At 47.7% G+C, this 977,235-nt stretch overlaps 4 protein-coding genes, 3 long non-coding RNA genes and 1 pseudogene across 47 annotated transcripts; 5 read left to right on the top strand and 3 right to left on the bottom strand.

The window, feature by feature from the left end:
* Window positions 1-23,553: 23,553 nt before the first annotated feature.
* Window positions 23,554-35,603, bottom strand: LOC309857059. 3 transcript variants are annotated; one of them, XR_014307462.1, is made up of 4 exons: window positions 35,467-35,603; window positions 32,234-32,477; window positions 30,764-30,906; window positions 23,554-23,566 (listed from the first exon to the last, which is right to left on the bottom strand). It is a non-coding gene; the product is annotated as an uncharacterized lncRNA (long non-coding RNA). The 3 variants fall into 3 exon arrangements; XR_014307464.1 differs by lacking the exons at window positions 23,554-23,566; window positions 35,467-35,603 and adding exons at window positions 30,560-30,681; window positions 34,983-35,438; XR_014307463.1 differs by lacking the exon at window positions 23,554-23,566 and adding an exon at window positions 30,561-30,681.
* On the top strand, window positions 27,264-29,702 carry LOC309857061. Of its 2 annotated transcripts, XR_014307465.1 has the most exons (3): window positions 27,264-27,471; window positions 29,237-29,408; window positions 29,533-29,702. It is a non-coding gene; the product is annotated as an uncharacterized lncRNA (long non-coding RNA). The 2 variants fall into 2 exon arrangements; XR_014307466.1 differs by having other exon boundaries at window positions 29,237-29,702.
* On the top strand, window positions 32,395-302,306 carry LOC309857056 (conserved oligomeric Golgi complex subunit 2-like; the record flags this gene model as incomplete). 22 transcript variants are annotated; one of them, XR_014307457.1, is made up of 11 exons in its annotated part: window positions 32,395-32,491; window positions 35,480-35,848; window positions 53,978-54,125; window positions 55,200-55,359; window positions 56,506-56,568; window positions 58,770-58,850; window positions 60,456-60,559; window positions 62,816-62,924; window positions 63,730-63,909; window positions 65,542-65,669; window positions 67,648-67,786. XR_014307457.1 is itself a non-coding variant. In XM_082749961.1 (7 exons), 5 exons carry the CDS (start codon window positions 226,613-226,615, stop codon window positions 247,486-247,488), a joined length of 435 nt encoding a protein of 144 aa, XP_082606087.1. In that variant the 3' UTR covers window positions 247,489-247,951. The 22 variants fall into 22 exon arrangements, 17 of the variants coding, with proteins under 17 accessions (XP_082606087.1, XP_082606083.1, XP_082606081.1 ...); XR_014307458.1 differs by having other exon boundaries at window positions 63,730-64,044; XM_082749961.1 differs by lacking the exons at window positions 32,395-32,491; window positions 55,200-55,359; window positions 56,506-56,568; ... (4 more) ...; window positions 65,542-65,669; window positions 67,648-67,786 and adding exons at window positions 226,509-226,669; window positions 227,824-227,886; window positions 236,905-237,032; window positions 243,897-243,984; window positions 247,390-247,951 and having other exon boundaries at window positions 35,697-35,786.
* Window positions 92,269-125,381, top strand: LOC309857058 (uncharacterized protein). 4 transcript variants are annotated; one of them, XR_014307459.1, is made up of 4 exons: window positions 92,269-92,614; window positions 118,094-118,235; window positions 124,742-124,930; window positions 125,035-125,381. XR_014307459.1 is itself a non-coding variant. In XM_082749963.1 (3 exons), exons 1-2 carry the CDS (start codon window positions 92,293-92,295, stop codon window positions 118,210-118,212), a joined length of 441 nt encoding a protein of 146 aa, XP_082606089.1. In that variant the 5' UTR covers window positions 92,269-92,292; the 3' UTR covers window positions 118,213-118,235; window positions 125,035-125,381. The 4 variants fall into 4 exon arrangements, 1 of the variants encoding a protein (XP_082606089.1); XR_014307461.1 differs by lacking the exon at window positions 118,094-118,235 and adding an exon at window positions 93,209-93,402; XR_014307460.1 differs by lacking the exons at window positions 118,094-118,235; window positions 124,742-124,930 and adding an exon at window positions 93,209-93,402.
* Window positions 144,416-145,306, top strand: LOC309857053. Its single transcript, XR_014307452.1, has 2 exons — window positions 144,416-144,474; window positions 145,121-145,306. It is a non-coding gene; the product is annotated as an uncharacterized lncRNA (long non-coding RNA).
* Window positions 211,697-212,588, bottom strand: LOC309857060 (rRNA-processing protein FCF1 homolog pseudogene; annotated as a pseudogene). The gene has a single exon. The product of its transcript is annotated as an rRNA-processing protein FCF1 homolog pseudogene (transcript).
* On the top strand, window positions 261,440-513,610 carry LOC309857055 (uncharacterized protein). 9 transcript variants are annotated; one of them, XM_082749939.1, is made up of 4 exons: window positions 261,440-261,775; window positions 262,355-262,548; window positions 277,129-277,270; window positions 284,071-284,113. In XM_082749939.1, exons 1-2 carry the CDS (start codon window positions 261,458-261,460, stop codon window positions 262,403-262,405), a joined length of 369 nt encoding a protein of 122 aa, XP_082606065.1. In that variant the 5' UTR covers window positions 261,440-261,457; the 3' UTR covers window positions 262,406-262,548; window positions 277,129-277,270; window positions 284,071-284,113. The 9 variants fall into 9 exon arrangements, with proteins under 9 accessions (XP_082606065.1, XP_082606064.1, XP_082606066.1 ...); XM_082749938.1 differs by lacking the exons at window positions 277,129-277,270; window positions 284,071-284,113 and adding an exon at window positions 513,296-513,610; XM_082749940.1 differs by lacking the exons at window positions 277,129-277,270; window positions 284,071-284,113 and adding an exon at window positions 470,026-470,123.
* On the bottom strand, window positions 445,558-478,065 carry LOC309857054 (conserved oligomeric Golgi complex subunit 2-like). 5 transcript variants are annotated; one of them, XM_082749935.1, is made up of 6 exons: window positions 477,788-478,064; window positions 458,476-458,634; window positions 456,826-456,888; window positions 449,442-449,621; window positions 447,663-447,790; window positions 445,558-445,704 (listed from the first exon to the last, which is right to left on the bottom strand). In XM_082749935.1, exons 1-6 carry the CDS (start codon window positions 477,857-477,859, stop codon window positions 445,668-445,670), a joined length of 639 nt encoding a protein of 212 aa, XP_082606061.1. In that variant the 5' UTR covers window positions 477,860-478,064; the 3' UTR covers window positions 445,558-445,667. The 5 variants fall into 5 exon arrangements, 4 of the variants coding, with proteins under 4 accessions (XP_082606061.1, XP_082606060.1, XP_082606059.1 ...); XM_082749934.1 differs by having other exon boundaries at window positions 445,558-445,707; window positions 477,788-478,063; XM_082749933.1 differs by lacking the exon at window positions 445,558-445,704 and adding an exon at window positions 447,011-447,115 and having other exon boundaries at window positions 477,788-478,063.
* Window positions 513,611-977,235: the final 463,625 nt, after the last annotated feature.

The following is a 977,235-nucleotide window of genomic DNA, read 5'->3' as shown; positions in this document are numbered from 1 at the left end:
ATGATCGGACAGGCAGATTTCTCCCGCCCCGAGTGTCTTCCACAGGGCTAAATTTCCCATTATCATAGAGGGCGGCACCCAGAAGCCTGCGATGTGAAGAAGGAATCCCCTACCTAGAGGGCTACCAGGGCAGGCAACCAGGGATAGAAGTCTGAAGAAGCATCCTCAGGTTAGGGTTAGGCCGATGCACATGGGAGGCCCTACCGACCCTTGCTGAGGGATCATCAAACTCCTGGTTCCCGCTTCAGGTGGGCGCTCCTTGGAGCTGTGTCCCAAGGGGTGCATGCAGATTTCACCTGTTCTACGGATTCAGCTCATTTCTAAAGGGCCAACGTGCCCATTGGGATCTATGGACATTGTGCGGTGCACCTCAGGGTTCTCGCATCTGCAGAGTTCATGGACCAGGCTACTGAGGACAGAAGCCTGAGCATGGGACAGGGGCTTTGCATCAGGATTACCGTGAAGGTTATTTCACAAGTGAATGCTGTTCGTAACACCTGGGTGAGTCAGTGGGTTAGGCCACTGCCTTCAGTTCAGGACATGATCCCAGAGTCCTGGGATGGAGCCCCACATCGGGCTGTCTCCTCAGCAGGGAGCCTTCTTTCCCTTCTCTGGGCGTGCAACACTGCCTACATCTGTTCGCTCCCTGCAAAGTGAAAAAGTAAAATCTTGAAGCAATGAATAAATAAATAATAAATAATAAATATATAAAAGAGAGGGCATGATTTCCTATTGGAATCTAGGTCATTTGTGCGGGGCAGCTCAGGGTTCCCCCATGGGGAGAGTTTGGGAACCAGGCCTTTGAGGACAGAAGACTGAGCACATGACTTGGGCTTCGCATTATGCTAAGGCTGAAGTTCATTGCTATAGGGTATGCTTTCCAGAACACCTGTGTACCTCATTGGATGTGCCCTCTTGCCTCGACCCAGGTCAAGATCCCAGGGAAGAGGAATCTAGTTTGACACCGGGCCCTCCCCACTGCAGGGAGCCTCATTCCCCCATCCTTCAGACAAAAACACAGCCTACTTGTGATCTCAGTCTGTCCAACAAATACATAAAATCATTATAAAAAAATAAATAAATATATTCAGGCATGTTTTATATAGTGATCAAGTGCAATTCTGCAGTGTGGCTCAGGGTTCTTCCATCGGGAGATTTTGGGAAACAGGCCTCTGGGGTTGGAAGGCTGAGCAGCCGACCACGGCTTCATGTGAGGTATAGGGTTAGGGTTAGGGTTAGGGTTAGGGTTAGGGTTAGGGTTAGGGTTATGTTTAGGTGAGGGTTAGAGTAAGGGTTAGAGTTATGTCTTAGGAACAAGGCATGTCGGAACTGGCCACACAATACTGGCACACCAAGGGCTGAGTTGAGGGTAGGACTCAGCAGAAGCCTCAGGCGATGGAATTTTGGACGGGACAGGCCAAGAGGGTGGAATGCCCTCAGGGGAGCATGCTGGTTTCTATATATCTGAAGGTACTGGATAGCACAGAAGGAAAGGGTCAGTTTCTGCCTGAGAGGCTGAGTCCTTCCTACAGACTGACTTTCCCATCCACAGGAGGACCTGGGTTCAGTCCTCCGGTGTCCAGAGTCTGATCACGTAACCTAGGCTTAGGGTTTGGCTCTGGGAGAATGGCTGACCTGATTTGTCAGGGCAGAATTAGGCTTTCCACGGGACTCAGTTGAGGACGTAGCCCTGGCGGACCATCCTATTCCCGGATTGTGGTGTGGGGGTCCTAGGAAGGTGTTGGTAGAATGATCGGACAGGCAGATTTCTCCCACCCCGAGGGTCTTCCACAGGGCTAAATTTCCCATTATCATAGTGGGCGGCACCCAGAAGCCTGCGATGTGAAGAAGGAATCCCCTATCTAGAGGGCTACCAGGGCAGGCAACCAGGGATAGAAGTCTGAAGAAGCACCCTCGGGTTAGGGTTGGGCCGATGCACATGGGAGGCCCTACCTGCCCTTGCTGAGGGATCATCAAACTCCTGGTTCCCGCTTCAGGTGGGCGCTCCTTGGAGCTATGTCCCAAGGGGTGCATGCAGATTTCACCTGTTCTACGGATTCAGCTCATTTCTAAAGGGCAAACGTGCCCATTGGGATCTATGGACATTGTGCGGTGCACCTCAGGGTTCCCGCATCTGCAGAGTTCATGGACCAGGCTACTGAGGACAGAAGCCTGAGCATGGGACAGGGGCTTTGCATCAGGATTACCGTGAAGGTTATTTCACAAGTGAATGCTGTTGGTAACACCTGGGTGAGTCAGTGGGTTAGGCCACTGCCTTCAGTTCAGGACATGATCCCAGAGTCCTGGGATGGAGCCCCACATCGGGCTGTCTCCTCAGCAGGGAGCCTTCTTTCCCTTTTCTGGGCGTGCAACACTGCCTACATCTTTTCGCTCCCTGCAAAGTGAAAAAGTAAAATCTTGAAGCAATAAATAAATAAATACATAAATAATAAATATATAAAAGAGAGGGCATGATTTCCTATTGGAATCTAGGTCATTTGTGCGGGGCAGCTCAGGGTTCCCCCATGGGGAGAGTTTGGGAACCAGGCCTTTGAGGACATGTGGCTTACACCCACAATTGGATGGCTCAGTCTAAAGGCAGTTTTATGCTGGGAACAAAAGAATCATATGTATGATACTTGGGCAAATAACACACGACATCTAGGATGGCTGTCTTTAGAAATGTGTTCCCAAGTAATAGTACTCCAGGCTACTGACTGGTTTGCTACTGACTGGGCAAGGCGACCTGGCATCAGATGACCAGCTCCAAACGGAACCCACTGGTTATATGGAACCAACCTGTGGCCCTGGCTTCCTCCAGGGTGGATAGGTCGCTGTACTTTAGGATTTGCCTGGATCCATGGGCGCATTACTAAAACCATTACAACTCCAGCTAATCTCTCCAATTTAAAACAAAGATGGAAGTGATCTGTTTTTAAATGATATAGTCACTTAGCATCTATTTTTGTTCCATCTGTGGGACTAGAGGATGTCCTGTGGCATGTAGAAGCCCTTAATAAATATACTACAGAGGCACTCAATGATTCACTAAATGGCATCTCCCTACTCAATACCGAAGTGTCACAGACACGCAGGGCAGTCCTACAAAATAGGATGGCCTTCGATGTCCTGACAGCAGCCCAGGGTGGCACATGTGCAATTATCAAGACAGAAAGTTGTGTGTACATCCCAGACTATCACAAAAATATCACAGGACTAATAAAGGATATGAATGCCCAGATTAAGGCCCTACAGGATCCTTCTCTCTCTCTCAGTAAATGGTCAAGTTCCTAATTTGAAGGAGGACTATGGCCGAATCTCCTTTTCAGGCTTCTCATTCTTATTGCCTTATTAATCTTAATATGTTGCTTTGTTCACTGTTTCTCTACTTGGTGCCGTGACTCCATTGTTACAATGACTGCACCACGGCAGACGATCCTTCTCGCGCGCGAGGACGCCTTTTTACTGTCAGCGCTGGATTCAGCTGCCTCCACCTTTCGTAACTCCCTTATACATTCCTACCCTGTTCAATATTGACCCCAGTAGGTAGGGACAGCTCTGTGCCCCTATTCAGCACGAAGAAGTTACAGAAGATGAGACCTTCCACCTTCAACCCCCTTAAAGATTTCAGGGTCAAGATTGTTCAGGGGGAAATGAAGGAGCAGGAGGCTGGCTGAGGAGAAAGCAAAAGCTGGCGCCTTGCACCCCACTTAGTGCAAGAAAAGGACAAATTGATATAAGATTCTATCCATGATAAAGAAAAAGGGGGGAATGAAAGATCCCCCTCCCCCGTCGTTAACTAATTAACTGCTCTTTTGTTGTGTAAGAGTACCCCTCCTCCCCTTGCAATGAAAAGACCCTTCCCCCAGGGTTGAATTCAATGTAACTGCTCTTTTGCCTTTCTGTAACCACTTGGCTCTTAGGGCATGACACTTGACTCCTGTTTGAACAAGATACCTTCTCCTAATAGCCGAGGCATGGTCACGCAGGCAAGGGGGTTGCATGGTCACGTAGGTCATGTAGACAGGGGCTGCATAGTCACGTAGACAGGATGTCTTTCTGCTGAGTAATAAGGTCAAACTTCCCCTTGAAAGACCCCCCCTCGTCGTTAAGTAATTAACTGCTCTTTTGTTGTGTAAAAGTACCCCTCCTCCCCTTGCAATGAAAAGACCCTTCCCCCAGGGTTGAATTCAATGTAACTGCTCTTTTGCCTTTCTGTAACCGCTTGGCTTTTAGGGCATGACACTTGACTCCTGTTTGAACAAGATACCCTCTCCTAATAGCCGGGGCATAGTCACGTAAGCAAGGGGGCTGCATAGTCACGTAGGCAGGATGTCTTTCTGCTGAAGTAATAAGATTAAAACTTCCCCTCTTTGTTTCCCCTTCCCGCCTTTTTCTTCCCGCATGGGGGTCTTCCAGGGCCAATCCACTAACACCAAGTATGCCTTTTTTTCAAATGTTCAAATTGTCAGCCAATCGGCCCCGTCCCATCCGGGACTTGTTTGTACCTGTCTATAAAAATCCTGCACCACCCCAGCCTGGGGTGCTCAGCTAGCAGGAGCTGCTGACCACCCGCAGGCGCGCGCTGACCACCCGCAGGCGCCTGCGTAACAATAAAGAACCTCTTGCTGATTGCATCCAGTGGCAGTGTTGGATTCTTGGGTAAGGGGATCCGCGGGTCTTTCATTTGGAGGTCCCACCGAGATCATCGGACTCCTGCCCACGGATCCAACTGACTCCCACCGGGAGGTAAGCTGGCCAGCATTCTTGTCTCCTGTCTCATGTTCTCATTTGTATCCAGTCTCGTGTTCTTGTTTGTCTCTAGTCTTGTGAGGCCTCTGTTTGACCTATACTGCGGGTAGCGGTATAGTGTTTGTACAACAGCGTGCGTTGTTGGATTGTATTTGTAGGCAGCTTGAGAAGGAGCTGACGAGCTCGGACTTCTCCCCTGCTGACCCTGGAGGACGCTCCAGGGTGTCGAGGGGCCCGATTTTTCGGGGCCCCTCATTTGTCCGAGGGTTATATCCGTTTGTCCGTTCCAGAGGAACCCCTCGGCCCTGGACGGAATTTGTCCACCGCAGGGAGATCTCGAGGCTCCTCTGGGCCGGTGGAAACCTTGCTTTCGGTAGTATACCGAAACCGCGCAGCGACCTTTTTGTTAATTGTCTTGTGTGTCTTGTGTGCTTTTCTCGTCGCCCTTTGTGTTTCCCTTGATTAAGGTTAACTGGAGCCAACTGGGGTTAGTCTAACTCGAGACAGAGACCATAAGGAATATTCCCAAGCAGCTGCCGAAACTCTCTTTGTTTCGGGGAAGTTTCCCTGTGTTCTCTGGCCTGACTTGGACTGCCTAAACCCCCCCCCCCCTTGCTGGTGGGAAAGCATGGCGTCTGCTCCTCTGTTGGGGCTTAGGAGCTCCAAAACTGGGAATCCTTTCTCTGCCTCCTGGCGGCGCTTTGTTTCTTCTGTTTCCCCCTTACGTGTTTCTGTACCAACGTGTGTGCAGCCTGCATGACTGGCCTCTAGGTCATGCACCACAGCTCCTTCTCTCTTCACTGTCAAGGAGCAAGAAGAACACCCCCACTCCAGATCTTCCCACACATGTCTGGAGTGGGTCCAGGTGGAATGTAAATCAGTGTTGGAACTAAGTTAAGTTTGTTGGTTTAATTAAGATAAGACGTGTCTTTGAAGTTACAGCAGTAGATGTGAAACTTCGAAGTTTACTGAAGGTCAAATAAGCTTGTGTTATTAAAATTTGTTAGCAAAGAAATGACTAAACTGATGGTTAATTGTCTATCTCAAAGTTCTAATGGGTAATTGCTGGAGTAGCTTTCAAAGTCTTTGGTAATCTGAAAGTTTTAAAGTCTCACTTGGATGACAAATGGAATTGAATTGTCTTAACCTAACAGGATAAAATGCTAAGTTGTTAATTACTGGATGTAGGTTTGTGCTTTTTGACTCCTTACTGCAAAGAAACTAAGAGTATTTAAATCTGTTGGTAAACTTGTTTGCCACTTAACTGATTGATAAATTGCCACATGAAGAATTCTGTTGTGTAACAGTTTACAATTGGTTAATAACTAAAGGTGTTTCTAAGAATACAAAGTTCTGCTTAGTGTAACTAAGACTGATGGAAATAAGGGAAACTCTGTAGGAAAGTAGATGATAAGTAAGAAAGATTTAAGGAATGGGAATACATTTTGTTGAAGGTAAGGGAAGGTAATTTTGTCCTAAATGAGATGGTTGTTTGGAAGGAAATGACTCCGGATAAAACCTGAATGCAAAGGAAAATTATAAAAGGTTTGTGAACGGAAATCTTCACAAAAGAAATTTTAGATATGGTCAGGACAGACTAAAAAAGAAAGAAAAACAGCCTCCAAGGTAATTTAGCACTCTCCTGACCTGCCTCCACACAGATTATACTGCCTAGTATAAGGGCCATTTGGCCTTGAGAGATTAAGGAAACAGCCCAACCTTGAGGGACTGCGAAAACACCCTGTTACCATCCTCCATTGCCTGTAACCATAGAAACTCACTCTAATCTGTAAAGAGTGAAAGGGGAGACTGATTACCTCCCATTAGCCAGAGATGCCCAGAAGGGGAGGGTATCCAACCTGTTTGAATCTGAAGAGTGCCTGACTGTGTGAATGTGTCTGTATGGCTCCACCACTTCAGAGTCTGAGTGGGCTGCACCTTGAGTCTCGTGGGGCGTCATATGGCATAACGGTCATCTACTCCACGGAGTAGCCTGGTCCGGGGTTTATGCGGACAGGCCTTAGCTAAGACACTCCTAAATTCCCGTGAGGGATGCAAACAGGACAGCAGGGGAAAGATTCCCCCCCCCCCTTGTCTGTGACATCATTCATGATAGGAGGGAAACCCAGAAAACTCCTATCTTAAGACTGCACACTTAGAAGTAAAAAAAAAAAAAAAAAAAGGGAAAGACACTGGTATAAAAAGCTGGTTTTCTTTCTGTTTAAAAGGGGCAAAGTTTTCTTAGCTAATTGATCTGTTAAAAAGTGTAAGTGGTTTTCTCTTTGCCTGCCTGAAAAATTCAGTTCCTATGTTTTTTTTTTTATCAGGTGTTCAACATCCCTAATTATATTTAGGCATGTGCTTCAACACTTTCTAAGATTTTAGGAAATGTTGACAAGATTTAAATCATAAATCTCTTTAACTCAGGCTTTTCCTTGGTATGTGAAGTTGCTCATGAAGTACTACGGAACCAATGATAAACCTTGGGTTACATTTGGGAAAATGCTATAACTATTCTAGAGATTCTACGCACTTCCTAAAGTTTTAACGTTTTGAGAAATCACCACTTGATACTGTAACTATGGAAATGTTATGTATCACAGAAATAACCTGATTTCCTTGCAGCTAAATTGTAAACTCCTGTGTTTCTTTAGCTCTAACCATATTCATTCTGAGTTTTTGTCATTTATAATTGTTTTAATTCTCTAGTAAAATGAGTTTTATCTTCAAGGAGATTCCTATAAAGGACTTTCAGGACAAATACAGATATTTGATATACTTGAAAATCCTAAAACTGAAATGGGTAAGAATTTCCAAAACTGACTAAAGCCGCATTCACCAGAATTAGTAATATGGGACTAAATGAACTAAAAGATTATAGTGTTATGTCTCTTAATGTTTTGTCTTACTTTAAACATTGCCGGTTCTCTCTAATGTTTGCTCTTCCAGACTAGGGATACATTTTCTTAAGTTATCTGTAACTTATAGAGATGTATAAGTGCTCATTTGTAAAAGTGCTCAAAGCATTCAAGCTTTTCTCTCTATCTGAACCCTCTGAAACCAAAAGGTCTCAGTAAGTATTCATTCTTCCATGGCAATCAGTCATTTGCATAAGTTCAATAAGAATCTGTTTTCCTTGTAACAGGAAAGAATTGGAAACTGGTTATTTTACCAGGGCTTTGACTGGGATGTCATATTTGAAAAGACTCAGATATGACCAGACAGCCTTAAGGAACTAAGGTTGACTTTATGAAACCTGGAGCCATAAAGCCCCTTGGGACTGTTGGCCTGATACCTTGCTTACAGAGTTCCCAGCAGCCTCACCAGGTGAGTAAAGAATGTCACTCTTTGGTAGGTGCGGAGACTCAGAAGAGGCATTCGCCCAAATTAACAGGTATTGCAGGCATGCCTGATGGCAAGTACAGGGCTTGGCTTCTGGCCCGGAGAGGCCACTAAAAGTTCAACCTAGAGATTCCTTATAAGAAGTTCCACCAAAGCAGATGCTAAAAGATCTATTGATCACACTCACTGTTCTTGCTGAGCTTATGTAAATAATAGGCCAAGTTTATTAAAACTGGACTTGTTTCACAAGTGAATTAGTCCTGATTTGGCTATCTCTGTAAATGAGGGCTATTTTAGAGAGAAAAATTGTTTTAGTAACACACCTTTATGGATGTTAAATTCTAGATTTGATTGTCTTTAAATGTTTGTTTACCTAAGCTAAACAATTTGAGGTAAACTTCAGAGAAGTTGCACAATAGCTTCTTTAGTCGATCTTATTATTTTGTGGGGATATTAGCAGACCCCACAGCACATGATTAAACAACTGGAAAAAATGGGATTGATTCCCCAACAATTATATAACTTAACTAACACCTTATGTGTGGCTGGGATAATGAAATTGCCTAAAAGCCACCATACCACACTCCATAGGATTAACTATGGACTTGTGGAGACAATGGATGACCCCACTTTCTTTATGATTGGATTGGATGATGCACAGGGAACTCCCCTTATCTCTTGACAAGTTTTCTCCCACTTGACAATGATCCTCTGTAATCAGGATATTGTTAAGGTTGGACCACTCAGAGGTCATCTTATTGGTTTCATCCCTTAGTCATATTTATCCTAGAGGCCACCTCTGTTGAGGTGCAATTGCAAACAGATGCTTTAGCTAAGCATAGAACAGCCCTCATAAAAGAGCCTCAAAGCTCACTATGGGACAGTCCCTGACTGTAATGATGTCACATCAGGTCCAGATTTGTCTTAGAAGCCAAAGGCCACCAATGGATGATGGAGGCCGACTTATTAAATACTGGGCTACACTAACAGATATGCCAGAAATAATACTTAAAACTTGTCAAACTTTAAACCTAGTTACCTGTATGCCTGAACCTGACCACTGTACTTCTTTCTCTATAGAGCAAAAAAAGGTTATTGATCTTGCTTACTTTATCTGGCCAGATTTAAGATGCCCCTGTTAAAAATATGAATGACAGTTGGTTTTCTGATGACAGTAGTTTTCATAGAAAAAAATAAGAAAAGCTAGGTGTGCCATAGTGCTCACTAGCACTTTGCAATTGCCAAAGTCTAAGAATTAACATTTATACTGACTCCAAATATGCCTTCCTGGTACTACATGCCCAGGGAGCTATTTGGAAGGAAAGGGGATGCTGTCAAGCCATAACTCCCCAATCCAATATGGGCCTAAGTTACAAAACCCTCCTTATCGCTATACTAAGGATGGCATATATCAAATCTGGGATACATATCTGTGGCTTACGCCCACGATTGGACAGCTCAGTCAGAAGGCAGTTTTATGCTGGGAATAAGAATCGTACGAGTGGTACTTGGGCAAATAACACATGATGTCTAGAATGGCTCACTAGAAATGTGTTCCCAAGTAATAGTACTCCAGGCTACTGACCGGTTTGCTACTGATTGGGCAAGGTGACCTGGCATTAGATGGCCAGCTCCAAATGGAACCCAGTGGATATATGGAACCAACCTGTGGCCCTGGCTTCCTCCAGGATGGATAGGTCGCTGCACTTTAGGATTTGCCTGGATTCATGGGCGCATTACTAAAACCATTACAACTCTAGCTAATCTCTCCAACTTGAAACAAAGATGGACACGATCTGTTTTTAAATGATATGATTACTTAGTATCCATCTTTGTTCCATCTGCGGGACTAGAGGATGTCATGTGGCATGTAGAAGCCCTTAATAAATATACTACAAAGGCACTCAATGATTCACTAAATGGCATCTCCCGGCTTAATACCGAAGTGTCACAGATATGCAAGACAGTCCTACAAAATAGGATGGCCTTAGATGTCCTGACAGCAGCCCAGGGTGGCACATGTGCAATTATCAAGACAGAATGTTGTGTGTACATCCCAGACTATCACAAAAATGTCACAGAAATAATAAAGGATATGAACACCCAGATTAAGGCCCTACAAGATCCTTCTCAGTAAATGGTTAAGTTCCTAATTTGAAGGAGGACTATGGCCGAATCTCCCTTTCGGGCTTCTCTTTCTTATCGCCTTATTAATCCTAATATGTTGCTTTGTTCCATGTTTCTCTACTTGGTGCCGAGACTCCATTGCTACAATGACTTCACCGTGACAGACGATCCTTATCGCACGCGAGGACGCCTATTCACTGTCAGCACTGGATTCAGCTGCCTCCACCTTTGTAACTCCCTTATACGTTCCTACCCTGATCAATATTGACCCCAGTAGGTAGGGACAGCTCTACGCCCCTATTCAGCAGGAAGAAGTTATAGAAGATGAGACCTTCCACCTTCAACCCCCTTAAAGATCTCAGGGTCAAGATTGTTCAGGGGGAATGGGGGCTCCCAGGAGGCTGGCTGAGGAGAAAGCAAAAGCTGGCGCCTTGCACCCCACTTAGTGCAAGAAAAAGACGAATGGATATAAGATTCTATCCATGATAAAGAAAAAGGGGGGAATGAAAGACCCCCCCTCGTCGTTAAGTAATTAACTGCTCTTTTGTTGTGTAAAAGTACCCCTCCTCCCCTTGCAATGAAAAGACCCTTCCCCCAGGGTTGAATTCAATGTAACTGCTCTTTTGCCTTTCTGTAACCGCTTGGCTTTTAGGGCATGACACTTGACTCCTGTTTGAACAAGATACCCTCTCCTAATAGCCGGGGCATAGTCACGTAAGCAAGGGGGCTGCATAGTCACGTAGGCAGGATGTCTTTCTGCTGAAGTAATAAGATTAAAACTTCCCCTCTTTGTTTCCCCTTCCCGCCTTTTTCTTCCCGCATGGGGGTCTTCCAGGGCCAATCCACTAACACCAAGTATGCCTTTTTTTCAAATGTTCAAATTGTCAGCCAATCGGCCCCGTCCCATCCGGGACTTGTTTGTACCTGTCTATAAAAATCCTGCACCACCCCAGCCTGGGGTGCTCAGCTAGCAGGAGCTGCTGACCACCCGCAGGCGCGCGCTGACCACCCGCAGGCGCCTGCGTAACAATAAAGAACCTCTTGCTGATTGCATCCAGTGGCAGTGTTGGATTCTTGGGTAAGGGGATCCGCGGGTCTTTCACCCTCTTTGTCTCCCCTTCCCGCCTTTCTCTTCGCGTGAGGGGGTCTTCCAAAGCCAATCCACTAACACCAAGTATGCCTTTTTTCAAATGTTCAAATTGTCAGCCAATCGGCCCTGTCCCATCCGGGACTTGTATGTACCTGTCTATAAAAATCCTGCACCACCCCAGCCAGGTGTGCTCAGCTAGCAGGAGCTGCTGACCACCCGCAGGCGTGCACTGACCACCCGCAGGTGCCTGCATAACAATAAAGAACCTCTTGCTGTTTGCATCCTGTGGCAGTGTTGAATTCTTGGGTAAGGGGATCCGCAGGTCTTTCAGGACAATGTTAGGGGTTAGTTTCAGGGTTAGGTTCAGGATTAGGTTTTGGGTCAGGGACCGTGTTAGTGTCAGGGTCAGGGTTACGTTTAGGGTTACGTGTCAGGGTTAGTGTTAGGGTCAGGGTCAGGGTCACTGTTAGTGTCAGGGTTAGGTTTATGGTCTTTGCCTGGGTCAGGGTCAGTGTGAAGTCTAGGGCCAGTGTCAGGTTTACGGTCAGGATCAGATATTGGTTTAAAGTCCACATTCGGGTCAGCAACAGGGTTATATAGTGGTCATTGTTAGGGTCATGGTTAGGTTTAGGGTCAGGGCCAGGGTCAGGTTTAGAGTCAGGGTCTGGTATAGGCAAAGTTCAGGGTTAGGGTTATGATCATAGTCAGGTACAGGGTCAGGGTTATTGTTAAAGTTTAGGGTTAGTGTTAGGGTTAGCGTCTGGTTGATGGTTAGGGTTAGAACTTGTTAGGGTCAGGGTCCGTGGTAGGGTTAGTTTTTAATGTTAGGGTTAGTTTCAGCGATAGGATTCGGGGGAGGGCCCGTGTTAGGTTCAGGGTCAGGGCTACATTTAGGGTTAGAGTTAGGGTCAGGCTCACAGTCAGGGTCAGGTTTAGTGTTCAGGTCAGGGTCTGGGTGACTGTTAGGGTCAGGGTAGTTTTATATTCATGGTCTGGGTCTGATTCAGGGTGAAGTTTAGCGCCAGTGTCAGGTTTACTGTCAGGTTCAGGTATTGGATTAAAGTCCGCATTCGGGTCAGGGACAAAATTATGTAGTGGTCAGTGTTAGTGTCATGGTTAGGCTTAGGGTCAGGGTCAGGGTCACGTGAAGGTCAGGGCAAGGGTCAGTTTTGGGGTCAGGCTTTGGTTTAAGGTCAATGTTTGGTTCAGTGTCACAGTTAGGTTTTGGCAGTAGGGTTTGGGATTGGGGTTAGGGTTAGAGTTAGAAGTAGGGTTATGGTTAGGGTTAGGGTTAGACAGAGTAAGGTCAGGGTTAGGGTTTGGTTTAGGGTGGTGGTTAGTGCAGGTTTAGGGTCAGCGTTCGGTTTAGGTTCAGGGTCCGTATTAGGGTCATGGTTAGAATTACCTTTAGGTTTAGGGTTAGGGTCAGGCTCACAGTCACGGTCAGGGTTAGGGTTAGGGTCAGTGTTAGGTCAGCGTCAGGGTTAGGATTAGGGTCAGGGTCAGGGTCATGGTTAGGTGTGAGTCATGGTTATGGTTATGTCAGCTTTAGGTTTAGGTTCACGGTCCGCATCAGGGTCAGTGTCAGCCTTAGGTTTAGGTTTAGGGTTCAGGTCAGGATCACAGTCAGAGTCAGGGTCAGGGTCGTGTCAGGGCTTGGGTTAGCATTTGTGTCAGGCTCACATCAGTGTCAGGGTCAGGGTTGGTGGTTACTGTTAGGGTTAGCCCCGCTCCTGGGACATGGACCCATCCCCTCAGGGTCTCAGGATAAACCCTGGGCAGAAGGCTGTAGACCCTAAACCCCATCCCACTTAACTAGCCTTAAACTGGTGTTTGAACATGACTTGCCCACTAGACTTCTTACCCCTCATCAGCCTGATCCTGCTTGGGGCATCTCCACCCACGATGGCATGGCCAGGTCCTCTTTACACACAGAAACACAGACACCCAGAGGCACACACACAAACACACACACACACACACACACACAGGTATACTATGCAGCCATCAAAAATGAAATCTTTCCATTTGCAATGACTTGGATGAAACTAGAGGGTATTATGCTAAGTGAAGTAAGTCTATCAGAGAAAGGCAATTATCATATGATCTCTCTGATATGAGGTATTTGAAAGGCAGGGTAACGGGTCATGGGAGGTAGGGAGGGAAAAAATGAAACAAGATGGGTTGGGGAGAGAGACAAACCATAACAGACTTAATCTCACAAAACAAACTGAGGTTTGAAGGGATGGAGAGGGTGGCCGGGTTATAAACATTGGGGAGGGTATGTGATATGGTGAGTTCTGTGAAATGTGTAACACAGATGAATCACAGACCTGCACCCTTGGGACAAATAATACATTATATGTTAATTTAAAAAAATTTCACCTGTGCTTTATGCAGTCTGGGGGAGGATGGGCACACATATAAACCCAAATAGTGATTGGTCCACCTGAGACCAATAGGACCAATCAGAGTCTCCCTGGGATTGATATGTAAATGACAGGAAGACAAAGTTCTCTCTTTAGGCGAGTGACTGGTCTTGCTGGATGGGATTCAGGAGCTGGCCATGGCCATCTTCCTGGACACTTGAAGAGTCTGACCAGAGAAGAAAGCAGCCATATGGAGACGAGTAAACATGAGACATGGACAAAGAGAAAAGTGTTTTGCCGTTTTCCAGTCCTAGTTCTTGATTCTGAAATTTTAGATATGCAGCTCTTCTTTTGATTTTCTAAAAAGATTTTTTTTATTTATCTGACAGAGATTGAAAGACCCGTGGATCCCCTTACCCAAGAATCCAACACTGCCACTGGATGCAAACAGCAAGAGGTTTATTGTCACGCAGGTACCGGCGGGTGGTCGGCAGCTCCAGCTAACAGAGCACACCCACCGGATTGAAGCGGGGTCTTTTATAGGAAGGTACAAACAAGTTTTGAGTGGGGTGCAACTGATTGGTGGACAGTTTGAACTTTTGAAAAAGGCATACTTGGTGTTAGTGGATTGGCCCTGGAAGACCCCCACGTGAGAAGAGAAAAGCGGGAAGGGGAAACAAAGAGGGGAAGTTAGACCTTATTACTGGGCAGAAAGGCATCCTGTCTACGTGACCTACATGACCATGCAGCCCCCTTGCCTACGTGACTTACGGGACCATGCAGCCCCCTTGCCTACGTGACCTACGGGACCATGCAGCCCCCTTGCCTATGTGACCTACAGGACCATGCCCCAGCTACTAGGAGGGGCTATCTTGTTCAAACAGGAGTCAAGTGTGATGCCCTAAAAACCAAGCGGTTACAGAAAGGCAAAAAAGCAGTTACATTGAATTCAATCCTGGGGGAAGAGTCTTTTCATTGCAAGGGGAGGAGGGGTACTTTTACACAACAAAAGAGCAGTTAATTAGTTAACGACGGGGGGGGGGTGTCTTTCATTCCCCCCTTTTTCTTGATCATGGATAGAATCCTATATCCATTTGTCTCGCTCCTTCGCTAAGCTTGTCCGGGACTCTGAGCGTTTTAAAAGTTGGTATTGTTGCGTTAGAACCATAGTCTGAATTACGGACAAGTGGTCCTTAGTGAATTGGACAAGCCTATTAATAATGCAAGGGCCAATTGATAGAATTAGTAATAAGATTATAAGGGGCCCCATGAGGGCGGATACTAAGGTTGTGAACCAAGGTGAACGGTTGAACCAAACTTCAAACCAGCCTTGTTGGGATTCAAAATCTCTTTTTCTTTGGGCTAGTTTTTCTCTTAGTTTGTCCATTGTTTCTCTGATCACCCCGGTATGGTTGGCATAAAAACAGCACTCTTCTTTTAAGGCTGCACATACTTATCCTTCTTTTAAAAATAAGAGGTCTAGCCCTCTCCTGTTCTGCAGTACAACTTCTGACAAGAAAGTCAAGGACTTTTCTAAGGCTGTGATTGATTTCTCTATGGCCTCGAGGTCAGCGTTTATAGCAACTTGTAACTGCATGAGCTGATTACCTTGGACTAAAGCGGAAGCTCCTGTCCCAATACCTGCTGTTATTCCCCCGATGCCCAATAACAAGGCTATAGTCAGGGTTATGGGCTCCCTCCGGTAATGAGACCTTTGCTTTTGCTCGAAGAAGTCAAGGACAAATCTCGACCTATGGTAAGTTACCTTGTGCCAAAGTTGAACTAATATGCAATAGTCTGCAGCGACATTGAAAGTTTGGGCAGCAACACAAGGGGTCAGGCCGGTGCTACAAGCCCAATATGTCCCGTTGGGTGCTGCTAGATAATAAGTACCAGGTGGGACAATCCAGATGGTGGTATTGCATAGTGCCTGATGGGAAGTGGGCACGGGGCCTAGGCATAGTCCTTGGCCAGACACCTCAGAAAGGGTGAGTTTATGTTCCGGGGAGTTGCAAGCAGGTGGGGGACTTGTGTGGTTGGTATAATTGGCGACAATGGCTATCCCCTCGTAGTAGGGGGGGCTTGAAAGCAAACAGAGCCAACAGTCTTCAGTAAATTCAGGATTGGAATAATTGAGGGCCGTATAAGTTCCTAAAATTAGATTAAAGAGCCGGTCCCCGGTTCCGACAAGTGGAGTTTCTAATTTTAGAGATTTTTGACCAGGGCTAGCAGCAGGGGGTGAGGAGGGTGTGGAAGTCCCTCTAGAAGTTCCCATTCCATGCGTTAAGGCGGGAGTTGGACGTGGGCACATGGGAGGTTGTCGGGCGGGACTGGGCAGAGCTTGAGGGCGCTGGGGTTTAGAGGGTTTTTAGTCTGGCAGGACAAAATTTGGCCCTACAGAGAGAGTTTGGGGATTTTCTATTTTAAGACTGATTTTGAAGATGACACCTTTATCTTCTCCTGAAAGATGCCATCTAAGGCCCCATGTATACCCCTGTTGCCACTCTGTGAGCGGTCGGTTTTTGCCCTTGTCTGTGAAGCTAATTTTTAGTGGTAGTGACAAGGCTGGTTTCCAACGAGCATTTCCAGTCCCGTCTCCCCCTTTAGGATGGTAGCAGGTTCGCCCGTCGGGATGGGCCTTGGTGTAATTCCTGCCAACGGTAATTGAATCCCAGGAGGACGTTGGATGCCAATAGGCAGCTCCAGTGGTCTTGCAACCCCATTCATAACAAAAGTACACTTGATATCCTCCACATCTGTAGCCCGTAGCTCTATTTCTGTTGTCTTTGGGGCATACATAGAAATCGGATTGTGCTGGCAGTGGGGCTGCTGCAACCATGGGCGGTCATTTGTTGGGCTCTAGCCCCCATGTAGGGTTGAAGATTTGTAGGGTACCAGGATGGGATATCCCAGGTTTCTAGCCCTGCCGCCAGCTGACAAAAATCAGGGGTGAGAGTAGGCCACCAAATACCGGGCATGTGTCGGCCTGTTATGGTCCAAAAAACTTCTCCCGTCTGAGAGGAGATTTGCCAAGTTAATTGTTTGGGGGAATGTGGACTGGGGTTCCCAAAGGAAAGGAAGGTGTAAACAAGGAGAAAGACTAGCGGTGCACGAGTCTTATCTTTAGGGGATTTGAATATCGTCGAATGGTCCATTCTGAGTCCTGGAGGGGTTCGGTCTGTTCTTCTGGATGCACGGCTTTCACGTGGGAGGCGTGGATCCAGGCTGCAATCCCGTCGACCTTTAGTGCTGTGGGTGTCGTCAGGAGCACTGTGTGGGGTCCCTTCCAACGGGGTTCAAGGTTTGTGGCCCGGTGTCTGCGAACCCAGACGGTGTCCCCTATCTTATAGGGGTGTGGCCGCAGTGGGACGTCAAGTTTCTCCTTGTAATCGGCTGCCAGGGGCCTCCATATTTCCTGCTGCACCAGCTGCAGAGCTTGCAGGTGGGCCTGTATGGAAGGGGAGGGGGCATGAGCAGAGATATCGGGGGCAAAGAATGTGACAGCGGGGGGTGGAGCACCATAGAGAATCTCAAAGGGAGTCAGGCCGTAAGGTCCTGGGGTATTTCTAGCACGATAGAGTGCTAGAGGTAGGAGTGATACCTAATCTTTAGAGCCAGTTTCAAGCAGTAATTTAGTTAAAACCTCCTTGATGGTTCTATTCATTCTTTCTACCTGCCCTGAGCTCTGGGGTCTATAAGCACAATGTAGTTTCCAATAAATCCCCAGTAGCTTGGCCACCGACTGACTTACCTGGGAGACAAAGGCAGGCCTGTTGTTGGACCCTAGCACCTCAGGCATACCATACCTTGGGAAGATTTCTTCTAATACTTTCTTAGCAACCATGGTAGCTGTCTCCTTTTTGGTAGTAAAAGCTTCTGTCCATCCTGAAAAGGTGTCTAGAAATACTAAGAGATACTTATATCCATACATGCCAGGTTTAATCTCGGTAAAATCAACTTCCCAGTGTGTGCCAGGTCGCCACCCGCATGCCGGGACACCTGGTCCAATAACAGTCTTTCCAGGATTGACTTGAGCACAGGCTCTACAATTAGCAGCTGCTTGATGAAGAAGAAAATTTAGTTTGGGGAAATAGCTTTCTGAGTTGGCCTTTTCCATGAGGGCCTTCATTTTGTTTGCACTCAGGTGAGTTAGCCGATGAAGGTGAGTTATTAGCTCCTTTGCCATTTTTATGGGCATTATAGCTTTCCCTTTGTATTCCCATCGATTGAGGGCTGGATTATAGTCAGCTCCCAGTTTTTGTACATAGTCCAAGTCGGCTTCCTCATAATTCCAAATGGTGGCATTATCTATGTCTTCTGTCTCAGTAAGTATAGTGACAGTTAGCAATTGGGGTCCCAGGGCTGCCTGTTTAGCCATTGTATCAGCCAGGCGGTTTCCCCTTGCCTCAGGGGTCTCCTTTTTCTGGTGGCCAGGACAGTGCATTATGCTCAGCCGTTTGAGAAGGAATAAGGCTTTTAATAAGGCCAATATCTCGGCTTTATTCTTGATTTCTTTGCCATCTGAGGTGAGCAGTCCCCTCCTCCTATAGATTTCTCCATGGACATGGGCAGTGGAAAAAGCATATCTACTGTCTGTGTAGACATTAAGACTCTTACCTTCTGCCAGTTGGAGGGCCTGGGTCAGGGCTATCAGCTCTGCCCATTGTGCTGATGTACCTTCTGGTAGCGCGCTTGCCCATACAAGCTGAGAGTCGGTCGTGATGGCCGCCCCTGCCCATCGCTTCCCATCTTGTAGATAGCTGCTGCCATCTGTATACCAGGTCAGATCTGCATCCTTCATGGGCTGATCAGTCAGGTCGGGTCGTGTCCCTTGCGTCTCTGCAAGGATCTGGTGACAGTCATGTAATGGCGGCGTCTCTCCAGGAGTGGGCAGCAAGGTCGCAGGGTTAAGAGTTACCACAGGCCAGAACTGAATCCTGTCTGGGTCCAGGAGGAGGGACTGATAATGAGTCAGGCGGGCGTTTGACAGCCAGCGGTCCGTTGGTTGTCTGATTAAAGACTCCACTGAATGTGGAGCTAGTATGGTTAGGGGCTGTCCCAGTGTCAATTTGGTGGCGTCTTTAATAAGGACTGCAATTGCTGCTATCATCTTTAAGCATGGGGGCCAGCCGGCCGCTACGGGGTCTAATTTCTTAGAGAGATAGGCGATGGGGCGTCTCCAAGGCCCGAGTCTTTGGGTCAAGACCCCTTTAGCGAAGCCTTGTTTTTCATCAACGAAGAGGTCAAAGGGCTTCATTATATCTGGCAGGCCTAATGCCGGAGACTCAAGAAGCGCTTGTTTGATATGATCAAACGCCTGTTGCTGATGCTCAGTCAAAACAAAAGGAGTATCTTGTTTAGTTAATGGATATAGAGGGGCCGCTATCTCTGCGAATCCCGGGATCCATAGTCTGCAAAAGCCCGCTTTTCCTAGAAACTCTTGCAGTTGCCTATGGTTTTGAGGCGCAGGAATGTTAGAAATAGCTTCTTTCCTTGCAGCCATTAGCCACCGTTGGCCATCATATAGTTCATAGCCCAGGTAGGTGACTCTAACCTGACAAATCTGGGCCTTCTTGGCGGATGCCCTATATCCCAATTGGCCTAGGGTTGTTAAGAGATCCCCAGTACCCGTCCGGCAGTCTTCCTCATTGGTGGCCACCAGTAGGATGTCATCGACGTATTAAAGCAGGATCAGGGAGGGGTGCCTTACCCGAAAGTCGGCCAAGTCCTGGTGAAGAGCCTCATCGAACAGCGTTGGGCTGTTCTTGAACCCTTGCGGTAACCGAGTCCAGGTCAGCTGGCCTGATATTCCTAAGTCTGGGTCCCTCCATTCAAAGGCGAAGAGAGGCTGGCTCTGCGGACTCAGTCTTAAACAGAAGAAAGCATCCTTGAGGTCCAAGACGGTATACCAGGAATGGGTTGAGGCAGGGTGCTAAGTAAGTTGTAAGGGTTGGGCACTGTAGGGTGGATGTCTTCTACCCTCTTATTGATCTCCCTGAGGTCCTGAACTGGCCGGTAATCATTGGTGCCGGGTTTCTTGATGGGCAACAGAGGGGTGTTCCAAGGAGACCGGCATGGGGCCAAAATGCCCTGGTCTAGTAACCGCCGTATGTGTGGCTTGATGCCCTGATAGGCCTCATTGGACATGGGATACTGTTTAACATTGACAGGAACGGCGGTTGCCTTTAACTGTATGTGAATGGGGGGCTGTTGGATAGCCAGTCCCATTCCTCCTGTTTCTGCCCAGGCATCCGGGTAAGATGTGAGCCAGGATTCTATGTCCCTCTGAGGTTGAGAGGGCTTCTCATGTAGTCTATATTCCTCTTCCAATTGTAAGGTGAGGACATGTAGAGGAGTCCCATTAGGGCCGGTTACGGTGGCCCCCTGTGGTTCAAAATGGATCTGGGCTTTGAGTTTGGTTAATAAGTCTCTACCCAGAAGTGGATAGGGGCAATCGGGAACATGAAGAAATGAATGAGAAACTTTACCTGAGGCCAGGTGTACTTTCCTGTCCATAGTCCAGTGATATTGCTTTCCTCCGGTGGCTCCTTGAACCCAGGCCATCCGGTTGCTGAGTGGCCCCGGGTTCTTAGTCAAAACGGAGTGTTGAGCCCCTGTATCTACTAGGAAGGTGATTGGTTGCCCCCCAACGGTTAGGGTTACCCGGGGTTCAGGGGGGGGCTCCTGACCCTGACGCCCCTAGTCTTCATTTAAAGCCATAAGTCTTGCAACTTGCTTAGTATTTCCCTTAGGCCTCTTCAGGCAGTTTCTGGCCCAATGTCCTCTATCCTTACAATAGGCACATTGGTCCTGGTCTATCCGAAGCCTCATTACGTCTCCCTCCCTATCTGACTCCCCTATCCCTAAGCTCTGACTGCCTTGCACTACGGTGGCCAATATTTTACTAAGTTCCTTGTTTCGTTTACGTTCTCGCTTTTCTTCCTTCTCTTCAGCTTCCTTCCTTAGCTTTTCCTCTTTTTCCTCCTGCAACTTCCTAAGTCGTTCTTCTTTCTCCTCCTGAGTCTCTCTTTTATTAAAAATCTTTTCTGCCTCTTTCAATAAATCCTGCAAAGAAAAATCTTGTAGATTCTCCAAACGCTGTAGCTTATTTCTAATGTCTGGAGCTGACTGCCAGATGAATGTCATGGAGACATTTCCTCTCTGTTCATCACTGTCTGGGTCAAAAGGCGTATATCTGCGGTAGGCTTCTTTAAGCCTTTCTAGGAAGGCGGTTGGAGATTCCTCCTTACCTTGAGTCACCTGCCTTACCTGGGCCAAATTAGTGGGGCGGCGCCCCACATTATGGAGGCCTGTTATAAGTAACTGGCGGTAAAGACGTAGGTGGGTCCTACCTGCAGCCATATTGAATTCCCAGTCAGGGCGAGTCAGAGGGAAAGCTTCATCTATTACGTTAGGAAGTTGTGTGGGCCTTCCGTCGTCCCCTGGGACATTTTTTCTGGCCTCTAAAAATACCCTTTGTCTTTCCTCTGTAGTGAGGAGAGCCTGCAAGAGCTGCTGGCAATCATCCCAGGTAGGCTGATGTGTAACTAAGATAGATTCAATTAAGGCGGTTAGGGCCACGGGGTCCTGTGAGAAGGAAGAGTTTTGAGACTTCCAATTGTATAAGTCTGATGCAGAGAAGGGCCAATATTGGAGGCTCCCTGGTTCCCTCCCTTGGCGAAAGGGAAAGAGTCTAGAAGTCTCCTCCTGTTCTGGTCTTTGTCGGCTTCTAACTCTGCCAGCGATTGGAGATGGAGGATCTGGTTCCCCCTTGGGGCTGAGTGTCGCCCTGGGAGGATGGTAAGGTGGGGGGGTCCTTGGTTAGGAGGTCTATTAAAGGGGATTCCTCGGGAGGGAGGACCTGCCTGGGGCGCCACAGAGAGGAGTTGTTGTTGGACGAGGGAGGGTCAATAGGGACTACAGGGTAAAGGCTGGAAGAGGTGGGCGGTTTGGAAGGATCAGTAGGAGTTGGTGTGGGGTGTGGGGCCAGTGGAGTGGAGGAAGCTGGGGGAGGGGTAGAAGCCGGCGGAGGCGGCGCCCAGGGGCTTAAGGGAGGGCAAGGAGGAACAAAGGGAAAGACCCACGGGGGGGGGGGGCTCTTTGACCAGGCTTTCCCAGACTATTATATAAGGTGCTTGGTCCTGACGACCTTGTGGTCCTTGATTGAAGATTTGCTCCTTGACCTGTAAGATAACATTGATGTTAAAGGTTCCCTCTACAGGCCATTCGACCTTGAAGGTGGGCCATTCAGAGGTGCAGAGAGTCTGCCATCTTCTTCTTTTGATCTCCACCGATAAGTTGTTGGCTCGGATCTGAACATCTTTCCAGTGGCCTAGAGTGAGGCTCAAAGGGGTTGTGAGAGTTTGCCCCATTTTAGAATCAAAGAAAACACCAAGGACAACGAGTAGGACACACAAAACAATTAACAAAGATGTCGCTGCGCGGTTTCGGTATACTACCGAAAGCAAGGTTTCCACCGGCCCAGGGAGCCTCGAGGTCTCCCTGCGGTGGACAGACTCCGTCCAGAGCTGAGGCACCTCTGGAACAGACAGACGGATATAACCCTCGGCTACCTGCGGGGCCCCCAAAAATCGGGCCCCTCTGATCCCTGGGGCGTCCCCCAGGGCGGCAGGGGAGAAGTCCGAGTTCGTCAACTCCTTCTCAAGCTGCCTACAGAATACAGAGCAACAACGCACGCTGTTGTACAAAAACTATACCGCTACCTGCAGTATAGGTCAAACAGAGGCCTCACAAGACTAGAGACAAACAAGAACACGAGACAGGAGACAAAAACACACAGCTATTAAAATTGAAATGCTGGCCAGCTTACCTCCCGGTGGGAGTCAGTTGGATCCGTGGGCAGGAGTCCAATGATCTCGGTGGGACCTCCAAATGAAAGACCCGCGGATCCCCTTACCCAAGAATCCAACACTGCCACTGGATGCAAACAGCAAGAGGTTTATTGTCACGCAGGTACCGGCGGGTGGTCGGCAGCTCCAGCTAACTGAGCACACCGACCGGAGTGAAGCGGGGTCTTTTATAGAAAGGTACAAACAAGTTTTGGGTGGGGTGAAACTGATTGGTGGACAGTTTGAACTTTTGAAAAAGGCATACTTTGGTGTTAGTGGATTGGCCCTGGAAGACCCCCCACACGCGAAGAGAAAAGCGGGAAGGGGAAACAAAGAGGGGAAGTTTGACCTTATTACTGGGCAGAAAGGCATCCTGTCTACGTGACCTACATGACCATGCAGCCCCCTTGCCTACGTGACCTACGGGACCATGCAGCCCCCTTGCCTACGTGACCTACGGGACCATGCCCCGGCTATTAGGAGGGGGTATCTTGTTCAAACAGGAGTCAAGTGTGATGCCCTAAAAGCCAAGTGGTTACAGAAAGGCAAAAAAACAGTTACATTGAATTCAACCCTGGGGGAAGGGTCTTTTCATTGCAAGGGGAGGAGGGGTACTTTTACACAACAAAAGCACAGTTAATTAGTTAACGACTGGTGGGGGGGGTCTTTCAAGATCACAAGTAGGCAGAGAGGCAAGCAGAGAGAGAGAGGAGAGAGGAGGAAGCAGGCTCCCTGCAGAGCAGAGAGCCTGATGTGGGGCTCGATCCCAGGACCCTGGGATCATGACCTGAGCCGAAGGCAGAGGCTTAACCCACTGAGCCACCCAGGTTCCCCATCTTCTTTTAGATTTTTATGAACTTCTGTGGTATCCACCCCTACAGGAACCTGGACATTCCTTTGTTTTTTGTTTGTTTGCTTGCTTTTCCCTTTTGGTTCCTCCAGTTTTCTTTGGATTGCTGCCACTTGCAAGCAAAGGGTCTTGTAAAAATACCACACCAAGGAAATTCACACGTCCTTTGGAGCTATTGAGTAAGTTCCTGTAGGGGAAGGACACAGTGAGATGCACATTTTAGAGTGATCATCTTAGAATAAGTTTAGAGGATGAATTGGTGTGAGGAGGGGAGGGAAAGGGGCATATTCCTGAAGATGAGATGACAGGTTGGAAGGCCGTTATGATCATTCTGGCAAAGTATGGTGAGTGCCTGAAACAGAAGAGAAAAGGGGGCCGAGGAAAGATTAAACTTACACAAGGTGAGAAGACTAATAAGATTTTATGAAATCTGAGTTTGTGAAATCGGATATTGCTAGGCTTTTAGCACATTTACTTTGGGATCTAATCTTCAAAAATATTTAAATATCTCTGGTGGTGACAACACCATCGTCTTTCCAGTGATTAAGAACTCTGAAATCTTAATCTGGCCTGGGCTGTAGAATGTCAGCTGCGGCTTGAGCACAACGAAAAGCCGTTGAAGGGTTTTACACTGGTGAGTGGAGGGTGGTCATGGGATTCCTTTTGCATTTTTAAAATGTCATTTTTGGCTGCTGTGTAAAGAATGGATAGAGAAAAGGCAGAGATAGTAACAAATCATTCTCCAATATTTACGGAACATCTACTATGTGTCAGGTACTGTTCTAAACCCTAAAGACAGAATAGTTAACAAGAGACAAAATAAATTTGATGTCCTCTTGGAGTTTTCATTTTAGTTGTTGAGTGAGAAATGAAGCAAATCAATACACATACATATCAGGGGTTTATGTGGGGTAGGAAGGAAACTAAGCTGAGTGAGTGGACATGGGGTGTGGGGTTTAGGGGAGCAGGTTGGTATTTTCTATGGGACTGTGTCAGGGAAGTCTCCCTCATTTGAGAAAAGACCTGGAGGAAATTAAGGAACAAGCAGTTGTGCTGTTTGGAGAAGAGCATCCCACACAAAGCAAACAGTAAGCCCAAGGTGGGAGCACATCTGGTGTGTTTAAAGAATGACACAGCGACCAATAATGCTGGGCAAAAAATGAGCAAGACGGCAAGTGGTAGGAGGTAGGTAAAGAAGGTAGTGGGGTCAGATTGAAAAGTCCCAGAACCTAAGTCAGGTTCGGTGGGGTGAGGAGGTTCGGAGCCGACGACTAAAGAAAGAATTCTTAAGACGTCATTGGTGCAAAATGGTGGTTTATTAAAGCATGGGGACAGGGCCTGTGGGCAGGCAGAGATGCGGCTGCCGCCCCGGGTTGTTAGGAGTGGTTGGTTATATACACAGGAGTTGGGTAGGTGAGGACAAAGGGGTGTTCAGCAGGGCTATTGGGGCAAAGAATACTATCAGGATATTGAAGGCTTAGTTGTTATCAAGTAAAGACAATTGGAAGTCTGGTGGAATGTTACATTCCTGCTATCAAGCATCCTTGTTAATGAGATTTAGGTTTAGAAGAAATTTAACTTTATTTACTTTTCCTTCTCCCTCCGCCTCCTTCGGTTTTTATGGAGGGGAGGGTGACATTAGGCTTGAGGAACTGAGTTCTGTGTCTTTGGAAATTGGGCTATTGATAAGGTAACTTCTTTGTTGTAATCTCAAGGAAATTTGAAAACCAAGGGAGACTCCTGTCTTGCAGTATTGTGATCTCATCAAGTTAACTATTTATCATTTTATGGCAGTCAGGGGTGCCTGAGCAATGCTACACATATGGAGGGGAGCGGATGAAGGGGGGGGGTGCAAGGCGCCAGCTCTTGCTTTGTCCTCAGCCAGCCTCCTGCTCCCTCATCAAGATCACATAAAGTCTTGAAGGCCATTGTAAAGATTTGCCCTTAACTTTGTGCCAGATGAGAAGAGCTTGGATGGTTTCGAAGAGGCTTGACTTGATTTAGATTAGAAAAGGATCGGGGCGCCTGGGTGGCTCAGTGGGTTAAGCCTCTGCCTTCAGCTCAGGTCATGGTCTTGGCGTCCTGGCATCGAGCCCCGCATTGGGCTCTCTGCTCATCAGGGAGCCTGATTCTCCCTTTCCGACTGCCTGCCTCTCTGCCTACATGGATCTCTCTCTCGCTCTGTCAAATAAATAAATAAAATCTTAAAGAGAAAAGAAAAGAATCACTCAGGCTGCTGTGTGCAGAACGGACTTGAGGGGTTGTGGGGTGGGGATGCTTCTTGCATTAATGTAGACTGAGATTTCTATACTGCTTACATTTGGGGCCACATTAATTTTTGTTATGGGGAGCTGTCCTGTGCACTGACCAATAGATCGCAGGAGCGCCCTTTCCCACTCTCAAGTTGTGACAACGAAAAGTGTGTCCAGACCCTGTCAAAATCTTCTGCGGAGGAGCAGGTACACAAAACTCTCCTGGTTGAGGACCACTGATCTGGGTGAGAAGGGGTATTGGCCCAGACCAGAGCAGTAGATGTAGGGGTGGGGAGAAAGGGGGAGATTCTGGGTGTATATTGAAGACAAAACACGCAGGATTTGTAAATATATTAAGTGTGGAGTGTGCGGTAAAAGACAAGAGTTGGGATTATTTTACAATTTTGGGGGCCTGAGGCCCTGGAACAGTGACGTTACCACTTGCTAAGATGGGAAAGACGACGGGAGAAGCAAGTTTGATGGGCAACAGGTGTTTGGTTCTGGAGATGGTGGCTGAATCCACATGGAGATGCCAAACCAGCAGCTGAACACATGAGTCTGGCATTTATGGGTGAGGTCCAGGCTGGAGGCACAAATATGAGCACCGTTAGGACATAGGGTTCAAGCCCTGAGAAGAATTGGGCTTACCTATGCAGTGAGTATGGACAGAGGTGTGTTTGGCAACATGATAAGGCAGCTTCATGATATCTTTCCCTTGGTATTTGTCCTGTGAGTATGGATGGGAGTGTGTATGGGACTTGGGAGTTGCTTTTAACCAGTAGAATTTGGCAAGGTAAGAAGATGTCACTATTATGATCTCATTATATTAAATCAGACTGTTTTACTGATTGGAGTGAGAGGCTGTCCTGGACCTGAAGAAGCAAAGAGCCAAATTCAGAATCACCTGTGGAGAGAGTTATATGGCAGGAAACCGCAAGCAGCCTCTGGGGGCTGAGGATGGTTTCCAGTTAATAGCCTGGAGAATCTCTCTGGCCCACCCCAGCATGGGCTGCCCCCCAAATCACACAGCTACAACAAAATGAGTTCTTCCAACAACCCGAGTGAGTTTGGAAGCAGAGCCTTCCCTAGTGGAACCTGCAGGTGAGAACACAGCTTGGTGGGCGCCTTCTCTCCTCCTTTGAGTGAGACCCAGAGCCGAGGACCCTGGTTAAGCTGTTTCTGGCCTCCTGACAGCTAGAGATGGTAAGATAGTAAACTGAGCTGTTTACAGTTACTAAACTTGTTATTATTTGTTATGAAGTAACTATTAAAAACAAAACAAGAGGCCCAAAATGGAGTTGCTTATGCTAAGCCCCATGTCCCCCAAACCAGACTTAATTATGATTTCAGCTGTCCCAGAAATGGAATCTGAGCCCAGGCCAGCAGACACCACCTGATCCCCACTCCCTCGGACCCCTGCCATCCCCAGAAGCCAAGTCACCTGGCCATAACCAACCTGCCTTGTTTGCCTGACGTGACTTCCTTGCTCCTCCTCTCTTCTGCCTATAAAAGTCTTTCTTTTTGTACCGCTCCTCCGAGCTCCTTTCAGTCTGCAAGCAGGATGCTGCCCATTTCGTGAATCATTAAATAAAGCCAATAGGTTCTTTAAAATGTACTCAGCTGAATTTTTTTTTAACACAACAGAAAACTCAAGCAGAAGGTCCGAGTCCCAGAGCACAGGACTGATGTCTAAAGGTCAGGAAGCTCAACAAAACCCAGCCAGGAAAGGAGACATCATCACTGACCAGTGTGGAAGAGGAAGGGAGAGCCAACATCACGATGAAAAAGATAGAATATTTCCAGAGAAGTGGAGGGAGTTCTATGTCTATAGGACTGACAGGTTGATTCATTTGGATCTGAAAGTTAATCATTGGATTTGGCAACTTGATGGTGATTAGCGATCTTGTAAAATATCTGTGTAGGTGTAGTCGTGGGACCAATGACTGTTAACAGTGTCTGAAGTGCAAAAAAAATTTCAAGGTTTGGATTCAAATGGGAGCAATGGATATAAAGAGCAGTGAGCAAGTCTGACTTCTGTTTTGGAGGTCAAATCAGTTGGTTTTGTTGATGGATTAGATATGAGAGAAGGGAAAGGGGAAATTTATCCCAGGGGCTGAGGCTTTAGCCAGTAGGAGGTGGGGATGCTGTTTACTAAGATGGGGAGACTGGGACAGGAGCAGGTGAGGAGGGAGCAGGATAGAAATCATGGTGAAAATAAGACTCCTGTTACATATTCATGGAGAAATATGCTGCAGGCAGCTGGCCATGTGATTCTCAGCTCCAAGGGCGGATTAGGATTAAAGACGTTAACTTCAGAGCCTTCAGCTTCTACAAAGAACTTAAATCAATGATGCTGAATGGAATCGGCCAAAGCAGTGGTTTTAAAACTGGGGCTGGGAGGCAAGGAGTTTTGCTCCCAGGGCCGATTGAACAATATCTGGCGACATTTTTGGTGGTCACCACTGGGGGGGGTGCTGCTGGCATCTAGTGGCTAGAGACCAGAGATGCTGCTAACTGTCCTGCAGGGCACAGGACAGCCCCACAGAGAATCACCCACCAGGTATCAATAGTGCTAGGTTGTGAAAGCCTGATCGAGGGAGAGAGAGATAGAGAGAGAGAGAGCGAACGCATAGCTACAGAAGACCCAGAATCAAGCTCTTCAAAGGGGCAGAGATGAAATAGAGAAGCAAATTGAGAATACAGGTCCAGGATGGTAGGAAGAGAAACCATGTGATTAAGAGGGCACTAAGGAAGCGGGAACCTAGAGACACCGAGTACATCCACGTTTGCTAGTGATAGGCATGTATGGTGCATGGACCGCCTATGAGAATTCACACACCTTGCACATTTTTAAGTGGACATCTGAAACTTTTTAATCATAAACTTTTCATCACAATATATGTATATTTTATTAACTAGGTGTTGAAAATATTAAACATTTAAAAAATGAGATAGAGGGCACCTGGGTGGCTCAGTCACTAAGCAGCTGCCTTTGGCTCAGGTCATGATCCCAGGGGCCTGGGATGAAGGCCCACATTCCTGATCAGCAGGAAGCCTGCTTCTCCCTCCCCTGCTCTCCCTACTTGTGTTCTGTGTGTGTGTGTGTGTGTGTGTGTGTGTGTGTCTCTCTACCAAATAAATAAATAAATAAATCTTTAAAAAGAAAATGAGAAAGAAAAGGATCGACTTCATTGGAATAACATTTGCCTGCTACAAGTTGATTTTTTTTTTTAAATCAGAACAGTCTCATTTTCTGTTATTTTATTTCCCAAACCACACTAGAATGGAATGAAACCATTAAAATCCTTACTTGTGCTTTTCCCTATTATGTCCCTAAAAATATGTAGTTTAATTTAAATATGAAGGATTGAGTGTCACTAACCAAAACTGATTCTTATTCTGATGTCAGAGCACTTCCAACATCTGCCCTAATCCCCTTTCCGATGTTAACCTTTACCCTTAATAAGGAGAGGAAGCTCTAAAGGTGGAGCCCCAGGACTGCCCACAGAAGGGCATTATTTGAAACAAAACTGGTATTTCAACTTTGGTATCAGCCCAAGTCCTACACTCTAATAAGATCTGAGAGGAGTGTCTTGATCTTCCAGGAAGGAGAGGAGTATCCTGATATCAGACCCAAGAATGGGCATATCACCTATCCTACAGAGCACACATGGAGTTTGGATCTGGAAATGGACTCCCTTAAAATGATCTGCACATAAGGATTCTTTATAGAGATTTTTCAACTACCCTTGGGGACATGGTACCCTACACCCACAGGTGTAGACAAATATTTTACAAGCTATGCTGGGAATGAGGTGGGGAGAGAAATATGGAGGTTGTTATAGGAAGGTAGAAGGTTAAAGGAAGTCTTTGTTTTGGGTTTTTTCCTTTTGTTTTTAAGAAAAAGATCATTTGTCTTCTGACTGGAAGGATCCATTGGAACAAGAACTTGATATTGACCCTGGGAGTGGAGTCCTGGAGAGGGCTGGAAGGAACAAATCCCAGGCACAAGGAAGAACAAACCCTAGCTGGGGATGTCTGCTCTTCTCAATAAATCTGCTCTGTCTTCAACTCTTTCTGTGTTTCTTGTACATTTCTCCAATTACCATGTAAATTCCATGATGCCAGGGACTTTTCTGTGTCATTCGCCACAGATTTACAAACACTCAGGGCAGTGTGTAGCACACAGTAGGTATTGACTAAATATTTGTTGAGTAAATGTCTAAAAACAAATTAAAAATGGATACAAATGTAGGTGTAGATTTGATTGGGTGGTGGTAAGATAAGGGAATTCCTGCACAAAGGGCTTTTATTTTCTTGAAGTGTGACACTGGTGATGAAGTTTTGGAACACAGGTGAGGTTTGGTGGGGTGAGGTCCAGAGCCGATGACCAAGAAAGGATTCTTGAGACGTCTTAGGTGCAAATGGTGGTTTTATTAAAACACAGGGACAGGACCCAAGGGCAGAAAGAGCTGCTCAGACAGAGGCATGGTTGACTGGGAGCTGAGGAAGGTGAGGACAAAGGGGGTGTCCAGAAGGACTGTCATATGCTAAAGAAGAATTTCAGGATAAGGGAGACCTGGTTATTGTCAAGTCAAGGCTGTTTTTGCCTCTAATGAGGGAAAGCATGAAGACAGTCGGGAGTTTCCTAGAGATATGTTACATTCCTCCTATCACACATCCTTGTCAGTGGGCTTTGGGCTTAAAAGAAATTCAGTTTTATTACACTTCCCTCCCCCTTAGCCTCCCTCAATTTTATGGAGGGGAGGGTGATGTTAGGGCTTCCGGAAACTGAGGTATGGGTCTCTGGAAGCCAGGCTATTGATGAGAAAGCTTCTTCCTTCCTTGTAAGTCACTAGGACATTCGTAGATGAAGGGATACTCCTGTTTTGCAGGACTGGGATCTCTATCAGTTAAGCACCGTTTTTCCTTTAGGGCAGCCAGGAGTTTATGAGGAATGTTACACATATGGCATGGGGAGAGGGTGTAGGGTGCCAGTTTCTGCTTTGTCCTAAGCTTGCCTTCTGCTCCCTCATCCCTAGGACAGGAGCTGGGAGTGAGGTGACATAGTTCAGAAGAGGTGGGGGTAGGGATTGTTGAGGCAAGTCTTGAAGGAGGGAAAGCAAACTCACCGGAGAGACAAGGGAGTTTGAAGCCAGGGTTGAGTATCCACTGGAGAATTGTGGTCAAGTGTTTTAAAGTACAGCAGGTTGGCTCAGCTGTATGATTCTTTCCTGGTTTCTGGTGCATGCCGCTGGCATTGGTAGAATCATTTCTAAAGAAACAAAGCAAAAGAGGATAAGCCATTCTTTCACAAACGATGATGAATCAAGTTTTGAACATGCTGGGTTTTGAGGCACAGGTGGGACATCAGTGAAATAGCATGAGTAGGTAGTCAGTTACACGGGCCTGGTGGGTAGGAAAGAAACAGATGGTCCTGTATCAGTGGGAGAGATGTTGGCTAGGGAATGGGAGCTGAAACCAAGGGCACAGTTGATATCACTACAAGAGAGGGTAGCTTGGAAGAGAAAGGTTAACTGAACCCCCGGGGGAACCCTGATGGGAATGTCACATGCATTTCTCAGGCATGCCAATGTTGACACAGATTACTGTAACTCCTGGGGGCCAGAAGCCATGTCTTTGAGATTCATTCATTCTCTGCCTCTGGCATAGCGTGGGCCACATTGAAGGTAATTCTAAAATTCATTCCGATTTGATTTCATTGCACTTTTCATTTACCAGAATCTTGTCATGGTTTGCTACTGTATCATTTTCTCGAAAAGATTAAATAAGGACCATTTTGCAAATATGAGATAAATGCCTGAAGGGATTTTGTTTAATTCATTCATTAGCTCGGGAACCACTAAGATGTTACCACCACTTCAAGCAAGAATCTCAAGGCAGACACATATACAATCAGTAATACTTAAACGAATTTGCTTTGATAGATGCAAATAGAATGCAAATGAATGCAAAACTGCCTTCTACCAAAGGAAAGGGGGTCAACTGTACTTCCAGTGGACAAAATTCATTTACATATAGCTAGACAAGATCATCTGCATCCACATCAATTATGTACAATCTATAGAGTTGCAAAATAGCTCAAAGACAAGAAAGGCACAGAATATCCCATAGAATTGGTCAGCCCAGAAGGGTACATGAGACAACACCTGTTTTCCCTTGGAAGACACTATAATCTTTTAGGTTCATTTCAATGTCTTTCGTGATTTTGCCTATGCTTTAAAAGAAAAAAAAGTTACCCTTATCATTCTTATTAGTTTGAAAAAAAACTAATAAAATACTAGTCTGTTATAAAATACACATGGAAGAATGTTCTGGCACTATCATACCCAATTTGAGGTACTAACTGATTAGGAAGATGAGGCAGAATTTGGGAGCCCGTAGGATGAGTCTGTTTCCGGTTGGAATGGGAAACATTTAAGAATCAAACTAAATGATCTCAAATCCACTCTGGAATGAAACAGGTTATAAGGAAAATACAGAAGATGTTGAAATGGACCTGTTGGCTCATTGTGAGCTTTCCTGGTCGAATGGAGACCTCTACCATGATGCTTGTCCTCCATGTCCCACCCGTCCCATACCTGCTATCCTGGCACCAAAGGGCCACCAGACTTTAGGCTTAGTCTGCAGTTCCAAATGGAAACCCTCTGTTCCCACAGTAGTGGACAGGATGACTCTGGTTGCTGGTGGAAGCGTCAGCTGCTTTAGTTCAACAGTTCAAGAGAGGATCAGAAGAGCATAAGGACGATATTGGAAAAAAATGCTCGGGCGAATTTCCAGAACACAATATTTCTCTTTGCAATTTTTGAGTGTTCTGTAGCCAACCTGCCAAAAAAATTGTGAAAACTATAAATAGAGAGGAGTGGGAAGGAGAAATGAGGACCTGTCACAGTGCCAGCAAAAATAGGGAACTGAGAATTTTCCAGAGATTCAGAGTCAAAGGGGGTTAATATTTACTTAAAAAGAAGTCGTGGGCACAAGTTCTAGGATGAAATGAAGGCAGGAGAGGGAAGTTAGGGAATCGAGAGAGAGAGAGACTTGAAGATAAAAAAAAGTCAACTTAAAGTCTCATTCCTCATTAAGGAAAGTACAGATGAGAGAAGAGGGGAGAGACTGGGATATAGTTGATCGCCGGTTGTGTCTGGCTCTGATTAGAAGCTTTGTATCCACTTTTTAATTTCATCCTCCAGCCTGTTTCCTGGATTCCAGCTTCTATTTCCTATGAAATAGGTACCATCACCAAAGACGAGAGTCAAACATGTAACAGTAGTCAAATCTTTAACAGTGTGGTCAACTAACTAACCAAAAGCTGGCCCGGGGACCCCTGCAGAGTCAAGTGTTACACACCCAGTGCCTGGATCGCGAGGCCATGGTAGGGATCTTGGGAAGGGTTCGGGGTAGGGAGACACACAGCAGGTTCTGGCCAGAGGCTAGTCACCAAACTTTGTGTGGCTGAAGGGGTGTGTACCAGCTGAATGTCAGCTCCCAGATGAAACTGAGGGAAATGTCCTTTGGGAAGGTTTCCGCTGACTCTCTGCCTTTCCTTCATCCTCCCCAGGGTGTTCCATTAGCATTTGGGGTCTGGGGTCTTGCCTGTTGCTCCTGGCTTTGGTGGGCCACGCCACTGCCACAGCCAGGGCTCCAAGTGGCAGTGAACTGTATGGGGTCTTGACTGTTCCCTCCTGACTCTCGGAAGGAGAACAGGCAGCAGGGATTTTCATTCTTTGTTGGCACCTACTCTCTTCAGCAACCCCAAGATCAATACCCCAGGCTGCACAAGCTCAGGTTCATGTCTTTACCAAAGGCCGGCAATAATTTCAGAAAGGAATGACAATGAAGGTAAAAAACAGTTCAACTACTCACTCATCTGGACTTCTAGGGCAGGTGGAGTTCCCAGACAACTTTGTTGCGTCGATCTGGCACCCTTGCCCACCCCCCTCAGTGCCTTGGTGATGAGTGTGGGCCTTGCTGTTTGTGCTGCCTGAATTTGCCCTTGTCGCTTATTAGCACTGTGGCCCTAAAAGTCTGAGAGGCTAAAAGTCATGCCTCTCAGAGCCAATCGGAATAGCTTATTAGACCTATTGATTCTGGCATAGTGGGCCTGTGCGGAAATCTCTCTTTTTCATCCCTCCTCCTTCTCAGTCTTCCCCTCCTCCACCTCTTCCTCCTCCTTCTTTGATGTGTAAACCAAGGTATTTCGGGAGCAGGGAATGATGTGATGTTTGGGATTTACTTTAAAATATATTCCAGACCTCCCCTCTCCCCCCAAAACAAAAATACAGGCACTTTGGGGGCAGTAGAAGAGGAGAGCCTATGAAACAGTTGGGGAAGCAGAGTGATAAGTACTCGGAAGCGCCGGGATCCTTCTGCTCTACACACTTTGGTGTATGCTTGAGAATTTTCATAATAAGAGTAAACAAACAAAGACCAAATAATAGGCTTTCATTCCCTATATCCAAATGACCACAACAGGGCATAGAATGCACTTTCATAGTTGCTCCCCTGGCAATTTATTCTGATTCTCCAAATAAGATTCCACCTCTCATCCTACCTGTCATAGTCTCTGGATATTGACTGGGAACGTTTTCCTCAACAAGGCCTTGCCAGGCCCACTGCTAGGGAATGTATTGTTTCAGATTCTGTACTCAGGTTTTAAAGATTTTTTTAAATTTATTTATCAGAGAGAGAGAGGGGGAGAGAGCGAGCACAGGCAGACAGAATGGCAGGCAGAGGCAGAGGGAGAAACAGGCTCCCTGCTGAGCAAGGAGCCCGATGTGGGACTCGATCTGAGGACACTGGTATCATGACCTGAGCCGAAGGCAGCTGCTTAACCAAGTGAGCCACCCAGGCATCTCTGTACTCACGTTTTTAAAAGAAAGTGACCAGTTTCCCGTTTGGAGTGACTCGAATGCAAGACTTGCTGTAAGCCGTTGTCTTGCTGTGTTCCATGTCTTTCTAAGGACTGCTTGTGCTATCTCTGGGAGATCACAGCATTGGGAGGGGCAGCCCAGTCCTGGGTTATTACAGCAAAGCTGCAGCCTGAAGGGCGCGCGTGAGATCTGTGGTTTGAGCTGTCAGAGTCTCACGGAGGAAAAAAAGAGAAATGAATCATCATTTGACCATGACATTCCCACTAAAGGGGAGGACAGTGGGAGAAAGAGCAAGGGAAGAGGAAAGAAAAATCTCAAAATAAATGTGGGGTGGACGGCAGGAGGAGGAGGGGGTCTCAGAAATTGGGGGCAGGTGTGGCGATCGAACCAACGCTAGCCACAAACACACGATACCGCCCATTCTAGAGCAGACTGGACATAAACATGCTCGCACATCTACTTGTCGGCTGCGTTTTGTTGGCCGGCCGGTAGCGAGGTGATTCTTTAAGAGCTCTCAGAACCCAAACTTGTGGCCGCCCCGCAGCTGAGCTGAAGTGGAGCTGGGAGCGGCCCAGACGACCCGAGGCTGCCAGCTGACCACCTTCCTCCCTACAGATCGCTGGAGCCAAGCTCAGCGGGGGAGAAGCCACGTTCGCGGGTGGGTGCCGGGGCTAAGGGCGGAAGCCGGGTTCCCACAGAGGCCACCGCGCCCAGGCGGCTGCAGCGGCGGCGCCCGGGCCGGAGGCCTGACACCGGGACGCGCCCCCCTCTCTGGACAACCGGCCGCAGAAGTAAAGGGCCAGCATCCCGCCACGACTATGCTTCCCGCGGGACAATCTCGGGAGAAGGTCCTGGAAGAGGTTCGCAGGCCGATTTTCCGAGGGAAAGGGCAAGGTGGGGAAGGAGCGCCCCTGACCCTCCCCGCCCTCCCTTCTCCCGCTCACCGGGCATCAACAGCGGCGGGTTGCCCTGCAGAAACGTAGGCGAGGTTGTAGTGTCGCCCTCCGCCGCTCGGGGGCAGGATCACCTGCTGGCTCGACGGTAGCGGCCCCCGCGCCTTTCTTGGCGGAGGCAGGCGGAGGCGGGCCTGCGGCGTCCTCTTTCATTGGCTGGGCAGGGGCGTTGCCATGTTGGAGGAAGTAGTGCCTTCTGTGTGGTGGAAACGGCGTGGCTTCACTGGTAGCGTCGGGGAGCGCAGCCTCCTACCTTTCCTCCTCGCTCGAGTGTCGGTGCTGAGAGGCGGCGGCCGGCGGGATGGAGAGAAGTAGGATGAACCTGCCCAAGGGGCCGGACATGCTCTGCTTCGACGAGGACGAGTTCATGAAGGTGCACGCCTGGGCTCTGCTCCCCAGAGCCGGGTAGTGGGTGGCCTGCCCTCCTTGGCCCTCCGGGGCCTCTCCTCGGGCTTCTCCTGCGGGCTTCCTGGGCTGTCCCCGCCCCGGACGGGTCCTCGGTGGGGACCTCACTGTACTTCGCAGTGAGTCTCTTGGCCTCGGGTGGGCTAGGTGCAGCCTGGAGAAAGCACTCCTGTGAAATCGTGCACATTGAATGAAAAGGCCTGAAAGTTCAGGGCAAGTGGTTTTGAGCTAAACGTAAAAGCCCCGGACCCGTAGGACCCGCCTCTGGTACCGTGCAGCACAGTCAGACCGCCGCTCCCCCGGCCTGACAGAAGCCTCCCAGTGCCTTGTGCCTAGAAGCTGAGCGACTGTGCGTTGAACACATCTCTGAACACACGTACTTACCAGGAATGGGGTCAAAAAGGCACTTAACCTAACGTTTATGCCTGACTTTCATCTTAAGCTCCCGGAATGAGAAATCTGAAAGACTGTACTGTCCTTACTGGTTCTGGTCCAGTACTACAAAGCATACCAAGCTCCTTTTCGAAAGTTGCCCTACTTCTCTTGGTGAGGTCAGCCTGAAGCTGGCAGCAGATAACTGTAGGACATAAACTTACAGAATAGAAATTTAAACTGAAAAGACTTTACTGACAGGAAAGGTTTATCAGACATAGCCTTGAAAATGTCCCAAGGTTTGAATCAGAGCCAGGAGGAGCTTTATCTGTTTTCTGTATCCCTCTGGATCTGTACTTAAACTATCAAAACGTATATGTTTAATTTCTAAGGATTGGGATTTAGTAGCTGGTTTCAGTGTTAAAAAGTTTTGGCTCTGTAGGTACCTAAAATTCTGAAAAGAGTTTGAATTTCTTACTTTTTTATGGCTTCAAGTCATAATATGTTTTTTTCTTTTTTGGGTTAACCAGCTAGTTCCTTTTTGATACTTGCATTCAGATCACATCTCCCAAACTCTGGCTTTATAAGTGCTTATGTCTGGATCCTCTGCGGTGTGGCCATATCATTTTTAATATGTAGGGATGCCTAGACGAAGGTATATTGTACTCTTGTTCTTGTATGGTGATGTTAAGCCACTGTAATAAAAGGTGTAAATTGAATGGAGTGTCTGAAGGAGAGCACAGAGTGAATTCTCGGATCCAGAAACCTTTTGTTAATGAAGGACACGTGACGAGGAGAGAGGTCATTGGAAGAAGAAAAGGCACAGACACAGACTTAAAGAATCTCAAAGCACGGAAGTCTCTTTAGCTTGTCTGTCTTTGGACTTCGTCAGGCTTTCTTTGGGCCTAACACTAGCATTTTCTCGCACTTGCTCGCCCCGCCATCTTTCTCACTCTGAGCTGACAGAATGCCTTTGGTCAAAGCAGCTTCGGAAAATAGAAATCTCAAAATAGCAGTTCTAAAGTAGGACTTAGAGGTAGGAAGAGAGCAAACTGGGAAAGTGGCTAGAATGCCAGCAATTCCATATTCTTTCAAGGCTCTGACATTTCTGAATATAATGTACAATTTGTAGTGTTAATGAACGTGACCCCTTCATACATAGAAGGAAAATACATGGAACAGCTGTTCTGTGTAAAGTGGTATTGATCTTCTATGTGGGAGCTGGAGATAAAGGTTATTTGCAATTTGTGTTTCCCTCAGAGAGATGTTTTGTTAAGTTACAGTTCCGAGGCAGAAATGAGTGGAGAGCTTGCTGTCGGGGTTGTATTTCTACATAGGTGTCTTGTTTGGCACATTTTGGAATGAGACTGGGATGGTAGAAAGGGAGATGGGGTGGGGCTGCGGATTGCACCTTGGACACTGCATACATTGAGGGGTCCACGTTGATGCAGTCTTCACGGTAGAGCTGCAGTCAGGTTTACAGCAGGAAGTTGCATGGTCATATCTGTTGAGTTCGAGCTGACTGGTGGCAGGAGACTACTTAAAAAGTCATGTTTATGAGATCTAATGAGAAATAGAAGGGGAAAGGTATGCAAAAGAGGTAGGTGATCAAAGTGCAGGAATGGCAGATGGGGAAGGGTCACCTGGGGCAGAGGCACTGGCAACATCATACTTTGTCGGCTTAGAAATACGAAAATCCTTTGGGTTGACAGCCAATTAAGAGATGAGAAGGACATAAGGTATTGGTAGTAGGGGGAGAAAGTGGAATAACAGATAAATTAGACCATTTACATGGGTGTGCTATTGACATCACATGTAGCCTTCCTCTTCCAACTCAACATATGACTTCATCTCCAGTCGTACAGAAAAATTAGCAGCCATCCCACGGGACCTCCTCCATCCTGCTGATCATGATCCCATTCTTGTATTTGTCCCCTTCTCCTCCTCGCCTGGTACGGGGAGGGGCTCTCCTTCCTCCTCGGGTTCGGTCTCCACTCTGGCTCAGAGTCCATGCCCTCCCGCCCTTCCGGGAGCCTGCGAGGATCCTCTCCCCTGCACTCCTTCCCATCACGCGCTCCTGTTTGATTCTCTCCCACTTGACTGCCCCACCTCTAGGTATTGCCCTGTTACTGTCGTGCATCACAGCCAGTGCTCAGGGGTTGACTTGACTTTCCCACCTTCCACCCTTCAGGCCCTGTCGTTCCACTAAAGAGTTCTTACCAAAACCGTTTCTAAGTCAGCGGACCCAACCTTTCTCTGTCTCCTTACTTGACATCGCAGTAGACCAAATGCTCTGCATTGCTTCCTGTCTTTCTTCTACCTCTCTGATGTGTCTCCTGTGCAAAGTCATGCTCCTGGTAGCCACTGAATGCTAATTATGGGCTCAGCCCCGTGTTCCTTTCTTTCCCTAGATGACTTTTTGTGCAGCTTCATGACCACCTATCAGCAGGTAAGGCAGATTCCTGTCTCTGGCCCACACGCCTCCTGAGCACCAGTTCTGTGTATCGGACTTGCTGACCTTTCTTCTCGGATGTGTCTGTGGCCCCTCAGACTCATCAGGTTCAAGACGGAATTCATGAGCACCTCCTCCACTGAAAACCACCTTTCTTATTCTATTGCCTCTCTCAGTAAACACTTCATCCGTTTAGCCTGGAGTCGGGAAACCAGAAGTCAACTCCTACTCTGTCACCTTTCCAAAATCTAGTCTGTCACACCAAGTCCTGTGGATTTCGCTTCCTAAACCTCTTGAGTCCATATACATCTTTCCATCTCTTCTCGTACCTTTGCAGTGCGCCCTTGCCATCACACCGTAGAAGCTTCTCACCCAGTCTCCATGTGCCTTCCTTGTCTTTCTGGCCCCTGGTCTACACTGCAGGCAAGCCACTCTTGTCAGAATGCGGATGTGATCTTGTATGTACCAGGTGACTGGTCAGTCCACCAGCTCTTGGAAAACTATTTTCCCATGCACTCAAACGTATTTCAAAGAGAATCAGTCCCCCATGGGGTAGTTTTCCTTGGTAGACAGTTTCTTTCGGTGCTGAGCCAGTCTGCCTCCTTCGAACTTCTCTGTGTCAGTTCCTCTCTGGAACTTGTGGCTTCGTTGGCACCCCGGGTAGGCACTTGAAGACCTTTTCCATGAGAAGTGAAGGCAGGAGCCCTCTGGACGGTGAATGTATGTACCCTCATGTTCCATAGGTAAAAGAACCGTGTGTGGGGGTGGGGGATAAGTCCTTGAGGCTCCTCCCTGTTCTAATTGGGTGAACTGGGAATTTTGAGACAGGCAGCAGGTCCTGTGTGTCCTTGTTTGCAGGGAGCATGCATTCTGATGGACAAAACGGAAAAGGGGAAGAATGAGCAGCTGCTCAGATCTGTTTGTACTGTGCTCGCTGATTAGCTGTGACCTGCAGATGTGGGTCCCATTCTCGACTCTGCTCTCTGCCTGCTTATGTCTGACTTGGGGCAAATCACTCGCCTCCAACCTTCTGTTTGCTTGTTAGTATAATGAGGTGGTGCTTATCTATGTGATCTTTGCCAGCTCCTCTGAAAAGACTCCAGTCCATTCTGGCTTGCAGATAAGGAAACTGAGGCCTGAGGTGTGATGACTTCCTTTAAAGCCACACAGCTAGTTGGGGCCAATCACAGGCCAGATCTCCTGACCCCCACGCATCAGTCCTTGGAAATCCTACTGTAATATGTTCCTTTCCAGAGGCCACAGGTGGGAACTGAGGGAAGTGGGACAATCAGAACATTAAGAATAGCGCAGAAGATGGCACAATGTCCGCATGCCTTGGCACCTGCATTTCACCAATAGGGCCACCTCTTACCTTAGAAGAAGTTCCCACAGGGCTGGTGATCTGGATGCCTGGCCTGGAGCTTAGCTACGGTAAATGGGACCAGAGGGAAGTGATGGCTGTTTGAGGTGGACTTTGTTGACGGCGGCTGGAGATAGCAGCTGACAGAGGAGGAAGAGGGAAGAGTGACAGATGACAGATAGCCGCAGGCCCGCAGGTCAGCCACTGTTGCCCAGGGTCACCCATCCCCAGGAGCTGTCTTCGTATCACAGGAGCTTAGTGCTTACCCTGTGGGTTCTTAGTTCAATGTCACGTCTTGATGACAAGATTCCATTCTCTTCCGCATCAGTTTGAGACAGACATCGTAATGAAATTCTAATTATCCAAATATGGAATGTAAGCCTGGAACTCATTTTATAGAGATATTTTCTTATGTGAACTACTTTCCCTGATGATAGAGGAGTTGTGACGATGTAACATCAGATATAGTTTATCTGATTGGCACTTGTAAGTGGGGTTCCCGGCAAAAAAGAACTGTTTTTTTGTTGTTGTTGTCCTCCCTTTTGATCTTTTCCATTCCTTTTTTTTTTTTTTTTTTAATCTTGTGAGCGGTCATCTGATTTATAAAAAGATGCAACAAAAAGTAAAATGGTACAAGATAATCAGTTTCAAAACATAAAAAATGAGTGTCTTTTGCCATAGCTCAGAACAGAGGAACTGGGTAAGGAGAATTGCTTGTATGAACTGGCAACAGGAAAAGTTGGTAAAGGAGAGCTGAGGAACTCTATTAAGACATAGGAGTGAGGGGCTCCATCATCATCTGGCATTCGCTCAGTGTCGTCTGTATGGTTAGAGATGTCCATAATGGGAACTCCAGCAATCTTCTGGGTCTGGGTCAGCTGATGCCACAGTGTAACACTCTGAATTACTTCCGTACTGAGCAGTCATCTGCATAGTTTGTCTTGTGTGTACGTGATGATCGTTTGAATCTTGGCTCTTTCACAATCCTTAGAGCCTCTTGATACTTTCACCCCGGTTTCTCAGTTTCAGCCATTACACAGTCAGTTGTACAACTGGTACACTTGGCACACAGCCCGTCCATCATTGACTGGTCAAGTTTGGCCTAAATAGAAAAGTTGATAAAGTCGGTACCAACCAGGATGTGGTAAGTTGGCCCAGCTGTGTGTTTATATTGGAAAAAGCAGGAGGGATGTTGGGGGACTTCTCTTTCCTTGAGTGCATGGGATCCTTCTTTTCTTTCTTTTTAGGTTTTAATCTGTCCTTCTCTCGGAGAAGGATCTCAGAGCTAAGCATTCGCTTCCCGGTCACATACTTTCTTGTTTTCTCTTGCTTCCCCATGTTCACACCATGCCCATTTCTCCTTGCTTTTGATTTTCTAATTCACTCTTTGTAGTACCATAAAACTTATTTAAATAAAATGTTGGCCTACTAAGTTATTGATTATTAGTAAGTTCTTTGTTCAAAATTTGAGAGCAAGAAGTATTATGTAAATATATCTTTTTGTTATTTAACTAGTCTTACAACATTTAGCATCAAATTTCTTGAAACATTTAAACAAATTAATCACAAACTGGGGCTTGGGCTCTTTCTTTTTTTTTTTTTTTTAAGTAATCTCTATACCCAACATGGGACTTGAACTCAGAACCCTGAGATCAAGACCTGCACGCTCCAGTGACTGAATGAGCCAGGTGCCCTTTGTGCTTTTTGTTTTTAAGTTCCTCAGGTGAGGGGCTGCCTTAGTGGCTCAGAGGGTTAAGCTTCTGCCTTCAGCTCAGGTCATGGTCTCAGGGTCCTGGGATCGAGCCCTGCATGGGACACTCTGCTCAGCATGGAGCATGATTCCCTCCCTCTCTGCCTACTTGTGATCTCTCTGTGTGTCAAATAAATAAATAAAATCTTAAAAAAAAAAAAGTTCCTTAAGTGATTCTAATGTGTGATCAGTGTTGAGAACTCTAGCACGGGATAATTCCTTTAAATAGCTCAAGAAATTAATTTTGAAAAGCGAACTAAAAGCCTACATAGATTATGATTGGTGTTAAATTGAGGGGAAAAAAGAGATAAAGAGAAGAAATCAGCTGGAACAGAGTGTAATTAGGTACTCAAATATTTGTTAGATGGATAAATACATTTACGGAATGTAGAGGATTTTTTTGTCTCTTCATAAATATGTCAAATGGGTATATTAATTCAAGAAAGGAGTTTGATATAAAATTGATGAAAATGTTAGAAGTTTTTTAGAATTTCAGTGTTACTATTTCATGATGCTTTTAAGATGATCTCTCTGTAGATGGTGGGAAGATCTTGTTAGCATATGTTTTTAATTTCTCAAGCTTGAATAATTTAGTCACTGAACAAAGATTTAGAATGAGTTTTGGGAGACACAAGTCCTAGATTATGTCCCCACCTAGCTGGGTCAGAGATTTGAGAGCAGGGGCTGGAGGGAAGAGCTCCAAGGACATTTTTGTATACATGCTGATACCTTGGGCGGGAACACTCTTCCCACACTTCCTGTGGCTAGCCCCCTTGTGTCATTTGGATTCAACTCATTGTTCTATATTTTCTGGTTCATCCAAGTTAAAATACATCCCATTTGTCACTCAGACCTTTACTGTGTCCTGTTTTCTTTTTAGCTGTGATCACTATTCATTAATCACTATTTGATCACTGTTCATTAATATAATGTTTGTTTACATATTTATTTTCTCATTTCTGCATTAGAATATCTGCTCCTTAAAAGCAGAGACCTTGTCTTTTCTTTTCATGACTATGTCCCCAGGTCTTAGAGCAGAGCTGGAGTTGCATGATAAATATTTGAGGAATATTTATGGCATATACAGGGACATTTATTCATCTCTGTTGTCCATTGTTTTCAAGAATGGTTGGAAACACACACATACGTGAGCTCACACAATCTTTCTATGTCTTTCAACCCCTATGTAGTGTGCAGATTAGTGCTTAACTATTTTGGCTTTTTGTCTCGATGAAATGGGACATGTTTCAGGGCAGAGCTCATAAATTTCATATGCCCTCTTAGTACTTCTCATCATTACAGAGTGATGCTTCTGGGGGATTCTGCTTCTCGTGGAGATAGTATATAGTGATTTTATAAGTCCATGTATCTGGGAAGGAGTGTTTTACTTCTTGGCAGCTTAGAGAACTTCAATCTTTCCAAATTCCATGTAATTTTCATAGCATTAAAGCTACTAATTTCAGATTATTGGTAAGTTTTAAATGATTAATTCCCAGGTTACTTTGAATTAGTCTTTGTTTGCCATCCCTGATTGCAGCTAGTTAGTAAAGTAGCTAAACTTTTAAACTCTACTTGGTTTTAATTTTGAGTGATGTTACTGCTTCTCTCATGGTTAATGGTTCTTAATTACCTGCAGCTTGTCTGGTTTGCTCATTTATTTTCCTGTGTTCCAACACCTCTTGTGATCTCCCAACTTCTGGCCTTTTGGGGGATTTGTACTTGAACTGGGTTCAGATAGGAAATACCCCTGAGTACAAAGAGAAGATATTTTTCTTCTAACTTCACTATCTCCTATTATTAATGTATTACATTGTTGTGGTACATGTGTTACAACTGATGAACCAGCATTGATACAGTATTAATTAATAATCCATGGTTTACATTAGGGTTCACTCCTCTTTCTAAAGTTCTGTGGGTTTTGACAAATGTATGTTATTTACCTACTGTTGGTATCTTACAGCCTAGTTTCATTGCCTTGAAAAACCCTGTATCTCATCTATTTGTTTCTTCTCCTCTCTCTGCACCCTCTTCGCTCACCCCTCAGCCCAGGATCTTTGGACTGTCTAGAGTTTTACCTTTTCAGAGGCACCTGGCTGGCTTAGTTGCTAGGGCATCTGACTCTTGATCTCGGGGTTGTGAGTTCTAGCCACCACATTGGGTATAGAGATGACCTAAAAAATAAATAAAAATAAAAATTTTGGTTAATTTTTACCTTTTCCAGAATGCCATAGAGTTGGAATCATATAGTATTTAGCCTTTGAGACTGGTCTTTCACTTAGCAATATGCATTTAAGGTTCTTCAAAGTCTTGTGGCTTAATAATTCATCTTTTAATTGTCGAATAATCCGTTGTGTGGGTGTGGCACAGTGTACCTGTTCACCTACTGAAGGAGATTGGATTGCTTCCAAGTTTTGGCACTTCAGAGAATAAAGCTGCTGTAAACATCCGTGTGCAGGTTTTTGTGTGGACACAAGTTTTAAGATCTTTTGGGTAAATACAAAGGAGCACAATTACTGATCTTATAGTGAGAATGTGTTTAGTTCTGTGAGAAATTGCCAAGCTGTCTCACACAGTGCCTACCATTTTGCATTCTGACCAAACAGTGAATGAGAGTTCGGTTGTCCCACATCCTTGCTAGCATTTGGTATTACTAGTGCTTTGGATTTTTTATATTCTACATGATATGTAATAGTACCTTGTTTAAATTGCAATTTCTTAATGACATACAAAGTTGAACATCTTTTCAGATCCTTTTTTTTTCTTTTTTTAAAGATTCTATTTATTTATTAACAGCACAAGCACACCGAGAGGTAGCAGCAGGCAGCGGGAGAGGAAAAAAAGCAGGCTCCTCTCTGCCGGGGGCCCAGTGTGGGGTTCAGTCCCAGGACCTGAGCTAAAGGCAGATGCTTAACTGACTGGGTTTCCTAGCCACCGCTCTTTTCACATTTTTAAATTAGGTTTGATTTCTTGTTGCTACTAAGACATCTTTATATTATATTTCTTATTTTAAGTCCTTTCCCATGGATGTGTTTTGCAAATATTTTCTCTACTCTGTGACTGGTCTTTTCATTCTCTCTCTCTTTTTTTTTAAAGATTTTATTTATTTATTTGTCAGAGAGAGAGCGAGCGAGATGAGCACAGGCAGACAGTGGAAGGCAGAGTCAGAGGGTGAAGCTGGCTCCCTGCGGAGCAAGGATCCCGAAGTGGGACTCGGTCCCAGGACGCTGGTATCATGACCTGAGCGGAAGGCAGCTGCTTAACCAACTGAGCCACCCAGGCGTCCCGTCTTTTCATTCTCTTAACAGTGTCTTTTACAGAGAAGTTTAATTTTAACAAAGTCCCTCTCGTCCATTTTTTTCTTTCGTAGATCATGCTTTTGGTTTTATATCTGAAAAGTCATTGCCAAATCCAAGGATCCCTACATTTTTTTTTTATGTCATCTTTAAGAAGTTTTGCATTTTACATTAGGTTTTGTGAAAGGTGTGAAAAGTTTGTTTTTATTCTTTTCATTTGTTTGTTTTGTCTTATCAATGTCCCATTGTTGGGTTCCATTTGTTGAAGACTGTCCTTGCCATTGAGTTGCCTTTGCCTGTGTGTGTGGATGTTGTTCTGGGCTTTCCACTCTGTTCCAAGCACCTGTCTCTTTTGCCAGGCACCTTCTGTCTTAATCAGTATAGCTTTAATAGTAAGTCTTGAGATTGGATGATGGCAATCCTCAATTTCCTTTTTCCCCCCGCACTTTAATATTTTGTTGACTACTCTGGGACTCTTGGTTTTCCAGTTTTCCATCCAAATTTTAGAGTCAACATGTTGGTATCCACAGAATAACTTCCTGGCATTTTGATTGGGATTGCATTGAGTCTGTCGATCAGTTTGGGAAGAACTGACCTCTTAACAGTATTGAGTGTTCTTACCCAAGATTATGGACTTTCTTTCCACCTCACATCTTACCTTGCTTGTTATCTTTCATCAGAATTTTATACTTTTTCTCATATAGATCTTGTGCATATTTTGTTAGATTTGCACCTAAGTATTAATTTTTTTTGGTATGCTAATGTAAATGGTCTTGTGTTTTTAACTTCAAATTCCACTTGTACATTGCTGGTATATACGAAAGCAATTGACTTTTTAAATTTTTTAATTAAAATTCAATCTCGTTAACATATAGTGTACTTTTAGTTTCATGGTTAGAATTTCGTGATTCATTGGTTGCATACAACACCCAGAGCTCATCCGAACAAGTGCCCTCCTTAATACCCCTCACCCAGTTACCCCAACTTTCCCCTCTCCAGTAACCCTCAGTTTGTTTCCTGTAGTTAAGTCTCTTGTGATTTGCCTCCCTGTCTGTTTCTATTTTTCCTTCCCTTCTCCTATATTCATCTGTTGTTTCTTAAGTTCCACATGTGACTGAAACTATATGGTATTTGTCTTCTTCTAGTTCCATCCATGTCCTTGCAAATGGCAAGATTTTGTTCTTTTTGATGGCTGAGTAATGTGTGTATGTGTGTCTGTATACCACATCTTCTTTATCCATTCATCTGTTGATGGACATCTGGGCTCTTTCAATAGTTTGACTATAAACATTGGGGTGCTTTTGCCCCTTCAAATCACTTTGTGTACTTTGGATAAACATCTAATAGGGCAATTGCTAAGTCGTTGGGTTGTTATATTTTTAACTTTTTGAGGAGCCTCCATACTGTTTTCCAGAGTTGCATTCCCACCAACAGTGTAGGAGGATTCCCCTTTCTCCACATCCTCGCCAACATCTGTTGTTTCCTGACTTGTTAATTTTAGCCATTTTGACTGATGTTAGGTGGTGTCTCATTGTGGTTTTGATTTGTATTTCCCTGATGCTGAGTGATGTGGAGCTCTTTTTCATGTGTCTGTTGGCCATTTGGATGTCTTCTTTGGTCTGTTCATGTCTTCTGTCCATTTCTTGACTGGATTTTTTTGTTTTTTGGATGTTGAGTTTGATAAGTTCTTTATAAATTTTGAATACTGGCCCTTTGTCTGATACATCATTGGAAAGCAATTGACTTCTGTATTTTAACTGTGTATTGTGCAGACTTGCTTATAATCACTTGACTAGTTTCAGGAGGGTGTGGGTGTGGGGTATGAAATCTTTGTATTTTCTGTAGACAGTCATGTCATCTGTGAACAAAGTTTTATTCTTTCCCAGGTTGTATACCTTTTGTTTCCTTTTCTTACCTTATTTCATTAGTTGGGCCTTCCAGTATAGTATTGAATAGTAGTAGGAGGAGGGACATCCTTGCCTTGATTCCCTGTCTTCTATTTTCTCAGTATTAATATCATGTTAGCTGTGGATTTTTGGAGATATTCTTTATCTAGTTGAGGAAGTCCTCCTAATCCTAGTTCCTGAGGGTTAATAATGAAGAGGTGTGGATTTTGTTAAATGATTTTTTTCCTCCCTTCATTGATATGATCATGTGATTTTTTTTTCTGTTGATATGATGGATCACTTTGATATTCTAATGTTGAACATTTTCTAATGTTGCATACCTGGAATAAATCCTACATGAACCTGGTGTATAATTTTTTAATATAGTGTTTGCTTTTATTTGCTAATTTTTGTTGAAGATTTTTGTGTCTGTGTTCATGAGAGATACTAGTTTGTAGTTCCTTTTCTTGTAGTACTGGTTTTGGTGTCAGGGTAATAATGATCTCCTAGAATGATTTAGGAAGTATTCCTTCTAGTTTTACTTTCTGGAAGAGATTTTAGAGAATTGTGTATTATTCCATAAATGTTTGGTTGAATTTACAGTGATTGGGATTGTTAGCAGTAGCTCTCCCTTCTTTCATCTGATATTAGTAATTTATGTCTTCTACCTTTTTTTCTTTGTTTCCCTGGCTAAGGGTGTATCTGTTTTATTGATGTTTTCAAAGAAACAGACTTGGGGTTTATTGATTAAAAAAAAATCCTGGTTTTAATTACATTGATTTCTGCTCTAATTTTTATTTTTTTCTACTTCCTTTAGGGTTTTTTTTTAATGATTTTATTTGACACAGAGAGAGTCAGTGAGAGAGGGAATACAGGCAGGAGGATTGGGAGTCAGAGAAGCAGCCTCCCTGAGCAAAAAGCTCTGATGCAGGGCGCTGCCCCAGGACCCTAGGACCATGTCCTGAGCCAAAGGCAGATGATTAACCAACTGAACCACCCAGGAGCCCCTCCTTACTTTAGATTTGATTTTGTTGTTGTTGCTTAAAATGGAAGCTAAGATTATTGACTTTAATCTTTTATTTTCTAATATTTGCATTCAGTACTGTATTTTCCCTTTAAGCAGCATTCCACACATTTTGCTACATTGTATTTTGTTGAGACTGGTCTGCTGTCATTTATAAGTGTGTCATTTAATCTCCATGTATTTTGGACTTCTTGAGCTATCTTCTGTTACTGATTTTTAATTCCACTGCAGTCTGAGAACATACTTGGTATAATTTTTATTTTTAAAAATTTGTTGTGTTTTGTGGCCCAGAATTATTCTGTCTTGATGAGTGTTCCATGTGAGCTTAAGAAGAATGTGTGTTGCACTATTACTGGGCGAAATTGTCTGTGTACATCTGTTGTACGGTAATTGATGGTGGTGTTAAGTGTGCCATGTCTGGACTGAATGTCCACATCTGTCAGATCCTTGTTGCCCTGCTGCTGGATCGGCCCATTAATGATGGAGAAGTATTGAAGTCACCAGCTGTGATAATGGAATTGTATATTTCTCCCTGCAGTTCTGTTAGGTTGTGTCTCACCTGTGTTGATCAGGCACACATAAGTTAAGGATAATTGTGTCTTCTTGGTCAGTCGATTTCTTTATCATTATGTAATGCTGCTCTTTATGCCTGATAATTTTCCTTCTCTGAAATCTGCTTTGTCTGAAATTCATGTAGCTACTTCATTATTCCTGTGATTAGTGTTACTTTGGATTTTTTTTTAATGTATTCTAGCATTTAACTTGTTGATATTTAAGTTGTTTCATTTTTCATCAAAATATAATTCACAAAGCATAATAGTTGCCATTTTAAAGTGTACTCATCTCTGGTTTTTAATATATTTACTGTGTATATGGTACATACGTCACTTCTGTCTAATTCCAGAATGCTTCCATCACCCGAAAAATAAACCTCTTAGTTCCAATTCTCCCCTCCCCTTATTCCCTGGCAATCATGAATCTACTTTCTGTTTTTATGGATTTGCCTTTTCTGGAACATCTCATATCTGTGGAATTGTATAACATGTGACCTTTTGTGTCTGGCTTCCTTTAACCTGAGAGTAGAATGTTTTCAGACTTCACTCGTGTTGTAGCATATAACAGTTTAATCCTTTTTATGGTTGTGTAAGAGGCTCTTCCACATTTTATGTATCCATTCATCAGTTGATGGACGTTGGGTATATACTATTTTGGCTGTTATGAGCAGCGCTACTGTGCACATTCATGTACAGGTTGTGGCAGGAACATCTGTTGTCAGTTCTTTCGGTGTCATACCCCTAGACGTAGAACTGCTGGGTAATTGTACGTGTGTAACTTCTTGAGGAGCTACCGAGCTGTTTGCTGCCTTAGCCACACTATTTTACATTCTCACCGACAATACGGGAAGGTTCCAGCTTCTCTGCCTTCTTGCCAGCACTTTTCTTCTTCTTTTTTTCTTTTTCTTTTTCTTATTTTACCATAGTTGTCCTAGTGTGTGTGACGTGGCATCTGCATGTGCTTTTGATTCGCATTTCCCCAATGACTAAGGATGTCGAACATCCCGACATGTGCTCTTGACCGTCTGTGTATCATCTTTGGAGAAATGTCTATTCAAAAGTCTTTGGCTTGTTTTTAAATTAGGTTATTTGTCTTTTTGTTGTTGAGTTCTAAGAGTATATTTGCATATTCTGGTTATTAGGTCCTTGTCAGACAAATGATTTGCAGATACTCTCTCCCATTCTGTGGGTTGTCTTTTCACGTTCTCCGTAGTGTCCTTTGACACACGAAAGTTTTTATTTTGATCAAGTTCAGCTTATCTAATATTTCTTATTGCTTTGTGTATCATGTCTAAGAAAGCTTTTCCCGATCCAAAGTCATACAGATTTTCACCTGTTTTCTCTAAGTGTTACAGTTTTTACTCTTACATTTAAATCTTTGATCCATTTTGAGTTATATTTTTGTGTATGTGTGACGTTGCTGTTCCAAGTTCATTCTTTTGCATGTAGATATTCACTTGTCCCAGTAGTAGGCACTCGAAAAGACTGCTTTTCCCCCCATTAAATGGTCTTGGCATCCTTGTGAAAAATCAGTTGACCATAAATGTATGGGTTGTAAATAATTTCTTTTTGAATACTTGGGAAATCTACACTATAAAGTAAAACCATTTCTAAAGTAGTAAAACCATTCTTGGTTAAGTGAAATGGGTCTCTATTATGGCACTGTGAGTTTGGGTGTGCTTTTCACAGCAAATGCTGTCTAACCCAGTATTCACATATGTTCTGAGTTATTTAGTCATGTGTTATGCAACTTTTGTTTATCTGAGAACAAATGCATAAATGGTAAGTTGAGTACTAATATTACCTAATAGCATTTGTTCACTGAGGCTAAGTTATATATTATTTATTTATTTATTTATTTATTTAAGATTTTATTTGAGAGTGAGAGAGTGCGGGAGCAGGAGGAAGGGACAGAGGGAGAAGCAGGCTCCTTGCTCAGCAGAGCGCCTGATGTGGAACTCAAACCCAAGAGACTGGGATCATGACCTGAGCCAAAGGCAGATGCTTAACCAACTGAGCCACATAGGCACCCCAGTTATACAATTTAGAATGCCATCATGAAGTTCAAGAACTTCAACAATGTGTAACTGAGGCAGGGAAAGTGATTGACCTATAGGTATACAGTTGGTGAGTAGGATGGCCAGGATTATGAACCGAGACCCCCTCCCGTGATGTATTACATAACTATGATGTAAGGTCTGAGATGGTCTCAGGAGAGAAAGGTCCAGGCTAATTTGGTCACCAGTGTAAGAAGCAGGTGGCTTTCTGTAGATGACTGTGAAATTACGGTTTGGTATGAAGTCCTTCTCTCTGACACTAGCAGGGTCAGTCTTTGGTTGATTAACTAAAAAAGTCAGTTTAAACAAGTACTCTTAGGGAATGGTTCATACAGTTTTTAGCATTTTATTTGGAAAAAATATATGTACATTTATTCTCCATTGAAACAGTGCCAGGTCTTTTCTCTGGAAACTGGCCTGCAGATTAGATTTCTGAGTTATCACAGTACTTGGGTCGCTCAATAGGTTAGGCATCTACCTTCGGTTCAGGTCATGACCTCGGAGTCCTGGAATGGAGTCCTGCATTGGACTCCCTGTTCAGCAGGGAATCTCCTTCTCCCATTGCCCCTTTCCCTGCTCATACTGTCTTTCTGTGTCTCAAATAAATAAAAAGAATCTTTTTTTAAAAAGCTTACTATGTTGTCTTTTTTTGCATTCAGTTTCAGTTTCTTTAACTGAATTGTGTGAGAATCCTGTGATCACTCCCTCCCTGCCTGGTACTTGGTCATCTCACCCATACCTAACTTAGCAAAAATTTTCTTATTGATTTCTTTGTATCAAACCTTTCCAAAGTAGCTGTGTTAGTTTTCAAAAGAACAGTGATTTTTTTTCAGTCATATTTTGTTGGTTTACATAGTGTTTAATAAAGCTGTATAATTACGAAGTAAGTGTAGGTGTCCTTAACTAGTTTGGGAATCATCACATTTGATTCTTGCTGACTAAACATGTCATGGAGTATCAGAGTCACATGGGAAGTAGATAGTAATTTATTGCCTCTAAGCATATAAGCCTACCCAGGTATCACAGAATTGTAAAGGGGAAACACAGGATAGCTAATCCTGTGGGACCAATACTTGGAAATAGGTTATGAAAGATTTGGAACATCTGTTCAATGGGCCACTCAGCATGCACATAAAATATTAATAGAAATGTATGTGTTTTATGTAAAGACATTCAAGTTATATTTTTAGATGGGAAATTTTTTTTAATAGAATGGGTTTTATTTTTTTATTCTTTTTTAAGATTTTATTTATTTGACAGACAAAGAGGTCACAAGGAGGCAGAGAGACAGGCAGAGAGAGGGGGGAAAGTAGGCTCACAGCTGAGCAGAGAGCCTGATGTGAGGCTTGATCTCAGGACCCTGAGATATGACCTGAGCCAAAGGCAGAGGCTTAACCCACTGAGCCACCCAGGTGCCCCTAGCTGGGAAATAGTTTAGAAGAGCATGAATATTTGTGTGTGTGTGTGTGTGTGTGTGTGTGTGTGTGTGTACACATATGTGTGTGTACACACATACATAGAGAAGGTCTGGGGTTTCCATTTAAGATGGTGGCATAGGAGGATCTTGAACTCATCTCTTCTATGAAATACACACTGAATCTATAGCTCCATATGGAAAGATTTCCTGTGGAAAAAACCCTACAACTAGCTGAGTGACTCCTACACATTAGGTGAGTAAGGAAAAAAACCTATGTTGAAGTAAGAATCAGTCTTGCCATAAACCCCACCCCTGGTACAGCGACCTGGGATTTGGAGGATACTCAAAACCCCAGGCTTCTCCCTGAGGAGCAAAGGGTTTGAGCCCCACTTCTGGCACCCCAACTTCCAAGACGTACATCTAAGAGACAGGACCCCAAAACATCCAGCTTTGAAAGCCATCAGAGCTTGCACCCATGAGACCCACAAGGCTATAGCAAACTGAGAAACAGTTCCTAAAGCAGTCGCGTGAGTAGACTGACCCACACTGGAACTCAGCACAGAAGCAGCAGACTGAAATGGGTTCAGATTTCTGTGAAAGAGGCTCATTTGCTTATCTTAAAGCTCTGAGGGGCAGGCATCTAATTTAACATGGATCTTGGAGCCTAGTAAGGTATTCTCCAAAGATGGAGCTGATGGGTACCATCTTTGCGCTGTCCCTCTACCTCACTTCTGCTTTCTGTTATCTCCTGGAAATGAGCTTGAATGCTCGTATGATGCCCCGAGGTTTGCAGTTGCTACCCAGGGTATATCTCTAGATCACCTGGCTCTAGCGGCCAGCAAGACTCACACTCACAGTAGTGAGTATCACAGTATTTACAACAACCAAGACTTGGAAATAAGTAAGGTGTCCACCAACGGGGTGAATGGATAAAGAAAATGTGTGTGTATACGATGGAATATTACTCAGCCATAAAAAGAAGGAAGTCTTGCCATTTGCAACAACATGGATGGACCTTGAGGATATTGTGCTGAGTGAAATAAGTCAGACAGAGAAAGAGAAATACTGTATGATCTCCCTCACATGTGGAATCTAAAAAACAAAACAAAATGAAGTCATAGAGAACAGATTGGTGGTTGCCAGAGGTGAGGTTGTGGAGGAAATAGATGAAGGGGTCCAGTGGTATAAACTTCCAGTTAATAAGATAAGCCTTGGGGATGTAATGTACATCATAGTGACTGTAGTAAATAATACTGTGTATTATTGTATATTAATTTTATTATTTTTTATTAGAAATATGTATTATTAGCCCCAGGGTTACAGGTCTGTGAATTGTCAGGCTTACACACTTCCCAGCACTCACCATAGTACATACCTTCCCCAATGTCCACAGCCCCACCACCCTCTCCCTACACCCCTCCCCCCAGCAACCCTCAGTTTGTTTTGTGAGATTAAGAGTCTTTTATTGTTTTTCTCCCTCCCAATCCAATCTTTTTTTTAAAGCTTTTATTTATTTATTGGACAGACAGAAATCACAAATAGGCAGAGAGGCAGGCAGAGAGAGAGAGGAGGAAGCAGGATCCCTGTTGAGCAGAGAGCCCGATGTGGGGCTCAATTCCAGGACCCTGTGATCATGACCTGAGCCGAAGGCAGAGGCTTTAACCCACTGAGCCACCCAGGTGGCCCCCTCCAAATCCAATCTTGTTTCATTTTTCCTTCCCTACCCCCACACCCCCCACTTTGCCTCTCAAATTCCTCATATAAGGGAGATTGTATGATAATTGTCTTTCTCTGATTATTTCACTCAGCATACCCTCTAGTTCCATCCACGTCATTGCACATGGCAAGATTTCATCTCTTTTGATGGCTGCATAGTATATTATATATATATATATATATTTTTTTTTAAGATTTTATTTATTTATTTGACAGAGATCACAAATAGGAAGAGAGGCAGGCAGAGAGAGAGGAGGAAACAGGCTCCCTGCTGAGGAGAGAGCCTGATGTGGGGCTCGATCCCAGGACCCTGGAATCATGACCTGAGCCGAAGGCAGAGGCCTTAACTCACTGAGCTACCCAGGTGCCGTATATTATTATATATTTAAAGTTGCTAAAGCTTAAGAGTTCTTAGCACAAGAAAAAAATGTGTATGTTTGGTGATGGATGTTAACTAGTCTTAGGGTGATCATTTCACAACAGATAAAAATATGGAATTTTTATGTTGTATGCCTGAAACTAACATGTGTCCATTATATGCCAGTTTCTTTAAAAAGTAATTGATATTTTATTTTTTTAAAAAATTATTTATTTATTAGACAGAGATCACAAGTAGGCAGAGAGGCAGGCAGAGAGAGAGACAGAGAAGCAGGCTCCCTGCTGAGCAGAAAGCCCAATGCGGGGCTTGAACCCATAACCCTGGGATCATGACCTGAGCTAACGACAGAGGCCTTAACCCACTGAACCAGCCAGGCACCCCAAAAGTAATTTATATTTTAAAGAGAAAGAGTAGGGCACCTGGGTGTCTCAGGCAGTTAAGCGTCTGCCTTCGGTTGAGATCTTGATTTCAGGATCTTGGAATGAACCCTGGCATCAGGCTCCCAGCTCAGCAGAGAGCCGGCTTCTCCCTCTGCCCCTCCTCCCACTTGTTCTCTCCATCTCTCTCTCTCTCAAATAAATAAAATCTTAAAAAAAAAAAGTAAAGAGAAAGACCAAAACAAAGTCTGGAAGGATGTGAATCGCTGTGTTAAATAGTGAAGAAAAATAAATATTAACAGTGCTTAACTGCAGAGCATTAGAGAGTGGGTGATTTTTTTTTCTCTCTTTTACATAAGTATTTCTTGGTTGGTTGAAAGTTTGACAGTGAACATTTGTTACTTTTAAAATTAAGAAGAAAAAGCTGTTTCTATTTTGAGAAGAGCCTCTTTGAAATGTATAATTAAAAGAAATAAAATGTCTGTAGAGTTAGGCAACTGGAGAGAATGGTCTTGGTGAGGGGGCCCCCTTTCCCATAATCTTAGGAAGTGAGCAGACCCCATGATGTCCCTGTGTGTGTTCCCCTGCAGTAATACGGCCTCTTATTCTTTCTCTGATCTTATTTTTCTATGTAAAATGTGGTATCAGTGCAATCATTTTTTCTTTCTGGTTTGATTTTCAGGAAGATTTCGACGTCGATCACTTTGTGTCTGACTGTAGGAAGCATGTCCAGCTGGAGGAACTAAGAGGAGATCTGAACTCTACTATAAACTTTTAAAACAGCCATGGTCGAGCTCATCAACAAGGATTATGCAGATTTTGTCAACCTTTCCACAAACTTGGTAAACCTGAAATTCACAAGTCCTACACACACACACACACACACACACATTTTCTCTCTCCTTCATATTTAATAAAAGGGCAGAGTTTTTAGAAACCTTTCAGTTGATTACCCCACCAACCCCACCAGAAACTTGAAGAAATTACCAATTTCATTAATAAAAGAACTAAACTTTTTGGAATACATTTTTTTGTTTGTTTTAGTTTTTATTCATTTAAGGTTGCTCTACTTTGATTATGTTTCAAATTCATTAGTCAACAGTGAAAAGTAAAGGATAATAATACCCAAGGGGTTGTTTTATTAGTTGCTAAGTGATTACCCTGAAGTCTTCCTTGATTTAGACTAATTTGTAGGAGCACATGTCCACCACTCTTACAATGTTTAATTTACTCCCAGGTATATCTGTTAGCCAGAGCTAGGTTGAGGGAACATTGGCCAATATTGATATTTAAAAAGTTTGGTTTTATAAAAATATAAGAATGATTTGCAGTGAGCTTATCAATTGTTTGTAAAAGCTGTTTAGAAATGTTGAATTTTGTTACTTGGCAGAAAAGTCTCCTTGTTGATGCTTCATTTTGTTTTAAATCTGTTTGTCCAGAGAAGCACAGAAAGTTGCAGCTCCGTGGGAATTTCAAGAAGCATTAAAATTAATGATGCACATTTGCTTTTGGGAAATATACCACTAAGATAAATATCCCAATAGGATTAAAAACCTAGAAAATTTTACTTCTGTTTAATTTCTATTTTTCTCAAGGCTTATAATAATGTTTAAGAGAGACGTAGCCCGTCAGACTTTTACATCACCTGGCTGAGTATCATCAATTACAGACAGAGAACTGTTCACCTTCTGTGAAAATTTTTCACGTTCATTTAAAATGTCATCTAAAGGCAAATTGTTCTTAAGGAAACTTTCGTTTCTCATGACTTCCCTTATTTTTATAGTTCCATGTATTTCAACAGATTTTTTTCATATTCTATGAACAACATTAATGGCCAAATAACACTTCTGTTGTTTAGCTAGTTATGTAGCAAAATACAGTTGTGCCAAAAAAATAACTTAAATCTGGTACCGCTTTGATCGTTAAATAGATACGTCACTATTACTCCTTATCGTGATATGTTTGTGCCAACCTGGTTTTGCCTTTAGGTTGGCATGGACAAAGCCCTCAATGAACTTTATGTGCCTTTGGGACAGTTACGAGAAGTTCTGGTAAGGCCCCAATTTATGAAAACAGTCTGCTGTGACGCCTGTTGTCCTCGTCGGCTTTTCTCTAAGAATTCTTTTCATCTGTTAGTTTGGTGGTACTGGTGGTTGTATTTTAACGGTTCATGATTATAATATTCACCTTCAGAAGAGTTGTAAATGATTTTGTTTTTGCATATGCTAAAAACCTAAAAAAACATGTTCGATTTGAAGAAGACATATTCTCAGAGTAGACAACCTTAAAATGTCAGGGGAGAGGAAGCATATTTCCAAATTCAACTTATTAATGCCACTTTGGTCATATGTAAGTGGTTTCTAACTTACGAATGACTTGTATTTTAACAGTTAGTAATCTTGTAAATATCCCCCCCACCCCACGTAATCTACATGTGGTTAGGTTCCTGGGCTGATCTACAAAAACTGTGTAATCCCTAATGGAACTGAAGGATAATATAAATAAAATGTAATACTTAATAAATGTTACATTTGCATGTTCTCTCAGAAAAATCTCTGTTGTGGGAATGGGACTCCCCACCTCTAAGCCACTGGGAATAGGAACTCCACCTGGGTGAACAGTGGAGGGGCAGTTGTGGCATCACTTCTAACAGAAAACTGTGCTGCCCTGTCTCCCCCCCCGCCCCCCCCGTCTGTGTCTGGTGCCCTGACTTATGGCCTCTGTCCGTTCTGATGCCCTGTCATAAACTTGTCATAAACGACACCATCCTTCCTTGTCTGTCTCTTCTAGCTTGAGTGGCCTCGTGCATCCCTCCCCTAAGACAGTGCCTGCATCCTAGAGAGAATATAAGGAGAACATAATTTAAGGGAAGACACAGTACATGGTTAGAACCAAGAAAAATGCGGAGTAATGGAAATATCAGTGCTGAGAAGCCTAGGGGAGGGGCAGGCAGGAAAGACTTTGTGAAACAGGTAAAAATCTTGAGTTGTGCCTTGAGGTAGCCAATACTTTCCATGGTTTATGTCTCATTTGAATTTTACAAAATCTTGTTAAAGGTTCTTTTCCTTGGAATGGAGGGGATTTTTGTGGTCCGCTGCTGGATTCCACACCAGCCGCTGTGGGGCTCTCCCACTGCCTCCTTGGTGTGCCTCTTCCTCCCGGGGCCTCATAGTGGTGTTGTTTGCCAAGCCTAGCCTTCCTTTGGCCTCCCACTCTTCTCTCCCTGGAGGCATATTTGCTCTACTCACACAGGCTCCCGTCCCACCTCACCCCCTACCATCACCGTATCCCCTCCCTTTTCCATGGCCTGTTTTTATGGCCACTTTGGTCCTGCTCAGCCACAGGCCTGACCTGCCTTTCTGGTCCCAACTCTGAAGCTGTTCTGTGAGATTCTCAGACCTCTGAGGGATACGACTATATCTGTCTTCATTGCATCCCTGTGGGCTGCCACAATACTGATGTCCAGGAGGTGTTTCATAATGTTGATGGAGTGAATTAATTCACCTTCCTGTGGAATTTTTGTGATATGCCTACTTCATTCTAGTTGTTTCTGTTAACCTTTGTTTTGGCCCTAATTCCTAATTATCTCTTTATTCATTAGCTTCTGGACATGTTTCTCTACCTCTGTGCTCTGCCTTTTTCTGGTCTTCTGTTCTTCATTCTTGATTCCTGGTATTTCCATACCCACATTTCATCATCATGCATCAGTGCTTTGACACTCTCTCGTTCTCCAAAATATGCAGAATCTAAAGACCTCATCTCAGTGAAGTTGGCCCTCCATTCCTATTTTTGCTTCTCTCCAGAAGGAAGCCTGCAGTGCACATGGCTGTGTGCCTGTCTGACCCTGCCCCTGAGTATGTCTGCACTTACATCTGCTCCCCATCCCCTCCCCACCTCGGCAGCTGTGTACACATGGCTTTCAGAGTCCGATTCGAGCCCCGTCACATTTCCAGACTCTCTTGTACTTTGCTTCATATTATCTGTTCTCCATTCTAAGCCCCCTCATCCCCATAACTTTCACTGTATATGTGTCATTCTTCTTCTGGCCATGCGACCCTGCCTTCGTGTCATTATGCCCCCAGATCATGAGTCCCCTCAACAGTAACTATGTCTGGTATATCATTTTTTTTGTCAATATCTGCATAGTACTGGTGCACAGGTATTAAGTTCTGTGGAATTGAATGAGATGTAGGAACTTGATAATGTGACAAAACAATGTCTGTAATACGTTTTATTTTTTATTCTTTTAAAGAGTCTCAGGTCATCAGTCAGTGAAGGAATTCGGGCAGTAGATGAACTAATGTGTAAACAACAGGACATAAGGAAGAAAAAGGTACCCTCCAGTAGATTTCTTATGCTGCATGCCAGTTGAAGCCCTCTCCTCTTTTCTCCACGAACTTGTCAGCACTATTCAGGTTTTTTTCAAAGCTCTCACGCATGTGCATTTTATGCATTACGTCACGATATCTACCTGAAATAAGAAGACAGAATTTCAGAGGTACCCACACAATCTCAAGATCACCCACTTTTTCCAGAACAAGAAACCGTGATAGCTGTTGTCGGTGCAGCGCTTGACAGTTAACGACTGTATAAATTGTCAGCGGCCCTGTAAAGAAAATAGGCCTATATTAGAGACTAGGGGAGAAGTGGGCTTTCCAAAGCAAACTCAGGATTCTGCCGTAGGTTTGTTGTTATTTTCTGATCCTGTGTTCTTTATGTTCTGGTGTTCACTTTAATTTTTTCGATTCCCAGTAGTTAGCATGCGGTGTTGGCTTAGTTTCAGGTGTGTGAGACAGGCAACGGCTCTGTACATCTGAGGGCTCACCCCGGGAGTGTGCCCCTTAGTGCTATCTCCAGTTTCAAGTGTCCCCGATGTCATTCATGATCATAACGATGTAGGGGCACAGCGGGCATTGGGAGTCTGGGCTTCTGACTCTCGCCTGCTGCTCTGTACTATGTTTTCTATGTGTATTATTAGCATATTTGTTAAAATCTCAGTGGGGAGAAAGCCTGTTTGAGGGACCTTCTGTTTAATTCGCCTCTGGATCTCCTCACAGCTTTTGTCCAAAGAATGCTTGTCATGCGCTTCCAGACAAAACAGTAAGCTTTATGAGAGCAGGGTGTATTTCTTGCTTTATTTTCTCGTGTCCCCCTCCTCCCCCACCCCCGTCGGAATGAATGTCTAGCTCCCAGGGGTGTTCAGTAACTATTTATTGAATGGATGACTTTGTATTTTTTTGTTCTTTAAGGATGAGAGTTTTCATAATGTCCCTCAACCTCTTTGATAATATTTGTAGTGTAAAAGGTCTTTAATGATTTGGTGCTTGGCCATATAGGTATATGCACATGTAAACTGAGAGGGTCAGTACGATCGGAAGCCAAAGTTAAAACATGAATAGAGGGCCATAAGAAAACAAATGGAGGGGCGCCGGGTGGCTCAGTTGGTTAAACGACTCTTGATTTTGGCTCAGGTCATGATCTCAGGGTCATGAGATGGAGCCCCGCATTGAGCTCTATGCTCAGCAGGATGTCTGCTCGAGATTCTCTCTCTCCCTCTGCCCCTCCCCTGCACGCGCACTTGCAGACTCTCTCTCTCTCAAATAAACAAATCTTTTTAAAAAAAATAGGAAAGAAATGCCCATAGAAAGATTCAGGATGGGGAAAAGAAGAAATAAGAGTATAGAATATGAGAAAGCAAAGTCTAGGGTTTTTTTTTCTCTATAAACTTGCAATAGAATATGGAAGTATGCTTATTCTAGAACTAAGATTTGCATTCTTGAGAATTCTGTGTTTCATAGAAATATTCAAAATATAGCATGCCCTATATATTTGAAGTTAACTTTTGGTCTTATATTTTCCTGCATTTAGCATGGGAAATAAAGATGATTAAGAGTAAAGATGGTGACGTTTTTTGTGTGCTTAATTTTTATTTTTATAGATGTGTGTGTTGAGGCTTATACAAGTTACTTGATCAGTTGAAAAGATTGAAAAAATCTTAAATTCACAAAGTTCTAAAGAAACCTCTGCACTAGAAGCAAGCAGGTAAGCATTTTTTTTTAACTAAGTAGCACATAAATTAATACTTCACATCCAGTCTAATGAGGCGGGGACGGCTTAGTTAGAATTCATTTCTAAACAAGAAGAAAATCCAGGTTTGTGGCTAGAATGTAGCTCCAGGAGAGTGGAGAGCATGAAATGGTGAAATCTATAACATGTTCCTATAAACCCTTTGGTTATAAACCACAGTTCCAACACGTCATTATGCTTGCAGTGGAAAAGTATATTTGGAACCACCTTCCCTGAGGACTAGCAAAGTCCTGTTGATCTTTAAGGCATACCTACCATTCATCCATCTCATTTTTTTTCCTAGACATGCCCAGAGTATTACCATTGATGTATTTTGCACCAGCATTATATTATTATGAAACAGTATAGGGCACATCCAGTTGAAATTTACAAACAGGAAAGAAAAAGCTTATGAAATAGGAAAAAGATGATGGCTCTCTTTGTTATACTGTGATTGTCTTGTTCCCTTCCTGGTGTGAATTTTCAATTCTCCAGGGTAGATGAGTGACTCAGAAAATGAGTAGTTAGGTCCTGTCAGCACCGTGAGACACACAGTGGTGCAGTGGGAGTAGCCCGGGCTGGTTCTGCACATACCAGCTGGGCTGCCTGCGTCAAGGTCGCCTGGTGCCCTGCGTGCCCTGCGTGCTCTGCTGTGTGAGGCGAACAGTCCCTCCCCCTGCAGGGGGAGTTAGGTTTCTAAATTTTAGGAATTAAGGTTTTAGATTTGGAAGAAAGTTGAGAGACCATATGCTCCACATGTCTCATGATGGAGATTAAGAACGGACACATCCCAAAGGAAGCGATTCTCTGGTCCTAGGTCTCTAGGTCTCTAGGACCTTCACATCAAGGCATTCAACTAAGTGGTCAGCCTCCACTGTGCTTGTGTCTCTAGCCCGTTGCACTCGTGCTTCTGCCCCGGTTTGTCCACACTTAGCAGACAGTCTGTACGCGGCCCTTCTGCAGCCCGTGTGTCTCCAGCGGCTCTGCTTTGCTGCGGCCCTTGGCAGCACCTGCAGCCCCTCCAGCCAAGTCCACGTTCAGCCCCTGGGGAGCTGGCCCTCCAGTGTTCTTCCCGTCTTTGCTGTTGCTGCTATGCTCCTCGGATAAAAACACCTCAGTGAGCTCTGTGTCTACAATCCTGTCCCTTTGCAGCACTGTCCTTGATAAACAGACATTGTGTGCTTTCTTGCTCAGAATTACCTTGGAGGACTTTTTTCTCCAGAAGAGCAGCTCTGAGCTCTGGAGTCAGGAAAGCCAGAGCAGCGTCAGCGCACGGTAAATCCTTCATGCTCTGCTAGGCCCAGAAATGCCTAGATAAGGATAAATAGGAAATGCGCATGGGATCAGTCACTAGAGGTTGGGATTAGGCTTCTGCATTGGTCGTGCCCAGCGCCTGCCTTCCCTCCACACCAGTTCTGATGCTCTGGGACGGGGCACACCGTGGCAGGTCTCCAGACATTTTTGGGTTTCCTTACAGTGTGTTTCCTCACTACCTGACTGCCCATCCTCAGATGTGGGATGCCTCATAGAGCCCAGCAGGGGCTTTGGGGCCTTTGTTTTGTTTTGTTTTGTTTTTCACTGTTCGGCTTCCTTTTGAATGGGGTTGACGCTTTCTAATGTGGGGGGCAAGAGGGAAGTGTATCCAGTCCACTTGATGGCAGATGCACTGTGAGTGATTTCTCACCAGCTCCCAGAGCACCGAGCTTGCTCTTTCTGCCATTGGGTAAATGTAAACTTGGAGTCCGCTGCTCTGAGCGATTTCCCAGGTTGCTGCTAGGCGGTCAGTTTTAGCTGATTGAGGAGACAGCAGTAGTTGGTACTGGGGAGGTACTTGGGAGGGAGAATGAGGCAGGCAGAGAAGAGGGGGATTCGCGTATGAACGGTAGGACAGGGCAAGAGAGAGGAGGGGGTTAGAGAATGGGAGAAGAAGGGAGAAGAAGGGCACGAATGGGAGAGCCAGAGGAACGTGGTGGAAACATGCAGTTGTACCCACACTGACCTAAAATAGTTCCATCCCCTTGCCTGGTCCCTGTGGCCCCGGCCAGGCTGTGTCGGTGGTTTCTATGATCTCCCCGCTCCTCACCCCTCGCACCTGGGGCCTGCTGCACAGACAGTTTGTCCTGAAAATGATGGCGTGCAGGTGCAAGTGCCTGAGCGCTGTAAGGCATGGGGGGCAGTGGGGGTGGCAGGTTTTAACTTTGGGAATTACACTTCTCTAATTGTCTCTACTAGCCCTCTCTGGACTAGAGAGATTTTGGAGAGAATTGCCACAGAATTTAACCAGTTACATTTTCATGCTGTTCAGAGCAAAGGCATGCCTCTTCTGGACAAAGTAAGACCAGTAAATGTTGGTTTCGATTTTCAATTTGCTGTTTGCGAATTTCCTGGATGATTTTGCTTTGACCTAGCATTGCCCCTGATAATTGCTACTTTACAGGATTTAGAAGCTAGCTTTGAATTTTTTTTTCAGTATCTCCTGCTTTGGACCCTTCTTCCATTATGTCACACTAGATAGATTTTGTGTAAAGACACAAGCGTAGTCTCCAAACTATGCAAGTAAAATTAATTCTGAATTTCATGTAACTTGACACATCATATGATATAGTCAGAGTTCATTTATCCAAAGACCTTGACTGGGTTTAAATGCACGTTTGTCAGATTTACTCCGTAGCTTAAGAGGCAAATAACTTTTTGTCGTTCCGTAATTGTCTAAACTTCACTTTGATGAAGCCGACTTACTTTCAAAGAAATCATACGGAGGGGACGCCTCAGTGGCTCGGTCAGTTAAGCCACTGCCTCTGGCTTAGGACATCATCCCAGGGTCCTGTGATCGAGTCCCACCTTGGGCTCCTTGCTTGGCAGGAAGCCTGCTTCTCTTTCTGCCTATGCCTCCTTATGTGCTTGTGCTCTCTCTCGACAAATAAATAAATAAAAACCTTTAAAAAAGAAAGAAAGCAATCATGGGGAGAAGAGATTCATTGTTATTCTCTAGGAAATGTTGGGATTTTAATCTTACATATATTCTGGTAGAATTAGAGGCTCGATTTATATATATAACACATATGTATATAAATTATACACATATATTTGAGCTTTTAGAAACTGTTGTGCCTGGACCTTCTTTCCTGGTCTCTCTGTTCTTGCAGTGTATAGCCCACATTACAGCCATGCTGCAGCAGTCCCTGGGAGGCCTGTTGCTAGAAGGGCTTCAGACTTCCAATGTGGACATCATACGGCACTGCCTCTGGACTTAAGCTACATTTGACAAGACACGGGATGCAGAGGCGTTAGTTGGTCAAGTACTGGTGAAACCGTACATGGATGAGGTTTGTGCCCCCATGCACCTCATTCCACAAACACAGAGCATCTAATCTGGCTTCGTTTCTTGACTGGGTGCGAGAGAGCTCAGGGCTCTTCCTTGAAGATGCTCTTAGTTCCTGCTCTTCTGGATGTAAGAAAAGGTTGGTCCCGCTTGGAGCCCATCAGCATGGCAGGAATCAGGCATGCGCTCTTTTCTCTTCCAGTGATGCCATAACTCAGGGATCATCTTAATTTAGTAGGGGTGAGGGACTTGCCTAGGAAGAAGGTACGGATCAGAACATTTTTAGGTCAATTTCTATTTCCATAAGTTATACGTTAATGAAGTTGCCGAAAAGCGTGACCCCACCAAGGTGCCCGTGCCCACTGGAGGAGCTGGAAGACAGCTCTGTGTGCAGGGAAAGTCTGTGAGGGGAGGCGTCTTCGCAGAATTGATGTGGCTTAAGTCTTGAAGACCATGGGGGAGTTTGCCAGGCTAGGAAGGTGGGAGGGAGGGAATATTCAAAGATAAAGGGCTTTGAAGGGCGAGTTAGCGGGGTAGTACCTTAAGTCCGGAACTTGGTTACCCAGTGTTCTTGACCTATAAGGATACAGTTAAATACAGGAAGTCAGTTTGTCCTGCCTCTGAGCGGCCGGAGTATGGGCTGCACCATGTGAGACCGCCAGCAATAAGCAGCTTCCAACTTAGAGAGCGTTGGTTTCATCTAGTTCAGGCTGACAGAAGTCATGAAGCCAGTCTCAGCGTTTGAGGGCTTTCTTCCAGTCACCTGCCAGTGCGAGTGCTCTTTCTGTCCAGTAAGTATAAAGCTACCCACCATGACTTCAGGATGAAAGGCTTCGAGTTTTAAAACGAGACAGTATCCCAGTGATAGAAGTGAAATTGAAGGATTAATTTCAGTAATCTTCTCAGCTTCATTAAGACTACTAAAAGTAAATGATCTGTCAGTTCTTTGTATGTATCCTATTATAGTTCATAGCTCTCTCTGTGGGGGTGAAAAAGATCACATTATTCTTTGTCACTAAATGAAAATATTTTAGTTGTTTAATTTATGCCCTTTTCATTGAACTGAATCTAATATGCTAAATTAGGGAAGTACTTTACGTTTCCGTGTCGTTAAGTATTTAAGATTGTATGATTGTCATTCACCTCCTGCAACTCAGCCTCACCAAAAAAAAATAAAATACTAAAGCAAAATACGATGTGTTTTCTTCCATCACTTTCCATCTCAGCCCTTTCCCTGTTCTGGAGACGGTAGAGGATAAGGCCAGGGTGAAGATGGTACAGAGCTGTTGTCTGCAGATACAGTATTTCGCTTTTAAGCTCAGAAGGGAAGCAGATGAGTGTGTGTGATGTTTTAGCTTCAGGCCAGTCTCTGTCCCTCAGCCTCTGTGTCCCCCAGGGTTGGAGCAGTATTCCCAAATCCCGGGACCTAGATTTTCATGCCGTTGTTACTTACCTCCTGTTTAGAAAGCATACTGAGTGGGGAGGAGGAAGGACGAAGTGCATTTGTAAGGTTTACTCGATTCTTTTCTCTGTAGTGTATAGTTCATATTCTCTTTTAGGTGCTTTAAAAACAAACAAAAACACAAACAAACAAACAAACAAATAAATAAAAATAAAACGCTCTTCCTTCTGCTAGGTGATTGTAGAGCAGATCGTTGAGTCTCATCCGGACGGCCTGAAGATCATGTATGCTAATAAGCTCCTGGAGTTCGTTCCTCACCACTGCCGCTTTCTTCGAGAGGTCACAGGAGGAGCCATCTCAAGGTGATGTAAACTGCTGTGTATGCACCTGAGCTCAGTTTAGTGACCACCTGTCACCTCCTCATGTGCCGCTGATCCCTGGTGTCCTGTCGGACCCGGGAACGTGGGAATGTGTGCTCTTCCCTATTTGTTACCAGTGCTGTGAGGCAGGTGTCGCTTGCCTGGGTTTACAGGGAAGGGAATGAAGAGTGGGGACGAATCTCAACTGTGACATTTGTGTGACTCCAGAGCCTCTGCTTTTCTCTTGTCTATACTTTCTCCTTAACCAGGTTCAAAATCAGAATTGGTTTCCTTCCATTATTGTGATGTCATCATTGGTCTAGAAATACCAATTCATTTTAATTCAACACATTTTATACTGATGGCAATTAAAGTCATGTTCGGTTTTCCCTCCCTCTCTTATTTCATTTCCATGGATTTCCAGTTCTGCTTTATGAATATCCCATTACCTTCCACCATCTCCGTCATCTCAGTCCAGACCTTTGTCGCCTTTTGTTCGAGGGTAGCAGGCTCTCCCCACCTGGTCTCCCAGCTCCACCTGTCCCTCTTCATTGCAGCCCTCAGCTGTCCCACCTGCCAGAGCTCTGCAGCCTTCCTGAGTCGCTTGTGGCTTCTCATCGCCCACAGGGGAGCATCCAGTCTTCCTGCGCAACCTGTAACCCTTGGTGCTTGAGTCCTAGTGGTTCTCCGCTGTAGAACTTTTTACTGTGGAACTTTACCCCATACCACTATGGTTCCTGGCCAGACAGGAGTGCTTGACCTTCCCTAACACACCTGGTACAGAAGATCCCTGACTTCACCTTGGTTCAGTTTATGGTTTTTTGACTTTTTATAATAGTGCAGAAGTGATATGCATTTAGTTTGGATCTTTTCCCAGGCTGGCGATCTACAGTAGGGTCCTCTTTTTTAATGCTTGGCAGGGGCAGCGAGCACAGCCCCCAGGCAAACCACGTGATCACGAGGGTCAGCAACCAACACACTTGAACCGTCCTGTTCTGGCTTTCAGTGCACTGTTCAGTAAGTTACAAGAGATACCAGACATTTTATTGTGAAATAGGCTTTGTGTTAGAGGATTTTGCCCAATTGTGCAATACTGTAAGTTTCTCAACACATTTAAGTTAGGCGGGGCTAAGCTCTGATGTTCAGTCGCTTAGGTGTTTTCCATGCATTTTCAACTAAAGAGATTTCCAGCTGAACAATGGGTTTATTAGAAGCCGAGGCCGTCATAAGCTGAGGAACATCTGTCTATACTGTGCGCCTCTGTGTTTTCCTTCATTGCTTCCTGTCTCATATCCCTTTGTCTTTCTGTTGATCTGTCACTCCACATGAAGCTCCAGTCAAATACAACTTCTTTTTTTTTAGGTTATTTATTTATTTACTTATTAGAGAAAGCATAAGCAGAGGGGGAGGCAAAGAGTGAAGCAGGCTCCTCACTGAGCAGGGAGCCCAATGTGGGACTCGATCCCAGGACCCTGAGATCATGAACTGAGCCACCCAAGCGCCCCCAGGCTATGGTTATTTCAAGAAAAAGTCCTATTTGTGAATTCTTCATCTAGTGAAGATGAATTAAAATCAGAAAGTCAACTCTGCCACCTTTAAAAACCCAGGAACAAAAAAAAATTCCACGACCAGGTATAACCCTATCCACAATAAATCACTTTCAATCCAGTCCTGAAAACTAATACAGAGTAGGAAGAAAGCATTACAGAAAAATTTTGTTTCCATTAATCAAGCTGGAAAATAACGGGCCTTACACGAATGCCCTTAAGGAAGACAGTTCTTATAGTTTTATGTTGATGGAAACTAACATTACATTCGAAATGCATGTTAAAACCATGACTGTAGACTAACTACCACTTTCAGTCATCAGAAGATGAAAAATGGTCAAGAGTCACCCAAACTGAATCCTGGTTCCTCCTGGAAAATGTGTTCCTAAATATTTTCCTCTTGAACTACTGTGCTCTTTCTGTATCTTACACAGCAGACACTGCGATGCACAAACACATCCAGAAGGCCTTTGAGGGCTGACAGCCTGCTGGAACAATGAGGAATTCACCCGGGTTTCTGCCTTTCTGCCGGGCCCAGAAAGTTTTGTGTAACCCAGGTGACATGTCATGAGAATACAAGTGTGCCTCACACCGTACTATCACCTCCTCAGGGTAGACACCAAAATCCATGTTCGTATATGAAAATCCAAGATGTGTACAGAAATCAAGAGTGATTCTATCATCTTGAAAGAAAAACACACTGTTGCATTGCCACATGCCTCGTTTCTCCTCAAGTGACTGCAGGAAGTAGGGATTGCAGTCTGAAGTCTCAGAAAGAAAAATTAGAGTAAGGGCAACACCTGAAGTTTATTCCTGAAAATACTTGGAGAACGACTGTGACCAATAAACCAGGGCTTAGTTCATGAGACTATGTCAATGAGTTTATACCATCCCATGTCCTGGTCAAACCCTCATGTCTGGGAGATGGAGGGACATCTTCATCTTCCAGAGCTACTATTAGGGAAAAAGGTGGAGACAATACTGACTGAGTCCCTCCTTCAGCAGGAGAGCCAAAAACACCTTGCCCCTCCATAATCCCAAATGAAAATAAACATCTTGGGGCGCCTGGGTGGGTTAAGCTTCTGCCTTTGGCTGGGATCGAGCCCCACGTCGGGCTCTTTGCTCAGCGGGGAGCCCACTTCCCTCCTGCTCTCTGCCTGCCTCTCTGCCTACTTGTGATCTCTGTCTGTCAAATAAATAAAATAAATAAAATCTTTAAAAAGGAAAGAAAAGAAACATCTCATTTTACTAGTGTACAGCAGTGACTATGCAGAAGAAATTATTATTATATTATTATTAGATGATATTATTATTATTATTATTATTGTACCATATTGTTAACCTTTTGAATTCGGACACCTAAAATTTTTAATAAAATATGAAGGCCCTCAAAAACATTAACACTGCTGAAAGGGGAGGCGAAGGCCAGGTTCTTAGGAGGCCCTGCACCAAAGTCATCGTCCCGTTTCCTCACTGTGATGAGGAAGCATGAGTACATTGGCAAATTTGAAATTATTGATGACCACAGTGCTGGGAAAACTGCTGTGAACCTCACGGGCAAGTTAAACAAGTGTGGCATGACCAGCCCTAGACTTGTATAACTGAAAGATCTAGAAAAGTGGCAGAATATTTCCATCCCCTCAGTTTGGTTTCACTGCATGGAAAAATTCTTCTGGCATCATGCACCATGAAGAAGGAAGAATCCAGGCAGGAGGAAAAATCCTGGGATTCCTTTTTCCTAGAAATATAATATACATGGCACGTGAAATTCCTCAATGGGAAAAAAAAAAGGAAAATAAATTACAGTCAACTAATGTTTGACAAGGGTGCCAAACAATTCAATGGGGGTAAGAACAGTATTTTACTCCCAAGCAGCCACATGCAAATAATGAAACAGGAGTCCTGCCTCACACCATACAGAGAAAATAACCCAAAATGCATCAAAGACATAAATGTAAGCATTAAAATGATAAAGTTCGGGATGCCTGGGTAGCTCAGTTGGTTGGACGGCTGCCTTCTGCTCAGGTCATGATCCCGGAGTTCCCGGATCGAGTCCTGCATCAGGCTCCAAGCTCCACAGGGAGTCTGCTTCTCCCTCTGACCTTCTCCTCGCTCATGCTCTCTCTCATTGTCTCTTTCTCAAATAAATAAAATCTTTTAAAAAATAAAAATAAAGTAAAATGATAAAGTTTTCAGAAGAAAACACAAAGGTAAATGTTAGTGGTCTTGAATCTAACAACGGCTCCTCAGCCAAACACCAAAGTCAAGCTACTTAAAAAAAATAATAAACAAATAAATGGGACTCAACCAAAATATCCCAGTTTTGTGCTTCCAAGGACCCCATTGACAAAGTCAAAAGACAAGCCACTAAATGGGAGAAAATATTTGCAGGTCATATATAAGAAACATGCCTTCAGACTGTGTGAAGAATTCTTACAACTCAAATAAAAAGACAACCAAGTTAAGAAATGAGCAAAGAGGGGCGCCTGGGTGGCTCAGCGGGTTAAGCTGCTGCCTTCGGCTCAGGTCATGAACTCGGAGTCCTGGGATGGATCCCCGTATCAGGCTCTCTGCTCAGCAGGGAGCCTGCTTCTTTCTCTCTGCCTGCATCTCTGCCTGCTTGTGATCTCTCTCAATAAATCTCTCTCAAATAAATAAATAAAATCTTTTTAAAAAAATGAGCAAAGAACTTGAATATACATTTCTCCAATATTCAAATGTATACATTAATATATAAATGTATATATAAATATATTTTACATTATCATATATTTATATAAACATATTTATGTAAATATATTAACATTCTTAAATATGAATTGAAATATAAATAAAATATGAAATATATATATTTAAAGCTACATATAAGGTATATATAAAATATATGGGACAATAAGCACGTGAAAATATGCTCAACATCACTAATCATTCGGGAAATGCAAATCAAAACCATGGTGAGATACCACCTCCCACCCTCGTGGATGGCTACTATCAAAAAACCCAAAAGCAGGTGTTGGAAGGATGTGAAGAGCTGGAACCTGTAAATTGCTGGTGGGCTTGGAAAATAGCGCAGCCACATTAGAAATGGTTTAGTAGCTCCTCAAAATGCAGAACACAGAGTTGCCATATGACACACCAATACCACTCCTGTGTATAGAGCCAAGAAAAAAACTATGCCCACACAAAAACTTGTGCATGAAGGTTTAGGGTTTATTCGTAATAGCGAAAAGGTGAGAACAACCCAGATGTTCATCAACTGATGAAGAGATAACTAAAATGTGATCCATCCAGCCAGTGGAATATTATTCAGCCTTGAAAAGAATAGAATTTTGATATGTGCCACGACACAGAGGAGCCTTGAAAACATTCTGCTGATTGAGAGAAGTCAGTCACAGAAGACCACATATTGCATAATTTGATTTATATGGAATTTCCAGAATAGCTAAATCTACAGAGACCGAAAGTAGATTAGCAGTTGCCTAAGACTGGTGGTGATGGCTAAAGTTTTCTTTTGAGGATGATGAAAATGTGTAGGTAGTTCAGTATAGTATAGTTAACTATAGTGAAAGCCATTAAATTGTCCACATTAGATGGTGAATGGTATGGCCTGTGAATTATAACTCAATTAAGCTGTCATCGAAAAATGCAAAGAACTTCTATATTTATCAAGTAGAAAAAGAATGAACTTGATTAAAAACATCAAAAATTGGGGAAATAAAAACAAACAAAATAAGATGGAAGGAATAAAATCACGACTGTTTATCATTAATTTAAATGTGTACAGACGGACTTTTTCTATTAAAGCACCTATCAGGGGGTTACAGATCCACGCTGTTCAAGAAACATACTTAAAATGCAAAAGGGATTGAGAATGTATCAGGTGAGGAGATAACATGCAAAAGAGAAAGCCGGAATGGCAAAATTCATCGCAGACAAGTTGGGTCTAAAGCTATAGGTACTAAGATGAAGAGGAACATTTTTAAAGGCAGAGTTTGGAAAGAAGATGTAAAAGGTATAAGCAGGTATACATCTAACAACATAATACCTAAAGACTCTAAAAATGCAATAACAAGGTAAAATTTTAGCTTTTCAAATGGTAGTATCTACTAGAAGGAGGGAAAAACAAGGACACACAGAAAATAGACATCCTGGGGCGCCTGGGTGGCTCAGTGGGTTAAAGCCTCTGCCTTCGGCTCAGGTCATGATCCCAGGGTCCTAGGATTGAGCCCCACATCAGGCTCTCTGCTCCGCGGGGAGCCTGCTTCCTCTTCTCTCTCACTCTCTGCCTGCCTCTCTGCCTACTTGTGATCTCTGTCTGTCAAGTAAATAAATAAAATCTTTAAAAAAAAAAGAAAATAGACATCCTTATTTCCCTCGGAAAACATTTCTTTCTTACACATAAGGAAAGCCATATTTGTAAAGATTAATTGCATACTAGGCAACAAAGGAAACCTTTACAAGCCTTCCAAATTAAAGATTTAAAGAACAGTTCTTTGATCACAATCCAGTAGAATCAGAATTAGATAACCTGGTAACAAAAAATTGAAACTACACACAAGTTAAGAAATACAGTCTTCAGTCAAAGAAGAAATCATAAGACAACTGAAGAAAATCTTGAAATCAATGAAAAGGAGACTATTTCATACCAAAACTTACAGAAGACACCAGAAGTTATACTCTAAGGAGACTTTAGTGTCAAATATCTTCAATTTCAAACATTTTCTTGAATAAAAGAAACTACTCAGTTAAACCCATCAGAAAAGGGCAGCTCAATCAAAAGAAAGGAAGTAGTTATAATAAAGATAAATTTTTAAACTAATAAAAAATGTGAGGGGCAAATAAACTCAAAGTTGTTTTTATGAAAGACTAATGAAATTAAAAAAAAACTTCACATGCCCTATTAAGGATAAGAGAGGGGGAAGATGGGGTGTGGGAGGAGGTGGGGAGAGAGGGAAGGGGGATGGGGAAAGGGGGGTTTCAGGGAGGAGGGGACAGAGAGAGAGAGAGAGTTGCAAAACAGATAAGGGTTGGGAACAGAGATATAAAAGCAAATGCATAATATAAAAGAATCACTAAACTGCAAGGCACTTTATACTAATCAATTTGATAACCTAGAAGAAACGATGATTTCCTAGGAAAACAAAATCATCCAAATGATTCAAGAATGGAAAATTCAGAAAATGAGTTCCAAGATCAGACGAGTTTGCAGCTGGATAACTGTCATTCTACTGTTAAATGGCAACAGGCAATTAAACAATAATAAGTCAATTCACTTGATGAAGCTGAGCACAATTTTAATACCCAAACCTGAGAGGGAGGAACGGGGAAGCTATTAACAAATCTGGCTTAGGACAGATTAGTTAACAGAAACTGAACTAATGTTAGCAAATAACAGAAGTCAGGCATCTATCAAAGGACTATATCCTGAGACCAACTTGGATTCATTCCAGGAAAATAAAGGGAGCTCAAGACCAGAAAATCAATAAGATTTACCTCATCACTAAATTAACTGTGAAAAAACTCTTAAGACCATAGCAATAAATGCATTTGATAAAAAAAATAAAGGCACCTGATAAAAGGTGAGAGGCCATTCTTTATAAAAATGAAGGTAAAAACAGAAGGACGTTATGCAGGAGGGATTATTAACTGGGAAGCACTAGATCAAGAGGTAGATAAAATAAGCCCATATTTGTTAAACAGTGACAGAGCCCCATGCGTGCGTGGATAGAGGCGAATGAGCTCATGGATGAGCACCAGGCTGTCAACAGGTACTATAGGGATGAAGGCAGCGGTGAGGAGAGGAGAGTCTTAACAACAGGGAAGAAGGTAAAAGGAGGATTGCAGTTAAAAATTGTGCATGATACAAACACATGCAAATAAGACTGGATATTTTCCCATATATAGTTTTTTAAAACCCTGCACACATTACTGGAACTACCAACTCTTGCTTTCAGCTCCGCAGCCCTCACGTGCTTTTCCAGTACCAGGATGCAGGGGTAGATCCTCCGTTGGTGAAATCCTATGTCATTGTACTCCTAAAGGTACAGGTGAAACAGTGCAGGGGCTGCAGGTTGGAAATCAGGCATCCCTGCGCCCACCCCAGCTCCCTGCTCGCCCAGCCCCCACTCTGAAGCAGCGGGCACTTGGAGCTGTTAAGAAGCAGGGTACTGAGCAGTTCTCTGGTTTCCCCTGGAGCCATCTGCATCCATCATATTTCCCACAGCTCTCCCCGAGTGTTGGTGCTGGCTCCCCCCGAGTGTTCCCTTAGCTCCTAGCACACCCTTCTTATGAGAGCACCTAGTACTCCCCGTCACAGTGCTCTGTCTGTCACATGCATCCATTGATCGACTTTGTGCTGGTTGAGGGTTGGAGCCCCCTCCTGTTAACTTCTCAAGTCCGTTTCTAATGCAGCAGCACCTGGCACTTAAGCACCCTGTCAGTACCTGCCAAATGAATGAAATGTACTCAAAACATAGTATGAAGTCTGCGTTTTGAAACTCCTTTTTGGAGACGTTTGCTATCATTTTCCCAGGCAATTTAAAAAATTTCCAGCCTTGCTGCCAATAACCTGAAGGGGTAAATGAATGCCGGCGTGCCCCATGGGACATGTCACTCTGGATGGTCCTTCGGCAGCAGGGACTTTGATAGCGCTCTTCCAAACCTAGCAGGTGGAATGGGTACGTGGCTGAGTGCCTCCCGGGTCTGACCTGTGTGACGCCACCCACCCGGTGCCTGCAGCTGCCCTCTGGAAGGTGTTGCTTTTGCGGCAGAGCCAGAGGGCACCAAGCGTGTGTCTGTCTCCAAAGTCCTGGGCACCACATCACAATGCCTTCTTGAGAAGCAGAATCAAGGACAGTTGCTGATCTTCATTTCTTCCCACCAAAGGTAGCTCATACACCATCTTTGGAAGTTGGAGCCAGAGGGTGCCTGGGTGGCTCAGTCGGTTAAGTGTCTGCCTTCAGCTCAGGTCATGATCCCAGGGTCCTGGCATCGAGTCCCAAACATTTGCCTCCTTGCTCAGCGGCGAGCCTGCTTCTCCTTCTCCCTCTGCCATTCCCCCCACTTGTGCTTTCTGGCTCTCTGTGTGTCAAATAAGTGAATAAAATCTTTTTAAAAAGTTTGGGCCATACTCTTTAGCCATTCTACTTTCTCTGGGGTAATTTGCCACCTCCCTGAATTTACCTGCATCTTTCCCAAAATCTACTTATCTTCCAGCCTTCTTGACCATAATGAGTCTATACATTTTCAATAGACAGTGTGAACTTACATTAGACCATCTCTAATCTCCAATTAGGTTCTGTTCCGGGATCCCACTGGAATTCTACGTGCCTGTCCCCTAAGATCCCATAAATTGTGGTCCAATTTCCCTGCCAGCCAAGGAAAGCACATGGGAAATCTTGCTGAAGTATGAGTAAGAGCCAACGAAAGGGAACATATTTATCTGCCTCGAATGCTGGGACCTGAGGAAAGCAAGTTTCATTACAGACAAATCAGGAAGGAGGTGCAGATTGCTTTTTATGTCACTCTGGAGTGGAGGTCTGCCATTGATCATTAAGGCCATTTCCTGCAATGCACTCACCAAAGTGATACTCACTTCGGAGTGGACAAAGCTTAGGAAATGGCCAAGGGGAGCTCTGCTTACATTTTACACTCTCAGCATTTATTTGTATTAATTTCTTTATAGGGCATTATAGAGACATGAGACCACATTGAAAAAGCAAAGCTTGTCATCCTGTGGCCTTGGGTCAAGAATAGAGATAGTGCTGCTCATGTCAGTTTCAATCTCCAGTGGCCAAGGGTTTGATCTGATGCTCTTTCAAGTTTTCCCCATAGCCTTTCTCAAGCTCAATGGCCAATAATCCCACAGGAGGAGATTTTAGCGCCCTCTCAAACTTCTGTTTTGCTATCTCTCCCCAGCCTGCTTCCTCTGCAAAAGTCACCTCTTTGCCTGTGCATCTACCACCTCTTAGAGCTTTTGGAATCAGCCACGAATTGCAGTGCTGATTCCTTCCATGACCCCATATTGTTTACAGGAAAACTCTTCTTCGTTATGCCTTGCCAGTCAGAGTGACGGTTTCATCCACAACCTGGACCAGGTTCGGGAATGTTCTACACATAAATGTGAGCAAATGTCTTCTGTATTGAGAGACATGTACATTCTGTAAATGGACTCTATTGAAAAACCAATACATAGGGTACACTTATGTCTTGACCCAGCTGGAAGGAGGCACTTTACTTCCATCTTTCAGAAAATTGGTGTAACACATTGATTTTCATAACAAAGAAAGCAGTTTTGTGTCCTCTACCAAAAGACTGTCATAGTAAGCAATAAATTGCCTCTTTGGAGTGAACAAATTAATAAGATATTTTCTAAATTTCAAAATAACAAAGACAGAACGATGTCTGTAATGCTAAGTGCATCCCCTTAGTTGCAGGACATTGTGTCATGGACCACCTGAGCAATGACACATGGCGGCCGGTAGTCTGATTCACCTGGCAACCTGTTAAAAGAAAGTCTTGCACATGACAAGCTTTCAATAAGACACTGACAAGATGGCCAGGAAGCCAGCCTTAGCTGGCTTTTTCAGGTGTCCAGACATCTAGTCAACCTACCTCACCAACTCATCACCATGCTTACTGGAGTAAACCCAATTTCTTCCTTCCCCCCTGGAGATGGGAGAAGAGCCACTCACACGTTTGTATGGAATTCTCATTCCCCCTCGCTCTTTCCCCACATGGCGCTGTCTGCAAAATAAATAAACAAATCTATATGTCACCGGAAGTTCCTGGGTCAAATTACACAACTCGGACAATTTTGGGTCACTACAGCCTTTTGTTTTTCTCTCCACCTTAAGCCTTCTGGGTGACCAACAGCTATCTAAAACTCATGTTGCTGCCATATGCTGTTGTTCTGCTTCATCTTCCCAGTAAAGTTCAGTATTTTTCCCTAAAGTTTGGTTTATCAGTATCACCAGCGTCTATATCCAGCTAGGGTCATGATCCCAGGTCCTGGGATCAAGTCCCACTCTAGACTTCCTGCTCTGCGGGAAGCCTGCTTCTGCCTCTGCCTCCCATCTCTTATGAATAAAAAAAGAAAATCTTTTAAATAATTTAAAAAAAACATTTCTATCTTCCCACTTTTAAAGCTTAATTCTAGGAATTATTGCTATAATTCCAAGTGTCCTATCTCTTTCTTAAAAAGTCTTCTCCAGGGCACCTGGGTGTCTCAGTTGATTAAATGTCTGACTCAAAATTTCGGCTCAAGTCATGATCTCAGGGTCATGGGATTGAGCCCTAGTGAGGCCTCTGTGCTCAATAGGGAGTCTGCTTCTCTCCTTTTCCCTTTGCCCCACCCCCCTACTCACATGTGCACACACATGCTGTCTCTCTCTCTCTCAATAAATAAATAAACAAATCTTTAAAAAGTCTTCTCCAAAGGGAGTTTGAGAAATAGTCCAGTAAGGGGCTGGAAGAAAATATTATAGGTTTTATTCATATTTCATGTCATCCACTTAACTGTTTAGCTTTTGCATGTCATTTATAATGTGCATAATAATTTAGAGTAGTAGAGTCTATAATTTATCAAAAATTTGCTTAAATTGGTGGTATGTACGCAAATATTTTTGTATGTATGTATGTATGTATGTATGTATTTACGTATTTATTTATTTTTGTGAAAGAGAGGTGCACAGTAATAAAAGGAGATCACTGCTCCAGGGACCCAGATATTTCCCCAAGTCCTGTTTCCTTCCATTCCCTCTGGGCTTCATTAGACCCCCTTAACACCAATCTTGTCCCTAAAACACGCCCTCTGCAGCACCAAGTTCAAATGCTTAACTCGGGCCATCACTGCAGGCTGTACCGGGATGACCTTAGGGAAAAGGGTGGTGGGTCTCACGGGTTAGCTGTGTCACCTCCATGAACAGTCCTTTGTTCTGAACAGCTAGTGCAGCCCACGTTTGCAATCACAGGCTCTGGCACCAGAGTGGGCGTAGATCCCAGCTGGCCCCTCAGTAGCAATATGGCTTTGGGAAAGTTGTGTCATTTCTGGCCCAGACTTAAGGCTCATCCATAACGTGGAGGAGAAGACAGTGTGACCCTCAGTGGGCTGTTGAAAGGATCACGAGATGGTTCGACTCAGATGCTCCGAGGTACCCAGCACACAGTAGGCCCACAGTAGAACAAAAAGTTGTTCTATTGATCTTATAGTTACTATTACTCATACTAACAAAACTGATCATTTGAGATGATTTTCAAGCGAAGTGTCTTTGCCTGGATTTCTAAGATTAACCTACTTCAAAATGAATTCTGCTCTACTGTGAAAAACGAGCTAACCAGCAGGTTTCTTCTGTGTCTTTTCTGAACTTTTTAGGATCCTCTCTAGAGAAAGGTTCTAAAGGAAGGCAAAGTGCAGAAATACTCTTGCTTCAAAGGATGTGTAGGAAATGATTAATTTTGCCAAAAAACAGTGCCTTGAACGTAAAAGATGTTTGACGAAGCTCACTGTACACAGTGTATCCCTCCAGGATTCATAAGTTGAAAACTCAATGTCCAAAGGGACATAACTAGGAGATGGGGTCCTTGGGAGATGTTTAGGTCATGAGGGTGGAGTCCTCATGGGCGAGATTAGTGTCTCCATAAGAGAGACCCCACAGAGATCCCTTGCCTCCTGCACCTTGGAGGTTATAGGGAGAAGATGGTCATCTGTGACACAGGAACTGGGCACTTGAACAGACACGGAATCTTCCAGGGTCTTGATCATAGACTTCCCAGCTTCCAGAACTGAGAGAAATAAGTATGTCTTTAAAGCACCTAGTTTATGGTGCTCTTGTTACATCAGCTCAAACTAAGTTAAAGCTTGCCTCTTATACTGAAAAATAACACAAATGTTAACAACAATTAAAAAAAGGAACAATGTGGCCAATGACATGTAATGAACATCATCTCTCCTCTACAGAGCAAAGAGCTTAATTAGTTTCGGGCAACTCAGTAGAGTATGATTAAACCAAAGAGCAGCAAGATGTCTAAATGCTCAAGTCCTCTGCCTCCTACTTTTCTGTCAAAACAAAAGAAAAGCCCTAGGCTGGTTTTGGTTGCCACCAAGCACAAAATAGCCAAATTCCAAATTAGAAAGCTCTGGGGTTTAATTGTGGATGTATGGAATTACATAGAAGCTCTCTTTGATCATTCCAAAGGATGTTTCCCTCAAAGGTTACAAATACATCTCAGCCTACCAACCATCTCAGGCCTACCACAAAAATTATATATATATATATACACTTTTAGCATTTTAAAATGTGTCTAAATTTCAGTTTCGGATCCAGTTTTGACTATTGTTATGGGCTTAGTTGGATGCCCCCAGATTCCTACATTGACGTCCTAAGACCCAGCATCTCAGAATGTGGCAGTATTCAGAGACAGGATTTTTAAAGAGGTGATAAAGGGAAAACGAGCTCACTGGGGGTGGGCATCAAGCCAACAGGAGTGATGTGCTTACATGAAGAAGAGATTAGGACACAGACAGTACAGACTGAAGGACAATCGTTTGAAGACAGAGTGGAGAACACAGCTATCTGTAAGCCAAGGAGAGACGTTTGAAGAATCAAACCCTACTGCCACCTTGATCTTAGACTTCCAGCACCCAGAACCATGAGAAAATAAATTGCATGTTGCCTAAGCCACCCGGCTGTTGATATTTTGTTTACGACAGCCCATGACTCAGAAATTTGAGGACCTCCCCCCCAGACTTTATCCTGAAGTTCTGTTTCAGCTTCAGGGGCTTGTGTAATACTACTGTATCAAGGAGGGAGGCTCCTGCCATTCCCTGCACTGGGTCATTGAGACACTGCACAGCTGTCCCCAGGGCTGGCTACATAATTTACAAGCCCCATGCAAAATGAAGATATAGGGCCCTTTGGGCAAAAACAGGGAGGAAGTGTTTGTTAAAGGTACTAAAATAGAAAGCTCATTTCCTCCATGGTCTGTCTTCTGAAGGGGCATGGCTGCTGTTTTCTATTTGCATTTAATGTCATTCCAAGCAAATAAAAATTTTAAAATGTGATTATGGGCATGATTCTTGCCATTCATCTTCACAGGGTGCAATGTCAGTGTTAGATAATTCACGCAGGGATTCCACAGCTGGGGCACACCCACGTGCCCTCTTCTTATCAGAACTGTGGAAATCCTGAACAAGACCAGCTCTGCCATCTTTACCTCACCTGGGGACTCACACATGTTCCACTGACCCTGCCTCCCTCAGCTTCCTGATGAGTAAGGAACTTGACAGGATCAGGAGCCGGGGGCTGCCTTTCTTTCCCTTCCCTCCTAAGTCACCACTTCCAAGGCTTGGCTAACACAGGGAGTTGACATGAGTGAGAAAGGACAAGACAGGGTTCTGGGCTGCTCACAAGAGGCCACCACCTCCTGCCGGTGCTCAGAGCAAGCTCTGGTCTGTAGGGAAGGCGAGCTCCGGTTGACTCGGTCATAGACGTCACGTGGTGGGCGAGTCTCCTTGACCACCACTCACGAGGTGTCCATTTCCATGCTGTGCTCACCGGGCAGGGCGAGCAGTACATGCAAATGAGGAGGCAAGGAATGGTGGATACCCACACTGGGCTGTCCCCTCTGCCATGTACGTGCTCCACTGTCCCACCTGTTATGCCCCAATAATGGGTCCATGATTAAAAGAGCGAGACTGATACAAAGCGAAGGTCAAACAAAGCTTTATTTCGCACCAAGCATCAAGAATCAAACTGACCAGCCAGGGCCGCTTTTCTTACAGAGAAGTCAACCCCTCTCTCCTTTACGGACTAGCTTTTAAGGACATAGGCCATGTGGTTGGGCCTGGTCATGCACAGGTGGCCAATGAAATTGTAACACACAGAGAAAGCTGCACAGTGATGCTAGGTGACCACTTACCTTTTAGTAGATATTTGACCTAGCCTATCACCTTGGTTAGGATTGGCGCCCAAAAGACTCACAAAGGGCGGGACCCATACTCCTTGGTAGCTAGGGAGACAGTATGCAACCCTCCACTGATCAGATATCTTACCTGGCCTGACCCACCCTTGTATTTGGGCTTTGTTACCTGAGGTTGATTTCCGGGACTTGTTTTTAAGTAAGTCCCCTGGGAGAAGGGGAGCAGGGACAGCTTAAGGGTTAAACAACAAGGTTATTGTGTAACCTCAATGGAAGCCTCTGGCTAAAATATAAAAATATAAAATAGGTCCTTACACCACCCACTTCGCTCAAAAAACACAAAGTAAAAAATAAAACTGAGTAATTCCTAGACAGTGAGAGAGAAGCACACAGACTTCACCTTAGAACCCTTCTGAGGGCGGTGCTTGGCGGTTAGGGGGGTGTGAGCGGGTTGGGGGTGGATAATGGGACCTCTGAAGGTGTGGCCAAAGGGCAGGGCCCTTTGGGAAGGGGCTTTCTGGGGGAGGGGCCCTTCTGGGAGCAAAGCCCTGGGTGGGGGCATTCCCTCTGGGGGCAGGGCTGGGAGCAACCCCAGGAACCTGGCCCACAGAGAAGCTGGTCCTGTTTCTCCCTCTGCCCCCTTTCCCCAGGGACCCCTAGGCTTTGGAGACTAAAGTCAAAATTAAAGCCATATGTCTAAATGGTTCATACTGTGGTTGGGTAGTGTTTTTAACATATTAATTGACTGGTTTTTCTCAGTATTTGTCAAACCTTTCCCAACTCAAGGCTTTCTCTTAAACAGCAGCGCAAGGCTGGCCCTTCAGTTGGGTCAAGCTATTTGGTGATTCTCTGTAAAAACCCACCCTCTTGCGCTGCTCAGGAGGGCAGTGTTGCATCCTAGGATAAACATAAATGTATATCAAAAGTGTTTACAAATTATATTTATATGTATACATTCAATTCTATGTTTACATATATATGTATAAAATAAAAATAAAAATATTGTTTAAAAGGCTGTTTTCCGGGATGCCTGGGTGTCTCAGTGGGTTAAAGCCTCTGCCTTCGGCTCAGGTCATGATCCCAGGGTCCTGGGATGGAGCCCCGCATCGGCCTCCCTGCTCAGCGGGGAGCCTGCTTCTCCCTCTCTCTCTGCCTGCTTCTCTGCCTACTTGTGATCTCTGTCTGTCAAATTAATAAATAAAATTTTTTAAAAAATGCCTTTTTGCAGGGAACCTGGGTGGCTCAGTCCTTAAAGCGTCTTTTTTCCACTCAGATCATGATCTTAGGGTCTTGGGATGGAGGCCCACATTGGGCTCCCTGCTCAGCAGGAAGCCTTCTTCTCCCTCTCCCACTCCCCCTGCTTGTATTCCTGCTCTGTCTCTCTGTCAAATAAATAATTTCTAAAAAAGAAATACTTTATTAAAAAAATATATGTAAAATGCTATTTTGCCCTCTATCCTGGTAAGATTGAACACATTCCTAACAAGAGATCTTCCTTGACTCCGTGATAAAAATTTAACATTGTCTTAATGAATCCTCACAACATCCGCCTCCCCAACCCTTCTCAGATGTTACAATTAAGGTTCAGTGAAGTCCAAACACTGGGCCTGAGGTAATATACCCAGTATGTGGCCTCTTGGCATAGTCTAGCAGCCCAAATTGGGGGCGAGGGTGTTTGAGTGTCGTTGGCCAGGATGAAAAAGCTGAAAGATGAAAAGAAGGGTAGTCTTGCTTTTTGGCCCAAAAAAAGAGGATTTAGAAAGAAAGAGACCTGTCGCCCAAAGGAAGAGGCTCCCCACTGATCCCAGCAGGGCAGGAGTCAGAGCAGAAGGGAAACTCCCATCACCAAGGAGAATGGGCTTCTCCTTCATACAAAAGCATAGGATTCCTCTCACCTGATATGTTTCTGTCCCATAGTCATCCCCCTCTGCCTGCCCCATAATAGCATTCACAGGAAATGGCTGAGAGATACATTCAACTTGCAGAATTATAGCAAATAAAGTAATCTTTGACCCATCCTGGGAGCTTCTGATTACTGGGAGGGGCCAAGCCATCCTAGGGCAAGTGCACTCATTTCAAGAACCAGTAAAATGACTCCAAGAGTATCATAAGGGCTAGTTATCATGACTGGTCCAGAAATATTTCTGGGAGTGCCTTTTAACATCCCTCCCATCATTTCTTCTCATCTCCAAGGGAATGGTACTTAGGTGTTCTGAAAGAAATATGCATGACTAGTAAACTGTGTGTGACCCCTGCCGCCTAATTTATCCCTCACCAGCAATTAACACTGATGGTTTGAAGGATGGCTACTCCCCTGGCAGGGCAAGAGCTGAAGCAGAATGTATGGGGCGAGGCGACTCTTCCCTCTGGATATAAATAATTAAACCCAGTAGCCACCCTTCCTGCCTGGCCACTGTCATTTAGGTATGGCTGATTATCCCTAAATGGGAATGAGATGGGGGCGGGGGTGAGGGAGGGAAGCAGGTGACGGTCAAAAATCTATAGTAGCTGCCACTGAAAGTCCAACCTGGCATTAGACTGAGCTCAAGTCCTGATTCCATCATATACGAGCTGTATGAACTTGGAAAACTGAGTTCAACTCTCGAAGCATCTGCTTTGCCCCCCCCCCTTGGAGTGAGAATAGTCAGTAGTATTGACTTCACAGGGCTTATTAGGAGGATTAAATTAGATACTGTTCATTTAGCACAGTTCATGGCCTATAGAAGGCACACATAAAAGTTGATTATCGTTTTTATGGACCTCCAACTTTAAGCCTTCTATAAAGAACCAAATGATATCTCTGAAAAATACCAACTGCCTACAAGGTTGTAGGGAAAGTGGTATCTATGTTGACCTGATTAGAAAAAAGTGGAAAATCTCTCTTGTTTAAGCCTTGTTGAAAATTTTCTAAACTCTGTCCGCTCTTCTGCTTTAGTAATTAGAACAAACATTGGAGACTCGTGGTTTTCTGATACCTGAGTTGCTCGTTGTAACACAGGGCAATTTGACATTAGTGTTTATTTAAAAAATTACCGCAAATGAAGATAAATGGTGAGACGTGCAATAAATTTGATGAAACTCCTGACGTGAGTGTTTCTTCTTGGGATTCTCTCTCTCTTTTTTTTCCTATGATCTGAGAGCGGATTACATTCTACTTGGGTGATGGCTCAAGTCAAATGTGTGGTTTTGCAGGTGCCTATCCTTTCACAGACAATCTTGGATGAACCATCATTGTCTCTGTAAGAAAACGGAGGGAAAAATGTGATTTTAACACTCAGCCTACAACAGTTCAACAATCTACCAATGTGAATTTAGAAACGCTGAGCAGGTCCCCCTTCTAGTAAGGAATATCTCTCCATTTTTCTTATAATACCTGAGTTTCTACAACTGAGCAATCTACTCTTTTTGTGTAAAACAGCTTCCCAGGATTGTTTCTCCTTTAAACGCAAGTGAACTTTGGGGATGGCACTCAGATCCCTTTATTTTACTGGACAACTGTGGAGCAGGGGTTGGGTGTGTTTCAAGAGGGAAAATATCCACAAGGGGACAGAAAAAGGACATAAATATACAAAATCCCATTTTCCAAGAATGTAAAATGCTAACTTCCAGGGGAGCCTGGGTAGCTCAATTGCTAAGCATCGGCCCTTCAGCTCAGGTCATGATCCCAGGGGCCTGAGAATCCAGCCCCGTGTCGGGCTCCCTTCTCAGAGGAAAAACCTGCTTCTCCCTCTCCCACTCGCCCTGCTTGTATTCCCTATCTCATTGTGTCTCTGTCAAATAAATAAATAAAATCTTAAAAAAAATGCAAACTTCCAATATTTATTGTTTTTCCTTTGCTCTAAATATCTCAAGGTTCACTTGTTGAAAGCAATTGATTGAAGCCCTGGGAAGAAGTGGTAGATTGAAGCACTCATCAGACTTGTTTGTGCTGCTTTGCAGGGGTCTGGCTGCACTAAATTATTTCAAGAAGTATTAATTATATAAGTCACTCAGAAGAAGCCATTTACCTATTTGATTTTCTTTTTTTGAAGAGAATTTTTTTTTAAGATTTTATTCATTTGTCAGAGAGAGAGAGGGAGCGAGAGTGAGCACAGGCAGACAGAGTGGCAGGCAGAGACAGAGGGAGAAGCAGGCTCCCTGCCGAGCAAGGAGCCCGATGTGGGACTTGATCCCAGGACGCTGGGATCATGGCCTGAGCCGAAGGCAGCTGCTTAACCAACTGAGTCACACAGGCGTCCCCCTATTTCATTTTCTGTGGTTCTTGACCCTTCCCCCAAATTCTCACAGGCCTCCGCAGCTGGCACAGAGTCCGCTCCCATAACTATAATCCCTGTCCCATACTCTCACCTCCATCATACATCATACATACCTGATACAACCGCACCTTGGTAAAAACCCAACCCTCTGTCCACCCTACATCTGCCCCTGGCAGCTGAAGGTGATTGGTGAGAAAAGCAACGATGCTGGAAGCTTTCACATTAAGTTTTTTTTTTTTTTAAGATTTTATTTATTTATTTGAGAGAGGGAGATCACAGTAGGAGAGAGGAAGGGAAGAGATCACAGAGAGAGGAAGGGAAGCAGGCTCCCTGCTGAGCAGAGAGCCCGATGTGGGACTCGATCCCAGGACCCTAAGATCATGACCTGAGCCGAAGGCAGCGGCTTAACCCACTGAGCCACCCAGGCGCCCCTTTCACATTAAATTCTTAGCCACAAATCCAAGTATGTTTCTCTGACCGACAGAATCTCCACTCTTCTCATGAAATATTTTGACTATTTCACATCTTCTTTCCTCCAACCTTAAGCCAGGGCTTCTCAACACTGGCCACACTTTTGAATCACCTGGAAGACTTTAAAACACAGGAGTGCCCACCTCCAGAGGATCTGATCTAATTGGTGTAGAACCAATTAGATTAATATCCAATTAGGGTCTGGATATAAGTGTGCTTTTAAAATTCTCCCAGTGATTCTAATGTACAGCCATTTTGTTCAGAGTGAGAACTGAACACCTTCCATCAGATACAGCTGATGACCGACCATTCTGATGACTTCACTGAGAAAAGTAAATTGAGGGCACCTGGGTGTCTTCAGCTCAGATCATGGTCTCAGGGTCTCGGGCTCTCGCATTAGGCTCTCTGCTCAGCAGGAAACCTGCTTCTCTCTCTCCCTCTGCCTGCCTCTCTGCCTACTTGTAATCTCTCTCTCTCTCTCTCTCTCTCTCTCTCTGTGTCAAATAAATAAATGAATAAAATATTTAAAAAAAAGAAAGAAAGACAAACTGGGTGGGTGTGTAGGTGGCTAAGTGGTTAAGCATGTGAATCTTGGCTCAGGTCATGAGCTCAGGGTTATGAAATCGAGCCCCACCTCAGGCTCCATGCTCAGCGGGGAATCTGATTGAGATTCTCTCCCTCTCCTTCTGTCTCTTCCCCCTGCATGTGTGTGCTCCTGCTCTCTCTCTCTCTCTCTCTCTCTCTCTCTGTCAAATAAATCTTGAATAGAAAAATCGGTAAGGAAAGAAGACCCACAGAATCCCATTAAGTTTACCTGGGTGGAACCCTTACTCAAATCCCTTCTGAGTGAGGACAAGCCCCTCCACTTGGGGTTTCTTCTCATTTCCCTGATCTCTGAGTATGAATGTGCTCCAGGACCCAACCTCAGACTTCTCCTCTGTCTTCCCTGAGTCCTTGGTGACTGTCCCTCTTCTACCATCTGTCTCCTGATGACTCCACATCTCCACCTACAGTCCAGACCTGGATTTTGAGCTTTCTTCCACTGCCTGCTTTCCAGATCTACCTAGATGAGTTAAACCCAACATGTTCAAAACGAAGCTCTTATTCTTCTCGAGCTCTGCTGGTCTTGCAATAGCTCAAACAGGAAACTGTAGAGTCATTCTTGATTCATCTCTTTCGTTCACTGCCCACGTTTAATTCTTTGGTAGAAGCTGTGGATTCTATCTTCAAAATATATTCTAAATCTGACCAGTTCTCCACACTTCAGTTACTCCCATTGTGGTCCAAAACACCGTCTTCTATAGCCTGAGTTATTGTAATAGTCTCCTATCTGGTCTTCTGGATTCCATTTTTGCTCTGTTCTAGTTTATTTTCCACTCAGCAGTTAAAGCAATCCGTTTAAGACAAAAGTCAGACCTTGTTATTTCTCTGCTCTAAGATCTCCAATGGCTCCCAACTTCACTCAATACAAAATTCAGTCTTACAAAATGTAACACTCAACTTCCTTCTCAATTCATCTCCTACCTCTTCACTCAGCTGTCTCTGCCTCCGCTCACCAGCCTCCTTGGTGTTTAACAGAGTACAGCAAGTGTGTGCCTCCCTTGGGGGGTTGCACTTGTTTCCTCTTCTTAAATGTACCCGTCTTGTTCTCTGAATCCACTCAAGGATCTGCCAATGGCTTTTTATCAGAGTAATCTCCCCTAACTGCACACAGCCAGCACCAGCACCATCACAATCAACATAGTTTCTGGCCCTCTCTACTTTTGACTTCTTATCAACAGCTGACATATTATATATTTATTTATTTACTGTCTGTTCTCTCTCTTCTATTTGAGTGCATGTGCTATAAAAATGGTATTTGTGGGGGCTTTTTTCCTGATTTATTTTGTGTTCAGAAGAGGATTTGATACATAATACTCAGTATATAATTGTTGAACGAATGAATGAATCAATGGAAATATCAGGTTATCTCCATCATAAGGGAGATTTCTCTCAAGCATTTTCTATAGTATTGCCCTATTTCATTCTCTGCACCTCTGGGTTGATTAGTAGATAAAATCATCATGTAAAATCAGTTTGAGCAAGGTTGGATCCTTAAGCTTCTATGTCACCTAGGACTCCAAATGTCACGGTGTACCATGCACATTTGCCTCCAGCCTTCTCCCCCATATTTTGGTCATGGATCAGCAGCTGAGGCATCGTTCAGCTTTCTTTTCCCCTCCCCTGTCTCAGTTCCAGGAGGTCCTCCTTGGCTTTGGGCCCCCTCCTTGTGGGTGATGAAGGCAATGTAGGGAGAGGCAGCAGCTTCCCTGACTCACCCCTGCTTTCTCCATTCATACTGATCGTGTAACGCATAGCCTGTGCAGTACAGGGCTGGCCAGGTCAGTCTCTGCCACCTTAGGACCTCATTTTTGTTCCCTGCGGCAGCTTGGCCATTTGCAAAATCAGAAATTGTAAAAGTACAAACAGGAGACAATATGCCATATTTTATGGATTTTAAGATGCCCCTTTCCTCCCATTTTCTTTCACATCTCCAATGTCAGGAATTGTCTTATAGTTGGGGCTGAGCAGGTGGAAGTCCCTATAAAGTTACCACAGCTTGACCCTGTGCCATGTGGTAACTGCTCCTAGGGCACAACTGATCATCTACATCCCTTGGCATGGCAAGCCACAGGCCTTTTGAGGACCATTTAAAGAAAGAAAATAAACTGGTTATTATATGAAAATCTCAGATAAGGAAAAAAAAAGAAAAAAGAAAAAGAGAAATCCCACCAGCATCAAACCAAGCAGAATGGACGGGTGGCAATTTGGATGACTTCAGAATACTTTTATAAGAAGTGCAGCATGCAAAACAATCTTGAGAAAGGAGAACAAAGCTGGAGGTATCAGTTTCTTGGATTTCAAGATATACTACAAAGTTATAGTAATCAAAACAGTAGGGTACTGGGAGAAAATATACGCATAAATCAATGGAAACAGGATAGAGAGCCCAGAAATAAATCCACAATTATATGGTCAATTAATCTTTGACAAAGGAGGCAAGTATAAGTAACAGAAGAAAGTCTCCTGAGAAAGTCTCCTGGGAAAACTGGAGAGCCATATGCAAAAGAATGAAACTAGACCACATTCTTTTACCATACACGTAAAGAAACTCAAAATGGATCAAAGATCTAAATGTGAAGTGTGAGGTGTGCCTGTCTTGCTCAGCCTGTACAGGATGTGACTCTTATTCTTGAGGCTGTGAGTTTAGGTCCCACATTCAGTGTAAAGCTTACTTAAAAAAAAATTAAATGAATAAATGAGAGACCTGAAACCATAAAACTCCTAAAAGTCAATAAGCACTTATCACTTGGAGAATGTTTAGCAACATTATTTGTGGGTATGTCTGCTTAGGCAAGGGAAACAAGAACAAAAATAAATTATTAAGACTACAACAAAATAAAAAGATTTTGCACAGTAAGGGAAACCCGCAACAAAACCAAAAGGGAACCTACAGAATGGGAGAAGATAGTGGTGAATGATAAATATAATAAAGGATTAATAACCAAAATATGTAAAGAACACACACACACACACAAAACCCCAAAAAACCCGAAACCCCAACATATAATCCAATTGAAAAATGGGCAGAGGACTTAATAGACATTTTTCCAAAAAATACATACAGACATCCAATAGACATGTGAAAAGATGCTCAATATCACTCATCACCAGGAAAATAAAATCAAAACCACAGGGAGATCTATCACCTTATACTTGTCAGAATGGCTAGTATTAAAAAGACAAGAAAGAACAAGTGTTGGCCAGGATGTGGAGAAAAAGGAACCTCTGTACATTTTTAGTGGGAATGTAAATTGGTGCAACAACTGTGGAAAACGGTATGGAGGGTCCTCAAAAAATTAAAAATAGATTTACCATATGCTTTAGTAATTCTAGGACTTGATATTTACCCAAAGGAAATAAAAACACTTGATTCAAAAAGATATATGCCCTCCTAGGTTTTCTGCAGCACTATTTATAATAGGCAGTATATGGAAGCAGTTCAGGTGTTTATCAGTAGATGAATGGGTGAAATAGGTGAAGGGGATTAAGAGGTACAAATTTCGTGTTATAAAATAAATAAAATAATTTCCTGTTCTCATCTGGAAATGAAAAGTACAGCATTGGGAATACAGCCAATGATAGTATAATAAGTTTATATGGTGACGTGATGATATACTTATTGTGGTGATCACTGAGTAATGTATAGAATTGTCAAATTACTATGTTGTACACCTGAAACTAATTTAACATTGAATGTCAGCTATATGTCTAATAATAATTTTTTAAGTGCAGCATGACAGAAGCTCTGGGTGGCTCAGAGGAAGATATTGTGAGAAAAATCTGGGCACTGAAATCTCTCAGTTAGAAAGTAAATAAAAGTAGTGAGATTCTTAATGTGAGGTTTGGAAAAACGTTAACCAAAAATTTTAACTTTTATTTTTATGTATGCATTTAGGCCATATGTAATAAAAATCTGTCTAAATACTTACCAAAGAGCTTTTTGAATACATTTAAATTAAAATATTAATGAAAAGAAAACATTGTATCATAGTTTGAATGGTAGCATTTTTTGTTTCTTATTAAACTATACCAGGAAAGGAGGCCAAGACTCAATAAAATATGGCTATTATCCCCAGTATCACAAGAGCATGAATCTCTCTGGCTTAACAAAGCCTAAGGAATCTACTACAGAAATGGGTTGTTCTTACTACCCTGGAGCCTTTTGTGCAGACTATGAACCAAAAGCTCAATATTAATCTTAAAATTAATTATATTACAAAGTTGTATTATTTGGAAGATGTGTTTAAATGACTCAAAGTTAAAAGATCTCAGTATAATGCTGGTTCTATAATTATCCTCCCAGAAAACATTACTTGTAAAACTTAATGATGTAGAACCATAATCATAGCATTGAGTAGGAGGTTTCCAAACAGATGGGAAAGTTTTTTGGTTGTTGTTTTCCAGTTGTTTTCTTCCCTTTCCTCCCCTCCTTTCACAAGGAGAATCAGCCACCTGTTTTTAAAGGCTGAAGTGTTTTTACTGTTCTTGGTCGGAAACATTTGTTTAAACAAAGTAGCACTTGGTTGCTAAACCCTTGATTCTAAATGGACATAGCCATCTCATTTTTGTTGGGCCAGGGTTTGGATAACAATTTGATTTCCCAGTCTGTTTCTTTTGTGACCATATAACCCTCTCCCAGTGTTGCATGCTCTGTGAGCTACAAGCACTTGAGAGCTCATAAACACAAAGACTCTAAGGTTTCTTTGGGATTAGCACCATACAAATGCAGATTTGGCACAATGGAAGACTGATTCCATCCTTGTAACTGTTACTGCTCTACTTCCTGCTTCCTCTGGGTAGCAAAGCTAGCCACTGTTTTTAAAATACACCCTCACTTTAGCTGCTGACTTTTACATTGGCTGCCTGGAGAAGAGAAGGAGTTCTTGCCTATGTATTTCAGTGTTTTGATCCCTTTCAATTATTTTTTAAAATATATATCATTAAATTTTACAGGAGTATTACAGAATTCCTAATTGCAGAATTTGAACTTGAGCTACGCAATCTTACTTTTCGTCTTCAATCTATGTGTCATTGACCCTTTTAAGTCTGATTACCTGTATGAACTCTCTTCAGAATCTTTCCCTGGTTAACACAGTATAGAGAAGTGCTGGAAACCAGTTCTTTTCTGTGACACAATTCTTCCAACGGAGTTGAAATGCTTTGCAAACAATTTCACGTATATCAGCCAATTCATATACAAAGCAATGTCATGTGAATCCTTTCCTTTTTATATATCATCTTTCAGTGATGATCAGGAATTCATGCTGGTACAGAGACTCTGGTTTGGGAGGAGGAAACAGGGGCTTGCGAGGGGAGGGCGAGAGCAGAAGCTGCTCACCTGCTGTTAGAACTGACCTTAGCTGGTGGTACCAACATCTTCACCCTTTATGCATCTGCATCCTTTATGCATGAAATAGCAATATGCCTTTCCCTGTCGTGTAATCCTTATTTAGTTAATACCCAGTAGGATTTGCAAGCCCTTCACATCTCTGTGGATTTATTTTATTTCAGAGTGCAAGTGACTTTATGGCCCAATTACCATCATTGTGACTTATTGCATTAGTGTGGGAGGGAGAGAGGAGCAAGAAACGCCTGATCACGTGTATCGTCATCAATGGAATGAGTGCCACGCACTCCTGGCCAAGGCAGAGGGATGATGAAACCTTTCTGATCTATTTATCAGAACACTGAAGCCTGGGTGATTGTGCCGTATTTTAACAGACAAGTGTGTCAAGTGTATGGGTGAAGATGTTGCAGTGGTGGTGTTAGAGTAATTAATATTTGGAAGGTAATGAATACTTTGAGTTTAAAGATGTCAAAGGTCAAAGACGGGAGGAATGACTAAGATCGGATGTTGACCCCCTCAAATTACAGGGGTATTGAAGCGAGACTGAGTCACCACCTGACCCCAGAAATGAACCAGCGAGGCGGGCTCCTTATTAGAGCAAGGCTCCCGGAAGCCAGATAGCCCTTGTGCTTGCAAGAGCTCAAGGCACAGCCGGCTGTGGAGCACCGAAGCAGCAACAGCCACAGCAGCCACGGGAATCGTGACCCTCGGGCCTGGCGCCTACCTGGAATTTCCGCAGCGCCTGGTTCAGAACCACCGGGGGGGACAGCTCCCCAAGGCCGCCGGCGCCGACTGCGGAAGGGGACCGAGAGCGCGGGCTTCACGCTCCGTGAGCCGGCTGGGGCGGCGGGAAGACCGGCTGCGTCCCCCACAACCCCGGAAACCACTCGGTTCCTCCCTTCCCCCTGCAGGGCCGCGTGGGGCCTGCGGGTGGCCGTCCCGGGCCACACGTCCCGCAGGCGAGGAAGCCACCGGCCGCTCTCCCCCCTGCCGCCGCCGCCACTGCTGCTCTCCTCGCCCCGCTCGACCGAGGGATGTGGGGCGGGCCCCGCGCGGGCCCCGCCCCGGCCTGCTCTCCATTGGCCGGCGGGCCGGAGGTGCGAGGAGGCGGGGTCCGTCTCTGGCCGCTGGCGCCCGGCAAGGTTGGCCAGGGAGCGCGGGGTGCAGCGGGAGGGCGCGCGGGGACGCAGCGTGCGCTGAGGAGACGCAGCGGCGGCGGTAGCGGTGGCGCCTGGGCCCGGCCGCAGCCCCTGCCTCCCGCCCTGCGTCCCTCCGCGGCCTGCAGCCTGCGGCGCCGGAGCTTCGAGGGTGCTTCCTCGGGCGCTGGGCCCGAGGCGGCCAAGACGGCGGGCGGCCGGGCGCGGCGGGCGCTGTGCTGCGGGCTGCGCTGGTGGGGGGCGGCGGGCCGCCTCGCGGGCCCAGTGCCCGGCGCGTGCGGCCGGGAGGCGCTCTGTGGGGCCGGCGCGCCGGCGGCGGCCGGGGCTATGGCCCAGGTCGGCGGGAGCGCGCGGAGGAGGGCGCCGGCGCTGCTCGAGGCCGCCCGCGCGCGCGCTACGAGAGCCTGCACATTTGGGACGACGTGTTCCGCGAGTCCGGCCCGGACAGCGGCGGGAACCCCTTCTACAGCACGTCCGCCGCCTGGCGCTCCTCCTCGGCCGCCTCCTCGGACGCCGAACACGAGCGCCCCAGCCCCCCCGCTGCCTCCCGACGCCCCGGAAGCGCAGGAGTCCCACGAGGACGAGGCCAGCGCGGGTTGGAGTGCCACGCTGCGGGACCGCCCGCCCCCGCGCTTCGTGGACACTGGCGGTAAGGCGCGGCCGGCGGGGGCGGGGGCGGCCTGGGGTGGCCTGAGCGCGGGACTGGGAGAACTCCAGACGCTCCGCCGGCGGGCTGCTTGAAGGCGGCTTTTCGGTCAGCACACAGATGGGGCCCTGGCAGCGGGGATTTGAAGTGCGAGAATCAATCTGGTTGCGTGGTGGTGGTTGGTGGGGGCCGCTCCGACTTCCCCGCGGATGGAGAGGATGAGGCGGAGGCCCAGGTTGCACCCTGCCACTGGCAAGGACCCAAGGGGGGGGCCTTCCCTCTCTTGCTGGTAGTGTCCAACCCAGTCACACCTGTGGGGTTGCTCGTTAGGGGTGCGTTTGAGTTAGGTTCCTAAAGCCCGATGCAGCTTGTGTGTGTGTGTGTGTGTGTGTGTGTGTGTGTGTTTGTGTCTGTGTGTGTTTGTTGCGGGTGGGGGGGTACGTAAATCGTTTTGTGTGGATGGCCCCAGAGCAGCGTTACCCAGGTGCCAGGGGTGGGGCAGCCAGCCTTTGGAGGGAGGCCTAGTGTGAGCCGGGATGTCTTCACTGGCTCGTGTTTTCTCCAGTGAATCTGACCAACATTGTCCATGCCTTTCAGGATCACTTGCTGAGAGCAGAGAAGAGTGAGAGGACCAGTTATCAGCGTTAAGCTGTCTGCTCTCGCTCCAGAAGGCACTTGTGTGTTCTGCTTACCGACACGGTCATGGTCAAGCCCCTGATATCTGGAGGTCGCAGGCCTGCTGGCGGTTGTGGCTGCTTGAAATCCTCCTTTACTGCCTACTTTTTGGAAAGGTAATTCTGACATGTCTCTGCTTAGCCTGCAGAAGCTCTGCGGCCTCTGCCCTCTGGGAGAGGTGGAGACCAGCCTGCAGTCCCACCTGTCCCCTGATGCTTTCTGTTCCTTGCTCGACAGCCTACTGTGGCAGGCCCTTGTTTCTGCACACCATTTTCTTGTGTTGAAGAGTGTGCAACCAGTGTTGTGGAGGACCAGGGGGTGGCCATACTGGACCCAATGCTGCTCTCCCTGTGGCTCTCCATGATTGTTGTTCAACCATGGAAGGCAGGCCAAAGGGAACCCTGGCTGGTGCCTGAGCTTGGATCTGGACCTTGTGCCACAGCCTGCTGGTAGGCTGATTGGGTTGGCTGGACTCTCTCAGCAGGGAGTGGTCTGCAGACCTCCCACGGACAGGCTGCCGTGTGGACACCCTGAGCTACAGCTGGGCTCTAGGGTCCGAGTCAACTGTGCTGTGTTTTGGAATGGGTGAATTTAACATATTCTCATTTAGGCTTCAGTTCAGAGTTTGGGAATTTTGAAAGTCACATCACCCTGCATAATCCTTTTAAACCCCATACATTTCCCAGAATGTCATAAGGGTTTCCAGCCCCAGATGGCTGTTTTCCATTCAATTAGCTCTTTAAGAATTGTACGTACCCAGAGCTCTGGTTTGGCAGACTTGATGCTGTGAGTGCTGTGATCCAGTTTTGGATCTTGGAACATGAGAGACATGTCCTCTTGTTTCCCTCCCTCTCTGGCGAAAATAGGGGAATCGTGTTAGCTTAAGCCTGGTTATGACTAAGAGCCATGAGTGTTGGTCTGAGAAGGATGAGCGCACCTAAATACATTTTCAAGCAATATTATGTTTCTCAGTAACCTATACTTGGGAGAAATTCTGCATCAGAGCAATTTAGTCTAGCCACTGCGGCACTTAAATGGTCATGAAGTTCAGGATCATTTGTCATTTAGCATCAGGTTCAAATTCTGCTTCCTTTGGATGTGCACTGAGCTCACATCTGGACCCAAGAATCACAGGCAGGCAGGTGCTTTAACCAAAGACATTTAGTGGTTATTGGATGGTATTTATACCCAATTTTGTTTTCCGGTTTTTTGTGGAAGCTTGCTTTTAAAATCCAGCCCTAATGAAGAATTTCCTTTTATTCTTGAAACAGTCTTTCCCTGTGGGAAATTCGGGGTGGTGGCGGAAGCGTGAGGTGGATGGTTTATTAAGCATGAGTTCAGATGGCCTGGAACAATGGGATATGATTTATGGGGCCTGGAAATAGATGCCAGGCAGAGAAAACCCTTGTGCCCCACGGTGGGGGGGGGGGGGGAGAGTTGGACGGGTTTGGTAAGAGTGAGAGCTGTACCCTGGCCAGTCTGAGAGCAGAGAGGCTCAGGCTCTGAGGTTTATTAAAGTGTCAAATATAACCCCACTTTAGGAAGGCAGCTTGGGCCTGTCTTCCATCTTTGTTCCCTGGTTCACTGACAGACGTCAGCGGGCCGGTGGGGTAGGAAAGGGTGGCAAACAGGACGGTGGCATTTGGATCTATAATCAACCCTCGAATAGGAAAATCCGTAGCAGAAATGGCTGTTGCTGCTAGAAGCAGATGAGGAAAGCAAAGGACTTAGGGAACAGGTTTCATGCCTGCTTTCTGCTGCAAAAGCGTGTGTGTGTGTGTGTGTGTGTGTGTGTGTGTAGATAAATGAATGTGTATGTGTACATAGGTGTCTTACACATAAATATGTATTGCTTGTGCTGGCTTGCGCTGGTTGGGGATTTTGGTTTTGGTTTTAAATTAGAGATCACAGGTGCTGTCTAGGAGTCCCTCTGATGCCCTAGACTCCCTGCGCCAGAGAGAGGCATCGGCACTGGGCACCCCTGAGCTTGGATCTGCATCTGGAGTGCAGTAGGGAGGCACCTGGTGCCCAGCCAATGGGAGGAGGGCAGGGAGGCAGAGGTGTTTCTGTGGTTCAGGTTGAGACTAGTCCGCGAGCAGCTCTTCTAGTCTTCCAGTCTTCCCAGATTCTTCCTTCTGTTCTGTCCATGCATTTAGCTTCCTGGATCAGGCGCTCCAGAAGTGCAGCCAGCAGATAGGAGTGGAGGTACCCTCTCCCTCTCCCCCTTCCCTCTCCTCCCTGGCTTCTGGTTGTGCCTGGAGATATGGGACCCCTTGAGGTGATTTAAATACAAAGACCATGCTTGCCCTGCTGCCTCTTAAACCCTGTCTGAAGGGAGGGTCAGCCTGGAAGCTGAAGATGCGTGCTGGGACCCCAGGGTCCAGAACCTTCTCCTGATCAGACTTACAGCTCTCCCTCTAAAATAACCCCTTCAAGCTGTCAGCCTCACCTGCCCACTGTGTAAATAACTGACACAGCAGGCGGGCTCACTCCTTGGAAGCAGCACGAAATTCAGGACGCGCTGGTTTCCGGGCTTCTGCCCTTCTCATTTCCCATTCTGAGCAGTCTTGTGACTCCTTCCCTCTGAGGAGGCAAAGGAACAGGCAGATTCCCAGATGCTCAGGGGCCCCTCTGTGTTTGGCTTTGTTGGTGCTTCCTTTGCCGTGGCTGGCTGGATTCTGAGCTGTTTGCTTTTTCTCTTAGAGGCTGGACATCCCAAGAGTTTTTTTTTTTTTTTTTCTGTGTACCACGTCAGCAACCCTCCGTAATCATTCAGCAGGGAGGTGTGACCTTGAGAAGCTGAAGACAACCATAGGGCTTTGGAAATTAACATGGTTAAATGTTTTATCTTAGGGTTTGTTGTTGGTTTACTCGGCTTAAAGTCTTTTTTGACTGAGAAGTAAGAGGAGAAACATCTTAAAGCTAGAGATAAATGTATATGCTTGTAATGGGTTTGTGAGCTGAGGTACCTGGGCCCTCGTCATTGGTGTCCACGGTGAGCCACTGCTCCCAGCTTTAGCTCTGTATTGCATTCGGTGGTTCCGGGAGAAGCTGGGTGTCTGGGCGAGCGACAGGGTATGCCTTATGCAGTGCTCCCTAATAGTCAGCCACGTGCCCCTACCACACAGAATTCAGAGAAGGGAGCTTCCTGGAGGGAGGTGGTGTTCAGGCTGTGGGCATAACGGTGACCACAACCAGCGGGCCCCAGTCATAGCGTTCTGTTTCATAACCACGCCAAACCTTTGCGAGTACTCCGAGTACTCCGAGAGAGCCGCGATCACCTCCACTTCACAGGGAGAAACATGATTTCGTCTGAGGCGATGAGATTACCTGGGGAAGTGGTAGCCTTCTCTCGAGGGAGACTTGATTAATCAGGGAAGGTCGTGCCTTTTTAGTTTTTTTTTTTTTTTTCTTTACAGCATCTGAAAACTTTTGCTGTCAGAAATACTTTCGTATTTTTACAGGAATTGCTTATAACTTTTTCTCAGGGCGTATGCAGTTCAGTGAGGTCTAATGCATGTAAGGATTTGGATTTGTGTAAACAATCTGCACAGTCGGATAAGAGACAGGAAATCTGGAATGTTATCTATTTATTTAATCTGTCTCAGCCACTGTGATGAGCATCAATAGAGTGCTTCTGCAGGCATCAGGGCTCTGAATCCATGGGGAATCTGGGGGTTGTGTGGGGTCTGGTACTCAGTTTTATTTTATTTATTTTATTTTTTTAAAAAAGATTTTATTTATTTTATTTGACAGATAGAGATCACAAGTAGGCAGAGAGGCAGGCAGAGAGAGGGACGAGGAAGCAGACTCCCTGCTGAGCAGAGAGCCCAATGCGGGGCTCGATCCCAGGACCCTGAGATCATGACCTGAGCCGAAGGCAGAGGCTTTAACCCACTGAACCACCCAGGCGCCCCTGGTACTCAGTTTTAGAGTTGAAAACTCACCTTTATTTTTAAGAAGTGTGATTGTGTATTTTTTCTTATTAATAAGTAATATATGTACATTTTAGGGGAAAAATTATAAAATTTTAAGAAATCCCATAACCCCTCATGACCTTAACTAATCATAGTTAATCATATTGAGTATATTCTTCATATATCTTAGGTGTCAGCTTGTTGGGTGACCTGCTCTTTAATTGTAATTAATATATTGTAGTCATTTTCCATTTACATTTTTAAATGTCGATTTTAATGAGTCCACGGTATCACACAGTTTCCTCTGGGTCAGTGTTGTTGCTGCCTCCCTCTTGTATTTGTTCTGCTATGATAAATATTCTTGAAACCTAAGTCTGTTTGCACATCTGTAGCACAATCCTTAGCAGAAAATGACCGAAGCAGAATTGAATCAAGGACCCACTGTAAGGTTTTTGGTGTCTGTGGTGAAATAGGTCTCCAGAAACATATCTACAATGCTCCTGCCGGCTGTGCACTGAAATCCTTAGAAAGTCATGCTCGGAGGACCTGCTCCAGTGTGTGATTCCTGCCCGCTGGGGCTCTTAGAGGACCGTTGCCTTTGGTAAAGCTTGCTGAGGTGTAATACACACACACACAGCACATGAGTCCTAGCATGCAGCACGCTGTGTGTAACTACTACCCAGATGATGATCAGGAACGTTCTGAGCACACCAGAGGTTCCCTCCTGCTCCTTCCCAGTCAGTCACTCCCTGCCCCCTGCTTCTCTTCCATCACCAGCGATCAAGTTTGCCTGTTACCTTGCTCTGGTGGTTCGGTTCCTCAGGACATCTGTGGATTCCTTCTTGTTGTCGCGTATGTGGCATCTTAAATTTCGTTATCGTCTGTTGTCTTCCATCACGTAGGTACTGTAGTCGGTTATCCGTTCTCCTGTTAATGGTCTTTTACATGGTATCCAGTTTGGGGCTTCTGAGGATAAGCTGCTTCAGACATTCTTGTGGTTTTGATGGACAGATACATTTCCCTTGAGCATGTAAACCTAGGAAAAGGTTTTCCAGGTCCTAGATTAGATGCGGGTCTCCCCTCTCAACCTCGTGGACTGGGTGATGTTTTGCTGAGGCCTGTCTTGTGCATGGCCAGATGTTGGCCACCTCCATTTGGCCTCTCCCCACCAAATGCCCAGTGGCACCCTTTCCTCCAATTACATCAACCAAACTTTTCTCCAGGCATTGCCATATGTCCCCTGGGGAGCCAAATCACCTGCAGGTGAGAACAACTGCTTAATTTTTTAAAAATTTATTTTAAATTTATTTTTTGAAAAGATTTTATTTATTTATTTGAGAGGGAGGGGAGAAGCAGAGGGAGAGGGAGAAGCCAACTCCCTGTTGAGTAGGGATCCCGGTGCAGGCCTGGATCCCAGGACCTTAGGATCATGACCTGAGCCGAAGGCAGATGCCTCACCGACTGAACCCCCTGGTGCTCTGAGAACCCCTGCTTCAGTACATGCTGGCACACTGTGTTCCAGTTCATCCAGCTGCCAGCAATGTGCGGGATATGCCATGTGTTAATTCAGCAACATACTGAACCCTGCTGGGATAAAATGATGAGTGAGACCTGTCTCCTGGAGTCCAGCAGGAGAGACAAAGTAAAGACAAGGAGAAAGAGCCTCTGGGAAGCAGTGGGATCAACATTAACAGGGATTTATATGGAATTCTGGGGAGGGTCACTTGGTCCAGTGGGGTTGGGGAGGGGTGGCCTCTGTGATGGAGGTGGCCCCCTGAGCTGCTTCTGGAAGCAGAGATAATGATTACTCAGGTGAAGAGGAAGGAACAGGGCATCTCCAACTCAGGCAAAGGCCAGGAGGAGAGAGAAGGTATGCCACTCTGCCCAGGGGTGGACCCACCCTTTTCCTACCCTGAGCATCCCGACCCGAGGCCTTATTTACGAAAATGTCCTGAAACGCGACATGATGTCCTTGTTACCACAGCACAAGTAACTGTAGCTGGGATCCAAGGTCCCATGTTCAGGTGCAGATACAGATGTTTCCGGCGTTTCCTGGCGCCCACAGGGAGGGGAATGTGGTCGGCTTGGTGAGATCTATGAACTTAGGATGGAATCTCTGGAGAAGCCCTGAGCTGTGCCCTTGAAAGAAGGAAGAGGGAAAGGGAAAAACTCAACTTCTGTTGGCGGAAAGAGGCACGGTGTTGTCTCAGGGTGGGAGGGATGTCGTACTAAAAGGATAACAGGCTCTGAAAACACCCTGTAATGTGACGATGATGTTCCGCCCCAACTGGCACGTGGTGCAGAGCCCCTCTCCCCTTTTCGAGTTTCAGAAAAAACTTATTACAAAAGTAGGAACCCCGGGCAATAGTTAGCTGTGTGTTTAATAAGCCACTTTACTAAAAAGTTTAGAACTGCAAATCTTGACACTCTCACTGCGACAGACTACCTCCTTGGCCAGGATATTGGAAACTTCATCTGCTTCAATTTCCAGCTTCTAGGCTCGTGGACACCCCCACCCCATCCCCATTTCTTCTGTGGAAGAGGAGCGATCTTTTACAAATATAGGCTAATCTGATGATTCCCCGCTTAAAGCTTCATGTAGCTTCCAGTTGAAACCAAAGGGAATTCCAGAGTCCTTCGCAAGGCCTCCAATGCCGACAGCTGCTCCGCAGCCTTCCTTTCCAGTGTCCCCTTAGTCCCCTGTCCTGCCGTCTGCACATAATCTATTCATTTCCGCCTTCATGCCTATGGGGCCCATACCTGGAATGTTCTTCATGGCAGTCCTTGCTTGTTAGTTTGGTCTTGATTCAGATGTCACTGCCTTACCCCATCCCTCTTTGCTGCCACATTTGCTAATATGTTTCCCTTGTGGGATGAGATGCTGGATGTCTTGGTCACAGTTAGGACACGGTGAGTCCTCTCTGTTTGTTGAATAAAGGAACTAACAGAAGACCAGATGAACACACAGAGAGCCAGAAAGCACAAGTGGGGGGAATGGCAGAGGGAGAAGGAGAAGCAGGCTCCCCGCTGAGCAGGGAGGCAAATGTGTGGGACTCGATCCCAGGACCCTGGGATCATGACCTGAGCTGAAGGCAGACACTTAACCGACTGAGCCACACAGGCGCCCCCTGGCTCCAACTTCCAAAGATGGTGTATGAGCTACCTTTGGTGGGAAGGAATGAAGATCAGCAACTGTCCTTGATTCTGCTTCTCAGGAAGGCATTGTGATGTGGTGCCCAGGACTTTGGAGACAGACACACGCTTGGTGCCCTCCGGCTCTGCCGCAAAAGCAACACCTTCCAGAGGGCAGCTGCAGGCACCCGGTGGCGTCACAGTAGGTCAGACCCGGGAGGCACTCAGCCATGTCCCATTCCACCATCCTGCTGGGGTTAAAAAAATTACCTATATATAAAAAAAAAAAAGAACCAGAATAGTGGGGATGAATGAAAAATAAAGTTTTCCTATGAAGTAGTGGTAGTTCTCTTGTAGTACTTTTTTCTCTCTCTCTCTCTTTTTTTTTTTCTTTCTTGGTTTGTTTTCTGGGGAAGGGGCCTGCCATGTGGGTTTTCAGTCAATGATGTTCCCTGACAATGATCTTCCCTGACAATGATGTTCCCACCTCAAGGGGGTGGGCTCTGAGGAAACTTTCTTTTTTTTTCAGGCTTTTGTTCTCTGGCGGTTTTTTGTTTGTTCACTTTTTTTTCTCACTTTGACCGCTTTTGATGGTTTTTGTAGTTTTAGAGGAAAACAAACTGCACCCTGATCTCCCTCTCAGAGAAAAGCCTCAGTCTGGCTGCAAAGCCCAAATAAGTTCCCCCTTGGCCGCTGGCAGAGCAGGTTCCAAGTCGCTGTCCCTGGGGATGGAGGATCTTTTGCTTGTACCCAAAAGCACAGCAGCAGCAGCTTTGGGCACCTCCAGACCGCTAGAGAGGTTCCAAGCAGCAATCTCACACTGAGATTTTCCCGCTGGCCCGGGCTGGGAGTGCCTGGTCTTTCTGGGTCTAAGAGCGCCCACCTTGCACGCACCAGTTTCAGGGAAGGCAGAGGTTCGCGCGCGGGTCTCAGGCTCTGAGAACGGGGCACAGGTCCGAGAGCACCAGGCTGGGCCTTCGCGCACCTCTCTGGGGCGAGAGTTTGGTGCAGGCTCTGAAACAAGGGCGTGTATCAAAGGGCACCGGCGGGGCCTTTATACCTCTCTCAGGGGAGTATCTCAGGCTCTATAGCAGGACTCTCGCATTCTGCCGCCTGGTGTGGCTCCCATCCCCTCACAGGAAAGGGATCCCATGCATTCTCGGGTGTGCTGGCAGCTTAGGGACCAAGAGCTGGTTTCTCTGCCACACTCTCTGCCTCAGCACCACGGGAGGCTGTCCTGGAACCGGGGACAGCCAAGAGTGCTCCAAGCCTGTGTGGACCCTAGGCCTGGGGATCCCAGCCCTGAATTCTTTCCTCTGCCCTTGATGACCCCAGAATAGATCAATTCAGCAACTTTCAATCCATGCCAGGCCAGGGAACAAACACAGCAGTACACAAGATCAACTCGCCTTGGTCCCAGGAGCCTGGATTCCCCAAGGAGGGCTTCACCTGGTCTCTGAAGGGGATTCTGGGGGTTCCAAGATGGCCATGGGTGGAGCCCACCAGGTAGAGAGACCGCTGGAGAGTGTCCACTGGCGCTGAGCAGACGGAAGATCCCCTCAGGCCTTCCCTCGTGGCTCCACTGTGCCCTGGGGAGAGAAAAGGGCCAGCCACACCACACCGGGGCCGCAGCTCGGCCGCCCAGGAGCGGCAGTGGGCCTAGCCTGGAGCTCAAGCAGCGGCAGGGAGGCCTGGACTGGGTGGGGGACTGGGGTCCTGGAGTCAGCAGAAGAGCAGCGGGAACCGGCAGGGGGCGCAGCCAGGCCCCTCACCCGACAGGACAGACAGGAGGCTGGGCTAGGGCTCGTGGGTCTGCAGAGGCCTGCACCGCTGTTTGCCGCCCCCCACCCGCCGCAGCGCGCCCGCACCTGCCTGCCCCGCCCACCGCCTTCTGCGGGCCCATCGAAATCACTGTGCAAGTAGCGCCTCCCGGGGAGGCAGGGGTTCTGGGCTGGTGGGGCAGGGCGCGGGGGAGTGCCCCGCTGACTCAGGTACTGAGGGGCTGGGGAGGGGTAGGGGCGCTAGGGAGAGAGGGAGGCTGTGTTCCTCCTGCCCGCTGCCACCTGATGCTTCGTCCAAGGGAGCGGGAGGGGGGCCTGGCGGACAGGTTCCTGCTGGCCTGGTGCTCCTACGCCCCATAGCCCTTGCCCCACAGCCCTCGCTCCACTTCTCGGTATCCAGGGAACCCGTGGGGCCCTACTGACATCAAGGGGCCCAGCACCACTGGGCTCGTCTGGCCCCCGGATAGACGCCTGTGCTGACAGGCTTCTTTTCCAGAACTTGATGGAAAATTTTGTCCCTCAGAATTGCCGGGCTCCCCAGCCCTAGAGGAGCTGGCTCTGCCCGCGCAGCCTGGGCCCCACTGGGCCCCCTCCACCTCAACTGCCTTTTACCCAGGAGCCCCAGGATACCATTCCTTTCTGGCCCATGGACCCCTTCCCCCCACCCCCACACCTCTACTTTGGGCCTGTGACCACCCTGGGATCACTTCCATCTCCGGCCCCCTAGCCCACAGGTCCTTGTCCACCTCTAGGCCTGACCCCTGGCCCCTCTCACCTCTGGGGTCACCGAAACCCTTCCACTAGGGGGCCACTGGCTTCTGCGATCCCAGACTCCCGGGACTCCCCTCCACCTTGGAGCTCCCTACCCTGATTCCTCTAGGAACTGCTGTGCCTAGAGCACCGAAACCCCACATTCTCAAGCCAGCTGTCTTCGGGCCAGGGACTCAGGTATCCTCAGGGACCCTTCTTTCCGGGGCACATACTCCTCTCTGTGCAGGAGAGACCAGAGAGAGCAGGCTTGGGGATCCTTCACTCCAGCTGGATGGAGGGGCAGAAGCTGGGGTGTGTGTGAGGGGGTGCTCACAGGTGGCCTCCCTGGGTAAGGAGCTTCCAGGAGGAAACTTCAGGGCGAGGCCATGAGGTGGAAGCCTCAGGAAGCACTGGCTGCACAGACTCCAGGCTCCTGGCTTGGGCAGTGGGCATTTAGTGGCCAGAGCCCTACAGGACCAACCCCGTCCAAACCCACCCCACCATGGCCGGCTTTTTTGTCTTGAATTTGCACAGCAACCTTTTCTCCAGTATGAAATTGAAAGCTTTGCTTTGGAAAGTTTTGTTTCCAGGAGGCTCCTGGGCATCCACTTACTTTACTTCCGGAGGCTAGTTGAGGAGGGTGGAGTCTTTGGGACCTTAACAGGAGGTCTCCTAATCCTTCCTGACTTTTTTTTTTTTTTTAGATTTATTTATTTGAGAGAGAGATAGAGAGCACACCACAGAACACATGCAGGCACAGGTGAATGGGCCAGGTGAATGGACCTGTGCCAAAACAAAGAGTCAGATGCTCAACCAGCTGCAACCACCACCCCCCGTCCACCTTTTAGAGATGGGTTACATCTACACACTGTTATGTACTTTGCCTGGACCCGGCTAGTGTTACAGCAGTCCTAGGACACTGTCTCTTGCCCAGTGTCTCTGGTCAGTACCAACCCATGCCTCAAGTGTGGGAATGACTTCTTCCTGACTCCTTTTTTTTTTAAGATTTTTTATTTTATTTTATTTATTTGACAGAGAGAGATCACAGGTAGGCAGAGAGGCAGGCAGAGAGAGAGAGAGGAGGAAGCAGGCTCCCTGCTGAGCAGAGAGCCCGATGCGGGACTCGATCCCAGGACCCTGAGATCATGACCTGAGCCGAAGGAAGCGGCTTAACTCACTGAGCCACCCAGGCGCCCTTCCTGACTCCTTCTTAACTCCCTGTCCAGCCTGGGTTGCCCACCCACCTCCAGGCTGTCCTAGTTGTATATATTGGATCTCTGTAGATTGTGGGCACTGTCAGATCCTCACCTGTCATGACCGGCGCAACAAATCAACCAGGAACATGAGGGTAAGAGGATGAAGAAAAGAACTCGAGAAGCAGAGAGATGGGGGGCAGGAGGAGCACTGAGGAGGATGTCCAGCAGTGCTAAGTTTATTCAAAGCCTTAAGGCCATATATATAGTGACATTACGTCTGTGTTTAGTTAAGCAACTACGGTTCCTCATGACGCCAAATGGCTGATGCCAGTACAAATACAGCAAACCTGAAAGTAATTTATGGGCTGTACTAAGGCAGCAAGGACCAGCAAAGAACGTTTTAGCCCAACCGAATTGTTCTCATTTGTTTAGTAAGCATGTGGGAAGTCACGTAGGCGAGCTCACAACACATAGCACAGACTCTTTCCCAGTGCTACTGAATTTTTCCCGTCCTAAACCTTTTGTTAGGTTATTTGGACTTTAAAGGAGGCACAAGTCAGGGTCTGGTTTGGTTCTCATCTCAAGCCTTATTGCGGCCTCCCACACTCACCGAAATGAGAACATGGCTCAGGGTTATGGAGTGAATATACCCTTTAGGAAACATTAAAGGACGTAGCATAACTGGTCCGGGGTCACCCAGCCTGTGAGAGGCATGGGTGAGATTCAGACTGCACTGGGTCCCACAGCCATTTTCAGCTCACCTTAGTGTCCAACCTGGTCCCAGAAGGTTCCTGCTCAGGACTTTGCTTTGTGCTGAACTGGGCTTGCTTCCTGCCTGTGAAGCCATTTTCACAGTGTGTCCCCAGCCCACTCTCTCCAATTGAGCATCAGTGCTGCCTTGGCTGGCCTCTGTTGATCGTGCCGTTCCTCTCCATCCCTCTGTCACCCCTCCGGCCCACTGTCCTACTGCCCTCTGTCCAGTGGGCCAAGTTCTGAGTTTCTTGCCTGCACTTCCTCTTAACTGTGCTCTGTTGAAATCCTCTCTAACAGGGAGGACCTGCTTATCAGAGCAGCTTGATTTGGAATTTGTCTTCCCTGGAGGTCAGAGCTTCTGACCATCATGTCCCCAGCCTCAGCACTGGGGATGCCTGCCAAGCCTATTCTGGGTGCTTGTGGAGCTCTGGGATCTTGGAGAAGATTTGCCATGAAAATAAGCATTTATACATAACACGGAAGAGAATATTTGAGGAAATTGAGTGGGTGTCATCTGGTAATGTTTGTGTTAGGATGGTTCTGAAATTTCTGGGCCCTGAGTTACCAAGAATCCTAGGTTGCCTGTTCAAACTATCAATCAATCAGCTCAGCCCCACCCGAAACTTGTTTGTATCTGTCTACAAAAATCCTGCACCGACCCAGCTCTGGACCTCTCAGTGTTATCGGGAACGAGCGCTGCAGAGGTCCAGGTTCAAACCTGCAATAAATGACCCTTGCTGATTGGCTTTGACTCACATCTCTGGTGGTCTTTCAAGGTGGGGCTAATACTCAATTGGCATTTCATTTGGAGGTCCCACCGAGATCTCCCCTTCAAGCCCACCAGACAACTGGTCAACGGGTCGCTGCAACCGATCGGTAAGAAAGCCGGCTTTGTCTTTTGTCTCTATGTTTTTTGTATACTTTGTTCTTATGTCCTGGCTGTGTATGTCCTGTCTTGTGTGTCTTGTCCTTTCTGTGATTTTTCCTGGGTTAGAGTCTCAGGAGGACCTGGGTTAGAGTCCCAGAGGGGTGACTGGCAAATATGCCCTGGCGGACGCGCTATAGGGTTGCCAGTGGGCCGACGGAGACGTCCTCGTGCCCGGCGGGAATGGCTTCTCAGAGATCGTGGGTTCAAGTCCCACCTCGGGGGCCAGGAGTGCCTCGCAGAGATCGTGGGTTCGAGTACCTCGGAGGCCAACAATGTATGTCTTCATGTATGTCTCCATGTTATGTCTTTAAATGTGGATATATGTTCCTTGTACTGGTCATGAAGGTTACATTCTGTTTAAGGGGAGGGTGTCTAACCCGTTTGAATCTGAGGAATGCCTGACTGTATGAATGTGTTTGTGTGGCTCCCCAGCTTTGGCTACGGAGTCTGAGTGGGCTGCACCCTGAGTCTCGCGGAGCGTCATACGGCATAACTGTCATCTACTCCATGGAGTAGCCTGGTCCGGGGTTTATACGGATAGACCTTATCTAAGACGCTCCTAAGTTCCCGCGAGGGACGCGAGCAGGACAGCACCTGAAAGGTCCTCCTCCCCTTGTCTGCAACATCATACATATCGGGAGGGAATAAAAGAGATAGGTATTAAGAGCTAAAACCAGATTCAATGAGTCAGCTAGTAAATTTCCTCCTGACATTACATAAATAAGCCTTCTAGTAAACCCAGGTTGCTGGGCCATCCCTAGCAAAGGGGACTCTGGCTTTATTTCTCTCTGCTACTCCTAATAGATGTGGGGGCTTCTCCCTCACTCACTTCCCATGTTAATGGCTATAACTGGAGCCAACTGGGGTTGGTCTAACTCGAGACAGAGACTATAAGGAATATTCCCAAGCAGCTGCCGAAACTCTCTTTGTTTCGGGGAAGTTTCCCTGTGTTCTCTGGCCTGACTTGGACTGCCTAACCCCTCCTCCCTGGCTGATGGGAAAGCATGGTGTCTGCTCCTCTGTTGGGCCTTATGAGCTCTAAAACCGGGAATCATTTCTCTGCCTCCTGGCGGTGCTTTGTTTCTTCTGTTTCACCCTTACGTGTTTCTGTACCAACGTGTGTGCATCCTGCATGACTGGCCTCTAGATCATGCACCACAGCTCCTCTCTCTTCACTGTCAAGGAGCAAGAAGAGTACCCCCTGGACCTAACACCCCCCCCCACACTCCAGATCTTCCCAACCATGTCTCAAGTAAATATTCAAAGTGGAGTGGGTCCAGGTGGAACGTAAATCAGTGTTGGAACTAAGTTACGTCTGTTGGTTTAATTAAGATAAGACCTGTCTTTTAAGTTATCAGCAGTAAATGTGAAACTTCAAAATTTACTGAAGGTCAAATAAGCTCATGTTATTTGTTAAAATTTGTTAGCAAAGAAATGACTAAACTGATGGTTAATTGTCTGTCTCAAAGTTCTAATGGGTAATTGCTGAAGTAGCTTTCAAAGTCTTTGGTAACCTGAAAAAGTTTTAAAGTTTTGCTTGGATGACAAATGGAATTGAATTGTGGACATCTAGGTCTTAACCAAACAGGATAAAATGCTAAGTCGTTAATTACTGGATGTAGGTTTGTGCTTTTTGACCTCTTACTGCAAAGAAACTAAGAGTATTTAAATCTGTTGGTAAACTTGTTTGCCACTTAACTGATGCATAAATTTGCCACCTGAAGAATTCTATTGTGTAACAGTTCACAATTGGTTAATAACTAAAGGTGTTTCTAAGAATACAAAGTTCTGCTTAGTGTAACTAAGACTGATGGAAATAAGGGAAACTCTGTAGGAAAGTAGATGATAAGTAAGAAAGATTTAAGGAATGGGAATACATTTTGTTGAAGGTGAGGGAAGGTAATTTTGCCCTAAATGAGACGGTTGTTTGGAGGGAAATGGCTTGGGACAAAACCTGAATGCAAAGGAAAGTTGTAGAAGGTTTGTGAAGGGAAATCTCCAGAAAAGGAATTTTAACTATGGTCAGGACGGACTAAGATGGACTAAATGAATGGGTTTTAAAGGTACAGTACATTGGTACAAGACTGAAATTGTCTCTGTTCAAAAGGACAATGTTTTCTTATCAATTGATCTGCTGTTAAGAAAATGTAAATGGTTTTCTCTTTGCCTGTCCAGAAAAACCAGTTTCTATGTTCAGTTTTATCAGGTGTCAACATCCCTAAATATATTTAGGCATATGTGCTTTAAAACTTCATAAAATTTTAGCAAATGTTGACAGGATTTAAATTGTAAATCTCTTTAACTCAGGCTTTTCCTTGGTATGTGAAGTTGCTCATGAAGTACTACTGAACCAATAATAAACCTTGGATTACATTTGGGAAAATACTATAACTATTCTAGAGATTCTACGCACTTCCTAAAGTTTTAATGTTTTGAGAGATCACTGCTTGATATTGTAATTATGGGAATGTTATGTGTCACAGAAATAACCTGATTTCCATGCCAGCTAAATTGTAAACTCCCGTGTCTCTTTAGCTCTAACCATATCCATTCTGAGTTTTTGTCATTTATAATTGTTTTAATTCTCTTGAAAAATGAGTTTTATCTTCAAGGAGATTCCTATCAAGGACTTACAGGACAAATACAGATATTTGATATACTTGATAATCCTAAAACTGAAATGGGTAAGAATTTCCAAAACTGACTAAAGCCGCATTCACCAGAATTAGTAATATGGGACTAAATGAACTAAAAGATGATAGTGTTGTGTCTATTAATGTTTTATCTTACTTTAAACATTGCTGGTTCTCTCTAATGTTTGCTCTTCCAGACTAGGGATACTTCCTCCTAGTTATCTGTAACTTACAGAGATGTAAAAGTGCTCAAGGCATTCAAATTTTCTCTCTATCTGAACCCTCTGAAACCAAAAGGTCTCAGTAAGTACTCATTCTTCCATGGCAATCAGTCATTTGCTTAAGTTCAATAAGACTCTGTTCTCCTTTAACAGGACACCATTGGAAACTGGTTATATTTTACCAAGGCTTTGACTGGGATGTCATATTTGAAAAGACTCAGATAGTAGCAGAAAGTTTAAAGAAACTAAGGTTGACTTTATGAAACCTGGAGCCATAAAGCCCCTTGGGACTGTTGGCCTGATACCTTGCTTACAGAGTTCCCAGCAGCCTCACCAGGTGAGTAAAGGATGTCACTCCTTGGTAGGTGCAGAGACTCAGAAGAGGAACTCGCCCAAATCAACAGATATTGCAGGCATGCCTGATGGCAAGTACAGGGCTGGACTTCTGGCCCGGAGAGGCTACTAAAAGTTCAACCTAGAGATTCCTTATAAGAAGTTCCAGCAAAGCAGATTCTAAAAGATCTATATGGTCACACTCAACTGTTCTTGCTGAGCTTATGTAAATAATAGGCCAGGTTTGTTAAAATTGGACTTGTTTCACAAGTGAATTAGTCCTGATTTGGCTATCTCTGTAAATGAGGGTTATTTTAGAGAGAAAAATTATGTTTTAGTAACACACCTTTATGGATGTTAAATTCTAGATTTGATTGTCTTAAATGTTTACCTAAGCTAAACAATTTGAGATAAACTTCAGAGAAGTTGTACAATAGCTTCTTTAGTCGATCTTACTGTTTTGTGGGGATATTAGCAGACCCCACGGCACATGATGAAACAACTGGAATAATGAAATTGCCTAAAAGCCAGCATACCGCACTCCATAGGATTAACTATGGACTTGTGGAGATAATGGATGACCCCACTTTCTTTGAGTGGATTGAATGATCCATGGGGGACTCCCCTTATCTCTTGACAAGTTTTCTCACTTGCCAGTGATCCTCTGTAATCAGGATATTGTTAAGGTTGGACCACTCAAAGGTCTTCTTACTGGTTTCATCCCTTAGTCATATTTATCCTAGAGGCCACCTCTGTTGAGGTGCAATTGCAAACAGATGCTTTAGCTAAGCATAGAACAGCCCTGCTCATAAAAAGAGTCTCAAAGCTCACTATAAAACAATCCCTGACTGTAATGACTTCACATCAGGTCCAGATTTGTCTTAGAATTCAAAGGCCTTCAGTGGATGATAGAAACCAACTAATTAAATATGATATGCCAGAATTAATACTTAAAACTTGTCAGACTTTAAACCTAGTTACCTGTATGCCTGAACCTGACCTGTACTTCTTTCTCTATAGAGCAAAAACAGTTATTGATCTTGCTTACTCTATTTGCCCAGATTTAAGATGCCCCTGTTAAAAATACGAATGACAGTTGGTTTTCTGATGACAATAGTTTTCATAGAAAAAATAAGATAAGCTAGGTATGCCATAGTGCTCACTAGCACTTTGCAATTGCCAAAGCCTAAGAATAAACATTAACACTGATTCCAAATATGCTTTCTTGGTACTACATGTCCATGGAACTATTTGCTGTCACGCCATAACTCCCCAATCAAATATGGGTCTAAATTACAAGACCCTCCATATGGCTGTACTAAAGGATGGTGTATATCAAATCTAGGATACATATTTGTGTTTCATACCCACACCCATTGGACAGCTCACTCAAAATGCAGTTTTATGCTGGGAACAAAAGAATCATACGAGTGGTACTTGGGCAAATAACACACGATGTCTAGGATGGCTCACTAGAAATGTGTTCCCAAATAATAGTACTTCAGGCTACTGAATGTTTTGCTACTGACTGGGTAAGGCGACCTGGCATCAGATGGCCAGCTCCAAACGGAACCCACTGGATATGTGGAACCAACCTGTGGCCCTGGCTTCCTCCAGGGTGGATAGGTCGCTGTACTTTAGGATTTGCCTGGATTCATGGGCGCATTACTAAAACCATTACAACTCCAGCTAATCTCCCCAACTTGAAACAGAGATGGACACGATCTGTTTTTAAATGGTATGATCACTTAGCATCCATTTTTGTTCCATCTGCGGGACTAGAGGATGTCATGTGGCATGTAGAAGCCCTTAATAAATATACTACAAAGTCACTCAATGATTCACTAAATAGCAAAATTCCCTGCTTAATACCGAAGTGTCACAGATACACAAGGCAGTCCTACAAAATAGGATGGCCTTAGATGTTCTGACAGCAGCCCAGGGTGGCACATGTGCAATTATCAAGACAGAATGTTGTGTGTACATCCCAGACTATCATAAAAATGTCACAGGAATAATAAAAGATATGAATGCCCAAATTAAGGGCCTACAAGATCCTTCTCTCTCTCTCAGTGAATGGTTAAGTTCCTGGCTTGGAGGAGGGCTATGGCCAAATCTCCTTTTCGGGCTTCTTATTCTTATCGCCTTATTAACCTTAATACGTTGCTTTGTTCCATGTTTCTCTACTTGGTGCCGAGACTCCATTGCTACAATGACTACACCAGGACAGATGATCCTTGTCGCGCGCGAGAACGCCTCTTCACTATCAGCGCTGGATTCAGCTGCCTCCACCTTTCGTAACTCCCTTATACATTCCTACCCTGATCAATATTGACCCCAGTAGGTAGGGACAGCTCTACACCCCTATTCAGCACGAAGAAGTTTTAGAAGATGAGACCTTCCACCTTCAACCCCCTTAAAGACTTAAGGGTCAAAGTTGTTCAGGGAGGAATGAAAGAGCAGGAGGCTGGCTGAGGACAAAGCAAAAGCTGGCGCATTGCAACCCCCCTTCACCCGCTCCCCTCCATATGTGTAGCATTCCTCAGGCACCCCTGACTGCCATAAAACGATAAATAGTTAACTTGCAGAGATCACAGTCCTCCAAGGTAGGAGTCTCCCTTGGTTTGCAAATGTCCTTGAGATTTACAACAAATAAGTTACCTTATCAATAGCCCTAATGTCACCCTCCCCTCCATAAAACACCAGAGAGGCAAAGAGGCAGAGGTAGAAGGAAAAGTAAATAAAGTTAAATTTCTTCTAAACCTAAATCTCATTAACAAGTATGCTTGATAGCAGGAATGTAACATTCCACCAGGAGACTCCCAATTGTCTTTACTTGATAAGTAACCAGGCCTTCAATATCCTGGTAGTGCTTTTTTCTCATGCGTGGGCTAACCGGCCAGTTCTGCTTCTGTAAGATTGCTTTGTCTGCTTTCGCGCGCGGGTCCCCTGACCTAATCCACTGACGCCAAGTATGCCTGTTCAAACTATCAATCAATCAACTCAGCCCCACCCGAAAATTGTTTGTATCTGTCTATAAAAATCCTGCACGACCCAGCTCTGGACCTCTCGGCGTTATCGGGAACGAGCGCTGCAGAGGTCCAGGTTCGAACCTGCAATAAACGACCCTTGCTGATTGGCTTTGACTCACGTCTCTGGTAGTCTTTTAAGGTGGGGGTAATACTCAATTGGCATTTCATGCCCAGCTGGAAGGACCTCAGTTAGATCAGCTGGGCTCCTCACCTCATTTGACAGATGGGAAGTTGAGGCCCAGAGCTTAGTGCCACAGAGCAGGAGTGAGGAGAGATGTTAGTGACAGGAAGAAACCATAGGGTAAGCACAAAGTGGCTGAGCCTGGGCTTTGTTTATGCAAATGAGTTGCTAAAACAGTGGGCCTGAGGCTGCTGACCCTATCTAGTGCCCAGCAAGAAGTAACACCAGCCCACACCTTCTGAGGTTTAACTCATGCCAGGAATGATTCTCAATGTTTTATTTGTGGGCACCTGGGTGGCTCAGTTGTTCAGCTGAGGTTATGCTCCCAGGGTGCTGGGATCTAATCCTCACCAGGCTTCCTGCTCAGTGGGAAGGATGCTTCTCCCTTTCACACTCCCCCTGTGTGTGTTCCCTCTCACTCTCTCTGTCAAATAAATAATAAAATCGTAAAACAAGAACAACAACATCAAAATGCTTTATTTGCCTTAGGAGATAGGGTCTGTTATGGCTACCATTTTAATGCATGGAAATATGGGCACAGGGGAGCTAAAAGAGTCCAAGGTCACACAGCTTGCAAGTGGAGGAGCCAAGATTTGAACCTTGGGCAGCCTGCCTCCAGAACCTGTATTATTTTTTCCCCTTGTGTATGTCATTTTTAAAAACCTTTTCCTGAATTCTAACAGAGATGTGTAAACATTGTTAAGCATGTAGTTTATTGATTATCACAAAGCTTAGGTTCTGAAGCATTGCAGCAAGCTGGGGTGGGCTTTGATGTCAGACCTGGTTGGAATCCAGTTTCTGGTGCTGCATGACCTTAGGTGACTTACTCAGCCTCAGTTTCTGCACTGAGTTTGGCAGCCTTGTGATGAGTAGATCGTGTGACAGTGCCTAGTGGGTTTGTTGCCTGGCGAGTGTTTAATAAATGGTTTTCTCTTCTTAATAATGAAGATTCTAAGTTGTGTTGGTTTTGTTAAGCAGTCCGAATACCTTCCTCATTGGTCAGTTGCCTGTCAGTCACCTTGTAGGTACTTGTGATGAGTCACTTTGGTAAGTCACTATATATAGCTGAAACATTTGGGGGTAGTGGGGGGACACCCCCCCTTGCCCCCACTGGCCCTGCATTGAAAGTCTGTAATTTAAAATGTTCCACCTGTGCCTGTTTTTTTTTTTTTTTTTTAAACATAACCACTTTGGGACAGTGAAAGTTATATGTCTTCTCCTTAGGATTGTGACAGAGCCTTTGGAGACGTGTAACAGCTTACTTCCAGTTTCTGTCTGGCATGCTGATGGGCCAGAACTTATTTTAACAACATTCCATCACATTCCAGGCACCTGGAAGGAGGAATATGTTGAACTTCTCGGAAATTATTTTTTGGAACTGTTTTTATCGTGAGGAATAACCCATTTAAAAATTGAATGATCTTTATGGTTCACTTTTCCACTCTACATAATGCAAACTGAAAAACTCGTTGTTTTCAGCTGTTTCTGCAGCAGTGGGAAGAGCAAGCCTGTGGGAGTCCTCCCCAGGTTGGCCACAGCACAGAGCTGCATCATTCTACACACCCCTCATGCCTTGTCTCCTTGTCTGTGAGGTGGTAATGATGGTGCAGGGAGCTCCAGGGGTTGTCGTGAAGGTTACAGAGATGGGGTGTGTAAATTTTGAACAGTGTGCCCCACATAAAATGCAGATCTGGTGAGCAGAGGCAGCTGCTCACATTAATTGTTGATGCCAAGGCACTGGAGTTCCACAATAGCCTAAGCCTTTCTTTCCTGGGTCCTTTTTGTCTCCGCCACCACCTTAGAGAAAGTGACTCAGCAAGGCTGGTGCTTGTGGAGCCCTCTACAAAGCCAGCTAATTCACACGGGCGATGCCTTGGAGATAAGGGGGTTTTCCTGGGTGGTAGGACCCCATTTCAGAGGCTTAACTAGCCGGTTTCTCCTAACTGGTCGTGTCCTCCAGGGTCAAGATGAAGGCCTGCCAGGAGACTGGTGGTCTCACCAGAGTTTTCCACTGGAAGCATGAAGAACCCCATGGGGCCTCGTGCAGAATGACATGGGTGTTGGAGGGAGAACAGGGGGGACATCGCCTGTACCATCATGGGCAGGTCATTATATCTGGCTCACGCCGGCTTTCTTTCCATCTGGGAAATGGCAGAAGACCATGCTTTTTCACAGGAGGGATGAGGGTTTAGGGAGGTATTTGATGACTGTGTTGGGGCTGCATGAGTAACAGAGTTGACGGAGGGGCCTTGGAGTCACAGACTTGGGTTCAGGCCCCTGCTGCTGCCACATAAAAGTAGATTGCTTGGGTAAGCCATGGACCTCAGTGTCCCCCTCTGTGCACTGTGGATAATACCTAGCATGTAGGTCTGTGAGGGGTACAAAATAGAAGGCCATATTAGGAGCTTAGAGCAGAGCCTGGTACTCACTAGATTGTAGTTTTATTGTGATACTCTGGCATCACTGGTGTTGCAGACCTGGTCCTACCCTCTGGAAACTTTGGCTGTGTGACAGATGGCTTATGAGGCCGTGGCTGACAGAAAGAAGCATTGTCTGTCTTTTCTTAAGATTAAGGGTACAGAGGGGTGCCTGGTGGCTCAGTCGTTGAAGCATCCAACTCTTGGTTTCAGCTAAGGTCATGATCTCAGGGTGGTGGGATTGAGCCCTGAGGTGTGCTCTGCTCTCAGTGTAGAATCTGCTGGAGGTTCTATCTCCCTGTATTTGTGTGTGTGTGCTCTCTCTGTATCTCTGTCTCTGTATATCTCTCCCTAAAATAAATGAAGCTGTAAAAATAAATAAATACATACATGCATAAGTTAATTAATTATGGGTACAGAAATCAGTGATGGAGCTGGGCTGATGGGACGCTTGGCAGCAAAGACAGGTGCACCCTGCTTGAAGGCTCGGGGGTAGCTGTGGTGTCACCAGTGGTGATGGGGGTGTGAGGAAGTTGCCTCGTGCAGCATCCAGAGAGGAACTTAGATGGGGGGGTTCCAGGGAGTAAATGCCCATGGGTAGGAAGCATCTTCAGATGAATGTCAGAGTGCGTCCTCATGGATGGGGAGGCACCCTTTCTCCCTGAAGCTGCCCACGAGTGGAGGTGTTCCTGCTGGGGACATAACTAAATCATTGGGGTTTAGCCTCCTAAGCTGTTACTTTATGAAGATGTGGCCAAGACCTTGTCTCACTGCTTTTTAAAGAGAAGTAAATTAAACTGTTGTTTGGGATGGTGTTGTCTTCCAAAGGCTCATTCAGAGTCAGTGGCAGAGCTGCTGTGGGCTTTCCAACTTGTCTTGAAAGCCTGGTCCAGGCAAGAGTGAGGGATATTCCCATCTCTTGGGGTCTCTTGCCCTCTCTGTTTATGGCAGAACGTGGTTTTGGGACTGGTAAATAAACAGGCTTCCTGTGCAGATCCTTCAGCTCTTCGTGTGGCTGCAGTAGAGGAAATTCCCATTCACTGGGCACAGACTGTGGCTGGACGGGCGGTGTGGCGGGGCTCTCACCGAGCATTCTCCTTTCACGTAATCCCCGACCACACATGAGTTTTGTGGTGTTGCCACTTTCCTGCTGGCCAGGAGGGAAGTTGAGGCCCAGGAAAGTTACACTTTCTCGCTGTGGTAAGCGGCAGAGCAATGTCAGCCGGTCCAGGCCCTGGCTTTCAGGTCTGTTTGCTGTGAGCATTTCCTCTTGTGTTTCCAGCTTTTGGCCTGTTTGACCTATCAAACTACTGATGGTGTATTGATAACTCTAATACTCTCGACATTGTGAAAGATTAGCTCTTCACTTTGTGCTAGAAATATTTCTTGCTGTATTTTTCTTTTAATTAAAAAAGTCAAAGTCCCACGTTTCTGCGCATTTGAATCTCCCTGAGTCTCCCTGTTGTGAAGTGGTTGGGTTTGGGGATTTCTAGGGCAGGGGCCTAGTTGGTGGTGGCTTTGCCTGGAGGAGCCCATGGCTCAGGACTTAGAGTGGGGACTGGAGCAGTGTGAACTGTGGCCTGAAAATGTGTTCATGTGTGCTGAGGTGGTGCCCAGTTTCTTTTGGAGGATGAACTGAGGTTTTGATCAGTAGGTTAGAGAAACACTTGATGGAATAACACTGATAATTTTGTTTTTGTATTCAATCCTAATTTTGTGTTTTCGTTTTCATGTAGTGCAGTGTGCTCTATGTTCTAAGAAAAAATTGGCAATCAATTCATACAGTATCATGATTTAATAATCCTTCCTCACTCACTGGGTCATATTTCAGGTTTTTATATGTAGTTTTTATAACTGTAGTTCTGTTTCTGAATTCTGCATTTTGATTCATTCCTTCATTTTTAAATTTCTTATTTTAAAGATTTTATTTATTTGAGAGAGAGAGAGAATGAGCTAGTAACAGGGTCAGAGGGAGAAGGAAAGGAAGACTCCTCACTGAGCAGGGAGCCTGATGTGGGTCTCAGATCCCAGGTCTCTGAGATCAGGACCTGACCCAAAGGCAGATGCTTAACAGACTGAGCTACCCAGGTGCAGCCACATTCATTCATATTTTTATTTTTACTCCAGTGCTGCACTGTTTGGCTGGTTGCTTCAGTTTCTGGGAGGGAGGGAGATGACCCCCTCCCCTGTTCTTCTAACAAGTTTGCTTTTGCTGCATTGACTGAAGAACGGCCAGGCTTCCTGAAGATGAGTAGGATGATTCAGTGACACCCAAAAGGCAGTGGCTATCATTGTTCCCACTGTGCTTCAACAACTTCACCCACTGACTCTTTGATGATGGCAGCCACCAGCAAATCTTCTGCAGAGGACTGCTGCCTTGGGATGCTTTTCTTGTGGTGCTGGACTTCATTCCCCCTGGCAGCCAGTACAGCTAGGATTAGAACCTAGGAAAAGTCCCATTAGAACCCAAGAAAGTGGGGTGCCTGGGTGGCTTAATCGATTGTCTGCCTTTGGCTCAGTTCATGGTCTTAGGGTCCTGAGATCAAACCCTGCACTAGTGTCCGTGCTGGCTGTGGAACCTACTTAAAATCAAACAAACAGAAATCAGCCCAGGAAAGTACCATCCTTTGTGTTGTTCTATACTATGGATCAGATATTATTTTTCTTTTTTTTTTCTTTGTTTTTTCTTTTTAAAGATTATTTGTCAGTGAGAGATCACAAGCAGGGGGAGCAACAGGCAGAGGGAGAGGCAGGCTTCTGGTTGGGTAAGGAGTCTGATGCAGGACTTGATCCCAGGACCCTGTGATCATGACCTGAATCATGTTAGGCTGCTGCCTAACAGAGTGAGCCAACCAGGCCTCCCCCAGGATCAGACTTCAATAACCCTACCAGATTTCTTTAGCTTTGACATTTTGAAGGACAATGAAAGCTAGCTAAACCTACACCAGGATTCTGCATCTGCTGGGGCTGTGCTGTCCGGGCCTATGTGCCTCCTGTTCTTCTAACCCCATCAATTCCACCCATGTTTTAGCCAGAGAACTGTAGGCAGGTCTGGGTGTGTCACTGAAAGCTTTGACTCATCATTCATATCTTTATTGTAAGCTTATAATCTTTATTTTTTTCTTTTTTGGGGGTAAGATTTTATTGATTTGTTTGTTTATGAGAATGAATGGGGAGCAGAGGCAGAGGGAGAAGCAGACTCCCTGCTGATCAGGAAGTCGGACATAGGGCACGATCCCAGGATTTTTTATGACCTGAGCCTAATGCAGATGCTTAACCGACTGAGCCACCCAGGCGCCTCTTTATTTTTCCTTTATTGATTATCTGCCTTTCTGAGGCAGCGTTCTACCTGGGTTTTCATAACTCCACACTAAGGTATTCTTCCACTAGTGTGGCCTGTTTTGAGGTAATTCCTATACAATCTGGCTATGCTGCTAAATGATGCTATGATCTTGAACTCTTTTTTTTTTTTTTAACCTCTCTAAGCCTTGGTTTCCTCTGTGCTAATGTGGATAATATACCCTCTCTTGCAGATGTGTGGAGGGCCATGGCTGACTTGGATGCAGTTGGAGTCATCTCACAGCACATGGAATACACAATTTATCTTGCTTCCTGTCTTGATAACGACATCTTGGTTTTCATGCTGTCTTAGAACAAGTAGAACTTGACTTACATGTAAGTTGTGAATTCACGTACTTTTGACAGAGGTGTTATTTTAGTTTAGTTTAGTTTAAAGCAGGCTCCACACCCAGTGCAGAGCCCAGTGTGGAACTCAAACTCACCACCATGAGATCAAGATCCGAGCTGAGATCAAGAGTTGGCCACTCAACCAGCCTAGTCACCCAGGCATCCCTTCTATTTATCATTTTTCAAAAAATGTGACAAGTAACACTTTTTCTGCCTGGACCTGTCCTCACACCTGCTATGCTGGCCTGGGGGTCAGACGTGTAACTGGTGAGGTGCTGGTGATGTTGAGCAAGACAGTTGTTAAGTCTTTTTACCCTAATTGCTGTTGTCCTATTATTTCCCTTTTTTTTTTAAGATTTTATTTTATATCGTGGTGATATATGCTAAAACTGTTGCTTCTGGTCCTGCATTAAAACTTGAATATGTAGGGCATTTTTCAAGGATTCATCCCTGGAGATACAGTATTTGTTTTTCTCTGTCTGACTTATTTTGCTTAGCACAATACCCTCTAGGTACATCCAAACTGTTATAAATATCAGTATCTCATCCTTTTTGATGGCTGAGTAATATACCATTGTGTGTATGTACCACTTCGTCTTCTGTTCCAGACACTTGGGCTGCTTCCGTACCTCGGCTATGGAAAAAAAAATGCTGCAGTAGGCTTAGGGGTGCATCTGTGCTTTCAGAATGTTGAGTCTGATGTGTCAACTGCCACAACAGTCGTAGCAACTCAGGAAGGGAGCCGGGTCCAGGAGGTAAGAGGAGGAGTGCAGCTTTAGGCAATCTGAGTTGAGGTGTCTGTGGGACCCGCAGGTGTAGGTTCTGGTTGGACAGTCAAAATGTAGGTGTTGGGTGCTTGGGGGAAGAGAGATGCAATCATGCTGTTGCCAAGGGATATATTCCTTGGAGAGGAAGTGACAGTTAAGGATTTAGGGTAATTCCTTCTTTTCTTGGGCAGATAAAGGGTAAGAATAAAGGAGTAGTGGATGGAAGTGGATTGACGTGGCTTTGATGCCAGGAAGGCATTTTTGCACAGATGTCTAGAAAAGAGAGATTTCAAGGAATGAAATGTCAGCAATGTTCGATGATGTGAAAAGTTGCAAAGCAGCTTGATTAGGGGGCAGGGGTAGATCGAGGAGGTTGTCACTGAGTACTGAAAGAAAATGGGAGGTGAGTAGTGGAGTCCTAAGCCAGACAGAGAGATAGAGTGACTGGGCGTGAGACCATGGAGGTCACACACAAGAATAGCCTTTTAGAAAGTTTGATGGTAAAGACACAGATGATCATAACTCCAGACATAGCTTGGACAAGGGTGGGTTTTACAGGCTGTGTTTACCTATTTGCAGGTTGACTGAAGGGAGATGACAGATGGTGCATGCTGCTGGGTGTTGTGGGTTGAGATGGGATCCTGTATATAGAAAAGCACACAGAGAGGAGTGTATGGATGCCCTGACTGCTTCTGTAGAACACGAGGCCAACATTAGGCATGGAGGGAATGGAACGTGGCTCAAGGAGATGTGCAGTCTCAGATACAGACCACATGGCTCAGAGTCTGACAAGGCTCTCCTTGCCTCTGCGTGGCCCTTCTCACAGGGTTTAAGTTTTGAACAGTCATTTTGTTGCTCTGGGTTTGGGGTGTGACTGGAGAGACCGAGCAGAGAGCAAGGGCTGAGGAAAGACCAAGAGGGCAGGAACTCACAGAGGGGAGTCTACTACCCTCTCTGCCTTCCCTGGTATGGGCTCTCTCCTGATCTGGATGGACGGATGACCTGCCATTACTTCTTTTAAAAATGCATTTGGCTTTACCCTGCCAGAAAGCAACACATGTTTATTGAAGAATAGTGGGAAACCCCAGAGAAACTGAAGGAAGAAAATAAGCACTCAGCTGAAGACGACCATTCAAAAGTTCTGGCACCTTTTCCTCCCAACTTTCACTGAAGTTGAACAGATAAATGTATATATATGAAGTGATTTCTAAAAAGACCAAAAAAAAAAAAAAGATACCAACAACAAGAAAACAAAAAAGAGAACAAAGCAGAAGAAAACGGTGTTCATTTTCTTCCTGAGGCTGCCCTTCCTCCGTACTGCTACTTGGTTTTACTACCTGCTTTTCTCCCTGGGCTTTCTTGACAAAACATGGTTCCACTACTTTTACCTTCTTCAAAGTGTTTGACAGAGTCGTTTGCTTTCAACATGGAGTTTGAGCAAAATGGACTATTGTTTTAAAATATTCTATCATGTGTGCTGTAACATCTCATCCTGGACATGATACAAATGCTATGATAAAAAGAAGAGATGCTTTTAAAGTAATCACCAGAGTTGTGAAATTCATTGGCATGATCCTTCTTTTTTTTTTTTAAAGATTTTATTTATTCATTTGACAGACAGAGATCACAAGTAGGCAGAGAGGCAGGCAGAGAGAGGAGGAAGCAGGCTCCCTGCAGAGCAGAAAGCCCGATGCGGGGCTCAATCCCAGGACCCTGGGATCATGACCTGAGCTGAGGGGAGAGGCTTAACCCATTGAGCCACCCAGGCGCCCCGAAATGATTCTTCTTTTGAGGGTCATAATTCGTTTAATTTTTTTCTGCTCCAGCTTAACCTTCGCAGTCTTCAGTTGTTATGTGCATTAGACACAGTATTAGCAGTAGTGGCAGTAAAAATACTCCTGTCACCCTTTACAGGTACCATTTTACTAGCATGGCCTTACCACTGTAGCAGCTTTAAACCCTGTTTCCACCCTGTTCATTCCTTTAAATGCCTTTTCTCTCTGGCTTTCCTTAAAACCTTTTCTTAGTTTTTGGTGTTCTATAGCTTTACCACAAAATGTTTAATTGAAGATTTCTCATCTTGCTTGGTATCTGTGCATTTCCTGTATTTCTGGATTTATCATTTCTGTAATATCCTCAGCTGTTTTCTTCTGAAATGTTGACTCTGTCCTTCTGCTGTACTTCCCAGGATTCTTATTTAAACCTCCCGTCTGTTGTTCGTGTCTCTCAAGCTCGCGTTCATCCTCTTCTCCTGCCTCCTTGTGTTGCATTCTGGGGAATGTCTTCACTTCTTGGTGCAGTGTTGTGAAGTCCTTCATTCGGGGCTCATCTACTGCCCCACCATTCTGGTGTGTTTTCTGTTGTGTTTTACGTCTCAGTGATTTTTGGTCCCTGTTTAACTTCCTTCAGTTCCATGTTCACACTTGGCCTGTTGCTTTTGATAGGCTCTTGATCCTTCTTCATTTTTAAACCTCTTTTGTGTTCTTAAACAATTAACATGTAATATTTTCTATTCTGTATCTGATCATTCCAGTGTCTGAAGTCTTCATTTTCCCTCAGTCTTCTGTCTCTCACAGTGGCCTCATTTCTTGCATGCTCTGTGAAGGGATTTTGAGACCAGATTTATTGGAACATAGATGTAATCTCTTTTAATTATGTTTTTTAGTGGTTTGTTTGTTTGTTTGTTTGTTTTTTCCTGGAGGGTTTGTCTTTCTTTTGCCAGGAGGCTGGGAGTGTTCTTGGTTGGGATCACTTTGGTTCCATTTGAGGGTCCTGGTTTATTAAGGAAATCTCAGGTTCAGTTCCCCCAACTTACCATGTGGTGGGAACGGGGTCTGGAGGGCACAGGCCTGTAGAGATCCTGCAGTGAAAATGGCATTTGTTCTCTGGCACCCTGATTTGTTTCTCTTGAGCTTGTTGCTTACAGATCAGGTTTTGGCTCACTTGTTTCTGCCACCTCCCTCTTCCTGCTTCCTTTCCTACCATTTTCTAAGTCCTTTGTTAGTTTTCCGATGTCCTCTAAAGCCCAGAAATGTTTTGTGAATTCCATTTGCCATCACTAATTGCAAGTCTCATCCTGCAGCAGGAAGGCCAGAGCCAGACACTGTAATGCTCTGCCTCCCACAGAGGAGATTTTAATATCCTCTCCTTGTGTTCAGAAATTCTAGATTGGAGATTGAGTTATGCATACATTACCATCTACAGAGGATTAGTTGCCTATATAATAGAACAAGTATGCATTATTCTAATCTTCCTAAAACTTCCATTTTGCATAATAAATATGAATGAATAAGGAACCCGCATTACTTTAGTTTATGCAGATGTTCTCTTTCTGTCTCTGGCTTTAGATGGTAGGTTGTAATTTGTATGGTTCATTCTGAAAATTGGGTAACTTCATTCTTATTTTCTACATGTTGGTGCCATATAAAGTGATGATTTATGGAGATTCAGAGGTAAATATTTATCAAAATCTAAATAATTGGAGAAGGCTTCCTTTACAAAAGGTAGAATTATTAATATCTGTTTAATCACAGAAGGGATATCCTGTAAAGCTAGCCCATAAATAAATAGTGGATCAGAAGAAAGAGAGAGGAGAGAATTTGGAAGGAGCACGTGTAGGGACACCTACTGCCTATCCCTGTAAGTCAGGGGCAATCCGGAAGGGAAACTTTGTTAAAGGAGGCAGTAGTGTTTAGATGTAATGAGCTATTGGAAACCTCACAGTGTTCTGGTGAAGCAAGTGGTGTGCAATCAATTCCGCCAGCCCAGTTGAAGTTGTGGCTTCAGGCAGCAAGCGAGCAGGCCTTTCTGTCTGCCTTTATCTCCAGTGGGAGCGACTTGTCCTCCTTGAAGTCAGCCTCCAGACATCTTTTCCTGTCACTACACATCTGTGCATCACTGAGAATTTCTGCGGTTGCTGCTTCATGGAGATGTTTGTCAGTTTTGGGTTTTGTTTGTTTTCTTTTGTTTTTTACTGAGGTTCACTTGCTAACTTTTCTCTTCTCTTAAAAAAATATATATTTAATCTAGGGGTGCCTGGGTGGCTCAGTGGGTTAAAGCCTCTACCCTCGGCTCGGCTTGAAGGCATGATCTCAGGGTCCTGGGATTGAGCCCCACATCAGGCTCTCTGTTCAGCAGAGAGCCTGCTTCCCTTTCTCTCTCTCTGCCTGCCTCTCTGCCTATTTGTGATCTCTGTCTGCCAAATAAATAAATAAAATCTTTAAAAAATATATCTGTTTAATCTAGGGGCACCTGAGTGGCTAAGTGGGTGGGTTAAGCCTGTCTCTTCAGCTCAGGTTATGATCTCAGGGTCCTGGGATTGAGTCCTGCATCAGCAGGGAGCCTTCTTCCTCCTCCTCTCTCTCTCTCTCTCTCTCTCTCTGCCTCTCTGCCTACTTGTGATCTCTCTCTGTCAAATAAATAAGTAAGTAAATAAATCTTTTAAAAATATATATATAATCTCTTCCAGGAAGAGATTATGCTGAGTGAAAAAAGTCAAGCAGAGAGAGTCAATTACCATATGGTTTCACTTATTTGTGGAGCATTACAAATAGCATGGCGGACAAGGGGAGATGGAGAGAAGGGAGTTGAGGGAAACTGGAAGGGGAGGTGAACCATGACAGACTATGGACTCTGAAAAATACTCTGAGGGTTTTGAAGGGGTAGGGGGTGGGAGGTTGGGGGAACCAGGTGGTGGGTATTAGAGAGGGCACGGATTGCATGGAGCACTGGGTGTGGTGCAAAAACAACGAATACTGTTACACTGAAAAAAAATATATATATATTTCATCTATCATTACCATGTATTTCAAATGGTAGTGGGGGATGATGGTGTGGGACCCCATGAAGTAAATTTACACTGCCATCTTGACCTCAATATAAGTGTCGTACACAGCCGTCCTGTGTCCCCTTTCCTTCTGAAATGGATTCTCTCTTCCCAGCTGTTATCAATAGAAGACAGGGGTCTTTGTTCTTGTAGGTGACTTGTCCAAGATCGCACAACTTTCGAGGTTTAACCTTTGGTCTGATTGTAGGACCCATTTTCTTTAACTCCATGCCATGCAACCTACCATGTAGGAGTCTCAATACTCTCCTGCTTTTGAAGCTGTACTCCACTGGCCACGTCTACCAGTGTATGTCTATTTTTGTCTAGTTCATTCATTTATTGCACACATTTACTGGATGCCAGCTATGTGTTTCAGGCACATTTCTAGGTGCTGGAGATATGGCAGTGGGCAAGTCAAACACAACCCCCTGCCCTCATTGAGCATGTTCCATTTCCTACTACTGGAAGCATCCACCAGGAACAATGGACTTATGCCAGAAGTCCAGCAATGATATGAGTTCCAGAAATTTCTGAATGGTTCTTTGTGGAAGTGATGATTTGGTGGCAGCCCTCGAGGTAGCTACCTGCACAGGCAAAAAAAAAAAAAAAAAAAAAGGAGGGCTGGTGTAGAAATGCCTGATGAATTGGCTTCAAGGTCAAATAACTGAGCCAGGTCTTTAAGGTCTTATTTAGCTCTGAGATTTTTCAAGAACTTTCCATGATACATAAGCATATTATAGAAAAAACCCTGTAAATTCAAAACATACTGTAAATTTGCAGGAAGATTGTCTTTGCATTATTTTTGTGATTAAATGACAGTTGATGATACAGGCACTGTTGTAAGTCACTTATCCCTGTGCCAGCACTTTGTGGTAAATTCTTTTATCATCCTTATTTTTCAGAGGTAGAGACTGATGCAAAGGGAGAAGTTTGGTGGTTCTCCACTGGCCACATCTAAGCTAGCAAAAAGCAAAAAGCAGAGCCTGCACTGGAACCAGGCACTGTGGCTCCAGACCCCAACTCTTCACCCTTGGGCTTCTTGCAGCACGCCTGATTTCTTGTCACTAAGAACTTGGTGCAGGAGTTTAACGGTACCTTTAACTTCTAGTTTTTCTTTCTCAGAACTGAATCTGCATTGCAGTGCATCTCTGCATAAACATGTGTTTAATTTTTTCACCTTTAATTTTGCTTTTAGGTAAGATCTGAAGGAGTCAATCTGTTTCTTCTGTGGCTTCAAGCACTTCAGACAAACTTTGCAGAAGAGCAGGTGCTGATTTTTGCTTGCCTCGTGCCTGGTTTCCCAGCGATCATGTCATCCAGAGGGACCTGCATGGTGGAGACACTCATCAGTCCTAGCCCTGGTGTGGCGGATGGTGAGGAACATTTTAGCCAGCCTTACAGGTTGAAATGACTCTGGAAGTTCTCTTGAGGGATTCCTCAGCTTGTCATGATCCTGAATAGAACCCTTTATTTCGTAGATGGGTTTGGAGGAGGAATTATCCCCTGCTCTTGTTCACAGTAATGTCTTACAGACATTAGAATAGAAAGAATCAGAGCCTTATTTATATGCAATGAAGACGGGAGACATTTACTGAAGTGGTGGAAACAGGAATGGAAGAAGGACTCAGATGTTGGAAACAGCAGGAAGTGGAGACACATCATGTATCTGGAGTGTTTTCTTGGCTGTGAATGAAATTTAAATCTGCCATCCAAAACTACTGTTTATTGTCCTCAGCATGATTGTTTCACGAGTGGACATTCATCTGCTCACCCAGCTCTGTATTTTCATGCCGCATTCATGGAAAGACAGTAGCTGCTTCCTGGGAAAGTCATGGCAACCATCTGTGTCCCATGAGTTTTTAAGGAACTTGCCAGTTAGGGCCAATGATTGATTAATGCACATCACTTTATTGCCCAAAGACAGGTATTTGATCCTTAGGCTGACCGAAGCAGAATTTGGCAGAGAGAAGAATAGTTTAGAGGGAGAGGTGGCTTCATGGGACTTTGTACCGTATTTCCAACCCCTTGATGCTCACTGGCCTGGAGTGTAGTGTGAGCAGGATCCAAAGGAGGGGCAGATGTATTTTAATGAAGGCCATTTTATAAAACCCTTTGAACGTTGGTGAAAGAACTCCTTTTTTTCCCCACTCTGGAGCAAAGATATATCCACAAGAATCACTCCACTCTTGCCGGCCATATCAGGGGAAAGGATCGCTGAGGACCAAACATGCTTTTTCCTTCAAATACTTTGAACTGTATGGTTATTCAGGTAAAAGCAAAATCTTGGATAATTCAGGAATGGTCTTTCTCTTGATAGGAAAGAGGAAACATTGCTTATTTTCTCCAAGTTCATCCATATTTTGTATGTTTGCTTGTTTGTTTGTTTTTTGAGTTGACTCTTTATGATATTCCACTAGAACTTGAATATGTGCTATATCACATCAGCAAAGACCTGGCATACATAATATTTTGTGTGAGAGTGTATGTCAAGCAAACATTTCAGTTCTCCCATCTGCTTTCATATTACCATATTCACACAGAACACTTCACTTCTAACAATGTGGCTGAGGCTGTGGATTTTTCCCTTACCAGGCAACTCTGCAACACCAGCTGGGTGTCCTGTAGTTTCACTCAGCTTTGACACTGTCTGCCTTGCTATGGCATCTGATCCCACAGGTTAAGGTCTCAGTCCCGTGAGACTGTTCCATCACATTCAGGTGCCAGTCACAAGTAGGAGGGGCCCAGGTTACCCACAACTTCTCTACAACTTGGCTACAAATCAGAGGTTCCTTCAACTCCTCCTCCAGTTCAACTGAGTGGCTCGCAGAACTCTGGGAAACATTTGTTTTCATTTGCAATTTATGAAAGATATGATAAAGGATACAGATGAACAGTCAGATGCAGAGACACAAAGGGCACAGTCTGGGAGGGTCCCAAGCACAGGAATGTCTATTCCTGTAGAGCTGGGTTTCATCCCCCTCCTGGTACCTGGATATGTTTACTTACCTGGAAGTTTCCTGAAACCCCTGCTATGAGGATTTTTTTTTTAAAGATTTTATTTATGTATCAGAGATGGGGGTGGGGGAGAGCGAGCACAGGCAGACAGAATGGCAGGCAGAGGCAGAGGGAGAAGAAGGCTCCCTGCTGAGCAAATAGCCCAATGTGGGAATTGATCCCAGGACGCTGGGATCATGACCTGAGCCGAAGGCAGCTGTGTAATCAACTGAGCCACCCAGGCGTCCCTGCTATGAGGATTTTTATGGAGGCTTCCTTACATAGATGTGCTCTGCTTTTAGCCCCCTCCCCTCTCTGGGGGAATGTAGGGGTTGGGGTGGGGGTGCCAAAGATTCTAAATTCTAATCATGGTGTGGTCTTCCTGGTGATGTGTCCCCACTGAGGAGCCGTCTAGGAGCCCACCCAGAGTTGTGTTATTAGAACAAAATATTAAACTCAAAATGGATGGAAGACCTCAATGTAAGATAGGAATTCTTGCCAGTTTTCTTAAGGTGATTCTTTCTCTCTGCTATCCCTCAAGATTCTGTCCTTGCCTCCCTTCCTGACTGCACTGTCCTACTGGGCAATCTTGCCTATTGGGCAGGTGGAATGGACCAGTAGGGTCAAAATGCACAGCTTCTAGAAGGCAAAGGGATACTCCAGTCTGCTCTCAGGACTTTGGAGTCTTTGTGTTTTTGGTGCTGGTGAAAGGAAATGAGAGAGGAGAGCAGACAAGAATGAATGCTAAGTCATTAGAGAGAACTGGTGGGATAAAATACAGGCATGATGAGTAGAATGAGTTTAAAAACATGATACCATTGGGTGATTTTTTTTAATACTCAGTAAGAATATTTTTAACAAAGTGAACCATTTAGTTTTGAAATATTCATTCTTAGCATAATTTGAGTTTTAAGATAGGATTACATTACATGATTGTCAACATTATTTGTCACCATGACTTTTTTTAAATTTTGGATAGGAATTTTAATAAGATAGCATTTTATTTCAGTAGACATTTAAGTTAAAATTTAAATGTATATATATTTTTTTCCCACATATTATCCAAAGGCTACAAATTAGAGTGGTAGAATAAGGAGAATCAAGATACTTGTTTTAAAGTTCTTTTTACACTGTTTTGAAAATATTGTCTTCCTCATTTATTTCCATCATTTACCATGTTAGCAAAATCTACAAACTTGTACTTGGTAAGTACTGATTGGGCTGGGTATAGAGGATGTCCACAGGGAAGCTGCCATTCTCTTTCAAAGTGACCTTTGTTTATTTTTAAGCAAAATAGTCACTTTATTCTTATATTTAATGGTAACTTTATTGTAAGAGGTTTAAAGTTTCCTAATAAATGATTTTACCTATTTGTACAAACTATTTATTTGTACCTCAGGAAGACTGTGGCTCTTAAAATAATTCAACATGTGTCATGATTCTTCTTGGTATAATTATATTTAAAATTAAGTTTTAAAATTTTAATTTTTTATTGAAACTGTTTATTGAAGGCAGTGTTTATTTTCTCAGGCAAAGATGGTGAAATAAACATTCTTGTTGAAGTCTTCTCTTAACGGTGTTGAGGTATGGTGACCGCAGACCCCAGACCTTGCCCAGTGGTGAGGCAGACCATCCCAGGCCATGCAACTGCCCAGAGTAGCCCTTCCTTATATCCTGGATCTTTCATCCACTAGGTGCTACTTACAGCTTCTTATGGAGGGGCCAATATTTGGGCAACTGTGCAACCTAAGGGCAGTAAGCTCCAGAAAGGAAGGAAACATGAGGGAATTTCTAGTTTCACTGCCCAGGGTTTTTTGGGTTTTTGTTTGTTTGTTTGTTTTCCCCTATGAAAAATGAAGGCTCACAGGACATAAGTATCCCTTTGATTGGTGCTGGGGTGGGGAAGCAAATTTTCTTCTCCCTAATATTGGAAAGCAGGCAAAATTAGTTAAAGTGAATAATCAGAAACAATTTGGGAGGGAAAGAGATCACAACAGGCATTAATCCATGTGGTGAATGTGGACTACTAATTCAGTTGTCTTTGGGTGTTTACTTACATACACACAAATGTGCATGCTTGGATCAGGGGAAAACAGCAAAAACATGATGCCTTTTGAAATATGTAGAAGTACTAACCTTTAGAGGTACCGGGCTGTGTATTTGTTAGCTATCTCTATATGGGTATTTTTTTCAGAACTTGTTCTGATTTGATAAATAGTCTATATTCACTGTGGAAAACAAGTATACTTTAATATATTGAAATTAAAGTTCTTTATTGAGAACTTGTCTGCCTCATGCAAGTGCCTCCAGGTATATAAAAGGTGGGAGGTCGGAGTACCAGGTGGTGGGTAATATAGAGGGCATGGATTGCATGGAGCACTGGGTGTGGTACAAAAACAATGAATACTGTTATGCCGAAAATAAAAAAAAAGAAAGTCAGTAAGAGAGCTGGACATACAACAAGCAGTAGCTCAAGTCCAATACCATGTAACTTTTTGTATTGATTATGAAATTTAAAGGAGAAAGGGACTTTTTTTTATTATTCTCTTTCTTTTCAGTGTTCCAGAATTCATTGTTTATGCACCACACCCAGTGTTTCATGCAATAGGTGCCCTCCATAATACCCATCACCAGGCTCACCCAACCCCCTACCTGCCTCCCTTCTAAAGGCCTCAGTTTGCTTCTCAGAGTCCACAGTCTCTCATGGTTTGTCTCCCCCACCAATTTCCCTCAACTCACTTCTCCCCTCCATCTCCCAATGTCCTCTGTGTTATTCCTTATGCTCCAGAAGTAAGAAACTATATGATAATTGACTCTGCTTGACTTATTTCACTCAGCATAATCTCTTCCAGTCCAGTTCATGTTGATACAAAAGTTGGGTATTCATTCTTTCTGATGGAGGCATAATAATCCATATTGTATATGGACCACGTCTTTATCCATTCATCCATTGAAGGTGCATCTTGGTTATTTCCACACTTTAGTGACTTTGGCCATTGTTGCTATGAACATTGGTGTACAGATGGCCCTTCTTTTCACTACATCTGTATATTCTTGGTATATACCGAGGGCAGCTCCATTTTAATTTTTTTGAGGAATTTCCACACTGTTTCCCAATGTGGCTGCATCAAGAAAGGGACTTGTTATTAATTCTGTGGAGCTGGTCAAGTCTGATACTCAAAGATGAATTCTTTCAGACATAAAGTAGTTTATACTGATTCTATTCTTCAGATTCATCTACAAGGAAAAGGCTATAAAACTAAAGTCCCATGGATTTGATTAGGGTAGTATTGGATGTTAAAGTACCTGAAATGATGAAGAATGTCTGTACATTCTTCTAGATTTGTTTCAGTCCTAAAATATTAAATTAGTTATAATGTATGTGAAAATATTCTTACTATTAGAATTGCTTATCCTTTCTCAAATTTTTTAGTGGCTTAGTACTTCCACCGCTGTATGCCATAGCTGTAATAAGCAAGCAGTAACAGGAGCCACCATCCCACCTTTGTCAGGTCACAAGGCAGAATCAGAAACAAGTCTACCAAAAAATGTCATCCCTAATAATTTCTGGTACTTTAATTTTAAAGTTTTAGTTGATATTCATCCAACCAAATATATAGCTGAGGTATATGTTTGTGAGAAATTGAACTGTTTAGGGTGGTGGCTTACACTCACTCCCCTAATCATGTATTCTGTTTCCTTCCAGACATCCCCCATTTGAGACCAGCGCCAGTGTATGTACATTACTACAACTCAAGACAATGAGAACATTTATAGTATAAAAATTCCATACATGGCAATTCACATTGTTTTTATTAAATGGATTATAAATTTCTTTTTGGAAAAAAAGTATCTAGCTATAATCCAAAACACTCAAAATCGAGTTGCTGTACTGCCCCAAATCATACAGGTATGTCATTCCTCTTTTTCTTATATTTTACATAGGTAAAAATACACTAACACATACCAAAGTAATTGACTCATAGGGGTTTTGGCTCCTAAAGGATGCTGGTTCTAGGGATTATGTTTATGGGTGGGCTCTCTCTCTGTTGCTGAGGTGTCAGAGGGACTTCTGAGATAGCACTTGCCATGCTCTGCTGACATTGCCATGACAAGGTGATCTTTGGGGCCAGGGAGATGTTCTGAGAACATGGTGTTGTGTGCAGTCTCCTGGACCCTCTCATTTTCCTTCCTTTTCTCAAGAGCCAGTGACATCAGAGCATAAGATCAGGGGCCTGTGTTGCCTTCACCCATCCCCAGCACCAGGCAGGCCCTCAATAATCATGTAGGTGATCTTTGGGAAGGACCTATTCGACTGCCAAGTGCCTCTTGGCATCTCAGAGGGAGCAGTGGAAGAGCATCTCAGGATTTTGAGGTGCTGTGATGGAATGCCTGGAAGAAAAGGCAGACTCTCTTTAGAAGGCTTTCAGTGAAGACCTCTTTCTGTGTGGGGCCCATGGTATACCTTTCCTCTCTTGTGGTCTTTGGTCATAGAGAAATGGGCTTTCCCAGCAGGTTGAGTTGCTTAGAGACTCTGTGCTGTGTAGGGAAGGACAACTTGGGGAGGTTTGAGAGGGGCTGCTTCATGGCAAAGGCCTGCTTTTATGCACAAAGCATGGTCCCCTTAGAGCAGGTTCACTGATGCCCCAGAGTTCCCAAAAGTGTGACTAGGCCTGAGCTGCAAGAGTTCACACACCTGAGTGGCAGGTAGCATCTTGGTGGAGGAGCACCAAACTGAGGTCCAGAGCACGTGTCCTCATTGATTAAGAACTGACTACAGAGCTAGACAAACTTATTGTCAAGAAGTCTGAGGGGGATACAGTTACAGTAAAGAGCAGCAAAATACTTACTGAAGATTTTGAAAGGGAGCTTTGGGGTGCATGGATGGCTCAGTTGGTTAAATGTCTGCCAGAGATCAAACCCTGTGGTGGGTGGTGGGGAGTCCCTGCTAAGTGGGGAGTCTCCTTCTCCCTCTCCCTTTCCCTCTGCCACTCTCCCTGTCTTGCTCACTTTCTCTCTGTCTCTCTGTGTCAAATAAATTTTATAAATCTTTTAAAACATAAAAATACAAGAAAGATTTGAAACTTAAATTCACTAGTTGTAACATGTAATAGGAACCCTGTAAACAGTAATGATCACTGCTGAGAACAAAATTGATTTTTTTTAAGATTTTATTTATTTGGCAGAGAGAGATCCCAAGTAGGCAGAAAGGCAAGCAGAGAGAGAGGAGGAAGCAGGCTCCCCACCGAGCAGTGAGCCCAATGCAGGACTCGATCCCAGGACCCTGAGATTATGACCTGAGCTGAAGGCAGTGGCTTAACCCACTGAGCCACCCAGGTGCCCCACAAAATTGATTTTCCAAAGGAATATCCCAGAACACTGAGGAAAATTTCAAAGAGATGGAAATGAGAAACGAATAAGTAAGATCTGAGGTCAGGTCCAAATCTACCTTGCAAGTATCCTGAGGACAAAAGGAGAAAATAAGAGAAGTTATAACTGAACTAATGCAGCATTTACTTGAGCTGAAAAACAGTCATGCCTTCAGTTCATAAAGCCTTCAGGTCCCAGGGAGAATTAGCTGAACAGACTCAAACCAAAACAGACATAAACCTATTTGACTTTCAGGGACTAAGAAAAAATTGTCAGAGTTCCAAACAGAAACCACCAGTTCCTTCTAGAAAATGAGACAGAGTATCATTGAATATTGACTTTAAGCTCTATCCCTCAGAGCTGAAAGAACTCTCTTTCTTAGAACTCTTGCTTCCTATCACATATGTAAGCAGATGTCAGATTGATTAACCTTGTAAATTGGTTTAAGTTCTAACTCTACAAACAAAATGATAAAGAATTTGGAGACAATCTAGGGACATGTAAAAATTTGGGAAGTGGTAGACTACCTTAGGTAGAGATAAGACCCACAAACCATAGAAGAAATGACATGACACTTTATTTTAAAAATTTGAAAAGATTTGTATATCAAAAAAGAGTAAAGCTGCATGTGGGCAACAGGATGTGAAAAGCATTTGTAACATCAGCTGTTCAAGGAGTTCATGTCTCTGACGTGCCTACAAATTGAGAAGAAGACAAACAGTCCGATTGAAAAACAGACCAAATGAGAGGAAGGAGAAGTTCATGGAAAAGGAAACAGAAATGACCCTGGATTTCATAGTGAGCCAGGGAACACCATTAGTTCTGGACCATTTTGAGACACCTTTATTCACTCACCCTGTAGACAAAAACTAAAAATCATCAGGTAGACAAAAATTTGCATGAAATCATATATAAGAAACTCAGCCCCACTCTTTGATAAATTTTACAGTCTATTTTGTGTGATTGTTAATCAATTCAAAACAATCTGTTTAGAGACTCTGACTGTTCCTTACTTGGTTAAAAATTTTCAGGGAACCATCACTGTATTTATTGAGAATAAGTTCGGGTCGGGCCTGGTTAGTACTTGGATGGGAGAATAAGTTCCTCATTCTTGAAAAATACATTTGAGTGATGAAAAATAGCAAGAATAACGGAATAGCCACAAATTCAAGGTTCTAGTTTTCCCCCCGCCCTTAGTTGGAAAGGAAACTTTTCACACATGTGAGTCATCTACTTTTATTATCTGGATTTCTTAGATTCCATAAAGTCTGACCTCCTGAATCAGTTTGGATGGTTGTCTCATCCTAACTCAAACTGTCTTAAAGATTAAAAAAACAAAACAAAACAAAACAAAAACCCTTCAATCTCATGAAGAAGCAGCTCATGGCAGGGCTTGCAGAGAATGTGTTTTATTCACACTGTCTCCATGATTTTCTCCATTTTTCCCTACTCTGCCCTTTCCCTCTGGCCAGTTTGTCTTCCACCCCCTGCTGACTGTGTGATGGCTGCCCGCAGTGGGGGCACTGCTTTCCTTGTTCACATTCAGAGACAACCCAGATATTTCTGTAAAGCCCTTCCCATTTGTGTGTGTGGGACAACCTAGGTTACTGTCTCTCATAGAACAGTAACAAGGCACTGACTGTCGTGCAGCTGGCTGTGTGAATGGCCCAGGAGGAACATGACTGGCTTCCATGACAGACCCCTTCCCTGTAGTGCGGATGGGGCCAGCTTCCTGTGAGTCACCTGGGCTGCAGTGGAGGAGGCACGCAGTGAACTGGGGTTCAGGGAGGGGGAGGGAGGAAGGATGCTGGCAGTCAACTCTCCAGACCCAGTACTACCACACCCTGAAGATAGTCCTACCTAGAAATGGTCCCTGCCATTGTACAGACTCAATATGTCTCAGTGAGTTCTTCTAGTAGTTTTTTAGTGCCACTGTAGCAAATGACAAATTCTCAGTGGCTTGAAACAACACAAATTGATTATCTTTCAGTTCTGGAGGTCAGAAGTTCAAAAATCAGTCTCAGTGTGGTAAAATCAGGGTGTAACAGCCTGTGTTCCTTCTGTAGGCTCTAGAAGAAAATCCACTTTCTTGCCTTGTCCTGCTTCTAAAGCTGCCTGCATTCCCTGACTTGTGGCCCTTCATTGCACCACCTTTTATCCCTCTGTTTCCAACTTCACATTGCCTTCTGATTCTGATCCTCCTGTCTCCTTATGGATCCTCATGATTACATTGGGACCACCGAGGTAATCCAGGATAATCTCTCCCCCCTCACACCTTAATTTAATCATGCTTGCTAAATCCCATTTGCCAGGTAAGGTAAAGTACTCAGAGCTTCTTGGGCTCAGGGTATGGTCATCTTTGGGGCAGTCTCTATTCAGCTGATCAGTTGCCTCTTGTGCTCCCTTTTATGCCTCACACCTCATCTCACACGTGTCTGCATTGCAAATAAGAAATGCAGCAATTTAAACCATTGAATATTAGATTTTGGAGATAGTTGCGGGAATAAAAGCACATATAATTTTATTTGTGTCCTAAAAGTTTTTGTTTGGAATTTTAAATTTTATCTAATTGTCCCTAGGTAAATTAAATATGATTCAATCAATTGATCTGAAAAATCTTTTCAAAGAGTATACCGCTGTTGTAAAGGCCCTTCAAAACAGTATTTTGAGTGCTGTTTCCAAATGAAGTTTACACTTTCACCCTTATCACTGTATTAAAGGTCATGTTGTAGGGTTTTCTGTGTGTGTGCTTTTTTTCCAAAGTGAACTTGCTTCTCTATCTAAAACTAATACCTCTAACAGTATTTTTCACCAGGGAGGAGAGAAATTAGTGTATCTTCTAGACTAAGTTTTCTTTCCACGTAAAGAATCTATTAGGACTAATATTCATGGGAGAAGGAAAAGACAGTAGCTCTTATACCCCATATACTATGTTGACAACAACAGTATAAGCCTGACCAAAGCTGTACATCTTGGTGCATCATTTCAGCTGAAACGTGTTCAGTGAAGTATGATTTATTCCTTAGTAATTCATTTTTGTGTGAGATAAAAGTACATCAACAGAAATTAGGGAAAGCAGAGTGGTAATTTTAAAATTTCATCATTGACTGCTTTTTACCAGTTCTATAAGCACATTAATTGATATTAAAACCCATAAACGCTCATTTGGGAATGAAAAAGAAAGTTTGAGGTGGTATTGATTTTTTAATGATATTTGTATTTATTTGTATGATTATGCTTAGTTACACTTTGATTGAGTCCGAATGTGCCCTTAACAATAATCCATGGGCTCTGGGTTTCCTGAAGTTGTATGTCATGGGGTGAACAGTTAGAAAAAGTGAATCCCACCAATTGACAACCCTATGGGGGGTTATATATTACACAAACACATTTGTTTGTTGACTGCCACTCCAGTACTTTCTGTGTCCTAGAGCTCTACCCACGTGGTGCAGGCTGCCCCCATCTGTGCTGGAGAATCATGACGGGGCATTCAGTGGCCTTAGGCATCCCCACAGAGCTGCAGTTGCATCCTCTCATTTCCCACCTAGTTTGTGGGCATCCCCCTTTAGCTTGACCCTGACAGTGGACAGGTCTCAGTGTGAGCTGTCTGTGGGAAGAAAGATGTTGGGGGGCAGCAGTAGTTGTTGATGGGAAGTTTTAAGTGTCAGGTTGTATCTTGCAATTTTCCGAACCCTGGCAGTGCAGGCCTGGGCCAACCTGGTATGTCTGTTTCACCGACCAAATCTTCCTCATGTGCCCAAGAAGTGAAACCATACTTGCATTTGCCACCAGAATCAACTAATACTAAATAATAGTTGAGAATTCCAGCTTCATTATGGTGAGTGGAAAATGGACTTCTCTCTGGTTAATTCTGACATATGATTTTACTGTTCATCTTCATAAAAGGGATAAGAAATGAGGAAACGTGGATTATCAATTTGTTTTCACTCTCATCACTCACTGCAGTTATAATTTTCAAAATACCAAGATGTTTTTCAAAAGTAGTTTTTTTTGTTGTTGTTGTTTGTTTGTTTGTTTGTTTGTGGACGGAGTAGGGACTAAGACTAAGGAAAGCATTGTTCTATCAAGAGAAGTTGTTTTCGGGGCTCCTAGGTGGCTCAGTGGTTAAGCCGCTGCCTTCGGCTCAGGTCATGATCTCAGGGTCCTGGGATCGATCCCCACATCAGGCTCTCTGTTCCGCCTTGAGCAAGCTGGGCATCCCCAGCTACCCAGCTTCACAGTCATATATTATCCTTTTCCCCAAAGACCTGTTGCCCGTATATGTATTTCTAGTGGTCATATGTAAATGTGCTTGGTAACTAGTAAAATTCTCCAGGGGTTACAGTTGAAGTAACAAATTGTTCCGAGGGGTACCAGCAGTTGGGAAGTTGGACTCTACTCATTTCAAGATTCCAAACAAAAAAATATTGCCCAACAAATGACAAGACTAAAACTATTAAAGGCTCTATGGAGATACCAGATAAGGAACTGTATACAACTCTAAATAGGAGAACTAGGAATCAAGAAGGATAGATAGGTAACTTCAAAACAATGAAAATCCTAGAGCAGAAATATCCCAAGGAGAAAACCATCAGCCAAGAAACATGAAAAGATTCCTGAAATCCTCAGTGTTCACAAAAGAGCAAAGGAAAACACAACGTGTTAGTGTTAACCCAAGGAGCAGACCCCAAAGAGTGTTGCTTAATCCAATGGATTGAATTGTGAAAAACGGATTTAATTATGGAGTGGGGCACCTGGGTGGCTGCTTTCTGCTGGGGTCTTGATGCCATTGTCTTGGGCTCCAGACCTTTCTGGGCTCTGTGCTCAGCAGGAAGCCTGCTTCTCCCTCTCCCATTTCCATGGCTTCTACTCCTTCTCAAATTGGGCTTCCTCTCTCGCTGTCTCTGTCTTTCTGTCCAATTCATCAATCAATCAACCAATTCCTTCAATTCAAGAAGTAAAAATCAAATGTTGACGCATGTGGCCCTAAAGAACGACAAGAATATGGAGGGTTGTTTGATGATTTTTTAAAGATTTTCTTTCTTCCTTTGACAGAGAGGAGAAGGAGAGAGACAGGCAGAGAGGGAGGGGTGAACAGGCTCCCTGCTAAGGAAAGAGCCAGATGCAGGGCAGGGTGCACAGGCTGCTGCCTCGCCAAGTCCAGCATGAAGCCCTGCAGCAGCTCCAGCAGTCCCAAGGGGATCTCTCTGTAGGTCTTGCCTGCCCCTCCCCCGCCGGGGGCACCTGGGCGCCGCCCTCACTTCCTCCCTGGACCGACCTGTGGCCCCGCCCCACCCCCACCCCCGCGACGAGCACGCTCAGAGGGTGCTGGAGGCGCTCAAGGAGGCTTGCCTCAAGGCTCCCTGGGCTCAGCTGCTCCCTCCTGCTCCCTGCCACAGCAGCATGGAGGGCGGCGTGGGCGAAGGCGGCATCCGCTGAGGGAGCCCGGCCCTGGCAGGGCGGGCAGCACCGAGGGCACCTCCCGCTCGCCCTGGGGCCTGTCCCTTCTCTCCCCACCCCTCCCACTCTCAACCATTGTTCCCTTCTGTGAAGGGTTTGCATACTTGGTTTTAGGGCAAGAGCACAATTGAGTGTGAGGGGGAAAGGGCAGGACCAAAAGAGAGACCCAGTGGACTCTGCCCTGAGCCCAGAGCTTGCCTCAGGGCTCAATCTCAAGAGCCTGAGATCACCACCTGAGCCAGAACCAAAGAGTTGGGCGCTTCACTGAGGGTGCCACCCAGGTGTCCCTCAGCTGTTGTGGACCAATTTCTGGAGAGGGGTGCCTGCGTGGCTCTGTCAGTTCAGCGACTGCCTTGGGCTCAGGTCATGACCCCGGTCTTGCAGGATCTCCTCCCGCCTCGGCCTCCCAGCTCCTTGGGGAGTTGGCTTCTCCCACTGACATTCTACTCTCCCATGCTCTCTCTCACTTATTCTCTCACAAAGAAAGAAAAGTTTCCCAAAAAATGTCTTTAGCCTTGTTTTATGGGCTTCAATATGGTTGATCTCAATGAGTTTTCTCATCGGATGCAGACAACTTGAGGATAGCCATGTGTTTCTAAAAGGGTCCTTTTGTGTTCTGAAATATCTTCTTTCTCTGTTCATTTATCAGGTGTCTTTCCATTGTCTCTTCTCAAGACCTAGGAAAAGCAGCCTTTGAGTATTCGTTTGGGTAATGTCTAGTCCTTTTCATCCTTTTTCTTTCCACAAAATCTATACTAGCCTCTGCTTCCTTCTAAGTAGAGTTTATTTTTCACTGCCCTATTGAGGTCTTTTCTTTCAATAGAATTTGAGTCGTTCACTCTGAAGGTCATTGTTGAAATGTTGAATTTGAAGTCTACTACCTCGCTAGGTGTATTTTCTTTTTCCTGTCTATTCCTTCTTCCCTTTCCCTTTAGAACTGCCTTCTTTCGATGACCTGAGTCCTTTGGAGGCTAATCTCTGCCTTCTTTGATTGGCTGTCACAGGGGCAGTCAGAGATTAGTAGGTATTTCTGACCCTTTTTACAGTTGTTCTCCCCTTCTTTAGGGAAGCTCTAGAGTCAGCTTTCTCCGAGGGATCATTTCATCCCGCTCCTAACTCATGCTCCTTACCGGGTCTCTACTGAATATTGTGACTTAACCAGAAGAACACTTCCCTCTGGCTGGTAGGAACTCCAATGACCTCTAGCCTTGTAGGAGTCTTGGCAACCATCTGGTTCCATTGCCTTGACTCTTTGTCAGAACCTGGAGCATTTTCTAAGACACACACTGCTTCCTATGGACCAAGGACTCAAGAGGACTCCAATGCGTATTTTCAAGAGCTTGTTTTCTACTTGAATTCCGTCTCTCTGGAACCCATGGTGTTTTCATCACTCCAGCCTTCCTGAATTCCAATCTCTCTTTCCTCATACCAGAGAGACTCCCATCTTTTCCTTGGAATCTCCTCCCTACCCTCACCATCCAGAATTACTCCATGTGAAAAGCCAAGTGAATCCTGGGGCTCAGTTTATTTTTTTTTATTTTTTATTTTTTTGCTTGTTTTTCTTTTCACAGGGTTCACAAATGTGCGTTCATTTTCAATGTTTTAAAGAGTTAGATATATAGATATATATATAGATAGATAGATAGATATAGACATATCTATATCTATATAGATAGATAGATACTTTTTTTCTTTTCAATTCCCCATGGGCTTCTGGTTGGTTACTTTTCCTCTCACAGGTTTGTATTAGTTTTCTAGGGGTGCTATTACAAGATATCACAGCCTAGAGGCTGAAACAACAAATGGACAGAATTTGAGTCGTTCACTCTGAAGGTCATTGCTGAAATATTAAACTTGAAGTCTACTACCTCACTAGGCATATTTTTTCCCCCTGTCTATTCCTTCTTCCCTTTCCCTTTTGAACTGCCTTCCTTTTTATAACCTGAGTCCTTTGGAGGCTACTGTCTGCCTTCTTTTATTGGCTGTCACATGGGCAGTGAGAGATTAGTAGGTAATTCTGACCCTTTTTACAACTAACTAACTCAGGCTCCTTACCCGGTCTCTACAGAATATTCTGACTTAGCCAGAGGAACTCTTCCCTCTGGCTGTTTGTTACTCCAATGACCTCTAGCCTTGTAGGAGTTTTGTCAACCATCTGGTTCCATTGCCTTGACTCTTTGTTAGTACCTGAAGTATTTTCTTAGGCACACACTGCTTCCTATGGAACAAGGACTGAAGAGGACACCAGTGTGTATTTTTCCAAGAGTTTGATTTCTACTTGACTTATTTTTCTCTTGAACCCATGGCCTTTTCATCACTCCAGCCTTCCTGAATCCCAATCTCTCTTTCCTCACAGCAGGGAGACTTCCATCTTTTCCTTGGAATCTCCTCCCTACACGCACCATCCAGAACTATTCCAGGTGAAAATTTGAGTGAATCCTGGGGCTCAGTTTTTGTTTTTTTGTTTGCTTGCTTGCTTTCCTTTTCACATGGTTTTCAAATGTCCGTTCGTTTTCAATGTTTTAAAGAGTAATTTATGTAGATATAGATATAGACATATCTATATATATAGATAGATTTTTTTTACTCTTTTCCAATTCCTCATGGGCTTCTGATTGGTTACTTTTCCTCTAACAGGATTGTATTAGATTTCTATGGTTGCTATTACAAGATACCACAAGCCTAGAGGCTGAAACCAACAGAAGTGGACAGTATCACAGTTCTAGAGGCTACAGTGCTCATAGACCATGCTCCTTTTGGAGGTATTATGGGAGGATCTGTTCCAGGCCCCTTTCCCAGCTTGATGTATTTGGACTTTGGACTTCTTCACATGGCCCTCTCCCTCAGTGCATATCTGTGTATCCACAGTCTCCCTTAGAAGGACACAAGTCCTCCTGAATTAGGGGCCCAGGCTATTCAAATATGATCTCATCCATGCTAGTTACATCTCCAGGGACCCTATTTCCAAATAAGGTCACAAACCCAGGTGCTGGGGTAGGACTGGGATAGTATATATTCATACACACACAGACACACACGTGTGTGTGTATGTCTCTCTCTCTATATATTTATATTTACATTTATATTTATATGTACATATACTTTTAGATTTTTTTTTTTTGCCTAATAAAACATTTTTGTTCAGAATCTCAGTCTTCCTTCCTTTCAATAGAATATGATTCGCAGGGCACCTGGTTGGCTCAGTGGGTTAAAGCCTCTGCCTTTGGCTCAGGTCATGATCCCAGGGTCCTGGGATCGAGCCCCGCATCAGGTTCTCTGCTCAGTGGGGAGCCTGCTTCCTCCTCTCTCTCTCTGCCTGCCTCTCTGCCTACTTGTGATCTCTGACTGTCAAATAAATAAATAAAATCTTTAAAAAATAAAAGAATATGATTCGCATGCTTTTGGTGCCTTCTGAACAATTTGAACACCTCTACCTTCTCAATTTCCATGAAAGTTATTCTTACCTAAAGTCGTCTGCCATTTATTTTTAAAAACAGTTGGCATCTTTTTGCAGTTTACAGTGTTTTTGGTTTGAGTATATGTTTATAGGCTGATAAAGGTGACTTTCGTCCTACTCTTTCCTTCCGAATTTGTTCCTTTTTGGGAAAGTAAATTTTCTACTCTTTAAAAACAAGGACCTAGAAAAGCGAAATGTTTTTTTTTTTGTGAGTCTGCATTCCATTTTCTCATTTTGCATGTGCTTTATGTGACCACAGTTTTGGGGGCTGACAGCATTTATCAGCATTTAAAAGAAAAAAATGAAATTAAATTTAAATTAATTTAAATTAAATATATTTAAATTTAAAATTTAAAAAACAAATTAAAATTTAAAATTTAAAATGTAAATTAAATTTATTGGAAGGGGACGTGAAACATGAGAGACTAAGGACTCTGATAATCAATCTGAGGGATTTGTAGGGGTGGGGTGGGAGGTTGGGGGAACCAGGTGGTGGGTATTAGAGAGGGCACATATTGCATGGAGCACTGGGTGAGGTGTAAAAACAAGGAATACTGTTATGCTGAAAATAAAAATTAAAAAAAAAACAGAAAAATTGAACAAAACTTAAATACTTTTAAAGAAAAAACAATGTATTTTAAAAAAGGGATCTATGACTTTCTTTTTTTTTCTTGTTACTGTCAATGACATGAAGACAAAGTCAGCCTAACCTAGCCCTGTCAGCTATTAGCATGATCACTTATTTCAATGTGGAGTTAATTTAAAATGAAAACTCTGGGAGAAATAAACTATATAAATCAAGTATATAAGCATTATTCTAAAGTTTTGGACTTTGCTTCAAGAGAGTTGGCATATCTTTAGTTTCACTGTGAGAACAATAACCAGTCATTGGGGTATCTAGTAGGATGTGTAAACTGGAAGCAAACTGAAATGAATGCTAATATATATATCCATATACATGTATGCATTGTTTATACGGTATAATCATATATTAAATCCCATGGCTTTGGAAGAAAGTTCTGAACATCTCTAATATAAAATGATAGAGAATATTGCAAAATAGAATATGTAGACTTTCAAATTGGAATTCAAAGATTTGTGACAATTGTCAATATTTGCCAAACTTTTCAGTAGGTTCTTTGATGCCTGATTCTTTATTTGGGTATCAGAAAATCTTTTTCCCACATGGAAGCTTTACACATATCCCTAAGCCATATGGAATAGACACTTTGACTTATATGCAAAATATTTGTGGTCTTTGCAGAGTCATTACAATTTCTCTTGCGGTACAGATGAAGCCATAAATAAATATATTTATATTTATTTATAAATAAGTATATTTATATATATACTTTATACTTTATTTATACATATAAATAAGTATATTTATAAATATACACATATTACATAAATTGTCTCATATGTTTTTGAGTATCTTACTTGCTCTTACTCATCAGAGGTAAATCACTGCATAGGCCCATACTTAAAGGAAGTGTGCACAGTGGGTTTCATCAAATATAATATTTTTCTTCTCTTTGTACCCTCATTCAATTCCAGTAAGTACTTTACTTACACTAAATCCCGTCAACTTAACCTGTACTGGTTATTCTTGTAAAAAAGAAATGTTAAAGGGTCTCGAAAACATGGTATTTTTTCCTTCTAAAATTTGTCTCTTTTTTAATGTAAGCTAAAAAGAAAAGATAATCATTCTGTTAAAAACTTAGCCCACTGCATCTACAGGTCTTCCTCTGTTATAACATATATTTTTAGTATGTCCTTCATACTAAATCTCTAATAGTATTCATTTCACAGGCTTTTGTGCTCAGAAAGGAAAATAAAGGAGACCTTGATATTATAATAGCATTGACTAGTATTAAATGTGAGAATTTGATACCCAAAAAGGATAGCATTTTTTCAGGTTTACTTTGGTTTTAAAAATTAATATTTATTTATTTGAGTAATAAATTCATAAACCTAAATCATTCTTATATTTTTAAGTTCAACAGGCAAAATTTATTACTCCATTTATAACTCAAAAAATATTAACAATCACTTCTCAGGAGACTGAGATTACTTTATAAACACATTAAAAAGGTAGCTTAGGTAACCTGAGTGGCTCAGTCAGTTAAACATCTGACTCTGGTTTTGGCTCAGGTGGTGATCTCAGGGCTGTGAGAAAGCCCCAAGGTGGGCTCTTCACCCAGCATGTCTGCCTGTACTTCTCCCTTTGCCTCTGCCCCTCCCCCTTGCTCTCAGAAACATGCACTCACACACACCGTCTCTTTCCCTCTCAAATAAATATATAAAGTCTTTTTAAAATTTTTTAAATGTTAGTTTAGATTTCTTTAAATATTTTTAATTGCATCTATATCTATTTGGATAATTAATTGTCCATTTTACAGACATATTTAAAATCTTTCATATATTTAACTCTTCTATACATAAATTAAACTTATAGACATGATGGACATCAAGTTCTCTTAAATATTCCAATATTATGCATAATCTTTTGACCTTTGACTTTAAAACCACAAGACTAAAATGATTATGCAGGCTACACATTTTGAATTAGAATCCTTATCTAATGTTATTTTTAATGAGTGATGGTTGACATGAAGACTAATAACCAATAACCTTCCAGATTCATGGTAAGAATGTGCTTTGAAGATAGGTCGGGCCATGTGATTTGTTTTGGTCAATAAAATAAGAGCAGAAGCAACATGTGTTGCTTTGATGCCAGAAAACTTCAAGAGGCAGTGCTATATTGTCTTCCCCCAGAAACATTGATCAGCATTGCTCCAGATCGTGGTGACTCTGTCAGTGTCAGTCCCTGGTATTTTCCTGTCCTTCCTTTTGTAACAACACGGGTGGAAACTGAGGGCATCATGCCAAGTGAAATTAGTCAGAAAAGAAAAATATCATGTGTTCTCTCTTATATTTGGAATCTGAAAAAGGCTTTCTACTTAGAGAGTAGAATGGTGGTTGCAAAGAGTTAGGTGCTGAGGAATATGGAGAGATGTTGGTCAAAGGGTACAAACTTTCAGGTAAAAGATGAATAGGTTCTGAGGATATAGCCACCCAGGCATCCCTAGAATGATTACTGTTTTAAAGACTGATAATACCAAGTGAAAATGTGGATCTACAGGAAATCTCAAACATTATTGATGGGAATATAAAATAATGTCATTGCTTTTGAAAAAAAAATTATACTTTAAGTTACATGTAACACCAACACATGACCAAGTATTTCCAAAAAAAAAATAAAATAAAATAAAACTATATTTCCACCCAACATCTTCTATTTGAATTTTTAAAGAACTTTATTCAGAATAGCCCAAACTAAAAACAACCCAAGTGTTCATTAAATAGTTAATGGATTAACACATTGTGGCATATTCACACAACAAAATACTACTCAATAGTAAAAGAATATGAACATAAGGGAATAATCTCTTATATATACAAAATTGCAAATTAATTTTAAAGCATTATGCTAAGTAAAAGAAGCCAGGTACAAACACCAGATGTTATATGATTCCATAAACTACAGTGTAATGTGTAAAGAAAAGCAATTATCTAAGGTCACTGAAGACTGAGCAAAGCAGACATATGTCACAGGTAAGTCAACACTTGCTAGAAGAGAAAAATCCTAGGTAAGCTTCCTAGTTTCACCACTCAGAGCCTGAGGACAGAAAGCACCAACATTAGTGCAATGTTGTGCAACTACAATACGGATGTGATAAAACTTTTTTAATAGACTGATGAACCAAGAAGAGCAGAGTCTGGGACAACTACACAGCTGAAAAATTAAGAGGGTGCAGAGTAGAGTGAGGGCAGGATTTCTAAAATGAGAGATAAGGTAGAAACATCACATTATGCCTAAATATTTGGCGAAGTTGCCATGCATCACATGGAAAAAAAATGTAGTTTGAGTTCTGTCAAACTGCACACTCAAAAACAAAAACAACAACATTCTTTGAAAGTATATAACCTAATTCAGAATCTCTACAATGTATAATTCATACCCAGAACACAAATCCAAATTACACAAATTCCAATTAAATGGAAAAATGCCACACTCAAAGAAAAAAACAATCAGCAAAGACAAAAGTAGAGATGGATCAAGATGTTGGCATCAGAACAGATTTTAAACAAGCTACTATAATTATCTTCATGGATATGGAAATACATTGATGATGAATAAAAAGACAAATCTCAGCAAAGGAATAGAAGCTATAAGAATAAAAAAGAAATTAAAAAGTGGAAAATACAATCTGAAATAAAAATTTCACCTGACAGGATTAAACAACATATCGAGGATAAAGTAAATGAACTTTAAGACACATAAATAATAAATTAGATAAGAGAGAATTAAATGCAAAAAATGAACAGACTCAGAAAAGGTGCAACAATTGCAACATATATGCAGTGATTGTACCAGGAGAGGAAAAAAAAATAAAGGGACAGAATAAATGGATGAAAAAATGTGGCTTGTTTCTCAAATTTGGTGAAAAACATAAATGTACAAATTCAAGCTCATTGGAACATAAGCATAGTAAGTGCAAGGAAAATAACATCTACACACATACAGTCAAATGTATGCTTCATTTGAAAGTTTTGAAAGCAGCCATAGAAAAACAATATATTAAACAACATACAGAAGAACAAAATTTACTTGAGATCAGTAAAGGTAACTCTTCAATCTCCACAATGTAACGCAGAGATGTCAGAAATAGTAGACATCTTGTAGATATTTACTGAAGAGATAAAATATTTTTTGAGATGTCCAAATGAGGCTATTAATTACTTCAGTTGGTGTAGGTAGTGGGAAAATCACAATATTTGGGGGTAGAAGAGCTCAGTTAAAGGTTCACATTGACCATCAAGTAGCTGAGATTCTGAACAAGTTCCTTAGACTCTCTAACTCTATAAGTCTAATCTGCTTATCTTAAAATTGAAATAATTGCTCCACAAGGTCCTTGTGAAGATGACCTAAGACAATCCACATGAAGAGGTGCCTGGGTGGCTCACTCTGTTAAAGTGGCTGCATTCAGCTCAGGTGGGATTTCAGGGTCCTGGGACCCTGAAATTTGGATCCCTGCTCAGTGGGGAGTTGACTTGTCCTTCTCCCTCTGCCCCTACCCCTGCTCCATCCCACTTGTGTGCCCACACTCTCTCCCTCTCTTTCCCTCTCAAATAAACAAATGAATTCTTGAAAAAAAAATGATCCATGTGAAAATGTCTGTTTTTAACATATACAAATTATAATATTTATGATATTTAGTTGAATCCAAATTATGTTTCATGTTTGAGTATTTCTTACAAAGATACACTGTTTAATTTCTGCAGAAAGGCCATAATTTTGGTACCATTTTTCTGTATCAGTGGTTTATGGACTAAAAATAATTGTCCAATATAAAGGCAAATTACCTGTTGACATCTGCAAAATGACTTAAATCTTTAAAATCTTGTCCATATGTCCTCTCACTTCCCAGCATGGTGACAGAATTTTTAATTAATGCTTCTAGTTATTGATTTTCTACAACTGACCATCCTCCAAAATTTTCTTACATGGACTTTTAAAAATAATTCTTATATTGAGATTTCTAGGGGCGCCTGGGTGGCTCAGTGCGTTAAAGCCTCTGCCTTTGGCTCAGGTCATGGTCCCAGAGTCCTGGGATCGAACCCTGCATCAGGCTCTCTGCTTGGCAGGGAGCCTGCTTCCTCCTCTCTCTCTCTCTGCCTGCCTCTCTGCCTACTTGTAATCTCTGCCTGCCAAATAAATAAATAAAATCTTTAAAAAAAAGATTTCTAATAAATTGAAATTAATTTTCCTTAAAATTATTTGAGAATTTTATTTTGCATGTGCCATTTATTCCATCTCATTAAACATCACTATCTAATATCTATCTTCAAATAGCTACTAGCATTTTTTACATTTATACCACAATAAACTTTGATGGTTTAATAGTTGCAAAGTATACTGCAATGTTTAGCTATACTGCTATTTCATATAAAATCAGGACTTGGTAAAGCATACCAAATATACACAAATGTACATTTTTTATCCAGTAAGATTCAATTTATCTGAGGCAGACTGTTTTATATAGAAGTATCTTGAACAAATAGGAATTTGTTTTCTTCTTTTATAGATTAATACTTCCAAAAAGAGATAGCTTATTTGACAAAGATTCTGAAACAAACTATGACCTCCTACAAAACTGAAGTGGTTGAAAAGACAAAATATTACTAAATAGCCAACAATACTATGTTTTTATTCGCTGAAATCTAGAGATTAAAGAAAAAATATACTCTACTCTAAGCCATGCTAGGTTGGAATTATTATCCTAATACTGTGAAGAAAATTTTCATTAAGTCATGGATTTTTATGTGTGAAGGACAATCAGAGAATTATCTTTAGGAAATGGGAGAAAATTGCAACTACTTTTCAAATGTAACCTTGACATTTTGAAAAATGCAGTCATGGATCTGTCCCCATGGGGACAAATATATTACCCTTCATTTCTGCACCAAAATTCAGCACATCGTAGCCAGATCTGATCTAATCTCCATGGTCTGTCTTAGGGGGATTATATGCTTATAAAGATATGTCCCAATGAACAGCAAAGATTCACTGAATGTTTCTGATCCCCACCATTTCAATTGATACTGACAGTCATCCGTTTTTTTTAGCCTCAGGTTTTTCAAGATAAAAATCAGTTTTTATGCAGTAAAATAGATGATTCAGTCAAAAGAAAAAGTTAGTGAGAACTTCAAAGCAACCACAATACTTGGGACTAAGAATTAGACCCTATGGCTCCATTCTCCCAGTAGGACACACTTACAGAAATCAACATTGCTTACAAACATCCAGAGTTTGCCTTTATTTAACCCCTTATTAATGATAGATGGAAGGAAGGTTTAGAGTCACTAAATCCACTGCCACGTAGGTCATTATTTTCTTTTTTTCTCCTTTTTGCATTGAGATAATCTATACAAAAGTGCTTTACCTGGTACCTGAAATAAATTAGTTATCCAATAATGTGTTCATTGTGGTCTTTTAATTGTTTTGTTTCATTCATTTTTCCCTTTACACCTTGAAAAGATACTAATTAAGAACTTTTAATCAATACAGACAAACAGCAGACATCCTGTTTATTATCTGCAGATCTTTCTAAATCTCTAGAACAACAACAAAACTTTTTAATGAATCTCATCATTGGCAAGTTCTTACTGGCAATTTCATACGTGTGATTCATTAAAATATTGCCTCTGTGTATGCTGAGGAATAGGAGAACTTCGATTTTTGTCACTTTGCAAATGTGCTCGAATTAAGCATGATCTCTTCTTATATTTCAATGTTGCTGTCTATCATGGGGTCTGAGGACCTGGCCTTTGAAAGCACTATAGAACTTGCTTCCAATGCAAACACAGTAATTTCACTTCAACACCATATCACAATATATCTAAATAGCAAAATCACATAGTTAACGCAATATAACTCAATAACTTATTCATTTCAGGGTTTTATTTTTTCTTAATTGCTTTATATTTGTATGGTCCACATGGAATTTTGCTTTTATGTACCTCCATTTCCATAGTAGGCATATCAAACATTATGAACACAGTTCACTTACAAAGGCAAAAACCTTATGATAATTCATTTCATGCATTACTGTTTTTAACCTAATTGATTTTACTTATGGAAAATTTTAACACATAAAATGACGTAGTTCCCTTGTTTGTTTACTTACTTGCCATCTCTCTTCTACACTAGAATATCAAGTTTAGGAGGGCAGGAACTGTATTTCTTTGCTGCTATATCCTCATTGAATACAGTACCTAGCACACATCAGATGTACAAAAATATTTGTTAGATGAATGAGCAAATAAACAAAAGCACAGTAAATGTCTGTCTGTACTTGTTCAATCTTATGGAGGGTCAAAAACTTACACTATTTGGTCGGACAATATGGCTCCAATGGAATGGAATTGAGTATTTTTCTCCTCTTAGGTCACTTAGGCTCTCTCAAAGGACCAGAAGGCTAGGGTGTGGTTAAATCCCCTAAATAAGAAATATATTAAGAGCTGACATTATTATTTGTAATCTCAAAGACTCCAAATTCTGTTTTTTTTTCTTCCATTTGTATCTTCCTTTCCCCTTTTTCTTCCTTTTCCTTTTCTTCTCTTTCAGAGAGATCTGTCTGATCTATTGATCAGAAATCAACACTCTAGGTCAGAAATAGCCTAATAGAATCTGTATTCTTAATATTTCTAATAATGTCTAAAAATAAAACCAAAACCAATGTACTCATAAACATCATTTGAGAATCATAAATTTATGACATTTCTCTGTTTACATAATATGTGCACATACATGTATACTATATACTCATATTCTTACAAAAACAAGAATATAAAATGCATACACAAATTGAGAAATAAACCAGGAAAATAGTTTATAAAGAAGGAATGGTTCATATCAATTAAAATTGTACAAGTTTTCATAAATTTCTAGTTGGCCTATTAGCAAATTGGAGGTTTTTTTGAATGGCCAATTATCTCCTTAGGAAGTATATATCTTCTAGCCTCCAAAGGTGACAGACAGGGCCAAAACAGGAAAGATTATTAGTTGAATGGTATTAACAAGTTCTGAGTTTCAAGGTTGGAAAGTAAACTAGAGAGCTCCAAATGTGGAATTCCTGAAAAGTCAGAGAAATAAGTTCAACAAAAGAGCAACTGGCAAGGGATGGGATGTCTTAAAATTTGTTCATTGCATATATGATGTCTTTAAATATGCAGGTTTTGTTGTGCTAAAAAAAAGTTCCCTTTTATGCCTAGTGTTTTAAAATTTTGTAATCACTGAAAATACTGAACTTTATAAAATGTTGTTATGGGGTCTATGGGTGCCTTGGTAGGTTAAGTATCTATCTGCCTTTGGCTCAGGTCATGATTTGGGAGTCTTGGGATGGAGCCCCATGTAGGGCTGCCTGCTCAAGGAGTCTGCTTCTCCTTCTCCTCTATCACTTGTGCTTTCTTTCTCTCTCTCAAATAAAATCTTTCTTAAAATGTTATGGCATCTACCAAGATACATATTTTTTTTTGCACAGTGACACATTGCCTGATACTCAAATGATAAATCATCCTTGAATATTTGGATTAGATTCTTTCTTTAATGTAATGTAATGTAATGTAATGTAATGTAATGTAATGTAATGTGTTACCATATTTTACATAGTAAACATACTATTGAATTTATATTATTTTACTGACCTTTTACTTTATTACAAGTTTTTGGATTACCTTTACACTGTTGGACTGATTTCATTGTATAGGTTATCTCAAATCATTTTTCGGATCAGGTGGGGTAAAAATAATCACACATTTATGGCACAAGAAGGATAAACAGAAGAACAACTTTGACTCTCATGCTTCCATCAATGAGAAAATAGTTATATTTCTATAAATACATAAATATGAATATTTATGTCATTATGTACATATTTGTACCCATATGAGATGTTACAATCAGTATATTGAGCAGTGATTCTTTTTTTATTAAAGGTTTTATTTATTTATTTGACAGAGATCACAAGTAGGCAGAGAGGCAGGCAGAGAGAGAGGGGGAAGCAGGCTCTCGCTGAGCAGAGAGCCTGATGTGGGGCTCGATCCCAGGACCCTGAGATCATGACCTGAGCTGAAGGCAAAGGCTTAACCCACTGTGCCACCCAGGAACCCTGAGTTTAGTATAATTTCTAGTTCAAATTTAATTTCTAACTCTATCTTTATTAAAATATCAAACAATCAGGGTAACACAAGAAGTAAAAATAGTACAGGTCCCTGGCTATATTTTAACCTCTCTATACATATATATTTCTGCTGTTAAAGGCTCTAGACTCTATTCCTTCAGTATATAGACAGAGAGAGAGACCCAGCCCTAGAAATAGTAGTTGTAACATCAGAATCATACAGTAGCAAAGGTTTACAGTAAAAGGGTAGAGAAATAATCCTAACTGAGAATATCTTCTACCCTTCTATTGGCAGAAGGTCTCAACTATTACCCTAAAATATTATTCAGTAAAACACCTGGTACACAAGGTCAAATAACATTACTGATTATATGTATGTATGTATATATATATATATATATATATATATATATATATATATTCTATTTTTATGACTGCCAATCAGGAAAATACTTCTCAGTCTATCTGTACATTTTAACACATATTCAATCCCCAATTTGGGGATGAGATAAATGACTGACCCATCTGACTCAAAAGTAGTATCCATGTCTATCACAGTAATTATAAACTATGTGAGTATAGGGGAGGCTATCCATTTAAATTACTTCATATTCTTTGTTGTAACTGAATTCTGTCCCCTATACTCTACAAAAAATATGTTAGAATGATCATCTCCAGCACCTCAGAAGGTGATTCTGTTTTGGAAATGGGATCTTTATAGAGTTAAGTTAAACCGAGGCCATTTGGTTGGCCCCTAATCCAAAAGAACTGTTATCCTGATAAAAATGGGACATGTAGACAGAGAAACAGAGACACGTAGAGGGAAGATGATATGAAGAGACATAGGGAGAAGACAGCAACTGACAAGCCAAGAAGAGAGGCCTAGAACAGCTACTGAACATTAAAAAGAAAGAACGAAAGAACAAAAGAAAGAAAAGAACCTTCTCTCATAAAGCCACACCTGCTGACACCTTAATCACAGACCTCCAGCCATTAGAACTGCAAGGAAATAAATTTCTTTTACTTAAGTCATCAAGTGTATGGTATTTTGTTATGGCAGCCCTAGAAAACTAACATGCCTAGTTTCCCATAATGGTAGCATCGTGCAACAGTAGAGTAAAATATCGCAACTGGGATACTGACATTGATAGAGTCAAGATATATAACAGATCCATTACTACAAGGATTTTTCCTGATGCTTTTTTAACACTACATCCATCTTCTTCCCACCTCCCTCTTCTGGTCTCTGAATGCCAGTGACAACTAATTTGTAAGAATGTCATATAAATAAATCATGGGGTGTATAAACTTTTGGGATTGGCTCCCTCCACCTCAGAAAATCACATAGACATTTATCCAAGTAGTTGTGTACATCAGGAGTCTGTTACTGAGTAATATTCCTTGATATGGATGAACCCAGGATATTTAACCAATCACCCCTTAAAGAATGTGTTTAGTATCTCTAGTTCTTGGCAATTATGAATGGATCTTCTTGGAATAATTGTGTACAGGTTTCTGGGTGAACATAAATGTTCATTTCCTGGAGATAAATGACCAAATATGCAATTGAGTCATTTGATAGTTACATAATTTGTTTTATAAGAAATTAACAACCTGGGGGCGCCTGGGTAGCTCAGTCATTGGGCATCTGCCTTTGGCTCAGGTCATGGTCCCAGGGTCCTGGGATCAAACCCTGCAACAGGCTCCCTACTCAGTGGGAAGCCTGCTTCTCCCTCTCCCACTCCCCCTGCATATGTTCTTTCTCTCATTGTGTTTCTCTCTGTCAAATAAATAAATAAATCTTAAAAAATAAATAAAATACATGGAATATCATAAAAAAAGAATTTAACACCCTGTTTTTCAGAATCACTGTACCGTTGTATAATCCCATCAACAACCTATGAATGATCTAGTTTTCCTATATCCTCATGCATATTTGATGTTGAGACTATTATTTTTAATTTCAGTCTTTGTGATAAGTACAAAGTGAAAATTCATTGTGATTTTAACTTGCATTTCCATGATTGATGATGATGTTGAATATTTTTGCTTAATTTATATTTATATGTATTCTTTGGTGAAACGTCTATTCATATCTTTTGTTCGTTTTCTAAATGAATTGTTTCCATATTGTTGAGTTTTGATTTTTTTTTGTATTTTAGACAAAAGTTCTTTGTCAGATATGTGATTTGCAAATATTTTATCCCATTCTGTACCTTCACTCTCCCCCCCCCCCAGTTAACAGGGTCTTTTGTTGAACAAATGTTTTTAAGTGTGATGAAGTACAGTTGCTCAGTTCTTTAATTTATGTATCATGCTTTTAATGTCAAGTCAAAGAAATATTGCCTAGATCTTTGATCCTAAGATATTTTTCTTTTATTTTGATATTTAGTTTTGTCTAAGACTTTTATAGTTTTATGTTTTACATTTAAATTTGGGATATATTTTGCATTAATTTTTTGTACAATGTGAGGCTTAGGCTGAGGTTCTTTTAAAAACTTTCTTATGAGGAGAAACTGGGTAGCTCAGTTGATTCTGTCTGACTCTTGATTTTGGCTTAGGTCATGACGTCAAGGTTGTAAGATTGAGTCCCACATTGGGCTCCAAGCTGGGCATGAAGCCTGCTTAAGATTCTCTCTCTCTATCTGCCCTTCCCCCTCTTTTTCTAAATAAATAAAAATAAAATAGAGATGAAATAAAAATAAAAAATTTTGCTTATGGGTACCCAGCTGCTTCAGTACCATTTGCTAAGAAGGCTCTCCTCAACTGAATTGTGTTTTGCTTGTTTGTTTGTTTTTCTTTGCATTTTTGATAACAAATCATTTAGGTACATTTCTATGGGCCTGCTTCTGGGTTATCTTGTTTTGTTTCATTGATCTATGTGTTTTCCATTTTTCCAACATCATACCGCCTTAATATATATCTGTAGGTGCTTATCAGGCTTTATATTAGGTACAGTGATTCCTCCCACCATATTTTCCTTTGTCAAGTTTGTTTTTGCTATTGTAGGATGTGTGCCTTTTTGTTTAAATTTTATTATGAGTTTATCTTTGCAAAAACGCTTTCTTGGATATTGTGTTTTTAGTTTTAGTTTTCATATTCATTGTTAGTATACAGAAATGTGGTGACTTTTTGTGTGTTGGTCTTGTATCCTATGACCTTGCTGAACTACTAATTAGTTCTAGGGTTTTATTATTGTTGTTGTTAGCTTCCTATGGATTTTTAATAGACAGTCATACCATCAGCAGATAGGAGCAGTTTTATTTACTTATTTCCAGTCTATATATTTCTTTCTTTCTTATCTCATTGTAGTGGTTAGAACCTTCATATTTTGTTTAAATAAGAATGAGGGGGTGGATCTTTGCCCTCTTGCCAATCTTAGATGGAAAGTTATCAGTCTTTCATTACTAAATATAATGTGGGTTATAGGAAGTTTTTATAGATGCTGTTTATTAAGCTGAAGAAGTTCCCATATGTATCTTGTTTGGTAAAAGTTTTCATGTGAAGGGGTTTTGGATTTTGTAAAATACTACTTTATCAATTGATATCAAAATATGATTTCCTTAGTCTGTTCATATAGATTGTAGATTATAAAGATTGGTATTTGAATGTTAAAACACTTTAGCATAACCAGAATAAATCCTGCTTGACAATGGTATATATATTCTTTGTAGACATTGCTGGATTGGATTTGCTATACTTTGTTGACAACTTCTGTATCTAAGTTCATGAGAGACAGTATCTGTAGAGTATTTTTTTTTCTTTTTATATTGTCTTAGTCTGGTTTTGGTAACAAACTAATACTAGCCTCATGAAAATTACTTGAGAAGTGTTTCCTCCTCTTCTGTTTTCTGGAGGTAATTCTATAAAATAGGTATTAATTTTTCTTTAAATATTTGGTAAAATTCTCTAGAGAAGCAATCTAGGCCCAAAGATTTCTTTTTCAGTAACCTTATTTTAATTGGAAGTACTCTGAGAAATGCATACTCCTGCTTGGAAGGGTAGGAAAAGGGTAAGAGGAGATGTGGTGGAAGAAAAATCATCAACTTCTTGCTCTGTGCCAATCAAACCATAGTGGGGAGGGAGGGAAGCATCCTGGTTTTTCTGTTATATTTAGCTGGAGTAGAAAATAGATTACCAGACAACATCTAATGTTGGGTTGTCCAGTTTGGGGCCATTTGGTTATAGTTGTAGGCTTTATTGGAGATTTTTTGGTTTGTTTGTATTGGTGATTCAGGATTGAATGCTTCTGTAGGACATTAAAAAATCCAGGGACATGCTATTCTTCAAGTCCTCCATTCTCCAAGCACCATGTTTTCTTATTCCCATCTTTCAGAGAGTTCCCATGCTTTATGTGCAGGGCTTTTTTGTTATGTGTGAGAAGACCCATGATGAATGGAACTATTTTACACTGACAGAATTGGAAATCCATCTACGTTGCCCTATTTTTTTAGAATAAAATAAAAATTGAGAGAATGTTTGTGAGAATTACATGATGTGATGATTAACTCAAAGCCTGGAATATTAAAAGTATATACTTTGAGATATTAAGGGTCTTCTAATGACTTTGATGAGAAATAAGCTCAGAAGCACGAAGGGTGGGGAAGAAGTGAGAAAAATGGAAAGTAAAAAAGGCCAGAGTATGAAGAACAGGTTAAAGCCCTGAAGGACTGAGGTGACAGACACTCAGTGCAAGCACACATCTGGTGACCTAAAAGCGCTGGGCGGGACTGGGCCATCCTCTCTCCTGTCTTTCAGTGCCAATCCACTTGCCTGATATCAGATATTTCTCAATGTCAGAGAAATACTGATATGGCTAATGGATAGAAAGTGAAGATAAATTTTATTTTCATCTGAGAGTAGATAAAAATGAATTATTTTAATCATCTGTACTTTTTTTCTTGGCTTTACTACAAACTCACATTTAGAATATCTACTATAATCTAGTCATGAAAAACACAAATTTAAAGCTATGTCAACAATCATGCAATAATTCATAGAGGTAGGGGAAAAATACCTGAGACTTGAAAATAAAATATTAATATTTGGTGATTTAGAAATACTCCTAATAAGTAAAATAAAGAAAAGTCAGGAAATATAAACATAATCACTGTATCAATATTTAATCATAATATTTTATCAATCCATAAATCTTTTCATTTCTCTAGAATTCTGAGTGAAGTTCATTTGAACCATAAAATAATCATCCATCTTTTATAAACTTCACTAATGTAAATAAAGTTAAATATTAACAGTAAAATTAATTTTATAAGACCATCAGATAAATATATTTTTATTTTTCCCTAACAAGATAGTGGACATTTTTTTTTTCAACAGTTAATCTAACATGTTATGAGTTTACTGGTAACAGGAGGCTGCAAAAACTTCCACCAACCTTTAAGAATCATTGAATTCAACATCACTTCTTTCTAGAAAGGACCATATTCACATGCTGCTAGATAAATTAAGTTTTCCTTTCTTTCTTTTTTTTTTTTACTTTATGGCAAGCATTTTTATCTTTAAACAACTTTAAACTAACATAAAAATGACAAGAAAAGTACCAAGAATTTCTTTTTGCCCTTCACCTGGATTCTGCAATTGCTGACATTTTGTCATATTCAATTTTATTACTGTCTTTATGATTCATTAGAGAGTAGGCAGCAATCACAGGACTCCTTTCCTATTAAGTATGTCAGTTCAGATCCCCAAATTATCCACAAACAGGAAACTTAATATTAATAAAATAATACTGGCTAAGTAAAGATTTCAAGTTTTTTTTTTTAATTAGCACTTAATTTATTATTTGCCCCAGGGATACAGGTCTGTGAATTATCATGCTTACACATGTCCCAGCACTCACCATAACACATACCTTCCCCATTGTCCATACCCAGTGATCCTATCCCTACCCCTCCACCCTCCAGCAGCCCTCAGTTTGTTTCATGAGATTCAGAGTCTCTTATGGTTTGTCTCCTTCTGTTCCCATTAGATTTCAAGCTTTGTAGATTGTCTCAATAATGTTTGTTATGGCAAAAATTATATTTCTGCTCTATGATACAATCTTGAATCACATTTCACATTTAGATTTGGCATCTTTTTTATTAATAAAAACTAATATTTAATGAGTATTTACTAAGCGTCAGGCATTTGTGTAATGTTTTTGCATTGGTATTTTATTTATTTGTTTATATTTTTTAATGTTAAAAAACCTCATCAGTTTTTGAGGTAGTGTTCCATGATCCATTGTTTGTGTACAACACCCAGTCTTCTATGCAATATGTGTCCTCCATAATACCCATAACTGGGCTTACCCATCCCCTCTACACCCCCCAACCCTCATTTGATTCCCAGAGTCCACAGTCTCTCATGGTTCATCCAACCCTCTGAATCCCTCTCCCCCTTTATTTTTCCCTTCCTTCTCCTAATATTCTCCATGCTATTCCTTATGTTCCACAAATAAGTGAAACTGTATGATAATTGCCTTTCTCTGTTTGACTTATTTCACTTAGCATAATCTCCTCCGCTTACATCTGGGTTGATGCAAATATTAGGCATCCATCCTTCCTGATGGCTGAGTAATATTCCATTGTATATGTGGACCTCATCTTCTTTATCCATTCATCTGTTCAAGGGCATCTCAGCTCCTTCCACAGATTGGCTACTGTGGACACTGATGCTATGAACATCGAGGTGCATATGGCCCATCTTTTCACTATATCTGTATCTTTGGGTTAAATACCCAGTATTTCAATTGCTGGTTCATAGGATAGCTCTATTTTTAACTTTTTGAGGAACCTCCACACTGTTTTCCAACGTGGGGCGCCTGGGTGGCTCAGTGGGATAGACCGCTGCCTTCAGCTCGGGTCCTGGGATCAAGTCACACATCGGGCTCTCTGCTCAGCGGGGAGCCTGCTTCCCTCTCTCTCTCTCTGCCTGCCTCTCTGCCTACTTGTGATCTCTGTCAGTCAAATAAACAAATACAATCTTTAAAACAAAACAAAACAAAGTGTTTTACCACCTTGTATTCCCACCAGCAGTGTAACAGGTTACACTGGGGAAAGGATCCCCTTTCTCCACAACCTCTGCAACATTTGTTTTTTCTTGTCTTGTTAATTTTTTCCAAGCTGATTGGTGTAAGATAGTATCTCAGTGTGGTTCTGATTTGAATTTCCGTGATGGTTAATAATAATGATCATTTTTTCACGTGTCTGTTAGCCATTTGTATGTCTTCTTTGGAGAAGTGTCTGTTCATGTCTTCCGCCCATTTTTTGACATGATTATCTCTTTTGTGTGTGTTGAGTTTGAGGCGTTCTTTATAGATCTTGGATATCAATCCTTTGTCTATAGTGTCATTTGTGAATATCTTCTCCCATTCCGTGGTTGTTGCTTTGTTTTGTTGACTGTTTTCTTTGCTGTGCAGACTTTTGATCTTGATGAAGTCCCAGAAGTTCATTTTTGCTTTTGTTTCCCTTGCCTTTGGAGACATGTCTTGATAGAAGTTGCTGTGGCTGATGTCAAAGAGGTTACTTTCTATGTTCTCTAGGATTTTGATAGATTCCTACCTCATGTTGATGTCTTTCATCCATTTTGAGTTTATCTTGTGTATGGTGTAAGAGAATGGTCAAGTTTCATTCTTCTGGATGTGGCTGTCCAATTTTCCCAGCACCATTAATTGTAGAGACTGTCTTTTTCCATTGGATATATTTTTTTGCTTTGTCCATAGAGTTGAGAGTCCATATCTGGGCTCTCTATTCTGTTCCATTGATCTTTGTATCTGTTTTTGTGCTAGTACCATGCTGTTTTGATTATCACAGCTTGGTAATGTATCTTGAAATCAGAAAACATAATGCCCCAGCTTTGTTTTTCTTTTTCAACATTTCCTTGGCAATTCACATTTTTTTCTGGTCGCATACAAATTTTAGGATTATTTATTTTAGCACTTTGAAAAATGCCATTGGTATCTTGATTGGGATGGCGTTGAAAGTATAGATTGCTCTGGGCAGTATAGACTTTTTAACAAAGTTTATTCTTCTGATCTATGAACATGGAATGTTTTTCCATCTTTTTTGTGTCTTCTATAATTTCCTTCACAAGTCTTCTGTAGTTTATCTAGAGTATAGATCCTTCACCTCTTTGGTTAAGTTTATTCCAAGTTATCTTATGGATTTTGATGCTGTTGTAAATGGAATCAATTCTCTAATTTCTCTTTCTACAGTTACATTGATAGTGTATAGATAAGCAACTGATTGCTGTGTATTAATTCTGTATCTTGCCACATTACTGAATTGTTGTATGAGTTCTAGTTATTTAGGGGTGGAGTCTTTGGGGTTTTCCACAGAAAAGTATCATGTCATCTGCAAAAAGAGAGAGTTTGACTTCTCCTTTGCCAGTTTGAATATCTTTTATTTATTTTTGTTGTCTGTTTGCTGTTGCTAGGATTTCTAGTACTAAGTTGAACAATAGTGGTGAGAGTGAGTATCCTTGTCATGCTCCTGATCTTAAGGGAAGAGAATGATATTTGTTGTGGGCTTTCATAGACGGTTTTTATGAAATTGAGGAATTTTCCCTCTATCTCTACAGTTTGATGAGTTTAAATCAGAAAAGGATGCTTATTTTGTCAAATGCTTTTACTGCACCAGTTGAGAGGACTATATGGTTCTTCTCTCTCTTCTTATTAATGTGTTCTACCACATTGATTGATTTGCAAATGTTGAACCACCCTTGTATCTCTGGGATAAATCCGACTTGCTCATGATGGATAATCCTTTTAGTGTATTGTTGGATCCTATTAGCTAAGATCTAGTTGAAAATTTTGGCATCCATATTCATCAGGGATATTGGTCTGAAACTCTTTTTTTTTTTTTTAAGATTTTATTTATTTGACAGACAGGGATCACAAGTAGGCAGAGAGGCAGGCAGAGAGAGAGGGGGGAAGCAGGCTCACCGCTGAGCAGAGAGCCCGATGCGGGGCTTGATCCCAGGACCCTGAGATCATGACTTGAGCCGGAGGAAGAGGCCTAACCCTCTGAGCCACCCAGGCGCCCCTGAAACTCTTCTTGATGGGGTCTTTGCCTGGTTTTGGGATCAAGGTAATGCTGGCCTCATAGAACGAGTATGAAAGATTTCCTTCTGCTTTTATTTTTTGAAAAAGCTTCAGGAGAATAGGTATTATTTCTTTAAATGTTTGGTTGAATCCCTCAGGGAATCCATCAGGCCCTGGACTCTTGTTCTTTGGGAGGTTTTTAATCACTGCTTCAATCTTGTTTATGGTTATTGTTTGTGGAAACTGAGGCTGTCAGTTTCTCCTGTTTCAGTCTTGGTAGTTCATAGGTTTTCAGGAAGACATCCATTTCTTCCAGGTTGCTTAATTTATTGGCATATAGTGGTTGATAATAATTTCTAATAATTCTTTCTGTTTCTTTGGTGTTAGTTGTGATCTCTCCCCTTTCATTCATAATTTTATTAATTTGGGTCCCTTCTCTTTTCTTTTGAATAAATCTGGCTAGTGATTTATCTATCTTATTAATTCTTTCAAAGAACCAACTTCTAGTTTTGTTGATACCCTATACTATATTTCTGGCGCCTAATTCATTGATCTCTGATCTAATCTTAATAACTTCTCTTCTAATTCATGATTTAAGCTTTATTTGTTGTTTTTTTCTCCAGTTCTTTAAGGTGTATAGTTACGTTGTGTATTCAGGATATATAAATATATAAATATTATATAAATAATATATATATAATATATATAATATAAATTATATAAATATAATTACATATATAAAATATAAATATAAAAATAATTTTATATATCCAATTATTTTTATTTTTTATTTTTTTTGATTAAGGCTTGGATGGCTATGTATTTCCCTCTAAGGACTGCCTTTGCAGGATCCCATAGGTCTTCTCCAATGTGTTTTTATTCTCATTGGTTTCCATAAATTGTTTAAGTTCTTTCTTGATTCCCTGGTTGACCCAAACATACCTTAGCAGGATGGTCTTTAGATTCCAAGTGTTTGGGGAAATCATGGACAGGAACTCCAACCTGAGCCAACGTCTGATCCTCGCCCTGAACTCAGATGCACGACATCTCAATTCAGCTCTACAGAGTGTGCCGGCCTTGCCCTCGCCCTTAAACCTATGTGAAACTTCTATTCTCCAATGTCCGTCCTCACACTCCTGGCCCCCAAGACCTCACGTTTGGCAATTCTGGACCCACAAGGCAGCACTCTGCCTGCACTCCAGAAAAAAAACAAAATGTTGCCCTATGGAGCTTCCCAGACACCCCAAATGAGGATAGAACTACACGGCACCCTTCTGTACACAAATTATATCGACAAATCTGGGCACTAATACACTGTCTGACACAGCCTGAGCCAAGACGTCCTGACCAACACCCAGACAGCTGACCGCACACTGAGCACAACAGACTCGCCATGGCGTTAACTCGTCATCTATTCCCAACCTAGCTTCTCAGGCTTCAGAACATAGAACTTAACTCCACACCCCGCCAAGGGGTGAATGTGATGCAGAAATAAGAACCACTCCTTCCCTATGGCAAGAAACCTTGTGGTTGGCATGTTGACCCACGTTCAGTGTAGGAGAAATCAGCGTTCACCATGAGGCCCCGCCCATGCTTGAGTACGAAGAGGGCTCAAACACGCATTGTGACCCTCAGCGTGAGTCCTGTCCTCTAGTAAGTCCTCTCAGTGGCTGGACCATTAGACGTCATAATGGGCTTGCCATGCCCCTGGGCCCCAAGTTTTAACCAGCTTTCTGCTTGTCCAGTCGCCCCTCCCCAGGGCTCTACTCTGGAAACTCCCTTTTGGAGGGACACCTGAATTAAAAACAAAACAAACCGATTCCTCCCATCTCAAAGAATAACCCCAAACTCTTGGGATCGGGCCAAATGCCCAGAGAGGAAGACTCGTCCATGGCCCAGGAGGCCACCAGGACATTCCATGGCCATCAGTGACACAATATCCAGAGACAAAATCTTGAGCAAGAGTCTCACACTCGCCCCCTTGTTCATATCCTGAAGAGTTCTCCTCACGGTCTGTAGATTAGTCCTGCAATACCTACGACCCGAAACCTAAGCCGAGTTTGTGATTTCAGACAACTGTCCCCACAGCCCTGGCCCACAAAACCTACAGGCACAGGTTTTTGGAGCCAAACCTGAGGACTGTACCTGGGAATACTGCCCATCCATTGGCCACAAACCTAGAAATAGGATGATAAACGTCCAAAGTGCCCGGGGCCATCCCAATAGTATTGACTGCCCAGGAAAAACAACGGCAGTCTGACACCAGCTCAGCATCTACCTGCACCTAGACCCGTGGACAGATGTCCCCAGAGGTAAATTGGAATAAGCAGGCCCATAGATCCTAATCGGATCCATTGCTTTGTAGTCCAGGCATCGCTCCTCAGAGGCCTGGATTCCAATAGCAGCCTATGGCTGTTTCTTGAGGCACCCATCAGAACAAATCTCGTCTCCACGTGGGAATGTTGCACGTTGGAGCTGTGTCAAAGCCTCTGGTTAGGAGAACACTTCAGGGACCCTGTACCACTGCCTCATTCCAAGGTCTCCATGGATACAAGCCCATATTAGGACCCATCCACAAGAGAGTCCATTTCAACTCAACCCTGTCAGTTTCTCCCCCAGATCCAGCAGATATAACCTGTCTTGTCACTAGGACACAAGAGGAAGGAGAGTCGGGCTTCCCAGCCATCCATCCTTAGAACCCTACTCGGAATCGATCCGTATGAAAAGTCCTGCAGCCAACCAACAGGTCTCAATCGTCCTGCAGAAGAATCTTTACGGTTTGGAGCATCTCACAACTCCCATCGTGGGAAAAATTCCATGGCCTCGTGATCCACCACCTCTTCATGAAGAGGGCCATAAGGGACAGAAACTCCAACCTGAGCGTTCGTCAGATCCTCACCTGATTTAGGATGCACGAGATCTCGATTCAGCTCTGCAGAGCGTACCTGCCATGCGCTCGCCCAGAAACCTAAGGTTGCTGGTGTTCTCAGACTTCTGTCCTCAACTCCTGTCCCACAAGCCCTCCAGTTTGGCAATTCCAGAACTACAATGCAGCCCTCTGCCTGCCCTCCAGAAGAAAAAACATTGCCCTCTGGGCCTAAGCAGAAACCTCCAATGAGGATCAACCTATTCGCCACTTGACTGTACCCCAATTCTACAGGATGCCCTGGGCACTCATGCCCTTTCTGTCACAGCCTGAGCCTGGACCTCCCGACCCACACCCAGCCAGATGGACTCACACTGAACACATCGGACTTGCCAAAGCCTTAGGTCGTCATCTCTTCCCAACTTCGGTTTTCAGGCTTCAGAACCTAGACGTTTTCTCCAATCACTGCCCAGGGTTGAACACGAGGCAGAAATCAGAAATCCTTCCCCATGGCAAGAAATCTTGGGGTTGGCGTTCTGCGTAGTTGATAGCAGTGTGGCCCTCAAACCCCGCCATGCTTGAGGGCCGCGTTGGTCACAAATACGCATTGTGACCCTCAGCGAGAGCCCAGTCCCCAAGTAAGGTCTCTCAGTGGCTGGACCAAGAGACGGCATATTGGGCTTGCCATGCCCCTAGGCCCCAAATTTTAACCATAGTTCGTGTTGTCCATTCGCCCCTCCCCAGTTCTCTGCTTTAGAATGAGGGAACCAAATTGAAAGGACTCCTCCCATCCCACAGATTGACCCCCAAATTGGGATCGGGCCATATCCACAGAGAGGAAGACTCATCCATGGCCCATGAGGCCTCCCTGACATTCCACGCCCATCGTTGACGCAAAATCCAGAGACAAATGCCTGAATAAACGCCTCACACTCGCTCTTTCTTCATATCCCAAAGAGTTCCCCTCACGATCTGTGGATCAGGACTGCCATACCTACGTCCCCAAAACAAGCCGAGTGTGTGTTTCCAGACTTCTATCCCCACATTCCTGGCTTCCATACCCTCCAGCCTGGGGACTCTGGACCCACACATCAGGTCTCTGTGACTCTCAACTCCACGGGAATTCTTCCCCTTCCATTGACCACAATCATACAAACTAAAAGAAACCTCCAAAGTCCCCAAGGCCATCCCAATAGCATAGAACGTCCAGGACAAACAAGGGCTGCCTGAAACCAGCTGAGCATCCATCTCCACTCATACTGTAGATGGATGTCCCCAGAGAAGGAGATTGAACGGGACAGGGCCCTAGGCCCTAATGGGGTCCATGGTTTTGGTTTCCTGCTATCTCTCATCAGAGGCCTGGTTTCCAATATCAGCATGTGGGGCTTTCCTGAGGCACTAATCAGATCAAATCTAGTCTCCACATGGGAAACTTGTCTTTTGGAGATGACGCAAAACCTCTGGTTAGGAGAAGCATTCAGGGTCCGTGTGCCACCGCCCCGGGCCAAGGTCTCCATGTACACAAACACACATTATGACCCATCCGCAGGAGAGTCCATTTCAATTCAGCCCCCTCCATTTCTCCCCTAGAGCTAGCACACCAAAACTGTCTATTAACTGGGAGACAGTTAGAATCGAGGCAGTCTGCCCAGTGTTCCATCCTTTGATCTCTGCTTTGCTGTCGTTCCCTATGAAACATCCTAGAGCGATCCAACAGATCTCAATTGTTGATCAGAAAAAATCCTTGTGGCTTGGAGCATATCTCCACTCCCCTCCTGGGTAAACGTCCATGGCCTCGAGATGCTGCCTTCTTCAAGAAAGGGCCATAATGGACAGAAACTCCAACCTGAGCCTAGGTCTGAACCTCTCCCTGACTTCAGATGCACGAAGTCCCGATTCAGATCTGCAGAGAGTGCCTGCCGCACCCTCGTCCCGAAACCTACGCCTAACTTGTGTTCTTATTCTTCCGTCCTCACACTCCTTGCCCAAAGGCCCTCCAGTTTGGGAGTTCCGGAGCCACAAAGCAGCACTCTGCCTGCCCTCCAGAAGAAAAACGTTGCCCTTGGGGCTACCCAGAAACGCTAAATGAGGATCAAGCTGCACGGCACTCGACTCTCCCCCAATTATACAATATACCCTGAAAACTAATGCCTGGTCTGACGCAGCCTAGGCCTGAACCTCCCGACCAACACTCAGCGAGCTGGCTCCACACTGAGCACGTCGGACTTGACATGGACTTAAGTCGTCATCTCTTCCCAAGCTCGGTTTTCAGACTACACAACCTAGACCTTAACTCCAATCATGGCCCAGCGGTGAAAGAGAAGAAAAAAGTCAGAACAACTCCTTCCCCTGGGCAAGAATACATGTGATTGGCATGGAGCCCAACGTTCAGTGTAGTAGCAACAGTGTGGACCATAATTCCCGCCCTTGCTTGAGCGCCTAGAAGGCATAAACACACATTGTGACCCTCAGCGTGAGTTCTGTCCTCAAGGAAGGCCTCTCAGTAGCTGGAACTAACAATAGTTCGGTTTGTCCATTCGCCCCTCCCCAGGGCTCTGCTTTGAAATCCCTCTTTTGGTGGGACACCTGAGGTAACCAAACTGAAAGGACTCCTCCCATCCCCAAGATGGACCCAACCAATTGGGTTCGTGCCAAATCCACAGAGAGGAAGACTTGTCCATGGCCCATGAGGCCTCCTCGACATTCCACGGCCATTGTTGACACAAAATCCAGAGACAAAAGCCTGAATAAATGCCTCACACTCACTCTTTCTTCATATCCCGAAGAGTTCTCCTCACGGTCTGTAGATCGGGCCTGCCATCCTTATGTCCCCAAACGTAAGCCGAGTTCGTGTTTTCAGACTTCTATCCCCACACTCCTGGCACACACACCCTTCTGGCTGGGCCTCTGGAGCCACAGATCAGGTCTGTACCTGCCCACTCCACTGGAATTCTGCCCATTCACTTGACCACACGCCTCCAAATTAGGAGAAACCTCCACAGTCCCTGAAGCCATCCCAATTGTGTAGGCCACCCGGGACAAACAAGGGCGTCTGACAACAGCTGAGCATCTACCTCCACTCATACCGTAGTTGGATGTCACCAGGGTAGTAGATTGAACCTCACAGGTCCCTAGGCCGTAATCGGATCCATTGCTTTGGTTTCCAGGCATCTCTCCTCAGAGGCATGTTTTCAAATACCAGCATGCGGGGGTTTCCGGTGGCAAATATTGTCTCGACATGGGAAAATAGCAGGCTGGAACTGTATCAAAACTTCCGGTTAGGAGAATCCTTCAGGGCCCGGTGCCACCACCCCTTTCCAAGGTCTCCATGGACACAAACCCCACATTAGGATCCATCCGCAAGAGAGTCCATTTCAACTCAACCCTGTCAGTTTCTCCCCCAGATCCAGCAGATCTAACCTGTCTTGTCACTAGGACACAAGAGGAAGGAGAGTCGGGCTTCCCAGCCATCCATCCTTAGAACCCTACTCGGAATCGATCCGTATGGGAAGTCCTGCAGCCAACCAACAGGTCTCAATCGTCCTGCAGAAGAATCTTTACGGTTTGGAGCATCTCACAACTCCCATCGTGGGAAAAATTCCATGGCCTCGTGATCCACCACCTCTTCATGAAGAGGGCCATAAGGGACAGAAACTCCAACCTGAGCGTTCGTCAGATCCTCACCTGATTTAGGATGCACGAGATCTCGATTCAGCTCTGCAGAGCGTACCTGCCATGCGCTCGCCCAGAAACCTAAGGTTGCTGGTGTTCTCAGACTTCTGTCCTCAACTCCTGTCCCACAAGCCCTCCAGTTTGGCAATTCCAGAACTACAATGCAGCCCTCTGCCTGCCCTCCAGAAGAAAAAACATTGCCCTCTGGGGCTAACCAGAAACACCCAATGAGAATCAACCTTTTCGCCACTTGACTGTACCCCAATTCTACAGGATGCCCTGGGCACTCATGCCCTTTCTGTCACAGCCTGAGCCTGGACCTCCCGACCCACACCCAGCCAGCTGGACTCACACTGAACACATCAGACCTGCCAAAGCCATAGGTCGTCATCTCTTCCCAACTTCGGTTTTCAGGCTTCAGAACCTAGACGTTTTCTCCAATCACTGCCCAGGGTTGAACATGAGGCAGAAATCAGAAATCCTTTCCCATGGCAAGAAATCTTGGGGTGGCATTCTGCATAGTTGATAGCCGTGTGGCCCTCTGACCCCGGCATGCTTGAGAACCGCGTTGGTCACAAATACGCATTGTGACCCTCAGCGAGAGCCCAGTCCCCAAGTAAGGTCTCTCAGTGGCTGGACCAAGAGACGGCATATTGGGCTTGCCATGCCCCTAGGCCCCAATTTTTAACCATAGTTCGTGTTGTCCATTCGCCCCTCCCCAGTGCTCTGCTTTAGAATGAGGGAAACAAACTGATAGGACTCCTCCCATCGCACAGATGACCCCCAAATTGGGATCGGGCCAAATCCACAGAGAGGAAGACTCATCCATGGCCCATGAGGCATCCCTGACATTCCACGCCCATCGTTGACGCAAAATCCAGAGACAAATGCCTGAATAAACGCCTCACACTCGCTCTTTCTTCATATCCCAAAGAGTTCCCCTCACGATCTGTGGATCAGGACTGCCATACCTACGTCCCCAAAACAAGCCGAGTGTGTGTTTCCAGACTTCTATCCCCACATTCCTGGCTTCCATACCCTCCAGCCTGGGGACTCTGGAGCCACACATCAGGTCTCTGTGACTCTCAACTCCACGGGAATTCTTCCCCTTCCATTGACCACAATCATACAAACTAAAAGAAACCTCCAAAGTCCCCAAGGCCATCCCAATAGCATAGAACGTCCAGGACAAACAAGGGCTGCCTGAAACCAGCTGAGCATCCATCTCCACTCATACTGTAGATGGATGTCCCCAGAGAAGGAGATTGAACGGGACAGGGCCCTAGGCCCTAATGGGGTCCATGGTTTTGGTTTCCTGCTATCTCTCATCAGAGGCCTGGTTTCCAATATCAGCATGTGGGGCTTTCCTGAGGCACTAATCAGATCAAATCTAGTCTCCACATGGGAAACTTGTCTTTTGGAGATGACGCAAAACCTCTGGTTAGGAGAAGCATTCAGGGTCCGTGTGCCACCGCCCCGGGCCAAGGTCTCCATGTACACAAACACACATTATGACCCATCCGCAGGAGAGTCCATTTCAATTCAGCCCCCTCCATTTCTCCCCTAGAGCTAGCACACCAAAACTGTCTATTAACTGGGAGACAGTTAGAATCGAGGCAGTCTGCCCAGTGTTCCATCCTTTGATCTCTGCTTTGCTGTCGTTCCCTATGAAACATCCTAGAGCGATCCAACAGATCTCAATTGTTGATCAGAAAAAATCCTTGTGGCTTGGAGCATATCTCCACTCCCCTCCTGGGTAAACGTCCATGGCCTCGAGATGCTGCCTTCTTCAAGAAAGGGCCATAATGGACAGAAACTCCAACCTGAGCCTAGGTCTGAACCTCTCCCTGACTTCAGATGCACGAAGTCCCGATTCAGATCTGCAGAGAGTGCCTGCCGTGCCCTCGTCCCGAAATCTACGCCTAACTTGTGTACTTATTCTTCCGTCCTCACATTCCTTGCCCAAAGGGCATCCAGTTTGGGAGTTCCGGAGCCACAAAGCAGCACTCTGCCTGCCCTCCAGAAGAAAAACGTTGCCCTTGGGGCTACCCAGAAACGCTAAATGAGGATCAAGCTGCACGGCACTCGACTCTCCCCCAATTATACAATATACCCTGAAAACTAATGCCTGGTCTGACGCAGCCTAGGCCTGAACTTCCCAACCAACACTCAGCGAGCTGGCTCCACACTGAGCACGTTGGACCTGACATGGACTTAAAGTCGTCCTCTCTTCCCAAGCTCGGTTTTCAGACTACACAACCTAGACCTTAACTCCAATCAGGGCCCAGCGGTGAAAGAGAAGAAAAAAATCAGAACTACTACTTCCCCATGGCAAGAATACATGTGGTTGGCATGGAGCCCAACGTTCAGTGTAGGAGCAACAGTGTGGACCATGATTCCCGCCCTTGCTTGAGCGCCTAGAAGTCATAAACCCACATGTGACCCTCAGCGTGAGTTCTGTCCTCAAGGAAGGCCTCTCAGTGGCTGGAACTAACCATAGTTCGGTTTGTCCATTCGCCCCTCCCCAGGGCTCTGCTTTGAAATCCCTCTTTTGGTGGGACACCTGAGGTAACCAAACTGAAAGGACTCCTCCCATCCCCAAGATGGTCCCAACCAATTGGGTTCGTGCCAAATCCACAGTGAGGAAGACTTGTCCATGGCCCATGAGGCCTCCTCGACATTCCACGGCCATTGTTGACACAAAATCCAGAGACAAAAGCCTGAATAAATGCCTCACACTCACTCTTTCTTCATATCCCGAAGAGTTCTCCTCACGGTCTGTAGATCGGGCCTGCCATCCTTATGTCCCCAAACGTAAGCCGAGTTTGTGTTTTCAGACTTCTATCCCCACACTCCTGGCCCACACACCCTCCAGGCTGGGCCTCTGGAGCCACACATCAGGTCTGTACCTGCCCACTCCACTGGAATTCTGCCCATTCACTTGACCACACGCCTCCAAATTAGGAGAAACCTCCACAGTCCCTGAAGCCATCCCAATTGTGTAGGCCACCCGGGACAAACAAAGGCGTCTGACAACAGCTGAGCATCTACCTCCACTCATACCGTAGTTGGATGTCACCAGGGTAGTAGATTGAACCTCACAGGTCCCTAGGCCGTATTCGGATCCATTGCTTTGGTTTCCAGGCATCTCTCCTCGGAGGCATGTTTTCAAATACCAGCATGCGGGGGTTTCCGGTGGCAAATCTTGTCTCGACATGGGAAAATAGCAGGCTGGAACTGTATCAAAACTTCCGGTTAGGAGAATCCTTCAGGGCCCGGTGCCACCACCCCTTTCCAAGGTCTCCATGGACACAAACCCACATAAGGATCCATCCGCAAGAGAGTCCATTTCAACTCAACCCTGTCAGTTTCTCCCCCAGATCCAGCAGATCTAACCTGTCTTGTCACTAGGACACAAGAGGAAGGAGAGTCGGGCTTCCCAGCCATCCATCCTTAGAACCCTACTCGGAATCGATCCGTATGGGAAGTCCTGCAGCCAACCAACAGGTCTCAATCGTCCTGCAGAAGAATCTTTACGGTTTGGAGCATCTCACAACTCCCATCGTCGGATAAATTCCATGGCCTCGTGATCCACCACCTCTTCATGAAGAGGAACATAAGGGACAGAAACTCCAACCTGAGCGTTCGTCAGATCCTCACCTGATTTCAGATGCACGAGATCTCGATTCAGCTCTGCAGAGCGTACCTGCCATGCGCTCGCCCAGAAACCTAAGGTTGCTGGTGTTCTCAGACTTCTGTCCTCAACTCCTGGCCCACAAGCCCTCCAGTTTGGCAATTCCAGAACTACAATGCAGCCCTCTGCCTGCCCTCCAGAAGAAAAAACATTGCCCTCTGGGGCTAACCAGAAACACCCAATGAGGATCAAACTTTTCGCCACTTGACTGTACCCCAATTCTACAGGATGCCCTGGGAACTCATGCCCTTTCTGTCACAGCCTGAGCCTGGACCTCCCGACCCACACCCAGCCAGCTGGACTCACACTGAAGACATCGGACCTGCCAAAGCCTTAGGTCGTCATCTCTTCCCAACTTCGGTTTTCAGGCTTCAGAACCTAGACGTTTTCTCCAATCACTGCCCAGGGTTAAACATGAGGCAGAAATCATAAATCCTTCCCCCGGGCAAGAACTCTTGGGGTTGGCGTTCTGCGTAGTTGATAGCAGTGTGGCCCTTTGACCCCGCCATTCTTGAGGGCCGCATTGGTCACAAATACGCATTGTGACCCTCAGCGAGAGCCCAGTCCCCAAGTAAGGTCTCTCAGTGGCTGGACCAAGAGACGGCATATTGGGCTTGCCATGCCCCTAGGCCCCAATTTTTCACCATAGTTCGTGTTGTCCATTCGCCCCTCCCCAGTGCTCTGCTTTAGAATGAGCGAAACAAACTGAAGGGACTCCTCCCATCCCACAGATTGACCCCCAAATTGGGATCAGGCCAAATCCACAGAAAGGAAGACTCATCCATGGCCCATGAGGCATCCCTGACATTCCACGCCCATCGTTGACGCAAAATCCAGAGACAAATGCCTGAATAAACGCCTCACACTCGCTCTTTCTTCATATCCCAAAGAGTTCCCCTCACGATCTGTGGATCAGGACTGCCATACCTACGTCCCCAAAACAAGCCGAGTGTGTGTTTCCTGACTTCTATCCCCACATTCCTAGCTTCCATACCCTCCAGCCTGGTGACCCTGGAGCCACACATCAGGTCTGTGACTCTCAACTCCACGGGAATTCTGCCCCTTCCATTGACCACAATCATACAAACTAGGAGAAACCTCCAAAGTCCCCAAGGCCATCCCAATAGCATAGAACGCCCAGGAAAAAACAAGGGCTGCCTGAAAGCATCTGAGCATCCATCTCCACTCATACTGTAGATGGATGTCCCCAGAGAAGGAGATTGAACGGGACAGGGCCCTAGGCCCTAATGGGGTCCATGGTTTTGGTTTCCTGCTATCTCTCATCAGAGGCCTGGTTTCCAATATCAGCATGTGGGGCTTTGCTGAGGCACCAATCAGATCAAATCTAGTCTCCACATGGGAAACTTGTCTTTTGGAGATGACGCAAAACCTCTGGTTAAGAGAAGCATTCAGGGTCCGTGTGCCACCGCCCCGGGCCAAGGTCTCCATGCACACAAACCCACATTAGGACCCAACCGCAGGAGATTCCATTTCAACTCAGCCCCCTCCGTTGCTCCCCTAGAGCTAGCATATCAAAACTGTCTATTAACTAGGAGACAGTTAGAATCGAGGCAGTCTGCCCAGGGTTCCATCCTTCGATCCCTGCTTTGCTGTCGTTCCGTATGAATCATCCTGGAGCGAACCAACAGATCTCAATTGTTGATCAGAAAAAATCCTTGTGGCTTGGAGCATATCCCAACTCCCCTGCTGGGTAAACCTCCATGGCCTCGAGATGCTGCCCCTTTCAGGAAAGGGCCATAATGGACAGAAACTCCAACCTGAGCCTAGGTCTGAACCTCTCCCTGACTTCAGATGCACGAAGTCCCGATTCAGATCTGCAGAGAGTGCCTGCCGTGCCCTCGTCCCGAAATCTACGCCTAACTTGTGTACTTATTCTTCCGTCCTCACATTCCTTGCCCAAAGGGCATCCAGTTTGGGAGTTCCGGAGCCACAAAGCAGCACTCTGCCTGCCCTCCAGAAGAAAAACGTTGCCCTTGGGGCTACCCAGAAACGCTAAATGAGGATCAAGCTGCACGGCACTCGACTCTCCCCCAATTATACAATATACCCTGAAAACTAATGCCTGGTCTGACGCAGCCTAGGCCTGAACTTCCCAACCAACACTCAGCGAGCTGGCTCCACACTGAGCACGTCGGACCTGACATGGACTTAAAGTCGTCCTCTCTTCCCAAGCTCGGTTTTCAGACTACACAACCTAGACCTTAACTCCAATCAGGGCCCAGCGGTGAAAGAGAAGAAAAAAATCAGAACTACTACTTCCCCATGGCAAGAATACATGTGGTTGGCATGGAGCCCAACGTTCAGTGTAGGAGCAACAGTGTGGACCATGATTCCCGCCCTTGCTTGAGCGCCTAGAAGTCATAAACCCACATGTGACCCTCAGCGTGAGTTCTGTCCTCAAGGAAGGCCTCTCAGTGGCTGGAACTAACCATAGTTCGGTTTGTCCATTCACCCCTCCCCAGGGCTCTGCTTTGAAATCCCTCTTTTGGTGAGACACCTGAGGTAACCAAACTGAAAGGACTCCTCCCATACCCAAGATGGACCCAAAACAATTGGGTTTTTGCCAAATCCATAGAGAGGAAGACTTGTCCATGGCCCATGAGGCCTCCTCGACATTCCACGGCCTTTGTTGACACAAAATCCAGAGACAAAAGCCTGAATAAATGCCCCACACTCACTCTTTCTTCATATCCCGAAGAGTTCTCCTCACGGTCTGTAGATCGGGCCTGCCATCCTTAAGTCCCCAAACGTAAGCCGATTTCGTGTTTTCAGACTTCTATCCCCACACTCCTGGCCCACACACCCTCCAGGCTGGGGCCCCTGGAGCCACACATCAGGACTGTGCCTGCCCACTCCACTGGAGTTCTGCCAATTCACTTGACCACACGCCTCCAAATTAGGAGAAACCTCCACAGTCCCTGAAGCCATCCCAATTGTGTAGGCCGCCCGGGACAAATAAGGGCGTCTGACATCAGGTGAGCATCTACCTCCACTCATACCGTAGTTGGATGTCACCAGGGTAGTAGATTGAACCTCACAGGTCCCTAGGCCGTAATCGGATCTATTGCTTTGGTTTCCAGGCATCTCTCCTCAGAGGCATGTTTTCAAATACCAGCATGCGGGGGTTTCCGGTGGCAAATCTTGTCTCGGCATGGGAAAATAGCAGGCTGGAACTGTGTCAAAACTTCCGGTTAGGAGAATCCTTCAGGGCCCGGTGCCACCACCCCTTTCCAAGGTCTCCATGGACACAAACCCACATTAGGATCCATCCAGGGCAGTCCATTTCAACTCAACCCTGTCAGTTTCTCCCCCAGATCCAGCAGATCTAACCTGTCTTGTCACTAGAACACAAGAGGAAGGAGAGTCGGGCTTCCCAGCCATCCATCCTTAGAACCCTACTCGGAATCGATCCGTATGGGAAGTCCTGGAGCCAACCAACAGGTCTCAATCGTCCTGTAGAAGAATCTTTACGCTTTGGAGCATCTCACAACTCCCATCGTGGGAAAAATTCCATGGCCTCGTGATCCACTCTCTTCATGAAGAGGGCCATAAGGGACAGAAACTCCAACCTGAGCGTTCGTCAGATCCTCACCTGATTTCAGATGCACGAGATCTCGATTCAGCTCTGCAGAGTGTACCTGCCATGCGCTCGCCCAGAAACCTAAGGTTGCTGGTGTTCTCAGACTTCTGTCCTCAACTCCTGGCCCACAAGCCTTCCAGTTTGGCAATTCCAGAACTACAATGCAGCCCTCTGCCTGCCCTCCAGAAGAAAAAACCTTGCCCTCTGGGGCTAAACAGAAACCCCCAATGAATATCAACCTTTTCGCCACTTGACTGTACCCCAATTCTACAGGATGCCCTGGGAACTCATGCCCTTTCTGTCACAGCCTGAGCCTGGACCTCCCGACCCACACCCAGCCAGCTGGACTCACACTGAAGACATCGGACCTGCCAAAGCCTTAGGTCGTCATCTCTTCCCAACTTCGGTTTTCAGGCTTCAGAACCTAGACGTTTTCTCCAATCACTGCCCAGGGTTAAACATGAGGCAGAAATCATAAATCCTTCCCCCGGGCAAGAACTCTTGGGGTTGGCGTTCTGCGTAGTTGATAGCAGTGTGGCCCTTTGACCCCGCCATTCTTGAGGGCCGCATTGGTCACAAATACGCATTGTGACCCTCAGCGAGAGCCCAGTCCCCAAGTAAGGTCTCTCAGTGGCTGGACCAAGAGACGGCATATTGGGCTTGCCATGCCCCTAGGCCCCAATTTTTCACCATAGTTCGTGTTGTCCATTCGCCCCTCCCCAGTGCTCTGCTTTAGAATGAGCGAAACAAACTGAAGGGACTCCTCCCATCCCACAGATTGACCCCCAAATTGGGATCAGGCCAAATCCACAGAAAGGAAGACTCATCCATGGCCCATGAGGCATCCCTGACATTCCACGCCCATCGTTGACGCAAAATCCAGAGACAAATGCCTGAATAAACGCCTCACACTCGCTCTTTCTTCATATCCCAAAGAGTTCCCCTCACGATCTGTGGATCAGGACTGCCATACCTACGTCCCCAAAACAAGCCGAGTGTGTGTTTCCTGACTTCTATCCCCACATTCCTAGCTTCCATACCCTCCAGCCTGGTGACCCTGGAGCCACACATCAGGTCTGTGACTCTCAACTCCACGGGAATTCTGCCCCTTCCATTGACCACAATCATACAAACTAGGAGAAACCTCCAAAGTCCCCAAGGCCATCCCAATAGCATAGAACGCCCAGGAAAAAACAAGGGCTGCCTGAAAGCATCTGAGCATCCATCTCCACTCATACTGTAGATGGATGTCCCCAGAGAAGGAGATTGAACGGGACAGGGCGCTAGGCCCTAATGGGGTCCATGGTTTTGGTTTCCTGCTATCTCTCATCAGAGGCCTGGTTTCCAATATCAGCATGTGGGGCTTTGCTGAGGCACCAATCAGATCAAATCTAGTCTCCACATGGGAAACTTGTCTTTTGGAGATGACGCAAAACCTCTGGTTAAGAGAAGCATTCAGGGTCCGTGTGCCACCGCCCCGGGCCAAGGTCTCCATGCACACAAACCCACATTAGGACCCAACCGCAGGAGATTCCATTTCAACTCAGCCCCCTCCGTTGCTCCCCTAGAGCTAGCATATCAAAACTGTCTATTAACTAGGAGACAGTTAGAATCGAGGCAGTCTGCCCAGGGTTCCATCCTTCGATCCCTGCTTTGCTGTCGTTCCGTATGAATCATCCTGGAGCGAACCAACAGATCTCAATTGTTGATCAGAAAAAATCCTTGTGGCTTGGAGCATATCCCAACTCCCCTGCTGGGTAAACCTCCATGGCCTCGAGATGCTGCCCCTTTCAGGAAAGGGCCATAATGGACAGAAACTCCAACCTGAGCCTAGGTCTGAACCTCTCCCTGACTTCAGATGCACGAAGTCCCGATTCAGATCTGCAGAGAGTGCCTGCCGTGCCCTCGTCCCGAAATCTACGCCTAACTTGTGTACTTATTCTTCCGTCCTCACATTCCTTGCCCAAAGGGCATCCAGTTTGGGAGTTCCGGAGCCACAAAGCAGCACTCTGCCTGCCCTCCAGAAGAAAAACGTTGCCCTTGGGGCTACCCAGAAACGCTAAATGAGGATCAAGCTGCACGGCACTCGACTCTCCCCCAATTATACAATATACCCTGAAAACTAATGCCTGGTCTGACGCAGCCTAGGCCTGAACTTCCCAACCAACACTCAGCGAGCTGGCTCCACACTGAGCACGTCGGACCTGACATGGACTTAAAGTCGTCCTCTCTTCCCAAGCTCGGTTTTCAGACTACACAACCTAGACCTTAACTCCAATCAGGGCCCAGCGGTGAAAGAGAAGAAAAAAATCAGAACTACTACTTCCCCATGGCAAGAATACATGTGGTTGGCATGGAGCCCAACGTTCAGTGTAGGAGCAACAGTGTGGACCATGATTCCCGCCCTTGCTTGAGCGCCTAGAAGTCATAAACCCACATGTGACCCTCAGCGTGAGTTCTGTCCTCAAGGAAGGCCTCTCAGTGGCTGGAACTAACCATAGTTCGGTTTGTCCATTCACCCCTCCCCAGGGCTCTGCTTTGAAATCCCTCTTTTGGTGAGACACCTGAGGTAACCAAACTGAAAGGACTCCTCCCATACCCAAGATGGACCCAAAACAATTGGGTTTTTGCCAAATCCATAGAGAGGAAGACTTGTCCATGGCCCATGAGGCCTCCTCGACATTCCACGGCCTTTGTTGACACAAAATCCAGAGACAAAAGCCTGAATAAATGCCCCACACTCACTCTTTCTTCATATCCCGAAGAGTTCTCCTCACGGTCTGTAGATCGGGCCTGCCATCCTTAAGTCCCCAAACGTAAGCCGATTTCGTGTTTTCAGACTTCTATCCCCACACTCCTGGCCCACACACCCTCCAGGCTGGGGCCCCTGGAGCCACACATCAGGACTGTGCCTGCCCACTCCACTGGAGTTCTGCCAATTCACTTGACCACACGCCTCCAAATTAGGAGAAACCTCCACAGTCCCTGAAGCCATCCCAATTGTGTAGGCCGCCCGGGACAAATAAGGGCGTCTGACATCAGGTGAGCATCTACCTCCACTCATACCGTAGTTGGATGTCACCAGGGTAGTAGATTGAACCTCACAGGTCCCTAGGCCGTAATCGGATCTATTGCTTTGGTTTCCAGGCATCTCTCCTCAGAGGCATGTTTTCAAATACCAGCATGCGGGGGTTTCCGGTGGCAAATCTTGTCTCGGCATGGGAAAATAGCAGGCTGGAACTGTGTCAAAACTTCCGGTTAGGAGAATCCTTCAGGGCCCGGTGCCACCACCCCTTTCCAAGGTCTCCATGGACACAAACCCACATTAGGATCCATCCAGGGCAGTCCATTTCAACTCAACCCTGTCAGTTTCTCCCCCAGATCCAGCAGATCTAACCTGTCTTGTCACTAGAACACAAGAGGAAGGAGAGTCGGGCTTCCCAGCCATCCATCCTTAGAACCCTACTCGGAATCGATCCGTATGGGAAGTCCTGGAGCCAACCAACAGGTCTCAATCGTCCTGTAGAAGAATCTTTACGCTTTGGAGCATCTCACAACTCCCATCGTGGGAAAAATTCCATGGCCTCGTGATCCACTCTCTTCATGAAGAGGGCCATAAGGGACAGAAACTCCAACCTGAGCGTTCGTCAGATCCTCACCTGATTTCAGATGCACGAGATCTCGATTCAGCTCTGCAGAGTGTACCTGCCATGCGCTCGCCCAGAAACCTAAGGTTGCTGGTGTTCTCAGACTTCTGTCCTCAACTCCTGGCCCACAAGCCTTCCAGTTTGGCAATTCCAGAACTACAATGCAGCCCTCTGCCTGCCCTCCAGAAGAAAAAACCTTGCCCTCTGGGGCTAAACAGAAACCCCCAATGAATATCAACCTTTTCGCCACTTGACTGTACCCCAATTCTACAGGATGCCCTGGGAACTCATGCCCTTTCTGTCACAGCCTGAGCCTGGACCTCCCGACCCACACCCAGCCAGCTGGACTCACACTGAAGACATCGGACCTGCCAAAGCCTTAGGTCGTCATCTCTTCCCAACTTCGGTTTTCAGGCTTCAGAACCTAGACGTTTTCTCCAATCACTGCCCAGGGTTAAACATGAGGCAGAAATCATAAATCCTTCCCCCGGGCAAGAACTCTTGGGGTTGGCGTTCTGCGTAGTTGATAGCAGTGTGGCCCTTTGACCCCGCCATGCTTGAGGGCCGCATTGGTCACAAATACGCATTGTGACCCTCAGCGAGAGCCCAGTCCCCAAGTAAGGTCTCTCAGTGGCTGGACCAAGAGACGGCATATTGGGCTTGCCATGCCCCTAGGCCCCAATTTTTAACCATAGTTCGTGTTGTCCATTCGCCCCTACCCAGTGCTCTGCTTTAGAATGAGGGAAACAAACTGAAAGGACGCCTCCCATCCCACAGATTGACCCCCAAATTGGGATCGGGCCAAATCCACAGAGAGGAAGACTCATCCATGGCCCATGAGGCCTCCCTGACATTCCACGCCCATCGTTGACACAAAATCCAGGGACAAAAGCCTGAATAAGCGCCTCACACTCGCTCTTTCTTCATATCCCAAAGAGTTCCCCTCACGATCTGTAGATCGGGACTGCCATACCTACGTCCCCAAAACAAGCCGAGTGTGTGTTTCCGGACATCTATCCCCACATTCCTGGCTTCCATACCCTCCAGCCTGGGGACCCTGGAGCCACACATCAGGTCTGTGACTCTCAACTCCACGGGAATTCTGCCCCTTATATTGACCACAATCATACAATCTGGGAGAAACCTCCAAAGTCCCCAAGGCCATCCCAATAGCATAGAACGCCCAGGACAAACAAGGGCTGCCTGGAACCAGCTGAGCATCCATCTCCACTCATACTGTAGATGGATGTCCCCAGAGAAGGAGATTGAACGGGACAGGGCCCTAGGCCCTAATGGGGTCCATGGTTTTGGTGTCCTGCTATCTCTCATCAGAGGCCTGGTTTCCAATATCAGCATGTGGGGCTTTGCTGAGGCACCAATCAGATCAAATCTAGTCTCCACATGGGAAACTTGTCTTTTGGAGATGACGCAAAACCTCTGGTTAAGAGAAGCATTCAGGGTCCGTGTGCCACCGCCCCGGGCCAAGGTCTCCATGCACACAAATGCACATTAGGACCCATCCGCAGGAGAGTCCATTTCAACTCAGCCCCCTCCGTTGCTCCCCTAGAGCTAGCATATCAAAACTGTCTTTTAACAAGGAGACAGTTAGAATCGAGGCAGTCTGCCCAGGGTTCCATCCTTCGATCCCTGCTTTGCTGTCGTTCCGTATGAAACATCCTGGAGCGATCCAACAGATCTCAATTGTTGATCAGAAAAAATCCTTGTGGCTTGGAGCATATCCCAACTCCCCTCCTGGGTAAACCTCCATGGCCTCGAGATGCTGCCCCCTTCAGGAAAGGGCCATAATGGACAGAAACTCCAACCTGAGCCTAGGTCTGAACCTCTCCCTGACTTCAGATGCACGAAGTCCCGATTCAGATCTGCAGAGAGTGCCTGCCGTGCCCTCGTCCCGAAATCTACGCCTAACTTGTGCTCTTATTCTTCTGTCCTCACATTCCTTGCCCAAAGGGCATCCAGTTTGGGAGTTCCGGAGCCACAAAGCAGCACTCTGCCTGCCCTCCAGAAGAAAAACGTTGCCCTTGGGGCTACCCAGAAACGCTAAATGAGGATCAAGCTGCACGGCACTCGACTCTCCCCCAATTATACAATATACCCTGAAAACTAATGCCTGGTCTGACGCAGCCTAGGCCTGAACTTCCCAACCAACACTCAGCGAGCTGGCTCCACACTGAGCACGTCGGACCTGACATGGACTTAAATCGTCCTCTCTTCCCAAGCTCGGTTTTCAGACTACACAGCCTAGACCTTAACTCCAATCACGGCCCAGCGGTGAAAGAGAAGAAAAAAATCAGAACTACTACTTCCCCATGGCAAGAATACATGTGGTTGGCATGGAGCCCAACGTTCAGTGTAGGAGCAACAGTGTGGACCATGATTCCCGCCCTTGCTTGAGCGCCTAGATGGCATAAAACCACATTGTGACCCTCAGCGTGAGTTCTGTCCTCAAGAAGGCCTCTCAGTGGCTGGAACTAACCATAGTTCGGTTTGTCCATTCGCCCCTCCCCAGGGCTCTGCTTTGAAATCCCTCTTTTGGTGGGACACCTGAGGTAACCAAATTGAAAGGACTCCTCCCATACCCAAGATGGACCCAAAAGAATTGGGTTCGTGCCAAATCCACAGAGAGGAAGACTTGTCCATGGCCCATGAGGCCTCCTCGACATTCCACGGCCATTGTTGACACAAAATCAAGAGACAAAAGCCTGAATAAATGCCCCACACTCACTCTTTCTTCATATCCTGAAGAGTTCTCCTCACGGTCTGTAGATCGGGACTGCCATCCTTATGTCCCCAAACGTAAGCTGAGTTCGTGTTTTCAGACTTCTATCCCCACACTCCTGGCCCACACAGCCCCCAGGCTGGGGCCCCTGGAGCCACACATCAGGTCTGTGCCTGCCCACTCCACTGGAGTTCTGCCCATTCACTAGACCACACGCCTCCAAATTAGGAGAAACCTCCACAGTCCCTGAAGCCATCCCAATTGTGTAGGCCGCCCGGGACAAACAAGGGCGTCTGACAACAGCTGAGCATCTACCTCCACTCATACCGTAGTTGGATGTCACCAGGGTAGTAGATTGAACCTCACAGGTCCCTAGGCCGTAATCGGATCCATTGCTTTGGTTTCCAGGCATCTCTCCTCAGAGGCATGTTTTCAAATACCAGCATGCGGGGGTTTCCGGTGGCAAATCTTGTCTCGACATGGGAAAATAGCAGGCTGGAACTGTGTCAAAACTTCCGGTTAGGAGAATCCTTCAGGGCCCGGTGCCACCACCCCTTTCCAAGGTCTCCATGGACACAAACCCACATTAGGATCCATCCGCAGGAGAGTCCATTTCAACTCTGGCTTCTTGGTTGCTCCCCCAGAGCCAGCAGATAGAACCTGTCTTGTTGCTAGGAGACAATTGAGATGCGAGGCGGGTTGCCCAGGGCTCTGCCCTTAGAACCCTGCTCTGGCGTCGTTCCATAGGGAACGTCCTGGACCCATCCAACAGGTCTCAAATGTCCTGCAGAAGGAATCCTTGCGTTTTGGAGCATCTCACAACTCCCAGCGTGGGAAATCCGTGATGGCTTTCTGAAGCCCCCACCCCCTTCCTGAAGGGGAAATCATGGACAGGAACTCCAACCTGAGCCAACGTCTGATCCTCGCCCTGAACTCAGATGCACGACATCTCGATTCAGCTCTGCAGAGTGTGCCGGCCTTGCCCTCGCCCTTAAACCTATGTGAATCTTCTGTTCTCCAATGTCCGTCCTCACACTCCTGGCCCCCAAGACCTCACGTTTGGCAATTCTGGACCCACAAGGCAGCACTCTGCCTGCCCTCCAGGAAAAAAACAAAATGTTGCCCTATGGAGCTTCCCATACACCCCAAATGAGGATAGACCTACACGGCACCCTTCTGTACACAAATTATATTGACAAATCTGGGCACTAATACACTGTCTGACACAGCCTGAGCCCGGACTTCCTGACCAACACCCAGACAGCTGACCGCACACTGAGCACAACAGACCCGCCATGGCCTTAGCTCGTCATCTATTCCCAACCTAGCTTCTCGGGCTTCAGAACATAGACCTTAACTCCACACCCCGCCAAGGGGAGAATGTGATGCAGAAATCAGAACTCCTCCTTCCCTATGGCAAGAGACCTTGTGGTTGGCATGTTGTCCCACGTTCAGGGTAGGAGAAACCAGCGTTCACCATGAGGCCCTGCCCATGCTTGTGTACAAAGAGGCCACAAACACGCACTGTGACCCTCAGCGTGAGTCCTGTTTTCTAGTAAGTACTCTCAAGGGCTGGACCATTAGACGTCATAATGGGATGGCCATGCCCCTGGGCCCCCAGTTTTTACCAGCTTTCTGCTTGTCCAATCGCCCATCCCCAGGGCTCTGCTCTGGAAATTCTCTTTTAGTGGGACACCTGAGTTAAAAAACAAAACAAAACCGACTCCTCCCATCTCAAACAATAACCCCAAACTCTTAGGATCGGGCCAAATGCCCAGAGAGGAAGACTCGTCCATGGCCCAGGAGGCCACCGGGACATTCCACGGCCATCAGTGACACAATATCCAGAGACAAAATCTTGAGCAAGCGTCTCACACTCGCCCCCTTGTTCATATCCTGAAGAGTTCTCCTCACGGTCTGTAGATCAGTCCTGCAATACCTACGACCTGAAACCTAAGCCGAGTTTGTGATTTCAGACAACTGTCCCCACAGCTTTGGCCCACAAAATCTACAGGCACAGGTTCTTGGAGCCAAACCTGAGGACTGACCCTGGGAATTCTGCCCATTCCATTGGCCACAAACCTAGAAATAGGATGATAAACATCCAAAGTGCCCGGGGACATCCCAATAGTGTTGACTGCCCAGGAAAAACAAGGGCGGTCTGAAACCAGCTGAGCATCTACCTGCACCTAGACCCGTGGACAGATGTCCCCAGAGGTAAATTGGAATGAGCAGGCCCCTAGATCCTAATCGGATCCATTGCTTTGTTGTCCAGGCATCGCTCCTCAGAGGCCTGGATTCCAATAGCAGCATATGGCTGTTTCTTGAGGCACCCATCAGAACAAATCTCGTGTCCACGTGGGAATGTTGCACGTTGGAGCTGTGTCAAAGACTCTGGTTAGGAGAACCCTTCAGGGACCCTGTGCCACTGCCTCATTCCAAGGTCTCCATGGACACAAACCCACATTAGGACCCATCCACAAGAGAGTCCATTTCAACTCAACCCTGTCAGTTTCTCCCCCAGATCCAGCAGATCTAACCTGTCTTGTCACTAGGACACAAGAGGAAGGAGAGTCGGGCTTCCCAGCCATCCATCCTTAGAACCCTACTCGGAATCGATCCGTGTGGGAAGTCCTGGAGCCAAACAACAGGTCTCAATCGTCCTGCAGAAGAATCTTTACGGTTTGGAGCATCTCACAACTCCAATCGTCGGAAAAATTCCATGGCCTCGTGATCCACCACCTCTTCATGAAGAGGGCCATAAGGGACAGAAACTCCAACCTGAGCGTTCGTCAGATCCTTACCTGATTTCAGATGCACGAGATCTTGATTCAGCTCTGCAGAGCATACCTGCCATGCGCTCGCCCAGAAACCTAAGGTTGCTGGTGTTCTCAGACTTCTGTGCTGAACTCCTGGCCCACAAGCCCTCCAGTTTGGCAATTCCAGAACTACAATGCAGCCCTCTGCCTGCCCTCCAGAAGAAAAAACATTGCCCTCTGGGGCTAAACAGAAACCCCCAATGAGGATCAACCTTTTTGCCACTTGACAGTACCCCAATTCTACAGGATGCCCTGGGCACTCATGCCCTTTCTGTCACAGCCTGAGCCTGGACCTCCCGACCCACACCCAGCCAGCTGGACTCACACTGAACACATCGGACCTGCCAAACCCTTAGGTCATCATCTCTTCCCAACTTCGGTTTTCAGGCTTCAGAACCTAGACGTTTTCTCCAATCACTGCCCAGGGTTGAACATGAGGCAGAAATCATAAATCCTTCCCCCGGGCAAGAACTCTTGGGGTTGGCGTTCTGCGTAGTTGATAGCAGTGTGGCCCTTTGACCCCGCCATGCTTGAGGGCCGCATTGGTCACAAATACACATTGTGACCCTCAGCATGAGCCCAGTCCCCAAGTAAGGTCTCTCAGTGGCTGGACCAAGAGACGGCATATTGGGCTTGCCATGCCCCTAGGCCCCAATTTTTAACCATAGTTCGTGTTGTCCATTCGCCCCTCCCCAGTGCTCTGCTTTAGAATGAGGGAAACAAACTGAAAGGACTCCTCCCATCCCACAGATTGACCCCCAAATTGGGATCGGGCCAAATCCACAGAGAGGAAGACTCATCCATGGCCCATGAGGCCTCCCTGACATTCCACGCCCATCGTTGACACAAAATCCAGGGACAAAAGCCTGAATAAGCGCCTCACACTCGCTCTTTCTTCATATCCCAAAGAGTTCCCCTCACGATATGTAGATCGGGACTGCCATACTTACGTACCCAAAACAAGCCGAGTGTGTGTTTCCAGACTTCTATCCCCACATTCTGGCTTCCATACCCTCCAGCCTGGGGACCCTGGAGCCACACATCAGGTCTGTGACTCTCAACTCCACGGGAATTCTGCCCCTTATATTGACCACAATCATACAATCTAGGAGAAACCTCCAAAGTCCCCAAGGCCATCCCAATAGCATAGAACGCCCAGGAAAAACAAGGGCTGCATGGAACCAGCTGAGAATCCATCTCCAGTCATACTGTAGATGGATGTCCCCAGAGAAGGAGATTGAACGGGACAGGGCACTAGGCCCTAATGGAGTCCATGGTTTTGGTTTCCTGCTATCTCTCATCAGAGGCCTGGTTTCCAAGATCAGCATGTGGGGCTTTCCTGAGGCACCAATCAGATCAAATCTAGTCTCCAGGTGGGAAACTTGTCTTTTGGAGATGACGCAAAACCTCTGGTTAGGAGAAGCATTCAGGGTCCGTGTGCCACCGGCCTGGGCCCAGGACTCCATGCAAACAAACGCACATTAGGACCCATCTGCAGGAGAGTCCATTTCAAGCCAGCCCCCTCCGTCGCTCCCCTAGAGCTAGCATATCAAAACTGTCTTTTAACTAGGAGACAGTTAGAATCGAGGCAGTCTGCCCAGGGTTCCATCCTACGATCCCTGCTTTGCTGTCGCTCCGTATGAAACATCCTGGAGCGATCCAACAGATCTCAATTGTTGATCAGAATAAAACCTTGTGGCTTGGAGCATACCCCAAATCCCCACCTGGGGAAACCTCCATGGCCTCGAGATGCTGCCCCCTTCAATAAAGGGCCATAATGGACAGAAACTCCAACCTGAGCCTAGGTCTGAAGCTCCCCCTGACTTCAGATGCACGAAGTCCCGACTCAGATCAGCAAAGAGTGCCTGCCGTGCCCTCGTCCCGAAACCTACGCCTAACTTGTGTTCTTATTCTTCCGTCCTGACACTCCTTGCCCAAAGGGCATCCAGTTTGGGAGTTCTGGAGCCACAAAGCAGCACTCTGCCTGCCCTCCAGAAGAAAAACTTTGCCCTTGGGGCTACCCAGAAACGCTAAATGAGGATCAAGCTGCACGGCACTCGACTCTCCACCAATTATAAAATATACCCTGAAAACTAATGCCTGGTCTGACGCAGCCTAGGCCTGAACCTCCCGACCAACACTCAGCGAGCTGGCTCCACACTGAGCACGTCGGACCTGACATGGACTTAAGTCGTCATCTCTTCTCAAGCTCCGTTTTCAGACTACACAACCTAGACCTTAACTCCAATCACGGCCCAGCGGTGAAAGAGATGAAAAAATCAGAACTACTACTTCCCCATGGCAAGAATACATGTGGTTGGCATGGAGCCCAACGTTCAGTGTAGGAGCAACAGTGTGGACCATGATTCCCGCCCTTGCTTGAGCGCCTAGAAGGCATAAACACACATTGTGACCCTCAGCGTGAGTTCTGTCCTCAAGGAAGTCCTCTCAGTGGCTGGAACTAACCATAGTTCGGTTTGTCCATTCGCCCCTCCCCAGGGCTCTGCTTTGAAATCCCTCTTTTGGTGGGACACCTGAGGTAACCAAACTGAAAGGACTCCTCCCATACCCAAGATGGACCCAAAACAATTGGGTTCGTGCCAAATCCACAGAGTGGAAGACTTGTCCATGGCCCATGAGGCCTCCTCGACATTCCACGGCGATTGTTGTCACAAAATCCAGAGACCAAAGCCTGAATAAATGCCTCACACTCACTCTTTCTTCATATCCCGAAGAGTTCTCCTCACGGTCTGTAGATCGGGCCTGCCATCCTTATGTCCCCAAACGTAAGCCGATTTCATGTTTTCAGACTTCTATCTCCACACTCCTGGCCCACACACCCTCTAGGCTGGCGCCCCTGGAGCCACACATCAGGTCTGTGCCTGCCCACTCCACTGGAGTTCTGCCCTTTCACTTGACCACACGCCTCCAAATTAGGAGAAACCTCCACAGTCCCTGAAGCCATCCCAATTGTGTAGGCCGCCCGGGACAAACAAGGGCGTCTGACAACAGCTGAGCATCTACCTCCACTCATACCGTAGTTGGATGTCACCAGGGTAGTAGATTGAACCTCACAGGTCCCTAGGCCGTAATCGGATCCATTGCTTTGGTTTCCAGGCATCTCTCCTCAGAGGCATGTTTTCAAATACCAGCATGCGGGGGTTTCCGGTGGCAAATCTTGTCTCGACATGGGAAAATAGCAGGCTGGAACTGTGTCAAAACTTCCGGTTAGGAGAATCCTTCAGGGCCCGGTGCCACCACCCCTTTCCAAGGTCTCCATGGACACAAACCCACATTAGGATCCATCCGTAGGAGAGTCCATTTCAACTCTGGCTTCTCGGTTGCTCCCCCAGAGCCAGCAGATAGAACCTGTCTTGTCGCTAGGAGACAATTGAGATGCGAGGCGGGTTGCCCAGGGCTCCGCCCTTAGAACCCTGCTCCTTCGTCATTCCGTAGGGAACGTCCTGGACCCATCCAACAGGTCTCAAATGTCCTGCAAAAGGAATCCTTGCGTTTTGGAGCATATCACAACTCCCAGCGTGGGAAAACCGTGATGGCTTTCTGAAGCCCCCACCCCCTTTCTGAAGGGGAAATCATGGACAGGAACTCCAACCTGAGCCAACGACTGATCCTCGCCCTGAATTCAGATGCACAACATCTCGATTCAGCTCTGCAGAGTGTGCCGGCCTTGCCCTCGCCCTTAAACCTATGGGAAACTTCTGTTCTCCAATGTCCGTCCTCACACTCCTGGCCCCCAAGACCTCACGTTTGACAATTCTGGACCCACAAGGCAGCACTCTGCCTGCCCTCCAGGAAAAAAACAAAATGTTGCCCTATGGAGCTTCCCAGACACCCCAAATGAGGATAGACCTACATGGCACCCTTCTGCACACAAATTATATCGACAAATCTGGGCACTAATACACTGTCTGACACAGCCTGAGCCCGGACTTCCTGACCAACACCCAGACAGCTGACCGCACACTGAGCACAACAGACCCGCCATGGCCTTAGCTCGTCATCTATTCCCAACCTAGCTTCTCAGGCTTCAGAACATAGACCTTAACTCCACACCCCGCCAAGGGGAGAATGTGATGCAGAAATCAGAACTCCTCCTTCCCTATGGCAAGAAACCTTGTGGTTGGCATGTTGTCCCACGTTCTGTGTAGGAGAAACCAGCGTTCACCATGAGGCCCCGCCCATGCTTGTGTACAAAGAGGCCACAAACACGCACTGTGACCCTCAGCGTGAGTCCTGTCCTCTAGTAAGTCCTCTCAGAGGCTGGACCATTAGACGTCATAATGGGCTTGCCATGCCCCTGGGCCCCCAGTTTTTACCAGCTTTCTGCTTGTCCAGTCGCCCCTCCCCACGGCTCTGCTCTGGAAACTCTCTTTTGGTGGGACACCTGAGTTAAAAACAAAACAAAACCGACTCCTCCCATCTCAAACAATAACCCCAAACTCTTGGGATCGGGCCAAATGCCCAGAGAGGAAGACTCGTCCATGGCCCAGGAGGCCACCGGGACATTCCACGGCCATCAGTGACACAATATCCAGAGACAAAATCTTGAGCAAGCGTCTCACACTCGCCCCCTTGTTCATATCCTGAAGAGTTCTCCTCACGGTCTGTAGATCAGTCCTGCAATACCTACGACCTGAAACCTAAGCCGAGTTTGTGATTTCAGACAACTGTCCCCACAGCTTTGGCCCACAAAACCTACAGGCACAGGTTTTTGGAGCCAAACCTGAGGACTGTACCTGGGAATTCTGCCCATTCCATTGGCCACAAACCTAGAAATAGGATGATAAGCGTCCAAAGTGCCCGGGGCCATCCCAATAGTGTTGACTGCCCAGGAAAAACAAGGGCGGTCTGACACCAGCTGAGCATCTACCTGCACCTAGACCCGTGGACAGATGTCCCCAGAGGTAAATTGGAATAAGCAGGCCCCTAGATCCTAATCGGATCCATTGCTTTGTTGTCCAGGCATCGCTCCTCAGAGGCCTGGATTCCAATAGCAGCATATGGCTGTTTCTTGAGGCACCCATCAGAACAAATCTCGTGTCCACGTGGGAATGTTGCACGTTGGAGCTGTGTCAAAGACTCTGGTTAGGAGAACCCTTCAGGGACCCTGTGCCACTGCCTCATTCCAAGGTCTCCATAGACACAAACCCACATTAGGACCCATCCACAAGAGAGTCCATTTCAACTCAACCCTGTCAGTTTCTCCCCCAGATGCAGCATATCTAACCTGTCTTGTCACTAGGACACAAGAGGAAGGAGAGTCGGGCTTCCCAGCCATCCATCCTTAGAACCCTACTCGGAATCGATCCGTATGGGAAGTCCTGGAGCCAGCCATCAGGTCTCAATTGTCCTGCAGAAGAAGCTTTACGGTTTGGAGCATCTCACAACTCCCATCGTGGGAAAAATTCCATGGCCTCGTGATCCACCACCTCTTCATGAAGAGGGCCATAAGGGACAGAAACTCCAACCTGAGCGTTCGTCAGATCCTCACCTGATTTCAGATGCACGAGATCTCGATTCAGCTCTGCAGAGCGTACCTGCCATGCGCTCGCCCAGAAACCTAAGGTTGCTGGTGTTCTCAGACTTCTGTCCTCAACTCCTGTCCCACAAGCCCTCCAGTTTGGCAATTCCAGAACTACAATGCATCCCTCTGCCTGCCCTCCAGAACAAAAAACATAGCCCTCTGGGGCTAACCAGAAACCCCCAATGAGGATCAACCTTTTTGCCACTTGACAGTACCCCAATTCTACAGGATGCCCTGGGCATTCATGCCCTTTCTGTCACAGCCTGAGCCTGGACCTCCCGACCCACACCCAGCCAGCTGGACTCACACTGAACACATCGGACCTGCCAAAGCCTTAGGTCGTCATCTCTTCCCAACTTCGGTTTTCATGCTTCAGAACCTAGGCGTTTTCTCCAATCACTGCCCAGGGTTGAACATGAGGCAGAAATCATAAATCCTTCCCCCGGGCAAGAAATCTTGGGGTTGGCGTTCTGCGTAGTTGATAGCAGTGTGGCCCTTTGACCCCGCCATGCTTGAGGGCCGCATTGGTCACAAATACTCATTGTGACCCTCAGCGAGAGCCCAGTCCCCAAGTAAGGTCTCTCAGTGGCTGGACCAAGAGACGGCATATTGGGCTTGCCATGCCCCTAGGCCCCAATTTTTAACCATAGTTCGTGTTGTCCATTCGCCCCTCCCCAGTGCTCTGCTTTAGAATGAGGGAACCAAACTGAAAGGACTCCTCCCATCCCACAGATTGACCCCCAAATTGGGATCGGGCCAAATCCACAGAGAGGAAGACTCATCCATGGCCCATGAGGCCTCCCTGACATTCCACGCCCATCGTTGACACAAAATCCAGGGACAAAAGCCAGAATAAGCGCCTCACACTCGCTCTTTCTTCATATCCCAAAGAGTTCCCCTCACGATCTGTAGATCGGGACTGCCATACTTACGTCCCCAAAACAAGCCGAGTGTGTGTTTCCAGACTTCTATCCCCACATTCCTGGCCTCCATACCCTCCAGCCTGGGGACCTTGGAGCCACACATCAGGTCTGTGACTCTCAACTCCACGGGAATTCTGCCCCTTCCATTGACCACAATCATACAAAGTAGGAGAAACCTCCAAAGTCCCCAAGGCCATCCCAATAGCATAGAACGCCCAAGACAAAAAAGGGCTGCCTGGAAACAGCTGAGCATCCATATCCACTCATACTGTAGATGGATGTCCCCAGAGAAGGAGATTGAACGGGACAGGGCCCTAGCCCTAATGGGGTCCATGGTTTTGGTTTCCTGCTATCTCTCATCAGAGGCCTGGTTTCCAATATCAGCATGTGGGGCTTTCCTGATGCACCAATCAGATCAAATCTAGTCTCCACATGGGAAACTTGTCTTTTGGAGATGACGCAAAACCTCTGGTTAGGAGAAGCATTCAGGGTCCGTGTGCCAACGCCAAGGGCCAAGGTCTCCATGCACACAAACGCACATTAGGACACACCCGCAGGAGAGTCCATTTCAACTCAGCCCCCTCCGTTGGTCCCTAGAGCTAGCATATCAAAACTGTCTTTTAACAAGGAGACAGTTAGAATCGAGGCAGTCTGCCCAGGGTTCCATCCTTCGATCCCTGCTTTGCTGTCGTTCCGTATGAAACATCCTGGAGCGATCCAACAGATCTCAATTGTTGATCAGAAAAAATCCTTGTGGCTTGGAGCAAATCCCAACTCCCCTCCTGGGGAAACCTCCATGGCCTCGAGATTCTGCCCCCTTCAGGAAAGGGCCATAATGGACAGAAACTCCAATCTGAGCCTAGGTCTGAACCTCTCCCTGACTTCAGATGCACGAAGTCCCGATTCAGATCTGCAGAGAGTGCCTGCCGTGCCCTCGTCCCGAAACCTACGCCTAACTTGTGTTCTTATTCTTCCGTCCTGACACTCCTTGCCCAAAGGGCATCCAGTTTGGGAGTTCCGGAGCCACAAAGCAGCACTCTGCCTGCCCTCCAGAAGAAAAACGTTGCCCTTGGGGCTACCCAGAAACGCTAAATGAGGATCAAGCTGCACGGCACTGGACTCTCCCCCAATTATACAATATACCCTGAAATCTAATGCCTGTTCTGACGCAGCCTAGGCCTGAACTTCCTGACCAACACTCAGCGAGCTGGCTCCACACTGAGCACGTCGGACCTGACATGGACTTAAGTCGTCATCTCTTCCCAAGCTCAGTTTTCAGACTACACAACCTAGACCTTAAATCCAATCACGGCCCAGCGGTGAAAGAGATGAAAAAATCAGAATACATGGCAAGAATACATGTGGTCGGCATGGAGCCCAACGTTCAGTGTAGGAGCAACAGTGTGGACCATGATTCCCGCCCTTGCTTGAGCGCCTAGAAGGCATAAACACACATTGTGACCCTCAGCGTGAGTTCTGTCCTCAAGGAAGGCCTCTCAGTAGCTGGAATTAACAATAGTTCGGTTTGTCCATTCGCCCCTCCCCAGGGCTCTGCTTTGAAATCCCTCTTTTGGTGGGACACCTGAGGTAACCAAACTGAAAGGACTCCTCCCATCCCCAAGATGGACCCAACCAATTGGGTTCGTGCCAAATCCACAGAGAGGAAGACTTGTCCATGGCCCATGAGGCCTCCTCGACATTCCACGGCCATTGTTGACACAAAATCCAGAGACCAAAGCCTGAATAAATGCCTCACACTCACTCTTTCTTCATATCCCGAAGAGTTCTCCTCACGGTCTGTAGATCGGGCCTGCCATCCTTATGTCCCCAAACGTAAGCCGAGTTTGTGTTTTCAGACTTCTATCCCCACACTCCTGGCCCACACACCCTCCAGGCTGGGGCCCCTGGAGCCACACATCAGGTCTGTGCCTGCCCACTCCACTGGAGTTCTGCCCTTTCACTTGACCACACGCCTCCAAATTAGGAGAAACCTCCACAGTCCCTGAAGCCATCCCAATTGTGTAGGCCGCCCGGGACAAACAAGGGCGTCTGACAACAGCTGAGCATCTACCTCCACTCATACCGTAGTTGGATGTCACCAGGGTAGTAGATTGAACCTCACAGGTCCCTAGGCCGTAATCGGATCCATTGCTTTGGTTTCCAGGCATCTCTCCTCAGAGGCATGTTTTCAAATACCAGCATGCGGGGGTTTCCGGTGGCAAATCTTGTCTCGACATGGGAAAATAGCAGGCTGGAACTGTGTCAAAACTTCCGGTTAGGAGAATCCTTCAGGGCCCGGTGCCACCACCCCTTTCCAAGGTCTCCATGGACACAAACCCACATTAGGATCCATCCGTAGGAGAGTCCATTTCAACTCTGGCTTCTCGGTTGCTCCCCCAGAGCCAGCAGATAGAACCTGTCTTGTCGCTAGGAGACAATTGAGATGCGAGGCGGGTTGCCCAGGGCTCCGCCCTTAGAACCCTGCTCTGTCGTCGTTCCGTAGGGAACGTCCTGGACCCATCCAACAGGTCTCAAATGTCCTGCAGAAGGAATCCTTGCGTTTTGGAGCATCTCACAACTCCCAGCGTGGGAAAACCGTGATGGCTTTCTGAAGCCCCCACCCCCTTCCTGAAGGGGAAATCATGGACAGGAACTCCAACCTGAGCCAACGTCTGATCCTCGCCCTGAATTCAGATGCACAACATCTCGATTCAGCTCTGCAGAGTGTGCCGGCCTTGCCCTCGCCCTTAAACCTATGGGAAACTTCTGTTCTCCAATGTCCGTCCTCACACTCCTGGCCCCCAAGACCTCACGTTTGACAATTCTGGACCCACAAGGCAGCACTCTGCCTGCCCTCCAGGAAAAAAACAAAATGTTGCCCTATGGAGCTTCCCAGACACCCCAAATGAGGAAAGACCTACATGGCACCCTTCTGTACACAAATTATATCGACAAATCTGGGCACTAATACACTGTCTGACACAGCCTGAGCCCGGACTTCCTGACCAACACACAGACAGCTGACCGCACACTGAGCACAACAGACCCGCCATGGCCTTAGCTCGTCATCTATTCCCAACCTAGCTTCTCAGGCTTCAGAACATAGACCTTAACTCCACACCCCGCCAAGGGGAGAATGTGATGCAGAAATCAGAACTCCTCCTTCCCTATGGCAAGAGACCTTGTGGTTGGCATGTTGTCCCACGTTCTGTGTAGGAGAAACCAGCGTTCACCATGAGGCCCCGCCCATGCTTGTGTACAAAGAGGCCACAAACACGCACTGTGACCCTCAGCGTGAGTCCTGTCCTCTAGTAAGTCCTCTCAGAGGCTGGACCATTAGACGTCATAATGGGCTTGCCATGCCCCTGGGCCCCCAGTTTTTACCAGCTTTCTGCTTGTCCAGTCGCCCCTCCCCGGGGCTCTGCTGTGGAAACTCTCTTTTGGTGGGACACCTGAGTTAAAAACAAAACAAAACCGACTCGTCCCATCTCAAACAATAACCCCAAACTCTTGGGATCGGGCCAAATGCCCAGAGAGGAAGACTCGTCCATGGCCCAGGAGGCCACCGGGACATTCCACGGCCATCAGTGACACAATATCCAGAGACAAAATCTTGAGCAATTGTCTCACACTCGCCCCCTTGTTCATATCCTGAAGAGTTCTCCTCACGGTCTGTAGATCAGTCCTGCAATACCTACGACCCAAAACCTAAGACGAATTTGTGATTTCAGACAACTGTCCCCACAGCCCTGGCCCACAAAACCAACAGGTACAGATTCTTGAAGCCAAACCTGAGGACTGTACCTGGGAATACTGCCCATTCCATTGGCCACAAACCTAGAAATAGGATGATAAGCGTCCAAAGTGCCCGGGGCCATCCCAATAGTGTTGACTGCCCAGGAAAAACAAGGGCGGTCTGACACCAGCTGAGCATCTACCTGCACCTAGACCCGTGGACAGATGTCCCCAGAGGTAAATTGGAATGAGCAGGCCCCTAGATCCTAATCGGATCCATTGCTTTGTTGTCCAGGCATCGCTCCTCAGAGGCCTGGATTCCAATAGCAGCATATGGCTGTTTCTTGAGGCACCCATCAGAACAAATCTCGTGTCCACGTGGGAATGTTGCACGTTGGAGCTGTGTCAAAGACTCTGGTTAGGAGAACCCTTCAGGGACCCTGTGCCACTGCCTCATTCCAAGGTCTCCATGGACACAAACCCACATTAGGACCCATCCACAAGAGAGTCCATTTCAACTCAACCCTGTCAGTTTCTCCCCCAGATCCAGCAGATCTAACCTGTCTTGTCACTAGGACACAAGAGGAAGGAGAGTCGGGCTTCCCAGCCATCCATCCTTAGAACCCTACTCGGAATCGATCCGTATGGGAAGTCCTGGAGCCAACCAACAGGTCTCAATCGTCCTGCAGAAGAAGCTTTACTGTTTGGAGCATCTCACAACTCCCATCGTGGGAAAAATTCCATGGCCTCGTGATCCACCACCTCTTCATGAAGAGGGCCATAAGGGACAGAAACTCCAACCTGAGCGTTCGTCAGATCCTCACCTGATTTCAGATGCACGAGATCTCGATTCAGCTCTGCAGAGCGTACCTGCCATGCGCTCGCCCAGAAACCTAAGGTTGCTGGTGTTCTCAGACTTCTGTCCTCAACTCCTAGCCCACAAGCCTTCCAGTTTGGCAATTCCAGAACTACAATGCAGCCCTCTGCCTGCCCTCCAGAAGAAAAAACATTGCCCTCTGGGGCTAAGCAGAAACCCCCAATAGGATCAATCTTTTCGCCACTTGACTGTACCCCAATTCTACAGGATGCCCTGGGCATTCATGCCCTTTCTGTCACAGCCTGAGCCTGGACCTCCCGACCCACACCCAGCCAGCTGGACTCACACTGAACACATCGGACCTGCCAAAGCCTTACTTCGTCAACTCTTCCCAACTTCGGTTTTCAGGCTTCAGAACCTAGATGTTTTCTCCAATCACTGCCCAGGGTTGAACATGGGGCAGAAATCAGAAATCCTTCCCCATGGCAAGAAATCTTGGGGTTGGCCTTCTGCGTAGTTGATAGCAGTGTGGCCCTTTGACCCCGCCATGCTTGAGGGCTGCGTTGGTCACAAATACACATTGTGACCCTCAGCGAGAGCCCAGTCCCCAAGTAAGGTCTCTCAGTGGCTGGACCAAGAGACGGCATATTGGGCTTGCCATGCCCCTAGGCCCCCATTTTTAACCATAGTTCGGGTTGTCCATTCGCCCCTCCCCAGTGCTCTGCTTTAGAATGAGGGAACCAAACTGAAAGGACTCCTCCCATCCCACAGATTGACCCCCAAATTGGGATCGGGCTAAATCCACAGAGAGCAAGACTCATCCATGGCCCATGAGGCCTCCCTGACATTCCACGCCCATCCTTGACACAAAATCCAGGGACAAAAGCCTGAATAAGCGCCTCACACTCGCTCTTTCTTCATATCCCAAAGAGTTCCCCTCACGATCTGTAGATCGGGACTGCCATACCTAGGTCCTCAAATCAAGCCGCGTGTGTGTTTCCAGACTTCTATCCCCACATTCCTGGCTTCCATACCCTCCAGCCTGGGGACCCTGGAGCCACACATCAGGTCTGTGACTCTCAACTCCACGGGAATTCTGCCCCTTATATTGACCACAATCATACAAACTAGGAGAAACCTCCAAAGTCCCCAAGGCCATCCCAATAGCATAGAACGCCCAGGACAAACAAGGGCTGCCTGGAACCAGCTGAGCATCCATCTCCACTCATACTGTAGATGGATGTCCCCAGAGAAGGAGATTGAACGGGACAGGGCCTTAGGCCCTAATGGGGTCCATGGTTTTGGTTTCCTGCTATCTCTCATCAGAGGCCTGGTTTTCAATATCAGCATGTGGGGCTTTCCTGAGGCACCAATCAGATCAAATCTAGTCTCCACATGGGAAACTTGTCTTTTGGAGATGACACAAAACCTCTGGTTAGGAGAAGCATTCAGGGCCGTGTGCCACCGCCCCAGGCCAAGGTCTCCATGCACACAAACGCACATTAGGACCCATCCGCAGGAGAGTCCATTTCAACTCAGCCCCCTCCCTTGCTCCCCTAGAGCTAGCATATCAAAACTGTCTATTAACTAGGAGACAGTTGGAATCGAGGCAGTCTGCCCAGGGTTCCATCCTTCGATCCCTGCTTTGCTGTCGTTCAGTATGAAACATCCTGGAGCGATCCAACAGATCTCAATTGTTGATCAGAAAAAATCCTTGTGGCTTGGAGCATATCCCAACTCCCCTCCTGGGTAAACCTCCATGGCCTCGATATGCTGCCCCCTTCAAGAAAGGGCCATAATGGACAGAAACTCCAACCTGAGCCTAGGTCTGAACCTCTCCCTGACTTCAGATGCACGAAGTCCCGATTCAGATCTGCAGAGAGCGCCTGCCGTGCCCTCGTCTCAAAACCTACGCCTAACTTGTGTTCTTATTCTTCCGTCCTCACACTCCTTGCCCAAAGGGCATCCAGTTTGGGAGTTCCGGAGCCACAGAGCAGCATTCTGCCTGCCCGCCAGAAGAAAAACGTTGCCCTTGGGGCTACCCAGAAACGCTAAATGAGGATCAAGCTACACGGCACTCGACTCTCCCCCAATTATACAATATACCCTGAAAACTAAAGCCTCGTCTGACGCAGCCTAGGCCTGAACTTCCCGAACATAACTCAGTGATCTGGCTCCACACTGAGCACGTCGGACCTGACATGGACTTAAGTCGTCATCTCTTCCCAAGCTCGGTTTTCAGATTACACAACCTAGACCTTAACTCCAATCACGGCCCAGCGGTGAAAGAGATGACAAAATCAGAACTACTACTTCCCCATGGCAAGAATACATGTGGTTGGCATGGAGCCCAAAGTTCAGTGTAGGAGCAACAGTGTGAACCATGATTTCCGCCCTTGCTTGAGCTCCTAGAAGGCATAAACCCACATTGTGACCCTCAGCGTGAGTTCTGTCCTCAAGGAAGGCCTCTCAGTGGCTGGAACTAACCATAGTTCGGTTTGTCCATTCGCCCCTCCCCAGGGCTCTGCTTTGAAATCCCTCTTTTGGTGGGACACCTGAGGTAACCAAACTGAAAGGACTCCTCCCATCCTCAAGATGGACCCAAAACAATTGGGTTCGTGCCTAATCCACAGAGAGGAAGACTTGTCCATGGCCCATAAGTCCTCCTCGACATTCCACGGCCATTGTTGACACAAAATCCAGACACAAAAGCCTGAATAAATGCCTCACACTCACTCTTTCTTCATATCCCAAAGAGTTCTCCTCACGGTCTCTAGATCGGGCCTGCCATACTAATGTCCCCAAACGTAAGCCGAGTTCGTGTTTTCAGACTTCTATCCCCACACTCCTGGCCCACACACCCTCCAGGCTGGGGCCCCTGGAGCCACACATCAAGACTGTGCCTGCCCACTCCACTGGAGTTCTGCCCTTTCACTTGACCACAAGCCTCCAAATTAGGAGAAACCTCCACAGTCCCTGAAGCCATCCCAATTGTGTAGGCCGCCCGGGACAAACAAGGGCGTCTGACAACAGCTGAGCATCTACCTCCACTCATACCATAGTTGGATGTCACCAGGGTAGTAGATTGAACCTCACAGGTCCCTAGGCCGTAATCGGATCCATTGCTTTGGTTTCCAGGCATCTCTCCTCAGAGTCATGTTTTCAAATACCAGCATGCGGGGGTTTCCGGTGGCAAATCTTGTCTCGACATGGGAAAATAGCAGGCTGGAACCAGGTCAAAACTTCCGGTTAGGAGAATCCTTCAGGGCCCGGTGCCACCACCCCATTCCAAGGTCTCCATGGACACAAACCCACATTAGGATCCATCCGCAGGAGAGTCCATTTCAACTCTGGCTTCTCGGTTGCTCCCCCAGAGCCAGCAGATAGAACCTGTCTTGTCGCTAGGAGACAATTGAGATGCGAGGCGGGTTGCCCAGGGCTCCGCCCTTAGAACTCTGCTCTGGCGTCGTTCCATAGGGAACGTCCTGGACCCATCCAAAAGGTCTCAAATGTCCTGCAGAAGGAATCCTTGCGTTTTGGAGCATCTCACAACTCCCAGCGTGGGAAAACCGTGATGGCTTTCTGAAGCCCCCACCCCCTTTCTGAAGGGGAAATCATGGACAGGAACTCCAACCTGAGCCAACGTCTGATCCTCGCCCTGAATTCAGATGCACGACATCTCGATTCAGCTCTGCAGAGTGTGCCGGCCTTGCCCTCGCCCTTAAACCTATGGGAAACTTCTGTTCTCCAATGTCCGTCCTCACACTCCTGGCCCCCAAGACCTCACGTTTGGCAATTCTGGACCCACAAGGCAGCACTCAGCTTGACCTCCAGGAAAAAAACAAAATGTTGCCCTATGGAGCTTCCCAGACACCCCAAATGAGGATAGACCTACACGGCACCCTACTGTACACAAATTATATCGACAAATCTGGGCACTAATACACTGTCTGACACAGCCTGAGCCAAGACGTCCTGACCAACACCCAGACAGCTGACCGCACACTGAGCACAACAGACCAGCCATGGCCTTAGCTCGTCATCAATTCCCAACCTAGGTTCTCAGGCTTCAGAACATAGACCTTAACTCCACACCCCGCCAAGGGGTGAATGTGATGCAGAAATCAGAACTCCTCCTTCCCTATGGCAAGAGACCTTGTGGTTGGCATGTTGTCCCACGTTCAGTGTAGGAGAAACCAGCGTTCACCATAAGGCCCCGCCCATGCTTGAGTACGAAGAAGGCACAAGCACGCATTGTGACCCTCAGCGTAAGTCCTGTCCTCTAGTAAGTCCTCTCAGTGGCTGGACCATTAGACGTCATAATGGGCTTGCCATGCCCCTGGGCCCTAAGTTTTAACCAGCTTTCTGCTTGTCCAGTCGCCCCTCCCCAGGGCTCTGCTCTGGAAACTCTCTTTTGGTGGGAAACCTGAGTTAAAAACAAAACAAAACCGACTCCTCCCATCTCAAACAATAACCCCAAACTCTTAGGATCGGGCCAAATGCCCAGAGAGCAAGACTCGTCCATGGCCCCGGAGGCCACCCGGACATTCCACGGCCATCAGTGACTCAATATCCAGAGACAAAATCTTGAGCAAGCGTCTCACACTCGCCGCCTTGTTCATAACCTGAAGAGTTTTCCTTAAGGTCTGTAGATCAGTCCGGCAATACCTACGACCCGAAACCTAAGCCGAGTTTGTGATTTCAGACAACTGTCCCCACAGCCCTGGCCCACAAAACCTACAGGCACAGGTTCTTGGAGCCAAACCTGAGGACTGTACCTAGGAATTCTGCCCATTCCATTGGCCACAAACCTAGAAATAGGATGATAAACGTCCAAAGTGCCCGGGGCCATCCCAATAGTGTTGACTGCCCAGGAAAAACAAGGGCGGTCTGACACCGGCTGAGCATCTACCTGCACCTAGACCCATGGACAGATGTCCCCAGAGGTAAATTGGAATGAGCAGGACCCTAGATCCTAATCGGATCCATTGCTTTGTTGTCCAGGCATCTCTCCTCAGAGGCCTGGATTCCAATAGCAGCATATGGCTGTTTCTTGAGGCACCCATCAGAACAAATCTCGTGTCCACGTGGGAATGTTGCACGTTGGAGCTGTGTCAAAGACTCTGGTTAGGAGAACCCTTCAGGGACCCTGTGCCACTGCCTCATTCCAAGGTCTCCATGGACACAAGCCCACATTAGGACCCATCCACAAGATAGTCCATTTCAACTCAACCCTGTCAGTTTCTCCCCCAGATCCTGCAGATCTAACCTGTCTTGTCACTAGGACACAAGAGGAAGGAGAGTCGGGGTTCCCAGCCATCCATCCTTAGAACCCTACTCGGAGTCGATCCGTATGGGAAGTCCTGGAGCCAACCAACAGGTCTCAATTGTCCTGCAGAAGAATCTTTACGGTTTGGAGCATCTCACAACTCCGATCGTCGGAAAAATTCCATGGCCTCGTGATCCACCACCTCTTCATGAAGAGGGCCATAAGGGACAGAAACTCCAACCAGAGCGTTCGTCAGATCCTCACCTGATTTCAGATGCACGAGATCTCGATTCAGCTCTGCAGAGCGTACCTGCCATGCGCTCGCCCAGAAACCTAAGGCTGCGGGTGTTCTCAGACTTCTGTCCTCAACTCCTGGCCCACAGTCCTCCAGTATGGCAATTCCAGAACTAAAATGCAGCCCTCTGCCTGCCCTCCAGAACAAAAAACATTGCCCTCTGGGGCTAAGCAGAAACCCCCAATAGGATCAATCTTTTCGCCACTTGACTGTACCCCAATTCTACAGGATGCCCTGGGCACTCATGCCCTTTCTGTCACAGCCTGAGCCTGGACTTCCCGACCCACACCCAGCAAGCTGGACACACACTGAACACATTGGACCTGCCAAAGCCTTAGGTCGTCAACTCTTCCCAACTTCGGTATTCAGGCTTCAGAACCTAGACGTTTCTCCAATCACTGCCCAGGGTTGAACATGAGGCAGAAATCAGAAATCTTTCCCCATGGCAAAAAATCTTGGGGTTGGCGTTCTGCGTACTTGATAGCCGTGAGTCCCTTTGACCCCGCCATGCTTGAGGGCCTCGTTGGTAACAAATACGCATTGTGACCCTCAGCGAGAGCCCAGTCCCCAAGTAAAATCTCTCAGTGGTTGGACCAAGAGACGGCATATTGGGCTTGCCATGCCACTAGGCCCCCATTTTTAACCATAGTTCGGGTTGTCCATTCGCCCCTCCCCAGTGCTCTGCTTTAGAATGAGGGAACCAAACTGAAAGGACTCCTCCCATCCCACAGATTGACCCCCAAATGGGGATCGGGCCAAATCCACAGAGAGCAAGACTCATCCATGACCCATGAGGCCTCCCTGACATTCCACGCCCATCATGACACAAAATCCAGAGACAAAAGCCTGAATAAGCGCCTCACACTCGCTCTTTCTTCATATCCCAAAGAGTTCCCCTCACGATCTGTAGATCGGGCTGCCATACCTGGGTCCCCAAAACAAGCCGAGTGTGTGTTTCCAGACTTCTATCCCCACATTCCTGGCTTCCATACCCTCCAGCCTGGGGACCCTGGAGCCACACATCAGGTCTGTGACTCTCAACTCCACGGGAATTCTGCCCCTTCCAATGACCACAATCATACAAACTAGGAGAAACCTCCAAAGTCCCCAAGGCCTTCCCAATAGCATAGAACAACCAGGACAAACAAGGGCTGTATGGAACCCGCTGAGCATCCATCTCTACTCATTCTGTAGATGGATGTCCCCAGAGAAGGAGATTGAACGGGACAGGGCCCTAGGCCCTAATAAGGTCCATGGTTTTGGTTTCATGCTATCTCTCATCAGAGGCCTGATTTCCAAAATCAGCATGTGGGGCTTTCCTGAGGCACCAATCAGATCAAATCTAGTCTCCACATGGGAAACTTGTCTTATGGGATGACGCAAAACTTCTGGTTAGGAGAAGCATGCAGGGTCCGTGTGCCTCCGCCCCGTGCCATGGTCTCCAAGCACACAAACCCACATTAGGACCCATCCGCAGGAGAGTCCATTTCAACTCAGCCCCCTCCCTTGCTCCCCTAGAGCTAGCATATCAAAACTGTCTTTTAACTAGGAGACAGTTAGAATCGAAGCCGTCTGCCCAGGGTTCCATTCTTCGATCCCTGCTTTGCTGTCGTCCCGTATGAAACATCCTGGAGTGATCCAACAGATCTCAATTGTTGATCAGAAAAAATCCTTGTGGCTTGGAGCATATCCCAACTCCACTCCTGGGTAAACCTCCATGGCCTCGAGATGCTGCCCCCTTCAAGAAAGGGCCATAATGGACAGAAACTCCAACCTGAGCCTAGGTCTGAACCTCTCCCTGACTTCAGATGCTCGAAGTCCCGATTCAGATCTGAAGAGGGTGCCTGCCGTGCCCTCGTCCCGAAACCTACGCCTAACTTGTGTTCTTATTCTTCCGTCCTCACACTCCTTGCCCAAAGGGCATCCAGTTTGGGAATTCCGGAGCCACAAAGCAGCACTCTGCCTGCCCTCCAGAAGAAACGTCGCCCTTGGGGCTACCCAGAAATGCTAAATGAGGATCAAGCTGCACGGCACTCGACTCTACCCAATTATACAATATACCCTGAAAACTAATGCCTGGTCTGATGCAGCCTAGGCCTGAACCTCCCGACCAACACTCAGCGAGCTGGCTCCACACTGAGCACGTCGGACCTGACATGGACTTAAGTCGTCATCTCATTCCAAGCTCGGTTTTCAGACTACACAACCTAGACCTTAACTCCAATCACGGCCCAGCGGTGAAAGAGATGAAAAAATCAGAACTACTACTTCCCCATGGCAAGAATACATGTGGTTGGCATGGAGCCCAACGTTCAGTGTAGGAGCAACAGTGTGGACCATGATTCCCGCCCTTGCTTGAGCGCCTAGAAGGCATAAACCCTTATTGTGACCCTCAGTGTGAGTTCTGTCCTCAAGGAAGGCCTCTCAGTGGCTGGAACTAACCATAGTTCGGTTTGTCCATTCGCCCCTCCCCAGGGCTCTGCTTTGAAATCCCTCTTTTGGTGGGACACCTGAGGTAACCAAACTGAAAGGACTCCTCCCATCCCCAAGTTGGACCCAAAACAATTGGGTCCGTGCTAAATCCACAGAGAGCAAGACTTGTCCATGGCCCATGAGACCTCCTTGACATTCCACGGCCATTGTTGACACAAAATCCAGAGACAAAAGCCTGAATAAATGCCTCACACTCACTCTTTCTTCATATCCCGAAGAGTTCTCCTCACGGTCTGTAGATCGGGCCTGCCATACTTATGTCCCCAAACGTAAGCCGAGTTTGTGTTTTCAGACTTCTATCCCCACACTCCTGGCCCACACACCCTCTAGGCTGGGGCCCCTGGAGCCACACAGCAGGTATGTGCCTGCCCACTCCACTGGAGTTCTGCCCATTCACTGGACCACACGCCTCCAACTTAGGAGAAACCTCCACAGTCCCTGAAGCCATCCCAATTGTGTAGGCCGCCCGGGACAAACAAGGGCGTCTGACAACAGCTGAGCATCTACCTCCACTCATAGTGGATGTAGTTGGATGTCACCAGGGTAGTAGATTGAACCTCACAGGTCCCTAGGCCGTAATCGGATCCATTGCTTTCGTTTCCAGGCATTTCTCCTCAGAGGCATGTTTTCAAATACCAGCATGCGGGGGTTTCCGGAGGCAAATCTTGTCTCGACATGGGAAAATAGCAGGCCGGAACTGTGTCAAAACTTAGGGTTAGGAGAATCCTTCAGGGCCCGGTGCCACCACCCATTTCCAAGGTCTCCATGGACACAAACCCACATTAGGATCCATCCGCAGGAGAGTCCATTTCAACTCTGGCTTCTCGGTTGCTCCCCCAGAGCCAGCAGATAGAACCTGTCTTGTCCCTAGGAGACAATTGAGATGCGAGGCGGGTTGCCCAGGGCTCCGCCCTTAGAACCCTGCTCTGGCGTCGTTCCATAGGGAACGTCCTGGACCCATCCAAAAGGTCTCAAATGTCCTGCAGAAGGAATCCTTGCGTTTTGGAGCATCTCACAACTCCCAGCGTGGGAAAACCGTGATGGCTTTCTGAAGCCCCCACCCCCTTTCTGAAGGGGAAATCATGGACAGGAACTCCAACCTGAGCCAACGTCTGATCCTCGCCCTGAATTCAGATGCACGACATCTCGATTCAGCTCTGCAGAGTGTGCCGGCCTTGCCCTCGCCCTTAAACCTATGTGAAACTTCTGTTCTCCAATGTCCGTCCTCACACTCCTGGCCCCCTAGACATCACGTTTGGCAATTCTGGAACTACAAGGCAGCACTCTGCCTGCCCTCCAGGAAAAAAACAAAATGTTGCCCTATGGAGCTTCCCAGACACCCCAAATGAGGATAGAACTACACGGCACCCTTCTGTACACAAATTATAAAGACAAATCTGGGCACTAATACACTGTGTGACACAGCCTGAGCCCGGACTTCCTGACCAACACCCAGAGAGCTGACCGCACACTGAGCACAACAGACCCGCCATGGCCTTAGCTCGTCATGTATTCCCAACCTAGCTTCTCAGGCTTCAGAACATAAACCTTAACTTCACACCCTCACGATCTGTAGATCGGGACTGCCATACCTACGTCCCCAAAACAAGCCGAGTGTGTGTTTCCAGACTTCTATCTCCACATTCCTGGCTTCCATACCCTCCAGCCTGGGGACTCTGGAGCCACACATCAGGTCTGTGACTCTCAACTCCACGGGAATTATGCCCCTTCCATTGACCACAATCATACAAACTAGGAGAAACCTCCAAAGTCCCCAAGGCCACCTCAATAGTATAGAAAGCCCAGGACAAACAAGGGCTGCCTGGAACCAGCTGAGCATCCATCTCCACTCATACTGTAGATGGATGTCCCCAGAGAAGGAGATTGAACGGGACAGGGCCCTAGGCCCTAATGGGGTCCATTGTTTTGGTTTCCTGCTATCTCTCATCAGAGGCCTGGTTTCCAATATCAGCATGTGGGGCTTTCCTGAGGCACCAATCAGATCAAATCTAGTCTTCCCCTGGAAACTTGTCTTTTGGAGATGACGTAATACCTCTGGTTAGGAGAAGCATTCAGATTCCGTGTGCCACCGCCCCAGGCCAAGGTCTCCATGCACACAAACCCATATTAGGACCCATCCGCAGGAGAGTCCATTTCAACTCAGCCCCCTTCATTGCTCCCCCAGAGCTAGCATATCAAAACTGTCTATTAACTAGGAGACAGTTAGAATCGAGGCAGTCTACCCAGGGTTCCATCCTTCGATCCTTACTTTGCTGTCGTTCCGTAAGATACATCCTGGAGCGATCCAACAGATATCAATTGTTGATCAGAAAAAATCCTTGTGGCTTGGAGCATATCCCAACTCCCCTCCTGGGTAAACCTCCATGGCCTCGAGATGCTGCCCCCTTCAAGAAAGGGCCATATTGGACAGAAACTCCAACCGAGCCTAGCTCAGGTTCATGTCTTTACCAAAGGCCGGCAATAATTTCATAAAGGAATGACAATGAAGGTAAAAAAAACACTTCAACTACTCACTCATCTGGACTTCTAGGGCAGGTGGGGTTCCCAGACAACTTTGTTCTGTCGGTCTGGCACACTTGCCCCCCCCTCGGTGCCTTTGTGATGAGTGTGAGCCTTGCTGTTTGCTCTGCCTGAATTTGCCCTTGTCGCTTATTAGCACTGTGGCCCTAAAAGTCTGAGAGGCTAAAAGTCATGCCTCTCAGAGCCAATCGGAATAGCTTATTACACCTATTGATTCTGGCATAGTGGGCCTGTGCGGAAATCTCTCTTCTTCATCCCTCCTCCTTCTCAGTCTTCCCCTCCTCCACCTCTTCCTCCTCCTTCTTTGATGTGTAAACCAAGGTATTTGGGGAGCAGGGAATGATGTGATGTTTGGGATTTACTTTAAAATATATCCAGACCTCCCCTCTCCCCCAAAAACAAAAATACAGGCACGTTGGGGGCAGTAGAAGGAGGAGGGCCTATGAAACAGTTGGGGAAGCAGAGTGATAAGTACTCGGAAGGGCTGGGATCCTTCTGCTCTACACACTTTGGTGTATGCTTGAGAATTTTCATAATAAGAGTAATCAAACAAAGACCAAATAATGAGGCTTTCATTCCCTATATCTAAATGACCACATCAGGGCATAGAATGCACTTTCATAGTTGCTCCCCTGGCAATTTATTCTGATTCTCCAAATAAGATTCCAGCTCTCATCCTACCTGTCATAGTCTCTGGATATTGCCTGGGAACGTTTTCCTCAACAAGGCCTTGCCAGGCCCACTGCTAGGGAATGTATTGTTTCAGATTCTGTACTCAGGTTTTAAAGATTTTTTTTAATTTATTTATCGGGGGGGGGGGGGGAAGAGCGAGCACAGGCAGACAGAATGGCAGGCAGAGGCAGAGGGAGAAACAGGCTCCATGCTGAGCAAGGAGCCCGATGTGGGACTCGATCTGAGGACGCTGGTATCATGACCTGAGCCGAAGGCAGCGGCTTAACTAAGTGAGCCACCCCGGCATCCCTGTACTCACATTAAAAAAAAAAAAAAAAAATTGACCAGTTTCCCGTTTGGAGTGACTCGAATGCAAGACTCGCTGTAAGCCCTTGTCTTGCTGTGTCCCATCCCTTTCTAAGGACTGCTTGTGCTATCTCTGGGAGATCACAGCATTGGGAGGGGCAGCCCAGTCCTGGGCTATTACAGCAAAGTTGCAGCCTGAAGGGCGCACGTGAGATCTGTGGTTTGAGCTGTCAGAGTCTCACGGAGGAAAAAAAGAGAAATGAATCATCATTTGACCATGACATTCCCACTAAAGGGGAGGACAGTGGGAGAAAGAGCAAGGGAAGAGGAAAGAAAAATCTCAAAATAAATGTGGGGTGGATGGCAGGAGGAGGAGGGGGTCTCGGAAATTGGGGGCAGGTGTGGCGATCGAACCAACGCTAGCCACAAACACACGATTCCGCCCATTCTAGAGCGGACTGGACATAAACATGCTCCCACATCTACTTGTCGGCTGCGTTTTGTCGGCCGGCCGGTAGCGAGGTGATTCTTTAAGAGCTCTCAGAACCCAAACTTGTGGCCACCCCGCAGCTGAGCTGAAGTGGAGCTGGGAGCGGCCCAGATGACCCGAGGCTGCCAGCTGACCACCTTCCTCCCTACAGATCGCTGGAGCCAAGCTCAGCGGGGGAGAAGCCACGCTCGCGGGTGGGTGCCGGGGCTAAGGGCGGAAGCCCGGTTCCCACAGAGGCCTCCGCGCCCAGGCGGCTGCAGCGGCGGCGCCCGGGACTGGAGGCCTGACACCCAGACGCGCCCCCCTCTCTGGACAACCGGCCGCAGAAGTAAAGGGCCAGCATCCAGCCACGGCTATGCTTCCCGCGGGACAATCTCGGGAGAAGGTCCTGGAAGAGGTTCGCAGGCCGATATTCCAAGGGAAAGGGCGAGGTGGGGAAGGAGCACCCCTGACCCTCCCCGCCCTCCCTTCTCTGGCTCAGGGGGCATCAACAGCGGTGGGGCTGCCCTGCAGAAACGTAGGCGAGGTTGTAGTGTCGCCCTCCGCCGATCGGGGGCAGGATCACCTGCTGGCTCGACGGTAGCGGCCCTCGCGCCTCTCTTGGCGGAGGCAGGCGGAGGCGGGCCTGCAGCGTCCTCTTTCAATGGCCGGGCGGGGGCGTTGCCATGTTGGAGGAAGCAGTGCCTTCTGTGCGATGGAAACGCCGTGGCTTCACCGGTAGCGTCGGGGAGCGCAGCCTCCTACCTTTCCTCCTCGCTCGAGTGTCGGTGCTGAGAGGCGGCGGCCGGCGGGATGGAGAGAAGTAGGATGAACCTGCCCAAGGGGCCGGACAGGCTCTGCTTCGACAAGGACGAATTCATGAAGGTGCGCGCCTGGGCTCTGCTCCCCAGAGCCGGGCCGTGGGTGGCCTGCCCTCCTTGGCCCTCCGGGGCCTCTCCTCGGGCTTCTCCTGCGGGCTTCCTGGGCTGTCCCCGCCCCGGACGGGTCCTCGGTGGGGACCTCACTGCACTTCGCAGTGAGTCTCTTGGCCTCGGGTGGGCTAGGTGCAGCCTGGAGAAAGCACTCCTGTGAAATCGTGCACATTGAATGAAAAGGCCTGAAAGTTCAGGGCAAGTGGTTTTGAGCTAAACGTAAAAGCCCCGGACCCGTAGGACCCGACTCTGGTACCGTGCAGCACAGTCAGACCGCCGCTCCCCCGGCCTGACAGAAGCCTCCCAGTGCCTTGTGCCTAGAAGCTGAGCGACTGTGCGTTGAACACATCTCTGAACACACGTACTTACCAGAAATGGGGTCAAAAAGGCACTTAACCTAACGTTTATGCCTGACTTTCGTCTTAAGCTCCCGGAATGAGAAATCTGAAAGACTGTACTGTCCTTACTGGTTCTGGTCCAGTACTACAAAGCATACCAAGCTCCTTTTAGAAAGTTGCCCTACTTCTCTTGGTGAGGTCAGCCTGAAGCTGGCAGCAGATAACTGTAGGACATAAACTTACAGAATAGAAATTTAAACTGAAAAGACTTTACTGACAGAAAGGTTCATCAGACATAGCCTTGAAAATGTCCCAAGGTTTGAATCAGAGCCAGGAGGAGCTTTATCTGTTTTCTGTATCCCTCTGGATCTGTACTTAAACTATCAAAACGTATATGTTTAATTTCTAAGGATTGGGATTTAGTAGCTGGTTTCAGTGTTAAAAAGTTTTGGCTCTGTAGGTACCTAAAATTATGAAAAGAGTTTGAATTTCTTACTTTTTTATGGCTTCAAGTCATAATATGTTTTTTTCTTTTTTGGGTTAACCAGCTAGTTCCTTTTTGATACTTGCATTCAGATCACATCTCCCAAACTCTGGCTTTATAAGTGCTTATGTCTGGATCCTCTGCGGTGTGGCCATATCATTTTTAATATGTAGGGATGCCTAGACGAAGGTATATTGTACTCTTGTTCCTGTATGGTGATGTTAAGCCACTGTAATAAAAGGTGTAAATTGAATGGAGTGTCTGAAGGAGAGCACAGAGTGAATTCTCGGATCCAGAAACCTTTTGTTAACGAAGGACACGTGACGAGGAGAGAGGTCATTGGAAGAAGAAAAGGCACAGACACAGACTTAAAGAATCTCAAAGCACGGAAGTCTCTTTAGCTTGTCTGTCTTTGGACTTCGTCAGGCTTTCTTTGGGCCTAACACTAGCATTTTCTCGCACTTGCTCGCCCCGCCATCTTTCTCACTCTGAGCTGACAGAATGCCTTTGGTCAAAGCAGCTTCGGAAAATAGAAATCTCAAAATAGCAGTTCTAAAGTAGGACTTAGAGGTAGGAAGAGAGCAAACTGGGAAAGTGGCTAGAATGCCAGCAATTCCATATTCTTTCAAGGCTCTGACATTTCTGAATATAATGTACAATTTGTAGTGTTAATGAACGTGACCCCTTCATACATAGAAGGAAAATACATGGAACAGCTGTTCTGTGTAAAGTGGTATTGATCTTCTATGTGGGAGCTGGAGATAAAGGTTATTTGCAATTTGTGTTTCCCTCAGAGAGATGTTTTGTTAAGTTACAGTTCCGAGGCAGAAATGAGTGGAGAGCTTGCTGTCGGGGTTGTATTTCTACATAGGTGTCTTGTTTGGCACATTTTGGAATGAGACTGGGATGGTAGAAAGGGAGATGGGGTGGGGCTGCGGGTTGCACCTTGGACACTGCATACATTGAGGGGTCCACGTTGATGCAGTCTTCACGGTAGAGCTGCAGTCAGGTTTACAGCAGGAAGTTGCATGGTCATATCTGTTGAGTTCGAGCTGACTGGTGGCAGGAGACTACTTAAAAAGTCATGTTTATGAGATCTAATGAGAAATAGAAGGGGAAAGGTATGCAAAAGAGGTAGGTGATCAAAGTGCAGGAATGGCAGATGGGGAAGGGTCACCTGGGGCAGAGGCACTGGCAACATCATACTTTGTCGGCTTAGAAATACGAAAATCCTTTGGGTTGACAGCCAACTAAGAGATGAGCAGGACATAAGGTATTGGTAGTAGGGGGAGAAAGTGGCATAACATATAAATTAGACCATTTACATGAGTGTGCTATTGACATCACATGTAGCCTTCCTCTTCCATCTCAACATATGACTTCATCTCCAGTTGTACAGAAAAATTAGCAGCCATCCCACGGGACCTCCTCCATCCTGCTGATCATGATCCCATTCTTGTATTTGTCCCCTTCTCCTCCTCGCCTGGTACGGGGAGGGGCTCTCCTTCCTCCTCGGGTTCAGTCTCCACTCTGGCTCGGAGTCCATGCCCTCCCGCCCTTCCAGGAGCCTGGAGGATCCTCTCCCCTGCACTCCTTCCCATCACGCTCTCCTGTTTGATCCTCTCCCACTTGACTGCCCCACCTCTAGGTATTGCCCTGTCACTGTCGCGCATCACAGCCAGTGCTCAGGGGTTGACTTGACTTTCCCACCTTCCACCCTTCAGGCCCTGTCGTTCCACTAAAGAGTTCTTACCAAAACCGTTTCTAAGTCAGCGGACCCAACCTTTCTCTGTCTCCTTACTTGACATCGCAGTAGACCAAATGCTCTGCATTGCTTCCTGTCTTTCTTCTACCTCTCTGATGTGTCTCCTGTGCAAAGTCATGCTCCTGGTAGCCACTGAATGCTGATTATGGGCTCAGCCCCGTGTTCCTTTCTTTCCCTAGATGACCTTTTGTGCAGCTTCATGACCACCTATCAGCAGGTAAGGCAGATTCCTGTCTCTGGCCCACACGCCTCCTGAGCACCAGTTCTGTGTATAGGACTTGCTAACCTTTCTTCTCGGATGTGTCTGTGGCCCCTCAGACTCATCAGGTTCAAGACGGAATTCATGAGCACCTCCTCCACTGAAAACCACCTTTCTTATTCTATTGCCTCTCTCAGTAAACACTTCATCCGTTTAGCCTGGAGTCGGGAAACCAGAAGTCGACTCCTACTCTGTCACCTTTCCAAAATCTAGTCTGTCACACCAAGTCCTGTGGATTTCGCTTCCTAAACCTCTTGAGTCCATATACATCTTTCCATCTCTTCTCGTACCTTTGCAGTGCGCCCTTGCCATCACACCATAGAAGCTTCTCACCCAGTCTCCATGCGCCTTCCTTGTCTTTCTGGCCCCTGGTCTACACTGCAGGCAAGCCACTCTTGTCAGAATGTGGATGTGATCTTGTATGTACCAGGTGACTGGTCAGTCCACCAGCTCTTGGAAAACTATTTTCCCATGCACTCAAACGTATTTCAAAGAGAATCAGTCCCCCATGGGGTAGTTTTCCTTGGTAGACAGTTTCTTTCTGTGCTGAGCCAGTCTGCCTCCTTCGAACTTCTCTGTGTCAGTTCCTCTATGGAACCTGTGGCTTCGTTGGCACCCCGGGTAGGCACATGAAGACCTTTTCCATGAGAAGTGAAGGCAGGAGCCCTCTGGACGGTGAATGTATGTACCCTCATGTTCCATAGGTAAAAGAACCGTGTGTGGGGGTGGGGGGGTAAGTCCTTGAGGCTTCTCCCTGTTCTAATTGGGTGAACTGGGAATTTTGAGACAGGCAGCAGGTCCTGTGTGTCCTTGTTTGCAGGGAGCATGCATTCTGATGGACAAAACGGAAAAGGGGAAGAATGAGCAGCTGCTCAGATCTGTTTGTACTGTGCTGGTTGATTAGCTGTGACCTGCAGATGTGGGTCCCATCCTCGGCTCTGCTCTCTACCTGCTTATGTCTGACTTGGGGCAAATCACTCGCCTCCGGCCTTCTGTTTGCTTGTTAGTATAATGAGGTGGTGCTTATCTATGTGATCTTTGCCAGCTCCTCTGAAAAGACTCCAGTCCATCCTGGCTTGCAGATAAGGAAACTGAGGCCTGAGGTGTGATGACTTCCTTTAAAGCCACACAGCTAGTTGGGGCCAATCACAGGCCAGATCTCCTGACCCCCACGCATCAGTCCTTGGAAATCCTACTGTGATATGTTTCTTTCCAGAGGCCACAGGTGGGAACTGAGGGAAGTGGGACAATCAGAACATTAAGAATAGCGCAGAAGATGGCAAAATGTCCGCATGCCTTGGCACCTGCATTTCACCAATAGGGCCACCTCTTACCTTAGAAGAAGTTCCCACAGGGCTGGTGACCTGGATGCCTGGCCTGGAGCTTAGCTACGGTAAATGGGACCAGAGGGAAGTGATGGCTGTTTGAGGTGGACTTTGTTGACGGCGGCTGGAGATAGCAGCTGACAGAGGAGGAAGAGGGAAGAGTGACAGACGGCAGATAGCCGCAGGCCCGCAGGTCAGCCACTGTTGCCCAGGGTCACCCATCCCCAGGAGCTGTCTTCGTATCACAGGAGCTGAGTGCTTACCCTGTGTGTTCTTAGTTCAATGTCACGTCTTGATGACAAGATTCCATTCTCTTCCGCATCAGTTTGAGACAGACATCGTAATGAAATTCTAATTAACCAAATATGAAATGTAAGCCTGGAACTCATTTTATAGAGATATTTTCTTATGTGAACTACTTTCCCTGATGATAGAGGAGTTGTGACGATGTAACATCAGATATAGTTTATCTTATTGGCACTTGTAAGTGGGGTTCCCGGCAAAAAAGAACTGTTTTTTTTGTTGTTGTTGTCCTCCCTTTTGATATTTTCCATTCCTTTTTTTTTTTTCTTGTGAGCAGTCATCTGATTTATAAAAAGATGCAACAAAAAGTAAAATGGTACAAGATAATCAGTTTCAAAACATAAAAAAAATGAGTGTCTTTAGCCATAGCTCAGAACAGAGGAACTCGGTAAGGAGAATTGCTTGTATGAACTGGCAACAGGAAAAGTTGGTAAAGGAGAGCTGAGGAACTCTATTAAGACATAGGAGTGAGGGGCTCCATCATCATCTGGCATTCGCTCAGTGTCGTCTGTATGGTTAGAGATGTCCATGATGGGAACTCCAGCAATCTTCTGGGTCTGGGTCAGCTGATGCCACAGTGTAACACTCTGAATTACTTCCGTACTGAGCAGTCATCTGCATAGTTTGTCTTGTGTGTACGTGGTAATCGTTTGAATCTTGGCTCTTTCGCAATCCTTAGAGCCTCTTGATACTTTCACCCCGGTTTCTCAGTTTCAGCCATTACACAGTCAGTTGTACAACTGGTACACTTGGCACACAGCCCATCCATCATTGACCGGTCAAGTTTGGCCTAAATAGAAAAGTTGATAAAGTCGGTACCAACCAGGATGTGGTAAGTCGGCCCAGCTGTGTGTTTATATTGGAAAAAGCAGGAGGGATGTTGGGGGACTTCTCTTTCCTTGAGTGCATGGGATCCTTCTTTTCTTTCTTTTTAGGTTTTAATCTGTCCTTCTCTCGGAGAAGGATCTCAGAGCTAAGCATTCGCTTCCCGGTCACATACTTTCTTGTTTTCTCTTGCTTCCCCATGTTCACACCATGCCCATTTCTCCTTGCTTTTGATTTTCTAATTCACTCTTTGTAGTACCATAAAACTTATTTAAATAAAATGTTGGCCTACTAAGTTATTGATTATTAGTAAGTTCTTTGTTCAAAATTTGAGAGCAAGAAGTATTATGTAAATATGTAAATATATCTTTTTGTTATTTAACTAGTCTTACAACATTTAGTATCAAATTTCTTGAAACATTTAAACAAATTAATCACAAACTGGGGCTTGGGCTCTTTCTTTCTTTCTTTTTTTTTTTTTTTAGTAATCTCTATACCCAACATGGGACTTGAACTCAGAACCCTGAGATCAAGACCGGCACGCTCCAGTGACTGAACGAGCCAGGTGCCCTTTGGGCTTTTTGTTTTTAAGTTCCTCACGTGAGGGGCTGCCTTAGTGGCTCAGAGGGTTAAGCTTCTGCCTTCAGCTCAGGTCATGGTCTCAGGGTCCTGGGATCGAGCCCTGCATGGGACACTCTGCTCAGCATGGAGCATGATTCCCTCCCTCTCTGCCTACTTGTGATCTCTCTGTGTGTCAAATAAATAAATAAAATCTTTAAAAAAAGTTCCTTAAGTGATTCTAATGTGTGACCAGTGTTGAGAACTCTAGCACTGGATAATTCCTTTAAATAGCTCAAGAAATTAATTTTGAAAAGCGAACTAAAAGCCTACATAGATTATGATTGGTGTTAAATTGAGGGGAAAAAAGAGATAAAGAGAAGAAATCAGCTGGAACAGAGTGTAATTAGGTACTCAAATATTTGTTAGATGGATAAATACATTTACGGAATGTAGAGTTTTTTTTTTTGTCTCTTCATAAATATGTCAAATGGGTATATAAATTCAAGAAAGGAGTTTGATATAAAATTGATGAAAATGTTAGAACAGAAGTTTTTTAGAATTTCAGTGTTACTATTTCATGATGCTTTTAAGATGATCTCTCTGTAGATGGTGGGAAGATCTTGTTAGCATATGTTTTTAATTTCTCAAGCTTGAATAATTTAGTCACCGAACAAAGATTTAGAATGAGTTTTGGGAGACACAAGTCCTAGATTATGTCCCCACCTAGCTGGGTCAGAGATTTGAGAGCAGGGGCTGGAGGGAAGAGCTCCAAGGACATTTTTGTATACATGCTGATACCTTGGGCGCGAACACTCTTCCCACACTTCCTGTGGCTAGCTCCTTTGTGTCATTTGGATTCAACTCATTGTTCTATATTTTCTGGTTCATCCAAGTTAAAATACATCCCATTTGTCACTCAGACCTTTACTGTGTCCTTTTTTCTTTTTAGCTGTGATCACTATTCATTAATCACTATTTGATCACTGTTCATTAATATAATGTTTGTTTACATATTTATTTTCTCATTTCTGCATTAGAATATCTGCTCCTTAAAAGCAGAGACCTTGTCTTTTCTTTTCATGACTATGTCCCCAGGTCTTAGAGCAGAGCTGGAGTTGCATGATAAATATTTGAGGAATATTTATGGCATATACAGGGACATTTATTCATCTCTGTTGTCCATTGTTTTCAAGAATGGTTGGAAACACACACATACGTGAGCTCACACAATCTTTCTATGTCTTTCAACCCCTATGTAGTGTGCAGATTAGTGCTTAACTATTTTGGTTTCTTGTCTCGATGAAATGGGACATGTTTCAGGGCAGAGCTCATAAATTTCATATGCCCTCTTAGTACTTCTCATCATTACAGAGTGATGCTTCTGGGGGATTCTGCTTCTCGTGGACATAGTATATAGTGATTTTATAAGTCCATGTATCTGGGAAGGAGTGTTTTACTTTTTGGCAGCTAAGAGAACTTCAATCTTTCCAAATTCCATGTAATTTTCATAGCATTAAAGCTACTAATTTCAGATTATTGGTAAGTTTTAAATGATTAATTCCCAGGTTACTTTGAATTAGTCTTTGTTTGCCATCCCTGATTGCAGCTAGTTAGTAAAGTAGCTAAACTTTTAAACTCTACTTGGTTTTAATTTTGAGTGATGTCACTGCTTCTCTCATGGTTAATGGTTCTTAATTACCTGCAGCTTGTCTGGTTTGCTCATTTATTTTCCTGTGTTCCAACACCTCTTGTGATCTCCCAACTTCTGGCCTTTTGGGGGATTTGTACTTGAACTGGGTTCAGATAGGAAATACCCCTGAGTACAAAGAGAAGATATTTTTCTTCTAACTTCACTATCTCCTATTATTAATGTATTACATTGTTGTGGTACATGTGTTACAACTGATGAACCAGCATTGATACAGTATTAATTAAAATCCATGGTTTACATTAGGGTTCACTCCTCTTTCTATAGTTCTGTGGGTTTTGACAAATGTATAATGTTATTTACCTACTGTTGGTATCTTACAGCCTAGTTTCATTGCCTTGAAAACCCCTGTACCTCATCTATTTGTTTCTTCTCCTCTCTCTGCACCCTCCTCGCTCACCCCACAGCCCGGGATCTTTTGACTGTCTAGAGTTTTACCTTTTCAGAGGCACCTGGCTGGCTTAGTTGCTAGGGCATCTGACTCTTGATCTCGGGGTTGTGAGTTCTAGCCACCACATTGGGTATAGAGATGACCTAAAAAATAAATAAAAATAAAAATTTTGGTTAATTTTTACCTTTTCCAGAATGCCATAGAGTTGGAATCATATAGTATTTAGCCTTTGAGACTGGTCTTTCACTTAGCAATATGCATTTAAGGTTCTTCAAAGTCTTGTGGCTTAATAATTCATCTTTTAATTGTCGAATAATCCGTTGTGTGGGTGTGGCACAGTGTACCTGTTCACCTACTGAAGGAGATTGGATTGCTTCCAAGTTTTGGCACTTCAGAGAATGAAGCTGCTGTAAACATCCGTGTGCAGGTTTTTGTGTGGACACAAGTTTTAAGCTCTTTTGGGTAAATACAAAGGAGCACAATTACTGATCTTATAGTGAGAATGTGTTTAGTTCTGTGAGAAACTGCCAAGCTGTCTCACACAGTGCCTCCCATTTTGCATTCTGACCAAACAGTGAATGAGAGTTCGGTTGTCCCACATCCTTGCTAGCATTTGGTATTACTAGTGCTTTGGATTTTTTATATTCTACGTGATATGTAATAGTACCTTGTTTAAATTTGCAATTTCTTAATGACATACAAAGTTGAGCATCTTTTCAGATCCTTTTTTTTCTTTTTTAAAGATTCTATTTATTTATTAACAGCACAAGCACACAGAGAGGTAGCAGCAGGCAGCGGGAGAGGGAAAAAAGCAGGCTCCTCTCTGCCGGGGGCCCAGTGTGGGGTTCAGTCCCAGGACCTGAGCTAAAGGCAGATGCTTAACTGACTGGGTTTCCTAGCCACCGCTCTTTTCACATTTTTAAATTAGGTTTGATTTCTTGTTGCTACTAAGACATCTTTATATTATATTTCTTATTTTAAGTCCTTTACCATGGATGTGTTTTGCAAATATTTTCTCTACTCTGTGACTGGTCTTTTCATTCTCTCTCTCTTTTTTTTTTTTTTAAGATTTTATTTATTTATTTGTCAGAGAGAGAGCGAGCGAGAGTGAGCACAGGAAGACAGTGGAAGGCAGAGTCAGAGGGTGAAGCTGTCTCCCTGCGGAGCAAGGATCCCGAAGTGGGACTCGGTCCCAGGACGCTGGTATCATGACCTGAGCCGAAGGCAGCTGCTTAACCAACTGAGCCACCCAGGCGTCCCGTTTTTCATTCTCTTAACAGTGTCTTTTACAGAGAAGTTTAATTTTAACAAAGTCCCTCTCATCCATTTTTTTCTTTCGTAGATCATGCTTTTGGTTTTATATCTGAAAAGTCATTGCCAAATCCAAGGATCCCTACATTTTTTTTTTTATGTCATCTTTAAGAAGTTTTGCATTTTACATTTAGGTTTTGTGAAAGGTGTGAAAAGTTTGTTTTTATTCTTTTCATTTGTTTGTTTTGTCTTATCAATGTCCCATTGTTCGGTTCCATTTGTTGAAGACTGTCCTTGCCATTGAGTTGCCTTTGCCTGTGTGTGTGGATGTTGTTCTGGGCTTTCCACTCTGTTCCAAGCACCTGTCTCTTTTGCCAGGCACCTTCTGTCTTAATCAGTATAGCTTTAATAGTAAGTCTTGAGATTGGATGATGGCAATCCTCAATTTCCTTTTTCCCCCTGCACTTTAATATTTTGTTGACTACTCTGGGACTCTTGGTTTTCCAGTTTTCCATCCAAATTTTAGAGTCAACATGTTGGTATCCACAGAATAACTTCCTGGCATTTTGATTGGGATTGCATTGAGTCTGTCGATCAGTTTGGGAAGAACTGACCTCTTAACAGTATTGAGTGTTCTTACCCAAGATTATGGACTTTCTTTCCACCTCACATCTTACCTTGCTTGTTATCTTTCATCAGAATTTTATACTTTTTCTCATATAGATCTTGTGCATATTTTGTTAGATTTGCACCTAAGTATTAATTTTTTTTGGTATGCTAATGTAAATGGTCTTGTGTTTTTAACTTCAAATTCCACTTGTACATTGCTGGTATATACGAAAGCAATTGACTTTTTAAATTTTTTAATTAAAATTCAATCTCGTTAACATATAGTGTACTTTTAGTTTCATGGTTAGAATTTCGTGATTCATTGGTTGCATACAACACCCAGAGCTCATCCGAACAAGTGCCCTCCTTAATACCCCTCACCCAGTTACCCCAACTTTCCCCTCTCCAGTAACCCTCAGTTTGTTTCCTGTAGTTAAGTCTCTTGTGATTTGCCTCCCTGTCTGTTTCTATTTTTCCTTCCCTTCTCCTATATTCATCTGTTGTTTCTTAAGTTCCACATGTGACTGAAACTATATGGTATTTGTCTTCTTCTAGTTCCATCCATGTCCTTGCAAATGGCAAGATTTTGTTCTTTTTGATGGCTGAGTAATGTGTGTATGTGTGTCTGTATACCACATCTTCTTTATCCATTCATCTGTTGATGGACATCTGGGCTCTTTCAATAGTTTGACTATAAACATTGGGGTGCTTTTGCCCCTTCAAATCACTTTGTGTACTTTGGATAAACATCTAATAGGGCAATTGCTAAGTCGTTGGGTTGTTATATTTTTAACTTTTTGAGGAGCCTCCATACTGTTTTCCAGAGTTGCATTCCCACCAACAGTGTAGGAGGATTCCCCTTTCTCCACATCCTCGCCAACATCTGTTGTTTCCTGACTTGTTAATTTTAGCCATTTTGACTGATGTTAGGTGGTGTCTCATTGTGGTTTTGATTTGTATTTCCCTGATGCTGAGTGATGTGGAGCTCTTTTTCATGTGTCTGTTGGCCATTTGGATGTCTTCTTTGGTCTGTTCATGTCTTCTGTCCATTTCTTGACTGGATTTTTTTGTTTTTTGGATGTTGAGTTTGATAAGTTCTTTATAAATTTTGAATACTGGCCCTTTGTCTGATACATCATTGGAAAGCAATTGACTTCTGTATTTTAACTGTGTATTGTGGAGACTTGCTATAATCACTTGACTAGTTTCAGGAGGGTGTGGGTGTGAGGTATGAAATCTTTGTATTTTCTGTAGATAGTCATGTCATCTGTGAACAAAGTTTTATTCTTTCCCAGGTTGTATACCTTTTGTTTCCTTTTCTTACCTTATTTCATTAGTTTGGCCTTCCAGTATAGTATTGAATAGTAGTAGTAGGAGAGATATCCTTGCCTTGATTCCCTGTCTTCTATTTTCTCAGTATTAATATCATGTTAGCTGTGGATTTTTGGAGATATTCTTTATCTAGTTGAGGAAGTCCTCCTAATCCTAGTTTCCTGAGGGTTAATAATGAAGAGGTGTGGATTTTGTTAAATGTTTTTTTTTTCCCTCCCTTCATTGATATGATCATGTGATTTTTTCTGTTGATATGATGGATCACTTTGATATTCTAATGTTGAACATTTTCTAATGTTGCATACCTGGAATAAATCCTACATGAACCTGGTGTATAATTTTTTAATATAGTGTTTGCTTTTATTTGCTAATTTTTGTTGAAGATTTTTGTGTCTGTGTTCATGAGAGATACTAGTTTGTAGTTTCTTTTCTTGTAGTATTGGTTTTGGTGTCAGGGTAATAATGATCTCCTAGAATGATTTAGGAAGTATTCCTTCTAGTTTTACTTTCTGGAAGAGATTTTAGGGAATTGTGTAGTATTCCATAAATGTTTGGTTGAATTTACAGTGATTGGGATTGTTAGCAGTAGCCATCCCTTCTTTCATCTGATATTAGTAATTTATGTCTTCTACCCTTTTTTCTTTGTTTGCCTGGCTAAGGGTGTATCTGTTTTATTGATGTTTTCAAAGAAACAGACTTGGGGTTTATTGATTAAAAAAAATTCCTGGTTTTAATTACATTGATTTCTGCTCTAATTTTTATTTTTTTCTACTTCCTTTAGGGTTTTTTTTTTTAATGATTTTATTTGACGCAGAGAGAGTCAGTGAGAGAGGGAATACAGGCAGGAGGAATGGGAGTCAGAGAAGCAGCCTCCCTGAGCAGGAAGCTCTGATGCAGGGCGCTGTCCCAGGACCCTAGGACCATGTCCTGAGCCAAAAGCAGATGATTAACCAACTGAACCACCCAGGAGCCCCTCCTTACTTTAGATTTGATTTTGTTGTTGTTGCCTAAAATGGAAGCTAATATTATTGACTTTAATCTTTTTTTTTCTAATATTTGCATTCAGTACTGTATTTTCCCTTTAAGCAGCATTCCACACATTTGGCTACATTGTATTTTGTTGAGACTGGTCTCCTGTCATTTAGAAGTGTGTCATTTAATCTCCATGTATTTTGGACTTCTTCAGCTATCTTCTGTTACTGATTTTTAATTCCATTGTGGTCTGAGAACATACTTGGTATAATTTTTATTTTTAAAAATTTGTTGTGTTAGGTGCCTCGTTAGCGCAGTAGGTAGCACGTCAGTCTCATAAAAATTTGTTGTGTTTTGTGGCCCAGAATTATTCTGTCTTGATGAGTGTTCCATGTGAGCTTAAGAAGAATGTGTGTTGCACTATTACTGGGCGAAATTGTCTGTGTACATCTGTTGTACAGTAATTGATGGTGGTGTTAAGTGTGCCATGTCTTGACTGAATGTCCACATCTGTCAGATCCTTGTTGCCCTGCTGCTGGATCGGCCCATTAATGATGGAGAAGAATTGAAGTCACCAGCTATGATAATGGAATTGTATATTTCTCCCTGCAGTTCTGTTAGGTTGTGTCTCACCTGTGTTGATCAGGCACACATACGTTAAGGATAATTGTGTCTTCTTGGTCAGTCGATTTCTTTATCATTATGTAATGCTGCTCTTTATGCCTGATAATTTTCCTTCTCTGAAATCTGCTTTGTCTGAAATTCATGTAGCTACTCCATTGTTCCTGTGATTAGTGTTACTTTGGATTTTTTTAATGTATCCTAGCATTTAACTTGTTGATATTTAAGTTGTTTCATTTTTCATCAAAATATAATTCACAAAGCATAATAGTTGCCATTTTAAAGTGTACTCTTCTCTGGTTTTTAGTATATTTACTGTGTATATGGTACATACGTCACTTCTGTCTAATTCCAGAAGGCTTCCATCACCCGAAAAATAAGCCTCTTAGTTCCAATTCTCCCCTCCCCTTATTCCCTGGCAATCATGAATCTACTTTCTGTTTTTATGGATTTGCCTTTTCTGGAACATCTCATATCAGTGGAATTGTATAACACGTGACCTTTTGTGTCTGGCTTCCTTTAACCTGAGAGTAGAATGTTTTCAGACTGCACTCGTGTTGTAGCATGTAACAGTTTAATCATTTTTATGGTTGTGTAAGAGGCTCTTCCACATTTTATGTATCCATAAAATGGATGATGGATGTTGAGTATATACTCTTTTGGCTGTTATGAGCAGCGCTGCTGTGCACATTCATGTACAGGTTGTGGCAGGAACATCTGTTGTCAGTTCTGTCGGTGTCATACCCCTAGACGTAGAACTGCTGGGTAATTGTACGTGTGTAACTTCTTGAGGAGCTACCGAGCTGTTTGCTGCCTTAGCCACACTATTTTACATTCTCACCGACAATACAGGAGGGTTCCAGCTTCTCCACCTTCTTGCCAGCACTTTTCTTCTTCTTTTTTTCTTTTTCTTTTTCTTATTTTACCATAGTTGTCCTAGTGGGTGTGACGTGGCATCTGCATGTGCTTTTGATTCGCATTTCCCCAATGACTAAGGATGTCGAACATCCCGACATGTACTCTTGACCGTCTGTGTATCATCTTTGGAGAAATGTCTATTCAAAAGTCTTTGGCTTGTTTTTAAATTAGGTTATTTGTCTTTTTGTTGTTGAGTTCTAAGAGTATATTTGCATATTCTGGTTATTAGGTCCTTGTCAGACAAATGATTTGCAGATACTCTCTCCCATTCTGTGGGTTGTCTTTTCACGTTCTCCGTAGTGTCCTTTGACACACGAAAGTTTTTATTTTGATCAAGTTCAGCTTATCTAATATTTCTTATTGCTTTGTGTATCATGTCTAAGAAAGCTTTTCCCGATCCAAAGTCATACAGATTTTCACCTGTTTTCTCTGAGTGTTACAGTTTTTACTCTTACATTTAAATCTTTGATCCATTTTGAGTTATATTTTTGTGTATGTGTGACGTTGCTGTTCCAAGTTCATTCTTTTGCATGTAGATATTCACTTGTCCCAGTAGTAGGCACTCGAAAAGACTGCTTTTCCGCCCATTAAATGGTCTTGGCATCCTTGTGAAAAATCATTTGACCGTAAATGTATGGGTTGTAAATACTTTCTTTTTGAATACTTGGGAAATCTACACTATAAAGTAAAACCATTCCTAAAGTAGTAAAACCATTCTTGGTTAAGTGAAATGGGTCTCTTTTATGGCACTGTGAGTTTGGGTGTGCTTTTCACAGCAAATGCTGCCTAACCCAGTATTCACAGATGTTCCGAGTTATTTAGTCATGTGTTATGCAACTTTTGTTTATCTGAGAACAAATGCATAAATGGTAAGTTGAGTACTAATATTACCTAATAGCATTTGTTCACTGAGGCTAAGTTATATTATTTATTTATTTATTTAAGATTTTATTTGAGAGTGAGAGAGTGCGGGAGCAGGAGGAAGGGACAGAGGGAGAAGCAGGCTCCTTGCTCAGCAGAGCGCCTGATGTGGAACTCAAACCCAAGAGACTGGGATCATGACCTGAGCCAAAGGCAGATGCTTAACCAACTGAGCCACATAGGCACCCCAGTTATACAATTTAGAATGCCATCATGAAGTTCAAGAACTTCAACAATGTGTAACTGAGGCAGGGAAAGTGATTGACCTATAGGTATACAGTTGGTGAGTAGGATGGCCAGGATTATGAACCGAGACCCCCTCCCGTGATGTACTACATAACTATGATGTAAGGTCTGAGATGGTCTCAGGAGAGAAAGGTCCAGGCTAATTTGGTCACCAGTGTAAGAAGCAGGTGGCTTTCTGTAGATGACTGTGAAATTACGGTTTGGTATGAAGTCCTTCTCTCTGACACTAGCAGGGTCAGTCTTTGGTTGATTAACTAAAAAAGTCAGTTTAAACAAGTACTCTTAGGGAATGGTTCATACAGTTTTTAGCATTTTATTTGGAAAAAATATATGTACATTTATTCTTCATTGAAACAGTGCCAGGTCTTTTCTCTGGAAACTGGCCTGCAGATTAGATTTCTGAGTTATCACAGCACTTGGGTCGCTCAATAGGTTAGGCATCTACCTTCGGTTCAGGTCATGACCTCGGAGTCCTGGGATGGAGTCCCGCATTGGACTCCCTGTTCAGCAGGGAATCTCCTTCTCCCATTGCCCTTTCCCTGCTCATACTGTCTGTCTGTGTCTCAAATAAATAAAAAGAATCTTTTTAAAAAAAGCTTTCTATGTTGTCTTTTTTTGCATTCAGTTTCAGTTTCTTTAACTGAATTGAGTGAGAATCCTGTGATCACCCCCTCCCTGCCTGGTACTTGGTCATCTCACCCATACCTAACTTAGCAAAAATTTTCTTATTGATTTCTTTGTATCAAACCTTTCCAAAGTAGCTGTGTTAGTTTTCAAAAGAACAGTGATTTTTTTTCAGTCATATTTTGTTTGTTTACATAGTGTTTAATAAAGCTGTATAATTATGAAGTAAGTGTAGGTGTCCTTAACTAGTTTGGGAATCATCACATTTGATTCTTGCTGACTAAACAGGTCATGGAGTATCAGAGTCACAGGGGAAGTAGATAGTAATTTATTGCCTCTAAGCATATAAGCCTACCCAGGTATCACAGAATTGTAAAGGGGAAACACAGGATAGCTAATCCTGTGGGACCAATACTTGGAAATAGGTTATGAAAGATTTGGAACATCTGTTCAATGGGACACTCAGCATGCACATAAAATATTAATAGAAATGTATGTGCCTTACGTAAAGACATTCAAGTTATATTTTTAGATGGGAAAATTTTTTTTAATAGAATGGGTTTTTATTTTTTTATTCTTTTTTAAGATTTTATTTATTTGACAGACAGAGAGGTCACAAGGAGGCATAGAGACAGGCAGAGAGAGGGGGGAAAGTAGGCTCCCAGCTGAGCAGAGAGCCTGATGTGAGGCTTGATCTCAGGACCCTGAGATATGACCTGAGCCAAAGGCAGAGGCTTAACCCACTGAGCCACCCAGGTGCCCCTAGCTGGGAAATAGTTTAGAAGAGCATGAATATTTGTGTGTGTGTGTGTGTGTGTGTGTGTGCGTGTACACATATGTGTGTGTACACACATACATAGAGAAGGTCTGGGGTTTCCATTCACGATGGTGGCATAGGAGGATCTTGAACTCATCTCTTCTATGAAATACACACTGAATCTATAGCTCCATATGGAAAAATTTCCTGTGGAAAAAACCCTACAACTAGCTGAGTGACTCCTACACATTAGGTGAGTAAGGAAAAAAACCTATGTTGAAGTAAGAATCAGTCTTGCCATAAACCCCACCCCTGGTACAGCGACCTGGGATTGGGAGGGTACTCAAAACCCCAGGCTTCTCCCTGAGGAGCAAAGGGTTTGAGCCCCACTTCTGGCACCCCAACTTCCAAGACGTACATCTAAGAGACAAGACCCCAAAACATCCAGCTTTGAAAGCCATCAGAGCTTGCACCCATGAGACCCACAAGGCTATAGCAAACTGAGAAACAGTTCCTAAAGCAGTCCCGCGAGTAGACTGACCCACCCTGGAACTCAGCACAGAAGCAGCAGACTGAAATGGGTTCAGATTCCTGTGAAAGAGGCTCATTTGCTTATCTTAAAGCCCTGAGGGGCAGGCATCTAATTTAACATGGATCTGGGAGCCTAGTAAGGTATTCTCCAAAGATGGAGCTGATGGGTACCATCTTTGCGCTGTCCCTCTACCTCACTTCTGCTTTCTGGTATCTCCTGGAAAGGAGCTTGAATGCTCGTATGATGCCCCGAGGTTTGCAGTTGCTACCCAGGGTATACCTCTAGATCACTTGGCTCTAGTGGCCAGCAAGACTCACACTCACTGTAGTGAGTATCACAGTATTTACAACAGCCAAGACTTGGAAATAACTAAAGTGTCCACCAACGGGGTGAATGGATAAAGAAAATGTGTGTGTATACGATGGAATATTACTCAGCCATAAAAAGAAGGAAGTCTTGCCATTTGCAACAACATGGATGGACCTTGAGGATATTGTGCTGAGTGAAATAAGTCAGACAGAGAAAGAGAAATACTGTATGATCTCCCTCACATGTGGAATCTAAAAAACAAAACAAAATGAAGTCATAGAGAACAGATGGGTGGTTGCCAGAGGTGAGGTTGTGGAGGAAATAGATGAAGGGGTCCAGTGGTATCAACTTCCAGTTAATAAGATAAGCCTTGGGGATGTAATGTACATCATAGTGACTGTAGTAAATAATACTGTGTATTATTGTATATTAATTTTATTATTTTTTATTAGAAATATGTATTATTAGCCCCAGGGTTACAGGTCTGTGAATTGTCAGGCTTATACACTTCCCAGCATTCACCGTGGTACATACCTTCCCCAATGTCCACAACCCCACCACCCTCTCCCTACACCCCTCCCCCCAGCAACCCTCAGTTTGTTTTGTGAGATTAAGAGTCTCTTATTGTTTTTCTCCCTCCCAATCCAATCTTTTTTTTAAAGGTTTTATTTATTTATTGGACAGACAGAAATCACAAGTAGGCAGAGAGGCAGGCAGAGAGAGAGAGGGTTAAGCAGGATCCCTGTTGAGCAGAGAGCCCGATGTGGGGCTCAATTCCAGGACCCTGTGATCATGGCCTGAGCCGAAGGCAGAGGCTTTAACCCACTGAGCCACCCAGGTGCCCCCCTCCAAATCCAATCTTGTTTCATTTTTCCTTCCCTACCCCCACACCCCCCACTTTGCCTCTCAAATTCCTCATATAAGGGAGATTGTATGATAATTGTCTTTCTCTGATTATTTCACTCAGCATACCCTCTAGTTCCATCCACGTCATTGCACATGGCAAGATTTCATCTCTTTTGATGGCTGCATAGTATATTATATATATATATATATTTTTTTTAAGATTTTATTTATTTATTTGACAGAGATACAAGTAGGAAGAGAGGCAGGCAGAGAGAGAGGAGGAAACAGGCTCCCTGCTGAGGAGAGAGCCTGATGTGGGGCTCGATCCCAGGACCCTGGAATCATGACCTGAGCCGAAGGCAGAGGCCTTAAGTCACTGAGCTACCCAGGTGCCGTATATTATTATATATTTAAAGTTGCTAAAGCTTAAGAGTTCTTAGCACAAGAAAAAAATGTGTATGTTTGGTGATGGATGTTAACTAGTCTTAGGGTGATCATTTCACAACAGATAAAAATATGGAATTTTTATGTTGTACGCCTGAAACTAACATGTGTCCATTATATGTCAGTTTCTTTAAAAAGTAATTGATATTTTATTTTTTAAAAAAATTATGTATTTAGTGGCGCCTGGGTGGCTCAAGGGGTTAAGCCACTGCCTTCGGCTCAGGTCATGATCTCGGAGTCCTGGGATCAAGTCCCACATTGGGCTCTCTGTTCAGCAGGGGGCCTGATTCCCTTCCTCTCTCTCTGCCTGCCTCTCTGCCTGCTTGTGATCTCTCTCTGTCAAATAAATAAATAAAATCTTTAAAAAAATTATTTATTTATTAGACAGAGATCACAAGTAGGCAGAGAGGCAGGCAGAGAGAGAGACAGAGAAGCAGGCTCCCTGCTGAGCAGAAAGCCCAATGCGGGGCTTGAACCCATAACCCTGGGATCATGACCTGAGCTAACGACAGAGGCCTTAACCCACTGAACCAGCCAGGTACCCCAAAAGTAATTTATATTTTAAAGAGAAAGACTAGGGCACCTGGGTGTCTCAGTCAGTTAAGCATCTGCCTTCGTTTGAGATCTTGATTTCAGGATCTTGGAATGAACCCTGACATCAGGCTCCCAGCTCAGCAGAGAGCTGGCTTCTCCCTCTGCCCCTCCTCCCACTTGTTCTCTCCATCTCTCTCTCTCAAATAAATAAAATCTTAAAAAAAAAAAAGTAAAGAGAAAGACCAAAACAAAGTCTGGAAGGATGTGAATCGCTGTGTTAAATAGTGAAGAAAAATAAATGTTAACAGCGCTTAACTGCAGAGCATTAGAGAGTGGGTGATGTTTTTTTCTTTCTCTTACATAAGTATTTCTTGGTTGGTTGAAAGTTTGACAGTGAACATTTGTTACTTTTAAAATTAAGAAGAAAAAGCTGTTTCTATTTTGAGAAGAGCCTCTTTGAAATGTATAATTAAAAGAAATAAAATGCCTGTAGCGTTAGGCAACTGGAGAGAATGGTCTTGGTGAGGGGGCCCCCTTTCCCATAATCTTAGGAAGTGAGCAGACCCCGTGATGTCCCTGTGTGTGTTCCCCTGCAGTAATACGGCCTCTTATTCTTTCTCTGATATTATTTTTCTATGTAAAATGTGGTATCAGTGCAATCATTTTTTCTTTCTGGTTTGATTTTCAGGAAGATTTCGACGTCGATCACTTTGTGTCTGACTGTAGGAAGCGTGTCCAGCTGGAGGAACTAAGAGGAGATCTGGAACTCTACTATAAACTTTTAAAACAGCCATGGTCGAGCTCATCAACAAGGATTATGCAGATTTTGTCAACCTTTCCACAAACTTGGTAAACCTGAAATTCACAAGTCCTACACACACACACACACACACACACACACACACATTTTCTCTCTCCTTCATATTTATTAAAAGGGCAGAGTTTTTAGAAACCTTTCAGTTGATTACCCCACCAACCCCACCAGAAACTTGAAGAAATTACCAATTTTATTAATAAAAGAACTAAACTTTTTGGAATACATTTTTTTGTTTGTTTTAGTTTTTATTCATTTAAGGTTGCTCTACTTTGATTATGTTTCAAATTCATTAGTCAACAGTGAAAAGTAAAGGATAATAATACCCAAGGGGTTGTTTTATTAGTTGCTAAGTGATTACCCTGAAGTCTTCCTTGATTTAGACTAATTTGTAGGAGTAAATGTCCACCACTCTTACAATGTTTAATTTACTCCCAGGTATATCTGTTAGCCAGAGCTAGGTTGAGGGAACATTGGCCAATATTGATATTTAAAAAGTTTGGTTTTATAAAAATATAAGAATGATTTGCAGTGAGCTTATCAATTGTTTGTAAAAGCTGTTTAGAAATGTTGAATTTTGTTACTTGGCAGAAAAGTCTCCTTGTTGATGCTTCATTTTGTTTTAAATCTGTTTGTCCAGAGAAGCACAGAAAGTTGCAGCTCCGTGGGAATTTCAAGAAGCATTAAATTTAATGATGCACATTTGCTTTTGGAAATATACCACTAAGATAAATATCCCAATAGGATTAAAAACCTAGAAAATTTTACTTCTGTTTAATTTCTATTTTTATCAAGGCTTATAATAATGTTTAAGAGAGACGTAGCCCGTCAGACTTTCACATCACCTGGCTGAGTATCGTCAATTACAGACAGAGAACTGTTCACCTTCTGTGAAAATTTTTCACGTTCATTTAAAATGTCATCTAAAGGCAAATTGTTCTTAAGGAAACTTTCGTTTCTCATGACGTCCCTTATTTTTATAGTTCCATGTATTTCAACAGATTTTTTTCATATTCTATGAACAACATTAATGGCCAAATAACACTTCTGTTGTTTAGCTAGTTATGTAGCAAAATACGGTTGTGCCAAAAAAAATAACTTAAATCTGGTACTGCTTTGATCGTTAAATAGATACGTCACTATTACTCCTTATCGTGATGTGTTTGTGCCAACCTGGTTTTGCCTTTAGGTTGGCATGGACAAAGCCCTCAATGAACTTTCTGTGCCTTTGGGACAGTTACGAGAAGTTCTGGTAAGTCCCCAATTAATGAAAACAGTCTGCTCTGACACCTGTTGTCCTCGTCGGCTTTTTTCTAAGAATCCTTTTCATCTGTTAGTTTGGTGGTACTGGTGGTTGTATTTTAACGGTTCATGATTATAATATTCACCTTCAGAAGAGTTGTAAGTGATTTTGTTTTTGCATATGCTAAAAACCTAAAAAAACATGTTCGATTTGAAGAAGACATATTCTCAGAGTAGACAACCTTAAAATGTCAGGGGAGAGCAAGCATATTTCCAAATTCAACTTATTAATGCCACTTTGGTCATATGTAAGTGGTTTCTAACTTACGAATGACTTGTATTTTAACAGTTTGTAATCTTGTAAATATCCCCCCCCACCCCACGTAATCTACATGTGGTTAAGTTCCTGGGCTGATCTACAAAAACTGTGTAATCCCTAATGGAACTGAAGGATAATATAAATAAAATGTAATACTTAATAAATGTTACATTTGCATGTTCTCTCAGAAAACTCTCTGTTGTGGGAATGGGACTCCCCACCTCTAAGCCATTGGGAATAGGAACTCCACCTGGGTGAACAGTGGAGGGGCAGTTGTGGCATCACTTCTAACAGAAACTGTGCTGCACTGTCTCCCCCCCAGCCCCCCCCCCGCCTGTGTCTGGTGCCCTGACTTATGGCCTCTGTCCGTTCTGATGCCCTGTCATAAACTTGTCATAAACGACACCATCCTTCCTTGTCAGTCTCCTCTAGCTTGAGTGGCCTCGTGCATCCCTCCCCTAAGACAGTGCCTGCATCCTAGAGAGAATATAAGGAGAACATAATTTAAGGGAAGACACAGTACATGGTTAGAACAAAGAAAAATGTGGAGTAATGGAAATATCAGTGCTGAGAAGCCTAGGGGAGGGGCAAGTAGGAAAGAGTTCGTGAAACAGGTAAAAATCTTGAGTTGTGCCTTGAGGTAGCCAATACTTTCCATGGTTTATGTCTCATTTGAATTTTACAAAATCTTGTTAAAAATACATTTCCTTGGAATGGAAGGGATTTTTGTGGTCCGCTGCTGGATTCCACACCAGCCACTGTGGGGCTCTCTCCCACTGCCTCCTTGGTGTGCCTCTTCCTCCCGGGGCCTCATAGTGGTGTTGTTTCCCAAGCCTAGGCTTCCTTTGGCCTCCCACTATTCTCTCCCTGGAGGCAGATTTGCTCTACTCACACAGGCTCCCGTCCCACCTCACCCCCTGCCATCACCGTATCCCCTCCCTTTTCCATGGGCCTGTTTTTATGGCCACTTTGGTCCTGCTCAGCCACAGGCCTGAACTGCCTTTCTGGTCCCAACTCTGAAGCTGTTCTGTGAGATTCTCAGACCTCTGATGGATACGACTATATCTGTCTTCATTGAATCCCTGTGGGCTGCCACAATACTGACGTCCAGGAGGTGTTTCATAATGTTGATGGAGTGAATTAATTCACCTTCCTGTGGGATTTTTGTGTTATGCCTACTTCATTCTAGTTGTTTCTGTTAACCTTTGTTTTGGCCCTAATTCCTAATTATCTCTTTATTCATTAGCTTCTGGACATGTTTCTCTACCTCTGTGCTCTGCCTTTTTCTGGTCTTCTGTTCTTCATTCTTGATTCCTGGTATTTCCATACCCACATTTCATCATCATGCATCAGTGCTTTGACACTCTCTCGTTCTCCAAAATATGCAGAATCTAAAGACCTCATCTCAGTGAAGTTGGCCCTCCATTCCTATTTTTGCTTCTCTCCAGAAGGAAGCCTGCAGTGCACATGGCTGTGTGCCTGTCTGACCCTGCCCCTGAGTATGTCTGCACTTACATCTCCTCCCCATCCCCTCCCCACCTCGGCAGCTGTGTACACATGGCTTTTAGAGTCTGATTCGAGCCCCGTCGCATTTCCAGAATCTCCTGTACTTTGCTTCATATTATCTGTTCTCCATTCTAAGCCCCCTCATCCCCATAACTTTCACTGTATATGTGTCATTCTTCTTCTGGCCATGCGACCCTGCCTTCGTGTCATTATGCCCCCAGATCATGAGTCCCCTCAACAGTAACTATGTCTGGTATATCATTTTTTTTGTCAATATCTGCATAGTACTGGTGCACAGGTATTAAGTTCTGTGGAATTGAATAAGATGTAGGAACTTGATAATGTGACAAAACAATGTCTGTAATACGTTTTATTTTTTATTCTTTTAAAGAGTCTCAGGTCATCAATCAGTGAAGGAATTCGGGCAGTAGATGAACTAATGTGAAAACAACAGGACATAAGGAAGAAAAAGGTACCCTCCAGTAGATTTCTTATGCTGCATGCCAGTTGAAGCCCTCTCCTCTTTTCTCCACGAAATTGTCAGCACTATTCAGCTTTTTTTCAAAGCTCTCACGCATGTGCATTTTATGCATTACGTCACGTTATCTACCTGAAATAGGAAGACAGAATTTCAGAGGTATCCACACAATCTCAAGATCACCCACTTTTTCCAAAACAGGAAACCGTGATAACTGTTGTCGGTACAGCGCTTGACAGTTAACGACTGTATAAATTGTCAGCGGCCCTGTAAAAAAAATAGGCCTATATTAGAGACTAGGGGAGAAGTGGGCTTTCCAAAGCAAACTCAGGATTCTGCCGTAGGTTTGTTGTTATTTTCTGATCCTGTGTTCTTTATGTTCTGGTGTTCACTTTAATTTTTTCGATTCCCAGTAGTTAGCATGCGGTGTTGGCTTAGTTTCAGGTGTGTGAGACAGGCAACGGCTCTGTACATCTGAGGGCTCACCCCAGGAGTGTGCCCCTTAGTGCTATCTCCAGTTTCAAGTGTCCCCGATGTCATTCATGATCATAACGATGTAGGGGCACAGCGGGCATTGGGAGTCTGGGCTTCTGACTCTCGCCTGCTGCTCTGTACTATGTTTTCTATGTGTATTATTAGGATATTTGTTAAAATCTCAGTGGGGAGAAAGCCTGTTTGAGGGACCTTCTGTTTAATTCGCCTCTGGATCTCCTCACAGCTTTTGTCCAAAGAATGCTTGTCATGCGCTTCCAGACAAAACAGTAAGCTTTATGAGAGCAGGGTGTATTTCTTGCTTTATTTTCTCGTGTCCCCCTCCTCCCCCACCCCCCCGTCGGAATGAATGTCTAGCTCCCAGGGGTGTTCAGTAACTATTTATTGAATGGATGACTTTGTATTTTTTTGTTCTTTAAGGATGAGAGTTTTCATAATGTCCCTCAACCTCTTTGATAATATTTGTAGTGTAAAAGGTCTTTAATGATTTGGTGCTTGGCCATATAGGTATATGCACATGTAAACTGAGAGGGTCAGTACGATCGGAAGCCAAAGTTAAAACATGAATAAAGGGCCATAAGAAAACAAATGGAGGGGCGCCGGGTGGCTCAGTTGGTTAAACGTCCAAATCTTGATTTTGGCTCAGGTCATGATCTCAGGGTCATGAGATTGAGCCCCACATTGAGCTCTAATCTCAGCAGGATGTCTACTCGAGATTCTCTCTCTCCCTCTGCCCCTCCCCTGCACGTGCACATGCAGTCTCTCTCTCTCTCAAATAAACAATTCTTTTTAAAGAAATAGGAATGAAATGCCCATAGAAAGATTCAGGATGGGGAAAAGAAGAAATAAGAGTATAGAATATGAGAAAGCAAAGTCTAGGGTTTTTTTTTTTCTCTATAAACTTGCAATAGAATATGGAAGTATGCTTATTCTAGAACTAAGATTTGCATTCTTGAGAATTCTGTGTTTCATAGAAATATTCAAAATATAGGATGCCCTATATATTTGAAGTTAACTTTTGGTCTTATATTTTCCTGCATTTAGCATGGGAAATAAAGATGATTAAGAGTAAAGATGGTGACGTTTTTTGTTTGCTTAATTTTTGTTTTTATAGATGTGTGTGTTGAGGCTTATACAAGTTATTTGATCAGTTGAAAAGATTGAAAAAATCTTAAATTCACAAAGTTCTAAAGAAAACTCTGCACTAGAAGCAAGCAGGTAAGCATTTTTTTTTAACTAAATAGCACATGAATTAATACTTCACATCCAGTCTAATTAGGTGGGGACGGCTTAGTTAGAATTCATTTCTAAACAAGTAGAAAATCCAGGTTTGTGGCTAGAATGTAGCTCCAGGAGAGTGGAGAGCATGAAATGGTGAAATCTATAACCCGTTCCTATAAACCCTTTGGTTATAGACCACAGTTCCAACACGTCATTATGCTTGCAGTGTAAAAGTATATTTGGAACCACCTTCCCTGAGGACTAGCAAAGTCCTGTTGATCTTTAAGGCATACCTACCATTCATCTTGGTTTTTCTCCATCTCATTTTTTTTCCTAGACATGCCCAGAGTATTACCATTGATGTATTTTGCACCAGCATTATATTATTATGAAACAGTATAGGGCACATCCAGTTGAAATTTACAAACAGGAAAGAAAAAGCTTATGAAATAGGAAAAAGATGATGGCTCTCTTTGTTATACTGATTGTCTTGTTCCCTTCCTGGTGTGAATTTTCAATCAGCCAGGGTAGATGAGTGACTCAGAAAATGAGTAGTTAGGTCCTGTCAGCACCGTGAGACACACAGTGGTGCAGTGGGAGTAGCCCGGGCTGGTTCTGCACATACCAGCTGGGCTGCCTGCGTCAAGGTCGCCTGGTGCCCTGCGTGCCCTGTGTGCTCTGTTGTGTGAGACTAACAGTCCCTCCCCCTGCAGGGGGAGTTAGGTTTCTAAATTTTAGGAATTAAGGTTTTAGATTTGGAAGGAACTTGAGAGACCATATGCTCCACATGTCTCATGATGGAGATTAAGAACGGACACATCCCAAAGGAAGCGATTCTCTGGTCCTAGGTCTCTAGATCTCTAGGACCTTCACATCAAGGCATTCAACTAAGTGGTCAGCCTCCACTGTGCTTGTGTCTCTAGCCCGTTGCACTCGTGCTTCTGCCCCGGTTCGTCCACACTTAGCAGACAGTCTGTACGCGGCCCTTCTGCAGCCCGTGTGTCTCCAGCGGCTCTGCTTTGCTGCGGCCCTTGGCAGCACCTGCAGCCCCTCCAGCCATGTCCACGTTCGGCCCCTGGGGAGCTGGCCCTCCAGTGTTCTTCCCGTCTTTGCTGTTGCTGCTATGCTCCTCGGATAAAAACACCTCAGTGAGCTCTGTGTCTACAATCCTGTCCCTTTGCAGCACTGTCCTTGATAAACAGACATTGTGTGCTTTCTTGCTCAGAATTACCTTGGAGGACTTTTTTCTCCAGAAGAGCAGCTCTGAGCTCTGGAGTCAGGAAAGCCAGAGCAGCGTCAGCGCACGGTAAATCCTTCATGCTCTGCTAGGCCCAGAAATGCCTAGATAAGGATAAATAGGAAATGCGCATGGGATCAGTCACTAGAGGTTGGGATTAGGCTTCTGCATTGGTCGTGCCCAGCGCCTGCCTTCCCTCCACACCAGTTCTGATGCTCTGGGACGGGGCACACCGTGGCAGGTCTCCAGACATTTTTGGGTTTCCTTACAGTGTGTTTCCTCACTACCTGACTGCCCATCCTCAGATGTGGGATGCCTCATAGAGCCTATCAGGGGCTTTGGGGCCTTTGTTGTGTTTTTTTATTTTTTTTTATTTCACTGTTCGGCTTCCTTTTGAATGGGGTGGACGCTTTCTAATGTGGGGGGCAAGAGGGAAGTGTATCCAGTCCACTTGATGGCAGATGCACTGTGAGTGATTTCTCACCAGCTCCCAGAGCACCGAGCTTGCTCTTTCTGCCATTGGGTAAATGTAAACTTGGAGTCCGCTGCTCTGAGCGATTTCCCAGGTTGCTGCTAGGCGGTCAGTTTTAGCTGATTGAGGAGACAGCAGTAGTTGGTACTGGGGAGGTACTTGGGAGGGAGAATGAGGCAGGCAGAGAAGAGGGGGATTCGTGTATGAACGGTAGGACAGGGAAGAGAGAGGAGGGGGTTCGAGAATGGGAGAAGAAGGGCACGAATGGGAGAGCCCGAGGAACGTGGTGGAAACATGCAGTTGTACCCACACTGACCTAAAATAGCTCCATCCCCTTGCCTGGTCCCTGTGGCCCCAGCCAGGCTGTGTCAGTGGCTTCTATGACCTCCCCGCTCCTCACCCCTCGCACCTGGGTCCTGATGCACAGACAGTTTGTCCTGAAAATTGATGGCGTGCAGGTGCAGGTGCCTGAGCACTGTAAGGCATGGGGGGCGGTGGGGGTGGCAGGTTTTAACTTTGGGAATTACACTTCTCTAATTGTCTCTACTAGCCCTCTCTGGACTAGAGAGATTTTGGAGAGAATTGCCACAGAATTTAACCAGTTACAGTTTCATGCTGTTCAGAACAAAGGCATGCCTCTTCTGGACAAAGTAAGACCAGTAAGTGTTGGTTTCGATTTTCAATTTGCTGTTTGCGAATTTCCTGGATGATTTTGCTTTGACCTAGCATTGCCCCTGATAATTGCTACTTTACAGAATTTTGAAGCTAGCTTTGAATTTTTTTTTTTTTCAGTATCTCCTGCTTGGGACCCTTCTTCCATTATGTCACACTAGATAGATTTTGTGTAAAGACACAAGCGTAGTCTCCAAACTATGCAAGTAAAATTAATTCTGAATTTCATGTAACTTGACACATCATATGATGTAGTCAGAGTTCATTTATCCAAAGCCCTTGACTGGGTTTAAATGCACGTTTGTCAGATTTACTCCATAGCTTAAGAGGGAAATAACGTTTTGTCGTTCCGTAATTGTCTAAACTTCACTTTGATGAAGCCGACTTACTTTCAAAGAAATCATACGGAGGGGACGCCTCAGTGGCTCGGTCAGTTAAGCCACTGCCTCTGGCTTAGGTCATGATCCCAGGGTCCTGGGATCGAGTCCCACCTTGGGCTCCTTGCTTGGCAGGAAGCCTGCTTCTCTTTCTGCCTATGCCTCCTTATGTGCATGTGCTCTCTCTCGACAAATAAATAAATAAAAACCTTTAAAAAAGAAAGAAAGAAAGCAAGCAATCATGGGGAGAAGAGATTCATTGTTATTCTCTAGGAAATGTTGGGATTTTAATCTTACATATATTCTGGTAGAATTAGAGGCTCGATTTATATATATAACACATATGTATATAAATTATACACATATTTGAGCTTTTAAAAACTGTTGTGCCTGGACCTTCCTTTCTGGTCTCTCTGTTCTTGCAGCGTATAGCCCACATTACGGCCATGCTGCAGCAGTCCCTGGGAGGCCTGTTGCTAGAAGGGCTTCAGACTTCCAATGTGGACATCATACGGCACTGCCTCCGGACTTAAGCTACATTTGACAAGACACGGGATGCAGAGGCGTTAGTTGGTCAAGTACTGGTGAAACCGTACATGGATGAGGTTTGTGCCCCCATGCACCTCATTCCACAAACACAGAGCATCTAATCTGGCTTCATTTCTTGACTGGGTGCGAGAGAGCTCAGGGCTCTTCCTTGAAGATGCTCTTAGTTCCTGCTCTTCTGGATGTAAGAAAAGGTTGGTCCCGCTTGGAGCCCATCAGCATGGCAGGAATCAGGCATGCGCTCTTTTCTCTTCCAGTGATGCCATAACTCAGGGATCATCTTAATTTAGTAGGGGTGAGGGACTTGCCTAGGAAGAAGGTACGGATCAGAACATTTTCAGGTCAATTTCCATTTCCATAAGTTATACATTAATGAAGTTGCCGAAAAGCTTGACCCCACCAAGGCGCCCGTGCCCACTGGAGGAGCTGGAAGACTGCTCTGTGCACAGGGAAAGTCTGTGAGGGGAGGCGTCTTCGCAGAATTGATGTGGCTTAAGTCTTGAAGACCATGGGGGACTTTGCCAGGCTAGGAAGGTGGGAGGGAGGGAATATTCAAAGATAAAGGGCTTTGAAGGGCGAGTTAACAGGGTAGTACCTTAAGTCCGGAACTTGGTTACCCAGTGTTCTTGACCTATAAGGATACAGTTAAATACAGGGAGTCAGTTTATCCTGCCTCTGAGCGGCCGGAGTATGGGCTGCACCATGTGAGACCGCCAGCAATCAGCAGCTTCCAACTTAGAGAGCGTTGGTTTCATCTAGTTCAGGCTGACAGAAGTCATGAAGCCAGTCTCAGCGTTTGAGGGCTTTCTTCCAGTCACCTGCCAGTGCGAGTGCTCTTTCTGTCCAGTAAGTATAAAGCTACCCACCATGACTTCAGGATGAAAGGCTTCGAGTTTTAAAACGAGACAGTATCCCAGTGATAGAAGTGAAATTGAAGGATTATTTTCAGTAATCGTCTCAGCTTCATTAAGACTACTAAAAGTAAATGATCTGTCAGTTCTTTGTATGTATCCTATTATAGTTCATAGCTCTCTCTGTGGGGGTGAAAAAGATCACATTATTCTTTGTCACTAAATGAAAATATTTTAGTTGTTTAATTTATGCCCTTTTCATTGAACTGAATCTAATATGCTAAATTAGGGAAGTACTTTACGTTTCCGTGTCGTTAAGTGAACTGTGGCCAGGTTTGTATTTTAAGTTTGTATGATTGTCATTCACCTCCTGCAACTCAGCCTCACCAAAAAAAAAATAAAATACTAAAGCAAAATAAGATGTGTTTTCTTCCATCACTTTCCATCTCAGCCCTTTCCCTGTTCTGGAGACGGTAGAGGATAAGGCCAGGGTGAAGATGGTACAGAGCTGTTGTCTGCAGATACAGTATTTCGCTTTTAAGCTCAGAAGGGAAGCAGATGAGTGTGTGTGATGTTTTACCTTCAGGCCAGTCTCTGTCCCTCAGCCTCTGTGTCCCCCAGGGTTGGAGCAGTATTCCCAAATCCCGGACCTAGATTTTCATGCCGTTGTTACTTACCTCCTGTTTAGAAAGCATACTGAGTGGGGAGGAGGAAGGACGAAGTGCATTTGTAAGGTTTACTCGATTCTTTTCTCTGTAGTGTATAGTTCATACTTCTCTTTTAGGTGCTTTAAAAACAAACAAAAACACAAAGAAACAAACAAATAAATAAAAATAAAACGCTCTTCCTTCTGCTAGGTGATTGTAGAGCAGATCGTTGAGTCTCATCCGGACGGCCTGAAGATCATGTATGCTAATAAGCTCCTGGAGTTCGTTCCTCACCACTGCCGCCTTCTTCGAGAGGTCACAGGAGGAGCCATCTCAAGGTGACGTAAACTGCTGTGTATGCACCTGAGCTCAGTTTAGTGACCACCTGTCACCTCCTCATGTGCCGCTGATCCCTGGCTGTCCTGTTGGACCCGGGAACGTGGGAATGTGTGCTCTTCCCTATTTGTTACCAGTGCTGTGAGGCAGGTGTCGCTTGCCTGGGTTTACAGGGAAGGGAATGAAGAGTGGGGACGAATCTCAACTGTGACATTTGTGTGACTCCAGAGCCTCTGCTTTTCTCTTGTCTATACTTTCTCCTTAACCAGGTTCAAAATCAGAATTGGTTTCCTTCCATTATTGTGATGTCATCATTGGTCTAGAAATACCAATTCATTTTAATTCAACACGTTTTATACTGATGGCAATTAAAGTCATGTTCGGTTTTCCCTCCCTCTATTATTTCATTTCCATGGATTTCCAGTTCTGCTTCATGAATATCCCATTACCTTCCACCATCTCCGTCATCCCAGTCCAGACCTTTGTCGCCTTTTGTTCGAGGGTAGCGGGCTCTCCCCACCTGGTCTCCCAGCTCCACCTGTCCCTCTTCATTGCAGCCCTCAGCTGTCCCACCTGCCCAGAGCTCTGCAGCCTTCCTGAGTCACTCGTGGCTTCTCATCGCCCACAGAGGAGCATCCAGTCTTCCTGCGCAACCTGTGACCCTTGGTGCTTGAGTCCTACTGGTTCTCCGCTGTAGAACTTTTTACTGTGGAACTTTACCCCATACCACTATGGTTCCTGGCCAGACAGGAGCGCTTGACCTTACCTAACACACCTGGTACAGAAGATCCCTGACTTCACCTTGGTTCAGTTTATGGTTTTTTGACTTTTTATAATAGTGCAGAAGTGATATGCATTTAGTTTGGATCTTTTCCCAGGCTGGCGATCTACAGTAGGGTCCTCTTTTTTAATGCTTGGCAGGGGCAGCGAGCACAGCCCCCAGGCAAACCACGTGATCACGAGGGTCAGCAACCAACACACTTGAACCGTCCTGTTCTGGCTTTCAGTGCACTGTTCAGTAAGTTACAAGACATACCAGACATTTTATTGTGAAATAGGCTTTGTGTTAGAGGATTTTGCCCAATTGTGCAATACTGTAAGTTTCTCAACACATTTAAGTTAGGCAGGGCTAAGCTCTGATGTTCAGTCGCTTAGGTGTTTTCCATGCATTTTCAACTAAAGAGATTTCCAGCTGAACAATGGGTTTATTAGAAGACGAGGCCGTCATAAGCTGAGGAACATCTGTCTATACTGTGCACCTCTGTGTTTTCCTTCATTGCTTTCTGTTGATCTGTCACTCCACATGAAGCTCCAGTCAAATACAACTTCTTTTTTTTTTAGGTTATTTATTTATTTACTTATTAGAGAAAGCATAAGCAGAGGGGGAGGCAAAGAGTGAAGCAGGCTCCCCACTGAGCAGGGAGCCCAATGTGGGACTCGATCCCAGGACCCTGAGATCATGAACTGAGCCACCCAAGCGCCCCCAGGCTATGGTTATTTCAAGAAAAAGTCCTATTTGTAAATTCTTCATCTAGTGAAGATGAATTAAAATCAGAAAGTCAACTCTGCCACCTTTAAAAACCCAGGAACAAAAAAAAATTCCACGACCAGGTATAACCCTATCCACAATAAATCACTTTCAATCCAGTCCTGAAAACTAATACAGAGTAGGAAGAAAGCATTACAGAAAAATTTTGTTTCCATTAATCAAGCTGGAAAATAACCGGCCTTACACGAATGCCCTTAAGGAAGACAGTTCTTATAGTTTTATGTTGATGGAAAGTAACATTACATTCGAAATGCATGTTAAAACCATGACTGTAGACTAACTACCACTTTCAGTCATCAGAAGATGAAAAATGGTCAAGAGTCACCCAAACTGAATCCTGGTTCCTCCTGGAAAATGTGTTCCTAAATATTTTCCCCTTGAACTACTGTGCTCTTTCTGTATCTTACACAGCAAACACTGCGATGCACAAACACATCCAGAAGGCCTTTGAGGGCTGACAGCCTGCTGGAACAATGAGGAATTCACCCAGGTTTCTGCCTTTCTGCCGGGCCCAGAAAGTTTTGTGTAACCCAGGTGACGTGTCATGAGAATACAAGTGTGCCTCACACCGTACGTATCACCTTCTCAGGGTAGACACCAAAATCCATGTTCGTATATGAAAATCCGAGATGTGTACAGAAATCAAGAGTGATTCTGTCATCTTGAAAGAAAAACACACTGTTGCGTTGCCACATGCCTCGTTTCTCCTCGAGTGACTGCAGGAAGTAGGGATTGCAGTCTGAAGTCTCAGAAAGAAAAATTAGAGTAAGGGCAACACCTGAAGTTTATTCCTGAAAATACTTGGAGAACGACTGTGACCAATAAACCAGGGCTTAGTTCATGAGAGTATGTCAATGAGCTTATACATCCCATGTCCTGGTCAAACCCTCATGTCTGGGAAATGGAGGGACATCTTCATCTTCCAGAGCTACTATTAGGGAAAAAGGTGGAGACAATACTGACTGAGTCCCTCCTTCAGCAGGAGAGCCAAAAACACCTTGCCCCTCCATAATCCCAAATGAAAATAAACATCTTGGGGCGCCTGGGTGGGTTAAGCTTCTGCCTTTTGCTGGGATCGAGCCCCACATCAGGCTCTCTGCTCCGCGGGGAGCCTGCTTCCTCCTCTCTCTCACTCTCTGCCTGCCTCTCTGCCTACTTGTGATCTCTGTCTGTCAAATAAATAAATAAAATCTTTAAAAAAAAAAAAGAAAATAGACATCCTTATTTCCCTCGGAAAACATTTCTTTCTTACACATAAAGAAAGCCATATTTGTAAAGATTAATTGCATACTAGGCAACAAAGGAAACCTTTACAAGCCTTCCAAATTAAAGATTTAAAGAACAGTTCTTTGATCACAATCCAGTATAATCAGAATTAGATAACCTGGTAACAAAAAATTGAAACTACACACAAGTTAAGAAATACAGTCTTGGGGCGCCTGGGTGGCTCAGTGGGTTAAGCCGCTGCCTTCGGCTCAGGTCATGATCTCAGGGTCCTGGGATCGAGTCCCGCATCGGGCTCTCTGCTCAGCAGGGGCCTGCTTCCTTCCCTTCCCCTCTCTCTGCCTGCCTCTCTACCTACTGTGATCTCTCTCTGTCAAATAAATAAATAAAATCTTTAAAAAAAAAAAAAGAAATACAGTCTTCAGTCAAAGAAGAAATCATAAGACAACTGAAGAAAATCTTGAAATCAATGAAAAGGAGACTATTTCATACCAAAACTTACAGAAGACAAGAGAAGTTATACTCTAAGGAGACTTTAGTGTCAAATATCTTCAATTTCAAACATTTTCTTGAATAAAAGAAACTACTCAGTTAAACCCATCAGAAAAGGGCAGCTCAATCAAAAGAAAGGAAGTAGTTATAATAAAGATAAATTTTTAAACTAATAAAAAATATGAGGGGCAAATAAACTCAAAGTTGTTTTTATGAAAGACTAATGAAATAATAATAAAAAAAACTTCACATGCCCTATTAAGGATAAGAGAGGGGGAAGATGGGGTGTGGAAGGAGGTGGGGAGAGAGGGAAGGGGGATGGGGAAAGGGGGGTTTCAGGGAGGAGGGGACAGAGAGAGAGAGAGAGTTGCAAAACAGATAAGGGTTGGGAACAGAGATATAAAAGCAAATGCATAATATAAAAGAATCACTAAACTGCAAGGCACTTTATACTAATCAATTTGATAACCTAGAAGAAACGATGATTTCCTAGGAAAACAAAATCATCCAAATGATTCAAGAATGGAAAATTCAGGGGCGCCTGGGTGGCTCAGTGGGATAAGCCGCTGCCTTCGGCTCAGGTCATGATCTCAGGGTCCTGGGATCGAGTCCCGCATCGGGCTCTCTGCTCAGCAGGGAGCCTGCTTCCTCCTCTCTCTCTCTGCCTGCCTCTCTGCCTACTTGTAATCTCTCTCTGTCAAATAAATAAATAAATCTTTAAAAAAAAAAAAGAATGGAAAATTCAGAAGATGAGTTCCAAGATCAGACAGGTTTGCAGCTGGATAACTGTCATTCTACTGTTAAATGGCAACAGGCAATTAAACAATAATAAGTCAATTCACTTGATGAAGCTGAGTACAATTTTAATACCCAAACCTGAGAGGGAGGAACGGGGAAGCTATTAACAAATCTGGCTTAGGACAGATTAGTTAACAGAAACTGAACTAATGTTAGCAAATAACAGAAGTCAGGCATCTATCAAAGGACTATATCCTGAGACCAACTTGGATTCATTCCAGGAAAATAAAGGGAGCTCAAGACCAGAAAATCAATAAGATTTACCTCATCACTAAATTAACTGTGAAAAAACTCTTAAGACCATAGCAATAAATGCATTTGATAAAAAAATAAAGGCACCTGATAAAAGGTGAGCAGCCATTCTTTATAAAAATGAAGGTAAAAACAGAAGGACGTTATGCAGGAGGGATTATTAACTGGGAAGCACTAGATCAAGAGGTAGATAAAATAAGCCCATATTTGTTAAACAGTGACAGAGCCCCATGCGTGCGTGGATAGAGGCGAATGAGCTCATGGATGAGCACCAGGCTGTCAACAGGTATTATAGGGACAAAGGCAGCGGTGAGGAGAGGAGAGTCTTAACAACAGGGAAGAAGGTAAAAGGAGGATTGCAGTTAAAAATTGTGCATGATACAAACACATGCAAATAAGACCGGATATTTTCCCGTATATAGTTTTTTAAAACCCTGCACACATTACTGGAACTACAAACTCTTGCTTTCAGCTCCGCAGCCCTCACGTGCTTTTCCAGTACCAGGATGCAGGGGTAGATCCTCCGTTGGTGAAATCCTATGTCATTGTACTCCTAAAGGGACAGGTGAAACAGTGCAGGGGCTGCAGGTCGGAAATCAGGCATCCCTGCGCCCACCCCAGCTCCCTGCTCGCCCAGCCCCCACTCTGAAGCAGCGGGCACTTGGAGCTGTTAAGAAGCAGGGATCTGAGCAGTTCTCTGGTTTCCCCTGGAGCCATCTGCATCCATCATATTTCCCACAGCTCTCCCCGAGTGTTGGTGCTGGCTCCCCCCGAGTGTTCCCTTAGCTCCTAGCACACCCTTCTTATGAGAGCACCTAGTACTCCCCGTCACAGTGCTCTGTCTGTCACATGCATCCATTGATCGACTTTGTGCTGGTTGAGGGCTGGAGCCCCCTCCTGTTAACTTCTCAAGTCCGTTTCTAATGCAGCAGCACCTGGCACTTAAGCACCCTGTCAGTACCTGCCAAATGAATGAAATGTACTCAAAACATAGTATGAAGTCTGCATTTTGAAACTCCTTTTTGGAGCCGTTTGCTATCATTTTCCCAGGCAATTTAAAAAATTTCCAGCCTTGCTGCCAATAACCTGAAGGGGTAAAGGAATGCCGGCGTGCCCCATGGGACATGTCACTCTGGATGGTCCTTCGGCAGCAGGGACTTTGATAGCGCTCTTCCAAACCCAGCAGGATGGTGGAATGGGTACGTGGCTGAGTGCCTCCCGGGTCTGACCTGTGTGACGCCACCGGGTGCCTGCAGCTGCCCTCTGGAAGGTGTTGCTTTTGCGGCAGAGCCAGAGGGCACCAAGCGTGTGTCTGTCTCCAAAGTCCTGGGCATCACATCACAATGCCTTCCTGAGAAGCAGAATCAAGGACAGTTGCTGATCTTCATTCCTTCCCACCAAAGGTAGCTCATACACCATCTTTGGAAGTTGGAGCCAGGGGGTGCCTGGGTGGCTCAGTCGGTTAAGTGTCTGCCTTCAGCTCAGGTCATGATCCTAGGGTCCTGGGATTGAGTCCCACACATTTGCCTCCCTGCTCAGCGGGGAGCCTGCTTCTCCTTCTCCCTCTGCCATTCCCCCCACTTGTGCTTTCTGGCTCTCTGTGTGTCAAATAAGTGAATAAAATCTTTTTAAAAAGTTTGGGCCATACTCTTTAGCCATTCTACTTTCCCTGGGGTAATTTGCCACCTCCCTGAATTTACCTGCATCTTTCCCAAAATCTACTTATCTTCCAGCCTTCTTGACCATAATGAGTCTATACATTTTCAATAGACAGTGTGAACTTACATTAGACCATCTCTAATCTCCAATTAGGTTCTGTTCCGGGATCCCACTGGAATTCTACGCGCCTGTCCCCTAAGATCCCATAAATTGTGGTCCAGTTTCCCAGCCAGCCAAGGAAAGCACATGGGAAATCTTGCTGAAGTATGAGTAAGAGCCAACGAAAGGGAACATATTTATCTGCCTCGAATGCTGGGACCTGAGGAAAGCAAGGTTCATTACAGACAAATCAGGAAGGAGGTGCAGATTGCTTTTTATGTCACTCTGGAGTGGAGGTCTGCCATTGATCATTAAGGCCATTTCCTGCAATGCACTCACCAAAGTGATACTAACTTCGGAGTGGACAAAACTTAGGAAATGGCCAAGGGGAGCTCTGCTTACACTTTACACTCTCAGAATTTATTTGTATTAATTTCTTTATAGGGCAGTATAGAGACATGAGACCACATTGAAAAAGCAAAGCTTGTCATCCTGTGGCCTTGGGTCAAGAATAGAGATAGTGCTGCTCATGTCAGTTTCAATCTCCAGTGGCCAAGGGTTTGATCTGATGCTCTTTCAAGTTTTCCCCATAGCCTTTCTCAAGCTCAATGGCCAATAATCCCACAGGAGGAGATTTTAGGGCCCTCTCAAACTTCTGTTTTGCTATCTCTCCCCAGCCTGCTTCCTCTGCAAAAGTCACCACTTTGCCTGTGCATCTACCACCTCTTAGAGCTTTTGGAATCAGCCACGAATTGCAGTGCTGATTCCTTCCATGACCACATATTGTTTACAGGAAAACTCTTCTTCGTTATGCCTTGCCAGTCAGAGTGACGGTTTCATCCACAACCTGGACCAGGTTCGGGAATGTTCTACACATAAATGTGAGCAAATGTCTTCTGTATTGAGAGACATGTACATTCTGTAAATGGACTCTATTGAAAAACTAATACATAGGGTACACTTATGTCCTGACCCAGCTGGAAGGAGGCACTTTACTTCCATCTTTCAGAAAATTGGTGTAACACATTGATTTTCATAACAAAGAAAGCAGTTTTGTGTCCTCTACCAAAAGACTGTCATAGTAAGCAATAAATTGCCTCTTTGGAGTGAACAAATTAATAAGATATTTTCTAAATTTCAAAATAACAAAGACAGAACGATGTCTGTAATGCTAAGTGCATCCCCTTAGTTGCAGGACATTGTGTCATGGACCACCTGAGCAATGACACATGTCGGCTGGTAGTCTGATTTACCTGGCAACCTGTTAAAAGAAAGTCTTGCACATGAAAAGCTTTCAATAAGACACTGACAAGATGGCCAGGAAGCCAGCCTTAGCTGGCTTTTTCAGGTGTCCAGACATCTAGTCAACCTACCTCACCAACTCATCACCATGCTTACTGGAGTAAACCCAATCTCTTCCTTCCCCCCCTGGAGATGGGAGAAGAGCCACTCACACGTTTGTATGGAATTCTCATTCCCCCTCGCTCTTTCCCCACATGGCGCTGTCCGCGAAATAAATAAACAAATCTATATGTCACCCGGAAGTTCCTGGGTCAAATTACACAACTCGGACAATTTTGGGTCACTACAGCCTTTTGTTTTTCTCTCCACCTTAAGCCTTCTGGGTGACCAACAGCTATCTAAAACTCATGTTGCTGCCATATGCTGTTGTTCTGCTTCATCTTCCCAGTAAAGTTCAGTATTTTTCCCTAAAGTTTGGTTTATCAGTGTCTCCAGCGTCTATCTCCAGCTAGGGTCATGACCCAGGTCCTGGGATCAAGTCCCACTCTGGACTTCCTGCTCTGCGGGAAGCCTGCTTCTGTCTCTGCCTCCCATCTCTTATGAATAAATAAAGAAAATCTTTAAAAAAACTTAAAAAAACCATTTCTATCTTCCCACTTTTAAAGATTAATTCTAGGAATTATTGCTATAATTCCAAGTGTCCTATCTCTTTCTTAAAAAGTCTTCTCCAGGGCACCTGGGTGTCTCAGTTGATTAAATGTCTGACTCAAAATTTTGGCTCAAGTCATGATCTCAGGGTCATGGGATTGAGCCCTAGTGAGGCCTCTGTGCTCAATGGGGAGTCTGCTTCTCTCCTTTTCCCTTTGCCCCACCCCCCTACTCACATGTGCACACACGTGCTGTCTCTCTCTCTCAATAAATAAATAAACAAATCTTTAAAAAGTCTTCTCCAAAGGGAGTTTGAGAAATAGTCCAGTAAGGGGCTGGAAGAAAATATTATAGGTTTTATTCATATTTCATGTCATCCACTTAACTGTTTAGCTTTTGCATGTCATTTATAATGTGCATAATAATTTAGAGTAGTAGAGTCTATAATTTATCAAAAATTTGCTTAAATTGGTGGTATGTACGCAAATATTTTTGTATGTATGTATGTATGTATGTATGTATTTACGTATTTATTTTTGTGAAAGAGAGGTGCACAGTAATAAAAGGAGATCACTGCTCCAGGGACCCAGATATTTCCCCAAGTCCTGTTTCCTTCCATTCCCTCTGGGCTTTATTAGAACCCCTTAACACCAATCTTGTCCCTAAAACACGCCCTCTGCAGCACCAAGTTCGAATGCTTAACTCGGGCCATCACTGCAGGCTGTACCGGGATGACCTTAGGGAAAAGGGTGGTGGGTCTCACGGGTTAGCTGTGTCACCTCCATGAACAGTCCTTTGTTCTGAACAGCTAGTGCAGCCCACGTTTGCAATCACAGGCTCTGGCACCAGAGTGGGCGTAGATCCCAGCTGGCCCCTCAGTAGCAATATGGCTTTGGGAAAGTTGTGTCATTTCTGGCCCAGACTTAAGGCTCATCCATAACGTGGAGGAGAAGACAGTGTGACCCTCAGTGGGCTGTTGAAAGGATCACGAGATGGTTCGACTCAGATGCTCCGAGGTACCCAGCACACAGTAGGCCCACAGTAGAACAAAAAGTTGTTCTATTGATCTTATAGTTACTATTACTCATACTAACAAAACTGATCATTTGAGATGATTTTCAAGCGAAGTGTCTTTGCCTGGATTTCTAAGATTAACCTACTTCAAAATGAATTCTGCTCTACTGTGAAAAACAAGCTAACCAGCAGGTTTCTTCTGCATCTTTTCTGAACTTTTTAGGATCCTCTCTAGAGAAAGGTTCTAAAGGAAGGAAAAGTGCAGAAATACTCTTGCTTCAAAGGATGTGTAGGAAATGATTAATTTTGCCAAAAAACAGTGCCTTGAACATAAAAGATGTTTGACGAAGCTCACTGTAGACAGTGTATCCCTCCAGGATTCATAAGTTGAAAACTCAATGTCCAAAGGGACATAACTAGGAGATGGGGTCCTTGGGAGATGTTTAGGTCATGAGGGTGGAGTCCTCATGGGCGAGATTAGTGTCTCCATAAGAGAGACCCCACAGAGATCCCTCGCCTCCTGCACCTTGGAGGTTATAGGGAGAAGATGGTCATCTGTGACACAGGAAGTGGGCACTTGAACAGACACGGAATCTTCCAGGGTCTTGATCGTAGACTTCCCAGCTTCCAGAACTGAGAGAAATAAGTATGTCTTTAAAGCACCTAGTTTATGGTGCTCTTGTTACATCAGCCCAAACTAAGATAAAGCTTGTCTCTTATACTGAAAAATAACACAAATATTAACAACAATTAAAAAAAGGAACAATGTGGCCAATGACATGTAATGAACATCATCTCTCCTCTACAGAGCCAAGAGCTTAATTAGTTTCAGGCAACTCAGTAGAGTATGATTAAACCAAAGAGCAGCAAGATGTCTAAATGCTCAAGTCCTCTGCCTCCTACTTTTCTGTCAAAACAAAAGAAAATCCCTAGGCTGGTTTTGGTTGCCACCAAGCACAAAACAGCCAAATTCCAAATTAGAAAGCTCTGGGGTTTAATTGTGGATGTATGGAATTACATAGAAGCTCTCTTCGATCATTCCAAAGGATGTTTCCCTCAAAGGTTACAAATACATCTCAGCCTACCAACCATCTCAGGCCTACCACAAAAATTATATATATATATATATATGTATATACATATATATATATATATATATACACTTTTAGCATTTTAAAATGTGTCTAAATTTCAGTTTCGGATCCAGTTTTGACTATTGTTATGGGCTTAGTTGGATGCCCCCAGATTCCTACGTTGACGTCCTAACACCCAGCATCTCAGAATGTGGCAGTATTCAGAGACAGGATTTTTAAAGAGGTGATAAAGGGAAAACGAGCTCACTGGGGGTGGGCACCAAGCCAACAGGACTGGTGTGCTTACAGGAAGAAGAGATTAGGACACAGACAGTACAGACTGAAGGACAATCGTTTGAAGACAGAGTGGAGAACACAGCTATCTGCAAGCCAAGGAGAGACGTTTGAAGAATCGAACCCTACTGCCACCTTGATCTTGGACTTCCAGCGCCCAGAACCATGAGAAAATAAATTGTATGTTGCCTAAGCCACCCGGCTGTTGATATTTTGTTTACGACAGCCCATGACTCAGAAATTTGAGGACCTCCCCCGCAGACTTTATCCTGAAGTTCTGTTTCAGCTTCAGGGGCTTGTGTAATACTACTGTATCAAGGAGGGAGGCTCCTGCCATTCCCTGCACTGGGTCATTGAGACACTGCACAGCTGTCCCCAGGGCTGGCTACATAATTTACAAGCCCCATGCAAAATGAAGATATAGGGCCCTTTGGGCAAAAACAGGGAGGAAGTGTTTGTTAAAGGTACTAAAATAGAAAGCTCATTTCCTCCATGGTCTGTCTTCTGAAGGGGCATGGCTGCTGTTTTCTATTTGCATTTAATGTCATTCCAAGCAAATAAAAATTTTAAAATGTGATTATGGGCATGATTCTTGCCATTCATCTTCGCAGGGTGCAATGTCAGTGTTAAATAATTCACGCAGGGATTCCACAGCTGGGGCACACCCACGTGCCCTCTTCTTATAAGAACCGTGGAAATCCTGAACAAGACCAGCTCTGCCATCTTTACCTCACCTGGGGACTCACACATGTTCCACCGACCCTGCCTCCCTCGGCTTCCTGATGAGTAAGGAACTTGACAGGATCAGGAGCCGGGGGCTGCCTTTCTTTCCCTTCCCTCCTAAGTCACCACTTCCAAGGCTTGGCTAACACAGGGAGTTGACATGAGTGAGAAAGGACAAGACAGGGTTCTGGGCTGCTCACAAGAGGCCACCACCTCCTGCCGGTGCTCAGAGCAAGCTCTGGTCTGTAGGGAAGGCGAGCTCCGGTTGACTCGGTCATAGACGTCACGTGGTGGGCGAGTCTCGTTGACCACCACTCACGAGGTGTCCATTTCCATGCTGTGCTCACCGGGTAGGGCGAGTAGTACATGCAAATGAGGAGGCAAGGAATGGTGGATACCCACACTGGGCTGTCCCCTCTGCTATGTACGTGCTCCACTGTCCCACCTGTTATGCCCCAATAATGGGTCCATGATTAAAAGAGCGAGACTGATACAAAGCGAAGGTCAACAAAGCTTTATTTCGCACCAAGCATCAAGAATCAAACTGACCAGCCAGGGCCACTTTTCTTACAGAGAAGTCAACCCCTCTCTCCTTTACGGACTAGCTTTTAAGGACATAGGCCATGTGGTTGGGCCTGGTCATGCACAGGTGGCCAATGAAATTGTAACACACAGAGAAAGCTGCACAGTGATGCTAGGTGACCACTTACCTTTTAGTAGATATTTGACCTAGCCTATCACCTTGGTTAGGATTGGCGCCCAAAAGACTCACAAAGGGCGGGACACATACTCCTTGGTAGCTAGGGAGACAGTATGCAACCCTCCACTGATCAGATGTCTTACCTGGCCTGACCCACCCTTGTATTTGGGCTTTGTTACCTGAGGTTGATTTCCCGGACTTGTTTTTAAGTAAGTCCCCTGGGAGAAGGGGAGCAGGGACGGCTTAAGGGTTAAACAACAAGGTTATTGTGTAACCTCAATGGAAGCCTCTGGCTAAAATATAAAAATATAAAATAGGTCCTTACACCACCCACTTCGCTCAAAAAACACAAAGTAAAAAATAAAACTGAGTAATTCCTAGACAGTGAGAGAGAAGCACACTGACTTCACCTTAGAACCCTTCTGAGGGTGGTGCTTGGCGGTTAGGGGGGTGTGAGTGGGTTGGGGGTGGATAATGGGACCTCTGAGGGTGTAGCCAAAGGGCAGGGCCCTTTGGGAAGGGGCTTTCTGGGGGAGGGGCCCTTCTGGGAGCAAAGCCCTGGGTGGGGGCATTCCCTCTGGGGGCAGGGCTGGGAGCAACCCCAGAAACCTGGCCCACAGAGAAGCTGGTCCTGTCTCTCCCTCTGCCCCCTTTCCCCAGGGACCCCTAGGCTTTGGAGACTAAAGTCAAAATTAAAGCCATATGTCTAAATGGGTCATACTGTGGTTGGGTAGTGTTTTTAACATATTAATTGACTGGTTTTTCTCAGTATTTGTCAAACCTTTCCCAACTCAAGGCTTTCTCTTAAGCAGCAGTGCAAGGCTGGCCCTTCAGTTGGGTCAAGCTGTTTGGTGATTCTCTGTAAAAACCCACCCTCTTGCGCTGCTCAGGAGGGCAGTGTTGTATCCTAGGATAAACATAAATGTATATCAAATGTGTTTACAAATTATATTTATATGTATACATTCAATTCTATGTTTACATATATATGTATAAAATAAAAATAAAAATATTGTTTAAAAGGCTGTTTTCCGGGGTGCCTGGGTGGCTCGGTGGGTTAAAGCCTCTGCCTTCGGCTCAGGTCATGATCCCAGGGTCCTGGGATGGAGCCCCGCATCGGGCTCCCTGCTCAGCGGGGAGCCTGCTTCTCCCTCTCTCTCTGCCTGCTTCTCTGGCTACTTGTGATCTCTGTCTGTCAAATTAATAAATAAAATTTTTTTTAAAATGCTGTTTTGCAGGGAACCTGGGTGGCTCAGTCCTTAAAGCGTCTTTTTTCCACTCAGATCATGATCTTAGGGTCTTGGGATGGAGGCCCACATTGGGCTCCCTGCTCAGCAGGAAGCCTTCTTCTCCCTCTCCCACTCCGCCTGCTTGTATTCCTGCTCTGTCTCTCTGTCAAATAAATAATTTCTAAAAAAGAAATACTTTATTAAAAAAATATATGTAAAATGCTATTTTGCCCTCTATCCTGGTAAGATTGAACACATTCCTAACAAGAGATCTTTCTTGACTCCGTGATAAAAATTTAATATTGTCTTAATGAATCCTCACAACATCCGCCTCCCCAACCCTTCTCAGATGTTACAATTAAGGTTCAGTGAAGTCCAAACACTGGGCTTGAGGTAATATACCCAGTATGTGGCCTCTTGGCATAGTCTAGCAGCCCAAATTGGGGGCGAGGGTGTTTGAGTGTCGTTGGCCAGGATGAAAAAGCTGAAAGATGAAAAGAAGGGTAGCCTTGCTTTTTGGCCCAAAAAAAGAGGATTTAGAAAGAAAGAGACCTGTCGTCCAAAGGAGGAGGCTCCCCACTGATCCTGGCTGGGCAGGAGTCAGAGCAGAAGGGAAACTCCCATCACCAAAGAGAATGGGCTTCTCCTTCATACAAAAGCATAGGATCCCTCTCACCTGATATGTTTCTGTCCCATAGTCATCCCCCTGTGCCTGCCCCATAATAGCATTCACAGGAAATGGCTGAGAGATACATTCAACTTGCAGAATTATAGCAAATAAAGTAATCTTTGACCCATCCTGGGAGCTTCTGATTACTGGGAGGGGCCAAGCCATCATAGGGCAAGTGAACTCATTTCAAGAACCAGTAAAATGACTCCAAGAGTATCATAAGGGCTAGTGATCATGACTGGTCCAGAAATATTTCTGGGAGTGCCTTTTAACATCCCTCCCATCATTTCTTCTCATCTCCAAGGGAATGGTACTTAGGTATTCTGAAAGAAATATGCATGACTAGTAAACTGTGTGTGACCCCTGCCGCCTAATTCATCCCTCACCAGCAATTAACACTAATGGTTTGAAGGATGGCTACTCCCCTGGCAGGGCAAGAGCTGAAGCAGAACGTATGGGGTGAGGCGGCTCTTCCCCCTGGATATAAATAATTAAACCCAGTAGCCACCCTTCCTGCCTGGCCACTGTCATTTAGGTATGGCTGATTATCCCTAAATGGGAATGAGATGGGGGCGGGGGTGGGGGAGGGAAGCAGGTGATGGTCAAAAAAACTACAGTAGCTGCCACTGAGGGTCCAACCTGGCATTAGACTGAGCTCAAGTCCTGATTCCATCATATCGAGCTGTATGAACTTGGAAAACTGAGTTCAACTCTCGAAGCATCTGCTTTGCCCCCCCTTGGAGTGAGAATAGTCAGTAGTATTGACTTCACAGGGCTTATTAGGAGGATTAAATTAGATACTGTTCATTTAGCACAGTTTCTGGCCTATAGAAGGCACACATAAAAGTTGATTATCGTTTTTATGGACCTCCAACTTTAAGCCTTCTATAAAGAACCAAATGATATCTCTGAAAAATACCAACTGCCTACAAGGTTGTAGGGAAAGTGGTATCTATGTTGACCTGATTAGAAAAAAGTGGAAAATCTCTCTTGTTTAAGCCTTGTTGAAAATTTTCTAAACTCTGTCTGCTCTTCTGCTTTAGTAATTAGAACAAACATTGGAGACTCGTGGTTTTCTGATAACTGAGTTGCCCGTTGTAACGCAGGGCAATTTGACATTAGTGTTTATTTAAAAAATTACGGCAAAAGAAGATAAATGGTGAGACGTGCACTAAATTTGATGAAACTCCTGACGTGAGTGTTTCTCCTTGGGATTCTCTCTCTCTTTTTTCTCCTATGATCTGAGAGCGGATTACATTCTACTTGGGTGATGGCTCAAGTCAAATGTGTGGTTTTGCAGGTGCCTAGCCTTGCACAGACAATCTTGGAAGAACCATCATTGTCTCTGTAAGAAAACGGAGGGAAAAATGTGATTTTAACACTCAGCCTACAAGAGTTCAACAATCTACCAATGTGAATTTAGAAACGCTGAGCAGGTCCCCCTTCTAGTAAGGAATATCTCTCCCGTTTTCTTATAATACCTGAGTTTATACAACTGAGCAATCTACTCTTTTGTGTAAAACAGCTTCCCAGGATTGTTTCTCCTTTAAACGCAAGTGAACTTTGGGGATGGCACTCAGACCCCTTTCTTTTACTGGACAACTGTGGAGCAGGGGTTGGGTGTGTTTCAAGAGGGAAAATATCCACAAGGGGACAGAAAAAGGACATAAACATACAAAATCCCATTTTCCAAGAATGTAAAAAGCTAACTTCCAGGGGAGCCTGGGTAGCTCAATTGCTAAGCATCTGCCCTTCGGCTCAGGTCATGATCCCAGGGGCCTGAGAATCCAGCCCCGTGTCGGGCTCCCTTCTCAGAGGAAAAACCTGCTTCTCCCTCTCCCACTCGCCCTGCTTGTATTCCCTATCTCATTGTGTCTCTGTCAAATAAATAAATAAAATCTTAAAAAAAATGCGAACTTCCAATATTTATTGTTTTTCCTTTGCTCTAAATATCTCAAGGTTCACTTGTTGAAAGCAATTGATTGAAGCCCTGGGAAGAAGTGGTAGATTGAAGCACTCATCAGAGTTGTTTGTGCTGCTTTGCAGGGGTCTGGCTGCACTAAATTATTTCAAGAAGTATTAATTATCTAAGTCACTCAGAAGAAGCCATTTACCTATTTGATTTTCTTTTTTTGAAGAGAATCTTTTTTTTAAAGATTTTATTTATTTGTCAGAGAGAGAGAGGGAGCGAGAGTGAGCACAGGCAGACAGAGTGGCAGGCAGAGACAGAGGGAGAAGCAGGCTCCCTGCCGAGCAAGGAGCCCAATGTGGGACTTGATCCCAGGACGCTGGGATCATGGCCTGAGCCGAAGGCAGCTGCTTAACCAACTGAGTCACCCAGACGTCCCCCTATTTCATTTTCTGTGGTTCTTGATCCTTCCCCCAAATTCTCACAGGCCTCCGCAGCTGGCACAGAGTCCGCTCCCATAGCTATAATCCCTGTCCCATACTCTCACCTCCATCATACATCATACATCATACATACCTGATACAACCCCACCTTGGTAAAAACCCAACCCTCTGTCCACCCTACATCTGCCCCTGGCAGCTGAAGGTGGTTGGTGAGAAAAGCAACGATGCTGGAAGCTTTCACATTAAGTTTTTTTTTTTAAGATTTTATTTATTTATTTGACAGAGGGAGATCACAGTAGGAGAGAGGAAGGGAAGAGATCACAGAGAGAGGAAGGGAAGCAGGCCCCCTGCTGAGCAGAGAGCCCGATGTGGGACTCGATCCCAGGACCCTAAGATCATGACCTGAGCCGAAGGCAGCGGCTTAACCCACTGAGCCACCCAGGCGCCCCTTTCACATTAAATTCTTAGCCACAAATCCAAGTATGTTTCTCTGACCGACAGAATCTCCACTCTTCTCATGAAATATTTTGACTATTTCACATCTTCTTTCCTCCAACCTTAAGCCAGGGCTTCTCAACACTGGCCACACTTTTGAATCACCTGGAAGACTTTAAAACACAGGAGTGCCCACCTCCAGAGGATCTGATCTAATTGGTGTAGAACCAATTAGATTAATATCCAATTAGGGTCTGGATATAAGTGTGCTTTTAAAATTCTCCCAGTGATTCTAATGTACAGCCATTTTGTTCAGAGTGAGAACTGAACACCTTCCATCAGATACAGCTGATGACTGACCATTCTGATGACTTCACTGAGAAAAGTAAATTGAGGGCACCTGGGTGGCTTCAGCTCAGATCATGGTCTCAGGGTCTCGGGCTCTCGCATCAGGCTCTCTGCTCAGCAGGAAACCTGCTTCTCCCTCTCCCTCTGCCTGCCTCTCTGCCTACTTGTAATCTCTCTCTCTCTCTCTCTCTCTCTCTCTTTCTCTCTGTGTCAAATAAATAAATGAATAAAATATTTTAAAAAAAGAAAGAAAAACAAACTGGGTGGGTGTGTAGGTGGCTAAGTGGTTAAGCATGTGAATCTTGGCTCAGGTCATGAGCTCAGGGTTATGAAATCGAGCCCCATGTCAGGCTCCATGCTCAGCGGGGAATCTGATTGAGATTCTCTCCCTCTCCTTCTGTCTCTTCCCCCTGCATGTGTGTGCTCCTGCTCTCTCTCTCTCTGTCAAATAAATCTTGAATAGAAAAATCGGTAAGGAAAGAAGACCCACAGAATCCCACTAAGTTTACCTGGGTGGAACCCTTACTCCAATCCCTTCTGAGTGAAGACAAGCCCATCCACTTGGGGTTTCTTCTCATTTCCCTGATCTCTGAGTATGAATGTGCTCCAGGACCCAACCTCAGACTTCTCCTCTGTCTACACTGAGTCCTTGGTGACTGTCCCTCTTCTACCATCTGTCTCCTGATGACTTCACATCTCCACCTCCAGTCCAGACCTGGATTTTGAGCTTTCTTCCACTGCCTGCTTTCCAGATCTACCTAGATGAATTAAACCCAACATGTTCAAAACCAAGCTCTTATTCTTCTCGAGCTCTGCTGGTCTTGCAATAGCTCAAACAGGAAACTGTAGAGTCATTCTTGATTCATCTCTTTCTTTCACTGCCCACGTTTAATTCTTTGGTAGAAGCTGTGGATTCTATCTTCAAAAATATTCTAAATCTGACCAGTTCTCCACACTTCAGTTACTCCCACTGTGGTCCAAAACACCGTCTTCTATAGCCTGAGTTATTGTAATAGTCTCCTATCTGGTCTTCTGGATTCATTTTTGCTCTGTTCTAGTTTATTTTCCACTCAGCAGTTAAAGCATCCGTTTAAGACAAAAGTCAGACCTTGTTATTTCTCTGCTCTAAGATCTCCAATGGCTCCCCACTTCACTCAATACAAAATTCAGTCTTACAAAATGTAACACTCAACTTCCTTCTCAATTCATCTCCTACCTCTTCACTCAGCTGTCTCTGCCTCCGCTCACCAGCCTCCTTGGTGTTTAACAGAGTACAGCAAGTGTGTGCCTCCCTTGGGGGGTTGCACTTGTTTCCTCTTCTTAAATGTACCCGTCTTGTTCTCTGAATCCACTCAAGGATCTGCCAATGTCTTTTTATCAGAGTAATCTCCCCTAACTGCACACAGCCAGCACCAGCACCATCACAATCAACATAGTTTCTGGCCCTCTCTACTTTTGACTTCTTATCAACAGCTGACATATTATATATTTATTTATTTACTGTCTGTTCTCTCTCTTCTATTTGAGTGCATGTGCTATAAAAATGGTACTTGTGGGGGCTTTTTTCCTGATTTATTTTGTGTTCAGAAGAGGATTTGATACATAATACTCAGTACATAATTGTTGAACGAATGAATGAATCAATGGAAATATCAGGTTATCTCCATCATAAGGGAGATTTCTCTCAAGCATTTTCTATAGTATTGCCCTATTTCATTCTCTGCACCTCTGGGTTGATTAGTAGATAAAATCATCATGTAAAATCAGTTTGAGCAAGGTTGGATCCTTAAGCTTCTATGTCACCTAGGACTCCAAATGTCACGGTGTACCATGCACATTTGCCTCCAGCCTTCTCCCCCATATTTTGGTCATGGATCAGCAGCTGTGGCATCGTTCAGCTTTCTTTTCCCCTCCCCTGTCTCAGTTCCAGGAGGTCCTCCTTGGCTTTGGGCCCCCTCCTTGTGGGTGATGAAGGCAATGTAGGGAGAGGCAGCAGCTTCCCTGACTCATCCCTGCTTTCTCCATTCATACTGATCGTGTAACGCATAGCCTGTGCAGTACAGGGCTGGCCAGGTCAGTCTCTGCCACCTTAGGACCTCATTTTTGTTCCCTGCGGCAGCTTGGCCATTTGCAAAATCAGAAATTGTAAAAGTACAAACAGGAGACAATATTCCATATTTTATGGATTTTAAGATGCCCCTCCCCTCCCATTTTCTTTCACATCTCCAATGTCAGGAATTGTCTTATAGTTGGGGCTGAGCAGGTGGAAGTCCCTATAAAGTTACCACAGCTTGACCCTGTGCCATGTGGTTACTGCTCCTAGGGCACAACTGATCATCTACATCCCTTGGCATGGCAAGCCACAGGCCTTTGGAGGATCATTTAAAGAAAGAAAATAAACTGGTTATTATATGAAAATCTCAGATAAGGAAAAAAAAAAAAGAAAAAAGAAAAAGAGAAACCCCACCAGCATCAAACCACCAGAATGGACGGGTGGCAATTTGGATGACTTCAGAATACTTTTATAAGAAGTGCAGCATGCAAAACAATCTTGAGAAAGGAGAACAAAGCTGGAGGTATCAGTTTCTTGGATTTCAAGATATACTACAAAGTTATAGTAATCAAAACAGTAGGGTACTGGGAGAAAATATACGCATAAATCAATGGAAACAGGATAGAGAGCCCAGAAATAAATCCACAATTATATGGTCAATTAATCTTTGACAAAGTGGGCAAGTATAAGTAACAGAAGAAAGTCTCCTCAAAAAACAGTGTTGGGAAAACTGGAGAGCCATATGCAAAATAATGAAACTAGACCACATTCTTTTACCATACACGTAAAGAAACTCAAAATGGATCAAAGATCTAAATGTGAAGTGTGAGGTGTGCCTGTCTTGCTCAGCCTGTACAGGATGTGACTCTTATTCTTGAGGCTGTGAGTTTAGGTCCCACATTCAGTGTAAAGCTTACTTAAAAAAAAAAATTAAATGAATAAATGAGAGACCTGAAACCATAAAACTCCTAAAAGACAATAAGCAGTAATCACTTGGAGATTGGTTTTAGCAACATTATTTGTGGGTATGTCTGCTTAGGCAAGGGAAACAAGAACAAAAATAAATTATTAAGACTACAACAAAATAAAAAGCTTTTGCACAGTAAGGGAAACCCGCAACAAAACCAAAAGGGAACGTACAGAATGGGAGAAGATAGTGGTGAATGATAAACATAATAAAGGATTAATAACCAAAATATGTAAAGAACACACACACACACACACACACACAAAACCCCCCAAAAACCCAAACCCCAACATATAATCCAATTGAAAAATGGGCAGAGGACTTAATAGACATTTTTCCAAAAAATACATACAGACATCCAATAGACATGGGAAAAGATGCTCAATATCACTCATCACCAGGAAAATAAAATCAAAACCACAGGGAGATCTATCACCTTATACTTGTCAGAATGGCAGTATTAAAAAGACAAGAAAGAACAAGTGTTGGCCAGGATGTGGAGAAAAAGGAACCTCTGTACATTTTTAGTGGGAAAGTAAATTGGTGCAACAACTGTGGAAAACAGTATGGAGGTTCCTCAAAAAATTAAAAATAGATTTACCATATGCTTTAGTAATTCTAGTACTTGATATTTACCCAAAGGAAATAAAAACACTTGATTCAAAAAGATATATGCCCTCCTAGGTTTTCTGCAGCACTATTTATAATAGCCAGTATATGGAAGCAGTTCAGGTGTTTATCAGTAGATGAATGGGTAAAGATATGGTGTATATAGATATATAATGGAATATTATCCAGCTATAAAAAAGAATGAGATCTTGCCATTTGTGACAACATGGCTGGATCTAGAAGGTATTAGGTTAAGAGAAATAAGTCAGACCGAGAAAGGCAAATACCATATGATTTCACTTCCTTTTTTTTTTTCTTTTTAAGATTTTATTTATTTATTTGAAAGAGAGAGAGATCACAAGTAGGCAGAGAGACAGGCAGAGAGGCAGGTGAAGCAGGGTCCCCACCGAGCAGAGAGCCCAACTCAGGGCTCGATTCCAGGAACCTGGTATCATGACCTGAGCCAAAGGCAGAGGCTTTAACCCACTAAGCCACCCAGGGACCCCTGTAATTTCACTTCTATATGGAATATAAAAAAAGAAACAAATGAACAGACAAAAAAAAACAGAAATAGACTTTTAAATACAAAGAACAAACTGGTGGTTATGGGAGGGAAGGTGGATGGGGGATGGGTGAAATAGGTGAAGGGGATTAAGAGGTACAAATTTCCTGTTATAAAATAAATAAAATAATTTCCTGTTCTCATCTGGAGATGAAAAGTACAGCATTGGGAATACAGCCAATGATATTATAATAAGTTTATATGGTGACGTGATGATATACTTACTGTGGTGATCACTGAGTAATGTATAGAATTGTCAAATTACTATGTTGTACACCTGAAACTAATTTAACAGTGAATGTCAGCTATATGTCTAATAATAATTTTTTAAGTGCAGCATGACAGAAGCTCTGGGTGGCTCAGAGGAACATATTGTGAGAAAAATCTGGGCACTGAAATCTCTCAGTTAGAAAGTAAATAAAAGTAGTGAGATTCTTAATGTGAGGTTTGGAAAAAGGTTAACCAAAAATTTTAACTTTTATTTTTATGTATGCATTAAGGCCATATGTAATAAAAATCTGTCTAAATACTTACCAAAGAGCTTTTTGAATACATTTAAATTAAAATATTAATGAAAAGAAAACATTGTATCATAGTTTGAATGGTAGCATTTTTTGTTTCTTATTAAACTATACCAGGAAAGGAGGCCAAGACTCAATGAAATATGGCTATTATCCCCAGTTTCACAAGAGCATGAACCTCTCTGGCTTAACAAAGCCTAAGGAATCTACTACAGAAATGGGTTGTTCTTACTACCCTGGAGCCTTTTGTGCAGACTATGAACCAAAAGTTCAATATTAATCTTAAAATTAATTATATTACAAAGTTGTATTATTTGAAAGATGTGTTTAAATGACTCAAAGTTAAAAGATCTCAGTATAATGCTGGTTCTATAATTATCCTCCCAGAAAACATTACTTGTAAAACTTAATGATGTAGAACCATAATCATAGCATTGAGTAGGAGGTTGCCAAGCAGATGGGAAAGTTTTTTGGTTGTTGTTTTCCAGTTGTTTTCTTCCCTTTCCTCCCCTCCTTTCACAAGGAGAATCAGCCACCTGTTTTTAAAGGCTGAAGTGTTTTTACTGTTCTTGGTCGAAAACATTTGTTTAAACAAAATAGCACTTGGTTGCTAAACCCTTGATTCTAAATGGACATAGCCATCTCATTTTTGTTGGGCCAGGGTTTGGATAACAATTTGATTTCCCAGTCTGTTTCTTTTGTGACCATATAATCCTCTCCCAGTGTTGCATGCTCTGTGAGCTACAAGCACTTGAGAGCTCATAAGCACAAAGACTCTAAGGTTTCTTTGGGATTAGCACCATACAAATGCAGATTTGGCACAATGGAAGACTGATTCCATCCTTGTAACTGTTACTGCTCTACTTCCTCCTTCCTCTGGGTAGCAAAGCTAGCCACTGTTTTTAAAATACAGCCTCACTTTAGCTGCTGACTTTTACATTGGCTGCCTGGAGAAGAGAAGGAGTTCTTGCCTATGTATTTCAGTGTTTTGATCCCTTTCAATTATTTTTTAAAATATATATCATTAAATTTTACAGGAGTATTACAGAATTCCTAATTGCAGAATTTGAACTTGAGCTACGCAATCTTACTTTTCGTCTTCAATCTATGTGTCATTGACCCTTTTAAGTCTGATTACCTGTATGAACTCTCTTCAGAATCTTTCCCTGGTTAACACAGTATAGAGAAGTGCTGGAAACCAGTTCTTTTCTGTGACACAATTCTTCCAACGGAGTTGAAATGCTTTGCAAACAATTTCACGTATATCAGCCAATTCATATACAAAGCAATGTCATGTGAATCCTTTCCTTTTTATATATCATCTTTCAGTGATGATCAGGAATTCATGCTGGTACAGAGACTCTGGTTTGGGAGGAGGAAACAGGGGCTTGCGAGGGGAGGGCGAGAGCAGAAGCTGCTCACCTGCTGTTAGAACTGACCTTAGCTGGTGGTACCAACATCTTCACCCTTTATGCATCTGCATCCTTTATGCATGAAATAGCAATATGCCTTTCCCTGTCGTGTAATCCTTATTTAGTTAATACCCAGTAGGATTTGCAAGCCCTTCACATCTCTGTGGATTTATTTTATTTCAGAGTGCAAGTGACTTTATGGCCCAATTACCATCATTGTGACTTATTGCATTAGTGTGGGAGGGAGAGAGGAGCAAGAAACGCCTGATCACGTGTATCGTCATCAATGGAATGAGTGCCACGCACTCCTGGCCAAGGCAGATGGATGATGAAACCTTTCTGATCTATTTATCAGAACACTGAAGCCTGGGTGATTGTGCCGTATTTTAACAGACAAGTGTGTCAAGTGTATGGGTGAAGATGTTGCAGTGGTGGTGTTAGAGTAATTAATATTTGGAAGGTAATGAATACTTTGAGTTTAAAGATGTCAAAGGTCAAAGACGGGAGGAATGACTAAGATCGGATGTTGACCCCCTCAAATTACAGGGGTATTGAAGCGAGACTGAGTCACCACCTGACCCCAGAAATGAACCAGCGAGGCGGGCTCCTTATTAGAGCAAGGCTCCCGGAAGCCAGATAGCCCTTGTGCTTGCAAGAGCTCAAGGCACAGCCGGCTGTGGAGCACCGAAGCAGCAACAGCCACAGCAGCCACGGGAATCGTGACCCTCGGGCCTGGCGCCTACCTGGAATTTCCGCAGCGCCTGGTTCAGAACCACCGGGGGGGACAGCTCCCCGCCGCCGCCGGCGCCGACTGCGGAAGGGGACCGAGAGCGCGGGCTTCACGCTCCGTGAGCCGGCTGGGGCGGCGGGAAGACCGGCTGCGTCCCCCACAACCCCGGAAACCACTCGGTTCCTCCCTTCCCCCTGCAGGGCCGCGTGGGGCCTGCGGGTGGCCGTCCCGGGCCACACGTCCCGCAGGCGAGGAAGCCACCGGCCGCTCTCCCCCCTGCCGCCGCCGCCACTGCTGCACTCCTCGCCCCGCTCGACCGAGGGATGTGGGGCGGGCCCGCGCGGGCCCCGCCCCGGCCTGCTCCCCATTGGCCGGCGGGCCGGAGGTGCGAGGAGGCGGGGTCCGTCTCTGGCCGCTGGCGCCCGGCAAGGTTGGCCAGGGAGCGCGGGGTGCAGCGGGAGGGCGCGCAGGGACGCAGCGTGCGCTGAGTAGACGCAGCGGCGGCGGTAGCGGTGGCGCCTGGGCCCGGCCGCAGCCCCTGCCTCCCGCCCTGCGTCCCTCCGCGGCCTGCAGCCTGCGGCGCCCGAGCTTCGAGGGTGCTTCCTCGGGCGCTGGGCCCGAGGCGGCCAAGACGGCGGGCGGCCGGGCGCGGCGGGCGCTGTGCTGCGGGCTGCGCTGGTGGGGGGCGGCGGGCCGCGTCGCGGGCCCAGTGCCCGGCGCGTGCGGCCGGGAGGCGCTCTGTGGGGCCGGCGCGCCGGCGGCGGCCGGGGCTATGGCCCAGGTCGGCGGGAGCGCGCGGAGGAGGGCGCCGGCGCTGCTCGAGGCGGCACGCGAGCGCTACGAGAGCCTGCACATTTGGGACGACGTGTTCCGCGAGTCCGGCCCGGACAGCAGCGGGAACCCCTTCTACAGCACGTCCGCCGCCTCGCGCTCCTCCTCGGCCGCCTCCTCTGAGGCCCAACACGAGCGCCCCGGCCCCCGCTGCCTCCCGACGCCCCCGAAGCGCAGGAGTCCCACGAGGACGAGGCCAGCGCGGGTTGGAGTGCCACGCTGCGGGACCGCCCGCCCCCGCGCTTCGTGGACACTGGCGGTAAGGCGCGGCCCGCGGGGGCGGCCTGGGGAGGCGTGAGCGCGGGGCTGGGAGAACTCCAGACGCTCCGCCGGCGGGCTGCTTGAGGGCGGCTTTTCGGTCAGCACACAGATGGGGCCCTGGCAGCGGGGATTTGAAGTGGGAGAATCAATCTGGTTGCGTGGTGGTGGTTGGTGGGGGCCGCTCTGACTTCCCCGCGGATGGAGAGGATGAGGCGGAGGCCCAGGTTGCACCCTGCCGCTGGCAAGGACCCAAGGGGGGGCCTTCCCTCCCTTGCTGGGAGTGTCCAACCTAGTCACACCTGTGGGGTTGCTCGTTAGGGGTGCGTTTGAGTTAGGTTCCTAAAGCCCGATGCAGCTTTTGTGTGTGTGTGTGTGTGTGTGTGTTTGTGTCTGTGTGTGTTTGTTGCGGGTGGGGGGGTACGTAAATCGTTTTGTGTGGATGGCCCCAGAGCAGCGTTACCCAGGTGCCAGGGGTGGGGCAGCCAGCCTTTGGAGGGAGGCCTAGTGTGAGCCAGGATGTCTTCACTGGCTCGTGTTTTCTCCAGTGAATCTGACCAACATTGTCCATGCCTTTCAGGATCACTTGCTGAGACCAGAGAAGAGTGAGAGGACCAGTTATCAGCGTTAAGCTGTCTGCTCTCGCTCCAGAAGGCACTTGTGTGTTCTGCTTACCGACACGGTCATGGTCAAGCCCCTGATATCTGGAGGTCGCAGGCCTGCTGGCGGTTGTGGCTGCTTGAAATCCTCCTTTACTGCCTACTTTTTGGAAAGGTAATTCTGACATGTCTCTGCTTAGCCTGCAGAAGCTCTGCGGCCTCTGCCCTCTGGGAGAGGTGGAGACCAGCCAGCAGTCCCACCTGTCCCCTGATGCTTTCTGTTCCTTGCTCGACAGCCTACTGTGGCAGGCCCTTGTTTCTGCACACCATTTTCTTGTGTTGAAGAGTGTGCAACCAGTGTTGTGGAGGACCAGGGAGTAGCCATACTGGACCCAATGCTGCTCTCCCTGTGGCTCTCCATGATTGTTGTTCAACCATGGAAGGCAGGCCAAAGGGAACCCTGGCTGGTGCCTGAGCTTGGATCTGGACCTTGTGCCACAGCCTGCTGGTAGGCTAATTGGGTTGGCTGGACTCTCTCAGCAGGGAGTGGTCTGCAGACCTCCCACGGACAGGCTGCAGTGTGGACACCCGAGCTACAGCTGGGCTCTAGGGTCCGAGTCAACTCTGCTGTGTTTTGGAATGGGTGAATTTAACATATTCTCATTTAGGCTTTAGTTCAGAGTTTGGGAATTTTGAAAGTCACATCACCCTGCATAATCCTTTTAAACCCCATACATTTCCCAGAATGTCATAAGGGTTTCCAGCCCCAGATGGCTGTTTTCCATTCAATTAGCTCTTTAAGAATTGTACGTACCCAGAGCTCTGGTTTGGCAGACTTGATGCTGTGAGTGCTGTGATCCAGTTTTTAATCTTGGAACATGAGAGACATGTCCTCTTGTTTCCCTCCCTCTCTGGGGAAAATAGGGGAATTGTGTTAGCTTAAGCCTGGTTATGACTAAGAGCCATGAGTGTTGGTCTGAGAAGGATGAGCGCACCTAAATACATTTTCAAGCAATATTATGTTTCTCAGTAACCTATACTTGGGAGAAATTCTGCATCAGAGCAATTTAGTCTAGCCACTGCGGCACTTAAATGGTCATGAAGTTCAGGATCATTTGTCATTTAGCATCAGGTTCAAATTCTGCTTCCTTTGGATGTGCACTGAGCTCACATCTGGACCCGAGAATCACAGGCAGGCAGGTGCTTTAACGAAAGACATTTAGTGGTTATTGGATGGTATCTATACCCAATTTTGTTTTCCGGTTTTTTGTGGAAGCTTGCTTTTAAAATCCAGCCCTAATGAAGAATTTCCTTTTCTTCTTGAAACAGTCTTTCCCTGTGGGAAATTCGGGGTGGTGGCGGAAGGGTGATGTGGATGGTTTATTAAGCATGAGTTCAGATGGCCTGGAACAATGGGATATGATTTATGGGGCCTGGAAATAGATGCCGAGCAGAGAAAACCCTTGTGTCCCGTGGTGGGGGGGGAGAGATGGACGGGTTTGTTAAGAGTGAGAGCTGCACCCTAGCCAGTCTGAGAGCAGAGAGGCTCGGGCTCTGAGGTTTATTAAAGTGTCAAATATAACCTCACTTTAGGAAGGCAGCTTGGGCCTGTCTTCCATCTTTGTTCCCTGGTTCACTGACAGACGTCAGCAGGCCGGTGGGGTAGGAAACGGTGGCAAACAGGATGGTGGCATTTGGATCTGTGATCAACCCTCGAATAGGAAAATCCGTAGCAGAAATGGCTGTTGCTGCTAGAAGCAGATGAGGAAAGCAAAGGACTTAGGGAACAGGTTTCATGCCTGCTTTCTGCTGCAAAAGCGTGTCTGTGTGTGTGTGTGTGTGTGTGTGTGTGTGTAGATAAATGAATGTGTATGTGTGCATAGGTGTCTTACACATAAATATGTATTGCTTGTGCTGGCTTGGGCTGGTTGGGGATTTTGGTTTTGGTTTTAAATTGGAGATCACAGGTGCTGTCTAGGAGTCCCGCTGATGCCCTAGACTCCCTGCGCCAGAGAGAGGCTTCGGCACTGGGCACCCCTGAGCTTGGATCTGCATCTGGAGTGCAGAAGGGAGGCACCTGGTGCCCAGCCAAGGGGAGGAGGGCAGGGAGGCAGAGGTGTTTCTGTGGTTCAGGTTGAGACTAGTCCGCGAGCAGCTCTTCTAGTCTTCCAGTCTTCCCAGATTCTTCCTTCTGTTCTGTCCATGCATTTAGCTTCCTGGATCAGGCGCTCCAGAAGTGCAGCCAGCAGATAGGAGTGGAGGTACCCTATCCCTCTCCCCCTTCCCTCTCCTCCCTGGCTTCTGGTTGTGCCTGGAGATATGGGCCCCCTTGAGGTGATTTAAATACAAAGACCATGCTTGCCCTGCTGCCTCTTAAACCCTGTCTGAAGGGAGGGTCAGCCTGGAAGCTGAAGATGCGTGCTGGGACCCCAGGGTCCAGAACCTTCTCCTGATCAGACTTACAGCTCTCCCTCTAAAATAACCCCTTCAAGCTGTCAGCCTCACCTGCCCACTGTGTAAATAACTGACACAGCAGGCGGGCTCACTCCTTGGAAGCAGCACGAAATTCAGGACGCGCTGGTTTCCGGGCTTCTGCCCTTCTCATTTCCCATTCCGAGCAGTCTTGTGACTTGTTTCCTCTGAGGAGGCAAAGGAACAGGCAGATTCCCAGATGCTCAGGGGCCCCTCTGTGTTTGGCTTTGTCGGTGGTTCCTTTGCCGTGGCTGGCTGCATTCTGAGCTGTTTGCTTTTTCTCTTAGAGGCTGGACATCCTAAGAGTTTTTTTTTTCTGTGTACCGTGTCAGCAACCCTCGGTAATCATTCAGCAGGGAGGTGTGACCTTGAGAAGCTGAAGAGGACCGTAGGGCTTTGGAAATTAACATGGTTAAATGTTTTATCTTAGGGTTTGTTGTTGGTTTACTCGGCTTAAAGTCTTTTTTGACTGAGAAGTAAGAGGAGAAACATCTTAAAGCTAGAGTTAAATGTATATGCTCGTAATGGGTTTGTGAGCTGAGGTACCTGGGCCCTCGTCATTGGTGTCCACGGTGAGCCACTGCTCCCAGCTTTAGCTCTGTATGGCATTCGGTGGCTCTGGGAGGAGCTGGGTGCCTGGGCGAGCGACAGGGTACGCCTTATGCAGTGCTCCCTAATAGTCAGCCATGTGCCCCTACCACACAGAATTCAGAGAAGGGAGCTTCCTGGAGGGAGGTGGTGTTCAGGCTGTGGGCATGACGGTGACCACAACCAGCAGGCCCCGGTCATAGTGTTCCATTTCATAATCACGCCAAACATTTGCGAGTACTCCGAGTACTCCGAGAGAGCCGCGATCACCTCCACTTCACAGAGAAACATGGTTTCGTCTGAGGCGATGAGATGACCTGGGGAAGTGGTAGCCTTCTCTCGAGGGAGACTTGATTAATCAGGGAAGGTCGTGCCTTTTTAGTTTTTTTTTTTTTTTTCTTTACAGCATCTGAAAACTTTTGCTGTCAGAAATACTTTTGTATTTTTACAGGGAATTGCTTGTAACTTTTTCTCAGGGCGTACGCAGTTCAGTGAGGTCTAATGCATGCATGGATTTGGATTTGTGTAACCAATCTGCACAGTCGGATAAGAGACAGGAAATCTGGAATGTTATCTCTATTTAATCTGTCTCAGCCACTGTGATGAGCGTGGATAGAGCGCTTCTGCAAGCAGCAGGGCTCTGAATCCATGGGGAATCTGGGGGTTGTGTGGGGTCTGGTACTCAGCTTTATTTTATTTATTTTATTTTTTTAAAGATTTTATTTATTTTATTTGACAGATAGAGATCACCAGTAGGCAGAGAGACAGGCAGAGAGAGGGACGAGGAAGCAGACTCCCTGCTGAGCAGAGAGCCCGATGCGGGGCTCGATCCCAGGACCCTGAGATCATGACCTGAGCCGAAGGCAGAGGCTTTAACCCACTGAACCACCCAGGCACCCCTGGTACTCAGTTTTAGAGTTGAAAACTCACCTTTTATTTTTAAGAAGTGTGATTGTGTATTTTTTCTTATTAATAAGTAATATATGTACATTTTAGGGAAAAAAATGATAAAATTTTAAGAAATCCCATAACCTCTCATGACCTTAGCTAATCATAGTTAATCATATTGAGTATATTCTTCATATATCTTAAGTGTCAGATTGTTGGGTGACCTGCTCTTTAATTGTAATTAATATATTGTAGTCGTTTCCCATTTACATTTTTAAATGTCGATTTTAATGAGTCCGCGGTATCACAGTTTCCTCTGGGTCAGTGTTGTTGCTGCCTCCCTCTTGTATTTGTTCTGCTGTGATAAATATTCTTGAAACCTAAGTCTGTGTGCACATCTGTAGCACAATCCTTAGCAGAAAATGACCGAAGCAGAATTGAATCAAGGACCCACTGTAAGGTTTTTGGTGTCTGTGGTGAAATAGGTCTCCAGAAACATATCTACAATGCTCCTGCCGGCTGTGCACCGAAATCCTTAGAAAGTCATGCTCGGAGGACCTGCTCCAGTGTGTGATTCCTGCCCGTTGGGGCTCTTAGAGGACCGTTGCTTTTGGTAAAGCTTGCTGAGGTGTAATACACACACACAGCACGTGAGTCCTAGCATGCGGCACGCTGTGTGTAACTACTACCCAGATGATGATCAGGAACGTTCTGAGCACACCAGAGGTTCCCTCCTGCTCCTTCCCAGTCAGTCACTCCCTGCCCCCTGCTTCTCTTCCATCACCAGCCATCAAGTTTGCCTGTTACCTTGCTCTGGTGGTTCGGTTCCTCAGGACATGTGTGGATTCCTTCTTGTTGTCGTGTATGTGGCATCTTAAATTTCGTTATCATCTGTTGTCTTCCATCACGTAGGTACTGTAGTCGGTTATCCGTTCTCCTGTTAATGGTCTTTTACATGGTATCCAGTTTGGGGCTTCTGAGGATAAGCTGCTTCAGACATTCTTGTGGTTTTGATGGGCAGATACATTTCCCTTGAGCATGTAAACCTAGGAAAAGGTTTTCCAGGTCCTAGATTAGATGCGGGTCTCCCCTGTCGACCTCGTGGACTGGGTGAAGTTTTGCTGAGGCCTGTCTTGTGCATGGCCAGATGTTGGCCACCTCCATTTGGCCTCTCCCCACCAAATGCCCAGTAGTGCCCTTTCCTCCAATTACATCAACCCCACCCGCCGCAGCGCGCCCGCACCTGCCTGCCCTGCCCACCGCCTTCTGCGGGCCCAGCGAACTCACTGCGCAAGTAGCGCCTCCCGGGGAGGCAGGGGTTATGGGCTGGCGGGCAGGGCTTGGGGGAGTGCATCGGTGCCCCGCTGACTCAGGTACTGAGGGGCTGGGGAGGGGTAGGGGCGCTAGGGAGAGAGGGAGGCTGTGTTCCTCCTGCCCGCTGCCACCTGCTGCTTCGTCCAAGGGAGCGGGAGGGGGGTCTGGCAGACAGGTTGCTGCTGGCCTGGTGCTCCTATGCCCCATAGCCCTTGCCCCACAGCCCTCGCTCCACTTCTCTGTATCCAGGGAACCCGTGGGGCCCTACTGACATCAAGGAGCCCAGCACCACTGGGCTTGTCTGACCCCCGGAGAGACGCCTGTGCTGACAGGCTTCTTTTCCAGAACTTGATGGAAAATTTTGTCCCTCAGAATTGCCGGGCCCCCCAGCCCGAGAGGAGCTGGTTCTGCCCGCGCAACCTGGGCCCCACTGGGCCCCCTCCACCTCAACTGCCTTTTACCCAGGAGCCCCAGGATACCATTCCTTTCTGGCCCATGGACCCCTTCCCCCCACCCCCACCCCCACACCTCTATTTTGGGCCTGCGACCACCCTGGGATCACTTCCATCTCCGGCCCCCTAGCCCACAGGTCCTTGTCCACCTCCAGGCCTGACCCCTGGCCCCTCTCAACTCTGGGGTCACTGAAACCCTTCCACTTGGGGGCCACTGGCATCTGCGATCCCAGACTCCCGGGACTCCCCTCCACCTTGGAGCTCCCTACCCTGTTTCCTCTAGGAACTGCTGTGCCTAGAGCACCAAAACCCCACATTCTCAAGCCAGCTGTCTTCGGGCCAGGGACTCAGGTATCCTCAGGGACCCTCATTTCTGGGGCACATACTCCTCTCTGTGCAGGAGAGAGCAGGCTTGGGGATCCTTCACTCCAGCTGGATGAAGGGGCAGAAGCTGGGGTGTGTGTGAGGGGGTGCTCACAGGTGGCCTCCCTTGGTAAGGAGCTTCCAGGAGGAAACTTCAGGGCGAGGCCAAGATGTGGAAGCCTCAGGAAGCACTGGCTGCACAGACTCCAGGCTCCTGGCTTGGGCAGTGGGCATTTAGTGGCCAGAGCCCTACAGGGCCAACCCCGTCCAAACCCACCCCACCCTGGCTGGCTTTTTTGTCTTGAATTTGCACAGCATCCTTTTCTCCAGTATGAAATTGAAAGCTTTGCTTTGGAAAGTTTTGTGTCCAGGAGGCTCCTGGGCATCCACTTACTTTATTTCCGGAGGCTAGTTGAGGAGGGTGGAGTCTTTGGGACCTTAACAACAGGTCTCCTGATCCTTCCTGACTTCCTTCTTTTTTTTTTTTTTTTTTTAGATTTATTTATTTGAGAGAGAGAAAGAGATAAAGAGCACACCACAGAACACATGCAGGCACAGGTGAATGGGCCAGGTGAATGGACCTGTGCCAAAACAAAGAGTCAGATGCTCAACCAGCTGCAACCACCCCCCCCCCGCACCCCTTTTACAGATGGGTTACATCTACACACTGTTAGGTGCTTTTCCTGAACCCAGCTAGTCTTACAGCAGTCCTAGGACACTGTCTCTTGCCCAGAGTCTCTGGTCAGTACCAACCCATGCCTCAAGTGTGGGAATGACTTCTTCCTGACTCCTTTTTTTTTTTTATAAGATTTTTTATTTTATTTTATTTATTTGACAGAAAGAGATCACAAGTAGGCAGAGGCAGGCAAAGAGAGAGAGAGGAGGAAGCAGGCTCCCTGCTGAGCAGAGAGCCGGATGTGGGACTCGATCCCAGTACCCTGAGATCATGACCTGAGCCGAAGGCAGCGGCTTAACCCACTGAGCCACCCAGGCGCCCTTCCTGACTCCTTCTTAACTCCCTGTCCAGCCCGGGTTGCCCACCCCCCTCCAGGCTGTCCTAGTTGTATATATTGGATCTCTGTAGATTGTGGGCACTATCAGATCCTCACCTGTCATGACCGGCGCAACAAATCAACCAGGAACATGAGGGTAAGAGGAAGAAGAAAAGAACTCGAGAAGCAAAGAGATGGGGGGCAGGAGGAGCACTGAGGAGGATGTCCAGCAGTGCTAAGTTTATTCAAAGCATTAAGGCCATATATATAGTGACATTACGTCTGTGTTTAGTTAAGCAACTACGGTTCCTCATGACGCCAAATGGCTGATGCCAGTACAAATACAGCAAACGTGAAAGTAATTTATGGGCTGTACTAAGGCAGCAAGGGCCAGCAACAAACTTTTTAGCCCAACCGAATTGTTCTCATTTGTTTAGTAAGCGTGTGGGAAGTCACGTAGGTGAGTGTACAACACATAGCACAGACTCTTTCCCAGTGCTACTGAACTTTTTCCGTCCTAAACCTTTTGTTAGTTTATTTGGACTTTAAAGGAGGCACAAATCAGGGTCTGGTTTGGTTCTTGTCTCAAGCCTTATTGCGGCCTCCCACACTCACCGAAATGAGAACATGGCTCAGGGTTATGGAGTGAATATACCCTTTAGGAAACATTAAAGGACGTAGCATAACTGGTCCGGGGTCACCCAGCCTGTGAGAGGCATGGGTGAGATTCAGACTGCACTGGGTCCCACAGCCATTTTCAGCTCACCTTAGTGTCCAACCTGGTCCCAGAAGGTTCCTGCTCAGGACTTTGCTTTGTGCTGAGCTGGGCTTGCTTCCTGCCTGTGAAGCCATTTTCACAGTGTGTCCCCAGCCCACCCTCTCACATTGAGCATCAGTGCTGCCTTGGCTGGCCTCTGTTGATCGTGCCGTTCCTCTCCATCCCTCTGTCACCCCTCCGGCCCACTGTCCTACTGCCCTCTGTCCAGTGGGCCAAGTTCTGAGTTTCTTGCCTGCACTTCCTCTTAACTGTGCTCTGTTGAAATCCTCTCTAACAGGGAGGACCTGCTTATCAGAGCAGCTTGATTTGGAATTTGTCTTCCCTGGAGGTCAGAGCTTCTGACCATCATGTCCCCAGCCTCAGCACTGGGGATGCCTGCCAAGCCTATTCTGGGTGCTTGTGGAGCTCTGGGATCTTGGAGAAGATTTGCCATGAAAATAAGCATTTATACATAACACGGAAGAGAATATTTGAGGAAATTGAGTGGGTGTCATCTGGTAATGTTTGTGTTAGGATGGTTCTGAAATTTCTGGGCCCTGAGTTACCAAGAATCCTAGGTTGCCCAGCTGGAAGGACCTCAGTTAGATCAGCTGGGCTCCTCACCTCATTTGACAGATGGGAAGTTGAGGCCCAGAGCTTAGTGCCACAGAGCAGGAGTGAGGAGAGATGTTAGTGACAGGAAGAAACCATAGGGTAAGCACAAAGTGGCTGAGCCTGGGCTTTGTTTATGCAAATGAGTTGCTAAAACAGTGGACCTGAGGCTGCTGACCCTATCTAGTGCCCAGCAAGAAGTAACACCAGCCCACACCTTCTGAGGTTTAACTCATGCCAGGAATGATTCTCAGTGTTTTATTTGTGGGCACCTGGGTTTCTCAGTTGTTCAGCTGAGGTTATGCCCCCAGGGTGCTGGGATCTAATCCTCCCCAGGCTTCCTGCTCAGTGGGAAGCCTGCTTCTCCCTTTCACACTCCCCCTGTGTGTGTTCCCTCTCACCCTGTCTCTCTCTCTCTGTCAAATAAATAATAAAATCTTAAAACAAGAAAAACAACACCAAAATGCTTTATTTGCCTTAGGAGATAGGGTCTGTTATGGTTACCATTTTAATGCATGGAAATATGGGCACAGGAGAGCTAAAGGAGTCCAAGGTCACACAGCTTGCAAGTGGAGGAGTCAAGATTTGAACCCTGGGCAGCCTGCCTCCAGAACCTGTATTATTTTTTCCCTTTGTGTATGTCATTTTTAAAAACCTTTCCCTGAATTCTAACAGAGATGTGTAAACATTGTTAAGCATGTAGTTTATTGATCATCACAAAGCTTAGGTTCTGAAGCATTGCAGCAAGCTGGGGTGGGCTTTGATGTCAGACCTGGTTGGAATCCAGTTTCTGGTGCTGCATGACTTTAGGTGACTTACTCAGCGTCAGTTTCTGCACTGAGTTTGGCAGCCTTGTGATGAGTAGATCGTGTGACAGTGCCTAGCGGGTTTGGTGCCTGGCGAGTGTTTAATAAATGGTTTTCTCTTCTTAATAATGAAGATTCTAAGTTGTGTTGGTTTTGTTAAGCAGTCCGAATACCTTCCTCATCGGTCAGTTGCCTGTCAGTCGCCTTGTAGGTACTTGTGATGAGTCATTTGTTAAGTCACTATATATAGCTGAAACATTTGGGGGTAGTGGGGGGACACCCCCCCTGCCCCCACTACCCCTGCATTGAAAGTCTGTAATTTAAAATGTTCCACCTGTGCCTGTTTTTGTTTTTTTTTTTAAACATAATTACTTTGGGACAGTGAAAGTTCTATGTCTTCTCCTTAGGGTTGTGACGGAGCCTTTGGGGACCTGCAACAGCTTACTTCCAGTTTCTGTCTGGCATGCTGATGGGCCAGAACTTATTTTAACAACATTCCATCACATTCCAGGCACCTGGAAGGAGGAATATGTTGAACTTCTCGGAAATTATTTTTTGGAACTGTTTTTATCCTGAGGAATAACCCATATAAAAATCGAATGACCTTTATGGTTGACTTTTCCACTCTACATAATGCAAACTGAAAAACTCGTTGTTTTCAGCTGCTTCTGCAGCAGTGGGAAGAGCAAGCCTGTGGGAGTCCTCCCCAGGTTGGCCCCAGCACAGAGCTGCATCATTCTACACACCCCTCATGCCTTGTCTCCTTGTCTGTGAGGTGGTAATGATGGTGCAGGGAGTCCAGGGGTTGTCGTGAAGGTTACAGAGATGGGGGGTGTAAACTTTGAACAGTGTGCCCCACATAAAATGCAGATCTGGTGAGCAGAGGCAGCTGCTCACATTAATTGTTGATGCCAAGGCACTGGAGTTCCACAACAGCCTATGCCTTTCTTTCCTGGGTCCTTTTAGTCTCAGCCACCACCTTAGAGAAAGTGACTCAGCAAGGCTGGTGCTTGTGGAGCCCTCTACAAAGCCAGCTAATTCACACGGGTGATGCCCTGGAGATAAGGGGGTTTTCCTGGGTGGTAGGACCCCATTTCAGAGGCTTAACTAGCCGGTTTCTCCTAACTGGTGCTGTCCTCCAGGGTCAAGATGAAGGCCTGCCAGGAGCCTGGTGGTCTCGCCAGAGTTTTCCACTGGAAGCATGAAGGACCCCATGGGGCCTCGTGCAGAATGACATGGGTGTTGGAGGGAGAACAGGGGGGACATCGCCTGTACCATCATGGGCAGGTCACTATATCTGGCTCACGCCGGCTTTCTTCCCATCTGGGAAATGGCAGAAGACCATGCTTTTTCACAGGAGGGATGAGGGTTTAGGGAGGTATTTGATGACTGTGTAGGGCTGCATGAGTAACAGAGTTGACGGAGGGGCCTTGGAGTCACAGACTTGGGTTCAGGCCCCTGCTGCTGCCACATAAAAGTAGATCGCTTGGGTAAGCCATGGACCTCAGTGTCCCCCTCTGTGCACTGGGGATAATACCTAGCATGTAGGTCTGTGACGGGTACAAAATAGAAGGCCATATTAGGAGCTTAGAGAAGAGCCTGGTACTCACTAGATTGTAGTTTTATGGTGATACTCTGGCATCACTGGTGTTGCAGACCTGGTCCTATCCTCTGGAAGCTTTGGCTGTGTGACAGATGGCTTATGAGGCCGTGGCTGACAGAAAGAAGCGGCGTCTGTCTTTTCTTAAGATTAAGGGTACAGAGGGGTGCCTGGTGGCTCAGTCTTTGAAGCATCCAACTCTTGGTTTCAGCTAAGGTCATGATCTCAGGGTGGTGGGATTGAGCCCTGAGGTGTGCTCTGCTCTCAGTGTAGAATCTGCTGGAGGTTCTATCTCCCTGTATTTGTGTGTGTGTGCTCTCTCTGTATCTCTGTCTCTGTCTCTCTCTCCCTAAAATAAATGAATCTGTAAAAATAAAGAAATACATACATGCATAAGTTAATTAATTATGGGTACAGAAATCAGTGATGGAGCTGGGCTAATGGGATGCTTGGCAGCAAAGACAGGTGCACCCTGCTTGAAGGCTCGGGGGTAGCTGCGGTGTCACCAGTGGTGATGGGGGTGTGAGGAAGTTGCCTCATGCAGCATCCAGAGGGCAACTTAGATGGGGAGGGTTCCAGGGAGTAAATGCCCATGGGTAGGAAGCATCTTCAGGCAGATGAATGTCAGAGGGTGTCCTCATGGATGGGGAGGCACCCTTTCTCCCTGAAGCTGCCCACCAGTGGAGGTTTGCCTGCTGGGGACATAACTAAATCATTGGGGTTTAGCCTCCTAAGCTGTTAATTTATGAAGATGTGGCCAAGACCTTGTCTCACTGCTTTTTAAAGAGAAGTAAATTAAACTGTTGTTTGCGATGGTGTTGTCTTCCAAAGGCTCATTCAGAGTCAGTGACAGAGCTGCGGTGGGCTTTCCAACTTGTCTTGAAAGCCTGGTCCAGGCAAGGGTGAGGGATATTCCCATCTCTTGGGGTCTCTTGCCCTCTCTGTTTATGGCAGAACGTGGTTTTGTGAGTGGTAAATAAACAGGCATCTTGTGCAGATCCTTCAGCTCTTCGTGTGGCTGCAGTAGAGGAAATTCCCATTCACTGGGCACAGACTGTGGCTGGACGGGCGGTGTGGCGGGGCTCTCACCGAGCATTCTCCTTTCATTCTCTTGCTTCAGTTTCTGGGAGGGAGGGAGATGACCCCCATCCCCTGTTCTTCTAACAAGTTTGCTTTTGCTGCGTTGACTAGAGAAGGGCCAGGCTTCCTGAAGATGAGTAGGATGATTCAGTGACACCCAAAAGGTGACCAGACATGAGTTTTGTGGTGTTGCCACTTTCCTGCTGGCCAGGAGGGAAGTTGAGGCCCAGGAAAGTTACACTTTCTCGCTGTGGTAAGCGGCAGAGCCATGTCAGCCGGTCCAGGCCCTGGCTTTCAGGTCTGTTTTCTGTGAGCATTTCCTCTTGTGTTTCCAGCTTTTGGCCTGTTTGACCTATCAAACTATTGATGGTGTATTGATAATTCTAATACTCTCGACATTGTGAGAGATTAGCTCTTCACTTTGTGCTAGAAATGTTTCTTGCTGTATTTTTCTTTTAATTTAAAAAAAAAAGTCAAAGTCCCACATTTCTGCCCATATGAATCTCCCTGAGTCTCCCTGTTGTGAAGTCGTTGGGTTTGGGGATTTCTAGGGCAGGGGCCCTGACATAGTTGGTGGTGGCTTTGCCTGAAGGAGCCCATGGCTCAGGACTTAGAGTGGGGACTGGAGCAGTGTGAACTGTGGCCTGAAAATGTGTACGTGTGTGCTGAGGTGGTGCCCAGATTCTTTTGGAGGATGAACTGAGGTTTTGATCAGTAGGTTAGAGAAACACTTGATGGAATAACACTGATAATTTTGTTTTTGTATTCAATCCTAATTTTGTGTTTTTGCTTTCGTATAGTGCAGTGTGCTCTATGTTCTAAGAAAAAATTGGCAATCAATTCATACAGTATCATGATTTAATAATCCTTCCTCACTTACCAGGTCATATTTCAGGTTTTTATATGTAGTTTTTATATCTGTAGTTCTGTTTCTGAATTCTGCATTTTGATTCATTCCTTCATTTTTAAATTTCTTATTTTAAAGATTTTATTTATTTGAGAGAGAGAGAGAGAGAGAGAGAGAGAATGAGCTAGGAGCAGGGGCAGAGGTAGAAGGAAAGGGAGACTCCTCACTGAGCAGGGAGCCTGATGTGGGTCTCAGATCCCAGGTCTCTGAGATCAGGACCTGACCCAAAGGCAGATGCTTAACAGACTGAGCTACCCAGGTGCTGCCACATTCCTTCATATTTTTATTTTTTACTCCAGTGCTGCACTGTTTGGCTGGTTGCTTCAGTTTCTGGGAGGGAGGGAGATGACCCCCTCCCCTGTTCTTCTAACAAGTGTGCTTTTGCTGTGTTGACTGGAGAAGGGCCAGGCTTCCTGAAGATGAGTAGGATGATTCAGTGACACCCAAAAGGCAGTGGCTATCATTGTTCCCACTGTGCTTCAACAACTTCACCCACTGACTCTTTGATGATGGCAGCCACCAGCAAATCTTCTGCAGAGGACTGCTGCCTTGGGATGCTTTTCTTGTGGTGCTGGACTTCATTCCCCCTGGCAGCCAGTACAGCTAGTATTAGAACCTAGGAAAAGTCCCATTAGAACCCAAGTAAGTGGGGTGCCTGGGTGGCTCAGTGGGTTAAGCCGCTGCTTTCGGCTCAGGTCATGATCTCAGGGTCCTGGGATCAAGTCCCGCATCGGGCTCTCTGCTCAGCGGGGAGCCTGCTTCCCTCTCTCTCTCTCTGCCTGCCTCTCCATCTCCTTGTGATTTCTCTCTCTCAAATAAATAAATAAAATCCTTAAAAAAAAAAAAAAAAGAACCCAAGAAGGTGGGGTGCCTGGGTGGCTTAATCGATTGTCTGCCTTTGGCTCAGTTCATGGTCTTAGGGTCCTGAGATCAAACCCTGCATTAGTGTCCGTGCTGGCTGTGGAGCCTACTTAAAATCAAACAATCAGAAATCAGCCCATTAAAGTACCATCCTTTGTGTTGTTCTATACTGTAGATCAGATTTAATTTTTCTTTTCTTTTTTTCTTTCTTCTTTCTTTTTAAAGATTATTTATTTGTCAGTGAGAGAGCACAAGCAGGGGGAGCAACAGGCAGAGGGAGAGGCAGGCTTCTGGTTGGGTAAGGAGTCTGATGCCGGACTTGATCCCAGGACCCTGTGATCATGACCTGAGTCATGTTAGGCTGCTGCCTAACAGGCTGAGCCAACCAGGCATCCCCCAGGATCAGTCTTCAATAACCCTACCAGATTTCTTTAGCTTTGACATTTTAAAGGACAATGAAAGCTAGCTAAACCTACACCAGGATTCTGCATCTGCTGGGGCTGTGCTGTCCGGGCCTATGTGCCTCCTGTTCTTCTAACCCCATCAATTCCACCCATGTTTTAGCCAGAGAACTGTAGGCAGGTGAGGGTGTGTCACTGAAAGCTTTGACTCATCATTCATATCTTTATTGTAAGCTTATAATCTTTATTTTTTCTTTTTCTGGGGTAAGATTTTATTGATTTGTTTGTTTATGAGAATGAATGGGGAGCAGAGGCAGAGGGAGAAGCAGACTCCCTGCTGAGCAGGAAGTCTGACATAGGGCGAGATCCCAGGATTATGACCTGAGCCCAATGCAGATGCTTAACCAACAGAGCCACCTAGGCGCCTCTTTATTTTTCCTTTATTGATTATCTGCCTTTCTGAGGCAGCGTTCTACCTAGGTTTTCATAACTCCACACTAAGGTATTCTTCCACTAGTGTGGCCTATTTTGAGGTAATTCCTATACATTCTGGCAATGCTGCTAAATGATGCTATGATCTTGGACTCTTTTTTTTTTTTTTTTAACCTCTCTGAGCCTTGGTTTCCTCTGTGCTAATGGGGATAATATACCCTCTTTTGCAGATGTGTGGAGGGCCATGGCTGACTTGGATGCAGTTGGAGTCATCTCACGGCACATGGAATACACAATTTATCTTGCTTCCTGTCTTGATAACGACACCTTGGTTTTCATGCTGTCTTAGAACAAGTAGAACTTGACTTACATGTAAGTTGTGAATTCAGGTACTTTTGACAGAGGTGTTATTTTAGTTTAGTTTAGTTTAGTTTAGTGTAGTTTAGTTTAAAGCAGGCTCCACACCCAGTGCAGAGCCCAGTGTGGAACTCAAACTCACCACCGTGAGATCAAGACCCGAGCTGAGATCAAGAGTTGGCCGCTCAACCAGCCTAGTCACCCAGGCATCCCTTCTGTTTATCATTTTTCAAAAAATGTGAGAAGTAACACTTTTTCTGCCTGGACCTGTCCTCACACCTGCTATGCTGGCCTGGGGGCCAGACGTGTAACTGGTGTGGTGCTGGTGATGATGAGCAAGACAATTGTTAAGTCTTTTTACCCTAATTGCTGTTGTCCTATTATTTCCCTTTTTTTTTTAAAGATTTTATTTTATATCGTGGTGATATATACAAAAACTGTTGCTTCTGGTCCTGCATTAAAACTTGAATATGTAGGGCATTTTTCAAGGATTCATCCCTGAAGATACAGTATTTGTTTTTCTCTGTCTGACTTATTTTGCTTAGCACAATACCCTCTAGGTACATCCAAACTGTTGTAAATATCAGGATCTCATCCTTTTTGATGGCTGAGTAATATACCATTGAGTGTATGTACCACTTCGTCTTCTGTTGCCGGACACTTGGGCTGCTTCCATACCTCGGCTATGGAAAAAAAAATGCTGCAGTAGGCTTAGGGGTGCCTCTGTGCTTTCAGAATGTTGAGTCTGATGTGTCAACTGCCACAACAGTCGTAGCAACTCAGGAAGGGAGCCGGGTCCAGGAGGTAAGAGGAGGAGTGCAGCTTTAGGCAATCTGAGTTGAGGTGTCTGTGGGACCCGCAGGTGTACGTTCTGGTTGGACAGTCAAAATGTAGGAATGGGTGCTTGGGGGAAGAGAGATGCAATCATGCTGTTGCCAAGGGATATATTCCTTGGAGAGAGAGTGACAGTTAAGGATTTAGGGTAATTCCTTCTTTTCTTGGGCAGATAAAGGGGAAGAATAAAGGAGTAGTGGATGGAAGGGGAGGGACATGGCTTTGATGCCAGGAAGGCATTTTTGCACAGATGTCTAGAGAAGAGAGATTTCAAGGAATGAAATGTCAGCAATGTTCGATGATGTGAAAAGTTGCTAAGCAGCTTGATTAGGGGGTGGGGTTAGATCGAGGAGGTTGTCACTGAGTACTGAAAGAAAATGGGAGGTGAGTAGTGGCGTCCTAAGCCAGACAGACAGATAGAGTGACTGGGCGTGAGACCATGGAGGTCACACACAAGAATAGCCTTTTAGAAAGTTTGATGGTAAAGACACAGACGATCATAACTCCAGACATAGCTTGGACAAGGGTGGGTTTTACAGGCTGTGTTTACCTATTTGCAGGTTGACTGAAGGGAGATGACAGATGGTGCATGCTGCTGGGTGTTGTGGGTTGAGATGGGATCAGGTATACAGAAAAGCACACAGAGAGGAGTGTATGGATGCCCTGACTGCTTCTGTAGAACGCGAGGCCAACATTAGGCATGGAGGGAATGGAACGTGGCTCAAGGAGTTGTACAGTCTCAGATACAGACCACATGGCTCAGAGTCTTACAGGGCTCTCCTTGCCTCTGCGTGGCCCTTCTCACAGGGTTTAAGTTTTGAACAGTCCTTTTGTTTCTCTGGGTTTGGGGTGTGACTGGAGAGACAGAGCAGAGAGCAAGGGCTGAGGAAAGACCAAGAGGGCAGGAACTCACAGAGGGGAGTCTACTACCCTCTCTGCCTTCCTAGGTATGGGCTCTCTCCTGATCTGGATGAACGGATGACCTGCCATTACTTCTTTTAAAAATGCATTTGTCTTTACCCTGCCAGAAAGCAAAACATGTTTATTGAAGAATAGTGGGAAACCCCAGAGAAACTGAAGGAAGAAAATAAGCACTCAGCTGAAGAGAACCATTCAAAAGTTCTGGCACCTTTTCCTCCCAATTTTCACTGAAGTTGAACAGATAAATGTATATATATGAAGTGATTTCTGGGAAAGACCCAAAAAAAAAAAAAAGATACCAACAAGAAGAGAACAAAGCAGAAGAAAACGGTGTTCATTTTCTTCCTGAGGCTGCCCTTCCTCGATACTGCTACTTGGTTTTACTACCTGCTTTTCTCCCTGGGCTTTCTTGACAAAACATGGTTCCACTACTTTTACCTTCTTCTAAGTGTTTGACAGAGTCGTTTGCTTTCAACATGGAGTTTGAGCAAAATGGACTATTGTTTTAAAATATTCTATCATGTGTGCTGTAATATATCATCCTGGACATGATACAAATGCTATGATAAAAAGAGGAGATGCTTTTAAAGTGATCACCAGAGTTGTGAAATTCATTGGCATAATCCTTCTTTTTTTTTTTTTTTTAAGATTTTATTTATTTATTTGACAGACAGAGATCACAAGTAGGCAGAGAGGCAGGCAGAGAGAGGAGGAAGCAGGCTCCCTGCAGAGCAGAAAGCCCGATGCGGGGCTCAATCCCAGGACCCTGGGATCATGACCTGAGCTGAGGGCAGAGGCTTAACCCACTGAGCCACCCAGGCGCCCCGAAATGATCCTTCTTTTGAGGGTCATAATTCATTTAATTTTTTTCTGCTCCAGCTTAACCTTCGCAGTCTTCAGTTGTTATGTGCATTAGACACAGTATTAGCAGTAGTGGCAGTAAAAATACTCCTGTCACCCTTTACAGGTACCATTTTACTAGCATGGCCTTACCACTGTAGCAGCTTTAAACCCTGTTTCCACCCTGTTCATTCCTTTAAATGCCTTTTCTCTCTGGCTTTCCTTAAAACCTTTTCTTAGTTTTTGGTGTTCTATAGCTTTACCACAAAATGTTTAATTGAAGATTTCTCATCTTGCTTGGTATCTGTGCATTTCCTGTATTTCTGGATTTATCATTTCTGTAATATCCTCAGCTGTTTTCTTCTGAAATGTTGACTCTGTCCTTCTGCTGTACTTCCCAGGATTCTTATTTAAACCTCCCGTCTGTTGTTCGTGTCTCTCAAGCTCGCGTTCATCCTCTTCTCCTGCCTCCTTGTGTTGCATTCTGGGGAATGTCTTCACTTCTTGGTGCAGTGTTGTGAAGTCCTTCATTCGGGGCTCATCTACTGCCCCACCATTCTGGTGTGTTTTCTGTTGTGTTTTACATCTCAGTGATTTTTGGTCCCTGTTTAACTTCCTTCAGTTCCATGTTCACACTTGGCCTGTTGCTTTTGATAGGCTCTTGATCCTTCTTCATTTTTAAACCTCTTTTGTGTTCTTAAACAATTAACATGCAATATTTTCTATTCTGTATCTGATCATTCCAGTGTCTGAAGTCTTCATTTTCCCTCAGTCTTCTGTCTCTCACAGTGGCCTCATTTCTTGCATGCTCTGTGAAGGGATTTTGAGACCAGATTTATTGGAACATAGATGTAATCTCTTTTAATTCTGTTTTTTGGTGGTTTTTTGTTTGTTTGTTTTTTCCTGGAGGGTTTGTCTTTCCTTTGCCAGTAGGCTGGGAGTGTTCTTGGTTGGGATCACTTTGGTCCCATTTGAGGGTCCTGGTTTATTAAGGAAATCTCAGGTTCAGTTCCCCCAACTTACCCTGTGGTGGGAACGGGGTCTGGAGGGCACAGGCCTGTAGAGATCCTGCAGTGAAAATGGCATTTGTTCTCTGGCACCCTGATTTGTTTCTCTTGAGCTTGTTGCTTACAGATCAGGTTTTGGCTCACTTGTTTCTGCCACCTCCCTCTTCCTGCTTTTTTTCCTACCGTTTTCTAAGTCCTTTGTTAGTTTTCCGATGTCCTCTAAAGCCCAGAAATGTTTTGTGAATTCCATTTGCCATCACTAATTGCAAGTCTCATCCTGCAGCAGGAAGGCCAGAGCCAGACACTGTAATGCTCTACCTCCCACAGAGGAGATTTTAATACCCTCTCCTCGTGTTCAGAAATTCTAGATTGGAGATGGAGTTATGGATACATTACCATCTACAGAGGATTAGTTGCCTATATAATAGAACAAGTATGCATTATTCTAATCTTCCTAAAACTTCCATTTTGCATAATAAATATGAATGAATAAGGAGCCCGCATTACTTTAGTTTATGCAGATGTTCTCTTTCTGTCTCTGGCTTTAGATGTTAGGTTGTAATTTGTATGGTTCATTCTGAAAATTGGGTAACTTCATTCTTTTTTTCCATATGTTGGTGCCATATAAAGTGATGATTTATGGAGATTCAGAGGTAAATATTTATCAACATCTAAATAATTGGGGAAGGCTTCCTTTACAAAAGGTAGAATTATTAAGATCTGTTTAATCACAGAAGGGATATCCTGTAAAGCTAGCCCATAAATAAAAAGTGGATCAGAAGAAAGCAGAGAGAGGAGAGAATTTGGAAGGAGCACGTGTAGGGACACCTACTGCCTATCCCTGTAAGTCAGGGGCAATCCGGAAGGGAAACCTTGTGAAAGGAGGCAGTAGTGTTTAGATGTAATGAGCTACTGGAAACCTCACAGTGTTCTGGTGAAGCAAGTGGTGTGCAATCAATTCCGCCAGCCCAGTTGAAGTTGTGGCTTCAGGCAGCAAGCGAGCAGGCCTTTCTGTCTGCCTTTATCTCCAGTGGGAGCGACTTGTCCTCCTTGAAGTCAGCCTCCAGACATCTTTTCCTGTCGCTACACGTCTGTGCATCACTGAGAATTTCTGCAGTTGCTGCTTCATGGAGATATTTGTCAATTTTGGGTTTTGTTTGTTTTGTTTTTTACCGAGGTTCACTTGCTAACTTTTCTCTTCTCTTAAAAAAATATATATATATTTAATCTACGGGTGCCTGGGTGGCTCAGTGGGTTAAAGCCTCTGCCTTCGGCTTGGCTCGAAGGCATGATCCCAGGGTCCTAAGATTGAGCCCCACATCAGGCTCTCTGCTCAGCAGGGAGCCTGCTTCCCTTCCTCTCTCTCTGCCTGCCTCTCTGCCTATTTGTGATCTCTGTCTGCCAAATAAATAAATAAAATCTCTAAAAAATATATGTGTTTAATCTAGGGGCACCTGGGTGGCTAAGTGGGTGGGTTAAGCCTGTCTCTTCAGCTCAGGTTATGATCTCAGGGTCCTGGGATTGAGTCCTGCATCAGCAGGGAGCCCTCTTCCTCCTCCTCTCTCTCTCTCTCTCTCTCTCTCTCTCTGCCTCTCTGCCTACTTGTGATCTCTCTCTGTCAAATAAATAAGTAAGTAAATAAATCTTTTAAAAATATATATATAATCTCTTCCAGAAAGAGATTATGCTGAGTGAAATAAGTCAAGCAGAGAGAGTCAATTATCATATGGTTTCACTTATTTGTGGAGCATTACAAATAGCATGGTGGACAAGGGGAGATGGAGAGAAGGGAGTTGAGGGAAACTGGAAGGGGAGGTGAACCATGACAGACTATGGACTCTGAAAAATAATCTGAGGGTTTTGAAGGGGTAGGGGGTGGGAGGTTGGGGGAACCAGGTGGTGGGTATTAGAGAGGGCACGGATTGCATGGAGCACTGGGTGTGGTGCAAAAACAACAAATACTGTTACACTGAAAAAAAATATATATATATATTTCTTCTATCATTACCATGTATTTCAAATGGTAGTGGGGGATGATGGTGTGGGACCACATGAAGTGAATTTACACTGCCATCTTGACCACAATATAAGTGTCGTACACAGCCGTCCTGTGTCCCCTTTCCTTCTGAAATGGATTCTCTCTTCCCAGCTGTTATCAATAGAAGACAAGGGTCTTTGTTCTTGTAGGTGACTTGTCCAAGATCGCACAGCTTTCGAGGTTTAACCTTTGGTCTGATTGTAGGACCCATTTTCTTTAACTCAGTGCCATGCAACCTACGATGTAGGAGTCTCAATACTCTCCTGCTTTTGAAGCTGTACTCCACAGGCCACGTCTACCAGTGCATATCTATTCTTGTCTAGTTCACTCATTTATTGCACACATTTACTGGATGCCAGCTATGTGTTTCAGGCACCTTTCTAGGTGCTGGAGATATGGCAGTGGGCAAGTCAAACACAACCCTCTGCCCTCATTGAGCATGTTCCATTTCCTACTACTGGAAGCATCCACCAGGAACAATGGACTTATGCCAGAAGTCCAGCAATGATATGAGTTCCAGAAATTTCTGAATGGTTCTTTGTGGAAGTGATGATTTGGCGGCAGCCCTCGAGGTAGCTACCTGCACAGGCAAAAAAAAAGGAGGGCTGGTGTAGAAATGCCTGATGAATGGGCTTCAAGGTCAAATAACTGAGCCAGGTCTTTAAGGTCTTATTTAGCTCTGAGATTTTTCAAGAACTTTCCATGATACATATGCATATTATAGAAAAAACCCTATTCAAAGCACACTGTAAATTTGGAGGACGATTGTCTTTGCATTATTTTTGTGATTAAATGACAGTTGATGATACAGGCACTGTTGTAAGTCACTTATCCCTGTGCCAGCACTTTGTGGTAAATTCTTTTATCATCCTTATTTTTCAGAGGTAGAGTCTGATGCAAACGGAGAAGTTAGGTGGTTCTCCATTGGCCACAGCTAAGCTAGCGAAAAGCAAAAAGCAGAGCCTGCATTGGAACCAGGCACTGTGGCTCCAGACCACAACTCTTCACCCTTGGGCTTCTTGCAGCACGCCTGCTTCCTTGTCACTAAGAACTTGGTGCAAGAGTTTAACGGTACCTTTAACTTCTAGTTTTTCTTTCTCAGAACTGAATCTGCATTGCAGTGCATCTCTGCATAATCATGTGTTTAATTTTGTCACCTATAATTTTGTTTTTAGGTAAGATCTGAAGAAGTCAATCTGTTTCTTCTGTGGCTTCAAGAACTTCAGACAAACGTTGCAGAAGAGCAGGTGCTGATTTTTGCTTGCCTCGTGCCTGGTTTCCCATCGATTATGTCATCCAGAGGGACCTGCATGGTGGAGACACTCATCAGTCCTAGCCCTGGTGTGGCGGATGGTGAGGAACAATTTAGCCAGCCTTACAGGTTGAAATGACGCTGGAAGTTCTCTTGAGGGATTCCTCAGCTTGTCATGATCCTGAATAGAACCCTTTATTTTATAGATGGGTTTGGAGGAGGAATTATCCCCTGCTCTTGTTCACAGTAATGTCTTACAGACATAAGAATAGAAAGAATTAGAGCCTTTTTTATATGCAATGAGGAAGGGAGACATTTACTGAAGTGGTGGAAACAGGAATGGAAGGGAGGACTCAGATGTTGGAAACAGCAGGAAGTGGAGACACATCATGTATCTGGAGTGTTTTCTTGGCTGTGAATGAAATTTAAATCTGCCATCCAAAACTACTGTTTATTGTCCTCAGCATGATTGTTTCACGAGTGGACATTCATCTGCTCACCCAGCTGTGTATTTTCATGCCGCATTCATGGAAAGACAGTAGCTGCTTCCTGGGAAAGTCATGGCAACCATCTGTGTCCCATGAGTTTTTAAGGAACTTGCCAGTTAGGGCCAATGATTGATTAATGCACATCACTTTATTGCCCAAATACAGGTATTTGATCCTTAGGCTGACCGAAGCAGAATTTGGCAGAGAGAAGAATAGTTTAGAGAGAGAGGTGGCTTCATGGGACTTTGTACTGTATTTCCAACCCCTTGATGCTCGCTGGCCTGGAGTGTAGTGTGAGCAGGTTCCAAAGGAGGGGCAGATGTATTTTAATAAAGGCCATTTTTTAAAAACCCTTTGAACGTTGGTGAAAGAACTCCTTTTTTTCCCCACTCTGGAGCAAAGATATATCCACAAGAATCACTCCACTCTTGCCGGCCATATCAGGGGAAAGGATCGCTGAGGAGCAAACATGCTTTTTCCTTCAAGTACTATTGAACTGTATGGTTATTCAGGTAAAAGCAAAATCTTGGATAATTCAGGAATGGACTTTCTCTTGATAGGAAAGAGGAAACATTGCTTATTTTCTCCCAGCTCATCCATATTTTGTATGTTTGCTTGTTTGTTTGTTTGTTTGTTTGTTTGTTTTTTGAGTTGACTCTTTATGATATTTCACTAGAACTTGAATATGTGCTATATCACATCAGCAAAGACCTGGCATACATAATATTTTGTGTGAGAGTGTATGTCAAGCAAACATTTCAGTTCTCCCATCTGCTTTCATATTACCATATTCACACAGAACACTTCACTTCTAACACTGAGGCTGAGGCTGTGGGTTTTTCCCTCACCAGGCAACTCTGCAACACCAGCTGGGTGTCCTTTAGTTTCACTCAGCTTTGACACTGTCTGCCTTGATATGGCATCTGATCCCACAGGTTAAGGGCTCAGTCCTGTGAGACTGTTCCATCACATTCAGGTGCCAGTCACAAGTAGGAGGGGCCCAGGTTACCCACAACTTCTCTACAACTTGGCTACAAATCAGAGGTTCCTTCAGCTCCTCCTCCGGTTCAACTGAGTGGCTCGCAGAACTCTGGGAAACATTTGTTTTCATTTACAATTTATGAAAGGTATGATAAAGGATACAGATGAACAGTCAGATGCAGAGACACAAAGGGCACAGTCTGGGAGGGTCGCAAGCACAGGAATGTATTCCTGTGGAGCTGGGTTTCATCCCCCTCATGGTACCTGGATATGTTTACTTACCTGGAAGTTTCCTGAAACCCCTGCTTTGAGGATTTTTTAAAAAAAGATTTTATTTATTTATCAGAGAGAGAGGGGGGGGAGAGGGCGAGCACAGGCAGAGGCAGAGTGAGAAGCAGGCTCCCTGCTGAGCAAGGAGCCCGATGTGGGACTCGATCCCAGGATGCTGGGATCATGACCTGAGCCGAAGGCAGCTGCTTAACCAACTGAGCCACCCAGGCATCCCTGCTATGAGGATTTTTATGGAGGCTTCCTTACATAGATGTGCTCTGCTTTTAGACCCCTCCCCTCTCTGGGGGAATGTAGGTGTTGGGGTGGGGCTGCCGAAGATTCTAAATTCTAATCATGGTGTGGTCTTCCTGGTGATGTGTCCCCACTGAGGAGCCATCTGGGAGCCCACCCAGAGTTGTGTTATTAGAACAAAATATTAAACTCAAAATGGATGAAAGACATCAATGTAAGATAGGAATTCTTGCCAGTTTTCTTAAGGTGATTCTTTCTCTCTGCTATCCCTCAAGATTCTGTCCTTGCCTCCCTTTTTGACTGCACTGTCCTATTGGGCAATCTTGCCTAATGGGCAGGTGGAATGGACCAGTAGGGTCAAAATGCACAGCTTCTAGAAGGCAAAGGGATACTCCAATCTGCTCTCAGGACTTTGGAGTCTTTGTGTTTTTGGTGCTGGCGAAAGGAAATGAGAGAGGAGAGCAGACAAGAAAGAATGCTAAGTCATTAGAGAAAACTGGTGGGATAAAATACAGGCATGATGAGTAGAATGAGTTTAAAAACATGATACCATTGGGTGATTTTTTTTAATACTCAGTAAGAATATTTTTAACAAAATGAACCATTTAGTTTTGAAATATTCATTCTTAGCATGTTTTGAGTTTTAAGATAGGATTACATTACATGATTGTCAACATTATTTGTCACCATGACTTTTTTTTTTTAATTTCGGATAGGAATTTTAATAAGATAGCATTTTATTTCAGTAGACATTTAAGTTAAAATTTAAATGTATATATGTTCTTTCCCACATATTATCCAAAGGCTACAAATTAGAGTGGAAGAATAAGGAGAATCAAGATACTTGTTTTAAAGTTCTTTTTACACTGTTTTGAAAATATTGTCTTCCTCATTTATTTTCATCATTTACCATGTTAGCAAAATCTACAAACTTGTACTTGGTAAGTACTGATTGGGCTGGGTATAGAGGATGTCCACAGGGAAGCTGCCATTCTCGTTCAAAGTGACCTTTGTTTATTTTTAAGCAAAATAGTCACTTTATTCTTATATTTAATGGTAACTTTATTGTAAGAGGTTTAAAGGTTCCTAATAAATGATTTTACCTATTTGTACAAACTATTTATTTGTACCTGAGGAAGACTGTGGCTCCTAAAATAATTCAACATGTGTCATGATTCTTCTTGGTATAATTATATTTAAAATTAAGTTTTAAAATTTTAATTTTTTATTGAAACTGTTTATTGAAGGCAGTGTTTATTTTCTCAGGCAAAGATGATGAAATATACATTCTTGTTGAAGTCTTCTCTTAACGGTGTTGAGGTATGGTGACCCCAGACCCGAGACCTTGCCCAGTGGTGAGGCAGACCATCCCAGGCCATGCAACTGCCCAGAGTAGCCCTTCCTTATATCCTGGATCTTTCTTTTTTTTTTTTTTTAAAGATTTTATTTATTTATTTAACAGAGAGAGAGATCACAAATAGGCAGAGAGACAGACAGAGAGAGAGATGAGGAGAAGCAGGCTCCCTGCTGAGCAGAGAGCCCAATGCGGGACTCGATCCCAGGCCCCTGGGATCATGACCTGAGCCGAAGGCAGAGGCTTAACCCTCTGAGCCACCCAGGCGCCCCGATCCTGGATCTTTCATCCACTAGGTGCTACTTACAGCTTCTTATGGAGGGGCCAATATTTGGGCAACTGTGCAACCTAAGGGCAGTAAGCTCCAGAAAGGAAGGAAACATGAGGGAATTTCTAGTTTCACTGCTCAGGGTTTTTTGGATGTTTGTTTGTTTGTTTGTTTTCCCCTAAGGAAAATGAAGGCTCACACTACAGAAGTATCCCTTTGATTGGTGCTGGGGTGGGGAAGCAAATTTTCTTCTCCCTATTATTGGAAAGCAGGCAAAATTAGTTAAAGTGAATAATCAGAAACAATTTGGGAGGGAAAGAGATCACAACAGGCATTAATCCATGTGGTGAATGTGGACTACTAATTCAGTTGTTTGTCTTTGGGTGTTTACTTACATACACACAAATGTGCATGCTTGGATCAGGGGAAAACAGCAGAAACTTGATGCCTTTTGAAATATGTGGAAGTACTAACCTTTAGAGGTACCGGGCTGTGTATTTGTTAGCTATCTGTATATGGGTATTTTTTTCAGAACTTGTTTCTGATTTGATAAATAGTCTATATTCACTGTGGAAAACATAGTATACTTTAATATATTGAAATTAAAGTTCTTTATTGAGAACTTGTCTGCCTCATGCAAGTGCCTCCAGGTATATAAAAGGTGGGAGGTCGGGGTACCAGGTGGTGGGTATTATAGAGGGCTCGGATTGCATGGAGCTTGGGTGTGGTACAAAAACAATGAATACTGTTATGCTGAAAATAAAAAAAAAAAGAAAGTCAGTAAGAGATCTGGACATACAGCAAGTAGTAGCTCAAGTCCAATACCATGTAACATTTTGTATTGATTATGAAATTTAAAGGAGAAAGGGACTTTTTTTTTATTATTCTATTTCTTTTCAGTGTTCCAGAATTCATTGTTTATGTACCACACCCAGTGCTTCATGCAATAGGTGCCCTCCATAATACCCATCAGCAGGCTCACCCAACCCCCTACCTGCCTCCCTTCTAAAGCCCTCAGTTTGCTTCTCAGAGTCCACAGTCTCTCATGGTTTGTCTCTCCCACCAATTTCCCTCAACTCACTTCTCCCCTCCATCTCCCAATGTCCTCTGTGTTACTCCTTATGCTCCAGAAGTAAGAAACCATATGATAATTGACTCTGGTGACTTATTTCACTCAGCATAATCTCTTCCAGTCCAGTTCATGTTGATACAAAAGTTGGGTATTCATTCTTTCTGATGGAAGCATAATAATCCATATTGTATATGGACCACATCTTTATCCATTCATCCATTGAAGGGCATCTTGGTTCTTTCCACACTTCAGTGACTTTGGCCATTGCTGCTATGAACATTGGTGTACAGATGTGCCCTTCTTTTCACTACATCTGTATCTTCTTGGTATATACAGAGTGCAGTTGCAGGGTCATAGGGCAGCTCCATTTTAATTTTTTTGAGGAATTCCCACACTGTTCCCAATGTGGCCGCACCAAGAAAGGGACTTGTTATTAATTCTGTGGAGCTGGTCAAGTCTGATACTCAAAGATGAATTCTTTCAGACATAACGTAGTTTATACCGATTCTATTCTTCAGATTCATATACAAGGAAAAGGCTATATAAAATTAAAGTCCCATGGATTTGATTAGGGTAGTATTGGATGTTAAAGTACCTGAAATGATGAAGAATGTCTGTACATTCTTCTAGATTTGTTTCAGTCCCAAAATATTAAATTAGTTATAATGTATGTGAAAATATTCTTACTATTAGAATTGCTTATCCTTTCTCAAATTTTTTAGTGGCTTAGTACTTAGTACTTCCACCGCTGTATGCCATAGCTGTAATAAGCAAGCAGTAACAAGAGCCACCATCCCACCTTTGTCAGGTCACAAGGCAGAATCAGAAACAAGTCTACCAAAAAATGTCATCCCTAATAGTTTCTGGTACTTTAATTTTAAAGTTTTAGTTGATATTCATCCAACCAAATATATAGCTGAGGTATATGTTTGTGAGAAATTGAACTTTTTAGGGTGGTGGGTTACACTCACTCCCCTAATCATGTATTCTGTTTCCTTCCAGACATCCCCCATTTGAGACCAGCGCCAGTGTATGTACATTACTACCACTCAAGACAATGAAAACATTTATAGTATAAAAATTCCATACATGGCAATTCACATTGTTTTTATTAAATGGAATATAAATTTCTTTTTGGAAAAAAAGTATCTAGCTATAATCCAAAGCACTCAAAATCGAGTTGCTGTACTGCCCCAAATCATACAGGTATGTCATTCCTCTTTTTCTTATATTTTACATAGGTAAAAATACACTAACACATACCAAAGTAATTGACTCATAGGGGTTTTGGTTCCTAAAGGATGCTGGTTCTAGGGATTATGTTTATGGGTGGGCTCTCTCTCTGTTGCTGAGGTGTCAGAGGGACTTCTGAGGTAGCACTTGCCATGCTCTGCTGACATTGCCATGACAAGGTGATCTTGGGGGCCAGGGAGATGTTCTGAGAACATGGTGCTGTGTGCAGTCTCCTGGACCCTCTCATTTTCCTTCCTTTGCTCAAGAGCCAGTGACATCAGAGCACAAGACCAGCCGCCTGTGTTGCCTTCACCCATCCCCAGCACCAGGCAGGCCCTCAAGAATCATGTAGGTGGGCTGTGGGAAGGACCTATTTGACTGCCAAGTGCGTTTTGGCATCTCAGGGGGAGCAGTGGAAGAGCATCTCAGGATTTTGAGGTGCCATGATGGAATGCCTGGAAGAAAAGGCAGACTCTCTTTCGAAGGCTTTCAGTGAAGACATCTTTCTGTGTGGGGCCCATGGTATACCTTCCCTCTCTTGTGGTCCTTGGTCATAGAGAAATGGGCTTTCCCAGCAGGTTGAGTTGCTTAGAGACTTTGTGCTGTGTAGGGAAGGACAACTTGGGGAGGTTTGATAGGGGCTGCTTCATGGCAGGGGCCTGCTTTTATGCACAAAGCATGGTCCCCTTAGAGCAGGTTCGCTGATGCCCCAGAGTTCCCAAAAGTGTGACTAGGCCTGAGCTGCAAGAGTTCACACACCTGGGCGCCTGGGTGGCTCAGTGGGTTAAGCCACTGCCTTCGGCTCAGGTCATGATCTCAGGGTCCTGGGATCGAGTCCCGCATCGGGCTCTCTGCTGGGCGGGAAGCCTGCTTCCTCCTCTCTCTCTGCCTGCCTCTCTGCCTACTTGTGATCTCTCTCTGTCGAATAAATAAATAAAATCTTTAAAAAAAAAGAGTTCACACACCAGAGTGGCAGGTAGCATCTTGGTGGAGGAGCACCAAACTGAGGTCTAGAGCACGTGTCCTCATTAATTAAGAACTGACTACAGAGCTAGAGAAACTTACTGTTAAGAAGTCTGAGGGGGATACAGTTACAGTAAAGAGCAGCAAAATACTTACTGAAGATTTTGAAAGGGAGCTTTGGGGTGCGTGGATGCCTCAGTTGGTTAAATGTCTGCCAGAGATCAAACCCTGTGGTGGGGGATGGGGAGTCCCTGCTAAGTGGGCAGTCTGCTTCTCCCTCTCCTTTTCCCTCTGCCACTCTTCCTGTCTGTGCTCACTTTCTTTCTGTCTCTCTGTATCAAATAAATTTTATAAATCTTTTAAAACATAAAAATACAAGAAAGATTTGAAACTTAAATTCACATGTAATAGGAACCCTGTAAACAGTAATAATCACTGCTGAGAACAAAATTGATTTTTTTTAAGATTTTATTTATTTGGCAGAGAGAGATCCCAAGTAGACAGAAAGGCAAGCAGAGAGAGAGGAGGAAGCAGGCTCCCCACCGAGCACTGAGCCCAATGCAGGACTCGATCCCAGGACCCTGAGATCATGACCTGAGCTGAAGGCAGTGGCTTAACCCACTGAGCCACCCAGGTGCCCCACAAAATTGATTTTCTAAAGGAATATCCGAGAACACTGAGGAAAATTTCAAAGAGATGGAAATGAGAAATGAAAAAGTAAGATCTGAGGTCAGGTCCAAATCTACCTTGCAAGTACCCTGAGGACAAAAGGAGAAAATAACAGAAGTTATAACTGAACTAATGCAGCATTTACTTGAGCTGAAAAACAGTCATGCCTTCAGTTCATAAAGCCTTCAAGTCCCAGGGAGAATTAGCTGAACAGACTCACACCAAAACAGACATAAACCTATTTGACTTTCAGGGACTAAGAAAAAATTGTCAGAGTTCCAAACAGAAACCACCAGTTCCTTCTAGAAAATGAGACAGAGTATCATTGAATATTGACTTTAAGCTCTTTCCCTCAGAGCTGAAAGAACTCTCTTTCTTAGAACTCTTGCTTCCTATCACATATGTAAGCAGATGTCAGATTGATTAACCTTGTGAATTGGTTTAAGTTCTAACTCTACAAACAAAATGATAAAGAATTTGGTGACAATCTAGGGGCATGTAAAAATTTGGGAAGTGGTAGACTACCTTAGGTAGAAATAAGACCCACAGACCATAGAAGAAATGACATGCCACTTTATTTTAAAAATTTGAAAAATATTTGTATATCAAAAAAGAGTAAAGCTGCATGTGGGCAACAGGCTGTGAAAAGCATCTGTAACATCAGCTGTTCAAGGAGTTCATGTCTCTGACGTGCCTCCAAATTGAGAAGAAGACAAAAGTCCGATTGAAAAACAGACCAAATGAGAGGAAGGAGAAGTTCATGGAAAAGGAAACAGAAATGACCCTGGATGTCATAGTGAGCCAGGGAACACCATTAGTTCTGGACCATGTTGAGACACCTTTATTCACTCACCCTGTAGACAAAAACTAAAAATCATCAGGTAGACAAAAATTTGCATGAAATCATATATAAGAAACTCAGCCCTACTCTTTGATAAATTTTACAGTCTATCTTGTGTGATTGTTAAGTCAATTCGAAACAATCTGTTTAGAGACTCTGTTCCCTACTTGGTTACAAATTTTCAGGGAACCATCACTGTATTCATTGAGAATAAGTTCCTCATTCTTGAAAAATACATTTGAGTGATGAAAAATAGCAAGAATAGTGGAATAACCACAAATTCAAGGTTCTAGTTTTCCCCCGCCCTTAGTGGGAAAGAAAACATTTCACACATGTGAGTCATGTACTTTTATTATCTGGATTTCTTAGTTTCCGTAAAGTCTGACGTCCTGAATCAGTTTGGATGGTTGTCTCATCCTAACTCAAACTGTCTTAAAGATTAAAAAAAAAACAAAAACAAAAAACAAACAAACAACAACAAAAAACCTTCAATCTCATGAAGAAGCAGCTCATGGCAGGGCTTGCAGAGAATGTGTTTTATTCACGCTGTCTCCATGATTTTCTCCATTTTTCCCTACTCTGCCCTTTCCCTCTGGCCAGTTTGTCTTCCACCTCCTGCTGACTGTGTTATGGCTGCCCGCAGTGGGGGCACTGCTTTCCTTGTTCACATTCAGAGACAACCCAGATATTTCTGTAAAGCCCTTCCCGTTTGTGTGTGTGGGACAACCTAGGTTACTGTCTCTCATAGAACAGTAACAAGGCACTGACTGTCGTGCAGCTGGCTGTGTGAATGGCCCAGGAGGAACATGATTGGCTTCCATGACAGAACCCTTCCCTGTAGTGTGGATGGGGCCAGCTTCCTGTGAGTCACCTGGGCTGCAGTGGAGGAGGCACACAGTGCACTGGGGTTCAGGGAGGGGGAGGGAGGAAGGATGCTGGCAGTCAACTCTCCAGACCCAGTACTACCACACCCTGAAGATAGTCCTACCTAGAAATGGTCCCTGCCATTGTACAGACTCAATATGTCTCAGTGAGCTCTTCTAGTAGTTTTTTTAGTGCCACTGTAGCAAATGACAAATTCTCAGTGGCTTGAAACAACACAAATTGATTATCTTGCAGTTCTGGAGGTCAGAAGTTCAAAAATCAGTCTCAGTGTGGTAAAATCAGGGTGTTAACAGCCTGTGTTCCTTCTGGAGGCTCTAGAGGAGAATCCACTTTCTTGCCTTCTCCTGCTTCTAAAGCTGCCTGCATTCCCTGACTTGTGGCCCTTCATTGCACCACCTTTTATCCCTCTGTTTCCAACTTCACATTGCCTTCTGATTCTGATCCTCCTGTCTCCTTATGGATCCTCATGATTACATTGGGACCACCGAGGTAATCCAGGATAATCTCTCCCCCCTCACACCTTAATTTAATCATGCTTGCTAAATCCCATTTGCCAGGTAAGGTAAAGTACTCAGAGCTTCTTGGGCTCAGGATATGGTCATCTTTGGGGCAGTCGCTATTCAGCTGATCAGTTGCCTCCTGTGCTCCCTTTTATGCCTCACACCTCATCTCCCAGGTGTCTGCTGTGTTCCTCTCTTCATCTGCATTGCAAATGAGAAATGCAGCAATTTAAACCATTGAATATTAGATTTTGGAGATAGTTGCAGGAATAAAAGCACATATAATTTTATTTGTGTCCTAAAAGTTTTTGTTTGGAATTTTAAATTTTATCTAATTGTCCCTAGGTAAATTAAATATGATTCAATCAGTTGATCTGAAAAACCTTTTCAAAGAGTATACGGCTGTTGTAATTTGAGTGCTGTTTCCAAATGAAGTTTACACTTTCACCCTTATCACTGTATTAAAGGTCATGTTGGAGGGTTTTGTGTGTGTGTGTGCTTTTTTCCAAAGTGAACTTGCTTCTCTATCTAAAATTAATACCTCTAACAGTATTTTTCACCAGGGAGGAGAGAAATTAGTGTATCTTCTAGACTAAGTTTTCTTTCCACCTGAAGAATCTGTTAGGACTGATATTCATGGGAGAAGGAAAAGACAGTAGCTCTTACACCCCATATACTATGTTGACAACAACAGTATAAGCCTGACCAAAGCTGTACATCTTGGTGCATCATTTAAGCTGAAACGTGTTCAGTGAAGTATGATTTATTCCTTAGTAATTCATTTTTGTGTGAGAAAAAAGTACATCAACAGAAATTAGGTAAAGCAGAGTGGTAATTTTAAAATTTCATCAGTGACTGTTTTTTTTTTTTTACCAGTTCTATAAGCACATTAATTGATATTAAAACCCATAAAAGCTCATTTGGGAATGAAAAAGAAAGTTTGAGGTGGTATTGATTTTTTTAATGATATTTGTATTTATTTGTATGATTATGCTTAGTTACACTTTGATTGAGTCCGAATGTGCCCTTCAACAATAATCCATGGGCTCTGGGTTTCCTGAAGTTGTATGTCATGGGGTGAACAGTTAGAAAAAGTGAATCCCACCAATTGACAACCCTATGGGGGGTTATATATTACACAAACACATTTGGTTGTTGACTGCCACTCCAGTACTTTCTGTGTCCTAGAGCTCTACCCACGTGGTGCAGGCTGCCCCCATCTGTGCTGGAGAATCATGACGGGGCATTCAGTGGCCTTAGGCATCCCCACAGAGCTGCAGTTGCATACTCTCATTTCCCACCTAGTTTGTGGGCATCCCCCTTTAGCTTGACCCTGACAGTGGACAGGTCTCAGTATGAGCTGTCTGTGGGAAGAAACAAGATGTTGGGGGGGCAGCAGTAGTTGTTGATGGGAATTTTTAAGTGTCAGGTTGTATCTTGCAATTTTCCGAACCCTGGCAGTGCAGGCCTGGGCCAACCTGGTATGTCTGTTTCACCAACCAAATCTTCCTCATGTGCCCAAGAAGTGAAACCATACTTGCATTTGCCACCAGAATCAACTAATACTAAATAATAGTTGAGAATTCCAGCTTGATTATAGTGAGTGGAAAATGGACCTCTCTCTGGTTAATTCTTACATATGATTTTACTGTTCATCTTCATAAAAGGGATAAGAAATGAGGAAACGTGGATTATCAGTTTGTTTTCACTCTCATCACTCACTGCAGTTATAATTTTCAAAATACCAAGATGTTTTTCAAAAGTAGTTGTTTTTTGTTTTTTGTTTTTTGTTTTTGTTTTTGTGGAGGGAATAGGGACTAAGACTAAGGAAAGCATTGTTCTATCAAGAGAAGTCGTTTTCGGGGCGCCTGGGTGGCTCAGTGGTTAAGCCGCTGCCTTCGGCTCAGGTCATGATCTCAGGGTCCTGGGATCAAGCCCCGCATCAGGCTCTCTGCTCAGTTGGGAGCCTGCTTCCTCCTCCTCTCTCTCCGCGTGCCTCTCTACCTGCTTGTGATCTCTCTCTGTCAAATAAATAAATAAAATCTTAAAAAAAAAAAGAGAAGTCGTTTTCAATTTATGGTATAATAGGAATTCCATCTCGTATGTCCTATTTGGATAATAGAGCTCACTTTTAATTTTTTTAAACTTCCTTTGATTTTTTAATTGAAGTATAGCTGACCCACAATGTTGCTTTCGTTTCAGATATAAAACAACAAGATTTGACAAGTCTGTATGTTATGCTGCGCTCGCCGTACTGTACCACCAACCATATTCCCTATGCTGTGCCTTTCGTCCTGCAACTTATTAATTTTGTAACTGGAAGCCTGTTATCTCCCACTGTATTTCACACATTTTGCCTGTCCACCCGCTGCCTCCTCTTTGGAATCGATCAATTTGTTCTCTGTAGTTCTGTTTTTCTGTGTGTTCAGAGAACTTTTTAAGATAACTTGGTGCCTTTAAACATATTCCTTGATTTACATTATTTTTGGATACGTATTTGCCATGTTACCCAATTAGTTATGTAATGACCTCAAAATTTTGGGGCTTAAAACAACCCTTTTGTCATATTACATATGTTTTGGGGGTCAGAAATTAGGGCAGGATCTCATGGGGCAATTTTTATGCTTAATACGGCATTAACTGAGGTCAGTGGGTGGTGGCCTTCAGCAGGCGGCTGCTTGGTCTAGAGGATTCAGGATGACTTTATGCACATGCCTGTCACTTTGATGGGTACAGTTGGGAGGTGAGGCTAGATGGCCCTCCACTTCCGTGCAGTCTTTGTAACAAGGTTGTTGGACTTCTTTCCTGTCCACTCAGAGCTCCAATAGCAAATGTTCCAAGAGAGGGGTTCCTTTTGGACTTGGGCCTGAAACTGACACGTTTATTTCACTGTTTAACACAGTCACATAGCCCATGTGAATCAAAGGGAATGGGGAGTCATAGGATTTGTGATCATTTTTTAACGTGCTACATATGTTCATATGTGCATTTTTTCCCATTTCTCTGACCTGTGGGAAAATGGAAGTTATTGATCAAAGAGTCACAGGTTATCAAGCCGTACAAGAGACTTCAGACTTAATCCAACCTCCATACTTTATAGATTAAAGAATATATATGTAGGTGCACATGTACATCTCCATATCAGTTATTATATATACACTTGTATATCACTAAAAATGGTATCTGTGGATCAGCCAATTCTTCTTTCTTCATAGGAATGAAAAGGACTCGTCATTCCCTGGCAAATCTGAAGAAAGAAGCCAGAGCAAGAGTAAGGGAGAAAGAGAGTGAGGAGCATCTGATGGGATAGGATTTCTTACAAAAGGACTCCTGAAATGACCAGAGAAAACAGACCAACAGAAAAGGGCAGACTTTGACCAAGCGGTGCTCAACGACGTGAATATCCACATGGAACAGAAGAGGTTTTAACACTATTCCCTACTGATGTAGCCTACATACTAAAGAGGACATCAGAAGTTTTCTGGAAGATACACTAGAAAACCATTTTGAGGACCTGGGGGCGGTGGCAGAGATGAGTGGAACAGAACACCAAAAACAGGAAGCCCAAGAAAGCTTGGGTGCCGCTTCCAGTCGGCGACGAGAGAAGAATTAGGCACGAACCAGTCAGCTGGAAAAGACTGGGAGCAGGGGACAACAGTCGAAAAGGACGGCTGCCAGGAGCAACTCGACAGTCTCACTTTTATTGGATAGAAAACAATAGCCAATAGAAGGATTGAGGAAGGTCAAATGTTAATCCCATCTTGCTGACAAGCAAGAAGGAGGATAAAGTTTATAGTTAAACAAGCACATTGAAAGAACTCTTGCAACTAACAGCGGGCACTTCTGGGAAGAGAAAGGCTCGATGGCGGATAAGGGAGGCAGGCGGTTTTCATTCCACCCTGAGCTAACCTGTCGTTCCCGGGTGCTCCGCTTTCCTGAAGCAGGCGGCATTCCGCCCTGGGCCGGCCGGGCTTCCAGCCAGCGCAGCTTCTGTGAGGGGGCTGCATTCCGCCATGAGCAAGCGAGGTATCCCCCGCTGCCCAGCTTCTGTGAACGGGCGGTGTTCCGCCCTGAGCAAGCTGGGCATCCCCAACTACCCAGCTTCACAGTCATATATCATCCTTTTCCCCAAAGACCTGTTGCCAGTATATGTATTTCTAGAGGTCATATGTAAATGTGCTTGGTAACTAGTAAAATCCTCCAGGGGTTACAGTTGAAGTAACAAGTTGTTCCGAGGGGCACCAGCAGTTGGGAAGTTGGACTCTTGTCATTCCAAGGTTCCAAACAAAAAAATCTTGCCCAACAAATGACAAGACTAAAACTATTAAAGGCTCTATGGAGATACCAGATAAGGAACTGTATACAACTCTAAATAGGAGAACTAGGAATCAAGAAGGATAGATAGGTAACTTCAAAACAATGAAAATCCTAGAGCAGAAATATCCCAAGGAGAAAGCCATCAGCCAAGAAACATGAAAAGATTCCTGAAATCCTCAGTGATCACAAAAGAGCAAAGGAAAACACAATGTGTTAGTGTTAACCCAAGGAGGCAGACCCCAAAGAGTGTTGCTTAATCCAATGAATTTAATCGTGAAAAAAGGATTTAATCATGGAGTGGGGCACCTGGGCGGCTGCTTTATCTGGGGTCCTGATGCCAGTGTCTTGGGCTCCAGACCTTCCTGGGGCTCTTTGCTCAGCAGGAAGCCTGCTTCTCCCTCTCCCATTTCCACGGCTTCTACTCCTTCTCAAATTGGACTTGCTCTCTCGCTGTCTCTGTCTTTCTGTCCAATTCGTCAATAAATCAAACAATTCCTTCAATTCATGAAGTAAAAATCAAATGTTGATGCATGGTGCCCTAAAGAACGACAAGAATATGGAGGGTTGTTCGATGATTTTTTTAAGATTTTCTTTCTTCCTTTGACAGAGATGAGAAGGAGGGAGAGAGACAGGCAGAGAGGCAGGGGTAAACAGGCTCCCTGCTAAGAAAAGAGCCAGATGCAGGGCAGGGTGCGCAGGCTGCTGCCTCGCCAAGTCCAGCATGAAGCCCTGCAGCAGCTCCAGCAGTCCCAAGGGGATCTCTCTGTAGGTCTTGCCTGCCCCTCCCCCGCCGGGGGCACCTGGGCGCCGCCCTCACCTCCTCCCTGGACCGACCTGTGGCCCCGCCCCACCCCCAACCCCGCAACTAGCACACTCAGAGGGCGCTGGAGGCACTCAAGGAGGCTTGCCCCAAGGCTCCCTGGGCTCAGCTGCTCCCTGCTGCTCCCTGCCACAGCAGCACGGAGGGCGGCGTGGGCGAAGGCGGCATCCGCTGAGGGAGCCCGGCCCTGGCAGGGCGGGCAGCACCGAGGGCACCTCCCGCTCGCCCTGGGGCCTGTCCCTTCTCTCCCCACCCCTCCCACTCTCAACCATTGTTCCCTTCTGTGAAGGGTTTGCATACTTGGTTTTAGGGCAAGAGCACAATTGAGTGTGAGGGGGAAAGGGCAGGACCAAAAGAGAGACCCAGTGGACTCTGCCCTGAGCCCAGAGCTTGCCTCAGGGCTCAATCTCAAGAGCCTGAGATCACCACCTGAGCCAGAACCAAAGAGTTGGGCGCTTCACTGAGGGTGCCACCAAGGTGCCCCTCAGCTGTTGTGGGCCAATTTCTGGAGAGGGGTGCCTGCGTGGCTCTGTCAGTTCAGCGACTGCCTTGGGCTCAGGTCATGACCCCGGTCTTGCAGATCTCCTCCCGCTTCCGGCTCCCAGCTCCTTGGGAAGTTGGCTTCTCCCACTGACCTTCTCCTCTCTCATGCTCTCTCTCACTCATTCTCTCACAAAGAAAGAAAGAAAAGCTTTAGCCTTGTTTTATGGGCTTCAATATGGTTGATCTCAATGAGTTTTCTCATCTGATGCAGACAACTTGAGGATAGCCATGTGTTTCTAAAAGGGTCCTTTTGTGTTCTGAAATGTCTTCTTTCTCTGTTCATTTATCAGGTGTCTTTCCATTGTCTCTTCTCAAGACCTAGGAAAAGCAGCCTTTGAGGATTCGTTTGGGTAAGGTCTAGTCCTTTTCATCCTTTTTCTTTCCACAAAATCTATACTAGCCTCTGCTTCCTTCTAAGTAGAGTTTATTTTTCACTGCCCTTTCAATAGAATTTGAGTCGTTCACTCTGAAGGTCATTGTTGAAATGTTGAATTTGAAGTCTACTACCTCGCTAGGCGTATTTTCTTTTTCCTGTCTATTCCTTCTTCCCTTTCCTTTTAGAACTGCCTTCCTTTCGATGACCTGAGTCCTTTGGAGGCTAATCTCTGCCTTCTTTGATTGGCTGTCACAGGGGCAGTCAGAGATTAGTAGGTATTTCTGACCCTTTTTACAGTTGTTCTCCCCTTCTTTAGGGAAGCTCTAGAGTCAGCTTTCTCCGAGGGATCATTTCATCCCGCTCCTAACTCATGCTCCTTACCGGGTCTCTACTGAATATTGTGACTTAGCCAGAAGAACACTTCCCTCTGGCTGGTAGGACCTCCACTGACCTCTAGCCTTGTAGGAGTCTTGGCAACCATCTGGTTCCGTTGCCTTGACTCTTTGTCAGAACCTGGAGCATTTTCTAAGACACACACTGCTTCCTATGGACCAAGGACTCAAGAGGACTCCAGTGTGTATTTTCAAGAGCTTGTTTTCTACTTGAATTCCGTCTCTCTGGAACGCATGTCATGTCATTTTCATCACTCCAGCCTTCCTGAATTCCAATCTCTCTTTCCTCATATCAGAGAGACTCCCATCTTTTCCTTGGAATCTCCTCCCTACCCTCACCATCCAGAATTCCTCTAGGTGAAAGCTGAGTGAATCCTGGGGCTCAGTTTATTTTTTTTACTTTTTTGCTTGTTTTTCTTTTCACAGGGTTCACAAATGTGCGTTCATTTTCAATGTTTTAAAGAGTTAGATATATAGATATATGTATAGATAGATATAGACATATCTATATCTATATAGATAGATAGGTACTTTTTTTCTTTTCAATTCCCCATGGGCTTCTGGTTGGTTACTTTTCCTCTCGCAGGGTTTGTATTAGTTTTCTAGGGGTGCTATTACAAGATACCACAAGCCTAGAGGCTGAAACAACAAAGTGGACAGAATTTGAGTCGTTCACTCTGAAGGTCATTACTGAAATTAAATTTGAAGTCTACTACCTCGCTAGGCATATTTTTTTTTCCTGTCTATTCCTTCTTCCCTTTCCCTTTTGAACTGCCTTCCTTTTTATAACCTGAGTCCTTTGGAGGCTACTGTCTGCCTTCTTTTATTGGCGGTCACGTGGGCAGTGAGAGATTAGTAGGTAATTCTGACCCTTTTTACAACTAACTAACTCAGGCTCCTTACCCGGTCTCTACAGAATATTCTGACTTAGCCAGAGGAACTCTTCCCTCTGGCTGGTTATTACTCCAATGACTTCTAGCCTTGTAGAAGTTTTGGCAACCATCTGGTTCCATTGCCTTGACTCTTTGTTAGTACCTGAAGTATTTTCTTAGGCACACACTGCTTCCTATGGAGCAAGGACTGAAGAGGACACCAGTGTGTATTTTTCCAAGAGTTTGATTTCTACTTGACTTATTTTTCTCTTGAACCCATGGTCATTTCATCACTCCAGCCTTCCTGAATCCCAATCTCTCTTTCCTCACAGCAGGGAGACTTCCATCTTTTCCTTGGAATCTCCTCCCTATGCGCACCATTCAGAACTATTCTAGGTGAAAATTTGAGTGAATCCTGGGGCTCAGTTTTTGTTTGTTTGTTTGTTTGCTTGCTTTCCTTTTCACACGGTTTTCAAATGTCCATTCGTTTTCAATGTTTTAAAGAGTAATTTATGTAGATATAGATATAGACATATCTATATATATAGATAGATTTTTTTTCTCTTTTCCAATTCCTCATGGGCTTCTGATTGGTTACTTTTCCTCTAACAGGGTTGTATTAGTTTTCTAGGGGTGCTATTACAAGATACCACAAGCCTAGAGGCTGAAACAACAGAAGTGGACAGTATCACAGTTCTAGAGGCTACAGTGCTCGTAGACCATGCTCCTGTTGGAGGTATTATGGGAGGATCTGTACCAGGCCCCTTTCCAAGCTTGATGTATTTGGACTTTGGAGTTCTTCACATGGCCCTCTCTCTCAGTGCATATCTGTGTATCCACAGTCTCCCTTAGAAGGACACAAATCCTCCTGAATTAGGGGCCCAGGCTATTCAAATATGATCTCATCCACGCTAGTTACATCTCCAGGGACCCTATTTCCAAATAAGGTCACAAACCCAGGTGCTGGGGTTTAGGACTGGGATAGTATATATGCATACACACACAAACACACACACAAGTGTGTGTGTATGTCTCTCTATATATATATTTATATTTACATTTATATTTATATGTACATAGACTTTTTGATATTTTTTTCTGCCTAATAAAACATTTTTGTTCAGAATCTCAGTCTTCCTTCCTTTCAATAGAATATGATTTGCGGGGCACCTGGGTGGCTCAGTGGGTTAAAGCCTTTGCCTTTGGCTCAGGTCATGAACCTAGGGTCCTGGGATCGAGCCCCACATCGGACTCTCTCTCAGTGGGGAGCCTGCTTCCTCCTCTCACTCTCTGCCTGCGTCTCTGCCTACTTGTGATCTCTGCCTGTCAAATAAATAAATAAAATCTTAAAATAAAGAAAAGAATATGATTCACATGCTTTTGGTGCCTCCTGAACAATTTGAACACCTCTACCAACTCAATTTCCATGAAAGTTATTCTTACTTAAGTCGTCTGCCATTTATTTTTAAAAACAGTTGGCATCTTTTTGCAGTTTACAGTGTTTTTGGTTTGAGTATATGTTTATAGGCTGATGAAGGTGACTTTCATCCTAATCTTTCCTTCTGAATTTGTTCCTTTTTGGGAAAGTAAATTTTCTACTCTTTAAAAACAAGGACCTAGAAAAGCGAAATGGTTCTTTTTCGTGAGTCTGCATTCCATTTTCTCATTTTGCATGTGCTCTATGTGACCACAGTTTTGGGGGCTGACAGCATTTATCAGTATTTAAAAGAGAAAAATGAAATTAAATTTAAATTAAATATATTTAAATTTAAAATTTGAAAACAAAATAAAATTTAAATTTTAAAATGTCAATTAAATTCATTGGAAGGGGACATGAAACATGAGAGACTAAGAACTCTGAAAATCAATCTGAGGGATTTGTAGGGGTGAGGGGTGGGAGGTTGGGGGAACCAGGTGGTGGGTATTAGAGAGGGCACATATTGCATGGAGCACTGGGTGAGGTGTAAAAACAAGGAATACTGTTATGCTGAAAATAAAAATTAAAAAAAAAACAGAAAAATTGAAAAAAACTTAAATAAATACTTTCAAAGAAAAAATGTATTTTAAAAAGGGGACCTATGACTTTTTTTTTTTCTTGTTACTGTCAATGACATGAAGACAAAGTCAGCCTAACCTAGCCCTGTCAGCTATTAGCATGATCACTTATTTCAATGTGGAGTTAATTTAAAATGAACACTCTGGGAGAAATAAACTATATAAATCAAATATATAAGCATTAGTCTAAAGCTTTGGACTTTGCTTCAAGAGAGTTGGCATCTCTTTAGTTTCACTGTGAGAGCAATAACCGTCACTGGGGTATCTAGTAGGATATGTAAACTGGAAGCAAACTGAAATGAATGCTAATATATACATCCATATACATGTATGCATTGTTTATATGGTATAATCATATATTAAATCCCATGGCTTTGGAAGAAAGTTCTGAACAGCTCTAATATAAAATGATAGAGAATATTTCAAAATAGAATATGTAGACTTTCTAATTGGAATTCAAAGTTTTGTGACAATTGTCAATATTTGCCAAACTTTTCAGTAGGTTCTTTGATGCCTGATTCTTTATTTGGGTATCAGAAAATATTTTTCCCATATGGAAGCTTTACACATATTCCTAAGCCATATGGAATAGACACTTTGACTTATATGCAAAAGATTTGTGGTCTTTGCAGAGTCATTACAATTTCTCTTGTGGTACAGATAAAGCCATAAATAAATATATTTATATTTATTTATAAATAAGTATATTTATATATACTTTATACTTTATTTATATTTATAAATAAGTATATTTATAAATATACACATATTACATAAATTGTCTCATATGTTTTTGAGTATCTTACTTGCTCTTACTCATCAGAGGTAAATCACTGCATAGGCCCATACTTAAAGGAAATGTGCACAGTGGGTTTCATCAAATATAATATTTTTCTTCTCTTTGTACCCTCATCCAATTCCAGTAAGTACTTTACTTACACTAAATCCCGTCAACTTAACCTGTACTGGTTATTCTTGTAAAAAAGAAATGTTAAAGAGTCTTGAAAACATGGTATTTTTTCCTTCTAAAATGTTGTCTCTTTTTTAATGTAAACTAAAAAGAAAAGATAATCATTCTGTTAGAAACTTAGCCCACTGCATCTTCAGGTTTTCCTGTGTTATAACATATATTTTTAGTATGTCCTTCATACTAAATCTCTAATAGTATTCATTTCACAGGCTTTTGTGCTCAGAAAGGAAAATAAAGGAGACCTTGAGATTATAATAGCATTGACTAGTATTAAATGTGAGAATTTGATACCCAAAAAGGATAGCATTTATTCAAGTTTACTTCGGTTTTAAAAATTAATATTTATTTATTTGAGTAATAAATTCATAAACCTAATTCATTCTTATATTTTTAAGTTCAACAGGCAAAATTTATTACTCCATTTATAACTCAAAAAATATTAACAACCACTTCTCAGGAGACTGAGATTACACATTAAAAAGTTAGCTTAGGTAACCTGAGTGGCTCAGTCAGTTAAGCATCTGACTCTGGTTTTGGCTCAGGTGGTGATCTCAGGGCTGTGAGAAAGCCCCAAGGTGGGCTCTTCACCCATCATGTCTGCCTGAACCTCTCCCTTTGCCTCTGCCCCTCCCCCTTGCTCTCAGGAACATGCATGCACACACACCGTCTCTTTCCCTCTCAAATAAATATATAAAATCTTTTTAAAATTTTTTAAATGTTAGTTTAGATTTCTTTAAATATTTTTAATTGCATCTATATCTATTTGGATAATTAATTGTCCATTTTACAGACATATTTAAAATCTTTCATATATTTAACTCCTCTATACATAATAAATTAAACTTATAGACATGATGGACATCAAGTTCTCTTAAATATTCCAATATTATGCATAATCTTTTGACCTTTGACTTTAAAACCACAAGACTAAAATAATTATGCAGGCTACCCATTTTGAATTAGAATCCTTATCTAATGTTATTTTTAATGAGTGATGGTTGACATGAAGACTAATAACCAATAACCTTCCAGATTCATGGTAAGAATGTGCTTTGAAGATAGGTCGGGCCATGTGATTTGTTTTGGCCAATAAAATAAGAGCAGAAGCAACATGTGTTGCTTTGATGCCAGAAAACTTCAAGAGGCAGTGCTATATTGTCTTCCCCCAGAAACATTGATCAGCATTGCTCCAGATCGTGGTGACTCTGTCAGTGTCAGTCCCTGGTATTTTCCTGTCCTTCCTTTTGTAACAACACGGGTGGAAACTGAGGGCATCATGCCAAGTGAAATTAGTCAGAAAAGAAAAATATCATGTGTCCTCTCTTATATTTGGAATCTGAAAAAGGCTTTCTACTTAGAAAGTAGAATGGTGGTTGCAAAGAGTTAGGTGCTGAGGAATATGGAGAGATGTTGCTCAAAGGGTACAAACTTTCAGGTAAAAGATGAATAGGTTCTGAGGATATAGCCACTCAGGCACCCCTAGAATGGTTACTGTTTTAAAGACTGATAATACCAAGTGAAAATGTGGATCTACAGGAAATCTCAAACATTATTGATGGGAATATAAAATAATGTCATTGCTTTTGAAAAAAAAATTATACTTTAAGTTACATGTAACACCTACACATGACCAAGTATTTCCAAAAAAAAAAACAAAAAAAAAACCTATATTTCCACCCAACATCTTCTATTTGAATTTTTAAAGAACTTTATTTAGAATAGCCCAAACTAAACAACCCAAGTGTTCATTAAATAGTTAATGGATTAACACATTGTGGCATATTCACACAACAAAATACTACTCAATAGTAAAAGAATATGAACATAAGGTAATAATCTCATATATAAAATATTGCAAATTAATTTTAAAGCATTATGCTAAGTAAAAGAAGCCAGGTACAAACACCAGATGTTATATGATTCCATAAACTACAGTGTAATGTGTAAAGAAAAGCAATTATCTAAGGTCACTGAAGACTGAGCAAAGCAGACATATGTCACAGGTAAGTCAACACTTGCTAGAAGAGAAAAATCCTAGGTAAGCTTTCTAGTTTCACCACTCAGAGCCTGAGGACAGACAGCCCCAACATTAGTGCAATGTTGTGCAACTACAATACGGATGTGATAAAACTTTTTAATAGACTGATGAACCAAGAAGAGCAGAGTCTGGGACAACTACACAGCTGAAAAATTAAGAGGGTGCAGAGTAGAGTGAGGACAGGATTTCTAAAAAGAGAGATAAGGTAGAAACATCACATTATGCCTAAATATTTGGCGAACTTGCCATGCATCACATGGGGAAAAAAAATGTAGTTTGAGTTCTGTCAAACTGCACACTCAAAAACAACAACAACATTCTTTGAAAGTATATAACCTAATCCAGAATCTCTACAATGTATAATTTATACCCAGAACACAAATCCAAATTACACAAACTCCAATGAAATGGAAAAATGCCACACTCAAAGAAAAAAACAATCAGCAAAGACAAAAGTAGAGATGGATCAAGATGTTGGCATCAGAACAGATTTTAAACAAGCTACTATAATTATCTTCATGGATATGGAAATACATTGATGATGAATAAAAAGACAAATCTCAGCAAAGGAATAGAAGCTATAAGAATAAAAAAGAAATTAAAAAGTGGAAAAAAGAATCTGAAATAAAAATTTCACCTGAAAGGATTAACAACATATCGAGGATAAAGTAAATGAACTTTAAGACAGATAAATAATAAATTAGATAAGAGAGAATTAAATGCAAAAAATGAACAGACTCAGAAAAGGTGCAACAATTGAAGATGGCCTAACATATATCCAGTGATTGTACCAGGAGAGGAAAAAAAAATAAAGGGACAGAATAAATGGATGAAGAAATGTGGCTTGTTTCTCAAATTTGGTGAAAAACATAAATGTACAAATTCAAGCTCATTAGAACATAAGCATAGTAAATGTAAGGAAAATAACATCTACACACATACAGTCAAATGTATGCTTCATTTGAAAGTTTTGAAAGCAGCCATAGAAAAACAATATATTAAACAACATACAGAAGAACAAAATTTACTTGAGATCAGTCAAGGTAACTCTTCAATCTCCACGATGTAATGCAGAGATGTCAGAAATAGTAGAAATCTTAAAAAAAATAGAAATAGTAGAAATCTTGTAGATATTTACTGAAGAGATAAGATATTTTTATTGAGATGTCCAAATGAGGCTATTAATTACTTCAGTTGGTGTAGGTAGTGGGAAAATCACAATATTTGGGGGTAGAAGAGCTCAGTTAAGGTTCACATTGACCATCAAGTAGCTGAGATTCTGAACAAGTTCCTTAGACTCTCTAACTCTCTAAGTCTAATCTGCTTATCTTTAAAATTGAAATAATTGCTCCACAAGGTCCTTGTGAAGATGACCTAAGACAATCCACATGAAGAGGTGCCTGGGTGGCTCACTCTGTTAAAGTGGCTGCATTCAGCTCAGGTGGGATTTCAGGGTCCTGGGACCAAGCCCAGAATTTGGATCCCTGCTCAGTGGGGAGTTGACTTGTCCTTCTCCCTCTGCCCCTACCCCTGCTCCATCCCACTTGTGTGCCCACACTCTCTCCCTCTCTTTTCCCTCTCAAATAAACAAATGAAATATTGAAAAAAAAAAAAAGATGATCCATGTGAAAATGTCTGTTTTTAACATATACAAATTATAATATTTATGATATTTAGTTGAATCCAAATGATGTTTCATGTTTGAGTATTTCTTACAAAGATACACTGTTTAATTACTGCAGAAAGACCATAATTTTGGTACCATTTTTCTGTATCAGTGGTTTATGGACTAAAAATAATTGTCCAATATAAAGGCAAATTACCTGTTGACATCTGCAAAATGACTTAAATCTTTAAAATCTTGTCCATATGTCCTCTCACTTCCCAGCATGGTGACAGAATTTTTAATTAATGCTTCTAGTTATTGATTTTCTACAACTGACCAGTCTCCAAAATTTTCTTACATAGACTTTTAAAAATAATTCTTATATTAAGATTTCTAGGGGTGCCTGGGTGGCTCAGTGAATTAAAGCCTCTGCCTTCGGCTCAGGTCATGGTCCCAGAGTCCTGGGATCGAGCCCCGCATCAGGCTCTCTGCTCGGCCTTGTAATCTCTGCCTGTCAAATAAATAAATAAATAAAATCTTTAAAAAAAAAAAGATTTCTAATAAATTGAAATTAATTTTCCTTAAAATTATTTGAGAATTTTATTTTGCATTTGCCATTTATTCCATCTCATTAAACATCACTATCTAATATCTACCTCCAAATAGCTACTTGCATTTTTAACATTTATACCACAATAAACTTTGATGGTTTAATAGTTGTCAAAGTATACTGCAATGTTTAGCTATACTGCTATTGCATATAAAATCAGGACTTGGTAAAGCATACCAAATATACACAAATGTACATTTTTTATCCAGTAAGTTTCAATTTATCTGAGGTAGACTGTTTTATATAGAAGTATCTCGAACAAATAAGAATATGTTTTCTTCTTTTATAGATTAATACTTCCAAAAAGAGATAGCTTATTTGACAAAGTTTCTGAAACAAACTATGACCTCCTACAAAACTGAAGTGGTTGAAAAGACAAAATATTGCTAAATAGCCAACAATACTATGTTTTTATTCGCTGGAATCTGGAGATTAAGAAAAAAATACACTCTACTCTAAGCCATGTTAGGTTGGAATTATTATCCTAATACTGTGAAGAAAATTTTCATTAAGTCATGGATTTTTATGTGTGAAGGACAAGCAGATAATTATCTTTAGGAAATGGGAGAAAATTGTAACTACTTTTCAAATGTAACCTTGACATTTTGAAAAATGCAGTCATGGATCTGTCCCCATGGGGACAAACATATTACCCTTCATTTCTGCATCAAAATTCAGCACATCATAGCCAGATCTGATCTAATCTCCATGGTCTGTCTTAGGGGGTTTACATGCTTATAAAGATATGTCCCAATGAACAGCAAAGATTCACTGAATGTTTCTGTTCCCCACCATTTCAATTGATACTGACAGTCATCCTTATTTTTAGCCTCAGGTTTTTCAAGGTAAAAATCAGTTTTTATGCAGTAAAATAGATGATTCAGTCAAAAGAAAAAGTTTGTGAGAACTTCAAAGCAACCACAATTCTTGGGACTAAGAATTAGACCCTATGGCTCCATTCTCCCAGTAGGACACACTTACAGAAATCAACATTGCTTACAAACATCCAGAGTTTGCCTTCATTTAACCCCTTATTAATGATAGATGGAAGGAAGGTTTAGAGTCACTAAAATCCACTGCCACGTAGGTCATTATTTTCTTTTTTTTCTCCTCTTTGCATTGAGATAATCTATACAAAAGTGCTTTACCTGGTACCTGAAATAAATTAGTTATCCAACAATGTGTTCATTGTGGTCTTTTAATTGTTTGGTTTCATTCACTTTTCCCTTTACACCTTGAAAAGATACTAATTAAGAAATTTTAATCAATACAGTCAAACAGCAGACATCCTGTTTATTATCTGCAGACCTTTCTAAATCTCTAGAACAAAAAAAAACACCCTTTTTAATGAATCTCATCATTGAGATTCTTACTGGTAATTTCATACGTGTGAGTCATTAAAATTTTGCCTCTGTGTATGCTGAGGAATAGGAGAACTTCGATTTTTGTCACTTTGCCAATGTGCTCGACTTAAGCATGATCTCTTCTTATATTTCAAAGTTGCTTTCTATCATGGGGTCTGAGGACCTGGCCTTTGAAAGCACTATAGAACTTGCTTCCAATGCAAACACAGTAATTTCACTTCAACACCATATCACAATATATCTAAACAGCAAAATCACATAGTTAACCCAATATAACTCAATAACTTATTCATTTCAGGGTTTTATTTTTTCTTAATTGCTTTATATTTGTACTGTCCACATGGAATTTTGCTTTTATGTACCTCCATTTCCATAGTAGGCATATCAAACATTATGAACACAGTTCACTTACAAAGGCAAAAACCTTATGATAATTCATTTCATGAATTACTGTTTTTAACCTAATTGATTTTCCTTATGGAAAATTTTAATACATAAAATGATGGAGTGCCTTTGTTTGTTTACTTACTTGCCATCTCTCTTCTACAATAGAATATCAAGTTTAGGAGGGCAGGAACTGTATTTCTTTGCTGCTATATCCTCATTGAATACAGTACCTAGCACACATCAGATGTACAATAAAGATTTGTTAGATGAATGAGCAAATAAACAAAAGCACAGTAAATGTCTGTCTGTACTTGTTCAATCTTATGGAGGGTCAAAAACTTACAGTATTAGGTGGGACAATATGGCTCCAATGGAATGGAATTGAGTATTTTGCTCCTCTTAGGTCACTTAGGCTCTGTCAAAGGACCAGAAGGCTAAGGTGTGGTTAAATCCCCTAAATAAGAAATATATTAAGAGCTGACATTATTATTTGTAATCTCAAGGACTCCAAATTCTGTTTTTTTTTCTTCCATTTGTATCTTTCTTTCCCCAAATTATTTTATAGAGATCTGTCTGATCTATTGATCAGAGATCAACACCCTAGGTCAGAAATAGCCTAATAGAATCTGTATTCTTAATATTTCTAATAATGTTCTAAAAATAAAACCAAAACCAATGTACTCATAAACATCATTTGAGAATCATAAATTTATGACATTTCTCTGTTTACATAATATGTGCACATACATGTACACTATATACTCATATTCTTACAAAAACAAGAATTAAAATGCATACACAAATTGAGAAATAAACCAGGAAAATAGTTTATAAAGAAGGAATGGTTCATATCAATTAAAATTGTACAAGTTTTCATAAATTTCTAGTTGGCCTATTAGCAAATTGGAGGTTTTTTTGAATGGCCAATTATCTCCTTAGAAAGTATATATCTTCTAGTCTCCAAAGGTGACAGACAGGGCCAAAACAGGAAATATTATTAGTTGAATGGTATTAACAAGTTCTGAGTTCCAAGGTTGGAAAGTAAACTAGAGAGCTCCAAATGTGGAATTCCTGAAAAGTCAGAGAAATAAGTTCAACAAAAGAGCAACTGGCAAGGGATGGGATGTCTTAAAATTTGTTCATTGCATATATGATGTCTTTAAATATGCAGGTTTTGTTGTGCTAAAAAACGTTCCCTTTTATGCCTAGTGTTTTAAAATATTGTAATCACTGAAAATACTGAACTTTATAAAATGTTGTTATGGGGCCTATGGGTGCCTTGGTAGGTTAAGTATATATCTGCCTTTGGCTCAGGTCATGATTTGGGAGTCTTGGGATGGAGCCCCACGTAGGGCTGCCTGCTCAAGGAGTCTGCTTCTCCTTCTCCTCTGCCCCTCTCCTCACTTGTGCTTTCTTTCTCTCTCTCAAATAAAATCTTTCTTAAAATGTTATGACATCTACCAAGATACATATTTTTTTTTGCACAGTGACAAATTGCCTGATACTCAAATGATAAATCATCCTTGAATATTTGGATTAGATTCTTTCTTTAATGTAATGTAATGTAGTGTAATGTGTTACCATATTTTACATAGTAAACATACTATTGAATTTATATTATTTTACTGACCTTTTCCTTTATTACAAGTTTTTGGATTACTTTTACACTGTTGGACTGATTTCATTATATAGGTTATCTCAAATCATTTTTTGGATAAGGTGGGGTAAAAATAATCACACATTTATGGCACAAGAAGGATAAACAGAAGAACAACTTTGGCTCTCATGCTTCCATCAATGAGAAAATAATTATATTTCTATATATACATAAATATACATATTTATGTCATTATGTACATATTTGTACCCATATGAGATGTTACAATCAGTATATTGAGCAGTGATTCTTTTTTTATTAAAGGTTTTATTTATTTATTTGACAGAGATCACAAGTAGGCAGAGAGGCAGGCAGAGAGAGAGGGGTAAGCAGGCTCCCGCTGAGCAGAGAGCCCGATGCGGGGCTTGATCCCAGGACCCTGAGATCATGACCTGAGCTGAAGGCAAAGGCTTAACCCACTGTGCCACCCAGGAACCCTGAGTTTAATATAATTTCTAGTTCAAATTTAATTTCTAACTCTATCTTTATTAAAATATCAAACAATCAGGGTAACACAAGAAGTAAAAATAGTACAGGTCCCTGGCTATATTTTAACCTCTCTATACATATATATTTCTGCTGTTAAAGGCTCTAGACTCTATTCCTTCAGTATATAGACAGAGAGAGAGACCCAGCCCTAGAAATAGTAGTTGTAACATCAGAATCATACAGTAGCAAAGGTTTTCAGTAAAAGGGTAGAGAAATAATCCTAACTGAGAATATCTTCTACCCCTCTATTGGCAGAAGGTCTCAACTATTACCCTAGAATATTATGCAGTAAAACACCTGGTACACAAGGTCAAATAACATTACTGATTATTTATATATAAATATAGATATAAATATAAATATATATATATATATATATATTTATGACTGCCAATCAGGAAAATACTTCTCAGTCTATCTGTACATTTTAACACATATTCAATCCCCAATTTGGGGATGAGATAAATGACTGACCCATCTGACTCAAAAGTAGTATCCATGTCTATCACAGTAATTATAAACTATGTGAGTATAGGGGAGGCTATCCATTTAAATTACTTCATATTCTTTGTTCTAACTGAATTCTGTCCTCTATACTCTACAAAAAATATGTTAGAATCATAATCTCCAGCACCTCAGAAGGTGATTCTGTTTTGGAAATGGGATCTTTATAGAGTTAAGTTAAACCGAGGCCTTTTGGGTGACCCTTAATCCAAAAGAACTATTATCCTGATAAAAATGGGACATGTAGACAGAGAGACAGAGACACGTAGAGGGAAGATGATATGAAGAGACATAGGGAGAAGACAGCAACTGACAAGCCAAGAAGAGAGGCCTAGAACAGCTAACTGAACATTAAAAAGAAAGAAAGAACGAAAGAACAAAAGAAAGAAAAGAACCTTCTCTCATAAAGCCACACCTGCTGACACCTTAATCACAGACCTCCAGCCATTAGAACTGCAAGGAAATAAGTTTCTTTTGCTAAGTCATCAAGTGTATGGTATTTTGTTATGGCAGCCCTAGAAAACTAACATGCCTAGTTTCCCATAATGGTAGCATCGTGCAACAGTAGAGTAAAATATCGCAACTGGGATACTGACATCGATAGAGTCAAGATACAGAACAGATCCATTACTACAAGGATTTTTCCTGATGCTTTTTTAACACTACATCCATCTTCTTCCCACCTCCCTCTTCTGGTCCCTGAATGCCAGTGACAACTAATTTGTAAGAATGTCATATAAATAAATCATGGGGTGTATAAACTTTTGGGATTGGCTCCCCCCCCCTCAGAAAATTACATAACATTTATCCAAGTAGTTGTGTACATCAGGAGTCTGTTACTGAGTAATATTCCTTGATATGGATGAACCCAGGATATTTAACCAATCACCCCTTAAAGAATGTGTTAGGTATCTCTAGTTCTTGGCAATAATGAATGCATCTTCTTGGAATAATTGTGTACAGGTTTCTGGGTGAACATAAATGTTTATTTCCTGGAGATAAATGACCAAATATGCAATTGAGTCATTTGATAGTTACATAATTTGTTTTATAAGAAATTAACAACCTGGGGGCACCTGGGTGGCTTGGTCATTGGGCATCTGCCTTCGGCTCAGGTCATGGTCCCAGGGTCCTGGGATCAAACCCTGCAACAGGCTCCCTACTCAGTGGGAAGCCTGCTTCCCTCTCTCCCACTCCCCCTGCATATGTTCTTTCTCTCATTGTGTTTCTCTCTGTCAAATAAATAAATAAATCTTAAAAAATAAATAAAATACATGGAATATCATAAAAAAAGAATTTAAGACCCTGTTTTCCAGAATCACTGTACCGTTGTATAATCCCATCAACAACCTATGAATGATCTAGTTTTCCTATATCCTCATGCATATTTGATGTTGAGACTATTATTTTTAATTTCAGTCTTTGTGATAAGTACAAAGTGAAAATTCATTGTGATTTTAATTTACATTTCCATGATTGATGATGATGTTGAATATTTTTATTTGCTTATATTTATATGTATTCTTTGGTGAAACGTCTATTCATATCTTTTGTTCATTTTCTAAATGAATTGTTTCCATATTGTTGAGTTTTGATTTTTTTTTGTATTTTAGACAAAAGTTCTTTGTCAGATATGTGATTTGCAAATATTTTATCCCATTTTGTACCTTCACTTCCCCTTCCCCCGTTAACAGGGTCTTTTGTTGAACAAATGTTTTTAAGTGTGATGAAGTACAGTTGCTCAGTTCTTTCATTTATGGATCATGCTTTTAATGTCAAGTCAAAGAAATCTTGCCTAGATCTTGGATCCTAAGATATTTTTCTTTTATTATTTGTTTAGTTTTGTCTAAGACTTTTATAGTTTTATGTTTTACATTTAAATTTGGGATATATTTTGCATTAATTTTTTGTACAATGTGAGGCTTAGGCTGAGGTTCTTTTAAAAACTTCCTTATGGGGAGAAACTGGGTAGCTCAGTTGATTCTGTCTGACTCTTGATTTTTGCTTAGGTCATGACGTCAAGGTTGTAAGATTGAGTCCCACATTGGGCTCCAAGCTGGGCATGAAGCCTGCTTAAGATTCTCTCTCTCTATCTGCCCTTCCCCCTCTTTTCTAAATAAATAAAAATAAAATAGAGATAAAATAAAAATAAAAAATTTTGCTTATGGGTACCCAGCTGCTTCAGTACCATTTGCTAAGAAGGCTCTCCTGAAATGAATTGTGTTTTGCTTGTTTGTTTGTTTTTCTTTGCATTTTTGATAACAAATCATTTAGGTACATTTCTATGGGCCTGCTTCTGGGTTATCTTGTTTTGTTTCATTGATCTATGTGTTTTCCATTTTTCCAACATCATACCGCCTTAATATATATCTGTAGGTGCTTATCAGGCTTTATATTAGGTACAGTGATTCCTCCCACCATATTTTCCTTTGTCAAGTTTGTTTTTGCTATTGCAGGATGTATGCCTTTTTGTTTAAATTTTATTATGAGTTTATCTTTGCAAAAACGCTTTCTTGGATATTGTGTTCTTAGTTTTAGTTTTCATATTCATTGTTAGTATACAGAAATGTGGTGACTTTTTGTGTGTTGGTCTTGTATCCTATGACCTTGCTGAACTACTGATTAGTTCCAGGGTTTTATTATTGTTGTTGTTAGCTTCCTATGGATTTTTAATAGACAGTCATACCATCAGCAGATAGGAGCAGTTTTATTTACTTATTTCCAGTCTATATATTTCTTTCTTTCTTATCTCATTGTAGTGGTTAGAACCTTCATATTTTGTTTGAATAAGAATGAGGGAGTGGATCTTTGCCCTCTTGCCAATCTTAGATGGAAAGTTATCAGTCTTTCATTACTAAATATTATGTGGGTTGTAGGAAGTTTTTGTAGATGCTGTTTATTAAGCTGAAGAAGTTCCCATATGTATCTTGTTTAGTAAAAGTTTTCATGTGAAGGGGTTTTGGATTTTGTAAAATACTACTTTATCAATTGATATCAAAATATGATTTCCTTAGTCTGTTCATATAGATGGTAGATTATAAAGATTGGTATTTGAATGTTAAAACACTTTAGCATAACCAGAATAAATCCTGCTTGACAATGGTATATATATTCTTTGTAGACATTGCTCGATTGGATTTGCTATACTATGTTGACAACTTCTGTATCTAAGTTCATGAGAGACAGTATCTGTAGAGTATTTTTTTTTCTTTTTATATTGTCTTAGTCTGGTTTTGGTAACAAACTAATACTAGCCTCATGAAAATTACTTGAGAAGTGTTTCCTCCTCTTCTGTTTTCTGGAGGTAATTCTATAAAATAGGTATTAATTTTTCTTTAAATATTTGGTAAAATTCTCTAGAGAAGCAATCTAGGCCCAAAGATTTCTTTTTCAGTAACTTTATTTTAATTGGAAGTACTCTGAGAAACGCATACTCCTGCTTGGAAGGGTAGGAAAAGGGTAAGAAGAGATGTGGTGGAAGAAAAATCATCAACTTCTTGCTCAGTGCCAATGAAACCATAGTGGGGAGGGAGGGAAGCATCCTGGTTTTTCTGTTAGTATTTAGCTGGAGTAGAAAATAGATTACCAGACAACATCTAAGGTTGGGTTGTCCAGTTTGGGGCCATTTGGTTATAGTTGCAGGCTTTATTGGAGATTTTTTGGTTTGTTTGTATTGGTGATTCAGGATTGGATGCTTCTCTAGGACATTAAGAAATCCAGGGAACCCCCTGACATGCTATTCTTCAAGTCCTCCATTCTCCAAGCACCATGTTTTCTTATTCCCATCTTTCAGAGAGTTCCCATGCTTTATGTGCAGGGGTTTTTTGTTATGTGTGAGAAGACCCATGAGGAATGGGACTATTCCACACTGCCAGAATTGGAAATCCATCTACGTTGCCCTATTTTTTTAGAATAAAACAAAAATTGAGATAATGTTTGTGAGAATTACATGATGTGATGATTAACTCCTAGCCTGGAATATTAAAAGTATATACTTTGAGCTATTAAGGGTCTTCTAATGACTTTGATGAGAAATAAGTTCAGAAGCAGGAAGGGTGGGGAAGAAATGAGAAAAATGGAAAGTAAAAAAGGCCAGAGTATGAAGTACAGGTTAAAGCTCTGAAGGACTGAGGTGACAGATACTCAGTGCAAGCACACATCTGGTGACCTAAAAGCGCTGGGCGGGACTGGGCCATCCTCTCTCCTGTCTTTCAGTGCCAATCCACTTGCCTGATATCAGATATTTCTCAATGTCAGAGAAATATTGAAATGGCTAATGGAGAGAAAGTGAAGATAAATTTTATTTTCATCTGAGGGTAGATAAAAATGAATTATTTTAATCATCTGTACTTTTTTTCTTGGCTTTACTACAAACTCACATTTAGAACATCTACTATAATCTAGTCATGAAAAACACAAATTTAAAGCTATGTCAACATTCATGCAATAATTCATAGAGGTAGGGGAAAAATACCTGAGACTTGAAAATAAAATATTAATATTTGGTGATTTAGAAATACTCCTAATAAGTAAAATAAAGAAAAGTCAGGAAATATAAACATAATCACTGTATTAATATTTAATCATAATATTTTATCAATCCATAAATCTTCTCATTTCTCTAGAATTCTGATTGAAGTTCATTTGAATCATAAAATAATCATCTATCTTTTATAAACTTCACTAAGGTAAATAAAGTTAAATATTGACAATAAAATTAATTTTTTATAAGACCATCAGATAAATATCTTTTTTTTTTCCCTAACAAGATAGTGGACATTTTTTTTTTCAACAGTTGATCTAACATTTTATGAGTTTACTGGTAATAGGAGTCTGAGAAAACTTCCACCAAACTTTAAGAATCATTGAATTCAACATCACTTATTTCTAGAAAGGACCATATTCACATGCTGCTAGATAAATAAAGTTTTTTTTTCTTTCTTTTTTTTTTCACTTTATGGCAAGCATTTTTATCTTTAAACAACTTTAAACTAACATAAAAATGACAAGAAAAGTACCAATAATTTCTCTTTGCCCTTCACCTGGATTCCTCAATTGCTGATATTTTGTCATATTCAATTTTATTACTGTCTTTGTGATTCATTAGAGAGTAGGCAGCAATCACAGGACTCCTTTCCTGTTAAGTATGTCAGTTCAGATCCCCAAATTATCCACAAATAGGAAACTTAATATTAATAAAATAATACTGGCTAAGTAAAGATTTTAAGTTCTTTTTAATTAACACTTAATTTATTATTTGCCCCAGGGATACAGGTCTGTGAATTATCATGCTTACACATGTCCCAGCACTCACCATAACACATACCTTCCCCATTGTCCATACCCAGCCATCCTATCCCTACCCCTCCACCCTCCCGCAGCCCTCAGTTTGTTTCATGAGATTCAGAGTCTCTTATGGTTTGTCTCCTTCTGTTCCCATTAGATTTCAAGCTTTGTAGATTGTCTCAATAATGTTTGTTATGGCAAAAATTATATTTCTGCTCTATGATACAGTCTTGAATCACATTTCACATTTAGATTTGGCATCTTTTTTATTAATAAAAACTAATATTTAATGAGTATTTACTAAGCGTCAGGCATTTGTGTAATGTTTTTGCCTTGGTATTTTATTTATTTATTTACATTTTTTTAATGTTAAAAAACCTCATCAGTTTTTGAGGTAGTGTTCCATGATCCATTGTTTGTGTACAACACCCAGTCCTCTATGCAATATGTGCCCTCCATAATACCCATTACTGGGCTTACCCATCCCCTCTAAACCCCCCCCAACCCTCATTTGATTCCCAGAGTCCACAGTCTTTCATGGTACATCCAACCCTCTGAATCCCTCTCCCCCTTCATTTTTCCCTTCCTTCTCCTAATATTCTCCATGCTATTCCTTATGTTCCACAAATAAGTGAAACTATGATAATTGCCTTTCTCTGTTTGACTTATTTCACTTAGCATAATCTCCTCCGCTTACATCTGGGTTGATGCAATTATTAGGCATCCATCCTTCCTGATGGCTGAGTAATATTCCTTGTATATATGGACCTCATCTTCTTTATCCATTCATCTGTTCAAGGGCATCTCAGCTCCTTCCACAGATTGGCTACTGTGGACATTGATGCTATGAGCATCAAGGTGCATATGGCCCATCTTGTCACTATATCTGTATCTTTGGGTTAAATACCCAGTAGTTCAATTGCTGGTTCATAGGATAGCTCTATTTTTAACTTTTTGAGGAACCTCCACACTGTTTTCCAAAGTGGGGTGCCTGGGTGGCTCAGTGGGTTAGGCCGCTGCCTTCGGCTCGGGTCATGATCTCAGGGTCCTGGGATCGAGTCCCGCATCAGGCTCTTTGCTCAGCGAGGAACCTGCTTCCCTCTCTCTCTCTCTGCCTGCCTCTCTGCCTACTTGTGATCTCTGTCTGTCAAATAAACAAATAAAATCTTTAAAACAAAACAAAACAAAGTGTTTTACCACCTTGTATTCCCACCAGCAGTGTAACAGGTTACACTGGGGAAAGGATCCCCTTTCTCCACAACCTCTGCAACATTTGTTTTTTCTTGTCTTGTTAATTTTTGCCCAGCTGATTGGTGTAAGATAGTATCTCAGTGTGGTTCTGATTTGAATTTCCGTGATGGTTAATGATAATGATCATTTTTTCATGTGTCTGTTAGCCATTTGTATGTCTTCTTTGGAGAAGTGTCTGTTCATGTCTTCCGCCCATTTTTTGACGTGATTATCTGTTTTGTGTGTGTTGAGTTTGAGGGGTTCTTTATCAATCTTGGATATCAATCCTTTGTCTGTAGTGTCATTTGTGAATATCTTCTCCCATTCCGTGGTTGTTGCTTTGTTTTGTTGACTGTTTTCTTTGCTGTGCAGACTTTTGATCTTGATGAAGTCCCAGAAGTTCATTTTTGCTTTTGTTTCCCTTGCCTTTGGAGACATGTCTTGATAGAAGTTGCTGTGGCTGATGTCAAAGAGGTTACTTTCTATGTTCTCTAGGGCTTTGATAGATTCCTACCTCTTGTTGAGGTCTTTCATCTATTTGGAGTTTATCTTGTGCATGGTGTAAGAGAATGGTCAAGTTTCATTCTTCTGGATGTGGCTGTCCAATTTCCCCAGCACCATTAATTGAAGAGACTGTCTTTTTCCATTGGATATATATTTTTGCTTTGTCCATAGAGTTGAAAGTCCTTATTGGGCTCTCTATTCTGTTCCATTGATCTTTGTATCTGTTTTTGTGCTAGTACCATGCTGTTTTGATTATCACAGCTTGGTAATGTATCTTGAAATCAGAAAACATAATGCCCCAGCTTTGTTTTTCTTTTTCAACATTTCCTTGGCAATTCACGTTTTTTTCTGCTCTCATACAAATTTTAGGATTATTTATTTTAGCACTTTGAAAAATGCCATTGGTATCTTGATTGGGATGGCGTTGAAAGTATAGATTGCTCTGGGCAGTATAGACTTTTTAACAAAGTTTATTCTTCTGACCCATGAACATGGAATGTTTTTCCATCTTTTTTGTGTCTTCTATAATTTCCTTCACAAGTCTTCTGTAGTTTATCTAGAGTATAGATCCTTCACCTCTTTGGTTAAGTTTATTCCAAGTTATCTTATGGTTTTTGGTGCTGTTGTAAATGGAATCAATTCTCTAATTTCTCTTTCTACAATTACATTGTTAGTGTATAGAAAAGCAACTGATTGCTGTGTATTAATTCTGTATCTTGCCACATTACTGAATTGTTGTATGAGTTCTAGTTATTTAGGGGTGGAATCTTTGGGGTTTTCCACAGAAACGTATCATGTTCTGCAAAGAGAGAGAGTTTGACTTCTCCTTTGCCAGTTTGAATATCTTTTATTTATTTTTGTTGTCTGTTTGCTGTTGCTAGGATTTCTAGTACTAAGTTGAACAATAGTTGTGAGAGTGAGTATCCTTGTCATGCTCCTGATCTTAAGGGAAGAGAATGATATTTGTTGTGGGCTTTCATAGACGGTTTTTATGAAATTGAGGAATTTTCCCTCTATCTCTACAGTTTGATGAGTTTAAATCAGGAAAGGATGCTTATTTTGTCAAATGCTTTTACTGCACCAGTTGAGAGGACTATATGGTTCTTCTCTCTCCTCTTATTAATGTGTTCTGCCACATTGATTGATTTGCAAATGTTGAACCACCCTTGTATCTCTGGGATAAATCCCACCTGCTCATGATGGATAATCCTTTTAGTGTATTGTTGGATCCTATTAGCTAGGATCTTGTTGAAAATTTTGGCATCCATATTCATCAGGGATATTGGTCTGAAACTCTTCTTGATGGGGTCTTTGCCTGGTTTGGGGATCAAGGTAATGCTGGCCTCATAGAACGAGTCTGAAAGATTTCCTTCTGCTTTTATTTTTTGAAAAAGCTTCAGAAGAATAAGTATTATTTCTTTAAATGTTTGGTTGAATCCCCCAGAGAATCCATCAGGCCCTGGACTCTTGTTCTTTGGGAGGATTTTAATCACTGCTTCAATCTTGTTTATGGTTATTGTTTGTGGAAACTGAGGCTGTCAGTTTCTCCTGTTTCAGTCTTGGTAGTTCATAGGTTTTCAGGAAGACATCCATTTCTTCCAGGTTGCTTAATTTATTGGCATATAGTGGTTGATAATAATTTCTAATAATTCTTTCTGTTTCTTTGGTGTTAGTTGTGATCTCTCCCCTTTCATTCATAATTTTATTAATTTGGGTCCCTTCTCTTTTCTTTTGAATAAATCTGGCTAGTGGTTTATCGATCTTATTAATTATTTCAAAGAGCCAACTTCTAGCTTTGTTGATTCCCTATACTATATTTCTAGCTTCTAATTAATTGATCTCTGATCTAATCTTAATAACTTCTCTTCTAATTCATGATTTAAGCTTTATTTGTTTTTTTTTTTCTCCAGTTCTTTAAGGTGCATAGTTAATTTGTGTATTCAGGATATATATATATATATATATATATATATATATATATATATAATTTTTTTATTTTTTATTTTTTTGATTAAGGCTTGGATGGCTATGTATTTCCCTCTTAGGACTGCCTTTGCAGGATCCCATAGGTTTTCTCCAATGTGTTTTTATTCTCATTGGTTTCCATGATTTGTTTAAGTTCTTTCTTGATTCCCTGGTTGACCCAAACATTCCTTAGCAGGATGGTCTTTAGATTCCAAGTGTTTGAATTTCTTCCAAATTTTTCTTGTGATTCAGTTCCAGTTTCAAAGCATTATGGTCTTAGAATATACAGGAAATAATCTCAGTCTTTTGGTATCAGCTGAGGCTTGATTTGTGACCCAGTATGCGATCTATTCTGGAGAAATATCCAAGTGCATTCAAGAAAAATTAATATTCTGTTATTTTAGGGTTGATTCTGTATATATCTATGAGGTCCATCTGGTGTGGTATCTCATTTAGAGTTCTTGTTTCTTTATTGATTTTCTGCATCAATGACCTGTCTATTGCTGAGTTGAGGGCTGAGGTCTCCTCCTGTTAGCATGTTATTATCAGTATGTCTCTTTATTTTGGTTAATAGTTGGTTATGTAATTGGCTGCTACCATGTTGGTAGCATACCATATTTACAATTGTTAGATACTCTTGTTGGATAAACCCTTTAATATTTATATTGTGTCCTTCTGTAAAGACTATAGTCTTTAACTCAAAACCCAATTTGTCTGATATAAGAATTGCTACCCCAGCTTACTTTGAGGTCAACTGGCATGAAAGATGGCCCTCCATCCCTTCACTTTCAGTCTGGATGCATCTTGAGGTTGAAAATGAGTATCATGTAGAGAGCATATGAATGGGCCCTCTCTTTTTATAATCTGCAACCTTGTGCTGTTTCATGGGAGTATTTAGGCCATTCATGTTGAGAGTGATTATTGAAAGATATGATTTTATTTTCATCATGTTGCCTGTGAAGTCCTTGTTTCTATAGATTGTAAATTTCTGTTCTATATCACTCTTGGGGTCTTTCTCCTTTTATAGACCCCCCTTTAATATTTCTTGTAGGGTTAGCTTGATGGTAAGAAATTCTTTCCATTTCTGCTGGTCTTGGAAGCTCTTTATCTCTCCATCCATTCTGTTATCTTGCTGGATAAAGTATCCTGGGCTGCATGTTTTTTCACTTATTACCCTGATATGTCTTATAGCCCTTTCTGGCTTGCCAAGTATCTGGGGACAGGTCTGACATTATTCTAATTTTCCTCCCTTTATAAATAAGAAACTCTTCCCTCTTCCTGCTTTCAAGATTGTTTCCTTGGATCTAAATTTGCAAATTGTGCTATTATATGCTGTGGCATTGGTCTGTTTTTGTTGATCTTGTGAACGGTTCTCTCTGACTCTTTGACATGAATGCTTATATTTTCCCCCCAGATTAGGAAAGTTCTCAGCTACTCAAATATATCATCTAGAACCCCCCTCTCTCTACCCCTTCAAGGATCCCAATAATACTTAAATTGAACATTTCATTCTGTCACTAATCTCTTCCAGTTTGATTTCTTGGTTTTTAATTTGTTTTTCCCATGCCTCCTCAATTTCCATCTCTTCTATCATCTTATCTTCTATCTCACTAATTTGTTCTTCTGCCTCGTTTACTCTGACAGTCAATGTATCCTGCTTAGACTGCATTTCATTCACCACATTTTTAAGTTCAGCCTGATTAGATCCCATCTCTGTCTTTAGAGATTCTACATTGTTGTTAATATTTTTCTCAGGCCTAGATATTGCCTTGATAACTGTTACTCTAAAATCAATTTTTGACATCTTGATTGTATCCATATCCAGTAGTTCTATGGCAGAGACCACTTTTTTGGTTCTTTCTTTTAGGGTTCCTTCTCCTAGTCATTCTGTTGAGGGGTGGTTGAAGGGATGTACAGAGTCCAAATTATTGACCACAACCCAAGCAAGATGCACCTGTTTTATAGGAACCTTAGGGATGTTGGCCTCTTGTTCTTCCAGCCTATTTTCTGGTGGATGGTGGATAGGCCTGTGGTGCTATTACTCAGGCAACCTTGTTTGGGCGAAATTACCCTGCCCCCTGTGGGGAGGGGATGTATTCATTGAAACCTTTTTAGTTTTGATTTTTTGTTGTTGTTGTTGTTGTCTGGCATCTTTCCCTGGCAGCTTTGTGCATCTCTTCTGAGAGTCAGAGCAGAAGTGATTGTATCCAAACCTTTGTCTCAGAATAGAGAGAATGCAGTCTGATCTTCATGGAACTCTCCAGGCCACACTGTCTCTGCTTTTGTATGTGCTGCTAAAAACCACAGTGTTCTGGGTTGTGCACCCCACAGCAGCACTCCCAGCCCTTGCTTCTAGGTCCAGGCATGTCTCTACCCTTTGTGCAGAAGCAAGGCACCCTTGGGTTGCTTGTGTGCTCCTAAAGCTCTAGGTATAAGTCTGGTGGACTGTCCTAAAGTCCTTCCTTACTGCTATGGATCTTCAAGTCTGTGCCTGGTCCATAGTGTGGGCAGCTTTTGAGTGCTCTTGTGTTATTTCACCTTCCAGGCTGAAGAGAGAAGCAGGTCTCTTCTCCTTCTGTTTATCTTACAATATTTGTTCACAGAATCATGGATCCCTGCTTCATACCTCAATACCAACCACCAGAGATATTATGTTTGTGGAGATCCAGATATATCTTCTTATATCTCAGGCTGATTTTGTGGTGTTCTGACTAGTCTGGTAGATATCCTGCTCAATTTAGGGGACCAGTTGAAATAGGGTCCCCTACTTCTCTATCATCTTTTTCCTCTTTCTCTGCCATCTTTTTTATTGCTATGTAATTCACATATCATGACATTTACCCTATTAGAGTGTTGTTGGTTTTTTGTTTTTTGTTTTTTGTTTTTTGTTTTTTTTGCACTTATTTATTTTTTAGTATATTCACAAGGTTGTATTAAAATCACCACTATTTAATGCTTGGAATATTTTTATTACTTCAAAAGAAAAACTGCATATATAGTAGCAGTTATACTTCATTCTCCCCTCCCCCAGCCCTGGCTGCCACTAGTCTGATTTCAGTCTCGTAGATATACTTTTTCTGGACAATTCATTTTTATGAAATTATACCATTTGCAGCCTTTTGTGTCAATCTTCTTTCACTTAGCATAAGGTTTAAAAATTAATCTGTATTGTAGCACATACAATATTTTATTTCTTTTAATAGTCAAATACTATTCCATTGTATGGATATATCACAATTTGTTTACCCATTTTTAGTTGTTGGACATCTGTGTTGTTTCCATTTGGAGCTGTTAAGAATAATGTTGTTATGAACATTCATATACATGGTTTTCTTTATGTAAACATATGTTTTCAGTTCTGTTAGAAATATATACCTAGTAGTAGAATTCTTGGTTTATATGATAACTCTAAATTTGACTTTTTGAGGAACTGTCAAATTGTTTGACAGAGGAAATCCATCATTTTATGTTTCTTTTTCTTTTAATTACTCCATTTGTATAGAATATTTAGTTTTTCAATTATTTTATGATGAATAATACTATGGTTGACATTCTTATAGGTTAATTTTTGTACAGATACTTGATTATATCTTTAGCATAAATTCCTAGGTGTGGAATTATTTAAATATTAAATGCATTTGATTTTTTTATTTTTTCTTTTCTTTTTTTTTTAAGTTAACATATAATGTATTATTTGTTTCAGGGGTACAGATCTGTGATCCATCAATCTTATACAATTCACAGTCTTCATAATAGCACATACCCTCCTCAATGTCCATCACCCCCATTTTATGTTTCAACAAGGAATAGATGAGGATTCTAATTTTTCAACATATATGGCAACACTTTTTATTTTCTGACTCTACTGATTATTGCCATCTTGATTGGTATGAAGTAACATTTCATTGTGGCTGGCTCGCCAAAAATGATGAAGTCCCAGAACCTAAGTCAGGTTCAGTGGGGTGAGGAAGTTCGGAGCCGAAGACTAAAGAAAGAATTCTTAAGACGTCGTTGGTGCAAAAGGTGATTTATTATGGCACAGGGACAGGGCCCGTGGGCAGGCGGAGATACAGCTGCTGCTCCCTGTTTTGAGGGTAGGCATGTTATGTACCCTGCGGTTGGGGGAAGGTGAGGGGAAGGGAGGTTTCAGTGGAGTTTTCATATGCTAAAGAGGGCCTACAAGGTGCCAGGATGTTCCAGGCCTGCCAGAGGCCTTGCCCTAGGGGCTGGATCAATGTTGTCTTTAGACCAGCCATTAACATTAAGATAGTTGGGAGACTTTTTGGTGGGGTGTCACAATAGTGAGATTTAGGACATTTGTAAGCCAAGGGAGAATCCTGTCTAGCAGGATTGTGAGCTCTGCAAGTTAACTATTTGCTTATTGTTCATGGCAGTGAGGGCTGCCTGAGGGATGCTACACATATGGAGGGGGGCAGGTGGAGAGGGGGTGCAAGGTGTCAGCTTTTGCTTTGTCCTCAGCCAGCCTCCTGCTCCCTCATCACTTACCTAATGGCTTGTGATGTGCCTGTTCACATGCCCTTATTAGCTATTTGTATTCTTGGAGAAATGTCTATTCAAGTTATTTCCTTATTTTCTAATTGGGTGGTTGTCACTTTGTCATGTTGTAAGAGTTCTTGATATACTCTGGATGTGAAAGTCACAAGATATATTAATTGCAAATATCTTCACCCATTCTGTAAATAGTCTTTCATTTTCTTGATCATGTCCTTGGAGATGGAGAAAAAAATAATTTTGGTGAAATCTTATTTATCTGTTTTTTCTTTGTATGTTGGACTTTATGAATTATTTCTCAGAAACTATTACCTAATTCAAGATCAAAAATATTTACACATTTTTTATGTTTTATTCTAAGAGTTTTATAGTTTTACCTCTTATGGTTTATTTATTTATTTATTTAGATAGTTATTTTTTAAAATTAGATAGTTAATTTTTATATAAGGTATAAGGTAGGAGTCCAACTTCATTCCTTTGCATAAGATTACTAGCTGTCCTTCAGCACTAATTGTTGAAAAGACTATTCTTTCACCTACTGAGTTGTCTTGGGACCCTCATCAAAAGTCAGTTTCTCAAAGATATATGGTGTTATTTTGGAACATTAATTTTTATCCCATTAATTCATTCATCTACTCTTAATCGAATAACACACATAATTAAATTTTTAACTTTGTGATGAGTTGTGAATTCAGGAGGTATGAGTCTTCTAATTTTGTTCTTTTAATTTTTTTTTTTTTTTTTTTTTTTTTTTTTGCTATTTGGAGCCCTGCTGGTTTTGATAGAAATTGTATTATATCTATAGATCAATTTGAATAGGATTGCCATTTTAATAGTATTAAATGTTCCAGCTCATAAACATGGTATATCTTTTAATGCATTTAGTATTTTATAAAATTTCTTTCAGTGATTTTTATATTTTTTACTGTACAAGTTTTGTAGTTCTTTTAAGTGTATTTCCACTTAATTTATTATTTTTTTCTATTGAAAATTAAATTGCTTTCTTCATTTCATTTCCAGATTGTTCATTTCTAGTGTATAAAATCACCACTAAATTTGTATATTGATATTATATCCTGAAACCTTACTGAATTTTTTGCTCTAAATTTCCTTGTATATTTTCATATGTTTCTCTAGAAACATTTCATATGTTTCTATATACACAAGATCATGTCATGAAAATACAGATAGTTTTATTCCTTCCTTTCTAATCTTAATATCTTTTTATCTGTTCTTGCATTATTGCTTTGACTACAATCTTTTAAAATATTAGATAGAAATAATGAGAGTGGCCATCCTAGTGTTGTTTTGAATTTATGGAGAAATTTTTGGTCTTTCATCATTAAGTGTGATGTTAGCTGTGGGTTTTATCAAGTAGTTTATCATCATGGATTGATACAATTACATTTTCTCCCCTACTCTCTTAATAATATGTATTGCATAAATACATAATCTTTTCTTGAAATACATCTTATGCTTGGGATAAAGACAGTTTGAACTTAGATTTTTTTTTTTCAAAATATACTGTTGTGTTTGATTTAGCATACTTTATTTAATATGAAGGTGAATTATAATGAAATCAGTAGAAACATATATTTTTCCTAGACTACCTGGTGCTATCAAAAGTAGATGAAACATGAGCAAAAGCATTTACTCTCTTTGTCACCCAAATCACGTCTTTATAAAAAGACCCAATAGTACAATAAGGGAATTGCTACTTTATTAAAGGTTCCCTGGCATTAGCTTATAAAACATTTGCGAACTAACAAATAATATTTTTGGTAACTTTTACTTGCTGATTTAATCACTTTAATGGCTTTGGATATATTTAGATTTTATTTGTGTGTGTGTGTGTGTATGTGTAGAAAATTTATAAAGATATATTGATAGAAATGTCATTTTTACCTTTTTTCTTATATATCATTTAAAGTTGTTTATAATTTCTTCTGATTTTTATTTTTATTTTTAAAGATTTTATTTATTTGACAGAGAGAGAGATCACAAGTAGGCAGAGAATCAGGCATAGAGAGCGGGGGAAGCAGACTCCCCACTGAGCAGAGAGACCAATGTGGGGCTGGATCCCAGAACCCTGAGATCATGGCCTGAGCTGAAGGCAGAGGCTAACCCACTGAGCCATCCAGGCACTCCAATTCTGATTTTTAAATTTCATTTATATATCCAGAATTATTTTCAATTTTTCAAACCCAATATTGTTTGGGGATTTATTTATTTATCTTTAGTCAGTTGCGATAGAAGTTTGCCTTTTGAGGTTAATGTTCAGCATGAAATCAGCCATAAGACTGGGCTCGCTAAAATGTAACACGAAGGCTGCTGGGGGGAAGAAGTTTTCAGAGAAGGGATAGGCCTTTGGAATGCCTAGGCCTGATGGACCTCTCTGCCTTTGGAATGCTGCAGAGACTTGCTTTCCCCAAGGCTCTCTTAACCCAAACAGCCACCCTGTGATCTAAGAGATATATGCATTGTCCCTTAAGCTATGTCTAGGAGGACAGGCAGATTAGCATATCTTATCTTTCCTGTAAACAGATCCTCCTAGTTTCAGAAAGACCCCTTGTCAACATCACAGGCCTCAGAAACAGTGATAAGGATTTGTGATTATTGTGAAGGATCAATAAAAGGAGGAGCAAAGAAGAGCAAAGGGTCTTTGGGCATTGACCCCCTTGCCTTCTACTCTCTTTCACAGCCAAGTCTGGAGTGACCTTTCATTTGTTGGGATAGGGATTGCTGGCCATTCCCAGCATTTGCCTGTGTCTAGGTCTTCAATCTCCTTCCAGGTTTCATACGTATATCTGTGTACAAATGACAGTCTGTGTGTGTGTTGTTTGTAATTAAATTGAACTCACACACACGTGTGTGTGTAAAACTTTTATGTAGTTCAATAGGAGATGTGTTCCTTATTAACTATAAATCTATATTATCTGGTGCAATGACAAAGTATCTTTAAAATATTATGCACAGTGAAACAATATTTTTATAAAATATATGCTTATATAATTGTAAAATGCACTACATGCATGGAACAAATCTAGATTTAAGTACACTAAAACATTAGTACTCCTTACCTCACTGTACGTGAATTGGAGATTATTTTATTTACCTAACCTGCAGTTTAGCATTTCTCAGGAGCAACCATTACTGATTTTCATTTTAAGTGGAAAATTTTCTTTTATATTGTACTGACATTTTCCAAAATGATTGCTTTTAATTATATCAATCATTTTCTCAAAATGCTTCAGTGATTTGTTGTTCCCAAAGGGTAGAGTTTAGATTCTTTATTCTAATATTCAAAGTCCTCTGTCACTTGGCAGCAAACTGTATTTCTTCTCTTATCCTAATTCTCACACTCAATACAACAATTCCAACCAAATGCTTTTACCAGCTGTTCTCACAAATTTCTCTCTCCAATCTTCATACTTTTTGTGCACTCTGTTTCATCTACCCAACTGAAAATATCTCTATCTTTTTTTTCTGCCTATGTGAATCCTACCTATTCTTCAAAATGCAATTACTCTTTCTTCATCTTTTATAAAGTCTTCCTGGGGGGAAGGGAAACAAAACAAAACAAAACAAAAGGGAGTTCTTTGAATATCTTAATGCCAATATTACTTTACTAATTTTCTAATTAATATTTTACTCCTCTGGCATCCATTTTAGTGGCATTAACTCAGGATTGCATAAACTCGTTGCATTGTGGGACATGTTCGAAGCTGCCCAGCTAACAGGGTGAGTGGGGAAAGCTATCCAGTGCATGCATGCTGGCTACTCAAGATTTGTCTTAGTATAAAGCTGCATCTGCCCAGAGCAAAGAAGGTTTATTTTTATAAAAAGATTCCATCCATAGAGGAAGTCATGTTGCAATTATAGTCTGTCCAGAGACTGCATCCTTATATAAGCCACAGGATGTTCAGATAAATAAGTAATTTCATGGCTCCTCATAGTTAACATTTTAAAGGGATTATATCTGTTCCATCAAATTAGGATATGGAGTGTTTCTGTAATTTTTTGTATACATTAGATCACCTAGCACAATGCCACATGAATGGTTTATGAACAGATATGCACAATTCAGATATATCTGACATGAAACAAAATCTCAGGGATATCAAGACAGATTCCTACATTTCAAGCAAATTGTAGCTGCAGCAACTTTGCCACCTACTTTTACAAACACCTGTGAGGCAATGAGAAGAGTTTGGAAGATAATAATCACCATAACCTTTACTCATTATCAGTTATTACTTAACAATAGTAACTAGCATTTAAAGACTATTTTACAGGTTTAAGGTACATCATCATTAGATAATAACCATGTCCTTCCCATTTCTTTTTTGATGCCTAGGTTGGTACCTGGAATAGTAGCCTCCTGGCAAATATTTCTTAAAGGAATAAAATAAATTCAATATTAATTATCACTACATACATAAGTGAAACACCATGGACTTTTTCATACTGTTGAGCATCTGTGATGGGAGTGGGAAAAATCAGAGTCACAAGGCCAGCAAGTGGAATGTTCTCTCTGTTGTGGCTTTCTTATTAAAAGAAGGAGTGGAGAAAGCACATTTCCTGCAGCGTACAGGTACAGGTAATAAAGAGTATACCAAACTATAAAAGTCACTTAAGCATTCTCTTACATGTTCATAATGATGAGGGAGCAGGAGGCTGGCTGAGGACAAAGCAAAAGCTGGCGCCTTGCACCCCCTCTTCACCCGCTCCCCTCCATGTGTGTAGCATTTCTCAGGCACCCCTGACTGCCATAAAGCGATAAATAGTTAACTTGCAGGGATCGCAATCCTGCAGAACAGGAATCTCCCTTGCCCTACAAGATGTCCTAGAGACCTAAACAGGGAGGTTACCTTATCAATAGCACAAATTTCCAGAGGCAAATAACTCTTGGTTCCTGAAGCCCTAATGTCCCCCTCCCACCATAAACTGGAGGAGACTGGGGTAGAAAGGAATGTAAATGATAGCCAGATCATAATGCCCCACCAAGAATCCCCCATTATCTTGATGTTAGTGCTTGACCTAGGGACGACATTAATCAAGCCATAATGTCAAAGACTCCCCCCCGGCACCTTGTAGGCCCTCCCTAGCATGTGAGAACTCTGTCGAAATCCCCCATTCCTTCACTACCTCCCCCCAACCGTGGGGTATATAACATGCCCACCCTCACAACCCGGGGCAGCAGCTCTTCCTGCCCACGGGTCCTGTCCCCGTGCTTTAATAAACCACCATTTTGCACCAATGACGTCTTAAGAATTCTTTCTTTAGTCGTCGGCTCCGAACCTCCTCACCCCACCGAACCTGACTTAAGGTTCTGGGACTTCATCAATGGTATTTAAAATCAAATAGTTTATTTTCCTCCAAATTAGAAATTTTTTTTCTGGTAGAAGCCATGCTGCCTGTGTTTATTTGAGAAACAAACCCAAGTTAATATGCTTGTCCTTAGGGGTTTCAACAAGTGACCTTGGAAAGTTGTCACAACTAAATATAGAGCTGAATATTGTGATGAATGCTATTAGAAATAGCCACTTTGAAAGTTTGTCTCTAGCATATTAATTGTGGAGATGTCATCAAATCTGCCACATATGTTTGCAATGGCTAGCTACAAAAGAATACAGGTTGAAGAGCTGTTCACATAAACGTGATGCAGTGTCATGCACCACTCTTCTGCTGAAGCCAGAACAATGTGTGCGGCCTTTTGCAGGGAACATGCACTTGGTTTATTCCATACACTCTCACTAAAAATGCATTCTGCTTCAAAGCACCAGAAAGTGGTGCTTTTTGATAACACAAAACTTGTAACCTCCAGTTGTTCTATCAGCATTAGCTTCTGGGAAATTCTGATCTGAACTACTAGCACAACTTTAAGAATTGTTCAAGTCCTTGCTGCATGCATGTTTCTACGTGCTCACTTTCACTGTGGTTGAATACTTCATTTTCATTTTTCTTTGACTTTAAAAATTTGCTTTATTTTAATTATTCATGTTTTTGGTAATTTGCCTGAAAGTCCTTAGAAGGAACTGGGGTAAACATGTAGACAAATTGTTCTCCAGTACAAGCTACCAAGTTAAAAGTAGAAACGGAAAAATGTGGGAACCCATTTTACAGATAAAGAACCTGAGGCACTGAAGTGTAACATGCCCTAAGGACAAACACAGATTTTTAAACCATAGCTGTGTGAATCTTCACAGTCCCATTTGTTTTCCTCTTCTCACAGGGACATGTGATGAGCGCACACAAACTTGCATAGTTTCATCCCTCACTGGTTTCCACTCTGTCCTCAGCTGTGCCCTCTGCCCCATTTGCAACAGAACCTAAAAAGGTAAAGAAAAAGACTGTTGACTTAGATTAGACTGTGCCCCCAGACACCCAGTGTGTTCCCGCTTAGAAAACGGGTTGACGGGCACCTGGGTGACTCAGTGGGTTACAGCCTCTGCCTTCAGTTTGGGTCATGATCTCGGGGTGCTGGGATCGAGCCCACATTGGGCTCTTTGCTCGGCAGGGAGCCTGCTTACCCCCTCTCTCTGCCTGCTGCTCTGCTTACTTGTGATCTCTCCCTCTCTCTATCAGGTAAATAGATAAAATCTTTAAAAAAAGAAAAAAAGAGAGAAAGAAAACGGGTTGACTTGAGTTCAACTTTTCTTTTTTTTAATATTTTATTTATTTATTTGACAGAGAGAAAGATCACAAGTAGGCAGAGAAGCAGGAAGAGAGAGGGTGAAACAGGCTCCCACTGAGCAGAGAGCCTAATGAGGGGCTCATTTCCAGGACCCTGAGACCAGTGACCCACCCAGGAGCCCCTCAACTTTTCTTTTGCAAAATTTCAACTAGGAATCTTAACACATGCCAAATATTAAACCTTGAATTTGAAATCTTTTCTGTGGATTTCTTATTGATAAGTAATGCTTGGGATGGGATTTGTTAAATGGCAAATATTGTAACATAGTATTCAAGTTAAAGTTCCCTAGTTTGACCAACTTTGAGAAGGAAACAAAAAATTGCATCTGCATCAGGACTATGTCAGAAACTGTGCCAAGGAAGGTCTGAAATGAATGAAGATATTACAAAGTGTCACAAAGCTAATTAGTGTGCTGAATCTTCCTGTAGAAGGAAATTTGCTGGCATCACCCCTGGGTCCTAATTTGAGAATGACCTCAAGTCATACTCCCCAAGGTACTATTAAAGAAATACCATACTGAGGAGGACTTTTGATAGATGAATAAAATAAATATTTATTCTCTCCATACATAAATAAGTTTATTTCTTCAACTGTTAAAGCTAAATCATTTATTTTTATTACAGGTTTCTTTATTACAGAGAGCCTTAATGTGTTAATAAACACTGTCGGTCTCAAAGAAAGGAAGGCAATGATCAGTTTCTCTTTAGTTTCTGTGGCCAAGGGTAAAAAGCTTCCTGAAGATTGTGCCCTACAAATCACAGTTTGTGAAATATTAAGACACATAAGAAATGATACATCACTTTACTTACTGTTATTCTAAAAATTAAAAATGTAAGTGTATAGATAGTCTTAAATGCATATTTGATTTTATGGGTGTGGAATCCTGTTGCTTGGGTTTGTACGTGGCTCTACCACTTACTAGTTGTGTGAACTGGAACAAATAATTTAGCTTTCTGTTCTTTGGTTTACTCATAGGCTAAATAAGGATAATGAAAGAAGACAAATTGCAATGATAAATGTATTTAGAGCTTATAGCTGCACATTTTTCATTTTCTAATTCACGTTTTTTTCTTCTCACATGAACATATGTGTGGTGTGTGCATTAACTTGGCACAGCCTCCTTCCCCTCTTCACTGCTTTCCACTGATTCTTCAAGTGTGCCCTTCTCTTTTCGAGACAGAATTGGGTTGTTTTGATGATTCCTATGTATAGAAGAGCCTAGAAAAAAACTCAGTGAATATTAGCTAATGTACATGTGATTTATTTTTTATTAAATATATTATTCTATATTATATATATGCATAAGAAATATATATGTTATGCAATAATTATAAATAACATACTATTTATATATATATTTATATATATTCATTTATATGTCAGTATATTTTAAGTCTTATATAAGTTATGTATTATGGAACATATATTATTAAATAATATTTATATATTATTATATTATAATTATATAATTATATATATAAGGCATATATATTTATAAGGCATAAATATTCCTACAATCATGAATAAAATAATAAAAATAATTATATTTAAAAACATCTCCAAGTTGTTAGCTTATATTTTACTGTTGTAACACATATACATTAAGTATCATGCATTTTCAGTCTTATAAAATCTCTCTAGCATGCCTCCAAGGCAAGTTCCCTCAAGAGCTGGAGAGGTCTTTTGGCCAGAACCTTTGCACATTTAACCTCTATACTGTTCTGAGACTAAGTATAAGCACATGTCTCCATAGGAAGCATTTAGCAAAGCATTTGCTACGATCAGCTGAGTCCCTATAATGTGCACAATTCTTGACACCTGCTATTTCAAATCCTCATGCTTGTCTTATAAGGTCAATAATGTCACTGTCAGATAAAGAAACTGGGGCTAGAGGAAGTTTCACAGCTAGTAACACATGGAACTTGGATTATAAACCAGGACTTACTGATGTGAAAGTTCACTTCTTTGAGCTCCCTGCTACAGCCATAGGAGCCATAGGAGCTCGGAAATCCAATCCAGCCATGACTCTCACGTGGAGAGGCTAGGTGGCAAGGCAACTAAAGCACACCAACCCGATTAAGGGCAGCAAAACACTTAATCAGGAATTATCCCAATGAATCTGAATACTCCATGCCGTCTTCTATGTTTAATGTAAAATGTGAGAAAAACGAAAGGATTATTTTCCCAATTTTCTATTTTTCTATTCATTAGATTTTTGAAAATGTCTGTTTAAGTTCTCCCCATAAATCAATATCAATGGTATGTCTTAGCTTAACCATGAGGCTTGCTTACTCAGCTGTATTGTTATGTGAGGTTGCACAGACATACACTTAGCACGTTTTCTTTTTTTTTTTTTTAAAGATTTTATTTATTTATTTGACAGAGAGAAATCACAAGTAGATGGAGAGGCAGGCAGAGAGAGAGGGAAGCAGGCTCTCCGCTGAGCAGAGAGCCCGATGCGGGACTCGATCCCAGGACTCTGAGATCATGACCTGAGCCGAAGGCAGCGGCTCAACCCACTGAGCCACCCAGGCGCCCCTTAGCACGTTTTCTTAAGAGGAAATAAAATATTTTATATTTTACTTCATTAATCTCCTCAGTACTCCTACAATTTCTAAGGAAGTATTCAATTATACATACGAATCAGGTACACTGGATTCAGAAAGAGCGGCGTCAGTAGAAGCTTTAATTTGTCAAGTTGACAAGGGTATTTCCTTGTTCATGATGCCATATCTAAAACTCAGGCTTTCTTTAGTGGTCACAAATCACTAAATGAGATTATAATGAATAAGGTTTGGACATGGAAGAGATTATCATGTTTTCAAACTATGTATTACCTAGGTGCTCATTTTACAATATTTACCAAATACCTACTACATGCAGGCATTGTTTGAAGGGTTTTAGATACAGCAAAGCACAAAATAGGAAAGAATCCCTGCATGTGTAAGACTTACATTCAAATGAGAAAAAAGATAATAAACTGGTGAATTACACAGACACACCCTTTACATACACCACACCACCTTATATATAAAGGTGATAAATGCTATGGAGAAAGTGAAAGCAGGAAAGAAGAGGAAATACAGTTCAAACAAAGGGAGGTCTGATTTTAAATAGTGTGTTCAGGAAAAATCACTGTGAGAAGTCGTTTCCTTTTTAGATTTTTCCCTTTTCTTTCCTTTTTCTTTCTTTCTTTTTTTTCCTTTTTATTGCTCTTGTTTTGTGATTTTTTGTTTTTAAAATTTGAAGGTGGTCAAGCGCAACCCATGCTGGTGTTGGCCAGGAGTATTCCTGGCAGGAGAAATGATTGCAAAGATGGGCATGTACCTCGTGTGCCAGAGGAATAACAGAGAAATCAGTGGGGCAGAATGAGTTTGTGGTGAGGAGCCCAGGAACAAATGAGATCAGACAGTTAATAAAAGCCCAGCGCTTACTGGTCTGGAAGAAAGTTCTAAAGATTTTGGTTTTGGCTGAGAGAAGATAAGCTATCTAGTAGTAGGTTATCTAGCAAAGACTTTGAGAAGAATTATGTGATAAGATTTTTATTTTAAAAGATCACTCTGGACCTTTTTATCTAATTTATAAAAAGCTGCAGAAGACTGGCCCACAGATCTTATAATGACAAGAAGATATTTCACCAGAAGGCAGAAAACACAAAGAATCATAAATGAGCTAAATTCTGAATGGGTGAGGCTGTTCTTAGGAGTCTAGAGACCCATGGATGCTTTATCACTGGTTCAGAGCTAGAAGGAACAATCATAAAAGAGGGAATTGAAGAAAAAGCCCACCTTCAAATGACACCATGAGGCCTGGTATGAGGAATGAGAGTTCCCAGATATCCTACCACGGAGTGAATCGACAACAATCAGCACTCCCCGCCCCCCTCACCCCGCCATGGGCCTTCCACTGCAGGCAACAATACAGAAAAATCTCAGGAATAAGTGATAAAGTCCATAGAATTTCTCCCAAAACATCCAAGACCATTGCTTGGTGCTGAGCAGCAGCCTAATGAAGGGTTTTAAAATAACTATGGTAAATATATAATAAAACCAAGTGGAAAAGAAAAGTGATATATAGGATCAGATAAGGAGTCTCAGCAACTCAAGGGAAACTACAAAAAGTAAGTAATGGCAATTTTAGAATTTAAAAAATACATTAGAAATTAATAGTCATTTGGTAGATTTGACCATAACCCAGACACAACAAAGGAAAGGATCAGGAACTAACATATAAAGACCCAAATAGATTTTAAAGAACCAAACAGACCATCTGAGACTTGTAGGAGAGTATTAAATGGTCTAACACACTTGCAATTGAAGTCCTAGTAGGAGATGTGAGAGGGATAGAGATATAATGTTTTTGTTTTGTTTTAAATAATGAAGAAAATAAACCCACAGATCTAGGAACAGCAATAAACTCCAAACAGGAGAAATACTACTTAGACACACCAGAGACAAACTGTTGAAGACCTAAGATAAAATGAAAATCGATAAATCAACCAAGCAATTGGACACATGACATTCAGGAAAACAAAAATAAAGATGTCTAGGGGCACCTGGGTGGCTTAGTTAAGTGTCTGCCTTCAGCTCAGGTCATGATCCCAGGGTCCTGGGATCAAGCCCCACATTGGGCTCCCTGCTCAGCAGGAAGCTTTCTTCTCCCTCTCCCACTCCCCCTGCTTGTGTTCCCTCTCTTACTGGGACTCTCTGTCAAATAAACAAATAAATATAAAATCTTAAAACAAAACAAAACAAAAAAAAGATGTCTGTCTTCTACTCAGAAATAGTAGAAGCCCAAAGGCAGCGGCAGGGAATTTCACCTAAGGCAAGAAACATTCAATGTATAGCCAGTGGACATGGTTTTCAAAAATAAGGTGATATAAAATTATTTTATGGCAGACAAAGACAAAATAAATTAATTTTCAGGCTAAAGAAGGGAAATCATATGTACATGTGAATTAATGTGGATGGAAACATATGACAAAATTCAAAATATATTGTAATGAACAACTCTCCACAAATTAAGAATAGAGAGAAATCATCTTCATTTTCTGAAGAGTGTTTACAAAATTCTAATGATAGCCTACTCCTTAATGACAAAAGACTGAATGCTTTCTTTCTAAGACTGGGAACACAGTAATGATGCTTGCTCTCATCATTTTCATTTGACACAGTACTGACATTTCTAGTCATTGCATTAAGGTAATAAAAATTAAAAGCCAGGGCGCCTGGGTGGCTCAGTGGATTAAGCCGCTGCCTTCAGCTCGGGTCACGATCTCAGGGTCCTGGGATCGAGTCCTGCGTCGGGCTCTCTGCTCAGCGGGGAGCCTGCTTCTCTCTCTCTCTCTCTCTCTCTCTCTGCCTGCCTCTCTGTCTGCTGTGATCTCTCTCTCTGTCAAATAAATAAAATCTTTAAAAAAAAATTTAAAAGCCTACATATTAGAAAGGAAGAGGCAAAGAACTACTTCTATTTATAGATGACTTCAATGTCTGTATGAAAAATCCAAAAGAATCTCTAAAAAACAAATCCTAGAATGAATACATGAGGTTGGTTAGGTCACAGCATCCAAGGCCAATACACAAACATTAGATGAAAGTTCAAATTACCTCTTCCAGATTCATCTCTTGTAGTTACTAACAAGCTTCATTGCATGGTTTTCTCTGTGAGATGTAGTACTTATCTCTCCAACTGATATATCACTTCTAGAATAGGCATTAGAATTCATATAAAATATATATGAGAAGGCACTACAGTAACTAAAAAAAAATCTTGTAAAAGGAGAGTAAAGTGAGAAAAATCACTCTACCCTTATGGAAGAGCTAATATATATATCTAGACTAATTACATAGTGTAGTCTTGGTAGAGGGAGAAGGGCTGCGGTCAGTGCAACAGAAGAGAGAACCCAACAATAGACCCACCTAAATCTGTCCAGCTGTGTTTTGACAAAGGTACAAAGGCAATTCAGTAGAATAAAGATACCCTTTTTCAGGAAGTGGTGCTGGAGCAACCAAAGGTCCATAGGGAAGAAAGAGCTTTTGTGGAGAGGTTAGGCCAAAAGCCTGAATGCGGTGGATGCAAGAAAGAACAAGGGAAAGATGTTTGCAAAACCCCAAGAACAAAATATTGTTTGGAACATAAGTATCATAAGGACCAGAAAGAATTTTGAGAGTGGCAGGAAAAAGCAGGCCGGGTCAAGAAAGTAACATTAACACAACCTTTGTTCTCACTTAGAAAGGGATTATAGATACCAGTCCTTTGTATTCATTAAAAGTCATGCCTATAATCCACCTAATTAAGAGAAGCTATTTGCTTCTACAAATTTCTATTATTGCACATTGTAATTATAATTGGATTTTTACTACTTTTAGCTGATCTTCTCCTCTGATATACTAAAATACTATTTAATAACCTGTACTGTGGTTTTCCTCATCACAGTTCCAATGTCTAGTAACTGCCAAGCATATAGCTGGAACTGGAGAAATATTCATTAAATGCAATTAAACTAAATGAAGCCAAGTTACTAAATGGCTTGATTTCAGTTTTAAAGCCATTGCTCTCATGCTCTTTACCCCTGAAACTTTGCCTAAGCAATTTTCCCCCAGACTCTCTCCAAATGAGTCTAACTTCAGCCACAGGTCCCACTCCTTCTATGCTATTTGGATGCAAGTTCAAAGTAACTCTTCCAGATTCATCTCTTGTAGTTACCAACAAGCTTCATTGCATGGTTTTCTCTGTGAAAGGTAGTACTTATCTCTCCAACTGATATATCACTTCTAGAACGTCCCTAGAGTTCCCATAACCTTTAGATTTTGTTCGTTGATAGATTATATGTTCCCAGGGAGGGAACATGAATCTCCGATTTCTTCTGTTCCTTTGTGTTCATCCTTATTTCTAGCATTTCTTCAAATGTGAAGTCAATGCTGTGGTTATTCCATTCATGTACTAGATTGTATTTGACTCTATAATATTCCAAACCCTGAAACTAATGAAACAGATTTGCTTCTTGGATAATTTATCATAGCAATGATATTTTCAGTCTAGATTTCTACAGCTTATCTTCACTAGATCATCCACTTAGTACATGACATTTCTAATAGTTACTTATAATCTGGTTAAGATATGTAGTATTAATACAGGTGTTTTTTTCTTCTTCTTTTTGCTCCTAACCACATGTCTCTGGATGAGTAGAATTAGCTGTGGGGTGTTTAAGCCAATGGGTCAACAATGGCATGGAGTCCTTTCTAGGGAGAGCGTATCTCAATAAATGTTTGGATTGTTTATGGATAAACTTTTGCTTATCATCAATAGGCAAGAGAAATAAAGTAAGAGCTAATTAGGTCTACATAGTAACTAATAGCATTTATGAGCTATATGTTTGTATTTTGAGATGGTTGATGAGAATCCAGACAGCGAATGCAGAGAGTACTTCAGGAGAGAGCAAGATCCATATGAGGAAAAAGTGATAATTTAGACCTCAAAAAAAAAAAAAATTAAAATTCTTGCTCTGTGACTGATCCCATTAAACAGGCAAAAGCAAGCTTAAAGAGTAGGAGAAAGTCTTTGCAAACTACATATCCAGCAAAAATAGCTCAGTAATTAAAATGTATAAAGAACTCCAAAAACTCAAAAGAATTAAGAAAAAAAAAAAGAAAAAATAATCCAAAAAATTCCAATTAGGAATTGTTGATGATGACAAATTTGTAATAGACCTTGAAGTCTGGAATTGTGATGCCAACAACTTTGGCTTTCTTTTTCAATATTCCTCTGGCTATTCAAGGTATTTTCTAGTTCCATATAAATTTTAGGATTATTTGTCCTATTTCTTTGAAAAAAATGGATGGGATTTTGATAGGGATTGCATTAAATGTGTAGATTGCTTTAGGTAGCATAGACATTTTCACAATATTTGTTCTTCCAATACAGGAGCATGGGACATTTTTCCATTTCTTTGTGTCTTCTTCAATTTCTTTCATGAGTACTTTAGAGTTTTCTGAGTATAGATTCTTTGTCTCTTTGGTTAAGATTATTCCTAGGTATCTTAGGGTTTTGGGTGCAGTTGTAAATGGGATTCACTCCTTAATTTCTATTTCTTCTGTCTTGTTGGTATAAAAAAAAAATGCAACCAATTTCTGTGCATTGATTTTATATCCTGACACTTCACAGAATTCCTATACAAGTTAGAGCAGATTTGGAGTGGAGTCCTTTAAGTTATCCACATACAGTATCATATCATCTGCAAACAGTGATAGTTTGACTTCTCTTTTGCAAATTTGGCAAAATTTGGATGCCTTTAATTTCTTTTTGTTGTCTGATTGCTGAGGCTAGGACTTCTAGTACGATGTTGAATAGCAGTGGTGATAACGGACATCCCTGCCGTGTTCCTGACCTCAGCGGAAAAGTATCAGTTTTTCTCCATTGAGAATGATATTTGCAGTGGGTTTTTCATAGATGGCTTTGATAATATTGATAATATGTGCCCTCTATCCCTACACTTTGAAGAGTTTTAATCAGGAAGGGATACTGCACTTTGTCAAATGCTTTTTCAGCATCTATGGAGAGTATCATATAGTTCTTGTTCTTTCTTTTATTAATGTGTTGTATCACATTGATTGATTTGCAGATGTTGAACCAACCTTGCAGCCCTGGAATAAATCCCACTTGGTCGTGGTGAATAATCCTTTGAATGTACTGTTGAATCCTATTGGCTAGTATTTTGGTGAGAATTTTCGCATCTGTGTTCATCAAGGATATTGGTCTGTAGTTCTCTTTTTTGATGGGATCCTTGTCTGGTTTTGGGATCAAGGTGATGCTGGCCTCAGAAAAAAAGAGTTTGGAAGTTTTCCTTCCATTTCTATTTTTTTGGAACAGTTTCAGGAGAATAGAAATTAATTCTTCTTTAAATGTTTGGTTGAATTCCCCTGGGAAGCCATCTGGCCCGGGGCTTTTGTTTGTTTGGAGATTTTTGATGACTGTTTCAATCTCTGTACTGGTTATGGGTCTGTTCAGGTTTTCTATTTCTTCCTGGTTCAGGTGTGGTAGTTTCTATGTCTCTAGGAATGTATCCATTTCTTCCAGATTGTTGAATTTGTTGGCGTAGAGTTGCTCGTAGTATGTTCTTATAATTGTTTGTATTTCTTTGGTGTTGGATGTGATCTCTCCTCTTTCATTCATGATTTTATTTATTTGGATCCTTTCACTTTTCTTTCTGATAAGTCTGGAAAGGGGTTTACCAATCTTATTAATTCTTTCAAAGAACCAGCTCCTAGTTTCGTTGATTTGTTCTATTGTTTTTTTGTTGGTGGTGGTGGATTTTTTTTTTTTTTTTTTTTTTTGTTTCTATGTCATTGATTTCTGCTCTGATCTTTATTATTCCTCTTCTCCTGCTGGGTTTAGGCTTTCTTTGTTCTTTTTTCTCCAACTCCTTTAGGTGTAGGGCTATGTTGTGTATTTGAGATCTTTCTTGTTTCTTGAGAAAGGCTTGTACAGCTTAATATTTTCCTCTCAGGACTGCCTTTGCTGTATCCCACAGATTTTGAACACTTTTGTTTTCATTGTCATTTGTTTCCGTGAATTTTTTTCAATTCTTCTTTAATTTCCTGGTTGACCAATTCATTTTTTTAGAAGGATGCTGTTTAGTCTCCATGTATTTGTGTTCTTTCCAAATTTCCTCTTGTGTTTGAGTTCTAGTTTCAGAGCATTGTGGTCTGAGAATATGCAGGGGATGATCCCAATCTTTTGATAGTGGTTGAGATCTGATTTATGATCCAGGATGTGGTCTATTCTGGAGAATGTTCCATGTGCACTAGAGAAGAATGTGTATTCTGTTATTTTGGGATGGAATGTGTTGAATATACCTGTGATGTCCATCTTGTCCAGTGTGTCATTTAAGGCCTTTTTCCTTGTGGATCTGTTGCTTGGATGATCTGTCCATTTCAATGAGGGGAGTGTTAAATTCCCCTACTATTATTTTATTATTGTCGATGTGTTTCTTTGATTTTGTTATTAATTGGTTTATATAGTTGGCTGCTCCCATGTTCAGGACATAGATATTTAAAATTGTTAGGTCTTCCTGTTGGACAGACCCTTTGAGTATGATATAGTGTCCTTCCTCATCACTTATTATAGTCTTTGGCTTAAAATCTAATTGATCTGATATAAGGATTGCCACCCCAGCTTTCTTCTGATGTCCATTAGCATGGTAAATTGTTTTCCACCCCCTCTCTTTAAATCTGGGGGTGTCTTCGGGTCTATGATGAGTTTATTGGGCAGCATATTGACGGGTTTTGCTTTTTATCCATTCTGATACCCTGTGTCTTTTGATTGGTGCATTTAGGCCATTTACATTCAGGGTAACTATTGAGAGATATTAATTTAGTGGCATTGTATTGACTATAATGTGACTGTTACTGCATGTTGTTTCTGTTCCTTTCTGATCTACTACTTCTAGGCTCTCTCTTTGCTTAGAGGACCCCTTTCAATATTTCCTGGAGAGTTGGTTTGGTGTTTGCAAATTCTTTCAGCTTTTGTTTGTCCTGGTAGCTTTTTAATCTCTCCTTCTATTTTCAATGATAGCCTAGCTGGATATAGTATTCTTGGCTGCATGTTTTTCTCACTTAACACTCTGAATATATCATGCCAGTTCTTTCTGGCCTGCCAGGTCTCTGTGGATAAGTCTGCTGCCAGTCAAATGTTTTTACTGTTGTACAATACAGACTTCTTTTCCCAGGCTGCTTTCAGGATTTTCTCTTTGTTGTTAACAGTTGTAAATTTTACTATCAGGTTGCGGGATGTGGACCTATTTTTATTGATTTTGAGGGTCATTCTTTGCATCTCCTGGATTTTGATGTTTGTTCCCTTTGCCATATTAGGGAAATTCTCTACAAAAATTCTCTCCAATATACCTTCTGCTCCCCTCTCTCTTTCTTCTTCTTCTGGGATCCCAATTATTCTAATGCTGTGTCGTCTTATGGTTTCACTTATCTCTCAAATTCTCTCCTCGTGGTCCAGTTTTTGTTTGTCTCTCTTTTGCTCATCTTCTTTATTCTCCATCATTTGGTCTTCTATATCACTAATTCTTTTGCCTCATTTATCCTAGCAGTAAGAACTTCCATTTTTTATTGCACCTCGTTAATAGCTCTTTTGATTTCAACTTGGTTAGATTTTAGTTCTTTTATTTCTCCTGAAAGGGCTTTTATCTCTCTGGAGAGGGTTTCTCTAATATCTTCCATGCCTTTTTCGAACCCAGCTAGAACCTTGAGAGTTGTCATTCTGAACTCTAGTTCTGTCATATTACCAATGTCAGTTTTGGTTACGCCTGTGGAAAGAGTCTTAAGGAAAGGGACACGTCTGTCACTGCGGTCCCCAGGAGCATGTCTGGGGAAGGCGCAGCACACCGCCCCGGGAGAAGAGAAGGAGCCATTGTCCTTGCTGTCGGGAAACGGTCGTGAAGCAGGAAAGCCTGCCATGGCAGGAAAAGCAGGCTGGTGGCAAGACAAGTGTCACCACAGTCTATGATGACACTTTTGAGTCAAGGTCATCTACTCTACAGGTGAGACTACTGTGTAAAATTTTTAAAGGCAACATGTTTAAAGGCAACTTCATGAAAGAATGTTTGGTGGATTGCTTTGGTTTTCTATTCATGGTATCAGATGAGTTTAAGGGAGCATAATCCAGTAAAAAATTTAAAATTAATTTTAAAAAATAAGAAAAAAAATTTTAATGTCTTTGTTTTTGTGGTTCCTGCAAATGAAACTACAAGAAAGGGCTGGGAACATTTTCTTTTTTTCTGTTTGTTTTTCTTCGATTTGGACCTCCTCCTTAGGTCTCTGATCAAAGAATGCTTACACAGACTCTGTAGTGTAGAAAGGACAAAATATCATATTACAAAATATTCCAATCCTATCCTTTTGTATACCCAGAACAATAAGTTAATATATGTGCTGCCAACGGAGCACACCAGAGCAATAAGTTAAATGAAGATTGTACTGGGAAGATAAAACAATTATTCCATAAAATGAGTGGGTTTTGAATGGGACATGAAGGGCAGACTTCTGAGTTAGGAAAAATATATATATATAAAGACTTAATGAAGGTTTAATTAAAGCATAACAACTACACTGTATTACTGAAATATATTAAAATGATTATATGGAAATACCTTGCCCATTACTTAATATTTCACAGAGTAACATCAAATCACCTATTAATCCTTTCTACTAACAGCTGTTCCTCTTTGTTTCACTTTACATAACATGTAATGGATTGACATTTGTAGAAATAAGGGGGAAACATGGAAGAAAGTGAACAATTAGAAAGGATCAAAATACAGTAAATAAATACCAGGTAAGTAAATACCAGGTAAATAACCAGTGAATATTATTATAGTAAATATATGCTGTTTCAATGCATGCACATTTATAAACTGAGAATTTTCAGGAGTGACAGCCAATGTAGAAAATCTGGATGGTGTTATAGAAAATTCCATAAAACCCTTTGCATTAGTTTAACAGCCTGGTATAATATTTAGAAACCAGACTGTGTAATTTCTTTGAGCAGTTAAGCATAGAAAAACATGGCTGAAATAATGATAAACACTTAACATTTACTTAAATTTTTGTTTATTTTTATTCTTTAATGCCCATATTGTGTTCATAATGTCCTAAGTATTTGTGGTTGTTAGAGCAAAGTAAATTTGAAAATTTCCATGGGGAGGGGAAATGGTATCTGTTTGTAAAACAAAACAAAACAAAACAAAAACACAGGGCACCTTTCCTATGGTTGTGAGCTGCCCTTCTCTTACTGCTCAATGCATTTTCATTAACACCCACCTCACAGTCCATAGGCAGCCATCTGTGTTCCCATCTTTAAGAAATTTTATCCTACAAGTCTTTCCTCATGACACTGTTGCCTATTACATAAATCAAACAGACATTCAACCTCTTGGAATGGAATCAGAAACCCACAAAGCTGACTGCTGTCAGGACTCATAAGGAAGGCAATTAATAAATTTATTATTTAGGAGAGGAGTTGTTTGCTTTCCAAAAATCCATGCAAAGTTGGAATGTTATCCGGAGTGTATATCAAACTAATGAAGCTAAAAGTGTCTTTTTATCTCAGGTTCACTCATTTGACAATCATTATATTTTCTCCTTTATCTCTGGTTTGGTCAGCTATGCTAGTGTCAGAACACTTAATTCATTCAGCCAATCAACAAAGACCTATTTAGGGGCACCTGGATGGCTCAGTGGGTTAAGCCGCTGCCTTCGGCTCAGGTCATGATCTCAGGGTCCTGGGATCGAGTCCTGCGTCGAGCTCTCTGCTCAGCAGGGAGCCTGCTTCCCTTCCTCTCTCTCTCTCTGCCTGCCTCTCTGCCTACTTGTGATCTCTCTGTCAAATAAATATATAAAATCTTAAAAAAAACCACAAAGACCTATTTAGTACTAATTTTTTGCGGGTGGGATGAATAAGACAAATATCTGCCACAATGGAGCATATGATCTAGAGTTTAAAATTCATATTTGAATTACTTACATACCACCACATACATGAATTACATACTTACCACCACAAATGTAAACAACACTTATAAAATTGAAAAAGAAATAGATGATAATGATGTTAAGGAGAAGACCTTAATATTAAAAGCAATAAAATTGATATGTCTATTAGTAGAAATAAAAAATGGTCATATATTAACTAAAGTAAAATTTAGGGGTCCCTGGGTGACTCAATCGGTTAAGCAGCTGCCTTTGGCTCAGGTCATGATCCCAGGGTCCTGGGATTAAGACCTGCATCGGGCTCACGGCTGGGTAATAAGCCTGCCTCTTGATCTTCCTCTGCCTGCCACTCTGCCAACTTGCGCTCTCTCTGTCTGTCAAATAAACAAATAAAATCTTAAAAAAAAAGATTATAAAGTAACACTTACTGAAGATTTGGGGACGGAGATGTCATCAAGATGGCAACATGGATGTATGGATGGCTCCTTATTTATTGCTAAAGGTAAATGTATAGTCAAAACCAGATTCTCTAATATTGTAATGGTGATATATAAATCATTTACTCGTCTAGTTTAAAAGTTAAAAAAAACAAGCCTATTAAAAATAACTTTTTATACTTTTCAATATACTTTTTATTGACAGTACAATATAAAAATGATCTAAAATGTAAAAACATCAATAACCTGTTGTTATAGGAGAAGTATAAATTTTCTGTACACTATTGAAGTTCAGTTGTTTTCAACATAAAATGGAATGTTATAACTAACGTATTTTATATAAGCTTAATGGTAAATATAAAAAAATATGTAGTAGATACACAAAAGATTTTGATAAATAAGTTAAAACATACTGTCACAAAAAGTCATCAGATTACAAACAAAGAGAACAAGACAGGAAATAAAGAGCAGAGCATCTACACAAGAGCAAACAATTAACAGAGAAACAAAACAGATAAACACTGGGGAAAGAAAAAAATTTAAAAAAAAAGGGAGGGGAAGGCAAACCATAATACACTTAACTATAAGTAACAAACTGATTGTTTCTGGAGGGGAGATGGGCAGGGGAATGGGCTAAGTCAGTAATAATTATTAGGAGGTCACTTGTGATGAGCATTGAATGTTATATGTAAATGGTGAATTACTAAATTCTACTCCTGAAACTAATATTACACTATATATTAACTAAAATTTAAATAAATCATGAAATATAAGAAGAATGAAAGGTAATAGTTAAGTCCTTACCTATCAATAATTACTTTAACTGTAAGTGAATGGAATCATCCAGTTGGAAGACATAGAAATGCTAGAATAGATTAAAAAAACAAACAAAAAACACAAGATCCAGCAATATGTTGCGTATAAAAGAATCACTTTAGCTTTAAAGACACACATGGGCAGAGAGTAAAGGGATGGAAAAAGATGTTCCAAGCTAATGATAACAAAAGAAAACAAGGGTAGAAATAACTATAATTGACAAAATAGGGTTTATATAAGCTAAAAATCACCACAGGAGTCAAAGAAGGTCATTATACAATAAGAAAAGTGTCATCAATTCATCAATACAGTAATTGTAAATATCATGTACCTAATATTGAGCCACATAAATATATAAAACAAATACTAACAAAACAAAAAGGAGAAATAAATAGCAATAGTATCTGGGGACAATAATACGCCACTCTTACATATGGATAGATCATCCAGACAGAAAATCAATAAGAAAATAGTGAATTTAAACACTATGCCTGGACAACTGGGTGACTCAGTCAGTTAAGCCTTTGCCTTTGGCTCAGGTCGTGATCCCAAGATCCTGAGATAGAGTCCCACATTGGGCTCCCTGCTCAGGAGGGGGTCTTCTCACTCTGTCTCTGCCCTTACCCCTTGCTCATTCTCTCTGCCCTGCTCTCTCTCAAACAAACAAACAAACAAACAAAACAAAACAAACAAACAAGAACTATGTCAAATGAACCTAACATATTTACAGGATATTCCATCCAATAATATCATAATAAACATTCTTCTCAAACACACGTGGAAAATTTTGTAGGATAGATCACATTTTAAACCACAAAACAAGAGTCCCCCCAAAATCAATAATATAGAAAGCATATCGAGTATATTTCCAGCCAAAATAATATGAAACTAAAATTCAATACAGAAGGAAATTTGGAAAATTTACAAATACCCAGACATACACATTTTTAAACAAATAAAAAATCAAAAGAAGAAGACAAAGTGGGAATAAAAATACATCTTGAGGAAAATAAAAAAAATATATACCAAAAAATTATGAGAAGCAGCAAAGCAGTTATAAAAGGAAATTTTATAGTGATAAATGTATATAAAAAATTTCAAGTAAAGAACTTAATATAACAGCTGAAAAAAAGTACAGAAAGAACAAAGTAAACTTAAAAGTAGCAAAAGGAAGGAAAAAAATAAAAATTAGGGCAGAAATAAATGAAATATAGAATTAAAAAACTAGAAAGTTTTTTTTAAATGGTAAATAAAATTAGACTTGGTAATGGTAAATAAAAAAAAAGACAGCTAGACTAACTCAGAAAAAAGAGAGAAGACTCAATAAAATCAGAAATGAAAAAGGAGACATTATAACAGATACCACAGCAATATAAAGGATAAAAGACAGTTAACTGCCAGCGAATCAAAAGCCTAGAGGAAATGGACAAATTCCTAGGCACATAAAACCTATCAAGACTGAATCATAAGGACATAAAAAATGTGAACAGACCAATAAGGGGTAAGGAGATTGAATCAGTAATAAAAACCTTCTAACAAATAAAAGTCCAGAATCAGATGATTTCCACAGTGAATTCTACCAACCATTTTAAAAAGAAATAATACAAATACTTTTAAAACCCTTCCCAAAAAGTTGAAGAGGTTGAAATACTCTGAGGCACATTTTACAAAGCCAGCATTATCTTGATATCAAAACCAGACAGGAGCACTACAAAAACAAAACAAAACAAAACAAAACAAAAAAAAAACAACAAAGCAGCAACAAAAAGAACTACTGGTTAATATTCCTGATAAATAAAAATGTAAAAATTCTCTACAAAATGCTACAAAACTGAATTCACCAGCACATATCAGTAAATGTGAGGCATTATATTAATAGAATGATCAATAAAAACTCATATGATCAATTCAATATATGCAGAAAAGGCATTTGACAAAATTGAACACCTTTCATAATAAAAATACTCACCAAACTGGGTACAGAAAGAATACACATCAACATAATCAAAACCACATATTCCGTGGAAGGATTCAAAATGGCAGAGAAGTAGCAGGCTAAGACGACATCAGGTAGCAGGAGATCAGTTAGATAGCTTATCTAACCATTGCAAACAACTACAAATCCAATGGGAGATCAAAGAGAAGGAGAGCAACAATTCTAGAAACAGAAAATTGATCACTTTCTGAAAGGTAGAACAGGTGGAAAAGTTAACCCAAAGAACGGGAAGGTAGACCGTGGGGGGAGGGGCCAGCTCCCGGCAAGCGGTGGAGCAACGGAGCAGAAAATCAGGACTTTTTAAAAGTTTGATCCAATGAGGGATATCACCCCAGAGGCTAAACCAGAGTGAAGCCCAAGTGGGGTCAGCATAGCCCCAGGTCCCTCAGGGTCACAGAAGGACCAGGGGTATCTGAGTGTCACAGAATTCACAGGTATTAGAGTGGGGAAGCCAGCTACAGAGTCAAAGCTGAGGAGTGAGCTCTCAATCCAGGGTTAGTTTGAACCAGGCATAGGCAGGGTGAGCTTGGAGCATGGCCAAGGGCCAGGGAGATGGGAGTAATTGAGCTCTTTTCTCCAAGCACAGCCAGAGGCCAGGGAGATGAGAATGACCAAGGACTTTTCTCCAAGTATGAGTGACAGAGCGCTTTTCTCCAAGCATGGCCAGAGGCCGGGAAGATGGGAGTGATTAAGCACTTTTCTCTGAGGGTGTACTGAGGAGTGGGGCCCTGAGCTCTCCACTTCTCTGGGCCGGATTGTGAGACCGCCATTATCATTCCATCATCCAGAACTCTACAGAAAGCCTTCAGGGAACAAAAGCTCCTGGAATACTTAGCCCTACCCCAGGTAAGGGCAGGACAAATCCATCTCGGGCAAAGACACTTGAGAATCAATACAACAGGCCCCTTCCCCAGAAGACCAACAAGAAACCCAGCCAAAATCAACTTTACTTACTAAGGAGAATGTGGAATTCCAGAGGAGGAGAAAGCAAAACAAGGAATTCATGGCTTTCTCCCAATGATTCTTTAGTCTTGCAGTTATATATTTTTTCTTTTTTCTTCGGCTAATATATTTTTTAACTATTGCCCTTTCCACTTTGAATGATTTTTTAACTAGTTTATTTTTAAAATACCTTAAAAAATAATAATCTATTTTGAACCTTCATTATTATAGTCATATGTTATCCTCCATTTTATCTAACTATATATTTTTTTACATACAGGGTTTTTTCTTCTAAAAAATTGGGGTATAACTTCTCCTAATAGATCAAAATATACCCTAAATATAGCTCCAAGATTGTTCTAGTGTCCAGCCTGAGCAAATTCTCTATAGTATATTTTTCTTTATTGTCCCAACCAACTTGCTCTATCAATTTATTTTTTAGAAATTAATTTTTTTATCATTTTTATAGGTTTATTTCATCCCTTCATTGTGCCTACCCTTATATGTTTTTCATCCTTTAAAATATTGGGAGGTAGTTTCTTCTAACAGACCAAAATACCCCCAAAATTAAGTGAGTGACCCTGTTCTAGTCACAAGTCTAGTATATATATATATATATATATATGTATATATATACATATATATATATATATATGTATATTATTTTTCTTTTTAAATATTTTTTCCTTGTTTTCTTTTTTTTAAACCTTTTTTTCCACTTGAATGTCTTTTTTAATCCCGTTTCATTCTCGCACAACTTGGGGTCTCTTCTGATTTGGTTAAAGCACATTTTCCTGGGGTGTTAACCACCCTTTTAGCATTTTATAAGCTCCTTTGTATATTCTTATCTGCTCAAAATGACAAGGTGGAAAAACTCACCACAGGAAAAAGAACAAGAGGCAGTACCAAAGGCTAGGGACCTAATCAAAACACACATTGGTAATATGACAGAACTAGAGTTCAGAATGACAACTCTCAAGGTTCTAGCTGGGCTCGAAAAAGGCATGGAAGATATTAGAGAAACCCTCTCCAGAGAGATAAAAGCCCTTTCTGGAGAAATAAAAGAACTAAAATCTAACCAAGTTGAAATCAAAAGAGCTATTAACGAGGTGCAATAAAAAATGGAAGTTCTTACTGCTAGGATAAATGAGGCAAAAGAATTAGTGATATAGAAGACCAAATGATGGAGAATAAAGAAGATGAGCAAAAGAGAGACAAACAAATACTGGACCACGAGGAGAGAATTTGAGAGATAAGTGAAACCATAAGACGACACAGCATTAGAATAATTGGGATCCCAGAAGAAGAAGAAAGAGAGAGAGGAGCAGAAGGTATATTGGAGAGAATTTTTGTAGAGAATTTCCCTAATATGGCAAAGGGAACAAACATCAAAATCCAGGAGATGCAAAGAATGACCCTCAAAATCAATAAAAATAGGTCCACACCCCGCAACCTGATAGTAAAATTTACAACTGTTAACAACAAAGAGAAAATCCTGAAAGCAGCCTGGGAAAGGAAGTCTGTATTGTACAACAGTAAAAACATTTGACTGGCAGCAGACTTATCCACAGAGACCTGGCAGGCCAGAAAGAACTGGCATGATATATTCAGAGTGTTAAGTGAGAAAAACATGCAGCCAAGAATACTATATCCAGCTAGGCTATCATTGAAAATAGAAGGAGAGATTAAAAAGCTACCAGGACAAACAAAAGCTGAAAGAATTTGCAAACACCAAACCAACTCTCCAGGAAATATTGAAAGGGGTCCTCTAAGCAAAGAGAGAGCCTAGAAGTAGTAGATCAGAAAGGAACAGAAACAACATGCAGTAACAGTCACATTATAGTCAATACAATGCCACTAAATTAATATCTCTCAATAGTTACCCTGAATGTAAATGGCCTAAATGCACCAATCAAAAGACACAGGGTATCAGAATGGATAAAAAGCAAAACCCGTCAATATGCTGCCCAATAAACTCATCATAGACCCGAAGACACCCCCAGATTTAAAGAGAGGGGGTGGAAAACAATTTACCATGCTAATGGACATCAGAAGAAAGCTGGGGTGGCAATCCTTATATCAGATCAATTAGATTTTAAGCCAAAGACTATAATAAGTGATGAGGAAGGACACTATATCATACTCAAAGGGTCTGTCCAACAGGAAGACCTAACAATTTTAAATATCTATGTCCTGAACATGGGAGCAGCCAACTATATAAACCAATTAATAACAAAATCAAAGAAACACATCGACAATAATAAAATAATAGTAGGGGAATTTAACACTCCCCTCATTGAAATGGACAGATCATCCAAGCAACAGATCCACAAGGAAAAAGGCCTTAAATGACACACTGGACAAGATGGACATCACAGGTATATTCAACACATTCCATCCCAAAATAACAGAATACACATTCTTCTCTAGTGCACATGGAACATTCTCCAGAATAGACCACATCCTGGATCATAAATCAGATCTCAACCACTATCAAAAGATTGGGATCATCCCCTGCATATTCTCAGACCACAATGCTCTGAAACTAGAACTCAAACACAAGAGGAAATTTGGAAAGAACACAAATACATGGAGACTAAACAGCATCCTTCTAAAAAAATGAATTGGTCAACCAGGAAATTAAAGAAGAATTGAAAAAAATTCACGGAAACAAATGACAATGAAAACAAAAGTGTTCAAAATCTGTGGGATACAGCAAAGGCAGTCCTGAGAGGAAAATATTAAGCTGTACAAGCCTTTCTCAAGAAACAAGAAAGATCTCAAATACACAACATAGCCCTACACCTAAAGGAGTTGGAGAAAAAAGAACAAAGAAAGCCTAAACCCAGCAGGAGAAGAGGAATAATAAAGATCAGAGCAGAAATCAATGACATAGAAACAAAAAAAAAAAAAAAAAAAAAATCCACCACCACCAACAAAAAAACAATAGAACAAATCAACGAAACTAGGAGCTGGTTCTTTGAAAGAATTAATAAGATTGGTAAACCCCTTTCCAGACTTATCAGAAAGAAAAGTGAAAGGATCCAAATAAATAAAATCATGAATGAAAGAGGAGAGATCACATCCAACACCAAAGAAATACAAACAATTATAAGAACATACTACGAGCAACTCTACGCCAACAAATTCAACAATCTGGAAGAAATGGATACATTCCTAGAGACATAGAAACTACCACACCTGAACCAGGAAGAAATAGAAAACCTGAACAGACCCATAACCAGTACAGAGATTGAAACAGTCATCAAAAATCTCCAAACAAACAAAAGCCCCGGGCCAGATGGCTTCCCAGGGGAATTCAACCAAACATTTAAAGAAGAATTAATTTCTATTCTCCTGAAACTGTTCCAAAAAAATAGAAATGGAAGGAAAACTTCCAAACTCTTTTTTTCTGAGGCCAGCATCACCTTGATCCCAAAACCAGACAAGGATCCCATCAAAAAAGAGAACTACAGACCAATATCCTTGATGAACACAGATGCGAAAATTCTCACCAAAATACTAGCCAATAGGATTCAACAGTACATTCAAAGGATTATTCACCACGACCAAGTGGGATTTATTCCAGGGCTGCAAGGTTGGTTCAACATCTGCAAATCAATCAATGTGATACAACACATTAATAAAAGAAAGAACAAGAACTATATGATACTCTCCATAGATGCTGAAAAAGCATTTGACAAAGTGCAGTATCCCTTCCTGATTAAAACTCTTCAAAGTGTAGGGATAGAGGGCACATATTATCAATATTATCAAAGCCATCTATGAAAAACCCACTGCAAATATCATTCTCAATGGAGAAAAACTGAATACTTTTCCGCTGAGGTCAGGAACACGGCAGGGATGTCCGTTATCACCACTGCTATTCAACATCGTACTAGAAGTCCTAGCCTCAGCAATCAGACAACAAAAAGAAATTAAAGGCATCCAAATTTTGCCAAATTTGCAAAAGAGAAGTCAAACTATCACTGTTTGCAGATGATATGATACTGTATGTGGATAACTTAAAGGACTCCACTCCAAATCTGCTCTAACTTGTATAGGAATTCTGTGAAGTGTCAGGATATAAAATCAATGCACAGAAATTGGTTGCATTTTTTTTTATACCAACAAGACAGAAGAAATAGAAATTAGGGAGTGAATCCCATTTACAACTGCACCCAAAACCCTAAGATACCTAGGAATAATCTTAACCAAAGAGACAAAGAATCTATACTCAGAAAACTCTAAAGTACTCATGAAAGAAATTGAAGAAGACACAAAGAAATGGAAAAATGTCCCATGCTCCTGTATTGGAAGAACAAATATTGTGAAAATGTCTATGCTACCTAAAGCAATCTACACATTTAATGCAATCCCTATCAAAATCCCATCCATTTTTTTCAAAGAAATAGGACAAATAATCCTAAAATTTATATGGAACTAGAAAATACCTTGAATAGCCAGAGGAATATTGAAAAAGAAAGCCAAAGTTGTTGGCATCACAATTCCAGACTTCAAGGTCTATTACAAATTTGTCATCATCAACAATTCCTAATTGGAATTTTTTGGATTATTTTTTCTTTTTTTTTTTCTTAATTCTTTTGAGTTTTTGGAGTTCTTTATACATTTTAATTACTGAGCTATTTTTGCTGGATATGTAGTTTGCAAAGACTTTCTCCTACTCTTTAAGCTTGCTTTTGCCTGTTTAATGGGATCAGTCACAGAGCAAGAATTTTAATTTTTTTTTTTTTGAGGTCTAAATTATCACTTTTTCCTCATATGGATCTTGCTCTCTCCTGAAGTACTCTCTGCATTCGCTGTCTGGATTCTCATCAACCATCTCAAAATACAAACATATAGCTCATAAATGCTATTAGTTACTATGTAGACCTAATTAGCTCTTACTTTATTTCTCTTGCCTATTGATGATAAGCAAAAGTTTATCCATAAACAATCCAAACATTTATTGAGATACGCTCTCCCTAGAAAGGACTCCATGCCATTGTTGACCCATTGGCTTAAACACCCCACAGCTAATTCTACTCATCCAGAGACATGTGGTTAGGAGCAAAAAGAAGAAGAAAAAAACACCTGTATTAATACTACATATCTTAACCAGATTATAAGTAACTATTAGAAATGTCATGTACTAAGTGGATGATCTAGTGAAGATAAGCTGTAGAAATCTAGACTGAAAATATCATTGCTATGATAAATTATCCAAGAAGCAAATCTGTTTCATTAGTTTCAGGGTTTGGAATATTATAGAGTCAAATACAATCTAGTACATGAATGGAATAACCACAGCATTGACTTCACATTTGAAGAAATGCTAGAAATAAGGATGAACACAAAGGAACAGAAGAAATCGGAGATTCATGTTCCCTCCCTGGGAACATATAATCTATCAACGAACAAAATCTAAAGGTTATGGGAACTCTAGGGACGTTCTAGAAGTGATATATCAGTTGGAGAGATAAGTACTACCTTTCACAGAGAAAACCATGCAATGAAGCTTGTTGGTAACTACAAGAGATGAATCTGGAAGAGTTACTTTGAACTTGCATCCAAATAGCATAGAAGGAGTGGGACCTGTGGCTGAAGTTAGACTCATTTGGAGAGAGTCTGGGGGAAAATTGCTTAGGCAAAGTTTCAGGGGTAAAGAGCATGAGAGCAATGGCTTTAAAACTGAAATCAAGCCATTTAGTAACTTGGCTTCATTTAGTTTAATTGCATTTAATGAATATTTCTCCAGTTCCAGCTATATGCTTGGCAGTTACTAGACATTGGAACTGTGATGAGGAAAACCACAGTACAGGTTATTAAATAGTATTTTAGTATATCAGAGGAGAAGATCAGCTAAAAGTAGTAAAAATCCAATTATAATTACAATGTGCAATAATAGAAATTTGTAGAAGCAAATAGCTTCTCTTAATTAGGTGGATTATAGGCATGACTTTTAATGAATACAAAGGACTGGTATCTATAATCCCTTTCTAAGTGAGAACAAAGGTTGTGTTAATGTTACTTTCTTGACCCGGCCTGCTTTTTCCTGCCACTCTCAAAATTCTTTCTGGTCCTTATGATACTTATGTTCCAAACAATATTTTGTTCTTGGGGTTTTGCAAACATCTTTCCCTTGTTCTTTCTTGCATCCACCGCATTCAGGCTTTTGGCCTAACCTCTCCACAAAAGCTCTTTCTTCCCTATGGACCTTTGGTTGCTCCAGCACCACTTCCTGAAAAAGGGTATCTTTATTCTACTGAATTGCCTTTGTACCTTTGTCAAAACACAGCTGGACAGATTTAGGTGGGTCTATTGTTGGGTTCTCTCTTCTGTTGCACTGACCGCAGCCCTTCTCCCTCTACCAAGACTACACTATGTAATTAGTCTAGATATATATATTAGCTCTTCCATAAGGGTAGAGTGATTTTTCTCACTTTACTCTCCTTTTACAAGATTTTTTTTTAGTTACTGTAGTGCCTTCTCATATATATTTTATATGAATTCTAATGCCTATTCTAGAAGTGATATATCAGTTGGAGAGATAAGTACTACATCTCACAGAGAAAACCATGCAATGAAGCTTGTTAGTAACTACAAGAGATGAATCTGGAAGAGGTAATTTGAACTTTCATCTAATGTTTGTGTATTGGCCTTGGATGCTGTGACCTAACCAACCTCATGTATTCATTCTAGGATTTGTTTTTTAGAGATTCTTTTGGATTTTTCATACAGACATTGAAGTCATCTATAAATAGAAGTAGTTCTTTGCCTCTTCCTTTCTAATATGTAGGCTTTTAAATTTTTTTTTAAAGATTTTATTTATTTGACAGAGAGAGAGATCACAGCAGACAGAGAGGCAGGCAGAGAGAGAGAGAGAGAGAGAGAGAGAAGCAGGCTCCCCGCTGAGCAGAGAGCCCGACGCAGGACTCGATCCCAGGACCCTGAGATCGTGACCCGAGCTGAAGGCAGCGGCTTAATCCACTGAGCCACCCAGGCGCCCTGGCTTTTAATTTTTATTACCTTAATGCAATGACTAGAAATGTCAGTACTGTGTCAAATGAAAATGATGAGAGCAAGCATCATTACTGTGTTCCCAGTCTTAGAAAGAAAGCATTCAGTCTTTTGTCATTAAGGAGTAGGCTATCATTAGAATTTTGTAAACACTCTTCAGAAAATGAAGATGATTTCTCTCTATTCTTAATTTGTGGAGAGTTGTTCATTACAATATATTTTGAATTTTGTCATATGTTTCCATCCACATTAATTCACATGTACATATGATTTCCCTTCTTTAGCCTGAAAATTAATTTATTTTGTCTTTGTCTGCCATAAAATAATTTTATATCACCTTATTTTTGAAAACCATGTCCACTGGCTATACATTGAATGTTTCTTGCCTTAGGTGAAATTCCCTGCCGCTGCCTTTGGGCTTCTACTATTTCTGAGTAGAAGACAGACATCTTTTTTTTGTTTTGTTTTGTTTTAAGATTTTATATTTATTTGTTTATTTGACAGAGAGTCCCAGTAAGAGAGGGAACACAAGCAGGGGGAGTGGGAGAGGGAGAAGAAAGCTTCCTGCTGAGCAGGGAGCCCAATGTGGGGCTTGATCCCAGGACCCTGGGATCATGACCTGAGCTGAAGGCAGACACTTAACTAAGCCACCCAGGTGCCCCTAGACATCTTTATTTTTGTTTTCCTGAATGTCATGTGTCCAATTGCTTGGTTGATTTATCGATTTTCATTTTATCTTAGGTCTTCAACAGTTTGTCTCTGGTGTGTCTAAGTAGTATTTCTCCTGTTTGGAGTTTATTGCTGTTCCTAGATCTGTGGGTTTATTTTCTTCATTATTTAAAACAAAACAAAAACATTATATCTCTATCCCTCTCACATCTCCTACTAGGACTTCAATTGCAAGTGTGTTAGACCATTTAATACTCTCCTACAAGTCTCAGATGGTCTGTTTGGTTCTTTAAAATCTATTTGGGTCTTTATATGTTAGTTCCTGATCCTTTCCTTTGTTGTGTCTGGGTTATGGTCAAATCTACCAAATGACTATTAATTTCTAATGTATTTTTTAAATTCTAAAATTGCCATTACTTACTTTTTGTAGTTTCCCTTGAGTTGCTGAGACTCCTTATCTGATCCTATATATCACTTTTCTTTTCCACTTGGTTTTATTATATATTTACCATAGTTATTTTAAAACCCTTCATTAGGCTGCTGCTCAGCACCAAGCAATGGTCTTGGATGTTTTGGGAGAAATTCTATGGACTTTATCACTTATTCCTGAGATTTTTCTGTATTGTTGCCTGCAGTGGAAGGCCCATGGTGGGGTGAGGGGGGCGGGGAGTGCTGATTGTTGTCGATTCACTCCGTGGTAGGATATCTGGGAACTCTCATTCCTCATACCAGGCCTCATGGTGTCATTTGAAGGTGGGCTTTTTCTTCAATTCCCTCTTTTATGATTGTTCCTTCTAGCTCTGAACCAGTGATAAAGCATCCATGGGTCTCTAGACTCCTAAGAACAGCCTCACCCATTCAGAATTTAGCTCATTTATGATTCTTTGTGTTTTCTGCCTTCTGGTGAAATATCTTCTTGTCATTATAAGATCTGTGGGCCAGTCTTCTGCAGCTTTTTATAAATTAGATAAAAAGGTCCAGAGTGATCTTTTAAAATAAAAATCTTATCACATAATTCTTCTCAAAGTCTTTGCTAGATAACCTACTACTAGATAGCTTATCTTCTCTCAGCCAAAACCAAAATCTTTAGAACTTTCTTCCAGACCAGTAAGCGCTGGGCTTTTATTAACTGTCTGATCTCATTTGTTCCTGGGCTCCTCACCACAAACTCATTCTGCCCCACTGATTTCTCTGTTATTCCTCTGGCACACGAGGTACATGCCCATCTTTGCAATCATTTCTCCTGCCAGGAATACTCCTGGCCAACACCAGCATGGGTTGCGCTTGACCACCTTCAAATTTTAAAAACAAAAAATCACAAAACAAGAGCAATAAAAAGGAAAAAAAAGAAAGAAAGAAAAAGGAAAGAAAAGGGAAAAATCTAAAAAGGAAACGACTTCTCACAGTGATTTTTCCTGAACACACTATTTAAAATCAGACCTCCCTTTGTTTGAACTGTATTTCCTCTTCTTTCCTGCTTTCACTTTCTCCATAGCATTTATCACCTTTATATATAAGGTGGTGTGGTGTATGTAAAGGGTGTGTCTGTGTAATTCACCAGTTTATTATCTTTTTTCTCATTTGAATGTAAGTCTTACACATGCAGGGATTCTTTCCTATTTTGTGCTTTGCTGTATCTAAAACCCTTCAAACAATGCCTGCATGTAGTAGGTATTTGGTAAATATTGTAAAATGAGCACCTAGGTAATACATAGTTTGAAAACATGATAATCTCTTCCATGTCCAAACCTTATTCATTATAATCTCATTTAGTGATTTGTGACCACTAAAGAAAGCCTGAGTTTTAGATATGGCATCATGAACAAGGAAATACCCTTGTCAACTTGACAAATTAAAGCTTCTACTGACGCCGCTCTTTCTGAATCCAGTGTACCTGATTCGTATGTATAATTGAATACTTCCTTAGAAATTGTAGGAGTACTGAGGAGATTAATGAAGTAAAATATAAAATATTTTATTTCCTCTTAAGAAAACGTGCTAAGGGGCGCCTGGGTGGCTCAGTGGGTTGAGCCGCTGCCTTCGGCTCAGGTCATGATCTCAGAGTCCTGGGATCGAGTCCCGCATCGGGCTCTCTGCTCAGCGGAGAGCCTGCTTCCCTCTCTCTCTGCCTGCCTCTCCATCTACTTGTGATTTCTCTCTGTCAAATAAATAAATAAAATCTTTAAAAAAAAAAAAAAGAAAACGTGCTAAGTGTATGTCTGTGCAACCTCACATAACAATACAGCTGAGTAAGCAAGCCTCATGGTTAAGCTAAGACATACCATTGATATTGATTTATGGGGAGAACTTAAACAGACATTTTCAAAAATCTAATGAATAGAAAAATAGAAAATTGGGAAAATAATCCTTTCGTTTTTCTCACATTTTACATTAAACATAGAAGACGGCATGGAGTATTCAGATTCATTGGGATAATTCCTGATTAAGTGTTTTGCTGCCCTTAATCGGGTTGGTGTGCTTTAGTTGCCTTGCCACCTAGCCTCTCCACGTGAGAGTCATGGCTGGATTGGATTTCCGAGCTCCTATGGCTCCTATGGCTGTAGCAGGGAGCTCAAAGAAGTGAACTTTCACATCAGTAAGTCCTGGTTTATAATCCAAGTTCCATGTGTTACTAGCTGTGAAACTTCCTCTAGCCCCAGTTTCTTTATCTGACAGTGACATTATTGACCTTATAAGACAAGCATGAGGATTTGAAATAGCAGGTGTCAAGAATTGTGCACATTATAGGGACTCAGCTGATCGTAGCAAATGCTTTGCTAAATGCTTCCTATGGAGACATGTGCTTATACTTAGTCTCAGAACAGTATAGAGGTTAAATGTGCAAAGGTTCTGGCCAAAAGACCTCTCCAGCTCTTGAGGGAACTTGCCTTGGAGGCATGCTAGAGAGATTTTATAAGACTGAAAATGCATGATACTTAATGTATATGTGTTACAACAGTAAAATATAAGCTAACAACTTGGAGATGTTTTTAAATATAATTATTTTTATTATTTTATTCATGATTGTAGGAATATTTATGCCTTATAAATATATATGCCTTATATATATAATTATATAATTATAATATAATAATATATAAATATTATTTAATAATATATGTTCCATAATACATAACTTATATAAGACTTAAAATATACTGACATATAAATGAATATATATAAATATATATATAAATAGTATGTTATTTATAATTATTGCATAACATATATATTTCTTATGCATATATATAATATAGAATAATATATTTAATAAAAAATAAATCACATGTACATTAGCTAATATTCACTGAGTTTTTTTCTAGGCTCTTCTATACATAGGAATCATCAAAACAACCCAATTCTGTCTCGAAAAGAGAAGGGCACACTTGAAGAATCAGTGGAAAGCAGTGAAGAGGGGAAGGAGGCTGTGCCAAGTTAATGCACACACCACACATATGTTCATGTGAGAAGAAAAAAACGTGAATTAGAAAATGAAAAATGTGCAGCTATAAGCTCTAAATACATTTATCATTGCAATTTGTCTTCTTTCATTATCCTTATTTAGCCTATGAGTAAACCAAAGAACAGAAAGCTAAATTATTTGTTCCAGTTCACACAACTAGTAAGTGGTAGAGCCACGTACAAACCCAAGCAACAGGATTCCACACCCATAAAATCAAATATGCATTTAAGACTATCTATACACTTACATTTTTAATTTTTAGAATAACAGTAAGTAAAGTGATGTATCATTTCTTATGTGTCTTAATATTTCACAAACTGTGATTTGTAGGGCACAATCTTCAGGAAGCTTTTTACCCTTGGCCACAGAAACTAAAGAGAAACTGATCATTGCCTTCCTTTCTTTGAGACCGACAGTGTTTATTAACACATTAAGGCTCTCTGTAATAAAGAAACCTGTAATAAAAATAAATGATTTAGCTTTAACAGTTGAAGAAATAAACTTATTTATGTATGGAGAGAATAAATATTTATTTTATTCATCTATCAAAAGTCCTCCTCAGTATGGTATTTCTTTAATAGTACCTTGGGGAGTATGACTTGAGGTCATTCTCAAATTAGGACCCAGGGGTGATGCCAGCAAATTTCCTTCTACAGGAAGATTCAGCACACTAATTAGCTTTGTGACACTTTGTAATATCTTCATTCATTTCAGACCTTCCTTGGCACAGTTTCTGACATAGTCCTGATGCAGATGCAATTTTTTGTTTCCTTCTCAAAGTTGGTCAAACTAGGGAACTTTAACTTGAATACTATGTTACAATATTTGCCATTTAACAAATCCCATCCCAAGCATTACTTATCAATAAGAAATCCACAGAAAAGATTTCAAATTCAAGGTTTAATATTTGGCATGTGTTAAGATTCCTAGTTGAAATTTTGCAAAAGAAAAGTTGAGGGGCTCCTGGGTGGGTCACTGGTCTCAGGGTCCTGGAAATGAGCCCCTCATTAGGCTCTCTGCTCAGTGGGAGCCTGTTTCACCCTCTCTCTTCCTGCTTCTCTGCCTACTTGTGATCTTTCTCTCTGTCAAATAAATAAATAAAATATTAAAAAAAAGAAAAGTTGAACTCAAGTCAACCCGTTTTCTTTCTCTCTTTTTTTCTTTTTTTAAAGATTTTATCTATTTACCTGATAGAGAGAGGGAGAGATCACAAGTAAGCAGAGCAGCAGGCAGAGAGAGGGGGTAAGCAGGCTCCCTGCCGAGCAAAGAGCCCAATGTGGGCTCGATCCCAGCACCCCGAGATCATGACCCAAACTGAAGGCAGAGGCTGTAACCCACTGAGTCACCCAGGTGCCCGTCAACCCGTTTTCTAAGCGGGAACACACTGGGTGTCTGGGGGCACAGTCTAATCTAAGTCAACAGTCTTTTTCTTTACCTTTTTAGGTTCTGTTGCAAATGGGGCAGAGGGCACAGCTGAGGACAGAGTGGAAACCAGTGAGGGATGAAACTATGCAAGTTTGTGTGCGCTCATCACATGTCCCTGTGAGAAGAGGAAAACAAATGGGACTGTGAAGATTCACACAGCTATGGTTTAAAAATCTGTGTTTGTCCTTAGGGCATGTTACACTTCAGTGCCTCAGGTTCTTTATCTGTAAAATGGGTTCCCACATTTTTCCGTTTCTACTTTTAACTTGGTAGCTTGTACTGGAGAACAATTTGTCTACATGTTTACCCCAGTTCCTTCTAAGGACTTTCAGGCAAATTACCAAAAACATGAATAATTAAAATAAAGCAAATTTTTAAAGTCAAAGAAAAATGAAAATGAAGTATTCAACCACAGTGAAAGTGAGCACGTAGAAACATGCATGCAGCAAGGACTTGAACAATTCTTAAAGTTGTGCTAGTAGTTCAGATCAGAATTTCCCAGAAGCTAATGCTGATAGAACAACTGGAGGTTACAAGTTTTGTGTTATCAAAAAGCACCACTTTCTGGTGCTTTGAAGCAGAATGCATTTTTAGTGAGAGTGTATGGAATAAACCAAGTGCATGTTCCCTGCAAAAGGCCGCACACATTGTTCTGGCTTCAGCAGAAGAGTGGTGCATGACACTGCATCACGTTTATGTGAACAGCTCTTCAACCTGTATTCTTTTGTAGCTAGCCATTGCAAACATATGTGGCAGATTTGATGACATCTCCACAATTAATATGCTAGAGACAAACTTTCAAAGTGGCTATTTCTAATAGCATTCATCACAATATTCAGCTCTATATTTAGTTGTGACAACTTTCCAAGGTCACTTGTTGAAACCCCTAAGGACAAGCATATTAACTTGGGTTTGTTTCTCAAATAAACACAGGCAGCATGGCTTCTACCAGAAAAAAAATTTCTAATTTGGAGGAAAATAAACTATTTGATTTTAAATACCATTGATGAAGTCCCAGAACCTTAAGTCAGGTTCGGTGGGGTGAGGAGGTTCGGAGCCGACGACTAAAGAAAGAATTCTTAAGACGTCATTGGTGCAAAATGGTGGTTTATTAAAGCACGGGGACAGGACCCGTGGGCAGGAAGAGCTGCTGCCCCGGGTTGTGAGGGTCGGCATGTTATATACCCCACGGTTGGGGGGAGGTAGTGAAGGAATGGGGGATTTCGACAGAGTTCTCACATGCTAGGGAGGGCCTACAAGGTGCCGGGGGGGAGTCTTTGACATTATGGCTTGATTAATGTCGTCCCTAGGTCAAGCACTAACATCAAGATAATGGGGGATTCTTGGTGGGGCATTATGATCTGGCTATCATTTACATTCCTTTCTACCCCAGTCTCCTCCAGTTTATGGTGGGAGGGGGACATTAGGGCTTCAGGAACCAAGAGTTATTTGCCTCTGGAAATTTGTGCTATTGATAAGGTAACCTCCCTGTTTAGGTCTCTAGGACATCTTGTAGGGCAAGGGAGATTCCTGTTCTGCAGGATTGCGATCCCTGCAAGTTAACTATTTATCGCTTTATGGCAGTCAGGGGTGCCTGAGAAATGCTACACACATGGAGGGGAGCGGGTGAAGAGGGGGTGCAAGGCGCCAGCTTTTGCTTTGTCCTCAGCCAGCCTCCTGCTCCCTCATCATTCCCCCCTGAACAATTTTGACCCTTAAATCTTTAAGGTGGTTGAAGGTGGAAGGTCTCATCTTCTGTAACTTCTTCGTGCTGAATAGGGGCGTAGAGCTGTCCCTACCTGCTCGGGTCAATATTGGTCAGGGTAGGAACGTATAAGGGAGTTACAAAAGGTGGAGGCAGCTGAATCCAGCGCTGACAGTGAAGAGGCGTCCTCGCGCGCGACAAGGATCGTCTGTCGTGGTGTAGTCATTGTAGCAATGGAGTCTCGGCACCAAGTGGAGAAACATGGAACAAAGCAACATATTAGGATTAATAAGGCGATAAGAATAAGAAGCCCGAAAAGGAGATTTGACCATAGTCCTCCTTCAAATTAGGAACTTAACCATTTACTGAGAGAGAGAGAGGGATCTTGTAGGGCCTTAATCTGTGTATTAATATCCTTTTATTAGTCCTGTGACATTTTTGTGATAGTCTGGAATGTATACACAACATTCTGTCTTGATAATTGCACATGTGCCACCCTGGGCTGCTGTCAGGACATCCAAGGCCATCCTATTTTGTAGGACTGCCTTGCGTATTTGTGAGACTTTGGTATTAAGGAGGGAGATGCCATTTAGTGGATCATTGAGTGCCTTTGTAGTATATTTAGTAAGGGCTTCTACATGCCACATGACATCCTCTAGTCCCGCAGATGGAACAAAAATGGATGCTAAGTGATCATACCATTTAAAAACAGATTGTGTCCATCTTTGTTTCAAGTTGGGGAGATTAGCTGGAGTGGTGATGGTTTTAGTAATGCGCCCATGAATCCAGGCAAATCCTAAAGTACAGCGACCTATCTACCCTGGAGGAAGCCAGGGCCACAGGTTAGTTCCACATATCCAGTGGGTTCCATTTGGAGCTGGCCATCTAATTCCAGGTCACCTTACCCAATCAGTAGCAAAACATTCAGTAGCCTGGAGTACTATTATTTGGGAACACATTTCTAATGATAGCCATCCTCGATACTGTGTGTTATTTGTCCAAGTATCCTACGTATAATTCTTTTGTTCCCAGCATAAAACTGCCTTTTAACTGAGCTGTCCAATCGTGGGTGTGAACCACAAATATGTATCCCGGATCTGATATATGCCATCTTCAGTATAGCGATAAGGAGGGTTTTATAACTTAGGCTCATATTTGATTGGGGAGTTATGGCTTGATAGCAATCCCCTTTCCTTCCAAATAGCTCCATGAGCATGTAGTACCAGGAAAGCATATTTGGAGTCAGTGTTAATGTTTATTCTTAGACTTTGGCAATTGCAAAGTGCTAGTAAGCACTATGGCACACCTAGCTTTTCTTATTTTTTTTTTATGAAAACTACTGTCATCAGAAAACCAACTGTCATTCATATTTTTAACAGGGGCATCTTAAATCTGGACAAATAGAGTAAGCAAGATCAATAACTTTTGAACATTTTTGCTCTATAGAGAAAGAAGTACAGTGGTCAGGTTCAGGCATACAGGTAACTAGGTTTAAAGTTTGACAAGTTTTATTTCTGGCATATCTGTTAATGTAGCCCAGTATTTAATAAGTTGGCCTCCATCATCCAGTGGTGGTCTTTGGCTTCTAAGACAAATCTGGACCTGATGTGACATCATTATAGTCAAGGACTGTCCTATAGTGAGCTTTGAGGCTCTTTTATAGGAGGGCTGTTCCATGCTTAGCTAAAGCATCTATTTGCAATTGCACCTCAACAGAGGTGGCCTCTAGGATAAATATGACAAAGGGGTGAAACCAATAAGAAGACCTTTGAGTGGTCCAACCTTAACAATATCCTGATTACAGAGGATCATTGCCAAGTGGGAGAGAACTTGTCAAGAGATAAGGGGAGTCCCCCAGGGATCATCCAATCCACTCATAAAGAAAGTGGGGTCATCCATTATCTCCACAAGTCCATAGTTAATCCTATGGAGTGCGATAGGTTGGCTTTTAGGCAATTTCATTATCCCAGCCACACACAAGGTGTTAGTCAAGTTATACAATTGTAGGGGAATCAATCCCATTTTTCCAGTTGTTTAATCATGTGCCGTGGGGTCTGCTAATATCCCCACAAAATAAAATGCAAGAAGATCATCTAAATGAGCTATTGTGTAGCTTCTCTGAAGTTTACCTCTAATTGTTTAGCTCAGGTAAACAAACATTTAAAGACAATCAAATCTAGAATTTAACATCCATAAAGGTGTGTTATTAAAACATAATTTTTCTCTCTAAAATAACCCTCATTTCCAGAGATAGCCAAATCAGGACTAATTCACTTGTGAAACAAGTCCAGTTTTAACAAACTTGGCCTAATTATTTACATAAGCTCAGTAAGAACAGTGACTGTGATCAATAGATCTTTTAGAATCTGCTTTGCTGGAACTTTGTATAAGGAATCTCTAGGTTGAACTTTTAGTAGCCTCTCCGGGCCAGAAGCCAAGCCCTGTACTTGCCATGAGGCATGCCTGCAATGCCTTTGGGCGAATTCCTCTTCCCAAGACTGCACCTACCAAGGAGTGACATTCTTTACTCACCTGGTGGGGCTGCTGGGAACTCTGTAAGCAAGGTATCAGGCCAACAGTCCCAAGGGGCTTTATGGCTCCAGGTTTCATAAAGTCAACCTTAGTTCCTTAAAGCTGTCTGGTCATATCTGAGTCTTTTCAAATATGACATTCCAGTCAAAGCCTTGGTAAAATAACCCGTGTTTCCAATTCTTTCCTGTTACAAGGAGAACAGATTCTTATTGAACTTATGCAAATGACTGATTGCCGTGGAAGAATGAATACTTACTGAGACCTTTTGGTTTCAGAGGGTTCAGATAGAGAGAAAATTTGAATGCTTTGAGCACTTTTACAAATGAGCACTTTTACATCTCTATAAGTTACAGATAACTAGGAGGAAGTATCCCTAGTCTGGAAGAGCAAACATTAGAGAGAACCAGCCATGTTTAAAGACAAAACATTAAGGGACACAACACTATAATCTTTTAGTCCCATGTTACTAATTCTGGTGAATGCGGCTTTAGTCCGTTTTGGAAATTCTTACCCATTTCAGTTTTAGGATTTTCAAGCATATCAAATATCTGTAAAAGTCCTTTATAGGAATCTCCTTGAAGATAAAACTCATTTTACCAGAGAATTAAAACAATTATAAATGACAAAAACTCAGAATGAATATGGTTAGAGCTAAAGAGACACGGGAGTTTACAATTTAGCTGCAAGGAAATCAGGTTATTTCTGTGATACATAACATTTCCATAATTACAGTATCAAGCGATGATCTCTCAAAACATTAAAACTTTAGGAAGTGCGTAGAATCTCTAGAATAGTTACAGCATTTTCCCAAATGTAATCCAAGGTTTATCATTGGTTCAGTAGTACTTCATGAGCAACTTCACATACCAAGGAAAAGCCTGAGTTAAAGAGATTTACAATTTAAATCTTGTCAACATTTGCTAAAATCTTAGAAAGTTTTAAAGCACATGCCTAAATATAATTAGGGATGTTAAACACCTGATAAACAAAACATAGAAACTCATTTTTCTGGGCAGGCAAAGAGAAAACCATTTACATTTTCTTAACAGCAGATCAATTGATCTAAGAAAACATTGTCCTTTTGAACAGAGAATTTCAGTCTTGTACCAATGTACCTTTAAAACCCATTCATTTCAATCTTATTTCATTCTTGACCATAGCTAAAATTCCTTTTCTGAAGATTTCCCTTCACAAACCTTCTACAACTTTCCTTTGCATTCAGGTTTTGTCCCAAGCCATTTCCTTCCAAACAACCATCTCATTTAGGACAAAATTACCTTCCTTTACCTTCAACAAAATGTATTCCCATTCCTTAAGTCTTTCTTACATATCTCCTACTTTCCTACATACAGAGTTTCCCTTTATTTCCATCAGTCTTAGCTACACTAGGCAGAACTTTGTATTCTTAGAAACACCTTTAGTTATTAACCAATTGTGAACTGTTACAACAGAATTCTTCAGGTGGCAATTTATGAATCAGTTAAGTGGCAAACAAGTTTACCAGCAGATTTAAATACTCTTAGTTTCTTTGCAGTAAGAAGTCAAAAAGCACAAGCCTACATCCAGAAATTAACGACTTAGCATTTTATCCTGTTTGGTTAAGACCTAGATGTCCACAATTTAATTCCTTTTGTCATCCAAGCAAAACTTTAAAACTTTCAGGTTACCAAAGACTTTGAAAGCTACTTCAGCAATTACCCATTAGAACTTTGAGATAGACAATTAACCATCAGTTTAGTCATTTCTTTGCTAACAAATTTTAACAAGTAACACAAGCTTATTTGACCTTCAGTAAACTTTGATAGAATAAAAGCTTCACATTTACTGCTGTAAACTTAGAAGACAGGTCTTAATTAAACCAACAAACTTAACTTAGTTCCAATAGTGATTTATGTTCCACCTGGGCCCACTCCACTTTGAATGTTTACCTGAGACATGCGTGGGAAGATCTGGAGTGGGGGTGTTCTTCTTGCTCCTTGACAGTGAAGAGAGAAGGAGCCGTGGTGCATGATCTAGAGGCTAGTCATGCAGGCTGCACACACGTTGGTACAGAAACACATAAGGGGAAAACAGAGGAAACAAAGTGCTGCCAGGAGGCAGAGAAAAGATTCCCGGTTTCGGAGCTCATAAGCCCCAACAGAGGAGCAGACGCCATGCTTTCCCACCAGCAAGGGGGAAGGGGTTAGGCAGTCCAAGTCAGGCCAGAGAACACAGGGAAACTTCCCCGAAACAAAGAGAGTTTCGGCAGCTGCTTGGGAATATTCCTTATGGTCTCTGTCTCGAGTTAGACCAACCCCAGTTGGCTCCAGTTATAGCCATTAACATGGGAAGTGAGTGAGGGAGAAGCCCCCACATCTATTAGGAGAAACAGAAAGAAATAAAGCCAGAGCCCCCTTTGCTAGGGATGGCCCAGCAACCTGGGTTTACTAGAAGAAGGCTTATTTACGTAATTACCATCAGGAGAAAGTTTCAAACACATTTTGCAAAAGCCCCTTAGTCCAGGGTCCTGGTGCAGAGCAATAAAGGCCTAGGTATGAGCAGTGAAGGTATCCTAGGTCCATTTGCCCTGTTTCCTGCAGAGATCTAACTGATAGATCCCACTGAAGCCATGCAGTGTTACAGGAGCTCAGTCCTTTCCTAAGTTTTGCAATCCAAATTATTTCCAGTGGGTTAAAAGGCACCCCAAGGTAGAGTCCTTGGGAACTGAAGAAGCCTACTGAGGCCATGCTTCCAGAAAAGTAAAGAAGGTCCATTACCATAAATTCCCCCAACTCCTGTGTGGCGTCCCGCACAGGGTATGTCAGAGGTTTCAGGTGTCAAAAGCGACCGGAGGCGTCCCTCAAGATATCGCTATTGATCACCGTCATGCCTTAAAAGGCCCTGGAGGGGTGCCGGCGTCCCTCCACTTCCCCATCACATCCTAGGCTGCCAATGGGTGCCTGGTGAATGGACGAGGAAATTGTGCCATGCCAAGCCATTGTCTATCCTGAAGACTGCATACTGTTTTGCCATATTAACCCACAAAAACGCTAGAGAAGTTTGGCAAGGGGAAATTACCCAATTTCATAGCTTTAGACGGTTTGCAGAAGACACTGACGAGAAACAGTAAAGATTGAAATCCATCATGGTCTATGCGACATTCCAACACATGTGGTCCTTACAGCCAACTTCCCTAGGAAACGGTCCCCGGTTGCGTTTTAATTCAATCGGGTACTGGTTTCGGCCGGCTCCCAGTGGAGGTCCCGCGGCCAGAAGTGGCTAGACCAGGCATGTGGAGGGGATCACATTAGATCAATCAGGAGGAAACCTCACACGGGAGTCTTAAGATTGGCAGCCGTCCTGGTGACTTAGGTGGCTGTCCCGTGCCCAAGAGAGACAACTTTCTATAAGAACAGGAATAGAGTGAGGCCATCAAGTTTCTTGGTCTTATTGCCATTACGGCCAGGGTACTAGCTTACAGCCAAAAGGCAGACGCTCTCCTCCCCGTGGAGTAGCCACGGGCTAGAGGATTACAGCCTGAGCAATTGACATGCAAGTGTTCCAATAAGACCATACTCCTTGAAAAGCCCTGGAATGAGAGTACAGGAAAAGGAGAGAAAGTACTCACCAATTTTGCACCGAAGCTCAGAGTCCAAATGTAAAGACTCACAAACCTCCTGGCTGGCTCGCCAAAAATGATGAAGTCCCAGAACCTTAAGTCAGGTTCGGTGGGGTGAGGAGGTTCGGAGCCGACGACTAAAGAAAGAATTCTTAAGACGTCATTGGTGCAAAATGGTGGTTTATTAAAGCACGGGGACAGGACCCGTGGGCAGGAAGAGCTGCTGCCCCGGGTTGTGAGGGTGGGCATGTTATATACCCCACGGTTGGGGGGAGGTAGTGAAGGAATGGGGGATTTCGACAGAGTTCTCACATGCTAGGGAGGGCCTACAAGGTGCCGGGGGGGAGTCTTTGACATTATGGCTTGATTAATGTCGTCCCTAGGTCAAGCACTAACATCAAGATAATGGGGGATTCTTGGTGGGGCATTATGATCTGGCTATCATTTACATTCCTTTCTACCCCAGTCTCCTCCAGTTTATGGTGGGAGGGGGACATTAGGGCTTCAGGAACCAAGAGTTATTTGCCTCTGGAAATTTGTGCTATTGATAAGGTAACCTCCCTGTTTAGGTCTCTAGGACATCTTGTAGGGCAAGGGAGATTCCTGTTCTGCAGGATTGCGATCCCTGCAAGTTAACTATTTATCGCTTTATGGCAGTCAGGGGTGCCTGAGAAATGCTACACACATGGAGGGGAGCGGGTGAAGAGGGGGTGCAAGGCGCCAGCTTTTGCTTTGTCCTCAGCCAGCCTCCTGCTCCCTCATCATTATGAACATGTAAGAGAATGCTTAAGTGACTTTTATAGTTTGGTATACTCTTTATTACCTGTACCTGTACGCTGCAGGAAATGTGCTTTCTCCACTCCTTCTTTTAATAAGAAAGCCACAACAGAGAGAACATTCCACTTGCTGGCCTTGTGACTCTGATTTTTCCCACTCCCATCACAGATGCTCAACAGTATGAAAAAGTCCATGGTGTTTCACTTATGTATGTAGTGATAATTAATATTGAATTTATTTTATTCCTTTAAGAAATATTTGCCAGGAGGCTACTATTCCAGGTACCAACCTAGGCATCAAAAAAGAAATGGGAAGGACATGGTTATTATCTAATGATGATGTACCTTAAACCTGTAAAATAGTCTTTAAATGCTAGTTACTATTGTTAAGTAATAACTGATAATGAGTAAAGGTTATGGTGATTATTATCTTCCAAACTCTTCTCATTGCCTCACAGGTGTTTGTAAAAGTAGGTGGCAAAGTTGCTGCAGCTACAATTTGCTTGAAATGTAGGAATCTGTCTTGATATCCCTGAGATTTTGTTTCATGTCAGATATATCTGAATTGTGCATATCTGTTCATAAACCATTCATGTGGCATTGTGCTAGGTGATCTAATGTATACAAAAAATTACAGAAACACTCCATATCCTAATTTGATGGAACAGATATAATCCCTTTAAAATGTTAACTATGAGGAGCCATGAAATTACTTATTTATCTGAACATCCTGTGGCTTATATAAGGATGCAGTCTCTGGACAGACTATAATTGCAACATGACTTCCTCTATGGATGGAATCTTTTTATAAAAATAAACCTTCTTTGCTCTGGGCAGATGCAGCTTTATACTAAGACAAATCTTGAGTAGCCAGCATGCATGCACTGGATAGCTTTCCCCACTCACCCTGTTAGCTGGGCAGCTTCGAACATGTCCCACAATGCAACGAGTTTATGCAATCCTGAGTTAATGCCACTAAAATGGATGCCAGAGGAGTAAAATATTAATTAGAAAATTAGTAAAGTAATATTGGCATTAAGATATTCAAAGAACTCCCTTTTGTTTTGTTTTGTTTTGTTTCCCTTCCCCCCAGGAAGACTTTATAAAAGATGAAGAAAGAGTAATTGCATTTTGAAGAATAGGTAGGATTCACATAGGCAGAAAAAAAAGATAGAGATATTTTCAGTTGGGTAGATGAAACAGAGTGCACAAAAAGTATGAAGATTGGAGAGAGAAATTTGTGAGAACAGCTGGTAAAAGCATTTGGTTGGAATTGTTGTATTGAGTGTGAGAATTAGGATAAGAGAAGAAATACAGTTTGCTGCCAAGTGACAGAGGACTTTGAATATTAGAATAAAGAATCTAAACTCTACCCTTTGGGAACAACAAATCACTGAAGCATTTTGAGAAAATGATTGATATAATTAAAAGCAATCATTTTGGAAAATGTCAGTACAATATAAAAGAAAATTTTCCACTTAAAATGAAAATCAGTAATGGTTGCTCCTGAGAAATGCTAAACTGCAGGTTAGGTAAATAAAATAATCTCCAATTCACGTACAGTGAGGTAAGGAGTACTAATGTTTTAGTGTACTTAAATCTAGATTTGTTCCATGCATGTAGTGCATTTTACAATTATATAAGCATATATTTTATAAAAATATTGTTTCACTGTGCATAATATTTTAAAGATACTTTGTCATTGCACCAGATAATATAGATTTATAGTTAATAAGGAACACATCTCCTATTGAACTACATAAAAGTTTTACACACACACGTGTGTGTGAGTTCAATTTAATTACAAACAACACACACACAGACTGTCATTTGTACACAGATATACGTATGAAACCTGGAAGGAGATTGAAGACCTAGACACAGGCAAATGCTGGGAATGGCCAGCAATCCCTATCCCAACAAATGAAAGGTCACTCCAGACTTGGCTGTGAAAGAGAGTAGAAGGCAAGGGGGTCAATGCCCAAAGACCCTTTGCTCTTCTTTGCTCCTCCTTTTATTGATCCTTCACAATAATCACAAATCCTTATCACTGTTTCTGAGGCCTGTGATGTTGACAAGGGGTCTTTCTGAAACTAGGAGGATCTGTTTACAGGAAAGATAAGATATGCTAATCTGCCTGTCCTCCTAGACATAGCTTAAGGGACAATGCATATATCTCTTAGATCACAGGGTGGCTGTTTGGGTTAAGAGAGCCTTGGGGAAAGCAAGTCTCTGCAGCATTCCAAAGGCAGAGAGGTCCATCAGGCCTAGGCATTCCAAAGGCCTATCCCTTCTCTGAAAACTTCTTCCCCCCAGCAGCCTTCGTGTTACATTTTAGCGAGCCCAGTCTTATGGCTGATTTCATGCTGAACATTAACCTCAAAAGGCAAACTTCTATCGCAACTGACTAAAGATAAATAAATAAATCCCCAAACAATATTGGGTTTGAAAAATTGAAAATAATTCTGGATATATAAATGAAATTTAAAAATCAGAATTGGAGTGCCTGGATGGCTCAGTGGGTTAGCCTCTGCCTTCAGCTCAGGCCATGATCTCAGGGTTCTGGGATCCAGCCCCACATTGGTCTCTCTGCTCAGTGGGGAGTCTGCTTCCCCCGCTCTCTATGCCTGATTCTCTGCCTACTTGTGATCTCTCTCTCTGTCAAATAAATAAAATCTTTAAAAATAAAAATAAAAATCAGAAGAAATTATAAACAACTTTAAATGATATATAAGAAAAAAGGTAAAAATGACATTTCTATCAATATATCTTTATAAATTTTCTACACATACACACACACACACACAAATAAAATCTAAATATATCCAAAGCCATTAAAGTGATTAAATCAGCAAGTAAAAGTTACCAAAAATATTATTTGTTAGTTCGCAAATGTTTTATAAGCTAATGCCAGGGAACCTTTAATAAAGTAGCAATTCCCTTATTGTACTATTGGGTCTTTTTATAAAGACGTGATTTGGGTGACAAAGAGAGTAAATGCTTTTGCTCATGTTTCATCTACTTTTGATAGCACCAGGTAGTCTAGGAAAAATATATGTTTCTACTGATTTCATTATAATTCACCTTCATATTAAATAAAGTATGCTAAATCAAACACAACAGTATATTTTGAAAAAAAAAAATCTAAGTTCAAACTGTCTTTATCCCAAGCATAAGATGTATTTCAAGAAAAGATTATGTATTTATGCAATACATATTATTAAGAGAGTAGGGGAGAAAATGTAATTGTATCAATCCATGATGATAAACTACTTGATAAAACCCACAGCTAACATCACACTTAATGATGAAAGACCAAAAATTTCTCCATAAATTCAAAACAACACTAGGATGGCCACTCTCATTATTTCTATCTAATATTTTAAAAGATTGTAGTCAAAGCAATAATGCAAGAACAGATAAAAAGATATTAAGATTAGAAAGGAAGGAATAAAACTATCTGTATTTTCATGACATGATCTTGTGTATATAGAAACATATGAAATGTTTCTAGAGAAACATATGAAAATATACAAGGAAATTTAGAGCAAAAAATTCAGTAAGGTTTCAGGATATAATATCAATATACAAATTTAGTGGTGATTTTATACACTAGAAATGAACAATCTGGAAATGAAATGAAGAAAGCAATTTAATTTTCAATAGAAAAAAATAATAAATTAAGTGGAAATACACTTAAAAGAACTACAAAACTTGTACAGTAAAAAATATAAAAATCACTGAAAGAAATTTTATAAAATACTAAATGCATTAAAAGATATACCATGTTTATGAGCTGGAACATTTAATACTATTAAAATGGCAATCCTATTCAAATTGATCTATAGATATAATACAATTTCTATCAAAACCAGCAGGGCTCCAAATAGCAAAAAAAAAAAAAAAAAAAAAAAAAAAAATTAAAAGAACAAAATTAGAAGACTCATACCTCCTGAATTCACAACTCATCACAAAGTTAAAAATTTAATTATGTGTGTTATTCGATTAAGAGTAGATGAATGAATTAATGGGATAAAAATTAATGTTCCAAAATAACACCATATATCTTTGAGAAACTGACTTTTGATGAGGGTCCCAAGACAACTCAGTAGGTGAAAGAATAGTCTTTTCAACAATTAGTGCTGAAGGACAGCTAGTAATCTTATGCAAAGGAATGAAGTTGGACTCCTACCTTATACCTTATATAAAAATTAACTATCTAATTTTAAAAAATAACTATCTAAATAAATAAATAAATAAACCATAAGAGGTAAAACTATAAAACTCTTAGAATAAAACATAAAAAATGTGTAAATATTTTTGATCTTGAATTAGGTAATAGTTTCTGAGAAATAATTCATAAAGTCCAACATACAAAGAAAAAACAGATAAATAAGATTTCACCAAAATTATTTTTTTCTCCATCTCCAAGGACATGATCAAGAAAATGAAAGACTATTTACAGAATGGGTGAAGATATTTGCAATTAATATATCTTGTGACTTTCACATCCAGAGTATATCAAGAACTCTTACAACATGACAAAGTGACAACCACCCAATTAGAAAATAAGGAAATAACTTGAATAGACATTTCTCCAAGAATACAAATAGCTAATAAGGGCATGTGAACAGGCACATCACAAGCCATTAGGTAAGTGATGAGGGAGCAGGAGGCTGGCTGAGGACAAAGCAAAAGCTGACACCTTGCACCCCCTCTCCACCTGCCCCCCTCCATATGTGTAGCATCCCTCAGGCAGCCCTCACTGCCATGAACAATAAGCAAATAGTTAACTTGCAGAGCTCACAATCCTGCTAGACAGGATTCTCCCTTGGCTTACAAATGTCCTAAATCTCACTATTGTGACACCCCACCAAAAAGTCTCCCAACTATCTTAATGTTAATGGCTGGTCTAAAGACAACATTGATCCAGCCCCTAGGGCAAGGCCTCTGGCAGGCCTGGAACATCCTGGCACCTTGTAGGCCCTCTTTAGCATATGAAAACTCCACTGAAACCTCCCTTCCCCTCACCTTCCCCCAACCGCAGGGTACATAACATGCCTACCCTCAAAACAGGGAGCAGCAGCTGTATCTCCGCCTGCCCACGGGCCCTGTCCCTGTGCCATAATAAATCACCTTTTGCACCAACGACGTCTTAAGAATTCTTTCTTTAGTCTTCGGCTCCGAACTTCCTCACCCCACTGAACCTGACTTAGGTTCTGGGACTTCATCATTTTTGGCGAGCCAGCCACAATGAAATGTTACTTCATACCAATCAAGATGGCAATAATCAGTAGAGTCAGAAAATAAAAAGTGTTGCCATATATGTTGAAAAATTAGAATCCTCATCTATTCCTTGTTGAAACATAAAATGGGGGTGATGGACATTGAGGAGGGTATGTGCTATTATGAAGACTGTGAATTGTATAAGATTGATGGATCACAGATCTGTACCCCTGAAACAAATAATACATTATATGTTAACTTAAAAAAAAAAGAAAAGAAAAAATAAAAAAATCAAATGCATTTAATATTTAAATAATTCCACACCTAGGAATTTATGCTAAAGATATAATCAAGTATCTGTACAAAAATTAACCTATAAGAATGTCAACCATAGTATTATTCATCATAAAATAATTGAAAAACTAAATATTCTATACAAATGGAGTAATTAAAAGAAAAAGAAACATAAAATGATGGATTTCCTCTGTCAAACAATTTGACAGTTCCTCAAAAAGTCAAATTTAGAGTTATCATATAAACCAAGAATTCTACTACTAGGTATATATTTCTAACAGAACTGAAAACATATGTTTACATAAAGAAAACCATGTATATGAATGTTCATAACAACATTATTCTTAACAGCTCCAAATGGAAACAACACAGATGTCCAACAACTAAAAATGGGTAAACAAATTGTGATATATCCATACAATGGAATAGTATTTGACTATTAAAAGAAATAAAATATTGTATGTGCTACAATACAGATTAATTTTTAAACCTTATGCTAAGTGAAAGAAGATTGACACAAAAGGCTGCAAATGGTATAATTTCATAAAAATGAATTGTCCAGAAAAAGTATATCTACGAGACTGAAATCAGACTAGTGGCAGCCAGGGCTGGGGGAGGGGAGAATGAAGTATAACTGCTACTATATATGCAGTTTTTCTTTTGAAGTAATAAAAATATTCCAAGCATTAAATAGTGGTGATTTTTATACAACCTTGTGAATATACTAAAAAATAAATAAGTGCAAAAAAAAAAAAAAACAAAAAACAAAAAACAAAAAACCAACAACACTCTAATAGGGTAAATGTCATGATATGTGAATTACATAGCAATAAAAAAGATGGCAGAGAAAGAGGAAAAAGATGATAGAGAAGTAGGGGACCCTATTTCAACTGGTCCCCTAAATTGAGCAGGATATCTACCAGACTAGTCAGAACACCACAAAATCAGCCTGAGATATAAGAAGATATATCTGGATCTCCACAAACATAATATCTCTGGTGGTTGGTATTGAGGTATGAAGCAGGGATCCATGATTCTGTGAACAAATATTGTAAGATAAACAGAAGGAGAAGAGACCTGCTTCTCTCTTCAGCCTGGAAGGTGAAATAACACAAGAGCACTCAAAAGCTGCCCACACTATGGACCAGGCACAGACTTGAAGATCCATAGCAGTAAGGAAGGACTTTAGGACAGTCCACCAGACTTATACCTAGAGCTTTAGGAGCACACAAGCAACCCAAGGGTGCCTTGCTTCTGCACAAAGGGTAGAGACATGCCTGGACCTAGAAGCAAGGGCTGGGAGTGCTGCTGTGGGGTGCACAACCCAGAACACTGTGGTTTTTAGCAGCACATACAAAAGCAGAGACAGTGTGGCCTGGAGAGTTCCATGAAGATCAGACTGCATTCTCTCTATTCTGAGACAAAGGTTTGGATACAATCACTTCTGCTCTGACTCTCAGAAGAGATGCACAAAGCTGCCAGGGAAAGATGCCAGACAACAACAACAACAACAAAAAATCAAAACTAAAAAGGTTTCAATGAATACATCCCCTCCCCACAGGGGGCAGGGTAATTTCGCCCAAACAAGGTTGCCTGAGTAATAGCACCACAGGCCTATCCACCATCCACCAGAAAATAGGCTGGAAGAACAAGAGGCCAACATCCCTAAGGTTCCTATAAAACAGGTGCATCTTGCTTGGGTTGTGGTCAATAATTTGGACTCTGTACATCCCTTCAACCACCCCTCAACAGAATGACTAGGAGAAGGAACCCTAAAAGAAAGAACCAAAAAAGTGGTCTCTGCCATAGAACTACTGGATATGGATACAATCAAGATGTCAAAAATTGATTTTAGAGTAACAGTTATCAAGGCAATATCTAGGCCTGAGAAAAATATTAACAACAATGTAGAATCTCTAAAGACAGAGATGGGATCTAATCAGGCTGAACTTAAAAATGTGGTGAATGAAATGCAGTCTAAGCAGGATACATTGACTGTCAGAGTAAACGAGGCAGAAGAACAAATTAGTGAGATAGAAGATAAGATGATAGAAGAGATGGAAATTGAGGAGGCATGGGAAAAACAAATTAAAAACCAAGAAATCAAACTGGAAGAGATTAGTGACAGAATGAAATGTTCAATTTAAGTATTATTGGGATCCTTGAAGGGGTAGAGAGAGGGGGGTTCTAGATGATATATTTGAGTAGCTGAGAACTTTCCTAATCTGGGGGGAAAATATAAGCATTCATGTCAAAGAGTCAGAGAGAACCGTTCACAAGATCAACAAAAACAGACCAATGCCACAGCATATAATAGCACAATTTGCAAATTTAGATCCAAGGAAACAATCTTGAAAGCAGGAAGAGGGAAGAGTTTCTTATTTATAAAGGGAGGAAAATTAGAATAATGTCAGACCTGTCCCCAGATACTTGGCAAGCCAGAAAGGGCTATAAGACATATCAGGGTAATAAGTGAAAAAACATGCAGCCCAGGATACTTTATCCAGCAAGATAACAGAATGGATGGAGAGATAAAGAGCTTCCAAGACCAGCAGAAATGGAAAGAATTTCTTACCATCAAGCTAACCCTACAAGAAATATTAAAGGGGGGTCTATAAAAGGAGAAAGACCCCAAGAGTGATATAGAACAGAAATTTACAATCTATAGAAACAAGGACTTCACAGGCAACATGATGAAAATAAAATCATATCTTTCAATAATCACTCTCAACATGAATGGCCTAAATACTCCCATGAAACAGCACAAGGTTGCAGATTATAAAAAGAGAGGGCCCATTCATATGCTCTCTACATGATACTCATTTTCAACCTCAAGATGCATCCAGACTGAAAGTGAAGGGATGGAGGGCCATCTTTCATGCCAGTTGACCTCAAAGTAAGCTGGGGTAGCAATTCTTATATCAGACAAATTGGGTTTTGAGTTAAAGACTATAGTCTTTACAGAAGGACACAATATAAATATTAAAGGGTTTATCCAACAAGAGTATCTAACAATTGTAAATATGGTATGCTACCAACATGGTAGCAGCCAATTACATAACCAACTATTAACCAAAATAAAGAGACATACTGATAATAACATGCTAACAGGAGGAGACCTCAGCCCTCAACTCAGCAATAGACAGGTCATTGATGCAGAAAATCAATAAAGAAACAAGAACTCTAAATGAGATACCACACCAGATGGACCTCATAGATATATACAGAATCAACCCTAAAATAACAGAATATTAATTTTTCTTGAATGCACTTGGATATTTCTCCAGAATAGATCGCATACTGGGTCACAAATCAAGCCTCAGCTGATACCAAAAGACTGAGATTATTTCCTGTATATTCTAAGACCATAATGCTTTGAAACTGGAACTGAATCACAAGAAAAATTTGGAAGAAATTCAAACACTTGGAATCTAAAGACCATCCTGCTAAGGAATGTTTGGGTCAACCAGGGAATCAAGAAAGAACTTAAACAAATCATGGAAACCAATGAGAATAAAAACACATTGGAGAAAACCTATGGGATCCTGCAAAGGCAGTCCTAAGAGGGAAATACATAGCCATCCAAGCCTTAATCAAAAAAATAAAAAATAAAAAAATTATATATATATATATATATATATATATATATATATATATATCCTGAATACACAAATTAACTATGCACCTTAAAGAACTGGAGAAAAAAAAAAACAAATAAAGCTTAAATCATGAATTAGAAGAGAAGTTATTAAGATTAGATCAGAGATCAATTAATTAGAAGCTAGAAATATAGTATAGGGAATCAACAAAGCTAGAAGTTGGCTCTTTGAAATAATTAATAAGATCGATAAACCACTAGCCAGATTTATTCAAAAGAAAAGAGAAGGGACCCAAATTAATAAAATTATGAATGAAAGGGGAGAGATCACAACTAACACCAAAGAAACAGAAAGAATTATTAGAAATTATTATCAACCACTATATGCCAATAAATTAAGCAACCTGGAAGAAATGGATGTCTTCCTGAAAACCTATGAACTACCAAGACTGAAACAGGAGAAACTGACAGCCTCAGTTTCCACAAACAATAACCATAAACAAGATTGAAGCAGTGATTAAAATCCTCCCAAAGAACAAGAGTCCAGGGCCTGATGGATTCTCTGGGGGATTCAACCAAACATTTAAAGAAATAATACTTATTCTTCTGAAGCTTTTTCAAAAAATAAAAGCAGAAGGAAATCTTTCAGACTCGTTCTATGAGGCCAGCATTACCTTGATCCCCAAACCAGGCAAAGACCCCATCAAGAAGAGTTTCAGACCAATATCCCTGATGAATATGGATGCCAAAATTTTCAACAAGATCCTAGCTAATAGGATCCAACAATACACTAAAAGGATTATCCATCATGAGCAGGTGGGATTTATCCCAGAGATACAAGGGTGGTTCAACATTTGCAAATCAATCAATGTGGCAGAACACATTAATAAGAGGAGAGAGAAGAACCATATAGTCCTCTCAACTGGTGCAGTAAAAGCATTTGACAAAATAAGCATCCTTTCCTGATTTAAACTCATCAAACTGTAGAGATAGAGGGAAAATTCCTCAATTTCATAAAAACCGTCTATGAAAGCCCACAACAAATATCATTCTCTTCCCTTAAGATCAGGAGCATGACAAGGATACTCACTCTCACAACTATTGTTCAACTTAGTACTAGAAATCCTAGCAACAGCAAACAGACAACAAAAATAAATAAAAGATATTCAAACTGGCAAAGGAGAAGTCAAACTCTCTCTCTTTGCAGAACATGATACGTTTCTGTGGAAAACCCCAAAGATTCCACCCCTAAATAACTAGAACTCATACAACAATTCAGTAATGTGGCAAGATACAGAATTAATACACAGCAATCAGTTGCTTTTCTATACACTAACAATGTAATTGTAGAAAGAGAAATTAGAGAATTGATTCCATTTACAACAGCACCAAAAACCATAAGATAACTTGGAATAAACTTAACCAAAGAGGTGAAGGATCTATACTCTAGATAAACTACAGAAGACTTGTGAAGGAAATTATAGAAGACACAAAAAAGATGGAAAAACATTCCATGTTCATGGGTCAGAAGAATAAACTTTGTTAAAAAGTCTATACTGCCCAGAGCAATCTATACTTTCAACGCCATCCCAATCAAGATACCAATGGCATTTTTCAAAGTGCTAAAATAAATAATCCTAAAATTTGTATGAGAGCAGAAAAAAACGTGAATTGCCAAGGAAATGTTGAAAAAGAAAAACAAAGCTGGGGCATTATGTTTTCTGATTTCAAGATACATTACCAAGCTGTGATAATCAAAACAGCATGGTACTAGCACAAAAACAGATACAAAGATCAATGGAACAGAATAGAGAGCCCAATAAGGACTTTCAACTCTATGGACAAAGCAAAAATATATATCCAATGGAAAAAGACAGTCTCTTCAATTAATGGTGCTGGGGAAATTGGACAGCCACATCCAGAAGAATGAAACTTGACCATTCTCTTACACCATGCACAAGATAAACTCCAAATAGATGAAAGACCTCAACAAGAGGTAGGAATCTATCAAAGCCCTAGAGAACATAGAAAGTAACCTCTTTGACATCAGCCACAGCAACTTCTATCAAGACATGTCTCCAAAGGCAAGGGAAACAAAAGCAAAAATGAACTTCTGGGACTTCATCAAGATCAAAAGTCTGCACAGCAAAGAAAACAGTCAACAAAACAAAGCAACAACCACGGAATGGGAGAAGATATTCACAAATGACACTACAGACAAAGGATTGATATCCAAGATTGATAAAGAACCCCTCAAACTCAACACACACAAAACAGATAATCACGTCAAAAAATGGGCGGAAGACATGAACAGACACTTCTCCAAAGAAGACATACAAATGGCTAACAGACACATGAAAAAATGATCATTATCATTAACCATCACGGAAATTCAAATCAGAACCACACTGAGATACTATCTTACACCAATCAGCTGGGCAAAAATTAACAAGACAAGAAAAAACAAATGTTGCAGAGGTTGTGGAGAAAGGGGATCCTTTCCCCAGTGTAACCTGTTACACTGCTGGTGGGAATACAAGGTGGTAAAACACTTTGTTTTGTTTTGTTTTAAAGATTTTATTTGTTTATTTGACAGACAGAGATCACAAGTAGGCAGAGAGGCAGGCAGAGAGAGAGAGAGGGAAGCAGGTTCCTCGCTGAGCAAAGAGCCTGATGCGGGACTCGATCCCAGGACCCTGAGATCATGACCCGAGCCGAAGGCAGCGGCCTAACCCACTGAGCCACCCAGGCACCCCACTTTGGAAAACAGTGTGGAGGTTCCTCAAAAAGTTAAAAATAGAGCTATCCTATGAACCAGCAATTGAACTACTGGGTATTTAACCCAAAGATACAGATATAGTGACAAGATGGGCCATATGCACCTTGATGCTCATAGCATCAATGTCCACAGTAGCCAATCTGTGGAAGGAGCTGAGATGCCCTTGAACAGATGAATGGATAAAGAAGATGAGGTCCATATATACAAGGAATATTACTCAGCCATCAGGAAGGATGGATGCCTAATAATTGCATCAACCCAGATGTAAGCGGAGGAGATTATGCTAAGTGAAATAAGTCAAACAGAGAAAGGCAATTATCATAGTTTCACTTATTTGTGGAACATAAGGAATAGCATGGAGAATATTAGGAGAAGGAAGGGAAAAATGAAGGGGGAGAGGGATTCAGAGGGTTGGATGTACCATGAAAGACTGTGGACTCTGGGAATCAAATGAGGGTTGGGGGGGGTTTAGAGGGGATGGGTAAGCCCAGTAATGGGTATTATGGAGGGCACATATTGCATAGAGGACTGGGTGTTGTACACAAACAATGGATCATGGAACACTACCTCAAAAACTGATGAGGTTTTTTAACATTAAAAAAATGTAAATAAATAAATAAAATACCAAGGCAAAAACATTACACAAATGCCTGACGCTTAGTAAATACTCATTAAATATTAGTTTTTATTAATAAAAAAGATGCCAAATCTAAATGTGAAATGTGATTCAAGACTGTATCATAGAGCAGAAATATAATTTTTGCCATAACAAACATTATTGAGACAATCTACAAAGCTTGAAATCTAATGGGAACAGAAGGAGACAAACCATAAGAGACTCTGAATCTCATGAAACAAACTGAGGGCTGCGGGAGGGTGGAGGGGTAGGGATAGGATGGCTGGGTATGGACAATGGGGAAGGTATGTGTTATGGTGAGTGCTGGGACATGTGTAAGCATGATAATTCACAGACCTGTATCCCTGGGGCAAATAATAAATTAAGTGTTAATTAAAAAGAACTTAAAATCTTTACTTAGCCAGTATTATTTTATTAATATTAAGTTTCCTATTTGTGGATAATTTGGGGATCTGAACTGACATACTTAACAGGAAAGGAGTCCTGTGATTGCTGCCTACTCTCTAATGAATCACAAAGACAGTAATAAAATTGAATATGACAAAATATCAGCAATTGAGGAATCCAGGTGAAGGGCAAAGAGAAATTATTGGTACTTTTCTTGTCATTTTTATGTTAGTTTAAAGTTGTTTAAAGATAAAAATGCTTGCCATAAAGTGAAAAAAAAAAGAAAGAAAAAAAAACTTTATTTATCTAGCAGCATGTGAATATGGTCCTTTCTAGAAATAAGTGATGTTGAATTCAATGATTCTTAAAGTTTGGTGGAAGTTTTCTCAGACTCCTATTACCAGTAAACTCATAAAATGTTAGATCAACTGTTGAAAAAAAAAATGTCCACTATCTTGTTAGGGAAAAAAAAAAGATATTTATCTGATGGTCTTATAAAAAATTAATTTTATTGTCAATATTTAACTTTATTTACCTTAGTGAAGTTTATAAAAGATAGATGATTATTTTATGATTCAAATGAACTTCAATCAGAATTCTAGAGAAATGAGAAGATTTATGGATTGATAAAATATTATGATTAAATATTAATACAGTGATTATGTTTATATTTCCTGACTTTTCTTTATTTTACTTATTAGGAGTATTTCTAAATCACCAAATATTAATATTTTATTTTCAAGTCTCAGGTATTTTTCCCCTACCTCTATGAATTATTGCATGAATGTTGACATAGCTTTAAATTTGTGTTTTTCATGACTAGATTATAGTAGATGTTCTAAATGTGAGTTTGTAGTAAAGCCAAGAAAAAAAGTACAGATGATTAAAATAATTCATTTTTATCTACCCTCAGATGAAAATAAAATTTATCTTCACTTTCTCTCCATTAGCCATTTCAATATTTCTCTGACATTGAGAAATATCTGATATCAGGCAAGTGGATTGGCACTGAAAGACAGGAGAGAGGATGGCCCAGTCCCGCCCAGCGCTTTTAGGTCACCAGATGTGTGCTTGCACTGAGTATCTGTCACCTCAGTCCTTCAGAGCTTTAACCTGTACTTCATACTCTGGCCTTTTTTACTTTCCATTTTTCTCATTTCTTCCCCACCCTTCCTGCTTCTGAACTTATTTCTCATCAAAGTCATTAGAAGACCCTTAATAGCTCAAAGTATATACTTTTAATATTCCAGGCTAGGAGTTAATCATCACATCATGTAATTCTCACAAACATTATCTCAATTTTTGTTTTATTCTAAAAAAATAGGGCAACGTAGATGGATTTCCAATTCTGGCAGTGTGGAATAGTCCCATTCCTCATGGGTCTTCTCACACATAACAAAAAACCCCTGCACATAAAGCATGGGAACTCTCTGAAAGATGGGAATAAGAAAACATGGTGCTTGGAGAATGGAGGACTTGAAGAATAGCATGTCAGGGGGTTCCCTGGATTTCTTAATGTCCTAGAGAAGCATCCAATCCTGAATCACCAATACAAACAAACCAAAAAATCTCCAATAAAGCCTGCAACTATAACCAAATGGCCCCAAACTGGACAACCCAACCTTAGATGTTGTCTGGTAATCTATTTTCTACTCCAGCTAAATACTAACAGAAAAACCAGGATGCTTCCCTCCCTCCCCACTATGGTTTCATTGGCACTGAGCAAGAAGTTGATGATTTTTCTTCCACCACATCTCTTCTTACCCTTTTCCTACCCTTCCAAGCAGGAGTATGCGTTTCTCAGAGTACTTCCAATTAAAATAAAGTTACTGAAAAAGAAATCTTTGGGCCTAGATTGCTTCTCTAGAGAATTTTACCAAATATTTAAAGAAAAATTAATACCTATTTTATAGAATTACCTCCAGAAAACAGAAGAGGAGGAAACACTTCTCAAGTAATTTTCATGAGGCTAGTATTAGTTTGTTACCAAAACCAGACTAAGACAATATAAAAAGAAAAAAAAATACTCTACAGATACTGTCTCTCATGAACTTAGATACAGAAGTTGTCAACATAGTATAGCAAATCCAATCGAGCAATGTCTACAAAGAATATATATACCATTGTCAAGCAGGATTTATTCTGGTTATGCTAAAGTGTTTTAACATTCAAATACCAATCTTTATAATCTACCATCTATATGAACAGACTAAGGAAATCATATTTTGATATCAATTGATAAAGTAGTATTTTACAAAATCCAAAACCCCTTCACATGAAAACTTTTACTAAACAAGATACATATGGGAACTTCTTCAGCTTAATAAACAGCATCTACAAAAACTTCCTACAACCCACATAATATTTAGTAATGAAAGACTGATAACTTTCCATCTAAGATTGGCAAGAGGGCAAAGATCCACTCCCTCATTCTTATTCAAACAAAATATGAAGGTTCTAACCACTACAATGAGATAAGAAAGAAAGAAATATATAGACTGGAAATAAGTAAATAAAACTGCTCCTATCTGCTGATGGTATGACTGTCTATTAAAAATCCATAGGAAGCTAACAACAACAATAATAAAACCCTGGAACTAATCAGTAGTTCAGCAAGGTCATAGGATACAAGACCAACACACAAAAAGTCACCACATTTCTGTATACTAACAATGAATATGAAAACTAAAACTAAGAACACAATATCCAAGAAAGCGTTTTTGCAAAGATAAACTCATAATAAAATTTAAACAAAAAGGCATACATCCTGCAATAGCAAAAACAAAACAAAATTGACAAAGGAAAATATGGTGGGAGGAATCACTGTACCTAATATAAAGCCTGATAAGCACCTACAGATATATATTAAGGCGGTATGATGTTGGAAAAATGGAAAACACATTGATCAATGAAACAAAACAAGATAACCCAGAAGCAGGCCCATAGAAATGTACCTAAATGATTTGTTATCAAAAATGCAAATAAAGGGGCGCCTGGGTGGCTCAGTGGATTAAGCTGCTGCCTTCGGCTCAGGTCATGATCTCGGTGTCCTGGGATCGAGCCCCGCATCGGGCTCTTTGCTCAGCGGGAGCCTGCTTCTCTCTCTCTCTCTGCCTGACTCTCTGCCTACTTGTGATTTCTCTCTCTGTCAAATAAATAAATAAAATCTTTAAAAAAAAAATGCAAATAAAAACAAACAAACAAGCAAAACACAATTCAGTTGAGGAGAGCCTTCTTAGCAAATGGTACTGAAGCAGCTGGGTACCCATAAGCAAAATTTTTTATTTTTATTTTATCTCTATTTTATTTTTATTTATTTAGAAAAGAGGGGGAAGGGCAGATAGAGAGAGAGAATCTTAAGCAGGCTTCATGCCCAGCTTGGAGCCCAATGTGGGACTCGATCTTACAACCTTGACGTCATGACCTAAGCCAAAATCAAGAGTCAGACAGAATCAACTGAGCTACCCAGTTTCTCCCCATAAGGAAGTTTTTAAAAGAACCTCAGCCTAGGGGAGGAGTCAAGATGGCGGAGAAGTAGCAAGCTGAGACTGCTTCAGCTAGCCGGAGATCAGCTAGATAGCTTATCTAAAGATTGCAAACACCTGAAAATCCATCGGCAGACCGAAGAGAAGAAGAACAGCAATTCTGGAAACAGAAAAACAACCACTTTCTGAAAGGTAGGACCGGCGGAGAAGTGAATCCAAAGCGACGGGAAGATAGACCCCGGGGGGAGGGGCCAGCTCCCGGCAAGCGGCAGAGCAACCGCGCACAAAATCAGGACTTTTAAAAGTCTGTTCCGCTGAGGGACATCACGCCAGAGGCTAAACCGGGGCGAAGCCCACGCGGGGTCAGCGTGGCCTCAGGTCCCGCAGGGTCACAGAATGATCGGGGGTGTCTGAGTGTCGCAGAGCTTGCGGGTATTGGAACGGGAAAGCCGGCTGCAGAGACAGAGCCGACAGTAAGCTCACAGCTCGGTGTTACCTTGAACCGATCGCAGGCTCGGTGAGCTCGGAGCGCGGCCAGAGGTCAGGCAGACGGGAGTAACTGGGCGCTGTTCTCTGAGGGTGCACTGAGGAGTGGGGCCCTGGGCTCTCGGCTCCTCCGGGCCGGAGACCAGGAGGCCGCCATTTGTGTTCCCGTCCTCCGGAACTCTACGGAAAGCGCTCAGGGAACAAAAGCTCCTGAAAGCAAACCCGAGCGGATTACTCACCCCGGCCCCGGGTAAGGGCGGTGTAATTCCGCCTGGGGCAAAGACACTTGAGAATCACTACAACAGGCCCCTCCCCCAGAAGATCAACAAGAAATCCAGCCGAGACCAAGTTCACCTACCAAGGAGTGCGGTTTCAATACCAAGGAGAGCAGCAGAATTCCAGAGGAGGAGAAAGCCAAGCACGGAACTCATGGCTTTTTTCCTGTGATTTTTTTTTTGTCTTGCAGTTAATTTAATTTTTTCTTTTTCATTTTTTTTTTCTTTTTTTCTTTTTCTTCTCGCCTTCGGGTAAAATTTTTTTTTTAACTGTTACCTTTTTCTTTTTTAACGATTTTTTACTAGTTTATCTAATATATATATATTTTCTTTTTTACATTTTTCTCAGGTGTTTTCTTTTTTTAAAAAAATTTTTTTTCTTTTCTTTTTTTTTCTTTCTTCCTTTTTGAACGTCTTTTTATCCCCTTTCTCCCCACTCACGATTTTGGATCTCTTCTAATTTAGTTAAAGCATATTTTCCTGGGGTTGTTGCCACCCTTTTAGTATTTTACTTGCCCCTTCATTTACTCTTATCTGGCCAAAATGACAAGACGTAAAAATTCAACGCAAAAAAAAGAACAAGAGGCAGTACCAAAGGCTAGGGACCTAATCAATACAGACATCGGTAATATGTCAGATCTAGAGTTCAGAATGACAATTCTCAAGGTTCTAGCCGGGCTCGAAAAAGGCATGGAAGATATTAGAGAAACCCTCTCGAGAGATATAAAAGCCCTTTCTGGAGAAATAAAAGAACTAAAATCTAACCAAGTTGAAATCAAAAAAGCTATTAATGAGGTGCAATCAAAAATGGAGGCTCTCACTGCTAGGATAAATGAGGCAGAAGAAAGAATTAGTGATATAGAAGACCAAATGACAGAGAATAAAGAAGCTGAGCAAAAGAGGGACAAACAGCTACTGGACCACGAGGGGAGAATTCGAGAATTAAGTGACACCATAAGACAAAACAACATTAGAATAATTGGGATTCCAGAAGAAGAAGAAAGAGAGAGGGGAGCAGAAGGTATACTGGAGAGAATTATTGGGGAGAATTTCCCCAATATGGCAAAGGGAACGAGCATCAAAATTCAGGAGGTTCAGAGAACGCCCCTCAAAATCAATAAGAATAGGCCCACACCCCATCACCTAATAGTAAAATTTACAAGTCTCAGTGACAAAGAGAAAATCCTGAAAGCAGCCCGGGAAAAGAAGTCTGTAACATACAATGGTAAAAATATTAGATTGGCAGCTGACTTATCCACAGAGACCTGGCAGGCCAGAAAGAGCTGGCATGATATTTTTAGAGCACTAAACGAGAAAAACATGCAGCCCAGAATACTATATCCAGCTAGGCTATCATTGAAAATAGAAGGAGAGATTAAAAGCTTCCAGGACAAACAACAACTGAAAGAATTTGCAAATACCAAACCAGCTCTACAGGAAATCTTGAAAGGGGTCCTCTAAGCAAAGAGAGAGCCTACAAGTGGTAGATCAGAAAGGAACAGAGACCATATACAATAACAGTCACCTTACAGGCAATACAATGGCACTAAATTCATATCTCTCAATAGTTACCCTGAATGTGAATGGGCTAAATGCCCCTGTCAAAAGACACAGGGTATCAGAATGGATAAAAAAACAAAACCCATCTATATGTTGCCTCCAAGAAACTCATTTTAAGCCCGAAGACACCTCCAGATTTAAAGTGAGGGGGTGGAAAAGAATTTACCATGCTAATGGACATCAGAAGAAAGCAGGAGTGGCAATCCTTATATCAGATCAATTAGATTTTAAGCCAAAGACTATAATAAGAGATGAGGAAGGACACTATATCATACTCAAAGGGTCTGTCCAACAAGAAGATTTAACAATTTTAAATATCTATGCCCCCAACGTGGGAGCAGCCAACTATATAAACCAATTAATAACAAAATCAAAGAAACACATCAACAACAATACAATAATAGTAGGGGACTTTAACACTCCCCTCACTGAAATGGACAGGTCATCCAAGCAAAAGATGAGCAAGGAAATAAAGGCCTTAAACGACACACTGGACCAGATGGACATCACAGATATATTCAGAACATTTCATCCCAAAGCAACAGAATACACATTCTTCTCTAGTGCACATGGAACATTCTCCAGAATAGATCACATCCTTGGTCCTAAATCAGGACTCAACCGGTATCAAAAGATTGGGATCATTCCCTGCATATTTTCAGACCACAATGCTCTAAAGCTAGAACTCAACCACAAAAGGAAGTTTGGAAAGAACCCAAATACATGGAGACTAAACAGTATCCTTCTAAAGAATGAATGGGTCAACCGGGAAATTAAAGAAGAATTGAAAAAAATCATGGAAACAAATGATAATGAAAATACAACGGTTCAAAATCTGTGGGACACAATAAAGGCAGTCCTGAGAGGAAAATATATAGCGGTACAAGCCTTTCTCAAGAAACAAGAAAGGTCTCAGGTACACAACCTAACCCTACACCTAAAGGAGCTGGAGAAAGAACAAGAAAGAAACCCTAAGCCCAGCAGAAGAGAAATCATAAAGATCAGAGCAGAAATCAATGAAATAGAAACCAAAAAAACAATAGAAAAAATCAACGAAAGTAGGAGCTGGTTCTTTGAAAGAATTAATAAAATTGATAAACCCCTGGCCCGACTTATCAAAAAGAAAAGAGAAAGGACCCAAATAAATAAAATCATGAATGAAAGAGGAGAGATCACAACTAACACCAAAGAAATACAAACTATTATAAGAACATACTATGAGCAACTCTACGGCAATAAATTTGACAATCTGGAAGAAATGGATGCATTCCTAGAAACATATAAACTACCACAACTGAACCAGGAAGAAATAGAAAGCCTGAACAGACCCATAACCAGTAAGGAGATTGAAACAGTCATTAAAAATCTCCAAACAAACAAAAGCCCAGGGCCAGACGGCTTCCCGGGGGAATTCTACCAAACATTTAAAGAAGAACTAATTCCTATTCTCCTGAAACTGTTCCAAAAAATAGAAATGGAAGGAAAACTTCCAAACTCATTTTATGAGGCCAGCATCACCTTGATCCCAAAACCAGGCAAGGATCCCACCAAAAAAGAGAGCTATAGACCGATATCCTTGATGAACACAGATGCGAAAATACTCAACAAAATACTAGCCAATAGGATTCAACAGTACATTAAAAAGATTATTCACCACGACCAAGTGGGATTTATTCCAGGGCTGCAAGGTTGGTTCAACATCCGCAAATCAGTCAATGTGATACAACACATCAATAAAAGTAAGAACAAGAACCATATGATACTCTCAATAGATGCTGAAAAAGCATTTGACAAAGTACAGCATCCCTTCCTGATCAAAACTCTTCAAAGTGTAGGGATAGAGGGCACATACCTCAATATCATCAAAGCCATCTATGAAAAACCCACCGCAAATATCATTCTCAATGGAGAAAAACTGAAAGCTTTTCCGCTAAGGTCAGGAACACGGCAGGGATGTCCATTATCACCACTGCTATTCAACATAGTACTAGAGGTCCTAGCCTCAGCAATCAGACAACAAAAGGAAATTAAAGGCATCCAAATCGGCAAAGAAGAAGTCAAATTATCACTCTTCGCAGATGATATGATACTATATGTGGAAAACCCAAAAGACTCCACTCCAAAACTGCTAGAACTTATACAGGAATTCAGTAAAGTGTCAGGATATAAAATCAATGCACAGAAATCAGTTGCATTTCTCTACACCAACAGCAAGACAGAAGAAAGGGAAATTAAGGAGTCAATCCCATTTACAATTGCACCCAAAACCATAAGATACCTAGGAATAAACCTAACCAAAGAGACACAGAATCTATACTCAGAAAACTATAAAGTACTCATGAAAGAAATTGAGGAAGACATAAAGAAATGGAAAAATGTTCCATGCTCCTGGATTGGAAAAATATTGTGAAAATGTCTATGTTACCTAAAGCAATCTACATATTTAATGCAATTCCTATCAAAGTACCATCCATCTTTTTCAAAGAAATGGAACAAATAATTCTAAAATTTATATGGAACCAGAAAAGACCTCGAATAGCTAAAGGGATATTGAAAAAGAAAGCCAACGTTGGTGGCATCACAATCCCGGACTTCAAGCTCTATTACAAAGCTGTCATCATCAAGACAGCATGGTACTGGCACAAAAACAGACACATAGATCAATGGAACAGAATAGAGAGCCCAGAAATAGACCCTCAAATCTATGGTCAACTCATCTTCGACAAAGCAGGAAAGAATGTCCAATGGAAAAAAGACAGCCTCTTCAATAAATGGTGCTGGGAAAATTGGACAGCCACATGCAGAAAAATGAAATTGGACCATTTCCTTACACCACACACAAAAATAGACTCAAAATGGATGAAGGACCTCAATGTGCGAAAGGAATCCATCAAAATCCTTGAGGAGAACACAGGCAGCAACCTCTTCGACCTCAGCCGCAGCAACATCTTCCTAGGAACAACGCAAAAGGCAAGGGAAGCAAGGGAAAAAATGAACTATTGGGATTTCATCAAGATCAAAAGCTTTTGCACAGCAAAGGAAACAGTTAACAAAATCAAAAGACAACTGACAGAATGGGAGAAGATATTTGCAAACGACATATCAGATAAAGGACTAGTGTCCAGAATCTATAAAGAACTTAGCAAACTCAACACCCAAAGAACAAATAATCCAATCAAGAAATGGGCAGAGGACATGAACAGACATTTCTGCAAAGAAGACATCCAGATGGCCAACAGACACATGAAAAAGTGCTCCATATCACTCGGCATCAGGGAAATACAAATCAAAACCACAATGAGATATCACCTCACACCAGTCAGAATGGCTAAAATCAACAAGTCAGGAAATGACAGATGCTGGCGAGGATGTGGAGAAAGGGGAACCCTCCTACACTGTTGGTGGGAATGCAAGCTGGTGCAGCCACTCTGGAAAACAGCATGGAGGTTCCTCAGAATGTTGAAAATAGAACTGCCCTATGACCCAGCAATTGCACTATTGGGTATTTACCCTAAAGATACAAATGTAGTGATCCAAAGGGGCACATGCACCCGAATGTTTATAGCAGCAATGTCCACAATAGCCAAACTATGGAAAGAACCTAGATGTCCATCAACAGATGAATGGATCAAGAAGATGTGGTATATATACACAATGGAATACTATGCAGCCATCAAAAGAAATGAAATCTTGCCATTTGCGACAACATGGATGGAACTAGAGCGTATCATGCTTAGCGAAATAAGTCAAGCAGAGAAAGACAACTATCATATGATCTCCCTGATATGAGGAAGTGGTGATGCAACATGGAGGCTTAAGTGGGTAGGAGAAGAATAAATGAAACAAGATGGGATTGGGAGGGAGACAAACCCTAAGTGACTCTTAATCTCACAAAACAAACTGAGGGTTGCTGGGGGGAGGGGGTTTGGGAGAAGGGGGTGGGATTATGGACATTGGGGAGGGTATGTGCTTTGGTGAGTGCTGTGAAGTGTGTAAACCTGGTGATTCACAGACCTGTACCCCTGGGGATAAAAATATATGTTTATAAAAAAAAAAAAAAAAAAAGAAAGGACAAATACCCAACTTTTGTAGCAACATGGACGGGACTGGAAGAGATTATTATGCTGAGTGAAATAAGTCAAGCAGAGAGAGTCAATTATCATATGGTTTCACTTATTTGTGGAGCATAACAAATAGCATGGAGGACATGGGAAGTTAGAGAGGAGAAGGGAGTTGGGGGAAATTGGAAGGGGAGGTGAACCATGAGAGACTATGGACTCTGAAAAACAATCTGAGGGTTTTGAAGGGGTGGGGGGTGGGAGGTTGGGGTACTAGGTGGTGGGTATTATAAAGGGCACGAATTGCATGGAGCACTGGGTGTGGTGAAAAATAATGAATACTGTTATGCTGAAAATAAAAAATAAATTAAAAAAAAATTAAAAAAAAAAAAAAGAACCTCAGCCTAAGCCTCACATTGTACAAAAAATTAATGCAAAATATATCCCAAATTTAAATGTAAAACATAAAACTATAAAAGTCTTAGACAAAACTAAACAAATAATAAAAGAAAAATATCTTAGGATCCAAGATCTAGGCAAGATTTCTTTGACTTGACATTAAAAGCATGATCCATAAATGAAAGAACTGAGCAACTGTACTTCATCACACTTAAAAACATTTGTTCAACAAAAGACCCTGTTAACGTGGGAAGGGGAAATGAAGGTACAAAATGGGATAAAATATTTGCAAATCACATATCTGACAAAGAACTTTTGTCTAAAATACAAAAAAAAAATCAAAACTCAACAATATGGAAACAATTCATTTAGAAAATGAACAAAAGATATGAATAGACGTTTCACCAAAGAATACATATAAATATAAATTAAGCAAATAAAAATATTCAGCAGCATCATCAATCATGGAAATGTAAATTAAAATCACAATGAATTTTCACTTTGTACTTATCACAAAGACTGAAATTAAAAATAATAGTCTCAACATCAAATATGCATGAGGATATAGGAAAACTAGATCATTCATAGGTTGTTGATGGGATTATACAACGGTACAGTGATTCTGAAAAACAGGGTCTTAAATTCTTTTTTTATGATATTCCATGTATTTTATTTATTTTTTTAAGATTTATTTATTTATTTGACAGAGAGAAACACAATGAGAGAAGGAACATAAGCAGGGGGAGTGGGAGAGGGAGAAGCAGGCTTCCCACTGAGTAGGGAGCCTGTTGCAGGGTTTGATCCCAGGACCCCGGGACCATGACCTGAGCCGAAGGCAGATGCCCAATGACTGAGCCACCCAGGTGCCCCCAGGTTGTTAATTTCTTATAAAACATATTATGTAACTATCAAATGACTCAATTGCATATTTGGTCATTTATCTCCAGGAAATGAACATTTATGTTCACCCAGAAACCTGTACACAATTATTCCAAGAAGATGCATTCATTATTGCCAAGAACTAGAGATACTAAACACATTCTTTAAGGGGTGATTGGTTAAATATCCTGGGTTCATCCATATCAAGGAATATTACTCAGTAACAGACTCCTGATGTACACAACTACTTGGATAAATGTTATGTAATTTTCTGAGGGTGGGGGAGCCAATCCCAAAAGTTTATATACCCCATGATTCATTTATATGACATTCTTACAAATTAGTTGTCACTGGCATTCAGGGACCAGAAGAGGGAGGTGGGAAGAAGATGGATGTAGTGTTAAAAAAGCAACAGTAAAAATCCTTGTAGTAATGGATCTGTTCTGTATCTTGACTCTATCAATGTCAGTGTCCCAGTTGCGATATTTTACTCTACTGTTGCACAATGCTACCATTATGGGAAACTAGGCATGTTAGTTTTCTAGGGCTGCCATAACAAAATACCATACACTTGATGACTTAGCAAAAGAAACTTATTTCCTTGCAGTTCTAATGGCTGGAGGTCTGTGATTAAGGTGTCAGCAGGTGTGGCTTTATGAGAGAAGGTTCTTTTCTTTCTTTTGTTCTTTCGTTCTTTCTTTCTTTTTAATGTTCAGTAAGCTATTCTTGGCTTGTCAGTTGCTGTCTTCTCCCTATGTCTCTTCATATCATCTTCCCTCTACGTGTCTCTGTCTCTGTGTCTACATGTCCCATTTTTATCAGGATAATAGTTCTTTTGGATTAGGGGTCACCCAAAAGGCCTCGGTTTAACTTAACTCTATAAAGATCCCATTTCCAAAACAGAATCACCTTCTGAGGTGCTGGAGATTATGATTCTAACATATTTTTTGTAGAGTATAGAGGACAGAATTCAGTTAGAACAAAGAATATGAAGTAATTTCAATGGATAGCCTCCCCTATACTCACATCGTTTATAATTACTGTGAAAGACATGGATACTACTTTTGAGTCAGATGGGTCAGTCATTTATCTCATCCCCAAATTGGGGATTGAATATGTGTTAAAATGTACAGATAGACTGAGAAGTATTTTCCTGATTGGCAGTCATATATATATATATATATATATATATATATATATATATATATATATATTATATTTATATATAAATAATCAGTAATGTTATTTGACCTTGTGTACCAGGTGTTTTACCGCATAATATTCTACGGTAATAGTTGAGACCTTCTGCCAATAGAGGGGTAGAAGATATTCTCAGTTAGGATTATTTCTCTACCCTTTTACTGAAAACCTTTGCTACTGTATGATTCTGATGTTACAACTACTATTTCTAGGGCTGGGTCTCTCTCTCTGTCTATATACTGAAGGAATAGAGTCTAGAGCCTTTAACAGCAGAAATATATATGTATAGAGAGGTTAAAATATAGCCAGGGACCTGTACTATTTTTACTTCTTGTGTTACCCTGATTGTTTGATATTTTTTTTTTAAAGATTTTATTTTTTTATTTGACAGAGAGAGATCACAAGTAGGCAGAGAGGCAGGCAGAGAGAGGAGGAAGCAGGCTCCCTGTGGAGCAGAGAGCCTGATGCGGGACTCGATCCCAGGACCCTGAGATCATGACCTGAGCCGAAGGCAGTGGCTTAACCCCCTGAGCCACCCAGGCGCCCCTGATTGTTTGATATTTTAATAAAGATAGAGTTAGAAATTAAATTTGAACTAGAAATTATACTAAACTCAGGGTTCCTGGGTGGCACAGTGGGTTAAGCCTTTGCCTTCAGCTCAGGTCATGATCTCAGGGTCCTGGGATCAAGCCCCGCATCGGGCTCTCTGCTCAGCGGGAGCCTGTTTCCCCCTCTCTCTCTGCCTGCCTCTCTGCCTACTTGTGATCTCTGTCAAATAAATAAGTAAAACCTTTAATAAAAAAAGAATCACTGCTCAATATACTGATTGTAACATCTCATATGGGTACAAATATGTACATAATGACATAAATATGTATATTTATGTATATATAGAAATATAACTATTTTCTCATTGATGGAAGCATGAGAGTCAAAGTTGTTCTTCTGTTTATCCTTCTTGTGCCATAAATGTGTGATTATTTTTACCCCACCTTATCCAAAAAATGATTTGAGATAACCTATATAATGAAATCAGTCCAACAGTGTAAAAGTAATCCAAAAACTTGTAATAAAGAAAAAGGTCAGTAAAATAATATAAATTCAATAGTATGTTTACTATGTAAAATATGGTAACACATTACATTAAAGAAAGAATCTAATCCAAATATTCAAGGATGATTTATCATTTGAGTATCAGGCAATGTGTCACTGTGCAAAAAAAAATATGTATCTTGGTAGATGTCATAACATTTTAAAAAAGATTTTATTTGAGAGAGAGAAAGAAAGCACAAGTGAGGAGAGGGGCAGAGGAGAAGGAGAAGCAGACTCCTTGAGCAGGCAGCCCTACATGGGGCTCCATCCCAAGACTCCCAAATCATGACCTGAGCCAAGGGCAGATAGATACTTAACCTACCAAGGCACCCATAGGCCCCATAACAACATTTTATAAAGTTCAGTATTTTCAGTGATTACAATATTTTAAAACACTAGGCATAAAAGGGAACGTTTTTTAGCACAACAAAACCTGCATATTTAAAGACATCATATATGCAATGAACAAATTTTAAGACATCCCATCCCTTGCCAGTTGCTCTTTTGTTGAACTTATTTCTCTGACTTTTCAGGAATTCCACATTTGGAGCTCTCTAGTTTACTTTCCAACCTTGGAACTCAGAACTTGTTAATACCATTCAACTAATAATATTTCCTGTTTTGGCCCTGTCTGTCACCTTTGGAGACTAGAAGATATATACTTTCTAAGGAGATAATTGGCCATTCAAAAAAACCTCCAATTTGCTAATAGGCCAACTAGAAATTTATGAAAACTTGTACAATTTTAATTGATATGAACCATTCCTTCTTTATAAACTATTTTCCTGGTTTATTTCTCAATTTGTGTATGCATTTTAATTCTTGTTTTTGTAAGAATATGAATAGTGTACATGTATGTGCACATATTATGTAAACAGAGAAATGTCATAAATTTATGATTCTCAAATGATGTTTATGAGTACATTGGTTTTGGTTTTATTTTTAGAACATTATTAGAAATATTAAGAATACAGATTCTATTAGGCTATTTCTGACCTACAGTGTTGATCTCTGATCAATAGATCAGACAGATCTCTATAAAATAATTTGGGGAAAGAAAGATACAAATGGAAGAAAAAAAACAGAATTTGGAGTCCTTGAGATTACAAATAATAATGTCAGCTCTTAATATATTTCTTATTTAGGGGATTTAACCACACCCTAGCCTTCTGGTCCTTTGACAGAGCCTAAGTGTCCTAAGAGGAGCAAAATACTCAATTCCATTCCATTGGAGCCATATTGTCCCACCTAATACTGTAAGTTTTTGACCCTCCATAACATTGAACAAGTACAGACAGACATTTACTGTGCTTTTGTTTATTTGCTCATTCATCTAACAAATCTTTATTGTACATCTGATGTGTGCTAGGTACTGTATTCAATGAGGATATAGCAGCAAAGAAATACAGTTCCTGCCATCCTAAACTTGATATTCTAGTGTAGAAGAGAGATGGCAAGTAAGTAAACAAACAAAGGCACTCCATCATTTTATGTATTAAAATTGTCCATAAGGAAAATCAATTAGGTTAAAAAGAGTAATTCATGAAATGAATTATCATAAGGTTTTTGCCTTTGTAAGTGAACTGTGTTCATAATGTTTGATATGCCTACTATGGAAATGGAGGTACATAAAAGCAAAATTCCATGTGGACAGTACAAATATAAAGCAATTAAGAAAAAATAAAACCCTGAAATGAATAAGTTATTGAATTATATTGGGTTAACTATGTGATTTTGCTGTTTAGATATATTGTGATATGGTGTTGAAGTGAAATTACTGTGTTTGCATTGGAAGCAAGTTCTATAGTGCTTTCAAAGGCCAGGTCCTCAGACCCCATGATAGAAAGCAACTTTGAAATATAAGAAGAGATCATGCTTAAGTTGAGCACATTGGCAAAGTGACAAAAATCGAAGTTCTCCTATTCCTCAGCATACACAGAGGCAAAATTTTAATGACTCACACGTATGAAATTACCAGTAAGAATCTCAATGATGAGATTCATTAAAAAGGGGTTTTTTTTTTGTTCTAGAGATTTAGAAAGGTCTGCAGATAATAAACAGGATGTCTGCTGTTTGACTGTATTGATTAAAATTTCTTAATTAGTATCTTTTCAAGGTGTAAAGGGAAAAGTGAATGAAACCAAACAATTAAAAGACCACAATGAACACATTGTTGGATAACTAATTTATTTCAGGTACCAGGTAAAGCACTTTTGTATAGATTATCTCAATGCAAAGAGGAGAAAAAAAAGAAAATAATGACCTACGTGGCAGTGGATTTTAGTGACTCTAAACCTTCCTTCCATCTATCATTAATAAGGGGTTAAATGAAGGCAAACTCTGGATGTTTGTAAGCAATGTTGATTTCTGTAAGTGTGTCCTACTGGGAGAATGGAGCCATAGGGTCTAATTCTTAGTCCCAAGAATTGTGGTTGCTTTGAAGTTCTCACAAACTTTTTCTTTTGACTGAATCATCTATTTTACTGCATAAAAACTGATTTTTACCTTGAAAAACCTGAGGCTAAAAATAAGGATGACTGTCAGTATCAATTGAAATGGTGGGGAACAGAAACATTCAGTGAATCTTTGCTGTTCATTGGGACATATCTTTATAAGCATGTAAACCCCCTAAGACAGACCATGGAGATTAGATCAGATCTGGCTATGATGTGCTGAATTTTGATGCAGAAATGAAGGGTAATATGTTTGTCCCCATGGGGACAGATCCATGACTGCATTTTTCAAAATGTCAAGGTTACATTTGAAAAGTAGTTACAATTTTCTCCCATTTCCTAAAGATAATTATCTGCTTGTCCTTCACACATAAAAATCCATGACTTAATGAAAATTTTCTTCACAGTATTAGGATAATAATTCCAACCTAACATGGCTTAGAGTAGAGTGTATTTTTTTCTTAATCTCCAGATTCCAGCGAATAAAAACATAGTATTGTTGGCTATTTAGCAATATTTTGTCTTTTCAACCACTTCAGTTTTGTAGGAGGTCATAGTTTGTTTCAGAAACTTTGTCAAATAAGCTATCTCTTTTTGGAAGTATTAATCTATAAAAGAAGAAAACATATTCTTATTTGTTCGAGATACTTCTATATAAAACAGTCTACCTCAGATAAATTGAAACTTACTGGATAAAAAATGTACATTTGTGTATATTTGGTATGCTTTACCAAGTCCTGATTTTATATGCAATAGCAGTATAGCTAAACATTGCAGTATACTTTGACAACTATTAAACCATCAAAGTTTATTGTGGTATAAATGTTAAAAATGCAAGTAGCTATTTGGAGGTAGATATTAGATAGTGATGTTTAATGAGATGGAATAAATGGCAAATGCAAAATAAAATTCTCAAATAATTTTAAGGAAAATTAATTTCAATTTATTAGAAATCTTTTTTTTTTTAAAGATTTTATTTATTTATTTATTTGACAGGCAGAGATTACAAGGCCGAGCAGAGAGCCTGATGCGGGGCTCGATCCCAGGACTCTGGGACCATGACCTGAGCCGAAGGCAGAGGCTTTAATTCACTGAGCCACCCAGGCACCCCTAGAAATCTTAATATAAGAATTATTTTTAAAAGTCTATGTAAGAAAATTTTGGAGACTGGTCAGTTGTAGAAAATCAATAACTAGAAGCATTAATTAAAAATTCTGTCACCATGCTGGGAAGTGAGAGGACATATGGACAAGATTTTAAAGATTTAAGTCATTTTGCAGATGTCAACAGGTAATTTGCCTTTATATTGGACAATTATTTTTAGTCCATAAACCACTGATACAGAAAAATGGTACCAAAATTATGGTCTTTCTGCAGTAATTAAACAGTGTATCTTTGTAAGAAATACTCAAACATTAAATATCATTTGGATTCAACTAAATATCATAAATATTATAATTTGTATATGTTAAAAACAGACATTTTCACATGGATCATCTTTTTTTTTCAAGATTTCATTTGTTTATTTGAGAGGGAAAGAGAGGGAGAGAGTGTGGGCACACAAGTGGGATGGAGCAGGGGTAGGGGCAGAGGGAGAAGGACAAGTCAACTCCCCACTGAGCAGGGATCCAAATTCTGGGCTTGGTCCCAGGACCCTGAAATCCCACCTGAGCTGAATGCAGCCACTTTAGCAGAGTGAGCCACCCAGGCACCTCTTCATGTGGATTGTCTTAGGTCATCTTCACAAGGACCTTGTGGAGCAATTATTTCAATTTTAAAGATAAGCAGATTAGACTTAGAGAGTTAGAGAGTCTAAGGAACTTGTTCAGAATCTCAGCTACTTGATGGTCAATGTGAACCTTAACTGAGCTCTTCTACCCCCAAATATTGTGATTTTCCCACTACCTACACCAACTGAAGTAATTAATAGCCTCATTTGGACATCTCAATAAAAATATCTTATCTCTTCAGTGAATATCTACAAGATATTTCTACTATTTCTTTTTTTTTTTTTTAAGATTTCTACTATTTATGACATCTCTGCATTACATCGTGGAGATTGAAGAGTTACCTTGACTGATCTCAAGTAAATTTTGTTCTTCTGTATGTTGTTTAATATGTTGTTTTTCTATGGCTGCTTTCAAAACTTTCAAATGAAGCATACATTTGACTGTATGTGTGTAGATGTTATTTTCCTTGCACTTACTATGCTTATGTTCTAATGAGCTTGAATTTGTACATTTATGTTTTTCACCAAATTTGAGAAACAAGCCACATTTCTTCATCCATTTATTCTGTCCCTTTATTTTTTTTTCCTCTCCTGGTACAATCACTGCATATATGTTAGGCCATCTTCAATTGTTGCACCTTTTCTGAGTCTGTTCATTTTTTGCATTTAATTCTCTCTTATCTAATTTATTATTTATCTGTCTTAAAGTTCATTTACTTTATCCTCGATATGTTGTTAATCCTTTCAGGTGAAATTTTTATTTCAGATTGTATTTTCCACTTTTTAATTTCTTTTTTATTCTTATAGCTTCTATTCCTTTGCTGAGATTTGTCTTTTTATTCATCATCAATGTATTTCCATATCCATGAAGATAATTATAGTAGCTTGTTTAAAATCTGTTCTGATGCCAACATCTTGATCCATCTCTACTTTTGTCTTTGCTGATTGTTTTTTTCTTTGAGTGTGGCATTTTTCCATTTCATTGGAGTTTGTGTAATTTGGATTTGTGTTCTGGGTATAAATTATACATTGTAGAGATTCTGGATTAGGTTATATACTTTCAAAGAATGTTGTTGTTGTTGTTTTTGAGTGTGCAGTTTGACAGAACTCAAACTACATTTTTTTCCCCATGTGATGCATGGCAAGTTTGCCAAATATTTAGGCATAATGTGATGTTTCTCCCTTATCTCTTTTTAGAAATCCTGCCCTCACTCTACTCTGCACCCTCTTAATTTTTCAGCTGTGTAGTTGTCCCAGACTCTGCTCTTCTTGGTTCATCAGTCTCCTTAAAAAGTTTTATCACATCCGTATTGTAGTTGCACAACATTGCACTAATGTTGGTGCTGTCTGTCCTCAGGCTCTGAGTGGTGAAACTAGGAAGCTTTCCTAGGATTTTTCTCTTCCAGTAAGTGTTGACTTACCTGTGACATATTTCTGCTTTGCTCAGTCTTCAGTGACCTTAGATAATTGCTTTTCTTTACACATTACACTGTAGTTTATGGAATCATATAACATCTGGTGTTTGTACCTGGCTTCTTTTACTTAGCATAATGCTTTAAAATTAATTTGCAATATTGTATATATGAGATTATTACCTTATGTTCATATTCTTTTACTATTGAGTAGTATTTTGTTGTGTGAATATGCCACAATGTGTTAATCCATTAACTATTTAATGAACACTTGGGTTGTTTAGTTTGGGCTATTCTAAATAAAGTTCTTTAAAAATTCAAATAGAAGATGTTGGGTGGAAATATAGGGTTTTTTTATTTTGGAAATACTTGGTCATGTGTAGGTGTTACATGTAACTTAAAATATATTTTTTTTTTCAAAAGCAATGACATTATTTTATATTCCCATCAATAATGTTTGAGATTTCCTGTAGATCCACATTTTCACTTGGTATTATCAGTCTTTAAAACAGTAACCATTCTAGGGGTGCCTGAGTGGCTATATCCTCAGAACCTATTCATCTTTTACCTGAAAGTTTGTACCCTTTGACCAACATCTCTCCATATTCCTCAGCACCTAACTCTTTGCAACCACCATTCTACTTTCTAAGTAGAAAGCCTTTTTCAGATTCCAAATATAAGAGAGAACACATGATATTTTTCTTTTCTGACTAATTTCACTTGGCATGATGCCCTCAGTTTCCACCCGTGTTGTTACAAAAGGAAGGACAGGAAAATACCAGGGACTGACACTGACAGAGTCACCACGATCTGGAGCAATGCTGATCAATGTTTCTGGGGGAAGACAATATAGCACTGCCTCTTGAAGTTTTCTGGCATCAAAGCAACCCATGTTGCTTCTGCTCTTATTTTATTGGCCAAAACAAATCACATGGCCCGACCTATCTTCAAAGCACATTCTTACCATGAATCTGGAAGGTTATTGGTTATTAGTCTTCATGTCAACCATCACTCATTAAAAATAACATTAGATAAGGATTCTAATTCAAAATGGGTAGCCTGCATAATCATTTTAGTCTTGTGGTTTTAAAGTCAAAGGTCAAAAGATTACACATAATATTGGAATATTTAAGAGAACTTGATGTCCATCATGTCTATAAGTTTAATTTATTATGTATAGAGGAGTTAAATATATGAAAGATTTTAAATATGTCTGTAAAATGGACAATTAATTATCCAAATAGATATAGATGCAATTAAAAATATTTAAAGAAATCTAAACTAACATTTAAAAAATTTTTTAAAGATTTTATATATTTATTTGAGAGGGAAAGAGACGGTGTGTGTGCATGCATGTTCCTGAGAGCAAGGGGGAGGGGCAGAGGCAAAGGGAGAGGTACAGGCAGACATGATGGGTGAAGAGCCCACCTTGGGGCTTTCTCACAGCCCTGAGATCACCACCTGAGCCAAAACCAGAGTCAGATGCTTAACTGACTGAGCCACTCAGTTTACCTAAGCTAACTTTTTAATGTGTAATCTCAGTCTCCTGAGAAGTGGTTGTTAATATTTTTTGAGTTATAAATGGAGTAATAAATTTTGCCTGTTGAACTTAAAAATATAAGAATGAATTAGGTTTATGAATTTATTACTCAAATAAATAAATATTAATTTTTAAAACCAAAGTAAACTTGAACAAATGCTATCCTTTTTGGGTATCAAATTCTCACATTTAATACTAGTCAATGCTATTATAATCTCAAGGTCTCCTTTATTTTCCTTTCTGAGCACAAAAGCCTGTGAAATGAATACTATTAGAGATTTAGTATGAAGGACATACTAAAAATATATGTTATAACACAGGAAGACCTGAAGATGCAGTGGGCTAAGTTTCTAACAGAATGATTATCTTTTCTTTTTAGTTTACATTAAAAAAGAGACAACATTTTAGAAGGAAAAAAAAACCATGTTTTCAAGACTCTTTAACATTTCTTTTTTACAAGAATAACCAGTACGGTTAAGTTGATGGGATTTAGTGTAAGTAAAGTACTTACTGGAATTGGATGAGGGTACAAAGAGAAGAAAAATATTATATTTGATGAAACCCACTGTGCACACTTCCTTTAAGTATGGGCCTATGCAGTGATTTACCTCTGATGAGTAAGAGCAAGTAAGATACTCAAAAACATATGAGACAATTTATGTAATATGTGTATATTTATAAATATACTTATTTTTAAGTATAAATAAAGTATATATAAATATACTTATTTATAAATAAATATAAATATATTTATTTATGGCTTCATCTGTACCACAAGAGAAATTGTAATGACTCTGCAAAGACCACAAATCTTTTGCATGTAAGTCAAAGTGTCTATTCCATATGGCTTAGGAATATGTGTAAAGCTTCCATATGGGAAAAAGATTTTCTGATACCCAAATAAAGAATCAGGCATCAAAGAACCTACTGAAAAGTTTGGCAAATATTGACAATTGTCACAAAATTTGAATTCCAATTAGAAAGTCTACATATTCTATTTTGCAATATTCTCTATCATTTTATATTAGAGCTGTTCAGAACTTTCTTCCAAAGCCATGGGATTTAATATATGATTATACCGTATAAACAATGCATACATGTATATGGATGTATATATTAGCATTCATTTCAGTTTGCTTCCAGTTTACATATCCTACTAGATACCCCAGTGACGGTTATTGCTCTCAAAGTGAAACTAAAGAGATGCCAACTCTCTTGAAGCAAAGTCCAAAGCTTTAGACTAATGCTTATATATTTGATTTATATAGTTTATTTCTCCCAGAGTGTTCATTTTAAATTAACTCCACATTGAAATAAGTGATCATGCTAATAGCTGACAGGGCTAGGTTAGGCTGACTTTGTCTTCATGTCATTGACAGTAACAAGAAAAAAAAAAAAGAAAGTCATAGGTCCCCTTTTTAAAATACATTTTTTCTTTAAAAGTATTTATTTAAGTTTTTTTCAATTTTTCTGTTTTTTTTTTAATTTTTATTTTCAGCATAACAGTATTCCTTGTTTTTACACCTCACCCAGTGCTCCATGCAATATGTGCCCTCTCTAATACCCACCACCTGGTTCCCCCAACCTCCCACCCCTCACCCCTACAAATCCCTCAGATTGATTTTCAGAGTTCTTAGTCTCTCATGTTTCATGTCCCCTTCCAATGAATTTAATTGACATTTTAAAATTTAAATTTTAATTTGTTTTTTAAATTTTAAATTTAAATATATTTAATTTAAATTAATTTAAATTTAATTTCATTTTTTTCTTTTAAATGCTGATAAATGCTGTCAGCCCCCAAAACTGTGGTCACATAGAGCACATGCAAAATGAGAAAATGGAATGCAGACTCACAAAAAAGAACCATTTCGCTTTTCTAGGTCCTTGTTTTTAAAGAGTAGAAAATTTACTTTCCCAAAAAGGAACAAATTCAGAAGGAAAGAGTAGGACGAAAGTCACCTTCATCAGCCTATAAACATATACTCAAACCAAAAACACTGTAAACTGCAAAAAGATGCCAACTGTTTTTAAAAATAAATGGCAGACGACTTAAGTAAGAATAACTTTCATGGAAATTGAGTTGGTAGAGGTGTTCAAATTGTTCAGGAGGCACCAAAAGCATGTGAATCATATTCTTTTTTTTTTAAGATTTTATTTATTTATTTGACAGGCAGAGATCACAAGTAGGCAGAGAGGCAGGCAGAGAGTGAGAGGAGGAAGCAGGCTCCCCACTGAGAGAGAGTCCGATGTGGGGCTCGATCCCAGGACCCTGGGTTCATGACCTGAGCCAAAGGCAAAGGCTTTAACCCACTGAGCCACCCAGGTGCCCCGCAAATCATATTCTATTGAAAGGAAGGAAGACTGAGATTCTGAACAAAAATGTTTTATTAGGCAGAAAAAAAAAATCAAAAAGTCTATGTACATATAAATATAAATGTAAATATAAATATATATAGAGAGAGACATACACACACACTTGTGTGTGTGTTTGTGTGTGTATGCATATATACTATCCCAGACCTAAACCCCAGCACCTGGGTTTGTGACCTTATTTGGAAATAGGGTCCCTGGAGATGTAACTAGCGTGGATGAGATCATATTTGAATAGCCTGGGCCCCTAATTCAGGAGGACTTGTGTCCTTCTAAGGGAGACTGTGGATACACAGATATGCACTGAGAGAGAGGGCCATGTGAAGAAGTCCAAAGTCCAAATACATCAAGCTTGGAAAGGGGCCTGGTACAGATCCTCCCATAATACCTCCAACAGGAGCATGGTCTATGAGCACTGTAGCCTCTAGAACTGTGATACTGTCCACTTCTGTTGTTTCAGCCTCTAGGCTTGTGGTATCTTGTAATAGCACCCCTAGAAAACTAATACAACCCTGTTAGAGGAAAAGTAACCAATCAGAAGCCCATGAGGAATTGGAAAAGAGAAAAAAAATCTATCTATATATATATAGATATGTCTATATCTATATCTACATAAATTACTCTTTAAAACATTGAAAACGAATGGACATTTGAAAACCGTGTGAAAAGGAAAGCAAGCAAACAAACAAACAAACAAAAACTGAGCCCCAGGATTCACTCAAATTTTCACCTGGAATAGTTCTGAATGGTACGCATAGGGAGGAGATTCCAAGGAAAAGATTGAAGTCTCCCTGCTGTGAGGAAAGAGAGATTGGGATTCAGGAAGGCTGGAGTGATGAAAAGGCCATGGGTTCAAGAGAAAAATAAGTCAAGTAGAAATCAAACTCTTGGAAAAATACACACTGGTGTCCTCTTCAGTCCTTGCTCCATAGGAAGCAGTGTGTGCCTAAGAAAATACTTCAGGTACTAACAAAGAGTCAAGGCAATGGAATCAGATGGTTGCCAAAACTCCTACAAGGCTAGAAGTCATTGGAGTAACAACCAGCCAGAGGGAAGAGTTCCTCTGGCTAAGTCAGAATATTCTGTAGAGACCGGGTAAGAAGCCTGAGTTAGTTAGTTGTAAAAAGGGTCAGAATTACCTACTAATCTCTCACTGCCCATGTGACCACCAATAAAAGAAGGCAGACAGTAGCCTCCAAAGGACTCAGGTTATAAAAAGGAAGGCAGTTCAAAAGGGAAAGGGAAGAAGGAATAGACAGAAAAAAAAATATGCCTAGCGAGGTAGTAGACTTCAAATTTAATTTCAGTAATGACCTTCAGAGTGAACGACTCAAATTCTGTCCACTTTGTTGTTTCAGCCTCTAGGCTTGTGGTATCTTGTAATAGCACCCCTAGAAAACTAATACAAACCCTGTGAGAGGAAAAGTAACCAACCAGAAGCCCATGGGGAATTGAAAAGAAAAAAAGTACCTATCTATCTATATAGATATAGATATGTCTATATCTATCTATACATATATCTATATATCTAACTCTTTAAAACACTGAAAATGAACGCACATTTGTGAACCCTGTGAAAAGAAAAACAAGCAAAAAAGTAAAAAAAATAAACTGAGCCGCAGGATTCACTCAGCTTTCACCTAGAGGAATTCTGGATGGTGAGGGTAGGGAGGAGATTCCAAGGAAAAGATGGGAGTCTCTCTGATATGAGGAAAGAGAGATTGGAATTCAGGAAGGCTGGAGTGATGAAAATGACATGGGTTCCAGAGAGACGGAATTCAAGTAGAAAACAAGCTCTTGAAAATACACACTGGAGTCCTCTTGAGTCCTTGGTCCATAGGAAGCAGTGTGTGTCTTAGAAAATGCTCCAGGTTCTGACAGAGTCAAGGCAACGGAACCAGATGGTTGCCAAGACTCCTACAAGGCTAGAGGTCAGTGGAGTTCCTACCAGCCAAAGGGAAGTGTTCTTCTGGCTAAGTCACAATATTCAGTAAAGACCCGGTAAGGAGCATGAGTTAGGAGGGGGATGAAATGATACCTCGGAGAAAGCTGACTCTAGAGCTTCCCTAAAGAAGGGGAGAACAACTGTAAAAAGGGTCAGAAATACCTACTAATCTCTGACTGCCCCTGTGACAGCCAATCAAAGAAGGCAGAGATTAGCCTCCAAAGGACTCAGGTCATCGAAAGGAAGGCAGTTCTAAAAGGAAAGGGAAGAAGGAATAGACAGGAAAAAGAAAATACACCTAGCGAGGTAGTAGACTTCAAATTCAACATTTCAACAATGACCTTCAGAGTGAACGACTCAAATTCTATTGAAAGGGCAGTGAAAAATAAACTCTACTTAGAAGGAAGCAGAGGCTAGTATAGATTTTGTGGAAAGAAAAAGGATGAAAAGGACTAGACCTTACCCAAACGAATCCTCAAAGGCTGCTTTTCCTAGGTCTTGAGAAGAGACAATGGAAAGACACCTGATAAATGAACAGAGAAAGAAGACATTTCAGAACACAAAAGGACCCTTTTAGAAACACATGGCTATCCTCAAGTTGTCTGCATCTGATGAGAAAACTCATTGAGATCAACCATATTGAAGCCCATAAAACAAGGCTAAAGCTTTTCTTTCTTTCTTTGTGAGAGAATGAGTGAGAGAGAGCATGAGAGAGGAGAAGGTCAGTGGGAGAAGCCAACTTCCCAAGGAGCTGGGAGCCGGAAGCGGGAGGAGATCTGCAAGACCGGGGTCATGACCTGAGCCCAAGGCAGTCGCTGAACTGACAGAGCCACGCAGGCACCCCTCTCCTGAAATTGGCCCACAACAGCTGAGGGGCACCTTGGTGGCACCCTCAGTGAAGCGCCCAACTCTTTGGTTTTGGCTCAGGTGGTGATCTCAGGCTCTTGAGATTGAGCCCTGAGGCAAGCTCTGGGCTCAGGGCAGAGTCCACTGGGTCTCTCTTTTGGTCCTGCCCTTTCCCCCTCACACTCAATTGTGCTCTTGCCCTAAAACCAAGTATGCAAACCCTTCACAGAAGGGAACAATGGTTGAGAGTGGGAGGGGTGGGGAGAGAAGGGACAGGCCCCAGGGCGAGCGGGAGGTGCCCTCGGTGCTGCCCGCCCTGCCAGGGCCGGGCTCCCTCAGCGGATGCCGCCTTCGCCCACGCCGCCCTCCGTGCTGCTGTGGCAGGGAGCAGCAGGGAGCAGCTGAGCCCAGGGAGCCTTGGGGCAAGCCTCCTTGAGTGCCTCCAGCGCCCTCTGAGTGTGCTAGTTGCGGGGTTGGGGGTGGGGCGGGGCCACAGGTCGGTCCAGGGAGGAGGTGAGGGCGGCGCCCAGGTGCCCCCGGCGGGGGAGGGGCAGGCAAGACCTACAGAGAGATCCCCTTGGGACTGCTGGAGCTGCTGCAGGGCTTCATGCTGGACTTGGCGAGGCAGCAGCCTGCGCACCCTGCCCTGCATCTGGCTCTTTTCTTAGCAGGGAGCCTGTTTACCCCTGCCTCTCTGCCTGTCTCTCTCCCTCCTTCTCATCTCTGTCAAAGGAAGAAAGAAAATCTTAAAAAAATCATCGAACAACCCTCCATATTCTTGTCGTTCTTTAGGGCACCATGCATCAACATTTGATTTTTACTTCATGAATTGAAGGAATTGTTTGATTTATTGACGAATTGGACAGAAAGACAGAGACAGCGAGAGAGCAAGTCCAATTTGAGAAGGAGTAGAAGCCATGGAAGTGGGAGAGGGAGAAGCAGGCTTCCTGCTGAGCAAAGAGCCCCAGGAAGGTCTGGAGCCCAAGACACTGGCATCAGGACCCCAGATAAAGCAGCCGCCCAGGTGCCCCACTCCATGATTAAATCCTTTTTTCACGATTAAATTCATTGGATTAAGCAACACTCTTTGGGGTCTGCCTCCTTGGGTTAACACTAACACATTGTGTTTTCCTTTGCTCTTTTGTGATCACTGAGGATTTCAGGAATCTTTTCATGTTTCTTGGCTGATGGTTTTCTCCTTGGGATATTTCTGCTCTAGGATTTTCATTGTTTTGAAGTTACCTATCTATCCTTCTTGATTCCTAGTTCTCCTATTTAGAGTTGTATACAGTTCCTTATCTGGTATCTCCATAGAGCCTTTAATAGTTTTAGTCTTGTCATTTGTTGGGCAAGATTTTTTTGTTTGGAACCTTGGAATGACAAGAGTCCAACTTCCCAACTGCTGGTGCCCCTCGGAACAACTTGTTACTTCAACTGTAACCCCTGGAGGATTTTACTAGTTACCAAGCACATTTACATATGACCTCTAGAAATACATATACTGGCAACAGTTCTTTGGGGAAAAGGATGATATATGACTGTGAAGCTGGGTAGTTGGGGATGCCCAGCTTGCTCAGGGCGGAACACCGCCCGTTCACAGAAGCTGGGCAGCGGGGGATACCTCGCTTGCTCATGGCGGAATGCAGCCCCCTCACAGAAGCTGCGCTGGCTGGAAGCCCGGCCGGCCCAGGGCGGAATGCCGCCTGCTTCAGGAAAGCGGAGCACCCAGGAACGCCAGGTTAGCTCAGGGTGGAATGAAAACCGCCTGCCTCCCTTATCCGCCATCGAGCCTTTCTCTTCCCAGAAGTGCCCGTTGTTAGTTAGAAGAGTTCTTTCAATGTGCTTGTTTAACTATAAACTTTATCCTCCTTCTTGCTTGTCAGCAAGATGGGATTAACATTTGACCTTCCTCAATCCTTCTATTGGCTATTGTTTTCTATCCAATAAAAGTGAGACTGTCGAGTTGCTCCTGGCAGCCGTCCTTTTCGACTGTTGTCCCCTGCTCCCAGTCTTTTCCAGCTGACTGGTTCGTGCCTAATTCTTCTCTCGTCGCCGACTGGAAGCGGCACCCAAGCTTTCTTGGGCTTCCTGTTTTTGGTGTTCTGTTCCACTCATCTCTGCCACCGGCCCCAGGTCCTCAAAATGGTTTTCTATGGTATCTTCCAGAAAACTTCTGATGTCCTCTTTAGTATGTAGGCTACATCAGTAGGGAATAGCGTTAAAACCTCTTCTGTTCCATGTGGATATTCACGTCGTTGAGCACCGCTTGGTCAAAGTCTGCCCTTTTCTGTTGGTCTGTTTTCTCTGGTCATTTCAGGAGTCCTTTTGTAAGAAATCCTATCCCATCAGATGCTCCTCTCACTCTCTTTCTCCCTTACTCTTGCTCTGGCTTCTTTCTTCAGATTTGCCAGGGAATGACGAGTCCTTTTCATTCCTATGAAGAAAGAAGAATTGGCTGATCCACAGATACCATTTTTAGTGATATACAAGTGTATATATAATAACTGATATGGAGATGTACATGTGCACCTACATATATATTCTTTAATCTATAAAGTATGGAGGTTGGATTAAGTCTGAAGTCTCTCGTACGGCTTGATAACCTGTGACTCTTTGATCAATAACTTCCATTTTCCCACAGGTCAGAGAAACGGGAAAAAATGCACATATGAACATATGTAGCATGTTAAAAAATAATCACAAATCCTATGACTCCCCATTCCCTTTGATTCACATGGGCTATGTGACTGTGTTAAACAGTGAAATAAACGTGTCAGTTTCAGGCCCAAGTCCAAAAGGAACCCCTCTCTTGGAACATTTGCTATTGGAGCTCTGAGTGGACAGGAAAGAAGTCCAACAACCTTGTTACAAAGACTGCACGGAAGTGGAGGGCCATCTAGCCTCACCTCCCAACTGTACCCATCAAAGTGACCGGCATGTGCATAAAGTCATCCTGAATCCTCTAGACCAAGCAGCCGCCTGCTGAAGGCCACCACCCACTGACCTCAGTTAATGCCGTATTAAGCATAAAAATTGCCCCATGAGATCCTGCCCTAATTTCTGACCCCCAAAACATATGTAATATGACAAAAGGGTTGTTTTAAGCCCCCAAATTTTGAAGTCATTACATATCTAATTGGGTAACATGGCAAATAACGTATCCAAAATAATGTAAATCAAGGAATATGTTTAAAGGCACCAAATTATCTTAAAAAGTTCTCTGAACACACAGAAAAACAGAAAAAGACCCATAAGTACAGAGAACAAATTGATCGTTTCCAAAGAGGAGGCAGCGGGTGGACAGGCAAAATGCGTGAAATACAGTGGGAGATAACAGGCTTCCAGTTACAAAATTAATAAGTTGCAGGATGAAAGGCACAGCATAGGGAATATGGTTGGCGGTACAGTACGGCGAGCGCAGCATAACATACAGACTTGTCAAATCTTGTTGTTTTATATCTGAAACGAAAGCAACATTGTGGGTCAGCTATACTTCAATTAAAAAATCAAAGGAAGTTTGAAAAAATTAAAAGAGAGCTCTGTTATCCAAATAGGACATACGAGATGGATTTCCCACCATAAATTGAAAACGACTTCTCTTGATAGAACAATGCTTTCCTTAGTCTTAGTCCCTACTCCCTCCACAAATAAATAAATAAATAAATAAATAACTACTTTCGAAAAACATCTTGGTATTTTGAAAATTATAACTGCAGTGAGTGATGAGAGTGAAAACAAACTGATAATCCACATTTCCTCATTTCTTATCCCTTTTATGAAGATGAACAGTAAAATCATATGTAAGAATTAACCAGAGAGAGGTCCATTTTCCACTCACTATAATCAAGCTGGAATTCTCAACTATTATTTAGTATTAGTTGATTCTGGTGGCAAATGCAAATATGGTTTCACTTCTTGGGCACTTGAGGAAGATTTGGTCGGTGAAACAGACATACCAGGTTGGCCCAGGCCTGCACTGCCAGGGTTCGGAAAATTGCAAGATACAACCTGACACTTAAAAATTCCCATCAAGAACTACCGCTGCCCCCCAACATCTTGTTTCTTCCCATAGACAGCTCACACTGAGACCTGTCCACTGTCAGGGTCAAGCTAAAGGGGGATGCCCACAAACTAGGTGGGAAATGAGAGGATGCAACTGCAGCTCTGTGGGGATGCCTAAGGCCACTGAATGCCCCGTCATGATTCTCCAGCACAGATGGGGGCAGCCTGCACCACGTGGGTAGAGCTCTAGGACACAGAAAGTACTGGAGTGGCAGTCAACAAACAAATGTGTTTGTGTAATATATAAACCCCCATAGGGTTGTCAATTGGTGGGATTCACTTTTTCTAACTGTTCACCCCATGACATACAACTTCAGGAAACCCAGAGCCCATGGATTATTGTTAAGGGCACATTTGGATTCAATCAAAGTGTAACTAAGCGTAATCATACACATAAATACAAATATCATTAAAAAAATCAATACCACCTCAAACTTTCTTTTTTATTCCCAAATGAACTTTCATGGGTTTTAATATCAATTAATGTGCTTATATATAGAACTGGTAAAAAATCAGTCACTGATGAAATTTTAAAATTACCACTCTGCTTTCCCCAATTTCTGTTGATGTACTTTTAGCTCACACAAAAATGAATTACTAAGGAATAAATCATACTTCACTGAACACGTTTCAGCTGAAATGATGCACCAAGATGTACAGCTTTGGTCAGGCTTACACTGCTGTTGTCAACATAGTATATGGGGTGTAAGAGCTACTGTCTTTTCCTTCTCCCATGAATATTAGTCCTAACAGACTCTTCACTTGGAAAGAAAACTTAGTCTAGAAGGTACACTAATTCCTCTCCTCCCTGGTGAAAAATACTGTTAGAGGTATTAGTTTTAGATAGAGAAGCAAGTTCACTTTGGAAAAAAGTACACACACACACAAAACCCTCAAACATGACCTTTAATACAGTGATAAGGGTGAAAGTGTAAACTTTATTTGGAAACAGCACTCAAAATACTGTTTTGAAGGGCCTTTACAACAGCGGTATACTCTTTGAAAAAAAGATTTTTCAGATCAACTGGTTGAATCATATTTAATTTACCTAGGGACAATTAGATAAAATTTAAAATTCCAAACAAAATCTTTTAGGACACAAATAAAATTATATGTGCTTTTATTCCCGCAACTATCTCCAAAATCTAATATTCAATGGTTTAAATTGCTGCATTTCTCATTTGCAATGCAGACACGTGTGAGATGAGGTGTGAGGCATAAAAGGGAGCACAAGAGGCAACTGATCAGCTGAATAGAGACTGCCCCAAAGATGACCATACCCTGAGCCCAAGAAGCTCTGAGTACTTTACCTTACCTGGCAAATGGGATTTAGCAAGCATGATTAAATTAAGGTGTGAGGGGGGAGAGATTATCCTGGATTACCTCGGTGGTCCCAATGTAATCATGAGGATCCATAAGGAGACAGGAGGATCAGAATCAGAAGGCAATGTGAAGTTGGAAACAGAGGGATAAAAGGTGGTGCAATGAAGGGCCACAAGTCAGGGAATGCAGGCAGCTTTAGAAGCAGGAGAAGGCAAGAAAGTGGATTCTCCTCTAGAGCCTCCAGAAGGAACACAGGCTGTTAACACCCTGATTTTACCACACTGAGACTGATTTTTGAACTTCTGACCTCCAGAACTGCAAGATAATCAATTTGTGTTGTTTCAAGCCACTGAGAATTTGTCATTTGCTACAGTGGCACTAAAAAAACTACTAGAAGAGCTCACTGAGACATATTGAGTCTGTACAATGGCAGGGACCATTTCTAGGTAGGACTATCTTTAGGGTGTGGTAGTACTGGGTCTGGAGAGTTGACTGCCAGCATCCTTCCTCCCTCCCCCTCCCTGAACCCCAGTTCACTGCGTGCCTCCTCCACTGCAGCCGAGGTGACTCACAGGAAGCTGGCCCCATCCACACTACAGGGAAGGGTTCTGTCATGGAAGCCAGTCATGTTCCTCCTGGGCCATTCACACAGCCAGCTGCACGACAGTCAGTGCCTTGTTACTGTTCTATGAGAGACAGTAACCTAGGTTGTCCCACACACACAAACGGGAAGGGCTTTAGAGAAATATCTGGGTTGTCTCTGAATGTGAACAAGGAAAGCAGTGCCCCCACTGCGGGCAGCCATAACACAGTCAGCAGGAGGTGGAAGACAAACTGGCCAGAGGGAAAGGGCAGAGTAGGGAAAAATGGAGAAAATCATGGAGACAGCGTGAATAAAACACATTCTCTGCAAGCCCTGCCATGAGCTGCTTCTTCATGAGATTGAAGGTTTTTTGTTGTTGTTTGTTTGTTTTTTGTTTTTGTTTTTTTTTTAATCTTTAAGACAGTTTGAGTTAGGATGAGACAACCATCCAAACTGATTCAGGACGTCAGACTTTGCGGAAACTAAAAAAGCCAGATAATAAAAGTAGATGACTCACATGTGTGAAAAGTTTCCTTTCCAACTAAAGGCGGGGGAAAACTAGAACCTTGAATTTGTGGTTATTCCACTATTCTTGCTATTTTTCATCACTCAAATGTATTTTTCAAGAATTAGGAACTTATTCTCAATGAATACAGTGATGGTTCCCTGAAAATTTGTAACCAAGTAGGGAAGAGAGTCTCTAAACAGATTGTTTTGAATTGACTTAACAATCACACAAGATAGACTGTAAAATTTATCAAAGAGTGGGGCTGAGTTTCTTATATATGATTTCATGCAAATTTTTGTCTACCTGATGATTTTTAGTTTTTGTCTACAGGGTGAGTGAATAAAGGTGTCTCAACATGGTCCAGAACTAATGGTGTTCCCTGGCTCACTATGACATCCAGGGTCATTTCTGTTTCCTTTTCCATGAACTTCTCCTTCCTCTCATTTGGTCTGTTTTTCAATCGGACTTTTGTCTTCTTCTCAATTTGGAGGCACGTCAGAGACATGAACTCCTTGAACAGCTGATGTTACAGATGCTTTTCACAGCCTGTTGCCCACATGCAGCTTTACTCTTTTTTGATATACAAATTTTTTTCAAATTTTTAAAATAAAGTGGCATGTCATTTCTTCTATGGTCTGTGGGTCTTATCTCTACCTAAGGTAGTCTACCACTTCCCAAATTTTTACATGCCCCTAGATTGTCACCAAATTCTTTATCATTTTGTTTGTAGAGTTAGAACTTAAACCAATTTACAAGGTTAATCAATCTGACATCTGCTTACATATGTGATAGGAAGCAAGAGTTCTAAGAAAGAGAGTTCTTTCAGCTCTGAGGGATAGAGCTTAAAGTCAATATTCAATGATACTCTGTCTCATTTTCTAGAAGGAACTGGTGGTTTCTGTTTGGAACTCTGACAATTTTTTCTTAGTCCCTGAAAGTCAAATAGGTTTATGTCTGTTTTGGTTTGAGTCTGTTCAGCTAATTCTCCCTGGGACTTGAAGGCTTTATGAACTGAAGGCATGACTGTTTTTCAGCTCAAGAAAATGCTGCATTAGTTCAGTTATAACTTCTGTTATTTTCTCCTTTTGTCCTCAGGGTACTTGCAAGGTAGATTTGGACCTGACCTCAGATCTTACTAATTCGTTTCTTATTTCCATCTCTTTGAAATTTTCCTCAGTGTTCTGGGATATTCCTTTGGAAAATCAATTTTGTGGGGCACCTGGGTGGCTCAGTGGGTTAAGCCACTGCCTTCAGCTCAGGTCATGATCTCAGGGTCCTGGGATCGAGTCCTGCATTGGGCTCACTGATTGGTGGGGAGCCTGCTTCCTAATCTCTCTCTGCTTGCCTTTCTGCCTACTTGGGATCTCTCTCTGCCAAATAAATAAAATCTTAAAAAAAATCAATTTTGTTCTCAGCAGTGATTTTTACTGTTTACAGGGTTCCTATTACATGTTACAACTAGTGAATTTAAGTTTCAAATCTTTCTTGTATTTTTATGTTTTAAAAGATTTATAAAATTTATTTGACACAGAGAGACAGAGAGAAAGTGAGCACAGACAGGGAGAGTGGCAGAGGGAAAAGGAGAGGGAGAAGCAGACTGCCCACTTAGCAGGGACTCCCCACCCCCCACCACAGGGTTTGATCTCTGGCAGACATTTAACCAACTGAGGCATCCACGCACCCCAAAGCTCCCTTTCAAAATCTTCAGTAAGTATTTTGCTGCTCTTTACTGTAACTGTATCCCCCTCAGACTTCTTGACAATAAGTTTGTCTAGCTCTGTAGTCAGTTCTTAATCAATGAGGACACGTGCTCTGGACCTCAGTTTGGTGCTCCTCCACCAAGATGCTACCTGCCACTCAGGTGTGTGAACTCTTGCAGCTCAGGCCTAGTCACACTTTTGGGAACTCTGGGGCATCAGCGAACCTGCTCTAAGGGGACCATGCTTTGTGCATAAAAGTAGGCCCCTGCCATGAAGCAGCCCCTATCAAACCTCCCCAAGTTGTCCTTCCCTACACAGCACAAAGTCTCTAAGCAACTCTACCTGCTGGGAAAGCCCATTTCTCTATGACCAAGGACCACAAGAGAGGGAAGGTATACCATGGGCCCCACACAGAAAGGTCTTCACTGAAAGCCTTCGAAAGAGAGTCTGCCTTTTCTTCCAGGCATTCCATCATGGCACCTCAAAATCCTGAGATGCTCTTCCACTGCTCCCCCTGAGATGCCAAAACGCACTTGGCAGTCAAATAGGTCCTTCCCACAGCCCACCTACATGATTCTTGAGGGCCTGCCTGGTGCTGGGGATGGGTGAAGGCAACACAGGCCCCTGGTCTTGTGCTCTGATGTCACTGGCTCTTGAGCAAAGGAAGGAAAATGAGAGGGTCCAGGAGACTGCACACAACACCATGTTCTCAGAACATCTCCCTGGCCCCCAAGATCACCTTGTCATGGCAATGTCAGCAGAGCATGGCAAGTGCTACCTCAGAAGTCCCTCTGACACCTCAGCAACAGAGAGAGAGCCCACCCATAAACATAATCCCTAGAACCAGCATCCTATAGGAACCAAAACCCCTATAAGTGAATTACTTTGGTATATGTTAGTGTATTTTTACCTATGTAAAATATAAGAAAAAGAGAAATGACATACCTGTATGATTTGGGGCAGTACAGCAACTCAATTTTGAGTGTTTTGGATTATAGCTAGATACTTTTTTCCCAAAAAGAATTTTATAATCCATTTAATAAAAACAATGTGAATTGCCATGTATGGAATTTTTATACTATAAATGTTTTCATTGTCTTGAGTGGTAGTAATGTACATACACTGGCGCTGGTCTCAAATGGGGGATGTCTGGAAGGAAACAGAATACATGATTAGGGGAGTGAGTGTAACCCACTACCCTAAACAGTTTAAATTCTCACAAACATATACCTCAGCTATATATTTGGTTGGATGAATATCAACTAAAACTTTAAAATTAAAGTACCAGAAATTATTAGGGATGACATATTTTGGTAGACTTGTTTCTGATTCTGCCTTGTGACCTGACAAAGGTGTGATGGTGGCTCCTGTTACTGCTTGCTTATTACAGCTATGGCATACAGCGGTGGAAGTACTAAGCCACTAAAAAATTTGAGAAAGGATAAGCAATTCTAATAGTAAGAATATTTTCACATACATTATAACTAATTTAATATTTTGGGACTGAAACAAATCTAGAAGAATGTACAGACATTCTTCATCATTTCAGGTACTTTAACATCCAATACTACCCTAATCAAATCCATGGGACTTTAGTTTTATATAGCTTTTTCCTTGTAGATGAATCTGAAGAATAGAATCAGTATAAACTACGTTATGTCTGAAAGAATTCATCTTTGAGTATCAGACTTGACCAGCTCCACAGAATTAATAACAAGTCCCTTTCTTGGTGCGGCCACATTGGGAAACAGTGTGGAAATTCCTCAAAAAAATTAAAATGGAGCTGCCCTATGACCCTGCAACTGCACTCTGTATATACCAAGAAGATACAGATGTAGTGAAAAGAAGGGCACATCTGTACACCAATGTTCATAGCAGCAATGGCCAAAGTCACTGAAGTGTGGAAAGAACCAAGATGCCCTTCAATGGATGAATGGATAAAGATGTGGTCCATATACAATATGGATTATTATGCTTCCATCAGAAAGAATGAATACCCAACTTTTGTATCAACATGAACTGGACTGGAAGAGATTATGCTGAGTGAAATAAGTCACCAGAGTCAATTATCATATGGTTTCTTACTTCTGGAGCATAAGGAGTAACACAGAGGACATTGGGAGATGGAGGGGAGAAGTGAGTTGAGGGAAATTGGTGGGAGAGACAAACCATGAGAGACTGTGGACTCTGAGAAGCAAACTGAGGGCTTTAGAAGGGAGGCAGGTAGGGGGTTGGGTGAGCCTGCTGATGGGTATTATGGAGGGCACCTATTGCATGAAGCACTGGGTGTGGTACATAAACAATGAATTCTGGAACACTGAAAAGAAATAGAATAATAAAAAAAAAGTCCCTTTCTCCTTCTTTAAATTTCATAATCAATACAAAATGTTACATGGTATTGGACTTGAGCTACTACTTGCTGTATGTCCAGATCTCTTACTGACTTTCTTTTTTTTTTATTTTCAGCATAACAGTATTCATTGTTTTTGTACCACACCCAGTACTCCATGCAATCCGTGCCCTCTATAATACCCACCACCTGGTACCCCGACCTCCCACCTTTTATATACCTGGAGGCACTTGCATGAGGCAGACAAGTTCTCAATAAAGAACTTTAATTTCAATATATTAAAGTATACTATGTTTTCCACAGTGAATATAGACTATTTATCAAATCAGAAACAAGTTCTGAAAAAAATACCCATATACAGATAGCTAACAAATACACAGCCCGGTACCTCTAAAGGTTAGTACTTCCACATATTTCAAAAGGCATCAAGTTTCTGCTGTTTTCCCCTGATCCAAGCATGCACATTTGTGTGTATGTAAGTAAACACCCAAAGACAACTGAATTAGTAGTCCACATTCACCACATGGATTAATGCCTGTTGTGATCTCTTTCCCTCCCAAATTGTTTCTGATTATTCACTTTAACTAATTTTGCCTGCTTTCCAATAATAGAAAATTTGCTTCCCCACCCCAGCACCAATCAAAGGGATACTTCTGTCCTGTGAGCCTTCATTTTTCATAGGGGAAAACAAACAAACAAACAAACATCCAAAAAACCCTGAGCAGTGAAACTAGAAATTCCCTCATGTTTCCTTCCTTTCTGGAGCTTACTGCCCTTAGGTTGCACAGTTGCCCAAATATTGGCCCCTCCATAAGAAGCTGTAAGTAACACCTAGTGGATGAAAGATCCAGGATATAAGGAAGGGCTACTCTGGGCAGTTGCATGGCCTGGGATGGTCTGCCTCACCACTGGGCAAGGTCTGGGGTCTGGGGTCACCATACCTCAACACCGTTAAGAGAAGACTTCAACAAGAATGTATATTTCATCATCTTTGCCTGAGAAAATAAACACTGCCTTCAATAAACAGTTTCAATAAAAAATTAAAATTTTAAAACTTAATTTTAAATATAATTATACCAAGAAGAATCATGACACATGTTGAATTATTTTAGGAGCCACAGTCTTTCTGAGGTACAAATAAATAGTTTGTACAAATAGGTAAAATCATTTATTAGGAACCTTTAAACCTCTTACAATAAAGTTACCATTCAATATAAGAATAAAGTGACTATTTTGCTTAAAAATAAACAAAGGTCACTTTGAACGAGAATGGCAGCTTCCCTGTGGACATCCTCTATACCCAGCCCAATCAGTACTTACCAAGTACAAGTTTGTAGATTTTGCTAACATGGTAAATGATGGAAATAAATGAGGAAGACAATATTTTCAAAACAGTGTAAAAAGAACTTTAAAACAAGTACCTTGATTCTACTTATTCTTCCACTCTAATTTGTAGCCTTTGGATAATATGTGGGAAAGAACATATATACATTTAAATTTTAACTTAAATGTCTACTGAAATAAAATGCTATCTTATTAAAATTCCTATCCAAAATTAAAAAAAAAAAAGTCATGGTGACAAATAATGTTGACAATCATGTAATGTAATCCTATCTTAAAACTCAAAACATGCTAAGAATGAATATTTCAAAACTAAATGGTTCACTTTGTTAAAAATATTCTTACTGAGTATTAAAAAAAATCACCCAATGGTATCATGTTTTTAAACTCATTCTACTCATCATGCCTGTATTTTATCCTACCAGTTCTCTCTAATGACTTAGCATTCTTTCTTGTCTGCTCTCCTCTCTCATTTCCTTTCGCCAGCACCAAAAACACAAAGACTCCAAAGTCCTGAGAGCAGATTGGAGTATCCCTTTGTCTTCTAGAAGCTGTGCATTTTGACCCTACTGGTCCATTCCACCTGCCCATTAGGCAAGATTGCCCAATAGGACAGTGCAGTCAAAAAGGGAGGCAAGGACAGAATCTTGAGGGATAGCAGAGAGAAAGAATCACCTTAAGAAAACTGGCAAGAATTCCTATCTTACATTGAGGTCTTTCATCCATTTTGAGTTTAATATTTTGTTCTAATAACACAACTCTGGGTGGGCTCCCAGATGGCTCCTCAGTGGGGACACATCACCAGGAAGACCACACCATGATTAGAATTTAGAATCTTCGGCACCCCCACCCCAACCCCTACATTCCCCCAGAGAGGGGAGGGGGCTAAAAGCAGAGCACATCTATGTAAGGAAGCCTCCATAAAAATCCTCATAGCAGGGATGCCTGGGTGGCTCAGTTGGTGAAGCAGCTGCCTTTGGCTCAGGTCATGATCCCAGCGTCCTGGGATGGAGTCCCACATCGGGCTCCTTGCTCAGCAGGGAGCCTGCTTCTCCCTCTGCCTCTGCCTGTGCTCGCTCTCTCCCCACCTCTCTCTCTGATAAATAAATAAAATCTTAAAGAAAAATCCTCAAAGCAGGGGTTTCAGGAAACTTCCAGGTAAGTAAACATATCCAGGTACCAGGAGGGGGATGAAACCCAGCTCCACAGGAATACATTCCTGTGCTTGCGACCCTCCCAGACTGTGCCCTTTGTGTCCCTGCATCTGACTGTTCATCTGTATCCTTTATAATACCTTTCATAAATTGTAAATGAAAACAAATGTTTCCCAGAGTTCTGCAAGCCACTCAGTTGAACCGGAGGAGGAGCTGAAGAAATCTCTAATTTGTAGCCAAGTTGTAGAGAAGTTGTGGGTAACATGGGCCCCTCCTACTTGTGACTGGCACCTGAATGTGATGGAACAGTCTCACGGGACTGAGACCTTAACCTGTGGGATCAGATGCCATATCAAGGCAGACAGTGTCAAAGCTGAGTGAAACTACAGGACACCCAGCTGGTGTTGCAGAGTTGCCTGGTGAGGGAAAAATCCACAGCCTCAGCCTCAGTGTTAGAAGTGAAGTGTTCTGTGTGAATATGGTAATATGAAAGCCGATGGGAGAACTGAAATGTTTGCTTGACATACACTCTCACACAAAATATTATGTATGCCAGGTCTTTGCTGATGTGATATAGCACATATTCAAGTTCTAGTGAAATATCATAAAGAGTCAACTCAAAAAACAAACAAACAGACAAACAAGCAAACATACAAAATATGGATGAGCTGGGAGAAAATAAGTAATGTTTCCTCTTTCCTATCAAGAGAAAGACCATTCCTGAATTATCCAAGATTTTGCTTTTACCTGAATAACCATACAGTTCAACAGTACTTGAAGGAAAAAGCATGTTTGCTCCTCAGCGGTCCTTTCCCCTGATATGGCCGGCAAGAGTGGAGTGATTCTTGTGGATATATCTTTGCTCCAGAGTGGGGAAAAAAAGGAGTTCTTTCACCAACGTTCAAAGGGTTTTTAAAAAATGGCCTTTATTAAAATACATTTGCCCCTCCTTTGGAACCTGCTCACACTACACTCCAGGCCAGCAAGCATCAAGGGGTTGGAAATAGGGTACAAAGTCCCATGAAGCCACCTCTCCCTCTAAACTATTCTTCTCTCTGCCAAATTCTGCTTCGGTCAGCCTAAGGATCAAATACCTGTCTTTGGGCAATAAAATGATGTGCATTAATCAATCATTGGCCCTAACTGGCAAGTTCCTTAAAAACTCATGGGACACAGATGGTTGCCATGACTTTCCCAGGAAGCAGCTACTGTCTTTCCATGAATGCGGCATGAAAATACACAGCTGGGTGAGCAGATGAATGTCCACTCATGAAACAATCATGCTGAGGACAATAAACAGTAGTTTTGGATGGCAGATTTAAATTTCATTCACAGCCAAGAAAACACTCCAGATACATGATGTGTCTCCACTTCCTTCTGTTTCCAACATCTGAGTCCTCCCTTCCATTCCTGTTTCCACCACTTCAGTAAATGTCTCCCGTCCTCATTGCATATGAAAAAGGCTCTGATTCTTTCTATTCTAATGTCTGTAAGACATTACTGTGAACAAGAGCAGGGGATAATTCCTCCTCCAAACCCATCTACGAAATAAAGGGTTCTATTCAGGATCATGACAAGCTGAGGAATCCCTCAAGAGAACTTCCAGAGTCATTTCAACCTGTAAGGCTGGCTAAACTGTTCCTCACCATCCGCCACACCAGGGCTAGGACTGATGAGTGTCTCCACCATGCAGGTCCCTCTGGATGACATGATCACTGGGAAACCAGGCACGAGGCAAGCAAAAATCAGCACCTGCTCTTCTGCAAAGTTTGTCTGAAGTGCTTGAAGCCACAGAAGAAACAGATTGACTCCTTCAGATCTTACCTAAAAACAAAATTAAAGGTGACAAAATTAAACACATGTTTATGCAGAGATGCACTGCAATGCAGATTCAGTTCTGAGAAAGAAAAACTAGAAGTTAAAGGTACTGTTAAATTCCTGCACCAAGTTCTTAATGACAAGGAAGCAGGCGTGCTGCAAGAAGCCCAAGGGTGAAGAGTTGGGGTCTGGAGCCACAGTGCCTGGTTCCAATGCAGGCTCTGATTTTTGCTTTTTGCTAGCTTAGCTGTGGCCAGTGGAGAACCACCAAACTTCTCCCTTTGCATCAGTCTCTACCTCTGAAAAATAAGGATGATAAAAGAATTTACCACAAAGTGCTGGCACAGGGATAAGTGACTTACAACAGTGCCTGTATCAACAACTGTCATTTAATCACAAAAATAATGCAAAGACAATCGTCCTCCAAATTTACAGTGTGCTTTGAATAGTGTTTTTTTCTATAATATGCATATGTATCATGGAAAGTTCTTGAAAAATCTCAGAGCTAAATAACACCTTAAAGACCTGGCTCAGTTATTTGACCTTGAAGCCCATTCATCAGGCATTTCTACCCCAGCCCTCCTTTTTTTTTTTTTTTTGCCTGTGCAGGTAGCTACCTCGAGGGCTGCCACCAAATCATCACTTCCACAAAGAACCATTCAGAAATTTCTGGAACTCATATCATTGCTGGACTTCTGGCATAAGTCCATTGTTCCTGGTGGATGCTTCCAGTAGTAGGAAATGGAACATGCTCAATGAGGGCAGGGGGTTGTGTTTGACTTGCCCACTGCCATATCTCTAGCACCTAGAAAGGTGCCTGAAACACATAGCTGGCATCCAGTAAATGTGTGCAATAAATGAGTGAACTAGACAAGAATAGATATGCACTGGTAGATGTGGCCTGTGGAGTACAGCTTCAAAAGCAGGAGAGTATTGAGACTCCTACATGGTAGGTTGCATGGCACTGAGTTAAAGAAAATGGGTCCTACAGTCAGACCAAAGGTTAAACCTCGAAAGCTGTGCGATCTTGGACAAGTCACCTACAAGAACAAAGACCCCTGTCTTCTATTGATAACAGCTGGGAAGAGAGAATCCATTTCAGAAGGAAAGGGGACACAGGACGGCTGTGTACGACACTTATATTGTGGTCAAGATGGCAGTGTAAATTCACTTCATGGGGTCCCACACCATCATCCCCCACTACCATTTGAAATACATGGTAATGATAGAAGAAATATATATATATATATATATATATTTTTTCAGTGTAACAGTATTCGTTCTTTTTGCACCACACCCAGTACTCCATGCAATCCGTGCCCTCTCTAATACCCACCACCTGGTTCCCCCAACCTCCCACCCCCTACCCCTTCAAAACCCTCAGATTATTTTTCAGAGTCCATAGTCATGATTCACCTCCCCTTCCAGTTTCCCTCAACTCCCTTCTCTCCATCTCCCCTTGTCCACCATGCTATTTGTAATGCTCCACAAATAAGTGAAACCATATGATAATTGACTCTCTCTGCTTGACTTTTTTCACTCAGCATAATCTCTTCCTGGAAGAGATTATATATATATTTTTTAAAGATTTATTTACTTACTTACTTATTTGACAGAGAGAGATCACAAGTAGGCAGAGAGGCAGAGAGAGAGAGAGAGAGAGAGAGAGAGAGAGAGGAGGAGGAGGAAGAGGGCTCCCTGCTGATGCAGGACTCAATCCCAGGACCCTGAGATCATAACCTGAGCTGAAGAGACAGGCTTAACCCACCCACTTAGCCACCCAGGTGCCCCTAGATTAAACACATATATTTTTTAAAGATTTTATTTATTTATTTGGCAGACAGAGATCACAAATAGGCAGAGAGGCAGGCAGAGAGAGATGAAGGGAAGCAGGCTCCCTGCTGAGCAGAGAGCCTGATGGGGGGCTCAATCCCAGGACCCTGGGATCATGCCTTCGAGCCGAGCCGAAGGCAGAGGCTTTAACCCACTGAGCCACCCAGGCACCCCTAGATTAAATATATTTTTTTTTAAGAGAAGAGAAAAGTTAGCAAGTGAACCTCGGTAAAAAACAAAACAAAACAAACCAAAACCCCAAACTGACAAACATCTCCATGAAGCAGCAACCACAGAAATTCTCAGTGATGCACAGATGTGTAGCGACAGGAAAAGATGTCTGGAGGCTGACTTCAAGGAGGACAAGCCGCTCCCACTGGAGATAAAGGCAGACAGAAAGGACTGCTCACTTGCTGCCTGAAGCCACAACTTCAACTGGGCTGGCGGAATTGATTGCACACCACTTGCTTCACCAGAACACTGTGAGGTTTCCAGTAGCTCATTACATCTAAACACTACTGCCTCCTTTCACAAGGTTTCCCTTCCGGATTGCCCCTGACTTACAGGGATAGGCAGTAGGTGTCCCTACACGTGCTCCTTCCAAATTCTCTCCTCCCTCTGCGTTCTTCTGATCCACTTTTTATTTATGGGCTAGCTTTACAGGATATCCCTTCTGTGATTAAACAGATCTTAATAATTCTACCTTTTGTAAAGGAAGCCTTCCCCAATTATTTAGATGTTGATAAATATTTACCTCTGAATCTCCATAAATCATCACTTTATATGGCACCAACATGTAGAAAAAAAGAATGAAGTTACCCAATTTTCAGAATGAACCATACAAATTACAACCTACCATCTAGAGCCAGAGACAGAAAGAGAACATCTGCATAAACTAAAGTAATGCGGGCTCCTTATTCATTCATATTTATTATGCAAAATGGAAGTTTTAGGAAGATTAGAATAATGCATACTTGTTCTATTATATAGGCAACTAATCCTCTGTAGATGGTAATGTATCCATAACTCCATCTCCAATCTAGAATTTCTGAACACGAGGAGAGGGTATTAAAATCTCCTCTGTGGGAGGTAGAGCATTACAGTGTCTGGCTCTGGCCTTCCTGCTGCAGGATGAGACTTGCAATTAGTGATGGCAAATGGAATTCACAAAACATTTCTGGGCTTTAGAGGACATCGGAAAACTAACAAAGGACTTAGAAAACGGTAGGAAAAAAAGCAGGAAGAGGGAGGTGGCAGAAACAAGTGAGCCAAAACCTGATCTGTAAGCAACAAGCTCAAGAGAAACAAATCAGGGTGCCAGAGAACAAATGCCATTTTCCCTGCAGGATCTCTACAAGCCTGTGCCCTCCAGACCCCGTTCCCACCACAGGGTAAGTTGGGGGAACTGAACCTGAGATTTCCTTAATAAACCAGGACCCTCAAATGGGACCAAAGTGATCCCAACCAAGAACACTCCCAGCCTACTGGCAAAGGAAAGACAAACCCTCCAGGAAAAAACAAACACACAAAAAAAACCACCAAAAAACACAATTAAAAGAGATTACATCTATGTTCCAATAAATCTGGTCTCAAAATCCCTTCCCAGAGCATGCAAGAAATGAGGCCACTGTGAGAGACAGAAGACTGAGCGAAAATGAAGACTTCAGACACTGGAATGATCAGATACAGAATAGAAAATATTACATGTTAATTGTTTAAGAACACAAAAGAGATTTAAAAATAAAGAAGGATCAAGAGCCTATCAAAAGCAACAGGCCAAGTGTGAACATGGAACTGAAGGAAGTTAAACAGGGACCAAAAATCACTGAGACGTAAAACACAACAGAAAACACACCAGAATGGTGGGGCAGTAGATGAGCCCCGAATGAAGGACTTCACAACACTGCACCAAGAAGTGAAGACATTCCCCAGAATGCAACACAAGGAGGCAGGAGAAGAGGATGAACGCCAGCTTGAGAGACACGAACAACAGACGGGAGGTTTAAATAAGAATCCTGGGAAGTACAGCAGAAGGACAGAGTCAAAATTTCAGAAGAAAACAGCTGAGGATATTACAGAAATGATAAATCCAGAAATACAGGAAATGCACAGATACCAAGCAAGATGAGAAATCTTCAATTAAACATTTTGTGGTAAAGCTATAGAACACCAAAAACTAAGAAAAGGTTTTAAGGAAAGCCAGAGAGAAAAGGCATTTAAAGGAATGAACAGGGTGGAAACAGGGTTTAAAGCTGCTACAGTGGTAAGGCGATGCTAGTAAAATGGTACCTGTAAAGGGTGACAGGAGTATTTTTACTGCCACTACTGCTAATACTGTGTCTAATGCACATAACAACTGAAGACTGCGAAGGTTAAGCTGGAGCAGAAAAAAATTAAACGAATTATGACCCTCAAAAGAAGGATCATTTCGGGGCGCCTGGGTGGCTCAGTGGGTTAAGCCTCTGCCCTCAGCTCAGGTCATGATCCCAGGGTCCTGGGATTGAGCCCCGCATCGGGCTTTCTGCTCTGCAGGGAGCCTGCTTCCTCCTCTCTCTGCCTGCCTCTCTGCCTACTTGTGATCTCTGTCTGTCAAATAAATAAATAAAATCTTAAAAAAAAAAAAAAGAAGGATCATGCCAATGAATTTCACAACTCTGGTGATCACTTTAAAAGCATCTCCTCTTTTTATCATAGCATTTGTATCATGTCCAGGATGATATATTACAGCACACATGATAGAATATTTTAAAACAATAGTCCATTTTGCTCAAACTCCATGTTGAAAGCAAACGACTCTGTCAAACACTTTGAAGAAGGTAAAAGTAGTGGAACCATGTTTTGTCAAGAAAGCCCAGGGAGAAAAGCAGGTAGTAAAACCAAGTAGCAGTATCGAGGAAGGGCAGCCTCAGGAAGAAAATGAACACCGTTTTCTTCTGCTTTGTTCTCTTCTTGTTGGTATCTTTTTTTTTTTTTTTTGGGTCTTTCCCAGAAATCACTTTATATATATACATTTATCTGTTCAACTTCAGTGAAAATTGGGAGGAAAAGGTGCCAGAACTTTTGAATGGTTCTCTTCAGCTGAGTGCTTATTTTCTTCCTTCAGTTTCTCTGGGGTTTCCCACTATTCTTCAATAAACATGTTTTGCTTTCTGGCAGGGTAAAGACAAATGCATTTTTAAAAGAAGTAATGGCAGGTCATCCGTCCATCCAGATCAGGAGAGAGCCCATACCAGGGAAGGCAGAGAGGGTAGTAGACTCCCCTCTGTGAGTTCCTGCCCTCTTGGTCTTTCCTCAGCCCTTGCTCTCTGCTCTGTCTCTCCAGTCACACCCCAAAACCCAGAGAAACAAAAGGACTGTTCAAAACTTAAACCCTGTGAGAAGGGCCACGCAGAGGCAAGGAGAGCCCTGTAAGACTCTGAGCCATGTGGTCTGTATCTGAGACTGCACATCTCCTTGAGCCACGTTCCATTCCCTCCATGCCTAATGTTGGCCTCGCGTTCTACAGAAGCAGTCAGGGCATCCATACACTCCTCTCTGTGTGCTTTTCTGTATACCTGATCCCATCTCAACCCACAACACCCAGCAGCATGCACCATCTGTCATCTCCCTTCAGTCAACCTGCAAATAGGTAAACACAGCCTGTAAAACCCACCCTTGTCCAAGCTATGTCTGGAGTTATGATCGTCTGTGTCTTTACCATCAAACTTTCTAAAAGGCTATTCTTGTGTGTGACCTCCATGGTCTCACGCCCAGTCACTCTATCTGTCTGTCTGGCTTAGGACTCCACTACTCACCTCCCATTTTCTTTCAGTACTCAGTGACAACCTCCTCGATCTACCCCCACCCCCTAATCAAGCTGCTTTGCAACTTTTCACATCATCGAACATTGCTGACATTTCATTCCTTGAAATCTCTCTTCTCTAGACATCTGTGCAAAAATGCCTTCCTGGCATCAAAGCCATGTCCCTCCCCTTCCATCCACTACTCCTTTATTCTTCCCCTTTATCTGCCCAAGAAAAGAAGGAATTACCCTAAATCCTTAACTGTCACTCTCTCTCCAAGGAATATATCCCTTGGCAACAGCATGATTCCATCTCTCTTCCCCCAAGCACCCATTCCTACATTTTGACTGTCCAACCAGAACCTACAACTGCGGGTCCCACAGACACCTCAACTCAGATTGCCTAAAGCTGCACTCCTCCTCTTACCTCCTGGACCCGGCTCCCTTCCTGAGTTGCTACGACTGTTGTGGCAGTTGACACATCAGACTCAACATTCTGAAAGCACAGAGGCACCCCTAAGCCTATTGCAGCATTTTTTTTTCCATAGCCGACGTATGGAAGCAGCCCAAGTGTCCGGCAACAGAAGACGAAGTGGTACATACACACAATGGTATATTACTCAGCCATCAAAAAGGATGAGATCCTGATAATTACAACAGTTTGGGTGTACCTAGAGGGTATTGTGCTAAGCAAAATAAGTCAGACAGAGAAAAACAAATACTGTATCTCCAGGGATGAATCCTTGAAAAATGCCCTACATATTCAAGTTTTAATGCAGGACCAGAAGCAACAGTTTTTGTATATATCACCACGATATAAAATAAAATCTTAAAAAAAAAAGGGGGAAATAATAGGACAACAGCAATTAGGGTAAAAAGACTTAACAATTGTCTTGCTCATCATCACCAGCACCACACCAGTAACACGTCTGGCCCCCAGGCCAGCATAGCAGGTGTGAGGACAGGTCCAGGCAGAAAAAGTGTTACTTGTCACATTTTTTGAAAAATGATAAACAGAAGGGATGCCTGGGTGACTAGGCTGGTTGAGCGGCCAACTCTTGATCTCAGCTCGGGTCTTGATCTCACGGTGGTGAGTTTGAGTTCCACACTGGGCTCTGCACTGGGTGTGGAGCCTGCTTTAAACTAAACTAAACTAAAACAAACTAAACCAAACTAAACTAAAATAACACCTCTGTCAAAAGTACCTGAATTCACAACTTACATGTAAGTCAAGTTCTACTTGTTCTAAGACAGCATGAAAACCAAGGTGTCGTTATCAAGACAGGAAGCAAGATAAATTGTGTATTCCATGTGCCGTGAGATGACTCCAACTGCATCCAAGTCAGCCATGGCCCTCCACACATCTGCAAAAGAGCGTATATTATCCCCATTAGCACAGAGGAAACCAAGGCTCAGAGAGGTTAAAGAAAAAATAAAAGAGTCCAAGATCATAGCATCATTTAGCAGCATAGCCAGAATGTATAGGAATTACCTCAAAATAGGCCACACTAGTGGAAGAATACCTTAGTGTGGAGTTATGAAAACCTAGGTAGAACGCTGCCTCAGAAAGGCAGATAAGCAATAAAGGAAAAATAAAGAGGCACCTAGGTGGCTCTGTTGGTTAAGCATCTGCATTGGGCTCAGGTCATAATCCTGGGATCTTGCCTTATGTCAGACTTCCTGATCAGCAGGGAGTCTGCTTCTCCCTCTGCCTCTGCTCCCCATTCATTCTCATAAACAAACAAATCAATAAAATCTTACCCCAGAAAAAGAAAAAATAAAGATTATAAGCTTACAATAAAGATATGAATGATGAGTCAAAGCTTTCAGTGACACACCCACACCTGCCTACAGTTCTCTGGCTAAAACATGGGTGGAATTGATGGGGTTAGAAGAACAGGAGGCACATAGGCCTGGACAGCACAGCCCCAGCAGATGCAGAATCCTGGTGTAGGTTTAGCTAGCTTTCATTGTCCTTTAAAATGTCAAAGCTAAAGAAACCTGGTAGGGTTATTGAAGACTGATCCTGGAGGATGCCTGGTTGGCTCAGTCTGTTAGGCAGCAGCCTAACATGACTCAGGTCATGATCACAGGGTCCTGGGATCAGGTCCGGCATCAGACTCCTTACCCAACCAGAAGCCTGCCTCTCCCTCTACCTGTTGCTCCCCCTGCTTGTGCTCTCTCACTGACAAATAAATAATCTTTAAAAAGAAAGAAGAAAGAAAAAAAGAAAAGAAAAATTAAATCTGATCTACAGTATAGAACAACACAAAGGATGGTACTTTCTTGGGCTGATTTCTGATTGTTTGATTTTAAGTAGGCTCCACAGCCAGCACGGACACTAATGCAGGGTTTGATCTCAGGACCCTAAGACCATGAACTGAGCCAAAGGCAGACAATCGATTAAGCCACCCAGGCACCCCACCTTCTTGGGTTCTTTTTTTTTTTTTTTAAGGATTTTATTTATTTATTTGAGAGAGAGAAATCACAAGGAGACGGAGAGGCAGGCAGAGAGAGAGAGAGGGAAGCAGGCTTCCCGCTGAGCAGAGAGCCCGATGCGGGACTCGATCCCAGGACCCTGAGATTATGACCTGAGCCAAAAGCAGCGGCTTAACCCACCCAGGCACCCCACTTTCTTGGGTTCTAATGGGTCTTTTCCTAGGCTCTAATCCTAGCTGTACTGGCTGCCAGGGGGAATGAAGTCCAGCACCACAAGAAAAGCATCCCAAGGCAGCAGTCCTCTGCAGAAGATTTGCTGGTGGCTGCCATCATCAAAGAGTCAGTGGGTGAAGTTGTTGAAGCACAGTGGGAACAATGATAGCCACTGCCTTTTGGGTGTCACTGAATCATCCTACTCATCTTCAGGAAGCCTGGCCCTTCTCCAGTCAACGCAGCAAAAGCACACTTGTTAGAAGAACAGGGGATGGGGTCATCTCCCTCCCTCCCAGAAACTGAAGCAACCAGCCAAACAGTGCAGCACTGGAGTAAAAAATAAAAATATGAAGGAATGTGGCAGCACCTGGGTAGCTCAGTCTGTTAAGCATCTGCCTTTGGGTCAGGTACTGATCTCAGAGATCTGGGATCTGAGACCCACATCAGGCTCCCTGCTCAGTGAGGAGTCTCCCTTTCTTTCTCCCTCTGCCCCTGCTCCTAGCTCATTCTCTCTCTCTCTCTCAAATAAATAAAATCTTTAAAATAAGAAATTTAAAAATGAAGGAATGAATCAAAATGCAGAATTCAGAAACAGAACTACAGATATAAAAACTACATATAAAAACCTGAAATATGACCCGGTGAGTGAGGAAGGATTATTAAATCATGATACTGTATGAATTGATTGCCAATTTTTTCTTAGAACATAGAGCACACTGCACTACACGAAAACAAAAACACAAAATTAGGATTGAATACAAAAACAAAATTATCAGTGTTATTCCATCAAGTGTTTCTCTAACCTACTGATCAAAACCTCAGTTCATCCTCCAAAAGAATCTGGGCACCACCTCAGCACACACGAACACGTTTTCAGGCCACAGTTCACACTGCTCCAGTCCCCACTCTAAGTCCTGAGCCATGGGCTCCTTCAGGCAAAGCCACCACCAACTATGTCAGGGCCCCTGCCCTAGAAATCCCCAAACCCAATGACTTCACAACAGGGAGACTCAGGGAGATTCATATGGGCAGAAATGTGGGACTTTGACTTTTTTTTTTTAAATTAAAAGAAAAATACAGCAAGAAACATTTCTAGCACAACGTGAAGAGCTAATCTCTCACAATGTCGAGAGTATTAGAATTATCAATACACCATCAATAGTTTGATAGGTCAAACAGGCCAAAAGCTGGAAACACAAGAGGAAATGCTCACAGCAAACAGACCTGAAAGCCAGGGCCTGGACCGGCTGACATTGCTCTGCCGCTTACCACAGCGAGAAAGTGTAACTTTCCTGGGCCTCAACTTCCCTCCTGGCCAGCAGGAAAGTGGCAACACCACAAAACTCATGTCTGGTCGGGGATTACGTGAAAGGAGAATGCTCGGTGAGAGCCCCGCCACACCGCCCGTCCAGCCACAGTCTGTGCCCAGTGAATGGGAATTTCCTCTACTGCAGCCACACGAAGAGATGAAGGATCTGCACAGGATGCCTGTTTATTTACCAGTCCCAAAACCACGTTCTGCCATAAACAGAGAGGGCAAGAGACCCCAAGAGATGGGAATATCCCTCACCCTTGCCTGGACCAGGCTTTCAAGACAAGTTGGAAAGCCCACCACAGCTCTCTCACTGACTCTGAATGAGCCTTTGGAAGACAACACCATCCCAAACAACAGTTTAATTTACTTCTCTTTAAAAAGCAGTGAGACAAGGTCTTGGCCACATCTTCATAAATTAACAGCTTAGGAGGCTAAACCCCAATGATTTAGTTATGTCCCCAGTAGGCAAACCTCCACTGGTGGGCAGCTTCAGGGAGAAAGGGTGCCTCCCCATCCATGAGGACACCCTCTGACATTCATCTGAAGATGCTTCCTACCCATGGGCATTTACTCCCTGGAACCCTCCCCATCTAAGTTCCCCTCTGGATGCTGCATGAGGCAACTTCCTCACACCCCCATCACCTCTGGCGACACCGCAGCTACCCCCGAGCCTTCAAGCAGGGTGCACCTGTCTTTGCTGCCAAGCGTCCCATTAGCCCAGCTCCATCACTGATTTCTGTACCCATAATTAATTAACTTATGCATGTATGTATTTCTTTATTTTTACAGATTCATTTATTTTAGGGAGAGAGAGACAGAGACAGAGATACAGAGAGAGCACACACACACAAATACAGGGAGATAGAACCTCCAGCAGATTCTACTCTGAGAGCAGAGCACACCTCAGGGCTCAATCCCACCACCCTGAGATCATGACCTTAGCTGAAACCAAGAGTTGGATGCTTCAAAGACTGAGCCACCAGGCACCCCTCTGTACCCTTAATCTTAAGAAAAGACAGACGCCGCTTCTTTCTGTCAGCCACGGCCTCATAAGCCATCTGTCACACAGCCAAAGCTTCCAGAGGATAGGACCAGGTCTGCAACACCAGTGATGCCAGAGTATCACCATAAAACTACAATCTAGTGAGTACCAGGCTCTTCTCTAAGCTCCTAATATGGCCTTCTATTTTGTACCCGTCACAGACCTACATGCTAGGTATTATCCCCAGTGCACAGAGGGGGACACTGAGGTCCATGGCTTACCCAAGCGATCTACTTTTATGTGGCAGCAGCAGGGGCCTGAACCCAAGTCTGTGACTCCAAGGCCCCTCCGTCAACTCTGTTACTCATGCAGCCCTACACAGTCATCAAATACCTCCCTAAACCCTCATCCCTCCTGTGAAAAAGCATGGTCTTCTGCCATTTCCCAGATGGGAAGAAAGCCGGCGTGAGCCAGATATAGTGACCTGCCCATGATGGTACAGGCGATGTCCCCCCTGTTCTCCCTCCAACACCCATGTCATTCTGCACGAGGCCCCATGGGGTCCTTCATGCTTCCAGTGGAAAACTCTGGCGAGACCACCAGGCTCCTGGCAGGCCTTCATCTTGACCCTGGAGGACAGCACCAGTTAGGAGAAACCGGCTAGTTAAGCCTCTGAAATGGGGTCCTACCACCCAGGAAAACCCCCTTATCTCCAGGGCATCGCCCGTGTGAATTAGCTGGCTTTGTAGAGGGCTCCACAAGCACCAGCCTTGCTGAGTCACTTTCTCTAAGGTGGTGGCTGAGACTAAAAGGACCCAGGAAAGAAAGGCATAGGCTGTTGTGGAACTCCAGTGCCTTGGCATCAACAATTAATGTGAGCAGCTGCCTCTGCTCACCAGATCTGCATTTTATGTGGGGCACACTGTTCAAAGTTTACACCCCCCATCTCTGTAACCTTCACGACAACCCCTGGAGCTCCCTGCACCATCATTACCACCTCACAGACAAGGAGACAAGGCATGAGGGGTGTGTAGAATGATGCAGCTCTGTGCTGGGGCCAACCTGGGGAGGACTCCCACAGGCTTGCTCTTCCCACTGCTGCAGAAGCAGCTGAAAACAACGAGTTTTTCAGTTTGCATTATGTAGAGTGGAAAAGTCAACCATAAAGGTCATTCAATTTTTATGTGTTATTCCTCAGAATAAAAACAGTTCCAAAAAATAATTTCCGAGAAGTTCAACATATTCCTTCTTCCAGGTGCCTGGAATGTGATGGAATGTTGTTAAAATAACTTCTGGCCCATCAGCATGCCAGACAGAAACTGGAAGTAAGCTGTTGCAGGTCCCCAAAGGCTCCGTCACAACCCTAAGGAGAAGACATAGAACTTTCACTGTCCCAAAGTAATTATGTTTAAAAAAAAAAAAAAAGACACAGGTGGAACATTTTAAATTACAGACTTTCAATGCAGGGGCAGTGGGGGCAGGGGGGGTGTCCCCCCACTACCCCCAAATGTTTCAGCTATATATAGTGACTTACCAAATGACTCATCACAAGTACCTACAAGGCGACTGACAGGCAACTGACCGATGAGGAAGGTATTCTGACTGCTTAACAAAACCAACACAACTTAGAATCTTCATTATTAAGAAGAGAAAACCATTTATTAAACACTCACCAGGCACCAAACCCGCTAGGCACTGTCACACGATCTACTCATCACAAGGCTGCCAAACTCAGTGCAGAAACTGATGCTGAGTAAGTCACCTAAGGTCATGCAGCACCAGAAACTGGATTCCAACCAGGTCTGACATCAAAGCCCACCCCAGCTTGCTGCAATGCTTCAGAACCTAAGCTTTGTGATGATCAATAAACTACATGCTTAACAATGTTTACACATCTCTGTTAGAATTCAGGGAAAGGTTTTTAAAAATAACATACACAAAGGGAAAAAATAATACAGGTTCTGGAGGCAGGCTGCCCAGGGTTCAAATCTTGACTCCTCCACTTGCAAGCTGTGTGACCTTGGACTCCTTTAGCTCCCCTGTGCCCATATTTCCATGCATTAAAATGGTAACCATAACAGACCCTATCTCCTAAGGCAAATAAAGCATTTTGGTGTTGTTGTTCTTGTTTTAAGATTTTATTATTTATTTGACAGAGAGAGAGAGACAGGGTGAGAGAGAACACACACAGGGGGAGTGTAAAAGGGAGAAGCAGGCTTCCCGCTGAGCAGGAAGCCTGGGGAGGATTATATCCCAGCACCATGGGGGCATAACCTCAGCTGAACAACTGAGAAACCCAGGTGCCCACAAATAAAACACTGAGAATCATTCCTGGCATGAGTTAAACCTCAGAAGGTGTGGGCTGGTATTACTTCTTGCTGGGCACTAGATAGGGTCAGCAGCCTCAGGTCCACTGTTTTAGCAACTCATTTGCATAAACAAAGCCCAGGCTCAGCCACTTTGTGCTTACCCTATGGTTTCTTCCTGTCACTAACATCTCTCCTCACTCCTGCTCTGTGGCACTAAGCTCTGGGCCTCAACTTCCCATCTGTCAAATGAGGTGAGGAGCCCAGCTGATCTATCTGAGGTCCTTCCGGCTGGGCAACCTAGGATTCTTGGTAACTCAGGGCCCAGAAATTTCAGAACCATCCTAACACAAACATTACCAGATGACACTCACTCATTTTCCTCAGATCTTCTCTTCCGTATTATGTATAAATGCTTATTTTCATGGCAAATCTTCTCCAAGATCCCAGAGCTCCACGAGCACCCAGAATAGGCTGGGCAGGCATCCCCAGTGCTGAGGCTGGGGACATGATGGTCAGAAGCTCTGACCTCCAGGGGAGACGGATTCCAAATCAAGCTGCTCTGATAAGCAGGTCCTCCCTGTTAGAGAGGATTTCAACAGAGCACAGTTAAGAGGAAGTGTAGGCAAGAAACTCAGAACTTGGCCCACTGGACAGAGGGCAGTAGGACAGTGGGCCGGAGGGGTGACAGAGGGATGGAGAGGAACGGCACGATCAACAGAGGCCAGCCAAGGCAGCACTGATGCTCAATGTGAGAGGGTGGGCTGGGGACACACTGTGAAAATGGCTTCACAGGCAGGAAGCAAGCCCAGCTCAGCACAAAGCAAAGTCCTGAGCAGGAACATTCTGGGACCAGGTTGGACACTAAGGTGAGCTGAAAATGGCTGTGCGACCCAGTGCAGTCTGAATCTCACCCATGCCTCTCACAGGCTGGGTGACCCCGGACCAGTTATGCTACGTCCTTTAATGTTTCCTAAAGGGTATATTCACTCCATAACCCTGAGCCATGTTCTCATTTCGGTGAGTGTGGGAGGCCACAATAAGGCTTGAGACGAGAACCGAACCAGACCCTGATTTGTGCCTCCTTTAAAGTCCAAATAACCTAACAAAAGGTTTAGGACGGAAAAAGTTCAGTAGCACTGGGAAAGAGTCTGTGCTATGTGTTGTACACTCACCTACGTGACTTCCCACACGCTTACTAAACAAATGAGAACAATTCGGTTGGGCTAAAAAGTTCGTTGCTGGTCCTTGCTGCCTTAGTACAGCCCATAAATTACTTTCACGTTTGCTGTATTTGTACTGGCATCAGCCATTTGGCGTCATGAGGAACCGTAGTTGCTTAACTAAACACAGACGTAATGTCACTATATATATGGCCTTAATGCTTTGAATAAACTTAGCACTGCTGGACATCCTCCTCAGTGCTCCTCCTGCCCCCCATCTCTCTGCTTCTCGAGTTCTTTTCTTCTTCCTCTTACCCTCATGTTCCTGGTTGATTTGTTGCGCCGGCCACGACAGGTGAGGATCTGACAGTGCCCACAATCTACAGAGATCCAATATATACAACTAGGACAGCCTGGAGGGGGGTGGGCAACCCGGGCTGGACAGGGAGTTAGGAAGAAGTCAGGAAGGGTGCCTGGGTGGCTCAGTGGGTTAAGCCGCTGCCTTCGGCTCAGGTCATGATCTCAGGGTCCTGGGATCGAGTCCCACATCGGGCTCTCTGCTCAGCAGGGAGCCTGCTTCCTCCTCTCTCTCTCTCTGCCTGCCTCTCTGCCTACTTGTGGTCTCTTTCTGTCAAATAAATAAAATAAAATAAAAAATCTTAAAAAAAAAAGGAGTCAGGAAGAAGTCATTCCCACACTTGAGGCATGGGTTGGTACTGACCAGAGACTCTGGGCAAGAGACAGTGTCCTAGGACTGCTGTAAGACTAGCTGGGTTCAGGAAAAGCACCTAACAGTGTGTAGATGTAACCCATCTGTAAAAGGGGTGCGGGGGGGGGTGGTTGCAGCTGGTTGAGCATCTGACTCTTTGTTTTGGCACAGGTCCATTCACCTGGCCCATTCACCTGTGCCTGCATGTGTTCTGTGGTGTGCTCTTTATCTCTTTCTCTCTCTCAAATAAATAAATCTAAAAAAAAAAAAAAAGGAAGTCAGGAAGGATCAGGAGACCTGCTGTTAAGGTCCCAAAGACTCCACCCTCCTCAACTAGCCTCCGGAAATAAAGTAAGTGGATGCCCAGGAGCCTCCTGGACACAAAACTTTCCAAAGCAAAGCTTTCAATTTCATACTGGAGAAAAAAATGCTGTGCAAATTCAAGACAAAAAAGCCAGCCAGGGTGGGGTGGGTTTGGACGGGGTTGGCCCTGTAGGGCTCTGGCCACTAAATGCCCACTGCCCAAGCCAGGAGCCTGGAGTCTGTGCAGCCAGTGCTTCCTGAGGCTTCCACATCTTGGCCTCGCCCTGAAGTTTCCTCCTGGAAGCTCCTTACCCAGGGAGGCCACCTGTGAGCACCCCCTCACACACACCCCAGCTTCTGCCCCTCCATCCAGCTGGAGTGAAGGATCCCCAAGCCTGCTCTCTCTGGTCTCTCCTGCACAGAGAGGAGTATGTGCCCCAGAAAGGAGGGTCCCTGAGGATACCTGAGTCCCTGGCCCGAAGACAGCTGGCTTGAGAATGTGGGGTTTTGGTGCGCTAGGCACAGCAGTTCCTCGAGGAAACAGGGTAGGGAGCTCCAAGGTGGAGGGGAGTCCCGGGAGTCTGGGATCGCAGATGCCAGTGGCCCCCAAGTGGAAGGGTTTCAGTGACCCCAGAGGTTAGAGGGGCCAGGGGTCAGGCCTGGAGGTGGACAAGGACCTGTGGGCTAGGGGGCCGGAGATGGAAGTGATCCCAGGGCGGTCGCAGCCCCAAAATAGTGGTGTGGGGGTGGGGGTGGGGGAAAGGGGTCCATGGGCCAGAAAGGAATGGTATCCTGGGGCTCCTGGGTAAAAGGCAGTTGAGGTGGAGGGGGCCCAGTGGGGCCCAGGCTGCGTGGGCAGAACCAGCTCCTCTCGGGCTGGGGAGCCCGGCAATTCTGAGGGGCAAAATTTTCCATCAAGTTCTGGAAAAGAAGCCTGTCAGCACAGGCGTCTCTCTGGGGGTCAGACAAGCTCAGTGGTGCTGGGCTTCTTGATGTCAGTAGGGCCCCACGGGTTCCCTGGATACAGAGAAGTGGAGCGAGGGCTGTGGGGCAAGGGCTGTGGGGCAAGGGCTATGGGGCATAGAAGCACCAGGCCAGCAGCAACCTGTCTGCCAGGCCCCCCTCCCGCTCCCTTCGACGAAGCAGCAGGTGGCAGCGGGCAGGAGGAACACAGCCTCCCTCTCTCCCTAGCGCCCCTACCCCTCCCCAGCCCTTCAGTACCTGAGTCAGCGGGGCACCGATGCACTCCCCCATGCCCTGCCCCGCCAGCCCAGAACCCCTGCCTCCCCGGGAGGCGCTACTTGCGCAGTGAGTTCGCTGGGCCCGCAGAAGGCGGTGGGAAGGGCAGGCAGGAGCGGGCGCGCTGCGGCGGGTGGGGGCGGCAAACAGCGGTGCAGGCCTCTGCAGGCCCGCGCGCCCTCGCCCAGCCTCCTGTCTGTCCTGTCCGGTGAGGGGCCTGGCTGCGCCCCCTGCCAGTTCCAGCTGCTCTTCTGCTGACTCCAGGACCCCAGCACCCCCGCCCAGTCCCGGCCTCCCTGCCACTGCTTGAGCTCCAGGCTAGGCCCGCTGCCGCTCCTGGGCGGCTGAGCTGCGGCCCCGGTGCGGTGTGGCTGGCCCTTTTCTCTCCCCAGGGCACAGTGGAGCCTTGAGGGAAGGCCTGAGGGGATCTTCCGTCTGCTCAGTGCCAGTGGACACTCTCCAGGGGCCTCTCTACCTGGTGGGCTCCACCCATGGCCATCTTGGAACACCCAGAATCCCCTTCAGAGACCAGGTGAAGCCCTCCTTGGGGAATCCAGGCTCCTGGGACCAAGGCGAGTTGATCTTGTGTACTGCTGTGTTTGTTCCCTGGCCTGGCATGGATTGACAGTTGCTGAATTGATCTATTCTGGGGTCATCAAGGGCAGAGCAAAGAGTTCAGGGCTGGGATCCCCAGGCCTGGGGTCCACACAGGCTTAGAGCTGTCTTGGCTGTCCCTGACAGAATGACCAAAGAGGAACCCTCAGAAACATGGATCTGCCTTGAACTGGCAGAGCATTCAGGGATAGGAAGGGGAATGTCTCCTTCGCAGAGTATCTGGAAGCCTGCAGTGGAAGATGGATTTGTCTGAGCCATAGTCATTAGTGTTGGGCCAAGGAACCCCTGGCTTGCTTCTCCTACCTGCATCCTAGGTCTAAAAGGGTGTCTGGGTGGCTCCCTCAGTGCAGTATCTGTCCAGGGTCCTGGGATCCAGCCCTGCATCTGGCTCCCTGCTCAGTGCAGATCCTGCTTCTCTTTCATCCTCTCCCTCTACTTGTGCTGTAAAATACAATGAAAAAAAAAAAGTTAAGAGGGGGAACAAAATGGCGCAGAAGTAGGAGGAGGCGTCTTTTCAACTTGTGCCCCAAAATGAGCTGATTACCTACCAATCACCCATGAACTCCAATCACCCATGAAATCAGCCTTAGATCAGAATTATACACGTCTGGATCTCTACAGGGGGAGAAGAAGCCAGTGGGCAGGTAAAGCGGGGTGGGAACTGTGAACTGATATCAGAAGATAAACAAAAGGGGGAGGGAGCTACCAGAGGCAACCAGTTGGAAAGTAATACCCCAATACGAGCGAGAGTGCCCTGCGTCTGGGGACCAGCATTAACTCGGAGACTGGTTGAAAGCACTCCAAAAGAGCAAAGGATCTCAGGGGAAATTGTAGGACTTTGGGCGGCTAGGGACAGGGGCTTAAGTCCCCGGTCCCAGGAAGCCTCCCGTGGCGCTGAGGCAGAGAGTGCAGCAGAGAAACCAGCTCTTGGTCCCTAAGCTGCCAGGGCACTGAGAATGCATGGGGTCCATTTCCTGTGAGGGGATGGGAGCCACACCAGGCGGCAGAATGCAAGAGTCCTGCTATAGAGCCTGAGATACTCCCCTGAGAGAGGTATAAAGGCCCAGCCAGTGCCCTTTGATACAGGCCCTTGTTTCAGAGCCTGCACCAAACTCTCGCCCCAGTGAGGTGCGCGAAGGCCCAGCCTGGTGCTCTCAGACCTGTGCCCCATTCTCAGAGCCTGAGACCCGCGCGCGAACCTCTGCCTTCCCTGAAATTGGTGCGGGCAAGGTGGGCGCTCTTAGACCCAGAAAGACCAGGCACTCCCAGCCCGGGCCAGCGGGAAAATCTCAGTGTGCGATTGCTGCTTGGAACCTCTCTAGCAGTCTAGAGGTGCCCAAAGCTGCTGCTGCTGTGCTTTTGGGTACAAGCAAAAGATCCTCCATCCCCAGGGACAGCGACTTGGAACCTGCTCTGCCAGTGGCCAAGGGGGAACTTATTTGGGCTCTGCAGCCAGACTGAGGCTTCTCTCTGAGAGGGAGATCAGGGTGCGGTTTGTTTTCCTCTAAAACTACAAAAACCATCAAAAGCGGTCAAAGTGAGAAAAAAAATGAACAAACAAAAAACCGCCAGAGAACAAAAGCCTGAAAAAAAAAGTTTCCTCAGAGCCCACCCCCTTGAGGGGGGCGGGATGACTTAAGTCAGGGAACATCATTGACTGAAAACCCACATGGCAGGCCCCTTCCCCAGAAAACAAACCAAGAAAGAAAAAAAAAAGAGAGAGAGAGAGAGAAAAAGTACTACAAGAGAACTACCACTACTTCATAGGAAAACTTTTATCTTTCATTCATTCCCACTATTCTGGTTCTTTTTTTAAATATATATAGGAAATTTTTTAACCCCAGCAGGATGGTGGAAGGGGTACATAGCTGAGTGCCTCCCGGGTCTGACCCTGTGTGACGCCACCCGGTGCCTGCAGCTGCCCTCTGGAAGGTGTTGCTTTAGCGGCAGAGCCGGAGGGCACCAAGCGTGTGTCTGTCTCCAAAGTCCTGGGCACCACATCACAATGCCTTCCTGAGAAGCAGAATCAAGGACAGTTGCTGATCTTCATTCCTTCCCACCAAAGGTATCTCATACACCATCTTTGGAAGTTGGAGCCAGGGGGCGCCTGGGTGGCTCAGTGGGTTAAGCCGCTGCCTTCGGCTCAGGTCATGATCTCGGGGTCCTGGGATCGAGTCCCGCATCGGGCTCTCTGCTCGGAAGGGAGCCTGCTTCCTCCTCTCTCTCTGTCTGCCTCTCTGCCTACTTGTGATCTCTGTCAAATAAATAAATAAAATATTTAAAAAAAATTATCTTTATTATAACTACTTCCTTTCGTTTGATTGAGCTGCCCTTTTCTGATGGGTTTAAATGAGTCGTTTCTTTTATTCAAAAAAATGTTTGAAATTGAAGACATTTGACACTAAAGTTTCCTTAGAGTAAAACATCTGGTGTCTTCTGTAAGTTTTGGTATGAAATAGTCTCCTATGCAATTAATCTTTACAAATATGGCTTTCCTTAGGTGTAAGAAAGAAATGTTTTCTGAGGGAAATAAGGATGTCTATTTTCTTTTTTTTTTTTTTAAAGATTTAACAGACAAAGATCACAAGTAGGCAGAGAGGCAGGCAGAGAGAGAAGGAGGGAAGTGGGCTCCCCGCTGAGCAAAGAGCCCGACGTGGGGCTCCATCCCAGCCAAAGGCAGAAGCTTAACCCACCCAGGTGCCCCGAGATGTTTATTTTCATTTGGGATTATGGAGGGGCAAGGTGTTTTTGGCTCTCCTGCTGAAGGAGGGACTCAGTCAGTATTGTCTCCACCTTTTTCCCTAATAGTAGCTCTGGAAGATGAAGATGTCCCTCCATCTCCCAGACATGAGGGTTTGACCAGGACATGGGATGTATAAGCTCATTGACATACTCTCATGAACTAAGCCCTGGTTTATTGGTCACAGTCGTTCTCCAAGTATTTTCAGGAGTAAACTTCAGGTGTTGCCCTTACTCTAATTTTTCTTTCTGAGACTTCTGACTGCAATCCCTACTTCCTGCAGTCACTCGAGGAGAAACGAGGCATGTGGTAGCGCAACAGTGTGTTTTTCTTTCAAGATGACAGAATTACTCTTGATTTCTGGACGCATCTCGGATTTTCATATACGAACATGGATTTTGGTGTCTACCCTGAGAAGGTGATACGTACGGTGTGAGGCACACTTGTATTCTCATGACACGTCACCTGGGTTACCCAGAACTTTCTGGGCCCGGCAGAAAGGAAGAAACCCGGGTGAATTCCTCATTGTTCCAGCAGGCTGTCAGCCCTCAAAGGCCTTCTGGATGTGTTTGTGCATCGCAGTGTCTGCTGTGTAAGATACAGAAAGAGCACAGTAGTTCAGTTAGGAAAACATTTTCCAGGAGGAACCAGGATTCAGTTTGGGTGACTCTTGACCATTTTTCATCTTCTGATGACTGAAAGTGGTAGTTAGTCTACAGTCATGGTTTTAACATGCATTTCGAATGTAATGTTAGTTTCCATCAACATAAAACTATAAGAACTGTCTTCCTAAAGGGCATTCGTGTAAGGCCCGTTATTTTCCAGCTTGATTAAAGAAAACAAAATTTTTCTGGAATGCTTTCTTCCTACTCTGTATTAGGACTGGATTGAAAGTGATTTATTGTGGATAGGGTTATACCTGGTCGTGGAATTTTGTTTCTGTTCCTGGGTTTTTAAAGGTGGCAGAGTTGACTTTCTGATTTTAATTCATCTTCACTAGATGAAGAATTCACAAATAGGACTTTTTCTTGAAATAACCATAGCCTGGGGGCGCTTGGGTGGCTCAGTTCATGATCTCAGGGTCCTGGGATCGAGTCCCACATTGGGCTCCCTGCTCAGTGGGGAGCCTGCTTCACTCTTTGCCTCCCCCTCTGCTTATGCTTTCTCTAATAAGTAAATAAATAAATAACCTAAAAAAAAGAAGTTGTATTTGACTGGAGCTTCATGTGGAGTGACAGATCAACAGAAAGACAAAGGGATATGAGACAGGAAGCAATGAAGGAAAACACAGAGGCGCACAGTATAGACAGATGTTCCTCGGCTTATGACAGCCTCGGCTTCTAATAAACCCACTGTTCAGCTGGAAATCTCTTTAGTTGAAAATGCATGGAAAACACCTAAGCGACTGAACATCAGAGCTTAGCCCCGCCTAACTTAAATGTGTTGAGAACACTTACCGTATTGCACAATTGGGCAAAATCCCCTAACACAAAGCCTATTTCACAATAAAATGTCTGGTATCTCATGTAACTTACTGAACAGTGCACTGAAAGCCAGAACAGGACGGTTCAAGTGTGTTGGTTGCTGACCCTCGTGATCACGTGGTTTGCCTGGGGGCTGTGCTCGCTGCCCCTGCCCAGCATTACAAAAAAGGACCCTACTGTAGATCGCCAGCCTGGGAAAAAATCCAAACTAAATGCATATCACTTCTGCACTATTATAAAAAGTCAAAAAACCATAAACTGAACCAAGGTGAAGTCAGGGATCTTCTGTACCAGGTGTGTTAGGGAAGGTCAAGCGCTCCTGTCTGGCCAGGAACCATAGTAGTATGGGGTAAAGTTCCACAGTAGAAAGTTCTACAGCGGAGAACCACTAGGACTCAAGCACCAAGGGTCACAAATTGCGCAGGAAGACTGGATGCTCCTCTGTGGGCGATGAGAAGCCACGAGCGACTCAGGAAGGCTGCAGAGCTCTGGGCAGGTGGGACAGCTGAGGGCTGCAATGAAGAGGGACAGGTGGAGCTGGGAGACCAGGTGGGGAGAGCCCGCTACCCTCGAACAAAAGGCGACAAAGGTCTGGACTGGGATGATGGAGATGGTGGAAGGTAATGGGATATTCATGAAACAGAACTGGAAAGCCATGGAAATGAAATAAGAGAGGGAGGGAAATCCGAACATGACTTTAATTGCCATCAGTATAAAATGTGTTGAATTAAAATGAATTGGTATTTCTAGACTGATGATGACATCACAATAATGGAAGGAAACCAATTTTGATTTTGAACCTGGTTAAGGAGAAAGTATAGACAAGAGAAAAGCAGAGGCTCTGGAGTCACACAAATGTCACCGTTGAGATTCGTCCCCACTCTTCATTCCCTTCCCTGTAAACCCAGGCAAGCGACACCTGCCTCACAGCACTGGTAACAAATAGGGAAGAGCACACGTTCCCAGGTCAGACAGGACAGCCAGGGATCAGCGGCACATGAGGAGGTGACAGGTGGTCACTAAACTGAGCTCAGGTGCATACACAGCATTTTACGTCACCTTGAGATGGCTCCTCCTGTGACCTCTCGAAGAAGGCGGCAGTGGTGAGGAACGAACTCCAGGAGCTTATTAGCATACATGATCTTCAGGCCGTCCGGATGAGACTCAACGATCTGCTCTACAATCACCTAGCAGAAGGAAGAGCGTTTTATTTTTATTCATTTATTTGTTTGTTTGTTTGTGTTTTTGTTTGTTTTTAAAGCACCTAAAAGAGAAGTATGAACTATACACTACAGAGAAAAGAATCGAGTAAACCTTAAAAATGCACTTCGTTCTTCCTCCTCCCCACTCAGTATGCTTTCTAAACAGGAGGTAAGTAACACCGGCATGAAAATCTAGGTCCCGGGATTTGGGAATACTGCTCCAACCCTGGGGGACACAGAGGCTGAGGGTCAGAGACTTGCCTGAAGCTAAAACATTACACACACTCATCTGCTTCCCTTCTGAGCTTAAAAGCGAAATACTGTATCTGCAGACAACAGCTCTGTACCATCTTCACCCTGGCCTTATCCTCTACTGTCTCCAGAACAGGGAAAGGGCTGTGATGGAAAGTGATGGAAGAAAACACATCTTATTTTGCTTTACTATTTTATTTTTTTTTTGGTGAGGCTGAGTTGCAGGAGGTGAATGACAAGCATACAAACTTAAAATACAAACGTGGCCACAGTTCATTTAATGACATGGAAGTAAAGTACTTCCCTAATTTAGCATATTAGATTCAATTCAATGAAAAGGGCATAAATTAAATAACTAAAATATTTTCATTTAGTGACAAAGAATAATGTGATCTTTTTCACCCCCACAGAGAGAGCTATGAACTATAATAGGATACATACAAAGAACTGACAGATCATTTACTTTTAGTAGTCTTAATGAAGCTGAGACGATTACTGAAATTAATCCTTCAATTTACTTCTATCACTGGGATACTGTCTCATTTTAAAACTGGAAGCCTTTCATCCTGAAGTCATGGTGGGTAGCTTTATACTTACTGGACAGAAAGAGCACTCGCACTGGCAGGTGACTGGAAGAAAGCCCTCAAACGCTGAGACTGGCTTCATGACTTCTGTCAGCCTGAACTAGATGAATCCGACGCTCTCTAAGTTGGAAGCTGCTGATTGCTGGTGGCCTCACATGGTGCAGCCCATACTCCGGCCGCTCAGAGGCAGGACAAACTGACTCCCTGTATTTAACTGTATCCTTATAGGTCAAGAACACTGGGTAACCAAGTTCCGGACTGAAGGTACGACTCCGCTAAATCACCCTTCAAAGCCCTTTATCTTTGAATATTCCCTCCCTCTCACCTTCCTAGCCTGGCAAACTCCCCCATGGTCTTCAAGACTTAAGCCACATCAATTCTGCGAAGACGCCTCCCCTCACAGACTTTCCCTGCGCACAGAGCTGTCTTCCAGCTCCTCCAGTGGGCACGGGCGCCTTGGTGGGGTCACGCTTTTCGGCAACTTCATTAACGTATAACTTATGGAAATGGAAATTGACCAGAAAATGTTCTGATCCGTACCTTCTTCCTAGGCAAGTCCCTCACCCCTACTAAATTAAGACGATCCCTGAGTTATGGCATCACTGGAAGAGACAAGAGCGCATGCCTGATTCCTGCCATGCTGATGGGCTCCAAGCGGGACCAACCTTTTCTTACAACCAGAAGAGCAGGAACTAAGAGAATCTTCAAGGAAGAGCCCTGAGCTCTCTCACACCCAGTCAAGAAACGAAGCCAGATTAGATGCTCTGTGTTTGTGGAATGAGGTGCATGGGGGCACAAACCTCATCCATGTACGGTTTCACCAGTACTTGACCAACTAACGCCTCTGCATCCCGTGTCTTGTCAATTGTAGCACAAGTCTGGAGGCAGTGCCGTATGATGTCCACATTGGAAGTCTGAAGCCCTTCTAGCAGCAGGCCTCCCAGGGACTGCTGCAGCATGGCCGTAATGTGGGCTATACGCTGCAAGAACAGAGAGACCAGGAAAGAAGGTCCAACAGTTTCTAAAAGCTCAAATATATGTGTATAATTTATATACATATGTGTTATATATATAAAGCGAGCCTCTAATTCTACCAGAATATATGTAAGATTAAAATCCCAACATTTCCTAGAGAATAACAATGAATCTCTTTCTCCCCATGATTGCTTTCTTTCTTTCTTTCTTTCTTTCTTTTTTAAAGGTTTTTATTTATTTATTTGTCGAGAGAGAGCACAAGCACATAAGTAGGCACAGGCAGAAAGAGAAGCAGGCTTCCTGCCAAGCAAGGAGCCCAAGGTGGGACTCGATCCCAGGACCCTGGGATCATGACCTAAGCCAGAGGCAGTGGCTTAACTGACTGAGCCACTGAGGCGTCCCCTCCCTATGATTTCTTTGAAAGTAAGTCGGCTTCATCAAAGTGAAGTTTAGACAATTACGGAACGACAAAAAGTTATTTGCCTCTTAAGCTACGGAGTAAATCTGACAAACGTGCATTTAAACCCAGTCAAGGGCTTTGGATAAATGAACTCTGACTACATCATATGATGTGTCAAGTTACATGAAATTCAGAATTAATTTTAATTGCATAGTTTGGAGACTACGCTTGTGTCTTTACACAAAATCTATCTAGTGTGACATAATGGAAGCAGGGTCCCAAGCAGGAGACACTGAAAAAAAAAAAATTCAAAGCTAGCTTCAAAATCCTGTAGAGTAGCAATTATCAGGGGGCAATGCTAGGTCAAACCAAAATCATCCAGGAAATTCGCAAACAGCAAATTGAAAATCGAAACCAACACTTACTGGTCTTACTTTGTCCAGAAGAGGCATGTCTTTGCTCTGAACAGCATGAAAGTGTAACTGGTTAAATTCTGTGGCAATTCTCTCCAAAATCTCTCTAGTCCAGAGAGGGCTAGTAGAGACAATTAGAGAAGTGTAATTCCCAAAGTTAAAACCTGCCACCCCCACCGCCCCCCCATGCCTTACAGCGCTCAGGCACCTGCAAATGCACGCCATCAATTTTCAGGACAAACTCTCTGTGCAGCAGGCCCCTGGTGTGAGGGGTGAGGAGCGGGGAGTTCATAGAAGCCACCGACGCAGCCTGGCCCGGGCCACAGGGCCCAGGCAAGGGGATGGAGCTATTTTAGGTCAGTGTGGGTACAGCTGCATGTTTCCACCACGTTCCTCGGGCTCTCCCATTCGTGCCCTTATTCTCCCATTCCCTAACCCCCTCCTCTCTCTTGCCCTGTCCTACCGTTCATACACGAATCCCCCTCTTCTTCTCCGCCTACCTCATTCTCCCTCCCAAGTACCTCCCCAGTACCAACTACTGCTGTCTCCTCAATCAGCTAAAACTGACCGCCTAGCAGCAACCTGGGAAATTGCTCAGAGCAGAGGACTCCAAGTTTACATTTACCCAACGGCAGAAAGAGCAAGCTCGGTGCTCTGGGAGCTGGTGAGAAATCACTCACAGTGCATCTGCCATCAAGTGGACTGGATACACTTCCCTCTTGCCCCCGCATTAGAAAGCGTCAACCCCACTCAAAAGGAAGCTGAACAGTGAAAGAAAAAAAAAAACCACAACAATGGCCCCAAAGCCCCTGCTGGGCTCTATGAGGCATCCCACATCTGAGGATGGGCAGTCAGGTAGTGAGGAAACACACTGTAAGGAAACCCAAAAATGTCTGGAGACCTGCCATGGTGTGCCCCATCCCAGAGCATCAGAACTGGTGTGGAGGGAAGGCAGGTGCTGGGCATGACCAATGCAGAAGCCTAATCCCAACCTCTACTGACTGACCCCATGCGCATTTCCTATTTATCCTTATCTCCGCATTTCTGGGCCTAGCAGAGCAAGATGGATTTACCATGCGCTGACGCTGCTCTGGCTTTCCTGACTCCAGAGCTCAGAGCTGCTCTTCTGGAGAAAAAAGTCCTCCAAGGTAATTCTGAGCAAGAAAGCGCACAATGGCTGTTTATCAAGGACAGTGCGGCAAAGGGACAGGATTGTAGACACAGAGCTCACTGAGGTGTTTCTATCCGAGGAGCACAGCAGCAACAGCAAAGACGAGAAGAACACTGGAGGGCCAGCTCCCCAGGGGCTGAATGTGGACATGGCTGGAGGGGCTGCAGGTGCTGCCAAGGGCCGCAGCAAAGCAGAGCCGCTGGAGACACACGGGCTGCAGAAGGGCCGTGTACAGACTGTCTGCTAAGTGTGGACAAACCTGGGCAGAAGCACGAGTGCAACGGGCTAGAGACACAAGCACAGTGGAGGCTGACCACTTAGTTGAATGCCTTGATGTGAAAGGATCAGAGACCTAGGACCAGAGAATCGCTTCCTTTGGGATGTGTCCGTTCTTAATCTCCATCATGAGACATGTGGAGCATATGGTCTCTCAAGTTCCTTCCAAATCTAAAACCTTAATTCCTAAAATTTAGAAACCTAACTCCGCCTGCAGGGGGAGGGACTGTTAGCCTCACACAACAGAGCACGCAGGGCACGCAGGGCAACAGGCGACCTTGACGCAGGCAGCCCAGCTGGTATGTGCAGAACCAGCCCGGGCTACTCCCACTGCACCACTGTGTGTCTCACGGTGCTGACAGGACCTAACTACTCATTTTCTGAGTCACTCATCTACCCTGGCTGATTGAAAATTCACACCAGGAAGGGAACAAGACAATCACAGTATAACAAAGAGAGCCATCATCTTTTTCCTATTTCATAAGCTTTTTCTTTCCTGTTTGTAAATTTCAACTGGATGTGTCCTATACTGTTTCATAATAATATAATGCTGGTGCAAAATACATCAATGGTAATACTCTGGGCATGTCTAGGAAAAAAAATGAGATGGAGAAAAACCAAGATGAATGGTAGGTATGCCTTAAAGATCAACAGGACTTTGCTAGTCCTCAGGGAAGGTGGTTCCAAATATACTTTTCCACTGCAAGCATAATGAAGTGTTGGAACTGTGGTCTATAACCAAAGGGTTTATAGGAACATGTTATAGATTTCACCATTTCATGCTCTCCACTCTCCTGGAGCTACATTCTAGCCACAAACCTGGATTTTCTTCTTGTTTAGAAATGAATTCTAACTAAGCTGTCCCCGCCTAATTAGACTGGATGTGAAATATTAATTTATGTGCTACTTAGTTAAAAAAAAAATGCTTACCTGCTTGCTTTTAGTGCAGAGGTTTCTTTAGAACTTTGTGAATTTAAGATTTTTTCAATCTTTTCAACTGATCAAATAACTTGTATAAGCCTCAACACACACATCTATAAAAATAAAAATTAAGCAAACAAAAAACGTCACCATCTATACTCTTAATCATCGTTATTTCCCATGCTAAATGCAGGAAAATATAAGACCAAAAGTTAACTTCAAATATATAGGGCATGCTATATTTTGAATATTTCTATGAAACACAGAATTCTCAAGAATGCAAATCTTAGTTCTAGAATAAGCATACTTCCATATTCTATTGCAAGTTTATAGAGAAAAAAAAAACAAACCCTAGACTTTGCTTTCTCAATTCTATACTCTTATTTCTTCTTTACCCCATCCTGAATCTTTCTATGGGCATTTCTTTCCTATTTTTTTAAAAAGATTTGTTTATTTGAGAGAGAGAGAGACTGCATGTGTGCGTGCAGGGGAGGGGCAGAGGGAGAGAGAGAATCTCGAGCAGACATCCTGCTGAGCATAGAGCTCAATGCGGGGCTCAATCTCATGACCCTGAGATCATGACCTGAGCCAAAATCAAGAGTCGTTTAACCAACTGAGCCACCCGGCGCCCCTCCATTTGTTTTCTTATGGCCCTCTATTCATGTTTTAACTTTGGCTTCCGATCGTACTGACCCTCTCAGTTTACATGTGCATATACCTATATGGCCAAGCACCAAATCATTAAAGACCTTTTACACTACAAATATTATCAAAGAGGTTGAGGGACATTATGAAAACTCTCATCCTTAAAGAACAAAAAAATACAAAGTCATCCATTCAATAAATAGTTACTGAACACCCCTGGGAGCTCGACATTCATTCCGACGGGGGGTGGGGGAGGAGGGGGACACAAGAAAATAAAGCAAGAAATACACCCTGCTCTCATAAAGCTTACTGTTTTGTCTGGAAGCGCATGACAAGCATTCTTTGGACAAAAGCTGTGAGGAGATCCAGAGGCGAATTAAACAGAAGGTCCCTCAAACAGGCTTTCTCCCCACTGAGATTTTAACAATATGCTAATAATACACATAGAAAACATAGTACAGAGCAGCAGGCGAGAGTCAGAAGCCCAGACTCCCAATGCCCGCTGTGCCCCTACATCGTTATGATCATGAATGACATCGGGGACACTTGAAACTGGAGATAGCACTAAGGGGCACACTCCCGGGGTGAGCCCTCAGATGTACAGAGCCGTTGCCTGTCTCACACACCTGAAACTAAGCCAACATCACATGCTAACTATTGGGAATCGAAAAAATTAAAGTGAACACCAGATCTTAAAGAACACAGGATCAGAAAATAACAACAAACCTACGGCAGAATCCTGAGTTTGCTTTGGAAAGCCCACTTCTCCCCTAGTCTCTAATATAGGCCTATTTTCTTTACAGGGCCGCTGACAATTTATACAGTCGTTAACTGTCAAGCGCTGCACCGACAACAGTTATCACGGTTCCTTGTTCTGCAAAAAGTGAGTGATCTTGAGATTGTGTGGGTACCTCTGAAATTCTGTCTTATTATTTCAGGTAGATAACGTGACATAATGGGTAAAATGCACATGCGTGAGAGCTTTGAAAAAAAGCTGAATAGTGCTGACAAGTTCGTGGAGAAAAGAGGAGAGGGCTTCAACGGGCATGCAGCATAAGAAATCTACTGGAGGGTACCTTTTTCTTCCTTATATCCTGCTGTTTACACATTAGTTCATCTACTGCCCGAATTCCTTCACTGACTGATGACCTGAGACTCTTTAAAAGAATAAAAAATAAAACGTATTACAGACATTGTTTTGTCACATTATCAAGTTCCTACATCTCATTCAATTCCACAGAACTTAATACCTGTGCACCAGTACTATGCAGATATTGACCAAAAAAACAAACAAACAAACAAACAAACATGATATACCAGACATAGTTACTGTTGAGGGGACTCATGATCTGGGGGCATAATGACATGAAGGCAGGGTCGCACGGCCAGAAGAAGAATGACACATATATAGTGAAAGTTATGGGGATGAGGGGGCTTAGAATGGAGAACAGATAATATGAAGCAAAGTACAGGAGAGTCTGGAAATGCGACAGGGCTCGAATCGGACTCTGAAAGCCATGTGTACACAGCTGCCGAGGTGGGGAGGGGATGGGGAACAGATGTAAGTGCAGACATACTCAGGGGCAGGGGCAGACAGGCACATAGCCATGTGCACTGCAGGCTTCCTTCTGGAGAGAAGCAAAAATAGGAATGGAGGGCCAACTTCACTGAGATGAGGTCTTTAGATTCTGCATATTTTGGAGAACGAGAGAATGTCAAAGCACTGATGCATGATGATGAAATGTGGGTATGGAAATACCAGGAATCAAGAATGAAGAACAGAAGACCAGAAAAAGGCAGAGCACAGAGGTAGAGAAACATGTCCAGAAGCTAATGAATAAAGAGATAATTAGGAATTAGGGCCAAAACAAAGGTTAACAGAAACAACTAGAATGAAGTAGGCATATCACAAAAATTCCACAGGAAGGTGAATTAATTCACTCCATCAACATTATGAAACACCTCCTGGACGTCAGTATTGTGGCAGCCCACAGGGATACAATGAAGACAGATATAGTCGTATCCATCAGAGGTCTGAGAATCTCACAGAACAGCTTCAGAGTTGGGACCAGAAAGGCAGGTCAGGCCTGTGGCTTAGCAGGACCAAAGTGGCCATAAAAACAGGCCCATGGAAAAGGGAGGGGATACGGTGATGGCAGGGGGTGAGGTGGGACGGGAGCCTGTGTGAGTAGAGCAAATCTGCCTCCAGGGAGAGAAGAGTGGGAGGCCAAAGGAAGGCTAGGCTTGGGAAACAACACCACTATGAGGCCCCGGGAGGAAGAGGCACACCAAGGAGGCAGTGGGAGAGAGCCCCACAGCGGCTGGTGTGGAATCCAGCAGCGGACCACGAAAATCCCTTCCATTCCAAGGAAAAGTACCTTTAACAAGATTTTGTAAAATTCAAATGAGACATAAACCATGGAAAGTATTGGCTACCTCAAGGCACAACTCAAGATTTTTACCTGTTTCATGAACTCTTTCCTGCCTGCCCCTCCCCTAGGCTTCTCAGCACTGATATTTCCATTACTCCGCATTTTTCTTGGTTCTAACCATGTACTGTGTCTTCCCTTAAATTATGTTCTCCTTATATTCTCTCTAGGATGCAGGCACTGTCTTAGGGGAGGGATGCACGAGGCCACTCAATCTAGAGGAGATAGACAAGGAAGGATGGTGTCGTTTATGACAAGTTTCGACAGGGCATCAGAACGGACAGAGGCCGTAAGTCAGGGCACCAGACACAGACGGGGGGGGGGGCGGGGGGGGACAGGGCAGCACAGTTTTCTGTTAGAAGTGATGCCACAACTGCCCCTCCACTGTTCACCCAGGTGGAGTTCCTATTCCCAATGGCTTAGAGGTGGGGAGTCCCATTCCCACAACAGAGATTTTTCTGAGAGAACATTCAAATGTAACATTTATTAAGTATTACATTTTATTTATATTATCCTTCAGTTCCATTAGGGATTACACAGTTTTTGTAGATCAGCCCAGGAACCTAACCACACGTAGATTACGTGGGGTGGGGGGGATATTTACAAGATTACAAACTGTTAAAATACAAGTCATTCATAAGTTAGAAACCACTTACATATGACCAAAGTGGCATTAATAAGTTGAATTTGGAAATATGCTTCCTCTCCCCTGACATTTTAAGGTTGTCTACTCTGAGAATATGTCTTCTTCAAATCGAACATGTTTTTTTAGGTTTTTAGCATATGCAAAACCAAAATCATTTACAACTCTTCTGAAGGTGAATATTAAAATCATGAACTGTTAAAATACAACCACCAGTACCACCAAACTAACAGATGAAAAGAATTCTTAGAGAAAAGCCAACGAGGACAACTGGCGTCAAAGCAGACTGTTTTCATTAATTGAGGACTTACCAGAACTTCTCGTAACTGTCCCAAAGGCACAGAAAGTTGATTGAGTGCTTTGTCCATGCCAACCTAAAGGCAAAACCAGGTTAGCACAAACACATCACGATAAGGAGTAATAGTGACGTATCTATTTAACGATCAAAGCAGTACCAGATTTAAGTTATTTTTTTGGCACAACCGTATTTTGCTACATAACTAGCTAAACAACAGAAGTGTTATTTGGCCATTAATGTTGTTCATAGAATATGAAAAAAATCTGTTGAAATACATGGAACTATAAAAATAAGGGAAGTCATGAGAAACAGAAGTTTCCTTAAGAACAATTTGCCTTTAGATGATGTGGAGAGCCATGCAGCAGAAGCTAGGAGTCACGTACTAGGCGAGGCTTGAGGAGAAGGGCAGGTGAATGTTTATGTGGGGGCGCTCCAGGGAACGCACAACCTGTACTGAAGTATCGGGACTAGTATAAGATTAACCAGGGACCATGGGAACGGCACAAAAACAGAGTGAACAATAAGTTTCGGGGGCTCACGTCAGTAGGCACGAGCTCCCCGCATGATCTGGATTGAAGTCATCTGTATCCCTTCTGATTGGATGTTATAGTAGTTGTGTTATGTGGTGATTGGTTGCTTTCTATCCACTGTGTTCTATAACTTGGGGCTATAATCGGTGTACGGGGTCCCGGGGCTGAAGATTGTCAATAAAGAAGTTTGCCACTCACCTCGTCTGCGGTCGTTCTTGCGGGTCGAGAGCGACAAGATGACATTTTAAATGAATGTGAAAAATTTTCACAGAAGGTGAACAGTTCTCTGTCTGTAATTGATGATACTCAGCCAGCTGATGTGAAAGTCTGACGGGCTACGTCTCTCTTAAACATCATTATAAGCCTTGCGAAAAATAGAAATTAAACAGAAGTAAAATTTTCTAGGTTTTTAATCCTATTGGGATATTTATCTTAGTGGTATATTTCCCAAAAGCAAATGTGCATCATTAATTTTAATGCTTCTTGAAATTCCCACGGAGCTGCAACTTTCTGTGCTTCTCTGGACAAACAGATTTAAAACAAAATGAAGTATCAACAAGGAGACTTTTCTGCCAAGTAACAAAATTCAACATTTCTAAACGGCTTTTACAAACAATTGATAAGCTCACTGCAAATCATTCTTATATTTTTATAAAACCAAACTTTTTAAATATCAATATTGGCCAATGTTCCCTCAACCTAGCTCTGGCTAACAGATATACCTGGGAGTAAATTAAACATTGTAAGAGTGGTGGACATTTACTCCTACAAATTAGTCTAAATCAAGGAAGACTTCAGGGTAATCACTTAGCAACTAATAAAACAACCCCTTGGGTATTATTATCCTTTACTTTTCACTGTTGACTAATGAATTTGAAACATAATCAAACTAGAGCAACCTTAAATGAATAAAAACTAAAACAAACAAAAAAAAATGTATTCCAAAAAGTTTAGTTCTTTTATTAATGAAATTGGTAATTTCTTCAAGTTTCTGGTGGGGTTGGTGGGGTAATCAACTGAAAGGTTTCTAAAAACTCTGCCCTTTTAATAAATATGAAGGAGAGAGAAAATGTGTGTGTGTGTGTGTGTGTGTGTGTGTGTGTGTGTGTAGGACTTGTGAATTTCAGGTTTACCAAGTTTGTGGAAAGGTTGACAAAATCTGCATAATCCTTGTTGATGAGCTCGACCATGGCTGTTTTAAGTTTATAGTAGAGTTCCAGATCTCCTCTTAGTTCCTCCAGCTGGACATGCTTCCTACAGTCAGACACAAAGTGATCGACGTCGAAATCTTCCTGAAAATCAAACCAGAAAGAAAAAATGATTGCACTGATACCAGATTTTACATAGAAAAATAAGATCAGAGAAAGAATAAGAGGCCGTATTACTGCAGGGGAACACACACAGGGACATCATGGGGTCTGCTCACTTCCTAAGATTATGGGAAAGGGGGCCCCTCACCAAGACCATTCTCTCCAGTTGCCTAACTCTACAGGCATTTTATTTCTTTTAATTATACATTTCAAAGAGGGTCTTCTCAAAATAGAAACAGCTTTTTTTCTTAATTTTAAAAGTAACAAATGTTCACTGTCAAACTTTCAACCAACCAAGAAATACTTATGTAAGAGAGAAAAAAAAAATCACCCACTCTCTAATGCTCTGCAGTTAAGCACTGTTAATGTTTATTTTTCTTCACTATTTAACACAGCGATTCACATCCTTCCAGACTTTGTTTTGGTCTTTCTCTTTACCTTTTTTTTTTTTTTAAGATTTTATTTATTTGAGAGAGAGAGATGGAGAGAACAAGTGGGAGGAGGGGCAGAGGGAGAAGCCGGCTCTCTGCTGAGCTGGGAGCCTGATGCCAGGGTTCATTCCAAGACCCTGAAATCAAGATCTCAACCGAAGGCAGACGCTTAACTGACTGAGCCACCCAGGTGCCATAGTCTTTCTCTTTAAAATATAAATTACTTTTGGGGTGCCTGGCTGGTTCAGTGGGTTAAGGCCTCTGTCGTTAGCTCAGGTCATGATCCCAGGGTTATAGGTTCAAGCCCCGCATTGGGCTTTCTGCTCAGCAGGGAGCCTGCTTCCCTGTCTCTCTCTCTGCCTGCCTCTCTGCCTACTTGTGATCTCTGTCTAATAAATAAATAATTTTTAAAAAAATAAAATATTAATTACTTTTTAAAGAAACTGACATATAATGGACACATGTTAGTTTCAGGCGTACAACATAAAAATTCCATATTTTTATCTGTTGTGAAATGATCACCCTAAGACTAGTTAACATCCATACCAAACATACACATTTTTTTCTTGTGCTAAGAACTCTTAAGCTTTAGCAACTTTAAATACATAATAATATACGGCACCTGGGTAGCTCAGTGAGTTAAGGCCTCTGCCTTTGGCTCAGGTCATGATTCCAGGGTCCTGGGATTGAGCCCCACATCAGGCTCTCTTCTCAGCAGGGAGCCTGTTTCCTCCTCTCTGCCTGCCTCTCTTCCTACTTGTGATCTCTGTCAAATAAATAAATAAAATCTTAAAAATATATATATATATATATATAATATACTATGCAGCCATCAAAAGAAATAAAATCTTGCCATGTGCAATGACGTGGATGGAACTAGAGGGTATGCTGAGTGAAATAATCAGAGAAAGACAATTATCATACAATCTCCCTGATATGAGGAATTTGAGAGGCAAAGTGGGGGGTGTGGGGATAGGGAAGGAAAAATGAAACAAGATTGGATTTGGAGGGGGGCACCTGGGTGGCTCAGTGGGTTAAAGCCTCTGCCTTCGGCTCAGGTCATGATCACATGGTCCTGGAATTGAGCCCCACATCAGGCTCCCTGCTCAACAGGGATCCTGCTTCCTCCTCTCTCTCTGCCTGCCTCTCTGCCTACTTGTGATTTCTGTCTGTCCAATAAATAAATAAAATCTTTAAAAAAAAAAGATTGGATGGGGAGGGAGACAAACCATAAGAGACTCTTAATCTCACAAAACAAACTGAGGGTTGCTGGGGGGAGGGGTGTAGGGAGAGGGTGGTGGGGTTGTGGACATTGTGGAAGGTATGTACTACGGCGAGTGCTGGGAAGTGTGTAAGCCTGACAATTCACAGACCTGTAACCCTGGGGCTAATAATACATATTTCTAATAAAAAATAATAAAGTTAATATACAATAATACACAGTATTATTTACTACAGTAACTATGATGTACATTACATCCCCAAGGCTTATCTTATTAACTGGAAGTTTATACCACTGGACCCCTTCATCTATTTCCTCCACAACCTCGCCTCTGGCAACCACCAATCTGTTCTCTATGACTTCATTTTGTTTTGTTTTTTAGATTCCACATGTGAGGGAGATCATACAGTATTTCTCTTTCTCTGTCTGACTTATTTCACTCAGTACAATATCCTTAAGGTCCATCCATGTTGTTGCAAATGGCAAGACTTCCTTCTTTTTATGGTTAAGTAATATTCCATCATATACACACACATTTTCTTTATCCATTCACCCCGTTGGTGGACACTTTAGTTATTTCCAAGTCTTGGTTGTTGTAAATACTGTGATATTCACTACCGTGAGTGTGAGTCTTGCTGGCTGCTAGAGCCAGGTGATCTAGAGGTATACCCTGGGTAGCAACTGCAAACCTCGGGGCATCATACGAGCATTCAAGCTCCTTTCCAGGAGATACCAGAAAGCAGAAGCGAGGTAGAGGGACAGCGCAAAGATGGTACCCATCAGCTCCATCTTTGGAGAATACCTTACTAGGCTCCCAGATCCATGTTAAATTAGATGCCTGCCCCTCAGGGCTTTAAGATAAGCAAATGAGCCTCTTTCACAGAAATCTGAACCCATTTCAGTCTGCTGCTTCTGTCCTGAGTTCCAGGGTGGGTCAGTCTACTTGCGTGACTGCTTTAAGAACTGTTTCTCAGTTTGCCTTGTGGGTCTCATGGGTGCAAGCTCTGATGGCTTTCAAAGCTGGATGTTTTGGGGTCTTGTCTCTTAGATGTATGTCTTGGAAGTTGGGGTGCCAGAAGTGGGGCTCAAACCCTTTGCTCTTCAGGGAGAAGCCTGGGATTTTGAGTACAATCCCAATCCCAGGTCACTGTACCAGGGGTGGGGTTTATGGCAAGACTGATTCTTACTTCAACATAGGTTTTTTTCCTTACTCACCTAATGTGTAGGAGTCACTCAGCTAGTTGTAGGATTTTTCCACAGGAAATTTTTCCATATGGAGCTATAGATTCAGTGTGTATTTCATAGAAGAGATGAGTTCAAGATCCTCCTATGCCACCATCTTGAATGGAAACCCCAGACCTTCTCTATGTATGTGTGTACACACACATATGTGTACACACACATACACACACAAATATTCATGCTCTTCTAAACTATTTCCCAGCTAGGGGCACCTGGGTGGCTCAGTGGGTTAAGCCTCTGCCTTCCGCTCAGGTCATATCTCAGGGTCCTGAGATCAAGCCTCACATCAGGCTCTCTGCTCAGCTGGGAGCCTACTTTCCCCCCTCTCTCTGCCTGTCTCTGCCTCCTTGTGACCTCTCTCTCTGTTAAATAAATAAATAAAATCTTAAAAAAAGAATTAAAAAATAAAAACCCATTCTATTAAAAAAAAAATTTCCCATCTAAAAATATAACTTGAATGTCTTTACGTAACACACATACATTTCTATTAATATTTTATGTGCATGCTGAGTGTCCCATTGAACAGATGTTCAAATCTTTCATAACCTATTTCCAAGTATTGGTCTCACAGGATTAGCTATCCTGTGTTTCCCCTTTACAATTCTGTGATACCCGGGTAGGCTTATATGCTTAGAGGCAATAAATTACTATCTACTTCCCCTGTGACTCTGATACTCCATGACATGTTTAGTCAGCAAGAATCAAATGTGATGATTCCCAAACTAGTTAAGGACACCTACACTTACTTCGTAAGTATACAGCTTCATTAAACTCTATGTAAACCAACAAAATATGACTGCAAAAAAAAAATCACTGTTCTTTTGAAAACTAACACAGCTACTTTGGAAAGATTTGATACAAAGAAATCAATAAAAATTTTTGCTAAGTTAGGTATGGGTGAGATGACCAAGTACCAGGCAGGGAGGGAGCGATCACAGGATTCTCACTCAATTCAGTTAAAGAAACTGAAACTGAAGGCAAAAAAAGACAACATAGAAAGCTTTTTTTAAAAAGATTCTTTTTATTTATTTGAGACACAGAAAGACAGTACGAGCAGGGAAAGGGGCAATGGGAGAAGGAGATTCCCTGCTGAACAGGGAGTCCAATGCGGGACTCCATCCCAGGACTCCAAGGTCATGACCTGAACCGAAGGTAGATGCCTAACCTATTGAGCGAACCAAGTGCTGTGATAACTCAGAAATCTAATCTGCAGGCCAGTTTCCAGAGAAAGGACCTGGCACTGTTTCAATGGAGAATAAATGTACATATATTTTTTCCAAATAAAATCCTAAAAACTGTATGTACCATTCCCTAAGAGTACTTGTTTAAACTGACTTTTTTAGTTAATCAACCAAAGACTGACCCTGCTAGTGTCGGAGAGAAGGACTTCATACCAAACCGTAATTTCACAGTCATCTACAGAAAGCCACCTGCTTCTTACACTGGTGACCAAATGAGCCTGGACCTTTCTCTCCTGAGACCATCTCAGACCTTATATCATAGTTATGTAGTACATCACGGGAGGGGGTCTCAGTTCATAATCCTGGCCATCCTACTCACCAACTGTATACCTTTAGGTCGATCACTTTCCCTGCCTCAGTTACACATTGTTGAAGTTCTTGAACTTCATGGTGGCATTCTAAATTGTATAACTGGGGTGCCTATGTGTTTAAGCATCTGCCTTTGGCTCAGGTCATGATCCCAGTCTCTTGGGTTTGAGTTCCACATCAGGCGCTCTGCTGAGCAAGGAGCCTGCTTCTCCCTCTGTCCCTTCCTCCTGCTCCTGCACTCTCTCACTCTCAAATAAAATCTTAAATAAATAAATAAATAAATAAATAATATAACTTAGCCTCAGTGAACAAATGCTATTAGGTAATATTAGTACTCAACTTACCATTTATGCATTTGTTCTCAGATAAACAAAAGTTGCATAACACATGACTAAATAACTCGGAACATCTGTGAATACTGGGTTAGGCAGCATTTGCTGTGAAAAGCAAACCCAAACTCACAGTGCCATAATAGAGACCCATTTCACTTAACCAAGGATGGTTTTACTACTTTAGGAATGGTTTTACTTTATAGTGTAGATTTCCCAAGTATTCAAAAAGAAAGTATTTACAATCCATACATTTATGGTCAACTGATTTTTCACAAGGATGCCAAGACCATTTAATGGGGGGAAAAACAGTCTTTTCGAGTGCCTACTACTGGGACAAGTGAATATCTACATGCAAAAGAATGAACTTGGAACAGCAACGTCACACATACACAAAAATATAACTCAAAATGGATCAAAGATTTAAATGTAAGAGTAAAAACTGTAACACTCAGAGAAAACAGGTGAAAATCTGTATGACTTTGGATCAGGAAAAGCTTTCTTAGACATGATACACAAAGCAATAAGAAATATTAGATAAGCTGAACTTGATCAAAATAAAAACTTTCGTGTGTCAAAGGACACTACGGAGAACGTGAAAAGACAACCCACAGAATGGGAGAGAGTATCTGCAAATCATTTGTCTGACAAGGACCGAATAACCAGAATATGCAAATATACTCTTAGAACTCAACAACAAAAAGACAAATAACCTAATTTAAAAACAAGCCAAAGACTTTTGAATAGACATTTCTCCAAAGATGATACACAGACGGTCAAGAGCACATGTTGGGATGTTCGACATTCTTAGTCATTGGGGAAATGCGAATCAAAAGCACATGCAGATGCCACGTCACACCCACTAGGACAACTATGGTAACATAAGAAAAAGAAAAAGAGAAAAAAAGGAAGAAAAGTGCTGGCAAGAAGGCGGAGAAGCTGGAACCCTCCTGTATTGTCGATGAGAATGTAAAGCAGTGTGGCTAAGGCAGCAAACAGCTCGATAGCTCCTCAAGAAGTTACACACGTACAATTACCCAGCAGTTCTACGTCTAGGGGTATGACACTGACAGAACTGACAACAGATGTTCCTGCCACAACCTGTACATGAATGTGCACAGCAGCGCTGCTCATAACAGCCAAAAGAGTATATACCCAACGTCCATCAACTGATGAATGCATACATAAAATGTGGAAGAGCCTCTTACACAACCATAAAAAGGAATAAACTGTTACATGCTACAACACGAGTGAAGTCTGAAAACATTCTACTCTCAGGTTAAAGGAAGCCAGACACAAAAGGTCACGTGTTATACAATTCCACTGATATGAGATGTTCCAGAAAAGGCAAATCCATAAAAACAGAAAGTAGATTCATGATTGCCAGGGAATAAGGGGAGGGGAGAATTGGAACTAAGAGGTTTATTTTTCGGGTGATGGAAGCATTCTGGAATTAGACAGAAGTGACGTATGTACCATATACACAGTAAATATACTAAAAACCAGAGAAGAGTACACTTTAAAATGGGAACTATTATGCATTGTGAATTACAATTTGATGAAAAATGAAACAACTTAAATATCAACAAGTTAAATGCTAGGATACATTAAAAAAAATCCAAAGTAACACTAATCACAGGAACAATGGTATAGCTACATGAATTTCAGACAAAGCAGATTTCAGAGAAGGAAAATTATCAGGCATAAAGACCAGCATTACATCATGATAAAGAAATCGACTGACCAAGAAGACACAATTATCCTTAATGTATGTGTGCCTGATCAACACAAGTGAGACACAACCTAACAGAACTGCAGGGAGAAATAAACAATTCCATTATCACAGCTGGTGACTTCAACACTTCTCCATCATTAATGGGCCGATCCAGCAGCAGGGCAACAAGGATTTGACAGATGTGGACATTCAGTCCAGACACGGCACACTTAACACCACCATCAATTACCGTACAACAGATGTACACAGACAATTTCGCCCAGTAATAGTGCAACACACATTCTTCTTAAGCTCATATGGAACACTCATCAAGACAGAATAATTCTGGGCCACAAAACACAACAAATTTTTAAAAATAAAAATTATACCAAGTATGTTCTCAGACCGCAATGGAATTAAAAATCAGTAACAGAAGATAGCTGAAGAAGGCCAAAATACATGGAGATTAAATGACACACTTCTAAATGACAGGAGAGCAGTCTCAACCAAATACAATGTAGCAAAATGTGTGGAATGCTGCTTAAAGGGAAAATACAGTACTGAATGCAAATATTAGAAAAAAAAAGATTAAAGTCAATAATCTATGCTTCCATTTTAAGCAACAACAACAAAATCAAATCTACAGTAAGGAGGGGCTCCTGGGTGGTTCAGTTGGTTAATCATCTGCCTTTGGCTCAGGACATGGTCCTAGGGTCCTGGGACAGCGCCCTGCATCAGAGCTTCCTGCTCAGGGAGGCTGCTTCTCTGACTCCCATTCCTCCTGCCTGTATTCCCTCTCTCACTGACTCTCTCTGTGTCAAATAAAATCATTAAAAAAAAAACCCTAAAGGAAGTAGAAAAAAATAAAAATTAGAGCAGAAATCAATGTAATTAAAACCAGGAATTTTTTTTTAAATCAATAAACCCCAAGTCTGTTTCTTTGAAAACATCAATAAAACAGATACACCCTTAGCCAGGCAAACAAAGAAAAAAGGGTAGAAGACATAAATTACTAATATCAGATGAAAGAAGGGAGGGCTACTGCTAACAATCCCAATCACTGTAAATTCAACCAAACATTTATGGAATACTACACAATTCTCTAAAATCTCTTCCAGAAAGTAAAACTAGAAGGAATACTTCCTAAATCATTCTAGGAGATCATTATTACCCTGACACCAAAACCAATACTACAAGAAAAGAAACTACAAACTAGTATCTCTCATGAACACAGACACAAAAATCTTCAACAAAAATTAGCAAATAAAAGCAAACACTATATTAAAAAATTATACACCAGGATCATGTAGGATTTATTCCAGGTATGCAACATTAGAAAATGTTCAACATTAGAAAATCAATGTGATCCATCATATCAACAGAAAAAAAAAAAAATCACATGATCATATCAATGAAGGGAGGAAAAAAACCATTTAACAAAATCCACACCTCTTCATTATTAACCCTCAGGAAACTAGGAATAGGAGGACTTCCTCAACTTGATAAAGAATGTCTCCAAAAATCCACAGCTAACATGATATTAATACTGAGAAAATAGAAGACAGGGAATCAAGGCAAGGATGTCCCTCCTACTACTACTATTCAATACTATACTGGAAGGCCAAACTAATGAAATAAGGTAAGAAAAGGAAACAAAAGGTATACAACCTGGGAAAAAAATAAAACTTTGTTTACAGATGACATGACTGTCTACAGAAAATACAAAGACTTCACACCCCACACCCTCCTGAAACTAGTCAAGTGATTATAGCAAGTCTGCACAATACACAGTTAAAATACAGAAGTCAATTGCTTTCCAATGATGTATCAGACAAAGGGCCAGTATTCAAAATTTATAAAGAATTTATCAAACTCAACATCCAAAAAACAAAAAAATCCAGTCAAGAAATAGACAGAAGACATGAACAGACCAAAGAAGACATCCAAATGGCCAAGAGACACATGAAAAAGGGCTCCACATCACTCAGCATCAGGGAAATACAAATCAAAACACCACCTTACATCAGTCAAAATGGCTAAAATTAACAAGTCAGGAAACAACAGATGTTGGCGAGGATGTGGAGAAAGGGGAATCCTCCTACACTGTTGGTGGGAATGCAACTCTGGAAAACAGTATGGAGGCTCCTCAAAAAGTTAAAAATGTAACAACCCAACGACTTAGCAATTGCCCTATTAGATGTTTATCCAAAGTACACAAAGTGATTTGAAGGGGCAAAAGCACCCCGATGTTTATAGTCAAACTACTGAAAGAGCCCAGATGTCCATCAACAGATGAATGGATAAAGAAGATGTGGTATACACACACACACACACACACACACACACACACACACATTACTCAGCCATCAAAAAGAACAAAATCTTGCCATTTGCAAGGACATGGATGGAACGAGAGGAAGACAAATACCATATAGTTTCAGTCACATGTGGAACTTAAGAAACAACAGATGAATATAGGAGAAGGGAAGGAAAAATAGAAACAGACAGGGAGGCAAATCACAAGAGACTTAACTACAGGAAACAAACTGAGGGTTACTGGAGAGGGGAAAGTTGGGGTAACTGGGTGAGGGGTATTAAGGAGGGCACTTGTTCGGATGAGCTCTGGGTGTTGTATGCAACCAGTGAATCACGAAATTCTAACCATGAAACTAAAAGTACACTATATGTTAACGAGATTGAATTTTAATTAAAAAATTTAAAAAGTCAATTGCTTTCGTATATACCAGCAATGTACAAGTGGAATTTGAAGTTAAAAACACAAGACCATTTACATTAGCATACCAAAAAAAATTAATACTTAGGTGCAAATCTAACGAAATATGCACAAGATCTATATGAGAAAAAGTATAAAATTCTGATGAAAGATAACAAGCAAGGTAAGATGTGAAGTGGAAAGAAAGTCCATAATCTTGGGTAAGAACACTCAATACTGTTAAGAGGTCAGTTCTTCCCAAACTGATCGACAGACTCAATGCAATCCCAATCAAAATGCCAGGAAGTTATTCTGTGGATACCAACATGTTGACTCTAAAATTTGGATGGAAAACTGGAAAACCAAGAGTCCCAGAGTAGTCAACAAAATATTAAAGAGCGGGGGAAAAAAAGGAAATTGAGGACTGCCACCACCCAATCTCAAGACTTACTATTAAAGCTATAGTGATTAAGACAGAAGGTGCCTGGCAAAAGAGACAGGTCCTTGGAACAGAGTGGAGAGCCCAGAACAACATCCACACACACAGGCAAAGGCAACTCAATGGCAAAGACAGTCTTCAACAAATGGAACCGAACAATGGGGCATTGATAAGAAAAAACAAACAAATGAAAAGAATAAAAACAAACTTTTCACACCTTTCACAAAACCTAAACGTAAAATGCAAAACTTCTTAAAGATGACATAAGAAAAAATGTAGGGATCCTTGGATTTGGCAATGACTTTTCAGATATAAAACCAAAAGCATGATCTACAAAAGAAAAAAATGGATGAGAGGGACTTTGTTAAAATTAAACTTCTCTGTAAAAGACACTGTTAAGAGAATGAAAAGACGGGACGCCTGGGTGGCTCAGTTGGTTAAGCAGCTGCCTTTGGCTTAGGTCATGATCCCAGCGTCCTGGAATCAAGTCCCACATTGGGATCCTTGCTCTGCAGGGAGCCTGCTTCACCCTCTGACTCTGCCTTCCACTCTGTCTGCCTGTGCTCACTCTTGCTCGCTCTTTCTCTGACAAATAAATAAATAAAATCTTAAAAAAAAAAAAAAAAAAGAGAGAGAGAATGAAAAGACCAGTCACAGAGTAGAGAAAATATCTGCAAAACACATCCATGGTAAAGGACTTAAAATAAGAAATATAATATAAAGATGTCTTAGTAGCAACAAGAAATCAAACCTAATTTAAAAATGTGAAAAGAGGGCGCCTGGGTGGCTCAGTGGGTTAAGCCACTGCCTTCGGCTCAGGTCATGATCTCAGAGTCCTGGGATGGAGTCCCGCATCGGGCTCTCTGCTCAGCAGGGAGCCTGCTTCCTCCTCTCTCTCTCTCTGCCTACTCGTGATCTGTCTGTCAAATAAATAAATAAAATCTTAAAAAAAAAATGTGAAAAGAGCGGTGGCTGGGAAACCCAGTCAGTTAAGCATCTGCCTTTAGCTCAGGTCCTGGGACTGAAATCCACACTGGGCCCCTGGCTCAGCGAGGAGCCTGCTTTTTTCCCTCTCCCGCTGCCTGCTGCTACCTCTCCGTATGCTTGTGCTGTTAATAAATAAATAGAATCTTTAAAAACGAAAAAAAAAGGATTTGAAAAAGATGCTCAACTTTGTATGTCATTAAGAAATTGCAAATTTAAACAAGGTACTATTACATATCGCGTAGAATATAAAAAATCCAAAGCACTAGTAATACCAAAATGCTAGCAAGGATGTGGGACAACCGAACTCTCATTCACTGTTTGGTCAGAATGCAAAATGGGAGGCACTGTGTGAGACAGCTTGGCAGTTTCTCACAGAACTAAACACAATCTCACTATAAGATCAGTAATTGTGCTCCTTTGTATTTACCTAAAAGAGCTTAAAACTAGTGTCCACACAAAAACCTGCACACGGATATTTACAGCAGCTTTATTCTCTGAAGTGCCAAAACTTGGAAGCAATCCAATCTCCTTCAGTAGGTGAACAGGTACACTGTGCCACACCCACACAACGGATTATTCGACAATTAAAAGATGAATTATTAAGCCACAAGACTTCGAAGAACCTTAAATGCATATTGCTAAGTGAAAGACCAGTCTCAAAGGCTAAATACTATATGATTCCAACTCTATGGCATTCTGGAAAAGGTAAAAATTAACCAACATTTTAATTTTTATTTATTTTTTAGGTCATCTCTATACCCAATGTGGTGGCTAGAACTCACAACCCCAAGATCAAGAGTCAGATGCCCTAGCAACTAAGCCAGCCAGGTGCCTCTGAAAAGGTAAAACTCTAGACAGTCAAAAGATCCCGGGCTGAGGGGTGAACGAGGAGGGTGCAGAGAGAGGAGAAGAAACAAATAGATGAGGTACAGTGTTTTTCAAGGCAATGAAACTAGGCTGTAAGATACCAACAGTAGGTAAATAACATTATACATTTGTCAAAACCCACAGAACTATAGAAAGAGGAGTGAACCCTAATGTAAACCATGGGTTATTAATTAATACTGTATCAATGCTGGTTCATCAGTTGTAACACATGTACCACAACAATGTAATACATTAATAATAGGAGATAGTGAAGTTAGAAGAAAAATATCTTCTCTTTGTACTCAGGGGTATTTCCTATCTGAACCCAGTTAAAGTACAAATCCCCCAAAAGGCCAGAAGTTGGGAGATCACAAGAGGTTTGGAACACAGGAAAATAAATGAGCAAACCAGACAAGCTGCAGGTAATTAAGAACCATTAACCATGAGAGAAGCAGTGACATCACTCAAAATTAAAACCAAATAGAGTTTAAAAGTTTAGCTACTTTACTAACTAGCTGCAATCAGGGATGGCAAACAAAAACTAATTCAAAGTAACCTGGGAATTAATCATTTAAAACTTATCAATAATCTGAAATTAGTAGCTTTAGTGCTCTGAAAATTACATGGAATTTGGAAAGATTGAAGTTCTCTAAGCTGCCAAGAAGTAAAACACTCCTTCCCAGATACATGGACTTATAAAATCACTATATACTATCTTCATGAGAAGCAGAATCCCCCAGAACCATCACTCTGTAATGATGAGAAGTACTAAGAGGGCGGGCGCCTGGGTGGCTCAGTGGGTTAAGCCGCTGCCTTAGGCTCAGGTCATGATCTCAGGGTCCTGGGATCGAGTCCCGCATCGGGCTCTCTGCTCAGCAGAGGGCCTGCTTCCCCCTCTCTCTCTCTCTCTCTGTCTGCCTCTCCATCTACTTGTGATTTCTCTCTGTCAAATAAATAAATAAAATCTTAAAAAAAAAAAAAAAAAAAAAAAAAAAAGAAGTACTAAGAGGGCATATGAAATTTATGAAACATGTCCCATTTCATCGAGACAAAAAACCAAAATAGTTAAGCACTAATCTGCACACTACATAGGGGTTGAAAGACATAGAAAGTTTGTGTGAGCTCACGTATGTGTGTGTTTCCAACCATTCTTGAAAACAATGGACAACAGAGATGAATAAATGTCCCTGTATATCCCATAAATATTCCTCAATTATTTATCATGCAACTCCAGCTCTGCTCTAAGACCTGGGGACACAGTCATAAAAAGAAAAGACAAGGTCTCTGCTTTTAAGGAGCAGATATTCTAATGCAGAAATGAGAAAATAAATATGTAAACAAACATTATATTAATGAACAGTGATCAAATAGTGATTAATGAATAGTGATCACAGCTAAAAAGAAAACAGGACACAGTAAAGGTTGAGTGACAAATGGCATGTATTTTAACTTGGATGAACCAGGAAATATAGAACAATGAGTTGAGATCCAAATGACACAAAAGAACTAGCCACAGGAAGTGTGGGAAGAGTATTCCCGCCCAAGGTATCAGCATGTATACAAAAATGTCCTTGGAGCTCTTCCCTCCAGCCCCTGCTCTCAAATCTCTGACCCAGCTAGGTGGGGACATAATCTAGGACTTGTGTCTCCCAAAACTCATTCTAAATCTTTGTTCGGTGACTAAATTATTCAAGCTTGAGAAATTAAAAACATATGCTAACTAGATCTTCCCACCATCTACAGAGAGATCATCTTAAAAGCATCATGAAATAGTAACACTGAAATTCTAAAAAACTTCTGTTCTAACATTTTCATCAATTTTATATCAAACTCCTTTCTTGAATTTATATACCCATTTGACATATTTATGAAGAGACAAAAAAAAAATAACATCTACTTTCCGTAAATGTATTTATCCATCTAACAAATATTTGAGTACCTAATTACACTCTGTTCCAGCTGATTTCTTCTCTTTATCTCTTTTTTCCCCTCAATTTAACACCAATCATAATCTATGTAGGCTTTTAGTTCGCTTTTCAAAATTAATTTCTTGAACTATTTAAAGGAATTATCCAGTGCTAGAGTTCTCAACACTCGTCACACTTAAGAATCACTTAAGAAACTTTTTTAAGATTTTATTTATTTATTTGACACAGAGAGAGAGATCACAAGTAGGCAGAGAGGGAGGGAATCATGCTCCATGCTGAGCAGAGTGTCCCATGCAGGGCTCGATCCCAGGACCCTGAGACCATGACCTGAGCTGAAGGCAGAAGCTTAACCCTCTGAGCCACTAAGGCAGCCCCTCACCTGAGGAACTTAAAAACAAAAAGCCCAAAGGGCACCTGGCTCATTCAGTCACTGGAGCGTGAAGGTCTTGATCTCAGGGTTGTGAGTTCAAGTCCCATGTTGGGTATAGAGATTACTTAAAAAAAAAAAGAAAGAAAGAAAGAAAGAAAGAAAGAGCCCAAGCCCCAGTTTGTGATTAATTTGTTTAAATGTTTCAAGAAATTTGATGCTAAATGTTGTAAGACTAGTTAAATAACAAAAAGATATATTTACATAATACTTCTTGCTCTCAAATTTTGAACAAAGAACTTACTAATAATCAATAACTTAGTAGGCCAACATTTTATTTAAATAAGTTTTATGGTACTACAAAGAGTGAATTAGAAAATCAAAAGCTCTTGTCCCACTTCCCTCAGTTCCCACCTGTGGCCTCTGGAAAGGAACATATTACAGTAGGATTTCCAAGGACTGATGCGTGGGGGTCAGGCGATCTGGCCTGTGATTGGCCCCAACTAGCTGTGTGGCTTTAAAGGAAGTCATCACACCTCAGGCCTCAGTTTCCTTATCTGCAAGCCAGGATGGACTAGAGTCTTTTCAGAGGAGCTGGCAAAGATCAAATAGATAAGCACCACCTCATTATACTAACAAGCAAACAGAAGGCCAGAGGCGAGTGATTTGCCCCAAGTCAGACATAAGCAGGCAGAGAGCAGAGCCGAGGATGGGACCCACATCTGCAGGTCACAGCTAATCAACCAGCACAGTACAAACAGATCTGAGCAGCTGCTCATTCTTCCCCTTTTCCGTTTTGTCCATCAGAATGCATGCTCCCTGCAAACAAGGACACACAGGACCTGCTTCCTATCTCAAAATTCCCAGTTCAGGGGCGCCTGGGTGGCTCAGTGGGTTAAAGCCTCTGCTTTCGGCTCAGGTCATGATCCTAGGGTCCTGGGATCGAGCCCGCATCGGGCTCTCTGCTCGGTGGGGAGCCTGCTTCCTCCTCTCTCTCTGCCTGCCTCTCTGCCTACTTGTGATCTCTCTCTGTTGAATAAATAAAATCTTTAAAAAAAAAATTCCCAGTTCACCAACTTATAACAGGGAGAAACCTCAAGGACTTACCCCCCCCACACACACACACTGTTCTTTTACCTATGGAACATGAGGGTACATACATTCACCGTCCAGAGGGCTCCTGCCTTCACTTCTCATGGAAAAGGTCATCCTGTGCCTACCCGGGGTGCCAATGAAGCCACAGGTTCCAGAGAGGACACAGAGAAGTTTGAAGGAGGCAGATGGCTCAGTGCAGAAACAAACTGTCTACCAAGGGAAACTACCCCATGGGGTACTGATTCTCTTTGAAATACGTTCGAGTGCGTGGGAAAATGGTTTTTCAAGAGCTGGTGGACTGACCAGTCAACTGGTACATACAAGACCACATCCGCATTCTGACAAGAGTGGCTTGCCTGCAGTGTAGACCAGGGGCCAGAAAGACAAGGAAGGCGCATGGAGACTGGGTGAGAAGCTTCTATGGTGTGATGGCAAGGGCGCATTGCAAAGGTACGAGAAGAGATGGAAAGAAGTATATGGACTCAAGAGGTTTAGGAAGCGAAATCCACAGGACTTGGTGTGACAGACTAGATTTTGGAAAGGTGACAGAGTAGGAGTTGACTTCTGGTTTCCCGACTCCACGCTAAACGTATGAAGTGTTTACCGAGAGAGGCAATAGAATAAGAAAGGTGGTTTTCAGTGGAGGAGGTGCTCATGAATTCCGTCTTGAACCTGATGAGTCTGAGGGGCCACAGACACATCCGAGAAGAAAGGTCAGCAAGTCCGATACACAGAACTGGTGCTCAGGAGGCGTGTGGGCCAGAGACAGGAATCTGCCTTACCTGCTGATAGGTGGTCATGAAGCTGCACAAAAGGTCATCTAGGGAAAGAAAGGAACACGGGGCTGAGCCCATAATCAGCATTCAGTGGCTACCAGAAGCATGACTTTGCACAGGAGACACATCAGAGAGGTAGAAGAAAGACAGGAAGCAATGCAGAGCATTTGGTCTACTGCGATGTCGAGTAAGAAGACAGAGAAAGGTCGGGTGCGCTGACTTAGAAACAGTTTTGGTAAGAACTCTTTAGTGGAATGACAGGGCCTGAAGGGTGGAAGGTGGGAAAGTCAAGTCAACCCCTGAGCACTGGCTGTGATGCGCGACAGTGACAGGGCAATACCTAGAGGTGGGGCAGTCAAGTGGGAGAGGATCAAACAGGAGAGCGTGATGGGAAGGAGTGCAGGGGAGAGGATCCTCCAGGCTCCTGGAAGGGCGGGAGGGCATGGACTCTGAGCCAGAGTGGAGACCGAACCCGAGGAGGAAGGAGAGCCCCTCCCCGTACCAGGCGAGGAGGAGAAGGGGACAAATACAAGAATGGGATCATGATCAGCCGGATGGAGGAGGTCCCGTGGGATGGCTGCTAATTTTTCTGTACGACTGGAGATGAAGTCATATGTTGAGATGGAAGAGGAAGGCTACATGTGATGTCAATAGCACACCCATGTAAATGGTCTAATTTATCTGTTATGCCACTTTCTCCCCCTACTACCAATACCTTATGTCCTGCTCATCTATTAGTTGGCTGTCAACCCAAAGGATTTTCATATTTCTAAGCCGACAAAGTATGATGTTGCCAGTGCCTCTGCCCCAGGTGACCCTTCCCCATCTGCCATTCCTGCACTTTGATCACCTACCTCTTTTGCATACCTTTCCCCTTCTATTTCTTATTAGATCTCATAAACATGACTTTTTAAGTAGTCTCCTGCCACCAGTCAGCTCGCACTCAACAGGTATGACCATGCAACTTCCTGCTGTAAACCTGACTGCAGCTCTACCATGAAGACTGCATCAACGTGGATCCCTCAATGTATGCAGTGTCCAAGGTGCAACCCGCAGCCCCACCCCATCTCCCTTTCTACCATCCCAGTCTCATTCCAAAATGTGCCAAACAAGACACCTACGTAGAAATACAACCCCGAGAGCAAGCTCTCCGCTTATTTCTGCCTCGGAACTGTAACTTAACAAAACATCTCTCTGACGGAAACACAAATTGCAAATAACCTTTATCTCCAGCTCCCACATAGAAGATCAATACCACTTTACACAGAACAGCTGTTCCATGTATTTTCCTTCTATGTATGAAGGGGTCATGTTCATTAACACTACAAATTGTACATTATATTCAGAAATTTCAGAGCTTTGAAAGAATATGGAATTGCTGGCATTCTAGCCACTTTCCCAGTTTGCTCTCTCCCTACCTTTAAGTCCTACTTTAGAACTGCTATTTTGAGATTTCTATTTTCCGAAGCTGCTTTGGCCAAAGGCATTCTGTCAGGTCAGAGTGAGAAAGATGGCAGGGCTAGGAAGTGTGAGAAAATGCTAGTGTTAGGCCCAAAGAAAGCCTGATGAAGTCCAAAGACAGACAAGCTAAAAAGACTTCCGTGCTTTGACATTCTTTAAGTCTATGTGTGTGCCTTTTCTTCTTCCAATGACCTCTCTCCTCATCACGTGTCCTTCGTTAACAAAAGGTTTCTGGATCCGAGAATTCACTCTGTGCTCTCCTTCAGACACTCCATTCACTTTACACCTTTTATTACAGTGGCTTAACATCACCATACAAGAACAAGAGTACAATATACCTTCGTCTAGACATCCCTACATATTAAAAATGATATGGGCACACCGCAGAGGATCCAGACATAAGCACTTTTAAAGCCAGAGTTTGGGAGATGTGATCTGAATGCTGAAAGACCCGCGGATCCCCTTACCCAAGAATTCAACACTGCCACAGGATGCAAACAGCAAGAGTTTCTTTATTGTAGCACAGGCGCCTGCGGGTGGTCAGCAGCTCCTGCTAGCTGAGCACACCTGGCTGGGTGGTGCAGGTTTTTTATAGACAGGTACAAACAAGTCCCAGATGGGACGGGGCCGATTGGCTGACAATTTGAACATTTGAAAAAAGGCATTCTTGGTGTTAGCGGATTGGCTTTGGAAGACCCCCTCACGCGAAGAGAAAGGCGGGAAGGGAAAACAAAGAGGGGAAGTTTGACCTTATTACTCAGCGGAAAGACATCCTGCATACCTGACTATGCAGCCCCCTGTCTACGTGACCTACCTGACCATGCAGCCCCCTTGCCTGCGTGACCTTGCCTCTGCTATTAGGAGAAGGTATCTTGTTCAAACAGGAGACAAGTCTCATGCCCTAAAAGCCAAGTGGTTACAGAAAGGCAAAAGAGCAGTTACATTGAATTCAACCCTGGGGGAAGGGTCTTTTCATTACAAGGGGAGGAGGGGTACTCTTACACAACAAAAGAGCAGTTAATTAGTTAACGACGGGGGGGGGGGCGGGGGTCTTTCAAATGCAAGTATCAAAAAGGAACTAGCTGGTTAACCCAAAAAAGAAAAAAACACATTATGACTTGAAGCCATAAAAAAGTAAGAAATTCAAACTCTTTTCAGAATTTTAGGTACCTACAGAGCCAAAACTTTTTAACACTGAAACCAGCTACTAAATCCCAATCCTTAGAAATTAAACATATACGTTTTGATAGTTTAAGTACAGACCCAGAGGGATACAGAAAACAGATAAAGCTCCTCCTGGCTCTGATTCAAACCTTGGGACATTTTCAAGGCTATGTCTGATGAACCTTTCCTGTCAGTAAAGTCTTTTCAGTTTAAATTTCTATTCTGTAAGTTTATGTCCTACAGTTATCTGCTGCCAGCTTCAGGCTAACCTCACCAAGAGAAGTAGGGCAACTTTCGAAAAGGAGCTTGGTATGCTTTGTAGTACTGGACCAGAACCAGTAAAGACAGTACAATCTTTCAGATTTCTCATTCTGAGCTTAAGACGAAAGTCAGGCATAAACGTTAGGTTAAGTGCCTTTTTGACCCGATTCCTGGTAAGTACGTGCGTTCAGTAATGTGTTCAACGCACAGTCGCTGAGCTTCTAGGCACAAGGCACTGGGAGGCTTCTGTCAGGCTGGGGGAGTGGCGGTCTGATTGTGCCGCACGGTACCAGAGTCGGGTCCTACGGGTCCGGGGCTTTTACGTTTAGCTCAAAACCACTTGCCCTGAACTTTCAGGCCTTTTCATTCAATGTGCACGATTTCACAGGAGTGCTTTCTCCAGGCTGCACCTAGCCCACCCGAGGCCAAGAGACTCACTGTGAAGTGCAGTGAGGTCCTTGCCGAGGACCCGTCCGGGGCGGGGAGGGCCCAGGAAGCCCGCAGGAGAAGCCCGAGGAGAGGCCCTGGAGGGCCAAGGAGGGCAGGCCACCCACGGCCCAGCTCTGAGGAGCAGAGCCCAGGCGCGCACCTTCATGAACGCGTCCTTGTCGAAGCAGAGCGTGTCCGGCCCCTTGGGCAGGTTCATCCTACTTCTCTCCATCCCGCCGGCCGCCGCCTCTCAGCACCGACACTCGAGCGAGGAGGAAAGGTAGGAGGCTGCGCTCCCCGACGCTACCGGTGAAGCCACCGCGTTTCCACTGTACAGAAGGCACTGCTTCCTCCAACATGGCAGCGTCCGTCCCCCGGCCAATGAAAGAGGACGCCGCAGGCCCGCCTCCGCCTGCCTCCGCCAAGAGAGGGGTGCGGACCGCTGCCGCAGAGCCAGAAGGTGATGCTGCCCCCATGCGTCGGGAGGGCGACACTACAACCTCGCGTAAGTTTCTGCGGAGCAGCCCCGCCGCTGGTGATGTGGGGTGAGCGGGAGAGGGGAGGGCGGGGAGGGTCAGGGGCGCTCCCTCCCCAACCCGCCGTTTCCCTCGGAAAATCGGCCTGCGAGCCTCTTCCAGGACCTTCTCCCGAGATTGTCCCGTGGGAAGCATAGCCGTGGCGGGATGCTGGCCCTTTACTTCTGCGGCCGGTTGTCCAGAGTGGGGGGAGCGTCCTGGTGTCAGGCCTCAGGTCCCCGTGCGCCGCCACTGCATCCGCCTGGGCGCGGAGTCCTCTGTGGGAACCCGGCTTCCGCCCTTAGCCCCCGCACCCACCCGGGAGCGTGGCTTCTCCCCCGCCGAGCTTGGCTCCAGCGATCAGTAGGAGCCAAGAGAGTCAGGATGGAACAGTCAAGACCCCATACAGTGCACTGCCACTTGGAGCCCTGGCTGTGGCAGTGGCGTGGCCCACCAAAGCCAGGAGCAACAGGCAAGACCCCAGACCCCAAATGCTAATGGAACACCCTGGGGAGGATGAAGGAAAGGCAGAGAGTCAGCAGAAACCTTCCCAAAGGACATTTCCCTCAGTTTCATCTGGGAGCTGACATTCAGCTGGTACACACCCCTTCAGCCACACAAAGTTTGGTGACTGGCCTCTGGCCAGAACCTGCTGTGTGTCTCCCTACCCTGAACCCTTCCCAAGATCCCTACCATGGCCTTGCGATCCAGGCACTGGGCAGCTGGGCAGCTCCCAGCTCCACTTCGGCTCAGCTGCTGGGAGGCCACAAGTTTGGGTTCTCAGAGCTCTTAAAGAATCACCTCGCTCCCGCCGACAAAACGCAGCCGACAAGTAGATGTGGGAGCATGTTTATGTCCAGTCCACTCTAGAATGGGCGGAATCGTGTGTTTGTGGCTAGCGTTGGTTCAATCGCCACACCTGCCCCCCTCCTCCTGCCGTCCACCCCACATTTATTTTGAGATTTTTCTTTCCTCTTCCCTTGCTCTTTCTCCCACTGTCCTCCCCTTTAGTGGGAATGTCATGGTCAAATGATGATTCATTTCTCTTTTTTTTATCCGTGAGACTCTGACAGCTCAAACCACAGATCTCACCCATGTACTTCAGGCTGCAGCTTTGCTGTAATAGCCCAGGACTGGGCTGTCCCTCCCAATGCTGTGATCTCCCAGAGATAGCAGGAGCAGTCCTTAGAAAGGGATGGGACACAGCAAGACAATGGCTTACTGTGAGTCTTGCATTCGAGTCACTCCAAACGGGAAACTGGTCACATTTTTTTTAAAAACGTGAGTACAGGGACTCCTGGGTGGCTCACTTGGTTAAGCAGCTGCCTTCGGCTCAGGTCATAATAACAGCGTCCTCAGATCGAGTCCCACATCAGGCTCCTTGCTCAGCAGGGAGCCTGTTTCTCCCTCTGCCTCTGCCTGCCATTCTGTCTGCCTGTGCTCTCTCTCCCCCCCCCCTCTCTGATAAATAAATAAAAAAAAAATCTTTAAAACCTGAGTACAGAATCTGAAACAATACATTCCCTAGCAGTGGGCCTGGCAAGGCCTTGTTGAGGAAAACGTGCCCAGTCAATATCCAGAGACTATGACAGGTAGGATGAGAGCTGGAATCTTATTTGGAGAATCAGAATAAATTGCCAGGGGAGCAACTATGAAAGTGCATTCTATGCCCTGTTGTGGTCATTTGGATATAGGGAATGAAAGCCTCATTATTTAGTCTTTGTTTGTTTACTCTTATTATGAAAATTCTCAAGCATACACCAAAGTGTGTAGAGCAGAAGGATCCCGGCCCTTCCGAGTACTTATCACTCTGCTTCCCCAACTGTTTCATAGGCCCTCCTCCTTCTACTGCACCCAAAGTGCCTGTATTTTTGTTTTTTGGGGAGAGAGGAGGTCTGGAATATATTTTAAAGTAAATCCCAAACATCACATCATTCCCTGCTCCCCAAATACCTTGGTTTACACATCAAAGAAGGAGGAGGAAGAGGTGGAGGAGGGGAAGACTGAGAAGGAGGAGGGATGAAGAAGAGAGATTTCCGCACAGGCCCACTATGCCTGAATCAATAGGTCTAATAAGCTATTCCGATTGGCTCTGAGAGGCATGACTTTTAGCCTCTCAGACTTTTAGGGCCACAGTGCTAATAAGCGACAAGGGCAAATTCAGGCAGCACAAACAGCAAGGCCCACACTCATCACCAAGGCACCGAGGCGGGGGGCAAGGGTGCCAGACCGACGGAACAAAGTAGTCTGGGAAACCCACCTGCTCTAGAAGTCCAGATGAGCGAGTAGTTGAACTGTTTTTTACCTTCATTGTCATTCTTTTCTGAAATTATTGCCGGCCTTTGGTAAAGACATAAACCTGAGCTTGTGCAGCCTGGGGTACTGATCTTGGGGTTGCTGAAGAGAGTAGGTGCCAACAAAGAATGAAAATCCCTGCTGCCTGTTCTCCTTCCGAGAGTCAGGAGGGAACAGTCAAGACCCCATACAGTGCACTGCCACTTGGAGCCCTGGCTGTGGCAGTGGCGTGGCCCACCAAAGCCAGGAGCAACAGGCAAGACCCCAGACCCCAAATGCTAATGGAACACCCTGGGGAGGATGAAGGAAAGGCAGAGAGTCAGCGGACACCTTCCCAAAGGACATTTCCCTCAGTTTCATCTGGGAGCTGACATTCAGCTGGTATACACCCCTTCAGCCACACAAAGTTTAGTGACTAGCCTCTGGCCAGAACCTGCTGTGTGTCTCCCTACCCTGAACCCTTCCCAAGATCCCTACCATGGCCTCGTGATCCAGGCACTGGGCATGTAACACTTGACTCTGCAGGGGTCCCCGGGCCAGCTTTTGGTTAGTTAGTTGTCCGCGCTGTTAAAGATTTGACTACTGTTACATGTTTGACTCTCGTCTTTGGTGATGGTACCTATTTCATAGGAAATAGAAGCTGGAATCCAGGAAACAGGCTGGAGGATGAAATTAAAAAGTGGATACAAAGCTTCTAATCAGAGCCAGACACAATCGGCGATCAACTATATCCCAGTCTCTCCCCTCTTCTCTCATCTGTACTTTCCTTAATGAGGAATGAGACTTTAAGTTGACTTTTTTTTATCTTCAAGTCTCTCTCTCTCTCTCGATTCCCTAACTTGCCTCTCTTGCCTTCATTTCATCCTAGAGCTTGTGCCCACGACTTCTTTTCTAAGTAAATATTAACCTCCTTTGACTCTGAATCTCTGGAAAATTCTCAGTTTCCTATTTTTCCTGGCACTGTGACAGGTCCTCATTTCTTCTTCCCACTCCTCTCTATTTATAGTTTTCACATTTTTTTTTTGGCAGGTTGGCTACAGAACACTCAAAAATTGCAAAGAGAAATATTGTGTTCTGGAAATTCGTCCGAGCATTTTTTTCCAATACCGTCCTCATGCTCTTTTGATCCTCTCTTGAACTGTTGGACTAAAGCAGCTGACGCTTCCACCAGCAACCAGAGTCATTCTGTCCACTACTGTGGGAACAGAGGGTTTCCATTTGGAACTGCAGACTGAGCCTAAAGTCTGGTGGCCCTTTGGTGCCAGGATAGCAGGTATGGGACGGGTGGGACATGGAGGACAAGCATCATGGTAGAGGTCTCCATTCGACCAGGAAAGCTCAAAATGAGCCAACAGGTCCATTTCAACATCTTCTGTGTTTTCCTTATAACCTGTTTCATTCCAGAGTGGATTTGAGATCATTTAGTTTGATTCTTAAATGTTTCCCATTCCAACCGGAAACAGACTCATTTTACGGGCACCCAAATTCTGCCTCATCTTCCTAATCAGTTAGTACCCCAAATTGGGTATGATAGTGCCAGAACATTCTTCCATGTGTATTTTATAACAGACTAGTATTTTATTAGTTTTTTTTCAAACTAATAAGAATGATAAGGGTAACTTTTTTTTCTTTTAAAGCATAGGCAAAATCACGAAAGACATTGAAATGAACCTAAAAGATTATAGTGTCTTCCAAGGGAAAACAGGTGTTGTCTCATGTACCCTTCTGGGCTGACCAATTCTATGGGATATTCTGTGCCTTTCTTGTCTTTGAGCTATTTTGCAACTCTATAGATTGTACATAATTTATGTGGATGCAGATGATCTTGTCTAGCTATATGTAAATGTATTTTGTCCACTGGAAGTACAGTTGACCCCCTTTCATTTGGTAGAAGGCAGTTTTGCATCCATTTGCATTCTATTTGCATATCTATTTGCATCTATCAAAGCAAATTCGTTTAAGTATTATTACTGATTGTATATGTGTCTGCCTTGAGATTCTTGCTTGAAGTGGTGGTAACATCTTAGTGGTTCCCGAGCTAATGAATGAATTAAACAAAATCCCTTCAGGCATTCATCTCATATTTGTAAAATGGTCCTTATTTAATCTTTTTGAGAAAATGATACACTAGCAAACCATGACAAGATTCTGGTAAATGAAAAGTACAATGAAATCAAATCGGAATGAATTTTAGAATTACCTTCAATGTGGCCCACGCTATGCCAGAGGCAGAGAATGAATGAATCTCAAAGACATGGCTTCTGGCCCCCAGGAGTTACAGTAATCTGTGTCAACATTGGCATGCCTGAGAAATGCATGTGACATTCCCATCAGGGTTTCCCTGGGGGTTCAGTTAACCTTTCTCTTCCAAGCTACCCTCTCTTGTGGTGATATCAACTGTGCCCTTGGTTTCAGCTCCCATTCCCTAGCCAACATCTCTCCCACTGATACACGACCATCTGTTTCTTTCCTACCCACCAGGCCCGTGTAACTGACTACCTACTCATGTTATTTCACTGATGTCCCACCTGTGCCTCAAAACCCAGCATGTTCAAAACTTGATTCATCATCGTTTCTGAAAGAATGGCTTATCCTCTTTTGCTTTGTTTCTTTACAAATGATTCTACCAATGCCAGTGGCATGCACCAGAAACCAGGAAGGAATCATACAGCTGAGCCAACCTGCTGTACTTTAAAACACTTGACCACAATTCTCCAGTGGATAGTCAACCCTGGCTTCAAACTCCCTTGTCTCTCCGGTGAGTTTGCTTTCCCTCTAATGAATGACCGTTTCACACCTTTAAGACTTGCCTCAACAATCCCTACCCCCACCTCTTCTGAACTATGTCACCTCACTCCCAGCTCCTGTCCCAGGGATGAGGGAGCAGAAGGCAAGCTTAGGACAAAGCAGAAACTGGCACCCTACACCCTCTCCCCATGCCATATGTGTAACATTCCTCATGCACTCCTGGCTGCCCTAAAGGAAAAACGATGCTTAACTGATAGAGATCCCAGTCCTGCAGGACAGGAGTCTACCTCCATCTACGAATGTCCTAGCGACTTACAAGGAAGGAAGAAGCTTTCTCATCAATAGCCTGACTTCCAGAGACCCATACCTCAGTTTCCGGAAGCCCTAACATCATCCTCCCCTCCATAAAATTGTGGGAGGCTAAGGGGGAGGGAAGTGTAATAAAACTGAATTTCTTCTAAGCCCAAAGCCCACTGACAAGGATGTGTGATAGGAGGAATGTAACATATCTCCAGGAAACTCCCGACTGTCTTCATGCTTTCCCCCATGAGAGGCAAAAACAGCCTTGACTTGACAATAACCAGGTCTCCCTTATCCTGAAATTCTTCTTTAGCATATGACAGTCATTCTTGTCACCCCCTTTGTCCTCACCTTCCTCAGCTCCCAGTCAACCATGCCTCTGTCTGAGCAGCTCTTTCTGCCCCTGGGTCCTGTCCCTGTGTTTTAATAAAACCACCATTTGCACCTAAGACGTCTCAAGAATCCTTTCTTGGTCATCGGCTCTGGACCTCACCCCACCAAACCTCACCTGTGTTCCAAAACTTCATCACTAGTGTCACACTTCAAGAAAATAAAAGCCCTTTGTGTAGGAATTCCCTTATCTTACCACCACCCAATCAAATCTATACCTACATTTCTATCCATTTTTAATTTGTTTTTAGACATTTACTCAACAAATATTTAGTCAGTGCTACACTCTGCCCTGAGTGTTTGTAAATCTGTGGCGAACAACACAGAAAAGTCCCTGGCATCATGGAATTTACATGGTAATTGGAGAAATGTACAAGAAACACAGAAAGAGTTGAAGGCAGAGCAGGTTTATTGAGAAGAGCAGACATCCCCAGCTGGGGTTTGTTCTTCCTTGTGCCTGGGATTTGTTCCCTCCAGCCCTCTCCAGGACTCCACTCCCAGGGTCAATATCAAGTTCTCGTTCCAATGGATCCTTCCAGTCAGAAGACAAATGACCTTTTTCTTAAAAACAAAAGGAAAAAAACCAAAACAAAGACTACCTTTAACCTTCTATCTTCCTATAACAACCTCCATATTTCTCTCCCCACCTCATTCCCAGCATAGCTTGTAAAATATTTGTCTACACCTGAGGGTGTAGGGTACCATGTCCCCAAGGGTAGTTGAAAAATCTCTATAAAGAATCCTTATGTGCAGATCATTTTAAGGGAGTCCATTTCCAGATCCAAACTCCATGTGTGCTCTGTAGGATCGATGATAAGCCCATTCTTGGGTCTGATATCAGGATACTCCTCTCCTTCCTGGAAGATCAAGACACTCCTCTCAGATCTTATTAGAGTGTAGGACTTGGGCTGATACCAAAGTTGAAATACCAGTTTTGTTTCAAATAATGCCCTTCTGTGGGCAGTCCTGGGGCTCCACCTTTAGAGCTTCCTCTCCTTATTAAGGGTAAAGGTTAACATCGGAAAGGGGATTAGGGCAGATGTTGGAAGTGCTCTGACATCAGAATAACAATCAGTTTTGGTTAGTGACACTCATTCCTTCATATTTAAATTAAACTACATATTTTTAGGGACATAATAGGGAAAGGCACAAGTAAGGATTTCAATGGTTTCATTCCATTCCAGTGTGGTTTGGGAAATAAAATAACAAAAAATGAGACTGTTCTGCTTTAAAAAAAAAATCAACTTGTAGCAAGCAAATGTTATTCCAATGAAGTCGATCCTTTCCTATCTCATTTTCTTTTTAAAGATTTATTTATTTATTTGGTAGAGAGAGAGAGACACACACACACACACACACACACACACACACACACAGAACACAGGTAGGGAGAGCCCGGGAGGGAGAAGCAGGCTTCCTGCTGATCAGGAATGTGGGCCTTCATCCCAGGCCCCTGGGATCATGACCTGAGCCAAAGGCAGCTGCTTAGTGATTGAGCCACCCAGGTGCCCTCTATCTCATTTTTTAAATGTTTAATATTTTCAACACCTAGTTAATAAAATATACATATATTGTGATGAAAAGTTTATGATTAAAAAGTTTCAGATTCCCACTTAAAAATGTGCAAGGTGTGTGAATTCTCATAGGCGGTCCATGCACCATACACGCCTATCACTAGCAAACGTGGATGTACTCGGTGTCTCTAGGTTCCCGCTTCCTTAGTGCCCTCTTAATCACTTGGTTTCTCTTCCTACCATCCTGGACCTGTATTCTCAATTTGCTTCTCTATTTCATCTCCGCCCCTTTGAAGAGCTTGATTCTGGGTCTTCTGTAGCTATGCGTTCGCTCTCTCTCTCTCTCTCTCTCTCTCTCCCTCGATCAGGCTTTCGCAACCTAGCACTATTGATACCTGGTGGTTGATTCTCTGCTGTGGGGCTGTCCTGTGCCCTGCAGGACAGTTAGCAGCATCTCTGGTCTCTAGCCACTAGATGCCAGCAGCAACCCCCCCCAAGTGGTGACCACCAAAAATGTTGCCAGATATTGTTCAATCGGCCCTGGGAGCAAAACTCCTTGCCTCACAGCCCCAGTTTAAAAACCACTGCTTTAGCCGATTCCATTCAGCATCATTGATTTAAGTTCTTTGTAGAAGCTGAAGGCTCTGAAGTTAACGTCTTTAATCCTAACCCACCCTTGGAGCTGAGAATTACATGGCCAGCTGCCTGGAGCATATTTCTCCATGAATATGTAACAGGAGTCTTATTTTCACCATGATTTCTATCCTGCTCCCTCCTCAACATTCTCCTGTCCCAGTCTCCCCATCTTAGTAAACAGCATCCCCACCTCCTACTGGCTAAAGCCTCAGCCCCTGGGATAAATTCCCCCTTTCCATTTTCTCGTATCTAATCCATCAGCAAAACCAACTGATTTGATCTCCAAAACAGAAGTCAGACTTGCTCACTGCTCTTTATATCCACTGCTCCCATTTGAATCCAAACCCTGAAATTTTTTTTGCACTTCAGACACTGTTAACAGTCATTGATCCCATGACTACACCTACACAGATATTTTACAAGATCGCTAATCACCGCCAAGTTGCCAAATCCAATGATTAACCCTCAGATCCAAATGACTCAACCTGTCAGTGCTATAGACATAGAAGTCCCTCCACTTCTCTGGAAATATTCTATCTTTTTCATCGTGATGTTGGCTCTCCCTTGCTCTTCCACACTGGTGAGTGATGATGGCTCCTTTCCTGGCTGGGTTTTTTTGAGCTTCCTGACCTTTAGACATCAGTCCTGTGCTCTGGGACTCGGACCTTCTGTTTGAGTTTTCTGTTGTGTTAAAAAAAAATTCAGCTGAGTACATTTTAAAGAACCTATTGGCTTTATTCAATGATTCACGAAATGGGCAGCATCCTGCTTGCAGACTGAAAGGAGCTCGGAGGAGCAGTACAAAATCAAAGACTTTTATAGGCAGAAGAGAGGAGGAGCAAGGAAGTCATGTCAGGCAAACAAAGCAGGTTGGTTATGGCCAGGTGACTTGGCTTCTGGGGATGGCAGGGGTCTGAGGGAGTGGGGATCAGGTGGTGTCTGCTTGCCTGGGCTCAGATTCCATTTCTGGGACAGCTGAAATCATAATTAAGTCTGGTTTGGGGGACATGGGGCTTAGCATAAGCAACTCCATTTTGGGCCTCTTGTTTTGTTTTTAATAGTTACTTCATAACAAATAATAACAAGTTTAGTAACTTTAAACATCTCAGTTTACTATCCTACTATCTCTAGCTGTCAGGAGGCCAGACACAGCTTAACCAGGGTCCTCGGCTATGGGTCTCACTCAAAGGAGGAGAGAAGGTGCCCACCAAGCTGTGTTCTCACCTGCAGGTTCCACTAGGGAAGGCTCTGCTTCCAAACTCACTCGGGTGTTGGCAGAACTCATTTCCTTGTTGCTGTGTGATTTGGGGGGCAGCCCATGCTGGGGCGGGCCAGGGAGATTCTCCAGGCTGTTAACTGGAAGCCATCCTCAGCCCCCAGAGGCTGCTTGCGGTTTCCTGCCATATGACTCTCTCCACAGGTGATTCCAAACTTGGCTCTTTGCTTCTTCAAGTCCAGGATAGCCTCTCACTCCAATCTGTAAAACAGTCTGATTTAATATAATGAGATCATAATAGTGACATCTTCTTACCTTGCCAAATTCTACTGGTTAAAAGCAAGTCCTAAGTCTCATACACACTCCCATCCATACTCACAGGACAAATACTGGGGGACAGATATCATGAAGCTGCCTTATCATGTTGCCAAACACACCTCTGTCCATACTCACTGCGTAGGTAAGCCCACTTCTTCTCAGAGCTTGAACCCTATGTCCTAACGGTGCTCATATTTGTGCCTCCAGCCTGGACCTCACCCATGAATGCCAGACTCGTGTGTTCAGCTGCTGGTTGGGCATCCCCATGTGGATTCAGCCACCATCTCCAGAAACAAACACCTGTTGCCCATCAAACTTGCTTCTCCCGTCGTCTTTCCCATCTTAGCAAGTGGTAACGTCACTGTTCCAGGGCCTCGGGCCCCCAAAATTGAAAAATCATCCCAACTCTTGTCTTTTCCGCACACTCCACACTTAATATATTTACAAATCCTGCGTGTTTTGTCTTCAATATACACCCAGAATCTCTCCCCTCTCCCCACCCCTGCATCTACTGCTCTGGTCTGGCCAATACCCCCTCTCACCTAGATCAGTGGTCCTCAACCAGGAGAGTTTTGTGCACCTGCTCTCCCCCAGGGGATTTTGACAGGGTCTGGACACACTTTTCGTTGTCACAACTTGGGATTGGGAAAGGGCGCTCCTGCGATCTAGTGGTCAGTGCACAGGACAGCTCCCCATAGCAAAAATTAATGTGGCCCCAAATGCCAGCAGTATAGAAATCTCAGTCTACATTAATGCAAGTAGCATCCCCACCCCACAACCCCACAAGTCTGTTCTGCACACAGCAGCCTGAGTGATTCTTTTCTTTTCTCTTTATGATTTTAGTTATTTATTTGACAAATCGAGAGAGAGATCCATGTAGGCAGAGAGGCAGGCAGTGGGAAAGGGAGAATCAGGCTCCCTGATGAGCAGAGAGCCCAATGCGGGGCTCGATGCTGGGATCCCGAGACCATGACCTGAGCTGATGGCAGAGGCTTAACCCACTGAGCCACCCAGGTGCCCCAATCCTTTTCTAATCTAAATCAAGTCAAGCCTCTTCAAAACCATCCAAGCTCTTCTCATCTGGCACAAAGTTAAAGGCAAATCTTTACAATGGCCTTCAAGACTTTATGTGATCTGACCCCACTACCTTCCTTACCTACCTCCTACCACTTGCCGTCTTGCTCATTTTTTGCCCAGCATTATTGGTCGCCGTGTCATTCTTTAAACACACCAGATGTGCTCCCACCTTGGGCTTACTGTTTGCTCTGTGTGGGATGCTCTTCTCCAAACAGCACAACTGCTCGTTCCTTAATTTCCTCCAGGTCTTTCCTCAAATGAGGGAGACTTCCCTGACACAGTCCCATAGAAAATACCAACCTGCTCCCCTAAACCCTCACACCCCATGTCCACTCACTCAGCTTAGTTTCCTTCCTACCCCACATCAACCCCTGATATGTATGTATATTTATTTGCTTCATTTCTCACTCAACAACTAAAATGAAAACTCCAAGAGGACATCAAATTCATTTTGTTTCTTGTTAACTATTCTGTCTTTAGGGTTTAGAACAGTACCTGACACATAGTAGATGTTCCGTAAATATTGGAGAATGATTTGTTTCTATTTTTGCCTTTTCTCTATCCATTCTTTACACAGCAGCCAAAAATGGCATTTTAAAAATGCAAAAGGAATCCCACGACCACGCTCCACCCACCAGTGTAAAACCCTTCAACAGCTTTTCGTTGTGCTCAAGCCGCAGCTGACATTCTACAGCCCAGGCCAGATTAAGATTTCAGAGTTCTTAAAAAAAAAAAAAAAAGTTTTCAGAGTTCTTAATCACTGGAAAGACGATGGTGTTGTCACCACCAGAGATATTTAAATATTTTTGAAGATTAGATCCCAAAGTAAGTGTGCTAAAAGCCTAGCAATATCCGATTTCACAAACTCAGATTTCATAAAGTCTCATTAGTCTTCTCACCTTGTGTAAGTTTAATCTTTCCTCAGCCCCCTTTTCTCTTCTGTTTCAGGCACTCACCATACTTTGCCAGAATGACCATAATGGCCTTCAAACCTGTCATCTCATCTTCAGGAATATGCCCCGTTCCCTCCCCTCCTCACAACAATTCTTCCTCTAAACTTATTATAAGATGATCACTCTAAAATGTGCATCTCATTGTGTCCTTCCCCTACAGGAACTTACTCAATAGCTCCTAAGGACGTGTGAATTTCCTTGGTGTGGTATTTTTACAAGACCCTTTGCTTGCAAGTGGCAGCAATCCAAAGAAAACTGGAGGAACCAAAAGGGAAAAGCAAGCAAACAAACAAAAAACAAAGGAATGTCCAGGTTCCTGTAGGGGTGGATACCACAGAAGTTCATAAAAATCCAAAAGAAGATGGGGCACCTGGGTGGCTCAATGGGTTAAGCCTCTGCCTTTGGCTCAGGTCATGATCCCAGGGTCCTGGGATCGAGTCCCACATCGGGCTTTCTGCTCTGCAGGTAGCCTGCTTCCTCCTCTCTCTCTGCCTGCCTCTCTGCCTACTTGTGATCTCTGTCAGATAAATAAAGAAAAAATCTTTTTAAAAAATCAAAAGAAGAGCTGCAGAACTAAAATTTCAGAATCAAAAACTAGGGACTGGAAACTGGCAAAACACTTTTCACTTTGTCCATGTCTCATGTTTACTTGTCTCCATATGGCTGCTTTCTTCTCTGGTCAGACTCTTCAAGTGTCCAGGAAGATGGCCATTGCCAGCTCCTGAATCCCATCCAGCAAGGCCAGTCACTCGCCTAAAGAGAGAACCTTGTCTTCCTGTCATTTACATATCAATCCCAGGGAGACTCTGATTGGTCCTATTGGTGTCAGGTGGACCAATCACTATACGGGTTTATATGTGTGCCCATCCTCCCCCAGACTGCATAAAGCACAGGTGAAACGTTTTTCAAATTAACATATAATGTATTATTTGCCCCAAGGGTGCAGGTCTGTGATTCATCTGTGTTAAACATTTCACAGAACTCACCATATCACATACCCTCCCCAATGTTCATAATCCAGCCACCCTCTCCATACCCCCTCCATCCCCCGCAAACCTCAGTTTGTTTTGTGGAATTAAGTCTGTTATGGTTTGTCTCTCTCCCCATCCCATCTTGTTTCATTTTTTCCCTCCCTACCTCCCATGACCCCCTACCCTGCCTTTCAAATTCCTCATATCAGAGAGATCGTATGATAATTGCCTTTCTCTGATTGACTTACTTCACTTAGCATAATAACCTCTAGTTCCATCCAAGTCATTTCAAATGGCAAGATTTCATTTTTGATGGCTGCATAGTATTCCTGTGTGTGTGTGTGTGTGTGTGTGTGTGTGTGTGTGTTTATTACATCTTCTTTATCCATTCCTCTGTTGATGAACATCTAGGTTCTTTCCATAGTTTGGCTATTGTGGACATTGCTGCTGTAAACATTCAGGTTTACAGGCCCCTTTGGATCACTACATTTGTATCTTTAGGTAAATACCCAGTAGTGGGATTGCTTGGTCCTAGGGTAACTCTATTTTCCTCTTTGAGGAACCTTCATACTGTGAAGCACAGGGGAAATTATCCAGAGTGAATGGCGTTGTGTACCCAGAAAGAGGAAGATGAGGAAGTACAGCGGTCAGGCACAACACATAGCCCACAGTTTCCACCATTTACATGTTCTCTTCGATTCTACTTTTCCCTGCTCCTTCCGCAGGTTCTGTGCTTGAACCACCGTGAACCCCTGTGAATTCGTGGATGGCTTTGGCTTTCTTTTACCTGCATCTGGCCACACCTGCTGCTCTCTGTGCCTAAAACCCTATTTTCTGGCTTGTTATACAAAGATAATACTTCCAGATATTCTTCACACATCGTACACCTCATACATCACCTCCTCCAGGAAGTCTTTGTTTGGACTTAGGGGTTATATTGTCATTTGGGGATAGTAAGGCCAACAGACCAGGAGATCACTGCCGTTGAAAAGACAATTGGTTACTCACAGATCCCAGAAGGAGGGGGCTGGCGCAGCCACCAGGGAGGGGTGGGGGAGGACAAAGGGGAGCACGGGGTTCCGTCAGGATGGGACTGAGGATAAGAGCCTTTATTGTGGTTTCTGTAGGAAGGAATGGGGGAAGTAGGGATGGTAGGTTGTAACTGGCTGATTTGGACACTTTCAGCAGGAGCTGGGGTATAACGGCTGTCCCTGGTTGTCTGGTACTTGGCCCTGGGGTGATTTGGACCCTGAGTAACAGTTCCACAGAGAAGGTGGTCAGGAATTCAGACTCTAGATTCATTGCTTTGCATTTAAAAACCTCACTCCCAACTGAGGGGTAACTCTCTCTAGGAGCTGACCAAACCTGGAGGGGCAGTCCTTCCAGCTTCAGCAAGCACTCATGATGGTCAAAGTATCAAAATATGGAAAATAAAGGACGGTTACTCATCTTCCCTGATTTTTTTTTCTTTTAAAACTTATTTTATTTAAATTCAATTAGTTAACGTAAAGTGTATCAATAGTTTCTAATGCAGAGTTCAATTATTCTTCCCTGATATTTTTTTCACCCTCTTCCCCTAAATCAGGTTTCTGTGACTCTTCCTTCTGATCCCATAATAACCAGTGCATATTTCTGTCCTTGCAAGGTGACAGCACCAACAATGGCATCCCAAGTGACAGCATAGCAATGTTCAACCTTCAGATTCCTTTGAGGGAAGAGGGTGAGAACTTGAAGCCATTTTAATTTCGATGTAATGGATGTGTGACCTCATTTGATGTGGGTAGCCTGTAAGACTGCACTTCTAGTCTTTACTCAGTGTCTTAAAAATATTTTTATTCATTTTTTTAAATTAAAATGATGACAACAAAACTCGAGGTGTGCTATATATCCTGAATTTCCACCATCACATTCACTTATAGAGCCATTGTTCATTCATCTTCATACTGATTATTGAATACGTTTTTTTCTCTGCATTATTGTGCCTATCTTCGACCTTCCAAATACACAATTAACCAGGAAAATTTAAACTCTGACTGCTCTTTTAAGAAATTGAGGCTTGTAAATATCCGTGCATAGAAAATCAAAACAATATGCCTGATTACACAAGGACCCCTCCCACTGATGAATGTATGGTGCCTTATTATCTTTGTATGGTGCCTGGGTGTGGATTAGGAAAAGAAGCACCATCCTTTGCATGGTTGCAGCTGTGTGATGTGGAGACTGCTTGGGGAGCAAAGCACAGGTTGGTTTTTAGCCCAAAGTGTCTCCTTCTGGTAACCCTTAAAACATCAGGCAAAGATGCTGAATGTGCACTATTTTGCCCCAATGGGTGTAGCTTGATTCATGTTCCTCCCTGGGATTTCCTCTGGGACCTGATAGTGTTATACAATAGCAAGTGAGGGACTAACCCATCACTGTGTAAATTTCTGCTGCCATAATAAAATGTGCATGTTTCTGTTTAGGAATCTGAACATGTATTTGACCTTCTTAGTGATTCAACTTTGAAGCAAAGACTTTTTTCATCTTTTCTTCAAGACTTTGGGTTAAATAAAGGGGTGCTCTGAGATTTTAAGGCAAATTGTCACGAGTCAGCCTTTATCTACAGTTACTTATCTCTGTAATCAGATTTTTCTCAAGACACAAAATACACATACACACAAAATAAAACACAGATACAGTTTAGATGCCGACTCAAATTGTCAGCCAGGGCTGTTGAGTCCACATTTTTTAATCATCCCAGGTGATTGATTATATTAAGTGAATATTAGCAGTTACAAAATAAGTCTACAGTAATACAATGTACTTTTATCATTTTTTTTACATTAATGGTTTTTGGTTAATTATTCCTGTTTCTTAAAAAATAATTTTAAAAAGTATAGCTCTTCTGTAGTCCGAATGTTTGTGTCCCCTCTCAAAAGTCATATGTTGGAGGGACGCCTGGGTGGCTCAGTGGGCTAAGCCTCTGCCTTTGTCTCAGGTCATGATCCCAGGGTCCTGGGATCGAGCCCTGCATCGGGCTTTTTGCTCAGCAGGGAGCCCGCTTCCCTCCCTCTCTCTGCCTGCCTCTCTCCCTACTTGTGATCTCTATCTGTCAAATAAATAAATAAAATCTTTAAAAAAAAGTCATATGTTGGAACCCTAATCCAAGTGTAATGACATTTACAGATAAGGCCTTTAAGAGATTATTAGGTCATGGTGGTGGGGCCCTAACAATGGGATTAGTGCCCTTATGGGAAGAGACGGGAGAGAGCCAATGATATGATATATTACATATAATATATGAAATATTATTATAATGCTATATTATTATATCAATAAATGAAATGCAATAAATAAATAAATAAATAAATAAAATTGCAATGCAATAAATAAATAAATTACAATGGAAGATTATTCAGCTTAACAAAGGAAGGAGTGTGGGTGATGTCCCTGGTGGGCCATGCTGGCTCTTGGCTGGGACCTAAGCCAGGCCCAGACTGAAAACCTGCATTGTCCCACCAACTTGGGGTTTCCTGCTATCTGCCCCCCAAAGGACAAGTGTCCAGTGTCAGAGCATGGGGACAGAAATAGCCTCAGTTAGTTCCTACACTAAGAGTAGCTTTGGAAACTTCTGAAAACCCAACTCATCATCCATCTGGCTATGAAGGGACGTCTACAACATTAATCCCATGACCCATGTTTTACTTTGTAGAATTCCAAACATTCAACAAGCTTGTGAGTGGTCTACTTATTTGCAAGCTTAGGTTGCTGCTTCTTGCCTTTAAAAGCCAAGCACTGTAGTTGCTCCCGTAGATCGGTACAGTCTTTTACAGTTTTCAAAGCACTTATGAGTTCTTCCCCTATTCTTTACTTCTGAAAAGCAAAATGTGTATCAGCCAATGATGTAAGTAGTTTGAACAGAAAAGAACTTTATTGAACATTATCAAGGGCCTTGAAGAATGCCCGGAGGGCCAATGCCAGGTTCTGGGGTTGTACCACCGCAGGACTTCCCAGGGGAGATAGTGCAGTGATACCCAAACAGTTGACCCTGGATGGAACCGTGGGCATGGCTGCTCAGAGAACTCCAGTCTTTTGCATCCATCCTTAGAAACAGATCCTACCTACTTGGTGCTTGCTTCTTATTCTCCCATCAGAGCCTCATGTGGGTGCATCTGATGGGCAGACCTTGTATCATTTGAAAAGTAATTTCTGGCTTCTCTTGGGGTAGAAAGTCAACATGGGAAAATTCCTCAGAGGTAGGAAGAGTGTCCAAAGGATGCTGGCTGTTTCAAATTACAACAAACATGACAAACAATACCACTGACCATCAGAAGTGGGGTTTTAATGTCTTGAAACAGTTATTATTGGGTTTTAATGTTACTGGGAATCATTTACTGTAGGTTCACAAGATATCTGATAAGAGAGCACCTTTTAGATTTCTCTAACCAATAATATCTGCATTCTGATCCTGCAGAAAAAAGTTCTCTGAAAGTGCTGACCAGTTTTGATTGCAATACGATTTCTCAGCCAATTCTTTTCATATCCTATTTGAAGCAGAGCTCAAAGCTCTGTACTGAGTGGGTGGTTGTGTAATTGTTTTAATTCATTTGTTAAACATAATTATCTTTCCTCACTTCTGTCCTATTCCTTTGATATATGCTCAGCAACTTGGTCCCTAATGGATGTGATTAGAGCTTCCCACGGTGTGCAGCATGTGAGGGAAGGGGTGTTACATCGTTAAGGTGGGGACACATCTTCATTTCATGTTTCAGGGACTTAAGCTGTTTCTTTTGACACCTGGGGGCTAAGTTAATGAGAGAGTTCTTTGATAGCTTTATGTGAGCTAATTCTGCTTGTCACATGGTATAGGGGACCTGGAGAAGAGGGAGGAAGTCAGAGAGCAGAGGATAGGTGGGGTGCCTTTGTTCAGTGACCATCCCCTCATGTCAACCACCATCCCAATCATTAACTCTGGGTGTTTAAACACAGACATCCTGAGACAGATCAAAGACAGGTTCTTGGCAACAGGTCAGAACATATTCTTGGGAAAAAGAGTTATGCTAGTGGACCCTTGTGAATCTGAGGTGTCTTCCTCCTAGAGACCTGGGTGTTTTGTAGACAACCTCTCATCCACCTTTTTGCAATGTCCCCGCAAGGCACTTATTCCCAAGTCTGGGAAAACTGAAGAATATTAGACTCTGTGCTCTTAGAGATCAGGGAAGGTGTCAATGAATCATCCTTCTGGGTTCTAACCTAGACTTACAACAGATAAGAACCGAGTTCAATCAAATGTGATAGGTATTGAGGGCTAGATGAGTCAGCATGGCTTAGATTCAAGACCAAAATAATCTTGAATCTTCCTGTGCCCTGAATTGAAAAATGGTGCCCAGGGAATAGTGTACCTGGCCCGATCCAGCCATGCTTACCCCAAGAATATGAATATGCATTTTCTTTTGAAAGTTTTATGGTTTTAGCCTTTACATTTAAGTCTACAATCTATTTCCAGTTAATTTTTGGATATAGTGTGAGGCAAGAGTGATGATTTGTTTTCCCATACATACATGCAATGATAGAAATGCTTTCCAGCCTGCCGCCAAGAAGAATGGGCCTGGGTCTTTCCCACTGTTTCCTGGCAATGGTCCAGCACAGCTTTCCTTCAGAGCAGTCAAATAACTGAAAGAAAATCCTCAAATTTAACAATCTTGTCTACTGGGTTTCAATGGAAGTTCATGCATTTTATCCACTCCCCCTTTTCAACCTGCTTTCTATAGAGAACATCAATTCACCTGTTGGAATTAAACCTGGAAAAAAAGGGCAACAAATTAAGCCACTTACAAGAGTGTCACGAAGTACTGACCTTTTATTCTTAACACAGTGACTGGACAGAACCCCTATTTTTGCGAGTAAAAAAGAGCAGGCACCCCTTTCCCATCCTATGCGATAGTGCACTTCAAAGCCTTGTTTAAGCAAATCTTAGAATGTAGAAGTTGTAGGGAACAGAATGTTCATCAGTTTGATGAACGTTGGAAACAGTGATCTTTGCAGCTTCAGTATATAACAGTGAGCTTGTGCATTCTTGGATAGCTGTCCATTACTGATGTGTGCCGGATTAGTTTTACAGTTTCACCTGAGGAAGGAAGACTTTATGTTTTATGAAGAGTCCAGAAATTCTGCTTTTAAGGCTAAATGCATACAGCAACATTTATTACACAGAAAGTGCAGCAAGTCTACAAGACCAGAAGCATAAGTACTGATGAATGGATGGAAGCAGTAGCTAGGACTGTAGACAATCCTATAGCAAGACAAGACTGTGATGCTTCCGGATGGTCCAGGAAATCTTCTGGAGGCTTCAGTACCTGGTGTGATCATTTAGTCGTGAAAAGGGCACATCGGAAGGGGTGGTGTGGTGAGCAAGGGCACAGGACAGGAGCCGAGCACATCTGGCAGGTGGCAAGTGGACTGTCAAGGTGGGGCCGTGAGAGACTGGGGTCAAGGCAAGCTGCCAGGAGCCAGGAAGCCTCCTGAAAGCCCGACTATCCCAGGATAGCATATCCTCAAATCATGATGATAAGGCTTACGACGATTTAAATGCTGTTAAATGGGAATTTTGCCTTTTAAACCATGCTATACCTTTGATTGTAAGATGTATCCCAATTTCAAAGATGTTAGATTGTGTGGGGGGAAAAGCACAAGTCAGTGTGCTAGCCAGCCTCGGGGAGGACCACGAAGATTTCCACATCCCAGTATCTGCATGTGTGTTGTACCCTCCCACATCTGGTGTGACTAACAGGATATAGCCGAATTGGGGGTAAATCAGTTACAGAATTAGGTTATGAAAGACACTGAGGCTTCTGTTTTGTTCTCTCTCTGTTTTCCTCTCTTTCTTTTCTCTCTCTCTCTCTCCTTTCTTCTTCTATTCCCCCTCTCCTTCCCTTTCACACCCTCCCTTTCTCTCTCTTTCTCATTTATCATTAGCTCTTGTGGAAACGCAGGTATCCCTGTAGATACCCGGGTGGCAAGGAACTGAAGCCCTCCTCACCTGCCACCTGCACAGAATTGAGGTCTGTCCATCATCACATGTCCTTCAAACAGCTGCAGCCGGCTATTTGATGGCAATCTCATGAGATACCTCAAGGGAGAAACACATAGCTCAACAGCTTCCAGGTGCCTGACCTTCAGAAACGGTGTGAGATCATAAGTACTTAAATATATAGTTTGGGCTGCTAAGTTTGGGGGTAATTCATTGCAAAGCAATAGAGAAACGATTCTATACAAAGACTCAAAATATGCCTTATTCCGTATGTGTACTCAGTGTCAGTCTGACGTTCAGAAAGAGATATGCCTGCCTGAGGCTGCTTAGAACTGCAGTGCCTCAGAGCAGGGGGAGACATTAAAGAGAGGTAACAAAAAATGGGGAAAGGGAATGCAGACATAAAAAAAAAGAACCATTTTGCTTTTCTAGGTCCTTCTTTTTAAAGAGTAGAAAATATACTTTCCTAGAAAGAAATAAACACAGAAGGAAAGAGTAGGATGAAAGTTACCTTTATCAGCCTATAAACAGATACTCAAACCAAAAACACTGGAAACTGCAAAAAGATGCCAACTGTATTTAAAGAAATGGCACACGACGTTAGGTATGAATAACTTTCATGCAAATTGAAGAGGTAGACGTGGTCGAATTGTTCAGGAGTCACCAAAATAATGTGAAGAACATTCTATTGAAAGGAAGGAAGACTGAGATTCTGAAAAAATGTTTTATTAGGTAAAAGAATGAATAAATAAATGTATATATATACATATATATATATGTATATATACATATATATATAAGTTTTCTAGGGTTGCTATTTCAAGATACCAGAAGCCTGGAGGCTGAAACCACAGAAGTGGACAGTGTCACATTTCTAGAGGCTACAATGTTGGTAGGACATGCTCCTTTTGTAGGTATTGTGGATGGATCTGTTCCAGGCCCCTTTTCCAGCTTGAAGTATTGCTCTGGCTTTGGACTTCTTCACCGGGGCTTCTCCCTCAGTGCATATCTGTGTATCCGCACTCTCCCTTCTTAGAAGCACATAAGTCCTCCTGAATTAGGGGCCCAGTCTACTCAAATATGACCTCATCCTAGCTAGTGACATCTCCAGGGACACTATTTCCAAATAAGGTCATGCTCCCAGGTGCTGTGGTTTAGGACTGGGATACTTCATATGCATAAACACATACACACATATACATACACGTGTGTATGTATATGTATTCCTATATATATCTATGTGTATAGATAGAAAGGGAGGAAGGAATAGACGGGAAAAAGAAAATACGCCTAGCGAGTTAGTAGACTTCACCTTTAACTTTTCAACAATGACCTTCAGAATGAACGACTGAAATTCTATTGAAAGAAAAGACATGGATAGGTCAGTGAAAAATAAACTCTACATAGGGGGATGCAGTGGCTAGTATAGATTTTGTGGAAAGAGAAAGGATGAAAAGGGCTAGACGTTACCCAAAGGAATCCTCAAAGGCTGCTTTTCCAAGGTCTTGAGAAGAGACAATGGAAAGACACCCAATCCGTGAACAGAGAAAGAAACCATTGCAGAACAACAAGGGATCCTTTTAGAAAGACATGGCTATCCTCAAGGTGTCTGCATGCGATGAGAAAACTCACTGAGATCCACCGCATTCAAGCCCATCCAACAAGGCTCCAGACACTTTTTGGAAAGTTTGTCTTTCTTTCACGGAGAGACAATGAGTGAGAGAGAGCATGAGAGAGGAGATGGTCAGTGGGAGAAGCCGACTCCCCAAGGAGCTGGGAGCGGGAGGCGGTAGGAGATCCTGCCAGTCCGGGGTCATGACCTGAGCCCAAGGCAGTCGCTGAACTAACCGAGCCACGCAGGCGCCCGTCTCCAGAAATGGGTCAGCAACAGCTGAGGAGCACCTGGGTGGCACCTTCAGTGAAGTGCCCAACTCTGGGTTCTGGCTCAGGGGGTGATCTCAGGCTCTTGAGATTGAGCCCTGAGGCTAGCTCTGGGTTCAGGGCAGAGTCCTCTAGGTCTCTCTTCGGGTCCTGCCCTTCCCCCCTTCCCCATGAAGAGTGCTCTTGCCCTGAAACCAACTAGGAAAAGCATTAACAGAAATAAACAATGGTTGAGAGGGGGTGTAATGCCAACTGAATATTACCCCACCTTAAAAGACCACCAGAGACGTGAGTCAAAGCCAAGCAGCAAGGGTCGTTTATTGCAGGTTTGAACCTGGACCTCTGCGCTGCTCGTTGCCGATAACGCCGAGAGGTCCGGAGCTGGGTCAGTGCAGGATTTTTATAGACAGATACAAACAAGTTTCGGGTGGGGCTGAGCTGATTGATTGATAGTTTGAACAGGCATACTTGGCGTCAGTGGATTGGGTCAGGGGACCAGCGCGCGAAAGCAGACAAAGCAATCTTACAGAAGCAGAACTGGCCGGTTAGCCCACGCATGCGGGAAAAAAAAGCACTATCAGGATATTGAAGGCCTGGTTACTATCAAGCCAAGGCCACTTTCCCTCTAATGAGGCACTAACATAAAGACAATTGGGAGTCTCCTGGTGAAATGTTAACATTCCGGCTATCAAAGGTAAGGTAACTTCTTTGTTGTAAATCTCAAGGACATTTGCAAACCAAGGGAGACTCCTACCCTGCAGGACTGTGATTTCTGCAAGTTAACTATTTATCATTTTATGGCAGTCAGGGGTGCCTGAGGAATGCTACACATATGGAGGGGAGCGGGTGAAGGGGGGGTTGCAAGGCGCCAGCTTTTGCTTTGTCCTCAGCCAGCCTCCTGCTCCGTCATTCCCTCCTGAACAATTTTGACCCTTAAATCTTTAAGGGGGTTGAAGGTGGAAGGTCTCATCTTCTATAACTTCTTCGTGCTGAATGGGGGCGTAGAGCTGTCCCTACCTACTGGGGTCAATATTGATCAGGGTAGGAATGTATAAGGGAGTTACGAAAGGTGGAGGCAGCTGAATCCAGCGCTCACAGTGAAGAGGCGTCCTCGCGTGCAATAAGGATCATCTGTCGTGGTGTAGTCATTGTAGCAATGGAGTCTCGGCACCAAGTAGAGAAAGATGGAACAAAGCAACTTATTAAGGTTAATAAGGCGATAAGAATAAGAAGCCCGAAAGGAGATTTGGCCATAGCCCTCCTCCAAGCCAGGAACTTAACCAATCACTAAAAGCGAGAGAGGGACCTTGTAGAGCCTTAATCTGGGCATTCATATCCTTAATTAGTCCTGTGATACTTTTGTGATAGTCTGGGATGTACAAACAACATTCTGTCTTGATAATTGCACATGTGCCACCCTGGGCTGCTTTCAGGACATCTAAGGCCATCCTATTTTGTAGGATTGCCTTGTGTATCTGTGACAATTCGGTATTAAGTAGGGAGATGTCATTTAGTGAATCATTGAGTGCCTTTGTAGTATATTTATTAAAGGCTTCTACATGCCACATGACATCCTCTAGTCCCGCAGATGGAACAAAAATGGATGCTAAGTGATCATACCATTTAAAAACAGATCGCGTCCATCTTTGTTTCAAGTTGGGGAGATTAGCTGGGGTTGTAATGGTTTTAGTAATGCACCCATGAATTCAGGCAAATCCTAAAGTACAGCGACCTATCTACCCTGGACAAAGCCAGGACCACAAGTTGGATCCACATATCCAGTGGGTTCCGTTTGGAGCTGGCCATCTGATGCCAGGTCGCCTTGCCCGGTCAGTAGCAAACCAGTCAGTAGCCTGAAGTACTATTATTTGGGAATACATTTCTAGTGAGCCATCCTAGACATCGTGTGTTATTTGCCCAATACCACTCGTATGATTCCTTTGTTCCCAGCATAAAACTGCCTTCTGACTGAGCTGCCCAATCGTGGGTGTAAGCCACAGATATGTATCTCAGATTTGATATATGCCATCCTTAGTATAGCGATAAGGAGGGTTTTGGAACTTAGGCCCATATTTGATTGGGGAGTTATGGCTTGATAGCAATCCCCTTTCTTCCAAATAGCTCCATGGGCATGTAGCATATTTGGAGTCAGTATAAATGTTAATTCTTAGGCTTTGGCAATTGCAAAGTGCTAGTGAGCACTATGGCACACCTAGCTTTTCTTATTCTTTCTATGAAAACTACTGTCATCAGAAAACCAACTGCCATTCGTATTTTTAACAGGGGCATCTTAAATCTGGACAAATAGAGTAAGTAAGATCAATAACCTCTGAACATTTTTGCTCTACAGAGAAAGAAGTACAATGGTCAGGTTCAGGCATACAGGTAACTAGGTTTAAAGTTTGACAAATTTTAAGTATTATTTCTGGCATATCTATAAGTATAGTCCAATATTTAATTAGATGGCCTCTATCATCCATTGGTGGCCTTTGGCTTATAAGACAAATCTGGACCTGATGTGAAGTCATTACAGTCAGGGACTGTTCCATAGTGAGCTTTGAGGCTCCTTTTATGAGGGCTGTTCTATGCTTAGCTAAAGCATCTGTTTGCAATTGCACCTCAACAGAGGTGGCCTCTAGGATAAATATGACTAAGGGATGAAACCCATAAGAAGACCTTTGAGTGGTCCCGCCTTAACAATATCCTGATTACAGAGGATCATTGTCAAGTGGGAGAAAACTTGTCAAGAGATAAGGGGAGTCCCCCATGCATCATACAATCCACTCATAAACAAAGTGGGGTCATCCATTGTCTCCACAAGTCCATAGTTAATCCTATGGAGTGCAATAGACTGGCTTTTAGGCAATTTCATTATCCCAGCCACACATAAGGTGTTAGTTAAGTTATACAATTGTAGGGGAATCAATCCCATTTTCCAGTTGTTTAATCATGTGTGAGGGGGTTCTACTAATATCCCCACAAAATAAAAAAGCAAGAAGATCATCTAAATGAGCTATTGTGTAACTTCTCTGAAGTTTACCTCAAATTGTTTAGCTTAGGTAAACAAACATTTAAAGACAATCAAATCTAGAATTTAACATCCATAAAGGTGTGTTACTAAAACAATTTTTCTCTCTAAAATAACCCTCATTTACAGAGATAGCCAAATCAGGACTAATTCACTTGTGAAACAAGTCCAGTTTTGACAAACTTGGCCCATTATTTACACAAGCTCAGCAAGAACAGTTGAGTGTGATCATATAGATCTTTTAGAATCTGCTTTGCTGGAACTTCTTATAAGGAATCTCTGGGTTGAACTTTTAGTAGCCTCTCCGGGCCAGAAGCCAAGCCCTGTACTTGCCATCAGGCATGCCTGCAATACCTGTTGATTTGGGCGAGTTCCTCTTCTGAGTTTCAGAAGAGTGACATTCTTTACTCACCTGGTGAGGCTGCTGGGAACTCTGTAAGCAAGGTATCAGGCCAACAGTCCCAAGGGGCTTTATGGCTCCAGGTTTCATAAAGTCAACCTTAGTTCCTTAAAGCTGTCTGGTCATATCTGAGTCTATGCATGTCTTTCTCAAATATGACATTCCAGTCAAAGCCTTGGTAAAATAACCAGTTCTCAATGGTGTCCTGTTAAAGGAGAACAGATTCTTATTGAACTTATGCAAATGGCTGATTGCCATGGAAGAAAGAATACTTACTGAGACCTTTTGGTTTCAGAGGGTTCAGATAGAAAATTTGAATGCCTTGAGCACTTTTACATCTCTATAAGTTACAGATAACTTAAGAAAAAGTATCCCTAGTCTGGAAGAGCAAACATTAGAGAGAACCAGCAATGTTTAAAGTAAGACAAAACATTAAGAGACACAACATTATAATCTTTTAGTTCATTTAGTTCCATATTACTAAATCTGGTGAATGCAGCTTTAGTTAGTTCTGGAAATTCTTACCCATTTCAGTTTTAGGATTTTCAAGTATATTAAATATCTGTATTTGTCCTGAAAGTCCTTTATAGGAATCTCCTTGAAGATAAAACTCATTTTACAAGAGAATTAAAACAGTTTTAAATGACAAAAACTCAGAATGGATATGGTTAGAGCTAAAGAGACATGGGAGTTTACAATTTAGCTGCAAGAAAATCAGGTTACAATTTCTGTGACATATAACATTCCCATAATTACAATATCAAGCGATGATCTCTCAAAACATTAAAACTTTAGGAAGTGCATAGAATAGAATCTCTAGAATAGTTATAGCATTTTCCCAAATGTAACCCAAGGTTTATCATTGGTTTAAATATTGTCAAAAAATGCTAAAACCTTAGAAAGTTTAAAAACACATGCCTAAATATAATTAGGGATGTTAAACACCTGATAAAACAAAACATAGGAACTGAATTTTCCAGGCAGGCAAAGAGAAAACCATTTACAATTTTTAACAGATCAATTAGCTAAGAAAACTTTGCCCCTTTTAAACAGAAAGAAAACCAGCTTTTTATATCAGTGTCTTTCCCTTTTTTATTTTATTTCTAAGTGTGCAGTCTTAAGATAGGAGTTTTCTGGGTTTCCCTCCCATCATGAATGATGTCGCAGACAAAGGAGGGGGATCTTTCCCCTGCTGTCCTGTTCCCATCCCTCATGGGAATTTAGGAGCGTCTTAGCTAAGGCTTGTCCGTATAAACCCCGGACCAGGCTACTCCATGGAGTAGATGACCGTTATGCCATATGACGCCCCGCGAGACTCAAGGTGCAGCCCACTCAGACTCTGTAGCCGACGTGGTGGAGCCATACAGACACATTCACACAGTCAGGCATCTCTTCAGATTCAAACAGGTTGGATACCCTCCCCTTCTGGGCATCTCTGGCTAATGGGAGGTGATCAGTCTCCCCTTTCACTCTTTACAGATTAGAGTGAGTTTCTATGGTTACAGGCAATGGAGGATGGTAACAGGGTGTTTTCGCAGTCCCTCAAGGTTGGCTGTTTCCTTAATCTCTCAAGGCCAAATGGCCCTTATACTAGGAAGTATAATCTGTGTGGAGGCAGGTCAGGAGAGTGCTAAATTACCTTGGAGGATGTTTTTCTTTCTTTTTTTAGTCTGTCCTGACTGTATCTAAAATTTCTTTTGTGAAGATTTCCGTTCACAAACCTTCTACAACTTTCCTTTGCATTCAGGTTTTGTCCCAAGCCATTTCCTTCCAAACAACCATCTCATTTAGGACAAAAATTACCTTTTATCTTTAATAAAATGCATTTCCCTTCTTTAAATCTTTCTTACATATCATCTACTTTCCTGCAGAGTTTCCCTTATTTCCATCAGTCTTAGTTACACTAAGCAGAATTTGATACTCTTAGAAACCCCTTAATCTCTAGTAAAGACTAAGTATTAACCAATTGTGAACTGCTACAACAGAATTCTTCAGGTGGAAAATTTATGAATCAGTTAAGTGGAAAACAAATTTACCAACAGATTTAAATACTCTTAGTTTCTTTGCAGTAAGAAGTCAAAAGCACAAACCTACATCCAGTAATTAATGACTTAGCATTTTATCCTGTTTGGTTAAGACAATTCAATTCCATTTGTCATCCAAGCAAACCTTTAAAACTTTCAGATTACCAAAGACTTTGAAAGCTACTTCAGCAATTACCCATTAGAACTTTGAGACAGACAATTAACCATCAGTTTAGTTGTTTCTTTGCTAACAAATTTTAATAAATAACATGAGCTTATTTAACCTTCAGCAAACTTTGATAGAATAAAAGTTTCACATTTACTTCTGTAACTTCAAAGACACATCTTATCTTAATTAAACCAACAAACTTAACTTAATTTCAATACTGATTTACGTTCCACCTGGGCCACTCCACTTTGAATGTTTACCTGAGACATGCGTGGGAAGATCTGGAGTGGGGGTGTTTGGTCCAGGGGGTGCTCTTCTTGCTCCTTGACAGTGGAGAGAGAAGGAGCCATGGTGCATGATCTAGAGGCTAGTCATGCAGGCTGCACGCACGCTGGTGCACAGAAACAGGAGAAGGGGGAAACAGAAGAAACAAAGTGCTGCCAGGAGGCAGAGAAAGGATTCCCAGTTTTGGAGCTCCTAAGCCCCAACAGAGGAGCAGATGCCATGCTTTCCCACCAGCAAGGGGGGAGGGGTTAAGCAGTCCAAGTCGGGCCAGAGAACACAGGGAAACTTCCCCGAAACAAAGGGAGTTTCGGCAGCTGCTTGGGAATATTCCTTATGGTCTCTGTCTCGAGTTAGACTAACCCCAGTTGGCTCCAGTTATAGCCATTAACACGGGAAGTGAGTGAGGGAGAGGCCCCCACATCTATTAGGAGAAACAGAGAGAAATAAAGCCAGAGTCCCCTTTGCTAGGGATGGCCCAACAACCTGGGTTTACTAGAAGAAGGCTTAAACATAATTACCATCCAATATGTCAGGAGAAAGTTTATTAGCTGACTCATTTGGACAAACACATTCCGCAAAAGCCCCTTACTTGGGGTCCTGGTGCAGAGCAATGAAGGCCTAGGTATGAGCGGTGAAAGTATCCTAGGCCCATTTACCCTGCTTCCTGCAGAGGAGATCTAACTGATAGATCCCACTGAGGCCATGCAGTGTTACAGGAGTTTAGTCCTTTCCTAAGTTTTGCAATCCAAATTATTTCCAGTGGGTTAAAAGGCACCCCAAGGTAGAGTCCTTGGGAACTGAGGAAGCCTACTGAGACCATGCTTCCAGAAAAGTAATGAAGGTCCATTACCAAATCCCCCCTGACTCCTGGGTAGCGTCCCATGCAGGATATGTCAGAGGTTCCTGTGTGTCAAAAGCGACCAGAGGCATCCCTCAAGATACCGCTATTGATCACCATCCTGCCTTCCCTGGGAGACATTCCTGCCATAAAAGTCCCTGGAGGGGTGCCAGCGTCCCTCAACTTCCCCATTGCATCCTAGGCTGCTGATGGGTGCCTGGTGAATGGACCAAAACGTTGTGCCATGCCATGCTCATTGTCTGTCCTGAAGACTGCATACTGTTTTGCCATTTTAACCCATGGAAATACTAGAAAAGTTTGGCAAGGGGAAATTACCCAATTTCATAGCTTTAAGTGGTTTGCAGACGACACTGACGAGAAACAATAAAGACTGAAATCCATCATGGTCTAAGCGACATTCCAGCACATGTGGTCCTTACAGCCAACTTCCCTAGGAAAGGGTCCCCGGTTGCGTTTTAATTCAATTGAGTACTGGTTTCGGCCGGCTCCCAGTGGAGGTCCCGCGGCCAGAAGTGGCTAGACCAGGGATGTGGAGGGGATCACATTAGATCAATCAGGAGGAAACCTCACACGGGAGTCTTAAGATTGGCAGCCATCCTGGTGACTTAGGTGGCTGTCCCGTGCCCAAGAGAGACAGCTTTCTATAAGAACAGGAATAAAGAGAGGCCATCAAGTTTCTGGGTCTTATTGCCATTCCGGCCAGGGTACTAACTTACAGCCAAAAGGCAGACGTTCTCCTCCCCATAGAGTAGCCACAGGCTAGAGGATTACAGCCTGAGCAATTGACATGCAAGTGTTCCAATAAGACCATACTCCTTGAAAAAGCCCTGGAATGAGAGTAGAGGAAAAGGGAAAGTACTCACCAATTTTGCATCAAAGCTCAGAGTCCAAATGTAAAGACTCATAAATCTCCTGGTTGGCTCGCCAAAAATGATGAAGTTCCAGAACCTAAGTCAGGTTCGGTGGGGTGAGTTTCAGAGCTGACGACTAAAGAAAGAATTCTTAAGACATCTTTGGTGCAAAATGGTGGTTTATTAAAGCACGGGGACAGGACCCATGGGCAGGAAGAGCTGCGGCTGCCCCGGGCATGTGAGGAGTGGCTGGTTATATACACAGGAGTTGGGTAGGCGAGGACAAAGGGTTGTTCAGAAGGGCTATTGGGATAAAGAAGACTGTCCCATTTTAGATTCTGAATAAAGCAAGTAACAAATAGCCACAACACTGAACAAGACAAACAGACCGGTCACAAGACGTGCCTTGCGGCTTTGGCGCCAAACCGAAACCGATTCCAACAGTCGGGGGAAAGCAGAAGCTGTTCCCTCGGCCAAAAATTGAACGTATCCCTCGGATACGCTTGGGGCACTGAAAAATCGAGCTCCCCGAATCCCTGGGACGTCTCCCAGGGTAGCAGGGGAGAAGTCTGAGTTTGTCAACTCCTTCTGAAGCTGCCCCGAACCGAGCACCGGTCTATTACGCATAATAGCACAATTCCGATACCGAACACTGAACAAGACACAAACAATAAGCAGGCAGACAAGGCAGCAGACAAGACAACAGAGACAATGGCCGGCCAGCTTACCTCCCAGTGGGACCGGTGGTCGTTGGGCTGGGGTCCATGGTGGATCTCGGTAGAACCTCCAAATGAAAGACCCTAGAGGACCCGCACCCAAGGACGCACTCAGAGACCACTGGATGCAATAAGCAAGAGGATTTTATTCGGGCATGCTCGGACTCCCAGGGACACTTGACCATGAAATCTGCGAAGGATGGGTCAGTGTCTGAGAGCCCTGATCTGTTTCGGGAGTGACTTAATATAGAATTTTACAGTCCATTACATCAGAGCTCTCACTTTTCTAACCAGTAATTTCAAAGCATTACAGTAAGGCCTACACACAGGTAGCCAATCCTTTAAAATCAACCCTACATTCTGGCCAGTCACCGTTCAGGTAGTGTACAGTAGAGGATTCGTGTTGAATTGCACGTTTCTAACCTTTATCTGTATATGTGGTGAACCGCACGTCTCCAGCTAGCGTACGTGCTGAACCGCTCGTCTCCGGCCTTGGTACGGGAGACAACACTTATCAATTTTATTTAGTAGTAGGGGAAATTCTTAACAGGGGAAGGGTATAACTTTATTTGATTACACAGCGAGCGAGGGTTTAAGCAATTTTTCATTTCTTAGCAAAGCATTAGAAGCATTATTATACAGAAGCCAGAAACAGCTGGGTTAAACAGATTTTTGCTATTTGTTATCCTATTATGCTGCTTGCTGACTCCCTTATCTATGGTCCACTGGCCACAGTTTCTTAGTTAGCATAAGCTGGTTATAAAAAGAATGTTAAAACTTATAGGCTATACTATAGTTCTGATCTGGGGTCCTTCATACCTATCCTGCAGGGTCAGGTCGGCCTGGATTTTTATCTGTTGTTCTCTTCTGAGTGGTTAGTTTTTCATAGATACCGCTTTGCTTTTGTCAGGATTTACCCTGGACTATCAAAACCCTTTTCTTGTGCCAGTGAAGCCTAAGAAACAGTCCTGATGAGAGAACCAGGAACTCGAACAGATCATATTTATCCTGAATGTTCCGTCCAAAATGAAAAATACATTTCTGAGGAGCCTCAAGATCTCTGAGAAGGGAAGTTTCACCAACTCTGTCATGTAGGGGCATCAATTCCGATTCTGTGTCAATTTTCCTACTTTCCCACCTCATAATTCTCTACCTCAGAAAGCCCACTCTCAACCGTTTCCTCTCTCAAAGGCAGTTGCTCTTAGAGTCTGCACATGGCACTTGGGGCCTGCTGGTCATTGGCTACTGCCCTCTGTACCTTGGGTCTAACAGCTGCGGGACATCAAGATGAGAACGTCTCTTGTTCTAAGACTTAATATAGTTTGGGGCACATGGTAAGCAATAATCACTTTGTTAGTTGACCCAAGTGTTCGAAAATTCTTAATTATTCTAGTGCCACAGTTTACTTGTTCTAAGATTTGTCCTCCACCCCCATTTTAATATCTCTTAAGGTGGCACTCACCTTGCACTTGATGACATATCTTAGTTTAACTGACAGCATTTCTTTTTCTTAGTCGAGCATAAACTATAGTGCATGTTACCCTTGATGAAAGCTAGGATGCAATTAAATACTCTATTATGGTTACGATTCTGATATTTGAAATCCTCCGGTAGCTCCCTGTGCCCCCACAGTGTAGCACCTCACCTCCTAGGCATAGTATACAAACCATCTCACCCAAAGTGTTAACCCTGGGGCTCAGCCTCCATCCCCAGGTGATGCTGCCAGATCAGCTGTCGGTTGTCATGAACTTGCTGTAGTTTCCCGAATGCACTGTGCTGCCTCCTGGCACTTTGAAACTTGACACACTCATCCTCATTCTTCGCTTTGCCCTTGTCTATCAGCTCCCCTGAAAATCTGTTCCTAAGTGGCTTTTCCCAGCTCCAACCTACCCTTGGCAGTCTTTTATCTCCCTGTGGTAAAGCCTGTCACACTGCACCATGGACATGCCCGTTGTCCCCCTGAGAAGAGAAAAGGGACAGTGAGGGCCCCCAGCATTTGCAGCTCTAGTGCAGAGCCCCATGCCTGGCTTGCAGGCAATGCCAGATCATGAAGACAAACGGAGATCATCCTCTGGCTAAAACCAGCTCTTCTTTGCCTACCGCAGGATCTGGATCAATAAAGAGCAGCCAGTTATTATTGCTGTTTTTCTACGGATTATTTCCCCATATATTTCCCAGGTCTTTATTCTTTTTATAGCACTTTAATTCAGGCTTCAACCACTTCCTAGTCAGATCAGGTGAAATCATTTTCCTTCCCATACCCTCGATGTATTTCACACCTAGTAATTCTTTTTTTTTTTTTTAAGATTTTATTTATTTATTTGACAGAGAGAGATCACAAGCAGGCAGAGAGAGAGGAGGAAGCAGGCTCACTGCTGAGCAGAGAGCCCGATGCGGGCCTCGATCCCAGGACCCTGAGATCATGACCTGAGCCGAAGGCAGCGGCTTAACCCATTGAGCCACACAGGCGCCCTAGTAATTCTTTTTTTAAAGATCTTATTTACCCATTTGACAGATCACAAGTAGGTAGAGAGGCAGGCAGAGAGAGAGGGGGGAAGCAGGCTCGCCACTTAGCAGAGAGCCCGATGTGGGGCTCCATCCCAGGACCCTGAAATCATGACCTGAGCCGAAGGCAGAGGCCTAAACCACTGAGCCACCCAGGAGCCTCCATATCTGGTAATTTTTAACCAACGTGGATTTGCTACATCAAATAGTTCCTTCTTCTTCAAATATAAATATATAAATATATTGATCAAGTCACTCGCATGTCTTAGGAGAATGTCATACCCTTAGTAGCAAACTTAAAATCTTGGCCATTGGTTTTGATTTTTGTTTTGGTTTGATTTGGTTCGGTTTTTGTAATTTTAAAAATCCCTCCAGCCCTTGGCTCTGTCTGACCTGATTGCTTTCAGCTGTTTCTGCCACAAAATTGTCCTGGCAGCGAAAACACTCATTGTTTTCAGTGGCGCCCACTTCTGAACACTTTGTTAATAAAAAGCTTTTTTTTTCTTTTTCTTTTTATTTTGTTGGCTATGGTAAAGTGGAACAACAATGAGGTATTTCAAAGAGGTGAACCACAGATAAATTTCTCTAAGGGTGGAGTGAGGGTTACTCAAAAAGGAACTTGACAAGGCTTTTAAAGATATCGACAATCATTATAACATAACGTGACTGATTGTTACCGTGCTTTTAACTGGACAACACTTGTTTGCTTCCAAGAAAGACTAACATAGTTCTAGATGTTTCTAGCAGCGTTCTAGCACAGGGTCTCATGAGGCAGGGATTCTAGCCACTGGCTGTGCAAGGCATGAGGCCTGTTAGTGATTCAATTTTTTCCTCTGCAGAATGGGCCTTTCTACATTCCAGGTCCTTTCTACCCCAATAAATAATGCGGTGATTCTCTCAGTGAGTTGTACTTTTGGTTTAAACAGCCAACTGTCTCTTAAAAAGGACTTTTGTTTAAAGTCCTTTAAACAAAAGTCCTTTTAAAAAATCTTTTTTGGGGGGCGCCTGGGTGGCTCAGTGGGTTAAGCCACTGCCTTCAGCTCAGGTCATGATCTCGGGGTCCTGGGATCGAGTCCCGCGTCGGGCTCTTGCTCAGCAGGGAGCCTGCTTCCTCCTCTCTCTCTCTGCCTGCCTCTCTGCCTACTTGTAATCTCTCTCTGTCAAATAAATAAATGAAATCTTTAAAAAATCTTTTTTTTATCTTTTATTTTTAAACCCATATGTTTACTCTGATCGTGTAACTTTGTCATTTTGACCTTCTCTGCTGATTAAAATATTCTCTCCAAAATGTCAGTTATTTGCAGGTACTTGCGCTGTAGACATTCTTTACATATTTTTTAAAAAATCCATTCATGATTCTTAGTGAAAATCCTGGGAATCTGAAAGACTACCATTTGCTATTCATCGAACAGTTACTGTCTCCACTAAGTGACAGGGTTTCAGAGAACGCGAGCTCACAAGAGATGTAGCCTTTTTTCCACTTTCTGCTACCATGTTCATTTCTATGTTACTCAGAGGAGCCTTCTTTGTAGAAACATATTATCCAATCTTTTATAAAGCTGAATTTAAATTCTGTCCCTTCATTCCCCACAACGCTTAAAAAGCCAAGCAAATTTTGTTCCAGTTTTTAAGAGCCCATAGATGGCATTTTTTAATGTTGCGTTTTTGAGTTTCCATCACTATTTATGTTACTTCTACTTCACAGATAAACAATTGCTAATGACAATGTAAACTTCCTACAAATGTGCAATCAAAATCTCTAGGTACACATTACTGAAGTTCTTCATTTCCTTTAAACATTATTTTCCTCTTGATATGCATTCTTGTTTTGTATTATATTGCATTATAAAGTTTTTTTTTAACAGACTGCATTTTTTAGAGTAGTTTGGTGATCAAAGTAAAATTTCCTTTCCCCACATACACACAGCCTTCCCCATTATCAACATCCTGTACCACGGTGATAATTTTTCACGCTCACTGACCCTACACTGACACATCATTATCACCCCAAAGTCCACAGTTTACATTAGAGTTCACTCTTGGTGGGGCACCAGGGTGGCTCAGTGGGTTAAGGCTTCTGCCTTCGGCTCAGGTCATAATCTCACAGTCCTGGCATCGAGCCCCAGACCAGACTCTCTGCTTGGCAGGGAGCCTGCTTTCCCCAAACCCCTGCTTTCCCCGCCTGCCTCTCTGCCTGCTTTGATGCCTGTCAAATAAATAAATAAAATCTTAAAAAAACCTTTTCTCATAGAGTTCACTCTTGGTATAGTATCTTATGCATTTTGACAACTGTGTAGCAATATATATCTAAAATATCATACATATCATACAGAACATTTTCACTGGCCTAAAAATCCTCTGTGCTCTGCCTGTTTATCCTCCTCCTCTCCTAACTGCTACAAACCGCTGACCTTTATACCATTTGCATAGTTCTGCCTTTTCTAGAAGGTCATATAGTTGGATCCTTGCAACATGAAGCTTTTTCAAATTGACTTCTTTCACTTATTATGACGAATTTTAAGTTTGTTCCATGTCTTTTCATTGCTTGATAGCCATTTCTCTTTATCGCTGAATCATATCCCATTGTCTCAATGGACCACAGTTTATCTACCCATTCTCCTCCTGAAGGACATCTTGGTTACTTCCAACTCTTGGCACTTATGGGTAAAGCTGTTACAAACACAGGTTTATATGCAGGATTCTGTGTACACAAAGTTTTCACTCCTTTGGGTGAGTACCAAGGAGCATGATTGCTGGATCATATGGTAAGAATATGTTTAGTTTTGTAAGAAACTGCCCAACTGTCTTCCAAAGTGGTAGCACCATTTTGGTGTTCTCACCAGAATGAATGAGAGTTTCTCTTGTTCCTCATCGTCACAAGCATTTTATGTTGTCAGTATTTTGGATTTTAGCCATTCTAATAGACGTGTAGTGATATATCATTGTTTTATTGATTGATTGATTGATTGATTGATTTTTTAAAATGATTTTATTTATTTATTTGACAGAGAGAGATCACAAGGAAACGGGGAGGCAGTCAGAGAGAGATAGAAAGGGAAGCAGGCTGCTGCTGAGCAGAGAGCCCAACGTGGAACTGAATCCCAGGACCCTGAGATCATGACCTGAGCCAAAGGCAGCGGCTTAACCCACTGAGCCATCCAGGCGCCCCTCATTGTTCTTTTAATTTACAATTCATTAATTATATATGCTGTGGATCATCACAGCATCTTTTCATATCATTATTGCCATCTCAATATCTTCTTCAGTGAGGTGTCTGTTCCAGTCCTTGCCAATTTTTCAATCAGGTCATTCATTTTCTTGTGTTTGAGCTAATAAATAAATAAATAATAATAATAAATAATTAAATAATAAATGAATAAATAAATAATAAATAAATGAATGAATTTATTATGTATATAATATATATTATATAATATATATTATACATATTATTATATGTTAAATAATAATTTCTTAAAAATAAATTTACTAATGAGGTCAAGAATTCAGAATCACAAATACTTCAGAACTAATAATAACTGCCTTCACTGGATGTTATTCTATAAGATAAATCCTACGATCAAGTTTCAATTTTAAGTTCTTACAATTTTAAATTCTTAAATCCTTATGAAGAAGCATCATTTGGAGGGAGCAGTTTTCATAATTTATCATCCATCAGCCTTTTTTTTTAAGATTTTATTTATTTATTGGACACAGAGAGAGAGAGAGAGATTACAAGTAAGCAGAGAGGCAGGCAAGCAGGGAGGGAAGCAGGCTTCCTTTTGAGCAGAGCCCGATGTGGGGCTGGATCCCAGGACCCAGAGACCATGACTTGAGATGAAGGCAGAGGCTTAACCCACCACCCACGTGATGAGAGAGCCCCTCAGGTGCCCCTCATCCATCAGCCTTAATTGTTTGGAGGAAAATGTGTGGATGAATAATGCCTTAGGGAGCTAATCTCTCTAAAGAATTTACAAGTCTTTACCCCTTCAAGGTTTTTGCACAGTTCTGATAGCCTCTAAACATCCAGCTCATTTCTACAGTGACAGTCCTGTTAAAAACTGTACTCAGACCAGAAATAGAGCTTGAAACATACCAGTCAAGAGAAACTTTGAGTCTTTTAAGGAATTTATCATCATTTCTTTGTTTTTAGTTAATATCCGAAATAGTTCTATATTACACTTGCATAATTTCTCCAGAGCTGACTTTGAAGGAGGCATTCAGTTCCAGCTAGTTCCATATTTTGGCAAGAACTATAATTCTATATAAAAAAAAAAACCATATTTTAGAGCGCCTGGGTGGCTCAGTGGGTTAAAATCTCAGCCTTTGGCTCAGGTTATGATTCCAGGTTCCTGGGATTGAGTCCCACAGGGGGCTCTCTTCTCAGCAGGGAGCCTGCTTCCATTCCTCTCTCTCTGCCTGCCTCTCTGCCTTCCTGTGATCTCTGTCAAGGAAATAAATAAAATTATTAGAAAACATATTTTATAGCAGTTTTTCATGTTTATTAACTAAGATATCACAATACAAATAATACAAACAGTTGCTCTTTATTAATACCTTCAACCAAGATCAAAAAAATATGTCATATTTTCTCCAAAAATTTTATATCATCTGATAGGTCAGATATATATAAAATTACATTTAAAGTTTTAAAATATCAGCAAATATTTTCATTTAAATGCAAATTTCAAAGAAAATCTACTTTTCCAAACACGACTTTTTATCCTATATTTTTTTAATTTTGTCGACAACTGATAAAATGTTTAGCGAGACTATAAATGTTAGATCGAAAAAAATGATTAATAGATGAAGGTTCAAATTATTATGTTCCATTAAAAATGATTTAGTCTTTGATGAACATCTGTTTGGTAATATGTTGTATCCAGATATAGTAAATTAATGACATATATAAAATTATCGGGAAATGACACCTTCCATTCCATTATGAGTAGAGCTTTTAAAATGCTATTTGTCACAACCTATCATCTTGTCATTATGTAGCATTATGTAGCATTTAAAAAATGTGTACTCTTCACTATGAAGTCTTTTAGAAATCTAAAATATGACTTTCTATGTTTTGTGTTTCCATATTCCTTTATTGCCAGTTTGAACAAACCCACATGCTTTGATTCAAAGGTAATAAATTCCTCTTATTTGGAAAAATGATGTTTATTTTTGTTCTCTCACCCTTAGCAGGTGGTTTCATTTTAGCACACTTCAGAGTTATAATTTCATGCTTATTAAAAACATTTATTATGATCTACATAGATGAATGAAACTTTTATTTTATTAAATTATTTGCCAAAAAATCTGTTATTTTTAAAAATGTATTTCTTTTGAAGGGAGTGTGGTATTATGCAATTTTTAAGTAGGTATGAAATGCTTATTTATATGATTGTTTCTTTATGGCTTTTGTCTTTTTTTTTTTTTTTGGTCTTATTTTGTCTTATTTTGTCCATTATATGCTATAAAATATTTTGAAAGTAAATTTAAGGTATGTTTTACATAGTTTATTTTTTGGAAAAAAATATTGAAATGACTTATGAAATTCAGTATACTCTCAACATTAATTTTTTCTGAAATTTACCAATTGTCTATTGAACCTATTATATGGCAGATATTACTTCAGACTACACTGGTAAATGAAATACTTGGCTTTGTAGAACTTTTATTTTAATGGATGAGACAATTAAAAGCTATAAACCTTAATAAAAATTGCATAGTGCATTCAAAAATGATGAGTACAATGGGGAAAAAGAAAAATTAGATCAGGGTGAGAAAAATCAAGGTTGCTAGGCAGGGGATGGGGAGTTAAAAATGTTAATAGGAAGATCAGGGTAGTTACAATGAAGCTGACAATTGAACAAAGGTATGGAAAGGTGATGAATTTGCCCAGAACTATGGGCAATAAGGTCACTGCAGACAAAGGAATTGGCTATCTTGAAGGCCATAAGGTTGGATCGTGCCTGGCATATCTGAGGAATAGCAAGGAGGCCACTGTGAGGGACTGAAGAGTAGCAGGGAAAGAGGTCACAGAGGTTAAATGAGTGGCTAGATCATGTAAAAGCTTAGAAGTCATTGTAAAACTCTGGCTTTTATATTTGGAAACTTACTGTGTGATAGAATTTCTGCTAATAACTGAGAGTTCAAATGTCCATAAAATTTCAAGGATTCTTATTCTAGTAAGACAGAATGAAGAAAAAGAGTTCATATTTTCACATGGTGTAACAAATGCTCAGAGATCCAAGTGTAGGAATCTATGGGCAACAGAAGAAGGCACTAAAATCACACCAATATATTTGATGACTGTGACTATATATAAATTTGTATTTTCTAGATTTTTTATAGTCATGGAATCACACAGTGTATACTATTCATTGCCTGGCTTTTCTTTTCTCAGCACCATTACTTTGAGAATCTCCAATTGTAAATAGTTCTTTTTGATGTTGAATAGTAATCTCTTTAATGAATAGATCATAATTTGTCTTTGCTCTATTGATGGACATTGATGAACATTTCCACTGTTTTCAATTCTTAAAAATAAAGCTGCCATGAAATCCATATACAAGTCCTTGTACGAACATAGGGTTTGTTTCTCTTGGTTAAATGCCTAGAAGTAAAGTGGCTATTCGTGTAACTGCAACATATTTTGCATTTAAAAAATTTTCAAACTATTTTCCAAAGTGGTGGTATCATGATATATGCCAACAACAGTTTAGATCCTGCTCAGACGAAGTACAATTAGCCTTTATAATTTTAGCCATTCTAATAGATATGTAAGCATGTCTCATTATGATTTTAATTTGTATTTCTTTAATGTCTAAATGTTGAGAAATTTGTCATGTGCTTATAAGCCATCCATATCCTTTTGGTGACATGTCTCTTCAATAATTTTCTTCACATGTAAAATTGGATACTCTGTTTGGTTATTAGTAAGGTTTTTTATTTGTATTCATTTTTTAATAATCAGAGTAGATTTCCATTATCAGATATATAATTTGCAAATCCATTCTCCATCTTTACGGTTTCTCAATGGAGCTTTGATAGCTGTGTCTTTCAAGAAATATGCTACTTCTTTCCTGGTACACGCAGGTATGACTAGAACATTATCAATGTTGACCTTTGCAAAGAAAATCATGGCTTAAGATATATGTAGTCTGCGGTTGTTGGGAGGGTTCTGTAATATCAAGCATATCTAGTTAGTTGATAATTTTGTTCAAGTCTTACCTATGTTACCAATTTGATGACCGTTTGTCTATATAATCTTAAAATAAATGTGCTGAAATTTTTTTCCATTTCTCTTCTAAGGTAGAAGTTATGATTTTTGTTCTTAGTTTTTCCCTATATATCCCCAAATCTGTTTTTAAGTATTAAAAGTCAAGAATTATTATACTCCCTGATGAATTCATCCTTTTACTCTTCTGTAATTTTGACTTGATCTTTATGTCTGATAATGAAATTTGCTTTAAAATCACTTTTCGTTATCTTGATATAACCACCAAAGTTATAGTGTGATTAGTGTTAATATAGCATATTTTTTCTTTTACTTTGTAAAGCACTTCTATATTTAATCCTGACAAAGAAACAAAACAGCCTTTTAACTCTGGAAGCATCTTTCTAAATTATCTTTTATTTTTTTTTTAATGAAGCAGTAGCAATTTTTGTTAAGGGACCTAAACTGAAAGTAGGTGTAGAACTTTATTTATTTATTTAGTAAAAGATTTTATTTTGTTTATTGACAGCGAGAGAGAGAGAGAGAGAGGAAGCGCACAAGCGGGGGGAATCACGTGCAAAGGGAGAGGAAGAAGCAAGCTCCTTGGGGTGCAAGTAGTCCCATGCAGGGCTGGATCCCTTTACACTGGAATCATGACCCCAGCCAAAGGCAAACATATGCTTAAACAACTGAGTCATTCAGGCACCCCTAGAAAATTAAAAAAAAAAAAAAGACCTTTTAAAAACATTTTGTTTCTTTCTTTTTTTTTATTATTTTATTTATTTGAGAGACAGAGAAACAGGAAGAGGAACTATAAGCAGGGCAGAGGGAAAAGGAGAAGCAGGTTTCCCATTGAGCAGAGAGTCTGATGTGGGGCTCTATCCCAGGACCCTGGGATCATGACCTGAAAAGAAGGGACACCTATGGAGGAAGCCACCCAGACACCTCTTTTCTTTGTTTTTAATATATGGCAACTGATGCTTCCCAGCCACGAGGAGCATATTACCCATTGATTAAATCTTTGATAACAACCTATTTAAAGAGGTGTGTAAATATATACTTACTCAGATTTATACACTTTGTGTTTTCTTCATAGTTTGGGGCTGGACCCCATGGTCACAACACTGCTTTCAGCCTTTGCCTTCCCATCTTTTGATACCAGGTATTTGGTCAGCAAAGCAAATTAGTATCAAAATTAATAAGCCCTTGGCACCATATCTCTGGAGCAGAGGTTGCTCTTAGTCAAGGCCCAGAGCAGTTGACCTCCCCTCGCTAGTGCTATAGCCCCAAGGACTAGGTCCCTGCCACCAGAACTCAGTCTTACATGTTATGCTAAGCAGACAAAACCAAAACAGGAAAGCTGTGACAGCTTTCACTGGCATGCCTCATCTCCCACTCCCTCGATGTCCAGGCAGTACCAGATGCCAGGGAGGGGTCTTGGTCCAACATATGGGAGGGAAGTAAGTAGCCACGAGCAAGTACCTGCCTCTCTGTGCCTTTCTTTCATGAGCAGGTTGTAAGGAGGAGGAAGAGGAAGGGGAAGAGAGGTGAACTTCAAGGGGTGAAGGCCTCAGGTAGGCAGCTGGAAAGGGACAAAGGAGAAGGCAGTGAGTCTTGCAGGGAGGGTGGGGGGTAAGGGTTACAGCTTATGACGGAATCTGGACAGGAGTAATAGAGATACTAGTCATTTGAGTCCACCATTGGCAAGCTGGGCTGGGTGTCAGGGCAGATAGGCCTCCCTGGCAACGGCACATGAGAGAAGGTGGAATTCTTCTCTGAGGAGCAGGTGGAGCTTCGGGTGTTGGGAAAGCATAGACAGTATTGTTCCAGGGCCAAGGACAGGTCCGGGTACTCCTGGTTGGAGGTCAAGGCCACAGTATGATCCAGGTCTTCTACCAGCTGCTTGAAGGTACCACATGCCAGCCACCCCTCATTATTGTGTATAACTCTCTGGTGCACTTATTGGCTTATCCATCAAATGACTCCTTCAGCAGCTTGAAAACCACCTCCACAGGCACTCCAGGATATGGGAGGCTTCCAGAGTGAAGATTTTGCACAGGATCACCCCAAAAGACCAGAAGTCACTCTCGTGGATGTAGATCTGGTCAAACATGGCCTTAAGGACCATCCACTTCACAGGCAGTCCACTGTTGGTTGTCTTTTTATAATAACTGATGTGGTGATATCTCTGGCAAGGCTGAAGTCTGAGATCTTCATCATGTTGTCCTTTGTCACCAGCACTTCCCTGGTGGCCAGGTCTTGGTGTATGCACTTCTTAGAGGCAAGGTACTCCATGCCTCAGGCTACCTGATAGGCACAGGATACCAGATCCTTGGAGGAGAGTTGCTCTGCTGCATTGTGGCTGATATTGTAACAGTACTCCAGGTCAGGAAGCCTCTGGGCCTGCAGGTCGCCTGTATGTTGTCTTTGGAGGCATATTCCATGAGAATCATCGAAGGACCGACCTGTATGCAGGACCCAGCAGGTTGATGGTTTTCTTGTGCTGTCCAATCATCTTCATCATCTCCATTTCTGAGATTAGGTTTGACAGGTCTTTCTCTGTTGCATCTGACTTCAACATCTTCACAGACACTTTAGTCAAATGGTTGGATTTGTCTTTGTCCAGCCCAATGGCCTCTTCCAACACCACCTGCCCAAAGTAGGCCTGTCTTAGGGGTCTGCCTAAACTGCCTACAACCAGCCTGCCTCAAGGCAGTTATGAACTCTAGATTTTCCTCAAAAACATTAAACCACAAGCTAAAAATTCTCTTCACTAGGTCTCTGTCCCAGGTCTAATTTTCTTATCTTTCATCATTTATCTTTTTCCTAATTCTTATTTTCAGTATAGTTTATTTTGCATCCAGGTGGTTCCCCTGGTTTCTGTATGCTGTTTCATAGGGAAGAGTTATCCTGTCATAAAATTATTTCTTGAGCATTCATTACATCTCTCAGTTAAAATGGGTTCTTTTATGGTAGTGATTCATTTGAGTTTTCTCAAAATGGGAAGAATTTTCAAAATGGTGTTTTCCTCAAGGTTCAGAGTATGTCTTAGCCTCATCTTTACTCTTTTTGAAATTCACTTTTCAAATTCTTGTCCCTCTTTTTATCGTTTTAAATTAAAATGTTTTATTTTTACTATTCTTTTATTTGAGTTTAGTTGATATTCAGTGTTACATTGGTTTCAGGTTTTCAATATCTCCATACATTATTCTATGATCACTACAAATATAGCCACCATCTGTCACCATATAACACTATTATAATATCATTGACTATATTCTCTACACTGTCCCATATCTCTTTTGAAAATCTCTGATTTTTATGTTTTCTGTTATTCCAATTTTCGACCATCATTTTACTTGGTTACTTTAATAAAATATTCCTGATTACACACTCTTTGCTGAAAACCATAGCATTTGATTTATAGTAGTCTTCTTCTTCTTCTTCTTCTTTTTAATTAACATATAATGTATTATTAGCCCCAGGTGTACAGGTCTGTGAATCGCCAGGTTTACACACTTCACAGCACTCACCACAGCACATACCCTCCCCAATGTTCATAACCCCACCACCCTCTCCCTACCCTCCCCACTCCCCCGGCAACTCTCAGTTTGTTTTGTCAGATTAAGAGTCTCTTATGGTTTGTCTCCCTCCCGATCCCATCTTGTTTCATTTACTCTTTTCCTGTCCCCCAAACCCCCCCACATTGCACCTTCATTTCCTCATATCAGGGAGATCATGTGATAGTGTCTTTCTCTGGTTGACTTATTTTGCTAAGCATAATACCCTCTAGTTCCATCCATGTCATCGCAAATGGCAATATTTCATTTCTTTTGATGGCTGCATAGTATTCCATATATATATATTCCATATATATATATATATATATATATATATATATATATATATATATATATCTCATTCATTTGTTGATGGACATCTAGGTTCTTTCCATAGTTTGGCTATTGTGGATATTGCTGCTATAAACATTTGGTGCACGTGCCCCTTTGGATCATATAGTAGTCTTCTTTACCTAAATCAGAACCCCAGGAAGCTTTATTTATTTATTTACTCACATAAACAGATGATCCAACACAACGTTTTTTGATGTTCAAATGTATTATAATGTCTTACCGCTTAACACTATGCTTACTGTTCTCTTTCACTGTCTGACTAAATCCTCATCATCACTATGCCATTTAATCAGAAAGAACATTTGAACTCAGAGTTCTCTCCATATCAGGGAATTAAGACTCCACCCTTCTGTTTGTGCAGGTAAAATAAATGTTGATATTGTCTGTCCTGCACGTACGCCATCCTGTTCACCAGAATATTCACCATCAAAATATATACAAAATAAAAACCATACCTCACCACTTCTATTATCACCCAGCATGCTAAAAACACCATCATATGTTCCTGAATTATTGACTTGATTGATAACCCCACTTCCACACATACTGCACTCCTTTCTCCCTGCAAATTTATTTTGGTACAGCAACTTAACCTGAAATCAAGTCAGATGATTTTATTCTGCTGTTGAAAGTCTTTTGGTATCTTCCCCTTTCATATTAAATAATAACTGAAGGCGTTTCAATGTACTAGAAGGTCATGCATCAATACATTCTTCCTCTCTCCACCACTATGAACTCCTCATTGGCCTCCTTGCTTTTCCTCAAAAGTAACAGACCAGCTGTTCACACAAAGTCTCTATACTTACTTGCTCTGCCTAGAACCATCTTTTCCTTTAATATTTGTATAACACCCTCCTTCACTTCCTGGGTCTTTGTGCAAATAACATCTCATAAATGAGATATTACCACCCAACACAAAATAAAATTAACTTTCATCCCAGCATTCTCCAATGGCTTTTACATTTCTTGTATTTCTTTGTAACACTTATCACCATCAACAATCAATCATTATTCTATTACTGGTTTATTTTCATATTTGAGACAGAGAGAGAGAGAATTGGGAGGGTGCGCAGAAGAAGAAGAAAACACCCCACTGCCTAGAAAGCTTCCTGGGGAGTTACATCCCAGGACCCTGAGATCATGACCCAAGCCAAAGGCAGTAACTCAATGGACTGAGCCACCGAGGTGCCCCTCTATTATTGGTTTATTTCACTATTATATTTCAAAAGAATGTAAGCTCTTTGTGGTCAGGTATTTTATATGTTTTATTAATTGAAGTATTCTCAGAAAGGTAGCTGGCAGATTGTAAGGGATCACTAAACTGTATTTTGCTGTTATTATTGGGCTCCTTTATGGGCTTTACCTCTTACGCTAGAAGTCTGTCCTTCAGATGTAAGCAATAAGAATAGAGCCCTGCTGCCTGTTCAAAAGAGTAAAAAGCCTGTATTCAGTGGATATTTTAAAAGCTAAATGAATGGCTTAATAGTTGTATATAGGGGGAAAGGGAACATATTTTCCACGGTTTAGAAGTGGAGTTCTTTTATAGAGTTCTTGTACAAGCCTACACTATTGAACGATAATGGGCAGTTGTACATTACAATTATACAAACACTTTGGTAATTTATATCCTTTTTTTAAATTCATGACTGAATCATTTAATTCCTTAGAGGCATTATAGCATTTCAACTTTTCATGTTCAATAAACTTATTGGGGTTGCTACCTTTTTTATTCAAATGGAGAAATAGTCATGATTTCATCTAAATAAAGTGTAATTGATGGTGTTGTTTTCTAGGAATGAGTCGCACATGCTAGTTTGAAAGTTTTGTTAAATTCCCAAGTCTGTTACCGATAAAAGCCTTTTGTAGATTAGTAACTTGATCAAAACAGAAAAGTTATGTAACACTCAATTGTTATACTATCTTTGTTTGGTATACTATCTTGCATTGTAACAACACCCATCTCAATTCTATTTAAGACAAGTCATCGCCAGATGGCTTTCTGGCATTGATTGCATGATATGAAATATAGTGTAACTAAAAGTTTTTGGTTTTAGTAGCATATAAATCAATTTAGAAAAATATATGTACTGGAATATAAGATAAAGTTTTAAATTATTTGGCAATAGTAACCTAAACTTTTTTTTGGTAAATTTTTATTTTCTAAAATTTCATTGAGCTCTTTTGCAATAAGAAACAAGTTACAAAAAATTAAGGTTTATTTACCCCAATTCAAAATTGTTAGGAATATAATCATAGAGGTTGAAGTATTTAAAATATTGAACCCAAAATATTTTATTAGGTAAATCATGAATGCTGAGCATTCACTGTTAAAATATTCTAATACTATTGATAGACTGGTAGGAGCCTAAAATCAAATATTTATTAAATATTTATATCCATATCTTTTCATGGCTTGGTAATTCATTTCTCTAGCATTAAATATTCCATTGTTTGCATGTACTACACTTTATTTGAACTTTCACCTATGGAAGGATATCTTGGTTGCTTCCAAGCTTTTGTCAGTTATGAATAAAACTACTATAGACATCTTTGTGGGTATAGATTTCATCTTCTTTGGATCAATACCAAGAACTGCTACTGCTGAATCATCTGGCAAGAATATGTTTAGTTTTGTAAGAAACTGCCAAGTTGTTTTCCATTCTTTATTCTCAATAGACATGGAAGAACATTCCTGTTGCTCCACATCCTCACCAACATTTCGTGTTCTGTTGTCAATGTTCTGGATTCTGGGTATGTACTGGTGTCTCTTTTTTGTTTTAATTTGCATTTTCCTGATGACATATGATGTGAAGCATCTTTTTATATGCTTATTTGCCATCTGTAATATTTTCTTTTGTGAGGTATCTGCTAAGGTCCTTGGCTCATTTTTAATCAGGGTTTTCCCCCATTGTTGAGTTTTAAGGGGTCTTTGTGTATTTTTGATTAACAGTCCTTTGCCAGATGTGTATTTTGCAAATTTTTTCTCATAGTCTGTGCTTTGACTTTTCATTCTCTTGGCATTGTGTTTCACAGAGTAGACATTTTTAAATTTAGTGCTTGTGCTTTTGTAGCTAAAGTTATTGCCAAAACCAAGGTCATTTAAATTTTCTTCTATATTACCTTCTACATGTTTCATGTTTAGGTTTATAATCCAATCTGAGTTAATTTTTGTGAAGAGTGTATGATATCTGCATGGATTTATTTTATTTTATTATTTTATTTTATTTTAATTTTATATTTTTACATTTAGCTTCACCATTACTCCAGAACCATTTGTTTAAAAGATTGTATTTTGCTCTCTTGTATTGCTTTTGCTTTTATATTAAATATAAAATATAATTGACAATATATATTCTGTTCCTTTAATCTAGTCTTTCTGTGGTATTACAATATCTTGCTTACAATTATCGTTATGTTATACTTTTTTTAAGATTTTATTTATTTATTTGACAGAGAGAGAGATCACAAATAGGCAGAGAGACAGACAGAGAGAGAGATGAGGAGAAGCAGGCTCCCTGCTGATCAGAGAGCCCTATGCGGGACTCGATCCCAGGCCCCTGGGATCATGACCTGAGCCGAAGGCAGAGGCTTAACCCACTGAGCCACCCAGGCGCCCCATGGTTATGGTAAACTTTGAAGTCAGTCCTCAGTCTTTGTTCTCCTTCAACACTCTGTTGACTATTGTGAGTCTTTGCCTCTCCATATAAACTTTAAAATAAGTTTGTTAATATTAAAAATAAGAACTTGCTGGAATGCATTAATTGTATAGATAAACTTGGAAACCAGTGACCTCTTTAGCTTAGGAGGAGATAGACCATGGACATCAGTTGTCACAGTGGTGCCTCTGGCAGAACCTATTGCCAATCCCTAGGCAAAATGAGACCTCAAGGATCTGACAGAATGTCTAAGAAGTACTTGATACATCCCTTGGGTATGGTTTATTGAAGTTTCCACCTGTCTGAAAGCTGGGGAATCTAGATAAGGGAGGGAAAATTAGTTATGATAAAACATATCAACAAACATGAATAAATTTTGTAAAACTTATTGTCATGGTTCATATACAATATGACCACAGAGGGACCATCAAAAGGAAAGCATCAGTTATGTTTATTGTGAAATTTTTTATTCAAAATAAAGCAATGAGTGGGGAAGACACAATGAGAAAATTATCATTTTTTAAAAGGTAAACTTCTTACAAAATGGAATAGGTTTTATATTCTAAGTAGTATATTGAAAAGTAAACCATTGGGGACGCCTGGGTGGCTCAGTGGTTTGGGCTGCTGCCTTCGGCTCGGGTCATAATCCCAGGACCCTGAGGATCGAGCCCCGCATTGGGCTCTCTGCTCCGCAGGAAGCCTGCTTCTCTCTCTCTCTCTCTCTGCCTGCCTCTCTGCGTACTTGTGATCTCTGTCTGTCAAATCAATCAATAAAATCATAAAAAAGGAAAGAAAAGTAAAATATTAAAAAATAAAATTTTAAATTTAAAAAAATTATGTAATTTTTAAAAAAGGTTAAAAATAGCGGAACCATTTTTCTTATAACTCGAAAATACATTGTATATATATCTATCAAAAATAACTTGTCATGGGGGCGCCTGGGTGTCTCAGTGTGTTAAGCTTCTGCCTTCAGCTCAGGTCATGATCTCAGGGTCTTGGGATCGAGCCCCACATCGGGCTCTCTGCTAAGCGGGGAGCCTGCTACCTCCTCTCTATCTCTGCCTGCCTCTCTGCCTACTTGTAATCTCTCTCTGTCAAATAAATAAATAAAATCTTAAAAAACAATAACTTGTCATGGGGGCGCCTGGGTGGCTCAGTGGGTTAAAGCCTCTGCTTCGGCTCAGGACATGATCCCAGGATCCTTGGATTCAGTCCCACATCGGGCTATCAGCTCAGCAGGGAGCCTGCTTCCTCCTCTCTCTCTGCCTGACCCTGCCTACTTGTGATCTCTGTCAAATAAATAAATAAAATCTTTTATAAAAAATTAAAAAAAAAAACTTTTCATGTCTGGAATCAGGGGCATATGGAAAAAATAATATCTGAGGACAATACTTCTGCCATGTTTTGTGCCTTGTTAATATTTTTAAACAGTCAGGCAACTTTTAGCTTTATTGAAATACCTGCTAAGATACAAGCAGTGCCATTTAGAGCCCTATGACTATAAAAATTAATTGCAAATATTCAAAATGTTTACTATGGTGTCACTATTTAGGGCCACCACCAAGTATGTTTCAGAAGTAAGCATAACTGTTACTCTTCCATAAGGCAAAAGGGCATATTTTCAGGAGTTCCATCTGCTGTACCAGGAGGTGAATCAAGTAATGATTTTTGTCTATAAAATAATTCACTTTTCAATCTAACATTCCTCATTCCACATTATAATAATAAAAACTAGGAGGAGACTAAAACAAACAAACAACTACAATTACAACAACCAGCTTTTCCTTCAGTGGAAAAGTAAATATAACCTTATGTGTAGCTTGAAATTTATTTTTAAATATTTTTATAATAAACGTTTTTGTTAGAAAACCATATATTCTATATTACGAAGAAATAACAGGCAAAGTTTTATTAACTTCTACAAAGTCTAGTTACTTTTATTTATCTATTAACTCATCTCTTTATGAAGTAGAACATGATCACACCTATTGTATCTACCCAAGTTTGTATGCTTTGGTTATTTTATGTTTGCTATTTCCTTGCTTAATTTTTACAATATTTGATAAATAATAGTATCTTTAAGTCCATCTATGGTTTCACAGAATTTGTTTGAACTTCATAAAAATGTACCATACTTTTTTCACTGTCCTTGTTTTACTTATCTATTAACTTTCCAAGATTTATTCACTTTAGAGTATGTAGCTACCATTTATTTTTATTCCTCCATAATGCTATGTTTACAAATTTGTATTTATCTGTACTTTTAAAAATATCTTAATTATATACCATTTCTCATCTCACGTAACACTCATGTTACTTCTACACTTATCAGATATTATGTAACTGTAAACCACAACTCAGCAACAATATAACAACATTTTTCAAAATTAAATGGCTTACCAGAATTCTTTAATTCTATCCTTTATTTGTATTAGATGACCCTTTATTCTGGTATTTGGCATTGTTCACATGGAGGAAAGCTTATAAGTTGATATTCCATAAATAGAAGGATTTATTATGATTGATTATTTTCATTTAGAATGCATAGAATATGGTTGATTTAATATTTCTTTCTTACTCTCTGCCTGGAACATAGTGCTATCTATGTAATAGCCACTAAAATATTAAGTTAATTACCTAGACTTTAAAAAGCATATTAATAGGAATAACATACAGAACTCTTCTCAGATTGGGACACCTGGATGGCTCAGTCAGTTAAACGCCTGAGCCTTTATCTCAGGTCATGATCTTAGGGTCCTGGGACTCAGTTCTGCAACAGATTCCCTGCTTAGCCGGGAGTTTGCTTCTCCCTCCCCCTGCTGCTCCCCCTGCTTGTGCTCTCTCTCACTCTCTCTCTTACAAATAAATAAAATTAAAAAAATAAATTCTTCTCAGATAGCTAATATAGAATATCGTCTTTGTATTCATCAAAGGGAAAGTGCCATATAATAATGAAATTCAGACGACTTCAAATTCATTTTTTAACCAGTAAGAAAGTACTGGAAACAAGCCAAAAATGTCTTTAATGAATCAAAGAAATAGATTGATTTTCAATATCTTAATGTTTCTAAAATAAATTGCAAGATTTTTATACTAGATATCAGTGTAAATATTCATTATACAAGGATATTCTAAAAATAAACGTGAGAAAACTACTTGACATATAAGATGACAAAAACGAGTTTGACAAAAGTCAGTTCGGGTAAAACTTACAACACCTACCACCTGAAACTCTTGTTCTATAATTTAATTATTTTAATTTACAAAAATACAAAAATAATATATCAGAGTAATTCTATTGATAGCTTTGAAGGTATGATCTGGTTGTGCACTGTTTACTATTGAAAGGGGAATCAAATATGTGATGCTTATGGTGTGACTATATTAAAATTCAACAAGTTCAGAAGCATACGAGGAATAGAATAAAGACAAAAGATGACCCTTACTTTGATTTGTATTTCCCTGATGCCTAGTGATATGGAGCACTTTTTCATGTGTCTGTTGGCCATCTGGATGTCTTCTTTGCAGAAATGTCTGTTCATGTCCTCTGCCCATTTCTTGATTGGATTATTTGTTCTTTGGGTGTTGAGTTTGCTAAGTTCTTTATAGATTCTGGACACTAGTCCTTTATCTGATATGTCGTTTGCAAATATCTTCTCCCATTCTGTCAGTTGTCTTTTGATTTTGTTAACTGTTTCCTTTGCTGTGCAAAAGCTTTTGATCTTGATGAAATCCCAATAGTTTATTTTTTCCCTTGCTTCCCTTGCCTTTGGCATTGTTCCTAGGAAGATGTTGCTGCGGCAGAGGTCGAAGAGGTTGCTGCCTGTGTTCTCCTCAAGGATTTTGATGGATTCCTTTCGCACACTGAGGTCCTTCATCCACTTTGAGTCTATTTTTGTGTGTGGTGTAAGGAAATGGTCCAATTTCATTTTTCTGCATGTGGCTGTCCAATTTTCCCAGCACCATTTATTGAAGAGGCTGTCTTTTTTCCATTGGACATTCTTTCCTGCTTTGTCGAAGATTAGTTGACCATAGAGTTGAGGGTCTATTTCCGGGCTCTCTATTCTGTTCCATTGATCTATGTGTCTGTTTTTGTGCCAGTACCATGCTGTCTTGATGATGACAGCTTTGTAATAGACTTGAAGTCCGGAATTGTGATGCCACCAACGTTGGCTTTCTTTTTCAATATCTCTTTGGCTATTCGAGGTCTTTTCTAGTTCCATATAAATTTTAGAATTATTTGTTCCATTTCTTTGAAAAAGATGGATGGTACTTTGAAGGAATTGCATTAAATGTGTAGATTGCTTAGGTAGCATAGACATTTTCACAATATTTATTCTTCCAATCCAGGAGCATCGAACATTTTTCCATTTCTTTGTGTCTTCCTCAATTTCTTTCATGAGTATTTTATAGTTTTCTGAGTATAGATTCTGTGTCTCTTTGGTTAGGTTTATTCCTAGGTATGTCCATGGGAAATGAGAGTTGGCTTTGTGGATGCTGCTGCTGCTTGCCTGAGCTAGTCTCCGCAGCTCGGTGGATGATACCCCCCTGGAGCGAATACCCTTTGCCTTAGCATCCCGTCTGCCTGAGAGAGAATCCAAGTGTGGGGAAGTCGCAGCACGCCGCTCCTGGAGAAGAGAAGGAGCCGTTGGACTTGGGGTCGGGAAACACTCGGAACGCAGGATATCCTGCCGTGGCACGAACAGCAGACCGGTGGCAAGACAAGTGTCACCCGCTCCCTGTGCGGAGCGATGGAAGCCAGGCTGCTAAGGAGACATGAGGGGACGACTAGGGAGAGTCGCGTGCTCCACTCTGAAGAAGGAGTCTGAGCAGAAGGCAGGCCTGTCCTGTGCCTCCGATCCCAAGGGGACAGCATCTCCTTGGCCACCTATCCTGAGGGCAGACTTGGGCTTCCCACCAGGTGCCATACCCGGACTCGCTGAAACAACCCCATGGAGAAACGGGCCGTCAGATGCCGTCTTCCACCAAGATGTGGCAGCGATGTGGGTGGCAGGGCATGTGCCGGGAATGGAGTGGAGACAGTCCCCCACAGTTCCCCATCCCAGTACACGGGCCGTGTGCAGTGATCCTGTCGCCTCCTCTCTCCTGTGGTGAAGGCACTGGCCTAGACCCCGAGTCTGCCTGAGAGCCAGAGCAAAAGGCAAAGCCTTACCTAACCCAGGAGATGGTAATAGGCATAGAGTGCCATGCTAAGACACGCACGCTGCTGCAGGGTTGTGACTGTGTCTGCTTAGTTCGGCATAGTAAGGTGAACCCCGGGCGTGAACTTGAAGCCCGGGAAAGCAAGACCCAAGAGGCACCAGCTCTCCGGCGTCTATTCTACCCTGCCGCGACAGAGTGAACACCCAAAGCCTTTCTGAGGAAGCAGCAGCGAAGTGCGGTTCGTGCCAAGCTGAAAACCTCTGCGAAAGCATAGCAGTCGCTGGGAAATCAGAGTCGCTTCTGTGGCCTGCTGTTGCTGCTTGCCTTAGCCTAGTATTCGTAGCAGGAAGGGAGAAACACGCATGGAGCGAAAGCGTCTTTGCTCGGGCATCTCCTCTGGGAAAGCACAGCATTCTTTGTGAAATCAGAGTCGGGTCTGTGGTATGCTCCTATTTGGCTGACCTGGTCTCCACAGCACGGTGTAACAAACCCGCATGGAGCGAAAACCTCTTTGCCTGGGCATCGCCCTGGTGAGAGAGAAGCGCTTGCGCCTGTGGAAAGAATCTTAAGGAAAGGGACACGTTTTTCACTGCGCTCCCCAGGAGCATGTCGGTGGAAGGTGCAGCACGCTGCCCAGGGAGAAGAGCAGAAGCCGTTGGCCTTCTGGTCTGGAATCGGTTGCGAAGCAGGAGAGCCGTCCCTGGCAGGCACAGCGCCCGGTGGCAATACAAGTGTCTCCCGCTCCCTGTGCAGAGAGACAGAAGCCTGGCTGCTACGGAGAGAGGAGAGGGTGAGTAGGGCATGGCGCGTGCTCCACTCTGAGGAAAGAGTCTGGGCAGAAGGCAGGCCAGTCCTTAGCCTCTGGGCCCAAGGAGACAGCAGCTCCTTGGCCAACTGTACCTGGGCAGACATGCGCTAGCCACCAGGCACATATGCTGAACTCGCAGAAACAGCTCCTTGAAATAACCGGGAGTCAGATGCCGTCTACCTCCAGGATGTGGAAGCTTGGAGGAGGCACGGGGTTTAAGGGGAAGGTGTGGGGACAGTCCCCCAAAGCTCCCTATTCAGTGCATGTGCGGTGTGCAGGGATTCTGTCACCTCTCCTTTCCTGTGCGGAATGCACTGGCCTAGTCCGTGAGTCCGCCTGAGCGCCAGAGTAGAAGGCCAAGCGATGCCTACACTGGGAGATGGTAGTGTGCATAGAGTGCCATCCTAGGCTACGCACGTTACTGCAGGGTTGTGGCTGTGTCTGCTTAGTTCGGCCTGGCAGGGAGAACGCAGGGCGCGAAGATAGAGCCCGGGAAAGCAAGGCCCAAGAGGCACCAGCTCTCCCGCAGCTCTTCTTCCCTGACGCGACAGAGAGAATGACAAAAGCCTTGCTGAGGAAGCAGCAGTGAAGTTCGGTTCGTGCCAAGCTGAAAACCTCTGCGAAAGCATAGCCGTTGCTGGGATATCAGAGTCGGTTATGTGGTCTGCTGTTGCTGCTTGCCTTAGCCTATTATTCGTAGCAGGATGGGAGAAACCCGCTTAGAGTGAAAGCCTCTTTGCCCTGGCAACCCCCCTGGGAAAGCACAGCATTCTTTGGGAAATCAGAGTCGAGGCTGTGGTATGCTCCTGTTTGGCTAAGCTGGTCTCCTCAGCACGGTGTAACAAACCCGCATGGAGCGAAAACATCTTTGCCTGGGCATCCCCTCTGCCTGAGAGAGAAGCGCACTTGCGCCTGTGGAAAGAGCCTTGGGCTCTCAAGGAGCATGTCTGTGGAAAGTGCAGCCCGGTGCCCAGGGAGAAGAGCAGGAGCCGTTGGCCTTCTGGTCTGGAAACCGTTTCGAAGCAGGAGAGCCGGCCCTGGCAGGCACAGCCCCCGGTGGCAATACAAATGTCACTGGCACTCTAGGCAGAGACGGAAGCATGGCCTGCTAAGGAGACAGGTGGGGATGAGGTGGGCAGGGCGCATGGTCCTCTCTTAGGATGGATTCTGGGCTGAGAGCATGCCTGTCCTGAGCCTCTGGGCTTAAGGTGACAGCAGCTCCTTGGCCACCTGTCCATGGGGCAGACATGTGCTAGCCACCAGGCACCTACCCTGAACTCACAAAAAAAGCTCCCTAAATAACGGGGAGTCAGATGCCATCTACCTGCAGGATGTGGAAGCTTGGAGGAGGCACGGGGACAGTCCCCAAAGCTCCCTATTCAGTGCACGGGCGGTGTGCAGGGATCCTGTCACCTCTCCTTTCCTGTGGGGGAAAGCACTGGCCTAGTCCGCGAGTCCGCCTGAGCGCCAGAGTAAAAGGCCAAGCGATGCCTACACTGGGAGATGGTAGTGTGCATAGAGTGCCATCCTTGGCTACGCACGCTACTCCCGGGTTGTGGCTGTGTCTGCCTGTTCGGCCTGGCAGGGTGAACGCAGGACACGAACATGGAGCCCAGGAAAGCAAGGCCCAAGAGGCAGCAGCTCTCCCGCAGTTCTTCTTCCCTGATGCGACGGTAGCCTTACTAGGAAGCAGCAGTGAAGTGCTGTTCGCTCCAAGCCAATGACTCTGCGAAATGTTCTGCAGGCTGCTCTTGCTTGCCTGAGCCCAGTCTCGCGGTTGGAGAGACCCGCATACAGCGAAGCCTCTTTGCCTGGGCATCTCCCCTGGGAAAGCACAGCATTCCATGGGAAATGAGAGTTGGGTTTGGGGATGCTGCTGTTGCTTGCCTGAGCTAGTCTCCGCAGCTCGGTGGAAGATACCCGCATGGAGCAAAATACCCTTTGCCCTGTCCCATGGAATGCTGTGCTTTCCCAGGGGAGATGCCCAGGCAAAGAGGCTTCGCTGTATGCGGGTCTCTCCAACCGCGAGACTGGGCTCAGGCAAGCAAGAGAGAGAAGCCAAGTGTGGGTGAGGCGCAGCCCTCCGCCCCCAAAGAAGAGAATGAGCCGTTGGCCTTGAGGTCAGAAAACGCTCGGGAAGCAGGATAGCCTGCCGTGGCACTAACAGCAGGCCGGTGGCAAGACAAGTGTCACCCGCTCCATGTGCGGAGCGATGGAACCCCGGCTGCTAAGTAGACATGAGGGGACGACTAGGGCAGAGGTTCGTGAACCACTTTGAGGAAGGAGTCTGGGCAGAAGGCACGCCTGTCCTGTGCCTCTGGTCCCAAGAAGACAGCATCTCCGTGGCCACCTGTCCCAAGGGCAGACCTGGGCTTGCCACCAGGTGATATACCCGGAACGCGTAGAAACAAACCCATGGAGAAACGGGCAGTCAGATGCCGTCTTCCACCAAGATGTGGCAGCGATGAGGGTGGCAGGGGCTGTGCCGGGGAAAGAGTGGAGACAGACCCACACAGTTCCCCATCCAGTGCAAGGGCCGTGTCCAGTGATCCTGTCGCCTCCTCTCTCCTGTGGTGAAGGCACTGGCCTAGACCCCGAGTCTGCCTGAGCGCCAGAGCAAAAGGCAAAGCCTTAAGTACCCCAGGATGGTAATAAGCATAGAGTGCCATGCTAGGACACGCACGCTGCTGCAGGGTTGTGACTGTGTCTACTTAGTTCGGCATAGCAAGGTGAATCCCCGGCGTGAACTTGAAGCCCGGGAAAGCAAGACCCAAGAGGCACCAGCTCTCCGGCGTCTATTCTTCCCTGCCACGACAGAGTGAACACCCAAAGCCTTTCTGAGAGAGCAGCAGCGAAGTGCGGTTCGTGCCAAGCTGAAAACCTCTGCGAAAGCATAGCAGTCGCTGGGAAATCAGAGTCGGTTCTGTGGTCTGCTGTTGCTGCTTGCCTTAGCCTAGTATTCGTAGCAGGATGGGAGAAACCCGCTTAGAGCGAAAGCCTCTTTGCCCTGGCAACCCCCCTGGGAAAGCACAGCATTCTTTGGGAAATCAAGTCGGGTCTGTGTTATGCTCCTCTTTGGCTGACCTGGTCTCCTCAGCACGGTGTAACAAACCCGCATGGAGCGAAAACCTCTTTGCCTAGGCATCCCCTCTGCCTGAGAGAGAAGCGCACTTGCGCCTGTGGAAAGAGCCTTAAGAAAGGGACATGTCTTTCCCTGGGCTCCCCAGAAGCATGTGTGTGGAAAGTGCAGCACGCTGCCCAGGGAGAAGAGCAGGAGCCGTTGGCCTTCTGGTCTGGAAACTGTTGCGAAGCAGGAGAGCCGGCCCTGGCAGGCACAGCTCCCGGTGGCAATACAAGTTTCACTGGCACTCTATGCAGAGACGGAATCATGGCCTGCTAAGGAGACAGGTGGGGATGAGGTGGGCATGGCGCATGGTCCTCTCTTAGGACGGATTCTGGGCTGAGAGCATGCCTGTCCTGAGCCTCTGGGCTTAAGGTGACAGCAGCTCCTTGGCCACCTGTCCCTGGGGCAGACATGCGCTAGCCACCAGGCGCCTACCCTGAACTCGCAAAAAAAGCTCCCTGAAATAACGGGGAGTCAGATGCCCTCTACCTGCAGGATGTGGAAGCTTGGAAGAGGCACGGGGACAGTCCCCCAAAGCTCCCTATTCAGTGCACGGGCGGTGTGCAGGGATCCTGTCACCTCTCCTATCCTGTGGGGGAAAGCACTGGCCTAGTCCGCGAGTCCGCCTGAGCGCCAGAGTAAAAGGCCAAGCGATGCCTACACTGGGAGATGGTAGTGTGGATAGAGTGCCATCCTAGGCTACGCACGCTACTGCAGGGATGTGGCTGTGTCTGCTTTGTTCGGCCTGGCATGGTGAGCGCAGGACGCGAACATGGAGCCCAGGAAAGCAAGGCCCAAGAGGCAGCAGCTCTCCCGCAGCTCTTCTTCCCTAATGCGATGGTAGCCTTACTAGGAAGCAGCAGTGAAGTGCTGTTCACTCCAAGCCAATGACTCTGCGAAATGTTCTGCAGGCTGCTCTTGCTTGCCTGAGTCCAGTCTCGCGGTGGGAGAGACCCGCATACAACGAAGCCTCTTTGCCTGGGCATCTCCCCTGGGAAAGCACAGCATTCCATGGGAAATGAGAGTTGGGTTTGGGGATGCTGCTGTTGCTCGCCTGAGCTGGTCTCCGCAGCTCGGTGGAAGATACCCGCATGGAGCAAAATACCCTAGCCCTAGCATCCCCTCTGCCTGAGAGAGAAGCCAAGTGTGGGGAAGGCGCAGCCCTCCGCCCCCGGAGAAGAGAAGGAGCCGTTTGCCTTGGGGTCAGAAAACGCTCGGGAAGCAGGATAGCCTGCCGTGGCACTAACAGCAGGCCGGAGGCAAGACAAGTGTCACCCGCTCCATGTGCGGAGCGATGGAACCCCGGCTGCTAAGTAGACATGAGGGGACGACTAGGGCAGAGGTTCGTGAACAACTCTGAGGAAGGAGTCTGGGCATGTCGCACGCCTGTCCTGTGCCTCTGGTCCCAAGAAGACAGCATCTCCGGGGCCACCTGTCCCAAGGGCAGACCTGGGCTTGCCACCAGGTAATATACCCGGAACGCGTAGAAACAAACCCATGGAGAAACGGGCAGTCAGATGCCGTCTTCCACCAAGATGTGGCAGCGATGAGGGTGGCAGGGGCTGTGCCGGGGAAAGAGTGGAGACAGACCCACACAGTTCCCCATCCAGTGCAAGGGCTGTGTGCAGTGATCCTGTCGCCTCCTCTCTCCTGTGGTGAAGGCACTGGCCTAGACCCCGAGTCTGCCTGAGCGCCAGAGCAAAAGGCAAAGCCTTAAGTACCCCAGGATGGTAATAAGCATAGAGTGCCATGCTAGGACACGCACGCTGCTGCAGGGTTGTGACTGTGTCTACTTAGTTCGGCATAGCATGGTGAATCCCCGGCATGAACTTGAAGCCCGGGAAAGCAAGACCCAAGAGGCACCAGCTCTCCGGCGTCTATTCTTCCCTGCCACGACAGAGTGAACACCCAAAGCCTTTTTGAGAGAGCAGCAGCGAAGTGCGGTTCGTGCCCAGCTGAAAACCTCTGCGAAAGCATAGCAGTCGCTGGGAAATCAGAGTCGGTTCTGTGGTCTGCTGTTGCTGCTTGCCTTAGCCTAGTATTCGTAGCAGGATGGGAGATAACCCGCATAGAGCGAAAGACTCTTTGCCCTGGCAACACCCCTGGGAAAGCACAGCATTCTTTGGGAAATCAGAGTCGGGTCTGTGGTATGCTCCTCTTTGGGTGACCTGGTCTCCACAGCACGGTTTAACAACCCCGCATGGAGCGAAAACCTCTTTGCCTTTGCATCCCTCTGCCTGAGAGAGAAGCGCTGTTGCGCCTCTGGAAAGAGCCTTAAGGAATGGGTCACGTTTTTCTCGGAGCTCCCCAGGAGCATGTCTGTGGAAAGTGCCGCACGCTGCCCGGGGAGAAGAGCAGGAGCCGTTGGCCTTCTGGTCTGGAAAAGGTTACCAAGCAGGATAGCCGGCCCTGGCAGGCACAGCGGACGTGGCAATACAAGTGTCACCGGCTCCCTGTGCAGAGAAGGAAGCCTGGCCTGCTAAGGAGACAGGAGGGGATGAGGTGGGCAGGGCGCGTGGTCCTCTCTTAGGAAGGAGTCTGGCCAGAGAGCATGCCTGTCCTGAGCCTCTGGGATTAAGGAGACAGCAGCTCCTTGGCCACCTGTCCCTGGGGCAGACATGCGCTAGCCACCAAACGCATACCCTAAACTCGCAGAAACAGCTCCCTGAAATAATGGGGAGTCAGATACCGTCTCCCTCCAGGATGTGGAAGCTTGGAGGAGGCACGGAGTTGAAGACGAAGGTGTGGGGACAGTCCCCCAAAGCTCCCTATTCAGTGCATGGGCGGTGTGTAGGGATTTTGCCACCTCTCCTTTCCTGTGCTGAATGCACTGGCCTTGTCCGTGAGTCCGCCTGAGCGCCAGAGTAGAAGGCCAAGCGATGCCTACACTGGGAGATGGTAGTGTGCATAGAGTGCCATCCTAGGCTACGCACGCTACAGCAGGATTGTGGCTGTGTCTGCTTAGTTCGGCCTGGCATGGTGAACGCAGGACGCGAACATGGAGCCCGGGAAAGCAAGGTCCAAGAGGCACCAGCTCTCCCGCAGCTTTTCTTCCCTGACGCGGCAGAGAGAATGACAAAAGCCTTGCTGAGGAAGCAGCAGTGAAGTGCGGTTTGTGCCAAGCTGAAAACCTCTGCGAAAGCATAGCCGTCGCTGAGAAATCACAGTCGGTTCTGTGGTCTGCTGTTGCTGCTTGCCTTAGCCTAGTATTCGTAGCAGGATGGGAGAAACCCGCTTAGAGCGAAAGCCTCTTTGCCCTGGCAACCCCCCTGGAAAGCACAGCATTCTTTGGGAAATCAGAGTCGGGTCCGTGTTATGCTCCTCTTTGACTGACCTGGTCTCCTCAGCACGGTGTAACAAACCCGCATGGAGCGAAAACCTCTTTGCCTGGGTATCCCCTCTGCCTGAGAGAGAAGCGCACTTGCGCCTGTGGAAAGAGCCTTAAGAAAGGGACATGTCTTTCCCTGGGCTCCCCAGAAGCATGTCTGTGGAAAGTGCAGCACGCTGCCCAGGGAGAAGAGCAGGAGCCGTTGGCCTTCTGGTCTGGAAACCGTTTCGAAGCAGGAGAGCCGGCCCTGGCAGGCACAGCCTCCGGTGGCAATACAAGTGTCACTGGCACTCTAGGCAGAGACGGAAGCACGGCCTGCTAAGGAGATAGGTGGGGATGAGGTGGGCAGGGCGCATGGTCCTCTCTTAGGACGGATTCTGGGCTGAGAGCATGCCTGTCCTGAGCCTCTGGGATTAAGGTGACAGCAGCTCCTTGGCCACCTGTCCCTGGGGCAGACATGCGCTAGCCACCAAACGCATACTCTAAACTCGCAGAAACAGCTCACTGAAATAATGGGGAGTCAGATACCGTCTTCCTCCAGGATGTGGAAGCTTGGAGGAGGCACGGGGTTGAAAAGGAAGCAGTGCGGACAGTCCCCAAAGCTCCCTATTCAGTGCACGGGCGGTGTGCAGGGATCCTGTCACCTCTCCTTTCCTGTGGGGGAAAGCACTGGCCTAGTCCGCGAGGCGCCTGTGCCCCAGAGTAAAAGGCCAAGCGATGCCTACACTGGGAGATGGTAGTGTGCATAGAGTGCCATCCTAGGCTACGCACGATACTGCAGTGTTGTGGCTGTCTGCTTAGTTCGGCCTGGCAGGGTGAACGCACGACGCGAACATGGAGCCAGGGAAAGCAAGGCCCAAGAGGCAGCAGCTCTCCCGCAGCTCTTCTTCCCTGATGCGACGGTAGCCTTACTAGGAAGCAGCAGTGAAGTGCTGTTCGCTCCAAGCCAATGACTCTGCAAAATGTTCTGCAGGCTGCTCTTGCTTGCCTGAGTCCAGTCTCGCGGTGGGAGAGACCCGCATACAGCGAAGCGTCTTTGCCTGGGCATCTCCCCTGGGAAAGCACAGCATTCCATGGGAAATGAGAGTTGGGTTTGGGGATGCTGCTGTTGCTTGCCTGAGCTGGTCTCCGCAGCTCGGTGGAAGATACCCGCATGGAGCAAAATACCCTTTGCCCTAGCATCCCCTCTGCCTGAGAGAGAAGCCAAGTGTGGGGAAGGCGCAGCACTCCGCCCCCGGAGAAGAGAAGGAGCCGTTGGCAGTGGGGTTAGGAAACGCTCGGGAAGCAGGATAGCCTGCCGAGGCACTAACAGCAGGCCGGTGGCAAGACAAGTGTCACCCGCTCCATGTGCGGAGCGATGGAACCCCGGCTGCTAAGTAGACATGAGGGGACGACTAGGGCAGAGGTTCGTGAACAACTCTGAGGAAGGAGTCTGGGCAGAAGGCACGCCTGTCCTGTGCCTCTGGTCCCAAGAAGACAGCATCTCCGGGGCCACCTGTCCCAAGGGCAGACCTGGGCTTGCCACCAGGTGATATACCCGGAACGCATAGAAACAAACCCATGGAGAAACGGGCAGTCAGATGCCGTCTTCCACCAAGATGTGGCAGCGATGAGGGTGGCAGGGGCTGTGCCGGGGAAAGAGTGGAGACAGACCCACACAGTTCCCCATACAGTGCAAGTGCCGTGTGCAGTGATCCTGTCGCCTCCTCTCTCCTGTGGTGAAGGCACTGGCCTAGACCCCGATTCTGCCTGAGCGCCAGAGCAAAAGGCAAAGCCTTAAGTACCCCAGGATGGTAATAAGCATAGAGTGCCATGCTAGGACACGCACGCTGCTGCAGGGTTGTGACTGTGTCTACTTAGTTCGGCATAGCAAGGAGAATCCCCGGCATGAACTTGAAGCCCGGGAAAGCAAGACCCAAGTGGCATCAGCTCTCCGGCGTCTATACTTCCCTGCCATGACAGAGTGAACACCCAAAGCCTTTCTGAGAGAGCAGCAGCGAAGTGCGGTTCGTGCCAAGCTGTAAACCTCTGCGAAAGCATAGCAGTGTCTGGAAAATCAGAGTCGGTTCTGTGGTCTGCTGTTGCTGCTTGCCTTAGCCTGGTATTCGTAGCAGGATGGGAGAAAACCCGCATAGAGCAAAAGACTCTTTGCCCTGGCAAACCCCCTGGGAAAGCACAACATTCTTTGGGAAATCAGAGTCGGGTCTGTGGTATGCTCCTCTTTGGCTGACCTGGTCTCCACAGCACGGTTTAACAAACCCGCATGGAGCGAAAACCTCTTTGCCTTGGCATCCCTCTGCCTGAGAGAGAAGCGCGGTTGCGCCTCTGGAAAGAGCCTTAAGGAAAGGGTCACGTTTTTCTCGGAGCTCCCCAGGAGCAAGTCTGTGGAAAGTGCCGCACGCTGCCCTGGGAGAAGAGCAGGAGCCGTTGGCCTTCTGGTCTGGAAAAGGTTACCAAGCAGGATAGCCGGCCCTGGCAGGCACAGCGGACGTGGCATTACAAGTGTCACCGGCTCCCTGTGCAGAGACGGAAGCCTGGCCTGCTAAGGAGACAGGAGAGGATGAGGTGGGCAGGGCGCGTGGTCCTCTCTTAGGAAGGAGTCTGGCCAGAGAGCATGCCTGTCCTGAGCCTCTGGGATTAAGGAGACAGCAGCTCCTTGGCCACCTGTCCCTGGGGCAGACATGCGCTAGCCACCAAACGCATACCCTAAACTCGCAGACACAGCTCCCTGAAATAATGGGGAGTCAGATACCGTCTCCCTCCAGGATGTGGAAGCTTGGAGGAGGCACGGGTTTGAAGATGATGGTGTGGGGACAGTCCCCCAAAGCTCCCTATTCAGTGCATGGGCGGTGTGTAGGGATTTTGCCTCCTCTCCTTTCCTGTGCTGAATGCACTGTCCTAGTCCGTGAGTCCGCCTGAGCGCCAGAGTAGAAGGCCAAGCGATGCCTACACTGGGAGATGGTAGTGTGCATAGAGTGCCATCCTAGGCTACGCACGCTACAGCAGGATTGTGGCTGTGTCTGCTTAGGTCGGCCTAGCATGGTGAACGCAGGACGCGAACATGGAGCCCGGGAATGCAAGGCCCAATAGGCACCAGCTCTCCCGCAGCTTTTCTTCCCTGACGCGACAGAGAGAATGACAAATGCCTTGCTGAGGAAGCAGCAGTGAAGTGCGGTTTGTGCCAAGCTGAAAACCTCTGCGAAAGCATAGCCGTCGCTGAGAAAACAGAATCGGTTCTGCGGTCGGCTGTTGCTGCTTGCCTTAGCCTATTATTCGTAGCAGGATGGGAGAAACCCGCTTAGAGCGAAAGCCTCTTTGCCCTGGCAACCCCCCTGGGAAAGCACAGCATTCTTTGGGAAATCAGAGTCGGGTCCGTGGTATGCTCCTGTTTGGCTGAGCTGGTCTCCTCAGCACGGTGTAACAAACCCACATGGAGCGAAAACCTCTTTGCCTGGGCATCCCCTCTGCCTGAGAGAGAAGCGCACTTGCGGCCTTGGAAAGAGCCTTAAGAAAGGGACATAACTTTCACTGGGCTCCCCAGGAGCATGTCTGTGGAAAGTGCAGCACGCTGCCCAGGGAGAAGTGCAGGAGCCGTTGGCCTTCTGGTCTGGAAACCGTTGCGAAGCAGGAGAGCCGGCCCTGGCAGGCACAGCCCCCGGTGGCAATACAAGTGTCACTGGCACTCTAGGCAGAGACGAAATCATGGCTTGCTAAGGAGACAGGTGGGGATGAGGTGGGCAGGGCGCATGGTCCTCTCTTAGGACGGATTCTGGGCTGAGAGCATGCCTGTCCTGAGCCTCTGGGCTTAAGGTGACAGCAGCTCCTTGGCCACCTGTCCCTGGGGCAGACATGCGCTAGCTACCAGGCGCCTACCCTGAACTCGCAAAAAAAGCTCCCTGAAATAACGGGGAGTCAGATGCCATCTACCTGCAGGATGTGGAAACTTGGAGGAGGCACGGGGTTGAAAGGGAAGCAGTGGGGACAGTCCCCAAAGCTCCCTATTCAGTGCACGGGCGGTGTGCAGGGATCCTGTCACCTCTCCTTTCCTGTGGGGGAAAGCACTGGCCTAGTCCACGAGTCTGCCTGAGCGCCAGAGTAAAAGGCCAAGCGATGCCTACACTGGGAGATGGTAGTGTGCATAGAGTGCCATCCTAGGCTACACACGCTACTGCAGGGTTTTGGCTGTGTCTGCTTAGTTCGGACTGGCAGGGTGAACGCAAAATGCGAACATGGAGCCCAGGAATGCAAGGCCCAAGAGGCAGCCGCTCTCCCGCAGCGCTTCTTCCCTGAATCGACGGTAGCCTTACTAGGAAGGAACAGTGAAGTGTTGTTGACTCCAAGCCAATGACTCTGCGAATTGTTCTGCAGGCTGCTCTTGCTTGCCTGAGCCCAGTCTCGCGGTGGGAGAAACCCGCATACAACGAAAGCCTCTTTGCATGGGCATCTCCTCTGGGAAAGCACTGCATTCCATGGGAAATGAGATTTGGTTTTGGGGATGATTCTGTTGCTTGCCTGAGCTAGTCTCCGCATTTCGGTGGAAGATACCCGCATGGAGCGAAATACCCTTTGCCCTAGCATCCCCTCTGCCTGAGAGAGAATCCAAGAGTGGGGAAGTCGCAACACTCCGCCCCCGGAGAAGAGAAGGAGCCGTTGGCCTTGGGGTCAGGAAACGCTCGGGAAGCAGGATAGCCTGCCGTGGCACTAACAGCAGGCCGGTGGCAAGACAAGTGTCACCCGCTCCATGTGCGGAGCGATGGAACCCCAGCTGCTAAATAGACATGAGGGGACGACTAGGGCAGAGGTTCGTGAACCACTCTGAGAAATGAGTCTGGGCAGAAGGCACGCCTGTCCTGTGCTCTGGTCCCAAGAAGACAGCATCTCCGTGGCCACCTGTCCCAAGGGCAGACCTGGGCTGCCACCAGGTGATATACCCGGAACGCGTAGAAACAAACCCATGGAGAAACGGGCAGTCAGATGCCGTCTTCCTCCAAGTTGTGGCAGCGATGAGCGTGGCAGGGGCTGTGCCAGGGAACGAGTGGAGACAGACCCACACAGTTCCCCATCCAGTGCAAGGGCCGTGTGCAGTGATCCTGTCGCCTCCTCTCTCCTGTGGTGAAGGCACTGGCCTAGACCCCGATTCTGCCTGAGCGCCAGAGCAAAAGGCAAAGCCTTAAGTACCCCAGGATGGTAATAAGCATAGAGTGCCATGCTAGGACACGCACGCTACTGCAGGGTTGTGACTGTGTCTACTTAGTTTGGCATAGCAAGGTGATTCCCCGGCGTGAACTTGAAGCCCGGGAAAGCAAGACCCAAGAGGCCCCAGCTCTCCGGCGTCTATTCTTCCTTGCCACGACAGAGTGAACACCCAAAGCCTTTCTGAGAGAGCAGCAGCGAAGTGCGGTTCGTGCCAAGCTGTAAACCTCTGCGAAAGCATAGCAGTGTCTGGAAAATCAGAGTCGGTTCTGTGGTCTGCTGTTGCTGCTTGCCTTATCCTAGTATTCGTAGCAGGATGGGAGAAAACCGGCATAGAGCGAAAGCCTCTTTGCCCTGGCAAATTCCCTGGGAAAGCACAACATTCTTTGGGAAATCAGAGTCGGGTCTGTGGTATGCTCCTCTTTGGCTGACCTGGTCTCCACAGCACGGTTTAACAAACCCGCATGGAGCGAAAACCTCTTTGCCTTGGCATCCCTCTGCCTGAGAGAGAAGCGCGGTGGCGCCTCTGGAAAGAGCCTTAAGGAAAAGGACACGTTTATCTTGGAGCTCCCCAGGAGCATGTCTGTGGAAAGTGCCGCACGCTGCCCGGGGAGAAGAGCAGGAGCCGTTGGCCTTCTGGTTTGGAAAAGGTTACCAAGCAGGATAGCCAGCCCTGGCAGGCACAGCGGACCTGGCAATACATGTGTCACTGGCTCCCTGTGCAGAGACGGAAGCCTGGCCTGCTAAGGAGACAGGAGGGGATGAGGTGGGCAGGGCGCGTGGTCCTCTCTTAGGAAGGAGTCTGGCCAGAGAGCATGCCTGTCCTGAGCTTCTGGGATTAAGGAGACAGCAGCTCCTTGGCCACCTGTCCCTGGGGCAGACATGCGCTAGCCACCAAACGCATACCCTAAACTCGCAGACACAGCTCCCTGAAATAATGGGGAGTCAGATACCGTCTCCCTCCAGGATGTGGAAGCTTGGAGGAGGCACGGGTTTGAAGATGATGGTGTGGGGACAGTCCCCCAAAGCTCCCTATTCAGTGCATGGGCGGTGTGTAGGGATTTTGTCACCTCTCCTTTCCTGTGCTGAATGCACTGGCCTAGTCCGTGAGTCCGCCTGAGCGCCAGAGTAGAAGGCCAAGCGATGCCTACACTGGGAGATGGTAGTGTGCATAGAGTGCCATCCTAGGCTACGCACGCTACAGCAGGATTGTGGCTGTGTCTGCTTAGGTCGGCCTGGCATGGTGAACGCAGGACGCGAACATGGAGCCCGGGAAAGCAAGGCCCAAGAGGCACCAGCTCTCCCGCAGCTTTTCTTCCCTGACGCGACAGAGAGAATGACAAAAGCCTTGCTGAGGAAGCAGCAGTGAAGTGCGGTTTGTGCCAAGCTGAAAACCTCTGCGAAAGCATAGCAGTCGCTGAGAAATCAGAGTCGGTTCTGTGGTCTGCTGTTGCTCCTTGCCTTAGCCTAGTATTCGTATCAGGATGGGAGAAACCCGCATAGAGTGAAAGCCTCTTTGCCCTGGCAACCTCCCTGGGAAAGCACAGCATTCTTTGGGAAATCAGAGTCAGGTCTGTGGTATGCTCCTGTTTGGCTGAGCTGGTCTCCTCAGCACGGTGTAACAAACCCGCATGGAGCGAAAACCTCTTTGCCTGGGTATCCCCTCAGCCTGAGAGAGAAGCGCACTTGTGCCTGTGGAAAGAGCCTTAAGAAAGGGACATGTCTTTCACTGGGCTCCCCAGGAGCATGTCTGTGGAAAGTGCAGCACGCTGCCCAGGGAGAAGTGCAGGAGCCGTTGGCCTTCTGGTCTGGAAACCGTTTCGAAGCAGGAGAGCCGGCCCTGGCAGGCACAGCCCCCGGTGGCAATACAAGTGTCACTGGCACTCTAGGCAGAGACGGAAGCATGGCCTGCTAAGGAGACAGGTGGGGATGAGGTGGGCAGGGCGCATGGTCCTCTCTTAGGGCGGATTCTGGGCTGAGAACATGCCTGTCCTGAGCCTCTGGGCTTAAGGTTACAGCAGCTCCTTGGCCACTTGTCCCTGGGGCAGACATGCGCTAGCCACCTGGCGCCTACCCTGAACTCGCAAAAAAAGCTCCCTGAAATAACAAGGAGTCAGATGTCATCTACCTGCAGGATGTGGAAGCTTGGAGGAGGCTCGGGGACAGTCCCCAAAGCTCCCTATTCAGTGCACGGGCGGTGTGCAGTGTTCCTGTCACCTCTCCTTTCCTGTGAGGGAAAGCACTGACCTAGTCCGTGAGTCCGCCTGAACGCCAGAGTAAAAGGACAAGCGATGCCTACATTGGGCGATGGTAGTGTGCATAGAGTGCCATCCTAGGCTACGCACGCTACTGCAGGGTTGTGGCTGTGTCTGCTTTGTTCGGCCTGGCAAGGTGAACGCAGGACGAGAACATGGAGCCCTGGAAAGTAGGCCCAAGAGGCACCAGCTCTCTCGCAGCTTTTCTTCCATGATGCGACAGAGAGAATGACAAAAGCCTTGCTGAGGAAGCAGCAGTGAAGTGCGGTTTGTGCCAAGCTGAAAACCTCTGCGAAAGCATAGCCGTCGCTGAGATATCAGAGTCGGTTCTGTGGTCTGCTGTTGCTGCTTGCCTTAGCCTAGTATTCGTAGCAGGATGGGAGAAAACCCGCATAGAGCAAAAGACTCTTTGCCCTGGCAAACCCCCTGGGAAAGCACAACATTCTTTGGGAAATCAGAGTCGGGTCTGTAAGATGCTCCTCTTTGGCTGACCTGGTCTCCACAGCACGGTTTAACAAACCCGCTTGGAGCGAAAACCTCTTTGCCCTGGCATCCCTCTGCCTGAGAGAGAAGCGCGGTTGCGCCTCTGGTAAGAGCCTTAAGGAAAGGGACACGTTTTTCTTGGAGCTCCCCAGGAGCATGTCTGTGGAAAGTGCCGCACGCGGCCCGGGGAGAAGAGCAGGAGCCGTTGGCCTTCTTGTCTGGAAAAGGTTACCAAGCAGGATAGCCGGCCCTGGCAGGCACAGCGGACGTGGCAATACAAGTGTCACCGGCTCCCTGTGCAGAGACGGAAGCCTGGCCTGCTAAGGAGACAGGAGGGGATGAGGTGGGCAGGGAGCGTGGTCCTCTCTTAGGAAGGAGTCTGGGCAGAGAGCATGCCTGTCCTGAGCCTCTGGGATTAAGGAGACAGCAGCTCCTTGGCCACCTGTCCCTGGGGCAGACATGCGCTAGCCACCAAACGCATACCCTAAACTCGCAGACACAGCTCCCTGAAATAATGGGGAGTCAGATACCGTCTCCCTCCAGGATGTGGAAGCTTGGAGGAGGCACGGGTTTGAAGATGATGGTGTGGGGACAGTCCCCCAAAGCTCCCTATTCAGTGCATGGGCGGTGTGTAGGGATTTTGTCACCTCTCCTTTCCTGTGCTGAATGCACTGGCCTAGTCCGAGAGTCCACCTGAGCGCCAGAGTAGAAGGCCAAGCGATGCCTACACTGGGAGATGGTAGTGTGCATAGAGTGCCATCCTAGGCTACGCACGCTACAGCAGGATTGTGGCTGAGTCTGCTTAGTTCGGCCTGGCATGGTGAACGCAGGACGCGAACATGGAGCCCGGGAAAGCAAGGCCCAAGGGGCACCAGCTCTCCCGCAGCTTTTCTTCCCTGACGCGACAGAGAGAATGACAAAAGCCTTGCTCAGGAAGCAGCAGTGAAGTGCGGTTTGTGCCAAGCTGAAAACCTCTGTGAAACCATAGCCGTCGCTGAAAAATCAGAGTCGGTTCTGTGATCTGCTGTTGCTGCTTGCCTTAGCCTAGTATTCGTAGCAGGATGGGAGAAACCCACTTAGAGCGAAAGCCTCTTTGCCCTGGCAACCCCCCTGGGAAAGCACAGCATTCTTTGGGAAATCAGAGTCGGGTCTGTGTTATGCTCCTGTTTGGCTGCCCTGGTCTCCTCAGCACGGTGTAACAAACCCGCATGGAGCGAAAACCTCTTTGCCTGGGCATCCCCTCTGCCTGAGAGAGAAGAGCACTTGCGCTGTAGAAAGAGCCTTAAGAAATGGACATGTCATTCACTGGGCTCCCCAGGAGCATGTCTGTGGAAAGTGCAGCACGCTGCCCAGGGAGAAGAGCAGGAGCCGTTGGCCTTCTGGTCTGGAAACCGTTGCGAAGCAGGATAGCCGGCCCTGGCAGGCACAGCCCCCGTTGGCAATACAAGTGTCACTGGCATTCTAGGCAGAGACAGAAGCATGGCCTTCTAAGGAGACAAGAGGGGATGAGGTGGGCAGGGTGCATGGTCCTCTCTTAGGACGGATTCCGAGCTGAGAGCATGCCTGTCCTGAGCCCCTGGGCTTAAGGTGACAGCAGCTCTTTGGCCACCTGTCCCTTGGGCAGACATGCGCTAGCCACCAGGCGCCTACCCTGAAATCGCAAAAAAAGCTCCCTGAAATAACGGGGAGTCAGATGCCATCTACCTGCAGGATGTGGAAGCTTGGAGGAGGCACGGGGTTGAAAGGGAAGCAGTGGGGACAGTCCCCAAAGCTCCCTATTCAGTGCACGGGCGGTGTGCAGGGATCCTGTCACCTCTCCTTTCCTGTGGGGGAAAGCACTGGCCTAGTCCGCGAGTCTGCCTGAGCGCCAGAGTAAAAGGCCAAACGATGCCTACACTGGGAGATGGTAGTGTGCATAGAGTGCCATCCTAGGCTACACACGCTACTGCAGGGTTGTGGCTGTGTCTGCTTAGTTCGGACTGGCAGGGTGAACGCAGAACGCGAACATGGAGCCCAGGAAAGCAAGGCCCAAGAGGCAGCAGCTCTCCCGCAGCGCTTCTTCCCTGATGCGACCGTAGCCTTATTAGGAAGCAACAGTGAAGTGTTGTTCACTCCAATCCAATGACTCTGCGAATTGTTCTGCAGGCTGCTCTTGCTTGCCTGAGCCCAGTCTCGTGGTGGGAGAAACCCGCATACAACGAAAGCCTCTTTGCGTGGGCATCTCCTCTGGGAAAGCACTGCATTCCATGGGAAATGAGATTTGGTTTTGGGGATGATTCTGATGCTTGCCTGAGCTAGTCTCTGCATTTCGGTGGAAGATACCCGCATGGAGCGAAATACCCTTTGCCCTAGCATCCCCTCTGCCTGAGAGAGAAACCAAGTGTGGGGAAGTCGCAACACTCCGCCCCCGGAGAAGAGAAGGAGCCGTTGGCCTTGGGGTCAGGAAACGCTCGGGAAGCAGGATAGCCTGCCGTGGCACTAACAGCAGGCCGGTGGCAAGACAAGTGTCACCCGCTCCATGTGCGGAGCGATGGAACCCCGGCTGCTAAATAGACATGAGGGGACGACTAGGGCCGATGTTAGTGAACCACTCTGAGGAAGGAGTCTTGGCAGAAGGCACGCCTGTCTTTTGCCTCTGGTCCCAAGAGGACAGCATCTCCGTGGTCACCTGTCCCAAGGGCAGACCTGGGCTTGCCACCAGGTGATATACCCGGAACGCGTAGAAACAAACCCATGGAGAAACGGGCAGTCAGATGCCGTCTTCCACCAAGATGTGGCAGCGATGAGGGTGGCAGGGGCTGTGCCGGGGAAAGAGTGGAGACAGACCCACACAGTTCCCCATCCAGTGCAAGGGCCGTGTGCAGTGATCCTGTCGCCTCCTCTCTCCTGTGGTGAAGGCACTGGCCTAGACCCCGAGACTTCCTGAGCGCCAGAGCAAAAGGCAAAGCCTTAAGTACCCCAGGATGGTAATAATCATAGAGTGCCATGCTAGGACACGCACACAGCTGCAGGGTTGTGACTGTGTCTACTTAGTTCGGCATAGCAAGGTGAATCCCTGGCGTGAACTTGAAGCCCGGGAAAGCAAGACCCAATAGGCACCAGCTCTCCGGTGTCTAATTTTCCCTGCCACGACAGAGTGAACACCCAAAGCCTTTCTGAGAGAGCAGCAGCGAAGTGCGGTTCGTGCCACGCTGAAAACCTCTGCAAAAGCATAGCAGACGCTGGGAAATCAGAGTCGGTTTTGTGGTCTTCTGTTGCTGCTTGCCTTAGCCTAGTATTCGTAGCAGGATGGGAGAAAACCCGCATAGAGTGAAAGACTCTTTGCCCAGGCAATCACCCTGGGAAAGCACAACATTCTTTGGGAAATCAGAGTCGGGTCTGTAAGATGCTCCTCTTTGGCTGACCTGGTCTCCACAGCACGGATTAACAAACCCGCATGGAGCGAAAACCTCTTTGCCTTGGCATCCCTCTGCCTGAGAGAGAAGCGCGGTTGCGCCTCTGGAAAGAGCCTTAAGGAAAGGGACACGTTTTTCTCGGAGCTCCCCAGGAGCATGTCTGTGGAAAGTGCCGCACGCTGCCCGGGGAGAAGAGCAGGAGCCGTTGGCCTTCTGGTCTGGAAAAGGTTACCAAGCAGGATAGCCGGCCCTGGCAGGCACAGCGGACGTGGCAATACAAGTGTCACCGGCTCCCTGTGCAGAGACGGAAGCCTGGCCTGCTAAGGAGACAGGAGGGGATGAGGTGGGCAGGGCGCGTGGTCCTCTCTTAGGAAGGAGTCTGGGCAGAGAGCATGCCTGTCCTGAGCCTCTGGGATTAAGGAGACAGCAGCTCCTTGGCCACCTGTCCCTGGGGCAGACATGCGCTAGCCACCAAACGCATACACTAAACTCGCAGAAACAGCTCCCTGAAATAATGGGGAGTCAGATACCGTCTCCCTCCAGGATGTGGAAGCTTGGAGGAGGCACGGGGTTGAAGGGGAAGCAGTGGGGACAGTCCCCCAAAGCTCCCTATTCAGTGCATGGGCGGTGTGTAGGGATTTTGTCACCTCTCCTTTCCTGTGCTGAATGCACTGGCCGAGTCCGCGAGTCCGCCTGAGCGCCAGAGTAGAAGGCCAAGCGATGCCTACACTGGGAGATGGTAGTGTGCATAGAGTGCCATCCTAGGCTACGCACGCTACTGCAGGGTTGTGGCTCTGTCTGCTTTGTTCGGCCTGGCAGGGTGTACGCAGGACGGGAACACGGAGCCCTGGAAAGCAAGGCCCAAGAGGCAGCAGCTCTCCCGCAGCTCTTCTTCCCTAATGCGACGGTAGCCTTACTAGGAAGCAGCAGTGAAGTGCTGTTCGCTCCAAGCCAATGACTCTGCGAAATGTTCTGCAGGCTGCTGCTGCTTGCCAGAGCCCAGTCTCCCGGTGGGAGAAACCCGCATACAGCGAAGCCTCTTTGCCTGGGCATCTCCCCTGGGAAAGCACAGCATTCCATGGGAAATTAGAGTTGGGTTTGGGGTTGCTGCTGTTGCTTGCCTGAGCTAGTCTCCGCAGCTCGGTGGAAGATACCCGCATGGAGCAAAATACCCTTTGCCCTAGCATCCCCTCTGCCTGAGAGATAAGCCAAGTGTGGGGAAGGCGCAGCACTCCGCCCCCGGAGAAGAGAAGGAGCCGTTGGCCTTTGGGTCAGGAAACGCTCGGGAAGCAGGATAGCCTGCCTTGGCACTAACCGCAGTGCATCTCGCAGAATGCCTCTTGCAGAGGTTCGGTTGCGGGCACTCACAATGTCCGTTCAGGCCCCGGGGGGCAGACGTGCAGCATCCGAAGAGACTTTGCCCGGCGTTTTCCGGCCAATTCTACGAGGGTTCTGACCAAACCGGGAACGGATTGGGCAGAACTCTCCTGACAATTGGCCTGCGTTTGGCATCCATTTACTGCCCATGCTCTCCATGTTAAAGCCGTCCGGAAGTCGCACGGAAAATACGTGGCCCAGCCGGGGGCGCTGGCTCCCTTGAGCGTTCAGGGAACAGATTTGAAGGACGGATTGTGGCCTGCCGTGGGCCTCCGTCTTCGGGAAGATGTGTGCTTTTGGATGGGGATGACCTCATTTTGAGCACACAGGTTTATCTCACTCCGATTTTCCAAAGCGGGGGAAGTCGCTGTTGGTGCTTGCTTGGTTGGGACATGCGTGGCTGCGGGACTCAGGGTTCCCGATATGGAGAGGACATGAGAGGCAGGACCCCGGAAGCAGAAGACTGGGGAAGCAAGCGAGTGTCGGAGCCCGGGCTTTGTGATAGGCCCGGCCCCATGGTATTCCGCCAGGGATGGGAAGCGAGCAGGCCGAGGTTCCACAGGAGTTGGCCTCACCGCATTGCGTCTCGCGAGTGACTCTTGGCAGGGATCGGGTGCCGGCACTCACAACGTCCGTCCAGGCCCCAGAGGGGCGGCCCTGCAGACTTGGGGCGCATGAGGTGACTTCGCCGGGCGTTTTCCGGCCAATTCCCATGAGCGTTCTGCCCAAACCGATCATGGTTTGGGCAGTACGTTCGTGAGATTTGGCCAGCGTTGGGCAGCCTCTGTTCTTCGGTAAGATGGTGTGCCCAATATGGGGATGGCCTCGTTTTTGGCCCGCATGTTTATCGCACTCCGAGAGTTTTTCGAAGCCTGGGAAGGCGCCGGTGGCACCTGCGTAGTTGGGAGATGCGTCGCTGCGGGACTAAGGGTTCCCGATATGGAGAGACACGAGGGACAGGACACGAGCAGAAGGCTGGGAAAGAAAGTGAGCGTTCAAGCCCGGGCTTTATGATGGGCCCGGCCCCATGGTATAGCGCCAGGGATATGAACCCCGCAGGCCGAGGATCGGCAGGAGTTATTTTCACCCCAGTGCGTCTCGCGGAATGCCTCTTGCCGCGGTTCGAGTGCGGGTACTCACAATGTCTGTTCTGGCCCCGGGGGGCGGACCTGCAGACGTGCAGTGTCCGAAGAGACTTCACCGGGCGTTTTCCGGCCAATTCACGAGGGTTCTGACCCAACCGGGATCGGATTGGGAAGAACGCTTCTGAGAATTGGCCGGCGTTTGGCAGCCATTATAACCCCCCATGCTCTCCATGTTGCGGCCGTCCGGAAGTAGCACGGAAAATACGCGGCCCAGCCCGGGGCGCCGGCAACGTTGAGCGTTCAGGGAACAGAGTTGAAGGACGGATTGTGGCCGGCCGTGCGCTTCCGTCTTTTGGGAAGATGGGGCGCCCATGGATGGGGATGAACTCATTTTGAGCACACAGGTTTATCTCACTCCGTGTGTGGTCCGAAGTGCCGAATGCGCGGTTGGCGACTACGTGGTTGGGAGATGCATGGCAGCGTGAGTCAGGGTTCCCGATATGGAGAGCCACGAGGGACAGGAACCAGGAAGCAGAAGGCTGTGGATGAAATGGAGTATTCGATATGGGCTTCGTGATTGGCCCAGCCCCATGGTATAGATCCTGGGATGGGAACCCCGCCGGCCGAGGATCCGCAGGCGTTGGTCTTGCCGCAATCCGTCTCGCGGAGTGCCTCTTGGTGGGGTATGGATGCGGACACTCACAAGACCTAGCCAGGCCCCGGGGAGCCTGGCCTTGTAGTCTTGCAGCACCCAATGAGTTTTCTCCGTGTGTTTTCCGGCCAAATCTCACGAGCATTCTGCCCAAACCGGGATCGGTTTGAGCAGAACGCTCGTGGGAATTGGCCGCCATTGGGCAGCCCTGCAAACCGCTCTGCTCTCCATGGCCCAAGGCCCTATATGGCCCAGGGCATGTGGTGGCATCCCGGATACCACACGGAAAAGTCGCTGCCCACCCGGTGGCGCCGACGCAGTAGAGCCTTCAGGGAGCAGAGTTGAAGGACGGGAAGTGGCCGGGCGTGCGCGTCTGTCTTTCGGGAAGATGGGACGCCAATGGATGAGGATGACCTCATTTGGGGCACACATGTTTATCTCACTCCTAGATTTTCCGAAGCGCAAGAAGTCGCTGTTGGTGCTTGCTTGGTTGGGAAATGCGTGGCTGCGGGACTCACGGTTCCCGATATGGACAGGCCATGAGGGTCAGGACCCCGGAAGCAGAAGACTGGGGAAGTAAGCGAGTGTCTAAGCCTGGTATTTGTGATGGGCCCGGCCCCATGGTATAGTGCCAGGGATGGGAACCCAGCAGCCCTTTGATCCGCAGGAGTTGGCCTCAACGCAGTGCGTCTCGCGGAGTGACTCTAGGCAGGGATCGGGTGCGGGCACTGACAATGTCTGTCGAGGACCCAGAGGGGCGGCCCTGCAGACTTGGTGTGCCTGAAGTGACTTCGCCGTTCGTTTTCGGGCCAATTCCCATGAGCGTTTTGCCCTAACCGGGATCGGTTTGGACAGTTCGCTCGTGAGAATTGGCCGGCGTTGTGCAGCCTCTGTTTTTCGGTAAGATGGGGTGCCCAATATGGGGATGGCCTCGTTTTGGGCCCTCATGTTTATCTCACTCCGACAGTTTTTCGAAGCTCGGTAAGGCGCCGGTGGCGCCTGCGTAGTTGGGAGATGCGTGGCTGAGGGACTCAGGGTTCCCTATATGGAGAGACACGTGGGACAGGACCCGAAGCAGAAGGCTGGGGAAGAAAGTGAGCGTTCTAGCCCGGGCTTTGTGATGGGCCTGGCCCCATCGTATAGCGCCAGGGATATGAACCCCACAGGCCGAGGATCGGCAGGAGTTGTTCTTGCTAAAACTGTCTCGCGGAGTGCCTCTTGGCGGGGTATGGATGCGGGCACTCACAATGCCTAGCCAGGCCCCGGGGGGCCCGGCCTTGTAGACGTGCAGCGCACAATGAGTATTCGCCGGGCTTTTTCCGGCCAATTCTCAGGAGCGTTCTGCCCAAACAGGGATCGGTTTGAGCAGAACGGTCATGAGAATTGGCTGCTGTTGGGCAGCCCTGCAAACCGCTCTACTCTCCATGGCCCAGGGCCCTATCTGTCCCAGGGCATGTGGCGGCATCCCGGTTACCGCACGGAACAGTCGCGGCCCACCCGAGGGCGCCGGCGCCGTTGAGCCTTCAGGGAGCAGAGTTGAAGGAAGGGAAGTGGCCGGGCGTGCACCTCCGTCTTTCGGGAAGATGGGGCGCCCATTGATGAGGATGACCTCATTTTGGGCACACAGGTTTATCTCACTCCGAGAGTTTCCGATGCGCAAGAAGTCGCTGCTGTTGCTTGCTTGGTTGCGAGATGCGTGGCTGCGGGACTCAGGGTTCCCGATATGGACAGGCCACGAGGGACGGGACCCCGAAAGGAGTAGACTGGCGAAGCAAGCGAGTGTCCAAGCCCGGTCTTTGTGCTGGGCCCGGCCCAATGGTATCGCGCCAGGGATGGGAACCCAGCAGGCCGATGAACCGCAGGAGTTGTCCTCACCGCAGTGCGTCTGGCGCAATGCCTTTTGCAGAGGTTCGGGTGCAGGCACTCACAATGTCCGTTCAGGCCCGGGGGGCGGAACAGCAGACGTGAAGAGTCCGAAGAGACTTCGCCGGGCGTTTTCCAGCCAATTCTACGAGGGTTCTGACCAAACCGGGATCAGATTGTGCAGAACGCTCCTGACAATTGGCCAGCGTTTGGCATCCATCAACCGCCCATGCTCTCCATGTTAAAGCCGTCCGGAATTCGCACGGAAAATACGCGGCCCAGCCGGGGGTGCCAGCGCCTTTGAACCTTCAGGGAACAGAGTTGAAGGACGGATTGTGGCCGGCCGTGAGCCTCCGTTTTTCGGGAAGATCGTGCGCCCATGGATGGGGATGACCTCATTTTGGCACACAAGTTTATCTCACTCGAGAGTTTCCGAAGCGCAATTAGTCGCTGTTGGTGCTTGCTTGGTTGGGAGATGCGTGGTTGCGGGTCTCAGGGATCCCGATGTGGACAGGCCACGAGGGACAGGACCGGATGCAGAAGACTGGGGAAGCAAGCGAGTGTCCGAGCCCGGTCTTTGTGATGGGCCCGGCCCAATGGTATAGCGCCAGGGATGGCAACCCAGCAGGCCGAGGATCCGCAGGAGTTGGCCTCACCGCAGTGCGTCTCGCGGTGTGTCTCTTGGCAGGGATCGGGTTCGGGCACTCACAATGCCGTCCAGGACCCCGAGGGGCGGCCCTGCAGACTTGGGGCGCCTGAAGTGACTTCACCGGGCGTTTTCCGGCCAATTCCCATGAGCGCTCTGCCCATACCAATCACGGTTTGGGCACAACGCTCGTGAGAATTGGCCGTCGTTGGGCAGCCTCTGTTCTTCGGTATGATGGGGTGCCCAATATGTGGATGGCCTCCTTCTGGGCCCGCATGTGTATCTCACTCCTAGAGTTTTGCGAACCTCGGGAAGGCGCCGCTTGCGCCTGCGTAGTTGGGAGATGCGTGGCTGCGGGACTCAGGGTGCCCGATATGGAGAGACACGTGGGACAGGACCCGAAGCAGAAGGCTGGGGAAGAAAGTGAGCGTTCGAGCCCAGAATTCGTGATTGGCCCGGCCCCATGGTATAGCGCCAGGAATATGAACCCCACAGGCCGAGGATCGGCAGGAGTTGGTCTCACCGCACTGCGTCTCGCGGAATGCCTCTTGCCGAGGTTCGAGTGCGGGCACTCACAATTTACGTTCAGGCCACGGGGGGCCGACCTGCAGACGTGCAGTGTCCGAAGAGACAACGCCGGGCGTTTTCCGGCCAATTCTACGAGGGTTCTGACCAAACCAGGATCGGATTGGGCAGAACGCTCCTGATAATTGGCCGGCGTTTGGAAGCCATTATAACCGCCCATGCTCTCCATGTTGCGGGCGTCCGGAAGTCGCACGGAAAATACGTGGCACGGCCGGTGGCGCCTGCGCCGTTGAGCGTTCAGGGAACAGAGTTGAAGGACGGATTGTGGCCTGCCGTGCGCCTCCATCTTTCGGGAACATGGTGCCCCCATGGATAGGGATGACCACATTTTGAGCACACAGGATTATCTAACTCCGTTTGTGGTCCGAAGTGCGGAAGACACGGATGGTGACTACGTGGTTGGGAGATGTGTTGCAGCGTGACTCAGGTTTCCCAATATGGAGAGCCACGTGGGACAGGAACCCGGAAGCAGAAGGCTGCGGAAGCAAAGGAGCATTTGAACCCGGGCTTTGTGATGGGCCCGGCCCCATGGTATAGCGCCTGGGATGGGAACCCCGCATTCCGAGGATCTGCAGGCTTTCGTCATGCCGCAATCAGTCTCGGGGGGTGCCTCTTGGCGGGGTATGGATGCGGGAACTCACAATGCCTAGTCAGGCCTCGGGGGGCCCGGCCTTGTAAACGTGTAGCACCCAATAAGTATTCGCCGTGCGTTTTCCGGCCAATTCTCACGAGCGATCTGCCCCAACATGGATCGGATTGAGCAGAACGCTCATGAGAATTGGCCGCCTTTGGACAGCCCAGCAAACCGCTTTGATCTACATGGCCCAGGGCCCTATCTGGCCCAGGGCATATGGCGGCATCCGGGATAACGCACGGAAAAGTCGCGGCCCACCCGGGGGCGCCCGCACATTTGAGCATTCAGGGAGCAGAGTTGAGGGACGGGAATTGGCCGGGCGTGCGCCTCCTACTTTCGGGAAGATGAGGCGCCCATGGATGGGGATGACCTCATTTTGAGCACACAGGTTTATCTCACTCCGTGGGTGGTCCGACGTGCCGACGCGCGGTTGGCGACTACGTCGTTGGGAGATGCGTGGCAGCGTGACTCAGGGTTCCGGATATGGAGAGCCATGTGGGACCGGAATCCGGAGCAGAAGGCTGCGGAAGCAAAGGAGCATTTGAACCCGGTCTTTGTGATGGGCCCGGCCCCATGGTATAGCGCCAGGGATGGGAACCCAGCAGGCCAAGGATCCGCAGGAGTTGGCCTCACCAAAGTGCATCTCACGTCGTGACTCTTGGCAGGGATCGGGTGCGGGCACTCACAACGTCCGTCCCGGCCCCAGAGGGGCGGCCCCGCAGACTTGGGGCACCTGAGGTGACTTCGCCGTTCATTTTCCGGCCAATTCCCATGAGCGTTCTGCCCAAACCGTGATCGTTTTGGGCAATACGCTCATGAGAATTGGCCGGGGTTGGGAAGCCTCTGTGCTTCGTTAAGATGGTGTGCCCAATATGAGGATGACCTGGTTTTGGGCCCGCATGTTTATCTCATTCCGAGAGTTTTTCGTAGCTCGGGAAGGCGCCGGTGGCGCTTGAGTAGTTGGGAGATGCGTGGCTGCACGACTCAGGGTTCCCCATATGGAGAGACACGAGGGACAGGACCCGAAGCAGAAGTCTGGGAAGAAACGAGCGTTCGAGCCCGGGCTTCGTGTTGGGCCCGGCCCCATGGTATAGCGCCAAGGATATGAACCCCGCAGGCCGAGGATTGGCAGGAGATGGCCTCACCACAGTGCGTCTCCCGGAATGCCTCTTGCCAATGTTCGGGTGCGGGCACTTACAATGCTCGTGCAGGCCCCGTGGGAGGAACTGTAGATGTGCAGCGTCCGAAGACACTTCGCCGGGCGTTTGCCGGCCAATTCTACGAGGGTTCTGACCAAACCGGGATCGGATTGGGCAGAACGCTCCTGAGAATTGGCTGGCGTTTGGCCGCCATTATAACCGTCCAGCTCTCCATGTTGCGGCCGTCCGGAAGTCGCACAGAAAATACACGGCCCAGCCCGTGGCGCCGGCAACGTTGAGCGTTCAGGGAACAGAGTTGAAGGACGGATCGTGGCCGGCCGTGCGGTTCCCTCTTTCGAGAAGATGAGGCGCCCATGGATGGGGATGAACTCATTTTGAGCACACAGGTTTATCTCACTCCGTGGGAGGTCCGACGTGCCGAAGGCGCGGTTGGCGACTACGTGGTTGGGAGATGTGTTGCAGCGTGACTCAGGGTTCCCGATATGGAGAGCCACAAGGGACAGCAACCCGGAAGAAGAAGGAAGCGGAAGCAATGGAGTATTCGAACCCAGGCTTCGTGATGGGACCGGCCCCATGGTATAGCGCCTGGGATGGGAACCCCGCAGGCCGAGGATCTGCAGGCGTTGGTCTTGCCGCAATCTGTCTCGTGGGGTGCCTCTTGGCGGGGTATGGATGCGGGCACTCACAATGCCTAGTCAGGCCCCAGGGGGCCCGGCCTTGTAGACATGCAGCACCCAATGAGTCTTCGCCGGGCATTTTCCGATCAATTCTCACGAGCGATCTGCCCCAACATGGATCGGTTTGAGCAGAACGCTCGTGAGAATTGGCCGCCGTTGGGCAGCCCTGAAAACCGCTCTGCTCTTCATGGCCCAGGGACTTATCTGGCCCAGGGCATGAGGCGGCATCCCGGATACCGCACGGAAAAGTTGCGGCCCACCCGGGGGCGCCGGCGCAGTTGAGCCTTCTGGGAGCAGAGTTGAAGGACGGGAAGTGGCGGGGTGGCGCCTCTGTCATTTGGGAAGTTGGGTTGCCCATGGATGAGGATGACCTCATTTTGGCACACAGGTTTATCTCACTCCAGGAGTTTCCGATGCGCAATAAGTCACTGTTGGTGCTTGCTTGGTTGGGAGATGCGTGGCTGCGGGTCTCAGGGTTCCGATATGGACAGTCCACGAGGGACCGGACACCGGTTGCAGAAGACTGAGGAATCAAGCCAGTGTCCAAGCCCGGTCTTTGTGATGGGCCCGGCTCAATGGTATACCGCCAGCGATGGGAACCCAGCAGGCCGAGGATCCGCAGGAGTTGGCCTCACGCAGTGCGTCTCGCGGAGTGACTCTTGGCAGGGATCGGGTTCGGGCAATCACAACGTCCGTCCAGGCCCCAGAGGGGCGGCACTGCAGAATTGGGGCCCTGAAGTGACTTCACCGTTCGTTTTCCGGCCAATTCCCATGAGCGTTCTGCCCAAACCAGTCTTGGTTTGGGTCCGGCCACATGGTATAGCGGCCGTCGTTGGGAAGCTTCTGTTCTTCCTTAAGATGGGGTGCCCAATATGGGGATGGCCTCCTTTTGGGCCCGCATGTTTATCTCACTCCGAGAGTTTTGCGAACCTCGGGAAGGCGCCGGTTGCGCCTGTGTAGTTGGGAGATACGTGGCTGCGGGACTCAGGGTTCCCGATATAGAGAGACACGTGCGACAGGACCCGAAGCAGAAGGCTGTGGAAGAAAGCGAGCGTTCGAGCCCAGGCTTCGTGATTGGCCCGGCCCCATGGTATAGCGCCAGGGATATGAACCCCGCAGACCGAGGATCGGCAGGAGTTGGTCTCACCGCACTGCGTCTCGCAGAATGCCTCTTGCAGAGGTTCGGGTGAGGGCACTCACAATGTCCGTTCAGGCCTTGGGGGGCGGACATGCAGCGTCCGAAGAGACTTCTCCGGGCGTTTTCCGGCCAATTCTACGAGGGTTCTGACCAAACCGGGATCAGATTGGGCAGAACGCTCCTGACTATTGGCCGACGTTTGGCATCCATTAACCGCCCATGCTCTCCATGTTAAAGCCGTCCGGAAGTCGCACGGAAAATACGCGGCCCAGCCGGGGCCGCCGGCGCCCTTGAGCGTTCAGGGAACAGATTTGAAGGACGGATTGTGGCCTGCCGTGGGCCTCCGTCTTCGGGAAGATGTGCGCTTTTGGATGGGGATGACCTCATTTTGAGCACACAGGTTTATCTCACTTCGATTTTCCAAAGCGCGGGAAGTCGCTGTTGGTGCTTGCTTGGTTGGGAGATGCGTGGCTGCGGGACTCAGTGTTCCCGATATGGAGAGGACAAGAGAGGCTGGACCCCGGAAGCAGAAGACTGGGGAAGCAAGCGAGTGTCGGAGCCCGGGCTTTGTGATGGGCCCGGCCCCATGGTATTCCGCCAGGGATGGGAAGCGAGCAGGCCGAGGTTCCACAGGAGTTGGCCTCACCTCAGTGCGTCTCGCGGAGTGACTCTTGGCAGGGATCGGGTGCCGGCACTCACAACGTCCGTCCAGGCCCCAGAGGGGCGGCCCTGCAGACTTGGGGCGCATGAAGTGACTTCGCTGGGCGTTTTCCGGCCAATTCCCATGAGCGTTCTGCCCAAACCGATCACGGTTTGGGCAGTATGTTCGTGAGAATTGGCCGGCGTTGGGCAGCCTCTGTTCTTCGATAAGATGGTGTGCCCAATATGGGGATGGCCTTGTTTTTGGCCCGCATGTTTATCGCACTCCGAGAGTTTTTCGATTCTCGGGAAGGCGCCGGTGGCGCCTGCGTAGTTGGGAGATGCGTGGCTGCGGGACTAAGGGTTCCCGATATGCAGAGACACGAGGGACAGGACACGAGCAGAAGGCTGGGGAAGAAAACAAGCGTTCAAGCCCGGGCTTCGTGTTGTGCCCGGCCCCATGGTATAGCGCCAGGGATATGAACCCCGCAGGCCGAGGATCGGCAGGAGTTGGTTTCACCGCAGTGCATCGCGGAATGCCTCTTGCCGCGGTTCGAGTGAGGGCACTCACAATGTCTGTTCTGGCCCCGGGGGCGGACCTGCAGACGTGCAGTGTCCGAAGAGACTTCACCGGGCGTTTTCCGGCCAATTCACGAGGGTTCTGACCCAACCGGGATCGGATTGGGAAGTACGCTTCTGAGAATTGGCCGGCGTTTGGCAGCCATTATAACCCCCCATGCTCTCCATGTTGTGGCTGTCCGGAAGTCGCACTGAAAGTACGCGGCCGAGCAGGGGGCGCCGGCGCCATTGAGCGTTCAGGGAACAGATTTGAAGGCCGAATTGTGGCCAAACCTGCGCCTCTGTCTTTCGGGAAGATGGGGCGCCAATGGATGGGGATGACCTCATTTTGAGCACACCGGTTTATCTCACTCCGTGTGTGGTCCGAAGTGCCGAAGGCGCGGTTGGCGACTAATGGTTGGGAGATGCGTTGCAGCGTGACTCAGGGTTCCCGATATGGAGAGCCACGTGGGACAGGAATTCGGAAGCAGAAGGCTGCGGAAGCAAAGGAGCATTTGCACCCGGGCTTCATGATGGGCCCAGCCCCATGGAAAGCACCTGGGAAGGCAACCCCGCAGGCCAAGGTTCTGCAGGCTTTGGTCTTGCCGCAATCCATCTCGCGGAGTGGCTCTTGGTGGGGTATGGATGCGGGCACTCACAATGCCTAGCCAGGCCCCAGGGGCCTCGGCCTAGTAGACGCGCAGCACCAAATGAGTCTTCACCGGGCGTTTTCTGGCCAATTCTCACGAGTGATATGCACAAACACGATCGGTTTTATCAGAACGCTCGTGAGAATGGGCCGCCGTTGGGCAGCCCTGCAAACCGCTTTGATATACATGGCCCAGGGCCCTATCTGGTTCAGGGCATGTGGCGGCATCCAGGATACCACACGGAAAAGTCGCGGCACACACGGGGGCGCCGGCGCAGTTGAGCCTTCAGGGAGCAGAGTTGAAAGACGGGAAGAGGATGGGCATGCGCCTCCGTCTTTCGGGAAGATGGGGCGCCCATGGATGGGGATGACCTCATTTTGAGCACACAGGTTTATCTCACTCTGTGGTTGTTCTGAAGTGCCAAAGGCGCGGTTGGCGACTACGTGGTTGGGAGATGCGTGGCAGCATGACTCAGGGTTCCCGATATGGACAGGCCACGAGTGTCAGGACCCCTGAAGCAGAAGACTTGGGAAGCAAGCGAGTGTCTGAGCACGGTCTTTGTGATGGGCCCGGCCCCATGGTATAGTGCCAGGGATGGGAACCCAGCAGGCCGAGGATCCCCAGGAGTTGGCCTCACCGCAGTGCATCTCGCAGAGTGACTCTTGGCAGGGATCAGATGCGGGCACTCACAACGTCCGTCCAGTCCCCAGAGGGCGGCCCTGCAGACTTGGGGCGCCAAAAGTGACTTCGCCGTTCGTTTTCTGGCTAATTCCCATGAGCGTTCTACAAAAAAGGTGATCGGTGTGGGCAGTATGCTCGTTGGAATTGGCCGGCGTTGGGCATCCTCTGTTCTTCGGTAAAATGGTTTGCCCAATATGGGGATGGCCTCCTTTTGGGCCCGCATATTTATGTCTCACCGAGAGGTTTTTGAAGCTCGGGAAGGCGCCGGTGGCGCCTGCGTAGTTTGGAGATTCGTGGCTGCGGGACTCAGGGTTCCCGATATGGAGAGACACGTGGGACAGGACCCGAAGCAGAAGGCTGGGGAAGAAAGCGAGCGTTCTCGCCCGGGCTTCGTGATGGGCCCGGCCCCATGGTATAGCGCCAGGGATATGAACCCCGCAGGCCGATGATCGGCAGGAGTTGGCCTCACTGCAGTGTGTCTCGCGGAATGCCTCTTGCCGAGGTACAGGTGCGTGCACTCACAATGCCCGTTCAGGCCATGGGGCAGTCCTGTAGACGTACAGCGTCCGAAGAGACTTCGCCGGGTTTTTTCCTGCCAATTCTACGAGTGTTCTGACCAAACCGGGATCGGATTGGGCAGAACGCTCCTGAGAATTGGGTGGCATTTGGCATCCATTATAACCGCCCATGCTCTCCATGTTGCGGCCGTCCGGAAGTCGCACGGAAAATACGCGCCCAGCCGGGGGCGCCGACGCAGTAGAGCGTTCAGGGAACAGAGTTGAAGGACGGATTTTGGCCAAACGTGCGCCTCCGACTTTCGGGAAGATGGGGCGCCCATGGATGGGGATGAACTCATTTTGAGCACACAGGTTTATCTCACTCCGTGGGTGGTCCAATGTACCAAAGTACCAAAGGCGCGTCTACGTGGTTGGGAGATGCGTGGCAGCATGACTCAGGGTTCCCGAGATGGAGAGCCACGAGGGACAGGATCCCGGAAACAGTAGGCTGCGGAAGCAATGGAGCATTCGAACCCGGGCTTTGTGATGGGCCCGGCCCCATGGTATAGCGCCTGGGATTAGAACCCCGCAGGCCGAGGATCCGCAGGCGTTGTTCTTGCCACAATCTGTCTCGCAGAGTGCCTCTTGGCGGGGTATGGACGCGGGCAGTCACAATGCCTAGCCAGGCCCCGGGGGGCCCGGCCTTGTAGACCTGCAGCGCCCAATGAGTCTTCGCCGTGTGTTTTCCGGGCAATTCTCACGAGCGTTCTGCCCAAACCAAGATCGGTTTGAACAGAACGCTCGTGAGAATTGGCCGACGTTGGGCAGCCCTGCAAACAGCTCTGCTCTCCATGGCCCAGGGCCCTATCCCAGGGCATGTGGCGGCATCCTGGATACCGCACGGAAAATTCGCGGCCCACCCAGGGGCGCCGGCGCAGTTGAGCCTTCAGGGAGCAGAGTTGAAGGACGGCAAGGGCCGGAATTGCGCCTCCGTCTTTCGGGAAGATGGGGCGCACATGGATGAGGATGACCTCATTTTGGGCACACAGGTTTATCTCACTCCAAGAGTTTCTGAAGCACAAGAAGTTGCTGTTGGTGCTTGCTTGGTTGGGAGATGCGTGGCTGCGGGACTCAGGGTTCCCGATATGGAGAGGACATGAGAGGCAGGACCCCGGAAGCAGAAGACTGGGGAAGCAAGCGAGTGTCGGAGCCCGGGCTTTGTGATGGGCCCGGCCCCATGGTATTCTGCCAGGGATAGGAAGCCAGCAGGCCGAGGTTCCGCAGGAGTTGGCCTCACCGCAGTGCGTCTCGCGGAGTGACTCTTGGCAGGGCTCGGGTTGGGGCACTCACAACGTCCGTCCAGGCCCCAGAGGGGCGGCCCTGCAGACTTGGGGCGCCTGAAGTGACTTCGCCGTTCGTTTTCCGGCCAATTCCCATGAGCGTTCTGCCCAAACCGTGATTGGTTTGGGCAGTACGCTCGTGAGAATTGGCCGGCGTTGGCCAGCCTCTGTTCTTCGGTAAGAATGTGCCCAATATGAGGATGGCCTGGTTTTGGGCCCGCATGTTTATCTCACTCCGAGAGTTTTTTGAAGCTTGGGAAGGCGCCTGCGTAGTTGGGAGATGCGTGGCTGCGGGACTCAGGGTTCCCATTATGGAGAGACACGAGGGACAGGACCCGAAGCAGAAGGCTGGAGAAGAAAGCGAGCGTTCGAGCCCGGGCTTTGTGATGGGCCCAGCCTCATGGTATAGCGCCAGGGATGAACCCCGCAGGCCGAGGATTGGCAGGAGTTGGCCTCACCGCAGTGCATCTCGCGGAATGCCTGTTGCCGAGGTTCTGGTGCGTGTACTCACAATGTCCGTTCAGGCCCTGGGGGGCAGACCTGCGACGTGCAGCGTCCGAAAAGACTTCGCCGGGCAATTTCCATCCAATTCTACGATAAAACCGATCCCGGTTTGGGCAGAACGCTCGTGAGAATTGGCCGGAAAACGCCCGGCGAAGACTCATTGGGCGCTGCACGTCTACAAGGCTGTGCCCCCTGGGGCCTGGCTAGGCATTGTGAGTGCCCGCATCAATACCCCGCCAAGAGGTACTCCGTGAGACGGATTGTGGCAAGACCAACGCCTGCGGTTCCTTGGCCTCCGGGGTTCAATCCCAGGTGCTATAACATGGGGACGGGCCCATCACAAAGACCGGGTTCGAATGCTCCTTTGGTTCCGCAGCCTTCTGATTCCGGATTCCTGTCCCAGGTGGCTCTCCATATCGGGAACCCAGAGTCACGCTGCCACGCATCTCCCAACAACGTAATCGCCAACCGCGCCTTCGGCATTTTGGACCACCCACGGAGTGAGATAAACCTGTGTGCTCAAAATGAGGTCATCCCCATTCATGGGAGCCCCATCTCCCCGAGAGACGGAGGCGCACGGTTGGACATGGATGTTGTGTCCAGGGCAGCTGTGGATTGTAGGTACGGGTGGCCTCAGGGACTATGGACGAGTCTCCCCCTCTGGGGATTTGTCCCAGCTCCCAAGAGTTTGGGATCATTTTGTGGGAAAGGTGTAGTCCTGTTGTCTGGCTCATGTGTTTCTCCAAGAAAGGGATTCCAGAGCAGTGCCCCAGGTACGGGCGGGGCGACTGGAAAACTCAAACACTGGTGAGGATTGGGTGCATAGGGGCTTGGCAACCACATATGTGGGCTCCTGTCCCAGGCCCTGACAGGCCTTTCTTTGAGATGGGGCTCATGCTGAGGGTCACAGTGTGAATTTGTGCCCAAGGCGGCACACAAGTTTAGGAGTGGCATTTGGGGCCATGAAGGTTTCTCCCACCCTGAAAGTGGGACTCCATGCCAAGAGCAAGGTTTACAGCCATAGGGAAGGAGGAGATCTGATTTGTGATTCCGATACCCAACTGTGTGGGAAATTGATATATTGTCTAAGTTCAGATATCTGAAAACCAAGGTTAGGAAGAGATGACAGCATAACACCTTGGCGTGACAAAAGTGCTGGGTGTGTGGCCGCTGTGTCCTTGTCTGTCTGGACGTATGTCTTCAGGCTGTGTCAGACAGAGCATTAGTGACCAGAGCAGCCTATCCCGTTCGGGTACCAATGAGGTCCGAGCAGGTTGATCCTCATCGGGGGTTTCTGGAGAGCCCAACAGGAAAACGTTTTTCTTCCGGTGAGCGGGCACTGGGCTGGGTTTTGTTTTTGGAGTTCCTAGTCTGGACGGCTTGATTGCCAGGAGTGTGAGGAAGGAAGTCTGAAAACACAAGCTAGCGTGAGGTTTGGGACCGACGGCACAGCAGGCTGAATCGAGATCTCCTGCATTGAGGTTATGTCAACTATGAGACATGCCTCAGGCTAGAGTTTTTGTTCAGCATGGCCTCTTCCTGAAGGGTGTGGGGGCTTCATGAGGCCAGGGAGGTTTGCCTACGATGGGATTTGTGAACTACTCCAAATTTCAAGGTTTTCTTCTGCACGACAGTCTAATCCTATTGGATGGTTCCAGGAGGCCTCATACGGAAAGACTCGAGAACAGGTGTCTAAGCATGGATGCCTGGGAAGGCCACCTTATATTCCCACTCTTTAGTCAGGACAAGGCAGGCTCAATCTGCGGGCTCCTGGGTGAGCTACCCAGAGGGGAGAGTTGAAATGGACTCTCCTGAAGATGAGTCCTACTGTGGCTTAGTGGCCTGGGAGAACTTGGAATGTGGAGGTGGCTCAGGGACTCTGCAGGATTCACCAACCTAAGGTGTTTGACACGACTCCAACAAGGAAGCTTCCATGTGGAGACGAGAGGAGTCTGTTCAGTGTCTCAGGAGAGCCCCATATACTGTTCTTCGAACCGAGGCCTCTGAGGAGTGACACCTGGAAACCAAAGCAAGAGTTGAGATTAGGGCCTAAGGGCCTGCCCGGCTAAACCTACTATTTCTGTTGACATCTGTGTGCATGCCTATGTGGAGGTAGCTGCTCAGCTTGTGTCAGAATGCCCCTGTGTGTCCAGGGAGGCTCCCAGTAGTGGGATGTCCTCGTGGGCCTTGAGGTTTCTCATATTCTGGAGGTGTGTGGCCAAAGGAATGGACACAGTTTCCCAGGAGGGAGCAGGCACGGTCCTGTGGTATGGCTCTAGAGGACCCAGCCTAGAGGCTGTGTTTGCCAGGGCTGTCGGGACAGATGTCTGAAAAAGCAAACTTGGCTCAGTTAGGGGCCAAGGTAATGGGAGGCCTGATCTCCAGTCTGTGAGGGGAGATACTCTAGATATCAAAGGAGGGCAAGTGGGAGGCAGTCGCTCAGGCTTTTGTCTCTGGGTGTTGCGTTCACAGTGGCCATTCAGGGTAGGGGTTGCTTCAGGGGCCGAGGAAGAGCCTTCCTCTCGGGCGATTGTCCAAGCTCCCAAGTGTTTGGGTTCATTCTGTGGGAAGGGAAGAGTACTGTTTTCTGCCACAGGGGACCCCCCAGGAGAGGGACTCTAGAGCACAGCAGTGGGTTCCATCAACTGGAATACACACCATCTAGTTAGTCCTGGGGGCCTATGGGCATGGCAAGCCACATATGCGGGCTCTTGGTCCAGTCACTGAGAGGCGTCACTTGAATTATGTACTCACGCTGACGGTCACAATGTGCGTTTGTGCCCAAAATGACCCTCACGCATGGGCGTGTCCTCATGGGCCATGCCGTTTTCTCCTACACTGAAGGTTTGACTCACTGCCAGCAGCAAGGATTCTTGCCATGGGGAAGGAGGGGTTCTGACTTGTCCATCAGGTTCCCCCCTGTGCAGGGATTGGAGATAAGTTCTAGGTTCCGATGACTGAAAACCCAGGTTGGGAATGGAGGGTGGCCTAAGGCAGTGGCTGGTCCTATGTTCTGGGTTTGCAGCCAGCTGTGTCGGTGTCTGTTGGAAGGTCTGGGCTCAGGCGATTTGCGACAGAGCATCAGTGTTTAAGGTAGCCTATGCAATTGGGGTGTTGCCGAGGTCCAAGCAGGTTGATCCTCATTTGGGGTTTCTGGGCAGCACTATAGACAATGTTTTTCTTCTGGGAGGCAGGCAGAGTGCTTCACTGTGGCCCCAGAATTCCCAGGAGGGAGGGTTTGTGGGCCAGGAGTGTGAGGACGGAAGTCTGAAAACACCAGCTAGGGTGAAGTTTGGAGCCAAGGGCAGAGCAGGCCCAATCTGCAGAGGCTGAATCACAATTCCTGCATCTGAAGTCAGGCCGAGGAAAAGACGTTGGCTGAGGCTGGAGTATGTGTCCATGATGGCACCTTCATGAAGCGGGGGCCTCATGAGGCCAAGGAAGTTTTCCCACGCTGAGTTTGGAGGTTGCCCCAAACCACAGGGCTTCCTTCTGCGGGACATCGAGTCCTGTGCATGGCTCTAGGACATACCATACGGAAGGACTGGGAGCAGGGTTCAAAGGATGGATCCCTGTACAGCATGCCTCGCATTCCCATTGGCCATTAGCGACAAGATATGTTTGATCTGCTGCCTCTGGGGCACCCTACCCAAGGCTCTGAGTTGAAATGGCCTCTCCTGAGGATGCGTCATAATGTGCGTTTGCGTCCATGGAGACCTTGGAATGTGCTGGTTGTTCAGTGGCCCTGCGGAACTCTCCTACCTGAAGGGTTTGATACATCCCCAGTAACAAAGCTCCCCATGTGGAGACAAGAGAGGTTTCGTTTGGTGCCTCAGAAAGGCCCCGTGTGCTAGTCTACGAAAACAGTCCTCTGAGGACGGACACATGGAAACCAAAGCTAAGGTTCAGATTAGGGTCTGGGGGCCTGTCCATTTCAACCTTCTGTCTATGGGAAAACTGTCTGAGAGTCTAAGTGGAGATAGTTGCTCCGCTGGTGTCAGAGAGCCCCTCTTAGTCCAGGGTGGCCTACACTATTGATGGCCTCAGGAACCTTGGATCTTTTCCCTAACCTGTAGGGTTGTGGTCAATGGATTGGGCACACTTTCCTAGGGGAGGGCAGGCACAATCTTTCGCTGTGGCTCCAGAGGCCCTACCCTGGAGGTTGTGTGGGTCCAGGCTGTGGGCACAGAAGTGTGAAAACACAAACTCAGCTTATGAGTGGCGCCTAGGGTATGGCTGGCCGGATGTACGGCCCGAGATGGAGCTCCTGGGCCTCTGAAACAAGGGCAAGTGTGAGGCGTTCCTTCAGGCTTTTGTCTCTGGATGTTGTGTCCGGGATAGCCGTGGATTGGAGAGGTGGCCTCAGGGAATATGGACGAGTATCCCTCTCTGGGGATTTGTCCCAGCTCCCAAGAGTTCGGGGTCATTTTGTGGGAAGGGTGGATTCGTGTTGTCTGGCTCATGTGTCTCTCCAAGTAATGGATTCCAGAGCAGAGCCCCAGGTACGGGCGGGGCGACTGGAAAACTCAAACACTGGTGAGGATTGGGTGCATAGGGGCTTGGCAAGCCCCATATGCAGGCTCTTGGTCCAGGCCCCGACATGCCTTTCTTTGACATGGGGCTCATGCTGAGGGTCACAGTGTGAATTTGTGCCCAAGCAGCACTCAAGTTTGGGCGTGGCATCAGGGGCCATGAAGGTTTCTCCCACCCTGAAGGCGTGACTCCATGCCAAGAGCAAGCTTTACAGCCATGGGGAAGGAGGAGTTCTGTTTTGTGCTTGCGATCCCCAGGTGTGTGGAGAATTGATATAATGTCTAGGTTCAGATATCTGAAAACCAAGGTTAGGAAGAGGTGACGGCATAAGACCATGGTGTGTCCGAAGTGCTGGGTGTACGGCCAGCTGTCTCCTTGTCTGTATGGACGTCTGGCTCCAGGCTGTGTCAGACAGAGCATGAGTGCCCAGAGCAGCCTATCCAGTTCGGGTACCGTCGAGGCCCGAGCAGGTTCATCCTCATCTGGGTTTTCTGGAGAGCCCCACAGGGAAACGTTTTTCTTCCGTTGCGCAGACACTGGGCTGGGTTGTGGTTCTGGAGTTCCTAGTCCGGAGGGCTTGTTTGCCAGGAGTGTGAGGAAGGAAGTCTGAAAACACAAGCTAGCATGAGGTTTGGGACCGAGGGCACGGCAGGCCCACTCTGCAGAGGCTGAATCGGGATCTCCTGCACTGAGGTCATGTCAACTATGAGACGTGCCTCAGGCTAGACTTTTTGTCCAGCATGGCCTCTTCCTGAAGGGTGTGGGGGCTTCATGAGGCCAGGGAGGTTTGCCTACGATGGGATTTGTGAACTACTCCAAATCTCAAGGTTTCCTTCTGCACGACGGTGGAGTCCTATTGGATGGTTCCAGGAGGCCCCATACGGAAATACTCGAGAGCAGGTGTCTAAGCTTGGATGCCTACGAACGCCACCTCATATTCCCACTCTATAGTCAGGACAAGGCAGGCTCAATCTGCGGTCTCCTGGGTGAGCTACCCAGAGGGGAGAGTTGAAATGGACTCTCCTGAAGATGAGTCCTACTGTGGCTTGGTGGCCTGGGAGATCTTGGAATGTGGAGGTGGCTCAGAGACTCTGCAGGATTCTCCAAACTAAGGTGTTTGACACGGCTCCCACAAGGAAGCTTTCCATGTGGAGACGAGAGGAGTTCTGTTCAGTGCCTCAGGAAAGCCCCATACCCTGTTCTTCGAACCAAGGCCTCTGAGGAGTGACACCTGGAAACCAAAGCAAGAGTAGAGATTAGGGCCAAAGGGCCTGTCCCGCTCAACCTTCTATCTCTGTTGACATCTGTGTGCATGCCTTCGTGGAGGTAGCTGCTCAGCTTGTGTCAGAAAGACCCTCTGTGTCCAGGGAGGCTCCCAGTAGTGGGATGTCCTCGGGGGCCTTGATGTTTCTCATATTCTGGAGGTGTGTGGCCTAAGGAATGGACACAGTTTCCCAGGAGAGAGCTGGCACGGTCCTGTGGTATGGCTCTAGAGGACCCAGCCTAGAGGCTGTGTTTGCCAGGGCTGTCGGGACAGATGTCTGAAAAAGCAAACTTGGCTCAGCTAGGGGCCAAGGTAATGGCAGGCCTGATCTCCAGTCTGTGAGGGGAGATCCTCTGGATATCAAAGGAGGGCAAGTGGGAGGCAGTCGCTCAGGCTTTTGTCTCTGGGTGTTGCGTTCAACTTGGCCGTTCAGGGTAGGGGTTGCTTCAGGGGCCCAGGAAGAGCCTTCCTCTCGGGGGATTGTCCAAGCTTCCAAGTGTTTGGGTTCATTCTGTGGGAAGGGAAGAGTACTGTTTTCTGCCACAGGGGACCCCCCCAGGAGAGGGACTCTAGAGCACAGCAGTGGGTTCCCTCAACTGGAATACACACCATCTAGTTAGTCCTGGGGGCCTATGGGCATGGCAAGCCACATATGCGGGCTCTTGGTCCAGTCACTGAGAGGCGTTACTTGAATTAGGTATTCACACTGAGGGTCACAATGTGTGTTTATGCCCAAGGCGACCCTCACGCATGGGCGTGGCCTCATGGGCCATGCCGTTTTCTCCTACACTGAATGTTTGACTCACTGCCAGCAGCAAGGATTCTTGCCATGGGGAAGGAGGGGTTCTGACTTGTGCCTCAGGTTCCCCCCTGTGCAGGGATTGGAGATAAGGTCTAGGTTCCGATGACTGAAAACCCAGGTTGGGAATGGATGGTGGCCTAAGGCAGTGGCGGGTCCAATGTTCTGGGTGTGCAGCCAGCTGTGTCGGTGTCTGTTGGAAGGTCTGGGCTCAGGCTATTTGCGACAGAGCATCAGTGTTTAAGGTAGCCTATGCAATTGGGGTGTTGCCGAGGGCCAAGCAGTTTAATCCTCCTTTGGGGTTTCTGGGCAGCACCATAGACAATGTTTTTCTCCTGGGAGGCAGGCAGAGTGCTTCATTGTGGCCCCAGAATTCCCAGGAGGGAGGGTTTGTGGCCAGGAGTGTGAGGACGGAAGTCTGAAAACACCAGCTAGGGTGAGGATTGGAGCCAAGGGCAGAGCAGGCCCACTCTGCAGAGGCTGAATCACAATCTCCTGCATCTGAAGTCAGGCTGAGGATCAGACGTTGGCTGAGGCTGGAGTATGTGTCCATGATGGCACCTTCATGAAGCGGGGGCCTCATGAGGCCAAGGAAGTTTTCCCACGCTGAGTTTGGAGGTTGCCCCAAACCACAGGGTTTCCTTCTGCGGGACATCGAGTCCTGTGCATGGCTCTAGGACATACCATACGGAAGGACTGGGAGCAGGGTTCGAAGGATGGATCCCTGTACAGGATGCCTCGCATTCCCATTGGCCATTAGCGACAAGTTATGTTTGATCTTCTGCCTCTGGGGAAACCCTACCCAGGGCTCTGAGTTGAAATGGCCTCTCCTGAGGATGCGTCATAATGTGCGTTTGCGTCCATGGAGACCTTGGAATGTGCTGGTTGTTCAGTGGCCCTGCGGAACTCTCCTACCTGAAGGGTTTGATACATCCCCAGTAACAAAGCTCCCCATGTGGAGACGAGAGAGGTTTCGTTTGGTGCCTCAGAAAGGCCCCGTGTGCTAATCTACGAAAACAGTCCTCTGAGGACGGACACATGGAAACCAAAGCTAAGGTTCAGATTAGGGCCTGGGGGCCTGTCCATTTCAACATTCTGTCTCTGGGGACACTGTCTGAGAGTCTAAGTGGAGATAGTTGCTCCGCTGGTGTCAGAGAGCCCCTCTTAGGCCAGGGTGGCCTACACTATTGAATGCCTCAGGGGCCTTGGAGCTTTTCCCTAACCTGTAGGGTTGTGGTCAATGGATTGGGCACACTTTCCTAGGGGAGGGCAGGCACAATCTTGCGCTGTGGCTCCAGAGGCCCTACCCTGGAGGTTTTGTGGGTCCAGGCTGTGGGCACAGAAGTGTGAAAACACAAACTCAGCTTATGAGTGGCGCCTAGGGTATGGCAGGCCGAATGTACGGCCCGAGAGGGAGCTCCTGGGCCTCTGAAACAAGGGCAAGTGTGAGGCGTTCCTTCAGGCTTTTGTCTCTGGATGTTGTGTCCGGGATAGCCGTGGATTGGAGAGGTGGCCTCAGGGACTATGGACGAGTATCCCTCTCTGGGGATTTGTCCCAGCTCCCAAGAGTTTGGGGTCATTTTGTGGAAAGGGTGGATTCGTGTTGTCTGGCTCATGTGTCTCTCCAAGAAATGGATTCCAGAGCAGAGCCCCAGGTACGGGCGGGGCGACTGGAAAACTCAAACACTGGTGAGGATTGGGTGCATAGGGGCTTGGCAAGCCCCATATGCAGGCTCTTGGTCCAGGCCCCGACATGCCTTTCTTTGACATGGGGCTCATGCTGAGGGTCACAGTGTGAATTTGTGCCCAAGCAGCACTCAAGTTTGGGCGTGGCATCAGGGGCCATGAAGGTTTCTCCCACCCTGAAGGCGTGACTCCATGCCAAGAGCAAGCTTTACAGCCATGGGGAAGGAGGAGTTCTGTTTTGTGCTTGCGATCCCCAGGTGTGTGGAGAATTGATATAATGTCTAGGTTCAGATATCTGAAAACCAAGGTTAGGAAGAGGTGACGGCATAAGACCATGGCGTGTCCGAAGTGCTGGGTGTGCGGCCAGCTGTCTCCTTGTCTGTATGGACGTCTGGCTCCAGGCTGTGTCAGACAGAGCATGAGTGCCCAGAGCAGCCTATCCAGTTCGGGTACCGTCGAGGCCCGAGCAGGTTCATCCTCATCTGGGTTTTCTGGAGAGCCCCACAGGGAAACGTTTTTCTTCCGTTGCGCAGACACTGGGCTGGGTTGTGGTTCTGGAGTTCCTAGTCCGGAGGGCTTGTTTGCCAGGAGTGTGAGGAAGGAAGTCTGAAAACACAAGCTAGCGTGAGGTTTGGGATGGAGGGCACGGCAGGCCCACTCTGCAGAGGCTGAATCGAGATCTCCTGCACTGAGGTCATGTCAACTATGAGACGTGCCTCAGGCTAGACATTTTGTCCAGCAGGGCCTCTTCCTGAAGGGTGTGGGGGCTTCATGAGGCCAGGGAGGTTGCCTACGATGGGATTTGTGAACTACTCCAAATCTCAAGGTTTCCTTCTGCACGACGGTGGAGTCCTATTGGATGGTTCCAGGAGGCCCCATACGGAAATACTCGAGAGCTGGTGTCTAAGCTTGGATGCCTAGGAACGCCACCTCATATTCCCACTCTATAGTCAGGACAAGGCAGGCTCAATCTGCGGTCTACTGGGTGAGCTACCCAGAGGGGAGAGTTGAAATGGACTCTCCTGAAGATGAGTCCCACTGTGGCTTGGTGGCCTGGGAGATCTTGGAATGTGGAGGTGGCTCAGGGACTCTGCAGGATTCTCCAAACTGAGGTGTTTGACACGGCTCCCACAAGGAAGCTTTCCATGTGGAGACGAGAGGAGTTCTGTTCAGTGCCTCAGGAAAGCCCCATATCCTGTTCTTCGAACCAAGGCCTCTGAGGAGTGACACCTGGAAACCAAAGCAAGAGTAGAGATTAGGGCCAAAGGGCCTGTCCCGCTCAACCTTCTATCTCTGTTGACATCTGTGTGCATGCCTTCGTGGAGGTAGCTGCTCAGCTTGTGTTAGAAAGCCCCTGTGTGTCCAGGGAGGTTCCCAGTAGTGGGATGTCCTCGGGGGCCTTGATGTTTCTCATATTCTGGAGGTGTGTGGCCTAAGGAATGGACACAGTTTCCCAGGAGAGAGCAGGCAAGGTCCTGTGGTATGGCTCTAGAGGACCCAGCCTAGAGGCTGTGTTTGCCAGGGCTGTCGGGACAGATTTCTGAAAAAGCAAACTTGGCTCAGCTAGGGGCAAAAATAATGACAGGCCTGATCTCCAGTCTGTGAGGGGAGATCCTCTGGATATCAACAGAGGGCAAGTGGGAGGCAGTCGCTCAGGCTTTTGTCTCTGGGTGTTGCGTTCAACTTGGCCGTTCAGGGTAGGGGTTCCTTCAGGGGCCCAGGAAGAGCCTTCCTCTCGGGGGATTGTCCAAGCTTCCAAGTGTTTGGGTTCATTCTGTGGGAAGGGAAGAGTACTGTTTTCTGCCACAGGGGACCCCCCCAGGAGAGGGACTCTAGAGCACAGCAGTGGGTTCCCTCTACTGGAATACACACCATCTAGTTAGTCCTGGGGGCCTATGGGCATGGCAAGCCACATATGCGGGCTCTTGGTCCAGTCACTGAGAGGCGTTACTTGAATTAGGTATTCACACTGATGGTCACAATGTGTGTTTGTGCCCAAGGCGACCCTCACGCATGGGCGTGGCCTCATGGGCCATGCCGTTTTCTCCTACACTGAATGTTTGACTCACTGCCAGCAGCAAGGTTTCTTGCCATGGGGAAGGAGGGGTTCTGACTTGTGCCTCAGGTTCCCCCCTGTGCAGGGATTGGAGATAAGGTCTAGGTTCCGATGACTGAAAACCCAGGTTGGGAATGGATGGTGGCCTAAGGCAGTGGCGGGTCCAATGTTCTGGGTGTGCAGCCAGCTGTGTCGGTGTCTGTTGGAAGGTCTGGGCTCAGGCTATTTGCGACAGAGCATCAGTGTTTAAGGTAGCCTATGCAATTGGGGTGTTGCCGAGGGCCAAGCAGTTTAATCCTCCTTTGGGGTTTCTGGCCAGCACCATAGACAATGTTTTTCTCCTGGGAGGCAGGCAGAGTGCTTCATTGTGGCCCCAGAATTCCCAGGAGGGAGGGTTTGTGGCCAGGAGTGTGAGGACGGAAGTCTGAAAACACCAGCTAGGGTGAGGATTGGAGCCAAGGGCAGAGCAGGCCCACTCTGCAGAGGCTGAATCACAATCTCCTGCATCTGAAGTCAGGCTGAGGATCAGACGTTGGCTGAGGCTGGAGTATGTGTCCATGATGGCACCTTCATGAAGCGGGGGCCTCATGAGGCCAAGGAAGTTTTCCCACGCTGAGTTTGGAGGTTGCCCCAAACCACAGGGTTCCCTTCTGCGGGACATCGAGTCCTGTGCATGGCTCTAGGACATACCATACGGAAGTACTGGGAGCAGGTTTCGAAGGATGGATCCCTGTACAGCATGCCTCGCATTCCCATTGGCCATTAGCGACAAGATATGTTTGATCTGCTGCCTCTGGGGCACCCTACCCAGGGGTCTGAGTTGAAATGGCCTCTCCTGAGGATGCGTCATAATGTGCGTTTGCGTCCATGGAGACCTTGGAATGTGCTGGTTGTTCAGTGGCCCTGCAGAACTCTCCTACCTGAAGGGTTTGATACATCCCCAGTAAGAAAGCTCCCCATGTGGAGACGAGAGAGGTTTCGTTTGGTGCCTCAGAAAGGCCCCTTGTGCTAGTCTACGAAAACAGTCCTCTGAGGACGGACACATGGAAACCAAAGCTAAGGTTCAGATTAGGGCCTGGGGGCCTGTCCATTTCAACCTTCTGTCTCTGGGGACACTGTCTGAGAGTCTAAGTGGAGATAGTTGCTCCGCTGGTGTCAGAGAGCCCCTCTTAGTCCAGGGTGGCCTACCTACACTATTGATGGCCTCAGGGGCCTTGGAGCTTTTCCCTAACCTGTAGGGTTGTGGTCAATGGATTGGGCACACTTTCCTAGGGGAGGGCAGGCACAATCTTTCGCTGTGGCTCCAGAGGCCCTACCCTGGAGGTTGTGTGGGTCCAGGCTGTGGGCACAGAAGTGTGAAAACACAAACTCAGCTTATGAGTGGCGCCTAGGGTATGGCAGGCCGGATGTACGGCCCGAGAGGGAGCTCCTGGGCCTCTGAAACAAGGGCAAGTGTGAGGCGTTCCTTCAGGCTTTTGTCTCTGGATGTTGTGTCCGGGATAGCCGTGGATTGGAGAGGTGGCCTCAGGGACTATGGACGAGTATCCCTCTCTGGGGATTTGTCCCAGCTCCCAAGAGTTCGGGGTCATTTTGTGGGAAGGGTGGATTCGTGTTGTCTGGCTCATGTGTCTCTCCAAGAAATGGATTCCAGAGCAGAGCCCCAGGTACGGGCGGGGCGACTGGAAAACTCAAACACTTGTGAGGATTGGGTGCATAGGGGCTTGGCAAGCCCCATATGTGGGCTCTTGGTCCAGGCCCCGTCATGCCTTTCTTTGACATGGGGCTCATGCTGAGGGTCACAGTGTGAATTTGTGCCCAAGCAGCACTCAAGTTTGGGCGTGGCATCTGGGGCCATGAAGGTTTCTCCCACCCGGAAGGCGTGACTCCATGCCAAGAGCAAGCTTTACAGCCATGGGGAAGGAGGAGTTCTGTTTTGTGCTTGCGATCCCCAGGTGTGTGGAGAATTGATATAATGTCTAGGTTCAGATATCTGAAAACCAAGGTTAGGAAGAGGTGACGGCATAAGACCATGGCGTGTCCGAAGTGCTGGGTGTGCGTCCAGCTGTCTCCTTGTCTGTATGGACGTCTGGCTCCAGGCTGTGTCAGACAGAGCATGAGTGCCCAGAGCAGCCTATCCAGTTCGGGTACCGTCGAGGCCCGAGCAGGTTCATCCTCATCTGGGTTTTCTGGAGAGCCCCTCAGGGAAACGTTTTTCTTCCGTTGCGCAGACACTGGGCTGGGTTGTGGTTCTGGAGTTCCTAGTCCGGAGGGCTTGTTTGCCAGGAGTGTGAGGAAGGAAGTCTGAAAACACAAGCTAGCGTGAGGTTTGGGATCGAGGGCACGGCAGGCCCACTCTGCAGAGGCTGAATCGAGATCTCCTGCACTGAGGTCATGTCAACTATGAGACGTGCCTCAGGCTAGACATTTTGTCCAGCAGGGCCTCTTCCTGAAGGGTGTGGGGGCTTCATGAGGCCAGGGAGGTTGCCTACGATGGGATTTGTGAACTACTCCAAATCTCAAGGTTTCCTTCTGCACGACGGTGGAGTCCTAATGGATGGTTCCAGGAGGCCCCATACGGAAATACTCGAGAGCTGGTGTCTAAGCTTGGATGCCTAGGAACGCCACCTCATATTCCCACTCTATAGTCAGGACAAGGCAGGCTCAATCTGCGGTCTCCTGGGTGAGCTACCCAGAGGGGAGAGTTGAAATGGACTCTCCTGAAGATGAGTCCCACTGTGGCTTGGTGGCCTGGGAGATCTTGGAATGTGGAGGTGGCTCAGGGACTCTGCAGGATTCTCCAAACTGAGGTGTTTGACACGGCTCCCACAAGGAAGCTTTCCATGTGGAGACGAGAGGAGTTCTGTTCAGTGCCTCAGGAAAGCCCCATATCCCGTTCTTCGAACCAAGGCCTCTGAGGAGTGACACCTGGAAACCAAAGCAAGAGTAGAGATTAGGGCCAAAGGGCCTGTCCCGCTCAACCTTCTATCTCTGTTGACATCTGTGTGCATGCCTTCGTGGAGGTAGCTGCTCAGCTTGTGTCAGAAAGCCCCTGTGTGTCCAGGGAGGCGCCCAGTAGTGGGATGTCCTCGGGGGCCTTGATGTTTCTCATATTCTGGAGGTGTGTGGCCTAAGGAATGGACACAGTTTCCCAGGAGAGAGCAGGCAAGGTCCTGTGGTATGGCTCTAGAGGACCCAGCCTAGAGGCTGTGTTTGCCAGGGCTGTCGGGACAGATGTCTGAAAAAGCAAACTTGGCTCAGCTAGGGGCAAAAATAATGACAGGCCTGATCTCCAGTCTGTGAGGGGGGATCCTCTGGATATCAAAAGAGGGCAAGTGGGAGGCAGTCGCTCAGGCTTTTGTCTCTGGGTGTTGCGTTCAACTTGGCCGTTCAGGGTAGGGGTTGATTCAGGGGCCCAGGAAGAGCCTTCCTCTCGGGGGATTGTCCAAGCTTCCAAGTGTTTGGGTTCATTCTGTGGGAAGGGAAGAGTACTGTTTTCTGCCACAGGGGACCCCCCCAGGAGAGGGACTCTAGAGCACAGAAGTGGGTTCCCTCTACTGGAATACACACCATCTAGTTAGTCCTGGGGGCCTATGGGCATGGCAAGCCACATATGCGGGCTCTTGGTTCAGTCACTGAGAGGCGTTACTTAAATTAGGTATTCACACTGATGGTCACAATGTGTGTTTGTGCCCAAGGCGACCCTCACGCATGGGCGTGGCCTCATGGGCCATGCCGTTTTCTACTACACTGAATGTTTGACTCACTGCCAGCAGCAAGGTTTCTTGCCATGGGGAAGGAGGGGTTCTGACTTGTGCCTCAGGTTCCCCCCTGTGCAGGGATTGGAGATAAGGTCTAGGTTCCGATGACTGAAAACCCAGGTTGGGAATGGATGGTGGCCTAAGGCAGTGGCGGGTCCAATGTTCTGGGTGTGCAGCCAGCTGTGTCGGTGTCTGTTGGAAGGTCTGGGCTCAGGCTATTTGCGACAGAGCATCAGTGTTTAAGGTAGCCTATGCAATTGGGGTGTTGCCGAGGGCCAAGCAGTTTAATCCTCCTTTGGGGTTTCTGGGCAGCACCATAGACAATGTTTTTCTCCTGGGAGGCAGGCAGAGTGCTTCATTGTGGCCCCAGAATTCCCAGGAGGGAGGGTTTGTGGGCCAGGAGTGTGAGGACGGAAGTCTGAAAACACCAGCTAGGGTGAGGATTGGAGCCAAGGGCAGAGCAGGCCCACTCTGCAGAGGCTGAATCACAATCTCCTGCATCTGAAGTCAGGCTGAGGATCAGAAATTGGCTGAGGCTGGAGGATGTGTCCATGATGGCACCTTCATGAAGCGGGGGCCTCATGAGGCCAAGGAAGTTTTCCCACGCTGAGTTTGGAGGTTGCCCCAAACCACAGGGTTTCCTTCTGCGGGACATCGAGTCCTGTGCATGGCTCTAGGACATACCATACGGAAGGACTGGGAGCAGGTTTCGAAGGATGGATCCCTGTACAGCATGCCTCGCATTCCCATTGGCCATTAGCGACAAGATATGTTTGATCTGCTGCCTCTGGGGCACCCTACCCAGGGGTCTGAGTTGAAATGGCCTCTCCTGAGGATGCGTCATAATGTGCGTTTGCGTCCATGGAGACCTTGGAATGTGCTGGTTGTTCAGTGGCCCTGCGGAACTCTCCTACCTGAAGGGTTTGATACATCCCCAGTAAGAAAGCTCCCCATGTGGAGACGAGAGAGGTTTCGTTTGGTGCCTCAGAAAGGCCCCTTGTGCTAGTCTATGAAAACAGTCCTCTGAGGACGGACACATGGAAACCAAAGCTAAGGTTCAGATTAGGGCCTGGGGGCCTGTCCATTTCAACCTTCTGTCTCTGGGGACACTGTCTGAGAGTCTAAGTGGAGATAGTTGCTCCGCTGGTGTCAGAGAGCCCCTCTTAGTCCAGGGTGGCCTACCTACACTATTGATGGCCTCAGGGGCCTTGGAGCTTTTCCCTAACCTGTAGGGTTGTGGTCAATGGATTGGGCACACTTTCCTAGGGGAGGGCAGGCACAATCTTTCGCTGTGGCTCCAGAGGCCCTACCCTGGAGGTTGTGTGGGTCCAGGCTGTGGGCACAGAAGTGTGAAAACACAAACTCAGCTTATGAGTGGCGCCTAGGGTATGGCAGGCCGGATGTACGGCCCGAGAGGGAGCTTCTGGGCCTCTGAAACAAGGGCAAGTGTGAGGCGTTCCTTCAGGCTTTTGTCTCTGGATGTTGTGTCCGGGATAGCCGTGGATTGGAGAGGTGGCCTCAGGGACAATGGACGAGTATCCCTCTCTGGGGATATGTCCCAGCTGCCAAGAGTTCGGGGTCATTTTGTGGGAAGGGTGGATTCGTGTTGTCTGGCTCATGTGTCTCTCCAAGAAATGGATTCCAGAGCAGAGCCCCAGGTACGGGCGGGGCGACTGGAAAACTCAAACACTGGTGAGGATTGGGTGCATAGGGGCTTGGCAAGCCCCATATGCAGGCTCTGGGTCCAGGCCCCGACATGTCTTTCTTTGACATGGGGCTCATGCTGAGGGTCACAGTGTGAATTTGTGCCCAAGCAGCACTCAAGTTTGGGCGTGGCATCAGGGGCCATGAAGGTTTCTCCCACCCTGAAGGCGTGACTCCATGCCAAGAGCAAGCTTTACAGCCATGGGGAAGGAGGAGTTCTGTTTTGTGCTTGCGATCCCCAGGTGTGTGGAGAATTGATATAATGTCTAGGTTCAGATATCAGAAAACCAAGGTTAGGAAGAGGTGACGGCATAAGACCATGGCGTGTCCGAAGTGCTGGGTGTGCGGCCAGCTGTCTCCTTGTCTGTATGGACGTCTGGCTCCAGGCTGTGTCAGACAGAGCATGAGTGCCCAGAGCAGCCTATCCAGTTCGGGTACCGTCGAGGCCCGAGCAGGTTCATCCTCATCTGGGTTTTCTGGAGAGCCCCACAGGGAAACGTTTTTCTTCCGTTGCGCAGACACTGGGCTGGGTTGTGGTTCTGGAGTTCCTAGTCCGGAGGGCTTGTTTGCCAGGAGTGTGAGGAAGGAAGTCTGAAAACACAAGCTAGCGTGAGGTTTGGGACCGAGGGCACGGCAGGCCCACTCTGCAGAGGCTGAATCGGGATCTCCTGCACTGAGGTCATGTCAACTATGAGACGTGCCTCAGGCTAGACTTTTTGTCCAGCATGGCCTCTTCCTGAAGGGTGTGGGGGCTTCATGAAGCCAGGGAGGTTTGCCTACGATGGGATTTGTGAACTACTCCAAATCTCAAGGTTTCCTTCTGCACGACGGTGGAGTCCTATTGGATGGTTCCAGGAGGCCCCATACGGAAATACTCGAGAGCAGGTGTCTAAGCTTGGATGCCTAGGAACGCCACCTCATATTCCCACTCTATAGTCAGGACAAGGCAGGCTCAATCTGCGGTCTCCTGGGTGAGCTACCCAGAGGGGAGAGTTGAAATGGACTCTCCTGAAGATGAGTCCTACTGTGGCTTGGTGGCCTGGGAGATCTTGGAATGTGGAGGTGGCTCAGGGACTCTGCAGGATTCTCCAAACTGAGGTGTTTGACACGGCTCCCACAAGGAAGCTTTCCATGTGGAGACGAGAGGAGTTCTGTTCAGTGCCTCAGGAAAGCCCCATATCCTGTTCTTCGAACCAAGGCCTCTGAGGAGTGACACCTGGAAACCAAAGCAAGAGTAGAGATTAGGGCCAAAGGGCCTGTCCCGCTCAACCTTCTATCTCTGTTGACATCTGTGTGCATGCCTTCGTGGAGGTAGCTGCTCAGCTTGTGTCAGAAAGCCCCTGTGTGTCCAGGGAGGCTCCCAGTAGTGGGATGTCCTCGGGGGCCTTGATGTTTCTCATATTCTGGAGGTGTGTGGCCTAAGGAATGGACACAGTTTCCCAGGAGAGAGCTGGCACGGTCCTGTGGTATGGCTCTAGAGGACCCAGCCTAGAGGCTGTGTTTGCCAGGGCTGTCGGGACAGATGTCTGAAAAAGCAAACTTGGCTCAGCTAGGGGCCAAGGTAATGGCAGGCCTGATCTCCAGTCTGTGAGGGGAGATCCTCTGGATATCAAAGGAGGGCAAGTGGGAGGCAGTCGCTCAGGCTTTTGTCTCTGGGTGTTGCGTTCAACTTGGCCGTTCAGGGTAGGGGTTGCTTCAGGGGCCCAGGAAGAGCCTTCCTCTCGGGGGATTGTCCAAGCTTCCAAGTGTTTGGGTTCATTCTGTGGGAAGGGAAGAGTACTGTTTTCTGCCCCAGGGGACCCCCCCCAGGAGAGGGACTCTAGAGCACAGCAGTGGGTTCCCTCAACTGGAATACACACCATCTAGTTAGTCCTGGGGGCCTATGGGCATGGCAAGCCACATATGCGGGCTCTTGGTCCAGTCACTGAGAGGCGTTACTTGAATTAGGTATTCACACTGAGGGTCACAATGTGTGTTTGTGCCCAAGGCGAACCTCACGCATGGGCGTGGCCTCATGGGCCATACCGTTTTCTCCTACACTGAATGTTTGACTCACTGCCAGCAGCAAGGTTTCTTGCCATGGGGAAGGAGGGGTTCTGACTTGTGCATCTGGTTCCCCCCTGTGCAGGGATTGGAGATAAGGTCTAGGTTCCGATGACTGAAAACCCAGGTTGGAAATGGATGGTGGCCTAAGGCAGTGGCGGGTCCAATGTTCTGGGTGTGCAGCCAGCTGTGTCGGTGTCTGTTGGAAGGTCTGGGCTCAAGCTATTTGCGACAGATCATCAGTGTTTAAGGTAGCCTATGCAATTGGGGTGTTGCCGAGGGCCAAGCAGTTTAATCCTCCTTTGGGGTTTCTGGGCAGCACCATAGACAATGTTTTTCTCCTGGGAGGCAGGCAGAGTGCTTCATTGTGGCCCCAGAATTCCCAGGAGGGAGGGTTTGTGGGCCAGGAGTGTGAGGACGGAAGTCTGAAAACACCAGCTAGGGTGAGGATTGGAGCCAAGGGCAGAGCAGGCCCACTCTGCAGAGGCTGAATCACAATCTCCTGCATCTGAAGTCAGGCTGAGGATCAGACGTTGGCTGAGGCTGGAGGATGTGTCCATGATGGCACCTTTATGAAGCGGGGGCCTCATGAGGCCAAGGAAGTTTTCCCACGCTGAGTTTGGAGGTTGCCCCAAACCACAGGGTTTCCTTCTGCGGGACATCGAGTCCTGTGCATGGCTCTAGGACATACCATACCGAAGGCCTGGGAGCAGGTTTCGAAGGATGGATCCCTGTACAGCATGCCTCGCATTCCCATTGGCCATTAGCGACAAGATATGTTTGATCTGCTGCCTCTGGGGCACCCTACCCAGGGGTCTGAGTTGAAATGGCCTCTCCTGAGGATGCGTCATAATGTGCGTTTGCGTCCATGGAGACCTTGGAATGTGCTGGTTGTTCAGTGGCCCTGCGGAACTCTCCTACCTGAAGGGTTTGATACATCCCCAGTAAGAAAGCTCCCCATGTGGAGACGAGAGAGGTTTCGTTTGGTGCCTCAGAAAGGCCCCGTGTGCTAGTCTACGAAAACAGTCCTCTGAGGACGGACACATGGAAACCAAAGCTAAGGTTCAGATTAGGGCCTGGGGGCCTGTCCATTTCAACCTTCTGTCTCTGGGGACACTGTCTGAGAGTCTAAGTGGAGATAGTTGCTCCGCTGGTGTCAGAGAGCCCCTCTTAGTCCAGGGTGGCCTACCTACACTATTGATGGCCTCAGGGGCCTTGGAGCTTTTCCCTAACCTGTAGGGTTGTGGTCAATGGATTGGGCACACTTTCCTAGGGGAGGGCAGGAACAATCTTTCGCTGTGGCTCCAGAGGCCCTACCCTGGAGGTTGTGTGGGTCCAGTCTGTGGGCACAGAAGTGTGAAAACACAAACTCAGCTTATGAGTGGCGCCTAGGGTATGGCAGGCCGGATGTACGGCCCGAGAGGGAGCTCCTGGGCCTCTGAAACAAGGGCAAGTGTGAGGCGTTCCTTCAGGCTTTTGTCTCTGGATGTTGTGTCCGGGATAGCCGTGGATTGGAGAGGTGGCCTCAGGGACTATGGACGAGTATCCCTCTCTGGGGATTTGTCCCAGCTCCCAAGAGTTCGGGGTCATTTTGTGGGAAGGGTGGATTCGTGTTGTCTGGCTCATGTGTCTCTCCAAGAAATGGATTCCAGAGCAGAGCCCCAGGTACGGGCGGGGCGACTGGAAAACTCAAACACTGCTGAGGATTGGGTGCATAGGGGCTTGGCAATCCCCATATGCGGGCTCTTGGTCCAGGCCCCTTCATGCCTTTCTTTGACATGGGGCTCATGCTGAGGGTCACAGTGTGAATTTGTGCCCAAGCAGCACTCAAGTTTGGGCGTGGCATCAGGGGCCATGAAGGTTTCTCCCACCCTGAAGGCGTGACTCCATGCCAAGAGCAAGCTTTACAGCCATGGGGAAGGAGGAGTTCTGTTTTGTGCTTGCGATCCCCAGGTGTGTGGAGAATTGATATAATGTCTAGGTTCAGATATCTGAAAACCAAGGTTAGGAAGAGGTGACGGCACAAGACCATGGCGTGTCCGAAGTGCTGGGTGTGCGGCCAGCTGTCTCCTTGTCTGTATGGACGTCTGGCTCCAGGCTGTGTCAGACAGAGCATGAGTGCCCAGAGCAGCCTATCCAGTTCGGGTACCGTCGAGGCCCGAGCAGGTTCATCCTCATCTGGGTTTCCTGGAGAGCCCCACAGGGAAACGTTTTTCTTCCGTTGCGCAGACACTGGGCTGGGTTGTGGTTCTGGAGTTCCTAGTCCGGAGGGCTTGTTTGCCAGGAGTGTGAGGAAGGAAGTCTGAAAACACAAGCTAGCGTGAGGTTTGGGACCGAGGGCACGGCAGGCCCACTCTGCAGAGGCTGAATCGAGATCTCCTGCACTGAGGTCATGTCAACTATGAGACGTGCCTCAGGCTAGACTTTTTGTCCAGCATGGCCTCTTCCTGAAGGGTGTGGGGGCTTCATGAGGCCAGGGAGGTTTGCCTACGATGGGATTTGTGAACTACTCCAAATCTCAAGGTTTCCTTCTGCACGACGGTGGAGTCCTATTGGATGGTTCCAGGAGGCCCCATACGGAAATACTCGAGAGCAGGTGTCTAAGCTTGGATGCCTAGGAACGCCACCTCATATTCCCACTCTATAGTCAGGACAAGGCAGGCTCAATCTGCGGTCTCCTGGGTGAGCTACCCAGAGGGGAGAGTTGAAATGGACTCTCCTGAAGATGAGTCCTACTGTGGCTTGGTGGCCTGGGAGATCTTGGAATGTGGAGGTGGCTCAGGGACTCTGCAGGATTCTCCAAACTGAGGTGTTTGACACGGCTCCCACAAGGAAGCTTTCCATGTGGAGACGAGAGGAGTTCTGTTCAGTGCCTCAGGAAAGCCCCATATCCTGTTCTTCGAACCAAGGCCTCTGAGGAGTGACACCTGGAAACCAAAGCAAGAGTAGAGATTAGGGCCAAAGGGCCTGTCCCGCTCAACCTTCTATCTCTGTTGACATCTGTGTGCATGCCTTCGTGGAGGTAGCTGCTCAGCTTGTGTCAGAAAGCCCCTGTGTGTCCAGGGAGGCTCCCAGTAGTGGGATGTCCTCGGGGGCCTTGATGTTTCTCATATTCTGGAGGTGTGTGGCCTAAGGAATGGACACAGTTTCCCAGGAGAGAGCAGGCACGGTCCTGTGGTATGGCTCTAGAGGACCCAGCCTAGAGGCTGTGTTTGCCAGGGCTGTCGGGACAGATGTCTGAAAAAGCAAACTTGGCTCAGCTAGGGGCCAAGGTAATGGCAGGCCTGATCTCCAGTCTGTGAGGGGAGATCCTCTGGATATCAAAGGAGGGCAAGTGGGAGGCAGTCGCTCAGGCTTTTGTCTCTGGGTGTTGCGTTCAACTTGGCCGTTCAGGGTAGGGGTTGCTTCAGGGGCCCAGGAAGAGCCTTCCTCTCGGGGGATTGTCCAAGCTTCCAAGTGTTTGGGTTCATTCTGTGGGAAGGGAAGAGTACTGTTTTCTGCCACAGGGGACCCCCCCCAGGAGAGGGACTCTAGAGCACAGCAGTGGGTTCCCTCAACTGGAATACACACCATCTAGTTAGTCCTGGGGGCCTATGGGCATGGCAAGCCACATATGCGGGCTCTTGGTCCAGTCACTGAGAGGCGTTACTTGAATTAGGTATTCACACTGAGGGTCACAATGTGTGTTTGTGCCCAAGGCGAACCTCACGCATGGGCGTGGCCTCATGGGCCATACCGTTTTCTCCTACACTGAATGTTTGACTCACTGCCAGCAGCAAGGTTTCTTGCCATGGGGAAGGAGGGGTTCTGACTTGTGCATCTGGTTCCCCCCTGTGCAGGGATTGGAGATAAGGTCTAGGTTCCGATGACTGAAAACCCAGGTTGGGAATGGATGGTGGCCTAAGGCAGTGGCGGGTCCAATGTTCTGGGTGTGCAGCCAGCTGTGTCGGTGTCTGTTGGAAGGTCTGGGCTCAGGCTATTTGCGACAGAGCATCAGTGTTTAAGGTAGCCTATGCAATTGGGGTGTTGCCGAGGGCCAAGCAGTTTAATCCTCCTTTGGGGTTTCTGGGCAGCACCATAGACAATGTTTTTCTCCTGGGAGCCAGGCAGAGTGCTTCATTGTGGCCCCAGAATTCCCAGGAGGGAAGGTTTGTGGGCCAGGAGTGTGAGGACGGAAGTCTGAAAACACCAGCTAGGGTGAGGATTGGAGCCAAGGGCAGAGCAGGCCCACTCTGCAGAGGCTGAATCACAATCTCCTGCATCTGAAGTCAGGCTGAGGATCAGACGTTGGCTGAGGCTGGAGGATGTGTCCATGATGGCACCTTCATGAAGCGGGGGCCTCATGAGGCCAAGGAAGTTTTCCCACGCTGAGTTTGGAGGTTGCCCCAAACCACAGGGTTTCCTTCTGCGGGACATCGAGTCCTGTGCATGGCTCTAGGACATACCATACCGAAGGACTGGGAGCAGGTTTCGAAGGATGGATCCCTGTACAGCATGCCTCGCATTCCCATTGGCCATTAGCGACAAGATATGTTTGATCTGCTGCCTCTGGGGCACCCTACCCAGGGGTCTGAGTTGAAATGGCCTCTCCTGAGGATGCGTCATAATGTGCGTTTGCGTCCATGGAGACCTTGGAATGTGCTGGTTGTTCAGTGGCCCTGCGGAACTCTCCTACCTGAAGGGTATGATACATCCCCAGTAAGAAAGCTCCCCATGTGGAGACGAGAGAGGTTTCGTTTGGTGCCTCAGAAAGGCCCCGTGTGCTAGTCTACGAAAACAGTCCTCTGAGGACGGACACATGGAAACCAAAGCTAAGGTTCAGATTAGGGCCTGGGGGCCTGTCCATTTCAACCTTCTGTCTCTGGGGACACTGTCTGAGAGTCTAAGTGGAGATAGTTGCTCCGCTGGTGTCAGAGAGCCCCTCTTAGTCCAGGGTGGCCTACCTACACTATTGATGGCCTCAGGGGCCTTGGAGCTTTTCCCTAACCTGTAGGGTTGTGGTCAATGGATTGGGCACACTTTCCTAGGGGAGGGCAGGCACAATCTTTCGCTGTGGCTCCAGAGGCCCTACCCTGGAGGTTGTGTGGGTCCAGGCTGTGGGCACAGAAGTGTGAAAACACAAACTCAGCTTATGAGTGGCGCCTAGGGTATGGCAGGCCGGATGTACGGCCCGAGAGGGAGCTCCTGGGCCTCTGAAACAAGGGCAAGTGTGAGGCGTTCCTTCAGGCTTTTGTCTCTGGATGTTGTGTCCGGGATAGCCGTGGATTGGAGAGGTGGCCTCAGGGACTATGGACGAGTATCCCTCTCTGGGGATTTGTCCCAGCTCCCAAGAGTTCGGGGTCATTTTGTGGGAAGGGTGGATTCGTGTTGTCTGGCTCATGTGTCTCTCCAAGAAATGGATTCCAGAGCAGAGCCCCAGGTACGGGCGGGGCGACTGGAAAACTCAAACACTGCTGAGGATTGGGTGCATAGGGGCTTGGCAATCCCCATATGCGGGCTCTTGGTCCAGGCCCCGTCATGCCTTTCTTTGACATGGGGCTCATGCTGAGGGTCACAGTGTGAATTTGTGCCCAAGCAGCACTCAAGTTTGGGCGTGGCATCAGGGGCCATGAAGGTTTCTCCCACCCTGAAGGCGTGACTCCATGCCAAGAGCAAGCTTTACAGCCATGGGGAAGGAGGAGTTCTGTTTTGTGCTTGCGATCCCCAGGTGTGTGGAGAATTGATATAATGTCTAGGTTCAGATATCTGAAAACCAAGGTTAGGAAGAGGTGACGGCACAAGACCATGGCGTGTCCGAAGTGCTGGGTGTGCGGCCAGCTGTCTCCTTGTCTGTATGGACGTCTGGCTCCAGGCTGTGTCAGACAGAGCATGAGTGCCCAGAGCAGCCTATCCAGTTCGGGTACCGTCGAGGCCCGAGCAGGTTCATCCTCATCTGGGTTTTCTGGAGAGCCCCACAGGGAAACGTTTTTCTTCCGTTGCGCAGACACTGGGCTGGGTTGTGGTTCTGGAGTTCCTAGTCCGGAGGGCTTGTTTGCCAGGAGTGTGAGGAAGGAAGTCTGAAAACACAAGCTAGCGTGAGGTTTGGGACCGAGGGCACGGCAGGCCCACTCTGCAGAGGCTGAATCGAGATCTCCTGCACTGAGGTCATGTCAACTATGAGACGTGCCTCAGGCTAGACTTTTTGTCCAGCATGGCCTCTTCCTGAAGGGTGTGGGGGCTTCATGAGGCCAGGGAGGTTTGCCTACGATGGGATTTGTGAACTACTCCAAATCTCAAGGTTTCCTTCTGCACGACGGTGGAGTCCTATTGGATGGTTCCAGGAGGCCCCATACGGAAATACTCGAGAGCAGGTGTCTAAGCTTGGATGCCTAGGAACGCCACCTCATATTCCCACTCTATAGTCAGGACAAGGCAGGCTCAATCTGCGGTCTCCTGGGTGAGCTACCCAGAGGGGAGAGTTGAAATGGACTCTCCTGAAGATGAGTCCTACTGTGGCTTGGTGGCCTGGGAGATCTTGGAATGTGGAGGTGGCTCAGGGACTCTGCAGGATTCTCCAAACTGAGGTGTTTGACACGGCTCCCACAAGGAAGCTTTCCATGTGGAGACGAGAGGAGTTCTGTTCAGTGCCTCAGGAAAGCCCCATATCCTGTTCTTCGAACCAAGGCCTCTGAGGAGTGACACCTGGAAACCAAAGCAAGAGTAGAGATTAGGGCCAAAGGGCCTGTCCCGCTCAACCTTCTATCTCTGTTGACATCTGTGTGCATGCCTTCGTGGAGGTAGCTGCTCAGCTTGTGTCAGAAAGCCCCTGTGTGTCCAGGGAGGCTCCCAGTAGTGGGATGTCCTCGGGGGCCTTGATGTTTCTCATATTCTGGAGGTGTGTGGCCTAAGGAATGGACACAGTTTCCCAGGAGAGAGCAGGCACGGTCCTGTGGTATGGCTCTAGAGGACCCAGCCTAGAGGCTGTGTTTGCCAGGGCTGTCGGGACAGATGTCTGAAAAAGCAAACTTGGCTCAGCTAGGGGCCAAGGTAATGGCAGGCCTGATCTCCAGTCTGTGAGGGGAGATCCTCTGGATATCAAAGGAGGGCAAGTGGGAGGCAGTCGCTCAGGCTTTTGTCTCTGGGTGTTGCGTTCAACTTGGCCGTTCAGGGTAGGGGTTGCTTCAGGGGCCCAGGAAGAGCCTTCCTCTCGGGGGATTGTCCAAGCTTCCAAGTGTTTGGGTTCATTCTGTGGGAAGGGAAGAGTACTGTTTTCTGCCACAGGGGACCCCCCCCAGGAGAGGGACTCTAGAGCACAGCAGTGGGTTCCCTCAACTGGAATACACACCATCTAGTTAGTCCTGGGGGCCTATGGGCATGGCAAGCCACATATGCGGGCTCTTGGTCCAGTCACTGAGAGGCGTTACTTGAATTAGGTATTCACACTGAGGGTCACAATGTGTGTTTGTGCCCAAGGCGACCCTCACGCATGGGCGTGGCCTCATGGGCCATACCGTTTTCTCCTAAACTGAATGTTTGACTCACTGCCAGCAGCAAGGTTTCTTGCCATGGGGAAGGAGGGGTTCTGAACTTGTGCATCTGGTTCCCCCCTGTGCAGGGATTGGAGATAAGGTCTAGGTTCCGATGACTGAAAACCCAGGTTGGGAATGGATGGTGGCCTAAGGCAGTGGCGGGTCCAATGTTCTGGGTGTGCAGCCAGCTGTGTCGGTGTCTGTTGGAAGGTCTGGGCTCAGGCTATTTGCGACAGAGCATCAGTGTTTAAGGTAGCCTATGCAATTGGGGTGTTGCCGAGGGCCAAGCAGTTTAATCCTCCTTTGGGGTTTCTGGGCAGCACCATAGACAATGTTTTTCTCCTGGGAGGCAGGCAGAGTGCTTCATTGTGGCCCCAGAATTCCCAGGAGGGAGGGTTTGTGGGCCAGGAGTGTGAGGACGGAAGTCTGAAAACACCAGCTAGGGTGAGGATTGGAGCCAAGGGCAGAGCAGGCCCACTCTGTAGAGGCTGAATCACAATCTCCTGCATCTGAAGTCAGGCTGAGGATCAGACGTTGGCTGAGGCTGGAGGATGTGTCCATGATGGCACCTTCATGAAGCGGGGGCCTCATGAGGCCAAGGAAGTTTTCCCACGCTGAGTTTGGAGGTTGCCCCAAACCACAGGGTTTCCTTCTGCGGGACATCGAGTCCTGTGCATGGCTCTAGGACATACCATACCGAAGGACTGGGAGCAGGTTTCGAAGGATGGATCCCTGTACAGCATGCCTCGCATTCCCATTGGCCATTAGCGACAAGATATGTTTGATCTGCTGCCTCTGGGGCACCCTACCCAGGGGTCTGAGTTGAAATGGCCTCTCCTGAGGATGCGTCATAATGTGCGTTTGCGTCCATGGAGACCTTGGAATGTGCTGGTTGTTCAGTGGCCCTGCGGAACTCTCCTACCTGAAGGGTTTGATACATCCCCAGTAAGAAAGCTCCCCATGTGGAGACGAGAGAGGTTTCGTTTGGTGCCTCAGAAAGGCCCCGTGTGCTAGTCTACGAAAACAGTCCTCTGAGGACGGACACATGGAAACCAAAGCTAAGGTTCAGATTAGGGCCTGGGGGCCTGTCCATTTCAACCTTCTGTCTCTGGGGACACTGTCTGAGAGTCTAAGTGGAGATAGTTGCTCCGCTGGTGTCAGAGAGCCCCTCTTAGTCCAGGGTGGCCTACCTACACTATTGATGGCCTCAGGGGCCTTGGAGCTTTTCCCTAACCTGTAGGGTTGTGGTCAATGGATTGGGCACACTTTCCTAGGGGAGGGCAGGAACAATCTTTCGCTGTGGCTCCAGAGGCCCTACCCTGGAGGTTGTGTGGGTCCAGGCTGTGGGCACAGAAGTGTGAAAACACAAACTCAGCTTATGAGTGGCGCCTAGGGTATGGCAGGCCGGATGTACGGCCCGAGAGGGAGCTCCTGGGCCTCTGAAACAAGGGCAAGTGTGAGGCGTTCCTTCAGGCTTTTGTCTCTGGATGTTGTGTCCGGGATAGCCGTGGATTGGAGAGGTGGCCTCAGGGACTATGGACGAGTATCCCTCTCTGGGGATTTGTCCCAGCTCCCAAGAGTTCGGGGTCATTTTGTGGGAAGGGTGGATTCGTGTTGTCTGGCTCATGTGTCTCTCCAAGAAATGGATTCCAGAGCAGAGCCCCAGGTACGGGCGGGGCGACTGGAAAACTCAAACACTGCTGAGGATTGGGTGCATAGGGGCTTGGCAATCCCCATATGCGGGCTCTTGGTCCAGGCCCCGTCATGCCTTTCTTTGACATGGGGCTCATGCTGAGGGTCACAGTGTGAATTTGTGCCCAAGCAGCACTCAAGTTTGGGCGTGGCATCAGGGGCCATGAAGGTTTCTCCCACCCTGAAGGCGTGACTCCATGCCAAGAGCAAGCTTTACAGCCATGGGGAAGGAGGAGTTCTGTTTTGTGCTTGCGATCCCCAGGTGTGTGGAGAATTGATATAATGTCTAGGTTCAGATATCTGAAAACCAAGGTTAGGAAGAGGTGACGGCACAAGACCATGGCGTGTCCGAAGTGCTGGGTGTGCGGCCAGCTGTCTCCTTGTCTGTATGGACGTCTGGCTCCAGGCTGTGTCAGACAGAGCATGAGTGCCCAGAGCAGCCTATCCAGTTCGGGTACCGTCGAGGCCCGAGCAGGTTCATCCTCATCTGGTTTTTCTGGAGAGCCCCACAGGGAAACGTTTTTCTTCCGTTGCGCAGACACTGGGCTGGGTTGTGGTTCTGGAGTTCCTAGTCCGGAGGGCTTGTTTGCCAGGAGTGTGAGGAAGGAAGTCTGAAAACACAAGCTAGCGTGAGGTTTGGGACTGAGGGCACGGCAGGCCCACTCTGCAGAGGCTGAATCGAGATCTCCTGCACTGAGGTCATGTCAACTATGAGACGTGCCTCAGGCTAGACTTTTTGTCCAGCATGGCCTCTTCCTGAAGGGTGTGGGCGCTTCATGAGGCCAGGGAGGTTTGCCTACGATGGGATTTGTGAACTACTCCAAATCTCAAGGTTTCCTTCTGCACGATGGTGGAGTCCTATTGGATGGTTCCAGGAGGCCCCATACGGAAATACTCGAGAGCAGGTGTCTAAGCTTGGATGCCTAGGAACGCCACCTCATATTCCCACTCTATAGTCAGGACAAGGCAGGCTCAATCTGCGGTCTCCTGGGTGAGCTACCCAGAGGGGAGAGTTGAAATGGACTCTCCTGAAGATGAGTCCTACTGTGGCTTGGTGGCCTGGGAGATCTTGGAATGTGGAGGTGGCTCAGGGACTCTGCAGGATTCTCCAAACTGAGGTGTTTGACACGGCTCCCACAAGGAAGCTTTCCATGTGGAGACGAGAGGAGTTCTGTTCAGTGCCTCAGGAAAGCCCCATATCCTGTTCTTCGAACCAAGGCCTCTGAGGAGTGACACCTGGAAACCAAAGCAAGAGTAGAGATTAGGGCCAAAGGGCCTGTCCCGCTCAACCTTCTATCTCTGTTGACATCTGTGTGCATGCCTTCGTGGAGGTAGCTGCTCAGCTTGTGTCAGAAAGCCCCTGTGTGTCCAGGGAGGCTCCCAGTAGTGGGATGTCCTCGGGGGCCTTGATGTTTCTCATATTCTGGAGGTGTGTGGCCTAAGGAATGGACACAGTTTCCCAGGAGAGAGCAGGCACGGTCCTGTGGTATGGCTCTAGAGGACCCAGCCTAGAGGCTGTGTTTGCCAGGGCTGTCGGGACAGATGTCTGAAAAAGCAAACTTGGCTCAGCTAGGGGCCAAGGTAATGGCAGGCCTGATCTCCAGTCTGTGAGGGGAGATCCTCTGGATATCAAAGGAGGGCAAGTGGGAGGCAGTCGCTCAGGCTTTTGTCTCTGGGTGTTGCGTTCAACTTGGCCGTTCAGGGTAGGGGTTGCTTCAGGGGCCCAGGAAGAGCATTCCTCTCGGGGGATTGTCCAAGCTTCCAAGTGTTTGGGTTCATTCTGTGGGAAGGGAAGAGTACTGTTTTCTGCCACAGGGGACCCCCCCCAGGAGAGGGACTCTAGAGCACAGCAGTGGGTTCCCTCAACTGGAATACACACCATCTAGTTAGTCCTGGGGGCCTATGGGCATGGCAAGCCACATATGCGGGCTCTTGGTCCAGTCACTGAGAGGCGTTACTTGAATTAGGTATTCACACTGAGGGTCACAATGTGTGTTTGTGCCCAAGGCGACCCTCACGCATGGGCGTGGCCTCATGGGCCATACCGTTTTCTCCTACACTGAATGTTTGACTCACTGCCAGCAGCAAGGTTTCTTGCCATGGGGAAGGAGGGGTTCTGAACTTGTGCATCTGGTTCCCCCCTGTGCAGGGATTGGAGATAAGGTCTAGGTTCCGATGACTGAAAACCCAGGTTGGGAATGGATGGTGGCCTAAGGCAGTGGCGGGTCCAATGTTCTGGGTGTGCAGCCAGCTGTGTCGGTGTCTGTTGGAAGGTCTGGGCTCAGGCTATTTGCGACAGAGCATCAGTGTTTAAGGTAGCCTATGCAATTGGGGTGTTGCCGAGGGCCAAGCAGTTTAATCCTCCTTTGGGGTTTCTGGGCAGCACCATAGACAATGTTTTTCTCCTGGGAGGCAGGCAGAGTGCTTCATTGTGGCCCCAGAATTCCCAGGAGGGAGGGTTTGTGGGCCAGGAGTGTGAGGACGGAAGTCTGAAAACACCAGCTAGGGTGAGGATTGGAGCCAAGGGCAGAGCAGGCCCACTCTGTAGAGGCTGAATCACAATCTCCTGCATCTGAAGTCAGGCTGAGGATCAGACGTTGGCTGAGGCTGGAGTATGTGTCCATGATGGCACCTTCATGAAGCGGGGGCCTCATGAGGCCAAGGAAGTTTTCCCACGCTGAGTTTGGAGGTTGCCCCAAACCACAGGGTTTCCTTCTGCGGGACATCGAGTCCTGTGCATGGCTCTAGGACATACCATACCGAAGGACTGGGAGCAGGTTTCGAAGGATGGATCCCTGTACAGCATGCCTCGCATTCCCATTGGCCATTAGCGACAAGATATGTTTGATCTGCTGCCTCTGGGGCACCCTACCCAGGGGTCTGAGTTGAAATGGCCTCTCCTGAGGATGCGTCATAATGTGCGTTTGCGTCCATGGAGACCTTGGAATGTGCTGGTTGTTCAGTGGCCCTGCGGAACTCTCCTACCTGAAGGGTTTGATACATCCCCAGTAAGAAAGCTCCCCATGTGGAGACGAGAGAGGTTTCGTTTGGTGCCTCAGAAAGGCCCCGTGTGCTAGTCTACGAAAACAGTCCTCTGAGGACGGACACATGGAAACCAAAGCTAAGGTTCAGATTAGGGCCTGGGGGCCTGTCCATTTCAACCTTCTGTCTCTGGGGACACTGTCTGAGAGTCTAAGTGGAGATAGTTGCTCCGCTGGTGTCAGAGAGCCCCTCTTAGTCCAGGGTGGCCTACCTACACTATTGATGGCCTCAGGGGCCTTGGAGCTTTTCCCTAACCTGTAGGGTTGTGGTCAATGGATTGGGCACACTTTCCTAGGGGAGGGCAGGAACAATCTTTCGCTGTGGCTCCAGAGGCCCTACCCTGGAGGTTGTGTGGGTCCAGGCTGTGGGCACAGAAGTGTGAAAACACAAACTCAGCTTATGAGTGGCGCCTAGGGTATGGCAGGCCGGATGTACGGCCCGAGAGGGAGCTCCTGGGCCTCTGAAACAAGGGCAAGTGTGAGGCGTTCCTTCAGGCTTTTGTCTCTGGATGTTGTGTCCGGGATAGCCGTGGATTGGAGAGGTGGCCTCAGGGACTATGGACGAGTATCCCTCTCTGGGGATTTGTCCCAGCTCCCAAGAGTTCGGGGTCATTTTGTGGGAAGGGTGGATTCGTGTTGTCTGGCTCATGTGTCTCTCCAAGAAATGGATTCCAGAGCAGAGCCCCAGGTACGGGCGGGGCGACTGGAAAACTCAAACACTGCTGAGGATTGGGTGCATAGGGGCTTGGCAATCCCCATATGCGGGCTCTTGGTCCAGGCCCCGTCATGCCTTTCTTTGACATGGGGCTCATGCTGAGGGTCACAGTGTGAATTTGTGCCCAAGCAGCACTCAAGTTTGGGCGTGGCATCAGGGGCCATGAAGGTTTCTCCCACCCTGAAGGCGTGACTCCATGCCAAGAGCAAGCTTTACAGCCATGGGGAAGGAGGAGTTCTGTTTTGTGCTTGCGATCCCCAGGTGTGTGGAGAATTGATATAATGTCTAGGTTCAGATATCTGAAAACCAAGGTTAGGAAGAGGTGACGGCACAAGACCATGGCGTGTCCGAAGTGCTGGGTGTGCGTCCAGCTGTCTCCTTGTCTGTATGGACGTCTGGCTCCAGGCTGTGTCAGACAGAGCATGAGTGCCCAGAGCAGCCTATCCAGTTCGGGTACCGTCGAGGCCCGAGCAGGTTCATCCTCATCTGGTTTTTCTGGAGAGCCCCACAGGGAAACGTTTTTCTTCTGTTGCGCAGACACTGGGCTGGGTTGTGGTTCTGGAGTTCCTAGTCCGGAGGGCTTGTTTGCCAGGAGTGTGAGGAAGGAAGTCTGAAAACACAAGCTAGCGTGAGGTTTGGGACCGAGGGCACGGCAGGCCCACTCTGCAGAGGCTGAATCGAGATCTCCTGCACTGAGGTCATGTCAACTATGAGACGTGCCTCAGGCTAGACTTTTTGTCCAGCATGGCCTCTTCCTGAAGGGTGTGGGGGCTTCATGAGGCCAGGGAGGTTTGCCTACGATGGGATTTGTGAACTACTCCAAATCTCAAGGTTTCCTTCTGCACGACGGTGGAGTCCTATTGGATGGTTCCAGGAGGCCCCATACGGAAATACTCGAGAGCAGGTGTCTAAGCTTGGATGCCTAGGAACGCCACCTCATATTCCCACTCTATAGTCAGGACAAGGCAGGCTCAATCTGCGGTCTCCTGGGTGAGCTACCCAGAGGGGAGAGTTGAAATGGACTCTCCTGAAGATGAGTCCTACTGTGGCTTGGTGGCCTGGGAGATCTTGGAATGTGGAGGTGGCTCAGGGACTCTGCAGGATTCTCCAAACTGAGGTGTTTGACACGGCTCCCACAAGGAAGCTTTCCATGTGGAGACGAGAGGAGTTCTGTTCAGTGCCTCAGGAAAGCCCCATATCCTGTTCTTCGAACCAAGGCCTCTGAGGAGTGACACCTGGAAACCAAAGCAAGAGTAGAGATTAGGGCCAAAGGGCCTGTCCCGCTCAACCTTCTATCTCTGTTGACATCTGTGTGCATGCCTTCGTGGAGGTAGCTGCTCAGCTTGTGTCAGAAAGCCCCTGTGTGTCCAGGGAGGCTCCCAGTAGTGGGATGTCCTCGGGGGCCTTGATGTTTCTCATATTCTGGAGGTGTGTGGCCTAAGGAATGGACACAGTTTCCCAGGAGAGAGCAGGCACGGTCCTGTGGTATGGCTCTAGAGGACCCAGCCTAGAGGCTGTGTTTGCCAGGGCTGTCGGGACAGATGTCTGAAAAAGCAAACTTGGCTCAGCTAGGGGCCAAGGTAATGGCAGGCCTGATCTCCAGTCTGTGAGGGGAGATCCTCTGGATATCAAAGGAGGGCAAGTGGGAGGCAGTCGCTCAGGCTTTTGTCTCTGGGTGTTGCGTTCAACTTGGCCGTTCAGGGTAGGGGTTGCTTCAGGGGCCCAGGAAGAGCCTTCCTCTCGGGGGATTGTCCAAGCTTCCAAGTGTTTGGGTTCATTCTGTGGGAAGGGAAGAGTACTGTTTTCTGCCACAGGGGACCCCCCCCAGGAGAGGGACTCTAGAGCACAGCAGTGGGTTCCCTCAACTGGAATACACACCATCTAGTTAGTCCTGGGGGCCTATGGGCATGGCAAGCCACATATGCGGGCTCTTGGTCCAGTCACTGAGAGGCGTTACTTGAATTAGGTGTTCACACTGAGGGTCACAATGTGTGTTTGTGCCCAAGGCGACCCTCACGCATGGGCGTGGCCTCATGGGCCATACCGTTTTCTCCTACACTGAATGTTTGACTCACTGCCAGCAGCAAGGTTTCTTGCCATGGGGAAGGAGGGGTTCTGACTTGTGCATTTGGTTCCCCCCTGTGCAGGGATTGGAGATAAGGTCTAGGTTCCGGTGACTGAAAACCCAGGTTGGGAATGGATGGTGGCCTAAGGCAGTGGCGGGTCCAATGTTCTGGGTGTGCAGCCAGCTGTGTCGGTGTCTGTTGGAAGGTCTGGGCTCAGGCTATTTGCGACAGAGCATCAGTGTTTAAGGTAGCCTATGCAATTGGGGTGTTGCCGAGGGCCAAGCAGTTTAATCCTCCTTTGGGGTTTCTGGGCAGCACCATAGACAATGTTTTTCTCCTGGGAGGCAGGCAGAGTGCTTCATTGTGGCCCCAGAATTCCCAGGAGGGAGGGTTTGTGGGCCAGGAGTGTGAGGACGGAAGTCTGAAAACACCAGCTAGGGTGAGGATTGGAGCCAAGGGCAGAGCGGGCCCACTCTGCAGAGGCTGAATCACAATCTCCTGCATCTGAAGTCAGGCTGAGGATAGACGTTGGCTGAGGCTGGAGTATGTGTCCATGATGGCACCTTCATGAAGCGGGGGCCTCATGAGGCCAAGGAAGTTTTCCCACGCTGAGTTTGGAGGTTGCCCCAAACCACAGGGTTTCCTTCTGCGGGACATCGAGTCCTGTGCATGGCTCTAGGACATACCATACGGAAGGACTGGGAGCAGGTTTCGAAGGATGGATCCCTGTACAGCATGCCTCGCATTCCCATTGGCCATTAGCGACAAGATATGTTTGATCTGCTGCCTCTGGGGCACCCTACCCAGGGGTCTGAGTTGAAATGGCCTCTCCTGAGGATGCGTCATAATGTGCGTTTGCGTCCATGGAGACCTTGGAATGTGCTGGTTGTTCAGTGGGCCCTGCGGAACTCTCCTACCTGAAGGGTATGATACATCCCCAGTAAGAAAGCTCCCCATGTGGAGACGAGAGAGGTTTCGTTTGGTGCCTCAGAAAGGCCCCTTGTGCTAGTCTACGAAAACAGTCCTCTGAGGACGGACACATGGAAACCAAAGCTAAGGTTCAGATTAGGGCCTGGGGCCTGTCCATTTCAACCTTCTGTCTCTGGGGACACTGTCTGAGAGTCTAAGTGGAGATAGTTGCTCCGCTGGTGTCAGAGAGCCCCTCTTAGTCCAGGGGTGGCCTACCTACACTATTGATGGCCTCAGGGGCCTTGGAGCTTTTCCCTAACCTGTAGGGTTGTGGTCAATGGATTGGGCACACTTTCCTAGGGGAGGGCAGGAACAATCTTTCGCTGTGGCTCCAGAGGCCCTACCCTGGAGGTTGTGTGGGTCCAGGCTGTGGGCACAGCAGTGTGAAAACACAAACTCAGCTTATGAGTGGCGCCTAGGGTATGGCAGGCCGGATGTACGGCCCGAGAGGGAGCTCCTGGGCCTCTGAAACAAGGGCAAGTGTGAGGCGTTCCTTCAGGCTTTTGTCTCTGGATGTTGTGTCCGGGATAGCCGTGGATTGGAGAGGTGGCCTCAGGGACTATGGACGAGTATCCCTCTCTGGGGATTTGTCCCAGCTCCCAAGAGTTCGGGGTCATTTTGTGGGAAGGGTGGATTCGTGTTGTCTGGCTCATGTGTCTCTCCAAGAAATGGATTCCAGAGCAGAGCCCCAGGTACGGGCGGGGCGACTGGAAAACTCAAACACTGGTGAGGATTGGGTGCATAGGGGCTTGGCAATCCCCATATGCGGGCTCTTGGTCCAGGCCCCGTCATGCCTTTCTTTGACATGGGGCTCATGCTGAGGGTCACAGTGTGAATTTGTGCCCAAGCAGCACTCAAGTTTGGGCGTGGCATCAGGGGCCATGAAGGTTTCTCCCACCCTGAAGGCGTGACTCCATGCCAAGAGCAAGCTTTACAGCCATGGGGAAGGAGGAGTTCTGTTTTGTGCTTGCGATCCCCAGGTGTGTGGAGAATTGATATAATGTCTAGGTTCAGATATCTGAAAACCAAGGTTAGGAAGAGGTGACGGCACAAGACCATGGCGTGTCCGAAGTGCTGGGTGTGCGGCCAGCTGTCTCCTTGTCTGTATGGACGTCTGGCTCCAGGCTGTGTCAGACAGAGCATGAGTGCCCAGAGCAGCCTATCCAGTTCGGGTACCGTCGAGGCCCGAGCAGGTTCATCCTCATCTGGTTTTTCTGGAGAGCCCCACAGGGAAACGTTTTTCTTCCGTTGCGCAGACACTGGGCTGGGTTGTGGTTCTGGAGTTCCTAGTCCGGAGGGCTTGTTTGCCAGGAGTGTGAGGAAGGAAGTCTGAAAACACAAGCTAGCGTGAGGTTTGGGACCGAGGGCACGGCAGGCCCACTCTGCAGAGGCTGAATCGAGATCTCCTGCACTGAGGTCATGTCAACTATGAGACGTGCCTCAGGCTAGACTTTCTGTCCAGCATGGCCTCTTCCTGAAGGGTGTGGGGGCTTCATGAGGCCAGGGAGGTTTGCCTACGATGGGATTTGTGAACTACTCCAAATCTCAAGGTTTCCTTCTGCACGACGGTGGAGTCCTATTGGATGGTTCCAGGAGGCCCCATACGGAAATACTCGAGAGCAGGTGTCTAAGCTTGGATGCCTAGGAACGCCACCTCATATTCCCACTCTATAGTCAGGACAAGGCAGGCTCAATCTGCGGTCTCCTGGGTGAGCTACCCAGAGGGGAGAGTTGAAATGGACTCTCCTGAAGATGAGTCCTACTGTGGCTTGGTGGCCTGGGAGATCTTGGAATGTGGAGGTGGCTCAGGGACTCTGCAGGATTCTCCAAACTGAGGTGTTTGACACGGCTCCCACAAGGAAGCTTTCCATGTGGAGACGAGAGGAGTTCTGTTCAGTGCCTCAGGAAAGCCCCATATCCTGTTCTTCGAACCAAGGCCTCTGAGGAGTGACACCTGGAAACCAAAGCAAGAGTAGAGATTAGGGCCAAAGGGCCTGTCCCGCTCAACCTTCTATCTCTGTTGACATCTGTGTGCATGCCTTCGTGGAGGTAGCTGCTCAGCTTGTGTCAGAAAGCCCCTGTGTGTCCAGGGAGGCTCCCAGTAGTGGGATGTCCTCGGGGGCCTTGATGTTTCTCATATTCTGGAGGTGTGTGGCCTAAGGAATGGACACAGTTTCCCAGGAGAGAGCAGGCACGGTCCTGTGGTATGGCTCTAGAGGACCCAGCCTAGAGGCTGTGTTTGCCAGGGCTGTCGGGACAGATGTCTGAAAAAGCAAACTTGGCTCAGCTAGGGGCCAAGGTAATGGCAGGCCTGATCTCCAGTCTGTGAGGGGAGATCCTCTGGATATCAAAGGAGGGCAAGTGGGAGGCAGTCGCTCAGGCTTTTGTCTCTGGGTGTTGCGTTCAACTTGGCCGTTCAGGGTAGGGGTTGCTTCAGGGGCCCAGGAAGAGCCTTCCTCTCGGGGGATTGTCCAAGCTTCCAAGTGTTTGGGTTCATTCTGTGGGAAGGGAAGAGTACTGTTTTCTGCCACAGGGGACCCCCCCCAGGAGAGGGACTCTAGAGCACAGCAGTGGGTTCCCTCAACTGGAATACACACCATCTAGTTAGTCCTGGGGGCCTATGGGCATGGCAAGCCACATATGCGGGCTCTTGGTCCAGTCACTGAGAGGCGTTACTTGAATTAGGTATTCACACTGAGGGTCACAATGTGTGTTTGTGCCCAAGGCGACCCTCACGCATGGGCGTGGCCTCATGGGCCATACCGTTTTCTCCTACACTGAATGTTTGACTCACTGCCAGCAGCAAGGTTTCTTGCCATGGGGAAGGAGGGGTTCTGAACTTGTGCATCTGGTTCCCCCCTGTGCAGGGATTGGAGATAAGGTCTAGGTTCCGATGACTGAAAACCCAGGTTGGGAATGGATGGTGGCCTAAGGCAGTGGCGGGTCCAATGTTCTGGGTGTGCAGCCAGCTGTGTCGGTGTCTGTTGGAAGGTCTGGGCTCAGGCTATTTGCGACAGAGCATCAGTGTTTAAGGTAGCCTATGCAATTGGGGTGTTGCCGAGGGCCAAGCAGTTTAATCCTCCTTTGGGGTTTCTGGGCAGCACCATAGACAATGTTTTTCTCCTGGGAGGCAGGCAGAGTGCTTCATTGTGGCCCCAGAATTCCCAGGAGGGAGGGTTTGTGGGCCAGGAGTGTGAGGACGGAAGTCTGAAAACACCAGCTAGGGTGAGGATTGGAGCCAAGGGCAGAGCAGGCCCACTCTGTAGAGGCTGAATCACAATCTCCTGCATCTGAAGTCAGGCTGAGGATCAGACGTTGGCTGAGGCTGGAGGATGTGTCCATGATGGCACCTTCATGAAGCGGGGGCCTCATGAGGCCAAGGAAGTTTTCCCACGCTGAGTTTGGAGGTTGCCCCAAACCACAGGGTTTCCTTCTGCGGGACATCGAGTCCTGTGCATGGCTCTAGGACATACCATACCGAAGGACTGGGAGCAGGTTTCGAAGGATGGATCCCTGTACAGCATGCCTCGCATTCCCATTGGCCATTAGCGACAAGATATGTTTGATCTGCTGCCTCTGGGGCACCCTACCCAGGGGTCTGAGTTGAAATGGCCTCTCCTGAGGATGCGTCATAATGTGCGTTTGCGTCCATGGAGACCTTGGAATGTGCTGGTTGTTCAGTGGCCCTGCGGAACTCTCCTACCTGAAGGGTTTGATACATCCCCAGTAAGAAAGCTCCCCATGTGGAGACGAGAGAGGTTTCGTTTGGTGCCTCAGAAAGGCCCCGTGTGCTAGTCTACGAAAACAGTCCTCTGAGGACGGACACATGGAAACCAAAGCTAAGGTTCAGATTAGGGCCTGGGGGCCTGTCCATTTCAACCTTCTGTCTCTGGGGACACTGTCTGAGAGTCTAAGTGGAGATAGTTGCTCCGCTGGTGTCAGAGAGCCCCTCTTAGTCCAGGGTGGCCTACCTACACTATTGATGGCCTCAGGGGCCTTGGAGCTTTTCCCTAACCTGTAGGGTTGTGGTCAATGGATTGGGCACACTTTCCTAGGGGAGGGCAGGAACAATCTTTCGCTGTGGCTCCAGAGGCCCTACCCTGGAGGTTGTGTGGGTCCAGGCTGTGGGCACAGAAGTGTGAAAACACAAACTCAGCTTATGAGTGGCGCCTAGGGTATGGCAGGCCGGATGTACGGCCCGAGAGGGAGCTCCTGGGCCTCTGAAACAAGGGCAAGTGTGAGGCGTTCCTTCAGGCTTTTGTCTCTGGATGTTGTGTCCGGGATAGCCGTGGATTGGAGAGGTGGCCTCAGGGACTATGGACGAGTATCCCTCTCTGGGGATTTGTCCCAGCTCCCAAGAGTTCGGGGTCATTTTGTGGGAAGGGTGGATTCGTGTTGTCTGGCTCATGTGTCTCTCCAAGAAATGGATTCCAGAGCAGAGCCCCAGGTACGGGCGGGGCGACTGGAAAACTCAAACACTGCTGAGGATTGGGTGCATAGGGGCTTGGCAATCCCCATATGCGGGCTCTTGGTCCAGGCCCCGTCATGCCTTTCTTTGACATGGGGCTCATGCTGAGGGTCACAGTGTGAATTTGTGCCCAAGCAGCACTCAAGTTTGGGCGTGGCATCAGGGGCCATGAAGGTTTCTCCCACCCTGAAGGCGTGACTCCATGCCAAGAGCAAGCTTTACAGCCATGGGGAAGGAGGAGTTCTGTTTTGTGCTTGCGATCCCCAGGTGTGTGGAGAATTGATATAATGTCTAGGTTCAGATATCTGAAAACCAAGGTTAGGAAGAGGTGACGGCACAAGACCATGGCGTGTCCGAAGTGCTGGGTGTGCGGCCAGCTGTCTCCTTGTCTGTATGGACGTCTGGCTCCAGGCTGTGTCAGACAGAGCATGAGTGCCCAGAGCAGCCTATCCAGTTCGGGTACCGTCGAGGCCCGAGCAGGTTCATCCTCATCTGGTTTTTCTGGAGAGCCCCACAGGGAAACGTTTTTCTTCCGTTGCGCAGACACTGGGCTGGGTTGTGGTTCTGGAGTTCCTAGTCCGGAGGGCTTGTTTGCCAGGAGTGTGAGGAAGGAAGTCTGAAAACACAAGCTAGCGTGAGGTTTGGGACCGAGGGCACGGCAGGCCCACTCTGCAGAGGCTGAATCGAGATCTCCTGCACTGAGGTCATGTCAACTATGAGACGTGCCTCAGGCTAGACTTTTTGTCCAGCATGGCCTCTTCCTGAAGGGTGTGGGCGCTTCATGAGGCCAGGGAGGTTTGCCTACGATGGGATTTGTGAACTACTCCAAATCTCAAGGTTTCCTTCTGCACGATGGTGGAGTCCTATTGGATGGTTCCAGGAGGCCCCATACGGAAATACTCGAGAGCAGGTGTCTAAGCTTGGATGCCTAGGAACGCCACCTCATATTCCCACTCTATAGTCAGGACAAGGCAGGCTCAATCTGCGGTCTCCTGGGTGAGCTACCCAGAGGGGAGAGTTGAAATGGACTCTCCTGAAGATGAGTCCTACTGTGGCTTGGTGGCCTGGGAGATCTTGGAATGTGGAGGTGGCTCAGGGACTCTGCAGGATTCTCCAAACTGAGGTGTTTGACACGGCTCCCACAAGGAAGCTTTCCATGTGGAGACGAGAGGAGTTCTGTTCAGTGCCTCAGGAAAGCCCCATATCCTGTTCTTCGAACCAAGGCCTCTGAGGAGTGACACCTGGAAACCAAAGCAAGAGTAGAGATTAGGGCCAAAGGGCCTGTCCCGCTCAACCTTCTATCTCTGTTGACATCTGTGTGCATGCCTTCGTGGAGGTAGCTGCTCAGCTTGTGTCAGAAAGCCCCTGTGTGTCCAGGGAGGCTCCCAGTAGTGGGATGTCCTCGGGGGCCTTGATGTTTCTCATATTCTGGAGGTGTGTGGCCTAAGGAATGGACACAGTTTCCCAGGAGAGAGCAGGCACGGTCCTGTGGTATGGCTCTAGAGGACCCAGCCTAGAGGCTGTGTTTGCCAGGGCTGTCGGGACAGATGTCTGAAAAAGCAAACTTGGCTCAGCTAGGGGCCAAGGTAATGGCAGGCCTGATCTCCAGTCTGTGAGGGGAGATCCTCTGGATATCAAAGGAGGGCAAGTGGGAGGCAGTCGCTCAGGCTTTTGTCTCTGGGTGTTGCGTTCAACTTGGCCGTTCAGGGTAGGGGTTGCTTCAGGGGCCCAGGAAGAGCATTCCTCTCGGGGGATTGTCCAAGCTTCCAAGTGTTTGGGTTCATTCTGTGGGAAGGGAAGAGTACTGTTTTCTGCCACAGGGGACCCCCCCCAGGAGAGGGACTCTAGAGCACAGCAGTGGGTTCCCTCAACTGGAATACACACCATCTAGTTAGTCCTGGGGGCCTATGGGCATGGCAAGCCACATATGCGGGCTCTTGGTCCAGTCACTGAGAGGCGTTACTTGAATTAGGTATTCACACTGAGGGTCACAATGTGTGTTTGTGCCCAAGGCGACCCTCACGCATGGGCGTGGCCTCATGGGCCATACCGTTTTCTCCTACACTGAATGTTTGACTCACTGCCAGCAGCAAGGTTTCTTGCCATGGGGAAGGAGGGGTTCTGAACTTGTGCATCTGGTTCCCCCCTGTGCAGGGATTGGAGATAAGGTCTAGGTTCCGATGACTGAAAACCCAGGTTGGGAATGGATGGTGGCCTAAGGCAGTGGCGGGTCCAATGTTCTGGGTGTGCAGCCAGCTGTGTCGGTGTCTGTTGGAAGGTCTGGGCTCAGGCTATTTGCGACAGAGCATCAGTGTTTAAGGTAGCCTATGCAATTGGGGTGTTGCCGAGGGCCAAGCAGTTTAATCCTCCTTTGGGGTTTCTGGGCAGCACCATAGACAATGTTTTTCTCCTGGGAGGCAGGCAGAGTGCTTCATTGTGGCCCCAGAATTCCCAGGAGGGAGGGTTTGTGGGCCAGGAGTGTGAGGACGGAAGTCTGAAAACACCAGCTAGGGTGAGGATTGGAGCCAAGGGCAGAGCAGGCCCACTCTGTAGAGGCTGAATCACAATCTCCTGCATCTGAAGTCAGGCTGAGGATCAGACGTTGGCTGAGGCTGGAGTATGTGTCCATGATGGCACCTTCATGAAGCGGGGGCCTCATGAGGCCAAGGAAGTTTTCCCACGCTGAGTTTGGAGGTTGCCCCAAACCACAGGGTTTCCTTCTGCGGGACATCGAGTCCTGTGCATGGCTCTAGGACATACCATACCGAAGGACTGGGAGCAGGTTTCGAAGGATGGATCCCTGTACAGCATGCCTCGCATTCCCATTGGCCATTAGCGACAAGATATGTTTGATCTGCTGCCTCTGGGGCACCCTACCCAGGGGTCTGAGTTGAAATGGCCTCTCCTGAGGATGCGTCATAATGTGCGTTTGCGTCCATGGAGACCTTGGAATGTGCTGGTTGTTCAGTGGCCCTGCGGAACTCTCCTACCTGAAGGGTTTGATACATCCCCAGTAAGAAAGCTCCCCATGTGGAGACGAGAGAGGTTTCGTTTGGTGCCTCAGAAAGGCCCCGTGTGCTAGTCTACGAAAACAGTCCTCTGAGGACGGACACATGGAAACCAAAGCTAAGGTTCAGATTAGGGCCTGGGGGCCTGTCCATTTCAACCTTCTGTCTCTGGGGACACTGTCTGAGAGTCTAAGTGGAGATAGTTGCTCCGCTGGTGTCAGAGAGCCCCTCTTAGTCCAGGGTGGCCTACCTACACTATTGATGGCCTCAGGGGCCTTGGAGCTTTTCCCTAACCTGTAGGGTTGTGGTCAATGGATTGGGCACACTTTCCTAGGGGAGGGCAGGAACAATCTTTCGCTGTGGCTCCAGAGGCCCTACCCTGGAGGTTGTGTGGGTCCAGGCTGTGGGCACAGAAGTGTGAAAACACAAACTCAGCTTATGAGTGGCGCCTAGGGTATGGCAGGCCGGATGTACGGCCCGAGAGGGAGCTCCTGGGCCTCTGAAACAAGGGCAAGTGTGAGGCGTTCCTTCAGGCTTTTGTCTCTGGATGTTGTGTCCGGGATAGCCGTGGATTGGAGAGGTGGCCTCAGGGACTATGGACGAGTATCCCTCTCTGGGGATTTGTCCCAGCTCCCAAGAGTTCGGGGTCATTTTGTGGGAAGGGTGGATTCGTGTTGTCTGGCTCATGTGTCTCTCCAAGAAATGGATTCCAGAGCAGAGCCCCAGGTACGGGCGGGGCGACTGGAAAACTCAAACACTGCTGAGGATTGGGTGCATAGGGGCTTGGCAATCCCCATATGCGGGCTCTTGGTCCAGGCCCCGTCATGCCTTTCTTTGACATGGGGCTCATGCTGAGGGTCACAGTGTGAATTTGTGCCCAAGCAGCACTCAAGTTTGGGCGTGGCATCAGGGGCCATGAAGGTTTCTCCCACCCTGAAGGCGTGACTCCATGCCAAGAGCAAGCTTTACAGCCATGGGGAAGGAGGAGTTCTGTTTTGTGCTTGCGATCCCCAGGTGTGTGGAGAATTGATATAATGTCTAGGTTCAGATATCTGAAAACCAAGGTTAGGAAGAGGTGACGGCACAAGACCATGGCGTGTCCGAAGTGCTGGGTGTGCGGCCAGCTGTCTCCTTGTCTGTATGGACGTCTGGCTCCAGGCTGTGTCAGACAGAGCATGAGTGCCCAGAGCAGCCTATCCAGTTCGGGTACCGTCGAGGCCCGAGCAGGTTCATCCTCATCTGGTTTTTCTGGAGAGCCCCACAGGGAAACGTTTTTCTTCTGTTGCGCAGACACTGGGCTGGGTTGTGGTTCTGGAGTTCCTAGTCCGGAGGGCTTGTTTGCCAGGAGTGTGAGGAAGGAAGTCTGAAAACACAAGCTAGCGTGAGGTTTGGGACCGAGGGCACGGCAGGCCCACTCTGCAGAGGCTGAATCGAGATCTCCTGCACTGAGGTCATGTCAACTATGAGACGTGCCTCAGGCTAGACTTTTTGTCCAGCATGGCCTCTTCCTGAAGGGTGTGGGGGCTTCATGAGGCCAGGGAGGTTTGCCTACGATGGGATTTGTGAACTACTCCAAATCTCAAGGTTTCCTTCTGCACGACGGTGGAGTCCTATTGGATGGTTCCAGGAGGCCCCATACGGAAATACTCGAGAGCAGGTGTCTAAGCTTGGATGCCTAGGAACGCCACCTCATATTCCCACTCTATAGTCAGGACAAGGCAGGCTCAATCTGCGGTCTCCTGGGTGAGCTACCCAGAGGGGAGAGTTGAAATGGACTCTCCTGAAGATGAGTCCTACTGTGGCTTGGTGGCCTGGGAGATCTTGGAATGTGGAGGTGGCTCAGGGACTCTGCAGGATTCTCCAAACTGAGGTGTTTGACACGGCTCCCACAAGGAAGCTTTCCATGTGGAGACGAGAGGAGTTCTGTTCAGTGCCTCAGGAAAGCCCCATATCCTGTTCTTCGAACCAAGGCCTCTGAGGAGTGACACCTGGAAACCAAAGCAAGAGTAGAGATTAGGGCCAAAGGGCCTGTCCCGCTCAACCTTCTATCTCTGTTGACATCTGTGTGCATGCCTTCGTGGAGGTAGCTGCTCAGCTTGTGTCAGAAAGCCCCTGTGTGTCCAGGGAGGCTCCCAGTAGTGGGATGTCCTCGGGGGCCTTGATGTTTCTCATATTCTGGAGGTGTGTGGCCTAAGGAATGGACACAGTTTCCCAGGAGAGAGCAGGCACGGTCCTGTGGTATGGCTCTAGAGGACCCAGCCTAGAGGCTGTGTTTGCCAGGGCTGTCGGGACAGATGTCTGAAAAAGCAAACTTGGCTCAGCTAGGGGCCAAGGTAATGGCAGGCCTGATCTCCAGTCTGTGAGGGGAGATCCTCTGGATATCAAAGGAGGGCAAGTGGGAGGCAGTCGCTCAGGCTTTTGTCTCTGGGTGTTGCGTTCAACTTGGCCGTTCAGGGTAGGGGTTGCTTCAGGGGCCCAGGAAGAGCCTTCCTCTCGGGGGATTGTCCAAGCTTCCAAGTGTTTGGGTTCATTCTGTGGGAAGGGAAGAGTACTGTTTTCTGCCACAGGGGACCCCCCCCAGGAGAGGGACTCTAGAGCACAGCAGTGGGTTCCCTCAACTGGAATACACACCATCTAGTTAGTCCTGGGGGCCTATGGGCATGGCAAGCCACATATGCGGGCTCTTGGTCCAGTCACTGAGAGGCGTTACTTGAATTAGGTGTTCACACTGAGGGTCACAATGTGTGTTTGTGCCCAAGGCGACCCTCACGCATGGGCGTGGCCTCATGGGCCATACCGTTTTCTCCTACACTGAATGTTTGACTCACTGCCAGCAGCAAGGTTTCTTGCCATGGGGAAGGAGGGGTTCTGACTTGTGCATTTGGTTCCCCCCTGTGCAGGGATTGGAGATAAGGTCTAGGTTCCGGTGACTGAAAACCCAGGTTGGGAATGGATGGTGGCCTAAGGCAGTGGCGGGTCCAATGTTCTGGGTGTGCAGCCAGCTGTGTCGGTGTCTGTTGGAAGGTCTGGGCTCAGGCTATTTGCGACAGAGCATCAGTGTTTAAGGTAGCCTATGCAATTGGGGTGTTGCCGAGGGCCAAGCAGTTTAATCCTCCTTTGGGGTTTCTGGGCAGCACCATAGACAATGTTTTTCTCCTGGGAGGCAGGCAGAGTGCTTCATTGTGGCCCCAGAATTCCCAGGAGGGAGGGTTTGTGGGCCAGGAGTGTGAGGACGGAAGTCTGAAAACACCAGCTAGGGTGAGGATTGGAGCCAAGGGCAGAGCGGGCCCACTCTGCAGAGGCTGAATCACAATCTCCTGCATCTGAAGTCAGGCTGAGGATCAGACGTTGGCTGAGGCTGGAGTATGTGTCCATGATGGCACCTTCATGAAGCGGGGGCCTCATGAGGCCAAGGAAGTTTTCCCACGCTGAGTTTGGAGGTTGCCCCAAACCACAGGGTTTCCTTCTGCGGGACATCGAGTCCTGTGCATGGCTCTAGGACATACCATACGGAAGGACTGGGAGCAGGTTTCGAAGGATGGATCCCTGTACAGCATGCCTCGCATTCCCATTGGCCATTAGCGACAAGATATGTTTGATCTGCTGCCTCTGGGGCACCCTACCCAGGGGTCTGAGTTGAAATGGCCTCTCCTGAGGATGCGTCATAATGTGCGTTTGCGTCCATGGAGACCTTGGAATGTGCTGGTTGTTCAGTGGCCCTGCGGAACTCTCCTACCTGAAGGGTATGATACATCCCCAGTAAGAAAGCTCCCCATGTGGAGACGAGAGAGGTTTCGTTTGGTGCCTCAGAAAGGCCCCTTGTGCTAGTCTACGAAAACAGTCCTCTGAGGACGGACACATGGAAACCAAAGCTAAGGTTCAGATTAGGGCCTGGGGGCCTGTCCATTTCAACCTTCTGTCTCTGGGGACACTGTCTGAGAGTCTAAGTGGAGATAGTTGCTCCGCTGGTGTCAGAGAGCCCCTCTTAGTCCAGGGTGGCCTACCTACACTATTGATGGCCTCAGGGGCCTTGGAGCTTTTCCCTATCCTGTAGGGTTGTGGTCAATGGATTGGGCACACTTTCCTAGGGGAGGGCAGGAACAATCTTTCGCTGTGGCTCCAGAGGCCCTACCCTGGAGGTTGTGTGGGTCCAGGCTGTGGGCACAGCAGTGTGAAAACACAAACTCAGCTTATGAGTGGCGCCTAGGGTATGGCAGGCCGGATGTACGGCCCGAGAGGGAGCTCCTGGGCCTCTGAAACAAGGGCAAGTGTGAGGCGTTCCTTCAGGCTTTTGTCTCTGGATGTTGTGTCCGGGATAGCCGTGGATTGGAGAGGTGGCCTCAGGGACTATGGACGAGTATCCCTCTCTGGGGATTTGTCCCAGCTCCCAAGAGTTCGGGGTCATTTTGTGGGAAGGGTGGATTCGTGTTGTCTGGCTCATGTGTCTCTCCAAGAAATGGATTCCAGAGCAGAGCCCCAGGTACGGGCGGGGCGACTGGAAAACTCAAACACTGGTGAGGATTGGGTGCATAGGGGCTTGGCAATCCCCATATGCGGGCTCTTGGTCCAGGCCCCGTCATGCCTTTCTTTGACATGGGGCTCATGCTGAGGGTCACAGTGTGAATTTGTGCCCAAGCAGCACTCAAGTTTGGGCGTGGCATCAGGGGCCATGAAGGTTTCTCCCACCCTGAAGGCGTGACTCCATGCCAAGAGCAAGCTTTACAGCCATGGGGAAGGAGGAGTTCTGTTTTGTGCTTGCGATCCCCAGGTGTGTGGAGAATTGATATAATGTCTAGGTTCAGATATCTGAAAACCAAGGTTAGGAAGAGGTGACGGCACAAGACCATGGCGTGTCCGAAGTGCTGGGTGTGCGGCCAGCTGTCTCCTTGTCTGTATGGACGTCTGGCTCCAGGCTGTGTCAGACAGAGCATGAGTGCCCAGAGCAGCCTATCCAGTTCGGGTACCGTCGAGGCCCGAGCAGGTTCATCCTCATCTGGTTTTTCTGGAGAGCCCCACAGGGAAACGTTTTTCTTCCGTTGCGCAGACACTGGGCTGGGTTGTGGTTCTGGAGTTCCTAGTCCGGAGGGCTTGTTTGCCAGGAGTGTGAGGAAGGAAGTCTGAAAACACAAGCTAGCGTGAGGTTTGGGACCGAGGGCACGGCAGGCCCACTCTGCAGAGGCTGAATCGAGATCTCCTGCACTGAGGTCATGTCAACTATGAGACGTGCCTCAGGCTAGACTTTCTGTCCAGCATGGCCTCTTCCTGAAGGGTGTGGGGGCTTCATGAGGCCAGGGAGGTTTGCCTACGATGGGATTTGTGAACTACTCCAAATCTCAAGGTTTCCTTCTGCACGACGGTGGAGTCCTATTGGATGGTTCCAGGAGGCCCCATACGGAAATACTCGAGAGCAGGTGTCTAAGCTTGGATGCCTAGGAACGCCACCTCATATTCCCACTCTATAGTCAGGACAAGGCAGGCTCAATCTGCGGTCTCCTGGGTGAGCTACCCAGAGGGGAGAGTTGAAATGGACTCTCCTGAAGATGAGTCCTACTGTGGCTTGGTGGCCTGGGAGATCTTGGAATGTGGAGGTGGCTCAGGGACTCTGCAGGATTCTCCAAACTGAGGTGTTTGACACGGCTCCCACAAGGAAGCTTTCCATGTGGAGACGAGAGGAGTTCTGTTCAGTGCCTCAGGAAAGCCCCATATCCTGTTCTTCGAACCAAGGCCTCTGAGGAGTGACACCTGGAAACCAAAGCAAGAGTAGAGATTAGGGCCAAAGGGCCTGTCCCGCTCAACCTTCTATCTCTGTTGACATCTGTGTGCATGCCTTCGTGGAGGTAGCTGCTCAGCTTGTGTCAGAAAGCCCCTGTGTGTCCAGGGAGGCTCCCAGTAGTGGGATGTCCTCGGGGGCCTTGATGTTTCTCATATTCTGGAGGTGTGTGGCCTAAGGAATGGACACAGTTTCCCAGGAGAGAGCTGGCACGGTCCTGTGGTATGGCTCTAGAGGACCCAGCCTAGAGGCTGTGTTTGCCAGGGCTGTCGGGACAGATGTCTGAAAAAGCAAACTTGGCTCAGCTAGGGGCCAAGGTAATGGCAGGCCTGATCTCCAGTCTGTGAGGGGAGATCCTCTGGATATCAAAGGAGGGCAAGTGGGAGGCAGTCGCTCAGGCTTTTGTCTCTGGGTGTTGCGTTCAACTTGGCCGTTCAGGGTAGGGGTTGCTTCAGGGGCCCAGGAAGAGCCTTCCTCTCGGGGGATTGTCCAAGCTTCCAAGTGTTTGGGTTCATTCTGTGGGAAGGGAAGAGTACTGTTTTCTGCCACAGGGGACCCCCCCCAGGAGAGGGACTCTAGAACACAGCAGTGGGTTCCCTCAACTGGAATACACACCATCTAGTTAGTCCTGGGGGCCTATGGGCATGGCAAGCCACATATGCGGGCTCTTGGTCCAGTCACTGAGAGGCGTTACTTGAATTAGGTGTTCACACTGAGGGTCACAATGTGTGTTTGTGCCCAAGGCGACCCTCACGCATGGGCGTGGCCTCATGGGCCATACCGTTTTCTCCTACACTGAATGTTTGACTCACTGCCAGCAGCAAGGTTTCTTGCCATGGGGAAGGAGGGGTTCTGACTTGTGCATTTGGTTCCCCCCTGTGCAGGGATTGGAGATAAGGTCTAGGTTCCGGTGACTGAAAACCCAGGTTGGGAATGGATGGTGGCCTAAGGCAGTGGCGGGTCCAATGTTCTGGGTGTGCAGCCAGCTGTGTCGGTGTCTGTTGGAAGGTCTGGGCTCAGGCTATTTGCGACAGAGCATCAGTGTTTAAGGTAGCCTATGCAATTGGGGTGTTGCCGAGGGCCAAGCAGTTTAATCCTCCTTTGGGGTTTCTGGGCAGCACCATAGACAATGTTTTTCTCCTGGGAGGCAGGCAGAGTGCTTTATTGTGGCCCAAGAATTCCCAGGAGGGAGGGTTTGTGGGCCAGGAGTGTGAGGACGGAAGTCTGAAAACACCAGCCCGGGTGAGGATTGGAGCCAAGGGCAGAGCAGGCCCACTCTGCAGAGGCTGAATCACAATCTCCTGCATCTGAAGTCAGGCTGAGGATCAGACGTTGGCTGAGGCTGGAGTATGTGTCCATGATGGCACCTTCATGAAGCGGGGGCCTCATGAGGCCAAGGAAGTTTTCCCACGCTGAGTTTGGAGGTTGCCCCAAACCACAGGGTTTCCTTCTGCAGGACATCGAGTCCTGTGCATGGCTCTAGGACATACCATACGGAAGGACTGGGAGCAGGTTTCGAAGGATGGATCCCTGTACAGCATGCCTCGCATTCCCATTGGCCATTAGCGACAAGATATGTTTGATCTGCTGCCTCTGGGGCACCCTACCCAGGGGTCTGAGTTGAAATGGCCTCTCCTGAGGATGCGTCATAATGTGCGTTTGCGTCCATGGAGACCTTGGAATGTGCTGGTTGTTCAGTGGCCCTGCGGAACTCTCCTACCTGAAGGGTTTGATACATCCCCAGTAACAAAGCTCCCCATGTGGAGACGAGAGAGGTTTCGTTTGGTGCCTCAGAAAGGCCCCTTGTGCTAGTCTACGAAAACAGTCCTCTGAGGACGGACACATGGAAACCAAAGCTAAGGTTCAGATTAGGGCCTGGGGGCCTGTCCATTTCAACCTTCTGTCTCTGGGGACACTGTCTGAGAGTCTAAGTGGAGATAGTTGCTCCGCTGGTGTCAGAGAGCCCCTCTAAGTCCAGGGTGGCCTACCTACACTATTGATGGCCTCAGGGGCCTGGGAGCTTTTCCCTAACCTGTAGGGTTGTGGTCAATGGATTGGGCACACTTTCCTAGGGGAGGGCAGGAACAATCTTTCGCTGTGGCTCCAGAGGCCCTACCCTGGAGGTTGTGTGGGTCCAGGCTGTGGGCACAGCAGTGTGAAAACACAAACTCAGCTTATGAGTGGCGCCTAGGGTATGGCAGGCCGGATGTACGGCCCGAGAGGGAGCTCCTGGGCCTCTGAAACAAGGGCAAGTGTGAGGCGTTCCTTCAGGCTTTTGTCTCTGGATGTTGTGTCCGGGATAGCCGTGGATTGGAGAGGTGGCCTCAGGGACTATGGACGAGTATCCCTCTCTGGGGATTTGTCCCAGCTCCCAAGAGTTCGGGGTCATTTTGTGGGAAGGGTGGATTCGTGTTGTCTGGCTCATGTGTCTCTCCAAGAAATGGATTCCAGAGCAGAGCCCCATGTACGGGCGGGGCGACTGGGAAAGTCAAACACTGGTGAGGATTGGGTGCATAGGGGCTTGGCAAGCCCCATATGCGGGCTCTTGGTCCAGGCCCCGTCATGCCTTTCTTTGACATGGGGCTCATGCTGAGGGTCACAGTGTGAATTTGTGCCCAAGCAGCACTCAAGTTTGGGCGTGGCATCAGGGGCCATGAAGGTTTCTCCCACCCTGAAGGCGTGACTCCATGCCAAGAGCAAGCTTTACAGGCATGGGGAAGGAGGAGTTCTGTTTTGTGCTTGCGATCCCCAGGTGTGTGGAGAATTGATATAATGTCTAGGTTCAGATATCTGAAAACCAAGGTTAGGAAGAGGTGACGGCATAAGACCATGGCGTGTCCGAAGTGCTGGGTGTGCGGCCAGCTGTCTCCTTGTCTGTATGGACGTCTGGCTCCAGGCTGTGTCAGACAGAGCATGAGTGCCCAGAGCAGCCTATCCAGTTCGGGTACCGTCGAGGCCCGAGCAGGTTCATCCTCATCTGGGTTTCCTGGAGAGCCCCACAGGGAAACGTTTTTCTTCCGTTGCGCAGACACTGGGCTGGGTTGTGGTTCTGGAGTTCCTAGTCCGGAGGGCTTGTTTGCCAGGAGTGTGAGGAAGGAAGTCTGAAAACACAAGCTAGCGTGAGGTTTGGGACCGAGGGCACGGCAGGCCCACTCTGCAGAGGCTGAATCGAGATCTCCTGCACTGAGGTCATGTCAACTATGAGACGTGCCTCAGGCTAGACTTTTTGTCCAGCATGGCCTCTTCCTGAAGGGTGTGGGCGCTTCATGAGGCCAGGGAGGTTTGCCTACGATGGGATTTGTGAACTACTCCAAATCTCAAGGTTTCCTTCTGCACGACGGTGGAGTCCTATTGGATGGTTCCAGGAGGCCCCATACGGAAATACTCGAGAGCAGGTGTCTAAGCTTGGATGCCTAGGAACGCCACCTCATATTCCCACTCTATAGTCAGGACAAGGCAGGCTCAATCTGCGGTCTCCTGGGTGAGCTACCCAGAGGGGAGAGTTGAAATGGACTCTCCTGAAGATGAGTCCTACTGTGGCTTGGTGGCCTGGGAGATCTTGGAATGTGGAGGTGGCTCAGGGACTCTGCAGGATTCTCCAAACTGAGGTGTTTGACACGGCTCCCACAAGGAAGCTTTCCATGTGGAGACGAGAGGAGTTCTGTTCAGTGCCTCAGGAAAGCCCCATATCCTGTTCTTCGAACCAAGGCCTCTGAGGAGTGACACCTGGAAACCAAAGCAAGAGTAGAGATTAGGGCCAAAGGGCCTGTCCCGCTCAACCTTCTATCTCTGTTGACATCTGTGTGCATGCCTTCGTGGAGGTAGCTGCTCAGCTTGTGTCAGAAAGCCCCTGTGTGTCCAGGGAGGCTCCCAGTAGTGGGATGTCCTCGGGGGCCTTGATGTTTCTCATATTCTGGAGGTGTGTGGCCTAAGGAATGGACACAGTTTCCCAGGAGAGAGCTGGCACGGTCCTGTGGTATGGCTCTAGAGGACCCAGCCTAGAGGCTGTGTTTGCCAGGGCTGTCGGGACAGATGTCTGAAAAAGCAAACTTGGCTCAGCTAGGGGCCAAGGTAATGGCAGGCCTGATCTCCAGTCTGTGAGGGGAGATCCTCTGGATATCAAAGGAGGGCAAGTGGGAGGCAGTCGCTCAGGCTTTTGTCTCTGGGTGTTGCGTTCAACTTGGCCGTTCAGGGTAGGGGTTGCTTCAGGGGCCCAGGAAGAGCCTTCCTCTCGGGGGATTGTCCAAGCTTCCAAGTGTTTGGGTTCATTCTGTGGGAAGGGTAGAGTACTGTTTTCTGCCACAGGGGACCCCCCCCCAGGAGAGGGACTCTAGAGCACAGCAGTGGGTTCCCTCAACTGGAATACACACCATCTAGTTAGTCCTGGGGGCCTATGGGCATGGCAAGCCACATATGCGGGCTCTTGGTCCAGTCACTGAGAGGCGTTACTTGAATTAGGTATTCACACTGAGGGTCACAATGTGTGTTTGTGCCCAAGGCGACCCTCACGCATGGGCATGGCCTCATGGGCCATGCCGTTTTCTCGTACACTGAATGTTTGACTCACTGCGAGCAGCAAGGATTCTTGCCATGGGGAAGGAGGGGTTCTGACTTGTGCATCAGCTTCCCCCCTGTGCAGGGATTGGAGATAAGGTCTAGGTTCCGATGACTGAAAACCCAGGTTGGGAATGGATGGTGGCCTAAGGCAGTGGCGGGTCCAATGTTCTGGGTGTGCAGCCAGCTGTGTCGGTGTCTGTTGGAAGGTCTGGGCTCAGGCTATTTGCGACAGAGCATCAGTGTTTAAGGTAGCCTATGCAATTGGGGTGTTGCCGAGGGCCAAGCAGTTTAATCCTCCTTTGGGGTTTCTGGGCAGCACCATAGACAATGTTTTTCTCCTGGGAGGCAGGCAGAGTGCTTCATTGTGGCCCCAGAATTCCCAGGAGGGAGAGTTTGTGGGCCAGGAGTGTGAGGACAGAAGTCTGAAAACACCAGCTAGGGTGAGGATTGGAGCCAAGGGCAGAGCAGGCCCACTCTGCAGAGGCTGAATCACAATCTCCTGCATCTGAAGTCAGGCTGAGGATCAGACGTTGGCTGAGGATGGAGGATGTGTCCATGATGGCACCTTCATGAAGCTGGGGCCTCATGAGGCCAAGGAAGTTTTCCCACGTTGAGTTTGGAGGTTGCCCCAAACCACAGGGTTTCCTTCTGCGGGACATTCGAGTCCTGTGCATGGCTCTAGGACATACCGTACGGAAGGACTGGGAGCAGGGTTCGAAGGATGGATCCCTGTACAGCATGCCTCGCATTCCCATTGGCCATTAGCGACAAGATATGTTTGATCTGCTGCCTCTGGGGCACCCTACCCAGGGGTCTGAGTTGAAATGGCCTCTCCTGAGGATGCGTCATAATGTGCGTTTGCGTCCATGGAGACCTTGGAATGTGCTGGTTGTTCAGTGGCCCTGCGGAACTCTCCTACCTGAAGGGTTTGATACATCCCCAGTAACAAAGCTCCCCATGTGCCTCAGAAAGGCGCCGTGTGCTGGTCTACGAAAACAGTCCTCTGAGGACGGACACATGGAAACCAAAGCTAAGGTTCAGATTAGGGCCTGGGGGCCTGTCCATTTCAACCTTCTGTCTCTGGGGACACTGTCTGAGAGTCTAAGTGGAGATAGTTGCTCCGCTGGTGTCAGAGAGCCCCTCTTAGTCCAGGGTGGCCTACACTCTTGATGGCCTCAGGGGCCTTGGAGTTTTTCCCTAACCTGTAGGGTTGTGCTCAATGGATTGGGCACACTTTCCTAGGGGAGGGCAGGCACAATCTTTCGCTGTGGCTCCAGAGGCCCTACCCTGGAGGTTGTGTGGGTCCAGGCTGTGGGCACAGAAGTGTGAAAACACAAACTCAGCTTATGAGTGGCGCCTAGGGTATGGCAGGCCGGATGTACGGCCCGAGAGGGAGCTCCTGGGCCTCTGAATCAAGGGCAAGTGTGAGGCGTTCCTTCAGGCTTTTGTCTCTGGATGTTGTGTCCGGGATAGCCGTGGATTGGAGAGGTGGCCTCAGGGACTATGGACGAGTATCCCTCTCTGGGGATTTGTCCCAGCTCCCAAGAGTTCGGGGTCATTTTGTGGGAAGGGTGGATTCGTGTTGTCTGGCTCATGTGTCTCTCCAAGAAATGGATTCCAGAGCAGAGCCCCAGGTACGGGCGGGGCGACTGGAAAACTCAAACACTGGTGAGGATTGGGTGCATAGGGGCTTGGCAAGCCCCATATGCAGGCTCTTGGTCCAGGCCCCGACATGCCTTTCCTTGACATGGGGCTCATGCTGAGGGTCACAGTGTGAATTTGTGCCCAAGCAGCACTCAAGTTTGGGCGTGGCATCAGGGGCCATGAAGGTTTCTCCCACCCTGAAGGCGTGACTCCATGCCAAGAGCAAGCTTTACAGCCATGGGGAAGGAGGAGTTCTGTTTTGTGCTTGCGATCCCCAGGTGTGTGGAGAATTGATATAATGTCTAGGTTCAGATATCTGAAAACCAAGGTTAGGAAGAGGTGACGGCATAAGACCATGGCGTGTCCGAAGTGCTGGGTGTGCGGCCAGCTGTCTCCTTGTCTGTATGGACGTCTGGCTCCAGGCTGTGTCAGACAGAGCATGAGTGCCCAGAGCAGCCTATCCAGTTCGGGTACCGTCGAGGCCCGAGCAGGTTCATCCTCATCTGGGTTTCCTGGAGAGCCCCACAGGGAAACGTTTTTCTTCCGTTGCGCAGACACTGGGCTGGGTTGTGGTTCTGGAGTTCCTAGTCCGGAGGGCATGTTTGCCAGGAGTGTGAGGAAGGAAGTCTGAAAACACAAGCTAGCGTGAGGTTTGGGACCGAGGGCACGGCAGGCCCACTCTGCAGAGGCTGAATCGAGATCTCCTGCACTGAGGTCATGTCAACTATGAGACGTGCCTCAGGCTAGACTTTTTGTCCAGCATGGCCTCTTCCTGAAGGGTGTGGGCGCTTCATGAGGCCAGGGAGGTTTGCCTACGATGGGATTTGTGAACTACTCCAAATCTCAAGGTTTCCTTCTGCACGATGGTGGAGTCCTATTGGATGGTTCCAGGAGGCCCCATACGGAAATACTCGAGAGCAGGTGTCTAAGCTTGGATGCCTAGGAACGCCACCTCATATTCCCACTCTATAGTCAGGACAAGGCAGCCTCAATCTGCGGTCTCCTGGGTGAGCTACCCAGAGGGGAGAGTTGAAATGGACTCTCCTGAAGATGAGTCCTACTGTGGCTTGGTGGCCTGGGAGATCTTGGAATGTGGAGGTGGCTCAGGGACTCTGCAGGATTCTCCAAACTGAGGTGTTTGACACGGCTCCCACAAGGAAGCTTTCCATGTGGAGACGAGAGGAGTTCTGTTCAGTGCCTCAGGAAAGCCCCATATCCTGTTCTTCGAACCAAGGCCTCTGAGGAGTGACACCTGGAAACCAAAGCAAGAGTAGAGATTAGGGCCAAAGGGCCTGTCCCGCTCAACCTTCTATCTCTGTTGACATCTGTGTGCATGCCTTCGTGGAGGTAGCTGCTCAGCTTGTGTCAGAAAGCCCCTGTGTGTCCAGGGAGGCTCCCAGTAGTGGGATGTCCTCGGGGGCCTTGATGTTTCTCATATTCTGGAGGTGTGTGGCCTAAGGAATGGACACAGTTTCCCAGGAGAGAGCTGGCACGGTCCTGTGGTATGGCTCTAGAGGACCCAGCCTAGAGGCTGTGTTTGCCAGGGCTGTCGGGACAGATGTCTGAAAAAGCAAACTTGGCTCAGCTAGGGGCCAAGGTAATGGCAGGCCTGATCTCCAGTCTGTGAGGGGAGATCCTCTGGATATCAAAGGAGGGCAAGTGGGAGGCAGTCGCTCAGGCTTTTGTCTCTGGGTGTTGCGTTCAACTTGGCCGTTCAGGGTAGGGGTTGCTTCAGGGGCCCAGGAAGAGCCTTCCTCTCAGGGGATTGTCCAAGCTTCCAAGAGTTTGGGTTCATTCTGTGGGAAGGGAAGAGTACTGTTTTCTGCAACAGGGGACCCCCCCCAGGAGAGGGACGCTAGAGCACAGCAGTGGGTTCCCTCAACTGGAATACACACCATCTAGTTAGTCCTGGGGGCCTATGGGCATGGCAAGCCACATATGCGGGCTCTTGGTCCAGTCACTGAGAGGCGTTACTTGAATTAGGTATTCACACTGAGGGTCACAATGTGTGTTTGTGCCCAAGGCGACCCTCACGCATGGGCATGGCCTCATGGGCCATGCCGTTTTCTCCTACACTGAATGTTTGACTCACTGCCAGCAGCAAGGATTCTTGCCATGGGGAAGGAGGGGTTCTGACTTGTGCATCAGCTTCCCCCCTGTGCAGGGATTGGAGATAAGGTCTAGGTTCCGATGACTGAAAACCCAGGTTGGGAATGGATGGTGGCCTAAGGCAGTGGCGGGTCCAATGTTCTGGGTGTGCAGCCAGCTGTGTCGGTGTCTGTTGGAAGGTCTGGGCTCAGGCTATTTGCGACAGAGCATCAGTGTTTAAGGTAGCCTATGCAATTGGGGTGTTGCCGAGGGCCAAGCAGTTTAATCCTCCTTTGGGGTTTCTGGGCAGCACCATAGACAATGTTTTTCTCCTGGGAGGCAGGCAGAGTGCTTCATTGTGGCCCCAGAATTCCCAGGAGGGAGGGTTTGTGGGCCAGGAGTGTGAGGACGGAAGTCTGAAAACACCAGCTAGGGTGAGGATTGGAGCCAAGGGCAGAGCAGGCCCACTCTGCAGAGGCTGAATCACAATCTCCTGCATCTGAAGTCAGGCTGAGGATCAGACGTTGGCTGAGGATGGAGGATGTGTCCATGATGGCACCTTCATGAAGCGGGGGCCTCATGAGGCCAAGGAAGTTTTCCCACGCTGAGTTTGGAGGTTGCCCCAAACCACAGGGTTTCCTTCTGCGGGACATTCGAGTCCTGTGCATGGCTCTAGGACATACCGTACGGAAGGACTGGGAGCAGGGTTCGAAGGATGGATCCCTGTACAGCATGCCTCGCATTCCCATTGGCCATTAGCGACAAGATATGTTTGATCTGCTGCCTCTGGGGCACCCTACCCAGGGGTCTGAGTTGAAATGGCCTCTCCTGAGGATGCGTCATAATGTGCGTTTGCGTCCATGGAGACCTTGGAATGTGCTGGTTGTTCAGTGGCCCTGCGGAACTCTCCTACCTGAAGGGTTTGATACATCCCCAGTAAGAAAGCTCCCCATGTGGAGACGAGAGAGGTTTCGTTTGGTGCCTCAGAAAGGCCCCGTGTGCTGGTCTACGAAAACAGTCCTCTGAGGACGCACACATGGAAACCAAAGCTAAGGTTCAGATTAGGGCCTGGGGGCCTGTCCATTTCAACCTTCTGTCTCTGGGGACACTGTCTGAGAGTCTAAGTGGAGATAGTTGCTCCGCTGGTGTCAGAGAGCCCCTCTTAGTCCAGGGTGGCCTGCACTCTTGATGGCCTCAGGGGCCTTGGAGCTTTTCCCTAACCTGTAGGGTTGTGGTCAATGGATTGGGCACACTTTCCTAGGGAACGGCAGGCACAATCTTTCGCTGTGGCTCCAGAGGCCCTACCCTGGAGGTTGTGTGGGTCCAGGCTGTGGGCACAGAAGTGTGAAAACACAAACTCTCTTATGAGTGGCGCCTAGGGTATGGCAGGCCGGATGTACGGCCCGAGAGGGAGCTCCTGGGCCTCTGAATCAAGGGCAAGTGTGAGGCGTTCCTTCAGGCTTTTGTCTCTGGATGTTGTGTCCAGGATAGCCGTGGATTGGAGAGGTGGCCTCAGGGACTATGGACGAGTATCCCTCTCTGGGGATTTGTCCCAGCTCCCAAGAGTTCGGGGTCATTTTGTGGGAAGGGTGGATTCGTGTTGTCTGGCTCATGTGTCTCTCCAAGAAATGGATTCCAGAGCAGAGCCCCATGTACGGGCGGGGCGACTGGGAAAGTCAAACACTGGTGAGGATTGGGTGCATAGGGGCTTGGCAAGCCCCTTATGTAGGCTCTTGGTCCAGGGCCCGACATGCCTTTCCTTGACATGGGGCTCATGCTGAGGGTCACAGTGTGAATTTGTGCCCAAGCAGCACTCAAGTTTGGACGTGGCATCAGGGGCCATGAAGGTTTCTCCCACCCTGAAGGCGTGACTCCATGCCAAGTGCAAGCTTTACAGGCATGGGGAAGGAGGAGTTCTGTTTTGTGCTTGCGATCCCCAGGTGTGTGGAGAATTGATATAATGTCTAGGTTCAGATATCTAAAAACCAAGGTTAGGAAGAGGTGACGGCATAAGACCATGGCGTGTCCGAAGTGCTGGGTGTGCGGCCAGCTGTCTCCTTGTCTGTATGGACGTCTGGCTCCAGGCTGTGTCAGACAGAGCATGAGTGCCCAGAGCAGCCTATCCAGTTCGGGTACCGTCGAGGCCCGAGCAGGTTCATCCTCATCTGGGTTTCCTGGAGAGCCCCACAGGGAAACGTTTTTCTTCCGTTGCGCAGACACTGGGCTGGGTTGTGGTTCTGGAGTTCCTAGTCCGGAGGGCTTGTTTGCCAGGAGTGTGAGGAAGGAAGTCTGAAAACACAAGCTAGCGTGAGGTTTGGGACCGAGGGCACGGCAGGCCCACTCTGCAGAGGCTGAATCGAGATCTCCTGCACTGAGGTCATGTCAACTATGAGACGTGCCTCAGGCTAGACTTTTTGTCCAGCATGGCCTCTTCCTGAAGGGTGTGGGCGCTTCATGAGGCCAGGGAGGTTTGCCTACGATGGGATTTGTGAACTACTCCAAATCTCAAGGTTTCCTTCTGCACGATGGTGGAGTCCTATTGGATGGTTCCAGGAGGCCCCATACGGAAATACTCGAGAGCAGGTGTCTAAGCTTGGATGCCTAGGAACGCCACCTCATATTCCCACTCTATAGTCAGGACAAGGCAGGCTCAATCTGCGGTCTCCTGGGTGAGCTACCCAGAGGGGAGAGTTGAAATGGACTCTCCTGAAGATGAGTCCTACTGTGGCTTGGTGGCCTGGGAGATCTTGGAATGTGGAGGTGGCTCAGGGACTCTGCAGGATTCTCCAAACTGAGGTGTTTGACACGGCTCCCACAAGGAAGCTTTCCATGTGGAGACGAGAGGAGTTCTGTTCAGTGCCTCAGGAAAGCCCCATATCCTGTTCTTCGAACCAAGGCCTCTGAGGAGTGACACCTGGAAACCAAAGCAAGAGTAGAGATTAGGGCCAAAGGGCCTGTCCCGCTCAACCTTCTATCTCTGTTGACATCTGTGTGCATGCCTTCGTGGAGGTAGCTGCTCAGCTTGTGTCAGAAAGCCCCTGTGTGTCCAGGGAGGCTCCCAGTAGTGGGATGTCCTCGGGGGCCTTGATGTTTCTCATATTCTGGAGGTGTGTGGCCTAAGGAATGGACACAGTTTCCCAGGAGAGAGCTGGCACGGTCCTGTGGTATGGCTCTAGAGGACCCAGCCTAGAGGCTGTGTTTGCCAGGGCTGTCGGGACAGATGTCTGAAAAAGCAAACTTGGCTCAGCTAGGGGCCAAGGTAATGGCAGGCCTGATCTCCAGTCTGTGAGGGGAGATCCTCTGGATATCAAAGGAGGGCAAGTGGGAGGCAGTCGCTCAGGCTTTTGTCTCTGGGTGTTGCGTTCAACTTGGCCGTTCAGGGTAGGGGTTGCTTCAGGGGCCCAGGAAGAACCTTCCTCTCGGGGGATTGTCCAAGCTTCCAAGTGTTTGGGTTCATTCTGTGGGAAGGGTAGAGTACTGTTTTCTGCCACAGGGGACCCCCCCCCAGGAGAGGGACTCTAGAGCACAGCAGTGGGTTCCCTCAACTGGAATACACACCATCTAGTTAGTCCTGGGGGCCTATGGGCATGGCAAGCCACATATGCGGGCTCTTGGTCCAGTCACTGAGAGGCGTTACTTGAATTAGGTATTCACACTGAGGGTCACAATGTGTGTTTGTGCCCAAGGCGACCCTCACGCATGGGCATGGCCTCATGGGCCATGCCGTTTTCTCGTACACTGAATGTTTGACTCACTGCGAGCAGCAAGGATTCTTGCCATGGGGAAGGAGGGGTTCTGACTTGTGCATCAGCTTCCCCCCTGTGCAGGGATTGGAGATAAGGTCTAGGTTCCGATGACTGAAAACCCAGGTTGGGAATGGATGGTGGCCTAAGGCAGTGGCGGGTCCAATGTTCTGGGTGTGCAGCCAGCTGTGTCGGTGTCTGTTGGAAGGTCTGGGCTCAGGCTATTTGCGACAGAGCATCAGTGTTTAAGGTAGCCTATGCAATTGGGGTGTTGCCGAGGGCCAAGCAGTTTAATCCTCCTTTGGGGTTTCTGGGCAGCACCATAGACAATGTTTTTCTCCTGGGAGGCAGGCAGAGTGCTTCATTGTGGCCCCAGAATTCCCAGGAGGGAGAGTTTGTGGGCCAGGAGTGTGAGGACAGAAGTCTGAAAACACCAGCTAGGGTGAGGATTGGAGCCAAGGGCAGAGCAGGCCCACTCTGCAGAGGCTGAATCACAATCTCCTGCATCTGAAGTCAGGCTGAGGATCAGACGTTGGCTGAGGATGGAGGATGTGTCCATGATGGCACCTTCATGAAGCTGGGGCCTCATGAGGCCAAGGAAGTTTTCCCACGTTGAGTTTGGAGGTTGCCCCAAACCACAGGGTTTCCTTCTGCGGGACATTCGAGTCCTGTGCATGGCTCTAGGACATACCGTACGGAAGGACTGGGAGCAGGGTTCGAAGGATGGATCCCTGTACAGCATGCCTCGCATTCCCATTGGCCATTAGCGACAAGATATGTTTGATCTGCTGCCTCTGGGGCACCCTACCCAGGGGTCTGAGTTGAAATGGCCTCTCCTGAGGATGCGTCATAATGTGCGTTTGCGTCCATGGAGACCTTGGAATGTGCTGGTTGTTCAGTGGCCCTGCGGAACTCTCCTACCTGAAGGGTTTGATACATCCCCAGTAACAAAGCTCCCCATGTGCCTCAGAAAGGCGCCGTGTGCTGGTCTACGAAAACAGTCCTCTGAGGACGGACACATGGAAACCAAAGCTAAGGTTCAGATTAGGGCCTGGGGGCCTGTCCATTTCAACCTTCTGTCTCTGGGGACACTGTCTGAGAGTCTAAGTGGAGATAGTTGCTCCGCTGGTGTCAGAGAGCCCCTCTTAGTCCAGGGTGGCCTACACTCTTGATGGCCTCAGGGGCCTTGGAGTTTTTCCCTAACCTGTAGGGTTGTGCTCAATGGATTGGGCACACTTTCCTAGGGGAGGGCAGGCACAATCTTTCGCTGTGGCTCCAGAGGCCCTACCCTGGAGGTTGTGTGGGTCCAGGCTGTGGGCACAGAAGTGTGAAAACACAAACTCAGCTTATGAGTGGCGCCTAGGGTATGGCAGGCCGGATGTACGGCCCGAGAGGGAGCTCCTGGGCCTCTGAATCAAGGGCAAGTGTGAGGCGTTCCTTCAGGCTTTTGTCTCTGGATGTTGTGTCCGGGATAGCCGTGGATTGGAGAGGTGGCCTCAGGGACTATGGACGAGTATCCCTCTCTGGGGATTTGTCCCAGCTCCCAAGAGTTCGGGGTCATTTTGTGGGAAGGGTGGATTCGTGTTGTCTGGCTCATGTGTCTCTCCAAGAAATGGATTCCAGAGCAGAGCCCCAGGTACGGGCGGGGCGACTGGAAAACTCAAACACTGGTGAGGATTGGGTGCATAGGGGCTTGGCAAGCCCCATATGCAGGCTCTTGGTCCAGGCCCCGACATGCCTTTCCTTGACATGGGGCTCATGCTGAGGGTCACAGTGTGAATTTGTGCCCAAGCAGCACTCAAGTTTGGGCGTGGCATCAGGGGCCATGAAGGTTTCTCCCACCCTGAAGGCGTGACTCCATGCCAAGAGCAAGCTTTACAGCCATGGGGAAGGAGGAGTTCTGTTTTGTGCTTGCGATCCCCAGGTGTGTGGAGAATTGATATAATGTCTAGGTTCAGATATCTGAAAACCAAGGTTAGGAAGAGGTGACGGCATAAGACCATGGCGTGTCCGAAGTGCTGGGTGTGCGGCCAGCTGTCTCCTTGTCTGTATGGACGTCTGGCTCCAGGCTGTGTCAGACAGAGCATGAGTGCCCAGAGCAGCCTATCCAGTTCGGGTACCGTCGAGGCCCGAGCAGGTTCATCCTCATCTGGGTTTCCTGGAGAGCCCCACAGGGAAACGTTTTTCTTCCGTTGCGCAGACACTGGGCTGGGTTGTGGTTCTGGAGTTCCTAGTCCGGAGGGCATGTTTGCCAGGAGTGTGAGGAAGGAAGTCTGAAAACACAAGCTAGCGTGAGGTTTGGGACCGAGGGCACGGCAGGCCCACTCTGCAGAGGCTGAATCGAGATCTCCTGCACTGAGGTCATGTCAACTATGAGACGTGCCTCAGGCTAGACTTTTTGTCCAGCATGGCCTCTTCCTGAAGGGTGTGGGCGCTTCATGAGGCCAGGGAGGTTTGCCTACGATGGGATTTGTGAACTACTCCAAATCTCAAGGTTTCCTTCTGCACGATGGTGGAGTCCTATTGGATGGTTCCAGGAGGCCCCATACGGAAATACTCGAGAGCAGGTGTCTAAGCTTGGATGCCTAGGAACGCCACCTCATATTCCCACTCTATAGTCAGGACAAGGCAGGCTCAATCTGCGGTCTCCTGGGTGAGCTACCCAGAGGGGAGAGTTGAAATGGACTCTCCTGAAGATGAGTCCTACTGTGGCTTGGTGGCCTGGGAGATCTTGGAATGTGGAGGTGGCTCAGGGACTCTGCAGGATTCTCCAAACTGAGGTGTTTGACACGGCTCCCACAAGGAAGCTTTCCATGTGGAGACGAGAGGAGTTCTGTTCAGTGCCTCAGGAAAGCCCCATATCCTGTTCTTCGAACCAAGGCCTCTGAGGAGTGACACCTGGAAACCAAAGCAAGAGTAGAGATTAGGGCCAAAGGGCCTGTCCCGCTCAACCTTCTATCTCTGTTGACATCTGTGTGCATGCCTTCGTGGAGGTAGCTGCTCAGCTTGTGTCAGAAAGCCCCTGTGTGTCCAGGGAGGCTCCCAGTAGTGGGATGTCCTCGGGGGCCTTGATGTTTCTCATATTCTGGAGGTGTGTGGCCTAAGGAATGGACACAGTTTCCCAGGAGAGAGCTGGCACGGTCCTGTGGTATGGCTCTAGAGGACCCAGCCTAGAGGCTGTGTTTGCCAGGGCTGTCGGGACAGATGTCTGAAAAAGCAAACTTGGCTCAGCTAGGGGCCAAGGTAATGGCAGGCCTGATCTCCAGTCTGTGAGGGGAGATCCTCTGGATATCAAAGGAGGGCAAGTGGGAGGCAGTCGCTCAGGCTTTTGTCTCTGGGTGTTGCGTTCAACTTGGCCGTTCAGGGTAGGGGTTGCTTCAGGGGCCCAGGAAGAGCCTTCCTCTCGGGGGATTGTCCAAGCTTCCAAGAGTTTGGGTTCATTCTGTGGGAAGGGAAGAGTACTGTTTTCTGCAACAGGGGACCCCCCCCAGGAGAGGGACGCTAGAGCACAGCAGTGGGTTCCCTCAACTGGAATACACACCATCTAGTTAGTCCTGGGGGCCTATGGGCATGGCAAGCCACATATGCGGGCTCTTGGTCCAGTCACTGAGAGGCGTTACTTGAATTAGGTATTCACACTGAGGGTCACAATGTGTGTTTGTGCCCAAGGCGACCCTCACGCATGGGCATGGCCTCATGGGCCATGCCGTTTTCTCCTACACTGAATGTTTGACTCACTGCCAGCAGCAAGGATTCTTGCCATGGGGAAGGAGGGGTTCTGACTTGTGCATCAGGTTCCCCCCTGTGCAGGGATTGGAGATAAGGTCTAGGTTCCGATGACTGAAAACCCAGGTTGGGAATGGATGGTGGCCTAAGGCAGTGGCGGGTCCAATGTTCTGGGTGTGCAGCCAGCTGTGTCGGTGTCTGTTGGAAGGTCTGGGCTCAGGCTATTTGCGACAGAGCATCAGTGTTTAAGGTAGCCTATGCAATTGGGGTGTTGCCGAGGGCCAAGCAGTTTAATCCTCCTTTGGGGTTTCTGGGCAGCACCATAGACAATGTTTTTCTCCTGGGAGGCAGGCAGAGTGCTTCATTGTGGCCCCAGAATTCCCAGGAGGGAGGGTTTGTGGGCCAGGAGTGTGAGGACGGAAGTCTGAAAACACCAGCTAGGGTGAGGATTGGAGCCAAGGGCAGAGCAGGCCCACTCTGCAGAGGCTGAATCACAATCTCCTGCATCTGAAGTCAGGCTGAGGATCAGACGTTGGCTGAGGATGGAGGATGTGTCCATGATGGCACCTTCATGAAGCGGGGGCCTCATGAGGCCAAGGAAGTTTTCCCACGCTGAGTTTGGAGGTTGCCCCAAACCACAGGGTTTCCTTCTGCGGGACATTCGAGTCCTGTGCATGGCTCTAGGACATACCGTACGGAAGGACTGGGAGCAGGGTTCGAAGGATGGATCCCTGTACAGCATGCCTCGCATTCCCATTGGCCATTAGCGACAAGATATGTTTGATCTGCTGCCTCTGGGGCACCCTACCCAGGGGTCTGAGTTGAAATGGCCTCTCCTGAGGATGCGTCATAATGTGCGTTTGCGACCATGGAGACCTTGGAATGTGCTGGTTGTTCAGTGGCCCTGCGGAACTCTCCTACCTGAAGGGTTTGAAACATCCCCAGTAAGAAAGCTCCCCATGTGGAGACGAGAGAGGTTTCGTTTGGTGCCTCAGAAAGGCCCCGTGTGCTGGTCTACGAAAACAGTCCTCTGAGGACGCACACATGGAAACCAAAGCTAAGGTTCAGATTAGGGCCTGGGGGCCTGTCCATTTCAACCTTCTGTCTCTGGGGACACTGTCTGAGAGTCTAAGTGGAGATAGTTGCTCCGCTGGTGTCAGAGAGCCCCTCTTAGTCCAGGGTGGCCTGCACTCTTGATGGCCTCAGGGGCCTTGGAGCTTTTCCCTAACCTGTAGGGTTGTGGTCAATGGATTGGGCACACTTTCCTAGGGGAGGGCAGGCACAATCTTTCACTGTGGCTCCAGAGGCCCTACCCTGGAGGTTGTGTGGGTCCAGGCTGTGGGCACAGAAGTGTGAAAACACAAACTCAGCTTATGAGTGGCGCCTAGGGTATGGCAGGCCGGATGTACGGCCCGAGAGGGAGCTCCTGGGCCTCTGAATCAAGGGCAAGTGTGAGGCGTTCCTTCAGGCTTTTGTCTCTGGATGTTGTGTCCGGGATAGCCGTGGATTGGAGAGGTGGCCTCAGGGACTATGGACGAGTATCCCTCTCTGGGGATTTGTCCCAGCTCCCAAGAGTTCGGGGTCATTTTGTGGGAAGGGTGGATTCGTGTTGTCTGGCTCATGTGTCTCTCCAAGAAATGGATTCCAGAGCAGAGCCTCAGGTACGGGCGGGGCGACTGGAAAACTCAAACACTGGTGAGGATTGGGTGCATAGGGGCTTGGCAAGCCCCATATGCAGGCTCTTGGTCCAGGCCCCGACATGCCTTTCCTTGACATGGGGCTCATGCTGAGGGTCACAGTGTGAATTTGTGCCCAAGCAGCACTCAAGTTTGGGCGTGGCATCAGGGGCCATGAAGGTTTCTCCCACCCTGAAGGCGTGACTCCATGCCAAGAGCAAGCTTTACAGCCATGGGGAAGGAGGAGTTCTGTTTTGTGCTTTCGATCCCCAGGTGTGTGGAGAATTGATATAATGTCTAGGTTCAGATATCTGAAAACCAAGGTTAGGAAGAGGTGACGGCATAAGACCATGGCGTGTCCGAAGTGCTGGGTGTGCGGCCAGCTGTCTCCTTGTCTGTATGGACGTCTGGCTCCAGGCTGTGTCAGACAGAGCATGAGTGCCCAGAGCAGCCTATCCAGTTCGGGTACCTTCGAGGCCCGAGCAGGTTCATCCTCATCTGGGTTTTCTGGAGAGCCCCACAGGGAAACGTTTTTCTTCTGTTGCGCAGACACTGGGCTGGGTTGTGGTTCTGGAGTTCCTAGTCCGGAGGGCTTGTTTGCCAGGAGTGTGAGGAAGGAAGTCTGAAAACACAAGCTAGCGTGAGGTTTGGGACCGAGGGCACGGCAGGCCCACTCTGCAGAGGCTGAATCGAGATCTCCTGCACTGAGGTAATGTCAACTATGAGACGTGCCTCAGGCTAGACTTTTTGTCCAGCATGGCCTCTTCCTGAAGGGTGTGGGGGCTTCATGAGGCCAGGGAGGTTTGCCTACGATGGGATTTGTGAACTACTCCAAATCTCAAGGTTTCCTTCTGCACGACGGTGGAGTCCTATTGGATGGTTCCAGGAGGCCCCATACGGAAATACTCGAGAGCAGGTGTCTAAGCTTGGATGCCTAGGAACGCCACCTCATATTCCCACTCTATAGTCAGGACAAGGCAGGCTCAATCTGCGGTCTCCTGGGTGAGCTACCCAGAGGGGAGAGTTGAAATGGACTCTCCTGAAGATGAGTCCTACTGTGGCTTGGTGGCCTGGGAGATCTTGGAATGTGGAGGTGGCTCAGGGACTCTGCAGGATTCTCCAAACTGAGGTGTTTGACACGGCTCCCACAAAAAAGCTTTCCATGTGGAGACGAGAGGAGTTCTGTTCAGTGCCTCAGGAAAGCCCCATATCCTGTTCTTCGAACCAAGGCCTCTGAGGAGTGACACCTGGAAACCAAAGCAAGAGTAGAGATTAGGGCCAAAGGACCTGTCCCGCTCAACCTTCTATCTCTGTTGACATCTGTGTGCATGCCTTCGTGGAGGTAGCTGCTCAGCTTGTGTCAGAAAGCCCCTGTGTGTCCAGGGAGGCTCCCAGTAGTGGGATGTCCTCGGGGGCCTTGATGTTTCTCATATTCTGGAGGTGTGTGGCCTAAGGAATGGACACAGTTTCCCAGGAGAGAGCTGGCACGGTCCTGTGGTATGGCTCTAGAGGACCCAGCCTAGAGGCTGTGTTTGCCAGGGCTGTCGGGACAGATGTCTGAAAAAGCAAACTTGGCTCAGCTAGGGGCCAAGGTAATGGCAGGCCTGATCTCCAGTCTGTGAGGGGAGATCCTCTGGCTATCAAAGGAGGGCAAGTGGGAGGCAGTCGCTCAGGCTTTTGTCTCTGGGTGTTGCGTTGAACTTGGCCGTTCAGGGTAGGGGTTGCCTCAGGGGCCCAGGAAGAGCCTTCCTCTCGGGGGATTGTCCAAGCTTCCAAGTGTTTGGGTTCATTCTGTGGGAAGGGAAGAGTACTGATTTCTGCCACAGGGGACCCCCCCAGGAGAGGGACTCTAGAGCACAGCAGTGGGTTCCCTCAACTGGAATACACACCATCTAGTTAGTCCTGGGGGCCTATGGGCATGGCAAGCCACATATGCTTGCTCTTGGTCCAGTCACTGAGAGGCGTTACTTGAATTAGGTATTCACACTGAGGGTCACAATGTGTGTTTGTGCCCAAGGCGACCCTCACGCATGGGCATGGCCTCATGGGCCATGCCGTTTTCTCCTACACTGAATGTTTGACTCACTGCCAGCAGCAAGGATTCTTGCCATGGGGAAGGAGGGGTTCTGACTTGTGCATCAGGTTCCCCCCTGTGCAGGGATTGGAGATAAGGTCTAGGTTCCGATGACTGAAAACCCAGGTTGGGAATGGATGGTGGCCTAAGGCAGTGGCGGGTCCAATGTTCTGGGTGTGCAGCCAGCTGTGTCGGTGTCTGTTGGAAGGTCTGGGCTCAGGCTATTTGCGACAGAGCATCAGTGTTTAAGGTAGCCTATGCAATTGGGGTGTTGCCGAGGGCCAAGCAGTTTAATCCTCCTTTGGGGTTTCTGGGCAGCACCATAGACAATGTTTTTCTCCTGGGAGGCAGGCAGAGTGCTTCATTGTGGCCCCAGAATTCCCAGGAGGGAGGGTTTGTGGGCCAGGAGTGTGAGGACGGAAGTCTGAAAACACCAGCTAGGGTGAGGATTGGAGCCAAGGGCAGAGCAGGCCCACACTGCAGAGGCTGAATCACAATCTCCTGCATCTGAATTCAGGCTGAGGATCAGACGTTGGCTGAGGCTGGAGTATGTGTCCATGATGGCACCTTCATGAAGCGGGGGCCTCATGAGGCCAAGGAAGTTTTCCCACGCTGAGTTTGGAGGTTGCCCCAAACCACAGGGTTTCCTTCTGCGGGACATCGAGTCCTGTGCATGGCTCTAGGACATACCATACCGAAGGACTGAGAGCAGGTTTCGAAGGATGGATCCCTGTACAGCATGCCTCGCATTCCCATTGGCCATTAGCGACAAGATATGTTTGATCTGCTGCCTCTGGGGCACCCTACCCAGGGGTCTGAGTTGAAATGGCCTCTCCTGAGGATGCGTCATAATGTGCGTTTGCGTCCATGGAGACCTTGGAATGTGCTGGTTGTTCAGTGGCCCTGCGGAACTCTCCTACCTGAAGGGTTTGATACATCCCCAGTAAGAAAGCTCCCCATGGGGAGACGAGAGAGGTTTCGTTTGGTGCCTCAGAAAGGCCCCGTGTGCTGGTGTACGAAAACAGTCCTCTGAGGACGCACACATGGAAACCAAAGCTAAGGTTCAGATTAGGGCCTGGGGGCCTGTCCATTTCAACCTTCTGTCTCTGGGGACACTGTCTGAGAGTCTAAGTGGAGATAGTTGCTCCGCTGGTGTCAGAGAGCCCCTCTTAGTCCAGGGTGGCCTACACTCTTGATGGCCTCAGGGGCCTTGGAGCTTTTCCCTAACCTGTAGGGTTGTGGTCAATGGATTGGGCACACTTTCCTAGGGGACGGCAGGCACAATCTTTCGCTGTGGCTCCAGAGGTTCTACCCTGGAGGTTGTGTGGGTCTAGACTGTGGGCACAGAAGTGTGAAAACACAAACTCAGCTTATGAGTGGCGCCTAGGGTATGGCAGGCCGGATGTACGGCCCGAGAGGGAGCTCCTGGGCCTCTGAATCAAGGGCAAGTGTGAGGCGTTCCTTCAGGCTTTTGTCTCTGGATGTTGTGTCCGGGATAGCCGTGGATTGGAGAGGTGGCCTCAGGGACTATGGACGAGTATCCCTCTCTGGGGATTTGTCCCAGCTCCCAAGAGTTCGGGGTCATTTTGTGGGAAGGGTGGATTCGTGTTGTCTGGCTCATGTGTCTCTCCAAGAAATGGATTCCAGAGCAGAGCCCCAGGTACGGGCGGGGCGACTGGAAAACTCAAACACTGGTGAGGATTGGGTGCATAGGGGCTTGGCAAGCCCCATATGCAGGCTCTTGGTCCAGGCCCCGACATGCCTTTCCTTGACATGGGGCTCATGCTGAGGGTCAAAGTGTGAATTTGTGCCCAAGCAGCACTCAAGTTTGGGCGTGGCATCAGGGGCCATGAAGGTTTCTCCCACCCTGAAGGCGTGACTCCATGCCAAGAGCAAGCTTTCCAGCCATGGGAAAGGAGGAGTTCTGTTTTGTGCTTGCGATCCCCAGGTGTGTGGAGAATTGATATAATGTCTAGGTTCAGATATCTGAAAACCAAGGTTAGGAAGAGGTGACGGCATAAGACCATGGCGTGTCCGAAGTGCTGGGTGTGCGGCCAGCTGTCTCCTTGTCTGTATGGACGTCTGGCTCCAGGCTGTGTCAGACAGAGCATGAGTGCCCAGAGCAGCCTATCCAGTTCGGGTACCGTCGAGGCCCGAGCAGGTTCATCCTCATCTGGGTTTCCTGGAGAGCCCCACAGGGAAACGTTTTTCTTCCGTTGCGCAGACACTGGGCTGGGTTGTGGTTCTGGAGTTCCTAGTCCGGAGGGCTTGTTTGCCAGGAGTGTGAGGAAGGAAGTCTGAAAACACAAGCTAGCGTGAGGTTTGGGACCGAGGGCACGGCAGGCCCACTCTGCAGAGGCTGAATCGAGATCTTCTGCACTGAGGTCATGTCAACTATGAGACGTGCCTCAGGCTAGACTTTTTGTCCAGCATGGCCTCTTCCTGAAGGGTGTGGGGGCTTCATGAGGCCAGGGAGGTTTGCCTACGATGGGATTTGTGAACTACTCCAAATCTCAAGGTTTCCTTCTGCACGACGGTGGAGTCCTATTGGATGGTTCCAGGAGGCCCCATACGGAAATACTCGAGAGCAGGTGTCTAAGCTTGGATGCCTAGGAACGCCACCTCATATTCCCACTCTATAGTCAGGACAAGGCAGGCTCAATCTGCGGTCTCCTGGGTGAGCTACCCAGAGGGGAGAGTTGAAATGGACTCTCCTGAAGATGAGTCCTACTGTGGCTTGGTGGCCTGGGAGATCTTGGAATGTGGAGGTGGCTCAGGGACTCTGCAGGATTCTCCAAACTGAGGTGTTTGACACGGCTCCCACAAGGAAGCTTTCCATGTGGAGACGAGAGGAGTTCTGTTCAGTGCCTCAGGAAAGCCCCATATCCTGTTCTTCGAACCAAGGCCTCTGAGGAGTGACACCTGGAAACCAAAGCAAGAGTAGAGATTAGGGCCAAAGGGCCTGTCCCGCTCAACCTTCTATCTCTGTTGACATCTGTGTGCATGCCTTCGTGGAGGTAGCTGCTCAGCTTGTGTCAGAAAGCCCCTGTGTGTCCAGGGAGGCTCCCAGTAGTGGGATGTCCTCGGGGGCCTTGATGTTTCTCATATTCTGGAGGTGTGTGGCCTAAGGAATGGACACAGTTTCCCAGGAGAGAGCTGGCACGGTCCTGTGGTATGGGTCTAGAGGACCCAGCCTAGAGGCTGTGTTTGCCAGGGCTGTCGGGACAGATGTCTGAAAAAGCAAACTTGGCTCAGCTAGGGGCCAAGGTAATGGCAGGCCTGATCTCTAGTCTGTGAGGGGAGATCCTCTGGATATCAAAGGAGGGCAAGTGGGAGGCAGTCGCTCAGGCTTTTGTCTCTGGGTGTTGCGTTCAACTTGGCCGTTCAGGGTAGGGGTTGCTTCAGGGGCCCAGGAAGAACCTTCCTCTCGGGGGATTGTCCAAGCTTCCAAGTGTTTGGGTTCATTCTGTGGGAAGGGAAGAGTACTGTTTTCTGCCACAGGGGACCCCCCCAGGAGAGGGACTCTAGAGCACAGCAGTGGGTTCCCTCAACTGGAATACACACCATCTAGTTAGTCCTGGGGGCCTATGGGCATGGCAAGCCACATATGCGGGCTCTTGGTCCAGTCACTGAGAGGCGTTACTTGAATTAGGTATTCACACTGAGGGTCACAATGTGTGTTTGTGCCCAAGGCGACCCTCACGCATGGGCATGGCCTCATGGGCCATGCCGTTTTCTCCTACACTGAATGTTTGACTCACTGCGAGCAGCAAGGATTCTTGCCATGGGGAAGGAGGGATTCTGACTTGTGCATCAGGTTCCCCCCTGTGCAGGGATTGGAGATAAGGTCTAGGTTCCGATGACTGAAAACCCAGGTTGGGAATGGATGGTGGCCTAAGGCAGTGGCGGGTCCAATGTTCTGGGTGTGCAGCCAGCTGTGTCGGTGTCTGTTGGAAGGTCTGGGCTCAGGCTATTTGCGACAGAGCATCAGTGTTTAAGGTAGCCTATGCAATTGGGGTGTTGCCGAGGGCCAAGCAGTTTAATCCTCCTTTGGGGTTTCTGGGCAGCACCATAGACAATGTTTTTCTCCTGGGAGGCAGGCAGAGTGCTTCATTGTGGCCCCAGAATTCCCAGGAGGGAGGGTTTGTGGGCCAGGAGTGTGAGGACGGAAGTCTGAAAACACCAGCTAGGGTGAGGATTGGAGCCAAGGGCAGAGCAGGCCCACTCTGCAGAGGCTGAATCACAATCTCCTGCATCTGAAGTCAGGCTGAGGATCAGACGTTGGCTGAGGATGGAGGATGTGTCCATGATGGCACCTTCATGAAGCGGGGGCCTCATGAGGCCAAGGAGGTTTTCCCACGCTGAGTTTGGAGGTTGCCCCAAACCACAGGGTTTCCTTCTGCGGGACATTCGAGTCCTGTGCATGGCTCTAGGACATACCGTACGGAAGGACTGGGAGCAGGGTTCGAAGGATGGATCCCTGTACAGCATGCCTCGCATTCCCATTGGCCATTAGCGACAAGATATGTTTGATCTGCTGCCTCTGGGGCACCCTACCCAGGGGTCTGAGTTGAAATGGCCTCTCCTGAGGATGCGTCATAATGTGCGTTTGCGTCCATGGAGACCTTGGAATGTGCTGGTTGTTCAGTGGCCCTGCGGAACTCTCCTACCTGAAGGGTTTGATACATCCCCAGTAACAAAGCTCCCCATGTGGACACGAGAGAGGTTTCGTTTGGTGCCTCAGAAAGGCCCCGTGTGCTGGTGTACGAAAACAGTCCTCTGAGGACGCACACATGGAAACCAAAGCTAAGGTTCAGATTAGGGCCTGGGGGCCTGTCCATTTCAACCTTCTGTCTCTGGGGACACTGTCTGAGAGTCTAAGTGGAGATAGTTGCTCCGCTGGTGTCAGAGAGCGCCTCTTAGTCCAGGGTGGCCTACACTCTTGATGGCCTCAGGGGCCTTGGAGCTTTTCCCTAACCTGTAGGGTTGTGGTCAATGGATTGGGCACACTTTCCTAGGGGACGGCAGGCACAATCTTTCGCTGTGGCTCCAGAGGTTCTACCCTGGAGGTTGTGTGGGTCTAGACTGTGGGCACAGAAGTGTGAAAACACAAACTCAGCTTATGAGTGGCGCCTAGGGTATGGCAGGCCGGATGTACGGCCCGAGAGGGAGCTCCTGGGCCTCTGAATCAAGGGCAAGTGTGAGGCGTTCCTTCAGGCTTTTGTCTCTGGATGTTGTGTCCGGGATAGCCGTGGATTGGAGAGGTGGCCTCAGGGACTATGGACGAGTATCCCTCTCTGGGGATTTGTCCCAGCTCCCAAGAGTTCGGGGTCATTTTGTGGGAAGGGTGGATTCGTGTTGTCTGGCTCATGTGTCTCTCCAAGAAATGGATTCCAGAGCAGAGCCTCAGGTACGGGCGGGGCGACTGGAAAACTCAAACACTGGTGAGGATTGGGTGCATAGGGGCTTGGCAAGCCCCATATGCAGGCTCTTGGTCCAGGCCCCGACATGCCTTTCCTTGACATGGGGCTCATGCTGAGGGTCACAGTGTGAATTTGTGCCCAAGCAGCACTCAAGTTTGGGCGTGGCATCAGGGGCCATGAAGGTTTCTCCCACCCTGAAGGCGTGACTCCATGCCAAGAGCAAGCTTTACAGCCATGGGGAAGGAGGAGTTCTGTTTTGTGCTTTCGATCCCCAGGTGTGTGGAGAATTGATATAATGTCTAGGTTCAGATATCTGAAAACCAAGGTTAGGAAGAGGTGACGGCATAAGACCATGGCGTGTCCGAAGTGCTGGGTGTGCGGCCAGCTGTCTCCTTGTCTGTATGGACGTCTGGCTCCAGGCTGTGTCAGACAGAGCATGAGTGCCCAGAGCAGCCTATCCAGTTCGGGTACCGTCGAGGCCCGAGCAGGTTCATCCTCATCTGGGTTTTCTGGAGAGCCCCACAGGGAAACGTTTTTCTTCTGTTGCGCAGACACTGGGCTGGGTTGTGGTTCTGGAGTTCCTAGTCCGGAGGGCTTGTTTGCCAGGAGTGTGAGGAAGGAAGTCTGAAAACACAAGCTAGCGTGAGGTTTGGGACCGAGGGCACGGCAGGCCCACTCTGCAGAGGCTGAATCGAGATCTCCTGCACTGAGGTCATGTCAACTATGAGACGTGCCTCAGGCTAGACTTTTTGTCCAGCATGGCCTCTTCCTGAAGGGTGTGGGGGCTTCATGAGGCCAGGGAGGTTTGCCTACGATGGGATTTGTGAACTACTCCAAATCTCAAGGTTTCCTTCTGCACGACGGTGGAGTCCTATTGGATGGTTCCAGGAGGCCCCATACGGAAATACTCGAGAGCAGGTGTCTAAGCTTGGATGCCTAGGAACGCCACCTCATATTCCCACTCTATAGTCAGGACAAGGCAGGCTCAATCTGCGGTCTCCTGGGTGAGCTACCCAGAGGGGAGAGTTGAAATGGACTCTCCTGAAGATGAGTCCTACTGTGGCTTGGTGGCCTGGGAGATCTTGGAATGTGGAGGTGGCTCAGGGACTCTGCAGGATTCTCCAAACTGAGGTGTTTGACACGGCTCCCACAAAAAAGCTTTCCATGTGGAGACGAGAGGAGTTCTGTTCAGTGCCTCAGGAAAGCCCCATATCCTGTTCTTCGAACCAAGGCCTCTGAGGAGTGACACCTGGAAACCAAAGCAAGAGTAGAGATTAGGGCCAAAGGACCTGTCCCGCTCAACCTTCTATCTCTGTTGACATCTGTGTGCATGCCTTCGTGGAGGTAGCTGCTCAGCTTGTGTCAGAAAGCCCCTGTGTGTCCAGGGAGGCTCCCAGTAGTGGGATGTCCTCGGGGGCCTTGATGTTTCTCATATTCTGGAGGTGTGTGGCCTAAGGAATGGACACAGTTTCCCAGGAGAGAGCTGGCACGGTCCTGTGGTATGGCTCTAGAGGACCCAGCCTAGAGGCTGTGTTTGCCAGGGCTGTCGGGACAGATGTCTGAAAAAGCAAACTTGGCTCAGCTAGGGGCCAAGGTAATGGCAGGCCTGATCTCCAGTCTGTGAGGGGAGATCCTCTGGCTATCAAAGGAGGGCAAGTGGGAGGCAGTCGCTCAGGCTTTTGTCTCTGGGTGTTGCGTTGAACTTGGCCGTTCAGGGTAGGGGTTGCCTCAGGGGCCCAGGAAGAGCCTTCCTCTCGGGGGATTGTCCAAGCTTCCAAGTGTTTGGGTTCATTCTGTGGGAAGGGAAGAGTACTGATTTCTGCCACAGGGGACCCCCCCAGGAGAGGGACTCTAGAGCACAGCAGTGGGTTCCCTCAACTGGAATACACACCATCTAGTTAGTCCTGGGGGCCTATGGGCATGGCAAGCCACATATGCTTGCTCTTGGTCCAGTCACTGAGAGGCGTTACTTGAATTAGGTATTCACACTGAGGGTCACAATGTGTGTTTGTGCCCAAGGCGACCCTCACGCATGGGCATGGCCTCATGGGCCATGCCGTTTTCTCCTACACTGAATGTTTGACTCACTGCCAGCAGCAAGGATTCTTGCCATGGGGAAGGAGGGGTTCTGACTTGTGCATCAGGTTCCCCCCTGTGCAGGGATTGGAGATAAGGTCTAGGTTCCGATGACTGAAAACCCAGGTTGGGAATGGATGGTGGCCTAAGGCAGTGGCGGGTCCAATGTTCTGGGTGTGCAGCCAGCTGTGTCGGTGTCTGTTGGAAGGTCTGGGCTCAGGCTATTTGCGACAGAGCATCAGTGTTTAAGGTAGCCTATGCAATTGGGGTGTTGCCGAGGGCCAAGCAGTTTAATCCTCCTTTGGGGTTTCTGGGCAGCACCATAGACAATGTTTTTCTCCTGGGAGGCAGGCAGAGTGCTTCATTGTGGCCCCAGAATTCCCAGGAGGGAGGGTTTGTGGGCCAGGAGTGTGAGGACGGAAGTCTGAAAACACCAGCTAGGGTGAGGATTGGAGCCAAGGGCAGAGCAGGCCCACTCTGCAGAGGCTGAATCACAATCTCCTGCATCTGAATTCAGGCTGAGGATCAGACGTTGGCTGAGGCTGGAGTATGTGTCCATGATGGCACCTTCATGAAGCGGGGGCCTCATGAGGCCAAGGAAGTTTTCCCACGCTGAGTTTGGAGGTTGCCCCAAACCACAGGGTTTCCTTCTGCGGGACATCGAGTCCTGTGCATGGCTCTAGGACATACCATACCGAAGGACTGAGAGCAGGTTTCGAAGGATGGATCCCTGTACAGCATGCCTCGCATTCCCATTGGCCATTAGCGACAAGATATGTTTGATCTGCTGCCTCTGGGGCACCCTACCCAGGGGTCTGAGTTGAAATGGCCTCTCCTGAGGATGCGTCATAATGTGCGTTTGCGTCCATGGAGACCTTGGAATGTGCTGGTTGTTCAGTGGCCCTGCGGAACTCTCCTACCTGAAGGGTTTGATACATCCCCAGTAAGAAAGCTCCCCATGGGGAGACGAGAGAGGTTTCGTTTGGTGCCTCAGAAAGGCCCCGTGTGCTGGTGTACGAAAACAGTCCTCTGAGGACGCACACATGGAAACCAAAGCTAAGGTTCAGATTAGGGCCTGGGGGCCTGTCCATTTCAACCTTCTGTCTCTGGGGACACTGTCTGAGAGTCTAAGTGGAGATAGTTGCTCCGCTGGTGTCAGAGAGCCCCTCTTAGTCCAGGGTGGCCTACACTCTTGATGGCCTCAGGGGCCTTGGAGCTTTTCCCTAACCTGTAGGGTTGTGGTCAATGGATTGGGCACACTTTCCTAGGGGACGGCAGGCACAATCTTTCGCTGTGGCTCCAGAGGTTCTACCCTGGAGGTTGTGTGGGTCTAGACTGTGGGCACAGAAGTGTGAAAACACAAACTCAGCTTATGAGTGGCGCCTAGGGTATGGCAGGCCGGATGTACGGCCCGAGAGGGAGCTCCTGGGCCTCTGAATCAAGGGCAAGTGTGAGGCGTTCCTTCAGGCTTTTGTCTCTGGATGTTGTGTCCGGGATAGCCGTGGATTGGAGAGGTGGCCTCAGGGACTATGGACGAGTATCCCTCTCTGGGGATTTGTCCCAGCTCCCAAGAGTTCGGGGTCATTTTGTGGGAAGGGTGGATTCGTGTTGTCTGGCTCATGTGTCTCTCCAAGAAATGGATTCCAGAGCAGAGCCCCAGGTACGGGCGGGGCGACTGGAAAACTCAAACACTGGTGAGGATTGGGTGCATAGGGGCTTGGCAAGCCCCATATGCAGGCTCTTGGTCCAGGCCCCGACATGCCTTTCCTTGACATGGGGCTCATGCTGAGGGTCACAGTGTGAATTTGTGCCCAAGCAGCACTCAAGTTTGGGCGTGGCATCAGGGGCCATGAAGGTTTCTCCCACCCTGAAGGCGTGACTCCATGCCAAGAGCAAGCTTTCCAGCCATGGGAAAGGAGGAGTTCTGTTTTGTGCTTGCGATCCCCAGGTGTGTGGAGAATTGATATAATGTCTAGGTTCAGATATCTGAAAACCAAGGTTAGGAAGAGGTGACGGCATAAGACCATGGCGTGTCCGAAGTGCTGGGTGTGCGGCCAGCTGTCTCCTTGTCTGTATGGACGTCTGGCTCCAGGCTGTGTCAGACAGAGCATGAGTGCCCAGAGCAGCCTATCCAGTTCGGGTACCGTCGAGGCCCGAGCAGGTTCATCCTCATCTGGGTTTCCTGGAGAGCCCCACAGGGAAACGTTTTTCTTCCGTTGCGCAGACACTGGGCTGGGTTGTGGTTCTGGAGTTCCTAGTCCGGAGGGCTTGTTTGCCAGGAGTGTGAGGAAGGAAGTCTGAAAACACAAGCTAGCGTGAGGTTTGGGACCGAGGGCACGGCAGGCCCACTCTGCAGAGGCTGAATCGAGATCTTCTGCACTGAGGTCATGTCAACTATGAGACGTGCCTCAGGCTAGACTTTTTGTCCAGCATGGCCTCTTCCTGAAGGGTGTGGGGGCTTCATGAGGCCAGGGAGGTTTGCCTACGATGGGATTTGTGAACTACTCCAAATCTCAAGGTTTCCTTCTGCACGACGGTGGAGTCCTATTGGATGGTTCCAGGAGGCCCCATACGGAAATACTCGAGAGCAGGTGTCTAAGCTTGGATGCCTAGGAACGCCACCTCATATTCCCACTCTATAGTCAGGACAAGGCAGGCTCAATCTGCGGTCTCCTGGGTGAGCTACCCAGAGGGGAGAGTTGAAATGGACTCTCCTGAAGATGAGTCCTACTGTGGCTTGGTGGCCTGGGAGATCTTGGAATGTGGAGGTGGCTCAGGGACTCTGCAGGATTCTCCAAACTGAGGTGTTTGACACGGCTCCCACAAGGAAGCTTTCCATGTGGAGACGAGAGGAGTTCTGTTCAGTGCCTCAGGAAAGCCCCATATCCTGTTCTTCGAACCAAGGCCTCTGAGGAGTGACACCTGGAAACCAAAGCAAGAGTAGAGATTAGGGCCAAAGGGCCTGTCCCGCTCAACCTTCTATCTCTGTTGACATCTGTGTGCATGCCTTCGTGGAGGTAGCTGCTCAGCTTGTGTCAGAAAGCCCCTGTGTGTCCAGGGAGGCTCCCAGTAGTGGGATGTCCTCGGGGGCCTTGATGTTTCTCATATTCTGGAGGTGTGTGGCCTAAGGAATGGACACAGTTTCCCAGGAGAGAGCTGGCACGGTCCTGTGGTATGGGTCTAGAGGACCCAGCCTAGAGGCTGTGTTTGCCAGGGCTGTCGGGACAGATGTCTGAAAAAGCAAACTTGGCTCAGCTAGGGGCCAAGGTAATGGCAGGCCTGATCTCTAGTCTGTGAGGGGAGATCCTCTGGATATCAAAGGAGGGCAAGTGGGAGGCAGTCGCTCAGGCTTTTGTCTCTGGGTGTTGCGTTCAACTTGGCCGTTCAGGGTAGGGGTTGCTTCAGGGGCCCAGGAAGAACCTTCCTCTCGGGGGATTGTCCAAGCTTCCAAGTGTTTGGGTTCATTCTGTGGGAAGGGAAGAGTACTGTTTTCTGCCACAGGGGACCCCCCCAGGAGAGGGACTCTAGAGCACAGCAGTGGGTTCCCTCAACTGGAATACACACCATCTAGTTAGTCCTGGGGGCCTATGGGCATGGCAAGCCACATATGCGGGCTCTTGGTCCAGTCACTGAGAGGCGTTACTTGAATTAGGTATTCACACTGAGGGTCACAATGTGTGTTTGTGCCCAAGGCGACCCTCACGCATGGGCATGGCCTCATGGGCCATGCCGTTTTCTCCTACACTGAATGTTTGACTCACTGCGAGCAGCAAGGATTCTTGCCATGGGGAAGGAGGGATTCTGACTTGTGCATCAGGTTCCCCCCTGTGCAGGGATTGGAGATAAGGTCTAGGTTCCGATGACTGAAAACCCAGGTTGGGAATGGATGGTGGCCTAAGGCAGTGGCGGGTCCAATGTTCTGGGTGTGCAGCCAGCTGTGTCGGTGTCTGTTGGAAGGTCTGGGCTCAGGCTATTTGCGACAGAGCATCAGTGTTTAAGGTAGCCTATGCAATTGGGGTGTTGCCGAGGGCCAAGCAGTTTAATCCTCCTTTGGGGTTTCTGGGCAGCACCATAGACAATGTTTTTCTCCTGGGAGGCTGGCAGAGTGCTTCATTGTGGCCCCAGAATTCCCAGGAGGGAGGGTTTGTGGGCCAGGAGTGTGAGGACGGAAGTCTGAAAACACCAGCTAGGGTGAGGATTGGAGCCAAGGGCAGAGCAGGCCCACTCTGCAGAGGCTGAATCACAATCTCCTGCATCTGAAGTCAGGCTGAGGATCAGACGTTGGCTGAGGATGGAGGATGTGTCCATGATGGCACCTTCATGAAGCGGGGGCCTCATGAGGCCAAGGAGGTTTTCCCACGCTGAGTTTGGAGGTTGCCCCAAACCACAGGGTTTCCTTCTGCGGGACATTCGAGTCCTGTGCATGGCTCTAGGACATACCGTACGGAAGGACTGGGAGCAGGGTTCGAAGGATGGATCCCTGTACAGCATGCCTCGCATTCCCATTGGCCATTAGCGACAAGATATGTTTGATCTGCTGCCTCTGGGGCACCCTACCCAGGGGTCTGAGTTGAAATGGCCTCTCCTGAGGATGCGTCATAATGTGCGTTTGCGTCCATGGAGACCTTGGAATGTGCTGGTTGTTCAGTGGCCCTGCGGAACTCTCCTACCTGAAGGGTTTGATACATCCCCAGTAACAAAGCTCCCCATGTGGACACGAGAGAGGTTTCGTTTGGTGCCTCAGAAAGGCCCCGTGTGCTGGTGTACGAAAACAGTCCTCTGAGGACGCACACATGGAAACCAAAGCTAAGGTTCAGATTAGGGCCTGGGGGCCTGTCCATTTCAACCTTCTGTCTCTGGGGACACTGTCTGAGAGTCTAAGTGGAGATAGTTGCTCCGCTGGTGTCAGAGAGCGCCTCTTAGTCCAGGGTGGCCTACACTCTTGATGGCCTCAGGGGCCTTGGAGCTTTTCCCTAACCTGTAGGTTTGTGGTCAATGGATTGGGCACACTTTCCTAGGGGACGGCAGGCACAATCTTTCGCTGTGGCTCCAGAGGTTCTACCCTGGAGGTTGTGTGGGTCTAGACTGTGGGCACAGAAGTGTGAAAACACAAACTCAGCTTATGAGTGGCGCCTAGGGTATGGCAGGCCGGATGTACGGCCCGAGAGGGAGCTCCTGGGCCTCTGAATCAAGGGCAAGTGTGAGGCGTTCCTTCAGGCTTTTGTCTCTGGATGTTGTGTCCGGGATAGCCGTGGATTGGAGAGGTGGCCTCAGGGACTATGGACGAGTATCCCTCTCTGGGGATTTGTCCCAGCTCCCAAGAGTTCGGGGTCATTTTGTGGGAAGGGTGGATTCGTGTTGTCTGGCTCATGTGTCTCTCCAAGAAATGGATTCCAGAGCAGAGCCCCAGGTACGGGCGGGGCGACTGGAAAACTCAAACACTGGTGAGGATTGGGTGCATAGGGGCTTGGCAAGCCCCATATGCAGGCTCTTGGTCCAGGCCCCGACATGCCTTTCCTTGACATGGGGCTCATGCTGAGGGTCAAAGTGTGAATTTGTGCCCAAGCAGCACTCAAGTTTGGGCGTGGCATCAGGGGCCATGAAGGTTTCTCCCACCCTGAAGGCGTGACTCCATGCCAAGAGCAAGCTTTCCAGCCATGGGAAAGGAGGAGTTCTGTTTTGTGCTTGCGATCCCCAGGTGTGTGGAGAATTGATATAATGTCTAGGTTCAGATATCTGAAAACCAAGGTTAGGAAGAGGTGACGGCATAAGACCATGGCGTGTCCGAAGTGCTGGGTGTGCGGCCAGCTGTCTCCTTGTCTGTATGGACGTCTGGCTCCAGGCTGTGTCAGACAGAGCATGAGTGCCCAGAGCAGCCTATCCAGTTCGGGTACCGTCGAGGCCCGAGCAGGTTCATCCTCATCTGGGTTTCCTGGAGAGCCCCACAGGGAAACGTTTTTCTTCCGTTGCGCAGACACTGGGCTGGGTTGTGGTTCTGGAGTTCCTAGTCCGGAGGGCTTGTTTGCCAGGAGTGTGAGGAAGGAAGTCTGAAAACACAAGCTAGCGTGAGGTTTGGGACCGAGGGCACGGCAGGCCCACTCTGCAGAGGCTGAATCGAGATCTTCTGCACTGAGGTCATGTCAACTATGAGACGTGCCTCAGGCTAGACTTTTTGTCCAGCATGGCCTCTTCCTGAAGGGTGTGGGGGCTTCATGAGGCCAGGGAGGTTTGCCTACGATGGGATTTGTGAACTACTCCAAATCTCAAGGTTTCCTTCTGCACGACGGTGGAGTCCTATTGGATGGTTCCAGGAGGCCCCATACGGAAATACTCGAGAGCAGGTGTCTAAGCTTGGATGCCTAGGAACGCCACCTCATATTCCCACTCTATAGTCAGGACAAGGCAGGCTCAATCTGCGGTCTCCTGGGTGAGCTACCCAGAGGGGAGAGTTGAAATGGACTCTCCTGAAGATGAGTCCTACTGTGGCTTGGTGGCCTGGGAGATCTTGGAATGTGGAGGTGGCTCAGGGACTCTGCAGGATTCTCCAAACTGAGGTGTTTGACACGGCTCCCACAAGGAAGCTTTCCATGTGGAGACGAGAGGAGTTCTGTTCAGTGCCTCAGGAAAGCCCCATATCCTGTTCTTCGAACCAAGGCCTCTGAGGAGTGACACCTGGAAACCAAAGCAAGAGTAGAGATTAGGGCCAAAGGGCCTGTCCCGCTCAACCTTCTATCTCTGTTGACATCTGTGTGCATGCCTTCGTGGAGGTAGCTGCTCAGCTTGTGTCAGAAAGCCCCTGTGTGTCCAGGGAGGCTCCCAGTAGTGGGATGTCCTCGGGGGCCTTGATGTTTCTCATATTCTGGAGGTGTGTGGCCTAAGGAATGGACACAGTTTCCCAGGAGAGAGCTGGCACGGTCCTGTGGTATGGCTCTAGAGGACCCAGCCTAGAGGCTGTGTTTGCCAGGGCTGTCGGGACAGATGTCTGAAAAAGCAAACTTGGCTCAGCTAGGGGCCAAGGTAATGGCAGGCCTGATCTCTAGTCTGTGAGGGGAGATCCTCTGGATATCAAAGGAGGGCAAGTGGGAGGCAGTCGCTCAGGCTTTTGTCTCTGGGTGTTGCGTTCAACTTGGCCGTTCAGGGTAGGGGTTGCTTCAGGGGCCCAGGAAGAACCTTCCTCTCGGGGGATTGTCCAAGCTTCCAAGTGTTTGGGTTCATTCTGTGGGAAGGGAAGAGTACTGTTTTCTGCCACAGGGGACCCCCCCCCCAGTAGAGGGACTCTAGAGCACAGCAGTGGGTTCCCTCAACTGGAATACACACCATCTAGTTAGTCCTGGGGGCCTATGGGCATGGCAAGCCACATATGCGGGCTCTTGGTCCAGTCACTGAGAGGCGTTACTTGAATTAGGTATTCACACTGAAGGTCACAATGTGTGTTTGTGCCCAAGGCGACCCTCACGCATGGGCGTGGCCTCATGGGCCATGCCGTTTTCTCCTACACTGAATGTTTGACTCACTGCCAGCAGCAAGGATTCTTGCCATGGGGAAGGAGGGGTTCTGACTTGTGCATCAGGTTCCCCCCTGTTCAGGGATTGGAGATAAGGTCTAGGTTCCGATGACTGAAAACCCAGGTTGGGAATGGATGGTGGCCTAAGGCAGTGGCGGGTCCAATGTTCTGGGTGTGCAGCCAGCTGTGTCGGTGTCTGTTGGAAGGTCTTGGCTCAGGCTATTTGCGACAGAGCATCAGTGTTTAAGGTAGCCTATGCAATTGGGGTGTTGCCGAGGGCCAAGCAGTTTAATCCTCCTTTGGGGTTTCTGGGCAGCACCATAGACAATGTTTTTCTCCTGGGAGGCAGGCAGAGTGCTTCATTGTGGCCCCAGAATTCCCAGGAAGGAGGGTTTGTGGGCCAGGAGTGTGAGGACGGAAGTCTGAAAACACCAGCTAGGGTGAGGATTGGAGACAAGGGCAGAGCAGGCCGACTCTGCAGAGGCTGAATCACAATCTCCTGCATCTGAAGTCAGGCTGAGGATCAGACGTTGGCTGAGGATGGAGGATGTGTCCATGATGGCACCTTCATGAAGCGGGGGCCTCATGAGGCCAAGGAAGTTTTCCCACGCTGAGTTTGGTGGTTGCCCCAAACCACAGGGTTTCCTTCTGCGGGACATTCGAGTCCTGTGCATGGCTCTAGGACATACCGTACGGAAGGACTGGGAGCAGGGTTCGAAGGATGGATCCCTGTACAGCATGCCTCGCATTCCCATTGGCCATTAGCGACAAGATATGTTTGATCTGATGCCTCTGGGGCACCCTACCCAGGGGTCTGAGTTGAAATGGCCTCTCCTGAGGATGCGTCATAATGTGCGTTTGCGTCCATGGAGACCTTGGAATGTGCTGGTTGTTCAGTGGCCCTGCGGAACTCTCCTACCTGAAGGGTTTGATACATCCCCAGTAAGAAAGCTCCCCATGTGGAGACGAGAGAGGTTTCGTTTGGTGCCTCAGAAAGGCCCCGTGTGCTGGTGTACGAAAACAGTCCTCTGAGGACGCACACATGGAAACCAAAGCTAAGGTTCAGATTAGGGCCTGGGGGCCTGTCCATTTCAACCTTCTGTCTCTGGGGACACTGTCTGAGAGTCTAAGTGGAGATAGTTGCTCCGCTGGTGTCAGAGAGCCCCTCTTAGTCCAGGGTGGCCTACACTCTTGATGGCCTCAGGGGCCTTGGAGCTTTTCCCTAACCTGTAGGGTTGTGGTCAATGGATTGGGCACACTTTCTTAGGGGACGGCAGGCACAATCTTTCGCTGTGGCTCCAGAGGCCCTACCCTGGAGGTTGTGTGGGTCTAGGCTGTGGGCACAGAAGTGTGAAAACACAAACTCAGCTTATGAGTGGCGCCTAGGGTATGGCAGGCCGGATGTACGGTCCGAAAAGGAGCTCCTGGGCCTATGAATCAAGGGCAAGTGTGAGGCGTTCCTTCAGGCTTTTGTCTCTGGATGTTGTGTCCGGGATAGCCGTGGATTGGAGAGGTGGCCTCAGGGACTATGGACGAGTATCCCTCTCTGGGGATTTGTCCCAGCTCCCAAGAGTTCGGGGTCATTTTGTGGGAAGGGTGGATTCGTGTTGTCTGGCTCATGTGTCTCTCCAAGAAATGGATTCCAGAGCAGAGCCCCAGGTACGGGCGGGGCGACTGGAAAACTCAAACACTGGTGAGGATTGGGTGCATAGGGGCTTGGCAAGCCCCATATGCAGGCTCTTGGTCCAGGCCCCGACTTGCCTTTCCTTGACATGGGGCTCATGCTGAGGGTCCAAGTGTGAATTTGTGCCCAAGCAGCACTCAAGTTTGGGCGTGGCATCAGGGGCCATGAAGGTTTCTCCCACCCTGAAGGCGTGACTCCATGCCAAGAGCAAGCTTTACAGCCATGGGAAAGGAGGAGTTCTGTTTTGTGCTTGCGATCCCCAGGTGTGTGGAGAATTGATATAATGTCTAGGTTCAGATATCTGAAAACCAAGGTTAGGAAGAGGTGACGGCATAAGACCATGGCGTGTCCGAAGTGCTGGGTGTGCGGCCAGCTGTCTCCTTGTCTGTATGGACGTCTGGCTCCAGGCTGTGTCAGACAGAGCATGAGTGCCCAGAGCAGCCTATCCAGTTCGGGTACCGTCGAGGCCCGAGCAGGTTCATCCTCATCTGGGTTTCCTGGAGAGCCCCACAGGGAAACGTTTTTCTTCCGTTGCGCAGACACTGGGCTGGGTTGTGGTTCTGGAGTTCCTAGTCCGGAGGGCTTGTTTGCCAGGAGTGTGAGGAAGGAAGTCTGAAAACACAAGCTAGCGTGAGGTTTGGGACCGAGGGCACGGCAGGCCCACTCTGCAGAGGCTGAATCGAGATCTCCTGCACTGAGGTCATGTCAACTATGAGACGTGCCTCAGGCTAGACTTTTTGTCCAGCATGGCCTCTTCCTGAAGGGTGTGGGGGCTTCATGAGGCCAGGGAGGTTTGCCTACGATGGGATTTGTGAACTACTCCAAATCTCAAGGTTTCCTTCTGCACGACGGTGGAGTCCTATTGGATGGTTCCAGGAGGCCCCATACGGAAATACTCGAGAGCAGGTGTCTAAGCTTGGATGCCTAGGAACGCCACCTCATATTCCCACTCTATAGTCAGGACAAGGCAGGCTCAATCTGCGGTCTCCTGGGTGAGCTACCCAGAGGGGAGAGTTGAAATGGACTCTCCTGAAGATGAGTCCTACTGTGGCTTGGTGGCCTGGGAGATCTTGGAATGTGGAGGTGGCTCAGGGACTCTGCAGGATTCTCCAAACTGAGGTGTTTGACACGGCTCCCACAAGGAAGCTTTCCATGTGGAGACGAGAGGAGTTCTGTTCAGTGCCTCAGGAAAGCCCCATATCCTGTTCTTCGAACCAAGGCCTCTGAGGAGTGACACCTGGAAACCAAAGCAAGAGTAGAGATTAGGGCCAAAGGGCCTGTCCCGCTCAACCTTCTATCTCTGTTGACATCTGTGTGCATGCCTTCGTGGAGGTAGCTGCTCAGCTTGTGTCAGAAAGGCCCTGTGTGTCCAGGGAGGCTCCCAGTAGTGGGATGTCCTCGGGGGCCTTGATGTTTCTCATATTCTGGAGGTGTGTGGCCTAAGGAATGGACACAGTTTCCCAGGAGAGATCTGGCACGGTCCTGTGGTATGGGTCTAGAGGACCCAGCCTAGAGTCTGTGTTTGCCAGGGCTGTCGGGACAGATGTCTGAAAAAGCAAACTTGGCTCAGCTAGGGGCCAAGGTAATGGCAGGCCTGATCTCCAGTCTGTGAGGGGAGATCCTCTGGATATCAAAGGAGGGCAAGTGGGAGGCAGTCGCTCAGGCTTTTGTCTCTGGGTGTTGCGTTCAACTTGGCCGTTCAGGGTAGGGGTTGCTTCAGGGGCCCAGGAAGAACCTTCCTCTCGGGGGATTGTCCAAGCTTCCAAGTGTTTGGGTTCATTCTGTGGGAAGGGAAGAGTACTGTTTTCTGCCACAGGGGACCCCCCCCCAGGAGAGGGACTCTAGAGCACAGCAGTGGGTTCCCTCAACTGGAATACACACCATCTAGTTAGTCCTGGGGGCCTATGGGCATGGCAAGCCACATATGCGGCTCTTGGTCCAGTCACTGAGAGGCGTTACTTGAATTAGGTATTCACACTGAGGGTCACAATGTGTGTTTGTGCCCAAGGCGACCCTCACGCATGGGCGTGGCCTCATGGGCCATGCCGTTTTCTCCTACACTGAATGTTTGACTCACTGCCAGCAGCAAGGATTCTTGCCATGGGGAAGGAGGGGTTCTGACTTGTGCATCAGGTTCCCCCCTGTGCAGGGATTGGAGATAAGGTCTAGGTTCCGATGACTGAAAACCCAGGTTGGGAATGGATGGTGGCCTAAGGCAGTGGCGGGTCCAATGTTCTGGGTGTGCAGCCAGCTGTGTCGGTGTCTGTTGGAAGGTCTGGGCTCAGGCTATTTGCGACAGAGCATCAGTGTTTAAGGTAGCCTATGCAATTGGGGTGTTGCCGAGGGCCAAGCAGTTTAATCCTCCTTTGGGGTTTCTGGGCAGCACCATAGACAATGTTTTTCTCCTGGGAGGCAGGCAGAGTGCTTCATTGTGGCCCCAGAATTCCCAGGAGGGAGGGTTTGTGGGCCAGGAGTGTGAGGACGGAAGTCTGAAAACACCAGCTAGGGTGAGGATTGGAGCCAAGGGCAGAGCAGGCCCACTCTGCAGAGGCTGAATCACAATCTCCTGCATCTGAAGTCAGGCTGAGGATCAGACGTTGGCTGAGGCTGGAGGATGTGTCCATGATGGCACCTTCATGAAGCGGGGGCCTCATGAGGCCAAGGAAGTTTTCCCACGCTGAGTTTGGAGGTTGCCCCAAACCACAGGGTTTCCTTCTGCGGGACATTCGAGTCCTGTGCATGGCTCTAGGACATACCGTACGGAAGGACTGGGAGCAGGGTTCGAAGGATGGATCCCTGTACAGCATGCCTCGCATTCCCATTGGCCATTAGCGACAAGATATGTTTGATCTGCTGCCTCTGGGGCACCCTACCCAGGGGTCTGAGTTGAAATGGCCTCTCCTGAGGATGCGTCATAATGTGCGTTTGCGTCCATGGAGACCTTGGAATGTGCTGGTTGTTCAGTGGCCCTGCGGAACTCTCCTACCTGAAGGGTTTGATACATCCCCAGTAACAAAGCTCCCCATGTGGAGACGAGAGAGGTTTCGTTTGGTGCCTCAGAAAGGCCCCGTGTGCTGGTGTACGAAAACAGTCCTCTGAGGACGCACACATGGAAACCAAAGCTAAGGTTCAGATTAGGGCCTGGGGGCCTGTCCATTTCAACCTTCTGTCTCTGGGGACACTGTCTGAGAGTCTAAGTGGAGATAGTTGCTCCGCTGGTGTCAGAGAGCCCCTCTTAGTCCAGGGTGGCCTACACTCTTGATGGCCTCAGGGGCCTTGGAGCTTTTCCCTAACCTGTAGGGTTGTGGTCAATGGATTGGGCACACTTTCCTAGGGGAGGGCAGGCACAGTCTTTCGCTGTGGCTCCAGAGGCCCTACCCTGGAGGTTGTGTGGGTCCAGGCTGTGGGCACAGAAGTGTGAAAACACAAACTCAGCTTATGAGTGGCGCCTAGGGTATGGCAGGCCGGATGTACGGCCCGAGAGGGAGCTCCTGGGCCTCTGAATCAAGGGCAAGTGTGAGGCGTTCCTTCAGGCTTTTGTCTCTGGATGTTGTGTCCGGGATAGCCGTGGATTGGAGAGGTGGCCTCAGGGACTATGGACGAGTATCCCTCTCTGGGGATTTGTCCCAGCTCCCAAGAGTTCGGGGTCATTTTGTGGCAAGGGTGGATTCGTGTTGTCTGGCTCATGTGTCTCTCCAAGAAATGGATTCCAGAGCAGAGCCTCAGGTACGGGCGGGGCGACTGGAAAACTCAAACACTGGTGAGGATTGGGTGCATAGGGGCTTGGCAAGCCCCATATGCAGGCTCTTGGTCCAGGCCCCGACATGCCTTTCCTTGACATGGGGCTCATGCTGAGGGTCACAGTGTGAATTTGTGCCCAAGCAGCACTCAAGTTTGGGCGTGGCATCAGGGGCCATGAAGGTTTCTCCCACCCTGAAGGCGTGACTCCATGCCAAGAGCAAGCTTTACAGCCATGGGGAAGGAGGAGTTCTGTTTTGTGCTTGCGATCCCCAGGTGTGTGGAGAATTGATATAATGTCTAGGTTCAGATATCTAAAAACCAAGGTTAGGAAGAGGTGACGGCATAAGACCATGGCGTGTCCGAAGTGCTGGGTGTGCGGCCAGCTGTCTCCTTGTCTGTATGGACGTCTGGCTCCAGGCTGTGTCAGACAGAGCATGAGTGCCCAGAGCAGCCTATCCAGTTCGGCTACCGTCGAGGCCCGAGCAGGTTCATCCTCATCTGGGTTTCCTGGAGAGCCCCACAGGGAAACGTTTTTCTTCCGTTGCGCAGACACTGGGCTGGGTTGTGGTTCTGGAGTTCCTAGTCCGGAGGGCTTGTTTGCCAGGAGTGTGAGGAAGGAAGTCTGAAAACACAAGCTAGCGTGAGGTTTAGGACCGAGGGCACGGCAGGCCCACTCTGCAGAGGCTGAATCGAGATCTCCTGCACTGAGGTCATGTCAACTATGAGACGTGCCTCAGGCTAGACTTTTTGTCCAGCATGGCCTCTTCCTGAAGGGTGTGGGGGCTTCATGAGGCCAGGGAGGTTTGCCTACGATGGGATTTGTGAACTACTCCAAATCTCAAGGTTTCCTTCTGCACGACGGTGGAGTCCTATTGGATGGTTCCAGGAGGCCCCATACGGAAATACTCGAGAGCAGGTGTCTAAGCTTGGATGCCTAGGAACGCCACCTCATATTCCCACTCTATAGTCAGGACAAGGCAGGCTCAATCTGCGGTCTCCTGGGTGAGCTACCCAGAGGGGAGAGTTGAAATGGACTCTCCTGAAGATGAGTCCTACTGTGGCTTGGTGGCCTGGGAGATCTTGGAATGTGGAGGTGGCTCAGGGACTCTGCAGGATTCTCCAAACTGAGGTGTTTGACACGGCTCCCACAAGGAAGCTTTCCATGTGGAGACGAGAGGAGTTCTGTTCAGTGCCTCAGGAAAGCCCCATATCCTGTTCTTCGAACCAAGGCCTCTGAGGAGTGACACCTGGAAACCAAAGCAAGAGTAGAGATTAGGGCCAAAGGGCCTGTCCCGCTCAACCTTCTATCTCTGTTGACATCTGTGTGCATGCCTTCGTGGAGGTAGCTGCTCAGCTTGTGTCAGAAAGCCCCTGTGTGTCCAGGGAGGCTCCCAGTAGTGGGATGTCCTCGGGGGCCTTGATGTTTCTCATATTCTGGAGGTGTGTGGCCTAAGGAATGGACACAGTTTCCCAGGAGAGAGCTGGCACGGTCCTGTGGTATGGCTCTAGAGGACCCAGCCTAGAGTCTGTGTTTGCCAGGGCTGTCGGGACAGATGTCTGAAAAAGCAAACTTGGCTCAGCTAGGGGCCAAGGTAATGGCAGGCCTGATCTCCAGTCTGTGAGGGGAGATCCTCTGGATATCAAAGGAGGGCAAGTGGGAGGCAGTCGCTCAGGCTTTTGTCTCTGGGTGTTGCGTTCAACTTGGCCGTTCAGGGTAGGGGTTGCTTCAGGGGCCCAGGAAGAGCCTTCCTCTCGGGGGATTGTCCAAGCTTCCAAGTGTTTGGTTTCATTCTGTGGGAAGGGAAGAGTACTGTTTTCTGCCACAGGGGACCCCCCCCCTGGAGAGGGACTCTAGAGCACAGCAGTGGGTTCCCTCAACTGGAATACACACCATCTAGTTAGTCCTGGGGGCCTATGGGCATGGCAAGCCACATATGCGGGCTCTTGGTCCAGTCACTGAGAGGCGTTACTTGAATTAGGTATTCACACTGAGGGTCACAATGTGTGTTTGTGCCCAAGGCGACCCTCACGCATGGGCGTGGCCTCATGGGCCATGCCGTTTTCTCCTACACTGAATGTTTGACTCACTGCCAGCAGCAAGGATTCTTGCCATGGGGAAGGAGGGGTTCTGACTTGTGCATCAGGTTCCCCCCTGTGCAGGGATTGGAGATAAGGTCTAGGTTCCGATGACTGAAAACCCAGGTTGGGAATGGATGGTGGCCTAAGGCAGTGGCGGGTCCAATGTTCTGGGTGTGCAGCCAGCTGTGTCGGTGTCTGTTGGAAGGTCTGGGCTCAGGCTATTTGCGACAGAGCATCAGTGTTTAAGGTAGCCTATGCAATTGGGGTGTTGCCGAGGGCCAAGCAGTTTAATCCTCCTTTGGGGTTTCTGGGCAGCACCATAGACAATGTTTTTCTCCTGGGAGGCAGGCAGAGTGCTTCATTGTGGCCCCAGAATTCCCAGGAGGGAGGGTTTGTGGGCCAGGAGTGTGAGGACGGAAGTCTGAAAACACCAGCTAGGGTGAGGATTGGAGCCAAGGGCAGAGCAGGCCCACTCTGCAGAGGCTGAATCACAATCTCCTGCATCTGAAGTCAGGCTGAGGATCAGACGTTGGCTGAGGCTGGAGGATGTGTCCATGATGGCACCTTCATGAAGCGGGGGCCTCATGAGGCCAAGGAAGTTTTCCCACGCTGAGTTTGGAGGTTGCCCCAAACCACAGGGTTTCCTTCTGCGGGACATTCGAGTCCTGTGCATGGCTCTAGGACATACCGTACGGAAGGACTGGGAGCAGGGTTCGAAGGATGGATCCCTGTACAGCATGCCTCGCATTCCCATTGGCCATTAGCGACAAGATATGTTTGATCTGCTGCCTCTGGGGCACCCTACCCAGGGGTCTGAGTTGAAATGGCCTCTCCTGAGGATGCGTCATAATGTGCGTTTGCGTCCATGGAGACCTTGGAATGTGCTGGTTGTTCAGTGGCCCGGCGGAACTCTCCTACCTGAAGGGTTTGATACATCCCCAGTAAGAAAGCTCCCCATGTGGAGACGAGAGAGGTTTCGTTTGGTGCCTCAGAAAGGCCCCGTGTGCTGGTCTACGAAAACAGTCCTCTGAGGACGGACACATGGAAACCAAAGCTAAGGTTCAGATTAGGGCCTGGGGGCCTGTCCATTTCAACCTTCTGTCTCTGGGGACACTGTCTGAGAGTCTAAGTGGAGATAGTTGCTCCGCTGGTGTCAGAGAGCCCCTCTTAGTCCAGGGTGGCCTACACTCTTGATGGCCTCAGGGGCCTTGGAGCTTTTCCCTAACCTGTAGGGTTGTGGTCAATGGATTGGGCACACTTTCCTAGGGGACGGCAGGTACAATCTTTCGCTGTGGCTCCAGAGGCCCTACCCTGGAGGTTGTGTGGGTCCAGGCTGTGGGCACAGAAGTGTGAAAACACAAACTCAGCTTATGAGTGGCGCCTAGGGTATGGCAGGCCGGATGTACGGCCCGAGAGGGAGCTCCTGGGCCTCTGAATCAAGGGCAAGTGTGAGGCGTTCCTTCAGGCTTTTGTCTCTGGATGTTGTGTCCGGGATAGCCGTGGATTGGAGAGGTGGCCTCAGGGACTATGGACGAGTATCCCTCTCTGGGGATTTGTCCCAGCTCCCAAGAGTTCGGGGTCATTTTGTGGGAAGGGTGGATTCGTGTTGTCTGGCTCATGTGTCTCTCCAAGAAATGGATTCCAGAGCAGAGCCCCAGGTACGGGCGGGGCGACTGGAAAACTCAAACACTGGTGAGGATTGGGTGCATAGGGGCTTGGCAAGCCCCATATGCAGGCTCTTGGTCCAGGCCCCGACATGCCTTTCCTTGACATGGGGCTCATGCTGAGGGTCACAGTGTGAATTTGTGCCCAAGCAGCACTCAAGTTTGGGCGTGGCATCAGGGGCCATGAAGGTTTCTCCCACCCTGAAGGCGTGACTCCATGCCAAGAGCAAGCTTTCCAGCCATGGGAAAGGAGGAGTTCTGTTTTGTGCTTGCGATCCCCAGGTGTGTGGAGAATTGATATAATGTCTAGGTTCAGATATCTGAAAACCAAGGTTAGGAAGAGGTGACGGCATAAGACCATGGCGTGTCCGAAGTGCTGGGTGTGCGGCCAGCTGTCTCCTTGTCTGTATGGACGTCTGGCTCCAGGCTGTGTCAGACAGAGCATGAGTGCCCAGAGCAGCCTATCCAGTTCGGGTACCGTCGAGGCCCGAGCAGGTTCATCCTCATCTGGGTTTCCTGGAGAGCCCCACAGGGAAACGTTTTTCTTCCGTTGCGCAGACACTGGGCTGGGTTGTGGTTCTGGAGTTCCTAGTCCGGAGGGCTTGTTTGCCAGGAGTGTGAGGAAGGAAGTCTGAAAACACAAGCTAGCGTGAGGTTTGGGACCGAGGGCACGGCAGGCCCACTCTGCAGAGGCTGAATCGAGATCTCCTGCACTGAGGTCATGTCAACTATGAGACGTGCCTCAGGCTAGACTTTTTGTCCAGCATGGCCTCTTCCTGAAGGGTGTGGGGGCTTCATGAGGCCAGGGAGGTTTGCCTACGATGGGATTTGTGAACTACTCCAAATCTCAAGGTTTCCTTCTGCACGATGGTGGAGTCCTATTGGATGGTTCCAGGAGGCCCCATACGGAAATACTCGAGAGCAGGTGTCTAAGCTTGGATGCCTAGGAACGCCACCTCATATTCCCACTCTTTAGTCAGGACAAGGCAGGCTCAATCTGCGGTCTCCTGGGTGAGCTACCCAGAGGGGAGAGTTGAAATGGACTCTCCTGAAGATGAGTCCTACTGTGGCTTGGTGGCCTGGGAGATCTTGGAATGTGGAGGTGGCTCAGGGACTCTGCAGGATTCTCCAAACTGAGGTGTTTGACACGGCACTCACAAGGAAGCTTTCCATGTGGAGACGAGAGGAGTTCTGTTCAGTGCCTCAGGAAAGCCCCATATCCTGTTCTTCGAACCAAGGCCTCTGAGGAGTGACACCTGGAAACCAAAGCAAGAGTAGAGATTAGGGCCAAAGGGCCTGTCCCGCTCAACCTTCTATCTCTGTTGACATCTGTGTGCATGCCTTCGTGGAGGTAGCTGCTCAGCTTGTGTCAGAAAGCCCCTGTGTGTCCAGGGAGGCTCCCAGTAGTGGGATGTCCTCGGGGGCCTTGATGTTTCTCATATTCTGGAGGTGTGTGGCCTAAGGAATGGACACAGTTTCCCAGGAGAGAGCTGGCACGGTCCTGTGGTATGGCTCTAGAGGACCCAGCCTAGAGGCTGTGTTTGCCAGGGCTGTCGGGACAGATGTCTGAAAAAGCAAACTTGGCTCAGCTAGGGGCCAAGGTAATGGCAGGCCTGATCTCCAGTCTGTGAGGGGAGATCCTCTGGATATCAAAGGAGGGCAAGTGGGAGGCAGTCGCTCAGGCTTTTGTCTCTGGGTGTTGCGTTCAACTTGGCCGTTCAGGGTAGGGGTTGCTTCAGGGGCCCAGGAAGAGCCTTCCTCTCGGGGGATTGTCCAAGCTTCCAAGTGTTTGGTTTCATTCTGTGGGAAGGGAAGAGTACTGTTTTCTGCCACAGGGGACCCCCCCCCTGGAGAGGGACTCTAGAGCACAGCAGTGGGTTCCCTCAACTGGAATACACACCATCTAGTTAGTCCTGGGGGCCTATGGGCATGGCAAGCCACATATGCGGGCTCTTGGTCCAGTCACTGAGAGGCGTTACTTGAATTAGGTATTCCCACTGAGGGTCACAATGTGTGTTTGTGCCCAAGGCGACCCTCACGCATGGGCGTGGCCTCATGGGCCATGCCGTTTTCTCCTACACTGAATGTTTGACTCACTGCCAGCAGCAAGGATTCTTGCCATGGGGAAGGAGGGGTTCTGACTTGTGCATCAGGTTCCCCCCTGTGCAGGGATTGGAGATAAGGTCTAGGTTCCGATGACTGAAAACCCAGGTTGGGAATGGATGGTGGCCTAAGGCAGTGGCGGGTCCAATGTTCTGGGTGTGCAGCCAGCTGTGTCGGTGTCTGTTGGAAGGTCTGGGCTCAGGCTATTTGCGACAGAGCATCAGTGTTTAAGGTAGCCTATGCAATTGGGGTGTTGCCGAGGGCCAAGCAGTTTAATCCTCCTTTGGGGTTTCTGGGCAGCACCATAGACAATGTTTTTCTCCTGGGAGGCAGGCAGAGTGCTTCATTGTGGCCCCAGAATTCCCAGGAGGGAGGGTTTGTGGGCCAGGAGTGTGAGGACGGAAGTCTGAAAACACCAGCTAGGGTGAGGATTGGAGCCAAGGGCAGAGCAGGCCCACTCTGCAGAGGCTGAATCACAATCTCCTGCATCTGAAGTCAGGCTGAGGATCAGACGTTGGCTGAGGCTGGAGGATGTGTCCATGATGGCACCTTCATGAAGCGGGGGCCTCATGAGGCCAAGGAAGTTTTCCCACGCTGAGTTTGGAGGTTGCCCCAAACCACAGGGTTTCCTTCTGCGGGACATTCGAGTCCTGTGCATGGCTCTAGGACATACCGTACGGAAGGACTGGGAGCAGGGTTCGAAGGATGGATCCCTGTACAGCATGCCTCGCATTCCCATTGGCCATTAGCGACAAGATATGTTTGATCTGCTGCCTCTGGGGCACCCTACCCAGGGGTCTGAGTTGAAATGGCCTCTCCTGAGGATGCGTCATAATGTGCGTTTGCGTCCATGGAGACCTTGGAATGTGCTGGTTGTTCAGTGGCCCGGCGGAACTCTCCTACCTGAAGGGTTTGATACATCCCCAGTAAGAAAGCTCCCCATGTGGAGACGAGAGAGGTTTCGTTTGGTGCCTCAGAAAGGCCCCGTGTGCTGGTCTACGAAAACAGTCCTCTGAGGACGGACACATGGAAACCAAAGCTAAGGTTCAGATTAGGGCCTGGGGGCCTGTCCATTTCAACCTTCTGTCTCTGGGGACACTGTCTGAGAGTCTAAGTGGAGATAGTTGCTCCGCTGGTGTCAGAGAGCCCCTCTTAGTCCAGGGTGGCCTACACTCTTGATGGCCTCAGGGGCCTTGGAGCTTTTCCCTAACCTGTAGGGTTGTGGTCAATGGATTGGGCACACTTTCCTAGGGGACGGCAGGTACAATCTTTCGCTGTGGCTCCAGAGGCCCTACCCTGGAGGTTGTGTGGGTCCAGGCTGTGGGCACAGAAGTGTGAAAACACAAACTCAGCTTATGAGTGGCGCCTAGGGTATGGCAGGCCGGATGTACGGCCCGAGAGGGAGCTCCTGGGCCTCTGAATCAAGGGCAAGTGTGAGGCGTTCCTTCAGGCTTTTGTCTCTGGATGTTGTGTCCGGGATAGCCGTGGATTGGAGAGGTGGCCTCAGGGACTATGGACGAGTATCCCTCTCTGGGGATTTGTCCCAGCTCCCAAGAGTTCGGGGTCATTTTGTGGGAAGGGTGGATTCGTGTTGTCTGGCTCATGTGTCTCTCCAAGAAATGGATTCCAGAGCAGAGCCCCAGGTACGGGCGGGGCGACTGGAAAACTCAAACACTGGTGAGGATTGGGTGCATAGGGGCTTGGCAAGCCCCATATGCAGGCTCTTGGTCCAGGCCCCGACATGCCTTTCCTTGACATGGGGCTCATGCTGAGGGTCACAGTGTGAATTTGTGCCCAAGCAGCACTCAAGTTTGGGCGTGGCATCAGGGGCCATGAAGGTTTCTCCCACCCTGAAGGCGTGACTCCATGCCAAGAGCAAGCTTTCCAGCCATGGGAAAGGAGGAGTTCTGTTTTGTGCTTGCGATCCCCAGGTGTGTGGAGAATTGATATAATGTCTAGGTTCAGATATCTGAAAACCAAGGTTAGGAAGAGGTGACGGCATAAGACCATGGCGTGTCCGAAGTGCTGGGTGTGCGGCCAGCTGTCTCCTTGTCTGTATGGACGTCTGGCTCCAGGCTGTGTCAGACAGAGCATGAGTGCCCAGAGCAGCCTATCCAGTTCGGGTACCGTCGAGGCCCGAGCAGGTTCATCCTCATCTGGGTTTCCTGGAGAGCCCCACAGGGAAACGTTTTTCTTCCGTTGCGCAGACACTGGGCTGGGTTGTGGTTCTGGAGTTCCTAGTCCGGAGGGCTTGTTTGCCAGGAGTGTGAGGAAGGAAGTCTGAAAACACAAGCTAGCGTGAGGTTTGGGACCGAGGGCACGGCAGGCCCACTCTGCAGAGGCTGAATCGAGATCTCCTGCACTGAGGTCATGTCAACTATGAGACGTGCCTCAGGCTAGACTTTTTGTCCAGCATGGCCTCTTCCTGAAGGGTGTGGGGGCTTCATGAGGCCAGGGAGGTTTGCCTACGATGGGATTTGTGAACTACTCCAAATCTCAAGGTTTCCTTCTGCACGATGGTGGAGTCCTATTGGATGGTTCCAGGAGGCCCCATACGGAAATACTCGAGAGCAGGTGTCTAAGCTTGGATGCCTAGGAACGCCACCTCATATTCCCACTCTTTAGTCAGGACAAGGCAGGCTCAATCTGCGGTCTCCTGGGTGAGCTACCCAGAGGGGAGAGTTGAAATGGACTCTCCTGAAGATGAGTCCTACTGTGGCTTGGTGGCCTGGGAGATCTTGGAATGTGGAGGTGGCTCAGGGACTCTGCAGGATTCTCCAAACTGAGGTGTTTGACACGGCACTCACAAGGAAGCTTTCCATGTGGAGACGAGAGGAGTTCTGTTCAGTGCCTCAGGAAAGCCCCATATCCTGTTCTTCGAACCAAGGCCTCTGAGGAGTGACACCTGGAAACCAAAGCAAGAGTAGAGATTAGGGCCAAAGGGCCTGTCCCGCTCAACCTTCTATCTCTGTTGACATCTGTGTGCATGCCTTCGTGGAGGTAGCTGCTCAGCTTGTGTCAGAAAGCCCCTGTGTGTCCAGGGAGGCTCCCAGTAGTGGGATGTCCTCGGGGGCCTTGATGTTTCTCATATTCTGGAGGTGTGTGGCCTAAGGAATGGACACAGTTTCCCAGGAGAGAGCTGGCACGGTCCTGTGGTATGGCTCTAGAGGACCCAGCCTAGAGGCTGTGTTTGCCAGGGCTGTCGGGACAGATGTCTGAAAAAGCAAACTTGGCTCAGCTAGGGGCCAAGGTAATGGCAGGCCTGATCTCCAGTCTGTGAGGGGAGATCCTCTGGATATCAAAGGAGGGCAAGTGGGAGGCAGTCGCTCAGGCTTTTGTCTCTGGGTGTTGCGTTCAACTTGGCCGTTCAGGGTAGGGGTTGCTTCAGGGGCCCAGGAAGAGCCTTCCTCTCGGGGGATTGTCCAAGCTTCCAAGTGTTTGGTTTCATTCTGTGGGAAGGGAAGAGTACTGTTTTCTGCCACAGGGGACCCCCCCCCTGGAGAGGGACTCTAGAGCACAGCAGTGGGTTCCCTCAACTGGAATACACACCATCTAGTTAGTCCTGGGGGCCTATGGGCATGGCAAGCCACATATGCGGGCTCTTGGTCCAGTCACTGAGAGGCGTTACTTGAATTAGGTATTCCCACTGAGGGTCACAATGTGTGTTTGTGCCCAAGGCGACCCTCACGCATGGGCGTGGCCTCATGGGCCATGCCGTTTTCTCCTACACTGAATGTTTGACTCACTGCCAGCAGCAAGGATTCTTGCCATGGGGAAGGAGGGGTTCTGACTTGTGCATCAGGTTCCCCCCTGTGCAGGGATTGGAGATAAGGTCTAGGTTCCGATGACTGAAAACCCAGGTTGGGAATGGATGGTGGCCTAAGGCAGTGGCGGGTCCAATGTTCTGGGTGTGCAGCCAGCTGTGTCGGTGTCTGTTGGAAGGTCTGGGCTCAGGCTATTTGCGACAGAGCATCAGTGTTTAAGGTAGCCTATGCAATTGGGGTGTTGCCGAGGGCCAAGCAGTTTAATCCTCCTTTGGGGTTTCTGGGCAGCACCATAGACAATGTTTTTCTCCTGGGAGGCAGGCAGAGTGCTTCATTGTGGCCCCAGAATTCCCAGGAGGGAGGGTTTGTGGGCCAGGAGTGTGAGGACGGAAGTCTGAAAACACCAGCTAGGGTGAGGATTGGAGCCAAGGGCAGAGCAGGCCCACTCTGCAGAGGCTGAATCACAATCTCCTGCATCTGAAGTCAGGCTGAGGATCAGACGTTGGCTGAGGCTGGAGGATGTGTCCATGATGGCACCTTCATGAAGCGGGGGCCTCATGAGGCCAAGGAAGTTTTCCCACGCTGAGTTTGGAGGTTGCCCCAAACCACAGGGTTTCCTTCTGCGGGACATTCGAGTCCTGTGCATGGCTCTAGGACATACCGTACGGAAGGACTGGGAGCAGGGTTCGAAGGATGGATCCCTGTACAGCATGCCTCGCATTCCCATTGGCCATTAGCGACAAGATATGTTTGATCTGCTGCCTCTGGGGCACCCTACCCAGGGGTCTGAGTTGAAATGGCCTCTCCTGAGGATGCGTCATAATGTGCGTTTGCGTCCATGGAGACCTTGGAATGTGCTGGTTGTTCAGTGGCCCGGCGGAACTCTCCTACCTGAAGGGTTTGATACATCCCCAGTAAGAAAGCTCCCCATGTGGAGACGAGAGAGGTTTCGTTTGGTGCCTCAGAAAGGCCCCGTGTGCTGGTCTACGAAAACAGTCCTCTGAGGACGGACACATGGAAACCAAAGCTAAGGTTCAGATTAGGGCCTGGGGGCCTGTCCATTTCAACCTTCTGTCTCTGGGGACACTGTCTGAGAGTCTAAGTGGAGATAGTTGCTCCGCTGGTGTCAGAGAGCCCCTCTTAGTCCAGGGTGGCCTACACTCTTGATGGCCTCAGGGGCCTTGGAGCTTTTCCCTAACCTGTAGGGTTGTGGTCAATGGATTGGGCACACTTTCCTAGGGGACGGCAGGTACAATCTTTCGCTGTGGCTCCAGAGGCCCTACCCTGGAGGTTGTGTGGGTCCAGGCTGTGGGCACAGAAGTGTGAAAACACAAACTCAGCTTATGAGTGGCGCCTAGGGTATGGCAGGCCGGATGTACGGCCCGAGAGGGAGCTCCTGGGCCTCTGAATCAAGGGCAAGTGTGAGGCGTTCCTTCAGGCTTTTGTCTCTGGATGTTGTGTCCGGGATAGCCGTGGATTGGAGAGGTGGCCTCAGGGACTATGGACGAGTATCCCTCTCTGGGGATTTGTCCCAGCTCCCAAGAGTTCGGGGTCATTTTGTGGGAAGGGTGGATTCGTGTTGTCTGGCTCATGTGTCTCTCCAAGAAATGGATTCCAGAGCAGAGCCCCAGGTACGGGCGGGGCGACTGGAAAACTCAAACACTGGTGAGGATTGGGTGCATAGGGGCTTGGCAAGCCCCATATGCAGGCTCTTGGTCCAGGCCCCGACATGCCTTTCCTTGACATGGGGCTCATGCTGAGGGTCACAGTGTGAATTTGTGCCCAAGCAGCACTCAAGTTTGGGCGTGGCATCAGGGGCCATGAAGGTTTCTCCCACCCTGAAGGCGTGACTCCATGCCAAGAGCAAGCTTTCCAGCCATGGGAAAGGAGGAGTTCTGTTTTGTGCTTGCGATCCCCAGGTGTGTGGAGAATTGATATAATGTCTAGGTTCAGATATCTGAAAACCAAGGTTAGGAAGAGGTGACGGCATAAGACCATGGCGTGTCCGAAGTGCTGGGTGTGCGGCCAGCTGTCTCCTTGTCTGTATGGACGTCTGGCTCCAGGCTGTGTCAGACAGAGCATGAGTGCCCAGAGCAGCCTATCCAGTTCGGGTACCGTCGAGGCCCGAGCAGGTTCATCCTCATCTGGGTTTCCTGGAGAGCCCCACAGGGAAACGTTTTTCTTCCGTTGCGCAGACACTGGGCTGGGTTGTGGTTCTGGAGTTCCTAGTCCGGAGGGCTTGTTTGCCAGGAGTGTGAGGAAGGAAGTCTGAAAACACAAGCTAGCGTGAGGTTTGGGACCGAGGGCACGGCAGGCCCACTCTGCAGAGGCTGAATCGAGATCTCCTGCACTGAGGTCATGTCAACTATGAGACGTGCCTCAGGCTAGACTTTTTGTCCAGCATGGCCTCTTCCTGAAGGGTGTGGGGGCTTCATGAGGCCAGGGAGGTTTGCCTACGATGGGATTTGTGAACTACTCCAAATCTCAAGGTTTCCTTCTGCACGATGGTGGAGTCCTATTGGATGGTTCCAGGAGGCCCCATACGGAAATACTCGAGAGCAGGTGTCTAAGCTTGGATGCCTAGGAACGCCACCTCATATTCCCACTCTTTAGTCAGGACAAGGCAGGCTCAATCTGCGGTCTCCTGGGTGAGCTACCCAGAGGGGAGAGTTGAAATGGACTCTCCTGAAGATGAGTCCTACTGTGGCTTGGTGGCCTGGGAGATCTTGGAATGTGGAGGTGGCTCAGGGACTCTGCAGGATTCTCCAAACTGAGGTGTTTGACACGGCACTCACAAGGAAGCTTTCCATGTGGAGACGAGAGGAGTTCTGTTCAGTGCCTCAGGAAAGCCCCATATCCTGTTCTTCGAACCAAGGCCTCTGAGGAGTGACACCTGGAAACCAAAGCAAGAGTAGAGATTAGGGCCAAAGGGCCTGTCCCGCTCAACCTTCTATCTCTGTTGACATCTGTGTGCATGCCTTCGTGGAGGTAGCTGCTCAGCTTGTGTCAGAAAGCCCCTGTGTGTCCAGGGAGGCTCCCAGTAGTGGGATGTCCTCGGGGGCCTTGATGTTTCTCATATTCTGGAGGTGTGTGGCCTAAGGAATGGACACAGTTTCCCAGGAGAGAGCTGGCACGGTCCTGTGGTATGGCTCTAGAGGACCCAGCCTAGAGGCTGTGTTTGCCAGGGCTGTCGGGACAGATGTCTGAAAAAGCAAACTTGGCTCAGCTAGGGGCCAAGGTAATGGCAGGCCTGATCTCCAGTCTGTGAGGGGAGATCCTCTGGATATCAAAGGAGGGCAAGTGGGAGGCAGTCGCTCAGGCTTTTGTCTCTGGGTGTTGCGTTCAACTTGGCCGTTCAGGGTAGGGGTTGCTTCAGGGGCCCAGGAAGAGCCTTCCTCTCGGGGGATTGTCCAAGCTTCCAAGTGTTTGGTTTCATTCTGTGGGAAGGGAAGAGTACTGTTTTCTGCCACAGGGGACCCCCCCCCTGGAGAGGGACTCTAGAGCACAGCAGTGGGTTCCCTCAACTGGAATACACACCATCTAGTTAGTCCTGGGGGCCTATGGGCATGGCAAGCCACATATGCGGGCTCTTGGTCCAGTCACTGAGAGGCGTTACTTGAATTAGGTATTCCCACTGAGGGTCACAATGTGTGTTTGTGCCCAAGGCGACCCTCACGCATGGGCGTGGCCTCATGGGCCATGCCGTTTTCTCCTACACTGAATGTTTGACTCACTGCCAGCAGCAAGGATTCTTGCCATGGGGAAGGAGGGGTTCTGACTTGTGCATCAGGTTCCCCCCTGTGCAGGGATTGGAGATAAGGTCTAGGTTCCGATGACTGAAAACCCAGGTTGGGAATGGATGGTGGCCTAAGGCAGTGGCGGGTCCAATGTTCTGGGTGTGCAGCCAGCTGTGTCGGTGTCTGTTGGAAGGTCTGGGCTCAGGCTATTTGCGACAGAGCATCAGTGTTTAAGGTAGCCTATGCAATTGGGGTGTTGCCGAGGGCCAAGCAGTTTAATCCTCCTTTGGGGTTTCTGGGCAGCACCATAGACAATGTTTTTCTCCTGGGAGGCAGGCAGAGTGCTTCATTGTGGCCCCAGAATTCCCAGGAGGGAGGGTTTGTGGGCCAGGACTGTGAGGACGGAAGTCTGAAAACACCAGCTAGGGTGAGGATTGGAGCCAAGGGCAGAGCAGGCCCACTCTGCAGAGGCTGAATCACAATCTCCTGCATCTGAAGTCAGGCTGAGGATCAGACGTTGGCTGAGGCTGGAGGATGTGTCCATGATGGCACCTTCATGAAGCGGGGGCCTCATGAGGCCAAGGAAGTTTTCCCACGCTGAGTTTGGAGGTTGCCCCAAACCACAGGGTTTCCTTCTGCGGGACATTCGAGTCCTGTGCATGGCTCTAGGACATACCGTACGGAAGGACTGGGAGCAGGGTTCGAAGGATGGATCCCTGTACAGCATGCCTCGCATTCCCATTGGCCATTAGCGACAAGATATGTTTGATCTGCTGCCTCTGGGGCACCCTACCCAGGGGTCTGAGTTGAAATGGCCTCTCCTGAGGATGCGTCATAATGTGCGTTTGCGTCCATGGAGACCTTGGAATGTGCTGGTTGTTCAGTGGCCCGGCGGAACTCTCCTACCTGAAGGGTTTGATACATCCCCAGTAAGAAAGCTCCCCATGTGGAGACGAGAGAGGTTTCGTTTGGTGCCTCAGAAAGGCCCCGTGTGCTGGTCTACGAAAACAGTCCTCTGAGGACGGACACATGGAAACCAAAGCTAAGGTTCAGATTAGGGCCTGGGGGCCTGTCCATTTCAACCTTCTGTCTCTGGGGACACTGTCTGAGAGTCTAAGTGGAGATAGTTGCTCCGCTGGTGTCAGAGAGCCCCTCTTAGTCCAGGGTGGCCTACACTCTTGATGGCCTCAGGGGCCTTGGAGCTTTTCCCTAACCTGTAGGGTTGTGGTCAATGGATTGGGCACACTTTCCTAGGGGACGGCAGGTACAATCTTTCGCTGTGGCTCCAGAGGCCCTACCCTGGAGGTTGTGTGGGTCCAGGCTGTGGGCACAGAAGTGTGAAAACACAAACTCAGCTTATGAGTGGCGCCTAGGGTATGGCAGGCCGGATGTACGGCCCGAGAGGGAGCTCCTGGGCCTCTGAATCAAGGGCAAGTGTGAGGCGTTCCTTCAGGCTTTTGTCTCTGGATGTTGTGTCCGGGATAGCCGTGGATTGGAGAGGTGGCCTCAGGGACTATGGACGAGTATCCCTCTCTGGGGATTTGTCCCAGCTCCCAAGAGTTCGGGGTCATTTTGTGGGAAGGGTGGATTCGTGTTGTCTGGCTCATGTGTCTCTCCAAGAAATGGATTCCAGAGCAGAGCCCCAGGTACGGGCGGGGCGACTGGAAAACTCAAACACTGGTGAGGATTGGGTGCATAGGGGCTTGGCAAGCCCCATATGCAGGCTCTTGGTCCAGGCCCCGACATGCCTTTCCTTGACATGGGGCTCATGCTGAGGGTCACAGTGTGAATTTGTGCCCAAGCAGCACTCAAGTTTGGGCGTGGCATCAGGGGCCATGAAGGTTTCTCCCACCCTGAAGGCGTGACTCCATGCCAAGAGCAAGCTTTCCAGCCATGGGAAAGGAGGAGTTCTGTTTTGTGCTTGCGATCCCCAGGTGTGTGGAGAATTGATATAATGTCTAGGTTCAGATATCTGAAAACCAAGGTTAGGAAGAGGTGACGGCATAAGACCATGGCGTGTCCGAAGTGCTGGGTGTGCGGCCAGCTGTCTCCTTGTCTGTATGGACGTCTGGCTCCAGGCTGTGTCAGACAGAGCATGAGTGCCCAGAGCAGCCTATCCAGTTCGGGTACCGTCGAGGCCCGAGCAGGTTCATCCTCATCTGGGTTTCCTGGAGAGCCCCACAGGGAAACGTTTTTCTTCCGTTGCGCAGACACTGGGCTGGGTTGTGGTTCTGGAGTTCCTAGTCCGGAGGGCTTGTTTGCCAGGAGTGTGAGGAAGGAAGTCTGAAAACACAAGCTAGCGTGAGGTTTGGGACCGAGGGCACGGCAGGCCCACTCTGCAGAGGCTGAATCGAGATCTCCTGCACTGAGGTCATGTCAACTATGAGACGTGCCTCAGGCTAGACTTTTTGTCCAGCATGGCCTCTTCCTGAAGGGTGTGGGGGCTTCATGAGGCCAGGGAGGTTTGCCTACGATGGGATTTGTGAACTACTCCAAATCTCAAGGTTTCCTTCTGCACGACGGTGGAGTCCTATTGGATGGTTCCAGGAGGCCCCATACGGAAATACTCGAGAGCAGGTGTCTAAGCTTGGATGCCTAGGAACGCCACCTCATATTCCCACTCTATAGTCAGGACAAGGCAGGCTCAATCTGCGGTCTCCTGGGTGAGCTACCCAGAGGGGAGAGTTGAAATGGACTCTCCTGAAGATGAGTCCTACTGTGGCTTGGTGGCCTGGGAGATCTTGGAATGTGGAGGTGGCTCAGGGACTCTGCAGGATTCTCCAAACTGAGGTGTTTGACACGGCTCCCACAAGGAAGCTTTCCATGTGGAGACGAGAGGAGTTCTGTTCAGTGCCTCAGGAAAGCCCCATATCCTGTTCTTCGAACCAAGGCCTCTGAGGAGTGACACCTGGAAACCAAAGCAAGAGTAGAGATTAGGGCCAAAGGGCCTGTCCCGCTCAACCTTCTATCTCTGTTGACATCTGTGTGCATGCCTTCGTGGAGGTAGCTGCTCAGCTTGTGTCAGAAAGCCCCTGTGTGTCCAGGGAGGCTCCCAGTAGTGGGATGTCCTCGGGGGCCTTGATGTTTCTCATATTCTGGAGGTGTGTGGCCTAAGGAATGGACACAGTTTCCCAGGAGAGAGCTGGCACGGTCCTGTGGTATGGCTCTAGAGGACCCAGCCTAGAGGCTGTGTTTGCCAGGGCTGTCGGGACAGATGTCTGAAAAAGCAAACTTGGCTCAGCTAGGGGCCAAGGTAATGGCAGGCCTGATCTCCAGTCTGTGAGGGGAGATCCTCTGGATATCAAAGGAGGGCAAGTGGGAGGCAGTCGCTCAGGCTTTTGTCTCTGGGTGTTGCGTTCAACTTGGCCGTTCAGGGTAGGGGTTGCTTCAGGGGCCCAGGAAGAGCCTTCCTCTCGGGGGATTGTCCAAGCTTCCAAGTGTTTGGGTTCATTCTGTGGGAAGGGAAGAGTACTGTTTTCTGCCACAGGGGACCCCCCCAGGAGAGGGACTCTAGAGCACAGCAGTGGGTTCCCTCAACTGGAATACACACCATCTAGTTAGTCCTGGGGGCCTATGGGCATGGCAAGCCACATATGCGGGCTCTTGGTCCAGTCACTGAGAGGCGTTACTTGAATTAGGTATTCACACTGAGGGTCACAATGTGTGTTTGTGCCCAAGGCGACCCTCACACATGGGCGTGGCCTCATGGGCCATGCCGTTTTCTCCTACACTGAATGTTTGACTCACTGCCAGCAGCAAGGATTCTTGCCATGGGGAAGGAGGGGTTCTGACTTGTGCATCAGGTTCCCCCCTGTGCAGGGATTGCAGATAAGGTCTAGGTTCCGATGACTGAAAACCCAGGTTGGGAATGGATGGTGGCCTAAGGCAGTGGCGGGTCCAATGTTCTGGGTGTGCAGCCAGCTGTGTCGGTGTCTGTTGGAAGGTCTGGGCTCAGGCTATTTGCGACAGAGCATCAGTGTTTAAGGTAGCCTATGCAATTGGGGTGTTGCCGAGGGCCAAGCAGTTTAATCCTCCTTTGGGGTTTCTGGGCAGCACCATAGACAATGTTTTTCTCCTGGGAGGCAGGCAGAGTGCTTCATTGTGGCCCCAGAATTCCCAGGAGGGAGGGTTTGTGGGCCAGGACTGTGAGGACGGAAGTCTGAAAACACCAGCTAGGGTGAGGATTGGAGCCAAGGGCAGAGCAGGCCCACTCTGCAGAGGCTGAATCACAATCTCCTGCATCTGAAGTCAGGCTGAGGATCAGACGTTGGCTGAGGCTGGAGGATGTGTCCATGATGGCACCTTCATGAAGCGGGGGCCTCATGAGGCCAAGGAAGTTTTCCCACGCTGAGTTTGGAGGTTGCCCCAAACCACAGGGTTTCCTTCTGCGGGACATTCGAGTCCTGTGCATGGCTCTAGGACATACCGTACGGAAGGACTGGGAGCAGGTTTCGAAGGATGGATCCCTGTACAGCATGCCTCGCATTCCCATTGGCCATTAGCGACAAGATATGTTTGATCTGCTGCCTCTGGGGCACCCTACCCAGGGGTCTGAGTTGAAATGACCTCTCTGAGGATGCGTCATAATGTGAGTTTGCGTCCATGGAGACCTTGGAATGTGCTGGTTGTTCCGTGGCCCTGCGGAACTTTCCTACCTGAAGGGTTTGATACATCCCCAGTAAGAAAGCTCCCCATGTGGAGACGAGAGAGGTTTCGTTTGGTGCCTCAGAAAGGCCCCGTGTGCTGGTCTAAAAAACAGTCCTCTGAGGACGGACACATGGAAACCAAATATAAGGTTCAGATTAGGGCCTGGGGGCCTGTCCATTTCAACCTTCTGTCTCTGGGGACACTGTCTGAGAGTCTAAGTGGAGATAGTTGCTCCGCTGGTGTCAGAGAGCCCCTCTTAGTCCAGGGTGGCCTACACTCTTGATGGCCTCAGGGGCCTTGGAGCTTTTCCCTAAACTGTAGGGTTGTGGTCAATGGATTGGGCACACTTTCCTAGGGGACGGCAGGCACAATCTTTCGCTGTGGCTCCAGAGGCCCTACCCTGGAGGTTGTGTGGGTCCAGGCTGTGGGCACAGAAGTGTGAAAACACAAACTCAGCTTATGAGTGGCGCCTAGGGTATGGCAGGCTGGATGTACGGCCCGAGAGGGAGCTCCTGGGCCTCTGAAACAAGGGCAAGTGTGAGGCGTTCCTTCAGGCTTTTGTCTCTGGATGTTGTGTCCGGGATAGCCGTGGATTGGAGAGGTGGCCTCAGGGACTATGGACGAGTATCCCTCTCTGGGGATTTGTCCCAGCTCCCAAGTGTTCGGGGTCATTTTGTGGGAAGGGTGGATTCGTGTTGTCTGGCTCATGTGTCTCTCCAAGAAATGGATCCCAGAGCAGAGCCCCAGGTACGGGCGGGGCGACTGGAAAACTCAAACACTGGTGAGGATTGGGTGCATAGGGGCTTGGCAAGCCCCATATGCAGGCTCTTGGTCCAGGCCCTGACATGCCTTTCCTTGACATGGGGCTCATGCTGAGGGTCACAGTGTGAATTTGTGCCCAAGCAGCACTCAAGTTTGGGCGTGGCATCAGGGGCCATGAAGGTTTCTCCCACCCTGAAGGCGTGACTCCATGCCAAGAGCAAGCTTTACAGCCATGGGGAAGGAGGAGTTCTGTTTTGTGCTTGCGATCCCCAGGTGTGTGGAGAATTGATATAATGTCTAGGTTCAGATATCTGAAAACCAAGGTTAGGAAGAGGTGACGGCATAAGACCATGGCGTGTCCGAAGTGCTGGGTGTGCGGCCAGCTGTCTCCTTGTCTGTATGGACGTCTGGCTCCAGGCTGTGTCAGACAGAGCATGAGTGCCCAGAGCAGCCTATCCAGTTCGGGTACCGTCGAGGCCCGAGCAGGTTCATCCTCATCTGGGTTTTCTGGAGAGCCCCACAGGGAAACGTTTTTCTTCCGTTGCGCAGACACTGGGCTGGGTTGTGGTTCTGGAGTTCCTAGTCCGGAGGGCTTGTTTGCCAGGAGTGTGAGGAAGGAAGTCTGAAAACACAAGCTAGCGTGAGGTTTGGGACCGAGGGCACGGCAGGCCCACTCTGCAGAGGCTGAATCGAGATCTCCTGCACTGAGGTCATGTCAACTATGAGACGTGCCTCAGGCTAGACTTTTTGTCCAGCATGGCCTCTTCCTGAAGGGTGTGGGGGCTTCATGAGGCCAGGGAGGTTTGCCTACGATGGGATTTGTGAACTACTCCAAATCTCAAGGTTTCCTTCTGCACGACGGTGGAGTCCTATTGGATGGTTCCAGGAGGCCCCATACGGAAATACTCGAGAGCAGGTGTCTAAGCTTGGATGCCTAGGAACGCCACCTCATATTCCCACTCTATAGTCAGGACAAGGCAGGCTCAATCTGCGGTCTCCTGGGTGAGCTACCCAGAGGGGAGAGTTGAAATGGACTCTCCTGAAGATGAGTCCTACTGTGGCTTGGTGGCCTGGGAGATCTTGGAATGTGGAGGTGGCTCAGGGACTCTGCAGGATTCTCCAAACTGAGGTGTTTGACACGGCTCCCACAAGGAAGCTTTCCATGTGGAGACGAGAGGAGTTCTGTTCAGTGCCTCAGGAAAGCCCCATATCCTGTTCTTCGAACCAAGGCCTCTGAGGAGTGACACCTGGAAACCAAAGCAAGAGTAGAGATTAGGGCCAAAGGGCCTGTCCCGCTCAACCTTCTATCTCTGTTGACATCTGTGTGCATGCCTTCGTGGAGGTAGCTGCTCAGCTTGTGTCAGAAAGCCCCTGTGTGTCCAGGGAGGCTCCCAGTAGTGGGATGTCCTCGGGGGCCTTGATGTTTCTCATATTCTGGAGGTATGTGGCCTAAGGAATGGATACAGTTTCCCAGGAGAGAGCTGGCACGGTCCTGTGGTATGGCTCTAGAGGACCCAGCCTAGAGGCTGTGTTTGCCAGGGCTGTCGGGACAGATGTCTGAAAAAGCAAACTTGGCTCAGCTAGGGGCCAAGGTAATGGCAGGCCTGATCTCCAGTCTGTGAGGGGAGATCCTCTGGATATCAAAGGAGGGCAAGTGGGAAGCAGTCGCTCAGGCTTTTGTCTCTGGGTGTTGCGTTCAACTTGGCCGTTCAGGATAGGGGTTGCTTCAGGGGCCCAGGAAGAGCCTTCCTCTCGGGGTATTGTCCAAGCTTCCAAGTGTTTGGGTTCATTCTGTGGGAAGGGAAGAGTACTGTTTTCTGCCACAGGGGACCCCCCCCAGGAGAGGGACTCTAGAGCACAGCAGTGGGTTCCCTCAACTGGAATACACACCATCTAGTTAGTCCTGGGGGCCTATGGGCATGGCAAGCCACATATGCGGGCTCTTGGTCCAGTCACTGAGAGGCGTTACTTGAATTAGGTATTCACACTGAGGGTCACAATGTGTGTTTGTGCCCAAGGCGACCCTCACGCATGGGCGTGGCCTCATGGGCCATGCCGTTTTCTCCTACACTGAATGTTTGACTCACTGCCAGCAGCAAGGATTCTTGCCATGGGGAAGGAGGGGTTCTGACTTGTGCATCAGGTTCCCCCCTGTGCAGGGATTGGAGATAAGGTCTAGGTTCCGATGACTGAAAACCCAGGTTGGGAATGGATGGTGGCCTAAGGCAGTGGCGGGTCCAATGTTCTGGGTGTGCAGCCAGCTGTGTCGGTGTCTGTTGGAAGGTCTGGGCTCAGGCTATTTGCGACAGAGCATCAGTGTTTAAGGTAGCCTATGCAATTGGGGTGTTGCCGAGGGCCAAGCAGTTTAATCCTCCTTTGGGGTTTCTGGGCAGCACCACAGACAATGTTTTTCTCCTGGGAGGCAGGCAGAGTGCTTCATTGTGGCCCCAGAATTCCCAGGAGGGAGGGTTTGTGGGCCAGGAGTGTGAGGACGGAAGTCTGAAAACACCAGCTAGGGTGAGGATTGGAGCCAAGGGCAGAGCAGGCCCACTCTGCAGAGGCTGAATCACAATCTCCTGCATCTGAAGTCAGGCTGAGGATCAGACGTTGGCTGAGGATGGAGGATGTGTCCATGATGGCACCTTCATTAAGCGGGGGCCTCATGAGGCCAAGGAAGTTTTCCCACGCTGAGTTTGGAGGTTGCCCCAAACCACAGGGTTTCCTTCTGCGGGACATTCGAGTCCTGTGCATGGCTCTAGGACATACCATACGGAAGGACTGGGAGCAGGGTTCGAAGGATGGATCCCTGTACAGCATGCCTCGCATTCCCATTGGCCATTAGCGACAAGATATGTTTGATCTGCTGCCTCTGGGGCACCCTACACAGGGGTCTGAGTTGAAATGGCCTCTCCTGAGGATGCGTCATAATGTGCGTTTGCGTCCATGGAGACCTTGGAATGTGCTGGTTGTTCAGTGGCCCTGCGAACTCTCCTACCTGAAGGGTTTGATACATCCCCAGTAAGAAAGCTCCCCATGTGGAGACGAGAGAGGTTTCGTTTGGTGCCTCAGAAAGGCCCCGTGTGCTGGTCTACGAAAACAGTCCTCTGAGGACGCACACATGGAAACCAAAGCTAAGGTTCAGATTAGGGACTGGGGGCCTGTCCATTTCAACCTTCTGTCTCTGGGGACACTGTCTGAGAGTCTAAGTGGAGATAGTTGCTCCGCTGGTGTCAGAGAGCCCCTCTTAGTCCAGGGTGGCCTACACTCTTGATGGCCTCAGGGGCCTTGGAGCTTTTCCCTAACCTGTAGGGTTGTGGTCAATGGATTGGGCACACTTTCCTAGGGGACGGCAGGCACAATCTTTCGCTGTGGCTCCAGAGGCCCTACCCTGGAGGTTGTGTGGGTCCAGGCTGTGGGCACAGAAGTGTGAAAACACAAACTCAGCTTATGAGTGGCGCCTAGGGTGTGGCAGGCCGGATGTACGGCCCGAGAGGGAGCTCCTGGGCCTCTGAATCAAGGGCAAGTGTGAGGCGTTCCTTCAGGCTTTTGTCTCTGGATGTTGTGTCCGGGATAGCCGTGGATTGGAGAGGTGGCCTCAGGGACTATGGACGAGTATCCCTCTCTGGGGATTTGTCCCAGCTCCCAAGTGTTCGGGGTCATTTTGTGGGAAGGCTGGATTCGTGTTGTCTGCTCATGTGTCTCTCCAAGAAATGGATCCCAGAGCAGAGCCCCAGGTACGGGCGGGGCGACTGGAAAACTCAAACACTGGTGAGGATTGGGTACATAGGGGCTTGGCAAGCCCCATATGCAGGCTCTTGGTCCAGGCCCCGACATGCCTTTCCTTGACATGGGGCTCATGCTGAGGGTCACAGTGTGAATTTGTGCCCAAGCAGCACTCAAGTTTGGGCGTGGCATCAGGGGCCATGAAGGTTTCTCCCACCCTGAAGGCGTGACTCCATGCCAAGAGCAAGCTTTACAGCCATGGGGAAGGAGGAGTTCTGTTTTGTGCTTGCGATCCCCAGGTGTGTGGAGAATTGATATAATGTCTAGGTTCAGATATCTGAAAACCAAGGTTAGGATGAGGTGACGGCATAAGACCATGGCGTGTCCGAAGTGCTGGGTGTGCGGCCAGCTGTCTCCTTGTCTGTATGGACGTCTGGCTCCAGGCTGTGTCAGACAGAGCATGAGTGCCCAGAGTAGCCTATCCAGTTCGGGTACCGTCGAGGCCCGAGCAGGTTCATCCTCATCTGGGTTTTCTGGAAAGCCCCACAGGGAAACGTTTTTCTTCCGTTGCGCAGACACTGGGCTGGGTTGTGGTTCTGGAGTTCCTAGTCCGGAGGGCTTGTTTGCCAGGAGTGTGAGGAAGGAAGTCTGAAAACACAAGCTAGCGTGAGGTTTGGGACCGAGGGCACGGCAGGCCCACTCTGCAGAGGCTGAATCGAGATCTCCTGCACTGAGGTCATGTCAACTATGAGACGTGCCTCAGGCTAGACTTTTTGTCCAGCATGGCCTCTTCCTGAAGGGTGTGGGGGCTTCATGAGGCCAGGGAGGTTTGCCTACGATGGGATTTGTGAACTACTCCAAATCTCAAGGTTTCCTTCTGCACGACGGTGGAGTCCTATTGGATGGTTCCAGGAGGCCCCATACGGAAATACTCGAGAGCAGGTGTCTAAGCTTGGATGCCTAGGAACGCCACCTCATATTCCCACTCTATAGTCAGGACAAGGCAGGCTCAATCTGCGGTCTCCTGGGTGAGCTACCCAGAGGGGAGAGTTGAAATGGACTCTCCTGAAGATGAGTCCTACTGTGGCTTGGTGGCCTGGGAGATCTTGGAATGTGGAGGTGGCTCAGGGACTCTGCAGGATTCTCCAAACTGAGGTGTTTGACACGGCTCCCACAAGGAAGCTTTCCATGTGGAGACGAGAGGAGTTCTGTTCAGTGCCTCAGGAAAGCCCCTTATCCTGTTCTTCGAACCAAGGCCTCTGAGGAGTGACACCTGGAAACCAAAGCAAGAGTAGAGATTAGGGCCAAAGGGCCTGTCCCGCTCAACCTTCTATCTCTGTTGACATCTGTGTGCATGCCTTCGTGGAGGTAGCTGCTCAGCTTGTGTCAGAAAGCCCCTGTGTGTCCAGGGAGGCTCCCAGTAGTGGGATGTCCTCGGGGGCCTTGATGTTTCTCATATTCTGGAGGTGTGTGGCCTAAGGAATGGACACAGTTTCCCAGGAGAGAGCTGGCACGGTCCTGTGGTATGGCTCTAGAGGACCCAGCCTAGAGGCTGTGTTTGCCAGGGCTGTCGGGACAGATGTCTGAAAAAGCAAACTTGGCTCAGCTAGGGGCCAAGGTAATGGCAGGCCTGATCTCCAGTCTGTGAGGGGAGATCCTCTGGATATCAAAGGAGGGCAAGTGGGAGGCAGTCGCTCAGGCTTTTGTCTCTGGGTGTTGCGTTCAACTTGGCCGTTCAGGGTAGGGGTTGCTTCAGGGGCCCAGGAAGAGCCTTCCTCTTGGGGGATTGTCCAAGCTTCCAAGTGTTTGGGTTCATTCTGTGGGAAGGGAAGAGTACTGTTTTCTGCCACAGGGGACCCCCCCAGGAGAGGGACTCTAGAGCACAGCAGTGGGTTCCCTCAACTGGAATACACACCATCTAGTTAGTCCTGGGGGCCTATGGGCATGGCAAGCCACATGTGCGGGCTCTTGGTCCAGTCACTGAGAGGCGTTACTTGAATTAGGTATTCACACTGAGGGTCACAATGTGTGTTTGTGCCCAAGGCGACCCTCACGCATGGGCGTGGCCTCATGGGCCATGCCGTTTTCTCCTACACTGAATGTTTGACTCACTGCCAGCAGCAAGGATCCTTGCCATGGGGAAGGAGGGGTTCTGACTTGTGCATCAGGTTCCCCCCTGTGCAGGGATTCGAGATAAGGTCTAGGTTCCGATGACTGAAAATCCAGGTTGGGAATGGATGGTGGCCTAAGGCAGTGGCGGGTCCAATGTTCTGGGTGTGCAGCCAGCTGTGTCGGTGTCTGTTGGAAGGTCTGGGCTCAGGCTATTTGCGACAGAGCATCAGTGTTTAAGGTAGCCTATGCAATTGGGGTGTTGCCGAGGGCCAAGCAGTTTAATCCTCCTTTGGGGTTTCTGGGCAGCACCATAGACAATGTTTTTCTCCTGGGAGGCAGGCAGAGTGCTTCATTGTGGCCCCAGAATTCCCAGGAGGGAGGGTTTGTGGGCCAGGAGCGTGAGGACGGAAGTCTGAAAACACCAGCTAGGGTGAGGATTGGAGCCAAGGGCAGAGCAGGCCCACTCTGCAGAGGCTGAATCACAATCTCCTGCATCTGAAGTCAGGCTGAGGATCAGACGTTGGCTGAGGATGGAGGATGTGTCCATGATGGCACCTTCATGAAGCGGGGGCCTCATGAGGCCAAGGAAGTTTTCCCACGCTGAGTTTGGAGGTTGCCCCAAACCACAGGGTTTCCTTCTGCGGTACATCGAGTCCTGTGCATGGCTCTAGGACATACCGTACGGAAGGACTGGGAGCAGGGTTCGAAGGATGGATCCCTGTACAGCATGCCTCGCATTCCCATTGGCCATTAGCGACAAGATATGTTTGATCTGCTGCCTCTGGGGCACCCTACCCAGGGGTCTGAGTTGAAATGGCCTCTCCTGAGGATGCGTCATAATGTGCGTTTGCGTCCATGGAGACCTTGGAATGTGCTGGTTGTTCAGTGGCCCTGCGGAACTCTCCTACCTGAAGGGTTTGATACATCCCCAGTAAGAAAGCTCCCCATGTGGAGACGAGAGAGGTTTCGTTTGGTGCCTCAGAAAGGCCCCGTGTGCTGGTCTACAAAAACAGTCCTCTGAGGACGGACACATGGAAACCAAAGCTAAGGTTCAGATTAGGGCCTGGGGGCCTGTCCATTTCAACCTTCTGTCTCTGGGGACACTGTCTGAGAGTCTAAGTGGAGATAGTTGCTCCGCTGGTGTCAGAGAGCCCCTCTTAGTCCAGGGTGGCCTACACTCTTGATGGCCTCAGGGGCCTTGGAGCTTTTCCCTAACCTGTAGGGTTGTGGTCAATGGATTGGGCACACTTTCCTAGGGGACGGCAGGCACAATCTTTCGCTGTGGCTCCAGAGGCCCTACCCTGGAGGTTGTGTGGGTCCAGGCTGTGGGCACAGAAGTGTGAAAACACAAACTCAGCTTATGAGTGGCGCCTAGGGTGTGGCAGGCCGGATGTACGGCCCGAGAGGGAGCTCCTGGGCCTCTGAATCAAGGGCAAGTGTGAGGCGTTCCTTCAGGCTTTTGTCTCTGGATGTTGTGTCCGGGATAGCCGTGGATTGGAGAGGTGGCCTCAGGGACTATGGACGAGTATCCCTCTCTGGGGATTTGTCCCAGCTCCCAAGAGTTCGGGGTCATTTTGTGGGAAGGGTGGATTCGTGTTGTCTGGCTCATGTGTCTCTCCAAGAAATGGATTCCAGAGCAGAGCCCCAGGTACGGGCGGGGCGACTGGAAAACTCAAACACTGGTGAGGATTGGGTGCATAGGGGCTTGGCAAGTCCCATATGCAGGCTCTTGGTCCAGGCCCCGACATGCCTTTCCTTGACATGGGGCTCATGCTGAGGGTCACAGTGTGAATTTGTGCCCAAGCAGCACTCAAGTTTGGGCGTGGCATCAGGGGCCATGAAGGTTTCTCCCACCCTGAAGGCGTGACTCCATGCCAAGAGCAAGCTTTACAGCCATGGGGAAGGAGGAGTTCTGTTTTGTGCTTGCGATCCCCAGGTGTGTGGAGAATTGATATAATGTCTAGGTTCAGATATCTGAAAACCAAGGTTAGGAAGAGGTGACGGCATAAGACCATGGCGTGTCCGAAGTGCTGGGTGTGCGGCCAGCTGTCTCCTTGTCTGTATGGACGTCTGGCTCCAGGCTGTGTCAGACAGAGCATGAGTGCCCAGAGCAGCCTATCCAGTTCGGCTACCGTCGAGGCCCGAGCAGGTTCATCCTCATCTGGGTTTTCTGGAGAGCCCCACAGGGAAACGTTTTTCTTCCGTTGCGCAGACACTGGGCTGGGTTGTGGTTCTGGAGTTCCTAGTCCGGAGGGCTTGTTTGCCAGGAGTGTGAGGAAGGAAGTCTGAAAACACAAGCTAGCGTGAGGTTTGGGACCGAGGGCACGGCAGGCCCACTCTGCAGAGGCTGAATCGAGATCTCCTGCACTGAGGTCATGTCAACTATGAGACGTGCCTCAGGCTAGACTTTTTGTCCAGCATGGCCTCTTCCTGAAGGGTGTGGGGGCTTCATGAGGCCAGGGAGGTTTGCCTACGATGGGATTTGTGAACTACTCCAAATCTCAAGGTTTCCTTCTGCACGACGGTGGAGTCCTATTGGATGGTTCCAGGAGGCCCCATACGGAAATACTCGAGAGCAGGTGTCTAAGCTTGGATGCCTAGGAACGCCACCTCATATTCCCACTCTTTAGTCAGGACAAGGCAGGCTCAATCTGCGGTCTCCTGGGTGAGCTACCCAGAGGGGAGAGTTGAAATGGACTCTCCTGAAGATGAGTCCTACTGTGGCTTGGTGGCCTGGGAGATCTTGGAATGTGGAGGTGGCTCAGGGACTCTGCAGGATTCTCCAAACTGAGGTGTTTGACACGGCTCCCACAAGGAAGCTTTCCATGTGGAGACGAGAGGAGTTCTGTTCAGTGCCTCAGGAAAGCCCCATATCCTGTTCTTCGAACCAAGGCCTCTGAGGAGTGACACCTGGAAACCAAAGCAAGAGTAGAGATTAGGGCCAATGGGCCTGTCCCGCTCAACCTTCTATCTCTGTTGACATCTGTGTGCATGCCTTCGTGGAGGTAGCTGCTCAGCTTGTGTCAGAAAGCCCCTGTGTGTCCAGGGAGGCTCCCAGTAGTGGGATGTCCTCGGGGGCCTTGATGTTTCTCATATTCTGGAGGTGTGTGGCCTAAGGAATGGACACAGTTTCCCAGGAGAGAGCTGGCACGGTCCTGTGGTATGGCTCTAGAGGACCCAGCCTAGAGGCTGTGTTTGCCAGGGCTGTCGGGACAGATGTCTGAAAAAGCAAACTTGGCTCAGCTAGGGGCCAAGGTAATGGCAGGCCTGATCTCCAGTCTGTGAGGGGAGATCCTCTGGATATCAAAGGAGGGCAAGTGGGAGGCAGTCGCTCAGGCTTTTGTCTCTGGGTGTTGCGTTCAACTTGGCCGTTCAGGGTAGGGGTTGCTTCAGGGGCCCAGGAAGAGCCTTCCTCTCGGGGGATTGTCCAAGCTTCCAAGTGTTTGGGTTCAGTCTGTGGGAAGGGAAGAGTACTGTTTTCTGCCACAGGGGACCCCCCCAGGAGAGGGACTCTAGAGCACAGCAGTGGGTTCCCTCAACTGGAATACACACCATCTAGTTAGTCCTGGGGGCCTATGGGCATGGCAAGCCACATATGCGGGCTCTTGGTCCAGTCACTGAGAGGCGTTACTTGAATTAGGTATTCACACTGAGGGTCACAATGTGTGTTTGTGCCCAAGGCGACCCTCACGCATGGGCGTGGCCTCATGGGCCATGCCGTTTTCTCCTACACTGAATGTTTGACTCACTGCCAGCAGCAAGGATTCTTCCATGGGGAAGGGGGGGTTCTGACTTGTGCATCAGGTTCCCCCCTGTGCAGGGATTGGAGATAAGGTCTAGGTTCCGATGACTGAAAACCCAGGTTGGGAATGGATGGTGGCCTAAGGCAGTGGCGGGTCCAATGTTCTGGGTGTGCAGCCAGCTGTGTCGGTGTCTGTTGGAAGGTCTGGGCTCAGGCTATTTGCGACAGAGCATCAGTGTTTAAGGTAGCCTATGCAATTGGGGTGTTGCCGAGGGCCAAGCAGTTTAATCCTCCTTTGGGGTTTCTGGGCAGCACCACAGACAATGTTTTTCTCCTGGGAGGCAGGCAGAGTGCTTCATTGTGGCCCCAGAATTCCCAGGAGGGAGGGTTTGTGGGCCAGGAGTGTGAGGACGGAAGTCTGAAAACACCAGCTAGGGTGAGGATTGGAGCCAAGGGCAGAGCAGGCCCACTCTGCAGAGGCTGAATCACAATCTCCTGCATCTGAAGTCAGGCTGAGGATCAGACGTTGGCTGAGGATGGAGGATGTGTCCATGATGGCACCTTCATGAAGCGGGGGCCTCATGAGGCCAAGGAAGTTTTCCCACGCTGAGTTTGGAGGTTGCCCCAAACCACAGGGTTTCCTTCTGCGGTACATCGAGTCCTGTGCATGGCTCTAGGACATACCGTACGGAAGGACTGGGAGCAGGGTTCGAAGGATGGATCCCTGTACAGCATGCCTCGCATTCCCATTGGCCATTAGCGACAAGATATGTTTGATCTGCTGCCTCTGGGGCACCCTACCCAGGGGTCTGAGTTGAAATGGCCTCTCCTGAGGATGCGTCATAATGTGCGTTTGCGTCCATGGAGACCTTGGAATGTGCTGGTTGTTCAGTGGCCCTGCGGAACTCTCCTACCTGAAGGGTTTGATACATCCCCAGTAAGAAAGCTCCCCATGTGGAGACGAGAGAGGTTTCGTTTGGTGCCTCAGAAAGGCCCCGTGTGCTGGTCTACAAAAACAGTCCTCTGAGGACGGACACATGGAAACCAAAGCTAAGGTTCAGATTAGGGCCTGGGGGCCTGTCCATTTCAACCTTCTGTCTCTGGTGACACTGTCTGAGAGTCTAAGTGGAGATAGTTGCTCCGCTGGTGTCAGAGAGCCCCTCTTAGTCCAGGGTGGCCTACACTCTTGATGGCCTCAGGGGCCTTGGAGCTTTTCCCTAACCTGTAGGGTTGTGGTCAATGGATTGGGCACACTTTCCTAGGGGACGGCAGGCACAATCTTTCGCTGTGGCTCCAGAGGCCCTACCCTGGAGGTTGTGTGGGTCCAGGCTGTGGGCTCAGAAGTGTGAAAACACAAACTCAGCTTATGAGTGTCGCCTAGGGTGTGGCAGGCCGGATGTACGGCCCGAGAGGGAGCTCCTGGGCCTCTGAATCAAGGGCAAGTGTGAGGCGTTCCTTCAGGCTTTTGTCTCTGGATGTTGTGTCCGGGATAGCCGTGGATTGGAGAGGTGGCCTCAGGGACTATGGACGAGTATCCCTCTCTGGGGATTTGTCCCAGCTCCCAAGAGTTCGGGGTCATTTTGTGGGAAGGGTGGATTCGTGTTGTCTGGCTCATGTGTCTCTCCAAGAAATGGATTCCAGAGCAGAGCCCCAGGTACGGGCGGGGCGACTGGAAAACTCAAACACTGGTGAGGATTGGGTGCATAGGGGCTTGGCAAGTCCCATATGCAGGCTCTTGGTCCAGGCCCCGACATGCCTTTCCTTGACATGGGGCTCATGCTGAGGGTCACAGTGTGAATTTGTGCCCAAGCAGCACTCAAGTTTGGGCGTGGCATCAGGGGCCATGAAGGTTTCTCCCACCCTGAAGGCGTGACTCCATGCCAAGAGCAAGCTTTACAGCCATGGGGAAGGAGGAGTTCTGTTTTGTGCTTGCGATCCCCAGGTGTGTGGAGAATTGATATAATGTCTAGGTTCAGATATCTGAAAACCAAGGTTAGGAAGAGGTGACGGCATAAGACCATGGCGTGTCCAAAGTGCTGGGTGTGCGGCCAGCTGTCTCCTTGTCTGTATGGACGTCTGGCTCCAGGCTGTGTCAGACAGAGCATGAGTGCCCAGAGCAGCCTATCCAGTTCGGGTACCGTCGAGGCCCGAGCAGGTTCATCCTCATCTGGGTTTTCTGGAGAGCCCCACAGGGAAACGTTTTTCTTCCGTTGCGCAGACACTGGGCTGGGTTGTGGTTCTGGAGTTCCTAGTCCGGAGGGCTTGTTTGCCAGGAGTGTGAGGAAGGAAGTCTGAAAACACAAGCTAGCGTGAGGTTTGGGACCGAGGGCACGGCAGGCCCACTCTGCAGAGGCTGAATCGAGATCTCCTGCACTGAGGTCATGTCAACTATGAGACGTGCCTCAGGCTAGACTTTTTGTCCAGCATGGCCTCTTCCTGAAGGGTGTGGGGGCTTCATGAGGCCAGGGAGGTTTGCCTACGATGGGATTTGTGAACTACTCCAAATCTCAAGGTTTCCTTCTGGACGACGGTGGAGTCCTATTGGATGGTTCCAGGAGGCCCCATACGGAAATACTCGAGAGCAGGTGTCTAAGCTTGGATGCCTAGGAACGCCACCTCATATTCCCACTCTTTAGTCAGGACAAGGCAGGCTCAATCTGCGGTCTCCTGGGTGAGCTACCCAGAGGGGAGAGTTGAAATGGACTCTCCTGAAGATGAGTCCTACTGTGGCTTGGTGGCCTGGGAGATCTTGGAATGTGGAGGTGGCTCAGGGACTCTGCAGGATTCTCCAAACTGAGGTGTTTGACACGGCTCCCACAAGGAAGCTTTCCATGTGGAGACGAGAGGAGTTCTGTTCAGTGCCTCAGGAAAGCCCCATATCCTGTTCTTCGAACCAAGGCCTCTGAGGAGTGACACCTGGAAACCAAAGCAAGAGTAGAGATTAGGGCCAATGGGCCTGTCCCGCTCAACCTTCTATCTCTGTTGACATCTGTGTGCATGCCTTCGTGGAGGTAGCTGCTCAGCTTGTGTCAGAAAGCCCCTGTGTGTCCAGGGAGGCTCCCAGTAGTGGGATGTCCTCGGGGGCCTTGATGTTTCTCATATTCTGGAGGTGTGTGGCCTAAGGAATGGACACAGTTTCCCAGGAGAGAGCTGGCACGGTCCTGTGGTATGGCTCTAGAGGACCCAGCCTAGAGGCTGTGTTTGCCAGGGCTGTCGGGACAGATGTCTGAAAAAGCAAACTTGGCTCAGCTAGGGGCCAAGGTAATGGCAGGCCTGATCTCCAGTCTGTGAGGGGAGATCCTCTGGATATCAAAGGAGGGCAAGTGGGAGGCAGTCGCTCAGGCTTTTGTCTCTGGGTGTTGCGTTCAACTTGGCCGTTCAGGGTAGGGGTTGCTTCAGGGGCCCAGGAAGAGCCTTCCTCTCGGGGGATTGTCCAAGCTTCCAAGTGTTTGGGTTCAGTCTGTGGGAAGGGAAGAGTACTTTTTTCTGCCACAGGGGACCCCCCCAGGAGAGGGACTCTAGAGCACAGCAGTGGGTTCCCTCAACTGGAATACACACCATCTAGTTAGTCCTGGGGGCCTATGGGCATGGCAAGCCACATATGCGGGCTCTTGGTCCAGTCACTGAGAGGCGTTACTTGAATTAGGTATTCACACTGAGGGTCACAATGTGTGTTTGTGCCCAAGGCGACCCTCACGCATGGGCGTGGCCTCATGGGCCATGCCGTTTTCTCCTACACTGAATGTTTGACTCACTGCCAGCAGCAAGGATTCTTGCCATGGGGAAGGAGGGGTTCTGACTTGTGCATCAGGTTCCCCCCTGTGCAGGGATTGGAGATAAGGTCTAGGTTCCGATGACTGAAAACCCAGGTTGGGAATGGATGGTGGCCTAAGGCAGTGGCGGGTCCAATGTTCTGGGTGTGCAGCCAGCTGTGTCGGTGTCTGTTGGAAGGTCTGGGCTCAGGCTATTTGCGACAGAGCATCAGTGTTTAAGGTAGCCTATGCAATTGGGGTGTTGCCGAGGGCCAGGCAGTTTAATCCTCCTTTGGGGTTTCTGGGCAGCACCACAGACAACGTTTTTCTCCTGGGAGGCAGGCAGAGTGCTTCATTGTGGCCCCAGAATTCCCAGGAGGGAGGGTTTGTTGGCCAGGAGTGTGAGGACGGAAGACTGAAAACACCAGCTAGGGTGAGGATTGGAGCCAAGGGCAGAGCAGGCCCACTCTGCAGAGGCTGAATCACAATCTCCTGCATCTGAAGTCAGGCTGAGGATCAGACGTTGGCTGAGGCTGGAGGATGTGTCCATGATGGCACCTTCATGAAGCGGGGGCCTCATGAGGCCAAGGAAGTTTTCCCACGCTGAGTTTGGAGGTTGCCCCAAACCACAGGGTTTCCTTCTGTGGGACATCGAGTCCTGTGCATGGCTCTAGGACATACCGTACGGAAGGACTGGGAGCAGGGTTCGAAGGATGGATCCCTGTACAGCATGCCTCGCATTCCCATTGGCCATTAGCGACAAGATATGTTTGATCTGCTGCCTCTGGGGCACCCTACCCAGGGGTCTGAGTTGAAATGACCTCTCCTGAGGATGCGTCATAATGTGCGTTTGCGTCCATGGAGACCTTGGAATGTGCTGGTTGTTCTTGGCCCTGCGGAACTCTCCTACCTGAAGGGTTTGATACATCCCCAGTAAGAAAGCTCCCCATGTGGAGACGAGAGAGGTTTCGTTTGGTGCCTCAGAAAGGCCCCGTGTGCTGGTCTACAAAAACAGTCCTCTGAGGACGGACACATGGAAACCAAAGCTAAGGTTCAGATTAGGGCCTGGGGGCCTGTCCATTTCAACCTTCTGTCTCTGGGGACACTGTCTGAGAGTCTAAGTGGAGATAGTTGCTCCGCTGGTGTCAGAGAGCCCCTCTTAGTCCAGGTTGGCCTACACTCTTGATGGCCTCAGGGGCCTTGGAGCTTTTCCCTAACCTGTAGGGTTGTGGTCAATGGATTGGGCACTCTTTCCTAGGGGACGGCAGGCACAATCTTTCGCTGTGGCTCCAGAGGCCCTACCCTGGAGGTTGTGTGGGTCCAGGCTGTGGGCACAGAAGTGTGAAAACACAAACTCAGCTTATGAGTGGCGCCTAGGGTATGGCAGGCTGGATGTACGGCCCGAGAGGGAGCTCCTGGGCCTCTGAAACAAGGGCAAGTGTGAGGCGTTCCTTCAGGCTTTTGTCTCTGGATGTTGTGTCCGGGATAGCCGTGGATTGGAGAGGTGGCCTCAGGGACTATGGACGAGTATCCCTCTCTGGGATTTGTCCCAGCTCCCAAGTGTTCGGGGTCATTTTGTGGGAAGGGTGGATTCGTGTTGTCTGGCTCATGTGTCTCTCCAAGAAATGGATTCCAGAGCAGAGCCCCAGGTACGGGCGGGGCGACTGGAAAACTCAAACACTGGTGAGGATTGGGTGCATAGGGGCTTGGCAAGCCCCATATGCAGGCTCTTGGTCCAGGCCCCGACATGCCTTTCCTTGACATGGGGCTCATGCTGAGGGTCACAGTGTGAATTTGTGCCCAAGCAGCACTCAAGTTTGGGCGTGGCATCAGGGGCCATGAAGGTTTCTCCCACCCTGAAGGCGTGACTCCATGCCAAGAGCAAGCTTTACAGCCATGGGGAAGGAGGAGTTCTGTTTTGTGCTTGCGATCCCCAGGTGTGTGGAGAATTGATATAATGTCTAGGTTCAGATATCTGAAAACCAAGGTTAGGAAGAGGTGACGGCATAAGACCATGGCGTGTCCGAAGTGCTGGGTGTGCGGCCAGCTGTCTCCTTGTCTGTATGGACGTCTGGCTCCAGGCTGTGTCAGACAGAGCATGAGTGCCCAGAGCAGCCTATCCAGTTCGGGTACCGTCGAGGCCCGAGCAGGTTCATCCTCATCTGGGTTTTCTGGAGAGCCCCACAGGGAAACGTTTTTCTTCCGTTGCGCAGACACTGGGCTGGGTTGTGGTTCTGGAGTTCCTAGTCCGGAGGGCTTGTTTGCCAGGAGTGTGAGGAAGGCAGTCTGAAAACACAAGCTAGCGTGAGGTTTGGGACCGAGGGCACGGCAGGCCCACTCTGCAGAGGCTGAATCGAGATCTCCTGCACTGAGGTCATGTCAACTATGAGACGTGCCTCAGGCTAGACTTTTTGTCCAGCATGGCCTCTTCCTGAAGGGTGTGGGGGCTTCATGAGGCCAGGGAGGTTTGCCTACGATGGGATTTGTGAACTACTCCAAATCTCAAGGTTTCCTTCTGCACGACGGTGGAGTCCTATTGGATGGTTCCAGGAGGCCCCATACGGAAATACTCGAGAGCAGGTGTCTAAGCTTGGATGCCTAGGAACGCCACCTCATATTCCCACTCTATAGTCAGGACAAGGCAGGCTCAATCTGCGGTCTCCTGGGTGAGCTACCCAGAGGGGAGAGTTGAAATGGACTCTCCTGAAGATGAGTCCTACTGTGGCTTGGTGGCCTGGGAGATCTTGGAATGTGGAGGTGGCTCAGGGACTCTGCAGGATTCTCCAAACTGAGGTGTTTGACACGGCTCCCACAAGGAAGCTTTCCATGTGGAGACGAGAGGAGTTCTGTTCAGTGCCTCAGGAAAGCCCCATATCCTGTTCTTCGAACCAAGGCCTCTGAGGAGTGACACCTGGAAACCAAAGCAAGAGTAGAGATTAGGGCCAAAGGGCCTGTCCCGCTCAACCTTCTATCTCTGTTGACATCTGTGTGCATGCCTTCGTGGAGGTAGCTGCTCAGCTTGTGTCAGAAAGCCCCTGTGTGTCCAGGGAGGCTCCCAGTAGTGGGATGTCCTCGGGGGCCTTGATGTTTCTCATATTCTGGAGGTGTGTGGCCTAAGGAATGGACACAGTTTCCCAGGAGAGAGCTGGCACGGTCCTGTGGTATGGCTCTAGAGGACCCAGCCTAGAGGCTGTGTTTGCCAGGGCTGTCGGGACAGATGTCTGAAAAAGCAAACTTGGCTCAGCTAGGGGCCAAGGTAATGGCAGGCCTGATCTCCAGTCTGTGAGGGGAGATCCTCTGGATATCAAAGGAGGGCAAGTGGGAGGCAGTCGCTCAGGCTTTTGTCTCTGGGTGTTGCGTTCAACTTGGCCGTTCAGGGTAGGGGTTGCTTCAGGGGCCCAGGAAGAGCCTTCCTCTCGGGGGATTGTCCAAGCTTCCAAGTGTTTGGGTTCATTCTGTGGGAAGGGAAGAGTACTGTTTTCTGCCACAGGGGACCCCCCCAGGAGAGGGACTCTAGAGCACAGCAGTGGGTTCCCTCAACTGGAATACACACCATCTAGTTAGTCCTGGGGGCCTATGGGCATGGCAAGCCACATATGCGGGCTCTTGGTCCAGTCACTGAGAGGCGTTACTTGAATTAGGTATTCACACTGAGGGTCACAATGTGTGTTTGTGCCCAAGGCGACCCTCACGCATGGGCGTGGCCTCATGGGCCATGCCGTTTTCTCCTACACTGAATGTTTGACTCACTGCCAGCAGCAAGGATTCTTGCCATGGGGAAGGAGGGGTTCTGACTTGTGCATCAGGTTCCCCCCTGTGCAGGGATTGGAGATAAGGTCTAGGTTCCGATGACTGAAAACCCAGGTTGGGAATGGATGGTGGCCTAAGGCAGTGGCGGGTCCAATGTTCTGGGTGTGCAGCCAGCTGTGTCGGTGTCTGTTGGAAGGTCTTGGCTCAGGCTATTTGCGACAGAGCATCAGTGTTTAAGGTAGCCTATGCAATTGGGGTGTTGCCGAGGGCCAAGCAGTTTAATCCTCCTTTGGGGATTCTGGGCAGCACCATAGACAATGTTTTTCTCCTGGGAGGCAGGCAGAGTGCTTCATTGTGGCCCCAGAATTCCCAGGAGGGAGGGTTTGTGGGCCAGGAGTGTGAGGACGGAAGTCTGAAAACACCAGCTAGGGTGAGGATTGGAGACAAGGGCAGAGCAGGCCGACTCTGCAGAGGCTGAATCACAATCTCCTGCATCTGAAGTCAGGCTGAGGATCAGACGTTGGCTGAGGATGGAGGATGTGTCCATGATGGCACCTTCATGAAGCGGGGGCCTCATGAGGCCAAGGAAGTTTTCCCACGCTGAGTTTGGTGGTTGCCCCAAACCACAGGGTTTCCTTCTGCGGTACATCGAGTCCTGTGCATGGCTCTAGGACATACCGTACGGAAGGACTGGGAGCAGGGTTCGAAGGATGGATCCCTGTACAGCATGCCTCGCATTCCCATTGGCCATTAGCGACAAGATATGTTTGATCTGCTGCCTCTGGGGCACCCTACCCAGGGGTCTGAGTTGAAATGGCCTCTCCTGAGGATGCGTCATAATGTGCGTTTGCGTCCATGGAGACCTTGGAATGTGCTGGTTGTTCAGTGGCCCTGCGGAACTCTCCTACCTGAAGGGTTTGATACATCCCCAGTAAGAAAGCTCCCCATGTGGAGACGAGAGAGGTTTCGTTTGGTGCCTCAGAAAGGCCCCGTGTGCTTGTCTACAAAAACAGTCCTCTGAGGACGGACACATGGAAACCAAAGCTAAGGTTCAGATTAGGGCCTGGGGGCCTGTCCATTTCAACCTTCTGTCTCTGGGGACACTGTCTGAGAGTCTAAGTGGAGATAGTTGCTCCGCTGGTGTCAGAGAGCCCCTCTTAGTCCAGGGTGGCCTACACTCTTGATGGCCACAGGGGCCTTAGCTTTTCCCTAACCTGTAGGGTTGTGGTCAATGGATTGGGCACACTTTCCTAGGGGACGGCAGGCACAATCTTTCGCTGTGGCTCCAGAGGCCCTACCCTGGAGGTTGTGTGGGTCCAGGCTGTGGGCACAGAAGTGTGAAAACACAAACTCAGCTTATGAGTGGCGCCTAGGGTGTGGCAGGCCGGATGTACGGCCCGAGAGGGAGCTCCTGGGCCTCTGAATCAAGGGCAAGTGTGAGGCGTTCCTTCAGGCTTTTGTCTCTGGATGTTGTGTCCGGGATAGCCGTGGATTGGAGAGGTGGCCTCAGGGACTCTGGACGCGTATCCCTCTCTGGGGATTTGTCCCAGCTCCCAAGAGTTCGGGGTCATTTTGTGGGAAGGGTGGATTCGTGTTGTCTGGCTCATGTGTCTCTCCAAGAAATGGATTCCAGAGCAGAGCCCCAGGTACGGGCGGGGCGACTGGAAAACTCAAACACTGGTGAGGATTGGGTGCATAGGGGCTTGGCAAGTCCCATATGCAGGCTCTTGGTCCAGGCCCCGACATGCCTTTCCTTGACATGGGGCTCATGCTGAGGGTCACAGTGTGAATTTGTGCCCAAGCAGCACTCAAGTTTGGGCGTGGCATCAGGGGCCATGAAGGTTTCTCCCACCCTGAAGGCGTGACTCCATGCCAAGAGCAAGCTTTACAGCCATGGGGAAGGAGGAGTTCTGTTTTGTGCTTGCGATCCCCAGGTGTGTGGAGAATTGATATAATGTCTAGGTTCAGATATCTGAAAACCAAGGTTAGGAAGAGGTGACGGCATAAGACCATGGCGTGTCCGAAGTGCTGGGTGTGCGGCCAGCTGTCTCCTTGTCTGTATGGACGTCTGGCTCCAGGCTGTGTCAGACAGAGCATGAGTGCCCAGAGCAGCCTATCCAGTTCGGGTACCGTCGAGGCCCGAGCAGGTTCATCCTCATCTGGGTTTTCTGGAGAGCCCCACAGGGAAACGTTTTTCTTCCGTTGCGCAGACACTGGGCTGGGTTGTGGTTCTGGAGTTCCTAGTCCGGAGGGCTTGTTTGCCAGGAGTGTAGGAAGGAAGTCTGAAAACACAAGCTAGCGTGAGGTTTGGGACCGAGGGCACGGCAGGCCCACTCTGCAGAGGCTGAATCGAGATCTCCTGCACTGAGGTCATGTCAACTATGAGACGTGCCTCAGGCTAGACTTTTTGTCCAGCATGGCCTCTTCCTGAAGGGTGTGGGGGCTTCATGAGGCCAGGGAGGTTTGCCTACGATGGGATTTGTGAACTACTCCAAATCTCAAGGTTTCCTTCTGCACGACGGTGGAGTCCTATTGGATGGTTCCAGGAGGCCCCATACGGAAATACTCGAGAGCAGGTGTCTAAGCTTGGATGCCTAGGAACGCCACCTCATATTCCCACTCTATAGTCAGGACAAGGCAGGCTCAATCTGCGGTCTCCTGGGTGAGCTACCCAGAGGGGAGAGTTGAAATGGACTCTCCTGAAGATGAGTCCTACTCTGGCTTGGTGGCCTGGGAGATCTTGGAATGTGGAGGTGGCTCAGGGACTCTGCAGGATTCTCCAAACTGAGGTGTTTGACACGGCTCCCACAAGGAAGCTTTCCATGTGGAGACGAGAGGAGTTCTGTTCAGTGCCTCAGGAAAGCCCCATATCCTGTTCTTCGAACCAAGGCCTCTGAGGAGTGACACCTGGAAACCAAAGCAAGAGTAGAGATTAGGGCCAAAGGGCCTGTCCCGCTCAACCTTCTATCTCTGTTGACATCTGTGTGCATGCCTTCGTGGAGGTAGCTGCTCAGCTTGTGTCAGAAAGCCCCTGTGTGTCCAGGGAGGCTCCCAGTAGTGGGATGTCCTCGGGGGCCTTAATGTTTCTCATATTCTGGAGGTGTGTGGCCTAAGGAATGGACACAGTTTCCCAGGAGAGAGCTGGCACGGTCCTGTGGTATGGCTCTAGAGGACCCAGCCTAGAGGCTGTGTTTGCCAGGGCTGTCGGGACAGATGTCTGAAAAAGCAAACTTGGCTCAGCTAGGGGCCAAGGTAATGGCAGGCCTGATCTCCAGTCTGTGAGGGGAGATCCTCTGGATATCAAAGGAGGGCAAGTGGGAGGCAGTCGCTCAGGCTTTTGTCTCTTTGTGTTGCGTTCAACTTGGCCGTTCAGGGTAGGGGTTCCTTCAGGGGCCCAGGAAGAGCCTTCCTCTCGGGGGATTGTCCAAGCTTCCAAGTGTTTGGGTTCATTCTGTGGGAAGGGAAGAGTACTGTTTTCTGCCACAGGGGACCCCCCCAGGAGAGGGACTCTAGAGCACAGCAGTGGGTTCCCTCAACTGGAATACACACCATCTAGTTAGTCCTGGGGGCCTATGGGCATGGCAAGCCACATATGCGGGCTCTTGGTCCAGTCACTGAGAGGCGTTACTTGAATTAGGTATTCACACTGAGGGTCACAATGTGTGTTTGTGCCCAAGGCGACCCTCACGCATGGGCGTGGCCTCATGGGCCATGCCGTTTTCTCCTACACTGAATGTTTGACTCACTGCCAGCAGCAAGGATTCTTGCCATGGGGAAGGAGGGGTTCTGACTTGTGCATCAGGTTCCCCCCTGTGCAGGGATTGGAGATAAGGTCTAGGTTCCGATGACAGAAAACCCAGGTTGGGAATGGATGGTGGCCTAAGGCAGTGGCGGGTCCAATGTTCTGGGTGTGCAGCCAGCTGTGTCGGTGTCTGTTGGAAGGTCTGGGCTCAGGCTATTTGCGACAGAGCATCAATGTTTAAGGTAGCCTATGCAATTGGGGTGTTGCCGAGGGCCAAGCAGTTTAATCCACCTTTGGGGTTTCTGGGCAGCACCACAGACAATGTTTTTCTCCTGGGAGGCAGGCAGAGTGCTTCATTGTGGCCCCAGAATTCCCAGGAGGGAGGCTTTGTGGGCCAGGAGTGTGAGGACGGAAGTCTGAAAACACCAGCTAGGGTGAGGATTGGAGCCAAGGGCAGAGCAGGCCCACTCTGCAGAGGCTGAATCACAATCTCCTGCATCTGAAGTCAGGCTGAGGATCAGACGTTGGCTGAGGCTGGAGGATGTGTCCATGATGGCACCTTCATGAAGCGGGGGCCTCATGAGGCCAAGGAAGTTTTCCCACGCTGAGTTTGGAGGTTGCCCCAAACCACAGGGTTTCCTTCTGTGGGACATCGAGTCCTGTGCATGGCTCTAGGACATACCGTACGGAAGGACTGGGAGCAGGGTTCGAAGGATGGATCCCTGTACAGCATGCCTCGCATTCCCATTGGCCATTAGCGACAAGATATGTTTGATCTGCTGCCTCTGGGGCACCCTACCCAGGGGTCTGAGTTGAAATGGCCTCTCCTGAGGATGCGTCATAATGTGCGTTTGCGTCCATGGAGACCTTGGAATGTGCTGGTTGTTCAGTGGCCCTGCGGAACTCTCCTACCTGAAGGGTTTGATACATCCCCAGTAAGAAAGCTCCCCATGTGGAGACGAGAGAGGTTTCGTTTGGTGCCTCAGAAAGGCCCCGTGTGCTGGTCTACAAAAACAGTCCTCTGAGGACGGACACATGGAAACCAAAGCTAAGGTTCAGATTAGGGCCTGGGGGCCTGTCCATTTCAACCTTCTGTCTCTGGAAACACTGTCTGAGAGTCTAAGTGGAGATAGTTGCTCCGCTGGTGTCAGAGAGCCCCTCTTAGTCCAGGGTGGCCTACACTCTTGATGGCCTCACGGGCCTTGGAGCTTTTCCCTAACCTGTAGGGTTGTGGTCAATGGATTGGGCACACTTTCCTAGGGGACGGCAGGCACAATCTTTCGCTGTGGCTCCAGAGGCCCTACCCTGGAGGTTGTGTGGGTCCAGGCTGTGGGCACAGAAGTGTGAAAACACAAACTCAGCTTATGAGTGGCGCCTAGGGTGTGGCAGGCCGGATGTACGGCCCGAGAGGGAGCTCCTGGGCCTCTGAATCAAGGGCAAGTGTGAGGCATTCCTTCAGGCTTTTGTCTCTGGATGTTGTGTCCGGGATAGCCGTGGATTGGAGAGGTGGCCTCAGGGACTCTGGACGCGTATCCCTCTCTGGGGATTTGTCCCAGCTCCCAAGAGTTCGGGGTCATTTTGTGGGAAGGGTGGATTCGTGTTGTCTGGCTCATGTGTCTCTCCAAGAAATGGATTCCAGAGCAGAGCCCCAGGTACGGGCGGGGCGACTGGAAAACTCAAACACTGGTGAGGATTGGGTGCATAGGGGCTTGGCAAGCCCCATATGCAGGCTCTTGGTCCAGGCCCCGACATGCCTTTCCTTGACATGGGGCTCATGCTGAGGGTCACAGTGTGAATTTGTGCCCAAGCAGCACTCACGTTTGGGCGTGGCATCAAGGGCCATGAAGGTTTCTCCCACCCTGAAGGCGTGACTCCATGCCAAGAGCAAGCTTTACAGCCATGGGGAAGGAGGAGTTCTGTTTTGTGCTTGCGATCCCCAGGTGTGTGGAGAATTGATATAATGTCTAGGTTCAGATATCTGAAAACCAAGGTTAGGAAGAGGTGACGGCATAAGACCATGGCGTGTCCGAAGTGCTGGGTGTGCGGCCAGCTGTCTCCTTGTCTGTATGGACGTCTGGCTCCAGGCTGTGTCAGACAGAGCATGAGTGCCCAGAGCAGCCTATCCAGTTCGGCTACCGTCGAGGCCCGAGCAGGTTCATCCTCATCTGGGTTTTCTGGAGAGCCCCACAGGGAAACGTTTTTCTTCCGTTGCGCAGACACTGGGCTGGGTTGTGGTTCTGGAGTTCCTAGTCCGGAGGGCTTGTTTGCCAGGAGTGTGAGGAAGGAAGTCTGAAAACACAAGCTAGCGTGAGGTTTGGGACCGAGGGCACGGCAGGCCCACTCTGCAGAGGCTGAATCGAGATCTCCTGCACTGAGGTCATGTCAACTATGAGACGTGCCTCAGGCTAGACTTTTTGTCCAGCATGGCCTCTTCCTGAAGGGTGTGGGGGCTTCATGAGGCCAGGGAGGTTTGCCTACGATGGGATTTGTGAACTACTCCAAATCTCAAGGTTTCCTTCTGCACGACGGTGGAGTCCTATTGGATGGTTCCAGGAGGCCCCATACGGAAATACTCGAGAGCAGGTGTCTAAGCTTGGATGCCTAGGAACGCCACCTCATATTCCCACTCTATAGTCAGGACAAGGCAGGCTCAATCTGCGGTCTCCTGGGTGAGCTACCCAGAGGGGAGAGTTGAAATGGACTCTCCTGAAGATGAGTCCTACTGTGGCTTGGTGGACTGGGAGATCTTGGAATGTGGAGGTGGCTCAGGGACTCTGCAGGATTCTCCAAACTGAGGTGTTTGACACGGCTCCCACAAGGAAGCTTTCCATGTGGAGACGAGAGGAGTTCTGTTCAGTGCCTCAGGAAAGCCCCATATCCTGTTCTTCGAACCAAGGCCTCTGAGGAGTGACACCTGGAAACCAAAGCAAGAGTAGAGATTAGGGCCAAAGGGCCTGTCCCGCTCAACCTTCTATCTCTGTTGACATCTGTGTGCATGCCTTCGTGGAGGTAGCTGCTCAGCTTGTGTCAGAAAGCCCCTGTGTGTCCAGGGAGGCTCCCAGTAGTGGGATGTCCTCGGGGGCCTTGATGTTTCTCATATTCTGGAGGTGTGTGGCCTAAGGAATGGACACAGTTTCCCAGGAGAGAGCTGGCACGGTCCTGTGGTATGGCTCTAGAGGACCCAGCCTAGAGGCTGTGTTTGCCAGGGCTGTCGGGACAGATGTCTGAAAAAGCAAACTTGGCTCAGCTAGGGGCCAAGGTAATGGCAGGCCTGATCTCCAGTCTGTGAGGGTAGATCCTCTGGATATCAAAGGAGGGCAAGTGGGAGGCAGTCGCTCAGGCTTTTGTCTCTGGGTGTTGCGTTCACCTTGGCCGTTCAGGGTAGGGGTTGCTTCAGGGTCCAAGCTTCCAAGTGTTTGGGTTCATTCTGTGGGAAGGGAAGAGTACTGTTTTCTGCCACAGGGGACCCCCCAGGAGAGGGACTCTAGAGCACAGCAGTGGGTTCCCTCAACTGGAATACACACCATCTAGTTAGTCCTGGGGGCCTATGGGCATGGCAAGCCACATATGCGGGCTCTTGGTCCAGTCACTGAGAGGCGTTACTTGAATTAGGTATTCACACTGAGGGTCACAATGTGTGTTTGTGCCCAAGGCGACCCTCACGCATGGGCGTGGCCTCATGGGCCATGCCGTTTTCTCCTACACTGAATGTTTGACTCACTGCCAGCAGCAAGGATTCTTGCCATGGGGAAGGAGGGGTTCTGACTTGTGCATCAGGTTCCCCCCTGTGCAGGGATTGGAGATAAGGTCTAGGTTCCGATGACTGAAAACCCAGGTTGGGAATGGATGGTGGCCTAAGGCAGTGGCGGGTCCAATGTTCTGGGTGTGCAGCCAGCTGTGTCGGTGTCTGTTGGAAGGTCTGGGCTCAGGCTATTTGCGACAGAGCATCAGTGTTTAAGGTAGCCTATGCAATTGGGGTGTTGCCGAGGGCCAAGCAGTTTAATCCTCCTTTGGGGATTCTGGGCAGCACCATAGACAATGTTTTTCTCCTGGGAGGCAGGCAGAGTGCTTCATTGTGGCCCCAGAATTCCCAGGAGGGAGGGTTTGTGGGCCAGGAGTGTGAGGACGGAAGTCTGAAAACACCAGCTAGGGTGAGGATTGGAGACAAGGGCAGAGCAGGCCCACTCTGCAGAGGCTGAATCACAATCTCCTGCATCTGAAGTCAGGCTGAGGATCAGACGTTGGCTGAGGATGGAGGATGTGTCCATGATGGCACCTTCATGAAGCGGGGGCCTCATGAGGCCAAGGAAGTTTTCCCACGCTGAGTTTGGAGGTTGCCCCAAACCACAGGGTTTCCTTCTGTGGGACATCGAGTCCTGAGCATGGCTCTAGGACATACCGTACGGAAGGACTGGGAGCAGGGTTCGAAGGATGGATCCCTGTACAGCATGCCTCGCATTCCCATTGGCCATTAGCGACAAGATATGTTTGATCTGCTGCCTCTGGGGCACCCTACCCAAGGGGTCTGCGTTGAAATGGCCTCTCCTGAGGATGCGTCATAATGTGCGTTTGCGTCCATGGAGACCTTGGAATGTGCTGGTTGTTCAGTGGCCCTGCGGAACTCTCCTACCTGAAGGGTTTGATAAATCCCCAGTAAGAAAGCTCCCCATGTGGAGACGAGAGAGGTTTCGTTTGGTGCCTCAGAAAGGCCCCGTGTGTTGGTCTACAAAAACAGTCCTCTGAGGACGGACACATGGAAACCAAAGCTAAGGTTCAGATTAGGGCCTGGGGGCCTGTCCATTTCAACCTTCTGTCTCTGGGGACACTGTCTGAGAGTCTAAGTGGAGATAGTTGCTCCGCTGGTGTCAGAGAGCCCCTCTTAGTCCAGGGTGGCCTACACTCTTGATGGCCTCAGGGGCCTTGGAGCTTTTCCCTAACCTGTAGGGTTGTGGTCAATGGATTGGGCACACTTTCCTAGGGGACGGCAGGCACAATCTTTCGCTGTGGCTCCAGAGGCCCTACCCTGGAGGTTGTGTGGGTCCAGGCTGTGGGCACAGAAGTGTGCAAACACAAACTCAGCTTATGAGTGGCGCCTAGGGTGTGGCAGGCCGGATGTACGGCCCGAGAGGGAGCTCCTGGGCCTCTGAATCAAGGGCAAGTGTGAGGCGTTCCTTCAGGCTTTTGTCTCTGGATGTTGTGTCCGGGATAGCCGTGGATTGGAGAGGTGGCCTCAGGGACTCTGGACGCGTATCCCTCTCTGGGGATTTGTCCCAGCTCCCAAGAGTTCGGGGTCATTTTGTGGGAAGGGTGGATTCGTGTTGTCTGGCTCATGTGTCTCTCCAAGAAATGGATTCCAGAGCAGAGCCCCAGGTTCGGGCGGGGCGACTGGAAAACTCAAACACTGGTGAGGATTGGGTGCATAGGGGCTTGGCAAGCCCCATATGCAGGCTCTTGGTCCAGGCCCCGACATGCCTTTCCTTGACATGGGGCTCATGCTGAGGGTCACAGTGTGAATTTGTGCCCAAGCAGCACTCAAGTTTGGGCGTGGCATCAGGGGCCATGAAGGTTTCTCCCACCCTGAAGGCGTGACTCCATGCCAAGAGCAAGCTTTACAGCCATGGGGAAGGAGGAGTTCTGTTTTGTGCTTGCGATCCCCAGGTGTGTGGAGAATTGATATAATGTCTAGGTTCAGATATCTGAAAACCAAGGTTAGGAAGAGGTGACGGCATAAGACCATGGCGTGTCCGAAGTGCTGGGTGTGCGGCCAGCTGTCTCCTTGTCTGTATGGACGTCTGGCTCCAGGCTGTGTCAGACAGAGCATGAGTGCCCAGAGCAGCCTATCCAGTTTGGGTACCGTCGAGGCCCGAGCAGGTTCATCCTCATCTGGGTTTTCTGGAGAGCCCCACAGGGAAACGTTTTTCTTCCGTTGCGCAGACACTGGGCTGGGTTGTGGTTCTGGAGTTCCAAGTCCGGAGGGCTTGTTTGCCAGGAGTGTGAGGAAGGAAGTCTGAAAACACAAGCTAGCGTGAGGTTTGGGACCGAGGGCACGGCAGGCCCACTCTGCAGAGGCTGAATCGAGATCTCCTGCACTGAGGTCATGTCAACTATGAGACGTGCCTCAGGCTAGACTTTTTGTCCAGCATGGCCTCTTCCTGAAGGGTGTGGGGGCTTCATGAGGCCAGGGAGGTTTGCCTACGATGGGATTTTGAACTACTCCAAATCTCAAGGTTTCCTTCTGCACGACGGTGGAGTCCTATTGGATGGTTCCAGGAGGCCCCATACGGAAATACTCGAGAGCAGGAGTCTAAGCTTGGATGCCTAGGAACGCCACCTCATATTCCCACTCTATAGTCAGGACAAGGCAGGCTCAATCTGCGGTCTCCTGGGTGAGCTACCCAGAGGGGAGAGTTGAAATGGACTCTCCTGAAGATGAGTCCTACTGTGGCTTGGTGGCCTGGGAGATCTTGGAATGTGGAGGTGGCTCAGGGACTCTGCAGGATTCTCCAAACTGAGGTGTTTGACACGGCTCCCACAAGGAAGCTTTCCATGTGGAGACGAGAGGAGTTCTGTTCAGTGCCTCAGGAAAGCCCCATATCCTGTTCTTCGAACCAAGGCCTCTGAGGAGTGACACCTGGAAACCAAAGCAAGAGTAGAGATTAGGGCCAAAGGGCCTGTCCCGCTCAACCTTCTATCTCTGTTGACATCTGTGTGCATGCCTTCATGGAGGTAGCTGCTCAGCTTGTGTCAGAAAGCCCCTGTGTGTCCAGGGAGGCTCCCAGTAGTGGGATGTCCTCGGGGGCCTTGATGTTTCTCATATTCTGGAGGTGTGTGGCCTAAGGAATGGACACAGTTTCCCAGGAGAGAGCTGGCACGGTCCTGTGGTATGGCTCTAGAGGACCCAGCCTAGAGGCTGTGTTTGCCAGGGCTGTCGGGACAGATGTCTGAAAAAGCAAACTTGGCTCAGCTAGGGGCCAAGGTAATGGCAGGCCTGATCTCCAGTCTGTGAGGGGAGATCCTCTGGATATCAAAGGAGGGCAAGTGGGAGGCAGTCGCTCAGGCTTTTGTCTCTGGGTGTTGCGTTCAACTTGGCCGTTCAGGGTAGGGGTTGCTTCAGGGGCCCAGGAAGAGCCTTCCTCTCGGGGGATTGTCCAAGCTTCCAAGTGTTTGGGTTCATTCTGTGGGAAGGGAAGAGTACTGTTTTCTGCCACAGGGGACCCCCCCAGGAGAGGGACTCTAGAGCACAGCAGTGGGTTCCCTCAACTGGAATACACACCATCTAGTTAGTCCTGGGGGCCTATGGGCATGGCAAGCCACATATGCGGGCTCTTGGTCCAGTCACTGAGAGGCGTTACTTGAATTAGGTATTCACACTGAGGGTCACAATGTGTGTTTGTGCCCAAGGCGACCCTCACGCATGGGCGTGGCCTCATGGGCCATGCCGTTTTCTCCTACACTGAATGTTTGACTCACTGCCAGCAGCAAGGATTCTTGCCATGGGGAAGGAGGGGTTCTGACTTGTGCATCAGGTTCCCCCCTGTGCAGGGATTGGAGATAAGGTCTAGGTTCCGATGACTGAAAACCCAGGTTGGGAATGGATGGTGGCCTAAGGCAGTGGCGGGTCCAATGTTCTGGGTGTGCAGCCAGCTGTGTCGGTGTCTGTTGGAAGGTCTGGGCTCAGGCTATTTGCGACAGAGCATCAGTGTTTAAGGTAGCCTATGCATGGGGTGTTGCCGAGGGCCAAGCAGTTTAATCTTCCTTTGGGGTCTCTGGGCAGCACCACAGACAATGTTTTTCTCCTGGGAGGCAGGCAGAGTGCTTCATTGTGGCCCCAGAATTCCCAGGAGGGAGGGTTTGTGGGCCAGGAGTGTGAGGACGGAAGTCTGAAAACACCAGCTAGGGTGAGGATTGGAGCCAAGGGCAGAGCAGGCCCACTCTGCAGAGGCTGAATCACAATCTCCTGCATCTGAAGTCAGGCTGAGGATCAGACGTTGGCTGAGGATGGAGGATGTGTCCATGATGGCACCTTCATGAAGCGGGGGCCTCATGAGGCCAAGGAACTTTTCCCACGCTGAGTTTGGAGGTTGCCCCGAACCACAGGGTTTCCTTCTGTGGGACATCGAGTCCTGTGCATGGCTCTAGGACATACCGTACGGAAGGACTGGGAGCAGGGTTCGAAGGATGGATCCCTGTACAGCATGCCTCGCATTCCCATTGGCCATTAGCGACAAGATATGTTTGATCTGCTGCCTCTGGGGCACCCTACCCAGGGGTCTGCGTTGAAATGGCCTCTCCTGAGGATGCGTCATAATGTGCGTTTGCGTCCATGGAGACCTTGGAATGTGCTGGTTGTTCAGTGGCCCTGCGGAACTCTCCTACCTGAAGGGTTTGATACATCCCCAGTAAGAAAGCTCCCCATGTGGAGACGAGAGAGGTTTCGTTTGGTGCCTCAGAAAGGCCCCGTGTGCTGGTCTACAAAAACAGTCCTCTGAGGACAGACACATGGAAACCAAAGCTAAGGTTCAGATTAGGGCCTGGGGGCCTGTCCATTTCAACTTTCTGTCTCTGGGGACACTGTCTGAGAGTCTAAGTGGAGATAGTTGCTCCGCTGGTGTCAGAGAGCCCCTCTTAGTCCAGGTTGGCCTACACACTTGATGGCCTCAGGGGCCTTGGAGCTTTTCCCTAACCTGTAGGGTTGTGGTCAATGGATTGGGCACACTTTCCTAGGGGACGGCAGGCACAATCTTTCACTGTGGCTCCAGAGGCCCTACCCTGGAGGTTGTGTGGGTCCAGGCTGTGGGCACAGAAGTGTGAAAACACAAACTCAGCTTATGAGTGGCGCCTAGGGTGTGGCAGGCCGGATGTACGGCCCTAGAGGGAGCTCCTGGGCCTCTGAATCAAGGGCAAGTGTGAGGCGATCCTTCAGGCTTTTGTCTATGGATGTTGTGTCCTGGATAGCCTTGGATTGGAGAGGTGGCCTCAGGGACTCTGGACGCGTATCCCTCTCTGGGGATTTGTCCCAGCTCCCAAGAGTTCGGGGTCATTTTGTGTGAAGGGTGAATTCGTGTTGTCTGGCTCATGTGTCTCTCCAAGAAATGGATTCCAGAGCAGAGCCCCAGGTACGGGCGGGACGACTGGAAAACTCAAACACTGGTGAGGATTGGGTGCATAGGGGCTTGGCAAGCCCCATATGCAGGCTCTTGGTCCAGGCCCCGACATGCCTTTCCTTGACATGGGGCTCATGCTGAGGGTCACAGTGTGAATTTGTGCCCAAGCAGCACTCAAGTTTGGTCGTGGCATCAAGGGCCATGAAGGTTTCTCCCACCCTGAAGGCGTGACTCCATGCCAAGAGCAAGCTTTAGAGCCATGGGGAAGGAGGAGTTCTGTTTTGTGCTTGCGATCCCCAGGTGTGTGGAGAATTGATATAATGTCTAGGTTCAGATATCTGAAAACCAAGGTTAGGAAGAGGTGACGGCATAAGACCATGGCGTGTCCGAAGTGCTGGGTGTGCGGCCAGCTGTCTCCTTGTCTGTATGGACGTCTGGCTCCAGGCTGTGTCAGACAGAGCATGAGTGCCCAGAGCAGCCTATCCAGTTCGGGTACCGTCGAGGCCCGAGCAGGTTCATCCTCATCTGGGTTTTCTGGAGAGCCCCACAGGGAAACGTTTTTCTTCCGTTGCGCAGACACTGGGCTGGGTTGTGGTTCTGGAGTTCCTAGTCCGGAGGGCTTGTTTGCCAGGAGTGTGAGGAAGGAAGTCTGAAAACACAAGCTAGCGTGAGGTTTGGGACCGAGGGCACGGCAGGCCCACTCTGCAGAGGCTGAATCGAGATCTCCTGCACTGAGGTCATGTCAACTATGAGACGTGCCTCAGGCTAGACTTTTTGTCCAGCATGGCCTCTTCCTGAAGGGTGTGGGGGCTTCATGAGGCCAGGGAGGTTTGCCTACGATGGGATTTGTGAACTACTCCAAATCTCAAGGTTTCCTTCTGCACGACGGTGGAGTCCTATTGGATGGTTCCAGGAGGCCCCATACGGAAATACTCGAGAGCAGGTGTCTAAGCTTGGATGCCTAGGAACGCCACCTCATATTCCCACTCTATAGTCAGGACAAGGCAGGCTCAATCTGCGGTCTCCTGGGTGAGCTACCCAGAGGGGAGAGTTGAAATGGACTCTCCTGAAGATGAGTCCTACTGTGGCTTGGTGGCCTGGGAGATCTTGGAATGTGGAGGTGGCTCAGGGACTCTGCAGGATTCTCCAAACTGAGGTGTTTGACACGGCTCCCACAAGGAAGCTTTCCATGTGGAGACGAGAGGAGTTCTGTTCAGTGCCTCAGGAAAGCCCCATATCCTGTTCTTCGAACCAAGGCCTCTGAGGAGTGACACCTGGAAACCAAAGCAAGAGTAGAGATTAGGGCCAAAGGGCCTGTCCCGCTCAACCTTCTATCTCTGTTGACATCTGTGTGCATGCCTTCGTGGAGGTAGCTGCTCAGCTTGTGTCAGAAAGCCCCTGTGTGTCCAGGGAGGCTCCCAGTAGTGGGATGTCCTCGGGGGCCTTGATGTTTCTCATATTCTGGAGGTGTGTGGCCTAAGGAATGGACACAGTTTCCCAGGAGAGAGCTGGCACAGTCCTGTGGTATGGCTCTAGAGGACCCAGCCTAGAGGCTGTGTTTGCCAGGGCTGTCGGGACAGATGTCTGAAAAAGCAAACTTGGCTCAGCTAGGGGCCAAGGTAATGGCAGGCCTGATCTCCAGTCTGTGAGGGGAGATCCTCTGGATATCAAAGGAGGGCAAGTGGGAGGCAGTCGCTCAGGCTTTTGTCTCTGGGTGTTGCGTTCAACTTGGCCGTTCAGGGTAGGGGTTGCTTCAGGGTCCAAGCTTCCAAGTGTTTGGGTTCATTCTGTGGGAAGGGAAGAGTACTGTTTTCTGCCACAGGGGACCGCCCCAGGAGAGGGACTCTAGAGCACAGCAGTGGGTTCCCTCAACTGGAATACACACCATCTAGTTAGTCCTGGGGGCCTATGGGCATGGCATGCCACATATGCGGGCTCTTGGTCCAGTCACTGAGAGGCGTTACTTGAATTAGGTATTCACACTGAGGGTCACAATGTGTGTTTGTGCCCAAGGCGACCCTCACGCATGGGCGTGGCCTCATGGGCCATGCCGTTTTCTCCTACACTGAATGTTTGACTCACTGCCAGCAGCAAGGATTCTTGCCATGGGGAAGGAGGGGTTCTGACTTGTGCATCAGGTTCCCCCCTGTGCAGGGATTGGAGATAAGGTCTAGGTTCCGATGACTGAAAACCCAGGTTGGGAATGGATGGTGGCCTAAGGCAGTGGCGGGTCCAATGTTCTGGGTGTGCAGCCAGCTGTGTCGGTGTCTGTTGGAAGGTCTGGGCTCAGGCTATTTGCGACAGAGCATCAGTGTTTAAGGTAGCCTATGCAATTGGGGTGTTGCCGAGGGCCAAGCAGTTTAATCCTCCTTTGGGGTTTCTGGGCAGCACCATAGACAATGTTTTTCTCCTGGGAGACAGGCAGAGTGCTTCATTGTGGCCCCAGAATTCCCAGGAGGGAGGGTTTGTGGGCCAGGAGTGTGAGGACGGAAGTCTGAAAACACCAGCTAGGGTGAGGATTGGAGCCAAGGGCAGAGCAGGCCCACTCTGCAGAGGCTGAATCACAATCTCCTGCATCTGAAGTCAGGCTGAGGATCAGACGTTGGCTGAGGATGGAGGATGTGTCCATGATGGCACCTTCATGAAGCGGGGGCCTCATGAGGCCAAGGAAGTTTTCCCACGCTGAGTTTGGAGGTTGCCCCAAACCACAGGGTTTCCTTCTGTGGGACATCGAGTCCTGTGCATGGCTCTAGGACATACCGTACGGAAGGACTGGGAGCAGGGTTCGAAGGATGGATCCCTGTACAGCATGCCTCGCATTCCCATTGGCCATTAGCGACAAGATATGTTTGATCTGCTGCCTCTGGGGCACCCTACCCAGGGGTCTGAGTTGAAATGGCCTCTCCTGAGGATGCGTCATAATGTGCGTTTGCGTCCATGGAGACCTTGGAATGTGCTGGTTGTTCAGTGGCCCTGCGGAACTCTCCTACCTGAAGGGTTTGATACATCCCCAGTAAGAAAGCTCCCCATGTGGAGACGAGAGAGGTTTCGTTTGGTGCCTCAGAAAGGCCCCGTGTGCTGGTCTACGAAAACAGTCCTCTGAGGACGGACACATGGAAACCAAAGCTAAGGTTCAGATTAGGGCCTGGGGGCCTGTCCATTTCAACCTTCTGTCTCTGGGGACACTGTCTGAGAGTCTAAGTGGAGATAGTTGCTCCGCTGGTGTCAGAGAGCCCCTCTTAGTCCAGGTTGGCCTACACTCTTGATGGCCTCAGGGGCCTTGGAGCTTTTCCCTAACCTGTAGGGTTGTGGTCAATGGATTGGGCACACTTTCCTAGGTGACGGCAGGCACAATCTTAGGCTGTGGCTCCAGAGGCCCTACCCTGGAGGTTGTGTGGGTCCAGGCTGTGGGCACAGAAGTGTGAAAACACAAACTCAGCTTATGAGTGGCCCCTAAGGTGTGGCAGGCCAGATGTACGGCCCGAGAGGGAGCTCCTGGGCCTCTGAATCAAGGGCAAGTGTGAGGCGTTCCTTCAGGCTTTTGTTCTGGATGTTGTGTCCGGGATAGCCGTGGATTGGAGAGGTGGCCTCAGGGACTATGGACGAGTATCCCTCTCTGGGGATTTGTCCCAGCTCCCAAGTGTTCGGGGTCATTTTGTGGGAAGGGTGGATTCGTGTTGTCTGGCTCATGTGTCTCTCCAAGAAATGGATTCCAGAGCAGAGCCCCAGGTACGGGCGGGGCGACTGGAAAACTCAAACACTGGTGAGGATTGGGTGCATAGGGGCTTGGCAAGCCCCATATGCAGGCTCTTGGTCCAGGCCCCGACATGCCTTTCCTTGACATGGGGCTCATGCTGAGGGTCACAGTGTGAATTTGTGCCCAAGCAGCACTCAAGTTTGGGCGTGGCATCAGGGGCCATGAAGGTTTCTCCCACCCTGAAGGCGTGACTCCATGCCAAGAGCAAGCTTTACAGCCATGGGGAAGGAGGAGTTCTGTTTTGTGCTTGCGATCCCCAGGTGTGTGGAGAATTGATATAATGTCTAGGTTCAGATATCTGAAAACCAAGGTTAGGAAGAGGTGACGGCATAAGACCATGGCGTGTCCGAAGTGCTGGGTGTGCGGCCAGCTGTCTCCTTGCCTGTATGGACGTCTGGCTCCAGGCTGTGTCAGACAGAGCATGAGTGCCCAGAGCAGCCTATCCAGTTCGGGTACCGTCGAGGCCCGAGCAGGTTCATCCTCATCTGGGTTTTCTGGAGAGCCCCACAGGGAAACGTTTTTCTTCCGTTGCGCAGACACTGGGCTGGGTTGTGGTTCTGGAGTTCCTAGTCCGGAGGGCTTGTTTGCCAGGAGTGTGAGGAAGGAAGTCTGAAAACACAAGCTAGCGTGAGGTTTGGGACCGAGGGCACGGCAGGCCCACTCTGCAGAGGCTGAATCGAGATCTCCTGCACTGAGGTCATGTCAACTATGAGACGTGCCTCAGGCTAGACTTTTTGTCCAGCATGGCCTCTTCCTGAAGGGTGTGGGGGCTTCATGAGGCCAGGGAGGTTTGCCTACGATGGGATTTGTGAACTACTCCAAAACTCAAGGTTTCCTTCTGCACGACGGTGGAGTCCTATTGGATGGTTCCAGGAGGCCCCATACGGAAATACTCGAGAGCAGGTGTCTACGCTTGGATGCCTAGGAACGCCACCTCATATTCCCACTCTATAGTCAGGACAAGGCAGGCTCAATCTGCGGTCTCCTGGGTGAGCTACCCAGAGGGGAGAGTTGAAATGGACTCTCCTGAAGATGAGTCCTACTGTGGCTTGGTGGCCTGGGAGATCTTGGAATGTGGAGGTGGCTCAGGGACTCTGCAGGATTCTCCAAACTGAGGTGTTTGACACGGCTCCCACAAGGAAGCTTTCCATGTGGAGACGAGAGGAGTTCTGTTCAGTGCCTCAGGAAAGCCCCATATCCTGTTCTTCGAACCAAGGCCTCTGAGGAGTGACACCTGGAAACCAAAGCAAGAGTAGAGATTAGGGCCAAAGGGCCTGTCCCGCTCAACCTTCTATCTCTGTTGACATCTGTGTGCATGCCTTCGTGGAGGTAGCTGCTCAGCTTGTGTCAGAAAGCCCCTGTGTGTCCAGGGAGGATCCCAGTAGTGGGATGTCCTCGGGGGCCTTGATGTTTCTCATATTCTGGAGGTGTGTGGCCTAAGGAATGGACACAGTTTCCGAGGAGAGAGCTGGCACGGTCCTGTGGTATGGCTCTAGAGGACCCAGCCTAGAGGCTGTGTTTGCCAGGGCTGTCGGGACAGATGTCTGAAAAAGCAAACTTGGCTCAGCTAGGGGCCAAGGTAATGGCAGGCCTGATCTCCAGTCTGTGAGGGGAGATCCTCTGGATATCAAAGGAGGGCAAGTGGGAGGCAGTCGCTCAGGCTTTTGTCTCTGGGTGTTGCGTTCAACTTGGCCTTTCAGGGTAGTGGTTGCTTCAGGGGCCCAGGAAGAGCCTTCCTCTCGGGGGATTGTCCAAGCTTCCAAGTGTTTGGGTTCATTCTGTGGGAAGGGAAGAGTACTGTTTTCTGCCACAGGGGACCCCCCCAGGAGAGGGACTCTAGAGCACAGCAGTGGGTTCCCTCAACTGGAATACACACCATCTAGTTAGTCCTGGGGGCCTATGGGCATGGCAAGCCACATATGCGGGCTCTTGTTCCAGTCACTGAGAGGCGTTACTTGAATTAGGTATTCACACTGAGGGTCACAATGTGTGTTTGTGCCCAAGGCGACCCTCACGCATGGGCGTGGCCTCATGGGCCATGCCGTTTTCTCCTACACTGAATGTTTGACTCACTGCCAGCAGCAAGGATTCTTGCCATGGGGAAGGAGGGGTTCTGACTTGTGCATCAGGTTCCCCCCTGTGCAGGGATTGGAGATAAGGTCTAGGTTCCGATGACTGAAAACCCAGGTTGGGAATGGATGGTGGCCTAAGGCAGTGGCGGGTCCAATGTTCTGGGTGTGCAGCCAGCTGTGTCGGTGTCTGTTGGAAGGTCTGGGCTCAGGCTATTTGCGACAGAGCATCAGTGTTTAAGGTAGCCTATGCAATTGGGGTGTTGCCGAGGGCCAAGCAGTTTAATCCTCCTTTGGGGTTTCTGGGCAGCACCACAGACAATGTTTTTCTCCTGGGAGGCAGGCAGAGTGCTTCATTGTGGCCCCAGAATTCCCAGGAGGGAGGGTTTGTGGGCCAGGAGTGTGAGGACGGAAGTCTGAAAACACCAGCTAGGGTGAGGATTGGAGCCAAGGGCAGAGCAGGCCCACTCTGCAGAGGCTGAATCACAATCTCCTGCATCTGAAGTCAGGCTGAGGATCAGACGTTGGCTGAGGATGGAGGATGTGTCCATGATGGCACCTTCATGAAGCGGGGGCCTCATGAGGCCAAGGAAGTTTTCCCACGCTGAGTTTGGAGGTTGCCCCAAACCACAGGGTTTCCTTCTGCGGGACATTCGAGTCCTGTGCATGGCTCTAGGACATACCGTACGGAAGGACTGGGAGCAGGGTTCAAAGGATGGATCCCTGTACAGCATGCCTCGCATTCCCATTGGCCATTAGCGACAAGATATGTTTGATCTGCTGCCTCTGGGGCACCCTACCCAGGGGTCTGAGTTGAAATGGCCTCTCCTGAGGATGCGTCATAATGTGCGTTTGCGTCCATGGAGACCTTGGAATGTGCTGGTTGTTCAGTGGCCCTGCGGAACTCTCCTACCTGAAGGGTTTGATACATCCTCAGTAAGAAAGCTCCCCATGTGGAGACGAGAGAGGTTTCGTTTGGTGCCTCAGAAAGGCCCCGTGTGCTGGTCTACGAAAACAGTCCTCTGAGGACGGACACATGGAAACCAAAGCTAAGGTTCAGATTAGGGCCTGGGGGCCTGTCCATTTCAACCTTCTGTCTCTGGGGACACTGTCTGAGAGTCTAAGTGGAGATAGTTGCTCCGCTGGTGTCAGAGAGCCCCTCTTAGTCCAGGTTGGCCTACACTCTTGATGGCCTCAGGGGCCTTGGAGCTTTTCCCTAACCTGTAGGGTTGTGGTCAATGTATTGGGCACACTTTCCTAGGGGACGGCAGGCACAATCTTTCGCTGTGGCTCCAGAGGCTTTACCCTGGAGGTTGTGTGGGTCCAGGCTGTGGGCACAGAAGTGTGAAAACACAAACTCAGCTTATGAGTGGCGCCTAGGGTGTGGCAGGCCAGATGTACGGCCAGAGAGGGAGCTCCTGGGCCTCTGAATCAAGGGCAAGTGTGAGGCGTTCCTTCAGGCTTTTGTCTCTGGATGTTGTGTCCGGGATAGCCGTGGATTGGAGAGGTGGCCTCTGGGACTATGGACGAGTATCCCTCTCTGGGGATTTGTCCCAGCTCCCAAGTGTTCGGGGTCATTTTGTGGGAAGGGTGGATTCGTGTTGTCTGGCTCATGTGTCTCTCCAAGAAATGGATTCCAGAGCAGAGCCCCAGGTACGGGCGGGGTGACTGGAAAAGTCAAACACTGGTGAGGATTGGGTGCATAGGGGCTTGGCAAGCCCCATGTGCAGGCTCTTGGTCCAGGCCCCGACATGCCTTTCCTTGACATGGGGCTCATGCTGAGGGTCACAGTGTGAATTTGTGCCCAAGCAGCACTCAAGTTTGGGCGTGGCATCAGGGGCCATGAAGGTTTCTCCCACCCTGAAGGCGTGACTCCATGCCAAGAGCAAGCTTTACAGCCATGGGGAAGGAGGAGTTCTGTTTTGTGCTTGCGATCCCCAGGTGTGTGGAGAATTGATATAATGTCTAGGTTCAGATATCTGAAAACCAAGGTTAGGAAGAGGTGACGGCATAAGATATGGCGTGTCCGAAGTGCTGGGTGTGCGGCCAGCTGTCTCCTTGTCTGTATGGACGTCTGGCTCCAGGCTGTGTCAGACAGAGCATGAGTGCCCAGAGCAGCCTATCCAGTTCGGGTACCGTCGAGGCCCGAGCAGGTTCATCCTCATCTGGGTTTTCTGGAGAGCCCCACAGGGAAACGTTTTTCTTCCGTTGCGCAGACACTGGGCTGGGTTGTGGTTCTGGAGTTCCTAGTCCGGAGGGCTTGTTTGCCAGGAGTGTGAGGAAGGAAGTGTGAAAACACAAGCTAGCGTGAGGTTTGGGACCGAGGGCACGGCAGGCCCACTCTGCAGAGGCTGAATCGAGATCTCCTGCACTGAGGTCATGTCAACTATGAGACGTGCCTCAGGCTAGACTTTTTGTCCAGCATGGCCTCTTCCTGAAGGGTGTGGGGGCTTCATGAGGCCAGGGAGGTTTGCCTACGATGGGATTTGTGAACTACTCCAAATCTCAAGGTTTCCTTCTGCACGACGGTGGAGTCCTATTGGATGGTTCCAGGAGGCCCCATACGGAAATACTCGAGAGCAGGTGTCTAAGCTTGGATGCCTAGGAACGCCACCTCATATTCCCACTCTATAGTCAGGACAAGGCAGGCTCAATCTGCGGTCTCCTGGGTGAGCTACCCAGAGGGGAGAGGTGAAATGGACTCTCCTGAAGATGAGTCCTACTGTGGCTTGTTGGCCTGGGAGGTCTTGGAATGTGGAGGTGGCTCAGAGACTCTGCAGAATTCTCCAAACTGAGGTGTTTGACACGGCTCCCACAAGGAAGCTTTCCATGTGGAGACGAGAGGAGTTCTGTTCAGTGCCTCAGGAAAGCCCCATATCCTGTTCTTCGAACCAAGGCCTCTGAGGAGTGACACCTGGAAACCAAAGCAAGAGTAGAGATTAGGGCCAAAGGGCCTGTCCCGCTCAACCTTCTATCTCTGTTGACATCTGTGTGCATGCCTTCGTGGAGGTAGCTGCTCAGCTTGTGTCAGAAAGCCCCTGTGTGTCCAGGGAGGCTCCCAGTAGTGGGATGTCCTCGGGGGCCTTGATGTTTCTCATATTCTGGAGGTGTGTGGCCTAAGGAATGGACACAGTTTCCCAGGAGAGAGCTGGCACGGTCCTGTGGTATGGCTCTAGAGGACGCAGCCTAGAGGCTGTGTTTGCCAGGGCTGTCGGGACAGACGTCTGAAAAAGCAAACTTGGCTCAGCTAGGGGCCAAGGTAATGGCAGGCCTGATCTCCAGTCTGTGAGGGGAGATCCTCTGGATATCAAAGGAGGGCAACTGGGAGGCAGTCGCTCAGGCTTTTGTCTCTGGGTGTTGCGTTCAACTTGGCCGTTCAGGGTAGGGGTTGCTTCAGGGGCCCAGGAAGAGCCTTCCTCTCGGGAGATTGTCCAAGCTTCCAAGTGTTTGGGTTCATTCTGTGGGAAGGGAAGAGTACTGTTTTCTGCCACAGGGGACCGCCCCAGGAGAGGGACTCTAGAGCACAGAAGTGGGTTCCCTCAACTGGAATACACACCATCTAGTTAGTCCTGGGGGCCTATGGGCATGGCAAGCCACATATGCGGGCTCTTGGTCCAGTCACTGAGAGGCGTTACTTGAATTAGGTATTCACACTGAGGGTCACAATGTGTGTTTGTGCCCAAGGCGACCCTCACGCATGGGCGTGGCCTCATGGGCCATGCCGTTTTCTCCTACACTGAATGTTTGACTCACTGCCAGCAGCAAGGATTCTTGCCATGGGGAAGGAGGGGTTCTGACTTGTGCATCAGGTTCCCCCCTGTGCAGGGATTGGAGATAAGGTCTAGGTTCCGATGACTGAAAACCCAGGTTGGGAATGGATGGTGGCCTAAGGCAGTGGCGGGTCCAATGTTCTGGGTGTGCAGCCAGCTGTGTCGGTGTCTGTTGGAAGGTCTGGGCTCAGGCTATTTGCGACAGAGCATCAGTGTTTAAGGTAGCCTATGCAATTGGGGTGTTGCCGAGGGCCAAGCAGTTTAATCCTCCTTTGGGGTTTCTGGGCAGCACCATAGACAATGTTTTTCTCCTGGGAGGCAGGCAGAGTGCTTCATTGTGGCCCCAGAATTCCCAGGAGGGAGGGTTTGTGGGCCAGGAGCGTGAGGACGGAAGTCTGAAAACACCAGCTAGGGTGAGGATTGGAGCCAAGGGCAGAGCAGGCCCACTCTGCAGAGGCTGAATCACAATCTCCTGCATCTGAAGTCAGGCTGAGGATCAGACGTTGGCTGAGGATGGAGGATGTGTCCATGATGGCACCTTCATGAAGCGGGGGCCTCATGAGGCCAAGGAAGTTTTCCCACGCTGAGTTTGGAGGTTGCCCCAAACCACAGGGTTTCCTTCTGCGGGACATTCGAGTCCTGTGCATGGCTCTAGGACATACCGTACGGAAGGACTGGGAGCAGGGTTCGAAGGATGGATCCCTGTACAGCATGCCTCGCATTCCCATTGGCCATTAGCGACAAGATATGTTTGATCTGCTGCCTCTGGGGCACCCTACCCAGGGGTCTGAGTTGAAATGGCCTCTCCTGAGGATGCGTCATAATGTGCGTTTGCGTCCATGGAGACCTTGGAATGTGCTGGTTGTTCAGTGGCCCTGCGGAACTCTCCTACCTGAAGGTTTTGATACATCCCCAGTAAGAAAGCTCCCCATGTGGAGACGAGAGAGGTTTCGTTTGGTGCCTCAGAAAGGCCCCGTGTGCTGGTCTATGAAAACAGTCCTCTGAGGACGGACACATGGAAACCAAAGCTAAGGTTCAGATTAGGGCCTGGGGGCCTGTCCATTTCAACCTTCTGTCTCTGGGGACACTGTCTGAGAGTCTAAGTGGAGATAGTTGCTCCGCTGGTGTCAGAGAGCCCCACTTAGTCCAGGTTGGCCTACACTCTTGATGGCCTCAGGGGCCTTGGAGCTATTCCCTAACCTGTAGGGTTGTGGTCAATGGATTGGGCACACTTTCCTAGGGGACGGCAGGCACAATCTTTCGCTGTGGCTCCAGAGGCCCTACCCTGGAGGTTGTGTGGGTCCAGGCTGTGGGCACAGAAGTGTGAAAACACAAACTCAGCTTATGAGTGGCGCCTAGGGTGTGGCAGGCCAGATGAACTGCCCGAGAGGGAGCTCCTGGGCCTCTGAATCAAGGGCAAGTGTGAGGCGTTCCTTCAGGCTTTTGTCTCTGGATGTTGTGTCCGGGATAGCCGTGGATTGGAGAGGTGGCCTCAGGGACTGTGGACGAGTATCCCTCTCTGGGGATTTGTCCCAGCTCCCAAGTGTTCGGGGTCATTTTGTGGGAAGGGTGGATTCGTGTTGTCTGGCTCATGTGTCTCTCCAAGAAATGGATTCCAGAGCAGAGCCCCAGGTACGGGCGGGGCGACTGGAAAACTCAAACACTGGTGAGGATTGGGTGCATAGGGGCTTGGCAAGCCCCATATGCAGGCTCTTGGTCCAGGCCCCGACATGCCTTTCCTTGACATGGGGCTCATGCTGAGGGTCACAGTGTGAATTTGTGCCCAAGCAGCACTCAAGTTTGGGCGTGGCATCAGGGGCCATGAAGGTTTCTCCCACCCTGAAGGCGTGACTCCATGCCAAGAGCAAGCTTTACAGCCATGGGGAAGGAGGAGTTCTGTTTTGTGCTTGCGATCCCCAGGTGTGTGGAGAATTGATATAATGTCTAGGTTCAGATATCTGAAAACCAAGGTTAGGAAGAGGTGACGGCATAAGACCATGGCGTGTCCGAAGTGCTGGGTTTGCGGCCAGCTGTCTCCTTGTCTGTATGGACGTCTGTCTCCAGGCTGTGTCAGACAGAGCATGAGTGCCCAGAGCAGCCTATCCAGTTCGGGTACCGTCGAGGCCCGAGCAGGTTCATCCTCATCTGGGTTTTCTGGAGAGCCCCACAGGGAAACGTTTTTCTTCCGTTGCGCAGACACTGGGCTGGGTTGTGGTTCTGGAGTTCCTAGTCCGGAGGGCTTGTTTGCCAGGAGTGTGAGGAAGGAAGTCTGAAAACACAAGCTAGCGTGAGGTTTGGGACCGAGGGCACGGCAGGCCCACTCTGCAGAGGCTGAATCGAGATCTCCTGCACTGAGGTCATGTCAACTATGAGACGTGCCTCAGGCTAGACTTTTTGTCCAGCATGGCCTCTTCCTGAAGGGTGTGGGGGCTTCATGAGGCCAGGGAGGTTTGCCTACGATGGGATTTGTGAACTACTCCAAATCTCAAGGTTTCCTTCTGCACGACGGTGGAGTCCTATTGGATGGTTCCAGGAGGCCCCATACGGAAATACTCGAGAGCAGGTGTCTACGCTTGGATGCCTAGGAACGCCACCTCATATTCCCACTCTATAGTCAGGACAAGGCAGGCTCAATCTGCGGTCTCCTGGGTGAGCTACCCAGAGGGGAGAGTTGAAATGGACTCTCCTGAAGATGAGTCCTACTGTGGCTTGGTGGCCTGGGAGATCTTGGAATGTGGAGGTGGCTCAGGGACTCTGCAGGATTCTCCAAACTGAGGTGTTTGACACGGCTCCCACAAGGAAGCTTTCCATGTGGAGACGAGAGGAGTTCTGTTCAGTGCCTCAGGAAAGCCCCATATCCTGTTCTTCGAACCAAGGCCTCTGAGGAGTGACACCTGGAAACCAAAGCAAGAGTAGAGATTAGGGCCAAAGGGCCTGTCCCGCTCAACCTTCTATCTCTGTTGACATCTGTGTGCATGCCTTCGTGGAGGTAGCTGCTCAGCTTGTGTCAGAAAGCCCCTGTGTGTCCAGGGAGGCTCCCAGTAGTGGGATGTCCTCGGGGGCCTTGATGTTTCTCATATTCTGGAGGTGTGTAGCCTAAGGAATGGACACAGTTTCCCAGGAGAGAGCTGGCACGGTCCTGTGGTATGGCTCTAGAGGACCCAGCCTAGAGGCTGTGTTTGCCAGGGCTGTCGGGACAGATGTCTGAAAAAGCAAACTTGGCTCCACTAGGGGCCAAGGTAATGGCAGGCCTGATCTCCAGTCTGTGAGGGGAGATCCTCTGGATATCAAAGGAGGGCAAGTGGGAGGCAGTCGCTCAGGCTTTTGTCTCTGGGTGTTGCGTTCAACTTGGCCGTTCAGGGTAGGGGTTGCTTCAGGGGCCCAGGAAGAGCCTTCCTCTCGGGGGATTGTCCAAGCTTCCAAGTGTTTGGGTTCATTCTGTGGGAAGGGAAGAGTACTGTTTTCTGCCACAGGGGACCCCCCCAGGAGAGGGACTCTAGAGCACAGCAGTGGGTTCCCTCAACTGGAATACACACCATCTAGTTAGTCCTGGGGGCCTATGGGCATGGCAAGCCACATATGCGGGCTCTTGGTCCAGTCACTGAGAGGCGTTACTTGAATTAGGTATTCACACTGAGGGTCACAATGTGTGTTTGTGCCCAAGGCGACCCTCACGCATGGGCGTGGCCTCATGGGCCATGCCGTTTTCTCCTACACTGAATGTTTGACTCACTGCCAGCAGCAAGGATTCTTGCCATGGGGAAGGAGGGGTTCTGACTTGTGCATCAGGTTCCCCCCTGTGCAGGGATTGGAGATAAGGTCTAGGTTCCGATGACTGAAAACCCAGGTTGGGAATGGATGGTGGCCTAAGGCAGTGGCGGGTCCAATGTTCTGGGTGTGCAGCCAGCTGTGTCGGTGTCTGTTGGAAGGTCTGGGCTCAGGCTATTTGCGACAGAGCATCAGTGTTTAAGGTAGCCTATGCAATTGGGGTGTTGCCGAGGGCCAAGCAGTTTAATCCTCCTTTGGGGTTTCTGGGCAGCACCACAGACAATGTTTTTCTCCTGGGAGGCAGGCACAGTGCTTCATTGTGGCCCCAGAATTCCCAGGAGGGAGGGTTTGTGGGCCAGGTGTGTGAGGATGGAAGTCTGAAAACACCAGCTAGGGTGAGGATTGGAGCCAAGGGCAGAGCAGGCCCACTCTGCAGAGGCTGAATCACAATCTCCTGCATCTGAAGTCAGGCTGAGGATCAGACGTTGGCTGAGGCTGGAGGATGTGTCCATGATGGCACCTTCATGAAGCGGGGCCTCATGAGGCCAAGGAAGTTTTCCCACGCTGAGTTTGGAGGTTGCCCCAAACCACAGGGTTTCCTTCTGCGGGACATTCGAGTCCTGTGCATCGCTCTAGGACATACCGTACGGAAGGACTGGGAGCAGGGTTCGAAGGATGGATCCCTGTACAGCATGCCTCGCATTCCCATTGGCCATTAGCGACAAGATATGTTTGATCTGCTGCCTCTGGGGCACCCTACCCAGGGGTCTGAGTTGAAATGGCCTCTCCTGAGGATGCGTCATAATGTGCGTTTGCGTCCATGGAGACCTTGGAATGTGCTGGTTGTTCAGTGGCCCTGTGGAACTCTCCTACCTGAAGGGTTTGATACATCCTCAGTAAGAAAGCTCCCCATGTGGAGACGAGAGAGGTTTCGTTTGGTGCCTCAGAAAGGCCCCGTGTGCTGGTCTACGAAAACAGTCCTCTGAGGACGGACACATGGAAACCAAAGCTAAGGTTCAGATTAGGGCCTGGGGGCCTGTCCATTTCAACCTTCTGTCTCTGGGGACACTGTCTGAGAGTCTAAGTGGAGATAGTTGCTCCGCTGGTGTCAGAGAGCCCCTCTTAGTCCAGGTTGGCCTACACTCTTGATGGCCTCAGGGGCCTTGGAGCTTTTCCCTAACCTGTAGGGTTGTGGTCAATGGATTGGGCACACTTTCCTAGGGGACGGCAGGCACAATCTTTCGCTGTGGCTCCAGAGGCCCTACCCTGGAGGTTGTGTGGGTCCAGGCTGTGGGCACAGAAGTGTGAAAACACAAACTCAGCTTATGAGTGGCGCCTAGGGTGTGGCAGGCCAGATGTACGGCCCGAGAGGGAGCTCCTGGGCCTCTGAATCAAGGGCAAGTGTGAGGCGTTCCTTCAGGCTTTTGTCTCTGGATGTTGTGTCCAGGATAGCCGTGGATTGGAGAGGTGGCCTCTGGGACTATGGACGAGTATCCCTCTCTGGGGATTTGTCCCAGTTCCCAAGTGTTCGGGGTCATTTTGTGGGAAGGGTGGATTCGTGTTGTCTGGCTCATGTGTCTCTCCAAGAAATGGATTCCAGAGCAGAGCCCCAGGTACGGGCGGGCTGACTGGAAAAGTCAAACACTGGTGAGGATTGGGTGCATAGGGGCTTGGCAAGCCCCATATGCAGGCTCTTGGTCCAGGCCCCGACATGCCTTTCCTTGACATGGGGCTCATGCTGAGGGTCACAGTGTGAATTTGTGCCCAAGCAGCACTCAAGTTTGGGCGTGGCATCAGGGGCCATGAAGGTTTCTCCCACCCTGAAGGCGTGACTCCATGCCAAGAGCAAGCTTTACAGCCATGGGGAAGGAGGAGTTCTGTTTTGTGCTTGCGATCCCCAGGTGTGTGGAGAATTGATATAATGTCTAGGTTCAGATATGTGAAAACCAAGGTTAGGAAGAGGTGACGGCATAAGATATGGCGTGTCCGAAGTGCTGGGTGTGCGGCCAGCTGTCTCCTTGTCTGTATGGACGTCTGGCTCCAGGCTGTGTCAGACAGAGCATGAGTGCCCAGAGCAGCCTATCCAGTTCGGGTACCGTCGAGGCCCGAGCAGGTTCATCCTCATCTGGGTTTTCTGGAGAGCCCCACAGGGAAACGTTTTTCTTCCGTTGCGCAGACACTGGGCTGGGTTGTGGTTCTGGAGTTCCTAGTCCGGAGGGCTTGTTTGCCAGGAGTGTGAGGAAGGAAGTGTGAAAACACAAGCTAGCGTGAGGTTTGGGACCGAGGGCACGGCAGGCCCACTCTGCAGAGGCTGAATCGAGATCTCCTGCACTGAGGTCATGTCAACTATGAGACGTGCCTCAGGCTAGACTTTTTGTCCAGCATGGCCTCTTCCTGAAGGGTGTGGGGGCTTCATGAGGCCAGGGAGGTTTGCCTACGATGGGATTTGTGAACTACTCCAAATCTCAAGGTTTCCTTCTGCACGACGGTGGAGTCCTATTGGATGGTTCCAGGAGGCCCCATACGGAAATACTCGAGAGCAGGTGTCTAAGCTTGGATGCCTAGGAACGCCACCTCATATTCCCACTCTATAGTCAGGACAAGGCAGGCTCAATCTGCGGTCTCCTGGGTGAGCTACCCAGAGGGGAGAGTTGAAATGGATTCTCCTGAAGATGAGTCCTACTGTGGCTTGTTGGCCTGGGAGGTCTTGGAATGTGGAGGTGGCTCAGAGACTCTGCAGAATTCTCCAAACTGAGGTGTTTGACACGGCTCCCACAAGGAAGCTTTCCATGTGGAGACGAGAGGAGTTCTGTTCAGTGCCTCAGGAAAGCCCCATATCCTGTTCTTCGAACCAAGGCCTCTGAGGAGTGACACCTGGAAACCAAAGCAAGAGTAGAGATTAGGGCCAAAGGGCCTGTCCCGCTCAACCTTCTATCTCTGTTGACATCTGTGTGCATGCCTTCGTGGAGGTAGCTGCTCAGCTTGTGTCAGAAAGCCCCTGTGTGTCCAGGGAGGCTCCCAGTAGTGGGATGTCCTCGGGGGCCTTGATGTTTCTCATATTCTGGAGGTGTGTGGCCTAAGGAATGGACACAGTTTCCCAGGAGAGAGCTGGCACGGTCCTGTGGTATGGCTCTAGAGGACGCAGCCTAGAGGCTGTGTTTGCCAGGGCTGTCGGGACAGATGTCTGAAAAAGCAAACTTGGCTCAGCTAGGGGCCAAGGTAATGGCAGGCTTGATCTCCAGTCTGTGAGGGGAGATCCTCTGGATATCAAAGGAGGGCAAGTGGGAGGCAGTCGCTCAGGCTTTTGTCTCTGGGTGTTGCGTTCAACTTGGCCGTGCAGGGTAGGGGTTGCTTCAGGGGCCCAGGAAGAGCCTTCCTCTCGGGGGATTGTCCAAGCTTCCAAGTGTTTGGGTTCATTCTGTGGGAAGGGAAGAGTACTGTTTTCTGCCACAGGGGACCGCCCCAGGAGAGGGACTCTAGAGCACAGCAGTGGGTTCCCTCAACTGGAATACACACCATCTAGTTAGTCCTGGGGGCCTATGGGCATGGCAAGCCACATATGCGGGCTCTTGGTCCAGTCACTGAGAGGCGTTACTTGAATTAGGTATTCACACTGAGGGTCACAATGTGTGTTTATGCCCAAGGCGACCCTCACGCATGGGCGTGGCCTCATGGGCCATGCCGTTTTCTCCTACACTGAATGTTTGACTCACTGCCAGCAGCAAGGATTCTTGCCATGGGGAAGGAGGGGTTCTGACTTGTGCATCAGGTTCCCCCCTGTGCAGGGATTGGAGATAAGGTCTAGGTTCCGATGACTGAAAACCCAGGTTGGGAATGGATGGTGGCCTAAGGCAGTGGCGGGTCCAATGTTCTGGGTGTGCAGCCAGCTGTGTCGGTGTCTGTTGGAAGGTCTGGGCTCAGGCTATTTGCGACAGAGCATCAGTGTTTAAGGTAGCCTATGCAATTGGGGTGTTGCCGAGGGCCAAGCAGTTTAATCCTCCTTTGGGGTTTCTGGGCAGCACCATAGACAATGTTTTTCTCCTGGGAGGCAGGCAGAGTGCTTCATTGTGGCCCCAGAATTCCCAGGAGGGAGGGTTTGTGGGCCAGGAGTGTGAGGACGGAAGTCTGAAAACACCAGCTAGGGTGAGGATTGGAGCCAAGGGCAGAGCAGGCCCACTCTGCAGAGGCTGAATCACAATCTCCTGCATCTGAAGTCAGGCTGAGGATCAGACGTTGGCTGAGGATGGAGGATGTGTCCATGATGGCACCTTCATGAAGCGGGGGCCTCATGAGGCCAAGGAAGTTTTCCCACGCTGAGTTTGGAGGTTGCCCCAAACCACAGGGTTTCCTTCTGCGGGACATTCGAGTCCTGTGCATGGCTCTAGGACATACCGTACGGAAGGACTGGGAGCAGGGTTCGAAGGATGGATCCCTGTACAGCATGCCTCGCATTCCCATTGGCCATTAGCGACAAGATATGTTTGATCTGCTGCCTCTGGGGCACCCTACCCAGGGGTCTGAGTTGAAATGGCCTCTCCTGAGGATGCGTCATAATGTGCGTTTGCGTCCATGGAGACCTTGGAATGTGCTGGTTGTTCAGTGGCCCTGCGGAACTCTCCTACCTGAAGGGTTTGATACATCCCCAGTAAGAAAGCTCCCCATGTGGAGACGAGAGAGGTTTCGTTTGGTGCCTCAGAAAGGCCCCGTGTGCTGGTCTATGAAAACAGTCCTCTGAGGACGGACACATGGAAACCAAAGCTAAGGTTCAGATTAGGGCCTGGGGGCCTGTCCATTTCAACCTTCTGTCTCTGGGGACACTGTCTGAGAGTCTAAGTGGAGATAGTTGCTCCGCTGGTGTCAGAGAGCCCCACTTAGTCCAGGTTGGCCTACACTCTTGATGGCCTCAGGGGCCTTGGAGCTATTCCTAACCTGTAGGGTTGTGGTCAATGGATTGGGCACACTTTCCTAGGGGACGGCAGGCACAATCTTTCGCTGTGGCTCCAGAGGCCCTACCCTGGAGGTTGTGTGGGTCCAGGCTGTGGGCACAGAAGTGTGAAAACACAAACTCAGCTTATGAGTGGCGCCTAGGGTGTGGCAGGCCAGATGAACGGCCCGAGAGGGAGCTCCTGGGCCTCTGAATCAAGGGCAAGTGTGAGGCGTTCCTTCAGGCTTTTGTCTCTGGATGTTGTGTCCGGGATAGCCGTGGATTGGAGAGGTGGCCTCAGGGACTATGGACGAGTATCCCTCTCTGGGGATTTGTCCCAGCTCCCAAGTGTTCGGGGTCATTTTGTGGGAAGGGTGGATTCGTGTTGTCTGGCTCATGTGTCTCTCCAAGAAATGGATTCCAGAGCAGAGCCCCAGGTACGGGCGGGGCGACTGGAAAACTCAAACACTGGTGAGGATTGGGTGCATAGGGGCTTGGCAAGCCCCATATGCAGGCTCTTGGTCCAGGCCCCGACATGCCTTTCCTTGACATGGGGCTCATGCTGAGGGTCACAGTGTGAATTTGTGCCCAAGCAGCACTCAAGTTTGGGCGTGGCATCAGGGGCCATGAAGGTTTCTCCCACCCTGAAGGCGTGACTCCATGCCAAGAGCAAGCTTTACAGCCATGGGGAAGGAGGAGTTCTGTTTTGTGCTTGCGATCCCCAGGTGTGTGGAGAATTGATATAATGTCTAGGTTCAGATATCTGAAAACCAAGGTTAGGAAGAGGTGACGGCATAAGACCATGGCGTGTCCGAAGTGCTGGGTGTGCGGCCAGCTGTCTCATTGTCTGTATGGACGTCTGGCTCCAGGCTGTGTCAGACAGAGCATGAGTGCCCAGAGCAGCCTATCCAGTTCGGGTACCGTCGAGGCCCGAGCAGGTTCATCCTCATCTGGGTTTTCTGGAGAGCCCCACAGGGAAACGTTTTTCTTCCGTTGCGCAGACACTGGGCTGGGTTGTGGTTCTGGAGTTCCTAGTCCGGAGGGCTTGTTTGCCAGGAGTGTGAGGAAGGAATTCTGAAAACACAAGCTAGCGTGAGGTTTGGGACCGAGGCCACGGCAGGCCCACTCTGCAGAGGCTGAATCGAGATCTCCTGCACTGAGGTCATGTCAACTATGAGACGTGCCTCAGGCTAGACTTTTTGTCCAGCATGGCCTCTTCCTGAAGGGTGTGGGGGCTTCATGAGGCCAGGGAGGTTTGCCTACGATGGGATTTGTGAACTACTCCAAACCTCAAGGTTTCCTTCTGCACGACGGTGGAGTCCTATTGGATGGTTCCAGGAGGCCCCATACGGAAATACTCGAGAGCAGGTGTCTAAGCTTGGATGCTTAGGAACGCCACCTCATATTCCCACTCTATAGTCAGGACAAGGCAGGCTCAATCTGCGGTCTCCTGGGTGAGCTACCCAGAGGGGAGAGTTGAAATGGACTCTCCTGAAGATGAGTCCTACTGTGGCTTGGTGGCCTGGGAGATCTTGGAATGTGGAGGTGGCTCAGGGACTCTGCAGGATTCTCCAAACTGAGGTGTTTGACACGGCTCCCACAAGGAAGCTTTCCATGTGGAGACGAGAGGAGTTCTGTTCAGTGCCTCAGGAAAGCCCCATATCCTGTTCTTCGAACCAAGGCCTCTGAGGAGTGACACCTGGAAACCAAAGCAAGAGTAGAGATTAGGGCCAAAGGGCCTGTCCCGCTCAACCTTCTATCTCTGTTGACATCTGTGTGCATGCCTTCGTGGAGGTAGCTGCTCAGCTTGTGTCAGAAAGCCCCTGTGTGTCCAGGGAGGCTCCAAGTAGTGGGATGTCCTCGGGGGCCTTAATGTTTCTCATATTCTGGAGCTGTGTGGCCTAAGGAATGGACACAGTTTCCCAGGAGAGAGCTGGCACGGTCCTGTGGTATGGCTCTAGAGGACCCAGCCTTGAGGCTGTGTTTGCCAGGGCTGTCGGGACAGATGTCTGAAAAAGCAAACTTGGCCCAGCTAGGGGCCAAGGTAATGGCAGGCCTGATCTCCAGTCTGGATATCAAAGGAGGGCAAGTGGGAGGCAGTCGCTCAGGCTTTTGTCTCTGGGTGTTGCGTTCAAATTGGCCGTTCAGGGTAGGGGTTGCTTCAGGGGCCCAGGAAGAGCCTTCCTCTCGGGGGATTGTCCAAGCTTCCAAGTGTTTGGGTTCATTCTGTGGGAAGGGAAGAGTACTGTTTTCTGCCACAGGGGACCCCCCCAGGAGAGGGACTCTAGAGCACAGCAGTGGGTTCCCTCAACTGGAATACACACCATCTAGTTAGTCCTGGGGGCCTATGGGCATGGCAAGCCACATATGCGGACTCTTGGTCCAGTCACTGAGAGGCGTTACTTGAATTAGGTATTCACACTGAGGGTCACAATGTGTGTTTGTGCCCAAGGCGACCCTCACGCATGGGCGTGGCCTCATGGGCCATGCCGTTTTCTCCTACACTGAATGTTTGACTCACTGCCAGCAGCAAGGATTCTTGCCATGGGGAAGGAGGGGTTCTGACTTGTGCATCAGGTTCCCCCCTGTGCAGGGATTGGAGATAAGGTCTAGGTTCCGATGACTGAAAACCCAGGTTGGGAATGGATGGTGGCCTAAGGCAGTGGCGGGTCCAATGTTCTGGGTGTGCAGCCAGCTGTGTCGGTGTCTGTTGGAAGGTCTGGGCTCAGGCTATTTGCGACAGAGCATCAGTGTTTAAGGTAGCCTATGCAATTGGGGTGTTGCCGAGGGCCAAGCAGTTTAATCCTCCTTTGGGGTTTCTGGGCAGCACCACAGACAATGTTTTTCTCCTGGGAGGCAGGCAGAGTGCTTCATTGTGGCCCCAGAATTCCCAGGAGGGAGGGTTTGTGGGCCAGGAGTGTGAGGACGGAAGTCTGAAAACACCAGCTAGGGTGAGATTTGGAGCCAAGGGCAGAGCAGGCCCACTCTGCAGAGGCTGAATCACAATCTCCTGCATCTGAAGTCAGGCTGAGGATCAGACGTTGGCTGAGGCTGGAGGATGTGTGCATGATGGCACCTTCATGAAGCGGGGGCCTCATGAGGCCAAGGAAGTTTTCCCACGCTGAGTTTGGAGGTTGCCCCAAACCACAGGGTTTCCTTCTGCGGGACATTCGAGTCCTGTTCATGGCTCTAGGACATACCGTACGGAAGGACTGGGAGCAGGGTTCGAAGGATGGATCCCTGTACAGCATGCCTCGCATTCCCATTGGCCATTAGCGACAAGATATGTTTGATCTGCTGCCTCTGGGGCACCCTACCCAGGGGTCTGAGTTGAAATGGCCTCTCCTGAGGATGCGTCATAATGTGCGTTTGCGTCCATGGAGACCTTGGAATGTGCTGGTTGTTCAGTGGCCCTGCGGAACTCTCCTACCTGAAGGGTTTGATACATCCCCAGTAAGAAAGCTCCCCATGTGGAGACGAGATTGGTTTCGTTTGGTGCCTCAGAAAGGCCCCGTGTGCTGGTCTACAAAAACAGTCCTCTGAGGACGGACACATGGAAACCAAAGCTAAGGTTCAGATTAGGGCCTGGGGGCCTGTCCATTTCAACATTCTGTCTCTGGGGACACTGTCTGAGAGTCTAAGTGGAGATAGTTGCTCCGCTGGTGTCAGTGAGCCCCTCTTAGTCCAGGGTGGCCTACACTCTTGATGGCCTCAGGGGCCTTGGAGCTTTTCCCTAACCTGTAGGGTTGTGGTCAATAAATTGGGCACACTTTCCTAGGGGACGGCAGGCACAATCTTTCGCTGTGGCTCCAGAGGCCCTACCCTGGAGGTTGTGTGGGTCCAGGCTGTGGGCACAGAAGTGTGAAAACACAAACTCAGCTTATGAGTGGCGCCTAGGGTGTGGCAGGCCGGATGTACGGCCCGAGAGGGAGCTCCTGGGCCTCTGAAACAAGGGCAAGTGTGAGGCGTTCCTTCAGGCTTTTGTCTCTGGATGTTGTGTCCGGGATAGCCGTGGATTGGAGAGGTGGCCTCAGGGACTATGGACGAGTATCCCTCTCTGGGGATTTGTCCCAGCTCCCAAGAGTTCGGGGTCATTTTGTGGGAAGGGTGGATTCGTGTTGTCTGGCTCATGTGTCTCTCCAAGAAATGGCTTCCAGAGCAGAGCCCCAGGTACGGGCGGGGCGACTGGAAAACTCAAACACTGGTGAGGATTGGGTGCATAGGGGCTTGGCAAGCCCCATATGCAGGCTCTTGGTCCAGGCCCCGACATGCCTTTCCTTGACATGGGGCTCATGCTGAGGGTCACAGTGTGAATTTGTGCCCAAGCAGCACTCAAGTTTGGGCGTGGCATCAGGGGCCATGAAGGTTTCTCCCACCCTGAAGGCGTGACTCCATGCCAAGAGCAAGCTTTACAGCCATGGGGAAGGAGGAGTTCTGTTTTGTGCTTGCGATCCCCAGGTGTGTGGAGAATTGATATAATGTCTAGGTTCAGATATCTGAAAACCAAGGTTAGGAAGAGGTGACGGCATAAGACCATGGCGTGTCCGAAGTACTGGGTGTGCGGCCAGCTGTCTCCTTGTCTGTATGGACGTCTGGCTCCAGGCTGTGTCAGACAGAGCATGAGTGCCCAGAGCAGCCTATCCAGTTCGGGTACCGTCGAGGCCCGAGCAGGTTCATCCTCATCTGGGTTTTCTGGAGAGCCCCACAGGGAAACGTTTTTCTTCCGTTGCGCAGACACTGGGCTGGGTTGTGGTTCTGGAGTTCCTAGTCCGGAGGGCTTGTTTGCCAGGAGTGTGAGGAAGGAATTCTGAAAACACAAGCTAGCGTGAGGTTTGGGACCGAGGCCACGGCAGGCCCACTCTGCAGAGGCTGAATCGAGATCTCCTGCACTGAGGTCATGTCAACTATGAGACGTGCCTCAGGCTAGACTTTTTGTCCAGCATGGCCTCTTCCTGAAGGGTGTGGGGGCTTCATGAGGCCAGGGAGGTTTGCCTACGATGGGATTTGTGAACTACTCCAAATCTCAAGGTTTCCTTCTGCACGACGGTGGAGTCCTATTGGATGGTTCCAGGAGGCCCCATACGGAAATACTCGAGAGCAGGTGTCTAAGCTTGGATGCCTAGGAACGCCACCTCATATTCCCACTCTATAGTCAGGACAAGGCAGGCTCAATCTGCGGTCTCCTGGGTGAGCTACCCAGAGGGGAGAGTTGAAATGGACTCTCCTGAAGATGAGTCCTACTGTGGCTTGGTGGCCTGGGAGATCTTGGAATGTGGAGGTGGCTCAGGGACTCTGCAGGATTCTCCAAACTGAGGTGTTTGACACGGCTCCCACAAGGAAGCTTTCCATGTGGAGACGAGAGGAGTTCTGTTCAGTGCCTCAGGAAAGCCCCATATCCTGTTCTTCGAACCAAGGCCTCTGAGGAGTGACACCTGGAAACCAAAGCAAGAGTAGAGATTAGGGCCAAAGGGCCTGTCCCGCTCAACCTTCTATCTCTGTTGACATCTGTGTGCATGCCTTCGTGGAGGTAGCTGCTCAGCTTGTGTCAGAAAGCCCCTGTGTGTCCAGGGAGGCTCCCAGTAGTGGGATGTCCTCGGGGGCCTTGATGTTTCTCATATTCTGGAGGTGTGTGGCCTAAGGAATGGACACAGTTTCCCAGGAGAGAGCTGGCACGGTCCTGTGGTATGGCTCTAGAGGACCCAGCCTAGAGGCTGTGTTCGCCAGAGCTGTCGGGACAGATGTCTGAAAAAGCAAACTTGGCTCAGCTAGGGGCCAAGGTAATGGCAGGCCTGATCTCCAGTCTGTGAGGGGAGATCCTCTGGATATCAAAGGAGGGCAAGTGGGAGGCAGTCGCTCAGGCTTTTGTCTCTGGGTGTTGCGTTCAACTTGGCCGTTCAGGGTAGGGGTTGCTTCAGGGGCCCAGGAAGAGCCTTCCTCTCGGGGGATTGTCCACGCTTCCAAGTGTTTGGGTTCATTCTGTGGGAAGGGAAGAGTACTGTTTTCTGCCACAGGGGACCGCCCCAGGAGAGGGACTCTAGAGCACAGCAGTGGGTTCCCTCAACTGGAATACACTCCATCTAGTTAGTCCTGGGGGCCTATGGGCATGGCAAGCCACATATGCGGGCTCTTGGTCCAGTCACTGAGAGGCGTTACTTGAATTAGGTATTCACACTGAGGGTCACAATGTGTGTTTGTGCCCAAGGCGACCCTCACGCATGGGCGTGGCCTCATGGGCCATGCCGTTTTCTCCTACACTGAATGTTTGACTCACTGCCAGCAGCAAGGATTCTTGCCATGGGGAAGGAGGGGTTCTGACTTGTGCATCAGGTTCCCCCCTGTGCAGGGATTGGAGATAAGGTCTAGGTTCCGATGACTGAAAACCCAGGTTGGGAATGGATGGTGGCCTAAGGTAGTGGCGGGTCCAATGTTCTGGGTGTGCAGCCAGCTGTGTCGGTGTCTGTTGGAAGGTCTGGGCTCAGGCTATTTGCGACAGAGCATCAGTGTTTAAGGTAGCCTATGCAATTGGGGTGTTGCCGAGGGCCAAGCAGTTTAATCCTCCTTTGGGGTTTCTGGGCAGCACCATAGACAATGTTTTTCTCCTGGGAGGCAGGCAGAGTGCTTCATTGTGGCCCCAGAATTCCCAGGAGGGAGGGTTTGTGGGCCAGGAGTGTGAGGACGGAAGTCTGAAAACATCAGCTAGGGTGAGGATTGGAGCCAAGGGCAGAGCAGGCCCACTCTGCAGAGGCTGAATCACAATCTCCTGCATCTGAAGTCAGGCTGAGGATCAGACGTTGGCTGAGGCTGGAGGATGTGTCCATGATGGCACCTTCATGAAGCGGGTCCTCATGAGGCCAAGGAAGTTTTCCCACGCTGAGTTTGGAGGTTGCCCCAAACCACAGGGTTTCCTTCTGCGGGACATTCGAGTCCTGTGCATGGCTCTAGGACTACCGTACGGAAGGACTGGGAGCAGGGTTCGAAGGATGGATCCCTGTACAGCATGCCTCGCATTCCCATTGGCCATTAGCGACAAGATATGTTTGATCTGCTGCCTCTGGGGCACCCTACCCAGGGGTCTGAGTTGAAATGGCCTCTCCTGAGGATGCGTCATAATGTGCGTTTGCGTCCATGGAGACCTTGGAATGTGCTGGTTGTTCAGTGGCCCTGCGGAACTCTCCTACCTGAAGGGTTTGATACATCCCCAGTAAGAAAGCTCCCCATGTGGAGACGAGAGAGGTTTCGTTTGGTGCCTCAGAAAGGCCCCGTGTGCTGGTCTACGAAAACAGTCCTCTGAGGACGGACACATGGAAACCAAAGCTAAGGTTCAGATTAGGCCCTGGGGGCCTGTCCATTTCAGCCTTCTGTCTCTGGGGACACTGTCTGAGAGTCTAAGTGGAGATAGTTGCTCCGCTGGTGTCAGTGAGCCCCTCTTAGTCCAGGTTGGCCTACACTATTGATGGCCTCAGGGGCCTTGGAGCTTTTCCCTAACCTGTAGGGTTGTGGTCAATGGATTGAGCACACTTTCCTAGGGGAGGGCAGGCACAATCTTAGGCTGTGGCTCCAGTGCCCTACCCTGGAGGTTGTGTGGGTCCAGGCTGTGGGCACAGAAGTGTGAAAACACAAACTCAGCTTATGAGTGGCGCCTAGGGTATGGCAGGCCGGATGTACGGCCCGAGCGGGAGCTCCTGGGCCTCTGAAACAAGGGCAAGTGTGAGGCGTTCCTTCAGGCTTTTGTCTCTGGATGTTGTGTCCGGGATAGCCGTGGATTGGAGAGGTGGCCTCAGGGACTATGGACGAGTATCCCTCTCTGGGGATTTGTCCCAGCTCCCAAGAGTTCGGGGTCATTTTGTGGGAAGGGTGGATTCGTGTTGTCTGGCTCATGTGTCTCTCCAAGAAATGGATTCCAGAGCAGAGCCCCAGGTACGGGCGGGGTGACTGGAAAACTCAAACACTGGTGAGGATTGGGTGCATAGGGGCTTGGCAAGCCCCATATGCAGGCTCTTGGTCCAGGCCCCAACATGCCTTTCCTTGACATGGGGCTCATGCTGAGCGTCACAGTGTGAATTTGTGCCCAAGCAGCACTCAAGTTGGGCGTGGCATCAGGGGCCATGAAGGTTTCTCCCACCCTGAAGGCGTGACTCCATGCCAAGAGCAAGCTTTACAGCCATGGGGAAGGTGGAGTTCTGTTTTGTGCTTGCGATCCTCAGGTGTGTGGAGAATTGATATAATGTCTAGGTTCAGATATCTGAAAACCAAGGTTAGGAAGAGGTGACGGCATAAGACCATGGCGTGTCCGAAGTGCTGGGTGTGCGGCCAGCTGTCTCCTTGTCTGTATGGACGTCTGGCTCCAGGCTGTGTCAGACAGAGCATGAGTGCCCAGAGCAGCCTATCCAGTTCGGGTACCGTCGAGGCCCGAGCAGGTTCATCCTCATCTGGGTTTTCTGGAGAGCCCCACAGGGAAACGTTTTTCTTCCGTTGCGCAGACACTGGGCTGGGTTGTGGTTCTGGAGTTCCTAGTCCGGAGGGCTTGTTTGCCAGGAGTGTGAGGAAGGAATTCTGAAAACACAAGCTAGCGTGAGGTTTGGGACCGAGGGCACGGCAGGCCCACTCTGCAGAGGCTGAATCGAGATCTCCTGCACTGAGGTCATGTCAACTATGAGACGTGCCTCAGGCTAGACTTTTTGTCCAGCATGGCCTCTTCCTGAAGGGTGTGGGGGCTTCATGAGGCCAGGGAGGTTGCCTACGATGGGATTTGTGAACTACTCCAAATCTCAAGGTTTCCTTCTGCACGACGGTGGAGTCCTATTGGATGGTTCCAGGAGGCCCCATACGGAAAAACTCGAGAGCTGGTGTCTAAGCTTGGATGCCTAGGAACGCCACCTCATATTCCCACTCTATAGTCAGGACAAGGCAGGCTCAATCTGCGGTCTACTGGGTGAGCTACCCAGAGGGGAGAGTTGAAATGGACTCTCCTGAAGATGAGTCCCACTGTGGCTTGGTGGCCTGGGAGATCTTGGAATGTGGAGTTGGCTCAGGGACTCTGCAGGATTCTCCAAACTGAGGTGTTTGACACGGCTCCCACAAGGAAGCTTTCCATGTGGAGACGAGAGGAGTTCTGTTCAGTGCCTCAGGAAAGCCCCATATCCTGTTCTTCGAACCAAGGCCTCTGAGGAGTGACACCTGGATACCAAAGCAAGAGTAGAGATTAGGGCCAAAGGGCCTGTCCCGCTCAACCTTCTATCTCTGTTGACATCTGTGTGCATGCCTTCGTGGAGGTAGCTGCTCAGCTTGTGTCAGAAAGCCCCTGTGTGTCCAGGGAAGCTCCCAGTAGTGGGATGTCCTCGGGGGCCTTGATGTTTCTCATATTCTGGAGGTGTGTGGCCTAAGGAATGGACACAGTTTCCCAGGAGAGAGCTGGCACGGTCCTGTGGTATGGCTCTAGAGGACGCAGCCTAGAGGCTGTGTATGCCAGGGCTGTCGGGACAGATGTCTGAAAAAGCAAACTTGGCTCAGCTAGGGGCCAAGGTAATGGCAGGCCTGATCTCCAGTCTGTGAGGGGAGATCCTCTGGATATCAAAGGAGGGCAAGTGGGAGGCAGTCGCTCAGGATTTTGTCTCTGGGTGTTGCATTCAACTTGGCCGTTCAGGGTAGGGGTTGCTTCAGGGGCCCAGGAAGAGCCTTCCTCTCGGGGGATTGTCCAAGCTTCCAAGTGTTTGGGTTCATTCTGTGGGAAGGGAAGAGTACTGTTTTCTGCCACAGGAGACCGCCCCAGGAGAGGGACTCTAGAGCACAGCAGTGGGTTCCCTCAACTGGAATACACACCATCTAGTTAGTCCTGGGGGCCTATGGGCATGGCAAGCCACATATGCGGGCTCTTGGTCCAGTCACTGAGAGGCGTTACTTGAATTAGGTATTCACACTGAGGGTCACAATGTGTGTTTGTGCCCAAGGCGACCCTCACGCATGGGCGTGGCCTCATGGGCCATGCCGTTTTCTCCTACACTGAATGTTTGACTCACTGCCAGCAGCAAGGATTCTTGCCATGGGGAAGGAGGGGTTCTGACTTGTGCATCAGGTTCCCCCCTGTGCAGGGATTGGAGATAAGGTCTAGGTTCCGATGACTGAAAACCCAGGTTGGGAATGGATGGTGGCCTAAGGCAGTGGCGGGTCCAATGTTCTGGGTGTGCAGCCAGCTGTGTCGGTGTCTGTTGGAAGGTCTGGGCTCAGGCTATTTGCGACAGAGCATCAGTGTTTAAGGTAGCCTATGCAATTAGGGTGTTGCCGAGGGCCAAGCAGTTTAATCCTCCTTTGGGGTTTCTGGGCAGCACCATAGACAATGTTTTTCTCCTGGGAGGCAGGCAGAGTGCTTCATTGTGGCCCCAGAATTCCCAGGAGGGAGGGTTTGTGGGCCAGGAGTGTGAGGACGGAAGTCTGAAAACATCAGCTAGGGTGAGGATTGGAGCCAAGGGCAGAGCAGGCCCACTCTGCAGAGGCTGAATCACAATCTCCTGCATCTGAAGTCAGGCTGAGGATCAGAAGTTGGCTGAGGCTGGAGGATGTGTCCATGATGGCACCTTCATGAAGCGGGGGCCTCATGAGGCCAAGGAAGTTTTCCCACGCTGAGTTTGGAGGTTGCCCCAAACCACAGGGTTTCCTTCTGCGGGACATTCGAGTCCTGTGCATGGCTCTAGGACATACCGTACGGAAGGACTGGGAGCAGGGTTCGAAGGATGGATCCCTGTACAGCATGCCTCGCATTCCCATTGGCCATTAGCGACAAGATATGTTTGATCTGCTGCCTCTGGGGCACCCTACCCAGGGGTCTGAGTTGAAATGGCCTCTCCTGAGGATGCGTCATAATGTGCGTTTGCGTCCATGGAGACCTTGGAATGTGCTGGTTGTTCAGTGGCCCTGCGGAACTCTCCTACCTGAAGGGTTTGATACATCCCCAGTAAGAAAGCTCCCCATGTGGAGACGAGAGAGGTTTCGTTTGGTGCCTCAGAAAGGCCCCGTGTGCTGGTCTACGAAAACAGTCCTCTGAGGACGGACACATGGAAACCAAAGCTAAGGTTCAGATTAGGGCCTGGGGGCCTACCATTTCAGCCTTCAGTCTCTGGGGACACTGTCTGAGAGTCTAAGTGGAGATAGTTGCTCCGCTGGTGTCAGTGAGCCCCTCTTAGTCCAGGTTGGCCTACACTATTGATGGCCTCAGAGGCCTTGGAGCTTTTCCCTAACCTGTAGGGTTGTGGTCAATGGATTGGGCACACTTTCCTAGGGGAGGGCAGGCACAATCTTAGGCTGTGGCTCCAGAGGCCCTACCCTGGAGGTTGTGTGGGTCCAGGCTGTGGGCACAGAAGTGTGAAAACACAAACTCAGCTTATGAGTGGCGCCTAGGGTATGGCAGGCCGGATGTACGGCCCGAGCGGGAGCTCCTGGGCCTCTGAAACCAGGGCAAGTGTGAGGCGTTCCTTCAGGCTTTTGTCTCTGGATGTTGTGTCCGGGATAGCCGTGGATTGGAGAGGTGGCCTCAGGGACTATGGACGAGTATCCCTCTCTGGGGATTTGTCCCAGCTCCCAAGAGTTCGGGGTCATTTTGTGGGAAGGGTGGATTCGTGTTGTCTGGCTCATGTGTCTCTCCAAGAAATGGATTCCAGAGCAGAGCCCCAGGTACGGGCGGGGTGACTGGAAAACTCAAACACTTGTGAGGATTGGGTGCATAGGGGCTTGGCAAGCCCCATATGCAGGCTCTTGGTCCAGGCCCCGACATGCCTTTCCTTGACATGGGGCTCATGCTGAGCGTCACAGTGTGAATTTGTGCCCAAGCAGCACTCAAGTTTGGGCGTGGCATCAGGGGCCATGAAGGTTTCTCCCACCCTGAAGGCGTGACTCCATGCCAAGAGCAAGCTTTACAGCCATGGGGAAGGTGGAGTTCTGTTTTGTGCTTGCGATCCTCAGGTGTGTGGAGAATTGATATAATGTCTAGGTTCAGATATCTGAAAACCAAGGTTAGGAAGAGGTGACGGCATAAGACCATGGCGTGTCCGAAGTGCTGGGTGTGCGGCCAGCTGTCTCCTTGTCTGTATGGACGTCTGGCTCCAGGCTGTGTCAGACAGAGCATGAGTGCCCAGAGCAGCCTATCCAGTTCGGGTACCGTCGAGGCCCGAGCAGGTTCATCCTCATCTGGGTTTTCTGGAGAGCCCCACAGGGAAACGTTTTTCTTCCGTTGCGCAGACACTGGGCTGGGTTGTGGTTCTGGAGTTCCTAGTCCGGAGGGCTTGTTTGCCAGGAGTGTGAGGAAGGAATTCTGAAAACACAAGCTAGCGTGAGGTTTGGGACCGAGGGCACGGCAGGCCCACTCTGCAGAGGCTGAATCGAGATCTCCTGCACTGAGGTCATGTCAACTATGAGACGTGCCTCAGGCTAGACTTTTTGTCCAGCATGGCCTCTTCCTGAAGGGTGTGGGGGCTTCATGAGGCCAGGGAGGTTGCCTACGATGGGATTTGTGAACTACTCCAAATCTCAAGGTTTCCTTCTGCACGACGGTGGAGTCCTATTGGATGGTTCCAGGAGGCCCCATACGGAAAAACTCGAGAGCAGGTGTCTAAGCTTGGATGCCTAGGAACGCCACCTCATATTCCCACTCTATAGTCAGGACAAGGCAGGCTCAATCTGCGGTCTCCTGGGTGAGCTACCCAGAGGGGAGAGTTGAAATGGACTCTCCTGAAGATGAATCCTACTGTGGCTTGGTGGCCTGGGAGGTCTTGGAATGTGGATGTGGTTCAGAGACTCTGCAGGATTCTCCAAACTGAGGTGTTTGACACGGCTCCCACAAGGAAGCTTTCCATGTGGAGACGAGAGGAGTTCTGTTCAGTGCCTCAGAAAGCCCCATATCCTGTTCTTCGAACCAAGGCCTCTGAGGAGTGACACCTGGAAACCAAAGCAAGAGTAGAGATTAGGGCCAAAGGACCTGTCCCGCTCAACCTTCTATCTCTGTTGACATCTGTGTGCATGCCTTCGTGGAGGTAGCTGCTCAGCTTGTGTCAGAAAGCCCCTGTGTGTCCAGGGAGGCTCCCAGTAGTGGGATGTCCTCGGGGGCCTTGATGTTTCTCATATTCTGGAGGTGTGTGGCCTAAGGAATGGACACAGTTTCCCAGGAGAGAGCTGGCACGGTCCTGTGGTATGGCTCTAGAGGACCCAGCCTAGAGGCTGTGTTTTCCAGGGCTGTCGGGACAGATGTCTGAAAAAGCAAACTTGGCTCAGCTAGGGGCCAAGGTAATGGCAGGCCTGATCTCCAGTCTGTGAGGGGAGATCCTCTGGATATCAAAGGAGGGCAAGTGGGAGGCAGTCGCTCAGGCTTTTGTCTCTGGGTGTTGCGTTCAACTTGGCCGTTCAGGGTAGGGGTTGCTTCAGGGGCCCAGGAAGAGCCTTCCTCTCGGGGGATGGTCCAAGCTTCCAAGTGTTTGGGTTCATTCTGTGGGAAGGGAAGAGTACTGTTTTCTGCCACAGGGGACCGCCCCAGGAGAGGGACTCTAGAGCACAGCATTGGGTTCCCTCAACTGGAATACACACCATCTAGTTAGTCCTGGGGGCCTATGGGCATGGCAAGCCACATATGCGGGCTCTTGGTCCAGTCACTGAGAGGCGTTACTTGAATTAGGTATTCACACTGAGGGACACAATGTATGTTTGTGCCCAAGGCGACCCTCACGCATGGGCGTGGCCTCATGGGCCATGCCGTTTTCTCCTACACTGAATGTTTGACTCACTGCCAGCAGCAAGGATTCTTGCCATGGGGAAGGAGGGGTTCTGACTTGTGCATCAGGTTCCCCCCTGTGCAGGGATTGGAGATAAGGTCTAGGTTCCGATGACTGAAAACCCAGGTTGGGAATGGATGGTGGCCTAAGGCAGTGGCGGGTCCAATGTTCTGGGTGTGCAGCCAGCTGTGTCGGTGTCTGTTGGAAGGTCTGGGCTCAGGCTATTTGCGACAGAGCATCAATGTTTAAGGTAGCCTATGCAATTGGGGTGTTGCCGAGGGCCAAGCAGTTTAATCCTCCTTTGGGGTTTCTGGGCAGCACCACAGACAATGTTTTTCTCCTGGGAGGCAGGCAGAGTGCTTCATTGTGGCCCCAGAATTCCCAGGAGGGAGGGTTTGTGGGCCAGGAGTGTGAGGACGGAAGTCTGAAAACACCAGCTAGGGTGAGGATTGGAGCCAAGGGCAGAGCAGGCCCACTCTGCAGAGGCTGAATCACAATCTCCTGCATCTGAAGTCAGGCTGAGGATCAGACGTTGGCTGAGGCTGGAGGATGTGTCCATGATGGCACCTTCATGAAGCGGGGTCCTCATGAGGCCAAGGAAATTTTCCCACGCTGAGTTTGGAGGTTGCCCCAAACCACAGGGTTTCATTCTGCGGAACATTCGAGTCCTGTGCATGGCTCTAGGACATACCATACGGAAGGACTGGGAGCAGGGTTCGAAGGATGGATCCCTGTACAGCATGCCTCGCATTCCCATTGGACATTAGCGACAAGATATGTTTGATCTGCTGCCTCTCGGGCACCCTACCCAGGGGTCTGAGTTGAAATGACCTCTCCTGAGGATGCGTCATAATGTGCGTTTGCGTCCATGGTGACCTTGGAATGTGCTGGTTGTTCAGTGGCCCTGCGGAACTCTCCTACCTGAAGGGTTTGATACATCCCCAGTAAGAAAGCTCACCAGGTGGAGACGAGAGAGGTTTCGTTTGGTGACTCAGAAAGGCCCCGTGTGCTGGTCTACAAAAAGAGTCCTCTGAGGACGGACACATGGAAACCAAAGCTAAGGTTCAGATTAGGGCCAGGGGGCCTGTCCATTTCAACCTTCTGTCTCTGGGGACACTGTCTGAGAGTCTAAGTGGAGATAGTTGCTCCGCTGGTGTCAGAGAGCCCCTCTTAGTCCAGGTTGGCCTACACTCTTGATGGCCTCAGGGGCCTTGGAGCTTTTCCATAACCTGTAGGGTTGTGGTCAATGGATTGGGCACACTTTCCTAGGGGAGGGCAGGCACAATCTTTCGCTGTGGCTCCTGAGGCCCTACCCTGGAGGTTGTGTGGGTCCAGGCTGTGGACACAGAAGTGTGAAAACACAAACTCAGCTTATGAGTGGCGCCTAGGGTTTGGCAGGCCAGATGTACGGCCCGAGAGGGAGCTCCTGGGCCTCTGAAACAAGGGCAAGTGTGAGATGTTCCTTCAGGCTTTTGTCTCTGGATGTTGTGTCCGGGATAGCCGTGGATTGGAGAGGTGGCCTCAGGGACTATGGACGAGTATCCCTCTCTGGGGATTTGTCCCAGCTCCCAAGAGTTCGGGGTCATTTTGTGGGAAGGGTGGATTCGTGTTGTCTGGCTCATGTGTCTCTCCAAGAAATGGATTCCAGAGCAGAGCCCCAGGTACGGGGGGGTGCGACTGGAAAACTCAAACCATGGTGAGGATTGGGTGCATAGGGGCTTGGCAAGCCCCATATGCAGGCTCTTGGTCCAGGCCCTGACATGCCTTTCCTTGACATGGGGCTCATGCTGAGGGTCACAGTGTGAATTTGTGCCCTAGCAGCACTCAAGTTTGGGCGTGGCATCAGGGGCCATGAAGGATTCTCCCACCCTGAATGCGTGACTCCATGCCAAGAGCAAGCTTTACAGCCATGGGGAAGGAGGAGTTCTGTTTTTTGCTTGCGATCCCCAGGTGTGTGGAGAATTGATATAATGTCTAGGTTCAGATATCTGAAAACCAAGGTTAGGAAGAGGTGACGGCATAAGACCATGGCGTGTCCGAAGTGCTGGGTGTGCGGCCAGCTGTCTCCTTGTCTGTATGGACGTCTGGCTCCAGGCTGTGTCAGACAGAGCATGAGTGCCCAGAGCAGCCTATCCAGTTCGGGTACCGTCGAGGCCCGAGCAGGTTCATCCTCATCTGGGTTTTCTGGAGAGCCCCACAGGGAAACGTTTTTCTTCCGTTGCGCAGACACTGGGCTGGGTTGTGGTTCTGGAGTTCCTAGTCCGGAGGGCTTGTTTGCCAGGAGTGTGAGGAAGGAAGTCTGAAAACACAAGCTAGCGTGAGGTTTGGGACCGAGGGCACGGCAGGCCCACTCTGCAGAGGCTGAATCGAGATCTCCTGCACTGAGGTCATGTCAACTATGAGACGTGCCTCAGGCTAGACTTTTTGTCCAGCATGGCCTCTTCCTGAAGGGTGTGGGGGCTTCATGAGGCCAGGGAGGTTTGCCTACGATGGGATTTGTGAACTACTCCAAATCTCAAGGTTTCCTTCTGCACGACGGTGGAGTCCTATTGGATGGTTCCAGGAGGCCCCATACGGAAATACTCAAGAGCAGGTGTCTAAGCTTGGATGCCTAGGAACGCCACCTCATATTCCCACTCTTTAGTCAGGACAAGGCAGGCTCAATCTGCGGTCTCCTGGGTGAGCTACCCAGAGGGGAGAGTTGAAATGGACTCTCCTGAAGATGAGTCCTACTGTGGCTTGGTGGCCTGGGAGATCTTGGAATGTGGAGGTGGCTCAGGGACTCTCAGGATTCTCCAAACTGAGGTGTTTGACACGGCTCCCACAAGGAAGCTTTCCATGTGGAGACGAGAGGAGTTCTGTTCAGTGCCTCAGGAAAGCCCCATATCCTGTTCTTCGAACCAAGGCCTCTGAGGAGTGACACCTGGAAACCAAAGCAAGAGTAGAGATTAGGGCCAAAGGGCCTGTCCCGCTCAACCTTCTATCTCTGTTGACATCTGTGTGCATGCCTTCGTGGAGGTAGCTGCTCAGCTTGTGTCAGAAAGCCCCTGTGTGTCCAGGGAGGCTCCCAGTAGTGGGATGTCCTCGGGGGCCTTGATGTTTCTCATATTCTGGAGGTGTGTGGCCTAAGGAATGGACACAGTTTCCCAGGAGAGAGCTGGCACGGTCCTGTGGTATGGCTCTAGAGGACCCAGCCTAGAGGCTGTGTTTGCCAGGGCTGTCGGGACAGATGTCTGAAAAAGCAAACTTGGCTCAGCTAGGGGCCAAGGTAATGGCAGGCCTGATCTCCAGTCTGTGAGGGGAGATCCTCTGGATATCAAAGGAGGGCAAGTGGGAGGCAGTCCCTCAGGCTTTTGTCTCTGGGTGTTGCGTTCAACTTGGCCGTTCAGGGTAGGGGTTGCTTCAGGGGCCCAGGAAGAGCCTTCCTCTCGGGGGATTGTCCAAGCTTCCAAGTGTTTGGGTTCATTCTGTGGGAAGGGAAGAATACTGTTTTCTGCCACAGGGGACCGCCCCAGGAGAGGGACTCTAGAGCACAGCAGTGGGTTCTCTCAACTGGAATACACACCATCTAGTTAGTCCTGGGGGCCTATGGGCATGGCAAGCCACATATGCGGGCTCTTGGTCCAGTCACTGAGAGGCGTTACTTGAATTAGGTATTCACACTGAGGGTCACAATGTGTGTTTGTGCCCAAGGCGACCTTCACGCATGGGCGTGGCCTCATGGGTCATGCCGTTTTCTCCTACACTGAATGTTTGACTCACTGCCAGCAGCAAGGATTCTTGCCATGGGGAAGGAGGGGTTCTGACTTGTGCATCAGGTTCCCCCCTGTGCAGGGATTGGAGATAAGGTCTAGGTTCCGATGACTGAAAACCCAGGTTGGGAATGGATGGTGGCCTAAGGCAGTGGCGGGTCCAATGTTCTGGGTGTGCAGCCAGCTGTGTCGGTGTCTGTTGGAAGGTCTGGGCTCAGGCTATTTGCGACAGAGCATCAGTGTTTAAGGTAGCCTATGCAATTGGGGTGTTGCCGAGGGCCAAGCAGTTTAATCCTCCTTTGGGGTTTCTGGGCAGCACCATAGACAATGTTTTTCTCCTGGGAGGCAGGCAGAGTGCTTCATTGTGGCCCCAGAATTCCCAGGAGGGAGGGTTTGTGGGCCAGGAGTGTGAGGACGGAAGTCTGAAAACACCAGCTAGGGTGAGGATTGGAGCCAAGGGCATAGCAGGCCCACTCTGCAGAGGCTGAATCACAATCTCCTGCATCTGAAGTCAGGCTGAGGATCAGACGTTGGCTGAGGCTGGAGGATGTGTCCATGATGGCACCTTCATGAAGCGGGGGCCTCATGAGGCCAAGGAAGTTTTCCCACGCTGAGTTTGGAGGTTGCCCCAAACCACAGGGTTTCCTTCTGCGGGACATTCGAGTCCTGTGCATGGCTCTAGGACATACCGTACGGAAGGACTGGGAGCAGGGTTCAAAGGATGGATCCCTGTACAGCATGCCTCGCATTCCCATTGGCCATTAGCGACAAGATATGTTTGATCTGCTGCCACTGGGGCACCCTACCCAGGGGTCTGAGTTGAAATGGCCTCTCCTGAGGATGCGTCATAATGTGCGTTTGCGTCCATGGAGACCTTGGAATGTGCTGGTTGTTCAGTGGCCCTGCGGAACTCTCCTACCTGAAGGGTTTGATACATCCCCAGTAAGAAAGCTCCCCATGTGGAGACGAGAGAGGTTTCGTTTGGTGCCTCAGAAAGGCCCCGTGTGCTGGTCTACAAAAACAGTCCTCTGAGGACGGACACATGGAAACCAAAGCTAAGGTTCAGATTAGGGCCTGGGGGCTTGTCCATTTCAACCTTCTGTCTCTGGGGACACTGTCTGAGAGTGTAAGTGGAGATAGTTGCTCCGCTGGTGTCAGAGAGCCCCTCTTAGTCCAGGTTGGCCTACACTATTGATGGCCTCAGGGGCCTTGGAGCTTTTCCCTAACCTGTAGGGTTGTGGTCAATGGATTGGGCACACTTTCCTATGGGATGGCAGGCACAATCTTTCGCTGTGGCTCCAGAGGCCCTACCCTGGAGGTTGTGTGGGTCCAGGCAGTGGGCACAGAAGTGTGAAAACAAAAACTCAGCTTATGAGTGGCGCCTAGGGTATGGCAGGCCGGATGTACGGCCCGAGTGGGAGCTCCTGGGCCTCTGAAACAAGGGCAAGTGTGAGATGTTCCTTCAGGCTTTTGTCTCTGGATGTTGTGTCCGGGATAGCCGTGGATTGGAGAGGTGGCCTCAGGGACTATGGACGAGTATCCCTCTCTGGGGATTTGTCCCAGCTCCCAAGAGTTCGGGGTCATTTTTTGGGAAGGGTGGATTCGTGTTGTCTGGCTCATGTGTCTCTCCAAGAAATGGATTCCAGAGCAGAGCCCCAGGTACGGGCGGGACGACTGGAAAACTCAAACACTGATGAGGATTGGGTGCATAGGCGCTTGGCAAGCCCCATATGCAGGCTCTTGGTCCAGGCCCTGACATGCCTTTCCTTGACATGGGGCTCATGCTGAGGGTCACAGTGTGAATTTGTGCCCAAGCAGCACTCAAGTTTGGGCGTGGCATCAGGGGCCAAGAAGGTTTCTCCCACCCTGAAGGCGTGATTCCATGCCAAGAGCAAGCTTTACAGCCATGGGGAAGGAGGAGTTCTGTTTTGTGCTTGCGATCCCCAGGTGTGTGGAGAATTGATATAATGTCTAGGTTCAGATATCTGAAAACCAAGGTTAGGAAGAGGTGACGGCATAAGACCATGGCGTGTCCGTAGTGCTGGGTGTGCGGCCAGCTGTCTCCTTGTCTGTATGGACGTCTGGCTCCAGGCTGTGTCAGACAGAGCATGAGTGCCCAGAGCAGCCTATCCAGTTCGGGTACCGTCGAGGCCCGAGCAGGTTCATCCTCATCTGGGTTTTCTGGAGAGCCCAACAGGGAAACGTTTTTCTTCCGTTGCGCAGACACTGGGCTGGGTTGTGGTTCTGGAGTTCCTAGTCCGGAGGGCTTGTTTGCCAGGAGTGTGAGGAAGGAAGTCTGAAAACACAAGCTAGCGTGAGGTTTGGGACCGAGGGCACGGCAGGCCCACTCTGCAGAGGCTGAATCGAGATCTCCTGCACTGAGGTCATGTCAACTATGAGACGTGCCTCAGGCTAGACTTTTTGTCCAGCATGGCCTCTTCCTGAAGGGTGTGGGGGCTTCATGAGGCCAGGGAGGTTTGCCTACGATGGGATTTGTGAACTACTCCAAATCTCAAGGTTTCCTTCTGCACGACGGTGGAGTCCTATTGGATGGTTCCAGGAGGCCCCATACGGAAATACTCAAGAGCAGGTGTCTAAGCTTGGATGCCTAGGAACGCCACCTCATATTCCCACTCTATAGTCAGGACAAGGCAGGCTCAATCTGCGGTCTCCTGGGTGAGCTACCCAGAGGGGAGAGTTGAAATGGACTCTCCTGAAGATGAGTCCTACTGTGGCTTGTTGGCCTGGGAGATCTTGGAATGTGGAGGTGGTTCAGAGACTCTGCAGAATTCTCCAAACTGAGGTGTTTGACACGGCTCCCACAAGGAAACTTCCATGTGGAGACGAGAGGAGTTCTGTTCAGTGCCTCAGGAAAGCCCCATATCCTGTTCTTCGAACCAAGGCCTCTGAGGAGTGACACCTGGAAACCAAAGCAAGAGTAGAGATTAGGGCCAAAGGGCCTGTCCCGCTCAACCTTCTATCTCTGTTGACATCTGTGTGCATGCCTTCGTGGAGGTAGCTGCTCAGCTTGTGTCAGAAAGCCCCTGTGTGTCCAGGGAGGCTCCCAGTAGTGGGATGTCCTCGGGGGCCTTGATGTTTCTCATATTCTGGAGGTGTGTGGCCTAAGGAATGGACACAGTTTCCCAGGAGAGAGCTGGCACGGTCCTGTGGTATGGCTCTAGAGGACCCAGCCTAGAGGCTGTGTTTGCCAGGGCTGTCGGGACAGATGTCTGAAAAAGCAAACTTGGCTCAGCTAGGGGCCAAGGTAATGGCAGGCCTGATCTCCAGTCTGTGAGGGGAGATCCTCTGGATATCAAAGGAGGGCAAGTGGGAGGCAGTCGCTCAGGCTTTTGTCTCTGGGTGTTGCGTTCAACTTGGCCGTTCAGGGTAGGGGTTGCTTCAGGGGCCCAGGAAGAGCCTTCCTCTCGGGGGATGGTCCAAGCTTCCAAGTGTTTGGGTTCATTCTGTGGGAAGGGAAGAGTACTGTTTTCTGCCACAGGGGACCCACCCAGGAGAGGGACTCTAGAGCACAGCAGTGGGTTCCCTCAACTGGAATACACACCATCTAGTTAGTCCTGGGGGCCTATGGGCATGGCAAGCCACATATGCGGGCTCTTGGTCCAGTCACTGAGAGGCGTTACTTGAATTAGGTATTCACACTGAGGGTCACAATGTGTGTTTGTGCCCAAGGCGACCCTCACGCATGGGCGTGGCCTCATGGGCCATGCCGTTTTCTCCTACACTGAATGTTTGACTCACTGCCAGCAGCAAGGATTCTTGCCATGGGGAAGGAGGGGTTCTGACTTGTGCATCAGGTTCCCCCCTGTGCAGGGATTGGAGATAAGGTCTAGGTTCCGATGACTGAAAACCCAGGTTGGGAATGGATGGTGGCCTAAGGCAGTGGCGGGTCCAATGTTCTGGGTGTGCAGCCAGCTGTGTCGGTGTCTGTTGGAAGGTCTGGGCTCAGGCTATTTGCGACAGAGCATCAGTGTTTAAGGTAGCCTATGCAATTGGGGTGTTGCCGAGGGCCAAGCAGTTTAATCCTCCTTTGGGGTTTCTGGGCAGCACCACAGACAATGTTTTTCTCCTGGGAGGCAGGCAGAGTGCTTCATTGTGGCCCCAGAATTCCCAGGAGGGAGGGTTTGTGGGCCAGGAGTGTGAGGACGGAAGTCTGAAAACACCAGCTAGGGTGAGGATTGGAGCCAAGGGCAGAGCAGGCCCACTCTGCAGAGGCTGAATCACAATCTCCTGCATCTGAAGTCAGGCTGAGGATCAGACGTTGGCTGAGGCTGGAGGATGTGTCCATGATGGCACCTTCATGAAGCGGGGGCCTCATGAGGCCAAGGAAGTTTTCCCACGCTGAGTTTGGAGGTTGCCCCAAACCACAGGGTTTCCTTCTGCGGGACATTCGAGTCCTGTGCATGGCTCTAGGACATACCATACGGAAGGACTGGGAGCAGGGTTCGAAGGATGGATCCCTGTACAGCATGCCTCGCATTCCCATTGGCCATTAGCGACAAGATATGTTTGATCTGCTGCCTCTGGGGCACCCTACCCAGGGGTCTGAGTTGAAATGGCCTCTCCTGAGGATGCGTCATAATGTGCGTTTGCGTCCATGGAGACCTTGGAATGTGCTGGTTGTTCAGTGGCCCTGCGGAACTCTCCTACCTGAAGGGTTTGATACATCCCCAGTAAGAAAGCTCCCCATGTGGAGACGAGAGAGGTTTGGTTTGGTGCCTCAGAAATCCCCGTGTGCTGGTCTACGAAAACAGTCCTCTGAGGACGGACACATGGAAACCAAAGCTAAGGTTCAGATTAGGGCCTGGGGGCCTGTCCATTTCAGCCTTCTGTCTCTGGGGACACTGTCTGAGAGTCTAAGTGGAGATAGTTGCTCCGCTGGTGTCAGAGAGCCCCTCTTTGTCCAGGTTTGCCTACACTCTTGATGGCCTCAGGGGCCTTGGAGCTTTTCCCTAACCTGTAGGTTTATGGTCAATGGATTGGGCACACTTTCCTAGGGGACGGCAGGCACAATCTTTCGCTGTGGCTACAGAGGCCCTACCCTGGAGGTTGTGTGGGTCCAGGCTGTGGGCACAGAAGTGTGAAAACACAAACTCAGGTTATGAGTGGCGCCTAGGGTGTGGCAGGCCGGATGTACGGCCCGAGAGGGAGCTCCTGGGCCTCTGAAACAAGGGCAAGTGTGAGGCGTTCCTTCAGGCTTTTGTCTCTGGATGTTGTGTCCTGGATAGCCGTGGATTGGAGAGGTGGCCTCAGGGACTATGGACGAGTATCCCTCTCTGGGGATTTGTCCCAGCTCCCAAGAGTTCGGGGTCATTTTGTGGGAAGGGTGGATTCGTGTTGTCTGGCTCATGTGTCTCTCCAAGAAATGGATTCCAGAGCAGAGCCCCAGGTACGGGCGGGGCGACTGGAAAACTCAAACACTGGTGAGGATTGGGTTCATAGGGGCTTGGCAAGCCCCATATGCAGGCTTTGGTCCAGGCCCCGACATGCCTTTCCTTGACATGGGGCTCATGCTGAGGGTCACAGTGTGAATTTGTGCCCAAGCAGCACTCAAGTTTGGGCGTGGCATCAGGGGCCAAGAAGGTTTCTCCCACCCTGAAGGCGTGACTCCATGCCAAGAGCAAGCTTTACAGCCATGGGGAAGGAGGAGTTCTGTTTTGTGCTTGCGATCCCCAGGTGTGTGGAGAATTGATATAATGTCTAGGTTCAGATATCTGAAAACCAAGGTTAGGAAGAGGTGACGGCATAAGACCATGGCGTGTCCGTAGTGCTGGGTGTGCGGCCAACTGTCTCCTTGTCTGTATGGACGTCTGGCTCCAGGCTGTGTCAGACAGAGCATGAGTGCCCAGAGCAGCCTATCCAGTTCGGGTACCGTCGAGGCCCGAGCAGGTTCATCCTCATCTGGGTTTTCTGGAGAGCCCCACAGGGAAACGTTTTTCTTCCGTTGCGCAGACACTGGGCTGGGTTGTGGTTCTGGAGTTCCTAGTCCGGAGGGCTTGTTTGCCAGGAGTGTGAGGAAGGAAGTCTGAAAACACAAGCTAGCGTGAGGTTTGGGACCGAGGGCACGGCAGGCCCACTCTGCAGAGGCTGAATCGAGATCTCCTGCACTGAGGTCATGTCAACTATGAGACGTGCCTCAGGCTAGAGTTTTTGTCCAGCATGGCCTCTTCCTGAAGGGTGTGGGGGCTTCATGAGCCCAGGGAGGTTTGCCTACGATGGGATTTGTGAACTACTCCAAATCTCAAGGTTTCCTTCTGCACGACGGTGGAGTCCTATTGGATGGTTCCAGGAGGCCCCATACGGAAATACTCGAGAGCAGGTGTCTAAGCTTGGATGCCTAGGAACGCCACCTCATATTCCCACTCTATAGTCAGGACAAGGCAGGCTCAATCTGCGGTCTCCTGGGTGAGCTATCCAGAGGGGAGAGTTGAAATGGACTCTCCTGAAGATGAGTCCTACTGTGGCTTGGTGGCCTGGGAGGTCTTGGAATGTGGAGGTGGCTCAGGGACTCTGCAGGATTCTCCAAACTGAGGTGTTTGACAAGGCTCCCACAAGGAAGCTTTCCATGTGGAGACGAGAGGAGTTCTGTTCAGTGCCTCAGGAAAGCCCCATATCCTGTTCTTCGAACCAAGGCCTCTGAGGAGTGACACCTGGAAACCAAAGCAAGAGTAGAGATTAGGGCCAAAGGGCCTGTCCCGCTCAACCTTCTATCTCTGTTGACATCTGTGTGCATGCCTTCGTGGAGGTAGCTGCTCAGCTTGTGTCAGAAAGCCCCCGTGTGTCCAGGGAGGCTCCCAGTAGTGGGATGTCCTCGGGGGCCTTGATGTTTCTCATATTCTGGAGGTGTGTGGCCTAAGGAATGGACACAGTTTCCCAGGAGAGAGCTGGCACGGTCCTGTGGTATGGCTCTAGAGGACCCAGCCTAGAGGCTGTGTTTGCCAGGGCTGTCGGGACAGATGTCTGAAAAAGCAAACTTGGCTCAGCTAGGGGCCAAGGTAATGGCAGGCCTGATCTCCAGTCTGTGAGGGGAGATCCTCTGGATATCAAAGGAGGGCAACTGGGAGGCAGTCGCTCAGGCTTTTGTCTCTGGGTGTTGCGTTCAACTTGGCCGTTCAGGGTAGGGGTTGCTTCAGGGGCCCAGGAAGAGCCTTCCTCTCGGGGGATGGTCCAAGCTTCCAAGTGTTTGGGTTCATTCTGTGGGAAGGGAAGAGTACTGTTTTCTGCCACAGGGGACCCCCCCAGGAGAGGGACTCTAGAGCACAGCAGTGGGTTCCCTCAACTGGAATACACACCATCTAGTTAGACCTGGGTGACTATGGCCATGACAAGCCACATATGCGGGCTCTTGGTCCAGTAAAACTTAGAGGCGTTACTTGAATTAGGTATTCACACTGAGGGTCACAATGTGTGTTTGTGCCCAAGGCGACCCTCACGAATGGGCGTGGCCTCATGGGCCATGCCGTTTTCTCCTACACTGAATATTTGACTCACTGCCAGCAGCAAGGATTCTTGCCATGGGGAAGGAGGGGTTCTGACTTGTGCATCAGGTTCCCCCCTGTGCAGGGATTGGAGATAAGGTCTAGGTTCCGATGACTGAATACCCAGGTTGGGAATGGATGGTGGCCTAAGGCAGTGGCGGGTCCAATGTTCTGGGTGTGCAGCCAGCTGTGTCGGTGTCTGTTGGAAGGTCTGGGCTAAGGCTATTTGCGACAGAGCATCAGTGTTTAAGGTAGCCTATGCAATTGGGGTGTTGCCGAGGGCCAAGCAGTTTAATCCTCCTTTGGGGTTTCTGGGCAGCACCACAGACAATGTTTTTCTCCTGGGAGGCAGGCAGAGTGCTTCATTGTGGCCCCAGAATTCCCAGGAGGGAGGGTTTGTGGGCCAGGAGTGTGAGGACGGAAGTCTGAAAACACCAGCTAGGGTGAGGATTGGAGCCAAGGGCATAGCAGGCCCACTCTGCAGAGGCTGAATCACAATCTCCTGCATCTGAAGTCAGGCTGAGGATCAGACGTTGGCTGAGGATGGAGGATGTGTCCATGATGGCACCTTCATGAAGCGGGGGCCTCATGAGGCCAAGGAAGTTTTCCCACGCTGAGTTTGGAGGTTGCCCCAAACCACAGGGTTTCCTTCTGCGGGACATTCGAGTCCTGTGCATGGCTCTAGGACATACCGTACGGAAGGACTGGGAGCAGGGTTCGAAGGATGGATCCCTGTACAGCATGCCTCGCATTCCCATTGGCCATTACCGACAAGATATGTTTGATCTGCTGCCTCTGGGGCACCCTACCCAGGGGTCTGAGTTGAAATGACCTCTCCTGAGGATGCGTCATAATGTGCGTTTGCGTCCATGGAGACCTTGGAATGTGCTGGTTGTTCAGTGGCCCTGCGGAACTCTCCTACCTGAAGGGTTTGATACATCCCCAGTAAGAAAGCTCACCATGTGGAGACGAGAGAGGTTTCGTTTGGTGCCTCAGAAAGGCCCCGTGTGCTGGTCTACAAAAACAGTCCTCTGAGGACGGACACATGGAAACCAAAGCTAAGGTTCAGATTAGGGCCTGGGGGCCTGTCCATTTCAACCTTCTGTCTCTGGGGACACTGTCTGAGAGTCTAAGTGGAGATAGTTGCTCCGCTGGTGTCAGAGAGCCCCTCTTAGTCCAGGTTGGCCTACACTCTTGATGGCCTCAGGGGCCTTGGAGCTTTTCCCTAACCTGTAGGGTTGTGGTCAATGGATTGGGCACACTTTCCTAGGGGACGGCAGGCACAATCTTTCGCTGTGGCTCCAGAGGCCCTACCCTGGAGGTTGTGTGGGTCCAGGCTGTGGACACAGAAGTGTGAAAACACAAACTCAGCTTATGAGTGGTGCCTAGGGTTTGGCAGGCCGGATGTACGGCCCGAGAGGGAGCTCCTGGGCCTCTGAAACAAGGGCAAGTGTGAGGCGTTCCTTCAGGCTTTTGTCTCTGGATGTTGTGTCCGGGATAGCCGTGGATTGGAGAGGTGGCCTCAGGGACTATGGACGAGTATCCCTCTCTGGGGATTTGTCCCAGCTCCCAAGAGTTCGGGGTCATTTTGTGGGAAGGTTGGATTCGTGTTGTCTGGCTCATGTGTCTCTCCAAGAAATGGATTCCAGAGCAGAGCCCCAGGTACGGGGGGGGGCGACTGGAAAACTCAAACCATGGTGAAGATTGGGTGCATAGGGTCTTGGCAAGCCCCATATGCAGGCTCTTGGTCCAGGCCCTGACATGCCTTTCCTTGACATGGGGCTCATGCTGAGGGTCACAGTGTGAATTTGTGCCCAAGCAGCACTCAAGTTTGGGCGTGGCATCAGGGGCCATGAAGGTTTCTCCCACCCTGAAGGCGTGACTCCATGCCAAGAGCAAGCTTTACAGCCATGGGGAAGGAGGAGTTCTGTTTTGTGCTTGCGATCCCCAGGTGTGTGGAGAATTGATATAATGTCTAGGTTCAGATATCTGAAAACCAAGGTTAGGAAGAGGTGACGGCATAAGACCATGGCGTGTCCGAAGTGCTGGGTGTGCGGCCAGCTGTCTCCTTGTCTGTATGGACGTCTGGCTCCAGGCTGTGTCAGACAGAGCATGAGTGCCCAGAGCAGCCTATCCAGTTCGGGTACCGTCGAGGCCCGAGCAGGTTCATCCTCTTCTGGGTTTTCTGGAGAGCCCCACAGGGAAACGTTTTTCTTCCGTTGCGCAGACACTGGGCTGGGTTGTGGTTCTGGAGTTCCTAGTCCGGAGGGCTTGTTTGCCAGGAGTGTGAGGAAGGAAGTCTGAAAACACAAGCTAGCGTGAGGTTTGGGACCGAGGGCACGGCAGGCCCACTCTGCAGAGGCTGAATCGAGATCTCCTGCACTGAGGTCATGTCAACTATGAGACGTGCCTCAGGCTAGAGTTTTTGTCCAGCATGGCCTCTTCCTGAAGGGTGTGGGGGCTTCATGAGGCCAGGGAGGTTGCCTACGATGGGATTTGTGAACTACTCCAAATCTCAAGGTTTCCTTCTGCACGACGGTGGAGTCCTATTGGATGGTTCCAGGAGGCCCCATACGGAAATACTCGAGAGCAGGTGTCTAAGCTTGGATGCCTAGGAACGCCACCTCATATTCCCACTCTATAGTCAGGACAAGGCAGGCTCAATCTGCGGTCTCCTGGGTGAGCTACCCAGAGGGGAGAGTTGAAATGGACTCTCCTGAAGATGAGTCCTACTGTGGCTTGGTGGCCTGGGAGATCTTGGAATGTGGAGGTGGCTCAGGGACTCTGCAGGATTCTCCAAACTGAGGTGTTTGACACGGCTCCCACAAGGAAGCTTTCCATGTGGAGACGAGAGGTGTTCTGTTCAGTGCCTCAGGAAAGCCCCATATCCTGTTCTTCGAACCAAGGCCTCTGAGGAGTGACACCTGGAAACCAAAGCAAGAGTAGAGATTAGGGCCAAAGGGCCTGTCCCGCTCAACCTTCTATCTCTGTTGACATCTGTGTGCATGCCTTCGTGGAGGTAGCTGCTCAGCTTGTGTCAGAAAGCCCCTGTGTGTCCAGGGAGGCTCCCAGTAGTGGGATGTCCTCGGGGGCCTTGATGTTTCTCATATTCTGGAGGTGTGTGGCCTAAGGAATGGACACAGTTTCCCAGGAGAGAGCTGGCACGGTCCTGTGGTATGGCTCTAGAGGACCCAGCCTAGAGGCTGTGTTTGCCAGGGCTGTCGGGACAGATGTCTGAAAAAGCAAACTTGGCTCAGCTAGGGGCCAAGGTAATGGCAGGCCTGATCTCCAGTCTGTGAGGGGAGATCCTCTGGATATCAAAGGAGGGCAAGTGGGAGGCAGTCGCTCAGGCTTTTGTCTCTGGGTGTTGCGTTCAACTTGGCCGTTCAGGGTAGGGGTTGCTTCAGGGGCCCAGGAAGAGCCTTCCTCTCGGGGGATTGTCCAAGCTTCCAAGTGTTTGGGTTCATTCTGTGGGAAGGGAAGAGTACTGTTTTCTGCCACAGGGGACCCCCCCAGGAGAGGGACTCTAGAGCACAGCAGTGGGTTCCCTCAACTGGAATACACACCATCTAGTTAGTCCTGGGGGCCTATGGGCATGGCAAGCCACATATGCGGGCTCTTGGTCCAGTCACTGAGAGGCGTTACTTGAATTAGGTATTCACACTGAGGGTCACAATGTGTGTTTGTGCCCAAGGCGACCCTCACGCATGGGCGTGGCCTCATGGGCCATGCCGTTTTCTCCTACACTGAATGTTTGACTCACTGCCAGCAGCAAGGATTCTTGCCATGGGGAAGGAGGGGTTCTGATTTGTGCATCAGGTTCCCCCCTGTGCAGGGATTGGAGATAAGGTCTAGGTTCCGATGACTGAAAACCCAGGTTGGGAATGGATGGTGGCCTAAGGCAGTGGCGGGTCCAATGTTCTGGGTGTGCAGCCAGCTGTGTCGGTGTCTGTTGGAAGGTCTGGGCTCAGGCTATTTGCGACAGAGCATCAGTGTTTAAGGTAGCCTATGCAATTGGGGTGTTGCCGAGGGCCAAGCAGTTTAATCCTCCTTTGGGGTTTCTGGGCAGCACCACAGACAATGTTTTTCTCCTGGGAGGCAGGCAGAGTGCTTCATTGTGGCCCCAGAATTCCCAGGAGGGAGGGTTTGTGGGCCAGGAGTGTGAGGACGGAAGTCTGAAAACACCAGCTAGGGTGAGGATTGGAGCCAAGGGCAGAGCAGGCCCACTCTGCAGAGGCTGAATCACAATCTCCTGCATCTGAAGTCAGGCTGAGGATCAGACGTTGGCTGAGGCTGGAGGATGTGTCCATGATGGCACCTTCATGAAGCGGGGGCCTCATGAGGCCAAGGAAGTTTTCCCACGCTGAGTTTGGAGGTTGCCCCAAACCACAGGGTTTCCTTCTGCGGGACATTCGAGTCCTGTGCATCGCTCTAGGACATACCGTACGGAAGGACTGGGAGCAGGGTTCGAAGGATGGATCCCTGTACAGCATGCCTCGCATTCCCATTGGCCATTAGCGACAAGATATGTTTGATCTGCTGCCTCTGGGGCACCCTACCCAGGGGTCTGAGTTGAAATGGCCTCTCCTGAGGATGCGTCATAATGTGCGTTTGCGTCCATGGAGACCTTGGAATGTGCTGGTTGTTCAGTGGCCCTGTGGAACTCTCCTACCTGAAGGGTTTGATACATCCTCAGTAAGAAAGCTCCCCATGTGGAGACGAGAGAGGTTTCGTTTGGTGCCTCAGAAAGGCCCCGTGTGCTGGTCTACGAAAACAGTCCTCTGAGGACGGACACATGGAAACCAAAGCTAAGGTTCAGATTAGGGCCTGGGGGCCTGTCCATTTCAACCTTCTGTCTCTGGGGACACTGTCTGAGAGTCTAAGTGGAGATAGTTGCTCCGCTGGTGTCAGAGAGCCCCTCTTAGTCCAGGTTGGCCTACACTCTTGATGGCCTCAGGGGCCTTGGAGCTTTTCCCTAACCTGTAGGGTTGTGGTCAATGGATTGGGCACACTTTCCTAGGGGACGGCAGGCACAATCTTTCGCTGTGGCTCCAGAGGCCCTACCCTGGAGGTTGTGTGGGTCCAGGCTGTGGGCACAGAAGTGTGAAAACACAAACTCAGCTTATGAGTGGCGCCTAGGGTGTGGCAGGCCAGATGAACGGCCCGAGAGGGAGCTCCTGGGCCTCTGAATCAAGGGCAAGTGTGAGGCGTTCCTTCAGGCTTTTGTCTCTGGATGTTGTGTCTGGGATAGCCGTGGATTGGAGAGGTGGCCTCAGGGACTATGGACGAGTATCCCTCTCTGGGGATTTGTCCCAGCTCCCAAGAGTTCGGGGTCATTTTGTGGGAAGGGTGGATTCGTGTTGTCTGGCTCATGTGTCTCTCCAAGAAATGGATTCCAGAGCAGAGCCCCAGGTACGGGCGGGGCGACTGGAAAACTCAAACACTGGTGAGGATTGGGTGCATAGGGGCTTGGCAAGCCCCATATGCAGGCTCTTGGTCCAGGCCCCGACATGCCTTTCCTTGACATGGGGCTCATGCTGAGGGTCACAGTGTGAATTTGTGCCCAAGCAGCACTCAAGTTTGGGCGTGGCATCAGGGGCCAAGAAGGTTTCTCCCACCCTGAAGGCGTGACTCCATGCCAAGAGCAAGCTTTACAGCCATGGGGAAGGAGGAGTTCTGTTTTGTGCTTGCGATCCCCAGGTGTGTGGAGAATTGATATAATGTCTAGGTTCAGATATGTGAAAACCAAGGTTAGGAAGAGGTGACGGCATAAGACCATGGCGTGTCCGAATTGCTGGGTGTGCGGCCAGCTGTCTCCTTGTCTGTATGGACGTCTGGCTCCAGGCTGTGTCAGACAGAGCATGAGTGCCCAGAGCAGCCTATCCAGTTCGGGTACCGTCGAGGCCCGAGCAGGTTCATCCTCTTCTGGGTTTTCTGGAGAGCCCCACAGGGAAACGTTTTTCTTCCGTTGCGCAGACACTGGGCTGGGTTGTGGTTCTGGAGTTCCTAGTCCGGAGGGCTTGTTTGCCAGGAGTGTGAGGAAGGAAGTCTGAAAACACAAGCTAGCGTGAGGTTTGGGACCGAGGGCACGGCAGGCCCACTCTGCAGAGGCTGAATCGAGATCTCCTGCACTGAGGTCATGTCAACTATGAGACGTGCCTCAGGCTAGACTTTTTGTCCAGCATGGCCTCTTCCTGAAGGGTGTGGGGGCTTCATGAGGCCAGGGAGGTTTGCCCACGATTGGATTTGATTACCTAAGGCCATGACGGGTCTGTTATGCTCACTTTGCGGTCAGCTACCTGGGTATTGGTCAGGAGGTTCGGGCTCAGGTTGTGTCAGAGAGTTGATTTGGGCTCAGGTTAGACTATATAATATGGGTAGAGTCGAGTCCCGTGTAGGTTTATCCTAATTGGAGTTGCCTGGCCAGCTCATTAGGCAGTATAATTTTTCTAGAGGCCAGGCAGAGTGCTGCATTGTGGGTCCTGAATTGCCAAACTTGAGGTCTTCTGGGCCAGGAGTGTGGGGACAGAAGTTTGAGAACACAAGCTAGACTTGGGCTTCAAGCCGAGGGCACGGCAGGTACCCCCTGCAGATCTGAACCTATATCTCATGCATCTCAAGTCACGGCGAGGATCAGACGTTAGCTCAGGTTGGAGTTTCTGTGCATGACTGCCCCTTCATGAACGGAGCAGAATCTCAAGGCCATGGAGGTTTTCCCACGTTGGGAGTTGTGGGATGCTTCCTTCAAGGATTCCCTCTGTGTGACAATTGAGACCTGTTGGGCAGCTCCAGGACATCCCATATGGAATGACTCGAGAGCACCGTTCGAGGATGGATGCCAGGGAAGCCCGCCTCGCATTCCAATTGTCTCCCCGCAACAATACAGTTCAGATGGGATGGCTCTTCGGGAGCAACTGGGGTGGCTGAGTTGAAATCGACTTTCTTGAGGATGGGGCCTAATGTGTGTTTGTGTACATGAGGGTTTTGAATGGGGCGGTGGCACCGGGACTCTGAAGTATTCTCTTAAGCTTTAGACATAGCTCCCATGCACAAGTTTCCTTGTGGAGACGAGGTTTGTTCTGATGGGTGTTCATGAAACCCCTTATGCTGGTATTGGAATCCAGGCTATTGAGGAGACATACCTTTAAACCAAAGCAATCGATCCGATTATGGCCTAGGGTCCTGTCTGGTTCAATCTTCTTCTCTGGGGTTATCCATCTATGGAATGAGTGGAGGTATATGCTCACCTGGTGTCAGACCGCCTTTGTTTGTCCCCGGAGACATACACTATTAGGATGGCCTCGGGGACTTGGAGGGATCTCCTAATTTGTACGATTTTGGACAATGGAATGGGCAGAATTCCCATGGATTGGGTAGGCATATTCCTAATGTGTGGCTCCAGGGGCCCCAGCATGGAGGGTGTGTGGCCCAGGACTTTGAGGACAGAAGTTTGAAAACACAAACTCAGCTTAGGTTTGGGGCATAGGTATGGCAGGCACAATCTAGAATCCATGAGAAGAACTCTTCAGGATATGAAGAAAGAGCGAGTCTGAGGCGCTTGCTCAGGTTTTATCTCTGGACTTTGTATCAAAGATGGCCGTGGAATGTGGGGAGTCCTCATGGGCCATGGACGAATCTTCCTCTCTGTGGATTTGGCACGGTCCGAATTGTTTTCCGTCAATCTGTGGGATGGGAAGTCCTATTCCAGGTTTGTTACCTCAGGTGTCACAACCTAAGATGAATTCCAAAGATATCCCCAGAGAAGAAGATTGAACCAGACAGGACCCGATACCATAATGGGATCCATTGCTTTGTTTTACAGGCATGTCTTTTCAAAAGCCTGGATTCCAATACCAGCATAAATGGTTTCCTGAGGCACCCATCAGAACAAATCTCGTCTCCACAAGGAAACTTGTGAATGGGAGCTATGTCAAAAGCTTAGGAGAATACTTCATGGTACCGGTGCCACCGCCCCATTCCAAGGTCGTCATGGACACAAACACACATTAGGCCCCATCCTCAGGAAAGTCCATTTCAACACAGCCACCCTGGTTGCTCCAGCAGAGCCATCCGATCTCAACTGTATTGTTGCTAGGAGACAATTGAAATGCGAGGCAGGCTTCCCTGGCATCCATCCTCCAACGGTGCTCTGGAGTCATTCCATATGGGATGTCCTGGAGTTGACCAACAGGTGTCAATTGTTCCACAGAAGGAATTTTTGAAGGGGGCATCCCACAACTCCCAACGTGGGAAAACCTCCATGAATTGAGATTCCGCTCCGTTCATGAAGGGGCAGTCATGCACAGAAACTCCAACCTGAGCAAACGTCTGATCCTCGCCGTGACTTCAGATGCTTGAGATATTGGTTCAGATCTGCAGGGGGTACATGCCGTGCCCTCGGCCTGAAGCCCAAGTCTAGCTTGTGTTCTCAGACTTCTGTCCTCACACTCCTGGCCCAGAAGCCCTCAAGTTTGGCAATTCTGGACCCACAATGCAGCACTCTGCCTGCCCTCTAGAAAAAATACCTTGCCGAATGAGCTGCCCAGGCACCTCAATTGAGGATAAACCCACACGGCACTCGACTGTACCCATATCATATACTCTAACCTGGGCACTAATGCACTGTCTGACACTACCTGAGCCAGAACCTCCTGACCAACACCCAGGCAGCTGTCTGCACACTGAGCATATCAGACCTGCCATGGCCTTAGGTCGTCATCTCTTCCCAACTGCGGTTTTTCAGGCTTCAGAACCTATACCTTATCTCCAACCACTGCCCAGGGTTGAAAATATACTGAAATCAGAACCCCTTCCACATGGCAAGAGACCTTGTGATTGGCATGTTGTCCAAAGTCCAGTGTAGTTGAAACCAGTTTGGACCATGAGACCCGCCCATATTCGCGGGCCACATTGGTCACAAACACACATTGTGACCCTCAGCCTGAGCCCAATCCTCAAGTAAGGCCTCTCAGTGGCTGGATGAAGAGATAGCATATAGGGCCTGCCATGCCCCTAGGCCCCACTTTTTAACCATAGTTTGGATTGTCCCTTCACTCTTCCCCAGGGCTCTGCTTTGGAATTCCTCTTTTGTTCGGACACCTGAGATAATAAACCTGAAAGGAGACCTCCCATCCCACAGATTGACGAAAATGTATTGGGACCGGGCCAAATCCACAGAGAGGAACATTCATCCATGGCCCATGAGGCCTCCCCACATTCCACGACCCAGAGAAGAAGATTGAACCAGACAGGACCCGAGGCCATAATCGGATCCATTGCTTTGTTTTACAGCATGTCTCCTCAAAAGCCTGGATTCCAATACCAGCATAAATGGTTTCCTGAGGCACCCATCAGAACAAATCTCGTCTCCACAAGGAAACTTGTGCATGGGTGCTATGTCAAAAGCTTAGGAGAATACATCACGGTCCAGGTGCCACCGCCCCATTCCAAGGCCGTCATGGACACCAACACACATTAGGCCCCATCCTCAAAAAAGTCCATTTCAACACAGCCACCCTGCTTGCTCCAGCAGAGCCAACCGATCTCAACTGTATTGTTGCTAGGAGACAATTGGAATGCGAGGCGGGCTTCCCTGGCATCCATCCTCCAACGCTGCTCTGGAGTCATTCCATATGGGATGTCCTGGAGTACCCAACAGGTGTCAATTGTTCCACAGAAGGAATCCTTGAAGGGGGCATCCCACAACTCCCAACGTGGGAAAACCTCCATGGCCTTGAGATTCCGCTCCGTTCATGAAGGGACAGTCATGCACAGAAACTCCAACCTGAGCAAACGTCTGATCCTCGCCGTGACTTCATATGCTTGAGATATTGGTTCAGATCTGCAGGGGGTACCTGCCGTGCCCTCGGCCTGAAGCCCAAGTCTAGCTTGTGTTCTCAGACTTCTGTCCTCACACTCCTGGCCCAGAAGCCCTCAAGTTTAGCAATTCTGGACCCACAATGCAGCACTCTGCCTGCCCTCTAGAAAAAATACCTGCCAAATGAGCTGCACAGGCACCTCAATTGAGGATAAACCCACACGGCACTCGAATGTACCCATATCATATAGTCTAACCTGGGCACTAATGCACTGTCTGACACTACCTGAGCCAGAACCTCCTGAACAACACCCAGGCAGCTGTCCGCACACTGAGCATATCAGACACGCCATGGCCTTAGGTCGTCATCTCTTCCCAACTGCGGTTTTTCAGGCTTCAGAACCTAGACCTTATCTCCTACCACTGCCCAGGGTTGAAAATGATGCAGAAATCAGAACCCCTTCCACATGGCAAGAGACCTTGTGATTGGCATGTTGTCCAAAGTCCAGTGTAGTTGAAACCAGTTTGGCCCATGAGACCCGCCCATGTTCGCGGGCCACATTGATCACAAACACACATTGTGACCCTCAGCCTGAGCCCAGTCCTCAAGTAAGGCCTCTCAGTGGCTGGATGAAGAGATAGCATATTGGGCCTGCCATGCACCTAGGCCCCAAGTTTTAACCATAGTTTGGGTTGTCCCTTCACTCTTCCCAGGGATCTGCTTTGGAATTCCTCTTTTGTTCGGACACCTGAGATAATAAACCTGAAAGCAGATTTCCCATCCCACAGATTGACGAAAAAGTATTGGGACCGGGCCAAATCCACAGAGAGGAAGATTCATCCATGGCCCATGAGGCCTCCCCACTTTCCACGGCCATCCTTGATATAAAATCCAGAGACAAAAGACTGAGCAAGTGCCTCAGACTCGCTCTTTCTTCATATCCTGAAGAATTCCTCTCATGGTTTGTAGATTGGTCCTGCCATACCTACGTCCCCAAACCTAAGCTGAGTTTGTGTTTTTAGAATTCTGTCCTCAAAGTCCTGGGCCACACACCCTCCATGCTGGGGCCCCTGGAGCCACACATTAGGACTGTGCCTACCCAATCCATGGGAATTCTGCCCATTCCATTGTCCAAAATCGTACAAATTAGGAGAACTCTCCAATGTCCCCGAGGCCATCCCAATAGTGTAGGTCTCCGGGGACAAACAAGGGCGTTCTGACACCAGGTGAGCATCTACCTCCACTCATTCCACAGATGGATGTCCCCAGAGAAGAAGATTGAACCAGACAGGACCCAAGGCCATAATCGGATCCATTGATTTGTTTTACAGGCATGTCTCCTCAAAAGCCTGGATTCCAATACCACCATAAATGGTTTCCTGAGGCACCCATCAGAACAAATCTCGTCTCCACAAGGAAACTTGTGCATGGGTGCTATGTCAAAAGCTTAGGAGAATACTTCACGGTCCCGGTGCCACCGCCGCATTCCAAGGCCGTCATGGACACAAACACACATTAGGCCCCATCCTCAGGAAAGTCCATTTCAACACAGCTACCCTGGTTGCTCCAGCAGAGCCATCCGATCTCAACTGTATTGTTGCTAGGAGACAATTGGAATGCGAGGCGGGCTTCCCTGGCATCCATCCTCCAACGGTGCTCTGGAGTCATTCCATATGGGATGTCCTGGAGTTGCCCAACAGGTGTCAATTGTTCCACAGAAGGAATTTTTGAAGGGGGCATCCCACAACTCCCAACGTGGGAAAACCTCCATGGCCTTGAGATTCCGCTCCGTTCATTAAGGGGCAGTCATACATAGAAACTCCAACCTGAGCAAACGTCTGATCCTCGCCGTGACTTCATATGCTTGAGATATTGGTTCAGATCTGCAGGGGGTACCTGCCGTGCCCTCGGCCTGAAGCCCAAGTCTAGCTTGTGTTCTCAGACTTCTGTCCTCACACTCCTGGCCCAGAAGCCCTCAAGTTTGGCAATTCTGGACCCACAATGCAGCACTCTGCCTTCCCTCTAGAAAAAATACCTTGCCGAATGATCTGCCCAGGCACGTCAATTGAGGATAAACCCACACGGCACTCGATTGTACCTATATCATATAGTCTAACCTGGGCACTAATGCACTGTCTGACACTACCTGAGCCATAACCTCCTGAACAACACCCAGGCAGCTGTCCGCACACTGAACATATCAGACCTGCCATGGACTTAGGTCGTCATCTCTTCACAACTGCGGTTTTTCAGGCTTCAGAACCGGGACCTTATCTGCAACCACTGCCCAGGGTTGAAAATGATGCAGAAATCAGAACCCCTTCCCCATGGCAAGAGACCTTGTGATTGGCATGTTGTCCAAAGTCCAGTGTAGTTGAAACCAGTTTGGCCCATGCACCCGCCCACATTCGCGGGCCACTTTGGTCACAAACACACATTGTGACCCTCAGCCTGATCCCAGTCCTCAAATAGGGCCTCTCAGTGGCTGGATGAAGAGATAGCATATTGGGCCTGCCATGCCCCTAGGCCCCAATTTATAACCATAGTTTGGGTTGTCCCTTCACTCTTCCCCAGGGCTCTGCTTTGGAATTCCTCTTTTGTACGGACACGTTATAATAAACCTGAAAGGAGACCTCCCATCTCACAGATTGACGAAAAACAATTGGGATCGGGCCAAATCCACAGAGAGGAAGATTCATCCATGGCCCATGAGGCCTCCCCACATTCCACGGCCATCCTTGATACAAAATCCAAAGACAAAAGACTGAGCAAGTGCCTCAGATTCGCTCTTTCTTCATATCCTGAAGAGTTCTTCTCATGGTTTGTGGATTGGGCCTGCCATACCTACGTCCCCAAACCTAAGCTGAGTTTGTGTTTTCAGACTTCTGTCCTCTAAGTCCTGGGCCACTCACCCTCCAGGCTGGTGCCCCTGGAGCCACACATTAGGCATGTGCCTACCCAATCCATGGGAATTCTGCCCATTCCATTGTCCAAAATCGTACAAATTAGGAGAACTCTCCAAAGTCCCCAAGGCCATCCCAATAGTGTAGGTCTCCGGGGACAAACAAGGGCGGTCTGACACCAGGTGAGCATCTACCTCCACTCATTCCACAGATGGATGTCCCCAGAGAAGAAGATTGAACCAGACAGGACCCAAGGCCATAATCGGATCCATTGATTTGTTTTACAGGCATGTCTCCTCAAAAGCCTGGATTCCAATACCAGCATAAATGGTTTCCTGAGGCACCCATCAGAACAAATCTCGTCTCCACAAGGAAACTTGTGCATGGGAGCTATGTCAAAAGCTTAGGAGAATACTTTACGGTCCCGGTGCGACCGCCCCATTTCAAGGCCCTCTTGGACACAAACACACATTAGGCCCGATCCTCAGGAAAGTCCATTTCAACACAGCCACCCTGGTTGCTCCAGCAGACCCATCCGATCTCAACTGTATTGTTGCTAGGAGATAATTGGAATGCGAGGCGGGCTTCCCTGGCATCCATCCTCCAACGGTGCTCTGGAGTCATTCCATATGGGATGTCCAGGAGTTGCCCAACAGGTGTCAATTGTTCCACAGAAGGAATCCTTGAAGGGGGCATCCCACAACTACCAACGTGGGAAAACCTCCATGGCCTTGAGATTCCGCTCCGTTCATGAAGGGGCAGTCATGCACAGAAACTCCAACCTGAGCAAACGTCTGATCCTCGCCGTGACTTCATATGCTTGAGATATTGGTTCAGATCTGCAGGGGGTACCTGCCGTGCCCTCGGCCTGAAGCCCAAGTCTAGCTTGTGTTCTCAGACTTCTGTCCTCACACTCCTGGCCCAGAAGCCCTCAAGTTTGGCAATTCTGGACCCACAATGCAGCACTCTGCCTGCCCTCTAGAAAAAATACCTTGCCGAATGAGCTGCCCAGGCACCTCAATTGAGGATAAACCCACACGGCACTCGATTGTACCTATATCATATAGTCTAACCTGGGCACTAATGCACTGTCTGACACTACCTGAGCCATAACCTCCTGAACAACACCCAGGCAGCTGTCCGCACACTGAGCATATCAGACCTGCCATGGACTTAGGTCGTCATCTCTTCACAACTGTGGTTTTTCAGGCTTCAGAACCTGGACCTTATCTGCAACCACTGCCCAGGGTTGAAAATGATGCAGAAATCAGAACCCCTTCCCCATGGCAAGAGACCTTGTGATTGGCATGTTGTCCAAAGTCCAGTGTAGTTGAAACCAGTTTGGCCCATGCACCCGCCCACGTTCGCGGGCCACTTTGGTCACAAACACACATTGTGACCCTCAGCCTGATCCCAGTCCTCAAATAAGGCCTCTCAGTGGCTGGATGAAGAGATAGCATATTGGGCCTGCCATGCCCCTAGGCCCCAATTTTTAACCATAGTTTGGGTTGTCCCTTCACTCTTCCCCAGGGCTCTGCTTTGGAATTCCTCTTTTGTTCGGACACCTGAGATAATAAACCTGAAAGCAGACCTCCCATCCCACAGATTGAAGAAAAAGTATTGGGACCGGGCCAAATCCACAGAGAGGAAGATTCATCCATGGCCCATGAGGCCTCCCCACATTCCAAGGCCATCCTTGATACAAAATCCAGAGACAAAAGACTGAGCAAGTGCCTCAGACTCGCTCTTTCTTCATATCCTGAAGAGTTCTTCTCATGGTTTGTAGATTGGGCCTGCCATACCTACGTCCCCAAACCTAAGCTGAGTTTGTGTTTTCAGACTTCTGTCCTCAAAGTCCTGGGCCACACACCCTCCATGCTGGGGCCCTGGAGCCACACATTAGGACTGTGCCTACCCAATCCATGGGAATTCTGCCCATTCCATTGTCCAAATCGTACAAATTAGGAGAACTCTCCAAAGTCCCCGAGGCCATCCCAATAGTGTAGGTCTCCGGGGACAAACAAGGGCGGTCTGACACCAGGTGATCCTCTACCTCCACTCATTCCACAGATGGATATACCCAGAGAAGAAGATTGAACCAGAAAGGACCCGAGGCCATAATGTGATCCATTGCTTTGTTTTACAGGCATGTCTACTCAAAAGCCTGGATTCCAATACCAGCGTAAATGGTTTCCTGAGGCACCCATGAGATCAAATCTCGACTCCACAAGGAAACTTGTGCATGGGTGCTATGTCAAAAGCTTAGGAGAATACTTCATGGTACCGGTGCCACCGCTTCATTCCAAGGCCGTCATGGACACAAACACACATTAGGCCCCATCCTCAGGAAAGTCCATTTCACACAGCCACCCTGGTTGCTCCAGCAGAGCCATCCGATCTCAACTGTATTGTTGCGAGGAGACAATTGGAATGCGAGGCAGGCTTCCCTGGCATCCATCCTCCAACGGTGCTCTGGAGTCATTCCATATGGGATGTCCTGGAGTTGCCCGACAGGTGTCAATTGTTCCACTTAAGGAATCCTTGAAGGGGGCATCCCACAACTCCCAACGTGGGAAAACCTCCATGGCCTTGAGATTCCGCTCCGTTCATGAAGGGGCAGTCATGCACAGAAACTCCAACCTGAGCAAACGTCTGATCCTCGCCGTGACTTCAGTTGCTTGAGATATTGGTTCAGATCTGCAGGGGGAACCTGCCGTGCCCTCGGCCTGAAGCCCAAGTCTAGCTTGTGTTCTCAGACTTCTGTCCTCACACTCATGCCACAGAAGCCCTCAAGTTTGGCAATTCCGGACCCACAATGCAGCACTCTTCCGGCCCTCTAGAAAAAATACCTTGCCGAATGAGCTGCCCAGGCACCTCAATTGAGGATACACCCACACGGCACTCGACTGTACCCATATCATATAGTCTAACCTGGGCACTAATGCACTGTCTGACACTACCTGAGCCAGAACCTCCTGAACAACACCCAGGCAGCTGTCCGCACACTGAGCATATCAGACACGCCATGGCCTTAGGTCGTCATCTCTTCCCAACTGCGGTTTTTCAGGCTTCAGAACCTAGACCTTATCTCCTACCACTGCCCAGGGTTGAAAATGATGCAGAAATCAGAACACCTTCCCCATGGCAAGAGACCTTGTGATTGGCATGTTGTCCAAAGTCCAGTGTAGTGGAAACCAGTTTGGCCCATGAGACCCGCCCATGTAGACAGGCCACATTGGTCACAAACACACATTGTGACCCTCTACCTGAGCCCAGTCCTCAAGTAAGGATGGGGCCTAATGTGTGTTTGTGTACATGAGGGTTTGGAATGGGGCGGTGGCACCGGGACTCTGAAGTATTCTCCTAAGCTTTTGACATAGCTCCCATGCACAAGTTTCCTTGTGGAGACGAGGTTTGTTCTGATGGGTGTTCATGAAACCCCTTATGCTGGTATTGGAATCCAGGCTTTTGAGGAGACATGCCTGTAAACCAAAGCAATCGGTCCGATTATGGTTTAGGGTCCTGTCTGGTTCAATCTTCTTCTCTGGGGATATCCATCGATGGACTGAGTGGAGGTAGATGCTACCTGTTGTAAGACCGCCTTTGATTGTCCCCGGAGACTTACACTATTAGGATGGCCTCGGGGACTTGGAGGGTTCTCATAATTTGTACGATTTTGGACAATTCAATGGGAAGAATTCCCATGGATTGGGTAGGCACAGTCCTAATGTGTGGCCTCAGGGGCCCCAGCCGGAGGGTGTGTGGCCCAGGACTTTGAGGACAGAAGTCTGAAAACACAAACTCAGCTTAGGTTTGGGGCGTAGGTATTGCAGGCACAATCTAGAAACCATGAGAAGAACTCTTCAGGATATGAAGAAAGAGCAAGTCTGAGGCGTTTGCTCAGGCTTTTCTCTCTGGACTTTGTATCTACGATGGCCGTGGAATGTGGGGAGGCCTCATGGGCCATGGATGAATCTTCCTCTATGTGGATTTGGCACGGTCCGAATTGTTTTTCATCAGTCTTTGAGATGGGGGTTCCCCTTTCAGTTTTGTTACCTCAGGTGTCCGAACAAAAGAGGAATTCCAAAGCAGAGCCCTGGGGAAGAAAGAAGGGACAACCCAAACTATGGTTAAAAATTGGGGCCAAGGGAATCGCAGGCCCAATATGCTGTCTCTTCATCCAGCCACTGAGAAGCCTTACTTGAGGACTGGGCTCAGGCTGAGGGTCACAATGTGTGTTTGTGACCAATGTGGCCCTCGTGCATGGGCGGGGCCTCATGAACCACACTGGTTTCAACTACACTGAACTTTGGACACGTGCCAATCACAAGGTCTCTTGCCATGGGGAAGGTGTTCTGATTTCTGCATCATTTTCAACCCTGGACAGGGGTTGGAGATAAGGTCTAGGTTCTGAAGCCTGAACAACCGGAGTTGGGAAGAGATGACGACTTAAGGCCATGGCGGGTCTGATATGCTCAGTGTGCGGTCAGCTGCCTGGGTGTTGGTCAGGAGGTTCTGACTCAGGTTGTGTCAGACAGTGCATTAGTGCCCAGGTTAGACTACATAATTTGGGAACAGTCGAGTGCCGTGTAGGTTTATCATCATTTGAGATGCCTGGGCAGGTCATTAGGCATGATATTTTTTCTAGAGGGCAGGCAGAGTGCTGCATTGTGGGTCCGGTAATGCGAAACTTGAGGGCTTCTGGTTCAGGAGTGTGAGGACAGAAGTCTGAGAACACAAGCTAGACTTGGGCTTCAGGCCAAGGGCACGGCAGGTACCCCCTGCAGATCTGAACCAATATCTCATGCAGTGAAGCCACTGCTAGGATCAGACGTTGTATCAGGTTGGAGTTTCTGTGCATGACTGCCCCTTCATGAACGGAGCGGAATCTCAAGGCCATGGAGGTTTTCCCACGTTTGGAGTTGTGGGATGCCCCCTTCAAGGATTCCTTCTGCGGGACAATTGAGACCTGTTGAGCAGCTCCAGGATATCCCATATGGAATGACTCCAGAGCACCGTTCGAGGATGGATGCCAGGGAAGCCCGCCTCTCATTCCAATTGTCTCCTAGCAACAAGATACTTGAGATCGGATGGCGCTGGGGAGCAACCAGGGTGGCTGAGTTTTAATAGACTTTTCTGAGGATGGGGCCTAATGTGTGTTTGTTTCCATGAGGGCCTTGGAATGGGGCGGTGGCACTGGGACCCTAAAGTATTCTCCTAAGCTTTTGACATAGCTCCCATGCAAAAGTTTCCTTATGGAGACGAGGTTGTACTGATGGGTGCCTCAGGAAACCCACTATGCTGGTATTGGAATCCAGGCTTTTGAGGAGACATGCCTGTAAACCAAATCAATGGTTCTGATTATGTTTAGGGTCCAGTGTGGTTCAATTTTCTTCTCTGGGGACATCCATCTACGGTATGAGTGGAGGTAGATGCTCAGCAGGTGTCAGACCGCCCTTGTTGTTGCTGGGAGACCTACAGTATTGGGATGGCCTAGGGGAATTTGGAGGATTCTCCTAATTTGTATGAATTTCGACAATGGAATGTGCAAAATTCCCATGGATTGGGTAGGCACAATCCTAATGTGTGGCTCCAGGGGCCCCAGCCTGGAGGGTGTGTGGCCTAGGACTATGAGGACAGAAGTCTGAAAACACAAACTCAGCTTAGATTTGGGTCGTAGGTATGCAGGCCGAATCTACAAACCACGACAAGAACTCTTCAGGATATGAAGAAAGAGCGAGTCTGAGGCGCTTTCTCAGTCTTTTGTCTCTGGATTTTGTATCAAGGATGGCCGTGGAATGTGGGGACGCATCAAGGGCCATGGATGAATCTTCCCCTCTGTGGATTTGGCCTGGTTCCGATTGTTTTTGTCAAGCTGTGGGATGGGAGGTCTCCTTTCAGGTTAGTTACCACAGGTGTCCCAACCAAAGAAGAATTCCAAAGCAAAGCCCTGGGGAAGAGTGAAGGGACAACCCAAACTATGGTTAACAATTTGGGCCTAGGGTCATGGCAGGCCCAATATGCTGTCTCTTAATCCAGGCACTGAGAGGCCTTACTTGAGGACTGGGCTCAGGCTGAGGGTCGCTATGTGTGTTTGTGACCAATGTGGCCCTCGTGCTTTGGCGCGACTGCATGAGCCACACTGGTTTCAACTACAATGAACTTTGGACAACGTGCCAAACACAAGGTCTCTTGCCATGGGGAAGGAGTTCTGATTTATGCATCCTTTTCAACCCTGGGCAGTGGTTGGAGATAAGGTCCAGGTTCTGAAGCCTGAAAAACCGCAGTTGGGAAGAGATGACGACCTAAGGCCATGGCGGAACTGATGTGCTCAGTGTGTGGTCAGCTGCCTGGTTGTTGTTCAGGAGGTTCGAGGTCAGGTTGTGACAGATAGTGCATTAGTGCCCAGGTTAGACTATATGATATGGGTACAGTCGAGTGCCGTGTGGGTTTATCCTCAATTGAGGTGCCTGGGCAGCTCATTCGGCAAGGTATTTTCCTAGAGGGCAGGCAGAGTGCTGCATTGTGGGTCCGGAATTGCCAAACTTGAGGGCTTCTGGGCCAGAAGTGTGAGGACAGACGTCTGAAAACACAAGCTAAACTTGGGCTTCAGGCCAAGGGCAGGGCAGGTACCCCCTGCAGATCTGAACAAATATCTCAAGCAGGATCAGGCGAGGATCAGACGTTTGCTCAGGTTGGAGTTTCTGTGAATGACGGCCCCTTCATGAACGGAGTGGAATCTCAAGGCTATGGAGGTTTTCCCACGTTGGGAGTTGTGGGATGCCCCCTTCAAGGACCCCTTCTGTGGAACAATTGACACTTGTTGGGCAACTCCTGGACATCCCATATGGAATGACTCCAGAGCACCTTTGGAGGATGAATGCCAGGGAAGGCCGCCTCGCATTCCAATTGTCTCCTAGCAACAATACAGTTGAGATCGGATGGCTCTGCTGGAGCAACCAGGGTGGCTGTGTTGAAATGGACTTTCCTGAGGATGAGGCCTAATGTGTGTTTGTGTCCATGACGGCCTTGGAATGGGGCGGTGGCACCAGGACCGTGAAGTATTCTCCTAAGCTTTTGACATAGCTCCCATGCACAAGTTTCCTTGTGGAGACGAGATTTGTACTGATGGGTGCCTCAGGAAACCATTTATGCTGGTATTGGAATCCAGGCTTTTTTGGAGACATGCCTGTAAAACAAAGCAATGGATCCGATTATGGCCTCCGGTCCTGTCTGGTTCAATCTTCTTCTCTGGGGATATCCATCTGTGGAATGAGTGGAGGTAGATGCTCACCTGGTGTCAGACCGCCCTTTTTTGTCCGCGGAGACCTACACTATTGGGATGGCCTCGGGGACTTTGGAGAGTTCTCATAATTTGTACGATTTGGACAATGGAATGGGCAGAATTCCCATGGATTGGGTAGGCACAGTTCTAATGTGTGGCTCCAGGCGCCCAGACTGGAGGGTGTGTGGCCCAGGACGTTGAGGACAGAAGTCTGAAAACACAAACTCAGCTTAGGTTTGGGGACGTAGGTATGGCAGGACCAATCTACAAACCATGAGAAGAACTCTTCAGGATATGAAGAAAGAGCGAGTCTTAGGCACTTGCTCAGTCTTTTGTCTCTGGATTTTGTATCAAGGATGGCCGTGGAATGTGGGGAGGCCTCATGGGCCATGGATGAATCTTCCTCTCTGTGGATTTGGCCCGGTCCCAATTGTTTTTCGTCAATCTGTGGGATGGGAGGTCTCCTTTCAGGTTTATTATCTAATGTGTCCGATCAAAAGAGGAATTCCAAAGCAGAGCCCTGGGGAAGAGTGAAGGGACAACCCAAACTATGGTTAAAAATTGGGGCCTAGGGGCATGGCAGGCCCAATATGCTATCTCTTCATCCAGCCACTGAGAGGCCTTACTTGAGGACTGGGCTCAGGCTGAGGGTCACAATGTGTGTTTGTGACCAATGTGGCCCGCGAACCTGGGCTGGTCTCATGCGCCAAACTGGTTTCCACTACCCTGGACTTTGGACAACATGCCAATCACCAGGTCTCTTGCCATGGGGATGAGGTTCTGATTTCTGCACCATTTTCAACCCTGGGCAGGGGTTGGAGATAAGGTCTAGGTTCTGAAGCCTGAAAAACCGCAGTTGGGAAGAGATGATTACCTAAGGCCATGGCGGGTCGGATATGCTCAGTGTGCGGACATCTGCCTGGGTGTTGGTCAGGAGGTTCTGGCTCAGGTAGTGTCAGACAGTGCATTAGTGCCCAGGTTAGACGATATGATATGGGTACAGTCGAGTGCCGTGTGGGTTTATCCTCAATTGAGGTGCCTGGGCAGCTCATTTGGCAAGGTATTTTTCTGGAGGGCAGGCAGAGTGCTGCATTGTGGGTCCGGAATTTCCAAACGTGAGGGCTTCTGGGCCAGGAGTGTGAGGACAGACGTCTGAGAGCAAAGCTAGACTTGGGCTTCAGGCCGAGGGCACGGAAGGTCCCCCCTGCAGATCTGAACCAATATCTCAAGCAACTGAAATCACGGCGAGGATCAGACGTTTGCTCAGGTTGGAGTTTCTGTGCATGACTGCCCCTTCATGAACGGAACGGAATCTCAAGGCCATGGAGGTTTTCCCACGTTCGGAGTTGTGGGATGCCCCCTTCAAGGATTCCTTCTGTGGAACAATTGACACCTTTTGGGCAACTCCTGGACATCCCATATGGAATGACTATTGAGCACCGTTGGAGGATGGGTGCCAGGGAAGCCCACCTCGCATTCCAATTGTCTCCTAGGAACAATACAGTTGAGATCGGATGGCTCTGCTGGAGCAACCAGGGTGGCTGTGTTGAAATGGACTTTCCTGAGGATGGGGCCTAATATGTGTTTGTATCAATGACGGCCTTGAAATGGGGCGGTGGCACCGGGACCGTGAAGTATTCTCCTAAGCTTTTGACATAGCTCCCATGCACAAGTTTCCTCGTGGAGACGAGATTTGTTCTGATGGGTGCCTCAGGAAACCATTTATGCTGGTATTGGAATCCAGGCTTTTTTGGAGACATGCCTGTAAAACAAAGCAATGGATCCGATTATGGCCTCCGGTCCTGTCTGGTTCAATTTTCTTCTCTGGCGATATCCATCTGTGGAATGAGTGGAGGTAGAGGCTCACCTGTTGTCAGACCGCCCTTGTTTGTCCCCGGAGATCTACAGTACTGAGATGGCCCCGGGGACTTTGGAGAGTTCTCCTAATTTGTACGATTTTGGACAAAGAAATGGGCAGAATTCCCATGGATTGGGTAGGCACAGTCCTAATGTGTGGCTCCAGGGGCCCCAGCCTGGAGGGTGTGTGGCCCAGGACTTTGAGGACAGAAGTCTGAAAACACAAACTCAGCTTAGGTTTGTGAACATAGGTATGGCAGGACCAATCTACAAACCATGAGAAGAACTCTTCAGGTTATGAAGAAAGAGCGAGTCTGAGGCACTTGCTCAGTCTTTTGTCTCTGGATTTTGTATCAAGGATGGCCGTGGAATGTGGGGAGGCCTCATGGGCCATGGATGAATCTTCCTCTCTGTGGATTTGGCCCGGTACCAATTGATTTTCGTCAATCTGTGGGATGGGAAGTCTCCTTTCAGGTTTATTATCTCAGGTGTCCGAACAAAAGAGGAATTCCAAAGCAGAGCCCTGGGGAAGAGTGAAGGGACAACCCAACTTATGGTTAAAAATTGGGGCCTAGGGTCATGGCAGGCCCAATATGCTATCTCTTCATCCAGCCACTGAGAGGCCTTACTTGAGGACTGGGCTCAGGTAGAGGGTCACAATGTGTGTTTGTGACCAATGTGGCCCGCGAACCTGGGCTGGTCTCATGCGCCAAACTGGTTTCAACTACACTGGACTTTGGACAACATGCCAATCACCAGGTCTCTTGCCATGGGGATGGGGTTCTGATTTCTGCACCATTTTCAACCCTGGGCAGGGGTTGGAGATAAGGTCTAGGTTCTGAAGCCTGAACAACCGCAGTTGGGAAGAGATGATTACCTAAGGCCATGGCGGGTCGGATATGCTCAGTGTGCGGACATCTGCCTGGGTGTTGGTCAGGAGGTTCTGGCTCAGGTAGTGTCAGACAGTGCATTAGTGCCCAGGTTAGACGATATGATATGGGTACAGTTGAGTGCCGTGTGGGTTTATCCTCAATTGAGGTGCCTGGGCAGCTCATTTGGCAAGGTATTTTTCTGGAGGGCAGGCAGAGTGCTGCATTGTGGGTCGGAATTTCCAAACGTGAGGGCTTCTGGGCCAGGAGTGTGAGGACAGACGTCTGAGAGCAAAGCTAGACTTGGGCTTCAGGCCGAGGGCACGGAAGGTACCCCCTGCAGATCTGAACCAATATCTCAAGCATCTGAAATCACGGCGAGGATCAGACGTTTGCTCAGGTTGGAGTTTCTGTGCATGACTGCCCCTTCATGAACGGAACGGAATCTCAAGGCCATGGAGGTTTTCCCACGTTCGGAGTTGTGGGATGCCCCCTTCAAGGATTCCTTCTGTGGAACAATTGACACCTTTTGGGCAACTCCTGGACATCCCATATGGAATGACTATTGAGCACCGTTGGAGGATGGGTGCCAGGGAAGCCCACCTCGCATTCCAATTGTCTCCTAGGAACAATACAGTTGAGATCGGATGGCTCTGCTGGAGCAACCAGGGTGGCTGTGTTGAAATGGACTTTCCTGAGGATGGGGCCTAATATGTGTTTGTATCAATGACGGCCTTGAAATGGGTCGGTGGCACCGGGACCGTGAAGTATTCTCCTAAGCTTTTGACATAGCTCCCATGCACAAGTTTCCTCGTGGAGACGAGATTTGTTCTGATGGGTGCCTCAGGAAACCATTTATGCTGGTATTGGAATCCAGGCTTTTGAAAAGACATGCCTGTAAAACAAAGCAATGGATCCGATTATGGCCTCCGGTCCTGTCTGGTTCAATTTTCTTCTCTGGGGATATCCATCTGTGGAATGAGTGGAGGTAGATGCTCACCTGTTGTCAGACCGCCCTTGTTTGTCCCCGGAGATCTACAGTACTGGGATGGCCCCGGGGACTTTGGAGAGTTCTCCTAATTTGTACGATTTTGGACAAAGAAATGGGCAGAATTCCCATGGATTGGGTAGGCACAGTCCTAATGTGTGGCTCCAGGGGCCCCAGCCTGGAGGGTGTGTGGCCCAGGACTTTGAGGACAGAAGTCTGAAAACACAAACTCAGCTTAGGTTTGTGAACATAGGTATGGCAGGACCAATCTACAAACCATGAGAAGAACTCTTCAGGTTATGAAGAAAGAGCGAGTCTGAGGCACTTGCTCAGTCTTTTGTCTCTGGATTTTGTATCAAGGATGGCCGTGGAATGTGGGGAGGCCTCATGGGCCATGGATGAATCTTCCTCTCTGTGGATTTGGCCCGGTACCAATTGATTTTCGTCAATCTGTGGGATGGGAAGTCTCCTTTCAGGTTTATTATCTCAGGTGTCCGAACAAAAGAGGAATTCCAAAGCTGAGCCTTGGGGAAGAGTGAAGGGACAACCCAAACTATGGTTAAAAATTGGGGCCTAGAGGCATGGCAGGCCCAATATGCTATCTCTTCATCCAGCCACTGAGAGGCCTTACTTGAGGACTGGGCTCAGGTAGAGGGTCACAATGTGTGTTTGTGACCAATGTGGCCTGTCTACATGGGCGGGTCTCATGGGCCAAACTGGTTTCCACTACACTGGACTTTGGACAACATGCCAATCACAAGGTCTCTTGCCATGGGGAAGGTGTTGTGATTTCTGCATCATTTTCAACCCTGGGCAGTGGTAGGAGATAAGGTCTAGGTTCTGAAGCCTGAAAAACCGCAGTTGGGAAGAGATGACGACCTAAGGCCAAGGCGGGTAAGATATGCTCAGTGTGCGGACAGCTGCCTGGGTGTTGGTCAGGAGGTTCTGGCTCAGGTAGTGTCAGACAGTGCATTAGTGCCCAGGTTAGACTATATGATATGGGTACAGTCGAGTGCCGTGTGGGTTTATCCTCAATTGAGGTGCCTGGACAGTTCATTCGGCAAGGTATTTTTCTAAAGGGCAGGCAGAGTGCTGCATTGTGGGTCCGAAATTGCCAAACTTGAGGGCTTCTGCGGCAGGAGTGTGAGGACAGACGTCTGAGAACACAAGCTAGACTTGGGCTTCAGGCCGAGGGCACGGCAGGTACCCCCTGCAGATCTGAACCAATATCTCAAGCATCTGAAGTCACAGCGAGGATCAGACGTTTGCTCAGGTTGGAGTTTCTGTGCATGACTGCCCCTTCATGAACGGAACGGAATCTCAAGGCCATGGAGGTTTTCCCCCGTTGGGACTTGTGGGATGCCCCCTTCAAGGATTCCTTCTGTGGAACAATTGACACCTTTTGGGCAACTCCTGGACATCCCATATGGAATGACTATTGAGCACCGTTGGAGGATGGGTGCCAGGGAAGCCCACCTCGCATTCCAATTGTCTCCTAGGAACAATACAGTTGAGATCGGATGGCTCTGCTGGAGCAACCAGGGTGGCTGTGTTGAAATGGACTTTCCTGAGGATGGGGCCTAATATGTGTTTGTATCAATGACGGCCTTGAAATGGGGCGGTGGCACCGGGACCGTGAAGTATTCTCCTAAGCTTTTGACATAGTTCCCATGCACAAGTTTCCTCGTGGAGACGAGATTTGTTCTGATGGGTGCCTCAGGAAACCATTTATGCTGGTATATGAATCCAGGCTTTTGAGGAGACATGCCTGTAAAACATGCAATGGATCTGACTATGGCCTCTGGTCCTGTCTGGTTCAATGTTCTTCTCTGGGGATATCCATCTGTGGAATGAGTGGAGGTAGATGCTCACCTGGTGTCAGACCGCCCTTTTTTGTCCCCGGAGATCTACAGTACTGGGATGGCCCCGGGGACTTTGGAGAGTTCTCCTAATTTGTACGATTTTGGACAAAGAAATGGGCAGAATTCCCATGGATTGGGTAGGCACAGTCCTAATGTGTGGCTCCAGGGGCCCCAGCCTGGAGGGTGTGTGGCCCAGGACTTTGAGGACAGAAGTCTGAAAACACAAACTCAGCTTAGGTTTGTGAACGTAGGTATGGCAGGACCAATCTACAAACCATGAGAAGAACTCTTCAGGTTATGAAGAAAGAGCGAGTCTGAGGCACTTGCTCAGTCTTTTGTCTCTGGATTTTGTATCAAGGATGGCCGTGGAATGTGGGGAGGCCTCATGGGCCATGGATGAATCTTCCTCTCTGTGGATTTGGCCCGGTACCAATTGATTTTCGTCAATCTGTGGGATGGGAAGTCTCCTTTCAGGTTTATTATCTCAGGTGTCCGAACAAAAGAGGAATTCCAAAGCTGAGCCCTGGGGAAGAGTGAAGGGACAACCCAAACTATGGTTAAAAATTGGGGCCTAGAGGCATGGCAGGCCCAATATGCTATCTCTTCATCCAGCCACTGAGAGGCCTTACTTGAGGACTGGGCTCAGGTAGAGGGTCACAATGTGTGTTTGTGACCAATGTGGCCTGTCTACATGGGCGGGTCTCATGGGCCAAACTGGTTTCCACTACACTGGACTTTGGACAACATGCCAATCACAAGGTCTCTTGCCATGGGGAAGGTGTTCTGATTTCTGCATCATTTTCAACCCTGGGCAGTGGTAGGAGATAAGGTCTAGGTTCTGAAGCCTGAAAAACCGCAGTTGGGAAGAGATGACGACCTAAGACCAGGGCAGGTCTGATATGCTCAGTGTGCGGACAGCTGCCTGGGTGTTGGTCAGGAGGTTCTGGCTCAGGTAGTGTCAGACAGTGCATTAGTGCCCAGGTTAGACTATATGATATGGGTACAGTCGAGTGCCGTGTGGGTTTATCCTCAATTGAGGTGCCTGGACAGTTCATTCGGCAAGGTATTTTTCTAGAGGGCAGGCAGAGTGCTGCATTGTGGGTCCGAAATTGCCAAACTTGAGGGCTTCTGGGCCAGGAGTGTGAGGACAGAAGTCTGAGAACACAAGCTAGACTTGGGCTTCAGGCCGAGAGCATGGCAGGTACCCCCTGCAGATCTGAACCAATATCTCAAGCATCTGAAGTCACGGCGAGGATCAGACGTTTGCTCAGGTTGGAGTTTCTGTGCATGAATGGAGCGGATCTCAAGGCCATGGAGGTTTTCCCACGTTGGGAGTTTTGGAGTGCCCCCTTCAAGGATTCCTTCTGTGGAACAATTGACACCTGTTGGGCAACTCCAGGACATCCCATATGGAATGACTCCAGAGCACCGTTGGAAGATGGATGCCAGGGAAGCCCGCCTCGCATTCCAATTGTCTCTTAGCAACAATACAGTTGAGATCGAATGGCTCTGCTGGAGCAACCAGGGTGGCTGTGTTGAAATGGACTTTCCTGAGGATGGGGCCTAATGTGTGTTTGTGTCCATGATGGCCTTGGAATGGGGCGGTGGCCCCGGGACCATGAAGTATTCTCCTAAGCTTTTGACATAGCTCCCATGCACAAGTTTCCTTGTGGAGACGAGATTTGTTCTGATGGGTGCCTCAGGAAACCATTTATTCTGGTATTGGAATCCAGGCTTTTGAAAAGACATGCCTGTAAAACAAAGCAATGGATCCGATTATGGCCTCCGGTCCTGTCTGGTTCAATCTTCTTCTCTGGGGTTATCCATCTGTGGAATGAGTGGAGGTAGATGCTCACCTGTTGTCAGACCGCCCTTGTTTGTCCCCGGAGACCTACACTATTGGGATGGCCTCGGGGACTTTGGAGAGTTCTCCTAATTTGTACGATTTTGGACAATGGAATGGGCAGAATTTCCATGGATTGTGTAGGCACAGTCCTAATGTGTGGCTCCAGGGGCCCCAGCATGGAGGGTGTGTGGCCCAGGACTTTGAGGACAGAAGTCTGAAAACACAAACTCAGCTTAGGTTTGGGGACGTAGGTATGGCAGGCCCAATCTACAAACCATGAGAAGAACTCTTCAGGATATGAAGAAAGAGCAAGCCTGAGGCACTCTCTCCGGCTTTTCTCTCTGGATTTTGTATCAAGGATGGCCGTGGAATGTGGGGAGGCCTCACATTCTGGTATTGGAATCCAGGTTTTTGAGGATTCCAATATTTTGGTTCATGGATGAATGTTCCTCTCTGTGGATTTGGCCCGGTCCCAATTGTTTTTCGTCAATCTGTGGGATGGGAGGTCTCCTTTCAGGTTCATTATCTCAGGTGTCCGAACAAAAGAGGAATTCCAAAGCAGAGCCCTGGGGAAGAGTGAAGGGACAATCCAAACTATTGTTAAAAATTGGGGCCTAGGGGCATGGCAGGCCCAATATGCTATCTCTTCATCCAGCCACTGAGAGGCCTTACTTGAGGACTGGGCTCAGGTGAGGGTCACAATGTGTGTTTGTGACCAATGTGGCCCGCGAATATGGGCGGGTCTCATGGTCCAAACTGGTTTCAACCACACTGGACTTTGGACAACATGCCAATCACAAGGTCTCTTGCCATGGGGAAGGGGTTCTGATTTCTGCATCATTTTCAACCCTGGGCAGTGGTTGGAGATAAGGTCTAGGTTCTGAAGCCTGAAAAACCGCAGTTGGGAAGAGATGACGACCTAAGACGATGGCGGGTCTGATATGCTCAGTGTGCGGACAGCTGCCTGGGTGTTGGTCAGGAGGTTCTGGCTCAGGTAGTGTCAGACAGTGCATTAGTGCCCAGGTTAGACTATATGATATGGGTACAGTCGAGTGCCGTGTGTGTTTATCCTCAATTGAGTTGCCTGGGCAGCTCATTCGGCAAGGTATTTTTTCTAGAGGACAGGCAGAGTGCTGCATTGTGGGTCCGGAATTGCCAAACTTGAGGGCTTCTGGGCCAGGAGTGTGAGGAGAGAAGTCTGAGAACACAAGCTAGACTTAGGCTTCCGGCCGAAGGCACGGCAGGTACCCCCTGCAAATCTGAACCAATATCTCATCATCTGAAGTCACGGCGAGGATCAGACGTTTGCTCAGGTTGGAGTTTCTGTGCATGACTGCCCCTTCATGAACGGAGCGGAATCTCCAGGCCATGTAGGTTTTCCCACGTTGGGAGTTGTGGGATGCCCCCTTCAAGGATTCCTTCTGTGGAACAATTGACACCTGTTGGTCAACTCCAGGACATCCCATATGGAATGACTCCAGAGCACCGTTGGAGGTTGGATGCCAGGGAAGCCCGCCTCGCATTCCAATTGTCTCCTAGCAACAATACAGCGAGATCGCATGGCTAGCTGGAGCAACCAGGGTGGCTGTGTTGTAATGGACTATCCTGAGGATGGGGCCTAATGTGTGTTTGTTTTCATAACGGCCTTGGAATGGGGCGGTGGCACCGGGACCGTGAAGTATTCTCCTAAGCTTTTGACATAGCACCCATGCTCAAGTTTCCTTGTGGAGACGAGATTTGTTCTGATGGGTGCCTCAGGAAACCATTTATGCTGGTATTGGAATTCAGGCTTTTGATTAGACATGCCTGTAAAATAAAGCAATGGATCCGATTATGGCCTCGGGTCCTGTCTGGTTCAATCTTCTTCTCTGGGGATATCCATCTGTGGAATGAGTGGAGGTAGATGCTCACCTGGTGTCAGACCGACCTTGTTTGTCCCCGGAGACCTACACTATTGGGATGGCCTCGGGGACTTTGGAGATTTCTCCTAATTTGTACAATTTTGGACAATGGAATGGGCAGAATTCCCATGGATTGGGTAGGCACAGTCCTAATGTGTGGCTCCAGGGCCCCAGCATGGAGGGTGTGTGGCCCAGGACTTTGAGGACAGAAGTCTGAAAACACAAACTCAGCTTAGGTTTGGGGACGTAGGTATGGCAGGCCCAATCTACAAACCATGAGAAGAACTCTTCAGGATATGAAGAAAGAGCGAGTCTGAGGCACTCTCTCCGGCTTTTGTCTATGGATTTTGTGTCAAGGATGGCCATGGAATGTGGGGAGGCCTCATGGTTCATGGATGAATGTTCCTCTCTGTGGATTTGGCCCGGTCCCAATTGTTTTTCGCCAATCTGTGGGATGGGAGGTCTCCTTTCAGGTTTATCATCTCAGGTGTCCGAACAAAAGAGGAATTCCAAAGCAGAGACCTGGGGAAGAGTGAAGGGACAACCCAAACTATGGTTAAAAATTGGGGCCTAGGGGCATGGCAGGCCCAATATGCTATCTCTTCATCCAGCCACTGAGAGGCCTTACTTGAGGACTGGGCTCAGGCTGAGGGTCACAATGTGTGTTTGTGACCAATGTGGCCCGCGAATATGGGCGGGTCTCATGGGCCAAACTGGTTTCAACTACACTGGACTTTGGACAACATGCCAATCACAAGGACTCTTGACATGCGGAAGGGGTTCTGATTTCTACATCATTTTCAACCCTGGGCAGTGGTTCGAGGTAAGGTCTAGGTTCTGAAGCCTGAAAAACCGCAGTTGCGAAGAGATTACCACCTAAGGCCATGGCGGGTCTGATATGCTCAGTGTGCGGACAGCTGCCTGGGTGTTGGTCAGGAGGTTCTGGCTCAGGTAGTGTCAGACAGTGCATTTGTGCCCAGGTTAGACTATATTATATGGGTACAGTCGAGTGCCGTGTGGGTTTATCCTTAATTGAGGTGCTTGGGCAGCTCATTCGGCATGGTATTTTTTCTAGAGGGCAGGCAGAGTGCTGTATTGTGGGTCTGGAATTGCCAAACTTGAGGGCTTCTGGGCCAGGAGTGTGAGGAGAGAAGTCTGAGAACACAAGCTAGACTTGGGCTTCAGGCCTAGAGCACGGCAGGTACCCCCTGCAGATCTGAACCAATATCTCAAGCATCTGAAGTCACGGCGAGGATCAGACGTTTGCTCAGGTTGGAGTTTCTGTGCATGACTGCCCCTTCATGAATGGAGCGGATCTCAAGGCCATGGAGGTTTTCCCACGTTGGGAGTTTTGGGATGCCCCCTTCAAGGATTCCTTCTGTGGAACAATTGACACCTGTTGGGTAACTCCAGGACATCCCATATGGAATGACTCCAGTGCACCGTTGGAGGATGGATGCCAGGGAAGCCCGCCTCGCATTCCAATTGTCTCTTAGCAACAATACAGTTGAGATCGAATGGCTCTGCTGGAGCAACCAGGGTGGCTGTGTTGAAATGGACTTTCCTGAGGATTGTGCCTAATGTGTGTTTGTGTCCTTGATGGCCTTGGAATGGGGCGGTGGCCCCGGGACCATGAAGTATTGTCCTAAGCTTTTGACATAGCTCCCATGCACAAGTTTCCTTGTGGAGACGAGATTTGTTCTGATGGGTGCCTCAGGAAACCATTTATTCTGGTATTGGAATCCAGGCTTTTGAGGAGACATGCCTGTAAAATAAAGCAATGGATCCGATTATGGCCTCGGGTCCTGTCTGGTTCAATCTTCTTCTCTGGGGTTATCCATCTGTGGAATGAGTGGAGGTAGATGCTCACCTGGTGTCAACCGCCCTTGTTTGTCCCCGGAGACCTACACTATTGGGATGGCCTCGGGGACTTTGGAGAGTTCTCCTAATTTGTACGATTTTGGACAATGGAATGGGCAGAATTCCCATGGATTGGGTAGGCACAGTCCTAATGTGTGGCTCCAGGGGCCCCAGCATGGAGGGTGTGTGGCCCAGGACTTTGAGGACAGAAGTCTGAAAACACAAACTCAGCTTAGGTTTGGGGACGTAGGTATGGCAGGCCCAATCTACAAACCATGAGAAGAACTCTTCAGGATATAAAGAAAGAGTGAGTCTGAGGCACTCTCTCCTGCTTTTGTCTATGGATTTTGTGTCAAGGATGACCGTGGAATGTGGGGAGGCCTCATGGTTCATGGATGAATGTTCCTCTCTGTGGATTTGGCCCGGTCCCAATTGTTTTTCGCCAATCTGTGGGATGGGAGGTCTCCTTTCAGGTTTATCATCTCAGGTGTCCGAACAAAAGAGGAATTCCAAAGCAGAGCCCTGGGGAAGAGTGAAGGGATAACCTAAACTATGGTTAAAAATTGGGGCCTAGGGGCATGGCAGGCCCAATATGCTATCTCTTCATCCAGCCACTGAGATGCCTTACTTGAGGACTGGGCTCAGGCTGAGGGTCACAATGTGTGTTTGTGACCAATGTGGCCCGCGAATATGGGCGGGTCTCATGGTCCAAACTGGTTTCAACTACACTGGACTTTGGACAACATGCCAATCACAAGGTCTCTTGCCATGCGGAAGGGGTTCTGATTTCTACATCATTTTCAACCCTGGGCAGTGGTTCGAGGTAAGGTTTAGGTTCTGAAGCCTGAAAAACCGCAGTTGCGAAGAGATTACTACCTAAGGCCATGGCGGGTCTGATATGCTCAGTGTGCGGACAGCTGCCTGGGTGTTGGTCAGGAGGTTCTGGCTCAGGTAGTGTCAGACAGTGCATTAGTGCCCAGTTTAGACTATATTATATGGGTACAGTCGAGTGCCGTGTGGGTTTATCCTTAATTGAGGTGCTTGGGCAGCTCATTCGGCATTTTATTTTTTCTAGAGGGCAGGCAGAGTGCTGTATTGTGGGTCTGGAATTGCCAAACTTGAGGGCTTCTGGGCCAGGAGTGTGAGGACAGAAGTCTGAGAACACAAGCTAGACTTGGGCTTCAGGCCGAGGGCACGGCATGTACCCCCTGCAGATCTGAACCAATATCTCAAGCATCTGAAGTCACGGCGAGGATCAGACGTTTGCTCAGGTTGGAGTTTCTGTGCATGACTGCCCCTTCATGAACGGAGCGGAATCTCAAGGCCATGGAGGTTTTCCCACGTTGGGAGTTTTGGGATGCCCCCTTCAAGGATTCCTTCTGTGGAACAATTGACACCTGTTGGGCAACTCCAGGACATCCCATATGGAATGACTCCAGAGCACCGTTGGAGGACGGATGCCAGGGAAGCCCGCCTCGCATTCCAATTGTCTCCTAGCAACAATACAGTTGAGATCGAATGGCTCTGCTGGGGCAACCATGGTGGCTGTGTTGAAATGGACATTCCTGAGGATTGGGCCTAATGTGTGTTTGTTTCCATGATGGCCTGGAATGGGGCGCTGGCCCCGGGACCATGAAGTATTCTCCTAAGCTTTTGACATAGCTCCCATGCAGAAGTTTCCTTGTGGAGACGAGATTTGTTCTGATGGGTGCCTCAGGAAACTATTTATGCTCGTATTGGAGTCCAGGCTTTTGAGGAGACATGCCTGTAAAACAAAGCAATGGATCCGATTATGGCCTCGGGTCCTGTCTGGTTCAATCTTCTTCTCTGGGGATATCCATCTGTGGAATGATTGGAGGTAGATGCTCACCTGGTGTCAGACTGCCCTTGTTTGTCCCCGGAGACCTACACTATTGGGATGGCCTCGGGGACTTTGGAGAGTTCTCCTAATTTGTACGATTTTGGACAATGGAATGGGCAGAATTCCCATGGATTGGGTAGGCACAGTCCTAATGTGTGGCTCCAGGGGCCCCAGCATGGAGTGTGTGTGGCCCAGGACTGAGGACAGAAGTCTGAAAACACAAACTCAGCTTAGGTTTGGGGACGTAGGTATGGCAGGCCGAATCTACAAACCATGAGAAGAACTCTTCAGGATATGAAGAAGGAGCGAGTCTGAGGCACTTGCTCAGGCTTTTGTCTCTGGATTTTGTATCAAGGATGGCCGTGGAATGTGGGGAGGCCTCATGGGCCATGGATGAATCTTCCTCTCTGTGGATTTGGCCCGGTCCCAATTGTTTTTCGCCAATCTGTGGGATGGGAGGTCTCCTTTCAGGTTTATTATCTCAGGTGTCCGAACAAAAGAGGTATTGTGGAGAGCCATGCAGCAGAAGCAAGGAGTCACGCACTAGGCGAGGCTTGAGGAGAAAGCAGGTGAATGTTTATGGTATGTGGGGGTGCTCAAGGGGAACGCACAACCTGTTCTGAAGTATTGGGACTAGTATAAGATTAACCAGGGACCATGGGAAAGGCACAGGAGTAAGTGAACAATAAGTTTCGGGAGCTCACGTCATTAGACACGAGCACCCTGCATGCTCCGGACTGAAGTCATCTGTATCCCTTCTGATTGGATGTTATACTAGTCGTGTTATGTGGTGATTGGTTGCTTTCTATCCGCTGTGTTCTATAACTTGGGGCTATAATCGTTGTACGGGGTCCCGCGGCTGAAGATTGTCAATAAAGAAGTTTGCCACTCACCTCGTCTGCGGGTCGTTCTTGCGGGCCGAGAGCGACATCTGGTGCCGAAACCCGGGACCCGAGACGCCGGACGCAGAACGAGGATTGGGGTAAGAGCAACGATTTGGAAAGTGCGCGCCTATTTCCTGTCTTAAGACGGGGGGATTCTCTGAGGACGATATTAAGAGGCTATACTTTAAGTTCCTCAAGAGGGTAAGGTTTCTGGCATGGGAAACGAATTAGCCAGATATAGGATGGAAAGTCCATTGAGAGATATACTGAAAGCCAACGGTACCCCTTTAAAATCTAAGACTGCTCGTGCTTTTCTGAAAGAGGTAGGGGAGATTTCCCCTTGGTTTATAGAAGAGGGACTTCTGAATGTGCCTCAGTGGGAACATCTGGTGGAGAATTTGAGGCAAAGCCCCACCGTTACTGCCAGCACTCTTGCCGTGTGGTCCCTTGTGAAAGTATGCTTGCAGTCATCTCGGGAGCGACTAAAACAGGTGGTGCAGCAAGGAGGGGAGATTTTAGAACAGTTAAAGGAAGAATCGCACAAGGGGTCCTCCCGGGGTTCTGATGCTGACAGTGAGAGTTCGGAGGAACTCTCAGACGAAATAACCCAAAATTTAAAAGAGGGTAAGTAGAAAAAGAATCCAGAGGCTCTAGGCTTACCCACAGGGGCAAAGCCTATAGCTGTAACGCAGTCGGTAGCAAAAACAGACCGTGCGCCGACCCCTCATTCCAGCCCCACGGCGCCACCTTATGAGTGGCCCCCGCCATATCGGTCAGGCTGTGCGAGAGTCTGCCATTGTTCAGACTGCACCACAGCAAACTGGAGAGAGGTCTTAGGCCCGGAAAAAGGGTTTTTTCCAGTACTGGAAGATCAAAATCAGCGGAGGTATCACCAGCCACTAGATTTTAAACTGGTAAAGCAACTCAAGGAAGCAGTTAGTGCCTATGGACCCCAAGCAGCTTTCACAGTATCCATTGTGGAGTCATTAGGGGCACTTTTTCTTGTCCCCGAGGATTGGACTAATTTAGCCAGAGCAGTTTTGAGCGGAGGGCAATATCTGGAATGGAAAATTCAAAATCAAGACAATTGCCAGGATACCGCATGCAGAAACACTGCTGCTGGAAATCCTCAATGGGATTTAAATATGCTGCTAGGCATAGGACCATATCTTGGGGCTCAGGCACAAAGCAATTACCCTCCTGCAGTCTATCAGCAAATTGCTACCGCCGTCATCCGAGCATGGAAAACTTTAAGGGGTGTTGGAGACCTACAGGGTCAACTTTCCAAGGTTGTTCAAGGACCGAATGAGCCATACGCTGACTTTGTGGACAGGCTGATGCAGGTGGCAGGCAGGATGTTTGGGGACGTGGAGTCAGCAATGCCACTAGTTAAACAGTTGGCATATGAAAATGCTAATAAATGGTGCCGGGAAGCTATCAGGCCTTGGAAGTCTAAGGATCTTTCTGCATATATTAAGGTGTGTAGGGATATCACGGGACCAGTAATACAAGGACAAGTAATGGCCGCTGCTTTTGCACAAGTTATGCAGGGACAAAAGGGCACTCGCCCTAGGAAATGTTTCCAATGCGGACAGGAAGGTCACATAAAGAGAGATTGTCCACAGCGAGGGAAAACCTCCTTTAGTCGTTCTCCTGAGAACATTAAGCCCCAGCTATGCCCTCGATGCCAAAAAGGAAATCACTGGGCACATGAGTGTTGCTCCGTAGCTGATATTAAGGGCAACCCCCTACCATCTAATAATTGGGGGAGTTCAAAAAACGGGAGGCAGGACCCAGCCCCCCGGGGCCCCAAGCAAATGTACGGGGTGGCAATGTCTCTGCCTGTCAAACCGCGATGGGCCTTTCAACCTTCCGAACAAGGGAGTCAAACCCTGCAGAACCCAGGAGAGCCACAACAGGCTCTGCCGGACTTGACGTCTGTGCCACCACCCGATTGGTCTTAACACCTGAAATGGGGGTGCAAGCTGTGCCATCTGACCTGTCTGGAGGGCCTCCAAGAGGAACGGTGGGACTCCTTCTTGGCAGAAGTTCTTGCACTTTACGAGGGCTTCAGGTCCATCCGGGAGTTATTGACCCTGATTTTGAAGGGGAAGTTAAAATTCTGATATCATCTCCTAAGGGAATTAATATTATAAATCCAGGGGACAGAATTGCACAGCTTTTGATTTTGCCTAGTAATCATGAAAAATATCCCTCTACAGGCCAGACTAGAAAAGGTGGCCTAAGATCCACAGGATCTTCCCTCGCATGCCTTACTATGAGCATGAAGGAGAGACCTATGCTTAAATTAAAGATTAGGGGTAAACTATTTTGGGGGCTCCTAGATTCAGGAGCAGACAAAAGCATTATAAATTGTTTAGATTGGCCTAAAGCCTGGGCTCTAGTTAAAGCCAGCCAGACCCTCCGAGGACTAGGGATAGCTACCAGTCCAGATATTAGTGCTGCATCTTTGGACTGGGAAGATGAGGAAGGACATAAAGGCATTTTCCAACCATGTGTGTGTTTCACCCCTGTTTCTCTGTGGGGGCGCGATGTGCTGGAGCAGATGGATATCAGACTTACTACTGAAAAACTATATAGTGAGGCCTCCCAAACCATGATGAGAAACATGGGATATAAGCCTGGCCAAGCACTCGGAACCAAGGGTCAGGGAAATCTTAATCCACCTTCTATGGGAGGTCAGGTTTTTTCCTAGCGGCCACTGAGGCAATTCGCATAACTTGGAAAACACCGGAGCCGCGCTGGGTGCCTCAGTGGCCTTTAACAAAAGATAAATTACAAGCGGCAAAAGAGCTAGTCCAAGAACAACTCAAAGCAGGACATATTCAAAAATCCACGTCCCCGTGGAATACACCCATATTTGTAATAAGAAAGAAATCAGGCAACTGGCGATTGCTACATGACCTGCGACAGATTAATGATCAAATGCAGGTCATGGGACCCATTCAGTTAGGGCTCCCAGTCGTGACGGCGCTGCCAAAAAACTGGCCTTCTATTGTAATTGACATCAAAGACTGTTTCTTTTCCATTCCACTACACCCTGCAGATACAGAGCGCTTTGCATTTACTCTGCCATCAATTAATCATGCTGAGCCAGATCAAAGGTATGAATGGAAAGTACTCCCTCAGGGGATGGCCAATAGCCCCACCTTGTGTCAGTTATATGTAAGCCAAGCACTAGAGCCTTTCCGAAAAGCATTTCCAGACTTGCTTTGTTATCATTATATGGATGATATCTTGATTTGTGGGCCAAATGAGAGGTCTCTTCCTTCAGCTCTAACCTTCCTACAGAAACAGTTAGCAAAATGGTGTCTAACTATATCCCCTGAAAAAATCCAAGCAGGAGACCTACAAAATTACCTTGGTATGCAGCTCTCTAAAACGTCAGTAAAGCCTCAGCTGATTCAAATCCGTAGAGATCACTTGCATACGCTGAATGATTTCCAAAAACTTTTAGGGGACATTAACTGGATTCGACCATACATAAAAATTACTACTGCAGAGCTGAAACCTTTATTCGATATTCTGCCTGGGGACCCTGCATTAGACTCCCAAGAGTACTCACTCCAGCTGCTATTAAATCATTACAGTTAGTTAAAAGCAGGCTAGCTTTAACAGCAGCAGATAGGTGTGACCCGGAAAAGCCTATAAGTGTCATAATTATCCCATCCCCTGGATCACCCATGGGGGCCTTATGGCAAGGAGGACTCCTACTATGGATTTATCTACCTCATAATCTGAGCCGTGTCATCACCCCGTATGCTACGGCTATAGCTACAGTGGCAAATAAAGCTTTTAAAGCCAGCATACAGGTCCTCGGGAAACTGCCCGATGTTTGTATAATCCCTTATGATAAAACCCAAATGAGCATTTTAACGCATGAAAATGACGATTGGGCCATTCTAATAGTTGCTTATCCTGTTACGTTTGATAATCATTATCCCTCACACCCTCTCATTGAGTTTTATAAAAATACACCCCTAGGAGCCAATGGGGCGAAGCTACCATCTGTGGGATTATGACTGAACGCCTCTAAGTCAGAATCCCGCCCAGGCGGAACGATACGGCAGCGCCGCGGAGCCTCGGTTGGCCTCGGATAGCCGGTCCCCCGCCGTCCCCGCCGGCGGGCCGCTGCGCGTGCCCCGCGTGGCGTGGCGTGCCCCGCCGCGCGTCGGGACCGGGGTCCGGTGCGGAGAGCCCCTCCTCCCGGGAAACGGGGCGCGGCCAGAAAGGGGGCCGCCCCCTCGCCCGTCACGCAACGCACGTTCGTGGGGAACCTGGTGCTAAACCATTCGTAGACGACCTGCTTCTGGGTCGGGGTTTCGTACGTAGCAGAGCAGCTCCCTCGCTGCGATCTATTGAAAGTCAGCCCTCGACACAAGGGTTTGTAAAAAAAATAAATAAAATAAGAAAAAAAATAATAAAAGAAAAAAAATAAATAAAATAAAAAATAAAAAATACACCCCTTATTTGGCCTAAATCCTGTCGATTGGAGCCATTAATCGGGGCCCTCACAGTATTTACAGATGGCAGTAAATCAGGAACTGGCGCATATGTGGTAGAAGGAAAAATAATTCCTGTTGTTGTGCCCTCGACTTCAGCTCAGAGAACAGAATTGTTGGTGATTATGTGTGTTTTGCAAAGGTTTCTAAATCAACCTATTAATATTATCTCAGATAGCAAATATGCAGTTGCAGCCACCAGGTCTATCGAAACGGCTATTATCTCAGCCAGCCAGTCAGAAATTTCCTCCCTGCTGGCTGAATTGCAACACCTTATACTCTCCCGTGGTGCCCCTTTGTATATTGGACATCTTAGAGCACATTCAGACCTTCCAGGACCTATGGCTGAGGGAAACCGAATGGCTGATGCAGCTGCGCGCTTTTATGTTTGTAGTGCTCTAGAAGATGCTAAAAGATATCATGATAAATGGCATGTGAATGCCCAAACATTAAAGGCACGCTTTCATATCTCCAGAGCTGATGCACGAGATATCGTAAAGTCTTGTGGCAATTGTGTGGTACACTTGCCCATGCCCTCCTTAGGGGTAAACCCTAAAGGGCTATTGCCCAACCATCTGTGGAAAATGGATGTAACACATATACCTTCCTTTGGGCAACAAAAATACGTTCATGTGAGTGTGGATACCTGCTCAGGGGTCGTTAGTGCAACCCCCCTGCGAGGAGAAAATGTTAAAAACGTGATATCTCATTGCCTGCGCAGCTTTGCCTGCTGGGGAGTGCCTAAACAGTTAAAAACAGACAATGCTCCTGCTTATACTTCTAAAAGCTTTACAAACTTTCTAGCCTGTTACAATATTCACCATGTTACAGGCATTCCTTATAACCCTCGAGGCCAGGGTGTCATAGAGCGCACTCACCTGACCTTTAAAACTACCTTGCAAAAAATACAAAAAGGGGGAATTGGAGAGGAGCATCACACGCCTACAGACCTTACCAACTTGACCACTTTTATTTTAAATTTTCTTACGCTTGACAAGGATGGTGTTTCAGCCGCAGAGCGCCATTGGGGCCAACAGAAAACACAGCAATCTATGGTGAAGTGGAAGGATGTCCTTACTGGTTCATGGAAGGGCCCTGACCCGGTGCTCCGGTGGCACCGAGGTTCCCTTTGTGTTTTCCCACAGGATGCGCCCACTCCACTCTGGGTACCAGAACGTCTCACCAGGCTGGTGGCCGTGGAACCTGTGGAAGATGCTGCTACTGCGGATGACAGTGACGACGATCGTCCTGCAGCCTGCCCCCGTGAATCCGGAACCAATCCAACTGTGGCCGAGACAAGAGACTACCCAGCTTCAAGCTCTTCTTCAAATGACTCAGCATAGAGTGCATTTTTCTCTTCTGGACTCATGTCTGTCACTACTGCTTGTTTGTATGCAAATATTGTCAGCTCAAGGTTCTGTATATTGGGCATACGTGCCTGATCCGCCTTTGTTACAACCTGTGAGTTGGGATATGAGCTCTGTCCCTGTTTATGTTAATGACACTGCCCTGTTAGGACCGCCTTCCTCGGTACATCTTCAGCCGCAGCAGGCAAGCATTTCTTATAAGGGCTATTCTGATATGTATCCTATGTGTTTCACCATGAATGGTAGACGACCACATTGCTTGTGGGTGTTTACACTAGTTCAATATAATGATGTAACTATAGCAGGGTTAACTGCTGGCCGCGCAACATCAATAGGTAAGATTCCCCGGGATATCCCATTATGTGCAGCTCAGTTGGGAATATCTAAAGGAATAGACGTTCCCTGGAGGTTATGTGTGGAAAAGAGGCCACTGCTTACACCCTTGAGGAGGGATTTACACTTTTAGATTTGGGACCTGGGGCACCTACCCGGTTTTTTAAGCCAAAAGTACCTCCTATACTTGCTCCGCCAAGGGGGTATCCAGTACAAACGGAATTATGGAAGCTTTTAGCCGCTTTTAGTAAAGCAGTTCGTTGGAACAAGGGGCCCCAGGATCCAGAGGATAGATACCCTCAAGCGTGTGTGCCTAGACCTTTTATGCTGCTAGTAGGGGATCTTACTATTAAAAAAGATAAAGCTACATATCACCTGCTCTGTCAGAATTGTACTTTAACTAACTGCATTCAGGGTGTCTCGGTAGAGGATGGTGTATTAGTAGTTCGACAACCCCCCTTTATCATGCTTCCTGTTAATATATCTAAGCCATGGTACTCTAACCCTGGGTTAGAATTGTGGGATCGGGTACAGAATGCCCTTAGTCGGCCTAGACGAGAATTAGGTTTGTTGATCTTAGGTATAGTTTCTCTTATAACAATAATTGCTACAACTGTTACTGCATCTATTTCTTTAACTCAAGCAGTGCAAGCTGCAGATACTGTAGATAATCTGGCACATAATACTTCTATGGCCTTGGGAACACAAGAGGATATAGACAAAAGGGTTGAAACCAGACTAAATGCCTTATATGATGCTGTGAAGTTTCTGGGGGACGAACTTCAAAGTTTGAAATTGCGAACTAGGATCCAATGCCATAGTGACTACCATTGGATCTGTGTCACCCCCAAGTGCTATAATGTCACAGAAACTTCCTGGGGTCGAGTGTTGTACCACCTTGAAGGGGTATGGTCTAACTCTAATGTGTCCCTTGACTTGCTGCAGTTACATCAAGAAATTTTAGATATTGCAGAAGCTCCGCATGCCAAACTGCCCGTGGCTCAGCTTGCTAACAATTTTGTAAATTCGCTATTTTCTCATATTCCTTCGCTATCACGTACTTGGTATGTTATAGGCTCTATTATAGGAGTGTTAATACTTATGCTTTTATTCATGTGCCTCTTTCCCTGTGTGGTGAAATTCATGCTTACGGAGTTATATAAAGTGCGAGCTATTGTGCGAAATCAGCAACGGGCTGCTCGTGACAAAACTGCACGACAACCCTGATTATGGGTTGCTCCCACCATAGCTAGTACCCTGCCGCCTCAGGCATCTCAAAACTAGCTTTGCTGCCTAAAAGGAGCTAGTAATTGATGCCTCCCCCTGAATATGGCCCTGTATGCTGGGTCGGTAGCCAAAGACGGGTAAGACTGATCCCTCACCATAGCAACCTAAGACAGGGGCTCCTCGGCCAAGGGGAGTACCCGATGACGGGTAAGCATGTGTGCGGACGATTGGCAACCTAAGACAGGCACGACCCCTGCCATATAAAAATACAAAAAGGGGGAGCTGTGGAGAGCCATGCAGCAGAAGCAAAGAGTCACGTACTAGGCGAGCTTGAGGAGAAAGGCAGGTGAATGTTTATGGTATGTGGGGGCGCTCAAGGGGAATGCACAACCTGTACTGAAGTATTGGGACTAGTATAAGATTAACCAAGGACCATGGGAAAGGCACAGGAGTAAGTGAACAATAAGTTTCGGGAGCTCACGTCATTAGACACGAGCACCCTGCATGCTCCGGACTGAAGTCATCTGTATCCCTTCTGATTGGATGTTATACTAGTCGTGTTATGTGGTGATTGGTTGCTTTCTATCCGCTGTGTTCTATAACTTGGGGCTATAATCGTTGTACGTGGTCCCGCGGCTGAAGATTGTCAATAAAGAAGTTTGCCACTCACCTCGTCTGCGGGTCGTTCTTGCGGGCCGAGAGCGACAAGGAATTCCAAAGCGGAGCCCTGGGGAAGAGTGAAGGGACAACCCAAACTCTGGTTAAAAATTGGGGCCTAGGGGCATGGCAGGCCCAATATGCTATCTCTTCATCCAGCCACTGAGAGGCCTTACTTGAGGACTGGGCTCAAGCTGAGGGTCTCAATGTGTGTTTGTGACCAATGTGGCCAGCAAACATGGGCAGGTCTCATGGGCCAAACTGGTTTCAACTACACTGGTATTTGGACAACATGCCAATCACAAGGTCTCTTGCCATGGGGAAGGGGTTCTGATTTCTGCATCATTTTCAACCCTGGGCAGTGGTTGGAGATAAGGTCTAGGTTCTGAAGCCTGAAAAACCGCAGTAGGGAAGAGATGACGACCTAAGGCCATGGAGGGTCTGATATGCTCAGTGTGCGGACAGCTTCCTGGGTGATGGTCAGGAGGTTCTGGCTCAGGTAGTGTCAGACAGTGCATTAGTGCCCAGGTTGGACTATATGATATGGGTACAGTCTAGTGCCGTGTGGGTTTATCCTCAATTGAGGTGCCTGGGCAGCTCATTCGGCAAGGTATTTTTCTAGAGGGCAGGCAGAGTGCTGCATTGTGGGTCCGGAATTGCCAAACTTGAGGGCTTCTGGGCCAGGAGTGTGAGGACAGAAGTCTGAGAACACAAGCTAGACTTGGGCTTCAGGTCGAGGGCACGGCAGGTACCTCCTGCAGATCTGAACCAATATCTCAAGCATCTGAAGTCACGGCGTGGATCAGACGTTTGCTCAGGTTGGAGTTTCTGTGCATGACTGCCCCTTCATGAAAGGAGCAGAATCTCAAGGCCATGGAGGTTTTCCCACGTTGGGAGTTGTGGGATGCCCCCTTCAAGGATTCCTTCTATGGAACAATTGACAGCTTTTGGGCAACTCCAGGACATCCCATATGGAATGACTCCAGAGCACCGTTGGAGGATGGATGCCAGGGAAGCCCGCCTCGCATTCCAATTGTCTCCTAGCAACAATACAGTTGAGATCGGATGGCTCTGCTGGAGCGACCACGGTGGCTGTGTTGAAATGAACTTTCCTGAGGATGGGGCCTAATGTGTGTTTGTGTCCATGACGGCCTTGGAATGGGGCGGTGGCACCATGGCCGTGAAGTATTCTCCTAAGCTTTTGACATAACTCCCATGCACAAGTTTCCTTGTGGAGATGAGATTGGTTCCGATGGGTGCCTCAGGAAACCATTTATGCTGGTATTGGAATCCAGGCTTTTGAGGAGACATGCCTGTAAAACAAAGCAATGGATCCGATTATGGCCTCGGGTCCTGTCTGGTTCAATCTTCTTCTCTGGGGATATCCATCTGTGGAATGAGTGGAGGTAGATGCTCTCCTGGTGTCAGACCGCCCTTGTTTGTCCCCGGAGACCTACACTACTGGGATGGCCTCAGGGACTTTGGAGAGTTCTCCTAATTTGTACGATTTTGGACAATGGAATGGGCAGAATTCCCATGGATTGGGAAGGCACAGTCCTAATGTGGGGCTCCAGGGGCCCCAGCATGGAGGGTGTATGGCCCAGGACTTTGAGGACAGAAGTCTGAAAACACAAACTCAGCTTAGGTTTGGGGACGTCGTTATGGCAGGCCCAATCTACAAACCATGAGAAGATCTCTTCAGGATATGAAGAAAGAGCGAGTCTGAGGCACTTGCTCAGTCTCTTGTCTCTGGATTTTGTATGAAGGATGGCCGTGGAATGTGGGGAGGCCTCATGGGCCATGGATGAATCTTCCTCTCTGTGGATTTGGCCCGGTCCCAATGGTTTTTCGTCAATCTGTGGGATGGGAGGTCTCCTTTCAGGTTTATTATCTCAGGTGTCCGAACAAAAGAGCAATTCCAAAGCGGAGCCCTGGGGAAGAGTGAAGGGACAACCCAAACTCTGGTTAAAAATTGGGGCCTAGGGGCATGGCAGGCCCAATATGCTATCTCTTCATCCAGCCACTGTGAGGCCTTACTTGAGGACTGGGCTCAGGCTGAGGGTCACATAGGTGTTTGTGAACAATGTGGCCCATGATCATAAGCGGGTATCATGGGCCAAACTGGTTTCAAATACACTGGACTTTGGACAACATGCCAATCACAAGGTCTCTTGCCATGGGGAAGGGGTTCTGATTTCTGCATCATTTTCAATCCTGGGCAGTGGTTGGAGAATAAGGTCTAGGTTCTGAAGCCGGAGAAACCGCAGTTCGGAAGAGATGATGACCTAAGGCCATGGCGGGTCTGATATGCTCAGTGTGCGGACAGCTGCCTGGGTTTTGGTTAGGAGTTTCGGCTCAGGTAGTGTCAGAGAGTGCATTGGTGCCCTGGATAGACTATATGATATGGGTACAGTCGAGTGCCGTATGGGTTTATCCTCAATTGAGGTGCCTGGGCAGCTCTTTCGGCAAGGTATTTTTTCTAGAGGGCAGGCAGAGTGCTGCATTGTGTGTCCGGAATTGCCAAACTTGAGGGCTTCTGGGCCAGGAGTGTGAGGACAGAAGTCTGAGAACACAAGCTAGACTTGGGCTTCAGGCCGGGGGCAAGGCAGGTACCCCCTGCAGATCTGAACCAATATCTCTAGCATCTGAAGTCAGGGCGAGGATCAGACGATCGCTCAGGTTGGATTTTCTGTCCCTGGTGGCCCCTTCATGAAGGCGGGGCATCACGAGGCCATGGGGGTTTTCCCACGATGGGAGTTGTGAGCAGCTCCAAACTGCAAAGAGTCTTCTGCAGGGCAATTGAGACCTGTTGTTTGGCTGCAGGCCAATGATTCTGAGCAGGGTTCTAAGGATGGATGGACGGGTAGCCCACCTCCCATTCCAATTGTTTCCTAGCAACAAGACAGGTTAGATCTGCTGGATCTGGGGAAGCGACCGACGAGGCTGAGTTGAAATGGACTCGCCTGTCGATGGATCCTAATGTGCTTTTGTGTCTATAGAGACCTTGGAATGAAGCGGTGGCGCTGGGCCCTGAAGGGTTCTCTTAAACAGAGGCTTTGACCCAGCTCCAACGTGCAAGTTTCCCATGTGTAGATGAGATTTTTTCTGATGCGTGAGTCAAGGACCAGCCATATGCTGGTTTTGAAATCTAGGCCTCTGAGGAGAGATGCCTGGAAACCAAAGCAATGGTTCTGATTAGTGCCTAGCGGAGTTTTCTTTCCTTTTTACCTTTGGGGACACCTGTCAATGGGTCTGAGTGCAGGTAGGTGTTCAGATGGGCTCAGAGTGGCCCTGTTTTTCCTGGGAAGCCACCACTAGTGAGATAGATCAGGGACTTTGTAGGTTTATCCTATCAGAATTGTTGTGGCCATTGGAATGGGCACAGAGAATTCCCTTGGAGAGGGCAAGTACAGTCCTCAGGTTTGGCTCCCGGGGCCTGAGCCTGTAGGTTGTGTAGGCCAGGGCTGTTTGGACAGTTGTCTGAAAACACAAACTCGGCTTATGTTTTGGGTCATAGGTATGGCAGGACTGATGTACAGACCATGAGGAGAACTCTAAGGGATTTGAGGAAAGGGCGAGTGTGAGGCTCTTGCTCAAATTTTTGTCTCTGGATATCGTGTCTCTCATGGTGGTGAAATTTCAGGTTGACTTCATGGGAAATGGACGAGTCTTCCTCTCTGGTGGTTAGGCCCCGTCCACAGAGTTTGGGGTCATTCTGTGGGATGGAAGAAGTCCGTTTTATGGTTGTTGTTGTTTTCTTTTTTAACCTCAGGTGTGCCACCAAATGAGGGATTCCAGAGTAGAGCCCTGGGGATGGGCGACTGGACAATCAGAAATCTGGTTAAAAATTGGGGCCTAGGGACATGTCAAGCCCATTATGACATCTAATGGTCCAGCCAATGAGAGGAATTACCTGAGGACAGGACTCATGCTGAGGGTCACAATGCGTGTTTATGCCGTCGTCGCACTCAAGAATGGGCGGGGCCTCAGTGTGAATGCTGGTTTCTCCTACACACAACGTTGGCCAACGTGCCAACCACAAGGTTTCTTGCCATGGATAAGGAGGAGTTCTGATTTCTGCATCACACTCACCACTGGGCAGTGATTGGAGATAAGGTCTCGGTTCTGAAGCCTGAAAACTGAGGTAGGGAAGAGATGATGACCTAAGGCCATGGCGGGTGTTATGTGCTGAGTGTGCGGTCAGTTTTCTGGGGGTTGGTCAGGAGGTCCGGGTTCAGGTTATGTCCGACAGTGCATTAGTGCTCAGGTTAGACTACATAATTTGGGTAAAGTCGAGTGCTGTGTAGGTTTATCCTCATTTCAGGTGCCTGGGCAGCTCAGGAGGCAATACTTTTTTTCAAGAGGGCAGGCAGAGAGCTGCATTGTGGGTCCGGAAATGCTAAACTTGTGGGCTTCGGGGCCAGGAGTGTGAGGACGGAAGTCTGAGAAGTCAAGCTAGACTTGGGTTTCAGGGCGAGGGCACGGCAGGTACCCCCTGCAGATCTGAACCAATATCTCATGCATCTGAAGTCAGGGCGTGGATCAGACGTGGGCTCAGGTTGGAGTTTCTGTGCATGACGGCCGCTTCATGAAGGGAGCAGAATCTCGAGGCCATTGAGGTTTTCCCACGTTGGGAGTTGTGGGATGCCCCCTTCAAGGATTCCTTCAGCGGGACAATTGAGACCTGTGGGACAGCTCCAGGACATCCCATATGGAATGACTCCAGAGCACCGTTCGAGGATGGATGCCAGGGAATCCCGCCTCGCTTTCCAATCGTCTCCTAGCAACAAGTCAGTTTAAATCTGTTGGCTCTGCGGGATCAACCGGGGTGGCTGAGTTGAAATGGACTTTCCTGAGGATGGGTCCTAATGGGTTTTTGTGTCCATGAGGGCCTTGGAATGGGGCGGTGTCACCGGGACCCTGAAATACTCTCCTAATCTTTTGACATGGCTACCATGCACAGGTTTCCTTATGGAGACGAGATGAGTTCTGATGGGTGCCTCAGGAAAACTCCTATGCTCGTATTGGAATCAGGCTTTGGAGACATACCTGTAAACCAAAGCAATGGATCCGATTATGGCCTAGGGTTCTGTCTGGTTCAAACTTCTTCTCTGGGGACATCCATCTATGGTATGAGTGGAGTTAGATTATCAGCTGGTGTCAGACAGCCCTTGTTTGTTCCGGTCGACCTACACTATTGGGATGGCCTCAGGGACTTTGGAGGGTTCTCCTAATTTGTACGATTTTGGACAATGGAATGGGCAGAATTGCCACGGATTGGTAGGAACAGTCCTAATGTGTGGCTCTAGGGGCACCAGCCTTAGGGTTTGTGGCCCAGGACTTTGAGGACAGAAGTCTGAAAACACAAACTCAGATTAGGTTTGGGGACGTAGGTATGGCAGGCCCGATCTACAAAGCATGAGAAGAACTCTTCAGGATATGAAGAAAGTGCGAGTCTGAGGCGCTTGCTCAGGCTTTTGTCTCGGGATTTTGTATCAGCGGTGGCCGTGGAATGTCGGGGAGGCATCATGGGCCATGGACGAATCTTCCTCTCTGAGGATTTGGCCCGATTCCCAATTGCTTTTCGTCAATCTGTGGGATGGGAGGACTCCTTTCAGTTTTGTTACCTCAGGTGTCCCACCAAAAGAGGAATTCCAAAGCAAATCCGTGGGGAAGCCTGAAGGGACAACCCGAACTATGGTTAAAAATTGGGGCCTAGGGGCATGGCAAGCCCAATATGCTATCTCGTCATCCAGCCACTGAGAGGCCTTACTAGAGGACTGGGCTCAGGCTGAGGGTCACAAAGTGTGTTTGGAACCCATGTGGCCCGCGAGCATGGGCGGGGCCTCATGGGCCACACTGGTTTCAACTACACAGAACGTTGGACAACATGCCATCCACAAGCTTTCTTGCCATGGGGAAGGAGTTCTGATTTTGCATCACGTTCAACCCTGGGCAGTGATTGGAGATAAGGTCTAGGTTCTGAAGCCTGAAAACCGAGGTTGGGAAGTGATGACGACCTAAGGCCATGGCGGCTCGATGTGCTCAGTGTGCGGCCAGCTGTCTGGGTGGGGCCAGGAGGTCCAGGCTCAGGCTGTTTCAGAAAGCGCATTAGTGCCCTGGTCAGCCTATGTATTTGGGGTACAGCCAAGGTCGGTGCAGGTTGATCCTCATTTGGGGTTACTGGGTAGCCCCAGAGGGCAATGTTTTTCTTCTGGAGGGCAGGCAGAGTGCTGCATTGTAGTTCTGGATTGCCAAACTGGAGGGCTTGTGGGCCAGTAGTCTGAGGACAGAAGTCTGAGAACACAAGCTAGGCTTAGGTTTCTGGGTGAAAACATGGCAGGCACAATCTACAGACCTGAATCGAGATCTCGTGCATCTGAAGTCAGGGCGAGGATCAGACGATCGCTCAGGTTGGATTTTCTGTCCCTGATGGCCCCTTCATGAAGGGGGGGCATCACGAGGCCATGGGGGTTTTCCCACGATGGGAGTTGTGAGCAGCTCCAAACTGCAAAGAGTCTTCTTCAGGGCAATTGAGATCTGTTGTTTGGCTCCAGGCCAATGATTCTGAGCAGGGTTCTAAGGATGGATGGTGGGTAGCCCCCCTCTAATTCCAATTGTCTCCTAGCAACAAGACAGGTTAGATCTGCTGGATCTGGGGGAGCAACCGAGGAGGCTGATTTGAAATGGACTCTCCTGTCGATGGGTCCTAATGTGCTTTTGTGTCTACGGAGACCTTGGAGTGAAGCGGTGGCACTGGGCCCTGAAGGGTTCTCTTAAACAGAGGCTTTGACCCAGCTCCAACGTGCAAGTTTCCCATGTGTAGATGAGATTTTTTCTGATGCGTGAGTCAAGAAACAGCCATATGCTGGTTTTGAAATCTAGGCCTCTGAGGAGAGATGCCTGGAAACCAAAGCAATGGATCTGATTAGTGCCTAGGGGAGTTTTCCTTCCTTTTTACCTCTGGGGACACCTGTCAATGGGTCTGAGTGCAGGTAGGTGTTCAGATGGGCTCAGATTGGCCCTGTTTTTCCTGGGAAGCCACCACTAGTGAGATAGATCAGGGACTTTGGAGGTTTATCCTATCAGAATTGTTGTGGCCATTGGAATGGGCACAGAGAATTCCCTTGGAGAGGGCAAGTACAGTCCTCAGGTTTGGCTCCCGGGGCCTGAGCCTGTAGGTTGTGTAGGCCAGGCCTGTTTGGACAGTTGTCTGAAAACACAAACTCGGCTTATGTTTTGGGTCATAGGTATGGCAGGACTGATCTACAGACCATGAGGAGAACTCTAAGGGATTTGAGGTAAGGGCGATTGTGAGGCTCTTGCTCAAGCTTTTGTCTCTGGATATCGTGTCACTCATGGTGGTAAAATTTCAGGGTGACTTTATGGGAAATGGACGAGTCTTCCACTCTGGTGGTTAGGCCCCGTCCAAAGAGTTTGGGGTCATTCTGTGGGATGGAAGAAGTCCGTTTTATGGTTGTTGTTGTTTTCTTTTTTAACCTCAGGTGTCCCACCAAATGAGGGATTCCAGAGTAGAGCCCTGGGGATGGGCGACTGGACAATCAGAAATCTGGTTAAAAATTGGGGCCTAGGGACATGTCAAGCCCATTATGACATCTAATGATCCAGCCAATGAGAGGAATTACCTGAGGACAGGACTCATGCTGAGGGTCACAATGCGTGTTTATGCCGTCGTCGCACTCAAGAATGGGCGGGGCCTCAGTGTGAATGCTGGTTTCTCCTACACACAACGTTGGCCAAAGTGCCAACCACAAGGTTTCTTGCCATGGATAAGGAGGAGTTCTGATTTCTGCATCACACTCACCACTGGGCAGTGATTGGAGATAAGGTCTCGGTTCTGAAGCCTGAAAACTGAGGTAGGGAAGAGATGATGAACTAAGGCCATGGCGGGTGTTATGTGCTGAGTGTGCGGTCAGTTTTCTGGGGGTTGGTCAGGATGTCCGGGTTCAGGTTATGTCCGACAGTGCATTAGTGCCCAGGTTAGACTACATAATTTGGGTAAAGTCGAGGGCTGTGTAGGTTTATCCTCATTTAAGGTGCCTGGGCAGCTCAGGAGGCAATACTTTTTTTCAAGAGGGCAGGCAGAGAGCTGCATTGTGGGTCCGGAAATGCTAAACTTGTGGGCTTCGGGGCCAGGAGTGTGAGGACGGAAGTCTGAGAAGTCAAGCTAGACTTGGGTTTCAGGGCGAGGGCACGGCAGGTACCCCCTGCAGATCTGAACCAATATCTCATGCATCTGAAGTCAGGGCGTGGATCAGACGTGGGCTCAGGTTGGAGTTTCTGTGCATGATGGCCGCTTCATGAAGGGAGCGGAATCTCGAGGCCATTGAGGTTTTCCCACGTTGGGAGTTGTGGGATGCCCCCTTCAAGGATTCCTTCAGCGGGACAATTGAGACCTGTGGGACAGCTCCAGGACATCCCATATGGAATGACTCCAGAGCACCGTTCGAGGATGGATGCCAGGGAATCCTGCCTCGCTTTCCAATTATCTCCTAGCAACAAGTCAGTTTAGATCTGATGGCTCTGCGGGATCAACCGGGGTGGCTGAGTTGAAATGGACTTTCCTGAGGATGGGTCCTAATGGGTTTTTGTGTCCATGAGGGCCTTTTAATGGGGCGGTGTCACCGGGACCCTGAAGTACTCTCCTAAGCTTTTGACATGGCTACCATGCACAGCTTTCCTTGTGGAGACGAGATGAGTTCTGATGGGTGCCTCAGGAAAACTCCTATGCTCGTATTATAATCAGGCTTTTGAGGAGACATACCTGTAAACCAAAGTAATGGATCCGATTATGGCCTAGGGTTCTGTCTGGTTCAAACTTCTTCTCTGGGGACATCCATCTATGGTATGAGTGGAGTTAGATTATCAGCTGGTGTCAGACAGCCCTTGTTTGTTCCGGTCGACCTACACTATTGGGATGGCCTCAGGGACTTTGGAGGGTTCTCCTAATTTGTACGATTTTGGACAATGGAATGGGCAGAATTGCCACGGATTGGTAGGAACAGTCCTAATGTGTGGCTCTAGGGGCACCAGCCTTAGGGTTTGTGGCCCAGGACTTTGAGGACAGAAGTCTGAAAACACAAACTCAGATTAGGTTTGGGGACGTAGGTATGGCAGGCCCGATCTACAAACCATGAGAAGAACTCTTCAGGATATGAAGAAAGTGCGAGTCTGAGGCGCTTGCTCAGGCTTTTGTCTCGGGATTTTGTATCAGCGGTGGCCGTGGAATGTCGGGGAGGCATCATGGGCCATGGACGAATCTTCCTCTCTGAGGATTTAACCCGATTCCCAATTTGTTCGTCACTCTGTGGGATGGGAGGTCTCCTTTCGGTTTTGTTACCTCAGGTGTCCCACCAAAAGAGGAATTCCAAAGCAAATCCGTGGGGAAGCCTGAAGGGACAACCCGAACTATGGTTAAAAATTGGGTCCTAGGGGCATGGCAAGTCCAATATGCTATCTCGTCATCCAGCCACTGAGAGGCCTTACTAGTGGACTGGGCTCAGGCTGAGGGTCACAATGTGTGTTTGGGACCCATGTGGCCCGCGAGCATGGGCGGGGCCTCATGGGCCACACTGGTTTCAACTACACTGAATGTTGGACAACATGCGAACCACAAGGTTACTTGACATGGGGAAGGAGTTCTGATTTTGCATCACGTTCAACCCTGGGCAGTGATTGGAGATAAGGTCTAGGTTCTGAAGCCTGAAAACCGAGGTTGGGAAGTGATGACGACCTAAGGCCATGGCGGCTCGATGTGCTCAGTGTGCGGCCAGCTGTCTGGGTGGGGCCAGGAGGTCCAGGCTCAGGCTGTTTCAGAAAGCGCATTAGTGCCCTGGTCAGCCTATGTATTTGGGGTACAGCCAAGGTCGGTGCATGTTGATCCTCATTTGGGGTTACTGGGTAGCCCCAGAGGGCAATGTTTTTCTTCTGGAGGGCAGGCAGAGTGCTGCATTGTAGTTCTGGATTGCCAAACTGGAGGTCTTGTGGGCCAGTAGTCTGAGGACAGAAGTCTGAGAACACAAGCTAGGCTTAGGTTTCTGGGTGAGGACATGGCAGGCACAATCTACAGACCTGAATCGAGATCTCGTGCATCTGAAGTCAGGGCGAGGATCAGACGATCGCTCAGGTTGGATTTTCTGTCCCTGATGGCCCCTTCATGAAGGGGGGGCATCACGAGGCCATGGGGGTTTTCCCACGATGGGAGTTGTGAGCAGCTCCAAACTGCAAAGAGTCTTCTGCAGGGCAATTGAGACCTGTTGTTTGGCTCCAGGCCAATGATTCTGAGCAGGGTTCTAAGGATGGATGGCGGGTAGCCCCCCTCAAATTCCAATTGTTTCCTAGCAACAAGACAGGTTAGATCTGCTGGATCTGGGGGAGCAACCGAGGAGGCTGATTTGAAATGGACTCTCCTGTCGATGGGTCCTAATGTGCTTTTGTGTCTACGGAGACCTTGGAGTGAAGCGGTGGCACTGGGCCCTGAAGGGTTCTCTTAAACAGAGGCTTTGACCCAGCTCCAACGTGCAAGTTTCCCATGTGTAGATGAGATTTTTTCTGATGCGTGAGTCAAGAAACAGCCATATGCTGGTTTTGAAATCTAGGCCTCTGAGGAGAGATGCCTGGAAACCAAAGCAATGGATCTGATTAGTGCCTAGGGGAGTTTTCCTTCCTTTTTACCTCTGGGGACACCTGTCAATGGGTCTGAGTGCAGGTAGGTGTTCAGATGGGCTCAGATTGGCCCTGTTTTTCCTGGGAAGCCACCACTAGTGAGATAGATCAGGGAAATTGGAGGTTTATCCTATCAGAATTGTTGTGGCCATTGGAATGGGCACAGAGAATTCCCTTGGAGAGGGCAAGTACAGTCCTCAGGTTTGGCTCCCGGGGCCTGAGCCTGTAGGTTGTGTAGGCCAGGCCTGTTTGGACAGTTGTCTGAAAACACAAACTCGGCTTATGTTTTGGGTCATAGGTATGGCAGGACTGATCTACTGACCATGAGGAGAACTCTAAGGGATTTGAGGCAAGGGCGATTGTGAGGCTCTTGCTCAAGCTTTTGTCTCTGGATATCGTGTCACTCATGGTGGTGAAATTTCAGGGTGACTTCATGGGAAATGGACGAGTCTTCCTCTCTGGTGGTTAGGCCCCGTCCAAAGAGTTTGGGGTCATTCTGTGGGATGGAAGAAGTCCGTTTTTTTTTTGTTGTTGTTTTCTTTTTTAACCTCAGGTGTCCCACCAAATGAGGGATTCCAGAGTAGAGCCCTGGGGATGGGCGACTGGACAATCAGAAATCTGGTTAAAAATTGGGGCCTAGGGACATGTCAAGCCCATTATGACATCTAATGGTCCAGCCAATGAGAGGAATTACCTGAGGACAGGACTCATGCTGAGGGTCACAATGCGTGTTTATGCCGTCGTCGCACTCAAGAATGGGCGGGGCCTCAGTGTGAATGCTGGTTTCTCCTACACACAACGTTGGCCAACGTGCCAACCACAAGGTTTTTTGCCATGGATAAGGAGGAGTTCTGATTTCTGCATCACACTCACCACTGGGCAGTGATTGGAGATAAGGTCTCGGTTCTGAAGCCTGAAAACTGAGGTAGGGAAGAGATGATGACCTAAGGACATGGCGGGTGTTATGTGCTGAGTGTGCGGTCAGTTTTCTGGGGGTGGTCAGGAGGTCCCGGTTCAGGTTATGTCCGACAGTGCATTAGTGCCCAGGTTAGACTACATAATTTGTGTAAAGTCGAGGGCTGTGTAGGTTTATCCTCATTTAAGGTGCCTGGGCAGCTCAGGAGGCAATACTTTTTTTCAAGAGGGCAGGCAGAGAGCTGCATTGTGGGTCCGGAAATGCTAAACTTGTGGGCTTCGGGGCCAGGAGTGTGAGGACGGAAGTCTGAGAAGTCAAGCTAGACTTGGGTTTCAGGGAGAGGGCACGGCAGGTACCCCCTGCAGATCTGAACCAATATCTCATGCATCTGAAATCAGGGCGTGGATCAGACGTGGGCTCAGGTTGGAGTTTCTGTGCATGACGGCCGCTTCATGAAGGGAGCAGAATCTCGAGGCCATTGAGGTTTTCCCACGTTGGGAGTTGTGGGATGCCCCCTTCAAGGATTCCTTCAGCGGGACAATTGAGACCTGTGGGACAGCTCCAGGACATCCCATATGGAATGACTCCAGAGCACCTTTCGAGGATGGATGCCAGGGTATCCCGCCTCGCTTTCCAATTGTCTGTAGCAACAATTCAGTTTAGATCTGATGGCTCTGCGGGATCAACCGGGGTGGCTGAGTTGAAATGGACTTTCCTGAGGATGGGTCCTAATGGGTTTTTGTGTCCATGGGGGCTTGGAATGGGGCGGTGTCACCGGGACCCTGAAGTACTCTCCTAAGCTTTTGACATGGCTACCATGCACAGCTTTCCTTGTGGAGACGAGATGAGTTCTGATGGGTGCCTCAGGAAAACTCCTATGCTCGTATTGGAATCAGGCTTTTGAGGAGACATACCTGTAAACCAAAGCAATGGATCCGATTATGGCCTAGGGTTCTGTCTGGTTCAATCTTCTTCTCTGGGGACATCCATCTATGGTATGAGTGGAGTTAGATTATCAGCTGGTGTCAGACAGCCCTTGTTTGTTCCGGTCGACCTACACTATTGGGATGGCCTCAGGGACTTTGGAGGGTTCTCCTAATTTGTACGATTTTGGACAATGGAATGGGCAGAATTGCCACGGATTGGTAGGAACAGTCCTAATGTGTGGCTCTAGGGGCACCAGCCTTAGGGTTTGTGGCCCAGGACTTTGAGGACAGAAGTCTGAAAACACAAACTCAGATTAGGTTTGGGGACGTAGGTATGGCAGGCCCGATCTACAAAGCATGAGAAGAACTCTTCAGGATATGAAGAAAGTGCGAGTCTGAGGCGCTTGCTCAGGCTTTTGTCTCGGGATTTTGTATCAGCGGTGGCCGTGGAATGTCGGGGAGGCATCATGGGTCATGGACGAATCTATCTCTCTGAGGATTTGGCCCGATTCCCAATTTGTTCGTCAATCTGTGGGATGGGAGGACTCCTTTTGGTTTTGTTACCTCAGGTGTCCCACCAAAATAGGAAATCCAAAGCAAATCCGTGGGGAAGCCTGAAGGGACAACCCGAACTATGGTTAAAAATTGGGGCCTAGGGGCATGGCAAGCCCAATATGCTATCTCGTCATCCAGCCACTGAGAGGCCTTACTAGAGGACTGGGCTCAGGCTGAGGGTCACAATGTGTGTTTGGGACCCATGTGGCCCGCGAGCATGGGCGGGGCCTCATGGGCCACACTGGTTTCAACTACACTGAACGTTGGACAACATGCCATCCACAAGGTTTCTTGCCATGGGGAAGGAGTTCTGATTTTGCATCACGTTCAACCCTGGGCAGTGATTGGAGATAAGGTCTAGGTTCTGAAGCCTGAAAACCGAGGTTGGGAAGTGATGACGACCTAAGGCCATGGCGGCTCGATGTGCTCAGTGTGCGGCCAGCTGTCTGGGTGGGGCCAGGAGGTCCAGGCTCAGGCTGTTTCAGAAAGCGCATTAGTGCCCTGGTCAGCCTATGTATTTGGGGTACAGCCAAGGTCGGTGCAGGTTGATCCTCATTTGGGGTTACTGGGTATCCCCAGAGGGCAATGTTTTTCTTCTGGAGGGCAGGCAGAGTGCTGCATTGTAGTTCTGGATTGCCAAACTGGAGGGCTTGTGGGCCAGTAGTCTGAGGACAGAAGTCTGAGAACACAAGCTAGGCTTAGGTTTCTGGGTGAGGACATGGCAGGCACAATCTACAGACCTGAATCGAGATCTCGTGCATCTGAAGTCAGGGCGAGGATCAGACGATCGCTCAGGTTGGATTTTCTGTCCCTGATGGCCCCTTCATGAAGGGGGGGCATCACGAGGCCATGGGGGTTTTCCCACGATGGGAGTTGTGAGCAGCTCCAAACTGCAAAGAGTCTTCTGCAGGGCAATTGAGACCTGTTGTTTGGCTCCAGGCCAATGATTCTGAGCAGGGTTCTAAGGATGGATGGCGCGTAGCCCCCCTCAAATTCCAATTGTTTCCTAGCAACAAGACAGGTTAGATCTGCTGGATCTGGGGGAGCAACCGAGGAGGCTGATTTGAAATGGACTCTCCTGTCGATGGGTCCTAATGTGCTTTTGTGTCTACGGAGACCTTGGAGTGAAGCGGTGGCACTGGGCCCTGAAGGGTTCTCTTAAACAGAGGCTTTGACCCAGCTCCAACGTGCAAGTTTCCCATGTGTAGATGAGATTTTTTCTGATGCGTGAGTCAAGAAACAGCCATATGCTGGTTTTGAAATCTAGGCCTCTGAGGAGAGATGCCTGGAAACCAAAGCAATGGATCTGATTAGTGCCTAGGGGAGTTTTCTTTCCTTTTTAGCTTTGGGGACACCTGTCAATGGGTTTGAGTGCAGGTAGGTGTTCAGATGGGCTCAGATTGGCCCTGTTTTTCCTGGGAAGCCACCACTAGTGAGATAGATCAGGGACTTTGGAGGTTTATCCTATCAGAATTGTTGTGGCCATTGGAATGGGCACAGAGAATTCCCTTGGAGAGGGCAAGTACAGTCCTCAGGTTTGGCTCCCGGGGCCTGAGCCTGTAGGTTGTGTAGGCCAGGCCTGTTTGGACAGTTGTCTGAAAACACAAACTCGGCTTATGTTTTGGGTCATAGGTATGGCAGGACTGATCTACAGACCATGAGGAGAGCTCTAAGGGATTTGAGGCAAGGGCGATTGTGAGGCTCTTGCTCAAGCTTTTGTCTCTGGATATCGTGTCACTCATGGTGGTGAAATTTCAGGGTGACTTCATGGGAAATGGACGAGTCTTCCTCTCTGGTGGTTAGGCCCCGTCCAAAGAGTTTGGGGTCATTCTGTGGGATGGAAGAAGTCCGTTTTTTTGTTGTTGTTGTTTTCTTTTTTAACCTCAGGTGTGCCACCAAATGAGGGATTCCAGAGTAGAGCACTGGGGATGGGCGACTGGACAATCAGAAATCTGGTTAAAAATTGGGGCCTAGGGACATGTCAAGCCCATTATGACATCTAATGGTCCAGCCAATGAGAGGAATTACCTGAGGACAGGACTCATGCTGAGGGTCACAATGCGTGTTTATGCCGTCGTCGCACTCAAGAATGGGCGGGGCCTCAGTGTGAATGCTGGTTTCTCCTACACACAACGTTGGCCAACGAGCCAACCACAAGGTTTCTTGCCATGGATAAGGAGGAGTTCTGATTTCTGCATCACACTCACCACTGGGCAGTGATTGGAGATAAGGTCTCGGTTCTGAAGCCTGAAAACTGAGGTAGGGAAGAGAAGATGACCTAAGGCCATGGCGGGTGTTATGTGCTGAGTGTGCGGTCAGTTTTCTGGGGGTTGGTCAGGAGGTCCGGGTTCAGGTTATGTCCGACAGTGCATTAGTGCCCAGGTTAGACTACATAATTTGGGTAAAGTCGAGTGCTGTGTAGGTTTATCCTCATTTAAGGTGCCTGGGCAGCTCAGGAGGCAATACTTTTTTTCAAGAGGGCAGGCAGAGAGCTGCATTGTGGGTCCGGAAATGCTAAACTTGTGGGCTTCGGGGCCAGGAGTGTGAGGACGGAAGTCTGAGAAGTCAAGCTAGACTTGGGTTTCAGGGCGAGGGCACGGCAGGTACCCCCTGCAGATCTGAACCAATATCTCATGCATCTGAAGTCAGGGCGTGGATCAGACGTGGGCTCAGGTTGGAGTTTCTGTGCATGACGGCCGCTTCATGAAGGGAGCAGAATCTCGAGGCCATTGAGGTTTTCCCACGTTGGGAGTTGTGGGATGCCCCCTTCAAGGATTCCTTCAGCGGGACAATTGAGACCTGTGGGACAGCTCCAGGACATCCCATATGGAATGACTCCAGAGCACCGTTCGAGGATGGATGCCAGGGAATCCCGCCTCGCTTTCCAATTGTCTCCTAGCAACAAGTCAGTTTAGATCTGATGGCTCTGCGGGATCAACCGGGGTGGCTGAGTTGAAATGGACTTTCCTGAGGATGGGTCCTAATGGGTTTTTGTGTCCATGGGGGCTTGGAATGGGGCGGTGTCACCGGGACCCTGAAGTACTCTCCTAAGCTTTTGACATGGCTACCATGCACAGGTTTCCTTGTGGAGACGAGATGAGTTCTGATGGGTGCCTCAGGAAAACTCCTATGCACGTATTGGAATCAGGCTTTTGAGGAGACATACCTGTAAACAAAGCAATGGATCCGATTATGGCCTAGGGTTCTGTCTGGTTCAATCTTCTTCTCTGGGGACATCCATCTATGGTATGAGTGGAGTTAGATTATCAGTTGGTGTCAGACAGCCCTTGTTTGTTCCGGTCGACCTACACTATTGGGATGGCCTCAGGGACTTTGGAGGGTTCTCCTAATTTGTACGATTTTGGACAATGGAATGGGCAGAATTGCCACGGATTGGTAGGAACAGTCCTAATGTGTGGCTCTAGGGGCACCAGCCTTAGGGTTTGTGGCCCAGGACTTTGAGGACAGAAGTCTGAAAACACAAACTCAGATTAGGTTTGGGGACGTAGGTATGGCAGGCCCGATCTACAAACCATGAGAAGAACTCTTCAGGATATGAAGAAAGTGCGAGTCTGAGGCGCTTGCTCAGGCTTTTGTCTCGGGATTTTGTATCAGTGGTGGCCGTGGAATGTCGGGGAGGCATCATGGGCCATGGACGAATCTTCCTCTCTGAGGATTTGCCCCGATTCCCAATTTGTTCGTCAATCTGTGGGATGGGAGGACTCCTTTCAGTTTTGTTACCTCAGGTGTCCCACCAAAAGAGGAATTCCAAAGCAAATCCGTGGGGAAGCCTGAAGGGACAACCCGAACTATGGTTAAAAATTGGGGCCTAGGGGCATGGCAAGCCCAATATGCTATCTCGTCATCCAGCCACTGAGAGGCCTTACTAGTGGACTGGGCTCAGGCTGAGGGTCACAATGTGTGTTTGGGACCCATGTGGCCCGCGAGCATGGGCGGGGCCTCATGGGCCACACTGGTTTCAACTACACTGAACGTTGGACAACATGCCAACCACAAGGTTTCTTGCCATGGGGAAGGAGTTCTGATTTTGCATCACGTTCAACCCTGGGCAGTGATTGGAGATAAGGTCTAGGTTCTGAAGCCTGAAAACCGAGGTTGGGAAGTGATGACGACCTAAGGCCATGGCGGCTCGATGTGCTCAGTGTGCGGCCAGCTGTCTGGGTGGGGCCAGGAGGTCCAGGCTCAGGCTGTTTCAGAAAGCGCATTAGTGCCCTGGTCAGCCTATGTATTTGGGGTACAGCAAGGTCGGTGCAGGTTGATCCTCATTTGGGGTTACTGGGTAGCCCCAGAGGGCAATGTTTTTCTTCTGGAGGGCAGGCAGAGTGCTGCATTGTAGTTCTGGATTGCCAAACTGGAGGGCTTGTGGGCCAGTAGTCTGAGGACAGAAGTCTGAGAACACAAGCTAGGCTTAGGTTTCTGGGTGAGGACATGGCAGGCACAATCTACAGACCTGAATCGAGATCTCGTGCATCTGAAGTCAGGGCGAGGATCAGACGATCGCTCAGGTTGGATTTTCTGTCCCTGATGGCCCCTTCATGAAGGGGGGGCATCACGAGGCCATGGGGGTTTTCCCACAATGGGAGTTGTGAGCAGCTCCAAACTGCAAAGAGTCTTCTGCAGGGCAATTGAGACCTGTTGTTTGGCTCCAGGCCAATGATTCTGAGCAGGGTTCTAAGGATGGATGGCGGGTAGCCCCCCTCAAATTCCAATTGTTTCCTAGCAACAAGACAGGTTAGATCTGCTGGATCTGGGGGAGCAACCGAGGAGGCTGATTTGAAATGGACTCTCCTGTCGATGGGTCCTAATGTGCTTTTGTGTCTACGGAGACCTTGGAGTGAAGCGGTGGCACTGGGCCCTGAAGGGTTCTCTTAAACAGAGGCTTTGACCCAGCTCCAACGTGCAAGTTTCCCATGTGTAGATGAGATTTTTTCTGATGCGTGAGTCAAGAAACAGCCATATGCTGGTTTTGAAATCTAGGCCTCTGAGGAGAGATGCCTGGAAACCAAAGCAATGGATCTGATTAGTGCCTAGGGGAGTTTTCTTTCCTTTTTAGCTTTGGGGACACCTGTCAATGGGTCTGAGTGCAGGTAGGTGTTCAGATGGGCTCAGATTGGCCCTGTTTTTCCTGGGAAGCCACCACTAGTGAGATAGATCAGGGACTTTGGAGGTTTATCCTATCAGAATTGTTGTGGCCATTGGAATGGGCACAGAGAATTCCCTTGGAGAGGGCAAGTACAGTCCTTAGGTTTAGCTCCCGGGGCCTGAGCCTGTAGGTTGGTAGGCCAGGCCTGTTTGGACAGTTGTCTGAAAACACAAACTCGGCTTATGTTTTGGGTCTTAGGTATGGCAGCACTAATCTACAGACCATGAGGAGAACTCTAAGGGATTTGAGGCAAGGGCGATTGTGAGGCTCTTGCTCAAGCTTTTGTCTCTGGATATCGTGTCACTCATGGTGGTGAAATTTCAGGGTGACTTCATGGGAAATGGACGAGTCTTCCTCTCTGGTGGTTAGGCCCCGTCCAAAGAGTTTGGGGTCATTCTGTGGGATGGAAGAAGTCCGTTTTTTTGTTGTTGTTGTTTTCTTTTTTAACCTCAGGTGTCCCACCAAATGAGGGATTCCAGAGTAGAGCCCTGGGGATGGGCGACTGGACAATCAGAAAGCTGGTTAAAAATTGGGAACTAGGGACATGTCAAGCCCATTATGACATCTAATGGTCCAGCCAATGAGAGGAATTACCTGAGGACAGGACTCATGCTGAGGGTCACAATGCGTGTTTATGCCGTCGTCGCACTCAAGAATGGGCGGGGCCTCAGTGTGAATGCTGGTTTCTCCTACACACAACGTTGGCCAACGTGCCAACCACAAGGTTTCTTGCCATGGATAAGGAGGAGTTCTGATTTCTGCATCACACTCACCACTGGGCAGTGATTGGAGATAAGGTCTCGGTTCTGAAGCCTGAAATCTGAGGTAGGGAAGAGATGATGACCTAAGGCCATGGCGGGTGTTATGTGCTGAGTGTGCGGTCAGTTTTCTGGGGGTTGGTCAGGAGGTCCGGGTTCAGGTTATGTCCGACAGTGCATTAGTGCCCAGGTTAGACTACATAATTTGGGTAAAGTCGAGGGCTGTGTAGGTTTATCCTCATTTAAGGTGCCTGGGCAGCTCAGGAGGCAATACTTTTTTTCAAGAGGGCAGGCAGAGAGCTGCATTGTGGGTCCGGAAATGCTAAACTTGTGGGCTTCGGGGCCAGGAATGTGAGGACGGAAGTCTGAGAAGTCAAGCTAGACTTGGGTTTCAGGGCGAGGGCACGGCAGGTACCCCCTGCAGATCTGAACCAATATCTCATGCATCTGAAGTCAGGGCGTGGATCAGACGTGGGCTCAGGTTGGAGTTTCTGTGCATGACGGCCGCTTCATGAAGGGAGCAGAATCTCGAGGCCATTGAGGTTTTCCCACGTTGGGAGTTGTGGGATGCCCCCTTCAAGGATTCCTTCAGCGGGACAATTGAGACCTGTGGGACAGCTCCAGGACATCCCATATGGAATGACTCCAGAGCACCTTTCGAGGATGGATGCCAGGGAATCCCGCCTCGCTTTCCAATTGTCTCCTAGCAACAAGTCAGTTTAGATCTGATGGCTCTGCGGGATCAACCGGGGTGGCTGAGTTGAAATGGACTTTCCTGAGTATGGGTCCTAAAGGGTTTTTGTGTCCATGAGGGCCTTGGAATGGGGTGGTGTCACCGGAACCCTGAAGTACTCTCCTAAGCTTTTGACATGGCTACCATGCACAGGTTTCCTTGTGGAGACGAGATGAGTTCTGATGGGTGCCTCAGGAAAACTCCTATGCTCGTATTGGAATCAGGCTTTTGAGGAGACATACCTGTAAACCAAAGCAATGGATCCGATTATGGCCTAGGGTTCTGTCTGGTTCAATCTTCTTCTCTGGGGACATCCATCTATGGTATGAGTGGAGTTAGATTATCAGCTGGTGTCAGACAGCCCTTGTTTGTTCCGGTCGACCTACACTATTGGGATGGCCTCAGGGACTTTGGAGGGTTCTCCTAATTTGTACGATTTTGGACAATGGAATGGGCAGAATTGCCACGGATTGGTAGGAACAGTCCTAATGTGTGGCTCTAGGGGCACCAGCCTTAGGGTTTGTGGCCCAGGACTTTGAGGACAGAAGTCTGAAAACACAAACTCAGATTAGGTTTGGGGACGTAGGTATGGCAGGCCCGATCTACAAAGCATGAGAAGAACTCTTCAGGATATGAAGAAAGTGCGAGTCTGAGGCGCTTGCTCAGGCTTTTGTCTCGGGATTTTGTATCAGCGGTGGCCGTGGAATGTCGGGGAGGCATCATGGGTCATGGACGAATCTATCTCTCTGAGGATTTGGCCCGATTCCCAATTTGTTCGTCAATCTGTGGGATGGGAGGACTCCTTTTGGTTTTGTTACCTCAGGTGTCCCACCAAAATAGGAAATCCAAAGCAAATCCGTGGGGAAGCCTGAAGGGACAACCCGAACTATGGTTAAAAATTGGGGCCTAGGGGCATGGCAAGCCCAATATGCTATCTCGTCATCCAGCCACTGAGAGGCCTTACTAGAGGACTGGGCTCAGGCTGAGGGTCACAATGTGTGTTTGGGACCCATGTGGCCCGCGAGCATGGGCGGGGCCTCATGGGCCACACTGGTTTCAACTACACTGAACGTTGGACAACATGCCATCCACAAGGTTTCTTGCCATGGGGAAGGAGTTCTGATTTTGCATCACGTTCAACCCTGGGCAGTGATTGGAGATAAGGTCTAGGTTCTGAAGCCTGAAAACCGAGGTTGGGAAGTGATGACGACCTAAGGCCATGGCGGCTCGATGTGCTCAGTGTGCGGCCAGCTGTCTGGGTGGGGCCAGGAGGTCCAGGCTCAGGCTGTTTCAGAAAGCGCATTAGTGCCCTGGTCAGCCTATGTATTTGGGGTACAGCCAAGGTCGGTGCAGGTTGATCCTCATTTGGGGTTACTGGGTATCCCCAGAGGGCAATGTTTTTCTTCTGGAGGGCAGGCAGAGTGCTGCATTGTAGTTCTGGATTGCCAAACTGGAGGGCTTGTGGGCCAGTAGTCTGAGGACAGAAGTCTGAGAACACAAGCTAGGCTTAGGTTTCTGGGTGAGGACATGGCAGGCACAATCTACAGACCTGAATCGAGATCTCGTGCATCTGAAGTCAGGGCGAGGATCAGACGATCGCTCAGGTTGGATTTTCTGTCCCTGATGGCCCCTTCATGAAGGGGGGGCATCACGAGGCCATGGGGGTTTTCCCACGATGGGAGTTGTGAGCAGCTCCAAACTGCAAAGAGTCTTCTGCAGGGCAATTGAGACCTGTTGTTTGGCTCCAGGCCAATGATTCTGAGCAGGGTTCTAAGGATGGATGGCGCGTAGCCCCCCTCAAATTCCAATTGTTTCCTAGCAACAAGACAGGTTAGATCTGCTGGATCTGGGGGAGCAACCGAGGAGGCTGATTTGAAATGGACTCTCCTGTCGATGGGTCCTAATGTGCTTTTGTGTCTACGGAGACCTTGGAGTGAAGCGGTGGCACTGGGCCCTGAAGGGTTCTCTTAAACAGAGGCTTTGACCCAGCTCCAACGTGCAAGTTTCCCATGTGTAGATGAGATTTTTTCTGATGCGTGAGTCAAGAAACAGCCATATGCTGGTTTTGAAATCTAGGCCTCTGAGGAGAGATGCCTGGAAACCAAAGCAATGGATCTGATTAGTGCCTAGGGGAGTTTTCTTTCCTTTTTAGCTTTGGGGACACCTGTCAATGGGTTTGAGTGCAGGTAGGTGTTCAGATGGGCTCAGATTGGCCCTGTTTTTCCTGGGAAGCCACCACTAGTGAGATAGATCAGGGACTTTGGAGGTTTATCCTATCAGAATTGTTGTGGCCATTGGAATGGGCACAGAGAATTCCCTTGGAGAGGGCAAGTACAGTCCTCAGGTTTGGCTCCCGGGGCCTGAGCCTGTAGGTTGTGTAGGCCAGGCCTGTTTGGACAGTTGTCTGAAAACACAAACTCGGCTTATGTTTTGGGTCATAGGTATGGCAGGACTGATCTACAGACCATGAGGAGAGCTCTAAGGGATTTGAGGCAAGGGCGATTGTGAGGCTCTTGCTCAAGCTTTTGTCTCTGGATATCGTGTCACTCATGGTGGTGAAATTTCAGGGTGACTTCATGGGAAATGGACGAGTCTTCCTCTCTGGTGGTTAGGCCCCGTCCAAAGAGTTTGGGGTCATTCTGTGGGATGGAAGAAGTCCGTTTTTTTGTTGTTGTTGTTTTCTTTTTTAACCTCAGGTGTGCCACCAAATGAGGGATTCCAGAGTAGAGCACTGGGGATGGGCGACTGGACAATCAGAAATCTGGTTAAAAATTGGGGCCTAGGGACATGTCAAGCCCATTATGACATCTAATGGTCCAGCCAATGAGAGGAATTACCTGAGGACAGGACTCATGCTGAGGGTCACAATGCGTGTTTATGCCGTCGTCGCACTCAAGAATGGGCGGGGCCTCAGTGTGAATGCTGGTTTCTCCTACACACAACGTTGGCCAACGAGCCAACCACAAGGTTTCTTGCCATGGATAAGGAGGAGTTCTGATTTCTGCATCACACTCACCACTGGGCAGTGATTGGAGATAAGGTCTCGGTTCTGAAGCCTGAAAACTGAGGTAGGGAAGAGAAGATGACCTAAGGCCATGGCGGGTGTTATGTGCTGAGTGTGCGGTCAGTTTTCTGGGGGTTGGTCAGGAGGTCCGGGTTCAGGTTATGTCCGACAGTGCATTAGTGCCCAGGTTAGACTACATAATTTGGGTAAAGTCGAGTGCTGTGTAGGTTTATCCTCATTTAAGGTGCCTGGGCAGCTCAGGAGGCAATACTTTTTTTCAAGAGGGCAGGCAGAGAGCTGCATTGTGGGTCCGGAAATGCTAAACTTGTGGGCTTCGGGGCCAGGAGTGTGAGGACGGAAGTCTGAGAAGTCAAGCTAGACTTGGGTTTCAGGGCGAGGGCACGGCAGGTACCCCCTGCAGATCTGAACCAATATCTCATGCATCTGAAGTCAGGGCGTGGATCAGACGTGGGCTCAGGTTGGAGTTTCTGTGCATGACGGCCGCTTCATGAAGGGAGCAGAATCTCGAGGCCATTGAGGTTTTCCCACGTTGGGAGTTGTGGGATGCCCCCTTCAAGGATTCCTTCAGCGGGACAATTGAGACCTGTGGGACAGCTCCAGGACATCCCATATGGAATGACTCCAGAGCACCGTTCGAGGATGGATGCCAGGGAATCCCGCCTCGCTTTCCAATTGTCTCCTAGCAACAAGTCAGTTTAGATCTGATGGCTCTGCGGGATCAACCGGGGTGGCTGAGTTGAAATGGACTTTCCTGAGGATGGGTCCTAATGGGTTTTTGTGTCCATGGGGGCTTGGAATGGGGCGGTGTCACCGGGACCCTGAAGTACTCTCCTAAGCTTTTGACATGGCTACCATGCACAGGTTTCCTTGTGGAGACGAGATGAGTTCTGATGGGTGCCTCAGGAAAACTCCTATGCACGTATTGGAATCAGGCTTTTGAGGAGACATACCTGTAAACAAAGCAATGGATCCGATTATGGCCTAGGGTTCTGTCTGGTTCAATCTTCTTCTCTGGGGACATCCATCTATGGTATGAGTGGAGTTAGATTATCAGTTGGTGTCAGACAGCCCTTGTTTGTTCCGGTCGACCTACACTATTGGGATGGCCTCAGGGACTTTGGAGGGTTCTCCTAATTTGTACGATTTTGGACAATGGAATGGGCAGAATTGCCACGGATTGGTAGGAACAGTCCTAATGTGTGGCTCTAGGGGCACCAGCCTTAGGGTTTGTGGCCCAGGACTTTGAGGACAGAAGTCTGAAAACACAAACTCAGATTAGGTTTGGGGACGTAGGTATGGCAGGCCCGATCTACAAACCATGAGAAGAACTCTTCAGGATATGAAGAAAGTGCGAGTCTGAGGCGCTTGCTCAGGCTTTTGTCTCGGGATTTTGTATCAGTGGTGGCCGTGGAATGTCGGGGAGGCATCATGGGCCATGGACGAATCTTCCTCTCTGAGGATTTGCCCCGATTCCCAATTTGTTCGTCAATCTGTGGGATGGGAGGACTCCTTTCAGTTTTGTTACCTCAGGTGTCCCACCAAAAGAGGAATTCCAAAGCAAATCCGTGGGGAAGCCTGAAGGGACAACCCGAACTATGGTTAAAAATTGGGGCCTAGGGGCATGGCAAGCCCAATATGCTATCTCGTCATCCAGCCACTGAGAGGCCTTACTAGTGGACTGGGCTCAGGCTGAGGGTCACAATGTGTGTTTGGGACCCATGTGGCCCGCGAGCATGGGCGGGGCCTCATGGGCCACACTGGTTTCAACTACACTGAACGTTGGACAACATGCCAACCACAAGGTTTCTTGCCATGGGGAAGGAGTTCTGATTTTGCATCACGTTCAACCCTGGGCAGTGATTGGAGATAAGGTCTAGGTTCTGAAGCCTGAAAACCGAGGTTGGGAAGTGATGACGACCTAAGGCCATGGCGGCTCGATGTGCTCAGTGTGCGGCCAGCTGTCTGGGTGGGGCCAGGAGGTCCAGGCTCAGGCTGTTTCAGAAAGCGCATTAGTGCCCTGGTCAGCCTATGTATTTGGGGTACAGCAAGGTCGGTGCAGGTTGATCCTCATTTGGGGTTACTGGGTAGCCCCAGAGGGCAATGTTTTTCTTCTGGAGGGCAGGCAGAGTGCTGCATTGTAGTTCTGGATTGCCAAACTGGAGGGCTTGTGGGCCAGTAGTCTGAGGACAGAAGTCTGAGAACACAAGCTAGGCTTAGGTTTCTGGGTGAGGACATGGCAGGCACAATCTACAGACCTGAATCGAGATCTCGTGCATCTGAAGTCAGGGCGAGGATCAGACGATCGCTCAGGTTGGATTTTCTGTCCCTGATGGCCCCTTCATGAAGGGGGGGCATCACGAGGCCATGGGGGTTTTCCCACAATGGGAGTTGTGAGCAGCTCCAAACTGCAAAGAGTCTTCTGCAGGGCAATTGAGACCTGTTGTTTGGCTCCAGGCCAATGATTCTGAGCAGGGTTCTAAGGATGGATGGCGGGTAGCCCCCCTCAAATTCCAATTGTTTCCTAGCAACAAGACAGGTTAGATCTGCTGGATCTGGGGGAGCAACCGAGGAGGCTGATTTGAAATGGACTCTCCTGTCGATGGGTCCTAATGTGCTTTTGTGTCTACGGAGACCTTGGAGTGAAGCGGTGGCACTGGGCCCTGAAGGGTTCTCTTAAACAGAGGCTTTGACCCAGCTCCAACGTGCAAGTTTCCCATGTGTAGATGAGATTTTTTCTGATGCGTGAGTCAAGAAACAGCCATATGCTGGTTTTGAAATCTAGGCCTCTGAGGAGAGATGCCTGGAAACCAAAGCAATGGATCTGATTAGTGCCTAGGGGAGTTTTCTTTCCTTTTTAGCTTTGGGGACACCTGTCAATGGGTCTGAGTGCAGGTAGGTGTTCAGATGGGCTCAGATTGGCCCTGTTTTTCCTGGGAAGCCACCACTAGTGAGATAGATCAGGGACTTTGGAGGTTTATCCTATCAGAATTGTTGTGGCCATTGGAATGGGCACAGAGAATTCCCTTGGAGAGGGCAAGTACAGTCCTTAGGTTTAGCTCCCGGGGCCTGAGCCTGTAGGTTGGTAGGCCAGGCCTGTTTGGACAGTTGTCTGAAAACACAAACTCGGCTTATGTTTTGGGTCTTAGGTATGGCAGCACTAATCTACAGACCATGAGGAGAACTCTAAGGGATTTGAGGCAAGGGCGATTGTGAGGCTCTTGCTCAAGCTTTTGTCTCTGGATATCGTGTCACTCATGGTGGTGAAATTTCAGGGTGACTTCATGGGAAATGGACGAGTCTTCCTCTCTGGTGGTTAGGCCCCGTCCAAAGAGTTTGGGGTCATTCTGTGGGATGGAAGAAGTCCGTTTTTTTGTTGTTGTTGTTTTCTTTTTTAACCTCAGGTGTCCCACCAAATGAGGGATTCCAGAGTAGAGCCCTGGGGATGGGCGACTGGACAATCAGAAAGCTGGTTAAAAATTGGGAACTAGGGACATGTCAAGCCCATTATGACATCTAATGGTCCAGCCAATGAGAGGAATTACCTGAGGACAGGACTCATGCTGAGGGTCACAATGCGTGTTTATGCCGTCGTCGCACTCAAGAATGGGCGGGGCCTCAGTGTGAATGCTGGTTTCTCCTACACACAACGTTGGCCAACGTGCCAACCACAAGGTTTCTTGCCATGGATAAGGAGGAGTTCTGATTTCTGCATCACACTCACCACTGGGCAGTGATTGGAGATAAGGTCTCGGTTCTGAAGCCTGAAATCTGAGGTAGGGAAGAGATGATGACCTAAGGCCATGGCGGGTGTTATGTGCTGAGTGTGCGGTCAGTTTTCTGGGGGTTGGTCAGGAGGTCCGGGTTCAGGTTATGTCCGACAGTGCATTAGTGCCCAGGTTAGACTACATAATTTGGGTAAAGTCGAGGGCTGTGTAGGTTTATCCTCATTTAAGGTGCCTGGGCAGCTCAGGAGGCAATACTTTTTTTCAAGAGGGCAGGCAGAGAGCTGCATTGTGGGTCCGGAAATGCTAAACTTGTGGGCTTCGGGGCCAGGAATGTGAGGACGGAAGTCTGAGAAGTCAAGCTAGACTTGGGTTTCAGGGCGAGGGCACGGCAGGTACCCCCTGCAGATCTGAACCAATATCTCATGCATCTGAAGTCAGGGCGTGGATCAGACGTGGGCTCAGGTTGGAGTTTCTGTGCATGACGGCCGCTTCATGAAGGGAGCAGAATCTCGAGGCCATTGAGGTTTTCCCACGTTGGGAGTTGTGGGATGCCCCCTTCAAGGATTCCTTCAGCGGGACAATTGAGACCTGTGGGACAGCTCCAGGACATCCCATATGGAATGACTCCAGAGCACCTTTCGAGGATGGATGCCAGGGAATCCCGCCTCGCTTTCCAATTGTCTCCTAGCAACAAGTCAGTTTAGATCTGATGGCTCTGCGGGATCAACCGGGGTGGCTGAGTTGAAATGGACTTTCCTGAGTATGGGTCCTAAAGGGTTTTTGTGTCCATGAGGGCCTTGGAATGGGGTGGTGTCACCGGAACCCTGAAGTACTCTCCTAAGCTTTTGACATGGCTACCATGCACAGGTTTCCTTGTGGAGACGAGATGAGTTCTGATGGGTGCCTCAGGAAAACTCCTATGCACGTATTGGAATCAGGCTTTTGAGGAGACATACCTGTAAACAAAGCAATGGATCCGATTATGGCCTAGGGTTCTGTCTGGTTCAATCTTCTTCTCTGGGGACATCCATCTATGGTATGAGTGGAGTTAGATTATCAGCTGGTGTCAGACATCCCTTGTTTGTTCCGGTCGACCTACACTATTGGGATGGCCTCAGGGACTTTGGAGGGTTCTCCTAATTTGTACGATTTTGGACAATGGAATGGGCAGAATTGCCACGGATTGGTAGGAACAGTCCTAATGTGTGGCTCTAGGGGCACCAGCCTTAGGGTTTGTGGCCCAGGACTTTGAGGACAGAAGTCTGAAAACACAAACTCAGATTAGGTTTGGGGACGTAGGTATGGCAGGCCCGATCTACAAACCATGAGAAGAACTCTTCAGGATATGAAGAAAGTGCGAGTCTGAGGCGCTTGCTCAGGCTTTTGTCTCGGGATTTTGTATCAGGGGTGGCCGTGGAATGTCGGGGAGGCATCATGGGCCATGGACGAATCTTCCTCTCTGAGGATTTGGCCCGATTCCCAATTTGTTCGTCAATCTGTGGGATGGGAGGACTCCTTTCGGTTTTGTTACCTCAGGTGTCCCACCAAAAGAGGAATTCCAAAGCAAATCCGTGGGGAAGCCTGAAGGGACAACCCGAACTATGGTTAAAAATTGGGGCCTAGGGGCATGGCAAGCCCAATATGCTATCTCGTCATCCAGCCACTGAGAGGCCTTACTAGAGGACTGGGCTCAGGCTGAGGGTCACAATGTGTGTTTGGGACCCATGAGGCCCGCGAGCATGGGCGGGGCCTCATGGGCCACACTGGTTTCAACTTTACTGAACGTTGGACAACATGCCAACCACAAGGTTTCTTGCCATGGGGAAAGAGTTCTGATTTTGCATCACGTTCAACCCTGGGCAGTGATTGGAGATAAGGTCTAGGTTCTGAAGCCTGAATACCGAGGTTGGGAAGTGATGACGACCTAAGGCCATGGCGGCTCGATGTGCTCAGTGTGCGGCCAGCTGTCTGGGTGGGGCCAGGAGGTCCAGGCTCAGGCTGTTTCAGAAAGCGCATTAGTGCCCTGGTCAGCCTATGTATTTGGGGTACAGCAAGGTCGGTGCAGGTTGATCCTCATTTGGGGTTACTGGGTAGCCCCAGAGGGCAATGTTTTTCTTCTGGAGGGCAGGCAGAGTGCTGCATTGTAGTTCTGGATTGCCAAACTGGAGGGCTTGTGGGCCAGTAGTCTGAGGACAGAAGTCTGAGAACACAAGCTAGGCTTAGGTTTCTGGGTGAGGACATGGCAGGCACAATCTACAGACCTGAATCGAGATCTCATGCATCTGAAGTCAGGGCGAGGATCAGACGATCGCTCAGGTTGGATTTTCTGTCCCTGATGGCCCCTTCATGAAGGGGGGGCATCACGAGGCCATGGGGGTTTTCCCACGATGGGAGTTGTGAGCAGCTCCAAACTGCAAAGAGTCTTCTGCAGGGCAATTGAGACCTGTTGTTTGGCTCCAGGCCAATGATTCTGAGCAGGGTTCTAAGGATGGATGGCGGGTAGCCCCCCTCAAATTCCAATTGTCTCCTAGCAACAAGACAGGTTAGATCTGCTGGATCTGGGGGAGCAACCGAGGAGGCTGATTTGAAATGGACTCTCCTGTCGATGGGTCCTAATGTGCTTTTGTGTCTACGGAGACCTTGGAGTGAAGCGGTGGCACTGGGCCCTGAAGGGTTCTCTTAAACAGAGGCTTTGACCCAGCTCCAACGTGCAAGTTTCCCATGTGTAGATGAGATTTTTTCTGATGCGTGAGTCAAGAAACAGCCATATGCTGGTTTTGAAATCTAGGCCTCTGAGGAGAGATGCCTGGAAACCAAAGCAATGGATCTGATTAGTGCCTAGGGGAGTTTTCCTTCCTTTTTACCTTTGGGGACACCTGTCAATGGGTCTGAGTGCAGGTAGGTGTTCAGATGGGCTCAGATTGGCTCTGTTTTTCCTGGGAAGCCACCACTAGTGAGATAGATCAGGGACTTTGGAGGTTTATCCTATCAGAATTGTTGTGGCCATTGGAATGGGCACAGAGAATTCCCTTGGAGAGGGCAAGTACAGTCCTTAGGTTTGGCTCCCGGGGCCTGAGCCTGTAGGTTGGTAGGCCAGGCCTGTTTGGACAGTTGTCTGAAAACACAAACTCGGCTTATGTTTTGGGTCTTAGGTATGGCAGCACTAATCTATAGACCATGAGGAGAACTCTAAGGGATTTGAGGCAAGGGCGATTGTGAGGCTCTTGCTCAAGCTTTTGTCTCTGGATATCGTGTCACTCATGGTGGTGAAATTTCAGGGTGACTTCATGGGAAATGGACGAGTCTTCCTCTCTGGTGGTTAGGCCCCGTCCAAAGAGTTTGGGGTCATTCTGTGGGATGGAAGAAGTCCGTTTTTTTGTTATTGTTGTTTTCTTTTTTAACCTCACGTGTGCCACCAAATGAGGGATTCCAGAGTAGAGCCCTGGGGATGGGCGACTGGACAATCAGAAATCTGGTTAAAAATTGGGGCCTAGGGACATGTCAAGCCCATTATGACATCTAATGGTCCAGCCAATGAGAGGAATTACCTGAGGACAGGACTCATGCTGAGGGTCACAATGCGTGTTTATGCCATCGTCGCACTCAAGAATGGGCGGGGCCTCAGTGTGAATGCTGGTTTCTCCTACACACAACGTTGGCCAACGTGCCAACCACAAGGTTTCTTGCCATGGATAAGGAGGAGTTCTGATTTCTGCATCACACTCACCACTGGGCAGTGATTGGAGATAAGGTCTCGGTTCTGAAGCCTGAAAACTGAGGTAGGGAAGAGATGATGACCTAAGGCCATGGCGGGTGTTATGTGCTGAGTGTGCGGTCAGTTTTCTGGGGGTTGGTCAGGAGGTCCCGGTTCAGGTTATGTCCGACAGTGCATTAGTGCCCAGGTTAGACTACATAATTTGGGTAAAGTCGAGGGCTGTGTAGGTTTATCCTCATTTAAGGTGCCTGGGCAGCTCAGGAGGCAATACTTTTTTTCAAGAGGGCAGGCAGAGAGCTGCATTGTGGGTCCGGAAATGCTAAACTTGTGGGCTTCGGGGCCAGGAGTGTGAGGACGGAAGTCTGAGAAGTCAAGCTAGACTTGGGTTTCAGGGCGAGGACACGGCAGGTACCCCCTGCAGATCTGAACCAATATCTCATGCATCTGAAGTCAGGGCGTGGATCAGACGTGGGCTCAGGTTGGAGTTTCTGTGCATGACGGCCGCTTCATGAAGGGAGCAGAATCTCGAGGCCATTGAGGTTTTCCCACGTTGGGAGTTGTGGGATGCCCCCTTCAAGGATTCCTTCAGCGGGACAATTGAGACCTGTGGGACAGCTCCAGGACATCCCATATGGAATGACTCCAGAGCACCGTTCGAGGATGGATGCCAGGGAATCCCGCCTCGCTTTCCAATTGTCTCCTAGCAACAAGTCAGTTTAGATCTGATGGCTCTGCGGGATCAACCGGGGGGGCTGAGTTGAAATGGACTTTCCTGAGAATGGGTCCTAATGGGTTTTTGTGTCCATGGGGGCTTGGAATGGGGCGGTGTCACCGGGACCCTGGAGTACTCTCCTAAGCTTTTGACATGGCTACCATGCACAGTTTTCCTTGTGGAGACGAGATGAGTTCTGATGGGTGCCTCAGGAAAACTCCTATGCTCGTAATGGAATCAGGCTTTTGAGGAGACATACCTGTAAACCAAAGCAATGGATCCGATTATGGCCTAGGGTTCTGTCTGGTTCAATCTTCTTCTCTGGGGACATCCATCTATGGTATGAGTGGAGTTAGATTATCAGCTGGTGTCAGACAGCCCTTGTTTTTCCGGTCGACCTACACTATTGGGATGGCCTCAGGGACTTTGGAGGGTTCTCCTAATTTGTACGATTTTGGACAATGGAATGGGCAGAATTGCCACGGATTGGTAGGAACAGTCCTAATGTGTGGCTCTAGGGGCACCAGCCTTAGGGTTTGTGGCCCAGGACTTTGAGGACAGAAGTCTGAAAACACAAACTCAGATTAGGTTTGGGGACGTAGGTATGGCAGGCCCGATCTACAAAGCATGAGAAGAACTCTTCAGGATATGAAGAAAGTGCGAGTCTGAGGCGCTTGCTCAGGCTTTTGTCTCGGGATTTTGTATCAGCGGTGGCCGTGGAATGTCGGGGAGGCATCATGGGCCTTGGACGAATCTTCCTCTCTGAGGATTTGGCCCGATTCCCAATTTGTTCGTCAATCTGTGGGATGGGAGGACTCCTTTCGGTTTTGTTACCTCAGGTGTCCCACCAAAAGAGGAATTCCAAAGCAAATCCGTGGGGAAGCCTGAAGGGACAACCCGAACTATGGTTAAAAATTGGGGCCTAGGGGCATGGCAAGCCCAATATGCTATCTTGTCATCCAGCCACTGAGAGGCCTTACTAGAGGACTGGGCTCAGGCTGAGGGTCACAATGTGTGTTTGGGACCCATGTGGCCCGCGAGCATGGGCAGGGCCTCATGGGCCACACTGGTTTCAACTACACTGAACGTTGGACAACATGCCATCCACAAGGTTTCTTGCCATGGGGAAGGAGTTCTGATTTTGCATCACGTTCAACCCTGGGCAGTGATTGGAGATAAGGTCTAGGTTCTGAAGCCTGAATACCGAGGTTGGGAAGTGATGACGACCTAAGGCCATGGCGGCTCGATGTGCTCAGTGTGCGGCCAGCTGTCTGGGTGGGGCCAGGAGGTCCAGGCTCAGGCTGTTTCAGAAAGCGCATTAGTGCCCTGGTCAGCCTATGTATTTGGGGTACAGCCAAGGTCGGTGCAGGTTGATCCTCATTTGGGGTTACTGGGTAGCCCCAGAGGGCAATGTTTTTCTTCTGGAGGGCAGGCAGAGTGCTGCATTGTAGTTCTGGATTGCCAAACTGGAGGGCTTGTGGGCCAGTAGTCTGAGGACAGAAGTCTGAGAACACAAGCTAGGCTTAGGTTTCTGGGTGAGGACATGGCAGGCACAATCTACAGACCTGAATCGAGATCTCGTGCATCTGAAGTCAGGGCGAGGATCAGACGATCGCTCAGGTTGGATTTTCTGTCCCTGATGGCCCCTTCATGAAGGGGGGGCATCACGAGGCCATGGGGGTTTTCCCACGATGGGAGTTGTGAGCAGCTCCAAACTGCAAAGAGTCTTCTGCAGGGCAATTGAGACCTGTTGTTTGGCTCCAGGCCAATGATTCTGAGCAGGGTTCTAAGGATGGATGGCGGGTAGCCCCCCTCAAATTCCAATTGTTTCCTAGCAACAAGACAGGTTAGATCTGCTGGATCTGGGGGAGCAACCGAGGAGGCTGATTTGAAATGGACTCTCCTGTCGATGGGTCCTAATGTGCTTTTGTGTCTACGGAGACCTTGGAGTGAAGCGGTGGCACTGGGCCCTGAAGGGTTCTCTTAAACAGAGGCTTTGACCCAGCTCCAACGTGCAAGTTTCCCATGTGTAGATGAGATTTTTTCTGATGCGTGAGTCAAGAAACAGCCATATGCTGGTTTTGAAATCTAGGCCTCTGAGGAGAGATGCCTGGAAACCAAAGCAATGGATCTGATTAGTGCCTAGGGGAGTTTTCTTTCCTTTTTAGCTTTGGGGACACCTGTCAATGGGTCTGAGTGCAGGTAGGTGTTCAGATGGGCTCAGATTGGCCCTGTTTTTCCTGGGAAGCCACCACTAGTGAGATAGATCAGGGACTTTGGAGGTTTATCCTATCAGAATTGTTGTGGCCATTGGAATGGGCACAGAGAATTCCCTTGGAGAGGGCAAGTACAGTCCTCAGGTTTGGCTCCCGGGGCCTGAGCCTGTAGGTTGTGTAGGCCAGGCCTGTTTGGACAGTTGTCTGAAAACACAAACTCGGCTTATGTTTTGGGTCATAGGTATGGCAGGACTGATCTACAGACCATGAGGAGAACTCTAAGGGATTTGATGCAAGGGCGATTGTGAGGCTCTTGCTCAAGCTTTTGTCTCTGGATATCGTGTCACTCATGGTGGTGAAATTTCAGGGTGACTTCATGGGAAATGGACGAGTCTTCTTCTCTGGTGGTTAGGCCCCGTCCAAAGAGTTTGGGGTCATTCTGTGGGATGGAAGAAGTCCGATTTTTTTTTGTTGTTGTTTTCTTTTTTAACCTCAGGTGTCCCACCAAATGAGGGATTCCAGAGTAGAGCCCTGGGGATGGGCGACTGGACAATCAGAAATCTGGTTAAAAATTGGGGCCTAGGGACATGTCAAGCCCATTATGACATCTAATGGTCCAGCCAATGAGAGGAATTACCTGAGGACAGGACTCATCCTGAGGGTCACAATGCGTGTTTATGCCGTCGTCGCACTCAAGAATGGGCGGGGCCTCAGTGTGAATGCTGGTTTCTCCTACACACAACGTTGGCCAACGTGCCAACCACAAGGTTTCTTGCCGTGGATAAGGAGGAGTTCTGATTTCTGCATCACACTCACCACTGGGCAGTGATTGGAGATAAGGTCTCGGTTCTGAAGCCTGAAATCTGAGGTAGGGAAGAGATGATGACCTAAGGCCATGGCGGGTGTTATGTGCTGAGTGTGCGGTCAGTTTTCTGGGGGTTGGTCAGGAGGTCCGGGTTCAGGTTATGTCCGACAGTGCATTAGTGCCCAGGTTAGACTACATAATTTGGGTAAAGTCGAGGGCTGTGTAGGTTTATCCTCTTTTAAGGTGCCTGGGCAGCTCAGGAGGCAATACTTTTTTTCAAGAGGGCAGGCAGAGAGCTGCATTGTGGGTCCGGAAATGCTAAACTTGTGGGCTTCGGGGCCAGGAGTGTGAGGACGGAAGTCTGCGAAGTCAAGCTAGACTTGGGTTTCAGGGCGAGGGCACGGCAGGTACCCCCTGTAGATCTGAACCAATATCTCATGCATCTGAAGTCAGGGCGTGGATCAGACGTGGGCTCAGGTTGGAGTTTCTGTGCATGATGGCCGCTTCATGAAGGGAGCAGAATCTCGAGGCCATTGAGGTTTTCCCACGTTGGGAGTTGTGGGATGCCCCCTTCAAGGATTCCTTCAGCGGGACAATTGAGACCTGTGGGACAGCTCCAGGACATCCCATATGGAATGACTCCAGAGCACCGTTCGAGGATGGATGCCAGGGAATCCCGCCTCGCTTTCCAATTATCTCCTAGCAACAAGTCAGTTTAGATCTGATGGCTCTGCGGGATCAACCGGGGTGGCTGAGTTGAAATGGACTTTCCTGAGGATGGGTCCTAATGGGTTTTTGTGTCCATGAGGGCCTTTTAATGGGGCGGTGTCACCTGGACCCTGAAGTACTCTCCTAAGCTTTTGACATGGCTACCATGCACAGCTTTCCTTGTGGAGACGAGATGAGTTCTGATGGGTGCCTCAGGAAAACTCCTATGCTCGTATTATAATCAGGCTTTTGAGGAGACATACCTGTAAACCAAAGCAATGGATCCGATTATGGCCTAGGGTTCTGTCTGGTTCAAACTTCTTCTCTGGGGACATCCATCTATGGTATGAGTGGAGTTAGATTATCAGCTGGTGTCAGACATCCCTTGTTTGTTCCGGTCGACCTACACTATTGGGATGGCCTCAGGGACTTTGGAGGGTTCTCCTAATTTGTACGATTTTGGACAATGGAATGGGCAGAATTGCCACGGATTGGTAGGAACAGTCCTAATGTGTGGCTCTAGGGGCACCAGCCTTAGGGTTTGTGGCCCAGGACTTTGAGGACAGAAGTCTGAAAACACAAACTCAGATTAGGTTTGGGGACGTAGGTATGGCAGGCCCGATCTACAAACCATGAGAAGAACTCTTCAGGATATGAAGAAAGTGCGAGTCTGAGGCGCTTGCTCAGGCTTTTGTCTCGGGATTTTGTATCAGCGGTGGCCGTGGAATGTCGGGGAGGCATCATGGGCCATGGACGAATCTTCCTCTCTGAGGATTTAACCCGATTCCCAATTTGTTCGTCACTCTGTGGGATGGGAGGTCTCCTTTCGGTTTTGTTACCTCAGGTGTCCCACCAAAAGAGGAATTCCAAAGCAAATCCGTGGGGAAGCCTGAAGGGACAACCCGAACTATGGTTAAAAATTGGGTCCTAGGGGCATGGCAAGTCCAATATGCTATCTCGTCATCCAGCCACTGAGAGGCCTTACTAGTGGACTGGGCTCAGGCTGAGGGTCACAATGTGTGTTTGGGACCCATGTGGCCCGCGAGCATGGGCGGGGCCTCATGGGCCACGCTGGTTTCAACTACACTGAATGTTGGACAACATGCGAACCACAAGGTTACTTGACATGGGGAAGGAGTTCTGATTTTGCATCACGTTCAACCCTGGGCAGTGATTGGAGATAAGGTCTAGGTTCTGAAGCCTGAAAACCGAGGTTGGGAAGTGATGACGACCTAAGGCCATGGCGGCTCGATGTGCTCAGTGTGCGGCCAGCTGTCTGGGTGGGGCCAGGAGGTCCAGGCTCAGGCTGTTTCAGAAAGCGCATTAGTGCCCTGGTCAGCCTATGTATTTGGGGTACAGCCAAGGTCGGTGCATGTTGATCCTCATTTGGGGTTACTGGGTAGCCCCAGAGGGCAATGTTTTTCTTCTGGAGGGCAGGCAGAGTGCTGCATTGTAGTTCTGGATTGCCAAACTGGAGGTCTTGTGGGCCAGTAGTCTGAGGACAGAAGTCTGAGAACACAAGCTAGGCTTAGGTTTCTGGGTGAGGACATGGCAGGCACAATCTACAGACCTGAATCGAGATCTCGTGCATCTGAAGTCAGGGCGAGGATCAGACGATCGCTCAGGTTGGATTTTCTGTCCCTGATGGCCCCTTCATGAAGGGGGGGCATCACGAGGCCATGGGGGTTTTCCCACGATGGGAGTTGTGAGCAGCTCCAAACTGCAAAGAGTCTTCTGCAGGGCAATTGAGACCTGTTGTTTGGCTCCAGGCCAATGATTCTGAGCAGGGTTCTAAGGATGGATGGCGGGTAGCCCCCCTCAAATTCCAATTGTTTCCTAGCAACAAGACAGGTTAGATCTGCTGGATCTGGGGGAGCAACCGAGGAGGCTGATTTGAAATGGACTCTCCTGTCGATGGGTCCTAATGTGCTTTTGTGTCTACGGAGACCTTGGAGTGAAGCGGTGGCACTGGGCCCTGAAGGGTTCTCTTAAACAGAGGCTTTGACCCAGCTCCAACGTGCAAGTTTCCCATGTGTAGATGAGATTTTTTCTGATGCGTGAGTCAAGAAACAGCCATATGCTGGTTTTGAAATCTAGGCCTCTGAGGAGAGATGCCTGGAAACCAAAGCAATGGATCTGATTAGTGCCTAGGAAAGTTTTCCTTCCTTTTTACCTCTGGGGACACCTGTCAATGGGTCTGAGTGCAGGTAGGTGTTCAGATGGGCTCAGATTGGCCCTGTTTTTCCTGGGAAGCCACCACTAGTGAGATAGATCAGGGAAATTGGAGGTTTATCCTATCAGAATTGTTGTGGCCATTGGAATGGGCACAGAGAATTCCCTTGGAGAGGGCAAGTACAGTCCTCAGGTTTGGCTCCCGGGGCCTGAGCCTGTAGGTTGTGTAGGACAGGCCTGTTTGGACAGTTGTCTGAAAACACAAACTCGGCTTATGTTTTGGGTCATAGGTATGGCAGGACTGATCTACAGACCATGAGGAGAACTCTAAGGGATTTGAGGCAAGGGCGATTGTGAGGCTCTTGCTCAAGCTTTTGTCTCTGGATATCGTGTCACTCATGGTGGTGAAATTTCAGGGTGACTTCATGGGAAATGGACGAGTCTTCCTCTCTGGTGGTTAGGCCCCGTCCAAAGAGTTTGGGGTCATTCTGTGGGATGGAAGAAGTCCGTTTTTTTGTTGTTGTTGTTTTCTTTTTTAACCTCAGGTGTCCCACCAAATGAGGGATTCCAGAGTAGAGCCCTGGGGATGGGCGACTGGACAATCAGAAATCTGGTTAAAAATTGGGGCCTAGGGACATGTCAAGCCCATTATGACATCTAATGGTCCAGCCAATGAGAGGAATTACCTGAGGACAGGACTCATGCTGAGGGTCACAATGCGTGTTTATGCCGTCGTCGCACTCAAGAATGGGCGGGGCCTCAGTGTGAATGCTGGTTTCTCCTACACACAACGTTGGCCAACGAGCCAACCACAAGGTTTCTTGCCATGGATAAGGAGGAGTTCTGATTTCTGCATCACACTCACCACTGGGCAGTGATTGGAGATAAGGTCTCGGTTCTGAAGCCTGAAAACTGAGGTAGGGAAGAGATGATGACCTAAGGCCATGGCGGGTGTTATGTGCTGAGTGTGCGGTCAGTTTTCTGGGGGTTGGTCAGGAGGTCCGGGTTCAGGTTATGTCCGACAGTGCATTAGTGCCCAGGTTAGACTACATAATTTGTGTAAAGTCGAGGGCTGTGTAGGTTTATCCTCTTTTAAGGTGCCTGGGCAGCTCAGGAGGCAATACTTTTTTTCAAGAGGGCAGGCAGAGAGCTGCATTGTGGGTCCGGAAATGCTAAACTTGTGGGCTTCGGGGCCAGGAGTGTGAGGACGGAAGTCTGAGAAGTCAAGCTAGACTTGGGTTTCAGGGCGAGGACACGGCAGGTACCCCCTGCAGATCTGAACCAATATCTCATGCATCTGAAGTCAGGGCGTGGATCAGACGTGGGCTCAGGTTGGAGTTTCTGTGCATGACGGCCGCTTCATGAAGGGAGCAGAATCTCGAGGCCATTGAGGTTTTCCCACGTTGGGAGTTGTGGGATGCCCCCTTCAAGGATTCCTTCAGCGGGACAATTGAGACCTGTGGGACAGCTCCAGGACATCCCATATGGAATGACTCCAGAGCACCGTTCGAGGATGGATGCCAGGGAATCCCGCCTCGCTTTCCAATTGTCTCCTAGCAACAAGTCAGTTTAGATCTGATGGCTCTGCGGGATCAACCGGGGTGGCTGAGTTGAAATGGACTTTCCTGAGGATGGGTCCTAATGGGTTTTTGTGTCCATGGGGGCTTGGAATGGGGCGGTGTCACCGGGACCCTGAAGTACTCTCCTAAGCTTTTGACATGGCTACCATGCACAGGTTTCCTTGTGGAGACGAGATGAGTTCTGATGGGTGCCTCAGGAAAACTCCTATGCACGTATTGGAATCAGGCTTTTGAGGAGACATACCTGTAAACAAAGCAATGGATCCGATTATGGCCTAGGGTTCTGTCTGGTTCAATCTTCTTCTCTGGGGACATCCATCTATGGTATGAGTGGAGTTAGATTATCAGTTGGTGTCAGACAGCCCTTGTTTGTTCCGGTCGACCTACACTATTGGGATGGCCTCAGGGACTTTGGAGGGTTCTCCTAATTTGTAGGATTTTGGACAATGGATTTGGCAGAATTGCCACGGATTGGTAGGAACAGTCCTAATGTGTGGCTCTAGGGGCACCAGCCTTAGGGTTTGTGGCCCAGGACTTTGAGGACAGAAGTCTGAAAACACAAACTCAGATTAGGTTTGGGGACGTAGGTATGGCAGGCCCGATCTACAAACCATGAGAAGAACTCTTCAGGATATGAAGAAAGTGCGAGTCTGAGGCGCTTGCTCAGGCTTTTGTCTCGGGATTTTGTATCAGTGGTGGCCGTGGAATGTCGGGGAGGCCTCATGGGCCATGGACGAATCTTCCTCTCTGAGGATTTGGCCCGATTCCCAATTTGTTCGTCAATCTGTGGGATGGGAGGACTCCTTTCAGTTTTGTTACCTCAGGTGTCCCACCAAAAGAGGAATTCCAAAGCAAATCCTTGGGGAAGCCTGAAGGGACAACCCGAACTATGGTTAAAAATTGGGGCCTAGGGGCATGGCAAGCCCAATATGCTATCTCGTCATCCAGCCACTGAGAGGCCTTACTAGTGGACTGGGCTCAGGCTGAGGGTCACAATGTGTGTTTGGGACCCATGTGGCCCGCGAGCATGGGCGGGGCCTCATGGGCCACACTGGTTTCAACTACACTGAACGTTGGACAACATGCCAACCACAAGGTTTCTTGCCATGGGGAAGGAGTTCTGATTTTGCATCACGTTCAACCCTGGGCAGTGATTGGAGATAAGGTCTAGGTTCTGAAGCCTGAAAACCGAGGTTGGGAAGTGATGACGACCTAAGGCCATGGCGGCTCGATGTGCTTAGTGTGCGGCCAGCTGTCTGGGTGGGGCCAGGAGGTCCAGGCTCAGGCTGTTTCAGAAAGCGCATTAGTGCCCTGGTCAGCCTATGTATTTGGGGTACAGCCAAGGTCGGTGCAGGTTGATCCTCATTTGGGGTTACTGGGTAGCCCCAGAGGGCAATGTTTTTCTTCTGGAGGGCAGGCAGAGTGCTGCATTGTAGTTCTGGATTGCCAAACTGGAGGGCTTGTGGGCCAGTAGTCTGAGGACAGAAGTCTGAGAACACAAGCTAGGCTTAGGTTTCTGGGTGAGGACATGGCAGGCACAATCTACAGAGCTGAATCGAGATCTCGTGCATCTGAAGTCAGGGCGAGGATCAGACGATCGCTCAGGTTGGATTTTCTGTCCCTGATGGCCCCTTCATGAAGGGGGGGCATCACGAGGCCATGGGGGTTTTCCCACGATGGGAGTTGTGAGCAGCTCCAAACTGCAAAGAGTCTTCAGCAGGGCAATTGAGACCTGTTCTTTGGCTCCAGGCCAATGATTCTGAGCAGGGTTCTAAGGATGGATGGCGGGTAGCCCCCCTCAAATTCCAATTGTTTCCTAGCAACAAGACAGGTTAGATCTGCTGGATCTGGGGGAGCAACCGAGGAGGCTGATTTGAAATGGACTCTCCTGTCGATGGGTCCTAATGTGCTTTTGTGTCTACGGAGACCTTGGAGTGAAGCGGTGGCACTGGGCCCTGAAGGGTTCTCTTAAACAGAGGCTTTGACCCAGCTCCAACGTGCAAGTTTCCCATGTGTAGATGAGATTTTTTCTGATGCGTGAGTCAAGAAACAGCCATATGCTGGTTTTGAAATCTAGGCCTCTGAGGAGAGATGCCTGGAAACCAAAGCAATGGATCTGATTAGTGCCTAGGGGAGTTTTCTTTCCTTTTTACCTCTGGGGACACCTGTCAATGGGTCTGAGTGCAGGTAGGTGTTCAGATGGGCTCAGATTGGCCCTGTTTTTCCTGGGAAGCCACCACTAGTGAGATAGATCAGGGACTTTGGAGGTTTATCCTATCAGAATTGTTGTGGCCATTGGAATGGGCACAGAGAATTCCCTTGGAGAGGGCAAGTACTGTCCTCAGGTTTGGCTCCCGGGGCCTGAGCCTGTAGGTTGGTAGGCCAGGCCTGTTTGGACAGTTGTCTGAAAACACAAACTCGGCTTATGTTTTGGGTCATAGGTATGGCAGGACTGATCTACAGACCATGAGGAGAACTCTAAGGGATTTGAGGCAAGGGCGATTGTGAGGCTCTTGCTCAAGCTTTTGTCTCTGGATATCGTGTCACTCATGGTGGTGAAATTTCAGGGTGACTTCATGGGAAATGGACGAGTCTTCCTCTCTGGTGGTTAGGCCCCGTCCAAAGAGTTTGGGGTCATTCTGTGGGATGGAAGAAGTCCGTTTTTTTGTTGTTGTTGTTTTCTTTTTTAACCTCAGGTGTGCCACCAAATGAGGGATTCCAGAGTAGAGCCCTGGGGATGGGCGACTGGACAATCAGAAATCTGGTTAAAAATTGGGGCCTAGGGACATGTCAAGCCCATTATGACATCTAATGGTCCAGCCAATGAGAGGAATTACCTGAGGACAGGACTCATGCTGAGGGTCACAATGCGTGTTTATGCCGTCGTCGCACTCAAGAATGGGCGGGGCCTCAGTGTGAATGCTGGTTTCTCCTACACACAACGTTGGCCAACGTGCCAACCACAAGGTTTCTTGCCATGGATAAGGAGGAGTTCTGATTTCTGCATCACACTCACCACTGGGCAGTGATTGGAGATAAGGTCTCGGTTCTGAAGCCTGAAATCTGAGGTAGGGAAGAGATGATGACCTAAGGCCATGGCGGGTGTTATGTGCTGAGTGTGCGGTCAGTTTTCTGGGGGTTGGTCAGGAGGTCCCGGTTCAGGTTATGTCCGACAGTGCATTAGTGCCCAGGTTAGACTACATAATTTGGGTAAAGTCGAGGGCTGTGTAGGTTTATCCTCATTTAAGGTGCCTGGGCAGCTCAGGAGGCAATACTTTTTTTCAAGAGGGCAGGCAGAGAGCTGCATTGTGGGTCCGGAAATGCTAAACTTGTGGGCTTCGGGGCCAGGAGTGTGAGGACGGAAGTCTGAGAAGTCAAGCTAGACTTGGGTTTCAGGGCGAGGGCACGGCAGGTACCCCCTGCAGATCTGAACCAATATCTCATGCATCTGAAGTCAGGGCGTGGATCAGACGTGGGCTCAGGTTGGAGTTTCTGTGCATGACGGCCGCTTCATGAAGGGAGCAGAATCTCGAGGCCATTGAGGTTTTCCCACGTTGGGAGTTGTGGGATGCCCCCTTCAAGGATTCCTTCAGCGGGACAATTGAGACCTGTGGGACAGCTCCAGGACATCCCATATGGAATGACTCCAGAGCACCGTTCGAGGATGGATGCCAGGGAATCCCGCCTCGCTTTCCAATTGTCTCCTAGCAACAAGTCAGTTTAGATCTGATGGCTCTGCGGGTTCAACCGGGGTGGCTGAGTTGAAATGGACTTTCCTGAGGATGGGTCCTAATGGGTTTTTGTGTCCATGAGGGCCTTGGAATGGGGCGGTGTCACCGTGACCCTGGAGTACTCTCCTAAGCTTTTGACATGGCTACCATGCACAGGTTTCCTTGTGGAGACGAGATGAGTTCTGATGGGTGCCTCAGGAAAACTCCTATGCACGTATTGGAATCAGGCTTTTGAGGAGACATACCTGTAAACCAAAGCAATGGATCCGATTATGGCCTAGGGTTCTGTCTGGTTCAATCTTCTTCTCTGGGGACATCCATCTATGGTATGAGTGGAGTTAGATTATCAGTTGGTGTCAGACAGCCCTTGTTTGTTCCGGTCGACCTACACTATTGGGATGGCCTCAGGGACTTTGGAGGGTTCTCCTAATTTGTAGGATTTTGCACAATGGATTGGGCAGAATTGCCACGGATTGGTAGGAACAGTCCTAATGTGTGGCTCTAGGGGCACCAGCCTTAGGGTTTGTGGCCCAGGACTTTGAGGACAGAAGTCTGAAAACACAAACTCAGATTAGGTTTGGGGACGTAGGTATGGCAGGCCCGATCTACAAAACATGAGAAGAACTTTTCAGGATATGAAGAAAGTGCGAGTCTGAGGCGCTTGCTCAGGCTTTTGTCTCGGGATTTTGTATCAGCGGTGGCCGTGGAATGTCGGGGAGGCATCATGGGCCATGGACGAATCTTCCTCTCTGAGGATTTGGCCCGATTCCCAATTTGTTCGTCAATCTGTGGGATGGGAGGACTCCTTTCAGTTTTGTTACCTCAGGTGTCCCACCAAAAGAGGAATTCCAAAGCAAATCCGTGGGGAAGCCTGAAGGGACAACCCGAACTATGGTTAAAAATTGGGGCCTAGGGGCATGGCAAGCCCAATATGCTATCTCGTCATCCAGCCACTGAGAGGCCTTACTAGAGGACTGGGCTCAGGCTGAGGGTCACAATGTGTGTTTGGGACCCATGTGGCCCGCGAGCATGGGCGGGGCCTCATGGGCCACACTGGTTTCAACTACACTGAACGTTGGACAGCATGCCAACCACAAGGTTTCTTGCCATGGGGAAGGAGTTCTGATTTTGCATCACGTTCAACCCTGGGCAGTGATTGGAGATAAGGTCTAGGTTCTGAAGCCTGAATACCGAGGTTGGGAAGTGATGACGACCTAAGGCCATGGCGGCTCGATGTGCTCAGTGTGCGGCCAGCTGTCTGGGTGGGGCCAGGAGGTCCAGGCTCAGGCTGTTTCAGAAAGCGCATTAGTGCCCTGGTCAGCCTATGTATTTGGGGTACAGCCAAGGTCGGTGCAGGTTGATCCTCATTTGGGGTTACTGGGTAGCCCCAGAGGGCAATGTTTTTCTTCTGGAGGGCAGGCAGAGTGCTGCATTGTAGTTCTGGATTGCCAAACTGGAGGGCTTGTGGGCCAGTAGTCTGAGGACAGAAGTCTGAGAACACAAGCTAGGCTTAGGTTTCTGGGTGAGGACATGGCAGGCACAATCTACAGACCTGAATCGAGATCTCGTGCATCTGAAGTCAGGGCGAGGATCAGACGATCGCTCAGGTTGGATTTTCTGTCCCTGATGGCCCCTTCATGAAGGGGGGGGCATCACGAGGCCATGGGGGTTTTCCCACGATGGGAGTTGTGAGCAGCTCCAAACTGCAAAGAGTCTTCTGCAGGGCAATTGAGACCTGTTGTTTGGCTCCAGGCCAATGATTCTGAGCAGGGTTCTAAGGATGGATGGCGGGTAGTCCCCCTCAAATTCCAATTGTTTCCTAGCAACAAGACAGGTTAGATCTGCTGGATCTGGGGGAGCAACCGAGGAGGCTGATTTGAAATGGACTCTCCTGTCGATGGGTCCTAATGTGCTTTTGTGTCTACGGAGACCTTGGAGTGAAGCGGTGGCACTGGGCCCTGAAGGGTTCTCTTAAACAGAGGCTTTGACCCAGCTCCAACGTGCAAGTTTCCCATGTGTAGATGAGATTTTTTCTGATGCGTGAGTCAAGAAACAGCCATATGCTGGTTTTGAAATCTAGGCCTCTGAGGAGAGATGCCTGGAAACCAAAGCAATGGATCTGATTAGTGCCTAGGGGAGTTTTCTTTCCTTTTTAGCTTTGGGGACACCTGTCAATGGGTCTGAGTGCAGGTAGGTGTTCAGATGGGCTCAGATTGGCCCTGTTTTTCCTGGGAAGCCACCACTAGTGAGATAGATCAGGGACTTTGGAGGTTTATCCTATCAGAATTGTTGTGGCCATTGGAATGGGCACAGAGAATTCCCTTGGAGAGGGCAAGTACAGTCCTTAGGTTTGGCTCCCGGGGCCTGAGCCTGTAGGTTGGTAGGCCAGGCCTGTTTGGACAGTTGTCTGAAAACACAAACTCGGCTTATGTTTTGGGTCATAGGTATGGCAGGACTGATCTACAGACCATGAGGAGAACTCTAAGGGATTTGAGGCAAGGGCGATTGTGAGGCTCTTGCTCAAGCTTTTGTCTCTGGATATCGTGTCACTCATGGTGGTGAAATTTCAGGGTGACTTCATGGGAAATGGACGAGTCTTCCTCTCTGGTGGTTAGGCCCCGTCCAAAGAGTTTGGGGTCATTCTGTGGGATGGAAGAAGTCCGTTTTTTTGTTGTTGTTGTTTTCTTTTTTAACCTCAGGTGTGCCACCAAATGAGGGATTCCAGAGTAGAGCCCTGGGGATGGGCGACTGGACAATCAGAAATCTGGTTAAAAATTGGGGCCTAGGGACATGTCAAGCCCATTATGACATCTAATGGTCCAGCCAATGAGAGGAATTACCTGAGGACAGGACTCATGCTGAGGGTCACAATGCGTGTTTATGCCGTCGTCGCACTCAAGAATGGGCGGGGCCTCAGTGTGAATGCTGGTTTCTCCTACACACAACGTTGGCCAACGTGCCAACCACAAGGTTTCTTGCCATGGATAAGGAGGAGTTCTGATTTCTGCATCACACTCACCACTGGGCAGTGATTGGAGATAAGGTCTCGGTTCTGAAGCCTGAAATCTGAGGTAGGGAAGAGATGATGACCTAAGGCCATGGCGGGTGTTATGTGCTGAGTGTGCGGTCAGTTTTCTGGGGGTTGGTCAGGAGGTCCCGGTTCAGGTTATGTCCGACAGTGCATTAGTGCCCAGGTTAGACTACATAATTTGGGTAAAGTCGAGGGCTGTGTAGGTTTATCCTCATTTAAGGTGCCTGGGCAGCTCAGGAGGCAATACTTTTTTTCAAGAGGGCAGGCAGAGAGCTGCATTGTGGGTCCGGAAATGCTAAACTTGTGGGCTTCGGGGCCAGGAGTGTGAGGACGGAAGTCTGAGAAGTCAAGCTAGACTTGGGTTTCAGGGCGAGGGCACGGCAGGTACCCCCTGCAGATCTGAACCAATATCTCATGCATCTGAAGTCAGGGCGTGGATCAGACGTGGGCTCAGGTTGGAGTTTCTGTGCATGACGGCCGCTTCATGAAGGGAGCAGAATCTCGAGGCCATTGAGGTTTTCCCACGTTGGGAGTTGTGGGATGCCCCCTTCAAGGATTCCTTCAGCGGGACAATTGAGACCTGTGGGACAGCTCCAGGACATCCCATATGGAATGACTCCAGAGCACCGTTCGAGGATGGATGCCAGGGAATCCCGCCTCGCTTTCCAATTGTCTCCTAGCAACAAGTCAGTTTAGATCTGATGGCTCTGCGGGATCAACCGGGGTGGCTGAGTTGAAATGGACTTTCCTGAGGATGGGTCCTAATGGGTTTTTGTGTCCATGAGGGCCTTGTAATGGGGCGGTGTCACCGTGACCCTGGAGTACTCTCCTAAGCTTTTGACATGGCTACCATGCACAGGTTTTCTTGTGGAGATGAGATGAGTTCTGATGGGTGCCTCAGGAAAACTCCTATGCACGTATTGGAATCAGGCTTTTGAGGAGACATACCTGTAAACCAAAGCAATGGATCCGATTATGGCCTAGGGTTCTGTCTGGTTCAATCTTCTTCTCTGGGGACATCCATCTATGGTATGAGTGGAGTTAGATTATCAGTTGGTGTCAGACAGCCCTTGTTTGTTCCGGTCGACCTACACTATTGGGATGGCCTCAGGGACTTTGGAGGGTTCTCCTAATTTGTACGATTTTGGACAATGGAATGGGCAGAATTGCCACGGATTGGTAGGAACAGTCCTAATGTGTGGCTCTAGGGGCACCAGCCTTAGGGTTTGTGGCCCAGGACTTTGAGGACAGAAGTCTGAAAACACAAACTCAGATTAGGTTTGGGGACGTAGGTATGGCAGGCCCGATCTACAAAGCATGAGAAGAACTCTTCAGGATATGAAGAAAGTGCGAGTCTGAGGCGCTTGCTCAGGCTTTTGTCTCGGGATTTTGTATCAGCGGTGGCCGTGGAATGTCGGGGAGGCATCATGGGCCATGGACGAATCTTCCTCTCTGAGGATTTGGCCCGATTCCCAATTTGTTCGTCAATCTGTGGGATGGGAGGACTCCTTTCAGTTTTGTTACCTCAGGTGTCCCACCAAAAGAGGAATTCCAAAGCAAATCCGTGGGGAAGCCTGAAGGGACAACCCGAACTATGGTTAAAAATTGGGGCCTAGGGGCATGGCAAGCCCAATATGCTATCTCGTCATCCAGCCACTGAGAGGCCTTACTAGAGGACTGGGCTCAGGCTGAGGGTCACAATGTGTGTTTGGGACCCATGTGGCCCGCGAGCATGGGCGGGGCCTCATGGGCCACACTGGTTTCAACTACACTGAACGTTGGACAGCATGCCAACCACAAGGTTTCTTGCCATGGGGAAGGAGTTCTGATTTTGCATCACGTTCAACCCTGGGCAGTGATTGGAGATAAGGTCTAGGTTCTGAAGCCTGAATACCGAGGTTGGGAAGTGATGACGACCTAAGGCCATGGCGGCTCGATGTGCTCAGTGTGCGGCCAGCTGTCTGGGTGGGGCCAGGAGGTCCAGGCTCAGGCTGTTTCAGAAAGCGCATTAGTGCCCTGGTCAGCCTATGTATTTGGGGTACAGCCAAGGTCGGTGCAGGTTGATCCTCATTTGGGGTTACTGGGTAGCCCCAGAGGGCAATGTTTTTCTTCTGGAGGGCAGGCAGAGTGCTGCATTGTAGTTCTGGATTGCCAAACTGGAGGGCTTGTGGGCCAGTAGTCTGAGGACAGAAGTCTGAGAACACAAGCTAGGCTTAGGTTTCTGGGTGAGGACATGGCAGGCACAATCTACAGACCTGAATCGAGATCTCGTGCATCTGAAGTCAGGGCGAGGATCAGACGATCGCTCAGGTTGGATTTTCTGTCCCTGATGGCCCCTTCATGAAGGGGGGGGCATCACGAGGCCATGGGGGTTTTCCCACGATGGGAGTTGTGAGCAGCTCCAAACTGCAAAGAGTCTTCTGCAGGGCAATTGAGACCTGTTGTTTGGCTCCAGGCCAATGATTCTGAGCAGGGTTCTAAGGATTGATGGCGGGTAGCCCCCCTCAAATTCCAATTGTTTCCTAGCAACAAGACAGGTTAGATCTGCTGGATCTGGGGGAGCAACCGAGGAGGCTGATTTGAAATGGACTCTCCTGTCGATGGGTCCTAATGTGCTTTTGTGTCTACGGAGACCTTGGAGTGAAGCGGTGGCACTGGGCCCTGAAGGGTTCTCTTAAACAGAGGCTTTGACCCAGCTCCAACGTGCAAGTTTCCCATGTGTAGATGAGATTTTTTCTGATGCGTGAGTCAAGAAACAGCCATATGCTGGTTTTGAAATCTAGGCCTCTGAGGAGAGATGCCTGGAAACCAAAGCAATGGATCTGATTAGTGCCTAGGGGAGTTTTCCTTCCTTTTTACCTCTGGGGACACCTGTCAATGGGTCTGAGTGCAGGTAGGTGTTCAGATGGGCTCAGATTGGCCCTGTTTTTCCTGGGAAGCCACCACAGTGAGATAGATAGGGACTTTGGAGGTTTATCCTATCAGAATTGTTGTGGCCATTTGAATGGGCACAGAGAATTCCCTTGGAGAGGGCAAGTACAGTCCTTAGGTTTGGCTCCCGGGGCCTGAGCCTGTAGGTTGTGTAGGCCAGGGCTGTTTGGACAGTTGTCTGAAAACACAAACTCGGCTTATGTTTTGGGTCATAGGTATGGCAGGACTGATCTACAGACCATGAGGAGAACTCTAAGGGATTTGAGGCAAGGGCGATTGTGAGGCTCTTGCTCAAGCTTTTGTCTCTGGATATCGTGTCACTCATGGTGGTGAAATTTCAGGGTGACTTCATGGGAAATGGACGAGTCTTCCTCTCTGGTGGTTAGGCCCCGTCCAAAGAGTTTGGGGTCATTCTGTAGGTTGGAAGAAGTCCGTTTTTTTTTTGTTGTTGTTTTCTTTTTTAACCTCAGGTGTGCCACCAAATGAGGGATTCCAGAGTAGAGCCCTGGGGATGGGCGACTGGACAATCAGAAATCTGGTTAAAAATTGGGGCCTAGGGACATGTCAAGCCCATTATGACATCTAATGGTCCAGCCAATGAGAGGAATTACCTGAGGACAGGACTCATGCTGAGGGTCACAATGCGTGTTTATGCCGTCGTCGCACTCAAGAATGGGCGGGGCCTCAGTGTGAATGCTGGTTTCTCCTACACACAACGTTGGCCAACGTGCCAACCACAAGGTTTCTTGCCATGGATAAGGAGGAGTTCTGATTTCTGCATCACACTCACCACTGGGCAGTGATTGGAGATAAGGTCTCGGTTCTGAAGCCTGAAATCTGAGGTAGGGAAGAGATGATGACCTAAGGCCATGGCGGGTGTTATGTGCTGAGTGTGCGGTCAGTTTTCTGGGGGTTGGTCAGGAGGTCCCGGTTCAGGTTATGTCCGACAGTGCATTAGTGCCCAGGTTAGACTACATAATTTGGGTAAAGTCGAGGGCTGTGTAGGTTTATCCTCATTTAAGGTGCCTGGGCAGCTCAGGAGGCAATACTTTTTTTCAAGAGGGCAGGCAGAGAGCTGCATTGTGGGTCCGGAAATGCTAAACTTGTGGGCTTCGGGGCCAGGAGTGTGAGGACGGAAGTCTGAGAAGTCAAGCTAGACTTGGGTTTCAGGGCGAGGGCACGGCAGGTACCCCCTGCAGATCTGAACCAATATCTCATGCATCTGAAGTCAGGGCGTGGATCAGACGTGGGCTCAGGTTGGAGTTTCTGTGCATGACGGCCGCTTCATGAAGGGAGCAGAATCTCGAGGCCATTGAGGTTTTCCCACGTTGGGAGTTGTGGGATGCCCCCTTCAAGGATTCCTTCAGCGGGACAATTGAGACCTGTGGGACAGCTCCAGGACATCCCATATGGAATGACTCCAGAGCACCGTTCGAGGATGGATGCCAGGGAATCCCGCCTCGCTTTCCAATTGTCTCCTAGCAACAAGTCAGTTTAGATCTGATGGCTCTGCGGGATCAACCGGGGTGGCTGAGTTGAAATGGACTTTCCTGAGGATGGGTCCTAATGGGTTTTTGTGTCCATGAGGGCCTTGGAATGGGGCGGTGTCACCGTGACCCTGGAGTACTCTCCTAAGCTTTTGACATGGCTACCATGCACAGGTTTCCTTGTGGAGACGAGATGAGTTCTGATGGGTGCCTCAGGAAAACTCCTATGCACGTATTGGAATCAGGCTTTTGAGGAGACATACCTGTAAACCAAAGCAATGGATCCGATTATGGCCTAGGGTTCTGTCTGGTTCAATCTTCTTCTCTGGGGACATCCATCTATGGTATGAGTGGAGTTAGATTATCAGTTGGTGTCAGACAGCCCTTGTTTGTTCCGGTCGACCTACACTATTGGGATGGCCTCAGGGACTTTGGAGGGTTCTCCTAATTTGTACGATTTTGGACAATGGAATGGGCAGAATTGCCACGGATTGGTAGGAACAGTCCTAATGTGTGGCTCTAGGGGCACCAGCCTTAGGGTTTGTGGCCCAGGACTTTGAGGACAGAAGTCTGAAAACACAAACTCAGATTAGGTTTGGGGACGTAGGTATGGCAGGCCCGATCTACAAAGCATGAGAAGAACTCTTCAGGATATGAAGAAAGTGCGAGTCTGAGGCGCTTGCTCAGGCTTTTGTCTCGGGATTTTGTATCAGCGGTGGCCGTGGAATGTCGGGGAGGCATCATGGGCCATGGACGAATCTTCCTCTCTGAGGATTTGGCCCGATTCCCAATTTGTTCGTCAATCTGTGGGGTGGGAGGACTCCTTTCGGTTTTGTTAACTCAGGTGTCCCACCAAAAGAGGAATTCCAAAGCAAATCCGTGGGGAAGCCTGAAGGGACAACCCGAACTATGGTTAAAAATTGGGGCCTAGGGGCATGGCAAGCCCAATATGCTCTCTCGTCATCCAGCCACTGAGAGGCCTTACTAGAGGACTGGGCTCAGGCTGAGGGTCACAATGTGTGTTTGGGACCCATGTGGCCCGCGAGCATGGGCGGGGCCTCATGGGCCACACTGGTTTCAACTACACTGAACGTTGGACAACATGCCAACCACAAGGTTTCTTGCCATGGGGAAGGAGTTCTGATTTTGCATCACGTTCAACCCTGGGCAGTGATTGGAGATAAGGTCTAGGTTTTGAAGCCTGAAAACCGAGGTTGGGAAGTGATGACGACCTAAGGCCATGGCGGCTCGATGTGCTCAGTGTGCGGCCAGCTGTCTGGGTGGGGCCAGGAGGTCCAGGCTCAGGCTGTTTCAGAAAGCGCATTAGTGCCCTGGTCAGCCTATGTATTTGGTGTACAGCCAAGGTCGGTGCAGGTTGATCCTCATTTGGGGTTACTGGGTAGCCCCAGAGGGCAATGTTTTTCTTCTGGAGGGCAGGCAGAGTGCTGCATTGTAGTTCTGGATTGCCAAACTGGAGGGCTTGTGGGCCAGTAGTCTGAGGACAGAAGTCTGAGAACACAAGCTAGGCTTAGGTTTCTGGGTGAGGACATGGCAGGCACAATCTACAGACCTGAATCGAGATCTCGTGCATCTGAAGTCAGGGCGAGGATCAGACGATCGCTCAGGTTGGATTTTCTGTCCCTGATGGCCCCTTCATGAAGGGGGGGCATCACGAGGCCATGGGGGTTTTCCCACGATGGGAGTTGTGAGCAGCTCCAAACTGCAAAGAGTCTTCTGCAGGGCAATTGAGACCTGTTGTTTGGCTCCAGGCCAATGATTCTGAGCAGGGTTCTAAGGATGGATGGCAGGTAGCCCCCCTCAAATTCCAATTGTTTCCTAGCAACAAGACAGGTTAGATCTGCTGGATCTGGGGGAGCAACCGAGGAGGCTGATTTGAAATGGACTCTCCTGTTGATGGGTCCTAATGTGCTTTTGTGTCTACGGAGACCTTGGAGTGAAGCGGTGGCACTGGGCCCTGAAGGGTTCTCTTAAACAGAGGCTTTGACCCAGCTCCAACGTGCAAGTTTCCCATGTGTAGATGAGATTTTTTCTGATGCGTGAGTCAAGAAACAGCCATATGCTGGTTTTGAAATCTAGGCCTCTGAGGAGAGATGCCTGGAAACCAAAGCAATGGATCTGATTAGTGCCTAGGGGAGTTTTCCTTCCTTTTTACCTTTGGGGACACCTGTCAATGGGTCTGAGTGCAGGTAGGTGTTCAGATGGGCTCAGATTGGCCCTGTTATTCCTGGGAAGCCACCACTAGTGAGATAGATCAGGGACTTTGGAGGTTTATCCTATCAGAATTGTTGTGGCCATTGGAATGGGCACAGAGAATTCCCTTGGAGAGGGCAAGTACAGTCCTCAGGTTTGGCTCCCAGGGCTTGAGCCTGTAGGTTGTGTAGGCCAGGCCTGTTTGGACAGTTGTCTGAAAACACAAACTCGGCTTATGTTTTGGGTCATAGGTATGGCAGGACTGATCTACAGACCATGAGGAGAACTCTAAGGGATTTGAGGCAAGGGCGATTGTGAGGCTCTTGCTCAAGCTTTTGTCTCTGGATATCGTGTCACTCATGGTGGTGAAATTTCAGGGTGACTTCATGGGAAATGGACGAGTCTTCCTCTCTGGTGGTTAGGCCCCGTCCAAAGAGTTTGGGGTCATTCTGTGGGATGGAAGAAGTCCGTTTTTTTGTTGTTGTTGTTTTCTTTTTTAACCTCAGGTGTGCCACCAAATGAGGGATTCCAGAGTAGAGCCCTGGGGATGGGCGACTGGACAATCAGAAATCTGGTTAAAAATTGGGGCCTAGGGACATGTCAAGCCCATTATGACATCTAATGGTCCAGCCAATGAGAGGAATTACCTGAGAACAGGACTCATGCTGAGGGTCACAATGCGTGTTTATGCCGTCGTCGCACTCAAGAATGGGCGGGGCCTCAGTGTGAATGCTGGTTTCTCCTACACACAACGTTGGCCAACGTGCCAACCACAAGGTTTCTTGCCATGGATAAGGAGGAGTTCTGATTTCTGCATCACACTCACCACTGGACAGTGATTGGAGATAAGGTCTCGGTTCTGAAGCCTGAAATCTGAGGTAGGGAAGAGATGATGACCTAAGGCCATGGCGGGTGTTATGTGCTGAGTGTGCGGTCAGTTTTCTGGGGGTTGGTCAGGAGGTCCCGGTTCAGGTTATGTCCGACAGTGCATTAGTGCCCAGGTTAGACTACATAATTTGGGTAAAGTCGAGGGCTGTGTAGGTTTATCCTCATTTAAGGTGCCTGGGCAGCTCAGGAGGCAATACTTTTTTTCAAGAGGGCAGGCAGAGAGCTGCATTGTGGGTCCGGAAATGCTAAACTTGTGGGCTTCGGGGCCAGGAGTGTGAGGACGGAAGTCTGAGAAGTCAAGCTAGACTTGGGTTTCAGGGCGAGGGCACGGCAGGTACCCCCTGCAGATCTGAACCAATATCTCATGCATCTGAAGTCAGGGCGTGGATCAGACGTGGGCTCAGGTTGGAGTTTCTGTGCATGACGGCCGCTTCATGAAGGGAGCAGAATCTCGAGGCCATTGAGGTTTTCCCACGTTGGGAGTTGTGGGATGCCCCCTTCAAGGATTCCTTCAGCGGGACAATTGAGACCTGTGGGACAGCTCCAGGACATCCCATATGGAATGACTCCAGAGCACCGTTCGAGGATGGATGCCAGGGAATCCCGCCTCGCTTTCCAATTGTCTCCTAGCAACAAGTCAGTTTAGATCTGATGGCTCTGCGGGATCAACCGGGGTGGCTGAGTTGAAATGGACTTTCCTGAGGATGGGTCCTAATGGGTTTTTGTGTCCATGAGGGCCTTGGAATGGGGCGGTGTCACCGTGACCCTGGAGTACACTCCTAAGCTTTTGACATGGCTACCATGCACAGGTTTCCTTGTGGAGACGAGATGAGTTCTGATGGGTGCCTCAGGAAAACTCCTATGCACGTATTGGAATCAGGCTTTTGAGGAGACATACCTGTAAACCAAAGCAATGGATCCGATTATGGCCTAGGGTTCTGTCTGGTTCAATCTTCTTCTCTGGGGACATCCATCTATGGTATGAGTGGAGTTAGATTATCAGCTGGTGTCAGTCAGCCCTTGTTTGTTCCGGTCGACCTACAGTATTGGGATGGCCTCAGGGACTTTGGAGGGTTCTCCTAATTTGTACGATTTTGGACAATGGAATGGGCAGAATTGCCACGGATTGGTAGGAACAGTCCTAATGTGTGGCTCTAGGGGCACCAGCCTTAGGGTTTGTGGCCCAGGACTTTGAGGACAGAAGTCTGAAAACACAAACTCAGATTAGGTTTGGGGACGTAGGTATGGCAGGCCCGATCTACAAAGCATGAGAAGAACTCTTCAGGATATGAAGAAAGTGCGAGTCTGAGGCGCTTGCTCAGGCTTTTGTCTCGGGATTTTGTATCAGCGGTGGCCGTGGAATGTCGGGGAGGCATCATGGGCCATGGACGAATCTTCCTCTCTGAGGATTTGGCCCGATTCCCAATTTGTTCGTCAATCTGTGGGATGGGAGGACTCCTTTCGGTTTTGTTAACTCAGGTGTCCCACCAAAAGAGGAATTCCAAAGCAAATCCGTGGGGAAGCCTGAAGGGACAACCCGAATTATGGTTAAAAATTGGGGCCTAGGGGCATGGCAAGCCCAATATGCTATCTCGTCATCCAGCCACTGAGAGGCCTTACTAGAGGACTGGGCTCAGGCTGAGGGTCACAATGTGTGTTTGGGACCCATGTGGCCCGCGAGCATGGTCGGGGCCTCATGAGCCACACTGGTTTCAACTACACTGAACGTTGGACAACATGCCAACCACAAGGTTTCTTGCCATGGGGAAGGAGTTCTGATTTTGCATCACGTTCAACCCTGGGCAGTGATTGGAGATAAGGTCTAGGTTCTGAAGCCTGAATACCGAGGTTGGGAAGTGATGACGACCTAAGGCCATGGCGGCTCGATGTGCTCAGTGTGTGGCCAGCTGTCTGGGTGGGGCCAGGTGGTCCAGGCTCAGGCTGTTTCAGAAAGCGCATTAGTGCCCTGGTCAGCCTATGTATTTGGGGTACAGCCAAGGTCGGTGCAGGTTGATCCTCATTTGGGGTTACTGGGTAGCCCCAGAGGGCAATGTTTTTCTTCTGGAGGGCAGGCAGAGTGCTGCATTGTAGTTCTGGATTGCCAAACTGGAGGGCTTGTGGGCCAGTAGTCTGAGGACAGAAGTCTGAGAACACAAGCTAGGCTTAGGTTTCTGGGTGAGGACATGGCAGGCACAATCTACAGACCTGAATCGAGATCTCGTGCATCTGAAGTCAGGGCGAGGATCAGACGATCGCTCAGGTTGGATTTTCTGTCCCTGATGGCCCCTTCATGAAGGGGGGGCATCACGAGGCCATGGGGGTTTTCCCACGATGGGAGTTGTGAGCAGCTCCAAACTGCAAAGAGTCTTCAGCAGGGCAATTGAGACCTGTTGTTTGGCTCCAGGCCAATGATTCTGAGCAGGGTTCTAAGGATGGATGGCGGTTAGCCCCCCTCAAATTCCAATTGTTTCCTAGCAACAAGACAGGTTAGATCTGCTGGATCTGGGGGAGCAACCGAGGAGGCTGATTTGAAATGGACTCTCCTGTCGATGGGTCCTAATGTGCTTTTGTGTCTACGGAGACCTTGGAGTGAAGCGGTGGCACTGGGCCCTGAAGGGTTCTCTTAAACAGAGGCTTTGACCCAGCTCCAACGTGCAAGTTTCCCATGTGTAGATGAGATTTTTTCTGATGCGTGAGTCAAGAAACAGCCATATGCTGGTTTTGAAATCTAGGCCTCTGAGGAGAGATGCCTGGAAACCAAAGCAATGTATCTGATTAGTGCCTAGGGGAGTTTTCCTTCCTTTTTACCTCTGGGGACACCTGTCAATGGGTCTGAGTGCAGGTAGGTGTTCAGATGGGCTCAGATTGGCCCTGTTTTTCCTGGGAAGCCACCACTAGTGAGATAGATCAGGGACTTTGGAGGTTTATCCTATCAGAATTGTTGTGGCCATTGGAATGGGCACAGAGAATTCCCTTGGAGAGGGCAAGTACAGTCCTCAGGTTTGGCTCCCGGGGCCTGAGCCTGTAGGGTGTGTAGGCCAGAGCTGTTTGGACAGTTGTCTGAAAACACAAACTCGGCTTATGTTTTGGGTCATAGGTATGGAAGGACTGATCTATAGACCATGAGGAGAACTCTTCGGGATTTGACGCAAGGGCGAGTGTGAGGCTCTTGCTCAAGTTTTTGTCTCTGGATATCGTGTCACTCATGTTCATGAAATTTCAGGGTGACTTCATGGGAAATGGACGAGTCTTACTCTCTGGGGGTTCGGTCCCGTCCAAAGAGTTTGGGGTCATTCTGGGGATGGAAGAAGTCCGTTTTTTTGTTGTTGTTGTCGATTTGTTTCATTTTGTTTTTCAACCTCAGATGTCCCACTAAATGAGGGATTCCAGAGTAGAGCCCTGGGGTGGGGCGACTGGACAACCAGAAATCTGGTTAAAAATTAGGGACTAGGGACATGTCAAGCCCATTATGACATCTAATGGCCAGAAACTGAGAGGACTTACTAGAGGACAGGACTCACGCTAGGTCACAATGCGTGCTTATGCTCTCGTGGCACTCAAGAATGGGCGGGGCCTCAGGGTGAATGCTGGTTTCTCCTACACTGAACGTTGGACAACATGCCAACCACAAGGTTTCTTGCCATGGGTCAGGAAGAGTTCTGATTTCTGCATCACAGTCACCCGTGGGCAGTGATTGGAGATAAGGTCTAGGTTCTGAAGCCTGAAAACTGAGGTAGGGAAGAGATGATGGCCTAAGGCCATGGCGGGTCTGATGTGCTCAGGGTGCAGTCAGCTGTCTGGGTGTTGGTCAGCTGGTCCGGGCTCTGGTTGTGTCATACAGTGCATTAGTGCCCAGGTTAGACTATATAATTTGGGTACATTCGAGTGCCGTGTAGGTTTATCCTCATTTAAGCTACCTGGGCAGCTTATTAGGCAATATATTTTTTCTAGAGGGCAGGCAGAATGCTTCATTGTCGGTCCGGAATTGCCAAACTTGAGGGCTTCGGGGCCAGGAGAGTGAGGACGGACGTCTGAGAACACAAGCTAGACTTCGGATTCAGGGTGAGGGCACGACAGGTACCCCCTGCAGATCTGAACCAATATCTCATGCATCTGAAGTCAGGGCGAGGATCCGACGTTGGCTCAGGTTGGAGTTTCTGTGCATGACGGCCCCTTCATGAAGGGAGCGGAATCTCGAGGCCATGGAGGTTTTCCCCGTTGGGAGATGTGGGATGCTCCCTTCAAGGATTCCTTCTGCGTGACAATTGAGATCTGTTGGACAGCTCCAGGACATCCCATATGGAATGACTCCAGAGCACCGTTCGAGGATGGATGCCTGGGAAGTCCGCCTCGCCTTCCAATTGTCTCCTAGCAACAAGACAGTTTAGATCTAATGAATCTGCCGGAGCAACCGGGGTGGGTGAGTTGAAATGCACTTTCAAGAGGATGGTTCCTAATGTGTGTTTGTGTCCATGAGGGCCTTGGAATGGGGAGGTGGCACAGGGACCCTGAAGTATTCTCCTAAGCTTTGGCATAGCTCCCATGTACAAGTTTCCTTGTGGAGACGAGATTTGTTCTGATGGGTGCCTCAGGAAATCCCCTCTGCTGGTATTGGAATCCAGGCTTTTGAGGAGACATGCCTGTAAAACAAAGCAATGGATCCGATAATGGCCTCGGGTCCTGTCTGGTTCAATCTTCTTGGTATGATTGGAGGTAGATGAATGTTGGTAGATGCTCAGCTGGTATCAACTGCCCTTTTTTGTCCCGGGCGACCTACACTATTGGGATGGCCTCAGGGACTTTGGAGGGTTCTCCTAATTTGTACGATTTTTGACAATGGAATGGGCAGAATTCCCATGGATTGGGTGGGGGCAGTCCTAATGTGTGGCTCCAGGGGCCCCAGCCTGGAGGGAGTGTGGCCCAGGACTTTGAGGACAGAAGACTGAAAACACAAACTCAGCTTAAGTTTGGGGACGTAGGTATGGCACGCCCGAACTACAATCCATGAGAAGAACTCTTCAGGATATGAAGAATGAGCGAGTCTGAGGCGCTTGCTCAGGCTTTTGTCTCTGGATTTTGTTTCAGCAATGGCCGTGGAATGTTGGGGAGGTCTCATGGGCCATGGACGAATCTTCCTCTCGGTGGATTTGGCCCGATCCCAATTGTTTTTCGTCAATCTGTGGGATGGGAGGACTCCTTTCAGGTTTGTTACCTCAGGTGTCCCACCAAAAGAGGAATTCCAAAGCAGAGCCCTGGGGAAGAGTGAAGGGACAACCCGAACTATGGTTAAAAATTGGGGCCTAGGGGCCTGGCAAGCCCAATATGCTGTCTCTTCATATAGGCCCTGAGAGGCCTTACCTGAGGACTGGGCTCAGGCTGAGGGTCACAATGTGTGTTTGTGACCAATGTGGCCCGCAAGCATGGGCTCGGCCTCATGGGCCACGCTTGTTTCAACTACACTGAACGTTGGACAACATGCCAACCACAAGGTTTCTTGCCATGGGGAAAGAGTTCTGATTTCTGCATCATTTTCATCCCTGGGCATTGGTTGGAGATAAGATCTAGGTTCTGGAGGCTGAAAACCGCAGTTGGGAAGAGATGACGACCTAAGGCCATGGCGGGTCCGATGTGCTCAGTGTGCGGCCAGCTGTGTGGGTGGGACCAGGAGGTCCAGGCTCAGGCTGGGTCAGAAGGTGAAATAGTGCCCAGGTCAGCCTATATGTTTGGGGTACAGTCGAATGGTGTGCAGGTTGATCCTCATTTGGGGTTTCGGGGTAGCCCTGAGGGCAATGTTTTACTTCTGTAGGGCAGGCAGAGTGCGGCATTGTAGTTCTGGATTGCCAAACTGGAGGGCTTGTGGGCCAGTAGTCTGAGGACGGAGTCTGAGAACCCAAGCTAGGCCTAGGTTTCTGGGTGAGGATATGGCAGGCACAATCTACAGACCTCAATAGAGATCTCGTGCATCTGAAGTCAGGGCAAGGATCAGACGATCGCTCAGGTTGGACTTTCTGCCTGATGGCCCTTTCTTGAAGGGGGTTGGTTCACGAGGACATGGGGGTTTTCCCACGATGGGAGTTGTGAGAAGCTCCAAACTGCAAAGATTCTTCTGCAGGACAATTGAGACCTGTTGGTTGGCTCCAGGCCAACGATTCCAAGCAGGGTTCTAAGGATGGATGGCTGGGTAGCCCACCTCGCATTCCAATTGTCACCAATCAACAAGACAGGTTAGATCTGCTGGATGTGGGGGGCAACCGAGGAGGTTGAGTTAAAATGGACTCTCCTGTGGATGTGTCCTAATATGTTTTTGTGTCTATGGAGACCTTGGAATGAAGCGGTGGCCCTGGGGCCCTGAAGGGTTCCCCTAAACAGAGGCTTTGACACAGCTCCAACGTGCATGTTTCCCATGTGTAGATGAGATTTGTTCTGATGGGTGAGTCAAGAAACAGCCATATGCTGGTATTGAAATCCAGGCCTCTGAGGAGAGATGCCTGGAAAAAAAAAGCAATGGATCCGATTAGTGCCTAGGGGCCTGTTCGTTCCTTTTTAACTCTGGGGACATCAGTCTACGGGTCTGAGTGCAGGTAGGTGCTCAGATGGGCTCAGATTGCCCCTGTTTGTCCTGGGAAGCCACAAATATTGGAATGGCCTCAGGGACTTTGGAGGTTATACTATTAGTAGGGTTGTGGCCATTGGAATGTGCCCATACAAATCCCTTAGAGAGGGCAAGTACAGTCCTCAGGTTTGGCTCCAGGGCCCTGAGCTTGTAGGGTGTGTAGGCCAGAGCTGTTTGGACAGTTGTCTGAAAACACAAACTCGGCTGATGTTTTGGGTCATAGGTATGGCAGGACTGATCTACAGACCATGAGGAGAACACTTCGGGATATGAAAAAAGGGCGAGTGTGAGGCTCTTGCTCATTTTTTGTGTCTGGATATCGTGTCACTCATGGTCGTGAAATAGCCGGGTGACTTCATGGGAAATGGACGAGTCTTACTCTCTGGGGGTTCGGTCCCGTCCAAAGAGTTTGGGGTCATTCTGGGGATGGAAGAAGTCCGTTTTTTTGTTGTTGTTGTCGATTTGTTTCATTTTGTTTTTCAACCTCAGATGTCCCACTAAATGAGGGATTCCAGAGTAGAGCCCTGGGGTGGGGCGACTGGACAACCAGAAATCTGGTTAAAAATTAGGGACTAGGGACATGTCAAGCCCATTATGACATCTAATGGTCCAGAAACTGAGAGGACTTACTAGAGGACAGGACTCACGCTAGGTCACAATGCGTGTTTATGCTCTCGTGGCACTCAAGAATGGGCGGGGCCTCAGGGTGAATGCTGGTTTCTCCTACACTGAACGTTGGACTACATGCCAACCACAAGGTTTCTTGCCATGGGTCAGGAAGAGTTCTGATTTCTGCATCACAGTCACCCGTGGGCAGTGATTGGAGATAAGGTCTAGGTTCTGAAGCCTGAAAACTGAGGTAGGGAAGAGATGATGACCTAAGGCCATGGCGGGTCTGATGTGCTCAGGGTGCAGTCAGCTGTCTGGGTGTTGGTCAGCTGGTCCGGGCTCTGGTTGTGTCATACAGTGCATTAGTGCCCAGGTTAGACTATATAATTTGGGTACATTCGAGTGCCGTGTAGGTTTATCCTCATTTAAGCTGCCTGGGCAGCTTATTAGGCAATATATTTTTTCTAGAGGGCAGGCAGAATGCTTCATTTTCGGTCCGGAATTGCCAAACTTGAGGGCTTCGGGGCCAGGAGAGTGAGGACGGAAGTCTGAGAACACAAGCTAGACTTCGGATTCAGGGTGAGGGCACGGCAGGTACTCCCTGCAGATCTGAACCAATATCTCATGCATCTGAAGTCAGGGCGAGGATCCGACGTTGGCTCAGGTTGGAGTTTCTGTGCATGACGGCCCCTTCATGAAGAGAGCGGAATCTCGAGGCCATGGAGGTTTTCCACGTTGGGAGATGTGGGATGCCCCCTTCAAGGATTCCTTCTGCGGGACAATTGAGACCTGTTGGACAGCTCCAGGACATCCCATATGGAATGACTCCAGAGCACCGTTCGAGGATGGATGCCTGGGAAGTCCGCCTCGCCTTCCAATTGTCTCCTAGCAACAAGACAGTTTAGATCTAATGAAGATGCCGGAGCAACCGGGGTGGCTGAGTTGAAATGCACTTTCCAGAGGATGGTTCCTAATGTGTGTTTGTATCCATGAGGGCCTTGGAATGGGGAGGTGGCACCGGGACCCTGAAGTATTCTCCTAAGCTTTGGCATAGCTCCCATGCACAAGTTTCCTTGTGGAGACGAGATTTGTTCTGATGGGTGCCTCAGGAAATCCCCTCTGCTGGTATTGGAATCCAGGCTTTTGAGGAGACATGCCTATAAAACAAAGCAATGGATCCGATAATGGCCTCGGGTCCTGTCTGGTTCAATCTTCTTGGTATGATTGGAGGTAGATGAATGTTGGTAGATGCTCAGCTGGTATCAACTGCCCTTTTTTGTCCCGGGCGACCAACACTATTGGGATGGCCTCAGGGACTTTGGAGGGTTCTCCTAATTTGTACGATTTTTGACAATGGAATGGGCAGAATTCCCATGGATTGGGTGGGGGCAGTCCTAATGTGTGGCTCCAGGGGCCCCAGCCTGGAGGGAGTGTGGCCCAGGACTTTGAGGACAGAAGACTGAAAACACAAACTCAGCTTAAGTTTGGGGACGTAGGTATGGCACGCCCGAACTACAAACCATGAGAAGAACTCTTCAGGATATGAAGAATGAGCGATTCTGAGGCGCTTGCTCAGGCTTTTGTCTAGGGACTTTGTTTCAGCGATGGCCGTGGAATGTTGGGGAGGTCTCATGGGCCATGGACGAATCTTCCTCTCGGTGGATTTGGCCCGATCCCAATTGTTTTTCGTCAATCTGTGGGATGGGAGGACTCCGTTCAGGTTTGTTACCTCAGGTGTCCCACCAAAAGAGGAATTTTAAAGCAGAGCCCTGGGGAAGAGTGAAAAGACAACCCGAACTATGGTTAAAAATTGGGGCCTAGGGGCCTGGCAAGCCCAATATGCTGTCTCTTCATATAGGCCCTGAGAGGCCTTACCTGAGGACTGGGCTCAGGCTGAGGGTCACAATGTGTGTTTGTGACCAATGTGGCCCGCAAGCATGGGCTGGGCCTCATGGGCCACGCTTGTTTCAACTACACTGAACGTTGGACAACATGCCAACCACAAGGTTTCTTGCCATGGGGAAAGAGTTCTGATTTCTGCATCATTTTCATCCCTGGGCATTGGTTGGAGATAAGATCTAGGTTCTGGAGGCTGAAAACCGCAGTTGGGAAGAGATGACGACCTAAGGCCATGGCGGGTCCGATGTGCTCTGTGTGCGGCCAGCTGTCTGGGTGGGACCAGGAGGTCCAGGCTCAGGCTGGGTCAGAAGGGGAAATAGTGCCCAGGTCAGCCTATATGTTTGGAGTACTGCCGAATTGCGTGCAGGTTGATCCTCATTTGGAGTTTCGGGGTAGCCCTGAGTTCAATGTTTTACTTCTGTAGGGCAGGCAGAGTGCGGCATTGTAGTTCTGGATTGCCAAACTGGAGGGCTTGTGGGCCAGTAGTCTGAGGACGGAGTCTGAGAACCCAAGCTAGGCCTAGGTTTCTGGGTGAGGATATGGCAGGCACAATCTACAAACCTCAATAGAGATCTCGTGCATCTGAAGTCAGGGCAAGGTTCAGACGATCGCTCAGGTTGGACTTTCTGCCCTGATGGCCCTTTCTTGAAGGGGGTTGGATCACGAGGACATGGGGGTTTTCCCACGATGGGAGTTGTGAGAAGCTCCAAACTGCAAAGATTCTTCTGCAGGACAATTGAGACCTGTTGGTTGGCTGCAGGCCAATGATTCCGAGCAGGGTTCTAAGGATGGATGGCTGGGTAGCCCAACTCGCATTCCAATTGTCTCCAAGCAACAAGACAGTTTAGATCTCCTGATGTGGGGGGCAACCGAGGAGGCTGAGTTGAAATGGACTCTCCTGTGGATGTGTCCCAATATTTTTTTGTGTCTATGGAGACCTTGGAATGAAACGGTGGCCCTGGGGCCCTAAAGGGTTCTCCTAAACAGAGGCTTTGACACAGCTCCAATGTGCATGTTTCCCATGTGTAGATGAGATTTGTTCTGATGGGTGAGTCAAGAAACAGCCATATGCTGGTATTGAAATCCAGGCCTCTGAGGAGAGATGCCTGGAAACCAAAGCAATGGATCTGATTAGTGCCTAGGGGCCTGTTCGTTCCTTTTTCCTCTGGGGACACCAGTCAACGGTCTGACTGCAGGTAGGTGCTCAGATGGGCTCAGATTGCCCCTGTTTGTCCTGGGAAGCCAAAACTATTGGGATGGCCTCAGGGACTTTGGAGGTTATCCTATTAGTAGGGTTGTGGCCATTGGAATGGGCACATACAATTCCCTTGGAGAGGGCAAGTACAGTCTTCAGGTTTGGCTCCAGGGCCCTGAGCCAGTAGGGTGTGTAGGCCAGAGCTGTTTGGACAGTTGTCTGAAAACACAAACTCGGCTGATGTTTTGGGTCATAGGTATGGCAGGACTGATCTACAGACCATGAGGAGAACACTTCGGGATATGAAAAAAGGGCGAGTGTGAGGCTCTTGCTCAAGTTTTTGTCTCTGGATATCGTGTCACTCATGGTCGTGAAATTGCCGGGTGACTTCATGGAAAATGGACGAGTCTTACTCTCTGGGGGTTCGGTCCCGTCCAAAGAGTTTGGGGTCATGCTGGGGATGGAAGACGTCCGTTTTTTTGTTGTTCTTGTCGATTTGTTTCATTTTGTTTTTCAACCTCAGATGTCCCACCAAATGAGGGATTCCAGAGTAGAGCCCTGGGGTGGGGCGACTGGACAACCAGAAATCTGATTAAAAATTGGGGACTAGGGACATGTCAAGCCCATTATGACATCTAATGGTCCAGCCACTGAGAGGACATACTAGAGGACAGGACTCACGCTGAGGTCACAATGCGTGTTTATGCTCTCGTCGCACTCAAGAATGGGCGGGGCCTCAGGGTGAATGCTGTTTTCTCCTACACTGAACGTTGGACAATATGCCAACCACAAGGTTTCTTGCCATGGGGAAAGAGTTCTGATTTCTGCATCATTTTCTACCCTGGGCAGTGGTTGGAGATAAGGTCTAGGTTCTGGAGCCTGAAAAACGCAGTTGGGTAGAGATGACGACCTAAGGCCATGGCGGGTCCGATGTGCTCAGTGTGGGGCCAGCTGTCTGGGTGGGACCAGGAGGTCCAGGCTCAAGCTGGGTCAGAAGGGGAAATAGTCCCCAGGTCAGCCTCTATGTTTGGGGTACAGCCGAATGGCGTGCAGGTTGATCCTCATTTGGGGTTTCGGGGTTGCCCTGAGGGCAATGTTTTACTTCTGTAAGGCAGGCAGAGTGCGGCATTGTAGTTCTGGATTGCCGAACTGGAGGGCATGTGGGCCAGTAGTCTGAGGACGGAGTCTAGTAACCCAGCTAGGCCTAGGTTTCTGGGTGAGGATATGGCAGGCACAATCTACAGACCTCAATAGAGATCTCGTGCATCTGAAGTCAGGGCAAGGATCAGACTATCGCTCAGGTTGGACTTTCTGCCCTCATGGCCCTTTCTTGAAGGGGGTTGGATCACGAAGACATGGGGGTTTTCCCACGATGGGAGTTGTGAGAAGCTCCAAACTGCAAAGATTCTTCTGCAGGACAATTAAGACCTGTTTGTTGGCTCCAGGCAAACGATTCCGAGCAGGGTTCTAAGGATGGATGGCTGGGTAGCCCACCTCGCATTCCAATTGTCTCCAAGCAACAAGACAGGTTAGATCTGCTGGATGTGGGGGGCAACCGAGGAGGCTGAGTTGAAATGGACTCTCCTATGGATGTGTCCTAATATGTTTTTGTGTCTATGGAGACCTTGGAATGAAGCGGTGGCCCTGGGGCCCTGAAGGCTTCTCCTAAACAGAGGCTTTGACACAGCTCCAACGTGCATGTTTCCCATGTGTAGATGAGATTTGTTCTGATGGGTGAGTCAAGAAACAGCCATATGCTGGTATTGAAATCCAGGCCTCTGAGGAGAGATGCCTGGAAACCAAAGCAATGGATCCGATTAGTGCCTAGGGGCCTGTTCGTTCCTTTTTACCTCTAGGGCATCAGTCTACGGGTCTGACTGAAGGTAGGTGCTCAGATGGGCTCAGATTGCCCCTGTTTGTCCTGGGAAGACACAACTCTTGGGATGGCCTCAGGCTTTGGAGGTTATCCTATTAGTAGGGTTGTGGCCATTGGAATGGGCACATACAATTCATTTGGAGAGGGCAAGTACAGTCCTCAGGTTTGGCTCCAGGGCCCTGAGCCTGTAGGGTGTGGAGGCCAGAGCTGTTTGGACAGTTGTCTGAAAACACAAACTCGGCTGATGTTTTGGGTCATAGGTATGGCAGGACTGATCTACAGACCATGAGGAGAACACTTCGGGATATGAAAAAAGGGCGAGTGTGAGGCTCTTGCTCAAGTTTTTGTCTCTGGATATCGTGTCACTCATGGTCGTGAAATTGCCGGGTGACTTCATGGGAAATGGACGAGTCTTACTCAATGGGGGTTCGGTCCCGTCCAAAGAGTTTGGGGTCATTCTGGGGATGGAAGAAGTCCGTATTTTGCTGTTGTTGATTTGTTTCTTTTTGTTTTTCAACCTCAGATGTCCCACCAAATGAGGGATTCCAGAGTAGAGCCCTGGGGTGGGGCGACTGGACAACCAGAAATTTGGTTAAAAATTGGGGACTAGGGACATGTCAAGCCCATTATGACATTTAATGGTCCAGCCAATGAGAGGACTTACTAGAGGTCAGGACTCACGCTGAGGTCACAGTGCGAGTTTATGCTCTCCTCGCACTCAAGAATGGGTGTGGCCTCAGGGTGAATGCTGGTTTCTCCTACACTGAACGTTGGACAACATGCCAACCACAAGGTTTCTTGCCATGGGTCAGGAAGAGTTCTGATTTCTGCATCACAGTCACCCGTGGGCAGTGATTGGAGATAAGGTCTAGGTTCTGAAGCCTGAAAACTGAGGTAGGGAAGAGATGATGACCTAAGGCCATGGCGGGTCTGATGTGCTCAGGGTGCGGTCAGCTGTCTGGGTGTTTGTCAGCAGGTCCGGGCTCAGGTTGTGTCAGACAGTGCATTAGTGCCCAGGTTAGACTATATAATTTGGGTACACTCGAGTGCCGTGTAGGTTTCTCCTCCTTTAAGCTGCCTGGGCAGCTCATTAGGCAATATATTTTTTCTAGAGGGCAGGCAGAGTGCTTCATTGTCGTTTCGGAATTGCCAAACTTGAGGGCTTCGGGGCCAGGAGAGTGAGGTTGGAAGTCTGAGAACACAAGCTAGACTTCGGATTCAGGGTGAGGGCACGGCAGGTACCCCCTGCAGATCTGAACCAATATCTCATGCATCTGAAGTCAGGGCGAGGATCCGACGTTGGCTCAGGTTGGAGTTTCTGTGCATGACGGCCCCTTCATGAAGGGAGCGGAATTCGAGGCCATGGAGGTTTTCCACGTTGGGAGATGTGGGATGCCCCCTTCAAGGATTCCTTCTGCGGGACAGTTGAGACCTGTTGGACAGCTCCAGGACATCCCATATGGAATGACTCCAGAGCACCGTTCGAGGATGGATGCCTGGGAAGTCCGCCTCGCCTTCCAATTGTCTCCTAGCAACAAGACAGTTTAGATCTAATGGATCTGCGGGAGCAACCGGGGTGGCTGAGTTGAAATGCACTTTCCAGGGGATGGGTCCTAATGTGTGTTTGTGTCCATGAGGGCCTTGGAATGGGGAGGTGGCACCGGGACCCTGAAGTATTCTCCTAAGCTTTGGCATAGCTCCCATGCACAAGTTTCCTTGTGGAGACGAGATTTGTTCTGATGGGTGCCTCAGGAAATCCCCTCTGCTGGTATTGGAATCCAGGCTTTTGAGGAGACATGCCTGTAAACCAAAGCAATGGATCCGATAATGGCCTCGGGTCCTGTCTGGTTCAATCTTCTTGGTATGAGTGGAGGTAGATGAGTGGAGGTAGATGCTCAGCTGGTATCAACCACCCTTTTTTGTCCCGGGCGACCTACACTATTGGGATGAGCTCAGGGACTTTGGAGGGTTCTCCTAATTTGTACGATTTTTGACAATGGAATGGGCAGAATTCCCATGGATTGGGTGGGGGCAGTCCTAATGTGTGGCTCCAGGGGCCCCAGCCTGGAGGGAGTGTGGCCCAGGACTTTGAGGATAGAAGACTGAAATCACAAACTCAGCTTAAGTTTGGGGACGTAGGTATGGCACGCCCGATCTACAAACCATGAGAAGAACTCTTCAGGATATGAAGAATGAGCGAGTCCGAGGCGCTACTCAGGCTTTTGTCTCTGGATTTTGTTTCAGCGATGGCCGTGGAATGTTGGGGAGGTCTCATGGGCCATGGACGAATCTTCCTCTCTGTGGATTTGGCCCGATCCCAATTGTTTTTCGTCAATCTGTGGGATGGGAGGACTCCTTTCAGGTTTGTTACCTCAGGTGTCCCACCAAAAGAGGAATTCCAAAGGAGAGCCCTGGGGAAGAGTGAAGGGACAACCCGAACTATGGTTAAAAATTGGGGCCTAGGGGCATGGCAAGCCCAATATGCTGTCTCTTCATATAGGCCCTGAGAGGCGTTACCTGAGGACTGGGCTCAGGCTGAGTGTCACAATGTGTGTTTGTGACCAATGTGGCCCACAAGCATGGGCTGGGCCTCATGGGCCACGCTTGTTTCAACTACACTGAACGATGGACAACATGCCAACCACAAGGTTTCTTGCCATGGGGAAAGAGTTCTGATTTCTGCATCCTTTTCAACCCTGGTCAGTGGTTGGAGATAAGGTCTAGGTTCTGGAGCCTGAAAACCGCAGTTGGGAAGAGATGAGGACCTAAGGCCATGTCGGGTCCGATGTGCTCAGTGTGCGGCCAGCTGTCTGGGTGGGACCCGGAGGTCCAGGCTCAGGCTGGGTCAGAAGGGGAAATCGTGCCCAGGTCAGCCTCTATGTTTGGGGTACAGCCGAATGGCGTGCAGGTTGATCCTCATTTGGGGTTTCGGGGTAGCCCTGAGGGCAATGTTTTACTTCTGTAGGGCAGGCAGACTGCGGCATTGCAGTTCTGGATTGCCAAACTGGAGGGCTTGTGGGCCAGTAGTCTGAGGACGGAGTCTGAGAACTCAAGCAAGGCCTAGGTTTCTGGGTGAGGATATGGCAGGCACAATCTACAGACCTCAGTAGAGATCTCATGGATCTGAAGTCAGGGCAAGGATCAGACGATCGCTCAGGTTGGATTTCTGCCCTGATGGCCCTTTCTTGAAGGGGGTTGGATCACGAGGACATGGGGGTTTTCCCGGGATGGGAGTTGTGAGAAGCTCCAAACTGCAAAGATTCTTCTGCAGGACAATTGAGACCTGTTGGTTGGCTCCAGGCCAACGATTCTGAGCAGGGTTCTAAGGATGGATGGCTGGGTAGCCCACCTCGCATTCCAATTGTCTCTAAGCAACAAGACAGGTTAGATCTGTTGGATGTGGGTGCAACCGAGGAGGCTGAGTTGAAATGGACTCTCCTGTGGATGTGTCCTAATATGTTTTTGTGTCTATGGAGACCTTGGAATGAAGCGGTGGCCCTGGGACCCTGAAGGCTTCTCCTAAACAGAGGCTTTGACACAGCTCCAACGTGCATGTTTCCCATGTGTAGATGAGATTTGTTCTGATGGGTGAGTCAAGAAACAGCCATATGCTGGTATTGAAATCCAGGCCTCTGAGGAGAGATGCCTGGAAAACAAAGCAATGGATCCGATTAGTGCCTAGGGGCCTGATCGTTTTTTTTTACCTCTGGGGACATCAGTCTACGGGTCTGAGTGCAGGTAGGTGCTCAGATGGGCTCAGATTGCCCCTGTTTGTCCTGGGAAGCCACAACTATTGGGATGGCCTCAGGGACTTTGGAGGTTATCCTATTAGTAGGGTTCTGGCCATTGGAATGGGCACATACAATTCCCTTGGAGAGGGCAGGTACAGTCCTCAGGTTTGGCTCCAGGGCCCTGAGCCTGTAGGGTGTGCAGGCCAGAGCTGTTTGGACAGTTGTCTGAAAACACAAACTCGGCTTATGTTTTGGGTCATAGGTATGGCAAGACTGATCTACAGACCATGAGGAGAACACTTCAGGATATGAAGAAAGGGCGAGTGTGAGGCTCTTGCTCAAGTTTTTGTCTCTGGATATCGTGTCAATCATGGTCGTGAAATTGCCGGTTGACTTCATGGGAAATGGACGAGTCTTACACTCTGGGGGTTCGGTCCCGTCCAAAGAGTTTGGGGTCGTTCTGGGGATGGAAGAAGACCGATTTTTTGTTGTTGTTGAATTGTTTCATTTTGTTTTTCAACCTCAGATGTCCCACCAAATGAGGGATTCCAGAGTAGAGCCCTGGGGTGGGGCGACTGGACAATAAGAAATCTGGTTAAAAATTGGGGACTAGGGACATGTGAAGCCCATTATGACATCTAATGGTCCAGCCACTGAGAGGACTTACTAGAGACAGGACTTACGCTGAGGTCACAATGCGTGTTTATGCTCTCTTCGCACACAAGAATGGGCGGGGCCTCAGGGTGAATGCTGTTTTCTCCTACACTGAACGTTGGACAACATGCCAACCACAAGGTTTCTTGCCATGGGTCAGGAAGAGTTCTGATTTCCGCATCACAGTCACCCCTGGGCAGTGATTGGAGATAAGGTCTAGGTTCTGAAGCCTGAAAACTGAGGTAGGGAAGAGATGATGACCTAAGGCCATGGCGGGTCTGATGTGCTCAGGGTGCGGTCAGCTGTCTGGGTGTTGGTCAGCAGGTCCGGGCTCAGGTTGTGTCAGACAGTGCATTAGTGCCCAGGTTAGACTATATAATTTGGGTACATTCGAGTGCCGTGTAGGTTTATCCTCCTTTAAGCTGCCTAGGCAGCCTATTAGGCAATATATTTTTTCTAGAGGGCAGGCAGAGTGCTTCATTGTCGGTCCGGAATTGCCAAACTTGAGGGCTTCGGGGCCAGGAGAGTGAGGACGGAAGTCTGAGAACACAAGCTAGACTTCGGATTCAGGGTGAGGGCACGGCAGGTACCCCCTGCAGATCTGAACCAATATCTCATGCATCTGAAGTCAGGGCGAGGATCCGACGTTGGCTCAGGTTGGAGTTTCTGTGCATGACGGCCCCTTCATGAAGGGAGCGGAATCTCGAGGCCATGGAGGTTTTCCACGTTGGGAGATGTGGGATGCCCCCTTCAAGGATTCCTTCTGCGGGACAGTTGAGACCTGTTGGACAGCTCCAGGACATCCCATATGGAATGACTCCAGAGCACCGTTCGAGGATGGATGCCTGGGAAGTCCGCCTCGCCTTCCAATTGTCTCCTAGCAACAAGACAGTTTAGATCTAATGGATCTGCAGGAGCAACCGGGGTGGCTAAGTTGAAATGCACTTTCCAGGGGATGGGTCCTAATGTGTGTTTGTGTCCATGAAGGCCTTGGAATGGGGAGGTGGCACCGGGACCCTGAAGTATTCTCCTAAGCTTTGGCATAGCTCCCATGCACAAGTTTCCTTGTGGAGACGAGATTTGTTCTGATGGGTGCCTCAGGAAATCCCCTCTGCTGGTATTGGAATCCAGGCTTTTGAGGAGACATGCCTGTAAACCAAAGCAATGGATCCGATAATGGCCTCGAGTCCTGTCTGGTTCAATCTTCTTGGTATGAGTGGAGGTAGATGAGTGGAGGTAGATGCTCAGCTGGTATCAACCGCCCTTTTTTGTCCCGGGCGACCTACACTATTGGGATGAGCTCAGGGACTTTGGAGGGTTCTCCTAATTTGTACGATTTTTGACAATGGAATGGGCAGAATTCCCATGGATTGGGTGGGGGCAGTCCTAATGTGTGGCTCCAGGGGCCCCAGCCGGGAGGGAGTGTGGCCCAGGACTTTGAGGACAAAAGACTGAAAACACAAACTCAGCTTAAGTTTGGGGACGTAGGTATGGCACGCCCGATTTACAAACCATGAGAAGAACTCTTCAGGATATGAAGAATGAGCGAGTCTGAGGCGCTTGCTCAGGCTTTTGTCTCTGGATTTTGTTTCAGCGATGGCCGTGGAATGTTGGGGAGGTCTCATGGGCCATGGACGAATCTTCCTCTCTGTGGATTTGGCCCGATCCCAATTGTTTTTCGTCAATCTGTGGGATGGGAGGACTCCTTTCAGGTTTGTTACCTCAGGTGTCCCACCAAAAGACGAATTCCAAAGCAGAGCCCTGGGGAAGAGTGAAGGGACAACCCGAACTATGGTTAACAATTGGGACCTAGGGGCATGGCAAGCCCAATATGCTGTCTCTTCATATAGGCCCTGAGAGGTTTCACCTGAGGACTGGGCTCAGGCTGAGGGTCCCAATGTGTGTTTGGGACCAATGTGCCCCGCAAGCATGGGCTCGGCCTCATGGGCCACGTTTGTTTCAACTACATTGAACGTTGGACAACATGCCAACCACAAGGTTTCTTGCCATGGGGAAAGAGTTCTGATTTCTGCATCATTTTCAACCCAGGTCAGTGTTTGGAGATAAGGTCTAGGTTCTGGAGCCTGAAAACCGCAGTTGGGAAGAGATGACGACCTAAGGCCATGGTGGGTCCGATGTGCTCAGTGTTCGGCCAGCTGTCTGGGTGGGACCAGGAGGTCCAGCCTCAGGCTGGGTCAGAAGGGGAAATCGTGCCCAGGTCAGCCTATATTTTTGGGGTACAGCCGAATGGCGTGCGGGTTGATCCTCATTTGGGGTTTCTGTGTAGCCCTGACGGCAATGTTTTACTTCTGTAGGGCAGGCAGAGTGCGGCATTGTAGTTCTGGATTGCCAAACTGGAGGGCTTGTGGGCCAGTTCTGAGGACGGAGTCTGAGAACCCAAGCTAGGCCTAGGTTTCTGGGTGAGGATATGGCAGGCACAATCTACAGACCTCAATAGAGATCTCGTGCATCTGAAGTCAGGGCAAGGATCAGACGATCGCTCAGGTTGGACTTTCTGCCCTGATGGCCCTTTCTTGAATGGGGTTGGATCACGAGGACATGGGGGTTTTCCCGGGATGGGAGTTGTGAGAAGCTCCAAACTGCAAAGATTCTTCTGCAGGACAATTGAGACCTGTTGGTTGGCTCCAGGCCAACTATTCTGAGCAGGGTTCTAAGGATGGATGGCTGGGTAGCCCACCTCGCATTCCAATTGTCTCCAAGCAACAAGACAGGTTAGATCTGCTGGATATGGGGGGCAACCGAGGAGGCTGAGTTGAAATGGACTCTCCTGTGGATGTGCCCTAATATGTTTTTGTGTCTATGGAGACCTTGGGATGAAGCTGTGGCCCTGGGGCCCTGTAGGTTTCTCCTAAACAGAGGCTTTGACACAGCTCCAACGTGCATGTTTCCCATGTGTAGATGAGATTTGTTCTGATGGGTGAGTCAAGAAACAGCCATATGCTGGTATTGAAATCCAGGCCTCTGAGGAGAGATGCCTGGAAACCAACGCAATGGATCCGATTAGTGCCTAGGGGCCTGTCCGTTCCTTTTTACCTCTGGGGACATCAGTGTACGGGTCTGAGTGCAGGTAGGTGCTCAGATGGGCTCAGATTGCCCCTGTTTGTCCTGGGAAGCCACAACTATTGGGATGGCCTCAGGGACTTTGGAGGTTATCCTATTAGTAGGGTTGTGGACATTGTAATGGGCACATACAATTCCCTTGGAGAGGGCAAGTACAGTCCTCAGGTTTGGCTCCAGGGCCCTGAGCCTGTAGGGTGTGGAGGCCAGAGCTGTTTGGACAGTTGTCTGAAAACACAAACTCGGCATCTGTTTTGGGTCATAGGTATGGCAGGACTGATCTACAGACCATGAGGAGAACACTTCTGGATATGAAAAAAGGGCGAGTGTGAAGCTCTTGCTCAAGTTTTTGTCTCTGGATATCGTGTCACTCATGGTCGTGAAATAGCCGGGTGACTTCATGGGAAATGGACGAGTCTTACTCTCTGGGGGTTCGGTCCCGTCCAAAGAGTTTGGGGTCATTCTAGGGATGGAAGAAGTCCGTTTTTTTGTTGTTGTTGACGATTTCTTTCATTTTGTTTTCAACCTCAGATGTCCCACCAAATGAGGGATTCCAGAGTAGAGCCCTGGGGTGGGGCGACTGGACAACCAGAAATCTGGTTAAAAATTGGGGACTAGGGACATGTCAAGCCCATTATGACATCTAATGGTCCACCCACTGAGAGGACCTACTAGAGGACAGGACTCACGCTGAGGTCACAATGCGTGTTTATGCTCTTGTCGCATTCAAGAATGGGCGGGGCCTCAGGGTGAATGCTGGTTTCTCCTACACTGAATGTTGGACAACATGCCAACCACAAGGTTTCTTGCCATGTGTCAGGAAGAGTTCTGATTTCTGCATCACAGTCACCCGTAGGCAGTGATTGGAGATAAGGTCTAGGTTCTGAAGCCTGAAAACTGAGGTAGGGAAGAGATGATGACCTAAGGCCATGGCGGGTCTGATGTGCTCAGGGTGCGGTCAGCTGTCTGGGTGTTGGTCAGCAGGTCCGGGCTCAGGTTGTGTCAGACAGTGCATTAGTGCCCAGGTTAGACTATATAATTTGGGTACATTCGAATGCCGTGTATGTTTATCCTCATTTAAGCTGCCTGGGCAGCTCATTAGGCAATATAGTTTTTCTAGAGCGCAGGCAGAGTGCTTCATTGTCGGTCCGGAATTGCCAAACTTGAGGGCTTCGGGGCCAGGAGAGTGAGGACGGAAGTCTGAGAACACAAGCTAGACTTCGGATTCAGGGTGAGGGCACGGCAGGTATCCCCTGCAGATCTGAACCAATATCTCATGCATCTGAAGTCAGGGCGAGGATCCGACGTTGGCTCAGGTTGGAGTTTCTGTGCATGACGGCCCCTTCATGAAGGGAGCGGAAACTCGAGGCCATGGAGGTTTTCCACGTTGGGAGATGTGGGATGCCCCCTTCAAGGATTCCTTCTGCGGGACAGTTGAGACCTGTTGGACAGCTCCAGGACATCCCATATGGAATGACTCCAGAGCACCGTTCGAGGATGGATGCCTGGGAAGTCCGCCTCACCTTCCAATTGTCTCCTAGCAACAAGACAGTTTAGATCTAATGGATCTGCGGGAGCAACCGGAATGGCTGAGTTGAAATGCACTTTCCAGGGGATGGGTCCTAATGTGTGTTTGTGTCCATGAGGGCCTTGGAATGGGGAGGTGGCACCGGGACCCTGAAGTATTCTCCTAAGCTTTGGCATAGCTCCCATGTACAAGTTTCCTTGTGGAGACGAGATTTGTTCTGATGGGTGCCTCAGGAAATCCCCTCTGCTGGTATTGGAATCCAGGCTTTTGAGGAGACATGCCTGTAAACCAAAGCAATGGATCCGATAATGGCCTTGGGTCCTGTCTGGTTCAATCTTCTTGGTATGAGTGGAGGTAGATGAGTGGAGGTAGATGCTCAGCTGGTATCAACCGCCCTTTTTTGTCCCGGGTGACCTACACTATTGGGATGGCCTCAGGAACTTTGGAGGGTTCTCCTAATTTGTCACGATTCTTTCAATGGAATGGGCAGAATTCCCATGGATTGGGTGGGGGCAGTCCTAATGTGTGGCTCCAGGGGCCCCAGCCGGGAGGGAGTGTGGCCCAGGACTTTGAGGACAAAAGACTGAAAACACAAACTCAGCTTAAGTTTGGGGACGTAGGTATGGCACGCCCGATTTACAAACCATGAGAAGAACTCTTCAGGATATGAAGAATGAGCGAGTCTGAGGCGCTTGCTCAGGCTTTTGTCTCTGGATTTTGTTTCAGCGATGGCCGTGGAATGTTGGGGAGGTCTCATGGGCCATGGACGAATCTTCCTCTCTGTGGATTTGTCCCGATCCCAATTGTTTTTCGTCAATCTGTGGGATGGGAGGACTCCTTTTAAGGTTTGTTACCTCAGGTGTCCCATTAAAAGAGGAATTCCAAAGCAGAGCCCTGGGGAAGAGTGAAGGGACAACCCGAACTATGGTTAAAAATTGGGGCCTAGGGGCATGGCAAGCCCAATATGCTGTCTCTTCATATAGGCCCTGAGAGGCGTTACCTGAGGACTGGGCTCAGGCTGATGGTCACAATGTGTGTTTGTGACCAATGTGGCCCGCAAGCATGGGCTGGGCCTCATGGGCCACGCTTGTTTCAACTACACTGAACGTTGGACAACATGCCAACCACAAGGTTTCTTGCCATGGGGAAAGAGTTCTGATTTCTGCATCATTTTCAACCCTGGGCAGTGGTTGGAGATAAGGTCTAGGTTCTGGAGGCTGAAAAACGCAGTTGGGAAGAGATGACGACCTAAGGCCATGGCGGGTCCGATGTGCTCTGTGTGCGGCCAGCTGTCTGGGTGGGACCAGGAGGTCCAGGCTCAGGCTGGGTTGAAGGTGAAATAGTGCCCAGGTCAACCTATATGTTTGTAGTACTGCCGAATGGCGTGCAGGTTGATCCTCATTTGGAGTTTCGGGGTAGCCCTGAGGGCAATGTTTTACTTCTGTAGGGCAGGCAGAGTGCGGCATTGTAGTTCTGGATTGCCAAACTGGAGGGCTTGTGGGCCAGTAGTCTGAGGACGGAGTCTGAGAACCCAAGCTAGGCCTAGGTTTCTGGGTGAGGATATTGCAGGCACAATCTACAGACCTCAATAGAGATCTCGTGCATCTGAAGTCAGGGCAAGGATCAGACGATCGCTCAGGTTGGACTTTCTGCCCTGATGGCCCTTTCTTGAAGGGGGTTGGATCACGAGGACATGGGGGTTTTCCCACGATGGGAGTTGTGAGAAGCTCCAAACTGCAAAGATTCTTCTGCAGGACAATTGAGACCTGTTGGTTGGCTCCAGGCCAACGATTCCGAGCAGGGTTCTAAGGATGGATGGCTGGGTAGCCCACCTCGCATTCCAATTGTCTCCAAGCAACAAGACAGTTTAGATCTGCTGGATGTGGGGGGCAACCGAGGAGGCTGAGTTGAAATGGACTCTCCTGTGGATGTGCCCTAATATGTTTTTGTGTCTATGGAGACCTTGGGATGAAGCTGTGGCCCTGGGGCCCTGTAGATTTCTCCTAAACAGAGGCTTTGACACAGCTCCAACGTGCATGTTTCCCATGTGTAGATGAGATTTGTTCTGATGGGTGAGTCAAGAAACAGCCATATGCTGGTATTGAAATCCAGGCCTATGAGGAGAGATGCCTGGAAAACAAAGCAATGGATCCGATTAGTGCCTAGGGGCCTGTCTGTTCCTTTTTACCTCTGGGGACATCAGTCTACGGGTCTGAGCTCAGATGGGCTCAGATTGCCCCTGTTTGTCCTGGGAAGCCACAACTATTGGGATGGCCTCAGGGACTTTGGAGGTTATCCTATTAGTAGGGTTGTGGACATTGTAATGGGCACATACAATTCCCTTGGAGAGGGAAAGTACAGTCCTCAGGTTTAGCTCCAGGGCCCTGAGCCTGTAGGGTGTGTAGTCTAGAGCTGTTTGGACAGTTGTCTGAAAGCACAAACTCGGCTTATGTTTTGGGTCCTAGGTATGGCACGACTGATCTACAGACCATGAGGAGAACATTTCGGGATATGAAAAAAGGGCCAGTGTGAGGCTCTTGCTCAAGTTTTTGTCTCTGGATATCGTGTCACTCATGGTCGTGAAATTGCCGGGTGACTTCATGGGAAATGGACGAGTCTTACTCTCTGGGGGTTCGGTCCCATCCATAGAGTTTGGGGTCATTCTGGGGATGGAAGATGTCCGTTTTTTTGTTGTTGTTGATTTGTTTCATTTTGTTTTTCAACCTCAGATGTTCCACCAAATGAGGGATTCCAGAGTAGAGCCCTGGGGTGGGGCGACTGGACAACCAGAAATCTGGTTAAAAATTGGGGACTAGGGACATGTCAAGCCCATTATGACATCTAATGGTCCAGCCACTGAGAGGACTTACTAGAGGTCAGGACTCACGCTGAGGTCACAATGCGTGTTTATTCTCTCGTCGCACTCAAGAATGGGCGTGGCCTCAGGGTGAATGCTGGTTTCTCCTTCACTGAACGTTGGACAACATGCCAACCACAAGGTTTCTAGCCATGGGTCAGGAAGAGTTCTGATTTCTGCATCACAGTCACCCGTGGGCAGTGATTGGAGATAAGGTCTAGGTTCTGAAGCCTGAAAATTGAGGTAGAAAAGAGATGATGACCTAAGGCCATGGCGGGTCTGATGTGCTCAGGGTGCGGTCAGCTGTCTGGGTGTTGGTCAGCAGGTCCGGGCTCAGGTTGTGTCAGACAGTGCATTAGTGCCCAGGTTAGACTATATAATTTGGGTACATTCGAGTGCCGTGTAGGTTTATCCTCATTTAAGCTGCCTGGGCAGCTCATTAGGCAATATATTTTTTCTAGAGGGCAAGCAGAGTGCTTCATTGTCGGTCCGGAATTGCCAAACTTGAGGGCTTCGGGGCCAGGAGAGTGAGGACGGAAGTCTGAGAACACAAGCTAGACTTCGGATTCAGGGTGAGGGCACGGCAGGTACCCCCTGCAGATCTGAACCAATATCTCATGCATCTGAAGTCAGGGCGAGGATCCGACGTTGGCTCAGGTTGGAGTTTCTGTGCATGACGGCCCCTTCATGAAGGGAGAGGAATCTCGAGGCCATGGCGGTTTTCCACGTTGGGAGATGTGGGATGCCCCCTTCAAGGATTCCTTCTGCGGGACAATTGAGACCTGTTGGACAGCTCCAGGACATCCCATATGGAATGACTCCAGAGCACCGTTCGAGGATGGATGCCTGGGAAGTCCGCCTCGCCTTCCAATTGTCTCCTTACAACAAGACAGTTTAGATCTAATGGATCTGCGGGAGCAACCGGGGTGGCTGAGTTGAAATGCACTTTCCAGGGGATGGGTCCTAATGTGTGTTTGTGTCCATGAGGGCCTTGGAATGGCGAGGTGGCACCGGGACCCTGAAGTATTCTCCTAAGCTTTGGCATAGCTCCCATGCACAAGTTTCCTTGTGGAGACGAGATTTGTTCTGATGGGTGCCTCAGGAAATCCCCTCTGCTGGTATTGGAATCCAGGCTTTTGAGGAGACATGCCTGTAAACCAAAGCAATGGATCCGATAATGGCCTCGGGTCCTGTCTGGTTCAATCTTCTTGGTATGAGTGGAGGTAGATGAGTGGAGGTAGATGCTCAGCTGGTATCAACCGCCTTTTTTTGTCCCGGGCGACCGACACTATTGGGATGGCCTCAGGGACTTTGGAGGGTTCTCCTAATTTGTACGATTTTTGACAATGGAATGGGCAGAATTCCCATGGATTGGGTGGGGGCAGTCCTAATGTGTGGCTCCAGGGGCCCCAGCCTGGAGGGAGTGGCCCAGGACATTGAGGACAGAAGACTGAAAACACAAACTCAGCTTAAATTTGGGGACGTAGGTGTGGCACGCCCGATCTACAAACCATGAGAAGAACTTTTCAGGATATGAAGAATGAGCGAGTCTGAGGCGCTTGCTCAGGCTTTTGTCTCTGGATTTTGTTTCAGCGATGGCCGTGGAATATTGGGGAGGTCTCATGGGCCATGGACGAATCTTCCTCTCTGTTGATTTGGCCCGATCCCAATTGTTTTTCGTCAATCTGTGGGATCGGAGGACTCCTTTCAGGTTTGTTACCTCAGGTGTCCCACCAAAAGAGGAATTCCAAAGCAGAGCCCTGGGGAAGAATGAAGCGACAACCCGAACTATGGTTAAAAATTGGGGCCTAGGGGCATGGCAAGCCCAATATGCTGTCTCTTCATATAGGCCCTGAGAGGCCTTACGTGAGGACTGGGCTCAGGCTGAGGGTCACAATGTGTGTTTGTGACCAATGTGGCCCGCAAGCATGGGCTGGGCCTCATGGGCCACGCTTGTTTCAACTACACTGAACGTTGGACAACATGCCAACCACAAGGTTTCTTGCCATGGGGAAAGAGTTCTGATTTCTGCATCATTTTCAACCCTGGGCAGTGGTTGGAGATAAGGTCTAGGTTCTGGAGCCTGAAAACCGCAGTTGGGAAGAGATGACGACATAAGGCCATGGCGGGTCCGATGTACTCAGTGTGCGGCCAGCTGTCTGGGTGGGACCAGGAGGTCCAGGCTCAGCCTGGGTCAGAAGGGGAAATCGTGCCCAGGTCAGCCTATATGTTTGGGGTACAGCCGAATGGCGTGCAGGTTGATCCTCATTTGGGGTTTCGGGGTAGCCCTGAGGGCAATGTTTTACTTCTGTAGGGCAGGCAGAGTGCGGCATTGTAGTTCTGAATTGCCAAACTGGAGGGTTAGAGGGCCAGTAGTCTGAGGACGGAGTCTGAGAACCCAAGCTAGGCCTAGGTTTCTGGGTGAGGATATGGCAGGCACAATCTACAGACCTCAATAGAGATCTCGTGCATCTGAAGTCAGGCAAGGATCAGACGATCGCTCAGGTTGGACTTTCTGCCCTGATGGCCCTTTCTTGAAGAGGGTTGGATCACGAGAACATGGGGGTTTTCCCACGATGGGAGTTGTGAGAAGCTCCAAACTGCAAAGATTCTTCTGCAGGACAATTGAGACCTGTTGGTTGGCTCCAGGCCAACGATTCCGAGCAGGGTTCTAAGGATGGATGGCTGAGTGGCCCACATCGCATTCCAATTGTCTCCAAGCAACAAGACACGTCAGATCTGCTGGATGTGGGGGGCAACCGAGGAGCCTAGTTGAAATGGACTCTCCTATGGATGTGTCCTAATATGTTTTTGTGTCTATGGAGACCTTGGAATGAAGCGGTGGCCCTGGGGCCCTGAAGGGTTCTCCTAAACAGAGGCTTGGACACAGCTCCAATGTGCATGTTTCCCATGTGTAGATGAGTATTGTTCTGATGGGTGAGTCAAGAAACAGCCATATGCTGGTATTGAAATCCAGGCCTCTGAGGAGAGATGCCTGGAAACCAAAGCAATGGATCCGATTAGTGCCTAGGGGCCTGTTCGTTCCTATTTACCTCTGGGGACATCAGTCTACGGGTCTGAGTGCAGGTAGGTGCTCAGATGGGCTCAGATTGCCCTGTTTGTCCTGGGAAGCCACAACTATTGGGATGGCCCCAGGGACTTTGGAGGTTATCCTATTAGTAGGGTTGTGGCCATTGGAATGGGCACAAACAATTCCATTGGAGAGGGCAAGTACAGTCCTCAGGTTTGGCTCCAGGGCCCTGAGCCTGTAGGGTGTGTAGGCCAGAGCTGTTTGGACAGTTGTCTGAAAACACAAACTCGGCTTCTGTTTTGGGTCATAGGTATGGCAGGACTGATCTACAGACCATGAGGAGAACACTTCGGGATATGAAAAAAGGGCGAGTGTGAGGCTCTTGCTCAAGTTTTTGTCTCTGGATATCGTGTCACTCATGGTAGTGAAATTGCCGGGTGACTTCAAGGGAAATGGACGAGTCTTACTCTCTGGGGGTTCGGTCCCGTCCAAAGAGTTTGCGGTCATTCTGGCGATGGAAGAAGTCCGTTTTTTTGTTGTTGTTGTCGATTTGTTTCGTTTTGTTTTTCAACCTCAGATGTCCCACCAAATGAGGGATTCCAGAGTAGAGCCCGGGGGTGGGGCGACTGGACAACCAGAAATCTGGTTAAAAATTGGGGACTAGGGACATGTCAAGCCCATTTTGACATCTAATGGTCCAGCCACTGAGTGGACTTACCAGAGGACAGGACTCACGCTGAGGTCACAATGCGTGTTTATGCTCTCGTCGCACTCAAGAATGGGCGGGGCCTCAGGGTGAATGCTGGTTTCTCCTACACTGAACGTTGGACAACATGCCAAACACAAGGTTTCTTGCCATGGGTCAGGAAGAGTTCTGATTTCTGCAAACAGTAATCCGTGGGCAGTGATTGGAGATAAGGTCTAGGTTCTGAAGCCGGAAAACTGAGGTAGGGAAGAGATGATGACCTAAGGCCATGGCGGGTCTGATGTGCTCAGGGTGCGGTCAGCTGTCTGGGTGTTGGTCAGCAGGTCCGGGCTCAGGTTGTGTCAGTCAGTGCATTAGTGCCCAGGTTAGACTATATAATTTGGGTACATTCGAGTGCCGTGTATGTTTATCCTCCTTTAAGCTGCCTGGGCAGCTCCTTAGGCAATATATTTTTTCTAGAGTGCAGGCAGAGTGCTTCATTGTCGGTCCGGAATTGCAAACTTGAGGGCTTCGGGGCCAGGAGAGTGAGGACGGAAGTCTGAGAACACAAGCTAGACTTCGGATCAGGGTGAGGGCACGACAGGTACCCCCTGCAGATCTGAACCAATATCTCATGCATCTGAAGTCAGGGCGAGGATCCGACGTTGGCTCAGGTTGGAGTTTCTGTGCATGACGGCCCCTTCATGAAGGGAGCGGAATCTCGAGGCCATGGAGGTTTTCCACGTTGGGAGATGTGGGATGTCCCCTTCAAGGATTCCTTCGGCGGGACAATTGAGACCTGTTGGACAGCTCCAGGACATCCCATATGGAATGACTCCAGAGCACCGTTCGAGGATGGATGCCTGGGAAGTCCGCCTCACCTTCCAATTGTCTCCTAGGAACAAGACAGTTTAGATCTAATGGATCTGTGGGAGCAACCGGGGTGGCTGAGTTGAATTGCACTTTCCAGAGGTTGGCTCCTAATGTGTGTTTGTGTCCATGAGGGCCTTGGAATGGGGAGGTGGCACCGGGACCCTGAAGTATTCTCCTAAGCTTTGGCATAGCTCCCATGCACAAGTTTCCTTGTGGAGACGAGATTTGTTCTGATGGGTGCCTCAGGAAATCCCCTCTGCTGGTATTGGAATCCAGGCTTTTGAGGAGACATGCCTGTAAACCAAAGCAATGGATCCGATAATGGCCTCGGGTCCTGTCTGGTTCAATCTTCTTGGTATGAGTGGAGGTAGATGAGTGGAGGTAGATGCTCAGCTGGTATCAACCGCCCTTTTTTGTCCCGGGCGACCTACACTATTGGGATGGCCTCAGGGACTTTGGAGGGTTCTCCTAATTGGTACTATTTTTGACAATGGAATGGGCAGAATTCCCATGGATTGGGTGGGGGCAGTCCTAATGTGTGGCTCCAGGGGCCCCAGCCTGGAGGGAGTGTGGCCCAGGACTTTGAGGACAGAAGACTGAAAACACAAACTCAGCTTAAATTTGGGGACGTAGGTGTGGCACGCCCGATCTACAAACCATGAGAAGAACTCTTCAGGATATGAAGAATTAGCGAGTCTGAGGCGCTTGCTCAGGCTTTTGTCTCTGGATTTTGTTTCAGCGATGGCCGTGGAATGTTGGGGAGGTCTCATGGGCCATGGACGAATCTTCCTCTCTGTGGATTTGTCCCGATCCCAATTGTTTTTCGTCAATCTGTGGGATGGGAGGACTCCTTTCAGGTTTGTTACCTCAGGTGTCTCACCAAAAGAGGAATTCCAAAGCAGAGCCCTGGGGAAGAGTGAAGGGACAACCTGAACTATGGTTAAAAATTGGGGCCTAGGGGCATGGCAAGCCCAATATGCTGTCTCTTCATATAGGCCCTGAGAGGCCTTACGTGAGGACTTGGCTCAGGCTGAGGGTCACAATGTGTGTTTGTGACCAATGTGGCCCGCAAGCATGGGCTGGGCCTCATGGGCCACGCTTGCTTCAACTACACTGAACGTTGGACAACATGCCAACCACAAGGTTTCTTGCCATCGGGAAAGATTTCTGATTTCTGCATCATTTTCAACCCTGGGCAGTAGTTGGAGATAAGGTCTAGGTTCTGGAGCCTGAAAACCGCAGTTGGGAAGAGATGACGACCTAAGGCCATGGCGGGTCCGATGTGCTCAGTGTGCGGCCAGCTGTCTGGGTGGGACCAGGAGGTCCAGGCTCAGGCTGGGTCAGAAGGAGAAATCGTGCCCAGGTCAGCCTCTATGTTTGGGGTACAGCCGAATGGCGTGCAGGTAGATCTTCATTTGGGGTTTCTGGGTAGCCCTGAGGGCAATGTTTTACTTCTGTAGGGCAGGCAGAGTGCGGTTTGTAGTTCTGGATTGCCTAACTGGAGGGCTTGTGGGCCAGTAGTCTGAGGACGGAGTCTGAGAACCCAAGCTAGGCCTAGGTTTCCGGGTGAGGATATGGCAGGCACAATCTACAGACCTCAATAGAGATCTCGTGCATCTGAAGTCAGGGCAAGGATCAGACGATCGCTCAGGTTGGACTTTTTGCCCTGATGGCCCTTTCTTGAAGGGGGTTGGATCACGAGGACATGGGGGTTTTCCCACGATGGGAGTTGTGAGAAGCTCCAAACTGCAAAGATTCTTCTGCAGGACAATTGAGACCTGTTGGTTGGCTCCAGGCCAACGATTCCGAGCAGGGTTCTAAGGATGGATGGCTGGGTAGCCCACCTCGCATTCCAATTGTCTCCAAGCAACAAGACAGGTTAGATCTGCTGGATGTGGGGGGCAACCGAGGAGGCTGAGTTGAAATGGACTCTCCTGTGGATGTGTCCTAATATGTTTTTGTGTCTATGGAGACCTTGGAATGAAGCGGTGGCCCTGGGGCCCTGAAGGGTTCTCCTAAACAGAGGCTTGGACACAGCTCCAACGTGCATGTTTCCCATGTGTAGATGAGATTTGTTCTGATGGGTGAGTCAAGAAACAGCCATATGCTGGTATTGAAATCCAGGCCTCTGAGGAGAGATGCCTGGAAACCAACGCAATGGATCCGATTAGTGCCTAGGGGCCTGTTCGTACCTTTTTACCTCTGGGGACATCAGTCTACGGGTCTGAGTGCAGGTAGGTGCTCAGATGGGCTCAGATTGCCCCTGTTTGTCCTGGGAAGCCACAACTATTGGGATGGCCTCAGGGACTTTGGAGGTTATCCTATTAGTAGGGTTGTGGCCATTGGAATGGGCACATACAATTCCCTTGGAGAGGGCAAGTACAGTCCTCAGGTTTGGCTCCAGGGCCCTGAGCCTGTAGGGTGTGTAGGCCAGAGCTGTTTGGACAGTTGTCTGAAAACACAAACTCCGCTTATGTTTTGGGTCCTAGGTATGGTAGGACTGATCTACAGACCATGAGGAGAACACTTCGGGATATGAAAAAAGGGCGAGTGTGAGGCTCTTGCTCAAGTTTTTGTCTCTGGATATCGTGTCACTCATGGTCGTGAAATTGCCGGGTGACTTCATGGGAAATGGACGAGTCTTACTCTCTGGGGTTCGGTCCCATCCAAAGAGTTTGGGGTCATTCTGGGGATGGAAGAAGTCCGTTTTTTTGTTGTTGTTGTCGATTTGTTTCATTTTGTTTTTCAAACTCAGATGTCCCACCAAATGAGGGATTCCAGAGTAGAGCCCTGGGGTGGGGCGACTGGACAACCAGAAATCTGGTTAAAAATTGGGGACTAGGGATATGTCAAGCCCATTAAGACATCTAAAGGTCCAGCCACTGAGAGGACTTACTAGAGGACAGGACTCACGCTGAGGTCACAATGCGTGTTTATGCTCTCGTCGCACCCAAGAATGGGTGGGGCCTCAGGGTGAATGCTGTTTTCTCCTAGACTGAACGTTGGACAACATGCCAACCACAAGGTTTCTTGCCATGGGTCAGGAAGAGTTCTGATTTCTGCATCACAGTCACCCGTGGGCAGTGATTGGAGATAAGGTCTAGGTTCTGAAGCCTGAAAACTGAGGTAGGGAAGAGATGATGACCTAAGGCCTTGGCGGGTCTGATGTGCTCAGGGTGCGGTCAGCTGTCTGGGTGTTGGTCAGCAGGTCCGGGCTCAGGTTGTGTCAGACAGTGCATTAGTGCCCAGGTTAGACTATATAATTTGGGTACATTCGAGTGCCGTGTTGGTTTATCCTCATTTAAGCTGCCTGGGCAGCTCATTAGGCAATATATTTTTTCTAGAGGGCATGCAGAGTGCTTCATTGTCGGTCCGGAATTGCCAAACTTGAGGGCTTCGGGGCCAGGAGAGTGAGGACGGAAGTCTGAGAACACAAGCTAGACTTCGGATTCAGGGTGAGGGCACGGCAGGTACCCCCTGAAGATCTGAACCAATATCTCATGCATCTGAAGTCAGGGCGAGGATCCGACGTTGGCTCAGGTTGGAGTTTCTGTGCATGACGGCCCCTTCATGAAGGGAGAGGAATCTCGAGGCCATGGCGGTTTTCCACGTTGGGAGATGTGGGATGACCCCTTCAAGGATTCCTTCTACGGGACAATTGAGACCTGTTGGACAGCTCCAGGACATCCCATATGGAATGACTCCAGAGCACCGTTCGAGGATGGATGCCTGGGAAGTCTGCCTCGCCTTCCAATTGTCTCCTAGCAACAAGACAGTTTAGATCTAATGGATCTGCGGGAGCAACCGGGGTGGCTGAGTTGAAATGCACTTTCCAGAGGATGGGTCCTAATGTGTGTTTGTGTCCATTAGGGCCTTGGAGTGGGGAGGTGGCACTGGGACCCTGAAGTATTCTCCTAAGCTTTGGCATAGCTCCCATGCACAAGTTTCCTTGTGGAGACGATATTTGTTCTGATGGGTGCCTCAGGAAATCCCCTCTGCTGGTATTGGAATCCAGGCTTTTGAGGAGACATGCCTGTAAACCAAAGCAATGGATCCGATAATGGCCTCGGGTCCTGTCTGGTTCAATCTTCTTGGTAAGAGTGGAGGTAGATGAGTGGAGGTAGATGCTCAGCTGGTATCAACCGCCCTTTTTTGTACCGGGCGACCTACACTATTGGGATGGCCTCAGGGACTTTGGAGGGTTCTCCTAATTTGTACGATTTTTGACAATGGAATGGGCAGAATTCCCATGGATTGGGTGGGGGCAGTCCTAACGTGTGGCTCCAGGGGCCCCAGCCTGGAGGGAGTGTGGCCCAGGATTTTGAGGACAAAAGACTGAAAACACAACCTCAGCTTAAGTTTGGGGACGTAGGTATGGCACGCCCGATCTACAAACCATGAGAACTCTTCAGGATATGAAGAATGAGCGAGTCTGAGGCGCTTGCTCAGGCTTTTTTCTCTGGATTTTGTTTCAGCGATGGCCGTGGAATGTTGGGGAGGTCTCATGGGCCATGGACGAATCTTCCTCTCTGTGGATTTGGCCCGATCCCAATTGTTTTTCGTCAATCTGTGGGATGGGAGGACTCCTTTCAGGTTTGTTACCTCAGGTGTCCCACCAAAAGAGGAATTCCAAAGCAGAGCCCTGGGGAAGAGTGAAGGGACAACGCAAACTATGGTTAAAAATTGGGGCCTAGGGGCATGGCAAGCCCAATATGCTGTCTCTTCATATACGCCCTGAGAGGCCTTACCTGAGGACTGGGCTCAGGCTGAGGGTCACAATGTGTGTTTTTGACCAATGTGGCCCGCAAGCATGGGCTGGGCCTCATGGGCCACGCTTGTTTCAACTACACTGAACGTTGGACAACATGCCAACCACAAGGTTTCTTGCCATGGGGAAAGAGTTCTGATTTCTGCATCATTTTCAACCCTGGGCAGTGGGTGGAGATAAGGTCTAGGTTCTGGAGCCTGAAAACCGCAATTGGGAAGAGATGACGACCTAAGGCCATGGCGGGTCCGATGTGCTCAGTGTGCGGCCAGCTGTCTGGGTGGGACCAGGAGGTCCAGTCTCAGACTGAGTCAGAAGGGGAAATCGTGCCCTGGTCAGCCTCTATGTTTGGGGTACATCCGAATGGCGTGCAGGTTGATCCTCATTTGGGGTTTCGGGGTAACCCTGAGGGCAATGTTTTACTTCTGTAGGGCAGGCAGAGTGCGGCATTGTAGTTCTGGATTGCCAAACTGGAGGGCTTGTGGGCCAATAGTCTGAGGACGGAGTCTGAGAACCCAAGCTAGGCCTAGGTTTCTGGGTGAGGATATGGCAGGCACAATCTACAGACCTCAATAGAGATCTCGAGCATCTGAAGTCAGGGCAAGGATCAGACGATCGCTCAGGTTGGACTTTCTGCCCTGATGGCCCTTTTTTGAAGGGGGTTGGATCACGAGGACATGGGGGTTTTCCCACGATGGGAGTTGTGAGAAGCTCCAAACTGCAAAGATTCTTCTGCAGGACAATTAAGACCTGTTGTTTGGCTCCAGACCAACGATTCTGAGCAGGGTTCTAAGGATGGATGGCTGGGTAGCCCACCTCGCATTCCAATTGTCTCCAAGCAACAAGACAGGTTAGATCTGCTGGATGTGGGGGGCAACCGAGGAGACTGAATTGAAATGGACTCTCCTGTGGATGTGTCCTAATATGTTTTTGTGTCTATGGAGACCTTGGAATGAAGCGGTGGCCCTGGGGCCCTGAAGGGTTCTCCTAAACAGAGGCTTGGACACAGCTCCAACGTGCATGTTTCCCATGTGTAGATGAGATTTGTTCTGATGGGTGAGTCAAGAAACAGCCATATGCTGGTATTGAAATCCAGGCCTCTGAGGAGAGATGCCTGGAAAACAACGTAATGGATCCGATTAGTGCCTAGGGGCCTGTTCGTTCCTTTTTACCTCTGGGGACATCAGTCTACGGGTCTGAGTGCAGGTAGGTGCTCAGATGGGCTCAGATTGCCCCTGTTTGTCCTGGGAAGCCACAACTATTGGGATGGCCTCAGGGACTTTGGAGGTTATCCTATTAGTAGGGTTGTGGCCATTGGAATGGGCACATACAATTCCCTTGGAGAGGGCAAGTACAGTCCTCAGGTTTGGCTCCAGGGCCCTGAGCCTGTAGGGTGTGTAGGCCAGAGCTTTTTGGACAGTTGTCTGAAAACACAAACTCGGCTTATGTTTTGGGTCCTAGTTATGGCAGGACTGATCTACAGACCATGAGGAGAACACTTCGGGATATGAAAAATGGGCGAGTGTGAGGCTCTTGCTCAAGTTTTTGTCTCTGGATATCGTGTCACTCATGGTCGTGAAATTGCCGGGTGACTTCATGGGAAAGGGACGAGTCTTACTCTCTGGGGGTTCGGTCCCGTCCAAAGAGTTTGGGGTCATTCTGGGGATGGAAGAAGTCCGTTTTTTTGTTGTTGTTTTCGATTTGTTTCGTTTTGTTTTTCAACCTCAGATGTCCCACCAAATGAGGGATTCCAGAGTAGAGCCCTGGGGTGGGGCGACTGGACAACCAGAAATCTGGTTAAAAATTGGGGACTAGGGACATGTCAAGCCCATTATGACATCTAATGGTCCAGCCACTGAGAGGACTTACTAGAGGACAGGACTCACGCTGAGATCACAATGCGTGTTTATGATCTCGTCGCACGTCGCACTCAAGAATGGGCGGGGCCTCAGGGTGAATGCTGTTTTCTCCTAGACTGAACGTTGGACAACATGCCAACCACAAGGTTTCTTGCCATGGGTCAGGAAGAGTTCTGATTTCTGCATCACAGTCACCCGTGGGCAGTGATTGGAGATAAGGTCTAGGTTCTGAAGCCTGAAAACTGAGGTAGGGAAGAGATGATGACCTAAGGCCAGGCGGGTCTGATGTGCTCAGGGTGCGGTCAGCTGTCTGGGTGTTGGTCAGCAGGTCCGGGCTCAGGTGGTTTCAGACAGTGCATTAGTGCCCAGGTTAGACTATATAATTTGGGTACATTCGAGTGCCGCGTAGGTTTATCCTCATTTAAGCTGCCTGGGCTGCTCATTAGGCAATATATTTTTTCGAGAGGGCAGGCAGAGTGCTTCATTGTTGGTCCGGAATTGCCAAACTTGAGGGCTTCGGGGCCAGGAGAGTGAGGACGGAAGTCTGAGAACACAAGCTAGACTTCGGATTCAGGGTGAGGGCACGGCAGGTACCCCCTGCAGATCTGAACCAATATCTCATGCATCTGAAGTCAGGGCGAGGATCCGACGTTGGCTCAGGTTGGAGTTTCTGTGCATGACGGCCCCTTCATGAAGGGAGCGGAATCTCGAGGCCATGGAGGTTTTCCACGTTGGGAGATGTGGGATGCCCCCTTCAAGGATTCCTTCTGCGGGACAATTGAGACCTGTTGGACAGCTCCAGGACATCCCATATGGAATGACTCCAGAGCACCGTTCAAGGATGGAGGCCTGGAAAGTCCGCCTCGCCTTCCCATTGTCTCCTAGCAACAAGACAGTTTAGATCTAATGAATCTTCGGGAGCAAACGGGGTGGCTGAGTTGAAATGCACTTTCCAGAGGATGGGTCCTAATGTGTGTTTGTGTCCATGAGGGCCTTGGAATGGGAAGGTGGCACCGGGACCCTGAAGGATTCTCCTAAGCTTTGGCATAGCTCCCATGCACAAGTTTCCTTGTGGAGACGAGATTTGTTCTGATGGGTGCCTCAGGAAATCCCCTCTGCTGGTATTGGAATCCAGGCTTTTGAGGAGACATGCCTGTAAACCAAAGCAATGGATCCTATAATGGCCTCCAGTCCTGTCTGGTTCAATCTTCTTGGTATGAGTGGAGGTAGATGAGTGGAGGTAGATGCTCAGCTGGTATCAACCGCCCTTTTTTGTCCCGGGCGACCTACACTATTGGGATGGCCTCAAGGAATTTGGAGGGTTCTCCTAATTTGTACGATTTTTGACAATGGAATGGGCAGAATTCCCATGGATTGGGTGGGGGCAGTCCTAATATGTGGCTCCAGGGGCCCCAGCCTGGAGGGAGTGTGGCCCAGGACTTTCAGGACAGAAGACTGAACACAAACTCAGCTTAAGTTTGGGGACGTAGGTATGGCACGCCCGATCTAAACCATGAGAAGAACTCTTCAGGATATGAAGAATGAGCGAGTCTGAGGCGCTTGCTCAGGCTTTTTTCTCTGGATTTTGTTTCAGCGATGGCCGTGGAATGTTGGGGAGGTCTCATGGGACATGGACGAATCTTCCTCTCTGTGGATTTGGCCCGATCCCAATTGTTTTTCGTCAATCTGTGGGATGGGAGGAGTCCTTTCAGGTTTGTTACCTCAGGTGTCCCACCAAAAGAGGAATTCCAAAGCAGAGCCCTGGGGAAGAATGAAGCGACAACCCGAACTATGGTTAAAAATTGGGGCCTAGGGGCATGGCAAGCCCAATATGCTGTCTCTTCATATAGGCCCTGAGAGGCCTTACCTGAGGACTGGGCTCAGGCTGAGGGTCACAATGTGTGTTTGTGACCAATGTGTCCCGCAATCATGGGCTGAGCCTCATGGGCCACGCTTGTTTCAACTACACTGAACGTTGGACAACATGCCAACCACAAGGTTTCTTGCCATCGGGAAAGAGTTCTGATTTCTGCATCATTTTCAACCCTGGGCAGTGGGTGGAGATAAGGTCTAGGTTCTGGAGCCTGAAAACCGCAGTTGGGAAGAGATGACGACCTAAGGCCATGGCGGGTCCGATGTGCTCAGTGTGCGGCCAGCTGTCTGGGTGGGACCAGGAGGTCCAGGCTCAGGCTGGGTCAGAAGGGGAAATAGTGCCAAGGTCAGCCTCTATGTCTGGGGTACAGCCGAATGGCGTGCAGGTTGATCCTCATTTGTGGTTTCGGGGTAGCCCTGAGGGCAATGTTTTACTTCTGTAGGGCAGGCAGATTGCGGCATTGTAGTTCTGGATTGCCAAACTGGAGGGCTTGTGGGCCAGTAGTCTGAGGACGGAGTCTGAGAACCCAAGCTAGGCCTAGGTTTCTGGGTGAGGATATGGCAGGCACAATCTACAGACCTCAATAGAGATCTCGTGCATCTGAAGTCAGGGCAAGGATCAGACGATCGCTCAGGTTGGACTTTCTGCCCTGATGGCCCTTTCTTGAAGGGGGTTGGATCACGAGGACATGGGGGTTTTCCCACGATGGGAGTTGTGAGAAGCTCCAAACTGCAAAGATTCTTCTGCAGGACATTTGAGACCTGTTGGTTGGCTCCAGGCCAACGATTCCGAGCAGGGTTCTAAGGATGGATGGCTGGGTAGCCCACCTCGCATTCCAATTGTCTCCAAGCAACAAGACACGTCAGATCTGCTGGATGTGGGGGGCAACCGAGGAGTCTGAGTTGAAATGGACTCTCCTGTGGATGTGTCCTAATATGTTTTTGTGTCTATGGAGACCTTGGAATGAAGTGGTGGCCCTGGGGCCCTGAAGGGTTCTCCTAAACAGAGGCTTTGACACAGCTCCAACGTGCATGTTTCCCATGTGTAGATGAGATTTGTTCTGATGGGTGAGTCAAGAAACAGCCATATGCTGGTATTGAAATACAGGCCTCTGAGGAGAGATGCCTGGAAACCTAAGCAATGGATCTGATTAGTGCCTAGGGGCCTGTTCGCTCCTTTTTACCTCTGGGGACATCAGTCTATGGGTCTGAGTGCAGGTAGGTGCTCAGATGGGCTCAGATTGCCCCTGTTTGTCCTGGGAAGCCACAACTATTGGGATGGCCTCAGGGACTTTGGAGGTTATCCTATTAGTAGGGTTGTGGCCATTGGAATGGGCACATACAATTCCCTTGGAGAGGGCAAGTACAGTCCTCAGGTTTGGCTCCAGAGCCCTGAGCCTGTAGGGTGTGTAGGCCAGAGCTGTTTGGACAGTTGTCTGAAAACACAAACTCGGCTGATGTTTTGGGTCATAGGTATGGCAGGACTGATCTACAGACCATGAGGAGAACACTTCGGGATATAAAAAAAGGGCGAGTGTGAGGCTCTTGCTCAAGTTTTTGTCTCTGGATATCGTGTCACTCACGGTCGTGAAATTGCCAGGTGACTTCATGGGAAATGGACGAGTATTACTCTCTGGGGGTTCGGTCCCGCCAAAGAGTTTGGGGTCATTCTGGGGATGGAAGAAGTCCGTTTTTTTTTTTGTTGTCGATTTGTTTCGTTTTGTTTTTCAACCTCAGATGTCCCACCAAATGAGGGATTCCAGAGTAGAGCCCTGGGGTGGGGCGACTGGACAACCAGAAATCTGGTTAAAAATTGGGGACTAGGGACATGTCAAGGCCATTATGACATCTAATGGTCCAGCCACTGAGAGGACTTACTAGAGGACAGGACTCACGCTGAGGTCACAATGCGTGTTTATGCTCTCGTCGCACTCAAGAATGGGTGGGGCCTCAGGGTGAATGCTGGTTTCTCCTACACTGAACGTTGGACAACATGCCAACCACAAGGTTTCTTGCCATGGGTCAGGAAGAGTTCTGATTTCTGCATCACAGTCACCCGTGGGCAGCGATTGGAGATAAGGTCTAGGTTCTGAAGCCTGAAAACTGAGGTAGGGAAGAGATGATGACCTAAGGCCTTGGCGGGTCTGGTGTGCTCAGAGTGCGGTCAGCTGTCTGGGTGTTGGTCAGGAGGTCCGGGCTCAGGTTGCTTCAGACAGTGCATTAGTGCCCAGGTTAGACTATATAATTTGGGTACATTCGAGTGCCGCGTAGGTTTATGTTCATTTAAGCTGCCTGGGCTGCTCATTAGGCAATATATTTTTTCGAGAGGGCAGGCAGAGTGCTTCATTGTCGGTCCGGAATTGCCAAACTTGAGGGCTTCGGGGCCAGGAGAGTGAGGACGGAAGTCTGAGAACACAAGCTAGACTTCGGATTCAGGGTGAGGGCACAGCAGGTACCCCCTGCAGATCTGAACCAATATCTCATGCATCTGAAGTCAGGGTGAGGATCCGACATTGGCTCAGGTTGGAGTTTCTGTGCATGACGGCCCCTTCATGAAGGGAGCGGAATCTCGAGGCCATGGAGGTTTTCCACGTTGGGAGATGTGGGATGCCCCCTTCAAGGATTCCTTCTGCGGGACAATTGAGACCTGTTGGACAGCTCCAGGACATCCCATATGGAATGACTCCAGAGCACCGTTCGAGGATGGATGCCTGGGAAGTCCGCCTCGCCTTCCAATTGTCTCCTAGCAACAAGACAGTTTAGATCTAATGGATCTGCGGGAGCAACCAGGGTGGCTGAGTTGAAATGCACTTTCCAGAGGATGGGTTAATGTGTGTTTGTCTCCATGAGGGCCTTGGAATGGGGAGGTGGCACCGGAACCCTGAAGTATTCTCCTAAGCTTTGGCATAGCTCCCATGCAAAAGTTTCCTTGTGGAGACGAGATTTGTTCTGATGGGTGCCTCAGGAAATCCCCTCTGCTGGTATTGGAATCCAGGTTTTTGAGGAGACATGCCTGTAAACCAAAGCAATGGAGTCGATAATGGCCTCGGGTCATGTCTGGTTCAATCTTCTTGGTATGAGTGGAGGTAGATGAGTGGAGGTAGATGCTCAGCTGGTATCAACCGCCCTCTTTTGTCCCGGGTGACCTACAGTATTGGGATGGCCTCAGTAAATTTGGAGGGTTCTCCTAATTTGTACGATTTTTGACAATGGAATGGGCAGAATTCCCATGGATTGGGTGGGGGCAGTCCTAACGTGTGGCTCCAGGGGCCCCAGCCTGGAGGGAGTGTGGCCCAGGACTTTGAGGACAGAAGACTGAAAACACAAACTCAGCTTAAGTTTGGGGACGTAGGTATGGCACGCCCGATCTACAAACCCTGAGAAGAACTCTTCAGGATATGAAGAATGAGCGAGTCTGAGGCGCTTGCTCAGGCTTTTGTCTCTGGATTTTGTTTCAGCGATGGCTGTGGAATGTTGGGGAGGTCTCATGGGCCATGGACGAATCTTCCTCTCTGTGGATTTGGCACGATCCCAATTGTTTTTCGTCAATCTGTGGGATGGGAGGACTCCTTTCAGGTTTGTTACCTCAGGTGTCCCACCAAAAGAGGAATTCCAAAGGAGAGCCCTGGGGAAGAGTGAAGGGACAACCCGAACTATGGTTAAAAATTGGGGCCTAGGGGCATGGCAAGCCCAATATGCTATCTCTTCATATAGGACCCGAGAGGACTTACTGAGGACTGGGCTCAGGCTGAGGGTCACAATGTGTGTTTGTGACCAATGTGGCCCGCAAGCATGGGCTGGGCCTCATGGGCCACGCTTTTTCAACTACACTGAACGTTGGACAACATGCCAACCACAAGGTTTCTTGCCATGGGGAAAGAGTTCTGATTTCTGCATCATTTTCAACCCTGGGCAGTGGTTGGAGATAAGGTCTAGGTTCTGGAGCCTGAAAACCGCAGTTGGGAAGAGATGACGACCTAAGGCCATGGCGGGTCCGATGTGCTCAGTGTGCGGCCAGCTGTCTGGGTGGGACCAGGAGGTCCAGGCTCAGGCTGGGTCAGAAGGGGAAATAGTGCCCAGGTCAGCCTATATGTTTGGGGTACAGCCGAATGGCGTGCAGGTTGATCCTCATTTGGGGTTTCGGGGTAGCCCTGAGGGCAATGTTTTCCTTCTGTAGGGCAGGCAGAGTGCGGCATTGTAGTTCTGGATTGCCAAACTGGAGGGCTTGTGGGCCAGTAGTCTGAGGACGGAGTCTGAGAACCCAAGCTAGGCCTAGGTTTCTGGGTGAGGATATGGCAGGCACAATCTACAGACCTCAATAGAGATCTCGTGCATCTGAAGTCAGGGCAAGGATCAGACGATCGCTCAGGTTGGACTTTCTGCCCTGATGGCCCTTTCTTGAAGGGGGTTGGATCACGAGGACATGGGGGTTTTCCCGGGATGGGAGTAGTGAGAAGCTCCAAACTGCAAAGATTCTTCTGCAGGACAATTGAGACCTGTTGGTTGGCTCCAGGCCAACGATTCCGAGCAGGGTTCTAAGGATGGATGGCTGGGTAGCCCACCTCGCATTCCAATTGTCTCCAAGCAACAAGACAGGTTAGATCTGCTGGATGTGGGGGGCAACCGAGGAGTCTGAGTTGAAATGGACTCTCCTGTGGATGTGTCCTAATATGTTTTTTGTCTATGGAGACCTTGGAATGAAGCGGTGGCCCTGGGGCCCTGAAGGCTTCTCCTAAACAGAGGCTTTGACACAGCTCCAACGTGCATGTTTCCCATGTGTAGATGAGATTTGTTCTGATGGGTGAGTCAAGAAACAGCCATATGCTGGTATTGAAATCCAGGCCTCTGAGGAGAGATGCCTGGAAACCAAAGCAATGGATCCGATTAGTGCCTAGGGGCCTGTTCGTTCCTTTTTACCTCTGCGGACATTAGTCTACGGGTCTGAGTGCACGTAGGTGCTCAGATGGGCTCAGATTGCCCCTGTTTGTCCTGGGAAGCCACAACTATTGGGATGGCCTCAGGGACTTTGGAGGTTATCCTATTAGTAGGGTTGTGGCCATTGGAATGGGCACATACAATTCCCTTGGAAAGGGCAAGTACAGTCCTCAGGTTTGGCTCCAGGGCCCTGAGCCTGTAGGGTGTGTAGGCCAGAGCTGTTTGGACAGTTGTCTGAAAACACAAACTCGGCTTATGTTTTGGGTCCTAGGTATGGCAGGACTGATCTACAGACCATGAGGAGAACACTTCGGGATATGAAAAAAGGGCGAGTGTGAGGCTCTTGCTCAAGTTTTTGTCTCTGGATATCGTGTCACTCATGGTCGTGCAATTGCCGGGTGACTTCATGGGAAATGGACGAGTCTTACTCTCTGGGGGTTCGGTCCCGTCCAAAGAGTTTGGGGTCATTCTGGGGATGGAAGAAGTCCGTTTTTTTGTTGTTGTTGTCGATTTGTTTCGTTTTGTTTTTCAACCTCAGATGTCCCACCAAATGAGGGATTCCAGAGTAGAGCCCTGGGGTGGGGCGACTGGACAACCAGAAATCTGGTTAAAAATTGGGGACTAGGGACATGTCAAGCCCATTATGACATCTAATGGTCCAGCCACTGAGAGGACTTACTAGAGGACAGGACTCACGCTGAGGTCACAATGCGTGTTTATGCTCTCGTCGCACTCAAGAAGGGGCGGGGCCTCAGGGTGAATGCTGGTTTCTCCTACACTGAACGTTGGACAACATGCCAACCACAAGGTTTCTTGCCATGGGTCAGGAAGAGTTCTGATTTCTGCATCACAGTCACCCGTGGGCAGTGATTGGAGATAAGGTCTAGGTTCTGAAGCCTGAAAACTGAGGTAGGGAAGAGATGATGACCTAAGGCCATGGCGGGTCTGATGTGCTCAGGGTGCGGTCAGCTGTCTGGGTTTTGGTCAGCAGGTCCGGGCTCAGGTTGTGTCAGACAGTGCATTAGTGCCCAGGTTAGACTATATAATTTGAGTACATTCGAGTGCCGTGTAGGTTTATCTTCATTTAAGCTGCCTGGGCAGCTCATTAGGCAATATATTTTTTCTAGAGCGCAGGCAGAGTGCTTCATTGTCGGTCCGGAATTGCCAAACTTGAGGGCTTCGGGGCCAGGAGAGTGAGGACGGAAGTCTGAGAACACAAGCTAGACTTCGGATTCAGGGTGAGGGCACGGCAGGTACCCCCTGCAGATCTGAACCAATATCTCATGCATCTGAAGTCAGGGCGAGGATCCGACGTTGGCTCAGGTTGGAGTTTCTGTGCATGACGGCCCCTTCATGAAGGGAGCGGAATCTCGAGGCCATGGATGTTTTCCACGTTGGGAGATGTGGGATGCCCCCTTCAAGGATTCCTTCGGCGGGACAATTGAGACCTGTTGGACAGCTCCAGGACATCCCATATGGAATGACTCCAGAGCACCATTCGAGGATGGATGCCTGGGAAGTCCGCCTCGCCTTCCCATTGTCTCCTAGCAACAAGACAGTTTAGATCTAATGGATCTGCGGGAGCAACCGGGGTGGCTGAGTTGAAATGCACTTTCCAGAGGATGGGTCCTAATGTGTGTTTGTGTCCATGAGGGCCTTGGAATGGGGAGGTGGCACCGGGACCCTGAAGTATTCTCCTAAGCTTTGGCATAGCTCCCATGCACAAGTTTCCTTGTGGAGACGAGATTTGTTCTGATGTGTGCCTCAGGAAATCCCCTCTGCTGGTATTGGAATCCAGACTTTTGAGGAGACATGCCTGTAAACCAAAGCAATGGATCCGATAATGGCCATGGGTCCTGTCTGGTTCAATCTTCTTGGTATGAGTGGAGGTAGATGAGTGGAGGTAGATGCTCAGCTGGTATCAACCGCCCTTTTTTGTCCCGGGCGACCTACACTATTGGGATGGCCTCAGGGACTTTGGAGGGTTCTCCTAATTTGTACGATTTTTGACATTGGAATGGGCAGAATTCCCATGGATTGGGTGGGGGCAGTCTTAATGTGTGGCTCCAGGGGCCCCAGCCTGGAGGGAGTGTGGCCCAGGACTTTGAGGACAGAAGACTGAAAACACAAACTCAGCTTAAGTTTGGGGACGTAGGTATGGCACGCCCGATCTACAAACCATGAGAAGAACTTTTCAGGATATGAAGAATGAGCTAGTCTGAGGCGCTTGCTCAGGCTTTTGTCTCTGGATTTTGTTTCAGCGATGGCCGAGGAATGTTGGGCAGGTCTCATGGGCCATGGACGAATCTTCCTCTCTGTGGATTTGGCCCGATCCCAATTGTTTTTCGTCAATCTGTGGGATGGGAGGACTCCTTTCAGGTTTGTTACCTCAGGTGTCCCACCAAAACAGGAATTCCAAAGCAGAGCCGTGGGGAATAGTGAAGGGACAACCCGAACTATGGTTAAAAATTGGGGTCTAGGGTCATCCAAGCCCAATATGCTGTCTCTTCATATAGGCCCTGAGAGGCCTTACCTGAGGACTGGGCTCAGGCTGAGGGTCACAATGTGTGTTTGTGAACAATGTGGCCCACAAGCATGGGCTGGGCCTCATGGGCCACACTTGTTTCAACTACACTGAACGTTGGACAACATGCCAACCACAAGGTTTCTTGCCATGGGGAAAGAGTTCTGATTCTGCATCATTTTCAACCCTGGGCAGTGGTTGGAGATAAGGTCTAGGTTCTGGAGCCTGAAAACCGCAGTTGGGAAGAGATGACGACCTAAGGCCATGGCGGGTCCGATGTGCTCAGTGTGCGGCCAGCTGTCTGGGTGGGACCAGGAGGTCCAGGCTCAGGCTGGGTCAGAAGGGGAAATCGTGCCCAGGTCAGCCTCTATGTTTGGGGTACAGCCGAATGGCGTGCAGGTTGATCCTCATTTGGGGTTTCGGGGTAGCCCTGAGGGCAATGTTTTACTTCTGTAGGGCAGGCAGAGTGCGGCATTGTAGTTCTGGATTGCCAAACTGGAGGGCTTGTGGGCCAGTAGTCTGAGGACGGAGTCTGAGAACCCAACCTAGGCCTAGGTCTCTCGGTGAGGATGTGGCAGGCACAATCTACAGACCTCAATAAGGATCTCGTGCATCTGAAGTCAGGGCAAGGATCAGACGATCACTCAGGTTTGACTTTCTGCCCTAATGGCCCTTTCTTGAAGGGGGTTGGATCACGAGGACATGGGGGATTTCTCACGATGGGAGTTGTGAGAAGCTCCAAACTGCAAAGATTCTTCTGCAGGACAATTGAGACCTGTTGGTTGGCTCCAGGCCAACGATTCCGAGCAGGGTTCTAAGGATGGATGGCTGGGTAGCCCATCTCGCATTCTAATTGTCTCCAAGCAACAAGGCAGGTTAGATCTGCTGGATGTGGGGGGCAACCGAGGAGGCTGAGTTGAAATGGACTCTCCTGTGGATGTGTCCTAATATGTTTTTGTGTCTATGGAGACCTTGGAATGAAGCGGTGGCCCTGGGGCCCTGAAGGGTTCTCCTAAACAGAGGCTTTGACACAGCTCCAACGTGCATGTTTCCCATGTGTAGATGAGATTTGTTCTGATGGGTGAGTCATGAAACAGCCATATGCTGGTATTGAAATCCAGGCCTCTGAGGAGAGATGCCTAGAAACCAAAGCAATGGATCCGATTAGTGCCTAGGGGCCTGTTCGTTCCTTTTTACCTCTGGGGACATCAGTCTACGGGTCTGAGTGCAGGTAGGTGCTCAGATGGGCTCAGATTGCCCTGTTTGTCCTGGGAAGCCACAACTATTGGGATGGCCTCAGGGACTTTGGAGGTTATCCTATTAGTAGGGTTCTGGCCTTTGGAATGGGCACATACAATTCCCTTGGAGAGGGCAAGTACAGTCCTCAGGTTTGGCTCCAGGGCCCTGAGCCTGTAGGGTGTGTAGGCCAGAGCTGTTTGGACAGTTGTCTGAAAACACAAACTCGGCTTATGTTTTGCGTCCTAGGTATGCAGGACTGATCTACAGACCATGAGGAGAACACTTCGGGATATGAAAAAAGGGCGAGTGTGAGGCTCTTGCTCAAGTTTTTGTCTCTGGATATCGTGTCACTCATGGTTGTGAAATTGCCGGGTGACTTCATGGGAAATGGACGAGTCTTACTCTCTGGGGGTTCGGTCCCGTCCAAAGAGTTTGGGGTCATTCTGGGGATGGAAGAAGTCCGTTTTTTTGTTGTTGTTGTCGATTTGTTTCGTTTTGTTTTTCAACCTCAGATGTCCCACCAAATGAGGGATTCCAGAGTAGAGCCCTGGGGTGGGGCGACTGGACAACCAGAAATCTGGTTAAAAATTGGGGAGTAGGGACATGTAGGCCCATTATGACATCTAATGGTCCAGCCACTGAGAGGACTTACTAGAGGACAGGACTCACGCTGAGGTCACAATGCGTGTTTATGCTCTCGTCGCACTCAAGAATGGGCGGGGCCTCAGGGTGAATGCTGGTTTCTCCTACACTGAACGTTGGACAACATGCCAACCACAAGGTTTCTTGCCATGGGTCAGGAAGAGTTCTAATTTCTGCATCACAGTCACCCGTGGGCAGTGATTGGAGATAAGGTCTAGGTTCTGAAGCCTGAAACCTGAGGTAGGGAAGAGATGATGACCTAAGGCCATGGCGGGTCTGATGTGCTCAGCGTGCGGTCAGCTGTCTGGGTGTTGGTCAGCAGGTCCGGGCTCAGGTTGTGTCAGACAGTGCATTAGTGCCCAGGTTAGACTATATAATTTGGGTACATTCGGGTGCCGTGTAGGTTTATCTTTATTTAAGCTGCCTGGCATCTCATTAGGCAATATATTTTTTCTAGAGGGCAGGCAGAGTTCTTTATTTTCGGTCCGGAATTGCCAAACTTGAGGGCTTCGGGGCCAGGAGAGTGAGGACGGAAGTCTGAGAACACAAGCTAGACTTTGGATTCAGGGTGAGGACACGGCAGGTACCCCCTGCAGATCTGAACCAATATCTCATGCATCTGAAGTCAGGGCGAGGATCCGACGTTGGCTCAGGTTGGAGTTTCTGTGCATGACAGCCCCTTCATGAAGGGAGCGGAAACTCGAGGCCATGGAGGTTTCAAACGTTGGGAGATGTGGGATGCCCCCTTCAAGGATTCCTTCTGCGGGACAATTGAGACCTGTTGGACAGCTCTAGGACATCCCATATGGAATGACTCCAGAGCACCATTCGAGGATGGATGCCTGGGAGGTCCGCCTCGCCTTCCAATTGTCTCCTAGCAACAAGACAGTTTAGATCTAATGGATCTGCGGGAGCAACCGGGGTGGCTGAGTTGAAATGCACATTCCAGAGGATGAGTCCTAATGTGTGTTTGTGTCCATGAGGGCCTTGGAATGGGGAGGTGGCACCGGGACCCTGAAGTATTCTCCTAAGCTTTGGCATAGCTCCCATGCACAAGTTTCCTTGTGGAGACGAGATTTGTTCTGATGGGTGCCTCAGGAAATCTCCTCTGCTGGTATTGGAATCCAGGCTTTTGAGGAGACATGCCTGTAAACCAAAGCAATGGATCCGATAATGACCTCGGGTCCTGTCTGGTTCAATCTTCTGGTATGAGTGGAGGTAGATGCTCAGCTGGTATCAACCGCCCTTTTTTGTCCCGGGCGACCTACAATATTGGGATGGCCTCAGGGACTTTGGAGGGTTCTCCTAATTTGTACGATTTTTGACAATGGAATGGGCAGAATTCCCATGGATTGGGTGGGGGCAGTCCTAATGTGTGGCTCCAGGGGCCCCAGCCTGGAAGGAGTGTGGCCCAGGACTTTGAGGACAGAAGACTGAAAACACAAACTCAGCTTAAGTTTGGGGACGTAGGTATGGCACGCCCGATCTACAAACCATGAGAAGAACTCTTCAGGATATGAAGAATGAGCGAGTTTGAGGCGCTTGCTCAGGCTTATCTCTCTGGATTTTGTTTCAGCGGGGCCGTGGAATGTTGGGGGGGGGGTCTCTTGGGCCATGGACGAATCTTCCTCTCTGTGGATTTGGCCCGATCCCAATTGTTTTTCGTCAATCTGTGTGATGGGAGGACTCCTTTCAGGTTTGTTACTTCAGGTGTCCCACCAAAAGAGGAATTCCAAAGCAGAGCCTTGGGGAAGAGTGAAGGGACAACCCGAACTATGGTTAATAATTGGGGCCTAGGGGCATGCCAAGCCCAATATGCTGTCTCTTCATATAGGCCCTGAAAGGCCTTACCTGAGGACTGGGCTCAGGCTGAGGGTCACAATGTGTGTTTGTGAACAATGTGGCCTGCAAGCATGGGCTCGGCCTCATGGGCCACGCTTGTTTCAACTACACTGAACGTTGGACAACATGCCAACCACAAGGTTTCTTGCCATGGGGAAAGAGTTCTGATTTCTGCATCATTTTCAACTCTGGGCAGTGGTTGGAGATAAGGTCTAGGTTCTGGAGCCTGAAAACCGCAGTTGGGAAGAGATGACGACCTAAGGCAATGGCGGGTCCGATGGGCTCAGTGTGCGGCCAGCTGTCTGGGTGGGACCAGGAGGTCCAGGCTCGGGCTGGGTCAGAATGGGAAATCGTGCCCAGGTCAGCCTCTATGTTTGGGGTACAGCCGAATGGCGTGCAGGTTGATCCTCATTTGGGGTTTCGGGGTAGCCCTGAGGGCAATGTTTTACTTCTGTAGGGCAGGCAGAGTGCGGCATTGTAGTTCTGGATTGCCAAACTGGAGGGCTTGTGGGCCAGTAGTCTGAGGACGGAGTCTGAGAACCCAAGCTAGGCCTAGGTCTCTGGGTGAGGATATGGCAGGCACAATCTACAGACCTCAATAGAGATCTAGTGCATCTGAAGTCAGGGCAAGGATCAGACGATCGCTCAGGTTGGACTTTCTGCCCTGATGGCCCTTTCTTGAAGGGGTTTGGATCACGAGGACATGGGGGTTTTCCCACGATGGGAGTTGTGAGAAGATCCAAACTCCAAAGATTCTTCTACAGGACAATTGGCTCAAGGCCAACGATTCCGAGTAGGGTTCTAAGGATGGATGGCTGGGTAGCCCAACTCGCATTCCAATAGTCTCCAAGCAACAAGACAGGTTAGATCTGCTGGATGTGGGGGGCAACCGAGGAGGCTGAGTTGAAATGGACTCTCCTGTGGATGTGTCCTAATATGTTTTTGTGTCTCTGGAGACCTTGGAATGAAGCGGTGGCCCTGGGGCCCTGAAGGGTTCTTCTAAACAGAGGCTTTGACACAGCTCCAACGTGCATGTTTCCCATGTGTAGATGAGATTTGTTCTGATGGGTGAGTCAAGAAACAGCCATATGCTGGTATTGAAATCCAGGCCTCTGAGGAGAGATACCTGGAACCCAAAGCAATGGATCCGATTAGTGCCTAGGGGCCTGTTTGTTCCTTTTTACCTCTGGGGACATCAGTCTACGGGTCTGAGTGCAGGTAGGTGCTCAGATGGGCTCAGATTGCCCCTGTTTGTCCTGGGAAGTCACAACTATTGGGATGGCCTCAGGGACTTTGGAGGTTATCCTATTAGTAGGGTTGTGGCCATTGGAATGGGCACATACAATTCCCTTGGAGAGGGCAAGTACAGTCCTCAGGTTTGGCTCCAGGGCCCTGAGCCTGTAGGGTGTGTAGGCCAGAGCTGTTTGGACAGTTGTCTGAAAACACAAACTCGGCTTATGTTTTGGGTCATAGTATGGCAGGACTGGTCTACAGACCATGAGGAGAACACTTCGGGATATGAAAAAAGGGCGAGTGTGAGGCTCTTGCTCAAGTTTTTGTCTCTGGATATCGTGTCACTCATGGTCGTGCAATTGCCGGGTGACTTCATGGGAAATGGACGAGTCTTACTCTCTGGGGGTTCGGTCCCGTCCAAAGACTTTGGGGTCATTCTGGGGATGGAAGAAGTCCGTTTTTTTGTTGCTGTTGTCGATTTGTTGCATTTTGTTTTTCAACCTCAGATGTCCCACCAAATGAGAGATTCCAGAGTAGAGCCCTGGGGTGGGGCGACTGGACAACCAGAAATCTGGTTAAAAATTGGGGACTAGGGACATGTCAAGCCCGTTATGACATCTAATGGTCCAGCCACTGAGAGGACTTACTAGAGGACAGGACTCACGCTGAGGTCACAATGCGTGTTTATGCTCTCGTCGCACTCAAGAAGGGGCGGGGCCTCAGGGTGAATGCTGTTTTCTCCTACACTGAACGTTGGACAACATGCCAACCACAAGGTTTCTTGCCATGGGTCAGGAAGAGTTCTGATTTCTGCATCACAGTCACCCGTGGGCAGTGATTGGAGATAAGGTCTAGGTCTGAAGCCTGAAAATTGATGTAGGGAAGAGATGATGACCTAAGGCCATGGCGGGTCTGATGTGCTCAGGGTGCGGTCAGCTGTCTGGGTGTTGGTCAGCAGGTCCGGGCTCAGGTTGTGTCAGACAGTGCATTAGTGCCCAGGTTAGACAATATAATTTGGGTACATTCGAGTGCCGTGTAGGTTTATCCTCCTTTAAGCTGCCTGGGCAGCTCATTGGGCAATATATTTTTTCTAGAGGGCAGGCAGAGTGCTTCATTGTCGGTCTGGAATTGCCAACTTGAGGGCTTCGGGGCCAGGAGAGTGAGGACGGAAGTCTGAGAACACAAGCTAGACTTCGGATTCAGGGTGAGGGCACGGCAGGTACCCCCTGCAGATCTGAACCAATAACTCATGCATCTGAAGTCAGGGCGAGGATCCGACGTTGGCTCAGGTTGGAGTTTCTGTGCATGACGGCCCCTTCATGAAGGGAGCGGCATCTCGAGGCCATGGAGGTTTTCCACGTTGGGAGATGTGGGATGCCCCCTTCAAGGATTCCTTCGGCGGGACAATTGAGACCTGTTGGACAGCTCCAGGACATCCCATATGGAATGACTCCAGAGCACCGTTCGAGGATGGATGCCTGGGAAGTCCGCCTCGCCTTCCAATTGTCTCCTAGCAACAAGACAGTTTAGATCTAATGGATCTGCGGGAGCAACCGGGGTGGCTGAGTTGAAATGCACTTTCGAGAGAATGGGTCCTAATGTGTGTTTGTGTCCATGAGGGCCTTGGAATGGGGAGGTGGCACCGGGACCCTGAAGTATTCTCCTAAGCTTTGGCATAGCTCCCATGCACAAGTTCCTTGTGGAGACGAGATTTGTTCTGATGGGTGCCTCAGGAAATCCCCTCTGCTGGTATTGGAATCCAGGCTTTTGGGGAGACATGCCTGTAAACCAAAGCAATGGGTCCGATAATGGCCTCGGGTCCTGTCTGGTTCAATCTTCTTGGTATGAGTGGAGGTAGATGTGTGGAGGTAGATGCTCAGCTGGTATCAAACGCCCTTTTTTGTCCCGGGCGACCTACACTATTGGGATGGCCTCAGGGACTTTGGAGGGTTCTCCTAATTTGTACGATTTTTGACATTGTAATGGGCAGAATTCCCATGGATTGGGTGGGGGCAGTCCTAATGTGTGGCTCCAGGGGCCCCAGCCTGGAGGGAGTGTGGCCCAGGACTTTGAGGACAGAAGACTGAAAACACAAACTCAGCTTATGTTTGGGGACGTAGGTATGGCACGCCCGATCTACAAACCATGAGAACTCTTCAGGATATGAAGAATGAGAGAGACTGAGGCGCTTGCTCAGGCTTTTGTCTCTGGATTTTGTTTCAGCGATGGCCGTGGAATGTTGGGGAGGTCTCATGGGCCATGGACGAATCTTCCTCTCTGTGGATTTGGACCGATCCCAATTGTTTTTCGTCAATCTGTGGGATGGGAGGACTCCTTTCAGGTTTGTTACCTCAGGTGTCCCACCAAAAGAGGAATTCCAAAGCAGAGCCCTGGGGAAGAGTGAAGGGACAACCCGAACTATGGTTAAAAATTGGGGCCTAGGGGCATGCCAAGCCCAATATGCTGTCTCTTCATATAGGCCCTGAGAGGCCTTACCTGAGGACTGGGCTCAGGCTGACGGTCACAATGTGTGTTTGTGACCAATGTGGCCCGCAAGCATGGGCTGGGCCTCATGGGCCACGCTTGTTTCAACTACACTGAACGTTGGACAACATGCCATCCACAAGGTTTCTTGCCATGGGGAAAGAGTTCTGATTTCTGCATCATTTTCAACCCTGGGCAGTGGTTGGAGATAAGGTCTAGGTTCTAGAGCCTGAAAACCGCAGTTGGGAAGAGATGACGACCTAAGGCCATGGCGGGTCCGATGTGCTCAGTGTGCGGCCAGCTGTCTGGGTGGGACCAGGAGGTCCAGGCTCAGGCTGGGTCAGAAGGGTAAATCGTGCCCAGGTCAGCCTCTATGTTTGGGGTAGAGCCGAATGGCGTGCAGGTTGATCCTCATTTGGGGTTTCGGGGTAGCCCTGAGGGCAATGTTTTACTTCTGTAGGGCAGGCAGAGTGCGGCATTGTAGTTCTGGATTGCCAAACTGGAGGGCTTGTGGGCCAGTAGTCTGAGGACGGAGTCTGAGAACCCAAGCTAGGCCTAGGTCTCTGGGTGAGGATGTGGCAGGCACAATCTACAGACCTCAATAGAGATCTCGTGCATTTGAAGTCAGGGCAAGGATCAGACGATCGCTCAGGTTGGACTTTCTGCCCTGATGGCCCTTTCTTGAAGGGGGTTGGATCACGAGGACATGGGGGTTTTCCCAGGATGGGAGTTGTGAGAAGCTCCAAACTGCAAAGAATTTTTGCAGGACAATTGAGACCTGTTGGTTGGCTCCAGGCCAACGATTCCGAGCAGGGTTCTAGGATGGATGGCTGGGTAGCCCACCTCACATTCCAATTGTCTCCAAGCAACAAGACAGGTTAGATCTGCTGGATGTGGGGGGCAACCGAGGAGGCTGAGTTGAAATGGACTCTCCTGTGGATGTGTCCTAATATGTTTTTGTGTCTATGGAGACCTTGGAATAAAGCGGTGGCCCTGGGGCCCTGAAGGGTTCTCCTAAACAGAGGCTTTGACACAGCTCCAACATGCATGTTTCCCATGTGTAGATGTGATTTGTTCTGATGGGTGAGTCAAGAAACAGCCATATGCTGGTATTGAAATCCAGGCCTCTGAGGAGAGGTGCCTGGAAACCAAAGCAATGGATCCGATTAGTGCCTAGGGGCCTGTTCATTCCTTTTTACCTCTGGGGACACCAGTCTACGGGTCTGAGTGCAGGTAGGTGCTCAGATGGGCTCAGATTGCCCCTGTTTGTCCTGGGAAGCCACAACTATTGGGATGGCCTCAGGGACTTTGGAGGTTATCCTTAGTAGGGTTGTGGCCATTGGAATGGGCACATACAATTCCCTGGAGAGGGCAAGTACAGTCCTCAGGTTTGGCTCCAGGGCCCTGAGCCTGTAGGGTGTGTAGGCCAGAGCTGTTTGGACAGTTGTCTGAAAACACAAACTCGGCTTATGTTTTGGGTCATAGGTATGGCAGGACTGATCTACAGACCATGAGGAGAACACTTCGGGATATGAAAAAAGGGCGAGTGTGTGGCTCTTGCTCAAGTTTTTGTCTCTGGATATCGTGTCACTCATGGTCGTGAAATTGTCGGGTGACTTCATGGGAAATGGACGAGTCTTACTCTCTGGGGGTTCGGTCCCGTCCAAAGAGTTTGGGGTCATTCTGGGGATGGAAGAAGTCCGTTTTTTTGTTGTTGTTGTCGATTTGTTTCGTTTTGTTTTTCAACCTCAGATGTCCCACCAAATGAGGGATTCCAGAGTAGAGCCCTGGGGTGGGGCGACTGGACAACCAGAAATCTGGTTAAAAATGGGGGACGAGGGACATGTCAAGCCCATTATGACATCTAATGGTCCAGCCACTGAGAGGACTTACTAGAGGACAGGACTCACGCTGAGGTCACAATGCGTGTTTATGCTCTCGTCGCACTCAAGAAGGGGCGGGGCCTCAGGGTGAATGCTGATTTCTCCTACACTGAACGTTGGACAACATGCCAACCACAAGGTTTCTTGCCTGGGTCAGGAAGAGTTCTGATTTCTGCATCACAGTCACCCGTGGGCAGTGATTGGAGATAAGGTCTAGGTTCTGAAGCCTGAAAACTGAGGTAGGGTAGAGATGATGACCTAAGGCCATGGCAGGTCTGATGTGCTCAGGGTGCGGTCAGCTGTCTGGGTGTTGGTCAGCAGGTCCGGGCTCAGGTTGTGTCAGACAGTGCATTAGTGCCCAGATTAGACTATATAATTTGGGTACATGTGAGTGTCGTGTAGGATTATCCTCATTAAAGCTGCCTGGGCAGCCCAATAGGCAATATATTTTTTCTAGATGTCAGGCAGAGTGCTTCATTGTCGGTCCGGAATTGCCAAACTTGAGGGCTTCGGGGCCAGGAGAGTGAGGACGGAAGTCTGAGAACACAAGCTAGACTTCGGATTCAGGGTGAGGGCACGGCAGGTACCCCCTGCAGATCTGAACCAATATCTCATGCATCTGAAGTCAGGGCGAGGATCCGACGTTGGCTCCGGTTGGAGTTTATGTGCATGACGGCCCCTTCATGAAGGGAGCGGAATCTCGAGGCCATGGAGCTTTTCCACGTTGGGAGATGTGGGATGCCCCCTTCAAGGATTCCTTCTGCGGGACAATTGAGACCTGTTGGACAGCTCCAGGACATCCCATATGGAATGACTCCAGAGCACCGTTCGAGGATGGATGCCTGGGAAGTCCGCCTCGCCTTCCCATTGTCTCCTAGCAACAAGACAGTTTAGATCTAATGGATCTGCGGGAGCAACCGGGGTGGCTGAGTTGAAATGCTCTTTCCAGAGGATGGGTCCTAATGTGTGTTTGTGTCCATGAGGGCCTTGGAATGGGGAGGTGGCACCGGGACCCTGAAGTATTCTCCTAAGCTTTGGCATAGCTCCCATGCACAAGTTTCCTTGTGGAGACGAGATTTGTTCTGATGGGTGCCTCAGGAAATCCCCTCTGCTGGTATTGGAATCCAGGCTTTTGAGGAGACATGCCTGTAAACCAAAGCAATGGGTCCGATAATTGCCTCGGGTCCTGTCTGGTTCAATCTTCTTGGAATGAGTAGAGGTAGATGTGTGGAGGTAGATGCTCAGCTGGTATCAACCGCCCTTTTTTGTCCCGGGCGACCTACACTATTGGGATGGCCTCAGGGACTTTGGAGGGTTCTCCTAATTTGTACGATTTTTGACAATGGAATGGGCAGAATTCCCATGGATTGGGTGGGGGCAGTCCTAATGTGTGGCTCCAGGGGCCCCAGCCTGGAGGGAGTGTGGCCCAGGACTTTGAGGACAGAAGACTGAAAACACAAACTCAGCTTAAGTTTGGGGACGTAGGTATGGCACGCCCGATCTACAAACCATGAGAAGAACTCTTCAGGATATGAAGAATGAGCGAGTCTGAGGCGCTTGCTCAGGATTTTGTCTCTGGATTTTGTTTCAGCGATGGCCGTGGAATGTTGGGGAGGTCTCATGGGCCATGGACGAATCTTCCTCTCTGTGGATTTGGCCCGATCCCAATTGTTTTTCGTCAATCTGTGGGATGGGAGGACTCCTTTCAGGTTTGTTACCTCAGGTGTCCCACCAAAAGAGGAATTCCAAAGCAGAGCCCTGGGGAAGAGTGAAGGGACAACCCGAACTATGGTTAAAAATTGGGGCCTAGGGGCATGCCAAGCCCAATATGCTGTCTCTTCATATAGGCCCTGAGAGGCCTTACCTGAGGACTGGGCTCAGGCTGAGGGTCACAATGTGTGTTTGTGACCAATGTGGCCCGCAAGCATGGGCTGGGCCTCATGGGCCACGCTTGTTTCAACTACACTGAACGTTGGACAACATGCCATCCACAAGGTTTCTTGCCATGGGGAAAGAGTTCTGATTTCTGCATCATTTTCAACCCTGGGCAGTGGTTGGAGATAAGGTCTAGGTTCTAGAGCCTGAAAACCGCAGTTGGGAAGAGATGACGACCTAAGGCCATGGCGGGTCCGATGTGCTCAGTGTGCGGCCAGCTGTCTGGGTGGGACCAGGAGGTCCAGGCTCAGGCTGGGTCAGAAGGGTAAATCGTGCCCAGGTCAGCCTCTATGTTTGGGGTAGAGCCGAATGGCGTGCAGGTTGATCCTCATTTGGGGTTTCGGGGTAGCCCTGAGGGCAATGTTTTACTTCTGTAGGGCAGGCAGAGTGCGGCATTGTAGTTCTGGATTGCCAAACTGGAGGGCTTGTGGGCCAGTAGTCTGAGGACGGAGTCTGAGAACCCAAGCTAGGCCTAGGTCTCTGGGTGAGGATGTGGCAGGCACAATCTACAGACCTCAATAGAGATCTCGTGCATTTGAAGTCAGGGCAAGGATCAGACGATCGCTCAGGTTGGACTTTCTGCCCTGATGGCCCTTTCTTGAAGGGGGTTGGATCACGAGGACATGGGGGTTTTCCCAGGATGGGAGTTGTGAGAAGCTCCAAACTGCAAAGAATTTTTGCAGGACAATTGAGACCTGTTGGTTGGCTCCAGGCCAACGATTCCGAGCAGGGTTCTAGGATGGATGGCTGGGTAGCCCACCTCGCATTCCAATTGTCTCCAAGCAACAAGACAGGTTAGATCTGCTGGATGTGGGGGGCAACTTTGGAGGCTGAGTTGAAATGGACTCTTAGTAGGGCTTTGGCCATTGGAATGGGCACATACAATTCTCTTGTAGAGGGCAAGTACAGTCCTCAGGTTTGGCTCCAGGGGCCTGAGCCTGTAGGGTGTGTAGGACAGAGCTGTTTGGTCAGTTGTCTGAAAACACAAACTCGGCTTATGTTTCGTGTCATAGGTATGGCAGGACTGATCTACAGACCATGAGGAGAACAGTTCGGGATATGAAAAAAGGGCGAGTGTGAGGCTCTTGCTCAAGTTTTTGTCTCTGGATATCGTGTCACTCATGATCGTGAAATTGCCTGGTGACTTCATGGGAAATGGACGAGTCTTACTCTCTGGGGGTTCGGTCCCGTCCAAAGAGTTTGGGTTCATTCTGCGGATGGAAGACATCCGTTTTTTTTTGTTGTTGTTGATTTGTTTCGTTTTGTTTTTCAACCTCATATGTCCCGCCAAATGAGGAATCCAGAATAGAGCCCTTGGGAGGGGCAAATGGACAAAAAGAAATCTGGTTAAAAATTGGGGCCTAGGGCCATGTCAAGCCCATTATGACATCTAATGGTCCAGCCACTGAGAGGACTAACTAGAGGACAGGACTCACGCTGAGGTCACAATGCGTGTTTATGCTCTCGTCGCACTCAAGAATGGGCAGGGCCGCAGGGTGAATGCTGTTTTCTCCTACAATGAACGTTGGACAACATGCCAACCACAAGGTTTCTTGCCATGGGTCAGGAAGAGTTCAGATTTCTGCATCACAGTCACCCGTGGGTAGTGATTGGAGATAAGGTCTAGGTTCTGAAGCCTGAAAACTGAGGTAGGGAAGAGAGGATGACCTAAGGCCATGGCGGGTCTGATGTGCTCAGGGTGCTGTCAGTTGTCTGTGTATTGGTCAGCAGGTCCGGGCTCAGGTTGTGTCAGACAGTGCATTAGTGCCCAGGTTAGACTATATAATTTGGGTACATGTGAGTGTGGTGTTGGTTTATCCTCATTTAAGCTGCCTGGGCAGCTCATTAGGCAATATATTTTATCTAGAGGGCTGGCAAAGTGCTTCATTGTCGGTCCGGAATTGCCAAACTTGAGGGCTTCGGGGCCAGGAGAGTGAGGACGGAAGTCTGAGAACACAAGCTAGTATTCGGATTCAGGGTGAGGGCACGGCAGGTACCCCCTGCAGATCTGAACCAATATCTCATGCATCTGAAGTCAGGGCGAGGATCCGACGTTGGCTCAGGTTGGAGTCTCTGTGCATGACGGCCCCTTCATGAAGGGAGCGGAATCTCGCGGCCATGGAGGTTTTCCACGTTGGGAGATGTGGGATGCCCCCTTCAAGGATTCCTTCTGCGGGACAATTGAGACCTCTTGGACAGCTCCAGGACATCCCATATGGAATGACTCCAAAGCACAGTTCGAGGATGGATGCCTGGGAAGTCCGCCTCGCCTTCCAATTGTCTCCTAGCAACAAGACAGTTTAGATCTAATGGATCTGCGGGAGCAACCGGGGTGGCTGAGTTGAAATGCACTTTCCAGAGGATGGGTTCTATTGTGTGTTTGTGTCCACGAGGGCCTTGGATGGGGCGGTGGCACCGGGAACCTGAAGTATTCTCCTAAGCTTTTGACATAGCTCCCATGCGCAAGTTTCCCTGTGGAGACTAGATTTGTTCTGATGGGTGCCTCAGGAAATCCCCTCTGCTGGTTTTGGAATCCAGGCTTTTGAGGAGACATGCCTGTAATCCAAAGCAATGGATCTGATAATGGCCTCGGGTCCTTTCTGGTTCAATCTTCTTCTCTGGGGTCATCCATCTATGGTATGAATGGTGGTAGATGCTCAGCTGTTATCAACCACCCTTTTTTGTTTCGGGCGACCTACACTATTGGGATGGCCTCAGGGATTTTGGAGGGTTCTCTTAATTTGTACGATTTTTGACAATGGAATGGGCAGAATTCCCATGGATTGGGTGGGCGCAGTCCTAATGTGTGGCTCCAGGGGCCCCAGCCTGGAGGGAGTTTGCCCTAGGACTTTAGGACAGAAGTCTGAAAACACAAACTCAGCTTAGGTTTGGGGACGTAGGTATGGCACGCCCGATCTACAAACCATGAAAAGAACTCTTCAGGATATGAAGAATGAGCGAGACTGAGGCGCTTGCTCAGGCTTTTGTCTCTGGATGTTTTATCAGCGATGGCCGTGGAATGTTGGGGAGGCCTCATGGGCCATGGACGAATCTTGCTCTCTGTGGATTTGGCCCGATCCCAATTGTTTTTCGTCAATCTGTTGGATGGGAGGACTACTTTCAGGTTTGTTACCTCAGGTGTCCCTTCGAAAGAGAAATTCCAAAGCAGACCTGGGGAAGAGTGAAGGGACAAACCTAACGATGGTTAAAAATTTGGGCCTAGGGGCATGGCAGGCCCAATATGCTGTCTCTTCATCCAGCCACTGAGAGGCCTTACCTGAGGAATGGGCTCAGGCTGAGGGACACAATGTGTGTTTGTGACCAATGTGGCCTGCAAGCATGGGCGGGGCCTCATGGGCCACACTGGTTTCAACTACACTGAACGTTGGACCACATGCCAACCACAGGTTTCTTGCCATGGGGAAAGAGTTCTGATTTCTGCATCATATTCAAACCAGGGCAGTGATTGGAGATCACGTCCAGGTTCTGAAGCCTGGAAACCGTGGTGGAGAAGAGATGACGACCTAAGGCCATGGCGGGTCCGATGTGCTCAGTGTGCGGCCAGCTGTCTGGGTGGGGCTAGGAGTTCCAGGCTCCGGCTGGGTCAGAAAGCGCAATAGTGCCCAGGTGAGTCTATATATTTGGGGTACAGCCCAATGGCGTGCAGGTTGATCCTGATTTGGGGTTTCTGGATAGCCCCAGAGGGCAATGTTTTTCTTCTTGAGGGCAGGCAGAGTGTGGCACTGTAGTTCTGGATTGCCAAACTGGAGGGCTTGTGGGCCAGTCGTCTGAGGACGGAGTCTGAGAACCCAAGCTAGGCCTAGGTTTCTGGGTGAGGATATGTCAGGCACAATCTACAGACCTCAGTCGATATCTCGTGAATCTGAAGTCAGGGCAAGGATCAGACGATTGCTCAGGTTGGACTTCCTGTCCCTGATGGCCCCTTCTAGAAGGTGGGTGAGGTGGATCACAAGGCCATGGGGGTTTTCCCACGAAGGGAGTTGTGAGAAGCTCCAAACTGCAAAGAATCTTCTGCAGGACAATTGAGACCTGTTGGTTGGCTCCAGGCCAATGATTCCGAGCAGGGTTCTAAGGATGGATGCCTGGGTAGCCCACCCCGCATTCCAATTGTCTCCAAAAACAAGACAGCTTAGATCTGCTGGATGTGGGGGAGCAACTGAGGAGGCTGAGTTGAAATGGACTCTCCTGTGGATGTGTCGTAATATGTGTTTGTGTCTATGGAGACTTGGGAATGAAGCGGTGTCACTGGGGCACTGAAGCGTTCTCCTAAACAGAGGCTTTGACACAATTACAACCTGCATGTTTCCCATGTGTAGATGAGATGTGTTCTGATGGGTGAGTCAAGAAACAGCCATATGCTGGTATTGAAATCCAGGCCTCTGAGGAGAGATGCCTGGAAACCAAAGCAATGGATCCAATGAGTGCCTAGGGGCCTGTTCATTCCTTTTTACCTCTGGGGACATCAGTCTACGGGTCTGAGTGCAGGTAGGTGCTCAGATGGGCTCAGATTGCCCCTGTTTGTCCTGGGAAGCCACAACTATTGGGTTGGCCTCAGTGACTTTGGAGGTTTATCCTATTAGTACGGTTTTGGCCTTTGGAATGGGCACATACAATTCCCTTGGAGAGGCCAAGTACAGTCCTCTGGTTTGGCTCCCTGGGCCTGAGCCTGTAGTGTGTGTAGGCCAGAGCTGATTGGACAGTTGTCTGAAAACACAAACTCGGCTTATGTTTTGGGTCATAGGTATGGCAGGAGTGATCTACTGACCATGAGGAGAACTCTTCTGGATATGAAAAAAGGGCGAGTGTGAGGCTCTTGCTCAAGTTTTTGTCTCTGGATATCTTGTCACTCATGGTCGTGAAATTTCCGGGTGACTTCATAGGAAATGGAGGATTCTTACTCTCTGGGGGTTCAGCCCCGTCCAAAGAGTTTGGGGTCATTCTGGGGATGGAAGAAGTCGTTTTTTTTGTTGTTGTTGTCGATTTGTTTCGTTTTGTTTTTCAACCTCAGATGTCCCACCAAATAAGGGATTCCAGAGTAGAGCCCTGGGGAGGGGAGACTGGACAACCAGAAATCCTGTTAAAAATTGGGGCCTAGAAACATGTCAAGCCCATTATGACATCTAATGGTCCAGCCACTTAGAGGACTTACTAGAGGACAGGACCCATGCTGTGGTCACAATGTGTGTTTATGCTCTCTTCGCACTCAAGAAGGGGCAGGGCCTCAGGGTGAATGCTGGTTTCTCCTACACTGAAAGTTGGACAACGTGCCAACCACAAGGGTTCTTGCCATGGGTAAGGAGGAGTTCTGATTTCTGCATCACACTCACCACTGGGCAGTGATTGGAGATAAGGTCTAGGTTCTGAAGCCTGAAAACTGAGGTAGGGAAGAGATGATGACCTAAGGCCATGGCGGGTCTGATGTGCTCAGGGTGCGGTCAGGGTAGCGTGCCCTAGAGGCAGCAGATCAAACATATCTTGTCGCTAATGGCCAATGGGAATGCGAGGCATGCTGTACAGGGATCCATCCTTCGAACCCTGCTCTCCAGTCCTTCCGTATGGTATGTCCTGGAGCAATGCAACAGGACTCGAATGTCCCGCGGAAGGAAACCTTGTGGTTTGGGGCAACCTCCAAACTCAGCGTGGGAAAACTTCCTTGGCCTCATAAGGCCCCCGCTTCATGAAGGTGCCATCATGGACACATACTCCAGCCTCAGCCAACGTCTGATCCTCAGCCTGACTTCAGATGCAGGAGATTTCGATTCATCCTCTGCAGAGTAGGCCTGCTTTGCCATTGGCTCCTAACCTCACCCTAGCTTGTGTTTTAAGACTTCCGTCCTCAAACTCCTGGCCGACAAACCCTCTCAACTTGGAATTCTGGGACCACAATGAAGCACTCTGCCTGCCTCACAGTAGAAAAACATTGTCTATGGTGCTCCCCAGAAACCCCAAATGAGGATCAAACTGCTTGGCCCTCGGCAACACCCCAATTGCATAGGCTACATTAAATACTGATGCTCTGTTGCGAATAGCCTGAGCCCAGACCTTCCAACAGACACCGACACAGCTGGCTGCACACCCAGCACATTGTCCTGCCACTGCCATAGGCCACCATGCATTCCCAACCTGGGTTTTCAGTCATCGGAACCTAGACCTTATCTCCAATCCCTGCACAGACAGAACCTGATGCACAAGTCAGAACCCCTCCTTCCCCATGGCAAGAAACCTTGCTGCTGGCAGTGAGTCAAACCTTCAGTGTAGGAGAAAACGTCATGGCCCATGAGGCCACGCCCATGCGTGAGGGCCGCCTTGGGCACAAACACACATTGTGACCCTCAGCGTGAGTACCTTATTCAAGTAACGCCTCTAAGTTTTACTGGACCAAGAGCCCGCATATGTGGCTTGTCATGGCCATAGTCACCCAGGTCTAAATAGATGGTGTGTATTCCAGTTGAGGGAACCCACTGCTGTGCTCTAGAGTCCCTCTCCTGGGGGGTCCCCTGTGGCAGAAAACAGTACTCTTCCCTTCCCACAGAATGAACCCACACACTTGGGAGCTTGGATAATCCCCCGAGAGGAAGGCTCTTCCTCTGCCCCTGAAGCAACCCCTACCCTGCACGGCCACTCTGAACACAACACCCAGAGACAAAAGCCTGAGTGACTGCCTCCCACGTACCCTCCTTTGATATCCAGAGGATCTCCCCTCACGGACTGGAGATCAGGCCTGCCATTACCTTGCCCCCTAGTTGAGCCAAGTTGGCTTTCTCAGACATCAGTCCCCACAGCCCTGGCAAACACAGCCTCTAGGCTGGGTCCTCTGGAGCCATACCACAGGACCGTGCCTGCTCTCTCCTGGGAAACTGTGTCCATTCCTTTGGCCACACACCTCCAGAATATGAGAAACCTCAAGGCCCCCGAGGACATCCCACTACTGGGAGCCTCCCTGGACACACAGGGGCATTCGGACACAAGGTGAGCAACTACCTCCACGAAGGCATGCACACAGATGTCAACAGAGATAGAAGGTTGAGCCGGACAGGCCCTTAGGCCCTAATCTCAACTCTTGCTTTGGTTTCCAGGTGTCACTCCTCAGAGGCTTTGGTTCGAAGAACAGGATATGGGGCTTTCCTGAGGCACTGAACAGAACTCCTCTCGTGTCCACATGGGAAGATTCCTTGTTGGAGCCGTGTCAAACAACTCAGGTTGGAGAATCCTGCAGAGTCCCTGAGCCACCTCCACATTCCAAGGTCTCCCAGGCCACCAAGCCACAGTAGGACTCATCTTCAGGAGAGTCCATTTCAACTCTTCCCTAGGTAGCTCACCCAGGAGCCCGCAGATTGAGCCTGCCTGGTCCTGACTAAAGAGTGGGAATATGAGGTGGCGTTCCCAGGCATCCATGCTTAGACACCTGCTCTCGAGTCTTTCCGTATGGGGCCTCCTGGAACCATCCAATAGGACTCGACTCTAGTGCAGAAGGAAACCTTGAGGTTTGGAGTAGTTCACAAATGCCATCGAAGGTAAACCTCCCTGGCGTCATGAAGCCCCCACACCCTTCAGGAAGAGGCTATGCTGGACAAAAACTCTAGCCTGAGGCACGTCTCATAGTAGACATGACCTCAGTGCAGGAGATCTCGATTCAGCCTCTGCAGAGTGGGCCTGCCGTGCCCTCGGTCCCAAACCTCACGCTAGCTTGTGTTTTCAGACTTCCTTCCTCACACTCCTGGCAAACAAGCCCTCCGGACTAGGAACTCCAGAACCACAACCCAGCCCAGTGTCTGCCCAACAGAAGAAAAACGTTTCCCTGTGGGGCTCTCCAGAAAACACAGATGAGGATCAACCTGCTCGGGCCTCGACGGTACCCGAACTGGATAGGCTGCTCTGGGCACTCATGCTCTGTCTGCCACAGCCTGAAGCCAGACGTACAGACAGACAAGGAGACAGCTGGCCGCACACCCAGCACTTCGGACACGCCATGGTCTTATGCCGTCACCTCTTCCTAACCTTAGTTTTCAGATATCTGAACCTAGACATTATATCAATTCTCCACACAGCTGGGTATCGCAAGCACAAAACAGAACTTCTCCTTCCCCATGGCTGTAAAGCTTGCTCTTGGCATTTATTCACACTTTCAGGGTGGGAGAAAACTTCATGGCCCCCGATGCCACGCCCAAACATGAGTGCGGCTTGGGCACAAATTCACACTGTGACCCTCATCATGAACCCAATGTCAAAGAACGGCCTGTCAGGGCCTGCACCAAGAGCCCGCTTTTGGGGCTTGCCAAGGCCCTATGCACCCAATCCTCACCAGTGTTTGAATTTTCCAGTCGCCCCACCCGTACCTGGGGCTCTGCTCTGGAATCCCTTACTTGGAGAGACACATGAGCCAGACAACACGACTCCAACCTTCCCACAAAATGACCCCAAACTCTTGGGAGCTGGGACAAATCCCCAGAGAGGGATACTCGTCCAGTCCCTGTGGCCACCCGTCCAATCCACGGCTATCCCGGACACAACATCCATTGACAAAAACCTGAAGGAACGCCTCCCACTCGCCCTGGTTTCAGAGGCCCAGGAGCTCCCTCTCGGGCTGAACATACGGCCTGCCATACCCTAGGCGCCACGCATAAGCTGAGTTTGTGTATTCAGACTTCTGTGCCCACAGCCTGGACCCACACAACCTCCAGGCTAGGGCCTCTTGGGCCACAGTGAAAGATTGTGCCTGCCCTCTCCAAGGAAAGTGTGCCAAATCCATTGACCACAACCCTACAGGTTAGGGAAAAGTTCCAAGGCCCCTGAGGCCATCAATAGAGTAGGCCACCCTGGACTAAGAGGGGCTCTCTGACAACAGCGGAGCAACTATCTCCACTTAGACTCTCAGACAGTGTCCCCAGAGACAGAAGGTTGAAATGGACAGGCCCCCAGGCCCTAATCTGAACCTTAGCTTTCGTTTCCATGTGTCCGTTTTCAGAGGACTGTTTTCGTAGACCAGCACACGGGGCTTTTCTGAGGTACCAAACCAAACCTCTCTCGTCTCCACATGGGGAGCTTTCTTACTGAGGATGTATCAAAACCTTCAGGTAGGAGAGTTCCGCAGGGCCACTGAACAACCAGCACATTCCAAGGTCTCCATGGACCCAAACGTACATTATGACGCATCCTCAGGAGAGGCCATTTCAACTCAGCCCCCTGGGTAGCGTGCCCCAAAGGCAGCAGATCAAACATATCTTGTCGCTAATGGGCAATGGGAATGCGAGGCATGCTGTGCAGGGATCCATCCTTCAAACCCTGCTCTCCAGTCCTTCCTAATGGTATGTCCTGGAGCCATGCAACAGGACTCGAATGTCCCGCGGAAGGAAACCTTGTGGTTTGGGGCAACCTCCAAACTCAGCGTGGGAAAACTTCCTTGGCCTCATGAGGCCCCCGCTTCATGAAGGTGCCATCATGGACACATACTCCAGCCTCAGCCAACGTCTGATCCTCAGCCTGACTTTAGATGCAGGATATTTCGATTCAGCCTCTGCAGAGTGGGCCTGCTCTGACCTTGGCTCCAATCCTCACCCTAGCTTGTGTTTTCAGACTTTCGTCCTTTCAGGCCTGGCCCACAAACCCTCCCTACTGGGAATTCTGGGGCTACACTGGAGCACTCTGCCTGCCTCCCAGGAGAAAAACATTGTCTCTGGTGCTGCCCAGATACCCCAAATGAGGATCAAACTGCTTGGCCCTCGGCAACACCCCAATTGCATAAGCTACCTTAAACACTGATGGTCTGTCGCAAATAGCCTGAGCCCAGACATTCCAACAGACACCGACAAAGCTGGCTGCACACCCAGCACATTGGACCCGCCCCTCGGCAACACATCATTTGCATAGGCTACCTTAAACACTGATGCTCTTTCGCAAATAGCCTGAGCCCAGACATTCCAACAGACACCGACACAGCTGGCTGCACACCCAGCACATTGGACCCGCCACTGCCATAGGCCACCATGCATTCCCAAACTGGGTTTTCAGTCATCGGAACCTAGACCTTATCTCCAATCCCTGCACAGACAGAACCTGATGCACAAGTCAGAACGCCTCCTTCCCCATGGCAAGAAACCTTGCTGCTGGCAGTGAGTCAAACCTTCAGTGTAGGAGTAAACGTCATGGCCCATGAGGCCACGCCCATGCGTGAGGGCCGCCTTGGGCACAAACACACATTGTGACCCTCAGCGTGAGTACCTAATTCAAGTAACGCCTCTAAGTTTTACTGGACCAAGAGCCCGCATATGTGGCTTGTCATGGCCATAGTCACCCAGGTCGAACTAGATGGTGTGTATTCCAGTTGAGGGAACCCACTGCTGTGCTCTAGAGTCCCTCTCCTGGGGGGTCCCCTGTGGCAGAAAACAGTACTCTTCCCTTCCCACAGAATGAACCCACACACTTGGGAGCTTGAATATTCCCCCGAGAGGAAGGCTCTTCCTCTGCCCCTGAAGCAACCCCTACCCTGCACGGCCACTCTGAACGCAGCACCCAGAGACAAAAGCCTGAGTGACTTCCTCCCACGTGCCCTCCTTTGATATCCAGAGGATCTCCCCTCACGGACTGGAGATCAGGCCTGCCATTACCTTGCCCCCTAGTTGAGCCATGTTGGCTTTCTCAGACATCTGTCCCCACAGCCCTGGCAAACACAGCCTCTAGGCTGGGTCCTCTGGAGCCATACCACAGGACCGTGCCTGCTCTTTCCTGGGAAACTGTGTCCATTCCTTTGGCCACACACCTCCAGAATATGAGAAACCTCAAGGCCCCCGAGGACATCCCACTACTGGGAGCCTCCCTGGACACACAGGGGCATTCGGACACAAGGTGAGCAACTACCTCCACGAAGGCATGCACACAGATGTCAACAGAGATAGAAGGTTGAGCCGGACAGGCCCTTAGGCCCTAATCTCAACTCTTGCTTTGGTTTCCAGGTGTCACTCCTCAGAGGCTTTGGTTCGAAGAACAGGATATGGGGCTTTCCTGAGGCACTGAACAGAACTCCTCTCGTCTCCACATGGGAAGCTTCCTTGTTGGAGCCGTGTCAAACACCTCAGGTTGTAGAATCCTGCAGAGTCCCTGAGCCACCTCCACATTCCAAGGTCTCCCAGGCCACCAAGCCACAGTAGGACTCATCTTCAGGAGAGTCCATTTCAACTCTTCCCTAGGTAGCTCACCCAGGAGCCCGCAGATTGAGCCTGCCTTGTCCTGACTATAGAGTGGAAATATGAGGTGGCGTTCCCAGGCATCCATGCTTAGACACCTGCTCTCGAGTCTTTCCGTATGGGGCCTCCTGGAACCATCCAATAGGACTCGACTCTCGTGCAGAAGGAAATCTTGAGGTTTGGAGTAGTTCACAAATGCCATCGAAGGCAAACCTCCCTGGCGTCATGAAGCCCCCACACCCTTCAGGAAGAGGCTATGCTGGACAAAAACTCTAGCCTGAGGCACGTCTCATAGTAGACATGACCTCAGTGCAGGAGATCTCGATTCAGCCTCTGCAGAGTGGGCCTGCCGTGCCCTCGGTCCCAAACCTCACGCTAGCTTGTGTTTTCAGACTTCCTTCCTCACACTCCTGGCAAACAAGCCCTCCGGACTAGGAACTCCAGAACCACAACCCAGCCCAGTGTCTGCCCAACAGAAGAAAAACGTTTCCCTGTGGGGCTCTCCAGAAAACACAGATGAGGATCAACCTGCTCGGGCCTCGACGGTACCCGAACTGGATACGCTGCTCTGGGCACTCATGCTCTGTCTGCCACAGCCTGAAGCCAGACGTACAGACAGACAAGGAGACAGCTGGCCGCACACCCAGCACTTCGGACACGCCATGGTCTTATGCCGTCACCTCTTCCTAACCTTAGTTTCCAGATATCTGAACCTAGACATTATATCAATTCTCCACACAGCTGGGTATCGCAAGCACAAAACAGAACTTCTCCTTCCCCATGGCTGTAAAGCTTGCTCTTGGCATTTAGTCACACTTTCAGGGTGGGAGAATCGTTCATGGCCCCCGATGCCACGCCCAAACATGAGTGCGGCTTGGGCACAAATTCACACTGTGACCCTCAGCATGAGCCCCATGTCAAAGAAAGGCCTGTCAGGGCCTGGACCAAGAGCCCGCTTTTGGGGCTTGCCAAGGCCCTATGCACCCAATCCTCACCAGTGTTTGAATTTTCCAGTCACCCCACCCGTACCTGGGGCTCTGCTCTGGAATCCCTTACTTGGAGAGACACATGAGCCAGACAACACGACTCCAACCTTCCCACAAAATGACCCCAAACTCTTGGGAGCTGGGACAAATCCCCAGAGAGGGATACTCGTCCAGTCCCTGTGGCCACCCGTCCAATCCACGGCTATCCCGGACACAACATCCATTGACAAAAGCCTGAAGGAACGCCTCCCACTCGCCCTGGTTTCAGAGGCCCAGGAGCTCCCTCTCGGGCTGAACATACGGCCTGCCATACTCTAGGAGCCACGCATAAGCTGAGTTTGTGTATTCAGACTTCTGTGCCCAAAGCCTGGACCCACACAACCTCCAGGCTAGGGCCTCTTGGGCCACAGTGAAAGATTGTGCCTGCCCTCTCCAAGGAAAGTGTGCCAAATCCATTGACCACAACCCTACAGGTTAGGGAAAAGTTCCAAGGCCCCTGAGGCCATCAATAGAGTAGGCCACCCTGGACTAAGAGGGGCTCTCTGACACCAGCGGAGCAACTATCTCCACTTAGACTCTCAGACAGTGTCCCCAGAGACAGAAGGTTGAAATGGACAGGCCCCCAGGCCCTAATCTGAACCTTAGCTTTCGTTTCCATGTGTCCGTTTTCAGAGGACTGTTTTCGTAGACCAGCACACGGGGCTTTTCTGAGGTACCAAACCAAACCTCTCTCGTCTCCACATGGGGAGCTTTCTTACTGAGGATGTATCAAAACCTTCAGGTAGGAGAGTTCCGCAGGGCCACTGAACAACCAGCACATTCCAAGGTCTCCATGGACCCAAACGTACATTATGACGCATCCTCAGGAGAGGCCATTTCAACTCAGCCCCCTGGGTAGCGTGCCCCAGAGGCAGCAGATCAAACATATCTTGTCGCTAATGGGCAATGGGAATGCGAGGCATGCTGTGCAGGGATCCATCCTTCAAACCATGCTCTCCAGTCCTTCCTAATGGTATGTCCTGGAGCCATGCAACAGGACTCGAATGTCCCGCGGAAGGAAACCTTGTTGTTTGGGGCAACCTCCAAACTCAGCGTGGGAAAACTTCCTTGGCCTCATGAGGCCCCCGCTTCATGAAGGTGCCATCATGGACACATACTCCAGCCTCAGCCAACGTCTGATCCTCAGCCTGACTTTAGATGCAGGAGATTTCGATTCAGCCTCTGCAGAGTGGGCCTGCTCTGACCTTGGCTCCAATCCTCACCCTAGCTTGTGTTTTCAGACTTTCGTCCTCACAGTCCTGGCCCACAAACCCTCCCTACTGGGAATTCTGGGGCTACACTGGAGCACTCTGCCTACCTCCCAGGAGAAAAACATTATCTATGGTGCTGCCCAGAAACCCCAAATGAGGATCAAACTGCTTGGCCCTCGGCAACACCCCAATTGCATAAGCTACCTTAAACACTGATGCTCTGTCGCAAATAGCCTGAGCCCAGACATTCCAACAGACACCGACAAAGCTGGCCGCACACCCAGCACATTGGACCCGCCACTGCCATAGGCCACCATGCATTCCCAACCTGGGTTTTCAGTCATCGGAACCTAGACCTTATCTCCAATCCCTGCACAGGGCGGAACCTGATGCACAAGTCAGAACCCCTCCTTCCCCATGGCAAGAAACCTTGCTGCTTCAGTGAGTCAAACCTTCAGTGTAGGAGAAAACGTCATGGCCGATGAGGCCACGCCCATGCGTGAGGGCCGCCTTGGGCACAAACACACATTGTGACCCTCAGCGTGAGTACCTTATTCAAGTAACGCCTCTAAGTTTTCCTGGACCAAGAGCCCGCATATGTGGCTTGTCATGGCCATAGTCACGCAGGTCTAACTAGATGGTGTGTATTCCAGTTGAGGGAACCCACTGCTGTGCTCTAGAGTCCCTCTCCTGGGGGGTCCCCTGTGGCAGAAAACAGTACTCTTCCCTTCTCACAGAATGAACCCACACACTTGGGAGCTTGAATAATCCCCCAGAGGAAGGCTCTTCCTCGGCCCCTGAAGCAACCCCTACCCTGCACGGCCACTCTGAACGCAACACCCAGAGAAAAAAGCCTGAGTGACTGCCTCCCACATGCCCTCCTTTGATATCCAGAGGATCTCCACTCACGGACTTGAGATCAGGCCTGCCATTACCTTGGCCCCTGGCTGAGGCAAGTTGCTTTCTCAGACATCTGTCCCCACAACCCTGGCAAACACAGCCTCTAGGCTGGGTCCTCTGGAGCCATACCACAGGACCATGCCTGCTCTCTCCTGGGAAACTGTGTCCATTCCTTTGGCCACACACCTCCAGAATATGAGAAACCTCAAGGCCCCCGAGGACATCCCACTACTGGGAGCCTCCCTGGACACACAGGGGCATTCGAACACAAGGTGAGCAACTACCTCCACAAAGGCATGCACACAGATGTCAACAGAGATAGAAGGTTGAGCCGGACAGGCCCTTAGGCCCTAATCTCAACTCTTGCTTTGGTTTCCAGGTGTCACTCCTCAGAGGCTTTGGTTCGAAGAACAGGATATGGGGCTTTCCTGAGGCACTGAACAGAACTCCTATCGTCCCCACATGGGAAGCTTCCTTGTTGGAGCCGTGTCAAACACCTCAGGTTGGAGAATCCTGCAGAGTCCCTGAGCCACCTCCACATTCCAAGGTCTCCCAGGCCACCAAGCCACAGTAGGACTCATCTTCAGGAGAGTCCATTTCAACTCTTCCCTAGGTAGCTCACCCAGGAGCCCGCAGATTGAGCCTGCCTTGTCCTGACTAAAGAGTGGGAATATGAGGTGGCGTTCCCAGGCATCCATGCTTAGACACCTGCTCTCGAGTCTTTCCGTATGGGGCCTCCTGGAACCATCCAATAGGACTTGACTCTCGTGCAGAAGGAAATCTTGAGGATTGGAGTAGTTCACAAATCCCATCGAAGGCAAAGCTCCCTGGCGTCATGAAGCCCCCACACCCTTCAGGAAGGGGCTATGCTGGACAAAAACTCTAGCCTGAGGCACGTCTCATAGTAGACATGACCTCAGTGCAGGAGATCTCGATTCAGCCTCTGCAGAGTGGGCCTGCCGTGCCCTCGGTCCCAAACCTCACGCTAGCTTGTGTTTTCAGACTTCCTTCCTCACACTCCTGGCAATCAAGCCCTCCGGACTAGGAACTCCAGAAGCACAATCCAGCCCAGTGTCTGCCCAACAGAAGAAAAACGTTTCCCTGTGGGGCTCTCCAGAAAACACAGATGAGGATCAACCTGCTCGGGCCTCGACGGTACCCGAACTGGATACGCTGCTCTGGGCACTCATGCTCTGTCTGCCACAGCCTGAAGCCAGACGTACAGACAGACAAGGAGACAGCTGGCCGCACACCCAGCACTTCGGACACGCCATGGTCTTATGCCGTCACCTCTTCCTAACCTTAGTTTCCAGATATCTGAACCTAGACATTATATCAATTCTCCACACAGCTGGGTATCGCAAGCACAAAACAGAACTTCTCCTTCCCCATGGCTGTAAAGCTTGCTCTTGGCATTTAGTCACACTTTCAGGGTGGGAGAATCGTTCATGGCTCCCGATGCCACGCCCAAACATGAGTGCGGCTTGGGCACAAATTCACACTGTGACCCTCAGCATGAGCCCCATGTCAAAGAAAGGCCTGTCAGGGCCTGGACCAAGAGCCCGCTTTTGGGGCTTGCCAAGGCCCTATGCACCCAATCCTCACCAGTGTTTGAATTTTCCAGTCGCTTCACCCGTACCTGGGGCTCTGCTCTGGAATCCCTTACTTGGAGAGACACATGAGCCAGACAACACGACTCCAACCTTCCCACAAAATGACCCCAAACTCTTGGGAGCTGGGACAAATCCCCAGAGAGGGATACTCGTCCAGTCCCTGTGGCCACCCGTCCAATCCACGGCTATCCCGGACACAACATCCATTGACAAAAACCTGAAGGAACGCCTCCCACTCGCCCTGGTTTCAGAGGCCCAGGAGCTCCCTCTCGGGCTGAACATACGGCCTGCCATACTCTAGGAGCCACGCATAAGCTGAGTTTGTGTATTCAGACTTCTGTCCCCACAGCCTGGACCCACACAACCTCCAGGCTAGGGCCTCTTGGGCCACAGTGAAAGATTGTGCCTGCCCTCTCCAAGGAAAGTGTGATAAATCCATTGACCACAACCCTACAGGTTAGGGAAAAGTTCCAAGGCCCCTGAGGCCATCAATAGAGTAGGCCACCCTGGACTAAGAGGGGCTCTCTGACACCAGCGGAGCAACTATCTCCACTTAGACTCTCAGACAGTGTCCCCAGAGACAGAAGGTTGAAATGGACAGGCCCCCAGGCCCTAATCTGAACCTTAGCTTTCGTTTCCATGTGTCCGTTTTCAGAGGACTGTTTTCGTAGACCAGCACACGGGGCTTTTCTGAGGTACCAAACCAAACCTCTCTCGTCTCCACATGGGGAGCTTTCTTACTGAGGATGTATCAAAACCTTCAGGTAGGAGAGTTCCGCAGGGCCACTGAACAACCAGCACATTCCAAGGTCTCCATGGACCCAAACGTACATTATGACGCATCCTCAGGAGAGGCCATTTCAACTCAGCCCCCTGGGTAGCGTGCCCCAGAGGCAGCAGATCAAACATATCTTGTCGCTAATGGGCAATGGGAATGCGAGGCATGCTGTGCAGGGATCCATCCTTCAAACCCTGCTCTCCAGTCCTTCCTAATGGTATGTCCTGAAGCCATGCAACAGGACTCGAATGTCCCGCGGAAGGAAACCTTGTGGTTTGGGGCAACCTCCAAACTCAGCGTGGGAAAACTTCCTTGGCCTCATGAGGCCCCCGCTTCATGAAGGTGCCATCATGGACACATACTCCAGCCTCAGCCAACGTCTGATCCTCAGCCTGACTTTAGATGCAGGAGATTTCGATTCAGCCTCTGCAGAGTGGGCCTGCTCTACCCTTGGCTCCAATCCTCACCCTAGCTTGTGTTTTCAGACTTTCGTCCTCACAGTCCTGGCCCACAAACCCTCCCTACTGGGAATTCTGGGGCTACACTGGAGCACTCTGCCTGCCTCCCAGGAGAAAAACATTATCTATGGTGCTGCCCAGAAACCCCAAATGAGGATCAAACTGCTTGGCCCTCGGCAACACCCCAATTGCATAAGCTACCTTAAACACTGATGCTCTGTCGCAAATAGCCTGAGCCCAGACATTCCAACAGACACCGACAAAGCTGGCCGCACACCCAGCACATTGGACCCGCCACTGCCATAGGCCACCATGCATTCCCAACCTGGGTTTTCAGTCATCGGAACCTAGACCTTATCTCCAATCCCTGCACAGGGTGGAACCTGATGCACAAGTCAGAACCCCTCCTTCCCCATGGCAAGAAACCTTGCTGCTTCAGTGAGTCAAACCTTCAGTGTAGGAGAAAACGTCATGGCCGATGAGGCCACGCCCATGCGTGAGGGCCGCCTTGGGCACAAACACACATTGTGACCCTCAGCGTGAGTACCTTATTCAAGTAACGCCTCTAAGTTTTCCTGGACCAAGAGCCCGCATATGTGGCTTGTCATGGCCATAGTCACGCAGGTCTAACTAGATGGTGTGTATTCCAGTTGAGGGAACCCACTGCTGTGCTCTAGAGTCCCTCTCCTGGGGGGTCCTCTGTGGCAGAAATCAGTACTCTTCCCTTCTCACAGAATGAACCCACACACTTGGGAGCTTGAATAATCCCCCAGAGGAAGGCTCTTCCTCGGCCCCTGAAGCAACCCCTACCCTGCACGGCCACTCTGAACGCAACACCCAGAGAAAAAAGCCTGAGTGACTGCCTCCCACATGCCCTCCTTTGATATCCAGAGGATCTCCCCTCACGGACTTGAGATCAGGCCTGCCATTACCTTGGCCCCTGGCTGAGGCAAGTTGCTTTCTCAGACATCTGTCCCCACAACCCTGGCAAACACAGCCTCTAGGCTGGGTCCTCTGGAGCCATACCACAGGACCATGCCTGCTCTCTCCTGGGAAACTGTGTCCATTCCTTTGGCCACACACCTCCAGAATATGAGAAACCTCAAGGCCCCCGAGGACATCCCACTACTGGGAGCCTCCCTGGACACACAGGGGCATTCGAACACAAGGTGAGCAACTACCTCCACAAAGGCATGCACACAGATGTCAACAGAGATAGAAGGTTGAGCCGGACAGGCCCTTAGGCCCTAATCTCAACTCTTGCTTTGGTTTCCAGGTGTCACTCCTCAGAGGCTTTGGTTCGAAGAACAGGATATGGGGCTTTCCTGAGGCACTGAACAGAACTCCTATCGTCCCCACATGGGAAGCTTCCTTGTTGGAGCCGTGTCAAACACCTCAGGTTGGAGAATCCTGCAGAGTCCCTGAGCCACCTCCACATTCCAAGGTCTCCCAGGCCACCAAGCCACAGTAGGACTCATCTTCAGGAGAGTCCATTTCAACTCTTCCCTAGGTAGCTCACCCAGGAGCCCGCAGATTGAGCCTGCCTTGTCCTGACTAAAGAGTGGGAATATGAGGTGGCGTTCCCAGGCATCCATGCTTAGACACCTGCTCTCGAGTCTTTCCGTATGGGGCCTCCTGGAACCATCCAATAGGACTTGACTCTCGTGCAGAAGGAAATCTTGAGGATTGGAGTAGTTCACAAATCCCATCGAAGGCAAAGCTCCCTGGCGTCATGAAGCCCCCACACCCTTCAGGAAGGGGCTATGCTGGACAAAAACTCTAGCCTGAGGCACGTCTCATAGTAGACATGACCTCAGTGCAGGAGATCTCGATTCAGCCTCTGCAGAGTGGGCCTGCCGTGCCCTCGGTCCCAAACCTCACGCTAGCTTGTGTTTTCAGACTTCCTTCCTCACACTCCTGGCAATCAAGCCCTCCGGACTAGGAACTCCAGAAGCACAATCCAGCCCAGTGTCTGCCCAACAGAAGAAAAACGTTTCCCTGTGGGGCTCTCCAGAAAACACAGATGAGGATCAACCTGCTCGGGCCTCGACGGTACCCGAACTGGATAGGCTGCTCTGGGCACTCATGCTCTGTCTGCCACAGCCTGAAGCCAGACGTACAGACAGACAAGGAGACAGCTGGCCGCACACCCAGCACTTCGGACACGCCATGGTCTTATGCCGTCACCTCTTCCTAACCTTAGTTTCCAGATATCTGAACCTAGACATTATATCAATTCTCCACACAGCTGGGTATCGCAAGCACAAAACAGAACTTCTCCTTCCCCATGGCTGTAAAGCTTGCTCTTGGCATTTAGTCACACTTTCAGGGTGGGAGAATCGTTCATGGCTCCCGATGCCACGCCCAAACATGAGTGCGGCTTGGGCACAAATTCACACTGTGACCCTCAGCATGAGCCCCATGTCAAAGAAAGGCCTGTCAGGGCCTGGACCAAGAGCCCGCTTTTGGGGCTTGCCAAGGCCCTATGCACCCAATCCTCACCAGTGTTTGAATTTTCCAGTCGCTTCACCCGTACCTGGGGCTCTGCTCTGGAATCCCTTACTTGGAGAGACACATGAGCCAGACAACACGACTCCAACCTTCCCACAAAATGACCCCAAACTCTTGGGAGCTGGGACAAATCCCCAGAGAGGGATACTCGTCCAGTCCCTGTGGCCACCCGTCCAATCCACGGCTATCCCGGACACAACATCCATTGACAAAAACCTGAAGGAACGCCTCCCACTCGCCCTGGTTTCAGAGGCCCAGGAGCTCCCTCTCGGGCTGAACATACGGCCTGCCATACCCTAGGCGCCACGCATAAGCTGAGTTTGTGTATTCAGACTTCTGTGCCCACAGCTTGGACCCACACAACCTCCAGGCTAGGGCCTCTTGGGCCACAGTGAAAGATTGTGCCTGCCCTCTCCAAGGAAAGTGTGCCAAATCCATTGACCACAACCCTACAGGTTAGGGAAAAGTTCCAAGGCCCCTGAGGCCATCAATAGAGTAGGCCACCCTGGACTAAGAGGGGCTCTCTGACACCAGCGGAGCAACTATCTCCACTTAGACTCTCAGACAGTGTCCCCAGAGACAGAAGGTTGAAATGGACAGGCCCCCAGGCCCTAATCTGAACCTTAGCTTTCGTTTCCATGTGTCCGTTTTCAGAGGACTGTTTTCGTAGACCAGCACACGGGGCTTTTCTGAGGTACCAAACCAAACCTCTCTCGTCTCCACATGGGGAGCTTTCTTACTGAGGATGTATCAAAACCTTCAGGTAGGAGAGTTCCGCAGGGCCACTGAACAACCAGCACATTCCAAGGTCTCCATGGACCCAAACGTACATTATGACGCATCCTCAGGAGAGGCCATTTCAACTCAGCCCCCTGGGTAGCGTGCCCCAGAGGCAGCAGATCAAACATATCTTGTCGCTAATGGGCAATGGGAATGCGAGGCATGCTGTGCAGGGATCCATCCTTCAAACACTGCTCTCCAGTCCTTCCTAATGGTATGTCCTGGAGCCATGCAACAGGACTCGAATGTCCCGCGGAAGGAAACCTTGTGGTTTGGGGCAACCTCCAAACTCAGCGTGGGAAAACTTCCTTGGCCTCATGAGGCCCCCGCATCATGAAGGTGCCATCATGGACACATACTCCAGCCTCAGCCAACGTCTGATCCTCAGCCTGACTTTAGATGCAGGAGATTTCGATTCAGCCTCTGCATAGTGGGCCTGCTCTGCCCTTGGCTCCAATCCTCACCCTAGCTTGTGTTTTCAGACTTTCGTCCTCACAGTCCTGGCCCACAAACCCTCCCTACTGGGAATTCTGGGGCTACACTGGAGCACTCTGCCTGCCTCCCAGGAGAAAAACATTGTCTATGGAGCTGCCCAGAAACCCCAAATGAGGATCAAACTGCTTGGCCCTCGGCAACACCCCAATTGCATAAGCTACCTTAAACACTGATGCTCTGTCGCAAATAGCCTGAGCCCTGACATTCCAACAGACACCGACAAAGCTGGCTGCACACCCAGCACATTGGACCCGCCCCTCGGCAACACCCCATTTGCATAGGCTACCTTAAACACTGATGCTCTTTCGCAAATAGCCTGAGCCCAGACATTCCAACAGACACCGACACAGCTGGCTGCACACCCAGCACATATTACCCGCCACTGCCATAGGCCACCATGCATTCCCAACCTGGGTTTTCAGTCATCGGAACCTAGACCTTATCTCCAATCCCTGCACAGGGCGGAACCTGATGCACAAGTCAGAACCCCTCCTTCCCCATGGCAAGAAACCTTGCTGCTGGCAGTGAGTCAAACCTTCAGTGTAGGAGAAAACGTCATGGCCCATGAGGCCACGCCCATGCGTGAGGGCCGCCTTGGGCACAAACACACATTGTGACCCTCAGCGTGAGTACCTTATTCAAGTAACGCCTCTAAGTTTTACTGGACCAAGAGCCCGCATATGTGGCTTGTCATGGCCATAGTCACCCAGGTCGAACTAGATGGTGTGTATTCCAGTTGAGGGAACCCACTGCTGTGCTCTAGAGTCCCTCTCCTGGGGGGTCCCCTGTGGCAGAAAACAGTACTCTTCCCTTGCCACAGAATGAACCCACACACTTGGGAGCTTGGATAATCCCCCGAGTTGAAGGCTCTTCCTCTGCCCCTGAAGCAACCCCCACCCTGCACGGCCACTCTGAACGCAACACCCAGAGACAAAAGCCTGAGTGACTGCCTCACACGTGCCCTCCTTTGATATCCAGAGGATCTCCCCTCACGGACTGGAGATCAGGCCTGCCATTACCTTGCCCCCTAGTTGAGCCAAGTTGGCTTTCTCAGACATCTGTCCCCACAGCCCTGGCAAACACAGCCTCTAGGCTGGGTCCTCTGGAGCCATACCACAGGACCGTGCCTGCTCTCTCCTGGGAAACTGTGTCCATTCCTTTGGCCACACACCTCCAGAATATGAGAAACCTCAAGGCCCCCGAGGACATCCCACTACTGGGAGCCTCCCTGGACACACAGGGGCATTAGGACACAAGGTGAGCAACTACCTCCACGAAGGCATGCACACAGATGTCAACAGAGATAGAAGGTTGAGCCGGACAGGCCCTTAGGCCCTAATCTCAACTCTTGCTTTGGTTTCCAGGTGTCACTCCTCAGAGGCTTTGGTTCGAAGAACAGGATATGGGGCTTTCCTGAGGCACTGAACAGAACTCCTCTCGTCTCCACATGGGAAGCTTCCTTGTTGGAGCCGTGTCAAACACCTCAGGTTGGAGAATCCTGCAGAGTCCCTGAGCCACCTCCACATTCCAAGGTCTCCCAGGCCACCAAGCCACAGTAGGACTCATCTTCAGGAGAGTCCATTTCAACTCTTCCCTAGGTAACTCACCCAGGATCCCGCAGATTGAGCCTGCCTGGTCCTGACTAAAGAGTGGGAATATGAGGTGGCGTTCCCAGGCATCCATGCTTAGACACCTGCTCTCGAGTCTTTCCGTATGGGGCCTCCTGGAACCATCCAATAGGACTCGACTCTCGTGCAGAAGGAAATCTTGAGGTTTGGAGTAGTTCACAAATGCCATCGAAGGCAAAGCTCCCTGGCGTCATGAAGCCCCCACACCCTTCAGGAAGAGGCTATGCTGGACAAAAACTCTAGCCTGAGGCACGTCTCATAGTAGACATGACCTCAGTGCAGGAGATCTCGATTCAGCCTCTGCAGAGTGGGCCTGCCGTGCCCTCGGTCCCAAACCTCACGCTAGCTTGTGTTTTCAGACTTCCTTCCTCACACTCCTGGCAAACAAGCCCTCCGGACTAGGAACTCCAGAACCACAACCCAGCCCAGTGTCTGCCCAACAGAAGAAAAACGTTTCCCTGTGGGGCTCTCCAGAAAACACAGATGAGGATCAACCTGCTCGGGCCTCGACGGTACCCGAACTGGATACGCTGCTCTGGGCACTCATGCTCTGTCTGCCACAGCCTGAAGCCAGACGTACAGACAGACAAGGAGACAGCTGGCCACACACCCAGCACTTCGGACACGCCATGGTCTTATGCCGTCACCTCTTCCTAACCTTAGTTTCCAGATATCTGAACCTAGACATTATATCAATTCTCCACACAGCTGGGTATCGCAAGCACAAAACAGAACTTCTCCTTCCCCATGGCTGTAAAGCTTGCTCTTGGCATTTAGTCACAATTTCAGGGTGGGAGAATCGTTCATGGCCCCCGATGCCACGCCCAAACATGAGTGCGGCTTGGGCACAAATTCACACTGTGACCCTCAGCATGAGCCCCATGTCAAAGAAAGGCCTGTCAGGGCCTGGACCAAGAGCCCGCTTTTGGGGCTTGCCAAGGCCCTATGCACCCAATCCTCACCAGTGTTTGAATTTTCCAGTCGCCCCACCCGTACCTGGGGCTCTGCTCTGGAATCCCTTACTTGGAGAGACACATGAGCCAGACAACACGACTCCAACCTTCCCACAAAATGACCCCAAACTCTTGGGAGCTGGGACAAATCCCCAGAGAGGGATACTCGTCCAGTCCCTGTGGCCACCCGTCCAATCCACGGCTATCCCGGACACAACATCCATTGACAAAAACCTGAAGGAACGCCTCCCACTCGCCCTGGTTTCAGAGGCCCAGGAGCTCCCTCTCGGGCTGAACATACGGCCTGCCATACCCTAGGCACCACGCATAAGCTGAGTTTGTGTATTCAGACTTCTGTGCCCACAGCCTGGACCCACACAACCTCCAGGCTAGGGCCTCTTGGGCCACAGTGAAAGATTGTGCCTGCCCTCTCCAAGGAAAGTGTGCCAAATCCATTGACCACAACCCTACAGGTTAGGGAAAAGTTCCAAGGCCCCTGAGGCCATCAATAGAGTAGGCCACCCTGGACTAAGAGGGGCTCTCTGACACCAGCGGAGCAACTATCTCCACTTAGACTCTCAGACAGTGTCCCCAGAGACAGAAGGTTGAAATGGACAGGCCCCCAGGCCCTAATCTGAACCTTAGCTTTCGTTTCCATGTGTCCGTTTTCAGAGGACTGTTTTCGTAGACCAGCACACGGGGCTTTTCTGAGGTACCAAACCAAACCTCTCTCGTCTCCACATGGGGAGCTTTCTTACTGAGGATGTATCAAAACCTTCAGGTAGGAGAGTTCCGCAGGGCCACTGAACAACCAGCACATTCCAAGGTCTCCATGGACCCAAACGTACATTATGACGCATCCTCAGGAGAGGCCATTTCAACTCAGCCCCCTGGGTAGCGTGCCCCAGAGGCAGCAGATCAAACATATCTTGTCGCTAATGGGCAATGGGAATGCGAGGCATGCTGTGCAGGGATCCATCCTTCAAACACTGCTCTCCAGTCCTTCCTAATGGTATGTCCTGGAGCCATGCAACAGGACTCGAATGTCCCGCGGAAGGAAACCTTGTGGTTTGGGGCAACCTCCAAACTCAGCATGGGAAAACTTCCTTGGCCTCATGAGGCCCCCGAATCATGAAGGTGCCATCATGGACACATACTCCATCCTCAGCCAACGTCTGATCCTCAGCCTGACTTTAGATCCAGGAGATTTCGATTCAGCCTCTGCATAGTGGGCCTGCTCTGCCCTTGGCTCCAATCCTCACCCTAGCTTGTGTTTTCAGACTTTTGTCCTCACAGTCCTGGCCCACAAACCCTCCCTACTGGGAATTCTGGGGCTACACTGGAGCACTCTGCCTGCCTCCCAGGAGAAAAACATTGTCTATGGAGCTGCCCAGAAACCCCAAATGAGGATCAAACTGCTTGGCCCTCGACAACACCCCAATTGCATAAGCTACCTTAAACACTGATGCTCTGTCGCAAATAGCCTGAGCCCTGACATTCCAACAGACTCCGACAAAGCTGGCTGCACACCCAGCACATTTTACCCACCACTGCCATAGGCCACCATGCATTCCCAACCTGGGTTTTCAGTCATCGGAACCTAGACCTTATCTCCAATCCCTGCACAGGGCGGAACCTGATGCACAAGTCAGAACCCCTCCTTCCCCATGGCAAGAAACCTTGCTGCTGGCAGTGAGTCAAACCTTCAGTGTAGGAGAAAACGTCATGGCCCATGAGGCCACGCCCATGCGTGAGGGCCGCCTTGGGCACAAACACACATTGTGACCCTCAGCGTGAGTACCTTATTCAAGTAACGCCTCTAAGTTTTACTGGACCAAGAGCCCGCATATGTGGCTTGTCATGGCCATAGTCACCCAGGTCGAACTAGATGGTGTGTATTCCAGTTGAGGGAACCCACTGCTGTGCTCTAGAGTCCCTCTCCTGGGGGGTCCCCTGTGGCAGAAAACAGTACTCTTCCCTTGCCACAGAATGAACCCACACACTTGGGAGCTTGGATAATCCCCCGAGAGGAAGGCTCTTCCTCTGCCCCTGAAGCAACCCCTACCCTGCACGGCCACTCTGAACGCAACACCCAGAGACAAAAGCCTGAGTGACTGCCTCACACGTGCCCTCCTTTGATATCCAGAGGATCTCCCCTCACGGACTGGAGATCAGGCCTGCCATTACCTTGCCCCCTAGTTGAGCCATGTTGGCTTTCTCAGACATCTGTCCCCACAGCCCTGGCAAACACAGCCTCTAGGCTGGGTCCTCTGGAGCCATACCACAGGACCGTGCCTGCTCTCTCCTGGGAAACTGTGTCCATTCCTTTGGCCACACACCTCCAGAATATGAGAAACCTCAAGGCCCCCGAGGACATCCCACTACTGGGAGCCTCCCTGGACACACAGGGGCATTCGGACACAAGGTGAGCAACTACCTCCACGAAGGCATGCACACAGATGTCAACAGAGATAGAAGGTTGAGCCGGACAGGCCCTTAGGCCCTAATCTCAACTCTTGCTTTGGTTTCCAGGTGTCACTCCTCAGAGGCTTTGGTTCGAAGAACAGGATATGGGGCTTTCCTGAGGCACTGAACAGAACTCCTCTCGTCTCCACATGGGAAGCTTTCTTGTTGGAGCCGTGTCAAACACCTCAGGTTGGAGAATCCTGCAGAGTCCCTGAGCCACCTCCACATTCCAAGGTCTCCCAGGCCACCAAGCCACAGTAGGACTCATCTTCAGGAGAGTCCATTTCAACTCTTCCCTAGGTAGCTCACCCAGGAGCCCGCAGATTGAGCCTGCCTGGTCCTGACTAAAGAGTGGGAATATGAGGTGGCGTTCCCAGGCATCCATGCTTAGACACCTGCTCTCGAGTCTTTCCGTATGGGGCCTCCTGGAACCATCCAATAGGACTCGACTCTCGTGCAGAAGGAAATCTTGAGGTTTGGAGTAGTTCACAAATGCCATCGAAGGCAAAGCTCCCTGGCGTCATGAAGCCCCCACACCCTTCAGGAAGAGGCTATGCTGGACAAAAACTCTAGCCTGAGGCACGTCTCATAGTAGACATGACCTCAGTGCAGGAGTCTCGATTCAGCCTCTGCAGAGTGGGCCTGCCGTGCCCTCGGTCCCAAACCTCACGCTAGCTTGTGTTTTCAGACTTCCTTCCTCACACTCCTGGCAAACAAGCCCTCCGGACTAGGAACTCCAGAAGCACAATCCAGCCCAGTGTCTGCCCAACAGTAGAAAAACGTTTCCCTGTGGGGCTCTCCAGAAAACACAGATGAGGATCAACCTGCTCGGGCCTCGACGGTACCCGAACTGGATAGGCTGCTCTGGGCACTCATGCTCTGTCTGCCACAGCCTGAAGCCAGACGTACAGACAGACAAGGAGACAGCTGGCCACACACCCAGCACTTCGGACACGCCATGGTCTTATGCCGTCACCTCTTCCTAACCTTAGTTTCCAGATATCTGAACCTAGACATTATATCAATTCTCCACACAGCTGGGTATCGCAAGCACAAAACAGAACTTCTCCTTCCCCATGGCTGTAAAGCTTGCTCTTGGCATTTAGTCACACTTTCAGGGTGGGAGAATCGTTCATGGCCCCCGATGCCACGCCCAAACATGAGTGCGGCTTGGGCACAAATTCACACTGTGACCCTCAGCATGAGCCCCATGTCAAAGAAAGGCCTGTCAGGGCCTGGACCAAGAGCCCGCTTTTGGGGCTTGCCAAGGCCCTATGCACCCAATCCTCACCAGTGTTTGAATTTTCCTGTCGCCCCACCCGTACCTGGGGCTCTGCTCGGGAATCCCTTACTTGGTGAGACACATGAGCCAGACAACACGACTCCAACCTTCCCACAAAATGACCCCAAACTCTTGGGAGCTGGGACAAATTTCCAGAGAGGGATACTCGTCCAGTCCCTGTGGCCACCCGTCCAATCCACGGCTATCCCGGACACAACATCCATTGACAAAAACCTGAAGGAATGCCTCCCACTCGCCCTGGTTTCAGAGGCCCAGGAGCTCCCTCTCGGGCTGAACATACGGCCTGCCATACCCTAGGCGCCACGCATAAGCTGAGTTTGTGTATTCAGACTTCTGTGCCCACAGCCTGGACCCACACAACCTCCAGGCTAGGGCCTCTTGGGCCACAGTGAAAGATTGTGCCTGCCCTCTCCAAGGAAAGTGTGCCAAATCCATTGACCACAACCCTACAGGTTAGGGAAAAGTTCCAAGGCCCCTGAGGCCATCAATAGAGTAGGCCACCCTGGACTAAGAGGGGCTCTCTGACACCAGCGGAGCAACTATCTCCACTTAGACTCTCAGACAGTGTCCCCAGAGACAGAAGGTTGAAATGGACAGGCCCCCAGGCCCTAATCTGAACCTTAGCTTTCGTTTCCATGTGTCCGTTTTCAGAGGACTGTTTTCGTAGACCAGCACACGGGGCTTTTCTGAGGTACCAAACCAAACCTCTCTCGTCTCCACATGGGGAGCTTTCTTACTGAGGATGTATCAAAACCTTCAGGTAGGAGAGTTCCGCAGGGCCACTGAACAACCAGCACATTCCAAGGTCTCCATGGACCCAAACGTACATTATGACGCATCCTCAGGAGAGGCCATTTCAACTCAGCCCCCTGGGTAGCGTGCCCCAGAGGCAGCAGATCAAACATATCTTGTCGCTAATGGGCAATGGGAATGCGAGGCATGCTGTGCAGGGATCCATCCTTCAAACCCTACTCCACAGTCCTTCCTAATGGTATGTCCTGGAGCCATGCAACAGGACTCGAATGTCCCGCGGAAGGAAACCTTGTGGTTTGGGGCAACCTCCAAACTCAGCATGGGAAAACTTCCTTGGCCTCATGAGGCCCCCGAATCATGAAGGTGCCATCATGGACACATACTCCATCCTCAGCCAACGTCTGATCCTCAGCCTGACTTTAGATCCAGGAGATTTCGATTCAGCCTCTGCATAGTGGGCCTGCTCTGCCCTTGGCTCCAATCCTCACCCTAGCTTGTGTTTTCAGACTTTTGTCCTCACAGTCCTGGCCCACAAACCCTCCCTACTGGGAATTCTGGGGCTACACTGGAGCACTCTGCCTGCCTCCCAGGAGAAAAACATTGTCTATGGAGCTGCCCAGAAACCCCAAATGAGGATCAAACTGCTTGGCCCTCGACAACACCCCAATTGCATAAGCTACCTTAAACACTGATGCTCTGTCGCAAATAGCCTGAGCCCTGACATTCCAACAGACTCCGACAAAGCTGGCTGCACACCCAGCACATTTTACCCACCACTGCCATAGGCCACCATGCATTCCCAACCTGGGTTTTCAGTCATCGGAACCTAGACCTTATCTCCAATCCCTGCACAGGGCGGAACCTGATGCACAAGTCAGAACCCCTCCTTCCCCATGGCAAGAAACCTTGCTGCTGGCAGTGAGTCAAACCTTCAGTGTAGGAGAAAACGTCATGGCCCATGAGGCCACGCCCATGCGTGAGGGCCGCCTTGGGCACAAACACACATTGTGACCCTCAGCGTGAGTACCTTATTCAAGTAACGCCTCTAAGTTTTACTGGACCAAGAGCCCGCATATGTGGCTTGTCATGGCCATAGTCACCCAGGTCGAACTAGATGGTGTGTATTCCAGTTGAGGGAACCCACTGCTGTGCTCTAGAGTCCCTCTCCTGGGGGGTCCCCTGTGGCAGAAAACAGTACTCTTCCCTTGCCACAGAATGAACCCACACACTTGGGAGCTTGGATAATCCCCCGAGAGGAAGGCTCTTCCTCTGCCCCTGAAGCAACCCCTACCCTGCACGGCCACTCTGAACGCAACACCCAGAGACAAAAGCCTGAGTGACTGCCTCACACGTGCCCTCCTTTGATATCCAGAGGATCTCCCCTCACGGACTGGAGATCAGGCCTGCCATTACCTTGCCCCCTAGTTGAGCCATGTTGGCTTTCTCAGACATCTGTCCCCACAGCCCTGGCAAACACAGCCTCTAGGCTGGGTCCTCTGGAGCCATACCACAGGACCGTGCCTGCTCTCTCCTGGGAAACTGTGTCCATTCCTTTGGCCACACACCTCCAGAATATGAGAAACCTCAAGGCCCCCGAGGACATCCCACTACTGGGAGCCTCCCTGGACACACAGGGGCATTCGGACACAAGGTGAGCAACTACCTCCACGAAGGCATGCACACAGATGTCAACAGAGATAGAAGGTTGAGCCGGACAGGCCCTTAGGCCCTAATCTCAACTCTTGCTTTGGTTTCCAGGTGTCACTCCTCAGAGGCTTTGGTTCGAAGAACAGGATATGGGGCTTTCCTGAGGCACTGAACAGAACTCCTCTCGTCTCCACATGGGAAGCTTTCTTGTTGGAGCCGTGTCAAACACCTCAGGTTGGAGAATCCTGCAGAGTCCCTGAGCCACCTCCACATTCCAAGGTCTCCCAGGCCACCAAGCCACAGTAGGACTCATCTTCAGGAGAGTCCATTTCAACTCTTCCCTAGGTAGCTCACCCAGGAGCCCGCAGATTGAGCCTGCCTGGTCCTGACTAAAGAGTGGGAATATGAGGTGGCGTTCCCAGGCATCCATGCTTAGACACCTGCTCTCGAGTCTTTCCGTATGGGGCCTCCTGGAACCATCCAATAGGACTCGACTCTCGTGCAGAAGGAAATCTTGAGGTTTGGAGTAGTTCACAAATGCCATCGAAGGCAAAGCTCCCTGGCGTCATGAAGCCCCCACACCCTTCAGGAAGAGGCTATGCTGGACAAAAACTCTAGCCTGAGGCACGTCTCATAGTAGACATGACCTCAGTGCAGGAGTCTCGATTCAGCCTCTGCAGAGTGGGCCTGCCGTGCCCTCGGTCCCAAACCTCACGCTAGCTTGTGTTTTCAGACTTCCTTCCTCACACTCCTGGCAAACAAGCCCTCCGGACTAGGAACTCCAGAAGCACAATCCAGCCCAGTGTCTGCCCAACAGTAGAAAAACGTTTCCCTGTGGGGCTCTCCAGAAAACACAGATGAGGATCAACCTGCTCGGGCCTCGACGGTACCCGAACTGGATAGGCTGCTCTGGGCACTCATGCTCTGTCTGCCACAGCCTGAAGCCAGACGTACAGACAGACAAGGAGACAGCTGGCCACACACCCAGCACTTCGGACACGCCATGGTCTTATGCCGTCACCTCTTCCTAACCTTAGTTTCCAGATATCTGAACCTAGACATTATATCAATTCTCCACACAGCTGGGTATCGCAAGCACAAAACAGAACTTCTCCTTCCCCATGGCTGTAAAGCTTGCTCTTGGCATTTAGTCACACTTTCAGGGTGGGAGAATCGTTCATGGCCCCCGATGCCACGCCCAAACATGAGTGCGGCTTGGGCACAAATTCACACTGTGACCCTCAGCATGAGCCCCATGTCAAAGAAAGGCCTGTCAGGGCCTGGACCAAGAGCCCGCTTTTGGGGCTTGCCAAGGCCCTATGCACCCAATCCTCACCAGTGTTTGAATTTTCCTGTCGCCCCACCCGTACCTGGGGCTCTGCTCGGGAATCCCTTACTTGGTGAGACACATGAGCCAGACAACACGACTCCAACCTTCCCACAAAATGACCCCAAACTCTTGGGAGCTGGGACAAATTTCCAGAGAGGGATACTCGTCCAGTCCCTGTGGCCACCCGTCCAATCCACGGCTATCCCGGACACAACATCCATTGACAAAAACCTGAAGGAATGCCTCCCACTCGCCCTGGTTTCAGAGGCCCAGGAGCTCCCTCTCGGGCTGAACATACGGCCTGCCATACCCTAGGCGCCACGCATAAGCTGAGTTTGTGTATTCAGACTTCTGTGCCCACAGCCTGGACCCACACAACCTCCAGGCTAGGGCCTCTTGGGCCACAGTGAAAGATTGTGCCTGCCCTCTCCAAGGAAAGTGTGCCAAATCCATTGACCACAACCCTACAGGTTAGGGAAAAGTTCCAAGGCCCCTGAGGCCATCAATAGAGTAGGCCACCCTGGACTAAGAGGGGCTCTCTGACACCAGCGGAGCAACTATCTCCACTTAGACTCTCAGACAGTGTCCCCAGAGACAGAAGGTTGAAATGGACAGGCCCCCAGGCCCTAATCTGAACCTTAGCTTTCGTTTCCATGTGTCCGTTTTCAGAGGACTGTTTTCGTAGACCAGCACACGGGGCTTTTCTGAGGTACCAAACCAAACCTCTCTCGTCTCCACATGGGGAGCTTTCTTACTGAGGATGTATCAAAACCTTCAGGTAGGAGAGTTCCGCAGGGCCACTGAACAACCAGCACATTCCAAGGTCTCCATGGACCCAAACGTACATTATGACGCATCCTCAGGAGAGGCCATTTCAACTCAGCCCCCTGGGTAGCGTGCCCCAGAGGCAGCAGATCAAACATATCTTGTCGCTAATGGGCAATGGGAATGCGAGGCATGCTGTGCAGGGATCCATCCTTCAAACCCTACTCCACAGTCCTTCCTAATGGTATGTCCTGGAGCCATGCAACAGGACTCGAATGTCCCGCGGAAGGAAACCTTGTGGTTTGGGGCAACCTCCAAACTCAGCGTGGGAAAACTTCCTTGGCCTCATGAGGCCCCCGCTTCATGAAGGTGCCATCATGGACACATACTCCAGCCTCAGCCAACGTCTGATCCTCAGCCTGACTTCAGATGCAGGAGATTTCGATTCAGCCTCTGCAGAGTGGGCCTGCTCTACCCTTGGCTCCAATCCTCACCCTAGCTTGTGTTTTCAGACTTTCGTCCTCACAGTCCTGGCCCACAAACCCTCCCTACTGGGAATTCTGGGGCTACACTGGAGCACTCTGCCTGCCTCCCAGGAGAAAAACATTGTCTATGGTGCTGCCCAGAAACCCCAAATGAGGATCAAACTGCTTGGCCCTCGGCAAAACCCCAATTCCATAAGCTACCTTAAACACTGATGCTCTGTCGGAAATAGCCTGAGCCCAGACATTACAACAGACACCGACAAAGCTGGCTGCACCACAGCACATTGGACCCGCCCCTCGGCAACACCCCATTTGCATAGGCTACCTTAAACACTGATGCTCTTTCCCAAATAGCCTGAGCCCAGACATTCCAACAGACACCGACACAGCTGGCTGCACACCCAGCACATTGGACCCGCCACTGCCATAGGCCACCATGCATTCCCAACCTGGGTTTTCAGTCATCGGAACCTAGACCTTATCTCCAATCCCTGCACAGGGCAGAACCTGATGCACAAGTCAGAACCCCTCCTTCCCCATGGCAAGAAACCTTGCTGCTGGCAGTGAGTCAAACCTTCAGTGTAGGAGAAAACGTCATGGCCCATGAGGCCACGCCCATGCGTGAGGGCCGCCTTGGGCACAAACACACATTGTGACCCTCAGCGTGAGTACCTTATTCAAGTAACGCCTCTAAGTTTTACTGGACCAAGAGCCCGCATATGTGGCTTGTCATGGCCATAGTCACCCAGGTCTAACTAGATGGTGTGTATTCCAGTTGAGGGAACCCACTGCTGTGCTCTAGAGTCCCTCTCCTGGGGGATCCCCTGTGGCAGAAAACAGTACTCTTCCCTTGCCACAGAATGAACCCACACACTTGGGAGCTTGGATAATCCCCCGAGAGGAAGGCTTTTCCTCTGCCCCTGAAGCAACCCCTACCCTGCACGGCCACTCTGAACGCAACACCCAGAGACAAAAGCCTGAGTGACTGCCTCCCACGTGCCCTCCTTTGATATCCAGAGGATCTCCCCTCACGGACTGGAGATCAGGCCTGCCATTACCTTGCCCCCTAGTTGAGCCAAGTTGGCTTTCTCAGACATCTGTCCCCACAGCCCTGGCAAACACAGCCTCTAGGCTGGGTCCTCTGGAGCCATACCACAGGACCGTGCCTGCTCTCTCCTGGGAAACTGTGTCCATTCCTTTGGCCACACACCTCCAGAATATGAGAAACCTCAAGGCCCCCGAGGACATCCCACTACTGGGAGCCTCCCTGGACACACAGGGGCATTCGGACACAAGGTGAGCAACTACCTCCACGAAGGCATGCACACAGATGTCAACAGAGATAGAAGGTTGAGCCGGACAGGCCCTTAGGCCCTAATCTCAACTCTTGCTTTGGTTTCCAGGTGTCACTCCTCAGAGGCTTTGGTTCGAAGAACAGGATATGCGGCTTTCCTGAGGCACTGAACAGAACTCCTCTCGTCTCCACATGGGAAGCTTCCTTGTTGGAGCCGTGTCAAACACCTCAGGTTGGAGAATCCTGCAGAGTCCCTGAGCCACCTCCACATTCCAAGGTCTCCCAGGCCACCAAGCCACAGTAGGACTCATCTTCAGGAGAGTCCATTTCAACTCTTCCCTAGGTAGCCCCCCCAGGAGCCCGCAGATTGAGCCTGCCTGGTCCTGACTAAAGAGTGGGAATATGAGGTGGCGTTCCCAGGCATCCATGCTTAGACACCTGCTCTCGAGTCTTTCCGTATGGGGCCTCCTGGAACCATCCAATATGACTCGACTCTAGTGCAGAAGGAAACCTTGAGGTTTGGAGTAGTTCACAAATCCCATCGAAGGCAAACCTCCCTGGCGTCATGAAGCCCCCACACCCTTCAGGAAGAGGCCATGCTGGACAAAAACTCTAGCCTGAGGCACGTCTCAAAGTAGACATGACCTCAGTGCAGGTGATCTCTATTCAGCCTCTGCAGAGTGGGCCTGCCGTGCCCTCGGTCCCAAACCTCACGCTAGCTTGTGTTTTCAGACTTCCTTTCTCACACTCCTGGCAAACAAGCCCTCCGACTAGGAACTCCAGAACCACAACCCAGCCCAATGTCTGCCCAACAGAAGAAAAACGTTTCCCTGTGGGGCTCTCCAGAAAACACAGATGAGGATCAACCTGCTCGGGCCTCGACGGTACCCGAACTGGATAGGCTGCTCTGGGCACTCATGCTCTGTCTGCCACAGCCTGAAGCCAGACGTACAGACAGACAAGGAGACAGCTGGCCGCACACCCAGCACTTCGGACACGCCATGGTCTTATGCCGTCACCTCTTCCTAACCTGAGTTTTCAGATATCTGAACCTAGACATTCTATCAATTCTCTACACAGCTGGGTATCGCAAGCACAAAACAGAACTTCTCCTTCCCCATGGCTGTAAAGCTTGCTCTTGGCATTTAGTCACAATTTCAGGGTGGGAGAATCGTTCATGGCCCCCGATGCCACGCCCAAACATGAGTGCGGCTTGGGCACAAATTCACACTGTGACCCTCAGCATGAGCCCCATGTCAAAGAAAGGCCTGTCAGGGCCTGGACCAAGAGCCCGCTTTTGGGGCTTGCCAAGGCCCTATGCACCCAATCCTCACCAGTGTTTGAATTTTCCAGTCGCTTCACCCGTACCTGGGGCTCTGCTCTGGAATCCCTTACTTGGAGAGACACATGAGCCAGACAACACGACTCCAACCTTCCCACAAAATGACCCCAAACTCTTGGGAGCTGGGACAAATCCCCAGAGAGGGATACTCGTCCAGTCCCTGTGGCCACCCGTCCAATCCACGGCTATCCCGGACACAACATCCATTGACAAAAACCTGAAGGAACGCCTCCCACTCGCCCTGGTTTCAGAGGCCCAGGAGCTCCCTCTCGGGCTGAACATACGGCCTGCCATACCCTAGGCGCCACGCATAAGCTGAGTTTGTGTATTCAGACTTCTGTGCCCACAGCCTGGACCCACACAACCTCCAGGCTAGGGCCTCTTGGGCCACAGTGAAAGATTGTGCCTGCCCTCTCCAAGGAAAGTGTGCCAAATCCATTGACCACAACCCTACAGGTTAGGGAAAAGTTCCAAGGCCCCTGAGGCCATCAATAGAGTAGGCCACCCTGGACTAAGAGGGGCTCTCTGACACCAGCGGAGCAACTATCTCCACTTAGACTCTCAGACAGTGTCCCCAGAGACAGAAGGTTGAAATGGACAGGCCCCCAGGCCCTAATCTGAACCTTAGCTTTCGTTTCCATGTGTCCGTTTTCAGAGGACTGTTTTCGTAGACCAGCACACGGGGCTTTTCTGAGGTACCAAACCAAACCTCTCTCGTCTCCACATGGGGAGCTTTCTTACTGAGGATGTATCAAAACCTTCAGGTAGGAGAGTTCCGCAGGGCCACTGAACAACCAGCACATTCCAAGGTCTCCATGGACCCAAACGTACATTATGACGCATCCTCAGGAGAGGCCATTTCAACTCAGCCCCCTGGGTAGCGTGCCCCAGAGGCAGCAGATCAAACATATCTTGTCGCTAATGGGCAATGGGAATGCGAGGCATGCTGTGCAGGGATCCATCCTTCAAACCCTGCTCTCCAGTCCTTCCTAATGGTATGTCCTGGAGCCATGCAACAGGACTCGAATGTCCCGCGGAAGGAAACCTTGTGGTTTGGGGCAACCTCCAAACTCAGCGTGGGAAAACTTCCTTGGCCTCATGAGGCCCCCGCATCATGAAGGTGCCATCATGGACACATACTCCAGCCTCAGCCAACGTCTGATCCTCAGCCTGACTTTAGATGCAGGAGATTTCGATTCAGCCTCTGCATAGTGGGCCTGCTCTGCCCTTGGCTCCAATCCTCACCCTAGCTTGTGTTTTCAGACTTTCGTCCTCACAGTCCTGGCCCACAAACCCTCCCTACTGGGAATTCTGGGGCTACACTGGAGCACTCTGCCTGCCTCCCAGGAGAAAAACATTGTCTATGGAGCTGCCCAGAAACCCCAAATGAGGATCAAACTGCTTGGCCCTCGGCAACACCCCAATTGCATAAGCTACCTTAAACACTGATGCTCTGTCGCAAATAGCCTGAGCCCTGACATTCCAACAGACACCGACAAAGCTGGCTGCACACCCAGCACATTGGACCCGCCCCTCGGCAACACCCCATTTGCATAGGCTACCTTAAACACTGATGCTCTTTCGCAAATAGCCTGAGCCCAGACATTCCAACAGACACCGACACAGCTGGCTGCACACCCAGCACATATTACCCGCCACTGCCATAGGCCACCATGCATTCCCAACCTGGGTTTTCAGTCATCGGAACCTAGACCTTATCTCCAATCCCTGCACAGGGCGGAACCTGATGCACAAGTCAGAACCCCTCCTTCCCCATGGCAAGAAACCTTGCTGCTGGCAGTGAGTCAAACCTTCAGTGTAGGAGAAAACGTCATGGCCCATGAGGCCACGCCCATGCGTGAGGGCCGCCTTGGGCACAAACACACATTGTGACCCTCAGCGTGAGTACCTTATTCAAGTAACGCCTCTAAGTTTTACTGGACCAAGAGCCCGCATATGTGGCTTGTCATGGCCATAGTCACCCAGGTCGAACTAGATGGTGTGTATTCCAGTTGAGGGAACCCACTGCTGTGCTCTAGAGTCCCTCTCCTGGGGGGTCCCCTGTGGCAGAAAACAGTACTCTTCCCTTGCCACAGAATGAACCCACACACTTGGGAGCTTGGATAATCCCCCGAGTTGAAGGCTCTTCCTCTGCCCCTGAAGCAACCCCCACCCTGCACGGCCACTCTGAACGCAACACCCAGAGACAAAAGCCTGAGTGACTGCCTCACACGTGCCCTCCTTTGATATCCAGAGGATCTCCCCTCACGGACTGGAGATCAGGCCTGCCATTACCTTGCCCCCTAGTTGAGCCAAGTTGGCTTTCTCAGACATCTGTCCCCACAGCCCTGGCAAACACAGCCTCTAGGCTGGGTCCTCTGGAGCCATACCACAGGACCGTGCCTGCTCTCTCCTGGGAAACTGTGTCCATTCCTTTGGCCACACACCTCCAGAATATGAGAAACCTCAAGGCCCCCGAGGACATCCCACTACTGGGAGCCTCCCTGGACACACAGGGGCATTAGGACACAAGGTGAGCAACTACCTCCACGAAGGCATGCACACAGATGTCAACAGAGATAGAAGGTTGAGCCGGACAGGCCCTTAGGCCCTAATCTCAACTCTTGCTTTGGTTTCCAGGTGTCACTCCTCAGAGGCTTTGGTTCGAAGAACAGGATATGGGGCTTTCCTGAGGCACTGAACAGAACTCCTCTCGTCTCCACATGGGAAGCTTCCTTGTTGGAGCCGTGTCAAACACCTCAGGTTGGAGAATCCTGCAGAGTCCCTGAGCCACCTCCACATTCCAAGGTCTCCCAGGCCACCAAGCCACAGTAGGACTCATCTTCAGGAGAGTCCATTTCAACTCTTCCCTAGGTAACTCACCCAGGATCCCGCAGATTGAGCCTGCCTGGTCCTGACTAAAGAGTGGGAATATGAGGTGGCGTTCCCAGGCATCCATGCTTAGACACCTGCTCTCGAGTCTTTCCGTATGGGGCCTCCTGGAACCATCCAATAGGACTCGACTCTCGTGCAGAAGGAAATCTTGAGGTTTGGAGTAGTTCACAAATGCCATCGAAGGCAAAGCTCCCTGGCGTCATGAAGCCCCCACACCCTTCAGGAAGAGGCTATGCTGGACAAAAACTCTAGCCTGAGGCACGTCTCATAGTAGACATGACCTCAGTGCAGGAGATCTCGATTCAGCCTCTGCAGAGTGGGCCTGCCGTGCCCTCGGTCCCAAACCTCACGCTAGCTTGTGTTTTCAGACTTCCTTCCTCACACTCCTGGCAAACAAGCCCTCCGGACTAGGAACTCCAGAACCACAACCCAGCCCAGTGTCTGCCCAACAGAAGAAAAACGTTTCCCTGTGGGGCTCTCCAGAAAACACAGATGAGGATCAACCTGCTCGGGCCTCGACGGTACCCGAACTGGATACGCTGCTCTGGGCACTCATGCTCTGTCTGCCACAGCCTGAAGCCAGACGTACAGACAGACAAGGAGACAGCTGGCCGCACACCCAGCACTTCGGACACGCCATGGTCTTATGCCGTCACCTCTTCCTAACCTTAGTTTCCAGATATCTGAACCTAGACATTATATCAATTCTCCACACAGCTGGGTATCGCAAGCACAAAACAGAACTTCTCCTTCCCCATGGCTGTAAAGCTTGCTCTTGGCATTTAGTCACAATTTCAGGGTGGGAGAATCGTTCATGGCCCCCGATGCCACGCCCAAACATGAGTGCGGCTTGGGCACAAATTCACACTGTGACCCTCAGCATGAGCCCCATGTCAAAGAAAGGCCTGTCAGGGCCTGGACCAAGAGCCCGCTTTTGGGGCTTGCCAAGGCCCTATGCACCCAATCCTCACCAGTGTTTGAATTTTCCAGTCGCCCCACCCGTACCTGGGGCTCTGCTCTGGAATCCCTTACTTGGAGAGACACATGAGCCAGACAACACGACTCCAACCTTCCCACAAAATGACCCCAAACTCTTGGGAGCTGGGACAAATCCCCAGAGAGGGATACTCGTCCAGTCCCTGTGGCCACCCGTCCAATCCACGGCTATCCCGGACACAACATCCATTGACAAAAACCTGAAGGAACGCCTCCCACTCGCCCTGGTTTCAGAGGCCCAGGAGCTCCCTCTCGGGCTGAACATACGGCCTGCCATACCCTAGGCGCCACGCATAAGCTGAGTTTGTGTATTCAGACTTCTGTGCCCACAGCCTGGACCCACACAACCTCCAGGCTAGGGCCTCTTGGGCCACAGTGAAAGATTGTGCCTGCCCTCTCCAAGGAAAGTGTGCCAAATCCATTGACCACAACCCTACAGGTTAGGGAAAAGTTCCAAGGCCCCTGAGGCCATCAATAGAGTAGGCCACCCTGGACTAAGAGGGGCTCTCTGACACCAGCGGAGCAACTATCTCCACTTAGACTCTCAGACAGTGTCCCCAGAGACAGAAGGTTGAAATGGACAGGCCCCCAGGCCCTAATCTGAACCTTAGCTTTCGTTTCCATGTGTCCGTTTTCAGAGGACTGTTTTCGTAGACCAGCACACGGGGCTTTTCTGAGGTACCAAACCAAACCTCTCTCGTCTCCACATGGGGAGCTTTCTTACTGAGGATGTATCAAAACCTTCAGGTAGGAGAGTTCCGCAGGGCCACTGAACAACCAGCACATTCCAAGGTCTCCATGGACCCAAACGTACATTATGACGCATCCTCAGGAGAGGCCATTTCAACTCAGCCCCCTGGGTAGCGTGCCCCAGAGGCAGCAGATCAAACATATCTTGTCGCTAATGGGCAATGGGAATGCGAGGCATGCTGTGCAGGGATCCATCCTTCAAACCCTGCTCTCCAGTCCTTCCTAATGGTATGTCCTGGAGCCATGCAACAGGACTCGAATGTCCCGCGGAAGGAAACCTTGTGGTTTGGGGCAACCTCCAAACTCAGCGTGGGAAAACTTCTTTGGCCTCATGAGGCCCCCGCATCATGAAGGTGCCATCATGGACACATACTCCAGCCTCAGCCAACGTCTGATCCTCAGCCTGACTTTAGATGCAGGAGATTTCGATTCAGCCTCTGCATAGTGGGCCTGCTCTGCCCTTGGCTCCAATCCTCACCCTAGCTTGTGTTTTCAGACTTTCGTCCTCACAGTCCTGGCCCACAAACCCTCCCTACTGGGAATTCTGGGGCTACACTGGAGCACTCTGCCTGCCTCCCAGGAGAAAAACATTGTCTATGGAGCTGCCCAGAAACCCCAAATGAGGATCAAACTGCTTGGCCCTCGGCAACACCCCAATTGCATAAGCTACCTTAAACACTGATGCTCTGTCGCAAATAGCCTGAGCCCTGACATTCCAACAGACACCGACAAAGCTGGCTGCACACCCAGCACATTGGACCCGCCCCTCGGCAACACCCCATTTGCATAGGCTACCTTAAACACTGATGCTCTTTCGCAAATAGCCTGAGCCCAGACATTCCAACAGACACCGACACAGCTGGCTGCACACCCAGCACATATTACCCGCCACTGCCATAGGCCACCATGCATTCCCAACCTGGGTTTTCAGTCATCGGAACCTAGACCTTATCTCCAATCCCTGCACAGGGCGGAACCTGATGCACAAGTCAGAACCCCTCCTTCCCCATGGCAAGAAACCTTGCTGCTGGCAGTGAGTCAAACCTACAGTGTAGGAGAAAACGTCATGGCCCATGAGGCCACGCCCATGCGTGAGGGCCGCCTTGGGCACAAACACACATTGTGACCCTCAGCGTGAGTACCTTATTCAAGTAACGCCTCTAAGTTTTACTGGACCAAGAGCCCGCATATGTGGCTTGTCATGGCCATAGTCACCCAGGTCGAACTAGATGGTGTGTATTCCAGTTGAGGGAACCCACTGCTGTGCTCTAGAGTCCCTCTCCTGGGGGGTCCCCTGTGGCAGAAAACAGTACTCTTCCCTTGCCACAGAATGAACCCACACACTTGGGAGCTTGGATAATCCCCCGAGTTGAAGGCTCTTCCTCTGCCCCTGAAGCAACCCCCACCCTGCACGGCCACTCTGAACGCAACACCCAGAGACAAAAGCCTGAGTGACTGCCTCACACGTGCCCTCCTTTGATATCCAGAGGATCTCCCCTCACGGACTGGAGATCAGGCCTGCCATTACCTTGCCCCCTAGTTGAGCCAAGTTGGCTTTCTCAGACATCTGTCCCCACAGCCCTGGCAAACACAGCCTCTAGGCTGGGTCCTCTGGAGCCATACCACAGGACCGTGCCTGCTCTCTCCTGGGAAACTGTGTCCATTCCTTTGGCCACACACCTCCAGAATATGAGAAACCTCAAGGCCCCCGAGGACATCCCACTACTGGGAGCCTCCCTGGACACACAGGGGCATTAGGACACAAGGTGAGCAACTACCTCCACGAAGGCATGCACACAGATGTCAACAGAGATAGAAGGTTGAGCCGGACAGGCCCTTAGGCCCTAATCTCAACTCTTGCTTTGGTTTCCAGGTGTCACTCCTCAGAGGCTTTGGTTCGAAGAACAGGATATGGGGCTTTCCTGAGGCACTGAACAGAACTCCTCTCGTCTCCACATGGGAAGCTTCCTTGTTGGAGCCGTGTCAAACACCTCAGGTTGGAGAATCCTGCAGAGTCCCTGAGCCACCTCCACATTCCAAGGTCTCCCAGGCCACCAAGCCACAGTAGGACTCATCTTCAGGAGAGTCCATTTCAACTCTTCCCTAGGTAACTCACCCAGGATCCCGCAGATTGAGCCTGCCTGGTCCTGACTAAAGAGTGGGAATATGAGGTGGCGTTCCCAGGCATCCATGCTTAGACACCTGCTCTCGAGTCTTTCCGTATGGGGCCTCCTGGAACCATCCAATAGGACTCGACTCTCGTGCAGAAGGAAATCTTGAGGTTTGGAGTAGTTCACAAATGCCATCGAAGGCAAAGCTCCCTGGCGTCATGAAGCCCCCACACCCTTCAGGAAGAGGCTATGCTGGACAAAAACTCTAGCCTGAGGCACGTCTCATAGTAGACATGACCTCAGTGCAGGAGATCTCGATTCAGCCTCTGCAGAGTGGGCCTGCCGTGCCCTCGGTCCCAAACCTCACGCTAGCTTGTGTTTTCAGACTTCCTTCCTCACACTCCTGGCAAACAAGCCCTCCGGACTAGGAACTCCAGAACCACAACCCAGCCCAGTGTCTGCCCAACAGAAGAAAAACGTTTCCCTGTGGGGCTCTCCAGAAAACACAGATGAGGATCAACCTGCTCGGGCCTCGACGGTACCCGAACTGGATACGCTGCTCTGGGCACTCATGCTCTGTCTGCCACAGCCTGAAGCCAGACGTACAGACAGACAAGGAGACAGCTGGCCGCACACCCAGCACTTCGGACACGCCATGGTCTTATGCCGTCACCTCTTCCTAACCTTAGTTTCCAGATATCTGAACCTAGACATTATATCAATTCTCCACACAGCTGGGTATCGCAAGCACAAAACAGAACTTCTCCTTCCCCATGGCTGTAAAGCTTGCTCTTGGCATTTAGTCACAATTTCAGGGTGGGAGAATCGTTCATGGCCCCCGATGCCACGCCCAAACATGAGTGCGGCTTGGGCACAAATTCACACTGTGACCCTCAGCATGAGCCCCATGTCAAAGAAAGGCCTGTCAGGGCCTGGACCAAGAGCCCGCTTTTGGGGCTTGCCAAGGCCCTATGCACCCAATCCTCACCAGTGTTTGAATTTTCCAGTCGCCCCACCCGTACCTGGGGCTCTGCTCTGGAATCCCTTACTTGGAGAGACACATGAGCCAGACAACACGACTCCAACCTTCCCACAAAATGACCCCAAACTCTTGGGAGCTGGGACAAATCCCCAGAGAGGGATACTCGTCCAGTCCCTGTGGCCACCCGTCCAATCCACGGCTATCCCGGACACAACATCCATTGACAAAAACCTGAAGGAACGCCTCCCACTCGCCCTGGTTTCAGAGGCCCAGGAGCTCCCTCTCGGGCTGAACATACGGCCTGCCATACCCTAGGCACCACGCATAAGCTGAGTTTGTGTATTCAGACTTCTGTGCCCACAGCCTGGACCCACACAACCTCCAGGCTAGGGCCTCTTGGGCCACAGTGAAAGATTGTGCCTGCCCTCTCCAAGGAAAGTGTGCCAAATCCATTGACCACAACCCTACAGGTTAGGGAAAAGTTCCAAGGCCCCTGAGGCCATCAATAGAGTAGGCCACCCTGGACTAAGAGGGGCTCTCTGACACCAGCGGAGCAACTATCTCCACTTAGACTCTCAGACAGTGTCCCCAGAGACAGAAGGTTGAAATGGACAGGCCCCCAGGCCCTAATCTGAACCTTAGCTTTCGTTTCCATGTGTCCGTTTTCAGAGGACTGTTTTCGTAGACCAGCACACGGGGCTTTTCTGAGGTACCAAACCAAACCTCTCTCGTCTCCACATGGGGAGCTTTCTTACTGAGGATGTATCAAAACCTTCAGGTAGGAGAGTTCCGCAGGGCCACTGAACAACCAGCACATTCCAAGGTCTCCATGGACCCAAACGTACATTATGACGCATCCTCAGGAGAGGCCATTTCAACTCAGCCCCCTGGGTAGCGTGCCCCAGAGGCAGCAGATCAAACATATCTTGTCGCTAATGGGCAATGGGAATGCGAGGCATGCTGTGCAGGGATCCATCCTTCAAACCCTACTCCACAGTCCTTCCTAATGGTATGTCCTGGAGCCATGCAACAGGACTCGAATGTCCCGCGGAAGGAAACCTTGTGGTTTGGGGCAACCTCCAAACTCAGCGTGGGAAAACTTCCTTGGCCTCATGAGGCCCCCGCTTCATGAAGGTGCCATCATGGACACATACTCCAGCCTCAGCCAACGTCTGATCCTCAGCCTGACTTCAGATGCAGGAGATTTCGATTCAGCCTCTGCAGAGTGGGCCTGCTCTACCCTTGGCTCCAATCCTCACCCTAGCTTGTGTTTTCAGACTTTCGTCCTCACAGTCCTGGCCCACAAACCCTCCCTACTGGGAATTCTGGGGCTACACTGGAGCACTCTGCCTGCCTCCCATGAGAAAAACATTGTCTATGGTGCTGCCCAGAAACCCCAAATGAGGATCAAACTGCTTGGCCCTCGGCAAAACCCCAATTCCATAAGCTACCTTAAACACTGATGCTCTGTCGGAAATAGCCTGAGCCCAGACATTACAACAGACACCGACAAAGCTGGCTGCACCACAGCACATTGGACCCGCCCCTCGGCAACACCCCATTTGCATAGGCTACCTTAAACACTGATGCTCTTTCGCAAATAGCCTGAGCCCAGACATTCCAACAGACACCGACACAGCTGGCTGCACACCCAGCACATATTACCCGCCACTGCCATAGGCCACCATGCATTCCCAACCTGGGTTTTCAGTCATCGGAACCTAGACCTTATCTCCAATCCCTGCACAGGGCAGAACCTGATGCACAAGTCAGAACCCCTCCTTCCCCATGGCAAGAAACCTTGCTGCTGGCAGTGAGTCAAACCTTCAGTGTAGGAGAAAACGTCATGGCCCATGAGGCCACGCCCATGCGTGAGGGCCGCCTTGGGCACAAACACACATTGTGACCCTCAGCGTGAGTACCTTATTCAAGTAACGCCTCTAAGTTTTACTGGACCAAGAGCCCGCATATGTGGCTTGTCATGGCCATAGTCACCCAGGTCTAACTAGATGGTGTGTATTCCAGTTGAGGGAACCCACTGCTGTGCTCTAGAGTCCCTCTCCTGGGGGATCCCCTGTGGCAGAAAACAGTACTCTTCCCTTGCCACAGAATGAACCCACACACTTGGGAGCTTGGATAATCCCCCGAGAGGAAGGCTTTTCCTCTGCCCCTGAAGCAACCCCTACCCTGCACGGCCACTCTGAACGCAACACCCAGAGACAAAAGCCTGAGTGACTGCCTCCCACGTGCCCTCCTTTGATATCCAGAGGATCTCCCCTCACGGACTGGAGATCAGGCCTGCCATTACCTTGCCCCCTAGTTGAGCCAAGTTGGCTTTCTCAGACATCTGTCCCCACAGCCCTGGCAAACACAGCCTCTAGGCTGGGTCCTCTGGAGCCATACCACAGGACCGTGCCTGCTCTCTCCTGGGAAACTGTGTCCATTCCTTTGGCCACACACCTCCAGAATATGAGAAACCTCAAGGCCCCCGAGGACATCCCACTACTGGGAGCCTCCCTGGACACACAGGGGCATTCGGACACAAGGTGAGCAACTACCTCCACGAAGGCATGCACACAGATGTCAACAGAGATAGAAGGTTGAGCCGGACAGGCCCTTAGGCCCTAATCTCAACTCTTGCTTTGGTTTCCAGGTGTCACTCCTCAGAGGCTTTGGTTCGAAGAACAGGATATGCGGCTTTCCTGAGGCACTGAACAGAACTCCTCTCGTCTCCACATGGGAAGCTTCCTTGTTGGAGCCGTGTCAAACACCTCAGGTTGGAGAATCCTGCAGAGTCCCTGAGCCACCTCCACATTCCAAGGTCTCCCAGGCCACCAAGCCACAGTAGGACTCATCTTCAGGAGAGTCCATTTCAACTCTTCCCTAGGTAGCCCCCCCAGGAGCCCGCAGATTGAGCCTGCCTGGTCCTGACTAAAGAGTGGGAATATGAGGTGGCGTTCCCAGGCATCCATGCTTAGACACCTGCTCTCGAGTCTTTCCGTATGGGGCCTCCTGGAACCATCCAATATGACTCGACTCTAGTGCAGAAGGAAACCTTGAGGTTTGGAGTAGTTCACAAATCCCATCGAAGGCAAACCTCCCTGGCGTCATGAAGCCCCCACACCCTTCAGGAAGAGGACATGCTGGACAAAAACTCTAGCCTGAGGCACGTCTCAAAGTAGACATGACCTCAGTGCAGGTGATCTCTATTCAGCCTCTGCAGAGTGGGCCTGCCGTGCCCTCGGTCCCAAACCTCACGCTAGCTTGTGTTTTCAGACTTCCTTTCTCACACTCCTGGCAAACAAGCCCTCCGACTAGGAACTCCAGAACCACAACCCAGCCCAATGTCTGCCCAACAGAAGAAAAACGTTTCCCTGTGGGGCTCTCCAGAAAACACAGATGAGGATCAACCTGCTCGGGCCTCGACGGTACCCGAACTGGATAGGCTGCTCTGGGCACTCATGCTCTGTCTGCCACAGCCTGAAGCCAGACGTACAGACAGACAAGGAGACAGCTGGCCGCACACCCAGCACTTCGGACACGCCATGGTCTTATGCCGTCACCTCTTCCTAACCTGAGTTTTCAGATATCTGAACCTAGACATTCTATCAATTCTCCACACAGCTGGGTATCGCAAGCACAAAACAGAACTTCTCCTTCGCCATGGCTGTAAAGCTTGCTCTTGGCATTTAGTCACAATTTCAGGGTGGGAGAAAACTTCATGGACCCCGATGCCACGCCCAAACATGAGTGCGGCTTGGGCACAAATTCACACTGTGACCCTCAGCATGAGCCCCATGTCAAAGAACGGCCTGTCAGGGCCTGGACCAAGAGCCCGCTTTTAGGGCTTGCCAAGGCCCTATGCACCCAATCCTCACCAGTGTTTGAATTTTCCAGTCGCCCCACCCGTACCTGGGGCTCTGCTCTGGAATCCCTTACTTGGAGAGACACATGAGCCAGACAACACGACTCCAACCTTCCCACAAAATGACCCCAAACTCTTGGGAGCTGGGACAAATCCCCAGAGAGGGATACTCGTCCAGTCCCTGTGGCCACCCGTCCAATCCACGGCTATCCCGGACACAACATCCATTGACAAAAACCTGATGGAACGCCTCCCACTCGCCCTGGTTTCAGAGGCCCAGGAGCTCCCTCTCGGGCTGAACATACGGCCTGCCATACCCTAGGCGCCACGCATAAGCTGAGTTTGTGTATTCAGACTTCTGTGCCCACAGCCTGGACCCACACAACCTCCAGGCTAGGGCCTCTTGGGCCACAGTGAAAGATTGTGCCTGCCCTCTCCAAGGAAAGTGTGCCAAATCCATTGACCACAACCCTACAGGTTAGGGAAAAGTTCCAAGGCCCCTGAGGCCATCAATAGAGTAGGCCACCCTGGACTAATAGGGGCTCTCTGACACCAGCGGAGCAACTATCTCCACTTAGACTCTCAGACAGTGTCCCCAGAGACAGAAGGTTGAAATGGACAGGCCCCCAGGCCCTAATCTGAACCTTAGCTTTCGTTACCATGTGTCCGTTTTCAGAGGACTGTTTTCGTAGACCAGCACACGGGGCTTTTCTGAGGTACCAAACCAAACCTCTCTCGTCTCCACATGGGGAGCTTTCTTACTGAGGATGTATCAAAACCTTCAGGTAGGAGAGTTCCGCAGGGCCACTGAACAACCAGCACATTCCAAGGTCTCCATTGACCGTAACGTACATTATGACGCCTCCTCAGGAGAGGCCATTTCAACTCAGCCCCCTGGGTAGCGTGCCCCAGAGGCAGCAGATCAAACATATCTTGTCGCTAATGGGCAATGGGAATGCGAGGCATGCTGTGCAGGGATCCATCCTTCAAACCCTGCTCTCCAGTCCTTCCTAATGGTATGTCCTGGAGCCATGCAACAGGACTCGAATGTCCCGCGGAAGGAAACCTTGTGGTTTGGGGCAACCTCCAAACTCAGCGTGGGAAAACTTCCTTGGCCTCATGAGGCCCCGCTTCATGAAGGTGCCATCATGGACACATACTCCAGCCTCAGCCAACGTCTGATTTTCAGCCTGACTTCAGATGCAGGAGATTTTGATTCAGCCTCTGCAGAGTGGGCCTGCTCTGCCCTTGGCTCCAATTCTCACCCTAGCTTGTGTTTTCAGACTTTCGTCCTCACAGTCCTGGCCCACAAACCCACCCTACTGGGAATTCTGGGGCTACACTGGAGCACTCTGCCTGCCTCCCAGGAGAAAAACATTGTCTATGGAGCTGCCCAGAAACCCCAACTGAGGATCAAACTGCTTGGCCCTCGGCAACACCCCAATTGCATAAGCTACCTTAAACACTGATGCTCTGTCGCAAATAGCCTGAGCCCAGACATTCCAACAGACACCGACACAGGTGGCTGCACACCCAGCACATTGGACCCGCGACTGCCATAGGCCACCATGCATTCCCAACCTGAGTTTTCAGTCATCGGAACCTAGACCTTATCTCCAATCCCTGCACAAGGCAGAACCTGATGCACAAGTCAGAACCCCTCCTTCCCCATGGCAAGAAACCTTGCTGCTCCCGTGAGTCAAACCTTCAGTGTAGGAGAAAACGGCATGGCCCATGAGGCCACGCCCATGCGTGAGGGCCGCCTTGGGCACAAACACACATTGTGACCCTCAGCATGAGTACCTTATTCAAGTAACGCCTCTCAGTGACTGGACCAAGAGTCCGCATATGTGGCTTGCCATGCCCATAGGCACCCAGGACTAACAAGATGGTGTGTATTCCAGTTGAGGAAACCCACTGCTCTGCTCTAGAGTCCCTCTCCTGGGGGGTCCCCTGTGGCAGAAAACAGTACTCTTCCCTTCCCACAGAATGAACCCACAACTTGGGAGCTTGGACAATCCCCCGAGAGGAAGGCTCTTCCTCGGCCCCTGAAGCAACCCCTACCCTGCACGGCCACTCTGAACGCAACACCCAGAGACAAAAGCCTGAGTGACTGCCTCCCACGTGTCCTCCTCTGATATCCAGAGGATCTCCCCTCACGGACTGGAGATCAGGCCTGCCATTACCTTGGCCCCTAGCTGTGCCAAGTTGGCTTTTTCAGACATCTGTCCCCACAGCCCTGGCAAACACAGCCTCTAGGCTGGGTCCTCTGGAGCCATACCACAGGACCGTGCCTGCTCTCTCCTGGGAAACTGTGTCCATTCCTTTGGCCACACACCTCCAGAATATGAGAAACCTCAAGGCCCCCGAGGACATCCCAGTACTGGGAGCCTTTCTGGACACACAGGGGCATTCGGAAACAAGCTGAGCAGCTACCTCCACGAAGGCATGCACACAGATGTCAATAGAGATAGAAGGTTGAGCCGGAGAGGCCCTTAGGCCCTAATCTCAACTCTTGCTTTGGTTTCCAGGTGTCACCCCTCAGAGGCTTTGGTTCGAAGAACAGGATATGCGGCTTTCCTGAGGCACTGAACAGAACTCCTCTCGTCTCCACATGGGAAGCTTCCTTGTTGGAGCCGTGTCAAACACCTCAGGTTGGAGAATCCTGCAGAGTCCCTGAGCCACCTCCACATTCCAAGGTTTCCCAGGCCACCAAGCCACAGTAGGACTCATCTTCAGGAGAGTCCATTTCAACTCTTACCTCTAGGTAGCTCATCCTGGAGCCCGCAGATTGAGCCTGCCTTGTCCTGACTAAAGAGTGGGAATATGAGGTGGCATTCCCAGGCATCCATACTTAGACACCTGCTCTCGAGTCTTTCCGTATGGGGCTCCTGGAACCATCCAATAGGACTCGACTCTCGTTCTGAAGGAAATCTTGAGGTTTGGAGTAGTTCACAAATCCCATCGAAGGCAAACCTCCCTGGCGTCATGAAGCCCCCACACACTTCAGGAAGAGGCCATGCTGGACAAAAACTGTAGCTTGAGGCACGTCTCATAGTTGACATGACCTCAGTGCAGGAGATCTCGATTCAGCCTCTGCAGAGTGGTCCTGCCGTGCCCTCGGGCCCAAACCTCACGCTAGCTTGTGTTTGCAGACTTCCTTCCTCACACTCTGGCAAACAAGCCATCTGGACTAAGAACTTCAGAACCACAACCCAGCCCAGTGTCTGCCCAACGGAAGAAAAACGTTTCCATTTGGGCCTCTCCAGAAAACCCAGATGAGGATCAACCTGCTCGGGCCTTGACTGTAACCCGAAATTTATAGGCTGCTCTGAGCACTCAAGCTCTGTCTGACACAGCCTGAAGCCAGACGTCCAGACAGACAAGGAGACAGCTGGCCGCACACCCAGCACTTCAGACACGCCATGGTCTTATGCCGTCACTTCTTCCTAACCTTGGTTTTCAGATATCTGAACCTAGACATTCTATCAATTCTCCACACAGCTGGGTATCGCAAGCACAAAACAGAACTCCTCCTTCTCCATGGCTGTAAAGCTTGCTCTTGGCATGGAGTCACACATTCAGGGTGGGAGAAACCTTCATGACCCCTGATGCCATGCCCAAACTTGAGTGCAGCTTGGGCACAAATTCACACTGTGACCCACAGCATGAGCCCCATGTCAAAGAAAGGCCTTTCAGGGCCTGGACCAAGAGCCCGCATATGTGGCTTGCCAAACCACTATGCACCCAATCCTCACCAGTGTTTGAGTTTTCCAGTCGCCCCGCCCGTACCTGGAGCTCTGCTCTGGAATCCCTTTCTTGGAGAGACACATGAGCCAGACAACACGACTCCACCCTTCCCACAAAATGACCCCAAACTCTTGGGAGCTGGGACAAATACGCAGAGAGGGATACTCGTCCACAGTCCCTGAGGCCACCCCTCCAATCCACGGCTATCCCGGACACAACATCCAGAGACAAAAACCTGAAGGAACGCCTCCCACTCGCATTGGTTTCAGAGGCTCAGGAGCTCCCTCTCGGGCTGTACATGCGGCCTGCCATACCCTAGGCGCCACGCATAAGCTGAGTTTGTGTTTTCAGACTTCTGTGCCCACAGCCTGGACCCACTCAACCTCCAGGCTAGGGCCTCTGGAGCAACAGCGAAATATTGTGCCTGCCCTCTCCAAGGAAAGTGTGCCCAGTCCATTGACCACAACCCTACAGGTTAGGGAAAAGCTCCAAGGCCTCTGAGGCCATCAATAGTGTAGGCCACCCTGGACTAAGAGGTGCTCTCTGACACCAGCGGAGCAACTAACTCCACTTAGACTCTCAGACAGTGTCCCCAGTGACAGAAGGTTGAAATGGACAGGCCCCCAGGCCCTAATCTGAACCTTAGCTTTGGTTTCCATGTGTCCGTCCTCAGAGGACTGTTTTCGTAGACCAGCACACGGGGCTTTTCTGAGGTACCAAACCAAACCTCTCTCGTCTCCACATGGGGAGCTTTCTTACTGAGGATGTATCAAAACCTTCAGGTAGGAGAGTTCCGCAGGGCCACTGAACAACCAGCACATTCCAAGGTCTCCATGGACCGTAACGTACATTATGACGCCTCCTCAGGAGAGGCCATTTCAACTCAGCCCCCTGGGTAGCGTGCCCCAGAGGCAGCAGATCAAACATATCTTGTCGCTAATGGGCAATGGGAATGCGAGGCATGCTGTGCAGGGATCCATCCTTCAAACCCTGCTCTCCAGTCCTTCCTAATGGTATGTCCTGGAGCCATGCAACAGGACTCGAATGTCCCGCGGAAGGAAACCTTGTGGTTTGGGGCAACCTCCAAACTCAGCGTGGGAAAACTTCCTTGGCCTCATGAGGCCCCCGCTTCATGAAGGTGCCATCATGGACACATACTCCAGCCTCAGCCAACGTCTGATTTTCAGCCTGACTTCAGATGCAGGAGATTTTGATTCAGCCTCTGCAGAGTGGGCCTGCTCTGCCCTTGGCTCCAATTCTCACCCTAGCTTGTGTTTTCAGACTTTCGTCCTCACAGTCCTGGCCCACAAACCCACCCTACTGGGAATTCTGGGGCTACACTGGAGCACTCTGCCTGCCTCCCAGGAGAAAAACATTGTCTATGGAGCTGCCCAGAAACCCCAACTGAGGATCAAACTGCTTGGCCCTCGGCAACACCCCAATTGCATAAGCTACCTTAAACACTGATGCTCTGTCGCAAATAGCCTGAGCCCAGACATTCCAACAGACACCGACACAGGTGGCTGCACACCCAGCACATTGGACCCGCGACTGCCATAGGCCACCATGCATTCCCAACCTGAGTTTTCAGTCATCGGAACCTAGACCTTATCTCCAATCCCTGCACAAGGCAGAACCTGATGCACAAGTCAGAACCCCTCCTTCCCCATGGCAAGAAACCTTGCTGCTCCCGTGAGTCAAACCTTCAGTGTAGGAGAAAACGGCATGGCCCATGAGGCCACGCCCATGCGTGAGGGCCGCCTTGGGCACAAACACACATTGTGACCCTCAGCATGAGTACCTTATTCAAGTAACGCCTCTCAGTGACTGGACCAAGAGTCCGCATATGTGGCTTGCCATGCCCATAGGCACCCAGGACTAACAAGATGGTGTGTATTCCAGTTGAGGAAACCCACTGCTCTGCTCTAGAGTCCCTCTCCTGGGGGGTCCCCTGTGGCAGAAAACAGTACTCTTCCCTTCCCACAGAATGAACCCACAACTTGGGAGCTTGGACAATCCCCCGAGAGGAAGGCTCTTCCTCGGCCCCTGAAGCAACCCCTACCCTGCACGGCCACTCTGAACGCAACACCCAGAGACAAAAGCCTGAGTGACTGCCTCCCACGTGTCCTCCTCTGATATCCAGAGGATCTCCCCTCACGGACTGGAGATCAGGCCTGCCATTACCTTGGCCCCTAGCTGTGCCAAGTTGGCTTTTTCAGACATCTGTCCCCACAGCCCTGGCAAACACAGCCTCTAGGCTGGGTCCTCTGGAGCCATACCACAGGACCGTGCCTGCTCTCTCCTGGGAAACTGTGTCCATTCCTTTGGCCACACACCTCCAGAATATGAGAAACCTCAAGGCCCCCGAGGACATCCCAGTACTGGGAGCCTTTCTGGACACACAGGGGCATTCGGAAACAAGCTGAGCAGCTACCTCCACGAAGGCATGCACACAGATGTCAATAGAGATAGAAGGTTGAGCCGGAGAGGCCCTTAGGCCCTAATCTCAACTCTTGCTTTGGTTTCCAGGTGTCACCCCTCAGAGGCTTTGGTTCGAAGAACAGGATATGCGGCTTTCCTGAGGCACTGAACAGAACTCCTCTCGTCTCCACATGGGAAGCTTCCTTGTTGGAGCCGTGTCAAACACCTCAGGTTGGAGAATCCTGCAGAGTCCCTGAGCCACCTCCACATTCCAAGGTTTCCCAGGCCACCAAGCCACAGTAGGACTCATCTTCAGGAGAGTCCATTTCAACTCTTACCTCTAGGTAGCTCATCCTGGAGCCCGCAGATTGAGCCTGCCTTGTCCTGACTAAAGAGTGGGAATATGAGGTGGCATTCCCAGGCATCCATACTTAGACACCTGCTCTCGAGTCTTTCCGTATGGGGCTCCTGGAACCATCCAATAGGACTCGACTCTCGTTCTGAAGGAAATCTTGAGGTTTGGAGTAGTTCACAAATCCCATCGAAGGCAAACCTCCCTGGCGTCATGAAGCCCCCACACACTTCAGGAAGAGGCCATGCTGGACAAAAACTGTAGCTTGAGGCACGTCTCATAGTTGACATGACCTCAGTGCAGGAGATCTCGATTCAGCCTCTGCAGAGTGGTCCTGCCGTGCCCTCGGGCCCAAACCTCACGCTAGCTTGTGTTTGCAGACTTCCTTCCTCACACTCTGGCAAACAAGCCATCTGGACTAAGAACTTCAGAACCACAACCCAGCCCAGTGTCTGCCCAACGGAAGAAAAACGTTTCCATTTGGGCCTCTCCAGAAAACCCAGATGAGGATCAACCTGCTCGGGCCTTGACTGTAACCCGAAATTTATAGGCTGCTCTGAGCACTCAAGCTCTGTCTGACACAGCCTGAAGCCAGACGTCCAGACAGACAAGGAGACAGCTGGCCGCACACCCAGCACTTCAGACACGCCATGGTCTTATGCCGTCACTTCTTCCTAACCTTGGTTTTCAGATATCTGAACCTAGACATTCTATCAATTCTCCACACAGCTGGGTATCGCAAGCACAAAACAGAACTCCTCCTTCTCCATGGCTGTAAAGCTTGCTCTTGGCATGGAGTCACACATTCAGGGTGGGAGAAACCTTCATGACCCCTGATGCCATGCCCAAACTTGAGTGCAGCTTGGGCACAAATTCACACTGTGACCCACAGCATGAGCCCCATGTCAAAGAAAGGCCTTTCAGGGCCTGGACCAAGAGCCCGCATATGTGGCTTGCCAAACCACTATGCACCCAATCCTCACCAGTGTTTGAGTTTTCCAGTCGCCCCGCCCGTACCTGGAGCTCTGCTCTGGAATCCCTTTCTTGGAGAGACACATGAGCCAGACAACACGACTCCACCCTTCCCACAAAATGACCCCAAACTCTTGGGAGCTGGGACAAATACGCAGAGAGGGATACTCGTCCACAGTCCCTGAGGCCACCCCTCCAATCCACGGCTATCCCGGACACAACATCCAGAGACAAAAACCTGAAGGAACGCCTCCCACTCGCATTGGTTTCAGAGGCTCAGGAGCTCCCTCTCGGGCTGTACATGCGGCCTGCCATACCCTAGGCGCCACGCATAAGCTGAGTTTGTGTTTTCAGACTTCTGTGCCCACAGCCTGGACCCACTCAACCTCCAGGCTAGGGCCTCTGGAGCAACAGCGAAATATTGTGCCTGCCCTCTCCAAGGAAAGTGTGCCCAGTCCATTGACCACAACCCTACAGGTTAGGGAAAAGCTCCAAGGCCTCTGAGGCCATCAATAGTGTAGGCCACCCTGGACTAAGAGGTGCTCTCTGACACCAGCGGAGCAACTAACTCCACTTAGACTCTCAGACAGTGTCCCCAGTGACAGAAGGTTGAAATGGACAGGCCCCCAGGCCCTAATCTGAACCTTAGCTTTGGTTTCCATGTGTCCGTCCTCAGAGGACTGTTTTCGTAGACCAGCACACGGGGCTTTTCTGAGGTACCAAACCAAACCTCTCTCGTCTCCACATGGGGAGCTTTCTTACTGAGGATGTATCAAAACCTTCAGGTAGGAGAGTTCCGCAGGGCCACTGAACAACCAGCACATTCCAAGGTCTCCATGGACCGTAACGTACATTATGACGCCTCCTCAGGAGAGGCCATTTCAACTCAGCCCCCTGGGTAGCGTGCCCCAGAGGCAGCAGATCAAACATATCTTGTCGCTAATGGGCAATGGGAATGCGAGGCATGCTGTGCAGGGATCCATCCTTCAAACCCTGCTCTCCAGTCCTTCCTAATGGTATGTCCTGGAGCCATGCAACAGGACTCGAATGTCCCGCGGAAGGAAACCTTGTGGTTTGGGGCAACCTCCAAACTCAGCGTGGGAAAACTTCCTTGGCCTCATGAGGCCCCCGCTTCATGAAGGTGCCATCATGGACACATACTCCAGCCTCAGCCAACGTCTGATTTTCAGCCTGACTTCAGATGCAGGAGATTTTGATTCAGCCTCTGCAGAGTGGGCCTGCTCTGCCCTTGGCTCCAATTCTCACCCTAGCTTGTGTTTTCAGACTTTCGTCCTCACAGTCCTGGCCCACAAACCCACCCTACTGGGAATTCTGGGGCTACACTGGAGCACTCTGCCTGCCTCCCAGGAGAAAAACATTGTCTATGGAGCTGCCCAGAAACCCCAACTGAGGATCAAACTGCTTGGCCCTCGGCAACACCCCAATTGCATAAGCTACCTTAAACACTGATGCTCTGTCGCAAATAGCCTGAGCCCAGACATTCCAACAGACACCGACACAGGTGGCTGCACACCCAGCACATTGGACCCGCGACTGCCATAGGCCACCATGCATTCCCAACCTGAGTTTTCAGTCATCGGAACCTAGACCTTATCTCCAATCCCTGCACAAGGCAGAACCTGATGCACAAGTCAGAACCCCTCCTTCCCCATGGCAAGAAACCTTGCTGCTCCAGTGAGTCAAACCTTCAGTGTAGGAGAAAACGGCATGGCCCATGAGGCCACGCCCATGCGTGAGGGCCGCCTTGGGCACAAACACACATTGTGACCCTCAGCATGAGTACCTTATTCAAGTAACGCCTCTCAGTGACTGGACCAAGAGTCCGCATATGTGGCTTGCCATGCCCATAGGCACCCAGGACTAACAAGATGGTGTGTATTCCAGTTGAGGAAACCCCCTGCTCTGCTCTAGAGTCCCTCTCCTGGGGGGTCTCCTGTGGCAGAAAACAGTACTCTTCCCTTCCCACAGAATGAACCCACACACTTGGGAGCTTGGACAATCCCCCGAGAGGAAGGCTCTTCCTCGGCCCCTGAAGCAACCCCTACCCTGCACGGCCACTCTGAACGCAACACCCAGAGACAAAAGCCTGAGTGACTGCCTCCCACGTGCCCTCCTTTGATATCCAGAGGATCTCCCCTCACGGACTGGAGATCAGGCCTGCCATTACCTTGGCCACTAGCTGAGCCAAGTTGGCTTTCTCAGACATCTGTCCCCACAGCCCTGGCAAACACAGCCTCTAGGCTGGGTCCTCTGGAGCCATACCACAGGACCGTGCCTGCTCTCTCCTGGGAAACTGTGTCCATTCCTTTGGCCACACACCTCCAGAATATGAGAAACCTCAAGGCCCCCGAGGACATCCCAGTACTGGGAGCCTTTCTGGACACACAGGGGCATTCGGAAACAAGCTGAGCAGCTACCTCCACGAAGGCATGCACACAGATGTCAATAGAGATAGAAGGTTGAGCCGGAGAGGCCCTTAGGCCCTAATCTCAACTCTTGCTTTGGTTTCCAGGTGTCACCCCTCAGAGGCTTTGGTTCGAAGAACAGGATATGCGGCTTTCCTGAGGCACTGAACAGAACTCCTCTCGTCTCCACATGGGAAGCTTCCTTGTTGGAGCCGTGTCAAACACCTCAGGTTGGAGAATCCTGCAGAGTCCCTGAGCCACCTCCACATTCCAAGGTTTCCCAGGCCACCAAGCCACAGTAGGACTCATCTTCAGGAGAGTCCATTTCAACTCTTACCTCTAGGTAGCTCATCCTGGAGCCCGCAGATTGAGCCTGCCTTGTCCTGACTAAAGAGTGGGAATATGAGGTGGCATTCCCAGGCATCCATACTTAGACACCTGCTCTCGAGTCTTTCCGTATGGGGCTCCTGGAACCATCCAATAGGACTCGACTCTCGTTCTGAAGGAAATCTTGAGGTTTGGAGTAGTTCACAAATCCCATCGAAGGCAAACCTCCCTGGCGTCATGAAGCCCCCACACACTTCAGGAAGAGGCCATGCTGGACAAAAACTGTAGCTTGAGGCACGTCTCATAGTTGACATGACCTCAGTGCAGGAGATCTCGATTCAGCCTCTGCAGAGTGGTCCTGCCGTGCCCTCGGGCCCAAACCTCACGCTAGCTTGTGTTTGCAGACTTCCTTCCTCACACTCTGGCAAACAAGCCATCTGGACTAAGAACTTCAGAACCACAACCCAGCCCAGTGTCTGCCCAACGGAAGAAAAACGTTTCCATTTGGGCCTCTCCAGAAAACCCAGATGAGGATCAACCTGCTCGGGCCTTGACTGTAACCCGAAATTTATAGGCTGCTCTGAGCACTCAAGCTCTGTCTGACACAGCCTGAAGCCAGACGTCCAGACAGACAAGGAGACAGCTGGCCGCACACCCAGCACTTCAGACACGCCATGGTCTTATGCCGTCACTTCTTCCTAACCTTGGTTTTCAGATATCTGAACCTAGACATTCTATCAATTCTCCACACAGCTGGGTATCGCAAGCACAAAACAGAACTCCTCCTTCTCCATGGCTGTAAAGCTTGCTCTTGGCATGGAGTCACACATTCAGGGTGGGAGAAACCTTCATGACCCCTGATGCCATGCCCAAACTTGAGTGCAGCTTGGGCACAAATTCACACTGTGACCCACAGCATGAGCCCCATGTCAAAGAAAGGCCTTTCAGGGCCTGGACCAAGAGCCCGCATATGTGGCTTGCCAAACCACTATGCACCCAATCCTCACCAGTGTTTGAGTTTTCCAGTCGCCCCGCCCGTACCTGGGGCTCTGCTCTGGAATCCCTTTCTTGGAGAGACACATGAGCCAGACAACACGACTCCACCCTTCCCACAAAATGACCCCAAACTCTTGGGAGCTGGGACAAATACGCAGAGAGGGATACTCGTCCACAGTCCCTGAGGCCACCCCTCCAATCCACGGCTATCCCGGACACAACATCCAGAGACAAAAACCTGAAGGAACGCCTCCCACTCGCATTGGTTTCAGAGGCTCAGGAGCTCCCTCTCGGGCTGTACATGCGGCCTGCCATACCCTAGGCGCCACGCATAAGCTGAGTTTGTGTTTTCAGACTTCTGTGCCCACAGCCTGGACCCACTCAACCTCCAGGCTAGGGCCTCTGGAGCAACAGCGAAATATTGTGCCTGCCCTCTCCAAGGAAAGTGTGCCCAGTCCATTGACCACAACCCTACAGGTTAGGGAAAAGCTCCAAGGCCTCTGAGGCCATCAATAGTGTAGGCCACCCTGGACTAAGAGGTGCTCTCTGACACCAGCGGAGCAACTAACTCCACTTAGACTCTCAGACAGTGTCCCCAGTGACAGAAGGTTGAAATGGACAGGCCCCCAGGCCCTAATCTGAACCTTAGCTTTGGTTCCATGTGTCCGTCCTCAGAGGACTGTTTTCGTAGACCAGCACAGGGGGCTTTTCTGAGGCACCAAACCAAACCTCTCTCGTCTCCACATGGGGAGCTTTCTTACTGGGAATGTATCAAACCCTTCAGGTAGGAGAGTTCCGCAGGGCCACTGAACAACCAGCACATTCCAAGGTCTCCATGGACCCAAAGGCAGATTATGACGCATCCTCTGGAGAGGCCATTTCAACTCAGCCCCCAGGGTAGCATGCCCCAGAGGCAGCAGATCAAACATATCTTGTCCCTAATGGCCAATGGGAATGTGAGGCATGCTGTGCCGGGATCCATCCTTCAAACCCTGCTCTCCAGTCCTTCCTAATGGTATGTCCTGGAGCCATGCAACAGGACTCGAATGTCCCGCAGAAGGAAACCCTGTGGTTTGGGGCAACCTCCAAACTCAGCGTGGGAAAACTTCCTTGGCCTCATGAGGCCCCCGCTTCATGAAGGTGCCATCATGGACACATACTGCAGCCTCAGCCAACGTCTGATCCTCAGCCTGACTTCAGATGCAGGAGATTTCGATTCAGCCTCTGCAGAGTGGGCCTGCTCTGCCCTTGGCTCCAATCCTCACCCTAGCTTGTGTTTTCAGACTTCCGTCCTCACACTCCTGGCCCACAAACCCTCCCTACTGGGAATTCTGGGGCCACTATGAAGCACTCTGCCTGCCTCCCAGGAGAAAAACATTGTCTATGGTGCTGCCCAAAAACCCCAAATGAGGATCAAACTGCTTGGCCCTCGGCAACACTCCAATTGCATAGGCTAGCTTAAACACTGATGCTCTGTCGCAAAGAGCCTGAGCCCAGACCTTCCAACAGACACCGACACAGCTGGCTGCACACCCAGCACATTGGTCCCGCCACTGCCATAGGCCACCATGCATTCCCAACCTTGGTTTTCAATCATCGGAACCTAGACCTTATCTCCTATCCCTGCACAGGGCAGAACCTGATGCACAAGTCAGAACCCCTCCTTCCCCATGGCAAGAAACCTTGCTGCTGGCAGTGAGTCAAACCTTCAGTGTATGAGAAAACGGCATGGCCCATGAGGCCATGCCCATGCGTGAGGGCCGCCTTGGGCACAAACACACATTGTAACCCTCAGCATGAGTACCTTATTCAAGTAACGCCTCTAAGTTTTACTGGCCCAAGAGCCCTCATATGTGGCTTTTCATGGACATAGTCACCCAGGTCTAACTAGATGGTGTGTATTCCAGTTGAGGGAACCCACTGCTGTGCTCTAGAGTCCCTCTCCTGGGGGGTCCCCTGTGGCAGAAACCAGTACTCTTCCCTTCCCACAGAATGAACCCACACACTCGGGAGCTTGGATAATCCCCCGAGAGGAAGGCTCTTCCTCTGCCCCTGAAGCAACCCCTACCCTGCACGGCCACTTTGAACGCAACACCCAGAGACAAAATCCTGAGTGACTGCCTCCCACGTGCCCTCCTTTGATATACAGAGGATCTCCCCTCACGGACTGGAGATCAGGCCTGCCATTACCTTGCCCCCTAGTTGAGCCAAGTTTGCTTTCTCAGACATCTGTCCCCACAGCCCTGGCAAACACAGCCTCTAGGCTGGGTCCTCTGGAGCCATACCACAGGACCGTGCCTGCTCTCTCCTGGGAAACTGTGTCCATTCCTTTAGCCACACACCTCCAGAATATGAGAAACCTCAAGGCCCCCGAGGACATTCCACTACTGTGAGCCTCCCTAGACACACAGGGGCATTCGGACACAAGGTGAGCAACTACCTCCATGAAGGGATGCACACAGATGTCAACAGAGATAGAAGGTTGAGATGGGAGGCCCTTAGGCCCTAATCTCAACTCTTGCTTTGGTTTCCAGGTGTCACTCCTCAGAGGCTTTGGTTCGAAGAACAGGATATGGGGCTTTCCTGAGGCACTGACCAGAATTCCTCTCGTCTCCACATGGGAAGCTTCCTTGTTGGAGCCGTTTCAATCACCTCAGCTTGGAGAATCCTGCAGAGTCCCTGAGCCACCTCCACATTCCAAGGTCTCCCAGGCCACCAAGCCACAGTAGGACTCATCTTCAGGAGAGTCCATTTCATCTCTTCCCTAGGTAGCTCACCCAGGAGCCCGCAGATTGAGCCTGCCTTGTCCTGACTAAAGAGTGGGAATATGAGGTGGCGTTCCCAGGCATCCATGCTTAGACACCTGCTCTCGAGTCTTTCCGTATGGGGCCTCCTGGAACAATCCAATAGGACTCGACTGTCTTGCAGAAGGAAACCTTGAGGTTTGGAATAGTTCACAAATCCCATCGTAGGCAAACCTCCCTGGCGTCATGAAGCCCCCACACACTCCAGGAAGAGGCGATGCTGGACAAAAACGCTAGCCTGAGGCAGGTCTCATAGTTGACAGGACCACAGTGCAGGAGATCTCGATTCAGCCTCTGCAGAGTGGGCCTGCCGTGCCCTCGGTCCCAAACTTCACGCTAGCTTGTGTTTTCAGAATTCCTTTCTCACACTCCTGGCAATCAAGCCCTCCGGACTAGGAAATCCAGAACCACAACCCAGCCCAGTGTCTGCCCAACGGAAGAAAAACGTTTCCCTTTGGGGCTCTCCAGAAAACCCAGATGAGGATCAACCTGCTCGGACCTCGACGGTACCCGAAATTTATAGGCTGCTCTGGGCACTCAAGCTCCGTCTGACACAGCCTGAAGCCAGACGTCCAGACAGACAAGGAGACAGCTGGCCGCACACCCAGCACTTCAGACACGCCATGGTCTTATGCCGTCACCACTTCCTAACCTTGGTTTTCAGTTATCTGAACCTAGACATTATATCAATGTTCCACACAGCTGGGTATCGCAAGCACAAAAGAGAACTCCTCCTTCCCCATGGCTGTAAGCTTGCTCTTGGCGTGGAGTCACACCTTCAGGGTGGGAGAAAACTTTATGGCCCCTGATGCCACGCCCAAACTTGAGTGCTTCTTGGGCACAAATTCACATTGTGACCCTCAGCATGAGCCCCATGACAAAGAAAGGCCTGTCAGGGCCTGGACCAGGAGCCCGCATATGGGGCTTGCCAAGCCCCTATGCAACCAATCCTCACCCGTGTTTGAGTTTTCCAGTCGCCCCGCCCGTACCTGGGGCTCTGCTCTGGATTCCCTTTCTTGGAGAGAAACATGAGCCAGAAAACACGACTCCATCTTTCCCACAAAATGACCCCAAACTCTTGGGAGCTGGGACAAATCCCCAGAGAGGGATACTCGTCCACAGTTCCTGAGGCCACCGCTCCAATCCACGGCTATCCCGGAAACAACATCCAGAGACAAAAACCTGAAGGAACGCCTCCCACTCGCCCTGGATTCAGAGGCCCAGGAGCTTCCTCTCGGGCTGTACATACGGCCTGCCATACCCTCGGCGCCACGCATAGGCTGCATTTGTGTTTTTAGACTTCTGTGCTCACAGCCTGGACCCACACAACTTCCAGGCTAGGGCCTCTGGGACACAGCGAAAGATTGTGCCTGCCCTCTCCAAGGAAAGTGGGCCCAATCCATTGACCACAACCCTACAGGTTAGGGAAAAGCCCCAAGGCCCCTGAGGCCATCAATAGTGTAGGCCACCCTGGACTAAAGGGGCTCTCTGACACCAGCGGAGCAACTATCTCCACTTAGACTCTCAGACAGTGTCCCCAGAGACAGAAGGTTGAAATGGACAGGCCCCCAGGCCCTAATCTGAACCTTAGCTTTGGTTTCCATGTGTCCGTCCTCAGAGGACTGTTTTCGTAGACCAGCACACGGGGCTTTTCTGAGGCACCAAACCAAAACTCTGTCGTCTCCACATGGGGAGCTTTCTTACTGGGGATGTATCAAACCCTTCAGGTAGGAGAGTTCCGCAGGGCCACTGAACAACCAGCACATTCCAAGGTCTCCCTGGACCCAAACGCACATGATGACGCATCCTCAGGAGAGGCCACTCAGCCCCCTGGGTAGCGTGCCCCAGAGGCCGCAGATCAAACATATCTTGTCACTAATGGCCAATGGGAATGCGAGGCATGCTGTGCAGGGATCCATCCTTCAAACCCTGCTCTCCAGTCCTTCCTAATGGTATGTCCTGGAGCCATGCAACAGGACTCGAATGTCCCGCAGAAGGAAACCTTGTGGTTTGGGGCAACCTGCAAACTCAGCGTGGGAAAACTGCCTTGGCCTCATGAGGCCCCCGCTTCATGAAGGTGCCATCATGGACACATACTCCAGCCTCAGCCAACGTCTGATCCTCAGCCTGAATTCAGATGCAGTTGATTTCGATTCATCCTCTGCAGAGTGGGCCTGCTCTGCCCTTGGCTCCAATCCTCACCCTAGCTTGTGTTTTCAGACTTCCGTCCTCACACTCCTGGCCCACAAACCCTCCCTCCTGAAAATTCTGGGGCCACTATGAAACACTCTGCCTGCCTCCCAGGAGAAAAACATTGTCTATGGTGCTGCCCAGAAACCCCAAATGAGGATCAAACTGCTTGGCCCTCGGCAACACCCCAATTGCATAGGCTACCTTAAACACTGATGCTCTGTCGCAAAGAGCCTGAGCCCAGACCTTCCAACAGACACCGACACAGCTGGCTGCACACCCAGCACATTGGACCCGCCACTGCCTTAGGCCACCATCCATTTCCAACCTGGGTTTTCAGTCATCGGAACATAGACCTTATCTCCAATCCCTGCACGGGGGGGAACCTGATGCACAAGTCAGAACCCCTCCTTCCCCATGGCAAGAAACCTTGCTGCTGGCAGTGAGTCAAACCTTAAGTGTAGGAGAAAACGGCATGGCCCATGAGGCCACGCCCATGCGTGAGGGCCGCCTTGGGCACAAACACACATTGTGACCCTCATCGTGAGTACCTTATTCAAGTAACGCCTTTCAGTGACTGGACCAAGAGCCCGCATATGTGGCTTGTCATGGCCATAGGCACCCAGGACTAACTAGATGGTGCGTATTCCAGTTGAGGGAACCCACTGCTCTGCTCTAGAGTCCCTCTCCTAGGGTGTACCCTGTGGCAGAAACCAGTACTCTTCCCTTCCCACAGAATGAACCCAAACACTTGGGAGCTTGGACAATCCCCCGAGAGGAAGGCTCTTCCTCGGCCCCTGAAGCAACCCCTACCCTGCACGGCCACTGTGAACGCAACACTCAGAGACAAAAGCCTGAGTGACTGCCTTCCACGTGCCCTCGTTTGATATCCAGAGGATCTCCCCTCACGGACTGGAGATCAGGCCTTCCATTACCTTGGCCCCTAGCTGAGCCAAGTTGGCTTTTTCAGACATCTGTCCCCACAGCCCTGGCAAACACAGCCTCTAGGCTGGGTCCTCTGGAGCCATACCCAGGACCATGCCTGCTTTCTCCTGGGAAACTGTGTCCATTCCTTTGGCCACACACCTCCAGAATATGAGAAACCTCAAGGCCCCCGAAAATATCCCACTACTGGGAGCCTCCCTGGACACACAGAGGCATTCGGACACATGGTGAGCAACTACCTCCACGAAGGCATGCACACAGATGTCAACAGAGATAGAAGGTTGAGCTGGACAGGCCCTTAGGCCCTAATCTCAACTCTTGCTTTGGTTTCCAGGTGTCACTCCTCAGAGGCTTTGGTTCGAAGAACAGAATATGGGGCCTTCCTGAGGCACTGAACAAAACTCCTCTCGTCTCCACATGGGAAGCTTCCTTGTTGGAGCCGTGTCAAACACCTCTGTTTGGAGAATCCTGTAGATTCCCTGAGCCACCTCCACATTCCAAGGTATCCCAGGCCACCAAGCCAGAGTAGGTCTCATCTTCAGGAGAGTCCATTTCAACTCTTCCCTCTAGGTAGCTCACCCAGGAGCCCGCAGATTGAGCCTGCCTTGTCCTGACTAAAGAGTGGGAATATGAGGTGGCGTTCCCAGGCATCCATGCTTAGACACCTGCTCTCGAGTCTTTCCGTATGGGGCCTCCTGGAACCATCCAATAGGACTCGACTCTTGTGCAGAAGGAAACCTTGAGGTTTGGAGTAGTTCACAAATGCCATCGAAGGCAAACCTCCCTGGCGTCCTGAAGCCCCACACCGTTCAGGAAGAGGCCATGCTGGACAAAAACTCTAGTCTGAGGCACGTCTCATAGTTGACATGACCTAAGTGCAGGAGATCTCTATTCAGCCTCTGCAGAGTGGGCCTGCCGTGCCCTCGGTCCCAAACCTCACGCTAGCTTGTGTTTTCAGACTTCCTTCCTCACACTCCTGGCAAACAAGCCCTTCGGACTAGGAACTCCAGAACTACAACCCATCCCAGTGTCTGCCCAACGGAAGAAAAATGTTTCCTTTGGGGATCTCCAGAAAACCCAGATGAGGATCAACCTGCTCGGGCCTCGACGGTACCCGAAATTTATAGGCTGCTCTGGGCACTCAAGCTGTGTCTGACACAGCCTGAAGCCAGACGTCCAGACAGACAAGGAGACAGCTGGCCGCAGAACCAGCACTTCAGACACGCCATGGTTTTATGCCGTCACCTCTTCCTAACATTGGTTCTCAGATATCTGAACCTAGACATTTTATCAATTCTCCACACAGCAGGGTATCACAAGCACAAAACAGAACTCCTCCGTCCCCATGGCTGTAAAGCTTGCTCTTGGCATGGAGTCACACCTTCAGGGTGGGAGAAAACTTTATGGCCCCTGATGCCACGCCGAAACATGAGTGCTGCTTGGGCACAAATCACACTGTGACCCTCAGCATGAGCCCCATGTCAAAGAAAGGCCTGTCTGGGCCTGGAGCAAGAGCACGCATATGGGGCTTGCCAAGCCCCTATGCACCCAATGCTCACCAGTGTTTGAGTTTTCCAGTCGCCCCGCCCACCTGGGGCTCTGCTCGGGAATCCCTTTCTTGGAGAGACACATGTGCCAGACAACACGACTCCACCCTTCCCACAAAATGACCCCAAACTCTTGGGAGCTGGGACAAATCCCCAGAGAGGGATTCTAGTCCACAGTCCCTGAGGACACCGCTCCAATCCACGGCATTCCAGGACACAACATCCAGAGACAAAAGCCTGAAGGAACGCCTCCCACTCGCCCTGGTTTCAGAGGCCCAGGAGCTCCCTCTCGGGCTGTACATGCGGCCTGCCATACCCTAGGCGCCACGCATAAGCTGAGTTTGTGTATTCAGACTTCTGTGCCCACAGCCTGGACCCACACAACCTCCAGGCTAGGGCCTCTGGAGCCACAGCGAAAGATTGTGCCTGCCCTCTCCAAGGAAATTGGGCCCAATCCATTGACCACAACCCTACAGGTTAGGGAAAATCTCCAATGCCCCTGTGGCCATCAGTAGTGTAGGCCACCCTGGACACCAGCGGAGCAACTATCTCCACTTAGACTCTCAGACAGTGTCCCCAGAGACAGAAGGTTGAAATGGACAGGCCCCCAGGCCCTAATCTGAACCTTAGCTTTGGTTTCCATGTGTCCGTCCTCAGAGGACTGTTTTCGTAGACCAGCACACGGGGCTTTTCTGAGGCACCAAACCAAAACTCTGTCGTCTCTACATGGGGAGCTTTCTTACTGGGGATGTATCAAACCTTTCAGGTAGGAGAGTTCTGCAGGGCCACTGAACAACCAGCACATTCCAAGGTCTCCCTGGACCCAAACGCACATGATGACGCATCCTCAGGAGAGGCCACTCAGCCACCTGGGTAGCATGCCCCAGAGGCCGCAGATCAAACATATCTTGTCGCTAATGGCCAATGGGAATGCGAGGCATGCTGTGCAGGGATCCATCCTTCAAACCCTGCTCTCCAGTCCGTCTTAATGGTATGTCCTGGAGCCATGCAACAGGACTCGAATATCCCGCAGAAGGAAACTTTGTGGTTTGTGGCAACCTCCAAACTCAGCGTGGTTAAACTTCCTTGGCCTCATGAGGCCCCCGCTTCATGAAGGTGCCATCATGGACACATACTCCAGCCTCAGCCAACGTCTGATCCTCAGCCTGACTTCAGATGCAGGAGATTTTGATTCAGCCACTGCAGAGTGGGCATGCTCTGCCCTTGGCTCCAATCCTCACCCTAGCTTGTGTATTTAGACTTCCGTCCTCACACTCCTGGCCCACAAACCCTCCCTCCTGAAAATTCTGGGGCCACAATGAAACACTCTGCCTGCCTCCCAGGAGAAAAACATTGTCTATGGTGCTGCCCAGAAACCCCAAATGAGGATCAAACTGCTTGGCCCTCGGCAACACCCCAATTGCATAGGCTACCTTAAACACTGATGCTCTGTCGCAAATAGCCTGAGCCCAGACTTCCAACAGACACCGACACAGCTGGCTGCACACCCAGCACATTGGACCCGCCACTGCCTTAGGCCACCATACATTTCCAACCTGGGTTTTCAGTCATCGGAACCTAGACCTTATCTCCAATCCCTGCACAGGGGGGAACCTGATGCACAAGTCAGAACCACTCCTTCCCCATGGCAAGAAACCTTGCTGCTGGCAGTGAGTCAAACCTTCAGTGTAGGAGAAAACGGCATGTCCCATGGGCCAGGCCCATGCGTGAGGGCCGCCTTGGGCACAAACACACATTGTGACCCTCATCGTGAGTACCTTATTCAAGTAACGCCTCTCAGTGACTGGACCAAGAGCCCCCATATGTGGCTTGTCACGGCCATAGGCACCCAGGACTAACTAGATGGTGCGTATTCCAGTTGAGGGAACCCACTGCTGTGCTCTAGAGTCCCTCTCCTGGGGGGTACCCTGTGGCAGAAACCAGTACTCTTCCCTTCCCACAGAATGAACCCAAACACTTGGGAGCTTGGACAATCCCCCGAGAGGAAGGCTCTTCCTCGGCCCCTGAAGCAACCCCTACCCTGCACGGCCACTGTGAACGCAACACCCAGAGACAAAAGCCTGAGTGACTGCCTCCCACGTGCCCTCCTTTGATATCCAGAGGATCTCCCCTCACTGACTGGAGATCAGGCCTGCCATTACCTTGGCCACTAGCTGAGCCAAGTTGGCTTTTACAGACATCTGTCCCCACAGCCCTGGCAAACACAGCCTCTAGGCTGGGTCCTCTGGATCCATACCCAGGACCGTGCCTGCTCTCTCCTGGGAAACTGTGTCCATTCCTTTGGCCACACACCTCCAGAATATGAGAAACCTCCAGGCCCCCGAGGACATCCCAATACCTGGAGCCTCCCTGGACACACAGGGGCATTCGGACACAAGCTGAGCAGCTACCTCCACGAAGGCATGCACACAGATGTCAACAGAGATAGAAGGTTGAGCCGGACAGGCCCTTAGGCCCTAATCTCAACTCTTGCTTTGGTTTCCAGGTGTCACCCCTCAGAGGCTTTGGTTCGAAGAACAGGATATGGGGCTTTCCTGAGGCACTGAACAGAACTCCTCTCGTCTCCACATGAGAAGCTTCCTTGTTGGAGCCGTGTCAAACACCTCAGGTTGGAGAATCCTGCAGAGTCCCTGAGCCACCTCCACATTCCAAGGTCTCCCAGGACACCAAGCCAGAGTAGGACTCATCTGCAGGAGAGTCCATTTCAACTCTTCCCTCTAGTTAGCTCACCCAGGAACCCGCAGATTGAGCCTGCCTTGTCCTGACTAAAGAGTGGGAATATGAGGTGGCGTTCCCAGGCATCCATGCTTAGACACCTGCTCTCGAGTGTTTCCGTATGGGGCCTCCTGGAACCATCCAATAGGACTCGACTCTTGTGCAGAAGGAAACCTTGAGGTTTGGAGTAGTTCACAAATCCCATCGAAGGTAAACCTCCCTAGCGTCATGAAGCCCCCACGCCCTTCAGGAAGAGGCCATGCTGGACAAAAACTCTAGCCTGAGGCACGTCTCATAGTTGACATGACCTCCGTGCAGGAGATCTCGATTCAGCCTCTGCAGAGTGGGCCTGCCGTGCCCTCGGTCCCAAACCTCACGCTAGCTTGTGTTTTCAGACTTCCTTCCTCACACTCCTGGCAAACAAGCCCTCCGGACTAGGAACTCCAGAACCACAACCCAGCCCAGTGTCTGCCCAACGAAAGAAAAATGTTTCCTTTGGGGATCTCCAGAAAACCCAGATGAGGATCAACCTGCTCGGACCTCGACGGTACCGGAAATTTATAGGCTGCTCTGGACACTCAAGCTCTCTCTGACACAGCCTGAAGCCAGACGTCCAGACAGACAAGGAGACAGCTGGCCGCACACCAAGCACTTCAGACACTCCATGGTCTTATGCCGTCACTTCTTCCTAACCTTGGTTTTCAATATCTGAACCTAGACATTATATCAATTCTCCACATAGCTGGGTATCGCAAGCACAAAACAGAACTCCTCCGTCCCCATGGCTGTAAAGCTTGCTCTTGGCATGCAGTCACACCTTCAGGGTGCGAGAAAACTTCATGGCCCCTGATGCCACGCCGAAACTTGAGTGCTGCTTTGGCACAAATCACACTGTGACCCTCAGCATGAGCCCCATGTCAAAGAAAAGCCTGTCAGGGCCTGGACCAAGAGCACGCATATGCGGCTTGCCAAGCCCCTATGCACCCAATCCTCACCGGTGTTTGAGTTTTCCAGTCGCCCCGCCCATACCTGGGGCTCTGCTCGGGAATCCCTTTCTTGGAGAGACAAATGAGCCAGACAACACGACTCCACCCTTCCCACAAAATGACCCCCAACTCTTGGGAGCTGGGACAAATCCCCAGAGAGGGATACTCGTCCACAGTCCCTGAGGCCACCCCTCCAATCCACGGCTATCCCGGACACAACATCCAGAGACAAAAGCCTGAAGGAACGCCTCGACTCGCCCTGGTTTCAGAGGCCCAGGAGCTCCCTCTCGGGCTGTACATGCGGCCTGCCATACCCTAGGCGCCACGCATAAGCTGAGTTTGTGTATTCAGATTTCTGTGCCCACAGCCTGGACCCACACAACCTCCAGGCTAGGGCCTCTGGAGCCACAGCGAAAGATTGTGCCTGCCCTTTCCAAGGAAAGTGTGCCTAATCCATTGACCACAACCCTACAGGTTAGGGAAAAGCTCCAAGGCCCCTGAGGCCATCAATAGTGTAGGCCACCCTGGACACCAGCGGAGCAACTATCTCCACTTAGACACTCAGACAGTGTCCGCAGAGACAGAAAGTTGAAATGGACATGCCCCCAGGCCCTAAACTGAACCTTAGCTTTGGTTTCCATGTGTCCGTCCTCAGAGGACTGTTTTCGTAGACCAGCACACGGGGCTTTTCTGAGGCACCAAACCAAACCTCTCTCGTCTCCACATGGGGAGCTTTCTTACTGAGGATGTATCAAACCCTTCAGGTAGGAGAGTTCCGCAGGGCCACTGAACAACCAGCACATTCCAAGGTCTCCCTGGACCCAAACGCACATTATGACGCATCCTCAGGAGAGGCCATTTCAACTCAGCCCCCTGGGTAGCGTGCCCCAAAGGCAGCAGATCAAACATATCTTGTCGCTAATGGCCAATGGGAATGCGAGGCATGCTGTGCAGGGATCCATCCTTCAAACCCTGCTCTCCAGTCCTTCCTAATGGTATGTTCTGGAGCCATGCAACAGGACTCGAATGGCCCGCAGAAGGAAACCTTGTTGTTTGGGGCAACCTCCAAACTCAGCGTGGGAAAACTTCCTTGGCCTCATGAGGCCCCCGCTTCATGAAGGTGCCATCATGGACACATACTCCAGCCTCAGCCAACGTCTGATCCTTAGCCTGACTTCAGATGCAGGAGATTTCGATTCAGCCTCTGCAGAGTGGGCCTGCTCTGCCCTTGGCTCCAATCCTCACCCTAGCTTGTGTTTTCAGACTTCCGTCCTCACACTTTGGCCCACAAACCCTCCCTCCTGAAAATTCTGGGGTCACAATGAAGCACTCTGCCTGCCTCCCAGGACAAAAACATTGTCTATGGTGCTGTCCAAAAACCCCAAATGAGGATCAAACTGCTTGGCCCTCGGCAACACCCCAATTGCATAGGCTACCTTAAACACTGATGCTCTGTCGCAAATAGCCTGAGCCCAGACCTTCCAACAGACACCGACAAAGCACACCCAGCACATTGGACCCGCCACTGCCATAGGCCACCATCCATTCCCAACCTGGGTTTTCAGTCATCGGAACCTAGACCTTATCTCCAATCCCTGCACAGGGGGGAACCTGATGCACAAGTCAGAACCCCTCCTTCCCCATGGCAAGAAACCTTGCTGCTGGCAGTGAGTCAAACCTTCAGTGTAGGAGAAAACGGCATGGCCCATAGGCCAGGCCCATGCGAGAGGGCCGCCTTGGGCACAAACACACATTGTGACCCTCATCGTGAATACCTTATTCAAGTAACGCCTCTCAGTGACTGGACCAAGAGCCCCCATATGTGGCTTGTCACGGCCATAGGCACCCAGGTCTAACTAGATGGTGCGTATTCCAGTTGAGGGAACCCACTGCTGTGCTCTAGAGTCCCTCTCCTGGGGGGTCCCCTGTGGCAGAAAACAGTACTCTTCCCTTCCCACAGAATGAACCCAAACACTTGGGAGCTTGGACAATCCCCCGAGAGGAAGGCTCTTCCTCGTCCCCTGAAGCAACCCCTACCCTGCACGGCCACTCTGAACACAACACCCAGAGACAAAAGCCTGAGTGACTGCCTCCCACGTGCCCTCCTTTGATATCCAGAGGATCTCCCCTCACGGACTGGAGATCAGGCCTGCCATTACCTTGGCCACTAGCTGAGCCAAGTTGGCTTTTACAGACGTCTGTCCCCACAGCCCTGGCAAACACAGCCTCTAGGCTGGGTCCTCTGGATCCATACCCAAAACCGTGCCTGCTCTCTCCTGAGATACTGTGTCCATTCCTTTGGCCACACACCTCCAGAATATGAGAAACCTCCAGGCCCCCGAGGACATCCCAATACCTGGAGCCTCCCTGGACACACAGGGACATTTGGACACAAGCTGAGCAGCTACCTCCACGAAGGCATGCACACAGATGTCAACAGAGATAGAAGGTTGAGCCGGACAGGCCCTTAGGCCCTAATCTCAACTCTTGCTTTAGTTTCCAGGTGTCACCCCTCAGAGGCTTTGGTTCGAAGAACAGGATATGGGTCTTTCCTGAGGCAATGAACAAAACTCCTCTCGTCTTCACATGGGAAGCTTCCTTGTTGGAGCCGTGTCAAACACCTCAGGTTGGAGAATCCTGCAGAGTCCCTGAGCCACCTCCACATTCCAAGGTCTCCCAGGCCACCAAGCCAGAGTAGGACTCATCTTCAGGAGAGTCCATTTCAACTCTTACCTCTAGGTAGCTCACCCAGGAGCCCGCAGATTGAGCCTGCCTTGTCCTGACTAAAGAGTGGGAATATGAGGTGGCGTTCCCAGGCATCCATGCTTAGACACCTGCTCTCGAGTGTTTCCGTATGGGGACTCCTGGAACCATCCAATAGGACTCGACTCTTGTGCAGAAGGAAACCTTGAGGTTTGGAGTAGTTCACAAATCCCATCGAAGGTAAACCTCCCTGGCGTCATGAAGCCCCCATGCCCTTCAGGAAGAGGCCATGCTGGACAAAAACTCTAGCCTGAGGCACGTCTCATAGTTGACATGACCTCAGTGCAGGAGATCTCGATTCAGCCTCTGCAGAGTGGGCCTGCCGTGCCCTCGGTCCCAAACCTCACGCTAGCTTGTGTTTTCAGACTTCCTTCCTCACACTCCTGGCAAACAAGCCCTCCGAACTAGGAACTCCAGAACTACAACCCAGCCCAGTGTCTGCCCAACGGAAGAAAAATGTTTCCTTTGGGGCTCTCCAGAAAACCCAGATGAGGATCAACCTGCTCGGACCTCGACGGTACCGGAAATTTATAGGCTGCTCTGGACACTCAAGCTCTGTCTGACACAGCCTGAAGCCAGACGTCCAGACAGACAAGGAGACAGCTGGCCGCACACCAAGCACTTCAGACACGCCATGGTCTTATGCCGTCACCTCTTCCTAACCATGGTTTTCAGATATCTGTACCTAGACATTATATCAATTCTCCACAGAGCTGGGTATCGCAAGCACAAAACAGAACTCCTCCGTCCCCATGGCTGTAAAGCTTGCTCTTGGCATGGAGTCACACCTTCAGGGTGGGAGAAAACTTCATGGCCCCTGATGCCACGCCGAAACTTGAGTGCTGCTTGGGCAAAAATCACACTGTGACCCTCAGCATGAGCCCCATGTCAAAGAAAAGCCTGTCAGGGCCTGGACCAAGAGCACGCATATGCGGCTTGCCAAGCCCCTATGCACCCAATCCTCACCGGTGTTTGAGTTTTCCAGTCGCCCCGCCCATACCCGGGGCTCTGCTCCGGAATCCCTTTCTTGGAGAGACACATGAGCCAGACAACACGACTCCACCCTTCCCACAAAATGACCCCAAACTCTTGGGAGCTGGGACAAATCCCCAGAGAGTGATACTTGTCCACAGTCCCTGAGGCCACCCCTCCAATCCACGGTTATCCCGGACACAACATCCAGAGACAAAAGCCTGAAGGAACGCCTCCCACTCGCCCTGGTTTCAGAGGCCCAGGAGCTCCCTCTCGGGCTGTACATGCGGCCTGCCATACCCTCGGCGCCACGCATAAGCTGAGTTTGTGTATTCAGACTTCTGTGCCCACAGCCTGGACCCACACAACCTCCAGGCTAGGGCCTCTGGGGCCACAGCGAAAGATTTTGCCTGCCCTCTCCAAGGAAAGTGTGCCCAATCCATTGACCACAACCCTACAGGTTAGGGAAAAGCTCCAAGGCCCCTGAGGCCATCAATAGTGTAGGCCACCCTGGACACCAGCGGAGCAACTATCTCCACTTAGACTCTCAGACAGTGTCCGCAGAGACAGAAAGTTGAAATGGACAGGCCCCCAGGCCCTAATCTGAACCTTAGCTTTGGTTTCCATGTGTCCGTCCTCAGAGGACTGTTTTCGTAGACCAGCACACGGGTCTTTTCTGAGGTACCAAACCAAACCTCTGTCGTCTCCACATGGGGAGCTTTCTTACTGGGGATGTATCAAACCCTTCAGGTAGGAGAGTTCCGCAGGGCCACTGAACAACCAGCACATTCCAAGGTCTCCCTGGACCCAAACGCACATTATGACGCATCCTCAGGAGAGGCCATTTCAACTCAGCCCCCTGGGTAGCGTGCCCCAGAGGCAGCAGATCAAACATATCTTGTCGCTAATGGCCAATGGGAATGCGAGGCATGCTGTGCAGGGATCCATCCTTCAAACCCTGCTCTCCAGTCCTTCCTAATGGTATGTCCTGGAGCTATGCAACAGGACTCGAATGTCCCGCAGAAGGAAACCTTGTGGTTTGGGGCAACCTCCAAACTCAGCGTGGGAAAACTTCCTTGGCCTCATGAGGCCCCCGCTTCATGAAGGTGCCATCATGGACACATACTGCAGCCTCAGCCAACGTCTGATCCTCAGCCTGACTTCAGATGCAGGAGATTTCGATTCAGCCTCTGCAGAGTGGGCCTGCTCTGCCCTTGGCTCCAATCCTCACCCTAGCTTGTGTTTTCCGACTTCCGTCCTCACACTCTGGCCCACAAACCCTCCCTCCTGAAAATTCTGGGGCCACAATGAAGCACTCTGCCTGCCTCCCAGGAGAAAAACATTGTCTATTTTGCTGCCCAGAAACCCCAAATGAGGATCAAACTGCTTGGCCCTCGGCAACACCCCAATTGCATAGGCTACCTTAAACACTGATGCTCTGTCACAAATAGCCTGAGCCCAGACCTTCCAACAGACACCGACAAAGCACACCCAGCACATTGGACCCGCCACTGCCATAGGCCACCATCCATTCCCAACCTGGGTTTTCAGTCATCGGAACCTAGACCTTATCTCCAATCCCTGCACAGGGGGGAACCTGATGCACAAGTCAGAACCCCTCCTTCCCCATGGCAAGAAACCTTGCTGCTGGCAGTGAGTCAAACCTTCAGTGTAGGAGAAAACGGCATGGCCCTTGGTCCAGGCCCATGCGAGAGGGCCGTCTTGGGCACAAACACACATTGTGACCCTCATCGTGAATACCTTATTCAAGTAACGCCTCTCAGTGACTGGACCAAGAGCCCCCATATGTGGCTTGTCACGGCCATAGGCACCCAGGACTAACTAGATGGTGCGTATTCCAGTTGAGGGAACCCACTGCTGTGCTCTAGAGTCCCTCTCCTGGGGGGTCCCCTGTGGCAGAAAACAGTACTCTTCCCTTCCCACAGAATGAACCCAAACACTTGGGAGCTTGGACAATCCCCCTAGAGGAAGGCTCTTCCTCCTCCCCTGAAGCAACCCCTACCCTGCACGGCCACTCTGAACGCAACACCCAGAGACAAAAGCCTGAGTGACTGCCTCCCACGTGCCCTCCTTTGATATCCAGAGGATCTCCCCTCACGGACTGGAGATCAGGCCTGCCATTACCTTGGCCACTAGCTGAGCCAAGTTGGCTTTTACAGACATCTGTCCCCACAGCCCTGGCAAACACAGCCTCTAGGCTGGGTCCTCCGGATCCATACCCAGGACCGTGCCTGCTCTCTCCTGGGAAACTGGGTCCATTCCTTTGGCCACACACATCCAGAATATGAGAAACCTCCAGGCCCCCGAGGACATCCCAATACCTGGAGCCTCCCTGGACACACAGAAGCATTCGGACACAAGCTGAGCAGCTACCTCCACGAAGGCATGCACACAGATGTCAACAGAGATAGAAGGTTAAGCCGGACAGGCCCTTAGGCCCTAATCTCAACTCTTGCTTTGGTTTCCAGGTGTCACTCCTCAGAGGCTTTGGTTCGAAGAACAGGATATGGGGCTTTCCTGAGGCACTGAACAAAACTCCTCTCGTCTCCACATGGGAAGCTTCCTTGTTGGAGCCGTGTCAAACACCTCAGGTTGGAGAATCCTGAAGAGTCCCTGAGCCACCTCCACATTCCAAGGTCTCCCAGGCCACCAAGCCAGAGTAGGACTCATCTTCAGGAGAGTCCATTTCAACTCTTACCTCTAGGTAGCTCACCCAGGAGCCCGCAGATTGAGCCTGCCTTGTCCTGACTAAAGAGTGGGAATATGAGGTGGCGTTCCCAGGCATCCATGCTTAGACACCTGCTCTCGAGTGTTTCCGTATGAGGCCTCCTGGAACCATCCAATAGGACTCGACTCTTGTGCAGAAGGAAACCTTGAGGTTTGGAGTAGTTCACAAATCCCATCGAAGGTAAACCTCCCTGGCGTCATGAAGCCCCCACGCCCTTCAGGAAGAGGCCATGCTGGACAAAGACTCTAGCCTGAGGCACGTCTCATAGTTGACATGACCTCAGTGCAGGAGATCTCGATTCAGCCTCTGCAGAGTGGGCCTGCCGTGCCCTCGGTCCCAAACCTCACGCTAGCTTGTGTTTTCAGACTTCCTTCCTCACACTCCTGGCAAACAAGCCCTCCGGACTAGGAACTCCAGAACCACAACCCAGCCCAGTGTCTGCCCAACGGAAGAAAAATGTTTCCATTGGGGCTCTCCAGAAAACCCAGATGAGGATCAACCTGCTCGGACCTCGACGGTACCGGAAATTTATAGGCTGCTCTGGACACTCAAGCTCTGTCTGACACAGCCTGAAGCCAGACGTCCAGACAGACAAGGAGACAGCTGGCCGCACACCAAGCACTTCAGACACGCCATGGTCTTATGCCGTCACTTCTTCCGAACCTTCTTTTTCAGATATCTGAACCTAAACATTATATCAATTCTCCACACAGCTGGGTATCGCAAGCACAAAACAGAACTCCTCCGTCCCCATGGCTGTAAAGCTTGCTCTTGGCATGGAGTCACACCTTCAGGGTGGGAGAAAACTTCATGGCCCCTGATGCCACGCCGAAACTTGAGTGCTGCTTGGGCAAAAATCACACTGTGACCCTCAGCATGAGCCCCATGTCAAAGAAAAGCCTGTCAGGGCCTGGACCAAGAGCACGCATATGCGGCTTGCCAAGCCCCTATGCACCCAATCCTCACCGGTGTTTGAGTTTTCCAGTCGCCCCGCCCATACCCGGGGCTCTGCTCCGGAATCCCTTTCTTGGAGAGACACATGAGCCAGACAACACGACTCCACCCTTCCCACAAAATGACCCCAAACTCTTGGGAGCTGGGACAAATCCCCAGAGAGGGATACTTGTCCACAGTCCCTGAGGCCACCCCTCCAATCCACGGTTATCCCGGACACAACATCCAGAGACAAAAGCCTGAAGGAACGCCTCCCACTCGCCCTGGTTTCAGAGGCCCAGGAGCTCCCTCTCGGGCTGTACATGCGGCCTGCCATACCCTCGGCGCCACGCATAAGCTGAGTTTGTGTATTCAGACTTCTGTGCCCACAGCCTGGACCCACACAACCTCCAGGCTAGGGCCTCTGGGGCCACAGCGAAAGATTTTGCCTGCCCTCTCCAAGGAAAGTGTGCCCAATCCATTGACCACAACCCTACAGGTTAGGGAAAAGCTCCAAGGCCCCTGAGGCCATCAATAGTGTAGGCCACCCTGGACACCAGCGGAGCAACTATCTCCACTTAGACTCTCAGACAGTGTCCGCAGAGACAGAAAGTTGAAATGGACAGGCCCCCAGGCCCTAATCTGAACCTTAGCTTTGGTTTCCATGTGTCCGTCCTCAGAGGACTGTTTTCGTAGACCAGCACACGGGTCTTTTCTGAGGTACCAAACCAAACCTCTGTCGTCTCCACATGGGGAGCTTTCTTACTGGGGATGTATCAAACCCTTCAGGTAGGAGAGTTCCGCAGGGCCACTGAACAACCAGCACATTCCAAGGTCTCCCTGGACCCAAACGCACATTATGACGCATCCTCAGGAGAGGCCATTTCAACTCAGCCCCCTGGGTAGCGTGCCCCAGAGGCAGCAGATCAAACATATCTTGTCGCTAATGGCCAATGGGAATGCGAGGCATGCTGTGCAGGGATCCATCCTTCAAACCCTGCTCTCCAGTCCTTCCTAATGGTATGTCCTGGAGCTATGCAACAGGACTCGAATGTCCCGCAGAAGGAAACCTTGTGGTTTGGGGCAACCTCCAAACTCAGCGTGGGAAAACTTCCTTGGCCTCATGAGGCCCCCGCTTCATGAAGGTGCCATCATGGACACATACTGCAGCCTCAGCCAACGTCTGATCCTCAGCCTGACATCAGATGCAGGAGATTTCGATTCAGCCTCTGCAGAGTGGGCCTGCTCTGCCCTTGGCTCCAATCCTCACCCTAGCTTGTGTTTTCCGACTTCCGTCCTCACACTCTGGCCCACAAACCCTCCCTCCTGAAAATTCTGGGGCCACAATGAAGCACTCTGCCTGCCTCCCAGGAGAAAAACATTGTCTATTTTGCTGCCCAGAAACCCCAAATGAGGATCAAACTGCTTGGCCCTCGGCAACACCCCAATTGCATAGGCTACCTTAAACACTGATGCTCTGTCACAAATAGCCTGAGCCCAGACCTTCCAACAGACACCGACAAAGCACACCCAGCACATTGGACCCGCCACTGCCATAGGCCACCATCCATTCCCAACCTGGGTTTTCAGTCATCGGAACCTAGACCTTATCTCCAATCCCTGCACAGGGGGGAACCTGATGCACAAGTCAGAACCCCTCCTTCCCCATGGCAAGAAACCTTGCTGCTGGCAGTGAGTCAAACCTTCAGTGTAGGAGAAAACGGCATGGCCCTTGGTCCAGGCCCATGCGAGAGGGCCGTCTTGGGCACAAACACACATTGTGACCCTCATCGTGAATACCTTATTCAAGTAACGCCTCTCAGTGACTGGACCAAGAGCCCCCATATGTGGCTTGTCACGGCCATAGGCACCCAGGACTAACTAGATGGTGCGTATTCCAGTTGAGGGAACCCACTGCTGTGCTCTAGAGTCCCTCTCCTGGGGGGTCCCCTGTGGCAGAAAACAGTACTCTTCCCTTCCCACAGAATGAACCCAAACACTTGGGAGCTTGGACAATCCCCCGAGAGGAAGGCTCTTCCTCCTCCCCTGAAGCAACCCCTACCCTGCACGGCCACTCTGAACGCAACACCCAGAGACAAAAGCCTGAGTGACTGCCTCCCACGTGCCCTCCTTTGATATCCAGAGGATCTCCCCTCACGGACTGGAGATCAGGCCTGCCATTACCTTGGCCACTAGCTGAGCCAAGTTGGCTTTTACAGACATCTGTCCCCACAGCCCTGGCAAACACAGCCTCTAGGCTGGGTCCTCCGGATCCATACCCAGGACCGTGCCTGCTCTCTCCTGGGAAACTGGGTCCATTCCTTTGGCCACACACATCCAGAATATGAGAAACCTCCAGGCCCCCGAGGACATCCCAATACCTGGAGCCTCCCTGGACACACAGGGGCATTCGGACACAAGCTGAGCAGCTACCTCCACGAAGGCATGCACACAGATGTCAACAGAGATAGAAGGTTAAGCCGGACAGGCCCTTAGGCCCTAATCTCAACTCTTGCTTTGGTTTCCAGGTGTCACTCCTCAGAGGCTTTGGTTCGAAGAACAGGATATGGGGCTTTCCTGAGGCACTGAACAAAACTCCTCTCGTCTCCACATGGGAAGCTTCCTTGTTGGAGCCGTGTCAAACACCTCAGGTTGGAGAATCCTGAAGAGTCCCTGAGCCACCTCCACATTCCAAGGTCTCCCAGGCCACCAAGCCAGAGTAGGACTCATCTTCAGGAGAGTCCATTTCAACTCTTACCTCTAGGTAGCTCACCCAGGAGCCCGCAGATTGAGCCTGCCTTGTCCTGACTAAAGAGTGGGAATATGAGGTGGCGTTCCCAGGCATCCATGCTTAGACACCTGCTCTCGAGTGTTTCCGTATGAGGCCTCCTGGAACCATCCAATAGGACTCGACTCTTGTGCAGAAGGAAACCTTGAGGTTTGGAGTAGTTCACAAATCCCATCGAAGGTAAACCTCCCTGGCGTCATGAAGCCCCCACGCCCTTCAGGAAGAGGCCATGCTGGACAAAGACTCTAGCCTGAGGCACGTCTCATAGTTGACATGACCTCAGTGCAGGAGATCTCGATTCAGCCTCTGCAGAGTGGGCCTGCCGTGCCCTCGGTCCCAAACCTCACGCTAGCTTGTGTTTTCAGACTTCCTTCCTCACACTCCTGGCAAACAAGCCCTCCGGACTAGGAACTCCAGAACCACAACCCAGCCCAGTGTCTGCCCAACGGAAGAAAAATGTTTCCATTGGGGCTCTCCAGAAAACCCAGATGAGGATCAACCTGCTCGGACCTCGACGGTACCGGAAATTTATAGGCTGCTCTGGACACTCAAGCTCTGTCTGACACAGCCTGAAGCCAGACGTCCAGACAGACAAGGAGACAGCTGGCCGCACACCAAGCACTTCAGACACGCCATGGTCTTATGCCGTCACTTCTTCCGAACCTTCTTTTTCAGATATCTGAACCTAAACATTATATCAATTCTCCACACAGCTGGGTATCGCAAGCACAAAACAGAACTCCTCCGTCCCCATGGCTGTAAAGCTTGCTCTTGGCATGGAGTCACACCTTCAGGGTGGGAGAAAACTTCATGGCCCCTGATGCCACGCCGAAACTTGAGTGCTGCTTGGGCAAAAATCACACTGTGACCCTCAGCATGAGCCCCATGTCAAAGAAAAGCCTGTCAGGGCCTGGACCAAGAGCACGCATATGCGGCTTGCCAAGCCCCTATGCACCCAATCCTCACCGGTGTTTGAGTTTTCCAGTCGCCCCGCCCATACCCGGGGCTCTGCTCCGGAATCCCTTTCTTGGAGAGACACATGAGCCAGACAACACGACTCCACCCTTCCCACAAAATGACCCCAAACTCTTGGGAGCTGGGACAAATCCCCAGAGAGGGATACTTGTCCACAGTCCCTGAGGCCACCCCTCCAATCCACGGTTATCCCGGACACAACATCCAGAGACAAAAGCCTGAAGGAACGCCTCCCACTCGCCCTGGTTTCAGAGGCCCAGGAGCTCCCTCTCGGGCTGTACATGCGGCCTGCCATACCCTCGGCGCCACGCATAAGCTGAGTTTGTGTATTCAGACTTCTGTGCCCACAGCCTGGACCCACACAACCTCCAGGCTAGGGCCTCTGGGGCCACAGCGAAAGATTTTGCCTGCCCTCTCCAAGGAAAGTGTGCCCAATCCATTGACCACAACCCTACAGGTTAGGGAAAAGCTCCAAGGCCCCTGAGGCCATCAATAGTGTAGGCCACCCTGGACACCAGCGGAGCAACTATCTCCACTTAGACTCTCAGACAGTGTCCGCAGAGACAGAAAGTTGAAATGGACAGGCCCCCAGGCCCTAATCTGAACCTTAGCTTTGGTTTCCATGTGTCCGTCCTCAGAGGACTGTTTTCGTAGACCAGCACACGGGTCTTTTCTGAGGTACCAAACCAAACCTCTGTCGTCTCCACATGGGGAGCTTTCTTACTGGGGATGTATCAAACCCTTCAGGTAGGAGAGTTCCGCAGGGCCACTGAACAACCAGCACATTCCAAGGTCTCCCTGGACCCAAACGCACATTATGACGCATCCTCAGGAGAGGCCATTTCAACTCAGCCCCCTGGGTAGCGTGCCCCAGAGGCAGCAGATCAAACATATCTTGTCGCTAATGGCCAATGGGAATGCGAGGCATGCTGTGCAGGGATCCATCCTTCAAACCCTGCTCTCCAGTCCTTCCTAATGGTATGTCCTGGAGCTATGCAACAGGACTCGAATGTCCCGCAGAAGGAAACCTTGTGGTTTGGGGCAACCTCCAAACTCAGCGTGGGAAAACTTCCTTGGCCTCATGAGGCCCCCGCTTCATGAAGGTGCCATCATGGACACATACTGCAGCCTCAGCCAACGTCTGATCCTCAGCCTGACATCAGATGCAGGAGATTTCGATTCAGCCTCTGCAGAGTGGGCCTGCTCTGCCCTTGGCTCCAATCCTCACCCTAGCTTGTGTTTTCCGACTTCCGTCCTCACACTCTGGCCCACAAACCCTCCCTCCTGAAAATTCTGGGGCCACAATGAAGCACTCTGCCTGCCTCCCAGGAGAAAAACATTGTCTATTTTGCTGCCCAGAAACCCCAAATGAGGATCAAACTGCTTGGCCCTCGGCAACACCCCAATTGCATAGGCTACCTTAAACACTGATGCTCTGTCACAAATAGCCTGAGCCCAGACCTTCCAACAGACACCGACAAAGCACACCCAGCACATTGGACCCGCCACTGCCATAGGCCACCATCCATTCCCAACCTGGGTTTTCAGTCATCGGAACCTAGACCTTATCTCCAATCCCTGCACAGGGGGGAACCTGATGCACAAGTCAGAACCCCTCCTTCCCCATGGCAAGAAACCTTGCTGCTGGCAGTGAGTCAAACCTTCAGTGTAGGAGAAAACGGCATGGCCCTTGGTCCAGGCCCATGCGAGAGGGCCGTCTTGGGCACAAACACACATTGTGACCCTCATCGTGAATACCTTATTCAAGTAACGCCTCTCAGTGACTGGACCAAGAGCCCCCATATGTGGCTTGTCACGGCCATAGGCACCCAGGACTAATTAGATGGTGCGTATTCCAGTTGAGGGAACCCACTGCTGTGCTCTAGAGTCCCTCTCCTGGGGGGTCCCCTGTGGCAGAAAACAGTACTCTTCCCTTCCCACAGAATGAACCCAAACACTTGGGAGCTTGGACAATCCCCCGAGAGGAAGGCTCTTCCTCCTCCCCTGAAGCAACCCCTACCCTGCACGGCCACTCTGAACGCAACACCCAGAGACAAAAGCCTGAGTGACTGCCTCCCACGTGCCCTCCTTTGATATCCAGAGGATCTCCCCTCACGGACTGGAGATCAGGCCTGCCATTACCTTGGCCACTAGCTGAGCCAAGTTGGCTTTTACAGACATCTGTCCCCACAGCCCTGGCAAACACAGCCTCTAGGCTGGGTCCTCCGGATCCATACCCAGGACCGTGCCTGCTCTCTCCTGGGAAACTGGGTCCATTCCTTTGGCCACACACATCCAGAATATGAGAAACCTCCAGGCCCCCGAGGACATCCCAATACCTGGAGCCTCCCTGGACACACAGGGGCATTCGGACACAAGCTGAGCAGCTACCTCCACGAAGGCATGCACACAGATGTCAACAGAGATAGAAGGTTAAGCCGGACAGGCCCTTAGGCCCTAATCTCAACTCTTGCTTTGGTTTCCAGGTGTCACTCCTCAGAGGCTTTGGTTCGAAGAACAGGATATGGGGCTTTCCTGAGGCACTGAACAAAACTCCTCTCGTCTCCACATGGGAAGCTTCCTTGTTGGAGCCGTGTCAAACACCTCAGGTTGGAGAATCCTGAAGAGTCCCTGAGCCACCTCCACATTCCAAGGTCTCCCAGGCCACCAAGCCAGAGTAGGACTCATCTTCAGGAGAGTCCATTTCAACTCTTACCTCTAGGTAGCTCACCCAGGAGCCCGCAGATTGAGCCTGCCTTGTCCTGACTAAAGAGTGGGAATATGAGGTGGCGTTCCCAGGCATCCATGCTTAGACACCTGCTCTCGAGTGTTTCCGTATGAGGCCTCCTGGAACCATCCAATAGGACTCGACTCTTGTGCAGAAGGAAACCTTGAGGTTTGGAGTAGTTCACAAATCCCATCGAAGGTAAACCTCCCTGGCGTCATGAAGCCCCCACGCCCTTCAGGAAGAGGCCATGCTGGACAAAGACTCTAGCCTGAGGCACGTCTCATAGTTGACATGACCTCAGTGCAGGAGATCTCGATTCAGCCTCTGCAGAGTGGGCCTGCCGTGCCCTCGGTCCCAAACCTCACGCTAGCTTGTGTTTTCAGACTTCCTTCCTCACACTCCTGGCAAACAAGCCCTCCGGACTAGGAACTCCAGAACCACAACCCAGCCCAGTGTCTGCCCAACGGAAGAAAAATGTTTCCATTGGGGCTCTCCAGAAAACCCAGATGAGGATCAACCTGCTCGGACCTCGACGGTACCGGAAATTTATAGGCTGCTCTGGACACTCAAGCTCTGTCTGACACAGCCTGAAGCCAGACGTCCAGACAGACAAGGAGACAGCTGGCCGCACACCAAGCACTTCAGACACGCCATGGTCTTATGCCGTCACTTCTTCCGAACCTTCTTTTTCAGATATCTGAACCTAAACATTATATCAATTCTCCACACAGCTGGGTATCGCAAGCACAAAACAGAACTCCTCTGTCCCCATGGCTGTAAAGCTTGCTCTTGGCATGGAGTCACACCTTCAGGGTGGGAGAAAACTTCATGGCCCCTGATGCCACGCCGAAACTTGAGTGCTGCTTGGGCAAAAATCACACTGTGACCCTCAGCATGAGCCCCATGTCAAAGAAAAGCCTGTCAGGGCCTGGACCAAGAGCACGCATATGCGGCTTGCCAAGCCCCTATGCACCCAATCCTCACCGGTGTTTGAGTTTTCCAGTCGCCCCGCCCATACCCGGGGCTCTGCTCCGGAATCCCTTTCTTGGAGAGACACATGAGCCAGACAACACGACTCCACCCTTCCCACAAAATGACCCCAAACTCTTGGGAGCTGGGACAAATCCCCAGAGAGGGATACTTGTCCACAGTCCCTGAGGCCACCCCTCCAATCCACGGTTATCCCGGACACAACATCCAGAGACAAAAGCCTGAAGGAACGCCTCCCACTCGCCCTGGTTTCAGAGGCCCAGGAGCTCCCTCTCGGGCTGTACATGCGGCCTGCCATACC

This window comes from Mustela nivalis, assembly GCF_964662115.1.
Source record: "Mustela nivalis genome assembly, contig: HAP1_SCAFFOLD_292, whole genome shotgun sequence".
NCBI lineage: Eukaryota > Metazoa > Chordata > Mammalia > Carnivora > Mustelidae > Mustela > Mustela nivalis.
Note: the sequence above shows the minus strand (reverse complement) of the source record. Positions and strands in the feature narration are given on the sequence as shown.

Coding starts and splice junctions, on each gene's coding strand:
- LOC309857058 (XM_082749963.1), top strand. CDS start 92,293: ATGGCCCAGGTCGGCGGGAGCGCGCGGAGGAGGGCGCCGGCGCTGCTC. Junction 92,615..118,093: donor GCGCTTCGTGGACACTGGCG/GTAAGGCGCGGC, acceptor CCTCTCTTGCAG/ATGTGTGGAGGGCCATGGCT.
- LOC309857054 (XM_082749933.1), bottom strand. CDS start 477,859: ATGGAGAGAAGTAGGATGAACCTGCCCAAGGGGCCGGACACGCTCTGC. Junction 458,635..477,787: donor ACAAGGACGCGTTCATGAAG/GTGCGCGCCTGG, acceptor TTTGATTTTCAG/GAAGATTTCGACGTCGATCA. Junction 449,622..456,825: donor GACAGTTACGAGAAGTTCTG/GTAAGTCCTCAA, acceptor CTGTTCTTGCAG/CGTATAGCCCACATTACGGC.
- LOC309857055 (XM_082749937.1), top strand. CDS start 261,458: ATGGCCCAGGTCGGCGGGAGCGCGCGGAGGAGGGCGCCGGCGCTGCTC. Junction 261,776..277,128: donor GCGCTTCGTGGACACTGGCG/GTAAGGCGCGGC, acceptor CCTCTTTTGCAG/ATGTGTGGAGGGCCATGGCT.